The sequence below is a fragment of the Heteronotia binoei genome, chromosome 3 (assembly GCF_032191835.1).
Source record: "Heteronotia binoei isolate CCM8104 ecotype False Entrance Well chromosome 3, APGP_CSIRO_Hbin_v1, whole genome shotgun sequence".
NCBI lineage: Eukaryota > Metazoa > Chordata > Lepidosauria > Squamata > Gekkonidae > Heteronotia > Heteronotia binoei.
The window spans coordinates 84,412,135-85,477,605 of NC_083225.1; the positions used below are offsets into that span (position 1 = coordinate 84,412,135).

The 1,065,471-nt window shown below is 43.3% G+C and overlaps 4 protein-coding genes and 1 pseudogene across 6 annotated transcripts; 3 read left to right on the plus strand and 2 right to left on the minus strand.

The window, feature by feature from the left end:
* Nucleotides 1-284,445: 284,445 nt before the first annotated feature.
* Nucleotides 284,446-821,405, minus strand: CFAP47 (cilia and flagella associated protein 47). Its single transcript, XM_060234105.1, has 64 exons — nt 821,135-821,405; nt 819,618-819,769; nt 817,270-817,385; nt 813,693-813,831; nt 812,713-812,941; nt 806,370-806,530; nt 793,391-793,524; nt 790,524-790,759; nt 789,678-789,870; nt 787,506-787,686; nt 787,039-787,191; nt 785,833-786,016; nt 782,891-782,987; nt 779,018-779,234; nt 777,786-778,030; nt 773,553-773,683; nt 770,055-770,177; nt 769,317-769,448; nt 765,360-765,437; nt 761,865-762,009; nt 747,910-748,004; nt 738,426-738,597; nt 733,852-733,952; nt 726,236-726,398; nt 703,543-703,738; nt 700,617-700,826; nt 699,526-699,626; nt 698,436-698,570; nt 692,926-693,145; nt 688,228-688,434; nt 684,552-684,645; nt 683,795-683,896; nt 666,943-667,138; nt 648,804-648,901; nt 647,068-647,184; nt 637,606-637,740; nt 629,763-629,875; nt 627,938-628,088; nt 623,842-623,930; nt 623,102-623,188; nt 617,848-617,930; nt 616,330-616,475; nt 603,482-603,590; nt 596,615-596,841; nt 564,449-564,626; nt 554,816-555,009; nt 553,563-553,706; nt 547,329-547,502; nt 511,782-511,893; nt 502,200-502,313; nt 481,940-482,037; nt 465,644-465,819; nt 459,508-459,615; nt 452,641-452,752; nt 424,395-424,499; nt 411,550-411,706; nt 392,017-392,112; nt 364,936-365,095; nt 364,310-364,407; nt 356,763-356,924; nt 343,646-343,817; nt 341,895-342,056; nt 317,408-317,576; nt 284,446-284,761 (listed from the first exon to the last, which is right to left on the minus strand). Exons 1-64 carry the CDS (start codon nt 821,306-821,308, stop codon nt 284,552-284,554), a joined length of 9,468 nt encoding a protein of 3,155 aa, XP_060090088.1. The 5' UTR covers nt 821,309-821,405; the 3' UTR covers nt 284,446-284,551.
* LOC132569192 (U2 spliceosomal RNA) lies at nt 708,590-708,711 on the minus strand (annotated as a pseudogene).
* A 36,894-nt stretch (nt 821,406-858,299) lies between the features above and the next one.
* Nucleotides 858,300-897,423, plus strand: PRRG1 (proline rich and Gla domain 1). Its single transcript, XM_060234106.1, has 4 exons — nt 858,300-858,387; nt 892,538-892,572; nt 895,495-895,655; nt 896,878-897,423. Exons 2-4 carry the CDS (start codon nt 892,563-892,565, stop codon nt 897,400-897,402), a joined length of 696 nt encoding a protein of 231 aa, XP_060090089.1. The 5' UTR covers nt 858,300-858,387; nt 892,538-892,562; the 3' UTR covers nt 897,403-897,423.
* Nucleotides 897,424-935,878: 38,455 nt separating this feature from the next.
* LOC132568370 (lanC-like protein 3) lies at nt 935,879-1,000,858 on the plus strand. 3 transcript variants are annotated; one of them, XM_060234107.1, is made up of 6 exons: nt 935,879-936,445; nt 963,057-963,180; nt 964,225-964,422; nt 967,039-967,246; nt 987,786-988,048; nt 998,800-1,000,856. In XM_060234107.1, exons 1-6 carry the CDS (start codon nt 935,882-935,884, stop codon nt 999,627-999,629), a joined length of 2,187 nt encoding a protein of 728 aa, XP_060090090.1. In that variant the 5' UTR covers nt 935,879-935,881; the 3' UTR covers nt 999,630-1,000,856. The 3 variants fall into 3 exon arrangements, with proteins under 3 accessions (XP_060090090.1, XP_060090093.1, XP_060090091.1); XM_060234110.1 differs by lacking the exons at nt 987,786-988,048; nt 998,800-1,000,856 and adding an exon at nt 969,534-969,889; XM_060234108.1 differs by lacking the exons at nt 935,879-936,445; nt 963,057-963,180; nt 964,225-964,422; nt 967,039-967,246 and adding an exon at nt 983,117-983,408 and having other exon boundaries at nt 998,800-1,000,858.
* A 19,329-nt stretch (nt 1,000,859-1,020,187) lies between these two features.
* LOC132568371 (cytochrome b-245 heavy chain) lies at nt 1,020,188-1,051,840 on the plus strand. The gene is made up of 13 exons (XM_060234111.1): nt 1,020,188-1,020,263; nt 1,022,758-1,022,853; nt 1,027,111-1,027,221; nt 1,031,607-1,031,691; nt 1,032,646-1,032,791; nt 1,034,536-1,034,726; nt 1,037,268-1,037,397; nt 1,038,008-1,038,100; nt 1,043,357-1,043,610; nt 1,044,865-1,045,027; nt 1,047,273-1,047,419; nt 1,048,670-1,048,794; nt 1,050,418-1,051,840. Exons 1-13 carry the CDS (start codon nt 1,020,219-1,020,221, stop codon nt 1,050,542-1,050,544), a joined length of 1,713 nt encoding a protein of 570 aa, XP_060090094.1. The 5' UTR covers nt 1,020,188-1,020,218; the 3' UTR covers nt 1,050,545-1,051,840.
* The last annotated feature ends 13,631 nt before the right edge of the window (nt 1,051,841-1,065,471 follow it).

Here is a 1,065,471-nt window from a genome sequence, read left to right on the forward strand (position 1 = left end):
TTCTCTTAGCTGGAGTTCATTCCTATTTGCTTGCCATGCTGCAGGGCTGGGAAGCACTCAGGGGCTTGTCCTCACCCTTCCTCCTCTTCCCCACTAGTCTCTCCAGAGTGGAGGAAAAGTCTGTCACTCTTTTTTGCAATCTCTTGCTCACTTCCCCCACTTCATTTGCATATGGTGGTAGCGGGGGGTGGGGGGAGGAAGGATGGAGCGCATGGCAAGAGAGAGCACTGCTAAATAAAGTAAGGTAATTAAATTGTATTTAATTTAATTAGCGACTGCACCTGAATGTTCCTAAATGCCCCCTTGCAAAAAAAAAAAAAAATCCTGCCTATGGGACTGCCTGGATCCTTTTTGACAGCTCCACAATCCCTCTGCCAAATACTGTGATCATTAGTTCAGAAATCACTCCATTTCCCACCTGATCTTACTCCCTTCCCCACTTATTTCATAGGGAAGCTTTCCCTTTTTCTATCCCCATAGAGCTTTCTTACCAGAGCAATATTATGAAGTGGCTTGGAGTAAAGTTCTGGGAGCAGAATCCTGGCTGTCTATATGAGACACTAAATAGGAACTATTTCTAGCATTGTCCCATCCCAGGAAACAGCTGGAAAGGTCATTTTTCTTTAATTTGTAACTCAGAAACAACCCCCCATGGGCTCCCAATCCTGATGGAATATTTGGGTGCTGATATGAGCAAGTGGTGATACGCAACCTGGACACAAATATATGGTTCTGTACACATCGCTGACAAGGAAGGAAGGAAGGAAGGAAGGAAGGAAGGAAGGAAGGAAGGAAGGAAGGAAGGAAGGAAGGAAGGAAGGAAGGAAGGAAGGAAGGAAGGAGAGCAAAAATGGAAGGAAAGGTTCAGACTCTCCAAATGGCTTGACATCACAATGGCTAGTTCAGACATCCAGAAATGCATGGTGAAAAAAAAACCACAGGAATTCGAGAGGGGTGAGAACAGGGTGGGGGGATAACTGTGGGACAGGATAGGGATGATGCTGTCTGTTGATGCATTTTAGATCCGGAATGGAAAAGCAAAAACAAATATTAAGACAAATATTTTACTTTGAGCACCAAATTTTGATAAGGTACAGCTGGCCTGAAGTTTGTCACTTTCAAGGAGAGAACTATAGTCTTTGCTATTCTTAATTTGCAAAGACCCAGAGGCTCTCTGACTCAACCTCCCCTCTTTGGCAGCCCTTATCTTATCTTTACAGAGTGGAATTTGCAGGCAAGTGAGAAACTGTCCATTGACTCTGAGAATGATTACAAAATTAGCTGTGCTAATCTCTGTGTGTGTGTTTTGGTCATAGCATTGCTATGATTAATTTCACGAGTGCTGCCAGTGGATTTCCCCTCCCCCACCAGTTTTTTAAATGCTTTTTCTTCAGTTCTTACCCTACTGGGAATACTAAATACTAAAGTTATTGTTGTCAAGCTCGTATGATAGTTGGAACTTGAGACAGGGTGAAAACGAGGAGCAGAAAGAAAAGAAACTTCTGTTGCCTAATTGGAGTGATTGTTGTATTTGATCTTGACTGTTCTGTTCTATTCTTTAAGAACCCTTTAAATTCTCCCTGGGTTCTGGATTTCAAGATCTGGCACAGGAATTTCCTCTGTGTATATTCACATATAACAGAGACATTCCATCTGTTAATGAACTTCTTGAGAGACTCCTCTGCTTCCTCTTTTGTTTATACATGCACCTTAGCAAAGAGTGCTGAGTCCTATGCCACTGTGGAGTCATCTACTGTCTGAAGTACTGCACTGTGGATTCAGAAGAGTGCTAAAGGGATCTGGAGTGTCACCAGAATTTATTGTAAGGATTCTGAGATCAATGACATCAGATCAAACAGCATGTCTTATTACACCCAATGACAATGTTTTGCATCTGGAATCTGGAGCTTCATCATTCTCATGAGAGAGGAACTAATCAGTTGGCCAAGGTTGTGTGTGTTGCTGGCTCTATAACCCCTAACAAATAGAAAGTTTCTTATATAAATTTATTTGTCATCTAATCAGCCATAAAGACAGTTCCTTATGAATTCTTTTCCTTGGGGGGATGGGGAAGAGTCAATTAACCAGATTCTTGTTTAGGTAACATATCTCTCATGTTGTGCTTTCGAGGGTTAAAATACATTTTAAATGTATATAAAGATGCCTTCCAGTGTGCTTATGTACTGTTTGGTGCCTTTATGGTGATGAGATTCCCTTGCTCCCTCTCCCCCCCAAAAATACATACATATAATATCTCACATAGGGTGTGTACATTTAGTCTTTGTATTTTGAGATTTGTGTAGATGGAAAGGGCTTTGTGCAGAAGATCATGTCAGTTTCTTTCATCATTCTTATAGCCATCTTAGCATATTGCATACTGAATCTGACCCCGATCATCTTTGTGTTCCACTGATGCAGCATTCCAGGCTTTTAGGAAGATTGCTTTGCCTGCTGTAATGGTTTCATTCTTTATTTTATTAGCATATAAACAGCATTGCTTTGATTCTCTTGTTATACAGCACATTCATTTATAGACCCTCTTCACTGATTTCTGCCAAGAAATGTTAAGGGATATTGTCTGTTTATATACCAAAATGTTTTTGGCTGTAAAGTTATTTTCCTTAGTTGCCAGCAGAACTCAAAGTAGAGTTCCATACAGTGTATAATACAGGACTGTGTTGCCCATAGAAATCCAGCAGCATCTACCCTATGGGCAAAATTCTGCTATATGTTTACTCAGATTTAAGTCTTATTCAACAAAGACCTTTTCTCTCTCTACAATTTTCCTTTTGTTGATTTATTTTATGCCTTTTTGCTAATTTGTTTTATGGTTCTTGTTCTTTCAACTTCCAGCTATAGCCTCCATGAATCCAATGGTATTCAGTGGTGTACCAAAAGTGGGGCATGGAGTGTAGTCCACCCCAGGCACAGATTGTGGAAGGTCCTTGAAGAGGAGCTCTTGAACCCAGCATCATGCTATGTGTAATGTATTGGCTGAAATACGCGCCCACGCGCAGAGGCGGCTGGGTATCCCAGGCATCTCTAGCGCGGGGCGCGGAATCCCCGCCTACTACATCCACGGCGGGAAGTTTAACAGGCCAGGATTGGCCTGACCTGTACAGGAGGCTGAACCGGGTAAATGTACATAAGCGGGGCCCGGCCCGCGTGCTTTCTCTCTTGCAACGTGCTCCTAATAAACTATGTTGCCCTACTCTCGTCTCCGCTTCGTGTACGTTACACTGGCGACGAGGATGGGATCTTAGCCTCAGCGGCTACCACGGAGATCTAGGGCAACCACGAGGCCTGACCGCCGCCGCAATGGCCACACAGAGCGGAACCACCGGCTACCTCGAGACATTCGACCCCGCCAATCCCAAGGCCTGGGAGTCCTACGTGGAGCGAGTCGAGTTCTACCTAAGGGCCAACAAGGTCACCGACGCAGGCTCAAAGAGGGACGTTCTCCTGAGCATCTGCGGGCCAGCCACGTTCGAGATCGCCAAGGGTCTCTCGGCTCCCGCCCGCCTCACGGAGAAGTCCTACGAGGAGATCATCAGGCTCCTCACCGGCCATTTCTCGCCACAGCCTTCGCGGGTGGCCCGTCGGTTCCTGTTCCACAGAAGGGACCAGGCCGTGGGGGAATCGGCCGCCGACTACCTGGCGGCTCTCCGCAAGATCGCCGGGAACTGCAACTTCCCCCAGCTGGAAGACACCCTGGCTGACCGATTCACGTGGGGCCTCCGCGACGAGAGGCTCCAGCAGAAGCTCTTCGCCAAAGAAGAGCTCACCCTCCAGAGCCCCTTCAGAGAGGCGGCGGCGTTCGAGAGGACCTCCAGGACCTTCCCCAAGGCCCGGACAGAAGCCGCCCACCACGAGGAGCTGGACCACGACTGCCCAGAGGAGGAAGAAGCCCACCAGCTGCGCCGCCCAGCCGGGCCACCCAGCAGAGCCACCCAACGCCCCCGAGCGGCCGAAAGACCCCCAGCGACGGAGAGGGTCCCGGCCACCAAGTGCGCCAGCTGCGGCGACCCCCATGACAGGCGGGACTGCCGATACCGGACCTGGGACTGCCGGAGCTGCGGAAAAACGGGCCACATTGCGAGGGCTTGCCGAGCCAAACCCAACCGCCGGAGGCCGACCACGCACCACGAGTCGGTGGAGTTCCACTCCACGGACTCCACATCCCTGCAGGTACTGAACTTGCCCCTATCCACCCCCGATAAAATCAAAATGGCGGTCCTCATCGAGGGGAACCCCTGCCAAATGGAAGTGGACTCTGGTTCCTCCATCTCCATTATAGCGGAGGAAACCCTGAGGAAGCTGTGCCCTCCCCAGCGGCTGCAAATAAGGCCGGCGAACTTCATACTCCGGGACTTTCAGAAGAATCCGGTGCAAATCGCGGGGTGGGCGCGGGTGCAAGTCGAGCGGGGGCCCTTCTACGGCCCGCTGGACATCCTGGTGGTAAAGCGCCAGCTTGCCACCCTGCTGGGACTGGCGTGGTTCAAACCCCTGGGGATCCGGGTGGAAGGGGTGGGGCAAACCCTAACACCCAGGGGGTTCGGGGAGATATGCCAAGAGTTCCCTGACGTGTTCGATGGTTCTCTGGGGAGCTACAAAGGGCCGGCCATCTCCCTACCGCTAGACCCCACGGTCCGGCCGATCCGGCTCAAGGCGAGGAGGGTCCCGTTCGCTTTAAAGCCAAAAATAGAGGCCGAACTAGACCGCCTCACAGCCCAGGGAGTCCTGGAGCCTGTGGACTACGCCACCTGGGAGACCCCCATCGTAACCCCCATCAAGCCAAACGGGGAGGTGCGGATCTGTGCAGACTATAAATGCACGATAAACAAGGCACTGCAGGATAACCCCTACCCAGTGCCGGTGGTAAGCCACGTTCTGGCTGCCCTAGCGGGGTCCAAGATCTTCGGGAAGCTGGACCTGGCACAGGCCTACCAACAGCTCCCGGTAGATGCTAAGACGGCGGAAGCCCAAACGATAGTGACACACAGGGGGGCCTTCAGGGTGAGGAGGCTCCAATTCGGGGTTAGCGTCGCTCCCGGGATCTTCCAGAGTATAATGGACGCTCTCCTGAAAGGGATCCCGGGAGTCCAGCCGTTTTTTGATGACGTGCTAGTCGCCGTCCCGGACCCCGAAGAATTCGGCAACCGCCTAAGAGAGGTACTCCGCCGGTTCCAGGCAGCGAGGCTCAAAGTCAAGAGGGAGAAATGCCTGTTGGGGGTCCCACGGGTGGAGTTCCTGGGGTTCGCCGTAGACGCAGCGGGGATCCACCCAACGGAAGAGAAGACCCGAGCCATTGTGCAAGCGCCAGCCCCCACCTGCAAAGCGGAGCTACAAAGCTTCTTGGGGGTGCTTAACTTTTACCATTCATTTCTCCCCCACAAGGCGGCCCTAGCAGAGCCCCTGCACCGCCTGCTGGACAAAAAAGCCCCTTGGGTCTGGGGCAAACGCCAAGCGGCCGCGTTTCAGGCAGTCAAGGATGTTTTGGTGTCTAATGCGGTGCTCCACCATTTTGACGAGGGCCTCCCCGTCATCCTGGCATGCGATGCGTCGCCATACGGGGTGGGAGCAGTCCTGGGGCACCAACTACCCGACGGGAGGGAGGTACCGGTCGCATACTACTCCCGCACACTGACACCAGCCGAGCGCAACTACGCGCAAATAGACAAAGAGGCACTGGCAATCGTGGCGGGGGTCCGCAAGTTCCACGAATATCTGTACGGGCGGAGGTTCACTATTGCCACCGACCACAAGCCTCTCCTAGGCCTGTTGGCCCCTGACCGGCAAACCCCCCAAATTCTCTCACAGCGCGTGTTGAGGTGGAACCAATTCCTCAACTCCTACACGTACACACTGGTGCACAGGGCAGGCAAGGCCATGGGCCACGCGGACGCGCTCAGCCGCTTGCCGCTCCCAGAAGTAGGCCCAGACCCCGCCCCCGCACACCAAGTCATGATGATAGAGAGCCTCCCGGAGCAGCCCCTCCACGCGGCGGAGGTCGCCAAGGCAACACAGAAACACAAAACACTGGCGAGGGTGCTTGACTGGGTGATGAGGGGCTGGCCGGAGGGGAACATGGGGGAAGAATTCAAACCATACACGACCAGGAGGGAGGAACTAGCCGCGCACAAGGGGTGCCTATTATGGGGAAGCAGGGTGGTGGTCCCGCCTCCGCTGCAAAAGCGAGTCCTGGAATCCCTACACGAGACCCATCCCGGCATAGTCCGAATGAAGGCGTTAGCCAGGAGCTACGTCTGGTGGCCGGGAATGGACGGGGAGATTGAGATGTGGGTGCGCACGTGTCAAACGTGTCAGGAGTCAAGGCCTGCGCCCCCCAGCGCCCCCGCCACACGGTGGGAGTCCACCCGGAAGCCCTGGTCGAGGCTCCACATTGATTTTGCGGGGCCATTCCAGGGTCAAATCTTCATGATCATTGTGGACGCCTATTCCAAATGACTGGAGGTCATTCCCATAGGGTCCACCTCAGCGGCCGCCGCCATCAAAGCGCTGCGCAGGGTCTTGTGCACACACGGTATTCCGGATACCATAGTCTCAGATAACGGGACAGCATTCACAGCGGCGGACTTCCAAGGGTTCCTCAATAGATACCTGATTAAACACATTCGCTCCGCCCCCTTTCACCCGGCCACCAACGGCCAGGCGGAGCGGATGGTCCGCACAACCAAGGAAGCCTTAAGCCGCATCGTTCAGGGAGACTGGGACCACAGACTAGCTGCGTTCCTTTTCGATAACCGGGTCACCCCCAACCCGGCCACCGGGGTCAGTCCGGCCGAGCTCCTCATGGGGCGCAAACTCATAACACGGCTGGACCGACTACACCCCGACAGGACCGCTGACCCCAGCGGAAGTCCCGAGGTCCGGGACGCGGCAAGGGGGTTCTTCGCAGGCGACCCAGTTTATGCCCGGAACTACGCGAGGGGACCCGAATGGGTGGCGGGCAGAGTGTTACGAGTAACGGGGTCCCGCCACTACGACATATCGACCGAGGGGGGCCAGGTCCTACGGCGGCACATCGACCAGCTACGCCGCCGGACGCTGCCCGAGGACCCGGCAGACATAGAGGAGGCGGAGCCAACCAGAGGCCGGCCAGACGAAGCGCCCCCAACGACAGCAGGGCCGCCGCCCGAAGTGCAGGGGCCCACCAAGCCCGACCGGCCCGAGGAACCAAACCCGCCACCTCTGGCGGCACCACAACCCCCAGACGTGCCCGCCAGGGAAGCAGCGCCCCCCCCACAGGACCTTCCCAGACGGTCCACCAGGGAGAGCCGACCGCCCGCGTATCTTAAAGACTATGTTCGTTAACTAGGGGGGGAGGAGTGTAATGTATTGGCTGAAATACGCGCCCACGCGCAGAGGCGGCTGGGTATCCCAGGCATCTCTAGCGCGGGGCGCGGAATCCCCGCCTACTACATCCACGGCGGGAAGTTTAACAGGCCAGGATTGGCCTGACCTGTACAGGAGGCTGAACCGGGTAAATGTACATAAGCGGGGCCCGGCCCGCGTGCTTTCTCTCTTGCAACGTGCTCCTAATAAACTATGTTGCCCTACTCTCGTCTCCGCTTCGAGTACGTTACACTATGTCCAACCAAACATCTTTCCTTTTATTTTTAAACTGCAGTTATGCCTGCAGTCACTAGGGGTGCAGTGGAGTCTGAGCATAACAAAAAGCACTGGATTGGCTAGATTTCTGTTCCTGCAAGACTGAAGCAAACTTGCTTAACAGATCATATAACCAAGTCAGCACACATAGCTGCCACAGTAACTGCCAGCCCGCAGGACATTTTCTCCAATAGTCTAGGCTTTCTCTCTTCCTTTCCTTGCACCCAGCTCAGCCAGATCTTGCAAAGCAGTTAGTGTTGCAGTAAAATAAAACAACCTTTTCCTTTCTTAATTCATCTTCTTTTCTACACATTTTGCATTTCTGTCTCCCTTTATCTAATTTTTTTCATGCCCCCCCCTCCTCTAGTTTCACTTCTTGGCTCAGGACTGTCTCATCCCTATATGACATAATGTATTTAAGAGCAGTATAGTAGCAAAACTTTGTTAATATTACGAACAGAAGGCACTGGGTTTGCTGGGCACTATACATTGCACTGATTCTGCTGGGGTTGAAAAATGCCCCCCCTCCCATTTCTACTATAAAGATTCTCCAGTTTGACTTTAGTCTTTTGGAAACAATAGAGGATGGGGGCACCTTCTCTTGGGGAAGGCGAATTTCTTAATACGCAGTTTGGTGAAACTCACTATCAGTGTTTAGTGATGCTTTGGCTAGTGTTACTTAAAGTTAGAACAAAGGCAGACTCCTAGCTCTCAAAATTGTAAAAGATGCTTGGGATGGTCAGCTCTTGGGTTTCAAAATGGGGAACAGAAGTCTTCCCAAGTACTTGCTCAGAACACAAGTTGTGTGATAATATTTTTTTTGGGGGGGGGGCATCAAATCACAGCTGACTTATGGGGTGACCCCGTAGGATTTTCAAGGCAAATGGAGATGATTTGCCATTGTTTGCCTCCACATCAGCCCTGTTTAGCTTCTGAGATCTGAGAAGATCAGGCTATCCTGGGACTGTCCCATGTCAGGGCTAGGCTTAGAGTAATGTGATTGGCCCAAAGTTACCAAGCAAGCTTCCATGGAACAAGCAGGGATTCAGACTTGAATATCCCAGATCCTAGTCTGACACTTTATCCACTATTGTACTCTGCTTCTCATGATGAAATAGTGTGTGGGAATTTGCATCTTTTCTATTGCCATGATTATGTTTAAAATAAATACATGATTACACATTATTATGTATAAATAAAATAATTTTTTCACTGTCTGTATTTCTTTTCTGGCCATTGAAAAAAAGTTTGGGTCCAGTGACGTCTTTGACAAAACTTTGCTCTGCTGGCAACCCACCTGAATCTATTTTCTGGCCATTATTATTATTCATTTTATTTCACGATTATTACTGAAAATAATTTTGTCATATAGAGGAGGCAAAGCAGCATGTCCTGCTCCTGCACCCCAGCCAGCAAACAGAGCTCCACCTCCCGCGTCTGTGCTTCTAGCACAGACAGGAAGCAGAGCCTCGCTGGCTGGGCTGCTGCACTCATACACGCGTTCAGCTCAGGCTCGTGCATAAGGGAGGGGGGAATGACAGAGCCTTGCCTGGGATGCTGGCTTTGGGCTGGCACTTTAGCACCACCACTGCCTGTCCCCACCCCCCACACACCAATATCCATCCAGTGATTCTTCACACATGCTTCTCTCTCTTTCTCCCCCCCCCCCAATTTCCTTAACTGATTCTCACTTCCCTTTCTTCATCCCTTTGTAATCAACTTCAAGCCTCCACCATACCACAAAACATTTTCCACTCTTACATTGTGTCCCCCAGCCATGGCCTGATCTGTTTCTTGTCTGCTTTTGATGCAGCCCAATGCAAAAAACCCACCCACCACCTAACTCGAATTACTGTAGAGATCCAAGGGCAGGGTTGGCTCCTTCCGCTCTGCCTGCCCAACCACCTCATTGACTGCTTTCCTGACCGGTGGCAGTTCTTTAATTGGGTCCTCAGGCACAAAGCTAATAGTTGCAAGGAATTGCTGTGGGATGATGATTTCAGACAAATAGCTATTTTGGTTTGTAGCATTGTGTCTCCTAAATTAATACATTGACTACCAGTTATTTTCTGTGTGCTCTTTGGCTGGCTGGTTTACAGAGATATTTGCCGGCACCTGCAAGGAATAGGTGGTGCTCGGGTGAGGCCAAGGCACTCAGCTAAGGCCAGGGTAGGAACAGAACAGGAATGTTTAATTTGGGGTGGATCAAGCCCCTTCAGGTAGGCTTTCATTCTGCACCATTTTGTCCAGTGGAAAGGAAAGCAGGGCTCAGGGGTCTGCTGGAAATGGCAGGGTTTTGTTTTGTTTCTCTCTTCAATGCCTTGGCTGGCCTTCCCAGTCCTGTGCTTCCCCCCCCCCCCATGCCTTTGATCCTCGACTGGGAGGAAGCCATGGGTTTGTGCTGGAATGAATGTGCTGCCATTGCCCAGCTATGTTTGGGCTCAGCTGAGTATGTGTCCTACCAAAGAGCTGCGGGCACCCTGTGTGCCACACCAGCCACTGTGCACTGCCATTACCACCTCCCTCCTCCACCGCCTGGCTGCACTCAGCTTGGCCTGGTTGGCATCTGCTGCTGCTGCTTGGACCAGCTGGGGAGGGACAAGGAAGCAAGGCAGCAAGGTCAAGCAGCCTCAATGTCAAATAGGGTGCTCATGCACCCAGCCCAGCTGGGCAATGCTGCTGCTACTGCAACCCCCACCCCCAGTGGCTCAGAGTCTCAGCAGTGAAAGGCTCTGCAGCCCCATTCCATCAGCTGGTGGCTGGCTGGCTGCTACAAGAAGAGGGAGCCAGGGGGCAGAGGTGGCCAGCAGTGGAGTCACATGGGGGTGCACAATTGGTGCCACACAAGGGCCAGCGCACCCTAGGCAATGGCCTGATGTTGCCTAGTGGGTGCAACAGCCCTGCTTCCAACTAGAAAGGATAATAATAAAAAAAACTGAATCAGGGACGTCATAGACAGGTTTAGGAAAGAAAAAGAAGGAATTAATTAAGTCTGAAACAAAGGAAAGAAGGAATAATTTAAAGGGATAATAGTCAATCTACACTGTGTATCTTGTGTCTTTTAAAATCTCTTATTAAAGTAAAATGGCTTCTGAGTCAAAAATAATGTTTTAGGTGGTTTCCTGCCTTTGAAATCTCATAAATGAAATCTCTAGGATATGCTTTAGATTTGAAAATGTGTTTTTCTTTCCTTTTGTCTAAAGGTTCTTTCTTCTCCATCTCAACTTTATTTAGGGAAAATATATGTAAGATACTGCATCAATGTCATCTGTTGCCAATTAGAATATAATGAATTTATAACAATGGTAATGACTGTTGTTGGTTTTGTAAGGATACAGGAGCAAGTGGCCATCTGACAGGGCAAAAGTGTTTTGGGATAAAATAACTAGTCTGTTGGCAGTGGCTTTTCATTGTTATGTAGATAATACAATCCATTGTGTTCTGTTGAACTATGTAGCCTCAATTCCTAAATAAAATATCAGATTGCTGCTTTACACTTATTGACAGCTGCAAGACTTGTCTTCACCTGCAACACACTTGAACCTGCCTTATACTGAATAAGACGCTTAGTCCATCAAAGTCAATATTCTGTGCTCAGACGGGCAGCAGCTCTCCAAGGTCTCAGAGAGAGAGATCTTTCACATCACCTACTGCCAGATCTTTTAACTGGAAATGCCAGGGATTGAATTTAGGACCTTCTGCATGCCAAGCAGCCCCTCCCGAGCTTTAGTTAAAGACTAGATGATTAAAATAAAAGAGATGTCTAAACTGTTAAAACTAACTTTAGTACAACAGTATCAATATCCTCAAAGGATAATCAGATTATGAGATGATGTAATTCTAAAGACAGAAAAATACATGTAACCAAATTTGGAAAATCAGTTAACTAAAACCATAAATGTATGCATATATTTTAAGTGGTATTTGTTTATATACTAGTTGTTTTTTCTTCTTTGAACATATGATGCATCACATTATTTTGTATTTTGTTGTGAAAAATTTAAAAAACAATAAAAAGAAAACAGTTTGATAATATCAATGTGTAAAATAAATAATTCCACCTTGCACGTCTTCCAATCTGTCCTAATCATTCCATCATTCTAGAACTGAGCAGCAATCCTCATCAGTGTATCTGTGTCATCTGTACCACCATCAAACAATCCACATGATGGAATCAAGTACAGGTAAAAAATGTAAATTCAAAGTTTAGCAACCCTATGTAGACTTTTAAAACAATCAATGACTGGGTTCTAAAATCTTACTTTCCCTCTGCCCTTTTGGAAAACTGTAATTTAGAACATCTACTTAGAATGATTAATTGCTCCTGTCTGTCACTCTGCCTTGATTAATACCATGTTACAGTTCTTGTCATCGGTAGATGCACTGGAAGTAACAAAACGTCCTCATACTAAAACATGGCAATAGCAGAGAAATCCTAAAATAAGCTGTATTTTCACACACATTCTGCTTGCAAACTCAAGCTAATTTCACACACACACACATGTATGTAAATATAGATAATTACAGCTAAAACTAATTTTATTGTATTAATAAACATTTTATTAAACGATATGCATATGAACTTATTTCACAAAACTATTAAGCAGCATTAAATTTTATACTGTTTTATCATATTGCCTTATTGAGTTTAATTGACATTTCCCCCTTCCCCCATTCCACTCTCATAACAATCTAGCAAAGTAGGTTAGGATGAAAGAGAGGGAGAGAGAGAGAGAGAAAGTGACTGGTCTAAGATCACCTATGGTGGGGTTGAAACCTGATCTCCCAAAATGACTCAGTGTTTGCACAGGGGACTAACTTTACCTCCAATATCCTAGTCTGGCTCTCAAGCCACTACATCAAACAGGCTCTCTCCTAAGTCTTAAAAGAATTATCACCAACAATTACATATTAGCAGTGTCAGAATATTTGCATTTGCATGGGTCTGTCTTTCCTACAACATCTGGGACTAAATTTCAGTTATTCCTGTTCAGTCTGAATTGTTCTTCATGACTTTGCCATCTAAAGTTTGTTACTGTAGAAAACTTTCATTGATTGGAAGTAACCCAGGTTTGCAAACCAGACACCAGAGAATCTACACTGTCGATGCCAGACTATTGACTTTAATTGAATTAAACAAGGTTTTTAGTCAAAAGCAAACTCCATTGACTTGAAAATGTACACTTCAGTAGCAGGTATGACACAAAAGAGTGCTTACAGGCAATGCAAAGTTTCCAGTGACTGAAACTGATGACCTTTGATACCAGCTATGAACAGTTTGTGCAGATGGTTGAGAAAAACAACATAATATATGATGCAACTTTGCTCAGTTTACAGAGATGAATTAGAAAAGTATAATTTCCCACAAATGTTTTAAGTAAACTAGCTTTGGGAGGGTTCATCAAGGTCAATGTGAAATTGTGCTGTTTGGCCAAAAACTTTGCAAACTAAATTATGGTCAAATTAACAAGTAATAAGAAACATATTATTGAACAAGAGACTTAAGTAAATAAAAGAACAAATTCCTTATGTGCTACGTAAGTGTTCCTCAGCCCAGGGAGTCCTGGTGGTTCCTTAGACTGAGGTGGGGACTCCACAAGGGTACCCCAAGGGTACTCCAAGTAGGACAGGGGAGTGCTCCTCTCATGTTCATCTGGCTAATTTGGACAAAGAGGTCTTTCAGTTTTCAGGAATGGGTGAAGTCAGGTTCCATCTCTAAGGATGGGCTGAGCCTCATAGAGCCACCACAGCCTGCAGCTGCATAACTTCCACATCACCTAGCCAGAAAGCATGCTGATTGGTTATCAGGATCCAATAGCTCATCTAAGGATAAACATATGGAGCAGAGGTCCATCAGTGGCTATTAGCCATAGCATATAGATGGAGCTCTCTCTCTGGGGCAGTGATGCTCTGTATTCTTAGTGCTTGGGAGAGGGCAACAGTGGGAGGGCTTTTAGTATCCTGGCCCCACTGGTGGACCTCCTGATGGTACCTGGTTTTTTGGCCACTGTGTGACACAGAGTGCTGGACTGGGTGGGCCATTGGCCTGATCCAATATGGCTATTCTTATGTTTTTATGTTTAACTGGCTGAATGGCACCAATGGTGCAGTCCCAATGCAGTCATTGTAGTAAATTCAAGTGTAAAACTGAACTAGTTTTCACTGTATTTCAAATGCATAGAACATCTAGGTATAGAGAGATGTTGTTCTGCATCCATAGACAATAATAGTCAATAGATGTTTTCAACAGAATACTAGAAACTAAGATTTTAAGTGGTGCTAGTGTTTTTCTTTGAGAAGAAGAGCAATGAACAATTTTCCAAGTTTGTTCTCATCTCTGTTCAAGTGCATCTATCTTAAACTCATTAACCACTAAGAAAATGTCTTCTTGTCCCTAGCTTAAAGTTCATTCCAATCAAGATTTGAGATAGAAATTAGGGCAGGGTGGTTTGGATTGTGGTACTATAGAATCAGCTACTTGCTGAGACCTGATCTTGTAGACCATGAAAAAGACAGTATAAACATTTTATTTTAAGGAGTGAGGTTCTTACTGTATTGTTCTGAAAACACTAGAAGATAAGAGGAATACAGAAGTTGTCCACAGCTTGAAAGAGTGCTGTCTTTTAAGGAGGAAAAGGATTTTTAACCCATGAAAAATAATCAGACAGTCGCTTGGTACAATTAGATAAATTTGGAGAACCGCTGTGCTATGTGAAGTACTGCTTTGCATTGGCAGAGCAAGGAATTATCTCTTTATTTTGCTGATTCTGTTTTAGAATTCATCTCTCTGTCCCACACACACACTCACATACACACACAGACACTGCAGTGTGCTTGTTTGAAAAGGATACAGTAAAGTATAAAATTTCTACATCTAATAAGATCAATCATCTCCTTTTCGGTAGTCTGGCTGGGGACCGCAGCCAGCTATCAACAATAGCCTTAATCCTACCCGTTGCTTTTTATTAAATGATATGGCTCTTCACACACCTGATGCAAATGTTTCTAACAGCATTACTGGTCATATATGACCACTTAAAACATAATTATAATTAGTTGACATTTGGATAAGATAGTTCTGACTCTTAAGTCCAGTCAACAGACACAACTCAATTTGAAATTAACTACTTCTTGGAATACTCTTCACACCATCCCCCACTATCTAAGAGCTCTCCTTTAAAATTGAATTCTACAGTTGCCCATAGCAACCTGTCCCTTGAATTCTGGTTCTTCACATATGTATTGTGGAATTAATTGCTAAAGATTAAGCAGTACTTGCCTTTGCTTCTAGACAAAGGCCATTTGGATATTGGGCAGACTAATTCTCTTTGCCTAACACAGAGAGCCTGTAAGCCACAGAGGGTCTGTGCTGGACAGAGGGCATCCTTTCCCAACTGATGGGAGAACAATCTAGTCCTTTGATATGTTAACACCTCTTGATTGGAGGGTCTACATCTGGTGAGTTTGAGCCCCTGCAGCTGGCACCCAGATTGGCTATGGGCCCTGGAACACCTTTGGGGTGGGGTCTGAAAAGGAGAGTTGTTCCTTTGTCTAGGAGTGCATTTGGAGTTTGTTTTTGGAGCCGGCTAGAGGAACTATCTTCATGTGCATTTTGCCATGAAGGATGACAGAGAGAAATGATGCCAAAGAGGGTTGCAGTTGCACCTGGGAGAGGGCCATCATACAACCAAAAAGACCAGATTTAGCATGGATTGTAAGTACCTGGTTAGTAACTGTTCTTTTGTTTATTTTTCTTGGTACACCTAGATCCATTCTTATAACACCCTGAGCCTGTGCCTTGGAGAAATTTAAAAAAAAGTTAGAGAGTCTGCAGAAATCCCTACCTACCTGCCTTGGCTACTTGGCAAGCTACGGTGATACACTGTGCAATTGGCAAGCAACCCATGAGAAAGAGAGAGGGGCTGGATTTCACCCAAGGTGATAGTGGTGACAGTAAAAGCGGGGGGGGGGGGGGGAGACAGTGTCTAATCTTGCTCCACAAGGTGACAGAGATCACAATTCTTTATCACAGTTTTTATACTGATAATGCCCTAATCCATGTAAATAATATTATTTTATCATGCATATTTTGATATTGCTTTCTTTAAGGCTGTTGTAGCAGCAATTGGTGGTCGTGGCAGAGATCAGGCCACAGGCAAGTTCAGGGAAACAGCAAACTTTATTTAACGTGCACACAGACCCCCAGATCAGACTCATGTCCAAAAGAATCTGGGAGCCCCAATTTCAGGAAGGTTTACAGTTTTGTAGTCACAGACAATCACTTTCAGTAAACTGTCACACAATTACTGTAAAGGATCACCCCCATATCCCATACATCATTACAAGCGTCATATTACTAAAGGAACAAGGGGGAGACAGGGAGGGTCTTTCCATACATGGCATTATTGCTGCAAATACCTTTTAAGCAATATCCTTAATTGTAAACATGCTCTGCACTTTTGACTTGCTCTTGAGACATATTCCTAGGTACCTTTGCTCAATGCTTATTAGTGCTTATCCCAGCAAGTTTCAACTGGTTCTAGTTCCTCTAGGCAGCTGTGGCGGGGCCAGTGGGTGAAAGATTAACTTCCTCTCTTACAGGAAGTTTTCACAAACTTCTGTGTGCCTTTTATATTCGTTAATTTGGTCTTTAATCAGATCCCCCAACCCAATTTGTTTTACTTTATTTTAGCCTGTTGCACTGTCAGTCTTTTAGGGTTTATTCTTTTTGCTTTGAGGAGAATTCAGTTCTCTCAGGCACCACATCTACATGGCCAGTGTGTGGGAGTAGCCCAAGTAGGCAGCTGCCTAGGGTGCCACCTGGCCTAGGAGGCACCACCAGGCACTCCCTCTCCCCATGTGCAGCCTTCCTCAATGGAAAGCAGGGTCCATGGAGCACAATCACTGCCCAGCTGGTTTCGCATTTACTGGGTCTAAAATGCAAAAGCAGATAGTGCCTGTGCAGTGCACTCCTTGGAGCCTGGCAGGGATAAATTAACCAATTGTAAATGCTGAAGAAGAGCCAATTACAGTTTCTAAAAATTGGCTCCTGTAGAAGTTGTATGCTGTCATTCATCCTTCCCACTCTACTTTAACAGAGCCATCTTTCTTGCATGCACAAGGTCTTGTCACTGGCACCTCCAACTGAAAGGATCAAGCAGTATTCTCACAATTTTTATTGCTTAATCTCACATTTTTTTTAAAAAAAAATTAAAATAAAAAACTGCAAATTAAAAATGTAAATAGTTTCAAGTTTCTCCATTTCGCCTACAATTCTCTGCTTTTTTAAAAAAATAGGGGGTGCTAGTGGGCATATCGTCTAGGGCACCAGAAACCCTAGTACCGGCCCTGCACATCTACTATCTAGAACTATCATTGTTGAACTTTATGGAAATACTGCCATAAAGTACCCCAAATAGAAGCAGGTATTCTTGCAAATTATATTTGTTAATTACATTTTTGCTCTTGGCTTTACAGTTTGCTAGGAAGATTATATTTAGAAAGGACTCAGGGTTTTTTTTGTGTTCAGCTCTGATGGGATTCTATAGAACCATTTCTTACCTCACAATATCTTGCATCAGTATCAAAGACCTAACTACAAAAAATAGAACACAATGGTTTAAAGCCTATAACACCACATAAGAAACAGTTCTTAATTTCCCCTGTGGTTTTTTGTAATCTCTGACATTGCATTTATATTCTATGTAGCCTCCAACGGGTGATAGAATTCCTGCTTAGCAATATAAATGTAACATGATTCCAGAGGGTGATATTAGGATACAAGAGTCCTCCAAGACAGTTCTTTAGCTATTGATAATCTTTATGAATAATTTTATTGCTTGCAGTTTTATTATTCTATGTTTCTCTCATTTTCAAATGAATTATTTCAGCAGAAGTTTTTTTAAAGGACTCTTTTCAAATGCAGTTCTGGAATTACCTTTCAGTTCAAATCCAAAATGTAATTAACTTTTTTCCTTTCAAATATTAAATCGAAAGAAGAAAATACCTTTCCCCTCTTGGGTTAGGATTGCTTTTAGATTCTTAGACACATGACAGTATATTATTTTTAACTCAAGTTCAATTTGCTACTCAGAAGCAAATATTAATTATTAATCTTTTATCATTAGGCATTTTAAATTAAGGGTTGGAATATTTGGGCTCCAAATCAGCTCTAGTCACAAGCATTCTAGTAACACATTTTGCCTGGCAAATGTCAAAAGATCTGTCTACCTGGTTTTGTGGGATCAGATGAATGGGATTCTTATTCCTTCAGGGCGCTCCCTGACACAAAGATTGCCGGTGTTGAATTTGTGGGCCTGATGTGGGAAGCCAAGGAGAGCTTGGCCATTTGGCTGGTGTACCATCCGCCTAACACCCCAGCCAGTGTCCTGCCTGGCCTGATGGAGGTGGTGTCTGCCAAGGCATTGGAGTACCCTAGGCTTCTAGTTTTGGGGGACTTCAACGTCCATGCTGAAGATGCAGCCTCCTTGCAGGCTAAGGACCTAGTTTCATCCATGGCGACACTGGAGCTCCCCCAATTTGTTTTGGCTCCTACACATCCAGCAGGACACATGCTGGATCTTATCTTTGCCTCAGAGATTATGGTGGACTGTATTACTATGGATGCAGTACCATGGTCTGCTTTAAAGGCCTGGTTGTGTGCACCTACCTATTTAGGTGGCAAGCACATTTATACTCACCTGCGGAGCCTGATGGACCCTAATGCATTCCAAAGGGCTCTGTGGGATCCAATCCCCCCTGATGGCCTGTTAGATGGTCTAGTGGAAGACTGACATAACCATCTTTCTGCAGCCATTGATGTGGTCACCCCAGGTGTCCTATTCATCCTCATGATCACTCAGCCTCTTGGTATTCCATGGAGCTGAGGCAGATGAAGCGAGAGCTGAGATGGCTGGAGAGAGTGTGGCGAAGAGCTCACAACAAAGCTTTGAGAGCATCTTATAGGTCCTTTGTTCAGACCTATGAGATGGCTATGAAGGTCGCAAAGAAGGAGTTCTATGCGGCCTCCATTGCATCTGCAAAATCGCGCCCAGCACAATTATTTTGATTAAATCAGTCTCTGACTTCTTTGCCTCAAGGAATTCCAAATGCTAAGAAATTGGCTCTGGCTGTGAGGCTTTTGCGAATCATTTTGCAGATAAAATCTCATTGCTCCACTGTGACCTCACAGCTACATTTGATACAATATGAGAACTGGAGGCAGTCTTGGACTAGTTCAGCCCACACTCTCAGGAGGAGGTTGACAAGACCCTGGTGGCTGTGAAACTGACAACCTGCCCCCTTGATCCCTGCCCATCATGGCTGGTAAAAGCCAGTGGCGATGAGGTAGGGATTCCCCTGCAGAAGATTATCAATGCTTCCCTGTTATCAGGGACATTCCTGGGGGCTTTGAAGGAGGCAGTGGTTCGCCCTCTCCTGAAGAGAGGTCTTTGGACCCTACAGTCCTTACTAACTACCGCCCAATATTGAATTTACCTTTCCTGGGAAGTGGCAATACAGCTCCAGGCTTTCTTGGAGAAAACTGCCGCCCTGGACACCTTTCCCCGAGGCATTCCTGTGGAATGTCACAGAGGGCAATCCTTTCCCCAATGTTATTTAATATCTATATGTGCCCCTTCACCCAGATAGCCCGAAGATATGGGCTGGGCTGTCACCAATATGCTGATGACACTCAGCTCTATCTGCTTATGGACAGCTGCCTGGACTCTGCCCCTGAATAACTGGGAGAGGTATTGCAGGCCATGGCTAGTTGGTTGCATCAGAAGCCAGCTGAAACTGAATCCATCAAAGATGGAAGTCCTGTGTCTGGGTTAGAAGGGGGTGGGGAGTGGGATCAGGCTCCCACCCTTCAATGGCACACAATTGATGCCATTGACAGAGATGAAGAGCCTGGGAGTGTTCCTGGATGCCTTTTCTATGAAGGCACAGATCACCGCCACTGCAAGGGCCACCTTTTTCCATCTGAGGCGGGCCTGGCAGTTGGTCCCCTACCTTAGCTCTCATGATCTAGCCTTGCAGGCTAACCTACATGCTAGCCACAGTGATACTTGCAATGGTCATCTTCAGATTAGACTATTGTAACTATCTCTTCATGGGGCTTCCCTTGACCCTGCTCCAGAAACTCCAGCAGGTGCAGAACACAGCAGCCCGGTTGTTGGCATTGAGGCCTACGTGAGCGCAGATGCATCTGGTGCTGCGTGAACAGCACCGGCTACCTCTTGAGTACCAGATCTGGTTCAAGGTGTTGGTCCTTACCTTTAAGGCCCTTTACGGCCAGGGGCCTGCATATCTTTGGGACCGCCTCTCCCCATATGAAGCCCCCTCCAGGGCTTTGAGGTCTGCTGCTCAACATCTTATAGTCCCTGGTTCTAAGGATGCCCAGCTGGCTTCAACAAGGGCCAAGACCTTTTCAGTCCATGCCCCTACATGGTGGAATGAGCTCCCACTGGAGATTCAGGCCCTAAGGGACATATCAAGGTTTTGCAGGGCCTGTAAGACGAAACTCTTCCACCAGACTTTTAATTAATCCAGCAGCCATTCTTTGAAAGTCATCACTTCCCCCAGCATTTCACCATTATGGTGTTACGCTATGCTGTTAACCATCAGCCACATGCTGTTTACCTCCTATGTCTGTAAGATTGTTTACTGTGCTGCTCCTGTTTCGTAATGTCTGTTTTTGTGATATTATTTAAATTCTGCTGTTTTATTGTTGTAAGCCGCGCTGAGACCACTTCTGGGATACGGCAGGATATAAATCTAAAAATTAAATCAAATTAAATTAGATCATAGTGAGGATGTAGACGCAGATGCAGCACAATTCTGTGCATACAACCATCCTTGAGGATGGTTAGGCATCCATGACATTAACATGGGAATGATGAACTACTTCTTTAAACCTTTACTATAGGTCTGGGCCCTGTTTCCTAATTATTCATTCTGAATAATGAAGTAATAAAGAAAACTCAAGGACTTGTTGATTTCTCTCCATTTCCTCTCTTCTCTCTCTCTCTGGAGCTACAACCATCACATCTGGCAGTGATAATCTACTGAGTGATGTACAGCTTTGTGGAGGACATTGATGCAAATACAGCATGACCTTAAACAATGTTTTAAAGAAGTCTTACTGATGCTTATGTTACTGAAATTATGACCACTGCCGAGGACATTGGATCTGAATGGCTATTTTAAGATTACTGAATGTCATCTATGTATTTAGCTGTGTTATTTAATTGTATTGAAATTAGCACCTGAATGTTATATTGATGTTTTTATTTTGTTTTATTACAAATTGTTGTTTTATTACAAACTGTAAGCCCCCTGAGCCTGCCTCACTGGGAAGGGCAGGATATAAATCAAATAAACCTAAACCTACAGCTATTGCTCTTGCACTGAAGAAAAGTACAGCGGCTTCTTGCAGCAAAAGTAAAAGCTAGCAACTATTTTGTCTGTCTCTCCTTCCTTTCTACCCACCAAATCAACTTACTTTTTATGGTGGTGGTGAAAAGTGCCATCAAGGCACAGCCAATTTTTAGTGACCCCATAGGGCTTTCAAGGCAAGAGTCTTCGGAGTGGTTTGCCATTGTGTGCCTGTGCATATTTGCCCCCCACCCCCCGTCAGCTATATTTATTATTTATGCACTTTATTTATATCTTACTATTTTTCCCAATAGGAACCCAAAGTAGCTTCCATCTCTTCATTTTATCCTCACCCCAGGGGTCATTTAGTAGAAAAAGAAGTGTCAGAGCTCATTAGCATAACTCATTTGCATATCCCTGACATATGGCAACTCAGCATCTACCTTAAAATGCTTCTTGGATTATAATTGTCATAATAAAACCTTACTCCCATCATACTTTTTAAATTACTTTCTCCAGTGGCATGATGATCTCCATCTGTCTGCTTGATATTTAGGTTAATTTCCCATTTTTTTTTTTTTGTGGGGAAAATTTTTAGAAAGCTTGTCAAATCTTAGAGTTCAGCAAAATTCTCACAGGGGGATTGAACAATGGAGCCCAGAAGCAAGGGGAGTTTTTTTTTTGGGGGGGGGGAGTAAGAAAGAAAGAGTATAATAAAAATTAGAGGTTCCGGAGCTCTGCTCCTGTGAGCTTCTGCCCACAATGAGGCCTGCCTCACACCAGCCCTGTGGAGTAGGTTAGGTGAGAGTGTGTGACTGGCCCAAGGTCACCCAGTCACGTTTTACAGGAGATTTGAACTTCAGTCTCCCAAATCCTAACCTGAAATTCTAAGCATTGTCTTTTGCAGGATGGCTGCTGCTGAACAGGAGCAAGCAGCTGGGCATGGGTGAGTTATGCAACTCATGTTGTAGCAAATCTCTTGGTGGCGGCTGCCAAGTCTGGCCATGATTATTACTCTCAAGGGCACCAGGACACCTCCCAGTGGGCCAAAGGCTGCCTTCACAGCAACCTAGGCTGGGCCAGCCCAGTGGCAGGCTACATCTGGCCCGCCTGAGTGCTGCACAGTGTGATGCCACCCACCCCCCTCTGCTGGTGGCCTCTCCAATGCCTGGGAGGGTGGGCAGACTTGCTTTTTTTGGGGGGGAGTGGTCTATGAGCTGCCATGCTGCCCCCCACATGGCTGGACAGGGGAGGAGAGTGCTGCCTCTCAGCCTGCCCGGGCTGACAGCCTACCCGACCCCACAGGGCTGTTGTGCGCAGGGCACTAAGGAGGGACTGATGCAGCTGATGCACTCGCACTCTGAGTTCTGCAGCCCCCAGGGGAGGTGTTCCATGCACGTGCAGGGGGCATCAGGGCAAACACAGGGGGTCTCTGGGTGGGGGGGTGTCTGCTGCTAGACTGTTCACTCCCAGACACACATTCCAGCCGCTGTCTATGACAGCGAACTCCTGCACTTGGTACTTCCTGCTTGTCTGCCTGCCATTGGCAGAGTCTCTAATAGCGGAAGGGTGTGAGGGGATTGACGGCTTCTCCGTGGTCCCGTGTGGGCCTGTCTCACCCCCACCCCCACCTCACCACCAAGCCAGGCTTCTCGTGCACACATGCCCAGCCTCACTCCTGTTCCCTCCCGTGTTGGTGGGACGTCTCTCCTTTGCCTATGATGGTCTACCCATCATTGGCTCCGTTCTCTGTTTGAGGGTGGGTTGGGTATAGCTATCAGCCTCTCTGGGGCTGCCTCTCCCCATCCCTGACTGTCATGAGCCACAGCTCATGCACCAGGACTGGCCAATGAGGGGGGTGGACTGGCCCTCCCCTCCAGCTGCCTCCGCCTCCCTTGCATGCTATAGCAGCACCCGCCTCACGGCCTCAATGGATCTCTTTAACTCAGTCTCTTCGGGGTATTTTATTTTTGTATTATCTGATGGAAATAGAATTCTCTTCGTAGGGGACCACAGCAGCTTTGTTAGTTTTTCCCAAAAATATAGGCTCTCAAGAACTTTAACTCAAACCACAGATTTATTATAACACAAAGTCTTTAAACTGGGGATATGGGAGATATTTACACAGGCTAACACGTTGCTCAGTTGTTTCAGGCTTTACAATCACTTTTTCTTCCTTCTTTGAGTCTCTCAGTTACACAGTTCCCAGTTTCCCTATATCTTGCTCTCTCCACCTCTAGCAAAGGCTGGCCTCTTGGGTATGATGTGCCAAGTCTCACCCCTCGACTGGAGTCTCTCCTCTCAGCCCTTCTGGTGTCTCAGACCCACATCCACTCCCTCAACCACTTCACTAGATCTTCAGAGTTGTCTATAGGTGTCTGTGACCGTTCAGGTCTTGACTGACTCACACACACACAGCCCTCTTGGCTGGTTTTGTCGAGCTTGCAGCCTCTGGAAGTCTTTCCCGCCACTGTCTCAAGCTCCTTCACAGAATCAGCTGCCCTCCCAGCCTCTGTCAGGCACGAACTGACCCACTCAGTCTCTGTCAGGCTCCAACACTGACAGACTTCTCTGACAGGCACCAACTCTGTCAGACACCAACTGACTGAATGACTGACTCAGCAGATTCTGTCACTCAACCACTTTCCCTCCCTGAGAGCTCCGACCACTTTGCCCCCACCCTCAGGTCACCTGACGCAGGCCCTATGTGTCTTCAGTTTCTGGTTAACCCCTAGCTTTCCGTCACACATGCCTATGCCAGCGGCATTGCCATGGTGACCATATCCCTCATGGCAAGCTATGCCTCTCCCCTCCCCATGCTCCAGCGTGCCAAAGTCCTCAGGAAGTCTACTAGCAGTGCATCAGCTATGCCACGGCTGACTGCCACTTATGTCTGGATTGGGCTGCCCGACCCCTAGTTCCTTTTTGCACATACTACTGCTAAGACAAGTTTCCCCCATCCTATAACCATGCATTGGATTTTTCCTACCTAAATGCAGAACTTTATATTTATCCCTGTTAAAATTCATTTTATTGGCTTCAGCCCAGTTTTCCAGCCTGTTAAGTTTCATCCTGTATCCTGTTTCTGTCTTCTACTGTACTTATGAACATATGAAGCTGCCTTATACTGAATCAGACCTTTGGTCCATCAAAGTCAGTATTGTCTTCTCAGACTGGCAGCGGCTCTCCAGGGTCTCAAGCTGAGGTTTTTCACACCTATTTGCCTGGACCTTTTTTTTTGAGATGCCAGGGATTGAACATGGGACCTTCTGCTTCCCAAGCAGATGCTCTATCACTGAGCCACCGTCCCTCCCCTTTGCAACCCCTTTCTATTTAGTATCATCTGCAAATTTAATAAGCATTCCAGTCTTTATATCCCAGTCAGAAGGTGTAAAGGGTGCTGTAAAGAAGGAACTCCGGATGCAGAGGTACAAGGCACATTATTATCAGCTTGATTACAGCAGAGGGGAAAAAACAAAATCTCAGTTCAATATTATGTAGCTTGAATAAATATATTTGTAATAATAAATTAATGAAAAGCTATTTTGAAAACAATCACAGACAATTTGTTAAATATGGCCATATTAGTGCAAAGTTGGCTATCTAGATGTATATCAGTTCAGTTTGCTAAAGAGGAAAATATTTTAGACATTCCAATTCACAATATACTTTCATTGTGTCTAAATGATGCACTGGTTAGTACCTTCCAAATCATCAGAATAAAAAATGCAGTGCAATGAATCTTTATGAGATGAGAGAGAGATCCTAATTAAGATAAATGTTCCCCTGAGCTGCAATTATGAAAAAGTGCATACTGTGGAGGGACAATCCTTTAACTTCAATAATTAATTAGTCATGGACTGAATGTACCTGATTCCTTAAATCATCCTCTAGTCGGAACTACTTATTTACAGTACCATCTTAAACAGGGTTATACCCTTCTAAGTCCACTGACATGATTGGATTTAGAAAGGTGTAACTGTGTTTAGGATGGCAGTGACTAGGGCCACAATTTACGATCCTTTAGAATTACAGTCTCAAAATCTCAAAGTAGTATCACTGGCTGTATTTCAGTATCATGACAAATTATGTGTAATCTGTAACTTTAAACCACAGTTTATTGTTCTAACCTGCTCTCTCTGTCTAGCAGCTTCACTGCATTTCACCAACACTGGTACTCTGTAAAAAAACCAGATTTTTATGTAGTGTAGATATAAGGCACAGGGAGGGACAAAGAACATGTAGTAAAAAAGGACCATGGAAGGCTAAATGCAGCAGGAGCTGCTAAAATTTCCTGATGCCCTGTGCAGCAATTTCTGCATCTAGGAGGCTGAGAAGAAAGAAAGGGGATTTTGGCATTCAGACATCATGAGAAACCACAGTTTGTAAAAATTCAGACTTAACATGTCAGGTATAAAGCGAGGTTTACACTCCAGGTTCAATACTGACTTAAAAAACCTCAGCCCCATGCTTTATTTGATAGTCTGCATTCAGATATCACGTTAGACTGCAAGTTAATCAAACCATGGTTTATAAAGTGTGATTTACCACAGCACCTCATTTCCTTTTTCAGCTTTGCTTCATAAACCTCAATTTAGCAATTTCAGTTGACTATCTGGAGTTTAAAAATAATGGATAACTGTTTATGATAGAAGACAATGGGTATGGACTATTATACTGTGACAAGCTTAAAACCTCTTAGACTCACAGAATTAGTTACACAGTTTATGTGTAGCATGGAATTATGTAGGCACTTCAGCTTTCTCTGAACTATCTCAATTCAGAATGTGTGTTCATTTCCCAGTCTCCAGTATCTTAGCATAGCATAACTGAAATAAAATCAAAGGATTAGATGTAATGACTCACTTTTCTTTGGTTTTAGTTTTAATGGGATGAAGGGGGACTGAGTTTCCTTAGTCTGGATTGTAAGGGGCTTTGGGAACTGTATCTTCCAGCAAGGACTCTTATGAAGAGCTGGCACTGGGAGGTCTGGAAGAGTTTCTCGGTGGACTGAATTTATTAGGGCTCTCTGAAGACATAATTGCTGGTTTAAGGACACTGTCTGTTTATGGCATGTGCCATGGCTAACTTCAGCACACTGAGTTTTTAGGCTTGTGCAGCTAGATACTGCATGCTGAGTATGGGTGAACTGTTGTTCTAACCATGCAACTCTCTGCTCAGAAGCCTGAGCATGGGGTAAGATTTCCTCTAATTTCTGCCTGGTGTCCTGGGCAGCAGATGCAAAAGTACCTTTGTCCACTCTGACAAATTTCTCTGCTTGTTGCTTGTCTAGATCCTGGGCTTATAGCTCAATTTTTACATCGGCCTCTCTGGCAAGGCTTAAGCAGTCATTTAGGGCCGCAACCTTTGCATGCCTCTTTCTTAGAACCTCACAACGTTTTACCGTATCACTGTATTTGGAAGATGTCACAGAGGTTCTTCAGGGGGTCAGGACTTCTGAAGGAGCCCAATCCCTATGGGTTTGGGCCTTTATTGACCACCCACTTCTCTAATTTGTCCAGGCTAGAACTATACTTGAAAATGGTTTGTGGCTCTCCACAAGAGAGTTTCAGGCAGGGTAGAAAGTTGCTCTTAGCCAAGGGGTTCCTACTCTCACTGCATGACTGTTCAACTCTGGAGAGTCCTTAATGAATCTGTACACTACTGTTAGTTAATCCCTAATTGTGGATCTAAAATAGAGACCTTAGCTCAGGGATGGGAAGGACTCACCCCAATCCTTAAAGAGACCTTAGTTCTACTATCCAGTAGAGTAGCAAGGGGGGGCGGGAATGAATTCTCTGTAACCAAAAGTTGTCACTTTGCTGGGATTTGCCAAGCAGGAGGGGAAAGAGGGTCAAGAACCAAACTAAGCTACTGGATACAAATTCAACTGCAATTTTTTCTGAAGAGAGGGGTAGCTTGCTCCACAGTCCAGAAAAACTCCTAAATCCTAACAAGTCTGTCACCATGGTTCATGCATAGAACTGTTCTTCCAAGGGGCGTGAACCTTGGGGAACTAAAGCTATGGTGCTGGAACTCTCTTCCACTACCAAGCATGAAATGGTGGCTGGTGGACAATTCTGTGGGATTCCTACACTGTTTCCTAAACGTTTGAGGGATTCCTATCCTAGCTTCAAACCAATCCTGATCAACTCAAGATGGGGAAAAGTTTGAGAATAACCATATGTCACCCCCTTGCATTCTAAAGAACATAACAGCCATTTGCACAGACCTATGTGCCAATGGGTGCAGCTGAATAATATGGGCACAAGAGATGATGATGATTTATTGCATTTAATTAATCATCCTATCCCGGCTAGCGCCAGGCTCAGGATCATGTATGACAGTAAAAAATACATACATATACATATCATACCATACCATACCAAACCTTTAATGGCATAATAGATTCAGATAAAAATACACAGAATATAAAAAATTAAACATTGGAGATAAAATCAAGATAAAACAGAGCTTATGTCATGGGTGCTGGGGACCCTGCAGAAGAAACCGAGCCTGCAGAGCCTGCAGAAGCAACTGTGCCTCTGCCACCTGCACCAGTGCCCCTGCCTCCTGCTGAAGAAGATCCAAGCCCCCCTGCCTCGCCCTCTCGGGTGGCTCGTGTGCGTGACCGCCTCCGTCAGGACCTCAGGGATCGGAGGAGGGCGGCACGCTCACAAGCAAGACGCTCCCTGAGCCCTGAGTGGTGAAAGGATTCTGGCCCTTCTAAGTGTGAGGATGCTTAAGTTTCGGCAGGATCCTGGCTGCTGTTCTGAGACAGCAATTAGCCCAAATGAGCAACAGGCAGCAGAGGGCTATATAGCTGTGGGCTTTGGGAGGAGGCTTTGTGGAAGCAACTAGTCACATACCTGACATCCTAGCATCCACTCCGGCTCTTGACTTTGGCTTTTGGATTCCTGACTTTGGCTTGGACCTCTGGACCCCCTGACTTCGGCTTCTGAACCTCTGACCTGTGATACCTGGATTACGATTCTGTTTTGGCGCCTTGGACCCTCCTTGCTCACGAGTTGCCGACCTTGGACCGCCCCTGGACTTTGCCTGACTCAGCCCCAGCTCGTGACAGATTGCTTCCACCCACAACCAACACCCATTCCACAGGATGGATGCTGAAGCAAGTGGAACCACAGGACTACTGGCTGCGCTCCAAGCCCAGGTACAGCAGCTGACACAGGCAGTAGTACACTTGCAGCAACAACCTGTGGCCAGTGCTCCAGCCAAGTGCCCAGTTCCCCCACCTGACAGATTTGGGGGTGCTGTGGAAGAATTTCCTGCTTTCCTGGCACAGTGTCAGCTGTACTTTGAACTAAGAGCACGGGACTTCCCCAATGACAAGACGAAGGTGTGTTTTATCATTAGTCTGTTAAAGGGGCAGGCGGCCAAGTGGGCCACACCCCTACTGGTTGGGTCCTCTCCCCTACTGACTGATTACCAGGGGTTTGAGGCCCACCTGTCTGCTGCCTTCTCAAACCCAGTCCAAGCAGCCACAGCCAACCGGAAGATCAGGGTGCTGAAACAAGGCAAATCCTCAGTGGCTCAGTACGCCACCGAATTCAAGCTCCTGGCCCAAGACTTGGCATGGAATGAGGCTGCCCAGATGGACCAGTTTACCGAGGGGCTGGCAGAGGAAGTCCTGGATGAACTGGCCAGGGTGGAGTCGCCACCCACGCTCCAAGGACTTATCACCCTCTGCCTCCGCATTGATGGCCGCCTGGAAAGTCGCCGCCAAGCCAAGACCAGAGGGCGCCAGCTCCCTGCGCCGTGCCACTTGGCTCCTCGCCCATCCCCAGTTAGTACCAGAGCCGAGGAGGAGCCTATGCAGCTTGGAGCTGCTCGACCCCGCCTGACTCCAGAAGAAAAGGCCAGACGCCGCACGCAGAATCTGTGCCTTTACTGCGGTACGGCAGGCCACTATGCCTCTGGCTGCCCTGCTAAGCGTCGGATACCCGGACCCTCGTTGCCACCGCCGCCAAAAGAGCAGCCCCAGGCGTAAGTGGGCCCTCCAGCCTGGGGCGACTAGCTGGGTCCTCCGAACAGCAGACTGATACCCCGGGCCCGTTCCTGCTACCAGTCAAACTCCGTCTGCCTGATGAACGCTGGCTGTTCGTATATGCCATGCTGGACTCGGGAGCGGCCCACTGTTTTGTAGATGCCGCCTTTGCAAAGCAGCACCAGATACCAGTGCAGACAAAAGAGATTCCAACGCTGGTGGAGGCTATCGACGGGCGCCTCCTCCGTTCTGGCCCCATCACCCAGGAGACCTGCCCCATCACCTTCCATGTCCAGCAGCACCAAGAACAGCTGCAGTTTAATGTTGCCCGCATGCCTCGCTTCCCGCTGATTCTGGGCCTTTCCTGGCTGAAGCTGCACAACCCCATCGTGGACTGGGCCCAGCAGGAACTACGTTTTCGAGACCCATGCCCCCATCTGACTCCTCCCACCACTCTAGCAGCCGGCATCCCGAGTGGTGGTCCTCAGCTCCCTCAGAAGTATGCGGACTTCGCCGATGTCTTTGAAGAGACAGGAGCAGATCAGCTTCCCCCTCACCGACCCTATGACTGTGCCATTGATTTGGTACCTGGGGCACCACTCCCGGTGGGGCGTCTGTACCCGATGTCGGAGCCTGAGTTGGCAGCTCTGCGAGACTACCTGGACAAGAACCTGAAACGCGGATTCATCCGACCCTCAACCTCTCCCCTGTCTGCTCCAGTCCTCTTCGTGAAGAAGAAAAGTGGGGAGCTCCGGCTGTGCAATGACTACCGGGCCCTGAACAAGATCACCATCCGCGACCGGTACCCTCTACCACTGATCCCTGAACTCTTGGATCGCTTAAAGGGGGCCCAAATTTACACCAAGCTGGACCTCCGTGGAGCGTACAATTTGGTGCGCATACGGCCCGGAGACGAGTGGAAGACCGCGTTTGGGACCCGATACGGGCAGTACGAGCACCTGGTGATGCCCTTCGGATTGACCAATGCCCCCGCTGTCTTCCAGAGGTTCATGAATGACATATTCCGGGACCTGCTCGACCGCTTCGCGATCATATACCTGGATGACATCTTAATTTACTCCCGCAATCCTGCCCAGCATGCCGAGCACGTCCGCCAGGTCCTGCAGCGCCTACGAGCCCATGGCCTCTACGCCAAGCTGGAGAAGTGCGACTTCGACCTGCGCTCTGTCGAGTTCCTTGGGCACATTGTGTCACCGCAGGGGATCCTCATGGACCCGAAAAAAGTAGAAGCGGTCCTGACCTGGCAGGCTCCTCAGAATCGCAAAGACCTGCAGCGGTTCCTTGGTTTTGCCAACTACTATCGGCAATTCATCCCGGCCTACGCATCCCTGACCACACCCCTGACTCAACTACTCCGCCCCAAAGAACCCTTCCGCTGGTCCCCAGAGGCCGATAACGCCTTCTCCACCCTGAAGACTCGCTTTGCCACCGGGCCACTCCTGAGATACCCTGACTCCCAGCTTCCCTTTACGGTGGAAGCTGATGCCTCCAACGTGGCCCTGGGAGCAGTGCTGTCCCAGCGCGAGGAGCCGTCCCAGCCACTCCAGCCCTGCGCCTATTACTCGCGCCAGCTCACTGCTGCAGAGAGGAACTATACCATCTGGGAGAGGGAGTTGCTCGCGATCAAGGCGGCGTTTGAGGTTTGGCGACATTACCTCGAAGGGGCTCGCCACCCTGTTCAAGTGCTCACCGATCACCGGAACTTGGAACACCTCCAGACCACCCGCCGTCTCAACCAGCGCCAGATCCGGTGGTCCCTATTCTTCTCTCGCTTCGACTTCCGGATCTCCTACATCCCCCATACCCAGAACCGGAAAGCAGACGCGCTCTCCCGGAAACCGGAATACGCCCCTGCCTCAACTGAGACCACGCCCGCTGCTCCAATCCTGCCGCCCTCAGTATTTGCAGCCACCTCCACTTCACCAGCACTCGTGGAGGACATTCGGGCTAGCCAGGCCAATGATCCCTGGGTCCAGCAACACCTCCAGGCTCTCCAAGATGACCCAACAGGCGAGTTCACGACTCGAGGCGGCCTCTTGCTACACCGCGAACGCCTCTATGTGCCGCCCGGGCCCTTGCGGGCAGAAGTGCTACGCCTGACCCACGACTCGTTACCCGCCGGGCACTTTGGACAGCATAAGACCACCCACTTGCTGACAAGGGAATTCTGGTGGCCACGAGTTCGCGCTGATGTTGCCCGTTATGTCAGCTCCTGTGACGTCTGCCGACGGGCCAAAGACATCCCAGCCAAACCCTCAGGGTTGCTACAGCCCTTGCCCACATCTTCAGGACCCTGGGAGACCATCTCGATGGACTTCATCACAGAACTTCCGCGCTCCAAGGGTCAGACTTGTATCTGGGTGGTCGTCGACCTATTTACCAAGATGGCCCACTTTGTTCCGTGCCCGAAACTTCCCACAGCTCAGGAGACGGCCCAGCTTTACCTGCAACACATCTTTCGTCTGCACGGACTCCCAGCCCATCTGATCTCCGATCGGGGTCCTCAGTTCTCCTCTCGGTTCTGGCAAGCCCTCCATTCCAGCCTGGGTACTCGAGTGCACCTGTCCTCAGCCTACCACCCACAGACAGATGGCCAGACAGAGCGCACCAATGCCACGCTAGAGCAATATCTCCGCTGTTACACCTGTTACCAGCAGGATGACTGGACCACTCTATTGCCCCTAGCGGAGTTTGCATACAACAACGCGGTCCATTCATCCACCCAAATGACCCCGTTTGCTGCAACCTACGGGTACCACCCTCGGTTCTTCCCGGCAATCCTACCACCCACGAATGTCCCCGCCGTCGATGCCTACCTGCAAGAACTCCGCGCCAGCCAAGACTTGCTCCGAGAGCAGCTACAGCAGGCCAAGGAGGCATATAAACGGGCTGCGGACCGAAAGAGGCAAGAAGGTCCTCCAGTGCAGCCGGGGGATCAGGTGTGGCTCTCAACTCGCTACCTGCGCCGGCCTGGTCGGTCTCACAAGCTGGATGCACGGTTCATTGGACCGTACCCCGTCGTAGAACAAATAAACCCCGTCGCCTTCAGGCTCCAGTTGCCACCCCACCTCCGCATTCACCCTGTGTTCCACCGCTCCCTCCTTGTTCCAGCTGCACCCCCCGACCCAGCTCGGCCTCCTTCCCCACCACCGCCACCACCGGTGTTGGTGGATGACGAGGAAGAATATGAGGTGCGCCAGATTCTGGACTCCCGGTACCATCATGGAGGCCTCCAGTACCTTGTGGACTGGGAGGGATACGGCCCGGAAGACCGGTCCTGGGAACCTGTGGACAATCTTCATGCCCCGGACTTGGTGCAACAATTCCACAGCGACCACCCCGACCTCCCAGGCCCCTCGACGGAGGGGGGCCCTGGGGGGGGGATAGTGTCATGGGTGCTGGGGACCCTGCAGAAGAAACCGAGCCTGCAGAGCCTGCAGAAGCAACTGTGCCTCTGCCACCTGCACCAGTGCCCCTGCCTCCTGCTGAAGAAGATCCAAGCCCCCCTGCCTCGCCCTCTCGGGTGGCTCGTGTGCGTGACCGCCTCCGTCAGGACCTCAGGGATCGGAGGAGGGCGGCACGCTCACAAGCAAGACGCTCCCTGAGCCCTGAGTGGTGAAAGGATTCTGGCCCTTCTAAGTGTGAGGATGCTTAAGTTTCGGCAGGATCCTGGCTGCTGTTCTGAGACAGCAATTAGCCCAAATGAGCAACAGGCAGCAGAGGGCTATATAGCTGTGGGCTTTGGGAGGAGGCTTTGTGGAAGCAACTAGTCACATACCTGACATCCTAGCATCCACTCCGGCTCTTGACTTTGGCTTTTGGATTCCTGACTTTGGCTTGGACCTCTGGACCCCCTGACTTCGGCTTCTGAACCTCTGACCTGTGATACCTGGATTACGATTCTGTTTTGGCGCCTTGGACCCTCCTTGCTCACGAGTTGCCGACCTTGGACCGCCCCTGGACTTTGCCTGACTCAGCCCCAGCTCGTGACAGCTTACAGATGCATTCAAACATGGTCAGAATTAAATTTAAGGATGTCAGCCAGAAATTTTGCCACAGCCTCACTAACCACCCCCTCAGTATCACTCAATAAATAATAACAGGGTGGCAGAATAGACAAATCTGGAGAAAAAGAAAGCTTGCCAAATAAATCTTTACGGAGGTTATGGTATAAAGAACAATCAAGCAATATATGCTGGATTGAGTCAGGGGTATTTGCTCCACAGGAGCAAAGTCTGTTGGCTAAAGGGACTCGCTGATATCTCCCTTGTAAAACTTTGGAGGGAAACGCGTTTAGTCTAGCCAACATAAATGCCCTGCGATGACTTGGAGTGGTTAGGTCTGATAGATAATTGGGCATTTTGCCACAAAAAGCATAAAGACCTAAGGAAGCTGGAGAGCAAATATAAGGGTCAGTTGGCTGTAATTTCGTATCCTCCGATTCCCATAGTCTCAGTTTAATATATCTGTAGATATATGACTCATCAGCGGTAGAAAAATCATCTACCTCTAACCCCAATTGATTGAGTTTAGACAGAAGCACTGCTGTCCAGGATGAAATATATGGGTCTCTTTTCATACAATCAAGAAGGCTGTTGGGATCTGTTCTAAAATGAATTTTGAGCCAGAATTTAAACACTGCAATCCAGGCTTTTGTCTCTACAGTCCACAATACATTAAGACCAGGCTGGATTTCTTCCTGGAAGATATATGAAAGACAAGTCTGTAATATACTACTATACTGTAATATACTTTCATATATCCTAGAAGATATATGAAAGACAAGTCTGTAATATACTGGAATATTATGAGACCCATCCAGAGAAACAATTAGCATTAATTTGTCTGGATGCTTAGAAGGTCTTTGATAATGTTCGTTGGCAATTTATGCTGCAACAATTGAAGGGAATGGAATGTGATGAAAATTTCTTGAGAGCAATCAATATACTCCTCCCAAAGAGCAAGAGTGATGGTGAATGGTGAATTAACAGAAGCCATTGATATCCAAAAAGGTACAAGACAAGGTTGCCCATTGTCACCACTCCTTTTTATTTTATTTTTAGAGATATTGAATAACCAGATAAGAGAAGATACAAGTATTAAGGGAGCAGTGGTAAAAGGTGAACAATATAAATTGAGAGCCTTTGCAGATGACCTGGTTTTTATACTAGAGCAACCAATAGATTCAATTGACTGTCTTATAGATAAGATTAACCAATTTGGTTACTGGGCAGGACTGAAGATCAACTACCATAAAACAATTTTTTTTACGAAGAATATGACGATAGAGCAAATTCAACTTCTTCAACAAAAATCAGGATTTTTGTATGAGAAAAGAATCAAATATTCAGGTGTACTCATCTCAAATAAATGCAGTAGTTTAAAAATGGCCAATAATGATAAACTACTCAAAGAGATTAAAAAAGATTTGGAAAATGGCATGATTTGAATTTATCTTTGATGGGAAGAACAGCTTCAATAAAGATGAATATTCTACCAAAACTGTTATTTCTATTCCAAACTATCCCAGTATTTTTAAATAGTGGTTTTTTTCAAGAATTGAATAAAATGGTTTCTAAATATATTTGGCAAGGCAAAAAAACAAGAATCAAACTAAAAGTATTGCAAGATTCTAAATTGAGAGAAGGTATAGGACTTCCAGACTGGTAACTGTATTATAAAGCTTCTGTGCTCCTGTGGGTAAGAGACTGGATACTATTGAATTACAAGAGACAATTGTTGTTAGAGTGACACAATCTTAACTTGGGCTGGCATGTGTATCTATGGTATCAAAGACCTGAAGGACATTCTTACTTTTAGAATCATTGGTTCCGGAAATCTTTGTACTACACATGGTCATGGTTAAAAACAAGAATTTACCAGAAAATTCCAAGATGTGTATTCCCAGTGGAAGCATTTAATAATAATAATAATAATAATAATAATAATAATAATAATAATAATAATAATAATAATAGATTTTATTTATATCCCGCCCTCCCCGCCTAGGCGGCTCAGGGCGGCTAACATTTCACACAATTAACATAAATAGATAAAACTTTAAATTTAACAATTAAAAAGAAATTAAACATAAAAACCAGTTAATTAAGTTAAGATACATATTTTTGGCGCTGGTTCTGCCAGTTTTAGTTCCGTGATCGTATTATAGATGGCGGTTCCTTATTCTTAGCAAATCAGCAGTCGATATCAGCATAGGCTTGTCTGAAAAGGGCGGTCTTGCAGGCCCTGCGGAACTCATCGAGGTTCCGCAGGGCCCGCACTTCCTCCGGAATATAAGCCAACTAAATAAATAAATAAAGTAAGAAGCTGCAAAGTTAGAAGCTGCCAAATATTTTGTCATTTGTCCCCCCTCCTCAATGGATAGCATATGCAAGGTTCAAATTTCCTTGTTGCAATAAGTGCATGGGGGGTGGCATTTTAGATCCGCAAAGCTGCAGACCAATCACCTTCTCATGAGAAGCCAAATGTCATGGAATAGAAGGGCAGCTCAAAAGTGTGGTGTGTCCCATGCCATATTTTTTATACAGTGCAGGACTGAAAGAGTTTTCTTTGTGCATGGAAAGTTCACATGGTATGGAGTTTTAACAAAAAATCTGTGACACTGGAATTGTTTTTTGGGGGGAAAGAAATCACTTACTTTTTTCCCCCCATTTGGCAACTATATTCCCTTTATGCTGTTCAAGTGACCAGGCTGTTAGCCAAAATAATATTTTAAATAATTTTTTTTAAAAAATCCTTTCAGAGTAGAATAAGAAACTCCAGCATTCTATCGAAGGGAACTTTCCAGGGGGTTCCTGGCTCCTGCTCTCTCTCTCTCTCTCTCTCCCCATTCAGCCCACTGAAACTTAGTTGTGAGTAGAAGTGCATAGGCTCAGCCTGCAGTTCCCTTGTGAGGGAAATGCACAAACACATACAGTTAACTCTGCAAAATTCAAGGTTTTCAGGTAATGAGCTTTGGAGAGTCAAAATTCCCTTCACCGAGTGTCTCTCTCTCCCTGATAACGTGCCCCTCTTTTAAATGCAACTCTCTCTCTCTTAAGAGTTGATGGATTGGCTGGGAAGGGAGGGGAGAGGGGAGGGGAGATATGCACATGGAACCCAAAGCTGATAGGAGCCACTACACCTTGTGAGGAGAAGAGAAAGCACATGCCTCAAGTCTGCACAATAAATTAGCAGCTGTGCATATCTATCTGTCTGCAGAGCATGCAGTGTGCACATCTCTTTCCTCTGACTGGTGCACTCATTTTACTTGGATTTTTTCCTCAGGTGGTGTGTTGGTAGGGGGCACCCATGTGCCCCCTGTTGCCCCCATTCAGCCCCTTCCCTGACACTGCCGCCTGGTAGATCACTAGACTGGACGGTGAGGTGGAAGAGGGCAGTGGAGAAGTGGGTGGCAGCAAGGGTGAGCGCAGCAGCAGGGGGCCCAAGGTGGCATGCTGGGAAGGGGCACCCACTTTGCCTGTGTTCAGGTGGCACCCTAGGTGGCATCCTACCTGGCTTACTAGGTAGTGTCAGCCCTGTACATGTCTACAGCAGTGAAATGCATATGACAGAAATGGAAATGTCCAGTGATACCGTAGCAGAAAACAAGGCCTCTTGGTGGTTAGGCAAAGATCAGGCCACAGGCAAGTCAGGAAAACAGCTTTGTTTATTAACGTGCACGGGCTTCAGACAGGACTCACATCCTGACGTGTCTGATCCCTGATTTAAGGAAGATCACAACCTTTTATATTCATCTATAATCGATTACAGTAAATTAGATAGTTACAGTATAGGACAGCCCTATTTCCCATACATCATTATAAGCGTCATATTACTAAAGGAACAAGGAGTGGACAAGGCGTAACATTCTGACACATTCCATATATGGCATTATTATTTGCAATTTCTTAACACAATTTCCTTTATCATAAACATGTTTTGTTCACTTTGCTTTGCTCATCGGGTATTTCCAAGGTGTGTTTACTTAATACTCTGTTCCAGCAAGCTTCAGCATACTTAGTTCCTCTTTTAGCTAACTCTACTGTTATTTGCAAGTGGGGGCAAGCGGGGAGAAGGCTAACTTCCCCTTTTCTGCAGAACTATTTCACACACTTTGATATCACTTTATTCCAGGCCTGCTATAATACCAACAGTAGAAGAATGGTTTGAGTTATTGGACTATGCAGCTATTGCTAAATGTACAGTACTGGTTAGGGAAAAGACAATTATACCCTTTATTAGAGACTGGAAACCCCTCATTGACTTTTTGTATGAAAAAAATAAGAATGACTTGATGATTTGTGGTTTCTTTGGCTAAGAAATATGTCTAAAGGGAATGAAAAGAGAGAAATTTCATATTTCTAATTATAAGAAAAGCAAATTTTGTAATCAAAATTATATTTATTATAGAGAACACCCTCACCTTCCCCTTTTCCTTTTAGGTTTTTCTTAATGGCGTATGGTTCTGGAAGTTTCTTTGTATGTCTTCTAGTTTTCTCCCTGTAATAAAACTAAAATTTACATGCCAAGAATGTAATTGTGTTTTAAGTAGCATTGTAAAGGATGCAATGCAAGGATGTAATGCAAAACAACTTTCTTTTAATGGAGGAAGTCGCACTCAAATGAAAAAAAATAATAAAAAGAACATTCCTCTGGGTCATTGAAGACTCTGTAGAAGGATTAAAAAACATCTTGAGGGCTTACTTTTTGCCATTCTACCTGATGTCAATAAAGACTTGCTGTCTGAAATGCTGTGATTCTGAAAAAAGAAATCAAATACAGTGAAACAATGAGAAAAAGTATTGTCAATTATGTATATATAAGGAAAACATAGTGTTTTGAAGCATCCTGTAAAAAATTCCTGTGGCAGGAAATGTAGTAATTTGGGCTCAAGATGAGCATTTACAATATCTAATCAAGTGTCACTGCTCACTGATTATCTTAGAACTAATTAGGAAGGCTTTTCTCCAGCTTAATCAGAAATATCTGGAAAGAAGTCATTTGCATAACTTCAAGTCACATTATGTCACTAGGACAGCTCAGCTAATGTAAACTGGCATTTACTGTAAAATTAAAATATATTGCATTCAAACAAGGAAACAAAGAGGCAGTGGGAACTACAAATTAGAAACCAGCAAGAAAAAAATTAATAAATAGAGTGCAATATCTGTGCTTCATGAAGCATATAAGTGCATGCAGCATAAGGAATGTAAATAGGCAAAGGCCAGTACACTAACAGCAGGGAATAGCACTGACATGAGAAATACTGGCTGCTGGAATGCTGTTCATTGCTTCTTCTCCAATTGTTGTTGTAATTGACAAGAAAACCACATCCCAGTATTTAAAATAATATGATGCCAAGTCAACGGTGTAGAGCCTTCAAACAGGTTTAAGGTGATAGCAACTCTTTTCTGCTTTGTTGTGGGATTTTTGGAGCCCAGGACTATTTCTAGGACCCTCAGTACCCTTGATTTCTTTTATTGGTTGGGTGGAAACTGGTTAGTGGCTTGAATTTAGTAAAGAGAGAGAGAGAACTGTACTAAAACAAAACTAGTTTATCCATTATAAGCTTTAGAACAAAAAGCACTTTGTCAATTATAAACCTAGAAGATGGAAAACATAACATTTCAATACTCAGTATATCATCAAATATTTAACATAATATACTTTCATAAGAACCAATAATTGACTTCATGGATGAATATGTACCTAAGAGGTTCAGCAATGCAGAGCATTCTGGACTTGTCATCAAGGTCTCACAAGGTGCTGTTGATGGCCAGCCCAAAGGAGATAAATCTTTAACAATTTATACCTTCTAGACCAACAGGCTCAGTCAACATGACTGACTGTCCATCCCTGCCGGACTCCATGCTGACAGCGATGGCCTCCCTGTAGTGCTCTGCCTGCAGTTAACCTCCAGCTCCCCCCTCCCCCAGTTTCCTGGCGGGAGGCTGAACTGGAGTCCTGACAGGAGAGGCACTCTTAGATTGATAGGCTGCCACCAGGCTGGTTTTACATATAGGAAGCAGAACACCAGCCCACCCTGCTTCTTCTAGGACATTACACAAATTACAAGCTCTTTTGCCCAGGTCTAAAGTCTCAGAAATAGACTCTTTAATGGTAGGGTCCAAGGCAACTGAAAAAAGCTTCTGCAAAGCCCCAACAAATAGACCAATTCCAAGAGGTCGTTAACAAAGATTTATTAAGGTGCAAGATGTTACCAAATACACTGTGGGAGAAAATAAAACATCTTTTATCTAAATTACCTTGGTTATGCAGCAAATACTAACTGCCTACAAGTGGCTTTATCAGCCTCAATAATTCAAGTTGAGGACTAGGCTTCTGCAAAGATTAACACCAGGGCCTAAACATACAGACTGAAACTTCAGAATAAAATGATCCCAGTCACTACACTCCCACTACCACCCAGACATGGCATACAGCTGCCATGACAAGACTCAGGCTGGAGGTTGAGGATGAGGTGAGCAGTGCAATAGGCGGGGTGGGGCAGGACCAGGTTCTGACACGATGGTGGAGAATGTGGGCACTGTGGACCCTTCTTTAGATCCACATACTCCTTGTATACCACCCTCTCCAGGTGTAAGAGTAGCAGACTCCTACTACAGTCAGCACTACTACAAGTCAAAACAGACCCTGAAGGAAAGAGTAGAGACTGAAGTGACCCTGACTTCTTACTGGCAAGTCTTACACCCTCTCCAGGTGTAAGAGTAGCAGACTCCTACTACAGTCAGCACTACTACAAGTCAAAACAGACCCTGAAGGAAAGAGTAGAGACTGAAGTGACCCTGACTTCTTACTGGCAGGAGATCCTCAACTTTCTCCATTGGATTAGCCCCAGTTTGGCCAATGGCTGGCTGAACATCAAGCTCAGCTGATACAAGAGTTGACCCAGCAACAGAGAGAATAACAAGCTTCTCTGTTACAAGGCTTACAACAAGTGCTAATGTCTGGTTCAGGTGCACAAAGACACCAGAGTCTGCCCTTCTTTTGGGACAGGGTGCACCCTGTGAGTAAATATTTAAAGTTTAAATACTTCCCTACCCTACCTGAGGTTGTGCCACAGTGGCGGCATGCCTCAGTGAGTGAATGGAAGTTACTTAAAATGACTGTGGTCTCATTAATGCTTTTCCTACACTTGCAGAGGAGTCCTGCCACTACAGTGTAACTTGAGGAGGGAAGGTATTTTAAGAGCCTTTAAAGAAACTCACTGAGGTGTGCCACCATTGCAGTGCAACTCCCCAAGTCTGCTTCTGTCTGAGTCGTGCCACTTTGGCAGGGCCGGATCTAGGGGGGGCAGAGGGGGGTGCTTGCCCCAGGCGCCAATGGAGGGGGGGCACCAAATTGGGTATGGAGTCCACTGTATTCTATGGGACCATAAGATAGAATAGCCCATAACGGGGCATAATTTTTTCATTTTGCCCCCCCCCCCCTCAAAAAACATGTAGATCCGGTCTTGCACTTTGGTGGCATGCTGCCATGGTGCAACTCTTCCACAAGTTGCACAATGGTGGTAGCACAGCTAAGCAAGTAAGGCAAGGTATTTAAAGACACCACAGTCACATTAAATAACTTCCCTTCCATTGCTGAGGCATGCCTTCGCTCCCCAAATTTTCCCTTTCCTCCCTGAGTCACGCCATAGAAGCAGTGCTCCTTAGTGAGGGAAGGGAAGGTATTTAAAGAAACAGAAGTATTGGGATTTGGGAATATCAGTATATATTTATGGCTACTATACTTGTATGTGTAAAATACCATGGTTTTTTTGTGCACACCCCTATTGACAACCACCATGAAAGTTGCAGTTGCCAGGACCACCCAGATGACATCCTGAATTTTAAAAGGCCATTTCTTGAGATTTGAGTCGCTATCTGTGCTTGCCATCTGTCTTTAATTGTGTTACAGAAAATCCTGATAGAATTTAATGTCCTCTCACAGGCCAGTTCAGTTTATTTTGATACAGCATTAGCTTGAAAAGTATTACTAAAAACAATAAAAAGTACCATTTACAATACTAAGAACAACAAAAAATACTTTTGTGTACCATTGTATTCCAATACTTCAAAATTGTTTTACACATTCCACCATGGGGGCGGGGGGGTCAGTTATTTGAAGACTCAGCCATCTGCTTTTGTATTCCTTGTGCTATTATACAAATTTTTATTGTATTATGAGTAATTTTTTAGAGGAATCTGAAAGGAGGAGGGATGTGTAGAATTACTTTGATCTTCTAAGCGAATTTATTAAAACTGATGTAATATATTCAGAAGTTATATCTTATAGTAGGGACAGTGTAATATTATGTGATAAATTATCTCAGGCTTTCCCATTTGACAAGGATGAATTTGTTGGGAATAAGGAATGTGAAGATATCTGCCTTCAAGGAAAGCTCAGAGCAAGGCACTGAAACTTGCCAAAGTGAAGGTTCTCCAGTATTTAGTAATCTTTAAGGAAGTGAGGTAGTCTGCCAGCAAAAAAAAAATCCTTAGCATGCTGCATTGCAGTAGACTACTGCTGCAAACAGGTATTATTTATTTATTTATTTATTTATTTATTTATTTATTTATTTCATTTATATCCCGCCCTCCCCCACCACGGCAGGCTCAGGGCGGCTAACAACATTCTACAATCATACAATAACAAGTAAAACCTTAAAATTACAATATAGAGCAATAAAACATTAAAATATTAACTTAAAACCAATCCAGTAATACAGTTGTGATGCAGTATAGATCTTTAGACCGCGTTGGCGGACCCTTGGTTACCGTTTTTCCTAGCAGTCCGAGTATGCTAATTTAAAAAGGGTGGTCTTGCAGGCCCTGCGGAACTGTTCAAGGTTCCGCAGGGCCCGCACCTCCTCTGGGAGTCGGTTCCACAGGGTAGGGGCCGCGATCGAAAAGGCCCGTGCTCTGGTACTCTGATATTTAATTTCCTTCGGCCCAGGGGCAGTCATTAGGTTTTTCCCGGTTGACCTCAGTGCTCTCTGCGGTTCGTATGGGGAAAGACGGTCCCTCAGGTAGACAGGTCCTCGGCCATATAAGGCTTTAAAGGTAACGACCAACACTTTGTACTGGACCCGGTATATAAGCGGCAGCCAGTGCAGTTCACGTAGCCCCGGCTGTATATGTTCCCGTTTTGGGAGTCCCAACAACAGCCTGGCCGCCGCGTTCTGCACTAGCTGCAATCTCCGGGTCCGGCACAGAGGTAGCCCCAAGTAGAGGGCATTACAGTAGTCTAGTCTTGAGGTGACCGTTGCGTGGATCACTGTTGCGAGGTCCCGGCGCTCAAGGAAAGGGGCCAGCTGCCTTGCCCGCTTCAGATGGAAGAATGCTGACTTGGCAGTGGCTGCTATCTGGGCCTCCATCGATAGTGAAGGCTCCAGTAAAACACCCAGACTCTTTACCTGGTGCGCTGCTTTCAATGGTGCACCATCAAAGGTCGGGAGAGCTATTTCCCTTCCCAGAGCGCCGCGACCCACGCATAGGACCTCTGTCTTCGCTGGATTCAACTTCAGCCCACTCAGCCTGAGCCATGTCGCAACAGCCTGTAATACCCGGTCGAGGTTCCCTGGGGCGGAGTCGGGCCAGCCATCCATTAGTAGATAGAGCTGGGTGTCATCTGCATATTGATGGCAACCCAGCCCAAACCGCCGGGCAATCTGGGCAAGGGGGCGCATATAGATGTTAAACAACATCGGGGAGAGAACTGCTCCCTGAGGCACCCCACAATCCAGTGTGCGCCTCCGGGACCGCTCGCTCCCGATAGCCACCCTCTGTCCCCGACCTAGGAGAAAGGAGGAAAGCCACTGCAAGGCCGACCCCTCAACCCCAATGTCGGCGAGGCGGCGCGTCAGTAACCGATGGTCGACTGTATCAAATGCAGCCGACAGGTCTAACAACATCAGTACCGCAACGCCGCCCCGATCCAGTTGCCGTTGGAGGTCATCCACTAAGGCGACCAGCACCGTCTCCGTCCCATGGCCCGGCCGGAAACCAGACTGACATGGGTCCAGGACAGAAGCGTCATCCAGAAACCCCTGTAGCTGCTGCGCCACGGCCCTCTCAATAATTTTACCTAAAAACGGTAAATTGGACACCGGCCGGTAATTCGCCAATTCAGCCGGGTCTGCTGTAACTTTTTTCAGGAGAGGGCGGACCAAAGCCTCTTTCAGAGGTGTTGGAAAATGCCCCTCTAAAAGGGATCTATTTATGATGTCCCGTAAAGGACATCTAAGCTCCCCTTGGCAGGATTTAATCAGCCAAGAGGGGCAAGGGTCCAGATCACATGTTGTCGGGCGAGCAGCAGAGAGGATTCTGTCGACTTCCTCCAGGCTGAGTGGGTCGAAGTGGTCCAGCACTAAACCCGAAGACAGGCACGGAGCCTCAATTTCACTCACTGTATCTAATGTGGTAGGCAGGTCTTGGCGGAGCAGCGAGATTTTATCTGCAAAATATTTCGCAAATGCCTCGCAGCCTATTTCTAATTCTCTAACATTTGGTTTGCCTTGTGGCAGCGTTGTAAGATCCCCAATTATTCTAAATAATTGTGCTGGGCGCGAATTTGCAGATGCAATCTTGGTTGCAAAGTAATCTTTCTTTGCAGCCTTGACTGCCATCTCATAAGACTTCATAAACGTTCTATAGGATGTTCTCGTTGCTTCGTCCCGAGTATGCCTCCATTGCCTCTCTAGTCGTCTGAGCCCTTGTTTCAGCTGGCGCAACTCCAAGGTGTACCATGGAGCCAGCTTCATACGAGGGCGCAGAGGGCGCCGGGGTGCAATTTCGTCGATAGCCCTGGACAGCTGGCCCTGCCATATTTCCACCAGGTCATCGAGGGAATTGCCAGTGGGCCAGGGATCCCTCAGAGCCGTTTGGAACCGTCCCGGGTCCATCAGGCCCCGAGGGCGAGCCAAAATAGGCTCTCCGCCCATACAGGGTTGGGGCGGCATCCCCACACGGGCCTTAAGGGCTAGGTGATCCGACCATGGTACCGCTTCTACGGCGATATCGTTCACCAAAATCCCGGCTGTAAAGATCAGGTCTAATGTGTGCCCGGCCTGATGCGTGGGAGTCGTGACAAATTGAGAGAGTCCCAGTGTCTCCATGGACGACACTAGGTCCATCGCCTGAATGGAGGCCGTGTCGTCGGCATGGACGTTGAAGTCACCCAGGACCATAAGCCTCGGGTACTCCAACGCCCAGCCCGCCACTGCCTCCAATAGTGATGGTAAGGCGTTAGCTGGCGCGTTGGGCGGACGGTACACCAGCCAAACTGCCAACCCCTCTCCGACATCCCATGCCAGACCGGTGCATTCAATCCCGTCAATCTTTGGGTCCGGGAGAGCCCGAAAGGAGTAATCCTCCCGTATGAGTAATGCTACCCCTCCCCCCCGCCCGCTCATCCGTGATTGGTGAAAGACCGAGTATCCTGGGGGGGACATCTGGGAGAGAGCTACTGTCTCCCCATCCCTCACCCAGGTCTCAGTCACGCAAGCCAGGTCCATGTTCTGCCGTAGCAGGAACTCCCTAAGGGTTGCGGTCTTATTATTTATGGACCTGGCATTACATAACACCAATGACAGAGGCGAGCATTTCCTCTTGGTCCCACTACCTGCTACCATTGGGATGGGAAGTAGACTGGAAGGTGGCCGAGCGCCATTTTGTCTCTGTCTCCTTCCCTTATATTTCTGTCTATTCCCACCGTCATATCTTCCCCTCCCCAGGAGCACTGGAATCTCCTGGCCGAGCATCTGCACCAACCCAAGATGAACCCAAGGTAAACTCGCCGGTATCACTCCCCGATTTGTTTGCACCTGCCGTTCAATTTACCCTCCTCACCATAGCCCCTCCGGTTCCCGGCTAGTAAACCCACTACTCATGTCTTAAATTAATTAATTTAGTTAACCCTCCCAATCTACCTTACAACCAATTAGTTTGAATTCATATGCATTCATTAGTTCCTAAACTTATTAATAAATAATCCCTCCCACCCCCATCCTAATTAATAAGCTAAGAATTTTTTTTTTAAGTCTAAATATTAAGTCAATCGCTAATTGATTGGTAAAATAATCAATAATTAATTAACAATAATAATAATTGTTATTATTATTATCAGATTGAAGGGTACTTACTACTTCTCCCAAGCCTTTCTCCTCTTCTGCTGGCTATGCTATTCCTTTGAGGTGGCAGGAGAGAGCTGATTGGGATCTAGAGCCTGAACAGGCCTGTAGCCATGGAGGGCTGATAAGGGCGATGCCCCACCCAAAATATGCCCTTCCCCACCAATCAGCTTTCCTCCTGCTGTAGGAGGAGCCTAGACACAGTACTGAGAAAGATGAGGTCAAAACGTGGACCTCACGTGTAAACAGATCCCTTGCCAGACAGGCAGTTAGGGTGAATGTTGCCCTCATTTCTATCTGGGGGTGCTTTTTCTTTTGTCCACAGGCGACCTCCCTCCTACCCCACAGCCAAGTCATAATCTCAGCCAAATCAGCTTTTAGAGCACAGGGATTTGGGATCAGGTGGGAATGCTTTCCCAGTCTTGGTAACCTGTTTTTCACAGTGGGATGAATCTTCCTTGGGGAGGGAAAAAAGAGATGTCCCAGGCTGTGTGCATTGTTATAGCTTGAGTGCAACTGGCAAAGCTTGGCAGCTACCTGTTACTCAGAAACGGTGAGAAGGTCTTAGAGAGCTGATTGCTTCCTCTGGCAATGGGAAGTCATATATGGACATATGAAGCTGCCTTCTGCTGAATCAGACCCTTGGTCCATCAAAGTCAGTATTGTCGTCTCAGACTGGCAGTGGCTCTCCAGGGTCTCAAGCTGAGGAGATAAGAGACAAGGATAAGGACAAGGTGAGATGGGGAGAGAAACTGTTATCCCAAGAAAGGAGGACATTGAAGGGGTTGCAGGAGTTAGGGAGATTTTGTGTTTTGTTTTGTCTGATACTTAACTCCCATGAAATCCATAGGTTGGGGAATCTGTTTGTTTCATTGGATCCTTCCTTTCTTTCCTTTACAGACAGGCAAGTTAGGCACAGGGTTTTCAAAACCAAGTTCAGGTGGTTGGTGCTTCTTTAGTTGAGATGACTGTTTTTTGGGTGAACTTTGCTTGAGAGGGGATCGGTTGCTGTAGGATAGGAGACAAATCTCATTCTTCATGACTGCACAAGTTAAACATGCATACCCCCCTGCTGTGTTTAAACCATTTATTTTGCAAATTTTAACAAATTGTCTTTTCATTTGCTCTTCCTGAATGGTGAGGTGTCGCTGTATTTAGTATTAAGGGGTGTCTCTTGAGGCATTTCCTAAACTTTTCAAGAACGGTTTGGGTTTGTCAGATTCTTAAACTGTAGGTCAGAGTGATCACTTCTGTAGCTGTGGAAAGCTTTACCATTCCGTATAAATTGTTGGTGAGGAGGAAATCTCATGCCTTCCACCTTACTTCCGGTGGAAACAATAGTCAAGCAAGGAACCTCAGGAGCAAGATTCAGCATCTTTCTGAGAGTTTTATTGTCTTCCAGAGCTTAAATAATACTTTGAGTACTCTGTTTGAAGGACTTTTGTCTTATTGAGTGGACTTGTTTAATGAGATATGTATTGAGAAACTTACCAGTACTTTGCTACTGCTAGAGAGATAGGATTTGAGTATTTTGTACTGTTGGAGATATATTAATAGAGTAATTATATATAGCTTTAGATTTACTGTTGCATATAACATATAAATTTCACTGTGATATAAAATACTGAATTGAACAAAGAGTGCATTTTCCTTTGTTCTATATAGCTGCGCACAAGTTAATACTTGCATTTCCCCCCTGCTGTGTTTAAACCGTTTCTTTTGCAAATTTTAACAAACTGTCTCTTCATTTGCTGTTCCTGAATGGTGAGATGTCTCTGTATTTAGTCTTGAGGGGTGTCTCTTGATGCACTTCCTAAACTTTCCAATCAGTCACTTCTCCCCTAAACAATGCATTTAATATATACCACTTACTTATCAAATGGAATAGCATAACATAAGGCAGAATGGAAAACTTGTCTGTGAGGGACAGTCAGGGTCAACATGCAAAAAGGAACCACTTTAAATTTTGTCATCTTTACCCAATACCTTAGGGAACCAGAATAAAACCTTGTCAGAAACTAATGAAGGCACTGATAACGTTTCAAAGTCAAGAACCAAATATTAAGTTTATTGAGTACAGAAAGCAAGGAAGTGAGGAAATAATAACTGTTGGATGTTTATGAAAATCAGTTAGCAGGCAAGAATTCAAATAACAGATAATCTTAGAACACTATAGATGTTGGCAGGCTGAAGTTGTACTATAATAACAAACAAAAAGTGTTTCCCTCTCACTGGATAACACTCTTAAATTAGAGAAAGATTTATAAAGTATGTTCAGGCTATAAATCCAGACACTGAATCACTCACACAGAGGACTGACTGAACTTGTGACCAATGTTCACCTGCAGAGTCTTGTGAGCAAAAATTCTACTTTGTGACCTACTGGTATTAAAGTTGTGAGTTACTGGCATTAAAGTTGTGAGCTACTGCATAAATTATTGTGCTCTGGGCCATTTTTCCTGAGCTAAGACAAAAATTAGGCTAAAAATCCATGTGCTAAAAATCCGTGAGCTAGCTCATGCTAATTCAGCTTAGAGGGAACACTGCTTGTGACAGATGGTAGAGCAATATCAAGGAACTAACACCCTTGAGGAAAATTCACACCAGCACCTCAATCCCCTTGTGTTAAGTCCCACACAGCTAGGATCAGGAGGCTGAAGTTGGTTCCTTATTCACAGTTCCTTGTTCATTCTTTGTTAATTACTTATTCGTAAAAACAGTGAAGAGAGTTTGAAAGCTCTGAACCCCAAAATAAGATCTGGACCCCCATATATTACACACACCCTTGTTCAGGGGACTCTGCTCTTTGAGAGGACATGTGCTGCTTCATGGTCCAAAGAGTGGTTCTTGTGCCAGCTGCTCCAAAGCAAACTGCCCCCAGGACACTCAAAGAGGCAGACACTGGGGCCAGGCTGTACCTCAAAACAATATTTGGACCACCCCAAGTGACACATCCCCACGCTCAGGACACTGTTCCCTGAAAGAAGACATGCGGTGCTGCTCGGTCCAAACAATGGTTCTGATGCCACAAGCTTCCATTTGGAGTGCCACCAAGAAGCCTGTATTCCAAAGGATATTTGAATAAGGAACTATTCTAACTGCTTGTCTCTGCACCCCAAAATACAGCATGGACAACCATCTGCCATATACCCCCACATTCAGGGTACTCTGCCCTTCAAGAAGACATGTACTGCCTCATGGTCCAAAGAGCAGTTCTCATGCCAGCTGCTCCAGAGCAAGGTGCCCCCAGGACACTCAAAGAGGCAGACACTGGGGCTAAGCTGTACCCCAAAACAATGTTTGGATCATCCCAAGTGACACATCCCCATGCTCGAGACACTGTCCCCTCCAAGAAGACATGCAGTGGTGCCTGGTCCAAACACTGATTCTGGCACCACAAGCTTCCAATTGGGGTGCCACCTAGAAGCCTGTATTTCAAAGGAGAATTGAATAAGGAACTATTTTGATTGCTTGCCCTCTACACCCCAAAAAACAATATGGACCACCACATGCCATACACCTCCATGTTCAGGGAACTCTGCCCTTTAAGAGGATATGTGCTGCTTGATGGTCCAAAAAGCAGTTCTTGTGCCAGCTGCTCCAGAGCAAGGTTCCCCCAGGATACTCAAAGAGGCAGACAATGGGGCCAGGCTTTACCCCAAAACAATATTTGAACCACCCCAAGTGATACATCCCATGCTCAGGACACTGTCCCCTGCAAGAAGACATGCAGTGATGCCTGGTCCAAACAATGGTTCCGATGCCACAAGCTTCCATTTGGAATGCCACCTAGAAGCCTGTGTTCCAAAGGAGATTTGAATAAGGAACTGCTTTGATGACTTGCCCTCTGCACCCCAAAACGCAGTTTGGACCACCATATGTCATACACCCCCATGTTCAGGGGACTCTGCCATTCAAGAGGACATGTTCTGCCTCATGGTCCAAAAAACGGTTCTTGTGCCAGTTGTCTTAAGTGTTATGTCAAATATGCACAAATTTAAGCAATTTTAGTGACATATATATTAGTTTAATCAATATGTCCTTCAGCTTTTCTTTCAACTGTCTCTTCTCCTCTATATCTGATCACAGAAAATGGGTAGATCCAGCTTAAGGCTGTCTCACTGAGTTGTGTATAGGAAATGTAATTTAATTTATTTATATTCTGCTCGACTCACTGAGATTTCTAAAATCAAAATGTGAAATTATGAAGGTGTGATGCAGACTTGATTAAACTATATGATACCAAACAGATTTCAAGTTGCACAAAGGGCTACTAGGTAACAACAAACTTCCTGTGAAGTAGGTGGGGCTGTGAATGCCAGTAGGGACTTGAACCTGAGTCTCTTAGGTCGAGCACTATAGTTACATGCTTACCAGGTTTTCTATCCCAATAGCTCTTGCTTCAGTATGAAATCTCTTTTGACTAACAAAATTTGTGGCAGGGCATGAGCTTTTATGAGTCACTGCTCACTTCTTAGATACAACTAGAATGTGAGTCAATATGTCCTTATATGAGAATGAGGTAATTTTAGATGCCAAATCACAATAGCAGTCATTGGTAACAAGAGAAGAAACCCAGGTCTCAATTCAGTTTCATTATCAGTTGCAGTTCAGCAGTCTGTCTACTCTCCCTTTGAAATTCCTTTGTAAGACAACTGCTTCTCTTAGGTGAGCAACTGAATGTCTCAGAAAGTTAAAATGTCCCCACACTGGTTTTGAATGTTGTGGTTTCTTATAGCTGTAAAAACAGTAAGTCCAACACCATGCTGGGAATTATTAGGAAGGGAATTGAAAACAAATCAGCCAGTATCATAATGCCCCTGTATAAATTGATGGTGCGGTCTCCTTTGGAATACTGTGTACAATTCTGGTCACTGCATATAAAAAAGGATATTATAGCATTGGAAAAGGTGCAGAAAAGGGCAACTAGAATGATTAAAGGTTTGGAACACTTTCCCTATGAAGAAAGTTTAAAACGCTTGGGGCTCTTTAGCTTGGAGAAATGTCGACTGCGGGGTGACATGATAGAGGCTTACAAGATTATGCATGGGATGAAGAAAGTAGAGAAAGAAGTACTTTTCTCCCTTTCTCACAATACAAGAACTCATGGGCAGTCAATGAAATTGCTGAGCAGTCAGGTAAAAACGGATAAAAGGAAGTACTTCTTCACCCAAAGGTGATTAACATGTGGAATTCACTGCCACAGGAGGTGGTGGCAGCTACAAACATAGCCAGCTTTAAGAGGGGATTGGATACAAATATGGAGCAGAGGTCCATCAGTGGCTATTAGCCACAGTATATATAGATATATGTGTGCGTGTGTGTATATATGTGTGTATATGTATGTATATATATGCATGTGTGTGTGTGTGTGTGTATACACACACACACACACACACATATTGGCCACTGTGTGACACAGAGTGTTGGCCTGGATGGGCCATTGGCCTGATCCAACATGGCTTCTCTTATGTTCTTAGTCTAGTAGCAGCTTGAAGACTAACAACATTTGTGGCAAGGTATAAGCTATTGTGAGTTACTAATCACTTCTTCGGACTTATGTCCATTTATTCTTTGCATCCTCCTGGACTGAATCCTCCTGAACCAAACTGAGACATAGGTTTCCTGTATCAATACCAGTGATGATATCTCCACATCTACTACCCTTCTGTATTTCACACCTAATCCAATCAAGCCTTCTATTGCCATTCAGCATCTGAAATCATCTTTATATATACCTCCAGTACCCTATGTTATAGCACACATGTTCCAGCCCAACAAAGTGACATTTATGTCAGATCTGGTCCTCATAACAAATGAGTCAGTGATGAGTTAGAGCCAGTTTGGTGTAGTGGTTAAATGTGCATACTCTGAGAGCTCTCTCAACCCCATCTTCCTCACAGGGTGTCTGTTGTGGGGAGAGGAAGGGAAGGAGATTGTAAGCTGCTCTTTCTTAGTGACTTTAAATAAACTTGATACTTATGAAAGAAGTCTGACTTTCCCTTTAACAAATCACCTAATTTTTTATAAGTTCCTTGTTTTGTAATTAAGTGTTACCATGCTAAATTTTCTAGGCAATTTTTTTCATTCACACATATGTTGATTTAGGTATTGTTGTGGTCAGGGGTCATTTTGTAGAAAAATGGGTGGTGGAGCTCATTAGCATAACTCATTAGGATATGCCTTCCCCCAGCCAAAAGCAGCCTAAGGTAAGAAAGGAGAGTCCCGGGCAAGCAAGGCCTACTTGGGCTGGCTAGAGATCTAGTCAGTCCAAGCAGGCCTTGCTTGCCTGGGGCTCTCCTGGGCCACCACCCCCAGTCAAAAGGCCAGCAAGCCTCCTACCACCCAAAATCACATAAGGAGTGGATAAAAGGTGGTGTGGGCTTCTCCAGGGGTTAATGAGGGCTGCTGGGGGCCTGACAAAGCCCCTGGTAACTGGCTGGCTGCCCGTTCTCCTAATCCAGGGATTTATGCAGCTGCACCTACTATTCAATGGAAAAAATAGGTGAGGAGGAAGAGGGGGAACCCTCAGAAAGGTTCAGGAGCTGTGCTTCTGTGAGATCCTGCTGAATCTGAGGCCTAGTTGTGGTAACCTTACCAATAGTGATGTGAACAAGTGTCAGCAGAGAAACACATGATTCACTATTGCTCAAAGCCATTTCACAGTGACAGGGAACATATTTTTACCAATGATTTTTTGTGTTTAGCAAAACACTGTATGAAAGTATGTGATATACAATACATTCAGCCAGGGCTTTTTTGAGCCGAAACACTCTGGAACACCATTCCGGCTAGCATGGGCAGTGTTTCATCTGCCTTGGCCAGCATTTCAGCTCAGCCCAGGGAGCTTCAGGTAGCCCAACTTCCCTTACACAGCAGCCTCCCAATGTCCTGCTGGCCAACGGGACCCAGGAAGCCCAGCCACGCTCATGCAGCAGCTTCCTGAAGTTCTGCTATCCGGTGGGGGTCAGGGGGCCCAGTAGTGCTTGCGCAGCAGCTTCCTAAAGTCCCACTGGCCAGCGGGACTCAGGGGACCCAGCCACATTTGCACGGGAGCCTCCTGAAGTCCTCTGAGTGATGGGCATTGTCTTCTGAAGGACTACTGCTGGGGTATGTGGGTGCCTTTGAGGGTCTGGTGGGAACAGCTGCAGCTTCTGGAGGGAGGGAGGTGTCAAGTCTGCTATGAATTACTCAATACCTGTATTAAGTTTGGTTCTGAAGTGAAGGAGTCTGGGTACTTTACAGTGTACACCGATTGCTGCTAGCTCACTTTCCTGCCCCCTCACTAGAGAGGCCTTTGTTGTGTAGTCTGCTTTGAAATGCTAACATGTGAATAAGATAATGGCGCCTTCCCAGCCTTGTTCTCTGTGGGAGGATGGGGTGTCAAGGCTTCGGCCGGGGGAATGAAGGGAGTAGCATCCTAGTGCGAAAATGTGTTGCATAGATTACCCCCACCGTAGGAATTCCTTTGAACCATAGCTTAAATGCTGGTTTAGTGCCTATGTATTTCAGTCCTTCAATCTCTGCCATGGTCTCTAGTTCTGTTTACAATAAACTTGTTACTCTGTTTCACCAAGAGACTCGTTATTGAATTCAGCCGACTTGACAGGAGGGATGGCAGGTGGGGAGCGGGAGCCAGCTACCACCAGTTCCATTTGCACTTTATGATCCCAGCTAGTGTGGCTTAATATGCTAATGAGTGTGTGTCCTTGTATGCTAATAAGTTAATATGCTAATATTAAGGGTGTGGTCTAATATGCTAATTAATTCCTGCTGGGCTTTTTCTACAAAAAAGTCCCACATTCAGCCCATTTTTGTCCATGATCTTCAACTTGCAAATCTTGTACAGAAAATAATCCTGTTTGATTCTTTGCATCTAAAGTTTGTTCAACATATACAGAAGCAATTACAGAAGGATTCAAATGAATTCAGAATTCTTTTCCATAGTATTTTACAATTATTTAGTTAACTTTTACTTTAATTGGTGTAGCTACAAAAATGTTAATATAAATACCTACTCATAATGGATTCAGGTGGGTATTGTTGCACTCAAAGGGTGAAATTCTATGTGTGGTTGCCCACTACACACACACACACACACACACACACAGTCAGGATCAACAATAGCTTTTTATTGCAGGTAAAATCTATTGCTCCAAAGATGGCAAAGTAGAGAACAAGTTTTACATAAAATGTAACAAATCACACTTCTTATAGCATATAAGGTGGGATTGTGATTTGGCACATTCTGGTTCATTTGAAAGTTGTAGCACAGTTAAAAATTCAAAGCACTTGTGTTAATGACTTAGTTCATTGGTGTCGAACTCATTTGTTATGAGGGCCAGATCTGACATAAAAGAGACCTTGTTGGGCTGGGCCATGTCACATTGGGCCGAGCCATGTCGGGCTGGGCCATGTGAGTATCTATTTAAGATTAGGTAGCAGAGATATAAATTTTATAAGGAACGCAGACAAACACAAATATATTTTTTTAAAAAAACTTAAAACATGCTTAAAACATTAGCACTCATTGGTCTTAAAGGTGCTTTCTTTGTATTTCTCCCATGGGTTTCAGAGAATGGGGCAAAGGAAGCTCTGGCTCTTTCCTTCCTTCTCCAGGGGACCAGGAGGAGGAGCCTCAGTCAATAGAAGGAAAGAGGCTTGGCTCAGTAGCTCTGCTGTGCGATTGAGAGAGCCTGGCAAAGCAAGCTATTCCTTCCCAAGGGAGGAGCCTCAGCCAATGGAGAAAATAGAGGTTTTGTTCTATAGCTCCTGTGCAATTGAGCAAGCCTTGCAGAGCAAGCTGTTATGCAGAAGGAAGCAAGATATAGAGAGAAGGAAACAGATGACAGCCAGTTGCTTGGGGATCTGATAGGATCCCTCTGAGGGCTTGATTCGGCCCCTGAACTGCATGTTTGACATCCTGACTTAGTTGCTTAGTTAGGTGTTAATCTGCAGCTGTGTGAAGCTGAAGCTTATATAACTGACTACATGCTCAGCTCCTGATGTTTGTCCTTATATAGTGTTCCTGTATCATGAACAGCCCTTCTTCCAGCCCGTGAACACTTCATGGAATGCTGCATTTCTGTCATGTTTTCTACTCTCATGCTGGAATTTAGTGCATCCCATATCAGTGTTTCCTTCAGTAGATCCACTTGGATCTAGATACACGAAAGCTTACGTTCTAAATAAAAATTGGTTGGTCTTAAAGGTGCAACTTGACTCCTGCTTTGTTCAACTCCTTCAGTATCTGTGTTGGTCTGAAGCAGTAGAACAAAGTTCAAGTTCAGTGGCACAGTTAAGACCAACATTCAAGATATAAGCTTTTGTGTGCACATGAAAGCTTATATATTGCATAAAACTTTGGTCATCTTAAAAGGGCCACTAGACTCGAACTTTGTTCTGCTCATGGAGTTAGCCAGTCAATCTTCATGTGGGAATTTTGGAAGCATTTCTACTTAGGGAAGGAGATGGACAGTGAAAAAAGAGAAAAACAGATTGATAGTACTTAAGAAATTAATTTCTTTCTGCAGAATGTTATCTCTGTCTTTAAGGGGACAGCAAGCTATTATCATTTGTTCTTGATAGTTTAATTTCAGGAAATTAACATGACCTGAGTAGAAATCAAAATAGATTTTGATTAAGAGCTAGGTATTTTCTTTATCTACATTAAATATTTCTGTTCTGAACTTGGAATCAAATTTTAACCACAATTACATAAATATAAAAATGTATCAACAATTTTATTGAAATTAGCTACTCTCCTATTACATAGCTTTTGTTGTTAAGGAAGTGATGTGTTTGATAATTTAGAAAGCATCATTTATGAATTTATTACTGATTAAATGTATTCAATCATAGACTATAACCCAGAACTTCCCCAGATAAGGCATGCTAATTTAATAGCCTAGGATCCATTTTCTTTTCCATAATGTGTATGTGTACTCATGATCAGATTCTACCAACTTTGCCTCATTAAGATCTTTAGTCCTTAGCTTTCAATCCAGTTTTCAAAGATCTTCTATTCACTTTCAATGACAGCAAGGGGGAAAGAGGAGTTTCCTTCTTTTGAATGCTTCTACAGTGGGCAGTGATGCTCTGTATTCTTGGTGCTTGGGGGAGGCACAGTGGGAGGGCTTCTAGTAGTTCCGGCTCCATTGGTGGACCTCCTGATGGCACTTGGGTTTTTTGGCCACTATGTGACACAGAGTGTTGGACTGGATGGGCCACTGGCCTGTTCCAACATGGCTTCTCTTATGTTCTTAATTATAGACTTACCAAACTCTGCGAAGACTACAGAAATCACTATTTAAAAAAATACCATGGATGTGCACTTCTACAATCCTTCAGTGTAGAGATTTAGGGAAAATCACCCAATTGATTTCCCTAAGGGTCTTTGTTCACCAGAGATAAACACCAGTGTTATATTTTTGAGATTTTAGGATTTCTGGGAAAGTATCCAGGAAATCCGTGACATTGTTTAATTAATAAGACATTTTAATTTGGTGATCTTCTAATGTGATATCCTTTATATATTAAAGCCCTGGTGACCACTGGCTTAGGGGTACATTCCATGCACTCTATAAACCAATGGCCCATCACAGCTCACTCAGCGTCTCTGGCTTGTATATTATTAGTGTTTCTGCCTTTAGTTTTTTACATATTATCTGTAAAATTGCTTTTATAGTTCTTGCTGCTACAGTTTGAGTCTAATTTGAGTTTGTTTATATTTATTTAAAGTTATGTGTAGCCACCTTTCTCATAAGGTCAAATTGCTTGCTCACAACTTTAATGCCAATAGCTCATGAAGTAAAATTTTTGCTCACAAGACTCCACAGCTTAGAAGGAGCCAAATTAAAACTGTAGTGAATATATATGAGAGTATATATGGGAGTACCTTGAGTAAGACTCTAGAAAATGCATTTTAATATTGTTAACTGAAAAAAAATTATTTTGTGACATGTCAATCCCTTGGTGACCTGCCTGAAGAAGGAGTCTCTGAAAGTGGACAGAAGCAGCAGTCCAGCTGCAGCCACACCAGTTTGGGAACTGCAATTGCACCTGCATTGGTGAAATTAGACTTCAAGAAGCCCTGAAAATGAAGAAAAACATTGTATATTGTAAAATGGACAGTGAAATAATTTCAAATTAATGTGGAAAATATTGTGATTTAAAATATTGTTTAAAATATTATTTTCAGTATATAATAGTTAAAGCTCTCACGGAGTGTTCTCCTATATACCTTGGCAAGACTTCTAGCAGGGACATCCCCAGCAAGAGACAGTGAGAAGCTTCCCGTTGCAAAGAATTAGAGCTGAATCCCTCCCACCATGAGGCTACTTGGATGCTTGAGCTTGTAAAGTGTGAGGTGGTGGCCCACACTGGACCATCGAGTTCTGGTGAGTTGTTCCCTATTCAGCAAGTGCACATGTGCATGTTTGTGTGCACCAGGGTTGGGGAAGTAGAGGAAAGAAGAGACAAGCAGGCAGGCAGAGTCCCCACCCCACCATCATTGCCAGTGCATGTAAGAGTGTGTGACCGTTTCTGCAGCATGTGAGAGTGTGTGACCATTTCTGCAGCAACACAAAGTGTGTGACCATGAATAAAAGCATAAACTACACCAACAAAACACAAATGAAACTATGAAGTGGCTCTGCCTTGCTTCTTGACTTTTCGGACACACCCAGATGGTTGGTGGGAACAAAGCACAGCAAACTTTGTTCTTGCCCATGGAAAAATACCGAGGACAGTAAACATGGTTATCTGGTCTCTGCTCTCGAGCACACCACATGCCTTGACCAATCAGCTTTGTACAACTCAGCTATCCACCTCAGACAATGACTAGAAATTATCTTATATGACTCAATAAAAAGGCTGAGGAAGACCCCAGCAACTCAGCTCATGCTGTGGCCTGAAGACTGGCTCTCAAGTTGTTCTTTGCTTCATGTGGTGCCCGAACAGGGACACCAACCTACTCAATCCATCTGGAACCGACTTTGGTGCACCTTCTTCATTCCTTCAGGAATCCCCTTCAGGGTGAGTATAGGAGCTTTGCTTTCACAGAAACAGAAAGCACACGCCAGGGAATTGACCTATTTCCTTAGAAAAGCAGGGCAGGCTATTTCTGAATCTAAAGTTCAGGGGCTGGTAAAAGAGATAGGGCAGCAATGTCCTTGGTACCTGGAGGGCAGGTCACTCAGGGTATCCGACTGGAAGAGAATTTGCACCACTCTTCATGCTGAACCACGAGCTCCGGTGGAAACCCTGCATTTGTGGTTCCACTGTAATCATGCTGTTGGTACCGATGGTCCCGACACTCTTTCTCCCTCTCAACTTAGCACTCAGCCACCCTCCTAGTCTGATGTTCAGTTGCATCCTCCTGCTACCACCCCTCCTGTCCCTCCGGTGGATACTGGACAGAAGGAACTAAAACCTGTGGAAAATGCCTTCCAAAAAATGGTATGACAGGAACAGGAAAAGGGTGCGTTGACGGGGGAAGAGTTGACTGACCTTTTATCGGTATGCCCGGTAACATATGCACAGAATGTGGACAGGCAACAGGTTGTTAACTATACTGCATTGCCCTACTCTGTTTTGAGTGAAATTAGAAAGGCTATCAGTGATACGGGCATAGGGGGAACCTATGTACAAGGTCTTTTAGAAGGACTATCTAATGGATATACTATGATTCCTCAAGACTGGAAAAATATGATGAGGATGATGTTCTCCTGGACAGTATGTAGTATGGGACAGTGAATATCATAATTTGGCTGATGTTCAAGGGCGTGGCTCCAATGGGCTTATGCTGCTGAACAACTATATGGATCCGGACAGTTCAGCACTATTGAAGCTCAAGCTGTACTCCCTGTTGCGACCCTTGCTAAAGTATCTAAATGTGCTTTACGGGCCTTTGCCAAGGTACCTACAGAAGGGCGACCAGCCATAGTTTTGCAACTGTCTATGAAAAGCCACAAGAACCCTATTTAGACTTTATCAACCATCTTCAGGCAGCAATCAGAAGACAGGTTGATAATCCTGATGCAGCAGGAGAATTGATGATGAAATTGGCCAAGGAAAATGCTAATTTGGATTGCCGATGCACCTTACAAAGGCTAGCAAATCAATCCGGGGTAGAATTGTCAGATTATATTCGAGCATGCCAAGATATAGGAATGCAGGGGCATAGTATGAATTTGTTAGCAGCAGCCTTAACTCGGGGCATTATTATTAAAAAGAATGCTGAGCAAAAGCCAGAGGAAATGGGGATCAGAAATCTCAAAATAAGCCAAAAACCAAATGCCCTAAATGTAACAAAGGCTTTCACTGGGCCAATCAGTGTAGGGCGGGAAACTCCCTACCAGGCTTATCTATAGCTCTGGCCCAGATAGAGACAGTACCAACTCAAACATTAGCCCCTCTCTAATGAAAGAACGCATCAAGACGACTGGCAGTGCTGGAATTTACCTATATTTTGTAGCACCAGCAGCAGTTAAATTTCAATTGCCCAGTGAAGTGCAAGTCATTCCAACGCAAATCACCGGGCCCCTGCCCAACAGGCATGTAGGTCTTGTGTTGCCACACTCCAGTGCCAGCAAAAGAGATGTTCATAGTCCCGGGTGTGATTGATTCAGATTATACCGGAGTTGTTTATGTTCAGGTGTGGGTTAACCTGCCACAGGATTTACCCATTTAAGTGTCTTATGCACAACTTATTTTGGTGCCATTTATGGTACTGGGAGGAGTCCTACCTCAAGAGTGCAGAAGCCACGGGTTTGGTTCCACATACATAGCTGCTTTAGATAACCATATCACAGCAGCTCGCCCTCAACTGACCTTGCACCTCAATGGTGTGTCCTTTATATGCTTACTTGATACTGGAGCAGATGTTACTGTCATCCGAAGGGCTGAGTGGCCCGCGGATTGGAACACACAAGAGGTGCAGCAGTTGTGGGGCATAGGAAGACGACAAACTGCGCAGCAGAGTGAGTCATGAATTTAAGTTACTCTCCCTCGAGATATTTCGATTCTTCATTCAGTTTTCATTCGGCCATATGTCCTCAACATTCATATGAATATATGGGGGCATGATTTGTTAAGTCAGTTTCAAGCAAAAATTGTCTTAGATGTCTAAAGAAATGGTAACCGAATTGCCTCTTCAGTGGCTTACCCAGGACCCTGTCTGGGTAGAGCAGTGGCCGTTGACCAAAGAAAAATTGGATGTGTTATACAAGAACAGCTTCATGCTGGTCATATTGAATTTTCCACATCGCCGTGGAACACTCCTGCGTTTGTCATAAAGAAAAAGAGTGGTAAATGGCGAATGCTACACGACTTACAAGCGGTCAATAAATGCATTCAACCAATGGGGGCATTGCAATGTGGAACCCCTAATCCTAATCTTATTCCCCACGATTATCAAGTGATGGTCACTGATTTGAAAGATTGCTTTTTCACGATTCCGCTTTTTCCTGCAGATAGAGAAAAGTTCGCATTCACTGTAGGAGTGGTGAACCAACAACAACCTACACTTCGTTATAAATGGAAGGCGTTACCCCAAGGAATGTTGAATAGTCCTACCTTATGTCAGCTTTTTGTCAGTGATGCTCTGCAGCCATTTTGGCTGCAGTATCCGCAAGCCTTGGTTTAGCATTATATGAATGATATTCTAATAGCGGCCCCACGTATTGATTCTAATTGGCTTGAACAATTACGTAGAATATTAGGGAATACGGGGCTGCTAATTGCCCCTGAAAAGGTCGAATGTCAAGCTCCTTATTTATACTTAGGGCATAAATTATTGCAGAGTTATGCTGCCCCTGTCATTCCACAATTTCCTAAACTTACCCACATTTCTCTTGTCAAACTACAACAGATGTTGGACACTATTACTTGGGTACAACCTTATTTCAAGGTGCCTGCAACAGTATTAGCTCCTTTGTTTAAACTTTTAACAGTAGGAAAAGAACCTGCAGACATTATAAGGATAACCCCAGAAGCTCAACAAGCTCTGGACTATGTCAATTAAGTGATCACTCAAAGGTGCGTGGATCGTATCAGTTCTCATACTTCAGCATTGAGTTTATTAATTTTGTCTACTCCACATACTCCTACAGGAGTACTATGGAGTCCCAGAAATGATCAGCAAATTTATTTGATTTATTTATTAATTTCATTTATATCCCGCCCTCCCCCACCTTGGCAGGCTCAGGGCGGCTAACAACATTCTATAAAACATACAATAGTAAATAAAACCTTTAGATTTACAATATAAAACATTAAAACATTAAAATTAAAATTAAAACCAGTCCAATAAATGCAGTTATACAGCGGTATACATCTTTAAACCGCATTGGCAGATCCTTAATTACCGACCTTCTTAGCAGTCCGAGTGCGCGAGTTTAAAAAGGGTGGTCTTGCAGGCCCTGCGGAACTGATCGAGGTTCCGCAGGGCCCGCACCTCCTCGGGGAGTCGGTTCCACAGGGTAGGGGCCGCGATCGAAAAGGCCCGTGCTCTGGTGTTCTGATATTTAATCTCCTTCGGCCCAGGGATAGTCATTAGGTTTTTCCCAGTTGACCTCAGTGCTCTCTGGGGTTCATATGGGGAAAGGCAGTCCCTCAGGTAGGCAGGTCCTCGGCCATATAAGGCTTTAAAGGTAATGACCAACACTTTGTACTGGACCCGGTATATAAGCGGCAGCCAGTGCAGTTCACGTAGCCCCGGCCGTATATGTTCCCGTTTCGGGAGTCCCAACAACAGCCTGGCCGCCGCGTTCTGCACTAGCTGCAGTCTCCGGGTCCGGCACAGAGGTAGCCCCAAGTAGAGGGCATTACAGTAGTCTAGTCTTGAGGTGACCATTGCATGGATCACTGTTGCGAGGTCCCGGCGCTCAAGGAAAGGGGCCAACTGCCTTGCCCGCTTCAGATGGAAGAATGCTGACTTGGCAGTGGCTGCTATCTGGGCCTCCATTGATAATGAAGGCTCCAGTAAAACACCCAGGCTCTTTACCTGGTGCGCTGCTTTCAATGGCACACCATCGAAGGCCGGGAGAGCTATTTCCCTTCCTGGAGCGCCGCGACCCACACACAGGACCTCTGTCTTCGCCGGGTTCAACTTCAGCCCACTCAGCCTGAGCCATGACGCAACAGCCTGTAAGACCCAGTCGAGGTTCCCTGGAGCGGGGTCGGGCCAGCCGTCCATTAGTAGATAGAGCTGGGTGTCATCTGCATATTGATGGCAACCCAGCCCAAACCGCCGGGCAATCTGGGCAAGGGGGCGCATATAGATGTTAAACAACATCAGGGAGAGCACTGCTCCCTGAGGCACCCCACAATCTAGTGTGCGCCTCCGGGACCGCTCACTCCCAATAGCCACCCTCTGTCCCCGACCTAGGAGAAAGGAGGAAAGCCATTGCAAGGCCGACCCCTCAACCCCAATGTCGGCGAGGCAGCGCGTCAGTAGCCGATGGTCGATTGTATCAAATGCAGCCGACAGATCTAACAGCATCAGCACCGCAACGCCGCCTCGATCCAGTTGCCGTTGGAGGTCATCCACTAAGGCGACCAACACCATCTCCGTCCCATGGCCCGGCCGGAAGCCAGACTGACATGCGTCTAGGACAGAAACCCCTGTAGCTGCAACGCCACGGCCCTCTCAATAATTTTACCTAGAAACGGTAAATTAGACACCGGACGGTAGTTCGCCAATTCGGCCGGGTCTGCTGTAGCTTTTTTCAAGAGAGGGCGGACCAAAGCCTCTTTCAGAGGTGTTGGAAAATGCCCCTCTAAGAGGGATCTATTTATGATGTCCCGTAAAGGACATCTAAGTTCCCCTTGGCAGGATTTAATCAGCCAAGAGGGGCAAGGGTCCAGATTGCATGTTGTCGGGCGAGCAGCAGAGAGGATTCTGTCGACTTCCTCCAGGCTGAGAGGGTCGAAGTGGTCCAGCACTAAACCCGAAGACAGGCACAGAGCCTCAATTTCACTCACTGTATCCAATGTGGTAGGCAGGTCTTGGCGGAGCAGCGAGATTTTATCTGCAAAATATTTCGCAAATGCCTCACAGCCTATTTCTAATTCTCTAACATTTGGTTTGCCTTGTGGCAACGTTGTAAGATCCCCAATTATTCTAAATAATTGTGCTGGGTGCGAATTTGCAGATGCAATCTTGGTTGCAAAGTAATCTTTCTTTGCAGCCTTGACTGCCATCTCATAAGACTTCATAAACGTTCTATAGGATGTTCTCGTTGCTTTGTCCCGAGTATGCCTCCACTGCCTCTCTAGTCGTCTGAGCCCTTGTTTCAGCTGGCGCAACTCCAAGGTATACCATGGAGCCAGCTTCGTACGAGGGTGCAGAGGACGCCAGGGTGCAATTTCGTCGATAGCCCTGGACAACTGGCCCTGCCAGATTTCCACCAGGTTGTCGAGGGAATTGCCAGTGGGCCAGGGATCCCTCAGGGCCGTTTGGAACCGTTCCGGGTCCATCAGGCCTCGAGGGCGAGCCAAAATAGGCTCTCCGCCCATACAGGGTTGGGGCGGCATCCCCATACGGGCCTTAAGGGCTAGATGATCCGACCATGGTACCGCTTCTACGGCGATATCGTTCACCAATATCCCGGCTGCAAAGATCAGGTCTAATGTGTGCCCGGCCTGATGCGTGGGAGTCGTGACAAATTGAGAAAGTCCCAGTGTTGCCATGGACGACACTAGGTCCATCGCCTGAGTGGAGGCCGTGTCGTCGGCATGGACGTTGAAGTCACTCAGGACCATAAGCCTCGGGTGCTCCAACGCCCAGCCCGCCACTGCCTCCAATAGTGATGCTAAGGCGTTAGCTGGTGCGTTAGGTGGACGGTACACCAGCCAAACTGCCAACCCCTCTCCAACATCCCACGCCAGACCGGCGCATTCAATCCCATCAATCTTTGGGTCGAAAGGAGTAATCCTCCCGTATGAGTAACGCCACCCCTCCCCCCCGCCCACTAATCCGTGATTGGTGAAAGACCGAGTATCCCGGGGGGGACATCTGGGAGAGAGCTACTGTCTCCCCGTCCCTCACCCAGGTCTCAGTCACGCAAGCCAGGTCCACGTTCTGCCGTAGCAGAAACTCCCTAAGGTTCGTGGTCTTATTATTTATGGACCTGGCGTTACATAACACCAATGACAGAGGCGAGCATTTCCTCTTGGCCCCACTACCTGCTACCATTGGGATGGGAAGTAGACTGGAAGGTGGCCGAGCACCATTTTGTCTCTGTCACCTTCCCTTATATTTCTGTCTATTCCCACCGTCATATCTTCCCCTCCCCAGGAGCACTGGAATCCCCTGGCCGAACATCTGCACTAGCCCAGGATAAACCCAGGATAAACTCACCGGTGTCACTCCCCGATTTGTCTGCACCTGCCGTTTCAGTTTACCCTCCTCACCAACCCCACCGATTCCCGGCTAATAGGCCCACTACTTATGTCTTAAATTAATTAATTTAGTTAGCCCTCCCAATCTACCTTACAACCAATTAGTTTAAATTCCTATAAATTCATTGGTTCCTAAACTTATTAATAAATAATCCCTCCCACCCCCATCCTAATTAATAAGTTAAGAATTTTTTTTAAATCTAAATATTAAATCAGTCACTAATTGATTGATAAAATAATCAATAATTAATTAACAATAATAATAATTGGTTCTATTAGTGAGCTACCCGTCATTCATCCGTGGGGTGTGAGTCCAAATAGTCTGTTGGGTAATTATTGCACACTGCCCATAGGTGTTCTTCATTGGTATCATTTACAATTTTAGTCCCGGTGATGGTCTCGGTGGTGTTAAAGTGCAGGTGCTGGTGGTGACAAGATGTTAAGTTAGTCCCAATGATGTTAAAGTGCAGGTGCAAGTTAGTCCCAATGATGTTAAAGTGCAGGTGCAGATGATGACAACTTCGGATTTGATTCAGCCACTCGGGCATCCGAAGCCTGGTAATCTGGAGGGGGAGGGGAGGCAAGGTCCGTCTTGCGATCTCTTGGCAGGTCTGGCCGGGAAGTACAGCTTCTGTCCACGTCGCCTCAGGTCTTCTCTGATTCAGCGTGCGACCTGGGCTCCCCTGAGCCCCGTATAGGGCTTCTCTAATTGGGGATACCCAGGCTGTTGAGTCGGGCGTGTTATTTAGTGCTTGCAGACAGAGGGAATGGATGGATGGTGGGTGGGCGTGGGATGACAATAAAGGGGGGGGAGCAGGAGGCGGGGCCCGAAGGCGCCCGCCAAAGCCTTCGTCCTGGGGTTCACCCGCCCCTCATCTCTCCTCAGCCCCTCTGCTCCCCAGGGCTTCGTTACTACTCCCCAGCCCTTCCAGCCGACGCCCGCAGTTCGTCTGCGGCGCCCTCGGCTGGCTCCCACTCCGCGCCGGTTCGTTTGTGGCGCTCTCGGTTGGCTCCCACTCCACGCTCCCGGCCGTCTTCACAGGCTACGTCTCACGACGGGCCGTGGTTGCGCCTCACCTCCGTCGCTGCACCAGGCCAGATGGGTCTCCGGCTGCTGCCTCCGCTTTTACCAGTGAGGTTTCCTCGTTTCTCTCTCCGTTGATGTTCTGTTGCTGTTTCTTCGTTACTGCTACTATCGGGTCAGTTGTCAGCTGTTGTTATTTGGTCTTATTTTGTTGTTATTAGCTGTCCAAGTGGGAGTGGCTTTATTTGGAATGGCTTTATTTGGCTAGCACTCCACCTAAAACTGTCTATCCATATGTTGAGGCTATTTCTGACCTTGTTATCAAAGCTCAAACTCGAGCTAAACAAATCATTGGGAACGATTTAGTACAAATTATCCTAACATTGACCAAGTCAGAAGTGACAATTGTTTCAGACAGCCTTGCACTTTCAAGTTGCTTTAGCCTCGTATGTTGGAGAAATTTTGCACCATTATCCGAAGGACCCTCATCTTACCTTGGTAATGTCAGCTTTTTTACAGGCACAAATGATACAATCCAAAGTTCCTTTGAAACAAGCCATAACCTTATATACACATGGGAGCAAGACGCGTGGCGTTGTTGCTTTATATGAAACCGATACCAAGACGTGGAAGATGCACTTTACTTGCTCAGTGCAACGGGCTGAAATTGCTGCTATAATAATGGCCTTTCAGCTCTATTCACAACGGCCTTTCAACTTAATAGTTGACACCTTATATGCATTTAATTTGATTCATCAACTTTCTGGTGCATGTATCACTTACCAAATTGACCCTAATTTGTTGGCTCTATTTTTAACCTTGCGATCCTTAATCTCTTGCCGTACGTTACCCTTTTTTGTTGCTCATATTCAAAGCCATTCCAATCTTCCTGGCGTGATTGCTCAGGGCAATGCATATGCTGATAAGGCCTTAAAAAGTGTTACCTCTCTATTTACTGATCCCTTTCTCAGTCACAGTTATTTTCACCAAAACACCAAAGTACTTGCCAAACAGTTCTCATTACCTTTTGATCAGGCTCAGGAAATTGTTCGCTCATGCTCACATTGTTCTTCTACTAATCATATTCCTGATTATGCTGTTAACCCGTGTGGTTTGCAAGCTAACGAGCTTTGGCAAATACCCATATAGCTTCCTTGAAACCCTGGTACTGTGTCCATGTTTGCGTAGACACGTACTTGGGATATCTTTGGGCTACTGCCCACCGTGGTGAAACCACCAAACACATCATGGCTCACCTTATTTCTGCCTTTGCGGTAATGGGTTGTCCGCAACTGTTGAAAACTGATAACGCCCCGACATATAGTTCTTCTGTTGTTGCTTTTTGTACACAATGGAACATTCAAATCCGGCATGGCACTCCGTATAATTCCACAGGTCAAGCTATTGTGGAACGCGCTAATTGGACATTGAAAACCACTCTTCAAAAACAATTAAAAGGAGTGAAAATGAAGGTTCCTACTCAAAAGCGGATTCAGGAACAATTGAATTTGGTTTTATTTACTTTGAATCAATTAAATATTGGCTCAACTGGGTTTTCTGCCTTTGATCAATATTTTGGGCAACGTTCGGAGCTTCCCCAACCCTTGGTATATTATAAAAAACTTCCTGATCCTCTTTGGCATGGTCCAGTTCCCCTTATTACCTGGGGGCGTGGACATGCTGCTGTGTTCTCTCCTGCAGGTCCTTTGTGGGTTCCGGCACATTGTGTTCACCTGGCTAAAGATGGCGTAGCATCAGGGTCTCCCGAATCCAATTCCCAATTTCAATCTCAGCCTCAAACAGGAGATTGTGTGATGCCTGCAGACCCAGACGGCTTGTGATATCACATGGGGGAATGTGAAGTGTCCGCTTGACTGTGGCGTGCCTCAAGGGGCGGTACTTTCCCCGATGTTATTCAACATCTATATGCGCCCCCTTGCCCAGATTGCCCGAGGGTATGGGCTGGGTTGTCATCAATATGCGGACGACACCCAGCTCTATCTGCTTATGGACGGCCGGCCCGCCTGCGTCCCAGAAAATCTGGACCGGGCGTTACAGGCAGTGGCTAGGTGGCTTAGGCTGAGCGGGCTGAAGCTGAACCCGGCGAAGACAGAGGTCCTTTGCTTGGGTCGCTGCGGCCCGGGAAGGGAAATCCCCCTGCCAGTTTTTGACGGCGCGCCATTGACAGCGTCGGGCAGGGTCAAGAGCCTGGGGGTGCTGTTGGAGCCTTCTCTGATGATGGAGGCTCAGATAGCAGCCACTGCCAAGTCCGCTTTTTTTCACCTTAGGCGGGCGAGACAGTTGGCCCCCTTCCTGGAGCGCGACGACCTAGCAACAGTGATTCATGCTACGGTCACCTCGAGGCTGGACTACTGTAATGCCCTCTACATGGGGCTACCCTTGTGCCGGACCCGGAAACTGCAGTTGGTGCAGAACGCTGCTGCCCGGCTGCTATTAGGGCTCCCAAGATGGGAGCACATTCGGCTGGGGCTCCGGGATCTGCACTGGCTGCCAGTAACATTCCGAGTCCAGTACAAGGTGTTGGTCATTACCTTTAAAGCCCTGTATGGCCTAGGACCTGCCTACCTTAGGGACCGTCTCTCCCCACACGTTCCCCAGAGAGTACTACGTTCCGGCTCACAAAATCTGCTGGTAGTCCCTGGGCCAAAGGAGGCCCGCCTAAAATCCACCAGGGATCGGGCCTTCTCAACAGCGGCACCTTACTGGTGGAACCAGCTGCCGGAGGAGGTGCGGGCCCTGCGGGACCTAGGGCAGTTCCGCAGGGCCTGCAAGACAGCCCTCTTCCGGCAGGCCTATAACACCTAACTGATACTTTGGATGGAACATCTTTGGATGGAACAAAATGCTCTTATAGACCGCTGGCTTTATTTTATCTTGTTTTATTAACTATGCTTTTATTGTATCTGTAAATGTTTTAAATGGAACTGTATGAATCATTGTGTTGTGAGCCGCCCTGAGACACTTCGGTGAGAAGGGCGGGATATAAGTCCATCAAATAAATAAATAAAATAAATAAACTAATCAAGCTCAAAAAATGTTGGAAGAAGCTAGGCAAGAACCATCCCCGGAGAACTTGGTGGCTGCTGTTTTTGCACAGCTCACAATGAACTCCTTGACTGTTCTTTGTTGTTTGTGTTTATGTATTTTGTCTCCTATCAAGGCGATTAGTTTTGGAGATCATCTTCAGTTTAATATTTGGGAATGCTTAGCTAACATTAACAATGTTTCACATTTTTGCTTGACACAACACACTGATTTACATATGTTATTAGGGACCTGTCTAATTCCTGTTTGAAAGGCTCCAGGAACTGCAGGAAACAATACGGTTCTTGGTAAATTTTTAAATGAATCCCAGATCTCTTATGCAACTTCATCCAACTGGGGCATTCCCACCTATAAGCTTCCAGCGGATGCCTTAACTCTATATACCCCATATGTGGCTAACCATGAAAATCTTACTTGTGCACAGATGGTAAATTGCTCCCACCAAAAGCCATTGTACAGTTGCCTGCAAACAAGTATCCCCTTGTGGAACTGTAATATAACAATAAATGTAACCAGTAATTATGGCCATATTCCCTTATTACCTGGGTGGTTTTTCTCTTGTAGCCGTCAGACTTTTAGTTATATTCCTGCTAATATATCCCTTTCTGTATGTTGTTTAAGTCGCCATGCTGTGGTGTGGCCTCAAAGATCCTGGCTTACAGAACCCTCTGCCTCATGCATTCGCAGGGAAACTGTCCCCTTAGACTCTACCGGCAATTCTTCTGATATGGCATTATTATCTCAGGCTGAATATGTGGCCCTCGCTGCCTCGTTTGTAGGTGTCCCCGGCCTCGCCACCCGCAACTCTCATAACATCAATGCATTTGCTTGCGTGGTTGCTAAGGCATCGAACTATACCCCAGCTGCTCTGGCAGCTCTCAGTATAGAACAGGGACAGCTTCGCCATGCTATTTTAGACAACTGAGCTGCAATCGATTTGTTGTTATTACATCATCAAGGCTTTGAAGCTGTGCAGCAGATGTGCTGCTTTAATTTGTCTGACGATAGTCATGTTTTCGAAAATGAAGTACAAACCCTCAAACAACTGACACAGCAAATCAAGCAAGATGTCCTCCCTTCCTGGTGGAGCAGCTTAAGGTCCTGGCTTCCCTCAGGAGCCTGGCTCCAAACTCTTTGCATTTATGGAATATTAGTTTTTGTCATATTGATTTTATGTTGCTGTTTAATTCAGTGTGTACCCTCCTTAGTGCAGCAGTGTCTTTCTATTTGCCGCACAGTTCTCACAAATCCTATTTCATGGCAACAATTGCCATATGTGTAGAAAGCTCATGCGCAGATGAATCCATCTATAAAACAAAAAAGGGTGTTAGTATATGTGCAGGCATCAGACCACTGCTGACAGCACAAGATCTAGATGACAGTAGATGATCTGGCTGGCAGAGGCATTTGGCAGACAGCCAGATTGCATCAGCCAGGCTGAGGTAAGCATGACTTAGCACTAACCTGATTGGTCCATCACCTGGAGAATATGTATAAATGTACAGAAGAACTTCATTACTTGTGGAGGTTGGATGGTGAATTGTATGCGGAGCACTTTGACAGTTTGTATCATAATTGTAAATAAATTGTATATAGCTAGTTAAATCACAGCTGTGTACAGGACTGGATTGACGTCTTCAGAGCTCTTACTAAATAAATGTGGAAGACCAACAGAATGAAGTGGCTCTGCCTTGCTCCTTGACCTTTCGGACACACCCGGATGGTTGGTGGGAACAAAGCACAGCAAACTTTGTTCTTGCCTATGGAAAAATACTGAGGATAGTAAACATGGTTATCTGGTCTCTGCTCTCGAGCATGCCTTGACCAATCAGCTTTGTACAACTCAGCTATCTACCTCAGACAATGACTCACAATTATCTTATATGACTCAATAAAAGGCTGGGGAAGATCCCAGCAGCTCAGCTCATGCTGCGGCCTGAAGACTGGCTCTCAAGTTGTTCTTTGCTTCAAAACTATGAATGGAAGGCAAAGCAAAGGAGAAGAACATGCATGACTGATGGTAATGTGGCCAGAAAATAAATTCAAATATGAGAATTCCTTACTTAAAAACTGCTAGTTAAGATTTTTAAAAATTGCTGTAAGTGGATTCAGAAAATGTGGGGTAAGGGGGCACAACATTCAGATCTACTGCTGGGGAGGCAGGATTTTGTGCAGAAACCTTTGCATAGTTTGGTTAAGTATGCCAACATGGGGGATATGCTCCTTTGCATAAATGGCCCTAAGGAAAAGAACCACACAGCCTTCTGATCTGTTTCTGGTAGACTGAAATCAATGTGGGTCGTATAATGATTTAAGATAGATTGCATTACTACTTCCACCACCACTACTGTTTTCTGGTGGTTTGGTGGGGGAGGGGAGTTAGTGAGCAAAAGAAAGAGGAATAAGAAGATATACAAACCATTAAAAATGATTTTATGCTAAAACTGGAGTCATAGGAGGATTCAGAGTGAAAATTTGAAAACTACAGTTTGTACATAACCACAGGTTTTTAAAAATTTGCTTGGAAGAATTTCAAATGAATTCTGTCTACAGGGCAAAAAAAAAAAGTCAGATGATCAATGGCATGCCTTTTCTATTGAATATGTCCGTGGAACTGGGCCAGATGCTACTGAAGAGAATTTAAGACCCATGTGTGCAATATTTTCATTCCAAGTGATCTGTCATTGGTTGTCCAATTCTAAAACAAACTTACAGTATGTCACAATTAAATTTAATCGGGGATTTAAATCTTATTTATAGGTTCTTTCTAAATTTTCTCTGATGAAAGTGTTTATTTAGGAGGCAGCAGATGCTGTCAGCTATTTTGGATGGGCATTACCATAACACTGTTTTCAAATTCTCTTTCAATTTTTGAGGAAAGATGAAATAAAGGACATTATTCTTTGTATACTCCATTGTTGTATCTCTGAAGGTGGAAGGTTTTTTATCTCAGTTATTGGTGGGTGAAGCTCATTTGTCTAACTTTCAAAAATTAGAATACTTGCTTGTTAATAACAAGAAGAAAATTACAGAGCATAGCCAATTTTGCTTTGGCAGTAACAAAATGCCACATAAGTTTTTATGATGCTCATACAGTAGGCTGTAAATTGGGTTTCTGACATCTTACTATTTCAGTTTTATTTCAGTTTTTGTAACATTTGTCTTATATTTAAATTCATCACATCACTTTGTGTTTTATTTTATTTTTGTTTTGGCAGATGGCTAACCCCCCTCCCCCAGCAAACTTAATTATAACTAACTATACTTTGGATAGTTCTCATGAAATAAGTAAGGAATATGCACAATCCACAACCTTAGTATTTATTGTCCTTGTTCCTAAATAAGTTTGGCCAGGGTTTTTTGGTTCAAAAAGCCAGCAGGAACTCATTTGCAAATTAGGCCACACCCCATGACATCACCATTGTTTCACACAGGGCTTTTTCGTAGTAAAAGCTCGGAAGGAATTCATTTGCATATTAGGCCGTACCCCCTGATGCCAAGCCAACCAGAACTGTGTTCCTGTCCGTTCCTGCTCAAAAAAAGCCCTGAGTATGGCAATGTGAATCTTCTATAGTATAGTAAAAGCCCTTCCGCCTTGCCAAAACCGAGCAACCTAATTGGTTGGAACTGGGTGGAATTGTGGTGCATCAACCTTTGGCCTGTCAAACCATTAGTCAACTGCTTTTGCATCACACTGACTGACTCTGTTCTCTCCCACCCACTGCTGGCCCCAGGACACATGAGGATTGACCTTCTGGAGAAACTGCTAGGCAGTGGTTGCTGCTAGGCTACTAACCTTGCTTCTTTCAGTAAAAAGCAACCAAACTTGGTTCTCTCAGTAAAAGACAGTGGGGGAGGTCCTTTCAAGTTCTATTTTGACCTCATTGGTTGACTCTGTTCCTCTCTCCAGCCGGAGTGGCTGTTGCTAGCCAGTCACAGTGCTTATCTCAGTTAAAGGCAGCCAACCTTGGTTCTGGCAGTTTATGCCTCTCCCTGCTCTCCCATTGGCTAAATTGGCTTGTACTGTTTTTCAGGGGAGAGAAAGAAATTCTTCCCTCAAAGGCTTTCTCTCAATTGGCTGAGGACTCCTCTCTATCCTCCTCTGGAAGGGAAACAGACAGAGACAGGGAGGAAAATGGCATCCTGTAGCACCAGGCCAGATACAAAGAGAGAGAGAGTGAAAGTGAGAGACAGAGACAGAGACAGAGACAGATTGAAGTCCTACGCTTAAGATCAACAACATTATCAGAGAGAGAGTGCTGTTCTGAAAGGTATCACTAAAGGCCTCTGAGGGAGAACTCACTGGGGCCAATCCTGACTAGGGATGCCTGTTCTAGGTTGGTGGGAAATTTTTGGAGATTCTTTGGTGGAGTTTGAAGAGGGCATAGGAGTTAGGGTTTCAGAGTAGGGTCTGCCAGACTCAGGTTCTTGATGTGGAAGCTAACTTGGTGATTTTGGACCACTCAAAGACTTTCAGCCTAACCTGCTTCCCAGGGTTGTTGTTCAGATCAAAGGGGGAGAGGAGAATGATGTAAGCTGCTTTGGTTCCCCCGACTGTGGAGAAAGACTGTCCTTTCCCTAGGTGAAGGCTTCAGGGAGAGGGGAGGTGTTGTGTCTTGCATTTCAGTCCCTGAATTTACAACACAGCGTGACTGCGTGCGCGCTGAGGTGACCAGCGGGAAACTACAGGTCGCTGGACGTAAGGACCAAATGCAATCCACCTATGAAGATCTGTGGCAGGAAGTTTAACTGGTCAGGATTGGACCTGGCCAGGAAAGGGGTTGTTCTGGGAAATGTATATAATCGGGGACCTGGCCCTGCCATGTTGTCTTTGTGATGTACTCGCCAATAAAGCATGTTGCCTTATAAACGTCTCCAAACACAGTACATTACAAGAGGCAATGGGAAAATGAAGTCAGAGGGGCAGATAAAGGGAAGGAGATAGGGTTGCCAACTCCAGGTTAGGAAATTCCTGGAGATTTAAGGGATGGAGTCTGGAGGGGGTGGGGTTTGAGGAGAGGTGGGATCTCATACAAGTACAATGCCACACACTGCACCCCCTCCCCCAAAGCAGCCATTTCGTCCTGGGAAGCCACTGTTGCTAATCTCCAGGTGAGGCTGGCGATCACAACTCCTCTCCAGATGCTCCCCTTGAGGTGAGGGGGAGTGAATGCCTTCACTTGGGTGGATAGGAAGACAGCAACGGGGCACTTGCCAATCTAGAGCCCATTGTATTTTTCTCTTCAACAGGCCTATTCCTAGTTGTCTCATAATCTGTGATATAAACTGCCAACGCATACTCTCCAGAGTGCTTCTAGCCAATTACCTTTGGAGTTATCTGGAAGCCCAAAACAGCACATGGATCACGGAACCCAACTGGTAACACCTGACACAATATGAAGCAGTCACAGTAACACCCCCGCCCCCCAAGCCTGGATCCAAAAGTATAACAAAATTTTACTTGGTTCACACCCCTTCCCACAAGAGATATTACCTGTGTCTGTTGAGCACTTTTATTCCCTTTTTCATTGCAAAGTAAGATTTTCTTGCCTGGGAAAAGAAGGAAACAACAGGTGAACTGTCTATGGCATGAATAACTGGAGGAGGATTACCGTTCTCAAAGTACTCCAGGCAAGCCTCTGCTGCTGCTAAAACACAATCAGTGCCAGTAGCCACTGAAACTACCATACAGTGAGGAAATATGGGTGGAGGATAAATAAGAAAGCAGAAGCAGGCAGGACTAGTTAGGGCTCTGAACACAGGTCTAAGCTCAGAACTGAGCTCAGATACAGTATGTTATTTTGTGGATAGATGGATTTCCTAAGAACAATTCCAAGGTGGCACAGCTGGATCTATACTCCCTCTTCCATTTCTAAACTTTCATCATATTTAGCCTCCCTTTTCAAGAACCTCTACTTTCAATTATCTCTGCACCAATCTTCATCTTCTAATCAATCTCCTCTATTTTTTTATGGCTGAGATATTCTACAGCATAGCCATCAATTCTACTACCCACCTTCTGTTTCATGCTTGACCACAGTCAAGATCTTTGTCTTTCTATGACTTCATCATTTCTGCCAACACCTTATTTAATCTAGGCCATTTTCTCTTTAAACTCATAAAATGTTTGGATTTTTACAGGGTAAGCATATCATATTTTCTCTATTGTTAAAAAATAATTCCTTTTATATGCAGCCTTTGGCTACTGCAGTTGAAATCAATGGCAAAGTTCCCAATGATTTTAGTAAGTGCTGATGTTTACTGAACAGAGACTAATGTACTAAGCTGAAATCATTAAGAACTGTCCCTTAAAAATAAACTGGAAAATTGTTACTTGTGTATTTTCTGATACAGGGACTTGAGTTTTCCACTGCTGCTTAAAACACAAATAAGATCATTATTATAAGTGCTGCTTTTAAAATCAACTGTGCTAGCAAGCAAAACTTCACCATGTTAAATGTCAATGTTATGGTTAATGTTGAATTGGACTTCTCTTTTCAGATGAATGGTACCTTATGATTTCTTTTTCAAATTAAAAGTTTCAGACATACAATCACATAGAAACACATGTCTGATTTATAATTTCTTGAAACAAGGTAAATGATGTTTGTCCTGTTCAGGGCTTTTTTTGTAGCAGGAACTCCTTTGCATATTTGACCGCACCCCCTGAAGTAGCCAATTCTCCAAGAGCTTACAGTAGGCCCTGTACTAAGAGCCCTGTAAGCTTTTGGAGGATTGGCTACATGAGGAGTGTGTTCCGTTTTCAGTGAGATAAGCAAACAATAAACAAAGATAAGTTTTAACACAAGATAAAACTTAACGCAACTCAGTGAGACAAGCATACTATAAATAATCATGATGTTTGCAACTATTACCATTTATACACTATTATATGAATTGTTTACTTAAATTCACATATAATCATGAAAACCAGGCACACATGAGGCTTTAACGGACAGCTATAATTTTTTTTAGAATGCCAATTTTGTAATTTTGCTTTTGTGTTTTGTTTTTAAGTCTCATAGGCTGAGAACAGACAGGCATTCTGGGGCAGCTTGGAGGTGTCCCGGAGCCTCCACATGATCACCCACATGTCGCCCACATCCCATCCGTGAGGCAGCTGGGCGCCTCTGCACGGAAAAGTGACCCAGAAGCCTTTTTTTTCTACCTGGGCGGCAAGCACTGATGCACACAAGTGCTTCAGCGCTCTGAATGGTTTCTTAATGAAAAAACCTGGGACCAGCTTGGGACAGCTTGGCAGTTCTACACCGCCAAGTCATCTCACTTGTGCCCTTCCCCCTCCAGACGGTGGGGAGGCAACTTTGGAAGTGGTAGCTTTTTGAGCCGGCCTCCAGCACCTGGAGGACGAGGTGAGGATGGGAGGAGGACAGCCAGCATATGTTGCCATCTGAACAGATTTTTTTGGGCTGACTTTAGAGGCGTCTCTGAGTAGGCCCAAAGTGCCAATCTGTAATCAGCCATAAAGACATTTAATGTTGAGTATTCAAGGCTCCCAAGCCCAATTCCTATCAGCACTCTGTAAACGAACAGTTGTTGAGGCACTTCATCTTTTTCCTTTTTCCCATTCAATTATAAGAGGAAAAAATTTTCTTTGAAATAATTATTTTTCAGTCCCTAATATATTCAGATAACCTTTTGAGCTAATAAACAATTTTGTTTTTCTAGTTTTCAATCACCATAACAAGGATCCTTCGATTTGAAGGCAGGCCCCATCTCCCCCAAAGAATTTTATTTTCACCCAGTGAAAAGGCAAGTTGTTAATTGATTTGGCCCAATACATTAGCCTTAGTTGACCCCCTTGCTGTATCTCAAATTTGCTTGGCTATGCTTTTATTTTTCAGTTCTTTGTTTTCAGGGAGCAGGCCCTTCTCCATATGCAGAAATCCAGCATTTTTCTCAGGATCCTGCAGTCAATTTTTTGAACAGTTTAAAAAACAAAGTTTTCTTTTTGGCTATTTTGATGTTTATTTTTATTTTGATGTTTGAAAGCCCATTAATTACCAGCTTTCTGACCTTGAAGGGAACTGAAAGCATAGCTGTCTCAGGTTCTTTCTGACTTCACAGGCTTTATTTTAAAAGCTGCAGGCACCACAACCTGAATCAGCCAACCTGTAGATTCTGTTCATACATGCTGCCCTCTGTTGCCATCTCCTGTGATGATAGCCACCCTTCTGTGCCATCCTCCTGTCAGCTCCCAAGTTTGAGTCCGGACTTCAGCCATCTGCAGTGCCCTGCAAGCTCCCTTGAACCTGCATCCCCTGAGAGTCAGTTTGGTGTAGTGGTTAAGTGTGCAAGTTCTTATCTGGTAGAACCTGGTTTGATTCCCCACTCCTCCACTTGCAGCTGCTGGAATGGCCTTGGGTCAGCTGTAGCTCTGTAGGAGTTGTCCTTGAAAGGGCAGCTGCTGTAAGAGCTCTCTCAGCCCCACCTACCTCACAGGGTGTCTGTTGGGAGAGGGGGAGGTAAAGGATATTGTGACCACTCTGAGACTCTGAGATTCAGAGTATAGGGTGGGATATGAATCCAATATCATCATCTTCTTCTTCTTCTTCAAACCTGCTCCCATCTCCTGAGAGACAAACCTACAGTACTTCATCCACACCACTCTCTGCATGTTCCAGTTAAAGCCACCTCCAAGACATCCAGCCACTTTCCTGATTCGGAAGCCTACTGCAACTACACCACAGCTTCTCCTTCACCTCATATGTCCTGTTACATTGCAACCATTTCCTGACTCAGAAGCACCTAAGCCAGTCTCTTTTCTTATGTAGGACCCAAACTTTCTGTTCCATGGCTTGCACAAAGCTCTCCAAAGATAAAAGCACCTGAGTTTTCATAAAGGAAAATGTTTCTCTAATTTTTAAGAGCATGCCAGTCACCTTTCTTGAGCAGGAGCAAAATCTTTTGTTCTATGGCTGACAAAGTATGCTTTAAGAATACTAACAACTAATCCTTGTTAAGAGAATCTTTGCCCCCTAATTCCATGTAGGTGATTGTAAACTCCTAAAGTTAAGTTTCTAGTTCAGAAACTGGGTAAAAGAAGGGTCACATGCCTAAGCAACAGCAGAGATCAGTCAGACCACCAGGGTTATTAACCAATCATATGTTTTCCCACCAAAAGGTATCTGTTGGAAGTTGTAACAAAGTCCCTTTCTTATTTCTACAAATGTATTGTGTAAATTCAAATCAGGGCCCTTGAGCCTGTTTCTCTTGGGCCCATACATATAAAAATAAATTATTTTTTTCTGTTAAGGAGTCTCTGGTTTGGGGTGCGGTTGTTTTCAGGTTCAACCTTTAGGGTGACCCTGCGTGTCCAAGAAATTTCAGGACAATATTCTCACTCCCTTAAAGGTACAGATACTGATTTTAACAATGATCGAGGTTGCCAACTCACTTATATACTGTATTGTATGTAACATTGGCTCTATTATTTAATACATTTTTAATAAATCCAGGTGGTTGGCTATGTTTGTCTGAACCAGTTGAATCCAGGTAGAGTCCAATGGCACCTTTAAGACCAACAAACTTTTATTCAGGGTGTGAACTTTCATGTGCATGCACACTTCCTCAGACAGAATTCTTAAAGGTGTCATTGGACTCTAACTTTGTTACATTTTTTTTTAGAAATCTATGATAATATAATCTTAAAAGCAACCTGTCAAATTGCATATAATCCTGAACTACCAGTAATAACTTGGAGAAACCAGCATGCATATATAGCTTCATTTTATCTCTTTCTCCCCTTATATTTCAACTAAATTGGAATCAACCCAATGGTCATTATGCATCATGAGCATGTTATACAAATCTCATTCTTGCTTGTATCTTTGGAGATACAAGCTGCCTTCTCATTAGTCCAGCTCTGACTGGCAGTGTTCTCAGGTGAAACAGCTACTGAAGATCCTGAAGAGGGCTGTGGCTTTACATGCAGAATATCCCATGTTCAATTCACCTCCAGTTAAGAATCTCATGTAGAAAGTGTTGGGAAAGACCCTCTGTGGCTGAGTTCCTGGAAAATGTCTGTTTGATAACTCTGAACTAAGCAGTTCTGACCCAGAGGACCAATGTGACTTGGTATAAGGCACTTCACTGGTAATGTGCAGTTCCGCAAGGCCTGCAAGACTGTTCTCTTCCGGCTGGCATTTAACTGACATGGCACCTGTATTTCAGGGAATTGGAAGATTGCCGTCGCCACTGAAATAGCATCAAACTAATATTCTGTTCTTAACTGTTTTAACTATTGAATATATATATATATATTTACTGTTGAATATGTAATTTTAATTCTTATTGATTTTAACAGTCTGTTGGGATTTTGCGCTGTGAGCCGCCCTGAACCTGCTTCGGCGGGGAGGGTGGGATATAAATCAAATAAATAAATAAATAATGCTGGATTTGAGGCTTTTTGGATATAAAACATTTGTCTCACCATACTATGTTTAGCTTTTATGCCAGAGACAAGAAACAGCATGTGATGTTCTGATAGTGAAGCTCAATCTCAGATTGGTAAGTAGTTCCATAGATGTAAACATGAAACTCTCAAATTAAAAAAAAAAAATCTGGTAGATGTGTGAATACAGAGGACAATAAACACTGAACAAAAGCACAAGAAGTTCACTGACTTGTATTGATATGGGTCCAATGTAACTATGTAGTCTGTAAAAACCTTATTGAAAGCAATGGCGTATGAGCAAATGTCTTTAGAATTTCAGTCTTACTGATATACTGTATTTCTCTAAACCTTATCTCACAAAAACTATAAAGTGGAAAGCAGGTGCAGTACTGGAACAATGTATTGTACATCCAGTTGGGATATGATCATATAACCACTGAAGGCAGAATATACATTTATCTACAAGAAAATGACATCCCTGAGAAAAATGTGACAATTCATGTATTATACCATGGGTCATATTCTGTGTGTAAACCATTCTGTCTCATGCACATGCATACATACACAATGTTAGTTAACAAAACTGTTTTGAACATGAAGGAATTTGCGCTATATTAGTGAACTATTCATCCTATCCCTCTTCACTGGTATGAGATAACTGCAAAGTACAATTTTTTTCCCTTTCTCTTATTTAGTTTATTCAAAGGCTGCTAAAGTTATGGTTGTGCAGTGGTCTGAATGGTAATGATTTGTGCATCTAATAAGCTTATCTGACCTTCACAGAAGTGACTTCAATTCATCATGTTCTGGTCCCTCCTTTGTACTAGCCCAGGTGCACCATTGATGAGGTGACTATAGGGCTAGGACTGACAGTATCTGAAATCCTTAGAAATATTCATTTAAACACAGGGGGACATCTGTTTTTTTTCCAGATTCACAGGTCCATTCAAATACAGTTTTAATTTTATTATAACCTATCAAATGGAAAACCTAACCAGTTAAAATCTTCCAGGTGCTGAGCAGAAGCCAGAAGGCTGACTTTATGTCACACTTCCCCATCACTGCACTCAGACCACAAGATCTAACCATATCCACTGCTACATCAAATTATGCATACAGTACAGAGAAAAACTCATTTGGTATTCCATCATTAACCAACATACCCCACAGGTAGGACAGGTGATGTATAATCCTAAACTCACCTTGAGCTTTCTTTGGAACTGCTCCTAATGAAGAAATCCTAATGTTTTGTAATGGAACCACTGGGAAAGGTCCAGCAATTCTGCCTTCCCTTCTTTCTTTACCTAACATCTCTAACTATGTGTTCTAAATTTAACCTGATTTCAGCTTCCTAGCTTTATTAAATTGCCTAAGCCCCAAGTAAGTTATCCTAAAACCCTCCTGAAATCCTGCCACCAAATAAGCCACATCAACTCTAATCAGGTAGGGGTTCAACCACCAAAGTAGTACCTTAAGCCATGTCATGCTGAATCTCCTGAACTACTTCTGCTGCTTCTGGGGTCAGCACCACCTCATGCCCCATGAACCTTGGGCAATCCATTCCTGGGTGGTCCCTCCTTTGCAACTTCTCAATGCAGCCCCCAGCACTATTAAATTTCCAGCAGAGCAGCCAGGGTTGAATCAACTGGCTGCCACCCATGGCCAAGTATGGCTCAGGAACAACTTTAGCAATGAGGTACCCACTACCAGAATATCTCCATGACAAAGGCCTCTGAGATCCCAAGTGCTGAAACTAGAGCTGTTGGTTTTCTTTATCCTATGGCAGCTCTGGATTCAGCGCAGCATACATTCTAAAGGTTTCATCATCACAAAGTTACGCTGACCCTGCATTCTCTCAGTATGTTCGATTAATAATATCTAAATATACTGTTTAAGCCAGTGCTCTCTCTGACTGCATGTGAATGACAACTGCCATGTAAATAGTATAACTAAATAGCCAGTTGTCCCAGCTGTGATCAGCGAACTTGTTCCTATTCTTCTCCTTTTGTCTATTATTTCCTTCCTTATTTATTTGACATCTGGCTCCCTAAATAAAATCAAGAAAATATCTACATATCCCCCCCCTCCAGATTTTCATTTTGGTTGAGGGCAAGAGATGATCCCCCAAGGGCAACAAACACTCCCCCCCTTGTGCATAGTGTTTCAGGGAGATGAATTGATGCCCTGTCTTTGCCATCAGGCTTGCTAAATGCTGCATATGTCCAACTGTGCATTGTTTGGACCCAGATACTGAAGCCTCCTGTTCCAGACATCCACACTTGACCCTTCTGCGAAAACTAGCTGCTGCATATGCCAATAGGACTAACCTCAAGGTGGACATGGCATGTAGCCACTCCAAGGCCTGACCACCCATTCATTACCATGAAGGCTAGCACCCCATCAGCATATCCAGTGCCTTGTATGGGTGTAGATGTAGCACAGTCACTGAATAACTGCTGCTCCTCAACATGGCTAGATGAAGATATGCCAGCTCCAGAACTCACAGATGGCATAGCAACCACACTACTGAATACTCTAGTTGCCAGCTAAGACTGCCCAACCACTGGCTCAGATAATTCTAAAGCTTCTGTCTCTGCAGTGCCAATTGATGCTGCCATAAGGCCAGACTTCAATGCAGTTACCCTAGTGAGTAAATGAGAGGCAAGTTTAGCTGCACGTCTGAAATATTTATGAGGTTTCAGAGCCAACCTGGCCAGTGAAAACTCAAGGTTCTCTGGCAGCCTCTTCCAAAACTTCTATCAACACAATCAACTCCAAGAAAGACTCTTCTTCCTTATCAGATGACAGCTGGACAGTAGGCCATTTAGAAGGCAGATGCTTGGCCAAACCTCTCTTCTTCTGTTGAAACTTCTTTGGCACTGTGGATCTATAAAAGTCTTAGAGAGCAATAACATGTGAAAATAAAACTACCAGTACAATTAATACCTACCTCAAAATACCATTTCATTAAATATTTCAGCACTATTAATTATACAGCTTTCATCTTTATTTTAATTCAGGTAGATTTTCATATTACGCACTGCTCATGCACAAACCAACCAAGGCAGCATAAGGGCTCTCAACTAACCTTATTTCTATAATTTAACCAATGTATATATCAATATTTATTGAACTATATATATAAAATCTAATGTATTTGTGTGTGTGTGTATAAATGCAATTAATTATGTAATTATTAATCTCTCCTTTGCGGTGGAAGATCTCTTCTAATACTCCCCACGGCAGTAAGATGATACAGTAAGAAGATGCAGTAAGAAGAAAACTCTCCAGGAAGACCAAAGCTCACTAAAAATTAGTAATTATAAAGTAAAGACAAAGGAGACAGCTGTGGGAGGGAGAGGGGGAGGAAGAAAGACTGATGAGGGGTGAGGGAGTTGTGGGGAACCCTATGAAATGGACCCCATTTATAAGCCAATGCTTTAAAACACACACACGCACTACACCTAATCCTCTTTTTTATGTTTTGGACAACAACCACATGAAGACCCAACACACACATGCTAAAACTCACTCAACTTCACACTTACACTTCAGCACACAAAACAACGTATCTCAACCACAACAAATTTGTAAGCAAGTCACTTACAATGTCTCACAACTTGCTCCAAAGGTCTGCAGATGAAGGCAAGACCATTCTTTTCAGCAGCTAGCAGATAAGCCTGGGTAGAGGAGCTGTGGCCAGAATATTTATGATATAGACACACCTCCTGATTGGCTACTTCAATTGTGTCTACCCATCAACCATCATGCTTTTCTCTAAGGGAGGGCAAGGTAAACTAATCCCTGGCATTTGTGAAATGAATTCCACTTGTACTTGGCACATAATCTTCTTTTAGACCCAATAAAACAACTTTTTTTTTTTTTTACTAATTCATTAGGATGCTTTAAGGAATATTTACCTGTATTCTTATAGTTATTTAAGAAACATGGCTAATAAGATAAGGGATCAGATTTATCTGTCTGTTTTCTGACACAAAGTGAGTCTGTTTTTATTGTTATTGTTATTATTCCTTCTTGTCACCTATCTACATTTTCTTTATATGATGTTTTCTCTCCCTTGGAAAGGCAGAATATAAATGAAGTAAATCAAATAGTAAACAAAAGGTTACAACATTTTGTGTATTCATTTTGATTCCCACTAGTTGAGGATTTTTAAAAAGTTGGCAAGAATATGTGTATCTGTAGATATCTGTAGATATATGTTGTAGGTGAAGATAATAATACCAAGTCTGTGATGAACAGTACTCAGATAAACACACACAAAAAGCTGCAGGGAAGAAGCAATCACTTGGAGGCAAATAATCCATTTTGCTGTCAAATACTGTGAATGAAATCTGAGAACTAAGTCACACTGTGTGACCAAATGAGCATATTTCATTTCCCTACTAGGCCCTATCCCCAGGAACAGAATAAGGAATGTACTCTGTGAGGGACATTATACAAGGCAGGATGGGGTGGAGGGGGGTGAGAGAAAAGGTGATTAAAATACCTTGGAAGAAACAGTGTGAAATACTTGGTATCTAATATGTAATAGAAGCCTTTTCAAAAGGACCAAATTTGAAAATGCAGAAAATTACATACCATCATGATGCCATCATATGTGTGTGTAGGTATATTATCTGGAGGGGAGGAAGTGAAGTGTTTTCCTTTTGATGAAGAGGTGACCACCATCGAGTTTGGTACTGAGTCTTAAAAGAGGAACTCAGAATCTTTTTCTTGCACCTTGTGCATATGGTCAAGGTGCTTAGTGGACACCACCATGAAAGCCGGTTTTCCCAAGGAACCTTAACTGCCTGTAGAATTACTTTGGTCAGTGGAAGAGCAACCGCTGTGGAGACATCTTTCTGGACAATGTCAAACACAAGGTCATCTACCTTGGGCTGTGGTTGTTGCATCAAGAGGCTGAGGGTAGAAGCCATCCTTTTGATCAAATCACTGTAAAATTTTAAGTCTTCCAACAGTGAAATAGGCGCATCCTCAGTGATTGGAGTCGGAAAAGAGGGGTCAGGTCCATAGCGATACCCAAACTGCCGTTGTTCTCAAGAGACCGGGCTTGGTGGATGCCAGCAGTAATAGCGTTCCTCATCAACTTGATCCCAGAACTAAGGATCAGGGCCAAAATCTCTTGGAGAAGGCAGCAGAGAACAACACTGATCTGTGTCAGAAAGACAGAGCTGAAGGGAGCCCACTCTGCTTGCCAGAGAGGAATTCTGAGATCGCTGCATCAAATCAATCTGCTCCACATCAGAGTTGGGAGGTGGAACTGACTGAGCGGCTGTAGCCCTGTCTGGGGAGTCCACCCAATGAGGGGATGACAAAATCTTTTGAGGCACTGACTTAGGAGGTGTCAGGTTCAGTAGGGTAGCAGTAATCATCTCCTGAAACCTCAATAGCAATGAGGTGGAAGGAGATGGAGGTGGTTTGCATTTTGGGTGTGACTGATGTTCCTTAGTCAATTTATGCCCTTCATCCTTCTTATGTTTCTTAGGCAAGGCCAAAACCGATTTTGGAGGTCGTTTTCAGTTTCAATGTAGATGCATGGGTGCCAATGGCCAAATTGCTCATCGAGGCTTTCAAAGGAGAGGTGAGAGATACTGAGGCTGAAGAGGTGGCACATTCATTTGTAGAGTTAGAGTCCATTCTCTTTGAAGGTGCTAACACCTATATGAGTTGCACCATTTGGAGAGCGCAGCTCAGTTTTTGCACGTCTGTTTACCAAATTTTTGGCAGTGGATGCAGGAGTCAGTATGGTGGGCTTTGCCCAGACAGAGGAGGTACAAAGAGTGTGCATCCAAGGGGGCAAGTTTACTGTCACACTGGGAACAGCATTTAAAGAAAACCCACATAGGCAGATAGTCCAAGTCCAGAGAGAGGCGAGGGGGATGGGTCCCCTGAAGAGAAGACCAAAAAACCCTCTCTTTTCTTTCTTTTTTGTTATTGGATAAATCCAGATGATGAGTGGAAAATGAAGACTGAAGAAGACTGCAGATTTATACCCCGCCTTTCTCTCTGAATCAGAGACTCGGAACAGCTTACTATCTTCTATATCTTTTTCCCCCACAACAGACACCCTGTGAGGTGGGTGGGGCTTAAAGATAATTTGCAGGCTAGCAACCTGTTTTTCTGCTGCCAAGGGATGCCATGCTTTGTCTATGTCTCTCTGGCTGTTTGGTTCCTATGAGGAAGAGTGAGAGTAACCCTCAGCCAATTGAAAGAAGGCTTTCTGTGACTGTTTCCATCTTCCACCCTCTCTCAGCCAATTGAAGGAAGGCTTTGTTTATTTCCTCTGTGAAGTAGTGACAATCAAGGGAAAGCTTTCTGTGTCAGTTTCCCAATTGAGGGTAGACTTTCTTTCTCTCCTCTGCAAATCAGTGACACAGTGCTCAACCAATGGAATGCAACAGATCTTGAGTGGTGGTCAATGGGCCAACGGTTTATGCAGTGCACCCCACAGCCAATGCAAGAGCCAGATTTGGCCACTACCACAGAGCTTTTATTATAGAAAGGATGATGATGATCATTTCCTTTACTAGCAACCTATCTCATGTGGACTGTTTTCCAGCTGTTTCCCACTTTTCCTACATTATTGCCTTTTCCAGTGAACTTTGTCTTCTTGTGATGTGACCTAGGTATGATTGCCTGAATTTAGTCATTTTAGCTTCTAGTGAAAGTTCAGGCTTGATTTGACCTAGAATCCACTTCTTTGTCTTTTTGGAAGCCCATAGTATCAGTAAAACTCTCCTGCTACATCACATTTAAAATGATTTGTTTATGTTATGTTATTTATTTATGTTATTCTCAGAGGTCTCTACTGAATTACACATAGGAATCAATACAATCAAGAAAATGGAACATTTAATAAACAATGCATTAGAATTGTTGAAGTCTGGAACCAATCAGAAAGAACTTGAGCATCATGTACATATTAATATGACAGATGAAGTAGTGCAAACATTACATAACTGGGTCCTACGTATGGTAAACTACAACACAGCACTCTGGACCACAGTCTCTAATAATTTATTCAAATAAATTTATGAACCATTTTGTACAGTTGTCTTTGCAGAGGAGCCCTCTTGAATAATTTAGCTTTGCATGGTTTGCAGAAATTCAAGAGAATGAGAGCCTTCCTGTCAGGGCCATAGCCAGAAAATTTTAGGTGGGGGAGGTCCAGGGAATAAAATTTTAGGTGGAGGGGCCACCCCCTCTGGCAGCCACCAATCTATCTGCTGCCGCTGCTTTGGTGGCTCCCGATCTCCCCACCGCTTTGTCAGCCCCTGCCCTCCTCCACGGCGCCTCCCCCCTCCTTCCCACCCACCCACCTGGTAAAATGCCGGTTCCTGGGCTCTTTCAAGGAGCTCTCCCCCCCAGCCAATCAGCGGGAAAAGTGTACTGAGGCTGGTGGCTCCTCTGCCAGCTTTCCGGTGCTCAGCACATTCAGCACTGGGATGCCAACAGTAGGAAGTACCAGCTGGATGTGCCCTAGCTGAGAGCACCAGAATGACAGCAGAGGAACCGCTGTCCTCAGTGCGCTTTTCCCGCTGATTGGAAGGGGGCCTCCTTGAAAGAGCACCGGGAGCCAGTACTTTATAAGGTGGGTGGGTAGAAGGGAGGGAGGGGGAGGCACCACGGAGGAGGGCGGGGACCAACAGAGCAGTGGGGAAATTGGAGGCTGCCAAAGCAGCAGCGGCAAAGAGAATGGGGGCTGTAAAGGAGAGGCGCTGCCTGATAAAATGGAGTACCCTAGTGCAAATAAAGAGAGAGGGTCTCCTGTGAAACAAAATGGAGTCCAACCAAAGACAGATCAAGACAACACTCCATCTAAAACAGATGGAGTGGACCCAGTAGAGAGCTTGTTTTGGTTGGCGCCTGCAGTCTGTAATCTCACCCATTCCCCCTCTAGCACCTCTGCCCAAACGGGATGCATAATAACATGGGAACTGCGGGTAAGTATAACTCTCACTCTGATCTTCTGCTACTTGCCTCTATCTTATTAACTCCAATCAAATGCATAATTCTGATTGATCCTACCCTTAAAGGTCTTTTGATCCCTTTTCTGAGTTTCAGACAAAAACCCGATAACAAATTTTGCAATCGCTCCAAGTTTTTCATCCTAACGAAATGTGCAACGTTTCCCAACATAGCGATTCAAGATAGCCATCTATGGAACATCAAAGCCCCTTTGGTAACAAAAAAACCCCATCCGTCGAACCCCTATATAGTGTGGGTCAAAAACCCACCTCGGTGTGCATTCTGTAGGCCGCCATTTGCAGTCTGTACCATCCATTACTTCCTGTAATTGGGTCAATAGGGCGCTTTACACTGGTCGTTTGTGTTCCTCTCCATATCTTTTTCCTTTGGACAGACATCTCCTCTTCTGGATCAGGTGAATATTACCCGCTTCAACGAACCTTAAACTCCTCTATTGATAACCTCTATTTTCTTAGACTCTTGTTTGATTGTACAAACATAAGTTAGTGTGTGTGTATGAATCCTCTTGCTACATACTCTAAGTAAAACACTATAAATGATACAATTGCTTGGTCTATTCTTGGCTGAAAACCCGAACTCTGTATTATTGAAAGCAAAGATCTTCGCTTCTAATTTGTTCTACCAAGTCTCTTAGCTAATTTCCCCATTAAAAATAAAAGACTTAAAAGCATTGCCTGTAACAGGGCTGTGAGAGCGGCAGGGAGTGGGGGGATGGGGAGAACAACGGCAGAGGCAGAGAGAGCAGGGTGGGGAGAACGGGGCAGCAAAAAGAGGGGCCATATAGTTGGAAGGAGTATTTGGGTGGAGGGGCCTTGTCCCCCCAGCCTTCTCATGGCTATGGACCTGCTTCCTGTTCCTTTTGGGCAAGCCATTTCAGGTGGGAGCCGCAATGAAGAAAACACTAGTACCAGCAGTCGTTGATTTCGCCCATTTGCAAAGTAATCAGTTTTCTTTATGTCAGCTTTCATACATACATACATAGTGTGATGGAATACCATATATCAATTACCTTAAGCTTGGTTTCCAGAGACACTTTACACTTCAGGATTTTTCCTAGCTCCTTCATGGCTGCTCTTTTGATTCTCAATCTCTTTCTTATTTCTTGATTGCAGTTTCCTTTTTGGTTAATGATAGAGCCAAGGAGTACAAAATCTTTAAGAATCTCAGTTTTTTCATGGTCAGCATCAAAGTTTCATAATTCCTCTTAGTTCTTACTTTTGTGTTCTTGATGATCAGCTGTAATCCTGCTTTAATGCCTTCTCCTTTATCCTTCATCAGGAGTTGTTTAACATCTTCACTATTTTCTGTCAGTAATGTGGTGTCATTTGCATATCTCAAATCATTAATGTTTCTCCTACCAATTTTCGCTCTATATCTAAATCTAATCCAGTTTTCCTTATGATATGTTCTGTATACAGATTGGGTAAATACGGAGATAACTTACATACTTGTCTGAAACCTTTGCCAATTGGAAACCATACTATTTCTCTATATTCTGTCCTAACAATGTCCAGAGTACAGGTTGTGCATCCAAACAATCAGATGTTGTAGAACATCCATTTCTTTTAAAATTATCCATAGCTTTCAATGATCCACACAAGCAAAAGCTTTGTTCTAATCTATAAAACACAACCTGATTTTCTTCTTATGAATTTCTCTATATTCTCCAGTAACCATTATACATTTGCAACATGATCTCTAGTGCCTCTTCCTGTTCTGAATCCTCTAGAAAAATCAGGCATTTCTATATATGGTGAAAGTCTTTGTTATAACATTTTGAGTATCTCTTTGCTTGTATGAGAAATTAATGCAGTGGTCCAACGGGTGTTGCAATTTCTTGACATCTCCTTTTTCAGAATCTGAATGTAGACTAAGTGTTTCCAGTCTTTGTGGGCTGTTGTTTTGTTTTCCATATTTGCTGGCATGTTCTTGTTAAGACTAAACTGTCATGAGTCCAGTGCAAAAACAAGGTAATATGAAAAAGAAAACATTCAAATCTAACAACTGTTGTTGTTGTTTTTATCACTACTTGTTGTTTGCTAGCCTGCTAAAGAAAAAGAATATCTAGATTTTTACACACTGTAAAGGATTGCATATAAAAAGTAGGTTTTAAAATGTTGCTAGTTCAGAGATCCTGGGACGTAAGGAGTTCTCTGGAGTAGAGAGCTTGTTTGATAGGCTGTTCTATACAAACTCTGACCTGTCAGCATCAGCTGAGAGAAAGTATATGATCAGCTGCATACTGGATAGAAAAAGCTTTTCATCTGGAGTCAGCAAGCCAGTAAGTTGGCTTCTGACAGAGAAAGAGATGACTGGAGTCAGTGGTTGACTGGAAAATCAGATAGGTTCTTCTGAGAGAAGAGAAGAGACTCCTTTGCTGTAATTGGATAAGAACTACTCTGACAGAGAATTGTGATTCTAAGACTAGAAAGCTTTAAAATAAAACTGCTTTACACAGACATCAGCACTTGAAGAGATATTTGGCAAGGGTTCTGGGGTTGTTAGGTTGTAGGTCTTTGCTTCTTAGGAAAATAATAATTCCTGCCAGTTAAAAGGGTTGAGCTCTGAAAACTGTAATCTGTGGTGAAGGGAATAAGCTTTAGACAACTCAGGAATTCATGAAAAACTGTGATTTCAAAAAGGAGAAAGTTAGATACTCTAAGAAAGAACAAATATCCAGGAAATTCTGTGATGTAATATTGAAACTGCTGAAATATACTAAGCAGAATACCTCCCACTGAAAAGATCTAGAAATATTTGAAAATAAGCTACAACACCACATTTGCAGGAAAGGGCAGGAGATATATATATATATATATATAAAGAATCCATTCCTGTACAAAATATATATATTTTACCTCAGCATTTCCAAACCTTACCTTCTCCTGTATATAATAAGAATATTTTATTCTATTTTGTAGGTTATACAGTCTCAAGTGCCATTTCAAAGGGTTTAAGACAAGAGGGTTCCTATTTTTCCCTCTAGTTTCTGTGCTGGATCAAAAGCCAAACTAAGGGAGTGTTCAAACTGCATTAAATAATTTTGTTTTGAAACTGGATTTTTACTTTGTAAGTATTGCAAAAATCCAGTTGCAAAATGCATTATTTAATTATTAATACACCCTAAATCTCCAGCAAAAGGTGGGACAGTCAAGTCTTTTATGAGAAATTAGAAATTCATGCTACTGAGATGTGGCTCAGAGACAAAAGAGAACTAAGTTTTGGTGGGGAAAATCTGCCTGGGAGTTGGGAAGCTGCAGGGGTCCATCATACATGCATCTTTGGAAAAATATATTCTATCCTCAACTATGCTAAGGCTACAATGACCTTTCATTTGGATTTTATGGGAGAGGTTTGTTATTAAATTTCTTTGTAATTTGATCCATGAGTTTCTGTGACTCAGCTATAAAAATAAAGTATTCCAGTCTCTTTATGTTACTTTAAGGTGTTTGTCCATGTTCCACAAATACTAAACAGTGTAAATGAAGCATTTGTATTAAGTTAAAAAAGAATCAACAGTTTTATTGGTTCCAGGTAGTGAAAAGATCTAATGTGGCAAAAAAGGCTTCTATGAGTAAACACATTCTGCAGCTGTTTTTGTGTTCAGCTTGTCATTGTGGAAAAATAAGAACCAATATTCTGTTGTGAAGCCTTAAGAGTTCATTTTATTGCTGGCATGAGCTAGATTTAGGTGAGGTGTTCAAGGGTGAAAGACTAAGGAAATGGTTAAGTACTTCAGAAGTAATTCCCTTGCCCCTTCCCCATAATTCTCGATGCCTCCAGATGTCTATTTGTCATTTCTGACCAAGGTGTGGTGGTTAAACTAAGCCTTACAGCCATCAGATCTTGACAGGCTTGTCTGCTGTATCATATGTCATTGTCAAGGGAGACTTGCTGGTTCTTACACACTACCTCCTTTCCAATTTTTTTTACCTCAAGAAAAAGATATACTAAACATAAAATATGGCCAGAGGGATGGGAAACATGTATTAATAATGATTATATGAATGGAGTTCAAAAGAATATGAAAACAGGTTGATGCAGTTGGAAAGCTGGGCGAGCACAGAACAGGTTGTTCACTCAGAGTGCTGGTGACATCTGTTAGCCTCTCTCTGTCATGAGCCCTGACGAGGAGAAGCTGGAAGGGTTAACAGACCTGGAAGAGTTGCCAGCCAGTTCCTCAGCTGAACAAACAGCAGCTGGCTCATCAATCACTCTCCAGGCACCAGTGTCAGCTGTTGATGATCAAGCTCCTCCAAGCTCTCCTCCTCCCATCCCAAGAGTTCAAAGCAGGCTCCAGAAAGAACTTTCAGAACAAAGACATGAGGCACGCCAGTGCTTCAGATCTCTCAGCCCTGAATTCCAGCAGAGTCACTGCCACCCCGGGAGCAGGCTGATTGAGACTCCCATATAGCTCCCCAGGACCTGGTAACCTTGTGGAAACAACAAGTCTATTTTCTGGCATCCACGCTCCTTCCTGATCCTGACCTGCTTGATTTCCTTGGCACCCTGACCTTTTGGCTTTTGGACATTGACTTCTGATTCCGGTTTGTGCTTCTGCATTGGTGACTTGGCTCCTGATTGACTTCCTGAACTTTGACCTTGAACTGGCTTTGAACTCTTGCCTGTCTGCACCCTGAGAACGTGACACTCTCCTCGTGGAGAGAGAATATCTCTTTCCATTGTGTCTCTGCTTTAGCATGTTCTAGTCTTATTTTCTAATATATTAGTCTCTTCATTGCCTTGTCTTGTGTTTAATAATAATAACAACAATAATAGTTGTTGTTGTTATTCTACCCATCCCCCCATGGGGGCTCAGAGCGGAGCGTATCAAATATATGATAATAAAACAGACCATTAAACAGCTAAAATCATAATGAAATCAGTTACAGCATTGAGCTCAGAAATTAATCAGCACTTTACATACCATGTATTATGAATTACCAGGTCCATGTTACATAACCCACTAGCCCCCGTCAGTAACAACAGTCCGAATAATGATGAAATAGCAATGCTATATTAATAGCATAATTTTTCTACACTGATGATGGTACAACATGATGGTACAGCAGGGGAGGCCAACCAATTTAACAAATGGACGACTGCTGCCTCATCCAAAACTCTGGTGGAACAGCTCCGTTTTACAGGCCCTACGAAAGTCTAACAAGCCAGGTAGGGCCTGGATCTCCATAGAGAGCTGATTCCACCAGGTTGGGGCCAGGACCGAAAAAGCCTTGGCCCTGGTAGAGGCAGGGGATGGTCAAAAGATCTTGGGAGACCGAATGAAGTGGTCTCCAGGGCTTATATGGGGAGAGACAGTCCCACAGGTATGTTGGTCCCAGGCTGTTGGTCCCAGGTATGTTGGTCCCACAGGTATGTTGGCCCTCTTTGGACGGGGATGGTCAAAAGATCTTGGGAGACCGAATGAAGTGGTCTCCAGGGCTTATATGGGGAGAGACAGTCCCACAGGTATGTTGGTCCCAGGCTGTGCAAGGCTTTAAAAGTCAAAAGTAAGACTTTGAAATGGACCCAGTACTCTATAGGCAGCCAGTACAGACTGCGGAGTGCCAGTCGTATGCTCACTCATACAGCTGATGCAGTCAGCAGGCGAGCTGCTACACTCAGTACCCGCTGCAGTTTTCAGATATTTTTAAAATATATCACTGTGCATTTGTTTGGATGATTTCATTATTTAGTATGGTTTTGATGTCTAATAAAGTTGCCAAAAAGCACATTTAATTCCTTGGAATATATTTCATTTCATTTCATTTTATTCGATTTATATCCTGCCCTCCCCACCGAGGCAGCTCAGGGCTGCTCACAACATAAAATTCTAACAGTAAGATTAATGAATATTAAAATACATTAAATAGTTTACAGCAGTTAAAACAAGAAAACGATCTATCAATGTGCTATCCTACAACCTTCCTTTGGGGTTTTTCAGGTTCCGGTCAGTTATATGCCAACTGGAAGAGGACTGTCTTACAGGCCCTGCGGAACTGCCCAAGGTCCCGCACGGCCCTCACCTCTTCCTGCAAGGGGCTGTAATCGAAAAGGCCCTGTCCCTGGTTGACTTCAGACAGGCCTCCTTTGGCCCGGGGATTGTTCGTAGATTTTGAGAACCAGATCTAAGCACTCTCTGGGGAACATATAAACATGGCATGTCCATCTGTTTATTTAGGATACAACACAACTATTGACCATTTCCTAATGAATGTAAGCTTTTCTGGAAAGCTAGAAAAACTTGACAAAGAAACTTTATCAGGGTTGTAGCTTGGAGAGAAGAAAAGGATGGTTTCTGAAATATATACTAGATTATTTAGGCTATAATGTTAAATTGTTGCATAAGAGCAAGAAAATAGCTGAACAAGGACCCTTTTGCTGCTAGTTTGGCAATAGTTATATAGATAAATATAGCAGAGAGAAATGCATATGGAAATTGAGGGGGTGGTGGAAAAAAACTGAGTACATTGAGGGGAAGGAGAAAGGCAAGGCCTTGAGGATTAGCCTTCATAACATTCCCCAACAATAATTTAGATACAGGTGTAATCCACAGCCAGAATTTTGCTTCAGGAGAAAGACAGAGAGAGACAGACACTCTCACAGAAACAATATTCTGTCCCCTGCTGAGCAAATCGAGGCACATGAGAAACCAGCAGAACCATTAAATAAACAGAAGGATATTACAACTCTCTTCTCATTAATTTACAATCCCAACAGTGTGGCAATAAATGTTTTCCTTTGAAGAGAAGACACATTGATTGGAGTACAAAAGAGAAGGCTAGATTCCATCTAGATGCCTTACTTAAAGTTATTCCAAAATCCATTGATCTTATTAGTATGAAAAGACATGCTGGAATGTTGCATTTTGAACATTTTCTTCTCCATTTTAATACAAAAAGAATTCCTGCTCTTTTGTTTGCACAAGCCTCTAAGCTTTCAACATTAGGAATCAAGCTTCAAAGACATTTTAGAAATTCTGAATTTTTGAAGCTATTACCAAAGTATGGTTCAACTAAGAAGGGTATCTTGAACTCAAAAATCCTTTCTTTGACACCAGCTCTTATGTCAAAAAACCCGACTTCTTTAGCTCCTGAAAATAAGTTTGAAAAAGAAAATCTTCATCCCAGCTGCTCAGAAGAGGAGGTGGAAGCTAGCCTTCTTTCTTCTTTTACTTTACTTCCAGTGTGTGAACAGGACTCTCTGATACACCGCCTTGTCAATCTGACAAATGTCTTGAAAGATTTAAGACAGATATCAGAATGGAATTGAGTTCTAGTCCTAATTCTGTTAAACTTCTGCAGGAGCCAGTTAGAGAAATGGACATTTCATCTCCTGAAGCAAGATGATACCCTCTTGAACCTGCTATTAAAATAAACAAGAGGAGCAGCCATACTAATTCAGCAGTGGCCTCAGATATACCTGAATTAAATATGATAACTGAAGTCCCTGCTGGATCTTCAGAGAAATGTCCAGTGGCCTCTGTCTCAGAGATACAAGATCAACAGAATACTCAAGTCTACCAGTCAATAGTTCAACAATCAACACCCTTGAGTCCAAAATGCTGGCATTGCAAAATTATAAAAGGATGGTACTCCCATTTGTGGTGGGAATGCGTAGAGGTTAAAAACTTTTGGAGAATGGTAGTGGGTAAAATAAATGGATTATTTACAATAAACATAAATATAGATTTTGAGCTGATGTTGAGAGGTACAATAAGATTGGAGAGAATAGAGAGTAAACACCAGGAATTATTGAAAGCAATGGTGCTAGCGGGCAAAGCGGTTATAGCAGCAGGTTGGAAAGATTCGAGTAAATGGACAGAAGGAAATTGGCATAATTACTTATTTGAAATTATCCAATCAGATATAATCTCTAAAATCTGCCAAGATTCGTCGTGGGAAGAAAGGAGAGCGACAGTCAAGGAGAAGTGGTCATTATACCGGGAATGGGCGGAAGAAGAACAAAGAAGAGACGTTCAGTGGAAGCTCCAAACCTTATGCCCCGGCTGAGAGAAAAGGACTAAGAAATTGGGACTTGAGGGAGAGGGGGGTGGTTAGGGGAAGGGTGGTAAAAAGCTGTAAAAATTCAATAGCGAAAGCATTATTTTATTACATAATGGAATCAAATATAGAATGAAAAAAAAAAAACAATCAACAGCTTGTCCAGGTTTTGGCATCTCGAGCTCAGTGGGGTGCACAGAGCTCACTCTCGGTGACCACCCGAACCGGGCAGTAGGGGAGTGCCACAGCTTCTCGAGGAAGATTCTGGAGGGGTCTTCCAACAGCAAGGGGTTCTACAGGAGCCAGGGAAATGGTGGTGACTGGTCCCTGTTCCTCCTGTCTGCCTCGATGCTCAACCATTGCAGTCGCCATGATGGCAGTAAGAGATGAACACCCGACTGTTTTCCTTCTTTAACAAGCTTCTATTATATCTTATTTCTACCTTAATTACCGAAATGCTATCGGGCAAGTAAGTTTTTCTTTTTTCTTTTTACTGCTAACAATTAATGGATCTTCTGTTATAATGCCAATTTGGACTGTTCAAAAAAAAGGGAAAGAGAAGGATATCTCCCCCTTTTTTCTCCCAACGAAGGCTTCAAAAAGACAAAGAACAAACTTAAGAACTCTTTACAACTTAAATTGGACTGAACATGGACATTTGAATGGATTCGGCTTACAATTAATCAAGCTATAATGAAAACATTACTTTATTTGAATACGGTCTAAACAAAAGTCTGCTATATTTTTTAAGAGAAATGCTTCTGATACCTGATTGGAATTGAAATGATTACAATTGAACTGTAAGAGGAAAGCTCATGGCTGGAGGAGATTGAGAAAGATAGATTATCTGGGACTTTGAGTTGGTTTTTTAACTTTGATTATCAGACTGTTATATTGCGGAGAAGATGGCGATTTAACCTGAAGCACTTGATAAAAAAGATATTATGATTGCCATATCCTCCTTAAAGCAGGAAATAGATCTGCTAGCAGAGTTAAAACATGACAAAATGGAAATCTTTATTTTAAAACACAGTGAAACTGAAAATCTACACCAGCAGAATGATTAAGGGATCCCAGTGATGTCTATGGAGATGAGAGAGGCGGAGAAAGATCTGGTGGGAAGGAGCTGAAAGAAATCAAAATGGAGACAATGGAGACATTGTGTGCAGTTACAAAAAGGAAGCGGAAATCAAGCTTGATTAAAGTTCATGCAGGAGGAAGTGATGCTGTGGAGATCTCATCGCTTTTAATAAAATGGATATATATGCTAAAGGGAGACAGACTACTTCAAGAAGATAAAGTCTTGGAAAACTTTTTAAAAGAAGGGATTATAAACTGTTGCCCTTTCTTGTAACTGGTTAACATGGAATTAACAAAAGGGAACTGGTGTGCAGTCTTGAAACGGATCAGAAATGACAAGCGTGATTTTTAGAGACACATGATTTTGAAATGACAAATGAGACTTAGAATCTGAATACTTTTTTCATGTTTGTTATTTTTACTTATGGGTTCCATATTCTTAAAACTAATCAATTTAATAGAGAGTGGGTTATAGAGATATATGATTTTTTCCATGGGTAAGATAAATAAGTGAAAGAAGGCCATTTTTATTTTGAGATTCTACTTTTTTATTATAAAGTTAAATGGAGCAAGTTAATAGAGGGATATAGAGATTGTATGATTTTTTACCTAAGTAAAGATAATAAGCATGGGAAATGAGATTGTCACTGGTTATTAAATCTGTGTGTGTTTTTAGAGCAATATAAGTTTCCCAAAAGTTTAATCAAGTTAAATATTTAAATACTTAATCTAGACAAATAATTAATTTGGGCCAATTTACAATAAGGTAGACAACACAGGTATTTAAAAACTTTAAAGATCTGCTCTTGGTTATTTTTTATTTTTATTTCTTTTTAGTAATAGATTCTGTTGATATTGAAACAGATAAAGTAATATATGTTAGGTTCTGTTTTGGTCCTTTGCTGTTTTTATTTTTTTCTCTGTTGGAAATAATTAAGGTAGTGTTAAGGATAAAGAGATTATATTCATCTTCTCTCTTTATGATTATTGTTATTATGGTTAAAGTTAGTACGTATTCCTAATATGGTTAAAATAAGCTACTGGGTTTTATTTTGTGATTGGTTTCTTTGCTTTTCTTTTAAAGATTTTTATTTTTTCAAATGAAAAAGGGGAAGGGGATATAGAAAAGTAATAAAACATCTGTTCAAAACGTATAGAAAACATTCTGCATATCACTGTATCACCAAATATTAAAAAGTTCCATCGTATCATTATTATTACACATTTAGCCTCTTATCACATTAGCCATATAGAGTTATATTGTAAATTCCCATTTAGATTGTCAATTTAGTTCATATTTGGTTTATATTCCAATCAAATAATCTGAATAGTATCTACCAGCATTCATCATTAAAGCAGTTTAAATATCTAACCATACATATAACTTCTCCAAATATTTTCTTGCTTCCTCTTTGGATTTCCCAACAAGCATTAAAGATAAATAGTCCATCTCCGCTACTTCCAGTACTTTCCCTATCAACTCTTGCTTTCTAGGTAACTTTTGGAGCTTCCATTTCTGAGCAAATAAAATCCTAGATGCAGTATTAATGTGTGCCATCAAATGTCTTGTTTCTTTTGTATAGTCTTTAGGGAACATATTCAACAAAAACAGTTCTGGTTTAAGTTGGATCTGCATCTTCAAAATCTTTTGTAATAGTTCATGAACTATCTTCCAATAATCTTTCACCTTCTCACAAGTCCACCACATGTGGTAAAACGACCCCACCTGCTTTGTACATTTCCAACATTTGTTAGACATATTAGAATACATTTTAGAAAGTTTTTGAGGAGTTACATACAGAACATTTTATACAAATTTTCTTTAAAAGAAATTGATTTAGTTAGCTTAATATTTTAATTCCATAGTCTCCCATTCATCTAACATAATATTACGCCCTATATTTTTCGCCCATTGTACCATACAGTCTTTCACAATCTCATCTTGCATCCTCATCTGTAGTAAATAAGAATAAATTTTCAAAATTAATTTTTCTTGAGGGTCAAAGAATATCTTATCAAACGGATATTGATCCATGTTTAACCCTATTACCTTGTCCTTTACATATCTGGATTCTATTTGCATTCTGAGCCACCAGCTCATATCAATATTCTTGGTTTCTAGTTCTTCCTTAGTTTTTAGTTGCTTATCTTGTTGCAATAAATCCTCATACCTATAGCATTGGTTTAATTTCATAAGATTTGGTGGTGTAAAAGCTTCAACAGGGGATACTCATCTTGGAATACTTTTGTAGACTTTCGGTTTTAACCAGGCCCATGTATGATAGAGCGATTTCCTTAGCCAGTGATTTTTGAAGTAGGAGTGCCCTTCTATTCTTTGATACCATATATACACGTGCCAGCCTTGGGTAAATTCATGCCCTTCCAAAAGCAGCTGTCTTCTATCTTGTAACAAAGCCCAATCTCTCAACCAAGTCAACACTGAGGCCCTGTAATACAATTGCCAATCTTGCAGGCCTAGACCCACTCTTTTTTTACAATCCTACAATACTTTAAATTTAATCCTTGGCTTTTTCTTCTGCCAAATATATGTCGAAATCATCTTGAATCATTCTTTCAAGAACTGTTAGTTAAGAGTACCAAGATAGTTTGAAATAGGAATAGCAATCTTGGCAATACATTCATTTTAATCAGCTATTCTTCCCATTAATGATATTTTCAAATCCCGCCATTTTTCCAAATCTCTTTGGATTTCTTTAAGCAATTTATCATAGTTATCCATCTTTAAAGTACTGCATTTGTTTGATATATAAATACCTAAGTATTTCACTTCTTCTCATAGGAAAATTAAGACTTTTCTTGAAAGGATTGGAAAGCTATTGTCTTGAAAGCTATTGTCTTTTCTTGAAAGGATTGGAAAGCTATTGTCATATTCTTAGTCAAAAATTTTGTTTTTCCATAATTTATCTTCAATCCTGCCCAATAACCAAATTGGGTAATCCTATTTGTCAAGCAGTCAATTGATTTAATTGAGTTCTAATATGAAGACCAAATCATCTGCAAATGCCCTCAATTTGTAATGCTCACCCTTGGCCAACGCACCTTTAATATTAGAATCTTCTCTTATTTGTTTATTCAAAATCTCCAAACATAAGATAAATAAAAGTGGTGACAGTGGACAGCCTTGTCTTGTACCCTTCTGGATAGTAATTGATTCTGTTAATTCACCATCACTTTGGCACTTTGAGATGACTATATTGACTGTATAATTTTCAAAAAGTTCTCACCACATTCCATGCCTCTTAACTGTTGTATCATAAAATGTCACTGGACGTTGTCAAAGACTTTCTCTGCATCCAAGCAAATTAAGGCTAGCTGCTTCTCTGGATGACTTTCGTAATATTCCAGTATATTGCATATAGTCCTAACATTATCTTTCAGATATCTTCCTGGCAAAAATCCTGCTTGATCTCGGTGTATAATAGCCAACAGAATCTTCTTCAAGCGTTGTGCCAGGATAGAAGCAAAAATCTTATAATCCACATTCAAGAGTGAAATTGGTCTAAAATTCTTTACATCTTTCAAGTCTGTACCTTCCTTGGGGATTAAAGATATTGTGGCTTCTTACCATGTCCATAGAATTTTGGCTTCTCTCTGAATAGTTTCTATCAGATGTTTAAATAGAACTGATAGACAATCTTCAAAAGCTTTGCAGAATTCTGCTGGTAAGCCATCTGGACCAAGTGATATGCCATTTTTTGAGAAGCTATGGCTTCACATACTTCTCTTATCATTATTGGTTCATTTAAAATTTTCTGCTGGTCATCTATAGATTTATTAAGATTATTCTGTTTAAGATAGTCTTCTAGGTCTTCCTTTGCCACTTGTTTATTTTCATATAGCTTTTTGTAAAATTGTTCCTCAATTTGAAGTATCTCCTGTTTTTGAAATTTCTCTATATTATTTCCATCTCTCAATTATGTTATAATTCTCTTCGCATTTTCTTTTCTCAGTCTGTACGCCAGCCATCTCCCAGGTTTATTAGCATGTTCAAAGTAACTTTGTTTTGTATATTTCAATTTTCTCTCTACTTCTTCCACCAATAATAAATTAAGTTGATGTTGTATCTTTTTTATTTTGTCTTGAAATTCTTGTTTTGTTGGTTGTAGTTTCAAATTTTTATCAGCTTGTTCTGCCTGCTTCTTTAGCTTTTGGAATTCTCAATTCTTTCCTTCTTTTTCTTGGCATTGAATCTAATTGCCAGCCCTCTAAAGTATGCTTTAGCTGCATCCCATACTACCTGCATCTTCACCTCCTGAGTTACATTTTGTTTGAAAAAAAAATTATTTATTCTTCAGCTTCCTGGAGAAAGTTTTTGTCTTTTAGTGTTTAACTTCCAATTCTTCTTTGCATTTCTTAGAGGTTTATAATTACTGGACTATGATCAGATATCACCCTAAATTGGATCTCCACTTTTGCCAATTCTTTCATCAAACTTGTAGAAAGCCAACACATATCAATTCTTGAGCAGGACTGATGACTAGATGAGTAGTATGCCACGCTTCTCTTCTTTATATTCATATATGTTGCAGCAAATTCGTTACCAAATTTTTTTTTCTTCAACAAATTTTGATTTTTTGTCAATATATAGGTTTCTTGCAAACAAATAATATCAGCTTCCAATTTCGCTAAGTATTTAAAAACTTTCCTTCTCTTCAATGAGAAATTAAGTCCATTCACATTAGTAGAGACTATTGACACCATTATGAATCTTTCTTATCACTATCCTTTTTATCTTTTTTGATCTGTAATTGAGTTTGGTACTTCTTTGCCTCACTTGAATCTTCTCCCTCTGAGCTTACTTCTTGCCCATCCTTCTCTCTTCCTCCTTCCCAAATTTCTCCAGGAAGTTCTCAGCTTTAAAGATTGAGTTAATTCTATGTCTTTTACCTTCAAACGTGAACACTAAGCCTTCTAGCATCAACCACATATAAGGTACTTCTCTTTCCCTCAAAAATTTGTCAAGGTATGATAGTCTCTCCTCTTCTGTCTGGCAGGCCATGGTATCTCTTTCAAGATTCTCTGCTATTAACACTGGTTTGTCTCTTGTCTGTTTCAGAATGTTATCTCTGGTTGCTCTTCTAGTAAGTTTCACATGAATTCGCTCGGTAATTGGTTCCGCTTGGTAAAACTCGATGGTACACGCTTAACTTGATCAATCTCCTCTTTCATCTTTCCCAGAAGCACATGCAGAATTTCCACAAGAGTCTCACTGACCATTTTCTGCTGATCTTCAGATTTGTCTTCTGGAACATTTTGCAATCTGACCTTCTTCAAATACTATTGCCCCAGCTTTTCTCATATTCTACAGGTGGTTGTTTGTTTTTCTTAAGAGTGTTTTGCGAAGTTAGACCTTGTCTGTTAGTTCCTGCTGTAGTTGGTGTTTGATTCTTTTAATACTGATTGTTGTTTAATTTGATGGCACTAATATAACATTTTGTAAGGTCATTATACGTCAGAAGCTACTTGATGGCATTTAACACACACAATTGTTTTTGCTCACAACTTTGAATGAATTAACTGAAGAAAAGCAGCTAAAATACCTCATAAACAAATAATATTTAAAAAAATTAGAAGGTGTAAATTATATTGACATATTCCTTGAACCTAATCTTAAAAGGGACAAGTTATGATTATGAGAGCATGAATGAAGCAAAATCCATCTCATTTTTTAGTTGTTGACTCTTGGTATTGCCAAGCATAGCAAATGGAAACAGAGAAACATATCTTTTGTAGGTTATCAAGCTAATTAATCTTGACTAGCCATGAATGCCTGAGGAAACCATAGAACCAGCACAAGTTTTTTCTGGATGAAATATTGGTCAATGTCTTTTTATACTAGGAGAATAAATATGCATTGCAAAATTGTAGGCATCTCAGAGGAAAACTTTAGGAACTATTTAGGTAAGAGTACTTTCCCCAATTTTGTAAAATACTATCAGGTAGCAAAATGAAAAATCCCATCTAAACTGTTGCATATTAATAATGATGATACATAGTACTGTTTGGAGCAACAGTTTGAAAATGCCACTGTTTTCTCTAATGTTCTATAAACTACAAATTAATATGTAATGAATGTCTTGTATAGGTGTCCCTAACATTTGTGAGCCTTTGGGCATTGTTGAAATGCTGGCACAGGACGATGGGCTGCCATGGCGTATGGAGCCAACCAAAAAATGTCAGGGAGTAAGGTTATGCATAATTCTAGTAGTAACTATTTAACATTTCAGGTAGAGGTCTTTTTAAATGAATATATTGTTTAAAAATATATTCTTGCATACACACAGCTTACCTTCAGTCATGTGGTGAAGATCCTTGGACTGTAGTAACAGCTGCTGCCAAAGCAAAGTTTTTAAAAATCTAGCCAATCAGATCTCCAGTGGCCAATCAGAAGCCCTGCTGGGCAAAAGCCCCATGCAGTTTCTAAACACAGTTGGTGGGCATCAGGAAAGGTGTCTGTTACAAGAGAGCCTAGAATAGGCAGCCCCTCACCCCCCCCCTCCCCAGCATTTCCAAGACCATCTCTAGGGGAGAGAAATTCACCCAAGGCTTTTGGCTAACAGAGCATACAGTCTTTATTAAGGACTAGGAATAAGGCCCATTGTGAAGAAAAATACAACAGGCTCTAGAAAGAGGCTCTAGATAAGTGCCGCCCCATCCTTGCTGTCTTCCCACCCATCCAAGTGAAGACAATCACTCCTCCCCCACACCACCTCAAGAAGAGCTGATCTCTGCGATTGGGAGAGCAGTTGTAATTCTGAGTGATCCCCAGCCCTCACCTGGAGACTGGCAACAATAGTTTCTCAGGAAGAAATGGCTGATTTGGAGGGTGGAGTCTATAGCATTGAACCTGTCTGAGGTCCTACCCCTTCTTAAACCCTACCCTCACTAGATTGCACTCCTCAAAACTCGAGGAGTTTGCCAACCTGGAGTTGGCAACTGTTAATAATAATAATAATAATAATAATAATAATAATAATATTTTATTTATACCCCGCCCTCCCCACTGAGGCAGGCTCAGGGCGGCTTACAGAATGTGGCAAGAGCCATGTTAAACAATAAAACAGTTATACATTTCTATAACATTTAAAATTTACCATTAAATTTACATAATATAAAAGTCTAAAATCAATCTAAAATAATCTCATCATATTGCTATCTCGATTGCTGATGTTAGTGATGGCATGGTGTTCATTTCAGGTTCCATCTTGGAAGGCTAGCCGGAAGAGGGCAGTTTTGCACGCCCTACGGAATTGGTTAAGTCACACAGGCTGTCATAGAGGGAGCTGCTGCTGAACAGGAGCAAGTAGCCAGGCCTAGTTCATTTATAAGAACATAAGAGAAGCCATGCTGAATCAGGCCAATGTCCCATCCAGTCCAACACTCTGTTTCACACAGTGGCCAAAAAACCCAGGTGCCATCAGGAGGTCCATCACTGTGGCCAGGACACTAAAAGTCCTCCCACTGTGCCCCCCCGCCAAAGCACCAAGAATACAGAGCATCACTGCTCCATACAGAGAGTTCAAACAATACCCTGTGGCCAGGGGCCGTTTTGTAGGGAAAAAAAGGTGGAGGAGCTTGTTAGCATAACTCATTAGCATATGCCACTGCCCACCCCCCAGCCAAAAGCACCCCAAGCAAGAAAGGAGAGCCCCAGCCAAGTGAGGCCTGCTTGGGCTGGCTAGAGATCCAGCCAGTCCAAGCAGGCCTCGTTCACTTGGGGCTCTCCCTGGACGCCACCTCCCAACAGTCAAAAGGCCAGAAAGCCACTCATTCAAGTTATCCCTAACTCCAATGGTGGCTCAATGATAGCTCAGTGGTAAAGCATCTGCTTGGTAAGAAGAAGGTCCCAGGTTCAATCCCTGGCATCTCCAACTAAAAAAAAGAGTCCAGGCAAATAGGCAAGAAAAACCTCAGCTTGAGACCCTGGAGAACTGCTGCCAGTCTGAATAGACAATACTAACTTTGATGGACCAGGGGTCTGATTCAGTATGAGGCAGCTTCATATGTTCATGTTCATATACCAGTCAGATGGCATCAAGGCATCCAGAGGGTTCTTCCAGGCCTCGGGTAGCCAACCTCCAGGTGGAGCCTGAAGATCTCCTGGAATCACAACTGAACACCATACAACAGATCTGTCTCTCCCTGGAGAAAATAACTGCTTTGGGTAGTGGACTCTAAGGCATTATATTCAGCTGAAGGCTCTCCCTTTACTAACAGAAGCAGGGCTTTTTTTTTTTTTTTTTAGCAGGAACACACAGGAACACATTTCTGGCTGGCTTGGTGTCAGGTGGTGTGGCTTAATATGCAAATGGGTTCCTTCTGGGCTTTTTCTACCAAAAAAGCCCTGGACATAAGTAACTTTGGTTGCCTAACAACAGCCTCTGGCTAGCAGCTTCCCCAGGGGGCCAGTCCTTGTATGTCCTGGACAGTACCAGCCCAAGCGGTCATGGCGCCCTAGGAAGACTGCCAGCCTGCCGCCCCCCTCCACAGCATCCCCTGCCTCTCCCATGGTGCCGTGCCCCCTCACACCTCCTCCCCCCCCCCTGTGCCTCCTCCACCATCCCCTCCCCACCCCAGGTGTATTTCAAAGCCCAGAAGGGCGGTTGAGCTGTGCTCCTGGGCTATCTAAAGGGGGCTCCTTTGGGAGGAGGGAGAGCAGCAGTGCCCTTTCAGGACACAGTTCTTTTGCTGCTGCTGGCCTTCTGCAGCGCTCAAAGTCAGTGACCACCATGCTGTTTTACCCATCGATCAGCTGATCGGTGGGGAAGGCTTTAGATCACCTGGGAGCGTGGCTCAACCCCCTTCTGTGCTTTGAAATACACTTGGGTGGCGAAGGGAGGGAGGAGGAGGCGCAGGGGAGGGGGGAGGCATGGGGGCGTGATGCGATGGGGGAAGGCCCTTTCACTGCTGCCGGTCTGCCGCAGTGCTCAAAGATGGTGAACGCCATGCTGTTTTACCCGCCAATCAGCTGATTATTGGGGGGGCTTTAGATCACCCAGGAGCATGGCTCCACCGCCCTTCTGGACTTTGAAATACACCTGGGATGGAGAAGGGAGGGAACAGGATCCTGAGGAGATGGCAAACTAGCCGTTTGCCTAGGGGGAAGGGGGAAAGGCCAAATTCAGTGCCCCTGCCCTTCTGGCACCCTAGGAACTCTAGTGGGCGAGCCATCCCTGGTCCTGGGGCAAGGCTGAGGGGAGGGAGGGGTGATAGGAAAGAGGTGACTGCCATTACCTTTGAGGAAATGCTTCATGAGGCTGCAGTAGAGTTGCAGCCCTTTCTGAGACTCATTGATGAAAAGGACACAGAGAAGCATCGGATATGTGTCTGTCTTTGAGGTAAGACTGTTTTGACGGTTTGTTCAGTGTTTCCGGGCTTGCAGTAGATGAAGGACAGAAAAGTCAGCCAATGGGAACCCAAAGGTGGTGACTGATGAATGATGGGCCAATGGTTTGTTGAGTGTATCCATCAGCCAATGAGAGCACTCTATTTGCTTGCCACCATTAGGGAATTATCTATGATGATCAGCCTGAGCCTGCAAGAGCAGATCATGCAAACACTCTGAACAGGATAGAGTCCTTCCTGTATAGCAGGGGTGGCCAAATTGTGGCTCTTTCACATTTCTCTCTTTAAATCACTTCTCCAAGCCAAGCCAACCGGTGGCTTGGAGAATGCATTTCGAGTTAAAATTGCTTTTCTCTCCCTCCCCACCCATCTATTTCTCTGCCTGCCTGCCTGCCTGCCTGCCTTCCTTGTGGCTCTCAAACCTCTCATGTTCATGTCCTGTGGCTCTCAAACATCTGATATTTATTCTATGTGGCTCTTAGATTAAGCAAGCTTGGTCACCCCTGCTTTATAGGATAAAGTAGGCAAAAGGGTCAGGGACTAGAATTTCGAAGAGAGTTCATCAGTTTTGTTCTCAAACATAATTATCTCTCTAATATCTGTTTAGAATACATTCTAAATCCCAAGGGAGGAAGTAACAAACCACGAAACTCTTCCCTGAGAGATAGCTTGACATCAGTCCTTGACTGAGATAATGTTGCTACCAGAACAAAGGTCAAAAGAGCAGATTCACAATTAAGGAACACATTTCTAAAATTCCAGCTGTTTTTGAGAATTTTTATATATTTTTGCATTTAAAAAATAAAAATAAAATTGCATCCTTTCCAGTCTCTTAAAATGATACTTTGGCACTAAATTTGAAGATAAGTATTTTTTGTTCGTTTGTTGTATTTTAACATGAATATCTATGCCCAATAAAACAAAAATAGAGGGATCACTGTTAGCAAGTCTCAGAAAAAGGAACTTGGTGTAATTCATTTTTATTTATGTTATAAATGCTGTTTTATTTCATTTTCTGAAAATAAAATCATGAAACAGACATTTTAACATCTAGACATTTTTGACTGACTATTCACTAAACAATATAGAATTGGCCAATGGTTGATTTTACTGATCAAGGGCTGACCTTCTTCATCAGGGCACTTTTTAACAAGGTGTCCCAGGGATTCTATGCTTGTGTCTTGTGTTCTCAGCATGGAATGGGCTTGATTTGCTTTATGATCTTCAACAATGCAGAAGGAATGGAGGAAATGAAGATTACTTTTTAAAATCCTATGATTAATTCATTAGGGCTTGCTAGGTTTCTTAGGGTTTCTCATTAAGTATAATATTTTAGATTGTTTTGCTAGTAGTTTTAAACAAAAATGCCAATCCAAAAATAAGTGATATGCTGAGGGAAATGTTCTGTTCTACTTTATTAGTTCTGTCATTGCCCCTGCCCAGTATTTTTGTTGTTCTGCCTCTAGTGATAAAAACAGGAAAACAAACAATATCCACAAAGACAGGGTTGAAGAAGAAGACGATGATATTGGACCTCCACTCCGAATCTCAGAGTCTCAGAGCAGCTCACAATCTTCTTTATCTTCCTCCCCCACAACAGATACCCTGTGATGTGGGTGGGGCTGAGAGGACTCCCACAGCAGCTGCCCTTTCAAGGACAACCTCTGCCAGAGCTATGGCTGACCCAAGGCCATTCCAGCAGGTGCAAGTGGAGAAGTGGGGAAACAAACCTGGGTCTCCCAGATAAGAGTTCGCACACTTAACCACTGCACCAAACTGGATCTCTAATTATGTACCCAGGGAGGTAGGTAAGATGTCCAACTGAGCCCTAAATTTTTCCCTATAGTGGGGCCAAGGGAAGGCATTCTTATCTCTGTTTGACAAATACTTAAATCAACAATTGGTTCCACTGCAGAGATGTGGAATCCAGAAACTCAAATACAAAGCACTTCCTGATGCTCCACATGCTCCACACCTTGCATAGGTAAAACCTGCTGCCCTGATAAAAAGAGCAAGCAGCTGTTAGTTTTTTGAAAATCAATTTGCTACCTGTTCTTTTATGTAGAGCCTCTAAGAATAAAAATTAGTGGAGAACTAGCTACTTATATACATGGTTGATGGAATTGTAAATATATTTATAAATTATGGCATCAAATTCAAATCCAGATAAGACTAATTAAAGGGTACCTCTTACCTTTAGAACCAGACAATTTTTAATTGCACAATTGGAAAGACCTCTTGCTTAGGAAAAGCATTTCTGATTTAATCAACATTCTTATCGCAACTGCTAGACTTACAATAGCGGCTAACTGGATAAACTCCTCTCTGCCATCATTAGAATACTGGTTTCAGAAATTATGGGAACTGTTTGTAATCAATAAGGTAGCTTGCAACTCATTCAAATTGAATTTAGAGCAGTATGAAGGATGTGTTGTTTCTGTTTGGTTTCCTTTAATATCCTTTGGTTTTCCTTTAATATCATATTTAATGGAACATGATATTGTACCTCAGAAAGAAAGAAAGAAAGAAAGAAAGAAAGAAAGAAAGAAAGAAAGAAAGAAAGAAAGAAAGAAAGAAAGAAAGAAAGAAAGAAAGAAAGAGGAAGAGAGAGAGGAAGAGAGAGAGAAAGAAAGAAAGAAAGAAAGAAAGAAAGAAAGAAAGAAAGAAAGAAAGAAAGAAAGAAAGAAAGAAAGAAAGAAAGAAAGAGAGGAAGAGAGAGAGGAAGAGAGAGAGGAAGGAAGGAAGGAAGGAAGAGAGAAAGAAAGAGAGAGATGAAGAGAGAGAGGAAGGAAGGAAGAGAGAAAGAAAGAGAGAGAGGAAGGAAGGAAGGAAGAAAGAAAGAAAGAAAGAAAGAAAGAAAGAAAGAAAGAAAGAAAGAAAGAAAGAAAGAAAGAAAGAAAGAAAGAAAGAAAGAAAGAAAGAAAGAAAGAAAGAAAGAAAGAAAGAAAGAAAGAGCAAGCAGAAGAACCCGACAGGGACAGGAAGGTCATCATGATTCCATAATAGGCAGACATAGCAAGTTTGGCTATACAACTTGAAACGGAAAGAAAATCTGTCATAGTACATTGTGGGTTCTAAATGAAAATATTTGACCCAAGAACAGGGTTCTTAAGCACCAAGGAAAAAAGGAGCCCCTAGTTTTTAGCCCTGTGAGGTGGAACAACCCTGTTCTGGCCTGCAGGCCCTGTACCACTCTGCCCAGTACCACTGTGACTGTAAGGTATGGGTTAAACAGAAAACTGAAGACACACAGAGCCTGCGTCTGGTGACCTGAGGGTGGGGGGCCAGAGTGCTCAGAACTTTCAGAGTGAGATTGACAGCTAACGGCTGAGGAGAGTCAGTTAGTGCCTGACAGAGCCGGAGAGAGTTAGTGCCTGTTGGTGTCTGAGGCAGTTAGTGCCTGACAGAGCTGGAGAGAGTTGGTGCCTGTCAGAGAGAGTTGGTCTTTGAGAGAGCTGAGACAGTAGCTAAGGAGAGTCTTCATGAGAAGCAAAGCTGACTGCTAGCTCTATAAAAACAGCAAGGGGCTGTGTGTGACTAAAAGGAAGAATCACTGTGAAGACCTGAACGGTCACAGACATCTATACACAACTCTTGAGAACTAGAGAGGTGGTTGAGGGAATATATGTGGGTCTGGAAGTCTGAAGGGCTGGGAGTAGAGGCTCCAGTCGACTTGAGAGACTTGGCACATCACACCCAAGAGGCCAACCTATACTAGTGGTGGAGAGTGTATTATATGTGAACCTGAGAGACCTAAGAAGAGAAAGATATTTTTAAAGCCTGAAGTTACTGAGCAACTTGTTAACTGCATGAGTTACTTTATAGCCCATGTAAATATCTCCCATATCCCCAGTTTAAGACTTTGTGTTATAATAAATATCTGTGGTTTACGTTAAAGTTCTCTGGTGCCTATAATTTGGGAAAACTGTCCAAACTGCTGTGGTCCCCTACGAAGTGAATATATGTATCCATCTGAAAACAAATACCCCGAAGAGACTAGAAGAGTGAAATTCATATCATACCCACCTCTTGAGTTCTATAGTCCTGAGGGAAAAGTTTTAAAAGGAAGAACTGAGGAGAAAGAAGGGCGGGGGTAGCCATAAACAGCACATAAAAGTGATCCAGTGGGACCGTGAGGCGGGTGTTGTTATAACCACCCAATACTTGGAGGGGCTTTTCTCTCTCTCTCTCTCTATTCAACTGCTTCCACCACCTGACATTTGTAGGAATTGCCCACTAGGAAGATGGTTCTATTGATTCCTACAAGCAATAATTTTGACCAAAGAAATGCAGCTTTATTCAGTTTTAACAATGAGTCTCACCCACCCAGTGAGCTTTATAAGGAGAAAGAAAAGTCTACTTCACAAGGCTAGCAGTCTGTCCAGGAAACCAGGCTTCTCTACAGCTTCCACGCAGCTTAGAAGTCTGTCCTCTCTCTCTGAGGCCTCTTCTCTTCCAAGCTATCTTCTATGCTTGAAGCTGTTCTTCCTTTACCGTCTGAAGCTTCCAAAGCTGCCCTTGAACCCACTGCTGAAGTCACGACTCTTCTCTTCAAAGTTGCTTGCTTCTTATCTTTATAGTGCTTCTCATCCAGGTGTTCTTAATCTACAGTGCTGTGTAGAATGTAACCCCCTGCTGCCCTGGGACTCCCATTCACATGGAGAAGGGCTGTATGGCTCACTACTTATCTCCTCATGTAATTTCCACTACAGAGGATCAGGACTCCCAGCTTCTCTTCTAAGCTGTGAGAGCCAGTTTGTTGTAGTGGTTAAGTGTGCAGACTCTTATCTGGGAGAACCGGGTTGATTCCCCACTCCTCTACATGCACCTGCTAGAATGGCGTTGGGTTAGCCATAGCTATCGCAGGAGTTGTCCTTGAAAGGGCAGCTGCTGTGAGAGGCCTCTCAGCCCCACCCACCTTACAAGGTGTTTGTTGTGGGGGGAAAACATATAGAATCTTAGAGTTAGAAGGGACCTCCAGGGTCATCTAGTCCAACCCCCTGCACAATTCAGGAAACCTCCCCCTAAATTCACAGGATCTTCATTGCTGTCAGATGGCCATCTAGCCTCTGCTTAAAAATCTCCAAGGAAGGAGAGCCCACCAAATCCCAAGGGAGTCTGTTCCACAGAGGAACCGCTCTAACGGTCAGGAAGTTCTTCTTAATGTTGAGACGGAAACTCTTTTGATTTAATTTCAACCCATTAGTTCTGATCCTACCTTCTAGGGCAACAGAAAACAATTCCACACCCTCCTCTATATGACAGCCCTTCAAGTACTTGAAGATGGTGATCATATCACCTCTCAGCCACTTCCTTTCCAAGCTAAACACACCCAGTTCCTTGAACCTTTCTTCATAGGACTTGGTCTCCAGACCCCTCACCATTTTCGTTGCCCTCCTCTGACCCCATTTCAGCTTGTCAATATCCTTCTTAAAATGTGGTGCCCAAAAATGAACACAATACTCCAGGTGAGGTCTTACCAGAGCAGAGTAAAGCAATACCATCACTTCACGGGATCTGGACACTATACTTCTGTTGATACAGTCCAAAATTGCATTTGCCTTTTTAGCCACCGCATCACACTGTTGACTCATGTTCAGCGTATGATCCACTAAGATCCCTAGATCCTTTTCTCACATACTACTGCTAAGACAACTCTCTCCCATCCTATAACCATGCATTGGATTTTTCCTAAATGCAGAACTTTACATTTATCCCTGTTAAAATCCATTGTATTGGTTTTAGCCCTGTTTTCCAGCCTGTCAAGGTCATCCTGTATCCTATTTCTGTCTTCTACTGTATTTGCAACCCCTCCCCATTTAGTATCATCTGCAAATTTAATAAGCATGCCCTCTATTCCTTCATCCAAATCATTTCTAAAGATCAAAGATTTCAGGTTTTCATGGCTGGTAACATCATTAGGGTTTGTAGAATCTTTCAGGCTCCAGTGCCGTGTTCTACTGGAGAAAGTTTTTCTTCCAGACGTTTCGTTCTCAGCTGCGAAGAACATCCTCAGTGGCGTTGCAGCCGGAGCAGGCGCTCTGACCTTCTTGGCTGCTGTGCATTGAGTGAGGCCAGGGCTGCTGGAGAGCTGCTATTTCTAGGCTGGGGAGGGTGTGGTGAAAGGGCAATTTGTTTGTGGATGTGCCCATTGTTTGGTGGGGCTTCCTGGAAGGGTAGTGATAAGGAAACTGGCTGTTGAATGTGATCATTGTTCTGTGTTAATTGCTGGGAGGGTTGGAAGGGGAATGAAGATAAGGAAGATGGTTGTTGACTGTGCTGATTGTTCTGTGAAGAAGAGCCCTCCATCCCAGGAGACGATCCACACCAAATCCTGAGCCACACACAAATGTAGGTACAGCCTTCCTGCCTTACATAAAATCTGTCACCGACCGCATTGGCAAAATTCTCAAACGCCACAATGTGGACACAGTCTTCAAGCCCACACAACAGATCCGCCACATGCTGCGCTCGGCCAAAGATATGAGAGATCCACTTTCAACTCCTGGAGTCTACAAAATACCCTGCTCCTGTGGTGCAGTCTACATTGGCACTACCCAGCGCAGTATCAACACCCGCCTCACCGAACACAAGAGACACTGTCGCTTGTTTCAGCCAGAAAAATCAGCTGTAGCTGAACATGCACTTCAAGAAGGAGACCACGTCATCCACTTTGAAAGTCCTTTCTACGGTCTCACATTATCATACCCGCCTGAACAGAGAAGCTATTGAGATTTACAAACACCAGCACAATTTTAACAGAAAGGAAGAAGGCATTTTCATCCACCAATCTTGGTACCCAGCTCTGCAAAACACCCTACAGACTATAAATTGCAGAAAGTCACAGAACAACCAGTACATTCCACAGAACAATCAGCACAGTCAACAACCATCTTCCTTATCTTCACACCCGGGGGATGGACCGCCTCGGGAGGGACTCCAGGGAAGACACCGAAGTTGGTCGACCGGAGTGGCCACGCTCGACCTCTGCCCGCCCGCTCCGTGCCCGGCTGGAGGGGACCCTGGGGACATCCGGCAATACCAGGACCGGGGCCACATCCTGGTGGCCACGAAGGCAATAAAGATGCACGCCCATCGCCGGAAGTTCAATGTCCAGCGGGAGACATCGGGCCCTGCTTCACCTGCGGCCAGTGGGGGCATCTCAAACAAGAGTGTCCCCTGATGGAATGCAATGCAGGGTGGGAAGAAACCCTGCAAACTGTGGAGGTGGGAACTCAGCCCCCACCCTGGACTATTCCCGTGGCCCTCGAAGGACGGCAGCTGCAGGCCATGGTCAACAATGGCAGCTCGCTGTCCATGATACGGGCTCATCTGGTATCTGCTCCACTGCTCATCGTTCACACCACCTCCATCAATTGCATCCATGGACACATAGAAAGGTGCCCTGTGGTGTCCATTCCCCTGAAGTACCTGGGCCGCTATTGGACTGTGCCAGTAGCCAAGGTGGCCCACCTGCCCTATGCCACCCGCTACTCGGAGGCCATCCCCCTGCCTACCATGAAGAGCGCTGGCGTGGCCAGGGCCCTGATGCACTACTTCTTGCACGTAGGGCTGCCCCAAGAAATACTCACAGACCAGGGCATGCCCTTCACAGTGGGCCTTATGCAGCAGGTGTGTCAGATGCTACACATTAAACAACTGTTAACTTCCGTCCACCACCCCCAAACCGATGGGTTGGTGGAACAGATGAATCAGACCTTGAAGGCCATGTTGAGGTAGATGCCGTATGACCACCCCATGGCCTAGAATCTCTATTTGGACCCATTGGTCTTTGCCATCCAAGAGATGCCCCCCCAGGCCTCCCTCGAGTATTCCCCATTCGAACTGCTCTATGGGAGGCAACCCCGAGGGATCCTGGGCCTGCTGGGGGAGCAATGGGTGCAAGGAGGGGAGGGACCAGAGGAGGCCTTGGAGGAGTACGTCAGGCAGCTACTAGAATGACTCAAGGACGTGCAGCAGGAGGCCCAGGGTAACCTCGCACAAGCCCAAGAAGTCCAGCAGAAGTGGTATGACAGGGGCACTAACGGGTTTCCAAGTGGGGGACAGCATCTTGGTGCACAGGGGGGTGATGGGCCAGAATCAGGAAGTCCCTTGGCAAGGACCCTTCCAAGTTACTCGAGTCATGGGACCCCTTACGTATGAGGTGCAATGTGGGCCCCGCCCCCACCAAAAGAAGTTCACCCACATGAACAACCTAAAGACGTGGGTACGGTGGGAGCCGACGGACAAGCAGGGGCTTCTGGCAGAAGACCTGAGTGACCTACGGGATGGGTCCCTACCCTGGACTGTTAAGGAGGGCACCAAGGGGCACCCAACATTTGGCACCTTGCTCACACCTGAACAACGGGAGGCCCTGCAAGAGGTCCTGGCCGAGTGCCCGTCCTGTTCTCCAACAGGCTGGGCTTGACCACCCTGGTCAAGCATGGAGTTGTAACCCCCCCCCCCCCGGGCCAGGTGGCTCAGGCCCGCTGAAGGCCGGTGCCGCAGAAACACTAGGACATCATTGCCTGGAAGGTGGAGGAGATGCGTCACCTCAACATCATCGAACCATCTCAGAGTGAGTGGCACAGCCTGGTGGTCCTGGTGCCGAAGCCCGATGGCAGCGTGTGTTTCTGCATAGACTATCGGGAGGTGAACAAATTGGCCAAATTCGATGCCTACCTGATGCCGCGGGCAGACATCCTCTTCGATCAACTGGGAGAAGCCCAGTACCTCTCTGCCCTGGACCTCACCAAGGGCTATTGCCATGCATCCAGCCGACAGGGAGAAGACCGCCTTCGCCACCCCCCAGGGGCTCTTCCAGTTCAAGCTCATGCCCTTCAGCTTGAACGGGGCAGCAGCAACATTCCAACGGCTAGTGGATAAGGCCCTGGCCCAGTGTGAGGGCTTCGCCCAGGCCTACATCAATGACATAATCGTATGCAGCCCAACCTGGGAGGCCCACCTGACCCACCTACGCCAGGTGTTCCAGGCCCTGCATGCCGCCGGACTCTGCACCAACCCGTGGAAAAGCCACCTCAGCTTCCAGAAACTGAAGTATCTAGAGTTCCTGGTGGGGAAAGGACAGCTACAATCCCTGCCCAAGAATGTCATCACATTAGAGCAGCAACCCCGCCCATGCACCAAGAAACAGCTACGGCGCTTCTTAGGGTTCATGGGCTACTACAGCAAATTCACCTCCAACTTCAAAGCCTTAGCCACCTCCTTGACAGACTACCTACGGAAAACATGCCCAAATGTCCTCCAGTGGGGGACAGCCCAGGCAACGGCTTTTGAGGCGCTCCGCACCAGTCTGTCCCGCGAACCCGTGCTGCAAAACCCCGACTTCTCCTGGCCCTTTGTGTTACACACCGACACTTCGAGGACCAGGATCAGGGCAGCCCTGTCCCAGGGGAACCCCGGAAAAGAATGCCCGGTGTTGTTCATCAGCAGCAAGCTTCTGTCAGCGGAGAGTGCGTACTCCACAGTGGAGAAGGAGGTCCTGGTGGTAAAATGGGCTGTTGGAGCATTGAAGTTCTACCTCACCAACAACCCATTCCAGTTGCTGGTTGACCACGCCCCCCTACTGTGGATGTCGCAGATGAAGGACAGCAACAACTGCATCCTCAGGTGATACATGTCACGTCTCCCCTTTTAGTTCACAGTTCACCATCAAGCTGGGGCTGACCACTGCGTGGCAAACTACCTCTCCCAGCTCTTCAAGGAGGAGGCGGAGAAGTAAGGGACACGGAGGGGTGTCCCACCCAGCCCGGGTCGGGACTTTGCAGAGGGCCCCCCCCACAGCCGCCAGCTGTCCCCCCCCACCGACACACCCGGAGCGCCCCATGGCGCCGCTGGGGGGTCCCTGCAGACCCGCCGCCACTCACCTGGGCATCCTACGCCCAAGCCATGGACCCAGCAGCACCCCTCAGCCCCCGCAGCCAGCGTGCCTGCCCATGGAAGCGAGAAGTTCAGCTGGCGCACTGCGTCGAAGGAGGCTGGGGCCAGGAGTCAGGGAAGGAGGCCAGCAGCAAGGAAAGGAGGGGCCAGCAGACCGAGCCGTGGCGGTGGCAGCCACCGTGCCCCGACACTCCACAAGGACCCGGGAAGGCCCAGCGGATCCAGCATGGTCAAGCCCCAGAACGCCTCCCCCCAATGTCTGGGCTTATGAATGGGGGCGGAGCCGGCAGAGGGTAGGACCCAGGGAGCGGGTAGGTAATTGCCAGAGGGATAAAAAGTGGGGAGACCCAAGGTCGTGGAGGAAGCTGGCTGAGGCAATAAGGGGCTGCCAACTGTGAGAGAGGGAGGAGCCCACGCCCAGCCGTAGGGGAAAGGGGGCCTGAGGTGCAGTAACCTGGCTCCCTCCCCTAATTCTGAGACCTCAAAGGGACACCCGCCTGGTCCCCAAAGGGGGCGGTGCCGAGAGAGAGGTGATTGCCATACCAGGGGACCGGAGAGGCATCCAGGGCTCGACAATATGTATGTATGTATGTATGTATACATGTGTGTATGTGTGTGTGTGTTTGTGTATACACACACACACATATTGGCCACTGTGTGACACAGAGTGTTGGACTGTATGGTCCATTGGCCTGATCCAACATGGCTTCTGTTATGTTCTTATGTTGCTCATCAATTCAGCAAAAAACGTTGAAGCCAAAAGAAAGTCACTCCCCTTTGTATTAATCTTGATAGGTTGTAGTTTCTGTTTCTCCTGCAAAACTGCATATGTCACCTCCATTTTGGATTCAACCAAGACATTTTTAGACACTTGCTTATTCACTTTTCCTGGCTCATTAGAAAGATCTTGAACACTTTGATCTCTCTGCTCCTTTATAGCTTCAACTTCATTACATTTCACCAGCAACTGTTGCACCCAATCTATTACCAACTCCTTTAAGAAACCAATTCCTTGTTTTATAGAAGATATGGTAGCCATAAAATCCTTTAGCTCATCTGTTTTTGCTTGCTGCGCCATCTTTCCCACACAATAGTTCAGTCCAATAGTAAACGCTGAATGATAGCTCAGAATCCCAAATTAACAAATCCTTCCAGATCTTCACTTAAAATATATTTTTCTCTTACATTCCAGTTTAAATCAGCTCAATCCCAATAAATCATCAAGTGCACTTCTCTCACTTAAAGTCACAGTCAGCCTTTGTTCAAGTTGTAATATAATATGTCCATAATCCAATTAATACTTGCTTAATTTTAAACCGAGTCTGTCCAAATATGTATGTTCTTTTCTTTTAGAAGCCTCTCATATGGGGGGGGGGGGGGACTTTCCCTCCTCCTCCCCTCTTTTGGAACAGTCAGATTTTGTTTTATAATAGGGATTTCAGTAATCGATAACATTATACATCAGACTTACTTGCAAAGTACAGTTTCGATAGATGCAGTAGGGAAAAAAAGATGCATTAAGAAGTTGCTGAAGAGAGAAGAAGCCGGCAGTCCCCTCTGATTCCATTTAAACTGGCAATTGGAGCAGCAGGGCATCGCAGGGACAGCAGCTCAGGGAGTCAGTCACCACCAATCTCCTGAGCCTACCATCAAGCTGCTTGCCTCCCAAGACCCTCCCCGGGTCTTGGAGTTGAGTCTCTCAGCCGAGAGACCCGCCCCCCCCCCCAACTTCCAGATTCAAGAGCAGCCATCGGGAGCAAGTCCGCGGCCGCTCTTAACCCCGAGACGCCAAGACTGGAAGAAGTCAAGACTGGAAGGTGTGATATTATCAGACAAAGTCAAAATAAGTATTTTAGTTAGTTCCTCAATTCCCTAGGCTGGGTCAGCATATATCAGTATACATTTAAACAGCTAAGTAGGACAGATAGAGAAGAAAGAGACTCCTTAGTCAAGAATAAAGTAAAAGGAACCAAAGGACTTAATGTCTGATAACAGACGGGCATTCCAGGGTGGCTTAGAGGTGTCCCAAATCAGGATGGCCCAAAATGAGCTGCTTGGAGCCTCCCCAGACTCACCCGCATGCCGCTCTATGCGGCTGCCGAGCGCCTCCGCATGGGAAGGTGACCAAGAAGCCAGATTCCTCTTTGTTTGTCCTCAGGGGGAAGTGCTGATGCACACGAGCACTCCAGCGCTCTCCTTGGATCCTTCAAAAAAAAAAAAAAACCGGAATCAACTTGGGGTGGCTTGGCAGCTCCACACCTCCAAGCTGCCTCACTTTCACCCTTCCCCTTCCAGACGGCGGGAAGGCAACTACCGGCTGGATCGAATATTTGCTACCATTTTCAAAGTGGTTACTTTTCGAGCTGGGTGGAGCGGCCGGAAGGATGGGGTGAGTGCAGGCTGAGGACGCCTGGCAGCTGTTTCTGTGTGGAGGGATTATTTGGGCCAACTTCATAGGCATCTCTGAGTTGGCCCAAAGTGCCGGTCTGTAATCAGCCAATAAAGGGAGTCATACTTCAAATGCATTAATGTTGAATATTGGCTTTTTAAAAAACTTATAACATTTGCACCTCACCTCTCCTCTCAGGAGCTCAGGGTAATGAACATGGGTTTGTCTCATTTGAGTCTCATAACAATCCTGGGAGAGAATTAAGGCTGTGGCTTGTACAAGGCGAGGCAATTTTCTTCATGGATGAGCAGGGATCTGTATCCTGATCTTTCTGGACACAATCCTACAACCGATCCAACAAATTTCAACAAATGGTATCAATAAAAAATGCATATGAAATAGCTGCATACAATATTTTATGTACTAAATTCAGTATTGAATCACACAATATATACTTTAAAAGTGTAAATGAATTTGCTTTATGGTATACTTCTTAGCCTGAACCATACAAGCAGATTGTATTCTTCCTTCTTTGTACTGCATTTCACACAGTTTGCTATTTTTTTTAAAAAAATGAATTTTTAAGTAAGATTGATTATCAGTGTTAAGGCTTTAGGTTTCTATTGTTTTCCTATTTTAGATTTCTATTGTTTTATTTGCTGCTGCTAATATTTTTAAACTCATCATCATCAAGTTAAAATAGCCCAACACAATAAGTAGTGATAAGTGAGATAAAATGAATTTTGACCTCACAAATGTTTTCAAATAAAAACTTTTTGCATGATAAGTATGCAAATACTGTTTCCTGTTGGGCATGTTTTCCCCTCCACTAGCAACCCTATGCAAAACAGAAGCAATGTTTTAAAAACCAATTTATAGGGCTCAACAGTGGTTCGAGGTGGAACAGCGTCCTAGGCAGGGTACACTGCCCCCTCCGAAAGTGGTGAGGAGCAGCCGTGCTCCTTTGCTGCAGAGTGCACTGTGAGGCTGCCCTAGCTCCGCCCCTGTGTCTGACGCAGTCAGCAGAGTGATGGGCAACCCCACAGCACACTTTTGCCAGTATTCCCCTCACCACGGAGGCGAGGGTGGTTGGAGGGCCATTCCAGCACCCTCCTGGGGCTTGCACCGGTGTCCTTGCCAGGGCTGTGTCCCAGGCAGTTGCCCAGGCTGCCTAGTGAAAGGGCCAGTCCTGATAGAGTGCTTTCTACTTGTAAGCTCTGATGTCAGAGAGCCATTATCTGGTTGCACCATGCATCTGCCAAGATAAAGTTTCCACCGGGGGTGCACTGAAAACCCAGAGAAGAGCTACTTCTCTGCACTTGTCCTTGCCTGTCCTTTTCAAGTTACAGTGCTAAAGAAGTGTGGCTCCTAACATTCGCCTGACCCTGGTTCTCAGGATAGCAGTAGGAACTGGGTCCACAGGAAGAATGCAAATTAAGTGAACATCATCAAGTCAAGTTAGCCTTTATTGGCATAAAATATATAGATATATATATCAGAGCAAATTGGTTTTTAAAAAAAGATAAAATGGAACTATTGCATACATATACATCAGGAAAAGCATAAAAATAAACTATTTCTATGAGATCCTCTGGCATGCCTTTAAAACAGAATAAACTTAGCCACTTTCTCAGTGACACTAGATGAAGTATCATTCAAAAGACTATAGACCTTAAGCGCATCAGAACAATCAACCATGCTAACTAAAAGAGGATGTAAATACTTGTGACGAAGATCTGTATACAAATTACAATAAAGAAGAATATGAGTAACTGACTCCACACATTTTTGCTTACAGAGACAGTATCTGAGTAGGCTGTCTTGTTAAATCTGCCATAAAGAATGGCAGAGGGCATGGCGTTGCATCTGGCAAGGGAAAAAGCTCTACACCTGCAAGACGGATAGATATGAGGCCATTTTCCCAGTACTAAGAGAGATCTCAAAACTCAGTGGGGAACAAGTTTTCTTAGCCAGACTGTATGGGCCTTGGCACTCAGTATCTAGCAACCTGTTTTTAATTTGTTGGACTGCAGTGGTGAAGGACAGCATGGACAATAGTTCTAGGGATAAACCCATTGCTTTTATTTTTCTCTCAATTTGTGCTGACCAATTTGACCAATTAAATTCAGAGAGCATTTGAGAGATAGCTCCCTGGTTCAGAGTTGTAGTGCAAGCGTAGCCAGAATTTGAAGGTCATGAGTCATGCACTAGTAACCATTAAAGGCATGCCAGTTTCTAAGCAGATAACTGCACATGGGACACATTTTGGCATGCCCAGAATTTTACGCAAGAATTTGGGTTGGACACGTTTGATAGCACCTTCATAAGATCCGATCCAGATTGGGATGCCATACAGAAGTTGTGAAATCACTTTGGCTTTGAATATTTTTATGGCAGCTGGCACAAATTGGTTACCTCTGCCATAAAAAAGCGAGCTATGGCAGATGCACTGATGTTAGCTATCTTCACTGAATACTTGCGATGAGTAGACCAAGTCACATTATATTGAAAATAAACACCTAAGTATTTAAAATACTTGACTTGCTCTATCTCTTTACCATCAATAACCCATTTGTAAAGTCTCCACTTTTTTGAGAAAACTAAGATTTTGGACTTCTCATAATTGAGCTGGAGCTTATTACTAGTAAAATACAGAACACAACAGGACAACAGATGTCTTAAGTTCACTCTAGACATCATCAAGGAGGGATGTTCACAGAGGGAGGGAATTAAGCCCACTCTAGGTATCATCAAGGAAGGATGCTCACAGAGGGAAGGAATTTTCTCCAAAAGCCTCTCAACTCTAGAACCTGCTCCACCTGGTTTCCAGAGTCCTCTGATTGGCTCGTTTTTTCCCCCTCTGGTCTGCCAAACAGGCAATAAACTCTTCCTACCATAAGATTAGAGTGAGGGACTGCAATTTTCTGACAAGTGCTAAAGGATTAAACCCAAAATCTTGCTGTTCATCTTCAGCAATTGAGCAAGTCTCTTTGAACAAACCTGGGTTTACCATTTACATTTTAAGGCACCTTTTAAGAAGCTGCTTTAAAAAAAAATCTAGTTTTATTAAAGTTTCATATGAAAGTATTCTGATTTCCCTTCCCTATTTGCCCACCAGGTAACAGAAACAAAGAGTTAAGATGCAAGTTGTCTGAAACATCTTTAAAAATAATTTGCCACTGACTTTCATGTTGGAGAGCTTTGGAAGTGTCACATTGTGTTTGCTGACACTTGTAGCAGAATGCTTGCATTTGACAAAAGCTGCCAGCACTGGACACACTAAGTGAACTAGATGTGTTATTTGTTGTTGTGACTCTCTTTTTTATTCTTTACTTACCATGTTGCCATGGAAATGAATCCAAACACTTCTTCCCCCCCTCCGCCCCCAACTTAAAGGCCACTCATTCTATTTAGTTCCAGAGATTCACCACCAATGGGTGGGGGGAACTGAAGCAAAACAATGCAGCAGGCTGTTTAATAAAAAGGACCTTGATTTGCACAAGGCTGTGAATGAATCAAACTGAAAAGCCCTGAAAAGAAAGGTGAATTTGTGCACCAGAAGATTGCCTGCCTCTCCCTATTATTCGGTACAAAAATAGAATAGCTCTTGTAAATTGCTCTAGCCTCATCTTCAACAATGCTGACAGAAGAAAGAGCATGCTGGGTAAGCTATTTTGATATTTAGAAAATTAGGCTTTAAAGAAAAATGTGGTGACTTAAACCTTACTTTTATGCCACAAGGTAAGACAAAAGAAAATGGCTGCCTTCCTTACAATGGTCTATAAATTAATGCTAAGGATACATATAAGCTAAATAGATACAACCTACAGAGTTAGTGTTTTGGAATTTTATCATTTAAATTCTCAGTGTTAATAGTTTTAGGATCACTTCTCATAAAGCCTACAAACATATCATTGCCATGTAGCAAAACTGCTTGTAATGAATTCAGGCATGCCTATTGTATTTAGGGTAATAAAGACCCATTTGTGTTACATGTTATAGAATGCATGTGGCTTTCCTGGAAAACAGTGACATTCGTGAAGGGAAAAAAAACCCTTAAAAGAAGCTAACTGCTTAAATATCTTCATTGCTTAAGGTCAATCCTGTTAGTGACAGAGTTATTATTATTATTATTATTATTATTATTATTATTATTATTATTATTATTATTATTATTATTTTGCTGTTAATAAGCTTTGCACTCTGCATACAATTTGCCAGTCTGTAGCAGGAAAAATTGGGAAAGGGCTCCACAACCCTGTCTGCCATCAGGAAAGCAGAACCAAGCTGCAGGACTGTATTCTTGAGCCAGTTTGGTGTAGTGGTTAAGTGTATTCGGGAGCCAGTTTGGTGTAGTGGTTAAGTGCATGGACTCTTATCTGGGAGAACCGGGTTTGATTCCCCACTCCTCCACTTGCAGCTGCTGGAATGGCCTTGGGTCAGCCATAGCTCTGGCAAAGGTTGTCCTTGAAAGGGCAGCTGCTGTGAGAGCCCTCTCCAGCCCCACCTCACAGGGTGTCTGTTGTGGGGGAGGAAGGGAAAGGAGATTGTGAGCCGCTCTTTGGAGTGGAGGGCGGGATATAAATCCAATATCATCTTCTTCTTCTTCCAGCTCTTTCCATTCTGATTTAGTTAGACAGATGGTACACAAATAATTTAAATAAATATAACTAACCAAATCATATTGAAAAGAGCTGGAAGAATACAGTCACACCCCTTGCTCAAATACACTATCATGTTGTAGTGGTCAGAGTATTGGAGCAGGACCTTGGAAGTTCAAGATAAAATGCCCACTACCATGGAAGCTTGCTGGGTTCTCTTGGGCCCATTACTTTCACTTATTGTGAAAATAAAATGGAGGACCGTGGACAATGGGTTCCTTATTCCCTTCTCCTTCAGGATAAACAGCAGCCATGTTCTGCCTTTATCTGCTCAATCATCTGTGTTAGAGAATTAGCAGAGCATAGTTCTCGGATCATCTGTGTTAGAGAATTAGCAGAGCATAGTTCTCGCAAGCTGCTGCTGGGGAAGCGTATAGTATGAAAAGAAGAACAGACACAGTTAGCAGACAGAGGCAAACTCTGGTTTCAGTGAATATATTTACCAGAAACAGTATCCAATACTGTTAAAATATAAAAATATAAAAAGATACAGAAAACGTAAAGACATAAAACCGTTTCAGGTGCTATAATGATCTTTAAATTTTCTGTTTGTTATTCCAGCTGGATGTTCTATAAAAAGATCAATCTTAGGTTCATATTCAAGGTGACCCAGTTGTTTCAGAGTCTGTTGCCATCTGTGATCTTAGTTTACAAATGCCTGGTGGAAGAGCTCCATCTTACACACCCTGTGGAACTGTGTGAGCTCTCACAGGGCCCTAACCTCCTTGGGGAGCTCGCTCCACCAGCTTGGGGCTGCAACAGAAAAGGCCTTGGCTCTAGTCATGAGCCTGGCCTCTTTAAGACCAGGGATTGAGAGTAGATTTTGTGACCCTAACCGAAGTGCTTTCTGGGGAACATGTGGGGAAAGGTATGCAGGTCCCTGGCCATATAGGGTTTTAAAGGTAAGAACCAGAACCTTGAAAAGAGCCCAGTATGTAATAGGCAACCAGTGCAGTGCTTTTAGCACAGGTTGAATGTGCTCCTGCAAGGGAAGACCCATTAACAGCCTGGCTGCAGCATTCTGCACTAGTTGAAGCTTCCAAGTTTGAGACAAGGGCAGCCCCATGTAGAGGGCATTATAGTAATCCAATCTCAAGTATGTTGTGCCTGGACATACTTTCTAACATAATCTTGTCAAGTTTGGAGTCCTCAAACTGCTTTATTTGGAGGCTCTGTCCAGGATTTTACAACCTTTCAAGTAAGGACCAAGTAGTTATTCTGTGTTAAGTTAGTTAAGTAGAACCCTAACAGCTGAATAAGCTCAGTTGCCTGTATCACAAATCTTCCCATTTACTGTAGAATCACTTTCAATAGTGATCTGAACATAAATCTTTCCCAAGTTGACCTGCTGGTATAGACTACAGCCTACTCCACCTCCTGCTCTCATGCTGCTTAAAGCGGTGGACAACTGGACATGGAGCCAGGGCTGGCTCAGTGCATTTTGCTACCCCAGACAGCATAGGAGGAGAGAAGGCTTACAGTTAATTTCATAGTGAATGTGTTTGACAGTAGAACAGATACACTTTGACACTCATGGCCACACTTGGAGTCAATAAAGGAAAATTTGCATTATGGGTCTTATCCAGAATGCAACAAGAAGTAGTCACTTCATGTGTATCACTCATTATCTGATGGAGCTCTATGCACACAGCTCTTGCTAGGGAAAAAGGGATGTGTATCACCTTTGTGTACACACTCAGCAAAGGACTACACATGCAAAAGATGTTGATCTATGTATGTGGCCAGGATAGACAGCTATTGAGATGCCTATTGTTCTTTTTTACTGAGTGAGGCTATCTGTTACAGGATTCATCCACAATAGTCTCACTGAAATAAGGATGTCCACCTCGGGAGTATTTCTTTTGCATAAAAGTCATCTATAGCAGCAGAGATTTGAAGGCTGTGATTCATGCTACCTGTTGGACTACATTTACTGTGAAATGCTTTTTGTATTACGTTGTATGTGCTTATCTTACTGCAAGTTATTCTTATTCTTGTTCATTTCTCCTCTGATATTTAGACTTTTCATTAAGTTATTCATCATCAAGAGCAGATATTGTCTGGAAGAAGCACAAGAACAGCAAATGTTTATTTGGATCTGGAAAAGCAACATTTTAATGCAGTCAGAGCTTCCTTTTCTCCAGATAGTTAGGAAAGCTGCCTTCCATTTATTTTAATTCAAACAAACCCAGCAAGTATTGGAATGAACTGTTGCCAAGAGACATATCAAGGCCACAAATCACTGGATTTTTTTTTCCTGTCCTGTTTTTTTCTGTTCTTCCTTTATGTGGTGAAAATATATTGCGTCTTCTAGCTAGACTGTAAGAGGTTATGTGATTGCTGCAGTGCAAAAAATGTATCTCTGGTATTTAAGGCTCTTGCATGAGACTAAAGGTAGAGGAAAAGAACCTACATTTTTATTCTTTATGGGAACAGGAAGATTGCACTTCAGAAGATGGAACTGTGAGAGAGCTATCAAAAATACACACTTGGGTAGGTTTGCCTGGCCCAGTCATCCATAAATGATAACTGACACCAATGGAGTTCACTCACATCAAGTGCCCTAAGAAACAGAGGGACATGGAGGCAGTCCTCTAATTTGTCTTGGCTTCAAACAACTTTTTCTGCTGACATTCACAGATAAAATGTACTTTGATACTAAACATTGTGGATTCCTTGATCAACAAGATGCTTTATTGTACATCTGGAAGTTCTTTGAAAGATAAAGATACATTTCCTTAACAAACTGAAAAGAAAAAGAAATGCATTGAACATTTGCATTTATTATTCTCATGCACTCCTTGCTTTCTATGTGATTATGAGGCTCTGTTTAAACACATGGATTAGTCAACACCCAAGGCAGTTTGGCTGTAAGGAGGGATGAGTCTATGTAATAGTGCAAGTTACCTGTTTAATACTTAATATAAACCTCATATTTGTAGAGATGCAACCTATTGCTGTTGCCAAAGATAAAGCATATCATTATCACCTGTGTAACTTGTATCTCTTAAGTCCTGCAGAGTGAATAAGACTCAAAATATGAACTCAGCCACACACTAACAAAGAGGAGGTGCAAGAATGAGTTTCATTCATGTTATTTTCCATCTTTGTCCTAATAACAGGGAAGATTCAAAGTGTATTATTTTCCATCACAGGTTTTGTTATGAAAATGAGAGCACAGGAATTTAATCAGCAGCTTGTGAAAAGTAGTGGCTTGTAATTCTGCAGTTTCTTTTAGGTCTGTTACTGGATGCTCCTGGAGATATTAAAAGGCAAGGCCATGTAGACAAAAACCAAAATAGCTATAAAACATAATTAGAGGAACCCAAGAAATTATACACCAAGGATTCTGTTTGCAGCCAAATATGGGAACTCTTTGCCTCAGATAAAATAATTAGCTTTCAGGTACTCTTACATTCCTAATATGTACACTGACAATAGCATATAGCACCTAAGAAATTCAGACAAGTAAAATCAGAAGAACTTCGGTGAAAACACACACAAACACACACATTTAGCAAAAGGGATCCACAGTTAGAGTGCACATCCCCATATGTGGCCAGGAGGACCCCAAGCTAAACAAAATGGAGTCGGATCAGAAACAGACCAAGAAATACTTCATTTAAAATGGAGTAGAGCAGAGAGCTTTTTCTCGTCCCCACCTAAAGACACCCTCTGGAAATGGCCCTCTCCCCCGCCCAAACAGAGTACATAATGACAATGGGGACTGCTGGTAAGTATTACTCACGCCCTAATCCTCAGCTACTGATCAATGGCCTATCCTTCAGGCCCATTACTTCCACCTAGCTACTTCTATTCACTCCTTTGATAATATCTATCCTGTCTTTGTCTACTACACTGATTTCCTTCCTGGATGTCAAACCAAACCCTCAACTGTATCCTGACCCATTATTACTGTGTAAGCACTATCTGTTGTTACCTGGAGATCCATTCAGGTGACCAGAGTCAATTCTGCTCATTGGCCTAAGGTGAGCACCCAATCAGGTACCCAGAAAGACTCATCACTGCCCACCACAAGCCCGCCCCTTTTCTGGGAGGGCCTTTTCCTTTCCAAAGATTATAACATGAGAGCAAGCTTCCCCTCTTTCTCTTCAAGCTGAACATATGTAACCAGATTGGTGCCCTCCCATTACTCTAAGTAAGGGGGGCCCCCAGACATGGCACCTGGTAGTGCATGTCTACATTTTCAAGTTGTAACGACTTTACCACATTTGGACCAGGTAATACTGCCTTCCTCAAGACCCCCTCAATTCCTCTATCGATAACCTCTACCCTTCCTAGCTTCTTGATTGCCTGTATTGTGTATTTATGTGTGTGAATGTATTCTTTTTACATATATTAAGTAAACATTATAAAATATATTTGCCTGGAGTATTCTAGCTTGAAAACCTGACCTCCGTATTATTGAAGAAAAGATCCTTTGCTCCTAATTTGCTCTATCTAGTCTTCATATTGCTAATTTCCCCATTCTAAAAGGAAACATAAGCATTTCCCATAACACATATGCATTGCCTCCTCCAGCAGATTGGTAGATCTTGATTTTTTTAAAAATCCAGGAACTATATATATATATATATATATATATATATATATATATATATATATATATATATATATATATATTAAAAAAAGCTGCACACACAAATCTATTATTTTGTCCTCTTCTGTTTTCTACTCATCAGTAAATATTCAGAGCCTTGCTGCCTCTCAGCCTGGAGTTTCTGTTTAGCTCTTTTATAGGATGGGAGAAACTCAGCTTTATCTCGGAGAGAAGTCGTTGCCCATTTGGATGGTTGCCATAGAGTTAGGGTAGATGAGATCACCCATAACTGTAGCATTTTTCTCCTAAGGTGCCAACCTGTGTATTTCTTTCTCAAGATTACCCTCAGAATTTTTTAATTAAGCAATATTACATCCCCAGAACTAAATTCTGTTCTTTTATTTCCATTTACAGAGATCCTGTAGGGAACTTTCTTTTAACTTTATTGGATGCTGTTTTATTTCTGAGTGAAGAGTGAAACATCATCCCAATATGCCATTTTTTGTCCTCTCTATAGTATCTAGGGACAACCACATCCATCTTATTTCCTCCACTCTACTAGGTTTCTAATAAGCTTGCTACATCTATGTACTTGTTTAGAACTGAACATTTCAGCCGCCTCATGTGAAAATAAAAAATGTGTAGCAAATACCGTGTGAAGAATGTCTTTTTCTTGTGGAATTAATCCTCGGACTACTTAGCCTCTTAAAGCATTTACTTTTTAATATTGTGAAATTAATTGTCAAATTCTACCCTGTTACCATTTTGTTTGCTTATTTAAGGTATTTGTATCCTGCCTTTTCACTCAATTAGGGCTCTCAAAACAGCCAACAATTAAAAAGATATTAAAACCCAATTTCAAAAACAGTATCTTGGTAAAAACAACAATTAAAACAAACAAAAAGGAGGATCAATCAGGTAATGTCAGATGAAACAAAGAAAAGGCTTCAACTGCTGGTAGAAGAAAGGCAGAGGGTTCAGATGAATCTCCCTAGGGAGAAAATACCACTGTTTTGGTGCCACAACTAAGACTCCTTCTCAGGTTTCCACCAACCTAGCCACAAGAGACAAGCATACCCAAACCAGACCACCAGAACATAATCATAATTAGGGATGGGCACAAATGGAACCACAAATTTTGTCATAAATTTTGCCATATTTATGATTTGCAAACAAAAGTTCATGATGGGTCTACCATCACACTCTTCCATGAACTTTTAAAGCAGTGTGTGGCTGGTCATGATGGTTTGTGGATAGAGCAGAAAGCAAGGCTTTAAAGAGAATCCAAATCTCTTTAAACCCCTGCTTTAAACTTTAAAGTGACTGCATAAGACAGCATGAAACAGCTGAGCAGTGGGAAATGTCCATCGGTCAGCTGTTTTTCAGGCTATCTTCTGAAATCCCTTTAAAGTTTACTGGGACTGCACATGACAGCCAGAAACAGCTGAGTGGCAGGAAGCAGGCTGCTCCCCATTGCTCAGCTGCTTTTGGGGCTTTTTACAATCCCTATTTAAAGGGACTGTGGTCTCTTTCAACAGGGTTTGTGGAGCAATGAAGCAGTATGGTTCTCCAACAAACCTCCCAGTTTGGTTTGATTAGTGAATCAACCATAAATCAACACAAACTGCATTTTCCTAGTTTGAGTCCATCCCTAATCATAATGGTTGGACAGGTTGATATGGAATAGGTGGTCCTTAATGTAATAGGGTCTCAAGCTTTTTAGGAAATTAAAGTTTGATGCAAGCAACTTGAATTGGGCCTGGAAGCAAATTGGGAGCCAGCATCTTGCCCCTATGACCAATTTCAACCAGCATTCTCACTGCAGCATTCTGTACCAATTGTAGGTTTTGGACTTCTTCAAACACAGTCCTACATAAATGACTACATACACTTATAAATTATTCTATGATGGATGCATCATTTGATGCTTCATGGCTCCCAAAGGGAACATGGGGAAAGGAGCAATGGACCTGTGACTGGCCTAACCAGACAACACTGGAAGAGGTCAGAGGAAAAGTGCCTGGACTAAGGCATTTACCACGGAAGCTGGCCCAAGAAGGCCTGTCCCAAAGGCCTATAGCCCAGACATGTCCAGGATCCAACCAGCTGGGATGGGAAGGCTGCAGTCTGGTCATAGGAAGAGGATTAGTTTGGCTTTTGAGATGTTCATTAAGAGCCACCACCCTGAGAAACCTATGTGTGGGGCAATAAATAGAGAAGCAGGAAGAAGGGAGCACAGCCAAGGAATGTGAGGGAACTTTCCCAGGAGGCAAGCATGTTCCCAAAGGAGAAATTATATCCAGGAAACTGTGAAATAAAGGACTTTTACATATGCTGAATAATGCATTTTCAGTCCACTTACAAAGCACTTTAGCAATTGTTTGTCGTTTCACACAGAAAAGTGTACTGAAAGTGGATTGAAAGTGCAGTCTGTATGAAAGTGCCATAGAAGTTTCCTTTTAAAGCAGCCAGACAAGGCCATGGATTGGCAACCATCCTCCAACGCTCCTAGGGCTTTCTTTAGTTCCTGCCCTTCCCCTATTTTTAATATGACCAATAATTAGTATTATTACCAGATTCCTTTATTTATTTGTTTTTCTTACTGTGATTCAAGGTAGATTATGTAGAACAAGTCAATACAATCAACAGGATGAGATATTCAACCATCTGTTTATAAACATAAGAAGAGCCCTATTGGATCAGAATATTGGTCCATCTAGTCCAGCATCCTGTCTCACACAGTTGCCAACCAGTTCCTCTAGGCTGCCAACAACAAGGTAGAGGCCAAGGCCTTCCCCTGATGTCTCCTCATGGCTCTGGGATTCAGAGGATTAGTGCCTCAAAATGTGGATTTTTCCCTCAGCTACCATGGTTAGTAGCCACTGATAGACCTATCCTCCATAAATTTATCTAATCTTTTTTTTTAAGCTGTTTATTCCTATGGCTGTCATTTTATCCTCTGGCAGTAAATTCCACATTTTAATCACTCTCTGTTTAATCACAGTCTTTTGTCTGTTCTTAACCTACTGCCCATCAGTTTCATTGGGTGCCCTCAAAGTCTAGTATTTTGGGAAAGGGAGAAAAAAATATTTCCATCCCATGCATAATGTTATAAAACTCTATCATGTTCCCACTTTATGTGGCTTAATTAGTGGGAATGCCAACTTCCAATATTTCAGTCAACATCTGTAGAATTCCTGCACCCTCACAACTTGATCAACCATTCCTGTTCTATTTTCTAGCCAATAAAGTCCACAAAGAAAAATACCTACTACTGTACTACTGAATATCATACACTGGGCTTTCTCTACTCATAGGTTTTCCTTCTAACTAGAGGGTAATTTGGGATTCTTCCTGTTTAGCACAAATAACCTATCCAGCACCAAAGGACATGGCTGCTGACAGAAATAACAATCTGAGCTTTTCTGATTCTTCCCTCACAGTTCTTGTTACTAAAATAGCAACTATTCTACTCACTAAAATATTGAATAATATAATAGGAGAAGGAAATTCCCTCTGACATGTAGCATTCTTTTATCCATGCACAGTTATATTTTGTTCAATTAATGAGATCTTTTAACATATAGAAAATGAGACACTAATTTTAAGCTAATCCTAATAGAATCTATTCTGTCCTCAAATTTCAAAGAATCTCACTAATTTTGAACCATTACAGCGGGTGTTTGTTGTTTTTAACTTATAGCCAGAAAACCACAAATGTCAAGGTTCTAAAATGGAATAATTATTCCAGAAGTGGAAAAGAGAGAGACTACAGAAGAACAAAAAGATATTAAATTAGTTCTTATTTTGCTTCTGGTAGAGAGGAAAGAGAATATCTTTTCTAATGGTCTATAAAGTGATTACAGCTGAGCCCAGTGTTTGAAACTGACAGATCCAAAGCACAAAGTCCTGCTGTGCATTTTGTAATATATATTTTACCTTTCAAAGTCATCTCTGATTTCACAACACTAGCAGAGGTTGCTCACACAGTAATTGAAGCATTGTGTTTTAAAAGCCATTCTGGTAATGTTTCCAAGATTTCTAGCTTGCAGTAAAGACATAGGTTTCCTTCTAGGAATTACACTCATTTTGGTCAATTATCTCAGTTGAGTTATACTTGGTTAAAAAAAAAAGCAGTGTCAAACAAAAAAAAAAATCCATCCTCAAAAGCTAAACAGTTCTATACCTTCACACACAACCTGCTTCTTGATTCAGTAAAGTGTCTATGTCTTAGCTATTTACCAGGGCTATTTTGTGGGGAAAGCCCAGCAGGAACTTATTTGCATATTAGGCCACACCCCCTGGCACCAAGCCAGCAGCAACTGTGTTCCTGTGCATTCCTGTTCAAAAAAAGCCCTGGCTATTTAAAGGTGTACTAATATGGCTATTTTCAGGCCTACGGTCCTACTTGAAATACAATTAATTTATGCTTCTCTGTATACCTGTCCATTGTTTATCTTCAATATGAACTAAATAAAACTGAAATTTGAGTAGTTTCCAAACTCCAAAATTGGTTTCCGCATTGTTTTAACCATTACATAATTCACATATCTTTTCTTACCTTTTTACGATATTAAAGTTGTGCATTGCCATTTCCCCCACTTCTAATAAGTGCTTGACATCTAACTGGAATCATGGGACATAACCAGTGGTCTGACTAATTATAACAGCATCTTATATCTAGCTCTCTGTGCCACAATGGGTAAACTTTTGCTCTTCCTTCTAAATGTTTCCTGTAAAAAATAACTGCATGAGTAAGACTGTTGCATAGCCTCAGGCTCTTTCATAAAGATATTTCCAGCTCAAGTCTTTTTTTAAAAAAATCAACATAAAAAAGGATATATTGGTTGAAAGAAGGAGTGAAACCTTGATGTGCCAGTTGATGCCTCCAATCAAATGCCAACTTGTGTTGCTTAAGAAGGCTGGGGATATTTGAGAGATGCAGAGAAAGAAGTGGTGGGCATACAAGTCTGAGTTAGCAGATGCCAGCTAAGTTGTGCCATCAGCAGGTGGGTGATGGAACATGAGCTACAGCTGTGTTTGCTTTAGCTTTCATTTTATTTTGTATTATTTATTTTTAAAAACCCACTAGCAGTGATTTGGAATTTATTCAACGACATGCCCTGTGAATGATTAGCTAATTTCTCTCCTGCAGACAAGTTTGATGGGAAGATGCAAGCTAGATAGGAGACAGCTGTGGAGTACTGTTTTGTTGGTGCTTGTCACTGCTTCAGTAGTAATACTGGATAGAAGGACATGTTACATGAAAACACTGAGCTCTCTGTTTAATAGTAGACTCAGAGTATCACAGTGTTTAAAGAAACACCTCAGGCAGCACCACTGGGGGGGGATGTTATAAAATACTGTTAAAAATTACTACAGCAAGTGTATCTGCCTACTGAAGTGAGATTTGTTGCATGTCTCAAACAAATCTTATTCTTACTTACAGTGATGACTTGTTTGATTTTTCATCAGTAAGAATTATCACCAAGTGAAGATGAAACTCTATTAGATATCCACTTATTCTGGATGTGGGTCAAAATGGACCTGCTCTGGCCTGCAGGCTCTATTCCACCCTTCCATCCAAGGTTTCCCCAACACCTGGAGGGGCTTTTCGTTCTGTCTTAGGTAACCTGCTGCCACTACCTAAATTTTGTAAGGAATTGCCTGCTGGGAGGTTCAAGGTTCCCAGCTTCCCTTCCAAGTTCTGAGACCTTGCCTATGTGTCTCCCACTGCTCAGTTCCTGGTCACCATGAGGACTGTTTATTGCCTTATGTGCCCATGGAGGAATAGCTGCTTGCCAACTGCCTGCCTTCCCCCTGGTGCACCTTTTAAAATAGCATGTCCAAGATGGTGGAGGTCTATGTGGTACAGAGAATCACTGCCAGCATCAAAAGTTATAAAGTATTTATTAAAGAAAAAATGTTCACAAACATACTTTAAGCACAGCACCAGACTGAGCAAGGGATTCAAAAGAAATGGATAAAATGCAATTCCTCTCTCTATATGTTTATATATGTGCCCTACCAGATGTTAAAATAGTACAGGCTCCTTAGCTTAGGAAGTTACAGATCTCCATAGAGTTCTATTACTTAGAACCAGACCAGCACATTGTTCCATACCAGCACATGGTCAATGGCTGCCTTCTCCAGACCTGAGTTAAGAGTTCTGTCTACCCTGGTGGACTCAGCACCTGAGAAAGAGAGAATTTCCTTCTCACTCCCATCAGTTTTATCACCTCTCTTTTCCACACTCACTGACCAGGTCAGACCAGTCAGAGCAGCTTTTCCTGAAGCCTCCATAACTTTCCTTCCTTCTCTAGTATTTAATTCCTCCAAATCTCTGTTCCAGTATGCGGGGGGGGGGGGGAGCTTGACCATCCCATTCTCTACATCTTTTAGCATTTGTATGAAGGAAGGCTTAGGTAAGTCTGGAAAGCAATTGAACTGACTTATCTCCTTTCTGCCTGTTCTCTGCCCTGTTTTACCTTGAGGTATCTTTCTGAGCTTCAGCCGGGTTATGTTATCAGTAATTATCATTCTGAACATTTTCATCTGTGGAATGTAGCAATGGAGAGTAGCCATGGCCAACCACTCTGCATCAATACATAGTCTGGTCATCAGAACTCTATTGGTAAGGAAGTGACTTGAGGATGATTTAGAATGATGCTTTCCATGTTAAACACATCCAAAAGCTCCTTATGTGTGGTGGCACTTCATGGGAGAGGCACTTCATATAGAAATATTTTTTCCTCCTGCCTTCTTTCCCATCTTACAGCAATACACATTCCCACCATTGGATGGCCATGTTGTCAGTAATGTTTTACTAATTCATGCTCCATTTTCCAGGCCCCATGTGTACACCATTGCAGCAGCTGACTGACCTCTGGACTATGAACCATTGGTTGCAGACTTTGCATGTATAGGCAATCACACTGGATAAGAACCTTTCTGCAGCTTTATACAGAGAATGCTGTCACAAACAAAGATGCAGCAGATTCAGTAAGATTGTTCTGTATATTAATAATCTTTTTGTCATTCTCGGTAGCTGAACTAAGATTATGGTCAGTTCTCTCACTAAAACACTGTTTACTGCAACAGAAGACATTTAGTATTCATGCTCTAATGTGCAAGCAACTATTTCGATTCTATGTTGTATTTATAATTAGCACTCCAGCTGTGCAGGTATATTTTACTTTTTACATTCCAGTTAACATTAGTGGCCCCCTGGTGCAGAGTGGTAAAGCAGCAGTACTGCAGTACTGTGGTCTGAACTCTCTGCTCATGACCTGAGGTCAATTCCGGTGGAAGCTGGATTCAGGTAGCCGGCCCAAGGTTGACTCAGCCTTCCATCCTTCCGAGGTTGGTAAAATGAGTACCCAGCTTGTTGGGGGGAAAGTGTAAAAGACTGGGGAAGGCAATGGCAAACCACCCCCAAAAAGTCTGCCGTGAAAACGTTGTGAAAGCAACGTCAACCCCAAGTCGGAAACGACTGGTGTTTACACAGGGGACCTTTCCTTTCCTGTCATTAGGTTTATCATTATTATCCTTCTGCACTCAACTACATTTCAGTCCATGTGTCCTGCATGCAACTGATTAATGTAGACTGCTGAATACCAGGGCCCAAAGCACAATAAAGCAACAAGCCAAGTACCACAGTGATTTATTGTTTTTCTTATTTCTGTCTTCTTGTGAGTTGCAGTCCTTCCATTTCCGCTGTCTTCTTGATACTCATTTATTGTCAGCTGCTGCAACTTGCATTGGTGATGCTCTATAAACAAAACATGAGAAAAGCAGTTGCAGAGTAACAATATCTAAAGGATGAAATTGATAAGTTATTGAACTAAATGCAAAATAGATTAGAACTTATTACTAAGTTTATACATTTATTGACAAAAAGTATTTGTCAAACAAATAACAAAATATATAATATAAAAAATAAGTACAAAATACCCCTTTGTACAGAACACAATAATGACTGTCTCATAAACATCAAAGATGAAAAACCAAACACATTTCAACAAAGTCTTCTTCAGTGGCCATGAAATATAAAACAACATACAACAATAGAACATTACAAAAATGCAAGGAATGTATACTAAGCAAAGAGTCAGGGCCACTTTATATTATGCTGTTGAAATGTTACCTTAGAAGCACTCTCTCTCTCTCTCGGCTTGGCTTCGCGAACGAAGATTTAAGAAGGGTGCAATAGTCCACGTTTGCTGCAGGCTCGCTGGTGGCTGACAAGACCAATGTGGGACAGGCAGGTCCGGCCACAGCGGCTGCAGGGAAAAGTCTGATTTAGGGTTGGTCCTGTAGCAGTGCGATTCTTCCTCAATCTCCTTTTGTCCTCAAGACCTATTAGTACAGTAAATTGCCTCAACAGAGAAAGAATCTCAAAGGCACCTAATACACTAAAAGGTAAAGGTAGTACCCTGTGCAAGCACCAGTCCTTTCAACTCTGGGATGACATTGCTTTTACAGCATTTTCACGGCAGACTTTTTCGGGGTGGTTTGCCATTGCCTTCCCCAGTCATCTAACACTTTCCCCCAGCAAGCTGGAAACTCATTTTACTGACCTCAGAAGGATGGAAAGCTGAGTCGACCTGAAGCTGGCTACCTGAACCAGCTTCTACTGGGATCGAACTCAGGTCGTGAGCAGAGGGCTCTAACTGCAGTACTGCAGCTTTACCACTCTGCTCCACGGGGCTCTTACCCAATATACTAGGTGCCTATAAATTAGAACATGTTTCAATTAAAAATAATTAAAATATATATAATTAACCACACATGAATAAGAGATGCCTAAATGTAAGGATGTATACAAACCAGTATTGGCTACAAATAACATACAGTTTGTATTCCTTTCCTCCCAAATATAGCCAAAACATTAGCAAACAATGAGTAGATAACAGTTTGCCATTACATAGTTATGTTATTTTTTATGTTTTAGTCATGGAGCATCCTCTTTTATTTTTTTATTTTTAAAAGACAACAACAACAAATAATATCAAAAAGCAGTAAGTAGGATACAAATTAATGATATGACACGATATAAACATTAATGTTAAAAGTTCTAACTAGTTTTCCAAGCTTTAACTAAAATTCTTGTTTTCATTATAAATAAGTCTGATTAATACATAATTCAAAATCAATACCTGATACTTAAGGTAAGTCAGCCTAGATTAAAGTTTATTTTTAACTTCTTCCTTCCCCTCCCTCCTTCCCCCTCCCCTCTTCTCCTTCCTGTTCCCCCTGCCATTTAATTGAAATGACTGCATGGTTCTCTACAGTTACCACAGGTGCTTTCATTAATGTCATTAACAGCCCAATCCTGACTTACATGGAGGCTGGCTGCTCGAATGTGGGCGCAAGTAAGGTGCCACTAGTCCACTGGAGTGCAGACTTCCAGCTAGCAGCCAAGGTGAAGGCAGCAGGAGGGGCAGGGCATCCCTAGGCTACTGGATTGGCCAGTCCAGTGCAGGCATTGTTGCACATGACACTCAGGGATGGGAAGAGACAGCCCCAGAGAAGCTGATTTCCCCTCCCACCCCCTGACAGAGAACTGTGCCCATTACAGGCAGACATCAAAGTCATCTGCTTTCCCTACATGCCAGCATGGAACATGGGCATTCACCCAGTGAAGAATACAAGTCTGCCCCCTGCTAGGGCTCCCCCAACACTACCTCTGAGACCCTCCATGTTGCCATGGCATCCCCTGCTGTGTGCACGGAACTCCTCCCTCAGGAGCTACAGAACAGAGTGAGAGGCACCAGCCATGCTCCCACTCCATTAGCCCCACCCCCGTTGAAGGTTGTGCCATGAGCACAACAGCCCTGTGGGCAGGCATCCCCTGTCCAACCTCACAGCAAGGCAGCTCATAGTTCCCCTCCTCCCGCTCCCCTGTCCAGCCTTGCAGCAAGGTGGCTCATAGGTTCCTACCATTCTTGCACCCTCCCCCGAAACAAGTGAGCCTGCCCTCCAAGACATTCCCTTGCAGAGCTCACTGTGAGAGTGGCAGAGGGGGTGGAAAGGGAGAGGGGCACAGGGACTGTGCAGCAGATGCCAAGCAGGAGAGACAAAGTAGGGCATATCTCAGACTTTATTGTGCTGGAACCAAGTGCAACAGCATCCCAGGTGCAACTTGGACAGTCTTGCAGGGCATGAGGCTCCACTCAGAGAGGAGGGCAGGGACAGCTGACCGAGTGGGGGGGGGAGTGTATCATCACAAACGGAAGCCTCTCTGTTGAGCCTTCACCTGGAAAACAGAGACCAAGAGCATCTGAAGGGGTTCCCAGGGTGCAATTTAGCAGCCCCAGCAGCTGTGGCGTGAGGCTGTGTTCTGGCGAGGGACTCTCTTAAAGGGACAGTCTCTGACCCACCTCCCTACAGTATTGGAACAGCTGCCAGACCCCCCTCCACCCTGCCAGGAGTAGGACCAAGGCAGAGGAAAGACCGGGGGGGGGCCCTCCAGCAGCATGTAGGGGCCATGGCAACTTCCCCCTGCCTGAACTCGCTGCCTGGGTCAAGTGCTGGAGATGCTGTCACTCTGCCCAGATTTGAGCGAGGGGAGGGGGGAAGCAAGTTTGGCATGTGCGACCACCCTTGAGTGGTGAGCCTCTGGAGGTGGGGACCTGTGGGGACTTTGAAACAGGAGAGGTTAGCCATGGAGGAGAGACTTCGCTCTCCACCTTGCAAGTCAAAGAGCTCACTCAGTACTGTCTAAGTGCCCTTGCTGTGCAGCCTCCACCACTAAATGTGCCCCAGCCCTCACTTGAAGTCCACCTAGCAGGGAGCTCCACGGCAGAGCCCCATGCTGTATGCCCTACCTAAAGAGTTGTGTGAGGCAGGAGTGAACATTTTTCTAGGAGGCAGGGAGCGGCAAGTGGGTGCTGGGGAGGGGACTCACTCAGCCCGGGGCATGAAGGAATTGGAGAGGCAATTACATAGCTCTCCAAGGGGTTTGAAAGCTCATGCAGAGGTGACGACAACCTTTGTTTTCTGCTTCAATGAGTGTCTATGGGATATGCCAGCACTTTCCTTGGCATAACTTTACAGCTCTCATGGGGGGCATTCCTGGACTGAAAGGTCTTAGGAAGTTGGCTAACACTGGCCACACCCCTGGGGCTGCCTCCAACAATGCCGGCGTGGCTGCCTACACCCCAGTTGCACTGCAGGCTGAGCACAGCATCCCTTCACCAGCAGCCAGCAGTGGGCATACGCTGAGGCGCCCCTAGACAGCCGCAACTCCCATTTGCACTGGCATATAGGGAGTTAGAATGATGAAGCTCGCACTTCCACCAACATAGTGGTTAGTTTGCTTCCACAGCATCCCCCCCCCCCTTAGGATTGTACTGGCCGAATCTGATGTACATTTATAACAAATGTTTGATTTTACTTATATATTATGAAATGTTAATTTTAAAGTGTAATTTTATATTTTTATGTTAGTTTTATATATGTTGTAAGCCGCCCTGAGCCACTCGGTGGGAAGGGCGGGATATAAATCCCAGATAAATAAATAAATAAATAAATCTTCATCTACTTGTTGTTTTGGATTTTGGTTGTAGCTGTTCCCTTTTTGCTCAGCTATAAACAAAATGTAACATTGCACTAAATTTAAGGCTGCAATCAGATGACAGGCTTGATGTGGTCTGGCTGTGGTTCAAATTTCTCTGGAATTATTTGTTCCAGAGAGGGAGTGAACAGACATGCCACCCTTCTTTTAAAGAAAATTCCATTTTACACAAGCACAGAACCACTTAATCACCATGAATATATATGCAGTTATGTGCATATTGCTAACTGAAGGAGGGGAGAATGGCATCAAGGGAGAAGAAGCTGCAGACTTCCAGATGTCTTGACTATGCAACAGGGTGACTAGATATCTAGAAATGCACAGTGGAACAATTAGAGCCATAAATACTGGACTTTCTCAGGGGTCAAAGAAGTCCAGGGTAAGGATGGGGGACCTGAATGGAGGACAGATATTACTGTCTGGATGTGCATATTAAATCCAGTAGGTAGAAAGAAAAGGCATGCACCTGCCTCACAAAGTGTGCAAAGACTAAAGCTTACGTTTTGGAACATCAGAACCATGCTTGACACAGTAGACAGTGGTCGCCCTGAACGACGCTCTGCTCTAGTTGCCCACGAACTTCTCAGGTTGAATATCGACATAGCAGCTCTCAGTGAGGTCCGTTTCCCTGAGGAAGGTAGTCTTCAAGAACACGGTGCTGGCTATACCCTCTACTGGTCGGGAAAGTCAAAGGCTGAGAGCTGCCTTTCTGACGTTTGCTTCATGGTCAGGAATCTATTGCCTCTAAACTCGAAAACCTGCCAACAAGTCACTCAGATCGCATCATGTCTATGCGCCTCCCTCTTCAAAACAAGCAGCATGCAACACTCTTCAGTGTGTATGCCCCAACCCTTCAAGCAGATTCTGCAGATAAGAATAAGTTCTATGCTGATCTACGCAACCTCGTATGGAAGACCCCTACAGAGGACAAGGTGATCATCCTTGGCGACTTCAATGCCAGAGTAGGTAAAGACTCGGAAGCCTGGAAAGGAGTACTTGGCAAACACGGCATTGGCAACTGCAATGATAACGGGCACCTCCTGCTAGAATTCTGCACGGAGCATCAGCTCACCATTACCAACACTATCTTCCAGCAGAAGAACAGTCTGAAGACAACCTGGATGCACCCACAGTCCAAGCATTGCCACCTTATTGACTACATTCTGGTGCGCCAGAGAGACCTTCGAGATGTCTTACACACCCAAGTAATGCCCAGTGCAGAATGTCATACAGATCATCATCTTGTACGCTGCAATCTCCGTCTTCACTTTAAATCTACACCCAGGAGAGGCGGTATCCCCCGGAGGAAGTTTCAGGTTGGCAGCCTTCAGTCAGCCGAAGTTAAAGCTGCCTTCCAGGCAAAACTCCAGACAAGAATTGAGGACCCCAGTTGCCTCACAGATCCTTCTCCAGAAGCACTCTGGGAACACCTAAAAACTACCATCCTGTTGACCTCTGAAGAAGTCCTCGGATTCTCCACAAGGAAGAACAAGGACTGGTTTGACGAGAACAATCAAGAGATCCAAGAATTACTGGCGAAAAAGAGATCTGCCTACCAAGCACATCTTGCTCAGCTGTCCTGTCCCGGGAAAAAAGCAACCTTTCGCGCTGTATGTAGCAACCTCCAGCGCAAGCTTCGAGACATTCAGAACGAGTGGTGGACCAAGCTTGCAGAGAGAACCCAGCTGTGTGCAGACTCTGGTGATTTAAGAGGGTTCTACGAAGCCCTGAAGGCAGTATATGGTCCATCATATCAGGCTCAGAGTCCCTTGCATAGTGCAGACAGCCAAGTGCTCCTCACAGACAAGGCATCCATACTGAACCGGTGGTCGGAGTATTATCAGGTTCTCTTCAGTGCCAATCGCGTAGTTCAAGATTCAGCAATCCACCTCACCCCACTTCAACCAGTGAAAACAGAGTTGGATGAGATCCCCACCCTAGAAGAGACTGTTAAAGCCATCAAGCAACTGAAAAGTGGCAAGGCAGCGGGAGTTGATGGAATCCCACCAGAGATCTGGAAGCATGGGGGCATAGTACTACATAGCACACTTCACAAAGTAGTTGTCACCTGCTGGGAACAAGGCAAACTACCACAGGTCTTTCGCGATGCAATCATCATTACTCTACATAAGAACAAAGGAGAAAAGTCAGATTGCTCCAACTACCGGGGGATAACCCTGCTCTCCATTGCAGGCAAAATCCTTGCTAGAATACTCCTGTACAGACTGGTGCCCACCATTGCAGAAGAACTCCTCCCAGAGAGCCAGTGTGGCTTCAGAGCTAACAGGAGCACCACCGACATGACATTTGTTCTCAGGCAGCTCCAAGAGAAATGCAGGGAACAGAACAAGGGTCTATATGTGACTTTTGTCGACCTTACCAGAGCTTTTGATACCGTTAGCAGGAACGGCCTGTAGCAAATCTTGGAATGTTTAGGATGTCCCCCAAGGTTCCTCAGTATGGTCATCCAGCTACATGAAGACCAGCAAGACCAAGTAAGCCACTGCAACGATCTCTCGGAGCCCTTCCCAATAGGCACAGGTGTAAAGCAAGGCTGTGTTCTCACGCCAACTCTCTTTATGATCTTCTTTAGTATGATGCTTCAAAGAGCCGCAGTAGATTTAGACGATGACGCTGGTGTCTACATCCGCTATCGCACCGATGGCAGCCTGTTCAACCTGAGGCGACTAAAGGCCCACTCCAAGACAATGGAAAAAACTTATCCGAGAGCTACTGTTTGCTGATGATGCTGCACTTGTCTCCCACTCGGTATCAGCTCTGCAGCATATGACGTCCTGCTTTGCGGAGGCTACCAAGCTATTCGGCCTAGAAGTTAGTCTGAAGAAGACAGAAGTTCTCCACCAGCCTGCACCCCAGGAACATTATCACCCTCCTTGCATCACCCTCCTGTGGGTGAATCAGTTTTGAAGACAGTCCAGCAGTTCAGCTACCTGGGGTGCATCATCTCCTCAGACGCCAAGATCGACAAGGAGATTGACAATAGACTGGCAAAGGCAAACCGTGCATTTGGCCGACTGCAGAAAAGAGTGTGGAGCAACAAGCATCTGAAAAAAGGCACAAAGATCAATGTTTACAAAGCGGTTGTGATGACAACCCTCATCTATGGCTCCGAATCGTGGGTATTATACCATCATCATCTGCAACTCCTTGAGCGCTTTCATCAGCGCTGCCTTCGCAACATCCTCAACATCCACTGGAGTGACTTTGTGACCAACACTGAAGTCCTCAAGTGGGTGGAGGTTACAAGCATCGAGGCATTGCTGTTGAAGACGCAGCTGCGCTGGGCAGGGCATATCTCCAGGATGGAAAACCACTGCCTTCCCAAGATTGCCCTGTATTGCGAACTTTCCACCGGCCATAGAAATAGAGGGGCACCAAAGAAGAGGTTCAAGGACTCCTTGAAGAAATCCCTTGATACCTGTTGCATTAACCATCACCAGTGGTCTGACCTAGCCTCAGATCGCAAAGCATGGAGGCACACCATCCACCAGGCTGTCTCTTCCTTTGAGAACACACGCATAGCTGGTCTTGAGGACAAAAGGAGATTGAGGAAGAATCGTACTGCTACAGCACCAACCCCAAATCAGACTTTTCCCTGCAGCCACTGTGGCCGGACCTGCCTGTCCCACATTGGTCTTGTCAGCCACCAGCGAGCCTGCAGCAGACGCGGACTACTGCACCTTTCTTAAATCTTCGTTCGCCAAGTCAAGCCGAGAGAGAGAGAGGTAGAAGGGATGACATCAGACCAAATAGCCCTTCTGATCACAGTCTAAGACAGGCAATTCAGTCACACTTTTGACAAAATTGTCTTGCTCTGAGTCAGTTCTGGCTGAGAAAGAGCAAAATGGAAAAAAAAAAACCCTCACTATAGATTATAAGCCCTACCCCATTGCATTGTAGGAAAAAATCTGGAATGAAAAGCAAATAACAACTTACATTCTGGACATTAATTGTATCCAAAATAAGAATTCTCAAATGAAAAGACCAAATGCTCTTTATCAAGATCTATGCTGCACTCAAAATCTTTATGTGGCATCTTGAGCCTATGAATTGGCTTAAGCTTCAGGGATTCAGCAACTGACTCTTACCACCACAAATAAAGCTGGGAGAGAGCTGGTTAGACCTGATATGCTTTAGAAAACAACATTAAAAATGTGATCAGTTGTGCTAGATATTCTCCATAAAGACATGAAAAAAGCCAACAATTTTAATATGTAAATATGGATTTCAAATGGGCAGCCCAATCCAGAGAACTGCCGTGTTGCTGTGCTTGAGTGCAGAACTAGTGTCGGCGGCCACAGTCAGCTCCCAAAGGGGAGATGTTATGGCACGCTTGGAGGGGAAGAGCGGCCCAATGAGCAAGAGAGAACCCGTCGCCATGGTGATTCCATCCAGGCACATTTCTTTCTTTTTTTAAAAAGGGTTTTTATTGGAAAAAAAGAGTTTACACACAAAGAGTAAAAACAAATTAACATACTAGAAATAAAAATAAAACAAACACAAATACCACCAACACTGTGGTCCCTGTAATATTCAATCGCATTTAAAAGTAGCCTCACATTCTGGTTCATTAATCGTCCTGGAACAAAGCCCGTTTGGTCTTCATGAATTAAGCCAGCTATTACTTTCTTTAATCTGTTTGCTAATATTGCTGCAAAGATCTTATAGTCGCTATTCAAGAGTGAAATTGGTCTATAATTTTTAATTTCCGATGCATCAGTCTCTTCTTTATGAATGAGCGTAATCAGAGCTTCTTTCCAAGAATCTGGGATCTCGCCTGTATTATGGGTGTTCTCAATTACTTTCTTGAAGGGTATCAATAATAAATCTTCAAAGGCTCTGAAAAACTCAATCGGAAGGCCATCTGGACCTGGAGTCTTGTTACTTTTTTGAGTTCTAATCACATAAACAATTTCCTGGATTGAGATGGGGTTCTCCAAACTTGCTTGTTGTTCCCATGTTAATTGTCTCATTTCAGCTCCCTTTATATAATCTTCTTGTTTTAGCTGTACGATCTTTTGCTCCTTATACAAATTCCGATAAAAATTTTGAATAATGTCTTTCATTTGAGAATTTTGAAACACATCCTCCTTAACTTCATTTTTCAGCATTTTTATAATCTTCTTCTCCTTTTCCTTCTTCAGTCTATAGGCCAGCCATCTGCTCACTTTGTTAGCATTTTCAAAATAATTTTGTCTTGTCCATTTTAATTTCTTCTCAATTTCTTCTGCCAAAAGAATATTTATCTGATGTTGGATCGAGATAATTTTGGCCTTTACCTCCCTTGGGTTACTAGTTTTCTGTTGTTTCTCATAATGCCTCAATTTTATTATAAGTTCATTATAAGATTTTCTTTGTTCTCTCTTCCTCTTCGTTGAATATCTGATAGCAACTCCTCTGAAAAAGGCCTTAAATGCATCCCATATGACTGGGATCTTCGTATCTTTCTCCAAGTTAAAGTTGAAGAATTCCTGAATCTCTTTTTTAGCTGCCTCCAAAAATTGAGTTTCTTTTAATATTTGCAAATTTAAAGACCAGCGAGGGTTTCTTGACTGTTCCTGAAGATTTAACAAAATTGGGCTATGATCAGCATACGATTGAGGGAGAATGTCAACTTGATTGATAGACAATATCATACTCAAGGATACCCATGACATATCTATTCTGGACCAGGATTTGTGCGAATGCGAGTAAAAAGTAAAGTCTGTTGTGTTCGGTTTTTTTGTTCTCCAGGCGTCCACTAAGTTTAATTCTTCTGCCATTTTCAAGAAAGAATTAGGTAATAAGTTCCGTTTCTTCTTTTTTTTTTTAGGATCATCATATTTTTTGTCCATTTTGATGTCAAATATTGCATTGTAATCTCCAACAATACAATACCTGTCAGAATCAAATTCTCTAAGTTTAAGATATAGTGCTTGGTAGAATTTTTCTTGATTTTCGTTAGGGGCATAAATGTTCCCAAGAATTGTTTTGAAACCATTTAATTCCAGCTCAACTATAATAATTCTTCCTTGTTCATCCGAATATAGGCAGCTGGACTTAATGTGATGAGATACAAAAATAGCTACCCCCTTCTTTTTTTTAACAGGATCACATGAAGAGTATAAGATGCCCAATTTCTTGTTTTCCAAGTACTTTCCATCATCTTTCTTAATATGAGTTTCTTGCAAACAGATATTTGCGCACCAGATTTTTTCAATTGCTGAAAAGTTCTCTTCCTCTTTCCGGGTTCATTTAAGCCATTGACGTTCAAAGAAAGTATTTTATATAATATAATATATAATAAATTTTATTTGTACCCCGCCCTCCCCTGCCGAAGCAGGCTCAGGGCGGCTAACAATACGATGACCAATGGTGCACCAAACAATAAAACAGTTACATTAGAAACATTAAATTAAACATTAGTTAACCTTAAAAACCTGTTAAACAATTAACTAAAACATATTATAACACTATCCTTGACGCTCTTCTAGTTAGTACTGATGGCGGATTTTCTTCGTTGTCGGTATAATTCAGTTATTCATAAAAGCTAATTTAAAAAGGGTGGTCTTGCAGGCCCTGCGGAACTGATCAAGGTTCCGCAGGGCCCGCACCTCCTCTGGGAGTTGGTTCCAGAGATATGGGGCTGCGGCCGAAAAGGCCCGAGAGCGAGTATTCTGTAGTTTAATTTGTCTTGGCCCAGGGGTAGTCAGTCTGTTCTTTCCTACTGACCTCAGTGCTCTCTGGGGTTCATACGGGGAGAGACGGTCCTTCAGGTAGGCTGGTCCTCGGCCATATAGGGCTTTAAAGGTGATAACCAGCACTTTGTACTGGACCCGGTATACAATCGGTAACCAGTGCAGTTCGCGTAGCCCCGGCCGTACATGTTCCCATCTTGGGAGACCGAGCAACAGCCTGGCCGCCGCGTTCTGCACTAGCTGTAACTTCCGGGTCCGGCACAGAGGCAGCCCCATGTAGAGGGCGTTTTAGTTCCCATCTTAGAATTCATTTTGGTAGATCAATACTACCAGGTATCTTAGCTAAGTCTTTCCTGCTCTGGAGCCTAGTCTTAACCTTCTCTGGTTCCTTTTTAGGAGTCTCGTCATCTGTAGGTTTCTTAGCTCCTTCTACTTCTTGTTCTTCTCCTGACTCAGATCCATTTCGCTTCACAAACTCATCGCAGAATTCTTCCATCTTTGCCTCTGTAGTGATGTTATATCTCTTGGCTTGAAATGTGAAAAAGAGGCCTTGCGGAATAAGCCATCTGAACTGGATGTCATGTTTCATTAACCAGGTAGACAATTTCTTGAATTTGAACCTCCGTTGTCGCACACTCCAGGGTATCTCTTTCAAAATTTTGATCTTTATTCCCTTCCAGTTCATCTCACATTCTCTTGCTTTTCGCAGAATCCTTTCCGTGGTTTCTGGACGGACAAACTTCACTTGCACCTCCCTAGGAAGTTTAAATTTTCTTGTGTAGTTTGAAGACACTCTTTTGGCCCAAAGGATATCCCTTGGGCCTTCTTCCAATAGATCTTCTTCATCAACTATCAAAATATCTGTGATTTTACTGGTTATATCTTCCTCCTTTTCTTCTGGTAGGTTTTGAAAGCGGAGAATAGTTGCCGCCTTCTCCATTTCCAGTCTCATCACTCGTTCTTCCAACTCCAATAATCCTGTTTGGTTTTCTCTGACTATATTAGTTGTTTGTTTATCTCGATCTTCCATTCTCTCAACTTTAGCCGTTAAATCATGAACTTGTTGTGTGTTAGCCAGCAGCTGCTTTTGGAACTCTACCAATTGGTCATTTGTTTTCTTGATCTGACTCATCAAGTCTGTTTTCAGCCCATCCAGAGCCTCTTGGTTCTGTTTGAATCCAGCTGTGACAGTATTCTGTAGTTTTTCCAAAGAATCTTGGTTGACAGAAACTGGAACTGCCTTACTTCCCCCAGCAGGGGGAGTACCTTGCAAATATTTTTTAATCTTTGTTTCCGTCATGTTGATACTAATAGAGTTTAAAAATATATTCTTATTCCCAACCTCTTGCTTATTATTTTACTGTACTCTCAATTCCTTAATTCATCAACAACAACCACCCACCTAATAATTTTGACCCAATTTTAAGATATATATCCAAGTTTTCAATATCTCAGTAAATCTATAAGCCAATAAAATAATCAGTGTTCAATAAGGCAATTCAGTAAGTACAGTCAGTAGTTCAATAATGCAATAAGGTATCCAATAATCAATAAAACAACAAAATAGAAAGTTTGGTTCAGTTCATTTGAGGCAATACTTTGGTAACACACTTGTTTAAGCTTAACAGTAGGCTATTAGTGATGAAGGGGGGGGGGGGGTAATAACAAAACAATGGAAAAGAAAAAACACTAGTCCTGCTATTAAAAATAATCCTTCTCTCTCTTACTCTTTCTTCTTTCTTCCTTCTTCCTTCTTGCTTGTTAATAACTGATGTCCATTAATTTTCCTTCCATGTTCTATGTTCTAAGATTCTTGTTTCTAAAGTTCTAAAAGTTCTAATGCTCTGAAGGCTCTAAGAAAGTCCAAAGTTCCTCAGAAATCTAAACGATCCTTGACTCTTGTACGCCAAAAGGTTAAGTAAAGACCCAATTATACGTCTGATTCTATTCCAAGTGCTTGTCAGCGCCAACCCCAATCTTCAGCGAAGAGCAGCCGCAGCCGGAGCCGCTCAGAACTACCGCTTCGCTCTTTAAACCTTTCCCCAGATCGCTCCCATAAACAAAAAGACAAAACTGATCCTCTTCGAAAGAAAGTAGAAAACAAAGTTGCTGCAGCCATAGAAGTAGTAGAGGCACAAACTGGATTAAGAAGGAAGAGAGGGGGGGGGTAGAATTCTTGGAAATACAGTCTGCCGCGGCTCACCTCCTGCACCTCCTGTGCTCTTCTTCCTGGAAGAAAACTTCCAGCACGTCCGCCATTACAAACAGTTTCCCCGTCGCTTTGTCTCCTCCCGCAATTCTTTCTCCCCGACACAGCTACCAGCCTCTTAGTCTCGTGGAGCTCAAAGATCTTTTCCTCCAGATCCCCCAAACTCTCTCCTTCCCCTTCAGCTTCCCCTTCATGGCTGTCACAACGCCTCCTCCGCCGTTCCCCGTCGCTCACTCACCAAGCCTCCGCAAGCCGTCGCAAAGCCGCCATGCCACATCAGCCGCTCACAACTTCGCCCAGCACACACAAGCCGCGCCGCGGCTCACCGGCCCCAGCACACCAGCAACCACCGCTCTCAGCTCGCCTTCCTCTCTTGTGGGTCGCTGTCGGTCTGCATGGATTTGCAAAGGTAACAGGGCCCCTCTGAAAAGACTCACTTTGGGATGTTCTTAAGGGAGTTTCGCTTCCTCTCCAAACCCCCTTCTCCGGCGGCCCAGTTCGGCACCAAGGTGTTGAATAGGGTAGCGGTCAGGGGGAAAACTGGCACTGGGTGCGGAGCCTCCACTCCACTCCCGCATCCAGAAAGCCCCCCAGGCTTCGGAGCGTCCCCAGACAGCTCCTTAAGGAGTGCTTCCCAGCCGAGAAGCCCCCTCAACTACCCTTCAAACAGAGTTCCCTCTCAAGAGATGAAAGGGAGCTCCGCTTCACTCGGCCATCTTTCCGGAAGTCCCCATCCAGGCACATTTCATTGGCCCTCTGCCGAGGCAGGGGTGGGGGAGGCACAGGCTCGCGTGGGGCCACGGGATTGGCCAGCCCATTGCACATAACTGGGCGAGGGGACGGAAAGCCCATGCCTGAGAGACCATCAATCCCCTCACTCCCTCCCACTGTCAGATACTCTGCCAATGGCAGGCAGGTGGGCAGAGGCATGCACAGACAAGCAGGAAGTACCAAGTGCAGGTGTTCGCTGTCCTAGACAGTGGCTGGATTGTGCGTCTGGGAGTGGGCAGACCAAGTCCAAAAGACACCTTCCCTGGGGGCTGCAGAACTCAGAGTACAAGCCGCTGGGCATGCATCCACTTCAGCAGCCCCCCGCCTTAATGCCCTGTGCACAACAGCCCTGTGGGGTTGGGTAGCCCGTACCCCCCCCCCAAAAAAACCAAGTCTGCCCACCCTCCCAGGCATTCCCTCGGAGAGGCCACTGACGGGGGTGGGGGTTGCCCAGGGAATGTGCAGCAGATGTCAAGCAGGAGAGACAACAGAGGGCACAGATCAGACTTTATTTTTTAGGAACAGAGTGCAACTGTCCCCCTGGTGCATGCTGGGCAGTGTCGCTGTGGGTGGGGCTCCATTCAGAGCAGCGGGAAGAAACAGCTGAGGGAGTGGAAGGGGGGATGGAGTGACACAAGCAGAAGCCTGTGTTGGATTCCCACCAGCAAAACAGAGACAGACATCAAGAGCACCTGCAGGTGCAGCAGCTGGAGGGCGAGACTGCATTTCAGCTGACTGCTCTCTTAAAGGGACTGACCTACCTCCCCGCATCAGGGCAGCTGCCACACCACACCCCCGTGCCCTGCCAGGGGTTCGGAAAGCGGCAGAGGGCAGACGAAAGAAAGGGAGCTGGCAGCAGCACAGGGTAGCAGGCTCAGCAAATGCCCCCTGCTGGAGCCCACTGCCTGGTTCAAGTGCCAGAGATGCTCGCACACCGAGCGGTCAAGAGCAAGGGAGGGGGAGGACAGGGGGCACAGTGGAACTTACCAGCCATGGGCAACTGTCCTTGCATGCAGAGCCTCTGGGAGCCCGGAACCTGCGGAGACCTGGAAACAAGAACAGCCCCAGAGGAGAGACCTCTCTCTCCCCCTCGCAAGTCAAAGATACTGTCAAAGCAACCACACAGTGCAAAACTCATCACCAACATGCCTGCCTGTCCTTCACTCTGAGTCTGTATGGCCGGGAGCTCACCAGCATAGCTTCCCGGCCTAGGGGTGTGCAAAAAATGTTTTGGAAAAAATCGGATTCGGAAATATACAGGGCCAAAAAATTCGGAATACCATATATTTCTGAATACCAGTACTCGGAATAGACGTATATACGGTAGATGCACGGCTATTTCCAAAAATACGGCCCCATTATACTCTATGGCCATTGAAATCAATGGCAAAATAGGATACATTGGAAGCCACCTGGAGGGGAGGGGGTTTGAGGGAGAGCCCCCAAATTTGCAGGGGACCTGCAGGGGACTCTCCTCTACAAACCCCCCAAGTCCCAAAAATATTGGGCCAGGGGGTCCCATTCCAGGGACACCCAAAGAGTGTGCCCCTATTCCACCATTATACCCTATGGGCCATCGAAATCAATGGCAACATAGGGCATAATTAGAGGCTACTGGGGGGGCAGAGGTTTTGAGGGAGAGTCCCCAAAACTGCAGGGAACTCGCAGGGGACTCTCCCCTACAAAACCTCCAAGTCCCAAAAAGATTGGGCCAGGGGGTCCAATTCCTGGGGCACCCAAAGCCAAACCTAACTTCACACCACAGAATCTCTATAGGACCCAAGTGCACTACATCCATCTATCTACTCTATGAACCCTGCTGGCCTGGAACCAATATAAACCCAGTTGCCGTCACTGCCACACAAAACACAATCTGCTCAATGTCTGTTCTGCAGACCTGGCTGCAGCAAACCCAGATGCCAGCTCTCCAACATGGGGAGAGCTGACCAAGCACAACAAGCATGCTGGTTCTGGGTCTCTCACCAAGGTGCCAGCTTCCCTGCCACAGAACACACAACCTACAGATGCCAGCTCTCCAGCCCTGCCCCAAACAACATGGGGAGAGCTAGCCAAGCACAACAAACATACTGGTTCTAGCACTAGTTATGCTGGTGTCCGAGGTGTACCTGTAAGTTCCTAGCACAGGTTTGAGCCTTTCAATCCTTATCTCTCATGTTGGTGTAAACAAGCCTAATATAGATTCATTTGCAGGAAAAACATAAAGTTGAAGAAACCATTTTCATCTCCGAGTGGGAGTGGTGTTCATTCCATCTGGTTATGGGACTGTTGTACATGGAGTTTTTAAACTGATCAATACTTTGAAAATCCAAGCAGACTCTTTTTTAAAAAAATCTTCCTTGCTGAAACTCATAAAAGATTCATTTTTTGCCAACACCTGAGACAAATCAATGGTTAAGGTAATGAGATCTTATGCTTTGACAGATCATGTTATTAGAAGGGTGAAATGTAGGAGTTTTATGAGCTCCTTTCTGTTGAACTGGGAGTTGCATGCTTTGAAATATTAGCTGTGTGTGTGTGTGTGGATTTAGATCATGCACATAGTCCTCGTGGACAAAGAAGAAGCATTAACATCTATATGTTCCTTTAGAATCAGCCCTTTAGGATTTGAGTTGTTTGTCATTTTATAATATACTAGTATTACACTGACTAAGGTGATTTCTTATGAAAATTGCTATTCAGTCATTTTACATGCTGAATTTCAGAAAATGTATGCTGGATCCAAGATAAGAAAAGAATTTCAGAAGAAAAAAAAAAGAATCAAAGTAGCTTTTAATAATAATAAAAAACTGGGTACTTATGGAAAAGCCAGAAGTGCACATAAAGTCTATAGGCATTCCAGGATGCAGTAGCAAAACCCAGATTTTTTTTCATGGAACTGACAATTTCTTTTAGTGTCATGTACTAATCCATTATGTAAGCCAAAATGCCCTCAAAACGAGGTTGGGGAATTGTCAGGTGGGCACCTGGCTCACTCAGGATCTTTTTACCTGTGTATACAGGATTCCACGTCCAGAAAAGTAATGCTTAAAATATTAGGGACTCTAATTAAGTAAAACAATTATAATTTATTAAGAAAAATATAGGCTTCCATACAAGATAAAATACTCATAAAAACACACATTCAGTCCTAGGAAACATAGATAGAGAGATAGGGGAACACATGGGTAGACAAACAGGGCGATATTTACCTATCATAGTCTTCGAGGAAAGTTCCAATGGCGACAAGCAAAGAAGTGGGAGAAGGACTGATCAGGAATCGGGGATTGAACTATGCAGCAGAAGTTGGGATACTGATAGAAACACACCTGTGGGTAGCTAGTCCACAGATTATAAGGACTCTCTTGAGCCCTTAGGGTATGGGAGGTACAAGGGAGGAAGAAGGTGGTCAGCTGGTGCATGACCTCACAAAAAGGGGAGGTTTCTCAGTGACCATAAGGGCTGGACTACTGCGACAACCAATAGAAAGTTCATTGGTGGCACCTAATTGGGTGCTTGCTCTTGACCAATGGGCTTGCCTGGATCCTGGATACCTGAGAGAACTTTCAGGTTGAACTGGACCAGGGGGAGGCTCCAAAATGACAGTTGGGAAGAAGAATAGAGAGATTACTGGGTGGGGAGATGCTTATTACTAATGGATTTATCTAAAAGGGTGACAATAGAGAGTCAAATTATGGCCTAGGTAACACCCAGTTTGTACAAAGGAACTTGGCTCTGGTTGAAGATGGTCTTCCTCTTCTTCTGTCTTCTCCTTGGCACTAGTCTATGTTTTGAGTTCCGTCAAACAAAGAAAGTAGCGGTTGGATGATTAATCACTACTGGGGTGGGTAGGTTGCTTGCAGGCATAGGTGACATCTGGTGTGTACGTGAGCCATCTACTTCGCTGGAATGATGTCAAGCCTGGTAGGAAGATGGCTGCTTGTGGTGTTAGCCCTCCACGGTGGATTCCATGGTCAGAGCTTCAAAACCGTTCGCCTGGATAGCTCCTGGCGGCGTAGTCCCTTCTGTTCCACGGCTGAGATGGACATCATTCGGAACGATGGGAAGTCTTCCGTTCTCCTGGTGGGCACTCTTGTACCGGTCTAGAGTGCCTTTGTAGCGTTATGTCTGCTAGTACTGCATAAGTCCCTTTTGCCCCTGGATAGATTTACCCACACTCTCTGGCCAGACGTGTGTGAGTCACTTCTCCAGGTGCTCTGGCAACCGAGCTGGTAATCACGATGTTCAGTAAGGGTTTTTTTCCTCACAATTAGTTTCATGGAACCATATTGGAACTATTATCCCATAACACAAAGAAAACCATGCCAGGAGCACCTAGGAGACAAATTTGGTTTTACACTTCTTTCTGTTACTACTACCACCAGGATCAATGGCATGAGCACCTATCATTTATGTCAATATCATATATCATACAAAGAAAGAAGTATTAGCAATGTGCGAGTAGGAACCCACAAGTACTTGCGGGAGGAATCTTATTTTCCCCTCCCCAACTATCTCCTCTTTCCCTTTCCTGAAAGCCCTCATAGTGCCAGTTTGGTGTAGAGAGCCAGTTTGGTGTAGTGGTTAAGTCCATGGACTCTTATTTAGGAGAACCGGGTTTGATTCCCTACTCCTCCACTTGCATCTGCTGGAATGGCCTTGGGTCAGTCATAGCTTTTGTAGGAGTTGTCCTTGAAAGGGCAGCTGCTGTATAGTAAAAGCTCTTTCAGCCCCACCTACCTCACAGGATTTCTGTTGTGTGGGGGGAAGAAGGTAAAGGAGATGGTGAACACTCTTAGACTCTGAGATTCAGAGTATAGGGTGGGATATAAATCTAAATCCAATAGCCTCTCCCCTTTTCCTGCTTCCGTCTATCCTTCTAGGGTTGTCAACCTCCAGGTAGGGGCTGAAGATGTCCTGGAATCACAGCAGATCTCTCAAACCCCTCTTAAGGTTGTGTCGTGTCTGGCGTTCATCCCGGAAAGTACAGCACAGTGCGCCTGTGGGCGGTGCCTGGAAGGGACGAACACAGCCTGCCTATGATGATCAGTGGTGGGAAGTTTAACTAGCCAGGATTGGACCTGACCAGGAAGAAGGTTGTTCGGGAAAATGTATATAACAGGGGACCTAGCCCCGCCATGTTGTCTTTGTGATGTACTCGCTAATAAAGCATGTTGCCATCTGAACTCTCTGACTTCAGTACATTACACTGGCGACGAGGATGGGATACCGGTGAGCAGAGAGCAGTCTCCAGCTGCCCACAAGCCCTGCGATCCGAGCTTTAGTGCTCCTGCGGCCGAGGTCATGGCTACAGCTCCCAGACAAACCCTACCGGCATTCAACGTCACCCGGCCCAACTTATGGGAATCATGGGTGGACCAGATCAACTACTACATAGAGCTGCACAAAATGAAGTGACTCATCATGCCTACCACCCTCGCAAGGGCAACCTACAACCAGCTGGTCAAGGCGATGACGAACCACATGACGCCACAGCTGTGCCGTCTCACACAAAGGCACACGTTCTACATGAGACACCAGAGACAAGCTGAGTTCGCCGCCAAGTATCTTGCAGAGCTCTGTGGATTAGCCCTGAAATGAGATTTCACAGGGGACCTGGAAAAGATCCTGCTGGACCGTTTTGCGGTTGGCATCTGGGAGGAGAAAATGCGCTGAAAGTTGCTAGTGTAGAAGGACACAGACATTGACCCTGCAAAAGTGCTCCAACAGGCAACCACCTTTGAACAAATGCACACCAGCCCTTCCACGAACCAGGCCGCTGCCGCCTCGATCTCGGATGGCTCCGACGAGGAAGGGGCACATCAGCTTCGCCGCCTGCCATGCAGCGGGCTGAAAACACCAAACCAACCACGGGCAGCGAAGAAGCCAAGTGCCAAGTGCACCAGCTGTGGGGACCCACACGAGCACCAAGACTGCCCCTACCGTAATGTGGACTGAAGAAACTGCAGAAAAGTGGGCCACATCACCTGAGTTTGCAGGGCCAGACCCAACAGGAGGCCCCATTCCGCACACCACAACTCAACAGATGCACATACGATGGCCGCAAACAGCATACAGGTAATGGACTTGCCCCAGGGTACCCCCGACAAGGTCAAAGGGCATGTCTTGATCAAGGAGGGTCCCTGCCAGATGGAATTGGACACGGGATCCTCCATCTCCATTATTTCAGAGGAGACCCTCAGTCAACTCTGCCCCCACAACCGGCCGGCCCTGTGGCCCGTAGAGTTCATATTGCGGGACTTTCAAAAGAATCCAGTGCAGATCATGGGGTGGGCCAGAGTTCGGGTGGAGTTCAAAAATTTTAAAGGGGCCCTAGACATTCTTATGGTGAAGTGCTGGCTCACCACCCTATTGGGATTGGCTTGGTTTAATCCCCTAGGCATCAAAATTGTAGGGGCAGACCACATATAGGCCCACAATTTTGACCAAGTGTGCCGGGAGTTCCCGGAAATATTCGATGGGGCTCTGGGAATGTACATGGGGCCACATATCGCATTGCAGCTGGATCTCTGTTGTATAAGAGCCGGAACCTGCCTGTGTATATTTATGAGTTTTTGAGTTATGTTTTATTCATACATTATTAACTTATTGTTGTATTTTAACTGTTTTACCATGAGTGTGATCTGCCCTGAGCCCTTATGGGAAAGGGTGGAATATAAATCAACCAAATAAATAAATAAATAAATAAATAAACTCGACCTACAAGTTGAAAAGGAACACTACAAATCCTCTTTTAAAATGGATTCTTCTGTCCAAGAAAGTTTTTGCTACATACCTAGTGCTAATGTACAAAATATCATACATAATTTAATTTTATATCAAGTAGTGCTAAAATATCATTTAAAAACTACAGCCCTATGGTTTTGCATATGAGTACTTAATCTTAATATAAAGAAAACTAGGGTAATCAATAAATTTTTGAATATGAGTCACTTTAGATAGCCATTATTGATCAGGACCAATTCCAGGTTTTTCGGGGCCTTGTGCAGAGTGTTCCTAGGGTTCCCCTCCCCTGTTCTATCTTCCACCAGGCCCCTAAACAGCCCCTCCTTCTCTCCTGACTGCATGCCTCTCATCTGTCTGTGTGTCCTTCCCCTGCTCATCCCTCTGCCTATGCTCACCACTGCCTCAGTGGCACTGGGCAGTGTGCATACATGTGAGCACAGTGGAGCACCAGCAAATAAATGAGTGGGGGAGAGTCAACAGTAGCGGGCCTTGACAGTAGTCTTGGGCTCTGGCAGCTTTGCCATATCAGGATATGCTGATGCTGGCCCTGTTATGAATCCTGAAACCAAGCAGATTTTCCTCCACCTCCCAAAAAAGGGGGGAGGAATTCCAAAGGAATAAATTGGAATGTGTTCTAGGTTGGTATTGCTGCTCCTAGTTACCTAAGCTGTGTTTGGGACTACGCCTATTTACATAAACTGTGCCTGGAATCAGCCAGCAGTTTCACACCTTCCATTTTTCAAGTGGAAATCAACATAGTGTCATTTTATGTCAGATTGAGAGAGGAAATCTCTTTCTGGACCTACCATAACAGTTATGAATCTTCAGTACCTTCTCTCAAAATAATTTTGCTAGTGTTATCAATGCTCTTTTGCTTCTCTTATGGTCTTATCAACTTTGCTTATTGCACAGGGGATTTCATTGCACTCTGGTCCCCCAACAGGACATACAGTGGCACTTCTATACAATTCAATTAGCAATTTATATTAGTATTTTCAGTAGGTTGTAGGAAGTTATTATTTTTAATTTCTGTATCATTGCTGTTTCCAGTCCTCCTTTGAATTTTACTTTTTCTTTGTGCAAATTTAACTTGCAGTTCTTTACTTTTGCACCATTTTCTCTTTCTATGTACTGCATTTTCTTCAAAAATTCATGCATTTTCCAACATTATACAGCATGAGCAAATCAGTGTTAAATTAATATTATTTTTGACATTTAATTTACATATATATTGTACATTAAAGCTGTACAACATGTGTATATAATACATATGAATCTACAAACCCAGGAGCCAAAAGCACAGATTGGAAGACTGAAGGCAATGAGAAAAATATAAATATAAAAAAATATATATATAAATGAAACAGAAAATATTTGCTTATCCAGATCTTGGAAGCTAAGCAGAGTTGGCCCTTGTCAATATTTGGATGAAAGACCACCAAGGGATACCAGTGTCACAACAGAGGCAAGCAATGGCCTCTGAATGTCCCTTGGCTTGAAAACCCTACAGGGTTGCTGTAGGTAATCTGTGACTTGAAAGAAAAGAAAAATGTCTTAGGAAATAAAGAGTTGGTTTTATACCCTGACCTTCAGTGTCTGAAGGCTTATAATCATCTTCCCTTCATCTTCCCACAACAGACACTCTGTGAGGTAGGTGACGCTGAGAGTGTTCTATGAGAACTGTGACTGACCCAAGGTCACCCAGCCGGCCTTATGTGCAGGAGTGGGGAATCAAGCCCAGTTCTCCAGATTAGAGTCTACCACTCTTAACCACTACACCAAACTGACTCTTCAAGAGGTGTGGTCTCCCACTCCTGGAATGTCAACAGTTAAACTTCTTTCTAGATTTTCAAGCTACTCTAAATCTGTGTAGAAATTTCAGTGTATGTTATTCCTTCCCCCACCCTTGCTCTCTCCATGCCTTCCTCATATATTGTGAGACTCTTCCTTGGTGGAGTTCTTGGCTGAGTCCAGCTACAATGACAATATTATGACCAGAGAGAGAAAAAAGAGCTGGCTGAATTTGAGTTGCAAGTATAAAGTGCATGTTTTGATGTATTAGCATGTTCAAAGTAGCATGCCTGAGATTCAAAGTTTTTTAATTTCCACTTGACTAGTTAAGACTAGACAGACTTTAGTAACTGTTTCCAGCATGTAAGGAGAGAAAATTAGATAGAACATCATCATTTTCTGTTCAGTCAGCACTAGTTCAGGCATCACATATTCCATCAAACACCACCTTCTTTCTCTACCCCTCATTCCCCAGCCATTACTACATAAGTACTCAGTTTTGTAATTCATGATTCCGTGGGCAATGTTTATGAAAAACAGGGATGCCAAGTGCTTTGCTTCTTATCCCTTGATGCTTGTGAACTAGACTGAACAATTTTAGGTAGAAAAAGCTGCCAACTCTTAGCCAGTAGGTGCCTCCCAAATTGTTCTACATAAAGGAAAAAAAGCCAGTACAATACAATACAATACAATTAAAAGGAGAGCATAGGGGTTCAAACTAAATTTAATTATACTTCCAAATCCCTCCTTTCCCAAATGAACCACAATACATTGTGTGTTTTGATTTTGATTCTGAATATCAAAATCTAGCAGAACAAAGGCTTCATAAAACCATTTTTTGTTTGCCATATACCTGTTTCTAGGATCTGAATTTTTCCTCCTTCATACACATTTCTCTTTACAAGATATGAATACAGAACTGAAACAACAGTTAAAAATACATCCTTGCAATGTTGTAATGGTCCAACTTATATTTGACAAGCTATGTCATTATCAAAGAACTTCTTAAAAGTAACAAATACTTTTTTTCCTCCCTGGGATACTGCGATATTGGGTCTCAGTTTTCACATGTAGAGTTGCTTTCCTTGAAAGTACAGAGGTGGGGAAATTGAGTTCCATACCACCTCCCTGCAGAGAAAGAGAGCTAGTTACCTTTCCTGAGGTATCAAATTTGGTTGTAAGACACAATTTTCATATGAGATCACTTTCCAATAAGTGATCCACCCCTGAAAATACTGAGATTTTACAGCCAATAAATGTTTGAATTGGGATCACAAAGTGTTCATGGTCCTGGAAAGAAAGAGATCATTTAGAGCCAAAAATGTGTGGTAGGAAGGGAAGACTTTTTACTGCCTCATAAATGATGCATGTTAGCTTTACTATGAATAAAAGATACCAATTTTCTGAGACAAATAGATATTAGAGGATAATCAATCATTTATGTCATTTAATCCAGCACAAGAACCAGTAGGAAATTAGACCCTAAAGCTTTCCTTTTGTGCTAATTCCTTTTGAGGTTCTTTAACATTTGTTTTCGTAGCTTAGATGATATTCAGGATAAATGATAATAAACTATCAAAAATGATGCATTAATGAATAGGTTATATACATCTTGGACAGCCAAAGGCAATGGCTCTTTTTTCCTTAGGGATATTGAGCTGTTCTATTTGGCTAAATGAATATGTGGGCCTCTGCAGGAGTATAAAAGTGATAATGAAGCTGGAATGTCATAGTAGTGCAAAACAAAGTTACAAGAGATCGTAGGAAAACCAAAATTGACTTACACTTGTGTTATTAGGGCACAGCAATGCAATTTAAAATGTCCTTTAGATTGTGGACATTTGTGCCTTAGAACAGAAAAAACACAAAGATAAATCAGCAGTTTTGTATACAGAAATGACATTGGATTTATCCAAAGCTATGAAAGATTGTAGCTTGAAAAATAATCAGTAAATCTCTATGTGGGAATGCACTTTGAACAATCCTTATTTGAAGATGCATGCATTTTAGCAGTGAAAACAAAATACAAGATTACATCTGAAAGGTTTCATTGAGCATAGGTTAAGGTCATATCATTTCCCATTCATGTTACAATCTTGGTCATGAGAGCAGATTGATGAGAGAAAAGAGTGAGGGTTATCTTTCTTATCTTCCACACTTTACACCATAAATTATTTTTTTCTTATAAGGCATGAACTTTCCACAAACTTTCAAGCAGCTCATAGGCAGTTCATGAGATTCATGAATTGATACATTTTGAGATAGACTATCTCCACAAAAACAAAATGTTTACCAAACTTCTTGTCAGTTTCAAGAGGTGTTCTTTTTTGTCCTTCCCATTTTCTTGTACAAGGCTTGCAAAATCCCCCCTCCCCCCCACAATTGCTTGCATTTATGATAGGGACTACAGTGCAGCCAAAACATTAGTGATTATCCCTACATGGTCTCTGTGTAGAATGTTCCTCATAGAAGACTAAGGAAAAAGAAAGCCAATGAGTTACCCTACATTCATACCAAGTCAAATAGTACATCATGTGTATGTGACAAAAAGTTGAATGAGCAACTGAATCCTTGGCAAATGTCAGATTTCCACTCCTCTCAAAACATATCCTGACAGCAGTGGCCCATTTGTCTTGTCAGGAAAAGCTTCTAGCGATGGTCACAGTTGTATCTATATTCTTGTGTTTGCCAGTGATTTCCAGGTGCCTCTTCTTAGCTGTCTATAATCATTTTTGGAAATTATATTAGAAGAATACTTCAGAGTCTGATAGTGGTTTGGACATTTGGTGGCTACAAAAAAACCAACAACTACATTTCTGCTCAATCCTAGCTATATTGTGCTCAGTGTGAAAAGAAGAGTGATGAAATGAGGGAATTACAATACGTACCCCTAAGTTTCTGCTATAGGTTTGAGCTGGCATTTCACTGGTGAAAAGTATACCATTGGCAATGGAGGTAATGTCCTTTAGTATACATAATCCAAAGAGGGACAGTGAATCCACATACTCAGATTTTTTACTACAATAGGACCAGAGAAATGCCAGAGATCATTTGCCTTTTGAAAACTTTTACGTTGCATGATTTGCAGTAATGAAATTAACCCAGTGATGTGTGGGTATTGTACTTGTGTGGTGAGGGAATACAAGACCTCTTGAAAATTGGTGCTTCGTATATCAGGGCTGAAAGCCAGCACACTCTCAAATTTCAAGAGCATATAAAGTTCCTTTATATAACTATAACAATCCTTACATAACAATTCCTTCAGGCTCTTGTTGCTCTTAGCCAGATCTCAGGAGTTGGCTTAATATCACAAGGACAAATAAGGAATTTTCCTTTGACAAGATATATACCTAGACTTCCAAATGTATATAGGTAATGTGGATCATACCCAGTGGGATGCTCTCAGATGATGACTTCCTCATATCCACATTTAATGATAAAAACTCACCACTAAAACAAAGCTGTGAATAGATCTTTGCTGCACGAGAAAACATAGCTCCTTCTTGTACATTAAACAGTCTTGGGAGGAGATATAAGGAGGAGATTGAGGGCATCATAGCATTTTGCAATCATTATAAAATGATGGTAATGAATTGGTGATGGCAACAGTTTGCTTTATCTTTTAACTGGGTTCAGGAGGGATGTAGAAGGACAATGTATCTTTACAGAGATACAGAGGCTCCAGAGGCTCACCGCTCAAGGGTGGTCGCACATGGGCATGTAAATGTAACTGTGTACCCCAAGCTTGCCTCCCCCCTCCCCTTGCTCAAAACTGGGCAGAGTGACTGCATCTTCACTACTTGCCCCTGGTAGCGAGTTCAGGCATGGGGCGGCATGAGCCATGCAGTTCATTGCCACTGCCCCTGCATGCCACTGGAGGCCCTGTCCACTGTTGGTCTGTCCTTTGCCTTGTTCCCACCCCTGGCAGGTGCTGCATTGCCTGTGGGGAGGCAGGTCAGCAACTGTTCCTTTAAGAGAGTCCCTGGCTAAAACACAGCCTCATGCTGCAGCTGCCATGGCTGAGGAAATACAAGCAAGCCAGGAATACCTTAATCCAAGATAGGTGGGTGAGTGTTGGCTGGTCCCATCATGTGCTGAGGGTTTTTTTTGTCAAACCCCCCCCCCTCCCCGCTGCCCCTATCAGGACAAGGACATCCATGGCTGAAAATGGCATGGCACTCCTCTGTTACCTGAATTTCCCTAAAAAAGAGTTCTGGGGAATTTAGCATGGTGGGCAATCAAGCCACAGCAAGATCTTGAGAATCTGTATATACAGAAGGCGTCTGCTTTGGAAATCACCCAATAACGAGTAGATTTTAATAATCAAGGGGGTTTTATTATAAAATACAAACAAACATACACGGGTATAAAATCACACAACAGTCATACAGGCCTAATAAAATAGGGTTGAAATAGATAGGGGTATACACACGGGTAGACAAACAGGGTAATAATTACCTATCGTAGTCTTCAAGGAAGGCTCCAATGGTAACGAAAAAGGGAGTGGGGGAGATGACCCTCAACTGATCAGGTATCGGGGCATATCTAAACAGCAGGGTAGGGGTACTGTCAGAGGTGCACTTGTGGGGTGTAGGGTCAGAGTTTATAAGATCTTCCTTAAGCCCTTAGGGGGTAGGAGGGCAGAGGATTATGACATGAGGTCAGATGGGGCATGATGCAGTGTCACATGGTGTGTTACCTCAGGAAAATGGGAGGCTCCACAATGACAGTTTGAGCAAGGCATGGGTGTAGGTATGGGTGGAGGGGATTAAACAAGCTATCCAAACTTATCTAAAAGTGACAATAGAGGGCCAAATTGGTATCTAAAGTGACACCCGATCTACACAAAGAACTCTGGTTCTGGGTGAAGCTGGTCTTCCTCTTCTTGCTCTTCTGGCTGGCACTGTCCTTTGTCTAAAGTTCCATTTGACAAAGACTTGGGCGGTCCGGCAGGATCCACGCCTAAGCTAAGCGTGATTGTCTTATGTAGATGTTTGAAACAGCTGTTGAGTATGTGAGCCTCTTGCTTCTCTGTCATGGAGTCTGGCAGTGCAGGAAAATGGTTGCTGATGATGTTAGCCTAACAAAATGGCTTTCATGGACAAGGTTGGAAACCATTTGCCTGGATAGTTCCTGGTAGCATGACTTCTTCCACTTCAACGGCCAAGATGGTGCATGCACGGAGCGGCTGGGAACCTATCTGTACTTCTGGCTAGCACTCTTCCAGAGATATAGAGTGCTGTTGTAATGCTGAGACTGTTACTATTCACATAAGTCTCTTAGAAAATGGTAGGTAAAACCCATGTTTCACAGCAGATGTGTGTGAGTTGAAACTCCAGACACCCGGGCAACCAAACGGGTTATTACAACGTTTGTATAAATGAAAAATAGGGGGCTCTCCATCACACCTCCCTGAGTACAATGGGCCTCTTTCTCTGTTTTGCAGGTGCAAATTCAACAGAGAGGCTTCCGTTTGTGGCAATTTATTTTATTTTTATTTATTTTATTTGATTTGATTTATATCCCACCCTACCCCACTGAAGCGGGCCCTACCCCACCCCCCACTCTACTCAGCCAGCTGTTCCTGCCCTCCTCAGAGTGGAGCCTTGAGCCCTGCAAAACTTTCCAACTTCTACTTGGAATGCTGTTCCACTTGGTTCCAGTCTCTCCTGCTTGGCTTCTGCTTAGCTCCTCTCTGCCCCTCTCCCTCCCCACCCCCTCTGGCACTCTGTCAGTGGGCTCCCCGAGGAAATGTCTCGGTAGGCAGGCTCACTTGTTTCTTGGGGTGGGGGAACTATGAGCCACCTCACTGCTATGAGACTGGACATGGGAGTGACAGTGTATGCATAGGAAGTTCCCCTGTATGAGTAAACTGTAGAGTACAACTCCAGAAGCTGTGATAAAGAGACAAACTCCAAACAGCCAGTGAACAGTTATATTTGGGTATATACGTTAGAGGCAGTCAAAGGCAGTCCAATGGTTCATACACATAAAGCAGTCCTTCCAAGATACAGTACCAAATCAGTGTCCAGTAAGAGAAGTCAAGAATCCAGTCCATACATTACATAAGCCAGTCTTATCCAGTCCTCCAGAGTAACAGTATAACAGCCAAGATGTTTCTCCTTCTCTCACGCACGTCCTTCTCCTCCTTCTCATCACCCACACTAGCTGAGAGCAAGGCTGCTACTATTATGGTGCAGCTATCCAATCCCATTACTGATTGCTAAACAAGCTGCACCTGTTACTCTCGTGACTATCATCACCCCTGTATAGCTTAGTTACATAATCATGATTCAGCAGTTTTGTTCCCTTAAAGAACTATAACTCTGACAGGGAGGGGGGTCTTTGCCCCACACATCCCATGGGAGGAAGGGTGGCCTTCAGACAGGTGTAACACCTTAGCCTGGCCAATCCCATGGGACTGTTGTGCTCATAGCACAACCTACAGCAGTGGGGAGGGGTGCTAATGGAGTGGATTCATGGCTGGTGTCTCACACTCTGAGTTCTGCAGTCCCCGGGGGAGGAGTTCCATACACACAGCAAGGGGTGTCAGGGTGACACAGAGAGTCTCAGAGGCTGTATTGGGGGAGCCCTGGCAGGAGGCAGACTTGTATTCTTCACTGGGGGAATACCTATGTCCCATATTGGCATGCAGGGAAAGCAGATGACTTTGACCACTGCCTGTGATTGGCCAAGTTCTCTGTCAGGGGGTGGGGTGGGAGAGGCAATTAGCCTCTCCAGGACAGCCTCTCCCCACCCCTGAGTGTCATGTGCCACGTCACCTGCGCCATGACTAGCCAATTTGGGGGGTCTGGGATAGCCCCCCCTCCTGCTGCCTCCTCCTTGGCCATGCGCTAGGAGAGAGCAACAGACTTGCCATGGTGACAGTCCCTCATGCAGCAAGCTACGTTTCATCCCTCTCCCCACCCCCTTGCCTGAGTGGAACTAAGCCCTTAAGAAGTGGCTGAGTGGAGACTCAATTACACCATGGCCAGCCACCATGGAAGTTATGATTGAGCTGGAAATCTAGTAAAATTCATAACATAACACAATTTCTTCTGTAACTGACTAGCAACTGAACATATTAATTGACTAAACTGGACAAGGTTTTCATATAAGGTGATATCAAGTGATTTGAAAGGTTTACCTGTTGATGATTCTTTCAACCACATGCTGTGTAGTTAATGTGGTCATACATGGACCAACTCTGAGATTAGGATGTGCCTTTCAAAAGTGGTTGTTTATGCTTGTGTTTCTTCTAAGTAAATGTAGAGCTTTCTTTAACTCCATCGTTAACCAGCGCTATTCTGCTGTTGATTCACTGGCATAAGCTGTTGTCACAGACTCAAGTAAACAGGATACCCTTGCAGGAAGAAAGAAGGGCAGAAATTATATCCTCTGTAAGATAGGGACTATATGGTCTGTAACATGTGCCATTTTTTAAAAAAGGAAAGAAGTTTACAGAAATAATCTACAACATTTTTAACAACCATTTGCTATGGTTAGAGGGACATACAGCACAGCATCCTTCAGACAAATTCATGTGCTGTTCTTCCAGCTTTCCAACTTGGGTTACCCATATCCTAGTCTTTATTTTTCTTTCATGTTGTTCTACAAAAATGTGCCAAAGGCCTCACATTTCTCACTTGCAAGAAGCTTTCCAACACCAAGATGCGATTTTGCTTCTAGCATTCATTGTCATTTCAAACAATTCATAATTGAACTGTCACAGTTCATGCTGTTCCCATCATTTTATTTCAGACCCTGAAACAACAAAGACAAATGCCTGAGAAAACTGTAAGGATGAAATACTAATGATGACTCAGAAAGTATCCACTAATAATGAACAACTTTAACTTGTGACAAGAAGGATATAGTGTTTAGAAGCAGGAAAACTTAAAAGATGCATTCCAGTTAGCATTAATTACCGGGTATCCTTTTTATTATAAGGGTTACAGTATGCAGTAAAATTACAACTCTGGTCCCCACATGCCTGAAGGGACAACTAGTTGTGTAATGTACTGAGTTGCGAGACGGTTTGAAGGCAACATGCTTTATTCAGTGGTACATTACCAGAGAGCCAACACGCGGACCGGGTCCCACTTATATACATTACCCAGAACTGACCCCAGTCTGACCAGTCCAATCCTGGTCAGTCAAGCTTCCTGCCACAGATCTTGATGGGTGGGGCGTCTGGCGAGCTACATCTGGGGACCTGCGGGGTCGCCTCTGTAGCAATCGCCATGCGGTACATCAGCTTATGTTCAAGACATAACAAGTTGGTAATTAAGGACCCTCAAGGAAATCTTCTTGGATGAGCTCCATCAGTTACTAGTGTGACGGGCCAAGTCCTGTGAGAGAGATCAGGAAAACAAGACAAAGACAACCAGTGCCCCCAGGAAAAGCCAAATAGTTCAAGAGGGGTAAGAGACATCTGTGTAAACTACCTACATCCTTCTCCCCCCTTTCTTCTTCATGCAGGAAACACATATATGGAAGTTTCAAATGCTGGAGAGTCTTTAGGAAGACTGATCAATGGAGACAAGAAAAGCTGTTTTGACCTTGGCAGACCTGAGTCAAGGGGGTGCATGGATGGTGGAGCATTTCTTTCTCTGCCAAATACTTCTTTCCTAGATCTATTGCCAAATTTTAGGGCTTGTGCACTCTCTGCCCCCCCCTCCATATGTATGTGTGTTCAGCGCCATTCTAGCTTCAGATCAAGAAGAATGTCAGACAAAATGGTCTTTTAAAGATGTCATTTTCCACGTTCCCATGCAATCACTGGAAATAGCTGGAAAATGCAAACCAAATCAGACCTGAGGGAGAGCAGACAAACTCTAGCTCCAGGGACCAAAGGTTAAACAGTAGTTGTAGACACAAATGAAGCACCCAACTCTCACCTAGAGTCTTGAGATTTGACTTTGTAATATTCAATTTTACAGGCTGTCAAAGAGAAGGTCAGTCATTTCACACTGTAACAAGAATAGACATCCCAAAATATTGTAATTTGGAAAGTGAGAATCCTGTATTATGTGAGTATCCTGAGTATTATGGGAATAAAAAAGTTCTTGTTCTGTTTCCGTTTTCTCTGTTTTCATACCCACACATTTATTTTAAAAATAAATAAAGCATAAAAATTGTCCTGACTTTTGGATGGCTATATTATATCCTTCATAATAGCTTATCAGAGTATCTTTTTGAGACAATGAATTTTGGTTGTGATTCTGGAGACCACAGGATCCTCTCAGGGAAATCCCATCAAACTGAACTGAACACCCTCTATAGTTAGTGCGTAGCCTAAAGTTAATTTCATTTAGCTGTTATCTTCCTTAGTTGCTTTGCATAAGTTCTGTAAAGCCACAGGGCACTATAGATAGATAATACTATAGATGGTATGTATCTCCCCAAAAGTTGTCAAAAATGTATGTTAATATGTCAAATAAGTGTTGGAAATGTATGTCTCATGTTGGGTCTTTCTATCGTATGTGGTGGACCTGTAAGGTAGCGAAAAGCTATTGGAAGATGGTGCATGAACTATTACAGAAAATACTGAAAACACAGATCCAATTTAAACCACAATTATTTTTATTGAATATATATTCCAGTGAATATACAAGAGAGACATTTAATGGCACATATTAACACAGCAGCCAGAATATTGTTTGCCCAGAAACGGAAACTTCAGCAAGTGCCTACGAAGCAAGAACAGACTGGGAAAATTTTGGAGACAGCAGAGATGGACTACTTGTCTTTATTACTTGGTGGCAAATCTAAGGAAGAAGCAAGAAAACATTGGGAGCTGCTGTATATTTGGTGAGATATTCCAGCCTGACTTTTTGACTAAGACTAGTTGATGTGAAATGCAATGGGTAACTAGAACTTACCTATTGAGTATATGATCCAATCTAGATAAGTTTAAGTGTGAACCTACAATATTCATATTATATATTGATTATTTAGAGTTAATTGGACTCTGTTCTGAACTTATGGAAATATGCTATGGCCTTTTGATTGTGAAGGATGCATAGACATGTAGAATGTACTACTTTCTGTTTACATATTCACTGGTATTTTTGATACCCTGTACCCTCTTTTTTCTTATTCTTATGAATGCTCAATAAAACTTTAAAAGTGAAAATACTATGCTTTTTTTGCTGAACATTTCCAATCACTTTTGGTTCTGAAAGGTCAGTTAATTTATGGCCTCTAAGCTAGGGCTATTTGCATTCTAATTAGCACAGCCTCCTATTTCATTTGTTCTAAAGAGCAGCAGGCTTCTCCAGTAGGCAACCAACAGCCTGGGGTTTTAACAACATCTATGTTTGTTTTGTATTTGCCTTGTACATTTATGCCTGAAGAAAAATGTATCATTCAAAAGCTCACATACAACAGCCAGGATCCACAACACCATGAAGGAAGCTTTCTTGATTTGATTTATTTATTTGCCTAGCTACAGCTGACTTATGGAGATGACTTATGGATTTTCAGTTTGCCACTGCCTGCCTCCATGTCATGACCCTGGTATTCCTTGCCAGTCTTCCAAATACTGACCAAGGCTGACCCACCTTAGCTTCTATGATCTGATAAGATCGGGCTAGTCTGAGCTATCAAGGTCATAGACAGCAGGGCAAACTGCCCTAAAATGCAGAGGAAGCAGTTTCTGATGCAGTATAAAGAAAAGTACTTGGAAGAAGTAATCTGTAATAGGTTTGGCAATTGCCTGAAGGAAAACAATGTTATGTCCCTGTAAAAGAGACTCGATGGAGAATTATTTGCCGGGTGATGTTACTTACCTCCATGCCATTCATACATTAAGCATCTATTAAAGAGACAAGACATTTTTTTCCCTGCCTGTAGGCAATTCTGTTTAAGTCAATGATCAGAAGAATGTGTACCTAAAAGCATGGCTGGCCTGCCCACTAGGCAAACTAGGGCGCCAGCAGGGTGGGGGTGCCAAATTCAGCCTCCCCACCACACCGCCCCTTATGCAAATCCCTGTTTGCCTCCCCAGCCTCCTCCTCCCTCCCTTCTTCACAATTTTAATGCCTGAGATTGGGCAGTGAAGCACCGCACTCCTGGGCTCTTTAAAAGCCGACCCCCCCTCCACCAATAAGGTGATTGGAGGGAAAAACCATGCCAGAGGCTGGCAGCTCCTATGCCCCTCTGGCATGCTCATGATCAGTGCTGGGGGCAGCAGTGGTGAGTGAGCCACTGAAAGAGTGGCGCCACCCTTGCCTCCTCCCCACTTCCTTCCCATGCCCAGGAAGGAAGTGGGGAGGAGGCAATGGCACTGCCGCTTTTTCAGTGGCTCACTAGCCACTGTTGTCCCCAGCGCTGATTGTGAGCGCGCCGGAGAGGCATAGGAGCTGACAGCCTCTGGCACAGTTTTCCCCCACCGATCAGCTGATTGCTGGGGGGAGTCAACATTTAAAGAGCCCAGGAGTGCAGTTCTTCACCGCCAATTCCCAGGCATTAAAATTGTGAAGAAGGGAGGGAGGAGGAGGTGTCGTGGGGTGCAGGAGCAAAGAAGCTGCCTGGGGTGCTATGCGCCTTAGGGCCGTCATTGCCTACAATTGGTCTTAGCCAATTATCAATAACAGAACTGGACTAACAGAAGTTAGCATTTCACTTTGGTTTTGTAGATCAACTAATCCAAAGTTAGACAAATTCACTGAGGAAAGTTTTATTATTTTAAAAAATAAAATGAACCATATCCCAGTAGAAGATTGCAGATTTATACCCTGCCTTTCTCTCTGAATCAGAGACTCAGAGCAGTTCACAATCTCCTATATCTTCTCCCCCCACAACAGGCACCCTGTGAGGTGGGTGGAGCTGAGAGGGCTCTCACAGCAGCTGCCCTTTCAAGGACAACTCCTGCGATAGCTATGGCTAACCCAAGGCCATTCCAGCAGCTGTAAGTGGTGGAGTGAGGAATCAAACCCGGTTCTCCCAGATAAGAGTCTGCACTCTTAACCACTACACCAAAATGTATACAATATATTGTGACACAGAACACCTATACACGAAGGCATAATGATTTTCTGCTATGCAAAAATAAAGGAATAGCAATATTTTAGAGAAATTAGGTTATTTGCACTTGATATTTTAAGTGCTAAAATGGCTCCCAGCTGACACTGGGGGAGTTGATGTAAAAAGGTTGTATTTACAAGATAGGTTAGTTAACTTCACTGCCCCCTTGAAGAAGATCAGCTATAAAAATATAGAGTAGTAAAAGCACACTTAAAGCTGCAAATTGCAATAAATGCAAATAAATATGTGGCCCAAAACAGAATTTGAGGCAAAAAAATTCTAAGTGAAGCCAAAAGATTTCAAGAAGGTCCAAAGATAATTTAGAGGTTTCTTCTTTGGGTGAAGTACCTCTGGAATTGTGGAGCGGCTGTATATATCTAGGGTCCAGAGGGTACAACTGCACCCTCAGAAATGAAGGCATAATCAATTCAACTTTTAAAATCAGATAGCTTATCCCTCCCAATAAAGAATTTGAACCAGTGATAGTTCTGGAGCATATTCATGATCAAATAATGGAGTAGTGATGTTTTATTGTCCTCAAGTTCAAACTGGGAGACAGAGAGCTCAAATGAGTGCCTGTGCACTTCAATTCTTACAAAGCCTTCCCTATTGCCATGCTTTCCATGGCCACACACTACCTGAATATTATCACAGAAGTTTTACAATTTAATAAATATTGCTCAAGATGCACTCCAAACCAGCAAACACACTAATGATAAATCTATAGATGCCAAAACCAACGAGGCTAAAAGCAGCGGCATCTCAGAGGACACCAGAACTCCATCCCAGCCAATTAGGCCATTGGAGCAACTTCACTCCTTCAGGGATACTGAACTGTACCAAATAATGCTACAAAAACTGAATAATTTGTTAGGGTTTTAATTCGACTGAATAGGATTTACTTCCATTGAGCTCTCATTATTATTCAATTTATTTTTATTTATTTAAAATATACAACCTTTCCACTCAAGTCCAGGTCCCTAAGGTGGTGAACAATCACATACACTAAAACTAATTAATTGAACACACTAATAGGATGGAGAATCCATGAAGGAAAACCAAATGAAATGGAAAAGTCTTTATTAGCCGAAGACAACAATACAGGAATACAGAAGAATACCCAGAAGGAGTTTCATAATTTTGGCACCCCAGATGAGGAGACCCTCTTTCAGGTTGCTGTACATATAGCCTTGGAGAACGAGGGCACGCAAAGTGGGCCCATGAAGCTTACCACAGTAGTCAGGTAGGTTCATATGGGAGTAAATATGCTGGTCCCAAGTCATGAAACACCTCAAATTGGGCTCAGAAGCAAATTGGGAGCCAGGTAGGTAGAACAACTGGATGATGTGGTCGTCAGCACTGATTAATTACTAGTCTCTGATTATTAGGTGGTGAATCTTAATCTGTAGAGTGGCCTTCACTATCATCATTGAGACTCCCACTCCTCCAATTCTACTGACTATGCTGCAGACAAAAGAGAGAGAATTGTAGAGAGCAGGCTATGTACTAATGAAGAAGTGAGAGAATGTTTGCAACCTCCTACTCACAGACCCTACCACCTTCCACAACCTCAGAGATACAGGTTCAGGGTTATAGGTAGGTTGTAGGTAGGTCAGGCAGTCTCTGTTTGCCACCCATCTTGCCTCTTTTAAAATATAGAGAGAGACTTGGCCCTTTTATACACATGCCCCCCCATCTCTCATTCACAAAGATTCCACAAGACATGATAGCCAAGTCCCCTTCAACAATCACCCCTCACTCAGACATTGCACAGAACCATTGCTGTTTTCATCATAGGCTGCCACAATGTATTGTTTTTAACCATGTGGGCTTAGGCTGTGATTTTGTGCTTGACACCAGCTTGCATTGCCACAATGGCACTGGGTTTGCTGGGCACTGTATATTGCACTGGTTATGCTGGGCTTACAAAAATTCCACTCTTCAGTTTCTACTGGAAATTGATTCTCTCTTTGGAAACTATGGAGGATGGGGGCACCTTCTTTTGGGGGTAGTGTGTTTCTTAATATGCAGTCTAGTGAAGATTGCAATCAGTATTTTGTAATGCATTGGCTACTGTTAGTAAACATTAATACAAAGGCAGACTCCTAGATCTAGAATCCTTTCTATTTAATATTACACAAATACCCTTATGTCTTTACTACATTTAAACTTTTAAATTGCACCTTGAATTATTTTTAACAAACTTTCAAGTCTATCTATTTCCCCCCCTTCTATTTTTTAACACATGCTTCTAGCAATTGCTTTCCAGACAGTTCATCGAAGGCTGTGTACATATTCACATCCTGATGCACAATAATATGACCTAGAGGTAGCCAACAAAATTTAACACCATTTTTTTTTTCAGTTTATCAGCCACTCCACGTAATCTTCTCCTTGAAGCGAGGATCTTGGGGGGGAGATCAGGAAAAAGTTGGACTATAATGTCAGCCAATTGCAAACCTTGTTTTTCTCTTGTCATTTGAAGTAATTTATTCTTTTGTTGAATGTCTGTAAATTCCACAAAGATAACTGGAGTCACTTCAGAAGGGGCAGTTTTCAACAGAGGCAGGCAAAAGGCTTTTTTTAATTATTATTTGAAGCTGTTAGTCCCAGCAGAGATTTCAGCCAGACATTTAGAGATGTACTCTTCTCCTGGTGAGTAATTCATTGAAACTCCTGTGATTTTAGCTCTACAATCTCTTAATTTTATATCCTGTAATATAATTTTATTCTTTGTCCACATCTCAAAGTCTTTAGTTGCTTTCAAGTCCTTTACTTTTTTTAATTGTTTCTTGTAGAGCTGTTTCTGCTTTCACTTCTGTTGCCTTCATTACAGTAGTGAGTTGTTCAAATTTCTGTTGGAGTGAAGTCTCCCCACTAGGGAAGGGATGGTGGCTCAGTGGTAGAGCATCTGCTTGGGAAGCAGAAGGTCCCAGGTTCAATCCCTGGCATCTCCAAAAAAGGGTCCAGGCAAATAGGTGTGAAAAACCTCAGCTTGAGACCCTGGAGAGCCGCTGCCAGTCTGAGAAGACAACTGACTTTGATGGACCAAAGGTTTGATTCAGTATAAGGCAGCTTCATATGTACTGTTTTCAAATGTTCAATTTCCTGAAGTCTCCCCACTACTGTTTTCAAATGTCCAGTTTCCCCTTTTATACAGTCAATGCCTTGACTAAATTCATTTTTAATTTCTGTAAGGACGTGCATTATCATTGTTTGAAAACCTGTATCTGGTCCTGCTCCTCCCAACGTCATTTTCTCTAATGAGAGTAACTCCGGCTGAGTCAGACCTTGTTTATGGTCTGTTTGGGTGATTTTTACCACTTTTTCCCCCCTTTGGTTCTTCCCATCACAGACCTTGTGCAGTACATGCAAAAACTGTACCTTATTTCCAATGCAATTATATAATATCCAGATGGAATAACAGGAGACTGAGCAGAGTGCGGCCAGCTGGAAGTGCTGCCGCCATTCTCCCATTTTCTGACAATGAACAACATTTACTAAACTTATGACTTGGCTTTGTTCTCACACCATATTACAGTTCCTTTAAGACATTGACACACATTGACTTGTTCAGACTGGTTACATTTCTAATTCTTAGGATGACACTATGATTTATTGATTTCCATTGGACTATATTTGGACTTTACAATCCTTGATATTTAGCTCTATTGAGAAACTTTAAAATAATAAATAATTTGAGGCACTTTAAAATTTGAAACTTCTTTATTTTTAAATATGCTTCTTTATTTGTAAATATGCTTTATTGTTTTTAGCACTTTCAACAGGTTTAGGGCTTTTTCAGCCCGGATCCTGGCCTCAGCCTGGTGGAACATACTCCCACATGAGATTAGGACCTTGCAGGACCTATTACAGTTCCACAGGGTCTGTAAAATGGAGTTGTTCCACCAGGCTTTTGATTGAGGTGGCAGGCACTCAATCATCTCAGCCTCCCCAGTCCATGCTATCTACTCAGTGATTTTCAGCTATTCGCTTGTTGCCTGCACTGTTGTACATTAGGGTACCTTATCACCATCTGTTTAACATACTACAGGAAACATTGGTTAGTTTTAGTGCCTTCTTTTAGTGCCATTTAGACTGTTTAATTGTTTTGATATTATTGATTTTATTGTTTTTATATGTTGTGACTTACACAATGTCACATATATGTTGTGAGCAGCCCTGAGTTCACTTGTGGTGCAGGGTGGGATATAAGATTAATAAATAAATCACTGAAAACATCTGAGATCAAGCCTAAAAGTTCATGTATATGAAAGGAATCATGAGTTCTATGCCTGTGTTATACTCACCTTCCAACTACTGAAGAAGTACATGAAATGTTGATGTGGGGCAAAGTATATTGGTAAGACAAGCAGACTTCTTAAGTTAAGACATTGAACACAAAAGCAATATATATCATAAAATAATTGGTGTTTCTCTGGTAGAACATTTTTTAGAATACAAGCATAAACCCACAAACTTCTTGTTTTGGGTTACATTGAAATCTGATACATAAGATGAAAGAATTCTGTTGAGAAAAAAAGATGAATGGTGCAACTGGCCTAATATGAATCATATAGCTACATTTAATTGGATCATAATGTTGCAGGTGATTTGATCAGCTGTTCTTTTCTCCATTCCCATTACATCATGGGATTTAGTTGAACATGTCTGTTAGGACTTCGTAACAGATTTTGCAGAGCACGTACTATGTCTTCATGTAAAATTACTGCCACAAAAACAGCAGAGTGGGGAGGCAGGATTATTAATTTGGCTTTCCAGGTACTAGTTCTAGTCTTTTAATGATCAGAAACTAAAGCAGCCTGCTAAGTCTTGCCAGCAAAGTAGTAAAAATCCTTCCTAGCAACTTGCAGTCTTGTAGTTTACTGCATATATAATTTAATTGCCTGTCTATAAATTTATTTCTTCTTAATTGATCAAATATCTTCCTGCTGGGACTTTTAACCTGTAGATATTAACAAGAAGTCAGTGTAAAGTGTATTATTTGGGTGGCATATCAAGTCCAAATGCCACTTTATATCTATCACATCAGTACATCACATTAATACATCACAAACTGTAAGATTATTTTTAGAACACCACTTTTCTTAACTGACTCGGGGCAGTCTGACATTAGGATAGACCCATTCAAGTCACATATAGTAACTTGCCAAATTGTGCTTTATTTCTTTAATCAAATGCATAATTGTAGCATGGATCAAGATGGGCAGTTTTGTTAGTACAGACAAACTGTAGCAGAAAAAAAAAACACAAGAATTCAGTAGAGTAACAAAATCTGTGGTAGGGTGTGAACTTCAGTAAGCCAATTCTCCAGATAATTGTAATATCTATCTCTTGGTTTTACAAATTTTTTATGATTAAACATTTTCACTGCTATCAGAATCTTTTTAAAGGATTCAAGACTGTTTTCAAGTTCTATTAGCAATTGTCTCCCCATTAATATTCATTATAATAGTGATATTATTATATACCATTTATTTAGACATAGTGATGTATGGTGTACAGCACTGATGAGGCTTTGTCTTTTCTAGCAACCAAACATGTAACCAAAACATGTATCTCTTATAGTAAAACATACACAGAGTGTGCCTGCCAAGACTAAATTTCTGCATGCATGGACTTCCTTATTCATTCAACAGAGGGGTCACGTCCACGAGTGAAGCTCACATCATAGAAAGCTCTTTTGGGTAGGGTAGTCTACTGGCACTTGCACTCGCCATCTGCCCATCAATCATAGTTTCATCAAAGTGATAATCTGTAAATAGGGTCCAATTTACATGGGCATTATGTAGGCTCACAGTGAACCAGCCATGATCATTATCCAAGTATAAGCCACTGCCCTGCCACTTATCACTTACGTGAGCAAGTCACAGGTAATTTTGAACACAGTGGTGCATGGAAGGTGTTCTTTCAAAACATTCTGGTTGGTTAATTATAGCTTTAAGCAGTAGATTAATTTGTTGCGTGGTTTTTAAGGTCAGAAAACCATTATGATTGTTTCTATAAGAAATTGAATAGAACAAAGTCAGAGTTCAGTAGCACCTTTAAGACCAACAAAGTTTTATTGAGAATGTAGGCTTTTGTGTGCTAAAAGCACACTTCATCAGACAATGAAATGGGGTATAGTTAGCAGTCTTACATACAGAGAGAGAGTGGGCAGTGAATTATTATGCAAAATAGTGAAAATGACAAAATTTAGCAAATTAAAAGAATGACAAGATAATATGTTTTATGGAGCTGTGTATATTGATTTCTGTTTTCACACATTTTCTATCTTTGCCTCTTAAATTCCAATGAATTAAAAATGCCAGAAAAGGGTTTGTCCATGTTGAGTATATAAATATAGTAATAGCATGTAAAAGGTCACTTGTCTCATGTGCAACACCTGGCACCACTGTGTATTCTTGCGGAGCATCTATTCTCTGTGAAAATGCTGCCCAAGTATCTTCCAAGGGGAAAGTGTTTGGTAAGCTTCTCGTGGACTGCAAATATGAATAAGTTTGTGTAGTGGTTAAGAACAGTGGTGTAGTGGTTAGGAGCAGTGGACTCTAATCTGGAGACCAGGTTGATTCCCCACTCCTTCATATGAAGCCAGATGGGTGATCTTGGGCCAATCACATATCTCTCAGAGCTCTCTCAGTCCCACCTACCTCACTAGGTGCCTATTGTGAGGAAAGGAAGGGAAGAAGGTTGTAAGACATTTTGAGGATCCTTAGGGCAGAGGAAAGTGAGTTATAAAAACCAGGTCTTCTTCTTCATCATCATCATCATTGATGGGTTTCACATGAGATGGCACTTAAACTGCCCTTATATCAACAGCACATTGACAAAACGAAGTATTCACAGCCAAAATAATTTTAATTTCTGTAAAGAAAAATTAGCAACGAAAAACATCAAGATTGGTTTTTTTTCCAGTCTTCCTTTTAATGGAGCAAGGGGAGGGAGCTGCCAATGAATCAGCTCTATGGTTGGCTGGAAGAAAGCACAGCTGAGCTAGGAGCAATGCTGCAGTGATGACAGAGGATCAGCCACTTCCTACTCTTGCCTGGGAATAGCATCACCAATTCCCAGGTGAGCCTGGAGTTCACCAGGAATTACAATTGATTAGGGATGGGCATGAACCAGTTTAAATTCATGCTCATCCCTAAAGTTCATGATGACTTTTGGGCAGTTTGTGGTTTGCAAAATGAAGTCCATGGCAGGTCAACCAGCACAAACTTTTCACTAACTTTCAAGTGGTTTATGGAACTTCATGAATTGATACAGTTCCAGACAGATTGTGTCCACTCAATCAAAATGTTTACTACATTTCAATGGGTGTGTGTGTGGGATTCTTCAGCCAGTGCAGTGCAGCCAGTGTGTAGCTTGCAGAGGGTCCATTCATTTCTCCAGAAAGCATTTTCCTGGGGTCACCTTCTTTAGAGGGACAGGCTTCCCAATGAAGGAGCAATGCTGCAGTGATGACAGAGGATCAGCCACCTTATTTGGGGGGCTGTAACTCAAAACTTGTAAATCCAATAATCACCAAACTTGGAAAGCAGATAGAGGAGAGTCAGCTGAAAACCCCTGTGAGATTGGTATCTTTCGTATGCCAGGGAGCCATTCTACCACATCATAAACCTCACAAACTGAACCAGTTTATTTGAAGCCTAAAAGTTCATGACAGTTCAAGGTTCATGAACTGGGCATACCACAAACAATGAACCACATTTTCCCAGTTCATGCCTACCCCAACAACTGATCTCAGACTACAAAATGTAGTTCCCCTGGAAGAAATAGCAGATCACATCGCTGCTGAGTTGCCTCCTCTATCCAAACTCTGCCCTCCCTGGGGACCATCACCACCATCAGAGCTGGCAGCCCTTCCTAGGAAGTATAAAGGGGCCAAGCTGACAATAGCTGGGTCCTTAACAGACCCAAGGAGACAGAGAATGCAGATTGCCAAGATATTCCCAAACAGGAATGAGCAAGGTTTCAGTGAAGACTTGAGACTTATAGTGAGCCATGAAAGAGTGAGGGCACTGCAGTGTGAAAGACTAGTGGGGCATCTGGCTGATGAGTGTCCTACACAGAGGAAAGATAAAAGACATAGGCCAGGGATGTCAAACATGCTGCCCAGGGGCTGGATCAGGCCCTCGGAGGGCTTCTATCAGGCCCACAAGAGAGACAGAGTGTGTGTTTTGTTGACTCATTATGCCAGGGTTCTCCTGGGTGCAACTGGGTTTTGCCTCCCCCATTTCTCTGTATTCATACCTTCATGATCCAGTCTTTCTCAGTAGGAAAGCAATGTAAACTATTTAGATGAGGAATAGCTACAAGACAGTCAGATGAATTACGTAGGCTGTGTATGTGTGTCCAGACCAAGTTCATCTAGCACATTTCCTTTGTAGTCTGGAGATTTTAACCTAGTCTTCCCATATAAGTAGGCTGATACATTGCTGTCTCTGTATTCTTGCACTGCCTCATAGGAGTTGTAGTTATTTCTTTGGTGAATACTATAGTCTTGTAAACAAACACATAGCCCTCAGTCTGTGTCATGGTGCCTTCACATATTCTCGACCAGCACAAGAAGCCACTTATGTACAAAAGCTTACAATGTCTTGCCATTTCATGTTTTCCTCTGGATCTTAGGCTCAAAGCACTGACCATGAGATTTCTGTAATGAATGTCAATAAATCAAAAGTAGGTTTGTAGCTTACAGATGCACACCTGAACAACACCTTAACACTCAAGATTGCTGCAGCACAGATATTATTTCCAGATTTTGATGCAATAATTCGGAGCAAGAGGTGTCAGTTATCAGAGACTGTTAAATAAAATGTTGCATGAATGCTAATCTTTTAAGCATGTTTTATTTTAAGTTTTATTTTAAAAATCTTTAATTGTGTTTTTCTGTGCACTTTATAAAGTTTATATATCTGCCACCTGGCATAACATTTTATGACACACATAGCCCAACCAGACAAGATCTAATTTATATCAGATTGAGTCCTCATAACAAATGAGTTTGACACCTCTGATATAGACACTACCAGTTAGTACAGAGCCGTGGCTTCAGGCTCACCCTTGATTGGACAGACCATATTTACCTGACAAATAACTGATAAATGGGAACCTGTCTTCTGAAACTGGTAGAGAAGCTCTGAAGCTTCTGTTCTGAAGCTATTTCCGTCAACCCCTGTGGCAGCATGGCAAATTGCAAATGTAAATACAGAACAGGTGCACAAGTACCATGCCCTGATTTCAAGCTTGAAGAGTTGCTAGTTGGTACCTATTTTTGCTGAGGAAGAATTCAGCTTATCAGTCTGTCATTCTTGACTTTAACTGCCTCTTTTCCAGTGTATTCTACTATTATCTTTGCATAAGAAGATGCTATTTTTCTCTTGCTGATCCTCAAGGCGTCATTGGAACTGATCATTCTCAGCATGCAGTATTTGAGCGTGCAACTACAGAAATAAACTTCACTCTCTGCTATAAATTGGTATTTCACCTTGTCAGTTTGATAGCTGGCACTGAGAAAACCTTCAAGAATAACGGTCCTTTTGTATTTTCACCTTGGTAATTTCTTTTTCATGCTACTTTTCTCCTGCCCTCTATGTGTAAACCTATTGATGGGAAATATTTACTAGATTATCACATATTGTCTTTATTCTACTAATTTAGCCAATACCAGTGCTAATTTCTGCCTTTTTTAAAAAAAATTAAGATGTTCAGATTATTGTTCAAAGAAACACAATCAGCAGGAAAGTGTCATTTTAATAGCCTGTGGTATTAACAAGAAAGTCCCATAGATGAGACATTATGTTTCATTTAAAAGAAATCAATGTATTCCCCTTTTCTCCCCTCAACAGCATAATCCTTTATTTTCTTTATATGAACACGCTTATGTGCTCTTTCAAACAAAACACTTCTGTGCCTGCAGCATTCTGGCTCTCATCCACTAATGTCTTTTTTCTTTTTGCTACTGTAAGCATCTTTTCTCCAAATTCCGGCTGCATAGTATCTGGACAGTTATTCCACAATCAATCCCATCCGTAGTCACATATTGCAAATCATGTTATGTTTTGTTTTGCAGTCCCATCGGTCTGGCCAAATTAATTTTTGTCTTCCCTGGTCACATCTGTGGCACCCAAACATGTGTGCTCATTTATCAGTTCTCTCAGAAAATAAATGGGACTGGCTGCTGCATAATGCAATGTCACTGTTTTATGCACCATTGTGTTCTTTACACAGATTTAACTTGCTTGCATAAACATGCTGTACATTAGCAAGGTCTATGTTTGGAACCAAGAAGCTCTTGTTTGCACATCAAAAATGACATGGAGAATCATGAATAGTAAAGACAGCAAATGCCAGAAATACTTTCCAAATAGGGTGGAGAGGTGTGTTGGGGGTAATATAAAAGGATTAGGTTTGCTTTTCTTTTACAAACAGAAGAAAGCAGTCTCACTGGTATTATTTTTGGAATTCTCTTAAATTTTTACAAGTGCAAATTGGGATGCTTTGTGTGGCACTGGCATAAAATCATTTAACACCAGCTGTGACTCCTACTAAATCATTATTGTCTACATGTTAATGCAAAGACTGGGCTATAGAATCATCATAACATGATGGAAAAAGATTTTTCAAGAAAAAATTACAGTTGCCCTGACCTGGATAGCCCAGACAAGCTTGATTGCATCAGAACTAGAAGCTAAGCAGAATCCACTCTGGCAAGTAGTTGGCTGAGAGATCTCCTTGAAATACCAGAAGTCAGGAGATGGGGGCACACTTTTATTCAGCCACCTCCCTGAATATCCTGCAGGCCCTCAGTAGGGGTCAGTCACCAGAGGTCACCATGACTTCCAGGTGTGTGTGTGTGCATGCACATACACATACAAAAATATTGCAAAAAAGCAAAGGAAATATTATAGTTGAAATTGTGTTGGTGCTTTATCTGTTTGTTGAAATTATATAGAATCATAGAGTTGGAAGGGACCTCCACAGTCATCTAGTCCAACCCCCTGCACAGTGCAGGAACTTCACAAATACCTCCCCAGCATTTCTCTGGGTGTGTAAGAAAAAATCACTAAGCACTGATGCAACCCTTCCTGCCCTCCTTCTCATGATCTGGCCTTTTCCGTACAGTCTTAGGTCAGGATTGTGTGCCGGATTTAGTGAAGAGTTTCGCACATTTTGCTCCTGCATTTAAAACGATTTATTATAATGTAATATATTGTAATGACATATTATCATTTGTCATTAAATGTTAACACACATATATAACATTTTCTCCACCCCACCCCCCCTTTTGGTGACCCCCAGCAGTGCCGACCCCCTTAACAAACGTCTCCATATTACTATATAATTTAGTTTGTTATAAGGTAATAAACTCTATCTGTTAAAGAATCTTTCTTCAAAAAAACCCCCAAAGGTTATAGCTATAATCCATCTTCATGGTAGTTCTTCTTAATCATGAACAAGGAAACGAAAAAGTTATAATCCAATAATTCTATTTTTTTTAAACTGTAATCCATATATAGTTTCTTAAAGAATTAACCATTGTCAAATATCACCAAATGTCATTTAACATTTGTTCCATTGGGATTTTATGGGCAACCTTGTCTTGTTCCTTTATTTTTTATCATTTTTTCCATTAAGTCTGCATTAATACAGAGCCTTGCTGATTGTTCAAAATATATCGCCTTTACCATTCTAATAAAGTCTTCTCCCAATCTCAATTTCTCCATCATTGCAAACATAAAATCCCGGAGCAGCCAGAAAAGCCGGAAGCTCCCGTCGCAAAAGCCGCGCAAACGCCAAACTGCTTTTTGGCGGTTTCAGTTTGAGCGGCTTTTGCGCCGGGAGCTTCCAGCTTTTCTGGCTGCTCCGCAGCGTTTAGTGCGAAATCCGCACAGATCCTGCGCGGTGAAGAGGGGGGTCGCGCCGGCGGAAGGTGAGTGCAAAAACGACCCCTGTTAATCTCTGTAGTTCTTCCTGTTTACCCTTTAACATATTTTTGCACAAAATTTTCGATTTTTCTTTGTTTATATAAAACCCTGCCAATTCTCCATATTCTTGTATTTTACGACGCAACAATGGTGTTACGAGTGGGATTTTCATTTATAAACATCATGTCATCTGCAAATGCTCTGTATTTATAAGAAAAACCTTTCATTTTTAGACCCTCTATCTCTTTATCTTCTTAAATTTGAATTAACAAAACATCTAAAGTCATTATAAATATCAGTGAGGATAGAGGGCAACCTTGTCTTGTTCCTTTATTTTTTATCATTTTTTCCATTAAGTCTGCAGTAATACAGAGCCTTGCTGATTGTTCAAAATATATCGCCTTTACCATTCTAATAAAGTCTTCTCCCAATCTCAATTTCTCCATCATTGCAAACATAAAATCCCAATGCACATTATCAAATGCTTTCTCCGCATCTGCAAAAAATAATGCTACTTCTTTTTCAGGATGCTTCTCTTAATATTCGATAATATCTATAACTGTTCTAATGTTGTCTCTAATTTGTCTCTTGGGAAGAAATCCTGCTTGTTCTTCTTTAATAAAACTGTTCAAATGCTATTTAAGGCATTCTGCTAAGATTCTGGCATATATTTTATAATTGTTAAGTAATGAAATTGATCTATAGTTTTTCACATTTGTGGTGTCTCTGTCTTCTTTGGGTATCAAAGAAATTACTGCTTCTTTCCATGTGTTAGGAATTTTCCCATCTACTCTTATAATGTTCATCAGTTTCTGAAGTTTTGGTAATAGTGTCTCTGTGAGAACTTTATAAAATTTTCCCATAAAGGCATCTGGACCAGGTGCTTTTCCTAGTTTCATTGAGTTAATCGCCTCCTCTATTTCTCCTCTCTCAATTGGTTTATTCAACACATTCTCCATATTTTTTGTTAATGAATTTACCTTAATTTTCTGTAGATATGCATCAATTCTTTTTCTATCTACACTTTGGCTTTTAAACAGCTTGGCATAATATTTGTAAAACTCCCTTTTAATTCCTTCATTGTCAACAATGTCTTTTTCTCTTGACACAATTTTGTTAATTACTTTTTTCTCTCTTCTTTTTGGTCATGGAGGATTGAGCTGCTCTTCAGCCAACGAGCAGATCAGAATCTCTGTTCTGGGCAGAGGTGATCTTAACACCTGCTGCCTACCTCTTCCAAGCAGGGAGAGGGCCAAGATATGCATATCAAGTTCTGAGGAGATTTACTTTGGCTGATGATGGACTCCAGTGGGGTTCCTTTTTGGCTTTGAAGAGTCCCCCGAGAAGGACTGCATTCAATCGTCTACAGAGGATTTCTGAGGTCATTAAGTTGGCTTAAATCCACCAAGATACAAAGCTTCTTTGAGACTGATCAACATCTAACAACTAAGAGAGCAGTGCACAGAAGGATATTGGAATAGAAGGTAAAAGATTTATATCTATCACTTTGGGACTAATAAAAGACTAAATAAAAATAAAAATAAAGGTCTGGATCCAGATACATCATCATATATTAAGGAAGATAAAGGAGGGGTTAAAAGTGGGACTTTTAAACTTGGAGAATTAAGACAAAAAGAGGAAAAACAAATATTGTTTGGAATACCTATGGTATGAAATAGACAACCCCTCTGAGAAGATTTGCTGAGCTGGTGATTATAATACAGGAAATGTCATCATTGAAACAACGTGAGACTTCATAACCACTGAAAACGAGACTTTGTGTCAAGAAAGGAAGGAAGGTAAAGGAAGGAGCCATTAGGAGAAGGGAAAAATAACAAGCCTTCCAGCCTTCTCTAGGACTCAAAATCACTGAGAAGTACCAGCGGTCATTATAAGAATGTCAAAATTTTAAGAATTCATTAAAAGAAAACAACATTGAAAAATAGCAGAGCCGGCAGATATTGTCATTAAAAGGAGCTCTACAGAAAGTACAGAGGGTGGAGGAAAAGGTGAAAGACCTAGATACAAGAATGGATAAGGTAGATTCCACAGTCCAAAAAATGCAGGAGAAAGCATTATTAGCTGACTGTAAACTAATGGAGAACCAAATACAGCTAAGAGGGGTGCCTGAGTCTACTACTACTGACCTAAGGACATATATAATTAAAATTATTGCTGAATTTTTAGAAGAAGACCCAGATGAAACTGACCATTTCTATGACTACATTTCTAGGGTAAATTCGGAGTACGCCAAAAAAAAAAATAAACTACCAAGAGATGTGGTGGTGAGATTTGTGACAAGAAACATGGTGGGAAGGATTCTTAGTAAACAGTTTAAGAGCACACTGGAGGTGGATGGCAGTAAAGTAAGAATTATGAAACAATTGCCAAGGAAAGTCATTAATGACAGGAGACTCTACAAAAAGTTGACAGAAAAGCTGAGAGAAAAAGAAATAAGATATAGATGGGAACTTCCAGAGGGTTTGAGTTTTGAATTTAAAGGATGGAAATTTACTATCACAACTACTCAGCAAATGACAAACTTTTTGAGTGACCATAAAGACTTTAGGGAAACAGATCAAGAATAAAAATCAATATGGATTACAAATTAATATCTTGGAATATAAACAGACTTAATTCACCACAAAAAAGAAGGGCAACTTTTCACTGGATTGGGAAACGAAAATGTAACATAATTTGTCTGAAAGAAGCACATACAAACGGATTATAAATTTTTATGGAACAAATAACTTGGTATGGAATTTTTCTTATTGGCCAAGGAGAAAAAAAGGGGGTAGTTTTTTATATCAAACAAGAATTATACCCAAAATTAATTTTGTTCAGGCAATAAAAGAGAGATTAAACAATGCTTGACATGAAAATATACTACAGAATAAAGAAATAGTGACATCTCTAGAAAATGAAACTAAAGCTTTCTTCCAAACAAACAATAAAGTGGATATAGAATTTCAGATGGTCTGGGATGCTTATAAAGCAGTAATGAAAGGAATATTGATTACACAGAATAACAAAGATAAGAGGGTAAAAGAAAAACAGATGTTGGACATTCAAAATGAAATAAAGAAAAAAGAAGGGGAACTGAGAAAAAGGCCAGGGAAAAAGAAAATTATAAGGGAGATTACAATATTACAAACGCAAATGACATTTGTTAAATAAAGAACTTGAATGGAATCTGAAAAGATTGCAGCAGAAATCTTTTGAGGGAGCAAACAAACCCGGAAAATATTTGGCCTGGCAACTGAAGAAAAAGAGAGAAAGTAAAATTATTACTAAAATTGTGGTGGATGGAAGAGATGTGGTAGATCAAGAAGGAATAAAAAGAGAATTCTTTAAGTATTATGCCAAGTTATTTAAAGGTGTTAAAATAAGGAAAGGAAAGATGGATGAGTACTTACAAAAGATAAAAATAGCACTTTTAGCAGAAAATATGCAAAAAGTTTTGAACTATCCAATTGAAAAAATAGAAATTGAAGCAGCAATTAATGCAATAAAAATGGAAAAGCACCTGGGCCAGATGGATATACAGCTAAATTTTTTAAAACCCTCAAAGAGGAGTTAATCCAGAAACTGATGAATATGATAAGAACAAAAAGGAAAATACCAAATATGTGGAAGGAAGCTGTTATTTCGTTGATTCCAAAGGAAGATAGAGATGTTACAAATGTAAAAAATTATAGACCAATTTCATTATTAAATAATGACTATAAAATATATACAAGAATCTTGGCAGAACAATATTTGATAAATTTTATAAAGGAAGATCAAGCAGGGTTTCTTCCCAAAAGGCAAATAAGAGACAATATCAGAACTGTTGTAAATATTGTAGAATATTATGAAAGACATCCAGAAAAGGAAGTAGCATTATTCTTTGCAGATGCAGAGAAAGCATTTGACAATTTAAATTGGGATTTTATGTTTGCAGTAATGGAGAAACTAAATCCAGCGAATACAGAGGTTTTTTGCTTGGGTCGCCGTGGTCTGGGAGGGGAAATTCCCCTTCCAGCTTTTGACGGTGTGCTGTTAGGGAAACTGCTCTCAAAATGAGATTGGGGAATTAGATTGAGAGACAGTTAGCCCCAAAAAGGAATCTTTGTTATCAATTGTATACCAGGCTCAACCGATCAGAGAGTCAATGCTCAATAAAAGACTCTAATTTAATAAAATCAATTGTGGTTTATTTGAAACAATAGTTCGTTCACACAAGGTACAAAATCAATCACACATTCATACAGGTCTAGGAAAAATAGAGAGATCGATAGGGGAACATAAAGGAATTGACATACAGGGCAATACTACCTCTCGCAGACTCCAATGGAAGGCTCCGATGGCGACGAATGAGGAAATGGGGGAAAGGTCCCGAAACTGATCAGGAATCGGGGGTGTTACTACCCAGCGGGAATGGGGGTTTACTGAGTAGAAGGCACACCTGTGGGTAGCTAGTCCACAGGTTATATAGAGTCACCTTAGTCCTGAGGGGATGGGAGGTGACTGGGAGTGGTAGTGGGAGGTTCTGCTGATGACCAAGAAGGCTGGACATCGGCTGGACCAATGGTGGGTCAATGGCGACACCTGATTGGGTGTGTGCTTCAACCAATGAACATCACCTTCATCCTGGGCCTCCTGGAAACTTCCAGGTTGCGACAGGGCCTGGGGCGGCTCCGTTGGTATCAATGTGGGAATGGTTGGGTGATTGGGAGGAGATGGGATTAACTGGGAAAGGGACAATAGAGAATCAGATATGCACCTAGGTATTCCGGTGTAGACAAAAAGGGCTTGGTGGTATCAGGAGAGATCCTTCCTCTTTCTCAACTCTCCGGGGTGAAGACAGTTGTTTAGGAAATCACTGGGCAATCAGGATTAATAGTGGAGCCATTAATCCATTCATAGACTAGGTGGGCTGCTTGCGGGCTAGGAATGACTCAAGGTGTGTACGTGAGGTTTCCACATCGAAGGAATGAATCCCATCCAGGCAGGAAGATGGCTACATGTGGTGTTAGCAAAACACAGTGGTTTCCATGCTTAGCGCTTCACACCGTTCGCCTGGACAGCTCCGTGGCGGCATAGCCTCCTCCTTACCATGGCGGGTTTCACGCGATGGCGGGGAAACATTAGAGCGCGGCTGCAGACACTCTGTGCCTGACTCAAGCGCTTATATACTTGTTAATAGGTACACGGGAGTCTTATGTAGTTCCTGGGTAGCGTCACTCGCATTCACTGGCCAGGCGGATGCAAGCTTACTTCTCCAGGCGCCCTGGCAACCATGTTTGTGACAGAGGGGTCATTTTCTCACAGTTCCCCCCCTCGAGACTGACGTCACCGTCTAGTGGCAAAGTCTCGTATATGCAACGGATAAAAATAAAATAACCAAAAAAAAAACGGGGCTTCGTTAAGAGGGCGGTAAACCCTTGAAGCATGGGAAGTCTACTATGGAATACCGGCTACCTGCAAAAAGGTTGGAGCCACTATCTAAAACTACTCAAAAACATAAATTTAAAAATGCCAATGGGCCATCAGATCCTTCCTTGGCGTTCATGCTTACAGGGAGGCCTTCTGGGATACATTGTACATGTTACGTATTTCATATAGCATTATTAAAATCTATATAAAAACATATGGTAAATCTCCAAAATACAAAGTATTTGAATCAAAGGTTACTTAAAAGTAGAAATCATGTGTGCAGTCTAGACCGGCTAGGCTGCCATAATTGATTAGACCGGCAACAAGCATTTCATATTATCCACGGATTCCCAAGACAAGTCATTTAAAATCACTGGGTTACATTTCATACATATATAATAAAACACAAATCCTATCACTATGCTAGTACATAACTCATCTGTCTGACCTTTGGTCTTCGGGCTTCTTCTTCTCCCCCCCTCTATAACTTCCACGCTGGGGACAGGAGAAGTTTCCCTTCTCGTTTGGCTTGTCTGTAGTCTTTTTCTGGAGGGGAGGAGGCTGGCGGCGCCGAGGAGTCTGCGGCGGATATCCCACCCCCCCTTGTATCCAGGCTGCCCATAGTGAAGCCAAGTCGTACATGGAGCATGCCCAACACGGAGGCCTCCGATCCCGCTCGGACCCAGTCGGGGGCCCGTTCACATGGTCTGAGGAGACCCTGTCAGAAGGAGTTTCCTGTACATTTATGTAAATGTCATGGACAAAGGGTTCTGGGAGAGATTTTTGCAAGTTTTTGTCCAAGTTTATACAGTTCTAGTACAATAATAAACTCTTCAGGCAAAACGCTTATACACAGTCAGAGTTCCCTATGATTTTGCAACCCTTTTCAGTTGGTCCCCGGACCGCTCTCTTCAATCTTAAAGCGAGTCCGTTCCCATGCCCTCTAGGTTTGGCAGAGGGGAAGAGCATACGATGGACGTGCGGACCCATGGGTCAACACCCCGAACCGGGGAGTGTGGCTTCAGAAAGGCCTCTCCTGGTGTAGTAGGTTCGGGGAAGTTGACTCAGGGATCGCTTCCCATATTTTAATCGGGAGCCCGTGTGGGCTCCGGAGAACCAGCTTTAAGCGTGGTTCTCTTTTAGGGCCTCTTGGAGTCCCTCCCTGACTGGGAGGGGGGGACTCCCCCTTTACTTGGTAAAAGATAGAACACAAGCAAAAACAAACACATAAGGAAAAACCTTGGTTCCTATTGACATTTAGCCTAAGGGTCCCTGTCTGTCAATCAAGGTTTGGACTGGCAGGGGTGGGTTCTGCGTTGCCTGGCTGCTCCCACTTCCTGTGGGGTCGTGCCCCTAACGTGGTACCAGTAGTCTATCGGTGGGTGTGGGAGATGCAAATGACCCCTTGCAAAGCAGTGTGGGAATTTTTCCCATTCCTCACACTAACCTGACTGTTCGGTGGAAACCATGGGGAGGAGGGTTTTGAGTGCGGCCAGTTACTCCGTTGGGTAGGCTTCTCCGAGCCTACACTACCAGGAGAGGCCTTCCGCCAGGGAGATGTTTCTTGGTGAAACGCAGAAAGAGCCCGGCATCCCCACGATGGAGATGCTTCTTGAGAAAGCTTGATGAAGCCCTTGTCAAAAAGGGCTAACTTGCTTCTCTGGCTCTTCTGCCACCATACTCTCTGGTTCGGTCTTGTAATTCTCAACCCCTCTAATTTTTGAAACCAGCCCACCCGAAAAGGGTGGGCACCCTTCTTTTGGTCAAAAATAGATTCATAACATCTTATAAACATAGATACACATGGCTGGTTGGTCGAGATCCCATTTTCTTTCACCCCTCCCGCCCGGGAGATGTCAACGGGTAGACTGACACGTCATGTCTTCTGCTGAGCACTGCCTTCTACAGGCAGACAGGGCGGTTGACAGAGGCGCCAGGCAATGAGGCCATACAGTTCATTAAGCAGACCAAGTGGGAGGCACATATGCAAATACTCTTTTGCCTTGAAATGGGTTTCTTGGGCCATTGTGGGGCACCCCCTTTTTCAGAATCGCCCCAAAAGGTTTGCGGTCATACTCCAGCGGTTTTCCTATTATTGGGCACTTCTTACTTGTGGGGAAAGCCAGAGTCACCGTGACTTAAAGGTGCTTCGGTGCGTTTGGCTCTCCCGGTGGGGGCCGGGTTCAAGCATTCTGCCTGGTCTCGTGTGCGCCTTTACAAACTCAGGGTGCCCCTGCAAGTATGGCACCTGGTGCAGAGTCTGTTCTGGCCCCCTGAGACCCTAGGTGGGCGGAACTTTTAGCTGGAGCTCCGCGCTCCGGAGGGCAAGTGTCAGTGCCTGCCCTCTTTTAACCCTCGGGCTGCTTCGGCGGCCCAACCTTCTCTGGTAAAAGATAGACAAATTTTAATAACACCAGTTCATTACCCACATAGGGTGTTGGAACTCTAAGTCCCAGATGTCCCCAATCTTGTGCTTTGGGTTAGTGCATGCGCATGGTGTGTTTATGCAGATGAACTAAGCCTAAGGCATGCTGGGAATAGGATATTATAAAATATTTTTCAAATATGTGGACCTAGGTTCGGTCCGTTCCTTGTGGGAATAGTGGCTTATGAAAGGGCCATAGTTCGGGTGTACTGGTCCCAAGGTCGCCCTTCACCCGCGTTGCCCCTTTAATCTGAAAGGTAGCTGGCGGACCTAGGGTGCCCGCGGGAGGTGGCTTTTCCTAAGCTCCTCGGTTCGGGTGCCCATGCACAGCCTGAGTCCCTTCCACAGTTATGTGGGTAAGGGCTGCACGCTCAGGCGTCCCAATGGGTCAGAACAGTGGCTGCACCAGGTTCCTGATTCTTTGAGCGTCTGCAACTTCCTCCCCTCTCCGTTCCCTGTGTTACTTCAGGATCACGGAGCGCCGGAAGAGTCACAGAGCTCAAACACTGGACTGCTGGGAGTCTCTCTGGGTCAGAACAGGTTCTGTCCCAGAGTCACTTCGGGCCTTGTAGTGATGGATCACTTGGTGGGACTGTTATCTAGACCATCAAGAAGCGATCCAACACTTGCAAGAATGCCCTGAGTTTGTTCTGCCCAATTTGGGCTTCCTCTCACCCCATCCCCCTGGGCCAACGAGCCCACCCTTTACTTGGTAAAAGATAGAACTTCCCATAGCAACAGAGCGGGGCTGAGAGATACTGACATGCATAAGGTAAAGGCTGGCTGTGGGGACTACATTTCCCATCGTCCTTCGTTTCCCATCCCAAAAGTTGGGGCATGTGCAGGAGAAATTTATGCAAATGCCTCAAATCCAAGGCGGCCTGGGAGCGACGGGGCAGTGAAGTTTTCAACCATAAGAAGCCTTATTCGGGGGTTAATGAGGAGGGGGGTATTCCAAGTCTATAAACAGGATGTATGGATTTAAAATATATATATATATATTGGGCTGAGCCTTCATTTGACTCCTAGTGACCTTTTAGTTACTTGGTGGGATAGAGGCACCAGAGGGGTTGATCGGGCGGCTTTAGCCTGTGACCCGACCGGTCCCCGCTGTTATCAAACATGTGGGGCTGCAGAACCGGGGGTCCCAGTGGGCCTGTTGAACTGAAGCACCCGGTGCAATCCAGCTCAGCGGCCCGAATCCGGGGCTGCCTGGAAGATCTCGCAGGAGAGCTTATGGAGATCCTCCAATGCACACTTCCGTTTCTTCTTTGAAACAGAAAAGTTTTGGAGTGATCATTGGCACAGTCCACGGTTCGGTTTCGTCGCCTATCTCCCCTCTCCCTTTCCCTTGGGCTTCACAGCCCTCTCTCTTACAAGTAAAAGAAAGATCTTGGAAAAGGAATAAGGAACGGGAGCCTTCCCCCCCCCCCCTTGCACGAGTGGGGAGAAGATTCAAGGCGGTACCTTAGGGCTTTTCAATGACGAGGGGACGATATCTCCACATGGTTTGGAGCTCGTCCACCTTCTTTAGCTGCTTTCTCAGCCAGCACCCCAAGACAATTATTACAATACAGAGTATAATCTGGAAGACCAAAATGACCACAATGGGGTGCAGGGCTACGTTAAGTATCGCTGACCCAGTAGGGCTCCAGCCAAGGAGCGCGTCAAGGAACGAATGCTTTCCCGTGTCCTTGATTTGTGTTAAAAGCCCGGAGATTTCCTGTCCATCATGTTTAACCACCATGGACGCTGTGTCTCCGCTTCTTTTAATATCTTGCAAGGTCTGTTTTAAAAGGGGATGAGACAGCAGGGATCTAATCGCCCGCAGCCCCATGCCCAGAAAAACTGGTTGAATGAATTTGAACAGACTAGGGGCCAGCAGGATTTCCTCCCTAGTCCATATGGGGACTGTGAATTCTATATCGCATCCCACAATGGAAGATAGGTTGCAGAAACATCTGTTGACATCTGGCAACATGGGTTGGATGTGGAAAGTATTTATGATGAGGTACTCACAATATGTCCTCACGCAAGCACACCCTCTTCCCAAGTACACAAAAGCGGAGGCATTCTCTTGCCTAAGTGCATATTTGCATTCCTGAGGGGAGTCCCTTAAGGGGTTCACGCAGGGGTGGTGAGTTTGTAGAGTCTGCTCATCACAAATAAATCCCAGGTTGTCTTTGTGTACACATGCCTTTAGATCCACAGCTTCCCAACTTCCGTTGTCATTCCTGGACCATTTATCTGAGTCCAAGGAATACAACACTTCGGTTGGTCCCACTTGCAGCCCTAGTGGCACAACGGGGTGTACATAAAAGAACCTTTGTGCAGTGGGCATCAGGATGAGAAGTCTCAATTCCTGCCTGTCCACTGAGAAAGATGTATTCACCAGAGTCCACCAGGCTTCCAATTCCAGTTGCGGGGTGGGAATTTCTGGTCTAATTAACTGCTTGATTTCCAGGGGGATATTTCCCTCCGTGGCTTGCCTGATCATGCCCATGGTTACCGCTAAATTCATAGCTTGAGCCTGGGTGCATGCTAGCGCTAAAGAAATATTTAACTGCAGGGATTGAGTACCTCTCAACAGTAAGGCAAAATCTCTTTCAATTTGGTTTTCCCAATTTACTAAAATGGAGCTGATGGAATGCTGGACTTCAGAGATGATGTGGAAAGAGTCATTAATGGGTTTTCCCAGCTGGGAAATATAAGAGGTAGCGTAGGCAAATTTATTTGCGAGGGTTTCTATATTTATAGAATCTAAGACCGCTACTCCTCCAGCAACTGGTGCAACCCAGTCTCCTACAGATCGTTTCAATCTGCGAGGCGTGTTCCCCACCCATAACTGCAGCCAAGCCTCCCAACCCTTTTTACTGGGTTCCAAGTAGGAAGCACATTGTGGCAATTTTTCGATGGTATTTAATCCCGTCAGGCTGACCCTGATCTCCTTTAATACCATCTGTGGCCGAATTAAAACTTGTTCCCTAATATCCCGCTTAATCACATGGGAGCCAATTATGTGAGAGTTGGCACTTAATGTACTCTCAGCGTCTGGAATGAGAGGGTTGAATTGGAGCTGGGTGAAATTCCCTATTGTGAGGGTATAGTTTCCTTCCTCCGATGGAAGCTCTGTGTTGAAGGTGCCCAATTTGGTGAATTTCATTCCCATCGCGGACTCCCGCTGGCATAGAGGGTCTATTACTATAGACCAGTCAGGAGGTCCCTGTGTCCCTAACTCCGAATCAGTAACAATCCAATTTTTATTTGACCATGCAGTTAGCTGGTAGTGATGCGTCTCTCCACTAGGTGTCTGTATTGAGAACGCAAGCGGCTTTTCTATCCTAGAGCCAATTGATAATATAAATTTGAAAGGATTCTTTGCGCTCCATACTGCGGTCGACACGATTGCAATTTCACAGTATGGCCCCATGTCCTCAGTAAACCCTTTAGAGGCTGGAGTAGCGCTAGGAGTTATTGTGGGAGTTGTTGTTAATTTCCGTGGGCCCTTTGGGACATAAACACAATGCATTGGCACTAGAGGTCTCATGGTGTCCTCATGAGAAAAACAGTACAGTTCCTGCGTTAACATTCTGGTCCCAGCACATAACAAAATCATATTAGGTGGTCTGACCCACTCTTCATCACAGCTGCGAAAGTCATAGCTGCTTCTGGGGAGTCTGCTGTCATTTTCCCCATAATTAGACTTTATGACTTTGCACAGCATGATTTCCTTGGGATATAGGCTTGTTTTACATCTCCAATGAGAGAATGGGACTATAGTGGGCAATACTGCTCTATCAGCTGTACATTCCTCCTGCATTAACATCAACACTAAATACATTGCATACATCATTGTTCTCACAGATCTCACCTTCACATTCTGGTAATCCATATTGTGTACCTGAAAATAAAAGATAAGATTGCGCTGTAGACCCTTCTTGCTATTTCTATAAGCTTGAAGGAGTCAAAGTACTAAGACAAGGTTGGGGAAGAGGGGGAAAGGGAAGGAGCAATTTCACAGGAGAGAAGAAAAGAAAAAAAAACTGCTGTAGTTCTAAAATTACATGTTTGTGTTCTGAGTTCTTTTCTCCTGCACTCCCCCCCTAGATTACTGTGGACAGGTCTGTCTCAGGAATCTTTTTCCTATACTTGGACTTGTTCAAGTTACACCAAGGGTGAGGAATGTGTCACTTAAGGGGAAATCCACCGGTTCAGGGCAGGGCATGACAGAGATTTGTCGGATTTCGGCTCTTCTCTGCGGCGGCGCCCCTTCAGGTAGCTGGATCTGATTAGGGTTAGCTGGCGCAGTCCCCTTCCATTCCTTGAGTTGGGAACAATGGAAGTACTTTCGCCAGGTTTCTCCGTTCTTTTTCTGAATTTCTACTTGGTAGACTGCCGGGCTGATCCTCAGTGTTATCGGGACTGGACCTAACCATTTGGCTTCCAAGGAGTGCTCGTTTTGCGAGAATCTCCTATATAGCACTAGCTGGCCTGGATCCCACACTCGAGGATTTTTAACCCAGCCTAATCTCTGGTCCATTGCCTGCTGTGTTTTTCCTAGTTGTTTAGCTACCTCCAGGTGGATATTGTGGACCTCCGTGACTAGCGATTGCACCCACGTGTCATTCACAACCACCGGCATCCAGTCAGATGGAAGTTGTGTTTTGAGCCAGAAGGCTTCCGGCAACACCATTTTCCTTCCTGTCATGACCATATGCGGTGTGTGACCATGGACGGCAGTAGTTCCCCTCAGCGCCATCAGGATAATGGGTAGCTTCTCGTCCCAATCCCTGCCTGTGGATTTTACTACTTTCCGTAGGGCTTCCTTGATTGTCCGGTTAGTCCTCTCAATTGCCCCTGATGCCTGGGGGTGCCCGGCAATGTGAAACCGCTGTTCCACCCCCAAGGCTTTGCACAATTCCTTTGTGACCTCCCCGATGAAGTGTGACCCCAAATCCGAGTCCATGACCCTCGGGATTCCCCACCTCGTCCATAGGTGGTTGAATAAAATTTTAGCAGTTGTAGCGGCAGTATTATATTTACAAGGGAAAGCCTCCACCCATTTGCTGAAAGGATCGATCACCGTGAGGCAGTATCGATTTCCTCTTGCTGTGCGGGGAAGGGGGCCGATAAAATCGATTTGTATACGAGCCCAGGGTCCCTCTATTCTTTGGTGCTGGATGGGAGCTTTGGGTCCTGATGTGTCGGCATTAACCATAGCGCACGCAAGGCAATTATTAACCCACTGTGCTACTTCCTGGCGCATGCCCGGCCACCAGCCCGTCTCCTTTACCCGTTCCAAAGTTAGATTTGCACCGCGGTGTCCCTGCTCGTGCACAAACTTGATTAAATCCCCTCTGACTTGCAGGGGCACAATCCAGTGTTGCTCCCCCTGGCTATCTACTGCCCAGTAAATGCCCTCTTTCTGAATGATGGTGTATTTCCCCGTTTCATCCTTCTGGGCTTTGGCAAGCTCCAGGATCTCTGGGTCATCTTTCTGGAGCTCGCCCAAATCCATCAGGATTTCCCTCCCTTTGCTCTGGTTCCGGGTGGTGACCGGGTGTAAAGGAAAGGTGGGGGGTGAGCGGAAAGGATTGCTGTCTGCGAATGCAGCTTCTTTGGCAATAGTGTCTACTCTATTGTTCCACATCCCTTCCTCTGTATATTGTCTCTGATGTCCCTTAACGTGAGTCACGTAGGTGGAGTCAGTTCGCGCCTCTATTCTCTCCGCTATTTGCAGCCATTTCTGAGAGTGCGCGACCGTTTTCCCCTCGCTATTCAGCCAATTCTGTTTCTTCCAAATGGGCAGCCAGGCTGTGATCGCCTGCACCGTCCAATGAGAATCTGTAAAAATGGCCAGGGGAACATCCAGAGGCTCAAACTGGAGGATTGCTAGCACTGCCTCTACTTCTGCGGCTTGGCTAGAATGAGGGCGGACGGTTCCTTTAAGGACTAGGGAATCCTGCACCCTAATGGCGCCGTAGCCGGTTCGAGCTGAGCCATTTACGTGGAAAGAAGATCCATCGCAAAACCAACAAACAAGCTCTTGTTGTCGGGCTTCTGCTAGGGTTATTCCTCCATTAACTGGCCAGGGTATATGTTGTACCACTGGCAGCGGACACTCATGCTCTTCCCCTTCAACTACGAGGCCATAGGGCGAGGGCGGTTCCTTTTGTTCCTTCTGGAAATCTACCCCTCTATTAGTTAACGCCAGCGTCCACTGGGCAATCCTTTGGTTCGAAACTTGCCCATCTTTAACTTTCCCGGAGAGAATATACTTAAGAGGGGAATGAGTGGTTTGAACTACCACCCTTGCTCCTCCTATTATAAACTCCCAATGGGTTAAACTCCAAACCAGAGCGAGGCAGACCTTCTCGCAGGGGGAGAACTTCTCCTCCACGGAAGAAAGGTTCCTGGAGGCGTAAGCCACCACCCGCTGGGATCCCGCCCGTCTCTGGATCAAAGTAGCCCCTAGACTGTGCTCCGAGATAGCCAACTGAATGAAAAACGGCTGGGTAACATCGGGGTGGGCAAGCGCCGGAGCCTTTGCGAGGTCATTTTTGAGCTCTGCAAAAGCCTTTTGCTGCTCCGGTCCCCAGTACCACTGCACATCCTTCTTCAGGAGCTCATAAAGAGGTCGGGCTTTCTCGGAGAACATCTCGATGAAATCTCGGGAAAAGTTAAAGGTGCCTAACAAAGCTCTTAGTGAATGGGGGTCTGTGGGGGCGGGGAGTTTAGAAATCACTTCTACTCTCTGTGAATCCGGTGTTCTCCCTTCTGCTCCTAGTGTGATGCCGAGGTACTTCACCTCGATCTTTACTAGCTGGGCTTTCTCCCTGCTTGCTTTAAAGCCTGTTTCTTGGATGAGGGTGAGGACCTCCTCAGTGACCTCCCGGACCTTCTCCTCTGTCTCTGCGTGGATCAGCACGTCATCTACATAACTGAGCACGCAATCCTTTGATCCAGGCAGCAGTCGGTCCCACATCTGCACAACATGCGCGTGACAAATGCTTGGGCTAGAATGGAAGCCCTGCGGTGTCCGCTTGAACACGTACTGTTGGCCGCGGAAGGTAAATGCGAATTTATACCAACAGGATTCGTGCAGGCGGATCGAGTGGAACGCGTTGGCCAAGTCCACCACGCTGTAAAATTTAGATCCCGCTGCAATAGCTGCCACAATTTCGTTGTATTTAGCGACCACCGGGGCCACCGGGGGAGTCACTGCATTGAGGGCTCTGAAGTCCACTGTCATCCTCCAAGTTACTCCATCTGCCTTTAGGACCGGCCACAAGGGGGCATTGCAGATGGACTGCATTGGGAGGATGACATCCCACTTCAACAGACCCTCAATGGTTTTCCCTATTCCTGCTTCCGCTTCCGCGGGGTATTTGTACTGACGCTGGGGAGGAGGATCTTTGCCCTCTATGAGAACACAAGCGTTTCTCACAGTCCCACACTCCGCCTTGTCAGTAATCCACACCCCGGGAAACTTTTGAGTCCATAGATCTCCCGTCACTGAACATACAGGGAAGGGAGCTTTTAGAGCTGCACATCGGTGTATAGCATTAATAAAGTCCGGGCCTCCCGGGATGTGCCACAGGAGTCCGTTGGCTAAATCCACAGTTAAATGGTTTTTCTTTAAGAAGGGAGCCCCAATCATTCCATCGTCTTCTCCTGCATTGTTACAGGCTCTCATGCTGGCTTTGAGTCTCCCTACAGTGATTGGAATCTTTTTCCAGATGTGTGAGAGGTGGCTTCCTCCCGCGTACCCAGCCAGTTCCAGAGTTCTATCTGTCTGGGTTCCCTGGGTAACTAGCGTTGGATGGAGCACGCTAATCGATGCCCCTGTGTCTACTAATAGAGTGGCAGGTTTAATGTTCCCTGGAGCCCCAATGCCTGCCTTCACCATTGGTCTCCCCCAAGTGTCTGGCTTAAGTTTAGCCACTACTCCTTCGGGGAGATTAGTGGGCCCCGGGCACCCCTAGCGCAGACCCTGTTCCTCATATTCCGGACTGTTAACGACCGTCTGCTGCTGGACCGCGGCTATCGGAGCCGGGTATAACTGAACGGTGGGGTGCATTGGAGGAGATGGATGTTGAACTACTGCAGCTACTGGCGGTGAATACCCTTGAGGTGCCGCAAAATGAGATTGGGTTGGTGGAGGTGGGGGAGCAGACGGCTGCTGATTTCCCCACCCCTGCATCACTTGTTGTTGCCTCTCTATCAAGAGTGCAGTGGGTGCTAGATCCATATTGGTCATGTCGCACCCTGCATGGAGTAAAAAGTTCCAGAGCGCTTTTCGCTGAGTCTGTTCTCCGGGCGGTAGCGAGTTCCAAAAACGAGCTCGCTCAGCCTTTCTGTTATAGGAAGGCTTGTACCCTCGACTCTGATTCTGCAAATCTTGATATGCCTCCCCATAAGGGCCCGTCATTATGTTAGGCTGTGGGGCCGGAGGCGGCTGCACTGCGGGAGAAGGAAAAGGGGCCGAGGGCTGCACGGGTGGAGGAGGGGCTCTCGGTTGATAGTTAGGGTTCCCCCCCCCCCGCTCCGGGCTTCTGCCTGGCCGGTTTCCCATTGTTCCGCGCCTGAGCGTGCTTATTTTGTCCTGTTGGAGGATTGACTGGAGGCTGCGATGGGTTATAGGGGTCCGGATTAACTTCCCTCTTCTGATACTGAGAGTGAGGCCCGTTGTTAGCATAAGTAACTGTATTAACAGCTTCCTTAGCCCGGTCTTTCTTACTACTCTTTTTCCCTTGCGCAACCGTGTCCATATATCTGCTAATATTTTCCAGATTGGCATAAAGTGCGCTCCATTTGGGGTTAGGTGCATGTGTGGGTCCTAGTGCCTGCCGCGTTTCTGGGTTGAGGCCTTTAATGACATCTGTTATAAAATCAGCGTCATCGTAGTCGGGCTCCAGACCCTCTTCCTCCGGGAATACTACTTCGGCAACTAAGGCTAAGAATTGTTTCTTTGTTAGATAGACCATAGGGTCTTCATCTGGACCTTGCACAGTCTGGGTGTACACATATTTAACATTCTCTTCGTTCCAAGTAATTCTCAATAGTTCAGCTATCCACTCCAAGGTGGTTATGGCGCCTGTGTGAGCGACTATCAATTTTTCTCTCACCTTTTCTACATGAGGGCCGTTTAAAGCCAACCTCAGGACCTGATTTAGCTCCCTGATGGTTATGTTTGGGTATTCACGGTACATTTGCATCATCCATCGGATGGAGGTTTCTCTATTATATGGGCCAAGAATTTGGTGTGCCATTTTAATATTTTCAATTTTCCAATCCTTAACCTCCTTAGTTATCTGCACCGTCTCTTTGCCGTTCCCCTGTCTAGTGGTAGTTTGCCGGGTGACCACCGGGCATACTGGGGTGGGGGCAATCTCACAGGGTTGTATTTCCTCCTCATCCTCACTTTCCTCATCCGAAAAAGCATAGAAGGTGGATGGGGAGACCGTTGCTATAAGAGCATTTTTACGGTCTAACTTCTGCTGCAATGAGGCAATTTCTTTTTTACACGCCTCATGATTAGCTGCCTCTTTGGTTTTCTTCACCGTTTCTGTGGCTATTTCAACGGCATATTGCAGTTTGTCATTCCGGTTTTTGGTTTGCTCCAGCTCTTTGCTCAATGCCTTTATTTGCGATTGGGCTTTCTTTAGAGCTGTTATGGTATCTTGGTGTATTAAGGCCAGGGTGTTTTTCTCTATCTTGACCTCTTCTATGGTTCGACTTGCCTGCTGCAAGTCGAGGTCCAAGCTATTGTTTTCTCCCGCCAGTCTACTTATCTCTGCGGCGTATTTCCTATGCAATTCTGCGTTCTCTGCCTCATGGTTTTGTTGAATTGTATCCATCTCTGTTGCATGGGACTGGAGTAAGAGTTCCTTTTCTGCGGTATGCTTCCGGAACTCGTCCTCCAGCACCTCTGCATGTTTCTTAAGGCTTGCCTCTAATTCTTGTTCCTTTCTTTCTATCTGCTGGTCTTTCTGGGTTAGCTGCTCCTGGAGTTGCTTATTCAAGGCAGAGCTATCCCGCAGGGCTTCAAACAGGCCCCATGAGGCAAAAAGATCTCTTTTGCCAGTGCTAATTGTTTTATTGTTGCAATTCTCTTCAAATATATCCCTAAAGGACTGGAGGGGATCAGAGCCTTGGTTAAAGACTCCCCTGTTCCAGGGGTTGTCCCCTTTCTTTATTAACCGTTTCTCCAACTTGGGGAGTTCCTCCTTTTTGGCGAAAATCTCCATTTTAGCGTGGGTGTAGGTTTTTCTTTGTATTTCGCCTACTGCCAATCTCTGGTGGTATTTTAGCTATGGGTTAGGGGGCCACGAGCCGACCCGACGATCGCGTCTCGGGCAGAAAAGGGAGCCACGAGCTGACCCAACGATCGCGTCTCGGGCAAAGTGTTAGGCAGCGAGCCGACCCGACGGTCGCGTCTCGGCCAAAAGGGAATCCACGAGCCGACCCAACGATCGCGTCTCGGGTGAAGAAGGGAGCCACGGGCCGACCCAACGATCGCGTCTCCGGGCAGAGTTTTAGGCAGCGAGCCGACCCAACGATCGCGTCTCGGCCAAAAAAAAGGGAGCCACGGGCCGACCCAACGATCGCGTCTCCGGGCAGAGTTTTGGGCAGCGAGCCAATCCTATGATTGCGTCTCAGCCAAAGGGAAAATCCACGAGCCGCCCCAACGATCGCGTCTCGGGTGAAAAAAAAAAGGAAGCCACGGGCCGACCCAACGATCGCGTCTCCGGGCAGAGTTTTGGGCAGTGAGCCAATCCTATGATTGCGTCTCAGCCAAAAGGGAATCCACGAGCCGACCCAACGATCGCGTCTCGGGCAAATAAAAACAAAATAAAAGTTGCCCAGCAGTCAGATTGCAGCGGTCCTGTGACCCGCCTGCCTTCTTGACTGTCGGGTGCCTTAGACTAGCCTTGGCCTAGACTCGTGTAAGGACTTGGGTGTGTGTGTGTGGGTGTCTGAGCGTGTATGTAGTGTGTGTGCGTGTGTGCACTAAGCTCTAAAGAAAAGGGAGAAGGGAAGGGTGCTCTATCCAGATCTTAAACAATCCTAGCCTGTCCTGACATTCCCTCCCACGATAGACGCGTTTAGAAGGCCTCGGGACGGCGGCCGGACTTCACGGGACTTCCCCCTTGCGTTCGATCGGGCTCAGTCCTCTTGCGAGGTGTCTGGCCTCCTCGGGGCGGCTGAGAAGTCCAACGCTGAATGGTAGAAACGGGAGCAGCCCAACCCACAATTTTTATAGATGCTCGCTAGAGCCTTTCACACAGAACTCATTCACTCAATCACTCATGCAATAGCCTCGCTAGCAAGACTTTCTGAACGGTGCAACCTTACGTCTGTCTGTATGAAGACACGCGTGTCGACTCGCGTGCGTTCACACAAACAGGATAATGCCCAAGCTTTCTCCACCAATTTCTGTTAGGGAAACTGCTCTCAAAATGAGATTGGGGAATTAGATTGAGAGACAGTTAGCCCCAAAAAGGAATCTTTGTTATCAATTGTATACCAGGCTCAACCGATCAGAGAGTCAATGCTCAATAAAAGACTCTAATTTAATAAAATCAATTGTGGTTTATTTGAAACAATAGTTCGTTCACACAAGGTACAAAATCAATCACACATTCATACAGGTCTAGGAAAAATAGAGAGATCGATAGGGGAACATAAAGGAATTGACATACAGGGCAATACTACCTCTCGCAGACTCCAATGGAAGGCTCCGATGGCGACGAATGAGGAAATGGGGGAAAGGTCCCGAAACTGATCAGGAATCGGGGGTGTTACTACCCAGCGGGAATGGGGGTTTACTGAGTAGAAGGCACACCTGTGGGTAGCTAGTCCACAGGTTATATAGAGTCACCTTAGTCCTGAGGGGATGGGAGGTGACTGGGAGTGGTAGTGGGAGGTTCTGCTGATGACCAAGAAGGCTGGACATCGGCTGGACCAATGGTGGGTCAATGGCGACACCTGATTGGGTGTGTGCTTCAACCAATGAACATCACCTTCATCCTGGGCCTCCTGGAAACTTCCAGGTTGCGACAGGGCCTGGGGCGGCTCCGTTGGTATCAATGTGGGAATGGTTGGGTGATTGGGAGGAGATGGGATTAACTGGGAAAGGGACAATAGAGAATCAGATATGCACCTAGGTATTCCGGTGTAGACAAAAAGGGCTTGGTGGTATCAGGAGAGATCCTTCCTCTTTCTCAACTCTCCGGGGTGAAGACAGTTGTTTAGGAAATCACTGGGCAATCAGGATTAATAGTGGAGCCATTAATCCATTCATAGACTAGGTGGGCTGCTTGCGGGCTAGGAATGACTCAAGGTGTGTACGTGAGGTTTCCACATCGAAGGAATGAATCCCATCCAGGCAGGAAGATGGCTACATGTGGTGTTAGCAAAACACAGTGGTTTCCATGCTTAGCGCTTCACACCGTTCGCCTGGACAGCTCCGTGGCGGCATAGCCTCCTCCTTACCATGGCGGGTTTCACGCGATGGCGGGGAAACATTAGAGCGCGGCTGCAGACACTCTGTGCCTGACTCAAGCGCTTATATACTTGTTAATAGGTACACGGGAGTCTTATGTAGTTCCTGGGTAGCGTCACTCGCATTCACTGGCCAGGCGGATGCAAGCTTACTTCTCCAGGCGCCCTGGCAACCATGTTTGTGACAGAGGGGTCATTTTCTCACAGTGCCACTGACAATGGCGCACAGGGTCAAGAGCTTGGGGGTACTACTTGAGCCTGCCTTAACTATGGAGGCCCAGGTAGCAGCCACTGCTAAGTCCGCATTTTTTCATCTTAGGCGGGCGAGGCAGTTGGCTCCCTTCCTGGAGCAGGACGATCTGGCAACAGTGATCCATGCAACGGTCACCTCAAGGTTGGATTACTGTAATGCCCTCTACATGGGGCTGCCCCTGTGCCAAACCCGGAAGTTGCAGCTAGTGCAGAACGCCGCCGCTCGGCTGTTATTAGGGCTCCCTAGACAGGAGCACATTCAGCTGGGCCTCTGGGGACTGCACTGGCTGCCAATAATATACCGAGTCCAGTACAAGGTGCTGGTTATTACCTTTAAAGCCCTATATGGCCTAGGACCTGCCTACCTTAGGGACCGTCTCTTCCCATATGTCCCCCAGAGAGTACTGCGATCTGGCTTTCAAAATCTGCTTGTAATCCCCGGCCAAAGGAGGCCCGCTTGAAGTCAACCAGGGACAGGGCCTTCTCAATCATAGCTCCTTGCTGGTGGAACCAGTTACCGGAAGAGGTCAGGGCCCTGTGGGATATTGGACAGTTCTGCAGGGCCTGTAAGACAGTCCTCTTTCGGTTGGCTTATAACTGACCGGCACCAAAATACTGGAGGAAGTCTATAGATAGCACATTGTTGGATTGATGTATTGTTATTAATGTTTTAATTATGTAAATTGCTATTGTATTTTTGTATTTTAATGCTATTGTATTTTAATTCTGAATTTTATTGTTAAAACTTTTATGCTGTGAGCCGCCCTGAGCCCGCTTCGGTGGGATAGGGCAGGATATAAATCAAATAAAATTTAAAAAAAGAAAAAAGAAAGAAAATGGACCTGGGAGAAAGCTTTATAAGAATGATAAAAGCAATATATACTGAACAACGTGCAAGGCTATGTATAAATGCTGATTTTACAGAAGACATGATAATTAGTAAAGGTACAAGACAAAGTTGTACACTTTCCCCAGTGTTGTTTATAATGACTCTTGAAATATTACTGATGCAAATTCAAGAAGATAAAGAAATAGAAGGATTAAAAGTAAAAGGATTTACTTACAAATACAGAGCATTTGCAGATGATATAATGTTTATAAATGAAAACCCCATACAAGTCACACCTTTGTTGTTAGCCAAAATACAAGAATATGGGGAGCTGGCGAGACTTTGTAATAATAAAGAAAAATCAAAACTTCTATGTAAAAATATGCAAATAAATAAGCAACAAGAATTGCAGAGACTAACGTGCTGTGAAGTTACCTCCAAGGTAAAATATTTGGGTGTGGAGATAACAATGAAGAATATTGATTTGTTCAAAAATAATTATGAGAAGCCATGGCGTAAAATGGATGAAGATATGTTAAAGTGGAATAAACTTAACTTGTCACTGTTGGGTAGAATAGCCGCAATTAAATTGAATATTCTACCAAGAATAATGTATTTGTTTCAAACTATTCCAATTGTAAACAATTTAATAGATGGCAAAGAAAAATTTCAGAGTTTGTGTGGGTGGGAAAGAAACCAAGAATTAAAATGAAAATTTTAACAGATGCAAAAGAGAGAGGCGGATTTCAATTACCAGACTTAAAATTATATCATGAAGCAGTTTGCTTAGTATGGATAAAAGAATGGATAATGTTGTTAAATGAAAAACTCTTAGCATTGGAAGGTCATGGAAATAAATTTGGCTGGCATGCTTATATGTATTATGGGGGGGGGAAAGATAGATGGCTTTTTCTCTCACCATTATATAAGAAACAGCTTGCTAAATACATGGATGAAATATAAGAAATATGGAGATGAAAGAAAACCGTTATGGATAGTGCCAGCAGAAGTGATAAAAATAACAGCTAAGATGGGTGAAGAAAAGTGGTTGTCATATCTCTCTCTCTCGGCTTGGCTTCGCGAACGAAGATTTAAGAAGGGTGCAATAGTCCACGTCTGCTGCAGGCTCGCTGGTGGCTGACAAGACCAATGCGGGACAGGCAGGTCCAGCCACAGTGGCTGCAGGGAAAAGTCTGATTTAGGGTTGGTGCTGTAGCAGTGCGATTCTTCCTCAATCTCCTTTTGTCCTCAAGACCAGCTATGCGTGCGTTCTCAAAAGAAGAGACAGCCTGGTGGATGGTGTGCCTCCATGCTTTGCGATCTGAGGCTAGGTCAGACCACTGGTGATGGTTGATGCGACAGATGCCAAGGGATTTCTTCAAGGAGTCCTTGTACCTCTTTTTTGGTGCCCCTCTATTTCGATGGCCGGTGGAGAGTTCGCCATACAGGGCAATCTTGGGAAGGCGGTGGTTTTCCATCCTAGAAATATGCCCTGTCCAGCGCAGCTGCGTCTTCAACAGCAGTGCCTCGATGCTGGTAACCTCCGCCCGCTTGAGAACTTCAGTGTTGGTCACAAAGTCACTCCAGTGGATGTTGAGGATGGTGCGAAGGCAGCGCTGATGAAAGCGCTCAAGGAGTCGCAGGTGATGACGGTATAAAACCCAAGATTCGGAGCCGTAGATGAGGGTTGTCATCACAACCGCTTTGTAAACATTGATCTTTGTGCCTTTTTTCAGATGCTTGTTGCTCCACACTCTTTTGTGCAGTCGGCCAAAGGCACGGTTTGCCTTTGCCAGCCTGTTGTCGATCTCCTTGTCAATCTTAGCATCTGAGGAGATGATGCACCCCAGGTAGCTGAACTGCTGGATGGTCTTCAGAACTGATTCACCCACAGTGATGCAGGGAGGGTGATAATCTTCCTGGGGTGCAGGCTGGTGGAGAACTTCTGTCTTCTTCAAACTAACTTCTAGGCCGAATAGCTTGGCAGCCTCTGCAAAGCAGGACGTCATATGCTGCAGAGCTGATACCGAGTGGGAGATGAGTGCAGCATCATCAGCAAACAGTAGCTCTCGGATGAGTTTTTCCATTGTCTTGGAGTGGGCCTTTAGTCACCTCAGGTTGAACAGGCTGCCATCGGTGCGATAGCGGATGTAGACACCATCGTCATCATCTAGATCTACTGCGGCTCTTTGCAGCATCATGCTAAAGAAGATCGTAAAGAGAGTTGGCGCGAGAACGCAGCCTTGTTTTACACCTGTGCCTATTGGGAAGGGCTCCGAGAGGTCGTTGCAGTGTCTGACTTGGCCTCGTTGGTCTTCGTGTAGCTGGATGATCATGCTGAGGAACCTTGGGGGACATCCTAAACGTTCCAAGATTTGCCACAGGCCTTTCCTGCTAACGGTATCGAAAGCTTTGGTAAGGTCGACAAAAGTCACATACAGAGCCTTGTTTTGTTCCCTGCATTTCTCTTGGAGCTGCCTGAGAACAAATACCATGTCGGTGGTGCTCCTGTTAGCTCTGAAGCCGCACTGGCTCTCTGGGAGGAGTTCTTCTGCAATGGCGGGCACCAGTCTGTTCAGGAGTATTATGGCAAGGATTTTGCCTGCGATGGAGAGCAGGGTTATCCCCCGGTAGTTGGAGCAGTCTGACTTTTCCCCTTTGTTCTTGTATAGGGTGATGATGATTGCATTGCGAAAGTCCTGTGGTAATTTGCCTTGTTCCCAGCAGGTGACAAATACTTTGTGAAGTGAGCTATGTAGTACTGTGCCCCCATGCTTCCAGATCTCTGGTGGAATTCCATCAACTCCTGCTGCCTTGCCACTTTTCAGTTGCTTGATGGCTTTAACAGTCTCTTCTAGAGTGGGGATCTCATCCAACTCTGTTTTCACTGGTTGAAGTGGGGTGAGGTGAATTGCTGAATCTTGAACTACGCGGTTGGCACTGAAGAGAACCTGAAAATACTCCGACCACCGGTTCAATATGGATGCCTTGTCTGTGAGGAGCACTTGGCCGTCTGCACTACGCAAGGGACTCTGAGTCTGATATGATGGACCATATACTGCCTTCAGGGCTTTGTAGAACCCTCTTAAATCACCAGTGTCTGCACACAGCTGGGTTCTCTCAGCAAGCTTGGTCCACCACTCGTTCTGAATGTCTCGAGGCTTGCACTGGAGGTTGCTACATACAGCGCGAAAGGTTGCTTTTTTCCTAGGACAGGAGGGCTGAGCAAGATGTGCTTGGTAGGCAGATCTCTTTTTCGCCAGTAAATCTTGGATCTCTTGATTGTTCTCATCAAACCAGTCCTTGTTCTTCCTTGTGGAGAACCCGAGGACTTCTTCAGAGATCTGCAGGACGGTAGTTTTTAGGTGTTCCCAGAGTGCTTCTGGAGAAGGGTCTGTGGGGCAACTGGGGTCCTCAATTCTTGACTGGAGTTTTGCCTGGAAGGCAGCTTTAACTTCGGCTGACTGGAGACTGCCAACCTGAAACTTCCTCCGAGAGATACCTCCTCTCCTGGGTGTGGGTTTAAAGTGAAGACGGAGATTGCAGCGTACAAGACGATGATCCGTATGACATTCTGCACTGGGCATTACTCGGGTGTCGTCATATAATCAACTATTAAAAATACAAAGTGGCAAAATAGAACTGAAAACTGCTGAAGAGCTGAATAATAAATATGATTGGTTTCAAATGCAACAAATAAAGAGCTTGGTGGAGAATGACATTAAAACTGAAGGAATAAGAAAAGAGCAAACAGAAACAGAAAAAGTTCTGCTTGGAGACAATGAAAAATTAATTTCAAAATTATATAAATTACTTTTAAAATGGTCTACGGCAGATGAAGTAGTGAAATCTCAAATGATTAAGTGGGCAATTAATGTAAATAAAGAAATACAGATGGAAACTTGGGAATATTTGTGGAAGAACTCCATGAAGCTTTTGACATGTCATAGTATTAAAGAGAAACGTTTTAAAATGATGTATAGATGGTATATGACTCCTAAGAAATTGGCAAAGATGAATAATAAGATGCCAGACAGATGTTGGAAATGTAAAAAACATGAAGGTTCTTTCTACCATACGTGGTGGACTTGTGAAAGAGCAAAAAAGTATTGGCAGATGATTCAACAAGAAATTTCTAGGATCTTGGGATATGAATTTAAGAAAGTTGCAGAGACTTTTCTGTTGGGATTACAAATGGGAAAATTTCCAAAAGAAGATAGAACTATAATTTGGTACTTGCTTTCAGCTGCTAGGACATTATATGCGCAGTTGTGGAAGCAAGAAAAAATATCAGAGAAATGGGATTGGATTGTAAAAGTTATGACATGGAGTGAAATGGACAAATTAACAAGAATTTTAAGAGACTATGATTTAGAAGTTTTTAAGATGGAGTGGGAAAACTTCAGAAATGTAGAAAAAGAGTGGAAAATAAAAGGACATTGGACAATTTTTGATAATGATTAAGTCTTAGAAAAAAGAAGAATATTAATTTTTGTTTTTATTAGTTAAGGGTACCTTTAAACATTAGTACTTTAAGTAAATAACACCGGCGGGGGTCAAGTAATGGGGGGAGGGGTGGGTAGAAAGTAATATATGGGATAGATAATAGAAGTTATTAATGATGCAAGAAATATAATTTGTTACCATACGTTACCAAATAAAATTGTTTTAACTCAAAACTGAACACAATACTCTAGGTAAGGTCTAACCAGAACAAAGTAAAGCGATGCGATCATGTTGTGATCTGGACACTATGTTTCTGTAGATTGAATTGAATTTGCCTTTTTAGTCACTGCATCACACTGCTGACTCAGCATATGATCCACTAAGACTGCTAGATCCTTTTCACACATATTACTACCAAAACAAGTCTCCCCCATCCTGTAATGATGTATTGGATTCTTCCAACCTAAATGCAGAACTTCACATTTATCCCTGTTAAAATTCATTTTATTGTTTTAGCCCAGTTTTCTAGCTTGTGAATATAGTCCTGAATTCCATCTCTGTCTTCTACTGTATTTGCGACCCCTCCCAATTTACTATAATCTGGAAATTTAATAAGCATTCCCTATATTCCCTCTATTCCTCTTATTCTGCTTTTCTTCTGAGCCCCAACTCAAGATGGTTTACAGTTTTTTTTTTAAAAAAAATTGCATGGTCCTACTGAGCTCAGTCCCTTACCTGATTTATGCCACCTTCTGCTGCCATCCTTTCCCTAGAGGTAGTAAGCCTAGCAGCACACTCTTCAGAGGGTTGCTTTTTGTTCTCATTCATCAACTGGAGCACATACTGCAGGCAGGGCTCCTTTTTTTAGCAGAAACACATAGGAACACAGTTCTGGCTGGCTTTGTGTCAGGGGTGTGGCCTAATATGCAAATGAGTTCCTGATGAGCTTTTTCTACAAAAAAGCCCCATGTGAAACAATGGTGACATCAGGGTGTGTGGCCTAATATGCAAATGAGCTCTGAAATTCCACTTAAGTTTCCCCCTTTATGGTAATGAGTTTCTTTGAAGTTCAGTCCAGACCCCTCTGCGCCTAATAGTAGTATTATTTTATTTGTTTGTTTATTTAGTCACAACATTTATATCCTGCCTTTCTGCCTGCTCAAGGGTCACCAAGGCAGCTAACCACGTAGAAAATACAAAATAAAATCACATTTTAAAATCATTAAAATCAACCTCCTCACAGATACATAATTAAAACAAAATAAAGAGAGTTAAAATATATACAAAGCCTTAAAAACAGCAATTAAAACATTGTTCATATCAGATGAAACAAAAAAGTGGAAACAGAAGGAGGCAGCTGAATCTCCCTGGTGAGAGCATTCCAGGGTTTTGGTGCCATGGCCAAGAAGTCTCCCTCCTGAGTTGCCACCTGCCTAATCTCAGAAGGCTAGGGAACTCACAGCAAGGCCTATAAACATTTTTGCAGTGATCAGACATGCCCATAAGGGAGTAAATGGTCTTTCAGAGGTATGGTGTTCTATAGTCTGTTTCTGCTGCTATCCTGTGTGTTTTAACATGCTGTCTATAGGGCTGCAATTTAGTGTGGTGTAATGGTGAAGAGTGGCAGATTATAATCTGAAGAGCTGGTTTTGATTCCCCATTCCTCCTCCACATGAAGTCTGCTGGGTGACCTTGGGGCAGTCATGGTTCTCTCAGAACTCTCTCAGTCCTACCTATCTCACAAGATGTCTTTTGTGGGGAGAGGATGGAATTGTGATTGTAAGCTGCTTTGAAGCTCCTTAATGTTGAGAAAAGTGGGGTATAAAAACCTACTCTTCTTCAACTCTGCCTTAGGAAATTCATTAAGATTTGGGGGTAATGCCTAGGGAGGACAGAGTTTGGGGAGGGGAGGGAACTCAGTCATGATGTCACTCTAGGAGTTCTATTTCACCTAGATTCTATGGTGTTAGCAGTCAGACCCCTCCTCACATTGAGGGACAGTTTAGCACTTAGACCTTCTTCAATATCATCCCAAAATTGTATGTACAGTGCACTGCCTAGCCTAAGAGTGAAACTAAAATGGAGTTGGTGCATACAAAATGGATGCTACCCACTAAGAGCCTGAGGAAATATTTTGGAAGGTGAACCAGAACAGCTGGCTCACTAAAAACCCTAAAGAGATGCATAATTGACAACAATGGGTCTCCCAAGAAAATCTTACCTCACCTTGGATTAACATTGTCCACACCTGACCATGCTTTCCCTCACCCATTTATCTTAATTATGCAATACTTAACATTATTCATACAACCCAGTAGTTTCTCCCATCCTGTACTCAAGGGTCATCAAGGAACACTAACAACTTTAGCTCACATAGTGAAAAACCATAATGGTTGTTTTGCCCAAATCTTTGCCTATCCCCCCCAAAAACCATCAAGTCATTGTTTTGGAGTCAAATACATCAGATAGCCCCAGGAAACATTTTTCCTACAACTTTCCACACTTTGCTCAGAGGTGGCTTGCCATTGCCTGCTTCTGAATAGTGACCCCGGTATTCCTTTGGCGGTCTTCCATCCCAATACTAACCAGGGCCAACTCTTCTTGGCTTCCAAAAGCAGCCTAGCCTGGGCTATCCATATTAAGACCATCCTCCTTTATTAAATTGAGAAGTCCCAAACTCTTCAGCTTTTTCTCAGAGGAAACATGCTCCAACTTCTTAATCATTGGTTGCTTACTTCTGTAGTTTTCTCAGTTCTGCAATATTCTTTTTAGTTATGGTGACCAGAAATGCACACAGTATTCCAAATGAGATTGTACCACTGAGCTATATTGGCATATTATAATATAAGGGCAATATAATTCCAGTATGCATCACCTTACACTTACATATTGAACTTCATTTACCACATTATTACCCACGCACCCAATCTGTGGAGCTCTTTCTAGAGCTCTTCACAGGCAGCCTTGGTGCCTACCATCCTGAATAATTTTGTGTCATCTGCAAAGATGGCTGTTCTTCTGCTCAGCTTCTGGTAGTTTGTGAACAAATTAATAATTTTTTGTAGGATGTCACTGTTTTCTCCCCTCCATTGTGATCTGTCCATTTATTCTTCCTCTGTTTCCTGTCATTTAACTGTTTAGTCCATAAGAGAACCTCTCACCCTAAGTCCAACTATATATATTTATTGAATTACTTTTCCTGCTATCAGCTCAAGAAAGTTCCAGGGGGAACCATTTCTTCTTTTTCCAGTCACTAAATGAATGCATTGTCAATCTAAGAGCCCTCTGGGATCAGAGATTCTTCCGTATAGCACCTAAAAGTGCACTCTGCTGGCACCAGCTTAGTACCAAGCAATGGTAGTCATCCATTCCCTGACATTTGCTGTCAGCCTATGGCTCTATATTCCTTTCAAGCAGTTCTCTGAAACTCGCTGATCAATTGTTTGCTTAAGCAGTTAACACATGCATTTCCTGCAACTGTCATGGGCTGTTGTGGAAGTTACAAACTCTTCACACTTTAAGTTTTGGGGGAGGGGGATTTAAAAGAAAACAAATGGTAATATGCCCAGTAAAGGAATGGAACCCTTCCTGCTGTATCCAACAGCTGAGTGCAGAACATAACGGATGACTGTGACATTTCTAAACAATAAGATCACTGTCAGAGTCTTGATATGTCTAGACAAAAAAAGTCCATTTAAATGCATATAATATGATGCATTTTGCAGAATTACCTATCCATCTTGATAATTTATTAGTGAGGTTATCTACTGATGTTAGGATTGTCACATCTCCTTTGCTTACAAATGTCATGGTAACCTGAGCCTTGGGGTTAACTAAATCTGATTTAGTGGACTTGAATTTTAGAAGCAAAACATTACACATCTGTTTTTGTAAGTCTAATGGTCTTTAGCATTCTCCATTACAGCTGTGAGTTTGGGGATGTCATAGGAAGGAATGCTAACAACTGAGTATCTAGAATGCAAAGGTGACTACCAGAATTTCTATGCAATGGTGAAAGCTGATGTCTAAATAACTAGGTAAATGCTGCCACCAAGATGGAAGACATTTGCATTTCCCCTTTAATCTCATGTTATACTCCAGCTTCATACATCTTTTCCTGTAATGATCACAGAAAATTCCAGCCCCTCTCCAAGGTGTTTCTTTTTCTCCCTTTCAAAGAATGGTTATTCTACAGGAGGCTTCAATTGACATGCTGCATGTGATGAAATAAGCAACATGGAATGAAAAAGCAGGCTACACGCTGATAAAACCCCTCAGGGAAAATGTATGTATACTGTGAAGTATTTCCACCAGGTACTATTAAACTGTGTATTACAAATCATTTTTACGTTGCCCCAGCAGCATGAACTAAATGTCTTCTAAAAAGCTAACATTTTGTTAGATTAACATCTTTCCTGCCTCATGAACAAGAATGTGTGTAGGGTATAAGGAGTGCCAGTTACTTGAAGATAGGTGTAAGTCCAAAGAGAAGGCAGAGGACCTCCCAGAGAAATTTCTACAGCCGATGCATCCTTCCCAGGTATACAAGATGTTTCAAAACAATTTTGAAATGTCTTGTACACCTGGGAAGGAAATATTGGCTGCAGAAATTTCTTTGGGATGTACTCTGTCTTCTCTTTGAACTTTAGGAGGTCTTTTGGACACTATTATATGAAGAAACAGAGAGGAGTCTCATGTTGAATTCATGTTTATTATTGAAGAATGTTTCTTGCATTGTGATATTTAGTTGTCACTACTTGTATCTGAAGTGTGGCCACCATTCTATTTCATTCACCTGCTGGAGGCAGGGGATTTCCTGTTGCCAGTGGCTGATTCACCACCACTACTCATCTGGTTCAGTGGAGAATGGCAGAAAATGGGAGAACAGCAGCATCCCAGTGCTCTGACATCACACCCCATGAACCTGGAAATGTTGTCAGGGCGTTGCCAGGGGATGCCAGGGACTCTCTGGCATTTGTGAAAAACTCTATGATTAAACCCACTGGTTAAACCATAGAGTTCTACCTGAATGCCAGAACTTCCCTGGCATCCCTTGGAGACACACTTATGTAACTTCCAGGTGCACGAGAGATGACATAACCAAGTTGCTGGTAATTTCATTATGTCACCAGCAAGGGCCTCACCACCAATAAATCCCTCTACAGGTTGCCAGGTCTTGCCTTTTAACCCTTGGGATGTGGAAGCATAAATATAGATTAGGAACACATGCCTTCAGATATTAACTAATTAAAGCTTGAATAGAAGAAGAAGAAGAAGAAGATATTGGATTTATATCCCGCCCTCCACTCCGAAGAGTCTCAGAGCGGCTCACAATCTCCTTTACCTTCCTCCCCCACAACAGACACCCTGTGAGGTGGGTGGGGCTGGAGAGGGCTCTCACAGCAGCTGCCCTTTCAAGGACAACCTCTGCCAGAGCTATGGCAGACCCAAGGCCATGCCAGCAGGTGCAAGTGGAGGAGTGGGGAATCAAACCCGGTTCTCCCAGATAAGAGTCCGCACACTTAACCACTACACCAAACTGGCTCCTGGTAAATATTGATGCTATAGTGAAGACTAACTGAAAAATTAGTGATGGATCTTCACAGCTGCCAGGTTTTCTGATTCCTGTCTGTTGACTTAGAATTCAAGAAAATCGGAGAGAGCATGGAGAGTGACTCAATGCATGTGTAACTGACAAGGATGCTTTCCAGTGAGCAGAACTAGATTTTGCCACCGAAGAGGATTGGTTTGATGAAAACATCTTTCAAAAATGTTTACACCAATCTCATTGCTGAGTAGCTGGCTTGGAATTAACTTTGATCCTGTATAAAATATCAGTCCTGTTTGTATGCTAGTCCATTCTCTAGTACTGCAGTTATTAGGTCTGGTATTAGGTATGAGGGCATTAGTAAGAAAGGTTTGCTTTCTAAAATATATAATTATTTAATTGACTTTCTTCATATCCACCCTCTTATATTAAACATTGGAACTTTATGCTACCTCAAAGGCTAGAGGAAAGCGATTGGGAAAGGATCTGGAACTCCTCTTCCATTAAGGCTAAAAGCATTGGTATTGATCTCCAATTTTAAAAAATGTATTCACTTTGGTATTTAAACCCTGTCACGATGAGTAAAATCTCTAGGTTCTCAAGTCCAAATTGTTGGAGGAATTGTAAAACTAAATGTATCATATGTTGTGGGAATGTCTCACAGTGTCAAACTTTTGGAATAAAGTGGTAGAGCAAATAAAACTTATATTCAATCTAACCATTCCAGTAGATTTTAAACTTCTTTTATTTGATATCTGGCCTGATAACTTGGTGAGTAAAGATCAGAAATCTTTAATTTCGATAATGTTGGTGATAGCTAGTATGATGATTGCTAAAAATTGGAAACCCCAACATACTCCCACAATTGAACTGTAGTATGGTAAGTCATGGGACCAGTATGTAAAGGGTAAGACAATGGATAACCCTTTCTTCGGCAATGACATTGATTTGGACGTTGGTTTTGGAAATCTTTGGGAATATTTCCTTTTTGCCTAATAGAATAAATTGTAGGCTTTTTCTTAATTCTTAACACCTAGCGTATTATGTATTGTTTTTGTAAATTGTTATATGCATCCAATGATCTAAATTGGATCCTTGTATGTTAGATTTATACTTCTGTTATTTATTTTCTCTATGTTCCCTGTGTTCTCAATGTTCCCTATGTTCCCCTTGTATTGGATTAGATTCAATAAAATGAAATCAAAATTTCTTTTTTAAAAAAGGTATGGTATTAATTCTTGTTTTTACATCATATATCCCCATTCCCCACACTGCAACTAATTCGGCCCCTTCCCGGCCGGGCAGTCCATGGACTGCTGAGGCTGGGGGCCGCCCATTGCCTCCCCGCGCGGATGCGAGGCAATGGGATATTCCTGAGGGAGGGGGCTGGTGCGGCCTTAAAAGGCTGCCCCCGCCCCCTGTTGCGCAGTAGAAATTCGCTCTCGGACGGTGCAGTCACCTATCGGATGACTGGGGACCGTCGGGAGCGAGGCGTCGTCGGCGTGCTTCACACGCCTGAGGATCGCATCGTTGTTTCCGGTGTGAACAGCTGATCGGCGGGGCATGGCGGACTGACGCGGCGGCTTGCGGCGGTTTCAGCCGGGCGAGCGGCGCATCGGACGTCTTCGGGAGGAGCGGTTTGCACTCCCCCCCCCCACGTTTCGTTGCGGCCGACCTGCTTCTGCCTTCCCGCGCCTGTTCAGGCGCGGTTAGGCTTGGCGGAGCTGAGTCGGCGGTCCGGCGGCGCGCGTCGCCTAAATCTTTTCTCTCTGCTGACCAGCCCGTGGCAGGCCGGACCGAGGTTGCTGGGCTCTTTGTTGCGCGGCCCCTCCGTGGCCCTCCCCCCCTCCCTCCCGGCCAGCTGATTTAGGGCTGGAGCAGGCCTCTCTTTGGGCTGACGGGGTTCCTTTTTGGTCGCATTTAGGGGGTTAGGCAGCCGTTGGCATCTGGGACGTGGTGAGGGTTTAAGGGCCCGCTTTTAGGTCACCCACCCACCCACCCACCCACGCGAGCACACATTGTTTTGTCGGCAGGCCTTATCAGGCCAGATAGTGTTGGGGAGTGTTGTTGGCGGGGGGGGTGCGTCGGTTAACCACTGGGCCTGTCTCAGGTCCCCCCTCCCCTTTTTAGAGGGGATTGTTGTTGTTTTGAGGGGGTCTGCTTCCCCCCCCCCTTTTTTTTTATTCCACCTCGTGCCATTTTTGACTGTGGCTCGTGCTGCAGCTGGGTATAAGTAAAAAAAAAAAATAAAATAGATTAAATAAAATGGCCCCTAAGAAGGGACAGGGTAACAGGAAAGGGAAACAGCCTGCTAAAAAACCTTCCAAGAGGTCGTTCCCAGAAGCGCCCCCACAGGACGAAGGGGACGAGGCTCAGACCAGGCAGGCCATTTTGGCTCAATTGGAGGCATTGGAGGAGGCTCGGGGTCTGGCTGGCCCTTCTAGGAGGGCCTCTGGTTTGTTGGGACCCGGCAGAGCGGCCACCATTTCCTTTCAGAAGGAGGTGCTGGCTCGGCTTTCTGTTTTGCAGGGAATGGAAGGAAGCAGTGGTGAGTCGAAGGATGGTGCGCCGCAAGAAGAGCAGCAGAGTGAGGAGCCTGAGGCCGTGGTGGTGGTGCCTCCAGTGGGGGAGGGTAAGTCGCCCATGACTCAACAGGCTATTACATGGCCATGGGGCCCGTGGGTGCCCAATGTAGGTTCAACATCCAAGCCGGCGGGTGGACCCCAAGCTGTAGGTGCTAATTACGCGGGGGCGGTGCCACTCGTTGGGCAGCAGTTTCCTCCCACTTTAACGCCACAAGCTGGCACTTCTTCTGCAGGGTCGGCCTCTCCGAGTGCCTGCTTCCCTTGGGGGCTAACGCCAGGGAACAACGGTTATGGGGGCGTTCTGGGGACTGGTAGTCAGGGCCCGGCTTTGAGTGTGTTGCCATGGGGATGGCAACAGGCCCCGTCTGTGTCTTCACCATGGGCCAGGCATCACGGGGCTATCTGGGGGCTCCCATCTCACCCTCCTGTTCCCTACGGTTCTTTGGATTTCCATGCTTTGCCCTTTGGGGACCCTGCCATGCCTCTCGGCGACCATCTTACTGCGGCGACCAGGGAAAAGATCCTTAAAGGCGAATACGTAGACGTATTCAGCCTGTTATATAGAGAATTGGAGAAAAAATCAAAAGACGAGCTTGATGAGAAAGATAAAGAGAAGCTCAAGCGTCGTAAGGTAGATAGAACGTGGGCAAATTGGCTGCCCGGGTTTCTCATTTACGCTGGTGTTATTGCCAGAGCCCAGCCGTGGAGAGCAGCTCCACTTTTTCAGTACTGTGACATTATATATCGGGCATTTAATGACTTTTCTGGTGGGGCGTGGCTTCAATATGATGAGCAGTTCCGCATGCGTGCGGCAGTTAATCCGTTCCTTCAGTGGACTCAAATTAACCAGCAGCTTTGGCTGCAGCTCATGGCACCCGCGAAACCGAATGTGGGGGAGCGATCCGACAGCGGTCATTTGGTGCAAAAGTCGGCAGGAACAACCTTTCATGGGGCCCGCGCAGCCGCGGGGCAGTCGGTTCAGCCACGGCTGCTTTGCTGGGAGTTCACCTCCCAAGGTTCTTGCTCCAGGAAGGCCTGCAAATATAGACATGAGTGCCCGATTTGCGCAGGCCCCCACGCCTTCTCAGCATGCACCAGATCGAAACAGAGATGGCCCAATAAGCGGACCGGTGGCGGTACCGGGCAACACCCTCCAAAAGGGCCCCAGCCCCATTCGTCTGAGGGTTCTTAGGCGGTGGTTGGAATTTTACCCCCTCAGGGATGATGCGCGGTATCTGGCGGAGGGGTTTTTAGTTGGCTTTAGAATTCCATATGAAGGCCCTCGCCTTCCAATTTTTTCTCCCAATTTGCGTTCAGTTAAGGGTTTGGAAAGCATTGTTAGGCAAAAGATTAGAAAAGAGTGTGCTGAGGGTCGTGTTTTAGGTCCGTTCAAGTCTCCTCCCCTGCCGAACTTGAGGGTGTCCCCTTTGGGAGTGGTTCCTAAGAAAGCAGCAGGTGAATACCGGTTGATTCACCATCTTTCTTACCCTAGGGGTCGATCGGTAAACGATGCTATCCCATCTGACCTGTGTTCGGTTAAATATACTTCTTTTGACCGAGCGGTCCATATAGTCCGGCAGTGCGGGCTGGGTGCGGAGTTGGCAAAGTGCGATATAAAATCAGCCTTTTGCCTCCTCCCAGTGCACCCAAGTGACTTTGAACTTCTAGGTTTTGCGTTTGATGGCAGTTATTATGTTGACCGGGCTCTTCCCATGGGGTGCTCAGTTTCTTGTTCTGCGTTCGAACATTTTAGTTCTTTCTTGGAATGGGCCTTACGGTTCAAGACGGGAATCCAGAACACCGTTCATTATTTGGACGATTTTCTCTTTGTAGGCCCTGCGGGTTCTGGGCAGTGCTTGTTCTTGTTAACGGCTTTCGAGGATCTGGCTAAGGAATTAGGGGTACCGTTGGCTCCGGAAAAGACCGAGGGTCCCGCCACGGTGCTTACTTTTCTGGGCATCGAGCTTGACACGGTACGCCAGTTTTCTAGGCTACCCGAAGACAAGCGAGCGGGCCTTTTAGCACGGATCCGAGCGGTTTTGGTTAAGCGCAAGGTCACCTTATTGGAACTTCAGCAGCTCGTAGGCCACTTGAATTTTGCCTGTAAAGTTGTGGCCCCGGGCAGGGCCTTTTTGCGGCAATTCTGTGACGGCATGGTTAACCTGCGCTTGCCGCATCATCTTACCCGTGTCACTATTGATATGCGGGAAGATCTTCAGGTTTGGGTAACATTTTTACAGGACTTCAATGGCATTTCCTTCTGGCGGAGGGATATGCAGCTTGAAGCTGAGTTGCAGATAGTTTCTGATGCTGCTGGTTCTATTGGTTTTGGGGTATATTTTAGGGGGCACTGGTGTGCTGAGCAATGGCCGCAGGATTGGTTGGGCACTGAGCTGTGTCGGAACTTAACGTTCCTGGAGTTTTTTCCGATTGTTGTAGCCGTATTTCTTTGGGGAGAAGCCCTGGCTAATTGCACAGTTCATTTCTGGTGTGACAACATGGCCGTTGTCCATGTCGTCAACAGGTTAACCTCTAAGTCCCCGGCAGTTATGCGGTTAGTTAGGGCATTTACTTTACGTTGTTTGAAATTGAACATTTTGTTTCTAGCTAAGCACGTTCCTGGCATTTGTAACGGGGTGGCGGACGCTCTGTCTCTCCAACAGATGGACCGTTTCCGTCAGTTAGCCCCGGAGGCCGACCTGTTGCCCCAGCGCATCCCGGCGGAGTTATGGCTGATTGAAGGAAAGAAGTGAGCCGGGCGATACACCTGGCCTTAGCGCCCAGCACAAAGAGGTCGTATGACCGGGCGGCTAGCCAGTTTTTGTCATTCAGGAAGGGCGCAGGTTTACCGGATGTGTGGCCCGTTCCGGTTGAACAGTTGTTGCAGTTTTGTGTGTATCAGAAACAGCGGGGTTTGTCTGTTAGGTCTATTAAAGGTCAGATGGCTGCCCTGGCTTTTATGAGTAAGGCCGGGGGTTACTGCGATGCCACTAAGGATTTTTGCATCCAAAAAATGTTTGAGGGTTGGTTGCGGGAAGCTGGGCCTCGGGTCGACGGGAGGCAGCCTATTTCGCCTTTTATTTTGCGGGGGCTTCGTGCTTCCTGGGCCCTTGTTTGTAGGTCAGCTTATGAGGAGGCCCTTTTCCATGGGGCCTCATTGACGGCCTTCTTTGGAGCCTTTAGGGTATCCGAGCTGGTTACACTATCCCGCAATGATGTTTCCGCAAGGGCCCTGCAGTTTAGGGATGTTACCTTGTTTAGCGACCGAGTGGAGTTTAAAGTCCGCCGTTCAAAGACTGATCAGAAGCAGCACGGCTGCACTGTGAGGATTGGAACCTGCACTGAAAGTGAATTATGTCCAGTTACGGCGCTTAAACATTACATTGAATGGCGGGGCGCATCTGATGGCCCGCTTTTTCGCCACGCCGATGAGGCCCCCTTGACAAAGTACCAATTTTGGGCCGTCACCAGCCGGGCTTTGCAGCGTCTGGGCCTTGGTGATCAAAAATTTGGTACCCATTCCTTTAGAATCGGCGCTGCCTCTACAGCTGCGGCGCTGGGATACGGGGGTGAGGATATCCGCCGAGTCGGGCGGTGGAGGTCGGGGGCCTATCGCACTTATATCAGACCTTTCAGGTCGTAGGGCCGGTTTTTGGGGCTACTTCCTTAGTCTCAAGGTACTGTGATGCTGTTAGGTGTTAATTCTTGTTTCAGTTCTAATAGTTCTTTCTTCTAGGGGCTGTGGCTGGCGATTCAAGGAGGAGGATCCTCATATGCGGCCACAGCATTGTCTTTTGGGCTGCACACCAGGCCCGTCGGACTCCGATCGGTTCGCAACTGGGCCTGAGCGACAGAGCGGTGATCACCTGGCAAGGCCGCCGTGGAATGAGGTGGCCTGGGCTCCTGCCTCTGTTGTTCAGGGAGCTGGTCGGCCCTCCTCCGCAGATTCTCATAATTCATTTGGGGGAGAACGACTTGGGTTTGGTCAAGGGCAAGGCCCTTTCGATTCAGGCCCAGTCAGATCTGGCTTTGATCAAGAAGCGTTGGCCTGGTGTCCTTATTTTGTGGTCGGCCATGCTGCCGCGCCGTGTTTGGCAGTCAGCATGGGACCCGGAAGGTTTGGAGCGGGCTAGAATAAAAGCCAACCGGGCCTTGCGTAAGGCCCTGCTTGGGGGGCTCGGAGATTATGTGCCCCATCCTTTGATTCTTTCTGGCTTGCCCGAATTGTACCGTGATGACGGGGTACACCTATCTGAAAAGGGCAACGAGTTGTTTTTGACTGACTTGCGGCAAGGGCTGGTTCGAGTCTTATAGTTTGGGGGGTACAGCGGCCTAAGCCGAGGCTTGGCGCTGTCCTTGGCAGTTTGTGGTTGGCATTATGTTTTGGGGATTGGTGAGCTCCCGTAGCATCGCGCCATTTGGTGCATGACTCTCCTGGGGAACCGCAAGCTGTACGGCCCAAGGTTGGCTCCAGGGAGTCTGTAGGATCCCGGCAAGTGCTGAGTGTCTGCATCCCAGGTTGTTGTTGGGGATGGCGGAGCTCGGGCGAGCGGTGATCAAGTTGCCGGGCCGGCCAGGTCTGAGCCGTTTTGGTTGGCTCACACCTGGGGCTTTGGGGGCTCGCCCAGTTTCGGGTCAAGGAGGTGGTCGCGGTGACCCCTGGCTTGACCTGTCCCCATGTTTTGCCCTTGCCGTTAAGTTAATAAAGTGGCCCTTTAACCCAACTTTGTGTCTGCCTCGTTATTCCGCCTGGGGGGGCAATTCGGCCCCTTCCCGGCCGGGCAGTCCATGGACTGCTGAGGCTGGGGGCCGCCTATTGCCTCCCCGCGCGGATGTGAGGCAATGGGATATTCCTGAGGGAGGGGGCTGGTGCGGCCTTAAAAGGCTGCCCCCGCCCCCTGTTGCGCAGTAGAAATTCGCTCTCGGCCCGCCGCCCTTCAAGCAGTACAGGCAGAGGCTGGTCGCCTGTTTATAGGGGCCGGGTAGGAATTTTTCGCCCTCGGACGATTGGCCGGGTTCGGGGGTGTTTTTGCCTACCCTGTACTGCTGATGTTAGTGTTGGTTTTTTGTATGGCGGTGCCGTTACGTAGGTTGGTCACTGGCAGTTTGTGGTTGGCATTATGTTTTGGGGATTGGTGAGCTCCCGTAGCATCGCGCCATTTGGTGCATGACTCTCCTGGGGAACCGCAAGCTGTACGGCCCAAGGTTGGCTCCAGGGAGTCTGTAGGATCCCGGCAAGTGCTGAGTGTCCGCATCCCAGGTTGTTGTTGGGGATGGCGGAGCTCGGGCGAGCGGTGATCAAGTTGCCGGGCCGGCCAGGTCTGAGCCGTTTTGGTTGGCTCACACCTGGGGCTTTGGGGGCTCGCCCAGTTTCGGGTCAAGGAGGTGGTCGTGGTGACCCCTGGCTTGACCTGTCCCCATGTTTTGCCCTTGCCGTTAAGTTAATAAAGTGGCCCTTTAACCCAACTTTGTGTCTGCCTCATTATTCCGCCTGGGGGGGCAATCAGCAGATCCAGTGACCCTGCATCCAGTTTCCAAGGAGCAGCTTGTGCAACCTCAAGTTTCAGCTAAATCTAGCTATAAACTCTAAGCTCTCCCTCTCAGATTCAGGTTTTCCCATTGGAAACCACAAGATGAGAAACGGTACTAATTCTTAATGGCATTACAATGCCAATGTTTTTTTAAGTGGCTACAACAGCTGTTGATACATAGCACAGAGATAAGTTTCAGCAAAAAAAGGAAGATGAACCGGAATAATACTTTCCACTCTAGAGAAATGACACTATATTCCTCTAAGTTATATAAAAAATAATAAATCACCAGAACAAACTGGATCCTGGAAAAATTGGAACGATTCTAGGCGAAGAACGGGAGAACTATGGATTGTTTATTGGCATCATTGGAAACCATAATAAATGTATGAACAATCAAATGCAGCTGAGCCACAATTGATTGATATGCAAACAACACAAGTCAGTTCAGGACTGTGGGAAGAATACATTATTCTGCCATTATGGAATAAAGCTTGAGGGAAGCTATAAATGTCACAGAGAAGCAGAAAAATAGATCCACAAATGATTCTCCCTCCCTCTCCTCCTTTTCTTGGGAACTCTATAATGGGTATTGTACCTACACTAGGTACTGGGTTTTCACAGGACTATGGGTAGAATATATCAGGATATTGCAATTGCTTACACTAAGAAGTATTGTGACTTGGAAGTTATCTCTCTTATCATGCCTTTCCTATCTATTTTGAAGTCAATAAAATCAACAATTACTTAGAAATGTCTCATTTTCCTAAATATTAGCCTAAGTTGCATAAACAGCCCTTAAAAAGTCCAACATGAAGACTGAGAATGAGTTATGTGTAAATTACACCTGCACCAAGTATATCCTAGGTTTCCTGGCTAACATATTAAAGGGGAGAAGACATGTAAGTTTCCTGCTGTGAGAAACTTAAGCTCCATAGACAAGTACAATTCACAGTATGGGCATGCATATGTCTATGGGGAGGTGATACTGAAGTGGGAAAGTTGGTTGCAAAAATTGCTCACACCTACAGTTTCTCATGTTTGTGGCAATGTTCAAAGCTGTTTTTAGAAAAGCTTCCAACCACAATTATTTGGCCGTTATTTTGACCAAGTTAGAAAGAATTTATCTTACAATATATTCCATTCAATGGGATATAAAATGTGGACCAGATTATTATTTTTTATACTTCGTTAAAGGGCTTGTACCACTCCTGCAACTAAAAGGAAGGTCTGTTGTAATGTGAGGCTGTGGAGATATCTCATGCCTTAATATAGAATCAGAGTTGGAAGGAACCTCCATTGTCATCTAGTCCAACCTCCTGCACAGTGCAGGAACTTCACAAATACCTCCCCCCACACACACATTCTTAGTGACCTCTGCACCATTGCCAGAAGATGGCAAAAACCTCCAGGATCCACTGCCAAATTGGCCTGGAAAAAATTGCTGACTAGCCTTAAAGTTTCAATCAACATTTCCCTGGGCATGTAAGAAAGGCCACGAGAACTAAGCACTGATGCAACCCTTCATGCCCTCCTTCTCATGATCTGCCTAACTCACAGAATCAACATTGTTGTCCAATGACCATTGAGACTCTGTTTAAAAATCTCCAAGAGAGGAGAGCCCATTGCCTCCCAAGGAAGCCTGTTCCATTGTGGAACCACCCTAACTGTCAGGCACGAACAATTATACTATCCCCTTAACCGCTGTTACATAGACAAGTTTTGACAGGTTTGTAAAGTGGGAAATTGAATTCAAAGCATTTCCCAGGTTCTGGTCTGACCTTCTGGAGCAACAGAAAAGAATTCTGGACCATCCTCTATATGACAGCCTTTCAAGTACTTGATAGTGATCTTATCACCTCTCAGTCATCTCCTCTCCAGGCTAAACATACCAACTACTTCAACTTTTCCTCATAGGACATGGTATACAGACCCCCTCACCATCTTCATTACCCTCCTCTGGACATGTCCCAGCTTGTCTATATCCTTTTTTAAATTGCAGTGCCCAAAATGGAATACAATACTTGTGGTGAGGTCTAACCAGAGCAGAGTAAAATGACACCAGCACTTCACATGATCTGGACACTATACTTCTGCTGATACAGCCCAAAATTGCATTTGCCTTTTTAGCCACCACATCATACTGCTGACTCATGTTCAGTGTATGGTCCACTAAGACCCCTAGATCCTTTTCGCACATACTACTGCTAAGACAAGTCTCCCCCATCTTCTAATGATGCATTGGATTCTTCCTACTTTAATGCAGAACTTTACACTTATCCCTGTTAAAATTCATTTTATTGATTTCAGCCCAGTTTTCCAACCTGTCAAGATTGTCCTGTATCCTGTTTCTGTCTTCTACTGTATATGCAACTCCTCCTAATTTAGTATCATCTGCAAATTTAATAAGCATTCCCTCTATTCCATTCAAAACATTGACAAAGATGTTGAACAAAACAGGTCCTAGGACAGATCCTTGAGGCACTCCACTTGTCACTTCTCTCCAAGAGGATGAGGAATCATTCACAAACACTCTTTGGGTGAGATCTGTCAATCAGTTACAGATCCACATAACGGTAACAGGATCCAAACCATGTTTTACCAACTTGTCAACAAGAATAGTATGTGGAACCTTATCAAAAGTCTTACTGAAATCAAAATAGACGATGTCTACAGCATTCCCCTGATCCAGCAAGGTAGTAACTTTCTCAAAAGAGAGAGAGAGAGAGAGATCTGGTTAGTCTGACATGACTTATTCTTGAGAAACCCATGCTGGCTCTTAGTAATCACAGACATCCTTTCTAAATGTTCAAGGACTGACTGACAATTTGTTCCAAAACTTTTCCAGGTATAGACGTCAAGCTAATGCGTCAGTAGTTAGCTTGATCCTCCTTTTTCCCCTTCTTGAAGATGGGGACATTTGCTTGCCTCCAGTCTTCTGACACCTCACCCATTCTCAAAGAATTCTCAAAAATAATGGCCAGAGGTTCAGAAATTATGCCCACAAGTTCTTTTACTACCCTTGGATGCAGTTCATCTGGCCCTGGGAACTTAGTTTCATTTAAAGAAACTAGGTGTTTATGTACTACCCTTCTGCGGAAACAACTGGTGCTTGCACAGGGGACTACCTTTACCTTTTTTCCTGCTGATCCTAGGTTGCAACTCCCTTCCCTAATAATATGTTCTGTTTTGCCATGTTACACACCATTTCCCTCACTAGAGAAGACTGAGGAAAAGTAGGAATTGAGTGATTCTGCCCTCTCTTCATCACCTGTTACAATTTCACTTTCCTGTCCCTGCAATGGGCCTGCTCTTTTTCTTGCTTTTTCTTACTTTGTACATAAGAAAAAAAACCCTTTTTTGTTATTTTTAGCTGATCTCACTAGCTTAAGCTCAAAGTGAGTTTTAGCTTTCCTAACTCCTTCTCTACAAGTACTTACTATTTGCTTATATTCATCCTTGGTTATAAGACCCTCCTTCCATTTCCCAAGTCTTTGGAAAACTGTTTATGGAGCCACCTTGGCTTCTTTTGGCTCCTCCCAGTTTTCTCATAGGAATCATTTGTGATTGTGCCTTCAATATTCTGCTCTTAAGAAACTCCCATCCCTCTTCAACTCCCTTCTCCTTAAGTATTTCTGACCATGAGATTTTACCCAGCTTAACTCTAAATTTGTCAAAATTTGCTTTCCTGAAGTCCAAACTATAAGTTTGACTACCTACATTCCATTCCCCAAGACTGTAAACTCCAAAATTACATGGTTACTACTACCCAGGGTACCCACTACTTCCACCTCATCAACCAGTTCTTCACTGTTGGTGAGTATCAAGTCCAAGATAGCAGATTCCGTTGTTTTCCTCTCCACTTTCTGGAAAAGAAAGTTGTCAGCAAAACAAGTCAGGAATTTATTTGACCTTTCATATTTAGCAGAGTTGGACTTCCAACAGATGTCTGGGTAACTGAAATCTCCCATGACCACTGTGTTCCTTCTCTTTGAGAACTTTGCAATCTGCTATAGGAGTATCTCATCCAAGTTCTCTGCCTGACATGCTGGACTATAGCACACCCCCACCATAATAGCACTGTTATTTCTTACTCCTTTTATTTTTACTCCTTTTATTTTTACTCCGCAGGGCCTGCAAAACTTTCCTCTTTCGACTGGCTTTCACTGATGAAGGAAGTGATTGCTGATGAAGGAAGTGACTGCTAAGGATTACCGCCATCATATAAAGAACAAACAGCACTAGCACTTTTATTACTAATTAATTAATCAATTTTAAACTTATTAGAATTTTAACGTTAAATGTAACTTTGTTGTTTTGTTGTTTTTGTATAATTGAATGATGTTGTCAGCCACCCTGAGCCTGCTTCGGCGGGGAGGGCGGGATATAAATAAAATTACCTACCTACCTACCTACCTACCCAGAGACCTCAACTGAACTGCCATGCTCAGACTCACATATTTCCTCACAAATATATACCTCCTTCACATATAATGCTATGCCTATGCCCTTTATTTGTTTGTCCCTTTTAAATAAGTTGTTGCCCTCAATCCTAATATTCCACTTATGAGTGTTATCCCACCAAGTTTCAGTAAGACCCATTAGGTCATAGTCTCCTTCCTGTATTAGGACTTCCAGTTCCTTCTTTTTGTTTTCCATACTCTGTCCATTAGTGTAGAGACATCACAATCCATGTTTTATGCATCCTGAGGTTTTTGTTTCTGTACATACCTGTGAGTTAATGTTACCTAGAATATGTGCCACTCCCTGCAAAACTTTAGTTCTTACCTCTAGTTATTGGCAACATACTAGGCTTTGAATTATTGTCTCACTCCTCCATACAATTTAGTTTAAAGCCCCCCTTATTATGTTAGCATGGCTCTTACCAAACACATTTTGTTCCTAAGTGAAGTGCAAACCATCTCCTGATAGAAGACCACCACTTGTTTATTTACAAGTATGTATGCTGAACATGAGCAACAGACAGACACCCAGTGCTGCTAATCTGTAATATGGTAGCATTTCCCCAAAGTAAACTTCATGCCCATGGAGCCCCTGAATCCATGGCTACTTCTTGAAAGCCAGCTGGAAAACATTCCAAGTCTAAACTATTTTATTTTCTTTAACAGAGAAAGAAAAGGACTGCAGCACACTCACTGCAGATTCTCCTGGACTTGATAATACATCCTACCAACCTCATGGGCCATTTTGGAAATATCAGCTAACTATTTGCAAAGAATCCTATACAGAAGGATAATTGTTTAAAAGCAGCCAATTAGCACCCTCTTTCTATATCAGGTTACTCGAGAAGTACAGATATATATTTATGGTACGATCAAAATAATGATGTCTCAGGATTTTTTTTAAATAGACTGTTTGAAGGTATGACCATTATGATTTTTTCTCAAACCAACTAAATGGCTGTAAGAAAAGTCCCCCCTTTCTTTTCTTGTGCCATAGATATTGGAGATGCTGTATGTACATTTGTATATGTACCTAGCTGGGTAACAATGTCTCAGTTTTACTTATTTTGATGCAAAAGGAATTAAAAGACTGGGAGTACCACATGTACAGATGAATGCACATGTACTTAAAACATACACTTGGTGATAGATGTTTTCATTCTCTGTATGAATTGCAAGAACAGAGCAATAGTCAAACATTTTTACGGCAAAGGAGAGGATGCACTATAGAGACTACTGTAAGTGAAAAAGCAAAAACTGAAATATGTAGTTTTAATGTTTCAAAGTGCTAGATATATTAATTTAAACTGAGCTGGATTTAAGTGCAGGTGCTCAAGTGTTAAGCTAGACCCAGTTTGTAGACAGACTGGTCTACAACAGAAAAGTTGTACCATCCGAGTGTCATTTTATATGATTAAACTATTTTTGAATTTCACAAACATGAAACTACAAGTGTCAGTAACCATATTTAATCCAACTAATGTGGTCTATAACTGAGACGTCTCTAAGCAGTTGGAGGCATGTCAATAACCCAGAAGTAGAAATGTGTTTATTTTAAAAAAGAATTATTTGTTTATATTTATATCCTGCCCTCCCCGCAAGTGGGCTCAGGGAGGGTCACAACAATAATTTTACAAAACCATTAAAACAACTATAACAAATAAATAAAACAATTAAAAAGGTAGGTACTACAATAAGTTTAAAAGATTCAACAATCCCAAATGGCTGGAAGCAACTAGGTCAAGAACCAAGATACAGTAGAGATCTTATTAATGCAGGCAGCATACAGTTGGAAAGCTTCAGCAAGAGAAGCCAAATAATTGGGCACCTGCTGATATCCGGGAAGACACCCCTGTACTGATTTCCATGCCATGCACCCCTGGAATGTGATATTGCAATGTAACCCTAGAATATTAATATGACACAGCAATGGCCATTTGAATTGGAATGGTCTTTCTTGCACATAAGGGAGACAAATCCAACTCCTTCTTGGCCCAAGGCAGGCTGGAATGTGGTTCTGGTTCACAAGCCAGACAAACATGATGGCCAGCTGAAAGATTAAGAAGCATCCATCTTTCTGCTCCTGGAAATGAAGAATTCCAGGCCCAGAGAGGGACTGGTGAGCAGAGCTGTAAAAATGCCTTCACTCTTTTGGCAACCTTTTAAATCCTGTTATCAAAACATAAAAAAATAAGTTGACCAGGAACCCTGGAACACAAATAAATGGCTTGTATATATATACGTTTTGTTAGTCTTCAGAGCAAGACAGCAGAAACACAAAGGATAAAGGTTAAGTGCTCATCTTGTTGTGAATGTGTGGTATACCTGTAAACTGATCTCACAATTTTTGACTTTTAACAAAGTTTCTATTTTTTCTTTAATCACTGCTAAGGCCATCAAAGTCAACCAGTCTCCTGAATACTTGATGGATGCCTATCCATGCTTGACACTAAGGGAGAAATCTATCACTTTTTGGGAGCTTCAAAGGAGTCAGTTTGGGAAAACAGGGCCATAAAAAGTCATTTGGCCAGTGTAATTAAAATTCCTATGTTGGGGTATGGATGTATGATACGAATGATCTCTGATTGCATATTCCACATATGACACTCTGATTTTCCATTGGTGTGACACTCTGCCCTCTCATTGGGTAACTGAATCGCTTGATGTGATGTAATTTACCCTAGAAAACAGGCAACCCCACCTGTCAGGTTAGAGCAGGGCAGAGAAGAAAAAGAAAAAGAAAGAAAGAAAGAAAGAAAGAAAGAAAGAAAGAAAGAAAGAAAGAAAGAAAGAAAGAAAGAAAGAAAGAAAGAAAGAAAGAAAGAAAGAAAGAAAGAAAGAAAGAAGAGAGGATTCCTCCTTCCTCTCCTCCCTCCATCCCTCCTACCCTTACCCCCCCCCTTCCTCTCAAGAGAAATCTCCCTCCAGAGGCCTTGCATTTCCTCTGACTGAGCCTACCCTGCAAGATCTAGGTATTGTATCACGTTTCCCCATCCTACTTATTTAGCTAACCTCTTGTATGCTTGAAATTGTTCGATTGGAATGTAACTATTGGAAACTCTATAATAAAATTCATTATTAACCAAAGGATTTTCAGTGGTCTATCTCCATAGACATAGACAGAGATCCTGTTCACCTCACCTCTCGTAGACTCACCATTTTGAGCTAAGAAATATTAATATTCCCCAATAAAAAGTTAGTTGAGGTGTAACTCTGCCACCTCAACCAAAGACCTGGCTAAACAGCTGCATTTTACAGGCCCTGCAAAACTGTAATAGGTTTTCTTCTTCCTCCTCTCAAGTGTGAATGGCAGGGCCAATATGAATATGGCATTAAAGAGCATGTTTTATTTAAAATGTATAATGCTGCATGTTTTCCTTTTTTCATATTTTGCCAGTGATTTTTTTTCAATTTTTCATTCTTAGAAGGTAAGAATCCAGCCATGTACAGACAATCTATTTATATATTGACTGACTATGCAGGTGGGACAGCTGATACAAGTATTGCTAATGATCACATGGAGGGAGCAAGTGTGCAGACGTTGCCTTCCCACATTCACACTGTGCAGACCACTCGATGACTGGTAGAGCCAGGGCCAGCATGTTAGTAACTGGCTCCTCTTCCTGCAGTGTCAGATTTTAAGAAACATAAGGATAGGAGCTTGACAATGATTGTGTTTGGTAATTAAAATGCATACTGAACATTATCAGATCCATGCATTCCTACATAGAAAATGTGTAGCAAGATGGTCTGCAATGGCTGATTAAAGTAAAATACTAGTTGAGTGAAAGTAAGCATGCAATTTTTCTTCCCCTACTCTCCTCATCTCTTAACATACTACCAGAACACTTTCTCCACTACATACAAAAGAGGTAACCCCAAATATTGGTCTCTTTCAGATTTTCTCCCTCTGCTTTTACAGCATTGCTGACTTTAAGCCTGATTTGCATGTGATGATGGTGAGCCACAAGCAACTACCTGCAATGTCTCACACAGTATTATATTTCAGCTGGCTGCTACCCATGTAAAGATACACCTGGTTCATTATGATGCCATTGCAACCGCATGCCAAGCTACAGATCTCTGGTGTACTATCTATATAATTTCTTTGCACAGGTAGCAGCCCAGTATAAATGTGTGAGGAAGGATGATAAGAGCGATCCTTTTGCCTCATCTGTATCAGATTCAAATCAGTGTTTAAATGTGAGGAAAAAACAACAAGAAAAGAAGGTCAGGAACATTGGCATGGCAGAATGGTATGTTCCAGTGGGGTGGGTTGATTGTTGCATTGGTTTTTAATGGTGTGACCTAACCACCTTCCCTATCTGCAGCAGGCAGAGGCTGGGAATGTGCCTGAAACCCTGTCCTGTGAGGGCTGTGAGTACTATTGTTCCATCATTGGGTGACACACACAAGAGATCAGGGGAGGAGCAGCAGCAGTTTGGCATTTACCCTTTGCCACATGAAGCTCAGATAATCAGCAGGTAGAAGCAGACTAGCAAGAGGGAGGGCAGCAATCATCATCGCCAGACTATGACATCCCTTCCAGCCTGCTCCAGAAGCTCTGGCATCACACTGATACTGTAGCACTCACTCCAGAACTCTATGATTTCCATGCCTGGCAATTCTAGCTGCTGCCCTAAGGGGGTCTGTTGTGCATAGGAGCAAGCAGAGGCAAGCCCCAACAACTTGCCAGCACCTCAGAGGCCATTTGGTTCACACACCACCACAGCAGCAATAATCAATGCGAGTTTACTGATGACCTCTGGCACTGCTGTCAGTTGGCAGCATAAAGCACCAAAAGCTAATGCCTGTCATTCATGCTACTTAGCTGAGTACTTCTGCAGCCCAGTCACTAAGATTGGCTTGTATCAGGGCCATCTTATCTTCCCAGTCTGCATCTCCATGGTGGTCTGATTTAGGCAGTTCCTGACAAAACAGTCCAAAGGTCCATCCAACATTCCACTCTCATTCAGCTTTCCATGTGCAAAATATAACATTCTGTTGGTATATTAGCAAGCTGACAACACTTTCTATCACAAAAGAGTTAAATTGAGGGCTTTTTTTTTTAACAGAAATGCACAGTAACGTAGTTCCAGCTGGCTTGGTGTCAGGGGGTGTGGCCTAATATGCAAATGAGTTCCTGCTGAGCTTTTTCTACAAAAAAGCCCTGTTTGTATGTAAACAGGATTGTTACCTAGTTCAGCTATAACCAATTAGAAGTTGAGATAAGTTTGCCTTAGAAAAATGTGGATGCTGATTAGTATGATACAAATGAGGGTGCTGATTAGTATAATGAAGTGACCTGAACATAAAACTACTGTGCATTATTCATCTCAGCAAAACAGAGCTGCTGAGAGACTTAGGAGTATTTGAGAGATAGCACATTGTCTGCTCCTGCAGTCTGGACTGTCTAATTCCTGCTGGGAAGAAGCAATAAACACTGCTTTCTCCTCACTAAATAGAATTCTCTCCAAAGGGACAGGAAGAACACCTTTTGAACTGTGGTTTGGAAAGAATCCAGGTTTGAAACATTTAACATATTTTAGTTCCAAGGCATTTGTCCGTATACGCAAGGAGAGAAGAGGAAAGTTGGACCTCAGAGTTGAATTGTGGATCCTATTGGGGTATGCTCATGGAGGAACAGGATATAGTAAAATGAATCCTAAAACTTGTATGATCAAATAATGTAACATGGTGCATATAGAAAAGAGCAACATGTTGCAAACTTCTAAACAAGCTGAGTCTACAGTGCAAATCAAACAGGACATTGTAGAAATCTCTTTCAGTGATTTGGCTGCATGGCTACCTGCAGGAACCACCTGTGAGTGGGGAGATCCACCTTCAGAGTACATCCCTCAGAAGGGGAAACAGAAGAGCATAGACTTAGGGAGACAGACACTACCACTGTGAGACAGTCAGCAAGAAGCAACAGAGGAGCACCACCACCAAGATACAGCATTTGTGCAAATGTGCAGCCAGTGAGCAAGCCCACTAACGGCAAGGAGGTGATTAAGCAGTCTGACCTATTGACAACCAGCCTGCACTTGTTGACAAGCAACATGCAATTGTTGTCAAGTTCATCACCCTCAGGATACTTCTAAGTATTGCAGATTCTAGAAGGATGGATGTTCAGCACCTGGACACTTGAACAGCTCTCCTCAATGGAGATTTAACAGAGGAACAAGCTGCCAGTGCAGGGACTGAGAAATTAACTATGCTGCTACAAAAGCAAGGCTTTCAACAAGGAACTACAGACACATATATCAATACATACTGGCAAGCATGAATGGATTCTTATTGTGTTGCCAAACCAATGAAGAGGTAAAAGTAAAACAGCTAGGAGATATAAAGCATTATTTTGGAATACAAATTGAAATAATTGAGGAAGGAAGTTTTCTCTTAAAAAATACTACAAAATTTTCTTGAATCTATGGGCTTGAAAAATGCCCAAACCAGTCAGCACTCTATTTGAACCAGCTTATCTCAAACTAACAGATGGGGAATTGCTTGAAAGTAATCATGAATGCAGAGAAGCAACTGGCAGACTTCTTTATCTGAGCACAATATCTAGACCTGACATTTCTGCAGCAGTTGGAATCTTGTGCAGAAAAACAAATACACTCAAGCTATAAAGAGACAGGCTAGATATCTCAGAGGAACAGTGAATCTAAAGTTAAAGATTTCAGCTTGTGACAACCCAAGATTTATTGGATACATGGATGCCAACTGGGCTGAAGACACAACTGATGGCAAGTCAACCAATGGTTACTTTCTATGGAAACAGCTTTATCAACTGGATTAGTCAAAAAACAAACACTTGTTGCTCAATCTACTGTCGGGGCAGAATGTGTGTCTGCTGTAAGTGCCTGCAGTGAACTACAAGGGACCATATATTTACAAAAGGACTTTGTCATAGATGAACCTAAACCAATAATCTTGTTTGAAGACAATCAGGCTTGCAAAGGTGAAAGCATCAAATCAAAAAGCAAATATATCATCAAATGTCAGTCAGTGAAAGATATGCAGTGACAAGGAGTGGTTCAGTACCGTCCTAACAAAGAGCTTATAAGGTTATATTTGGATGCCTGAGCCCTGGGGCTCAGTTTCACCAAGACTCAGTCTTGGAAATGTAATGACATCATTTAATGAATAAACCTTATTTGATTACATCATAGAGGTGATTAATGGGGATTGTGCAGCACTTGACATATTGGTGAAACTGCACTTCTCCCTAGCCACATCCCAATCTTCTAGCACCATGATGAGGGGAATGCTACTGGCAAGGGCACACGGACTGATCCACCTGAAAACCCCCTGAAAGAACTGAAGAGGCCACCTCAGCTTCTGCATCTACTGAAAGATGAGATGCACTATGAGATGACCCAGCTGAGAGGCGAGATGATGAGGATAGGTGAATACCTCCTAGAAGAAATCCGTACCATCAGTCGCCAATTCCAGACCTTACCAGCTCCAGCACCCCCCATGCAATGACTCCTACAGCTGCCTCCCACACAGCCAGCTGGCCCTGCAGATGGAGGGGAAAGGGGATCACCCATAGTCCCACCTGGAGGAGTTCCAGCACAGCCCACTCCAGGGGGCCCAGTCATGCCAATCCCCCAACCTGGTCCAGGACCCCACAACCTGAAGATGAAGTTCAATGGGGACTCTAACAACCTGGGGTGCATTTTGGTGCAGGCTTGTGGATCTTTTCCTCTGAGGCCAGCAAGGTGAACTACCTGGGATCATGATTGGCAGGAGCTGTACATCACCCTATACAAAGTGTGGGCCTTTGAGTTGTGCATTGCCCAAGAATCTCTGCATGCTCTGTGATTGCAGTTTCAAGACCCCCTACAAGAGATGCAGGCCTGAACAGCCCTACAATGCCTACAGCAAGGGAACAAGTCTGTACACAAGTATTTAGCTGAATTGCATGCATCTAAGGTGCAAGGTTGGGATGAGTAAATTAAGATTGACCAATACCACAAGGGGTTGAACATTGTATTACTGGATCAAGCCCTCCTGCAAGATGACCCAGACACACTGTTGGGGTGGATCCAGCTAGCTTGTGAGGTGAAGAATCAGCAGCAGATGGTGGTGCTCCAACACCAGCAACAATTGGGTCTGAATGGAAAGGAGTCTTGGTCTGGCAAGAGAGGAGGTGTAAAGAAAACTATTAAACCCCCCCCTCAATAATGAAGCAAGAGAGGCAAGTAAGGCAGAAGCTCTGTTTCAGATGGGGGCGGGATCACATCACCTCTGAATGCCCAAGCAGACCTCGAGCCACTGCTATGGCCCTGAAGAAAGAAGACCCAAAAAAGAAGACGCCTAGGAAGAAGAGGGGAAAAGATGACACAGCCACTGTGGTTGACATCCTTTCAAGAGGACGCTGTCCTGATGCCACCCCATCATCAAGCAAGGAGAACAGAGCAGAGCAGCCAGTGGGAAACTTCAATGATCTGCTGTGAAGGGAATGTCACAGCAGGTCCCAGAAGTCACCATGCCAATTCGGGTGAGAACAATGGGAACTTCATTCTTTCTCTCATTGACATTAGTTAGCCTCAAATTAAAATGGTTTGTGCACATCAGGGCTCTCTTAGACTCAGGGTGTACCAGGGACTTAGCTTCAACCAGGGCTAGGTCTTTCTCTGTCCTGGCCCCTACCTGGTGGAACATGCTCCCACCTGAGATCAGGCCTTGTGGAGCTTATTGCAGTTCCACTGGGCATGTAAAACAGAACTGTCCCAGCAGGCTTTTGGTTGAGGCAGTGGACATCCAATTATTTGGCTTCCCTGCACAGAAGTTTCTCTGATCATTTGCCCCATGCAGAGTTTTGACACACCACAAATGTCCAGTCTATGGGGTTTAAAATTTTTTGTTCTATTTGAATTTTGTTGTATTTTTTATTCTATAACCATCTTTCAATTGTTCAACTGTTTAGTGCTTTGTTATGTTAATATACTAACTAGTTTTTAATGTTACACAATTTGCTGTTACCCACCATGAGACCATTTTGGAAAGGGTGAGATCATTGAAGATGATGATGATAATGTTTCTGCAATGAATACATATGTTTTTACTTATAATTATTCTATATTGATGTTCTTAACTATTGGCACTTGACTTGTTTTCTAACTAACCTTTTCGGTTCTTGATTCCATATGTTGGCTTAAGTTTTTCCCCCTTCTTTCCTTCACTCACTAGTTTACAGCAACTTCATGTAGTCAAGCATTCCAGCTTTATGAAGAGGAATATAAAGGAAGCAAGGGATATTGAACAGTTCATTTCTACTCTGACCACTTTTTTTAGCCATGAAGTCACAGCTCATGTTTGGCAACCCAATAGGGTTTTCAAGGCAAGAGACATTCAGAGGCTTTTTTGCCACTGCCTGCCTCTGCAACACAACTTTGGTATTCTTTGGAGGTCTTCCACCCAAGTACTACCCATGGCTGACCCTGCATAGCTTCCGAGGTCTCACAAGATTGGACTAGCCTGGATTATCCACCATTTAGCTGAGATTAAATGTACTTGGGAACAGATTACATGGGGATAGGATGGGAACACATACTCCTTTTGCTCTGAAAGTCAGACCCCTCGTTATATATTTAATTGGGGTAGGCAAAAGTTTTGTTTTTGTTTTTAAACAGGTCTATTGCTGTAATCTCTAGGTTGGCTTTAATAGAGGGAGAATCAGGCCAGACTGCTTTAAGAATCTATTACCACTAACCTTTGTAATGAAAGGATGTTGTGACATCCTTTATATAATAAAAAACCCTACTGTGGTAGCAAATCTGAGGATTTTCATTGGTTGGATGTCGGCCATGCAGGATTGGCTCACACTCTGTCTCTGGTGTGCCATTGGCTGATTCTTTTCTCCCCCACCCACTGCCAGTTCCATCAGGTGAAAATCCCACCAGACAGCCACTGACCTCTGATGGAGACAGTTCTTTGCTGACAGGTTCTCCTGGGAGATTACTGATCACTTCTGCCTCTCCTCAGGGCCCATTGTAGGAAGTCCAGGACAGTCTGTCTCCACCCAAACACAAGCAGTGCTGCCATGAAGCAAACAGTGAAACAAACAATAAACTGTGAGAAACATGTTCATGAAACAAACAGTAGCAGTTACTTCTCTTCAACTGATACAAAAAGAATGTTAATTCACAGCAGGGAGGGGCCAGTTCAACAGCAGCAGATAAACAGACTGACACTATACAATGTATCAAGCCCCCTGCAAATATTCTTCACTTTCTATTCAAATTAGGCTACAGTGTATTCCTATGATAGAATGGGCTCCATTCTGTCCTATGGGCCCATTGGATAGATTGGAATCCATTCTATACTATGAGCCCATTGGACGGAATGGACTCCATTGTATCATATAGGTCCATAGGATGGAATGGACTCCATTCTGACCTATGGGCTCATAAGATACAATGCAGTCCATTTTGTCCTATGGGCTGATAGCATAGAATGGAGTCTATTCTGTCCTATGGGCCCAAAAGTTACAATGGAGTCCACTCTGTCCTATGGCCCCATGAGATGGAATGGACTCCCTTTTGCTTTCCCACTGCCTGCAAGTGGGAGGAAGTAAAAAGGAGGCTTGCAATGGCTCCCTGCCTCTTACAGCCACCAGCAGAGCAGGTCCGCTTGTCAGCTCTTGCAAGTGGGAGGGGGTGAAAGTGAGGCTTCTAATGTCTGCCTACCTTCCTGCCTGCCTGCCTGTCTTCCTATCATTTTTCCCTCTCCCTGTCTTCCTTCCTTCTTTTCATTTTCCTTTCTTTCACTCCTTTCTCCCCACCTTTTCCTTAACTCTTCCTTCCTTCCTCTCTCCCTCCCTCTCTCTCTCTCATGCTTTCTCTGTCTTTTTCTTTCATTCTATCTTCCTTCTCATTTTTCTTTCTCTCACTGCTTTCTTCCGCTCTTTTTTACCTCTCCCTTCTGTTCTTTCTCTCATTTTTTTCTCTGTATCTGTCTTTCTGTCTTTTTATTTCATTCTGTCTACCTTCCTTCCTTTCACTTTTCTTTCTCTCACTCCTTTCTCCCCATCTTTTTCATACCATTCTTTCTTGTATTCTTTCTCTATATCTTTCTTTTTAAAAAAATTCTGTTTGTCTATCTTTGTTCCTTCCTGCCACCTACACATTCATCTCTCCCCCCAATATTTTTCTAGGGCCTATTGTATTTCTTCCTACAACAGGATTTACTGCTAGTATATTATAATGAAGGTTCCATTGGAAGAATATTAGGCTCATAAATACAGTCTGGCCTTCCTTATACAGGAAAAGACATTTTGCATTAATAAACTCAGTAGACTATTTCTCTTCAGAAGCTGTATCAGAATCTCTATAATCATCAGGTAACTGGTTTTTATAAATGCCAGTTCCTTGTTTGTACTTAGGCAGAGGTACAAAGTGTAGAGCTCTTTCATGTTCTATCCTCAGTTTTAGGGCTATTTTATTTATACTGTGACATCCACTTGAGAAAGTACCTCAGGCCCCCAAATAATATGTTTCCACATCAATGTACAACTCTAACAGATACATAAATTCACTGGCAGAGTTGTCTACCTTGTTTTTGTTTGTTTTTTAAGAGCACACCTAATTTTAATTTAAATATACCTTTAGAAATTTTATACAGCTTTAAGTTCTTAAACTTTTACAGAATGCTCACTCAAAAAAACAACCCCAAAGAAGAATTACATGCTAGTAAGAATTTTAATACTTGATTAGATTATCTGACTAGACTATACATATGAGACAGATCAATATACTCAATAGTGCCAGACAAAGGGTTGTTTGTTTGTTTTTTGCACAGGAAATGGACACAGCAAACCCAGTTAAAAATAGCCAGTAGGTGACATGGCTCCTTCAATACCTTAGCAATAAGAAAAACGATAATTTACTAATTCTAAAAATATGTAAACTCTGTGCTTATCATTTTATGTATGGGGTATAATTACTTACCTTTAATTGTAGTGATGTTACTCAAGAGGCTTTCTAAATACCAGAGGAAAAATAATGAGATCCCTAAAAAGATGCATAAAGAGCAAAATATGCCTCAGGGCTTTGGCAACTCTAAATCAAATAAGCTTTCATTGTAGTCATATGCGCACTTGATAATTCAAAGAGTGATTAAAAACAAAATTAGAGATGAGTAAGTCTACAGGAGTGAGTCCATATGCAAATCCTGCTTTCCAACTCCCGTAACAATGGATGTATCTGAAATATCTGCCTGGCCAATCATTCTGAAATGTGTACCTCAGATGAAGGAGCAGATAAACCTGCACATGAGAAGGAGCAGAGAGGGTGGGGCTAGCACCACAGATCATCTTCAGATTCCCCAGATGCTGAGCATTCACACTTACATCCACTTCAGTATTGAAGAAGTGCAGAGGGGAGAGAAGAAATCCTTCAGTGGACAATACCTTTGTTTACACCTATGATCAGGGTTTCTTGTAGAAAAAGCTCATCAGGAACTCATTTGCACATTAGGCTACACCCCCTGATGTCACTATTGTTTCACACAAGGCTTTTTGTAGAAAAAGCCCAGCAGGAATTCATTTGCATACTTGGTCACACCCCCTGACTCCAAGCCAGCTGGAACTGTGTTCCTGTGCATTCCTGCTCAAAAAAAGCCCTGCCTATGATTGTGTCCTTAAATTTTGGAGGAATTTTAAGTGTTATAGTAAACCTTCCTCCTCTTTCTCTGACATAATCTAGGGTATTGAAGGCTTCTATTCTGATGACTGTTGAAGCATGGTTTCACTATTATAAGGTAAATTTGTTTTGTTTGTCCCTCATGTGTCATTTTCATTCCATTTACAGTATGTCACAGAAGTGAGTACACCCCCTCACATTTTGTAAATATTTAAGTATATCTTTTCACGTGAAGAAATGACACTTGGCTACAATGTAAAGTAGTGAGTCTACAGCTTGTATAACAATATAAATGTGCTGTCCCCTCAAAATTACGCAAAACACAACCATTCATGTCTAAACTGTTGGCAACAAAAGTGAGTACACTCCTAAGTGATAATGTCCAAATGGGGCCCAAAGTGTCAATATTTTGTGTGGCCACAATTATTTTCAAGCACTGCCTTAACCTTCTTGGGCATAGAGTTCACCAGAGCTTCACAAGTTGCCACTGGAGTCCTCTTCCACTCCTCCATGATGATGTCACGTAGCTGGTGGATGTTAGAGACCTTGCACACCTCCACCTTCCATTTCAGGATGCCTCACAGATGCTCAATAGGGTTTAGGTCTGGAGACATGCTTGGCCAGTCCATCACCTTTATCCTCAGCTTCTTTAGCAAGGCAGTGGTCGTTTTTGAGGTGTGTTTGGGGTCATTATCATGTTGGAATACTGCCCTGTGGCCCAGTCTCCAAAGGGAGGGGATCATGCTCTGCTTCAGTATGTCACAGTACATGTTGGCATTCATGGTTCCCTCAATTAACTGTAGCTCCCCAGTGCCAGCAGCACTCATGCAGCCCCAGACCATGACATTCCCACCACCATGCTTGACTGTAGGCAAGACACACGTGTCTTTGTACTCCTCACCTGGTTGCTGCCACACACGCTTGACACCATCTGAACCAAATAAGTTTATCTTGGTCTCATTGGACCACAGGACATGGTTCCAGAAATCCATGTCCTTAGTCTGCTTGTCTGCAGCAAACCGTTTGTGGGCTTTCTTGTGCATCATCTTTAGAAGAAGCTTCCTTCTGGGACGACAGCCCTGCAGACCAATTTGATGCAGTGTGCGGCGTATGGTCTGAGCACTGACAGGCTGACCCCCCACAACTTCAACCTCTGTAGCAATGCTGGCAACACTCATACATCTATTTCCCAAAGCCAACCTCTGGATATGATGCTGAGCATGGGCACTCAACTTCTTTGGACGACCATGGTGAGGCCTGTTCTGAGTTGAATCTGTCCTGTTAAACCGCTGTATGGTCTTGTCCACCATGTTGCAGCTCAGTTTCAGGGTCTTGGCAATCTTCTTATAGCCTAGGCCATCTTTATGTAGAGAAACAATTCATTTTTTCAGATCCTCAGAGAGTTCATTGCCATGAGATGCCGTGTGGAACTTCCAGTGACCAGTATGAGGGAGTGAGAGTGATAACCTGCTCCCCCTTCACATCTGATACCTTGTACCACTAATGAGTCACATGACACCAGGGAGGGAAAATGGCTACTTGGGCCCCATTTGGACATTACTTAGGGGTGTACTCACTTTTGTTGCCAGCAGTTTAGACATTAATGGCTATGTGTTGCATAATTTTGAGGGGACAGCACATTTACACTGTTATACAAGCTGTAGACTCACTACTTTACATTGTAGCCAAGTGTCATTTCTTCAGTGTTGTCACATGAAAAGATATACTTAAATATTTACAAAATGTGAGAGGGTGTACTCACTTCTGTGACATACTGTAAGTGGAAAGGAGAACCACAAGTTGAAGGGAAGCTCTTTAGGTGAAAAGATGGCTTCAGCCTTTGCCTAGCAGAGTGTTATGATGCAGGCCATTGATTTATTATACAATTCTGACATACAAATATACATATGTGCATGTATCTATATATCTATATCCATTCATCTATCAGTTGATATATAAATTATGATAGGCCGTCATTGCTTTTAAGTTTCCCTGTGTGCTGTGAACAGCAACCAATGAAGATGATGAAGGGGTGGAGGAAACACTAATGTGATGACATCACATAACATAATGCATGTTTTCCAACTGCATATTAATAAGAAGATGTGGATGAGGACCAATCATACCTGACAATGTAGTTGGTCCCCATATCTTGGTTGAAGCCTAGAAAGCCATGGCTAGAATTAAACTACCAGCAAACCATCAGCTAAATGGCACTGCTGATGCCACACATTTCAAAGAACAATTTAACTTTCACATTAAAATGCAGGAAGGCTGACCATGTTTGTGCTGCTTCAGTGAAATTTCAGAATAGATAGATTTTTAATAAATAGCTTCTTCTAAGAATACTTGAAAATGAATGCTGACTCCAAAACTTCGTATTCATAAAAATAAAATAGCCCAAGAGACTAACGTAGCTTTTAACCACATTTTTAAAAACTGTAAATAAACCCCTAAAGGATTAATGGTTCACTTAGCATCCTGTAATATTTCATTCAAAAGAAATTACAAAAATCAACATTTTGATTTTTATGAGTTCTGCAAGTAGAGAGGAAAAAGCCTGGAAAGCCCTTTTTCTATGGTCGTTTTCGCACTCACCTCCACCCGGCACGACCCCCCTCTTCACCGCGCAGGATCTGCGCGGATTTCGCACTAAATGCCGCGGAGCAGCCTTTTGCGCCGGAAACTCCCGTCGCAAAAGCCGCTCAAACGTAAACTGCTTTTTGGCGGTTTACGTTTGAGCGGCTTTTGCGCCAGGAGTTTCCGGCGCAAAAGGCTGCTCCACGGCATTTAGTGCAAAATCCGCGCAGATCCTGCGCGGTGAAGAGGGGGGTCGCGCCGGCTGGAGGTGAGTGCGAAAACGACCTATATGAGAAGCAAAGCTGAGGTACGAATAGAGAGAAATCCAGAGATCATGTCCCGCTGGATGCAATAGAACCAGAGGAATTAGCTTGCTTCACTGTCATCACTACTACAGAATTCTCTCACCTGTGTTTGGTTACATTCTTCTTGAGTTTTTCTCCACTTACACTCTGCCCTCCTGCCCAAATATTTCATCTTCCATATTTCCTCAGCAAACAAATACTCCATGAAAGAGAAAGGACACTCATGTCCACAGCCTGAGATCTCTGCAATCCACAGATCAACCAGGCTGCAACAGGAACACCAACCTCGCTAACCAGAAAATTGCCATAAGACATAGGAAATCTCCATAAGTCATAGGAAATGCTCCGGATCCATCAACCCAGGGCTTTTTTTGAGCAGGAACACACAGGAACGCAGTTCTGGCTGGCTTGGTGTCAGGAGGTGTGGCCTAATATGCAAATGAATTCCTGCTGGGCTTTTTCTACAAAAAAATCCTGTGTGAAACAATGGTGACATCAGGGGGAGTGGCCTAGTATGCAAATGAGTTCCTGCTGGGCTTTTTCTACCAAAAAAGCCCTGCATCAGCCCGTTGGCATGGGCCATCCTAACTGTCCTTCCATCCTTGCAAAGGTTGCAAGTGTCCATTCGTCTAAACCTCACTGTGATTGTCTATGAGTCTAAACCTCACTTACCAACCACATTGTTTCTTCATCCTCAAAAACAAACACATATCTATAACTAGCAGCAGCTGGCTGCTGCATGTGGCTCAAAGGGCATAAAATCTGCCCAAGAGGCTTGGCTGTCTGTCAACCACCAAATGTAACATGCTCATTCCCATTCATTCTGTTAGTCTTTAAGGTACTTGTAGACTCCTGTTTTGATATCACTCAGTGAGCTGACTTTCAACAACCCTACTGAGAAATGGGCTGGCAACATAAATGACAGTAGGCTACCTGGAATGCTGAAATGTTTACAAAAAAACAGAGGATAATGAAGCAGGTATTTTGACTTCTGCTAAAAACAATTAGCAAAGTGCCTCTGGCAAGCAGGTGCCTATGTGCTGTGGTACAATTACCATTTTTAATAACGAAAATGCTCCAATAATCAAGGGGGAAAAACTGGGCAATGGCTGTGGAGGACAGCATAAAGCATCTGTTCAGAGTAATTGCTGAGTAATGTCTCTCTTTCTTTCAAAAAGCAATTTATTGTATTTTCTATCAAAGTATATACCATACATATCACAGAGCAAATAATATAACCAAAGTACAAGAAATGCCTCTCTTTAACAAGGTACAGGCCTTCATACACACACACAAAAACCTCTCAGGAATTCTAAAATGGGATCAGTGGGTAACAGATCTTAGGCTATAGTGTGAACAGTGCCATCCATAATAAGGTTACATTAAAACCTGTTGGTCTGGATGCACCTTAAGTTCAGAGAATGAAGCAGCTCCCCTTGTGTGCTCGATTGGAAATTGATACACAACCAGCAGAGAGAAAATACCCAGCAGATCTATTCCCTCACTCCCAATAATATTTGGCTGTTTGTTGATTGGGGGAGGTTGTATCTTGATTTCTGACCTAGCAATGAAAAGAAAGTTGTCCAGTGGGTTGTTATTGCCATGTTAGCCTTGATCTATTGCCACTCCACACACCAGATTCCTTTGTGCCTGCTCCTTTTGCATCACAATTGACTGTCAGATGGAAAGCTTCATACAACTATGATTCCCCCCCCCCCCCCGGCAATGAATCTTCAGCTGAGAAGGCAGTCTGGTATTTCTGCTGTAACTATGAATTTATGGGAGCTTTCAGCCGCAGACAGGAACTCTGACAGCAATGCAATGCGCCTGAGCTATTCATTCCTAAGCCTCATAGATAGGTTATTATACTATATTGCACACAGAAAACATTTGCAGGCAATCTTCAGTCAGAAAGAAGGCATTTCACTGTGTTTGTTACATTCAGAAGTCATCAAAGAGAAGAACCTGAACAGAATGAGTGAACATGCAGACAATGGCTATGAATAGTAAATAAGGGTATCCAATTTTTATCGAAACAGCAGCATATCATTAAAATACTCAAACCAGTTTGCAAGTCAGGACCTATCTGGGACTGCATGGAGCAGATTTGGTCTAGTCTTTGACTGTATGCAGCTGATTTACATAGCTGACCCAAGCAAGATAACACCAATGCCTATATAAAACAAGAACAAGGAGAAGATAATACTGTTTAGCTGGGGAAAATGTGTTCTGTGACTCTCTTTTTCAGCCTCCCCACATTCACCAGGAACATTTGCATTGCAAAAGAAAAGTCTTCCTCTGTAGATTCAACATTAAACAGACAAAAATACGATATGTAGAAAGGTTAAATGACTTGTCTGTGAACAAACAGCAAATCCACATCAAAGCTGGCAGAGTTTACATATTCTCAGTACACATTTCTGTTGACTAAACCAGCAGAAGGAGACACCAGCACTTCCTTCTGATATGTGAACGAGGATAGGATAATATTGTTTAGCTGCCCTGAGCTCATCAGGGGAGGGTGGGATACAAATTTGATAAAATAAAAAACAGAAAGAAAGAAAGAAATGGAGGCTTACTGTTGGGAAGCAGAATACAGATACAGAACATGGTCTGGCAAGGGAAGGATGGTAAGACTAAAGGGGGAAAAAAGAGTATGCTATCGTAGTAGGTCGATGTCACCTATGAGAAGCACCATATAGATAAACAGGCAGCATTATGAAAGCCAGTAGTGTCATTCCCAAACAAAGGAAAATGAACAGTGTTTTAAAAACTGTCCTACATAGGTAAGTTTATTCACCTTCTGGTTTGATTCACATCCTGTTCACTGATCATGGTCAGGAAACTGAAAACTCACCAAGCTCTTTTCCGATCCAATGCATGTCTTGCATCCAATAATTCTATCTGATCAATAGAAATTTGCCTGGCAACCATGTTCATGTCCAAGTTTTCTGCATGCTTAGTACCACACAAGGGAATTTTGCTTCTTGTAATGAGATCACCATTCACAGTCTTTATTAAGACCAAGAGCTATATGTCCTAATGAATGCTAACCTTGATTTTATCACCCTTTATTTCTTTTCGGTAATATCTACCACAGCACTGAAAAACTGTGCTTAGCAATCCACCCACAAGGCTCTAAAGAAACATTGTCCTAATTAAGCCTTACTTTGGAAATGCAGCTGCAGGGGAGCCTCTTGTGTAATACTTTGCTAAGAAAGGGACCATTTCAGTTTGATTTGACAGTGACAACTGGTTGACATTGGTAAGTTGAACAGCACTATGATTTACAAGGCATGACACATTTGAAGTCAAATTGATTGCATTAAGCACTTCAGTGAACAGAATGAATGGCAGAACAGCAATGGCATTATTTTTCAAACTTCCAAGGGTAGCAGCTTTACATTTAGTAGCATCTGGTATGATGGAAATATATTGAAATGCTTTTTTCTGCTAATTCTGTGTATCTAATCAGCAACAACAAAACAAGCCTGGCACATCAAAGTAATCAATGAATCTGATGAGATAAGACCCCCATTACATTTAAAACTACTGGGCCCTCTGATCATTTTGTATTAGCAGAGGTTGCTTTACAATGCTCTAAGAACAAAGACAGATGGAAGCAATGGCATAGCAATGACAAGCCAACTGTTTACATCAGTTTTGTAGAGAGTAGCTAGCTTGCCAGCTTGAAACCAACCTGTGTGTGATTTTCTACCCCTTCTACCACTTTCAGCACTCCATCTATACTAGTCAATGAACAGTTTTCCAATTTCATACATTTTAATTATAATATGAAAACAAACAATGACCAGAGGGTTTTTCTTCAGTCTGGGAGAAGTGCCAACCCTTGTAGCAGTGGGGCATATTTGTGATTTAAACATTTTCATTCATCTACATTTGCTGCAACTCCACTAGTTTTTCCACCACAGAAGGCAGCTTTCAGAAAGCCCTTTTTTAAAACATAAAAAGTGGCTGCTCTGGAGTCAGTAGCTTGTTGAGAATGTTCACCACTAAAGTCAGTGCTGGTTGGATTATACCAAGTCCTACTTATAAATGTCTAGTACGGCTTGACAAGATTTGTCAGGGAGTGATCTCCAAAGCTGTTTTCATACTGTGAACTTGAAAAAGCCCATAACATTTTCCCTTTCATTGTCACATGTACTAACTACAGTGTATGTACTATAAATGAACTTAATTTATTACTATCATACATTGAAACTTCTAGAAAAAACATAAACATAATTTAAAGGTGGGCCACTTCTCCATAACAAAGGTTTTGTAGCCTACATTAGCATTAGTTTAACTGAGACATACATACAAACGTATTGAGGGATTTTTCCTAACAAACACTGTAAAAAAAATGGCAATGTGCCAACATGCTATGATGTGCAGCCCCTGCACATCCTCCTGCATTCCTTCATGTTTGTCAGCTATGGCCAGCAAGACTCTAACTTAGCCCCATAGAAAGACCCATTGTCATGAAAAGGCCTTCTGACCTCGGCCGTTGTCATGTGTCCTAACCTTAAAACAGGGTAAGTGGGTACTTTTAACAGGTGGGGAGGATCTTCTTTAAGTACTGGGTTGTAAAAACAAGATGTTTAAACTCCCTTCACCAGTAAGGGTACACTAATTGGGTCAATGTGGAAACAGGAAAAGATGTGTCCAGCTTAATTGGTTTTGACAGCTGAAGGTATGGAGATCTGTCAAGATCCTGAAGATCTGCCAAGTCATCCTAATTAAGAAAAAAAACAGTGACAACACAGTATAGATAAGCAACCAAAAAACAACTGTGCTAAAAAATATCAAACACTTAGTTACATTAGAAAAAATATTTAATTCTATAGGTGCTCAAGCATCAACAAATTCATACAATGATATCAAAAAAGGTTAAAAAGGAAAGTCCCACTGATAATATGTTCATTCCACTGGGTGACTCTGAAGAAGCTTTTCCAATCTTCAAATTCTTCCAGAAATACAGAGTCAAACCTCAGATACCGGCTATAAAGGAAAAAAATTCACCCTCACACAATCGCCAACTTTTTATCATGTTTCACTGTTTCCAGCCATCAATTAAGAATTTGGAAATGGCATTTATGAGAAATAGTCAGAATGCTGTTACAAGGTTAGCTGATTGGCTTATGAAAAATCTGGAAACAGTGAAATGTGATAAAAAGCTGGCGATCACGTGAAGGTGAATTTTTTCCTTTATAGCTGATATCTGAGGTTGAACTCTATTTCTGGAAAAATTTGTACACTTATTGAAGATTGGAAAAGGTTCTTCAGAGTCACCCAGTGGAATGGACATATTATCAGTGGGACTTTCCTTTTTAACCTTTTTTGATATTATTGTATGAATTTGTTGATGCTTGAGCACCTATAGAATGAAATATTTTTTCTAATGCAACTGTTTGATATTTTTTGGCATAATTGTTTTTTGGTTGCAAGTCATCCTAATTAGCATCTGACTCTCACTGGTGGTCCAGAACGCTGGTGGAAGTCAGGATTGCTATAATTATGCACCAGCTCAAGGGCTAAGTGTGGAGGAGAGGGCTTGCCGTCCTGCCACTTCCTCTGGCCACGCTTTCATTGTAGGATGCTGAAGTACTGCTGACTGGAATGCCAAGACTTTGTTAGTCCACATGGTAAAGTATGTCTAGTTAGTGTCTATGTAATGTTTTTTTTAAATTTTAAATTGTACTGCCTTAATATATTTTTTTTAATCTATGACTGCTTTTTGTTAAATAATAAAAAGCCTTACTTTGTTGCTCGTGCTGACTCTGTGTGCTGACCATTAGAGCTCTCCAGGGATCTGGTGACCTTGACCTCAGCTATCTTAATCTGTCTAACCAATTTTCTGGGTGGGGAAGCAGCTTGTATTGGCCTTTGGGCTGGGCGGCTGACTTTCCTCAAAGTAGACCCAGGTGGGGGTTCTCCTTTTCTCCTTCCCAGGATTTTGTGTGTAAAGGGACTGGTGGCAGACTACCAAGAGTTTCCTGGAGCTTCTCCCTGACTGGGCTAGCTGGTAGAGGCTGAGAATAGCTAGGACTGGGAAACAGATAAGAAACCCCTTCCATGACCTCTTCCCAGCATGGAGGTGCTAAAATCCAAGGACAACCCTGAAAGTAAGAAAAAACAAAGGGAGGTGCTGGGGGTGGTTCATGACACTCATAGAAAGAACATGGTAGGAAGTACAGCAAATGCATCCTCTCTTGGTACCTTGGACCCTTTAATAGCATAAATGCAATCTTCAGGTGAGGATGGTCTAAAGCTAACTCTTTTGTATCACAGGCTGGAACTACAAGACAAGTAGCAGACAACATACACAAAAAAGTACAGCTAGAGCCATGTGCCACAACATCACTTCTGACACATGTTCAATGGAATGTGTGTAAACAGGGCCAGCACGTGGGAGTAGGCAAGGCAGGCAACCACCTAGGGTGCCACCTCACCACAGGGGTGAGTTCCCCCTCTCCCTCCCCAGTCATGCTGACCCTGACTCTGCCGTGTTCTTCCTTCACTCTGATTGGAGTGAAGGAAGAACAAGGCAGCTCCTGCCCAGCTGCCTCCAAAGCGGGAGAGGGCTGGGTGGGGGAGAGGGTGGGGGACTGTTCTTCCTTTGCTCTGATCAAAGTAAAGGAAGAACAAGGCAGCCCCTGCTAGCTGCCTTCCAAGCGGGAGAGGGCTGAGCAAAGGGGGAGCGAGGGAGGTGGAGCATTCTTCCTTCGCATCCAATTGGAGCGAAGGAAGAACAAGGCAGGCAGCCCCTGCTAAGCTCCCTGTGAAGCTGACAGGAGGCTGGGCAGGGGTCGTGCCACATGATGACATCACTTTTGGGTGACGTCATCGCACCCTGCATGCTTTGCAGATGAGGTTGGAGTTAGGGTGGTGGTGGCACAGGGTTCTGCCACCCCAGGCAGAACTCTCTGCCACCAGCACCCTGATTCCAACCTAGCTCCAACCTGTCAGACGTGTAACTTACTTGGACCAAACTGTAGCTTAGAAATGCTTGACATGACTAACACCATGATGTATTCTAATGTGACCCCTGCTTTACTAACCATGAGAAATGTAGTAAGCACCTTTCCTCAAAGCATTCTGTAACCGCAAGGAGAAAAATCTCACACTCGGCCTAGAAGCCATCTGTGGTCTTTGAAGTTAACATATCCAAGGTTCCTTTCCCCTGGGAAGGAGATAAGACCCTGGGAAGCACCGACTGTCTCTGGGGGTGTGAAAAGACTGTATTGTTTCCTGCTTTTGAAATGTAGAAAAGGCTGGTTTCAGCCTTGAAGGGCATCAAACTCAATCTGCCTCCTAACTAGTATGTTTGTTCTCAAATAAATGGATTAATTTTGCAACACTATGATCCGTCTCTGTTTGAAGTTCCACGTCTTGACACAACCGAGCTCCACCACCACCCTGACTCCAACTTAGCGGCAGGGCTGTGTGTGAGGGAAATAGTATGATGGTATAAGCCCTGCCCTATCCTAGATGCATTTACTCTGTTCTCTCACTTCCTTCATCTTCTTGAATTCTCAAACAAGTTTTAAATATTTCTAATAGTTAATGCTATTTTTTTCTTTTTGATTAGTTATCAATATTTTTATTTCCAAACCATGTTATAGAGATATGAGCGATAAAACACCTAAACAGAGTTAGGGACAGACTCTACAAATCCAAAGGAAGTCCCAGAGATAGAGAAAAATCTGAAATCTATTTAAAAAAAAATTTGGCTTAAAACTCCACAAAATAATAGAAACAATAATCCACTGAACTCTCAGTAACTGTTTGGAATCACTAGTCAATCACAAATATATTACCAAGATCTTGTTTCACTGGTGGGCTGGGAAGCTGAAACAGCTCTGGAAAAAGTCCTGCCTCCCCCACCTCCACTGGCATGTCTCCTGATGAAAGAGGACACAGTGTGGAGAAGCCGAGAGGTGACTATTAGAAACTTGCTACCCACACAACTCTGCCTGGCATACCAGTAGCAGCCACACCCTAGTGGCAACCTAGCCCAGCCTAGTGGCAACCACCATACAAATGGGTCCAGCTACTATGCTGCCCACCACATTCTGGCCACGACATGCTTAATCAGACTTCTCTAGGGAGAGGCTGTCAGGGGTAGGGAAGGAAGGAAAGCTGAAGAGACAGGTGCATCAGAGCGAAGGAAGAACAAGGCAGCCCCTGGCCAAAGCGGGAGAGGGCTGCGCAGGGGGGGAGGGCAGTGGAGCATTCTTCCTTCACTCCAATTGGAGCGAAGGAAGAACAAGGCAGGCAGCTCCTGCTCAGCTCCATGTGAAGTGGGCAGGGGGCTGGGCAGTAGTGGCAACCACTTTTAACAAAAAAAACTAGACAGACTTGATAAAAATTTATCAGCATATGTATATAGTTGTAATATAGTTGTGATTGAGGGGGGGGAGGGGGGGATACCTCTTGGGTATCCTGCCCCCCCAGGGAAAGTGTATGCGCAATACATAGCCTCTCCTTTCCCGGTGTAGTGAACGCCACAAGGTCACTGTCCGGCTATGCCTGGCAGATGGTCACTGCAATGGCCTCTCCTGTATTACTGCATCCGTGGCAACACCTTCCTGCTGGTCCCCCCCGTTTCTCACAGAGTTTGCCACGTCATGGTGCGACCGAATGTCCGGCGGTATAACCGGATGGGCAGGCTGGGCTCACCAACCTTGCCAGCCAAGAGAAGGAAAATTCTAACATCAAACCCGGGCAGATAGAGCTCGTTAATGTAACACCTACCACCTGGAGGACTCGCTGCCGGCGTCCCGGTTTACTGGGCCATGGCAGATGACCCTAAGGTGAAAGGGTGGAGCCAGTACCGCGCACACTGTGCTTCACCTAAAAATTCACCTAAAAATTCCTCTGCGCAGGCCTGAAGGGCATATCCACATCCACAACCCACAATACACCAAGTCCTGCAGCGATGGGCAAGGGGCGAAACGGCAGGTGGAAGATGCCACTGGAAGCCGCAGTCCCAATCCTGCATGTAGGCAGTTCAGGGTATTGGTCGCCTGATGCTGACCCGGAGCATTTTTCAGCTGCACCCTGAACAACCAAGCAGCCTTATCTAGGGACAGCACTGCTTGCTCCACACAGAGAGGGGCCTAGAAAAGGTGGCCTAAACAAAGCTTGTCTCCCCCACCCCAGTTGGCTAGCCACGGTCAATGGGCATCCTTACTTGCGGTCAAAAAATAACAACAAAGAAAAGGCATGCACCTGCCTCACAAAGTGTGCAAAGACTAAAGCTTGCGTGTTGGAACATCAGAACCATGCTTGACACAGTAGACAGTGGTCGCCCTGAACGACGCTCTGCTCTAGTTGCCCACGAACTTCTCAGGTTGAAGAATCGCACTGCTACAGCACCAACCCCAAATCAGACTTTTCCCTGCAGCCACTGTGGCCGGATCTGCCTGTCCCGCATTGGTCTTGTCAGCCACCAGCGAGCCTGCAGCAGATGTGGACTACTGCACCCTTCTTAAATCTTCATTCGCGAAGTCAAGCCGAGAGAGAGAGAGAGAGAGAGAGAGAGAGTTGTGATTGACTAGTGACTCCAAACACTTACAGAGAGTTCAGTGGGCACTCTTTTATTAATGCTGCAGGAATTGTTTCTATTATTTTGTGGAGTTTTAAACCAACAAGCACATGCACACATACATAATAAAAAAGAAAAACATATTGTCCCTTGAATATAAACTTATGTGTAGAAATGAATCATTGACACTTTAAATGGCATGGAGATAAAGGTGCTGTTAAATATTAGATATTTTTCTCTACGTATCTGACAGCCCTAACCAGGATCTACCCATTCCTAATCTGACATACTAAGTGCCACTATACCACAACACCTTCCCCATTTAATACATATAAATACATACAGGGATTACTGGGTTTGAAATGGTTATGCAGCAGGTAGAAATTCCACAGACGAAGCTAACAGTAGGTTAAGTTTTCTTTATTGTAATATTTTATAGCTTCTGAAAAGCGAAGTCACTGAGTTGCTGATTACACTATGGTCTCCAGGGGACAAGTAATAAAATGTAAATTTATATTCAAGGGTTGCACATGTTTTGCCACAAGTGCTGGTTCAAGTCAATTTCTCTCAAATTGCCCTCCACCCAGTTTTATTAGACCTGTATGTAGAAGGATGTATTTATTTTATTTATTTACTTCATTTATATATTATTCTTCTCTCCAGTGGGTAACCAAAGCAGCTTTTATCATTCTCTAGTCCTCCGTTTTACAAGAATCCTGTGAGGTGGGTTAGGCTGAGAGAGTGTGACTGGCCCAAGGTCACTCAGCAAGCTTCCATGGCAGAATTGGGATATGAACCTGGTTTAGATCATAGGTCTAAACCACAGGTTTGGATCATAGTCCTATACTCTAACCTGTACACCACACTGTTGCTCTCTGTTGTTTCTTTTCTGAACATGAGCATTACAGTTTGAATCTGAAAGTAGTACAGTCCATACCCAGGATTACCATACCTGTGAGAACTTGCCCAGTAAGTCATGTGGCACTTTAAAGCCTACAAAATCTATTCTAACTTTGTAGTTTTATATTTCTAGATTTAAAAAACAGGATGACACAAATAGTCTAGAAAATTATATTTTCTACATTATAATAGGTCCATAATAATAGACACTCTGTCCAAAGCTAAGCATTATTTCCATTGTCCTCAACAGCTAACCTGTTTCTCAAAGAGAAACAGTTTATGCTTAATTATTCTGCTGAAATCACTAGGAGAATTACCACAGAATCCTAACCATGTTTACTCAGAAGCAGGCCTTGAATTCAGCAGGATCTCACAGGAGCACAGCTCCTGAACCTTTTGGACGCTCCCCCTCCTCCCCACCTACCTATCTTGTCCATTGAATAGTAGGTGCAGCTGCATAACAATCCCTGGATTAGGAGAGCAGGCAGCCAGCCAGCCACCAGCAGCTTTGCCACATTCCCAGCAGCCCTCATTAAACCCTGGAGAAGCCCACACCATCCTTTCTCCACTTCTTATGTGATTTTGGGTGGCGGGTGGCTTGCTGGCCTTTTGACTGGGGGGTGCAGCCAAGGAGAGCCCCAGGTGAGCAAGGCCTGCTTGGGTTGACTGAATCTCTAGCCAGCCTAAGCAGGCCTCGCTTGCCCTTGGCTCTCCTTTCTTGTGTTGGGTTGCTTTTGGCTGGTGGGGGGGAGGTGGCATATGCTAATAAGTTATGCTAATGAGCTCCACCATCTATTTTTCCATGACCCTGCTCAGAAGTAAACCTCAATGAACTCAATAGCATTTGCTTGCAGCTAAATGTGCAGAGTCTTGCATTCTTAATGTACTCAGTGGCAATATAGCACCTGCTGTCACCAGGGCTGCCCAAAAATAAAAATGCAAGACAGACCCTCTGCACCCTGTCCACATACTACCTTCTGATGTACTTTCTGCTTCCAAACTCTTGAGCCTTTTTTCCCTCCATGGCCTGTCCTCAAGATCTCTTTTTCACATTTGTTTAGAAGATTCAGTCCAATTATCATCTATCCCCACAATCAGCTGAAAACAACATGGGAAGCTGATTTGCTGGCTGCAAAAGTCTCTCCTTTCCCAGCTTTCCTCCTGACTGGCTGCTGAATAGTCAATTTGGTTCTTTTCAAACTTTGCTACTTATGATGGAGAACAAGCAGATATGGGTGCCACCTCTTTACCAAATCACAAAGGAAAGAATGAGTGCATACATGGAGCTTGGTTGTAGTGATTGCAGACTTACTTAGTTAGAACATGCTGAACATTTATATGGTCAGTTTTTCTCAGTTTATTTAGTAGACACAAAAGGAAATACTATCCATTTCAGAATGGCAACACTAAAAGCAGATAAAGGTAAGTTGGCTGGTGGATGGGAAGAAGAGAAGAAACCAGACCCAAGGCCGTGGACACCATGCCATTGGTCCACCAACAGTGACCAACACACCACTGGTCCTGGTGGCAGCAGCCATGATACCAGCCCAGCACTGGTGGCTATTGTGCCAGTGAGAGCAGCCTAGTGCTCCTGGCCATGGTGTTACTGAAACCAGCCTGGCACTGGTGACCATTGTACAACTGGGACCAGTCTGGTCCTGATGGACACTGTGCAACTTGGCAAGCCTTTTCCCATGGAGAGGCTGCCAGGGGGAAGAAATGAGGAAAAGCTGAAAATGGGGGGTGGGGGAGAGATAAAATTAGGTGGGTGGATTGGAAGAAGAAAAGGAAACAGAAAAAGGGAGAGACTCTAGGGGCTCTAGGGAAGAAGTATAGGAAATAGTGAGGAAGGGATACAGGGAGAAATGAAATGCCCCTTGTGGGGCCCCCACATGTAATAATATATTAATTAATAGGGTATTTTCAATTTGAGTTAACATCTATCATGGACCAGGAAACTTGCTGCAAAACACAGGCAAGAAAATTGAACACTGATGAGGGGGCAGCTGAGGTCCTGGAACATCCCCAGAATGCAGCATTTGATACAACTTCTGGATCCCCTTTTAACAAAGGTAGCCCTGCTTTCTTTCTTTAACCCTCATCATACAAGTAGCATCTGGTCCTCATCCTCCCCAGAAGAATTAAGAGGAAAAGATTAGCATACAAGCATCATTCCAGCATGCTGATTTAATTTCCAGTGATAATTGGAAGTGACATCATGTGATAACGCTAGGATTTCTGAAAACTCTATGGTAGCCCTAAATCCTAGATTGCCCTGTGACATCACTTCTGGTTTTCACCAAAAGTGATGTTAGTGTTTTGGTGTAACATTGGTGAACGCTCCGATCTTACCCCCCTGCCTTTTACTCCTACCATGACTTCAGACACCAGAAGGCAAAATATCACCTTGGTGGGAGGTTTTCCGCATGAGACCTGGTACCCTCACCTGACCTCTCAAGCCCCATCAGGCCAATTAGCATTTCAGAACTCACCACCATAACCAAATCCTTTGCCTTAGGGGGTGAGCAGTCTATTCCTTGTTGCAACCACTTAAAGGCCCAGTCCACCTTCAGCCTTTTCTAGAATATCTAAGTGCCTTGCTGTGTTCAATCAAACTTTGGTGATTTCCACCACTGAGGTCCTTTTGTTTGCAAAGGCTCCACAGAACTCAGCCTTGAACAGGACAGTATACAACTGCAGGAGGAAACCTTTCAAATGTTTAAAAGTATGATACGCTTGCGCTGCATACAGGATGCCATTTCAGGCAGATTTATGAAAATTGCCCATAGTCTATTTCTGTTGCATCTGAGTAATCAATTTTAGGGGTTTTTTTTTAAATCTACCTTTCTGTACAGAGAAGCTACAGGATTGCCTTGGGCCCCAGATGATCATTTATAAAAGCTCCAGGTAGTGGTTCTTTTCTGTTCTCTGTGACAGTACCTCGTCCCTTTTCCTTTTGAATCTTTGATCAAACTAAATTGTCAACACATGTTTTCCATCAGATGTGTCTCTGAAGCTGTCTGCTCAGGTCTAGTCTTAGTAAAAGAAAAAGCCTTTTGTTGCTTTTGCTTGCTATTGTACACCAGCTCTTTCACTTGTTCTAGCAAAAATAGCACACAAAATAGCATCTGACAAAATGGCACCGCCTCCTCCAAGTATTGATTATCCATGCTGTGCTGCTGAGTAATTAGCTGTGACATCTAAGACTTATAACTAAAGCAGGTGTCAGGAATGATGAGAAGAGATTTTGGGGTTTGTAATTAAACAAATGCTTTTGAACAACCATAGCATTTGTTTATGTCACAAATATTCCGATTTCATTGTAGGATGTTTCTTTACCAGTTTACCAGTTTACTTTACCAATCAGGTCAGATGCCAAGAAAACAGGGAAATGTCTATTATATCCATGCTGGAAATTTATAAAAATGTGTCTACACTGACACTGAGGGCGTTTTCGCACTTACCTTTTACTGGCGCGACCACCCTCCTCACGCCGGCGGATCTGCAGGGATTTCGCACCAGAAGCGCCGGCGCAGCCAAAAGAGCCGGCAACTTCCGTCGCGGAGCCAGCTCAAACGTTTTCCTGCTTCTTGGCAGTTTCCGTTTGAGCTGGCTCCGCGACGGAAGTTGCCGGCTCTTTTGGCTGCGCCGGCGCTTCTGGTGCGAAATCCCTGCAGATCCGCCGGCGTGAGGAGGGTGGTCGCGCCAGTAAAAGGTAAGTGCGAAAACGCCCTGAGTGTTGTGGTTAAAGTGTTCAACTAGGATCTGGAAGATCCAGGTATGAATTCCCCCACTTTGCCCTGGATGCTGACCCAAAAGTCATATACTCTCAGCCTAGCCTACATCAAATGGCTGTTGTGAAAATAAAATGGGAGGAGAATGATGTAAGCTACTCTGGGTCCCTGTTCAGAAGAAAAGGAACATATAAATTCAGTAAGTAAATAAGTAAGTTAAATCCAGGCCACAATACATGTTGGACCTGCTAGCCCTGCCAAAGTAGTACTTGCATGTCTGTGCATGGAAATTACATTGCCTCTGTGTTGCTGGGGTTGCCAGCTCTAGGATGGGCAATGCCTGGAGATTTTGGGATGGAGGCAGGAGACAGTGGAGTTTGGGAAGGGCAAGGATGTGATGCCATAGAGTTAGGCTTCCCAATTCCCCGGTCCCAGTGGGGGAACCCCTGGTTTTCCAGGCTCCACCCCACCCCCAGCCAACTGGCCAGCAGGGGAAGCCCCACTCCTGCAGCCACCTAGTGTCTTTGGATGGCCACAGTTTTAGAAGTCTGCATACACCTTGTTTTTTAAAATGTTTTAAAATGTGTGTGTGCACCTGTAAATTTGAGCAGGTAGTGACAGCCACATCAAGAGGGGCCAGAAGCAGAGCCATGTGTGTGTGTGTGAGAGAGAGAGCAGCCTCTGTGCTTGTTTTGGATTAGTTTCAGATGTCTTTGTCTAGTAACCTGTTTATGGGATGAAGGAAAAATCCATCTATGTCTCTTTTAATTTGTCTGTGTTAGTCTGAAGAAGTTGGTTGGAAACACAGCAACTCCTGTGTGTTACGCCCCAGTGAGATGACAAAAGTGTGTGCTTGCAAACTCTGTTTCTTGTAGCTGCTTTGTTATTGTGGGTTCACTTTCATTTACTGAAATTGCAGCTGCTGTTGGAGACAAGGGAATGAAGACTATTCAGGGGAATTGCACTGCTATATTTTTATTTTAGGGAACGGGAAAGTCTCCTGACTCCACCCCCAAAGTCCCCAGGTATTTTCTGAGTTGGACTTGGCAACCCTACATAAAGGCTTTTTGCCAAAGCTGCCCTTCCTCTAGGAGAAGCTGCCCTTCCTCTATAGTGTGAGGATTAATTGCAATTGCAGGAGAAATCCAGACCCCACAAGGAGGCTGGCACTTCCAGGGCTTTTTTTGTAGCAGGAACTTCTTTATATATTAGACCACACACCCCTGATGTAACCAATCCTCCAAAAGCTTACAGGGCTCTTAGTACAGGGCCTACTGTAAGCTCCAGGAGGATTGGCTACATCAGCGGTGCGTGGCCTAATATGCAAAGAAGTGGCCTAATATGCAAAGCCCTGGGAACGTCTATGTGTTGCTCTCACTTTTCAAAAAAAGGTGGATAGTATGCAGTCCTTTCAACGACTCCCTTAGGCCTCAGAAGAGCCTTTAAAGCTTTCGTTCAATATTTCCTGGAAAACAATCTAGAGGTAAATTATGCTAAAATCAAAGTTTTAGCATAATTTGCCTTTGGCAAAAAGACACCCAGATCATACCATTGGTACTTAAATTCTATTCCCATTGAACAAGTTTCATGCTTTAAGTACCTGGGGGTCATGTTTCAAGCGAATGGAAGAAGAACTACCAATATAAACATGATTACCTCACATGCCAAAAGGAGTGTGGGGTCTATCTAAAAATTCTACTGGGGCAAAGAGGGTAAATGCATAATTGCGGCCCTTAGATTGTTTAATGCTAAATCCCTTTGCCAGCTAACATTTGGTGCCCTAATCAACATCACTGCAAACTACAAAAAACTGGAGAGTGTTCAATCAAAATTTTTAAGAACAGTTCTCCAGGTACCCAAGGGCATTCCGAATGCATTAATTAGGATAGAAACTAGCATGATTACAGTTGAAGCAAGGCTTTGGATTTTGCCCATCCAGTTCTGATTGAAACTTATGTTTTATCCTAAGGGCGTCATCAGTTTAACTCTGCAAGATACCTTGGTTCCAAGATGGATTAGGGCCATAGAGGACAGAATTCATTATTATGGCCTTTCCAAACAATATCTCAGTTCTCTCACTTATGATAACACTAGGGAGATAGAGAAACAGAGAATATTGGACGTTGTCAGACAAAATGACCTCAATAGCACAACCAAATGGCGAGCTCTGACAGAACCAATCAACAGGGTGACCCCGATGCCCTACCTATACCGCTTAACAAACAATGAATATAGGAGAATGTTTACTGTTATGAGGCGGGACGTTCTCCCTTCAGTGGTGGTGGAGGGGAGATACAAAAAGGTGCCATTCCAAGAATGATTATGTCCCTGCTGCAATGATGGTATCGAATCTCTACTCCATGTCATATTTGACTGTGAGGCTTATAATGATCATCGAGAAGTACTTCCATTTTCCACAGCCATACCTTTTACCAGTAGCCAAAAACTGCAACTCCTGTAAGCCAAAATGCCCTCAAAACGAGGGTGGGGAATTGTCAGGTGGGCACCTGGCTTAATCAGGATCATTTAACCTATGTATACAGGATACACATCCAGAAATTAATGCTCAAATTTACCAAGGACTCTAATTAAGTAAAACAATTAAAATTTATTCCAGAAAAATATAGGCATATATACAAGGCAATGTGCTCATGAAACATACATACAGTCCTAAGAAAAATAGAGAGATATAGAGACAACACATGGATAGACAAACAGGGTGATAATTACTGATCGTAGTCTTCAAGGAAGGCTCCAATGGCGACGAAAGAGGACGGGGGAAATGGGATGCTCAACTGGCCAAGAATCGGAGATGGATCTAGACAGCAGAACTGGGGTACTGCTAGATGCACACCTGTGAGAAGCTGTGTCACAGGTTATAAGGACTACCTTGAGCCCTCAGGAGATGGGAGGTACAGGGGTGGAAAAAGGGGAGGCTCTGTAGTGACCATAAGGGCTGGACTTCCACAGTAGCCAATAGCAAGTTTATTGGTGACACCTAATTGGATGCCCATAACTGACCAATGAACAAGCTTGGTCCCTGGTTACCTGATTAGACTTCCAGGTAACAATGGGCCAAGGGGGAGGCTCCAGGATGACCGTTGGGGAAAAGAATGGGGGAAATTACTGGGTGGAGGTGTGCTTAAGACTATTAAACTTATCAAAAAAGGTGACAATAGATGGCCAAATTACTACCTAGGTAACACCCGGTCTATACAAAGAACTTGGCTCTGGTTGAAGATGGTCTTCTTCTTCAATCTTCCATAAACACCAGTCTTTGTCTTCAGTTCTATAGGACAAAGGCTTAGGTGGTCTGGCAGAATCCATGCCCAAGATAAACTTGATGGCTTTATGCATAGGTGACATCTCTTGAATACATGAGCCTCATGCTTTGATGTAATGGAGTCTGGCACGTCAGGAAGATAGTTGCTTGTGGTGTTAGCCTCCCAAAGTGGATTCTATGGTCAAGGTTGAAGACCGCTTGCCTGGACAGTTCCTGGCTGCACAACTTCTTCCGCTCCAATGATAGAGATGGTGTTTGCACGAAGCGACTGGAAACCATCCGTTCTCCTTGTTAGCACTCCTCCAGAGACACGGAGCGCTGATGTAGCGTTATGGCTGTTAGTACTCATAGTCCCTTCCAGTTTGGTAGACACAACCCGTCCTCCTGGCAGATGTGTGTGAGTTCAGGCTCCAGTCGCCCTGGCAACCAAACAGTGACTACGATGTTCTGGAAATAGGGGTATTTTTTTCACACTCCTTAAGAATCTTCTTAGCAATAGGAACCCTGAGGTTACATACAAATTAGCAAAATTTGGCTGGCTTGCCACAAGAATAAGGAAAACTGTAATAGTTCAGTCAGGAAATGGCTAAACACATTTGCCAATCTTTTTGCTGTAACTGCCATGTTTTGTTATATTTGTAGTTTTATAACAGTATTTTATGCCTTTTATGTATGATTTTATGGTCAATCAGTTTTAATTTTGTATGATTTTACTGCTTTAAATGCTGGCTTAGGCAGTGAATAAACTATTTATTTATTAAGGGAAGAAACAAAGAGATCTAGACAGGGTTTTTAGTTTATCCTTGGTTTTAACACTAATTTTACATCTTCAGTGTCGGTGTCTTAAAGTCTGTATTTGTATTTTATGTATATTTTAGGTGGTATCATATTTAGGTATTATATAATAATTATTGCATATTTATATCACCTTTTATTGGTTATGAATTGGACTTTTATGAATTGTTTGCTGGTCTATGACCGTTAAAAAATAAAAAATAAAAAAATATTAGGCCACACCCCCTGATGTAGCCAATCCTCCAAGTGCTTACAGGGCTCTTAGTACAGGGCCCACTGTAAGCTCCCAGAGGATTGGCTACATCAGGGTTGCGTGACCTAATATGCAAAGGAGTTCCTGCTACAAAAAAAACCCTGGGCACTTCTATGTGTTGCTCCGACTTTTCAAAAAGTTGGATAGTATGCAGTGCAGTCTGTAACAGCCTACACTCATGCTGCAAAGTAGGGAATTACACTGGGTTTATAATGGAGTATCATCAAAGTGGTCACAGGTTGGCAATCTTACCATACCTGCTTCTGAATGAACAAACTGGGAAAAGTTGAACTTACCTCCAAAACATGGGCAGGAAAACAAACATCCAAAAAGTCATAGGTTTTTAAATGCAGCTCTTTCCTTCGAGGAACTTGCTACAACAAATCATGAAACAATTGATCTGCAAAGCATCTACCAAATCATTATCACTAGAAGCTAATATGGATTGTTAAAAGGCCAAGCAAAATCAGTTTTTTTGTTTGACATCAGAGGATCAAAACCAACTACGTCAATGGCAGTTTATACATTGCAATTCTTTCTTTCTTTGCAGACATTTGTGGCTGGCTGCACAGTGTTTTCATTATATAATTGTTCTATGGAATTCCTGCTTTCAGAGGGTATTTTTGCACCATACACTGATCTTTACACCTACCTACTTATTAGAGTTGCCAGCTCAGGATTGGGAAATACCTGGATTTTGTGGGAGTGGAGCCTGTGGAGGGTGAGGTTTGAGGAAAAGAAGTATCTCAGCAGGCTGTAATGCCATAGAACAGTGTTTCCCATTTACAGGGTTGCGACCTGGTACTGGGCCATGGAAGCCTTGATACTGGATCTCCAGGTGCAAACCGAGAGCCCCCCCTCCCCTCTCTATTTATCTTTGGCGCTGCATGCCACACCACATTCCAGCCCCTGCCCCCCATGCCACCGCCTATAGCACTCAGAGAGTGCTACAGACACTGTGCATTGGCCAGAAGCCCTCCCTCGTCCCTCTCTGATGTTTGGAAACATCAGAGAGGGCGGAGAAAGGTCCTGACTGACTTGCAGTGTCTGTATCACTCCCTGATCCTCCTCTGCCCGGAGGACGATAAGGGAGTGATACTGAGACTGCACACTGGCCAGAAGCCCTCTCCCACCCCTCTCTGATGTTCAGAAACATCAGAGAGGGCAGGGAAAGCTCCTGGCCAGCACATAGTCTCTGTATTGCTCCCTGAGCATCCTCTGCCTAGACCACAGGGAAGGAACCAGGCCACGGAAGGGAAAAGTTTGGGAAATCTTGCCATAGAATTCACCCTGCAAGATGGCCATTTTCTCCAGGGGAACTGATCTTGATTGTCTGGAGATCAACTGTAATAGTGGGATATCTTCAGGTGCCACCTGTCCAATTATTTACATCCTAAAAGCATCATTTACTAAAATATATTTTTCTTGTCTCTCCCTCTGATTTATATTAAAATTTACCATTATTCATCACCTTCCACTACTAGAGCCCATGAACAAAAGAAATGATATTTCTTTTAAAGTGCCAAAGAACAAAATAATTCCAGGAACTGTAGAATGGAATGTTGCTATTTGGAATTAATTTTCTATGAAAACGTTATCTCTTATTTGTAATGGCAAATCTGAAGATAAAGCCAGAAGAGATCTATCATATTTTGAAGATAAAAAATGAGGCAAGGGTTCTTGAAAAAAATGAGCTGAAATTATACTTTCTTTTAATCTTAAAATATTACTCCTGTGGAGAAGAAGAAGCTATAATACTGATAGCAAACACTGTAAAAAGGATTAATGTGGAAACATTTTTTTTATTTTTTCCCAACTATGGTGTGAAAATAAAATCATAATCCAGCAATCCAAAATGCTGATGATCATCTAAAGCTCTCCAATTTAAGCACCTTTTTCCCCCCCTTTTTCAGAGGAAAGAAGGGTGAAGCCATGCACTGAAATGTTTCAGCTCCTGAAAATGGTGAAGGGAGGAGGAGCCCCTCATCCTCCCATGCCACAGTTGTTACCCAAATTGGGGGTATCCAAACCATTGGGGGGGGGGGGATTGTGTAATTGGAGAGTGAGCTTGTGATAGGGGGTAACAAGAGAGATCTCACCAGTGTGTGGGGATTTTTTCCTTGAGAACTCGTGACATAAAACCAGTCCAAATTAAAGAGAGAGAATTTTATTTAAATACAATGGAAAAGCAAAGCATACACAAGAGCACATGGGGGAACATACATACAAGTCTAACAAAGATGAAAGAGAGTGACGGGGATAAGATTGGGGTGTATGATATTTACCTATGTAGACCACAAAAGTCCATGGAAGAGCAAGGATAAAACAACCTGTATTCCAGGCATGAGGTCTGGATCCAGAAGAATACACACAAAACTGAGGATCCAGAAAGTCCAGTAATGGGGAAAATTCTCCCTGGGGCAGAGTGACATGGATGCTGCAAAACAACATATTTTCCTAAGATGAACAATTATTTGGGCAAAGTTCTGATTGTAAACTATGGTGGGCAAACTATGGTGGCTAATGGTTGTGTGATTGAATTGCAAAGTGTTGTCTGTTGACCGGACCATCATATTGGATGGGAAAGCTGTCAGCACTGACAAGTAAGCCATGTATGCAACTGATATATGGAGGGTTCCTCATATGCAATGCTTAACCATATGGATTGGCTGGCATTGTCCATTCCACATTCATTTTATATTGGAACAGAGTCTATACGTGTGTCTGCTCATAGGTTCTTTCTGAACTATAAGGAGCCCTGCTTTTTCAGGGTATGCTGTTTTTAGAAAGTATAAGTAGGTCTGAGAAAGAAGGAGAGATCCTGCTTTCCACATGCCTTCATACACTCAGTGTTTGAGGGCTCTACATAATACTCTGCATCTTTTCGCATACAATCCCAAAATGGCTACTGCTGTAGGCTTCACATTTTCTGCTGCTGCTATCCACCCCATGACTGCCTCCCTCCTTGGGCCCATTCATGGGACACCTTGGTTCCTGCTGTCATTATACCCCACATTTCTTCTTTCCTCACCCTTGCCTGTTCCAGGTTCTGACATACTGCAGCTAAATGGGATAATTATTTCCTTTGGAAAAATGTTCTCCATTAAAGAGACAACATATCTGCTGCATGGTGAATGATTATCAATCAGATTCACTCAGTGTGCAAATGTGAAACTGAAAGGTTGAGTCATGCTTACACTTCCCACTTTCCCAGGTTAATACATTTAAAATGGGAGTCTTATATTTTCCTCTAAAGACATAAGCGAGCATCCTCTTTTTTAGTGGTAAGATATAGATGCACTGTGAATACAGCATTGCTTGATGGTTCTGAAGGATTTAACATTTATTCATTTTCTTATTAGGCACTCCTTTAGGACATCTCAAAATCTCTCCCGATAGTATTCTGTGACATTTAGACTCACTAAAATGCCCCTTACTGATCACCTGAAACCTAAAGAAACCAATTTCCCCATGAAGGAACCTACTATGTAACCAAAATATTCTCTTCTGCAAGGTCTTGCAGATATATGAACATTTAAATGCAGACCACACTCTCTTTCTTCAGTTTTGTTAGGTGGGGAAATGATAATTCTGAAGAAATATATGTGTTGCTCCAAGAATTACATCAGATTTCAAGATTCTTATGCATAAGTCGTGGTTTTTCTACTGACTTGTAAAGTTTATCTTAAATGTAGTATTGACACATGAATGCAACATAGAGCTGGTTTCTGCTCTTTCCTCCTTTTAAAATCATGCATTTCAAATATAATGATTTCCTTTTGGACAGTGAGCTTTTCTGCCAGCAAAGGCACCCCATTCAATGAAGGGAATGAATCTGCTAGGGAAAAGGGACGTGGCATAGGTCTTTCACTTCCGCTGAAAGGAATGCTTTGAAGCACACATGATGCTAACAGAACCAGAATGTTTATATTGCTCTGGCAATACTGCTCAATGGTAGCAACAATGTTGATGGGTGTCATGTATACGGATGACATCCAGCTGTAACTGTTATTAGAAGGCCATCCAGATGCTGCCCTGCAAAATTTTGCCACAGGTTTGGAGGTTGTGGTTTAAAAAGAGCAGGCTAAGACTGAATCCAATTGAGGTTCTGTGGCCAGAGGGTTTCAGGGTTGGGGCATACACTTCCCGCTCTTGATGAGGTGCCTTTAACACTGGCACAATCTGTCAAAAGTTTGTGTGATCTTCCCAAGTCACGCATATTGCCAGGCTGGCATTTTTCATCTGCATCAGGCTTGGCAATTGGCCTCTTTCCTGTCATGCCCTGACCTAGCCACAGTAATCCATGCAACAGTCACCTCCAGGCTAGACTAAGGTAACTTGTTTTACACTGGCCTGCCCTTGAGACTGACCTGGAAGCTCCAGATGATCCAAAATGCAGTGGTGCAAATCCTGATGGACAGCACACATACAACCTGTGCTGCAGCAGCTGCACTGCCTTCCAGTGGAGTACCAAGTCAAATTCAAGGTTTTGGTGTTAACCTGTAAGGCCTTGAGAGACCAACATATCTTTGGGACCATCTCCTCTGGTATGTCCCAAGGAGAATGTTATACTCCTTGGATAGCAATCTGCTGGTGGTCCCCAGCCCCAAATATATCTGGCTGTCTTTGATCAGGGCCGAGGCCTTTTTGGTCCTGGCCCTGACCTGGTGGAACTCTCTGCTGAATACCATCAGGGCCCTGTGGGATCTTATGCAATCCTGCAGGGCCTACAAGGCAGAGACATTCCACCAGGTTTTCAGTTGAGGACAGTAACAGTTTCCATTCTGGCTGGCACCCTCTCCTTGGTCTCCAGATTTGTTCCTCCTCCTCCTCCCCTGTTCATGAGGTGGCTGGACAGTCCAGAATGGGAAGTAATGTGTAGCTCGCCATCTGAATTATTTTAAACTTGTACTATTGTTGTCTATGTATTTTATTTGTATTTTCTATGTTTTTATCTATTGTTGTACATTGTTTAGAGCCCTGCAATTGCAGGAATTGGGCAATTCAGAACTTTAAATACTGCTGCTGCTGCTGCTGATGATGATGAGACGGTCAACATTATCATTAATCAAATAGGTCTTTTTTGTTTCTCAGAAGGTAAGAAAAATTGGCAAATGACTTCCATACCACAGACACTCCCCATTTATTGTGAAGGTTGGGAGCATCATTCAGAGGGAACAGTGGAATGCAGTAAAAGAGGGAGTATGGATCAATTCCATTCCAGTTACTGATTTATCGTGATGTTACTTTCTGAACCCCAGCCACTGACCCTATTCATCTTGTAAATTGATGAGAAATGGGTTGGTCTATGGTTCCAAATATTATAACTATAACCCAACGAATCTCTAGATTTCCTTACCAGTCTCAGACCTTTGCTAGTACCCTTTGTGAGACTCACATTTTCAGTAGACTGCACAATGAGTCATTTCCTGTCAGCATTGTTGTATATACTGTTCTGCATTTGCTAGATTATACTTCCATAGAGGCATATTTTATCCTTGCTTTAATTCCGTTTTATAAATGCTAAATCTTCAGGACAAGCCAGTTTAAATAAAATCCACACAGCTGACAATGTTTGTGCTTCAGCAGCAAAACATTTAACATTGCTAATAACAATAATGGTAATGATGGTGGTAAAATGTTTCCTGTAGAATTAATAAGGCTTACAGTGTTGAGATAGACAATATTTCCATTTTTAAATTAGAAACTGCAGCTAAAATCCTCACAAATCTTGGTTTTCATCTTCAACTTGGTCTTCAAGCACAGCAAATACTATACAGTATACTTTGCATACATTTAACAGAACCACCAATAATTAAATAATGGAGAAAGGAATGAAAGTTAATCATACAAAACCACTTATCTACTTTTTCCACTTTTGACAGGAATAGTGTAACTCTTGCATCAATCTGTTTTTGCAACAAATGAATGGCATCAAACTTCTAATTACTGACAACAAGGTGATCAATTTGACAACTGATTTTTAAAGTTTCAAGCCAAGGTAATTGTCCTTCAGGGCCTGGCTTTCTTCCCACATGCCCAATGCTTGCTTTAAAAAAAGGAAGCATCTGCTATCTCTGAAGGTCAAAACAAAACAGATTAGATACTGTAAGATCCCTTAACAAATCTCCAGCACTTATTTTGAAAAGGAAGCTCTTGCCAGAGTAGCCCCATTGGATCAAGGAGTGATGTTTGTAAGTTTTTTTCCCTCTTTGTTTGCTGGCTAGGATACTGAGAGGTGCCCAACCCTACCCATTGCATGACCTCTGCTTATCTTTTAACAGGTAACTGAAATCTGTGATACATTTGAAATGGAAGCTCTAGCCAGAGGCATGAGTCTCTTGAGAGCACAAGGGTTCTGATCTGTGGCTCTTCACCCAGGATGCATAAGTGGAATTAGGTTCACACTACTGGAAAGAAGAGCTTCATCAATTACATAGTGCTTACTGACATAGAACTACACCTGCTGGACAACACTAACTTCAGCCCACCACAACAGGACCCCTGGTCTGTTGTAGCAGTTCTGTGCAGTCACTAGCATGTTGATTGTTGGGTGTTTGGTTGGCTTACTATTGTTTTGGGGGACAATCTTTACCTGGTCCAACACACAAAAGAGGTTATGCAGTGGATTTAATCTTTTGTACTGAATCTTTGAGGGTAGGTTTGATTTCAGGGCTAAGCATGAATCATGGGCTAACCACTACCTACTCAAAACCAAGGTCAACATGGAACCAAAACCTTCAGGAGCTCAGTTAAAATGCACCCCTCCACACACATACACACAGAGGCTAATGAATCCTAGTGGATTCTATAATGTTTTAGGGGATTTTAGGATTCCCAAAATATGCTCTGTTCAGGTTGAAGTGGAAATACATACATAATTTATTTTAACAGTCATTGACCAAATACAGGTGAAAATATGGAATTTAAATCTCTTTGTAGCTATTGACAATGTTGCTCCTCGATGACCTCTCCTGCCCTTGGGATGACCCCTCCCTGGACTCTAGCCCATCATGGCTTCTAAAATCACATAAAGATCATGTGAATGAATCCTTAGTATCTATTATAAATCAGTCATTAACTCAGGGCACCTTCCCTTAACCACTCAATGAGGTTGTTATCCATCTGCTACAAAAAAAAAAGCCATCCTACAGAAAAATGACGTAGCCAGTTAACACCTGTCTCTAATCTGCCCTTCCTAGGCAAGTGATTGAGAGAGCCATAGCAGACAAACTCTGGGGCATTTCCCAGACTGCAGCTGCCTCACAGCAGCTGCCCTTTCAAGAACAACCTCTGCCAGAGCTATGGCTGACCCAAGGCCATGCTAGAGGGTGCAAGTGGAGGAGTGGGGAATCAAACAGATAAGAGTTTTTCTGTTTCCTTCCATGTGTCCTTTCCAAATAGTGTGCAGTTTCAGTTGTATTTTGGTATTTTTCCACCTCAAGTGGATTGGCAGGAGAAACAACCTCACCTGACCTGTTATTTGCCAAACTAGCATTCTTGACATATTCTAAAGCGAACAGGGTTGCCAGGCTTATGTCAAGTGCCCTTGCCATTATGGGTTTTTTTAAAAAAAATTCTTTTTGGTCTGAACTGCATTATCCACTCCTGTGTTCTTTGCTTTGGGAATTTTGTGGGAGTGCTGTTCTGCATGCTTTCCTGTAACATCACTTGTAACCATTTGCCCTGAAGAATACACTGGTACCCAGAGGCGTCACTAGGGTGGGTTGCACCCTGGGGTGTAACTGATTCAAGTCACCCCCCCCCCATTGGGCATCACCCCTTTTGGAGGGCTGCATCACCCCCTCCGCACACAACCCTGCTCACTTCACATGGCCCCTCCCTCATCCACCCTCTGGTCACATGACCAGCCCCCGTAATCCAAGATACCAGTTTTGCAGCATTTAAGTTTCCCCCACTCACCCACACGCTTTTAGCTGAGCCGGCGGCAGCGCGGCCCCGGTTTCAGAATCCCGGCCAGCCCACACACAGCAGCAGCATTTTAGTCCCAGGGCCAGCCCCTTCCTGTTGGGGGGGGGGTCATGGGTCAGTGCCTGGGGCCAATGAGAATGCTCTGGGGGAGGGCCGATGGCCCCCTTGGCCCCGCCCTAGTGACGCCGCTGCTGGTACCTATGTCTCAAGTCCATATTATCTCCTCACAGTGACTACACGAACTGTAGACTATTAGTTTCATGGGGACTGGGTGAGAAACAATTTATATTGCTTATGTGGGCTTTTTACTGCTTCTTTTGGTGGGCCAGATAACGGTCTATCCAAGGGTATAAAGATCTGGCCACTTCCCAGGTGAGCCAGGTCTGATACAAACCTATATGCTTGTGTTACCTATCTATCAATAAAATCAACCTCTCCTGAAATCAAGAAGTGTGCTGAGTTGAAGATAGTTCCAGAGCTGACAGCCTGTGCCTAGCAATCCCAGGAGCATTTGAGAAAAGGACATGAGGAGGAGGAGTATTATACAATGTAGCAATGTCATTTCTGGGTGATAGGGTTGCCAAGTCTAATTCAGAAAATATCTGGGGACTTTGGGGGTGGAGCCAGGAGACTTTGGGGTGGAGCCAGACTTTCCCATTCTCAAAATAAGTACATAAAAATATAGCAGTGCAGTTCACCTGAATAGTCATCATTTCCTCATCACCCAATAGCTGCAATTCTAGTAATGAAAGTGAATACACACAAAGCAGCCAAAATGCACAGGGTTTGTAAGCTCACATTTCACTGGGGGTTTACTCATAGAAATTGCTGTTTTTCAGGCTAACTCTGGCAAACAAAAAGAAAGAGAGGTGAAGTTTTCCTCCATCCCATAAACAGGTTCCTATACAAAGTCTCTGAAAACAACGCAAAACAAGCACAGAGACACACATACCCTCTTACTATCTCTGCAAAGACATCTGAAAAGTACAGGGGCTGCTTTCTCTCTCTCACACACACACACACTTAACTGTCTCTGGTTCCTCCACAATGAGGTCTGAAAAGTACAGGGGCTACGCTGCTCTCTTTAACACACACACTTACTTGCTTTGAAACGAAAGCAAAACAAAGGGAGGGGCTGTGCTCTGACAAGGCTCTGCTGCTGACCCTTCCTGCTTCCTGCTCAACTTTAAAGGCAAACAGACACACATTTTAAAACTGGACCATTTCTAAACCTGCGGGTAATCTAGATGTACATGGTGGCTGTGGGGGCGGGGCTTCCCCCTGCCAGCCAACTGGATGGGGGTGGGGGAAGCCTGTAAAACCGGGGGATCCCCTGCTGGGACCTGGGGATTGGGAAGCCAACTGGGTGAAGACCTAGAAATGACACCACCACATCAAGCCAGTCTCTAGGAATCCTTGTAATCTCTATGGTAAAGATTATAAAGTCTGTGGGAATTCACAGAATGCTGCTCAATATGGCTGCAACATTTTCCCCATATTTCCCCCACTGGTTTATTGGGAGGGGACATGAGTGGATGCAGAGCATGGATGGGAGTTTTCCCACCATCAGCAGCCATCTGACAAGCTTAGATGTGAAAAGAACCAGGCTTAATGTGAACAAATTGTATTGCCTCCAGGGTACTGGTAGGGATAAATATGCAATCCGATGCACACTTATTTGAGAAGACTGTTACACTCGACAGGGTTTCTCTGAACAAACATTCATAAGATCAGGCTGTAGTGACATTTGAGAGACATGTTATTTCCTCTAACTGACAGTTCTAGAAGCGAGGGTAAAGCTTAATCTTCTTACCCCAGTAATAGTTCTGGAACCTGGATATGAGAGGAACTTTCTAGAAGCCAGTGACATCTAGCAGTGATTTTTAGGAAGTATAGTGTTTGAAAGAGAGATCTGTGCTTCCATTGAAATAACAAAGTGTATTTTTCTGACCCAGGAGAATGTTGTTAATTCTGTTTTTGTTTTAAACCAGCATGACCAATGGTTGTAACTTTATTGATTCCTCCAGGGCCTAATTGCTGCCTGTTGTTGTCAACCTACTGCTGACAGTAAGAAAAAAATCTTTCCCCTGTTCCCCACACATTTCTAAATCTGCAAAACAATAAACAGCTCCTAGAAGGTAAGCTGATGATTTTCACTGCCAAGCCATAGCAGGCTGAGCCATTTTTTATCAATGTGTTGTAAAAACAAATGGTAGCCTGGAAGCAGCAGCTCTTCTCTCTGCTGCACATTTAATTGCCATTTAATGGAGACTGAAAAGAAAGAACCTGCAGTTTCAAAGAACATTTAGAAACAGGCAGGCCCCAGACTCCAGCAGCTGCAATGCCAGTTCCTTAGATGTGGACTGACTTCTTTCTGCTTTCAGGCAGAGTTGTCTGAAAGGTCCATTTGTTGCAAGGGGTAGCTTCAAGATAGTCTGCTTTTGGCTGACCACCTCTAGGAACATTGCGGGGGAGGGGGAGGACTGTGGAAATCAATATTTTTGTTGGTCATTTGGGCAACATTTTTACCAGAACATTTGGGTGACATTTTTACCAGAAAAAATGGTAAATCTTTAGACCATCCTCTGAAGTGGGTTCCCCTTCCATTTTGCTCTTGCTGTACTGTCCAGCAGCAGCAGGAGAGCAGGGATGGGGGTGGGAGGTTTTTCACCATAGCAGGCAGCCTGGTAATCCTAGGAAGGTCTTACACAGGGTCAGGACTACTCAGATCAAGGGATGGAATTCTGTAGAGTAAAGCTGAAGAGCGCATATGGCCAAGGACTGAGCTGAGATGTCAAAAGGTGAAACAGGAGGGTCAAAGGGCAGGACCAACCAAAAATACTAAAATATCTAAAGTGTACAACTCTGTTTCTTTCTCTCACTGAGGAGGTACCAGGAAAAAAAGTGAAGCAGAAAAGGCAACCAAAGACAGCTGCCATTGCTTAGTGAAGCAGCTTTTGAGACTTAAATAGCCTGAGTGTCATTTGTTTGTCTGCCAACCCTTCCTTGGATGAGGAAGACATGGAGGAAACCAGCCCCAGCTCTCTGATGTTGTAGAAAGACCCGCCAGACAAGGTAGAGAACCTTTCAGGTACAGAAGGGGTCTCAGGCTAGTGCCAGTGCACCACATTCTCAATTCTGCAGGCAAGGATCTGAAGTTGAAGCAGAAGTTCTGCATCTGCCAGCCATGCCCCTGGATTTGCCAGAATTCTTGGAAGTCCAGAAAAGGTGGGCCCAGAGGGAGGTGGAGGAATGGTGGCATAGTGAGCATGTCCCAAACACATTAGGTTCAGGGCAGGGCAATCAGGCTGGAACATGAGATGCGGCATGAGCACAAGTGGCACAGCATGGTTATAGTCTAGTTCTCAGGTCAAACATAGTGTAGGCAATTTGGCAGTAGCAACAGGTTTATGGGCAAATCTAGAAATAAGAGACAAAACACGGTCCAAGGTTCAGAGTCAGGCTGTGAATCGCTGGTTGGAAACATGAAAGTAACTTCCTCTAGCAAGCTGTCCCTAACTGGCTGTGGGCTGGGACCTTCTTCATAAACCCATTCCTCTTCTTAGGAATCCTCTGCCCCTTCAGAGTTAACTGTGCCTGACTGATTCATGACAGCACAGTTGGCAGCCCAGCACCAGTCAACCTCTGCCTGTGAACTTGAGTCACTACAGGATCAGAGCTGATAGCCCTGTAGACTCTTCAGCCGTTGATAAATTGCACTTGTTCCTGGAATCAGCAGGTTGATCAGTTGCACATGTCCCCGAATGACTCCTGATAAAAGCAGCCAGAAAAGGGTGAAAGCAATTTGCCCCCCAAGTTGGAATGAAGAGTTGGACACAAATGCTTTGGTATAAATAATGGGCCACTTTATTAATCATCATACTAAACGGCAAGGGCACAAAAACTGTGGCCTGGTCAGGGCTAGGGGTTTCAACAGACCGCTCCCCTGTCATTCGAGGGCGAGAGACCCAGCCCCCAGCCGGAGCTGTGTGACCCAGCTCCCGCCAGGCCAGCCCAGCAGGGAGGCACACCCCAGAGAGTCCAACCACCAATCGCATCCTCTAGTTGAGCCTCCAGGACAGTCTGCATTCTCCCCACAGCGGGTCATCAAACCCCAAGGTTGATCATGCCAGACCCCTAATTTCCCAAAAGGGGGATGCTTCACGGTCCTCCCCTAGCCACATAGTACCATAAACCCAGGAAAACCTGCCAACTAAAGTGACCACCTATTTAACATCACCTCCCGATAGCCAGATCCACAGTCCGCTGCTTAGCTATGTAGGGTAGGCAAAAAACACACCCCAGCACCTGCCAATCAGCTGGGGAGTAAAAAATTCCTATCCCCCCCCCCCAAACATGGGACGACCAGCAATCACTTACATAACAAACAGGGCAGGCAGGAGGGCCGATCTTCACGAGGACTGCAGCAGGAAGCGGAGGTCTGGCCATTACAACGGCCTGGCCCGCCCCCTAATTTGCATGCCCAAACGGGCTGTGTCTCCTCTCTTCCCTCCCAGGGAGGCAAAGCCTGCTTTTTCAGCCTAGCAGCTTTGCTGCAGGCTGCAAGCATCTAATTGTCCACAAAGTTTGTCTTCCTGACATTGGTCCTTGTCTTGTTTTGGACCTTTCTGCATTTGACCTCGTAGACTGTGACCTGGCCTGTATCTTTTTTATTTGCCCTACTGGTTTTGACACTTGGACTACTGAGTTTTCCCTGTGCTTTGACCCCAGGACAGTGTTTTGAATATGTGCTTTGTCTCTCCCTTGGTTACCTGCCTAAATCTGGACACTGAATTAAAATAAAAGCTAATATTGATTACAAGGCTAGTACTGCAAAGTTGCAACACACCAAACTCCTTCCTTAAAAGGTACTAATAAGGTTGTTAATAACCAACCTCCCCCCTATTGCTTCCATTATATGGATAAAAAACCCTCATGCATCAGCCAGTTAAAAGGGGAAAACTGGTCATGCTAGTGGAAAATTGACTGGTGTTTAACTCTGCTTTTGAAATGTAAATATTAGAACAGGAGACCAAATGTAATTGTTTCAAGAAGGAAGAGTGAGGAAGGATCAAGACCTCACTCATCAATGGACTCCAGCTTTCATCTCCAAGTCACCAAAAGCTTGGGGTGGGCGGTGGCTATCAATATTCAAAGTATAGTAACATGTAGATTGTGACAGCTAAGTATAAAATCAAACCAGTAGATATCAAATCAGTAGAAGGGAAGGCAGCACAGTATTCTTCTGCCCTCCATTGTTCAGTGTGATCCCATATGTGCATTGTTCCATAGCCCTCCCACCTATATTACCAGAAATGCTGGGGTTCTCCTCTTTTTATATGGGAATTAGCAGAGGCAGACCCAGATAGAGCTATTTAGGCATGGGATTCCCACTAAGTGTACACCAGTACTTGTTCAGAGATACAGATTTTGAAATGACCAAATCAACTGCATAAAGAAAGGAATTTTACTGAAATGAAATAAAATAATGTTTTTAAAATACAGAATTTAAACTAACACACACATGAGAACAGCGGGGGAAATATATGGGGGGTAAGAACATATGGGGGGGGGGGGGTAAGAATTATGGGGGGAAGATGTTGCTAGCTATCTGTCCAGAGTGTAGAAGTCTGTGGAGAAGAATAGTGGAGGTACCCAGAGTTTGGAGGTGCAAATCTGAAGGTGCCAGAACTGAACACACTGAGCATGTCCAAAATGTCTTTTTAAGTAGGCAAAAATGTATCCTGGTGGTCAGGATGCTCCTTACAATGCAAAATGGAATTATGAAGTGGTGTGAGAATGTGTGTAGGAGCAAGTTGATGAGTTTTTCCAAGACAGACAAAGGGTCTCAGGAAGCTGGGTGGTGAGAGCCGGATGTGCCTAATAGGTGTTGATAGCCCACTGCTGAAAAGGTAGAAAAAGAATTGAAACTGGGCAGGGTGATTAAATTATATGAATGGAGGTGGGAAAGCAATTTATATCTGAGGTGGAGCAGGAGAATTGGGAGCTGGAGACAGGGCGTTGACAAGAAATATAGATACATCCACTGGTGTTTGAAAGAGGACAAAGGCTGGAGACAGAGAAAGATTCTCATAAGGAAGGACATATTTCCAAGTCAGTGCATTCCATGGAAGTTGGAGGAATGATGGGAGTAGCCAGGTGTCAGTTTGCTCCAAGGTCACTTTAGCCAGAGACAAAGAGATTTATGCATACTTATCTTCACTGGCTTAGTACTGGTGTGTGCTGATCCTTGGGGTCACAGCGTGATTGGAGCTGGGGCAGCGTGACCAAAGTTCTGTCAGCCTCCATTTTGTGTGCCAAGCCTGTCTTCCAGGTGCCAAGTGTTATAAAGGGTTGCCCACACTTCAGCGCAGCCTGGCTACGCCCTCCACAAAGCACATGGGTGACCAGGGCCTATAGGTGGAGTTACACCCCTGAGGCCTTTGACTTTTTACACTCTTAAGAGCCCCTGGACTGTCTGAAGTTAGAGGCACAGATAAATCCATTCATTTTGCTATTAAGGCAAGGCCTATTGAAAAACACACTTTCAAGAACAAGTAGCTTAACAGCCTAAATACTCGGAAAAAATTAATCCAGAATCTTTTGTGTGAACCCCCCCTCTTAAACGTCCCACACCCATGACCATCACGAATGGCTCAGGATTGTAGGATAACAACCAAAGCTCTTAGAATCTCCCTCACAATACTATCCTGATAATTAAATCATAAACACAGAAAAAGCCATCAACCAATCGCTAACAACTGTCAGCAAGTCTCAGTCACACTGGTCACGCCTACTAATTCAGTCCTCTACAGCCAGGCACACTATACTTCTCTTTCCTGGTATCTTATCCTTTAGATATAAAAGGGAAGCCGTCTTGGTGATGTTTCACTTACCCTTCCATTGGCTGAGTCACATGTCACTCAATCTCCATGGAGAGCAACCTCATCCTCCAGCCCCAGGACAGACGAGGATTGGGTCATTGAGGAATCTGCCTTCATGTCCTATTGACCCTTCCCACCAGTCCTCCATTTTCTAGGCAACCATAGTATTTCAAACTTGATTCTGTCAGTAAAAGGCAGGGGGGAGGCCCTTTCCAGACTTATTTTGGTCTTTGAGGGAGAACTCATTGGAGCAGTCTCCAGGGACGGCTGGCAATCACTCAGAATTACAACTGCTCTCCAATTGGCAGAGATCACTCCTCTGGAGAAAATTGCTGCTTTGCAGGATGGACTCTGCATCATTATACCCTGCTGAGGTTGCTTCTCTCCTCTTTGGTCCACATAGTGGATAAACTGTACTTTTCCTAGATAGGGGCTGGGGAGTGGGGAGAGACAGAACGCTGAAGTCAGATCAGTTCCCCTAAAAAAAATGGCTGCCTTGACGTACATACTCCATACACCATAACACAGCCATGTCAGGCCAAAAAAAAAGAGGTCATGCCACAAGCACATGCTAACACTAAGCACTGCAAAGCCAAATACAACAGGAAAAGCCAGCAACACACCGCAGACAAAAGGAATGCTAAGCTTCAGCGTCTGTGTGATCATCATCATGCTATGACACCACAGCAAATTGATGCTGAGTGTCCAAGGTGGGGCACTCACCCAGAGCCTCTTTCTAGAGCCTGTTGTATTTATTTTCACAATGGGCCTTATTCCTTATTGTTTGGTGTAGTGGTTAAGTGTGTGGACTCTTATCTGGGAGAACTGGGTTTGATTCCCCACTCCTCCACTTGCAGCTGCTGGAATGGCCTTGGGTTAGCCATAGCTATTGTAGGAGTTTTCCTTGAATGGACAGCTGCTGTGAGAGCCCTCTCAGCCCCACCCACCTCACAGGGTGTCTGTTGTAGGGGGAGAAGATATAGGAGATTGTAAGCCAATCTGAATCTCGGATTCAAAGAGAAGGGTGGGGTATAAATCTATAGTATTCTTCTTTTATAATAGGAAGTTTGGACTGCCCTATGATAAGCTGGATCTTGAGCCCTGTACTAAGGATAGCATGAACTGGCTGACAAACGAAATTTTATCATGAATTTTGGCATGTTCAGGACCAGAGTTTGTGAACTGAAGAACCTGGATGAACTGCCACAAATTTTGGCACAATTTGTGGTAGTTCATAACTATTCATGAAGATCAGAAAGCAAAGGTTCCTGGTTTGTGCCCATTCCTACTTCACACCAGTGGGGTCTCAGATCCTAAATTTACACTGATAACAGTGCAACCCAAATTCCATTAATGGTTTGCCCCATCCCTTAACTTCATGGAACTTAACATTGCTTTAAAACCCTAGCAATTTTTTAAGAGTCAGGTTTTTACAGCTTCTCCATCTTGTCCTGAAAACATATTTTCTCCATCTTTTTTTGTTTTGTTTTGAACTAGCCTGAGTTCAAGATACTCCAAAGCTGGCTCATGTGATATCTGAATTGACTCCAATTAATAATATCCTGGCTATTCATGATATTACCCAAACTGATTCTCAGCTATGTTAATATGATTACGATATTTTTAAAACGTTTTTACTTAAAATGCCAAAACACCCAAAGTCATTCTGAAATTTTTCATTCAAATTCCATTATAATATAATGCTGGCAGTCAATAACTATTCATTCTTATTTTTTTTCACCCTTGAGTGTTCCAGTTCAATTTCCTTTGCTCTTAAACCACAGGCGTTCCTATAGAAACAATGTATTGCTTGGAGATAGGCATCTCTCTTCACCAGTTCTTAGTTTAACAAATCTGTTAACTTTTCCTCTGTGAGTTTAGCATCTCCTTTTGGCTTCTCTACATTCTGTTTTATCCTTTCCTATCAGACACAGAGATCTTATTGTACTGCTGCCATCCCAAGCAGATGTCTGTGTCCTCAATGTTCTTAGTACCTGCCAGCATTCCCTGCTTGGTTGAATAATCCTCTATAACCTTGATCTGTCTAAACAAGTTGTGGTCCAAAGTTGAAAAGACTGTGTGCACAATCCACTTGTACTACATCTTTAGCACCCAAGGGTACAGGATTCTGGTATTTTCCCTTTCCACCTGCATGCATAGATCTATAATCCACATCCTTTAACTGAATATATTTAATATTAAGTTAAATATAAACTTAACAATCCCACTCTCCCACTTCTAAGTTTTCAGGGGAATTGCTGAGGTAGAAAGGAGAGGCTTTGGGGATTGTATCACTGTCATCTGAAGTCTCAGAAAAACTAGTATTTGATCCCTAAAGCTTTGAATGTTCAGATTATAAGTAGAAACAGGCACTAATAAAAGGGTCTATTAATGTACAAGTTGTCAATGGGTTGGAAGGATTCCTGTCCACAGAATGTAACTTTCTTGTCTCTCTCTCCTGCTACAACCCAAAACGGGCCTCCAAATGCTGGTCTTGGAAGACAAGAAACCTCCCAGACAAGCATTTCAGGGGCATCTTGGACTGCAGCAGAAGTGGGAAGATAAGGAAGTGGTGCTTCATGGACAGAAATGCTCCATTGGATCCACAGCAATATGTTGCATGGAAAAAACACTTTGAAATAGTCTGTATCTCCCTTCACCTCTATCAGGAAATCAACTGTCCTTCACACTGTTATTAATATGTCACAGTCCCCCCACCATCAGACTGTGCCCCGCTACAAAATAGGTGTTGCTGTGGGAATAACAATGTCTGGGTTGAGGTAAACTATGGATAGGAAATGGAGAGTACCCATTTCAGCACCCATTCTAGAGCTGTAGAATTTTCTAGAGAAGTATTCTGCATACCAGCAAACAGTAGCTCTCGGATGAGTTTTTCCATTGTCTTGGAGTGACCAATACTGAAGTCCTCAAGAGGGCGGAGGTTACCAGCATCGAGGCACTGCTGTTGAAGACGCAGCTGCGCTGGGCAGGGCATATTTCTAGGATGGAAAACCACCGCCTTCCCAAGATTGCCCTGTATGGCGAACTCTCCACCGGCCATTGAAATAGAGGGGCACCAAAGCAGAGGTACAAGGGCTCCTTGAAGAAATCCCTTAGCACCTGTCACATCAACCATCACTAGTGGTCTGACCTAGCCTCAGATCGCAAAGCATGGAGGCACACCATCCACCAGGCTGTCTCTTCCTTTGAGAACGCACGCATAGCTGGTCTTGAGGACAAAAGGAGATTGAGGAAGAATCGCACTGCTACAGGACCAACCCTAAATCAGACTTTTCCCTGCAGCCGCTGTGGCCGGACCTGCCTGTTCCACATTGGTCTTGTCAGCCACCAGCGAGCCTGCAGCAAACGTGGACTATTGCACCCTTCTTAAATCTTCGTTCGCGAAGCCAAGCCGAGAGAGAGATTCTGCATACCACAGAACTTATGTATATGATGTTTGCATAGAATATACTATACAGAAGAATATGTTTCATGTCAGTAGAAGCATCAGAGTCAAGAGATGAACTGAATTCCTTTCAGATGAATCTTTTATGGATCCGCAGATTTATGCAGAGTTATTTAAAAAGCAGTTAACATTCCATTAGCAACAAACTGTGATCTGTGTCAGCACTAAGACACTGTTCAGTCATTTGTTTTAGAGCAAGAAGTCACCACAGGGAAAATGCAATTATTAAATATCTAACAGAGATACCAAGCTACAGCTCTGGTCTTTATCTTTCTGACACTAAATGTTAGGTTTACATGTTAAGATCCCTTTGAAATATTTGATTTTTTTTCCTTGCTCACTTCAGGCAAGGAAACAGACAAACAGAAGTCTAATTTTCTGGATCATTCAGATTTGCAATCAAATGTTCTGTTGAAACAACAGGGAAATGAAGCATATAGAGATTTGTTGTACTGCTGTTAACACTGTACTCCTCAAGCTAGAACAACATTATCTTCCTTACAAAATTAGATTGCAGGAGGACTGCTGAAAGTCACCATGACCCCACAGACAAAGATTCCATCCCACCATATAAACAATTCATATCATGTGACTACTTCTGTAATTTTATATTTGTATAAAGACATATATGTGCACCAATATAGGGTACACTTCTTACATGTAATGAAGTGGGCTCTAGTTCATTAAAAATTCATATCATAATACATTTTTAGTACGTAAATCAGTAAGAAATCTTTTCTCAGTTTATCCTTGTACCTTTACCTAGCACAAAAGCAGGGGCAAACTGATTATGTAGTGGTGCTAAATGAGAAGTACTGGGATCACTGGGCCTGATTTTGTTGACATATTTTTTAAAAAGGTTATAATAATAATAAGTTTTTTATTTATATCCCGCCCTCCCCGCCGGGGCAGGCTCAGGGCGGCTTACAAAGACATGATATGATATCATGAAATAACAATACAGGTAAAATCAATTCACAATATAAAAACAAATACAAATATAAATATAAATTAATGTTAAAAAGCTAAAACAATACGGTGGTGCTACAGTCTCTATTTATCCAGGCAGCGTTGTATTCAGTCTGGTCACGTCTTGAAGGCTTCTTGGAAGAGGGCAGTTTTGCAGGCCCTGCGGAACTGACTGAGGTCCCGCAGGGCCCGCACCTCTTCCGGCAGCTGATTCCACCATTGGGGCGCTTTTATAGAGAAGGCCAGCTCCCTAGTTGTTTTAAGTTTGGCCTCCTTAGGCCCAGGGATTTCCAAAAGATTTTGTGAACTGGAACGCAGTGCCCTCTGGGGAACATATGGAGAGAGGCGGTCCCTGAGGTAGGCAGGTCCTTGGCCATATAGGGCTTTATAGGTAATAACCAGCACCTTGTAACGAACCCGGTATACAATTGGCAGCCAGTGCAGCTCCCGCAGCCTAGGCCACACGTGTTCCCACCGAGGTAGTCCCTCTAGCAGCCTGGCTGCCGCATTCTGCACTAGCTGTAGTTTCCGTGTTCGGTACAAGGGCAGCCCCATGTAGAGGGCATTACAGTAGTCTAATCTCGAGGTGACCGTTGCATGGATCACTGTTGCCAGGCCACCTCGCTCCAAGAAGGGGGCCAACTGCCTTGCCCGTCTAAGATGAAAAAAGGCGGATTTGGCAGTGGCCGCTATCTGGGCCTCCATTGTCAAGGAGGACTCCAGTAGCACTGCCAAGCTCCTGACTTCACGCACTGGTACCAATGGCGTCCCATCAAAAGCTGGAAGGGGAACCCCTCCTTCCGGGGCGCTGCGGCCTAAGCAAAGGACCTCTGTCTTCGCTGGATTCAATTTCAACCCGCTCAGCTTGATCCAATCAGCAATGGCTTGCAATGCCCGGTCCAGATCTATAGGGACATCAGTGGCCCGGCCTCCCATCAATAGGTAGAGCTGGGTGTCATCAGCATACTGGTGACAACCCAGCCCATGTCCCCGGGCGATCTGGGTTATGTCATTTGTCATATAACATGGAGCTTAATGTCTACAATAGCAAAGTAAGATTTACAAAGAGATATTACATGTCCCATCAGCACAACAACAGCCCACTCCCTAATCATTGTTTGTGTTCCATATGTGTAACCACTAAAACAGATTAGTATTCAATTAACACACATGTAAGGGGGGATTGTCCTTTTACTACTTACTACAATAATAATACCTTCTTCAGATATGTAAAGAGCAAACACAAGGAAAAATAGGTAATAGTCCCACTGTTGGCTGAAAATGGAGAATCTGACAGAAGACAGAGAGAAAGCAGAAAGGCTTTATGCCCATTTTGCCTCAGTTTTTCCCCCTGAAGAAGAGAACAGGCTCATCTAGAGATGGTAGTAGGCAAAGCACAACATCTGGGCTGCTGGTTGACTTGGGAACAGTTGTTGTTGAAAGGCATCTGGCTCCACTGGATGAGTACAAGTTCCCTGGGTCAGACAGTGTGCACCCAAGAGTGCTCAAAGAACTTTCTAGAGAGGGTTACAGAGCCTTTGCTCATCATGTTCAAAATCTCTAGCACAGATGTTCCAGGTGTTTGGAGTACAGCAAATGTTATCCGAACCTTTAAAAAAGAGAGGAAGGATGACCCACGAATCTACAAGCCAGTCAGTCTGACCTCCTGTCCCAGGGAAGATACTGGAACAGATTTTAAAGGGGCTGGTTTGTGGGCATCTGAAGGACAACTTGGTGATATGAGGAAGTCAGCATGGATTTGTCCCCAAAAGGTCCTGCCAGACCAACCTTGCTTCCTTCTTTGATCAACTGACAGGCTTACTGTATTGTGGGAACACCATTAATGTCGTTTACTTGGATTTCAGTAAAACTTTTGACCCATTATGTCCTGATGGGTAAACCGGAGGACTGTGTCCACCTAAGATAATTAGGTGGACACAGAACAGGTTAGAGAACCTCACCCAAAGAGTAGTTCTCATAGCATTTCATCTGATTGGAGGGAGCTATTCAATGGGATGCTACAGGGTTTGGTTCTAGTAGTTTTCAATATTTTATATCATCTTGATGGGGAGGGGACTACTCATTTAATTTGCAAATGATACCAAACGTTGAGTAGCAAACCCATTGGAAGATAAAAAAAAAGTCAGTGACATCTGAATACACTGGGAAAGTGGGTGGATCTAAACAAGATGCAATTCATTAAGGATAAGTGCAGAGTTGTATATCTGGGTAACCAAAATGAGAAGCATACATTTTGGATGGGGGTAAACTTCTGGGTAGCTATGTGTGCACACAAGATCTTGGGGTACAGATGGACTGTAAACTGACAAGAGAACTGTGAGGCAGCAGCAAAAATAGCTAATGTGGTTTCAGGGTGTATCATCAGAGGCATAACATCCAAATTACAAGATTCATAATCATGCTGTACACTGCATTGGTCTGGTTGCATCAGGAATACTATGTGCAGTTCTGGAGGCCTCACTTCAAAAAGAATGTGGACAGAATGGAGTGGGTACAGAGGAGAGTGATGAGGATGATCAGGGGCCTGGAGACCAAGTCCTATGAGGAAAGGCTGAGAGACTGGAGAATGTTCAGTTTGGAGAAGAGGAGGTTGGGGGGGCATGATTGCCCTCTAAGTATTTGAAAGGTTGTTAGTTTAAAGAAGCCATTAGGGAAACGAAAATTATTTTAGAGGATTTTGAAGCCGTGTCAGGTTTAAGAATAAACATGGGAAAGTCTGAAATAATGTACTTTAATGTTGGTTTGGAAGAAAGGAAAGAGATTAATAGGATAACTAATATGGGGATGGGAGTTAAGAAATTTAAATATCTAGGGATAGAAATTTATAAAAATATTAACAGGATAGTGGAGGGAAATTATAATAAAATCTGGGAGAAGATAGAGAGGGATATGCAGCAGTGGGGGAAAAGGACGATGAGTTTGACCACTAGAGTAAAGAGTGTATTGATGTTCTGGATGCCAAGGTTGTTGTACCTTTTTCAAATGATACCATTTGAGTTATATAAGCAAAAAATGATTAACTGGAACACTAAAATAAGGGAATGGATATTTGGTAGTAAGAAACTTAGATTCCCCAAAAAATTAGCATACAATCATAAATCGGAACTTAGATGGGGAGTCCCAGATATAGTCAATTATTATGAAGCATTTCAGCTTAAGGCATTATTAGAGATAGAGAAGGAAGGGGATCAGAAATGGATAAGGTTTGAGAATGAAGCTAACAATGGGGTAGGAAAACATGGCATCTTTACGAACATGGGGGCGAAGGAATTTAATTTAAACATGGGACCAAGGAAAAATGGGCTAAATGTTTGGAAGAAATGGCAACCGAAATGGCTGAATCGGGTATCTAGATGGACGCCATTAGAAACGTTGATGGAAGGAGATAAGGAGCATAGGTGGAGCGAACTACTTAAGGCTAAAGGATTTAGAAGGGTAGAAGATTTGTTAATACTAGATAAGTTAAAACCATTACATGAGTTTCAAGAAGTCGTAGGAATACAATACTGGCTTAAGGCTACAGGATTGTATACTAAAGTTAAGAAGGAAGTGGAGAAGAGTAATTTAAATGAAGAAGAACCTATAGAAAAGTTTTACAAATTAATGGGTAAAACAAAAAAAAGGATTAATAGGCATCCTATACAGGAGTATGAATTCAGGCAATGAAGGAGCAATAAGCTACCTTCAATGGTCATGGAGTTTAGAAGGCCAAATAACAAAACGAACAGGGGAGAAGATAATGGAAGGTTTAAAAAAAATTAAGATACATAAGGTTAGAGAAATGGAATTGAAATTTTTTACCAAATGGTATAGAACTCCAGCTATTTTAGCCAATATGTTTCCTGGGTTGAGCCCTAAGTGTTGGCACTGTAAGAAAGAGAAGGGATGGTATACCCACATGTGGTGGGAGTGCCCTGAGGCCAAGAAACTATGGGATATGGTAGTGGGAATGATAAAGAAATTCTTTCAGGTAGAGCCGAGAATTAACTTTGAACTAATGCAGATGAGTTTATTAGGGAATGAAAAAATAGGGAAGAATAATCAAGATTTACTAAAAGCAATGATATCAGCGGGTAAAGCGGTAATAGCGGCAGGATGGAAGGATAAAAGTAAATGGAAGGAAAGAACTTGGCATAACTATCTCTTTGATTTTGTCCAGTCAGATATAGCTGCCACAATGTCACAAGAAGAATCATGGGAGGAAAGAAGATCAAGAATCAAAGAAAAGTGGCAGACCTATCTGAAATGGGCGAAGGAAGAAAGGAGAGTGGACATTCAGTGGAAGCTTCAAGTCCTTTGTCCCTGGCTGGAAGAAGAAAAGGATGTATAGACTAAGGGGGGGTGGGTTGGGGGGGAAATGTAAAATGGATATCAGAAACCATGTAGAGAAATGGATAATGTATAATAATAATAAAAATATACATTGAGAAAAAAAGAAAGGTTGTTAGTTTAGAGGAGGGAAAGGAACTGTTATTGTTGGCAGCAGAGGATCGGACTTGCACTAATGAGTTTAAATTATGGGTTGCAAGATACCAGCTGGATATTAGGGAAAGGTTTTTTTTAACATTAAGAATAGTTCAGCAATGGAATCAGCTGCCTAGGGAGGTGGTGAGTTTCCCCTCAACAGCAGTCTTCAAGCAGCCGCTGGATGAACACTTGACAGGGATTACTTAGGCTGATCTTGCATTGAGCAGAGGGTTGGACTAGATGGTCTGTATGGCCCCTTCCAACTCTATGAGAAAGAAGGCTGATTAGATGGACTACTGGTCTGATACAGCAAGGCTCTTCTTACGTTTTTAACATCCCAGAGTTGTGTTAAGAACATAAGAAAAGCCATGTTGGATCAGGCCAATGGCCCATCCAGTCCAACACTCTGTGTCATACAATGGCCAAAAAACCCAAGTGCCATCAGGAGGTCCACTAGTGGGGCCAGGACACTAGAAGTCCTCCCACTGTTGTCCCCCAAGCACCATGAATACAGAGCATCACTACCCCAGACAAAGAGTTCCATCTATGCCCTGTGGCTAATAGCCACTGATGGACCTCTGCTCCATGTTTATCCAATCCCCTATGCTTGTAATTGCCACCACCTCCTGTGGCAGTGAATTCAATGTATTAATCACCCTTGAGCTGAAGTACTTCCTTTTATCTGTTCTAACCCAACTGCCCAGCAATTTTATTGAGCGCTCATGAGTTCTTGCATTGTGAGAAAGGGAGAAAAGTACTTTTCTCTACCTTCTTTATCCCATGCATAATCTTATAAACCTCTGTCACGTCACCCCTCAGTCAATGTTTCTCCAAACTAAAGAGCCCCAAGTGCTTTAACCTTTCTTCATTCTAGTTAATTTTCTCCAATGCTCTAATATCTTTTTTGAGGTGTGGTGACCAGAATTGTACACAGCACTCCAAATGAGTCTGCACCATCAATTTATATAAGGGCAATATGATACTGGCTGATTTGTTTTGAATTCTCTTCCTAATAATCCCTATCATAGCATTGGCCTTTTTAATTGCACTGTCTTGACATTTTCAGTGAGTTATCTACCACAACTCCACAACAACACAATTTCTGTTGTTTTGCTATGTCTCTTGTGGTGATCACATACACTGAATATATGCATCTAAATCCTAGACCAATCTACAGTGCCAATAAATGCTTTCAGATCACAACCTTGTTGTGATTATTATCCATACATCACTGAATCCACAAAATGCTGCATTTTAATAGTGAAAACAGCATTCAATAGCTTAGCCATCTAATTGTACAGAAGAACCACGTGTATGTTCTAATGAGCGTTGGGAATTGATCCAGATCCTAGCGGTCTTCATGACTGAGAAACTGAAATGTGTCTTACAGTATCTTTCCCTCATTTCTCTTCCAAGTATATCATAGGCAGAATTCTACAGTTCTTGTGCTACCTATATAATTTCACTGCACTCTTGCCAACCCAGCTGACACAGCAGACTGTAGATCAGTTGCCTCCACCAGTTCCACATCATCAACATTATGAATGTTTCCTGCAGGGTATGCACTGCCAAGTGCCCTTGCTGTTTCCAATCTTTGAAAGATTTTGTAAAAAAACCCAAAAAACAAATCATAGTTCTTAAGGATTATTTGCAGAAAGGATGCAAATAGAAAGCGATACAATTAGTTTTTTTTTTTTTAAGTGTCTTGACTATTGTGCTGCTATTAAAAAAACCACAGTAGGATTCATTGTGACTCATTAAGTTATTAAAATGACTTTTACATGACCAGTGATTTCTTACATGACCAGTTCAGCTGCACTTAAAAATCTGCAGCAATACTTGGCCCATGTTGCTTCTTCTCTATTACTATCACATCAACAATGACAATGTCATGCATGTATTATGGGATTTGAGATACTGCAGAGTGCTTTACTGCCAGGTCATTAGTTGTAATATTTAATGATGTATTTATTTGTTCTTGTGTTGGTTTTTCTTCTCTTTTTTTGAACCTATGGTATAAGGGATAGAAAATAGTAAAATAAAAATACTGCTAGGTCACCATCATTGCAAGAGGACATAGGGAATGAAGTTAAACTCCTGATTGGGGATGGGCATAAACCTGGAATATGCAGTTTGATTCATGGTTTGTGGGTGAACTATGAATCAAACCACAAACCAAACTGAATTGCAGAAAGGATGCAAATAGAAAGTGATACAAGTATTTTTTCACAAACACATTTTGCACATTCACAAACTGAAGTGGGTTGTGCTGTTTGTGGTCCTGCCAACCTCATTGAAAGGGACTGCAGTCCTTTTAAACAAAGTTTGCCAAAAGCCTAAAAAACAGCTGAGCCCTCAGCTGTTTCAGACTATCTTGTGCAGTCCCCTTCTGCACAGCTGTTTTCACTCTGTCGTGCAGTCTATTTCAACTTTAAAGGGAATGCAAGACAGCCCAAATCAGCTGCACATCTGGGACCACAGCTGCACATCTCCCTGCCATGCACCTGTTTTTTGGTCTGTCTTCTGCAATCCTTTTAAAGGGACTATAGAAGACAGCCTGAAACAGCTGAGTGGTGCTGAGTGCCTCCCCACTGTTCAGCTCTGTGACTTTCACGGGGAGGAGAGAGCAGGGATTCAAAAGGACTTGGAGTGCCTTTAAACCCTGCTTTCTGCTCCATCCACAAACCACCATGAACCACACAAACTGCTCTAAAAGTGATTGTGATTGTGAAACTGTTTGTGATTGTGAAGCAGTCATGAACTTCTGTTCATGAATCATAAACAGGGCAAAATCCATCATTAATTTTACTTACTGATATTTATGGTAAAGAATTTATTGTTTTAGAACCCAATGTCTATAAGATAGTTAGCAATACATTTGTTCTATAAAATATAATTTCTGTTTAAAATAAAGACACTCTGTTTTTATTTTGCTCTTAAAATTAGTGGTGCTCCTTTGATTGTTGAGGACACGCCAGTAGATAACAGCTTCATATTTTCACGTAGAAAGTTGCGTTGTTGCACTGTTGTTGATTTTTCATATGTATTTCTACAAACAACTTTTGCTGATGTTGTAGGTGGTGCAGTCCATGGTGGCAGGCCATTGATCTCATACATCCATTGCATTCCTGCTGTCTGAAAACACAAATGAGAAATTTTAGTAGTTCATGGCTTCCTACCATGAAGCTTACAGCAACTATCTGCCACAAAGTATGTAATTAGGTCATTCATTGCTCCCCATGCAGGGGGTGCCTCAAAAAGTTACATTACTGGAACTGCACAATAGTGGAAAAGAAGCATTACTATGTATGATGAACCAAGGCAGAACATTTCATTTTATCTATTCAGAGGAGAGTGTTAAAAATATGCATACCGTCTTGCGCCCTAGGAAATCTAAACTCTCATTAATGTGCAACAGTTTGGGATGCAGTTATGAGGAAACAATTTCATAGCAGGAATCTAACAAAAATAACAAATGGGTTGCTGGCTTTATTTATACCCAAGGGATTAGTGAGCAGACTCGAAATAAACAGCAACAACTCTTACCAAGTGAGTCATCTCAGAATATGGCTAGAAAACAGTTGTGTTAGGAGTATCATTTCACTCTGTAAATTCCATATCTGGAATGAGCTTAGCATATGGGTACATCAAATGTTGTTGGCAAGAGACCTTTGTGCTGGCGCAGAAGCATTGTTCCTATCACTGGAATCATACAGTTCTTCGAGGTTTAGAATATACATAGCACAAAGTTCCCACACTAATCTCTTGTGTCTCTTAGCTATATGCTAGTATATACTTCCAGAGTCAGGACAGCTTAGAATGTTCAAAACAAGATAGAGGCAGGAAAGATAATCAAGTTGTGCTACCTCTCTGCTAGCTTGTTTTGAAAATCCAAAGCCATGCTCATAAAAGACAGCAAGACAGTAATATATAAGATCATTAAAATGCTCCGTGTAAACACCATCAGCTAAAGCCCACAAGAACCTCCCCCAAATTCACTGTCAATTATTTAAATTATGTTGATTCATATCTGTCCAAGAAGTCTATTATTCTGGTCACAGCTGGCATCATGGGGAGGCTTAGGTGGTCACTTGCTTACCAATGAGCTGCCAGAAGGCCCACTCGTAGTGGAGACTTCTTGTTAGTGAATGAGGGAGTCTGGAGGAATCAGCTGAAGGCAAGGAAGAGAAGAAGAAGAATTGCAGATTTGTACCCCGCCCTTCTCCCTGAAACAGAGACTCAGAGCGGCTACCTCTTTCCCAATTCCTCTCTACCCCTCCCTCCCTCTTCCCTCTCCACTCCCCAGCTTTCCTATTGCAGTCTGCTGTCTACACATAATATTTGCTCCTCTGCATTTGGGAGGACTTGGTGTATTTGCTGCAAGAGGTACTAAAACAAAGGACAGGATTGTCCATTGAGAACAATGGGAGAGGCCTGAAGGCCAATTAGATATAAGGATAGTTAGAAATGCCATTTGGCTTGTATGAACTCTATGGTTGAAGAAATAGAGGGAATGTTTATTAAGTTTGCAGATGATACTAAATTGGGAGGGGTTGCAAATACAGTAGAAGACAGAAATAGAATACAGGATGACCTTGACAGGCTGGAAAACTGGGCTAAAACCAGTAACATGAATTTGAACAGGGATAAATGTAAAGTTTTGCATTTAGGTAGGAAAAATCCAATGCATGGTTTTAGGATGGGGGAGACTTGTCTTAGCAGTAGTATGTGCAAAAAGGATCTGGGGGTCTTAGTGGACCATATACTGAACATGAGTCAACAGTGTGATGTGGTGGCTAAAAAGGCAAATGCAATATTTGGCTGTATTAACAGTAGTGTCCAGATCACATTAAGTGATGGTATCACTTTACTCTGCTCTGATATGACCTCACCAGGAGTATTGTGTTCAGTTTTGGGCACCACTTTTAAAGAAGGATATAGACAAGCTGGAACGGGTCCAGAGGAGGGCAACAAAGATGGTGAGGAGTCTGGAGACCATGTCCTATAAAGAAAGGTTGAAGGAGCTGGGCATGTTTAGCCTGCAGAAGAGGCGGCTGAGAGGTGATATGATCACCATCTTCAAGTACTTGAAGGGCAGTCATATAGAGGATGATGCAGAATTGTTTTCTGTGGCCCTAGAAGATAGAACCAGGACCAATGGATTGAAATTAAATCAAAAGAGTTTCTGGCACAACATTAGGAAGAACTTCCTGACAATTAGAGCGGTTCCTCAGTGAAACAGGCTTCCTCGGGAGATGATGGGCTCTCCTTCTTTGTGGGTTTTTAAACAGAGGCTGGATGGTCATCTGACAGCAATGCAGATCCTGTGAATTTGGAGGGGGGTATTTGTGAGTTTCCTGCATTGTGCAGGGGGTTGGACTAGATGACCCTGGAGGTTCCTTCCAACTCTATGACTCTATGATTCCATGAAATGCATTACAAGACACCCACACAAATTGAAATGAAAATGAGGAATGGGTTTCTGGGACTGGAATGATGTCCCACAGAGTGGAATGATGGTCTGGGAGTAGTATGAGTGTTCTGGGACTGGAATGACAGCCCCTGGGAGTAGCAGAAGTGTTCTGGGACTGGAATGACAACTTGTAGAGTGGAATGATGCCCCCTGAGCGTAGCAGACATGTTCTGGGTTTAGAATGAAAGCCTGTCAGTGTAGCATGGGTGTAGCATGGGACTGGAATGACAGCCACTGGGAGTAGCAGATACATTCTGGGCTTACAATGATGACCTCCAGAGTGGAATGGTAGCCTCTGGGAGTAGCAAAAGTGTTCTGGGAGTGGAACGACAACCCCCAGAGTGGAATGACTGCGTATGGGGTAGCAGAAGTGTACTGGGACTGGAATGACAGGTCCCAGAGTGGAGTGATGGCCCCTGTGATTGAAATCATTGTAAGGTATTTTATTCCACTCTATGGATTGTAATTACAGGTGCAGAGCTCTTATTTCAGTCCTGTGAGCTATCATTCCACCTTTGGACCTCCTGTGAGCTATCATTCCACCTTTGGACCTCCTGTGAGCTATCATTCCACCTTTGGACCTCTCATTTTAGTCTGAGAAACACTTCTGCTGCTTCCAGGGGCTTGGGGAGACTGCCATTTCAGTCCCAGGATACTTTTGCTACTTTGAGGGACCACCATTCCACTCTGGGACCTGTCATTCTAATTCCAGAATGCTTCTGCTACTTTCAGGGGCCATCTTTCCACTCTGAGAGCTGCCATTCCAGGTCCAAAACACTTCTCCTACATCCAGGGGCTGCCATTCCACTCTGGGACCTGGAATGCTCAGTCTGTGCTGGTCAAGACCAGGAATTCAGGTACCTTTGCCTATGCCTTTATGTTGTGTACTGCATTTTAGGACCTGAATTTACAACTCAGCACGGCTTTGCATGCTCCAGGGAGCTGCGGCAACCACGGGTCACCTGAGAGAGGCTGGACCCTTCCAGGGAGCCAATGAGCATTTAGGGCATGAATATTCAACTGCCCGGACTGGCCAAGACTTGGGGGGGGGGGAGGAGGTTGATCCAGGTACAGCTATATAAGCGAGGACCTGGGACCACCATATTGTCTTGTTCTTATGTGTTAGTACAAGAAACATCGTTATGGTTGAACGTCTCTGAACCCAGTATTTTACACTTCGATAGTGAAAAGCTGACATAGAGCTGAGATGGTTCAGTGCTATGTGGTGACATTACAAGGTTTGTGAACAAAAAAAGACTGAGATTTTCTGACACATGGTCCTTCTAGGACTACCAAAATCTGAGATTACATTTTTTTTGAAAGAGACAATGTATTTTAAATTTTGATTGAGAAAATAAAAGGGGGGGGGGAGAAAAAGAAAAAAATATACATTAAAAAGGTTTCTGATTTTTTCTAAAACAAATGTAAGTTTAATTACAATGTTTTTTCTTGTTCCGTATAATTATAGAATAAAGAACTTTCTTTTTTTGTATCATAATATTTTAATAATAAAAACCACAAATCACCAAGTCATTTCCCTGTAAAAAGTCTATAAGCGATTTCCAATCGGTAATAACTTAGCTAATTGTCTTTTTCTTAACCAATGCTGTAAGTTTAGCCATTACTGCAAGGTCTAGCATCTTCTCAAACATTTTTCTATTGTAGATGTTGTCAGACACTTCCATTTTTGTGGGTATAATATTCTTGCTGCCATAGACAAATACCAGCATTGAACCTTTTCAAGATTTGTAAATGTGTAAACCAGTGGCAAAGTATGGTCTTTGGTTATTGAGTCTCCTTTAGATTTTAATTTGTATTCATCTTGTCACAATTCTATCACATCACAATATGTTAACCATTTATGTAAACCCATCATTTATTTTCTAAAATGTGCTTCTTGTGGTAATAGCCACAATGTTATTTTCAGGCAGAACCTAGATTTATACTTATTCCATACTTTGGCACATCTAACATAATGATTATTGAATTCTGCATTAGTTTTAGCAAAAGATTTGTGAGATCAGAAGATAAACGAATTTGTCATACATAAGATATCCATGCCATTCAAATCTCAGATCATGTCCTTCTAACTCTAATAATATTTTGTTTTTTTTAACAAACTCCAATTCTTCATCCACACCAAGCAAGAGGCAGCAAAATACAATTTCAAGTTCAGCAAACCCAAGCTGCCTCTTTCTTTTGCATTTTGTAATATCTTTAACCCTTGGTTTTTTCCCCTTGCCATAGAAATCCAGATATTTCATACTGCCATTGTTTAAATGGTACATCTGTTGTTGAAATGGGAATTATCTGAAATGAGAACTTTCTAGGTAAAATATTAATCTTAATCACAGATATTCTACCCAAAAGTTATAGTTGTACATTACCCCATCTCAACATACCTTTTTAAAGTTCATCCCAGGTTTTGACATAATTATTTTTAAATAACATACGAGCTATATTTGTCAAAGAAATACCCATATATTTTACCTTCTCTTCTATTTTAAAACCTCTTTATCAATTTTGTTCTTGTATTTTCATTTTTTTCGTTATCATCTTGGTGTTTTATTTATTAACTTTGAAGCTCACAATAGCACCAAATTCTTTCAATTTGGGCAGTTTCAGTTCCCATCAGAGGATTTTCTAAGATCAACGACAAATCATCTGCAAAAGCTCTCAACTTAGAAGTTTCTCCTTTAATATTTACACCTTCAGTTCTTTCTCCTGGTCTTACATCTCTATTCACTATTTTGAGAACCAGAATAAACAAAAGTGGTGACAATGGGTAACCTTGTCTTGTTCTTTTCTATATCTCACATGGTTTTGTCAAATCTATGTTGATAATTATTTTTGTGTTGTTTAATCAACTTAACCCAGGGTTGGAATTCTAGCAGGAGCTCATTTGCATATTAGGCCACATACCAGTGATGTAGCCAATCCACCAAGAGCTTATAAGGCTCTTTTTTGTAAGCTCTTGGAGGATTGGCTACATCAGGGGTGTATGGCCTAATATGCAAATGAATTCCTGCTATATAACAGCTTTCTCTGTGCATGTGTGGAGAATGTGCTTATGATTGTGAACTATGGCAGCAGCTGATTTGCAGCAGAGGGGCTGCTGGATGTTTGTGGCCATCCCCTCCAGCCTGGGGCCACTGAAGCCTGGGAGGGAGGGAGTGCATGGCAGTGGCAGATGAGCAGAGGGGCCTCATGGCTGCAGTGCTGGTAGGGTGTTCCCTTACGTGCTACAAGCAGATGGGCTGGTGGCTGTGCAGCACCTGGGAGCTGGGCATTCATGGGCAGAAGGAGAATAGCAGAGTAACAGGGTGCCTGGCAGCAGGGCTGGACTTTGGGGAGGGTTGCCAATCAGAGCTGGAACCAACACCAGGGGAGAATAGGTTTGGGGGTAAAGAAGGGGATACTGGCTAGGGGGAGACAGAGTGAAAGAAAAATGAGGAGAGATTGGCTTGGGGGAGAAATAAAAGGGGGGATTGGCTTGGGAGAGAAAAATGAAGGAGAAATTGGCATAGGGGAGACAGAAAAGAATTGGCTTAGTAGAGGAATGAAAAGAGAAAGAAAGGGAGAGAGAAAAAAAGAAAAAAAGAGGATATTGCATTGGAAGAGAAAGAAAGGAAAATAAGGGGGAGGAAGCGAAGGTTAGAGAATGCCCCCCTCTCCACAAGCTTCTTGCGGGTTTCCAATCTGTAGATGTCTAAAGTAAATAATGAAATAAATAAAATAAAACATAAAAAATAAAAGTATTTCTTTCACTGGGGGAAGCCTTAACTACCTCACCTGGTAGCTTTCTCTATTGCTTCCCCATGCCTTGGCTGAGGTGATGATACCCTTTCCCTTCACTTAACTCTCCTCCTTCCCACCACATTCCACAGCCTCTCATTACTGATGTCACTTAGTATCTGCCTGTAAGCAGTGATTTGCTGGGATGCCTGGAGTCTCAACTAGAGGCTATACATCACTCACAGAGAAAGCTATTAAATGTCCAACTGTCATTGGCATGAGGACCGTGACTGTTTGTGTTCATGGCCCCACTGGGCCCCATGGATTGACACAGTGGAGTGCCAAGAAGGAGGGGGTCATGTGTTATCCCTGCCACCCCCTGACATTTTGGATCCTGGATTTAAGTAAGAGCTCACCCTGTTGACTCATCATCTAAGATGATGTTAAATGGCCTTGCAGTTTGATATTTTATTTTTAAATTTATGTATGTATACATTATATTTTATATTAATTAAATTTCATTTATTTCAACTGCTTTGGATTTACAGTAAAACCTGTACCAATTTTTAAGTGTTACTTTTAATCTGAAGTCCATAAATCAAATTGAATCAGTGGGAAAGTGAAAAAGACAATTATTTTAGAGGAGACGGAGCAAAATGAAAAAATAAATCCAGAATTAACTTTTTTTATTATATCCATTTTCTCATAATATTGTAGGAATTTACTGAATTTTGTTGCTATAATTGTACGGTACCTTATGGATTTGTTATTAACAGGCACCATACACACCTAAATCCTTCCGAGGTTGGTAAAATGAGTACCCAGTTTGCTGGGGGGAAAGTAGATGACTGGGGAAGGCAATAGCAAACCTCCCCGTAAAAAAGTCTGCCGTGAAAACGTTGTGAAAGCAACGTCATCCTAGTCAGAAACGACTGGTGCTTGCACAGGGGACTACCTTTTTATACATACCTAAAGCCATTTTAAAAACAATCCAGTGTTTATAATTGATACCCCCATCCAATTGTCTGGAGTATTTTGAAATTTAAGAATTTTTAAAATTTGCCTTTATTTGCTGGCAAACATTGTACAGACCTACATGGTCTGCAATATGCATGGTTAAAACATAAGCTGGACCGGCATGTGTCAAGTCCACTGCACCAACAAATAATATTTTATTGCCCCTCTCTCTCTCCACAAGTGCCGGGGCCAAGGCAAAGCCAGACATCTGGGTCAAGCGCGGAGGGGAGGGAAGGGGGGGGAGTGAGGAAGATGAAGGTGGAAGAAGCGGAGCCGGTTGCCATGGGCGACATTGAACTCCCAGACTGCTAATGAGGACCAAAAAAAAAGAAAGAAAAAAAACAGGTAGAGCCAAGAAAGGGGGGGGGGGAGGTCAGAGGAGGCTGCGCTGCTGGGAGAGGAGAGGCTCCCGGAGGCGCCGGGAAACAAAGACTGGGCAGCCCAGGCAAGCGTCCGGCCAGCGCCCCCTCCTTTCCCCTCCCCGCTTCCCTTCTCCTCTCCTCCTCCTCCCGCCTGGCCGCTCGGTGATCGGCTTTCAAGTCGAAGGAGGGGGGGACGAGGCTCCGCACTGCTGCCACCACTGCAGGTTGGGGTTGGTGGGCCTCCACCGGCGGCCTCTTCCTTCATCGGGGCCTGGTGGGATGGAGGGAGAGGAGACCCTCTTCTGCTTTCCTCAGGCAGCCTGTAGCTCGGGCCGCGGCGGTGGGCGGCAGCTGCTGCCTGTGCCCGGGCCGGCAGCACTGGTGTTGCTGCGGCGGCGGTACAAAATGTTACCTGCTGCCGCCCAATAATGACTGGGAAACTCATTGGGGAGAGTGGCACCAAAATTGGCGCCGTTTTTCCCCCTGTTTCCGGATTTTTGGAGAGCAGGAGAGGAGGCTGCAAATCCAGGGGTCCCCCCCCCCCCAGGGCAGGGGATTTGGGAAGCCTATCTGAGGTGCAGGAACAATTGAGGAACCTGTGTTAAATCCTTGCACGTTGAAATAGTACAAGAAGGACCAATATGGCTCAGTGCTGTATGAGACCCTTTGTACTCAATGACAGCAACCTGCCAATCTGGTGATCTTTCACTCTGACTTTCACTGTGACAGTTTCTTTAGCCTTTTAAAGATATGGAAAAACACTGCTGTCTAAGTTGCTTTTTTTCTTTATTGTAGAGTCTGAGGGTCCTTTTGTGCCTGACATTAGTTTGTTTTTACTAGAATCAAGGCTAAATAGGTCACCATGGAACTGGAAGATATGAGTGAACTTTGAAAAAATCTTTTCAGAGAAGAAGAAAAAAGAATGGACCAAAAAAGGAGAGAACATGTGGGTTGTTATGCCACTACTTACACCCCCAATATTTCCTAGCAATTAATACTTTTAAAACATCTTTATTGAACGCAATAGCAATAAATATTTTTAATATGTCTTTATTGAACCCAATCTTTTAAATGTTGGAACAAATGTTCAGTTGGCAACTGTTGTCAGTAAGGTTTAAGCAAAAATGGCTCAGATAACTGATATTTCTTCTAAGGTTCTTAGGTTTGGCACCTTCACAGAGGGCTATATGCAACAGGCGGCACTTTTCAGGTGGTTAGACATGATAAGAACAGAAAATCTCATAAAACAACTTTCTGTGTAAGTATTCAAAGCCTTTCAATTCTCAGCACCATTCTTTGCCTGGGCCCACTTTGCTGTTGTGTCCCACATTCCTCTGTGAAGCGAGGCAAAGGGTAGTGGTGAATACATTTTTACTAATGTGAAATATAGGCCCCATTGATTTCCTGATGATCTAAAACAAATTGATTGCAAATAACAACTACACAACAGCTAAGAAAGAAAGAACATGTGTTATTAATTTGAACGCTGTGCAATACCTTCAGCATTTTGTACTGCATGGAAGGATGAGAAGCTAGGCTCATCCTACTTTCATTTCTTGTACAATGCCTAAAGTGGGAACCAGTGGATCTCCTCGACAATGTGATCTACTTGCATTTGGAGTTTAGTTTCATAACTTTGAAGTCAATAAATACCACTTTGTACTTGAAATGTTACACAAGGAGTGTAAATGGTAACACTAGTACTTCCAGTCTTTTATAAAATATATAGTTGCAAACAAATTGTTCAACATTTGGTTTCACACCACATGGTGTCTCTTTCCAAATGGTTATACAGTTGTTGTTTATAATCACTTTCCCTGGATGTTATTACACAGAAAATAGGCGGGTGAAATAAAAATCATCTACACCCTGCTACTAGAACTTCAGACTCCAATGTACTGCATAAGTATCAATCACTTCCTTTCTCTTATTACTGTCAAATATTGACATAATTGGCATGTACACATCAAGGGACAATTCCATATGTAACCCTTTAGTAGGAGCCTAAATCATAGCTCTAGGCCATTTCTGTGAGCCTAAGTTCTCCCTATCTCATGAAGGGAGGGTTGCCAGATCCAGCTTTGGAAACACGCAGGGCGTTTTCACACTGACCTTAATCGGCAGCGATGTCCCTCTTCACCGCGCAGGATCTGCGCGGATTTCGCACCAATTGCTGCGGAGCACCCGGAAGAGCCGCAAAGTCCCGCGGCTTTTGCGGCGCAAATGGAAACTGGGTTTTGGCGGTTTCCATTTGCGCCACAAAAGCCGCGGGACTTTGCGGCTCTTCCGGGTGCTCTGCAGCAATTGGTGCGAAATCCGCGCAGATCCTGTGCGTTGAAGAGGGACGTCGCTGCCGATTAAGGTCAGTGCGAAAACGCCCTAAGAGATTTGGAGATAGAGCCTGGGGAGGACCTCCAAAGCATTCATTTTCTCCAGGCAAACTGATCTCTGTAGTCTAAAGATGAGCTGTAATTCTGGAGGATCCCCAGGTCCCACTTGGAGGCTGGCATCCCTACATGAGATGGTAACAATCTAACCCAATTTATCAACGTAAAACAGATTACACATAAAACAGAATGCAGTAGGTGTGGGTGTAAAATATGTGCCTAGCTCAGAAATTTTGGAATAAGGTATCTGTGTATTTAGAGAGAGGCTGCTATCAGCCAAAGTAGGAAGTATTAAAATATGAGTTAACATTCATATGTATTTTCTTGTACTAAAGTCTTCTTGGTTTGGAGGAAGAACACTGAGTGGATGAACTGCTTTAATTAAGCACTTACATTAGATTTTAGATAAAAAGATGGACATAAATGAAAGGGGATTCAAAAGAATTGTCATGTGTACTTAACTGAATCTCCCACATATTCTGTATTGAATTTGCATGAAAATCATTGAACTGAGATTGAAAGAAGTCCCTTGCTAGAAATGACCAACTATAAGTACCCTAATTTTAACCAAATTATCACCATCACTCATTAAAGACTTCCAGGGCCTCAAAACCCTTCTCCTCATTCCAGCAGTCTACTGCCATTCACGGGCACTAATACCTTCACCTATTCATAGCTGTAAGCAGTAGGGATGGGCACAAACCACATTTTTGCAGTTGAACCACGAACTGAATGATGAACTGATATGCCAGTTCATGAACCACTTAAACCCCTGCTTTCTGCTCCCCACAAAAGTGGCGGGGAGCAAAAAGCAAGGGGTTAAATGGCTCAGAGCCAAATTGCACAAGTAGGTCAGAAATACAGAGATCTACTTCTGGGTAAATCCTGCAACACTGAAAGTAGTCAAGCCAACACATTCTAAGACCAAGAAAACACAGAAAGGAAACCTATCAAGCCCAAAATAAAGAAGGGAAAAAGCAAAGGATTTCTGTTACAAAATAGTGCAATGAACCTGTTGAACAAAGGAAAGTTACATGCTTGATTAAGAGAGAGTAAGCAGGTGTATTTTTTGTTCAAGAAATTCCTTCAAGTTGATGTAGGTAAAGATATTCAAGATTTTTTAAAATTCACTATTCCCTTCCGACTTAGTTGGCATATTGTCTGGGACACCATCAAAGCTTATATACAAGGGTGTGTTTTTTTTAAAGGACAGAAATCTATAGACAGAATAGAGAGAAAGAGAATCAGTTAATACAGCAGATCAAAGATCTCAAGGTGAAATATAAAATAACTTTTTTAGCTCAAGTATACAAGAGGCTGTTATATCTTAAGTTACAGTTAGAAATGCAAAAGTCTGGAAATTTAGAAAAAATGATGGGCTATATCAAGCAACAGCAGTTTGAACTAGGGACCTCAACATTTTTGGCTAAACTACTGAAAAATGAGCAAAGGAATAATAAGATAACAAGAACAGTAGTGAGTACACTACAGTAGTAAGAACACTACTACTAAAAATAAGCAGGGGTGTCTGCTCCTCACCACCACATTAGGATTACGAAGAGTATTAAGGCAGATCTTGGGGTCTGGTGTCAGTTTTTGGGAAAGTTCAATTGTGTATCCATTTGGCAGTCCCCCCTATCAACTGGGGAAGCCTTGCAGGTCCATTCAGATGCAGGAGGTAGCATTGAGTTCGGAGTTTATTTTTTGGGCTGCTGATGTGCTCAGCATTGGCCTACACAGTGGCAGGACTCTGATATTTTGAGAGATTTATCATTTTTGGAGATTTTTTCTATTCTAGTTGCTGATATTATATGGGGCAAATATTTTGTTAACAAGCATGTAACTTTTTGGTGTGACAACCAAGCAGCGTTGAGAATCATTAATTGACAGACTTCTCTCTTTGAGCGGATCACGCGCCTTGTCTGTAAATTTGTTTTAACTTATCTTAAAAGTAACATTTTCTTCTCAGCAAGGAATGTTGCAGGTGTCAACAATGATATCACGGATGCATTATCTTGGTTTCAGGAGAAGCGGTTTCGAAGCCTAGTACCCAATGCATTGAGGGACCCATTCCCAGAGGACCTATGGAGCCTTGGGAACTCGTAGGGTGTTTTTACATTCAGTTTGATCCAGAGTTTAAGAGTCTTCAAATCACCTGCCACCGTTCCACTTTAATCATTTTCCATTTACATTTGTGGATTTGCTCTGCCCATTTTGCATAGCCAAACTTCTATATTGCCTGCTGAAAGCGTTTCAATTTTACTGTCTTTTCTACCAACCTGCATTATCATTCAGTAACCATTAGGGGACAACAAGTGTTCTTTTTTTTTTAAAGAACATATATTAGCCTTTTTTTTTTTTTTTGCATAGTGGCACACAGTGCCTTGTGGGTCACTTTTTTTTCATCAGTACGTCATTACTTCAGAGGAGTCATCCAGACAGGAGGAAAACCATGTCCTCTCAACTTTGTTTTAAGAGAAGAGGGACATGTGTTGTGCCACACCGTCCACCGATGAAAACCATTAACAATGATGTGCGTACTTACTGGTTGCAACATGGGGCAACATTGTGAGAGCTTCTAGTGCCCTGGCCACACTGGTGAACTTCCTTATGGCGCTGGGATTTTTGGCCCCTGTGTGACACAGAGTGCTATATTGGATGGGCCATTGCCATGGTCCAACAGGGCTTCCATTGTGTTCCTATGTTCTCCAGTTTGGGAGAAACCTGAAGGATGGAACTAGAAGTTTTTTCTCCATGATGCCTCCCAACTCTGTACTTTACATCCTCATAGGAGAACACAACAGTACCCGAGGCAAGGAGGTGGGAGGAATAAGGGAGATGAAGCTTTGCACGCAAGAATTCAAGAAGCAATTTTGTGAGCATCCAAGGGAGCAGGCCTCTTTTTGTACAGTAGCTCATGGTATAGTAGCTTTGAAAGCTCTAAGTCGAGGGTGGCCAAACTTGCTTAAAATAAGAGCCACATAAACAACAGATGTTTGCGAGCTATAAACCATGTATGTCAGATATTTGAGAGCTGAAAGATGGAAGGAGGAAGGCAGGGAGGAAGGAAGGCAGGGAGGAAGGAAGGCAGGGAGGGAGGAAGGAAGGAAGGAAGGAAGGAAGGAAGGAAGGAAGGAAGGAAGGAAGGAAGGAAGGAAGGAAGGAAGGAAGGAAGGAAGGAAGGAAGGAAGGAAGGAAGGAAGGAAGGAAGGAAAGAAGGAAGGAAGGAAGGGAGGGAGGGAGGGAGGGAGGGAGGGAGGCGGGGGGAATTGGGGGGAAATAGAGAGTTGAGTGAGATGTGGAAATTACTTGATTTTAACTTTGAATTCATTCTCCACACCAAACTGGACAAGGAGGCACAGGTGGTTCTTTCACGTACACTGTGTGGTTCTCGAAGCACCCATTGCCCTGTCAGAAGGCTGGGAGAAGGCTTTTCTCACATTCTGAATAAACTTGGTTGGTCTTAAAGGTGCAACTGTACTCCTGCTTTGCTCAATTGCTTCTGACAAATAATCATGACAACTGATAGTCAAATCGTATTCTTCTAGTAACAATTGTCTCTTATCTTTCAACAACATCCAATCTCTTATCCACACCAATACAGAAGCTTTGTAGTATAATTGCCAGTCTGGGAGACCCATACCTACTCTTAATTTGGAGTCCTGTAAGGTCTTTAATTTAATTCTGGATTTTTTGCCTTGCCACACATATTTAACAACCATCTTATTTAACTCTTGGAAAAATCCACTGCTTAGAAATATTGGAATAGTTTGAAAAAAAAAAAATAATAGTCTTGGTAAGACATTCGTTTTTATCAAAACTATTCTTCCCATTAAGGATAAGTTCAGATCATGCCATTTTTCCAGGTCTTTTTTAATTTCTTTGAGCAGTTTATCACAGTTGTCTGCTTTTGGATTGCTGCATCTATTTGAGATCACCACACCTAAATATTTGAATTTTTTTTTCATGAAGAAATCCTGATTTTTGCTGAAAAGCCTGAATTTGTTCTGCTGTCATGTTTTTTGGTCAGAAATCTTGTTTTATAATAATCTTTAATCCTGCCTAACAACCAAATTGTTTAATCTTGTTTATGAGACAGTCTATAGAGTCCATTGGTTGTTCTAATATAAAAACTAAGTCATCAGCAAAAGCTCTAAGTTTGTATTGTTTGTTTTTTATCACAGCTCCCTTTATACTTGTATCTTCTCTTATTTGATTGTTCAATATCTCTAGCAATAAAATGAAAAGTAGAGGTGACAGTGGGCAACCTTGTCCTGTACCTTTTTGTATGTTAATTGTTTCTGTTAATTCGCCATTCACGGTCACCCCAGACTTTTGTAGGGAGTATATTTTTTGTTCTCAAAAAAATTTCCCCACGTTGCATACTTTTCAATTCCTGTAACATGAACTGCCAACGAAGATTGTCGAATGCCTTCTCAGCATCTAGGCAAATTAAAGCCAATTGTTTCTCTGGATGGCCTTCATAATATTCTAAAATGTCACAAATTGTTCTGACATTGTCTTTCAAGTATCTTTTAGGCAAAAATCCTGCTTGGTCATAACATATTGTAGATTGCAAAACTTTCTTCAAATGTTGCGTCAATATTGCAGCAAAAATTTTGTAGTCCACATTTAAAAGGGAAATTGGGCGATAATTTTTAATATCTTTCAAATCATTGTCTCTTTCGGAATCAGAGATATCGTAGCATCTTCTTCGTGGTCTCTGTGCATCACACTGATGGGAGTTAGGCGCCTGCGCCGATCTCGATCGGTAAACTTAAAAGCTGCGGATTTCCGCGCCGACGTCCCAGTGCGCATGCCCAGGAGCCCCCACCACGCATGCTCACTGCGACGGGCACGGACATCCCGCCAGTTCTCTTCTGACCGCCGCGCTGATCAGTCGATCTACTTGCTTTGGTCGGTGAACTTTTCCCTTCTTTGTATTAGCATAGTTAGCTGTAGATAGTTTTTTTGTAGTTATAGTTGTAGTTGTTAGTTAGTATTAGCTGCTCGTTTTTGGGGGCGTGTGGGTGGAACGCGTTGGTTTTTGTTCCTTCCCCCCCCCCCCAGTTTCCCGCCTTTCTGGCGTATGGAAAGGCGGTGGGGATTTTTTCGGCGGTGCTCCAAGTGCGGGAGCAAAATAGCTCCACCTGACGGGCATTCTCTTTGCCTCCTGTGCCTTGGAGAATGACATCGTCCCGACTTTTGCACGCACTGTGCAAAATTCTCTAGGCAGACCCGAAAGAACTGAGCGGCGAGGCTCGCGGCGGCCCTCATGGAACAGACCTTGTCTCCGGTTTGTTCATCGGCGGAAAAGGCAGACCAGCCTGTCGCTACCGACCCACCATCGACATCGACGTCTTCGATGGTCGATGCCGAGCGCCCTCTTTCCAACGCCGAACGGCACGTGAAATGCACTGCCCCGGCTCCTTTGTCGGACTCCTCTATGCCAGCTAAGCGGTCTAAAGAGGATAAAGGCTTGGAGAGCGAGAGGAAGAAGAAGGCTAAAAGGCTGGACAAGCCGAAGCCGAAATCCTCATCCTTCGTCGCTCCCATCTCCCCTCCGGACCCGACGGCTCCGATCATACCGCCGCTGAAGCTACTCGCCTCCCCAATTCAGCCGCTAGCATAGATGTCAACAGAGCTCGTCATCTCCTCCGACTCCGACCAGGAGATCGAATCCGGCCAGCGTCCCGACATCGATCCACCGGTTCGACCCTCCCGCAGTCCACACTCTCGGGACCGAGAGAGAGAACCCAAGGACCGATCGCCTAGGAGCCGCTCGCCTCGTAGCTGAGACCCTGCACAAATTCCATGGGACCAGAGACAATAGCAATACCTATATGGGGCCTACCCCATGCAGGCATCTTTCCCATGGCTCCCTCCTCGTCAGCCGGATTGGGACCAATCCTCTGATGCATCCTACCGATCTCGGACATCTTACCGTCCTCCACGCCGTCCACCCTCTGCTTCGGTGTCGAAGGCTCCCGACGTCGAGGACGCTAGACCGTCGGCTCGGCATAGAGCCCCAGTAGAGAAGCTGAAGCCAAAACTTCCGGTGTCGCCGCCCGACCCGCATCTATCGGATCGCTCGGACTCACCTGCCCGATCGTCCAGGTCGCATGAGGCCTCGTCAGCTGACGAGCAAGACACTTCTTCACCTGGGGAACCCTCCCCTTCGCAGAAGACGTCCGAGGAACAACCAATCTCCCCGTCGGAGGACTTAAAATCATACGGGAACTTGGTTAAGCGCATGGCCCAGTCGCTATCTCTCACCACGATACAACCTGAACCGGTCATCACCGACACGGTGTTCGACATCGTTCAGAGAGATACCTCCACCGCGGTGGCCCTGCCTTTGACCAATGTCATGATGCATACGGCCAAGGCTTCATGGGATAAGCCCATGTCGACACCAGTATCGTCTAGACGCCTGGATCATATGTACCGCATCCAGGAAGCCGGGGCGGAGTTCCTACATAATCATCCTCGTCCAAACTCCATCGTTGTCTCGTCGTCTTCGTGAGCCAAAAAGGCACACTCCACTCCTCCCGATAAAGAGGGGAAGAAATTGGACTCTATAGGCAGGAGGCTGTATTCTGCTGGGTCTATGGGTGTTAAAATCGCCAACTACGCGGCCTGTATGGGTCGTTACCAATATGGCCTTTGGGACCAGATTTCTACGCTTCTCCCTAGCCTTCCCGAGCAAACCAAGGTCGCCCTCCGCAGACTGCAGAAAGAGGGTATGCTGTTAGCAAAGCAACAATTGAACTCCTCCAAACACTCGGGCGATACCTGCGCGAAGACACTGACGACTGCCATCACGCTACGCCGCCACTCCTGGCTCAGGTCCACGGCCCTCCAACAGGATACCCAGGCCTATATAGAGGACTTGCCCTTCGATGGCTCTGGTCTGTTTAGTGCAACCACCAACTCGGTGTTGCAAGAGATGGATAAGAGCATCAAAACGTCAAGGAACCTGGGGGTCTCTGCCGCACAGCCTCAGTCCAAATGACAAGGACCAAAGCCTTGGAACAGAAAGTCGTTCCCCAAGTCGCCGGACCAGCCTTGGCGCCCCAAGTCTGTTTCGCCTTATTCCAAGCAGCAGTACACCCCCAAGCCGAAGTACACTCCTCCAGCTGGCCAGCCCTCGAGGCAGAAGGGTTCCAAGCAACCCAAGCAGGGCCTTTGACTGCCTCCCGGCCCTCCTTCCATGCCCTTTCCCTTCCTCGGACCGCACACGCCTCTTCCCATATTTGAAGGCCTGGGCGAACATTACAACCGACAAATGGGTCCTCGGCATCGTTCGAAGAGGTTATGTTACAGAGTTTTACCAGCACGTTGAGGGAAGAAGTCGTGTCCCTTCTCCAGAAGGATGCTATCGAACGCATGCCCTCAGACCAGTGCAGGCTCGGGTTCTACTCCCGGTATTTTATAGTGCCCAAGCGATACGGCGGCCTACGGCCCATCATGGACCTCCGGGCTCTGAACCTATTTATAAGCTATCACAAGTTCCGGATGACATCTCTGCCGAGCATCCTTCCCCTCCTAAACCACGGGGATTGGATGGCTACGTTAGACCTGAAAGACGCATATTTCCACGTGTTTATTCACCCTTTCCACCGGAAATTCCTTCGATTTACAATTGGCTCAGACCACTTCCAGGGTCTTTACAAAGACGATGGTGGTGATTGCAGCCTTCCTACGGTTATAGGGTATCACCCTGTTTCCATTTATCGATGACTGGCTGCTAGTCGCACCTTCTCGAGAGACTCTGTTGTGCCACATCACCACTACCCTCGCACTGCTGCAGAACCCTGGGACTACAGGTGAACTACAAAAAATCTCGACTCCAGCCCTCACAGAGGGTCCAGTTTATCGGTGCTATCCTAGACTCCCGGGTCTGCAAGGCGTTCCTGCCGCCAGACCGGGCGGACGACATTATTTGGGCGGTGAGGACTCTCCAGGAGTGCCCGATCGCCTCCGCCCGCCAATTGCAGCGGCTGTTAGGTCTGATGGCCGCTACGACCTCGGTGTTGGTTTTTGCGAGGCTTCGCATGAGGCCCCTTCAACTTTGGTTCCTGGCGCACTTCAAAACCGGGAGGGACTCGCCAGAGCGCCTCCTGACTCTTCCTCCAGAGGTCCTGCATTCCCTCGACTGGTGGGCGCGGAAGCCTCATTTGCTAGAAGGAGCTCCCTTCCACAAGGAACCTCCTGCCCTCACGATCACCACGGATGCATCCCTGTGGGGCTGGGGGGCGCATATGAGGGGGTTTTGTGTAGGGGACCAATGGCCCCAATCCCAGGCAAGCAACCACATCAACTTCCTCGAGCTCCTAGCAATTTTTCACGCGGTGAGGTCCTTCCACAAATTCCTGCGGAACAAAACGGCTATGGCGTACGTGAACCGACAGGGCGGCACAGTCTCCCGCCGTCTCTGTGGCCTAGCTTTAGCGCTGTGGGACATGTGTATTGCCCTAAGGGTCTCACTGGTCGCCACTCACCTCCCCGGGAACTTGAACACCCAAGCGGACTTTCTCAGTCGGGGGGGGGCGCTGCCGGGCACGAGTGGGAACTCAATTGGACCTTTCTGCGCCCTGTCTTCCTGGCATGGGGGACACCGGAGCTCGACATGTTCGCCACCAGGGCGAACAGGAGGTGCCCTCTCTTTTGCTGCAGGGGCGGGGCGGACCCGCTGTCCCTCGGGGATGGACTCCTGGTGCCCTGGACATGGCACAAGGTTTATCTCTTCCCTCCGCTGCCCCTGATCACCAGGGTGATCCAGAAAATCATCAGAGAACGGCCGGAGGGCATTCTTGTGGCTCCCTAGTGGCCCAGACAACATTGGTTCCCCTTGCTCCTTCGCCTGACCGGCGGGGTGTATCACCACTTCCCACAGGCCCCAGACTTGCTGCTACTGCACGGAGGGCAGGTGGTACACCACGACATACCGCAGCTGAAGTTGACGGCATGGCGCCTCCAGTAGGGTCCTTGTCAGAAAGGGCCCAGTTCGTGATGCTAAATAGCAGGAAACCCTCCACTCGTAGAGCGTACTCCTACAAGTGGGGAGTGTTCGTTCGATTCTCTTCCTCCCGGACTAACGACCCAGTGACGGCAGGCCTGCCGATCATCTTTGACTTCCTACTATCCCTACTGGACAGGGGACTCTCGGTCTCCTCCGTTTGCATGTACCTCGCGGCCATTTCTGCGCACCATTCGCAGTTGGACGGGCGTACCGTGTTTGCCCACCCGGACACTAAGCGCTTCCTGAGAGGGGCTGTTAGGCTGTATCCAGCAGTGAAACAGTTGGCTCCAGCCTGGGACTTGACTCTGGTTCTACAGGCCCTCTCGGGGCGACCTTTCGAGCCCATGGCTACGTGCTCCCTTCAGCTGCTAGCTTGGAAGACGGCCTTCCTGGTAGCCATAACCTCGGCTCGGCGGGTAGGGGAACTGGCAGCCCTGCGTTGCGATTCCCCTTACTTGTGTTTCTCGGAGGACGGGGTGCGTTTACGACCTGACATCACCTTCCTCCCAAAGGTAGTGTTAGCGTTCCACCTGGACCTGGAGACGTGCCTTCCAGTCTCCTTTCCCAACCCGTCCACTGAGGATGAGCGTAAACTGCACGCCCTGGACGTAAAAAGGGCATTAGCCTTCTACCTGCATCGAGTCAAGCCCTTTCGCAAAGACTCCAGGCTCTTCGTGTCTTATGTCCAGCCCTCCCTGGGGCATAGGATTTTGGCCCAGAGGTTGTCCAAATGGATAACAGAGACTATAAAGCTCTACTACCTGCTACGCAAGAGGCCCTTGCCCGGGCCCATCAGGGCTCACTCCACCCGAGCGATGGCGACTTTGGCTGCCTTCATGCGGGGCGTCCCATTGCAGGACATTTGTAGAGCTGCGACCTGGTCCTCTGGGCACACCTTCGTTCGTCACTATGCGCGGACTTACGAAGTCGTAGCGATTCGGCGCTGGGCCAAGCGGTGTTGCAGTCTGCTTCCCGTTGATGGACCGTGGCACCCGCCTCCAGGTATGATTGTGGCTTGCTAGTCTCCCATCAGTGTGATGCACAGAGACCACGAAGAAGATAAACAGGTTTCCTACCTGTAACTGATGATCTTCGAGTGGTCATCTGTGCAGTCACACTCCCCGCCCTCCTTCCCCGCTGCGACCGGTCCATCTCTGGGCTGACGTGGCGGTCAGAAGGAACTGGCGGGATGTCCGTGCCCGTCGCAGTGAGCATGCACGGTGGGGGCTCCTGGGCATGCGCACTGGGACATCGGCGCGGAAATCCACAGCTTTTAAGTTTACCGATCGAGATCGGTGCAGGCGCCTAACTCCCATCAGTGTGACTGCACAGATGACCACTCGAAGATCATCAGTTACAGGTAGGAAACCTGTTTTTCTTGCCATGAGTTTGGGATTTGACCTTCTTCCTGTATCTTTTCAATGAGGTGTTTAAATGGTAAAAGTAAGGATTCTTCATAGGCTTTATAAAACTCAGCTGGTAGTCCATCTGGTCCTGGTGACTTGCCATACTTTGGGGCAGTTAATTCCTCTCCAAGCTCTCTTATTGTTATAGGTTCATTCAAAATTTTTGTTGTTCTTCTGTAAATTTGTTAAGGTTATTTTGTTTAAGATATTCTTCTAAGTTTGTTTTATCAACTTGCTTATCTTCATATAATTTTTTATAAAATTGTTCTACAATTTGTCGTATTTCTTGTTTTAGAGATTTCTCTTTATTGTTCTCATCTCTCATTGTTGTAATTATTCTTTTAGCCTTCTCTTTTCTCATCCTATAGGCCAACCACCTTCCAGGTTTATTAGCATGCTCAAAGAAGTTTTGTTTAGCATATCTTAATTTAATCTCCACTTCTTTTTTTGAAATTCATACTTTGTTGGATGCTTTTTAAGATTCTTCTCAGCTTCTTCCATTTGTGACATTAAATTTTGATGACTTTCAGCTCTTTCTTCTTTTTAATGCAGTATCTAATTGCAAGGCCCCTGTAGAAAGCTTTTGCAGTGTCCCACACTGTTTGAATCTTTACTTCTTGTGTTGTATTTAGTTTAAAGAAAGATTCCATTTCTAGTTTAGTTTCTTTAAGGAAGTCTTTGTCTTTCAAAATTGCTGTGTTTAACTTCCATGGACTTCTTATCTGTGCACCTTTTAGTTTTATTATTACAGGGCTGTGGTCTGATACGACTCTTGTTTGAATCTCTGTGTCCATTAGATCTTTAATCAAGCTTGTGGAGAGCCAACACATATCAATTCTCGACCAGGTTTGGTGACTAGGAGAGTAGTTAGTAAAATCTCTAGAACTGGGGTATCTTGTTCTCCAAACGTCCACCAAGTCCAGTTCTTCCACTAATTTCCAGAGGCTTGTAGGAAACTGAAGACTTTTGGTTTTAATCTGTTTATGTGTTTTCTTATCCAATTGCCTATCAGACACTGCACTGAAGTCTCCTATTAGACAGTATTCCACATACTCAAAGTTTGATAATTTAAAACGCAAATCTTGAAAAAAATTCTCTTGATGGTCATTTGGAGCTTAGATGTTTGCAAGAAGTATTTTCTTATTGTCCACCATAATTTCCACTAATAAAATTCTACCATCTTCAGAAACAAATTGCAGTTGTGGATTAAATTTATCTTTAATACAAATTGCCATTCCCCTTTTCTTTTTATGTAAGTTCGTAGCTGTTAATAGATTGCCAAGTTTTTTATTCTTCAAAAAAAATTGATCTTTGGTTAGGATATGAGTTTCCTGTAAGCAAATTATGTCCATTTCCATTTTTGCCAGATATCTAAATGTCTTCCTCCTTTTAGCAGGAGAATTAAGTCCATTTACATTAATTGAAACAATTGAGGCCATTATAGGTTTTGTTTATCACTATCTTTCTTATCTTTTTTAAATTGTAGCCTTGTATGATATCTCCATGTCTGGTTTGGATCTTCGTCACCTGAGCCTTCTTCTTCTTGCTGCTCCTCATCATCCTTTTCTTTTTCTTTCTTCTTTATATTTTCAAAAAAATTCTGGGCTTTGAAAATGGAGTTGATTCTATATCTATTCTCCTGGTACGTGAAAAGAAGGCCTTCTGGCATCAACCACATGTAGGGTATCTCTCTTCCTCTGAAAAACTCTGTTAACTCTTGGTATTCTCTCCTTTTTTGTCTCATTGACCAAGGAACTTCTCTTAAAATTTTTACCATATTTCCAGTTATCACCATGGGTCTGTCTCTTGCTTGTTTCAGGATGTCATCTTTAATCTTTTTTCTTGCCAGCCTCAAATGAACTTCACTAGGTAGTTTGTTTCATCTTGTATAGCTCAATGGCACCCTTCTAATTTGGTCAATCCTCCATCCTCTGAGGAGTCACCTGTAGAATTTCAGCCAAGGCTTCACTTAGTATTTTCTGTAAATCTTTATTTTTCTCTTCTGGTATGTTTTGAAACCTCAACATGTAGGCCGCTTTATCTACTTCCAACTGTAGAAGTCTAGAATCTTGTAAGGTCTGTTCTTTTCCCAACTGTTCCACTTTTTGAATATTCTCTGTTACCTGAGCCTCTAATGCTTTTAAGGCCTTGTTGGGTTCCGCTGTTTGTCTACTATTTTCCTTGAGTTCTTGCTTAATCTCTGTCATCTGTTCATCTGTCTTGTCTATTTTACTTGCCATCCGTGTTATGGTAGACATTAAAGTAGTTTGCCAATCTTTCAAGTCACCTTGCATAGGTGTAAATTTCCTTGGGCCCGGTTGGCCACCAGGTGAATAAGATGGTTTCCCTTCTTTAATTTCTTTTTTCTTGGCCGGTTCCTTGGGAATGGCCCTTGCTTTACTATCCATTGTTATTAATATAAGCACACTCCAAATCAACAATTCAAAAGAAGTCTCTTGACTGTTTGTTTTAAAGTTCTGTGTTCTGTTTTTGGCAAAGGAATAATCTCCAAATAGTTCTTTTATTGCCAAATAATTCTAAAAACAAAACAAAACCAGGCTGCTAGCTTCTCTCAGCAATTTATGATAGTCAAAACAGCACTGAAGCTACTAACAAACACAACGTTCAGCACAGTATATATTCAGTAGACAAAACAGCAGACCACAGTTCACTGTCCAAGAATTTCCATCAACATTAGTTCAAAGACAAACCAGCTCACCACCTCGGCTTTCAAATATCTTCTGCGCAGCACAGTAGGCAAGTAAAATTTTATAATCCAGGGCTGAATACCCTATTTATAATCCCCAAAATTAGTTGCAAACCAATAATCCAAACTGAAAAACAATAATCCCAACAAGCAAGCAAGGAAAAAAAAATCCAATAGATCAAAAAAAGAAACACCCCCCCAAAGTAATCCAACCAGTATGATGAATAAAAAAAGAAAAAGCACCCCACAGATAAAAATTAATCCACAGATAAAAATAATCCAAACACCAATAAACCAAGAGCAGAGGAAAAAATAGGGAGCAACTCTCAGATCGATAGATAGATAGATAGATAGATAGATAGATAGATAGATAGATAGATAGATAGATAGATAGATAGATAGATAGATAGATAGATAGATAGATAGATAGATAGATAGATAGATAGATACACACACATACATAGAAAAGAAAAATTAAATCCTTAAGATCCACAGATAGAAATACAGATAAAAATAAAACCTCTTCTTGGAACCCCAAAAGTTGTAGTATAATGTCAGATAACCACCAACTTGCAAGCACAATTTGTACTTCAGAACTTCAGCTTCCATTACAGGGAAAAATCTTCCAACCAAGCCTCTTAGCGTTCATAGCCACTTATCAACAGAAAACTTTCTCCAAAACAAAAACTTTTTCTTCCTTCCACCAAATACACCAAATACAGTAAGTCAGTTAGGCTTAGACACCAAGTCCAGTAAGTAATACAAATTAGTGTAGTCTCCTACAAATGATTTCAGTATTCAACAAAGGCAGAGTCTTTTGTAAGCCTTGAAAGAGAAAGGGGGAGAGTTCCCCCCCACCTTTCTCAGTCTATTGCTGTCAAAGAAGTCTGCCTCTTCTTTGTCCCTGCATCTCTGACATCTCTAACATCCAAAAAAAAGTATACTGATGAGAACTTACAGGGGTAGAAACATCCAGGTCATTTGAGTTGATTGAAGATTGAAGATCAGAATGCAGAGTGTTGAAAAGAAGAAGATAAGCCGGTAGCTGACTTTTGGACATTTAAAAATGGCGATTGAGATGCTGAGGCTCGGGGAGAGCGGGATCGGGAAGCAGCCACCACCGCTGGCATTCCCAATCGACCACTCCGATCCCCCTGCCTTCTAGGACCCTCCCCGGGTCCTAGAATTGAGTCAGCCTTCGTGGGCGACCCCTCAACACCCCAATTTGAGAGTGGTTCAGGACGCGATGGTCCGAGCCGCTTTCAAAGGCAAGCCGCCGAAACCGGAAGTCGGCTGCACCAATCCCCAGTGCTTAGTTAAAGGATGTATATGATTACTTGGAAATCATACCAACACTGCAAAAACAATACAAATTTAAATTACAAGATGAGGCTAGCAATGATATGTAAAAATGTCAAATGCCATCAGTTCTCATGCAAATTACTGTTGGTGAAGAACGGCACAGCCTGATGCCAAAGCAAATTTCCCATTAAAAATGATTGAGAACACAAACACTATGCCGATAAAGATTTTTTTTAAATTAGAATTGGAGAACCAAATTTTTAGTGAGTGTAATATTGGAGTGCAAACTCTAGATCGGAACATTTGTAGGAGAAAGGTTTTAAGATAAAGCAGGCGGCAGATTTGTTCCTTGTAAATGGCAAAATGCCACCTGCTGAACCACCTTAGTTACTGCACCTTGTGGCTTTTGGAGGGACAGAAGAGGAGTCTGAAAAAACGCATGAAAACTTCTACAATACAAGCTTGAAATGCCTATAGAGAAATGACCAGATCAAAACTAGTTTCGAGAAAAACATTGCAGATGTAGATGCTTTGGTCCGCAATGTTGCAAAACAGTTGTAAGAATGTTATGCAGTTTAAAAGGTGAGTTTCCAGTGTGAAGATAAAGAGTCACAAACCGTCAGTGTAAAAACACCCATAATTTGGCAGAGAGTATTTCAATCCATTGCACCCTCAACCCGCAGGTCTTACCTTAAGGCCTTCCAAGTATTCTGTTCCTTTGGTAATTCCAGGGGCTTTGGAGGTTCCCCTCCTTTTCCAGAGCATCTGGTTCTGCAATACTTGGTGCACCTCCAGGATCGCAGCCTATCGCACAAGACATTGAGTGTTCATTTAGCAGCTATTTCATTTTATAGCAATTACCCTTGTAATTCTTTTATGGCCAGGCGGGCACTGGTGGGTTGGAAGAGGTCGTCTCCTGCAGCATCAGATCCTCGTAGACCAATTATGGAGGAATTGCTCTGTGGTATTTTAAGAGTGTTGCCAAAAATTTGTTGGTCTTCATTTGAAATAGTCTTGTTTTCAGCGGCTTTCACGCTTGCCTTTTATGGTGCCTTTCGCTGTAGGGAAATCTGTGCTCCCTCCAGGTATGGTACTGACAATCGCCACCTTTCACTTAGCGATATAAAGATCAAAGCCAGCAAACTCAACATAGTGCTACGCCATTCCAAGACTGACCAACAAGGAATAGGCACGTCAATCACACTGTATCAAGCCCCTCCTGGCAAACTGTGCCCTTTAAAAACAGTCCACAAGTACATTTCCATGCAGCCATCTTGCTCTGGTGCATTTTTTATTCATTCCAATGAGTCGTGCCTATCCAGATTTCAATTTGCAAGCATGTTGAGAAAATGATTGAGAACACAAACGCTATGCCAATAAAGGTTTTTGTAAGCACTTGGGTCTCCCCCATCTTCAGAGTTTGGTTCCCACTCATTTCAGATTGGTGTTGCTACCACTGCATCTAATTTGGGCCTACCTGCATAAAAATCCAGGCCATTGGTCGCTGACGTTCTGCTGCTTTTCGTTTGCACATTCGTCCACATTTGTCTTAATCCTTTTTCTGTCTTCACCTGTACAGATCGGCTCAGAACAGTACGGATTGTAGGACACAGTATTGTTTACTGGGCTGGTCAGTATGCTGCTCTTTCCAGATGGGAAGAATCAGTCGGGCTTGGCTGTTACATGCTTGTCACCTGGTTGGTCTGGAGGGGAATGCACTGGGCATCACTCTTGGAGATGGTATCTCAGCAAGTTTTCAAGCATGGCCCTCCAGATGCCTTGATTATCCAGCTTGGAGAGAATGACTTGCCAGCCAAAAAAGGTCATGAATTGCGTCATGCAGTTTTGGCAGATCTAGAGATTCTTGCTGCACACCTACCTTACACCAGGTTATTCTGGTCAGGGCTCTTGGAGCGCCAGAATTGGAGGGCAGCTATCAGTCCAGAGAGAGTGGACTTGGCAAGAAGAAAAGTATGCAAGCACGCTGGGAACATCATCATGACTTTAGGAGGCACCATCATCAGACACGTGGACATTTTTTTTCAGCATGATTTTTTGTACAAGGGGAACAGGGTTTACTTAATAGAATGGGGAATGGACATATGGCTGTTCAGCATATGGGAGGCATTATTTTGTTGGATTCAGGCTTAGGAACTTTGGCAGGAACATGGGGGGTTCCCCCCTTGCTCAGTGGCAGTTTTGCACATCAGGGTGGATCTTTGGGGGGGGGAGATGGGCCTGCGTGTCTGCCTCCCCCCTTTTGGGGGGACCCCCTTAAGGGGTCTGGGGGTTTGAGCCACAACACGGTAGGCCCAGCTCGGGGGCTGTGCCCAGGCTCACCTCAAGTGGCAGATTGGTACCATGCATGAGGCAGCTGCCCTTGTGATACCAGTAATATTTGTCACTCCCAGATTTTCCCCAGCAGCTGAGGGACATATTCATCGAGTGGCAGGCAGGCCAGTCGATGCTCTTTGATCCACCCCCATGCTGCGCCAATGCTCCTTAAAGTTGTGGCCTAGTTTTTAATTCCAAGAAAGTGTGTTGTGTGTTTTGTTGACCTCCGAAAGGCCTCTTCTTACTGAGCCCTGTGCCAGCAATCAGCAATTTATTAGATCAGAAAATATTGTGCAATTTAAGGTTTACTCTAAGGATCTATACACTTCAGGCAATCCAAGTCAAGTAAACATCTAAGATTTTTTGTCAAAAATCAGCATACCCACAATATCTATAGATGAAAAGAAATTGTAGGTGCCTCTTCAAGAACAAGAAGTAGTTCAAGCGATGAAAAATTTAAAGATGACTAAAGCTCCAGGCTCTGATGGGTTTATTCTAGAATTTTACAAAGTATTTTTAAATCAAGTGAAAACTCCACTTACCCATCACTTGATGGAAATAGGCTTCACCATGTTCCTCCATCATGGGAAGAGACCAGTAAAAATCCAGATGTTATCTTCTCTTATCAACCAATATCACTTTTAGACCAAGACTTTATGATCTGGTCAGCTTTAATTGCAAAGCGACTTATTAAAGTTTTTCTTAGGATTGTAAGCATGAACCAGACAGGATTCATTTCTAGTCATTTTATGTATCAGAATATAGAAAGACTGTTCAACATTATAAATCATATGAAAAAACACAATAAGCAGACACTATTGCTATTGTAATTAGAAGTAAAATAGACGTTTGCAGGGTCTAGATGGGGCAGGATAATTTCAACCCTCACTATTTGCAGATGACCTAGCCCTTTCTATCACAAAGCTGTCTGAATCATTGCCAGTTGTGTTAATGATTTTGCATTTTTTTTTGGGGGGGGGATCGCAGGATATAGAGTTAATTTAAAGAAATCAAGCTGGCTGAGTATACAAATGGATCTATCTCAGAAGAATGAACTTGCTCATTTAATAGGCATCCTATGGCATTGTCATCCTAGTTAATAACTGGTAATTTGGGTTCAGGAAGACTTGAGTAACGTTGTGGACATTAATCATAAGAATCTTCTCTCAGAATTAGAACTTCAGTCAAACAAATTGATATTATTTCCATTATCTTGGTTGGGAGGATTGCTACTATCAAATGTCTGTGTTACCAAGACTATTGTTTTTATTCATGAATATTCCAATTAACAATCAATCTGGGAATATTAAAAAGTTGGCAAAGTTTATCTGGCAAAACAACCCCCCTAGAGTTTCTGCTAAAATCTTGTATCAGAAACTTTGGTGTGGTTGGCTGGGTTTATTATCAAGCTGTAAGATTATTAAGATGGTTGACACCAGATAAGAATTTGAGTGCTGTTGAAAAAATAATCAACAGGAACTTGTCAACTATTGTTTGGTTTCTTGACAAGAAATATGAGTCCAAGAGTATTAATGCTGACTTAAATGTTTAGAGGAAATTGGGACCATCATTGAGTCCTGGTCTATCATATTTGAATTTTTTATACTGAGGAGGTGCAAGATGTGAGCTCTTTAGGAGTTATTCAGCTATGGAAGGAAACTAATCTGTCTACTGTTGAAAGTTTATTAAGCAAATGAGGGGATTCGCTCTTATGATCAATTTGTAGCTAAAATGAAGACTGCAATTATTTCAGTTCTTCCAGATTCTGCATATTATTTCAACATTGATTCTAAAGCATGAGAAATGTTGGCAGAAAATAACTATTTAGAAAATGTTTAATAGCTTGGTACCCAGGAAAGTGTGTGATGTGCATACATTAATTCTGAATCAAGAAGTAGCTTTTGATAAACAGCTAAGGAAATGGAATGATGGCTGGGAGAAAACATCAAGAGAATGGGCATGGATCTGGAAGAGAATACCAAAGAGGTTGATCTCCAGTGACTGTAAAGAGAAGTTTTATAAGATCCTGTATGATTGGAACCTAACCCCATATAAATTGGCTTTAATTTACAATATACGCATAGACATTTGTTGGAGATGTCAATCTTCAGGGGCAGAACAATTCCACATCTTTTGGAAATGTACTGGAATATTAAGGTTTTGGTTCTCACTATTGGAATTCTCAGTATTCTATGAAGATCTACAACACCTTCTAGAATTAACACCAAAAAAAGATGTCCTCCTCATCATAGGGGACTGGAATGCCAAAGTACAAAGTCAAAAGGAAACCAGAACAACTGACAAGTTTGGCCTTGGAGAACAAAATGAAGCTGAGCAAAGACTAATAGGAGTTATGTCAAGAGAACAAGCTGGTCATAGCAAACACCCGCTTCCAACAACCTAAAAGGCAACTCTACACATGGACAGCACCTGATGGGCAACACAGAAATCAGATTGATTATATACTCTGCAGTCAAAGATGGAGAAGTGCCTTACAGTCAGCAAAAACAAGACCTGGAGCTGACTGCAGCTCAAATCATGAGCTACTCATTGCAAAATTCAGGCTTAAACTGAAGAAAACTGGGGAAGCCATTAGGCCATTCAGGTTTGACCTTGATCACATCCCTTATGAATATACAGTGGAGGTGAAGAATAGGTTTAAGGAACTAGAGTTGATAGAGTGCCTGAAGAGCTATGGACGGAGGTTCATGACATTGTACAGAAGGCAGCAATCATCACCATCTCAAAGAAAAAGAAATGCAAGAAAGCAAAGTGGCTGTCTGATGAGGCTTTACAAATAGCTGAGGAAAGAAGAAAGGTGAAAGACAAAGGTAAAAAGAAAAAATTCACCCAACTGAATGCAGATTTTCAGAGAACAGCAAGGAGAGATAAGGAGGCCTTCCTGAAGGAACAATGCAAAGCAATAGAGGAAAATAATAGAATGGGAAGAACAAGAGATCTCTTTAAGAAAATTGGAGAAATCAAGGGAACGTTTCAGGCAAAGATGGCCATGATAAAGGACAAAATGGTAGGGACCTAACAGAAGCAGAAGAGATCAGGAAGAGGTGGCAAGAATACACAGAAGAATTATACAAGAAGGATCTTAATGTCCTTGACAACCATGACAGTGAAATCGCTGACCTTGAGCCAGACATTCTGGAGTGTGAAGTCAAATGAGCCTTAGAAAGCATTACTAACAACAAAGCGAGTGGAGATGACGGTATCCCAGTTGAGCTATTCAATGTCCTAAAAGATGATGCTGTTAAAGTGATGCACACATTATGTCAACAAATTTGGAAAATGCAACAGTGGCCACAGGATTGGAAAAGGTCAGTTTATATTCCAATCCGAAAGAAGGGTAATGCCAAAGAATGTTTAAACTATTGCACCATTGCACTCATTTCACATGCCAGCAAGGTCATGTTAAAGATCCTACAAGCTAGGCTTCAGCAGTATGTAGATCAGGAACTACCAGAAGTTCAGGCTGGGTTTCAGAGAGGTAGAGGAACTAGAGATCAAATTGCCAACATTCACTGGATTATGGAGAAAGCATGGGAGTACCAGAAAAACGTCTATTTCTGTTTCATTGACTACGCTAAAGCCTTTGATTGTGTGGCAAGTCCTTAAAGAGATGGGAGTACCAGACCACCTCACATGTCTCCTGAGAAACCTGTATAAGGGTCAAGAAGCAACTATCAGAACGGGATATGGAACAACTGATGGGTTTAGAATAGGAAAAGGAGTTCAACAAGGATGTATATTGTCACCCTGCTTATTTAATTTATATGCAGAGCGCATCATGCGGAATGCTGGCCTGGATGAAGCAGAAGCCGGAATTAAGATTGCCGGGAAAAATATCAACAACCTCAGATATGCAGATGACACCACTCTAATGGCAGAAAGTGAGGAAGACCTAAAGAACATCTTGTTGAGGGTGAAAGAGGAGAGCACAAAAGTAGGCTTGAAACTCAACATCAAAAAAATTAAGACCATGGCATCCAGCACCATCACACCTTGGCAAAAAAGGGGAAAACATGGAAGTAGTGACAGACTTCACATTTCTGGGATCCAAGATCACTGCAGATGGTGATTGTAGCCATGAAATTAAAAGACGTTTGCTCTTTGGGAGGACAGCTATGGCAATCCTGGGCAGTATAATAAAAAGTAGAGACATCACCCTGCCAACAAATGTCTGTATAGTCAAAGTGATGGTATTCCCAGTAGTAATGTATGGCTGTGAGAGCTGGACTATAAGGAAGGCTGAGCACAGAAGAATAGATGCTTTTGAGATGTGGTGCTGGAGAAGAATCTTGAGAGTCCCTTGGACTGCAAGAAGATCAAATCAGTCAGTCCTAAGGGAAATCAACCCAGACAGTTCCCTGGAAGGTCAGATGCTGAAGCTGAAGGTCAAATACTTTGGCCACCAAATGAGAAGGGAGCACTCACTGGAGAAGATCCTGATGTTGGGAAAGACAGAAGGCAAAAGAAGAAGGGGACGGCAAAAGATGAGATGGCTGGACAGCGTTACTGATGTAATGAACACGAATTTGAGCAGACTTCGGAGGATGGTGGAAGATAGGAGGGCCTGGCATGACTTTGTCCAGGGAGTCGCAAAGAGTCGGACTCAACTGTGCGACTGAACAACAACAACAACAAAATTGGAAATAACTCATGATATTATTGGTTAGGAAATCCCCTTTGACCTTAAAGTTATAGTTATGCTGTTTTAAAGAGGTGATTGAAGACACAGATTTGAAGTTGGTGGCCAATCTTATAATTGCTGCTAGAATGTATATTGCCAACTACTGGAATTTGGAGGTCCCTACGTTATCTGAATGGCTTTTATAGGATTTGGAAGATCACTTATTTCACTAAATTAACATATCATAACAGTATCTTGGGTGGTGAGAATTTGTATGACGACATTTGAAGTAATAGACATTTTTATTATGTTTTGGAATAATAAATGCAAGGGTGTGCTCATATATAATTTTTGGATATTATAGAGTTTGAAAATATTGTATGTATTGTATAGCTACATGATTGTTCATTAACATACTAGTGTACAGCTATAAGGTTGTTTATGGTCTGAGTAATATACTACATAGATTGCAGATCTCATAGACTTATGAGAAAAGTGCCTTTCTATTTGCTAACAGTTTTGCCACCTCTAAGATATTAGTCACTCTGAAAAGTTGTGTTGTACAAAGAAAACACTATGAAAATACAAATAATCAAACAAGCATTTCTGTTCTGCTCAGCCTTGCCAGTCTATAGTCAGGGATGGCCAATGGTAGCTCTCCAGATGTTTTTTGCCTACAACTCCCATTGATTGGAGTTGTAGGCAAAAAACATCTGGAGAGCTACCGTTGGCCACCCCTGGTTTAAGTGAAAGTCAGGTTGAGAGACTCCAGCCACTACACATTAGAAGCTGTCACATGTAGTTAAGCCCTGCGGTTGCAGGAAATATATGGATAGCTGTACACTGGGCTTTTTTTTTTTTTTTTTTTAGCAGGAACACACAGAAAACAGTTCCTGCTGGCTTGACATCAGGGAGTATGGCCTAATATGCAAATGAGTTCCTGCTGGACTTTTTCTACAAAAAAATAAGCCCTGGCTGTATAGATTTGGGATTGCAGTAGTGACCGGGACAAAATTGCCCTTTTCACCATTGTAGTGTCCCAACCTGTGACCATGAGAATATATTTGACAGGGGTCAGAAGGAACTTCAGGAACACAAAAAAGTATGGCAAAATGCATACTTCTACTGGCAGTAGTTAATTAGCATTCAACCTAATGTTGTTAAGTTATTTTTATATTCCTTGCATTTATTTGAAAGTCAGTACATTTATTTTCTAATCACTAAGTATATACTTTTGAAATTACTACAAATAAGAAGGAATGATGCAACCAAAGTAAAATATTCTTTTGGGGGGTGCTTTTTATAGCAAAGTGAATGCACAGCATTTATTATAGGAAGCAAATTTTTACATTCATGAGTTTACTACAGTAAAATCCACTATTAGGACTCACCTGTATTACCAGTGTTGCTCTGTGCTTCTTGCTGTACATATTAGGTGTGAATCCAATAGTTATGAGAGTTCCTGCTGTGTCAAGTGGAAGAAGTTCTCCAGCTTGAGGTGATACCACAAATTCTGGATCACTTCCCGGCAAGAAGTGAGCTGTGTAAGGCTCTGGGTACCTACCAAATAGTACATAAAAATATATCATATAACATTTATTGCCCCTCAATGGTAGTCCTAACAACTGGCATCCTGCTACAAGACATCCACAATTAAATATTAATGCTTCTACACAGTAGTACATTCTAGAGAGCCAGTTTGGTGTAGTGGTTAAGTGCATGGACTCTTATCTGGGAGATCCGGGTTTGATTCCCCATTTCTCCACTTCCAGCTGCTGGAATGGCCTTGGGTCAGCCATAGCTCTCGTAGGAGTTGTCCTTGAAAGAGCAGCTGCTGCAAGAGCTATCTGAGCCCCATCTGCCTCACAGGGTGTCTGTTGTGTGTGTGTGTGTGTGGGGGGAGGTAAAGGAGATTGTGACCACTCTGAGATTCAGAGTATAGGGCAGGATACAAATCCAATATAATCTTCTTCGTCTTTTCTGTTATTCACCTAAAGCCAGTTGGTTAATTTTGAACTATTCCGTGATTATTGTTGACCAGCCCCTAGCCACTGCTTCATTCTGTTTTTATGCAGGAAAGACAACAGATCTACCTATCTTTCCTTTCCTTGCTGCAATGTTACATCACTACTTCCCGGTTCTTTGTGTAAAAAAGATGGGCAATTGAAAAGAAATTAATATAAATCCGTATTGTGCACAGTTTGCTTTTAAAAAGAAAAATGACTGTTCTGTGCATACATGTGAATATATCCCCAAATGAGGGGGGGGGGGATCTATATTTCACTATTAACATTAAAATTAAAAAAGGACCATTTATATACTTATATACACTCATCACACCAGTACATACAGATGTAAAATCAGAAATATCAGGCTACATTTTCTCCATAATTTTAAAATACATAGGTGTACCAATATAAATATTTTACAAAATTAGAAAATTCCAATGTTTAAATATTTCAAAAGACATGGATAATACCTGGCATTGTGAAATTTGAAAACTACTGCAGGCAAACTGTTGCTAAAAAGAAGACGCTAGCCATGAAACTGCAAATGGGGAGAAATGCCTTCTCTGTTCAATGTCACCACCAGCTGTAGATTACTAATACAGGTGAACTATCCCACCTTGTACAAAAGTATCAGGAAGCCTTACCACCCTATCTTAAAATGGCTTCTCACTACCAAAAATAAAAAAGAGAAACAGTCAAAGGAAATATAGAACATGAAAGTGCTGAAGGCTTGAATTTCTTTACTCACTACAATTTCTAATAGCTCTATAGGACTCTGTTTATGAGTGACTGGACTTCTGTTTTATTTCATATGGTAACTATATATGGGGGGAGGGGGGGCTCCCTCTTGGGTATCCTGCCCCCCCCAGGGAAAGTGTATGCGCAATTACATAGCCTCTCCTTTCCCGGTGTAGTGAACGCCGCGTGGCCACTGTCCGGCTATGCCTGGCAGATGGTCACTGCAATGGCCTCTCCTGCATTACTGCATCCATGGCAACACCTTCCCGCTGGTCCCCCCCGTTTCTCACAGAGTTTGCCACATCATGGTGTGACCGAATGTCCGGCAGTATAACCGGATGGGCAGGCTGGGCTCACCAACCTTGCCAGCCAAGAGAAGGAAAACTCTAACATCAAACCCGGGCAGATAGAGCTCGTTAATGTAACACGTACCACCTGGAGGACTCGCTGCCGGCGTCCCGGCTTACTGGGCCATGGCAGATGACCCCAAGGTGAAAGGGTGGAGCCAGTACCGCGCACACTGTGCTTCACCTAAAAATTCCTCTGCGCAGGCCTGAAGGGCATATCCACATCCACAACCCACTGTCAGAACTTAAGAACTTCAAACGGATCCCATACTTGGTTATAAAGTTAGGATTTTATTGAAGAGAACTAAGCACTGGAAGAGGCAAGATAACAGTGATGGCGAGAGCCAGCACCAGCACAATTTTATACACGTAAAACAAACATCTCACAAAGCCACAATTCACACCGTTACAGGCACATCTGTCTTCTCACCATCACTATCAGTAGAGAGGATGCCTCCCTACTCCGAAGGCCATGCTGCTCGGCTTCAAAGGGTCCCAGTGTGAGAATGTGCAGAGACATAACATAACTCATTCTACAACCCCAAATATTTTGGATACCAGCGGGGCAAGGTTAATTACTATTCAAGCACTTTGGGTCAAGCAAGGGTTACAACATGGAGTCAGTTTGGTTCAGTAACAAAGCAGCTCTAAGTCATAGTAAAAATACATTGCAGCATTGGTCACATTATAGGGAACCAGCAGTAAAGATACAAGTTCTGACACCCACAACACACCAAGTCCTGCAGCGATGGGCAAGGGGCAAAAACGGCAGGTGGAAGATGCCACTGGAAGCCGCAGTCCCGATCCTGCATGTAGGTGGTTCAGGGTATTGGTCACCTGATGCTGACCCGGAGACGAAAGCATTTTTCGGCAGCACCCTGAACGACCAAGCAGCCTTATCTAGGGACAGCACTGCTTGATCCACACGGAGAGGGGCCTAGAAAAGGTGGCCTAAACAAAGCTCATCTCCCCCACCCCAGCTGGCTAGTCGCGGTCAATGGGCATCCTTACTTGCGGTCAAAAAATAACAACAAAGAAAAGGCATGCACCTGCCTCACAAAGTGTGCAAAGACTAAAGCTTGCGTGTTGGAACATCAGAACCATGCTTGACACAGTAGACAGTGGTCGTCCTGAACGACGCTCTGCTCTAGTTGCCCACGAACTTCTCAGGTTGAATATTGACATAGCAGCTCTCAGTGAGGTCCGTTTCCCTGAGGAAGGTAGTCTTCAAGAACATGGTGCTGGCTATACCCTCTACTGGTCGGGAAAGTCAAAGGCTGAGAGCCGCCTTTCTGGCGTTGGCTTCATGGTCAGGAACTCCATTGCCTCCAAACTCGAAAACCTGCCAACAGGTCACTCAGATCGCATCATGTCCATGCGCCTCCCACTTCAAAACAAGCAGCATGCAACACTCTTCAGTGTGTATGCCCCAACCCTTCAAGCAGATCCTGCAGAAAAGAACAAGTTCTATGCTGATCTACGCAACCTCGTACGGAAGACCCCTACAGAGCACAAGGTGATCATCCTTGGTGACTTCAATGCCAGAGTAGGTAAAGACTCGGAAGCCTGGAAAGGAGTACTTGGCAAACACGGCATTGGCAACTGCAATGATAACGGGCGCCTCCTGCTAGAATTCTGCACGGAGCACCAGCTCACCATCACCAACACTATCTTTCAGCAGAAGAACAGCCTGAAGACAACCTGGATGCACCCACGGTCCAAGCACTGGCACCATATTGACTACATTCTGGTGCGCCAGAGAGACCTTCGAGATGTCTTACAAACCCGAGTAATGCCCAGTGCGGAATGTCATACGGATCATCATCTTGTACGCTGCAATCTCCGTCTTCACTTTAAACCCACACCCAGGAGAGGAGGTATCCCTTGGAGGAAGCGTCAGGTTGGCAGCCTTCAGTCAGCCGAAGTTAAAGCTGCCTTCCAGGCAAAACTCCAGTCAAGAATTAAGGACCCCAGTTGCCCCACAGACCCTTCTCCAGAAGCACTCTGGGAACACCTAAAAACTACCATCCTGTTGATCTCTGAAGAAGTCCTCGGGTTCTCCACAAGGAAGAACAAGGACTGATCTGACGAGAACAATCAAGAGATCCAGGAATTACTAGCGAAAAAGAGATCTGCCTACCAAGCACATCTTGCTCAGCCCTCCTGTCCCGGGAAAAAAGCAATCTTTTGCGCTGCATGTAGCAACCTCCAGCACAAGCTTCGAGACATTCAGAACGATTGGTGGACCAAGCTTGCAGACTGAACCCAGCTGTGTGCAGACACTGGTGATTTAACAGGGTTCTATGAAGCCCTGAAGGCAGTATATGGTCCATCATATCAGGCTCAGAGTCCCTTGCGTAGTGCAGACAGCCAAGTGCTCCTCACAGACAAGGCATCCATACTGAACCGGTGGTCGGAGTATTTTCAGGTTCTCTTCAGTGCCAACCGCGTAGTTCAAGATTCAGCAATCCACCTCACCCCACTTCAACCAATGGAAACAGAGTTGGATGAGATCCCCACCCTAGAAGAGACTGTTAAAGCCATCAAGCAACTGAAAAGTGGCAAGGCAGCGGGAGTTGATGGAATCCCACCAGAGATCTGGAAGCATGGGGGCACAGTACTACATAGCACACTTCACAAAGTACTTGTCACTTGCTGGGAACAAGGCAAACTTCCACAGGACTTTAGCGATGCAATCATCATCACTCTACACAAGAACAAAGGGGAAAAGTCAGACTGCTCCAACTGCCAGGGGATAACCCTGCTCTCCATCACAGGCAAAATCCTTGCCAGAATACTCCTGAACAGACTGGTGCCCACCATTGCAGAAGATCTCCTCCCAGAGAGCCAGTGCGGCTTCAGAGCTAACAGGAGCACCACCGTCATGGTATTTGTTCTCAGGCAGCTCCAAAAGAAATGCAGGGAACAGAACAAGGGTCTATATGTGACTTTTGTCGACCTTACCAAAGCTTTCGATACCGTTAGCAGGAAAGGCCTGTGGCAAACCTTGGAACGTTTAGGATGTCCCCCAAGGTTCCTCAGCATGATCATCCAGCTACATGAAGATCAGCGAGGCCAAGTCAGACACTGCAACGACCTCTCAGAGCCCTTCCCAATAGGCACAGGTGTAAAGCAAGGCTGCGTTCTCGCGCCAACTCTCTTTACGATCTTCTTTAGCATGATACTTCAAAGAGCCGCAGTAGATCTAGATGATGACAATGGTGTCTACATCCGCTATCGCACCAATGGCAGCCTGTTCAACCTGAGGCGACTAAAGGCTCACTCCAAGACAATGGAAAAACTTATCTGAGAGCTACTGTTTGCTGATGATGCTGCACTTGTCTCCCACTCGGTATCAGCTCTGCAGCATATGACGTCCTGCTTTGCAGAGGCTGCCAAGCTATTCGGCCTAGAAGTTAGTCTGAAGAAGACAGAAGTTCTCCACCAGCCTGCACCCCAGGAAGATTATCACCCTCCCTGCATCACTGTGGATGAATCAGTTCTGAAGACAGTCCAGCAGTTCAGCTACCTGGGGTGCATCATCTGATCAGATGCCAAGATCGACAAGGAGATTGACAACAGGCTGGCAAAGGCAAACCGTGCATTTGGCCGACTGCACAAAAGAGTGTGGAGCAACAAGCATCTGAAAAAAGGCACAAAGATCAATGTTTACAAAGCGGTTGTGATGACAACCCTCATCTACGGCTCCGAATTGTGTGTTTTATACCGTCATCACCTGAGACTCCTTGAGCGCTTTCATCAGCGCTGCCTTCGCACCATCCTCAACATCCACTGGAGTGACTTTGTTACCAACACGGAAGTCCTCAAGCGGGCGGAGGTTACAAGCATCGAGGCACTGCTGTTGAAGACACAGCTGCGCTGGGCAGGGCATATTTCTAGGATGGAAAACCACCGCCTTCCCAAGATTGCTCTGTATGGCGAACTTTCCACCGGCCATCAAAATAGAGGGGCACCAAAGAAGAGGTACAAGGACTCCTTGAAGAAATCCCTTGGCACCTGTCGCATCAACCATCACCAGTGGTCTGACCTAGCCTCAGATCGCAAAGCATGGAGGCACACCATCCACCAGGCTGTCTCTTCCTTTGAGAACACACGGATAGCTGGTCTTGAGGACAAAAGGAGATTGAGGAAGAATCGCACTGCTACAGCACCAACCCCAAATCAGACTTTTCGCTGCAGCCACTGTGGCCGGATCTGCCTGTCCCGCATTGGTCTTGTCAGCCACCAGCGAGCCTGCAGCAGACGTGGACTACTGCACCCTTCTTAAATCTTCGTTCGCGAAGTCAAGCCGAGAGAGAGAGAAACTATATATATATATTTATATGGTCCGTTGATCATAAAATGTTTTACCAGACTATAACTTTATACCAGTATCTGTACGTTTTCACTTATCACCTTGCTTATATGTTTGAACCTCGAACTCTCATCATCTATTATTTGTAACGGCTATTCTGTTTCAGACACACAGAGAACTCACACTTTGATTTTTATAGTTATATTCACATGTACCTTTCTACCTCTTCCCCCCTTGATTTACATTTGAAAGTTTCATGTCAGAATTCACTTTCTACCTTAACTCTCTCCACCTATTGTAATCTTTCCTCTTAAAAGGAATCTCCATGTATCTGGAAAAGTAAACTGTGACTCACAAAATTTCATGTTTAAATAAATGTTGTTTTTAAGGTTACACTGGACTTCCGTTTAATTTCAAATAGTAAGCACCCCAGTCTTTATCAGTCATAAAAATGTGCAAGAGAAAAAAAATTACACATTTATAATAATACAGATGGCAAAGCAACAATATGGTAAAAAATCTGCCATGTGCTAGTAAATTAGTCATATGCATACAACCTAATGATCCTATGAATTCAGGTACAACCAGAGCTTTTTTCTGGAAGAAGAGGTGCCAGAACTCTCAAGATGGAAATGAAGGAAAAACACTCATGAACTTTTAAACATTTTTTGAGAACTTTGTTTCCACAGAGAGGTTCTGGAACTCCATTCCACTGCATTCCCTCAGAAAAAAGCTCTGGGTTTAACTGTGATGTAATAGAACAGTACATATGTAAAACTGTCTATTTTTAAAGAAAAAATGTGTTATATTTGCAATTCTTCAAGAGCACATAAAACAACTATTGTTTGGCACTAAGTTATTGGAACTAAGTTATTAAAGACAGTGATGGTAGGAAATATTCAATAACAACCTTGAGTTTATGAAACCTGCACTTTTAAAAAAAGCCTTGTTGCCACGATGTAATATATACTGATGAAATTTTTATATGACAAATCCAAGATAATTGATAAGCACTGTTAAAAAAAAAGATGACATAACTAAATAAAGGGCCCATCATTTATCATCATTGATTACATTATGTACCTGTCTGAAAGAAACTGAGGCTTAATCAATTACTCTGGAGAATGAGCCTTAGACACCTGAATGGATTTCAGCTCCATGTATGACCCTGCTGTACCTTGAAATAGAGAAATCGCCAAATCTCTCAGTAATACAAAGATTTGCTGTACTGTAAGGTAACCCAGCCAGGGGTTGATATTACTCTGGTGATTATATGTCTCAGCACATGTTTTGGGCCAGAGAGGAAAAAAAATATTTTTCAGTATCAGCCTAATCTAGCTATGCACTGATACACTTACCCCCCCCCCCCTTTAGCAGCAGTCCCCTTATTAACCATTACTAAGATATGTAAAATATAAAATAATTCATAAATAAGAGAACAATATATTTTGGGATGAATTTCCTCCAAAGAATCCATTAATAACATTTCTGGTATTTCAGCCGCAATCTCAGAATAAAACAAAGTTAATGGTGCCATGTAAAAACTGATGAGGATCTGTACCATGAACAGTAATTCTGTGAAAGGCAATACAGATCCAAGTTAATTTTTTCTCAATATAATGTGATGTGTGAAAAAGAGCTTAATAAAAACATTTGCTTACAGCAGACATAATTCTGACAAATGGATAAGTTAATGAAACACACGAGCAAAAATAAAATTATTTTCCAAGAGGGTTAAAAATTTTCTTAAAATATTTGACAAAGATATTGCCCACTCATTTTTTTAAAATAGCTAGGAGCAAAGACAATACAGTCAAATGCATTGTAATTGGTTCAGATGTAACAAAAAATAAGATTTGGTATTACATGAACAAGCTAATGTACTCTTTCTTCTCATGTAGTTATTTTGCTTTAGTAGCAAGTCATTACCCAAATGGGTGAACTATGGTTTATGCTATCTCTTCAAGCCAGGACTGCATACAAGCTTCAGTACAGTTTTGGAGAGGAAATACAAACCATTATTTAGACAATTCAGAAACAAAATGAAACTACGGTTTGTAGTAAATGAAATAACTGATTCAAGTATGTAAGGGGAGGCAGAAGACTGGAGCATACAAACACATTCACATCATGAAATTTCATGGTTTGGCAGAATGAGGAATTAAAGCTGATTAAGTCTCAGTCCTCTGCTAACCCTATGCCATTTCAATTTCTATAGTAATTAACTTCTATAGTTAAAACTTTGGTTCTGTTTCCCTGGAGACTTTAGGATGCTTCTGATGATGTGACCTTTCTGGTACAGATAATGCTATACATGTCTTTTTGCCTCACATAACTTTTGGCTTTTGGAATGTTTATATACTATCAAATTGTGGACTCTCTTAGACACCCTAGCTCGTCTTGAGTTTCCTCGACCTTCTTGACCCCAAAAGATAAGGGCTGAGCTTTGATGCGTACATCAGAAATGTATGTCAGATGCTCATCACAGAGTTGATTGACAGTAACATTAGCTCCAATGGATGGAAAAAAGTATTCAGTCTGTGAATTTATAAATTTAATGTGTGAATTTATAAAATAACTGTGCACAATGTTCAAGTATTACATTTTGGAATAATGTTGTATGCATACCAGATTCTGGAGAGCCAGTTTGGAGTAGTGGTGAAGTGTGCGGACTTTTATCTAGGAGAACTGGGTTTGATTCCCCACTCCTCCACTTGCAGCTGCTGGAATGGCCTTGGATCAGCCATAGCTCTCACTGGAATTGTCCTTGAAAGGGCAGCTGCTATGAGAGCTCTCTCAGCCCCACTTACCTCACAGGGTGTCTGTTGTCGGGGAGGAAGATAAAGGAGATTGTAAGCCCCTCTGAGTCTCTGATTCAGAGAGAAGGGCAGGGTATAAATCTGCAGTCTTTCTTCTCTTCTTCTTCTTACATTTTAAAGAATTTACATTTGGAATTGGAGTTAAATGAATAAGAGGTTTTTTTAGAACAACAGTCTCTCTTTCTTGATGCAATTGGGAAACTAGCTTCTCTCCCTTCCCAAATGAACACAATGGAAATGGGAATACATGAAAAGGTTCCTGCACCCCTCATTTCCCCAACATAATGTCTCAATTAAACCGGTATTCAAATAAAGTACTAACAGTGCAGTCCTAAGCAGAATTGCAACCTTCTATATCCAGTGAAGTCAATTGAACATAGGAAACAAGAAGGAATTAGAAGAAAGAACAGAAGAAGGAACAAAGAATGAGTCTCCACTTATTCATTGGTAACAAGAATCATGAAAATGGTACAAAAATCCATTGCCTCTTAATACTGGGAAGATAACAAAATGCTGATTGAAGTATTCCACTGATAGGAATTTTTGGCAATGTTGAAACCAAAAGAAGGCATAAGGAAGTGAAAGGTGTAGGTGAAGAATACAGCATGAAAAGGTAAAGTTGCATGGGTTAATTTATAGTTTATTTAGATATATTTATACCTTGTGGTGGCCCAAAATAGCTTACATCATCAGTAAGAAGCAATCTTAACATGAAGAGTTCGGTTTCTCCTCTCATGCATTCTTCAGTATTTATCGGTACGACTATACCACTTACAAGTAATTATAAAAAGGTAAAGATAGTTCCCTGTGCCAGCACCAGTCGTTTCCAACACTGGGGTGACGTCATATCATGACGTTTGCATGACAGACTTTTTACGAGGTGGTTTGCCATTGCCTTCCCCAGTCATCTACACTTTACCCCCAGCAAGCTGGATACTCATTTTATAGACCTCAGAAAGATGGAAGGCTGAGTCAACCTTGAGCTGGCTACTTGAACCCAGCTTCACCGGGATCTAACTCAAGTCGTGAGCAGAACTTGGACTGCAGTACTGCAGCTTACCACTCTGCTCCACAGGGCTCCTACAAGTAATTATACATGTATTTAATTCCCAACATCATCCCATATGTGCATACTTAAATCAGGAGATTGGGGCCATGAATGGACAAGTCAGATCTTTCTACAAGACCAAAATAAGCAGAACATTCTGAAATCTTTTTTAAAAATACACTGGTGGATTAAAACCCTTTATAATAACAATAAAATAGGAAGATATTGGATTTATACCCCGCTCTTCACTCTGAATCTCAGAGTGGCTTACAATTTCCTTTAACTTCCTCCACCACAACAGACACCCCGTGAGATGGGTGGGGTTGAGAGAGCTCTCCCAGAAGCTGCCCTTTCAAGGACAACTCCTACAAGAGCTAAGGCTAACCCAAGACCATTCCAGCAGCTGCAAGTGGAAGAGTGAGAAATCAAACCTGGTTCTCCCAGATAAGAGTCTGCACACTTAATCACTACACCAAGAAAGCCAACAACAACAAAATAGTCATATAATCAGAGGAAAATTCAGGAAGTCTGTGCTTTCATTAGACTCTGAGGTAGAATTTTTATGGGTAAAGGAATTTTTTCCTCCAAATTTACTTTTCTAGATGTAGCCATTTATTCTTCTTATTCATTTTCTCATCTTAAAAGAAATATTTCTCTTTCATTTCTTTTCATAGAGAAATAAATGTACACTTTTTAACTTCAGCCCTTGCAGATGTTTAATGTTATACAATAAAAGGGGGTGCTCTAGCTGGAGGATAGAAAGGTTTGGGAAGACATTGCCTGACTTTGAGCACTTACAGAATGAAATTCTGAAATTTCATGGTTCCCTTCCTGCCCCTCCTCTCTTCAAATCTCTCCTTGATCAAAACAAAATTATTCATAACTGAATCTAAATTTCTCAAAAAAAATAATAAAAAAGAGATTGGTAGATTTCAGGGAGAAATTGGTAAAGAGGAATTAAGATATTTTCTCTTAACAATGCTGCTTTGAGATTTAACAGTCGCGGAGAACTTCAACAGCTCATATGCCAAATGCTGTAGGAATTCTTCATGTAACAACAGTGTCCACATAGAAAATCAAATCTCCTCTAGTAATACTGTAAAAATAAAAGCTTGGTTCACAGTAGAATGAGAGGAAAACTAGCATGAGCTATGAATTCCTTTGGAAATAAATATAATGTGTGAACAAATATCAAATGGATGCATAAGACTGTTCATGCATGCCTATGCATTTACAAGAACTGAAAAGAACATCTAAAAAGGCAACAGGAACATTGTAACATATTGATAAAGATTAGGTGGTATCAGTTTGCTTCAAACAACTTGTGGCTCAAACAACAGTAATGTCATGTTAGCCAGGGCTCCACTAGCCAGGGCTTTTTTTTGTTTTTTGTTTTTTTGAGGAACTCCTTTGCATTAGGCCACACACCCCTGATGTAGCTAATCCTCCTGGAGCTTACAGTAAACCCTGTACTAAGAGCCCTGTAAACTCTTGGAGGATTGGCTACATCAGGGGATATGGCCTGATATGCAAATAAGTTCCTGCTACCAGCACTACCCAGAAGGAACTGTAAATCTCTGATAGGTATAGAGATTACCCATAAAAATTCGACCTCGGAGGCTAAAGAAAGCACAGACTTCCCATGAAGCGGGAAAGTGAGGATGACTATTACAGAGAATCTAGAGGAAAGAATCTCTCCTTAAATACACACAAATACTCCCACAAAAAGAGTCAAAAACGTTTCCCTTCTAGAAGTACAGAAAAACCAAATCAGCAACCTTAAAGTAGCAGATAATAATCACCTGCCAAAGGCAACATAAAGGTGTGTTGCTGTCTCCTAAATGTCTTTCCTGATTGTTAATTCACTTTTTCAATCTAAGGGCCATCTATTATAATCTTTTCACTTTCAGATCCAAATCTGAACCAGTATGTTTCTTTGACATCATTATGCCTCAGTTTCCCAGCTGTCCAGTTCAAGGCTTTTATAGAAATTTCCCCTCTGTATCTATGTTATGGGACAAAACGTTCATATTGGAACAAAGATGTATACTGAAAAGCTTGTATCATGTGAAATATACATTTCATTTATTTATTTACATTATTTAAATTGCTCCTTTCTAATTGAGCCTCAAGGAAGATTACTCATGTTAGTCAAATATGATCAGTGGGATGGGGCATCCAATAAACAATGCTATCGGGTTTAGATTGTATTGCAGAAATCTGAAAACTAGCAGAAACAAGTCGTAAGCATTTAAACATGACACATTTAATGATGCAGAAATTACACAGTAGGAAATATTTACAACAGAGCATAATAATATAGTCCACAGTTCCTATCCTTTTGCCAAAACATCTTTCTGAATCAGGGCCAGATTAAGACCTTTAGACCTTCCTAAACACTTAAAAGATTATAGTGCCCCCTATATGTAATTTGAAATAAAAAATATTACTAAACCTAAAAATAAAGTTTATTTTTTATAACTATACAAATCTTACATGTACACTGAAATTAAAATAGCTTCTTTCAAGATTTTCTGATTGCAAAATTTTGGGTAAGTTCATCGAAGCTGACTCAACAAACCAACAAACCACATCTGCTGCTGTACACAGTGGGGAAAGTGAATCCAGTCTGTCCTGTCAGACTGTTGTCCTCTGAGGGTTTTTTATTCTTTTCAGCAGAGAAAAAGAGCATTCTGCAGAGCAGTTAGTAATCATCAATATTAGAAACGTACAAAGTGTGATCTCTACAATTTGAAATATAAATTGCATTCTGTCTTTCACTATTGTGTCATGAAGATCAATGTGACTGGATTTCAAATTTCCTCTTTCATTAAACTTTGCAACCATATAACAATGGAACTATTGTAGTTCTTCACAGAGATTCATGTTCAAGTCACTGTGGTAAGAGTCAACCAGCTTTTGGAACCCTGTCAATATTGTTCTTCAGCTAAGCCCATATTATTTAGAAAAGAAAATCTACTTGCTGCTTCTTTGCATACTTCACATCTCTTCGTCATATGAGCTTCAAGTGTCTCAATTATAATAAAGTAGATCAGCAGAATTCATCTTTGCAATTCAGCACTGTTTCTGGCGCACTGACATCATTTGCTTTTTTCTTCATTCACTTATGAGACTGTGCTTCTTCATAGTATCAGGCAAAATATCTTTTAATATGTATTCAGATCTTTCAAAAACATACCTCAAAGTGTATGAGTAGCCTGCTAATGATTGACAAAAATCTGCATGTTTTCAAATCCATGCCCTTTTCTTGGAGAGTTGAAATGGTGCAGTGAAAGTGTTTTACCATTTCATTCCACATGGTCAATATCAATAGAACTCTAGTTCTTGCACCTTGTTTACAATTTTTTTTGCCTCTCATGTTTCTCCATTTAATGATTGGTCTGCAGCTATACTTTCAAATACATCCACAATTGGAGTAGGATTCTAGAATTTCACTTGTTGCCACTACATATACTTCTCAGTGAAGTTTAGAAAGGAATGTCAACATATGATCATTGCCCAAATATGTTTTAAGAACTGCCTATTGATACCAAGACACGGAAAAATGTATTAAGTAATAGGACTGTTGAGAAAAAAAACTTACTGCCACTGGACATCAATCAACAGCACTGTGGCCAACAAGACTGAGAAAATGTGAAGCACACATTATGAATGTGGCATATTCTGTTCTAAAATCTGCATTTAGTGATAACATTGTTTGTGATCAGACAGCAGGCTTGGGGTAGTCTGGCTGTGCCTCTAAATTTGTTCCAGAGGAGTAACCAGACATGCCACCCTTCTTTAAAAAAAAAAAAAAACCACTCTACTTTGCATATGTGCAGAACCACTTATTCACCATGGGCAATTATGCACTTTTGCGCATATCACTAAGAAAAAATGGCTGTCAAGGAATGGAAGCTGCAGGCCTCCCAATGTCTTGAGCATGCTACATGGTGATTAGATGGCCATAAATGCATGGTGAGATTATTTGAGACATAAATACCAGACTTTCTCAGGGATCAAGGAAATCTGGGGTAAGGATGGGGGTCTGAGAACTGGGGAATAGAATGGAGGACAGATATTAATGTCTGGATGTGCATATTAAATCTGGTAGGATGAAGGGACAACATTGGACCAAACAGCCCATCTAACCACAGCAGCATTGTCATAAGATTGAAAAAAAAAGTCAATATATATAACTCAGAAGAATATATTAATAAAGAAAACTATTGCAACACATGAAAGGATCTGGTTGCTCTGTATGATTCTAATTTATATTAGTAGGATACCCCCCTGGTTTAGGTGTGGATAAATAATAAAGAGAGAACGGGAAAATGTGGGAACAGTGCATTGTGAAGTGAAAGGAAGTCCAACAAAGTTCTGATGACTACTTGGGGTCTTTGTTTTTAAATATCAAATTCTTTTTTAAAACAAAACAAAATCTTATTTACTTATTTATTTATTGTGTCCCTGCTTTGCTGCTGCCCTAAGTATACATTTAGCCTGCCTACTGGGTAATCAAACACGGTTCATAACAATACAGACCTATTACCTGTGTAAAGTGTGGGTGCAGCAGCACTCATGGATTCAGTTATTTCCCACATTTCCCCTCTCTCCCTACCCAGCAACCTACTAAGACCTCCAAAATGTGAATGCTGGAGGTAACACCCAGTGATGTGCCAGCTCTTTCAAGGCCCCTCCACGATCAACTGATCTATGGGAAAAGCCACACCGAGGCCAGTGCTATGCCGGCCTTTGGGTGCTCTCCAAACCAGCAAGCTGCTGAAAAAGCGCCCGCCGCCTCCACTGTTTCCTCCCCACTTCCCTCCCCAGGAGAGAGCAGAGGCGGCGGGTGCTTTTTCAGTGCTTGCTGGTCTGGAGAGCATCCGAAGGCCGGCATAGGAGCATTGGCCTTGGTGCAGCTTTTCCCACTGATCAGCTGATTGGTGGGGGGCTTGAAAAAGCCCCAGGAGCCGGTGCTTCACCGGGTGGGTGGGAGGGAGGGAGGCACCACAGAGAGGGGCAGGGCCACCAGAGCAGTGGGGAGATCAGACCTGCAAGAGCAGTGGTGGCAGAGAGTGTGGTGGCCACCAGAGCAGGGGACCCCTTTATCGGAAATTTTATTCCGTGGGCCCCCCCACCTAAAATTTTCTGGCTATGGGCCTGCTGTAGCCTCTTGGATTCTGTAGCTTTTTCTCCCTGACTGTCTCACAATTCTCAGTATCAGCACTTTGGAGCTTCTGGGGAAAATGGGAAGAAGGGGGAAGACAAGACTGTACCAAGAATGTCTTTGTATTTGTACTTGATAGAATATAAACTACTGTTCTAGTGCTTGTCTTTTAAGTTCAAATTGTGTAACTCAAGATTACTTGAATTCTATAAACCTTCTCTGTTTTAGCAGGCCTATAGTGAGTAAACTATTTTTAAAGAGATGTATGGCAACAGTTCTGCTACAATAAGGCTAAACTCTGAAATGTCTTCAGGTATTCATTTCAAACCTTCATTATCTGAGTTAGAAACTTCCTGGCCTCTGTGCACTTAAAAGACCTAAATAAGAGGTCAACAGGACTAAAATTCTTTTCCATGTGTCAAAAGCAAGGTTATCCTTTTTTTTTTTTTTTTTTGCTGAAGGAAAAAAAAGAACCCTTCAAAAGGACTGGCAGCATAACAAATTACAATGTTCACTAGAGAACAGAAAGGAAGAGAGAAAAAAGAAAGAAATACTTTCAAAGCGTAATAATGTTATTCGCTGCTGTTTCTGACATGAAAAGTCAAACTTGCATTATGGGTCTTCTATCTATCGAAATATAATGATTCAGACTTTATAATACCTATTCTGAGAACATTAGATCTCTTCACTACTATCAAACACGTACCAGCAGATTATAGCACTAACAGTGCAATTGCTTCACTTTTGTGCTCTAAAACAGCCTATTCTATCGAACCTGATAACTTCAGCTTTGCCATGCTTTGAAGAATCCTCTCCACTGACAGCCATGAGACAGCTGTTAACTGTCCATCTCTCATACACAGATGTGAGAAGCAGGCTCATTTTAGAAAATCAATCATGTCCAAAGACATCCTTTGTAAGTGAGGCTCATTTCATTTCTGTGTATATACCACAGTTGTAGGACCTCCCCTTCCCCAGATGGCATATATCCAAGAACTCAAAGTTGAACTTGTGGATCTCCTGACAAAAATATGTAATCTTTCATTGAAATCTGCCTCCGTTCCTGAGGACTGGAAGGTAGCAAATGTCACCCCCATCCAGAGGCGTCACTAGGGTGGGTTGCACCCTGGGGTGTAACTGATTCAAGTCACCCCCCCCATTGGGCATCACCCCTTTTGGAGGGCTGCGTCACCCCCTCCGCACACAACCCCCCCCCACTTCACATGGCCCCTCCCTCATCCACCCTCTGGTCACAGACAGCCTCCCTTCCCCCCCCCCCGCAGCTCTCTCTCTCCCTCTCGCTGGCTAACTGGATTTCAGTACCTCTGGAAACCGACCCCTTTAATTCATGGAGGTTTGGGGTCGGGGAAGGGCGTTCCGAGGAGCTCAAAGCACCCCGAGTCCACTTCGCAAACAAGCCGTTTCCCCTCCAGGGCCAGCTGATTGCTGTAATCGGGGGCGCTCTCCGGACCCCACCTGGAGACTGGCAACCGGTCTCGCACTCCGCACACGCGCCTGTTCAGGTCGTCGGAACGCCTGGGATCGGATCGAGCCGGCGACGCTTCGAACGGAAAGTGGGAAGAGGAGGGGGGGTGTTTCAGGGAACTTCCTAAAGCTCCCCTTTGTGGTTTCACTTTTTTGCAAAAGTTGGGAGGTTGCATACATCCGGAGAGGGAGGGGGGAAAGGGAATCCTTGTTTCCCCCTCCCCTCTCGACCTCCCCCCCATCACGAGGCCAAATGCATCCCTTGCAACGTCACGATGAGCAAAAAGCAGAATAGGAAGGGGGGGGGAGAGAAGAGACCTTGCAAAGTTGACCAAAGCAGGAGCCAAGGGGCAGCTTTAAGACCAACCCCATTTTTTTTCTTTCAAACGCAAGCATACGTTCTCCATCGAAACTTGGGTCCGTCTGAAAGGTGCCCCTTGGCTCCTGCTTCATTCAACTGCTTCAGACCAACCCGGCTGCCCCGCTCGGATCTACCTTGCAAAGTTTAGCCGAAGCAAGCCACTCACCTGGGGGGTGGAGAATGCTGATCCCCTTGTAGTAGAGGCAGCAGCGCGGCCCCGGTTTCAGCCCACACAGCAGCAGCGTTCTAGTCCCAGGGCCAGCCCCTTCCTGTTGGGGGGGCCATGGGTCAGTGCCTGGGGCCAATGAGAATGCTCTGGGGGAGGGCTGATGGCCCCCTTGGCCCCGCCCCAGTGACGCTGCTGCCCCCATCTTTAAAAAGGGTTCCAGAGGAGATCCGGGAAATTACAGGCCAGTCAGCCTGACTTCAATACCGGGAAAGTTGGTAGAAACTATTGTTAAGGACAGAATGAGTAGGCACACTGATGAACACAAGTTATTGAGGAAGACTCAGGATGTGTTTTGTAAGGGAAGATCTTGCCTCACTAACCTGTTACAGTTCTTTGAGGGGGTGAACAAGCATGTCGACAAAGGGGACCCAATAGATGTTGTTTATTTTGACTTCCAGAAAGCTTTTGATAAAGTTCCTCATCAAAGGCTCCTTAGTAAGCTCGAGAGTCATGGAGTAAAAAGACCCACCCCACCAGAAGTCCAGGTAAATCTTGGTGCATCTCAAGCCCTCTATTTTTGTAGCTGACTCCCATCCACAACCTTCTTCCAGAACCATGAGCACAAAAATCACTGGAATCTTCAAGGCATGTTTTTCTTTTCCCATTCTATTATCCACCCCAAATTTAACCTTTCATGTCTCTCTCCCCTCTCCCCATCATTTAGCTCCTCCATCTTCCATACTTGGCTGGTCTCCCTTACTGCCAGCTGCTCATTTGCCATTACATCCCCCTCCTTGACAGAAACTACTTCCTTCCTACCCAGTGTTCTGTCCCCATTTATTCCACTGCACCTTCTGATTCCTTTGTGACTATCTCTCACCAGTCTTTTCTCCCCACATGGGTCAGACTAGCCACAAAGGTAGAGAACATTTTAGACTAAAAATAATTGTCACTGGGTATTTAGCTTAGTTATACAACCAAACAACAGGACTGTGCAAACGTGGTTTTACTGGATTGTCGCATATAAATTGCCAGGGTACTATTTTCAGTAATTTGGTCTTAGCTCTCTGTTTTCTGTTCTGTATCTTGGATAGGGACAAAAGGTTGTGTGCTGGAAAAATACTTGTTTCCCCTTCCATCTCTTCTCTCAGCAAACATTTATTGTGCTGAACTGGTACCAGTGTATACAACAGAGTAAGGGATGAATATCCAGAATACCCTTTGCTAGGCAACTACAACACTACTACTAGCCTTCAAACCTTGGTTTCTCTCAGGAAAAAGGGGGGTGGGTAGGGCCCTTTCCAGGGCTGTAATGTCCTTTGATGGAAGACTCATTGGGATCAGGTCTGGCACCAACTATAGGGCAACTTGATACCACATAACTTATATGACTCACCCAGGAATGACTGCTTGCTACTGTTCATTAGCAGCCCCCTAAAAAGCCAGTGTGGTGTAGTGGTTAGAGTTTCAGACTAGGTTCTCAGAGACCCAGGATCAAACAACCACTCTGCTCTGAAAGCTCAGTGGGTGATTCTGGGCCAGTCATGCACTCTCAGCTGAACTTAGCTCACAAGGTTGCTGTGAAGATAAAATGGAAGAAAGAAGAATTATGTAAGCTGGTTTGAGCCCCCATTGTACAAAAAGGTAGGATATAAATGAAGTAAATAAATGTACCCAAAGATTGGGACTAGAGATGGACACAAACTGGGATAATGCAGTTCAGTTCACAGTTCATGGAGGACCCACAAAGCAAACCACAAACAGAACTAAAATGGCTTCATACAAACTAAAGTGGTTTGTGAACTTTGTGATGCAGCAGACCACCCCCCCCCCCCAGTGTGATAGGATCTCCAGCTGACTGTCTTCTACCAGCCAACCACATTTGATGAGGATTGGACTTCAGGAGTCCAAGTTACAGTCCCAGGAAAGTGCCTTTGGGAAAATGTAAGGGACAGTTTCAGGAGTGTATAGAATAGACTTTGTGCAAGCTAGAGGCCCAGGAGTCACCTGCCCTGTTGCGAGTGGCTGTGTTCTTAGGCCTCATTCACCATCTGTGGTCACAGTGATTGCAGAGCATGGCTGACCCCCCTCCTCCCCAGCCCTGCCTGGGCCCAGGAGCCACCTGTTCACCATTCATGGACATGAAGACTGCAGATCCCAGACAACCGCCTTCCTCCCCTGCACTGCCTGGGCCAATGATCTACCTGCATTGTTGTGGATGGCTGCATCCCCAGGCCCCATTCTCCATCCATGGACATGGTGATTGCAGAGCATTGAAGATCTCCCTCCTCCCTGCCCTGCCTTGGCCCAGGAGCCACTCACACTGTGATCACATCCACAGGCCCCATTCACTGCAGACATGGTAACTGCAGAGTGTGGCTGAGCTCTCTCCTCCCCTGCCCTGCCTGGGTCTAGGAGCCACTTGCATTGTTGAAGGTGGCTGCATCCCCAGGCCCCATTCACCATTCATAGACAAGGTGACTGCAAAGCATGGCTGGCCCCTCCCATCTCCTGCCCTGCATGGGACCAGGAGCCATCCATAATGCTGTTATTTATTTGTTTGTTTGTTGTGCTTGGTGACCAGAAACAGGGGCCTCTGATACATGAGAGGATGTGTAACGTACTCGAAGCGGAGACGAGAGTAGGGCAACATAGTTTATTAGGAGCACGTTGCAAGAGAGGGAGAACGCGGGCCGGGCCCCGCTTATATACAATTCCCGGTACAGCCTACTGGGTCGGTCAGGCCAATCCTGACCTGTTGAACTTCCCGCCGCAGCTGTTGATTGGCGGGTGATTCCGCGCCCTGTGCTGGAGGCTTCTGGGACAGCCCAGTAGCCTCCGCGCGGGGCGAATGTTGTTACTGATACACTACAGGATGACAACAACCTCTTCCACCCACTCTCACCCAAAGGACACAGCAGAGAGACAGAAGATCAGAAAAGGAGGGGAGGTGTATAAATGTGGACCTTCAGCTGGAGAGCCCACCAGCTATGCCTCCCACCCAGCATGAATGGAGAAGCTGTGCAGATCAGAGAATAAAAACCCACAGCAAAGCCCCAGGCTGGATGGCACACAGAGTCCTGGCCCAGCAAACACACCACAGCCAAGAGAGTTGATCAAAAAAGGAGAGGGGTATATAAATACACACTCTCTTCAGAGGAACCCAGTAGCAAAGCACCACATCTCAACTAGGGGTGTGCATTCGGTTCGGCCGAACGGAATCAACCGCCGAATCACCCGATTCGGCTGTATACGGAATCGCATACAGCCAATTCCAATTGGGGCCCATTATGCAGGAGCCGAGTATAGCTCCCCGTATACTTCCGTATAAATATTCGGAAGTGTATGGAAGTCAATGCAAAAGGCAGGAAAGGGGCTTCTGCAGCCTCAGGGGAGCTGCTTGCCTCCTTTCCCGCCTTTGGTAGCCTTTTCCTGCCTCTCCCAAAGCCTCCCTGGGATCAGGGGGGGGGAGGGGGAAGAGGAGCCTCAGCAGCCAATCCAAAGCATGCATTTGCAAAATGCATTGCAAATGCATGATTTGAAGGGCTTTTGTGTAGCTGATCCTCCAGCCATCAGCAACAATGCTGTTCTTTTGTCTGGCCAATCACAGAGCAGTGCTATTTTTTGAAACTGCTCTCTGTAGGGCCAGAGATCCATTTTAGGGAGTCTGCCTGGCTGGACTCCTCCATTGCTGCTGTGTTGGTGTGAGATTGTGCTGTGCTGGCCCTTGGCCTCAGGCAGCTGCTGCTGCTCAGCCTTACCAGACTTGCTGGAGTAGAGAAGACGTCTAAAAGCTAAGACAGTCTTGGAGTTCTTGTTTTTATTTTAGTTGGTAAAAGGACTTTTTAAGACTCAGAGTCCGTTTACTTGTCCAGATTTGAGTGGCGGGTACTAGCTTATTTGGGGTTAGGGGGTTCTGCTGGGGTGGGTTTTTTTTTTTTTTTTTGCCAATTTGCCCATATCTTACTTTAGTGAGAGGACTTTTAAAAGTGCAGTGTCTTTTTACTTTTCCTGATTTGGGTGGCTTGGATTTCTTGGGGTTAGGGTGAAGGTTTTTTTGGGGGAGGGGGGAAGGGTTGGTTAAGTTCCTATATTGTTAAAAGTTAAGTTTTTTACTGTTTTAAAAGGATTCTGTGTTTGATTTGTTGCTGCTGTGTTGTGCTGCTGTTGTTCCTTTTCTCTTCTGGTTCTGGTTCTTGTGGGGGGGTGCTGTTTGGCCTAATTTTCATTGTTTAAAAGGCCACTTTTTTAACAGTTGAGTTTCTTGGCCTTCTCCTGTTGTCCCTTTTCCTGGTTCTGGGGGGTTTTTTTGGGGGGGAGACCCAGAACCAGCAGGCTTGTTGTGCTTGGCCAGCTCTCCCCAAGTTGTTTGGGGCAGGGCTGGAGAGCTGGCATTTGTAGATTGTGTGTTCTGTCGCAGGGAAGCTGGCACCTGGGTGAGAAACCCAGAACCAGCAGGCTTATTGTGCTTGGCCAGCTCTCCCCGTTTTGTTTGGGGCAGGGCTGGAGAGCTGGCATCTGGGTTTGCTGCAGCCAGGTCTGCAGAGCAGACCTTGAGCAGATTGTATTTTGTGTGGCAGTGATGTTGGCAACTGGGTTTATATAGGTTCCAGGCCTGCAGGGTTCATAAAGTAGATAGAGGGATGTAGTGCATTTGGGTCCTATAGAGATTATCTGGTGTGAAGTTAGGTTTGGCTTTGGGTGCCCCAGGAATTGGACCCCCTGGTCCAAATTTTTTTTTTTTTGGCCTTGTGGGTTTTGTGTGGGACAGTGCCCTGAAGCTGCACAGCAGTTTGCGGGGCTCTCCTCAAAACCTCCTGCTCCCCAGAGCCACTTTTCCCACAACGATTACAGTGAGGAAGTGGCTCTAATTGGTTTTTTCTTACCATTGGGAGCAGTGTTCCTTTTGGGGTGCCCACAGATGGGTGCAGTCTTTTTGGGCCAGGGGGGTTTCATGCTGGGGAGTCCCCTGAAGCTGCCCTGCAGTTTTGGGGCCTCTCCCTCAAACTCCCCTCTGGCCAGAGCCACCTTCCCCACAGCAATTATAGTGGAGGAAGTGGCTAATTGGGCTTTCCCCATCATTGTTGGCAATGGGCCTTTTGGGGAGCCCAAAGACAGGGACCCCCTGGCCCAATCTTTTTGGGACTTGGGGGTTTTGTAGGGGTGAGTCCCCTGCGGGTCCCCTGCAGTTTTAGGGGCTCTCCCTCAAAGCCCCTGCCCCCCAGTAGCCTCTAATTATGCCCTATGTTGCCATTATTTCAATGGCCCATAGGGTATAATGGTGGAATAGGGGCATCCTCTTTGGGTGCCCCTGAAATGGGATCCCCTGGCCCAATCTTTTTGGGACTTGGGGGGTTTGTAGGGGAGAGTCCCCTGCAGGTCCCCGGCAAATCTGGGGGCTCTCCCTCAAACCCCCTCCCCTCCAGGTGGCTTCAAATATACCCTATTTGCCATTGATTTCAATGGCCCATAGGGTATAATGGGGCCGTATATTCGGAAATAGCCACGCATCTACCGTATATGCAGCTATTCCGACTACGGAATTCAGAAATATATGGGATTCCGTATTTCTTTCCCCCGTATACTTCCGAATTATTTTTTTTTTTGCACATCCCTAATCTCAACATAAGCAGAAAGGCTGGGTGCCATGGCACACACAGAGCAAAGAGCAATCCCCTGCCCAGCAAAGCAAATCAACATTCTCCTATCTCTAACTCCAATCCTTTCTGACTCACTGCAAAACCCAACAAAGGTGGGCTGGGGAGCTTCTTGGGCTTATATGACTTTCAGATCCCATAGAGATGAACGGGAGCTCTGTAATTGGCAGCCAGAAGTTCCAGTCAAGCTTTGGAGGGTCCCTATTGACATTTCCAAGGCTGGAGAGAATTCCACCTTCAGCATTGCCTGGGAGTTTCCTTGATCGATGCTGGATTTTCTGGGAAATGTTACCACTTCACAGACCAACCCAAACTGCCTGAACCACCCCCAAGTTTGGAGAATATTCGGAAGCACATCATTCCAAGAACATCACTTGCCAACCCCCAGACTGACTAAAGATCAGCACAAAGTTTACTGACAGAACCAATCAACAGTGTGACCCCAATGCCCTACCTATACCACTTATCAAATAATGAATATAGGAGAACGTTTACTCTTATGAAGTGGGACGTTCTCCCTTCAGCGGTGGTGGAGGGGAGATACAAAAAGGTGCCATTCCAAGAATGATTATGTCCCTGCTGCAATGATGGTATCGAATCTTTAGTCCATGTCGTATTTGACTGTGAGGCTTATAATGATCATTGCGAAGTACTTCCATTTTCCATGGCCATAACCTTTTCCCAGTAGTCAAAAACTGCAACTCCTTAAGAATCTTCTTGACGATAAGAACACACAAATTAGCAAAATTTGGCTGGCTTGCCACAAGAATACAGAAAACTCTAATAATTCAGTCAGGAAATGGCTAAACACCTTTGCCAACCTGTTTGCTGTAACTGCCATGTTCTGTTATATTTGTAGTTTTACAACAGTATTTTATGCCTTTTTATGTACGATTTTATGGTCATTCAGTTTTAATTTTGTATGATTTTACTGTTTTAAATGCTGGCTTAGGCTGTGAATAAACTATTCTTCATTTACTTTGTGCATTAGTTCATGCCCATCCCTAATAGGGACAGAGAAAAAGTTTGTTGGTGGGTGAGGAGAGAAGGAAGCAGGAAAAGGAGATAAGAAGGAGAAGCAGAAATAGCAGAGTGAAAACTGAGATACCCTCACAACTACTTGTGGGTTTCCACCTTGTTTAAATATAATTCCTATATAATTGTTCTTGAAGATCAAAATAATATACCTTGATTAAGGCTCCTATTTGCATCATTTACAGGCTAATATAACACATACACACAAAAGACAGAGAGAGAATTTGTCTTTGATTTGTTGTTTGTCACTCTCCTTAATTCAGTTCCTTATAGTTGATAGTCCATGGCAGTCATGTTGCCATAACAATCTAGGAACATAGCTAATTTTGATGTACTTTCTATTAATGTGCTTATGATTCCGCAATGGCTGTGATTTCACAATTCCATCAAGAATTAACATATGTATATTTTTAGCTGTAAAAAAATATTTTATGTCTGTGTATACCCTAATCTAGGAGCAGAGTAAAGTGTAGATGACTGGGGAAGGCAATGGCAAACCACCCCAAAAAAGTCTGCCAAGAAAACGTCATGTGACAAAATAGGAATCGATTGCACCTTTAAGACCAACTTAGTTTTATTCAGAATGTAAGCTTTCGTGTGCATGCACACTTCTTCAGACTGAATAGTTCCTCTTCCTTCCCCTCCTAATAAGCTGAGACTTCCATAGGACACAACATTTCATCCTCAAAAAAGAGATGCTACAGTTCTTTTGTGGATATTCTTACCTTGTCTTGCTTGTAAGCCTAAAGCTAATTAAAGATTCCTTGTTTAGACCAGCTGCTTCAATATTGATGACATCATCAACTTCTGGTTCAGTGGCAACTAGCAATAATGGAAACTTCCAAATGCCTCCTGTAATGCACTGAACAACCAGTGTTGCTGGAGTCCTTAAAAATTAAGTTTAAAATATTCATTAACAATGAGAAATATAATGAAATGCAAGTCAAATCAATCAATGTCCATAGTGTGATGTAAGCCTATATTCCTGTAGAACTTTAATGTATTACAGAGGTTGTTGAAATTAAATTGTAAATATTATTTTTAGGCAGTATAGTATATTCCAGAGCTGGCCAAACTGTGCTTCAGGAGCCATGTATGTGCAGCTTTTTCACACATATTCCCCCTTAATTCCACAGCTTTTGTAGGAGCTGTATTTACTAACCTTGGTATCAAGGCAAAGAGAGATGCATAATGATGCAAACAGTAGTCAGGGATTGATATGGTACACATGTGTTTCCTTTTCCCACTGGTGCCAAAAAATAATTCCCTAGCCTTTCCCTACACTGGTTTTATGGAGACTTTTTTTTAAAGTCTCCTTCTAGCATGGTTGTTGCAGTTCTGGCTGGCTTGGCCAGGGCTCCAGCTCACAAAAAGGTCTCTAGCAGAGGAAAGGCACTAGGCAGTCATGCGATCTCAGACCATGTGCTCCATCCTCTTTGCCACCTCCAGCCTCCAATGGGCTTGCAAAGAGGGTAAGAGCCACTGAGCCACCCATGAGCACTCCCTCCTGGGAGAAACTGTGCTGCTCAGCTGCATATGGCTCTTTCTCTCTGGCCGTGTTGGGGGGGAGGGACAAGGTCTCATTGGGCTATGTGAGAACACACATCCATGAAATGCAGCTGATGGCACTTTACTGTTCTGTATCAATATGAGAAAAGTGACTTACTGAATGGGTAACATCTCTTCTGGTGATGTCAGGGGGTGTGGCCTAATATGCAAATGACTTCCTGCATTCAAGAGCTTATGGACTTCTTTTATCCAAGTAGATTTTTCCAATCACATCAATGGAAAGGACAGTCCCAGCTACTTTGCATACAAACTGCCATCCTTTACACTAAATGAAAGTGGATGTTTTTGGAGTAGGTTTGCCAGCCCCCAGGTCCCATCAGGTTTTGCAGACTCCTCCCTGCCACCAGACAGCTAGCCAGTGGGGGAAGCATCACCCAACAGTCATTATGTGCCTTTAAATCTGGGCAGGTTTAAAAGAACCTTGCAAACTGCTTGCATTCTGAACTGTTTGTGTTTCTTTAAATCTCAGCAGGAGGAAACCAAATTTCTCCAGTCTAAAGAAGTTGGTTGAAATACCGCAGACTGTTACATTCAGCAACTTCCATGACTAAATTGCCCCACTGAGATCACAAAAGTGTGTACCTGCAAACTGTGTTTATTTTAGTTGCTTTGTGAGTGTGTTCACTTGTATTTAGTGGAACTGCAGCTGCTGGGGAAATGAAGATTGTATTTGGGGGAACTGGCCTGCTGTATTTTTATTTATTTTAGGGAATGAAAAAGTCTCCAAGCTCCATCCCCAAAAGTCCCCAGATATTTTCTGAGTTGGACCTGGCAACCCTATTTTGTAGCCAGAGAGCTTTGGAGCAAATCAGTACTCCTGCACTCAGGAGTTGCTGGGTTGGTGGCACTTTTATGAAATTATGACAACAGATGTTGCTTTTTAGAAGATTGCTAAGTCCTCACACACCTCATTGGTTTGTTAGGTGCAAACACTGTACTAAAGACCAGGGTTACAATTCCAGTTTTAGGATCCCATTCGTTCTCCACCAGGTTTATTGCTACTGCAGACTGTAGCTGAGATTTCACTCTTTCAGATTCAAACTCCAAGTCATACAAAAATTCATCTGCTGTAAAGAACCCTAAAAAAATATAATGCACATATAGCATTAATATATATATACTATGAAACGTTAAAGCTGATTTTAATATCAGAAAAGATGTTTAAAAGATTTGTATTTTAAAGCTGATTCTGGTAACAGGAAAGCCAATTTATAAGGAGCAGTGAGATCTGAAAACAGTTGCTGAAACACGTCTATCTTAATCTCATGCAAATTTCTTACACATTAATGATTAAAATTTCCCAGGATTCATGACTACACACATATTTCTAAATCATTCAAAAGCCAAAGGCCACTTACTACTTTATACTTTAGTTATGGGACTGATGTACTTTTTATTGTTTTAAAGTTTCATAATTCTATCATATTTTATGCATTACTGTGAGCTGTCTAAACATTGTAAATAAATAAACAAACAATCTCTTTTTTTCTTCTTTCTGCTTCAGTTTTTCTTTTCAGATTACAAAGTAATAAATAAGCATGGTACCCCTTGGATGTATATTATTGTTTCTTCTAGAACTGTCTACACCTTTAAATTCAATAATGCTGTTCTATTTTTATTTAATAATAATTCGTAGTGTTCTAGGAGATCAAAGGGAAATATCACAAGAACAAGTTTAATAATATGAATTCATGATGCTTATACAAGATGATAAAACAGTGGTTATGAATCAAGTATTAATGCCACAATATATGTATCCTGATTAATAGTCAGGGTTTTGTACACTGCAAAAAACTTGATCTCTATGAGCTATTGAATGTTAGCATGTAGTCCTGTGAAGTCTTAGTTGTCCTTATTAATTACACACTACAGGCAGTACAGTGAGCCATATGACAATTAACATGAACACATTTTTTTGCAAAAGGATGAAGCATGAAATGCTGCAGCCACAAAGTATTGTATACATGTCTGGTTTTTTCCTCTTCTCCTCTTAGTAATTTCATTGCAGTATTTCTAGCATGTCAGCCAATGAATAGAAAGGCTGAATGTGTTTCTCCTATACCTGATGCTTTGATGTGAGCAAAAAATGGGTTGCTTACATAACTTTTTAGTAGCTACTTCCTGAAGGAGCTGAACACATTAGTTAGGACTGGCCATCCTGAAATAGTGGATTAAAACTTAACAGTAAATGCAGGGTATTGAGAAGAAATTGCTGTTTTCTGTGGGAAACACAAAATTCTGTGGTTGAGTCCTTGGGTTAAAATATTCAGGATCTAATAATTTAGAACATTCCTGGAATCACAGTCTCATCCTCTCAGTGGTATGCATACCATGTCATTAAGATATGAATACCATTTCTACCTCTTTCAAACTTATCTGTGACTAATTGTGGTGCTGAAGTGGTGCACTCACAGTAGGACAGAGTTGAAGGCTCATAATTATTCCTCAGCACAAAATGTCACCACACAGAGATTCTAACATAAAAATGAACTTAGTAGGGGACAGAAAAGATGACATCATTTAGAGCCTACCACAGAGACAAAATTGCTACTGCTGAGCAGATGTTTCCTTCAGTAATCAAATCCTCCATTACTACACAGAAAACATATATGGTATAGTTCATGCAGTTCAAATACGAAGAAGAGCTGCTGTTGGTAATTGTCTTGTACAATGTGGGCTCATAATTGTGTTGTACAATCTGTCAATAAATTTCTTAAAGTATTATATTTGCTTATGGCACTTGCCTTCCATCACTAATGCTAAATTTCTTTTTTTTTCCTGAGGGCTTTCTGTTTTATTAACCGTACTATGCTCCTGTTAAGCACTCTAAAAGTATTTTAATATATACAGAACCTGAGGAAAAACAATATGTTTTGTAAGTGTCAGATGAAAGGATATAAAATCATCTCTCTTTGCAAGTTCCATAACTGGTTGTGTATCTTCCCAGCAAATCTAATTTAGGGCTGTCCAAAACAAAACAAAAAACATAATTAGATTTTCAACAAGTGCTGTAAAACCTAAAGATAATCACATCATCCTTTTATATGTGAATATGTTAATATTTTAGCATTTGTGTCTAGGAAGCTGCTTGATACACAAGCTGACTACAGCTGTAAGCAAAAAAGGATATGTATCATCACCACATAAATATGTGACTAAAATCAAATGATGAAAGCTCCAGGAACTTGAATGTCCCAGGAGGAATGAAAAGAGGAAATGCTGTAGAAAACACTAGAGGTTATATGTGCTTCATTTGAAAAGCACAAAAAGGTAACAATCTAAAATAGTAAGTACATAGAACACACTTCTCATACTCATAACTAACAATGGCTAAGAACAAGTGTGGTGTAGTGGTAACAAGTGTCATATCAGTATCTGAGAAACACAGATTCGAATCCCAGCTCATGCCACAGTAGCTTGCTGGGTGACCCTTGGCCAGTCATATTCCTTTAGCCTAACCAACCTCATAGGTAGGATAAAATGGAGGAGAGAATGATGTAACCCCTTTGGGTCTCTATTGGGTACACATGAATTAAATAAAGGCTACACCACACACATTGAGATGGTAGCAGAGGTTCCATGATCAGGCACTTCTGTTGAGGGCAGCTGAAACTCACTTCTGGAGCACCCTGAATGCATAACTATATGATATGTTCAACCTGTGCTGAGTCATGAGTTCACAACCAGACTCATAGACAGATGTACATCACGGGAACTTACCTTAAAAAGCACTTGTTTCTTAGAGCCACAAGGGAGCACTGAGAGGGGCAGAGAAGGAGCTTCCAATTTCCATTCCATATTCCCCATTACCTCTCCTGGTGCCTATTGTCCTTCTCTCCGTCTCTTTTACCTTTTTGTAAGAATTCAGATCTGCCAATAACAGTTAGGATTCTTGACTTCCCTCCCCAATGGCAGAGCTTATAAAAATGCAACAGGAGTTTGCCACAATAGTAAATGCTTATGTCGAACTGGATAAAGCTGACATAATGGCAAGGGCAAGATGGGTTCAAATCTTCCTCACAAGTTATTCTTCCATCACTATAGGATTCCTGAAGTCACTGACCCTCTCTTCCCACCTGGATCTTTCATTTCTCTACTTCAGACCTCCTTGAACTATGCTGGGACTGCTGGATCAGGCAATGAATGAAACTTTCTGCTTGTTTCTCTAAATCTCCCCTCTCTCTGATCTCTCCTCTTCTACTCTAAGTGCTGCCCAAGAGAAAATACAGCCCTTGTTCTCCTACCCCCTCCAATATACCACACAGTTGTGACAACACTGAGAGTAGGTCAAGACTGTGGACAAGGAAGGTCTCATTACCATAACTGGGAAGGCTTCTACAAGGGAACATTTGAGTTGCTTGTTGTTGCTCATTTCCCAAATGTTATAGGTCAGGGGTGTCAAACATGTGGCCTGTGCAGAGCTAAAATCTGGTACCTGACCAACTTCCTTCTCCAACTTCCTTTTCCAGGCCTGATACTGCAGCTGCACCATAGCTTGCTTCCACCATCCCCCCAGCTCCTTCAGTGGCTCTTTGCTTCCTTCCTCCTGTCTCCTCCCTCCTCCCTCTCTCTCACACAGAAAGCTTTGTGGATGCTTCCTGCTTTGTGCAGGAGAGATGCAAAGTCTCTCTCTATCTCACACACACACACATCAGGTTTGCTTCCTTCTCCAAGACTGCTGCTCCTCTTTTGGGAAGGAAGGGAGGGGGAGAAAAGAGAGAGAAGGAGGGAGCCAAAACAAAGTTGGAGATCCCTGGCAACTTGAAGACCAACAATATTTTATTCCAGGTACAAGCTTTTGTGTGCAAGCACACTTCTTTGGAAGGAGGGAGGGAGGATTATTTTGAAAAGCAACATTTTCATTGAGGAAATTATTTTGGCTTATCCTGAAAAGTTAAAAAAAGAAAGATTAGATTTCTCTATTCCTGCCTGGATTTATTTTCTATCAAAAATGCCCTGATTAGTAATTAGACCACTTGGATTGGTCCCTACATCTTGGAGAGTGGAGTGATTTCAGATGCCAAATGATAATAGCACACATTGTTAATGAGCTAGGAATACAAGCTCTGAATTCAGTCCAGGAGGATGCATTGGCTTCAGCTTCATTATCAATTGCAATTCAGCAGTCTCTCTTTCTAATCTCCCTTTGAAATTCCTTTGTAAGAGCATTGTTACTCTTAGATTCAGCAACTGAATGTTGTGATTTCTAACGTCAGACATATGTCCATTTATTGTTTGCAACCTGCTGAGCTGAATCCTCCTGGATGGAATTGAGACCTAGGTTACCTGTCTCATTACCAATGCTGGTATTTCCAGACCTACTACAGTTTGTTGTAGTGGTTAAGTGTGTGGACTCTTATCTGGGAGAACCAGGTTTGATTCCCCATTCCTCCATTTGCACCTGCTGGAATGGCTGTGGGTTAGTCATAGTTATCACAGGAGTTGTCCTTGAAAGGGCAGCTGCTGTGAGAGCCCTCTCAGCCCTCACAGGGTGTCTGTTGTGGGGGGAGAAGATATAGGAGATTGTAAGCCACTCTGAGTCTCTGATTCAGAGAGAAGGGTGGGGTATAAATCTACGGTCTTCTTCTCCTCCTCCTCCAATCAAGCGTGTTATTGTTATTCACCTGCTATTGCCATTTGACATCTGAAATCAACTTTATAAAAGATTTCAGGTTTTCACGGCTGGTAACATCATTAGGGTTTGTAGAATCTTTCGGGATCAAGTGCCGTGTTCTACTGGAGAAAGTTTTCCTTCCAGACGTTTCGTTCTCAGCTGCGGAGAACATCCTCAGTGGCGTTGCAGCCGGAGCAGGCGCTCAGACCTTCTTGGCTGCTGTGCATTGAGTGGGGCCAGGGCTGCTGGAGAGCTGCTGGAGAGCCCTGGCCCCACTCAATGCACAGCAGCCAAGAAGGTCTGAGCGCCTGCTCCGACTGCAACGCCACTGAGGATGTTCTCCGCAGCTGAGAACGAAACGTCTGGAAGGAAAACTTTCTCCACTAGAACACGGCACTTGATCCCGAAAGATTCTACAAACCCTAACAACTTTATAAAGTTCATATCTCTGGTACCTCATGTTACATTCTATGGCACACATGGCCCTGCCCAACAAAGTGACATTTATGTCAGATCTCGCCCTCATAACAAATGAGTTTGACATCTCTGTGTTATCTAGTTACTAATAACTCAGGAATCTGCCAAATTAAGTGGCCCACATTTCTGTAGGGGAAGTGATCTGACTTCAGCTTCCCCCCAAAATGTAAACTGCTCTTATTCAAAAGTCCATTTTATCTACTTAGACCTTTGCTGCAATGTAACGCTGAAAATCTTGTCTTGAACAGAGATCATTTAAACACATACACACATGCACACACACAGCAAGCTGCCAAAATGGTACATACTCAACATTGTGTTAGATGTTCTTTCTTCCTCACCAGGTTTTCTAGACATATGCCTTGTTACTAATTGGAAGATAATACTTTGACAGGCTAGACTGACAAATTGTTGGCAAAAGATGGGTATTGATAAAAGACTAAGTCTAATTTAGTTAGTTCAAATGACAAATAATGTGCTATAAATGAAAGCAAAGAGGAACAAAAATGACACCCCAAGTGCAGATGGGGAAAAAATGAATTGGATAAGGAAGGCTAGCCTTGAAGTCATGACATCATGATACCTTTCCTAATAATTAAAAAAAATAGCCTTGGTAAATTCTGAAAATGCTATAATTTGGTAGGACATCTGGAAGATGGTAATATGGCCTTACTGTAAATTCTGACATAATGAGTGCAATTCTAAGCAGGTATACTCAGAAGTAACTCCCCTTTTATTCAATGGGTGTTACTTCAATGTCTGTGATATTATGCAATATATCAGAGTAGAGATCTCTCTGACAGAACAATTCTAAGAAAAGGATGTTGTTAGTTTAACCCATGCTTGAGAGGTATACATCCACTTTATTCTAATGAATTTTTGTAGGAGTGTATTTGAACAAAATAGAAATCTCGCTGACAGAACAACTCTAAGAAAAAGAAGTTATTTTAACCCATGCTTGAGAGGAAACTTTAATGACATAGACATCAGTCTCCATGTTTAATGCTTTTGTTGTTCCCACCCCCCACAGTTGAACCCAGCCTGATAATAACCAGAAACTGAACTTCTATTCTTTTAATCCTTTAAAAACATTTTCACTATTTTGCAAACTAATTCACTGCCCATTCTCTATATATGTAGGACTGTTAAGTTCATTCTATACTATTGTCTGATGAAGTGTATTTGGCACATGAAAGCTCACATCTGGAATAAAACTTTGTTGGTCTTAAAGGTGCCACTGGACTACAATTTTGTAATATCAGTTTGAGACACAGGTCTGTAGCCATGGGGAGGGGGCTGTGGGGAGCCCTACCCCAACTTTCTGTCAGAGTGCCTATACTCAGGGCCCCCAACCTTCCCTCCCTCCCCAGCCACCCTCACTGCTGTTTGAGTGACAGCAAGGGTGACAAATTGGGCCAGAGGAGCGCCCAGGAGCAGCCATTGCTCCTCTGGTGCCATTAAAAGGGCCTGTTGATCAGCTGAGGGGCCACAGGGGAAAAACTAAGAGGGTAAGGCTGCCCCTCCCCAGATGATTTAAATTGTGTGGGAGGGCACCCAAGAGCAGGTGCTGGCCTCCTGTGTGATTTAAAGGCCCTGCTGATCAGCGAGCCCTTTCAAGGGTGTGGGAAGATATTTAGAGAAACTTTTGCTTCTGTGGACCCTCAGGAGTAGGAGGAGAAGGTGGCGGCAGTGGGGGGAGTGCTGTTTAAAATAAGCAGAAGCTGGAAGGATGCCCAGGAGCAGCCATTGGACTCCTGCGGGGTGGGAGGTTGCTAAATGCCCCCGACTTTTGTTCATGTCCCCTGAGGTCAGAAGTCCTGGCTATAGGTCTGCTGAAACATCAGATGGCCATGCAGTGTAGTGAGATGCAAATTGGATAAGAAGGTATATTATCATCTTCCTCTGCAAGGCCCAGTGTTGATCCAGCAGCCAGTGGAACCATTAGTATCCAGGAGCATGTTGACATAGAGCCTGAAACAGGCCCAAAAGTCAGAGCCTAATGAGACATTAGCTGTCAACCACAATACATGACTTCTGACACCACCTTATTCCATGGTCCTGGTATTTTCAATACTACTGAGCTGAACGCTGTATGTGTGTGCTTGTGTAGTGTAGTGTACTGACCCTCTCAGCTGGCTTCTTAAGAAGGCACATTCACTTTCCATATCCAGTTCAGTTTGGCTCTTGCTAGCATCCATTACACTTAAATGAAGTACATATTAAGGATCTGACCTCAATAATCTCCTTCAGTATTTCAGATATTCAATCAAAAACTTCATTTATTCTAACAATTAACAGAGTTATCCTATGGGGTGCTTGTGCCATGGCAGCTGGCCATAGTGTAACTGTGGAGCCACTAGTCCATTCCTCAAAGGGTTTGGTTAGGCAGTAGCCACCAGGAAAATGAATTAGAGCTGGATTTCAGTGACTACAACCACATGAGCATCCCCAGCAACTGCACTGTAGTGTATCTTGTAGTGTATTATGGAGGTGATGTGGCAATGCAGTGAGGTGGTGGGGCCATGATAGAAAGGGCAGGCAGAACCAATAGGGGACACCAGGAATGGGGGCCAAACCAAGTGCCCATCACAGTCCATGGATGGGAAGGGACAGAGCCAGAGATGCTGGCTCCATTTTTGCAGCAGACCCTCACCCCCTTAAAGGGACCAAGTCCCATCATAAGTCTTTCAGCACCTGATGGTGTTGGCAAGGGCCTCAGCACCCACATGAATTCCCCAAGAAGGCCCCAGCCCACACAGGTCCAAGGGTGCCCATACCTCAGAAGGGGAAGGGATGTTATAGGAAATCAGTGGACTTTCAGCAGCCACACCTTCCAGCAAGATATTCCCACTCCAACCTCCACCCACCCCATTGGTGGCAGAACAGGAGGGGGACTGCCAGAGCTGGGTGCTGTGTAGGGGCCCAAAGCACCTCCAACAGGTCTCCCAGCAGTCTCTCAATGCACATCTGTCCCTCCCTGATGTCCCTTGCAACAGTAAGAAGACCCTTCAGGTGCTTAGCAGCCACCATCACAGACATTTCCAACCCTTCCATTCACTGCTGAGCCATGGAGAAGGCTTTCCACCACTCATGGCAGATCTCCAGCTGCTCCCACTCAGTTGCAACTCACATGCAATAGAGGGTGTGGGATCGGCTGAGCTGACCACAGGCCCCATGCCCAGGATCTAGGCAAGGAGCCAAAGTTCCCTGCATCACCTGAAGAACCAGTGGCTGTGTCACGGGGCTCCAGAGGATGCTGCTCTCCTCTGCCCCCCCACCCTCTTCATTTCTTGCCTCCCACAGTCCGCTGCCATCTGAAGACATTGCTCACTGCAGGAAGTCACTCTCATCTGCTGGCCCCTGTGATTATGATAGACATGGGCGCTTATTTGCACATTTTAGCTTGCACTGCCAACCTAAAGGCACATCAAGAAATTGTATTTTACAGTCAAAGTCACATCAGAATATGGGAGACATATTGATTAGGCATCTCTGTGTTAGGATTCATTTTTTCATGTGTAGTTTCAGCTGGATTACTGAAGTCAGCTTCCTAATGTTAAGACAGCAGCCAGCACTCCTGTTCTTGCTGCAGGAACTGCTAGAGGCTAGCAGGAAGTGAGGAGAGGACAAAGGAATGTGCATTCTGGAATCTGCAAGCAAAGTTACATCTTGAACTTGCAAGCCAAAGACTTCTAGATGCATGGATACTTTAAAAGAATTTTAGAATTCTGAAAAATGCAAGAGAGACACTTTCACATCAGCTCAAGTAACCCGAGGGGAGACTTATCCAATCAGATAGAGACAGGTCATTGGGTCAGGCACCTGATGGACCAATTACAACTGTTTTGCATAATTTGGGGTGATGTTATTTTAGGTATAAAATGACTTGTGCTTCCTATATTCCTCAGAGGACTGTTGGTTCCTGAGGGTCTTTATCCCTCTGTACAGTTTCTCTCTTATTAATTGATAAATCAGTTTCCATCTTTTCCACAGGACTCCAAGTGTGCAAAAATTCCATGGTGCCCAGCATCTACAGGATGACTGACCTGGCCACCACAGCTTGCCTCATGGGGTTCATAGCACGGAGGTAGTCCACAACATCAGCTGTGAACATCTGGCAAAAGTGACCTGGGGTTGGAGGACAGAGAGCACAGCATCAACCCACATTGGCACCCATAACAATCTGCTTTGGGACCACCACCCAGCCTCACAGTTACCTCACTAGTCTTGCCCATCATCTCAGCAGCCTAAAAACCTTGGTCCTTCTCATAACTTAATTTAATCTCTTCCTAGTTCAGCACAAAGGAATGGTGCTCTGGGTTATCAGGATCTGAGTCCTGGACTAGTACCCCTCCAGGAGAGATGGGACGTCCACATTGGCAGTAGCCACTTTCTCACTTGGCCCTGTGTTTGTGGCCTGGCTGCCCTGAGCACCAACCATCCCAATGCACCCCTTGGGCATCTCCAATGGTCTCACAATGGCATCACCACTTTGAGAGTCACCTGCAAGGGGAAGGCAGGTGTTAGCAGGGTTTGGGAACTTTGGGGGTGGCAGGTGGAGGGCCCCTTATATGAACATATATATGAACATATGAAGCTGCCCTATGCTGAATCAGACACTCGGTCCATCAAAGTCAGTATTGTCTACTCAGACTGGCAGCAGCTCTCCAGGGTCTCAAGCTGAGGTTTTTCATGCCTACTTGCCTGGACCCTTTTCAGTTGGAGATGCTGGGGATTGAACCTGGGACCTTCTGCTTACCAAGCAGATGCTGTACCGCTGAGCCACCATCCCCTCCCACATTTGTCCCTCTTGCAGGGACAAGGGAGCAGCAGGACCCTCATGCTGTACCATACCTCAGTGCTATGGCCACCCCTACTACGGATGTTATCACTGCCTGCATAGCAGTTTCAGCTCCAGGCAGGCCCTCCATCACAGCCTGCTTATCAAGTACACCCTGGGTCATGAGGGAATGGACTCATTTCTGAGTAGGGCAAAAAGAATCATTCCAGAGCATTAAGGTTGATAGCTCCATTCAGATGGCATGTCTCAGGGCAGAGACCCGCTCTGCTCCCCTGCTGTGCACCAGAAGGCAGGGTGGTGTGCAGTGGCAGAGTTGGTCCTGGTAGTTTCTAAGGCTACACTCATATGCTCCACCTATACAGCAGTGCCCTCTCAGCTTTGTTCAGTTAAGCTGGTAATGACCATCACAGCTACCAGATGTTAGCATGCCCACACCACCCACAAAGCAGAATGTAGAGACAACGTGAGATACCATGGGAAGGCATAAAACCCCTGGTCTCCCTGTTCCCATGATGGACACCAGAAAGAGAGGATGGACACGCAGACAGGGGAGCCTTCCACAGGGACAGGGGGTAGGCAAAGGAATGGCATGAGGTTTGGCTGGGCCACAGGGCCCAAACAGCTTTGACAAAATTGAATTCAGCCCCTTTTCTCTGCAGGGCACAGCCAGCCTGCCATGGTATGGTGCCTCTTTCTACCTCTCCTGCTCTGCTAGGGGTGCATCTCATCCACGTACTGCGAGAGCTGTATGTTTGTGTGGCATGGCACTATAATGACAGAGAAGGTGGTGTGCTCCTCAAAAACTGCACACATCAGGATGCTGCAACTTTCCAATAGCATCTGTCTGGATCACTTCCATCTGGACAGGGCAGCCATCCAAGCAGTGTGCAAGAGCTCAGGTCAACTCTCCAGGGCCAAGCTACTGCCCCATGCACCATCTTTATCCTACAGAAGGTGCTGATCTCCCTCTGGTTCCTGGTCATCAGATCCTTCCAAGAGGTCCCGGCTGAGATCCTGAAGATGTCCCAATCCTCAGCAAGACACTGTCTACACAGCTTCCTGGATGCCATGCTGGGCCACTTATAGGCACATGTGCACTTCCCCTCAGAAAAGACAGAGTTGGCATCCATGTAGGCAGGGTTTGTGATGTCATTTTATCATGGATACCCCCTCCTCCCTTATCTGTTGACACCATATCCCAAATATCCCATTGGATTATGCAGCCTACAACCAGGCTCACTACCAGATATGCATGGTCATCAAGCGCAAATTCAGACAGCTGAAGATGAGCTTCCATTGCCTTCACCATGCAGACCATGGCAGTCACTAAGCTCTTTGCCATCTATGCTATGCTCCACAACATTGCCATCCACCAACAGCTGCTGACACCCCTCACAGGTGCTTGTCAGAGGAGTGATGCAGAATTGGCAGGAGGTAGTGAAGGTGCACTCTCTGTAATTATCTTCATCTATCTTTGGATATAAAATACTTACTGTGTATCATACACACATGCACATGCACATTTGTGCATCGTTTTCAAAGAGGAAATGAAATACAGCTTGTCAAATTATGTTCTCAGTGCTTTGCACTTTTATTTGTTGGTTTGCTTGAAGAATACTAAAAGTACCACTCAGTCTGATTTCTTGACAGGCATTATATTTATCTAGATTCATCCAAGAATAATAGCATTATAATATCAATGAGACACGCATAAAAACTGCTACTTATCTTACTTCTAGTGTCAAAACACCTGATTGCTATAATACTTGGCTGAAAAGCTGTGATATCCCAAATTAATGTCGTACAATATGTGATAGGATATTGTGTTAATAACTATGAATTATTACCCCTACACATGGAACATACATATTGGCAATCAGAATATTTCAAAATGTCATCAATGTACTGTGGAAAATGTACTTTACTCAATTAGATGAAATGATGTTTAGAATAATTTATTTGATACATTTCTAACCATCAGGTCTTTGTTACTCCATTTATTATAAAATAAAGAAGGCTGCATACTTTGATATGAGATGATCCTATCAGCATCAGATAAAGTCAAATGATAATATTTATAGTTCTATAGTCAGAAGAGTTACATAACTTGAATCAGAGAACATAGTCTGGTGTAGTGGTTAAGTGTGCAGACTCTTATCTGGGAGAACCAGGTTTGACTCCCCACTCCTCCACTTGCACCTGCTGGAACGGCCTTGGGTCAGCCATAGCTCTTGTAGGAGTTGTCCTTGAAAGGGCAGCTGCTGCAAGAGCTCTCTCAGCCCCACCCACCTCATAGGGTGTCTGTTGTGGGGAGAGAAGATATAGGAGATTGCAACTGCTCTGAGACTCTGAGATTCAGAGTATAGGGTGGGATATAAATCCAATATCATCATCATATTTTACTTGACTAGACACCATACTGTACAGAAGATACATCAGAAAGAAAATCTAAGGCTTTAATTAAGGAAACTCCTTCAAATAACTTAGTTTGTTTCCCTTTCACTGAAGCATCAGAGACAGCAATAAGTGATGATGGGATATTAAATGTCTGAGCCAAGAAAATTTTCTTTTTAAAAGCTATGTAGAAGGAGCATTGCTCTAGGTCAACTCACATTAACTCCACTGAAAGTGTACAATGCTCCCTTCAGCAGAGTATCTAACAACCCTAGCATTTATATATTTACTAAGTCCACTCATGTCTTTTATTATTTGGCTAATTCAGTTTGACTAATATATTCCGGCGTTCCTGTAAATTATAATCAGAATAGGTAGCATTAATATGCTCTGCACTTGAAGCGTGGAATGGCTGTAGGATGGTTTTAGGTTCTACTGCACCTATAGCATTAGCCAGGGCTTTTTTTGTAGCAGGAACTCCTTTACATATTAGGTCACACACCCCTGATTTAATCAATCCTCCAAGAGTTTATAGGGCTCTTAGTACAGGGCCATCTGTAAGCCCCAGGAGGATTGGCTACATCAGGGAGATGTGGCCTAATATGCAAAAGAGTTCCTGCTAAAAAAAAAGCCCTGGCATTAACCAAGTTCTAAAATGAATTGTTAAGTGCGCTTAATATGGGTGTGGGACTAACATATAACCAAATGAAGAATCTTAGATTTTTTTTTCCTCCTTACCTTCAGTCACTTGAACTTCATCTTGAATGGTGACTGACTTGCTGTTCAAAGGGGTTGCAGAGTCTCTAACTATCTGTGAACCTCTTGCACTAGGAACCACACCAGTCAGCAACACTTCTACTCTTTCTTCTACTCTGCTGCGGGCCTGGCAGCATACAACAGCTGTAGAAGTAAAACAGTAACATAGATTTTCCTTGAAGTTCACTACACTGAACCCTGTGGCTGCTTGAGGGGAAGACATCAATGGTATCAGCAGGGCTTTTTTGTAGCAGGGACTCCTTTGCATATTAGGCTTTACCCCCCTGATGCAGCAATCCTCCAAGAACTTACAGGGCTTTTCTCACAGAGCTTACTGTAAGCTCTTGGAGGACTGGCTACATCAGGGGTGTGTGGCCTAATATACAAAGGAGTTCCTGCTACCAAAAAAAGCCCTGGGTATCAGATATTTCCAGGCCTCTATCTTCCCATGGCAGGCCTTTGTGACCCTATAAAAAGTCATAGAAAGCTGTTGAGAGATTCTAATGAAGAAAATACAATGACAGGCTGCAGTAGCGAGGAAGGCAAATTTGTTCCACCTTGCTCTAGGATTTGACAGAAAAAAACATATTGGAGCATGATCGCCATTAGCATAAAAGCAAGATGAAGACAATTTCAGTAAACTCCACTTCCTCACTGCAATCCCTTTCATGCCCAGTGCCATTTTGTTTATAGGAGCTTCATAAAACTTACCTATAACTGTTCTTTATTAACTGTCTTCTGTGCAGGCACACATGAGGGGACTGCACATGTACAGTCCCGCTGCAGAAATTCATTTTTCAAGCTTGCAGCAGTTTCAAGAAGCCTCAGAGCACTCCCCCTCCTCTCAATCTCGAACTGAGAGAGGGAATGTTCACACCCAAATGGTCACATGGTGGAGACAGGGAAAGCACTCCTTCCTCAGTTCTCCTTTCACTGCTGTGGAGCTAAAGCCCCTGGATGACAATTACAGCCCACAGTGGGGAAGGAGGGAGGGATATGTGCCTGCACAGAGACTTTCAATCAACAACAGTTACAGAGAAGTGCAACCATGTTTTCATCGTCATGTCTACTGTGCAAAAGAGTACTGAGCACGCTTACCACAGAAGGTGCATGTGGGCTGTCATTGAAAAAATGATGCAATACTGCTTTTCCAACCACTGCTTCTTTTCTAGAATCCATGTCAACCAAATAATGCTTGACAAAGGTGGATAGAGACGACCATATCATGGCCCTGCAGTTGTCTCAAATGTTGACCCTGGAAGTCAAGGCAGTCAAAGATGCCTGAGCTTTGGTGGAGTGAGCCTTTAGCAGCAGCGGGCAATCTACTTTGGCTTTTTCAGACGCTACGTGGATCAATGACACCCCCCACCTGGAAATAGTCTGGGAGGAGACTGTCCTTCCCTTATTCTGACCCTTGAAGCATATGAACAGGCTCTTATTCTTCCAAAAAGAGCTTGTATGCTGCAAATAAAATAGTAATACTCTCCTAACATGTACAATGTGTAGAGCTTTCTCAGCTTCTGCCTGGGGTGTGAGAAGGACATGATAAGATAATGCCTTGTGAAATAAGGAATTTGGAAACCACCTTAGGTAAAAATTCTAGACTCAGGGGCCCAGAGAGTCCTTAATTCTACTACTCTTCTAGATGAGTTGATAGAAACCAGGAATGATGTTTTGGCTGTTAAAAATGATGTCACATGATGCTAGTGGTTCAAATAGTTGGGAAAGAACCAAGGAAAAGCTCCATTTAGGCACTGGAGACCTTACAGGAGGGAGCAGACTATTCAAACCTCTAAGAAATTTTATAGAGTGAGTGTGAGAAAAAACAATGTGGGAATCCAGACCTATATGGCATTCTGAGACTACCACTAACTGAACTTTCACTCACAAACTAGACAATCCTTCATCTATAAGGGACAATAAATAGTTTAAAATCTCTGATAATAAGCTCTCATCAGATCTGATTCCCCTGACTTGGGCCCAACAAGACATGTTGCTACTTGGAAATGTATGATTTCCGAGTGGACAGTTTCCTGATTGAGACCAGTACCTCAGCTTCTCTATCTGACCACTGGGCTACTGTAGGATTAGCCAATCAGTTAACTGTAGAGACCTCACACTGTAGTGGCTTAACAGGTCCTTGGTTGGAGGGAACACTCTGAATCTATCCTTGGCTAGGGGCAAGAAGGTTGCAAACCACCCTATCAAGATGTGGGCAGTTTGATTCACCTTTATTTTGGTTACCACCATGGCCTGTAAAGGGAAAGGAGGGAAAGAGTGCTCCATGCCAGTGGAATTGGAAAGTGTCCCCAAATTACTTGGCTTCCCATACTTCCTAGGAACAAAAGAGGGGGGCATTTTTCATTCCTTGCTATGGCAAAGATGTCTATGGCTGGGAACCCCTACACCTTGAAGAACAGGAACTAATATTGATCATTCCAATCATGGTTTTCTACACAGTCTCTACTTAGTGTATCTGCCAGAATATCCCTAAAGAAGGGAATGACCCAGAGGTACTTCAATTGTATAGACCTATTTCACTATTAAATGTGGATTACAAGCTTTTGGCCTCAATAATGACAGAATGGCATAAGAGCTGCATAACAAAAATAATCCATTCTGATCAGACAGGTTTTGTTCCAAAGAGATATATGAAAGACAATATTTGATTTATAATTGACACTATGAAATTTGTCCAAAGCAGAGAGGAAAAAACAGCTTTTATGTTCTTGGCTGTGGAGAAAGCTTTTGATAATTTATCTTGGACTTTCTTGCAAAGAGTGTTAGAGTACTTAAACTGTGGAGAAAGATTTCTTAACTGAATTCAAGGAATTTATATGAAACAGAGCGCTAAAATCCTAATCAATGGCCTTCTAACAGATGGTTTTAAGATTGAAAAAGGCATTAGACAAGGTTGTCCTCCATCAATCCTATTATTTATCTTAGCAAATGGAAGCACATGCTTCAGGTGTCAGACAAGATCAAAATATTAAAGGATTGACTGTTGACAAAGAATTCAACTGAAAAGCTATGCAGATGATGTTGTATTAACAATAACTAATCCACAAAGGGTAATGCATCACATAGAAAGGTTTGGTTCATTCTCTGGATGTAAAATTAACAGAAGAAAAAACTAAAATAATTGCCAAATTTCATACTAAACAGGAAGAAGAAAATATCTAGAAAATTAATGGCTTTGACATTGCAACTAATTTGATTAAATATCTGGGAATAAAAGTGTCAGGGGAAGAGTTTTCCCAAGAAAACTATGAAGTAACATGGAAGAAAATACAAAAAGATCTGGAATGGTGGTCTAAATTAAAATTATCAAAGATTTCAGGTTTTCATGGCTGGTAACATCATTAGGGTTTGTAGAATCTTTCGGGATCAAGTGCTGTGTTCTACTGGAGAAAGTTTTCCTTCCAGACGTTTCGTTCTCAGCTGCGGAGAACATCCTCAGTGGCGTTGCAGCCGGAGCAGGCGCTCAGACCTTTTTGGCTGCTGTGCATTGAGTGGGGCCAGGGCTGCTGGAGAGCTGCTATTTGTAGGCTGGAGGGGGTGTGATGAAAGGGCAATTGGTTTGTGGATGTGCCCATTGTTTGGTGGGGCTTCCTGGAAGGGTAGTGTGGATTCAACTGGCTGTTGAATGTGACCATTGATCTGTGTTAATTGCGGGGAAGGTTGGAAGGGGTTTGAAGATAAGGAAGATGGTTGTTGACTGTGCTGATTGTTCTGTGGGATTTGCTGGTTGTTCTGAGACTTTCTGCAATTTATAGTCTGTAGGGTGTTTTGCAGAGCTGGGTACCAAGATTGGTGGATGAAAATGCCTTCTTCCTTTCTGTTAAAATTGTGCTGGTGTTTGTAAATCTCAATAGCTTCTCTGTTCAGGCGGGTATGATAATGTGAGACCGTAGAAAGGACTTCAGTTCTTTCAAAGTGGATAACGTGGTCTCCTTCTTGAAGTGCATGTTCAGCTACAGCTGATTTTTCTGGCTGAAACAAGCGACAGTGTCTCTTGTGTTCGGTGAGACGGGTGTTGATACTGCGTTGGGTAATGCCAATGTAGACTGCACCACAGGAGCAAGGTATATTGTAGACTCCAGGGGTTGAAAGTGGATCTCTCATATCTTTGGCTGAGCGCAGCATGTGGCAGATCTGTTGTGTGGGCTTGAAGACTGTGTCAACATTATGGTGTTTGAGAATTTTGCCAATGTGGTCGGTGACAGATTTTATGTAGGGCAGGAAGGCTGTACCCACATTTGTGTGTGGCTCGGGATTTGGTGTGGATGGTCTCCTGGGATGGAGGGCTCTTCTAATTTCTTGTTGGGAGTATCCATTGGCCTGCAGTGACTGTTTGAGGTGGTGTAGTTCCTGTTGGAGTTGGCTTGGTTCACAGATGCATGATGCACGGTGAATGAGGGTTTTTACAACTGTACGTTTTTGGCGAGGATGATGATTGGAATTCTTATTTAGATAGCGATCCGTGTGTGTGGGTTACCTGAATACAGTGTGGCCAAGTTTTCCGTCGTCTTTCCTGGTAATGAGAACGTCAAGAAAGGCAAGTCGACCATTGTTTTCTTTCTCCACGGTGAACTGGATACGAGGATGGACTGAATTCAGATGAAGGAGAAAGTTATTCAAAGCAGCTTCTCCATGACTCCAGATGGCACATTCAACAGCCAGTTTCCTTACCACTCCCCTTCCAGGAAGCCCCACCAAACAATGGGCACATCCACAAACCAATTGCCCTTTCATCACACCCCCTCCAGCCTACAAATAGCAGCTCTCCAGCAGCCCTGGCCCCACTCAATGCACAGCAGCCAAGAAGGTCTGAGCGCCTGCTCCAGCTGCAACGCCACTGATGTGGATCTCTGATGGTAGCTTGAGGTGATTTCCAAATTGTATACCTCAACTTCTTTTTTGCTTTTTTTAACAGGTGGCTTGCAGGAGGCCCTTTGACTTGATGGAATAGTGTCTGAGGGCTTGGGCAGCACTGCTGGAACTGATGCCACTAATGGTGTGCAAACCCATTTTGATGTTTTTTTTCTGCCAGTTTCTCTGTAGTGGTGAGTTTTCCCCACAAAGCCACCTTTAACCTGGAGGCTCTATCCTGCTTTACCTTGGACATAAACAGCCTGCATGCCAGGCATGTAGATATATTATGCCCTTCACCCAGACAAAGGAGACACTCAGAGTGCTTGTCATTTTGGGCCATTTTCATGCTACATTGTTGGCAGTTTTTAAATAAGGCCATCTCCCTGGGTCAGAAAAGTACCTGAATAGCTATAAGACAAAGTGTCCTTTATCCATGGCAGTGAATAAAGAACTGAGGGAGGAGCGCTCTCCCCACCTCCATCATGTGACTGTTTGGGCAGGAAGATTCTTAGTCTCAGCTTGAGAAAGAGGGGAAGTGGAGCACTCTGAGCAGTGTTCCCTTTAAGCTTAGTTAGTGTGAGCTAGCTCAAAGTTTTTTAGCCTCTGGCTCACACATTTTTGTCTTTGCTCAGGAAGGATGGCACAAAACAAACTAACTCATGCAGTAGCCAAATTGTTTACTCACAACTTTAATGCCAGTAGCTTACAAAGTAGAATTTTTGCTCACAAGACTACACAGCTTAGAGAGAGTATTGACTCTGAGGCTTCTCAAAAATGCCGATAGCTTGAAAAACAAATCTCTGTGGCTGGTCTGCGCATGCACAGTCCCTCCATGTGGGACTGCACAGTAAACACAATTATGAATATCTACTTATACCTTTTTCAGAGCCTGCAATGGGAAGTAGAAAGTGGGGAAAGATCATGAGTGCCTTCTGCTTAAGCAACCTCAAAAATAAGATAGAAAATAAATAAGGCTAATTTTACATTACCATATATTGTGAACAACATTACCATATATTGTGAACATTACCATATATTGTGAACACTCTAGGGTAGGGATATCAAACTCATTACTGATTTCAGTGTTTCCACAATACTGTATGTACCTATACATATTACTGATTTCAATGTTTCTTGTACATGCATAGCTGTGCGCTGAATTACAACTAACAATATATAAGCAGTAAACTTTTTTTTACTGGTCTGCTGTTAAACTATCAACTAGATAAAGCTGCAGCATTTAACTGCATGAAACCTCCTACGTGGGATGAGGGATGACTATCCCAAAGAACAGAAAGCTTTCCCCCTTCTTATTGCAAATGACCAAAAAGAAAAAAAACTACTCCTATGTGCAAAGACCAGTACATATAATGGGGGAGGGAAGGAGAAGGAGGAGAATGGAAAGAGAGAGAGAGAGAGAGAGACTCAACTTCATTTATAGTATATATAAAAATTCCTCTATTTTAGCCAAATTTAATTGGGATGTAAGTCACATCTGCTTATGGGTAAATTATGGTAATATTCCAAAAAGATTACACCAAGGGCTGCAGAGTTACTTTGCAAGCTTCACAAAGAGCAATGTTTTACATATATACAATAATACATTCAAAGTTTTGGAAAAGTAAGAAAGCATTGTTGACTTATAGCACCTTTTATCTGCTTTGACTGGTTCACCAAACTTTAGTTGGTCCACAATGTGGCAACTAGGCTACTTTCAGAGGCTGGTACAGGGATTTTATCATTATGGTGCTGATTTTATCATCCTGGCACTAATTAGCTGTTTCTGGGCATAAATCAAAACACTTATTCTTACCTTTAAGGATCTAAATGGCTTCAGGCCAGGACAGCCTCTTTCCATACTATCCAGCTTGCCAGCTAAGATCTGCAGCTCGATCCCTGCTCTCTGTGCCCCTGCCTTCAGAACTGAAGAAAGTAGCAACAAAAGAGAGGGCATTTTCTGTGGTGGCTCCTTGCCTTTGGAACACCCTTAGGCTCTCCTGGTGCCTACTTTACATTTCTTTTTAAGGTGCCAAATCAAAATGCATCTTTTAACCCAGGCTTTTAATTAGGGTTTTTTATCTTATCAGCTTTTTAATGGTCTGCTTCTGTTTTACATAGTTTTTATTCTGTTTATGCCCAGGTAAAGGTAGTCCCCTGTGCAAGCACCAGTCATTTCCGACTCTGGAGTGATGTCACATCACAACATTTTCACAGCAAACTTTTTACGGGGTGGTTTGCCATTGCCTTTCTCAGTCATCCACACTTTACCCCAGCAAGCTGAGTACTCATTTTACCAACCTTGGAAGGATGAAAGGCTGAGTTAACCGTGAGCTGGCTATCTGAACCCAGCTTCCACCGGGATCAAACTCAGGTTGTGATCAGAGCTTGGACTGCAGTACTGCAGCTTACTGCTCTGCACCACGGGGCTCCTGCTTATGTCCAACAGCTTGTCTTTAATGGCTTTTTTTAAACATTGTGATTTTAGTCATAATTCATCTTGAGCAGGACTCTGAAGAGGCAGCATAGAAATATCCTAAATAAATAAATGATAGTATAGTACCACTATTCTATTTCCAGTTTGAATTGCAGCCTAAAGAAAATGATCTTTTAGTTGGAATTAGGATTAGTTTTGCATTCTCTTTGCTTTTATGTACCTGGTGCTGATTTATATGGTGGTGCTTCAGGAATTCCACATATTGGGTAAATCCAACGGAGTGCCTTAATTTCTCCACTCTCAGATATCACAGTGCTGCTAAGATATTTAAAAGATGCAAGGATTAATATGATTATTCTGGAAAATGGATACTGACTTAAATAAGTTTTCTAGTGCTCATTTGTGATCTCATAAATCCATTTTACAACCCCTTCAGTAGAACCGATTTGCCATGAGGCACTCACTTTTTGGATGAATCAAATAAAATCTGTTCAAATAGTTGAAGAAGCAAAGGTATCTAAGGCATTCTCAACCACCTGGTTCTTACTGTTCATTGTGTGCCTTCTTGCTTATCTCATTTACTGATTTCCTTTATGTTATGTATTGTGAACACAAGCTCTTCTAAAACCCTATGAAGAGTTACTGAATGGTATTACTAAGGTTGGCCAACAACACTCAGCTCTATGAAAGACAGCTGACTGTGTGTGCCTTGGTCAGAAAAATGAATATTCTTTGCATTTTTATTTGTACTGACTAAACAAGTAAAAAAACAAGGCAGAAGGCAATGGAATGATCCATTATCAATTTTATATGCCCAGTGATACATTTTGAAATAAAAATATTTACCTGCTCAATTTTGAGTTTAATTCAAAGAGATCTTCAAGAGACCAATTTTCATCAATAAATTTTTCAACATTAATAACTAGTACAGCTTCATACAGTTTCATACTCTGAGGTGCAAACAGTACAGGAATATCCAGTTTGCTTTTTGGAGGCAAAGAGATTCCTAAATAACAACAACAAATAGCAATCCATTAAAACACTGTGCAACAGCTAGCTACTATCCTGGTAGTACATTTCATCACCATATATAAAGAAAGAATACTGAAACTAACATACTGCTAAATCACAACCAAATGATCACTTTTCATTTCTCTGAAACCAACATAGCAATAGCACTGTGTTCAAAACTTGAGACAGTTTAATCTAAGTACTGTTCACCTTGGTTGACCTCTCTTACCTCCTACACATGCAAGACAAATGTAAATGCCAACGTTATGTTCTATGGCAATTTTTTAAAACATATTTGAGATACAGCAGGTTAAGAAACAATTTTCCTGGAATAGTCAAATATTGGTGACCCCCCAGTAGAAGGCGAATAGTGTTTTTCACTGCTGAGAATAAAGATGATTAGGGCATTTTTAAGCTGTCATTTTTATAAGTAACTAACACTGCAATCCTAAGGAGAGTTACTCCAGTCTAAGACTATTCATTTAAATTCATTTTAAATGGAGTAACTCTCCTTAGGATTGCACTGTGAATGTCCTTATTTCTCTGAAAGTTAAACGAATTGTATGGTATTCTAGTGTATTTCTTCTTTGGAATAGCAGATTACAATAATAGTAATGTAATGCAATATCTTAGAATGGTATATTGGAATACATTCCTCTGGTCTAACAGAGGAGACAAAATATGCACTACAAATCACCCCCCCCCCCCTCAAAGAAAAAGATACCATCAGTTACTCCACACTTGAGAGGAGATGGATGGAGCATGACAGCAGGATCAAATAATTGCTCTGAGCACTCCATAATTAAGGGGAAAAATCCTTCTTTAAACATTTAAATATCTATTGCCAAGTCTGACATCTTTATTTGCCTCACTGTTTCCCCCTGGAATTAAATCTAAACAATGATGATCTTATAAATGTAGCTTGTTATTCCTGTTTGCATCTGTTAAAACATTGCATTATATTGTATGCTTGTTGCCTTATATGTATAGACTGGTAAGTTTCATTTCGGTTTGTCTGAGGAAGTGTGCCTGCACATGAAAGCTCACGCCTTGAATAAAACTTTGTCTTAAAGCTGCCACTGAACTCAAACTTTGTTCTACTTCTTCAGACCAACATGGTTACCCACCTGGAATAATTCAAGTTTTTGTATAGAAATACTCTTGGGAGAAACCACGTATGATACAGCATCAGGATCAAAAAATGAGTGAGAATACACTTCAAGAAATACAGTTACTCAGGGCAATGTTTAATAATGCAGTGTATGAGCTTATATTAATATCAACATGCCACTCTATTCAATATTTACTCGAAAGGCTAATTGTTTAATTTTATTTTCATTGTTATAATCAACCTGGTCACCATTTGTTTGCAATGTATACACAACTTCTAAGCATTTTTTAAAAACTTTAGCTATGCTCAGTTGCACCAACAGAAGATAAATTTTATGCCAAAAATTTTAGACAGGATGCTATTTTATGAAAGGACTACAGCTAGTTCTTTACTGCAGTTTTCATGGTTTACTTTAAGCTTTTAAGTTTAGGAAAGGTTTAGCCACAGCTATGCAACTTAGATTTTTTAAAAATTGAGATCATGGAAATAGTAGGGTTTAAACTGGGTATAAAGGAAGAAAGCAAGCCAATATGGACTGGAATAGAATTCCAGTAAGACAATTTGTCATGTTCTGTTTTGAGACCCCCGAGATAGACACTGTGAATCATTATTAGCCTGACAAAGGCCATTGCTAAATTCTAGAAACTGAGACCTGAGGACAAATAGAGGGAGGTGCACAGCTGGAATCAGAAAAGAATCCATGAAGAAGTGAGCCTATTTTGGGCTCTGTCTTCTTCTAATTATGCTTTCTTTTGCAGTAGGTCATCTCCAGACGAGAAAGAATGTAAACATATATCAGTTGTCCCTGTGCTATTGACTATAAGTTAGTTTCCCTTTCCCAGGCCCAAGGCTTGTTAGTAGAATGGCCTCTTTCCCACTCAAAGGCCCAGGGCCTTGAGGTAAATTTTCCCATTGGGCCTACATTTCTCAGATACCTTCTAAACCTAGTAGGCTTCCCAACCCTCCCGCCCTGGCGGGGGACCCCCGAATTTTCAGCCTCCTCCCCCGCTCTTAAAAAAATCTGGGGGCGGGGGGAGAGAGAACATACCTGCAGGCATCATGTTGTTTTACAGCTTGGGAACGGTTTTTAAGGCTGCACAGGAAACAGAAACGGCCCTTTAAGGCTGAACAGGAAACAGGAACGGCCCCTCCCTTTCTTTTCCTGTGCAGCCTTACTTTCGTTTTCACAGCCAGCAAATTCTGCTGGAAGAAGACCAAGTATCGTAAGTATTTGTGTGTGTGTGAGAGAGAGAGGGAGGGGGCAGGGAGGGGGGATTCCCTGGTATGGAGGCCCTCCCCCTCTTTAGAAAGCGTGGGGGGGAGGGAAATGTCTACTAGGCACTCTATTATTTCCTATGGAGAACGATTCCCATAGATAATAATAGGGAATTGATCCATGGGTATTGGGGGCTCTGGGGGGGGCTATTTTTTGAGGTAGAGGCACCAGATTTTTAGTATAGCAGCTAGTGCCTCTCCCCAAAATACCCCCCAAGTTTCAAAAATATTGGACCAGAGGGTCCAATTCCATGAGCCCCAAAAGATGGTGCCCCTATCCTTAATTATTTCCTATGGAAGAAAGGCATTTAAAAAGGCGTGCTGTCCCTATAAATGTGATGGCCAGAACTCCCTTGGAGTTCAATTATGCTTGTCACATCCTTGTTCCTGGCTCCACCCCCAATGTCTCCTGGCTCCACCCCCAAAGTCCCCAGATTTTTCTTTAATTGGACTTGGCAACCCTAAAACCTAGGCCTGCAGAAAATGGAAGGGAAAGGTAAGCCAATTGTCACAGAAAAAGGAGGGCCTTGGAGAATGTTAATATAAGGCCTCACTCAAGGAGTTGTGCTGTTCTTTCCCATTGATTTTAGTAGGGTCTTTCAGTGGGCCAATCCTCACTTGGTTACCCGTCACCAGCTCTCAGTGGAGTCAGAGATAGGAATAAGTGGCAAATTTACTGTTCTTCACTTTTGAGGAGATAAATAAAACATAACCAAGCCTTTCCTATTGAAGACTGCACAAATCGTGCCTGCATAAAGAATATTTCATCCAAGCATCCTGACTAAACACACTGGTGGGGAAAACAGAAGGATGGGTTCCCTTTGACCAGCCAAAAAGGTTATGCTGTGGACTGTGGGACTTCCACATGTAAAAGCCATGTGTATTGAGGTCTACAATAAGAAGAAATGGCCAATGAAAAGGCTGTCTAGATGCAACCCACTGTTATGTATGTAAGAGAAGACTTTGGATATTCCCGCCGGGCTCATTGGAGCCAGGCAGACTGAGCTTGGGGACTTGGGAACCAATCACACATGTTTTTGCCACACATGGCCTCCCAGACATGTTGGTATCTGATAATGGGACGGCCTTCACCTCGGTCGAGTTCCAGGATTTCTGTGGCCAGAATTTAATAAAACACATAAGGTCAGCCCCTTTCCACCCAGCCACAAACGGCCAAGCGGAAAGAATGGTGCGGGCTACGAAAGAAACGCTCCGCTGCAACATATATAGGGAGTGGGAAGCGCACCTTGCTGAGTGCCTCCTAGTGCAACATTCCACCCCCAGTACAGTCACCAGCCGCAGTCCAGCAGAGTTTCTCATGGGCCGGTGGCTGACAACCCTCCTGGATCGCATACACCCGGACCCCATGCCCGACCTGCAAGAGGTACCAGAGGCGGTCTGGGGGTTTGACACAGGGGACTTGGTGTTTGCCAGAAACTTTGGGGGGAGGGCCAGCATGGATACCAGCACAAGTATCCCATTTACTAGGGGCTGTCATGTACGATTTATTTATTTATTTATTTATTTATTTATTTATTTATATCCCACCCTTCCCAACAAGTGGCTCAGGGTGGCTCACAACACGAAGTTTCACATAAATAGAATTTAAGCATAAAAACAGTTAAAATAATTAATACATTTAAAATTTTAAGACATTTAAACCATTTAAAACATTAGGGACAGCAGACATCTAGTATAACTACACTTGGTTTCTTGTACCAGCTAGTCATAAGCCAGTCGGAAGAGGGTTGTCTTACAGGCCCTGTGGAACTGGGCAAGATCCCGCAGGGCCCTCACCTCTTCTGGCAGCTGGTTCCACCAGGAGGGGGCCGTAACAGAAAAGGCCCGGTCCCTGGTAGATTTTAAGCGGGCTTCATTTGGCCCAGGGATAACTAGGAGATTTTGAGTGCCCGATCTCAGTACTCTCTGGGGAACATGTGGGGAGAGACGGTCCTTCAGGTAGGCAGGTCCTAGGCCATATAGGGCTTTAAAGGTAATAACCAGCATCTTGTACCGGACTCGGTAAGCTATTGGCAGCCAGTGCAGATCCCGGAGCCCTGGCTGGATGTGCTCCCTTCTTGGGAGTCCTAACAGCAGCCGGGCCACGGCATTCTGCACTAGCTGCAGCTTTCGGGTTTGGCACAAAGGCAGCCCCATGTAGAGAGCATTGCAATGGTCCAACCTCGAGGTGACCGTGGCATGGATCACTGTTGCTAGATCGTCGCGCTCCAGGAAGGGGGCCAACTGCCTTGCCCGCCTAAGATGAAAAAATGCGGACTTGGCAGTGGCTGCTATCTGAGCCTCCATCGTTAAGGAGGACTCCAATAGTACCCCCAGGCTTTTGACCCTGTCCGCCGCTATCAGTGGCGCACCTTCAAAAGCTGGTAGGGGGATTTCCCTCCTCGGACCCCGATGACCCGAGCAAAGGACCTCTGTCTTCACCGGATTTAGCTTCAGCCCGCTCAGTCTGAGCCACCCAGCCACTTCCTGTAGTGCCCGGTCTAGATTTTCTGGGGCGGAGACCGGTCGGCCGTCCATAAGTAGATAGAGCTGGGTGTCATCAGCATACTGGTGACAGCCCAGCCCATACCTTTGGGCAATCTGGGCAAGGGGATGCATATAGATGTTAAATAACATCGGGGAGAGAACCGCCCCCTGAGGCACTCCACAATCAAGCGTGTGCCTCCGGGATAGCTCACCCCCAATCGCGACCCTTTGTCCCCGACCTTCGAGGAAAGAGGAAAGCCACTGTAAAGCTAACCCCTGAATCCCCGCATCGGCGAGGCGGCAGGTCAGTAACCGATGGTCGACCGTGTTGAACGCAGCTGACAGGTCCAACAACATCAGCACCGCCGAGCCGCCCCGATCCAGATGCCATTGAAAGTCATCCACCAGGGCGACCAACACCGTCTCCGTCCCATGACCCGGGTGAAAGCTGGACTGGAGTGGGTCGAGGACGGAAGCGTCCTCCAGGAAAGTCTGTAACTGCATCGCCACTGCCCTCTCGATAAGCTTGCCCAAAAAGGGCAAGTTTGAGACCGGCCGGTAATCGCCAATTGGGCCGGGTCTAAGGTTGGTTTTTTCAAGAGGGGGCGGACCACTGCCTCTTTGAGCGGCGTTGGGAAATGCCCTTCCTTCAGGGATCTATTTATGATATCCCGTACAGGATATCTAAGCTCCCTCTGGCAAGATTTAATAAGCCAGGAGAGGCAAGGGTCCAAATTACAGGTTGTTGGGCGTGCAGATAAGAGAATCCTGTCAACTTCCTCCAGGCTGAGAGGACCGAAGCCATCCAGAACACGATCTGAAGACAGGTCCGGAGCCTCGGTTTCACTAACTACCTCAAATATGGCCGGGGGGTCGGGGCGAAGTGACGCGATCTTGTCCGCAAAATTTTTTGCAAAAGCCTCACAGCCAATCTCCAATTCAATAGAATTTGGTCTGCCTTGTGGCAGTGTCGTAAGATTCCGAATTATATCAAATAATTGTGCCGGGTGCAAAGTTGCGGACGCAATCTTAGTCGCAAAGTATGTTTTCTTTGCGGCTTTGATTGCCATCTCATAGGATTTCAAACTCTCTCTATAGGATGTTCGAATCGCTTCGTCTCGAGTACGCTGCCATTGTCTCTCTAGTCGTCTGAGTCCACGTTTTTGTTGCCACAACCCTTGGTTAAACCAAGGTGACGGCTTCAAACGGGGATGCAGAGGGCACCTAGGTGCGACCTCCTCAATGGCCCTAGAGAGTCCATCATTCCAGGACTCTATCAGGTCATCCAGGGAGTCGCCAGTGGGCCAGGAATCCCGTAGAGCCATTAGGAACCGTTCCGGGTCCATCAGGCTCCGCGGGCGAGCTAAAATACGCTCTCCGCCTAAACAGGCTTGGGGTGACACATCCACACGAGCCTTGAGGGCATAGTGATCCGACCATGGCACTGCTATAGTAGCAATATCATCCACTAAAACTCCCACCACGAAGACCAGGTCTAACATGTGTCCCGCCTGATGAGTGGGCGTTGTAACAACCTGGGAGAGTCCCAGTGTTGCCATGGATGACACTAGGTCCAACGCCTGACTGGAAGCCGCGCCGTCGGCATGGACGTTGAAGTCACCCAAGACCAATAGCCAAGGGTACTCCAACGCCCAGCCCGCTGCAGCCTCCATCAGGGATGGTAAGGCGCTAGCCAGTGCGTTAGGCGGTCGGTACACCAGCCAGATCGCCAACCCCTCCCCAACGTCCCACATCAGGCCGGCACATTTCACGCCTGGAATCTCTGGGGCCGGGAGAGCCCTGAAGGAGTAAGTCTCTCGTATGAGCAATGCCACTCCTCCCCCCCGCCCGCTAGTCCGGGACTGGTGAAAGACCGAGTATCCTGGGTGGGTCATCTGGGAGAGAGCCACAGTCTCCCCATCCTGCACCCAGGTCCCCATCCTGCACCCAGATGACATCTCAGAGGAGGAATTCACAATAAGGTGGCACGTTGACCAATTATGCGTGCAAGAGGCACCTGGGGGGAAGGACGAGGATGAGAATGCAACCACCTCAGCATCTAATCTAGGCAAAACAACCCCTGAGCCGGAGGAAATGGAAGAGCCCGCAGCTACACCAGCACCAGTGGAACAGACAGGACCACCCTCAGTGCCAGAGACCACGGAGGACCCCGTCCAGCAGACAGAATCCTGCTCGGCACCAGGACCTCTGCCAGGAACACCTGGCACAGAAACCATGTGGCCACCAGCTCCAGGGCTCAGGCGGTTGATGTGAAGGCAACGCAAGCCCGCGTACCTTAAAGACTATGTTCACTAGGGCTTGCAAACTAATGGGAGAGGGATGTTATGTATGTGGACACAAGAGAAGACTTTGGCTATTTCTGCCGGGCTCATTGGAGCTAGACGGACTGAGCTTGGGGGCTTGGGAACAAAGGGCTGCAAATCCCATTCAAATCCCTGCAGCCCTAGACCAATCACAAGCCCCCACCAGTTTGAATGACCCAATGATGTGCTAGTGTGGGAATCCAGAGATGTATATAAATTGGGCCAGTAGGCCCCATCCTCAGTCTTGTAATGTAGCCTATCCTATATCATGTCTATTAAAGAGCTTGTTATCACTTACTCTGAGACTCTGCCATGCATAGAAACCACAATATTACACCCACCATGTGCACCCTAGAGAAATGAGGCCAGGAGGCCACAGAGTGTAATTTGTCAGAATGGGCAAAGCTCTGGGTTGAACTAAGGGTGGTTCAAAGTCATACCATAATCTTTCTTTCTTTGTAATCATAATGCCAATTTTCACCATTTTTGATTTAACGGGGGCTGATTTTTATAAAAGGAGAGAGTCTGCCTAATGACAGCACTATTGCAAAATATAAATAAATGGTAGAAAATTATTTCACATGAAATGTCAGTCTAGGAACACTGGCTGAACACTGTGCTTTAACTAGCCTGTTTCAGGAGAGATATTTATTGTACACACATGGGCTCTTTTGAAACCTACAGATTAGTTTATACAATAAAAAAATAACAAAACAGTTTATAATTTGACAATGTGGTACTAGGTCAGTTCTATTTATGAGGGGAATTGCCGTTGAACATCCATGTAGAAATGTATTTATTTGGTTGAATTCAAGTAATGAATTAACCACTAAATCACAGCACTTCTTAGTAATTGGACATTCAATCCTTGCAGGACTCGGCCATCAAACTCCAAGGCAGAAACTCAGATTTATTTATTTGTTCCAGGTTCCAAGTGAAAATTCTATATTTCCCAACCAATAAATAGTCAATGTTTTAATTAAAATTTTTATTTAAAAATTAATTAATTTTAATTAAACTTTTAAAATTACAACTTTTATTTAAAAATAATCTAATAACTCTAGATATGATTATCTACTGGCTGGCTATGATTATGATTGATTGGCTACGTTGATGGTGTCATCAGGAAAGATTTGTATTTCTGGACGATGGCTTATGATTTCGAGATGGTGGTCTTCTATCAGGAGATGGTTTGCACCTTACGGCAGTAGGAAAAAGGGTGTTTGGTAACAGCCTTGCTAACCTAATTAGGAGGGCTTTAAACTAAATTGTATGGGGGAGCAAGACAATGATTCCAAGCCTCGTATGATGCCAGAAACTGGGGATAAGAACACTAAAGATTTGCTGTGAGTGGCGCATACACTAGGTAATATTAACTTGCAGGTATGTACAGAAACTAAACCCTCAGGATGCATAAAACATGGTTTCTGATGTCTCTACACTAATGCACAGAGTATGGGAAAAAAACAGGAGGAACTGGAAGTCCTAATACAGGAAGGGGACTATGACATAGCAGGCCTTACAGAAACTTGGTGGGATAACACTCACAATTGGAATATTAGGATTCAGGACTACAACTCATTTAAAAGAGACAGACAAATGAGAAAGAGCAGAGGAAAAGCAGTATATGTGAAGGAGGTATATACTTGTGAGGAAATATGTGAGTCTGAGCATGACAACTCAGTTGAGAGTCTCTGGCTAAAAATAAAAGCAGTAAGAAACAACAGTGATATTATGGTGGGGGTCTGCTACAGACCACCAAGCCAAGCAGAGGACTTGGATGAGATACTCCTACAACAGATTGCAAAGTTCTCCAAGAGAAGAGACACAGTGGTCATAGGAGATTTCAACTACCTGGACATCTGTTAGAAGTCCAACTCTGCTAAAATGAAAGGTCAAATAGATTCCTGACTTGTCTTGCTGACAACTTCCTTTTCCAGAAAATGAAGAAGGAAACACCATTCTTGTGAATGGTTCCTCATCCTTGTTGACAAGGGGATCTAGTATCTTGGACTTGATTCTCACAAACAAGGAAAAATTGATTGATGAAGTGAAATAGTGGGCACCCTGGGCTATGTGAATTTGGAATTTACAGTCTTAGGGAAAGGAACAGCTGTACATAGTCAGATGTATAGGTTGGACTTCAGAAAGGCAAACTTCAACAAACCTAGAACTATGCTGGCTAAAATCCCATGGTCAGAAATACTAAGGAAGAAGGGGGTTCAAGAGGGGTAGAAGTTTCTTAAAAGCAAGATACTGAAAGCACAATCACAGATGATTCTTATAAGAAGAAAAAATGGAAGAAGCCTAAAGAAGCCAAGGTGGTTCTATAAACAGCTCTCTAAAGTCTTGAGAAATAATAAAGACTCCTTAAGAAATTGGAAGGAGGACCTTATAACCAAGGATGAATATAAACAAATCACCAGTGCTTGAAGAGAAAAAGTTAGGAAAGCTAAAGCTCAGTATGAGCTTAGGCTGGCCAAAGATGCTAAAAACAAAAGGGTTCTTTTCTTATGTTCAGAGTAAGAAAAAGAGCAAGGACACGGTGGGCCCATTGTGAGGGCAGGAAAGTGAAATTGTAACAGGTAATGAAGAGAGGGCAGAACTGCTCAATTCCTACTTTTCCTCAGTCTTCTCTTCTGAGGGAAATAGTGCTCATAATGAAGGTATGGAGTTCCAACCTAGGATCTGCAGAGGGGTAGTGCATAAACACCTAGTTTCTTTAAATAAAACCAAGTCCTCAGGGCCAGATGAACTGCATCCAAGAGTACTAAAAGAGCTTGCAGATGTAATTTCTGAGCCTCTGGCCATTATTTTTGAGAATTCTTGAAGAACAGGTTTGGTGCCAGAAGATTGGAGGTGGGCAAATGTTGTCCCCATCTTCAAGGAGGAGAAAAGGAGGATCCGGGTAACTACCAACCTGTCAGCTTGACATCTATACCTGGAAAAGTTTTAGAGCAAATCATCAAACAGTCAGTCCTGGAACATTTAGAAAGGACGGCTGTGATTACTAAGAGCCAGCGTGGGTTTCTCAAGAACAAGTCATGTCAGATTAACCTGATCTCTTTTTTTGAGAAAGTGACTACCTTGCTGGATCGGGGGCATGCTGTAGACATCGTCTATCTTGATTTCAGTAAGGCTTTTGATAAGGTTCTGCTTGTTGACAAGTTGGTAAAATGTGGTTTGGATCCTGCTACTGTTAGGTGGATCTGTAACTGATTGACAGATCGCACCCAAAGAATGCTTGTGAATGGTTCCTCATCCTCTTGGGAGAAGAGTGATAAGTGGAGTGCCTCAAGGATCTGTTCTGGAGCCTGTTTTGTTCAACATCTTTGTCAATGATTTGAATAGAATAGAGACAATGATTATTAAATTTGCAGATGATACTAAATTGGGAGGGGTTACAAATACAATAGAAATACAATCCAGGATGATCTTGACAGGCTGGAGAACTAGGCTAAAACCAATAAAATGAATGTTAACAGGGATAAATGCAAAATTCTGCAATTAGGTAGAGGGAAGCAACAAAGAGGGAAGTGATGGGGAGGGGCAGGCAAAGAGGGAAGCGGACGAAGGGGGAAGCAACAGGGAGGAGGCGGGGTGGGTGGCAGATGAAGAGGGAAGCGATAAAGAGGTTAGCGACGGAAGGATGGGTGGATGAAGAGAAGAGTGAACGAAGAGGGAAGCAATGGGGAGAAGGTGGGGTGGGCAACCTGTAGAAGAGGGGAAGGGGCAGGCAGAGGAAGAGACAAACTAGCTATTTGTCTAGGGCATGGGGAGGGAGGGAGTGCCATATTCAGCACCCCCACCTTGCTAGCACTCTAGGCAAATGCCTAGTTTGCCTAGTGGACAGCCCGGGAGGCCCTGCATACACTGAACATGAGTCAGCAGTGCGATGTGGTGGCTAAAAAGGCAAATGCAATTTTGGGCTGTAACAACAGAAGAATAGTGTCCAGATCATATGAAGTGATGGTATCGTTTTACTCTGCTCTGGTAAAAGTAATGGGTTGAAATTAAATCAAAAGAGTTTCTGGCTCAGTATTAGGAAGAACTTCCTGACAGGTGATGGGCTCTCCTTCCTTGGAAGTTTTTAAACAGAGGCTAAATGGCCATCTGACAGCAATGAGGATCCTTTGAATTTAAGGGCAGGTATTTGTGAGTTTCCTGCATTGTGCAGGGGGTTGACTAGATGACCCTGGAGGTCCCTTCCAACTCTATGATTCTATGATTATTAGGCATGTGAAAAAAATGGTATTTTTCAGATTTGGTTTATTGGACTAGAAAAAAAAAACAGTAAATACTGCTTTCCTGAAATATCAACACTGGTATGGTATTAGTATTCAGGTAAAATTCAAGAAACCTAACTTTTTTGGGCTCTGTTATACCCTATGGGGGCATTGAAGTCAAAGGCAAATAATCCCTAGAGTATATTCAGTAGTCTGGAGCCTCTCCTCAAAAGAACCCCCAAATTTCAAAAAGATTGAACTAGGAGGTCCAATTCTATGGACACCCAAAGAGGATGCCCCCATCCTCCATTGTTTCCAGTGGGGAAAAATAGCAGTGAATACAAGCCCTGCAGAATCTCTGCAGTAAAGTAAAGTGTGTGTTGGAGGTGGGGAGGACCTTTGGAAGGCCAGCAACAGAATCAGTACAATGTGCCCAGCAGAACCAGTGTCATTGTGGCAATGCCAAAACCCAACAAGAGGAATATGGTCAATCCATAGAACCTCTGGATTAGAAACTGAGGGGGACATTTCCGCCCTCTGAATTTTAAAAATGTGCTCCCCCCTTCTCTTTTGAAGGGCAGGAAGCTAGGTCAATTACCTGCCATGGATCTGGGATAAGGGTCAATGAGATGAACCAGAGCACCACCTCCCTTCCCCAGGCAGAAGATAGAGGTCATTGGGTTAGGAACTGTAAATTTAGAAAACTTTTTAAAAATGCTGTAAGCCAAACTCTTCCTTGTCTTTTCCAGGTGGGCAGGATCTCATCCAGAGTCCAGGAGATTCTCAGGCAGCAGTAGTCAGGCTCAGAGCAGCAGCACCAGCAGCAGCTAAAGCAATAAGCCAGCCAGGCAGCCACACAGTCTCTCCAAGCCAAAAACCTCTCTCATCCAGCAAGATAATTAGTGGCCTTTTGAAACCAAGTTGCAAGCAATTGCAAATGCAATTTGCAGACCAACACAATGCCATTTGCAAAAGCAAAAGCATTGCACAGATTGGCTCAAAGCTTCCCCAAAAGGAGCTTTAGCTAATGGCCCTGCATATTCCTTCTGTTGCCATGGAAATTGAAGCAAATGGTGGGAAAGAGACCAAATAAGGAGAGTAAGTGTAGGCCATTTAACTTTATAACCACTATTAGATAATCCCAAATAAAGCCAGATTCTGTCCTGCTTGATTTGGGGATTTTCTAATTGGCTACACAAATAGCTTCTCTAAAGAGCATTTGGCCTCAGAAATATTAGGTAAATGCTGGCAAGGCATTTATTCTGAGGGGGTTTTTTGTCTCAGGGAATCAAAATGCAGACCCTTAATTATTACATAAAACATTGTTAAATAGATACAAAGAACACTGGCATACTCCATAGGAATTAATCTCATATAAGCATACATCATTAGGGATGGACAAACTACAGTTTTGTAGTTCAGTTTGGTTGTGACTGAACAACAGACCAACTCACAAATGTATATGAACCGAGAGGTTGGTTTGTGAACCAATCTGGTTTGTATGGGTTCATGACTCCTGATTTCTGCTCCCCACCGCTTTTTGTAGCATTTGTGGCTCCCCACAGACCTCCAAGAACTGCCTTAAAAGTTAATGGAAATTCATGGCTGGGCTGCAGTTTGTGAACTTCAGTTCGCGAACTGTGAACCAGCCAAAATTCCATCACAAACAACGGTTTGTGAGCTGCTTCATGTCCATCCCAACTCGTCATTCCTATTCTACCTAAATTGATTTTAAGAAGAAAGAAGTTATCTAACCCAGACCTTTGCCAAAAAGGAGGAAAAGCAAATTTCGTTGAATTCCAAATCTGACAGATTCACAGGTGGGTTATAGGTTGTGGCCAGTTTATATAGATACAATTATATAGGCCAGCACATGATTCTACTGAACCTACTGAATCATGCTTATCTAAAGACATATGATGCTCCAAGAAGCATACTCTAGCAGACATTGTAAACATTATGGGATTTTTTCTGGGCATCAAACCAACTATGTGGCATTGTTCTTTGTGCTGAGAGTTATGGCAGGAGATCAGTCTTTCATAATTCATTATAATGCTGAACAATACATTGGTCTGCTTGTTCAAGGCTGAAGGAAGAGACTGTAATTTCTACAGGAAACCTGAAAAATCTACAAGCAAGATGCAGTCAAACATAGCTATAAACTCCATATATTAATTGCACTTGATTAACACTACATTCCACTTCAACGGAACAGTGTAAAACATGGTCTGACTGTAAATTATGAGTTCAGAAGTAGGGCATGATCCATCTGAATGCCTGCCCACACAAGTGTAATTCAAGCTAGGAATAAACTATTTTGTTGACTCAGTTTTGCTAAATTTACATACCTGATTTTGTTTGCCCCAGATATGTGGCTGTCTATAGCCCCCTACACACATCATGCATATATGCTTTGAATCAATGTACACTGAAAGGGAAGAAATGTGATCCCTGGTTTATGACCATGTGTAGCTGTTACACTTGCAATCAGGAATAAATAGGTTCTTTTTTTTGTTTTTTTCTCTTAGTTTGGGAACCTATGACAGTTAGTTATCAAGCATCTTTCTGTTCGCTTATAGCATTTAACTTCAGTAGAAATTATATGTCCACATAGTTAGTTGAAGTAAAATTTGAATTGCTGTTCTGTGAACACCTACCACCTATTGATTTCAGCGAGGTTTCATTGATATTTACTGTCAATTAGGTGTGAACAGGATTGCATTCTTAAAATCTAATCCTAATGTTCTCAGAAATAAATCCTATCTATTTAAATAGGATTAACTTCTAAACAAGTATGCATAATGTTGCAGCCTTAACTTCTCAACAGCACACGCTAATATCAAGTCTAAGAGTTTATGTGTAAAGATGTGCATTCAAGTAAACCAAGCAGAAACTATACCTGAAAAATATATTTGGCTCCCCGTAAATGTATCTGGGATTTTTCAGGAGAGAGAGAGAGAGTTGAAATATCCCAGAAATATTCAGGATTAACTGGGAATATTAACAGCTAGTGTTTGCAGACTGCCAGGATTTTTCTTCTTCTTCGCCCTGCCCCTGTTGCTGTGTCTCCTGGAGCTTGGCATTGGTTTCCAGACAGCTTTAGGTAAGATTCTGTTACTTTCAAGTTGTTGTTGTTTTGAGTTTGCTGGAATTTGTTTGTGTCAGGTTCACAGATTGTTTTTTGTGAGGCTCCTCATAATTTTATTTATTTATTTATTTATTTATATTTAGACTTATATCCCGCCCTTCCCACCAAAGTGGCTCAGGGCGGCTATATAAGAACATAAGAGAAGCCATGTTGGATCAGGCCAATGGCCCATCCAGTCCAACACTGTGTCACACAGTGGCCAATATACATGCACACACACACACACACACACACACACACACACTGTGGCTAATAGCCACTGATGGACCTCTGCTCCATATTTTTATCCAATCCCCTCTTGAAGCTGGCTATGCTTGTAGCCGCCACCACCTCCTGTGGCAGTGAATTCCACAAGTTAATCATCCTTTGAGTGAAGAAGTACTTTCTTTTATCCATTTTAACCTGACTGCTCAGCAATTTCATCGAATGCCCACGAGTTCTTGTATTGTGAGAAAGGGAGAAAAGGATTTCTTTCTCTACTTTCTCCATCCCATGCATTATCTTGTAAACCTCTATCATGTCACATTGCAGGCGATGTTTCTTCAAGCTAAAGAGCCCCAAACGTTTCAACCTTTCTTCATAGAGAAAGTGTTCCAACCCTTTAATCATTCTAATTGCCCTTTTCTGGACTTTCTCCAAAGCTATGATATCCTTTTTGAGGTGCGGTGACCAGAACGGCACACCCAAATGAGACCGCACCATCGATTTATACAGGGGCATTATGATACTGGCTGATTTGTTTTCAATTCCCTTCCCAATAATTCCCAGCATGGCTTGAGCCTTTTTTATTGCAATCGCACACTGTCTTGACATTTTCAGTGAGTTATCTACCACGACCCCAAGATCTCTCTCTTGGTCAGTCTCTGCCAGTTCACACCCCATCAACTTGTATTTGTAGCTGGGATTCTTGGCCCCAATGTGCATTACTTTGCACTTGGACACATTGAACCTCATCTGCCACGTTGTCGCCCACACACCCAGCCTCAACAGATCCCTTTGGAGTGCCTCACAATCCTCTCTGGTTCTCACCACCCTGAACAATTTAGTGTCATCTGCAAACTTGGCCACTTCACTGCTCACTCCCAACTCCAAATCATTTATGAACAAGTTAAAAAGCATGGGAACCAGTACCGAGACCTGCGGCACCCCACTGCTTACCGTCCTCCAGGGAAATTAGTAGGTTCAGCTGTTTCACCGGGTTGAAGTTCTGGTGACACTGGCAGGAGATGAGTGGTCTGGGGATTCCAGTACTCCTGGGGAGGGGAAGGTATGACGGTGGGAACAGGCAGAACTATAAAGGAAGGAGGCCGAGACATAACAAGGCTCGGCCCCCTTCCAGCCTGCGTCCCATCCTGACGGTGACAGGTAGTGGAGCCAGGTTAAAATACTCACCTCCGTCACTGGTGTTATGCAACGCCAGGCCCATTAATAATAAAATCTTTACCCTTCGGGAGTTCCTGTCTGAACGGGATATGGACCTGGCATGCGTGACCGAGATCTGGGTGTGTGACGGGGAGACTGTAGCTCTCTCCCAGATGGCACCCCCAGGATACTCGGTCTTTCACTAGTCACGGACTAGCGGGCGGGGGCGGAGGGGTGGCTCTATTCATACGAGAGGCTTACTCCTTCCGGGCCCTCCCGGCCCCGGAGATTGAGGGTATTGAATGTGCCGGTCTGGCGTGGGACGTTGGGGAGGGGTTGGCGATCTGGCTGGTGTACCAACTGCCTAACGCACCAGCTAGCGCCTTACCGTCCCTACTGGAGGCCGCAGCAGGCTGGGCATTGGAGCATCCGAGGCTCCTGATCCTCGGTGACTTCAATGTCCACGCCGATGACACGACCTCCAGTCAGGCGATGGACCTGGTGTCATCCATGGCGACACTAGGACTCTCCCAAATTGTTACAACACCCACTCACCAGGCGGGGCACATGTTAGACTTGATCTTCGCGGTGGGAGTTTTAGTAGACAATGTTACTGCTGAAGCAGTGCCATGGTCGAAGCACTATGCCCTCAAGGCTCATGTGGATGTCCCATCCCAAGCCCGTTTAGGCAGCAAGCAAATTTTCGCTCGCCCGCAGAGTCAGATGGATCCGGAACGGTTCCTGACGGCTCTACGGGATCCCTGGCTCCCTGGCAATTCCTTAGATGACTTGGTAGAGTCTTGGAATGACAGGTTCTCCAGGGCCATCGATGAGATCGCACCTAGGCGTCCTCTGCGCCCCCGCCAAAAGTTGGCACCCTGGTATAACCAGGAGTTGCGGCAATTAAAGCGTAGACTCAGACGGCTAGAGAGGCAATGGCGGCACACTCAAGACGAAGCAGTTAGAACATCTTATAGAGAAGTAATGAAGTCCTATGAGATGGCAGTCAAGGCCACAAAGAAAACATACTTTGCAGCTAAGATTGCATGTGCAATTTCGCGCCTGGCACAACTGTTCAATACAATTCAGACCCTTATAACTCTGCCACAAGGCAGACCGAATTCTAAAGAATTGGAGATTGGCTGTGAGGCTTTTGCGTACTTTTTTGCAGATAAGGTCGCATCGCTCCGCCACGACTTTCCCGCCATATTGGAGACAGTATGGGAACCTGAGGCTCCGTGCCTGTCTTCAGAGTGTGTCCTGGATGGTTTCAGCGCTCTCAGTCTGGAGGAAGTTGACAGGATTCTCGCATCTGCTTGCCCTACAATTTGTAATCTGGACTCCTGCCCCTCCTAGCTTATTAAAGCTTGCCAGAGGGAGCTTAGATATCCTGTACGGGATATCATAAACAGATCCCTGATGGAAGGGCATTTTCCAGCACCTCTGAAAGAGGCTGTGGTCCGCCCTCTACTGAAGAAACCAACTTTAGACCCGGCCGAATTGACACACTATCGGCCGGTTTCGAATTTAGCCTTTTTGGGTAAACTCATTGAGAGGGCAGTGGCGTTACAGTTGCAGAGTTTTCTGGAGGATGCTTCCGTTCACGACCCCCATCAGTCCGGTTTCCGTCCGGGCCATGGGACAGAGACGGTGCTGGTCGCTCTGATGGATGACCTCCAGCGGTATCTGGATCTCGGCGGCTCGGCGATGCTGGTGTTGTTGGACCTATCGGCGGCGTTCGATACGGTCGACCACCGGCTGCTGACTTGCCGTCTCGCTGACGTGGGGATTCAGGGGTTGGCCTTACAGTGGCTCTCCTCGTTCCTTGATGGTCGGGGACAAAGTGTTGCAATTGGGGGTGAGCTGTCCCAGAGGCACACGCTGGATTGTGGGGTGCCTCAGGGGGCAGTTCTTTCCCCAATGTTATTTAACATTTACATGCGCCCCCTTGCCCAGATTGCCCGGAGGCATGGGCTGGGTTGCCACCAGTACGCTGATGACACCCAGCTCTATCTACTCATGGATGGCCGGCCCGACTGTGTCCCAGAAAACCTGGACTGGGCATTACAAGCCGTGGCTAGATGGCTCAGGCTGAGTAGGCTGAAACTAAATCCAACGAAGACAGAGGTCCTTTGCTTGGGTCGCCGTGGTCTGGGGGGGGGGGAAATTCCCCTTCCAGCCCTTGACGGTGTGCCATTGACAATGGCGCACAGGGTCAGGAGCTTGGGGGTACTACTTGAGCCTGCCTTAACTATGGAGGCCCAGGTAGCAGCCACTGCTAAGTCCGCATTTTTTCATCTTAGGCGGGCGAGGCAGTTGGCTCCCTTCCTGGAGCGGGATGATCTAGCAACAGTGACCCATGCAACGGTCACCTCAAGGTTGGATTACTGTAATGCCCTCTACATGGGGCTGCCCCTGTGTCGAACCCGGAAGTTGCAGCTAGTGCAGAACGCCGCCGCTCGGCTGCTACTAGGGCTCCCTAGATGGGAGCACATTCAGCCAGGCCTTCGGGGACTGCACTGGCTGCCAATAATATACCGAGTCCGATACAAGGTGCTGGTTATTACCTTTAAAGCCCTATATGGTCTAGGACCTGCCTACCTTAGGGACCGTCTCTTCCCATATGTTCCCCAGAGAGTACTGCGTTCTGGCTCCCAAAATCTGCTCGTAATCCCCGGGCCAAAGAAGGCCCGGTTGAAGTCAACCAGGGACAGGGCCTTCTCAATAACAGCCCCTTGCTGGTGGAACCAGTTACCGGAGGAGGTCAGGGCCCTGAGGGATATTGGACAATTCCACAGGGCCTGTAAGACAGTCCTCTTCCGGTTGGCCTATAACTGACTGGCACCAAAACCACCAAAACTACCAAAATACTGAAGTAAGTTGATAGATAGCGTAGTGCTGGATTGATGTACTGATTTTTAATGTATTTTAATGTTTTAATCTCTTAATTATATAAATTGTTATTGTATTTAAAATTTGAATTTTATTGTTAGAATCTCTGTGTTGTAAGCCGCTCTGAGCCCGCTTCGGTGGGGTAGGGCGGGATATAAATCAAATAAAATGAAATGAATGAAATGAAATGAAAATGCGAAGATTGCCCATTTATACTCACTCTCTGCTTCCTATTAATCAGCCAGTTTTGGATCCACAAGAGGACCTGTCCTTTTACTCCATGACTCTCGAGCTTTCTAAGGAGCCTTTGATGAGGAACTTTATCAAAAGCTTTCTGGAAGTCAAGGTAAACAACATCTATTGGGTCTCCTTTGTCCACATGTTTGTTCATCCCCTCAAAGAAATGTAACAGGTTAGTGAGGCAAGATCTTCCCTTACAGAACCCATCCTGAGTATTCCTCAATAACCCGTGTTCATCAATGTGCCTACTCATTCTGTCTTTGATTATAGTTTCTACCAACTTTCCTGGTATTGAAGTCACACTGACTGGCCTGTAATTTCCCGGATCTCCTCTGGAACTCTTTTTAAAGATGGGGGTGACATTTGCTACCTTCCAGTCCTCAGGAACGGAGGCAGATTTCAATGAAAGATTACAGATTTTTGTCAGGAGATCCACAAGTTCAACTTTGAGTTCTTTCAGAACTCTTGGATGTATGCCATCCGGACCTGGTGACTTTTTAGTTTTTAATTCATCTATCAGTTGTAGGACCTCCTCTCTTGTCACCTCAATCTGACTCAGGTCTTTCAACAACCCTTCCAAAATTAGTGGTTCTGGAGCGGGCAAACACTTTTCATCTTCCACAGTGAAGACGGAGGCAAAAAATGCATTCAGCTTCTCAGCCATTTCCCTATCCTCCTTCAGTAATCCTTTTACCCCTTGGTCATCCAAGGGCCCCACTGCCTCCCTGGCTGGTTTCCTGCTTCTAATATATTTGAAGAAATTTTTATTGTTGGTCTTTATTTTTTTTGCAATATGCTCCTCATAGTCCCTTTTTGCCTGCCTGATCACAGTCTTGCATTTGATTTGCCGCAGCCTGTGTTCCCTTTTATTAATCTCATTTGGACTCACAGTTTAGTTTGTAATCCTCACAGTTTAGTTTCAAATTCTCAGGTATTACATAGTTTCAGATTCTCATGTTTTACATTGTTTGTGTTTACCTGCAGCTTTAATAGCTTGGGGAAGATTCTCAGGTTTTACATTTTTCACATTTTTTTTCCTCTATAGGAAACTGTGGAGGACTGCAGGGACACATTGCTCATTGTTCAGGGGTGAACAATTAACTTTAAATTTGGGAGTTATTTAAAGAACAGACACCAGCAGCTTCCCTGAAATTTTTATGCCAGTACCTTTAGAAACATCCCCCAGCCCCGCCCAAACCAACATTTCTTTTATGCACTTCAAAGGCTCTAGTGATTAAAACACAGGGCATTTGAAACATAACCAAATGTTGCCTCCTCTAGTTGGCATTGGCAATTTTCACCACAACATTGCATGCAACTGAGAGAGTGAGGTGCAACCAAAGAAATATAGATCTGCAATAACCAGAAGCAAAAATCTTTTTTTAAAAAGGCAAATTGTTTCATATTGGCAACATGCAAGAGGCCAGTCTAGAGCACACCTGAAACAATAACCCACCAAAAATTTCCAGATAACCTGCAGACCTGAGATTATGTTTCCATCACTAGTTCAGAAGGTAGTAAAAAGTAATTATACAGTATATGCCATTCCCTTCCTTTATAAATCTTGCCTGTCTTGTGCTCTGAATTAGGCGTAGGAAGTAACCACATGTTTTTATTCATTCATATTCTGACCTCAGGTGCAATCCCAGAAGGGAGAGTGTGAAAAGTCTCAAAGAAAGCACAATAATCTACTTCATAATACCAGTTTCATAACCCAAAAAATAATATTTACCAGAGACAGCACTTTTGCAATCTGGGGGGAAGGTGTTTTTGTTTGTTTGTTTACAATCGTGTGTTTTGCCATTTCACAAGTTTCATAAAAATGTGTACCCTTCCAATACAGAGTTTGTAGCCTTTAATTCATTAGAAGCTGGAATGTTAAAGCTTTTAAAAAAATTAAAGAAATAAACTAAGCAGTTGCTGCTTAGATTAGAATATATGGATTGAAAACTGATTTCAGTAATTAAATCTTTAGTTACAATGCAGTTTATTCTGTTGTGAAATGAAATCTGTTTAAAGCATAGTTCTTAGTAATATATTGCTGCTGAAATAAAAAGCTGCAGTAGTGTATTCTAACAAATATTCATTTCAATCACCATGAAAGTGTACTTACAAATAATGCTATCACATATATGAGAAATGCCATGATTTAAGCACATTTAACTAGATAGAAGTAAGCTCTAATGGAACCAATGGGGCTTGTTTTTAGGAAAATGCGTTTAAGGTTGATGTGTAAAGTTGGTTTTAAAGAACACAGTGCTGGCAATATAACTCTAGAAATAAGAATAAACAAAAATTACATTTTTAGTACTAGACAATTTAGCACTAGACAATTTGTTATGCACACACATTTTAAAAATAAAGAATAGCAAGATTTCTGCCAGAGATTTAAACAGCTTACCTCTCTGATAAATTATTGTAGCTTGGTTTACACTTCTACAGTTTACTCAACATATTTATACTACAAATATATCAGTACATGTCAATAGATTGTAAGTAGATAGATTTGTCTCATGGACAAATGTTTTGTGTATTTGCATACCTTAGAGTTAAATATTCATAAAATCGCTTGAATTATATAGTGCATTCAAATTCCTATACTGGAATTTGTACAGTATTTGTTATAGTGAGATAAGTTATGGAATAGTAAGCACCAATCAATGAAGGTAGCCAAAGTTTGGGAGGGAGTAAAAACAGACTAAAATAGACAACTAAGATAAGCAAGAGTAACTTGTAAAAATGTAGGATTGCCATGTTCCAACTGAGGGCAGGAGATCTCCAGCCCCCAGAGGGCTTGCCCACTGGCACTCCAGTGGCCAATGGGAGAAAGAAAAATAATCACAATCGGCAACAGCATCATGTCACTTCTGGGAAAACCCAGCACTGATGTTACACCTCTCTAGGAATCTGCAGAAATTCTATGGTAAGACCATAGCTTTTGGGGGGAGATTCCTAGAAGACTGACATCATTTCCAAGTAAAACTTGGAAGTGACTCAGTTCTCTCTTGGAATTAATGAAAAGCCTATCATTCTGCCATTCTGGTGATTCCTTGAGGGGCATGATGTTACTGAATGCTGCCCCCATGTCCTTACCTCCTATTCTTCTAATGGTTGTCAGGCTGGGCCTGGCAATCTTAGAAAATTGGTAGCCATATTTTAGCTCCCCCCAATACATCTACTGTACATTACTGATGTACTGACATCAAAATTTTCTGCATATTAATATTAATAACAACAACAATAGTCTTTTCTCCTTTGCCTTCTGATATATTTTATTCATATTTGCTTGCAGGATAGCTTGGGTCCTCTTCTGTCTAACAGAATTCCTACACTTCAGTTTATGCCTTAACTTGGCAAATTTGTGCATATTGGAAAACTGCTATGAAATTACTAGCAGAAAATTGATGCCAAACTAGATGGAGAATACTACCTAATCCATTTGAAGGAATGTGAAGGCAGTAAAGAAAACTACCACATTGCATCAGGAAACCCCTGTATTTGCTCTACATAACTATCTTATTATCAAATTAGAATCAGGCATATAGCTTGCTATGTGGTATTTGTTTAGGATGTTTTTCTTCAATGAATGACAAGTAGACTGTCAACATAAAAACTATCCAAAGAATGGACCAGACAAACAACTATGGTATTGTATTATAAAGCAGCTTTGAGATATTTTATTAGCAAAAAATAAATAAAAATAAAAATTCACTATATAGCATCATTCTTTTGTAATCAGGGGGCAGATCAGACTTCAAAAGGCAGACCAGCATTGCCACAAACCTGCAGGACCAGGAACGTTGTTATATTTTATGCTATGGAAAAACTCCCTTTCCTCAGCCTAAAGGTGAAGCAGCAATGCAATTTGGCCTTTGTAATAAGCAGAATAAGGCAGAGGAATATGGAAATTAAATCAGTGGGCATCCTACTAATGCTGGTCCTCTAGTGTGTGTAGTGGTTAAGATCTGGAAAGCCCTGGGTTCAAATCCTCACTTGTGCAATAATGAAAGCTTGCTGGATGACCTTGGCCAGTCATACTCTCTCAGTCTAAACAACCTCAGAGGATTGTTGTGAGGATAAAATGGAGCAGAGAGGAATGATACAAGCCACTTAGGGTCTCCATTGGGGAGAAAGGCAGGGTATACATTAATTAAATAAATAAAATAAATCATCCACAAATTTTCTTTTGCATGAATTTGCTCCTCTCTGGTACATTTAACAACCAATCCCATTCCATGTTAGTGAGGTAGTAGCATGACAATTTTTCCACAAGTATTTATATAACAAAGCAATGCACAAGATTAAAAGACAAGAACAGTGCAAGGCTTCCAATTGATCCAAGCAGAATTAAATCAATTGATTCTGCTGTTACTGTGCAGATTATTAAAATTTATGATAGCACAAGTCATCTGCTCTATAGCATTATGATTTAATGTACATCATAGATATTGCTAATGAATAGGAATCTGCTTGAATAGACTATAACTCTTTTCATGTTAAAATTTATTCAGAAAAACAATATATAAAATATGTCAACTTTTTGTGCTTAAAATAAAAAGAGGACCACTATAGCACTTAACAAATAAAATTAAAATGTCTTCTTAAGCTTATAGAACAAGGTATTCAGATTCTTGAAGTAATATCCAAATTCTTGTCCACATCACATTAAAAATATCAGCCAGTGATCTATTGCACTACTAAGCAAAGTTAAATGATGTTTTAAGCGAAGCACTAAGTTTAAAGTTTGAGTCCAGTGGTACCTTTAAAACTAACAAAGTTTCACTCAAGGTATAAGTGTTTGTGTGAATGCTTATCTTATATATATAAAACGCAAAGCATGTTGGCACTTTCTGGCTCTCCCATTGGCTGTGGTGTGCATTCCATTAGCCATTGCCTTTTCAACCACCACTCAAGTTCCTTTGTGTTCCATGGATTGAGTCTACTCCTCTCTCCTGCCTGCTGTCGCCTACCCACTCTCTGACAGACAGGGAATGAAGGTAGTAATGTGACTAGGCAGCAAGGTCTGGCCCTGCCAGGAGCATTTCCTCAGAGGCCATGGCAGCTACCTCTTTCCTGTCACTTACTCCCTCCCCTCAGCCTGGCTTCAGGACAGATGAGGACTGGCCCACTGGGCTGTTGTTAGACAATCAAGCTTGGTTCTGTCAGTAAAGAGAGAGGTATCAGCTGAATATAATGCCATCGAATCCAAACTCCAAAACAGTTATTTTCTCCAAGGGGCGGGTGGGGGGGGAGAGATCTGTTGTCTGGAGATCAGTTGTAATGCCAGGAGATCATCAGGCTCCACCTAGAGGTTTGCTACCCTAGGCCTACTGTTCAGTAGCAGCCCTTCTATGACAGCCAGTGTGACATAGGAGTTAGCGCTTCAGAGCAGGGTCTGCCAGACCTAGTTCTTGCTGTGGAATTTGACTAGGTGATTTTGGACCAGGCATGACTTTCAGCCTAACCTACCTAACAGGGTTGTTGTGCAGATCAAAAAGAGGCGAGAATGATGTAAGCTGGTTTGGTCCTCACTGTGGAGAAAGACTGTTTTTTCCTAGGTGGAGGCTGCAAGAGGAGATGGAAAGCTGAAAGCTAAAGTCAGAGGGGCAGATAAAAATAGGCTGATAGTTGGCTGAGGAGATAGGGTTGCCAACTCCAGGTTGGGAAATTCCTGGAGATTTGAGGAGTGGAGCCTGGAGAGGGTAGGGTTTGAGGAGGAGTGAGACCTCAGACAGGTACAATGCCATAAACTCCATCCTTCAAACCAGCCATTTCTTCCTGTGGAACTATTTTTGCCAATCTCCAAGTGAGAAGGCAAAAAAAATCAAAGGTTTCTGTGTACCAGCCTCAATAAAGAAACAAACCTTTAGAAAATCATAGTGTAATAAAGTAGAAAATTAAGCCTAATATAATATGAAATAAAGCTACATATTAACTTTGGAAATTAAGCGACAAATAATGGAAAAAAAACCACATCAAACTCATCACAAAAAAAGGAGCTTCACATAGTGAGAAAAACCACCTTTTTATACAGTCCATACAAGTCCAATAAAGAATGCAAATCCAAAATTTCCAGTCCATTAATAATAGTATGAATCTTCCAATGAAATTTCCAAATGCACTGAAGCATAAAATTTCCACACAGCTATGCACAGGAGATATTTAGTGGACAGGATAGTACTCCATTGTCCCCATTTCACAATTGCTTCTTCTCTAGCTGAATCTTTCACATTCAAGACATGGCAAGAAAGCTTCAAAGAACTGAAGTGCAACAGATAAAATCTGTCAAGATTTGAGGGGTGGAGCCTAGTGAGGGTGCGGTTTGAGGAGTGAGGCCTCAGACAGGTACAATGCCATAAACTCCATCCTCCAAACCAACCATTTCTTCCTGGGGAACTATTTTTGCCAATCTCCAGATGCGGGCTGGAGATCACTCAGAATTATAACTGTTCTCCAGATCGCCAAGATCAGCTCCCCTGGAGAAAATAATGACATAACTGGAAACAGAAGTTTTGAATCAGATGCATTGATCTGAATTTGAAACATATGTACTGTGTTTCCGTGAAGCAGCATCAGTGCAAGAAAAGGCTGTAACTGTATTGTAACAGAAGGAGGGTTCCTTCTAGAGTAGAGACAAGAGGAATGGGCTTGAGGCATTAGCCCATCAGAACATTTTTTGAAAGCTGACCTCTTGTAGCAGACCTCTTGAGAATGATACAGGAGAAGGAAATGCATGGTTGGATATAATGAATGTTTCTTGCACTGCACTTAATAGAATCTATATACAAACTAGAGTGTGAAAGTGTAAATTATTTTCCAGGGATTTATGACATTGCTTTCTCTATTTACACCAGAACCTGTTGTATAGTACTGTCCCCTGGAGAAAATGTCTGCTTAGCAGTGTGGACTATGTCTCATTATACTCTGCTGAGGTTGCTTCCCTCTGGCTTTGGTCCCCACTGTGGATAAAGACTGTCCTTTCCCTAGGTAGAAGCTGCAGGGAGGGGGGAGATGGAAAGCTGAAGTCAGATCAATTCCCCTACAGAAAACTGCCAGCTGTGGTTGGTATAGATGCTAGCCCAGTTACAATCAGAAAATATTGTGAACCTACCGACTTTGTCTGCTGACCACTGTGTAACTCAAACCAATAGATAATGGACTAACACTGTCATAGTGACACAGCGGCTGGCCTTGTGGTGTAGCCGCAGCACAGGATTGCTCTGTCCATTATGGATAGTTTCAGACTGATTCTGCCCATGGAAGTTGCCAGGGTTCTCAGGAATCTGAGAGTCACCACATGCTCTGGACCCATGCCATCCTGGGTAAAGGTATCAAAGCCATTAGCGGAAATTATTAAGTCCTTTCTATTTGAAGGGACTCTCTCTAGACCTCTGAAGAATTAGATCTCAGACCAAGTTGTCAGAATGATACTTCTCCCTAACCATATTCTAGCCTTGGCTGCAGACAATCTGCAGTGGGGAGAAGAAAAGGAGGTTAAGCTAGGCTTTTGATTACCCCCCTCCATTTACTGGATCTCAGCAACACTGGAATGCAGCAAACTTTCCAGGCTGGGAGATCTAAAGAACCCAACCTCCAGAGGATCCTTGAAATCAGCAGAGAGTCTGCTCCTGATCCCCACTCCCCACAGGCCATTTTCAACTAACAGTTTCTGTGTGAACCATACTTCATCTAACTTGAGGACTGAAACTCTGTTAAGTAAACAGAAATTCCACAACTGTGATATATAAACAAAGTAAAATGGTTATATGTGTATATTCTTGTTAAATGGCATTTTCAAAGATTCTCTATTATCTTGTAGAAATACATCATAAAAACCATTCAGCTACTTACCTTGTGTTTGTTTGAGTGGAAGCCAGAAAACAGACTCCTTATTGATGGAATGGTGAAGGGCAGAATCACTGGGAGGATGTGTGACATGCTCCTGTTCTAATGAGGAAAAAAAGGAAATTTTTCTTACACTTCAATGTCATATTCAAGGAAAGGAATTCACTAGAGGTTGAAATGTGATCAAAGACTGTTCTGCTGTAAGAACTGATGAATGCTCTTCAAAGTATACTTTGAAATAGGAGATGACAGTTTTTAAGGTGTCTCTGAATATTAATTGCTGTCCTTTGCATGCCAAAAATGACTGTATATACACTCATGGAATCCTATTAAAATTCTATGGAATAAAATAGAGACTATCATTTTCCCCAAACTAAAGAAATGCTCATTCTGTAAGGAGATTTAAAGCAAACTAATAAACTTCAACATTTTATACAATTTCATTCTGCATTCTGGAGATTTATGATGCAAGTCCTGATACAACAAAATACTAGGTTTTGGATTTAGTGAGATGCTGACTGTATTCCATGGCAAGAAGACATATAAGAATAAACCATATAATCTCTCACATAGTTACAATTATATTTCATTTTGCAACATTGAGATGACCAGCAAGTGGAAGGTGATATTTTTGTGCTGATGCTTTGAAATTCCTGCAGATTAAGATGCTTATCAGGAAATACTTTGTTGACTGAAACAAGTGGCCATTATTACTGAAAACTAAGTACCATTGTGATTGCTTTGAAAATTATTGCTGAAATAAAACATAGCCTTCAAAATCCACATTTGAATATAGCTATTACTAGATTTCCTTGTTGAAATGTGCCAGTTCCAGAACTGGCATATATTTTCAGGACTGGAATTGACCTTTGAACTTTAACAGTCATGATAAAACATCTACTTGTCAGTCATTCTGTTTTCTAAAGGCTGTATTATGCATACCAATAAAAAGGGTAACGTTAGGGTTTAATAAAATATTTTAAGCTAGGAGTAAGGCTTGTTGTGAAGAAAAACACAACGGGCTCTAGATCGAGGGTCTGGGCAGATGTCCGCCACCCTTGCTGTCTTCCCACCCACCCAAGTGATGGCATTGACTCCCCCCCTCTCAAGGGAAGCTAATTTCTGCCCTCTAGAGAACAGCTGTAATTCTGAGTGATCTCCAGTCATTCCCCAGGAGGAAATGGCATTGTACATGTCTGAGGTCCTATCTCTCCTCAAACCCCACCCTCTCCAGGCCCTATTTCTTAAATCTTCAGGAATTTTCTAACCTGGAGTTGGCAATCCTATCTCCTTCCCTTTATCTCCCCTCTAACTTCAGGCTTAAGAACATAAGAGAAGCCATGTTAGATCAGGCCAATGGCCCATCTAGTCCAACACTCTGTGTCACACAGTGGCTTCCATCACCTTCCCCTTCCCTGCAGCTTCTACATTGGAAAATGACCATCTTTCTTCTCAGTGTGTGTGGGGGGGGGGACCAAAGCAATGTACTTCATTCTCCTATCCCCCCTTTGATCTGAACAATAACCCTGTGAGGCAGGTTAGGCTGGAACTGTGACAGGTCCAAAATCACCCAGTCAGCTTCCACAGCAAGAACCTGGGTCTGGCAGATCCTGCTCTGAAGCCTTAACCTTAAGCCTTCTCTTATTTGATTGTTCAATACATCTAAAGATAAAATAAAAAGTAGAGGGGACAGTGGACAGCCTTGTCTTGTACCTTTTTGAATGTTGATTACATCTGTTAGTTCACTGTCACCCTAGCCTTTTGAAAGGAGTATATTGCTTCTACCGCTTTCAAAAAGTTTTCATCACACTCCATACCTTTCAGTTGCTGTAACATAAAATGCCAACGAAAATTATCAAAAGCCTTCTCAGCATCTAGACAAATTAAAGCCAGTTGCTTCTCTGGATGATTCTCATAATATTCCAAAATATTACAAACAGTTCTAACATCATCTTTCAAACATCTTTTAGGAAGGAATCCTGTCTGATCATAGTGTATTATAGGTTGTAAAACTTTCTTCAAAAGTTGTGCCAATATTGCAACAAAATTTTTGAAATCCACACTTAAAACAGAAATTGGACAATAATTTTTAATGTATTTCAAGTCATCTTCTTTCGGAATCAAGGATATTGTAGCTTCTTGCCATGAAACTGGAATTTGGCGCTCCTTTTGAATCTTTTCAATAAGACGTTTAAATGGTAAAAGTAAAGACTCTTCATAAGCTTTATAAAATTCTGCAGGTAATCCAACTGATTCTGGAGATTTACCATTCTTTGGAGATGTCATTGCCTCTCCAAGTTCCCTTATTGTTATTGGTTCATTCAGAATTTTTTGTTGTTGTTCTGTAAATTTGCTAAGATTATTTTGATTAACATATTCTTCTAAGCCTATTTTATGAGCTTGCTTGTCTCCATACAGTTTTTATAAAATTGTTCCACAATTTGACGTATTTCTTGTTTTTGAGTTTTCTCTTTGTTATTCTCATCTCTCAATATCGTAATTATTCTTTTGGCCTTTTCTTTGCTCATCCTATAAGCCAACCACCTTCCAGGTTTATTAGCATGTTCAAAATTTTTTTGTCTAGCTTACCTTAGTTTAATCGCCACCTCTTCCATGAGAATTAAATTCAATTTATGTTGTATTCCTTTCACCTTTTTTTTGGAGTTCATATTTTATTGGTTGTTTTTTAAGATTCTTCTCAGCTTCTCCAGCTTGTGACATTAAATTTGGAAATTTTCAGTTCTTTCTTTCTTTTTTTTAATATTATATCTGATTGCAATACCCCTATAAAAGGCTTTAACAGTGTCCCAAACTACTTGCATCTTTACCTCTTGTGTTATGTTCTGTTTAAAAAAAGATTCCATTTCTGCTTTGGATTCTTTAAGAAAGTCTTTATCTTTCAAAATTGAAGTATTTAACTTCCAAGATCTTCTCATCCATGGGCCTTTTAGCTTTATCATTACAGGGCAGTTTGACCCTTGTTTGGATTTCTGTATCCACTAAACCTTTGATCAAACTTGCAGAAAGCCAACACATATCGATTCTTGACCAAGTTTGATGACTAGCTGAGTAGTAAGTAAAATCTTTGGAGTTAGGATATCTTGTTCTCCATACGTCCACCAAGTCCATTTCTTCTGCTAATTTCCAAAAACTTGTTGGTAGCTGAAGAGCTTTACTTTTCATCTGTTTGTACATTTTTTTATCCAGTAGCCTATCAGAAACAGCATTGAAATCTCCTATTAAACAATATTCTACATACTCTAGATTTGATAATTTAAGACGCAAATCTTGAAAAAATTTCTCTTGATGATCATTTGGAGCATAAATGTTTGCTAGTAATTTTTTTTTATTATCTACTGTGATCTCCACTAATAGAATTCTTTCATCTTCAGAAGCAAATTGCAATTGTGGATTAAATTTATCCTTAATATATATCGCCACTCCCCTTTTCTTCTTGTACATATCCGTTGCTGTGAATAAATTACCAAGTTTTTTATTGGTTGATAATGGTGTTGATCTTTAGTTAAGATATGTGTTTCTTGTAAGCAAATTATGTCCATTTCCATTTTTGCCAAATATCTAAATGTCTTTCTCCTTTTGGCAGGAGAATTAAGTCCATTCACATTAATTGAAATTATTGATGCCATTATGGGTTTTGCTTATCATTATCTTTCTTATCTTTTTCTGAACGTTGCCTTGTATGGTATCTTCGTGGTTCATTTGGGTCTTCTTTACCAGAACTTTCTTCCTCCTCCTCTATATCCTTTTTTTCTTTACCTTCCTTTTTGTTCATTCTTTCCAGAAAGTTCTGGGCTTTGAAAATGGAGTTAATCCTATATCTGTTCTCCTGGTACGTAAAAAAAAGACCCTCCTGCATTAGTCACATGTAGGGTATTTCTCTTCCTTTAAAGAAATGTTAATGCTTGATATTCTCTCCTCCTTTGTCTCACAGGCCACGGAACCTCTCTTAGAATCTTCACCATATTTCTAGCTATTATCATAGGTCTATCTCTTACTTGTTTCAAAATGTCATCTTTAGTCTTCTTTCTTGTAAGTCTCAAATGTACTTCACTAGGTAGTTTATTTCATCTGGTATAACTCTATGGCACCCGCCTAACTTGGTCAAACTCTTCTTCCATCCTCTGAGGAGTCACCTGTAAGATTTCAGCCAAGGCTTCACTTAATACTTTCTGTAGATCTTCATTTTTCTGTTCTAGTACATTTTGAAACCTCAACATGTAGGTGGCTTTGTCTACTTCTAGCTGCAGAAGTCTAGAGTCTTGTAAGCGCTGTTCTTTTCCCAAATGTTCCACCTTTTGGATGTTCTCCGTCACCTGACCCTCTAATACTTTTTAAGGCTTTATTGGTCTCAGCTATTTGTCTACTATTCTTCAAAAGCTCTTGTTTAATCTCTGCCATCTGTTCACCAATATTGTCTACTTTACTTTTCAGCCGTGTTATAGCAGCCATTAAAGTAGTTTGCAATTCTTTCATATCTCCTTGCATAGTTGTAAATTTCCCTGGCCTGGGTAGAGTGCTGGGCGAAAGAAATGGTGGCTTGCCTTCTTCGGTCTCTTTTTTTTTTTGACAGGTTCTTTGGGCACAGTCCCAGCTTTAGTTTCCATTCTTCTTGAATTAAGTACACTCACAGCCACAAGTTCAAGAAAGCCTCTTCAACTTTTTGTTTTAAAAACTCTATGTTCCTGTTTACAACCGATAGGCTAATCTCCTCCAAACACTGCCCTTATTATGAAATAGCTCTAAAAAGAAAACAACCTTCTAGCTTCTATCAACGATTTGTGGTAGCCAGAAACAATGTTAAGAATAACAGTAAACACAACTTTTCAGTTCTCCACACTAGATAGGCAATGGACAAAATACTCCAGTTCACTCCAAAAACAGGAATTCACTGTCCAGTGTCTTCCATCAAAGTTGATTCAGATGCAGTTCATTTTACCACCACAACGTTCAGATAATTCCAAAGTTCAGCAGCTGCAAAGTATCAATTTGTAATCCAGGGCTAAATGCCCTATTTGTAATCCCAAAATGAGACCCAAAATTAAACCATAAACCAATATTCCAAACCAAGGGTAGAGAAATCCAGCAAACCCAAAACCAAGGAAAAAATAATAAAAAATGGTAAAAATAGGAAAAAATAGGGGGAAAATCCCTTATTTAGTGATACACAAACAAATAAAAAATGGAAGCTGCATAAAAAGAAAAATCCAAACCTCAAAATATTTAAACCATGTCCCCCAAAAAAATCCAACCACAGATGAACAAAAGGCAAGAAAAGGGGAAAAAAACAGCTTAAAAGGTTATATCCAAATCATCCACCAAAATAGCTAAAAATCCACCAAAATAGCTAAAAGTTTGTAAAGAAAGTCTTCTTACAGCCAAAGATCCTACAACGGCTTATGTCAATATCAGGTACCCACCAGCTTTTAAGAATTCACAGCCATGTAAACTTGACAGCAGGTATCTTTCCCCAAATCCAAAGCATTTTTTCTCCCCCAGAGGGGTTTAAAGTAGCTCAGTTATATTCAACCATCAAGTCTTATAAAGATACAAGTTGATGTATTCTCATGCAGGTATTTTCAACAATCAGGTTATGCAGAAACTTTTGCAAGCCTTGAAAAAGAATAAGGGAGAGTTCCCCCACACCATTCTCAGTCTTTTGCCTCACTTAAAATCTGCTTCACTCCTGATTCTCCTTCTCCTGCTTCTCAATGATATTACCCATCCAGAAAATAGTATAAAAAAAAAGACACTTTCAGTAGAGAGAGCAATGTCACTTGTCTTGAAGTCACAAAACTTGAAGATCCAGAATGTAGAGTGAATGTAGGGAAAAAAAGAAGCCGGTGGCTGATCCTCTTGCCATTTAAAATGGCGCTCAGGGTGATGAGGCTAGAGAAAAAATGGGATCGGGGAGCAGCCATCTCCGCCTACATCCCCGATCCACCATCCAGATTTCCCTGCCTTCTGGGACCCTTCCTGGGCCCCAGAGTCGAGTCATCCTTCGGGGCGACCCCTCCTCACAACGATTTAAAAGCGGCTCGGGACGCAATTGTCCAAGCCATTTTCAATGCCGTGTCGCCGAAACCGGAAGTGATTTCTGAATATATGCATTCTCCAACTCACCTGGATCTCTGAATATTTGTGACCTAACTCATGTGTACAAGGCACTGTACAAAGACACAGACATATTCTTATCTAGTCTTTTCATAGTGTGTTGCTCTTGAATTACTGCTAGTAAAAGTTTTACGTTCTATAGTATTTTTTAAAAAAAAAATCATACCCCAAGAACCCTTATTTTTAGAGAAATTATAAGCATTTTCCTGAGAATTCCTGATGTAACAGACAATCTGTTAAAATCAAATAAAAATATCCATTGTGTCTTGAAATTACTTTTGCAATATAAGAACCTAACAACTCTGCTGGATCAGACCAGTGGTCCATCTAGTCCAGCATCCTGTCTCACACAGTGGCCAGCTGGTTCCCCCAGAGGGCCAACAACAGGGTGCAGAGGCCGAGGTCTTCCTCTGATGCTGCCACTTGGCACTGGTATTCAGAGGCTTACTACATTTGAATGTGAAGCTCCCCTTTAGTCACAACAGCTAGTAGCCACTGATAGATCTATCCTCCATTAATCTATTAAATCCCTTTTCAAAACTGTCTATGCCTGCACTGCATCCTGTAGGAAATACAAATAAACACTATGATATACATTAACACATTTAGTGAAACTTTCTACAATAATCATATAAAGCTTTCATCACATTATAGAGAAATACATACTTATATTACAAAGAGAACTCCATCCTCATGATGTAACAAGAGGCTAATAACTTTGAAGAACATACATATACTCCTGAAGAAGACTTGATGAAATGAGCTTACATCCAGGTGCTCATTGTGACCAACTGTATCAGTCATTTATGATGCCTAGGAATCTCATTTCTACAGCACAACTCAAGCATATGTTTACCCAGTCAATGTGAGAGTAGTTGAAGTCGCCTAGTATCACAATATTATCTGCTTTAGTCACATTCTTTATTTTCTTCTCAATCTCAAAATCAGCCTCTAGGGTTTGATCGGGGGGTGGGGGGCAGTAGTATACCACCATTTCAAGTAACCTTTAAGGCCCAGTATTTCCACCCATATGACTTCTGCTGGCAAGTTTATTCCCCTAATGTTGTCTAACATCTGATTCTATGCACTCTGCTGGCAACACCTCCCCCAACCTCTTCCTCCCAGTTCTGCCCATGGAGTTTATATGCAGGGATGATTGTATCCCATAAATGTCGCCCCATTCTGCCATGTTCTGAGATATCCACTATATCTAAATTTTCATTTAGCACCAAGCACTCCAGCTCCCCCATCTTGGCTCAGAGACTTCTACCATTGGAATATATATCTATCTGTAACATGTTTCCCTCTCCAGTAACCCTCACCTCTCTTGGCCTCATTGTCACCACGTATGGCCCTCCTATGTCACCCTACCTTTACGCCCAAGTTCTATTATTAGCTCTGTCAATATAGTGTTCACACCATTGTCCTATTGAACTAAATTGTCCTGAACTGGAGGTTCTCTAGCCCTTGTCAGCTTTTCCCTTGGGTTTAGCTTATAAACTGCTCTGCTGCCTGTTTGATATTAATTTCCAGCAGCCTGGTTCCCTTTTGCTTCAAATGAAGCTCATTTCTTTTGTACAGGTTTGGTTCATCTCAGAAAGTTCCCCAGTGCCTAACAAATATAAACCCTTCTGCCCAGCACCATTTTCTCAGCCATGCAATGAAACTCCTGATCTGTGTTGGCTTAGCTAGCCTAGCGTGCGGAATCAGTAGCAATTCTGAGAATGCTATCTTTGAGGTATCGATCTTTACCTTACTGCTTAATAACCTAAATTTTTCCTCTAGGACTACACAATAACACTTCCCAATGTCATTGGTGCCAACATGCACAATGACTGCTGACTATCAGCACTATCAATATAGCTAGACCAGGGGTGGCGAACTCATTTGTTATGAGGGCTGGATCTGACATAAATGAGACCTTCTAGGGACAGGCTGTGGCAGGTCGGGCTGGGCCATTGTGTACCTATTTAAGATTAGGTAGCAGAGATATACACTTTTTAAAGGACACAGACAAACATGACTAAAGATTTTTTAAAAAAAACCTTAAAATAAAACATGCTTAAAACATTAGCACTTGCTGGTCTTAAAGGTACTTTCTTTGTATTTCTCCCATGGGATCCCATGGGCAAAGGAAGCTCTGGCTCTTTCCCTCCCTACCCAGGGGACTAGGAGGAGGAGGAGGAGCCTCAAGCAATGGAGAAAATCAAGGTTTTGCTCTGTAGCTCCTGTTGAGCAAGCCTTGTAAGCTGAGATGCAGAAGGAAGCAAGAGAGAGGGAGTAGGAAGGAGACAAGAGCCAGTTGCTTGGAGGTCTGATAGGAGCCCTCCGGGGGCCTGACTTGGCCCCCGGGCTGCATGTTTTACACCCCTGATCTAGACAGTGCATGATGCCCAATACCTTCACACCAGCTAGACACAAATTGCCATGCAGTTAAAACACCTATCACAGACCCCCCTCTATATTCCTAATAATTGAACCACTCACTACCAACCTCCTCCCAACCCTAGAGGGATCTTCTTGGTACAAGAGGATATTGGCCTGTCATCCAAGAAAAGGGTCCCTTCTAAGGGATCACATCCCTCCTTCTCAGACTAATACTTTTGACCTTGAGGCTCTGAATCTCAACAACGGCAGAAGAGTTATCAGCACAGGGATGGGACTGTTTTGGTAAGTCCCTGAAGGTCTTTTCCCAAAGCTCTCTCTCTGCCATAGCTTCTTCAGGTCAGTAACTCTAGCCTCAAGGGAATGAACCTTCCTCCTGAGAGCCAAGAGCTCTGTGCATTGAGTAAACACCCATGATTTCTGCCAGTGGATAGATAATCATACATGTGGCCAGGGCTTTGGTTTTTTTGAGCAAAAATGCAGTTCCAGCTGGCTTGGTATCAGGGGGTGTGGCCTAATATGCAAATGAGGTCATCCTGGGCTTTTTCTTTTTTAAAAAAGGCCCTGCATGTGGCATATCCTGAAAAACACTGGATAGTCCCCACTTGCCTGCTGGCTTTCTACCTTCATAACTGGTTTAGCCATTTAAAGGCGTTTTAGAGTGAAATAGGGTATGGATTTGCATAACAAGAAATATGTCAGCTGTTTAAGACAAGAACTATGCTGATTTAGGCTTCATGTTATAACAATGTACCAGCATATCTTGTCCAAGTAAAAACTAAATAAGAAAATTATGGTTACAGCTCTGCTTAAGATCAATATTTTAATTAATTCATTCAACTGTAGGTGAAAATAATTTGCTATTAATTAAGATATGCATTGGATTAACTGGCCTGTGATATTTCTAATGCCATATAACTGTAGGAAAACAGAAATTTATATTAGATTGCTATGAATTCATGTTTAGTTCCATTAAATTTTTCATCTAAATTAAGGTTTGCCCAGGGAAGCGAAAGAGCAGTCAGAAAACATTTTGAAACTGACATTTAAGCAAAATGGCAATTTCACCATGGAAATGAGGTAAGTTACTATGTGTTCAACTTTGTCTTGTAAACACTGTTAGCTGTAGTAATCCAAAGGATGAAGCAACTATTGTGCTGTGACAGCGAACAACCTCAGCTAAATGTCACTTCAAATATTGTTATAGAGGTAAGTTTAATGTTTAAGATACATACAAGAGTAGATAAAATCAGATTTCCAAAGAAAAGGCAATTACCATTCTCATTCTCAACTGATTAGTAATTGCACAGAGACATTAATCATTTAGTTCAGCACAGCTTTTTATTCATATGCATAAATTCTAGTTGTACTTTTTAATGTATTTTCTCTCAGTGACGTATTGCTACTATGTACATCTAGATTTATACAAATAAATATATTTAAATGTTAGTGTATGAATGAATTTACAATTTCTAAATGGTATGTGGGCTACAAATCATAGAGGCAGTCTGTCAAAAGTTATAGTAAGTAGAATGTATGGATCATGTATTTTCAGTCACTGGAAGCCAGATATTGGCATTATTGCATTGATATTATTGCATATCTGTTAACTATATATATCAGAGGAAATCCAAGACAATATAATTTTAACAACTTTTGTGATAGGATCACTTTTTCCATATGAAAGCTTTCCAAGGTATCTAACAACAGAATGTTCTGGATGCCCACAATAAGCATATTTCTTTGAAATGTCAAAATCATGCTACTTGATCATATCATGAAATAATTTCAATATAGCTAAAAAAAGAAGGAAGACATTCCTTCTTTGGATTGGATTTCAACCAGAGAACACAGAATCAACTAAAACCTTTGCAAACCCCACATTACTAGCCAGGATGAAAGAGGATATTATAACAAAAGGAAAAAACTGTATACAAGTAATAACTGTTGATATAAGTCTTGGCTTGCTACTCTATATTTTGAAACAAACAATTTATTATCAATATTATTGACAAAAAAAAACACTACATACTAGCTGCCAGATTTTAACAACATTGGCAAAATTACAATAGAGGGTTGATGTTACAGCAACAGCAGCAGCAATGGATTGCCTAGGTAACTATCCATTTCATTCACCTTCTTCAGGCTGCAGTACACTAGGTAAAGCCTTGAATTCAATGATGGAATACCCAGTATTCCCTTCAGATTTATATTTAGACACTCTCCAGCTTTTACAATTGTTGTATAGACAGTTGCAGTTGGAGCCTCAGAGATCAACAGACTTCCATTAGGGGTTACCCTTTGTCAGATTCAAAATGCCTCTGTGCTTCTCTTCCTTAACAAAACAATGAGTGAAGGGAAAAGGTACAGCAATATCTGTCACAGAGAACCCAGTCACTGCAACATGCCTGCACTAGAAACAAGACAAAGGACTCAGGTAGGAAATATCTGTCTTAAAATATCATAGAGGCATGAGATCATAGAAAGTCATGTGGTCACTAGCCTTTGGGGAGAGAGGATGACTTAGGTTTGGCATGCAGAATGTCCCCAGTTCAGTCCCTAGATCTCCAGTTTTAGGTAATATGACAGATATAAGAGAACTCACACTTGCATATTTACTGTTTTGACAAGCTAACACCCATAACTTCTCAGGGAAAGATGTTTTCTGTTAAGTGCGCTAAACTTGGCAAATGAAATTTGTATATACTAGACAGTACACAGTATAATATATGTGAGATATTGAGCTACTGGCATAAGGCATTCAATACAGATATATACGGTTCAAGACATTTATTCACTATGCCATTCTTCAAGGGCCAAACAAATATAATTTTTGCCAGGAAAGGGCCAGTATGATAGCTGGGGCAAGATATAAACTAGGCATTTCCTTCTTAAGCCTTTTTACCTCTATTCATCTCTAGAGAGACAAAATTTCCAGAAATTTTGAAGCAATGGGAAATTCTTTCCCCCCATTTTGTTCAGAGAAAAACAGAAATTCTGTGAAAACTATACACAATACTTACTTTCCTATAACGCCTGAACTCATACTGCTTTTAAAACACAAATGCCACATTTATAAGTTAGACTGCTTCCACACACAGATGTAAAAATGCATCCCCACTCCAGATGCAGAGTCCACACCTACAAACTTCACCCAGTCTCCCTTTTCCAGCTAAGCAGAGGCACAAACTGCAGTGCAGGGCAGCTGTGAACAACAACAAAAATTGGTAAAGGACTACAGGGGAGGGACACAGAGCTAAGCTCCACTATAGCTTTAACCCATCCCCAGACAGGAGAATCTACAGGGCCCACCAGGAAATCTAGGAGACAGAAACAGTTACATTGGTGTGCAACATGACAAAATGATGTCACTTCTGGTTTTGTGTTGGAGGTGATGAAATGTGTTGCACAGATGCCAGCAAACCCTCTCCAATATTTTCTCCACTAGTCTGAGAAGTGGCAGAATTCCACTGACCTGCCACTCCCCAGCTGTGAGCCTTCCCTGAAGGTCTTCTTTTCAACTGATTAATGGAAGTTTTCTTTTGAGCACACTCAAAGAGGAAAGCCCTGGGAGAACCACAATGGAAAGAGCATGGCATTGTATGGATGCCCCCTTTAAAACTTCAAGCATGCTGCTAAATCCATCTGTAGAAATAGTCTTAGTTAACTTATATGTACACTATTGGATACATTTATGAAATAGAAAGTTATAATGCTTGGTTTTCTACAGAATTTCAAATATACCCAAGTACCTGAGAAGAAACTGCAAACTACTGCACCCTATGCTACCTTTGCATATGTATCTTAACATTTGTCATCTGGGAGGTAGGACAAAATAAAAGTTCAAGTAAGAAAAATGTTGCAGTCAAAAGTATACTATTTGGGCAGAAATAATGGCATACATTCACATTAGGACTACACAAAAATTTGCATATCAAATTAAATTTCGTAATGCTGAAAACACTGAATTCTAATAGTATCATCAAACACATATTAAATGTTGCCAGAATTATTCACATTTAGGCAATGCACATATCCTTGAAAATATGCTGCATACGTCTATAAGTTTTATTAAAATATTGTCATACTGATTGTCTTGCATAAGTGTTCGTGATATGTATTCTGAATGGCTGAAAGCTTATGCTGAAAACCATTTCACTAATTCCCTGGGACGGAGACTGTGCTGGTCGCTCTCACAGATGACCTCAGAAGGCATCTGGATCAAGGCGGGTCAGCACTGCTGTTGCTCTTAGATCTATCAGCAGCATTAGACACGGTTGATTATGACCTAATGACCCACCACCTTGCCGATATTGGAGTTCAGGCGGTAATCTTATAGTGGTTTTCCTCCTTTTCCCATGGTCGGGGGAAAAGGGTGGCACTTGATGAGCAGACCACCCTGTGGCATCCTCTTGAATGTGGTGTGCCTCAGGGAGCTATTCTCTCGGTCATGATGTTTAACACCTATATGCACCCCTTGCCCAGATTGTTTGAGGTTTTGGGTTGGGTTGTCACCAGTATGCAGATGACACCCAGCTCTATCTGTTGATGGACGGCCATTCAGACTCCACCCTAGATCATCTGACCAGGGCCTTAGAAACTGTGGCTGGATGGTTACAGTTAAACTAAAATGGAGGTCCTGTACTTGAGCCACGGGGGGTTAGAGTCAGGCATCCAGCTCCCAACCTTGGATGGGCATCTCTTGTGCTGGTCCAGAAGGTGAAGAGCCTGGGAGTGATACTGGATGCCTCACTTTCCATGGAGGCCCAGATCACAACATTTGCTCGATCTGCCTTTTACTATCTTTGGCAGATTAGACAACTAGCACCCTTCCTGTACTCCCAGGATTTAGCTACAGCGATCCATGCGATGGTCACTTCCAGGTTGGACTACTGTAACTCACTCTATGCAGGCTTGCCCTTGAGGCTGACCTGGAAACTCCAGCTGGTGCAAAATGCAGCAGCACGGCTCGTAATTGCATTGCCTTTATGGGCAAGCATTTGGCCAGTGCTGCACCAATTGCACTGGCTACCAATAGAGCACTGGATCCACTTCAAGGTTTTGGTCTTAACATTTAAAGCCTTACACAGCCTGGGACCAACATACCTGTGGGACTGCCTCTTCCCATATGCACCCCAGAGATCACTGCATTCTGCTTTGCAGCATCACCTGACTGTCCCTGGCCTGAAGGACGTTCAATTTGCCTCAACCAGGGCCAGGGCTTTTTTGGCCTTGGCCCTGGTCTGGTGGAATCAGCTCCCTGTGGAGATCTGGGCCCTACCTGAATTAATGCCATTTATTAGGGCCTGCAAGATGGAGCTATTCCGCCGAGCCTTTGGTTGAGGCAGTGGATGTCCTTATTTCCATCTGCTTGGCCTCCATTACCTGTCATGATGTTATCTCATTTAAATCTTATCTTAATCTATTATTCCATCTCTGGGCCTACTGTTGTATTGATATATATAATGTGCCCAATTGGAAACTGCTTTCTGTGACATATATGTTGTTTGTTTTATTGTATCCTATGGTTTTAGCTAGTAGTTTTTAATTGTTTTAACTTTTGTTGCTATCTGCCCTGAGCCCACTCATGGGAAAGGGTGGAATACAAATTAACATAAGAACATAAGAGAAGCCATGTTAGATCAGGTCAATGGCGCATCCAGTCCAACACTCTGTGTCACACAGTGGCCAAAAAATTTTATATTATATATATATATATATATATATATATATATATATATATATATATATATATATATATATATATATATATATATATATATTCACACACACACACACACACTGTGGCTAATAGCCACTGATGGACCTCTGCTCCATATTTTTATCTAAACCCCTCTTGAAGGTGGCTATGCTTGTGGCCGCCACCACCTCCTGTGGCAGTGAATTCCACATGTTAATCACCCTTTGGGTGAAGAAGTACTTCCTTTTATCCGTTTTAACCTGTCTGCTCAGCAATTTCATCGAATGCCCACGAGTTCTTGTATTGTGAGAAAGGGAGAAAAGTACATCTTTCTCTACTTTCTCCATCCCATGCATTATCTTGTAAACCTCTATCATGTCACCCCGCTGAATGAATGATGAGTGAATGAATGAATGAATCAGCAAATATTTTCTAGGAGGTTTTCTTCAGCGTTCTTCCAAATTTCCCAGTTTTTCCATTAGAAAAACTGAAAACAACAAAAAAAAATTTCCTGGCTTCCCTATACCTATTTACTCTGGCATAAGATCTGTGGACAGCTACTCTTTAGACTCCTGTCTCTTCAATTTAGAAACAGGTCCAATTTATTAACACACCTTTCAGCAGACTGTAATCTAGTTGTGGATATTTAAGGACAAACTACTAGATATTACAGAATCCTATGATACTTCCTCCCCCATTTTCTAAGTTAATCCTTAAAATATGAGGCTTACTGACTCATCACCAATGGTTTGCATGTTGTTGGTGTTAGGATAGTCAGGTCTCTTGAAGTTGATGGTGGGGGGATGTTCTGGGAGCTGGAAGTGTCCTTGTACAGGGGAGTCGAACTCATTTGTTATGAGGGCTGGATCTGACATAAATGAGACCTTCCAGGGACAGGCTGTGGCAGGTCGGGCTGGGCCATTGTGTACCTATTTAAGATTAGGTAGCAGAGATATACACTTTTTAAAGAACACAGACAAACATGACTAAAGATTTTTTTTTTAAATAAAAACTTAAAATAAAACATGCTTAAAACATTAGCACTTGGTGGTCTTAAAGGTGCTTTCTGTGCATTTCTCCCATGGGATCCAGGGAACTGGGCAAAGGAAGCGCTAGCTCTTTCCCTCCCTCCCCAGAGGACTAGGAGGAGGAGCCTCAACCAATGGAGAAAATCAAGGTTTTGCTCTGTAGCTCCTGTTGAGCAAGCCTTGCAAAGCAAGCTGAGATGCAGAAGGAAGCAAGAGAGAGGGAGTAGGAAGCAGACAAGAGCCAGTTGCTTGGGAGCCTGATAGGAGCCCTCTGGGGGCCTGATTCGGCCCCTGGGCCACATGTTTTACACTCCTGTGTATAACATCTCAGCATCACCGGCCTAAATCACCGGTGTTGAAGCGGTGTTGTAAGAATAGCGGTGTTGTAAGAATAAAACAAAAGGAGAACAATACAAACCACTTTGGGTTCCTTTATGGGAGAAAGTCAGGGTATAAGTGAAGTAAATATGTAGATAAGTAAAACGGTCCACAAAGTTTAAATCGTACATCAATATCCATCTCATAAACACTAAGGTACCAGACAGAGTAACCAGAATAATTTCTGTAAATATTTTATTAAATCGTTCTGCAAAATTTTGTCCATTTAAGCATCTCACTGTCTTAAATTTCCGTGAGCTGTGTACATTATTTCTTTGGGAACTATACTGCAGACAAACTTTTTACCTAGACTAATTCCGGGAAACAGTTATAAATAAGCATATTACAAGTAATACTTCAATACCTTCGTACATCTAAATATGCCATCTGGAACAGTGTTTATATTTAGAAATTACTCTGTTTGCTCCTTAAAAAAGTTTTGCTGCCGTGTAAATCAGAAGACACACTGACTTGAATGCTAAGGTAGTGCAAAAATATGCCATTTCCTAAAGGAAGCAGAATGAAATAGTAACACATCTCTATTGAAAATGGGGTCATAAACCTGCATGCTATAAAGAATTCCTACTGGTAATTTCCTAACCACATTCATGATTTAAATTTATTTATTTATTTGATTTATAGACTGCCTTCATGTATTTGTATTCAAAACCTACAAATAAAAGTCCTAAATAAAACAAGTGGATGGAGCCTTAAAATCCAATGTTCAAAGGATGGTGGGGGAAGGGAAGCTTTAAATGTATCTTTTAAGAGAGAGAAGCATGTTATCCAATCAAGCCCCCTGGCAGAAACACATGCAGAAAACTCTTGCCATATAAACTGAGAATGCATTCTGGAGCACATGCACACACAAACACTTCTGTTGCTGTGCATTGCAAGGAAAAGTGATATGAATGGGCAAGCTATCTTTCAGGAAAACTTATCAGCCATCACTGATGTTCTAATGGGAGAAACTAAAGAATTCCAGGGATGCTCAGAACACACCAGTTATTTATTTGCAATTTTATAAACTGAGCAGATGCTATGTAGGTATAGAATCAGACCTCAGATTCAGCAGGAGTTCACAGGAACATAGCTCCTGAACCTTTCTGAGGATTCCCCCTCTTCCTTCCCTCTTCTACCTTGTCCATTGAATAATAGATGCGGCTGCATAACAATCCCTGGATTAAAAGAGTGGGCAGCCAGCCAGACACCAGGGGCTTTGCTACACCTCCAGCAGCCCTCATTAACCCCTGGAGAAGCCTGCACCACCCTTTCTCCATTTATGTGATTTTGGATGGCAGGTGGCTTGCTGGCCTTTGACCGAGGGGCGGGGGGTGGCCCAGGAGAGCCCCAGGCAAGCAAGGCCTGCTTGGGCTGGCTGGATCTCTAGCAGACCAAGCAGGCCTCGGTTGCCTGGGGCTCTCCTTTCATGCATCAGGTTGCTTTTAGCTGGGGGGGCGGCATATGCTAATGAGGGACGGGGGACGGTGGCTCAGGGGAGGGACGGTGGCTCAGTGATAGAGCATCTGCTTGGTAAGCAGAAGGTCCCAGGTTCAATCCCTGGCATCTCCAAAAAAGGGTCCAGGCAAATAGGTGTGAAAAACCTCAGCTTGAGACCCTGGAGAGCTGCTGCCAGTCTGAGAAGACAATACTGACTTTGATGGACCAAGGGTCTGGTTCGGTATAAGGCAGCTTCATATGTTCATATGTTCAATGAGTTATGTGAATGAGCTCCACCACCTATTTTTCTACAAAATAACCCCTGTATAGAATCTTAGCAACACCAGGTCCTCCCCAGAAACCCTTTTAGTGGCTCTGCAAGACAACTTCAGGTTATTTATTTCTGTTTTCATACACTGTTCAGGTAATTTATTCAAATATTTACACAAAATGTTTGATGTTGTACTGCAATAAAGCATGGTAATACAGAGAAAATATGTATGCACAGGAAAAGCATGGCAAGGGTGATCAGTAGCTGAAAGTGAGAGACAGTTACTATGACAAACAAACAAAGGGAAACCATTAGAGCAGGGATCACCAACCACCGGGCTGTGGAGCGAGGCAGAGATGCCACTCCGCCCCCACCCACCCTGGATCTGGGCAGATAAAAGAGGCAGCATGGCCTCATGCTGAGGCAGGGAGGCAGCCTTGGAGTGAGGCAGAGCAGCCCTGCTACCCCTTCTGCCAGCCCGGGACCGGGGTGGATGAAAGAGGCAGTGTGGCTTCACTCTGGAGAGCCAGTTTGGTGTAGCGGTTAAGCGTGCGGACTCTTATCTGGGAAAACCGGGTTTAATTCCCCACTCCTCCACTTGCAGCTGCTGGAATGGCCTTGGATTAGCTATAGCTCTCGCAGAGCTGTCCTTGAAAGGGCAGCTGCTGTGAGAGCTCTCTCAGCCCCACCCACCTCACAGGGTGTCTGTTGTGGGAGAAGAAGATACAGGAGATTGTAAGCTGCTCTGAGTCTCTGATTCAGAGAAAAGGACAGGGTAAAAATCTGCAGTCTTCTTCTTCTTCTCTTTCATTCATCCACCAGAGACCCGGGCCAGCAGAAGTGGCAGGAGTGCTCCAACCTTACCCTATCCCTCATTTATAGACCCCCCCCCACCAGTCCGTGGAAATATTGTCTTCCAAGAAACTGTTCCCTGGTGCCAAAAATGTTGGGAGCCACTTCTTTAGAGGAGCCAGTTGATACAACTGGACCTGCTCCACCCTACCAGTTAATAAGGTTTCATAGCTTGTATGCCTGGTCTCATTGCAGTTGCATTCTTTAGCCAGAGCCGGCTAATGAATAGTGATGAACAGGCTGAACCCCCATCTCATATATCACAGGTTGCCGAGCTGAAGACACACTGATGGCTTGAGTTCACCACCTCCAATTATCTATGAAAAAACCTATTGGGTTGTTTTAGGGACTTAGAAGGTCAATAAGAGTTTCCAGCTCCCTGGAAGGCACGAGGGAACACATGCCCCAGTCTTTTGTTTTTAAAAGGGCCAATCACATGATGTCACTTCTAAGGAAAACTCAGCAAAGTCATAATATCTCTCTCATAATCAGTGATTTCTAAACAGGACTGATATTTCTGGATTCTCCCCAGAGGTACCATTATTCTATTCCCTACAATCATCCCCTAATGTCCCCTCCTCCAGTGTTCTGATATAGGATTGCCAGCCTCCAGGTTGGGCCATGAGATCTGCTTTTACAACTGATCTTCAGGTTGCAGAGATCAGCTCCCCTGGAGAAAATGGCTGCTTTGAAGGGTGGACTCTGTGGCATTGTACCACACTGAAGCCTCCCCAAACCCCACCCTCTCCCAGATCCACCCCCAAAGTTTCCAGGAATTTTCCAACACAGACCTGGCATCCCTAGACGGTTACTGACCCCCCCTAATACTGACCTCAGAGGCAAGCCATTTTTGAATACAAGAGGTGTTTTAATAAAAACAACCAAAGACAGTACAAATTTACAAGTGGTATCTTATGTCCTTTCTGTGTCTGGGAGCTCCTGAAAGCAACAAACATAGCCAAGAGTCTTGTATCACAGGTCCACTCTGTGGTCTGACCTACAGTGAAGTTTTCTTGGCCTTCTTCTGCCCACCTTTCAAGCTAATTTAGCCTGAGTCAAGTTTGCCAGGCCAAATAATTAGTAACACCTGGTGCTCATACACCCCTCTGTCAGGAGGCTGAGAATAACCACTAATAGACAGCCCTGCTAACAGCTGTATGCCATAGGAAAACATTCCAAGGGCCAGAACAACAGCTACTTGACAACATCATCTCTATGCCTTCCTGAGATTCTTGCACATTTCTGTTGTTTCTTTCCTGTAAGCCTTTTCTTCATGCAGACACATAACAGACCATTAGGTATCTATTATTTTGAATTTAGTACTATACAATGATAAAAGAAAATTAACATACCTGTTAAAATCACATCTACCAGTACATCTTTAAAAGTAGGATTTCTGAAGGTTATTATGATCGAAGAATGATAACCCAGGCAAGCGCTTACATTCGCTGGTTCTTGGAGCTTAGGAATCAGACCAACACCAGACAAGAAAAACACCCACTCTTCAAGCTGAAGAATAAAAAGAGCTCACATTTTAAATTGCAGTCACTTCCTCCCCCCACCCACCCATCATTAGATTTGTAGAACAATGCTAAACAGAGTTGGATTCTAAGTTCTCTGAAGCTGATTGACTGAGAAGGTGTAATTGTGCTTAGCACTATAGTGTCACAGGTGAAATGAAAGCATGGTGGCCCCAGTCAAGTAGCTTTGGTTCAAATACTGGAGCCCAATTCACATTCAGATACAAGAATGGGCCATCGCTGAAAAACACTCTACATTCACAATCCTATCAAAATTTTTGAATTGCTTTGGATTATGACCACTTTATGCAGTTGTCCATTCAAAGACCACTTAAGACAATGATGATGAACATAAGTAGCTGGTTCATTCAGCTGGATTATACTGTTCCCATGATGGAGGAGTATACTGGCCATGCAGAGGCCTGGTTTGTACAATTCTTAGACCTCAGGGGAAAAAACTACATGAATCAGGTGTCATATCTATGTCATATGTTACATTTCCCCAGAACTCTAGATCTAATGATCTTCTGTTTTAATTTCATTTCTTATTCCATAGACATAACGTAATAACAGAACTTCTAAATTTATCAGCACTATACAATTGTATATTTGTTCAAAGGAAGAACTTCAGTTGGTTAACAACAACAAAAAAACACCTTTTAAGTTTGCCAGCAGTGTGGATAAGAGACAACCAAAAGATAAACACAAATAGGATATAAAACAGGAAGCTTAGCTCTGCCATAGCTTCCATTCACTTCATTAAAGTTTGTGTGGGAACGACAGGTAGATAATAACCTAATTCTGATATAGTATATACATTTTAAATGACTCTCATTCCTTTGGTAAGAAGCCAATGAATAAAGCATTAGAGGAATACAACCCAGCTAGCTTATTGACTAGACCTACTTAAGTTTACTGCATTTCAGCATTATTCGAAGCAAGATATTAAACAGGAAAGTTTAAAAGAATCTATGCAAAGAATACTGGACAAGATCTAATAGATCCTGCTCACCTGTAACAGTGTTCAGTATTATTAGTCTCAGTCCATTATGTATAGATGTTGTAGGTTTACTAGGAGAACTGGCTAAAATAAGGTATATTAACATCTTCAGTTACCATTATATTTAACTTGGCATTTCAGTTGTGCTGTCCCAACAAAGTTAATTTCAGTGATCAAAAACAAGAGTAAAGTGATTATGGACTGAGCTCAAATTCTTACTGCAGACAGTTCTTTGCATAGCTTTAAACTAGAAACAAATGAAGCAGATAATAACCCACAGTGGTTTCTCTCAATTCGATGATGAGGCACAATCAGAAACAGTTAAGGCTTGTCTTATAAGTGCTGTCATTAGTTGATTTTAGATTAGTCAGCTACTCAGCTATAAATGGCTTAAAGTGCCAGTTCAGAAGCATTTAATCAGTGAAATCAAGGGAAGAAAATCAATGCCATTTTTAAGGATAAAAGTAGGCCACATTTTATACATTGTAAAAAAGCTCTGAAGGCCTTTGTCCCTCTCCCTCCTAACCCAAAACTGGGCCTTGGATTGTCAGAAATAATAAGACAATGCTAGGTAAAAATACATTCATCTAACTCTGCAGAAATTAGGATTCCAGAGATTTTGCTTCAAAATTCTGACATTAAAATTTGCTCCAACTAGGCTTCCCACCCACCCCCACCCTGGCGGGGGACGCCCGAATTTGCAGCCTCCTCCCCTGCTCTCCAAAAATCTGGAAATGGGGGGTGGGGGTGGGAAACGGTGCCAATTTTAGTGCCACTCTTCCCCACTGAGTTTTCCAATTAGATTCTGTGAGGGCAATCAGCAGTCAGCGAGTAAACGAGTGGGCCAGCAGCGGGAGTGGGGTCCCAATGCCTGTGTTTTGCTTTGCCGTGGGGGGGGGAGGTTGGGCTCGAGCCCTTTGGCGCCACCAGCTGGGATCTGCCTGCCTGCTCCCTGGCCAGGCGAGGGGAACAAGGGAGCTAGTAACTTTGCAAGCGGCGGGGGTGGGGTTGCCAGTACCCATGCTTTGCTTTGTTTTTAGGGGAAGAAGCCCTTTGCCACCCAGCAGCTTAGCTGGGGGAACTGATCCAGGGCCACGCTCTGTGTGCGGGGGTAGGGGGCATGCCAATGCCTGGGCCGCCAGCCTGCGTGGAAAGCTGCCTCTTAACTCTGCCTGGTAGGGAGGAGAAGGTGAGAGGAGCTGGCCGGAGGCAGCTTGTCCAGGTCTAACCCTGGCAACGACAACTCCAGAGAATGGTCCAGGAAGAGGTAGAGCGCGGGTGGGAGAGAGAAAGAACAGACTCCTATTTGTATGCATGTTCTCTCTTTCATTTTTGTTGCCTTAGCTAGCCCAACAAACTAGCCGTTAGGAGAGCCTTGCAATTCCCCCCACCCTATGACGCTGGCCCTCCTCCGTTTCAGCTACTGTGATCACATTTTTAGAAGTATTTATTAAGTGGCACCACTGCACCAGGCAACAAACCTCCCTTGCTTCCAAAGTCACAGCCTTTGATCTAGTCTGCTTATCATTTTTCTCTCCTCCCCGAGCGAGGACGGTGGTGGAGCTGGGGAGGGAATGCAAAGTGTTCGTTTTCACAGAATGCAAGCTTTTATTGCTGTAATAAGAAATGTAAATGCCCCATGGGGAAAAAACCCCCATTTTTCTTAAGAGTCTGGTCTGGGGGTTATCCTGATTTAGTTTTGTGCCCTGTAGCCAACTCCAAACGTCAAGGGTGATCGTCTCTGTGCTGGCTATTCGGTAGACTTGGAGCTTTGTGACTAGTTGCAGTTCTTTATTGCGCCTTTGTTTAAATGGTAATGGCAAGGAAAAAGGAAAGGTCCCCTGTGCAAGCACAAGTCGTTTCCGACTCTGGGGTGACGTTGCTTTCCTCCTCCTCGCCCTCCCGCTTTTCTCTCCTCCCTCCCTCCCTCCCGCAGGGGCCAGTGCTGCCTGCTTGGGCGTGAGAGAACCTCTGCCTTCCCTGCCTCCCGTGCCGTGCTGTCCCTCCCCGACCCCCCATCGTCGACGAGCGAGTGAGCGAAGGAGCGGAGCGAGGCATGTGCCAGGAGCAGCGGCGGCCCAGGGTTGGGGGGCTTGTGGTGACCGGTGGCTGCGGCGCTGAGGCCAGGCGAGGCTGAGGGGAAGGTGCCCCTATCCATTATTTCCTAGGGAGGGAAGGGATTTAAAAGATGTGCAGTCCCTTTAAATGTGATGGCCAGAACTCCCTTGAAGTTCAATTATGTTTGTCACACCCTTGTTCCTGGCTCCGCCTCCAATGACTCCTGGCTCCACCCCCAAAGTATCCTGGCTCCAACCCCCAGCTTCCTTAGGTCTTTATGCTTTTTGTGGCAAAATGCCCAATTATCTATCAGACCTAACCACTCCAAGTCATCGCAGGGCATTTATGTTGGCCAGACTAAACGCGTTTCCCTCCAAAGTTTTACAAGGGAGATATCAGCGAGTCCCTTTAGCCGACAGACTTTGCTCCTGTGGAGCGAATACCCCTGACTCAATCCAGCATATATTGCTTGATTGTTCTTTTTACCATAACCTCCGTAAAGATTTATTTGGCAAGCTTTCTTTTTCTCCAGATTTGTCTATTCTGCCACCCTGTTATTATTTATTGAGTGATACTGAGGGGGTGGTTAGTGAGGCTGTGGCAAAATTTCTGGCTGACATCCTTAAATTTAATTCTGACCATGTTTGAATGTATCTGTAAGCTCGGTTTTATTTTGATTTTATCTCCAATGTTTAAATTTTTATATTCTGTGTATTTTTATCTGAACCTATTATGCCATTAAAGGTTTGGTATGGTATGGTATGGAATTGGACTTGGCAACCCTAGCTCCAACAAGCTAAAAACCTCAAATTCTGTGCCTTATTATGAAAGAAATTGCTGCGAGTCATTATTTGTTTCATCTGTTTCCAGCTTGCAGATGCATAAAGAGGTGTCTGAAATAGATTTCCCAGTCTGTTGGAGGGTACAATGGAGGATTAAGTTTCAAGAGTGGCAAACTGGGGCAGCACAGCATCCTAAATAGCAGCCTGAATGCCCCCACCCTATCAGGCCTCTCCAGATTCCCTGATAGGCTCCAGCTTCCTGCACTCACTGCTGGCCCACCCCCTCCACCCAGCAAGAGCCGCCCTTACTTTTTCCATGCTCTCTCATCCCTGCAGTGCTGCAAACAGGACCCATGGTGATTCTAGCCCCTGGCTTCTACAATCCTGAAAATCAGGGATCCTAGGAAAAATGTTCCCATGCTATCCAATTTGAGAAAAAACAACAACAAAAGACACACATTCAAAACCAGCCCTGCATTTGATGCAGAATTAAACATTAAAAACTAAATCTGTGACACACAAAGTACTAATTTTAAGAATAAATGGTTTTTACACCCTGCTTTTCTCTCTTGAAGAGTCTCAAAGCCGCTTATATTTGCATTCCATTTTTGTCCCCACAACAGGCATCTTGTGAAGTAGGAGGCACTAATTTTAAAAGTGTTTTTATTTTTTTTTCTACAGTAGAGAACACAATTGCACAATTCTACAACAAAGAAACAAAAAAGAGAGGGATCCTCTTCAACAGCATTCTTTTGTATGTCAAAAGCTAAACAAATTTAATAGGTATATACCCAAGGGTCATTTTGTAGAAAAATCTTTCCAGGAACTCATTAGCATAAGTTATTTGCATATGCCAGATCTCCTGACATCACTGAAAGTGTGTCAGAAGGCAACACCCACCACTCAGGCTACACCTCCAAATCTCCAGGTGTTTCCCAACTCAGAGCTGGCAATCTGGAGAAAAATTGCCTGAGCTACAGAAAGCATCTCACTCTTCAAAAAGTCCTCAATATCTCAGTACCGTGAAAGAGCACTGTGCATCCGACAGAAAACAGCAAGAAAAGACTTCCATCAAAACTACATCCCACAGCAAAAATCCAACTTTTACTTTCCTGAATTTTTGAACCATGTCTCTTGCAATGTAAGCAGAAGGTGCCCACCCCTCCCCCTCCTCCACATCACCCCCACTGATGCCTGCTCTTTGTAAGGCAAGCCCCAGGCTGCTTGCTCTGCCCTGCCTTGGTGCATTTGCTTTTGATGGAGCAGCCTACTTCTCCTTCTCCTCCCAAGGCAAGTGCACCAAGGCAGAACAGAGCAAGCAGCCCAGGGCTTGCCTTGCAATGTAAGCAGAAGGTGCCCACTCCTCTCCCCCTCTTTCACACTGATGCCCACTCTTTGCAAGAAGTCCAGGAACCCCTCCCCCCCCCAACTTACCGAGCAGTAGCCAATCCAGCCTGGTGGCCAGGCAGGCAGAAACTCCAAGTGTGGCCTCAAACTCGGCCCCTTTTAGGGCCGAGGGGGGTGGGGCCAGATTTCAAATGAGTCGGCCAACACTGTAGCCTGTCTGCAACAGAAGCAGAGCTAGAGAGACAGAGCACTATGTGTGTGTCCTTATAAGTAAAAAATTAAATACTTTGTTTCTTCTCTCCCGGCACATCGATCCTGTGCATTCCCACTGGAAATGAGCTTTGCTGTATATACACTGAATTTTCAGTAAAACAGGAATTTCATCACATAGAGACGTTTGGAAGGGCTTTCTTTTTATATATATTTTATTTCTTTTCTGCAACAGGCTGATTTGCTTTTCCTGGGATATCCAGATTGCAGATGTTCAAATTTATGTACTTTAACAAAAATATTCTGCATATCTGTTGTAAAAATGTAACTTCAAAAAATATAAACACTCAATGTGGTTTGATCTTGAGTTGCCTTATTACCTGATTGGCTGAGTTCTACACAGGATCTTGGTATTCTGCCCTGTGCCTGTTTGTCTCATTAGCTGTACTGAATCCCCAGCTTTTCAGATTTTTTGTAAAGTTCCTAGGCCCTTCAGATCTGAAGAGAGTAGGCAAAATGTGTAAATTTGCTGTATTTTTATCTCTCCCCTCCCCTCCCCAGCTACTGCAATAAAGGTTGCCTTTAAAGAGAAGCTTTAGAATGGGAGACCTCCAGTCGTTCTGTCTGTACGTCCTGAGAGGAGCCAGCATAATCTGACTCATCTTGTATTGACATGGGATATAAATGGTAAGCTTTATTCTTGCATTAGGTTCCAAATTTGGTGAATATATTTTTACATGTAGTCTTTTCTTGATATAGAAATACAACTTATACCCAAGTTTGAATATCCAAGGAAGCTTACCTGTGAAACAGCCGGTTCCAGCCTGTGGCCCCATTATTGGAACTGGAATTGTTCGGGTTCTACTTTCACTTCCACTGGCATATGCAGAAGGGTGACAGCCCCCATCATAAATTTATAAATTGCACAATGGACTTAACTGTTCTACTCATGAATGTTTGATTTCTGCTATCAGTGGAACTTTGGTGAGTCATGCATTGGAATTAAATAAGTATCAGTGCGGCACTGCACATTGTGAATGATATAGGGGAGGGACAGTTGCTCAGTGGTAGAGCATCTGCTTGGTAAGCAGAAGGTCCCAGGTTCAATCCCTGGCATTTCCAACTAAAAAGGATCCAGGCAAGTAGGCGTGGAAAACCTCAGCTTGAGACTCTGGAGAGCTGTGCCAGGCTGAGAAGACAATACTGACTTTAATGGACTGAGGATCTGATTCAGTATAAAGCAGCTTCATATGTTCATATATTTTTGTACTTTGCTATTGATCTTTAGAAAATTGTCTTGTTATTCATTCTAGTGTATTTAAATGTCAGTAATTTCAGCCTTATATGTGAATGCTGGCATGCATTTTGAGTTTCCTTTGCTGTGGATTCACTTGTTCTGTGGTTCTTGCTCACTTCTTGTGTGAAGAAACACAAAAGAAGGGGCAAAATCTGATTGTTTGGTGCGGTGGTATTTGATTATTGGTGCCAGTATGATGAATTCTTAATTTTACTTTTAGAACTGCATGTGTGGTTTTGGCATCATCCAGAGGGCTTCAGTTCCTGTTGATCTTTAATACTTTGGGATAGTGACAGTTTTGGACCAGTTTCAGCCAGTGTTAACTTAGCACCCCAGCCATCCCAGTATAACGAAGATGAGTGTTCCAAAGAAGAGCAAAACCTACCACTTTCATGATGAATGGGAAGTGGACTACTTCACCATGGTGAAAGACAAGTGTTGTTGTCTACTTTGTAATGTTGCTGTATCCTTGCCCAAAAAGGGTAATCTGGAGCGTTATTACAAGGCTCTGCATAGCAATAAGTTTGATGCTGATTTTCTACCCAAAAGCAAAATTCGTAAACTGAAGCTCAAAGAACTTAAATCTAAATTGACTGCACAGCAACAGTTGATGACGAAGTCAAGGTCACATTCAGTCAATGCAACCATGGCATCCTCAAGATCAGCAACCTGATCACAAAGAAATGCAAACCTTTCAATGAAGGAGAATTTGGAAAAAATTGTTTTCTTGAAGCAGCAGACAATCTTTTTGAAGGATTTAAGAATAAGAAAGAGGTCGTAGCTGCTGTTCAAGATGTACAATTGTCAAGAAACACCGTCATGCGGTGAATAGAAAAGATGTGTGGAGACACAGCTGAACAACTGTTGGCGGATGTTTCAGTTTGTGTTGCTTTCTCACTCCAACTGGATGAATCTAAAGACATAAGAGACATAGTCCAGTTATTAGTCTTTATCCGGATGGTTTTTGAAGACTTCAGTGTTAAAGAACTACTTGGAATGATTTCTTTAAAAGAGAGAACTACCGGTCAGGAAATATTCAGCTCTTTCCATTCTTTTGTGACAAAGTGTAATCTTTCATTGCATAAACTTGTTTCCATCACTACTGATGGAACAAGAGCAATGACAGGTGAGGTTAACAGTTTCATAGGCCTCTGTAGACAGCATGACAACTTTCCAGATTTCCTTTCTTGCCACTGCATCATTCATCAGCAAGTTTTGGCAAGCAAGAGACTCAATACAAAAACTGTCATGGACATCACTTTCAAAACTGTAAATTCAATTCATGGAAGATCACTTCAAAGATGGCTTTTCAATCTTATTCTTGATGAAGGGGCAGCAGAAATCATTTTGCACACAGATGTAAGGTGGCTAAGTAGGCACAACTTTCTGCAAAGATTTTGTGATTTGCTGAATGAAATAAGAAGGTTTTTGAAGGAGGGGGGAGATGACAAAGCAGAGTTGGAAGATCAGTGGTTATGTGATCTGGCATTTCTTGCTGACTTTACAGGCGAACTAAGTGATATGAACATTGAACTACAAGGTAAAAACAAATGCATTGGCAAGATGATGAGTACAGTTTCATCTTACAAGAGCAAATTTGAGCTAATGATGACTGACCTTGCAAGCAACACTTTTGATCATTTTCCTAAAACGCAGGACTATCTGGGACAATATCCAAATTTTGTTTTTCAGAACAAGAAGTGTGTGACAGAAATCTGCTTTGTTATCCAGAAATTCGAAAAAAGATTCTGTAACTTCCAAAGAATTGAAAAAGTTGTGGAGTACTTGACATACCCATTCGAAGCAGATATGGACATTAAGGCAACTGCAGCTGCTATCAGTAAAAATTACTCATTGAACAAGGCATCTCTTGAAAACAAAATAGTAACCCTTAAAAATGACATTTTTCTCAAGATTCGTGCTGAGCAAGAATCGTTTTGGAAGCTAGTGCCTAGAGACAAATTTCCCAACTTGAGAAGATGCAGTGAAGCTGTACACTCCTGTTTGGGTTCAACTTATTTGTGTGAATCTGCGTTTTCCCATCTGAAAATGACAAATAATATACAGCGTTCCAACATGACAGATGAACATCTCCAGGATTCCCTGAGACTGGCCGTCACGCAGTATTCACCCAACTTCAAAAAGCTGGTGGATGAAATGCAGGCTCAGACATCTCACTAATTAGCAAGAGCAAAGTTTTAAAGATTGCGCAAGATCACCCTGGATCAAAACTTCACCTACATTTAACACAAATTACTCAATAAAAGTTAAAGACAGTTATTAAGACAGTTAAAAAAAAGTTATAACAATAACAATTTAAGAAAAACTGTTCGCAGTTCTTTCTGGATCTTCATCTCTGTTTTGTTTTTGCTTATTTTGCTTACCAGTTCATGACAGAAGGTGCATTGTAAATGGGGGGTGGGGGTGGAATCCAACTTTGGTGGGTTAAAATCTAATTAGAAACTAATCTGAAACTTAATTTTCATGGTGGTAGATCACCAGCACTTTTGTCCGAAAAAAATAGATCACGACCTGTTCGAAGTTGGACATGCCTGACATAGTGTGTATGTGACATTAAATTGGGATCAGTGAAAAAGGCTTTTTTGGCTGAAATGTATATGGTCCAGTTTCATTAGATTATGGTTCCACAGTTCCATTAAAATTATACTGCTGTATTGTTTGTAATGTGTACTGCAGGCTAGGGGTGGGAACAGAACCCAAAAATCGAGGCTTGTGAAGGTTCATTGTTCATGGGCTTCGTGAATCATGTACCTCCACAGACTTTCGCCTTTAACTGAGCAGGTCATGGTTCCTTATGTTTGTGAAGGCATTCATAAAGTCCTCCCTTAACTTGCTGAGTTGTGCTACCACACCAGCTTGCCAGGTTTGATTCCCCACTCCTCCACTTGCACCTGTTGGAATGGCCTTGCATTAGCCATAGCTCTCGTATGAGTTGTCCTTGAAAGGGCAGCTTCTGGGAGAGCTCTCTCAGTCCCACCCACCTCACAGGGTGTCTGTTGTGGGGGAAGGAGATAAAGGAGATTGTAAGCTGCTCTGAGACTCTGATTCAGAGAGAAATGCGGGGTATAAATCTGCGGTCTTCTTCTTCTCAGCAAGCAAAGAGAAGGCATTTTAAATGCCCTCCCTTCACTTGCTGAGTTATGCACATGCTGCCATGGCAGCACATCTCAGCAAGTGAAGGAAGGGCATTTGTATGCTTTCCCTTCACTCCCTGAGTTGTGCTGCTATGGTACAACCCATGGAGTGAAGGGAAGGTATTTTAAATGCCTTCCCTTCATTTGTTGAGTCATGAATGTGCCACCACAGTGACACGCCTCAGCAAGTGAAGGGAGGACATTCTGAATGCCTTCCCTTCACTCGAGTCAAGCCGCTGCAGTATGACTCAGAGACTGAAGGGAAGACATTTTAAATGCTCTCTCTTCACTTGCTAAATTTTGTGCATGCCACCACTGTGGCATGTCTCAATGAGTGAAGGGAAGGCAATCCCTGTTGCCTTGGCAAACCTCTGCACTAGAGTGCCTGGCTCACAGACTGCTCCCATAGATCGCATGGCAGTCCATAGGCGGTCCATGAGAGATGTGATTGCATGGACTGAGATCACAGAGCATGAACCAGGACCCAGTCCATGATGAAATCTGGTCCTTGAGCTGGTCCATGCCCATTCCTACTGCACAATGTATGATCTGTATGACCTAAAGGTCTGTTTTGTTTTTAATGAACAATTTAAATGCACCTTTTAGGTATACACTTTTTTGAGTGATCAGTTGCTTTGTATACATTTTGAATACACTGCTACTGTTTTGATTCTTGTGTGATGTGACTCAATTTTTTCTTGAGAGATCTGCTCTCTGTGTGTTTTGATTCCCCTGTGCTATGGATACTGTTGCTGTAGGGCTGCTAGATCCCTCATGGCAACCAGCAAGGGATGGGTGGACCTACCTGGAGAAAGATGAAAGCCCAGACCTCATGGCAGCTCTGCATTGGAAGTGACATCATCATATCAGCGATGCCTAGGTGACACTCTGGTTTTTGGGCAAAAACTCTGTGGTAGAGCCAGTGTTATCATAGAGTTTTGCCCAAATACCAGAGCACTACATGGACATCATTGGTGTGATGATGTCACTCCCTGTGTGACACCAGAAACAATGCCTGGACCTTTCCTCTGTCTGCCAGCTGATTGACGGCTGGGGGCAGGGCCTGGCAGCAGGGAACCCCATCTCCACCATTGCTTTAGAAGAAAACCTGAGCAAATAACTGCATGAACAAAGAGGCTGGATGAAGACTTTTCAAAAAATTATCTTGCCTCAGCCTTTTTGCAGTAGTTAGGAAAGAACCAGTAGAGAACACAACAATTGCATATTTAGCAGTTTTCATGTTAGGCAAATTATATTACCCAGGTTTAGGAGTCTTACACATGGAAACCCAGTCTGATACCCAAAGCAATCTGATAAGGAAAGCCTAAGATTCAATTGCAAAATCATTGTGAGAATTTACACAATGACTGTATTTTCATGACAATTATCACTATTCTATAATAGCTTGACATCAATTCTTCAAGAACTGCAGCAGAGATGTTAAAAGTTTCAGAGGATGCAGGGATGAAAAGAGCAAAGCAAAGTCACAAAGGTTACATGAAAAAAGTCAAAAAGGCTGGGCGTGGGGGGGGGGTTGGCCACAGCAAACGAAAGAATGAGATATTGATTAAAGGTTTGGCTGCAGATAAAAACTTGGAGATTTGTCACTATTAGACGGGAGAGGTACAGAATAACAAAAATGGAGTGCCAGGTCTCACATTTGGACTTGAAAGGCTTACATTAATTATTTACTTATTTTATTTCTTTGGTATTTCATGCAGAATTAAACTTTTAGTTTATTGACAAGAGTTTTATGAGCTATCATGGTTTCAGACAGAATAATAGCACCTTCTCCTACTGAACTGTACTTGGGTACATGCCATATATTCAGATACTGATTTTTCTTGTTGTGGTTTTTTTCTCTCTCATTGAATTAAGGGAGAATCTAAACAGTATACCTTGCAAAACACATTAGCACTCCACACTGGATTTTACAGAGGCAGCATCAACAGAATTAATAAATGTACTAAATTCAAGTAATCTGATTGACTAATTAGCAGAAATCCTACATTTTACCCATTATTCAACTGAAGTGTTTTAAAAATAAGAATCCATTAGGTAATCACACACTCTAACAACAATAAGGAAACTTGTATGCATTTTGGAAAGCAAAATTTCATTCAAGCATGACATAGATGCTGAAATTATACCATTACAATCATAATATTTGCTTTTCTTTTTTTAGCCCACAGTTGCAATTTGTGGAAAGGCACCAGGTGAAGAAAATGAATTATCTTTGTTTAGTCATTTCCTTTTTAGTGATATATGTGATAAGATATATCCAGAGGACAATCGTATTTGTAATAGTATGGAATTTGAAATATGTTCCTGAATGTTAAGCAATCTGTTATCATTAATAACAACATAGTTATTCCCTGAATATTAACAGACAATATTTATAGCTTGCACAACATTGAACAAGAACTGATGAGTTAAAAAAAAACTCATCTTCCCAAGTGATTGTGTATGAGTGATCTAATTTCACAATTCCCATGCAATTTTAATGAGGTTCACATGACCCACGGGCTTATTTGGTTCACCAGAACTTTTATCAGCCAATGTAACCCATGATGTTATTAAACTCAGGGCCAGTATTCAGGAGAGAAGATGAGGGCTCTTGTCTCTCCCCCCCCCCCAAAAAAGTCTTGGGACATAAAATATAATCCACAAACCCCACAATGCATCGATATATATATATTTAACCAGGTCATTAATCTGTGCGGTAATTACATAATAATTTCTATGTGAGCAATAACACAGAAATTTCTGTGTAAGAAAATTGTAATTTCTATGTAAGAAAATATTTCATTATAATTCAGCATCCATACCTGTGGGCACATGAAAGAGATTTTTGCAGTGTGGCATGCTCTTCCCAGTGTAGAAGGACAAAATTGAACTGGTACTTTGGTAGTGGAACAAGGAGCTACAATCACCTGCAAAAACATTGGGGGAAAAGCAAAAGAAAACAAAATCAATTTTTTTCCCAAACCAGTTCTTTTCTTTTCCCTCATATCGACACTGCTGATGTTTATGTGATTAATGTGTTCCACTGTATGCCTTCTCTCCTCTCAGCATGCAAGATCTGCTAAAGCTGATAAAGTGCATTGCAGTAAACAGTGCTTAGTGGCAGTCACAGCACACTTGTCCCCCAGAAACTAAAAACACCATGTTACAAGCCACAAAGAAGAAAGTGGAGGTTGTTTGAAAGCATGAAAGGAATAGAACTTCAAGTTGTGTATTGCCACTTTATCATTTTTCCCACGCAGAAAAGTCTTATATGCCTACTCAATTAAAAAGCAACAAACCAGTTTTTAAGAAGCACCATGCATTTGCTTCTCTAAATTTCTTCCCATCATTACATACATTCATATGGGCTCAGAGAAATTACCATGCTGTGACTTACACTAAAATAACAGTATTTTGATTCACAGTTGCATTGGAAAAGTAAAGTGGCCAACTATATGATAAGATAAAGCTGTTTGAAGATTCTAAGCAGGAAACCAATATCCAAATTCCAGAAGACTATTAACACACTTGCAACTTAATGCCAAACAATTCCACAAGCATATCTACCTAAAACACTTGTGTAATGTCCCTGGTATTCATGACTGATGTCATGTGTTGTGATTGTGAAGAAGTGCTAAAGAAATTTGCTGAGATTAGGATATATTATCCTAAATGCTTTGATCAAGACTCTTTAAACAATAAGTGAGAGCTATTATATTTTAGAAATTATGGAGAGAATACAACACAGCAGACATAAACTGACCAATTTTTTTCCAAAATATGATTGTTGACAGTCATCTCTTATTTTAGTAGTCTGACCAATAATATATTCCAGCAGGTAACCTCTATTAGGGCCAAAAGCTAATAATTCTCCCCACCAAAAAAAAAATACAGTAAAGGAGAAAGACACACTTAACATGGATACTGAAATTTTTATAGATGATGATGATGATGATGATGAAGATAGATAGATAGATAGATAGATAGATAGATAGATAGATAGATAGATAGATAGATAGATAGATAGATAGATAGATAGATAGATAGAGACACATGTACACACACACACATCCCCAGCCACACTTCATTATACCCTATTTTGCAATTTACTTTAATGGCCCTTAAGGTATAATGGGGCTGTACATTCGGGATAGCCGGATATATCCTGAATCAGATTCAGCTATCAAATCTGCTATTAGGAGATATTCCCGCCCCCCAATTTTTAAACCCCAAATACTCCTTAATCTGAATTTCCTGGATTTTTTTTTGTTTGCACATTCCTAAACTGAACAATCACAGCAAGGAACAGAATATCACACCCCAAAGTCCAACAGGTAAAGTTCAAAAATGTGATCCGATCACTCTTCTCTTTTCTCAGACAGACATCCTCAGTTTTAGCAGTAAAAAAATAAGGTTCCACTTGAGGACACCAGTCCAAGGACAACTCTCAAATATGTAGTTAATCAATTCCCAGACACGCAGCTAAATGAGCACCTCCAGAACATTCAGACCCTGTTTTTGTTTAAAGCTTCATATTCAATACAAGGTGCTTCTTTGGATCCAAAATTTCCAATTCTTTACACTTCCCAGTAGGTTCTAAGCTTATGTGTGGGTGGTGCTCATTTAGCTGTGTGTCTGAGAATTGATTAACTGCATATTTGAGAATCTCTAGATGGGGGCAGGGAATCCCCCAGTTTGGAGTCCCTCACCCTGTTTCAGGGCTATCAGCAAAAGAAGGGGAATGGCCACTGGGCACTCCATTACACCCTATGGAGACCAGTCCCCAAAAGGTATAATGGAAAATTTATCTGTGGGTAGCTGGGGCTCTGTGGGAGCAGTTTGTTGAGGTAGAGGCAATCATTTTTCAGCATAGTTTCTGATGCCTCTTCTCAAAAAACTCTCCAAGTTTAAAAAAGATTGGCCCAATGGGTCCAATTCTATGAGCCACAAAAAAGTGCCCCCATTCTCCATTATTTCCAATGGAGGGAGTACATTTAAAAGGTATGCATTCTCTTCAAAAGCAATTGGCAGAATTCACTTCTGAGTTCAACTGCACTTCTTCTCTCACCTCTCCCAGAGACTCCTTCCCCTCTCCTGATAAGTCCCCACTGACTCCTGATAAGTCCCCACTGGCTAGTCTGTCTCAACTGACAACCCTAGTCTGAATACCCATATTTCCTAAAGAATTTCAACAATTTGTTGTACTCATTTCTTTCTTAGAAATGAGATGGCAAAAGCACATCTATTCAGATGTACAGTGTTATTGCTGTATCCAAAATTGCTGAAACATTTTCCCCTTTTATACATTTGCTTTATAATTAATTTCTTACCTTTTGAAGGTATATGAAAAACCCTTCTATGTCAGCTTCCTTTATTCCTCACAGCATGTTCATAAATTTAAGCATGCACAGTCCTGAGTTTCTCAGTGTTCTGTTTCCTCTGTTTAAAAAATTAGCAACATGGCAACCTCTGATAACTGTGTTGGAAACTGCTTTGAAGCTAAGGTATATGGGATGTTTGTCTGCTGGAGTGACTATAGTGTCTTTACTCTTTCTAGAACTTCCAGTATCAATTACCAGAAACTCTATGAGATGGGTTTGGCTGGATTACTACCCTTATGGTGATGTCAGAGGGTGTGGCCTAATATGCTAATGAGTTTCTGGAGAACTTTTTCTACCGAAAAAAAAAAGCCCTGGCCATAGCCAAAGCCAGGAAAAAAAAGTTTTAAGAAATGATTGCAATCAACTATATTTTCTTTTTAAGACTATGACTTGATTTGGATATATTTATTAATTGGTTTGATGATGTTATGGCTTCAGGGTTTTCTTGCAATATGTAGTATATACTTAGGTCATTCCCTCAACCTTTTAGGCCCTGATCTGATTTTATCCCTGGCTTGTCCAGGCTCAGTCTCTAAACTGGTACAATACTGGAAATCCACATCAGAAAACAGAGCTCCAGACCAGCAGAAACTGAGTTATTTTTCCATGCATTAACTGCCCACTATATCTTATTATAAAGTAATAATACCCCCCCCAATTTTTTACTGGTGCTGAGCATTTAAAAATCCAATAGTCTTTAAAGACAGATTAAAACAATGCACTGTAATAGCTACCACTGAAAAAGTATTCTAGCCATACAGCAAACATAGCATGATAACAGGCACTAAATATGCGTTATCAGAAGAACTTAAGGTTTAATGTACAAATGTTACTGGAACTGTCAGACAGCCAGTGACATAACCCAATATTAACAGGTTTACAACCAGTGTTGTCTTGCTATCTGCACAGTTTCATCTAGAAATCCTGCTGACATAGCTAAGCTTTAGGCTGTGCAAGAAATATTACAGAACTGTGCCTAATAAATATACTTGGACCCAGTGATAGGTCAGACAGGAGCTATTTTAAATTGCTTTGCTCAATCTTAGGCTAGCTAAACTCTTGGGCAAGCTAAATTCAATTAGCGTAAAACAGGATGTGTGAAGAGCCCCATGGCGCAGAGTGGTAAAGCTGCAGTACTGCAGTCCTAAGCTCTGCTCATGACCTGAGTTCGATCCTGGAGGAAGCTGGGTTCAGATAGCTGACTTGAGGTTGATTCAGCCTTCCATCCTTCCGAGGTCGGTAAAATGAGTACCCAGCTTGCTGTGGGGAAAGCGTAGATGACTGGGGAAGGCAATGGCAAACCACCCTGTGAAGAAATGCCTTGCCTCAGCTGGCTTGTAAAAAGGTCTGTCTGTGAGCTCAGAGACAAGTAGGAAGGGTGGGGGGGGGGAGGTAGCCCCTGGCATTACAACAGCATCTGGGCTACCTCTTAAGAGATTCTAATAACAGCTACTTGAAGAGGCAATGGACATTCTTTTCCTCTAGGCAGGAAACAGAGTGGAGAGGGCACTGGGCTAGACCAGCCCCAGAGATTATCTCCAGGAATGAGCTGCAGATTTCCCAGAACGCATGGGGGGTTTCCCAGAATGCCTACCAGAAGGAGGCTTCCTGGGGGACAACAGGAAAAGAAGCCTAAACCTGGGCGGACCAGGTAACAAGGAGTGGAGAGTGATATAAAATGGGTGGAGTCAGAGGATTAGTAAAAGTGCTTGCTCTGACGAGCAGGGGTCTCTTCTCTCTAGAAGCAGGGACTGGAAGAGATGAGACTACTACTCTCCAGCCAGTAGTCAGCAACCATATTTGACCATGTGGCTGGGTCTGGATGGATGCAAGAAGCCTGAAGCATGAAGTATCCTTAGAACCCTTTTTGTAACTTACTAACTTAGATGTGCCTTCTCTGCTTAAACATCTGCTGGGCAAGTGTTTAAACCAGGGACAGAAGGATGCGTTTCAAACCAACTTTTATTTGATCTTCTGGTTGCTGATTGTGTGCTGTGCTAAAATTATGCTTGTAATTTTTCACTTTTTAAAAATAAACCTTTTTTTTATATTGAAGGCTGGTAGTAAAGCTCTGTACCACATAGTTCCCCAACCGCCTTAGACCACGCTACTGTGAGAGGGGCGTCCCAGGAAGGGGGAAGGCATGCAGTTGGCAAGGGTGCCAGTCCTCCAGGGGCCTCCCAAAGAAGGACATTGGCCTCTGTAATAACCAGGTGCTGGGAAGCAGAGGACCTCGAGGCCAGGCCTCAACACTGGAAAGGGGGATTGGGAGTCCTGTTCGTCTCAGTCAGGAACCCCTAAAATGAGCAGGTGGTAGCAGCATGCCCTGGTGGCAGGAGGAAGAATAGCTCCCTCCAGGAATTGGCAACTCAAGAGGGAGCTGACGGGACTGGGTCTGAAGATCGAATCGGGCCGGTTCCATCACACACCCCATAAAAAATCTGCCGTGAAAACACTGTGAAAGCAATGTCACCTCAGAGTCAGAAACAACTGGCGCTTGCACAGGGTACTACCTTTACCTTAAAAAAACAAACAAAACAGGATGTGGTAGAGAGGGCAAAATCTTTCTGGACGCAGCTGATTAAGCAAAGGTGGTCTTTAGAAATAAGATAAGTTGTTTTGCAAAGCTCAGGAGACATAGGAGTATTCCAAATAAGGGCAAAAGAAATGTATGCTTGGCAAATATACTATATAAAGGAAGTTTAAGTGTTGTAAGCAATAGACATCTGTGCATGCCCAAATGTTTATTTCAAATTATAAAAAGCTAATCCTATTACTTGGGTAGAGTCCTTGGATTCCTGCTGCCAGGGTCCCCCTTTATTGCAATAAAGCTTTGTCTGCTTCTGAGATCTCACAGGTAGTGTTCATCATTGGGTGCTGGCACACCAGGCTAAGGGCCTCCACAGCTAACACCATAACTTCTTTAGTTTTTGTCTACTCCCAGAACACATTTCAGAGATTTTTTTTTGTTGCCACCAGAAGGTTGTGAATTGGAGATGTGCTTCCCAGTAACCTGCAACCCAGGCTGATTCTACATTCATGCTTGGGTCTGATTTTCTGAGCACTGAAATCGCCTTCTAGAAATCTGGAGTATATTTTTTCATCTACACTCAAAATTTTGTTCCTGGACTTCCCCTTCACATTTGCTTGCTTTACAGGAGGCGGGGAGGGAGGCAGGTTTAATTCCTTTGTCCTTTCTTGAGAAATGAGTTTATTGCCCTGTTTCCCAGGAAAGATATCATCTTTATGGTTCTGTGGAATGTGCTTCCTGAAAAACCCTCATTCAAAAGTAGTCTTGGAAAGTCAGGGGCAACTCCATGCTGAAAACGGTGTCAGAGCCAATTCAGGAATTTAAATGTAAATGACAATCAAAACACTGGAGCAAGACAGAAGTCAAGACACATTGTAATGTAGATGATCACTTTTGAAAGCGCAGCATTACTAGATCTTTTGCCCAGTGTGAAATCAGCCCCAGACACTGTATTTCTGTTACAGGAAACTTTTCAATTTAAGGATCATTTCTCCACCACCCCAGCACTCTAAGCTACCATGCATACAGGGAAAGCTTTGGAAATCTCACTAATAGTGATTGCTACTCAGGCAAGCATTTCTCTGCCCTATTTTTGCATTTTGATAAGTGTGATCCAAGCAGGCTTTTTAATGGGTGAGGACACCAACTGCAAAACACCAATTTAGAAAAACTATGTGCTATAGAGATCTGTATTCTCTCCTATTGATAGTACTGAAAGCCACTATGAGGTCCAGGAGACTCAGTAATATTCCAACTACCTTGTTTCTTGCAATCTAATTTACTAGGACATCCAAACAATACTAAAATGGGATCTGAAACCCACGATGAAATGAGTCTACCTTTCATCTCAAAAGTTTAGAGTTATACCAGTACCAGCCACTAAAGCACTTTGCCTCCAAACAGATATTAATAACCATTCTGTTACTGTTTATATCATATGGGTACAAAGAGGGCTACTTCAAGATAAGTTGGGGGTACAAAGAGGGCTACTTCAAGATAAGTTGGGGGGGCGGGGTGGGGGGGCTCCCTCTAGGTATCCTACCCCCCAGGGAAAGTGTATGCGCAATACATAGCCTCTCCTCTCCCGGTGTAGTGAACGCTGCGTGGTCACTGTCTGGCTATGCCTGGCAGATGGTCACTGCAATGGCCTCTCCTGCATTACTGCATCCGTAGCAACACCTTCTCGCTGGTCCCCCCCGTTTTTCACAGAGTTTGCTACGTCATGGTGCGACCGAATTGTCCGGCGGTATAACTGGATGGGCAGGCTGGGCCCACCAACCTCGCCAGCCTAAGAGAAGGAAAACTCTAACATCAAACCCAGGCAGATAGAGCTCGTTAATGTAACACGTACCACCTGGAGGACTCGCTGCCGGCGTCCCAGCTTACTGGGCCATTGCATATGACCCCCAGGTGAAAGGGTGGAGCCAGTACCGCGCACACTGCACTTCACCTAAAAAATTCCTCTGCGCAGGCCTGAAGGGCATATCCACATCCACAACCCACAATGCATTAAGTCCTGCAGCGATGGGTAAGGGGCGAAACGGCAGGTGGAAGGTGCCACTGGAAGCCGCAGTCCCGATCCTGCATGTAGGCGGTTCAGGGTATTGGTTGCCTGATGCTAACCCGGAGACGAAAGCATTTTTCGGCAGCACCCTGAACGACCAAGCAGCCTTATCTAGGGACAGCACTGCTTGCTCCACATGGAGAGGGGCCTAGAAAAGGTGGCCTAAACAAAGCTCGTCTTCCCCACCCCAGTTGGCTAGCCGCGGTCAACGGGCATCCTTACTTGCGGTCAAAAAATAACAACAAAGAAAAGGCATGCACCTGCCTCACAAAGTGTGCAAAGACTAAAGCTTGCGTGTTGGAACATCAGAACCATGCTTGACACAGTAGACAGTGGTCGCCCTGAACGACGCTCTGCTCTAGTTGCCCACGAACTTCTCAGGTTGAATATCGACATAGCAGCGCTCAGTGAGGTCCGTTTCCCTGAGGAAGGTAGTCTTCAAGAACACAGTGCTGGCTATACCCTCTACTGGTCAGATAAGTCAAAGGCTGAGAGCCGCCTTTCTGGCGTTGGCTTCATGGTCAGGAACTCCATTGCCTCCAAACTCGAAAACCTGCCAACAGGTCACTCAGATCGCATCATGTCCATGCGCCTCCCACTTCAAAACAAGCAGCATGCAACACTCTTCAGTGTGTATGCCCCAACCCTTCAAGCAGATCCTGCAGAAAAGTTCTATGCTGATCTACACAACCTCGTACGGAAGACCCCTACAGAGGACAAGGTGATCATCCTTGGCGACTTCAATGCCAGAGTAGGTAAAGACTAGGAAGCCTGGAAAGGAGTACTTGGCAAACACGGCATTGGCAACTGCAATGATAACGGGTGCCTCCTGCTAGAATTCTGCACGGAGCACCAGCTCACCATCACCAACACTATCTTCCAGCAGAAGAACAGTCTGAAGACAACCTGGATGCACCCACGGTCCAAGCACTGGCACCTTATCGACTACATTCTGGTGCGCTAGAGAGACCTTCGAGATGCCTTACACACCCGAGTAATGCCCAGTGCAGAATGTCATACGGATCATCGTCTTGTACGCTGCAATCTCCGTCTTCACTTTAAACCCACACCCAGGAGAGGAGGTATCCCTCGGAGGAAGTTTCAGGTTGGCAGTCTCCAGTCAGCCGAAGTTAAAGCTGCCTTCCAGGCAAAACTCCAGTCAAGAATTGAGGACCCCAGTTGCCCCACAGACCCTTCTCCAGAAGCACTCTGGGAACACCTAAAAACTACCGTCCTGCAGATCTCTGAAGAAGTCCTCGGGTTCTCCACAAGGAAGAAAAGGACTGGTTTGATGAGAACAATCAAGAGATCCAAGATTTACTGGCGAAAAAGAGATCTGCCTACCAAGCACATCTTGCTCAGCCCTCCTGTCCTGGGAAAAAAGCAACCTTTCGCGCTGCATGTAGCAACCTCCAGCGCAAGCTTCGAGACATTCAGAACGATTGGTGGACCAAGCTTGCAGAGAGAACCCAGCTGTGTGCAGACACTGGTGATTTAAGAGGGTTCTATGAAGCCCTGAAGGCAGTATATGGTCCATCATATCAGGCTCAGAGTCCCTTGCGTGGTGCAGACGGCCAAGTGCTCCTCACAGACAAGGCATCCATACTGAACCGGTGGTCGGAGTATTTTCAGGTTCTCTTCAGTGCCAACCGCGTAGTTCAAGATTCAGCAATCCACCTCACCCCACATCAACCAGTGAAAACAGAGTTGGATGAGATCCCCACCCTAGAAGAGACTGTTAAAGCCATCAAGCAACTGAAAAGTGGCAAGGCAGCAGGAGTTGATGGAATTCCACCAGAGATCTGGAAGCATGGGGGCACAGTACTACATAGCTCACTTCACAAAGTACTTGTCACCTGCTGGGAACAAGGCAAATTACCACAGGACTTTCGCGATGCAATCATCATCACCCTATACAAGAACAAAGGGGAAAAGTCAGACTGCTCCAACTACCGGGGGATAACCCTGCTCTCCATCGCAGGCAAAATCCTTGCCAGAATACTCCTGAACAGACTGGTGCCCACCATTGCAGAAGAACTCCTCCCAGAGAGCCAGTGCGGCTTCAGAGCTAACAGGAGCACCACCGACATGGTATTTGTTCTCAGGCAGCTCCAAGAGAAATGCAGGGAACAGAACAAGGCTCTGTATGTGACTTTTGTCGACCTTACCAAAGCTTTCGATACTGTTAGCAGGAAAGGCCTGTGGCAAATCTTGGAACGTTTAGGATGTCCCCCAAGGTTCCTCAGCATGATCATCCAGCTACACGAAGACCAGCGAGGCCAAGTCAGACACTGTAACGACCTCTCGGAGCCCTTCCCAATAGGCACAGGTGTAAAGCAAGGCTGCGTTCTCGCGCCAACTCTCTTTACGATCTTCTTTAGCATGATGCTTCAAAGAGCCGCAGTAGATCTAGATGATGATGATGGTGTCTACATCCGCTATCGCACCGATGGCAGCCTGTTCAACCTGAGGCGACTAAAGGCCCACTCCAAGACAATGGAAAAACTCATCCGAGAGCTACTGTTTGCTGATGATGCTGCACTCGTCTCCCACTCGGTATCAGCTCTGCAGCATATGACGTCCTGCTTTGCAGAGGCTGCCAAGCTATTCGGCCTAGAAGTTAGTCTGAAGAAGACAGAAGTTCTCCACCAGCCTGCACCCCAGGAAGATTATCACCCTCCCTGCATCACTGTGGGTGAATCAGTTCTGAAGACAGTCCAGCAGTTCAGCTACCTGGGGTGCATCCTCTCCTCAGATGCCAAGATCGACAAGGAGATTGACAACAGGCTGGCAAAGGCAAACCGTGCATTTGGCCGACTGCACAAAAGAGTGTGGAGCAACAAGCATCTGAAAAAAGGCACAAAGATCAATGTTTACAAAGCGGTTGTGATGACAACCCTCATCTACGGCTCCGAATCGTGGGTTTTATACCGTCATCACCTGCGACTCCTCGAGCGCTTTCATCAGCGCTGCCTTCGCACCATCCTCAACATCCACTGGAGTGACTTTGTGACCAACACTGAAGTCCTCAAGCGGGCGGAGGTTACCAGCATTGAGGCACTGCTGCTGAAGACGCAGCTGCGCTGGGCAGGGCATATTTCTAGGATGGAAAACCACCGCCTTCCCAAGATTGCCCTGTATGGCGAACTCTCCACCGGCCATCGAAATAGAGGGGCACCAAAGAAGAGGTACAAGGACTCCTTGAAGAAATCCCTTGGCACCTGTCGCATCAACCATCACCAGTGGTCTGACCTAGCCTCAGATCGCAAAGCATGGAGGCACACCATCCACCAGGCTGTCTCTTCCTTTGAGAACGCACGCATAGCTGGTCTTGAGGACAAAAGGAGATTGAGGAAGAATCGCACTGCTACAGCACCAACCCTAAATCAGACTTTTCCCTGCAGCCACTGTGGCCGGACCTGCCTGTCCCGCATTGGTCTTGTCAGCCACCAGCGAGCCTGCAGCAGACGTGGACTATTGCACCCTTCTTAAATCTTCGTTCGCGAAGCCAAGCCGACAGAGAGAGAGAGAAACATATGCATCCTTCAATGCAGCTGAAATACTACTCTTTTTCAGTGGAGCATTTACTACGTAATTAGCCCAAACTAGGGTTGCCAGATCCCTGGTAGAGGTTGGGGTCTCCTGCCACCAGGCCCTGCCCCTGCCACTTGATCATCTGGAGGGGGGGCGTACCTGGAAAAAGAGACAGGCCCAGTCTGTCAGGCTCTGTAACTCTATCATACTGAAATTATAAAATACTAACCAAATGGACTTTTCTATACTAACCCCTAGCCTTTTTAATATTGTAGTCACCATGCATATCAAAGGGGACGTTTGAAGTGTTAACTTTGTTTAGGTTGTAAAGGGAGCACAGGAATGTGACCGTTAATAGATACCGCCGCTGGCCAGCATTTTCCCAGAGGCTGGGAGATAAGCAGAAGCTCTCGTGTGAAAGTTTGCACCTTCACTCCCTGTTGTTTTGAGAATAATGTCGTTGTTCAGATATTGCTTTGATGTAGATTCCATAAGACCCAGAAACACCCCTGCCAAGGTATTAGTCTCAACTTCTGTTTCAAACTATGAGTTTCCAATAAAGTACTACATTGTCTCAAATGAATACAGCCTTGAGTCTCCATCGCCTGACATTTTGAGATTAATCATCTTTAAAAAGCAGTTTATCCGAACCGGCCACTTTGAAGTCGAATGGCTGAAAAAGTTCCGGATAACGGAGAACCTCCAGGGGAACTGAAAACTCCCCCATGGCACATCCTTTGACATAGGCGAGCTGCGGGAATCGAATCCCCGTCCTACATCCAAACCCTATTCATCAGCCCACAGCAGCGGAAGCCGAGGATATCCACCGCCCTGATGGTCGCAGCCCCAGCCCGACACGAGACCCTCCTCACCAGACCTGAGACGGGAGAGCCAGGAGAGGAAGTCGATGCGTCCCGAGTGCGCCTACCCGACCCGGAGGACGAGGATGAAGGAGCCAGGGCCCCGGGGAAAGAAGATGAAGCTACCCACCTAGAAGAAAAAATCTTGGGGAAGGTGAAAACCCAGATGAAAGGGCTGGCGAGGGACCTCCGAAGCGAGATCCAGAGCAACACCCAGGTATCGCCCGGGAGGTGGGGAGGCAGATCGACCGCATGTAGTCGCTATGGAAGATGGAACGCCGGCAACCCTGAGGATCGGGACCACCCGCACCACCACAACCTCAGAATCCAGGCAGAGGTGGAGGAGCCCTGGCACCGCTGGCACCCCCTCCCAGAGGTCCCGCACCTCAAGAACCAGGAAAACCCTGGTTACTGAAGGAGGAAAGGGAAATGGCTGAGAAGCTGAATGCATTTTTTGCCTCCGTCTTCACTGTGGAAGATGAGAACTTTTTGCCTGCCCCAGAACCACTAATTTTGGAAGGGGTGTTGAAAGACCTGAGTCAGACTGAGGTGACAAAAGAGGAGGTCCTACAACTGATAGACAAATTAAAAACTAATAAGTCACTGGGTCCAGATGGCATACATCCAAGAGTTCTGAAAGAACTCAAAGTTGAACTTGTGAATCTTCTGACAAAAATCTGTAATCTTTCATTGAAATCTACCTCCGTTCCTGAGGACTGGAAGGTAGCAAATGTCACCCCCATCTTTAAAAAGGGTTCCAGAGTAGATCCAGGAAATTACAGGCCAGTCAGTCTGACTTCAATACCGGGAAAGTTGGTAGAAACCATTATCAAGGACAGAATGAGTAGGCACATTGATGAACACGGGTTATTGAGGAAGACTCAGCATGGGTTCTGTAAGGGAAGATCTTGCCTCACTAAACTGTTACATTTCTTTGAGGGGGTGAACAAACATGTGGACAAAGGAGACGCAATAGATGTTGTTTACCTTGACTTCCAGAAAGCTTTTGATAAAGTTCCTCATCAAAGGCTCCTTAGAAAGCTTGAGAGTCATGGAGTAAAAGGACAGGTCCTCTTGTGGATCAAAAACTGGCTGAGTAATAGGAAGCTGAGCGTGAGTATAAATGGGCAGTCTTCGCAGTGGAGGACGGTAAGCAGTGGAGTGCCGCAAGGCTCGGTACTGGGTCCCATGCTCTTTAACTTGTTCATAAATGATTTAGAGTTGGGAGTGAGCAGTGAAGTGGCCAAGTTTGCGGATGACACTAAATTTTTCAGGGTAGTGAGAACCAAAGAGGATTGTGAGGAACTCCAAAGGGACCTGTTGAGGCTGGGTGAGTGGGCGTCAACGTGGCAGATGCAGTTCAGTGTGGCCAAGTGCAAAGTAATGCACATTGGGGCCAAGAATCCCAGCTACAAATACAAGTTGATGGGGTGTGAACTGGCAGAGACTGACCAAGAGAAAGATCTTGGGGTCATGGTAGATAACTCACTGAAAATGTCAAGACAGTGTGCGTTTGCAATAAAAAAGGCCAACGCCATGCTGGGAATTATTAGGCAGGGAATTGAAAACAAATCAGCCAGTATCATAATGCTCCTGTATAAATCGATGGTGCGGTCTCATTTGGAGTACTGTTTGCAGTTCTGGTTGCCGCACCTCAAAAAGGATATTATAGCATTGGAGAAAGTCCAGAAAAGGGCAACTAGAATGATTAAAGGGCTGGAAGACTTTCCCTATGAAGAAAGGTTGAAACGCTTGGGACACTTTAGCTTGGAGAAACATCGACTGTGGGGTGACATGATAGAGGTTTACAAGATAATGCATGGGATGGAGAAAGCAGAGAAAGAGGTACTTTTCTCCCTTTCTCACAATACAAGAACTCGTGGGCATTCGATGAAATTGCTGAGCAGACAGGTTAAAACGGATAAAAGGAAGTACTTCTTCACCCAAAGGGTGATTAACATGTGGAATTCACTGCCACAGGAAGTGGTGGCGGCTACAAGCATGGCCACCTTCAAGAGGGGTTTAGATAAAAATATGGAGCTTTTAGCCACAGTGTGTGTGTGTGTACGTATATATATATATATATATATATATATATATATATATATATATATATATATATATATATATATATATATATATATTGGCCACTGTGTGACACAGAGTGTTGGACTGGATGGGCCACTGGCCTGATCCAACATGGCTTCTCTTATGTTCTTATGTTCTAACCCCGTGAGCTCGACCTCAAGTTCGACAGGGACCCAGAAGAAGTAGAGTACTTCACCATCCAGGCTACCAGCTACATACACTACTGGGGGGTGGGCAATTTCCCAGATGAACTGAGCTGGGTGGATTATTTGGGATCGAAACTCATGGGAGAGGCCCGAAGATGGTATGTGAGTTTATACGAATCGAGAGCCCCGGAACTGGGGAGTGTGCATGCCTTTCTGCAAGCCATGCTGCGCCAATACGAGGATCCCCTCCGAGAGGCTCGGGCCCTCAACGCACTGAAAGACCTGAAGCGAGGACCCCGCACGGTGAGAGAGTACACGGTGGAATTACAGACCCACTGCGCCCGCGTGAGAGGATGGAATGAAGTGATGAAGATCGAGGCCTACCAGAGTGGCCTCAAATCCGCCGTCCTGGATCAGGCCCTCCACCAGGCATGACCAAACACCCTGGTGGGGTGGGTGCAACTGGCGGGTGAAGTGGAAACCAACATGGATAGGGTGGCCCTGCAATGACAGCGAGAAGGGAACCGAGGGGGGCATGAGGCTCGGTCAGGGGCAAAGACTGAGTCCAAAAAACCAACATCCCCGAGCAGCTCTGCAAAAGGGTCCACCACCCGCAGATGCTATCGATGTGGCGACCCGAGGCTCCTGGTCGGGGAATGCCCTGAGAAACCTCGAGCCCCCCCCCCCCTCTGCACCAAAGACAACAGGTCCCAAGGCAAAGAAGACACTGGGGGACCAAAGGAGCCCAGTCGGGGCAACACCGCACTATCGGCGGTGCTTGACGATGATTTTACCAGGGGGAACGAGTCGGAGGATGAAGCTGAGTCGTCGGGAAACAAGCACAACCTGCCCTAAGCGGTGCCAAAAGGCAGGTCGACGCCACACCGGCACCACTGCGGGTGAGAATATCGGGAAAACTATTCTTAGTCCCTTTAACTTTGTTAAATCCAAATTCCAAGCGTTTTATGCACACCCGAGTGCTAATCGACTCCAGATGTACTAGAGAAATCATCACCCCAAGACTAGTCGAAGCACTAGGGTTAGCCAGAACACCCCTACCCCACCCGTTGCAATTCGAACAGATGGACAGGACAGTAATGAGGGGGAACCATGCGTAAAAGAAACCCAATTCTTCCCGGTAGGAATCAAAGAACACTGGGACATGGAAGTGTTTTTAATTGCCCCTTCCTCGTCCTTTGACGTAGTAGTGGGGGTAGGGTGGCTGACGAGGCACCAGCAAACATCCAGTGGGCAGAGCAAACTATAGACTTTGACAGCAAAAAGTGCACTCATCACCACTGGTCAGTAGAATGGGGCCCCTCGCCTCCCCCTCAAAATGAGAGACTATGCTTAGCCATAGAAGAGGTATGGTCCATCCCGAAAGAATACCTAGATTTACGTAAAGTGTTTAGCGAGAAGAAAGCGAACGAACTCCCTCCGCACAGAAGCACAGACTGTGCTATTGAACTCATCCCGGGGCAAGAACTACCCAAGGCAAAACTGTACTCGATGGGATGGGCAGAAAAAGCAGAGCTGAGAAAATTCTTGGACAAAATCTTAAACTGGGGGTTCATTCGACCAGCCACAGCACCGCATGCGGCCCCAGTGTTATTCAGAAAGAAGAAGGATGGGGGGCTTAGACTTTGCACAGATTTTCGTGGGATAAACGCCCTAGCTATGTCAAACGCTTACCCCATCCCACTAATCAAAGACTTATTAAGCACAGTATCAGAGGGGTGCATCTTTACAAAATTAGACCTGAGGGACACTTACTTCCGAGTCAGGATTAAGGAAGGAGACGAATGGAAGATGGCGTTCAACACCCCCTTGGAACAATTTGAGTACCTAGTAATGCCGTTTGGACTACAGGGGGCCTCGGGAGTTTTTATGAATTTCATTAACAAAGTACTGAGAGAGTACCTGTACAAAGGGGTGGTGGTGTACCTGGATGACATCATTGTCTATTCAAAAGATCTACCCTCCCACATAAAGTTGGTGAGGAGAGTGCTCAACACCCTACTTGAGCACAGACTCTATGCTAAATTGTCATAGTGTGAATTTCATCAGAAAGAGCTAGACTACTTGGGGTTCAGAGTGTCGGGAAAAGGCTTAGCAATGGACCCAGTGAAAATACAAGCAGTGCTAGACTGGAAACCCCCGAGAACACGTAGACAGCTACAATCTTTCCTCAGATTCGCAAATTTTTACCGGGGGTTCATAGAGGGATTTGCTAAAGTGATGTTGCCACTAACAGACTTGTTAAAGACTAAGGGGCGGGGACCCAAGGTGAAAAAACCAAGCGCAAAACTAGCGTGGTCCCACGAGTGCCAGAAAGCGTTTGAAAAATTAAAACAACTGTTCACCAGTGAGCCAATCTTAGCGCACCCCAATGAACTGAAGCCTTTCGTGGTGTAATGTGACGCTTCCGATGTAGCCGTTGGAGCAATATTGATGCAAAAAGACTCAGAGGGCACTCACTCAATGCACAGCAGCCAAGAAGGTCAGAGCGCCTGCTCCGGCTGCAACGCCACTGAGGATGTTCTCCGCAGCTGAGAACGAAACGTCTGGAAGGAAAACTTTCTCCAGTAGAACACGGCACTTGAGCCCGAAAGATTCTACCAACCCTAATGATGTTACCAGCTGTGAAAACCTGAAATCTTTGATAACTCAGAGGGCAGATTGAAACCCTGCGCCTATATATCCAAAAAAATGTCCAATGAACAACGTAATTGGTCAGTTTGGGACAAAGAAGCATTCGCAGTGACATTCGCCCTAAAAACCTGGTGGTCCTGGCTGGAAGGAGCCAGGGTAACATTTGAAATATGGACAGATCACAAAAACCTAGAAGCGCTCACAGCGCGCCGAAAATTAACCGCCAAACAGATTAGGTGGGCGGGGTTTTCGCCAACTTTGATTTTACATTGTGACACATACCGGGCTCAAAGAACTTTTTAGCCGACGCCCTCTCCTGGCTGCCACAACACGAAAGCCAGCGGGAGGAGACAATAGATTCACTCACCCCACCTTCTAACATTGCTGGAGGCATGACCACTCGGTCAGGGAAAAAGACCGGGAAGCCAGAGCCGTGGGGGGGGGGAATAAATTAATCACAGAAACAGAGCATGAAGGGGAGGAGCGGCCGGAAGGACTGGTGAAGGACTGGAGAAGGAGGATTTTGGTATCAGGAAGGGAAACTACGTCCCCAAAAGCCTCCACCAGGAAGTACTGCAGCACTGCCATAGCAGCAAATTGGCCGGGCATTTTGGCTACATGAAAACGCTACATCTAGTGAGCCGACAGTTCTGGTGCCCACAAATGAAAAAGGATATTTCAGAATTTGTAGCGTTGTGCCCCACCTGCATAATGGCAAAAAGGAGGGGAGGGAAGACCTCAGGTTTACTCCGTCCTACCCCTACAGCAGGACGGCCATGGTCAGTGGTATCTATGGACATTATAGTCGAACTACCGGCCTCACAGGGACGGACAGTAATTCTAGTGGTGGTGGACACGTTTTCAAAACAAGCCCACTTCATACCGTGCAAGCAACTCCCTACAGCTAAAAATCTAGCGAGGCTGTTCTTCCAACACATTGTGAAACTACATTCATTCCCAGATAAGGTCATTAGTGACCGCAGCCAGCAGTTCGTTGCCAACTTCTGGCGGGAGTTTTGTAAATTGACAGGGATCGAGCAGGGACTGAGTTTCGCCTACCACCCGCAAACGGACGGACAGACGGAACGGATGAACTTTCTTCTCGAAGAATACCTAAGGTGTTTTATTAACTATCAACAAGACAATTGGGTGGAACTATTACCGTTTGCAGAATATGGCTACAACAATAGCCTGCATAGTTCAAGAAAGACCACTCCTTTCCAAATTGTGAATGGATATGTATGTAAGTAAGTAAGTAAAATTTTATTTGTATCCCGCCCTCCCCCACCAAAGCAGGCTCAGGGCGGCTAACAGCATTCGTAAATAAACAATACAGTAAATAAAAACATTAAATTAACATATTAAAACCAATCACTACTTAATTAAAACATTACTAAACATATGAAGGGAAGCCGTTTCCTAATCTACCAGTGACTAACACCACCAGTTTCCCCACATCATGTCAGCAATGGTGGGAATCACTGGCCAAAGGGTGGGAATTAATTCAAGAAAATCTAGAAGCAGCCAAAAAGGATTACAAGGCACAATTCGACAAAAAACACTCGCCCGAGTGGGACTTCAAGGTGGGGGATACTGTATTCCTCTCAACTAAAAATCTACCTCTACCACAGTCATCCAGAAAGCTAGCCTACATGTATTTGGGACCATTCAAAATAAAAAGAATAATAAATGCAGTGACTGTTGAATTAGAATTACCAAAAATGTTTAGTAAAATTCATCCTGTTTTCCATTGCAGTCTTCTGAAAAAAGATCCTGGAGCTACGTCCTACGATGCCCACCCCTATTCAAGTGAGGGGGCAGAGTCATCATGAAGTGCAAGGGATACTGGATGCCAAACTCAAGTGGGGAATATTACATTTCCTAGTCCGATGGAAATATTCCCCCCCCCCTCTTGCGATGAGTGGGTCAAGTCAACTGATCTAAGGGCACCTCTTCTTTTGAAAAAGTTTTACCTACTGCACCCAGACAAACCCCAAGCGCGAGCTTAGGGGGGGCAGTATGTCAGGCTCTGTAACTCCATCATACTGAAATTATAAAATACTAACCAAATGGACTTTTCTATACTAACCCCTAGCCTTTGTAATATTGTAGTCACCATGCATATCAAAGGGGACATTTGAAGTGTTAACTTTGTTTAGGTTGTAAAGGGAGCAGAGGAATGTGACCGTTAATAGATACCGCCGCTGGCCAGCATCTTCCCAGAGGCTGGGAGATAAGCAGAAGCTCTTGTGTGAAAGTTTGCACCTTCACTCCCTGTTGTTTTGAGAATAATGTCTTTGTTCAGATATTGCTTTGATGTAGATTCCATAAGACCCAGAAATTCGGGTGATCTCCCTGCCAAGGTATTAGTCTCAACTTCTGTTTCAAGCTATGAGTTTCCAAAAAAGTATTACATTGTCTCAAATGAATACAGCCTTGAGTCTCCATCGCCTGACACAGTCCTCATCACCAGCATTGCAGAGGAAGTGACATCACTGCATCAGTGACATCCAGGCAACACTTTGTTTTTTGGGTAAGAACTCTATGGTAGAAGCCAATTTTCTCTGCCATCCAGAGAATATTACCATAGAGTTTTCTCTGCCAATTTTACCATAAAGGTTTTTGCCCAAATACCAGAGTGTCACCTGGACATTGCCAGTGTGATATCACTTCCTGTGTGACACTGGTGGCAAGGCCTAGACCTTTCTCTTTCTCCAAGTAAGGGCCCCCCCCATTCCCTGTCATTTGCCACGAGGGACCTGTTGAGCGGTCAAAGCTCTTCAACAGATGTAAGAAGCCAGGGTGGCCAATGATCAAGCATGGAAGTAGAAGGCTGTAAATCTCAAAACAATAGGTTCACAGCCTTAGACCAGAATAATGGAAAGTCATCCAAGCAACTGTAGTACAACTGTGCTCTAAGAATAGGGTTGCCAGGTCTGTATTGGAAAATACCTGGAGACTTTGGGGATAGATCCTGGACAGGGTGGGGTTTGGGGAGGTGAGGGGCCTCAGCCTGGTAGAATACCACAGAATCCACTCTTCAAAGCAGCCATTTTCCCCAGGAGAGCTGATCTCTGCCAGCTGGAGATCAGTTGTAAATTCAGGTGATCTCCAGGCCCCACTTGGAGGCTGGCAACCCTCAGAACTTCTTGAGACTGAGCTACAGAAATAGTGGTGTCTAAGTCATTAGAGACATGAGTTATTTTAGCAGAAAAACATCTTGCAAATATGCCACTGTGAGTCACCAAATTAGCCAAGTTTGTTTAATTGGGTACTGATGTAGTCTCTACACTGCACAGAAAAGCTCAGCTGGATGGCAGAGAAACAAAATACTTAGCTCCCACAATCACTGAGTAGGCACAAAGGTGTTTAAATAAGGGGGTAGGTCACTCATAGCCCATTGTCGTAGATATCAGGGGCTGCTGAAGCAGCTTAGATCCATTCCGTAGGTCTGGTTTTGTACAATGTTCAGCAAATTTCTACAGGGTGAGGAGAGAGCTCTAATCATATTATTTGCCAGGCCTACTTCTCTGATATAAGCATAGCCAAGGAGGCAAGAGTGTTGTGTTCCTTGCCAAGCTCACAGAGCTTCAAAGCAGCTTAGGGTTTTTGTGTGGTTTTTTTTGGTCTTTCTAAAGCCACTAAGGTAGAGTATTACATGGCTTTTTGGAATCAGCCTGCAAACATGAGGTCAAGGCAGGTCTACATGCCATGGTGGGAGTTCTGTGAACAGAATCTCAGTTTTTCATTTTCCCAAATGAAAGGGCCCAAGTCTGATTAGAAGTATGGTACAAGGAGAAGAGATATTGAAGAACAAAATCTGCTGAGAGCTCTTACAAATATCCCAGTATCAAGTACAGTTGCATTTACCATATTGCTTAATCAGACCCTAATTGTCTCATTGTGTGGAGATGAAGGAGGGAGGAGACAACTAAACCATGCCAAAATGCTTTAAAACAAGTAAGCAAGCAAATAGTGGTCTCTATAGTGAAGCCAGTTCAAGATGAAAATAATTATTTTTATTTCCCCCAAAAAAGAATAATATTCCTTTCACACACACACTCTCTCTCACACACACACAACATTAAATGAATGTTAAAAGGGTGGGTGTCATGAGATTTCAATTGGTATCTGAGATTTTCTACACTTTGAAGGTTCCCTTGAAGCAAAAGGTGGCAGCTGGCTGATTACTGAAAATGTTCAAAGCAATAGCACTTGAAGAAAGAGGCAGAAGAGGTAATGTTTGAAATTCACATGCCCAGTGTTAAAGACTAACACATTTGGGAATGAACACTTTTATAAAGTAAATTTAGGTAATTTATTTTTAATGTGCCTTTACGGATAATACGCCATGAATTGTGGTGGCATTTAAGCATCTGGTAATGAATTAGAACCGCTAAAAGCAGAAGGGTATATTAAACTGCTTGGACAGTCTGCATGCAGGCTACAGGAGTCAAAATTCATTATCATTAAGTCTAATAAATTTCTCGGTTAATAATCTGACTGTAATATGTACAGACCTGTTAGAGCTCTTACAAAAATCATTCTAAAACAAGCTAATTATATAATATATCAAGATCATAGTGCTATGAAAGCAAATACTAATTTGAGAAATGGTTAGTAATGCATCCTCTGTTTTATAGTGAAATTTTAATATAGTTTTCATTCAGTACACTGTCTGGGGTTGCATGATGTGTCTCCAAGTGTAGGGGGAGTAAGGAGGATCTGCCTGCCAATAATGACCCTTGTTTCCCATGCTGGAGGACAGCAGCAGCAGCTGAGAGGAGCATGGCTCTGAACAAACACAGTTCTCTGTGTGATTCTGCCAATGGCACTTCAGTCAAATGAAGGGCAGGCATCTCTTTCTGCAGCTGGCAGTGGCCATGGGTGGGCTAGGAGAGCAGCCAAATACTCTCTGGGCTTCTCATGGAGGTTAATTCCCTAGCAAAAGGTTGGAAGTGCTCACTGTGTGGGTCCACAATCAGAGTTACTCCCATAAGAGCCCTTGTTATTGGTTGAGGAGGCTGGATATTAACATACTCTCCTGTTTATTCTGAGGCCATCAAGGAGCAACAAACAAAAGTGACGCTCTGTAGGGTGTGTTGGGATCCTATGTCCAAGACCTCCACCTCTCACACAGACTTAATCATGAATATAGTTTCTTGCAATGTGACAGTAAAATATTAATGCAAGACAAAAAATGTTTGTTGTTGTTCCGGTGCACAGTCGAATTCGACTCTTTGCAACCCCATGGACAAAGTCACGCCAGGTCCTCCTGTCTTCCACCATCCTCCAAAGTCTGCTCAAATTTGTGTTTGTTACATCAGTAACTTTGACCAATGTTATATTACATTCAACCTGTTGGCTAACAAAAAAACCCCAATGTGGTGTAGTGGTTGAAGGGTCAGACAAGGATCTGAGAGACCCAGGTTCATATCAACACTCTGTCATGGAAGTTTAATGTGTGACCTTGGGGCAGCCCCACACACAAAGTCTAACTTACCTCACAGAGTTGGTGTGCTATTAAATAGAGGAAAGGAGAAAGATGTAAGTACCATTTCAATGGCAGCAGAAATCTTACATTTCTAGTACAGACCTCTTCTAGCCCTCTTACAGGCCCATAGCTATGAGGGGGCCTGTGGGGACACAGCCCCCCTGACTGCTAGGCAGGGCCCCCTGACTTGGGGCCCCTAACCAGTCTCCAGTGCCTCGGCTGCATCCTTCTCCATTCTGCCGTCATCATACAGCGTTGCTTCTGCTTGCTTGGGGGCTGGAAGAATTCTCTGACCCCTCAGCAAGCAGAAACAACGGGGCACTTTCGGAGCCTAGGATTGAAAGTTAAGCTCTGTGTTGCTTCTGCTTGCTTAGGGGCTGGAAGAAATCTCTGACCCCTCAGCAAGCAGAAACAACGGAGCATAAGAACATAAGAACAGCCATGTTGGATCAGGCCAACGGCCCATCCAGTCCAACACTCTGTGTCACACAGTGGCAAAAAATTTTATATATACACACACACTGTGGCTAATAGCCACTGATGGACCTGTGCTCCATATTTTTATCTAAACCCCTCTTGAAGGTGGCTATACTTGTGGCCGCCACCACCTCCTGTGGCAGTGAATTCCACATGTTAATTCCCTTTGGGTGAAGAAATACTTCCTTTTATCCGTTTTAACCTGTCTGCTCAGCAATTTCATCGAATGCCCACGAGTTCTTGTATTGTGAGAAAGGGAGAAAAGTACTTCTTTCTCTACTTTCTCCATCCCATGCATTATCTTGTAAACCTCTATCATGTCACCCCACAGTCGACGTTTCTCCAAGCTAAAGAGCCCCAAGCGTTTCAACCTTTCTTCATAGGGAAAGTGCTCCTATGAGCACTTTTGGAGCCCAGGACTGAAAGTTAAGCTCCACATTGTTTCTGCTTGCTTAGGGGCTGGAAGAAATCTCTGACCCCTCAGCAAGCAGAAACAAGGGGGCACTTTCAGCGCCCAGGACTGAAAGTTAAGCTCCACCTTGTTTCTGCTTGCTTATGGGCTGGAAGAATTCTCTGACCCCTCAGCAAGCAGAAACAACAGGGCACTTTCGGAGCCCAGGACTGAAAGTTAAGCTCTGTGTTGCTTCTGCTTGCTTAGGGGCTGGAAGAAATCTTTGACCCCTCAGCAAGCAGAAACAACGGGGCACTTTCAGCACCCAGGACTGAAAGTTAAGCTCCGTGTTGCTTCTGCTTGCTTAGGGGCTGGAAGAAATCTGACCCCTCAGCAAGCAGAAACAAGGGGGCACTTTCAGAGCCCAGGACTGAAAGTTAAGCTCCACCTTGTTTCTGCTTGCTTAGGGGCTGGAAGAAATCGCTGACCCCTCAGCAAGCAGAAACAACGGGGCACTTTCAGCGCCCAGGACTGAAAGTTAAGCTCTGTGTTGCTTCTGCTTGCTTAGGGGCTGGAAGAAATCTCTGATCCCTCAGCAAGCAGAAACAACGGGGCACTTTCAGCGCCCAGGACTGAAAGTTAAGCTCCGTGTTGCTTCTGCTTGCTTAGGGGTTGGAAGAAATCTCTGACCCCTCAGCAAGCAGAAACAATGGGCACTTTCAGCGCCCAGGACTGAAAGTTAAGCTCCACGTTGGGCTGACGTTGGGCTAGAGGGCACCTGCAAGAAGAGGCGATTCTGGCCCTCAAGTGGGGCGACGGGGGTAGGGAGCAGATAGCTCCATTGCAGGCTTTCTCTGCCAGACAGGGCAGGGTAGGGTAGGCTGGCGCACACAAGTGGAGGTCCCGGCTGCAGTCCGGGGCTGGGGATCAGTGGAGAGGTGATGTTTGCCTGCAGGGGTTTTCTGGTCTGGTCTTACTGGCCACCTGAGCGAGGGTGGGAGCTGCGCTTGTGCAGCCTCGGCTCACCCTCCGACAGGAAGAAATCCGAATTAGAGGTCTTGTAGCCCCAGAAGTCAGTTGCGACTTGGTGGCACCTTCCACCCCCCACCCCCACCCCGTCTCGCCAGGCTTGCCTAGCTGGATCATGCTACAGGTAAGGGCAGGAGACTGTGTGGCACATATCTAAACCTCTGAGTGGCTGCCCACCAGAGCTACTGGAAGAGGGGTGGAAAGGGATCACCTTTGGGCAGCTGTGGGAAGGGGGGAGGCTGTATGGCAGCGAGCTGGCACTTTCCTCCTCAGCGGTGGTAGGAGAGAAGACCATGGAGGTTGGGGCCACTATGTGCCCCCTGAAAAAAAATCAGGGCCTCCTAATTCTTCAAATCCTGGTTATGGGGCTGCCCTCTTACCAGAGGTCTTTTGTAATTGAGTATGCAACTGAATCTGAGTCTTCTAATTTTCATTTGAACTACTTAAAATTTCATTTACAATGCTGTCTACATTTTAATTGGAGGTATTTTAGACATTTTAGATTTTGTATAACTGAATTTAATAGCTGAATGTGGTTTTACAATATTAGGCATGTCATTGCTCTTAATTTTTTTTCTTTCTTATTATAATTGTAATGGCCAATGGCCATATGCAATACAATAAACTAACTACTTTAAATTTCACAATCGTACAACTTCAAGATGAGTAAATAAGACAGAGTACTCATTTACTTTATTAAGTACTGTGGCTCTAAAGTATATTAAACACCACATTATAAAATAGGCAATATCTGTCTGCTTTCTGTTACTAATCATTTCACAGATCAGTATTTGTTGAGCTTCATAATCTTGATTCATTACATTATTTACTATAGATAGATTTTGGAAGAACTCTAGCAGGTTCATCCATATTATGGTTGGATCATTAGCCTAGCAATGGATTAGAATAAATTATCATGAATTTTTACTTCTATAGATTACAGTCAGACAGTCCAGGATGTAAAAAAAAAATTATCTGCCCACTTTCAGCTTTTCCAGTTCATTATTAGATGGTTATATGTTGTCATTATTTATGGTAAAATATTGTGGAAACAAACATTCTAGAATAAATCACCTATATTACATTTTTCCAACCCAGTTGTATTAAAAAGCTGATGGACTTCAAAATGGTATCCTTATCTTCTGCACAAGTTGAATCCCATTGCTATGGCAACAAGAGACCCAAGATAGAGTTTTAATACATCATATTTTGAATGACAAACAGATAAGATCTTTGGTGATAAAACTCCATTCTACAGTCATGATTGGAATTTTTTTTATTCAGGATTTCGTCTGTACTGTTATTATTAGTGGACATTTTCTACTGGGGGAATCTTAAACAAATATTTTATGATTATGCTTGGTTTCCAAAGGGGAAGACAATAAATGGGCAGCATTTGTGGGAAAATGTAGTAACTGGACTACAGCAGACACAACAGAAAGCAGGGTAAACAGCTAAAGATTCTCTTTGACAGGGGTCGTTTTGTAGAAAAATAGGGGGCGGAGCTCATTAGCATATGCTGCCCCCCCACCAGTCAAAAGCAACCCAATGCAAGAAAGGAGAGCCCCAGGTGAGCAAGGCCTGCTTGGGCTGGCTAGAGATCCAGCCAGCCCAAACAGGCCTCGCTTGCCTGGGGCTCTCCTGGGCCACCCTCCCCAGTCAAAATGCCAGCATGTCACCCGCCACCCAAAATCACATACGGAGTGGAGAAAGGGCAGTGTGGGCTTCTCCAGGGATTAACGAGGGCTGCTTGGGGCATGGCAAAGCCCTGGTGGCTGGCTAGATGCCTGCTCTTTTAATCGAGGGATTGTAATCCAGCCGCACTTACTATTAGGTGGGGACAAGGTAGGTGGGGAGGAAGAGGGGGGGCCATCAGAAAGTTTCAGGAGCTGTGCTCCTGTGAGCTCCTGCTGAATCTGAGGCCTGCTCTTTGACAACATTCATTCAGAATGATTGCAGAAATTCATTCTACCCAGTATTATATGTAAGATTTTTTTGCAGAACCAATACCTCCCTACAAATATTGAGTAGACGCCAGCTCTTCTGTGCAGGAATGCACCATTTGTGGAACATCCACATGAGAAACATCAAAAGCCATGGGAACTTAAAAGAAGCTACATAATTGGTCATACCTACATACCACAGTCATAAAGATACAGTATGAACAACTGATTTCCCTAGTTCTTTCTCAAATGTCTCTAAATGCCTGGGCTGCTATCTAGTCATGTGGCTTTACTTCACAGCATAGAATTTGCCTCAGCGTGGGATGCTCTATCTTGTACAGACCCCTTCCAATGACTGTCCCCCAAATCAAAGAATAGCTTTGGATACTGTGAGCCTACAGCAGGAACAGCCTGTGTACAAGATTTGACTGAGGGAGGGGCACATTATGCTTACCTTCCAGAAATACTTCTGCAGTCATCAGTCAAGGTAGAACTATACCTATGCTCATCCTAGAAGAGGATGCAGATGTCAGTGCTACTGCTTACTTTAGCTCTGGAATAATTTCCTGTGCCCCACAATCACACCCAGGGGTGGATTGTATCGATTTTGGTCAAGGTAATACTACATACTTGTCCTAAAACAAGCTTGTCCAACTTGTGGCCCAAGGATGTCTTTGAATGCAGCCCCAGAACAAGCTCATAAACTTTCTTAAAACAGCACCTGGAACTGTGTGCTGCAGCAGCAGCAGATCCTGGGACTGAGGCTACATCTGGTTGCTTTTTCCTCCTGCTTGCTTTCCCCCCCAACCACCAGAGAGGGCACCAGAGCTGACTCAGAGCATGTGTGTGTGTGAGTGGCCTTTGCTCCTGGCCACTCTCCAGCTCTTCTTTCTTCCTGCTATGGCCCCTCTGGATCTCCCATCCAGGACAAAGAGCCCTCGGCTGTTCTCTGGAGGTAGCAGGGGTGGCTGTGGGCCACTCTCTGGGAAAGTTGGGGAATAGCAGAGCTAGCCTCCCAAGCTCCTAGGCAGGCTTGTAGGGTGGGGTGAGAGTTTTCCCTGTCGGGAGGGCTGCTGGCTCCTCTCTGTGAAGGTTGGAGGTGGGGTGTGTGCGGTGCAGCTGGACTTCTTGTCCCCAAAGTGGAGATGTTCCACTGCCTTGGGTGGATTCTGTTGCATTCCCCCTCCATCTCTTCACTGTGGGAGTTCCAGAATCCCCTTACCCTTCTCTGTAGCTGGGACTGGAAAAGAGACACACAGAACAGGTGGTTCCCCCTCCCCCTGAGCTTGGAGGGGGTCACTGGTTGGTCTTACGGAAGTTGTTGAGGAGGTCACTATAGTTGTCTGGGCTTGTGGTGGGGCTTGCTGCAGTCTGGCCTGGTTCTTGTTTGCTTCTGGCAGACACCATATTGGCACATTTTCTAATGTTATGCTTGCTTTTTTTTTCTTTTATTGTTGGTGTGGGTGACTGAGTTAGCCTGATGGTCTGCTGCTGGCTGCTGCCTACCCCAGGCTAGACCTTTCCCAGTCCTACTCCTGGCTTAGTGCACTGCGTGGCCTGGTTCCTGTTTCAGCTCTGGGCCTTCTGCAGCAGGACTTGGAAACAGAAAGGATATTATGGCCCTGTGTTTCTGGGAGGGATGGAATGATTTTTTTACTGATCCCTTCCCCTTCTCTTATATGTGGTGGCAGGTATCACGAAAATTATGCATGCACCTTTTAAAGCTCATTATCAGCTATCATTAGTGTTTATGTATTTTATGTGCGACCCAAGACAATTTTTCTTCTTCCAATGTGGCCCAGGGAAGCCAAAAGGTTGCACCCCTGTCCTAAAATGTGGCTGAGTGATAACTATCTGTGAAGGAAAATTCCTCATTAACAGTGTTTCTGAAGTTTATCATTTCTTCTCTATTCACTGCAATACAGCATTACCCGAAAGCTACACGATACTGCCCTTTCAGATTCAAAAGTTTTCAAACTGCATGCTTTCTTTCCAGAGTAATGCTCTACTAAGATTCCTTCTCTCTTTTCTCATTTCTATGCTGTTCTCAGGCTTCTGCCATGACTATTCAAAACAACAGCCTAATGCATACTTTACCGACATCAGGTTACCAAATTCTGTCTTGACTGCCCTTAACTGTTTCTACAGCTTCAGGAATCACTCTGCTCTCTGTTATAATCTCTACTTAAGTGTACAGATTATACTATTTTCTTGCCTTTAATACCTGACCCCATTGAGACCAACATTATCCATGGCACTTACAACTTTTTGTGTAACATCACACCACATCAATATGTAATAAACTGCAATTTTCTCTAACATCTAGAATTCCAGCAGTATTAAAATTACTACAGGTCACTGTCTCATATGAATATAAAATTATTCCACTGTGCCTTCTCTTTTAGTGTGTGATGGTTCGCTGTTTATGACTTTTATTAGAAAAGCAGTACTTGAGATGTATTCTACCATAGAACTTACAAAATTTGGGGAGTCTATGTCCAAAGAATAATGGGCTGAATTATTGTTCACAACTTTCAGTTCCAGACTTTCATAGGTAGGATTGACCAAAGGAATGTATTGACGGACCCACCTGTAACAAGGCAAAAAAATCAGACTAAATTAATAAAAAGCACTACATTGATTTTGGTATTAATATTCAACTCACTTTTCCTTATTTAAAAATTAAGAGAATTTAAGGATACGTTTTCACTATGATCTTTTGAGACCTTAGACCTTCATTAGCAGTAATTCTCAGATTGTTACCATGTCTTTTCCATAGTTGCTGTCTGAAATCTTTTAATCTGAGTCATCAGGGACTAAACACTGCATACACTCTTAGCACAGAGCTGCTCTCAAGCTCTGTCTGTATCAAACATATCAGTGTTTAAATACTAGTAATAGGCAGGGCTTTTTTTGGTAGGAAAAAACCAGCAGGAACTCATTTGCATATTAGGCCATACCCCCTGACACCGAGTCAGCCGGAACTGCCACCAAGCCAGCCAGAACTGTGTTCCTGTAAGTTCCTGCTCAAAAAAAGCCCTGGCACAGGCAATGATTAAAATTCATACCACAATATAAAAATACTATAATTAATAATCAATGGCTATAGCTTTGTTATTCCTGAACTGAAGCCTGGGATATTTATGATCAATTTAGCTCTCTTTCCAAGACTAAACATGGTATAGATCATTTCAGCTATGCATCAGTTACAGAGCTGTTAAACAGAAATATTTGATAGCAGGGAAAGGATTATGCACATATATTTCCCCATATACAGCTATAGCCCATAAATGCTGCAAAGTTCGCCCTCAGTAAAATTGGACAAAAATTAATGACAACCAAACCATAAATGATGATACTTGTATTCCCCTTTAACACAAGTAACTGCCAAGAGCAACATGTAATTAAGTAACTCCTCCAAAAGCATTTGATTTACTTCCATAAAACTGTAATTCCTCTTAATCATCTTGCAACCTTGAGCACTCAAACCATGTATGTATGTATGACCTTGTATGCATCCCATTTGAAAACAGGCTCTCCAACCCCTACTCACTCACTCATTTTTGTCCCATTTCATTTTGAACAACCTTTGAATTTATGGTTAAACCATCATTATTAATCTTTGGGTTTAAATATAAATTATATCTTTTTAAAAAGCCCAATGAATGATAAAACTGAAGGAATATTTTATAAGCATCAGCAATCTGTACTTGTTTCTTAATTTGCTACTATTTTTGAAAATGTGAGGACAAAAGGAAATATTCAGGAAAAATGTTCTCTGATAAAAAGATTCCAGTTTTCAGAATGTTGGTTTTGTTTTGTTAGGCTATAATTTGCATAGTAATTTTAATTAATGAGAAAAGTCACTATAAATCATGTGCTGATGCTATCACAAGGGCACTAAAAGTAAATGTAATACAGATTGGGGAGGGGGAAGGTTAATTAAGGAACATTGTCTCTGTGGAAATGCTTCCTACTGGATCTCAGAGCATCCTCACAGCCAGGACTCTTTTCTGAAATACAGTATCCCCAGACAAGGAGAGCAGGAAGAAACAATTAGCTCCTATTCTCTTCATTGTACCACCAGGGCTTTTTTTTGAGCAGGAACAAAAAGGAACGCAGTTAACATAAGAACATAAGAGAAGCCATGTTAGATCAGGCCAATGGCCCATCCAGTCCAACACTCTGTGTCACACAGTGGCCAAAAAAAAATTATATATACACACACACACACACACACTGTGGCTAATAGCCACTGATGGACCTCTGCTCCATATTTTTATCTAACCCCCTCTTGAAGGTGGCCATGCTTGTGGCCGCCACCACCTCCTGTGGCAGTGAATTCCACATGTTAATCACCCTTTAGGTGAAGAAGTACTTCCTTTTATCTGTTTTAACCTGTCTGCTCAGCAATTTCATCGAATGCCCACAAGTTCTTGTATTGTGAGAAAGGGAGAAAAGTACTTCTTTCTCTACTTTCTCCATCCCATGCATTATCTTGTGAACTTCTATCATGTTACCCTGCAGTCGACATTTCTCCAAGCTAAAGAGCCCCAAACTTTTCAACCTTTCTTCATAGGGAAAGTGTTCCAGCCCTTTAATCATTCTAGTTGCCCTTTTCTGGACTTTCTCCAATGCTATAATATCCTTTTTGAGGTGCGGTGACCAGAACTGCACACAGTACTCCAAATGAGACCGCACCATCGATTTATACAGGGGCATTATGATACTGGCTGATTTGTTTTCAATTCCCTTCCTAATAATTCCCAGCATGGCGTTGGCCTTTTTTATTGCAAACGCACACTGTCTTGACATTTTCAGTGAGTCATCTTCTATGACCCCAAGATCTCTCTCTTGGTCAGTCTCTGCTTGGTGTTGGGGGTGCGGCCTAATATGCTAATGAGGTTCTGCTGGGCTTTTTCTAACAACATGTTACGTCATTTCTGCTTTTCAATCTTATAACTAACTGAAAAGCTCATAAAATGTAAGAAGTCACAATAGTCATCATACAAACAGGACTTCTCTCAGGGTTGAAGATAATGACAGCATTAACAAAGCACTAGTGATTCTTTGTCCTTGTGGAGGAATGATTAAAAGTACAAGACACACAATTCCCCAATCTATATTCCTTCAACTGATTTCTTTTATATCAATAATTTTTTGTAAAACCCAGATGATGGGCAACACAGGAAGAGGGTTCGTGGAAAAAAATAACCTGAAGGAGATAGAAAATCATGAGCTGTTCTGAGCCTCTGCTGCTCAGCAATAGGTTCCAGGATCTCCCCACAGTAATTTAGTCTGAACCACTGGAACAAGGGCTACTTCCCCAGCCTCTGTGAAGCTTGAAGAAAGTTTCTCAGGATCCTGTGGATAAGAAGCCTGGAGATTCTGCTCCCCAGTATAGGGAGAGGAAAGTGGTGGTGATTATAGACTCCTTGCTCAGAAGGGTGGAGCCCAAAGTGTGCCGACCGGACTTGTCATCCCAAGAGGTCTGCTGTCTGCCGGGTGCACGCATCCAGGATGTGATAGAAAGGATTGGAAGACTTATCAAGCCCACAGATTACTATCCTTTCTTGCTGATCCACGTGGGAACGAATGATACTGCCCATCATAGCCCTGAACTTATTAGAAAAGACTATGTGGCTCTAGGTCAGAAGGTGAAGGAGCTGGAAGCACAGGTTATATTCTCGTCAGTTCTTCCTGTTGAAGGCCATGGCTTAGGACGAGAAAGAAGAATACTTCAAATAAAGGACTGGCTACATCGATGGTGTCATCAGGAAAGATTCAGATTTCTGGACCATAGCTTATGCTTTTGAGATGGTGGTCTTCTATCGGAAGATGGTTTGCACCTTATGGCAGTAGGAAAAGGGGTATTTGTAGGCTTCCCAACCCTCCCGCCCTGGCGGGGGACCCCAGTATTTCCACCCTCTTCCCCCGCTCCCCAAAAAACCGAAAGCGGGGGGAGGGGGGGAAATGGCGCCGGGGAGCATGGCGAGCCGCCCAATCCTGGAGCCGGCGAGGCCGCTGTGCCATGCCACTGCCGCCCCCTCCCCGCCCACCGCAGCTGCTCCTCCGAGATGGGCCCAGGCTGAGCCCATCTCGGAGGAGCAGCCAAGAGCAGTGCAGGCAAAACCAGAGAAGAGGAGGGCGAGGCAGGCCAGGAGCATGGCGAGCCACAAATCTGGGCCCTTCTATACCTGGAAAAGTTTTAGAACAAATAGTCACGCAGTCCTGGAACATTTAGAAAGGATGGCTGTGATTACTAAGAGCCAGCATGGGTTTCTCAAGAACAAGTCATGTCATACTAACCTGATCTCTTTTTTTGAGAAAGTGATTACCTTGCTGGATTGGGGGAATGCTGTAGACATCGTTTATCTTAATTTCAGTAAGGCTTTTGATAAGGTTCCACATACTATCGTTGACAAGTTGGTAAAATGTGGTTTGGATCCTGTTACTATTAGGTGGATCTATAACTGGTTGACAGATCGCACCCAGAGTCCTTGTGAATGGTTCCTCATCCTCTTGGAGAGGAGTGACAAGTGGAGTGCCTCAAGGATCTGTCCTGGGACCTGTTTTGTTCAACATTTTTATAAATGATTTGGATGAAGGAATAGAGGGAATGCTTATTAAATTTGCAGATGATACTATATTGGGAGGGGTTGCAAACACAGAAGATGACAGAAACAGGATATAGGATGGGGGAGACTTGTCTTAGCAGTAGTATGTGCGAAAAGGATCTAAGTGTCTTAGTGGATCATATGCTGAACATGAGTCAACAGTCTGATGTGGTGGCTAAAGAGGCAAATGCCATTTTGGGCTGTATCAACAGAAGTATAGTGTCCAGATCACATGAAGTAATGGTATCACTTTACTCTGCTTTGGTAGGACCTCACCTGGAGTATTGAGTTCAGTTTTGGGCACCACATTTTAAGGATATAGACAAGCTGGAACGGGTTCAGAGGAGGGTGACAAAGATGGTGAGGGGTCTGGAGACCAAGTCCTATGAAGAAAGGTTGAAGGAGCTGGGCATGTTTAGCCTGGAGATGGCTGAGAGGTGATATGATCACCATCTTCAAGTACTTGAAGGGCTGTCATATAGAGGATGGTGTAGAATTGTTTTCTGTAGCCCCAGAAGGTAGGACCAGAACCAATGGGTTGGAATTAAATCATTAGAAAGAACTTCCTGACCGTTAGAGCAGTTCCTCAGTGGAACAGGTTTCCTCAGGAGGTGGTGGGCTCTCCTTCCTTGGAAGGTTTTTAAACAGAGGTTAGATGGCCATCTGAGAGCAATGAAGATCCTGTGAATTTAGGGGGAGGTTTTTGTGAGTTTCCTGCATTGTGCAGGGGGTTGGACTAGATGACCTTGGAGGTCCCTTCCAACTCTATGATTCTCTAAATCCAACTCTAAATCCAGTGAAGACAGAGGTCCTTTGCTTGGGTCGTCGGGGTCCGGGGAGGGAAATCCCCTTCCAGCTTTTGAGGGTGCGCCGCTGATGGCGGCGGACAGGGTCAAAAGCCTGGGGGTACTATTGGAGCCCTCCTTAACGATGGAGGCTCAGATAGCGGCCACTGCCAAGTCCGCTTTTTTTCATCTTAGGCGGGCAAGGCAGTTGGCCCCCTTCCTGGAGCGCGACAATCTAGCAACAGTGATCCACGCCACGGTCACCTCGAGGTTGGACTACTGCAATGCTCTCTACATGGGGCTGCCTTTGTGCCGAACCCGAAAGCTACAGCTAGTGCAGAATGCCGCGGCCCGGCTGTTGTTAGGACTCCCAAGAAGGGAGCACATCCGGCCAGGGCTCTGGGATCTGCACTGGCTGCCAATAGCTTACCGAGTCCGGTACAAGGTGCTGGTTATTACCTTTAAAGCCCTATATGGCCTAGGACCTGCCTACCTGAAGGACCGTCTCTCCCCACATGTGCCCCAGAGAGTACTGAGATCGGGAACTCGAAATCTCCTAGTTATCCCCAGGCCAAAAGTAGCCCGATTAAAATCTACCAGGGACCGGGCCTTTTCTGTTGCGGCCCCCTCCTGGTGGAACCAGCTGCCGGAGGAGGTGAGGGCCCTGCGGGACCTTGCCCAGTTCCACAGGGCCTGTAAGACAACCCTCTTCCGGCTGGCCTATGACTAGCTGGTACAGGAAACCAGGTGTAGTTATATTAGAGGTCGCTGTCCCTAATGTTTTAAATGGTTTAAATGTCTTACAATTTTAAATATTTTATAATTTTAAATGTATTAATTAATTTTAACTGTTTTGTGCTTAAATGTTACTATGTGAAATCTTGTGCTGTGAGCCACCCTGAGCCACTTGTTGGGAAGGGCGGGAAATAAATAAATAAATAAATAAATAAATAAATAAATAAATAAATAAATAAATAAATAAATAAATGATTCTATGAACTTTCATTCATGTCAGTGAAGTGTTTAATGACATGCCAACTAGAACTGCTAAAAAGGAATAGAGATTGAGCATCAGGAAGTCTGCCACAGTAACAAACTGCTACCTTTGCCATCTGAAACTTCTATTCCTCACATCAATGCCAAGAGTCTGGTTATTAAGGGATCAGTCCTGGTCAGTGTACTGTTTTAAACAGACATAACTGCAAAGTCAACCCTACTGCCTGCTCAGAGTTAGGTGACAGGACTAACCAATCTACAATGCAATTGCAGAGTATGCCCTCCATTTTCTCCAGACAAACTGATCTCTGTCATCTGGAAATCATTTGACATTCCAGGAGATCCCCAAGCCCCATCTGGAGGCTGGCAACCCTAGGGAATGTAGACTACAACTTTTGTATTAACCAAAACATTGCAACACAGTGAATGCTAAGCAATTGAATTCCCCAGACCTCTACATCAAGATAGCTTTTAAGTACAAAGGGAAGGAAGGGGGACATATTTTAGTGCACTTTGGAAGAGATCCAAGTTTGCCAATTGTAGCTTACTTAAAATGGAAACCAGCAGGTATTGAAGATTTAAATTCGACTACATGGCAATCAGTGTAAGCCAGATTTCAGGAAGTCCCAGAGGCTCCCAAGAATAGGATGAAACAGCAAAAACAGTGTCAACTTTAAAAAATGTAAAAGCTAGCTGTTTGTGAGAACCCACTACATCCTATAATACAGGGGTGGCCAACTATAGCTCTCCAGATGTTTTTTGCCTACAATTCCCATCAGCCCCAGCCAGCATGGCCAATGGCTGGGGCTGATGGAGTTGTAGGCAAAAAACATCTGGAAAGCTATAGTTGGCCACCCCTGCTATAATATAATGGAGAGAGACAGGTGATCATAGATTGTATGAGAATATCTGGGAGAAATTACAGCAAAAATTTCAACAATACTTACTTTCCAAGTTCACACTCTACTTCAGGCAGTGTTCTTGGCAGAGGTTTCTTAGCAGTTAGTCTCAGTGCATACCAAAACTCTCCTGTCTTCTCTGACACAAATATAACACTAAAATGAAAATATAAACAATATTCAGCTAAGAGAACTTCGTATATTTTGCAGTAACAATGGATATTGTGCAGTAGTGTGAAGGCCAAAAAAGCAAGACAATAATGGAGATCAACAAATTTCATTGCACAATCAGCACTACTGATTTCCTTATATCCAGTTACAAGTGGAGTTTTACAGGTTGCACTGCTCTGATAATACCTGTACAAGATTTAAATTAACTTCAGAGTGACATTCACAGAAGCCATATTCATAAAAATAAAGAACCAAACTCAATTTAGTGATTTATTACTTCACTTGAAAATGTCTGTAATTTTAAGTACATAGTATTACAATACGTAATATCTGGGTTCTGCAAAAGGAGTTTCATATTGTGTAGATCCAAATACTTACTGATACCTCTTCTACAAGTTTTCATCTGAATATACTTAGATAATTAGCACAGTCCCTTTTTTGTTTTGGTAGAAATTTTTAAATGCTGCAGTTAGAATACAAAAGATTTACAAAAACCCGGTAGAAATTTCAATGCTTATAATTTGAAAAGCTGTAACAACTGATTTATCATCTCTCTATAGTTTCAAAAACACTTTACAATGCACCACTAGAGCCTGCTGTTCAATAAAAGGTAAATAATAAAGCCTTTTTAGGCTTACAGCATACCTTGATAACAGTAATTGCAGCTTAGAAACAATGGAAAGACATAGCACTAACTATTTTATTTGCTATTTTAATAGAAGGAAAAACTGAATTATATGTTTGATAGACAGTAAACAGTTACTGGTGTAACCTGGTCCGAGAACCTTACGTGACAGGGGATTCTTCAGTCCAGAGAGTCTCAGATTTCATTATCAGCCTAAGGAAATGGTTTCTTTGCCTTCTACATCCACTCATGACTTATGTTCATAATGATAAGCAGAAACCCTTTTGGGGGGTTATCAGCATCAAGTCTCTGGACTCAACCCTTTTGGTCCTGCTTGTTCTAAGGTAACAATCTCTGAGGAACCCAGGACGGTTTAATATAAGTACAAGCTGTCTTTGTTACTGTTCCTGAGGCCCTGGCGTGATTGCTATTTTAGGGTTGCCAGCTTCCAAGTGGTAACCAATTACACAAAAGTAGACAGTGGTCAGATTACTGACAAAAATTATTTTCCAATATAATTTGTAAATATAATTAGAAATGTTCAAAATCCATAAAAAGATCATACAAAAGTTCAAGCCAATGATATGTAATCAATTCCTGTTTGTTGATATAATAAAATTATCCAGTCCAATAAAGTGCTTGTGTTGAATTTCTTCTTAAATATATAATCGGTGTAGAATCCAGAATCTTATATGAGCACTCCGAAATTGCCTTCTACATCGATTGCTATATGGTCGGCGCATTTCAGTTAGACCTTCCTTATGGAGGATTGAAAAATTGATCAAAAATTTTATAAGTTCCAAACCACTCCAATTTCTGTGCTTGTTGTGAGATGTTAATGTACTTCCACAAGGAAGATCTAACTGAGAGACGCTGACCTGCTAGCAAGTGATGTAGGAGGCAGTTTCAAATCCAAGTATAGGAAAAGGATACAATTACAAACAAATGGGGTTCAGATGCAAGAATTCTGTTTCTTGTCTTTTCCCCAAAAAACATTTTGCAGATTTTTGTTCATCTCAGTCTTGAAAGTTATTTTGCCCACCTATATGATCTCTGCTACTGATTTTGTTATTGTATTTGAAGGTTTTTCCTGGTTTGTTCTCCTGGGACTGAGTTGTTTATAAAGTATTGGTTTTAATGTACATATTTAACTATTTCATTTTTGCAGTTGTTTATATTAACTGTTTATTCTCCCCATCCCTCACAGAAGCCATGGTGGTGGCAGCAGCTCTCACAGTGGATCTTCCAAATACAGAGATCAATTCCCCCTTAGGGTTGTCAGCTCCAAATTCCTGGAGATTTGGGAGTAGAGACTTGGGATAGTGAGGTTTGGGGAGGGAAGCAACCTCAGCAGGGTATAATGCCCTAGACTTCACCCTCCAAAATAGCCATTTTCTCCAGTGGAATGATTCTCTGACAACTGGAGAGGAGCTGTAATTCTGGATGATCTCCAGCTCTCACCTGCAGGTTGGCAGTGCTGGTTACCATGAAGAAAATGGTTGTTTTGGAAGGTGGAATCTATGGTACTATACCTATCTGAGGCCCCTCCCATCCTCAAACTGAAAACTTCCCGAGTGTTACCCTTCAAATCTCCAGGAATTTCCAAATTTGGAGTTGGCAATCCTGTCTCCGTCTCACCCTGCAGCCAACCTACCTCTATCTGTCCCCCTATCTTCAGCTTTCCTTCTCCTCCCTCTGCCCGGAGCCTCTACCTAGGAAAACTAGTCTTTCTCCACAGTGGAGACCAAAGCAGCTTACATAATTCTCCTCTCCTTGTTATCTCTACATCAACCCTGTGAGGTAGGTTAGGCTGAAAGTATGTGACTGGTCCAAAATCAACCAGTCAGCTGTCACAGCAAAATGGGGATCTGAACCTAGTTCTTGCAGACCCTACTCTGAAACTCTAACTGCTACGCTACACTGGCTTTCAGAGGGTGGCTGCTGTTGAACATTAGCAGAAACCAAAAGCTCACAGACAACTGCTGCAAAAATATGTGTACATATATTCTCACATAATTTTAAAGTGCTTAAATAGAAATATAAATGTGTTATATTTATATTTAAGCACTTTAAAATTTAGTGAAAATATATATATACACATATTTTTGCATAAGTTGTTTATGAGCTTTTGGTTTTGGTTTCTGGTTTGCATGGCTTCCTCCTTGTTTGTTGAACAGTAGCAAGCAACCAGGCTAGTTAAGGCATCCAAGTCAGGTGGTACCAAGTCACCCAGAGGGTGCTGCCAGGCCTAGAGTTACCAATCCCCGGGTGGGACCTGGAAATCCCCAGATTTAAAAGTGAACTCCAGACAACAGAGATCTGCCCCCTTGGATAAAATGACTTCTTTGGAAGGTGGAATGTGTGACATTATATCTGGCTAAAGCCTTTCCACTCCCCAAACCCTGCCCTCCACCACAAAATCTTCAGGAATTTCCCAACCTGGAGCTGGCAATCCTTGTCAGGCCTGGCCTCAAGGATTCCTCCCTCAAAGGCTGAAATTGAGCTAGAAAAGGCTCTGCCCCTCCCCTTGCTTTTTACAGACAGAACTAGGCTTGGAATATTGTGGTTGCCTAGCAACAGCCATTGAAATATTCAGGTTTTTAAAAAAGCTACAGGCACTCCTTTTAAAAAAATATTATTTTCACTTTTAAAAAACTTCCCATTGCGTTGTTTTGTTTTTTAAGATTTCACCTTTTTGTGCACATCTGAGGCACTTTTCAGGTTCTCAGCTAATTACTCTCAGCATTCCACAATTAAGAAGGGTACATCTGCCCATCTCCTATTTTGAAATATTTATTTCCTACACTATGTTTCCCATCTGGAGTTAAACCCCAAACAAATGGTAACCATATAAATAAAGCTTGCTATTCCTTTTTGGTCCTTGAATCTGTTAAACATCTTCAGTAATCGGGCCTTCTCCATTGCAGCCACACTGCTGTGGAATCAACTCCCGGAGGAGGTACGGGCCCTGCGATGTTTAGACCAATTCCGCAGGGCCTGTAAGTCCTACCTCTTCAAAATAGCCTTCACCTAATACCAAGTCAAGAAAGTCTCGCTGGACATGTTTTAGCCACTGAATTTTATTAAAGACCTAAGTTATAGCACCACAATGTTAATTTTAATGTAAGTTGTTAATGATTTAATGATGATTTTATAATTGTAATTACTATGTATGGTTTTATTGTATTTTATATTCGTATGCTGTGAGCCGCCCTGAGCCTGCCCTGGCGGGGAGGGCGGGATACAAATAAAAAGTATTATTATTATTATTAACATATCCACTGGGCTGTTTCAGGTTGGGAATACAGTATGGCGGTGGTAGTCTTAACCTCTTCCCCCATTTCTTGTGCCATTGTTCTGATTTAAATCGGGCTCATGAGCACTTACTATTAAAGGAAATGGGGCCGGAGGAGGCGGCGACGCGGAAGATGGCGGACGCTTGAAGCGGCGGCTCCCGGCTCACAGTCCCTTCCCACTTCTCCCGCTCCCGTTCCCAACTATTTCCTTCACCTGGCATGGGCAAACGAACTGCAGGGAACACCAAGGCAGCCAAGAAAACTCCCGCGAAAGCCGCTCCGACGCAGCAGGTACTAAACTTTCTTCCAACGAGCCCCGGGCCCTTACCTCTCTCTGAAATGGCGTCCAGCCCTTCCCCCGGCCCCGCTCAGGAAGAGGGCTCTTTATTAACGACCCAAACATTTCAAGCGGCGATTTTACACTTGGAGGACTCAATAGGGGTCACAATAGGGGAGAAGATCAGCAAAGCTATTACCCCCTTGCAATTAGAACTTAAAAAAATTAATGAAACGCTTTCAGCAGTCACTCAAACTGCAGACTCAGCACTGGAAATGGCTACGGTGGCCCACGAGGCTGTACAAGCCCTGCAAAGCTCAGACCTATGGCTCCATGAGAAGGTGCTTTACCTGGATAACAGATTAAGGGCTGCTAACCTGAAATTTAGAGGCCTGCCAGAACAGGCGGAAGAGAACCAGGAGGTAAAAATCTTCATTGCCTCATGGCTTGCTTCAGCCCTCCACCTCCAAGATGGAGTCGCCCCTCTCATTGATTCTGCCTACCGTCTGGGGGCATTACAGCCCAAGTCAAAAGACTTTTCAAGAGACAGACTTGCCACGGTTCCAGACTCCAGGACCAGAACCCTGATTTTACAGAGAGCCCGATCTGAAGAGGGTCTACTCTACAAGGGCAAAAAGATCCTGGTTCTAGCTGATCTTTCACCAGAAACCCTGCAGCATAGGAAAGAAATGAAGCCGATTCTAAATTCACTATTTGAACACAAAATACGCTTCCGCTGGGCTTCTCCTATCCAGATACTGGTTGTTCACCAGGGCCTTCGGCTAACAGCTTCTGATTTCACCTCCGGCTGTGATCTCCTTAAACAACTAAACATTGACTCTCCATCTCTTGACTCAAGTGGGGCTACTTCATCTCGTTCAACCAACCCACCGTTTTCTTTCAAGCCAAGAAGACGACGCTGACTTCTTCATGGACGTTCAGTTCACCTCCTGTTACTTCCATCTCCTGCTACTGAACAGTTGTATTTGCACTACCCATGCCATCTTGTTCTGGTTTAAGGGAGCGGGGTTTTTCTTTCCTCTTATTATGTCACATTGTTAAGGGAACAGCCGGGATGTTCCTTCTTTTTGCTCCCTCCATATTAGATTGTATATTTCTTATATACTGAGTAAAGTTGCATTGTTTCCTGGTTGGAAACAATGAACAGTTTAGTAAGATTTATGTTGTTAATATTGTTGATTTGTTTTTTCAAGGGGAAAAGGTACCTTTTACTGGTGTCTATTTATGGCCCTTTTCAGACGGTGCTTTTTGACCAGCACTGGTACGTTCTGGTATACTCTGGCCATGACCCTCGAACTCAGTGGATCCCTTTAGCGGTGTTTGGGTTTTTGGAAATTTTTACATTTATACTGAAAAGTGGTTTGTGTTTGTTCAATTTGGTTCAGACAAATATGGTTGTTGTTGTGAACCTAGACTTTTGCAGTCAGGTCACCAATCCGGGTACTCCCACCCCAATGTTCTCTCTTTGTTTATTCTGTGTTGTGAGAACAAGGGAAATCTGGTCATTGTTACCTGTTTCTTCTACTTCTTCTCATCATTGTTATACAGAGCCCCAGTCCGGGTTCTACAGGCGTTATATGGATCCTAACAATGTTTTTTTCTACTTTAATGTATCTAAATTATGTCTGACTTAAAGTTAATTTCTCTCAACTGCAGAGGCCTTAACAACATTATTAAAGGAAATAATGCTGGGAGCTCCATTTCTGGAACTCCCACTGTCATGACTGGCTTGGAATTTAGTGAAAAGCACTGTTAGGTCAACTGAAATTGCTTCTATAAGCAACTATAACTTACCTTCCTTTTGAGCTGCCAGTACAAGCTGGAGAGTACTTTACTCCATAGCATACTGTTTCTTTTGGTTGAAGAATGAGATTTTTTTCACCACTAAGTTCAGCAACATCTATTAGAACATCTAACACCAGAATATCATTTGTGGGATTAGTTATTGGAATTTCAATAACAGTAGTATCCTAGAAATAAATTAAAAAAAAATGTGTTGGAACCAAAAACATCAAGAAAATAGTGCTTATTCAAAACAGACTCCAAGTGGTTTACATTCATATTTGTACATAAGAACATAAGAGAAGCCATATTGGATCAGTCCAACACTTAGTGTCAAACAATGGCCAAAAAACCCAGGTACCATCAGGAGGTTCATCAGTGGGGCAGGACACTAGAAGTCCTCCCACTGTTGCCCCCCAAGCACCATGAATACAGAGCATCACTGCCCCAGAGAGTTCCATCAATACCATGTGGCTAATAGCCACTGATGGATCTCTGCTCCATACGGTTATCCAATCCCCTCTTGAAGCTGTCTATGCTTGTAGCTGCCACCACCTCCTGTGGCAGTGAATTCCATGTGTTAATTACCCTTTGGGTGAAGAAGTACTTCCTTTTATTCATTCTAACCCGACTGCTCAACAATTTCGAGTGTCTATGAGTTCTTGTATTGTGAGAAAGGGGGGGGGGAGTACTTTTTCTCTATCTTCTCTATCCCATGCATAATCTTGTAAACCTCTATCATGTCATTTCTTAGTCAACATTTCTCCAAGCTAAAGAGTCTGAAGCACTTTAACCTTTCTTCACAGGAAAAGTTTTCCAACCCTTTAATCATTCTACTTGCCCTTTTCTGCACTTTTTCCAATGCTCCAATATCTTTTTTGAGGTGTTGTGACCAGAATTTGTCAGATTTATATTGAGCAGATAATGGCAATGGAGATAGTACAGCCTTAAAATTCACATAAGTAATACCTGTGAGTTTTGGAAGAATAACAATACCACACTAAAAACAACAACTGACATTTATTCTACATATTCTAAGAGAATTTGATCCAAGCAGAACTATCCTAAATGAAAGCTTCTGAGTTAAGTAATTCTGTATTTGCTTATTACAGAAGTAGGCAGAAGGTCACTCAGAAGTTATCACGCCCCCCCCCCCCCAAGCAATTTAAAGTGACTTCTCAGTGGTGCTTTAATAACTTTTGTATTCTTTTCTTTAAAGCTAACACATCAGCTTCTATACTGTTTTATAAGAAGGAGAAACAGGTGCACGCATACACACACCTTTGCTCTGGATGGGAAAACAATATCAGCAATGCAAACAACTCTTCCACTGAGCCACAACCCTATGCTAGTGATAGGCCTGAATATCTAGGTTGCCTTTTGCCTAAAATTGGTACCGCTGAAGAGTGTTCCTCTTTTCTAATCATGTTGTTCAGACAAATATGGCTGGAATTTAGAAAGGAGTTCAGGCAAGAATTCAAGAAAAAAAAGTTGGCTGTGTTTGCGCTTTGCCTAGCTCACTCACTTAACCTAATAGGCATTCTTGTTTCTTCAGTCTGTCCAGAAGCACTGCATCTATTTGGAATTGTGCAGAAAGTGGGGTTTTTTGTATCATCTACAATATGCTGGGAAATTACAGAAAAGTACTTTAAAGGGAACCAGCCTGCAAAGTCAGAGGCTGTGAGTGCCCTTTAAAAAAAAAACTTGGGTAAAGCAGCTGAAGAAAGTAAAGGTGGAGATTTTCCTCCTGAAACTTAATTCGGTGCAGGGAGCGTTTTACATTCAATAATGAATTTTAGATTTATTCTGAATCTGGTAATATGGAACAGTATTTTGAGAGAGATTAATTGGGCAAATACAGAAATCCAGAAGAGTGACATCATACTGAACAGATCAGTTTCCTTGATAGAAGGCTTGATCACTACTTTATGGTGACTGTAAAATTCTGGCTTTGAAGGCCGGCTTCAAGATGCAACAGATATCACCACTATAATATCTGTGGAGGCAGCATTACCAGAGAGGAGAAGATTCAAGAAAAAGAAGATGGCAGATGAACTTGCAAGTGACAAGTCCTGTACATTTTCAGCAGAAGAACAATTCAGGCATGAGACAAACATGGTTTTTGACAGAATACTAACAGATTTGCATATAAGAAATGAAAATAACAAAAGACTAAAAACAGATTTTTCTTTTCTTGGTGGTGAAAATTAATGAAATGAGTAGCACAGACTTAATGGTGGCTGCAGAACATCTGGCAAAAAAAATATTCAGAGGTCTTAAATACTGACAAATTTAAATGTGAACTTGAAACATTCAGAGATCAAACTCATTTAAAAAAAAATAAAAATAAAAATGAGCTGCCTAGATTTTATCATCTGTTATTTACATAACTGATTTACAGGATGCATTTCCTAATTTGTGTATAGCATTAAGAATGTACACTACTCTACCAACAACTTCAGCATCCTGTGAGAGAAGTTTTAGCAAATGAAGCTTATAAAAATCTATCTCAGGTCAGCAATGTACTAGGAGCCTTTATCAAGCCTGGCTATATTGCAGCAATGATGCAGTGTGAAGTTTTGCAGGGGAAAAAAGCAAGGAAAGTTCGCTTTTAGTTGAAGGGGAGATTATGGTTTATATTCAATATATATGTTACTACTAATGCTTAATTTTATTCAAGAAAGAAATGCTCTTACATGCTGTGTTATTTTATCTGTATTTTCTCCTAAGGACATGATGCCCTAGCAGGAGAGTTTACTTATATCTCTGCTTTGCAACTGCTATGGATTCTTTTGGGTGTCAAAAACTTGCCTTGCCTAACCAATAAATATTATCATTTTTTAGAATAAAGAATTTGAATCTATTTTCTTTATTTGGGTAGTGGGCTTCTTTTGTTGGTGTTTAAATTTCTCTCATCATAATGAGTTCCCTACCACATTTGACTTACTGCAATATTGACAGCTTGAGCTTGCAATAGCTCTTGTTTTAGGAGAGCCCACCCTTCACTTGCTCCTCCTCCTTCCAGGGTTTTGGGGGTTTTTGGCCATGGAATGACCCTCATCATGCCTCTCAGTTCCTTGAAATCTGACTTTCTAATATCTAACAGGCATGTCCAAAGCCTTTTTTGTAGCAAAAGCCCAGCAGGAACTCATTTGCATATTAGGCCACACCCCTGACATCACCATTGTTTTGCATAGAGCTTTTTAGCAGAAAAGGCCTAGCAAGACTTATTTGCATATCAGGCCACACCCCCTGACACCTAGCTAGCCGAAACTGCATTCCTGTACGTTCAGCTGAATCGAATACATTCCCAAATACCCCGATTCAACAGTACTCGGCGCCGTATACTACCAAATCAGGCTTGGCCCCATTATACAGCAGCTGAATACCGCCGAATCAGTTATTTAAAAGGTGGGAAAGGAGGTTTTGCAGCCTCAGGAAAGCTGCTTGCTTCCTTTCCTGACCTTTGAAGGCTTTTCCCACCTCTCCCATAGCCTCCCTGGGATCAGGAAGGGAGAGGGAGAGGAGTCCCTGCAGCCAATCAAAGGCACGCATTTGCAAAACAGGGATAAATGTAAAGTTTAACAGGAATACATGTAAAGTTCTGCATTTAGGTAGGAAAAATCCAATGCATAGTTATAGGATGGGGAAGACTTACCTTGGCAGTAGTCCGAGCAGAAAGGATCTAGGGGTCTTAGTGGACCATATGCTGAACATGAGTCAACAATGTGATAAAGTAGCTAAAAAGGCAAATGCAATTTTGGGCTTAAATGATTTAGAGTTGGGAAGTGAAGTGGCCAAGTTTGCGGATGACACTAAATTGTTCAGGGTGGTGAGAACCAGAGAGGATTGTGAGGAACTCCAAAGGGATCTGTTGAGGCTGGGTGAGTGGGCGTCAACGTGGCAGATGCGGTTCAATGTGGCCAAGTGCAAAGTAATGCACATTGGGGCCAAGAATCCCAGCTACAAATACAAGTTGATGGGGTGTGAACTGGCAGAGACTGACCAAGAGAGAGATCTTGGGATCGTGGTAGATAACTCACTGAAAATGTCAAGACAGTGTGCGTTTGCAATAAAAAAAGCCAACGCCATGCGGGGAATTATTAGGAAGGGAATTGAAAACAAATCAGCCAGTATCATAATGCCCCTGTATAAATCGATGGTGCGGTCTCATTTGGAGTACTGTGTGCAGTTCTGGTCACCGCACCTCAAAAAGGATATTATAGCATTGGATAAAGTCCAGAAAAGGGCAACTAGAATGATTAAAGGGCTGGAGCACTTTCCCTATGAAGAAAGGTTGAAACGCTTGGGACTCTTTAGCTTGGAGAAACGTCGACTGCGGGGTGACATGATAGAGGTTTACAAGATAATGCATGCGATGGAGAAAGTAGAGAAAGAAGTACTTTTCTCCCTTTCTCACAATACAAGAACTCGTGGGCATTCGATGAAATTGCTGAGCAGACAGGTTAAAATGGATAAAAGGGATCGCCCCTGTATTGTAAGCCTCCTCGATCACTCTCTTGAAGGGTAACAATAATAGATCTTCAAATGTTCTGAAAAATTCAATCGGTAACCCATCCGGGCCTGGGGTCTTATTACTTTTTTGAGTTTTAATTTACACAGCACAGAGTTGAAAACTTTGGCATTTGCAGATGATTTGGTATTTATTTTGGAACAACCGGTTTCCTCGATACTTCTTTTAAAATGGATAAAAGGAAGTACTTCTTCACCCAAAGGCTGATTAACATGTGGAATTCACTGCCACAGGAGGTGGTGGCGGCCACAAGTATAGCCACCTTCAAGAGGGGTTTAGATAAAAATATGGAGCACAGGTCCATCAGTGGCTATTAGCCACAGTGTGTGTATATATATAAAATTTTTTGCCACTGTGTGACACAGAGTGTTGGACTGGATGGGCCGTTGGCCTGATCCAACATGGCTTCTCTTATGTTCTTATGGGCTGTTTCAACAGAAGTAGTGTCCAGATCAAGTGAAGTAATGGTATTGTTTTGCTCTGCTCTGATAAGACCTCACCTGGAGTATTGTGTTCAGTTTTCGGCATCACATTTTAAGAAGGATATAGACAATCTGGAAAGGGTCCAGAAGAAAGATGGTAGGGAATGTGCAGCAATGCTCCCTCTAAATTGTGGAGTATTTTGAGCAAAAAATTCTTCTTTGTGAGCTAAAGTTGTGAGCGAGTGATTTGGCTACTGTATAATTAGTTTGCTCTGGGGCCATTTTTCCTGAGCCAAGACAAAAATGTGTGAGCCAGAATCTAAAAAACTGTGAGCTAGCTCACACTAACTCAACTTCGAGGGAACACTGTTCAGGAGACCAAGTATTATGAAGAAAGGTTGAAGGAAATGGGTATGTTTAGCTTGGAGAGGCAGCAACTGAGAGGTGATATGATCACCATCTTCAAGTACTAGAAGGCCTGTCATATAGCGGATGGTGCAGAACTGTTCTGTTGCCCCAGATAGGACCAGAATCAACAGGTTCAAATTAAATCAGAAGAGTTTCCAGCTCAACATTAGGAAGAACTTCCTGACAGTTAGAGTGGTTCCTCACTGGAACAGGCTTCCTCATGAGATGGTGGACTCTTTTTCCTTGGAGACTAGATGGCCATCTGACAGCAATGCTAATTCTGTGAATCAGGCAGATTGTGAGAAGGAAAGCAGGAAGGGATGCATCAGTGCTTAGTTCTCATTGCTCTTTCTTACATGCCCAAGGAAATGCTGATTTGAGGTCAGTCAGCAGTTTTTTTCCTGAAGGTTTTTGCCATCTTTTGGACATGGAGCAGGGGTCACTGGGAATATGTGGGTAGAGGTATTTGTGAATTTCCTGGATTGTGCAGGTCCCTTCCAACTCTATGATTCTATCAAAGACAGTCAGGGCCTTTCCCCAAAGAGCCACTTTGAATCAGAATGCTCAATTAGTTCAATCCTTCAGCATTAAGTATTGGCAGTGGCAACAAGATCCCACATTGTGGGACTTCACAATGCACAAAAGACAAAGTGAATGCTTGTTGGTGTCAGTCCTACCCCTGGTTCTTTAATAAACAGTCCATTTGGTTTCAAAATGGTTGTGTTTATTAAGACATTCAGGTAAGGTATAGACTCAACTGGGGGGTTGAGTCAGATCTGCCCCTAGCAGATGAACTATAGACTTTATAGTATGCAAAAGAACACAAAAGCAAGAGCATGCCCACACCGCTCTTCCCATGGTCCAGTATGTTCCCACAGTCTCTTTCCAGGTGCGAGCATCTTAGAAAACAGGGAAGCATACCATTCCTCCTGTCCAAGGCTTCTCCTGTAACTACTCCAAAATAATTACTGCGAGCAAGCTGGCCAGCCATTACTCCCCTCCAGTTCCCAGATGAAAGGAGACCAAAACATTTACAGTAAAAATAAGCAGAGCATTAATCCATGATGGCAAGGGATCTTGACAGTTGATGAGAGTCATTTGAACATATGACCATATGAAGCTGCCTTATACTGCATCAGACCATTAGTCCATCAAAGTCAGCATTGTCTAATCAGACTGGCAGCGGCTCTCCAGGGTCTCAAGCTGAGGTTTTTCATGCCCATTTGCCTGGACCTTTTTAGTTGGAGATGCCGGGGATTGAACCTGGGACCTTCTGCTTCCCAAGCAGATGCTCTTCCACTGAGCCACTGTTCCTCCCCACACTGGGCACATTCTTTGAACAAAGAACATTAATCTATCAAGGACTAGAGGGAGACAGCCAGAAATGTCTTCTCCAGACAGCTGCAAAGAAGGAATTGAGGGAAAATGGTGGCTCTTCCCTTGGTATGCTGATTTCAGTGGGAAATGTTATGTCTCATCTTGAGAGAAAGGGGTACCTTTTCAGTCAGAGCTAGAAAGTTCTTTCTCCGTGGCCAGCCTGCAAATTTGCAGTCCAAATGTGGGACTACACAGAACAATGAAGATGAACTGACAGTTATGATTATGACTTTGTGCCAGTTTTCTGTTAAAAAATTTAAAAGGGTGTTTCATGAAACCCTGGTGATTCTTACATCTTCTAATTAATAACAAATTGTTTTGATTTTGTTCTTTGCAATTATTCTCTCTAATTATTATTTCTGGCTATGACAACATGTTTAGTAACTAGTTGGTATAATTATATGTACCAATGCCACCACATGGTCTCTCCTGCCATCTATTTGGTACCTATAAAAGATCCCCAGAGGCCCTACAGCCTGTTCCTTTTTGTAGTCTAACTTACTCATTTGCGTGGGCTGCCTATGGACAAGAATTGCCTATGGTTAAGAATTGCTTTCTCTGGTTTGCATCTTATACTGTGTAGTCTCTAGGTGGCTCAATTAATGCCTTTTCATTTATGCCTTATCAATACACAAGCCAAAGCTTTTACTTCTTCTGCTTTGGATTTAACAAAGGAGCTAATGCTGAAATGTTTGTTTAGTTTTGTATTATATTTTTTAATCCAAAGAAGATATATCCAAATACAGACTTAATATGAAGATCTGCAGCTCATGTATATAGAAGCATCTTTTTTGGCATATGGGAACAGCCACACCTGTGTCTCAATATGTGCCTCAAGAAGTAGAAGCAAAGATGTTCAATACATCTCTGTATGTGAAATATATCTGTACGAAAATTCAACATAGAGACCACACTTCTCCTTTTCAAAAATTAAGCACATTCAAATGCACCCAGTTATTGTGTTTACTTTTTCATGCACCACAAGCTCACTGACTATTCATATTTCAACAACACATTTCAAAAACTGCATACTCTTTTAGACATTTTCAGAACTGCATATAAAAAGAAGGTATTATGTTTGTTTTGCCACTTTCCCTAAACAGACATACTATTTTCTTTGGCTGTCAAGTGATACTAATAGGTTACATACTAAAACAACCACCTTTTTTGTTCTAGCCGCAAATTTGACTGTTGGGCAGCCTATATAAACGCTGATTATATTTTTAAGTGCATTAATGGCTTAAACGTACAGAAATAAAACTATTACTGGAAATTTTTATTTCAAAGTACACTATTAATTAATGTATTTGTTTTGTGTTATCTAACAGAAATATGTGTTTTTGACAAAAGCAAGTCATCACTGTTGGGGGGCAGTAAGAAATCAACGCAGTGTTTTAGAGAATCGTTTTCTAACATACCTTTGAAAAATACCATCTCATTTTGCAGGAATTCTGTTTTACAAATGATGGTTTCTCAAATCCAAACAATGGAAAATTCACAATGAATTCTGAGTTGCGAATAAAACCAGATCATTTGATATCATTCTCATCAACAATTTTTCTTTATCAGATTGTCCACTCTTTTTTGAAGAAACACCCTCAGTACTGATGTCTCTGCAGTTTACTCTAATAAGGCCTTTACTTCAAGTGAGTCTCCTGTGCCTGAGACTATCTTCACACTACAAAATTTTCTATAATTCGGCAAACCATTAAGAGCAGAAACACTGCAAGAACAGCTATAAGTGGAGAACATTAAGAGCTAACAGATTGTGTATAAAATATGTGTCTTTCTATTTTTGTGCTTTAACAAATTAACGTGGCCCCCACCTGCAGATAGCTAAATCCATGGAGTGGGATCACATGGAGGCTAAACAGATTTTTGCAGAAAATTTTGCAGATTTTTGCAGAAAATCTGAAAGCAACATTTCAGAATATATAGGGGGTTTAAATCCCCCCAACTGCATTGTCTGCACACATACAGGCTACGCTCTTACCAATTTGGTGTAGTGGTTAAGAGCGGTAGACTCTAATCTGGAGAACCGAGTTGGATTCCCCATTCTTCCACATAAAGCCAGCTTGGTGACTTTTGGTCAGTCACAGCACTCTGAGAGCTCTCTCAGCCTCACCTACCTCACAGGGTATCTGTTCTGGGGAGAGGGAGGGAAAGTGATTGTAAGCCATCCCAAGACTCCTTTGGGTAGTGAAGGGTGGGGTATAAAACCAACTCTTCTTCTACCTGCTCAGAATGGAGCCACCACAGCCCAGAAGGCTGGCAACCACACCAGCCCACCTGTGGTAGCTGAGGATACCTGGGAGTCTAGGCCCAACTGCAATTGTGGACAAAGGAGACCCGATAGATGTTGTTTACCTTGACTTCCAGAAAGCTTTTGATAAAGTTCCTCATCAAAGGCTCCTTAGAAAGCTTGAGAGTCATGGAGTAAAAGGACAGGTCCTCTTGTGGATCAAAAACTGGCTGAGTAATAGGAAGCAGAGAGTGAGTATAAATGGGCAGTCTTCGCAGTGGAGGACGGTAAGCAGTGGGGTGCCGCAGGGCTCGGTACTGGGTCCCATCCTCTTTAACTTGTTCATAAATGATTTAGAGTTGGGAGTGAGCAGTGAAGTGGCCAAATTTGCGGATGACACTAAATTGTTCAGGGTGGTGAGAACCAGAGAGGATTGTGAGGAACTCCAAAGGGATCTGTTGAGGCTGGGTGAGTGGGCGTCAACGTGGCAGATGCAGTTCAATGTGGCCAAGTGCAAAGTAATGCACATTGGGGCCAAGAATCCCAGCTACAAATACAAGTTGATGGGGTGTGAACTGGCAGAGACAGACCAAGAGAGAGATCTTGGGGTCATGGTAGATAATTCACTGAAAATGTCAAGACAGTGTGCGTTTGCAATAAAAAAGGCCAACGCCATGCTGGGAATTATTAGGAAGGGAATTGAAAACAAATCAGCCAGTATCATAATGCCTCTGTATAAATCGATGGTGCGGTCTCATTTGGAGTACTGTGTGCAGTTCTGGTCGCCGCACCTCAAAAAGGATATTATAGCATTGGAGAAAGTTCAGAAAAGGGCAACTAAAATGATTAAAGGGCTAGAACACCTTCCCTATGAAGAAAGGTTGAAACGCTTAGGGCTCTTTAGCTTGGAGAAACGTCGACTGAGGGGTGACATGATGGAAGTTTACAAGATAATGCATGGGATGGAGAAAGTAGAGAAAGAAGTACTTTTCTCCCTTTCTCACAATACAAGAACTCGTGGGCATTCGATGAAATTGCTGAGCAGACAGGTTAAAACGGATAAAAGGAAGTACTTCTTCACCCAAAGGGTGATTAACATGTGGAATTCACTGCCACAGGAGGTGGTGGCGTCCACAAGCATAGCCACCTTCAAGAAGGGGTTAGATAAAAATCTGGAGCAGAGGTCCATCAGTGGCTATTAGCCACAGTGTGTGTGTGTGTACATATATATATATATATATATATATATATATATATATATATATATATATATATATATATATATATATATATATATATATATATATATATATATATATATATATATATATTTGGCCGCTGTGTGACACAGAATGTTGGACTGGATGGGCCATTGGCCTGATCTAACATGGCTTCTCTTATGTTCTTATGTTCTTAATCTTTGACAGCCACACTGGGCCTCGACACGATAGAGGAGGATACCCAGGAATTGCTGTGGCCTGGCTGCGGTGGTGGAGGACTCCAGCAGCTGCTACAGCCCAATTGTGGTGGTGAAGGACGACTAGCAGCCACACTGGTCCAGCTGCAGCAGAGAACGCCAGAGGAATCCATCAGATTCCTGGCTATTACAAAATCCTTTCGTGCAGACGTTTAAAAGTGTGTACAATGTACATGTATAAAGAGAGTGGGATTGCACCTGAAGGCTTATCCTTCACATTCATGTAGATACATGAAGCTGTCTTCTACTGAGTCAGACCATGAGTTCATCAAGGTCAGTACTGCCTACTTTGCCTGGCAATGGCTCTCCAAGATTTGGGGGGGAGGGGGGCAGTTTTTCACACCACCTACCACCTGAACCTTTTTAGGCTGGAGAGGCAAGGGATTGAACCTGGGACCTTCCATACATAAAGCAAGGGTTCTACCATCAAGTTAGGGCCCCTTCCCAGCCAAAAGTCTGCAGTAAGTATAAACCACTGTATAAACCACTGTATGAAACATTCACACAGTATCTGTAGCAAACCTATATTGATAGATGTGTACGTGAGTACAGCTAACTGAGAATGGACTTCAGCTGAATGTGCAGATGCTGGGAATGGAGCCAAAATCAATGATCCCACTACCCTCTCTGTGCATACAATGTGTACACTCCTTAACATCTATATCGGACTACTACAGACATGGTCAGCCTTCTTTACAATAATTTACATAGCATTTGCAAAGGTGGAGAAAGAGGAGACAGCAGCTAGAGGGAAAAAGAGGCACCTGGGGGAGAAAAGGGTTGTATTTCTTTGTTGCTGCTTTTTTTTCCTTTTCATTCTGCTCAGTCACTCCTTGATGTCAGCAAACAGCTGAGGAGACTTTTGCAGCAGTGCTCTCCCCTCCATCCCTCCCATCAGCTGATCAGAGGCCACATTGGTTGGCAGCTTGGAGCAAAAAGCCCTTTACACTCAATGCTTCAGGAAGCTCAGAATTTACAATATTTCAGCTGAGGTTGCCAATCAAGCTGTCAAGTCATTTTTTTTGTCAGTTACCTGACTTCATTCCATTGTCAGAGAAAAACAGGAAAGCTATTTTTGTCACTCCCATCCAGTTTTTCAATCTCTACACATTTATTTGTAATTTTTATATTGTCCTCAATTTGCCTTGAATGCATTACGAAGAGAAAAGTTGGAAGATGTTTTTGCCTCACCTGCAGGATAGTCCTGAACAGTGAAAGTGAAAAGCTATCTGCCAGCTTCCTACACTTGCTGTTCATTCAGTGAGGCAACCTGGGAACTGTCAGGTGAGTAGCTAAAAGAAGCTGCTCTTTGCTGGCTTTCTTCTTAATGGTGACAGACCATGCTTTCCAAGACAAACCCATTGCTACCAGCCAGCCTATCAGCACCTGCTTATTGTTTGCTCCATTTACTTGCCTTGCAGAGAATCCAAGCAGTTACAATGATTATATGGTACCTCACCCCAGGCGTTAGTGTAAAAAGTTTGCCACTTTGAAAAATGAATATTCAAATTTGAAGTTTATGAATGCCCACAGGCTAACACAAAACCACCCCTCCAAGTAGTCAAAAAGTTGAACAACTAATTTGTTTGCTTTTCCCAACCACTTCCTAATGCTAAGTGTCAAAGATTAGCAGGTTGTCAATTCTTATGTTGATAGATGCAGTCCAGAAAGGGGGGGGGGGGGGGTGCTACCGGCCAGATATACCCAGAGTCTGTGTGTCACCAATGGAGATGGTTAGAATTTATTTTATTTTATTATTTTACTATCAATTAAAATTTCTGAATAATTTTCTACTAAATCACAAGGGGTGCCTCATTGACCTTAGCGACTCTCTTAGACAGAAGGTTAGGCTCTCCCTCTCTTTTTCTGATATTGGTGGTAATATACTCAGTCTGCACCTACTAGAAGATGAGCTTGGCCCACACTTATCAATATACTGAGACAAGAGGCCTGTCAGGGTGTGAATAAGCCTAACAAGTGACCTCTCCAATGTCTGTCTTCCTTCTAGAGTGGCAGAATTATCACAGAGGCACTGGAATGCTGTTCAGCATAGTATATACAAGCAGTAAAACTGTTATGTCAGTTCATCCTCTTTATGCATTTGTGACAGTGAAAAAGTATGCATGTTTCTGTTCTTCTTGTTTGCCTGTGCATGTGTATTAGTAAGAAAGGATGCTTGTTTATATAATAATTCATGATAAAGTGCTTGGGTGAGTACATGAAGAACATGCAATAAATAACAGTTTCATAAATGCTTCATTTGGGAACTATGTAATGCATGTTGTGACTAGAATTATGGCTGCTTGTTCACTTTCTGGAGTAATATGTTCTGTATATGTTTTTAGTTCTCTGCCATGAATTCACCTCTCACCTTGGAAACTAGTCTCAGGCTCAAAAGCTGGGCCTCAACTTGTTACACATGTAGCATTCTCTAGAATGCTTTCTGAAAGTTTAATTGTGTGATAATAAATTGTATTACATATGACAGCAATGGGTTGGATCCAATTAAGCATAAATGGAATGTGTTCATAGAACAGATGAACATGACACCTTATACATGACCAGACCACTAGTAAATCAGTTTATAGTGCAATCCTATGCAGAGTTACTCCAGTCTAAGCCCATTGACATCAATTAACTTAGACTGGTGTAACTCTTCATAGGGTTGCACTGTTAGCATTCTTTGTTCTGGACTGACAGTAGCCTTTTATAATCTCAAGCAGAGAAAGGACTTTCCAAATTCCAATTACCTGTGATTTTTAACTTAGAGATACCAGGGACTGAAGCAGGGATTATTTGCATGCAAAGGACATGCCCTAGCACTGACCCCTTTCTGCTTTGTCTCATCCTTTCCATGCAACATCCCAGCAGCTGTTCCTGACAGTTTGGGACCAAGACAGTGGGATGCTTCACAGGGGGCACCATCCCCAGCAAAAGCACTTGCTCCATTTGTGGAAAAGCTCATGCAAGAGTAAAGAGTGGTTTCTTCCACCTTTGAACCCCAACCTCTTGAGTTGCACCAACTCTCTGAAGCAGCTGTTCAGGGGACACAGTGGGGTGCCATGGAAAGGGAGATAGACCTATTCAGTGAGTCATTTCATGGTTCATTCATTCCAACCCATTGTCTAAATTATCTGCTATGCATACACTTTTAATTTTTGCTTGTGCTCATGATCTAATTGCAATCAGACGGTGTTAGGTTTATCTATGATGACTTGATGTGCATTGGTGCTTTGCTAGGAGACCAGGGTCATGCAAACATACACAATACATTAACACTTTACGCAAACAAAACAATGCTAAGCTCTGGTCCTAGGCTTTATCAGGCTCTGTTTCCTGGCCACACTACTTATCAAGTTTCTTTACTTCATGAGCCGGCAACTATACATTCAATTTAGCTGGAATTGTTTGAAGTACTGCTTAGCATGACAAATGATTTCTGATTATTAACTATGTGGTGATCACAGTTTCATGTGTTCAAGCAACAACATAAGACAACACATGGATCTGTTCTTAGTCCCACTGAAGCCCATAATTCTAATGGGCTCTTAAAATAGATTTGCAAGTAATTTGCAGTTCATTTCAATGAAACTTACTTCTGTCAAATGTAGTTAAGATTACAACCATCAACTTCACTGCAAATCCTGTGGCCTAACTGGCTTGTGGATTGAGTTTTTAGCTGTAACTCTAATACTACACACACACGCACACAAATACATACACAAACATATTTGAAGTTATATCAAGGATATTCATTTAGGGATATACTAAAAGTACTTGGCATAGTGTGGAAAGCAGACTTGTGCCACTATTGTTCAGTATATTTCTTCCCTTTTCCAAAGACAGAACATTAAAAAATATGTTATGTGTATGTGCTCTTCTGTGCTGACTTTTGCACATACTTTAGCATAATTTCCCTCTCCACCACATCTATATACCAGGAGCTATCAACCTTTAATTAAAAACTGGATATATTTTACCTTTCTAGTATAACATGATATGGCAATGTACAGCGTACACCACTGAGAAAGGAATCTTTCTCAAAGAGCCCAGGTAATAGCCTGCTACAATTATTTTGCTAAGCATTTTGAGGATAAAACCTCTCACATCCGTTCCAACTTGGTCTCTAGATTAGCTGCAGCAGGATCAGATGATCCCAGGGTGCCAGCTTGTCCAATTGTGCAGGATATCCTTCAGCTTGTGCAGTCTGAGGGTGTGGACAGGATTCTGGGAAGCTTGAGAACTACCACCTGTTTATATGACCCTTGCCTTTCCTGGCTGCATAAATCTGCTGGGGAGGGTGCTTATGGACTGGGTCCAGGAGACAATAAATGCCTCCCTGAGAGATTTCCATTTCTCAGGTCACCACCCATCTAGCCTCAGATGGTGAGGAAAGCTGAAGCAGAGCCTCCAAGGATAATTGGAGTGAGTGGATAGCCTTGTATAGGATAAATCAATCAATAAGGCATGTTGGTCACAAACCACACAGAGCTCTAAATGTCAATACTAGCACCTTGAATTGAGCCAAAGCAAATTAAGAGCCAGTGAAGGTAGAACAAGGCTAGGGTGATATGGTCCCTAATACCCACTCCAGTCAACACTCTGGCTGCAGCATTCTGAACCAACTGTTGGTTCCAGACAGTCTTCAAGGACAACCCAACACAGAGCACATTGCAGCAGTCTAATCTAGATGCTATCAGTGTCATAGTGGCACGATCTTTTCTGTCTGGGAAAGGCCGTAGCTGGCTTACCAGTGGAAGCTGCAAGAAGGTACCCCTGGCCACCAGTGCCACTTGTTTATCCAACAAGAGGCTTGAGTCCAGCTGCACTCAAAGCTGTGAACCTGTTCCTTTATGGGGAATGCAAACTCATCCAGAACAGGATAACCCATTTCCTGGGTCAGATTCTTGCCCCCATTATAGCACCTCCATTTTCTCAAAATTTCCACTTCCATTCATTCCAAAATTACTTCCAGGCTTTTGTTCACTGTTTCTTGGGATCAGCTGGCAATGCAAGATAAAGTGGAGTGTCATTTGCATATTTGTGGCATCTCAGTCCAAATCTGGATGACCTTTCCCAACAGCTTTACATAGATGTTGAAAAGCATGGGGAACAAGTTGGAACCTTGTGGAGCCCCATAAGTCAAAGACAAAGGGACAGAGCAGCAGACCCCCAGCACCACAGCCTACTTGAGGTAGGACTGGAATCACTGCAGAACAGTGCCTCTTAGTCCTGAAAGGTGGTCCAGAAGGATACCATGATCAATGGTATCAAAAACCATCAAGAGGTCTAGGAGAATAAACAATGTTGCATACACACCCCTCTCCATTTCTGGGCACATATTATCCACCAGGTGATCAAAGCCATTTCAGTCTGATAACCAGGCCTGTAAACAGTTTGAAATTCAGAAATTTCTCAAGTTGACCAGCCACCACTTGGTCAATCACCTTGCTCAAAAATGGTACCTTTGAGACTGGATGGAAGTTATTTAACTCTTCTGGGTCCAGAATAGGTTTCTTTAGGAGAGGATGCATCACTGTCTGCTTCAAAGCAAAAGCTATCACCCCTTTTCCACTGTGGCACCAAAACTTTGGAATTAACTCCCCAAGGAGATTTGTCTGTCTCTCTCCATCAGTGCCTTTTGCCAGCAGGTGAAGATTTTTTTGTTTCATCGACATAACCCCAATAACGGTTTTTTGCCCTCCTTCTAATGTTGTTTATTTGTTTTAAATTGAATGTTATATTTCTATTTAACTGTCATAATGTTTTTTTATATTTGCCACCTTATGGACCCTGATTGGGTGGAAAGGTAGCACAAGAATGTTTAAAATAAATAAATAAATCTTACCAGAGTCTCACATTCCACATCCAGAGTTTTTTCTGGTGGTGCTGCTACACTGTTTATCTCCAAAGCAAACCACACTTTGGAGCATGGTGAATTTTGACCTACATCAATTAAAGAAACAAGAGGGGAAAATGAATCTCAAGTAATTTCAAATATTTCCTATTGAGCATCATATTGAGCATTGAGAATCATGTGAAATGATGGAGTATAAGGATGAGAATGTGTACGCAGAAAGCAGTAGCATTCATTCCAAATCTTCAGTTAATTGGTACTACTAGTTTTCACAATTTAATACAGCCAAGAAGCTTGTATAAACCCAAGTAGAAATTTTGACTTCTGTCCTTTGAACAGCTGACTTTCCAGCTGTTCTACTGCACACTGCTTTTAAAGTTCTCTACATTTCAACATTTTTTTGAAGTGATTGAGGCTGCAGTTCAAAGGGGTACAGGATAATCTTGCCACAGTCATACATCCACAGTATCATCCAGTTTAGACTATAACAACTGACTGCTATAGGGGCTGCCTTTGAAGATTGTTCAGAAGCTTCTGCTGGAGCAAAAAGCAGCAGCTAGTAATCCTTTCTGGATCCTGAATGGAACACTTAGCACCTATCCTTTAACAAATGCATTGACTTTCTATTTGCTTCTGGGTTCAAAAGAAAATACTTATTTTGACCTTTATATTCCTAAACTGTTTTAGGCTCAAAGTTAAAAAAAAATTCCGTATTACTTTGACCAAGCATAAAGACTAATGGGGGACACTTTCCTAAAGGAATCTCTCTTGTTAGATATAGGATTAATAGAAGGACCTCCCTTGAAAAGTGAGGTTGGAACCATCTTTGCAGACTTCAGAAAAATCTGAGGACTTCTGGAAGACCTCTGCTAGTTATAGGGTTGCTATGGCAAGTAGGTTGCCAGATCAAACTCAGGAACTATATGGGAACTTTGGGGATGGAGCCAGGAAACTTTGGGGGTGGAGTCAGAAGCAAGGTTGTGACAAGCATGATTGAACTTCAAAGGAAGTTCTGGGCATCACATTTAAAGGGACCATGCTCCTTTTAAATGTCTTCCCGTCATTGGAAATAATGGAGGATGGGGGCATCTTCTTTTGGGGCTCATAGAATTGGACCTCCTGGTCCAATATTTCTGACACTTTGGGAAGTTTTTTGAGGAGAGGCATCAGATGCTATGCTGAAAATCTGAAACAATGCCCCCCCCCAAGCCCCAGATAGTAATGGATCAATTCTCCATTATACCTTGTGGGAAACCAGTGCTCAGCAGAAATTTCCTCCCCTTCCCACTTTTTGATAACCCTGAAGCGAGGGGAAAGACTTCCAAACCAGGGGATCCCCTGCCCCCAACTAGGGATTGGCATCCCTAAAGCAAGAGACTTCTGACAACTGGTTCTTTTGTACACCAGTGCTTGGAGTAAATGGGGCAGAGAAATTGGGGTGAATTACAGCATTGCACCAATACATTGATTCATTTTTGGTAAAAATCTGAAGTGACATCATAGACATGCTAGGGTTTGAAAATACTCTGGTTTTACTGTAGAGTCCCCCCACCCAATCCTGGAGCAGCTCATGATGTAACTTCCTTTCTTACCGGAAATGACATCAGTGTGCCAGCATGACATCGGTGCCCCAGTCCCCACTGCAATTGCTCCTAGATGTTGACAGCTGCAGCCTAGCAACCTTAGCTAGTTATAGGATGTTTATTTTAGATGTTTCCCCTTTTCCCATTATTACTATGAACTGCCTTAAAGGCCTGTGGGGCTGAAAAAATAGCATTAAAATCCACTAAACAAATTAAGGTCAATGAGGAATCATATTACTAATTTCATTTGTGAAATGAAGTGGTAGCAAATTTCTGAGCCACACACCAGTGGAAGCATGCAAGCGAGGTGGATTGGTGGTGTGAACCTGCCAATCAGCTCTAGGCGCTCACTGGTATTCTTTTTTTTAAAAAACTGCCCAGAGCGCATGTGCACATGGCCACTAAAATGTAGGGGGAAAAAATAAACCCAAACTGTGCCAAGGGAATGGTGCATTACACCTGTCTGACCATGCCAAGGTGCCCCGTGGGCGGGTTAGAGGCGCCTTGTGCTGGAATGTGTGGAGGGGATTTGACCGTTCCTTTTTAAGCCAGCTGGTTTCCAAATGCTTCCCATGCACCCCAAGCTGCCAGTCTGGAACCAGCCTATGTGTCAGATATCAAAACTTGGAAGATACTAGACTGCAACTTTCAGGGGAAAAAACATTTGGAATGCATTTTATGATAATGTCTTTATATAAAATTAATATATTCACATCTGATTTTTTTAAAAAGCAGATTTACTGCAATCTTTTAATGGAAAAAATATTTCTAAATTAATAATTTCTAAATGCTTTTTTTTCAAAGTTTTGAAAATCTGTCCATAAACTTAATTAACATGTTTATTAATTATTAACTTTTAATAAATGAAGTCACTACGAAGAAAGGTAATACTTTCAATCAGATTATATTTGTAAAATCAATTTCTTACATGATATACTATTAGCTGCTTGTAATGAATGTAACTTTTAGGTTTTAAAGGTGAAGCTATTACAGTATCTGATTTTATTTATTTATTCGCTACAATTATCTTTGTAAATGGAGAAGGAAGTATAAACATTTATGGCTTTTAAAACCTTTAAAAGATAGGCAGCCTAGTAAACAATTTTACCAGAAAATATTTACATTCCAAGTCTGTTCTGAAAATAAAATAGCAATGCACATGCTTATATATTTTAAGAACTACTTTTTACTAAATATGATTGCCTGCCTCCTGGTGGGACCTGGAGATCTTCTGCTTCTACAATTGATCTCCAACTGGCAGAAATCAACTCCCCTGTAGAAAATAATTAAAGCCAAAAATCACTGGAATAGCAACACTTTTATATAATGTGTGTATATGCAACCTACATTTATTCAACAAACGCTCATAATACATGATTTGTTAAATCAAGTATTATGAGTGGTTAACAAGTTACTATTGATGAACTGCTAAGCATGTATTTTGATAAATGTAGGTTGCATGTACACTCATTGTGTAAAAGTGTTATTGCTAGGGTTGCCAAATCCAACCCCAGAAATATCTGGGGACTTTGGGGGTGGAGTCAGGAGACTTTGGGGGTGGAGCCAGGAGACACTGGGGTGGAGCTAGGGGAGGGGAGAAACGGCGCCGGGGAGCGTGGTGAGCCGCCCCGCAGCTGCTGCCTCTTCTCCGCTCGCCGTGGCTGCTGATATGGGCTCAGCCTGAGCGCATCTCGGAGGAGCAGCCATGGCGAGCAGAGAAGAGGCCGCCGCGCCGCTGCCGCCTCGCCTGCTCCGCCTCTGGGGTGGAAGCGGGCCGGGAGCGTGGCGAGCCACAAGTCCGGGTCCTAGAAGGGCCCGGATTCGCGGCTCGCCATACTCCTGGCCTGCCTCGCCCTACCCTGCTGTCATGCCTGCACCAGACCCAGCCCTTGCTAACCCAGAGCAGGAGCCACCTGAAACTGATCAGGCCACACCAGGCCCTAGCTCATCCCCTCCTGAGACTGATCAGGCCACACCGGGCCCTAGTGCATCACCTCCTGAATCCCCGCCACCTGTGAGCCGGCTCCGTGAAAGGAGACGGCAGGAGTTCAAAGACAGACGGAAAGAAGCACGCATGCGTGGGAGGAGAGATCTAAGCCCGGAGTACTAACGAGTTAACAAGCCAGCACAGTATATCTGTAGTCCTCGCCTTAGGGCAAACTGTGCTGGCAACGAATGATCCTCCTCGGACGTGACCACGCCCTGCACCCTCTTGCCTGCTGAGAGAACCCGTTTGCTCCTGACCCGGCCTGAATCTTGGACTTGGAACTGGACTCTGCTTTTGCTCTGTGGACTGGCTTCCGGTACTTTGAATATATTCGGCTTGCTTCCTCTGGCTTCTGACCCACTGCATTCCTGTGACGACGCGCCCTGCTTCTCCCTTCGGCTGGACTGATTTACGGTAGAGACTAATTATGACTGCTAGATAACGCTTGAGCTACTTCTTGAAAGCACCGTAGCCGGCTGCCAGCATCCTGGCCGATTGCCAGGGCAACAGCAGCCGCCCGTCTCTACCTGCAGGTCTGGGCCCTGACACCTGCGCTGCTGCCGCCTCTTGGCTGCTCCTCCGAGATGGGCTCAGCCTGGGCCCATCTCGGAGGAGAAACTGTGGTGGGCGGGGAGGGGGCGGCAGCGGCGCGGCGGCCTCGCCGGCTCTAGGATCCGGCGGCTCGGTGCCGTTTCCCCCCTCTCCCCCCGCTTCCATTTTTTGGGGGAGCGGGGGAAGAGGGTGGAGATCCTGGGGTCCCCCACCAGGGCGGGAGGGTTGGGAAGCCTAGTTATTGCTATTCCAGTGATTTTTGGCTTTAATTATTTGCTTACATCGGAACCTGTTGACATTTACCCCTAAAGAAAATGGCTGCTTTGACATTGCACCATGCTGAGGCCCTTCCCCTCCCCCTCCCCAAACCCCACCCTCTCCTGGATCCACCCCCAAAGTATCCAGGTATTTTCCAACACAGACCTGACAACCCTATTACTAAATCAAGTCACACCAATTGTAAGGTAAGCTGAAAAAGTCTGTTAAGACTGTTTACACTAATTTAATAAAGGCAACTGCTTCAGTCCAGCTTGGGCCATAAATGTGCAGAGCCAGATCAGTGAATGATAAAAATATTCATAAGAAGAATACTCAGCAACAGTGAGATCAAAGCCCTGTGACTAAACTTTTGACCTCAATTCCTCATTTCTACATTCCTGTTTAATAGACCTTGTCTTCAATTTTTGCCTGGTCTACCAACCAACTCTAATGATAGATGCTGTGTCTTCTGGGCCTGAACACCCTGAGCCAAATATACAAAATTACCGTATTTTTCGGACCATAAGACGCACTCCCCCCCCCCAAAAAAAGTGTGTGCGTTTTATGGTCCGAAGGTATGTACCTTCTGGGGGGGGGGGGCGATCCGCTGCCTCTTCCTCTGATCCGGCACTTCCCCCGCGCCTGCCTGCCTGGCTCCATCTTCTTCAGGCAAGCGCTGGGATCGCTCCACATGGCCCCACCGCAAACCCAGCGCTTCGCAAGCGCCGGCTGCAGACTGATCCCAGCGCTTGCTTTAAACATCGCAGCTGAAGCCAGGCACACAGGCAAGGAGGAAGCAAGCTGCCCTCTCCACAGCCGGCGCTCGCAAAGCGCTGGGTTTGCGGAGGGGGCGGGTGCTTCCTCCTTGCCTGTGTGCCTGGCTTCAGCTGTGATGTTTAAAGCAAGCGCTGGGATCGGAGGGCGGAGGGAGCGATCCCAGCGCTTGCTTTAAACATCACAGCTGAAGTTAGGCACACAGGCAAGGAGGAAGCACGCTACCCTCTCCACAGCCGGCACTCGCGAAGCGCTGGGTTTGCGGTGGGGCCACGTGGAGTGATCCCAGTGCTTGCCTGAAGAAGATGGAGCCAGGCAGGCAGGCACGGGGGAAGCGCTGGATCAGAGGCAGAGGCAGCGGATCGCCCCCCCCAGGAGGAAGGTGCGTCCTATCCTCCGGAGCGCCTTATGGTGCGAAAAATACGGTAATCTGAACTGGACAGGGCTTTTTTTGAGCAGGAATGCACAGGAATGCAGTTCTGACTGACTTGGCATCAGGGGTGTGGCCTAATATACAAGTTAATTAATGCTAGGCTTTTTTTCCAAAACAAAAGCCCTGGAACTAGATAATCTTAATTCCCTAACTGGCCTCTTCCCATGCCTGGTATTTCATTCTGATGACATTTCCCTGATTTGACATTGGTATAACCCAAAACCTTGATATGCTGTGTAGTCACAAATCCTGTCAGTGGCTTTGTGTTATCATTGCTCTCATTTAGTATTTCCAGAAGTACCTAAGGGATATGTTACTCTAATGAGTGTTATGTATTTGTGTTATGTATTTGCTGTGTTATGTATTGCATTTCACTAGCCAGGCAGCCAGGCCCAAGATGGCTGCTGCCTGCTTATCAGAGCTTAGCAGTGTTATGTATTTGCTGTGTTATGTTTTGCATCTCACTAGGTTATTGTTGTCTGAGTTTGAGATAGGCACTCCTTGCAAACCGGGATCCTGAAGCCTGGGAGAACTGGCCAGTCAAGACGCTAGGCATGTAACAACTTGTAACAAAGAGATGCAAATGGAGGATTTTGGAGTGAGCCAACAGGAGTAACTGTTATTCTGATAGGGGGCTCAGTTAACCATGGCCAGAGTATATATATTGAGTGAAGGGCCTGTACTGTTTGTGATTCTTTCTTCTTGCAATAAAATGTTCTTGGTTGATTCAGAGCTGGCTAAACTCACTTTATTTCAAGCCTAGTCTAAATACTTAAGCACAAACTCTGAAAGCTTTTTAACAAAACTTTTCTTTTAAGAAGCTACTAAATATGCTTTTGGGACTAAAAGTTTATGATTCAGTTGTCAAACTACAAATTGAATTTTTTACAATGTTCATTTATATATGTCCTAGGTTCCATCTGCACAACTCCCTTGGACCTGATTATATCTGACTTTACAACTCTGACGCAGACCCAGGATACCATGTTCTGTAGACTGCCATCTTTATTGTTCTTTGACTAGACTGGATTTTTAAAAAGTTTTAATTTGTTTATTCTTACAGTTTTATGCTGTAACCTGCCCTGAGCCCATTTCCAGGCAGGGTGGTATAGAAAAACAAACAAACAAATAAAATGCTTGAAGGCTGGACTACATATTACATTGTTCATGAGTTAGCAATAATGACTTATAGTCAGATTGCACCTGCAAGTTCCTGATGGCAACTCCATTTGAAAGTGCTGCAGGGCATTGATTTGGATTGGTACTGTGACAGGCATTGGAGGGGCTCCTGCCTTCCCCATAACATTTTGCAAGTGGAAACTGCCTAGGGGGAGCACCACAAGCAAGCATTCAGTGTGTGTGAAGTCTTCCCCTGATAGGGCAAAAATAATGCCCCCATGGCCATCTGAGCTCAGGAAAATGGTATGTGGGGAAGGCAGGAACGCCCCCCCCCTCCATCTGTGCCATAGCCCCTTTGACAGAACCGGCCTGATTTGACTAAATGGCCCAGTTCTGTCAGCCCCCTTCTGGGCTTGCACCACTTACAGGAGGGTGCTATTCCATTTCCTTCCACTAGAGGATGGATTTATGCACACCAATCCAAATTGGGCCCCTGCAGCGCTTTTAAATGGAGTTGCTATTAGGAACTTGCAGCTGTTAGATGGTTACAAGTTCTGGGTCTAATCTTTAAGCAATGTAATAGGTAGTTTGCCCCTCCCCTTTTCCTGTTTTCTTATGAATGATATATTGTTCAAATTTACTTGTTCAAATTTGCTGCTGATGTGGGGTTGTTCTTTGGGATTATTGTGCTTTTCCTATTTATTTGGATCAAGTTTGAGCATGTTTATTCCTCCTTGTACCAAACTTCAGGATATTTCAAAAATGAAAACCTAAACATTGCAGTGAGGCATTGTTTAAGGCCAGCTTCTTTACCTTCTTTGTAGAAGCTGAAGAAGATAGATGAACTGAATTCTGATAAGTGTATGTTACTATTCTATGCTCTTTGCATACATATATATTAAGCATCAATGAAAGCTGCATTGCTAAGCTCATAATACAAAAGTACTTTCAGGGGTTGTTTTGTAGGAAAATAGGTGGTGGAGTTCATCTAGGGATTGTTATGCAGCTGCAGTACTATTCAATGGACAAGGAGGTGGAACTCTCAGAAGGAGGAAGTGGAACTCTCAGAAAGGTTCAGGAGCTGTGCTCCTGTGAGCTCCCACTGAATCTGAGGCCTGGATACTTTTAACATAAAATGCTAGTGGTGTTTCAGTAAGAACTGCAAAACAGATATACTGCCGAAAGGGAATAAAGATTGCACTGAAGTATACTCAGTGTGCTTTGTGTCACATGAAAGAAAAAAAACAACATTCTGTTACTGACATATGTTCCACAATATGTTATTATGATAAAAGTGGGAACTAAACTGTGATTATTTAAGCAATACTCCATAACCAAATTAATATGAATTCAAATATTTCTTGTCTTAAAACAGAGCTCAGCAATCCTTTATAAATAAAGAGCCAAACTATGCCAGAAGAAATCAGCAGAACCAACATAAGAAATTATATTTTGCATAAATGACAACATGCAACTTAACATTACAGATAACTGGCATGTTGATTAATAATCCTTAACACTTTTGCAACTCAAACATTGCTTGTTGCAAAGCCTTTTTTAGGAAGTGACACGAATGAGATCTTACAATACATAGTAAATACATCCAGGAACCCCCTGAATGATTATTTTAATGCATTGGCAGAAATTCAGGCATGCGTTTTACTTGAATTACTGGGAATTGTTCACCGCTCTCATTTCACTTTCACATCTCAAAAGAGCCTTTTAGTACCATAAAACACACAATATGGCCATACTACTGACTACTACCGATCACCAGTTTCAGGATGCTTCTTCCAATTGTTTTATCATCAAGAATGGAAGTAATGGAATTGGGAATAGTTGGGAGAGCAATACACTATCAGAAATATCTATCATTACTTTTTTATTTATTTACATTATTTATAGTTTGGCACAGTTTACTGTATGCATTATTCATTCATTCATTCATTCATTCATTCATTCATTCTAATTTTTATAGTACTCGTTCCGTGCAAGCAGGGCTCAGGGTGGTATACAACAGCCCATTAAAACAACATATCTTATGAAATAGAAGAATAAAATTAATAAGATTCAATTAGCAATCCAATCTAAAATGTATGGTAGTCAAAAATATTCTAGAAGTGCTACTGCCTTGTGGGGAAGGGAGGGAGGGAGAGTGCCAGCCAGGAATGGTCACCATTGTTGTCCTCAACTGAACAACTGGTAAAACATCTCTACCTTCAGGCCCTGTGGAACTGCATCAGGTCCCACAGGGAATTTATGTTATTCAGCAGAGTTCCACCAGGTTGGGGCAAAGGTGCTAGAGGCCCTGGCCAAGGACAGCTGGATATCTCTCAAGTCAGGGACCATAAGCAAGTTCTTATCAGCACAGCATAATGCTCTTTGGGGGGTATACTGGTCTTGGTCTTTCTGCATTTATATCCTTACTGCATCTATATACAGGTCTTGGTCTTACTGCATCTATATACTACTAGTCATGGGTGGCTCTCATTTGCAGATAGCTAAACACATGGAGGCAAAACAGATTTTTCAGCAAATGTGGGGCACTCTCAAGGTTTGCAGACAAATCTGGAAAAAAAATCAAGCAATGGATTTCTTCAGTGGTTGTTGCTAGGCAACCACAGTATTCCAGGCTGGATCTCTGAGGGGGGGATAGGCAGGGCTCTTCTTATGTTCTTATGATTGCCATAGTTACATTGGTACTTATTTAAACCTCTTTACTGAACTTTTAACTAGATGTTATGCCAACAAGTGATGAAGATCCTTCAGTTTGAAATATACCTACTAAATTCAGACTTTAAAAGCAGAAGTTCATAATTACAAACAGGAAAATTGTCCATTTTATGACAATTTTCCTGTTCATTTAATCCTCTGAAATAATATGGGACATCAGAGAATGCATTTCCTTTTAGACATTAAAACAGTACTGCAAAGTCTTGTCCAAGGTATGGAGGGGTATTACCAGTTCCATTTGCAGGGGGGGGGAATAGAAATTCTAGTTAGACTTGATAAATGACAGGCATCCACTAGATTCAAACTGGTTGCGACTAGAGAAAGCAAAATGCACATTCCAGCCATTCTTCAATTATGCAGGAAAATTCCCATACATGTTTTTATGCAACGATGGCCTTAAGTGTTCTGACTGACAGAAAGGCACAGATATACAAAATATTAAATGGAGTAACTTATTGATAAAGTAGTGTGATTTATTGATAAAGCAGATGTCAATACATAAATACCTTACCAGCAACATATGGAGAGTTTACATTGTTTACAATTACAGTATTTTTTAAAACAATTTAAAATAGGCATTTGCACTCAGCAAGCAGAGATTTCCAGGCCGCATGTGGCATGTATCATAACATTCTGAAGGACATGGTTCCATGAAACATCAAAATCTCAGCCAACATCAATACAACATTTATTTTAGAAAATTGTTATGCCCTCCTATTTTAAGGCTAAAGTTGCTGCTTAGTTGTTATATGTGCCACCAACTTGGATTAAAACAGTTTATTAAGATCTGGATATCCCACTACTGAAATTTTTATGATTGCTTTCTGGAGTCCATAAACGTGTGTCAGGAATTACACTGTGGACCAAATTTGGCCTGAAATCCCTTGAAGCTCAAGTTTGGATCAGAGCTTTCAAATGGAAGCCCAAAACTTTAAGAGCTACTCCCTCCAAGGGACTCCTGTATCTGGTAAGAGAGTATAAATCTTATACTGCCTAGGACAAACTGCTGTACTCCAAACTACATTATCTCAAGATCTCTCCAGACAACACAATGAGCTTTTCAAAACAATGAAAGAACACACTGAGAAGCTTGATTATTTCAATACTGCTGTGCTGAAATTACACCTCCCAAAAAGATGATGGATTATGTGAAAAAACTGTTCCAAAGTATAGAAGAGCTTTTACCTTCGGACATCTAAATGCATTACCCTCAGCAGTTACTAATGGGTACTTTGCAAAGAAACCATACTCAGAAAGGTTATGCCTATGTGGCAGTAAAAAATAGATACTATAGGCCATATCCTACTTGATTGCTGAATCCATTCACAGTTCAGAAATTATTTAATTATTCCTTTTGAACATTTGCCTTCTGTGTCACCCCCTGCTAGAGTGTCCTGGCTTCTAAGAAATAAAGGTAAAGGTAGTCCCCTGTGCAAGCACCAGGTTACCGACATAAGAACATAAGAGAAGCCATGTTAGATCAGGCCAATGGCCCATCCAGTCCAACATTCTGTGTCACACAGCGGCCAAATATATATATATATATATATATATATATATATATATATATATATATATATATATATACACACACACACATACACACTGTGGCTAATAGCCACTGATGGACCTCTGCTCCATATTTTTATCTAACCCCCTCTTGAAGGTGGCCATGCTTGTGGCCGCCACCACCTCCTGTGGCAGTGAATTCCACATGTTAATCACCCTTTGGGTGAAGAAGTACTTCCTTTTATCCGTTTTAACCTGTCTGCTCAGCAATTTCATCGAATGCCCACGAGTTCTCGTATTGTGAGAAAGGGAGAAAAGTACTTCTTTCTCTACTTTCTCCATCCCATGCATTATCTTGTAAACCTCTATCATGTCACCCCTCAGTCGACGTTTCTCCAAGCTAAAGAGCCCTAAGCGTTTCAACCTTTCTTCATAGGGAAGGTGTTCCAGCCCTTTAATCATTCTAGTTGCCCTTTTCTGAACTTTATCCAATGCTATAATATCCTTTTTGAGGTGCGGCGACCAGAACTGCACACAGTACTCCAAATGAGACCGCACCATCGATTTATACAGGGGCATTATGATACTGGCTGATTTGTTTTCAATTCCCTTCCTAATAATTCCCAGCATGGCATTGGCCTTTTTTATTGCAAACGCACACTGTCTTGACATTTTCAGTGAATTATCTACCACGACCCCAAGATCTCTCTCTTGGTCAGTCTCTGCCAGTTCACACCCCATCAACTTGTATTTGTAGCTGGGATTCTTGGCCCCAATGTGCATTACTTTGCACTTGGCCACATTGAACCGCATCTGCCACGTTGACGCCCACTCACCCAGCCTCAACAGATCCCTTTGGAGTTCCTCACAATCCTCTCTGGTTCTCACCACCCTGAACAATTTAGTGTCATCCGCAAATTTGGCCACTTCACTGCTCACTCCCAACTCTAAATCATTTATGAACAAGTTAAAGAGCATGGGACCCAGTACCGAGCCCTGCGGCACCCCACTGCTTACCGTCCTCCACTGCGAAGACTGCCCATTTATACTCACTCTCTGCTTCCTATTACTCAGCCAGTTTTTGATCCACAAGAGGACCTGTCCTTTTACTCCATGACTCTCAAGCTTTCTAAGGAGTCTTTGATGAGGAACTTTATCAAAAGCTTTCTGGAAGTCAAGGTAAACAACATCTATCGGGTCTCCTTTGTCCACAAGTTTGTTTACCCCCTCAAAGAAATGTAACAGGTTAGTGAGGCAAGATCTTCCCTTACAGAACCCATGCTGAGTCTTCCTCAATAACCCGTGTTCATCAATGTGCCTACTCATTCTGTCCTTGATAATGGTTTCTACCAACTTTCCCGGTATTGAAGTCAGACTGACTGGCCTGTAATTTCCTGGATCCCCTCTGGAACCCTTTTTAAAGATGGGGGTGACATTTGCTACCTTCCAGTCCTCAGGAACAGAGGCAGATTTCAATGAAAGATTACAGATTTTTGTTAGAAGATCCACAAGTTCAACTTTGAGTTCTTTCAGAACTCTCGGATGTATGCCATCTGGACCCGGTGACTTATTAATTTTTAATTTGTCTATTAGTTGTAGGACCTCCTCTTTTGTCACCTCAATCTGACTCAGGTCTTTCAACACCCCTTCCAATATTAGTGGTTCTGGGGCGGGCAAACACTTCTCATCTTCCACGGTGAAGACGGAGGCAAAAAATGCATTCAGCTTCTCAGCCATTTCCCCATCCTCCTTCAGTAATCCTTTTACCCCATGGTCATCCAAGGGCCCCACTGCTTCCCTGGCTGGTTTCCTACTTCTAATATATTTGAAGAAATTTTTATTGTTGGTCTTTATGTTTTTTGCAATATGCTCCTCATAGTCCCTTTTTGCCTGCCTGATCACAGTCTTGCATTTGATTTGCCACTGCCTGTGTTCCCTTTTATTAATCTCACTTGGACTGGTTTTCCACCGCTTAAAGGAGTCCTTCTTACCTTTTACAGCTTCCATTACTTTGTTTGTTAACCACGCTGGCCTCTTCTTATACCTGTTTGTGCCTTTCCTAACTTGTGGTATGTATTTTATCTGAGCTTCTAGGATTATAGTTTTAAATAGTCTCCAAGCTTCCCCAAGGGTTTTGACCGTATTTACCTTTCCTTTCAGTTTCCTCCTCACATGCCTCCTCATCTCAGAGAATTTACCCCTTTTAAAGTTAAATGTAGTTGTGGCGGTCTTTTTGGGCAACTCCCTATTTATACAAACGGTGAAATCAATAACATTATGGTCAGTGTTCCCAAGCGGCGCAATCACTTTTACGTCTCTCACCAAGTCTTGGGCATTACTTAGGACCAGATCCAGGATCGCCCCACCTCTAGTAGGTTCTGAGACCATCTGCTCCATAGCACAGTCATTGAGAGCATCAAGAAACTCAATCTCTTTCTCTCGACCAGAACACATATTGACCCAATCAATCTGCGGGTAGTTAAAATCACCTATTACGACACAGTTTTTACGTTTAGCCGCTATCTTTAATCCTTCCATCATATTATAATCGTCCTCTCTCTTTTGATTTGGTGGGCGATAACAAACTCCCATAGTTAAATTTCCTTTTGGGCCCTCTATTTCAACCCAAAGCATTTCTAAAAGGGAATCTAATTCTCTGACCTCAGTCTTACTGGACCGTATATCCTCTCTGACATACAGAGCCACCCCACCTCCAACCCTTCCCTCCCTATCCTTCCGATATAACTTATATCCAGGAATCACCGTGTCCCACTGATTCTCCTCATTCCACCAAGTTTCTGAAATTCCCACAATGTCTATGTTTTCTCCCAACACTAAACATTCCAATTCACCAATTTTACTTCGGACACTTCTAGCATTTGCATACAAACATTTATAATTTCCCAGGCAAGCTAGGCCCACCACCTCTGTCCTGCCGCCTCGAGACTCTGGCAGACAGTCCATACTGTTTGTCACCATCACAGTGGACAACTCTGATCCGTTACTCGGTAGAAAAATAGAAGCCAACCCTTCATCTCTTTGAGATGAGTCCTCCCGAACCAGAGACATTCCATCTCCTGTCGGCTTTCCCCCAAGATTTAGTTTAAAAACTGCTCTGCCACCTTTTTGATTTTAAGCGCCAGCAGCCTGGTTCCATCCGGAGACAAGTGGAGACCGTCTCTTTTGTACAGCTCCCGCTTGTTCCAGAAAGCATCCCAGTGCCTAACAAACTTAAACCCTTCCTCCTTACACCATCGTCTCATCCACACATTGAGACTTCTAATTTGCGCCTGTCTCTCCTGCCCTGCACGTGGAACAGGTAGCACTTCTGAGAAGGCCACCTTGGAGGTCCTGGCCTTAAGTCTCCCACCTAGCAGCCTAAATTTCTCCTTCAGGACCTCACGACTGCATTTCCCCACATCGTTGGTGCCAACATGCACCACGACCACAGGCTCCTCCCCAGCACTGTCTATCAGCCTATCTACTACATGTGTAATGTCCGCTACCTTCGCACCAGGCAGGCAAGTCACCATACGGTCAATACACGGTTTTGCCACCCAGCTATCTACTTGCCTAAGGATCGAATCACCAACTACCAAGACCCCCCTTCTCCCCCTGCCCAGGGATGGTTCCTTGGCGTGAAAGGATACCTGCTCACCAACCGAAGAAGAGGTCCCTTCTGAGGGCGCATTCCCCTTGTCCTCAGCAAGGTGCCCTGTTCCCTCTCGACCCTCACGCTCTCTGGCAGCAACGGGGCTGCCACATTCAGAGTGGGGCTCATCTAATACGCCCCCGAGAGTCTTCCCCAATTGCCTAACTGACTGTCTCTGCTTCTCCAGGGCAGTCACCTCGGCCTCAAGGGCACGAACCCGTTCCCTGAGGACCAGGAGCTCCTTGCATCGAGCACACACCCAAGACTTCTGTCCTGTGGGCAGATAGTCATACATGTGACACTCAGTGCAAAACACTGGAAAGCCCCCACCCCCCTGCTGGCATTCTACCTTCATTATATATATATATATATATATATATATATATATATATATATATATATATATATATATATATATATATATAATATACAGTCCTCTTTAAATGCTGTTGTTTACGTGGCTCCCCCTCTGGAAGCTCAACTTACCTTATTGGGAGAACAAGGAAATCAGGGATCTGGGTTCCTGGTCCTTCGGAAGCCCCCAGGCAAAGAGCCACAGGCCAAGAGCCCTTTAGCTCTCGCCCTTCGGCTCACACCAAAGGCTCGCGCCTTTGGCAAGGCGCAGCTTAAAATGCAAAGAGGGTGGAGTAGACCACTCCTAAGCAATCATCAACAATTACTCTCAATCAATCAATCAATCAATCACTTTCACCTTTAGCCCACTCACCCAAACATACAGCAGTTCCCCAGCTATCACAACTCAGCCTTTTCAGCAGTCACCCAAGCCTCAGAATGAAGTCTTTCAAAACACAGAAATTCTTAGCAACTTCTCCAGCTGTCTCAGCCTTTCAGAGCTGCTCTGCTCTGTTCTGCTCCTCTCAGGCCTCTCTGAGATGTGCTCAGCCTTTGGCAAGGCGCAGCTTAAAATGCAAAGAGGGTGGAGTAGACCACTCCTAAGCAATCATCAACAATTACTCTCAATCAATCAATCAATCAATCAATCACTTTCACCTTTAGCCCACTCACCCAAACATACAGCAGTTCCCCAGCTATTACAACTCAGCCTTTTCAGCAGTCACCCAAGCCTCAGAATGAAGTCTTTCAAAACACAGAAATTCTTAGCAACTTCTCCAGCTGTCTCAGCCTTTCAGAGCTGCTCTGCTCTGTTCTGCTCCTCTCAGGCCTCTCTGAAAACATCATGTTTTCTTGGCAGACTTTTTACTGGGTGGTTTGCCATTGCCTTCCCCAGTCATCTACACTTTACCATCAGCAAGCTCAGTACTCGTTTTACCGACCTCGGAAGGACGGAAGGTTGAGTCAACCTTGAACCGGCTACCTGAACCCAGCTTCCGCTGGAACTGAACTCAGGTTGTGACCAGAGTTTGGACTACAGTACTGCAGCTTGCCACTCTGTGGCACGGGGCTGCTTCTGAGAAATAAACAAAAAAAAACCCCAGCACTCTAGCCATAGCAAAATTCTTCTCAATTGTTGTGGCTCATTGTATAGCTGTTCAGAATCAATAGGTTGATTGCACAGTAATTTTTTTAACATCAAAAAGTTGATGCAACATATCATTAAAAATGCATCTACACAAATGTATGTCAATGATGAGCAGCAACCAAGCAGCACAATGGTTTAAAAAAAAATTAAGCCAGGACAACCTAATTGCTTTTTTGAATCCACCTAGCTGAAAAGTTAGGTAGGTGTTATTTATTTATATATTTACCGTATTTTTCGGTCCATTAGACGCTCCGGACCATTAGATGCAGGTGCCTGGCTGGGAGACAAGCGGCGAGATCGCTCCCTTCACCCCCACCGCAAACCCAGCACTTCGCAGGGAGCGATCTCGCCACTTGTCTCCCAGCCAGGCACGCAGGCGCAGGGAAAGCACGCCGCCCCCTCCACAGCCGGCGCTCATGAAGCGCTGGGTTTGCGGAGGGGGCGGGTGCTTCCTCCGTGCCTGTCTGCCTGGCTTCAGCTGATGCTTACAGAAAGCGCCAGGATCACTCCCTCCGCCCTCCGATCCCAGCGCTTGCTTTAAGCATCAGCTGAAGCCAGGCAAACAGGCACAGAGGAAGCACCCACCCCCTCCGCAAACCCAGCGCTTCGCGAGCGCCGGCTGTGGAGGGGGCGGCGTGCTTTCTCTGTGCCTGTCTGCCTGGCTTCAGCTCTGATGCTTAAAGCAAGCGCTGGGATTGGAGGGCGGAGGGAGCGATCCTGGCGCTTGCTGTAAGCGTCAGAGCTGGAGCCAGGCAGGCAGGCGCAGGGGAAGCGCCGAGATCAGAGGCGGAGGCAGCGGATCGCCCCCCCCACCCCCGGAGGAAGGTACGTACCTTCACTCCATAAGATGCACACACTTCCCCCCCACACTTTTTTTGGGGGGAAAGTGCGTCTTATGGTGCGAAAAATACGGTAATTACTATATTCATAATCTGCCTTTCTCAGAGTCAAAGCAGATTACATGGTGCAAGTCAATACAATCAATATGATGTAGTGGGCATAAGAAAATTTTATTTCAGACAAGAACATTTTAGAACAGCTTTACTAGACCAACATGGATTAGGAGGTGCTCTTGTAATATGACTAGGTTTGCCAAGTCCAATTCAAGAAATATCTGGGGACTTTGGGGGCGGAGCCAGGAGACATTGGGGGCGGAGCCAGCTACAAGGGTGTGACAAGCATAATTGAACTCCAAGGGAGTTCTGGCCATCACATTTAAAGGGACAGCACACCTTTTTAAATGTCTTCCTTCCATAGGAAATAATGAAGGATAGGGGCACCTTCTTTTGGGGCTCATAGAATTGGACCCCCTGGTCCAATCGTTTTGAAACTTGGGGGGTACTTTGGGGAGAGGCACTAGATACTATACTGAAAATGTGGTGCCTCTACCTCAAAAAACAGCCCCCCAGACCCCCCAAAACCTCCAGATCAATTCCCCATTATACCCTATGAGAATCGATCTCCACATAGGGAATAATGAAGTGCTCAGCAGACATTTCCTTCCCCCTCCTCCCCCCTTCCTTTCTGGCTACTCTGAAGTGAGGGATTGGCCTCTCTACTCACGAGTTGCTGCCAACGTCTTCAAAGTAACACATACACACCATCCTAAGAGGAAGCCTTTCAATCGGAGACTGAAGCCTCCTGAGGTGGAAAGGAACATGGTCCTCTTGGGGCGGGGCTTCCCCCCGCCGGCCAGCTGACTGGGGGCGGAAGGAGCCTGGGAAAGCAGAAGAACCCCAGCTGGAACCTGGGGATTGGCAAGCCTAAATATGACTATATATCTGGCTGCAAAGTTGTACCTCCAAATATCAGTGAATGGATTTCTATCAAGCTAGAAAAGGAATTCTTATTCTGGGTTGCTTGATTATAGTTATGTTTAATAATGGCTTGAATGAAGGCATACTGAGAATAATGGGTTGTAATCAAAAAATATATACCGGGTAACAGTTTCATACTGATAGATCCAGGTGGGCAGCCGTGTTGGTCTATCTAAAGCAATAGAACAAAGTTGGAGTCCAGTAGCACCTTTAAGTCCAACAAAGTTTTATTTAGAATATAAGCTTTTGTGTGCTAAAAGCACACTTCATTAGACAATGAAAGGGGATACAGTTAGCAGTGCAACATATAGCTTGTGGGTAGTGGTTAAGCATGCAAAGTAGTATAAAGTTAGAATCCAGTATTAGATTTGTGGCTACAAACAGAGAATTAGAGCTCTTCTAGCATGATTACCCTTTAATTAGCTTTAGTGATTGTGCCAGCTGTGACCACTCCTTAAAAGGTATGATCTAGCTAGTTATCCAGGTTCTGATCATATTTAGGTGAAGCTTATGCAATACAATTTATGTCAGACTGCCACTGAAGGGTGAGGACAGCACAGTGATTGCCAGTTCATATAAGCTACAGAGAAATTATTCCGCAACTTTTGTAGAACTAAATTGGCTGCCAGTTCATTTCAGGGCACAATTTAAAATAATGGTTCTTACCTTTAATGCCTTAAGAGTGGGATAAAGATACTGGAAGGCCACCTACTCCCACATGAACCAATTAGTCACTTAAGATCTTTTACAGAGATTCTGCTCTGTGTGTATGTATGTTCTCCACCTTCACAAAGGAGGTAGGCAGTAACCAAAGACAGTAGCCTTGAAGATTTTTAACAGAGCGTGTAGGTTATTAATATCATTTATTTGCAAGTGGGCAGTCACAAACATTACACTTATTATTGTTCTACTCTTTTCATGATTTATACTTCTGCACTGGTCAGAGGAAAATTTAAACTAGTCTCTGAACTTTTAAAGTTCAATAAAATAGGGTTGCTTACCTGTAACTATTGTTCATTGAGTATTTTCTGTGCAGGCACACATGGTGACTATGCATGCACAGGCCTGCCAATCAGAAGTTTCTACAGCTTTGAGCCTCCAGATGCTGTGCGCTGGAGATGTAGGCTTGTTCCCAGTGCCCTGCCCTGAGCCACATGCCAGGTCACCAACTGTTCAGATTCAGGATTAGCCAGCAGCTGAGTCGATGGTAGTTCATGGTCAATCTCTCCCTCAGAAAGGGATGTGAGTAGAGAGGTCAAATCTGGAGATATAGTAGGCCTCTGCTGTAAACATGGTCTGAGAGCCTTCCCTGGATTTCTCCTTCACTTTTTAAGCTTTTTGGAAGGTGGCTTGGAGGAGGCCTGCTGCTGTTGAGAGATCTTGAGCCTAACCAGGTTCATTGAGATCTGGAACCTGGAAGGCGGAGCCAAATGGGTCAAACCCGATTGCTCTGTCAGAGCTGGCTTTTCTTTAGACTTCAAAGTGGGGTGATCTGAGGTCATAAGCGCCTTCTTCCAAAGAGCCACTTTTAATTTCAAGGATCTTTCCCTCTGAGCCTTAGGGGGAAACTTCAAACAGGCTTTACAGGTGGACATCAAATGGCCTTCCCCCAGGCAAAAGAGACACAACTTGTGGTTGTCCCTTTATGTCATCCTTGCACCATAGCAGGTGCACTCTAAAATAATGCCTTCTGTGTCATTGCAGGAACAAAAGATACCAAGGACAAAGAATTCCTCACCATGGAGAGCAGGAGACTCAAAAGAAGCAACCTATACATTTGGCAGCAAAAGAGGAACTTAGGGAAAGTGGCACTGCTGCACAGGAGAATTTGGCTAGGGACAGGAACAAGCCTATGTCTCCAGTGCACAGTGACCTCTGGAGGCTCAAAGGTGTAAAAATCTACCAATTGGCAGGGCTGCACACATGAAGTCCCCATGTGGGACTGCACAGAAGATCAATGATGAACATAAATTCACACATACATATAGTGTCTTAATGGCAATTTTGTCTCATATGCCAGTTTTTCTGCAGCTCCAGCAGTCAGCATAGTAAATGGCAGCATAGTCTGTGTCTGTGTGTATAGTCTGGGTCCTCAGTTTGCCAAAGGCAATAAAATGGTTCATGCACAAAAAGAGGAGGGGAAGAAAGCCAAACCAAATCTGAAACTAAATAAAAATGCTTCAAAAGCAAGAAAGTGTTCTATACTCAAACAGTATGCATTATTCAAATAGGCACATGGCTTAGCATATAAAATATGCATTGCATTCAGAAATAAATGATGATGGGACATTTATATAGACTGATGATGAAATTCCCTGTAATAATAAACCTACCAGTGTTTGCTGCATTGACTGCTTGCAATTCCTGTGTACCATATGTCTTCTTCAGCGAGCTGTTAAATTGATGCTGCTGCTGTTCTCCATCTTCAGCAACAAATGAAATTATACCTAAAACAAATAGTTACCAGATGTTCTATTAACTGAAGCTTTTGTTTCATAGGATGAACTGGTACCCTGATACCAAGGTCCCTAAAACCTTGAATAAGACACAATTCAGAAGATTAATCCTAACTACATTTTGATACTGGCCACTCTACTGTACAGTATTCAAAAGACAAGATGCTCTTTAAAATATACGGTATATTATGCAGCAAATTATGTGAATGTGAATTGAGGTCCCCTACTAAGGGTGAGAGATTAAGGAACTTGTAGTTCACAAGGAAAAGTGAGAACATACATTCCCCCCCTCCCACTTTTTAAAAGAAATTATAGCTTGTTACACATGCATTGCAGCTAATTTTGTAAACATGATTAAGACATCAGGAATTTATTTTATTTTATTTTTAGTGTATCAGAATGTTTTTGTATTGACTTATTCAAACAAAGGATATTGGCTGTTTATCTCATTACATATACTGAAGGAATGTTTTTTGAACTAGCAGGCTTACACACCTCCTCCTCCTCCAGTGGAAATGGCACCGTTTCTGGTATGTCTTAACTGTGGTTCAATGTTAAAGCTGCACTGACACTAACCATGGCTAATTCCAACTAGGATTTTCATTTTTGAAGTATTTTTTTCTTGTTATACAACTGCTCAGAGAATTCTGTGGAAACTATTCCATTTATTCTCTGTAGTAGAGAAAATAATAGCATTTGGAAATCTCATAATGAAATGTAAGGAAAATTAAAAAAACAGATTCTGGTGTATTGATTGGAGCCAACCAATGCAGTCACTGTGCAGACACAACCAGAAAAGGAGATGGAGATGGAAGTTCTTGGACTAACAGGTGAGCCAGAGACTGCTGCAGAGGCTGATGAGACCATGGATCTCAGATGCTCATTGCAGGCCAGCAAGAGAGCTCCAGCTGAGAAACTAACCTACCTCACACAGGCATAGCTAACATGTGAATCAACAACATGGGCTGAATTCCAGCACATGCCTGAACAAGAAGCAAACAAGTGTGGAGGGAAACAGCATAAGAAGAAATGGATGCACTGCATGAGAACAACATGTGAATTCTCACTGAACTACCTAAGGGTAAGAATGCCACTGGGTGTATGTTACACCTGAACTTTTAAAAAAGATGTTAGAGACTGTTTGTTGTATTCACTGTATGAGTTATCAGCAATGCTCCCTCTAAGCTGAGGAGGTTTGTGAGCAAAAATTCTACTTCATGAGGTACTGGCATTAAAGGTGTGAGCAACTGCATAAATTAGTTTTCTCTGGGGCCATCCTTCCTGAGCTAAGGCAAAAATGTGTGAGCTGGAGGCTAAAAATATGTGAGCTAGCTCACACTAACTCAGCTTAGAGGGAACACTGGTTATCAGTATATGAATTGTGAGTATATTCACTTGGCTTTCCAACTGTATGGACGTAATGTGTCTCTGCATATGTGAAGACTATGATTAATATTCTTACAAATGTTTGATCAAATTTATTTAGAATTATATACTTTTCACATTGTATAAGATTTCAGTATTAGTTATTCTGTTCACGGGCTCTTTTAAAGTTAACCATATGCAAACAGTGATGTTGAGAGATACGAACCGGCCCACCCAAACGCCTCCCTGTCAATAGCCGCCGCTCGCGCTATCAGCCCCCTGCCTCCAACGACAAACCACTCTCCCTCGGCGAACGATCACCGGCCGCTTGCGCTGCCCACGCCTGCGCTTGTCAGCCAATGCACCGCTCACTGAACGACCCTCGACGCTCCCAGGCTCCGAAGGCCAAAATGACGCCGCTCCGCGCACGAGGCTCTCCCACAGAGAGCCAAAACACAACCGCACTTGTTCAGGGCGGGGCCAGGGCTTATATAGCCCTGACACCACGCCCCACAATAGACCCGGATTGACTTGAACTGTCAATCACTGCCCTCATTCTTCCGCGGGGGCAAAAGCGGCCCCCAGCCCGAACGCCGGCTGCGCCGGCTTGGCTGGGAAGGGCCGAGCCTTCCACATTTAGGATGCTCCTAAGCATCATAGTTTCCAGAAACATGCAACAGAACACTCTGACATTAAGACTGCCTTTTCACATGGTGAAATACAGGAAAAATTATACATAAAACAGTAACCAGGGTTTAGAGATGAAAAGAATAAACATCATCTGTAAACTTCAAAGGGGGCTTTTATGGGTTTAAATGAGCTGCAAAAGCTTGATTGGATAAGCTGTCCAAGATACTATTCAATCAGGGTTTCAGACAAAGCAGAACTGACCCCTGTCTTACCACAAAGTTGGAAGATAGGCATTTGTTCTGACCTATGTTGATGATATGATTATTTGCCATGAAAATCAAAACACCGGTGCTGAGATTATATCCCAACTAAACAAGGAAGTAGAAGTCCAAACACCTAGGCAATGCTAGCATTTATTTGGGAATTCAGATTGAATGGGAACCAGATGGAAGTTATCGCCTTCATTAAAGCAGAAGATACTGGAATTGTTGCAAAGTTTAGGCCCAGAAGGTGTTAATCCAGTGCCCACAACCAATGGAATTAGGCTCCAAGAAAGAAAAGTACCCGATGAACTACTGCCAGACAAAAATAACTACAGAGCTACCAACAAGACCTGACATTACAACAGCTGTAAGCATATTATCTAGCAGAGTTAGCACACTCACCACAAAGGATTGGACTGCAGTTAAAAGGTGATAAGGTACTTAAAAGGTACTGCATACTTTAAACTGAGACTGTCAGCAACTGTTGGGATATACTGTTGGGATATACTGATACAGATTAGGCTGCAGAAAGATCAGACCTAAGATCCATATAGTCTTAAATCTGGTAGCTGGAATCCTCCTCTCTCTTTAGCATCTGTTAAAATTTTCATTTTAATCCTTGGTTTCTTCCCAGCCCATACAAATTCTGAAATCTTCCTTTGCCATTTATTAAATTGTTTGCTATCTTTCACAATCGGAATGGTTTGAAACAAATACATTATTCTCGGCAGAATATTCATCTTAATTGCAGCTATTCTGCCCAGCAATGACAGATTAATTTTATTCCATTTCACCATATCTTCATTAATCTTATGCCATAGCTTTTCATAGTTATTTCTGAACAAATCAATATTCTTCATTGTTATCTCCAAGCCCAAATACTTTACTTTAGAAGTAACTTCACATCCCGTCAGTCTCTGCAATGCCTTTTATTTACTTGCATGTCTTTACATAAAATTTTTGATTTTTCTTTATTAACATAAAGTCCCGCCAACTCTCCAAATTCTTGTATCTTGGCTAACAGCAAAGGTATTACTTGTATAGGATTTTCAGCTATAAACATTATATCATCAGCAAACACTCTATATTTACAAGTAAATCCTCTAATTTTCAGCCCTTCTATTTTTTTATCATCTAATATTTGCATCAGCAAAATATCAAGAGTCATTATAAACAACAATGGTGAAAGCGGACAACCTTGTCTTGTACCTTTACTGATCATCATATCCTCTGTGAGGTCTGCATTTATACACAACTTTGCTCGCTGTTCCATATATATTGCTTTTATCATGAAGTGTTCTCCAAGTTCTATGTTTTCCATTACTGCAAACATAAAGTCCCAGTTCAAATTATCAATGGCTTTCACTGCATCCGCAAAAAATAATGCAACTTCCTTTTCTGGATGGTTTTCATAGTATTCTACAATATTTACAACTGTTCTTATATTGTCTCTTATTTGCCTTTTAGGGAGAAATCCTGCTTGATCTTCCTTTATTAAGTTAATCAAATATTATTTAAGTCGTTCTGCCAAGATTCTTGTGTATATCTTATAATCATTATTTAATAATGAAATTGGTCTGTAGTTCTGTATGTTCGTAACATCTCTATCTTCCTTGGGGATCAACGAAATTATAGCTTCTTTCCAAGTGTTTGGTATTTTTCCTTTTATTCTTATCATATTCATCAATTTTTGCAGTTTTTTTACTAATTCTTCTTTAAAGGTTTTGAAAAATTTAGCCGTATCTCCATCTGGCCCAGGTGCCTTTCCCATTTTCATTGCATTAATCGCTGCTTCAATTTCAATTTTTTCAATTGAATCATTCAAAATTTTCTTCATATATTCAGTTAAGGGTGCTATTTTAATATTTTTAATATTTTGCAAATACGCTTCAATCTTTTCTTTTTTTATCTTCACACCCTTAAATTAGCATAATACTTTAAAATTTTCTTTTTATTCCTTCTTGATCTTCTATCTCTCTTCCATCAGCCACAATTTTATTAATAATTTTACTGTCTCTCTTTTTCTTCAATTGCCAGGCTAAATACTTTCCAGGTTTATTCGCACCCTCAAAAGATTTCTGTTGCAGTTTTTTTCAAATTCCATTCTACTTCTTTATTCAACAAATGTCTCATTTGGGTTTGTAATATAGTAATCTCCCTTATAATTTTCTTTTTCCCTGGTCTTTTTCTCAGTTCCCCTTCTTTTTTCTTTATCACATTTTGAATGTCCAATCTCTGTTTTTCTTTCATTCTTTTATCCTTATTGTTTAATGTAATCAATATTCCTCTCATTACAGCTTTGTAAGCATCCCATACCATCTGGAACTCTATATCATCTTTGTCATTTATTTGGAAAAAAGCTTTAGTTTCATTTTCTAAAAATATTACAATTTCTTTATCTTGTAGCAAATCTTCATTTATTCTCCATCTTCTTATTTTTCTTTGCAATTTTGTAGTCCATAATGTTGGATTATGATCTGCACTTATCTTTGGAAGAATCTCTACTTTTTTAGTTATGAGGCCCAAATTCTTAGTACCCCATAACATGTCAATTCTGGAAGAAGTATTGTGTCTTGCTGAAAAGAAAGTATAGTCTCTTACTTCAGGGTTAAATTTTCTCCAAATATCTTCCAAATATTCTTGTTTAACCAATTCAAAAAATGATTTTGACAATTTTCTTTCCTTATTATTACTTTTTTGGCCAGATCTATCTATTTTATTCTGTATTGTTCCATTAAAATCTCTCATCATCAAGATCTGGTCATAAGTCACTTCATCCAGCTGTCTGATAATGTCTTTTTAAAAAGCATCTTTTGCACCATTTGGTGCATACAGTCCTAATAATGTTTTTCCCCCATTAATCATTATCTCTACTGCTATATATCTTCCATCTTTGTCTTTAAATACCAATTTTGGCTCTAATTGTTGATTGATATAAAAAACACGCCCCTTTTCTTTTGTTCAGCCAATGAAAAAAATTCCAGTCCTAATTGTTTATTCCATAAAAATTTGTAATCATTTTGTTGTATATGAACTTCCTGTAAACAAATTATGTTACAATTTTGTTTTTTAATCCAATGAAATGTTGCTTTTCTTTTTTGTGGTGAATTTAATCCATTTACATTCCAAGATAATAATTTGTAATCCATCATGGTGCAAAGTCTTTGTTTTGTTCATAAAAACTAGACAACTCATGTGCATTTGTAATTGTAATCCTCCTTCCATGTAGCTCAAAACTCAAGCCATCATGTATTATCCATCTATATCTTATTTCATTAGCACGCAATTTCTCTGTCAGTTTCTTGTACATTTTCCTATCATTTATCACTTGTCTTGGCAACTCTTTCATTATTCTGACTCTGCTCCCCCCTACTATCAGAGTCTTTTGGAAATTTTTATTCAAAATTTTCCCTGCCATGTCTTTTGTCATAAATTTTATAACTATATCTCTTGGCAAATTTTTGTTCTTGGCATATGATGAGTTAACTCTATACATATTATCATACATATTCTAGTCCCTTCAGGATCTTCCTCTAAAAAGTCAGCAATTATTTTCACCATATATTCCTTTAAGTCAGTTCCCTCCCCTTCAGGTACTCCTCTCAGACAAACTTGAGTTTCCATCAGTCTGCAATCATGTATTGTCACCTTCTCTTGCAGCTTTAACAAGGTGGAATCATGTACTTTAACTTTCTCCTCTACATCCTGGACTTTTTTTGTGACCACTACCACGTCATTTTTAAAATCTTCCACTTCCTTTTTAAGATCTCCAATATCTGTTTTAAGTTCTTTTTTACAAGCTGTTAGCATCTTATCAACCCCTTTCATTATTCTAGCTTCCATCTCTTCTAGTTGGTCTTGCATTTTTTCCAAAGAGAGAGCTCTTGTACGTGTTGTTTTTGGCTCTGACATTAAAGAAATCCTATGAAAATTTTAACATCTCAAAATCAAAATCCAAACAACAGATTCAATAGCTGAGAGCTTGCCCTTTTAATTAAGCCTAATTTCGCCTTTCTACGACCTTCCTGGGCTTAGATATTAATTTTTAAAAGTTTTATTTTCTTCAAGATGGCAATCGCAATTTTTCTATAGTAGAAAATAACTAGAATAGGCCTTCTTATTCATCTCTCTTATCTTATTACTTCCTGCTTTGCTAGGCAGCAAATCCCGTTCTCAATGGTATCCAAATCTCACAGTCTTTATTAGTCTCACTCCTCTTCTTACTTCCTGCTTTGCTAGGCACCAAGTCTCATCCTCAATGTCATCCAAGTCTCATGATCTTTGACGAATTTCCTGTGTCGATTGTAGAGAATGCAGAGCCGTGACGTTAATGCTTTCGTCGATGACCACAGGTATTTCAAACAAAAACTTCTTTCTCAATTTTTAGCATTATCCTTATTTTAACAAAGTCCAAAATTCAATCTTTCTTTTCTTTGTCTACCCCTCTTTCTAGATCACTCCTTCCCACCTTCCAAAATTATTTAGTTTGCCTTAAAAAATTCCCAGAGTGAAAGATTATAATCAGTACCTCTCCACTGATATCCAGCTTAGCTTCGGTCTCTTCAAATATCAGATGTTCATCAGTCCCAAAAGAGCTTAGGATCTTGTCAAGCTTATGCCACTTGAATGGCTCTATAAAACTCTGTAGATGATGAAAAACGCCACTCTTCTCCGGCGGTCCCTCAAAGCCTCTAAAGAGCCCCCAACAGAGCTCCCTATCAGCCAAGGTTAATCTCTTCTGAGTTTCTGTGCGTATCTTGGACAAATCTCTAACTGAAAAATGTAGGCAGAAGGCCAAAAAAAGCCTTTTCCTACCCTGAACAGAGGCTTAAGTCTGTCCCCGTCAGCTCAGCACGATTCCCAAACTGGAAGCCCCCATAATCTTGTAAACCTCTATCATGTCACCCCGCAGTTGACATTTCTCCAAGCTAAAGAGCCCCAAGTGTTTTAACCTTTCTTCATAGGGAAAGTGTTCCAAACCTTTAATAATTCTAGTTGCCCTTTTCTGGACTTTTTCCAATGCTATAATATCCTTTTTTGAGGTGTTGTGACCAGAATTTGTCAGATTTATTTATTGAGCAGATAATGGCAATGGAGATAGTACAGCCTTAAAATACACATAAGAAATACCAGAATTGTACACAGTATTCCAAATGAGACCGCACCATCGATTTATACAGGAGCATTATGATACTGGCTGATTGGTTTTCAGTTCCCTTCCTAATAATTCCCAGCATGGCGTTGGCCTTTTTTTTATTGCAATCGCATACTGTCTTGACTTTTTCAGTGAGTTATCTACCATGACCCCAAGATCTCTCTCTTGATCTGTTTCTGCCAGTTCACACCCCATCAACTTGTATTTATAGCTGGGATTTTTGGCCCCAATGTGCATTACTTTGCACTTGGCCACATTGAATCTCATCTGCCACGTTGACGCCCACTCACCCAGCCTCAACAGATCCCTTTGCAGTGCCTCACAATCCTCTCTGGTTCTCACCACCCTGAACAATTTAGTGAAATCGGCAAACTTAGCCACTTCACAGCTTACTCCCAACTCCAAATCATTAATGAACAAGTTAAAGAGCATAGGACCCAGTACTGAGCCCTGCAGCACCCCACTGCTTACCATCTTCCACTGAGGAGATTGCCCATTTATACTCACTTTCTGTTTCCTATTAATTAGCCAGTTTTTGATCCACAAGAGGACTTGTCTACTCCATGACTCTCGAGCTTACTAAGGAGCCTTTGATGAGGAACTTTATCAAAAGCTTTCTAGAAGTCAAGGTAAACAACATCTATTGGGTCCCCTTTGTCCACATGTTTGTTCACCCCCTCAAACAACTCTAACAGGTTAGTCTGTAAGATCTTCCCTTACAGAACCCATGCTGAGTCTTCCTCAATAACTTGTGTTCATCAATGTGCCTACTCATTCTGTCTTTGATAATGGTTTCTACCAACTTTCCTGGCATTGAAGTCAGACTGACTGGCCTGTAATTTCCCGGATCTCCTCTGGAACCCTTTTTAAACTACTCTTTAGATTAGTACTCCCTCGACTGCAAAATAAATGTGAACTGGATGTACTTGAAAAAGTGTAAGTTTATGCCTTTTTTGCAATATACTTCTTGGGAGATTTATTTACTGGACTCAATATCACACTTCTATGACAGAACAAACTTTGCTATATTAACCAAGTATTCCAATAAGAGTGAGATATTCCTTGCCGCAGACAGTAAAGACAGCTGGCAAAGCTCTCACCTCTGGGGCAGTAGGATGGTATTTCCTAATGGGGCAAATAGCTGTCAGGGGCATGTAAAGCTGAGAAAATTGTACAGGGATATGTGCTGAGTTTTTAGTTGGTTTTATGTCCTGCTGCAGGGTATAATAGGAACTATGCTCTTATTTAAATAAAAAATACGAGACAAGGAAATAACTGTATATTACAAAAGTGTGGCATAAATAGGAACAATTTAGGATGTTAGATTCTGCTTAATAGAACCCTACAGATCCAGATAACAATCATTGTATAACTCTGTTACTGAGATTGCACGTTCTTAAGAATGTTACGTCTGTCATACCAGGGACTCACTTATGAAGGCAAAGCTTGTCCTGGAAAAAAATCCTGGAAACAGTCCTTCTCCTTTCTAAATGTATGATAAAGCACTCTTAGATATCTGAAAGGAGCAGATAAAGGCTGACTTATTTATTTTGTTCAGGGGCAGAACTATTTGTGAGAAAACCAGGAGGTCCTATGGGAGATTCACAAAAAATGGGCAGGGCTCTCTATGCCCATTTTACTGCAGTAGCCAGCATGATAAATTTCAGCACAGTTTAAACAACAGCTTGCTTCTTTGACAGTGAAAATTGCTGTGGCAAAAAACAGTCTAGGAAACCTTGACCGGGAACATGGTACTCTCATGAGCATAAACAGCTTTGCTGGATTGCAGCCAAAACTAGATTGGCACAGGTGACTGAAAACTAGATTATAAGCAATCTAAATTGAAGTTACATTTTGAATTGGATATTATTAAATGTGTATTGTTGAAGGAGACTCTTGTACAAGTAAAAAGCTTTCCTGATAGATGCTTTTGTAAAACAGAGGTGAGAGTGAGGTAATTTCATAAGTGTTTAGCTGCATCTTGTGGAATCATAAGGTAATTATGCAATACTCATAATGAAGTGCTAAATTAAAATTAAAATATACCTTGCATTTTCCCACGTTTCCATGGAGATATAGTCAGAGTATAAGCAGCTGTGTCACCAGGTCCTACAGTAAGAGTTGGATCACCGCTTATTATCAGAAGATCTGAAAACACCTAGCATGACAAAAAGAAACAAACAAAATAAAAAGCCATACAACCTCAAATGCAGAAAATGTGAAGATATTAAAAATGTAGCTCCGAAACTGAGATGAAGTGCAAACATTTCTCCATTTCTCTTAATCTTTCCTGCAGTGCCTAATTGACTACAGAAATGGTTTTTGTGGTGCCCTTCAAAGGTATCGAGTTAAATTTTAGTAGCATAAATCAAAATAAGTTACATTAATTTCTTGAAATATTCCTGACCAACATTATCCAAGTAAGGTTGCAAAATCAGGACCACTGCTTTGTGCTGTTCATTAAGGTATCTTGCATTAAGTATAAAAACTAGAAACTACTCAATATACTACTTCTTTAAAAGAAACCCTTAATATCCTGGACATTTACAAATAACTAGAAGTTTTTTACAGTGAAAAGTGGTGACCTGTACTATAGGCATATTCAGGATGAGTCTATTCTTCAGTCTGTTTGTAAATAACTTGTTTCACCTCATAAAGGACATGGTATACTATACAAGAATGGATACAGCTAAAGCTTTCAGATTGCATAGGCATGAATGACAAGGTGACCACTTCATTAATCATCCCACTAAAACAATCACCCTGTTGTTGCTTCAGTTCTCAAATATTTCCCTTCAGAAAGTTGGCATGGTAGGCATGCGTAAAGCTTTAAAGTTTTTGGTTTATTGGAACAAACTGGCAGGAAAGGGAATTGATATTTACGTACAAAGGGTTAGTGATGGGGAATAGATAGACTTTATAAATACATGAATGTCTCTTAGGTTGCTGACTTCAACTGTTGTTTTTTAGATTCTGATTGCCCAACTTTCTAAAATTGCTGCTGCTGTTGTATTTTATGGAATTCTATTGTCTAGTTATGCTATTGCTCCATTTTATGTTTTCAAAATATTTATAATCATTAAATCATATGACATTTCACAATTTGTTGAAAAGCTATCTACATATTTTTTAGTAAATACGCAATCTTGTATTCTTATTTTTTAACATTAGAAGCTCGCTGCACCCCCAAAGTCTCCAGGTGCCACCCCCAATATCCCCAGGTATTTCCTGAGTTGGACCTGGCAACCCTAATCTACCCCCACAAATCTCTAGGTATTTCCCAACCCAGAGTTGGCAACTTTCTTCTTGGCTGCTGCACCTTTTCTACGGGATTAAACCTGGAAGTAGTTAGTCTGCCAGGGTTAAGTGGGAAAGTTTCTTCGGGCTTCCCTTCGGAACAGGAACAGTTTTCTCAGACTCCAGGAGGCTTGGAACTCTCTGGCCTGCAAAGGCTTCAGGTCTGACCATACACTGCTCTTTCTCAGCCTCCAGCCAGCTGCCTTTTCTACTGCCTTCATCTGAGGACTTTTACCTCTCATCCCTCAGCTGCTCCCAGTTCCTGCATCCATGTTCGTAGTCCCTTGAATGCCTTTCTCTTGAGGTATTTAGCCTACTCTTTTCACTACAGGGATCTAGTACTGATTAGACTCCCACCAGGCTGCTCCTTACCTCTGCAACTGGACCTTCCTTAGGGCTGTGTCCTTACTCCATCCTTTCTAATTCAGTGATTGGGTTAGGGTTGCCAGGTCTGTTTTGGAAAATGCCTGGAGACTTTGGGGGTGGATCCAGGAGAGGGTGGGGTTTAGGGAGGGGCATGGTACAACGCTATAGAGTCTACCCTTCAAGGCAGCCGTTTTCTCCAGGGGAGATGATCTCTGCCAGCTGGAGATCAGTTGTAAAAGTGGGAGAACTAAAGGTCCCATCTGGAGGCTGGCAACCCTAGGTTGGGTGCCCTGAGCTAGTGCTTTTCACCAGCTTAGACTAGTGAGCCAGATGCAGCTTTCCATAAGCATAAAAGACCTTGCTATTGTAATACATGATGTCCTTGAAATATAAGATTACTACAATGCACTCTATTTGGGTTAGCAAGGAGGCTGAATAAAGCCTGCCCCCACCTCCCGACTGCTGGTATTCCAAGGAGGTCTCCCATCCAAATATCTGCCAGAGTCAACCCTGCTTAGCTTCTGAGACCTGACAAGATTGGTCTTGTCTGGGCTACATAGGTTTTAATATTCTTTGCTGCTCTGAGGACCCAAAGTTGGGTAGAAAGGGGCATACAAATGTTTTAAATTAATGTAGAATCCAGCTCCTCTGATGATTGAGCACTCAGATATACTGCACATCTATCAATGCAAACAGTACTATCTACCATACTATGATGTGGAAGGGGGGGGGGGATGAATATTCCACTTAAAAGATAAACATATGTATAATGTGGTGCTGGAGAAGAATCTTGAGAGTCCCTTGGACTGCAAGAAGATCAAATCAGTCAGTCCTAAGGGAAATCAACCCAGACTGTCCCCTGGAAGGTCAGATGCTGAAGCTGAAGCTCAAATACTTTGGCCACCAAATGAGAAGAAAGCACTCCCTGGAGAAGACCCTGATGCTGGGAGAAACAGAAGGTAAAACAAGAAAGGGACGGCAAAAGATGAGATGGCTGGACAGCGTTACTGATGTAACTAACTCGAATTTGAGCAGATTTCAGAGGATGGTAGAAGACAGGAGGGCCTGGCGTGACTTTGTCCACAGGGTCGCAAAGAGTGGGACTCGACTGTGCAACTGAACAACAACAGCATAAACCTTTGTGAGTCAAAGGCACAGCCCACTTGATCAGATGCCTGAAATGAGTCACCTGAGTGGTACTTTAAGGAGAGAATATTATAAACATGTTACAAAACAGAAAAAAAAAACATGCAGCCAAAAGGTCTAACAATGCAAGTGATAGGGTTCATTGTCCAGTACTAATTATAGTACCATGCAGACCACAAATGAACTGAAAGATCTAAGTCAATGAATACAAAATCCAGTCTGACCCACTTCAAGCTGGCAGCCACTGGTGATGAATATTAGATCAATAGCGCAAAATATAAAATACAGAAATTACATTTTAATTATTCCTAAGATCTGCTGAGACCAAATTTCAAAGTGTAAGATTTCCTATTGAAACAAACAGCATTCATAATTATCAAATATCCATCTAATCCAAAAAAATACCAGAAGTCAAGGATTCCCCCATAGAAAATTTCTGTATAATTTTAGGAGACACTGACTGCAACTTGTTAAATATCAAAACAAATGCCTATATGAAAAGATGGAGGTTATAAGGTGAGTGTTTGGGGGTGTATAATTATGCTTAATCAATATTTTGGAGTGGAGACGATATTGGATGGTACATATTTTAAATAAGATACAAGATGTTGGGAATGGATAGTTTAAGCAGGACTATCACACCCACGTGTGTAGGAAGACAGGTGTTACTGGTCTGGGGTAGAATTCACTCCCAACCATGGAGTGGTAAATAGTGATAATGTTTATTAAAAGAATAACCAGCAGGAGGATTATCTTGGAAGGAGTGAGATAAAATAGGCAACCTAACAGTATTTTCCCCTTCGCTAATAGAAAAGTACAAGTGATAATTAATACTCCCTCTAAACTGTGAAGTCTTGTGAGTAAAAATTCTACTTCGTGAGCTACTGGCACTGAAGTTGTGAACTACTGCACAAATTAGTTCGCTCTGGGGTCATTTTTCCTGAGCTAAGACAAAAATATGTGAGCTGGACGCTAAAGAACTGTGAGCTAGCTCACACTAACTCAGCTTAGAAGGAACACTGGTAATAATGTTTGTATTTTTTAAAATGTTGTTCCCCACCCCATTCTTTGTTTTGAGTTACTTGTTTTATAATTTTCTTTTCCTAAAGACAGAATATTGCAGTTTGCCACAAGTTATGTATGATCTCTGCATAGTAAAAAGTCAACTTTTTCTAAATATCATTGTACCAAATTCAGCCAATGGTATCAGAAGAGCTATCATAAAACTGGACCTCCTGCAAGGCAGACATTAAGACACCCATTTGCCACCACTGTTGCAACCATAAGGCAGCAAGTTTAGCTAGCATGAGATTCAGTAGATGGAAAAAGAGCTGGGGTGGGAATAAGTTATAAAATAAGGAGAATAAGAGAACAAAGTCTGTTACTGTCCTGAACTACTAAAGCTTCATTGTGTGTATTAGCAACAATATATGCAGCTTGGCAATTTGGGTAGCTGATTATCTGTGTGTTTCTTCTAAACCTTCTACATAATCATTGACAAGAGAAGTGAGAGCATGCTTCTTCCAGCAGAATACAATAAGGAAAGCAGCCAAATTCTCCTAGGCTTAGCCAAGAGCAGCTGTTGACAACAGGGAGCATTCTCATCACCAACAAACAGCAAGGTATCAGCTGTGCATCAGGACAGAGACCAATTTGCTTCAGGAAATGTAAAAATAGTTTGCAGCTTATTTTCATTTATGAACATTGTACTGCAAAGTTTTCTACCACATTAGAATGTATAATCCATCTAAATAATTATCTATAATGATTTAACTTCTTTATATTCTCCTAGGATACACTTTTCATCCATATCAAACTTGAACAAACTATAAAAGTGGGGGAATCAGCAAAAAATTTGCTAAATGAATAACATCTAACAGAAGAATACTTTATTGCTACTGATAAAAACTGAATTAGGAAACACAGTGTGCCAAATCAGGTAGCTAACAGTGCAATCCCAATAACACTTTCCTGGATGTAAGTCTAAGTAGGATGTTGAGCAAACCTGCTTAGGTTGGCACTGGAAGTAAAGGAATCCTAACATGTTACTTTTTTCAAGTGGCCTCTGTGTGAAGCACTGTGTGTGATGCAGAAGAACACTGAAATAAACGATGTTATCTTGGTCATAAGGAGAAGATGCCATTCGTAGGCATGTTTGAAAAGGATGACATGGATTATAAGAGTGTATAAATAGTGTTCCCCTAATGTTACCTCTAGACGAAAAATATCTTGGGTAGACTCCAGAAATAATCATACAGATGTGGAAACTTCTGATGCTGATGATTCTGCCACTACTTCAGGGGAGAAAGGGATCAGCTACAGACTGTTTTTAGATCATGCCACTAAATGATGGGACCATGAAATTTCCCCCCATATTATCCACCCCACAAAGGGAGGTAGAGGACTAACAGTGCAATCCTAAGGACAGTTACTCCAGTCTAAGTCTATTCATTTCAAAGGGCTTAGACTGGAGTAACTATCCTTAGGATTGCACTGTTAATCATCAGTCTCTCCTCTTAGGTTTTGACTCTGGCTGAACAGTGTTTATTGAACTTGGGTCTTGGTTTCATCCCCACATTATATTACAACTCTTTTCAAACCAGAATTGATGTATATAAATTGATTAAATCCCTCAAACTGAAAAGGCATTTTTGAGATGTTGATATCAATAAATTTAGACCCAAGTCTACTTATGTATCACTGTATTTGAGTGTTTGATTCTCAGGGACATCGAATATTGAAAGAACCATAAAAGCAGAGTAAAATTTAATCTGACACTTCAAGATTGCCACATTCCATAAAATTTAGTAAAGGATCCATCAGTTATAATCAAGGAGGCAGATAAAGGTGGGGCAATAGTAATTATACTGACTATTGCTAAGAGGTTTATAGACAATTGCACAATCAGACTTTTTAAGAAACCTATTGACCATGATCCCACTATACACATCACAAGACTAGTCAAAATGTTATTACAAAAGCCTTAAATTTAGGCTTCAAAGATCACTCATATGCTAGATATCTTACTAACAAACATCCACATGTACCTTAAAAAAATATTTTGACAAAAGTACACAAACTGGGAAGACCGCCCCCCCCCCTCGGTCACCCAATAATTTCTGGATTCAACTCAATCTTAGAACCCATTTCAAAGTACATTGATTATTTTTTTACAACCTTTTATTATAAAAATTCTGTCATGTATAAAGGACACGGGCAATTTCATTGTAAAAATAGAGAATCTGACCTTTCCAATGCATCTTTTTTAGTAATGCAGGATGTTTCCACATTAAACACAAGTATTCCACATAATTACATTAGGAACTGCATACATAACATTTTGGAACAACTTTCAAACACCCATCCGCCTACTCATTTTTGATGGATTTTTTTTAATCTTACAGTTGAAAAAATTATCTTCAATTTAACCAGGATTATTTTAACCAAATGAAAGGGGTGGCAATGGGTAATGCTGCAGCCCCCAGCATTCCCAATCTATTTATGGCCAATTTGGGAAGTAAATGTATTTGTAATCAGATTCATAATCCATTTTTAATATACAATTTTTAAAAATGTTTTATAGACAATATTTTTCTTATTTACGTGGGACAGTTTGAAAGACTTTGTTGATTGACTAAATGCACCATACCCCTCTATCAGATTTACTTACCATCAGAATCACACCTTTATCTTGTTTTTAGACATTATGGTCTTTAAATGTAAAGGTAGTCCCCTGTGCAAGCACCAGTCATTTCCGATTCTGGGGTGATGCTGCATCATGACGTTTTCATGGCAGACTTTTTATGGGGTGGTTTGCCATTGCCTTCCCCAGCCTACACATTACCCCAGCAAGTCTTTAGGGCCCAGGAAAATAAACTGGCTGTAAAAACTTATACTAAAGTGACTGATAAGAATTTGTGTCTACATTCCCAACCTTACCACTCTTGACATTTCAGGCCAGTTTGGTGTAGTGGTTAAGTCTGTGGACTCTTATCTGGGAGAATCAGGTTTGATTCCCCACTCCTCCACTTGCACCTGCTGAAATGGCAGAGGTGTAAGCGCACATATTATATTCCTTCAGTTTGAGTATTGTATTACTAACTATATAAGACATTTGAGGTTCTCTGAAAAATCATCCTTAAATATCACAAACTACTTGTGAAATTGATTTGCTGAATGCTACATTATGTTGTTTTGTAAGCTCAACATTTTTAATGTATGCAGGGACCGTTTAGCTATTATCCAGAAGATATTTTTGTAGATATTCCATTACCAGGCTTCACCTGGTTTCTGAAGTTGCATCAATACCAGCTGCAGCTGAGGAAGAGTATGACAATTTGAAGCAATTCTGAGTGAATCCAGACACCGTATTCTGGACCTGGAGTGGAATATTGGACATTTTCAACTCAATTTTTTTACTTTGAAATTGGACTATATGGACTTTAGGAGTATTCCATCAATTTCTTGAATTTCAGAAATATTCTATTATTGAATTCTGGAATTAGACCCATCAAATTATGTATTTTGTTCCTGTTTGTACCATACAATATTTAAATTATATTTATGTTTTCACTTAAGAGTTAGATTTGCAATAATTACCATAGAAATAACAGAGATACTGACTGATAATATATACTTTTATTAGCACAGAAGTTGTTTTGCACTTTTTGTCATAGTTTCTTGTTCTCTTTGCTACCTGGTTCTCTTTGCTGCCTGGTTCTTTTGACTGTGACTCCTCTAATTTCTAACTTAGATAGACAAGATATGGATGGCAGGAGAACAAAATCTACCAAGTGAGCAGTTTTGGGAGAATCAGTAGGCAGGGGACAGGTTAGATGGGTAGGAAAGGCGAAAGGTCTGTCAGAAAAAAATTATTGAAGAAACCGATCTTAAGGGGGGAACTTTGAGAAGAAAACATATTAGCAAGAGAAAAAGGGAATGGCTATAAAGGTGCATGGAGAAGCATGGCATAAGGTATAAAAACAGAGACAGAGAAGAGATAAACTAACAACAGATTGATCTGAATAGAATAAGAAGCCCTGAGTTCTATTTCACAAAATATCTCAGCACTATTGCAGTGTCTGTATGCTGTGGTCCAATGGTTAAGAGGGGAGCTGACTGCAGCTGAATCTATCCAAGACAGAGATCATGTGGCTGGGAAAAACTGAAATCCTAACTGGAAGGTCACTCCAGAGACTCAATGGTATCCAGCTGACAGCTGTAGACGCTGTAGTCTCTGGGTGTGGCAAGATTTCATGCTATCATTGGCTACCAGTTAGTCTCTGGATCCTATTCAAGGTGTTGGTGTTAACCTTCAAAGCCCTTAACAGTCTGGGACCTTCATACTTATGGAACCACCTCTCCTGTTACAACTCCCAATGCTCCCTTCAGTCATCATCTAGAGGCCTCTTGTAGGTGGCTGGCCTTAGGGTGGCTCACTTAGTAGCTGTCACCTCACCAGGGAAGGGCTTTCTCAGTTGTGTCCCTACCTTGTGGAATGCACTCTCAGTTAACACATAGTCCTGCTGGACTTGTTTAATTTCCACAGGGCATACAAAGCTGAATGAGCTTTGGGTTCTTTTAACAGTGGTATGGTGATAGCCACATATTTTAATGTTAATATTTTATATTTGTTTTTTCTTTTTACCTTATCGGTTTTAATATTGTAAGTCTCCACAAGACTCTTCAGGTGAGTGACAACTAAAAATCTAATAAATAAATAAATAAAATATTTTAAATGTCACAATTTTGCTTGGAATATGGGAAGCAATAATTATCTCATGACCAAGAAACCACAGTCATTACATATTCAATTGGCTTTTTAGAGTACAAGCATTCTGTCCATGGCTAGCTTTGCTCAGAAATGAATGCCACACACACACACACACACACACAAAATGCTACAACCCATAGAACTCATGAAGTGACACTCAGGAAGCTGACAGAGCTCAGTAAAGAAATCTAGAAAACCAAGGAGTACTGGGAATATGGCCAAGAGTTATGCAGATCCAGAAGACCCAGAGCAAAGACTTAAGCAATTCTGATCAAGCAGCTTTGGCTGTAAGGCTGCTTTAGGAAGTTTAAGAACAAAGCTAGCATTCAAGGGCAGCTGAGGCCAACTCAGACATCCTCTGTGTTCAGAGCTCCCACGGATTTTCTGAAGTTAATTCTCAGATATATAGACCCCTGATTCAGATCACATGCATAGAAAGCAGGGAGAGGGGTCTTAACCCTCATGCCATATTCCTGACATGAAATGACCCCTTCTAGATTAGACTTAAATTTAACAGTGGAGCATGAAGCAGCTTCCTGGGGTTGCTACAAGTTAGGAAAAATGGCATGAGGTAGAGGGAAGGTTTAGACTTTAACTTCCTGCTTGCCATTGTCCCAATCTGAATTGGGTTCCTACATGCCTGAGATTTGAGTTTTGCCCAAATCCATGTATGTGCCAGAAGTTACATCCATTTGACCCCCCCACCTTGCCCCCTCCTTCTGACATTAGTTGCTAGCCAACAGCTGGAAACCCTACTGAGAACTAATTTTTTTAAAATGCTGGAAGATCTGAACACAGAATTTTCAAAGCATGTATACTTTACCATTTGAAAAGTAGACACATGTAGCCAAGCACTGCCTGTTAAGAATTTTTAAAACTCCTAGTTAGTGGCTAATTTTCCTTGCCTCCCTACCTCTCAACTTATATTAAAAATTAGCCACTAAGCAGAGAGATAATCAGACAAGCAATAAAGGGGGCAAGGGTCCTGCTTTCCTGTATGTTTGCATCTAACCCCCTTTTTTCTCTGCTTCTATGACACCATCATAAAATTTCCAGCAGGCAGAGCTTCTCTATATTAGGAGTGGCTACTTTTCATGTTTTGTGTATAAATTATGGTCAGGCTCTTTGATTCACAACTTCCTTGTGGTGTTGACACATGTCACTGAAATCTGTGCACGAGTACAAAGGACCAGTCATTATGTATGAGGGTAAATATGTATCCGAGGGAGGCTCCATCTTTCAACACTACATGAGACATTCCTGGATTATTCTAACATGTCCTTCAGATGAACTGTCTCTGTCATTCCGTCTAGAGGACTACAAGAATCCTCCTTTGACTGGAACTCCACTATATTTTAGAGGTGAAGGGGCAAAATGTCAGCTGTGTTAAGGAGCTCCCAACACAGATCATAATTTGAAGTAATCAAACATTTGAGAATAGGAAAACAGGGATATAGGAGAATAAATTGCCAGCTCTCAGAAATTGTAATCCTCAGAACTGGAAGCCTAATACAGACTATGACAGGAAGCCAAATGTAGAAGCTGCCAGAAGAAATGTGGTGTTTATCCATGCACCACAAACTTGCCTCCCCACTGCAATAGTCAGAGGTTTATGTGAAGATAAAAAATCACAATGAACTAGGGTTGCCAATCCACAGTTAGGGGTAGGGGATCCCCTAGTTTAGAGGCCCTCCCCCCCCGCTTCAGAGTTATCAGAAAGCGGGGGGGGGAATGTCCACTTGGCACTCCATTATACCCCATGGACACTGGTCCTCAAAGGATATACTGGAGAATCAATCAGTGGTTATCTAGGCCTTGGGAGCTGTTTTTTTTAGGTAGATGCACCAAATTTTCAGCATGGCTGCTGATGTCTCTCCTCAAAAATAAAAACACCCCCCCCCCCCCAGTTTCAAAAAGATTGGAACAGGAGGTGGAATTCTGTCATCTCCAAAAGAAGGTGCCCCATCCTCCATTGTTTCTAATGGAAAGAAGGCATTTAAAAGGAACATGATCCCTTTAAATTGATGGCCAGAACTCCCTTTGGAGTTCATTGGTACTTTTCGCAACCTTGCTCCTGGCTCCACTCCCAAAGTCTCCTGACTTTACCCTCAAAGTCCCCAGATATTTCCTGAGTCAGACTTGGCAATTCTAGAATGAATAGGAAAGACAGGTTGCTTACCTGTAACTGTAGATCTTCGAGTGGTCATCTGTGCATTCACACTCATGGGATAGAGCGCCCGTGCCAATCCCCGAATCGGTACCTAAAAAGCCCGGGATTTTTTCGCGCTCAGCACCAATGGGCATGCACAGGCGTCCCAGTGCGCATGCTTGCCAGAACCAGCGTGAGGATCCCGCCAGTTCCTTCCTGACTGCTGGAAACCCCTACTGGAAGGAGACCGTCAGCAGTGGGGAAGGAGGGCGGGTAGTGTGAATGTACAGATGACCACTCGAAGATCTACAGTTACAGGTAAGCAACCTGTCTATCTTCTTCGTGTCTCTATGCTTCACACTCATGGGAGATTAGCAAGCAAGACATACCTGGAGGCGGGAAGACGGTCAACCAGAAGAAACAGCTTGCAGCACCGCAGCTCCCAAACGAGTCCTCTGCTAAGCATGCACGTCTAGCGCGTAGTGCTTCATAAAGGCATGCGGAGAGGACCAGGTGGCAGCCTTGCAAACATCCATCAGGGAAACGCCTTTCAGGAACGCCACTGACATTGCCATCGTTCTTGTAGAGTGTCCGCGAATAGGGCCAGGTAATGGCTTCTTTGCCAACAAATAACACAGTTTAATAGTCTCAGTGAGCCATTTCGAAAGCCGCTGAGACGAGATCCTGGAACCTAACGTAGGAGCAGCATAAGAAACAAAAAGCTGCTGGTCCTTACGAAAATTCTTAGAGTGACTTAAATAAAACAATAAAGCACGCTTCACATCTAGAGCATGCAACCTACGTTCCTCATCCGAGGAAGGTGTAGGATGAAAAGTGGGTAACCGAACTTCTAAGTTGAGGTGGAACTGAGAAACCACCTTGGGGAGAAAAGAAATATCAGGCGCTAACGACACTTCAGCCTCCTGAAAAACTAGATATGGGTAGACACAACGCATAGCCGCGAGCTCCCCTGCACAACGTGCTGATGTAATGGCTACCAAAAAAGCAGTCTTCTGAGATAAAAACTGTAATGAACATGTGGCCATCGGCTCAAAAGGATGTCGAGTCAGCCTGTCCAACACTAAAGTCAAATCCCACAACTGTGGGGGTGATCTCGATGGAGGATGAAGCCTAAGCAAGTCCTTCAAAAACCTCTTAGAATGAGGGTGTGCAAAAACAGAGTGCCCCTCAACTGGTTCATGGAATGCAGAAATTACTGCCAAATAAACCTTGATGGAAGAAAAAACAAGGCCAGCATCCACCAGAGATAACAAAAACTCAAAAATTACCGACAATCCCACCCTTCGGGGTGAAACTGAGGGATCAACTAAGAACTGCAGAAACCTCCGCCACTTCCTATCATAGGAAGCGTGGGTAGAAAGTTTCCTTCTGTTCAGACTTCCGGTGTAATGGCGTGGTGAAGCAGAATGAATCTCCCGAGCTCTGGGGGGAAGTTCTGTTTTGGTGGGCAATTGAGAGAGCTTTCCTATGGGAAGTGACTCCTAAGAGGTATCAGGGGATACCTCATAGTCCGGGGAGCTTTTTGGGGACTGGAAGAGAAGCGGAGGCTCTTCTTTCATCCCCATTCTGTCCCTTTGGCCGATGCCCTCCAACACTTCGGTGCCTAACCGGGCCACCGGGTAAGGAGCAGACGGGGTGAGCGAAAAATCTCCGTAAGAGACTCCCAACAAGAAGAAACAGAAAGCAAAAATAGATTCCAACAGAAAAACATACCTGGACTCAAATACAAAAAGGTATGGTTCTTTAGAACGAAGAAATAGGGACGCGGGCAGAGACGGAGGCATGGACGCAGAGCTGAAGGGAGGTTTGAGAAGAATCGTGGGCGGCTTAGATCTCCGGCGTAGCACCGGCAAGCAAACGCTTTGTGCTTTGGAGGGTGGCACTTGATAGAGAACAAGAGGAGGAGAGGCTGGAGAGACATAGAAACTCTGAAGTTCTAAGACTAACCTTCCATAATAAAGCTGGAAGCTGAAGCTGAAGCCCTGTGGAGCTTGGAGGGTCCGAGAGGGAAGTGGACAGCAGCCGACGCAGACGGGTGGCGACCACTTGAAGATTCGGTGAGTGTGTGGGGCGAGCGGGAGCAAGATAAAAGAGGGAAAGCAGAGAGACAGAGAGAGGAAAATAGTTTGTAAAGGCGGAATTGGTGAAAGAAAGAGGAATTAAGATCTGGAAGGAAGGGAAAAGAGAGAACTGAAAGTGAAAGAGACGGGGGATGAAGCGGATGGCGCGGAGGCTGGAAGACGACAAGGTTTAATGGTGGCTCAAGAGACCAGGAAGGTAGAAGGAGAGGGAATGGCGCCTTCGAGCAATAGGAGATAGAATAGAGTAAAGACTGCATGAACTCAAGAGACGTAGAGAAATAGAGATAATAGAGGATTGAGTTGTCAAGTGAAAGAAGATAGAAGATAGAAAGACGGAGAGTCGTGGATATAGTTTTTACAAGGGTGAGGAAACAGTTTTTAGTAGTGATTGCACTGCGGCTGTTTCCCCGCCGAAGATGGGTTTAACAACGGCGTGAGAGAGACAATAGACATAGTGAAGCAGAAGAAGGAGACAGTTGGAAGGAAGAAGAAAGAAGAAAGGAAGTAGTAGAAGGAGAAAGAAGAAGACGGTGAAGAGGGAAGGTTGGACTGGGTTTATTTAAGATTGGACTGTGTTTAGTGTGGGGTTAAGGAAGCAGACAATTTATGTGGTCATATCTGATAATTTGTAAAAACTGTAAGAATTTCAAATAATATTGTTTTATAATTAAATTGGTATCCACTGTTGGTAGGAGGGTTTAGCTAAGATTGACACAATAACAGGGGGGAAAAATACTAATAATTGGTGAAGTGGTGGATTTATAAGTAGAAGCAGAAGTGATTACTGGGGTTAAATGAATTTGTTGTCTGTAATACTAATAATTATTGGATTAGATAAGTAAATGATAATTTAATGAATTTAATGATTTGATTTAGGTATCTCATGAATTGACTTAAGTATATTAATTAGATGAATTGTGTCTAGTATGGTTATAATGAAAGGTTTTTTGAGATATTAAATGGGTGAGTAATTGTTAGACTATTGAACAAGATATTAGAACATATATTTGGGAACTTGGCAACACTGCTATTTATTGGCTCATGATATTATCTGATACTATATGATATTATATATGATATTGTAAAGCTTAATAGTTTGGTGAGAGTTTGAAGGAAAGAATATTTGAAGCCACAAGAGGGCAGTATATAAAAGGGAACAGGGAATTGAGAAAGGAACTGTTAAGTTCTAGTTAGGAATGGAAACTAAGGTGAAGAAGTTTGGTCAAGGCACCCCCCCCCAGGGGGTGGGGGGGAAATGACCTCAGTACCTGTTAACCAAGACGCGCTGGAGAAACTACAGCAAATTGTAACAGAAGGATTTAAACAAAATCAGGAAGCTCTGGAGACCATGAAAGTTGACTTGATGGGACAAATAGAAAAAACCAACGAACAGGTAGAAGAATTTCAAAAACAATTGTTAGTCAACACGCAGCAAATACATAACCTATCTGCCAAGGTGGAAAAAATAGAAGAAAAGGAGAAGGATACAACCAACTTGGCCCGGGAGAATAAAGCATGTATCTCAGATTTAGAAGAAAGAATAATAAAATTGGAAATGGAGAAAGCTGCATATATATTGCGCTTCCAAAATATTCCGGAAGAAAAAGAGGAGAACATAATGAACAAAATCCTAGACATATTAATTATAGATGAGGAAGATCTGCTAGAAGAGGGTAAAAGAGACATTGACTGGGCTAAAAGAGTCTCTTCCAATTACATGAGAAAATTTAATTTACCAAGGTTAGTGCAAGTTAAATTTACCCGAATAACAACATGTGAAAAAATTTTGAAGAAAGTAAGAGAATGTGAATTAAAATGGAAGGATGTAAGCATCAAGGTGCTCAGAGAAATACCCTGGGGATTAAGACAACGGAGATTCAAATATCGTAAGCTAACATCTTGGCTATTGAAACACTCTATACAATTCAAATGGCTTATCCCGGAAGGGATATTCTTCTTATACCAGACTAGAAGGTATAATATAACCTCTATTGACAAGCTGGGAGACAATTGTTGTCTGGGAAAAATTTGTTGATCCTAGTAATGGTGAATCAGAAACAGAAACAGGAGAGGACCCAGAAGAAGGAGAAGTATTGAAGAAAACAAATAAAGAAGATTTCCAGAAGATTCCAGGAGGAGTTAAAACAAGACTACAATCCAAAAAGGACTTAAGGAAAACTCGAGATAGTATTGAACCATCAAAATGAATTCAAGGACGGGATTACGAATAACTTCAATTAATGTAAACGGCTTAAATGAACCAGGGAAAAGAAAAAGGATTTTTCAGCAATTGAAAAAAATAGATTCTTCAATAATTTGTCTACAGGAAACTCACATTAAAGAAGACGATGTTAAATACCTGCAAAACGGGAAATTGGGTACATTGTACCACTCATTAGATCCAGAGAAAAAGAAAAAAGGAGTCGCTATCTATGTACAAAAACATATTAAATCGAACTGTCTATACACTGACAGGCTGTGAAGAATAATAATTATTCAACTAGAACTTAATGGCGACAAAATGATAGTGGGGAATATCTATGCACTGAATGAGAATTTGGAAAGATTTTATAAAACACTTCATGAAAAATTAATGGAATTTGACTCAAAAAATTGTTGCATCATAGGTGACTATAATGCAGTATTTGAGTTAGAAAAAGACAAAAAGTTGGAGGGAAAAAAAAGAAGAAGGAAACTCCGTAGTACTCTCCCTAAAACCTTTTTGAAAATGGCTGACGAACTTAATTTAGTGGATGCATGGAGGACCAAAAACCCACAAACAAAGGATTACACGCACTATTCCCCAGCACATAAATGTTGGTCAAGGATTGACATGTGTTGGCTATCAGCAGATTTGAGCTTGTCCCTTAATCAAGCGGATATACTACCCAGAACTTATGCAGACCATAATCCAATTCAAATAAATTTGGTAAAAGTACAGAAAAATCTTCGCTGGACTCTTAATTTACAAATTTTGAAAGAATCCAAGTTTATAGAAACAGCAAAGAAAGAAATAAAAGAATTTTTTCATCATAATCTTAACAAAGACACTAAAATGTATTTAATCTGGGATGCATTTAAAGCTTTTTTTAGGGGAATTGCAATACAATACTCGGCCAGGAGGAAGAGAGAACGTTTGAAATCTTATAGTGAACTACTAGTTAAATTGAAGGAGCAAGAAGAACAACAAAAGAAGAAAAATACAAAAGAGATAAGATTTAAGATCCTTGCTATCCAACATCAACTGAACATATTACTTACAGAAGAAGTGGAGAAGAACTTGAAATGGGCAAAACAAACCCACTTTGAAAATGCAAATAAAATTGGTAGATGGTTAGCTTACAAACTGAAGAAAGAGAGAGAAAAAAAGATTATAAGGTCCTTGGAAAATGTAAAGAAAGAAGAAGTAACACAAAATAGCCAGATGAAAATAATTATTCAAGAATTCTACCAAAGACTATATAAAAGACAGGAAATCCCAGATCAAAGGCAAGAAGATTATATTGAAAGTGTTAAAATAAATCGAATACCTGAAGAACATCGAGAGAACCTGGGAAAGCCGATTACGTTACACGAAATTGCTAAAGCAATAAAACATCAAAAACAGAACAAAGCACCGGGCCCAAATGGTCTTCCTATTGAATTTTTTAAAACCTTTGAAGAAATTTTGTTAATTCCATACAAGAACGTAATAGAGGAAATCCAAGAAACCAGCGAGATCCCGGCCTCCTGGCAAGAAGCGCTTATTTCTCTAATTCATAAAGAAGGAACCGACCCTGTTAATATCAAAAATTATAGACCTATCTCACTATTAAATAGTGATTACAAAATTTTTGCAATAATCCTGGCAAACAGACTCAAGAAGGTAATTACATCGGTGGTACATGAAGATCAAACTGGGTTTGTACCAGGGAGATTAATGAGACAAAATCTGAGATTGTTATCAAACCTGATGGAGTATTACAAAGAACATCCAGAGAAACAGTTTGCTGGGATAATGATTGATGCTGAAAAAGCATTTGATAGAGTTAATTGGAATTTCATCTTAAAATCGTTAGTAGCAATGGGATGTGGGAACAAATTTAGCCAATTAGTAAGAGCTATTTACACAAAACAGAATGCAAGAGTAAATTTTAACGGAACCAGAACGGAACTAATTGAAATTGAACAAGGTACCAGGCAAGGTTGCCCATTATCTCCACTGCTCTTTATCGCAACTCTAGAATTTTTAACAAAAAAAATAAGAGATGACAACAGGATCAAAGGTACTAAAATTAAGAATGAAGAATTCAAGATACAAGCCTTTGCGGATGACCTACTATGTATACTGGAAGAACCAATGTCTTCGATAGATCAACTGAAGGAAAGATTAAAACATTACAGTGAAGTATCGGGCTTCAAAGTCAATATGCAAAAAACGAAATTCCTTACAAAAAATTTAAATAAAGAGCAAATTATACAACTAGAAATAAAATCTGGCTTTAAATGCGAAAAGAAAATAAGATATCTAGGAATCCAATTTACAAACGATTTAAAAGACCTTTATCGTGACAATTATGAAAAAACACTAAAAGAAATCTGATCTGATTTAGGCAGATGGGCAGGTTTACAAATTTCGCTCTTAGGCAGAGTCGCAACTATTAAAATGAACATGTTGCCCAGAATTTTGTTTCTTTTTCAGATGGCTCCAATTATTTTGCCAAAGATATTTTTTCATCAGCTTAACAAAATGATCTCGGAATTTATATGGCAGGGCAAGAAGCCCAGAATTAAGCTCAAAGTGTTACAAGATTGTAAATCTAGAGGAAGTTTCGCACTTCCAGACTGGAACTTATATCACAAAGCATGCTGTATTGTATGGCTTAAAGACTGGCTTACTTTAGAAAACAAAAGGCTGCTGGTCATTGAAGGAGCAGGATTAGAGGCTGGCATAACTATGTTTGGTACCAAAATCCATCTAAAGGTAGCTTCTTTCTAAGGCATGAAATAAGAAAATAAGAAAATCTTTATTTAGAGTGTGGCTTGAGATCAGGAGTAAGTACGTATATACTCCTTTATGGCTATCGCCTATAGAGGCCTCCACACACCCGAATCTGTTTAGGTGGGAAAGTCCTAATACATATGGAAACTTACTAGATAACCAAAATAATTTGAAATTAGAGGAAATTGGTAAATTAGATTGGTGGTTGCAATGCCAAGTAAAGTCGAAATATCAAATGGACAAAGAGAAAGGCTTTCCGAAAAAATCAAAATTAAATGAGTTGGACCGATTATTGCAAATGAACCAAAAACTTATCTCTAATGTGTATAAATGGTTGCTTCAAGATAAAATGCAGGATGAAGTAGTGAAAGAGGCTTGGATTAATTGGTTAAAAGATTTTGGCTACAACATAGAATTAGAAGAGTGGGATAAAATATGGAAACAAAATCTTAAATTGACAAGATCTGCAATCTACAAAGAGAACTTGTATAAAATGGTATACCGTTGGTATCTTACCCCGGTACGATTAGCAAAGATTTATCCCGACTATACCAACAAATGTTGGAAGTGTAAAAAAAGTAAAGGATCCATGTATCACTTATGGTGGCAATGTTACCGTGCCAAAAAATATTGGGCTCTGATTAGCACATGGATCCAAAAAATCCTTAAAATAAGTTTACCTCATACACCCGAATTGTACCTTTTAGGTATTTGTAGAAACAATTTTCCTAAGACCACCAGTAAAGTATTATTGCATATAGTCACCACAGCAAGAATCCTTTATGCTAAATATTGGAAGACACCCATAATACCAAATAGGGAGGAATTTATTGCAAAATTATTGGAAGCCGCGGAGATGGATACACTGACACAAGATTACAAGAGGGTAATATGCAAAAATGTAATGAGACGTGGAATCCAGTTTGTCTTTGGGTGAAAGGTAAAGGTTTAGATTTGGAGTAATAGAGATTGTAAATTGTTGGGCCCCGAATGCTCCTTGTATGATTGGGGAGTTGGAGTGTGATTGTCAATAGGTGGGAGGTGGTTGGTGTTTATGCTGTTCTTATATGTTGTTTATGTTACCTATGTTATCTTTTTTATTGTTCTGTTATTATTCTGTAATTGTCATTTTTTTTTGTAATAAAAACAGTTTATTCTAAAAAAAAGAAAGAAAGTTTCCTTCTGCTCAAGAAAACATGTTGGACTCTGCTAGAGAACCCGCAGGGTCGATGAACCACGCTGTCAGCTTCAGGTGGGGCATGTTGTGATGGAGTACATGACGGTCCTGAGCTGACAGAAGGTCGGGTTCCGCCAGAAACTGGTAGAAGACCCCCCTTGCCAGTCGGAGCAGGATCAGGAACCAGTTCTGGCGAGGCCACCAGGGAGTCACCAGGATACAGCATGGTCTCTCTCTTGCGATCTTGTTGACCACCTTCATCAGTAGTGGCAGAGGTGGGAACAGATAAAGGAACCAACCTTCCCACGGAAACAGCAGACCGTCTCCCAATGACTCTGGATCAGAGCCCCCTCTGGAGCAAAACAGAGGACACTTCCGGTTTTCGGCTGTGGCAAAGACATCCATCTTAGGATACCCCCAGAGCTGAAACACAAGTTGAAGGAAGCACCACTGTAACTCCCATTCGTGCGGGGAAGCCGCACCCCTGCTGAGGGAGTCTGCTTGCAAGTTGAGGACATAAGAACATAAGAGAAGCCATGTTGGATCAGGCCAATGGCCCATCCAGTCTAACACTCGGTGTCACACAGTGGCAAAAATTTTTATATATACACACACACTGTGGCTAGATGATGGACCTCTGCTCCATATTTTTATCTAAACCCCTCTTGAAGGTGGCTATGCTTGTGGCCGCCACCACCTCCTGTGGCAGTGAATTCCACATGTTAATCACCCTTTGGGTGAAGAAGTACTTCCTTTTATCCGTTTTAACCTGTCTGCTAAGCAATTTCATCGAATGCCCACGAGTTCTTGTATTGTGAGAAAGGGAGAAAAGTACTTCTTTCTCTACTTTCTCCATCCCATGCATTATCTTGTAAACCTCTATCATGTCACCCCGCAGTCGACGTTTCTCCAAGCTAAAGAGTCCCAAGAGTTTCAACCTTTCTTCATAGGGAAAGTGTTCCAGCCCTTTAATCATTCTAGTTGCCCTTTTCTGGACTTCCTCCAATGCTATAATATCCTTTTTGAGGTGCGGCGACCAGAACTGCACACAGTACTCCAAATGAGACCGCACCATCGATTTATACAGGGGCATTATGATACTGGCTGATTTGTTTTCAGTTCCCTTCCTAATAATTCCCAGCATGGCGTTGGCCTTTTTTATTGTAAACGCACTGTCTTGGACCCAGGACCCCTGGGAGGTGTGCTGCCTTCACAAAGATGTCGTAGTCCTGGCACTCTGACCACAGATCCAGCGCCAGTGCGCAAAGCCGTCGAGAGACTATCCCTCCCTGCCTGTTGATGTAAAACAGAGCAGTGGTATTGTCTGTTAACAGAGCAACAATCTTCCCCGCCACCACGGGGCAGAAAGGCCGAAGAGCAAAGTGAACTGCCAGCAGTTCCAAGTAATTATGTGGCAGTGAGTCAATTTCAAAGGCCAAGGACCCTCCACACACAGATCGTTCATGTGAGCCCCCCAACCCCATAAAGACGCATCTGTTGTGATAGTCACAGTTGGTGCAGGTAGATGGAAGGGAGCTCCCTGACAAATGTTGTCCTTTGACTTCCACCATTGCAGTGTTTGAAGTGTCACAGGTGGAATTACAAACCTCTTTCGAGGTGAGTCCTTCAATGGAGAAACTGACGAAGAAACCAAAGCTGTAGGCCTCTCATCCTCTGCTTCGCAAAGAGCAGCACGCTTGTATTCCTAAGAACATAAGAGAAGCCATGTTGGATCAGGCCAACGGCCCATCCAGTCCAACACTCTGTGTCACACAGTGGCAAAAAATTTTATATATACACACACACTGTGGCTAATAGCCACTGATGGACCTGTGCTCCATATTTTTATCTAAACCCCTCTTGAAGGTGGCTATACTTGTGGCCGCCACCACCTCCTGTGGCAGTGAATTCCACATGTTAATCACCCTTTGGGTGAAGAAGTACTTCCTTTTATCCGTTTTAACCTGTCTGCTCAGCAATTTCATCGCCGCCATCAGCCCCAGCAGCCACTGTAGCTGCTGCGCCATGCCCCACTTTCAACTCTGCAGAAGTTCGACAAGGTTGACAATGTCCAACGCTCTCTGCTGAGGCAGAAACGCGCGATGAAGGTTCATATCCAGCAAAGCCCCTATGAACTGAACTGTCCTTGATGGAGTAAGGTGTGATTTCTCCAAATTGACCTGCAGACCCAAGGTGTCGAGAAGACGAAGAGTGATGGCAATGTGAGATGACAAACTCTCTTTCGACTCTGCCACAAGGAGCCAGTCGTCGATGTATGAAAACATGACTATCCCTTGAAGCCGGAGGTGAGAAGCCACAATGCTCATCATCTTCGTGAACACCCGAGGTGCAGTGGACAGACCAAATGGAAGAGCCTTTAACTGGAAGTGCTGAGAACCTACTGCAAACCGAAGGAAACGTCTGAACGCAGGATGGATGCTGACGTGGAAGTATGCATCCTTGAGGTCCAGCGTTGCCATCCAATCCCCTTGGTTGATGAGGGGCAGAATTGTTTGCAGAGTGGACATTCTGAACTTCTGGTACAAAATAAATTTGTTCAGATTCCGAACATCCATGATTAGTCTTAGACCCCCGTCTTGCTTGGGAACCAGGAAGTAACGAGAGTAGAAGCCTCCCGTCCTGGCCTCCATCAGGACCCTCTCTATGGCTTGTTTCTGTAAGAGGTTGCTCACCTCCGCCAGCAGAGGTGGAGAAGGGGGAGTGGTAATTACCACAGATTGTTTTGGAATCTGAGCAAAATCTATTTTGTAGCCTTCCACTACGATGGAAAGCGCCCATCTATCCGTAGTGATGGACTCCCAGGCTGACAGGAATGGGCGGAGGCGGATAGACGAAGGGGAAGAGGGGATGGTGATGTGTGCTGCCAGAAAGTCAAAGGCCCTGCTTCTGAGAGTGAGTGCCCTTGGACTTGCCGGTGGTCTGTGCTGAAGCATAACGGTTTCTGTTGTTCCCCCTGTATGGGGACCTACTTTCAGGTTGAGCCGAGCGAGGTCTCCACTGCTGTTCTGGGGAGAACTTTTGGTATGGCTTCTATGCCCAAGGCTTGTGCCACTGTCTCTGTTTCGCAGCTCTGGAAGATACCGGTACACCCAGGTTCCTGGAAGTTTTTATACTTTTATCCATTTCCTAGAGCGCATTGTCAGTGGTAGAGCTGAACAGGCCTTCGCCCTCGAAGGGCAGATCTTCCACGAAGGCCCTGGTGTCCTGCTGGAGAGCCGTGGATCTGAGCCAGGAGTGGCGGCGGAGGCAGACGGCAGAAGTGATGGTCCTTGCTGAGATGTCGACCATGTGCTTTGCTGCAGCCAGTTGTTGTTTGGCTACAGCAAAGCCTTCCTTCTGCAACTTCTTTGCAGCCGACCTCTTCTCCTCACTCAGGGAAGACAGGAGGGGGGTAAGTTGTTCCCACACTGAATATTGGTATCTAGCCATGCACGCGGCATAGTTAGATATCTTTACTCCCAGCGCCCCAGCAGAGTAAAACTTCCTCCCGACGTTATCCAGCTTCTTTCCCTCCTTGTTTGGTGGAGAGGAGTGCGTCTTGCGGGCCTTCGACGAGGAGGAAACAACCACCGAATTTGGTTTCGGGTGTGTAAAGAGGAACTCAGCTCCAGACTCTTGGACATGGTACATATGGTCCAACCTTCTCAATGACACGGGTGTAGAAGCAGGCTTCACCCAGGGCTCCTTCACAGCCTGTAGGATGACCTTCGTCACCGGCAGGGCAACCGCTGTAGATGTATTCCGCTGCATGATGTCGAACACGTTATCGTCTACAACAGGTTGCGGCTGTATCACTGGAAGCGAGAGGGAGAGTGCCATCCTCTTCACCAGGTCCCCGAACGACTTCAGATCCTCCGATGGTGAGATGGGAAGATCCACAGCCATATGAGACACTGGTGAAGGTTCCAAAGCCCAGTCTGGATCGTTGGTACCGACCTTGGAGTCCGACGATGAAGACTCTCTACGTAGAGAATATTCTGAGAGCTCCGGTGTTGACTCTCTGACAGGCGACCGGATAGACACCGACAACCAAGGTTGGACTTCCTCCACCACCACGCCGCATCTGTCAGGCAGGACAGAGATCGATGCTGAAGGATGCCGTCTAGAGTGTTGAGACAGCCTGGACATATGGGATGCCTCGAACTGCTGGTCCCAGTCTGTGAACTTGCGAGGAGGTTACCATTGGTACAGTGGGAAGGGATAAGGGTAAGGAGGCCATTGGCGCTGCTCCCATGGTGGAATTGGTGGGAAGTGACGAGCTACTGTAGTCGGTTCCAGCTCTCTCCGGCCTCTCGCCTGATCCATCGGTGCCGAAGGTTCCATCGGCGTCGACACCTCCACCTCCAAGACCGAGTCGCTCTCACTGCGATGCCTGGACCCTGAAGAGTGGGAGCGCTGAGTCAGATCGTTCTCTTGCTCCAATGCCGACAGGCGCAGCTGTGAAGCACTGCCTCTCGACACTGAAGGGCTACAACGCGGGGACGCCAAGATCTTCCTTGGTGAAGTTGTCAATGTCGAAGCGTTGTGCGAAGGTGAAGGAATGCAGGATGGTCTCTTCTTCTGCTTCTCCTTTGATTTCACCTTCTTTGGCGCGAATGATCAGGTCCCCGAATCATCCCGACACCTCTTAGCCGGGGTGCCCACCGACCCTTCAGAAGGCCATTTCGTGGAACGCCCGCACTAGACCGGCATCTCAGCCGATGTGACCATTGGGGCTGCGGCCTCACCAATCGGTACCGACAGGCCCAATGCCATCTTTTGAGGATGAAGTGCCAACTCGAGCAAAGCCGCCGAAAGCCTCGCCACTCAATTCTTACGAGTTTGTTTGGAGAAGCTCAGACAATATGTGCAAGAATCAACATGATGTCCCTTGCCCAGACAGAGGGAATGGCCGTCAGGGGGGGCAATCTTCTTCCCACAGGAGCGGCACCTCTTAAAAACCCCCCAACATCTTTCCATAGATGCCCAGGAAAAAAACCCACCCAGGAAAGTCTCTGAGGGGGGAAACACGGGGGGGGGGGGGGAACTGAGCTCCAATGGGCAAGTCCAACAAACTGTTTTTTTTTAACAACACTAACTATCTAACAACTAACTAACTACACTAAGAAAATAACAAACGGGCTATATACAACAGGAAAAAAGCAATCTAAAATTACTTTACCGACCGGGGATACAAAAGGAGATCCTCTCAGCGCAGTGGTCAGAAAGGAACTGGCGGGATCCTCGCGCTAGCACCGGCAAGCATGCTCACTGGGACGCCTGTGCATGCCCGTTGGTGCCGAGTGTGAAAAAATTTCGGGCTTTTTAGGTACCAATTCAGGGATCGGCGCAGGCGCTCTATCCCATGAGTGTGAAGCAAAGAGACCACGAAGAAGATTACATTATATAGCTTTTCTATACCATTCCATTTATATGAAACTAATTTTATAGACATCTACTCATGCTGCAGACAGTAGCACTGTAATAATTCAATATCAGATAACAAATTGCCCTAACCAACGGATCAAGCTATCACCACCTTTTTCTGTGCATAAATAACATTTATACCCACCTTTCTGCCCTTACATACATGACAAAATACATTGTAAAACCATTAAAATACCCCCCAAAAAAGAACATACTTCATTAAAATAACTTTTAAAAGAGTTAAAAAACAGAGTAAAAATGAATACAGAACATTTTTAAAAATTGGTTAGTAAGAAGTGATCAACTAGGGAATGCCAAATGAAACAAAAACAGTCTTCACCCACTGGTGAAAGGCAGCAATACAAAGGGACAGCTGAATATCCCGGGGGGGAGAGTTCTAGAACTTTGCTTCCATGAGTGGGAAGGCCCTCTCCTGGGTGGTCATCTGCCTAATCTCAGAACACAAGGGCATCTGAAGCAACACTTAGCTTAAACTCAGAAAATTATGTACAATGTCAACAAAAAGCAAGATGTAGAAGTGAAACTGACAAAACTTCCCTCTTGCCTTTGCAGGTAGTAGGAAGCAGTTTCATTGTATAGGTGAAACTGCATTATCAACGTCACCTGTACAGTAAAGGAGCTTTCTCAGAGGCCTGCAGAGATGAGCAAAAAGTTAACTTCACCCAAACCAGCAAGGGTACTTCTTACCTCTGCTACAGTCCAAATCTACCTTGTGGATGACAAAATAGATTGATTGGGTAGAGGTATCTGTTAACCACTTATTTAATCAGAGACTCTATCATCCTCCACAACCTTTGTCACACAGGGTCACACCAGTAAGTCAGGCAGTTACAGTTGCCATCCCTCTTACCCTTTAAAAATACATGGAGAACCCAAACCCTTTCACCCACCAGAGACACAGTAGCCTAGTCCTCTTTCACGCAGGCACTTCGCAGAAGAAGTGTGCGTGCACACAGAAGTTTATACCTAGAAATAAACTTTGTTGGCCTAGAAATAAACTTTGTTGACCCACTTCAGCGGGCATCATTAGAGCGCTCTCTTAATAGAGAGCAGAATGAGGTTTCGTTCCCCCCTCCCTTCCTGTCCTGGAAGGGAGGGGTGAGCGAAGCCTCTTCCTGGTCTCTATTAAGAGGACAGTCTATTGCAATGCCCATTGAAGTGGGTAAGAACAAGACTAGCATTGCTCCTCTGAGCGCGCCAGGGAGGTGGCAGAAGATGGCCTGCCTGCTACCTCCCCAGAGCACTCAGAGGAGCGATGCTAGTCTCATCCTTACCCGCTCTCTATTAAAAGACAGCGTTCTACTGATGCCCGCTGAAGCGGGGTAAGCACGAGGCTGGTGGCATCACTCCTCTGAGTGCGGGGGGGTGGCCTGCCTGCCACCACTGCCACCACCTAATTGCTGCCACCTAATTGCCGGTGACTGCGGCAATTAGGCATTTGTCTTAATTGCTGAGGGGGGCGGGACCCAATTCTGTGCCCCCCCTCCTGGCACCCTAGGCAAATGCCTAATTTGCCTAGTGGGAGGGCTGCCCCTGCCTAAGGGATGCCCTTTCCCTTAAAGTTTGCTTGGCACCCATGCTACTGCCAATCCAAAACATTTCTATTAAGGATTGATTTTAACATTTTTTTTATAATCTGATTTTAGTCTTAGAACTGAGTTAAGACTCATTAAGCTGTTCAGTGTTTTATGTTTGTATGCTCTGGCTAGGTGTTCAACACTGAGTTTTCATAAGTTATTAATTTTTTGCTTATGATGTTTTATTTTGTAAACCACTTTGAATAGGTTCCCTGGAGAGGTGGCATAGAAATTTTCTAAATAAATAAATTCTCAGTTCTGGTCACTATAGGGCTGTTTCCAAACTGCATCAGGTGACAGTGAATATGTGTAGAGGGGGAACATGACTGTTCCTGTTCACCTAGTCAACACTTCTACAAGTAACGGGTATGTACACAGCTTTGTCCATATGTCTGGGAATCCTGATGACTCAGGATTCATGATCATACAGGAAGAGTCTATGCATACAAATTCTGTTCACAAGTCATTCCAAATCCATGAAAAGGCAGGGACAACAAGCAGGACACCAGCACCACATCCCAACATATCTTCTGAGCAGTCATTGTATAAAGTGCTTCTTAATTTTTTTAAAAAAATACACTGTATCAGGGGAATGAACAGCATTGCAGATCCCATTGTTCTCCATATCCCTTTAACAAATATTCTTCAAAATCATATTTGCTAATAACCTTTGGTATTTCACCTGCAAATCTTATTTTATTTCCCCCAAAGATGTGAAGTTTTAATGTGTATTTCTTAGAATTTAATCCTGCTAATTTATACTAAAAATAGTTACCATTTGGCAGCCTTCAAGCAGCTAGCTTTGTTGTACCATACAGAAAGTGTCAACTTCTACACAATTCTGATGCATTATATATTGTTAGTAGCCTGAGGAACATATGCATAATATAATTAACATTTTAATGAAATGACATTACTATTAAATTAATGGCTTAATATAGCTCATTATATTTTAAAAAAATCTCTAAAACTAATTGCAATATAAAACCCAAAGGAAAATATTGCCTAATTATGATGTCTTACTTGTACAACAAAGTATTAAGCAGGCTACAAATTTTCATATCATGTTGGCTGTAAGCAATTTCTACCAAGTGAACTTTTACAGAAAAGTTTTAAACTGGCCCAATGAAAAGGAAATTTTATTAAGCATTCTATTTCAATTTCAACCTGCCAAATTTGAGGATACAGGATAAAGCCCACATTTTAAACTAGATATATACACAACATTGTACATCTCTAAATAAGTTATTTTCTAACTTGCTAAATTGAGTGTGGAGATAATGCTAAGGGGTCAAAACATTTTCACCTCAGTTAATAAAACACCATACTTTTTTCTGCACAGACAAATAACTGCTACAACTCTGAGCAGTTCAATATAATGAACATCTGAGCATGTCCAATTGAAACAGAGAGATTTTCAACATGAGGAAGGGAACAAAATTTGAGCTGACAGCTGGAACAGCTGAATCCCAATCAAGATCCCCTAACAAGCCAACCAACCAAAAGAAGGCTCAGAGACTACTCCCAAAACTGATCTATTACCAAACCCTCTGACACAAGCCATTTTAGCAAGCAGTATCCAGGAGCAGCAGCAGTTTATGAGCATGATTGCATTTAAGGTACTATTACCTCTAAAAGGACTAACATATGTTGAATATTATTTGATTCTTCAGACACACTATTTCTTTTAAAATATATGAAAGCTAGTGCAGCCTTCCCAAAGTGTTCTCTAGGTACCAAGCGGGGAAGTTCTCTTAGGAATTACATAAATCTTTGGGGAAAGAGCTCTAATCTAGTTTTTAGTACTAAAAAGTTCTTAGGTGCATATCCTTAACATTATTTTTTTCTTTCAGTGCCTCTCAATTTTTCTAGAAAAACTGACTTATTTAATACACTTCTAAGGCATTTTTCATATTGCCTTAACAATCCACTTCCATCACCTGATCTTAGTGTGTGCTTTTTTGCTTGTGTTCAGACAACTTTGTAAACATCCCATAGCTGTCTAATTTCTTCCCCATTTCCCCCATCCCTAATAAAACTGGTTTCTCCTGCACTTTTTTAAAAGAGAGAAATGTATTTGCAACAAAGCCTCTGCTCATAATTGGAACAAAGTTTTTTGTACTGGTGACTTCTGGCACAAATCACCTGCCAAAACCCACCCAGAAAGGATAGGTGAGTTTGGCTTTTTTTTTAAATTGTATTCCAGTGCTGAAATGTTTCACTGATGGAATGTGACTGCACTGAAAAGAACAATTCTCACTGGGGGCACCTTTCTCTTTGCTCTGGTTGATCTGGTCTCCTCTTTCTGCCTATCTCTAGCCTGAGAAAGTTGTGATAATGTCCCCCTCTTGCTTTGCATGAAAGTAGACTTACTATCAAACCAATCCGGCCCTTCCCAGCCCGCGCCGCCGCAGGTGGCTGAGGGCGGGGGCCGAGTTTTGCCTCCCCGGATGGAGCGAGGCAACGCTTCCCGCCCATCCGGGGATTTGTAGGGCGTTGGCTGGGGCTTTATAAGCCCAGCCTCGTTCTCCAACGCGCACTTCGCCGCGTTGTTTGGTGGGTCGGTGAGCGTCTCGTCGTTTTGCTGACGACGAGGCCTCCTGCGGCGTAGTCTATCGTCCTCTTCGGCCCGGCTCCTGTTTGTGTGGCATTGCTTCCCTGCGGGGTCGGGAGCTGCGGCGGGCCTGCGAGCCTTTCTCCAGCGCTTCCCTCCGATACCGGCTGCCTGCGAGCTTCGGCTGCCCCCCCTTTTTTGCATGGGTGGTTTACGGAGGCTCCAGCTGGTCGGCGGTTCGGCGTGGAGGCGGTAACGGCGGCTTGTTAGCCGCTGCGGGGCTCTGCTTATTCTCTGGGTCTTCTCTGCTCCCCTGTGCACCTGGGTGGGGGCCCTTGGCTGCTAGCGCTGTTTTTTCTGACTCAGTAGAAGGCAGCTTCTATTTGAGGCTTTCTGTTTGCCCCTTATTGGGGGTTTTTCTGGGTCTGCTTTGGGTATTAAGCCTGGTTTGGTAGAGGCTTTACCTTACTGCCCGCTGGTACACTGTTCAGCCTGGTATTTGGGTCCAGGCAAGTAAGCCTTGAGAGCCAGGTTGGCAGGTGGTTAACTAGGGTGTATCCGTTTTGGTGGCTATGGCTCCCAAAAAGGGCCAGGGGACTTCTAAGGGCAAACAGCCTGCTAAGGCCCAGGGAAAAGGCCTGCACCTAGTGGGCCCGGGGCTGGGGAGGAGACCAACACTAGGCAGGCCATTGTTGATTGTTTGGCTGCTCTAGAGCACCAACATGGTCTTGACCTGGGTACATCTGGATTACCCCGGGGGCGGAAGGCTGCACGGGCGTCCACAAGGGTTTTCGAGCAGGAGGTCCTTGCCCGTCTTTCTACTTTGCAGGACATGGCGGCTCGGCCCGGCCCGTCTGGCGAGCCTACTCAGGTCCCTGTGGAGCCCACCTCGGACTCTGAAGATGGAATTGTGCCTGCTGAGGGTCTTGAGCGTCCTGATGATCGCAGTGGGACCGCACCCGTTGTGCTGGCGGTCGGCGTACCTGGTCAGGAAGGTAAGCCTGGAGGGCCGGGGCCGGCTGGCTCTTGGCCATGGGGCGTTTGGGGACCCCTCTATCAGCCCGCAGCTTCTTTGCCTTCAACTTCAGCGGGCCTGGGTGCAGTCCTTGGGTCCTCGGGTTCCATGGCGCCATTTTGCAGTTGGGGACCTTGTGGACAGGGACAGATTCTGCCGTGGGGCGCTACGTCCGCCCCACCAGCACCCGGCGCCCCCTCTTCATCGCAAAGTGCGGCCGGGCAGAACACGCAAGGTGGATCCCTGCCTTGGGGGCAGTTGTGGGGTGGTCAATGGCCTCTTGGTTGGCCTTGCACCTCCAGCAGTTTGGGAGGTTGGTCCCCAGCCTCATTGGGGTCTGTCCCGTTTCAGTGTCGCCCTTTTGGCGACATGGCTATGCCCCTGGGTGACCATTTGACGGTGGCCACTCGTGAAAAGATACTCAGGGGTGAGTATGTGGATGTCTTTGGCCTTCTTTACAGGGAGCTGGAGAAGAAGGACAAAGACGAGTTAGATGAGAGAGACAAAGAGAAACTTAAACGTAGGAAGGTGGAAAGAAATTGGGCTAACTGGTTGCCCGGATTTCTAATCTATGCTGTTGTTATAGCGCGTGCACAGCCTTTACGGGCTGCACCGCTATTCCAGTATTGTGATATTGTCTATAAGGCATATACGGACTTCTCGGGTGCTGCGTGGCTGCAGTACGACGAGGAGTTCCGGATGAGGGCTGCTCTCAACCCCACCATGCCTTGGGACCAAATAAATCAGCAGCTTGGGCTGCAGCTCATGTCCCCCGCTAAGCCTAATGCAGGGGACAGGTCAGACAGTGGGCACCTGGTAAGTAAGCAGGCTGGTGCGTCTGGTCCCCGCACTGGTGCAGGGCAGCCGGTTCAACCCCGGCTTCTGTGCTGGGAGTATACGTCCCAGGGGGTTTGCAACCGTAAGACCTGCAAGTACAAGCATGAGCGCCCACTGTGCGGGGGTTCGCATGCCTTGTCTGCATGCAGCAGGTCCAAGCCCCGGAGTGGCCCCAAGAGGTCTGGGGGCGGGGCGGGAGCACACAGTTCTGGTAAAGGGACCCAGCCCCATCAAGGTGAGGGTTCTCAGTGAGATGTTAGCGGGCTATCCTAGAGTAAGTGATAGGGATTACTTACAACATGGGTTTCTGTTTGGTTTTCGTATTCCATTTCAGGGTCCACGTGGACCCTGTATGGCCAAGAATTTAATGTCCGTTAGAGGGATGGAAAGTGTTGTCAGGGAAAAGATTTCTAAGGAGTGTGCAGAGGGCAGGGTGCTGGGCCCTTTTGATGCCCCTCCTGTTCCTAATTTGCGGGTGTCACCTTTGGGGGTAGTCCCCAAAAAGGCCCCCGGTGAATTTCGTCTTATTCACCACTTATCATATCCCAGGGGCGGGTCAGTGAACGACGCCATCCCTGATGCCATGTCCGTTATACTTCCTTCGACCAGGCGGTCAGGGTCGTTCGGCGCTGCGGGATTGGCGCGGAGCTGGCTAAGTGCGACATTAAGTCTGCATTTCACCTGTTGCCGGTGCACCCGGACGACTTTGAGCTCCTGGGCTTTATGTTTGATGGCAAGTTTTACATGGACCGTGCGTTGCCCATTGGGTGTGCTATTTCGTGTTCAGCTTTTGAACGCTTTAGCACTTTCTTGGAATGGGCTCTTCGGGAACGGGTTGGGTCCGCCAACACGGTTCATTACCTTGATGATTTTTTGTTTGTGGGCCCCAGGGGTTCGGGCCAGTGCGCTCAGCTTCTCTGTTCTTTTCTCCAACTGTCCGAGGACCTTGGTGTCCCGCTGGCACATGAGAAGACGGAGGGCCCCTCCTGCGTTCTGACCTTTTTAGGTATCGAGCTGGATACAATTAGGCAGTCGTCCCGCCTGCCAGCCGACAAAATTGAGGGCCTCCTTCAGAAACTAGCCAGGTTGAAATGCAAGCGTAAGGTTTCGCTCCTCGAACTTCAGCAGGTGGTCGGCCACCTTAACTTCGCTTGTAAAGTGGTGGCCCCTGGGAGGGTGTTGTTGCAATGCCATGTGCTCCTTGCGCCTCCCCCATCATCGGGTTAGAATCACCCGAGGTATGCGGGAGGACCTTGAAGTTTGGGAACGATTTCTTTCCGACTTCAATGGGGTTTCCTTTTGGCGGGAGGATATGCGGATCGAAGCCGATCTGCAGATCATGTCCGATGCTGCCGGTGCCATTGGTTTCGGGGTTTATTTTCGTGGCCGATGGTGTGCGGAGCCCTGGCCCGCCTCTTGGTTGGATATGGACCTTTGCCGTAATTTAGCCTTCTTAGAATTTTTCCCAATTGTGGTTGCGGTACGATTGTGGGGTGAGGAATTGGCCAACCATGTTGTCCACTTCTGGTGTGACAACATGGCGGTTGTTCAGGTGATTAATACCCTCACGTCCAAATCTGCCCCGGTTATGCGTTTGGTTTGCTTTTTTACCCTGTGTTGTTTACGGTTAAACATTTTGTTCCTTGCCAAGCACGTGCACGGTGTGTGCAACGGAGTCGCGGACGCTCTGTCTCGTCGTCAGATGGAGCGGTTTCAACTTCTCGCACCAGGGGCCGACCTCCTGCCGGCTCGGATGCCCCCAGAGATGTGGCGGCTTGGAGAGTCGAGGCCAACCGGGCTATGATGCTGGCCCTAGCCCCCTCTACCCGGAAGGCCTATGATCGCTCCGTTGAGCAGTTCATGGCTTTCAGGGAGCAGGTAGGATTGGCCGACATTTGGCCGATTCCAGCAGCTCATCTCATGCAGTTCTGCGTTGAGCTGAAAGGTAAGGGGCTGGTGGTAAAAACCATTAGGGCCAAGTTGGCGGCACTGGCCTTCACCAGTAAGGTAAAGGGGGTAGCTGACGCCTCTGACGACTTCAGAATACGCAAAATGTTGGAGGGCTGGGCCCGCGAGCAAGGCCCTCGGCCTGATACGCGGCACCCCTTTTCCCCTGGAGTGTTGAAAGGTTTCCGCAAGTTATGGCCAGTTGTTTGTTTTTCTAAATTTGAGGCTGCATTGTTTCATGCAGCGGCCATGACCGCCTTTTTTGGCGCACTTAGAATCGCGTAACGATTGTTCTGGCCGGGCTCTCCAGTCGGGAGACGTAAAGATATCTGGGGAATCTGCAGCCTTACGGGTGCGCAGGTCCAAGACCGACCAGAAGCAGCGGGGCGTCACAATTTCTTTGGGCTCGTGCCATGACCGTGACATTTGCCCGGTTTTAGCTTTGTCGGAGTACATTGCTGTGCGGGGTGATGAGGCCGGCCCCTTCTTCCGGCACGAGGATGGGTCCCCGTTAACCAAATTCCAGTTTTGGTCTGTGACCAGACAAGCCTTGGATAAGCTCGGGTTGTCTGGATTTCGGTTTGGGACCCATTCGTTCAGGATTGGGGCAGCATCGACTGCAGCAGCCATGGGGTACCCTGGGCCGGCCATTCAACGTGTTGGGAGATGGCGGTCTGCTGCCTACAAGGGCTATGTCCGTCCCGTGTTGCCTGGCAAGTTTTAGCTTGGATGGTTTTAACATTGTTACTTTCTTCTGTTTTAGGTGCTGTGGCGCTGGGCGAGAGGCGGAGGATACTGATCGCCGGCCACAGCATGGTTTTTTGGGCCGCCCACCAAGCCCGGCGTTCAAGTTTGGGATCGCAGTTGGGGCTCAGTGAGTGGGCGGTCGTCGAGTGGCCTTCGCTGGGACGGGCTCCTGCCACTCTTGTTTATGGGGAGGAACAGTCCTCCACCGGACATCCTGTTAATTCACCTTGGAGGCAACGATTTGGGCCTGGTGCAGGGGAGGGCCCTGTCACTTCAGGCAGTCGAGGACCTCAAGGTGATCCGGAGCAGGTGGCCCGAGGTGCGGTTACTTTGGTCCGCCATCCTTCCGCGGCAGGTGTGGAGAGCGGCTTGGGACCCTGTTGGGCTGGAGCGAGCCAGGCGCAAGGTCAACAGAGCGATTAGGAATGAGCTCCGAGGGGGCCTTGGCATTTTTGTGTCACACCCGGCCATTAGGTCGGATCGGGCGGACCTGTACCGGCAGGACGGAGTCCATCTGTCCGTGTCCGGAAACAGGGCGTTTTTGGGTGAGCTTTAGCTGGGGCTTCGGCAGGCTTTAGGCCTACCGGTGGGCCCAGTGGCCTAAGCTGAGGCTTGGCACTGGGTTGGCGGGTGTTTTAGTTGGTTTGCAGGTTTTGGTGAGCACCCACGGTTTTCCCTGATTTAGGGAAGTAGCGGGATGGGACAGTAGCGGGGTTCTACGGCCCTCTGCTGTCTTGCCCGCTATCGGGTCACCTCTTTGGGCAGGCCGTTCCTGGGCGGGCGGCCATGCCGTGGGGTGTAAACCTGGCTGGTGCCGGCCTGGCAGCAGCCGGTTCTAGCTGGCTGCGGCTGGGGGCAGGGTTGCTCGCCCTTCTGGACAGGGAAGGGTCCTGGGGTGTCTCCCTTGGCCTGTCCGGCAGCTGGTTAGTTTTGCCCCATGCTGTTTGCTCAATAAAGTTGCCCTGTTTTCCATCCAACTATGGCGTTGTCTCGTTCTTCCGACTGGGGCGGGGCAATCCGGCCCTTCCCAGCCCGCGCCGCCGCAGGTGGCTGAGGGCGGGGGCCGAGTTTTGCCTCCCCGGATGGAGCAAGGCAACGCTTCCCACCCATCCGGGGATTTGTAGGGCGTTGGCTGGGGCTTTATAAGCCCAGCCTCGTTCTCCAACGCGCACTTCGCCGCGTTGTTTGGCCCTCCCTTCCCTCCCTTTAATAGTACAGGTTTGCCGGTCGCCGGTTTTCGGGGCCAGGTAGGAATTTTTTCATCCCATCTGATTGGCCTTTGCTGGGATGTTTTTCGCCTACCTTGTACTATTTTACTTTAGGTTGGAGTTTTAGTTGGTAACTTTATTGGCTGGTGTTTTAGTTGGTTTGCAGGTTTTGGTGAGCACCCACGGTTTTCCCTGATTTAGGGAAGTAGCGGGATGGGACAGTAGCGGGGTTCTACAGCCCTCTGCTGTCTTGCCCGCTATCGGGTCACCTCTTTGGGCAGGCCGTTCCTGGGCGGGCGGCCGTGCCGTGGGGTGTAAACCTGGCTGGTGCCGGCCTGGCAGCAGCCGGTTCTAGCTGGCTGCGGCTGGGGGCAGGGTTGCTCGCCCTTCCGGACAGGGAAGGGTCCTGGGGTGTCTCCCTTGGCCTGTCCGGCAGCTGGTTAGTTTTGCCCCATGCTGTTTGCTCAATAAAGTTGCCCTGTTTTCCATCCAACTATGGCGTTGTCTCGTTCTTCCGACTGGGGGGGCAAATGGTGTGATTCTCATATAAAATCCACCAGATTGTCTCTTGACCCTTTATACCTTTCTCCCTAGTTGTGAAAGCTCTTTCTTGTTTGTTACATTTTTCTAATGTTTTCAGTTTTAAAATGTCAAGGGCCAACTGATTGAGCATATAAATTATCTTTTGTCCTTCAGATTTACTGTTTGAGAGTCCACAGTGCTTTACACAAGAGTAAATGGGCTATTCTCATGGAAGGAAGGCAAAGCAAAAGGGCTGCTGAAATGCTCAAACACTTCGGTGCCTGTGCAAAAAAAGAAACAAAAATGGAACAGAGGGAACCCATGAGGGGAAGTCTGACTTGATCCCACAAATAGTACAATCATCAGAAGTGGTACAACATGCACAAAAGCATGAAAAGCAGCTGCAGTCTGAAAACCCCTAGAATTACATTGAATTAAAATTATTTTAAAATAACTTATTTAACAGTGAAAAACACAATGACAATTTAAACTTCTCCCTCTTTTTGTAAATTATTCCATAACAGAGTTTTCCATTCTGAATATGTCAGTATCAAATTAAATTAAGTCAACTGATTCCAGTTATATTCAGGTGGATAACCATATCTGAAGAAACAGAACAAAGCTTGAGTCCAGTTGCACTTTTATCTGTTAGAGAAAGCAGCTATTTCTTCCTGTCCTGTGAGGCAAGGATAATGAACCTATGACATTTTCCTTCACAAACTTGCATGCAAGTCCCCACAACCTTACCTTGTATCTCAGTTCATTCCTGGTAAAATTAGGCACCATTATGACCTTCTGTGTAATCTGTCTCACTGAGCAGTCTATCAGAATATGATCCAGTGCCAAAGGTTTGGTTGCAATTCCTACTAAGGTAAAGACATGGTCTGTGCCATCTGCTTCATTTTGTAAAATGAGCTTTCCCTGTGAGGATGAGAAAAGGGAATATTCATTAACAAAGATGCAAATGTTTTTGCAATAGACTTAGGAGCCGGTTTGAGGGACAAATTGAGACCCAAACTACACATTACGTTTTTGGTGAGTCAACCTGGGGTTCCTCAGATCCCATGAAGAAGTCCTCCTCCCAGTCATCATTCCAAGCATAACTGAGCTTCTGGGGACTTCTAAAATGCCTTCCCTCCAGCTGCTGTGCGACTGCATGGAATTTGAGTCAGGTCTGGGGAACCTCAACCCAACTCATCAAAGAACATAATATGTAGTTTGGCTCTGGGGCCAATGCGAAGAGAAATCCTATGCCACCGAAGCACTGTGTTCTCCTCACTTTTCACTCTTTTATCTGAATGTAATCCTAGACATTCTTATTATTACACTCTTATGGATGCACCAATTTTCCAGCAAGCAAAAACTTCTAGGGTCTAGGGCTTACCTAGGTATGTTCCCTTACTTTTGGAGGACACAGCAATGAATACTTGTGGCATTTTTGTAGTATCTGTTTTATCTGTAAATATACAAGTATAGCACAGGTAGAAACAAAGAGATACTCCTGCAGGGAAGCAGATCCACTATCTATATCAGATCTCAAGAGCTAGAGATACTACATTCCAAGGTGCTTCAGCCAATTCTCAGAAGAATCTGTCTGCTACTTTCTCTCTCTCTCTTCCAGAATCACAAGCTTTGCTTTCTTTTTATAAGGGCACACATCTACCCACTCTCTTCAGCCAAGCGGAAGTAATCTCTTCCAAGTCCTAAGAGGCACATGGTCACAGTCACTTCCTGACACTGAAGGCACACTGAGAAGATGTCTACACACTAGTTAAGACACTGTATAAATCGATGGTGCGGTCTCATTTGGAGTACTGTGTGCAGTTCTGGTCGCTGCACCTCAAAAAGGATATTATAGCATTGGAGAAAGTCCAGAGAAGGGCAACTAGAATGATTAAAGGGCTGGAGCACTTTCCCTATGAAGAAAGGTTGAAACGCTTGGGACTCTTTAGCTTGGAGAAACGTTGACTGCGGGGTGACATGATAGAGGTTTACAAGATAATGCATGGGATGGAGAAAGTAGAGAAAGAAGTACTTTTCTCCCTTTCTCACAATACAAGAACTCGTGGGCATTCGATGAAATTGCTGAGCAGACAGGTTAAAATGGATAAAAGGAAGTACTTCTTCACCCAAAGGGTGATTAACATGTGGAATTCACTGCTACAGGAGGTGGTGGCGGCCACAAGTATAGCCACCTTCAAGAAGGGTTTAGATAAAAATATGGAGCAGAGGTCCATCAGTGGCTATTAGCCACAGTGTATGTGTGTATATAAAATTTTTTGCCACTGTGTGACACAGAGTGTTGGACTTGATGGGCCGTTAATAGCCACTGATGGACCTCTGCTCCATGTTTTTATCTAACCCCCTCTTGAAGCTGGCTATGCTTGTGGCTGCCACCACCTCCTGTGGCAGTGAATTCCACATGTTAATCACCCTTTGGGTGAAGAAGTACTTCCTTTTATCCATTTTAACCTGTCTGCTCAGCAATTTCATCGAATGCCCACGAGTTCTTGTATTGTGAGAAAGGGAGAAAAGTACTTCTTTCTCTACTTTCTCCATCCCATGCATTATCTTGTAAACCTCTATCATGTCACCCCGCAGTCGACATTTCTCCAAGCTAAAGAGCCCCAAACGTTTCAACCTTTCTTCATAGGGAAAGTGTTCCAGCCCTTTAATCATTCTAGTTGCCTTTTTCTGGACTTTCTCCAATGCTATAATATCCTTTTTGAGGTACAGCAACCAGAACTACACACAGTACTCCAAATGAAACCACACCATCGATTTATACAGGGGCATTATGATACTGGCTGATTTGTTTTCAATTCCCTTTCTAATAATTCCCAGCATTATAATTATAATGTTTTTGTGTAGCGTTTTTTGTGAACACAGGCTTTTGTGAGTTTGGTTGATTAAAGGATTGGCAGCATGTAACTACGTGCTTCCTAAAGGTCTCTTATTTGGAAACTTGCTAGACTAGTGCTTTCCAAAGTGGGTATTACTTGCCCCCATTACTTAGGAGGGGCGCTAAGAGGCAAGAGGGTAGCAGCAGGGCACTTGAGGTGGGCCCCTTCAAAAATGTTGTTCACTTATTTATATCTGACCAGACTATGGCATCATGCTGGCAAATGAGATGCCAAGTTTTTGCCACTACATGGTGCTAAAATCATGGTGCTAAAATCTGGTGGAAACTATCAGCATTTAAAATAAATATACCACCAGAGCAATCATGAAGCACCAAAGCAATCATGAAGGTTGCCTATATTTTGGGCCTCGTTGCACTGTCCTTTGTAGACAGTGGGCCTTATGGCTTGTCTAATCATAATAATATAATTTTGCCTTAGTGCCATGCTCCAGCAAGAAAACCTGTGTTTCTATTCATGATGTGCAAAGCCTAATTAATCATAGCGGAGAGGCATTATGTACTCAGAGTGCCAAAATTCACCATTTAGAGAGCCAATCCATTCTTGATTCCATTGCACAATGGCCTGCTGGAATCAGGATTGTGCTGGTGGAAACCAACTTTGGCTGTTGGTATTAGCATCATATATAGCCTTGCGTTTATGTGTATGTGCCTGTATGTTTGTGTGCTTTTTGCTTGAAAAGTACCAATGCCATGTGTAAGAAATCCAATTTTTTTTTGTTGGAATTCTGTTATCTAGAGGGCCAAATGGAAGAGTAATGAAGATCCAGCCCTTAAAGGCAAGAAGAGCTTGTAACATGCAATCCTGTGGGTGTCCTTTGGCCATCCAGGGGTAGACTGTATAACCTCTGTAACTCCTTTTTGGTTTTCTGCTAGTGCTTAACATCTAATTGCCTGGGAGGATGGCCAGCAGACCACTCCCAAGAGAAAACGCTTTGATTATGTTTATTAGCATTTCCCTGAGTTCTTATCTAGAAACCTGACTTGTTTTTCTCTGGCATTGGGTACCAAGTGCAAGGCATGGCCTGGCTTCTCCCAGCATTTAGGAATGTAGCTTTGATTGATGATATTGACTTGTAGCTAGAGATTATAATATAAAATATTTTAGAGCCAGTTTGGTGTAGTGGTTAAGTACCTGGACTGGACTCTGATCTGGGAGAACTGGGTTTGATTCCCCATTCCTCCACATGCAGCTCCAGAATGACATTGGGTCAGTGATAATAACTCTCTCAGAGCTGTTGTGCTCAAGAGCAGTTCTTGAATAATTCTCTCAGATCAGTGTTTTTTTCAGCTCAGGGAAGCCAAATGCACACCCCCATACAAAAGAATCACAATGATACAAAACATACTTGCCTTTGTCAGTGAAAACAAGCAGAAAACATATTTGTCATCCCTTATCCTTCCTTATCTTAAATTTAAGGTATAAAATGCAATTTCTAAATTCTCACCAAAGTGCTTTCAGAAAGATAAAACAGTCTCACGCAACACATATGAGTTGGGGGGGGGGGGCAGGTTAGGTGTGGCTACCTTATATACACTCAGTTCCATGATTCTCATATGAGTGTTAAAACTATCTAATTCATTTCTCCTGAAGGTGTGAGGAAAGACCCCTCTGAGTCTACAAGTGACTTCCTCATAAAAAATACTTGTCTCAAAACGGTGGTCTGTTTGTTCTTAGATTTAGGTCTGGGCATGAAGCAATTTATTCATAGCTTATCTTTCCCAGGGATGGAATAGGAAAAACACTGCTGGCAAAGCAAGAAACAAATTTAAATTTGCAGAAGTTCTCAGGCCTACTTTTGTTCAGTAATCTACATTAACAATCAAGGTATGTGACTCTCCAAAAGAGCCAGCATTCAGATACAAAAATAGGATTGCCAGCACTGCCTCAGCAAATGCCAAGAGATTTTGAGTGTGATGCCTGGGCAGGGTGGAATTTTGGGAGGATATGGCATCGCTTCCAGATGACACTATATAAATCCCCCACATTTTTATGGTACAGACCACAGAGACATGAGGAAATTCTAAAGTGTCATTAAGTGGCTACTGCTCGGTTTCGAAGAGGTAGAAGAACTAGAGATCAAATTGCCAACATTCACTGGATTATGGAGAAAGCATGGGAGTATCAGAAAAACGTCTATTTCTGTTTCATTGACTACACTAAAGCCTTTGATTGTGTGGATCACAACAAACTGTGGCAAGTCCTTAAAGAGATAGGAGTACCACCAGACCACCTCACATGTCTCCTGAAAAACCTATATAAGGGTCAAGAAGCAACTGTCAGAATAGGATATGGAACAACTGATTGGTTTAGAATAGGAAAAGAAGTTCGACACGGATGTACATTGTCACCCTGCTTATTGAATTTATATGCAGAGTACATCATGCGGAATGCTGGCCTGGATGAAGCAGAAGCTGGAATTAAGATTGCTGGGAAAAACCTCAGATATGCAGATGATACCACTCAAATGGCAAAAAGTGAGTAGGACTTAAAGAACCTCTTGCTGAAGGTGAAAGAGGAGAGCATAAAAGTAGGCTTGAAACTCAACATAAAAACCCCCTAAAATCATGGCATCTGGCCCCATCACACCTTGGCAAATAGAAGGGGAAGACATGGAAGTAGTGACAGACTTCACATTTCTGGGATCCAAGATCACTGCAGATGGTGACTGTAGCCATGAAATTAAAAGATGTTTGCTCCTTGGGAGGACAGCTATGGTAAACCTGGGCAGTATAATAAAAAGTAGAGATATCACCCTGCCAACAAAAGTCCGTATAGTCAAAGCGATGGTATTCCCAGTAGTAATGTATGGCTGTGAGAGCTGGACCATAGGGAAGGCCGAGCGCAGAAGAAGAAGAAGAAGAAGAAGAAGATATTGGATTTATATCCCGCCCTCCACTCCAAAGAGTCTCAGAGCGGCTCACAATCTCCTTTACCTTCCTCCCCCACAACAGTCACCCTGTGAAGTGGGTGGGGCTGGAGAGGGCTCTCACAGCAGCTGCCCTTTCAAGGACAACCTCTGCCAGAGCTATGGCTGACCCAAGGACATGCTAGCAGGTGCAAGTGGAGGAGTGGGGAATCAAACCCGGTTCTCCCAGATAAGAGTCCGCACACTTAACCACTACACCAAACCGGCTCTCCAAGATGCTTCTGAGCTGTGGTGCTGGAGAAGACTCCTGAGAGTCCCTTGGACTGCAAGAAGATCAAATCAGTCAGTCCTAAGGGAAATCAACCCAGACTGTTCACTGGAATGTCAGATGCTGAAGCTGAAGCTCAAATACTTTGGCCACCAAATGAGAAGGGAGCACTCACTGGAGAAGATCCTGATGCTGGGAAAGACAGAAGGCAAAAGAAGAAGGGGACGGCAAACGATGAGATGGCTGGACAGCGTTACTGATGTAACAAACACGAATTTGAGCAGACTTTGGAGGATGTTGGAATACAGGAGAGCCTGCGTGACTTTGTCCACGGGGTCGCAAAGAGTCAGACTCGACTGTGCAACTGAACAACAAAAAACCCAAGGCAACTAATAGGAACCTCCACATTCAGAGGCAATAAATTTCTGAATACGAATGCCAGGAGGCAACACCAGGGGAAGGCCTTGATCTCCATGTCCTGTTGTTGGTCCACCAGAGTAATTGGTTGGCCACTTCATGAGACAGAATGCTGCCCTAGAAAGACCACTGAAGTGATCCAGCAGTGCTCTTGTTACATTCTTATGGAAGTTGTTTCCTGGTCATTTCCCCCCTGTTCATTAGTTTCTCAAGGGTAGGGGGATTGGGGCTCAGGGTGAGACATACCAGCTATGGGAGGATTAATTGCTAGCTTACACTAAACTGAAGCTGCAACAAGTGGTTTATCGTGGCATATGAACCTGGACTATGAGGTTAAAGATTCTCTCATGTGGGAATATTTCAGGGATGACTACAATTTATGTTATTGTGTACAGTACATACTGGCTGTTGCTATATATGTGATCCTTCTATGTAATTTCTGAATTCCCATCAGTTGTTTGGAAATGAAGTGCTGTTCACACACAAAAATAATATTATTTTTTTACCTTAGTTATGCATTCAGTAGTTGGCTTGAATATGAGGGTATACGTAGTTGTTTCTCCCGGCGCTACATATATGAGAGGAGGGCCATAAAAAGAGCACCCCTTTAAAGTGGCTTTTAGCTTCCAATCTTGTTTACTTGTGTTAGTCTGAAACAGAAAGGTGTCAAAATGAAATGGCTAAAAGTGTAACAAATATAAATGCTGCTAAAAGGATTTCACAGATTAATAAAGGGCATTTTTCCCCTGGACTATACAACATCAAGGCACTCATACTTTCAGAAATCATTTTTGTTTTCCATTATGCTCTAATTTATTTTTATTACTACTACTACTACATAGGAACATGCAATTAAATTTCACAGAATGTTTTCCCAGACTTCATGCTGTACTAGATTATGGTTCATGTTGGAGGTTAACTGCACTGCAAATTATTCTGACCACCCTGAACCAAAGCAATACATTGCTATAATGCAGTTACACTACAATGCTGCTCAAGGCAAGTTCAGGTGAACTAGCAGCTTGCTGCTTAAACCAAGATATCATTCAGGTTTGTTAGCAGCAGGCAGATCACTAATTCTGGAACCTGTTTAGTGTAGTTCAGCTGCTCTATAGCACTTCAGTGCTGGGATTCAAAGTTGGGGGAGCAGTGCAGCTATCTCAGTGATACAACATGAACGTGGTTTTAATCTGCCTCACTCTTCACTAGAAGGGAGTTAGTGGGAAACTTTTGGTTTTTAATCCACATAGTCCTCCAATTTGGATCGTACAACAGCCCTGTGAGGTAGTCCAAGCTGACAAACAGGTGACCTTTCAAACAATGTGGGACACATGGAAATCAGCCCAGAAAATCTGAAGCAATTTCTAGCTGTGAGACTGCCCCATCTGCTTTTTGGAACTGATCCCTTTAAAAGCCAGCTAAGCGTAGATGGAAGGCAATGGCAAACCAACCCTTTAAAAAAAAGTCTGCCGTGAAAGCAATGTCACCACAGAGTCAAAAACAACCGGTGCTTGCACGGGGGACTACCTTTACCTTTTTAGAAGCACTGGGGAGTTCCCATCTTAATCCAAATCATCTGCCGTCTGAAATTTTTACTTAAGAATTGCACTTTTTTTTTAAATTATTAATTTAACTTAATCAATGTATACTGGTGTATTTTTATTTTGATGTAAGCCACCCTGAGCCCTTCTTGCAGGGAAGGGTAGCCTAAAAGTCTAAATAATAAATTAATAAAATCTGTCCTATAAACCAGACATACTATTGGGATATCCTGAATCACTGCTTGATATGCAGGAGTTACAAACTCCAGCTCAGCCTCAATAGTATCTGTGTTCACCACACATTCAATGTTATATGTCCGGATGTCATATTTGGACTGTAGAAGAATCTGGCAAGGATATCGTCCAGGATACTGAGGTATAAACTTTATAGAAAGCTCAACTGCAGCAGCTTCTGTGGAAGAAAATAAATAAACTTTAGTTAAATACATGCATTACAGCAGTCAAAATTCTCCAAAGGTGCTCCAAACCCCTCTCTAAAGAGCACATGATGGTACTTTTTATTAATTTGTCTTGCAAATATATAAGTACACCAAGAGATACTTGTATGCTCATTTAGTTTATTTCCTCATTTTTACATGGATAGCAATGGTGTAATGTGGTCCATGGGATCGTGAAGAGTTGGACTCAACTGTGCGACTGAACAACAACAAAGCAATGACTGCAGTTAAATTAAAATAAAAAACAGGAAGGTTTTCTTCATGACCTCCACAATGTTGGTATATTTATTAAGCTATCAGGGCAGGGAGCTACAGCTACAGTAGCATTGAACACAAGAGCCTATAGCCTCTCCCTCTTTCCTGAGTCCTTTTGTCCTCTCCACCTTCCAGCCAACTTGCTTTTATCTGTTCCTCTGTATTCAGCTTTTCTTCCCTAATCCCCCCTTGCAGTCTCTTCCCTGGGAAAACTGTGTGTGGCAACTGAAACAGGCTTATCTCAGGTTTGTAGAACAATCTTATCTGTTCATCTCTGGATTTAAGCCGCCACATCTGGGGCCATGTTGAGAATTAGATATATTGATTATTATATTCCCACATCATATTTGTACACAGGCTAAAACAGGGGTGTCAAACTCATTTGTCATGAGGGCCGGATCTGACATAAATGAGACCTTGTCGGCAGGGCCGGATCTGGGGTGGGGCAGAGGGGGGTGCTTGCCCCGGGTGCCATCGGAGGAAGGGTGCCAAATTGGGTATGGAGTCCATTCTATTCTATGGGCCCATAAGGTAGCGGGTTGGGCCAGGATGGGCCATGTCGGGTCAGGTCATGTGTGTATCTATGTGAGATTAGGTAGCAGAGATATAAACTTTATAAAGGACACAAACACAACTAAAGGGTTTTTTTAACACCTTAAAACATGCTTAAACATTAGCACTCGTTGGTCTTAAAAGTGTCGTCTTTGTATTTCTCCCATGGGAGCCAGGGAACTGGTTAAAGGAAGCGCTGGCTCTTTTTTTCCTTTCGTGGGGGACCAGGAGGGGGAGGAGCTTCAGCCAATAGCAGGAAGAGAGGCTTGGCTCAGTAGCTCTGCTGTGCAAGTGAGAGAGCCTGGCAAAGCAAGCTCTGCCTCCCCCCATTCCTTCCCAAGAGAGGAGCCTCAGCCAATGGAGAAAATAGAGGTTTTGCTCTGTAGCTCCTGTGCAATTGAGCAAGCCTTGCAAAGCAAGCTGCTATGCAGAAGGAAGCAAGAGAGAGGGAAAAGGAAGCAGATGACAGTTGCTCAAGGGCCTGATAGAAGCCCTCCAGGGGCCTAATTTAGCCCCTGGGCTGCATGTTTGACACCCCTGGGCTAAAATATATGAATATAAAAATGTGAGAAGGGGAAATGTCATTGCTTTACTCAAAAACAGAAGGGAATGTATTCCCTGAATAGTTCTACAATTTTTTCATTATTGCCCCTTCCCTGTATTGTTGGAAACAATGAAAAGGCCCAACACTCAGTAGCTAATTTCTGATGATAAAGGTCACCAATAGTGTTTCCATTGGAAATTTGGCCTCTCTTTTATAAAATGGTATTTGGTTACAATTCAAGCCTATCACAACTCCCATTTTCACAGTTAATTTTGTCCTGAACTCCATTATTCCTTTATAAAAGCTCCAGTTTTGGAATAGAATAATACAGCTTTTCATTATGTGCCTTCAATATCGCCAGGCTATCAAACAGATTACAGATTACACCTCAGCGGTTCAACCTTCTCTGAAATAAATTAGCTTGAACTCTCATAAAGACAAGATTAATGACCTGCTAATTTATGAATTATTACCTCTTTTCTGTTTTGTCACCAAGTTATTATCCCCACCAGCTATCTTCCCCAAAAATGTTCCATATTTGTCAGTTATACCAGTAATAAAATTCACTCACATTTTTGGTTTATGTATATATTTCCTTCAAATTAGACTGTAACAATTTCTTATCATGCAAACAGTACCCAAGAGCACAGAAAATCTCCAAAGTAAAAGACTGATTAACAATTTGGAATACTGTTTAAGTACATGCAAAATTTCAAAATATGACTTTATTTTTATGCTAGCAATAGTAAGCTTGAAAGTAATAGGAATCATTTTAGATAATGTGACTTTAGAAGCATTAATATCAAAATAATACTCATAATTCTGTATGTCTTATTCTTTCACTCAAGGATAGTTCCAGTCTTGTGCACATGTTACATTCTGTAGAATTTACCACAAATCAGACTACATTTTTCCACACATTAAAGGCTGCTTTTCAATTATATGACTACTCTGGTTCAGTTACCCAACCATAAAATATAGTTTAATTACGAAGGTTGCATGAAAGTCATTTTCATGATTTCCCCCCTAAAAATACTCCAGTCCATTACTGGGCACTCCAACTATTTCATAGTGAAAGCCTCCAACTATAAAGACAAGGCGCCCTTCATAATACCTTGAGATAGCTGCATTTTACTGTTTACTGTTTGCTACTGGAACTACTAATGTCTACATGTTGTAAAGAAGACTGTGTCAGAGCAAAACAGATTTGCACACATATGCACCTTTCCACATGCACTGCATCTGCAAGTTCATCCCCATCTATATCACAATGCTCATCTGTGTCCTACAACAGAATGTATCTTTTGGTGTATAATGGGAATGTATAGTCACATTCAGAACCACAGCCATAAGGTATGACTACTTGTACATAACCAGGGCTGGAGGACCCCCTATTTCTACTTACTAATCCAGAAACTAGTTATACTAGTAGCTGTTTTTAAACCAAGGGAAAACATAGATATGTCTCAAAAACTTTGGAAGGTATGAAATAAGATATAGAAATAATACAAACACATTAATTTTAAAAACCTGATATCTTAAAATCCTTGCCTGTTATCATACTCTGTATGTAAAACAAAATAAATCCTTCAGTAGAACATTGCCAGAAAAGCAAAAGCATCACTGATAATAGTGTATTGAGGAACAAGCTTACAGCTCCAGGAAATTACTTTGAAATAAAAAAAAAAGCTCTGATTATACTCAACACTGAACAAGTGTCTAAGACAAAATTCATAAAGCATATAGAGAAGATGACTATCAGTTCTTTGAAAGAATGCAAAGGCACATCTTAACATGCATATATACACAGATATTTAGGGAATTGCACTTTCAAGATTGTATTAAGCATATAAATATGGCATACTGGAAATTGAGTAGTGGAAATAAATATGTTGAAGTTAGTTTTAGTGGCCATAAAAGTCAGCATCACAAGAAAGACATATTATTGTAAATAATACATGGTGAGACTTTGTGTTGATCATGGCATCATTTGACTATGGCATTCTATAAACTGAATATAACCATAAGAACATAAGAGAAGCCATGTTGGATCAGGCCAATGGCCCATCCAGTCCAACACTCTGTGTCACACAGTGGACAATATGTGTGTGTGTGTGCGCGCGTGTGTGTATATATATATATATATATATATATATATATATATATATATATATATATAGACACACACAAACTCACACACATATGCATGCATAAATACACACACACACAAACACACACAGACATATATATATATATATATATATACACACACACACACACACACACACTGTGGCTAATAGCCACTGATGGACCTCTGCTCCATATTTTTATCCAATCCCCTCTTAAAGCTGGCTATGCTTGTAGCAGCCATCACCTCCTGTGGCAGTGAATTCCACATGTTAATCACACTTTGGGTAAAGAAGTACTTCCTTTTATCCATTTTAACCTGATTGCTCAGCAACTTCATTGAATGCCCACGAGTTCTTGTATTGTGAGAAAGGGAGAAAAGTACTTCTTTCTCTGCTTTCTCCATCCCACGCATAATCTTGTAAACCTCTATCATGTCACCCTGCAGTCGACGTTTCTCCAAGCTAAAGAGCCCCAAGCGTTTTAACCTTTCTTCATAGGGAAAGTGTTCCAAACCTTTAATCATTCTAGTTGCCCTTTTCTGCAATTTTTCCAATGCTGTAATATCCTTTTTGAGGTGCAGTGACCAGAATTGTACACAATATTCCAAATGAGATCAACCATTGATTTATACAGGGGCATTATGATACTGGCTGATTTGTTTTCAATTCCCTTCCTAATAATTCCCAGCATGGCTTGGGCCTTTTTTATTGCAATCGCACACTGCCTTGACATTTTCAGTGAATTATCTACCACGACCCCAAGATCTCTCTCTTGGTCAGTCTCTGCCAGTTCACAACCCATCAACTTGTATTTGTAGCTGGGATTCTTGGCCCCAATGTGCATTACTTTGCACTTGGCCACATTGAACCTCATCTGCCACGTTGACGCCCTCTCACCCAGTCTCAACAGATCCCTTTGCAGTGCCTCACAATCCTCTCTGGTTCTGACCACCCTGAATAATTTAGGGTCCTCTACAAACTTGGCCACTTCACTGCTTACTCCCAACTCCAGATCATTAATGAACAAGATAAAGAGCATGGGACTCAATCTCACTCAGGTCTTTCAACACCCCTTCCAAAATTAGTGGTTCTGGAGTGGGCTAAACACTTCTCGTCTTCCACAAAAAATGAATTCAGCTTCTCAGCCATTCCCCTATCCTCCTTCAGTAATCCTTGGACCCCTTGGTCATCCAAGGGCCCCACTGCCTCCCTGGCTGGTTTCCTGCTTCTAATATATTTGAAGAAATTTTTATTGTTAGTCTTTATGTTTTTTGCAATATGCTCCTCATAGTCCCTTTTTGCCTGCCTGATCACAGTCTTGCATTTGATTTGCCACAGCCTGTGTTCCCTTTTATTAATCCCACTTGGACTAGCTTTCCACTGCTTAAAGGAGTCCTTCTTACCTTTTACAGCTTCCATTACTTTGTTTGTTAACCATGCAGGCGTTCTCTTATACCTGCTTTTGCCTTTCCTAACTTGTGGTATATATTTTATCTGAGCTTCTAGGATTGTAGTTTTAAATAGCCTCCAAGCTTCCCCAAGGGTTTTGACTGTATTCACCTTTCCTTTCAGTTTCCTCTTCACATGCCTCCTCATCTCAGAGAATTTTCCCCTTTTAAAGTTAAACGTGGTTGTGTTTGTCTTTTGGGGCAACTCTCTATTATACAAATGGTGAAAACAATAACATTATGGTCACTGCTCCCAAGCGGTGCGATCACTTTTACATCTCTCACCAAGTCTTCGGCATTACTTAGGACCAAATCCAGGATCACCCCACCCCTGGTAGGTTCTGTGACCATCTGCTCCATAGCACAGTCATTGAGAGCATCTAGAAACTCAATCTCTTTCTCTTGACCAGAACACATATTGACCCAATCAATCTGCGGGTAGTTAAAATCACCTATGACGACACAGTTTTTACGTCTAGCCACTATCTTTAAGCCTTCCATAATATTATAGTCGTCCTCTATCTTTTGATTTGGTGGGCGATAACAAACTCCCATAGTTAAATTTCCTTTTGGGCCCTCTATTTCAACCCAAAGCATTTCTAGAAGGGAATCTAAATCTCTGACCTCAGTCTTACTGGACCGTATGCCCTCTCTGACATACAGAGCCAACCCACCTCCAACCCTTCCATCCCTATCCTTCTGATATAACTTATATTCAGGAATCACTGTGTCCCACTGATTTTCCTCATTCCACCAAGTTTCTGAAATTCCCACAATGTCTATGTTTTCTCCCAACACTAAACATTCCAACTCACCAATTTGACTTTGAACACTTCTAGCATTGGTGTACAAACATCTATAATTTCCCAGGCAAGCTAGGCCCACCACCTTCCTCCTGCCACTCGAGACTCTGGCAGGCAGTCCATACTGTTTGTCACCATCTCAGTGGACAACTCTGATCCATTACCTGGTAGAAAAGTAACAGCTAACCCTTCATCTCTTTGAGATGACTCCTCCCGAACCAGAGACATTTCATCTCCTGTTGGCTTTCCCCCAAGATTTAGTTTAAAAACTGCTCTGCCGCCTTTTTGATTTTAAGCGCCATCAGCTTGGTTCCATCTGGGGACAAGTGGAGACCATCTTTTTTGTACAGTTCCCGCTTGTTCCAGAAAGCATCCCAGTGCCTAACAAACTTAAACCCTTCCTCCTTACACCATCGTCTCATCCACACATTGAGACTTCTAATTTGTTCCTGTCTCTCCAGCCCTGCATGTGGAACAGGTAGCACTTCTGAGAAGGCTACCTTGGAGGTCCTGGCCTTAAGTCTCCCGCCTAGCAGCCTAATTTTTTCCTCCAGGACCTCACGACTGCATTTCCCCACATCTTGGTTCCTTGGCGTGAAAGGATTCCTGCTCACCAACTGAAGAAGAGGTCCCTTCTGAGGGCGCATACCCCTTATCCTCAGCCCAGTGCCCTGTTCCCTCTCGACCCTCATGCTCCCTGGCAGCAACGGGGCTGCCACGTTCAGAGCGGGGCTCATCTAACACGTCCCCGAGAGTCTTCTCCGAGTGCCTAACTGACTGTCTCTGCTTCTCCAGGTCAGTCACCTCGGCCTCAAGGGTACGAACTTGTTCCGAGGACCAGGAGCTCCTTGCATTGAGCACACCCCCAAGACTTCTGTCCTGTGGGCAGATAGACATACATGTGACACTCAGTGCAAAACACTGGAAAGCCCCCACCCCCCTGCTGGCATTCTACCTTCATGATAGCTTTTTAAAAATATACAGTCCCCTTTTAAACCCTGTTTGTTTATGTGGCTCCCTGCCTGGAGAGTCTACTTACCTTATTGGGAACACAAGGAATCTGGGTTCCTGGTCCTTACACAGCCCCCAGGCTAAGAGCCACAGGCCAAGAGCCCTTTAGCTCTCGTCCTTCGGCTCGCGCCTCTGGCAAGGCGCAGCTTAATAATGCAAAGAAGGTGGGGAACACAGCCACTCCTAATCAATCAGCAACAATCACCTTCAATCACCTTCACCTTCAGCCCTTCACATGAACTCAGAAGTTTTTAGCAACTCCCCCAGCTGCTGAGCCACAAACCTCACGATTGTAGCACTTCTCTGCTCTGTCCCAGAGCTCTCTGGAGGTAAAAAGAGGCAACTAGATTTTCCATTTCAATAAGAAAAAAAACAGCTAACTCCATGAGCATTATAGAAAGCTCAGAGTACTTGGCAAACACTTGATTAGCCCTCCCCCCATATATGAAAGGTGAGCTAGTGGACACTGGACATTTTACAGTCCTACATGCTTATACAATGTAAAAGCTTCACACAGAAACTTATTTCAACCTGTTGTATGATCCATATCTCTAAAAAGTTAGCAGTTTATGGTTTTCCTTATATATGTTCAAGTGCAATGATCAAATTTTGAAGGAACTATGTTAACAGATTAAAATGTACATAACACCCCCAAAGCCCCAACAAATTTGACCAGAAAAGGCCATTCTCTTTTTCATAAAGGTGCAAACCATATTGCAACTTACAAAAAACATGAACTTTGAGGAAAAGACTTATGAAATGGCTATTACCCATGACGATGAATGCCAGCTATGGAATGAAAGGGAGGGGGATGCAGTATCTCCTGCTTCCACTCTCTGATTGTGGATTTCTGAGAGACATCTAATTGACCACTATAAGAAACAGGGCTTTTGGTCTGCCCAGCAAGGCTTTTCCAATGCACTTCTGCTTTCCAGAATCCTACAGTGGTATTTATTTTCCAGTGATCCATCAAACTTCATGGAATTGGCTCTTTATGTGGCTCCCTTTTCCCTTTTGAGGAAAATTGTACACAGGGCCGACCCTGGGGCACATGGCACCCCAGGCAGACTCGCCACCCGCCACCCCTATCTGTGGCACGGCGGCCTCTCCTCCCTCCCTTCCCCACCATTACAATGCTCAGGAAGGGGCAGTAGAGCCCAATTCGGCACCCCTCCAAATGTCTACTTTGCCTAGTGGGTGAGCTGGCCCTGATTGTACAACCATAAACAGAACTTATTTGACATCTGCACAATAAACTGCCTCTCATTGCAGTTAGTAGAAGCTAATTGGCACAGTAGATTCACCGTGCCCATTTTAAGTACTGGCAGAGACAGATGAACTGCATAGATGGGGAAAGGCAAAAGTTGAACAAACAGGCTGTTAGTGTATAACAAGCTGGGGATATTGTAGGAAGAGGGAATTTTTAAATCCTTTCCTAGTCCTAAAACTCCCACCCCAATTCCTAGGACCCTCTAAATTCAACACAGGGACTGATTCCTCTTCCCTTTCCAATTTTCCCTTGTAATCATTCAGGTGTTCCAACCATTGGATTTCTTCTGGAACATTCTCTTCCCTCATGAGGCCATTCCCCCCTTCCCCATAGGTTTACAAAGTCATATTTTTCTGCATATATGGGAAGTATCCCAAGTACATACAGTATCTGAATGATCTGGTTTTTACCACATTCACTAACCACCTAAGACCCAGTCAATTAAAAAAAAATGAACTTCAAATTACAGCTTCGGTCATATAAAATACTAACAAGAATGAACAGGTCTTTTTCTTTAAAATAAAAGATAAAATGTTTGCAAACAAAGTAGAGTTTGTAGAGTCTTTCGGGATCAAGTGCCGTGTTCTACTGGAGAAAGTTTTCCTTCCAGACGTTTCGTTCTCAGCTGAGGACAAAAGTTTTGGAGAAAGTTTTCCTTCTTCCTCCTACTGGAGAAAGTTTTCCTTCCAGACGTTTCGTTCTCAGCTGAGAACGAAACGTCTGGAAGGAAAACTTTCTCCAGTAGAACACGGCACTTGATCCAGAAAGACTCTACAAACCCTAATGATGTTACCAGCCGTGAAAACCTGAAATCTTTGAAAACAAAGTAGAGCTTAATGTGTTGCTTTCAACAATTTTATTTAACTTTTCACCTTATAAAATCAGATCAACTATTCTTTGTGCCCTCTGTGATTAGTATAATGCTCATTGTTAATTTAAGAACTTCTGCAAGTCGAATGTAAACTAAGATAACAATGAGGGAAATTAGAAGTGGAACACCTTCTTCTCCAAAACTTTTGTCCTAAAGTGACTGTGGTGAATGCTGAATTTTAAAACAGCTCCCCCCCCACAACTTTACCTTTTGCATATTAATATTGGTGCCCCTTTGAAGAACAAGACTAAATTACTTCAATAACAATTTCTTATTGCCTGAACAAAGAAGTAAATCAGCAAGAATACGGAGCACTGCCTGAATTAGAGGGAAATGGAAAGAAAAATCTCAAGATTCTGCTGCAATCATGAGCTTAAACAGACTGCCTTCCCAAGCAAGGGAAGAGGTGGAACAGTTACCAGACTTGATGGACTCAAGCTAGTGCTGAATAAACAGTTTCAGAGGATATAAAATTTATTTTGTTTTTGTTCAATATTAGGCACTTGTTACCTGTTTTTGTTGCAAAACAACAGTTTCGATTTTCAAGGTGTTTTGCATTAACTCTAGCTGATGCCAGCACAGGAATATGTATTTTACAAGGGATTTCAAAATAGTCAGGCATGCTCACTTCCACACTATACTCGATGATTTGTTCAGAGTATGCAGGCAAGTTGTGCAGAACATTTTTCTGTAAAAATAGAATAACATTCATTTGAACAATTTGCACAGCTATAAACACGCACATTCTACTTTCAGTAGCAAGATCTGAAAGTAGTCAACACACAATTCAGCATGGTTTGCCATAAAATAAAACTATATGCTACAAATTTTATGTTAGCTATATTTTGGGTATATCCTGCTGTTGATTAATGTTGTTAGTGTACAGTACCAGCTACTTACCACCAGGGCTTTTTTTGGTAGAAAAAGCCCAGCAGGAACTCATTAGCATAATAGGCAGCACTCCTGACACAATGAACTCATTAGCATATTAGGCCACACCCCCTGACATCACCAGCTGAGAAAAACTAACAATTTGTGGAAATTTTCATTTTTTTACAATGCTCCTTTTTCTGGACAGTTTGCTCTGTGAAAAACACAAAGAAACTTTCAAGTCTTAGCCACATCTGATCACAGTGCATCCAATGAATCAACACATTTCCAGGCCATGGTCATTCATCTGGCTACAAGGCTGGGGTATATGAAGGTAGCTGATGCACATGCTCTCTCGACTGTTTTCCTTGTCCCATACACCCAATATTAAGAAGATGAGCCTGCCTAGATAGGAAATGTGTATGTATTTCCTCCATTTCAACCCAGCTGTTAGGGAGAACAGTGCTCAACCAGCCCTGCCAGGTGGAAGGAATTGGGTTACTCTTAGGATCCTTTCCGTCCAGCTATGTAAACCATCATCTTTTCTCTTGCTGCTGCCACCAAGGCAGGATTCTATGTCACTGAAGGGTGCAGAGAAATTCCCCTCCTGAAGAAGAATCTGGTAGGGATGAGGTAACAATAGCTTATCTATAAGAACACCTCCCCCCCAATCACTACTTCCTCCTTAAAATATTTATATCCTTTTGTTTCACATTTTCAAGCTCAGAAGAATCTGAAAAAAAATATATTAGGCTTCCAGAAAATCCAAAAATATAAGAAATACCCATCTAAGAAAAGTTCAAAATATAGAGGAACATTAAACAACTGTCAAGTTGAATAATCACACAAGTAACTGTGTCTCTCTCATGTAAGGTGAAAAGGTACAGACTCGGCCTGTGTTTTATTAAGACATGTAACTCTGGAAAGTTATTACAGTTGGTTACATAGCATATGCTAAGTTACCAGGAAGCAGCTTGTGGAATAACAATGGTCTGTTGGTCATGGGTGGAAAACATTCTCTCAGAGTCATCAAACAAGAACAAATATATCATGCTACACCTTCATTCTCTGACTTGGAGAAATATATCTAACTAGAGTACACTACTTCACTGAGAGATACCCCCACCCCAAAAAAGGGGAGGGAAGATTTGCATCTAAGGCTGTGGAAACATCTCTGATAATTGATGGCCTCTCCTACACTAAGCACTTGACTGCACACATTCTATTTAAGCCAGTTGGGAAAAAAAGAAAACAGATACTTACCTCATTACATTTCTCTGCAACATCACCCCAGGGTGGTGTTTGCCTTTACCTTTTATTTGAACTGGTGCTTGCCTTTACCTTTTTATTTCTCTTCTGAATTCCAGAAAACATGGAACAGCTCCAGAAAGCTGCCCCCAAAACATGGCACCAAAGGGAATGTAAAATGGACAGGAAGATCAACAAGGAGGTGAAAAGGCTGAGAAAAAGAGAGCTAGGGTTCTTAGGGAAGCTGAAAAGGTGGGACAGGGTGGAAAACAGCCCCACCAAAGCCAGGTCAAAAAGAAGCCTCTAAACAGGGAGGAGGAGAGCAAGAGAATATGTGCTATTGAGAAGGTAGGGGAGAGCAGTCCAGATAAATTGCAGGGGGGGGGGCAGATTCCAGAATGCAGGAGGAGGGGTGGCGGGCAGAAAAAGCCAGGCAAGGAAAACAGGCAGGCCATAAAAACAAACATCAAACATGTCGGGAGTGGGGTGCAACTACACTGATTCAACAATCGCGCTGAACAAATGTGATTTTGGAAAGGGGTTAATAACAAGCTAGTTTTAAAGGAGAAGGAGATACAAACTGCAAACTTCAGTATGTGAACAGAAGTGGGCATGAGCAAAGGGAAAGGGGACAAAAGCACCTCAGTCAGCCGCTTTCCCTTCCTTCCCTCTTGTGCTGCGCTGCCTGTTCCCTCTTCCTTTAACATCAGGTGGGATTTTTCCCCCTTTGATTTCTTCTTCTTTTTAAGGATTTTTTTAAACTTAATTTTAATGTTTTTTCTTTCTTTCTTTTCTTTCTTTCTTTCTTTCTTTCTTTCTTTCTTTCTTTCTTTCTTTCTTTCTTTCTTTCTTTCTTTCTTTCTTTCTTTCTTTCTTTCTTTCTTTCTTTCTTTCTTTCTTTCCTCCTCCGAGGCCAGGAGCAGAGAGCCACCAAAGGGAATGGATCTATCCTGCAAACCTACCCTGCAACCTAGGCTCTGGAAAGCAGTTACTGCAGCGTGGCTGGGCCCTGCAAGCCTGACCAGTTTCCCAGGCTCCGAGAAGTGGCCAGCACAGCCCCGCAGGCCCTGCTGGCGACCCAGGTGCCGGAAAGCTGCTGTTGCAGCAAGATTCAGCCCCGTGGGCCCCACCAGTTACCTGGGCGCTGGGAAGCAGTCCTGCACACCCCACCCATGACCTGTGCGCTGGGAAGTTGCTGCTGCAGTGGGGCTGGGCCCTACAAGCCCAGCCAGCTTCCCAGGCTCCGAGAAGCAACTGCCACAGTGAGGCTCAGCCCTGCAGGCCTTGCTGGTGACACAGGTGCCAGGAAACTGCTGCTGCAGCAAGATTCAGCTTCACAGGCCCCGCCAGTTACCCGGGTGCTGTGAAGTGGCCCTGCGCACCCCGCCAGCGACCTAGGTGCCAGAAAGCAGACACTGCAGCAAGGCTCAGCCCCGCGGGCCCCACCAGTGACCTGGGCAGTGGAAAGCAGCCCTGCTGGTGACCTGGGTACCGGGAAGCTGGGGCTGAAGTGAGGCTCAGCTCTGCAGGAACTGCCAGTGATCTGAGCAGAGGGAAGTGGCTCCGCTGGCAACCTGGGTACCAGGAAGTGGATGCTGCAGTGAGGCTCAGCCCCGTGGGCCCTGCCGGCAACCTGGGTGCTGAGAAGCAGCTGCTGCAGCGAGGCTCAGCCCCGCCGACAACCTGGGCACTGGGAAGTGGCCTCTACAGTGAAGCTCAGCTCTGCGGGCTCTGCTGGCATCCCAGGAACATATGAACAACATATGAAGCTGCCTTATACTGAATCAGACCCTTGGTCCATCAAAGTCAGTATTGTCTTCTCAGACTGGCAGTGGCTCTCCAGGGTCTCAAGCTGAGGTTTTTCACACCTATTTGCCTGGACCCTTTTTTGGAGATGCCAGGGAATGAACCTGGGACCTTCTGCTTCCCAAGCAGATGCTCTACCACTAAGCCACCGTCCCTCCCCAGGAGCTGGGAAGCAGTCACCGCACTGAGGCTCAGCACCACAGACCTGGGCACTGAGAAAGGAAGAGCACATGGCTGCCTTCCAGGGCTTTTCTTCAGCCAGAAAGCTAGCTGACCCAGCCGGAATGCTGACAAGCCCAGCTGGAATGGTGTTCCGGTGCATTCCGGCTCAGAAAAAGCCCTGCTTACCACAGTGAAAAATATCAACAAGAAGTTAGCAGTGAAACATGAAATGAGATAAAATCAGCAAAAAAATTAAATGAATATTAGATCCCTAATGTTACTTGGTTAACTGACACCTACAGCATACTTAAGCAATGTTTGTGCTCAGTTTAGGAGAAATTAAAGAACTCAGTTAATCCATCTTATCCAGAAGTAATAGGCAGAACACAGCTACATTCCCACCCTGCAGCAGCAACATTTAGCAAGCAGATTTGTTGTACTACATAAGAAAAGTTGTCATGCCCTACATTTATTTGTCTATCAAGGCTTTACGATATACTGGTAATACTATCAAAATAGTTTCTAAAATAAAATGCCGTTAAGTTACATCAATAAGCATTTACTACGTCCATTTTATTTCATTACAGAATTGGTACTATTTTGAAATTAGTGAGCTACTGTATGTAAAAACAGATAACACCTTCAGAGATGTAAATACAGTGTCCTGTGTTCAACAAAAAAGGTAAGAAAGACTCATTTAAGCGGTGGAAAACAAGTCCAAGTGAGATTAATAAAAGGGAACACAGGCTGTGGCAAATCAAATGCAAGACTGTGATCAGGCAGGCAAAAAGGGACTATAAGGAGAACATAAGAACATAACAGAAGCCATGTTGGATCAGGCCAATGGCCCATCCAGTCCAACACTCTGTCACACAGAGTGTCACACAGTGGCCAAATTTTTTTATATATAAATACACACACACACACACACACTGTGGCTAATAGCCACTGATGGACCTCTGCTCCATATTTTTATCTAAACCCCTCTTGAAAGTGGCCATGCTTGTCGCCGCCACCACCTCCTGTGGCAATGAATTCCACATGTTAATCAGCCCACTTCTTTTGTATTGATAAATACTTCACAGATAAAAGCTCCTGCACTAGATAATCCCAGCATACCAGTTAGTCCAGTTGATACCTTTCAGTTTGCCCAGTTTGATGATGTGGACAGTATCCCTAAAAGTTACCATCTGCCTGTATGACTCTTGCCTCTCCTGGCAGCTTAAATATACTGGCAATTGATACTGGCAGATTGGGCCTGGGAGACAGTGACCACCTTACTGAGAGAGAGGATCCTGCCCTGAAGTAAGCAGTGGTACATCCACTGCAAAAGAAATCTGCTTGAACCACCTACTGTCCAGTCTCAAGTGTTCTATCTTGAACAAGGTGGCTGAACATATGGCTGGACAATTTCAGGGATTCCTGAATGAATTGTTTAGATCCAGTCTGTTGTCTGGCATGGTCAATGGTGGACGGTAAGCAGTGGGGTGCTGCAGGGCTCAGTACTGGGTCCCATGCTCTTTAACTTGTTCAGTCAAAGGACTGAAAAGGCCTTAGTCACCCTAGTGGATGACCTGTTCCAGGAGACAGATGAGGGAGTGAGACCCTGTTAATTCTTCTGGACCTTTTGGTTGCTTTTGATATGATCAGTCATGGCATCCATCTGGACTCCTTTTGGGGCTGGAATTGTGAGACACTGTTCTGCTGTGGTTTCAGTCCTATTTCAACCATAGGTTTCAGAGTGAGGTGCTGGGGTTATGCTGCTCCACTCGACCACTGGCCGATGAAGGCCCATAAGGTTCTGTCTTTTCCCCCATGCTTTTAAACATCTAATAAAGCTGCAGGGAGAGGTCATACAAAGATATCAGCTGAGCCAGAACCAATATTCAGATAACACTCAGCTTTGTTTCATGCTCTCAACAGATTCCAGGAAGGCTGTGGAAGCCATGAGCAAGTGCCTGGAGGTAGCTTTGGGATGGATGAAGGCTAATAAATTGAAATATGATCCCAATAAAATGGGTGCTACTTGTATAGGGGGGGAAGTATGACCCAGGATGTGTGATATCTCCTTTTCTGGTCAGGATTGCACTTCACCTAAAGGAAGAGATCTGAAGCTTGGGGTGCTCCTGGGCCCAGGCCTCCTATTGAATAAACTAGTGGCAGCAGTGGTCACAGGTGTCTTTCACTAGCTTTGGCTGGTGAGCCAACAATGGCCCTTTCTGGGCGGAAAAGATATTGCCAATGTGGTGCATGCCCTAGTATCATCTACATTAGACTTCTGTTATGCACTTTATATAAGGCTACCATTGAAGACTGTCCAGAAGCTACATTTGGTACAGAATGCAGCTGCCAGAATGTTGACTGGAGCTGGTTGTAGAGACCATATCACTCCAGTCTTCTACCAACACTGGCTTCTAGTTTGCTTTCAGGTTCAATTCAAGGTGTTGGTATTGTCCTTTAAAGTCCAGTATGGTCTAAAGTCAACATACCTTAAGGACTGCCTTCTCCCTATCTTTTCAGTACAGTCATCCTTGAAAGTCTGGCTTTGGTTGCTACCACCATCTGAGGCTAGACAGGTGGCAACCCAAAAAAGGGCCTATTCCATCATGGCACCAAAATTTTGGAATTCTATCCCTAACTTTGTCTCCCTCTATCAGCATCATTAACCAGCAGGTGAAAACTGTTTTTTGTTTCATTTGGCATATTCCCAATATGGTATTGGACCTCCTTCTAGTTTGTGTTTATGCATTTTAATTGAATGTTATAATTTTAACTGAATTTTTAATTGCTTCAATGTTGCAGTGTTTTTATGCTCATCACCTTGCAAGCCCTGGGGGGATAGGCAGCATAAAACTATTTTAAATAAATTCAATTTCTGTAAAATATTGATTTAACAAACTCAACAAGAACATTGGAATAAATAATACCTTGCCTAATCAACCGATAAAAAGTTGTAGATCATAAACTTAATCTGTCAATTCAACAGCACAATTATTTTTTTACTTTGAGTTATTTCTGAAGAAACTATAAAATACACTAGAAAACTGCATAACATGCCTGACACTTTTGCATCAGTGTAAGCAGTAATGAAGTTTCACTTCGGAATGTTTATTGCAAGAAAATGGCATAATTGACTTTCTGCTCCTATGACAAGTTGCAGCTACATGCGATAATAGAATAGGTATTTGCCTATGCACATCAATTTATTAATTTATGCATGAATGTTCTCTAAAGCCTAGACAGTTTTCCTTCAACTTTATCTCTGTTTTCCAGAGTAAACACTAAAATCCCAATCAAATTAATAATGATTAGGGTTTGTAGAATCTTTCGGGCTCAAGTGCCGTGTTCTACTGGAGAAAGTTTTCCTTCCAGACGTTTCGTTCTCAGCTGCGGAGAACATCCTCAGTGGCGTTGCAGCCGGAGCAGGCGCTCTGACCTTCTTGTGCATCAATGCACAGCAGCCAAGAAGGTCAGAGCGCCTGCTCCGGCTGCAACGCCACTGAGGATGTTCTCCGCAGCTGAGAACGAAACGCCTGGAAGGAAAACTTTCTCCAGTAGAACACGGCACTTGAGCCCGAAAGATTCTACAAACCCTAATGATGTTACCAGCCGTGAAAACCTGAAATCTTTGATAAATTAATAATGGATGTTTTTCCACACTGCTTCAGATATATTATCAGGTACTTCCTCCACTAAGATATCAGTTGATCATTCTGATGTGTATATTTCATCTTCCATGAGGTAAGAAATTATTCTTAATTTCTTCAAAACAAGAGTCACAGAAGATCTTATCAACTCTGCTATTCTTTTCTCTCACAGAAGTGGTCATCTAAAAAATCATACCAAAACTGTGGTGCAAATCCCCAGGGATATCTCATCTTTTAGCAGTATTGTCAAATGATGTCCCAAAAAATGAAGTTGTTGCCCTTGTATTGCTTCACTCAAATCCAATTACCAGTTCCCAAGGTTAACACTCACGCTGCAACATGATTGCTTTACTATTTGTCACCTCCATCTGCTTTAATCCAGTTTCTATATCTGCTGTCTCAGCTGAGGCTCTTCACTAGGTCTTAGTAACTGAACTCCTAGCTCTAGCCAACACCTTCCTGCAGGACTAATACATGAGGTAGCCAGGCCACCCAGCCCTGGGGCTAGGTATAGTTGCTGTTCCATGGCCAGGAACACTGTTTTCCTGGTCCAAGGGCATTATGTATCTCTAACATCTGTATATCCCTCTCATGGATTGCTGCCTTGTCGTGGCGAGAGGGCTTGCGCGGTTCAATGAGGCTGTGGGCTATGCCATGCAGGGCCACCCAAGATGGACAGGCCACAGCTGAGAACCCAGACTAAATGTGATCCACTGGAGAAGGAAATGGCAAACCACTCCGGTATTCTTGCCAAGAAAACCCCATAAACAGAAACAAAAGGCTAAAAGATATGGCGCTGGAAGATGAGCCTCTCAGGTTAGAAGGTGCCCTATATGCTACTCGGGAAGAGTGTTCAAGAAACCACAGAAAGAGTGAAGCGGCTGGGCCAAAGCTGAAAGGACGCTCAGCTGTGGATGTGTCTGATGGTGAAAGAACAGTCCGATGCTCCAAAGAACAATACTGCATCGGAACGTGGAATGTAAGATCTATGAATCCAGGTAAGCTAGATGTGGTCAAACAAGAGATAGCAAGACTGAACATCGACATTCTGGGAATCAGTGAACTAAAATGGACGGGAATGGGTGAATTTAACTCAGAGGATCACTACATCTATTGTGGACAAGAGTCTCGTAGAAGAAATGGTGTGGCCTTTATAGTTAACAAGAGAGTGAGGAAGGCAGTAATGGGATACAATCTCAAAAATGACAGAATAATCTCGGTCTGTATCCAAGGCAAACCATTGGATATCACAGTAATCCAAGTCTATGCCCCAATCACTGATGCAGAAGAGGCTGAATTGGGCCAGTTCTATGAAGACCTACAACACCTTCTAGAATTAACACCAAAAAAAGATGTGCTCCTCATCATAGGGGACTGGAATGCCAAAGTAGGAAGTCAAAAGGTGACTGGAACAACTGACAAATTTGGCCTTGGAGAACAAAATGAAGCCGGGTAAAGGCTAATAGAGTTTTGTCAAGAGAACAAGCTGATCATAGCGAACACCCTCTTCCAACAACCTAAAAGGCGACTCTACATGTGAACATCACCTGATGGGCAACACAGAAATCAGATTGATTATATACTCTGCAGTCAAAGATGGAGAAGCTCTTTACAGTCAGCAAAAACAAGACCTGGAGCTGTGGCTCGGATCATGTGGCTCAGGTCATGTGGCTCAGATAATAAGCTACTCATTGCAAAATTCAGGCTTAAACTGAAGAAAACTGGGAAAGCCATTAAGCCATTCAGGTTTGACCTTGATCACATCCCTTGTGAATATACAGTGGAGGTGAAGAATAGGTTTAAGGAACTAGAGTTGATAGACAGAGTGCCTGAAGAACTATGGACAGGGATTGATGACATTGTACAGAAGACAGCAATCAGCACCATCCCAAAGAAAAAGAAATGCAAGAAAGCAAAGTGGCTGTCTGATGAGGCTTTACAAATAGCTGAGGAAAGAAGGAAAGCGAAAGGCAAAGGTAAAAAGGAAAGATTCACCCAACAGAATGCAGTTTTCCAGAGAACAGCAAGGAGAGATAAGGAGGCCTTCCTGAAGGAACAATGCAAAGCAATAGAGGAAAATAATAGAATGGGAAGGACAAGAGATCTCTTCAAGAAATTGGAGAAATCAAGGCAACGTTTCATGCAAAGATGGCCATGATAAAGGACAGAAACAGAAGAGATCAGGAAGAGGTGGCAAAAATACACAGAGGAATTATACAAAAAGGATCTCAATGTCCCAGACAACCATGACAGTGAAATCGATGACCTTGAACCAGACATCCCGGAGTGCAAAGTCAAATGGGCTTTAGAAAGCATTACTAACAACAAAGCGAGCGGAGATGACAGTATCCCAGCTGAGCCATTCAAAGTCCTAAAACATGATAAAGTAATGCATACATTATGTCAACAAATTTGAAAAACACAACAGTGGCCACAGGATTGGAAAAGGTCAGTTTATATCCCAATCCCAAAGAAGGGTAATGCCAAGGAATGTTCAAACTATCGCACCACTGCACTCATTTCACATGCCAGCAAGGTCATGTTACAGATCCTACAAACCAGGCTTCAGCAGTATGTAGATCAGGAACTACCAGAAGTTCAAGCTGGGTTTCAGAGAGGTAGAGGAACTATAGATCTAATTGCCAACATTTGCTGGATTACGGAGAAAGCATGAGAGTATCAGAAAAATGTCTTTTTCTGTTTCATTGACTACACTAAAGCCTTTGATTGTGTGGATCACAACAAACTGTGGCAAGTCTTTAAAGAGATGGGAGTACCAGACCACCTCACATGTCTCCTGAGAAACCTGTATAAGGGTCAAGAAGCAACTGTCAGAATGGGATATTGAACAACTGATGAGTTTAGAATAGGAAAAGGAGTTCGACAAGGATGTATATTGTCACCCTGCTTATTTAATTTATATGCAGAGTACATCATGCGGAATGCTGGCCTGGATGAAGTGGAAGCCAGAATTAAGGTTGCCGAGAAAAACATCAACAACCTCAGATATGCAAATGACACTACTCTAATGGCAGAAAGTGAGGACCTAAAGAACCTCTTGCTGAAGGTGAAAGAGGGGAACACAAAAGTAGGCTTGAAACTCAACATCAAAAAAACTAAGATCATGGCATCTGGCTCCATCACACCTTGGCAAACAGAAAGGGAAGACATGGAAGTAGTGACAGACTTCACATTTCTGGGGTCTAAGATCAGTGCAGATGGTGACTGTAGCCATGAAATTAAAAGATGTTTGCTCCTTGGGAGGACAGCTATGGCGAACCTGGGCAGTATAATAAAAGTAGAGAAATCAGCCAGCCAACAAAAGTCCGTATAGTCAAAGCGATGGTATTCCCAGTAGCAATGTATGGCTGTGAGACCTGGACCATAAGGAAGGCCGAGAGCAGAATAGATGCTTTTGAGATGTGGTGCTGGAGAAGACTCTTGAGAGTCCCTTGGACTGCAAGAAGATCAAATCAGTCAGTCCTAAGAGAAATCAACCCAGATGGTTCCCTGGAAGGTCAGATGCTGAAGCTGAAGTTCAAATACTTTGGCCACCAAATGAAAAGGGAGCACTCCCTGGAGAAGATCCTGATGCTGGGAAAGACAGAAGGCAAAAGAAGAAGGGGATGGCAAAAGATGAGATGGCTGAACAGTGTTACTGATGTAACAAACACGAATTTGAGCAGACTTCGGAGGATGGTGGAAGACAGGCGGGCCTGGCATGACTTTGTACATGGGGTCGCAAAGAGTCGGACTCAACTGTGCAACTGAACAACAACAAACATCTGTGTATAGCTCAGACCTGGCTAGCTACTCTCCTTTTCTGCTCCAAGCTCCTTCCTCCTCACCTGCTTCAGCTGTGGCCAGGGTTGGCCCTCCCACTAGGCAAACTAGGCGGTTGCCTGCAGCACTGAGAGGCGGGGGCGGCAAATTGGGCTCTCACCCCCCTCCGGTGCCCCAGGCAAGTGCTTAGCTTGCCTCCCTCCCCTCTCCCTTCCGCTGCTAGCTCCCTCCGGGCCGCCGCCTGCCCGCACGGCGTCCCGCCCCCCCCATTACCGCACTTTTCCTTCCCTTTCCTCCCCCCCATCGCCGCCGATTTTTTTCTTCCCTTCCCGCTCCCCCGGATCACCACCGCCACACTTTTCCTTCCCTTCCCGTCCGCCCCCTATCGCTACCACACTTTTCCTTCACTGCTGTGCAGGGCTACTCGCTTACTCGCAAGTTAGCGGCAGCCACGGGGCTACTCACAAGTAGGCAGCAGGCCCGGTGACTGGGGCGGAGGCAGAGCTCTGCTGCCTAGGGTGCCAGAAGGACTAGGGTGGGCCCTGGCTCTGGCCTTTTTGTCCTCCCTCTCCTGGACATGCCAAGTTGTTGCTTCTCTGTATGTTTGCTTTTATTTCATAACAAAAACTCTTGCCATATATGGAAGGGGAGAAAGCCAGGTATTCCAACTGAATTTAGAAAAGGAAGAGACACAGATCACAATGCAAATTTATGATGATTATTGGGGCATATCAGAGAATTTCAGAAGAAAATAAATTTGTATTTCATAGATTACAGCAAAGCTTTCAACTGTGTGGATCATGGAAAGCTATGGCTGGAAAAAGAAATGGGTGCACTGCAACATGTAATTGTTTTCATTCACAACTTGTACTCTGGACAAGAGGCTACTATTAGGACAAAATATGTAGAAATAGAATGGTTTCCAGTTGGCTAAGGTGTCAGACAAGGATGTATTTTATCTCCCTATCTATTCAATCTATATGCAGTATAGGAAGCGCTAGATTTGAGGCCAGTAGCACCTTAAAAACCAAAAGCCTATAAATTTTCTATAGTCAAAAATCTCTTTGTCAGATACAAGAGTGTAAGCAAGTATCACTGGAGAACAAGATCAAGATAATTCATGCTATGGTAAAGCTCAGGATGCTTGAGAGGATGTTTTGGAGGTTATTCATTCAGAGAGTTGCCATAAATCACAAGTGACTTGGCAGCAAGTCACACATACACACTAATTAGGTCTTTTCTCTCAAGCGGTCTTTGTCCTCTAGTAGGACTTTTACTCCATCAAGAATTAGCACTGGGTGTCCTTGCTCCTCCCATGCCATTGCAGACTTCTTCTGTCCCATTTCTGTAGGTTGGTATGCTTCGAGCAGTGCCCCACTCCATCCTTTCTCCCCCAGAGATTATATACCTAAGAACCTAAGAACATAAGAGAAGCCATGTTGGATCAGGCCAACGGCCCATCAAGTCCAACACTCTGTGTCACACAGTGGCAAAAAATTTTATATACACACATACACTGTGGCTAATAGCCACTGATGGACCTCTGCTCCATATATTTATCTAAACCCTTCTTGAAGGTGGCTATACTTGTGGCCGCCACCACCTCCTGTGGCAGTGAATTCCACATGTTGATCACCCTTTGGGTGAAGAAGTACTTCCTTTTATCCGTTTTAACCTTTCTGCTCAGCAATTTCATTGAATGCCCACGAGTTCTTGTATTGTGAGAAAGGGAGAAAAGTACTTCTTTCTCTACTTTCTCTATCCCATGCATTATCTTGTAAACCTCTATCATGTCACCCCGCAGTCGACGTTTCTCCAAGCTAAAGAGCCCCAAGCGTTTCAACCTTTCTTCATAGGGAAAGTGCTCCAGCCCTTTAATCATTCTAGTTGCCCTTCTCTGGACTTTCTCCAATGCTATAATATCCTTTTTGAGGTGCGGCGACCAGAACTGCACACAGTACTCCAAATGAGACCGCACCATCGATTTATACAGGGGCATTATGATACTGGCTGATTTGTTTTCAATTCCCTTCCTAATAATTCCCAGCATGGCGTTGGCCTTTTTTATTGCAGACGCACACTGTCTTGACATTTTCAGTGAGTTATCTACCACGACCCCAAGATCTCTCTCTTGGTCAGTCTCTGCCAGTTCACACCCCATCAACTTGTATTTGTAGCTGGGATTCTTGGCCCCAATGTGCATTACTTTGCACTTGGCCACATTGAACCGCATCTGCCACGTTGACGCCCACTCACCCAGCCTCAACAGATCCCTTTGGAGTTCCTCACAATCCTCTCTGGTTCTCACCACCCTGAACAATTTAGTGTCATCCGCAAACTTGGCCACTTCACTGCTCACTCCCAACTCTAAATCATTTATGAACAAGTTAAAGAGCATGGGACCCAGTACCGAGCCCTGCGGCACCCCACTGCTTACTGTCCTCCACTGCGAAGACTGCCCATTTATACTGACTCTCTGCTTCCTATTACTAAGCCAGTTTTTGATCCACAAGAGGACCTGCCCTTTTACTCCATGACTCTCAAGTTTTCTAAGGAGCCTTTGATGAGGAACTTTATCAAAAGCTTTCTGGAAGTCAAGGTAAACAACATCTATCGGGTCGCCTTTGTCCACATGTTTGTTCACCCCCTCAAAGAAATGTAACTGATTAGTGAGGCAAGATCTTCCCTTGCAGAACCCATGCTGAGTCTTCCTCAATAACCCGTGTTCATCAATGTGCCTACTCATTCTGTCCTTGATAATGGTTTCTACAAACTTTCCCGGTATTGAAGTCAGACTGACTGGCCTGTAATTTCCCGGATCTCCTCTGGAACCCTTTTTAAAGATGGGGGTGACATTTGCTACCTTCCAGTCCTCAGGAACGGAGGCAGATTTCAATGAAAGATTACAGATTTTTGTTAGAAGATCCACAAGTTCAACTTTGAGTTCTTTCAGAACTCTCGGATGTATGCCATCCGGACCCGGTGACTTATTAGTTTTTAATTTGTCTATCAGTTGTAGGACCTCCTCTTTTGTCACCTCAAGCTGACTCAGGTCTTTCAACACCCCTTCCAAAATTAGTGGTTCTGGGGCAGGCAAAAAGTTCTCGTCTTCCACAGTGAAGACGGAGGCAAAAAATTCATTTAGCTTCTCAGCCATTTCCCTATCCTCCTTCAGTAATCCTTTTACCCCATGGTCATCCAAGGGCCCCACTGCCTCCCTGGCTGGTTTCCTACTTCTAATATATTTGAAGAAAGTTTTATTGTTGGTCTTTATGTTTTTTGCAATATGCTCCTCATAGTCCCTTTTTTGCCTGCCTTATCACAGTCTTGCATTTGATTTGCCACAGCCTGTGTTCCCTTTTACTAATCTCACTTGGACTGGTTTTCCACCGCTTAAAGGAGTCCTTCTTACCTTTTACAGCTTCCATTACTTTGTTTGTTAACCATGCAGGCCTTTTCTTATGCCTGTTTGTGCCTTTCCTAACTTGTGGTATGTATTTTATCTGAGCTTCTAGGATTATAGTTTTAAATAGCGTCCAAGCTTCCCCGAGGGTTATGACTGTATGTACCTTTCCTTTCAGTTTCCTCCTCACATGCCTCCTCATCTCAGTGTATTTACCTTTTTTAAAGTTAAACGTGGTTGTGGCGGTCTTTTTGGACAACTCCCTATTTATACAAACGGTGAAATCAATAACATTATGGTCACTGCTCCCAAGCGGCGCAATCACTTTTACATACCTAGGGATGTGACATGTGGTTAGAGCAAAGACTTAACCAACAAGTGTTGAATCTCAGAGTCAAAGTACATACACATGTGACATGAGTTGGGTCCTCAGTACCTGTACCAACTCGTAATCACATGTATAATAAGCAGGCCTCAGATTCAGTGGGAGCTCACAGGAGCACAGCTCCTACATCTTTCTGAGAGTTCCACCTCCTCCTTCTGAGAGTTCCATCTCCTTGTCCATTGAACAGTATGTGCAGCTGCATAACAATCCCTGGATGAGCTCCACCTATTTTTCTACAAAATGTCCACTGATAATAAAGGAACTAATCTTTAAAGTATTCCCTTGTTCTGTTTGGCTTTTGTTTGAGGTGACAGGAAGGGCTGCAGGCTTTCTTACTGTGCCATTTTCATATGAAAAGCCAAGGAGATGGGCTCCACGTGGCCCAACTTGAGTCACTCATATCATGTATTCTGCCCTTTAGTGGAAGGAAGGAAGCCCAAGGAAGAGCCTAAAATTCCTCACATTACTATAAACTTTGTAGCATGAAGTAGTTCCCTCTGGGGACAAGGGAACATCATACCTGGAGGCAATAAATCTTGAAAGCAGCAGTCTATTTTCTCTTTTCTTACACAGTTTGTTTTATCCACCCATCAATGCACTTGAGGGTCCACCTTCCTCAGTCAGGATTACAATGAATTACATGAGAAAAGAGGCATAATGCTGCAACTTGCCTCCTTCTTCCCACCTTTTCTCCTCCAACCAGCTTCTTTGCAGTTCCCCTTACATCTTTTTATAGCTGCTGGTCCTTGAGCTGAACTCCATTGTCCTAGGGAAATTATTCTACTGGAGAAATTAAAAACCAATAAGGTTCTGACAGCATTCACCTCAGGGTTCTTAAGGAACTTGAATGTGAGATAGTTGACCTACTAATCCATTTATGTAACCTATCCCTAAAGTCAGCCACTGTACCAGAAGACTGGAGAGTAACGAATGTGACACCAATTTTTAAGAAGAGATCCAGCGGGAAACCAGGAAATTACAGGCCAGTCAGCCTAATGTCTATCCCAGGCAAATTAGTAGGTACTGTAATCAAAGACAGAATGGTTAGGCACATAGAAGGACAAAGTCTGACAAGGAAAAATCAGCATGGCTTCTGCAAAGGGAAATCCTGCCTCCTCAAACCTTTCAGATTTCTTTGAGAAAGTGAACAAGTAGACAATTATGACCCAATAGACATTATATACTTGGACTTTCAAGGCTTTTGTCAAGGTACTGCACCAAAGTAAATTTAACAGTCATGGGATAAGAGGACAGGTTCTCTTATGGATTAAAAACCGGTTGAATGACAGGAAGCGAAGAATAGAAAGCAATGGAGAGTTCTCACAATGAAGGGAGATAAGCAGGTAAGTCCCACAAGGATCAGTATCGGGGCTGGTACTATTTAATTTATTCTTTAGTGATCTGGAACTAGGAGTGAGTAGTGTAGTGGCCAAGTTTGCAGATTATTCAGGACAATGAAAGCCGAGAACTTGAAGGCATCCAATAAAATTGCTGGGAAATGGATTCAGGATGGACAAAAAGGAAATACTGCTTTACACAGAGAATAATTAAAATGTGGAATTCTCTGCTAGAGGATGTAACGATAGCAAAAGGAATTAACAGCTTTAAAAGGGGATTAGATAGATTCATGGAGAATAAGATAGATAGATAGATAGATAGATAGATAGATAGATAGATAGATAGATAGATAGATAGATAGATAGATAGATAGATAGATAGATAGATAGATAGATAGATAGATAGATAGATAAATTTATTGTCATTGTTCTCAAAAAAGAAAATGAGAGCAACGAAATGAGGTGCTCTTCCACAAACATACCAACACATCAACACCCCCCAAAAAAGGACATATACATAGACCATTTAAATGCATCTGAAAACAAATAACCATTCATAACCCTGCATTTAGCCTAACCACGGCACTTGGGTAGAAGCTGCCCTTGAATCTATTAAGTCTGTCAATGACTACTAGCAATGGTCATTGAGGAGAACCTCCACATTCAGGGGCACTAAGCCTCTGAATCCCATAGCCAGGAGGCAACATCATGGGAAGACCTCGACCTCTATGCCCTGTTGTTGGCTGTCCAGAGGAACTGGTTGGCCACTGCATAAGACAAGATGCTGAACTAGATGGACCACTGGTCTGATTCAGCAGGACTCTTCTTATGTTCTCTTCTTCTCTGTTCCTTGCATCTTAGCCAAGCCTTGCGCTCCACAGCCACACCTTGCCTTAAAACACCTAGAATCAGAGACATTGCTCTCCCATCCAGGCTTGCTCATTACCTCCACAGCTTCTGAGCTTCCCTGGGGCAGACTGCCAAATCTGCCCTGTTGCTGACGCTACCCTGATTGTACCCTCCAATCCCTGGCCCCACCTTGCCCCACCTCGGTGAGCTTTGCTGCTGGCACCAATGGCATGTCCTGCCCCCCCCCCAAGTGGCTCATTGCCAGGTAGCCTCCCACAAATGCCATCAATTATTTTAAAACACATTCACAATGTACATTTCTAACAAAACAGATGTCCTGCAAAACAGCCTTAAGTGCTCACAGAGTTTCTGTTGAGTTTCTAAGAAATGGTGCAGAAACATCCGTAACTCTTCTTCAGTTCCAACTAATATATACATATATCTATTTCTGAACACTTCTAGACTTAGAATTCAATCATGATGAGAACATGTATAAAAATTGTATTGACTTTAACTCCATCTGATCAAGCACTATTAAAATTGCAGCCTTAAGCACTAAGCTACCAAATCTAAACTTGGTTCTTCTATAAATCTGAGTAATTTACAAGGTATAAATTCCTACTTGTTTTGGGATAGAGGAGAGTCAGGCATTGAGAAATCAATATGAAGTTTAGTGGTCAATCTTCACAGTAAAGATAAGGGACGAACTAGCATCCAAAACATGTACAAAATGTGTGGTAATTCCTAGTCTATTGACTGAGATTTATGTGACTAATAAATAGGGATTTATGAGGCTTTATTATTACTACTCTACAGTTTAAACATTATATTTATTTACTACATTTGGATGTATATTATTCTTGGTTTAATCAATGTATTCTGCCACAAATGCATATGAAAGCCAGCTTCTATTATTCTGAACTGATACTTTAATGTATTATTTTACTTCTGGTTATTATTCTGAACTAATACCTTAATGTATCATTTTACTCTATTTCTTCCTTGATTTGACATCTTAATAAACCTGATTTTGGTGACCAGAATTTGTTCCCCCCTGGATTTAAACTACAATCATCTGGGATCATGTATATTGCTTAAACTCCTGTGACAAACCTCTAGGAGAACTAGGATTCTAGATAGGAATGTGCATGAACTGGGAAAACACAAACCCACAAACAATCAAAAACAATCACAAACAATGAACTGATTCAATTTGTAAGGTTTGTGACCTGGTAGAACAAATCTTGTGCAGGCTAGAGACACCAAACTCACAGAAAATCTCTGGCTGAACCTCCTTTATCTGTCCTCTAAGTTTAATGAGGATTGGCTTTACAGGGTTTGAGTTATGCCCCGCCCAAAAGGTGCCCCAAGAAAGTGTTTTCTTTCCCCAGAAAGCACTTTTCTGGGGCCACCTTTTTTGGGGCGCCGTTACTTAGACACCATAAATCAATTCCTCACCAAATTTGAAAGGCGGGTAGAGGAGCATCAGCCAGAGATCTCCTGAGAGTTTGGTGTCCCTAGCTTGCACAGGATCAAGATAGATAGATAGATAGATAGATAGATAGATAGATAGATAGATAGATAGATAGATAGATAGATAGATAGATAAATTTATTGTCATTGTTCTCAAGAAAATGAGAGCAACGAAATGAGGTGCTCTTCCACAAACATACCAACACATCAACACCCACAAAAGGACATATACATAGACCATTTAAATGCATCTAAAAACACATAACCATTCATAACCCTCCATTTAGCTTAACCACAGCACTTGGATAGAAGCTGCCCTTGAATCTATTTGTCTTTGCCTTCAACACTCTATATCACCTACCTGACGGTAAAATCTCAAATAGCGAGTGGCCCAGATGTGAAGGGTCCCTTAAGATCATTTGTATCTTCCTTCTACATCCCTTATCATACAGATCCACCAATGAGGGGAGAGAACATACACAAATGTTCTGTGCTCTCGCCATCACTCTTTGGAGCACCCTTCTCTCTGCTTCCGTGCAGCTCCCAAACCACACGCAGAGGCAATAAGATAAAATGCTCTCAATGGAACTACGATAATAGGCAACCAGCAGACTCCCTGACAGTTGTGATCTTAAGAGTCTTAAATAGTATAGTCGTTGCTGGGCCTTTTTCTCTAGAGCTAAAGTATTTGCTCCCCATGTTAGATCCTGTTTCATAGTAATTCCCAAAAACTTCCATTCTGTAACCTGTTCTACCATAACCCCATCAATAAACAACGGCTGAATGTCCAGACTACTCTTCCTATAATCCACTATAATTTCCTTCGTCTTATTTACATTAAAAATAAAATTATTTGCTTTACTCCAGAGGGACAGCTGATGAACTTCCCTCCTATATGCAGACTCATCATTCTCAGAGATGAGCCCCACTAAAGTTGTATCATCTGCATACTTAATGATTTTATTGCTCAGACTACTAGAAACACAATCAGACGTGTAAATAGTGAAAAGAAGTGGACTCAAGACACATCCCTGGGGAGTGCCAATTCTGTACACACCTGAACCTGAACCTGTCAAAAGGACTGTCACATATGGTCATTTTGACAGGTGCAGGTTCAGGAAGTTTAGGAGTGCATAGAATGAATCCTATGAAAACTAGAGACATCAAACTTAAAGGTCATGCAAAGGACCATCCAGGAGAGGCCCCCTGTGAGTTTGGTGTCTCTAGCTTGCACAGGCTTCATTTTATATACTCCTGAACCTGTGCCTTTCAAAATGACCATGTGTGAAAGGCAGTCATTTTGACAGGCGCAGATTCAGGAGTGAATAGAATAGATCCTGAGCAAGCTAGAGAGTAACACAAGACCTCCCGCAGATGCTCCTCTACATGCCTTCCAAGTTCCCCCACCCTCTCCCATTGCTTTCAAGTTCTGTAAACATCTAGATTGAGTGAAAACTATCATCTCACAAACTGGCATGAACCTCCACAAACAACTTGAAAGTTCATGGAAAGTTCGTGCCTGTTGATCTGTCATGAACTTCACTTCACAAGCCAGCCCAAATTCATCACGAAGGGAAGATTGGAAGCATTTATCATGAAGCTTCCTTCTCGGTGGTTCTGAAGTGGGATGGTCTATCACTTATGGGAACAGGCTCCTCCTCCAGAACAGGGTCAGTTCTTCCAACAGATCCAGGGAGGGAGAGTGGCCTATTCCCTGGGATCTCCCCAGTTGTAGCCAAGCTATGTCTCCCCTAACTAAATTTCAGTCAAAACGTAGACTGACGGGTGACATGATAGAGGTTTGCAAGATTATGCATGGGATAGAGAAGGTGGAGAAATAAGTACTTTTCTCCCTTTCTCACAATATGAGAACTCGTGGACATTCAATGAAATTGGTGAGCAGTCGGGTTAGAACTAGTAGATAAACCTTTATCTAAGCCCTCCTGTAGGAAAAGTAGAATGTGTTGTATTGACACTTTTAAGGGGTCCCAACCCTTGTTCACACACCAATTAGGAAATACTTACCAAATATTATTGTACGTCCTGTTTTAAAGTTGTGTCTATAACTTTTTTTAGGATAACTCAAACCCTCTAGCTGAGCCTACTCAACCTCCAGGCTGTTAACTTTAGCAGATCTGGCTGCAGATGACATGCTGCCCCCTGCCGCAGGAGAGTTCTGTTTACCAGCAGACACCAAGATGCCACCATTGAGAGTCTCATTAAGTCCTGAAACCAGTCATGGCCAAAAGAGTGCTATGAGAAGCAGTTCTGCTTTCTCTTCCAAAAGTCTCTGTATTACTCTGGCAATTAACCACAGCAGAAGAAAGGCATATAGGAGACCAGTTGACCAACTGCAACTGAGGATGTTAACCCCCTCCACCTGTTCATCTCTTTGTCTTGTGAGGAACCTTGACACATGATGATTTTGTGAACAAGTCCATCTCCATCCTGCCGTACATGAAACAGAGTGGACAAAAGACTGACTGTCCAACATCCACTCTGACTGGTCCAGCTGCCTGCTCAGATAGTCATTCAAGACATTCTTCTTGCCTGCCACATGGACTGCCTTCAATGACAACAGCCAAGTCTCTGCCCATGTCTTCAGGGCACTGACCTCTTTGTATAGAGGTCAAACTCTGGTCCCTGCCTGCCGATTCACATAGGCTTTGGTCATCATGTTGTCCATCTGAATTAGTACATGACAGCCCCTGAGGGACCTCTTGAAGTGCAACAGTCCTAATCTTATGGCCCAAAGCTTTAGCAAGTTTGTGCTCTGCTGGTTTCTTCCTTAGACAATGATCCTTGTGACATCTGGCATTGGAAGTGCATTCCCCCAACCAGTCAGACTGGCATCTGTGATCATGATCATTCTTTCTGGTTCTCATATAGGACTCCCTGAAGAAACCACGAGTGAGCCAACCACCACCGGAGTTGTAATTCCTGAGGCAATGTTATCAGCTAGTAAATTTTGTTGAAGTTAACATGTTGAAAGGGGAGCAAGAACCTTTGCATTCGGCAAGCATGAAAATGGGCCAAAGGTAACACATCCTGACATGACACCATCAGACCTAGCAGCTTCGCTAAAACGATCGCTTGAACCCGTGGGAAAGACAGGACTTTCTCCACAAGAGACTGAAATTTTGTTTGTCTTTCAGGCATCAGGAATACCTTGTCCAGCTGTTTGTGAGCACTCCCAGATGCACCAGTTGTTGTGATGGTAATAGGTTGCTTTTCATCATATTCACAACAAAACTATGTCCCTGCAAAGTCATCACCATCAATTTGGTCACATCAAAACTCTGCTGACAGAACTGTACCTTGACCAGAATACAGGACAGGACTACTCCCTGAAGTCATAAGTGGGCTACCAGAGCTACCATTCATGCCCATTCATGCCATGGGCAGCTATACTACATGCCATGGACCTAACTGACAGTTGAACAGCATCCAGGGTCACATCTGCTGTTCTGGAGGAGGAGCCCATTCCCACCAGTGATGAACTGTCCCATTCCCAAGAACCACTGGAGAACTTTAGTTCATGAACCATTTCATGCCCATACCAGCTCTGACTCCCAATAAGTTTAGAACTCCTGTATGTTGGGTGAAAGTTGGAACTTCCACATATTATTTTCAGTGTGATAATAGTTTCTTCCTCCAACACCACCAATGATATAATTAAACTGTGCTATGTAATTCTTTTTTAAAAAATCTAGTTTCCCTAGTAAAAGTTACAAGCTTCAGAAGGAGTAAAGGTATGCATTGAAGCAACTTGGCTAAAATAATCTGAAAACTCAGGATTAATTATTTGAATTTATTTTAAATTTTATTTAGATGGCTAACGTACCAATGCCAAAAGTTCAAGCTTCAAAGTAAACTATCAATAACATAAGAAAGATTTGTTGCGCTGAGTAGTGAACTATGAGCATACTGATATTATACACTGCTCAGGGATTTGTGATTAAGAAATAATGAGCTTTTAAAAATATCCCTACATGTGTCTTAATTACAGATCAATCAATTTTAGAACGAAGACATCCATTAGCCATTATCAAACACATTTTACAGATGTTCCAATGTAATGTATTTTAAACCTGTTACAGTTCCTCAAAACTGGAAATAAAGTACCAATGATCTTTTTTTTTTGTTTTAAATACATATCTTTGTGTTGCAATTCTAACAACGTAGAAAGGTGACCAGCTGTCACCCCCATCTGCCTAGGAAGTCCAGCATTATTATCCAGCGTACTTCCCCATAATTCTGAAGAGTTATGAAAAAGTGGTAATGCTGTTTTTTCTGCAGCTAGGCACAGGTGGTGGCTACCTCTGCATGGAACAACCATACAATACATTTTAATGCCTAATTATAAGGCAGTAGGGATGCTGTTTAAGTTTGTGACTTGTTGAGTCCATAATGCTTGTCCATGACAAATTACAATAGGTAGGGGTCCCAAATCCCCCGCCTGGGCGGGGGACCCCCGATTTGGAGCCCCCTCCCCCCGCTCAACAAAAATCTGGAAAGCGGGGGGAATGGCGGCCCTTCCCACCAAGACGAGCCGAGCGCGAGCGGGCCTCTGGCTGGGTTGGCTGCCCACCGAGGTCTCGCGCCGCTGGAGCTGGGCGCTCCTTCTCGGAGCCCTTTTCTTTCTGGTGGCGCAGCTTTCCTTCCCGCCTCAGCTCAGCTGGCTGGGGGCTCTTCCGCGCCCTGGTGGTGGAGGGCCAGCTGTCCCCGGAAGGAAGGAGGGAAGCGCGCTTCTGGGCCTCTTCTGCGGCGGCAGAAACATCAAAGCTAACTAAGGCAGGCAAACAAATGAAAGAAAAGTGAGCTCCGTTGCTGCTGGCCGCGCTTGCTACCTTGGCGCCCGCAGCCACTCAGCAGGCGACGACGGCTCTAGCTGCATCACCACCCCACGACGAGCCGGCGGGTGAGCAAAGGCCCAAGAAGAGAGTCGCTGCTGCCGGGGTCTTCCCGAGAGGAAGGGCAGCTTTCCCAGTGGGGCCGGGGCGACTCGCCTCCAGCCCTCCCCGTCCAAGACCAAAGGAGCGGCGGCGGCTGCAAGCTGCGCGCTCGGCCAGCCGGGCTTGGGTTTCTTGGGGCTTCTTGCTCCGAGTGGGCTTTCTTCTTTTGCTGCTTGGTCGCCGCTCGCCTGCCGGGTAAGAGACTTGCACGTGGCCAAGATCCCCGGAGAGGAGGCGGGCGGCGGCTGAGAGGGGAGAGGATCGCCGTCTTCAAGTCCTTGAAGGGCTGTCCTAGAGACGATGGGGTGGGATTGTTTTCTGTGGCTTCGGAAGGCAGGACCAGAACCAGTGGGTTGAAATTAAAACTTTAAAACCTCAGCTCAGCATTAGGAAGGATTTCCTGAAAGTTAAGAGCGGTTCCTCAGTGGAACAGGCTTCCTCGGGAGGTGGTGGGCTCTCCTTCCCTGGAGGTTCTTCAACAGAGGCTAGATGGCCATCTGACAGCAATGAAGATCCTGTGAATTTAGGGGGAAGGGTTTGTGAGTTTCCTGCATTGTGCAGGGGGCTGGACTAGATGACCGTAGAGGTCCCTTCCAACTCTGATTCTGATTCCTCAGTGGAACAGGCTTCCTCCGGAGGTGGTGGGCTCTCCTTCCTTGGACGTTTTTAAACAGAGGCTAGATGGCCATCTGACAGCAATGAAGATCCTGTGAATTTAGGGGGAATTTGTGAGTTTCCTGCATTGTGCAGGGGGTTGGACTAGATGACCCTGGAGGTCCCTTCCAACTCTATGATTCTAAGATCCCTCCTTCCACTGTCTCGTCCTCATCGGGTTGCCAGTCTCCAGGTGGGGACAGGGCATCCCCCGGTTTGGAGGCCCTCCTCCCGCCTCAGGGCCATCAGAAAGCGGGGAGGGGGGGAAATGGCCGCTGGGCACTTTATTCCCTATGGAGACCGATTCCCATAGGGTATAATGGAGAACTGATCTGCAGGCATCAGGGGCTCTGGGTGGGGTGGGGGCTGTTGTTTTAAGATGAGGCCCCAAATTTGCAGCATAGCATCCGATGCCGCTCCTGGAAAGACCCTCAAAGTTTCAAAAGGATTGGACCAGGGGGTCCAGTTCTATGAGCCCCCAAAGAAGGTGGCTCCGTCCTTCATTATTTCCAATGGAGGGATGAAGGGAAGGCATTGAAAAGGTGTGCGGTCCCTTTAAATGTGATGGCCAGAACTCCCTTTGGAGTTCAATGATGCTTGTTGTAACCTCGCTCCTGGCTCCGCCCCCAGAGTCTCCCGGCTCCACCCCCAAAGTCTCCTGGCTCCACCCCCAAAGCCCCCAGATATTTCTTGAATTGGACTTGGCAACCCTAACAATAGGTTTAATTTAAAAGTTTTTTCTCTGGCTTGGTTCTTAAACAAAACATAGGGAAGTACCACTACCGTCGTCTCTCTTGAGGCCTCCATCCTGCCTCTTTCCTCACCCCTTCCCTCTCCAAGTTCCAGGTTTTCTGATGACTGGGCCATTGTTCATTTCAATCATGGCAGCATCCCAGTTGTTTAAATCCACAGTATGTCCAATGGCTCAGTTCTGTGCTCCAAAATGGGAATGGCAGAAGAGGTTTGCAGTCTTGGATATAGGGACTTTTATTCCAGTCAAAATCACAATTTGCTTAATCCTGTCAGCCACATAGTAAATTAGAGTCTTGAAGTTAGTACTGGTTGTGTCAACTGTCCCTTTTCCTCACTCAAAAATGCAACTGCAAAATGCAAAAATGCAAATGCCTATGGAATTTCTCCCATTTAGAGAATAAGAACATATGAGAGGTAGCTAAATCACTCAGCTGTCAGTAAATGCCTATGTGCTGTTTAAATATGTCTAACATAACAGTTGTACTACATACAAGAATAAATTAACACAACAATTAAAAAGTATTCAGAAATCATGTTTAGGGAATTAGAAGTATGCCAAGGACTGGCATGCTCACTTGCTGTCTTCCACCCACCCCATTTTTTTCCTCTCCTTACCATCATGCTTTTAAACCATGCTTAACATTGTCTGTCTACAATTCATGGGCACAGTTAATGCAAATTAGAGTCCTGCCAATCCAGAGTTTATTTACTTCATTTATACCCTACCTTTCATCCCAATGGGAACCTAAAGTGGTTTACATCATTTCTTCTCTTCCATTGTAGCCTCATAACTACCCTGTAAGGTAGGTTAGGTCTATAGCGTACAGTGTTCCCTCTAAGCTGAGTTAGTGTGAGCTAGCTCACAGTTTTTTAGCCTTCAGCTCACAGATTTTTATCTTAGCTCATGAAGGATGGCCCCAGAGCAAACTAATTTATGCAATAGCTCACAATTTTAATGCCAGTAGCTCATGAAGTAGAATTTTTGCTCACTAGACTCACCAGCTTAGAAAGAGCATTGATAGTGTGTGTCACTGTTCCAAGATAAGCTTCAAATGGTAGACCGAGGGTATGAAACTGGGTCTCCCATATCTTAGTTTGAGACTCTAATCACTACACAGGGCCAGATCTACATATTTTGGAGGGGGGGGGGCAAAAGTAAAAAATGCTGCCCCCTTATCTCTCCTTTATATATACATATATGATCAATGTTTATAATATAGATTTATAATAAACAACTCTTTTAAACAACAGAATAAATTGTGTTGACTTCTATGAATAGTTAATAATAACATTTTTACATTATTTTATCCATCATTAGCTAAGCATTCCTTCCTAGAATTCCTTTTGTTATAGGGGGCTAAGGGAGTTCATAGCCAGACATGCATTCTCTTCTCTTCCATTTAATCCTCACAACAACCCTTCAAGGTAGGTCAGGATGAGAGTGTGTGACTGGCCCAAGGTCACCCAGCAAGCTTCCATGGCACAAGAGGGGATTCAAATCTGGGTCTTCCAGATGCCAATCCAACACTCTTAAACTCTCTCTACAGCATACAAGCTCACAAAGTGGATTAAACTCAAGCTCAGAAGGCTGGAACATTTGATGCACACAATTTGTGCGTGTGCATTAGCTTGTTTTAAAAGTCTTAATTTTTGGTTCACTATCCAAAGCAGCTTACAATAAACAGGTTAAGAGAAGAAGGCAGCTTACAATAAACATCAGAGGTTAAGAGAAGAAGCTATCAAAACGGCCCAGCATACCTCACCAAGCTTTGGAACTACTAAAATCATACCTTACCAGGCTTTGGGACTACTGTGGTATCTCTTCCATGACCAAAAATACCTTTATAATGGAATTTTAATTTGCACTCTTACTTAATGCAATTTAACACTTAATTGGGGTTTTGAAGAATTAGAAATTGCAAACACAGGAGGGAGGTGCACCTCGATTAACAAAACTCAAAACTGAAGAATGAAGACATCTGATGCATCTAAACTACATCTTTTGGGTTTTTTCCCAAATTAAAGATATAATAAGCACTACAGATTTGATAATGATCAGATGCTTGGCCAAGCCCTATGTAACTACATATTTGCATATGGGCAAATTCAGTAAATAAGGGACAATGAATAAAATTATGTACATATGATGAATGTTCATGTACCCTGTAAGCAAGGGCCACTTTAACTAGCTAAAGCAGGAGTAAAGAAGTATAAGGAGCAGAGTTTAGAGACTGGTACAGGCAGGGCTAGATTAACAATTAGGCCAAGTAGGCACTGGACTATGGGCCCCAAACCTTTAGGGGCCCCGGGCCGGCTCCCCCCATCCCGATTTCCCCCTGCTTGCAGACCTCAAAGTCTGAATGCGCAGACAGCAACTGAGCCGCTCTTTGCCCAACTTGCCTGGTGCGGCTGCTGCCAGCATCGTTGCCAAGTTTGCCTCTCTCCCGCAGCTTTGTCAAAGAGGCTTTTGAGAAGGTGCCTATAGACTGCAGTGGGGGCCAAGGGGGATGGGGCAGGTGCTCCATCTCTGAGATAATTTGCAAGGGGGCCCCCAAGATTTTGACTGCCTAGGGGCCTCCACAGGGTTTAATCCGGCACTGGGCACAGGTGTTCTGGGACCAGATTCCCAGCAGAGGGACCAGCCTCGGAGACTAGCACTAGTGTTCTGGGACTGGATTCCCAGCAGGCAAGGTGGATTGCCAGCCCCTGAGACCACTATGGGTTTTCTGGGATAGGATTTCCAGGGGACAGGGTGGGTTGCCACCCCCTGGGACTAGCAAAAATGTTCTGTTACTGGATTGATAGGGGCAGGGTGGATTGCCAGCCCCCAAGAGTAGCACAAACATTTTGGGACCAGATTGAGAAGGGGTAAGGTGGCTGAGGCTGCAGAATTCCCAAGAGCAGGGCTGGCCAAACTGTGGCTCAGGAGTTTGGCAGGGCTGGCCAAACTGTGGCTCAGGAGCCACGTAAACAAACTATATTACAATTTTGCTTTTTAATCCAATGAAGTTGCCTTTCTTTTTTGTGGTGAATTTAGTCCATTTACATTCCAAGTGTCATGGGTGCTGGGGACCCTGCAGAGGAAGACGAGTCTGCCAAGGAAACTGTACCCCTGCCACCTGCACCAGTACCCCTGCCTCCTGCTGAAGAAGATCCCAGCCCCCCTGCCTCGCCCTCTCGGGTGGCTCGTGTGCGTGACCGCCTCCGTCAGGACCTCAGGGATCGGAGGAGGGCGGCACGCTCACAAGCAAGACGCTCCCTGAGTCCTGAGTTTTGAGAGGATTCTGGCCCTCCTAAGAGCAAGGATGCTTGAGTTGTAACAGGATCCTGGCTGCCTCCCAGAGCCAGCAATTAGCCCAAATGGGCAACAGCCAGCAGAGGGCTATATAGCTGTGGGCTTTGGGAGGAGGCTTTGTGGAAGCAACTAGTCATCTCCCTGAAGTTCTAGCATCCACTCCGGCTTGACTTTGGTTCCTGAATCCCTGACTGGCTTTTGACTTCTGGACTCCCTGACCTCGGCTTCTGGACCTCGGACCTGCGATACTTGCACAGCGATTTGGATTTGGCACCTCGGACACTCCTGCTTGCTGGCTACAGACCTCGGACTGCCTCTGGACTTTGCCTGACCCGGCCCCAGCTGTGACACCAAGATAATAATGTGCAATCCATCATGGTGCAAATTCTTTATGTTCTTCATAAAATCCACACATGACACGGCTGGGGCCGGGTCAGGCAAAGTCCAGGGGCAGTCCAAGGTCTGTAACCAGTAAGCAGGAGGGTCCAAGGCGCCAAATCCGAATCACTGTACAAGTATCGCAGGTCTGAGGTCCAGAAGCCGAGGTCAGGGAGTCTAGAAGTCAAAAGCCAAAGTCAGGCAGTCCAGAAACCAAAGTCAAGCCAGAGTGGATGCTAGAACGTCAGGGAGATGACTAGTTGCTTCCACAAAGCCTCCTCCCAAAGCCTACAGCTATATAGCCCTCTGCTGGCTGTTGCCCATTTGGGCTAATTGCTGGCTCAGAGAGGCAGCCAGGATCCTGTTACAACTCAAGCATCCTTGCTCTTAGAAGGGCCAGAATCCTCTCAAAACTCAGGGCTCAGGGAGCGTCTTGCTTGTGAGCGTGCCGCCCTCCTCCGATCCCTGAGGTCCTGACGGAGGCGGTCACGCACACGCGCCACCCGAGAGGGCGAGGCAGGGGGGCTGGGATCTTCTCCAGCAGGAGGCAGGGGCACTGGTGCAGGTGGCAGGGGCACAGTTTCTTCTGCAGGCTCAACTTCCTCTGCAAGGTCCCCAGCACCCATGACAACGCAGTCCCTGTGTGCTTGTAATTGTAATCCTTTTTCCTTGTAGCTCAAAGCTCAAACCTTCAGGTATTATCCATCTATACCTCATTTCATTGTCCCATAATTTTTCCGTCAGTTTCTTATATGCTCTTCTGTCATTTATCATTTGTCTTGGCAACTCCTTCATAATTCTTACTCTGCTGCCTCCCACTATCAATGTCTTTTCAAAGTTTTTATTCATGATTTTTCCCACCATTTCTTTTGTCATATATCTTATAACCACAACTCTTGGTAGATTTTTTTTTTTTGGCATATAGTGCATTCACTCTATACATATAGTCATATATGTTTCTAGTCCCTTCAGGATCTTCCTCCAAAAATTCCGCAATTATTTTTATTATATATTCTTTCAAATCAGTTTCTTCATCCTCAGGTACTCCTCTCAGACATATCTGGGTCTCCATCAATTTGCAGTCATGACTTGCCACTTTTTCTTGTATTTTTAACAAGGTGGAATCATGTACTTTCACTCTCCCTTCCACCTCTTGCACTGTTTTTGATGTCACCACAGTCTCATTTCTGAGATCCTCTATATCTTTTTGTAGCTCTTCAATATCCTTTCTAATTTCTTTTTTGGAAGCAGTTATCATCTCCCTCATCCCTTTCATTATCCTGGCTTACATTGCATCTAATTGGTCCTGCATTTTTTCCAGTGAAGCAGTCCTTGCACGGGTTTGCTTATGGTCTGACATGTAAAAACACCAAAAATTTTGACCTCATCAAATTAAATTTCAACTATCAGATTTAAAAGAGTGAGGCTTGCTCTTTTCAATAAGCCTAATTTTGCTGTCCTCAGAGCCTCCTGGGCTCAGATATTAATTTTTAAAGTTTTTATTTTTTCCAAAATAGTGGTCACAACTTTCTGCCTCCCTTTAATTTTTTTTTCTTTTTCCTCTAGAGGCTTCTAACATTAACAGTAATGTCCAATAGTATTTACCTTATAATCGTCACCTCTGTCGGCTCCACCAATTTTAATGTCCCGAACACTTTAAAAATTTTATTTAATTTTTAGCCTCCTAGCAATGGCCGCCGATGTTTTTCTATGATATTATAATCCTAGAGTAGGCTGGCTGCTTCTATGATTTCCCTTTTCCATCCGATACTTCCTGCTTTGCTTGCCACCAAATCCTATTTTCGCTGGTAGAGAGATCTCACGATGCTTGATCCTGTGTTGGTTGTGGGAGCTGCAAGTCTATGACAATGGGGCTTTTTCTCCAAAACCGCAGATATACAAAACAATAAATTACTTTCCACTTTTTAGCACTGTCCTTTAAATATACAAAGTCCAAATTTTGCCCCTTCTTCTTCCAAGCTTTCTAGATTTCAATTTCCCACCATCTGATTTTATTTTGTTTAACTTTAATTAGTCCCGGAATGAAAGATAGCAATCTGTACCTTTTCTGTAGTTATCCAGATCAACACCGGTCTTGTATAGCTTTAGATGTTCAGCAGTATCAAAGAAGATTAGGATTCTGTCAAGCTTATGTCAAATAAATGACTTTGGAAACTTCTGCAGATGATGAAAATGCAACTCGTCTCCAGAGATCCCTCAAAGCCTCAAAGGAGCCCACCCCAGGACTCCCTTTTAGTCAAGGTGAATCTCCTCAAAGTTTCCTGTGCATATCTTGGACTAATCTCTAACTGAGAAAAGTAGGCAGTAGGCATTAGATTGCCTTCCACTACCCCGAACAGAAGTTCCAGCCTGCTCCTCTTCTGAGAAGCAGTTCAGCTCGGCCCCGGAAGTCCCAGGACAAGGACAGCCTTCTGATACAATGTATCCTAGCCTAGAATGTAATAGGGCAGGCAGAGCTATAACAGCTCTTTCTCCCCTCCCCTTCTCCTCACCCCACCCCACACGACACACTTCCAAGGGCTTCTCTATAAACGGCACAATTTCTTTCTTTTAATGTCACCCTGCTGCGCCCCCCTTTTTCCCCTGAAGGTGTCCTGTCCCTCCTTGCAAATTAATCCCCCCACACACTTTCTCTATGCTGCTGCTCCCTCCCTGGCTTCATTTCTCTCAGCGGCAGCCACCACCCACCTCTAGTCCCTCTGGGGCAATTGCAGACTCAGAGTCCTTGAGAACTGTTGGGGTGGATGGATGGCTGCTCCCAGCTCCTCCTCCCTTCTCACTGCTGAATATACCAACTGATATCTGGGGAAGCTGTGCTGGCTTATGCTCATCAGCCAGCCACATGGAGCAGCACAGCATGGCAAACGCTATGAAGCAGCCAGCCACACTTGCACAGAGCAACCCACCACCGTCTGTGATCCCTCCAACCCCCTCCTTCCTTCGGGCCAGTGATATGTCCACTTGGGAAGGAGGTAGGGCAAGACTTTCCTGTCCTGAACTGCGAATGATCAAAGAAAGAGGAAAAGCAAAAATCCCTTCGCCGCGGCTGTAGCAGCTCCGGGCCGGATGTTAGCACTTGCTTTGCCAGCTGGTTGATTCTAGCTGTGTGCACAGCAGCTTGCCTCATCGTGCCACGCCTCTCTAGCCAGTGCCTGGGGCAAAAAAAAAACCTTTGCCCCCCCTAGATCCAGCCCTGTCACTACACAAAACTGGCTCTCAAACTCACTTTAAAGGACAATCTTAATTAGCATTAGCCATGATTACCTCTGATAGATACATGATGCTATAACATGGTTAAAATAAACTATAGCAGGGAGGTGAACATTTAGACAGAGGGCAGGAGGAAGTATGAAAGTCCATGGTGTGTTCTAGATCCTACTATTGTTCAGAACACTCAAGTTATGTCTGCACCATGCCTCACCCTACTGAGTACTGCTTATTCACATGCAGTAGGGCTAAGAGGGCTTCTTACAAAATCAAAGCTTTTAATTTGGTAGATTTTTAATACAACAGAATTCTGCTATTTCTACTCAAAAATAAATTGATAAAAAGTGCCTTCTCAGATTTCAAGCTATGCAATAAAAGCTTTGTGTAATTATCAACTTTAAATGCAATGAACAAAATAAGTACCTAAAAGTATCAGTATATTGTTTTTACCTCAATTGTTGACAGCCCCAGTGCTGCAACGGCTGCACGAACACTGCTGCTCTCCAGTGTTCCTGTGATCCTTCTTCGCTCATACTCCAATGCAGACATTTGCAGTTGTGCTGCAATAGCCAGAGCTTTCTCTCTTGCTTCATTGATCAGGGGGATCTTCAGTTTTTCTACAAGTATATCAGTAAGGCAACATTTCAAACAAAGAACTGGCTGTGTTTCACTTTGACCTGTAATAAACAAAGCCACTTGTGAGCTATCTTTTGATCTCCAGGAAAGACTTCCATCCAAATACAAAAAGACAGTTTAAGGATTCAATTTTTGCCTGCATAGTCTGGTGCTGGGTTAACAGGCCACTCTAGTGGCAACAAGATGTCACACAAGGAACAGCGCTTGCACATTGCACAAAAAAACAACAACTCAAAAACCTCTTCCCACAACACAGCTTCACCTCAAAAATGCTAACAATGGCTACTGGTCCTAGCTGGGGCCAAAGCACAATGATACAGAACACAAGATGAACCATTGTACAGCTGGCAGATAAGCATAACAAAGCTTTTTCCTAGCAGAGGTCCTGGTGCCTATAATAGTGATGACACCAAATGATGAAGCATTGCCTAGCAAGAAAAAAGTAAAGGGAAAAAGCTTTGCCCTTCCCTTTTTGTTTCAGTTCAGACAATTCCCAAAGGCAAAGAAGCCCTGTCCGAAAAAAATAGGAGCACTTTGCTATGACTTTCAACCATTATAAAGCAGAGCAGCTTTAAACTAACTGGTTTTCAAGTGATCATTCTAAAGAAGGTTATTAAAGGTGTTATGTTTAGTCTGTGACCATTTTAGCAGATGCCTTGTGAAGAGGGAAAATGAAAAGGGAGATGGGATGTTTTTGGCTCTTCCCTCCCTAGTTCTCCTAATCAAAGACGCCACCCCAAGCCATTTTCAACTCACTGCAGGAAGAAACATAAGTACTCATTCACTTCCTCCAGTGGGAGTAAAAGGCAGCCTGGGGGCAATGTTTTCCAGTGGGAAAACAGAAAGGAAAGAAAAAGTTAAATAGTCCCTCATGCAATTTCCCATTACTAGTATTCCCCATTACTGTATATAGGTGTGTTAGCTGGATAAGTTGATTCATTTGAAATGTAGTGTTGGAGGAAAGCTCTACACATACCATAGACTGCCAAAAAGACAAATAAGTGGTTTCTAGAGCAAATCAAGCATTAACACTCCCTAGAATCTAAAATGACTAAACTGAGGCTATCATGCTTTGGCCACATTATGAGAAGCCAAGAGTCACAGGAAAAGACAATAATTCTAAGGAATTCTAAGGAAAGAGGAAGGAAACAGGAAGAGGAAGACCCAACATGAGATGGACTGACTCAGTCAAGGAAGTCACAGCCTTTTGCGTGACCTGCGCAAGGTTGTTAAAGATGGGATATTTTGGAGGTCATTAATTCATAGTCATCATACGTTTGAAGTTACTTGATGCACTTAACACACGTGCAATTCTGCCCCTCCAAGAAGCAGCTACAGTGGCTGCATTTGGAAAAGGAAAAAAAATGATCATGAAACTCCCTTTATATTATCACAACAAAAATATATCTTAATTATTATTCATTCATAGGAAGCAAATATAAGGCAGCCTTTTTATTTATCCCAAAAGGAAACTAGATCTGAGTAAGCTCACTTTCTAAATAATTTCAGGTTATAAAAACCCCACAACAAACTGTACCTAAGGAAGTGGTTTTCCAGTCTGTGGGCCAGGGATGCCTGAAGGGTCATGAAGTTATTACAAAGGGTCAACAAATTCATCCATCTTGGGCAAATTTCTGCCTCCCCCCTCCTGTGTCTTTCCCCAGGCTCATCTCCATGGCAGCCATACCCTCCCCAAACTCCATGCTGGCCTAGCTGGTCTTCATCCAAAGTCTGCTTAGCACAGCATTGCCATACCTCCTTAGGGTTGCCAAGTCCAATTCAAGAAATATCTGGGGACTTTGGGGGTGGAGCCAGGAGACTTTGGGGGTGGAGCCAGGAGACATTAGGGGTGGAGCCAAGATCAAGGCTGTGACAAGCAGAATTGAATTCCAAAGGGAGTTCTGGCCATCACATTTAAAGTGACAGCACACCTTTTCAATTCCTTCCTTCCATAGGAAATAATGAAGGATAGGGGCACCTTCTTTTGGGGCTCATAGAAATGGACCCCCTGGTCCAACCTGCTGTTTTTATACCTTACTTCACATTCAAAATGGCAAAAATAGCTATTAAAATAGTTTCTAGCAATCTTGTGACACTCTATAAAGGAAAAGCTCCTCTACTGTGAATGTGAAACAAGAACTCTGAGGGCACAAAATAGGGCACAGACTATTTTCATATAACTCTTCATTTACATATATGTCAAGCTAAAGTTGCTTATTGCCTATTCTAATGTTAACACACACCCCCGCCCAAATATTAACCAGCAGCTGGCAGAAAACAAACAGCCCTAATCATGCCAGAAAGAAAACATGTTTCCAAATCTAAAACTTAAAATAGCCCTTGGCCTACTATATACAGAAGGAAATATAGGAAGAGAGGCATAGTTAAATTTTAAAAGGCATTGTAGCTTCCAAACAGATCACTATCGTGTAGCACACAGAAAAAACCATAAGAGCTCTGTGTGTGTGTGTGTGTGTGTGTGCTTGCTCTCTTCACATACCCCCATCTAATTTCATCAAGAGACAGGCATCTGTGTTCATGGCTGACAGTCACAGATCCCAGGGACGACTGATTCCGCGCTGAGGTGCCGTGGCGAGGGCGACGACTGCGCCGAGGAAGGCGCGGGGAGCCCGGTGGAGGCGAGGAGGGGAAACTTAGGGAGCGGAGGGCGGCGCAGGGAGAGCCACCGCTGAGGAAGCCAGGGAGGCAGGTCATAGCCCCGGGGACTCTGGAACGTCCTGCGGGCGCCGGAGCCGCCACAGACCGAGGCCAGGCAGCTGCGAGCTGGCTGACCCGCCTTCCCTCAGCCTGCGCCTCAACGGCATGGCGCGCTCTCTCGAACAGAGCCTCAGCCACTGCGCATGCGACAGAAACCTGCGCGTGCCGCTTCACACACGCACGCACACCTCTTTCTCAGAACTTCCTTCTGCAGAGTCAGATTCGTTTCTGAATCTGCAGAAGGCGCCGTTTCCCTCCCCTCCCCTCCCCCCGCTGCCGTTTTTGGGGGGAGCGGGGGAAGAGACTGGAAAACCTGGCGTCTCCCGCCAGAGCGGGAGGATTGGGACCCCTATACCTCCTCAACTGGGTCCACCTGCTCTGAGCCTCTATCCAGGCAGGCAGCATCAAGCCAACCTTAGCCAGAAGCCACCAAGCATGCAACTCACAAGGAGAAATGCTTCTCATGAGAGGAAGTGCCATTGCTAATGCCACAGCAGAAGGGAGCACCCAGGGATCTCTTGATCATGCCTGGATCTAGCATAACTGAGGATTCTCTCCACAAAGGACATTTTGTTTTGACTTCAATCATTATTTGAGATAGATTCTGATATCTGAGAGTTTCTTCAGTAGCTAACTTACCACTGAAAATTAGGGTTAGAATCAAATAAACAAGCATCCACCAAGTGTTTTGTCAAGGACTGAAAGCTTATCAGGCATCCAAAGTGAATTCCCACCAGTACAGACTGCTAACTGGGTTAGCAGAGGGGTCCTTCTAGGCAGCTACACCAGTAGTTCCAAACTATACAAAAATATGAAGCTTTCTTCTACTGTATCGTCATTAGGCTGTACTGTCTACCCTGACTCACCGTAGTTACAAGACAAAATCTTTTGTTTCAAGCATCTGAAATGCACCTTAATATGTCTCGCACATATACGTATTACAAAATAGGAGTCAATTGTACCTTTAAGACCAACTTAGTTTTATTCAGAACGAAAGCTTTCGTGTGCTCTAAGCACACTTCATCAGATGAGGAATCCAGCACACTGAGCAGAGCCACACATAGCTGATAGATAGATGATAGATAGATGATAGATAGATAGATAGATAGATAGATAGATAGATAGATAGATAGATAGATAGATAGATAGATAGATAGATAGATAGATAAATTTATTGTCATTGTTCACAACAAAAAGAGAGCAACGAAATGAGGTGCTCTTCCACAAAACATACCAACACATCAAACACACATATTCATATTCATACCATTTAAATACATCTAAAACCATTTAAACCATTTAAATACATCTAAAACAGATAAACATTCATAAAACCATTAAAACCATTTAAACCATTTAAATATATCTAAAACAGATAATCCTTCATAACCCTGCATTTAGCCTAACCACAGCACTTGGATAGAAACTGTCCTTAAATCTGTTTGTCCTAGCCTTCAACACTCTATATCGTCTACCTGACGGTAAGATCTCAAATAGCAAATGGCCCAGATGTGAAGGGTCCCTTAGGATCATTTGTATCTTCCTTCTTTCGTCTTATTTATATTAAAAATAAGATTATTTACTTTACACCAAAGGGACAGCTGTTGAACTTCCCTCCTATACGCAGTGCACTGATAGGCAGTGGTTCAGAATGTAAAATGGTACAGATCTAAGATCCAAACCTGTACCATTTTGCATTCTGAGCCACTACCTACCAGCTATGTGTGGCTCTGCTCACTGTTCTGCATTCCTCATCTGATGAAGTGTGCTTAGAGCACACAAAAGCTTATGTTCTGAATAAAACTAAGTTGGTCTTACAGGTGCGATTAACTCCTATTTTGTTCTACTACCTCAGACCAACACGGCTGCCTACTTGGATCTACCTATATGTATTATTATTTTTTTCAAAAATATATAAATGTTGTCATGATTAATAAAATACAAAGTCATTTAAAAGCATTACTGAATTCATAGTAGCTTTTTGCCAATTCGTATTCTCTCAATCAATGGATACTAACTACTATCATGAGATGGTCTGCAAAATATGTAGATGTTAAAAAGGGGTCCTCATGCTCAAAAACCACTGTTCAAAGGCTTAAATATATTTTAATGGAATAAACATTGGAGGCTGATGTAAACATACCTAATGACCAATACCTATGTACTTGTGTAGGGGAGATACTCCAGGATTATAGTTCAAATTACTACTACTTTCATTCAGACATACAGCAAGCATCAAAGTTCAATTATGTAAAACAGAAAGCAATCAAATAGAGAAGGGTTAACTGAACTGTTAAGAAGCTTTATATGTTCTGTTAAGTAGGCTGTAAATTTCTGATTCAATAATGCTAAAGGATGTTCCTATACTTCTCTTTGATACTACAGTATTACAATCACAATACGCACCCTGCTTTGAAAAAGCCTAGGGCACATTGTATCCATTGGCATCAATCCCTTACTGACAGGGCTGTTAGGACTTCATTAAATGGACATGCAGAAGTGTGTCTGAATCACAACCCATGGAAGAAAGGTCACTGCAGCTCTTTCAAGGTAATTTGCTGTATGGATCCATGCAAAGTGAATGAAGGCTATACAGGCCATTTTCTTCAAAAATTACAGTTGCTAGATAAGTAACCTTTCTTTCTCCTTTGACTATTGCATGTATAGATTGCCAGCTTGTAGTCATTATCAATTAGCAATAAATTCTAATGGTAGTATTCCTCGAGGATATTAATTGAACAAAGAGTGCCATTTGATCTTTGTAAACTAAATTCAAGATGTAATGCAGCATAAACATTAACACACCCTAAGAAAGAACTTAACTACTTTGTAGCCCTTTAGCTCTGTGTATTTTAAAAAATTACAGGGAACTTCTTATGTACTCAAATGTACTTCTTTTACTTGACAAATGGTCAGCATGCTATATTTGCAGCCCCAGCTCCAAGGGGAGGGGTAAGGAGGGTGCCAGAGGTGAGCAGTTCCCTTATTTCTTAACCAATAACCCCGCTTATAACTCAGATTTGAAATAACACATACACACCCAGTTTTTGATAAAACTGGAATAAAATTGGTCACAACTTTATTGGTTATGGCTGTAAAAGCTTTAGCACAGCATGGAGGTAACAGATCCTGTTCATTGACTGACCACTTGCCAGTCAATGATCCCTTGCCCACTCCAGCCTGCTTGCTGAGGTAATGGGAAACCTTGAGATGATAGATTGCTGGATCTCATAAAGGTGGCTGCCTTGGAGTAGTCTCCCCCATGACCTGAGCATGAGGGTAATCCTTGGCAGTGCCCCTGACCTGGGCATTCCTCTTGATCCTCATAATACTGAAAGGAGGGTGAGCTGGGTTGGCGAGCTGCCCTAAATAGCAGCCAGGATGCTCCCCACCCACCAGGCCACCCCAGCTCCCTGACAGACCCAGTGGTGGCCAGGTGGGTTGCAGCTTCCTATGTTAGCTGGTGGCCTGCGCCCTCAGCCCTGGCAAGAGACATTGCAGCTGCCCTCTCCCTCTCCGTCCTCTCTGCAGTGCCACAAACATGACCCACAGTAAGTCCAGGCTTCAGCATGTCAATTCTGAATACTCTGGAATTCAAGAGCATTCACTTGGCATGGTGCTCATATAAATAGAGACATAAACACATTCTGCAAATATAAAATGCAGAGAATACTGTGAAAGAAGGTATGACTGATGAGAATATATGAAGACTATTGGAAATAATCCTAGGTTATTTGTCCCAGCAGAGAGCTGGCATGCGGAAAGGAAAGTATGTGGGTGGTAAAAAAAAAAAGTTTGACTACCATTTCAAGAACCAGAAAAGGAACAATGATGTTATTATCTTTCATGGCACTTCCTGATGCCTTTTTAATATAAAGTGCCTCACTTTGTCTGTATTTATTGCATCTGAAAGTTTAATTTATTGCAAAAATAATTTGATCCTTCACCATTCTTTCACTCTACCTTTTAACATACTGCTAATGCATAGAACATTTGGACTATCCATTGGAAGCAGGGCTGAAGGCAATGGTAAGCCACATGTTCCTTCCACCAGGTACACGAATTCCCCAATCTGAAACACAGGAACATATGCATTTAATCCTGAAGGCAATTCATGCAGAACAAATCAGAAGCTTCTCAGACTATAAGCAAACAAAAATCCATTATAGTAACACTTATAAGAATATTTCTTGCATATGAATGTGTTTATTTTAAAGCATCTTAAATAAATAGCAATGAAAATACTATGTAAAATAACTACAGTAATTCAATGGAGAGGGGGGAGCCAAACACATTTATGCAGTGAAGAATCTTATTACTATTAACGCATGTGCCCTTTAGATATTACCACAGACTTTTCTACAAATTCATCCCATAGTACTTTTGTAACACTTAAAAGCCAATCATGCACGTTCTTACCATGCAGTTATCCTCCAACTGTGGATCCATGGCATCATTAGTTCTTACTTATTTCCAAATGGTAGTACGTCTACAACAGTAGACTGAATTCACTGAAAAGCAATGCTGTAATGTTGAAAGGTAATTCTGAACTAAACAGAACTTCTCCAGAACTATTGCCTTATGCGGTTTTCTTACTTACAGAAGATGCCTGAGACAACATTTCATACTGTAAATAAATGCATTCCTATTACTCTTGCCACCTCCATGTCAGTTTAATGAGCAACTGTGGAAGTATTTATTTCATTTATACACTACATGCCTCCTCCATGGGGACTCAAAGCAGCTTTCATTCTTGTCCTCTCCTCCATTTTATCTGCACAACAGCCATATAAGTAGGTTAAGCTGAGTTTGTGTGATCTGTCCAAGATCACTCAGCAAGATTCCACGGCAGAGAGGGATTTAAAGCTGGGACTCCCAGATCATTCTACCTACTACACCACCTTGGCTCTCTGTATCAGGAACAGGGCCGATTCGCCCACTAGGCAAACTAGGTGGTTGCCTAGGGCACTGGGAAGCAGGGGGCAGCAAATTGCAAGAGTTGTTTGTTTCTTGGTGGGTGGGCGCCTTTCCTCTCCAGATACTGTCCACTCATGTGTGTGTCTGGGACCGCCTCTCCATGTCCCGCCAGTCGTCCCTGTTGCGACCCAACTATTCACTTTGGTGGGAGTGGGGGGGACAGCAGCAGAAAAACACACACACCATTGTGCCTAAGAGACTTGGGCAGCAGCCTTCAGCTTTTCCCTCAGCAAAAAACTCCCCCCCCCCCTTCGCCTGCCTGATTTCCGTGCAAAGAGGCTCTATGCAAACTGGTTCACCTCTCCCTTAGATTCTCCTCGCTGGCGCTTTGATCTTTCCCTTCCACTCGTCAACTGCACAACAAGCTTAGCTTCGCCGAGCAAAACTTTTGGGGAAAGCTAGCTTGCTGAAGGGGCTCTTGAAATCACTTCAGAGAGTAGAATCCCCACACACACACACACTTGGAAAGAACCAGTTGTGGGCTGGCAGATGCACTTGCCTGAGGGGGTGCTTCAATGCTGTGGAAAGACCCTTTTATAAATCAAAATCCCTTTTCTCCTGCTTGCTGGGATTCAGCTCCAATGCCTGTCACGTTCCAGCATGAGGGGAAGGGGAGAGCATGGGCTTAGTTCTGGTGTCATCCAGAGTTCCTAATTCAAACTCAAGGAATAGAGATCAGGCAATGCACAGGACAGACTCTACATAGGGGCTTCCTGAGAGAGAACAGCCTTTTTTAACTGCGCCAAAATTCAAGTCGAGTAAAAACAGGCTGCTTACCTGTAACTGATGATCTTCGAGTGGTCATCTGTGCAGTCACACATATGGGTTTTCCGCCTGGAAATGAACCTGACCTCGGAGAATTCAAAGCTAGCCTAGGTGTTTATTTTGGCACGCATTCCCTCTCGATCTGGGAAGCAGGCATCTATTGCACATGCCTGGAGCGAGGGGAAGGTGCTCCACCCAACCAGTTTCTTCTAGCCACTATATAGAGAAAAAAATGTAGCAGAAAGAAGAATGAACCAGCAGCAGGGAAGGCTGGGTGGGCATGCGTAACTGCACAGATGACCACTCGAATGTCATCAGTTACAGGTAAGCAACCTGTTTATCTTCATTGTGGTCTCTGTGCAGTCCCACACATGGGTGACTGGTAAGCTGGAGTGCACGGTAGGTGGGTGCTGGTTCTGTAATAAAAGAACACATGTTAACATGCATATAAATGAGATGAAATAGTGTACCTACAGGGCATGGAGCTGGAGGCGTCAGTCAAAAATGGAGCGATGCACAGCCTGCCCGAAGGATACGTCACGCTATGCAGGAACGTCTAGGGCGTAGTGCGTGGCAAACATAGATGGAGGTCAGACCATAGCAGCACAAATGTCCTCCATCAGTACGCCTCTGCAGAAGGCTGATGATGTGGAAACGGCTCAAGTGGAATGAGCTCGCAAATGTTCCGGTACGGGTTGTTTAGCCAATTGGTAACATAAGACAATTGCAGACACAACCCACTTTGAAAACCTCTGGGTTGAGATTTTGTAGCCCTGCTTATGTGTTCCATAAGCTACAAAAAGTCTAGAGTCCTTGCGAAAGGGACGTGTCCTATCAATGTAGAAAGCAAGGGCCCTACGTACGTTGAGATTATGTAGAGCCCTTTGTCCGGCATCACTGGGTCTTTGAAAAAAGGAAGGCAGTGTAGTCAACTTCCCCAGGTGATAAGGTGAAACTACTTTTGGAAAGTAAGGTCGGGGCGTAACACCACCCTGTCATGGTGGAAGACAGTGTATGGGGGGTCCATCCGAAAGGCACAAATGTCACTGGCTCTCCTGCTGGATGTGAGTGCCACCAGCAACGCCATCTTCCATGACAAGAGATGCAGTGGAATGGATGCCATCGGCTCAAAGGGAGGGTTCATCAACAGGCTCAGAACAAGAGATAGACTCCATGTGGGTTGCAGTTGGCGAACTGGAGGGTGAAGATGCAGAATGCCCTTTAGGAAGGCTTTTGTGGCGGAATGAGAGAAGACAGTGCGTCCTTCAATGTGTGGATGAAGGGCTGAAACAGTGGCCAAGTGAACCTTTAGCGAGGAGTAGGCCAGACCTGAGTTTGACAGAAACAAGGTGTACGACAGAATTTAAGCTATAGAGAACGATTCAGGAAGAACGTTATGTTGAGCAGTGTATGCTGAAAAGCGCCTCCATTTTTGTAAGTAGGATTTTCTGGTGGCGGGCTTTCTGGCATTGAGGAGTACACGTTGGACTTCTGTGGGAAAATCTAGAAACTGATTTTCCAGGCAGTCAGTCACAGAAGTCCTGGATTGTGGTGCAGAACTTTCCCGCCTTGTTGGGAGATTAAGTCCCGAACTTGGGGGAAACGATGGAACACATTGTCCGACATAAGGAGGGTGGTGAACCACGGTTGGTGGGGCCACCAGGGAGTGATGAGTTTACAGCTGGTCCGATCCAGTTGGATTTTCTGAAGAGTTCTGGTTATCAGTGAAATCGGAGGGAATAGGTACTGGAGTGGTCCCAACCACGAATGGAGAAAGGGATCTCCCGCGGATTGCAGGGGAGGGCCCTGAGTGTAAAAACGTGGGCATTGTGCATTGTCCGGAGAGGCAAAGACATCTATGGCCAGAATTCCAAATGTCCTGAAGTCTGTCTGAAGATAAGTGCAGTTGAGGGTCCATTCGTGGTCGTTCACAAGGTGACAACTCAGAGCATCCGCTTGAACATTCTGGATTTCCGGCAGATGTACAGCTGTCAGGAATATGTTGTGAGCAATGCTCCAATGCCAGAGGGATAAGGACCACCTGCAAAGGTGGACAGAAGCAGTGCCCCCTTGATGATTGATATAAAATACAGTTGCCACGTTGTCTGAGGTGACCTGTATGTGCAGACCGTGAAGGGACGGTAGAAAGGATTTGAGTGCTCTGTGGATACTAATAGTTCTAGGCAGTTGATGTGTAGAGACTTCTCGTAGTCTGTCCACTGTCCTTGCACCGTTAGAGTTCTGAAGTGGGCTCCCCAACCCCACCTCGAAGCATCGGTCATGACAATGGCTGACAGGGGTGACCTTATGAACGGCATTCCCACCAGAAGATGATGTTTCATTTTCCACCATTCAAGAGATAGGAGGATGTGGTGTGGAACAGTGAGTAAAGTCATTTGGTGTTGTCAATGCGGGCGGAACGTCCGTACAAACCATAACTGCAGAGGTCTCATGCGGAATCTCGCAAAGCACAGGACAGAGGTTGTAGCAGCCATAAGTCCCAGCATGCGCTGAAAAATGAAGGCTGTTAGGATGCGATATGATGGTAGATGCCAGAGACTGAATGTGGTGGGCTCTGTCTGCAGGGAGGTAGACTTTGTGGGATACCATGGATAGGCGTGCACCTACGAATTGGATGTCCTGTGTGGGAATGGACTTTGCCAAGTTGACTTGAAGACCCAATGAAGACAGGAGAGACAGAGTGGTTGAGATGTCTTTTTGAAGTTGCTCTTTGGATTCGGCCACAATGAGCCAGTTGTCTATGTAAGGATATATGGAAATTTTTTGTTGGCGAAGCGTCGCCCCCACCACCGCCATACACTTTGTGAAGACTCTTGGTGCAGTCGAGAGACCGTGTCAGGCTCTGTAACTCTATCATACTGAAATTATAAAATACTAACCAAATGGACTTTTCTATACTAACCCCTAGCCTTTGTGATATTGTAGTCACCATGCATATCAAAAGAGACGTTTGAAATGTTAACTTTGTTTAGGTTGTAAAGAGAGCAAAGGAATGTGACTGTTAATAGATACCGCCGCTGGCCAGCATCTTCCCAGAGGCTAGGAGATAAGCAGAGGCTCTCGTGTGAAAGTTTGCACCTTCACTCCCTGTTGTTTTGAGAATAATGTCTTTGTTCAGATGTTGCTTTGATGTAGATTCCATAAGACCCAGAAACACCCCTGCCAAGGTATTAGTCTCAATTTCTGTTTCAAGCTATGAGTTTCCAATAAAGTATTACATTGTCTCAAATGAATACAGCCTTGAGTCTCCATCGCCTGATAGACCGAAGGGAAGGGAGTGGAACTGGTAGTGTTGGTCCCCTATGGCAAACCTCAAGAATCTTCTGTTGTGATGGTTGATGGTTAGGTGGAAGTAGGCGTCTTGAAGGCCTATCAACGCCATCCAAGCATCTTTTGGAATCAACGGAAGAATAGACTGCAGGGTAATCATGCGGAATTTTTTGTACTGTACATGGCGACTGAGCTTGCGAAGGTCCAGTATTGGACGTTGTCCTCCATCTCTCTTTGGAACCAGCAAGTATGGGAATAGAACCCTGTGTGATGGAACTGCGGTGGAACTGTTTCTATGGCTGCCTTGTCCAGCAAGGTGCCGATCTCCTTTTGAAGTGGGAGGGATGGAGGAGTACGTATGAATCGATGGAGCCTCGGAGGTGAATCGAACTCTATGGTGTAGCCCCTGTGGATTATCGCCAGGACCCGGGAATCTGATGTTATGGATTCCCGCATGGGGTAAAAAGGAAGCAGTCTTGTGATGCTGGGTAGATGTTGTGGCTGAAGAGGAGATGGCGCTAGGAAGTCAAAGAGACTGTTTTGAAGCAGGAGTCGTCTTCTTTGTGGTCTGTGTACGAGGCCATTGATGTAAGGGTTGTTTAGCTGGTGGAGCTTTGCGCTTCCAATATTCAGCCTGTTTTGGAGAGCGGGGATGTTTGTAGTGGGACAGTTTCCAAACCCTCTGCCGATTAGGTTGAGACTGTTGTTGACTGACTCCCAATCTCCTAGCTCTTTTTCTACTGTCATCAACAGTAGTCAGGATGTCATCGGTTGTTGAATTAAAAAGGCCCTGACCGTCAAAGAGTGATTGAATAAGAATTTAGAATCCGGTGCATGGATTTTATATAAGGATTCAACCCTTTTAGATGTAGGAGGAACCAATGCAGGCTTATCCCAAGCCTCTTTTAGGCCTTCAAGGTGAACAGGGAGCATGGGGAGGAAGGAGCCCGCAGGTAAGTCCGCGTGGACTAAGTCATGGACCACATTGGATATTATCAGCAAATCAGTAGTGAGCTTTATATTGAGGGAGTTTGCCATGTTGGTTAGCAGGTCTAAGTGAGCCTTGGAGCCTTCGGATGGTGAGAGATCAGCCGGTTTAGTTATGTCAGACACAAGTGATGTGAGTTCGGATCTTGCAGATTGAGACTAATCGGAGTGTTCGGCTTCGGAATCTTCAGGTACATCCATGGGTGTGGTTGGGTGGTCGTGTAATGGCTTGGCCGGTAACAATATAGCCTTACTCAGAAGGATAGGTTGGTCAGGTTGATCTATCTGCTGTTTAGATGGAACCGACAGAGCAGAAGTTGAGGGTACCGGTGATAGTGGTTTCGAATCCTGACTGTAATGTTGAGGTTGATGAGGAGATGAACCTTCATGGTATCTGGGGTAGTAAACTTCCTCATGGTACCGAGGTTGGTATGTGTCTTCACGATACCGAGGTTGGTAGACTTCCTCAAGGTACCGAGGCTGGTGGGTTTCCTCACGGTACTAAGGTCAATGGAGTTCGTAGGATGGTGATCTAGAAAACCTATAGTGCTGCCAGTATCGACGTGGGGACAGAGGTGATCTGGACCGTGATGAACTGTAGTAATAATAACGATCCCTGCGTCGGCTTAGAGACTGTGGGTCAGTATAGATTTGTGTGGAAAGATCCTTGTGCGTTGGTGGACCATATAGTGGAGATCTAGAATGATGACTATCATGGGCTTAAGTAGAAGACTCTAGATATAGTGGAGAGATGGCTGAATCCTGATTTTTTAGTATGTTTTCTGGACTTATGCTTACTGGGAGCCGATGCCACGGAAGCTGCCGATCGAACCACGTCCCTTTGTGGAGTTAGGGAAGGTGGCAAAGTATGAGACCCAGAATCGTGGGGCATAACAGGCCCCAAAGAAGATTCTAAGAGGTGGCTTTTGAGTTGAGTTGATTCTTTTTGGCCTGTTTTCCAAATTGGCTGCAATGAGCACAGGTGTCGGCTCTGTGGGACTCCCCCAACAAAATAAGCACAAAGAGTGTTCGTCAGTCAAGGGAGTTTTGGTCCCACACCAAATGCACTTTTTTTAAAAAAATTGGGGGTCCTTCCCTTCCATATGCCTGGGGGGGGGGGAGGAGAGGGAAGGGGTAACAGTAAACAGAAGATAAAGTCTCTCTCTCTCTCTTTTTTTTTAGAATAACGATACCAGTCGAAGAATGGAGAAAGAAGAGGCCGCTTGGAGAGGAATAGAAGAAAAAACGCAACGAGGTTGAGGAGATGCAACAAGGTAGGTCTAATCCGAACGGCAGTTAAAAAGAAACTGGGTGTGTGGAGCACCTTCCCCTCGCTCCAGGCATGAGAAGTGGATGCCTGCTCCCCAGATCGAGAGGGAATGCGCGCAAAAATAAACGCCTAGGCTAACTTTGAATTCTCCGAGGTCGGGTTCGTTTCCAGGTGGAAAACCCATGTGTGGGACTGCACAGAGACCACGATGAAGATAGGAAGGTGATGAGGGAATGCTCGGAAGGACGCAGTCTTTCTGAGCAGTTGCGTTTGGAAGGTTAGTCTTCTATAGGCTCCTAGTACCTCAGAGCAGGTGCTGTCAATGGAAGGTACTAAGGCACACATGCAACAAGTGGGAAGCAAGGGTGCTTGTGTGAATGAGTTGGGAGGAGATGGGTGAAGGGAGGGGAGGAAGGAGAATGGGGGGGGGGACAAGTAGTTAGCTTGCCTAGGGCACCAAACAGTCTAGAGCCGGCGCTGATCAGGAATATAATGAATATGTACTACCCTTTATCTGAAGTGCCCTTACCCATGTGTCAGTCAAAATATCAGTCTACTATTATCATATAATGTGTGAATTTGGGCCTATTTTGGCATAAGGTTTGAAATGATTTTTCTGGGGTGGGGGAGGATCTCAGAAAGACCAAGACGACTGAACAAAAACCAGGTATGTGCATTCCCTGAAAATGTATATGTTTAAACAGATCTATGTAATTTCTCCCTACATATGCATTCACATGAATGCTTTAAAGCATTACCCTGTATGCACAAAAATTTGCATGGATTAGTATAGCAAAGCTGGAGAGAGACAGGAAGGGAGCTAGTTGCCTTGCCTGGTGCAGCTATAAAAGAGCCAGCCTGGATATGTTTGTGACTTGGGCCTCCATTGATAAGGAGGTATCCAAGATCACACCTAGGCTTTTTGCAGTTGGCATACATATTAAAGGTGCCCCATCAAGAGCCGGGAGATGGAACCCCAATCCTGAATCACCCCAACTCAGCCAGATAATTTCCATCTTTTGTGGATTCAGCTTCAATCAGCTGTTCTAGCCAGCCAACCACAGCCTCCAAACCCTTGGCCAAACTAGATGGGGCGGTGTCCATCCATCCATTTAGTTGGGTGTCATCAGCATACTGATGGCAACCCAGCCCAAACGTCCACACCAGCTGGGCAAGAGGGCACATATAGATGTTCGAGGACCTGCCTACCTGAAGGACCATCTCTCCCCATATGAACCCCAAAGAGCACTGAGGTCAGTGGGGAAGAACCAACTGACTAGCCCCAGGCCGAAGGAGGCAAAATTAAAGAATACTCGTACACGGGCCTTCTCCATTGCAGCTCCACACCTATGGAACCAGCTCCTGGAAAAAGTGTGGGCCCTGCGGAGCCTTGAACAGTTCCGCAGGGCCTACAAGACCTTCCTCTTTAGGATGGCCTTTACCTGACTGAATGACTGATGGACTCGTTTTAAGTGATTCTACAATCATACATACTTGCATCTAATAGAATAGCACCAGAAATGTTAATTTTAAATTGGAATGTTTTAAGTTGAATGTTTATTTTAAAATTTGTTGTATAACTCATTGTACAGACTGATTATGTTGTTAGCCGCCCTGAGTCTGCTTCGGCAGGGAGGGTGGGATATAAATAAAATGTTGTTATTATTATTATTGTTATGTTAAATAACATTGGCGAAAGGACTGCCCCTTAAGGGACTCTACACCAAGGGATGGTGTAAGGATATCATCTCTCCTAGCACCATTCTTTGACCTTGACCCTAGAAAAATGAAGTAAGCTACTTCAAGGCAACCCCTCAAACTCCTCCTATGTCAGCAAGGTGGTGTACCAGATGATCATGGTAAACTGTGTTGAACACTGCTAGCAACAACAGCAGCACCAACCAACCTCAATCCAGCTGCCTATGGAGGTTGTCTGTCAGGGCAATCAATGCTATCTTCATCCCATGACTAGCACAGAAACCAGACTAGAATAGATCCAAGGCAACTGTGTCCTCCGGGGAACTCTGAAGCTGCATAGCCACCACTTTCTCAATTACCTTACCCAGAAATTAAAGATTTGAAACTGGCTGGTAATTGGAAGCACTAAGGGATTGAATGATGGTTTCTTCAACAGTGCTGTTACCACTGCCTCTTTTAAATCCCCAGGATATAACCCTGTATTCAGGGACAGATTGATAATGTCCACTGGGGGCCCCGTATTCCATTCACCACCAGCTTTCACCAGTCATAATGGACATGGGTCCAAAAAGCAGGTGGTTGGCCTAACAGCACCCAGAATCCTGTCAACATTGGCCTGGGAGAGCCAACTGAAGCTGTTGGACACAAAATTCAAAGATGGTGAAGGGGCCTCCAGTTCACATACTATATTAATATTGGCTGGCAGGTTGTGGTGGAGCAACAAGAATTTATTCACAAAGAAGCTTGTGAAAGCCTCACAGCTAATGGCCGAATCACTAATTTGGGGGGGGTTCTCTCAATAAGAGAGGTTAAAGACCTAATTGTCCTAAATAATTGCGCTGAGCAGGAGCTAGCAGATGTGATGGAGACTAAAAAGAACTCCCTTTTAACAGTCTTTACCAGGATCTCATAGGTTTTCATAAAGAACCTATAGGATGTTCTTACACCATGCTCTCTCTAGCAATTTAAGTTCCTGCTTCATCCCTCTGAGCTCCTCGGTGCCCCATGGAGCTAGTTTTGGGCAGGAACAAAGAGGGCACAAGGGTGCAATTGCATCAGTGGCTTAAGAGAAATAGGCATTCCAGTCCTCCACCAGTGTATCCAATGAATCACCAAGAGGCATTGGGTCCCACAGAACATTCTGGAAGAAGACTGAAGATACTGGATTTATATCTCGCTCTATACTCAAAATCTCAGAGTCTCAGAGCAATCAAAAACTCCTTTTACCTCCCCCCTCTCGCTAAAGATACCTTGTGAGGTAGGTGGGGCTGAGAGAGCTCTTACAGAAGCTGCCCTTTCAAGGACAACTCCTACAAGAACTATGGCTGACCCAAGGCCATTCCAGCAGCTGCAAGTGGAGGAGCGGGGAATGAAACCAGGTTCTCCCAAATAAAAGTCCAAATACTTAACCACTACACCAAACTGGCTCTCACTACACCAAACTGGAAAGCCACCTAGACAGGGAGGGGTTGGGACACATAGTTGGGCATTCAGAGCATATTGATCTGACCATGGCACCCAACCAGTGGCTATCAGATTAATATTTATCTCTCTGTCAAAGGTCAAATTCAGTATGTTATCTGTTTGGTGAGTGGGACCTGATACAATCTAGGAGAGTCCCAGCACTACAATGGTTGACACCAGGTCTATGGCCTGACATCAGCATGGATGTTGGAAGACCCCAGGAATTATTAGTCTTGGGATCTCCAAGGCCCACCTAAAGCAAAAAAGGCAACAGCTTCCATGGACAACAAGCCTCCAAGCACTCTAATAACAAATTAACACTATTTATATATACTTATCAAAATTAGTTCATAGAAGTGATATATTCAGTACAAAATAGTGCATCATAAGGAATAAAGCAGAATGGAACAGAGAAGCCAACCAAAATCCCCAACGGGGAGGGTGCATGATTTAGCTACTACGTTCCATTAAAGAGACAGTACACTTAATAAGCCAAGTGTGAAACAGCATGAATATAGCTACTTACAGAGAATCTGCACATTTCACAAAAAAGCATAAGTCACACTCATTATCTGAGCTAAATGGAGCCAGAGTATTTAATCTTGGAACACCATTCAAGGGTTAAGAATAAGATTACAGAGGCTCCCCTGACAGAGCACTCTATGAAATTTCAACACGATTTTGATTCCTTAAGGTTCTTTGCCATTGCCAGATTCAAACCCCACGCTTACAATTTTGTGGAAAATTCTTGTTAAGCCAGGAGATAAGATGGATCTATAAACTGAATATTTGCTACCAAATAATAGAAGTTTGAATAACTTTGTCTGGCTATGACTTTTTCAGGAGATGTTTTGTGACTATCTATTTCAAAGTGGTTGATATTACCCACTCCCTTAATGAAGCATTCACTTGCTTCCTGGATCCACACAGGCAATCCCCTTCAATAAGATGTCACAAACCAAGGAACGCTAGGCAAGAGCTGAACACTACATGGTACTGTATTCTGCTAAATAACAAGAATACATCTTCAGGCCACAGCAAAAAGGCAACATGGCAAAGCAGCATTGTGTCACAAGTCTGGAAGGAAAACTAAGATCCAGATACAGTGGAAATCAGAAACAAAACAAGTGAAGGCCCCATAAGACTTGAATGGAGGGGAATCCCATCTCCCTGTACTGCTGAATCTGTCACAGCTCTAGGTCTCACCACCTACCTTGGATTCTGGTAGCAGCAGTCACATTGCCTGGGTACTGCTCCAAATCCAGAGCAACTCTCAGAGTCTCTGCCATGGTGGCCAGGCCCAAAGTGACTCTTGGTGTCCACTGCAGTCAGGCCTGAAGCCTCTCTCAGATCCTGCTGATGTAGCAAGGCCCAGAGCCTCCCCCAGCATCTGCTCCACCACGGCTGAGCCCAGAGCCTCTCCCAGCATCTGCCATAACCAGACTGGCTTCCTATGGCAGCTGCCACTAGCTCTTCAAGTAAGTGCCCTGTCTCTGCTTGAGCAAACAATGTCTTTAAAAAAAAAAGTTTGGGGGGATTTAAACCCACCAGTTTATTTACATTTCAGATTTTTCTGCAAACCTGAGGAGTCCCCCAACTTTGCAGAAAAATCTGTTTAGTGTCAGTGTGGCCCTGATCCACAGATTTTAGTATCTGTAGATGGGGGCACACTTCACTATTAGATATACAGATGTAATGGAGAATAATACAAATATCTTGGCTTTTGACATCTCCTGTTTAAGTGAGAGCCATCTTAAAGAGTTCTTGTGTACTTTTTTACCATATGGTGATGCTGGGCATTTCTAGGCCATGTAAGCAGGACAGAGTATGTAAGAGTACCGCAGCCATTATTAAAGGACAGATGGAGGAAATAGAGACACTGACCAGCTACACCAGAGGTGGCCAACGGTTGCTCTCCCGATGTTTTTTGCCTACAACTCCCATCAGCCCCAGCCAGCATGGCCAATGGCTGGGGCTGATGGGAGTTGTAGGCAAAAAACATCTGGAGAGCTATCGTTGGCCACACCTGAGCTACACCACTACTGAACATTTATATTCTTTGTTTGTGTATTAATCATTCTCCTCACTCATTACATTACCAGAGCATGGGCAGGGCACATTTGGAAACTGTTCCTAGATACCATTCAGTTATTTTAAAGCTCCTGTAGATTAGTTTCATTGAGTGCTTTCCAGCCTTAGAGATAATGTAGTTATCTCTATATTTATGCTCATCCTTGTGTGAAAGGTAATCCAATGATTTCCTTTTAGCCTATTTTATCTCGTTATCTGTTGACAAAAACACAGTGCCCTAATTTTTCATATTACAAAGGCATCATATTGCCAAACTAATTCTTCTTACCTGCTCATTGATGAAAATCATAGCACAATAATGTTTTCCCATATTAAAAGGCAGATAATGAAGATTAAGGCTTGAAGAACTTTCTGCTTCCAGGTAAGCAACATTCACTGGACTAAAGAACTCTTGTAAGCAACAGGATTTATTAACTGCTAGAAGATAATTAAAAAGTTTACATATAGTAGTGGAGGGCTATTCATTTTGTATATAAAATAATCAGGTTGCTCAGATTAAATCTGAACAAAAGGATACACAGTGGAAAATGCTCCTTCAGAATATTTTAAAAGTAGAACTAAGACTGAGCCACATTATATGATAGGTTTAGAAACCGTACTTCAAATACAAAACAAATGATATTCATAATTCATTTTTGCTCCCCCCTACCACCACTCCTCACTATTACATTACAACTTTCCTATATAAAGAATATATAAGATAAGAAATGAGTACTGTATAATATACTGAATAAGATGAAGCAATTATAAGAAATGTGTATTTGTAAGCCAAAGTAAGAATTATAGAGAGGTAGAATGTTATAAGAAACAAAACAGTAAATACCAATTGTAAATGATATATAGATGGAGTGATGATTGAACCAGATGTATATGTAAAGAGAAAGAAATGTAATTAAGAGAGGCATTTGTTCTCTTCCTCCAACTCTGATTTCCCATAACTTCCTGTAGAATCTTCCCTTTCCCCTTTCCTATAACTGAAATTCAATAAAACTTTTAATTTGAAAAAAAATATTACAACTCTCCTGCTTGAGGAACCTTAATGGGGTTGAAGCAACAATGGCAGGAACAGTCCATCATCAAAATGATTGGCCCTTGTTTGAGTGACAAAAGCCACAAAGCCAGGACAACCAATCTCTACCTACTTGAGGGATTCTAAGGATATGCAGAAAAACATGCATTTGTAAATCAACAAAAGGGGGAGGACAACAACTATTGGATGAAGACAAAATATGTTCCAAAAGAGATGGATTGTTGAAAATAGCTGTCAGTTAATGGTAAAAGTGGGGTGTTGGTAGTTAATCTGGCAAGCTCTCATAAACTTATAGAATCCTGGATGCAAAGAAGCTTGTTGCCCTCCCTCTAACAGTAAAGTTGTTAGTATTCTGAAAGCAGCAAAACTAAGTAATTCACATAGAAAGTAGGCATTTCTACTAAGGGAACCCCAGGTATGCAGAAAAATATTACTATATAAATTACCCTAAAGGGCATAAACCTTAATTATGGCCTGATGTGGACTAACTATATGCAAGGGGCTATGGAAAGTTGAAAATCAGTTTAAAAGGGGGAAGGAGAGATGTACCAATGAGGAACTGTTGGGTGGGCGTTCCAAATACTTCCCCCTTTCTCTGACTTCTGGCAGGCTCTCTTCTTGTAATACCAAATAATCAAGATTACTATAATTATATAATAGTTATTCAGAATCATTCATAGAGATTTTGTATGTGGCCAAAAATTAATATAATAACTTGTGAAATCAGAAAGAAACATAATTGATGGAAGTACTTACAGGAATTGGAGTTATCCTGCTGTTCGTAAAATCCTTCAGTACCTATCACATTGCATGTAGTCTTTAGTATGCCAATTTCAGAACTAACAGAAAGAGAAAAAAGGCAATATATTCAAATGGATCACAATTTGATTCATTTCTCTAACACCGTGTAGTAGTATAAGTCAGAATGCTGAGACAATACATAGGATAACATAGACTAGGAACCATTATGAAAGAAATTATGATGTGAAATGCAAGAGGGTATTATTTCTACACAAAAACATTAAATAATTTTTGAAAATATATTATACATATTGCTTCAAAAACCAGATCCATAGATAGCACTGAAAGGAATAAAACACACAGGAAACAGTATACATGTGATTATTTTATTAAAGAAATTTATTAAAGTAATCAAAGTAATAACCATCTCTGGGTCTATACCATTCTCACATGACCTTACCAAGCTGTTTAACCAAACTTTGATAAGCCTGCAGGTTTTCTCCTTCCTAAAATACTTTTCTGCTGGGTCTAAACTGGTTGTCTAAATCTTTAGCCCCATAATGTTGAAATTGATACAGCTCTATTCTGTGTGTGGGTGTGTTTTGTCTGAATCAACTGACCTCAATTCCACTGAACTTCTACCCATGTTTTCTCCTTTTGCCTATAAATATATTTAAATGTTTTCCTTTTATATTCAATAAATTCTTGCTGAAGCACACATCCCTCAATCAGTGCAATGCCACTTCCTCAAGGCAGGAATGAAAAGGTGTATTTATTTCTCCTGAGGTTTCTTTTCTGCAATTTCTCATACCAAAGGAAGCAACCAATTACCAGTTGAGGCTGAAGAAGGGTTGCCAGCTTCCAGGTGGAAGCTGGAGATCTCCTGGAATTATAACTGATCTCCAGGCTACAGAGATTTGTTCCCCTGGAGAAAATAGCTGCCTGGGAGCGTAGTCTCTATGAAATTATACTTGCTGAAGTACCTCTCCTTCCCAAAACTAATCCTCCCCAGGCTCTGCCCCCCTCCCCTCCAAATTTCCAGGTATTTCCCAACCTGGTGATGACAACCCTACATCTGAGTGCATTCAGGTGAGCTGTACCATCTGTCCTCTCCAGCTGGTAGTAGCTGTAGTTTCTCCTCCCCACCCCCAATTCCATATCTTTCGGTTCTTTCCCCTACATCCAAAAGTTGGTACTTCTCTGGGGTCAACACGCAAGCACTATTGGAATTCTGAGAGAACTTGATGACACAAAATGGCTGCTATGGGTGTAGGGATAATCATGATATAGATAAAACAAGGACACATCCAGTCATCATATGTTTGGAGGTTTCATGACAAGCATCCCTCCGATGACAGATCCCCACAGATGCAAAAGTAATGCCTTTGGGATCCTCTGAAACAGCCCTTGCTCCAAGGAGGAGGAATGTTGGGACCAGCTCTTAGTTTTAGGAAAGAGATATTGATTGGTTTCTGTTTCCAATGAAAACTGAGGACTTGCCACATTGCCTGTCCCAGAGAAACAAGTATGCTTATGTCCAAGGCCAAGCTAATGGCACACAGCTGTAATATGTTTACACCATATGAACACAGCTCTTTGATAACTAGCCAGACACACGTTAGGGAATTACCGTATTTTTCGCTCCATAAGACGCACCTGAGCATAAGACGCACCTAGTTTTTAGAGCCGTTTGTGTGAATTTAGAGGCATTTGTGTGAATTTTTTGCAGTATTCGCTCCTTAAGATGCACACACTTTTCCCTCCACTTTTTTGGGGGGGAAAAGTGAGTCTTATGGTGCAAAAAATACTGTACCTTTTTGTTGGTGTTTCTGGAGGAATTCCATTTAAGGTAATTTGAATTTTATTTTCAAGACCTAAGATATTAGTGGGCACCTGGACACAGCTGATGCTACATTGGGATTATGTAATGCTCTACTGAACAGAAGCATTATATTAATTTCTGTATTTCATTTTCTAAAAGTTAATGAGGCAAAAGTAAAACTCTCTGGGTGACAACTGTGTGTGTGTGGCAAGGCGGGGAGGGAATCAAAAGAAAAGACAACCAGATCCTGGTCATGATGGTTCAAGATAAGAATACATTTACAAGACTAACAATTAATTCTATTGAATCATCCACCCTAGGAACTCCTTCCAATTTGCAGGAAACAAACTAAGTACTTCCTCGTAAGAGTGCAATACTACACACATTCACATACTTCAAAATGCTCTGCTTGAAATCTACATTAAAATTTACTACCTAATTGCAGGAAGAAAGCCAAAACACACACTAAAATGAGGGGCGGGAGATGAGATTTTTCCCCTTCACATATAAAATGCAGTTATGACAGCACCCGCCTCACGGTCCTACTGGATCACTTTTATGTGCTGTTTATGGCTACCCCAGCCCCTCTTTCTCCTCAGTTCTTCCTTTTAAAACTTTTCCCTCAGGACTATAGAACTCAAGGGGTGGGTATGATGGATTTCTCTGTTCTAGTCTCTTCGGGGGGGGGGGTTGCTTTCTTTCAGATGGATGTATAATACAATTCTTAGGGGACCACAGCAGCTCTGACAGTTTTCCCAAATTATAGGCACCAGAGAACTTTAACGTAAACCACAGATATTTATTTTAAACACAAAGTCTTAAACTGGGGATATGGGTGATATATACACGGGCTATAAAGTATCTCACTCAGTTAACAAGTTGCTCAGTTGTTTCAGGCTTTAGAATATGTTTTCTTTCTTAGGTCTCTCAGGTTCACAGTTCCTAAATAATACACTCTCCACCACTAGTAAAGGTTGGCCTCTTGGGTGTAATGTGCCAAGTCTCTCACAAGTCGACTGGAGCCTCTACTCCCAGCCCTTCAGACTTCTAGACCCACATATGTTCCCTCAACCACCTCTCTAGTTCTTAAGAGATGTATATGTGTCTGTGACCATTCAGGTCTTCATGGTGACTCTTTCTTTTAGTCACACACAGCCCCTTGCTGTTTTTATAGAGCTAGCAGTCAGCTTTCCTTCCCTGAAGACTCTCTTTAGCTACTGCCCCAGCTCCTTCTCAAAGACCAACTCTCTCAGATAACTGACTCTCTCAGTCTCTGTCAGGCAACTAACTGACTCTCCTCAGCCGTTAGCTGACCATCTACCACTGAGAGTTCCGAGCACTCTGGCCCCCACCCTCAGGTCACCTGACGCAGGCTCTGTGAGTCTTCAGTTTTCTGTTTAACCCATACCTTACCGTCACAGCAGTTCAGAATGGAAGAGAACATATTTTTAATTCAAAATATTTCTATGCCAACTTTCCACCCAGAAAGTTCCATTCTGCCACCCAATGAAAGAATGGAATTGTCCTGCCTACCCCTTCCCACTGCAGCCCAGCAATCCCCACAACATATTTCCCATAGAGGACAAAACACCCTGAAGAATTACATGAGGGGGCCTGTAGCAGGAAGGAAAACTTAAAAGTGGATATTTTCATCAGATTTAAAAAAATAAATAAATCCAAAAGCGGACATCTGATAACCCTGGCTAAAAGTATATTTCTGAAATTATCCAGTGTGAACAATTCTGTAATTCATTTTCATTTAAGGTTAGCTTGCTTTTCCATTCTAAAATAATTAACAATGTATTATAACAGTCTTTTCAATAAACATAATTGCCCTTGCTTACCTCTCACTAACATGGTAGGAATATTTTGTGATGCTGAAGACACTATAAAATTCTACTTAATGTATATGGATGTTAAGAATAAAGCTTTAATTCTCAGACCACTTTAAATGTGCATGCTGTGTTTCCCTAGCTCTTTCTCATGCATGTAAATATTAAACATTCAGAAAGCTGTATCACTTTGCAAAATAAAGGCACAGTTTACTCTGGAGTAACTCTATATATCATTACACTGTTCATTTCTGTTATGGGTAATATACACCAGAAGCAGGCCTGTGGCCAGAAAATGTTAGGTGGGGGGTCCCCTGCCCACCTGCTGTCCAGGGGTCACCAAGGCGGTAATGTACCTGTTCAGGGTGGTCTGCAGGGGCTCCTGTGACTCATGAGGGGTGCAGAAGTGGGGGGGCTCTGTCTGTCTCTCTGCTGGGTCAGGGGAGTAGCAGGGGGCAGGTGGGAGTGAATGAGGGTGGGCGTGACTGAGCGATCTGCAGAGCACACGAGCCTGACTGCCTCCCCCTCCCTGCTCCAGCTAGTCCCACCACAAGGCCACCGGCTCCTACCCACCTCCTCCTGTCCCGCCACCTCCAGGCAAGCCTCGCCACTGCTCCCAGGAAAGCCTTGAGGCCACTGCTGCTGCTCCAGGCAAGCTCTGCCGCCGCTGGGCAAGCCTCGCCACTGCTGCTGCCAGGAAAGTCCATCTGCAGCTGGAAAAGCCCTGTGGCCACCGGAAAGGGCTGCCACCACTACTCCAGGCAAGTCTCACCGCCACCAAGCAAGCCTCGGGGCCACTACCGAGAAAGCCTTGCAGTCACCGCCACTATTCCAGGCAAGCCTCACTGCCACCAGACAAGCCTTGCCTCCTCTGCAACCCCCACGGAGGAGGAGGAGAGCTACTCTCACCCCCCAACACCAACAGCTCTGTGCCACTGGTGCTCCTCCGGCTGCTGCCACCATCCAAGAGGAGTTGCTAGCGTGGTCTCCAGGAGGCAGGGGATTGATGGGGGGGCTTAAAGGTCAAGAAAGGGTTTGATTTGAGGGGCCTGGCACATCCACCCCCATAGCTACAGGCCCGGCCAGAAGGGCCTGCACATTTACACAGAGAGAAACCAAACTCAACCTATTTTCTGAAAGTGAGGTAGTGGGTGCAATGCACAAACATTCACGTTCATACTATAGCATTCTCTCTCTCTCACACACACACACACACAGTCTCTCTCTCTCTTGTTCTCTCTCCCCCACCACCACCACCATGCGGCAGATCTTAATTCTGAACTTCCAGTACTGCTAAGCTTACCAGGTGCCCACTAATGGTGGGCAAACTCCTGGTAATTGTGCCAATGGCCATCTATGCTCATCTGGTTGGTGCATGGAAGTAGATTGGCAAAACAGGGTGGATATTTGACATTGCGTGATGATATCACCTCCATCATGGCTTGGAAGAGCTGACATCACATCAAAATGACACTCTAGCACTTTACCCAGAAATTGCCAAGTGTTCGCCTCAGTAAGTACCTCCCTCCCTCCATCTCCTACCAGTTGTCAGGCCAATAAATATATACCATATTACAGATCATGGAATTACTACTCAATAAGTTTGAAAATTTACCTTTTTGTTTTACTTTGCTTTATCTGGCTGACTTGATTTAACTGCTCAGGATCATTTATGCAGCTTGTTGATTCAACTATAATGACACTACAAAGTGTCGCAAATTAGTAAAAAAAAGAAAGAAAAGAAAACCCTTATGTAGTAAAAATTTTCCTTATGTGGTAAAAATTTAAGAAATAAACCAGGAACATAAATCATTTATTTAAATTGTCTGAAATTAAAGATATCAACCCCAACCTTCAGATTAAACAATACTTCTACAACAAACTGTCTTGTTTTTCTTATAATATGAATGTATTGTTCAAATCTGTAATTGGCAATTATTTGAAAAAAACAAATTTATTAAACAAAAATATAAAAAATGGGCAACAGTGTTTATCAGTCTGACATTTTAAATCTTCATCTCAAAGGTAAATTTTAAAAGTCTATGGTCAAAAAATGTGAAGCAAACGAAAGTGAATGCTAAGTGCCAAAAGCATTACTTTGGTGAGATAAAAGCAAACGGAAATATTTAATCAACTCATATTTTGGGAGTATGGAACCACACAAAACAACTGAGAATTTGAATATATGTAAATAAAGCTATATAATTTAAGCAAGGAAGTCTGAAAATTAATTTGTTTGTATATTGCAACATTTTTCTCAACTATTCTGGTACATTTTTAAAGCTGAACACAAAATTATGGGGATCCATATTATTGGACTATTAGCTATTAGAACAATTTTATCCACTTGCATACCTGAATGAACCACTAATTTTGAAAGGACTCTTAACTTTCAGAATAACTGTCTTCAGCTCATAACACGGAGACCTGCATTTTAGGAAACCCTGTAAGTAAGAAAGGGGTGGGGATTAGTCTGGAAACCCACAATTTATATCTTTGGGGATATTATTGTTGCTTTTGGAAGTATCTACTTCTTTTAGGAAGGAAGGAAGGAAGGAAGGAAGGAAGGAAGGAAGGAAGGAAGGAAGGAAGGAAGGAAGGAAGGAAGGAAGGAAGGAAGGAAGGAAGGAATAGGCAGGGCTCCTCCCTTCCTCACCCAAGCTGTTTTCCCACACAAAAACTGAGTTGAGGAGGAGTTACTTCCCCAACTTTTCTGCTCCACATGCACAAATACTCTATATGGAGCAGAAAAACTGGGGAAGTAACTCCCCTCCAGTGTGGTTTCCGCATGGGAAAATTGGTTGGGGGAGAGGCAGCAGCCCTTCTAGTTTCTCCCCCTGCAATGCCATTACTGGCCCATTTAAGGCTGCCAAGTCCAATTCAAGAAATATCTGGGGACTTTGGGGATGGAGCCAGGAGAGTTTGGGGGTGAAGCCAGGAGACATTGGGGGTGGAGCCAGGAGCAAGGGTGTGACAAGCATAATTGAACTCCAAAGGGAGTTCTGGCCATCACATTTAAAGGCTGAACATTAGTGTCCATTAGACCTTTATTGGCATTAATGTAAGAATACAGTATAGTTTAAAACCAACAGTAACACTATAAAATATAATAAAACCTTAAAAACCAGCAAGAGTTAAATAACATAAACTAGCTGTGGGCTATGCATGAGTAAAAGCCTCTCTGATTTGGATCGCAACCTGTAAAAAGCAAGCAACATGAGTAGTGACAAAGTTGTGTTTCCCGTGGAGTAAAAAAGCGGACCTTGGCATTGTCAGAAAGGCCTTGATGGTCAGAGAGCAGTGCATCTAGGTATCTTGCTCGTGGACTGCTATAGAAAGAGCAGTCCAGAAGAACATGAGGGACCGTTTCGATGACTCCTTGGCTACAAGGGCATCGTCTAAGATTGTGGGGGATTCTGTGGTATCTTCCAAAAAGGATGGCCGATGGTAATGCATTGAATCTAGCCAGCATGAGTGCTCTTATTTATTTATTTATATATATATATATATATATATATATATATATATATATATATATATATATATATATATATATATATTTCGGCTTATATCCCGCCCTTCCCACCGAAGTGGCTCAGGGCGGCTCTTCTTTGGTGAGGATCAGTTAAAAAGTGGAAATAGGGAGCTAGAAGCCCAGGAGTCTGGGATAAACCCAGGTGATTTGGGGAGCAAGATTTCCGAGCTGCCTCAGTCAGATGTTGCAACTGGATATCTAGTAGTCTACGTTTGATGGATTGAAATACCGCAGAAGCAGAGGATAGATAAAATGCATCCAAGGAAATTCCTATGGATGTAATTTTCTTTTGGATCAGGGTCAACCATTTTGATGCATGATGGTCCATCAGCATCAAAAAGGTGAAAGAATTCTGATCAGAGTTAAATAAAAGGCGCAGCCAAAACTTAAAGGTCAGAAGCCAGGCGCGAGTTTCCAGCAGCAACAGTCCAGTTTCCATGCAAATTGCAGCATAAGGAACACAGTTGGGTAATCCCAGTATTTTCCTCAAAAAGAAAGATTGTAGGCCTTCAGTGGTGTGATTAAAGGCCCCCATATGGGGGCACCATATAAGAGTTGGGGGCTAGATTTCGCATTAAAAGCTCTTAGGGCCATAGGGACATATCGATTCCCTTTCAGATTAAAAAAAACGGGCAATAGCCAAGGCACTAGTTCTTGCCACTGTTAGAGCGCACTTGCGATGGGTTGCCCAGCTCCCATTATAGGAAAAATTAATCCCCAGATATTTGGTAGTTTTGACCTGTTCAATAGGGTTTCCCTAGACTGACCATGATAGTTGCTTCCAAGATTTAGAGAAAACTAAAATCTTTGTTTTCCCATAATTCAGGGTTAACTCATTGTTATTGAGATAGGTCATAACTTGACGCCTCAATCCAATTTGGGAACATGACAGTAAGACGGCATCATCCGCTTATAAGAGGATGGGAAAGTGACGGTGAGCAATTTTAGGGGCATGCCCATCGATTGCATATAAAACAGGGGCTAAATCATTTTTAAAAAGATTAAAAAGTGCTGGGGCAAGAATACAGCCCTGTTTCACACCCTTAGAAATTGGAATTTCCGGAGTTAGGTTTCCCTGGGAGTTGTACTTAACTTGACAGCTGGTACATATATATAGTTTTTTAATCAAGGCAAGCAATCTGGGATCCATGTTCATCCTGGCCAACTTAACCCAAAGCAACCCAAAGTCAAACGCCGCCTTGAGATCTAAAAAGGCAGCGAAGAGTTTGTTGCCAGATTTCCCACTGTATTTAGAAACTAGGTGTGATAAAACGACACAGTGGTCAAGGGTGGATTTACCATGGCGAAACCCTATTTGTTCTGGGCCAAGTATGTTGTTTGTTGTCAGCCAGCTTTCTAGTTTCACTAGGAGGTGTTTGGCATAAAGCTTGCCGACAACTGATAGGAGGCTAATCAGCCGATAGTTCTCAGGTAATGAAGGATTGCCCTTTTTATGGATGGGAACAATGATTGCATTGGTCCACGTCCTGGGCATTATTCCAGTGCTGTTTATCATAGTAAACAGGGCAGCCAGGGGTGGAGCCCACCATTCTGGGTGGAACTTCAATAGCTCTGGAATGACTGCGTCAGGGCCGGGGGGCTTTTTGGGCTTAAGTTGCGAAATCAGGGTAATGATGTCCTCCGGGAACACAGGTGGCCACTCAGGATGTTCACTGATGTCAGTTTCAAGGGAAATGGGAAAATTTGCCCCATCATTTCCAAAAAGATTTAAAAAGTATGAGTGCCAGGCTTGGGAAGGAATTGTTATTTAAAGGGACCGCACACCTTTGAAATGCCTTTCCTCCATTGTAAATAATGAAGGAAAGGAGCACCTTCTTTTGGGGCTCATAGAGTTTGACCCGCTGGTCCAATCCTTTTGAAACTTGGAGGGTATTTTGAGGAGAGGCACCGGAAGCTATGCTGAAAACGTGGTACCTCTATCTCAAACAACAGCCCCCTCAGAGCCCCAGATATACACAGATCAATTATCCATGATACCCTATGGGAATCGGTCTTCATAAGGAATAATGGAGCGCATATTAGGCCACAACCTCTGATGCCAAGCCTGCTGGAACTGCATTCTTGTGCATTCCTGCTCAAAAAAAGCCCTCTGTGATCTTGGGTCAATGACTCTCTTTCAGCCCAAGCTACCTCACAATGTCATTGCGAGGACAAAATGGGGAGAAAAAAACCTTGAATACCTCCTTGGAGAAATGGCACGATACACTAGATAGGTATTGAGAAAATGTAGTATTGTCTTGATTGGCTCCTATTTCTCCTTGTATCATTGATTAAATTATATAAGCAGTGAACAACTTTTTATAATAGTTTACCCATAACTCCTGTTCTGTATTTCTAACTTTATCTCTGGCTCAGATAAGGAATTCAATACTTTTTTTTCATTGAGTAAATGTGCATTTTATTTAACTTTTCTTTACATTAATAAATTACTTCTCAGGCCGTAATAGTCAAATTCACTCAAAAAGTCCCAGATTATAAACTGAGAACCATTTTTTCTGTGTGTCCTCTCCCATGACATAGTCTGGGATTTCCTTGCTCAAAACTAAAGCCCTATGCACACAGAGGCCCAATTTGGACAGGAATCACAGTATGTACGAAGAAGGAGCTTAAGCCTTCTTCTTACACATAATCTTCTCTACCTGAAGCTGAACTTTATAAAGACAGACTACTTTCCTCCAGAGAATCTTCAAAATGTTCTGATGATATTGTAGTCTTTAAAAAATTTTCAACATATTTAAATGAGGGACTTCAAATGAGATTTGCTTTATACACAAGATATTAAAATATCTGACATTTGAAACTCATCAAGGAATACATGTTATTATGAGCACTGAGAACTGATTATAACTGACTACATATTATTTATAATTTCCCCATCAAATGTACAATACTTACAGCAAGTTTAATTTGGTTAATCCTCGTTTTCAGGGAAAATGTCATTGTAGCCCCACCTACTCCAGTTAAAGCTTTTGAAACAAGTAACAACATAGCTTCAGCAGGATGCAGGAAACGGCTAGTGAATTCCACATTTATACTTATTTGGCTCCTTAAAAGGAAAAATGTATTATTAAACAAATAATATCAAAGGCATGTAGAAACAACTATGCTTTATACTATAGCTCATTTGCCACACGAAATTATTAAATGGTATAAATGAACTCTCTGAAATGTTTATATTAAATAAGCATTTAAAATACAAGAAAACTGTTTTCCAGTGTGAAAAGGGGTTTGCTCAAAGTAGGTATCTTTTCCCCATTAGATACACATATACATGTCTGATTAGAGAAGGGATTTGTCTTGTTAAATCATCTCCTGCTTCACATATGGGATGGAGATGTGAGACAGGAGACTATACATGACACACACCTTGTATACAAGTTCTCCAAGACATATAGGGAAAGCAAAAACTATTCCACCCCCTTCTCCAGAAGAAATAAGTATTCAAGTGTGGATCCAGAGTCCATTGGAAAGCAACAAGTCTGAGACCAACACTAGAAATTCTTCTACCCATTCCACTTGCCATAATTCCTACATAGATTCTAGTAGCGATGGATCTCAGATCCATTGTTATGAAAAATTGTAAATGATTACTGTTAATATGTATTATTCTAAAATGTACACTATCAGGAAAATTCTGAAAACTGCTCATCCTTTCCTTTCTGTCCAGTTCCATACAATACACAACAAGGGTGTCAAATGTCCAGCCTGCAGGTCAGAACCATCCCACCCAGGGCTTTAATCAGGCCCACATAATTTTTGACAAATTATGTTAAATGTCAGAAAGTACAAACTTTATGTGGAATTTTGTCTAGTCTGGTTGAAAAGCGAAGGATTGTAATAAATAGAATTTAAAAGAGACAAAAAGGATCAGCATAGACAAGAATCACAATAACTTAAGGAAAAGGACAGCCTCTTGCAATTATGTACTTTCATAGAACCACTTTCTCTTGCTAAATTTAATGCTAGGCCTAGAATTCAGATCTTGCACTGGTACAAGAAAGTTACAGATAACTTTAAATAAATCTAAAAATGTTGCTACTAAGTACATCATGTTAAAGGAGGGCACACAGCTGTCTAAGAGTTACACCACAGCACAAATACAGAATAGTAACCAGAGCATCCTTTGAAGGACATATTGAACACAGTTGGACAAAACAGAACAAAAACACAAAGAAAAAGGTAAGCTTGAATATATTGCTGGAAAGTCTCCTTTGCTCTTTGATGAATTCAAGTCCTCCATGTTGAATGAAGATGCCCCCCCCCCCGCCAAATCTCCAATGTATTCCCTTTTATGTTTAGTTTGGACAGGGCTTTTTTTGTAGCAGGAACTCCTTTGCATATTAGGCCACACACCCCTGATGCAGCCAATCCTCCTGGAGCTTACAGTAGGGGCCCTGTACTAAGAGTCGTGTAAGTTCTTGGAGGATTGGCTGCATCAGGGGTGTGTGGCCTAATATGCAAAGGGGTTCCTGCTAAAAAAAAAAAGCCCTGAGTTTGGAATGGAACTTAAACAGACCATATGCCTTTTTACATAGTATTTATCCCATATTTTTGAAGAACCTGTTCACAAAGGAGGATTGGGAGTAAGTCTTGGCATACATACTTTCTCCCCCACCCAAATAAAGTGTCAGCCCTAAACTAAAAAGTAGCACATCTATCTGAAACAGTTATCTTTCTGATCCTGCAATCTAAATCCTGTATTTAAATACTGTCAACTTACTTTGGGGCAATGGTCACAGTATTTCCTTTAGGCAATGAAAAATCAGCAGAATCTCTTCCTAAAATGGTAGCATTGTATATCAAAGGCTTGATACTTGGGTTTTTCAAATGTATCTATTGCAAAAATATAGCATACAACACTTAAGAAGATTTGTTTTGACATTACAATATGGCATAACACTTCAAAGTGTTAACTGTACTCATAACCAATACAGTCATGATGAATACTCTTTAATAGATGGCTGTTAACCTTTGAAAACTCATATTCCAGAGCTCAGCAAATAGCAATTGCCCCATTATCTGATGAAAGAACAGCATTTTGCTCGCACCAAAATACCATGGGTTTGAGTAGTAGGAAATTGCAATATATGCCAATAATAATATTTATAAAGCATTTCCTTCAAAGTGTCTTCCATACTTCAGCTGAGGCAGTACTTGAAGCTGGGTAGGTTAGTATTCCACATTTTTGGGGAGATCTGAATAGTGCCAGTTTTTAATGGTTGGAAAATATCTTTTTTTTGGAGCAGGGTCACACCAGAATTGCAAAAAAAAAAAGTCTCTTAAAAATTATAATGTCTAGTCTGGGCCATATTATCCGCAACTAGTCTCTGCAAAGTTAAGGGCTTTTACTGTTGGAGAAAGATATCGCAATGTTGGGGCAAGACTAGATGGGAATACTCTGATTTTTTTTTTTTAACCTAGGTTTGCTCAGGCTAGTGTTCCTTGTAGAACTGGCCCCAAGGAGATAGCTGGGGTGGGGAGTTCAGTAATTGAAGACAAAAGGAACTTCCTCTGCATCTGTTGGGTCTGCAAAATACTTGCCTGACTGTCTTAGAGTGAAGCTAGGAAACAGGCTCTCCTGAGCGTATCCAGCAAAGATTGCCAATAGACAGAAAAGGGACACCTTTTGCCTTTTCCCCTGCACTAAGAATGTGCACACAAGAATATGTGGAAACTTTTTGCTTAATACAAGAAATAAAACAAAAAAAAAGAAAAGGTCCTCAATAACCAAACACCAAACAAATAACCAAAATAACGTGGAAAAGTTGTATTAACAGTAGCATTAATTATAACCAAGGAAGACTTTCATTAAATACAAACCTAATACAAAGTGAATTAAACAATGATGTACAACATGACACTGAATCTATACAACAGCATTGCTTCCCTGTAATTAATGTTTATTGAGGTCTTTGGTGCAGGAACACACTGGGACTGCACATGTGCAGGCCTAACACAGCAAGTTCTTCCAGTTTAGAATCATTAGGGGGTGATTGTGTACTGGTTGGAGCCATTGTGTCCATTTCCTTCCTGTCACATCGTTTAATGGCATGCCGCCCTGGCTCCCTCAGTTCCATCTAAGCCACCACGACCTCAGATTAATTAAACTCGTAGTGAGGCAGGTGGAAGGGAATGTATGCCTGCACAGAAGACCTCAATGAACATTAGTTACAGATAAGAGCAGCCCTGTTTTCATCTTTGTCTTCTGTGCAGTCTCACACTGGGATTTTAGCAAGGCAGCAGGTCAAGTTCTTTAACAAATATTTTATTGAAAAAAATTATTGAAACATCAGTTGTAACACATGAAACATCAATTGTAATACAGTTTTGTTCACTGAAGCTTCTCTTCTTACATCTAGGTCTAATGCACAAACGTGTCAGTGGATGACCAAGTTGCGGCTCTATAGTTCTCTCTTATTGGGTCTCCTATGAGGAAAGCTGCTGATGACATCTGCATTCTAGTAGAATGTGCATGTACCACCAATGGGCATAGTACCCCTACCTACAATAATGAACTCTTACTGCTGACAATCCATTGAGACAATGTTTAAGATGAGGCCCTTTTCCCTTTAGAAGGACCTGTGTAACAACTAAACACAGGCGTATCTTTCCTAAGCTCCTTTGTCCTTCCCAAATAAGATAATGCCCTTCTAATATCCAATTATGCAATCTCCCGCCCTCCTCAAAAATGGTGAGGGGGGAAATACTGGTAAAATAATATCTTGTGTGAAATGAAATTTTGACACTACTTTTGGGAGAAATTGTAAGCTTTGCAACCCTCTCCTGAAATATTTTATGGAAAAAACGGTCTGTACATAAAAGCGCTGCTAATTCATTCACTTGCCTCCCTGACATAATTGCTTTCAGAAAACATATTTCCATTTATGCATATTCTAAAGAAGTTGTAGTAAAAGACTTAGAGCAATCAACTGAGTAAAGATTAACAACAAAGACCATTGTTGAATCAACACTGGCTTAGGAGGATTAGAATTAATTAAGCCTTTAAGAATTTTCTTAAGACAAATTGTGAGGGGGGGGGGGGGGGGAGACTGGCACTGAACCTTAGGGTAAAAGGCTGAAATTGCTGCTAAGTATACTGAAATTCGATGAGACAAGCCCATCCTCCTCAATTGAAATTTTTACTTTGGCAAGCATGAACATTCTCCTCTCAGCTGTTCTGGAAGGCAGATATAATAGTGCATCATACTCTAATAGAACATGCAGATGCTCGCATGATAAAACTGAAACCATCAAACATATCATTATGGAGTGCCCTATATCCAATGAGTTGAGGGCTAATTTAGTCACTCCTTTACTTAAAAATATGGAATTGCCCAGGTGTCATGGCTGCTATCAGATACAGATTATCACATCACTCTCTCAGTGACAAAATCCATGGGTGCAATAATCAAATATAAGAGAAATAATACTAAGGTCTTTTTAAAATAATTGTTAGTTCTAACCTGCTTAAGGCGGTAACTATATGAGCAGTGATAGATGATTGTCAGACAGACAGGCAAATTCAAGTAAGTAATCTAAAACAAGAAACAAAGGTGGCCATTCAGGTAAAACATATCTACTCAAAATCCATTCCTCAAAATGAGCCAATTTACTGTTATATGAACCCCTCATGGCAAGCTTTCTCACTTGTATTAATATATCCTTAACTTATAAGGAGCTTATCAAGTCCTGGGAAGGATCTTACAAACTGTCAAATATAAATTGGTCAGATTGTGCTCATTTCTAGACTACAGGTATCAAATACTGGTATTTTATAGACCATTAATGGATTGTTGATAAAACCCTGCTGAGCAGATCTGCTTGTATATTTTGAGCGCCTGCAATTTGTATGGCTTCCAAAACCACCCCATGTCATATGGCCCAATGCCAGCTTCCTCCAGAGCTGGGATCCAGCACCACCCTGTTTGTTGAGGTAGTACAATGCCAATGTGTTGTCCATCTGAATCATCACTAACTTTCTATTGAATATATCTGTAAATGAAGTTAGAGGATATTTAACATTGTTCAAGGATGTTAATATGAAGCTCATTCTCAGAAGCCTGTCATGGGCCTTACACCAAATAGTCTGGGGGTCTGGAGGATATTTAGAGAGGTAGCTGAATAAAGCCTGCCCCTGTCCTCCCAACTTGGTATTTTGAGGCAGCCTCCCATTAAAGTACTAACTGGAGTCAACCCTGTTTAGCTTCTGAGATCTGATGAGATTGGGCTTGCTTGGACTATCCAGGTCAGGGCTTTCAATTGCTCTTTAGATGAGGCCACAATCAGCCAATCAGCCAAATAAGGGTAAATTGTACACCCTCTTAAATGCAAAAAAAAAAACAAGCCACTAATGGAGCCATGCATTTGGCAAAGATTTGTGGTGCTGTCACCAATCCAAAAGTCAATACATTATACTGAAACGTCTGACCTGAATATCTAAACCTAAAGTCTTCTATATTCTTCATGTACTGTAGTAGATTGCAGCCATGCATGTCTTCTTAAGACAACGGATATAGTCATAGCCCTCAGTCACTAATGTATAGGCTGAGTGCCTACTTGCATTAATTTGCTGTTTAGACAGCCATGATGCTTCTGTTTGCAGCACCTTTGCCAGTGACTTCTTATAAGGTAACACATCTAGATATAGCTTCAAACTCTCCCAAAGAAACAACTGATATCCCATCATAATGACAAGGTAATTTGCAATCCTTAGGTCTACCACAGCCAAAGGATATATTTTTCTGTCAATATTATCCTGTTGCCCAATGATTTGGCCATGTACAGCATCTGCTCAACATAAAGCCTAAGATCTTCCAACAGTGAAGACTATGGTATCTTTCCAACTCTCTCATCTAGAGATGGATCCAATCTGAACTCTCCACAGATATGAGGATAGGGTCATCACATGTCTCTCTATCTGACTCAAAAGTTGGTGCTGGTGGTGCCAAGTTGGTCACCATGGCCAAAGGCCTTCTGTGGTGATTCTGATCTTGGAACAGATCTACTGTAATCCCCCCCATTTCAGAAAGTATCCAGGGGACATAAAATAGTGTTACAAGACCATAGGGGGAAAACTTGGTGGCCATTGAACTGACTGTAGTTCATGATGCTGATGACTGTAGTTCAAGATCTGTGTCGATCTTGCCTTTTGACAGCTACAGTTCTGTGATACAAACCTAATTGAATGTCTTCTTGGTAGCGGCTCAAGGGTTGGCTCCCTTTTCTCCCTCGCTTCTATTATCGGAACTGACTTGGCTCAAAGTCAGTTTGAATCAGGCTTCCCTCCTTCTCTGTTTTTAGTTTTACTTTTCACCTTTTTAGCAAGCAGTTTCAAGAGTTTTCTTGGAATTGATAGAGACTGAGTGTATAATTGAATTCTTCCTTCATCTCCTGTCAAAACCTATGGTGCTGACTGAATAGAGACCACTAGTGTTGTTTTTGGTTTTTCAGATTTTAATTTTATTTAAAAATTAAAAGCAGAGACTATACAAAAAACTTGAAAAGAAACACATAGAAGGGAAAAAGAAAAGAAAAAAGAGAGAAAATAAAATAAAAATACAAAAACGGGGGAAAGGAAACAAAGGAGGTGGACCATAAAAGACTTCCAATTTTCTCTATAATTATAATTTTGATTCGTTTTCCTTGCTTATCTATAAAAGACAAGAGTTTTCTCTCTTTGCTTCACCTTAAGCAAATTTCTTATTTTAAAAAAGCTTTAAAAACTAACCTAAAACCAAATCAAAAGCATCCTTAACTTTTTTTCATGCAAAAGTCTAAACTCTAATAAATGAAGGAGTTTCTAATTTCTACTAAATGAAATAATTATATTTTTTTCTAATTATAATTATAAATTTAACCATAATTACAAAGTCTGACAGCTTCTCCAGCCATCTTCACTGTAAGTATTGTTGGACTTTACAATTCTATGCATGGATAATTTCTGTTGCCGTGGTCAAATAAATTCTTTCCAGTTGACTGTCTATTAAATCTAACATAGCAGACACTGATTTCAGCTGTAACTTAGTCTTCAGAATCTTCTGCAAATTCTATTTCCATCTCTTCTCTTTGTAGAAAGCTTGCTAAAAGTAGTGTGGTCCTCTCTCTGATGTCTTCTAAAGTTTCTTCCTGGATAGCTCTCAGTCTCAGACAGCATTGCATTTCTCTCACATCCATAAAGTCTATGAAATCTAATAAATCCAAATAGCTCTCGAAATCTTTGCCAATCTCTTCTGTTACATTATCTACAGAACCCCATTTTACCAGAAAGCTGTTTAACTCCTTCTGCGAAATGGCTTATTGGATAAAGGGAAGATCTAAGAGATAAAGGCAGTCAGGCTTTTAAACTTTTTCAGGATTCCAAACACACCTGGGAGCCAGCTGTAAATTCCAACAACTAAGATCACTCACTCTGGAGGTGTCTACAAAGTGTCCGCTTCAGCAGAAAGCACTTAGGGAGTAAATTAATAAGGTACATGTGGATTATCTCTTAGATCTTTGCTTTATCCAAGGAGATTTTGCCAATTAGAGAGCCATCCTAGTCAGTAATTAGTTACATTGTCCCTTCATGTCACTATGAAGGCTTCAGCCTGCCATAAGTTGTTTTTGATTTTCCATAGCCAAAGCTGACTTAGTGGGAGGTTCTGAAGCTTGCAGGGCTTTTTCCTATAGCACAGCCTTTAACTTCGAGAATGCATAACAGGCTTATCATGTGAACTGTTGGCAAATTTTACAGCCTGAAACATTACAGCCCCAAACGAAACATTATGGTCCTTGCCCAAACAAATAACACAGAGATTATACTCATCAGTCTGCATCATGTTTGACCCACAATGGGCACATTTCCTAAATAAACTTCTTTGTGCCATAAGGCACTCCAGCTGCCCGCCTCTCATTCCTTGGGAGAGGGGAGTAACAACAATTAATGTGGTGGGGCAAACCTTAAACAGTCTCCCACAAATCCAGCACTTTAACATTATACTACACAAAATATCTTCTGCAGACAAACACTCTAGAAGACAGGCATACTCCTTTGTCAAAGACAGAACTGAGGGAGCCAGGGCAGCATACCGTTGAACCATGTGACTGTTGGGAAGGAAACAGACACAGCTGCTCCAACAAGCACATGATCGCTCCCTAATGATTCTAAGTTGGAAGAAGATCTTGCCATAGTGGGACTGCACAGAAGACAAAGTTGAAAACATCGATTCTTGTTTCATATGCCTATTGTAGAACAATGCAGAAATAGTAAAAACTTCCTTAAACTAAATACTGGGAAGCACCTGTAACTACAAAACATTCTGAAATACTAATAAATATTATTACATATATATTATATATCAGGGGTGGCCAACGGTAGCTCTCCAGATGTTTTTTGCCTGCAACTCCGATCAGCCCGAGCCATTGGCCATGCTGGCTGGGGCTGATGGGAGTTGTAGGCAAAAAACATCTGGAGAGCTACCGCTGGCAACCCCTGTTATATATTATCCTCTACCGTTACATTATAATTCAAAGTAGCATCTCTGACCATTCCGAAACACAGAAAATAAGTGAATGTTCCTTCTGTCATTCTAATAATCAGCTACATTGTATTAGATTTGTATTTTATAACTGTAATTGTGTTTGATGACAGTTCTTCCTTGGATATAATTAATACTATCAATAATAATAATAATAATAATAATAATAATAATAATAATAATAATAATAATAATAATAATAATAATAATAATAATAGATTTTATTTATATCCCGCCCTCCCCGCCTAGGCGGCTCAGGTTTAATTAAACCTAAAGGGTTTAATAACCCTTTAAAAAGTCCTTTTGTTTATAACATTAGGCTATATTCGTTTAACATTTTTACTTCAGTCTTGGTAAATTACTTATGATTTCAATGTACAACGACCCAATTCAAGCTTGTTAGCAAATAGTTTAAGCAACAGTTATATTCTGAATGAACCACAAGCTAATCTAAGTCTGGTCTAATTTGAAGTTAAACTAGTCCACTTCCTTTTCCCTCCCACTTCAAAACATTATCTCAGGAATCCCTACAACAAATGTGTAAAGTATGCTAATATTCTAGAAGGGAGCTGAAGCTAGAGAAATAATAGCTTGCTTATCCTAATGAAAGGAGTACATAGCATGAACTATAAACTAGGGGATTCACAAGTTCATGATCTTAAATACATGATCAAGGCATGAAAGGGACTGCCTCCTGGGAGCAACAGAGAAACACCTGTTCCTAGATCAGTAGATGACAGCCTGATTGGTAGGTCAGAACTTGGTTGTAGTTTAAAGTTTCATTATATTAAACATCTAGTTTTCTGGCTTCTTTTATGTTGCCTTATTTTCTGTTCCATCTTTATGTTCCACTTCAGCTCTAAAATAGATCTGAAAATTGGGCTCTGACAAATTCCTAAATGATTATTTTCAATTAACCCCACTGATTCAAGAACACTTCTGCGTTTACTCTCTCCAAAGAATAGTAATCCAGAAAAGATATTCCCAGACCCATTTTACAGCTGCACGTTCAGTCAGGAGCTATTCTAAACTTAAAGACAACAGTACCTTTCTAACAACAGTCGCGTGAAGTGGACCAGAGAACTCAATATATTTCTTGGGTAAATACTGAGGAAGCCGCTCATATAGATAGACACAAAGCATAAGCATCATGATTGGATTTGGATCACAGATATCAGAAGCCTGAGTGTAAAAGACAAATAAAGTCAGCGTTAAATTCATTAAAAATGAAATTAAAAACCTGCTTATGGATGCATTTTCAAATATCAGCTTGACTGTTCTCTTTCCATACTTAAAAGCACTATTGTTTTTATTTATTTGTTTATTAAAACATTTATTATCCCTCCTTTCCTTGCGGTTCAAGGTGACTGGAGTGAACAGCACAACTATTAGTTCATAGAGACTTGACAGCAGAACTAAACTGAAACTTACAAATACTAAGTACATAAATGTATTTCATTGAAGACCACATAATAAACTTTATTTTCAGTCTGCTACATTGACTGGATTAATCTCTGAACATAAGAGATTTGTAGTACTACTTCAATTAATACATTTACATTTTACATCAGCAGTTTTTTTAAAAAAAATACAAATATGCTTATATTACTACAAAAATTTGCTTCTTACATTTTCAGAGGTTATTAAAACTGTCAAAGACATCACAAAGTAGTACTCTTTTTATTATTTTAACTTATTCAGGAACCCAACCATACATTAACAAAACATAACAAAAATGGGAAAACCAAAAAGACAAATGTAAATCAAAATTAAAAACTAAGAGAAAAAATAAGTAAATATTGTTTATTGTTGTTGTTGTTATAAAAGCAGTCCCACAAGGAAATCAGCTGCCTCATTCTCTTGCTACTTCTCTTCATCATGCCTGCCCCCACTTGCTCACCTGCTGTCTCTGGCAGGGCCTGGGACAACAAGTAGGACAAGAAGCTGCATTCTTGCAGCCAATGCATTCTTGCAGCCAATGCATTTTGCTCTCCTATTCTCCTGTGCAAGCACTTGCACTAGGCAAAGTGAAATACAGCAGTACTACCTCTTCCCTCTCCTTCTCTTCCCAGTCATCGCTGTTTGTCTGTCTTCTCTCCTGGCAGGGAGAGAAAAGTGAAAGCTGCTATTCCTCTTCCTCATTCCAACCACTGCCAACTGCCTTTTTGCCCAACTTCACTTCTGCTGGGCAGCAACAGCACCAGAAATCCACCTTCTTCCTATCCTCTCTCCCTGCCCACCCAGGTTCTTCCACTCTTTAGTCAGCCACCAGTATCGTTGCCAGCACATCTTGAGAGCTGCTTTATGTTATCTGTACCTGCACAGATAACACTTTCCCAGTTGAGTCTTTTTATCCCACCCCCATCTATCCTATTTTTAGATTTTTCAGAAATTCTGGGGCACTCCCCCCCCCAAAGTTTACAGAAGAATCTCTCTTCTCCTTACATGGCCTTGATACACAGTTTTAAGTATCCCCACATGGCCCTGTTGAGAATTAGATATACTGATAATTTGTTTTACAGTTTTACCAAGATTTTTTTTCCAGCTTTAACAACTACATATGTATAACATTGAATCACATTATTCCATTAGTTCCTAGTACTAGAGGGATGATGAAATGTTGTTGGGTGTAGACTGGTGGGGGAAAAAACATAAATAGCAGCCAGACAACATAAAAAGCATTCATACCCACTTCATGTTTCTGCTAATTTCATCATCATCATCATCATCATCATCATCATCATCATCATCATCATCATCATCATCATTATTGTGGTGGTGGTGGTGGTGATTATTAAAATTTATAAACGGCCTTACCTCACAGAGCTCATGCAATGCACAACATAATTAGACACAACAATTAAAATCAATAGATAGAAAATACTAATTGGATGAAACAGATTTAAAAAGTACAATTCCTCCAGAAATTGATAGTGTATATATAACCACTCCCTCTGTAAAATGAAGCACATGCTGGGATTAGTAGATGGAAGCCATGGTAAGTAGCCATTGTTGCCCTCAACTGTAACCTTTATGGAGATTTAGAACTGTCTTGCTCCAAAATTAAACCACTTATGTGATAAAAAAAAAGAGAGAGCATATTTGCCAGTCAAAAAAAAAGAGCATTGTGCCACCTAAACTCTGAAGGCTTTTGCAACAGATTAAGGTTCAGGACTGGTTTAAACTCCATATAAATTTAAGCATCTAAGTGGTACTGAGAGGATGATAATTTTGAAAAAAACAAAGACGTTGCAGAGAGCATTTACCAGTCAAATCCAGAAGGCTTTTGCATCTGTTTTAAGACATTAAGGATTGATTTGCTCCAAATACATACACTGAAATATAACAGGAGGCTGATAACTTTGATGTGTACAAGAATATTCTTGAGAAAGAATTTGACAAAATGAGCAAACAGGGTGCTCATTGGGTGGGATTTTTTTTTTTTTTTTTTTTGTAATATTGTACTTCCTTTTAATGTGACAAATAGCTTTGTAAGATTTGTGATAAAAGTACTTTTGATAAAACTTTTACTAATATGTTAGCCAGCATATCACAGTGTTTGGTTGTGTCTGTATATTCTCAACTGTAATCCTAGCAGAATATCTGTTTTACACACCAGGAGGAATTTAGCAAGGTCCCACAGGACGCAAATGTTACTAGGTAGAGAGTTCTACCAGGCTGGGGCCCAGGGCTGAAAAAGACCTGGCACTAGCTGAGAACAGCCAGACATGTTTTGGGCAAGGGATTACCTGTAGGTTTTGATCTCCTGAGCGTAAAGCTATCTCTGGGGCATAGTGGGAGAAGCTGTCCTGCAGGTACATTGGTTCCTGACTGTTAAAGGCTTTAAAGGTCAAAATCCAAACTCTGAAGCAGATCCAGTACTCAACTTGGTGCCAGTGCAACTAGCAAAGCACAGGTCAAATATGTTGAGTCATTGGGTACCCATAAGCACTCAGGCTGCTGCATTCTGGACAAGGTGTAATTTCTGGATCAGCCTCAGGGGTAGCCCTGCATAGAGTGAGTTTTTTGTTGTTCAGTTGCACAGTGAGTTACAGTAATCCTATCCTGAGGTGACTGTTGCATGGATCACTGTGGCAAGGTCAGGGCTAGAGAGGCAAGGGCGGCGCTGGAGTTTTTGTCATCCCAGGCCGCTGCCCCAACCGCACCCCCCCATGGGGGGGTCTTAAAAAAGGGGGAAGTGGAGCTGCTTCTGCCACCCTTCCACTAGGTGGAGAAGTGGCAAAAGCTGCTGACCTGCCTCCACCCTCCCTTTTAAAGACTGATCAGTGGGGGTATTTAAATGGTGGGGAGGGGGTCACCGCAGCGCCATCTCTTTTGTATGCCCAATCCCAGGAAGGTGAAAGAGGCAGCTCTGTGCCACTGCCTCACTCTCAGGCTGCCTTCCCTCACAGGGGAGGCAGCCTGGGAGCAAGGCTGAGTTGCCTCTTCTTCCGCCTGGGTCTCAGGCAGGTGAAAGAGGCAGTGCTGTGCCAGCTGGTGTGTGGGGACGGGGTGCCTAGTGGTGCCATATAAACCATGCAGTGTCCTAGGCAGCCACCTACATGGCCTACTCTCACACGTCGGCCATGTAGAGAGGTAGGGGGTAAGTTGCCTGACCAGGCAAAGTTGGAAAAATGCCAGCCTGGCAACATGTGCTACCTGAGCCTCCATTAAAAGAGAACAGTCCAGGCACATAACCAAGCTCTTAACAGACGGCATTGGTTCTAGTAATAGAATCATAGAGTTGGAAGGGATCATAGAGGCCATCTAGTCCAACTCCTTGCTCAACGCAGGAGCAGTCTACAGAATCTCTGACCAGTATTCGTCCAGCTACTTCTTAAAGACTGCAAGTGAAGGGAAGCTCACCACCTCCCTCGGTAGCTGATTCCATTGCTGAACACTTACTATAAATAATTTTTTCCTGATATCTAGCTGATACCTTCCCACCCTTAATTTAAACCCATTATTTCTAGTCTATCCTCTACTGCCAACAGCTCCCTGCCCTCCTCTAAGTGACAGCCCTTCAAATACTTAGAGAGCAATCATGCCCCCTCCCTCAACTTCCTCCAGACTGAAAATTCCCGAATCCCTCAGCCTTTCCTCATAGGGCTTGGTCTCCAGGTCCCTCATCTTCTTTGTCACTCTCTTCTGCAACTGCTCCATTCTATCTACAACTTTTTTGAAGTGAGGTGTCTAGAACTGTTCACAAATTCAGCATACAGCAGGACTATGACATTTTGTGCTTTGGATGTTATGCCTCTTGTAAAATAGTGAGTTCAGCCGTGGGTAGACACAACTCTATTTTATTTCGAATCAGGACTGAGGGAAAGGGGACAAAGCACACAAACATATATACAGTAAGCCCTGCCCAAACACACCCTGTTGGACGGCGGGAAAATCTATAATTGGTCTCTCCGGGATCTTAGTATTTGCATATCATTGTTACATGCTTCCAATTGGCTGGTTTGGTGGAACGGCCAATCGGAGCGTAGGCATTAGGATCCTAGAAGGGCAGCAGCATGTTTCTTATTATTCTAAACACAATACATAACACCTCTGTTGATTCACGCCAAGATCACATTAGGCCCTTTTTGTCTCTGCATCATACTGGATACTCTTATTTAACTTACGGTCTAGCCCACTGTTACCCAGAAGTGTGTATCAAGTATGTGTGTTCCTCATTTTTGTTATTCAGATGTAGAACTTGGCACCTATCCTTGTTAAATTGCATCTTGTTCACATCTGCTCACTTTTCCAGTGAGTTCATATCTCACTGAATTTTATCTCTATCTTTTGGTGTGTTTGCTGCTCCTCCCAATTTGGTGTCATCTGCAAATTTAATGAGTAGCCCCCTCCACACCCTCATCCAGATTATTTATAAAAATATTAAAAAGTACCAGGCCCAGAATTGAGCCCTGTGGCACCCCACTAAACACCTCCCTCCATTCAGATTAAATGCCACTGACAACTACTCTTTGAGTGTGGTTCTCCAATCATAAGAACATAAGAGAAGCCATGTTGGATCAGGCCAACGACCCATCCAGTCCAACACTCTGTGCCACACAGTGGCAAAAAATTTTATATATACACACACACTGTGGCTAATAGCCACTGATGGACCTGTGCTCCATATTTTTATCTAAACCCCTCTTGAAGGTGGCGATACTTATGGCCGCCACCACCTCCTGTGGCAGTGAAGTCCACATGTTAATCACCCTTTGGGTGAAGAAGTACTTCCTTTTTTCCGTTTTAACCTGTATGCTCAGCAATTTCATCGAATGCCCACGAGTTCTTGTATTGTGAGAAAGGGAGAAAAGTACTTCTTTCTCTACTTTCTCCATCCCATGCATTATCTTGTAAACCTCTATCATGTCACCCCGCAGTCGACATTTCTCCAAGCTAAAGAGTCCCAAGCATTTCAACCTTTCTTCATAGGGAAAGTGCTCCAGCCCTTTAATCATTCTAGTTGCCCTTCTCTGGACTTTCTCCAATGCTATAATATCCTTTTTGAGGTGCAGCAACCAGAACTGCACACAGTACTCCAAATGAGACCGCACCATCGATTTATACAGGGGCATTATGATACTGGCTGATTTGTTTTCAATTCCCTTCCTAATAATTCCCAGCATGGCGTTGGCCTTTTTTATTGCAAACGCACACTGTCTTGACATTTTCAGTGAGTTATCTACCACGACCCCAAGATCTCTCTCTTGGTCAGTCTCTGCCAGTTCGCACCCCATCAACTTGTATTTCTAGCTGGGATTCTTGGTCCCAATGTGCATTACTTTGCACTTGGCCACATTGAACCGCATCTGCCACGTTGACGCCCACTCACCCAGCCTCAACAGATCCCTTTGGAGTTCCTCACAATCCTCTTGGTTCTCACCACCCTGAACAATTTAGTGTCATCCGCAAACTTGGCCACTTCACTGCTCACTCCTAACTCTAAATCATTTATGAACAAGTTAAAGAGCATGGGACCCAGTACTGAGCCCTGCGGCACCCCACTGCTTACCGTCCTCCACTGCGAAGACTGCCCATTTATACTCACTCTCTGCTTCCTATTACTCAGCCAGTTTTTGATCCACAAGAGGACCTGTCCTTTTACTCCATGACTCTCAAGCTTTCTAAGAAGCCTTTCTAAGGAGCTTTCCAAGTTCCCTATCCACTTAACTATCCTAGAATCTAGTTCACAATCCTCTCTGATGGCTGACCTACAGTGCCTAGCAACCCACAAATATACAAATACTCTTTAGAAATACGTTCTAAATACGTTCTTGCCTCCATTTCTTGAACACAAAGTTCTCTGACATCCATATTGGCTTCTTTGATTCCCTACTATATTTCCTTCTTGCTGGAATAATGACAGCTTGAGTTGCAAGAGCTCTTGTTTCAGGAGAGCCCACCCTTCACTTGACCCTTTCCCTTCCAGCAGTCTTGCCTATGGAATGATTCTCATCATGCCTCTGAGTTTACTAAAGTCTACCCTACTGATACCTGACATACACATGTGGCTACAAACTTCCTTGGTCCCCCAAAGCAAAAGGAATTCTTGCAGGACATGGTCACTTCCTCCTAAAATCCCCACCACCTTCATCTCATCTACCATCTCTTGCCTGTTCGTCAATATTAAGTTGAGTATGGCTGAGCCCCTCGTAGCTTCCTCCACCATTTGATGAAGAAAGTTTTCAACCAGACAGGTCAGGAATGTGTATGGGTATGGAGTCTTTGCAGAGTTTATCCCCCAGAACATATCAGGGAAGTTGAAGTTAGCCATTGTCTGCTGCCAGCGCCAACCACCCCGAACTGAGACAGACCTCCTGGCCTGCCTGCCAAAGCCCTGAAGTCACCCCGCACCCCAGACAATGGTGACTGGCAGCCGCAGCCACCTCACCTACCAGAACAGAGAAGGAGCTGCGGAATACCACTGCCGTCACAAGGGCCGAGAGCTGCCAGGCCGCTGGACGAGCCCGACCCTGCAGCAGAGTCCTCTGTGGCCTGGCCTTTCCCAGGGCCCCCACTGATGGGTGAAGCACTCTGGGAGGGGGTGGGGAGAGGCCAGACCAGCAAGAGCACCTTGCGCCAAACCGCAGCAGGTCCACAGGGCCTGCCACACCACACCCAGAATTGTCGCCGGCCATCACCAGGTCCCAGCAGGGGAGGAGGCTGCTGGGTGTCTCCCCTAAAGAAGGGGGCGGGGCTTGGGGAGGCAGCCACTGGGGGCGGGCCTGTTAACTGGGAGGGAGATAAAAAGAGGGGAAAATGGCCAAACGGTAGGTCAGTGATGAGAGAGGAGTGGTGCTGGAGCCAAAAGCGGACAGAGCCTTGCAGAACAGAGAGAGCGAGAATGAGTGTGGGGGCTTACAGCTGTGGGCCAGCCAGAGGGGCGACAGGGTGAAGTAACCCGGCCCGCCACCCTACCCTGAGACCTCCCAGCCACCCCAAAGTGGGGTTCCCGGGGGCCACAGGGCGATGGCAGCTCAAGCAGTGGAGCCCTTGGACCAGGCAGGGCATGACACCCATAACTATCAGGTCATGTTTGGATACCTTGTCCAGGTTTTTCAAGGAGGGCAGCACCCACTTCCTCATCCTTGTCAGGAGCTCTGAAGCAGACTCCAACTACAATGCTGTTTGTCCTTCCTTCCCTTATCCTCACTCAGATACTTTCCACTGGGCCATCACCCTCCTCCTCCAGTCTCTCCTCACATACCACACCACTCCTCCTCCTCCATTTCAATCCTTTTGGTTTTTCTTGAACAACTCATCGTTACTATATTCCAGTCATGGGAATCATCCCACCAAGTCTCCATAATGCCTACTAAACCATATCCTTCTGTCTGCATGAGAAGCACAAGCTCTTCCTTATTATCCAATTTTTTTTTGAGTTTTTAACTTTTTATTATATTTAACAACAACAATAACAATATATATATATACACAAAACATAAAACTTAGGGATGTAGACCGCGGGATGCATTATATACTTATATCACTAGAAAACAAATCCTTTGTTCTAACCTAAACCAAATCATACATTCTACAGTTAACCCCTTTTTACACTATATTCTTATTATCTTTCCCCCATAACCATTCATACAATACGTTCCATTTCCCTTCTATTTGTCTATTTGTTAATTTCTTCTCTTAATATCTCCATCAGAGTATCTACCTCAGCTCAGTCTAGAACCAACCAAAAATACTTTCTTTCTTCTACACTGTGATCCAAAAGAACATTTGGCATTTCAAGTCATCTTACTTTATTTATAAATTACATAGTATCAATTTAATTCCCCGCAACAACAAAAAAAACCCCAGCAAGTTTGGAATACACTTTCATACAATAAGTTTCATTTTCCTTCTATCTATTTGTTAATTTCTTCTCTTAGTATCTCCATCAGAGTATCTACCTCAGCTAAGTCTAGAACTAACGAAAAAGAAAACTTTCTTTCTTCTACACTGTGGTCCAAAAAAGAAGAAAAAAAATTGGCATTTCAAATCATCTTACTGTGTGAATTGCATGGTATCAATTTGTTTCCCTGCAACAAAGCAACCAGCAATTTCGGAATACACTTTCTTCAGTTTTTATTGGTGTAATATGCCAACGATATAACTTTAATGATTTGTCTCTCATCGTCTGGCAGACCAATTCCTTCATTTTCCTCCTAATACACCTTATATAAACCTCTCTCAGCAGGCGGTGTTCCTTGAAATAAATAAGGCAAGCTCTATAGCCATTTTCTATATCTTTCTCCAATTCCTTTTTCTTCATACCAAGAACTGGTGTCAAGATCTCTACTATCACCTCCTTTATATGGTCATACCTATCCTCTGGAATATTCTGCATTCCTGAAATATGCACTACCTGCACCGTTTCTATTCTCATTCTCATGCCAAGAAATAGCCCCACTCAATGAGTTGAGAAATAGCAGCTCTCCAGCAGCCCTGGCCCCACTCAATGCACAGCAGCCAAGAAGGTCAGAGCGCCTGCTCCGGCTGCAACGCCACTGAGGATGTTCTCCGCAGCTGAGAACGAAACGTCTGGAAGGAAAACTTTCTCCAGTAGAACACGGCACTTGATCCCGAAAGATTCTACAAACCCTAATAACATTTAAAATGCATATGCTGGCTGCTGTCTTGCACACAGATCAGTTAAAGCTGACAGCTCTATACAGACAACACACAATGAGAAAACACAAACTATGTTTGGCATGCATGGTGCTTATGTCTGCAATCTTGCACACGTAATTTTTATAGTGCTAATACATACAATCAACCACTAGATTTGAAAATGCTCTAATTTTCTATGTGGCTACCATTGTCTTATTCACTGAGGTTCGTATAAGTCTATGGAATAAAGTAACAAGTACTGTTATTTCAAATAGCTTTACTAACTGCATTTAACAATGCATTACAATCTATTCCAAATTATCTTTCTGCAAGCAACATTTTAAAAACAAGGTATACATTATATTATAAAAAAACAAGTTTCCATAGAACATGGCCACTTACCAGCACATCTATGTCAAGATTTATTGCATGAAAAGCATTTATAAGAACCAAGCAATTGTGAAGATACTGTTCAGACGTTTTTGGATAGGTATACATATTTACAAAGTGTGTTGAAATCTGCGGAGGAGATAAAAATAAAACTGCTTGTATATTTAGTAAGCAGCTCCCAATCTAAGTTTTGGCATGAGATTCATGCAATTGATTTACGATGCTAATTAATATGCTATTCTGTTCCACACTGACTTTCTATTAGCCGAGTATCAAGATTCACATTGTTCCATTACAAAACAGTTAATTTCTTTCTTTGCTCTTTTGAATAGCACAGCTCATCTTGAGGGCATCTCTTTTAAATCTCCATGCCTCCACACTTCCTCATCTAGGTTCTTTGCCACTAGGCCCTCCAACTGCCAAACCCTAGACTCTGGTCTCCCTTCTGGATCCTCTCCAAAATACTTAAGTCATTTCCTAACCCTAATCTAAACCAACTCTTCTGTGCTTTCATTTTCTACTTAATGGCTGCACCAAAGCCTTCCCTATATCTAGGTATACTGAATTCTGAGTCACCATGGTTTAGCAAAAAAACAGAGGCAATTATGTATTTTTTTTTTGCCCCTGATATGACAACCAGAAAAATGATACATTCTCTGACAGAGGGATTACAAAAGTCCAGTGGTTCCTTTGAAGGATGGATTCTATGGCGTACTATGCTTAGGACCCTCCCCTCCCCAGACCCCACCCTCTCCTGGATTCACCCCCAAAGTCTCCAGGTATTTTCCAAACTGACCTGGCAACTTTAAAAGACAGTGAAGAGCATAAGGGGGAAAGTGAAATAATTCAATAGTTAAGTATGATGACTAGGTAGCACAAGGCTTTCTGATACTAGGGTTGCCAGATCTGATTCAACAAATATCTGGAGGTTTTGAGGGTGGAGCCAGGAGACTTTGGGGGTGGAGCCAGGAACAAGGGTGTGACAAGTACAACTTAACTATGAAGGGAGTTCTGGCAATCATATTTAAAGGGACTGTATGCCTTCTAAATGCCTTCCTTCTATTTGGAAATAATGAAGGATAGGGGCACCTTCTTTTGGGGCTCATTGAATTAGACCTTCTGGTCCAATTTTTTGAAACTTGGGGGTTGTTCTGAGGAGAGGCACCAAATGCTATTCTGAAAATTGGTGCCTCTACCTCAAAAAAAAAACCATTCAGAGGCCCAGATTCCCATGGATCAATTCTCTATTATACCCTATGGGAATTGGTCTCCATAGAGAGCCAGTTTGGTGTAGTGGTTAAGTGTGCGGACTCTTATCTGGGAGAGCCAGGTTTGATTCCCCACTCCTCCACTTGCACCTGCTGAGATGGCCTTGGGTCAGCCATAGCTTTCATAGAAGCTGTCCTTGAAAGGACTTAAAAGCGCTCTCAGCCCCACCTATCTCATAGGGTGTTTGTTGTGGGGAGAGGAAGGTAGAGAAGATTGTGACCACTCGGAGACTCTGAGATTTAGAGTACAGGGCAGGATATAAATCCTAGCACCCATCCCCCCCCCCACTTTTTGACAACTCCAAACTGGGGGATCCGCTGCCCCCAACTGGGGATTGGCAACCCTATCTGATACAGGGACTTGATTAAAGAAAGGAACTTATTATCTCTTTCTGTTCATGCTCCAAACCATCACCATGTTCACACTATACTTTTAATAGATCTTAAAAATATGAGTGTTCCATCAAAAACATTTCTTACCAAATAAGGGCAGTAGCTTGCTACTTGTGCTGCCAGAACCAGGCCATCTTGGAGATCTCTATCAAAGTTCACTATCCATCTTGTAGGTGGTATATCCCCTATTTCAAATGGGGAGATGTTAGTAAGAACATAAGAACATAAGAGAAGCCATGTTAGATCAGGCCAATGGCCCATCCAGTCCAACACTTTGTGTCACACAGCGGCCAAAAATATATATATACACACACACTGTGGCTAATAGCCACTGATGGACCTCTGTTCCATATTTTTATCTAACCCCCTCTTGAAGGTGGCTATGCTTGTGGCCGCCACCACCTCCTGTGGCAGTGAATTCCACATGTTAATCACCCTTTGGGTGAAAAAGTACTTCCTTTTATCCGTTTTAGCCTGTCTGCTCAGCAATTTCATCGAATGTCCACGAGTTCTTGTATTGTGAGAAAGGGAGAAAAGTACTTCTTTCTCTACTTTCTCCATCCCATGCATTATCTTGTAAACCTCTATCATGTCACCCCGCAGTCGACGTTTCTCCAAGCTAAAGAGCCCTAAGCGTTTCAACCTAGTGTTTCTTTGTGAAAGTATGTGGTCAATTCTACTAAAAATGTCTGTATTTTTATCTACCTTTACAAATGGCTATTAGGAGCTTACTGGAATTCTTCAGGTACACCTATTCTATCATGTTTCTTTTAGCATTCCTGGCTGGCTGGCAGTTTGTTCAATTCTCTCCGAATTATTCCCTCATGTAATAATTTACAGATATCACGGTGTTACAGGCAATGCTTTTAAATCTCTTATTTTTAATGGGGAAATTAGCTAAGAGACTTGGTAGAGCGAATTAGGAGCGAAGATCTTTGCTTTCAATAATGCGGAGTTTGGGTATTCAGCCAAGAATAGTCCAAGCAATTGTATTTTATAATGTTTTACTCAAATAAATGTAGGTGTTGAGATACAATCATTCCTTTACACATAAATAACATAAGCACACACAGGAGACCTAAGAAATAAGAAGGTGAGATATAGCAGAGTCAAAGGGAAGACACACAGGACATACTACCTTTCCAGGCATGCAGAGGTCCATTTGGGACCTTGAAGATGAAGGCATGCATGGCCATGTGCCATGACTGAGAGATACCCCCCCCTTACTTAGGGTAATGGAGGTGGAACAATCTGGTTACATGGTGTCCAGGCAGGAAGAGAGAGAGAGAGCAAGCATGGCTTGCAGTCCTGATATAATCTTTGGAGGGGGTGAGACCAACCCAGAAAAGGGGCTGGCTTGTGTGGTGGGCAGTGGTTAGTCTATTCTGGGTATCTGATTGGGTGCCCACCTAAAGCCAATGAGTAGAGCAGACTCTGGTCACCTGGCTGGATCTTCAGGTAACAATAGTGGGGCTGATTTAGTAATGTCCTCCCAATACGTTACAAAAGGTCAGAATGTGTTAATGGTTTGAGCGGTTTAGTAAAGATACCACTGGGGAGAGGTAAGCATAGAAAACAAAGAATCTGTCCAGATGTCAGACATTACCATAGCAGTAGACAAAGAGAAACTGAGTCACTGGAAGAGCCAAGGAGATGACTGATTAATCAGTAGCTGAGAATTAGGGCGTGAACAATACATACCAGCAGTTCCCATGTTATTATGCATCCTGTTTGGGTGGAGGTGTTGGGGGCGGAATAGGTGAGACTACACTGAGAGACAGAATTCAGGCGCCAGCCAGAACAAGCTCTCTGCGGGGTCCACTCCACCTTTTTAGATGGAATGTTTTCTTGGCCTGTTTTTGGTCAGACTCCATTTTGTTTAACAGAAAAAGGAGACCCACTCTCTCTCTAGGCATTGTGATACTCCATTTTATCAGGCAGCGCCTCTCAGTATCAATGGGATGAAGATCACAAGATTTCCAATCACAGCAAATCCTGCTTATGCATCTATAAACTGATGGGGTCAATCAAGCACATGAAAACATGTAAATGAGCACTCAATTATAAAAATTATCAAGAGGCAGAAGATGCATGGGTACACAGAAAAAAATGGACCATCTTTGGACTACGATAATAGCTGGAAGGCTTCTATTCATGTTCTAAAAAAATTGGTGGTCAACTATGTATTCATAATCTTATAAAATGTACATGGACCTTTTGCTTTGTCATCATTAGACAGGCACTGATTTTATAATAGTACTCTAGATTTCCAGAAATATCTATGTAGATTTGCATAAGATGTCAAATTATTTGGTACTGGTTCTTTAACAAGCATTTTATCTTGTAAATGAAACAGCAGATTCCTTTATTGACACATGGGTAAAAACATCTTTGCTTCATTATGTACAATCCTAATCCTGAAAATTATTTGCTTTCTTTGTGCAAATCAATTATAGGCTCTCCATATGTCTTAACTGGCAATTATGTTATCGAGCTTTAATAATTAATACATTAACACTTTAGGATATTTACCAACCAATATTGTAGCAGCAACAGACTTATGGGTAAACACAATGAATTAAAATATAATACAGTTTCAAAGCATGACCTTGGAAATGTTCAGTACATTTAAAGCAATTAGCAAACTTTAGTAGCTGTTTAAAAAGTCAAGACAAAACCAAGACACCACTAATAACTGAGTAAGAAGACAATGAGCACATTTTTCAAACATTTGAAATCTCTCTATCCTTGCCTTGTTATTAACACATTGCCTAGTTGTTAATAACTGACAACTAGAAACTACATGTTACTAATGATGCAGAGATTCCAATTTGAAGAACAATCCATAACAAAAGTGCAGTTTTCGGGGGGGGGGGGGTGTCATCCAGGCATAGGGTTGCCAAGTCCAATTCAAAAAATATCTGGGGACTTTGGGGGCGGAGCCAGGAGACTTTGGGGGTGGAGCCAGGAGACATTGGGGGTAGAGCCAGGAACAAGGGTGTGACAAGCATAATTGAACTCCAAGGGAGTGCTGACCATCACATTTAAAGGGACGGCATACCTTTTCATTTCCTTCCTTCCATAGGAAATAATGAAGGATAGGGGCACCTTCTTTGGGGGTTTATAGAATTGGACCCCCTAGTCCAATCGTTTTGAAACATGGGGGGTATTTTGGGGAGAGGCACTAGATGCTATACTAAAAATTTGGTGCCTCTACCTCAAAATATAGCCCCCCCCAGATCCCCCAATACCCACAGATCAATTCCCCATTTTCCCCTATGGGAATCGTTCTCCATAGGGAATAATAGAGTGCCCAGTAGACATTTCCCTCCCCCACCACGCTTTCTAAAATGGGGGGGAGGGCCTCCAAACCAGGGAATCCCCTGCCCCCACCTGGGGATTAAATAACCCAATATGAATAGAGAATCACAGATAAATGACTAGCAGGGGAGCCCTAAGGGTTCTGTGATTAAACCAGCCTCCAATTTAATCAACAAATTTTCATTGAAATTTATAAAGGAAACATAAACAACCACTTAAAGCAGTGAATTGTACATAAGGTGAAGTCATACAGTATGCTCAGTCCTTTATAAGGACAAAATTAGGTGAAGTATTATAATATGCACAGTCTTTCTTGGACTCCAGTTATGGACATAATTGTTTTTTTCTGAGGAAACAGTGTACTTATATTATTAATATTCATGTGCTTACTTTTGGTGCCTGTGAGCCTATTTTGCTCTTTTAAGTTATTATTTGGCACTCATTTGGCTAGATATCTTCACAATATCAGAGTTTTGCAATTTGTTAATTGTTGTTGTGATTCATGCTCGGTGGTTTGTTGTTTTGCCTTCTTAGCACCCGGGCTGTTCTATGCCCTTCTTAGCATTCTGTTCCTATCTGGCTATCCAATGTCAGTACAATGAGGCACAATTAAAAACTCATTTGCAGTGGGGTTCATGGAGGAGTCCAGAAAAGATCCAGGATGCATGCGCATTGTCTACTATGTTCAATATTATGCTCATCAACTGCAATTTAATAATGCAACAAGCACAACTTCAAATCAAGGATATGAAGGTACTCTGTAGACCTTTTTGGGTTCTATGCATGTTCTATAAGAAGGACTGAAGTTCTAGAAGAGTTAAGAAAGGATGACTGGATTATTTCAGACACACTGGAATTTCAACATCTATGTAAATGGTGTTTGGGGGAAAAAAAACAGGAACATTCTTTAAGCCAATAAGATCCTGGGATTTCAATGTTAGTGCTGTGCACAAGGCCAGGGTTGTTCAACTAATGAAAGATGTTGAGGAGTCCTTTAATTTTTTTGTTCCTGTTCCACAAAATAATAACAAAGTGGCTATTCTCTACACTGAACTTCAGAGAAGAGCCATTTCTGATTATGTTAGAAGCATAAATACAATCAGAGATTCTATAAAAGTTTTCTTCTTCAGGTTACCTGGGCAGTTATGCCAGCTGCCTGGAGGAAAAATGAACACTAGTTTAATTGGCAGCAGAATTTAGTGATAGCAGGTATATAGTTATATAAGAGGTATATTAAATATGATGTAGAGTCAGTTTAACTACTGAAATTGCAAACTACTGAAACTGGGATGTTTTCTAATTGTATTAACTGGATTTTACCTGTATAAGAATTTATCCTAACTGAAAATTATGTATTGGAGCTAAATGGAAGTGTAATGTGAATTTGTTTGCTAACTGTTCTTGCTTTTCTATTAATAGTATAGGTCTGCTGTCTGCAGTATAATAAAGTTTATCAGTTGTTTATGAAATTTGCTATTGGGTCTCATACTGGTTCTATGGGAACGCCATGGAGTTAAATATTTAAATACTTAATCTAGACAAATAATTAATTATTTAATCTAGACAAATAATTAATTAATTAATTTGGGTCAATTTACAATAAAGTAGACAACACAGGTATTTAAAAACTTTAAAGACCTGTTCTTGGTTTTTTATTTTTCTTTCTTTTTAGCAATAGATTGCGTTGATATTGAAACAAATCAAGTAATAAATGTTAGGTTTTATTTTGGACCTTTGCTATCTTTATTTTTATTTTTTCTCTGTTGGAAATAATTAAGGTAGTGTTAAGAATAAAGAGATTATACTCACCTTCTCTCCTTATGATTATTGTTAGTATGGTGAAAGTTAGTACTTACCCCAATATAGTTAAAATAAGCTACTGGATTTTATTTTGTGATTGGTTTCTTTGCTTGTCTCATTTGTGGACATTAAAGATAAATAGTATAGATTTACTTTATAAATAATAATTAGCAAAACTATATAATAAAATAATAAGACTGTAGAATGTAATGGTTGGATTGGGTTAAAATTTAAGACTGGCAGGAAGAAAGAATTTAAAATCAGGTTTGGAAGGTAGAAATGTAACAGCTTTATTTACTCTTCTATTTTTTTTTCTTTGTCTTGTTCTCCCCCCAACTCCCTCCCGTTTTTTGCTTCTATATCCCTGCACCATTCCTTCCCCTTTATATTGAAACGTAATAAAAATATAAAAACAGAAATATTTACTACTAAATTTTCACCACAAAACTATGTAGGAATTACACAGATGTCATTTAGTATTTTTGATTATCTTTCTAGCTTCTGAAATGTAAGATTATAAAGGCATATGCAAGCCTTCCATTAGTGATCCTAACCTGCATTTGAAGCATAAGTCAACAAGAATTATTTAAACAAGTTTCTACAGCCATTCCTGTAAGAGTCAGAACTTAAGAGACTGTCACTGAATTGAAAAAAAATTATGTGGAAACAGTATTTTATTTAGTGCCTTGTTGCACAAAAAGCCTGAGGATATCATTCAGGACACCATAAAGAAAAAGGTGCAGTACATGCAAGATCAAACTGTCACTTTGCCTCACTTCCCAATGGCAGCTACTTCAAAGATTTCATTTCAATTTCATGCTGATGTTCAGTCACACTGAACTAAAGATGCAGTTTGCTCTAACTAAATGCCAAAGTCATCACACTATTACATACTGTTAGACTTTCAGGAAGAATTGCCACATGGTTTGTATTAAAGAAGCCCAACAAATAGTAGTTCTGCACCTGCCACTTCCCCTTCCCCCAGCACATTTTCAAATGTTGGATAACAGGAAAATGTGCATATATTTTAAGGGGTTAAAAGAAGAGTAGTTTTTTTATACCCTGCGTTTCTCTGTCCCCACAACAGACACCTTGTGAGGTAGGTGAGGTTGAGAAAGTTCTGAGAGAACAGTGAGTGGCTCAAGGATACCCAGCAGGCATCATGTGGAGAAATGGTTCCCCTAGATTAGAGTCCATTCCTCTTAACCACTACACTATGCTGTATATAAATACAAAGTGTAAACAAAGGAGGGGAGAAAAACACAACCCTACACAAGAAATGTCACCCAAAAGGTAGAGACAAAGAAAAAGAAATATAGCTAGGGTCGCTGGGTCCTATCTGCTTCTCAGCAGGAGGATTTTCAGTTCTTCCTGGGATGCTTCACAGTGATGCTCTAGTTTGGGGCAAAACTATATGGTTTGAGTTCAAATTTACCATAGAATTTTGTCCAAAAATTAGAATGCCGCCGTGCAACGACAGTGGTACAATGACATTGCTTCTGGGTGATAACATCATGCCATGTTTGGGGACATTTGTAGGTGGAGTTTCTCCATGCTGGTCAGTGGCAGGGAGGAGCATGCAAAAGGGGGGGGAGGAAGCCCTGCCCAGGCCAGGGTAGTATTTACCTACTTAGGCCCAATCTGCAATGCTCAAAGCTCCACTGGAGTGCTCAGATACAAATAGAAAAGAATCACCAGTCCACTGACCATCTCCCTGAATATATGGAAACAGTGGGGTGGGAAAATGTGATGCAACCGAAGAGACAGAAATATGACACAGATGTAATCAGCAGTGAAAATACATATGCTGTATTTCAGACATTAATCTGAACAGATCATGATGAAGTGTGGGGACAAAAGAAAAACCTTTCCTCAAAACCAATAGTTTTGTTTCAGAGAAGCTAATCTTTGAAAGACTGAGTGCTTGTAGGTTCTTAAAATGTTCTGTTTGTGTCCCATTCTGGGCTCGCCCAATCTCTGTCTTTTGCCTGGTTTTCCTACATAACTGTAACCAGTCCTCCCATATGGAAAATGTCCAGTTTCTCATCTAGATGAGAAATTAATGTCCCCTCCCCTTTTTTTTGGTCTTAAATATTTTCTTTTTGGAGTGTCTAGGTTTTCTAGAGTGTCTAGGAGATCATGTCACATAAAAATATTGGGGATTTCAGCTACTCAGATGAACCAATAACTCCTTTGATTGGTTCTTCTTATTTTCAATTCTCGTGTACCATCTGATAAATCAGACTTGTGGGACAAATTTACCAAATCCGATTATAGAAAAATGAAGGCTGACACACAAGAAGGGGCTTTAAGGGATTATTGAAGACAACCTTATATGTTCCTCTGTGATAATACTTTTAAAGATAGGTAGTTTGCCATTCTGAACAAATGTCCTTTGGATCTGATGGTCCTGCTAATAAAAAAAGAGAGGGCAGAGAGCGCTAAACTTGAGCAAGAAATACAACAGCACAAGGATAAGTTCCAGGGAACTATGGAGGAAACTAGGTTCATGGAAAAAAATTACCTTGTTGGATAAGGAGATAGAAAAACATTTTTTTATAACAGAAGGAACACAAATTTCCAAAGTTTCAAAGAGTTGGGGTTTTTTTTAATTTTATGATGATGATATTGGATATTGGATTTTAACAAATTTTATTGAAGAATACCAACTTCCATATAGAGTATACGTAAATCTTAGCGTAAAAATACATTTAGAGCAGCAATGACGTAAATACAAAAAAAAATCAAGAAGTTGACCTCTTGTTTTATTTTATTTATTTTATATTTCCATTTATATCCCACGCTTCCCACCCAAGCTGCTCAGGGTGGCTTACAACATATAAAATCTAACATAGGTTTAGCTTTAAAACATCAATTTACAACAATTTAAAACAGTAAGATAATAAAACATATAGAACAGCGGTCTGACGGAATGTTACACTACAGCCTTCCAAAGTTTCCAGTGTCAGTTAGTTATAAGCCAGCCGGAAGAGGACTGTCTTGCAGGCCCTGCGGAACTGCCCAAGGTCCCACAGGGCCCTCACCTCTTCCGGCAGCTGGTTCCACCAGCAAGGCGCCGTTACCAATAAAGCCCGGTCCCCGGTAGATTTCAGAACTTTGGCCCAGGGATTACAAGCAGGTTATGAGAACCCGATCTCAGTACTCTCTGGGAAACATGTGGGGAGAGACAGTCCCTAAGGTAGGCAGGTCCTAGACCATATAGGGCTTTAAAGGTAAGCATTAAGAACCATTAAGAGCATAAGAGAAGCCATGTTGGATCACGCCAATGCTCCATCCAGTCCAACCTCTGCATCACACAGTGGCCCAAAAAATTATATATACACACACACAAACACACATATATATACACACTGTGGCTAATAGCCACTGATGGACCTCTGCTCCATATTTTTATCTAACCCCCTCTTGAAGCTGCCTATGCTTGTAGCCGCCACCACCTCTGTGGCACTGAATTCACATGTTAATCACCCTTTGGGTGAAAAAGTACTTCCTTTTCTCCGTTTTAACCTGACTGCTCAGCAATTTCATTGAATGCCCACAAGTTCTTGTATTGTGAGAAAGGGAGAAAAGTACTTCTTTCTCTACTTTCTCTAACCCATGCATTAACTTGTAAACCTCTATCATGTCACCCCGCGGTCGACGTTTCTCCAAGCTAAAGAGCCCCAAGCGTTTTAACCTTTCTTCATAGGGAAAGTGTTCCAACCCTTTAATTATTCTAGTTGCCCTTTTCTGCACTTTTTCCAATGCTATAATATCCTTTTTTGAGCTGCGATGACCAGAATTGCACACAGTATTCCAAATGAGACCGCACAATCGATTTATACAGGGGCATTATGATACTGGCAGATTTGTTTTCAATTCCCTTCCTACTAATTCCCAGCATGGCATTGGCCTTTTTTATTGCAATCACACATTGTCTTGACATTTTCAGTGAGTTATCTACCACGACCCCAAGATCTCTCTCTTGGTCAGTCTCTGCCAGTTCACAACCCATCAACTTGTATTTGTAGCTGGGATTCTTGACCCCAATGTGCATTACTTTGCACTTGGCCACATTGAACCACTTTTGCCACATTGACGCCCACACACCCAGCCTCAACAGATCCCTTTGGAATGCCTCACAGTCTTCTCTGGTTCTCACCACCCTGAACAATTTAGTGTCATCTGCAAACTTGGCCACTTCACTGCTCACTCCCAACTCCAAAACATTTATGAACAAATTAAAGAGCATGGGACCCAGTACTGAGCCCTGCGGCACCCCACTGCTTACCGTCCTCCACTGCAAAGCCTGCCCATTTATACTCACTCTCTGCTTCCTATTAATTACCCAGTTTTTGATCCACAAGAGGACCTGTCCTTTTACTCCATGACTCTCGAGGTTTCTAAGGAGTCTTTGATGAGGAACTTTATCAAAAGCTTTCTGGAAGTCAAGGTAAACAATATCTGTTGGGTCTCCTTTGTCCACATTTTTGTTCACCCCCTCAAAGAACTGTAACAGGATAGTGAGGCAAGATCTTCCCTTACAGAACCCATGCTGAGTCTTCCTCAATAACCCGTGTTCATCAATGTGCCTACTCATTCTGTCCTTGATAATGCTTTCTACCAACTTTCCTGGTATTGAAGTCAGACTGACTGGCTTGTAATTTCCCAGATCTCCTCTGGAATCCTTTTTAAAGATGGGGATGACATTTGCTACCTTCCAGTCCTCAGGAACGGAGGCAGATTTCAATAAAAGATTACAGATTTTTGTCAGAAGATCTACAGTTCAACTTTGAGTTCTTTCAGAACTCTTGGATGTATGCCATCCGGACCTGGTGACTTATTAGTTTTTAATTCGTCTATCAGTTGTAGGACTTCCTCTCTTGTCACCTCAATCTGACTCAGGTCCTTCAATACCCCTTCCAAAATAAGTGGTTCTGGAGCGGGCAAACACTTCTCATCTTCCACAGTGAAGATGGAGGCAAAAAATGCATTCAGCTTCTCAGCCATTTCCCTATCCTCCTTCAGTAATCCTTGGACCCCTTGGTCATCCAAGGGCCCCACTGCCTCCCTGGCTAGTTTCCGGCTTCTAATATATTTGAAGAAATTTTTATTGTTGGTTTTTATGCTTTTTGCAATATGCTCCTCATAGTCCCTTTTTGCATCCCTGATCACAGTCTTGCATTTGATTTGCCACAGCCTATGTTCCCTTTTATTAATCCCACTTGGACTAGCTTTCCACTGCTTAAAGGAGTCCTTCTTACCTTTTACAGCTTCCATTACTTTGTTTGTTAACCATGCAGGCGTTCTCTTATACCTGTTTTTGCCTTTCCTAACTTGTGGTATATATTTTATCTGAGCTTCTAGGATTGTAGTTTTAAATAGCCTCCAAGCTTCCCCAAGTGTTTTGACTGTATTCACCTTTCCTTTCAGTTTCCTCCTCACATGCCTCCTCATCTCAGAGAATTTACCCCTTTTATTTATTTATATTTATTTATTTATTTATTTATTTATATTTATATTTAAAGTTAAACGTGGTTGTGTTGGTCTTTTGGGGGCAACTCTCTATTTATACAAATGGTGATAACAATAACGTTATGGTCACTGCTCCCAAGAGGTGCGATCACTTTTACATCTCTCACCAAGTCTTGGGCATTACTTAGGACCAAATCCAGGATCGCCCCACCCCTGGTAGGTTCTGTGACCATCTGCTCCATAGCACAGTCATTGAGAGCATCAAGAAACTCAATCTCTTTCTCTCGACCAGAACACATATTGACCCAATCAATCTGCGGGTAGTTAAAATCTCCTATTACTACGCAGTTTTTACGTTTAGCCGCTATCTTTAATCCTTCCATCATATTATAATCGTCCTCTATCTTTTGATTTGGTGGGCGATAACAAACTCCCATAGTTAAATTTCCTTTTGGGTTTTCTATTTCAACCCAAAGCATTTCTAGAAGGGAATCTAAATCTCTGACCTCAGTCTTACTGGACCGTTTGCCCTCTCTGACATACAGAGCCAACCCACCTCCAACCCTTCCCTCCCTATCCTTCCGATATAACTTATATCCAGGAATCACCGTATCCCACTGATTCTCCTCATTCCACCAAGTTTCTGAAATCCCCACAATGTCTATGTTTTCTCCCAACACTAAACATTCCAACTCACCAATTTTACTTTGAACACTTCTAGCATTTGCATACAAACATCTATAATTTCCCAGGCAAGCTAGGCCCGCAACCTTCCTCCTGTCACCTCAAGACTTTGGCAGACAGTCCATACTGTTTGTCACCATCTCAGTGGACAACTCTGATCCATTACCCGGTAGAAAAGAAACAGCTAACCATTCATCTCTTTGAGATGAGTCCTCCCGAACCAGAGACATTTCATCTCCTGTCGGCTTTCCCCCAAGATTTAGTTTAAAAACTGCTCTACCAACTTTTTGATTTTAAGCGCCAGCAGCCTGGTTCCATCTGGGGACAAGTGAAGACCGTCTCTTTTGTACAGCTCCCGCTTGTTCCAAAAAGCATCCCAGTGCCTAACAAACCTAAACCCTTCCTCCCTACACCATCGTCTCATCCACACATTGAGACGTCTAATTTTTGCCTGTCTCTCCTGCCCTGCACGTGGAACAGGTAGAACTTCTGAGAAGGCTACCTTGGAGGTCCTGGCCTTAAGTCTCCCGCCTAGCAGCCTAAATTTTTCCTCCAGGACCTCACGACTGCATTTCCCAACATTGTTGGTGCCAACATGCACCACAACCACTGACTCCTCCCCAGCATTGTCTATCAGCCTATTTACAACACGCGTAATGTCTGCTACCTTCGCACCAGGCAGGCAAGTCACCATACGGTCAGTACACGGTTTTGCCACCCAGCTGTCTACTTGCCTAAGGATTGAATCACCAACTACCAAGACCCCCCCTCTCTCCCTGCCCAGGGATGGTTCCTTGGCATGAAAAGATTCCCGCTCACCAACTGAATAAGAGGTCCCTTCTGAGGGCGCATTCCCCTTATCCTCAGCCCAGTGCCCTGTTCCCGCTCAACCCTCATGCTCCCTGGCAGAAATGGGGCTGCCACGTTCAGAGTGGGGCTCATCTAATATGGCCCTGAGAGTCTTCCCCGAGTGCCTAACTGACTGTCTCTGCTTCTCCAGGTCAGTCACCTCGGCCTCAAGGGTACGAACTCGTTCCAAGGACCAGGAACTCCTTGCATCGAGCACGCACCCAAGACTTCTGTCCTATGGGCAGATAGTCATACATGTGACACTCAGTGCAAAAAACTGGAAAGCCCCCACCCCCCTACTGGCATTCTACCTTCATGATAGCTTTTTAAAAAATATACAGTCCCCTTTTAAATCCTGTTTTTTTACGTGGCTCCCCTTCTGGAGGTCAACTTACCTTATTGGGAACACAAGGAAATTAGGGATCTGGGTTCCTGGTAATTACAGAGCCCCGAGGCTAAGAGCCACAGGCCAAGAGCCCTTTAGCTCTTGCCCTTCGGCTTGTGCCTCTGGCAAGGTGCAGCTTAACAATGCAAAGAGGGTGGGGAACACAGTCACTCCTAATCAATCACACACTCAACCAAACAAACAGCAGTTCCTCAGCAACCACAAAGTCAGAATTTTCAGCAGTCACACAAACTCAGAAATTCTCAGCAACTTCCCCAGCTGCTCACCCTTATATCAGTTATTCTCTGCTCTATCTCAGAGCTTCTCTGCTATCTCTCAGAACTCTCTGAAATGTGCTCAGCCTCTGGCAAGGCACAGCTTAATAATGCAAAGAGGGTGGTGAACACAGCCACTCCTAATCAATCAGTAACAATCACCTTCACCTTCAGCCCACTCAACTAAACAAACAGCAGTTCCCCAGCAACCACAAACTCAGAATTTTCAGCAGTCACACAAACTCAGAAATTCTCAGCAACTTCCCCAACTGCTCACCCTAAACATAACACAAACCCCAGTAGTGAGTATGGCCATACTGATCAAAGCACAGTAAATACAAATACAGGAGGAATTGGCTGTAATTCGTCAGCAACTGAATGGGTTGCAGGGCCATGGGGGAGTGCTGGGTCTTTCCCAAACCAGGCTGAGTCCCCATGACCCTTACAGCAAAGCAGGGCAAATGATAATTTAAACAGGCTTTTCCGAGATCTGGTTCAAGACGCTGCATAATAACTCTCATTACAAGCTTGTTGGCTAAGTCAGGGCAATAGTTGGACCCCTTGAAACATAGGAAGAGGACTTTGCCACTAAGTAATCACTTGTTGCCTGTAACAAAGCTTTAAGATTTGGCACAGAAAGTATGTGGATGTGTTTTCCTTTTATTTAGAGAGCCAGTAGTGTAAAAAGAGGACAAGGAGGAGGAGGAGAAGACATGGGACAGTTGATAGGACATAGGATAGCAGGTTGTCAGGATATAATATTTCTATGGTGGTGGTAGTGCAAGCACAGCCTGAAAAATTACTTTGACATAATTCAGAGGGAATAAAGCAGGAGTCAAGTTGCACCTTTGAGACCAACCAATTTTTATTTAGAACATAAGCTTTTGTGTGATCTTAAGCACACTTCATCAGACGAGGAATCCAGCAAAGCCATACACAGCTGAGCAGAGCCATACATAGCTAGTAGGCACTGGCCCAGAATGCAACATGGTACAGATTTAAGAACCAATGACAGTGAAGTAAAATATCTGGTAGGCAGTGGTTTAGAATGTAAAATGGTACAATGACAGAATACTAAAATTAACAAATTGAGCAAACCTTTGATCTGAGTAGCATGAGCATGCGAAAGCAACAAAATAGCAGTATGCAGTAAAATTGGACTCTATTCTAAGACCCTATGCCAACAGTGCCCCCAGTTATGTCCGTGACACTACAGATTTTTTGAGGAAAATACAATCTTTGAACAACCTTCCAGAGAATACTATCTTAGCCACCATGGATGTGGAATCTTTGTATACCAACATTCCATACTGAGATGGATTACGAATTGTAAGTAATATAATCTCTGATAAAAACATAGCTGACTTTGCTACCAAACGGTGCCATTTTGTTCTCACCCATAACTACTTCAAATTTGGCAATGAACTTTTCCTACAGATCAATGGTACAGCCATGGGCACCTGCATGGCCCCACAATATGCTAATATCTTTATGGCTGACTTGGAGCAACACTTCCTAGACTCCCACCCACTCATACCTACCTTATATCTTTGTTACATTGATGACATCTTTATGGTCTGGACACATGGTAAAGAAGCCCTGGAGGCATTCCATCAGGCTTTCAATGACTTTCACCCTACCATCAACCTGACAATGAACCAGTCTATGCAAGAAATACATTTTCTAGACACCACTGTAAAAATAAACAATGGACGCATTGACACCACTTTATACCAGAAACCTACTGACTGACGAACATACCTGCATGCCTCCAGCTACCACCCCAAACATACCAAACGATCCATTGTATACAGCCAGGCTCTACGCTACAGCCGCATTTGCTCCAATCCTGTTGACAGAGATTCTCACCTGAGAGATCTACAACAAACCTTTTTGGAACTAAAGTACCCATCTGATGAAGTCAGGACACAGATCAACAAAGCCAGAATGATACCCAGAGAAAACCTGTTACAAGACAGACCCAAAAGAAAATAACAGATTACCACTAGTGGTCACATACAACTCTCAACTCAAAACAGTTCAACTTATCATCAACAACTTAACGACCTCTTTTGGACAGTGACAGCTCTCTTTCAAAAGCACTGGAGGGTAAACCTTTTCTTGCACACAGACAGCCCCCCAACCTCAAACAACTCCTCACCCACAACAATACAGCATCTCATCTGAGCATAGACACCGGTACCAGAGCTTGCAATAAAACCAAGTGCCAACTTTGCTGCCACATACACCCAGACAGCACAATCACTGGGCCTAACAACATTAACTATACCATCTCAGGCTCATTCACTTGTTCATCTTCCAACATTATATATGCCATTAAATGCCAACGATGCCCTTCAGTTCTCTACATAGGGAAAACAGGACAAACCCTAGGCCAAAGAATAAATGGATACAAATCTGACATTAGGAATCATAGAACTGAGAAATCTGTGGGAGAACACTTTAACCTTCCAAAGCATTCAATGGGTGACCTCAAAGTAGCTGTTTTACTGCAAAGGAACTTCAAGAACAGAATGGAGAAAGAAATTACTGAATTACAAATTATTATGAAACTTGGAACAAACACCTCCCCAGGATTGAACAGGGATATTGGGTTTTTTTATCTCATTACAGATGCTAAACCCACTCTCAGTGAGTATAGCTATAAATCCACAATATTCCAATGTGTTTCTCTTTTAGAATTGTGTATCAGAATAATTCTTTGTATTGACATACTCAAAATAGGGATATTGGCTGTATATCTCAATACATATACTTTATCCATATTCACTATATTTTATTGTATTCCTTTTTCCTATGGCAAACTAGAGTGATGTTTACATGTTAAAAAGTAAATTAGGTGGACAAGAACATCACTTTCCAATGTATTTCTCTTTTAGCTGTATTGACACACTCAAACAGGGACTTTGGCTGCTTATCCCATTACATATATTGAACCCATCTCCCATTGTCATTGACAGACAATCTCACATTTTGACATACTACTGTTTTGTTGCTTTTGCATGCTCATACTACTCAGATCAAAGGTTTGCTCAATTTGTTAATTTTACTATTCTGTCATTGCACCATTTTACATTCTAAACCACTGCCTACCAGATAATTTCCCCATTGGGAGTTGTTTCTAAGAAAGCACAAGAGAAGTGCAGGATTATCCACCACCTGTCCTTTCCTAAAGGGAAATCAGTTAATGATGGTATTCCGAAAGAGCTTTGCTCAGTCCAGTAAGTGTCATTTAACTCTGCTTTGAATATGGTGCAGTCATGTAGTCAGGGTGCAAAGCTGGCAAAATGTGACATAAAATTGACTTTTTGCTTGCTCCTGGTGCACTCATGAAATTTTGAACTGTTAGGTTTTCAATTTGAGGTCCAGTATTATTTTGAGAAACCATTTCCTATGGAGTAGAATAATAAAATCAATAGGAGCAATACAGGCCATCTAGTCCAACCCCTTGCTCAATTAGGATCAGACTAAAGCAACCCTGAAAATGTGTTTCCAGCCACTGCCTGGAAAAAAAAAATCCCATTCAGCCAAAATCTTTCCACCCATAATTTAAACCTATTATTGAGAATCCTCTCCTCTACTGCCAACAGGAACAGCTCCCTGACCTCCTTTCAGTGACAGCTCTTCAAATACTTAAACAGAACCATCATGTCTCCCCTCAACTTCCTCTCCTACACACTGAACATCCCCAAGTCCCTCAGCCTTTCTCCGTAGGGTTTGGTTTCCAGGCCCCAATTAGCCTTGTCATTTTCTTCAGTGCCTGCTCCATTCTGTTTGCACCCTTTTTAAAGGGAGGCTTCTCAAACTGCACACAGTACTCCAGGTGCAGCCTGATCAATGCAGTGTACACCAGGACTATGACATTTTGTGATTTAGATGTTATGCCTCTGTTGATACACCTCAAGACTGCATTAGCTTTTTTTGCTGCTGCATTATAGTGACTGCTCATATTTAGCCTACAGTCCACCCATGCCCCAAGATCTTATTCACACACACTGCTACTTAGAAGTCTGCCCCCCATCCAGTATGTTGCCTTTCATTTTTGTTACCCAGTTGTAGAACTCTTCACTTATCCTTCTTGAACTGTATCTTATTCACATCCACCCACTTTACCAGCGTGTTCAGATCTCACTGCATTCTATCTCTATCTTCTGCTGTGTCTGGGAATTATAGTGGAATGGATGGAGCTTTTGCTAAGACAAGATTGGAGGGAAGGCATCCAAGCCTGCAGAAATTGACAGAGCGTGGCACACAAAATGGATAAGAAGTCAGTGTGCAGGAAAATTTCAGCTGGGGCGGGGGGGGGGGGACATACATTCTGCACCAAGCGATCAGATACAATAAGCCTCACCTGTCCAGGGACAATGGCATATCCTCTACTGAAGAATATGATGTTTATTTAACTGATCTACATCAAGATCTGTGCAACATTATTGTAAGCAAGTGGGACAAGGGGTTTTAAACTAGGCTAATCCCCTTGTTTGGTAGGAATAGGGCAGGCTCCTCATAATATATAGGGATGAGGGGTGAGCACCATGATCCATTTGTCATTATAGAGGGCATGTCATGAACAGACCATCACTGGCTTTAAAGGTGGATGGGGCTTGCAAAGGAGCACCTTTGGTGCAGAGCAACATCTTTCTGAACCTGGTAGTGTCGTTACAGTGCATCAGGGAAGGTAGACGGAGCTTGGCACTTCTCAGAATTTCGTGCGAGCAAGGGTAAACAAGACTGGTGGTGGTCGATAACTGAGTGTGGAGACAGGATGGATTTACCAGAACAAGGACAGCTATGACTAGGTTGCCTAGTGCGGCCCACACCCCAGTTAAATATCAACATAGTTTACTGATGACACAGATCAGCTAATTTGATTAAACTAGCTAAACCTTGTCTTTATTTGGGTAGTGGGGTAAATGTCTAAACTTGTGATATCACCAACAACACAATAGAATCCTCCATACACTGCGGTCACCAGGAACAAGAGAAGGTTTAGTGTCACTCCAAAGCAGTATCCAGAAAGGCTGCTTCAAACAGTACAAATCTATTAATGAAATTTATGTTGAAATAATGCAAATTTCAGGCAGATATGCAGCCAAATAAACATGTACCTAATCAGTGGAATGAATGATTCACATGTGTCTGCTTTTTTTCAATAAAGAAACGTGTGTGCGACACTATAATGTCTGAAGCAGATTTAAGTCTTTGTTCCTAATAGAAAATAGGAATCATCATACTCTATTTTAATTATGGATCCAAACCACTGTACAAAATAATCGCTACTTCAGAGACAAAATACAACTGTTCATAGAAATCAATGATATTTAAATGCTAACAATCAACAGCCAATATAGAAACTGTCATGTCTTAAATATACTTTTTAAAATAAAAAAAAATACTATGAAGTATTTTTTCTCACCCTTTTGGGAGTCTTTCCACACAATTTTCCGTGTCTTCTCATACTGTCTGTTCATCCAAGTAAGAAGAATTCTTTCAGATGGAGAATATATATTACTGGACAAAGGATCAGTACTTATTTTTGGCATGATTTCTTCATCTTCCGGACTATTCAAAGTGTTAGCCTCAATAGTGGAGACACGCTGGAGAACCAAAATCTGAAATTTAAAGCATTCAAAAAATTCAGTTTTAACATTAGAAGTATTAATACTCTTGAAGGAACAATATATATCAGCATAACAGCAATATACAGAAGAAAACTTTTTAAGAACTAAAATGGTCAAAAATATAAAACCCAGATCTCACTTCAAATAGACTGCTTAGAGAGACATCCTTTACCTACCAACTTCTCTATTCCCGATATCTTCTTTTAGTGATAACCCCCATTTTGTGGTGCTGTGGAACCTATGGAAGGCCTATAGCACCTTCTCTGGCAAGGTTTTAGAAACTGTGAGACCAGAACTTTGAATATTGTTGCACCCTAACTGTGGGATCTGTTAAGTTTCCAGTTATCTTGCACATTAGATATATTATTAATTGATCTGCTGAGTTTGGCTTCTTTGTTGTTTGAAACACAGTAAAACCTTAGTTACATTACACACATAGGGAATGGCCACTTAATCAAATATGTCAGATATTCAGGCTTGTTTCCCTGTCCTGCTCCCTAGCTAGAGGAAATCTCTGAAACCAAACCTTACCTCCTTGGGAATGCCATGACAACTGCTAGTGTGGCAGGTGTTAAGTATGGTATGAAAATAAGAGTAGTTCTGGAAATACTTATCAATATGTAATCAAGTAGGATTAGGGTTAGTAGGCAGGTGGGAAAACAGAAAATTGCTTGCAAAATCGCCTAGGGACATCTTAACTAAGTGTGAAATATGTTTGTGGTTAGCTAGTTGAGGAACTGATTACAACATAGCTTAAACAGGAACTGAAATAGATGTACTGCGACCCAAGAGAATGCATTCTTGGAGGCTGTTTACTGAACAGGAAATTATGGTTTAGCGCATATAACAATGACAAATAATGTTCCCATGTATTATGCCATGTATGGAAAATCCCGAAATCTCCCATTTGTATTATGAGATATTTCCCATTAATGACTCATTTCCAGTTTATGATGTTTTTTAAAGATCATATGATTTTTGCTGATGTATAACTAAGATGGTATAAAAGCTTGTGTCTTTCCTGTAAGTGGCACCAGACTCACAGTTTTTGGCAAGAGCCACTTGATTCGGTCCATGTGCATGTTATTGCAATAAAAGAAAGCTGTTTTCCTGATCTTGCCTCAGGCCTCATCTGTTACTGAACCAGCCATTAATTGCTCATTGCAGGATTTTCCTGCTACATTTTCCTGGTGCACTGGCCGGGAAGGGGGGGCTTATCCCCCACTGATTAGCCCCCGGCCGGCTGTAGCCGGTGATCGGGAGAGACTAGAGCATCGGTAGGAGCTCCCAGCCTCATTTGGCTGACGGTCCTCTGTCTACCCTGTCCTCGGCTGGGCTGAGCTGCGGGCCTAATCGGACCTGACAAGGCGACGGGAACCAGCTACGGTTAGACAGCCTCTACAGAGTAAGTATAATTTTCACACTTTGAATAGAGAACCCCTCTATATGAGACTGTTTGGCTACTGCCCGTCTCAGAGGGTAGGCGGACCTGATCACCCCGCGGCGGCACTCTTATGAACCTGCAGCTAATAAAGGGAAGTGTTTTGTCTCTGCCTGCAGCTTTCAACCGGTGACTGCCTAATAAAGAAGCTGGGAGGTATTTGTGGAGTGTGAGAGCATGTATGAAGTGTGACTGAGACGTTACATTGTACTGAAGCCAGAGGGACCCGCTATTAGCTCGGTTCTCACTTAGGAGACTGCAGTGAGCAGCGAATGCGGGGAAACGATTGGCTAGGCTCCAAATGTGTCCCCCCCCCCCCCCGGTATTTGTTTCTTAGCTGTTTTGTGCGTCCGGGGAACCGGGTGGATTAAAGAGCTGAAAGGACTCAGCAAGTTCTGCATGAGTTGCCTTCTTGATTTCCAAAAAGACAACTGGACTTCTTGGGATCCCTTAGAGAGGTTCCGATATTTGGTTAGCCCCTGGGTTAATATCCCTGGTAAATTGACCTGTTGTTGGGAACTTGCCTTGTGCCCTAGCCATAACATACAATTATGGAAGGAAGTAGATCACACTACAACTGTATGGTTATTAAAACATCAGAGTAAAGCTCCTTGTGGAGTTTGGGGTCCCTTCTGGGCTCTGTGGTATTTTCTTAGGCAGAAAGAAGGGGACCACATACAAGTGTGGGAAATAACCCACCAAAATGCTGGGCCAGAAATCACGGGGAGCACTGAGGGGTGGGAAGACCAAATTGTTCAAGCTGAACCTTATTTGGCAGTTTTCCATTCCCTGCACTGCTACCGTTGTTTTGGGCCTGCTAGTTTGCCCGAATTACACTCACACTCCGCTGCTTGCGCTGAGTCTGATCTTTTTTGGTGGAACAAAACTTTTAGCCTTGGATTACACCCTTGGGACCCTGTAGACATACAGGCAGTAAGGGAGATTTATTTGGACGCGGCCGCAGAGTTTGCAGTTGAGAACGAGCCTACCCTAGCTTTAAGTTATTCCCATTCTGTTTAGACATGGGGGGCTCTCCGTCCAAAAACACCCCTTTGAATTGCATGTTAGCACATTTTGATGAAGCATTCACTGATGATTATGGCCAGGGAGAGCAAACCCCGGCCAAACTAAGACTGTTTTGTGAAAGAGAATGGCCTACCTTTGGTGTGGGCTGGCCCGCTGAGGGCACCTTTTCTGCCAAAACGGCACTCAAAGTTTATGACGTGGTTATAACCCCACCGGGAGATCACCCGGATCAGTTTCCCTATATTGATTCTTGGTATAGTTTGCTTTTAAGACCACCCCCTTGGCTTAAGCAATCTATGAAGGCAACAAAGACTGTTCTACTTTTTAAAACGAGAGAAAAGCAGAAAAAGGCAGCTTGCGGGCATCACCCTTCTGTGATTGGCAAGGCATCTTGCTCCAACCAACAAGAATTGACTGAGGGTCAAAAGCTGCTTCCTAAGCCTAAGCCGGCTTATCCTATTCTAAATCCTGGGATGGACCCGACCGGATTTGAGTGGCCCCCTTCTTATGTTCCCGCTGCACCCCCTTTTCCCCCAGGTTAATGGAGAGCCCCGGGAGGACCAAGCCCCCATTGTACAGCCAGCAGATGGGCAGTTAGTCCCAGACGTACAGGCACCAGGGGTTAGGTACTCCATGATGACCAAGTCTCAAGTGGCCACTCTGGCCCGGGCACCTCCGTCAGGGTTAGCGATTCCTTTGAGCCCCACTACATGGGGCCTTATGCATAAGAAGTTCCAAAGCCCAGAGGGAAGTGGGAGGTCTCACTTTCTCTCTACCCCGTGCATATGGGTTCCCCCGGCTAGTCATAGCCCTGGCCATGCAGGTCGGATAAAAACCCAGGCAAATGAGGGAGAGGGTTCGGCTCCACTGCTTTCACGGTGTCCGACCTCGTCGGCTCTTTCGGACATGGCAACTTTCTCCCCCCATTTGGCCCACGAGATGCCACTGTGTCAAGTCCAGACCCCCCAGTTCCTGGGTCCAAATGGAGCAATTGAAGGGGGCCAGAGTTGATATATTTACACCCCCTTTTCCTCAGCTGATTTGTTTAACTGGAAGACCCACATGGCCACCAAGGCCCTTACAAATTTACTCACTAGTATAATGGGGACCCACAGCCCGACCTACCCTGATTCCCAACAACTCTTCTTGACCCTTTTCACAACTGAAGAACGCCAGCGCATATTTAGAGCTGCTAAAAAGAAGGCCGAAGCAGCTACACCTGCCAATGTAGCAGATCAGGCCCAATGGCTGGTTGAAAGTTTTCCTGAAGTTGACCCCAATTGGGATGCAAATAACAGATCATATGCGATTGTTAAAAGCCTATAGGGACTACCTGCAAGCAGAAATGCAGGAAGCAGCTAAAAAGGCGACTAACATGAGAAAGTTAGGTGAAATCCTCCAGATACCAGATGAGGCCCCAGGGGCCTTTCTAGAACGTTTATATGAGGTGTATAGGCTCTATTCACCCTTTGACCCAGAGCATACCGATAATCAGCAAATGGTGAATTGCGCCTTTGTTAGTCAGGCGGCAAATGACATTAAGCGAAAATTGCAAAAACAAGAGGGATTTGCAGGCATGAATATCACTCAACTTCTAGAAATAGCCCAAAAGGGAGCAAGAGGCAAAAAGGGTGGAAGAGAAAAAGATTATGAAGGCCGCCTTGCTCGCAGCCGCAATAGGGGAATGAGGTGGAACCAAGAGCCCCAAAGAAGGCAGACGGACACAAGAAAGACTCCGCTCCGTTTCAGGGACAATGAGACCTCCTCTGGCGCAGAATGAGTGTGCGTGGTGTCACAAAATTGGCCATTGGATGGATTCATGCCCCTGAAGGAACCCACCTGCCCCTCCCCAAAGTCAGGGGAGGGTGCGAGGACAAGGGGGATTTCTACCAACCAGGGGTAGGATTATGGCCCCTAGGTATAATACGGGGTCGCCCATGGAGGATGTGGACTTTATTGGTATGGCCGCCATGGGACTCCAGGACCATTGGGAAGAATAGGACAGACCGTGTTCCCTAACACTTGGCCCCGGGGAACCCATGGTCAAAACCAAACTGGGGGGCCGAGAATTATCTTTCATGATTGATACTGGGGCCGAATACTCTGTTGTAAATACACAAATTGCACCCATTACCAAGCAAACCATTCCTATCGCTGGAGCCACCGGCCAAGTAGGCAGGTCCTTTTTACAAGATCGAATTTGAGATTTAGGAACCCACCTCGTCCAGCACAGATTTCTGTATGTTCCTGAGTGCCCTCTTCCACTGCTGGGGCGAGATATCCTGTCTAAATTAAGAGCAGCCATCTATTTTGAAGAAGATGGCCAGGCTAGTGTGGAATTTAGAGCTCGTCCCGGGGGCGCGTATGTGCTCACTTGCCCCTTAGAAGAAGAGTGGAGATTGTTCCAAAAATCTCCAGAAAAGACAATCCCTTCTGATTAATGGGCCTCCATAATCCCTGGGGTATGGGCCGAGAATAACCCACCAGTTTTGGCCCGTAACCATGCTCCAATTGTAATAGAGTTTTTGCCAGGAGTTCAACCTATCCGCCTGCGACAATACCCTATCCCTTGGAAGGCCATAGAGGGGATTCAGAAGCACCTGGGCAGACTACTAGAGAATGCCAAAGCCTGTGGAATACTCCTTTACTTCCAGTACAGAAGCCCGGCACTGGTGAATTCAGGCCTTGCCAGGACTTGCACGCAGTAAACAAGAGAACTGTGACTTTGCATCCGGTGGTGCCAAACCCCTATGTATTGCTGGGATTGGTACCCCAACAAGCCGATCATTTTTCTGTGTTGGATCTCAAAGATGCCTTCTTTTGTTTGCGTATTGCCCCCGTGAGTCAGCCCATCTTTGCGTTCCAATGGCAAGAGAAGGGTACTGGAAGAAAACTTCAATACACTTGGAGCCGGTTGCCACAAGGGTTCAAAAATAGCCCCACTCTCTTCTCCGATGCGTTGGCGCAAGATTTGCAAGACTTCAATGCGGAACCGGGACAGTGCATTCTAATTCAATATGCTGATGACTAGTTGATAGCTACAAAAGGGCAAAAACACTGCTATCAAGCGACCTTGGAACTTCTGGATTTATTGTGGAAGGCGGGATATAAGGTATCCAGAAAGAAGGCTCAGCTATGCCAGCCCCAGGTGAAGTACTTGGGGTTCCATATCTCCCAAGGTGCTCAAGCTCTAGGCAAAGAAAGAAAAGAAGCTGTGTGTGCCTTGCCACAACCTACCTCTAGACGACATGTTAGAGAGTTCCTAGGCGCAGCAGGGTTTTGCCGTGTATGGATCCCCAATTTCGCCTTGATAGCCAAGCCCCTCTATGAGGCTACAAAGGGGGGAGAATGCAAGCCATTTCAATGGGCAACTGAACAACAGAACGCCTTTAAAGAGTTAAAATGACTGTTACTAGAAGCTCCCGCCTTAGAGCTCCCTGACATAGAAAAGCCGTTTACTCTTTTTGTGCATGAACGCAATGGAGTCGCGATCGGGGTCCTGACGCAAGTCTTGGGTTCATGGCAGCGCTCAGTTGCCCACCTTTCTAAGCAATTGGATTCAGTGGCCAAAGGCTGGCCTGGCTGCCTCAGAGCCGTTGCAGCCACAGCAGAACTTATTAAGGAAGCTGATAAACTGACTTTGGGCCAAGAGCTCGAAGTGAAGGTGCCCCATGCCGTTCTAGCACTCATGGACTATAAAGGAAATTATTGGTTTACAAATAGCCGTATGACCAGGTATCAAGCTATGATGTGTGAAAACCCCCGGATTCGGTTGACCATCCTTGGCACCCTTAATCCCGCCTCTTTACTCCCCATTAGCCACCAGCCTGTAGATCATGACTGTATCCAGACCATGGATGAAGTATACTCCAGCCATCCCGACTTGACGGATGCCCCTCTGTCCAATCCAGAGATGGAATACTATACAGATGGAAGCAGCTATGTCCAGGATGGGATTACGGTATGCTGGATATGCTGTAGTCACGATGCAGAATATTGTAGAGGCACAACCCTTGCCGCCGGGTACTTCTGCTCAAAAGGCTGACTTGATCGCCCTAACTCGAGCCCTGGAGTTGACGGAGGGCGTGACAGCTAACATCTACATGGACTCCAAATATGCCTTCTTGACTCTACATGCCCATGGAGGAAAAGGGACTGATTAATTCTGCAGGGAAAACTATTAGATATGGGTCTGAAATTTTGAAGCTCCTTGAAGCCCTATGGGCACCAAGAAGAGTCTCTGTCATGCACTGTGAAGCTCATCAGAAGCCCCTCAGCCCAGTGAACAGGGGAAATCGGAAAGCAGATGAGGCTGCCAAGCAAGCAGCGATACAAGGGCATAGGATGGCAACAGGTGACTCGATTTGTCCGGTATTCCAAGTTCAGTTGTCTGAATGGACCCCCCGATACAGTGAAGCAGAAGAGAATTGGGCTATGACTCAAGGGGAATCCTTGACTCGGGTGCAAGGATGGATTCAGTTGCCTGACGAACGACTGTTAGTGCCCGAGACAATTGCTTGGCCCCTTGTGCTACAAACCCATGAGGGAACTCATTTTTGGAAAACTGCTTTGGCTGAATTGTTAGACAGACAGCTGTACATTTCCAAACTTCACAGTTTATGTGCCAAAGCAGCTCTTAGGTATGTGCCCTGTGCCCGAAATAACCCTAGGCAGGGTCCGAGCCATCCCGCGGGAATACAGCATATGGGGTCGACTCCCTTTGAGTCCATTATCACAGATTTTACTGAAATGCCCCAATCAGGCTGTTGGAAATATTTGCTTGTATTTGTTTGTACCTATTCTAATTGGATAGAAGCCTTTCCGACTAGGACGGAAAAGGTGGCTGAAGTGGTTAAATACCTATTGAAGAATATTCTGCCATTCTGGGGCCTTCCAGTGATTATTTCCTCTGATAATGGACCTTTGTTCATCCATAAGGTAGTGCAAGAGGTATCAAAGACATTGCATATTGACTGGCGGTTGCATGCTGCTTATAGGTCGCAATCATCAGGAAAATGTTAGTGGGCAAATAGATCTATTAAAGCCCAACTGGCCAAGTTGTGCCTAGAGACTAGTTTAAAATGGCCAGATGCTTTGCCAATTGCATTATTTAGACTAAGATGCTTGCCTAAAAAGGGACTAAAGATTAGCCCCTATGAAGTTGTCTTTGGACGACCCCCTCCGATTGTAAAAGGGGTAAAGGAAGACCCAGCGCAAATTGGGAATCCTGTTTGGTTCCAGGAGATTCAGTCATTGGGAAAGGCTATGAATGATGTGTCCAAATATGTGTTAGAAACTCTTCCTCTTCAAACCCACAATCCGGTCCATCCGTTTTAGCCTGGGGATACTGTTTGGGTCAAGAGTTGGAGGGCGTTACCACTCCAACCAAGATGGAGAGGCCCGTTTACTGTCTTGCTTTCTACCCCAACCGCAGTTAAAGTCCAAGGGCTAGCCAGGTGGATCCACTGATCGCACCTCAAACGAGCCATGTCCGATTGGCAGGTGCAGCAGGTTCCCGGAAGTGGAATAAAACTGAAGTTTACTCGACAACAAACCTCTGGACCCCCATCCACCGGCATGGTGGGGTTCACAGACACCTAAGACGACCCCCAGCTGCCGTCACATTAGCTGATGTGCTCAATGCTCGGGAGAATAAGCCATCACGGGAGCGGCTGCTGGGACAAGCAGAAGACGTACAACTTACTCTAGCAACTGTTTTGTGGGGTTTTATACTGTTTGTGTATGTACTGATCTATAAGTGGATATTGAAGGCAGGTCTTAAATACCCCCTGAATAATCAAGGCCCACAAAGGCCAGGGTAGATGAAGTATGTCAGTATCCTCTGACCATCTTAAGGAAGACAGAAGTGAGTGGAGCTATCAAGACAGATTTAATAACTTGCTTAGACCTTGGTTGCGGGAGGAAGGGACTGCGCCGAATACCGACCTTCTGTGTTTGAAAGAACAGTACTAGCTTTGCCCCCATTTAGGGGTACAAGTTTGGGGATATCGAAACCCTTCCTCTATTATTTTACTGCTATATAGTCAATCTATTCATGATATAGGAACCACTAGTAGGTGGAAACCGTGGTGGTTTGTAAGGAAGTTGCCACCTTACCCAGCAGAGGCCTGGCCTCTTTGTGAGCCTGACTGTTGTTTCGAGTCTTGGCCCACAGACTGGGTAGAAGAAGTGCTTCACCAACCACCCCAGTGGAGTCGCTTCATATTTAAGGCATGCTGGAGATGTCAGCAAAAGACTAAGTGAAGTCCATATGATGTGTATGAGATAGGCTCCGGGATTTATGCAGGCATTGCACTCGCAGGGGTAGTAGCTGGAGGTGTGCTATTGTGTCTTTTTCTTTGTATTCAAAAATGGTGTGGGAGGCACGACATTGACAAAAGTTTCTCCAGGGCAAAGGTCTTTACAGAGCCTCCCAGACTCCCAAGAATCCGCCACGTCAAGTGAATTCTGGGGACAAGAAGCCTTGGTCCGAGGACTGCAACCTTGGAACCTGCAAGACATAGAGTTACTAAGGGCGGCTCATAAGGAGGGAAGATCAATTCCCCTGCAAACTTTAGCAGGGGGTAGTGACCAATAGAGAAAGGACCAGAAGACCCGGATAAGGGGACTCATCCCCTATAGATGGTTACAGAGTTTTTCCAAGAGTACACATTTATTTTTCCTTTGATTGGTGGAGCTTGTTTAAGCCTTTCTTTAATAGCGTATATCTGCCTTTATTTGTGGTGCCTTGCCCATAGAGAAAAAGCAAAGGAAAGGGCATGGAAACAGAGGAGAGGAGATGTTGCTTATCATTTTGCTTGTGTTGTGGGAGATGGTAGCCACCAGGCAGATCTCGGTTCAGACCAGGAGGAGCCAAGAGGTGCAGGCCCAAGCAAAGGAAACGGCAACAGTGGCCGTGACGCCATTAGCCCCAAACCATGGCCAGCCCCAGGAGCAAGATGGGAGATCTCTCCTTCTGCCAAAAACTGCCCAGCTGCTCTCCTACAGGCACACACCCATTCACCCTGTTCATGAGCCGATAAGGTATGTTTCCAAAATAGCTAACCTATCCAAGTGTTGGCTTTGTGCCCACACCCATGAAGCGGGAGGGGCCCTAGCTTGGGATCCCCTCCACGGTCGGGATTGGATTATGTCATCCTCTGGTTTTCCAAATGTACACATAGGGCTTCAAAGTGCCGGTCAACGGATGTTTCAAAGGACTGATGGAAATATGACCTTCTGGAACCCCCATGACAGTTTTCAAGTAAAAGATGCGGGCAAAGTGGTGTTCGATTTACACCCAATTGTTGCTAAGCACCAGAAACGATACGCTTGGTGTATGATAGGTGATGGTACTGGTCCCAATGTGGGATACTTGAAGGCTGAGGATTGCGAATATATCCTCTATCTGGACTCAGATAAAGCTGGATGGCAAACCAATGCCTCCAGACATTTCACGTAAACACAGCGATTCATGGGATGCAAACACAGTGATTCATGGGATGATTGTACCGGAGAGAATGTTAAATTGAACAACGCAGGTCTGCCTTAATTGCTCAGTAACTGGGGAGCATAACTATACTTTACAACTAAATACCAGAGGCATAATGTGGGTGACTAGTAGTGACCGACCTACATGGAGGGGCTCATACACCTCTATCTGGTTTGGGGGTCTTGCATACCTACAAGTTTGTAAAACATCAGCCCACCCCAAGATGCTGACTCTGTTTAAAAACTGGTACAATGTATCTTATGCCCAAGTGGATGGTATATATATATATAGACCTACCAGGTGTCTATTGGGTTTGCGGCAATACAGGATATAAGTATCTGCCCATATTCTGGAAAGGAATGTGCTCGGTGGCACACCTGACTGTTGCGGGCTACCACTGTAAAGATATCATGGCACATGAGGTATTGAATTTGGAAACCCAGTTGCCCTTAAGACCCCTAGGTCTAGGATGCGCCGAGATGAGTTAGGAAGCAACTCTGGATCTGGGATTTTGGACTTTTTACGGTCCATAATACCTGGAAGGGGAGTCCATAATTTGTAGGTCTATACCAGAAACTTATCTAGAATTTTACAAAAGGATTAGAAAAGACTGCTTCGTCCCTTTTTACCCCGCAAAAGGAAATAGACAGCATATCAAATGTTGTACTTCAGAATCGAAGGGTTCTGGATCAATTGCTTTCAGAACAAGGCGGAAGCTGCGCCTACCTGGGGGAGGTTTGTTGCTTTTATGTTAATGAGTCTAGCCAACTCCTCACGGGTATAAAAACCCTGAGAGGTCTGGTTAAGGAAGCCCAGGGTGCAGATAGAATCTTCAACTCGGGAGCGGAATTGTTTAAATGGCTAACCAGTTGGCTTCCGGAGCTCAGCTGGCTATGCGAGGGGTTTATAATTTTCGTTTTCTTAATATTTATTTATTTATTTATTTATTTATTCGGGATTCATATCCCGCCCTTCCCACAAGTGGCTCAGGGTGGCTTCCAACAATTGATCAAGCATAAAATTTAAACAATTTTAAGTATAAAACAATTAGATACTTAAACATTTAAAACCTTAAAAACTAGTAACATTTCAATTTCATAAAAACAATTAAACCTTAAAAACCAGTAACATTTCATTTCATATAAACAGATGGCTGGCCAGTTACATCAAGTTTTCATCACAGCTAGGTGTAAGCTAGCCGGAAGAGGGTCATCTTACAGGCCCTGCGGAACTGAACCAGGGCCCGCAGGGCCCTCACCTCTTCCGGCAGCTGATTCCACCATGTGGGGGCCATAACGGAGAAAGCCCTTTCTCTGGTGACTTTCAAGCGGGCTTCTTTTGGCCCGGGGATAGAGAGGAGATTTTGTGTTCCTGACCTCAGTGCTCTCTGGGGAACATGTGGGGAGAGATGGTCCTTCAGGTAGGCAGGTCCCAGGCCATATAGGGCTTTAAAGGTAATAACCAGCACCTTGTACCGGACTCGGTACATCACTGGAAGCCAGTGCAGAGTCCGAAGACCCGGCCGAATGTGTCCCCACTTTGGGAGACCTAATAACAGCCGGGCTGCGGCATTCTGCACTAGCTGCAATTTCTGAGTCCGGGACAGGGGCAGCCCCATGTAGAGGGCATTGCAGTAGTCCAACCTCGAGGTGACCGTAGCATGGATCACTGTTGCTAGGTCGTCACGCTCCAAGAAGGGGGCCAGCTGCCTTGCCCGCCTAAGATGAAAAAATGCGGACTTGGCAGCGGCTGCTATCTGAGCCTCCATCTTTAAGGAAGGCTCCAACAGCACCCCCAAGCTCCTGACTCTGTCCACCGCCGTCAGAGGCGCACCGTCAAAAGCTGGCAGGGGGATCCCCCCCCCCGGGCCGCGGCGTCCCAAGCAAAGGACCTCTGTCTTCGTAGGATTTAGCTTCAGCCCACTCAGTCTGAGCCACTCAGCCACGGCCCGTAATGCCCGGTCAAGATTTTCCGGGGCGCAGACCGGCCGGCCGTCCATCAGTAGATAGAGCTGGGTGTCATCAGTATACTGATGACACCCCAGCCCATACCTTCGGGCAATCTGGGCAAGAGGCCGCATGTAGATGTTGAATAACATCGGGGAGAGAACCGCCCCTTGGGGCACACCACAATTGAGTGTGCGCCTCCGGGATAGCTCCCCCCCAATTGCGACCCTTTGTCCCCGACCTTCCAGGAAAGAGGAAAGCCACTGTAAGGCCAACCCCTGAATCCCCGCGTCGGCAAGGCGGCACGTCAGTAGCCGATGGTCGACCGTGTCGAACGCAGCCGACAGGTCTAACAACATCAGCACCGCCGAGCCACCTCGATCCAGATGCCATTGAAGGTCATCCACTAGGGCAACCAACACTATCTCCATCCCGTGTCCCGGGCGAAAGCCGGACTGAAATGGGTCAAGGACGGAAGCGTCCTCCAGGAAAGTCTGTAATTGCATCGCCACTGCCCTCTCAATAAGTTTACCCAAAAAGGGCAAATTTGAAACCGGCCGATAGTGTGCCAATTGGGCCGGATCTAAGAATGGTTTTTTTAAGAGGGGACGGACCACAGCCTCTTTGAGTGGCGTTGGAAAGTGCCCTTCCGTTAGGGATCTATTTATGATATCCCATACAGGATATCTAAGATCCCCCTGGCAAGATGTAATAAGCCAGGAAGGGCATGGGTCCAATTTACAAGTTGTTGGGCGAGCCGATAAGAGAATCCTGTCAACTTCCTCCAGGCTGAGGGGGCTAAAGCCATCCAGAATATAATCCGAAGACAGGCTCGGGGCCTCAGGTTCGCTAACTGTCTCCAAACTGGCAGGGGGGTCGGGGCGGAGTGACGTGATTTTATCCGCAAAGAATTTCGCAAAAGCCTCACAGCCAATTTCCAATTCAATAGAATTTAACCTGCCTTGCGGCAGCGTTGTAAGTCCTCTAATTATGTCAAATAATTGTGCCGGGCGCGAAGTTGCGGACGCAATCTTAGCCGCAAAGAATACTCTCTTTGCGGATTTGATTGCCATCTCATAGGCCTTCAAACTCTCTCTATAAGATGTTCGGGTCACTTCGTCTCGAGTACGCCGCCATTGCCTATCTAGTCGTCTGAGCCCCCGCTTTTGTTGCCGCAGCTCCCGGTTAAACCAAGGCGACAGTTTCGGGAGGGGGCGCAGAGGGCGCCTGGGTGCGATCTCCTCGATGGCCCTGGAGAGCCCATCGTTCCAGGACTCTACCAGATCATCCAGGGAATCGCCAGCGAGCCAGGTATCCCATAGAGCTGTTAGGAACCGTTCTGGGTCCATCAGGCTCCGCGGGTGAGCTAAAATACGCTCTCCGCCTAAACAGGTTTTGGGTGACACCTCCATACGGGCCTTAAGGGCAAAGTGATCTGACCATGGCACTGCTTCCATTGCAATATCAGTCACTGATATTCCGGCCGCAAAGACCAGGTCTAACATGTGTCCCGCCTGATGAGTGGGTGTTGTAACAACCTGGGAGAGTGTGTTGTTAATGTGTGTTGTTTTTTGTGGATGTGCTCGGTGTGTCCCTGGATGTACGCAGATTTTGAGGACTGGTTGCATGACTTCTACCACTCCTCACGTATCAGTACCAATGGATCCAGTATATGAAATGATGAGGTCAAATCGGGAAAGATATGTAAGGCATCAGGCTAAATCATGATAAATCAGGTAAACCTGAAAGGAGGGAATGTAGCAGGTGTTAGGTAGGGTACGAAAATAAAAGTAGTTCTGGAAATATTTATCAATATGTAATCAAGTAGGATTAGGGTTAGTAGGCAGGTGGGAAAACAGAAAATTGCTTGCAAAATCGCCTAGGGACGTCTTAACTAAGTGTGAAATATGTTTGTGGTTAGCTAGTTGAGGAACTGATTACAACATAGCTTAAACCGGACCCGAAATCGATGTACTGTGACCCAAGAAAATGCATTCTTGGAGGCTGTTTACTGAACAGGAAATTGTGGTTTAGCGCATATAACAATGACAAATAATGTTCCCATGTATTATGCCATGTATGGAAAATCCTGAAATATCCCATTTGTATTATGAGATATTTCCCGTTAATGACTCATTTCCAGTTTATGATGTTTTTTTAAAGATCATATGATTTTTGCTGATGTATAACTTTAAGATGGTATAAAAGTCCGTAAAAAGTCTTTCCTGTAAGTGGCACCAGACTCACAGTTTTTGGCAAGAGCCACTTGAGTCGGTCCATGTGCATGTCATTGCAATAAAAGAAAGCTGTTTTCCTGATCTTGCCTCAGGCCTCATCTGTCACTGAACTAGCCATTAATTGCTCATTGCAGGATTTTCCTGCTACTCTAGCAGGAACCTACCAGAAACTTTCCCCAAGCCGTAGATCCACCCTATACTATAGGTATATGAGCAGGCCAGGCACCTCGATAGAGCTAGCTCCCAACAGCTTGAGGTAGGCTGAAGGGGAAAGAGGCATCCAGGAATTATGTCAACTAATTGTCCCAGCAGTCAGAAGCCCAGAGAGCTACACCCAAAGTTGCAGGTATGGTAGCTGCAGGGGAGGAACTTGCTCTGTGGGTGAGGCCAGTTAACACAGTGTTCTAGATATTCACATACCAAAATTATTGTATCATTTTTATATTAGGACTAACAGATTCATTGTGTTTGGTGCCAACCCTTCAATGAATTGTTCTATTTTATTCTGTTCTACTCTGTAAGTTGCATCATGTGCAAAAGAAGCAGGAGTAATTTAAAAATAAAGGTTGCAATGTCATAAAAGAAACAATTTTTTTCTCACTGACGTTATCATGTTTACATTGGTAATAACATCATATCATAGTAACAATATTTATTTGTAGAAGATTGTCAAAACACTGAAGTCTAAAGTGGACAGATGGTGCAAAGATTTTTAACAACACCATATAGTTTACTAATTTGACCACTAAACTAAGAAAAATTCTACCCTGTAAAAAACACGCTTATATGTGAAAATTAAAATCAAGCATAAATTAAGCATAGACCTACTAGGAAAATATATTACAAGACCAAATCATAGAATCATAAAGTTAGAAGGTACCTCTAGGGTCATCTAGTCCAACCCCCTGCACAATGCAGGAAACTCACAATTACCTCCCCCTAAATTCACAGGATCTTCATTGCTGTCAGATGGCCATCTAGCCTCTATCTAAAAACCTCCAAGGAAGGAGAGCCAACCACCTCCTGAGGAAGCCTGTTCCACTGAGGAATCGCTCTAACGGTCAGGAAGTTCTTCCTAATGTTGAGCGGGAAACTCTTTTGATTTAATTTCAACCCATTGGTTCTGATCCTACCTTCTGGGGCCACAGAAAACAATACCAATCACTGTATCAAGACCATATAAACCAGGGGTCCCCAACCCCCAGGCCAGGGAGCGGTACCAGGTCGTGGCCTGCTTGCAATGGGCTGCACAGCCTCGCTGCCCCTCCTCCCTCCTGTTTTCACCATCTTAAAGCCGAGGAAGGGACGGTGAAGTGCCTTTTAGGCCGACCCCCCCCCCACCCAATCAGCTGCCTTTGCCTCCTTCTGGGGGGGGGAGTCAGCCTGGAAGGAGCTTCACGGCCCCTTCCCCAGCCTTAAAATAATGAAAATGTGGGGGAGGAGGCTGCGAGGCTGCACGGGGTGGGCGAAGGAGGGAGGAGAAAACGGGGGGAGGAGGACAGATCCAAGTGGGCAGCCGTGTTGGTATGAAGCAGTAGAACAAAGTAGGAGTCAAGTAGCACCTTTAAGAGGTGGCAAGGCTGTGTGGGGGAGGGAGGAGGAAACGGGGGGGGGGGGGCGGCAGCAAGGTTGCATGGAGGGGCAAAGAAGGGAGGAGGAAAACGGGGGGGAGGCGCCGTGGAGGGGCCGAATTGGGTGCCCCCACCCTGCTGGCCCTGGGGCCAAAAAGGTTGGGGACCACTGATATAAACAATAATGGTCTTGGGTTGTAATAAATTTCTTTAAGTTTTCAGTTTTGTTTTAAAAAGCAACTATAACTGGAGCACAGAAGAAAGTTGCCTCTACCTCAAGTTTCCCTACTTGCTCCAAATCCACAACTCTCTTTTCAGCCCAGAGGAGACTATACTTGGTTTGATTGAGGAGAGAGATGAGATAGAGCAAAAAAGAAGACACAAAAAGTTTATATTAAAAAGTGTTAATGTATAAATATATTAATATTCTTAAAACAAACAACTCTGCAGATTATTTCAAGGATGCATTATAGGCAGAACTAGGAATTGCTCATAGGAAAATGTGTGTCCATAAACTTGTAGTTGAACATGGTATGCTATATTACCATGCTGTGAGTTTACTGCACACACCCCTTCCCAACTCAGCAACAGCAAGCAACATGGAACAAGAGCTAGAAAATACATAATATGAAGTCAGGGGAGGAATTCTAGCAGGAGCTCTTTTGCATATTAGGCCACACACACCCAGATGTAGCCAATCCTCCAAGAGCTTACAAAAAAGAGCCTTGTAAACTCTTGGAGGACTGGCTACATCAGGGGTGTGTGGCCTAATATGCAAAGGAGCTCCAAATAGAATTCCACCCCTGGGGAAAGCTAATCATATATTTCCACAGCTAAGTATTATGAGTATGGGAGAGGGAACTCAGTTTCCATTTTCAATAAAACCATACATTTTAACACATAGCTCTGCTGTAAATGAAGCATAACATCCCACCTTGTATATCTGAAGTAACACATCAGTCCATGATCGTTTGCAGATAGCCTCAAAAATACAGTCATCCAAAATGTAAATGTTCTCTGATTCAGATTGCCTCACCTTCAAATAAAAATGAAACATCTAGGATTTACATTTTAATTTTACTCTTAGAGTGTGCAAAAAAGAATAGCCAACGTTAGCTAAGAGTATCATATATAACTGTATCCACAATAAAGGTGTTATGCATTCATAATAAAGTTTGTACATGTATTAGATGCACAGAATTCCATACCAGGATATGCCCATTATTACTGCAATTCTCTACACATTTGTGTGGAAGTAAACTCCATTGGATTTGCTTCCAAATAAACAAGTGACCTATTTAACTATAAATAAACTTTCATCAAGGAACTATCAAATCCCATTGTAAGAATCCATATTGTTAAACATTATTCTTCAGCCTTTTGTATCATCATTTACTTCTTGCATTATAAATGTTTATTATGAGACAGCAAGTGTGGGACACTGAATAGTGTCTGTAAAGGACTGTCTATAAAGGAGTCACAAGCAAATTTTAAAAGTGGCATGTGTATCACATTTGCAATTATGAAAGAAGCTTTCAAACTGGATAAGTATTCTGAATCAGAAGAAAGATTGTATATCAGAACAGATTTTCAAAAAGAAGAAACAACACTGGGAAAGTCCTTATTCGTGTTACATACAATTAAGCTTAAAATCAAGACTGAAAGGCATTGAGATTTACAGGACAGAATACCTTCAACATAGACTGTAGATCTATCCATCTCTTATAGTCATCAAGGTCAAGAAGAAACTGGGGAAGCACATGAGAAAATAATGCTCCTTGGCATCTAACATAAAAAGAAGAATATAAGCATGAAAATAAGGAAGCTTATTAAAAAAAATAACCATTACTTGTGCAGGATGGGCTACTTGTGCCCCCACCCCTTCCATATAGAATATAGGAAATATTCAATGTATACAGATATATAATTCACAAAAAAATTAAACACCTACTAGTAGTTATTCCATCAGCATTCCAACCCCTCTTTGTGTAAATCAATTCTGTAACAAACTTAATACACATATAGGACCAAATCTAATTAAAATAACTTTATAACCATATTTTAAAAGATAAATCATTCAGCAGAACTAATTTGTGCAATAAGTTACAAACATATTTCTATGAGGTATAGTGTAACTGAAAAGCTGTGATTTGAATAATAAGGGTTATGACAAACGAAGAGGAAATAGTTGCTCTTAATATTGAGGCAAGATGGAGCACAAGTAAACAAGGGATATACTGCAAAGTCTGACTGAATAATATAATCAGACTTATGGAAAGTCTATCAACACAACCATCATTCAAGTTTATGCCCCAGCTACAGACACTGAAGAGGAAAAAATTGAAAGCTTTTATAAGTGTACAGAAAGAAACTAATCATTCACCTAAGCAGGATGTGCTGATAATCATAGGTGACTAAAACACAAAACTAGGAAACAAAGTAGAATCAAATATTGTTGGGAATGGGCTAGGAGTACAAAATGAAGGACATCAACTCAGAGAATTCTATAAAGACAACAATTTGTTCATTGTGAACACACATTTCAGATAACTGAACAGAAAATTGTATACATGGACATCACAAGATGGCCAACATAGAAGTCAAATAGATCACATAATCAGAAGAGGGAGCTCTATTTTCTCTGCTGAAAAAAGACCAGGAGTTGACTGTAGTACAGATTACAGAACATGAATCGTTAATATGGAAAGCTAAGCACCAAAACATTCACAGTTCCAAAATACAATCTAAGCAGCATTCCTGAAGATCTTAAATTTATTTATTTATTTAATTCCATTTATATCCCACCCTCCCCACCAGGGCCGGCTGCTCAGGGCGGCTTACATAGACATGCATATGCATGAATAGACATAGTAATGGGACATAAAAACCATAAAAACATAAAACAGTATAAAATATAGAATACATAGAATAATTAACATTTCGGTGCTATGATCTTAAGTTTCAGATTTATAATTCTCTGTAAAGCAGATCTTAGATTGTCCTCTCTGCTGCTGCTGCACAGCAGACTGCAAGGGTGGTCCATATGTTGCCTAAAAACTGTAGTGGCCAGCAGTCTAGTTTACAAATGCCTGGTGGAAGAGTGCTGTCTTACAGGGCCTGCAGAACTGTATGAGCTCTCATGGGGTCCTAATTTCTTTAAAGACCATGCAAAGAGCAAACTGCAACCAAAAGAACTATGGATGAAAACCAGAGATATTATCAAGAAAGACTGTGCAAAGGCTATTCCTGTAGCCAAAAAAATGAACTGATCCAATGGATGATGGATGAAATTCTTAAAATTGCTAAAGACAGATAAGAAGCAAATAGAATTATCCATTACCGACTGAAATAGAGTTATACATTACTACTTATGAATGTGGAAGTTGAACAGTGAAGAAAGCTGACAGAAAGTTGATTCATTTGAAATGTGGTATTGCAGGAGAGTTTTATGGATACTATGGACTGCCAAAAAAGACAAATCAAGTTCTAAACTCCCCGTAGAAGCTGAAATGACTAAATGGAAGCTAATGTTCTTTGGTCACATTATGAGAAGTCAAGAGTCAATGGAAAAGACAATAATGCTAGGAAAAGTGAAAGACAGCAGGAAGAGAGGAAGACGTAACATATCATAAATTGACTGAAGGAAGGAAGCCATGACCTACAGTTTGCAAGACCTGAACAAAGATGTTAATGATGGGATGTTTTGGAGCTCATTAATTCACAGAGTCATGATACATCAGAAGTAACTTTACAGCACTTAACACACACAATAGTAACTGTGGGAAAACAGGAGTTTCTTCATTGCTGATAAAAGGAACATGCCAAGCAAGACTTGGTGTGGAAGCAACTTTGCTTAGCCCCCCACTCTGTTAGCAACCCCCTGCTTAGCAAACAGAGCTCTACCCTTGGGGTTTCTGTTACTTTAAAAGACCTTAGCACCGCTGGCCTCTATCAATATTGTATTGTTTACTATGTGTTGTACACAATCCTTGTAATATATTTTTGCAAACTGTAAGACAGTGTATTACTTGGTGGCTTTGATCAGTCTACTAATTACACCAAGTGCCCTTCAAGCAGCGGATGTTTTATTACTGGCTGAGAACTAGCTGCAGCTAGCTAGCCAACATGTGAATTGGCCCTTGATGGACATATGTGGCAAATGTAACATCAAAATGAAAATGTTGTACATCAGTTTGTACTCAGTAACAGCATGGATTCATCAGACAGAGCTAGATGCAGGCAAATCCTTGCACCCTGATGTGGCCACTATAAGGACTTTTGATCAGACATACTCTGCTTAGAATGTTATTTCCAGGCATGTAGGGGCTGGATTTGGATCACGACCTCAGTGTGTGAGTATATGTGGTTTAAGCCTTCCTTCCATCTGCAGCATGTTCCCAACCTAAACAGCCTCATGGAGCAACTATTTGCTTCACTGCAACAACTGCACATACCAATGGCTGCTTGTACATTTCCTTTGGCAGAGCAAACAGTGGTCCCCAGGACTATTTCAGATCAGGAAAACAGTATGGGAGTGGGATGCTTAAGTCTCCTTCTCACAGAGGCCTAGGGATTAAGTCCTTGCAACAGCCATGTAAGAGACAGGGGACCTGAGAACTTTGTAATGTGTGAATCAGCCCTCAGAAATATCACCACTGCAGTAAGCCAATACTAAGAGACAGGGGCATCCTGACCTGGATGGCCCAAGCTAGTCCAGTCTCATCAGATTTTGGAAGCTAAGCAGACTCAATCTTGGTTAGTATTTGTAACACCACCAAGGAAGTCCATGGACAGTATGCAGAGGCAGGAAATCAGGCAACTGCATCACCTCTGTTAGTTTCATGCCTTGAATATCCTACAGGGTCACCATAAATCAGCTGTGACCTGATGGCACTTTCCACCACCATCAAGTGATAAAGGCACAGGGTTGCAATCAAAGATGCCCTTCACTTCCACAGAACCCCAAAAGAATTTGATGGAACAGAAAGCAAGTTACATACTGTTGTAAATGTAACGTCCTTAGAGCATATGAATAAAAGCATATATACAATTTAAGAGAAAAGTTTGGAGAGCCAGTTTGGTGTAGTGGTTAAGTGTGTGGACTCTTATCTGGGAGAACCGGGTTTGATTCCCCACTCCTCCACTTGCACCTGCTGGCATGGCCTTGGGTCAGCCATAGCTCTGGCAGAGGTTGTCCTTGAAAGGGCAGCTGCTGTGAGAGCCCTCTCCAGCCCCACCCACCTCACAGGGTGTCTGTTGGGGGGAAAGAAAATGTTAATCTGGAAAGGATACTAAACTCTTTTAGAAAATCTTTTAAGGAGTGTTAAAATATGAATATCCCCCCCCTCCAAAAACCCTCCCACTTACTTGAGAAAAGTGACCATTGTAGAATGCTGCCAATGGAGCTGCACCACACGCTGAGTAGGATCAAATGGTAAGGACTGGCTTGAAGAAATTCCAGGAAGCAACTGCCCACTCAAATGGAGAAGAATGTCATAAATGGTCTTGGTATCTTTGGCAAGGTTTTGTTTAAGCTTTTCATCACTTGATGTCATCTGAATTTTACAGACATCACTGTGTGAGAGAAAAATTGTTTCATTATTAAATGCAAGCCAACATTTAAAATGTATGCAGTCAACACTGATATATATGGCTGCTTCTTTGTTTTTTTCTTTTCTTAAGAATTAAAAAGTCTCAGGCATTAAACATAAAGTTATGTAAAACATGCATTACAGCTAAATTTGAAGCCATCTGTGTACTATTAGGTAATTTACAATGCTATTTGTGCCGAGTTACCACTTTCTGAAATCATTTACTTAAATGGGATCTGACTGAAATGACTGCATAGGATTGCACTGCTAATCCCTATGCCAGGTAACTATTAAAACAAAACTTCAAAAAACAGTGCTAGAAGAATATGCTATCTTAATTTTATAATATACACTTTTTATTTTGTAATATACACTAATATACTGTTCTTATCTCATGCTGGTAAAAAGTTTTGTTCAATACTGACAGTTTGAATATCATCTCTGGGCAGGTAGGTAAATTCAGCAAAGATGTGATGGCCCAGCAGCATTTAGACCACATTGCACTGTTAATTTCATAATGTTTCAAAAAATTATTTTAATTTCCCTTTAAGTTCATAGATAAAACTTTCTACTTTTAATTTGCCACTTATTTGCTGAGGTCTTTGTAAAAAGCTTATTCCAGAATGAGACTATACCACTTCGGTGACTGAAAATTTCTACAGGCCCTCAGATCAAAGGTAAGTACAAAGCTATATAGCCTCTGTCTGATGTCTTCTATATTCCTTGGGATAGACACTCAAGAAAACCATATAGTTAATAAAAAGACAAGTAGTGGATTGGTTCACTTAGCTAAAGGCTCATTAATGGGTGTAGGTAGAAAACAGGCACATTTCAACATGCCCAGGCTATAAGCCAATCATTGTGACTGCACTACCATCCAAGCCTCCTGGTGCCCATTAGACTAGTTTTGTTATTCCTAAAGTCTTATCAGTTCATCTCCTGCCGTGGCACAGGTCTTGACCTATACATTTTGTGACTCTAAAAAGTTTTATATTGTTGGCTATCATCCCATTATGTGTTAACTGTAAGCTACCCTGAACGTTTCTAAGCGATGGGAAACAAAATATATGAAAGCTTGGTGGAATGAGGAGAATCAGCGGGACACGGTGATTCCTGGATATAAGTTATATAGGAAGGATAGGAAGGGAAGGGTTGGAGGTGGGGTGCTCTGTATGTCAGAGAGGGTATAAGAACATAAGAGAAGCCATGTTGGATCAGGCCAATGGCCCATCCAGTCCAACACTCTGTGTCACACAGTGGCAAAAAATTTTATATATACACACACACTGTGGCTAATAGCCACTGATGGACCTCTGCTCCATATTTTTATCTAAACCCCTCTTGAAGGTGGCTATGCTTGTGGCTGCCACCACTTCCTGTGGCAGTGAATTCCACATGTTAATCACCCTTTGGGTGAAGAAGTACTTCCTTTTATCCATTTTAACCTGTCTGCTCAGCAATTTCATCAAATGCCCACGAGTTCTTGTGAGAAAGGGAGAATACAGTTCAGTAAGACTGAGCTCAAAGAATTAGATACCCTTCTAGAAATGCTTTGGGTCGAAATAGAGGGCCCAAAAGGAAATTTAACTATGGGAGTTTGTTATCACCCAACAAAACAAAAGATAGAGGACGATTATAATATGATGGAAGGATTAAAGATAGCGGCTAAACATAAAAAATGTGTCATAATAGGTGATTTTCACTACCCGCAGATTGATTGGGTCAATATGTGTTCTGGTCGAGAGAAAGAGATCGAGTTTCTAGATGCTCTCAATGACTGTGCTATGGAGCAGATGGTCACAGAACCTACCAAGGGTGGGGCGATCCTGGATTTGGTCCTAAGTAATACCCGAGACATGGTGAGAGATGTAAAAGTGATTGCACCGCTTGGGAGCAGTAACCATAACGTTATTGATTTCAACATTTGTATAAATAGGGAGTTGCCCCAAAAGACCAGCACAACCACGTTTAACTTTAAAAGGGGTAAATTCTCTGAGATGAGGAGGCATGTGAAGACGAAACTGAAAAGAAAGGTAAATACAATCAAAACCCTTAGGGAAGCTTGGAGGCTATTTAAAACTACAATCCTAGAAGCTCAGATAAAATATATACCAAAAGTTAAAAAAGGCACAAACAGGTATAAGAAAAGGCCTGCATGGTTAACAAACAAAGTAATGGAAGCTGTAAAAGGTAAGGAGGACTCCTTTAAGCAGTGGAAAGCTAGTCCAAGTGAGATTAATAAAAGGGAACACAAGCTGTGGCAAATCAAATGCAAGATTGTGATCAGGTAGGCAAAAAGGGACTATGAGGAGCATATTGCAAAAAAACATAAAGACCAACAATAAAAATTTCTTCAAATACATTAGAAGCAGGAAACCAGCCAAGGAGGCAGTGGGGCCCTTGGATGACCAAGGGGTCAAAGGATTACTGAAGCAGGAGAGGGAAACTGGCTAATTAATAGGAAGCAGAGAGTGAGTATAAATGGGCAGTTTTCACAGTGGAGGACGGTAAGCAGTAGCAAATGTCACCCCCATCTTTAAAAAGGGTTCCAGAGGAGATCCGGGAAATTACAGGCCAATCAGTCTGACTTCAATACCAGGAAAGTTGGTAGAAAGCAATATCAAGGACAGAATGAGTAGGCACACTGATGAACACAAGTTATTGAGGAATACTCAGCATGGGTTCTGTAAGGGAAGATCTTGCCTCACTAACCTGTTACAGTTCTTTGAGGGGGTGAACAAACATGTGGACAAAGGGGACCCAAAAGATGTTGTTTACCTTGACTTCCAGAAAGCTTTTGATAAAGTTCCTTATCAAATCTCCTTAGTAAGCTCGAGAATCATGGAGTAAAAGGACAGGTCCTCTTGTGGATCAGAAACTGGCTAATTAATAGGAAGCAGAGAGTGAGTATAAATGGGCAGTTTTCACAGTGGAGGACGGTAAGCAGTGGGGTGCCGCAGGGCTTAGTACTGGGTCCCATGCTCTTTAACTTGTTCATTAATGATCTGGAGTTGGGAGTGAGCAGTGAAGTGGCCAAGTGTGCAGATAACACTAAATTGTTCAGGGTGGTGAGAACCAGAGAGGATTGTGAGGAACTCCAAAGAGATCTGTTGAGGCTGGGTGAGTGGGCGTCAACGTGGCAGATGAGGCTCAATGTAGCCAAGTGCAAAGTAATGCGCATTGGGGCCAAGAATCCCAGCTACAAATACAAGTTGATGGGGTGTGAACAGGCAGAGACTGACCAAGAGAGAAATCTTGGGGTCGTGGTTGATAACTCACTGAAAATGTCAAGACAGTGTGCGATTGCAATAAAAAAGGCCAACGCCATGCTGGGAATTATTAGGAAGGGAATTGAAAACAAATCAGCCAGTATCATAATGCCCCTGTATAAATCGATGGTGCGGTCTCATTTGCAATACTGTGTGCAATTCTGGTCACCGCACCTCAAAAAGGATTTTATAGCATTGGAAAAAGTGCAGAAAAGGGCAACTAGAATGATTAAAGGTTTCCCTATGAAGAAAGGTTGAAATGCTTTAGCTTGGAGAAACGTCGACTGCCGGGTGACATGATAGAGGTTTACAGGATTATGCATGGGATGGAGAAAGTAGAGAAAGAAGTACTTTTCTCCCTTTCTCACAATACAAGAACTCGTGGGCATTCAATGAAATTACTGAGCAGTCAGGTTAAAACAGATAAAAGGAAGTACTTCTTCACCCAAAGGGTGATTAACATGTGGAATTCACTGCCACAGGAGGTGGTGGCGGCTACAAGCATAGACAGGGGATTGGATAAAAATATGGAGCAGAGGTCCATCAGTGGCTATTAGTGTGTGTGTGTATATGTGTGTATATGTATGTGTGTGTGTGTGTATATATATATACACACACACACACACACACACACACACATATATATATATATATTGTCCACTGTGTGACACAGAGTGTTGGACTGGATGGGTCATTGGCCTGATCCAACACGGCTTCTCTTATGTTCTTATGTAAAACTGATATAATTTCAGAAATAAAATTAACATTTCTCTTTAAAACTCATGAACTTATATACATACAGGATAGGATCATAAGGGGGGCGGGGCAATTTGCGAGTTTGGAATGGGACCCAGAGAAATCATGCTTGGATCCTAATTAAGAACAATCCTTTCAGTCAACCTGACCAGGAGAAATCAAATGTTCTGCCCAGCTCTCCAGATTTTAAATAGGTATGGATGAGAAAGTCAGCCTCCAGGCCTAATCAAGACATGCATAAAACCACATCCTATGTCATCAGTTCTGAAGAAGGCTTTAATTTGTTCTGCTCATATCACGAGTTTATATTATTTTCCCCCTATAACTCCCCAATCAAGAATGGGAACACAGCAAGAAGCAGCACAATAATAAGGCCAAACTGTATGCTTAATTGAATTAAGATGTTTACATTTAATAAAAGAAAACAAACTAGGAAAACAGATGATTACCATCTTAGAGTACGTGGAATAGAAATGGGATTTGGTCCTTTAGACCATCCAAAGAGAGTAAACCAGTTCTGAACTGCTGCAATAACTTTCTGTAAAAAGGCATATGCTTCTGTGCCTTCTGCAGGAAAAAGGGAATGGTCCAAATAACACAAATTTGCACCAACTTGGCTGATAGCTTTACTCTTCTTCAACCTTTCATTTTCAACTTCCTTTTCAAATTCTGTACAAAAACAATTTAATTTAGTTAAAACATCACTTTGGAGAGGACAAATACAATCTTTTATATTATTTTACACTGCTGCGTAATGGTGTTTACTGTGGTGACTAGCCCTTGATTAATTACTTTTGTACCATAGAGAAAACTTCAGCTACCAGACCAATCCAATCTGTCGTGGATATGCTACACAATGGTGGGGGTGGCATTTTCCAGCCTCAGAAACACAAATAGGGAGCCTCAGATATTTGACAGGCACTGCTGCTTGCCAATAACAGAGTTCCTATTCATTGCAATGAAACTCAGATCTATACAAGTGTAAGACAAATGTGTGTTCTCTGTGTTGGTGCTAGGGTTTTGGACAGCAAAGGTGTACTTGAGATGGAATATAGAGCTTTGCAGCTGGGTGAGGTGGTGGGATTGCTTAGTTTACTCAGTCAGGAGCCAGGGGTCTCTGCTTTGCCCTGGTTTCCTCTGTGTTGTGATTTGGTTTTTGTTCGTTTGTTTGTTTGCTGCAAAGGGTGAAAAATTGGGACTGAATTTCTCTTTCACATAGCATATTTATTTAGGAAGATACCCCTGCTGTCTGCTTCCTTGGTGGTTTCTCTTCCATTTTCTTTTCATTCTATTTCACACCGACCCACTTTGGGTTGCAGTAAAATGAGGCATTGCTCTTTGGGGATTTTTTCAGTCTGCTTTTGCATGGAGGACTTCAATTTAGTTCTCTGCCATTGTGTCCCCCATATAGGATTCTGTAGGATTCTTTTCATTTTGGGGTGATCTGTGCTCAACTTTACTGTCCACTGCTCTCCATTTGAAACCCCCCCTAGTGACCTGCTTCTCCTGGGGGAAGATCAGTGTTACACAGTCTGCCTCTCTGCACCCACCCTGACTTGGGGAATTTGTCCCAGAGTTACTCAAGTGACTTCCCTTCACTCCCCAACTCTCCATTTGAAACCCCTCTGCCAATGACTTGCTTTTCCTTGGGGCAGGTGATCTGTGTTTTTCAGTCTGACTTGGGGGACCTGTTCCAGAGAAACTACAGTGACTAGAGTACTACCCAACTCTCCACTAGAATCCTCCCCACTAACTCACTTCTCCTTAGGTGTGGTCTGTCTGTCAGGCTGCCTCCTTTCCTCCTGCACCCATCCTGCCTCGAGAAAATTGTTCAAAATCAGTGTAACTGAGGCAATCACTTTACAGCCATACCAACCCCACCCACCCACACCCACACACCTGCTTCTTTTTGAGGATGATTTATCTTCATAAGCCTGCTTCCTTTTCTCCTCCCTCCACCCTGCCTTGGGGGAACTGTTCCAGACCAATGTAACTGGAGTGACCACTGAACTGTCCAGATGTCCATTAGAAACCCCCTGACCTGCTTCTCTTTGGGAATGATCTGACTTTCATCAGCTGATGCACCACGTGGCTGCCTGGTACACCATCCCATCCAAGAGGACCATGATCCAGCAAGTGCTGCTCTCCTGCATTGCTCCTCAGTGGAGCTGGTAAAGACCAAGCTCTCCAAAGCATACTGTCCCAACAGCAGACCTCTGGAGCAGCCAGCACCATGGCTACTTATCCCTCACTGTCCAATGGTGGCAACCAGATGAATCCTAGAGTAGGACCACAGCCATACCCTGGGAGGGGAGAGACCCACTACATCCTGGCTACAAGATGGTTCTTCTGCATGCACAGGGGATTGATGTGGATCCCAAGAAGAAGCAATGATACAGAGTAGCCTGTGGGAATGGTTGGGCGGCAGACACATCACTCATGGCTACCTGGTTACAGAAGCTGGTGCTAACATGCAGGCAGCAGAGAGGAGTACATGCCAGAAGAACATCCTTTGCCAGGTGCACAGGCTGCACCTGATGGTGAGGGATGCCCTGGGGATGGGAAGCACTGCTAAGGTGGGAATGGGACGCTACCACTCTTGAGAACAGGGTCCTGCTCGAGAACCACCAGTACCTGGCCCATCACTTCTTGTGCAGCATCAAGACTGCTGCAAAAGATACAATTGATCAAGTGAGTCTTGGCAAGGGAGGAACAGGGAGAAGCACTGGTTCATCCAGGATGTGGCCACCAGCTGGAATGCCAACTATGACATGATTGCACATTTGGTGGAGCAGAGGAGTACAGTGTAGGATGCCATCTCCTCCATTATGATCCAGCACACGAAAGAGGAATTCAGCATCAACTCCAATGAGTAGCTGGCTCTCTCTCAAATGAAGTGTGTCCTAAAGCCATTCCAGGACATCACCAACATGCTCTATGTCCACACATCAGCTCCAATGAGTGGCTAACCCCCTCCCAAATAGAACATGTCCCAAAGCCATTCCAGGATACCACCAACATGCTCTGTGTCTTGGCTTGAACAATGACATCCACAGGTGTGTTCATAGTGGTAGCATCTTCTTCATTCACAATGGCCTGGGGTCCTCTCAAGGTAGCACATCAATGCACATCACTTGCTTCAGCACCTCACTTAGCATGGAGCACAAAAAGTTCTTGCTCCCCAGGCCCTGGCCAATCCTTGTCATATGCACCACTGGCACTGTATCTCCTTTCTCACAATCGACTGTAAAGGTGCTGTTTACCAGGTCTTGTTTTAGTGCTGGAAATAACAGAAAAACCACCAGAAGCAATGAAATCTACATGGAAATGTGTATCAATTCATTTTAGAGCAAGCTTAAATGAAACTTTAACAAAACAAAACTAAGGAACACTGAACTTTCAACATATGAATTTTCCCACACAGTCTTTCAGTAGCCCTTAAATTGGCTTCCTTCGAATAGACTCAGTTGTGGGTGAACACTTTTTTCCTCAGTGCCTGACTCCTAACGAAGTAAGGAAGGAACTACTTATGAAAGGACTCCTCATGGTTTCTATCACTTTGTCAGCCTCCTTCTCCCAATGTTACACGGAGCCTCAGCTCAATTTTTTTCAACATGGATCTATGAATGCTCTCATCAGCTTCTGCCAGCTGACCCTCTCCAGCAGCAACTGATGAGAGCATGCGTAGACGCATGTTGAAAAAATTGAACTGAGGCTTCGTGCAATGTTGGGAGGAGGCTGACGAAGTGATCGAAACCGTGAGGAGTCCTTTCATAAGTGGTTCCTTCCTTATTCTCTCCACATCGTTAGGAGTCGGGAACTGAGGAAAAAAGCATTCACCCACAACAGTCTACTCAAAGGAAACTGATTTACAGGGCTACTGAAAGACTGTGTGGGGAAATTCATATGTTGAAAGCGCAATGTTCCTTAATTTTGTTTAAGTTTCATTTAAGCTTGCACTAAAACGTATTTATACACATTTCCGTATAAAATTCATTGCTTCCGGTGGTTTTTCTGTTATTTCCATTGATTGCACCGGTTCCAGTTGTTTTGATCATCTTGTTTTAGAGCTGGCTGGAAGGAGTCTCTGTGGACAGCGTTATAGGTGGACTCCACAGACATCATCCCCTTCATTCACTCCATTGTAGAGGTGATTGCAGATTAGCCAACCATTTTCCCTGTGCCCTGTGTCTTCCTCATCATAGCCATCATCCTCCTGGGACTCAAGCCATCTCCTATTTTCCTTTCACTCAATCTCTGCTGTCAAGGTAGTGGGCTGCATGCCTGGTTATGGCCAAAGGGCCCTGTTTAGGGATGTCTTCCTTCTTTTCCTATCCCCTTCCCTTGTTCCAGGCTCCAGGGGGCATCCCATTTGTTAGATGCCTTTGTTCCGTAGCCATCGTCTTTCTTTCTTGCCACTGGCAAGGCAACTACAGTGCCAGGTGAATCCAGTTCCAAGGGGTTCAGTGTTGTTTCCACATTCAATGGACTGCATCCTTCTTTTGCCTATTGGCAGATAAAAGAGGATAGACCTTGGGGGCCACATGATATTTTGTGGCCAGCACTCTCCAGGTCTCCCTTTCAGGCAGTTTCTGCACTTCTTACCCATCTACAGGTGATTTCAGGTTGGTCAACATTTTTCCATAGGCCTTGTTTTGGTGTCTGTGTGGGTGAGGTCTTTCTCCTCACCATTATCCTAGGGCTCAACAGCTATCCCCTTCCCACTCTCTGATCTCAAGGTGGCACCAAGGGGCTGCATGGCCATGGGCCTTGTCTGAGAGGTTTTTCCTTCCCTTCTTCCAGGGTTCCAGATCTCCAGGGGTCCTTTGCTAGATGGGTCCATCCCTTTCACTCGCACCACTGGCAATGTGACTGCAGTGCAGGACCGACCAATGTTCCTAGGAGAGTCGTAGTCAGGTCCTCATTCTTGCACAGCAGCGCATGTTTTCTGAGCTTCATTCCAAAGTCCTACCCATGGCCTTTCAGTCTGACCAAATCCTTCAGGGGAGAGTCATTGGTGGTTGTGACTTGTAACGCTGAACACTTTGTCCTTGAATGCATTCTCCACATTCCAGGGCCACTCTCTTCACCCTTTTATTTCCCCTGGCCTGTTTTTCTTGGACAGTATCAGGAAAAATGAGTAGGTGTTTCCTGTAGGCCAACACAAGCAATGAGTCCTCTTATTCCATCTGGTCATGGGCTCCATTACAGAGCCATGCTTTTTGTTGGCAGCAGGTTTGGTCCAGAGCCACCCCTCCATGCTCATGATCCGCTCTCTCAAAGGTGGCAATGGTATGGCACTGGATGGGCTGTGCTTCAAGCCATCCTGTAACTAGCCCTGCTAGGCAATCAAAGTGCACAGCCACTCACCATTATCAGCACCTGCCTTGAGCCATCAGTTGCTGAGGGATGCCAGGGGGTGGTTGTCTATAATGGACTCAGTTTAAACCCAGCACATCGCAGAGAGGCATTACTAGCTTCCGCAATTGATGTCTCCTCTAAATGGGAGCCCAATAGAGCCTCTGCATATTCCATGGCTCCATCTCCACCCTGGCAAGGTAACTGTCTGATCAGAGGGCACAGATGACTCTCCTGGGGCATGTTGGTGTTGTGTCACATGTGCAAGGGCCTTTAGCTACCCCCTCTCGCTTGTCCCACAGGCTAGGTACATGACATAAAGTTTCTCTCATTCTTTGGAAGAAACTCGGAAACACCTCAGTGAATAATACTATGAAATAATCATTTTAAATTGTATCTTACTGTAGCAGAAAAATCCAAATGAACTGTATAAAATAAAACCAATAGTCTCTTCTACAATCAGTCTTTAAAAAGCAGTATTAAACTGAGTTTTTCTCAAAAATTTGATCTTTGTTTTATTTTATAGTCTATGCAAAGCATTTGAAAAATGATACTGAATTAATTCAGTTTTATTTTCTGTGTGAGAGGGATCAAATCATACCTGCTATGGATTTTTCATAGGCAGAGTTGGTAATGATGCCAAAGTTACTGGTAGAATTTGTTTGGGAACAAGTTCCTGGAATGTAGCATGGATGTTGTAGTCTCTCTCCATTGCTGTAAATTATCTCATTAGAATCTGCAAGTTTGATGAAAACACAATGGAAATCACATGTTTTATATTACTACCTACAACTAATAAATATAAATAATATCATTTGTATTTCCCCATGCAACCTATATTTGCATATCAATAAAGGGTTTAGAGTCCAAGCACCCAAAGTAACACAAACATGTTGCATATGCTATCTTTAAAAAAAAAAGGTAGTCCCCTGTGCAAGCACCAGTCGTTTTCGACTCTGGGGTGATGTCGCATCACGACGTTTTCACGGCAGACTTTTTAACGGGGTGGTTTGCCATTGCCTTCCCCAGTCATCTACACTTTCCCCCCAGCAAGTTGGGTACTCATTTTACCAACCTCGGAAGGATGGAAGGCTGAGTCAACCTGGAGCCAGCTATCTGAAACCAGCTTCCGCCGGGATCAAACTCAAGTCATGAGCAGAGCTTAGAACTGCAGTACTGCAGCTTTACCACTCTGCGCCACGGGGCTCTTATGCTATGTTTAGCTATGTTATAATTCGACTACAACTAGTTATAGGATGTTAAGAGTTAGGATACATCAAGGTTTACCTAGTTGAACCCAACAGACAAATTATTCTTCATCTTCAAAGTTTCTTAAGTAGATCTCAACTTCCATAGGTAACTTACTCAACTGGCCAGTTATCATCGCTTCCAGGATCCAAAAATTTTCACGTCAACTCTAATTAGTTTTTACCAGTCTCTGTTGCAGTGTTCCTCGTTATTCTTTAAGGTGCAGTTTTAGATATTTTTAACTTGTAGTCATATCCTGCCACACCCAACCCAAAAGTAATTGCTTTCACTGGGGGCATAATTTAAAAGTTGGCTTAAAGGCTGTTAGAAGTTCTCAGCAGGACTGGTTAAATATGAAAAATAGCTGAATGCATGAACAATATCCTTTAAATGGATGTTGCCCTCAAAATAGCTTGAAAATAAATAAAACTTGATCTGCTCACCACTTTTCAGGATAATTTTTTGGTCTTTAAGGTGACATGCCAAGTATGGATACACAGTAAGGAGGCAGTTCTCTGCTGTTGCAGTAACCAGAAGAGGGAATCTAAAAAACACCACTTTTGTTGAAACTACAATTCATTATTTTCTAGTCAATAGAAGATACTTAGAATTCAATGAAGATTCTAATAGTGCAGAGTTACAGCCCTCTAAGGCCACTGAAATAAATGTTTTGGATTGTACATATAATTATGTTAGAATGAAAAACCTATAAACATTGCCACCCTGAGTTCTTTGAAGGAACAGCAGAATAAAAATGTGACAGAACCTAAAGCAACAACAAAACCCTAACAATTAGAGTTACATATGATACCAAGTTAAACTGGCTGCAGGCCAGTTTCCCATACTGAGCCACACACATTCCCTGCAGCTACCTTTCTCTTTCTAAACAAACAACATCTTGGGTCACCTTGAAGACTAACACATTTATTCAAATATCAATTCATCTATACATGTAGCAGCCTAACATGCCTACTGTACTCTTAGAACTTTTATCTCCTGGTTCATCTCTCCCTAGCAGTCCTCCCATCTTCCTTTCTACTCCTGATATCACATCTTGACAGGGTCTCTGCTGAGTTGCCTACCCCAGTGTTAAAAGCATGATACAGTCTCCTTGATCTATGTAGTTCTATTTTAGGATAGTAGGAAGATAAAAACCAGAAGGCCACCAAAATCCTGAAGCCAGCATCACACAATGTCTAGAATATTCTCTATGTAAAGTATGAACCTATATGTAATTTTAAACACAAAAGTGTTATTTATTTATTTATTTTATTTCTGGGATTTCTATCCCATCTATCCTGCCAAAGCAGGCTCAGAGCAGGCTACAACAAATATATATATACACAATACATTAAAATCATAAAACTCCTCAGAATAGCAATGTACAATTATTAGATGAGATTTGTCTTCAAGCCAAAATTACTTGATTTTCAAATGTATAATTTTATGGAAGATATTTTCCCCCTCCTAAATAGTATTTCATACATTTCTTTCTAAATGACTTCATCCTCTAAAAATGCATCAGAATAGATACCTGTTTTTTTCTTCATCAACAAAGTATATAGTCTTCATACAAGACATTGGCTTTGAGGAGCAGAAATTGACATGACATACAAAACCAATGTTTTTTCCTTCTAAGGTTACATCAATAAAACTTCCATTTGATATTTCCACACTTAATGGATTTATCTGGTCATTATGTCCAGGGTCACATGCTGGAATTTCAGCTTGCAAAGTTGTCTTCCTGTATAGCAAAAGCAGTAAGATTTACACTCCCAAAGAAGCAACTTTTAAAATACTGTTTTCAGCCCAGTACTTGGTAGAAAACAATACATTTTTAAAAGTAGTTACTGGCTGAAAGTTATAAATATGGAATACATGTTTCTTACTGGTAGCTCATTAACTATCAAAAAAGATCATATTATATTCACAACTCAAGGAAACCATTCGTACTCAGATTTGTGAAGAAAAACTAACTGAAGAGCAACTTACACTAAAATGGTAATTTTGGTAATGTCAGTTGCCAGGAAATAGACACAAGAAGTATTCTGAAAATTAGTAGACTTCCATTCACTAGTTTGAGGACAAATTTTGCACATCCAAATCACGGAACCAAAAGAACAACTTCAGGACCACCCTAGGTCAGGGGACCTTTAATGTACCTCCTTTCAAACAGCAGATCACCCACCCACTACCATTACATCATAAACTTCTTTTAAAACTTTCACTGGTTTCTAAAGAAATTAGTTATGTGGCATAATTGTTGGAAGTGCAAGGCCACAAAAAATAATTAAAAGTAAATCGACTTACAAATGGAATCATAAATTGATGGATATGAATAAGTCACTTACAAAGATATTAGAATTGTTGTAGCACGAATAAAAATATTGCACTTCTACATCTAAAGCAGAATCCTATTTTATGCAAAGGAGGCATTACCCAATTTAGCATTATTTAATACAGAGTTGTTCTGATGGCTATTTGGATTCTGCACAAAGAGCCTTCAGCAGACTATTTTCCCTTTCTTCCCCACCAGTAGCTATATCTCCCCTCTTAAAACTGTGGCTCACAAAGCTGGATTATTACAGACTCCTGCAGCTCCTAGCAAAGATCATGGTCCTAGTCTACTGGCTCAGAGTCATTCTGTACATGTCTAACACATTTAAACCATATGCTACTGTAATGAAGATCTCTCTTAAAGGGTATTGTGGATTTTAAAAATCTAATTTTATATATATATATATATATATATATATATATATATATATATATATATATATATATATATATATATATATAGTGGTTTTGATTTCTGGGCTGCTTGCCAATTTTTATTCTTCCAGCAGTGTTTTGCTCATGTGTGACCTTGGAAGGAGTTGTTCTAATCTCCTTCTAATTAATGGTTACCCTCAGCTGCATTGGGTTGATTGAGTTTTCCGGGATGCCCATTTTTGGTTCGTCATTAGCCAGCTGAGGGGGATTTATACTGTTTCCCAAAAACATTTTTTTCACTACTGTTTTCTCAGCAAAAAGCCATCTTGCCTACCGGCTGGTGATTACAGTAGGATGTAAGTCATATTAGTTAGTTATATTTTATAACGTTGTTTTCTTTGCACCAGTCTGTTTTAAAACTGCCTGCCAGCTCAATAAAGTAATATTTTTGCTTATCTTTGAATTGTGCTGCCTTGTCTGTCACTGTAAAGAAAACACCTACACCTTGCTCTGCCTCAAGCTGAGGGGAGTGTAGGATGTTACAGCTATAATCACTATTTATATGTATTAATCAGTGATCCCCACAGATAGGTTTCTTGGTGTTCTTTTGCTTCTTCTTTGAGTTTTGAGAGCCAGTTTGCTGTAGTGGTTAAGTGTGCAGACTCCTATCTGGGAGAACCAGGTTTGATTCCCCACTCCTCCACTTGGAGCTGCTGGAATGGCCGTGGGTCAGCCATAGCTCTTATAGCAGTTGTCCTTGAAAGGGCAGCTTCTGTGAAAGCTCTCTCAGCCACACCCACCTCACAGGGTGTCTGTTGTGGGGGAAGAAGATAAAGGAGATTGTAAGCTGTTCTGAGTCTCTGATTCAGAGAGAAGGGTGTGGTATAAATCTGCAGTTCTTCTTCTTCTTCTTCTTCCTCTTCTTCTTCTTCTTCCTAAAAGCATCTCTTTTCCCAAAGTACATAGCCATTCCTGAGTTTTCTCTACCTCACAGGAGATTGAAGTGCTTCAGAAGAACCAAAGAGATATAATTTTTATGTCTAATGGGAATACCCATTAAGAAATAGTTACTTCAATTAAAAGAGAATACCCACCACCAAATTTAAAATTCCAAAAGTACCTAGTGAAGTAGAAGATGATATTGGATTTATACCCCATCCATCACTCAAAGTCTCAGAGTGGCTTACAATCTTCTTCCATTCCTCTCCCCACAACAGACACCCTGTAAGGTAGGTGGGGCTGAGATAGAGAACTGCTTTTGAGAGGACAGCTCTGTGAGAACTGTGGCTGACCCAAGGTTGCGCATCAGCTGCATGTGGAGCAGTGGGGAATCAAACCCAATTCTTCCAGATTAGAGTCCATATGCTTAATCACTATGCCAGACTGACTCAAGATTGGTGGACCACTGATATAAAGAATAAACCAAAATCCCAAACTTATGCCAAATAATTTTTAGAAGAGGTAGGAAAGCCTACATGATTTAGGTAGATACATATGACCAACTAAAACTAACATAACTTGTGGTGCCATTATATAACTGTGGTTTCTCTTTGTGTTTTGTTTTGTGGCTGCTTTGTTAAACACAAAACATCTTGGAAAAGGTACAGAATAATAATCTCATCTGTGAAGAATTGTATTTCTTCCATTGCGCATTAACATACTGATCCAATTAACAAATGTAATACAGAAAATCCTCACAGAAAAATGAAATATTTAACACCTTGTTGAATCAATGAGTGAAGATTTACCTTGAGTAGCCCTGAGGAATTATGTGGACATCCGCTCCTGTTTTTATATTGAGAGGAACAGGAGTCAGTATCAAAATCTGAGGGTCAAAACTGATCTTGGGTATCTTCACACACCCCAATAAAGAAAGTATTCTGTATACAGATGTGTCATCATTCAAAAGCAGTGGCACTTCAGCCATATATGTTCCATGACAAGCTGAAGAAAAATGTAGTAGGCAATCAAATGGGGGTTAGGTGACAGGATGCACTGAATTCTCAAAGACAAGACATACTGTTTTCTTTTGAAAATGAAGCTAAAACATGAATAGAACCTCAAGAATCACTATTTTTCGGTCCATAAGACGCTCCGGACCATAGGACGCACCTTCTTCCTGGGGGGCGATCCACTGCCTCTGCCTCCGATCCCGGCGCTTCCCCTGCGCCTGCCTGCCTGGCTCCAGCTCTGCTTCCAGCAAGCGCTGGGATCGCTCCACGCTGCCCCCCACCGCAAACCCAGCGCTTCGTGAGCGCCAGCTGTGGAGGGGGCAGCGTGCTTCCTCCATGCCTGTCTGCCTGGCTCCAGTTCTGACACTTACAGCAAGCACCAGGATCGCTCCCTCCGCCCTCCGATCCCAGTGCTTGCTTTAAGCATCAGAGCTGGAGCCAGGCAGACAGGCACAGAGGAAGCACCCGCCCCCTCCGCTGCCCCCTCCGCAAACCCAGTGCTTCGCGAGCGCCAGCTGCGGAGGGGGCGGCGTGCTTCTTCCGTGCCTGTCTGCCTGGCTCCAGCTCTGATGCCTCATACCCTCATACCAAACCTTTAATGGCATAATAGATTCAGATAAAAATACACAGAATATAAAAATTTAAACATTGGAGATAAAATCAAAATAAAACCGAGCTTACAGATACATTCAAACATGGTCAGAATTAAATTTAAGGATGTCAGCCAGAAATTTTGCCACAGCCTCACTAACCACCCCCTCAGTATCACTCAATAAATAATAACAGGGTGGCAGAATAGACAAATCTGGAGAAAAAGAAAGCTTGCCAAATAAATCTTTACGGAGGTTATGGTAAAAAGAACAATCAAGCAATATATGCTGGATTGAGTCAGGGGTATTCGCTCCACAGGAGCAAAGTCTGTCGGCTAAAGGGACTCGCTGATATCTCCCTTGTAAAACTTTGGAGGGAAACGCGTTTAGTCTGGCCAACATAAATGCCCTGCGATGACTTGGAGTGGTTAGGTCTGATAGATAATTGGGCATTTTGCCACAAAAAGCATAAAGACCTAAGGAAGCTGGAGAGCAAGTATAAGGGAGAGTTGGCCGTAATTTCGTTTCCTCCAATTCCCACAGTCTCAGTTTAATACATCTGATGCTTAAAGCAAGCGCCGGGATCGGAGGGCGGAGGGAGCGATCCTGGTGCTTGCTGTAAGCGTCAGAGCTGGAGCCAGGCAGACAGGCACGGAAGAAGCACGCTGCCCCCTCCGCAGCCGGCACTCGCAAAGCGCTGGGTTTGCGGTGAGGGCAGCGTGGAGCGATCCCAGCTCTTACTGGAAGCAGAGCTGGAGCCAGGCAGGCAGGCGCGGGGGAAGCGCCAGGATCGGAGGCGGAGGCAGTGGATCGCCCCCCCCCCGGAGGAAGGTACGTCCTATCGTCCCTTTGCTCCATAAGACGCACACACTTTCCCCCCCCCCACTTTTTTTTGGGGGGGGAGAAGAAGAAGAAGAAGAAGAAGAAGAAGATGATGATGATGATGATGATGATGATGATGATGATGATGATGATGATATTGGATTTATATCCCGCCCTCCACTCCAAAGAGTCTCAGAGCGGCTCACAATCTCCTTTACCTTCCTCCCCCACAACAGACACCCTGTGAGGTGGGTGGGGCTGGAGAGGGCTCTCACAGCAGCTGCCCTTTCAAGGACAACCTCTGCCAGAGCTATGGCTGACCCAAGGCCATGCTAGCAGGTGCAAGTGGAGGAGTGGGGAATCAAACCCGGTTCTCCCAGATCGGAGGCGGAGGCAGCAGATCGCCCCCCCCCCCCGGAGGAAGGTACGTCCTATCGTCCCTTTGCTCCATAAGACGCACACACTTTCCCCCCCCCACTTTTTTTTTGGGGGGGGAGAAGAAGAAGATGATGATGATATTGGATTTATATCCCGCCCTCCACTCCAAAGAGTCTCAGAGCGGCTCACAATCTCCTTTACCTTCCTCCCCCACAACAGACACCCTGTGAGGTGGGTGGGGCTGGAGAGGGCTCTCACAGCAGCTGCCTTTTCAAGGACAACCTCTGCCAGAGCTATGGCTGACCCAAGGCCATGCTAGCAGGTGCAAGTGGAGGAGTGGGGAATCAAACCCGGTTCTCCCAGATAAGAGTCCGTGCACTTAACCACTACACCAAACCGGCTCTCCACACCAAACCGGCTCTCCAAGAGTCCGTGCACTTAACCACTACACCAAACCGGCTCTCCACACCAAACCGGCTCACCAAACCGGCTCTCCACACCAAACCGGGAGTGCGTTTTATGGTCCGAAAAATACGGTAGATATTTCTACTACCTTTAATAGATTACTAAACAGAACTATAAAAAATAGTTATTAGTGACAGAAATGCAACAATGTGTATGCACTCTAAGTTCAACCCTATCCATGACTACTCAAAAATAACCCCCACTATGTTCAATTGAGCTTTTACCAGGTAAGTGTGCACAGGACTACTGCTTAAATAATTTAGTCAACAATAAGAATTCAATAAGATGCTGCATTTTAAGACCACATTTCAAATTCAGCACTGTGTTTCAGGTTCCCACATCTCACTCTCACTTGCTGCAGTGATAAAATACATTGCAGCCCTATATGAAAGTTTGGGAGAACATGCTGGGACCATGAGATATGTATCCAATTGTGAAAGAAAGGGGTCTAGGCTAGGGATAGGAAAACCCTGGCTCATATGCCAAACAGCAGGATACCAGACCACTGGGAAACTGGTACACAGGGCTGGTTCTCTGCTCAAGTTCAGCCCCCATAACAATGACAACATCCTTAAAAGTAGGCTGCCAGCTCACAAACATCTTCACAGTTAAAAACAAAGGCACTTTGGTCAAAATGTCTGCCTATCCCTAGACTTGGTATCCCCTGCTGAAGAGTTCATCTAGAACTTCAAGGAGGACAACTCTGTTCTCCTAACTCGGTAGCATACTTGGGCAGTGTTTACAACATTCCTTTGCTCTTATAGTCAGTTTAAAAAGCCAGCTATGTTTGACTATGTAACAGATTGCAGGCATATGCATACTGAGAGGAAATGCATATGAGTGACAGCTAATGGAACTACAAGTGAGTGACAGCTAAGAGAACTCACTCTGATTGGGTAACTGCTTCTAACTGTCAAAAGAGGGTGGTAGTTAGACAGTTAGAGAAAGCAGTTACACAGCTGGAGGAGTTGGAGAGTTACTGGAAAAGAGATGCTCCCTAGTGTGTAATAAGAGACACCAAGCAGAGCCTGCAGAGTCCATTTGGGGTGGCTTTGAATAGTGGAAACTCTGGTGGAAGGTTGTTCCCAGATGTTAAGAACAGTCTCTGTATTTTTAAAACACAGAATCACATCCTGAGAAGGAAAAGTTTCCTGTATTAAGCTTAGTGTCCAAAGGTGAAAAGACTGGAAGTCTGGTAGATCAAGCTTTTGTAAAAGGTTTTGCGGTGGCAGTGAAAGGCCCTCAAAAGGTGCCAAAGTCACAAGTTATTTATCTTCAAGGGAAGATATCAACAATCTCACCAGAGAAAGAGGTCTAGGGGAGAGAGATTAGTTTTATAATCCAAGGGACAAATCAGGGCACACTCAAAATTGTGTGATTAGAAAGTGGGAAAGTTACCCAGAAATCTAGAACAGCTATAAAAAGATAAGCCTATATCATCAAGGAAACCTTTAGTAAAAGTTAAACCAACTGAAGGGTAACACTGTATCTTGTGAAGTCAACAACCTCAGACAATTCTGTGTTCAATTTTAACTGTCTGCCTACACCTTCTAAATCCCAAAAACCTATGTGAACATACTATCCCTTCCCTGCCAGTCTGTATAAATCAACCAAAAGTTGTTTTAAATCGCTACCTGTGCCTACCCTGCCATTTTCTGAAAGGTAAATTCTGACACCTGAAGCGATGATAGGGTGATCATTACAGGGAAGTGCTTAGTAGAACTGTCACCCCTATTTAAAAAGTCAGCTAGGTTTGACTCACAAAAGGCACAGATTCAGAAAAACACTTTTAGTGCTTCTGCAGCTGTATATTCCTAGTATCACAATGCAATACTGCCCAACAAAGCTATTTGAGGTCTATTTTATTCTACCAAAGTACTAATGATTTATATTTCAGAACTCAGAATCAAAGTTTTATTGTTAACCAAGACTTTGACAATTACAAAACCCAGTATTACCAATATGCAAACAAAATTATGCAGATTAAATAAAAATAAAAGAGAAATTTTAAATCCAATTAGCAACTGTTAGATAAATCTGAACAACATAGCATGTCTTTTTTATCAAGAGCCCTGCTCAAGGAGGGCCATATAGTAATTTAGGAAAATACAATTCCAATTCAAGTATTTGCTTCAATGTAGTTTTTATGAAGCCACTGCATATCTGAAGTCTCCTAGGTATAGTTCCAGATATAATGACAAATCATGGTTCCCAAGCCAGTTTGTGCAAACCATGATTTGTTGTTATATCTGAAAATATCAAACAATGATTTGAAAGTAGACAGCAAAGCAGAATATACATGAAGCTGCCTTCTACTGAATCAGACCACTAGTCTTTCAGGATCAGAACTGTCTACTACACTAGGCAGCTGACCTCCAGAGTCTCATCTAGAAGTCTGTCACATAACCCACTAATGTTTTCCTGTAACAGGAGATGCCAAGGATTGAATCTGGAACTTTCTGCATGTTCTATTACTGAACATTTCATTACCAGAAAGAAAATTTAGGACATATTCAAGCGTTTGGCAAATCTCAGAACTTTAGCAGCTGTCACAGTTTAAGTCACAGTTTAAGCATGATAGTCCTCAAGAAAGATACTTAATCCATTTAATATATAGTCCTCAAATAGAGGACATATCAGATATTAAACTGCTAAGAATGGTTTGACTTTTATTGAGAATGCTTTCTTAGCCAAAAGGCCAAGAAACAACGAAAGGGCAGGAATGTAACCTATTTTTGTTTTTATTTAACCAAAATTACAGATCAGAAGTAGAGAGTGATCTGATCGAATACAACATTAAATGCAGAAGTAGTTCTTGAAAGGCCAGTTCAAAACAGTGTAGCAGCAATTTACTTAAGACAATCAAAATATAGTAACAATGATCAATCACATACTCCTAATGTTCAGTCTTATTTATTGTTATCCACAAATGTTTTCTTCCCACATGGCAACTTCAGGAAAAATAGGACTTCCAGACCCAGGTCCAAGCTCAGGATCCCCCAATTTTGGGGGCTTCTCCCCACTGTGGACCAGTTGGCCAGCAGAGGAAACTCTGTCCCTAAACAGAGATATCACTAGCACCATCCCTGGCATGATGTTACCCAGAAGTGATGTCATTGCATCGGGGATGTTGCATGGGGGGATGCTGTGGTTTGGGGGCCAAACTCATTTGAGGGCAAATTTACCAGAGTTTTGCCCCAAAACTAGAGCATTGGCAACATAATGACATCACAACATGTTATATCCCCGCTCACCCCAAAATGCCCTCCAAATACCCCCACCAGAGTGATGAGGAGATCTGGCAATGCCGAAGAAAAACCATGCAGGGGAAGGCAAAAGCACACATAAGTTCACAAAAAAGGTCAGAAGATCCAAGGATGGATTGGGAAAGGGAAGACAGATGGAAAGGCGGAAATCCTCATGCCAAAATTAAGGAAGAAAACCCAAGTTGGGATGGTTTCCTTGAATTCAGGCCTTGAATTCAGCAGGAGCTTACAGGAGTGCAGCTCCTGAACCTTTCTGAGGGTTCCCCCTCCTCCTCCTCACCTACCTACCTTGTCCATTGAATAGTAGGTATAGCTGCATAACAATCCCTGGATGAGCTCCACCACCTATTTATCTACAAAATGACCCCTGGATGGGAAGGTATGCAGGCAATCAAGTAATGGAGGGTGAAGGAGTCTGCTAACCAGGAGGAACAAGAAAGTTGAGAAGGGTCAGGGCTCGGGGGGGGGGGGAATGGCTTCTAGAAAGGAATTCAATCTACATCTCCCTTTCCCAAACCACATGCTCCCAGGTTTTACCCTCAAATCTCCAGGAATTTCCCAACCCAGAACTGGAAAATGTCATGACTGATACAGGCAACCTATAAATGTAGTGCTGAAGGATGAAGGAGCCTGCCAATCAGGAGGAATAATAAGTTTGGGAAGGTCAGGCCTGAGAAACAAAGAGAGTGTAGAGGAGAGGTGTCAGGAAGGAACACAGAACATAATCTCATGTAGATGCTGGAAGAAGAAGAAGAAGATATTGGATTTATATCCCGCCCTCCACTCCGAAGAGTCTCAGAGCGGCTCACAATCTCCTTTACCTTCCTCCCCCACAACAGACACCCTGTGAGGTGGGTGGGGCTGGAGAGGGCTCTCACAGCAGCTGCCCTTTCAAGGACAACCTCTGCCAGAGCTATGGCTGACCCAAGGCCATGCTAGCAGGTGCAAGTGGAGGAGTGGGGAATCAAACTTGGTTCTCCCAGATAAGAGTCCGCACACTTAACCACTACACCAAACTGGCTCTGTAATATGTCGATTTTTTTTTCTGATAGAAAGATCCTTCATGTTTTTTGTATTTCCAACATCTATCTGACACCTGATTATTCATTTTCGCCAGTTTCTTTGATGTCATATACCATCTATATAACATTTTAAAGCAATTTTCTTTAATGTTGTAATATGTCGATATCTTCATAGAGTTCTTCCATAAATATTAATAATAATAATAATATTTTATTTTTATATCCCGCCCTCCCCGCCAGGCGGGCTCAGGGCGGCTAACAGACATGGGAGTCCCATGATTCACATAAAACAGCATAACAGACATGGGAGTCCCATGATTCACATAAAACATAACAGTTTAACATATCAGTTACAAATAAGTTATTTAAAATAGATAAAACATATAAAATAGGTGCTAAAATGTTGTAATCCTGATGTATACAAGATGGCTAAGTGTCTGCTCATTAGTTAATCAGGTTCTGTCTCGAATGCCAACTGAAAAAGAAATGTTTTGCAAGCCCTGCAGAATTGGTTCAGGTCCCGCAGGGCTCGCACCATCTCTGGAAGGTCGTTCCACCAACGAGGGGCTATCACCGAGAAGGCCTGCTCCCTAGTGGCCTTCAACCTGACTTCTCTTGGCCCAGGGATTGTTAATAAGTTCTGGGAACCAGACCTCAGTGCTCTCCGGGGTACATATGGGGAGAGGCGGTCCTTTAGGTAGGCAGGTCCTCGGCCATATAGGGCTTTAAAGGTAATAACCAGCACCTTATAGCGAACACGGTAGACAACCGGCAGCCAATGCAGATTCCGCAGCCCAGGCCGTGCAGGCTCCCACCGTGGTAGTCCCTCCAACAGCCTGGCCGCCGCGTTCTGGACTACCTGGAGTCTCCGTGTTCGGTACAAGGGCAGCCCCATGTAGAGGGCATTGCAGTAGTCTAACCTCGAAGTGACCGTTGCGTGGATCACAGTTGCTAGGTCGGTGCGCTCCAAGAAGGGAGCCAACTGCCTCGCCCTCTTAAGATGGAAGAAGGCGGATCTAGCAGTGGCAGCTACCTGGGCCTCCATTGATAGGGAGGACTCCAGTAGCACTCCCAGGCTCTTGACTTTGCGCACCAGTACCAGTGGCGCACCGTCAAAGGCCGGTAAAGTAGTCTCCCCTCCCGGTCCGCCGCGGCCCACGCAAAGGACCTCAGTCTTCGCCGGATTCAACTTCAGCCCGCTCAGCCTGAGCCAGTCAGCCACGGCTTGTAGTGCCCGGTCCAAATTTGCAGGGACATCACCAGCCCGGTCGCCCATCAATAGATAGAGCTGGGTGTCATCTGCATATTGATGGCAACCCAGCCCATACCTCCGTGCAATCTGGGCAAGGGGCGCATAAAGATGTTAAACAGCATCGGGGAGAGGACTGCTCCCTGAGGCACTCCACAATGAAGTGGGTACCTCTGAGACAGTTCCCCCCCAATTGCCATCCTTTGTCCCCGACCCTCAAGAAAGGAGGAGAGCCACTGTAAGGCTAGCCCCCGAATTCCTGCGTCGGCGAGGCGGCGGGTCAGCAGCCGGTGGTCGACTATATCGATAGGTCTAACAACAGCAATACCGCCGAGCCGCCTCGATCCAGTTGTCGTCGGAGGTCATGATTCCCATGATTCCATTTGTATTTCTTTGTTAAAATTGATTGCCCATTTTATCATTTGAGATTTAACTACTTCATCTTCCATAGAGCATTTCAATAATAATTTCTAAGTTCTTGAAATCAACTTTTCATTTTCGCCCAACAGCATTCTTTCCGATTCTGTTTGCTCCTTTCTTATACCTTCATTTTTAATGTCCTGTTCCACCAAACTCTTAATTTGTTGCAGTTGAAACCAATTATATTTATACTGTAATTCTTCAGCTGATTTCCACCCTTCCTCCCTGTATTTTTAATAGTTGGTTAAATGTTAGCCACATCCTTCCATCAGTTTCTGAAGATAACTTTATTACTTCCGTTGGTATAATACATAGCGGCTTTCTCTCATCACCATATTTTTTGTTTTTTAACTTGGTGCTTAGCAGATTTCTTCTTATATAATGATGTGAGAAAAAACCATCCATCTTATTTTTCCCATAATACATCTATGCATGCCAACCATGGCCTTCTAAAACCAACAATTTCTTATTTAATAATGTCATCCATTCCTTAATCCACACCAAACACACTGCATCATGGTACAATTTTAGATCCGACAGTTGGAAACCTCCCCTTTCTTTTGCATCGGTTAAGATCTGTCCAAAATATTTTTAACTGTACCATTAAAATCTCCCATTATCATTACTTGTTCATATGACACTTGATCTAATTGTTGCACAATATCTTTAAAGAAGGCATCTTTCACCCCATTTGGGGCATACAGTCCCAATAGTAACGTCTTTTTATCATTCAACATCACTTCCACTGCTAAATATCTCCCATCATTGTCCTTAAAAATCAACTTTGGATCCAATTCTTATTTGATATAAAAAACCACACCCCTTTTTTTTCTCCTTAGCCAACGAGTAAAATTGCATTTTCAATTGTTTATTCCATAAAAATGTATAATCCATTTGTTTGATATGTACTTCTTGTAGAAGTATGTACTACATTTTTGTTTTTTAATCCAATGAAATGTAGCGGTGAATTTAGTCCATTTACATTCCAAGATATTAATTTGTAATCCATAATGGTTCTTCTTTTATTCTGTATCCCCAAATCCTCTATGTTCTTCAAAAAACCTCCTCAGTTCTTGAACATTTGAAATTGTAATCCTCTTGCCTCCGTATTCAAAACTTAGACCCTCTGGCAGTATCCATCTTTATCTCACTTCATTCTCCCACAATTTGTCAGTTAATTTTTTATATAGTCTTCTGTCATTTATGACTTTTCTTGGCAACTCTTTCATGATTCTTACTCTGCTATCATCTACTTCCAATGTTTTTTCAAATTGTTTACTTAAGATCTTTCCCACCATATCTCTTGATAGAAATCTTATTACCACAACTTGTTTTTCTTGGCATATACTGAATTGACCCTATATATATATATATATATATATATATATATATATATATATATATATATATATATATATATATATATATATATATATATATATATATAAAGATAGCTAGATTCATCAGCATCCATACCCAAAAATTCAGCAATGATTCTTATTATACATGTCCTTAGATCAGACTCTTCATTTTCAGGTACTCCTCTCAGACATATCTGGTTTTCCATTAATTTACAGTCTTGTAGAACTACTTTCTCCTGCAATTTATTAATCATGGAATCTTGATCTTTCACTTTATTTTCAACCACATGTACTTTGTTTAATGTTGTTTGTGTGTCATTTCTGAGATCCTCAATTTCTTTTTTAATCTCCGTTTTCACTTGCTTCAATATCTTTTTTAAATTCTTTAATTAATTTCTTCTTACTATCAGTTATTAAATCTTTCATCACTTTGACCAATCTTGCCTCCATAGCCTCTAATTGCTCTTGTATTTGTACTTTAGCCATTTTTGCTTCCTCCAATGAACTGGCCCTCATACATGCTGGCTTTGGTCCTGGTTTGTGTTCAGACATTACTGTCTTCCCATCACGAAAATAGGCTCAAAGTTGGTCTCACAAAATTAAAATTGAACCACAGGATCTTATAGATTAGAACCTGCCGTTTCCAGTGAGCCCAAAATCGCCATTCTCAGAGCTTTTTTGACCTTCCTTTAATGGCTGCCGAAGTTTTTCTATGGTTCAGTCCTAGAGAAGGTCAGGAGGCTTGACAATTTCCCTTCTTTCAATGGCGCCTTCCTGCTTTTCTTGCCACGAAGTCTTGTTCTCGATGGTTGAGAAATCTTGCGATGCTTGTATGATGCCACTTCCTATGACATCTTCCAGATCAGCAACTCAGTGACGATGGGTTTTTTTTTTTACAGAAACCGCAAGTATTCCAAACGTAAGTTGTTTTTCAGCTTATAACTTTATTTCTTGAATATCAAAAGTCCTGAAATTACCCCCTTTCCTTCTTCTTAACTTTAGAATGTTGTAATTGGTCCCAAATTTCAATCCTTATCTTATATAAGATTTATTTTAGTCCCGGAATGATAAAGATCTTCTTACCTTGAAGCCAAATATATCCTTCTTAACACCGTTCTTTTCAGAGATAGATATTTAGATATTAGAATAGTCCAAAGCAAGCTTGAATCGTGATGAATTTAAGTCAATTTAATGACCACGGAGACCCTCTGTAGATGCTGGAATGCAATTCTTCGCTGGGGACTCTTCAAAGCCTAAAAGGAACCGCACTGGGACTCCTCATCAGCCAAAGTAAATCCCCTCAGAATTTTCCTAAGCTTGTCTTGGCCTTTTCCTTCACTGAGAAAAGTAGGCAGCAGGCGTTGGGGTCGCCTTCTCTGCCCAGAACAGAGGCTCCGGTCCACTCCTCTTTGAGAAGCGACTCAATTCTCCATGATCCAACCCTGGAAGTGTCCAGCATTCGCTATGTTAAAGGGAATACTGGACATAGCTAAGGGAGTTTGGTCTAAACCAGCTTCACTTTCTCCCTCAGTTATAAAATTAAAATATATGTAAAAAGTGAGGGAGGAGGGGTGCAAGTTTCTGTTTGCCCACCCAGTGGCTAATTTTTTGGTCACTGAAGCAGTGCCTTCTTAACATTGTTCTGGGGCACATACTTAGTTCTTTGCCCTGAGCCCACTATGGGGAGGGTGGGATATAAATCTAATAAAATAAAATAAAGGGCAAAAAGTAGATAGTTTGGGGAGGAAAATGTATTGCTTATGTGCCCTAGCCAGTTTTATGGTAAATTTTAATGCCATAATGGGCAGGTATCAGATGTTCTTCTGGGAACATGTTTCCCAATATATTGATGCTTTACTTGATGACAGGAAGATATTAATGAAAGTCATAATAGCTGAAGGTGTGGAACAGGAAAAATAACAAATAAATGTTGCCCACTATCAGGCAGATTCAGCTAGGGGGTCCATAGCTTGAACTATTATACTGTGTCACCACTCATGATTGCATTCTGCTTCTTTGCCCAGTGATACTATGGCAAGAGCTGGAGACTGCTGTTTGAGGTCAGAGAACTCTTCAATACTCAAACTGATAAGATCCTGAACAGACTACCCAAAAACAAATTAACTGGCAAGACTCTTGGCATCACTGGCCCTCCCACCCAGCCTTTAAACCACAATATTTTCTGAGGCCCGTGCGAGGGGCTTTCTTCTTTCCCTTCTCCCCTACCTGTACTCACCCTTCTGAGCTCAAGCTGCCTCTGAGTGCAGGGAGCAGAAGGCAGGGCTGCTGACCTTCCCATCTAGCTCAGCTTTTATTTGCATTCCTTTCTGCCTTCCAGGCACTGCTCCCAGCCTCTGTCATCCTCCTCATAGGTAGAGGCCCTGGGGCATCCTTGTGCTTTTTCTTGTTGTTTTATTTTAAACATTTCATTGCCGAATCCCACTATTTCCCCACTTCTCCAGTTTAGGCAGGAATCTTATAAGGGGGTGGCCAGGGAAGGTTAAAATCCAGAGTTCTACAAATCCAAGGAACTCCAGTTTCGCAGAAAAATATTAGTTTTAACACACACAGAGACTCCTAATGTGAGGCTTCAATGGACAATGCTCAAGAGGACTACTAAAATCATTATCTAAAACTACCCTGTAAAAAAACCTGTGAACCCTGGAAAGCCATATGAGTATATTGTGGCAGGGAGGTTGCACTGCTCAGCCATTTCATGTTTTGCCCTGGGTCCTAGACTCAGATAAATCATATTTTGAGGTTATATTCTCAGTTTCTGTTGTGATTCTTGTGATTCTTCTTGATGTTTTATTTTAAAAATTGTATTGCCATTCACCACCAAAACATTGCAGAGTTCTGTGTTGTCAATTCTACAATCCAAGGTACAGTTTACAAGGATGACATACATTTCTAAGAAATTAGCCATTCATACATTTTAAAAAATCCTATTTTGCTTAGACCTACTACAGGAATTTTCTTTTGGGCATCATCGCAGCTTCAAAGCTTGACTATTCCAGCATGGTATAGCCTCAAAGCTGTCCAGGTGGATTTAATAGGCAGTAGCTTGCAACTCTAAAAGTGACCATTCACTTATATTACTAATTCAGTAGGGCACAAGATTTTACAATAAAAATATTTTTACTTATAGAAGACAGGAATATTCCTCTAATTGCCACCACAGTTTCAAAGTTTGATCAAAGCATTGTTTCCAGCATGGTATGGCTCCTAAGGTGGTAGGGCTACCCAGATGGAATTAGTAGGCATTAGCTTGTGATTCTTAATTCAACAGGGCACAGGATTTTACGTTAAAATGTTTTTACTTACAGAAAAAAGGAATATAACACTGAGATCAATTTTCTACTCACCTTGTACCGCTCTCACATTCGTCTTCTCAGCGGGGCTTCCTTCCGATTTCACACTAGATGCCCCAGGGCTGAAACAAGCGCTGGCGTTTTTGTGCAGCAAACAGAAACCACTAAAACCAGTTTCTGTTTGCTGCACGAAAACATCAACGCTTGCTGCAGCCCCAGGGCAGATAGTGTGAAATCGGAAGGAAGCCCCGCTGAGAAGACGAACGTGAGAGGGGCATAAGGTGAGTGGGAAATTGGTCTGATTTAGTCCCGTTTGTGCTTGAATTTTAAGTGGACATTCACTTGTATTATCAATTCTTAAAGTAGCCATTCACTAATATTGCTAATTCAGCAGAGGCAGCTGAAGTAGGGAGGTCTGGCTGCTGAGTTCTATGCTTGGTGGCAGGACTAGGCCTCTTTTGTGTGCAAGAAACTGCTAAAGAACACTCACCCATGGGCCACAGCACAGCTGCTGCGTGGGTTTTCTTTTTTTTCAAATATAGTCACTGCACTGGCTGCCAGCAGGCCCAAGCACAGGATTGTCTGTACCTCCCCCATGTACAAGTGCTGATTCCCCACAGCCATCTGGGCCAGCATCCCCAGGGTTGCAGGCCAAAAAGAGAGGTGTGCAACCTCACCTTGGAACCCGGAGCCAGCTTGAATGCAACTGTAGTGGCATTCACTGGCATTCCCAGTGAGGGTGCCACTGAAAGCAAAGGAGTTCGGCTTGACTGCTGCAGATGAGGTTGTTCCATCATGCTGGAGTCACAATTGGAATGGCTCCGCCCACTCACCCCCCTTTGCAGCCTGCTGTTTCTGCTGTTGAACCAGTTGCTTGCAGGCTGGAGAAGAGCCCTGGACAATTCTGGCCCCGGGCCTTATTTTTGACATCCCTGAATTAAGTAGTCATAAAATGTACAGAAAGTCTATGTTTATGGCTTGCTTGCTGATCAGTTTGTGCAGATTATAAATTATGTGGATGATATGCAACTGTCTAAAAATGGTGTGAAAATGAAGAATTTGTATCAGACTGTATTGTATTTGAAAAAGAAACAGTTCTGTTATGTCTAGCAGTATAATAAAAATTAAGTCTGTAAGTTCAAGATTTTTATAAGAACTGAGTTTGCATTTATATGGGGTAAAAAAGTATTTAAGAACTGAAATGCGCAAATATACTAGCACTGAATGTTGTAGTCTTCCAGCGATATAATGAGTTCATATTCTTTAGTTCTCACAATATCAATAACAAATTGGGCTAGATAGCCAGGGCCCCCAGCATCTTCTGTCAGAACATACAAGGTTTGTTATTGATTTTTCTTTCAAAGCCTTAAGATAGCTTTCTCTGCAGAATGTTGCTTTTATCACAGGAGATTTACACTCTTAGAGCAGTTAGAATTGAGTGCAGTACCACCCTAGAGACCAGTTAGATTTTCAGGCTATAAGCTTTGTATCTTGTTGGTCTCTAGTGTGCTAGTGGACTTGAATCTAACTATTGTATTGCAGACCAAGATGGCTACGCTCTGAAACTTTCTTTGAGGATACTGATATACTTAATATTTAACTTAAAAGTTAATTTTCACTCCATGAGTTTATATGGGATGTGTCTATAGTATGTGCTGTCAAGTCACTTCTGATTTATGGTGGCCTTATAAATTAATTACCTCTAAATTATCCTATCATTGGCAGCCCTGCTCAGGTCTTGCAAACTGAAAACTGTGGCTTTCTTTACTGAGTTAATCCATTTCATGTTGGGTCTTTCTCTTTTCCTGTGCCTTCAATCTAGTTTTATTGTCTTTTCCAGTTACTCAAGCCCAAATTCTCCCTGGCAGCTAAAATAACCAAACTGGGATAGCCCCAGTTTGGTCATTTTAGCTTCTAGGGGGAATTCAGGCTTGATTTGAGCTTGAACCCACTGATTTGTCTTTTTGGAGGTACATGGGATCCATAAACTCTCCCCCAACGCCATATAGCAAATGAATGAACTTCCTTCCTGTTAGCTTTTTTCATTGTCTTAACATCTATATAATACCATAATATGAATGATCTTGATTTTAGTCTTCAGCAACACTCCCTTACACTTAAGTATCTTTTCCAGTTGCTTCACAACCGCCCTTCCAACTCTCCAGATTTCTTGGTTGCAGAGTCTTCCTTTTGGTTGATGAAATTCCTCAGTAGTTATTACTTTTCTAGTCATTATTTTTGTCATCTTGATGTTCAGCTGAAATCCTGCTTTGGCATTTTCTCCTTTAAACTTCATTAATAGTTGTTTCAAGTGAAGATCTCAAACAGCAGGAGTTTTGTGGTGCCTTTAAGGCATAATGGCATTATTGTTCCATAATGGGGGTTAGGGTTGCCAAGTCCAATTCAAGAAATATCTGGGGACTTTGGGGGTGGAGCCAGGAGACTTTGGGGGTGGAGCCAGGAGACATTAGGGGTGGAGCCAAGATCAAGGCTGTGACAAGCATAATTGAACTCCAAAGGGAGTTCTGGCCATCACATTTAAAGGGACAACACACCTTTTCAATTCCTTCCTTCCACAGGAAATAATGAAGGATAGGGGCACCTCCTTTGGGGGGCTCATAGAACTGGACCCCCTGTTCCAATCTTTTTGAAACTTGGGGGATATTTTGGGGAGCGGTACTAGATGCTATACTGAAAATGTGGTGCCTCTACCCCAGAAAAACAGCCCCCCAGAGCCCCAGATACCTGCAGATCAATTCTCCATGATTTTCTATGGGAATAAATCTCCATAGGGAATAATAGAGTTCCCAGCAGACATTTCCCTCCCCTCCCCCCGCTTTCTGATGACCCTGAAGAGGGGGGAGGGCCTCCAAACCGGGGGATCCCCTGCTCCCACCTGGGGATTGGCACCCCTAATGGGGGTGGTGGTGTCGTGTTTAGTGATGTTTTCCCGATTGTTTAAAAATAATTGAATCTTGAGTATGTGAGATTCTGAAAGCTGTCCATATTGTCTTTCAGTAACTTTAGCTGAGCAATTAAGTATTTCTTTCTAGTAAAGTTTGTGAAATTTATTCATTTGCCATACCTTTCAGCTAGGCCAACTGTCTTGATTGCTTTCTGAGCATTTCAGAGCTCTTTAAGAACATGATATGGAAAATTTTCTGAGTGCTGTTGAGCTTGTTTGTTTATAAAATGTTTTTATTGTATTTTATTGTTTTATCATATGTTGTACTCTGCCCTGAGCCCTATGGGGAATGGGCGGAATAGAAATATATATATATAAATAATAATAATAATAAAAATACAGGCAGGCCAAAGTCAAGACATGCAGGCAGGAGTCAAACTGGGCAAAGCAAGCTCTAGCAGAGATGTCACCAAGGCCAGAATCCTAGAGGCACTTACACCGTTCTCCAGCATTCTGTAAAACCACATAATGGATCTTTATTGTCACAAGCCTTGTGAGTGAAGGAGGAAGTCCCAGGCAGTCAACCATGTATCCAGCCACTGGTGAGTCTCTATGGGAGCTCTCCATCTCCAGAGGCTCTGGTTGTGATTGTGAAATCCATGGTGAAGGGTGGGTTTCAATGATGGGCTCTTCTGTAACCCCTATGTCTGGCTCCTGCTCATGAGCCCTTTGGGTTTCTGGTTCTGTGATTTGTTGGGTGGCTTATTTAAGTCTTAGGTGTCCAAGGGCCCAGGAACTTTGGGGTCTTCTAGGATCTTGATCTCTGTAGGATTATTTGCCACAGTCTCTTTGTTTTCTGAAGAGGACTGATCAGGCCCAACACTGACACTAAGCTAGGAGAAGCCAATGACTTAATAGTCCATATTGTTAAATCTGCAGGTCAAAAACCAGGACTGCTTTTTGTTGAAAGTAATGACCTAGTAAGTGGAGTTGAGGGGCAAAATACTGGGGGGGGGGGGGGGGGGAATCCTATCTTGTCTAAACAATGAAACCCGCTTTTGCAATTGACAAATTGTTTATGCCTTGCTTGCCTTTTTGTCCTTACCTCTCCTGGACCTACGTTTGCCAGGTCCAACTCAAGGAATATCTGGGGACTTTGGGGGTGGAACCAGGAGACTTTGGGGATGGAGCTGGGAGCAAGGGTGTGACAATTACATTTAAGGGGGCTGCACACTTTCTAAATGCCTTTCCTCCATTTGGAGATAATGAAGGATAGGGGCACTTTTTGGGGCTCATAGACTTGGGCTCCCCAATCCAATCTTTTTTAAACTTGGGGGGGGGGGGTGTTGGGTAGAGGCACCGGATGCTATGCTGAAAATGTGATGCCTTTATCTAAAAAAAAACACCCAGCTGAGCCTTAGATACCCACAGATCAATTCTCCATTATACCCTATGGAAATCAGTCTCCATAGGGTATGAGTGTCCAGCAGAAATTCCACCCTCCTCGGTTTTCTGATAACCCTGAAGTGAGGGAGGGCTCCCAAACTGGGGGATCTACTGCCCCCACCTATGATTGGCAACCCTACCTGGACCCCAAAAGCCAGATCAAGGCTTCAATGCTGTAGTCTGTTGAATTAAAAGCAGTCAGTGCAGTTTAACTTCATTTAGCACAACATGCATCATTGAAAGATTTCAAAAATTTACTGGGATTTGTCTTGTGTCACAGATGAAGTTAAATTCAGTTTCTTCAAAGTTCAGCTATGAATTTTATTGTGCTTCTCAACCTTCAATAAAACCAGTATATAAGTTCCAGCAATTCGATGAGAACTGGTTATCAGTTTGTTAGCAGCTGCCAAAGCTTCAATAGCCTCATTCTGGAAAGCTTCTACTGCTCCATCAGCACCTGTTTCTCCAAAGTGTGGGAATACTTTATAATGGATAAAATTAATTCAAATTTTTGACCATCTAATTCCTCCAATTTTTCTGCTAAGTGGTTTCCTTTTGTGAGCTATGTCACATCCCAAGAAATTCCTCCATACAATCCTTCACAAATGTCTCTACTGTACTTCTAATTTCCTTTTTCTGCTTCCGTCTTCTTTTCTTTGGGGCACAGGAGTGGTTGTCTTTTTGTGTACAGATATTATTTTTGTCTTGTCTATCCTTTGTTTGCCTGTGGTGTTGTATAGTTCTTCCTTTTATAATTTCCTTTTTATAATTTATTTTTTAATTTTATTTTTTCTTCTTGCTTCATACATTATCTGGATATCCCCAAATCTGAATGGTATCTTTGGTTTCTATTATGCCTCCTTTAGTATTACTACACTAGATGCAGTTATGATTGAGTGCTCTTAGTCTCTTCAGCCATGTTAAGTCCATAACCAAAAGGATTTTTTTTTTGGTGTTATCCTTTGCTGTATCAGTATATTTGGTGATTCGCATTTATTTCTTTATTATTTTGAACTTTCTTAATAAAATTTTTGTGAAACTTAAAAAAAAGTATATAAAATCTTGCTTGCTATTACAGCTATAAAATGTGTGATATAAGTTCCATGATTTCTATATTTACTTTTAAGATTTTCTGTTTCTTCATCCTGAAAAGGTCAGTAGTGAAAGGGGTTGGGAGTAGAAAGGAGGTACTAGTACTAGCAAGACAGCATATTGCCAAGGATTTGTGGAGCTGTTGGAAATCGGAGCTGAAATTATTCTTAAGAACATAAGAGAAGCCATGTTAGATCAGGCCAGTGGCCCATCCAGTCCAACACTCTGTGTCACACAGTGGCCAAATATATATATATATATATACATACACACACACACACACACACACACATACACACTGTGGCTAATAGCCACTGATGGACCTGTACTCCATATTTTTATCTAACCCCCTCTTGAAGGTGGCTATGCTTGTGGCCGCCACCACCTCCTGTGGCAGTGAATTCCACATGTTAATCACCCTTTGGGTGAAGAAGTACTTCCTTTTATCCGTTTTAACCTGTCTGCTCAGCAATTTCATCGAATGCTCATGAGTTCTTGTATTGTGAGAAAGGGAGAAAAGTACTTCTTTCTCTACTTTCTCTATCCCATGCATTATCTTGTAAACCTCTATCATGTCACCCCGCAGTCGACGTTTCTCCAAGCTAAAGAGCCCCAAGCGTTTCAACCTTTCTTCATAGGGAAAGTGTTCCAGCCCTTTAATCATTCTAGTTGCCCTTTTCTGGACTTTCTCCAATGCTATAATATCCTTTTTGAGGTGCGGCGACCAGAACTGCACACAGTACTCCAAATGAGACCGCACCATCTATTTATACAGGGGCATTATGATACTGGCTGATTTGTTTTCAATTCCCTTCCTAATAATTCCCAGCATGGCATTGGCCTTTTTTATTGCAAACGCACACTGTCTTGACATTTTCAGTGAGTTATCTACCACGACCCCAAGATCTCTCTCTTAGTCAGTCTCTGCCAGTTCACACCCCATCAACTTGTATTTGTAGCTGGGATTCTTGCCCCCAATGTGCAAGTACTTTGCACTTGGCCACACTGAAGCGCATCTGCCACATTGACGTCCACTCACCCAGCCTCAACAGATCCCTTTGGAGTTCCTCACAATCCTCTCTGGTTCTCACCACCCTGAACAATTTAGTGCCGCAAACTTGGCCACTTCACTGCTCACTCCCAACTCTAAATCGTTTATGAACAAGTTAAAGAGCATGGGACCCAGTACCGAGCCCTGCGGCACCCCACTGCTTACCGTCCTCCACTGCGAAGACTGCCCATTTATACTCACTCTCTTGCAGTAGACTATTCACATAATGGCCATTTTAGATGTTTATTACTCACAACCAATAAAGTAATATGTTTAAGTAGAAACTACAAGATCTTTCGTAGCAATGTTGGATCTATGATCATATCTTTCTAATTTTTTTCTGAATATCTTCTCCCTCCTTTCTCCCCCTTTTCTGTCTTTTTTCTTCCTTTTCCCCCTTCTCCTTAATATTTTGTTACCTTTGCATCCCTCCTCCTGTGTAGCCCCTTCTTAGCAAACTGTAGTATTTTTCTTATTGGTCAATAATAAGAATAAATAAACCAGTTCTTTTAAAAAGTTATTTCTTATAATCAGTAATGCAATAAGTATACAAAACAACTAACCCACAATTTTTGCTAGATTTTGCCAGAAAGCTGTGTTTGTAGCATGACCTTACAGGGGAAATGGGACAATTTTCTATATATTTTAATGACTAGTTGCCTGGGGACAGCATTCACTCTCCATAGGTAACTGAGTGAATGTCTGTTTACAAGCCTGTCTGAAGGGGTGACATTTGCTGTTGTATATTGCATTGTAACGCTTATTGAGTCTTAATGTAGTATATAATGACAAATATGAGAAGTCTAAGAATAAATTTTCTGTGAACCTGTGAATCAGTTTAATATTGGTACTGTGTCTGAAGTATGGTGTTTTAGATGTTTCCATCTTTCAGATCCAACAGCAAAGGACAATTAACATAATATTGGTTACAAGCCATGGTTGTGTATCAAAAGTGCACACACTAAATCATGGTTTTGATGACTGAAATGCTCTTCAAGTTCTCCCCACCCTCCCCCAGAGCTGACAGGACAAAGGTATAAAGGGGGCTTCTTTGGACCTGCCGTGTTGAGTCTGTTTCTTCTCTCAGACTGTCTTCCAGACAGAGAGCCAGTTTGGTGTAGTGGTTAAGTGTGCGGACTCTTATCTGGGAGAACCGGGTTTGATTCCCCACTCCTCCACTTGCACCTGCTAGCATGGCCTTGGGTCAGCCAATATTGTTTCCCCTGGATCTTAGGCTCAAAGCATTGACCATGAGATTTCTGTAATGAATGCCAATAAATAAAAAGTAGGTTTGCAGCTTACAGACACACACCTGAACCACACCTGAACAGCATACTCAAGATTGCTACAGCACAGACACTGTCTCCAGATTTTGATGCAACAATTCAGAGCAAGAGGTGTCAGTTACCAAAAACTATTAAATAAACAAAATAGTGCAAGAGTGCTTATCTTTTAAGCATATTTTATTTTAAGTATTTTAAAAAATCTTTAGGTGTTTCTGTCCTTTATAAAGTTCATATCTCTGCTACCTGGCACTGCATTTTATGACACATATGGCCCAGCCTGACAAGGTCTCGTTTATGTCAGATCTGGTCCTTATAACAAATGAATTTGACACCTCTGCTCTAGCCCCTACCCTTGCATATATATGCCTTTTTCCTTCTATCTCCATGAGACAAGCAGCTAGTGATTAACTTTTTAAAATGAAAGCTGGAAATTTAGAGGAACTGCCTAAATTATCATTACAACACTATATTGATATAGGAATGTGTTAGTGCTATTTTTAAAAGTAGCAAACAATAAAACCACCCATCTTCAAGGCCCATGGGAAGACAGGAAGTGGTTTGATGATGACAGACCAATTATCGAAAAAGTGCACTAGGGATGGATGAGAGTGGGCAAGACAAAGAAAACCAACAGAAACATTACACATGAGGTGAAAGCCGACTCAAAATTGGCTTCCAGAAAAGGAATGGGGTAAAAGTGGTCTAAAAAGAACCAGGGGAAAAAGGAGGGGAGATCCAATGTAAAAACTAAAGGTATAAAATTGTGTGTGAAAATCAGAGGATAAGTTAAAGCAGTATGGTGGACAGAACTAATGGGGGGGACATGCAGAAAAGTCTATGGTTAACAAAGTTAGCAAACATGACGATCTAGGAGAAACATGGTGGAATGACTCTCTGATCCTAGAAGAAGCAGGGTGTTCCTTATACTTTCCTAGACTGTAGTTGGATGGGGTTCTTAGGACAAATCCCCTGAGTTGTTTAAATTTTTTAAACATCTGATTGTATTTCACTGCAAGAGATTTGAGCTATAGATTATCTTTTTTGCTAGTGTTTATCAACCATGTCCTTCCCTGCTAGCAGATTTTTCTCTAGATAGACCACAAGCTGGTATTTCATGACTGGTCTCCACTACCTTTGAAGCAACAATCTCAGCTTCCCAGCTACTCACCATAGGCCTGGCAACATTCCTCCATGCTACTAACTTTTCAGTTCTTAATATTACAGTACATGTTCCATCATCTCCCACTTTGGGAGTTTTCTGGATAACTTAACTTCCTTCCACCCTGGAGTTCAGTTCTTACTGTGGAGGGATTTTAATGTCAAACTTGGGTTGAGGGATGTTGGAATTATGGGGAGATTGATCTGGAGTCTCCTAAGGCAACAGTCAAAAGATAATGAAGTTAACTATGTAGGTAGCAGGTTGGCCCAACTTTCTTGGAGAGAAAATCTGGTCATTCTTAATGACTACAAGGAGTTGGATGACCGAGAGGATTTTTCCTCTGATCAGATAATGCATAATTCTAATAGTAAATCTTCTACATTTTAGGCAGAAGCTCTGTACAGGATGCTTTGAAAAATGAACATACTTTTAAAAATATTTTATTGCACACACAGCTGGTAGCAGCTGCACAATCAGAGAAATTCTGCTGGACGAAATTGCCATTTAGCCCCCCACACTATCTAAAATCACTTTGCAGGCCTGAAAAAGGGTGACAGCACGCTCCACACTATTTACAGTCAACACTTTGGGTACCCCTGACTTACAGTATCAATTTTAAAAAATATGTACAGCAAACAAATACAGAGGAGGGGTGGGAATACTTACAAGGAGGACAGAAAGATATAGTAACAGCAGTATGTTGGCCTGGACCGAGAATCCCAGACTGTAAACTAAACTTGAAGAAACCATCATCTACTGCTTTGCCTGCAGCATCAAGATCTAATTTCCACATAAGCTGTTGCTTTGAGATGTTGTTCAGATGCAGCTTCTGTAGAAAATGCAGATAAATAATAATAATAAATAATAATAAAATTTTATTTATATCCCGCCCTCCCCGCCGAGGCAGGCTCAGGGCGGCTAACAACATTTCATAAAATTATACAGAGTTTAAAATCAAATTAACTTTAAAACATTCCAGTTAACCAAGTAAAACCAAGTGCATCATCATTTCATGATTATAACAAGATCAACCACTCTATTTATTATTAACAAAAAACAACCAGCACCTAAAAGACACATTCAAAATGTTTTATTTTATTTATTTTTAATTATCAGATTTATATCCCATCCTCCCCTGACAGGCTCAGGACAGCTAACAACAATTTAAAAACATTAGCAATTTACAAACATATTATAATTAGATATATGTATATATATAAAATAGATATATAAATCACATTCCCATCTTCCAAAAGGTGTATTTTCCAACATTTTAGAAATAGCACAGAAGTATGCTATAAGGTATGAATAATTTATAGTGTTAATGAAGTAAATATTAATAGAAATTAGGAGCTGTTAATAAAGAAGGTATGTTTTTTGATAGCTTTAACTCCCATGAATGTATTTATACTGTGTAAGAAGTAGACAAACACAGATAATGACGTTTAAAGATTAACAGTGCAATCCTAGGAATATTTTCCTAAAAGCAAGCCCACTGAATAGTCCTGAGTAGGACTGCTAAGAGCGCAATCCAGAGGGGGGGTGTCTTTTGGAAGCAGACGAGCCGGTACGCGGGCGCAGGAAGGGTTTGCGCCAATGTATGACCAGCGCCACCAGAGCAGAGGGGAGGTACGTGGGCAGGGGGAAGCCAAGCGGCGCCCCACCCGAGGGCAGCAGTGCCTGAGGGCTGCACCCGAGCGCGGGCGGAAGTGAGGCAGAGCGTGGTGTTCAGGTGGAGTAGGGGGTGGAGTTGGCGCAGCCAGGCTTAGGCGGCTTCCTGAGCAGTTTGGCCCATGGCACGCCCCTCCTGAGAGGCGCAACTTTACACCCGCAAAAACGGCGGCATGCCCCACAGGCACTCGTTGAAACCAAAAACAAAGATCGCCGCAGCGGAAGCTTGCAAACCCCTTAGGGAGTGGCGTGATTGCCTCGCCAATCCCATCGTGCCTTGGGCTGACAAGCCCCCTCCCCAACAGCCAATCGCAGTCTCCCCCCTCCTAGAAATACTTCCGCTCTGGCCTCACATAACTCAGTTGTTAGGGAAAGGAGCGTTTGGCGGGAAGTTCTGCCGGCGAGCTCCCGGCCATATGGACTTAGAGTGAGGGACAGGTAGGCACGTTGGTGACGGATTTTGCACCTTGCGGTTGCTTTGACAGTATCTTTGATTTGCAAGGGGGAGAGAGAAGTCTCTCCTTTGGGGCTAACTGCACTTGTTTCCAGGTCTTAACAGGTTCCGGGCTCCCGGAGGCGCTGCATGCAAGGACTGTCGCCCATGGCTGGGTAAGTTCCACTGCCCCCCAGCCTCCCCCTCCCCTCACTTTCGACCGCTCGGTGTGCAAGCGTCTCTGGTACTTGAACCAGGCAGTGGGCTCCAGCAGGGGGCATTTGCTGACCCCGCGCCCCTGTGCTGCTGCCTGCTCCGTTCCCTTGGTCTGCCCTCTGCTGCGTTCCCAATCCCGGCAGGGCATGGGGGGGTGCCAGCTGCCCCGTTGTGGGGAGGTGGGTCAGAGACTGTCCCTTTAAGAGAGCGCCTGATTGAAATGCAGCCCGCTCTTCCAGGCGCCGCTCCTGCAGGTGCTCTTGATCTGTCTCCATTTTGCAGGTGGGACTCCAACACAGAGGCTTCTGCGTGTGCCGCTCCACCGCCCCCCCACTCCCTTAGCTGTTTCTGCCCGCTGCTCGGAATGGAGCCCCGCCCACGGCGAGACTGCCCAGCACGTGCCAGGGAGACTGTTGCACTCTGTCCCAGAAAAATAAAGTCTGAGCTGTGCCCTCTGTTGTCTCTCCTGCTTGGCATCTGCTGCACGTTCCCTGGGCAACCCGCCCACCCTCTACCGGTGGCCTCTCTGAGGGAATGCCTGGGAGGGTGGGCAGAATTGGTTTTGGGGAGGTATGGTCTATGAGCCACCATGCTGCCCCCCCCCCCCCGCGTGGCTGGACAGGGAAGGGGAGTGCCATCCCTCAGCCTGCCTGGGCTGACAGCCTACCCAACCCCACAGGGCTGTTGTGCACAGGGCACTAAGGGGGGGCTGATGAGGTGGGCTCAGAGTTCTGCCACTGAGGCACTTGCACTCTGAGTTCTGCGGCCCCCAGGGAAGGTGTTCCGTGCACATGGCAGGAGGCATCAGGGCAGCACAGGGGGTCTCTGGGTTGGGGGGGGGGTGTCTGCTGCTGGGCTGCTCACTCCCAGACACACATTCCAGCTGCTGTCTATGACAGCGAGCTCCTGCACTTGGTACTTCCTGCTTGTCTGCCTGCCATTGGCATTGTCTCTGACAGTGGGAGGGTGTGAGGGGATTGACAGCTTCTCCATGGGGCCTGTCTCGCCCCCACCCTCTCCTCGCCACCAAGCCAGGCTTCTCGTGTGCGCATGCCCAGCCTCATTCCTGTTCCCTTCCTGTGTTGGTGGAAGGTCTCTCCTTTGCCTGTGATGGTCTGCCCATCATTGTCTCCATTCTCTGTTTGGGGGGGGGGGGTTAGGGATGGCTATCAGCCTCTCTGAGGCCACCTCTCCCCATCCCTGACTGTCATGAGCTGCGGCGCATGCGCCAGGACTGGCAACTGGCGGAATGAGCTGGCCCACCCCTCCAGCTGCCTCCACCTCCCTTCCGTGCCTCTGTCAGCGGCGTTGCAATGGCAACCCTCTCCCTCACGGCAAGCTACACCTCTCCCCTCCCCACACTCCAGCGTGCCGAAGTCCTCAAGTAGTCTACTAGCGGCGCAGCAGCTACGCCATGGCCGGCCACCCCTTATCTCTGGATTGGGCTGCCCATGCAGATGTCAAAAGGTGAAAGCCAGGCTATCCATAAACAAATTACCACCAGTTCCCCACTAGGCTTGTTCTGGCATTGGAGCTCTTTTTTCCCCAATGCTTCCATCCAATTTCACAGAAGCTGCCCCAGGGCTGCGACTTGCATCGCCTCTTACAGCAAGAAGAAACCATTTTTCAGAGGATCTTGCTTGCCACAGGAAAGAGGCGGGGTAACTCACAGCCCCAGGGCAGCTTGCGCAAAATCAGATGGAAGCATCGGGGGGGGGGGGGCGGGAGGAGAGCTCTGACACTGGAGCAAGCTTAGTGGAGAATCAGTCTACATATTTCTACATGCACAGAACTTCTTTTGAGTGCAAAAAAAAAAGATTTTGTAAATTAATCAGAAGGAAAATATATTTTTAAAAAAGAACATAATGTTGATGAGAGAAAGTTTTGTGAGAACTATGTATTGCAGGTTATCTATACATTATATAATCTGGGCTATCAGGACTCATATTGCAGATGTCATTCAAGTCAGGCAAATTTAATACATGTTTTTTGGAATTGTCCTAAAGTCTTTGGCGCCAGATCTTTTTTCAATATTTTAGAATAGGTAATGATTTACCATTCAATCTTGTGATTGTTTTATTATGTAATATTACAATTGTGTACTTGTGTCAGAGAGGAAACATATAATGATCTTGTTAACTGCTGCAAGAAAATGTGTAATGTACCACTGGAAATCCTCTGTGGATCCCAATATTAACAACTGGATTGTGAGAGTATGGAAAATTGATCCCATGTCTATAATGCAGAAGTACAAATCAAGAAGATACAAGATCTGATAAGTGTACAGAAATATGATCTTTGTTTATAACACCTTTGAACAATAAGGTTCATGATGGTCTGTTTCAGGTTGTTTTTTAATTTTCTAATGAGTGTTTCCTTGTAATTTTCTTTTGTCTATATTCTCCCTCTTCTTTTTTGGTTAAAAATAAACAATTTTATGAAGGTCTGAAAGTATGCTCTAGAAGAGACAACTACCGAGAACATGTGAGTTGGGAACGAGGACAGGAAGGAAAAATCAATCTGCAAATCCTCTTAGAGAACCCTGGAAAAATTTGGGGAGGGATTTCCAACCCATTCCCCTCTCCCACAGCTCCTTGCAAACCCAAGGTTTCCTTGTAGTAACAAACATGTATCACAAAAAAAATGATCAAGAACTCAACAGTGATGACAACTTTTAATGATTGGATACCAATAAATATTAATGCAGTAATCAACTTCTCATAATGCATTTTGTGTGGGAGGGAAAAATAGTCTTACTATATTCTGTGCATCATCAGTAATAAATCTGCATCATCAGTAATAAAGTTGTCTACCACAGTGGCAAATCTGAGTATTTTCATTCGCTGGATGGCTCACACTGTCTCTGGTGTGCTATTAGCTGATTCTGCTCTCCCTTACCCACCACCAGTCCCGTCAGGCCAGAACCCCACCAGAAAGCCACTGACTTTTGAGCAAGAAAGTTCTCAGCTGAGAGATTCTCCTGGGGGCTTACTGATCACTACTACCTCTCCTCAGGGCCCGTTGTAAGAAGTCTGGGACAGTCCACCTACCCCCCACAGAAACAACAACACTGCTGCAAAGCAAACAGTGAAGCAAGCAGTAAACTGTGAGAGACATGTTCCTCTACCCCCACGTACACAGGCCCAGGAATGTTAACAGTTTTACCTCAGAGACAGCCAACTCTTCTCAGTGTCCTCTCTGTCAACCAGCCTCAGAAAGGGATGCAGTCCTACTGCGGCCCCACAAAAGGCCTCCCAGCACATGCAGCCTCCAAAGGCCACACAAATAGCCAGGGAGGTCTGGCCCTATTGGGAGTGTTTTCCCCCCTAAGAAGTGCTAGTCAGAGGCTGTTGCTAGGCAACCCAGGCTGCTTTTCTCAGTAAAGGGAGAGGCCTCAGGTGAAAAAAATAGCATACAGTTCACCCTCCAAAGTTATTTTCTCCAGGATGGGGAGAGAAATCTGTTGTCTGGAATTCAGTTCTGATCCGAGTTCTTCAGGCTCCACCTGGAGGTTGACTCCTTAGGTCTGGCAGCACCCTTTGCGTGACTTGGCCACTCTGCTGGCATGGCTTAACTAGGCCTGGCTGCTTGCTCCTGTTCCGCAGCAGTCCCCTGCAATGTGAATTGGCAGTTACCAACTCCAGGTTGGGAAATTCCTGGAGATTTGGTGGGTGGGGCCTGGAGAGGGTGAGTTTGAGAAAGAGTGGGACCTCAGCCAGATACCATGGCATAAAATCCATTCTCAAAATTAGCCATTTCTGCCTGGAAAACCATTGTTGCCGATCTCCAGGTGAGGGGAAAACAGGTAAAACCGCTGTGTAATAATGTCCAAAAAAACTCACAAAATTCTTTGAAAATACTACAAATATATTCCAGCCAGAAAGTATTTACAAAAGCATTCATAGAAACACATTTCTTATACTCTACAGAACAAGAAAACAAGAGCGGGATAAACCATCCACAAATTGAATGTCCTTAAAGGGTCAGCCATGCAGCCATCTTGCTCCTTCCTTTTTCTTTGGCATTCATCCAACCTTTCTCAATCAATGAAGAAACACTGAAAGCGGACCTTGGTGCATGCTATTTAGCAAATCTCAGTCAATGGATTCTCAAATGTGCATAAGATTTTCCCAGTACTTCACAGACACGAACAGGCTTTTCTAGAAATTCTAAGCCTCATTTTTGCCGTAAAAGGCTTCTTTGGAGCTTTACAAATATCTGCTGTGAACTTTCCAGATCCATAACTACTACATTCTTATCATTCCCAAAGGGCTATACTCCATTGTTTTGCTTCCCACATTTGTTGGCATAGTCTTGCTAACATTTTGATGAGCTCCCTTTCTGTGGCTTGGAATAGCTCTATTGTTATCCTGTCTACTCCTGGTGATTTGCTTTTCCCAACTGCTCTCAGTACAGCTTTCACTTCACTTTCTAAAACTTTAGGTTCGTCTTCAAAAGAAGGACAAAATAGGAAACTCCAAACCTCTCCCTCTTTTACCCCTTAAAAGATGCCTACCATCCAAACCGCCCAAAAATCCTGGCTAACAAGCAAGCCTTGTAGTGTCTCCTAAATATCTCCAAGGAGGAGGCCCTCTCTCATCTCTTCAGGGAGCCCACTGCATGGCACTGGAGCACTAGAAGCCTTCCCACTGTTGCTTCCCCCTCACCCCAGCACCAGAATGTCCACCAGTGGGGCCAGAGCACTAGAAGCCTTCCCACTGTTGCTTCCCCTCCCACCCCAGCACCAAGAATACAGACAGAGCATCACTTGCAGGGAAAGAAAGAAGGCGGGACAAAGAAAAAAAAAAGCCTTACTCACCATCAGATGACCCCAGCCAGCAACAATTCTGCCCAGGGGTCATTTGGTTAAAAACATAGCTACTGGAATGCCCACTTCCCACTCCTCCTGGCAGAAAAAAGCACACACACCCCTTCTTTGCTGCTCAGGCCTCCCAGGGAAATCTCTCCAAAAGAGCATACTGCAAGGCACATGAAAGCTCATGCCTTGAAGATCACTTCATGGGTCTAAAGTTCCACTGGACTCCAGCTTTTCTCTCAAACACTGGGAGGGGGGGAGAAGGAAAGAGAGGCAGCCCAGCTCCTCTCTGCACAACACAGAGATGAGGGAAGGAAGGAAGCCAAACAGAGGTCAGGCTTTGTAGCCTGTGTCAGTCTTCAAGGCTAATTTTACTCTGCACAACAGAGAGACAGGGGAAGGAAGGAGTCAAACAGAGCTCAGGCTTTGCAGCCTGTGTCAGTCTTCAAGGCTAGCTTTTCTCTGCACAACACAGAGACGGGAGAAGGAAGGAAGCAGAGGTCATGCTTTGCTGGGGGTGGGGCTAGCTTTGGCTTTTCTTGTGACCTGGTAGTGAGTCTTCTGTGGCCCAGTATCGGGTCACGACCCTGCAAATGGGAAACACTGGATTAGACAATCCTCTACTTTCATCACTTGCTCTAGGTCCTTTTTAAAAAAAAATCAGCATTACATTTGCTATATTTTGATTAATTTATGTAAATCATAAACCATAAATCCTTGGGTAAGGAATGTAGCATTAAATTGGGTGTTCCTACAATCTGACTGTTGGAAGTAGAATAATTCCCAAATTGATTTGATTATTTCTTCATGCAGCATGGCATAGCTTTGTAAACCAGAGCCTTTTGGGTTAGTTTCACAATAACCAGACAGTTTCCTGAAGACAAGGGAGTCAATAGAAAATACAAGCAACAACACAACAAAAGCTGCTGAACACTAACTGAAATATGCTGAATGTTTTCTTTAAATTCCAAGGTGGTTAACACATTTTGGGAGAAATGGTGCTTAATCTGCATCTTATCCACGCATTGTAAATTGATCAAACTCATATAATAACCAAGTAATTATGAGTTTTGGCAACACTGCTATTTTGCATCAGTAAAGCAACAGATATTCAAGAATAATCCATTTAAAAGCACTCCACCTTACCTTTATGGAATTGCGGTCATGTACAATACCCAATTGGATAGTTCTTAAGTTACACAGAAACGTTAGATCTTGATAATAAAGTTCTAGAGGTGGCTGCAACACTGCATGGAAAAGAAGCAGACACATTTATACTTTAACTTCTCTACAAATGCTTCTATAAGTATGATGGGAAATTAACCAAAACAACTTTTCATTTTGTGTGCCTTAAGACTTACAATCTTCCTATCCCCTGAATTACTGAATTCTGCCTGAATGCTACTAATGTCATAAATGCTGTTAGGTAAAGAATATACTTGCCTGCTTCAAATAGAACTTATTTTCTAGATAGAATCTCTCTCTGTAGTTCTAACTACTTTATAAATTATTTCCTGCTGAAGTCCACAGTCTCTACTGAACCCTTCGTATGAGACCTTTGAAAATTTTCCCATGAAGTATCTTCATGTTTAAACTAATTAGCCTTCACACAATTCTACAATCAATGGGCTTTAGCTTTTTTAGACATATCACTTTGTCATGTCAATAACCGCCCCCAATACTCCTAGAATCCACCATACCCAGAAGACCTGTTCTGTCTCATTCACACATACCCTCCCCAAACAAAATCCATTTTACATATGCTTATGAACTACACAGTCTCTGATCCCATACAGGATCTGGGAAACTCAGGCTCAAATCCCTACTGTGCCATGGAACTTGCCAGGTGACCTTGAGCCAGTCAAACACCCTCAGCCTAACCTAACTCATGGGGATGTTGTGAAGATAAAACTGAGGATAATTTTGTAAGCCACTTTGCGGGCCCTGTACAAACATGCTTTTGTCAGTAAAGATAAGCTGCAATGATGCCAACAGTTTCCAGCTCACTTTGTGAAGTTGCAGCAATTAGGAGTTCTTCAATCATTCCAGAAAAGGTATCTTGTGTCTTTTTTGGAAGGAAAAGCTAAGAATCTTGTGAAGAGGTTCAGGTAAAGCAGCAAAGGCATGATTTGCCAATTGTTTCAAGGAGCACTGCACAGCACAACCCAGACTTCCTTCTCATTCATACTCATAAAAGACATAGCCTTTCCCAGAACTGCGACTAATTCACTCAGACATGCAGCCCAACCACACAATACATTGGAAGTTGTGTGCAGAGCTCACAGTGCACCTGGTCAGATTATTAAAAAAATATATCCATGTACTTAGCCTCTGACGTCAGGGTGAACTAACACCCACATAGTTTTTCTGAGTCCATTTCCTTGGAAGTAAAGAGATATGTCATTGTATATTTTAGGCTATCTTTTCAATTAGAAGCAGCTCCAGGAGAAATCGGTCTTCAATAAGTTTAGTCTTTTTCCAGTGTAGCCAGTGTACTTTTATCTTTGATATGCCAATAAAGGTTGTCTGGCTGTCTGCCTGTCTGTCCTGTGTAGCAACTTTTCACCTAGTTATTTCCCAACAATAGCCTCCAAAGTTGCTTTTCTTTCTGCTTGGAAAAGGTTTCTGTTTTCTGGAATATTTCTGAACGCATGCAAGGCAAAGGATACTGGTGTGGAAGATTTAAGGCAATCTGCTCCTTTTCTCTCCAGCCAGGCTTACAGCTATAGATGCATGACAGTGGGGTCTTCTTACTCTCCAATAAGGGGCTTTTCCACACCAGGTTTTTTTGCTCCATCTTGGCTTCTTGTCTGCACCAGTTTTCTCCTATTTTACATCCAGTTTTGTTTGCAGGTAGCGGCTCTTCACAGTGTGTTTTTGTTGTTTGTTTTGTTTTTCATTTTTTCTGTGTTTTTCAGACCATTTTTTTCTAGTGATCTGGAAAAAAATGGGAAAACACAAAATCCAAGTCCCTGCTTCAGCCACATAGTGTTACGATGAGTTCTAATTTAGCACTTATAGGTTATATATTCCTTTTTAAAAAGTAGAAGAGTGACTTTCAGGTGTGTAACTGTATGTCAAAGTTGATGAAAATGTTCCCAGCCTGGTTCTTGAATGTTGTGGTTTCTTACATCCAATTTGTGTACGTTAATTCTCTCATACAGACCAGCATGCTGTCCACTGCAGAAGGCAGAAGGACACTAGTGGCACATTATAGCTAACATATACTATTGGATAAATTGGGCCGTGTAAGTGGATGAGTGCAAGATAGTGTAACTACTAATATTCAGATAATAACGACCCATGTGTATATGGGAATAAAGTTGGCATCCAAGTATGCTGCAGGGTTTCATTCCTGGGTCTCTGTCTTTTGGGTGACCCATGGCTGTTGGTATGAACCTGTGAGGACTGCCTGCAAGCAAGGGAAAGCCTGCCACCCAAAGCCTGGGAAAGAGAAATATTTTTATCCAGAAGAAACTGTATGTCATTGAAGATAAACTGAAGTTTAAGCTGTGAGCTATAGCTGACAACCAGTGATGTTCTGTTAGTTACTTTGAGGCTGTCTTGTAGTAGACTGACTGTAGGTACTAATCTGACCCGTTAATCTGCTTATTTACTTTGGTGGATGTGTATTCTCGGCTTGACTTCGTGAACGAAGATTTAAGAAGGGTGCAGTAGTCCACGTCTGCTGCAGGCTCGCTGGTGGCTGACAAGACCAATGCGGGACAGGCAGATCCGGCAACAGTGGCTGCAGGGAAAAGTCTGATTTGTACTGCATTTTTAAAAAGCTTATGTAAATCCTCCAGATGGGAGTCTTATGTCTCAGAAACTGCAATAAATACAACTGCAACACACTGTATGACTATAGATTATGCATCACTTTATATGTTTCAGATGGTAGCTGGAAGCATACAGGTATGTTTGATGTTATGCATTCACTGCATAGTTTCTCAGTGGTGTCCAGGAAATCTACTAGGTGCGTGTGTTGGTCCATGGTGCTGTAGATCTTGCTGTGGAAATTACTGACGTCCCAATGGAATCTCTTCCTTTCCAGCAGCCCAAGTGATGAAAATATCATCAATAAATCATAGGCACATGGCACGAATGAATGGACAGGAGCTAAAGAAACACTGCTCTAAGTCAGCCATGAAAATGTTTGTATACTGTGGTCATGCACATGTCTTCAGCTGTGCTATTAATCTGAAAATATAAAGTATTATCAATTTCAAAGTAGTTGCTGTGGTATTATCTGGATTAATGTTCCCATTAGATAGCAGTTCATCTCATTGGGGTATGTTGGTATATAGAGACTCAATATCCACAGTTGCTATAATGCTGTTTTCCAGAAGGATGCCAACAGATTGTCATTTCCTCAGGAAGTCAGTGGCATCTCGTAAGTAACTGGAAGTGCTGATGGCATATAGATGGAGTACATATAGGCAGATATCCCTGCAGTGACAGTGCAAATGTCAGTCTTCAAGCAATCAAGATGAAGAAAAACTATACTTCTGAATAAATAAAAAATAAAAACTAGTAGCTCTTGCAGATGTCTTTGCATTGCCATAGATTTCTTGCAGATAAATTGTATATGTGTGTGTGCACATATATATATCTTGAGAGTGTTTACCTAAAGGACAGTATGTTTTCCTGAAGTATTCACTAAGAAATACCACTGGCAGAAGAAGTTAAAGGATTTTAACACTGCAATTGGAATAAGTTAAAGGCAACACGGGCCATCCACCACACATTTCAGAGAACTGATGGAACTTCATCATATAAATTACATTTGAATTAATATTAAAGGCAAGAATATAAGTAAGGCAATAACAAATGGAATGCAAGACAGCACATGCCCATTAAAAATAGATTATGCCAATGCAGGCCTCAGATTCAGTGGGAGTTCACAGGAGCACAGCTCCTGCACCTTTCTGAGAGTTCCACCTCCTCCTTCTGAGAGTTCCACCTCCTTGTCCATTGAATAGTATGTGCAGCTGCATAACAATCCCTGGATGAGCTCCACTACCTATTTTTCTACAAAATGACCGCTGTGCCAATGCAATTGGATGTCATTTTCAAGATGATGGCTGGCTTTCTAGATGAAAAGCCAGTTAGATCTACTCTATTTGGATTTTAACAAAGTTTGGATACAGTATCTCTGAGATCATTATATCTCAAATAAAATGATGATTATTAGCATATGACAGATGAGGACCTAGGCAAGGACAAGGAAGAAATCTGGGGTGGAAAAATAGATTGTCCAGTTGGAGAGAAATAACTAGTAGCGTTTCTGGGAGGCTGCTTTTGAAACATAAAGAAAAAGACTGTGAAAGATTGCGGAACTGGCAGGTATGTAAAGAAAGGAACCATACATTTCAAGGAATGTTTTGGGTACAGTGCATCTCTTTATACTATGTGCACAGACAAATTACACACACTCACATTTACTCTATGGATTTTTCCCTCACTGTAACATTATCCTTAGGTGTTAATAACATGTGGCTAACAATGACCACAGAATTATATGAATAGTTTGTATAGCACCTGTAGGAATGGAATATAGTTTCTGAAAATCCACAGGAGGGGGTTAAATTGAGGGGAATCAATTCTGGATTGCATTAAAGCCTCCCATACCCTTATCATCATAATTCAAAAGCTGCTTGAAAACAGATTATCTAACACATTCTATACATATATTTAAGAGGCTTGTAAAGTTTACATACCAGTTGCTTGAACTTTACAAAGCTGAGTAGGTATAGTCAACATTTGAGGATGCGGGACAATGAGATGCTTTGCTGAACTAGCAGGACTTGTATTTGTTAGTGTATTATCAGATGAAGATGAAGTCTTACTGACATTAACGTGTATTAGAAGATTGAAATCATATGCTGCCACCTAGAGGCAAATGTAGAGTGTTATTGTAATCATTGTTTTTAGATTAGTTTGTAAATTTGTAGTTTTAATGTTTATAAAATAGTTTTTATATTGTTGTTGTTACCCACCTTGTATTCTGAGGTGCTAGGGAGAAAGGCAGGTATATACATATTTTAAATAAATAAGAATAAATAAATAAGAGTAGAGCAGCTAATTAAAAAAAATCAAGATTTCTCAAACAAGCTGAATGTTTCCATTTTTGCAGGAACCATTTCACATGTCGCAGCTATACCTGCCTTAGAAGTCTTTGTTAAAATATGTAAATTCACTCTGTCATTGAACACCATATCTTCTAGCTCATTGTTTGAATCTGAGTAAAGAACCATATTTTGGTCAAATAACCGATTTAAGTACTCCCCCCCCCCCCGCCTTCTTTCTTCAGAAACACTCATAGTAGTTCCAGTTACTTGGCCTGTTGAATAGAAAGTTTCAAAAACAGGGCTCCTGAAGATGACATTGATTGGTCTCATATAGGGAGAGGTGCTTTCTAAGTAATACTGGTGCCATGTCATGGAGATCTTCAAAGGCAAAAATTAGCATCTTAAACTGGACTTGAAAATTCATCAGTAATAGGTATTTGGAGCAGAGCTAGTATGATATGGTTCTACCTGCCAACTATATCGTTTCAGAATTATCTTGAAGAACAACTCAACATAGAACACATTACAGAAGTCGCAAATAGCATGAGATAACTGTAATAAGTTGTAGTGAGTTGACAAGCATCTAGACATAAGGCCATTTTGTAGTTGATCTTCCTCAGAAGTTGTTGATAGTAGATCTCCCTCAGAAATTATCTCCATCTTATTTACAACTCAACTTTTATACAAGAAGCAAGTCAGTCCATTAATGTTTCATTAATCAGATATGAAGCTTTCTGCTCTAATTGATATTTTTCTATGTAATGTGTAAGGACCATTTGTATTTTTATTGATTAAAAATACAGTAGCTTGTTATTAGATTTTACACTGTGATCCCAGTTTCTTTTTCTGCATATCTGCTCAAATCACAGAATCCCTAGCAGTGGCAGGTACATCACATGCAACCCAAATCTTGGTCCTCTGATTTGGTCCTACATTTAAGACATCATTTGTAATGACATAACTCAGCTGAATACTGAAGTATCAGAATGAAATGTGGTACACACATCAGAGCACAATTCTATATTTCAAGTTCAAATATCTGGTCAACCCCACACAGAGATGTACATACATACTCTTTAAAGAGAAAGAAAATGCAAAATATACTCTGTGGTATATGACTTGCAAGTAGAAATACTGGAATGAGTGTTCGTGTTCATGTTAAGGGAAAGATTCCACATGTCATGGACAAATTCTGGCTTCATTTTTATATCATTTCAACCGGGAAAAACCAATGAAAAATATATTCAGTATTTTATTTCTATACCATTTTTCCTTTTAAAAATTGTATATATAAAGTAACATCCTATATTTTATTTTTTTAAAAATTAGCCTTCTTTTTACCTTGTAGCACTCAAAGAGGCTTACAATAGAACTAAAACAACAGTTATAAAACACATTAAAATGACAGTTTAAAATCTCAGAACTGCAAATTAATAAAAATTAAATTAGTCAAATTGAAGTCCAAAATAAAACTGCCTCCTGAAGATCAAAAGTGAGGAGCCAAGCACATCTCCCTAGGGAGTGGGGAGGTTGTTCTCTAATCATTGGGCTGCCACCAAAAAGGCCCTTTCTCATGGTTCCTGCAGGTAAGATTCCTTGATTGGTGGGACTGTCAGAAGAGCCTTTCCCTGTGATCTTAATTCACAAAATCACAAAGTATGATACGACATTTTCTTGATTTCTAATTCCAGTATCTGCAGTGTAATACAATATCTGCCTTAGATTGAGGCTGATTCTACATTCATGTTTGGGGGTCTGATTTTCTGAGCATTGAAATAGCCTTCTAGAAATCCAGAGTATATTTTTTAATCTACACTCAAAATTTTGCTCCTAGACTTCCCCTCCACACTTGCTTGCTTTACTGGAGGGGGGGAGGGGGGCAGGTTTAAGAGTTCCTTTGTTCTATCTTGAGAAATGAGTTTATTGCCCTGTTTCCCATGAAAGATATCATCTTTATGGTCCTGTGGAATGCGCTTGCAATTTCTCTAGCCAGGGTGAGTGTCTTAGATCCAAAAGTTCCTGGAAAACCCTCATTCCAAAGTAGTCTTGAAAAGTCAGGGCCAACTTCGTGCTGAAAACGGTGTCAGAGCCAATTCAGGAATTTAAATGTAAATGACAGTCAAAACACCGGAGCAAGACAGAATTCAAGGCACATTGTAATGTAGATGATCACTTTTGAAAGCGCAACATTACTGGATCTTTTGCCCAGTGTAATATCAGCCACAGATAGCGAAATTAAAGGTGGACTGTGTGTGTGTGTATGCACATGAGCATGCATAAGACACAATGATACATTTAAGCATTCAATTCCAAACTCAAGCTCCCCAGGGCCAGGAGGAAGCAAGGCTCTCAAAACACACACCTCTTATTATCAGGTTTCCTATGCATTGTGTGCTCATAAGTGCCAGGTTGCACATAAAAACAATCAGATGCTGTGACACACCATTTCTTGCAAAACCATTAACTTTTCATGATCCATACAGTCAAAACCTTTGCTGTAATCTAAGAAACACAAGCTGATTTTCTCCTGAAATCCTCATGTATATTCCAATAGCCAATGTATATCTGCAATATGGTCTCTAGTGCCTCTTCCTCTTCATAATGCAGTAGAATATCTGGCATTTTGATTCCATATAAGGCAACAGTCTTTGTTGTAAGATTTTGAGCACCATTTTATTTGCACAAGAAATTAATGCAATACTTGCTGCTGCAGCCTTTGCTGTCTCCTTTTTCCAGAACTGGAATGTAAATTGAACATTTTCAGACTGTTGGCCATTATTCTATTTTCCACATTTCTTGGCATATTCTTGCTAAGATTTTGATGGACTCCATTACTGTGGCTTGGAATAGCTCTAATGATATCCCATCTATCCCTGGTTATTTGTTTCTCCCAACTGCTCTCATTGCAGCTGTCACTTCACATTCTAAAACTGTAGGTTCTTCTTCAAAAGATTCTTCTTGGAAGGAAATTGTCATCCTTTCATCTCTACTGTATAGTTCTTAAATGTATTGTTTCCTTCTTTTCTTTATTTTGTCCTGTTCAGTTAGTGTATTTCTGTGTTGATCTTTCAGCATGCCTAACTGTACTTTCAACTTCCCTTTGATTTCTTTGATCTTGTGGAACAAATCTCTTTTTCTTCCTTTTATGATGTTCACTCCTATTTCTTTACACTGATTATTATAATAGTTCTCTTTCTCTCCACATGCAAGTCACTGGAATGCTGTATTTAGACTTTTGATTCTATTTCTCATATTTTATTTTTGCTTCTCATCTATCTTTAGCAATTTTAAGAGTTTCATCAATCATCCATCAAAGCTTTTCATTTCTTTGCGCTACAGGAACAGTCTTTGTGCATTCTTCCTTGATAATATCTATGGTTTCAACATTATATGAATTATTAATATATTTTTAGTTTCTTAAGTGCCATAGTATCTTACCTTCTATTGGAAGGGGTGTTGAAAGACCTGAGCCAGATTGAGGTGACAAGAGAGGAGGTCCTACAACTGATGGACGAATTAAAAACTAATAAGTCACCAGGTCCGGATGGCATACATCCAAGAGTTCTGAAAGAACTCAAAGCTGAACTTGTGGATCTCCTGACAAAAAATATGTAATCTCTCATTGAAATCTGCCTCCATTCCTGAGGACTGGAAGGTAGCAAATGTCACCCCCATCTTTAAAAAGGGTTCCAGAGGAGATCCGGGAAACTACAGGCCAGTCAGTCTGACTTCAATACCAGGAAAGTTGGTAGAAACCATTATCAAGGACAGAATGAGCAGGCACATTGATGAACACGAGTTATTGAGGAAGACTCAGCATGGGTTCTGTAAGGGAAGATCTTGCCTCACTAACCTGTTACATTTCTTTGAGAGGGTGAACAAACATGTAGACAAAGGAGACCCGATAGATATTGTATACCTTGACTTCCAGAAAGTTCCTCATCAAAGGCTCCTTAGTAAGCTTGAGAGTCATGGAGTAAAAGGACAGGTCCTCTTGTGGATCAAAAACTGGCTAATTAATAGGAAGCAGAGAGTGAGTATAAATGGGCAGTCTTCGCAGTGGAGGACGGTAAGCAGTGGAGTGCCGCAGGGCTCAGTACTGTGTCCCATGCTCTTTAACTTGTTCATAAATGATTTGGAGTTGAGAGTAAGCAGTGAAGTGGCCAAATATGCAGAAGACACTAAATTGTTCAGGGTGGTAAGAACCAGAGAGGATTGTGAGGAACTCCAAAGGGATCTGTTGAGGCTGGGTGAGTGGGCGTCAATGTGGCAGATGAGGTTCAATGTGGCTAAGTGCAAAGCAATGCACATTGGGGCCAAGAATCCCAGCTGCAAATACAAGCTGATGGGGTGTGAACTGGCAGAGACTGACCAAGAGAGAGATCTTGGGGCTGTGGTAGATAACTCACTGAAAATGTCAAGACAGTGTACGATTGCAATAAAAAAGGCCAACGCCATGCTGGGAATTATTAGGAAGGGAATTGAAAACAGATCAGCCAGTATCATAATGCCCCTGTATAAATCGATGGTGTGGTCTCATTTGGAATACTGTGTGCAATTCTGGTCACCGCATCTCAAAAAGGATATTATAGCATTGGAAAAAAATGCAGAAAAGGGCAACTAGAATGATGAAAGGTTTGGAACACTTTCCCTATGAAGAAAGGTTAAAATGCTTGGGGCTCTTAGCTTGGAGAAACGTCGACTGTGGGCTGACATGATAGAGGTTTACAAGATTATGCATGGGATGGAGAAGGCAGAGAAAGAAGTACTTTTCTCCCTTTCTCACAATACAAGAACTCGTGGGCATTCAATGAAATTGCTGAGCAGTCAGGTTAGAAATGATAAAAGGGGGTACTTCTTCACCCAAAGGGTGATTAACATGTGGAATTCACTGCCACAGCAGGTGGTGGCGGCTACAAGCCTAGCCAGCTTCATGAGGGGGTTAGATAGAAATATGAAGCAGAGGTCCATCATGGCTATTAGCCACAGTGTGTATATATATGTATATATATAAATTTTTGGCCACTGTGTGATACAGAGTGTTGGACTGGATGGGCCATTGGCCTGATCCAACATGGCTTCTCTTATGTTCTTAAGGACCAACAAATAAATTCAGGGTATAAGCTCTGTGAATCAAAACTTATATCCTGGAAAACTTTGCTGGCCTTTAAGGTGCTACTGGACTACCACAGATTAACATGGCTGATCCACTCAAAACCTGAAATAACAATACTGCTTATTTAGCTTGGTAACCTTTGCTGTTGGCAGCCATTTCAACAGCAGATACAAAAAGACTGGTCTTGCATTCGGGGAAAAAGCAGACATACCTGTCTTTCAAGAAAACAAAAATATAGAAAAAGATTCGAACTGGCTTCAACTCACGAAGATACAGCAGGCAACCAACAGGTGCATAGAAAGCATACTAAAAGCAAAACTTCTGTCCTCCAAATTCCAAGCATGTATTCATTAAAATTATATCTGAACCTAAGGGGTTGATTTTCTATAATATAATAAAAGCCCTTTCATCTTGGCAAAACTGAGCAACCTGATTGGTTGGGACTCAGTGGGACTGTGGGGAATCAGCCTTTGGCCCATCAAACCATTAATCAACTGCTCTTGCATTGTCTGACTCTGCTCTCCCCTACCCACTGCTGGCCCCAGGGCTTAAAAGGATTGGCCCTCTAGGGAAACTGTTAGGCAGTCATTGCTGCTAGGCAACTAACCTTGTTTCTCTCAGTATGAAGCAAACAAGCTTGGTTCTCTCAGTAAAAGACGGTGGGGGAGACCTTTTCAAGTCCTATTATAACCTTTGAGGGAGAACTCATTGGTTGACTCCACTCCTCTCTGCTGCCTGAGTGGCTGTTGCTAGCCAGTCAAAAACAACCAACCTTGGGTCTGGCAGTTTCTGGCTCTCCCTACTCTCCCATTGGCTAAGCCACCTGCTGCTCTCCTTTGCACAGAAGAGAAAGAAAGCCTTCCCTTGACTGGATGAGGAACAGAGGTGGAAGGAAGGACCCACAGAGAAATCCTTCTCACAATAGGCTGAGGGAAGGAGGGAAGGCTTTCTCTCAATTGGCTGAGGACTCCCTTGATTGGTTGAGGACTTCTCTCTATCCTCCTCTGGAAGGGAAACAGACAGAGATGGGGGGAGGAATCGTGTCCTGTACCACCAGACCAGGTACAGACAGAGAGAGGGAGGAAGGGAAGGAAGGAAAGTGAGACAGATTGAAGTCCTATGCTTAAGACCAACAACGTTATCAGAGAGGGAGTGTTGATCTGAAAGATATCACAAAAGGCCACTGAGTGAGAACTCACTGGAGTCAGTTCTGACTAGGAATGCCAGTTCCAGGTTGGTGGAAAATTCCTGCAGATTTTGTGCTGGAGTTTGAGGACGGCATAGGAGTTAGGGCTTCAGAGCAGGGTCTGCCAGACCCAGTTCTTGCTGTGGAAGCTAACTGGGTGATTTTGGACCACTCACAGACTTTCAGCCTAACCTGCCTCACAGGGTTGTTGTTCAGATCAAAGAGGAGAGGAGAATGATGTAAGCTGCTTTGGTTCCCCCCACTGTGAAGAAAGACTGTCTGATCCCTAGGTGGAGACTGCAGGGAGGAGGGAGTTGATGGAAAGCTAAAATCAGAGGGGTAGATAAAGGGACGGAGCTAGGGTTGCCAGGTCCATCTTAGGAAATTCCTAGAGATTTAAGGAATGGAGCCTGGAGAGGGTGGGGTTTGAGGAGGGGTGGGGTCCCGGACAGGTACAATGCCATACACTGCACGTACACACCCCAAACCAGCCATTTTTTTTCTGGAGAACCATTATTCCCAATCTCCAGGTGAGGGCTGGAGATCACTCAGCAACTGCTCTCCAGATGGCAGAGATCAGCTTGCCTTCAGATAGGAGGAGTGGATGCCTTCACTTGAGTGAGTGGGAAGACAGCAAGTGGGGGGGGGGCACTCACTCAGTGCCTCTTTCTAGAGCCCACTGTATTTTTCTCTTCAATGGGCCTTATTCCTAGTCGACTTTAAAGCTTTAATCAAGAAAAAACTCATTTTGTACTTTTAGGCTTTTAAATCCTGTAGGTTTTCTAATCCTGAACATTTACAGACAATGAAGAAATTGCAATTGTTTGATCTTTCTTTCATTCTTTTCACTAGTTTTTGAGGGAGCTTCATACATTCCCAGATGTGCCCATCTGTCCCATCATTACAAGCAACCATATTTCATTTACAAAACTGATCATATTTTATGTAGTAGTCAATACTGCTTCCAGTAGATAGCTGTTGTATTCTTTCTTGGTTAGCTCAGAGCTGTGAACATAGAAGTTTCTATATACATGACTTACTACTACCTGCTATGCCTTGCCTCACAATGAGCCAATTGCCTCCAATGCAAAAATATCCTCAGAGTAGCTCATCCAGTTTTGTTCAATCACTCAAACTGACAAGTAAACTATATAACTTTTAAAATACAAAGAGGGGAAGCCTACACGAAGATAATATAAATGTTGGAGTCCAGGAGTTAGTAAGACTCCTAGGAATTAGCCTCCTTTTAAAATAATACATAAAAATGTTACACCCACTCATTTTGACTTTACAACAAACTATATAAACAGAGCATCCCCTTCCCTCAAAATAGGCCTCTCATTCTGACTCAGCAGTACTCACATAAGTGCATGCAGCTGCTCTTGCATCCCCACCAAGTTCTCTTCCCTCTCCAAATTCTACCGTTCCCAGGTTCTTCAAATTGAAGTTGGCAACCCTGCTCTTCAGATATGCAGAAACCTGCTTTTAGATGACTATGTCCTATCGTATAAGCTATCAGCTTTGAGTGGTATCTTCCCACACTTTACTAAGGAGGATGTGTCAAAATGCCAGAAAATTCAAATATATGAATATAAACACTCACACACTCACCATCACCAGGGATGAATCATACTTCACACACTAGTAAGCACAGGGAATGCAATTTACTCTTTTTTATTATGCCCACAATTCAAAGAAATCTAAATAAACAATTTCAGGCAGGACTCTTCTGTTTCTCATTTTAACTGACAGGTTGTCTTCAGGGAAAATGAAAACATTTTTAAAAGATTGTTCAATATTTATGATTATTTTAAACTGAAAGACGATATTCAGGAAAATGCAGTTGTAACAGAATACTCTTGCAAACAAACATTGTATCTCAAGGGAACTGAGTGAGAAAACATAAATGCATCTGCTATTAAATCCTAGCTATTCAGAATACATTCTTGCTCTGTAAAAGCTCAATCAACCAATATTTTGCATTTTTACATTTTCAAAGAATTTTATACTTCCCTTCCTCAATGACCAATGTTAGAAAAAGGCAGAACAATTGTAGTGATGTTGGACCGCAAAGAGTTGGGTTCAAACCCCTTCTGAGCCATAAGTTACTCAGGGAATCTTGAGTATGTCACCATCCCTTTTGTGATGATAAAATGTGAACACGTGAGTAAATGATCACATCAAGGTCAGTACTGTCTAGTCAGAATAGCAGTGGCTCTTCAGCGTGCTAGGGAGAGGTCTTTCAAATGATCTGTTACTTTAACTGGAGAGGCCATGGATTGAATCTAGGACCTTCTTAATGCCAAGTAGATGTTCTACCACTAAGCCATGGCCCCTCTCCACTGTGTGCTTCCCTCATCTTCTTGGAGGTATGGTGGCGTACAAATGGCATGCACACATACAGTGGGATGGAACCACTGCTCCATCAGAGGAAGGCACTCATGGTCACAGATCTTTTCTGCATTCTTTTCTTCCCAGCAGTCCCATCCAAATCTAGGAAATGTGATATCTGTGGGCAGAAGACTCATGAGGACTAAGAGCACACTCAGGATAGGGGGTGCACTGTGGAGAAAGAGGGAGACTAGACAGCGGAGGAAGGAAATGATAAAACTGCCCCCTTTCACCTCCTCTGTACACTTCCCCATTCTGCTTGGCTATAGTAAACCTACAATCCCAGGAAGCGAATCTTCCTGGATCAGAAAGGACTGCTGAGGAGCACTGAATATGAGAAAGATCCACAGCTCTTGTACCCATGGATTGCCAGACTACAGCACGAATCCTCTTTCCCTTTGATAAAATTTTACACACCTACCGGTATCTCATAAACTTACTTCTTTTGGTGTGAAATTCAACAAACATTCCAAAGCTGAATGTGCATCTATGGCCACAGTATATAGACAAAGACCTGGTGGAGAACTGCAAGCATCTGTCAGAAAAAGGAGGGTTGCATATATTATCATTTGTACTGATTAGTTATGTAAAATTATAATTCTACAGTCTTGTGCCAGAAGAAGATGATGGATTTATATCCCGCCCTTCACTCTGAATCTCAGAGTGGCCACAATCTCTTTCACCTTCTACTCCACAACAGACACCCTGTGAAGTAGGTGGAGCTGAGAGAGCTTTCACAGAAGCTGCCCTTTCAAGGACAACTCTTGTGAGAGCTATGGCTGACCCAAGGTCATTCCAGCAGCTGCAAGTGGAGGAGTGAGGAATCAAACCCGGTTCTCCCAGACATGCACTTAACCACTACACCAAACCACTACACCAAAAGGACAGTTGAAGGGGGTAGAGGTCGCAGTAGACTAGTATTCCATAGCAAGTTCCAGAATTGCTAGTTTTACAAGTTGTGGTAAAGGCACTCAAAAATGCCTTATACTTAAAGACATGCCTATCAAGAAGCTAAGGATTATTGAACTGTATGGTATGTACACATTTCTTTGGGAGTGAGCCATAAAGCCTCTCACAGAATACTGAACACATTATTCAAAAGAATTTTGAGAATGACTGCAATCTCTACACTATTTTTATGTATTTACAGATTTCCTGCCTGGCTATCAAAAACGTATTCCAGCAATCAGTAGAACAAGCATATTCCCCATGTTGTATAGTGATGTTTATAGGCAAAGAGAGAAGTAAACAATCTTGAGAGATCTTGTCATAAATTATACCTCAAAGTTCCCTAAAAATATCAAAAAGATAAAGACTAGTATAAGCCTTCTATTTGGCACACTTCATCAGACGAGGGGATGAGGTATTGTGGGCTGAAATACAAGCAGTTTGTTGATTAAGTATGCAGACTGATCACATACTTGTGGTTTGACCATTTGGTTTACCATGTGATCAATCTGCATACTTAATCAACAAACTGCTTGTATTTAAACCCACAATACCTGATCCCCTCATCTGATGAAGTGTGCTTAGAGAGCACACGAAAGCTTACATTCTTAATAAAACTTGGCTGGTCTTTAAGGTGCAACCTGACTCCTGCTTTGTTCAACTACTTCAAGACAACACGGCTGCCCACCTGGATCTATAAGCCTTCTATAGCAGTAGTAGTGGCTATGATGCCCATAGCTGCAGGATAATTTAGATTAACAGACTAAAATTAAATAGTTTCACATACACATATTCAGTTCATTTCTGTCATGGTGAAAACTGTCAGAATTGGCTTTTGCTATCTGTTGAACTGACTGCAAGATTATTTCAACATCTTTCCAAGATACAAGCTCCTACATAGTGGTGCGATGCAGTATTGGGAAGCGTTTAAAAAGCACATGAAAATTTCTCCCCATAATGAAATCAATTGGGTTTTACTCTTATGTCAAAAAAAGGTTAAAGTGTTTGTATGAAGCCACTGTGGAAAATATTCTGATGCAAATTCCTAAAATAAATGCATAGTAAATTTACACTAGAGAAGTCCAGAAGTTGGTTACACCAAAAGGATGTATGCATCACATATTCAGTACAAAACTTCATCTGAACTAGAACAGACTATTCTGGGGATAAATGGATTTCGTTATTTCCAGGACAGTAAAATGGCCTTTGGGGGGAAAGATAAGGAAAATGACAATGGTACAAGGCCATCTCTCTAGAGGAAGAAAGACAAAGATGTTATACTATAGAATTATTGATAACAATCTAATATATTCCAGAAAGCAATTTGGAACAGTTTTTAAAATATTAAAATCACAATGTGACCAACTCTGAAGTGAATTTCACTTGACTGTAACAAAATATGGAAAAAGTTCAAACACTAGACTAGATTTGAGGGTCCTTCCATCACTAATTCACTGAATTAGGACAACCCTAACAAATATATTCAGTTTCAAATGACCACAAACCAAGCAACTAACACACAGTCCAAAGACTGGTTTGTTTTCAGTGGGTCTACCACAGTACAAGGACTCCCAGCAATACCAAATCTGAGTTTCCACTGAAAGCGTAAGCAAAAACCAACACAGGGGTGACAAAAAGTGCTAACTAGCCAGATTTTTAGGAACCTCTTAACTAAAAAGAGACTAGGTAAATCAAAATCAACCATGACTTTGTTGATCCATTCCAGTCCAGCTTCCAACCTGGCCATAATACAGAGATGGTTCTGGTCATCCTCACAGGTAAGCTCCACAGACAGCTGGATTGAGGCGGTTCAGTGCTGCTATTATTACTAGATCTCATAGCAGCATCTGACATGGTCAACCATGATCTTCTGACTCACCATCTCACCGACATAGGAGTTTGGGAAGGGATAGCCTTGAAGTGGCTCACCTCCTTTATCTAAGGTCAGGGACAAAGGGTGGTGCTGGGTGAGAGGGTATCATCTAGGTAGCCCCAGTGTGTGGGGTTCTCCAGGGGGCCATTCTCTCCCCAATGTTGTTTAACATCTATATGTGCCCCCTCACCCAGCTGGTGTGGAGTCTGAGGCAGTACGCAGATGATACCCTGCTCTATCTGTGTGATGGGTAGCTGGGCCAGATACAGCCCCAGCAAATTTGGCTGAGGGCCTGGGAGCCATGGTGGGATGGCTAAAACAGAGCCAGCTGAGACTAAATCCTTCTAAGATGGAAATTCTGTGGCTGGGTCATGGGGATTCAGGTCTCCCAGCTCTTGAAAATGTTCCTTTGAGACCAGTGCTAACTGTCAAGAGACTGGGCATGATCCTGGATGCCTCCTTATCAATGGAGGGCCAGGTCATGAATGTTGCCAGGCTGATATTTTTTTTCAAATGTGCCAGGCCAGGCAACTAGCCCCTCATCTGTCTTGCCTGGAGCTAGCTGCTGTAATCTATGCAGCGGTCACTTCCAGGCTGCATTGATGTAAATTGCTCTACATTGGCCTACCCTTGAGACTGACCCAGACACTCCAAGTGGCGTAGAATGCAGCAGCATGGGATCCTTACGGGGACTCGGAGCACAGCACACATTCAATCTAAACTATATGAGCTTAATTGGCTTCCAGGGGAGTACCAGATCAGGTTCAAGGTTCTGGTGCTGACCTTTTATTTATTTATTTATTTTATTCTATTTATATCCCGCCCTACCCCACCGAGGTAGGGCGGGATATAAATCGACCCTTAACAATCCGGGAATCATGTACCTTTGAGACTGCTTCTCCCGCTATAGCCCTGGAAGAATGTTATGCTCAGTAGACCAAAACCTACTACTGATCCCTGGCCTGAGGGATATCCGGCTGTCCTCAACCAGAGCTAGGGCATTTTCTGTCCTGGCTCCAACCTGGTGTAACTCTCTACTAAATAACATCCAAGCCCTGCAGGATGTGAAACAGTTCCGCAGGGCTTATAAGACAGAGATGTTCCATCAGGCAACTGGCTGAGGACAACAACAGCTATATCCTCTGGCACTCCTATCTTCCATTCACCTCTGCCCCCCACAAGCAGTTGGTTTTCCTGGATTTTTATCACCATCTTTTAGCAGCTACTGATTTTATAGTTTTAAATTCCATTACAATTATATTGTATTAATTTTAATGTTGTACACCTCCTTGAGCCCTACCTGGCAGAAGAGGGTGGTCTAAATTCAAATAAATAAATATATAAATGCAATGCTATTGCAGGAAATTAAACTTAAGGATTTCTGTGGAATCTGACCATTCCACATGAGATTTGCAGTGTAATCTTATACAGACTACAAAACCATTGTCTTGGAAATGTAGAATTGGGTCCAGAAGACATGCAAAGGACTAGCTAACAAAACAGGCAGAAGTGCTGGGACAACCCAAGGCTAATGGCTACATTCACTGGGAAGCTTCAGCAGGCTACAAGATAAGAGTTAAAAGATATACTCATATTAATACTATGTAGGCGAGCACTGCACTTGTGCTTAGCTACAAATGGCATTTTAACTAATATTTTGGCCCATATTTTTACTTAGAGTCAAATGACATATATTTTTAAAACAAGTTAGGTACAGCAAACCTGGATATGGCTCACTAAAAATATAACTTATAGTTCAGCCCTTAATTGTAGAAAGATGTGCTTCTCTCTTGTGAGGGTCAGGAGTGCACAGGAAAGGTGGCCGTCACTCTGGTTTTATTTGCTATGTTTTATTCCACTTCTCTCATCAGTAGGGAGCCAAAGTAATGTACAAGAATGCAATGTAAACAAATGTATATTTAAACAAATGCAAGGCTTGCAAGACGATGCTATTTCAGCTAGCATTTAACTGAAGGGATCTGAATGGATGTTAAGACTATTGAATGCCATCTTTAAACTGTACTGAAATTAGCATCAAATTGTTTTAGTTTAATGTTCTAATTTAAATGTTTTTATTGTTGTTTTATTATGAACTGTGAGCCGCCCTGAGCCTGCTTTGGTGGGGAGGGCGGGATATAAATCAAAGAAACCTGAACCTAAAACTATATATATATCCCTCTGGGTATCCTACCCCCCCAGGGAAAGTGTATGCGCAATACATAGCCTCTCCTTCCCGGTGTAGTGAACGCCGCATGGTCAGAGGTCTGGGAGGAGCAGAGCAGAGCAGCTCTGATAGCTGAGACAGCTGGAGAAATTGCTGAGAATTTCTGAGTTTTGAAGGACTACATTCTAAGGTTTGTGGGGCTGCCTAAAATTCTAAGGTGTGATAGCTGGGGAACTGCTCTTTGTTTGGTTGACTGCTCTTTGTTTGGTTGACTGCCTTAAGGGTGAAAGAGATTGAGAGTGATTGCTGCTGATTGAGAGTGATTGCTGAGGAGTGCCCTGCTCCACCTCTTTGCATTTTAAGCTGCGCCTTGCCAAAGGCTGAGCACATCTCACAGAGGTCTGGGAGGAGCAGAGCAGAGCAGCTCTGATAGCTGAGACAGCTGGAGAAATTGCTGAGAATTTCTGAGTTTTGAAGGACTACATTCTAAGGTTTGTGGGGCTGCCTAAAATTCTAAGGTGTGATAGCTGGGGAACTGCTCTTTGTTTGGTTGACTGCTCTTTGTTTGGTTGACTGCCTTAAGGGTGAAAGAGATTGAGAGTGATTGCTGCTGATTGAGAGTGATTGCTGAGGAGTGCCCTGCTCCACCTCTTTGCATTTTAAGCTGCGCCTTGCCAAAGGCGCGAGCCTTTGGCGCGAGCCGAAGGGCGAGAGCTAAAGGGCTCTTGGCCTGTGGCTCTTCGCCTAGGGGCTCTCTAAGGAGCAGGAACCCAGATCCCTGGCTTCCTTGTTCTCCAAATAAGGTAAGTTCCCAATAAGGTAAGTTTAGGTAAGTTGACCCGCCAGAAGGGGAGCCACTTAAACAGCATTTAAAGAGGACTGTATATTTTAATATATATATATATACAATGAAGATAGAATGCCAGCAGGGGGTTGGGGGCTTTCCAGTGTTTTGCACTGAGTGTCACATGTATGACTATCTGCCCAAAGGACAGAAGTCTTGGGTGTGTGCTCGATGCAAGGAGCTCCTGGTCCTCAGGGAACGAGTTCGTACCCTTGAGGCCGAGGTGACTGCCCTGGAGAAGCAGAGACGGTCAGTTAGGCACTTGGGGAAGACTCTCGGGGGCGTATTAGATGAGCCCCGCTCTGAACGTAGCAGCCCCGTTGCTGCCAGAGAGCGTGAGGGTCGAGAGGGAACAGGGCACCGTGCTGAGGATAAGGGGAATGCGCCCTCAGAAGGGACCTCTTCTTCGGTCGGTGAGCGGGAATCCTTTCGCGCCAAGGAACCATCCCTGAGCAGGGGGAGAGGGGGGGTATTGGTAGTTGGTGATTCGATCATTAGGCAAGTAGACAGCCGGGTGGCGAAACCGCGTACTGACCGTATGGTGACTTGCCTGCCTGGTGCGAAGGTAGCGGACATTACGCGTGTAGTAGATAGACTGATAGACAGTGCTGGGGAGGAGCCTGTGGTCGTGGTGCATGTTGGCACCAACGATGTGGGGAAATGCAGTCGTGAGGTCCTGGAGGAAAAATTTAGGCTGCTAGGCGGGAGACTTAAGGCCAGGACCTCCAAGGTAGCCTTCTCGGAAGTGCTACCTGTTCCACGTGCAGGGCAGGAGAGACAGGCACAAATTAGAAGTCTCAATGTGTGGATGAGACGATGGTGTAAGGAGGAAGGGTTTAAGTTTGTTAGGCACTGGGATGCTTTCTGGAACAAGCGGGAGCTGTACAAAAGAGACGGTCTCCACTTGTCCCCGGATGGAACCAGGCTGCTGGCGCTTAAAATCAAAAAGGTGGCAGAGCAGTTTTTAAACTAAATCTTGGGGGAAAGCCGACAGGAGATGAAATGTCTCTGGTTCGGGAGGACTCGTCTCAAAGAGATGAAGGGTTAGCTGCTATTTTTCTACCGGGTAACGGACCGGAGTTGTCCACTGTGAAGGTGACAAACAATATGGACTGTCTGCCAGTGTCTCGAGGCGGCAGGAGGAAGGTGGCGGGCCTAGCTCGCCTGGGAAATTATAGATGTTTGTATGCAAATGCTAGAAGTGTTCAAAGTAAAATTGGTGAATTGGAATGTTTAGTGCTGGGAGAAAACATAGACATTGTGGGAATTTCAGAAACTTGGTGGAATGAGGAGAATCAGTGGGACACGGTGATTCCTGGATATAAGCTATATCGGAAGGATAGGGAGGGAAGGGTTGGAGGTGGGGTGGCTCTGTATGTCAGAGAGGATATACGGTCCAGTAAGGCTGAGATCAGAGAATTAGATTCACTTTTAGAAATGCTTTGGGTTGAAATAGAGGGCCCAAAAGGAAATTTAACTATGGGAGTTTGTTATCGCCCACCAAATCAAAAGAGAGAGGACGATTATAATATGATGGAAGGCTTAAAGATAGCGGCTAAACGTAAAAACTGTGTTGTAATAGGTGATTTTAACTACCCGCAGATTGATTGGGTCAATATGTGTTCTGGTCGAGAGAAAGAGATTGAGTTTCTTGATGCTCTCAATGACTGTGCTATGGAGCAGATGGTCTCAGAACCTACCAGGGGTGGGGCGATCCTGGATTTGGTCCTAAGTAATGCCCAAGACTTGGTGAGAGATGTAAAAGTGATTGCGCCGCTTGGGAGCAGTGACCATAATGTTATTGATTTCACCGTTTGTATAAATAGGGAGTTGTCCAAAAAGACCACCACAACCACGTTTAACTTTAAAAGGGGTAAATACACTGAGATGAGGAGGCATGTGAGGAAGAAACTGAAAGGAAAGGTACATACGGTCAAAACCCTTGAGAAAGCTTGGACGCTATTTAAAACTATAATCCTAGAAGCTCAGATAAAATACATACCACAAGTTAGGAAAGGCACAAACAGGCATAAGAAAAGGCCTGCGTGGTTAACAAATAAAGTAATGGAAGCTGTAAAAGGTAAGAAGGACTCCTTTAAGCGGTGGAAAACCAGTCCAAGTGAGATTAGTAAAAGGGAACACAGGCTGTGGCAAATCAAATGCAAGACTGTGATCAGGCAGGCAAAAAGGGACTATGAGGAGCATATTGCAAAAAACATAAAGACCAACAATAAAACTTTCTTCAAATATATTAGAAGTAGGAAACCAGCCAGGGAGGCAGTGGGGCCCTTGGATGACCATGGGGTAAAAGGATTACTGAAGGAGGATAGGGAAATGGCTGAAAAGCTAAATGAATTTTTTGCCTCCGTCTTCACTGTAGAAGACGAGAACTTTTTGCCCGCCCCAGAACCACTAATTTTGGAAGGGGTGTTGAAAGACCTGAGTCAGATTGAGGTGACAAATGAGGAGGTCCTACAACTGATAGACAAATTAAAAACTAATAAGTCACCGGGTCCGGATGGCATACATCCGAGAGTTCTGAAGGAACTCAAAGTTGAACTTGTGGATCTTCTAACAAAAATCTGTAATCTTTCATTGAAATCTGCCTCCATTCCTGAGGACTGGAAGGTAGCAAATGTCACCCCCATCTTTAAAAAAGGTTCCAGAGGAGATCCGGGAAACTACAGGCCAGTCAGTCTGACTTCAATACCGGGAAAGTTGGTAGAAACCATTATCAAGGACAGAATGAGTAGGCACATTGATGAACACGGGTTATTGAGGAAGACTCAGCATGGGTTCTGCAAGGGAAGATCTTGCCTCACTAACCTGTTGCATTTCTTTGAGGGGGTGAACAAACATGTGGACAAAGGAGACCCGATAGATGTTGTTTACCTTGACTTCCAGAAAGCTTTTGATAAAGTTCCTCATCAAAGGCTCCTTAGAAAGCTTGAGAATCATGGAGTAAAAGGACAGGTCCTCTTGTGGATCAAAAACTGGCTGAGTAATAGGAAGCAGAGAGTGAGTATAAATGGGCAGTCTTCGCAGTGGAGGACGGTAAGCAGTGGGGTGCCGCAGGGCTCGGTACTGGGTCCCATGCTTTTTAACTTGTTCATAAATGATTTAGAGTTCGGAGTGAGCAGTGAAGTGGCCAAGTTTGCGGATGACACTAAATTGTTCAGGGTGGTGAGAACCAGAGAGGATTGTGAGGAACTCCAAAGGGATCTGTTGAGGCTGGGTGAGTGGGCGTCAACGTGGCAGATGCGGTTCAATGTGGCCAAGTGCAAAGTAATGCACATTGGGGCTAAGAATCCCAGCTACAAATACAAGTTGATGGGGTGTGAACTGGCAGAGACTGATCAAGAGAGAGATCTTGGGGTCATGATAGATAACTCACTGAAAGTGTCAAGACAGTGTGCGTTTGCAATAAAAAAGGCCAATGCCATGCTGGGAATTATTAGGAAGGGAATTGAAAACAAATCAGCCAGTATCATAATGCCCCTGTATAAATCGATGGTGCGGTCTCATTTGGAGTACTGTGTGCAGTTCTGGTCGCCGCACCTCAAAAAGGATATTATAGCTTTAGAGAAGGTGCAGAGAAGGGCAACTAGAATGATTAAAGGGCTGGAGCACTTTCCCTATGAAGAAAGGTTGAAACGCTTGGGACTCTTTAGCTTGGAGAAACGTCGACTGCGGGGTGACATGATAGAGGTTTACAAGATAATGCATGGAATGGAGAAAGTAGAGAAAGAAGTACTTTTCTCCCTTTCTCACAATACAAGAACTCGTGGGCATTCGATGAAATTGCTGAGCAGACAGGTTAAGACGGATAAAAGGAAGTACTTCTTCACCCAAAGGGTGATTAACATGTGGAATTCACTGCCACAGGAGGTGGTGGCGGCCACAAGTATAGCCACCTTCAAGAGGGGTTTAGATAAAAATATGGAGCACAGGTCCATCAGTGGCTATTAGCCACAGTGTATGGAGCACAGGTCCATCAGTGGCTATTAGCCACAGTGTATGGAGCACAGGTCCATCAGTGGCTATTAGCCACAGTGTATGTGTGTATATAACATTTTTTGCCACTGTGTGACACAGAGTGTTGGACTTCATGGGCCGTTGGCCTGATCCAACATGGCTTCTCTTATGTTCTTATGTTCTTATGTCACTGTCTGGCTATGCCTGGCAGATGGTCACTGCAATGGCCTCTCCTGCATTACTGCATCCGTAGCAACACCTTCTCGCTGGTCCCCCCCGTTTTTCACAGAGTTTGCTACGTCATGGTGCGACCGAATTGTCCGGAGGTATAACCGGATGGGCAGGCTGGGCCCACCAACCTCACCAGCCTAAGAGAAGGAAAACTCTAACACCAAACCCGGGCAGATAGAGCTCGTTAATGTAACACCTACCACCTGGAGGACTCGCTGCCGGCGTCCCGGCTTACTGGGCCATGGCAGATGACCCCCAGGTGAAAGGGTGGAGCCAGTACCGCGCACACTGCGCTTCACCTAAAAAATTCCTCTGCGCAGGCCTGAAGGGCATATCCACATACACAACCCACAACGCATCAAGTCCTGCAGCGATGGGCAAGGGGCGAAACGGCAGGTGGAAGGTGCCACTGGAAGCCGCAGTCCCAATCCTGCATGTAGGCGGTTCAGGGTATTGGTCGCCTGATGCTAACCCGGAGACGAAAGCATTTTTCGGCAGCACCCTGAACGACCAAACAGCCTTATCTAGGGACAGCACTGCTTGATCCACACGGAGAGGGGCCTAGAAAAGGTGGCCTAAACAAAGCTCGTCTCCTCCACCCCAGTTGGCTAGCCGCGGTCAACGGGCATCCTTATTTGCGGTCAAAAAATAACAACAAAGAAAAGGCATGCACCTGCCTCACAAAGTGTGCAAAGACTAAAGCTTGCGTGTTGGAACATCAGAACCATGCTTGACACAGTAGACAGTGGTCGCCCTGAATGACACTCTGCTCTAGTTGCCCACGAACTTCTCAGGTTGAATATCGACATAGCAGCTCTCAGTGAGGTCCGTTTCCCTGAGGAAGGTAGTCTTCAAGAACACGGTGCTGGCTATACCCTCTACTGGTCGGGTAAGTCAAAGGCTGAGAGCCGCCTTTCTGGCGTTGGCTTCATGGTCAGGAACTCCATTGCCTCCAAACTCGAAAACCTGCCAACAGGTCACTCAGATCTCATCATGTCCATGCGCCTCCCACTTCAAAACAAGCAGCATGCAACACTCTTCAGTGTGTATGCCCCAACCCCTCAAGCAGATCCTGCAGAAAAGAACAAGTTCTATGCTGATCTACACAACCTCATACGGAAGACCCCTACAGAGGACGAGGTGATCATCCTTGGCGACTTCAATGCCAGAGTAGGTAAAGACTCGGAGGCCTGGAAAGGAGTACTTGGCAAACACGGCATTGGCAACTGCAATGACAACGGGCGCCTCCTGCTAGAATTCTGCATGGAGCACCAGCTCACCATCACCAACACTATCTTCCAGCAGAAAAACAGTCTGAAGACAACCTGGATGCACCCACGGTCCAAGCACTGGCACCTTATTGACTACATTCTGGTGCGCCAGAGAGACCTTCAAGATGTCTTACACACCCGAGTAATGCCCAGTGTGGAATGTCATACGGATCATCGTCTTGTACACTGCAATCTCTGTCTTCACTTTAAACCCACACCCAGGAGAGGAGGTATCCCTCGGAGGAAGTTTCAGGTTGGCAGTCTCCAGTCAGCCGAAGTTAAAGCTGCCTTCCGGGCAAAACTCCAGTCAAGAATTGAGGACATCAGTTGCCCCACAGACCCTTCTCCAGAAGCACTCTGGGGACACCTAAAAACTACCATCCTGCAGATCTCTGAAGAAGTCCTCGGGTTCTCCACAAGGAAGAACAAGGACTGGTTTGATGAGAACAATCAAGAGATCCAAGATTTACTGGCGAAAAAGAGATCTGCCTACCAAGCACATCTTGCTCAGCCCTCCTGTCCTGGGAAAAAAGCAACCTTTCGCGCTGCATGTAGCAACCTCCAGCGCAAGCTTCGAGACATTCAGAACGATTGGTGGACCAAGCTTGCAGAGAGAACCCAGCTGTGTGCAGACACTGGTGATTTAAGAGGGTTCTACGAAGCCCTGAAGGCTGTATATGGTCCATCATATCAGGCTGAGAGTCCCTTGCATAGTGCAGACGGCCAAGTGCTCCTCACAGACAAGGCATCCATACTGAACCGGTGGTCAGAGTATTTTCAGGTTCTCTTCAGTGCCAACCGCGTAGTTCAAGATTCAGCAATCCACCTCACCCCACTTCAACCAGTGAAAACAGAGTTGGATGAGATCCCCACCCTAGAAGAGACTGTTAAAGCCATCAAGCAACTGAAAAGTGGCAAGGCAGCAGGAGTTGATGGAATTCCACCAGAGATCTGGAAGCATGGGGGCACAGTACTACATAGCTCACTTCACAAAGTACTTGTCACCTGCTGGGAACAAGGCAAATTACCACAGGACTTTCGCGATGCAATCATCATCACCCTATACAAGAACAAAGGGGAAAAGTCAGACTGCTCCAACTACCGGGGGATAACCCTGCTCTCCATCGCAGGCAAAATCCTTGCCAGAATACTCCTGAACAGACTGGTGCCCACCATTGCAGAAGAACTCCTCCCAGAGAGCCAGTGCGGCTTCAGAGCTAACAGGAGCACCACTGACATGGTATTTGTTCTCAGGCAGCTCCAAGAGAAATGCAGGGAACAGAACAAGGCTCTGTATGTGACTTTTGTCGACCTTGCCAAAGCCTTCGATACCGTTAGCAGGAAAGGCCTGTGGCAAATCTTGGAACGTTTAGGATGTCCCCCAAGGTTCCTCAGCATGATCATCCAGCTACACGAAGACCAGCGAGGCCAAGTCAGACACTGCAACGACCTCTCGGAGCCCTTCCCAATAGGCACAGGTGTAAAGCAAGGCTGCGTTCTCGCACCAACTCTCTTTACGATCTTCTTTAGCATGATGCTTCAAAGAGCCGCAGTAGATCTAGATGATGACGATGGTGTCTACATCCGCTATCGCACCGATGGCAGCCTGTTCAACCTGAGGCAACTAAAGGCCCACTCCAAGACGATGGAAAAACTCATCCGAGAGCTACTGTTTGCTGATGATGCTGCACTCGTCTCCCACTCGGTATCAGCTCTGCAGCATATGACGTCCTGCTTTGCAGAGGCTACCAAGCTATTCGGCCTAGAAGTTAGTCTGAAGAAGACAGAAGTTCTCCACCAGCCTGCACCCCAGGAAGATTATCACCCTCCCTGCATCACTGTGGGTGAATCAGTTCTGAAAACAGTCCAGCAGTTCAGCTACCTGGGGTGCATCATCTCCTCAGATGCCAAGATCGATAAGGAGATTGACAACAGGCTGGCAAAGGCAAACCGTGCATTTGGCCGACTGCACAAAAGAGTGTGGAGCAACAAGCATCTGAAAAAAGGCACAAAGATCAATGTTTACAAAGCGGTTGTGATGACAACCCTCATCTACGGCTCCGAATCGTGGGTTTTATACCGTCATCACCTGCGACTCCTCGAGCGCTTTCATCAGCGCTGCCTTCGCACCATCCTCAACATCCACTGGAGTGACTTTGTGACCAACACTGAAGTCCTCAAGCGGGCAGAGGTTACCAGTATCGAGGCACTGCTGCTGAAGATGCAGCTGCGCTGGGCAGGGCATATTTCTAGGATGGAAAACCACCGCCTTCCCAAGATTGCCCTGTATGGCGAACTCTCCACCGGCCATCGAAATAGAGGGGCACCAAAGAAGAGGTACAAGGACTCCTTGAAGAAATCCCTTGGCACCTGTCGCATCAACCATCACCAGTGGTCTGACCTAGCCTCAGATCGCAAAGCATGGAGACACACCATCCACCAGGCTGTCTCTTCCTTTGAGAACGCACGCATAGCTGGTCTTGAGGACAAAAGGAGATTGAGGAAGAATCGCACTGCTACAGCACCAATCCTAAATCAGACTTTTCCCTGCAGCCACTGTGGCCGGACCTGCCTGTCCCACATTGGTCTTGTCAGCCACCAGCGAGCCTGCAGCAGACGTGGACTATTGCACCCTTCTTAAATCTTCGTTCGCGAAGCCAAGCCGATATATATATATATATATATATATATATATATATATATACACATAAAGTGCATAAAATATTGGGGGTGGGTATCTAACAGACTAGTCCATCCCAGCCAAGGCAATGACCTAAGAACAAAAGGCCAAGAGCCCTTAGGCTTGTACCCAAGCACTCATGGCCCCACCATGCCCAAGCTTTAAATACCTTCAGCAAGAGTGAAACACTCAGACTGAATCGTACAAGCCAGCAATTCTTCCAATATTATCCTCTGTTTTTCTGAGATCTTAGGAGTTTTTCTCAAAGCATTTAGTTTTAGTAATCACTGTTTATAGGATTATTTTATATATATTATAAATTCCTTTGTAAAGAGAGAGTTTCATTACAAAAACCCTTTTCTTATTTTACGAAAACATTTTGGCGTTAATTACAAATTTTGAAAAATACCTGGCTGAAGAGTAAAATGCAATGTAAAGTCATCATGATTGGATAAATCAAATGTCACCCTGGCACGTGTCTTGCCTTTGTTTTCAATCAAAAATGGAATTTTTTGTGTAGATCCAACATAAACACCATGGAAGACAAAGGAGTCCTTTAAAAAGAAGAAGAAATGCACACTTAAATTACTTGGAACAAATATAAGCAAACAGCTGTACTGACATCTTTACAGAGCAAGTAATGTACAGTGGCAGGCCAAATCCTCAAAGCAGAGTACATGACAGTCCCCAATTACTTCACTCACTGTAGCATGTCTCCAGCAGTTTTAAATGAAGTGGTACTGTCAGCATTAAAATACATAACTGAACTATGTCTTGGTTATTAAACCACTGACATCCCCAAGGGGATATAATAACAACCCAGCTATTCTTATTCTGGGTTTGAGAATCCAGGGATGACTCTAAAATATTAAATCAAAACTGCTTTAAGCTCCCCCACATCAGAACATAAAAATCACAAGTTAAAGGAAGACCTCATCTGAATTTAAATAGACTTTCACATATAAAGGGATCCTTGATTCACAGACTTCATCATCTTCTCTATGAGCAAACGTCTTGTCAGGGTGAAACTCAGGCCATTCACAACCTCTTCATTCCGCACCACAGTATTTTTTCACAAACACCCCTTCTTTTTTCAGTCCCTTCTCTCCCCTTCTATTTTCTACCGATCCAAATCACCATGGGACAGAAATACAAAATCTCACCTCTCTTTTATTTTCTATACAGACATCTCTGTGGAGTTATGTGATTTCTTTCTTACAGTTAGCTATTTCGTTTTAACCTCCCTCCCTGCTCTGTCTTCTACTATTAAATGTATAGTACGATCTATGAATCTTAGTTCCTGATCATGCATCTGAATAGAGAGAGACTTTTAGTTCATTATAATAATTTATGATGGTTCCAATAGTTACACATCTTTTATACTGGAATATAACAAAACCCACCGACACTCTGGAAACACAGATCTTTATTGCTATAATGGAACTGAACTCATTATTGAACTTACCCTTTAAGTCAACCATCAAAGTATTTTAGCATACTATATAACTAAACCACTATTAGTTACCAGGGCTTTTTTTAATATTAAGCCACACCCCTGATGCCAAGCCAGCTGGAACTGCGTTCCTGTATGTTCCTGTTCAAAAAAATCCCTATAAATTACCATTATTTACATTCTACTACAGTGCAATCCGGGGGGGGGAGGGCAGGGGAAGAAGAGCTGAAAGTATTCAGGAAGCTGTCCAGCTGCTATGCTGGTGTATTTCAGAAATACACCAAAGGAGTGTCCTCTACAAGCCACACCATTGCAAAATGTCAGCATGGCAAGTCTGAGGCTTCCCACCAGAGAATACCCCCTGCACTAATGTTGGTAGGTGTGGGCCCAAATGTGCAGTGGAAGTTAGTAGGCTCCCTAAGCTACCTCAGCCTTGGAACACTCTAAGGCAGGGGTGTCGAACTCATTTGTAATGAGGGCCGGATCTAATATAAATGAGATGTTGTTGGGCCAGGCCATGTCAGGTTGGCCCAAGCCATGCCTGGACGGGCTATGTGTGTACTTATTTAAGACTAGGTAGCAGAGATATAAATTTTATGAAGAACACAGACAAGCACAAATATATGTTTTAAAAAAACTTAAAACATGCTTAAAACGTTAGCACTTAAAGGTGCTTTCTTTGTATTTCTCCCATGGGATCCAGGGAACTGGGCAAAGGAAGCTCTGGCTCTTTCCTTCCTTTCCCAGGGGACTGGGGGGGGAGCCTCAGCCAGGAGAAGGGAGGCTTGGCTCTTTAGCCCTGCTGTGCAATTGAGAGAGCCTGGCAAAGCAAGCTATTCCTCCCCTCGGGAGGAGCCTCAGCCAATGGAAGAGAAAAAGGTTTTGCTTTGTAGTTCCTGTTCAATTGAGCAAGTCTTGCAAAGCAAGCTATTATGAAGAAGGAAGCAAGATATAGAGAGAAGGAAGTAGATGACAGCCAGTTGCTCAGGGGCCTGACAGGAGCCCTCTGGGGGCCTGATTCAGCCCCCAAACTGCTCTAAGGCAATGCTTGCAAAAAAACGTGGCATCACCCATAGAACCGCATGGAATCCAGAATAGCAAGCCCTCCCATCAGTCACTACACCTCTTGTACCTCAAGGAGGCTGACAGAAACTGTGGTCTGCAAACACTGGCCCAAGTCATGCATAACGGGGCTATATCAGTTGGCCAAATTACTGTGAGACTTAAAAGCTCACACCACCATGAGAGCTTAAACACACATTTGAGGAATAGCAATACTATACAGGAGCACAGCTTATTGATAGAGTAGAGGAGGGGATAATAAGTCACAGAGGACCACCAGACCCCTGAGCACCTGATTACTCCCCATGACAGGTGCCCCAAAGAAGATGCATTATGAGGTTTTTTCCTCAGGCATATTTCCCCAGAGCAACCAAGGCAGTAGGCTGTAACCCAATGGCAGGACACTAGGCCAGTGCTCACAGCAAGAACACCACAGTATAAAGCAAGTGCAGTACACCACTACCCCTGCACAGGTCCCCCATCCACACACCCATTTCCCTCACACCCTATCCCATCCAGAGGCCATGGCCCAAGGAACCACAGCAAATGGACCTGGGGAAGGCACCAACACAGTGCTGGGCGACAGAGGGTTACTGCTGACCATGTCCTCTGAAGCCCCACCCTGTTTCCCACCCACTGATAAGCTGAAGCTCCTGCAGAATTGAGGGATCCACTCAAGTAATCCCCATGCTCCATAGTTAGAGCAGACTGGGAACAGTGTTAGGGAATGAAAAATGTACACTAGGGATATACTCCTGAAAAAAAATCAGAAAGTTTTGGATTTGGATTTCAGGAAGTGTATCCATATGGGCATTCTGCATTATTCTAGTTTCTGATTCTATTTCTGGTTGGATTTGGGATTTTTTAAATCGTAATTTTTTTCTGGGCCATTATTCTCTATGAAGAACTCTTTCCGGGGAAATGGGATTAATGTTTTTCAAGCAAACTGCAGGGACCCTAGTCATACTTGCTCACTAAAGATCCCCCCCTTTTTCAAGTTTCAAGCAAACTGGAGCAAGCATTCAGTTCTTTGAACTTCTCAACAAGGCATCCTCAGCCATTCTATTCCTCCCCACTGTTTCCTCTGGGGGAAAAGATCCCATGCTTTCTCCAGGGCCAACAGCCAAATACAAAACAGCAATCACTGACCAAAAGACTCCAAATGAACCCAACAGAACCAACATCCAATCACAGAGCCCCAAAAGAACCCAAACAAATATAGTAAGCCCAACACAACCAATGTCAAACTAGAGAAGCCAAACCAAACCAACTTATGCAACAGACATTTTTGCAAGTTTTTAGAAGTGGCTAGCTCATAACCCATAAAAACCCAACATTATAAATCTCAAAAATCTAAAATTAGAAAAATGAAGAATCTTTCATATTTACTGTACTGAGCTCTATGTTAGGAACCGCTACAGATCCACCAATCCTCAGCTCCAAAGATTTGGCATGCCGTACCGCAACCTAAAGTAATAGAAACACAGAGAAAACTATTTTGTGATCATATCTCCCCTTTAGAAGCAACTTTTCTAATGTTCAAGTTCACTGCTTTATTTTATTGATATGAAGGAAAAGTAAAAAATATGTTTCCTGTAGTGCAGTTTCCTGTAGTGCAGTTAGCCACTTGCTCAGGGTCTTATTTCCACAGGTTAGTTGCTATATTGCACCAGCTGTTGTAATATATAGTCAGGCAATGAGATTAACTCAGGAATTTATAAAATGAATATCATCATTTATCTTCTCATTTATTAAAATATTTATATCCCATCTTTTTTGTGGTTCAAGGCTGCTTACAATAATAGTTTAAACTTTTTCAGTTTAAAACCAAAAATAAAATAACAGACCCCAAATCTCTCCCCTTCTTGCCAATCACATACGGTCCTACAAGGGTTGCCAAGTCTAAGAAAGAAAATACCTGGGGACTTTGGGGGTTTGGCTGGGAGATTTTGGGAGTGTGACCAGGAGACTTTCCCATTCCTTAATATAAGGAAATAAAAATTCAGCAGCACAGTTCTCCTGAATACAATCATTTCCTCATTCCCCAGTAGCTGGCTGCTCTCTTTCTCTCTCACACACACACACACACTCACCAGGGTTGCCGAGTCCCCTTACCTTTCCAGTAGAGGCCTTTGGAGAGGATGTTCTGGGAGGTGGGTGGGGATGCAAATGGAATTTTGGACCACTTCTGGTAAAAGCAGAAGTAGCCCAAACAGGAAATGGCTGGCAGCCATTTGAGTGGTAACCAGAGGGATGAAAACAGACCACTCAAATGGCTGCCAGCCATTTCATGGCCAGTTTTGCTGCTCCTCCCTCCTTCTAATGGGGGGAGGAGCAAAAATGATCCCTGAAAAGGGATAATTGTTAGCCTAAACTGGCTGCAAGCCTGCTCAGTGATCAAGGTTTGCAGCCATTTGAGTGGTTCTTTTTGTTTCCCCAGGGGAAGCAAAAAGGACCACTCAAGTTACTAGCAGCCATTTGAGTGGTCTTTTGTGCTTCCTCACTCAAATGGCTGCTCTGGGGCAGTACTACCGTTTTTTCAGCCACTTCTGGTTTTACCGGAAACGGTCGAAAACATCATTTTGGGGTGGGATTTCCCACACTGGCCAGCTGGCCGACGGCGGGAGAGACCTCCCCAAATCAAGGGATCCCCTGCTGGGACCGGGGGATTGGGATCCCTAGGTCCTACAATTACTAAGCATGCCATAAAATACCATAAAATAAACCTCAGGAATCCCAAGGCAGATGTCTGCATTAGCTACCATCTTACGTATCAAGAAACTGGCCTTCCTAGCCATTTCTTGGTATTTCAAATTTTGTTTCAAATTAGATTATTGTACTGAATTATACATTGAGAGGAAGTCCAAAAACATGAGCTGGTCCAAGATGCAACAGACAGATTGCTGTTGTGTGCTGGGTAGAGGCATCATATTGATTACGCACTGAAATACCTGCACTGGCTGCCTGTCTGTTATCAGGTACATTCAAAGTGCAGGTGCATTCAAATGTCTGAACATCTTCGGACCAAGCTGTGGAGTCTTGTGAGCAAAAATTCTACTTCATGAGCTATGGGCATTAAAGTTGTGAGCTACTGCATAAATTAGTTTGGTCTGGGGCCATTTTTTCTGAGCTAAGACAAAAATCTGTGAGCTGAAGGCTAAAAAACTGTGAGCTAGTTCACATTAACTCAACTTAGAGGGAATACTGCTTGAGACCGGTACCTTCATCCATAGTGTCACCCTGTTCTCTCTTTCCTTGCCTACAGATATCAGACAACAGGACTTCCTCAACAGAGGTGCTGTTTTGGTGCCTACTTTATTAGCTTTTAGACACTAGAACACTTTTTTCCCCACCCATGCATTTAGCTAGATGTATATTCCATTCTCTTTTGTATTTTAATGCTGCTGCTTTACCCTGAAATTTTATGCCTCTGCTGTGAAATATTTTATGCTGTTGGTTTTATTGTTTTACCACTGAAATAGTTTTATTGATGAGAATTTTACCATTAAACTTATTGCACTGTTGTTAACTGTTGAACTTCATTGCTAACTTTGTACTTATTGTTTTGTTAGTTGCCTCAAGCAAGATTTTAGTGGTGGAATAAAAATATTCAAAAAAATGGAAATGAAGGTTAACTATTTCCCAAATTTTAATGGAAAGCTGTTTTAGGAACCATGATGTCAGATGATATCAGAAACATTTGTTACACAAATTCCTTGCATCAAATACCAGTTTTGAACTATATAACATATAGTTTTTTCCTAAAGATATTACAATGAAATACTTATAGTAATAAACTTGAAGGAAAACTGTTACATTGGATGAGAATATAAAAGTTTAATGATAAAAGTGAGTGTTGATGTAATGATGGTTCTTACATTTGGTGATAGTTTTAATGATTGCATGCTTCCACAAAGACAAATTTCAGAGGGGTAGCTGTGTTAATTTGCAGCAGCCAAAATAATAAATAAAAGAGTCTTTTGGCATATTAACAACTTATGAATTTATTGTGGCATAAACTTTTATGACTCAGTGAATGTGACTTATGAAAGGTTGTGCCACAATTAATCAATTATTCTTTAAGGAGCCACAAGACTGCTTTCTTTTAATGATTGGTTGTAATTGCTATTGTTGACTGATGCCCTATTTAGAGCATGATATATATAAATACAGATGCATTGTGATTGTGGTTTTATTATGTATCACTTTGCTGCATGTAATATAAACTTTTAAACAACAAATAAATATCAACATTTTTACAGCATCAGGGGAAGGAATAGAGAGGTAAAGCAAAGCTGAGGCCACACCTAAGTGAGGGATGCTGTTGAAAGGGGAAGCAAAGCAAAATATACCATCATCTTATGGTTGCTGGGCCTGCACCTGGGAGTATTTGGAGGCATGGTATGGAGAGGGAGAGTGTTGCACAACACAGTGATGTCATTTTCAAGTGAAGATCCAGAAGCAATGACATTGTGTCATAGATTCAGTGACCAGAAGTGACATTGCCACATCCACAATGTTACTTCCCCCTGTCTCGTTGACTCTCATTGCACTAATGGGCGAGGGAGAGCTGGTGAGGGAGGTAAGTTGCCATGGCAGGCAACCTGGCAAACCTACACCATCCTCCATGCTTATACATCACACTGCAAATGAGCACAATCCAGCTCAGGTGATGCCTTGTCTCATTCCTTCCTAGGTGAATTAAATTAATAAAATATAGCTCGCCCTCTCCTACTCCTGCTGTAAGTAGCAGAAGTTCATTGGAATTGTCTCAGACAGTTTAGCTTTGTGTTTGACTTTCTAGTTTAGGCCTGGGCAAATGTTACAGTGGCTGCATAATAAACCAGTTGTGTTGCAAGGTCACTCTCTGAGTACTTTGTGTTTTAAACCAACACCCCCCCCCCACACACACACACACACTCATTACAATCTTCCAAGCACTGGTACAGATCTACCCGTTGCCAGTAAGCTTTTGGTATGAAGAGATGGATTGCACTGTCTTTTAATTACTTTAATTTCTGTTTTTATTGTTTTTATACCTATCAGTGGCTACCCAATAAATATTTTATAAGATAAATGGTTAATTTTTGCTGCTAGCTTAATTTTTTACATTGAGGTTTTGTACCTAAACTGCAGGGGACTGGATATGGAAATCTGGCTCCCAGCACTGGGTGGGGCAACACTGTACTGCTGACTGCTTCCTTATCTCACTTGATAGAATGTTTATAAGCATTTCATAACACCACAGCTCCAAATCCAGTCACTGCCAGAGGTTTCATAAACTATTAACACAAAATACTGACAACTGTTAAATAAAAGAAAAAAGAGATATCTGCATGGTGGTACCTCCACTCTGCTATCAAATTTCATTAATGCATTAGGTGTGAAGTAGATTTTGAGTTCAGTACGACCTCCCACCGGTACTACACCCTGAAAAGGAGTGATAATCATTCCAGGAAGAGGATTGGCATCAACAACCTATGAACACAAATATTAGAATACCTTAGTTCTACAAAGTTTGCTGCAGATAAACTTGTCTTACTGCAAAACCACCCACTGAGTATCCCAGCGACGATCAGCTGATCGGTGGGGAAAACAGCACTGTGGGCTCACTCAGTGCCCGGGCAGGCCAGCAGCAGCACAAATAAACAGTGTCCTGAAAGGGCGCCACCGCTGCTCCCTCCTCCCTACTTCCTGGATGGGAAGGAAGTGGGAAGGAGGGAGCAGCAGCAGTGCCCTTTCAAGACACAGTTCATTCATGCTGCCACTGGCCTACCTGGCCACTGAGTGAGCCCACAGAGCAGTTTTCCCTGCTGATTAGCTAATCCGGGGGGGGGGCGCCTTTACACAGCCAGGAGCAGCACTGATCGCCCTTCCTGACATTGAAATAGACCTGGGGTGGGGAAGGGAGGGGGGAGGAGGTGTGGGGGCAAACTAGGGAGGGCCGAATTTGGTGACCCCACCCTGCCAGCACCCTAGGCAACCGCCGAGTTTGCCTAGTGGGCAAGCCAGCCCTGTGCAGAGGCTACAGAGGCAGAAGCAGTAGAGAGAATCTACAGTTATCCACTTTCGGATATGTCTCACCTGGAAGTAGGCATGATTATGTCCCACATTTTGAAGAATAGCTGTTTTGCAGGTTGTTAAATGTATAGGAGCGTGGTTAAAAGTTATCCGTTGTTCCTTAAACTGAACACTGGTGGAACCAAGCTAAAATTGAGAAGAAAAAACAAAAACCAATACGTTTTACCATAAAAATACATTGACAACGTCTATCCTTAAGGCTGTCGCCTCCTAGGACTGTTATTCAGAGGTTAACTGCCTCTGCATAGGAAGGCACCCTTTAGACACCATGGCTAACAGCCACTGATGAATCTATACTCCATGATAATGTTTATTGCCTTTTAAAATTTCTTTTGACTATTTGGAATAAAGATAAGGATGTATGTTTACATATCATAATCAAAATGAAAGAAAATATTTATCTCCTCAAGCAACTAAGCAAGCATGCATCCAATTCTATATTAAAACAGAAACATCTGCCACATATATGTGTAGCAGTGGATGGTTTTCTCACTGTATTATTTCATCGCAACTGCATATAATGGTCTGAATGAAGCAATTGTTCGGATTTATATCTAATAGAATAATTTTTTTTATTCTGTGTATTTCATAAACTGAGAGGTGCTTTTCTGAACATAGAATAAATGTCAGATGTTTGAGGGCTGCAAGACATGAATGTCAGATGTTGGAGGGAGGGAGGAAAACAGATTGGGGGAGGGAAGGGATAGATGGGAAAAAAGCAACTTTAACTTTAACTGTGTTCTCCAAGCCGCCGGCTGGCTTGGCTTGGAGAAGTTATTTAAAGGGACAAATGCCTTCTCCAAGCTAGTTGATGGAGCACTGGGGACTTCAAGAGCCACACAACATGTGTGAAAGAGCCGCATGTGGCTCCCATGCTGCAGTTTGTCCACCCCTGCTCTAAACTTTAAAAAGATACTATTTTCAGTGGGAAGATCTGGCCTCCCAACTTTGGAAGGTAGCAATGAAGGTAGGGGAGACCTGGCTTCTTGAATTCAGAGGCTAGATCTTCACATTGAAAATAATGGCCCTTTGATGTTCAAAGGTTCAAAGCACTGCAAACTAGCCAGGGCATTAGCTCTCTTTCTCTCCCATATGTTGCTTCTGCTGCCTGTGAAGGAGGAAAGGAGCCTGCAACTGGGTTGGCTATTGTCACAGGGGTTGAACACCATGGCTCGTAAACCTGGTCCCCAAATTCCAGGGGCCAAGTTTATCACTCATTCACCTCCAGATAACTTGCCATGCATTAACACTTGAACCTTTAAAGCAGTAACCCTTGAACTTTCAAAACAGTATCCTCCTATGTGAACAGCCACCCACATACATTACATTTCCTCTACCTGGCATGTGAAAAAAAAATCACTGGATGATAGCGTTTGAAATGCGATTAGTAAGAGCCAGCATGGGTTTCTCAAGAACAAGTCATGTCAGACTAACCTGATATCTTTTTTTGAGAAAGTGACTACCTTGCTGGTTCAGGGGAATGCTGTAGACATCATTTATCTTGATTTCAGTAAGGCTCTTGATAAGGTTCCACATACTATCCTTGTTGACAAGTTGGTAAAATGTGGTTTGGATCCTGTTACTGTTAGGTGGATCTGTAACTGGTTGACAGATCGCACCCAAAGAGTGCTTGTAAATGGTTCCTCATCCTTTTGGAGAGGAGTGACAAGTGAAGTGCCTCAAGGATCTGCCCTGGGACCTGTTTTGTTCAACATCTTTATAAATGATTTGGAGGAAGGAATAGAGGGAATGCTTATTAAATTTGCTGATTATACTAAATTGGGAGGGGTTGCAAATACAGTAGAAGACAGAAACAGGATACAGGATGACCTTGACAGGCTGGAAACCAATACAATGAATTTTAACAGAGATAAACGTAAAGTTCTGCATTTAGGTAGGAAAAATCCAATGCATGGTTATAGGATGGGGGAGACTTGTCTTAGCAGTAGTATGTGCGAAAAGGATCTAGGGGTCTTAGTGGATCATACACTGAACATGAGTTAACAGTGGCTAAAAAGGCAAATGCAATTTTGGGCTGTATCAACAGAAGTATAGTGTCCAGATCACATGAAGTGATGGTATTGCTTTGCTCTGCTCTGGTAAGACCTCACCTGGAGTATTATGTTCAGTTTTGGGCACCACATTTTAAGAAGGATATAGACAAGCTGGAACAGGTCCAGAGGAGAGCGACGAATATGGTGAGGGGTCTGAAGACCAAGTCCTATGATGAAAGGTTGAAGGAGCTGGGCATGTTTAGCCTGGAGAGGAGGCTGCTGAGAGGTAATATGATCACCATCTTCAAGTACTTGAAGGGCTGTCATATAGAGGATGGTATGGAATTGTTTTCTGTGGCCCCAGAAGGTAGGACCAGAATGAATGGGCTGAAATTAAATCAGAAGTGTTACTGGCTCAACATTAGGAAGAACTTCCTGACAGTTAGAGCAATTGCTCAGAGGAACAGGTTTCCTCAGGAGGTGGTGGGCTCTCCTTCCTTGGAGGTTTTTAAACAGAGGCTAAATGGCCATCTGACAGTGATGAAGATCCTGAGAATTTAGGGGGAGGTGTTTGTGAGTTTCCTGCATTGTGCCGGGGGATTGGACTAGATGACCCTGGAGGTCCCTTCCAACTTTATGATTCTATGAAACAATTAAATAAGCAATGAGTTCCCTTCCTGCTTCAGCCATTTTGCAGCTACCCCTCCCAATTCCTTTCCTACCAGTCTGTACAAAACTGCCTGCACTTTTCCCTTTATATTACTACAATGATAAGGACTACTGGGAATTCACAGTAACTAAAATTTAAAGTAGAAACAGATAAGTAGCAACAGACCACTCTAATGTTACTGAACTATAGTGCAACAGGAATTACAATTTCTTTTTTAAAGGCCCACAAAAAGCCCTGTGATGGCACAGCAGGGAGGAAAAAGGTACAAAAATGGCATCCACAAGTGACTGACAGTGAAGAAAAAGTGACATTGTGAGCAAGATTTTGCCAGGGCAGGAAAATATGCCTTACAAAGAGATCGGAATAAAGCAAGTTTAAGAAAGAGCATATTAAGGACAGGGAAAACCTAAAAAGGGGACATTATGACATTGTATGGAACTTTCCCCCACCCCAAAAAAGTACTCCAGTTTAAAAGACCAGACAGAGAAGAACCTCCATGTGGAAGTATCCTGGGATGCTACCTTAGTTCATCTATTCTATAGATTATTCAGACATGACAAAGACCTGTGGGCGTATAGTCGCATGAACAAATGTGACTTCTTCCCTATGCATGTCAGTTAGAAGCTTCCATTTCACAGCAAACTCTAGTTTGTTATCTTACCTGAACCATGAACAATGACTTGCTAATGGTTTATTGCTATATTTTGAACTGTACCTCTGTTTTAAGTTTCAGTGGTTCTGTCTGCTGAAGTAAAGATCTCTTGCATTGCTTCTTTAAATTAAAGCTAATATCACACACAGAATTTCCTAAGGCAAACTGGAAAAAAATGTCATTACCTTTGCAAAGCATTTTAGTCTAAGTGTTTTTCCTTGATGCACACATAAATCAAATTCTCCTGTTACTGGAGAGGAGAAACTTGGGTGCCAAACTACTTCACACTCTAGGTCTTTATAGGCTTCTACAGTACCTAAATTAATATGAAAAGGGATAAGATATTACAGCAGCTATAAAGAGTACTGAGAGTGAACAATAATTGAAAAGCTTAGTTGAAATCCTGCTTTCCAAGTCTCCAATCTGCAGATTTATTTTTTAAGGAATGCTACTAGCAAACAAAGAAGTATGCGCAGAAATGAGTTGCATAAAACCAAACATATAAGTAGAGATAAAACACATTGGTTCAAGAAGGGGCCCAATTAAACAGGCAATGCCCTCAGGAAAACCAGTTTTACATCAAAGTGACCTGAAATGCATTTTTGTTTGTTCTGATGGGACAAGCCACAATAATACCTCCTTGCTGACTTCTCATTTTTGTTGACCCGCTCAGGTAAACAGAGAATGCAACAAATGTCATTAATCATAGTCAGAGCTTTATGCAAATTGTCCCATTAGAAAGTGATGAGTCTTTCAGTTTGATTGGGTACCTCTGACAGAATATGGTTCCAGTGTCTCTAGTTCCTAAATAAGCTCTCATAAACATGAAAATTAATGCAGGCAAATCATATAACTCTGTCTAGCAACACAAAATAAGAGTTTCAATAATGCTGAATAAAGAGACAGTTCACAGCTTCAAAGAGTCTTCAAAGAGGGAGATACAGTAGCCCTCTCACAAACAGCTCCCCCGGGTTATTCAGTCTTCCACCAATCGCGGACTAGCGGGTGGGGGGGAGGAGTGGCATTATTTATACAAGAGGCTTACTCCTTTAGGGCGCTCCCGGCCCCAAGGATCGAGGGTATTGAATGTGCCGGTCTGGCGTGGGAGGCTGGAGAGGGGTTGGCGATCTGACTGGTGTACCGTACGCCTAACGCACCAGCAAGCGCCTTACTGACCCTGCTCGAGGCGGCGACAGGCTGGGCGCTGGAGCACCCAAGGTTGGTAATCCTGGATGACTTCAACGTCCATGCTGATGACCCGACCTCCAGTCAGGCGACGGACCTAGTGTCTTCCATGGTGATGCTAGGACTCTCTCAATTTGTTACAACCCCCACTCACCAGGCCGGGCACATGTTAGACCTGATCTTTGCGGCTGGGGTCACAATGGACGATATAACCGCTGAAGCGGTGCCATGGTCAGACCACCTCACCCTCAGGGCTCGTGTAGATATGCCACCCCAAACCTGTTTAGGTGACGAGCTTATTATGGCTCGCCCGCGGAGCCAGATGGACCCGGAACGGTTCCAAATGGCTCTGCAGGATTCCTGGCCCTCTGGTGATTCTCTCAATGGCCTTGTTGAGACCTGGAATAGCCAGCTCTCTAGGGCCATTGATGAGATCGCACCTCGACGCCCTCTATGACCTCGGACTAGGCTGGCCCCGTGGTATACCCCGGAGTTACGCCAGCTGAAACAAGGTCTCAGACAGCTAGAGAGGCAATGGCGACGTACCTGTGACGAAGCAACTAGAACATCTTATAGGAAGTTTATGAGGTCCTATGAGATGGCAGTCAAGGCCGCAAAGAAAACATACTTTGCGGCTAAGATTGCGTCTGCAAATTCGCGCCCGGCACAACTGTTTAGGATAATTCAGAATTTTACTACATTGCCACAAGGCAATCCAAACGTTAAGGAATTGGAGATAGGTTGCGAGGCTTTTGCGAAATTTTTTGCAGACAAGATCCAGTTGCTCCACCGCGACTGCCCTGCCAACTTAGATACAGTAAGTGAACTCGAGGCCCAATGCGTGTCTTCTAGTTTGATCTTGGACTGCTTCGACCCACTCAGCTTGGAAGAAGTTGACAGAATCCTTGTCACTGCACGCCCAACAACTTGTGATCTGGACCCATGCCCCTCCTGGCTAATTAAGGCTTGCCAGGAGGAGCTAAGATGTCCTATACGGGACATCATAAATAGATCTCTTTCAGAGGGCTCCTTTCCAACACCCCTGAAAGAGGCAGTGGTCCACCCTCTCCTGAAAAAGGCTACATCAGACCCGGCCGAATTGGCTCATTACCGGCCGGCCTCAAATTTGCCCTTTTGGGGCAAAATTATAGAGAGGGCTGTGGCGTTGCAGTTACAGGATTTTCTGGATGACGCTTCCACCTTAGATCCATGCCAGTCCGGCTTCCGCCCGGTCCATGGGATGGAGACAGTTTTGGTCGCCCTCATGGATGACCTCCGGCGACATCTGGATCGAGGTATTGCTGCTGTTAGACCTATCGGCTGCGTTCGATATGGTTGACCATTGGCTGCTGACCCGCCGCCTCGCCAATGCAGGAATTCGGGGGCTAGCCTTACAGTGGCTCTCCTCCTTCCTTGAAGGTTGGGGACAAAGGGTGGCGATTGGAGGAGAGCTGTCCCCTACTTGTGGGGTGCCTCAGGGGGCAGTTCTCTCCCCGATGTTGTTTAACATCTACATGTGCCCCCTTGCCCAGATTGCCTGGAGGTATGGGCTGGGTTGCCACCAGTACGCTGATGACACCCAGCTCTATCTATTGATGGACGGCCGGACTGACGATGTCCCTATAAATCTGGACCGGGCGCTGCAAGCTGTGGCGGGTTGGCTCAGGCTGAGTGGGCTAAAGCTGAATCCAGCAAAGACTGAGGTCCTTTGCGTAGGTTGCGGCGGGTCAGGAGGGGAGATCCCCCTACCAACCTTTGATGGTGCGTCACTGATACCAGTGCGCAGGGTCAAGAGCTTGGGAGTGCTACTGGAGCCTTCCGTGACAATGGAGGCCCAGATAGCTGCCACTGCTAAATCCGCCTTTTTCCACCTTAGGAGGGCGAGGCAGTTGGCCCCCTTCTTGGAACGCAGCGATCTGGCAACTGTGATCCATGCAACGGTCACCTCGAGGCTGGACTACTGTAATGCCCTCTACATGGGGCTGCCCTTATACCGAATGCAGAAACTGCAGCTAGTGCAGAATGCAGCGGCCAGGCTGTTAGTGGGACTACCTCGGTGAGAACATGTACAGCCTAGGCTGCGGGAACTGCACTGGCTGCCAATTGTGTACCGAGTTTGTTATAAGGTGCTGGTTATTACCTTTAAAGCCCTATATGGCCGAGGACCTGCCTACCTTAGGGACCGCCTCTCTCCATATGTTGCTCAGAGAGCACTGAGATCTAGTTCTCAAAATCTTTTAAAAATCCCTGGACCAAGGGAGGCCAGAATGAAAACAACAAGGGAGCAAGCCTTCTCAACAATGGCTCCCCAATGGTGGAATCATATACCAGAGGAGGTGCGAGCCCTGCGAGATCTAAATCAGTTTCGCAGGGCTTGCAAAACTGTCCTCTTTCAACTTGCTTTTAAGATGCAACCCGGGTAATGACATCTAGCCATCCTATACATATATTGAACTGTAGCACCTTAATTGATAATCTATAATGGTTTTAACTGTTTTATTTAACTTAATTTATGAATGTAATTTAACTATATTTTAACTGTCTTTTATAGTAATGATTGTATTTTATTGTACTCATGGTATGTCTTGTGAGCCGCCCTGAGCCTGCCTTGGCGGGGGAGGGCGGGATATAAAAATAAACGTATTATTATTATTAAAAGGGTGCAGAATATTTTTTAAGATACTTCTAAGCCAGCTCGTCAGAATCCTGCTAAAGGCAGCTCTGATTAAAACCACAGAACAGTGGTTTTATATGTATGAAAAGAATGGACAGAGAATGCACTAATTGCTAGTCCTTAGATAGGGGTGCCTAGATTGAAAGACATTTTTTAAAGTTGATTTTTTAGGACTTTTGGGGGCAGTCATTTTCAGATACCTGAATCATTACCCCCTCAGTAATCAGCTGAGAAAACACCAGATAAATACCAATAAGGTGTTTATGGGAAGGGGGGGTCAGTTTGGTTTATATCAAGCGCTGGGGCTTTTTTTGTAGAAAAAGCCCAGCAGGAACTCCTTTGCATATTAGACCACATCTCCTGACACCAAACCAACCAGATCTGCATTGTGTGCATTCCTGCTCAAAAAAAGCCCTGCCAAGTGCACAACCCTAGTCCTCTGGCAGACTGGCCTTTGTAAATTAATTAATGTTCTAACATTAGACTTACTTAAAATATTGTTTCAGAACATATCTAATTGTTTTATCACTGCTTAAAATAGTGTTACAATATAATTTACCTTTTTCTGGGCATATGGAAAAAGCCATTCCTTTATCAGTGATTATGGGCTTCCAGATGAACTGAGCAGGATAGTTTTTGCGATTATACAGTGTGACAGTAGTTCTAAACCCACTTTCAGCCAGGAAGCTGAAAGTAGGATATAACGTCAGCTCCCTTGTTGATAGCTCCAAGGCCACAGGTACTATTTTTGCTACCACCAATACATGCCCAATGTGATGCTGGTTTATTGTGTACATAAAAGACCTGTAAAAAACCCCCCCAAAAATCTGCTTATTTCAGTATTCATCTATACAAATATATAAATATGAATTTTAAACACATGCTGTGAAATACTGTAAAGACTAACGATGCAGCAAGGGCTATTTTAAACAATACTTTTTATCCAGGGAGCTAAAACATTTGTCTTTTCACCAAGCAGCAAATCACTTGTTTCAAAGTTTTCTGAAATCAAGATAGCTAGATGCTTTTTTGTTGTTAATATACAATACCCAGCATCTTAAATTGCTACTGATACAACTACACACAAAACCATATGCCTGCTACATAAGCCAGGTATGAAGAACTGCTATCCTGCTGTCAAGCAGCATCTACATGCGTCACTGAATACACTTGTTCAAATTCTCTGCTCCACGACACTTGTAGACTCAGAGTTTTGCTGATACCTGGGCTGCATACCTGGGATTTTTAATCTCCTAAACACTATTTAGTCGAGACAAATGGTCCAGTCCAGACATTACATGGCACAGGCCTACAGGATTATGCACTCCTCCCATCCCTTCCTCTTTTCCTTGCATGCTCCAGTTCTCTCCCCCACACACACACTTTTTTAAAAAAAGAAAAATCATGGTCTAGTGTGACAGTTTATACAAATCATAACATGCTTCCAAATCAGTTTCATTTCAGTCTGCTGTTTAGAAACAAACCATAGCTTTCCCAGTTCAGCTACCACTGCAAACTACGGTCTGCTCAAATAAGGAAAGGAGAGGAATTAGAGCACTATGGAAAGAGTGCGTGACCAAGCCCCTGGCACACACTCCCAAAACTCTAAAGCCTGGTTTGGGGGATCAGTAACAAGACTTTTGGAAAAAACATTCACAGAGTCATTTTGATAAACTCAGTTTGCAACATTCCTTCACAACAAGAAGCATGTTAACCCCTCTCACAGCTTTGCTCAAAAAGGTTTAGCCGTTACATCAATGCACAGATCAAGAGGCACATAGGAAATCTTACTTTTGAAAATGTCCCAGTTTGTCAGTCTCAAATACAACTGGAATATATGTTTGTGAATGAGGTGGCATGACATGAGATAAAGGGCTAGTCTGTTGTAGCTCTTCACTTTCAATTCCTACTTGTATCCAAACATGAACAGGAAGATTATTTACAATATACATTTTCCTGGTAGATGTAGAATGCACACAAACCTCTCCAAAGTCAATAGTAGAGGGACCTGGAAGGAATAGACATGAGATCATTGTACTATAAAGAAAAGAAACTCAGGTGTCTGGAAATGTAAAGCACTTTATTTATTTTATTTTATTTCCGTAGATTTATAGACCACCCTTTCCCATAATGGGCTCAGGGCAGCTTCCAAAATAATAATACAATCAAAACAGTTTAAGAACAATTAAAACAGTTAAAACAGTTTAAAGGTAAGACAATTAAGCCACAACTCACATTATTTAAGGCGGCATAGATGGTATAGACAGATCAATTAGGCATACTTGTCCCAACCTAGATGTTCAGATCTCCGCTATATCAGTTTTAAGGAATCAGTGCAATCAGAGCAGTCAGTGCAGGGGGGGCCATTTAAATGACCCATCTGCCTCAGCCATAGGCCCGGTGGAACAGCTCCATCCTACAGGCCTTCTGGAACAACAACAAATCTCAGAGGGCCCAAACCTCCACAGGGAGCTGATTCCACCAGGTCGGGGCCAGGGCCGAAAAAGCCCTGGCCCTGGTCAAGGCAAGCTGGACATAGTTTGGGCCAGAGACGGTCAGGAGATGTTGACTGACCAATCGTAATGACCTCTGGGGCTCATATGGGGAGATGGTCCTGCAGGTATGCCAGTCCCAGGCCGCACAAAACTTTGAATGTCAGTATTAAAACCTTAAAGCGGATCTGGTACTCGATTGGTAGCCAGTGCAAACTGCACAGCATCTGCTGACTGCTCACCCGTACAAGCGATTCAGACAGCAATCGTGCTGCCGCATTCTGCACCAGCTGGAGCTTCCAAATCAGCCTCAAGGGCAAGCCTGCGTAGAGTGAGGGGCCAGATAGGGTGCTAATTGTTTGGCCTGCCAAAGATGGTAAAAGGCAGATCGTGCAACAGCTGTGACCTGGGCCTCCATAGAAAGGGAGGCATCCAGTACCACACCCAAGCTCCTCACCTTCTGGGTTGGCACAAGAGATGCGTCATCCAGAGTGGGGAGCCGGATGGACAATCTTAGCCCCCCCCCCGCCCCCTGACCCAAGTACAGGACCTCCGTCTTAGTTGGATTAAGCTTCAAACAAAAGATAAAGACCACAATAAGTTACCTGACTATTAATTTACCTTTATCAGAAAACACTGTAATGAGTGAATATGAATTTCAAGGATAAGAACATAAGAGAAGCCATGTTAGATCAGGCCAATGGCCCATCCAGTCCAACACTCTGTGTCACACAGTGGCAAAAAAATTATATACACACACACACACACACATACACACACACTGTGGCTAATAGCCACTGATGGACCTCTGCTCCATATTTTTATCTAAACCCCTCTTGAAGGTGGCTATGCTTGTGGCCGCCGCCACCTCCTGTGGCAGTGAATTCCACATGTTAATCACCCTTTGGGTGAAGAAGTACTTCCTTTTATCCGTTTTAACCTGTCTGCTCAGCAATTTCATTGAGTTCTTGTATTGTGAGAAAGGGAGAAAAGTACTTCTCTCTCTACTTTCTCCATCCCATGCATTATCTTGTAAATGCATCCCATGCATTATCTTGTAAGGATCGTCTCCTTCCATAGATCCCTGGGTGCTAACTATGGTAATCAAGGAGCCATCTGCTCCCATCACTTGAGGTGACCCGGCAGGCATCAACCAGACCAGGCCTTTTCCATCATGACTCCAGCTCTGTGGAATGGTTCCCTGAAGAAGTCAGAGGGACCCTTACTTGAGAGATCTTCAGGGAGCACTGCAAAGCCTGCCTGTTTGCCAAAGCTTTTGAGGGGATTTGAATGGCAGGCAACTTTTAAGTGGCGTGTCAAGAATCCAAGACTGGGTCCCCCTGAACACTTTGCGCTAGTCAGCAGTGCTCAGACTTGAGGGTCCTTGAAGTTATGTGCCCACAAGAAATTAGACATTTTAAAAATGTATAAAGGTTTCTTAAATACTTCAACAAGATATCACTAGGCAACACAGTATTTGCAATTTAATAGCAAGAAAACAAAGGCTAACTCCCTACCTAATACTTCAGTATCTGGTATCAGATGGCACACCTTCAGGAAGTATAAGAGTCCAAGCTAGAGGCTTAAGCATTCTCTATGCAGCAGTCCATTGCAATGAAGTTTGACATAGTAAGAGCCACAGCCCAGGAAAATCACAAAGTTAGCATGGTGTGATGGACTGAAAGTAGTTTGCATGAGTGAGAGTTGAGAAGCTCACTATGATTGGCTGATTCATAATCCGAATAAATGCAGGACTTCCATGATAAAGAATGTATCCAGTGGAAGGAGGCAGCCAGGGGGAGAAATCTCCTTAGGTTTCAGTTTGAAGTGGAGATTGGAGCTGAGAGCAGACTGAGCAGGAGTTCAGTTCAATTCCTGAGACAGAGCTGGTTGTGATTTAGAGCTCTTGTCTGTATGAGAGTTTATTTGAGAGAAGGGGTTAACAATAGTTCATTCTGGGGAAAACTCTCAAGGCTGTGACACTGAGTGTCACAAGGCAGAGTGAAACTTTAAATCTCTGCTAAGGAGTTCTGGCAGACCAAAGCGCAGACTCCTGGTTCTAAGGAAGAAAACCAACACACACACACTGTGAGAACCCCACGCCCCTGGCCTCCCCTCAGCATGCATAGCACAATGATGTCACCTTAAAGGGACGTCATTGTGATGGGGCACTTTGCTGGCTGGGCAGCAGCCACTGCCCAACCAGCTCTGTCTGAAGCAGGGGAGAGGGCTGGGCAAGGGGCAGGCCAAGCGTTCTCGCTCGGCCCACCCTTGCCCAGTCCTCTCCCTCTTCAGAGGGAACTGGCTGGGCTGTGGGCAGCAGCCGTGTCTTTTTTCCTTCACCCCAAATCAAGATGAAGGAAGAAGGACGCAGGCGGCTACTGCGCAGCCAGCTTCGTCTGAAGCGGGGGAGAGGACTGGGCAGGGGGTGAGGAAGGGTCGGCGTGAACAGGGACGGGGAGGGAGTGCCCACCCCATGCCCCCATGGCGAGGTGGCACCTCAGGCAGCCACCCACCTCACCAACTCCCACACGCCAACTCTGAGTACGGACCTTGACAGACCACAGGTCTGATTCTGTATAAAGCAGCTTCATGTGTGTTCATGCTAGAAAAACATATCCTGCAATCACTCCATCAGTTATTGGGCCCCATTCAAGGTGCTGGTTACAATGTATAAGGCCCTTCACAGCCGAGGACCCACATTTCTGAGAGATTGCCTCTCCTGCTATGCCACAGCAGCTGTGGTCATCCGAACAGAGCCTTCTAAGGTTCCTCCTTACAAATTGGTAAGACTTGCAAGCCTCAGTGCCTTCCCCCCAAGTCCTGCCACCCTATGCAGCTCCCCACAAGCTGCTGCTATCACCAGTGGCTAGCTTTTGGGCCTTGTTGATCCTGGCTGCCCAGATGGTTGTCATGCCACATCCTGTTGCCATGCTATGTCCTTCCCAGGCTGCTCTCATCTTTTGCCATTGGTTGAGTCAGTGCAGAAAGCTCAGCATGGCCTCCAAGAGAAGGCATGTGTGGGGTGAGGGGATGTCACACCCAAACACTAGGTTCAATAAAAAGCATGGTCCTACCTGAAAATTATTATTTTTTAAATGGGTACACTTTTTGTCTCAACAGAATGAAATATTTACATGCAGGAAAAATCTTACTAATGTCAAAAACTTACCAATGAATATTTGATGAAGCTGCTTTGATGTCAAAATTAAACTACAATCTTCATGCTCTTGTGGAGTAGATGGAACAGCATTAAGGCCACCATCAACCTATTGAAATGCCCAACAGAATAACCACATAGTAATACATGATTACATTAGACTTTCTTCCAAGCATATAAATGTAGTACATAATCTATTCACCATTCACAGAAGATGAGTAAGCAAGTAAAGACAAATAGACACAGGACTATAAGAGAAAACAGCTTCCAAGAAAAAAGCAGAATCAAGAAATAGCAGAGGCCAACTCTCCTTGCATTTAAGACTCTCAGCAACTGCTCCATTAAACGTATTCTTTCACCTCTACTTATATTCATTTCACTGTGATTCTGTGCTCTTGACCCTGCTGTTTGCTCCCTTGCCCTGTTCTTCTCTCTTTGTGTTCCTACAAGACTTTCCTACCTTATTCATTATGAAAACTCCCTTTTATTCTTAAATTGAAACCATAATTCTTCCACAGCTATTTCTTTTGGATCCAGCAAACTAGGAATTCTGTGCTATCTGCTACCACTCTCTTCTTCTCCCTTTCTACATCCTCAGTATCCCTCCACTGACTTCACTTCTGTCCCCAACCTTTTTGAGCCTGTATACGGATTTGCAATTTTGAGGCAAGGAGGCAGGCACCTCTACAAAATTGATGCCATAGAAGGTAGAGCCATACATACACAAGAGAAAGGGGGATGGGGTACATAAACACACACATGCAGACACAGAAGAACCCCAGCAAGGGATAATACACAGAAAGGAGGAATGGAAAGATAAAGCATATAGAGAGAAGAAAACCAAGGAGGAATATCAAACACACTCAGAAAAGACCATTCACAAACACACAGAGAAAAAGAAGGAAGATAAATAAACATAAGCCCAAGACAAGGAGGGAAAGGGAGATATAGATATACAAAACTGATATGCTTTTGTAATAGCCCCACCCGCTATCCTGAAGCATATGACAGACACCTGGGTAAGTTCCTGCAGCCACCATGGCACCCATGGACACCATGCTGGGAAACTCAGTAGTATGTCATTCTTAATTCTACAGCCTGCCAGAGCACCCAATGCAGTCAAGAGACATTTCTGGTTAGGAATGTGTGGGTGTCATTATACAAGAGGATTAATTCAAGCCGCAACTGCTCCAAAGATCAACAAGTACAGTGGCTACAGAAACTGAAAACCTATCTTTTGTGTAAAAGTTGAGAGAGTCTAGCGTTGTTAGCATTGAACTTGTTCAGATGGCACTCAGGATATGCCTCAAGCCTATTTCACATCAGTGCAGGTAAGGGAAAAGCAAACAGTAGCTGAGGAAAGCACCTCTGGTAAAGTGCTTATCTCTAAGAAGTGAAAGCTGAAAAGTGTTTTATTCAAAAAAGAATCCTTTTAACTTAAAAAATGCTACAACCCTCCCCTCAACATACACAAACACAACAAAATTGTATTAGCTAGATGGAGGTGAGGAAACACCAAGTGTGTCCTTCCCGCCCCCCCAAAAAACAATTATGGATTCAGAAGTAGAAAAAAACAAGTGCAACAGAAACACTATCTAAAGCTGTCTAACGACACAAAACAAAAAAGTAATTACACAAATGACTTTTTAAAAGGCCTTTTTAAAAAGGAGACTGCAAACCTGACATAGCAGTACTCTTACAGTGCAATCCTGTGTAGTTAGAGTAGGGTTGCCAAATCCAATTTAAGAAATATCTGGGGACTTTGGGGGTGGAGCCAGGAGACTTTGGGGTGGAGCCAAGATCAAGGCTGTGACAAGCATAATTGAACTCCAAAGGGAGTTCTGGCCATCACATTTAAAGGGACGGCACACCTTTTCAATGCCTTCCTTCCATAGGAAATAATGAAGGATAGGGGGCACCTTCTTTGGGGGCTCATAGAATTGGACCCCCTGGTCCAATCTTTTTGAAACTTGGGAGGTATTTTGGGGAGAGGCACTAGATGCTATACTGAAAATTTGGTGCCTCTACCTCAAAAAACAGCCCCGCCCTGAGCCCCAGATACCCACGGATCAATTCTCCATTATTTTCTATCGGAATAAATCTCCCTAGGGAATAACAGAGTTCCCAGCAGACATTTCCCTCCCCTCCCCCCGCTTTCTGATGACCCTGAAACGGGGGGAGGGCCTCCAAACAGGGGGATCACCTGCCCCCACCTGGGGATTGGCAACCCTAAGTTAGAGCCAAACTACAAATTACATCTAACATGTGATTGCCATAGGGACTTGCAGCAGAACTCCAGTTGTGATTCCTCCATGCGAACTCAATTTAGAAGTGCCACAGGGAGCTAAGTGTGGTCAGGAATGTGGGAGAAGTTCCTGCCTTCCCATGGTGCCATTTCCCCAATTCAAAATTGGGGGGGGAGCATTATTTCCAGTCAGGGGCTGTACATGCAAGCATTCTGTGCACATGCAGCACCCCAGTGGGGCAAATAACCATCCTCCAGGTCCATTTCAAATTAGGAAAATGGTGCAGGTGGAGGCAGAAACGCCTCCTCCGCTCTGCACTGCAGTTCTGATCAGAATTAGGCTTCTATTTGAGTTCCCATGAGTTCCTGAGCTGAAAAGGCCTTGATGAGGAGATATATGCGTATCTTTAGAGCTACACATGGAGTATTTTGAACACATGCAACTCCAAAGTTGTGCAAATAAATCCCCACAGGGCTGCTGTGATTCAGGAAAATGCATGGAGGGAGGAAAGAGCCCCTCTTCTGCCCACGCTGCTGTCCTAAGCCAAATTGAGCTTTTGCAGATTTTAAAAATAATGTTTGCCACAACTGCTGTGTGCCTTTGGGAAAAGTCAGTTGGATCTGCTAAAACCCATAACATGCAGTTCAGAAACACCATACATTTCTAGAAGCAAATCATTAAATTTAACAGTTCAGTAATCCAACTTACCTCTTTGTCCATAGATTTAGATTTAATTTCTGCTAACTTTTTACTAGTTAACAAGCCACTTCCATTTTCTAAATCAGTATCTTCCTCCAATTTATCTTTCCATAAAGCTTTTAACCGTGGTGATTTTAACCCTGATGCTGGCTGTAACCCTAGATCAACAGAATTATTCAGTTTTTCAAAGATCCTGAAAGGAAGGACAATGGACAGAGAAGTGAGACTCAGTCACATTGTGTACTGGTGTAAAATGATGAAACACTGAAAGTAAACGTAATGGGTTGGATCATAAGATCTGTGAGCTTTTCTCTGCTCACACAAGAGATACTTTGCACCTTGCAGGAATGGCTAAACTTACTGTGTTGGTTAGGGAAAAGACAATAAGCTCCTTTATTATAGACTGGAAACCTCTTTTAGACTTTTTGAAGGAAAAAAGACAATAATGACTTGATTTCTAGTTTTGATGATTAAGATATTAAGATAAAAAACAGCAGGGGTTGTTTTGTAGAAAAATAGATGGCAGAGCTCATTGGCATAACTCATAACATATGCCACCACCACCACCACCCCCGCCAAAAGCAACCTGATGCAAGAAAGGAGAGCCCTGGGCGAGCGAGGCCTGCTTGAGCTGGCTAGAGATCCAGAAGAGTTAAATCAGAAGAATTTCTGGCTCAACATTAGGAAGAACTTCCTGACAGAGCAGTTCCTCAGTGGAAAAGGCTTCCTCAGGAAGTGGTGGGCTCTCCTTCCTTGGAGGTTTTTAAACAAAGGCTAAGATGGGCAACTGACAGCAATGCGGATCCTGTGAATTTAGGGGGAGGTATTTATGAATTTCCTGCATTTTTCAGAGGGTTGGAGAAGATGACCCTGGAGGTCCCTTTCAACTCTTATTATTTTATGTTTCTATGGTGCTAACTAATATGTAAGAACTAAGTCATCCTAAACATGTTACAACACGTTAAAAAGTCATCCAAACATGTTAAAACAAAATCTAAATCTCTGCATGTTGTTCACAAAGATATTTTTTGTACTCAACTGTATTCAAGTGCATAGCATTACTCTGGAAATTTAAATTACATATTAGACACGCTAAAATTGGTAGTTCTCATTAAAAAGCATAAAAATAAAGAATAAAACTGTAATTTTATAAAACTATAAAAGGTTTGAACAATATAGTAATTTAGACAAGTATGTTGGAAGCAAAAACTTTACCTAGCACCTTCTTTATTCAAACGATGTTTTCTTAAATTGTGGATGTAGTCTGCATAGTAATCTTTATTCACTTGTTTTTCCAGTTCTTCATATGCTGTGTAAGAGTACTCTGGATCCACATAATTATATCTGGCAACCTTTGTGAAAATAGTCCTAAATATTTGAACAGAAATGCAGCTTCATTAGATTCATAAGTGATGCTTTCATTAGAAGCATATTTTATTCATTATCATGATTATTCTATTAATTGTAACTAGCATTTGATTTTGCAAAGACAACCATTATAAAAAATAGTTATTATCTGATTTTAAAATAAAAATAATTTTATTGGGAAAATAATTTTATTTGCAGTTCAATGAACATTTATTACATATCTGTATTCATTTTGAAAAAAATATTAGAAGTGCTATATAAAATATTTAATAATAATTTATACACTGATTTTTTAAAAACTTGTTTGCTATTACCTGTAATTGTTATGCCGTTCACTGGGCCTTATACTAGCTGGACGATCATTAGGAAGGGCTATCAATGCATCATCCAAGTTTCTGTTTAAAACATGATCATGAATTTCCGTTTGATCAGATTTAAGCAGTGCCATTGGTGTCACATAACTGTACTGATCTTCCTTGTTGGATACAAGTACTCCTGTTGCAATGAAAACCAATGATGTTATATCTTGATTAGAATTTAAATATAATACAGCAAATTGGATCCAGAAATCCACAGAAACAAGGATCACAGATTTTCCTCATATTCTCTCCCCCCTAGCAGTCCTTTCTGACCCTGGGAAATTGACTCCCAGGGTTGCAGGACCCATGCAGGTCAGAAGACTATAGTGAGGAAGGAAGAAATTGCCTTTGGTTCCATTAGTGCAGCTCTGCTTACGGAAGAGAAAGATGACAGCAATTTCCCACCCACCCCCCACTTCAGCTCCTAACCCACATGGCTATTAGTTTATGTGGTCCCAGAAATCCTGGGAATAAACTTTCTTGGGGTCAGAATGGACTGCCAGGGGAAGGAGAATGCAGGAACAATCCACAACCATCAGGATTTTCCACTGAGGGATCTCTGTTAATAATAAAAATTATTAACAATAATCTCCTGAAACTACAGAATTCCTGATTTCTTATAAAAATGACATTGTTAAAAGCAGAAGATAATATTCTCACACTTGCTTTATCAGCATACATATATACACACCCTCAAAAATGCAAAGTAGTTAGAATTCAGGTGTAATGATACCAATTAGACCTACAAATTCATGGTCCAGACTATTATGCAATTCAATTAAAATACAATAGAAAAAACAAATTTACCAACTATTGAAATAAGAACTCCTTATATATCTCAATATGTATTTGTAATGCAGCACATTACAATATTTTATTTATTATTATTATTTTATCCCAGCATTCCCTCAACAGGCTCACGGCAAAATACATATTTCTCCCTCTATTTTATTCTCAAAACAGCTCTGTGAAATAGGTTAAGCTCAAGAAGAATGACTGGCCTGAAGCCACCCAGTGAGTTTTATGGTAGAAGAGATTTCAACCTGGACCTCCCTGTTCCCAGTCAAAGATTCTAACCATTACAGCATGTTTTATCTATAAAAATAAAATCAATTTCTAACTCCGATCTGGGGTGTTCAATGCTACTAACAACAACACATTTAAGAGCACCAACATTATAACTAAATTAGCTTATTAAACTATTTTAAAATATATATTACATAACTTCACTAGAAATTATTAAAACCAAGATAAATATGATCTAAAGCCTACTTGATAAGATTGCCAGGTCCGACTCAGGAAATATCTGGGGAGTTTGGGGGTGGAGCCAGGAGCAAGGTTGTGACAACAAGCACAACTGAACTCTGAAATAAGTTCTAGCCATTACATTTAAAGGGCCCATGGTCCTTTTAAATGCCTTCCCTCTATTGGAAATAATGGAGGGTGGAGGCACCTTTTGAGGTTCACAGAATTGGACCTCCTGGTCCAATCTTTTGAAACTGGGGGGGGGGGGGTAGGAGAGGCACTAGATGCTATGCTGAAAATGTGGTGCCTCTACCTAAAAAAAACAGCCCCCCAAGCCCCAGATAGTTCTCCATTATACCCTAATGGGACCAGTCTACATAGGGTATAATGGAGTGCCCAGCAAACACTGCCCCACTCCGCTTTCTGATAACCCTGAAGCAAGGGGAGGGCCTCCAAACCAGGGGATAACCTGCCACCAACTAGGAATTGGCGACCTTACTACTCAAAAAGGCACCTTTTATCTTTCTTTTTAAAATATGCCCTAATTTTCTAGGATACAAAATACTACGCTCTGCTGCCCAGGTTCCTGATGGAATTCAAAAATGTTCACAGTAACATTAAATATCCAATCTGGAACCTCTCCTTTCATTAAAACTCTCCCTGCAGCTGCATGAACCAGCAGTTTATATTTTATGGATTGACCAAGACACGCTATCTTCCTCTAGTCTATTTGAGCACAAACCACAGGATGGGGAATAAGAATAAAAAGTTACCAAGCATTAGCCTTCAGTCCCTCTCCAATGTTTGTCTGAATTTTCCCAGAATTATAAGAATTTATTTTAAACTCATTAGAATGTCAGCTTCTATTTCTTAACAACATACCAAGACTGGTTTGCAACATGGCTTTATTCGTTACAGACTTGCAAGTACCACAAAACTTTAAGTGTATTTGATGAAAAGATCTTATCACCAACTCTGGTAAACAATCTTTTTTTGTCACTGGACCAATGATATCTACCACTTGCTTCACTTTAAAGCTTCCTATATGACGTGGAAGAAATGAAAACAATACATCCTAAAGACAAGAAACAAACATGTAGACATTAATGCATTCCAAGAAGGAAACTGAAAGTTACTTATTAAAAATTATGTTTGCTTTTGTTTCTTTAAAACTTCAGAATTTAAAAAACCCTCCTTACAAATAAATGGCTTTTTTCTTGTGTTTTAACAAGTGAAAATCTCTAGTGTTACGCAGCAAATGAAACAATACATTCCTGCCCTAATATTCAGCCTCACTATGTGCACAGTGCTGCATACAACAAAGAATTGCTACAATCCATTACTGTCTACATTAAATGGAGAAATAGAAGATGGGAGGCAGAGATACCTAACTATGCACTTTGTGCTATTAAACCAATAGAATAAGTTCTGATTTGATAAGGAAGGAAGCACTGAATATATTTCAATTTTTACCAAAGTTTTCATTTTTTTTCCCTTGAGAATAGTTTTTGTTGGGGAGGTTTCCCAGTGGGATAAAATTATCTAGAAATTCTATATATCCACTACACAATCAGTCCTATCCTCAGTGAAACCTTTCTAAATACATTAAAGTCAATAGAATTAGAAGGATGTAACTGTATTTAGGATGGCATTGAATGTTGCACAATGGAAAAATGCTTTAAAAGTTACATAGTAGGTAGAAAAAAACAAAAAAAAGAGATACAGTACCTGTGATGATTTTGCTTTCACTTTTCCTTTTTCAGGACAAATATTATAATGTGCAATTTTACGAAAAGCAAATGACACTGGAAGAATATCACACTCATTTTTGAGTGTGCAAATAATATCTGTATGTTCACCCATATAGCACGCCATAAAATTAATAACTGGTCCTGGGCTGAATGTTAACATGACTGGGAGCCCTGAGCCTGTCAAAGCCAACTCAACTTTATGAAGACTGTTCTCTGGAAAAGACATGGAGTAAAATGAATACGCAATCATTTCCAGTGAAAGGGGGTGAATAAGGGGTGGCAACCACTATAAATTATTAATAATAGATAATACTTCTAAATAAATAAATTCACAAAAGATTGTGTTCACATAATGCACCTCTTACCAAATAATACAAGATTAATGTAAATGATCACTTATACAAAGAGTACACACACAAAGACAGTCTCTTTTTTCCCCAAAAGCCTGAGGCTAGCAAAGATGCACAAGAAACACATACAAAATATCCAATTATAATCAAATTTAAAGTAACAAAAATAATATTAGCATAAAAATTCAATCTCAATAAATAGATACACTGTTTGCCAAAGATGCTTGACTTAAATTCTGAAAAGTTTCCAGAGAAAAATAATCACAGTTCTGGGACAGCCTCCCATGTACTATCAGGGGTGGCCAACGGTAGCTCTTCAGATTTTTTTTTGCTTACAACTCCCATCAGCCCCAGCCAGCATGGCCAATGGCTGGGGATGATGGGAGTTGTAGGCAAAAAACATCTGGAGAGCTACCGTTGGCCACCCCTGTACTAGGTGGCAGTTATTTGACAAATTCCCCAATCCTCAAATTTAGAGGTTGAATTTCTGGAGAATTACCAAATCTACAGCCAGATCCTACTTAAAATAGAGAACTGAAAAAGAAGAGAAGGACATAGCAGACTCCGGAAGTCATACCAGGCCTGAATAGAGACCTCTCAACAGTGTATGTTGGGCAATGAATTCTGGCCCAAGCTGTTGTATTCATGATAAAGCCAGGATGACAAAGGATGATGATAAAATGGGCATGATTTGACATGCAGGCACAGAATGTGAAGATATCCTGAAAGTTCCTACAGATGTATAAAGCTTTCATATTTCTGCAGCATCAGAGAAACTGTCATTCCAATAGACAGTTAGAAGCATCCAGGGCTCCTAGCACTACAATCCGTTTGCCATACTGTGCATTAGCTGCAGTTTCCAAACAACCTTAAAGGCATTCCAACACATAGTAGTGTAGTCTCAAATTTACACAGTCATAGTATTGTTTATTATTATCTTTTAAAAAATGTATGTTCCATTTTTCTGCCCTCACAGGGACCACCAAGGAGGCTAACAATTTAAAATATGCACCTATTATAAAACCATTAAAATAAATCCCTCTCCCAAATACACCTTGTTAAAACAACTTAAAACAGGGTTAAAATACATATAAAACAATTTAAATGAATACAAAACATAAAACATTGGTTAGGAAGGCAGAACTATTGAGGGAATGCCAGACAAACAAAAAAGTCTTCACCTGCTGGTGGAAGACAGCCACAGATAGGGACAGACTACTCTCCCGGGGGGAAAAAGCTCTATGATGCCATGACCAAGAAGGTTCTCTCCCAGGCTGCCACATGCCTAATCTCAGAAGCCATAGCTACAATTAGGCCCAAATCTGATTAAAACCAGTTATATGGAATTAAAAGCCCTTCTTATACTTATGCAGCTTGAGACTTCCAAGCACAGCGGTGAATCTAAAACCACCTGAATGGCCATGAAAAGCCGAACATGATCAGCTGCAGGCATACATTCACCCCTCACGATCACAAAATGTCACAGTTGTATTCGAGGGAGTTTTTCCCTAAAGTATAAAGTGTGTTCTACAAGTGGAACTTGAGGTTTCTTCTTTGTTTGGTCTGGCATATACTGTCAGAATATGTGACTTGCGTTTTTTAAAATTAGAATATGTATATAAGAAAATAAGCTGCAATAATCACATGAGTTTACCATGTGTACATTTTTTTGGCACAGCTGCTAAGTATTTGGAGCTACATCAACCAGCCTTCATGTTACAGTCAAAGATGAGCATTTCCCTATTAATTTAGGTATTAGTCAATCAGAATATCTGATTTCCAACATCCTCTCAGTGGATACTTAAATCCATGGACTAAAACCACAGAGAGACAAGGGAGATCTTTCTACAAAGCCTGGGGGAACACCTATTTTTCTGAAACTTAGAAAAAATTAGGAAAAATGGAGGTAGAAAACAGAAGAGAGATTTATGCACAAATGCTGACCATAGGAGATGGAGGAGGAGGATCTGTCACTACAGTATGAACTAAATATGTGAAGGTTGTGGGCAGGGGAAAGGCAAGAGTAGGAGCTATCATTGCTACTGCCACTCCAACCTTCTCTATCCACAGAGTAGTCGGGAGGGGAAAGCAGAGTGACAAAGGAGTGGCAAGGCAAGCTGAGAGTGAGCAAAGGGGTTAGACAACAGGTGGGAGGGCGGGCAGAGATACACAGAACTATGGGAAAAGTGGAAAACAGAATAGTGCTAGATGTAGGCAAAATTCCTCCCCCCACTCATGAGTTTTTGCAGGTCCCTACAGTGGTGGAGGCATGGGAGCCCAAATGTTAGCAGACTAAGGAGGTAGAGTAAGCAAATGAAGGGGAGGATGGGCTCCTGCCCCAATGAATCTTGTAGGTCCCTCCTTATACAGATTACTTTTCTGGGCTTCTATAAAGTGTATGAAAATCCTCTTGAAAAATTCTTCCTGTAAAACATGCAGTCAAAAGTTCAGTTTGGACTTTTTTACACATATTGCATATTTATTAGTACCATACCTCTGGTAAGTTTGTCATCTACAGTCAATCTTTGCAAAAAGTCATTCGTACTTCCTACAGCTTCAAACTTCAGAAACAGAGAATAATCTTGTCTTGATGGACTTCTACCATGTTTCATATTCCTTTTCAACTGCCTGTAAAATTCATACTCACGTTTATATTCAGAGGGAAAATGCCATTATTTGACAATGTCTCACAAGTGCAAAAGATAAATTACTATATTAAGTACTAGTTTTAAGGAATAAAGGCGGCAAATACAAATTAGAAAATGCCAGGTTTCCTAAGCAATAGGTAGGTCCCTTCCCTTATATACTGACACACCCATTGCAGGGATTGTTCAAGGTATTTTGTCACCCCAATCAAGGTACAAGTTGGCTGCCTGGTCTGCCCACCTCTCACTGCTGGATTCAGTTTTAGTCGGCTCTGTTCCAGCCAACCAGCCACAGCCTCTAAAGCCCTGGCTGGATTTTCTGGGTCAGAGGCAGGCTGCCCAGTCATTAACAGATACAGCTGGGTGTCATCAGCATACCGATGACACTCCAGGGGAAAAAAAACCCTGGATTAACTTGTTGAGGGGGCACATAGAGATATTAAATAACATCAGGGAGAGGACTGTCCCTTGCAGGACACCACATACAAAAAAGTACCACTAAGATACCCTCTCCCCAAGCACCACCCTGTCCCCAACTGTGGAGAAAAGAAGACAGCCATTGTAAAGCAGTTCCCCGTATCCCATCAGTGAAGCAATGAGTCAGAAGAACATAGTCAACCACGTCAAATGCTGCCATTAGATCAAGTAGCAGTACCAACCCGACCCAGGTGCCTCTAGAAGTCATCCGCCAGGGTGGCCAGTTCAGTCTCCATCCCATGGTTACAGCAGAAGCCAGACTGGAATGGATCCAGGATAGAGTAGTCACTCAGGAATCCCTGGAGTTGCTCAGCTACTGCCCTATCAACCACCTTGCCCAGGAATGGGAAGTTCAATACTGAACAGTAGCTGGCTAGGACCACAGTGTCCAGAGATGGCTTAAAAGAAGCAATCCCACCACTGCCTCCTTCAGACTCCCTGGGAACGTCCCTGATGTTAGGGACAGGCTGATAATTTCCCCGAGGAAGACCCTGATCTCATCTCTGCAGGCATTAACAAACCAAGATGGGTTAGCTGAATCAGCCCAACACTGGACTAGAAGACAGCCAAAGGGCTTCCATTTCACTTCCTGTTTCAGTTGTGACTGGGACATCACAGCAAAGTGCCAAGATTTGTCCACAAAACAGCTCACAAATGCCTCACAGTCAATAGCCAATTCCTTATCATTTTGTTTCCCTTGCAGTAGAGAAGTTAAACATCTAATTGTTCTAAACAATTGAGCTGGGCTACAGCTACAGACAATAGAGGCTGCACGGAATTCCTTCTTAGCGACTTTCATTGCCATCTCACAGGCTTTCATAAGGATCCTATAAAATGTTCTTGCAGCTTGGTTGCAAGTATGCTGCCACCCTCACTCTAGCCAGCTTAGCTCTTGCTTCATCCTCTGCAGCTCCAGGATGTACTAAGGAGCTGACTTGGGGTGAGAGCAAAAAGGGCACTGGGGACCAATTTTGTCAGTGGCTTCTGAGAGCCAACTATGCCAGTCATCCACCAGCTCATTGAATGAAATACCAGGGTGTATCAGATTCCACAGAGTGTTCTGGAAACCAACTGGATGTATCAGGCTCTGTGGGCAAGCATAAATCAGCTCACCACCTAAACAGGGAGGGAATGGGATGCTTAATCAAGCCTTTAGGACAAATTGATCTGACCATGGCACTGCATCCATGGCTATAGGATTCATATCTATCCACATCCCAAAAATAAGGCTCAGCATGAGGCCTGCTTGGTGAGTGGGTGCTGATGCAAATTCGGAAGTTCCAGAGCTGCCATGAACAACACAATGTCCCTGGCCTGTAAGGGGGCTGCATCATCAACATGGACATAAAAGTCACCCAAGACTAAAAGTCTAGGGCAGGGGTGTCAAACATGCAGCCCAGGGGCCATACCAGGCCCCCAAGCAACTGGCTATCATCTGCTTCCTTCTCACTCTCTCATTTCCTTCTGCATCACAGCTTGCTTTGCCAGGCGTGCTCAATCGCACAGGAGCTACAGAGCAAAAGCCTCTATTTTCTCCATTGGCTGAGGCTCCTCCCTTGGAGAGGAGGGGGGAGGGGCAGCTTGCTTTACCAGGCTCTCTCAATCGCACAGCAGAGCTAGTAAGCCTAACCTCTCTTCCTTCTATTGGCTGAGGCCCCTTCCCCCCCAGTCCCTTGGGGAAGGAAGGAAAGAGCCAGAACTACCTTTGCCCAGTTCCCTGGATCCCACGAGAGAGATGCAAAGAAAGCACCTTTAGGACCAATGAGTGCTAATGTTTTAAGCATGTTTTATTTTAACTTTTAAAAAATCTTTGTTCGTCTGTGTCCTTTATAAAGTTTATATCTCCGCTACCTGGCATTACATTTTATGATACACATGGTCCAGCCCCACAAAGTCTAATTTAAGTCAGATCTGGACCTTATAACAAATGAGTTTGACACCCCTGGTCTAGTGTACTCCAATGCCCAGCCTGACTCAACCTCCAGAAGACTCGGCAGAGTATCCACTGGTGCATTAGGAAGTCACTATACCAACCAGCTAGCCAAACTCTCCTCAGCATTCCACTCTAGGCCTACACATTCAATGCCAGCATTTTTTTCTGTGTGGGGAGTGCCCTGAAGGAAAAAGTCTCACAGATCAGCATCACTACTCCCCCACCCCTCTCCCATCCATTTGTCCAAGACTGATGAAGGACAAGAACATAAGAGAAGCCATGTTGAATCAGGCCAACGGCCCATCCAATCCAACACTCTGTGTCACACAGTGGCCAAAAAACCCAGGTGCCATCATGAGGTCCATCAGTAGGGCCAGGACACCAGAAGCCGTCACAATGTTGCCCCCTCAAAGCACCAAGAATACAGAGCATCGCTTGCCCCAGGCAAAGAGTTCCAACAATACACTGTGGCTAACAGCCACTGATGGACCTCTGCTCCATATTTTTATCCAATCCCTCTTGAAGCTCGCTATGCCTGCAGCCGCCACCTCCTCCTATGGCAGTGAATTTCACGTGTTAATCACCCTTTGGGTGAAATACTTCTTTTTATCTGTTCTAATCCGACTGCTCAGCAATTTCATTGAGTGCCCATGAGTTCTTGTATTGTGAGAAAGGGAGAAAAATAGTTCTTTCTCTACCTTCTCTATCCTGTACATAATCTTGTAAACCTCTATCATGACACCTCTCAGTCGACGTTTCTCCAAGCTAAAGAGCCCCAAGCGTTCCAACCTTTCTTCATAGGGAAAGTGTTCCAACCCTTTAATCATTTTAGTTGCCCTTTTCTGGACTTTTTCCAATTCTATAATATCTTTTTTGAGGTGCGGTGACCAGAATTGTACACATTACTCCAAATGAGGTCGCACCATCGATATATACAGGGGCATTACGATACTGACTGATTTGTTAATAATTCGCAGCATAGCATTGGCCTTTTTTATTGCAATCGCACACTGTCTCGACATTTTCAGTGAGTTATCTACCACGACCCCAAGATCTCTGTCTTGGTCAGTCTCCGCCAGTTCACACTCCATCAACTTGTATTTATAGTAAGGATTTTTGTCCCAATGTGCATTATCTTGCACTTTGCTATGCTGAACCTCATTACCCATGTTGATGCCCACTCAGCCAGACTCAACAGATCCCTTTGGAGTGCCTCACAATCCTCTCTGGTTCTCATCACCCTGAACAATTTAGTGTCATCCACAAACTTAGCCACTTCACTGCTTACTCCCAACTCCAAATCATTAATGAACAAGTTAAAAAGCATCAGACTTAGCACTGAGCCCCGATAAGGAGAGAAGACACTACAGGAACAGCAATATATACAACACAATCGTTATAGTGACAAATTACTATGTAATAAAGTGCATATACAAATACAATATACAAAACAATTCATGAAAAATCTCAAAAAGGAGTCCTAATGTGCAGGCTGCCGACTTTAAAAGTCCTGCTTCAATTGTCGCTCTACCAGCAAAGGGTGCTCCATTCATTCTCAACAAAGACGTCCCCGTTCAATGACGCTTACTGATGCACTTCCCGATGCGTTCCTCACTGATAAATATTTTTTATAATAATATGGGAATATGAATTCTCCAAGAAAGATTTCAATTCGGCATCATGCTCTATGGCAGCTCAAGGTCTTGAGCCAACATAGAGCATGAACATAAGAGAAGCCATGTTGGATCAGGCCAATGGCCCATCCAGTCCAACACTCTGTGTCACACAGTGGCCAAAAAAATTATTTTATATATATATATATATATATATATATATATATATATATATATACACACACACACACACACACACATATACATATATATACACACTGTGGCTAATAGCCACTGATGGACCTCCGCTCCATATTTTTATCTAACCCCCTCTTGAAGCTGGCTATGCTTGTAGCTGCTACCACCTCCTGTGGCAGTGAATTCCACATGTTAATCACCCTTTGGGTGAAGAAGTACTTCCTTTTATCCGTTCTAACACGACTGCTCAGCAATGTCATTGAATGCCCATGAGTTCTTGTATTGTGAGAAAGGGACAAAAGTACTTCTTTCTCTACCTTCTCCATCCCATGCATAATCTTGTAAACCTCTATTATGTCACCCCGCAGTCGACGTTTCTCCAAGCTAAAGAGCCCCAAGCGTTTTAACCTTTCTTCATAGGGAAAGTGTTCCAAACCTTTCATCATTCTAGTTGCCCTTTTCTGCATTTTTTCCAATGCTATAATATCCTTTTTGAGATGCGGTGACCAGAATTGCACACAGTATTCCAAATGAGACCGCACCATCGATTTATACAGGGGCATTATGATACTGGCTGATTTGTTTTCAATTCCCTTCCTAATAATTCCCAGCATGGCGTTGGCCTTTTTTATTGCAATCGTACACTGTCTTGACATTTTCAGTGAGTTATCTACCATGACCCCAAGATCTCTCTCTTGGTCAGTCTCTGCCAGTTCACACCCCATCAACTTGTGTTTGTAGCTGGGATTCTTGGCCCCAATGTGCATTGCTTTGCACTTAGCCACACTGAACCTCATCAGCCACATTGACGCCCACTCACCCAGCCTCAACAGATCCCTTTGGAGTTCCTCACAATCCTCTCAGGTTCTCACCACCCTGAACAATTTAGGCTCATCTGCAAACTTGGCCACTTCACTGCTTACTCTCAACTCCAAATCATTTATGAACAAGTTAAAGAGCATGGGACCCAGTACTGAGCCCTGCGGCACTCCACTGCTTACTGTCCTCCACTGCGAAGACTGCCCATTTATACCCACTCTCTGCTTCCTATTAATTATACAGTTTTTGATCCACAAGAGGACCTGTCCTTTTACTCCATGACTCTCGAGCTTACTAAGGAGCCTTTGATTAGGAACTTTATCAAAAGCTTTCTGGAAGTCAAGGTAAACAATATCTATCGGGTCTCCTTTGTCCACATGTTTGTTCACCCCCTCAAAGAACTGTAACAGGATAGTGAGGCAAGATCTTCCCTTACAGAACCCATACTGAGTATTCCCCAATAACTTGTGTTCATCAATGTGCCTACTCATTCTGTCCTTGATAATGGTTTCTACCAACTTTCCCGGTATTGAAGTCAGACTGACTGGCCTGTAGTTTCCCGGATCTCCTCTGGAACCCTTTTTAACGATGGGGGTGACATTTTCTACCTTCCAGTCCTCAGGAATGGAGGCAGATTTCAATGAAAGATTACATATTTTTGTCAGAAGATCCACAAGTTCAACTTTGAGTTCTTTCAGAACTCTTGGATGTATGCCAAAAGGACCTGGTGACTTATTAGTTTTTAATTCATCTATCAGTTGTAGGACCTCCTCTCTTGTCACCTCAATCTGACTCAGGTCTTTCAACACCCCTTCCAATATAAGTGGTTCTGGAGCAGGCAAACACTTCTCATCTTCCACAGTGAAGACGGAGGCAAAAAATGCATTCAGCTTCTCAGCCATTTCCCTATCCTCCTTCAGTAATGCTTTGACCCCTTGGTCATCCAAGTGCCGAATTGAAATCTTTCTTGGAGAATTCATATTCCCATATTATTATAAAAAATATTTAGCAGTGAGGAATGCATTGGGAAGTGCATCAGTAAGCGTCATTGAACGGGGACGTCTTTGTTGAGAATTAATGGAGCACCCTTTGCTGGAAGAGATACAATCGAAGCAGAACTTTTAAAGTCCGCAGCCTGCACATCGGGACTCCTTTTTGAGATTTTTCATAAATTGTTTTTGTATATTGTATTTGTATATGCACTTTATTACATAGTAATTTGTCACTATAACGATTGTGTCGTATATATTGCTAGTACTGAACCCTGCGGCACCCCACTACTTACCATCCTTCACTGTGAAAATTGCCCATTTATACTCCTATTAATGATCCACAAGAGGACTTGTCCTTTCACCCCATGACTCTTGAGCTTACTTAGGAGCCTTTGATGATGAACTTTATCAAAAGCTTTCTGGAAGTCAAGGTAAACAACTAAGTAAACCTGGAGGGGCATGGAGGACCTGGGAATAATGATAGATGACACCTTCACAAGGCTTAATTGTCTCCAACCAGCTCCGTGCTCTCTTCTCTGGCTCCTACTGACAGCTTGCAGGAACCTTCTCTCTCGGCTTGACTTCGCGAACGAAGATTTAAGAAGGGTGCAGCAGTCCACGTCTGCTGCAGGCTCGCTGGTGGCTGACAAGACCAATGCGGGACAGGCAGATCCAGCCACAGTGGCTGCAGGGAAAAGTCTGATTTGGGGTTGGTGCTGTAGCAGTGCGATTCTTCCTCAATCTCCTTTTGTCCTCAAGACCAGCTATGCGTGCGTTCTCAAAGGAAGAGACAGCCTGGTGGATGGTGTGCCTCCATGCTTTGCGATCTGAGGCTAGGTCAGACCACTGGTGATGGTTGATGCAACAGGTGCCAAGGGATTTCTTCAAGGAGTCCTTGTACCTCTTCTTTGGTGCCCCTCTATTTCGATGGCCGGTGGAAAGTTCGCCATACAGAGCAATCTTGGGAAGGCGGTGGTTTTCCATCCTAGAAATATGCCCTGCCCAGCACAGCTGGGTCTTCAACAGCAGTGCTTCGATGCTTGTAACCTCCGCCCTCTTGAGGACTTCAGTGTTGGTCACAAAGTCACTCCAGTGGATGTTGAGGATGGTGCGAAGGCAGCGCTGATGAAAGCGCTCAAGGAGTCGCAGGTGATGACGGTATAAAACCCACGATTCGGAGCCGTAGATGAGGGTTGTCAACACAACCGCTTTGTAAACATTGATCTTTGTGCCTTTTTTCAGATGCTTGTTGCTCCATACTCTTTTGTGCAGTCGGCCAAATGCACGGTTTGCCTTTGCCAGCCTGTTGTCGATCTCCTTGTCAATCTTGGCATCTGAGGAGATGATGCACCCCAGGTAGCTGAACTGCTGGACTGTCTTCAGTACTGATTCACCCACAGTGATGCAGGGAGGGTGATAATCTTCCTGGGCTGCAGGCTGGTGGAGAACATCTGTCTTCTCCAGACTAACTTCTAGGCCGAATAGCTTGGCAGCCTCTGCAAAGCAGGATGTCATATGCTGCAGAGCTGATACCGAGTGGGAGACGAGTGCAGCGTCATCAGCAAACAGTAGCTCTCGGATGAGTTTTTCCATTGTCTTGGAGTGAGCCTTTAGTCGTCTCAGGTTGAACAGACTGCCATCAGTGCGATAGCGGATGTAGACACCATCGTCATCATCTAGCTCTACTGCGGCTCTTTGAAGCATCATGCTAAAGAAGATCGTAAAGAGAGTTGGCGCGAGAACGCAGCCTTGCTTTACACCTGTGCCTATTGGGAAGGGCTCCGAGAGGTCGTTGCAGTGTCTGACTTGGCCTCGCTGGTCTTCATGTAGCTGGATGATCATGCTGAGGAATCTCGGGGGACATCCTAAACGTTCCAAGATTTGCCACAGGCCTTTCCTGCTAACGGTATCGAAAGCTTTGGTAAGGTCGACAAAAGTCACATACAGAGCCTTGTTCTGTTCCCTGCATTTCTCTTGGAGCTGCCTGAGAACAAATACCATGTCGGTGGTGCTCCTGTTAGCTCTGAAGCCACACTGACTCTCTGGGAGGAGTTCTTCTGCAATGGTGGGCACCAGTCTGTTCAGAAGTATTCTGGCAAGGATTTTGCCTGCGATGGAGAGCAGGGTTATCCCCCGGTAGTTGGAGCAGTCTGACTTTTCTCCTTTGTTCTTGTATAGAGTGATGATGATTGCATCGCGAAAGTCCTGTGGTAGTTTGCCTTGTTCCCAGCAGGTGACAAGTACTTTGTGAAGTGTGCTATGTAGTACTGTGCCCCCATGCTTCCAGATCTCTGGTGGGATTCCATCAACTCCCGCTGCCTTGCCACTTTTCAGTTGCTTGATGGCTTTAACAGTCTCTTCTAGGGTGGGGATCTCATCCAACTCTGTTTTCACTGGTTGAAGTGGGGTGAGGTGGATTGCTGAATCTTGAACTACGCGGTTGGCACTGAAGAGAGCCTGAAAATACTCCGACCACCGGTTCAGTATGGATGCCTTGTCTGTGAGGAGCACTTGGCCGTCTGCACTACGCAAGGGACTCTGAGCCTGATATGATGGGCCATATACTGCCTTCAGGGCTTCGTAGAACCCTCTTAAATCACCAGTGTCTGCACACAGCTGGGTTCTCTCTGCAAGCTTGGTCCACCACTCGTTCTGAATGTCTCGAAGCTTGCACTGGAGGTTGCTACATGCAGCGCGAAAGATTGCTTTTTTCCCGGGACAGGAGGGCTGAGCAAGATGTGCTTGGTAGGCAGATCTCTTTTTCGCTAGTAATTCTTGGATCTCTTGATTGTTCTCGGCAAACCAGTCCTTGTTTTTCCTTGTGGAGAACCCGAGGACTTCTTCAGAGGTCAACAGGATGGTAGTTTTTAGGTGTTCCCAGAGTGCTTCTGGAGAAGGGTCTGTGGGGCAACTGGGGTCCTCAATTCTTGACTGGAGTTTTGCCTGGAAGGCAGCTTTAACTTCAGGTGACTGAAGGCTGCCAACCTGAAGCTTCCTCCGAGGGATACCTCCTCTCCTGGGTGTGGGTTTAAACTGAAGACGGAGATTGCAGCGTACTAGACGATGATCCGTATGACATTCCGCACTGGGCATTACTCGGGTGTGTAAGACATCTCGAAGGTCTCTCTGGCGCACCAGAATGTAGTCGATAAGGTGCCAGTGCTTGGACCATGGGTGCATCCAGGTTGTCTTCAGGCAGGAACCTTATCACTTGGCAAACTAGCTATTTATGAAGCTTGAGGCTTCAACTGCATGTGTGTTTTGTGCCAACGAATCACTTTTGATTTATGACAACCCTATGAATTATTGACCTTCAAAACATGAAGCTGGAGGCTTCAGGTGTGTGTACGTTATGTGCCATCAAATCACCTTTGATTTATGGCAACTCTATGAATTATTGACCTCCAAAACATCTCATCATTAATACTCTTGCTCAGGCTTCAGCTTTAGTATTTGTAGGTATTTATAATGCATTAAAAGGAAAGTGGGAGGGTCATGAGGCTTACATGAAGAGTTTTTCTCCTCCCTTTATTTGTTTAATTGTTTTCTTTTTCTAGGCTTGGGATGGTGCAAAGTTGTATGCCTTATTCATCTGTAAGTTATGAACGTTGGCAAGAATTATTAACATCACAACACTTTACTTGCTACATGACAATACTTCACAGGTAATTGTATTTGTATAGCATATTAGTTTGTTTAGATCAACTGGCTACTATTATGCACAGATACACTATACTTACGTTCCACCTGTAATTTATATTATTTTAATTATTTTAATTGTTTTGTAAATGCTTTCAATCATATATAAACTTCTTTTAAAGGGAAAAAAGAGTCGTGTCCCTGGAAAACTGAAGGATATGCAGACAGTAATCCTCCGGGGGGGGGGGGGGGAGAAAGGAATCTCAAGTGCCCATTTGTGTGGCTTGTGGAAAGAGCCCGCTTTACCCTTTTAATTATAATACATATAGTTGTCTCTATAGGGCCATAACCTATTTTACTGGCAGGATAAGAACTAATTTAAGTCTTGATTTCTTACATGTTAAGAATCCTCCACAATATTCCCAATGTGCCATTTCCCAAACAATCTAACACATTCTTAATCTCATACATAACACAAAAGCTTCATCCCTTTGCATAATTCCAATTTATATGTAGCCACAATTCAACCTAATCATAGTTATCACAATGCTCAAACATGCAAACTCCATTATCTTCAGCTGCAGCATTCAACCCAGTAATCTTCCAGGAACTTTCCTGACAGGGAATTCTAGCCTCAGCCAGATAGTGATGGATCTCCAATTATACTGTTTCCTTTTTGCATCTTTCCACTATGGCTGAAAGAGGAACCAGCATTCCAAAGCAAGAATGTTCTCTAGAGTCACCAGCCCCAGGTGGGAGCAGGGAATCCCCAATTTAGTGCACTCCAATGCACCGCCAGCCCTGCCCCACCACCCAGCATTACATCCCAGTGGGGCCAAAAGAAATTACTCGTCTCCATCCCTGGTGTTTTGCAATGCCAGGTCCATTGAGAACAAGACCACAGTCCTACGAAACTTCTTGCATGAGCAGGCAATGGACCTGGATTGTGTGACCGAGACCTGGGTGCGAGATGGAGAGACAGTAGCTCTCTCTCAAAAGGCTCCACCTGGGTACTTGGTCCTTCACCAGTCACGGACTAGTGGGCGGAGGGGAGGGGTGGCACTACTCATACTCCTTCTGGGCACTCCTGTCCCCAATGATCACCAGCATAGAGTGTGCTGGCCTGTTACGGGATGTGGGGGAGAGGTTGGCTATCTGGCAAGTATACCGACTGCCTAAAGCACTGGCCAGTGCCTTACCATCCCTGATGGAGGCCATAGCAGGTTGGGCATTGGAATTCCCACGGTTTTTGGTCCTGGGTGATTTCAATGTCCATGCCGATGACACAAACTACCAGCTAGTGTCAAACTTGCCCTTTTGGGGTAAAGTCATCAAGAGGGCAGTGGCAGCACAGTTACAGGGGGTTTTGGATGATGCTTCTGTTAGATCCATTTCAGTCCGGCTTCCATCTGGGCCATGGGACAGAGACAGTACTGGTTGTCCTCATGGATGATCTTTTGAGACATCTGGATTGGGGTGACTTGGAAGTGCTGCTGTTGTTAGACCTGTCAGCTACGTTTGATACACTTGACCATCAACTACTGTCCTTCCACCTCACCAACATGGGGATTCAGGGGTCTGCCCTTCAATGGTTTACTTCTTTTCTCCAAGGCCGGGGACAAAGGGTGGCAATAGAGGAGCAATTGTTTCAGAGGCATCCACTTGTATGTGGTGTGCCTCAGGGGGCGGTTCTCTCCCCGATGTTGCTTAACAGGTATATGCACCCCCTGTCCAGATTGTCCAGAGATATGGGCTGGGTTGTCACCAATATGCAGATGACACCCAACTCTATCTATTGATGCCAGTCCAGCTGCAGCCTGGAAGATCTGGACCTGGCATTGCAAACCATAATGAAATGGCTCAGGCAGAGTTGACTGAAATTGAATCCAGCAAAGACAGAGGTCCTGTGCCTAAGTTGCGGCAGCCTGGGTAGAGAGATCCCTTTACCAGCCTTTGATGGGATGCCACTGGTGCCAGCATCAAGGGTCAAGAGCTTAGGGGTGCTCCTGGAGCCTTCACTGACAATGGAGGCTCAGGTAGCAGTCACTGCCAAATCCACATTTTGTCATCTTAGGCAAATAAGGCAGTTGATTCTGTACCTGGAGCATAGTGACTTCACAACAGTGATCCATGTGATGGTCTCCTTTAGAATAGACTACTGTAACATCCTCTACATGGAGCTGCCCTTGACTCAACTTCGGAGGCTGCAACTGGTGCAAAATGCAACAACCAGGTTGTTATTGGAGCTACCTGTACTGGAAACGTTACACTAGTTGCCTGTGGCATTCCTTTCAAGGTGCTGATCATAACCTTTAAAGCCCTATATGGCCTGGGACCTGTTTAATTCAGAATCACCTCTCTCCATATGTGCTCCAGGGAGCACTACATTCGGGGTCTCAAAATCTAAAGATCCCCAGACTGAAAGAAGTTTGATTGTCCACCAAGAGAGCCAGAGTGTTTTCGACAACAGCCCCCACTCTGTGGAATGACGTCCCTGAAAATATCAGGGCCCTGCAGGACCTACCACAGTTCCACTGAGCCTTTAAATCCGAACTATTTAAACTTGCCTTCAACAGGACTGACAATCTCTTTGGACAAATACAGATAATCAGATGTGCATCTTGGATTTCTATGGTTGGAAATGTACGGAATTGTTTTTATTGTATATTCTGTTTTTTAATATTCCATGTGGTTTTTAACTGTTGTTAGCCACCCTGAGTCCATTAGGGGAAGGCGGGATATAAATTTGATCAAATAAAATAAATAAATAAATCATCCCCAGCTGGATGACATCACACAGAAGTGATGTCATCACTCTAGGGATGCCACATAGTGATGCTGTAGTATACCAAAGTAGCACTGCACAGCATTCCCAGTATGATGACATTACTTCCGCATGATGTCACCCCACCCCCCACTCCCAGAGAGCTCCCTCCCATCCAAAAAGGGACCAAAGAAGACCTGGCAACCCTAATGTTCTCCCATATCCATAGGAACAGATAGGTAACAAGTTACAGAACTTAGGGCCACATTCTTTTATAGCTTCAGGAAGATGATATTCCTGATTCAAGCATGAAAGAGTATATATTTGAAGTCAATTTGTGATAACGTATTTATTACATCAATTGTCATACTTAAAGTTACAGTGCATACTTACTTTGGACTAAAACAAAGAGTAACTACAATTTTCTGGTACGGCTCCAGTGTTCCTTCATTGGGAATACATGAAATCAGAGTGGAAACATCTAGTTCTGGTTTATTTTCACTGTAATTTAAATCTTGTAAAGCAGCATCTGTACCCTTCTGAATGTCTGTGCCCTGTACAACAATTCAAGATTTAGATTTTAAGAAGTTATTCACTTCCGTCATATGCTCTTAGAGAGTTGTAGTAGTTGTAAACACCTTTTCCCAATATTTGTAGGTTAAAATATCTCTATTTTTTTTCCTTTTGTAATCTGAGACATGGGAAGATACAGAAACAATTCACTAAGAAACGGTACCAGTGATGGGGAAAGAGCATGTATCCCCCCAAAAAAAGACTGTATTCTGTTCTTTTTGAATAAGGAATGCCAAGGTGATAAAAAGTTAAGAAGTGGTCTATAGTTCTTGGCTACATAGCAGATCCTCAGGTATGGCAACATGTAATGTCACTAGGTTCAACTTTTTCAGTTAAGGTGATATTCCATGACAATCCAGTTAAAAAGTTGTACCAAGTTTTTATTATTATCAAGGAATTTGAACCAGACAACAGGGTTGTTTCAGGTGTATGATAAAATTGTGTTTCAACTCTCCAATGTTACAGTCTGAGCAACAATACCAAACAAGGGAGGTATCCACAGGAGGCTGGTTTGACTGTGAGTGTCATAATATGAAGACCCAAGTGTGTACTATTTACCATCAATATAGAGAATCAGGCTTAGTGTTCCCACCAAAGGAGTACTTTGAGCTTAAAACCATATTACACCAATTGTATAAAAATAAGCAAAAAGCCTTTTTACAGAAATGCTGGGAACCCCTCCTCCAAGTCACAATACATAACAACACAAGGAAATTCTGGGCCTTGATTTCAGACTCTGTGGGTAGAAAAGGCTTCATAAGTAGCACAATAACAGTAAATACTTGGTATGAACATTTTTTGAAGATTTTTCAGGAGAATAGAGTTAATTCAGTAGCAGAATCTGAGATTAGCTTGGATGATTGTTTAGAGTGGCCTCCGGTACAAGTAGCAAAGGTTGAATCCCTGACAGTGTCAACCAAATTGGGGGAAGCCCCTGGGCCTGATGCTAACCCCCCAGAAGCTATTAAGGCATTTCCTGAGTGGTGGGCCCCCTTTTTAGCTGCCCAACTGTGGGAAAAATTCATTAGAATGGTGCTTTGGGAAATAAAAGATATGCTGTAGTCAGTATTAAGATTCCAGAATTCCTTATGGCTGTTTCTTGACCTTTTTATTGCTTTTGTGCCTATGTGACCACAAGCACCATACCTCCCAGCAGGGAGTAAGCACATAAACAATCAATGGGATGTGTATGCAGATATATCTCTTTGAAATCAAGACCCCAGACCCTAAAGGTAACATTTTATTGCTTAGATCCCCTGCAATAAAATGTGAACAGCCCTCCGTTCTTCCCTAACTAGTAAAAGTGTATGTTATCCTGCTATCTGTGTGAGATGGAGCAATGGCTATCCAAATGTTTTTGAAGTGTAAATCAATCCTGTATCTCACTGCATTTGTACATCAATGACATCTGATGATGGGAACATCTCCTTTGCAAAGAATTTATTCCGAAAGGTGCCAAATGTAATTAAGTTGTAATAGAATGGTGTGACCTGTTTGATCTTTGCCTATAAAGACTGTACAAAATTTCTGTTAGATGTTCCACTCTGAACAGGACAGTAGAGAGTTCATACTCGCTGACAGTAACGAGTGGCACCTCAAGAATTCTTGATCTTATGTTTGCATGTCTTTGCTTGTTTCAGGATTTGTTTCTCTTCTGTGTTATTGAGGAACTTAGATAAGTATTAAGTGAAGTTATTGTTTTACTTAGGACCAGCACCAGCCCTGGCTGCTGGTCCAAAGTGTACTAGTTGATATTATAGAACGTTATATTTAGGAATAAACTGTTACTTTGTTAAGATAGCCTTGAGTCTTTCCTTTAAGTTCAGCCAGCACCATCCTTGCCTTTGGTGAGTAGGGCTAAAGCAGTATGAACCCCTTATATACTGCACCATCCCCTTTCCTGGTTGGAAAGCACCTACCAGAGCAATAAAGTTTTGTTCAACACCTATTCACTGTAATTGATAGGACGGGCTTGATACTTGAAGCTTGGACAAATGCAACAGTTGTCCCTATATTTAAAAAAGGAGATTGTCAGCTTCCTAGCAATTATAGACCTATTAGTCTCCTATCCACTACTGGGAAGTTGTATGCAAGGTATCTGGCTAACGAACTCAAGTCATGGATATCAGAACAGCAAATTTTAGGGCCAGAGCAAGTTGGATTCTGTCAGGGAAAATCAACCTTAGACCATTGCATTGTGCCAAGTCATTTGGTGAACAAATACAGGAAAGAGAAGGGGCTTAAATTATTTGCAGTCTTTTTAGACCTTAAGGGTGCCTTTGACTCTGTCCCTAGAGATCTTTTGTGGAAAAAATTAAGAGTCCTAGGGACAGATGCAAGATTGCAGGGCTGGATTAACAATTAGGCAAAGGAGGCACTTGCCTATTGGCCCCCATGCCTTTAGGGGCCCCGGCCAGCTCTCCCCCCACCCCAGTTCCCCCCCCCACTGCAAGTTTGCCTCTTCCTCCACCCGCCCCTTCCCCTCAGCTTGCCTGTCTCGCCTCCTCCCCATCACTTCCCCCTTAGTCTGACCACTACCTCCCCATCGTTTGCCTTCTTGTTGCTTCCCTGTTCATCCACTTCCCTCTTTGCCTGATCTCTCCCCACCGTTTCCTTCTTTGTCCGCCGCCTCCTCCCCATCACTTTCCTCTTCGTCTGCCCACCCTGCCCCAGGGAAATCAGTCTCTGGAGCGAGAAAACCGCTTCTATGCTTGCCGGGCTTGCAAGGCACTTTCAGCCAAGTCAGGCGGGGAGGAAAGGGAAGCCGTTGCAAAACTCTGTCTGGGCTCTGGTTGAGTGGTGGGCAGCAGGCACAGGACACTTACCCCCAAACACACCTAGAAGCAGAAATCCACCTGGAGCAAAAAAAAAAAAAGTAGGAAAGCCAGCCAGGCAAGCCGGCTCCGTCACGCTCGCCTGCTCTTCAGCAGCTCCTCTGCTGAATCTGGCAGCGCCAGACCAGCCAACACCAGCTCACAGAAACGATGGGATAGGAAGAGAGGTTGAGAGAAAAGCCACCAGGCTCCCTTCGCAGATGCACACACACGAGCTTGTCTAAAACCATCACCCTCCCTACACACTTTCCTTTTTACTGTCTTCTTTGAGAGATGGAAACAGGGCTTCTTCTTCCCCCAACCCTCTCTACTAATTCTCTTAGCTTCAGTCGCTTCCCTTTGGCTTGAGCTCGAGCCTTTCCATGAAACTGAGGTGAAAAGAGAAGCTCCCCACTGGCAGAGAGCTTGCTCTGACCCTATCCTAAGTTTCGTTCTTTGGTTGCTGCTTTCTGCTTTAAATTTGGACTCTTGTCTCAGCTGCAGAGTTTTTCCTTACCTGATCTGATTTATTGCACTCAGCAGGGCTAGCCCTTCCACAAACTCTAACCAAGTCGCTACAAGAGATTCAACAAAGGAGTGCTTGATCTGTGTAATCAAAACTGTTGTTTTGAAGTCACATGATTCAACTCCGTTGCCTTCTTTGACAGAGCAGTTAATCCCATCCCCGGCACAGGAGTGCAAGGCACACTCTGTTTTTGAGCTCAAATTCAAACTTTGTTAACGGCTCCCAGGCAGATGAAGGAGCAGCATGTAGAAGGGGGAAGACAGGAAGCCTTCAGGTGGGAAAGCTAACAGCCTCCAATTTCCTTATATGTGAGCGTAAAGTGGAATCTAATCTTTGTGAATTGCTTTAACACTTCAGTACACTTCCCTGTTCCTGGGCTCTGGTAAGCAGCTCTCTTCTTAGGTTGGTCAGACAAGAAGCTTTTATTAACTCCTTTCTTCCCAAACTGTCAATCTGATGCTTGGGGAAAATGTTATACAAAATATAACATTTTCCCCAAGCATCTTCCCCTGGTAAGCAGCTCTCTTCTTAGGTCCATCAGACAACAGGCTTTTATTAACTCCTTTCTTCCCGAACTGTCAATCTGATGCTTGGGGAAAATGTTATACAAAATTGAAGAATGACAGTTGGTACCCACAGCTTTAGAATAAGAAACCTGAGGAGTTTTACAGGGTTGGTTTCTCAACAGCTTCCTCTTCTTTCATGATTTATTGACTAAACACAAAATAGTCAGCTGGAATCAATGTTCCTCAGACCATCAAAAGAAAAAGGGCTTCACTCAAAACTATGTCAAAACAAGCAATTCAAATTGCCCTTTAAAATTGCCCAGCCCCAAGTAATTTATGCTGGACTTTTTTTAAAAAGTTAAATGGCCCAGTTGACTGTAACTCTATGTCAGACTGCAGGCAGAAGGCTCCCCTATGTTTTCTGTTTGAGAAAATGAAGGATGGTTGTATTACTTGTTCTTACAATTATTTTTTAAAAGTAGCGATTTCTAGTTGGTTTCTTTGGTGGGAGGGGTTGTGTGTGTGTACCTGGAAGTCATGTCAGCTTCTGGTAACTAACCTCCATCACGGGCCTGGATGATATTCAGAGAGGTGGCTGAATAGAGTCTGCCCTCCCAACTTTGTTATTTCAAGGAGGTCTCCCATCCAAGTACTTGCCAGAGTTGGCCCTGCTCAACTTCTGAGATCTGACAAGATCAGGCTTGCCAGACACAGAGGGTGTAGAGGGAACACATCCTCCCCTGCCACATCCCAACTCCCTGTTTCTGCCTTGAGTACACACCTCCATGGCCCCTCCCAGCCCAGTGCCAAAAAGCAGCTGTGTCTCCCAGAGAGACGCAACCTCCCAAGCAGGCAGGTGACATTACTGAGTATGGCCAGTCCTTCTCCTTCAGACCCAGGAGACACTGTCTGCCAGCTCTCAAGATGCTGACTCTGCTCAAGACCTGCAAGTCTTCTTGTCCACTGCACAAGAGCCGGGGGAGGGGGGGGAGAGGAACACCACCTGTGACTTGATTGCACACTTAGTGAAACAGAAGAGTGCAGAGCAGGGTTTCACCTCCACAATTACCATTCTGCATGGGGAAGAGTAGATCAGCAAAGGCTGATCCTCACCCTAATGGTGTGTGTCCTCAAGGCCTTCCAAGACACCACTGACATCAGGCCATCCTCCAAGAAGTCAAAAGGGTTTCATAGAGGATCCAGGAAATAGTCACCTGCCACACACCTTGTATGATTGCTGAGCATGGCCAACTCTTCTCCCCCAGGCCCAGGAGTCACCCACATTGTTGTGGGTGGCTGCATCCATGGGCCCCATTCACTGTCCAAAAACATAATAGCTGGAAATGGCCAACCCCGCTTCCTCAGGACCAGCAGTCACCTGCACTGTTGCAAGCAGCCGCATCCCTGGGCCCCGTTTACTTTCCGCAGACAAGAGAATTGCTGGGCATGACCAACCCCCCCCCCCTCTCTGCTGGGCCTTGAACCATAGGCCCAGATCCAACAGCATTTAAAAGTGAAGGAAGACATGGAGGAAGTTCAGGGCCCCGAGACATAGAAGATGCAGAGGCAGTTCAGGGCCCCAAGACATAGAAGACAGACTCAACAGCAATGAAACATTAACGAAGATATGGAAGTGGCTCAGGGCCGCAAGATAAAGAAGACCCAGACTCAACAGCACTGAAATGTTGAAAAAGAGAAGACCCAGGTGCAGAAGCTAGCAACACATGGTGTGGTTGTAAACCCAAGACCATCACTAACAAGCCTGACCTCACAGCATCCCACAACTGTTGATGTGGTAGCATGCAGCACTGAAAAGGGATGACCAAGCACAGCAATCATCTTGACAGCAGAACAAGTGAGAGGCTGGCTCAGAGCCATGGCCCACATAACACCCAATGCTTAACAGGAAAGAGGAGGCCAAAATCCAGGATAGCCTTGAATGGAACTGTTCAGGAGGTTACTCCTATAAAGCAAACAGGGGAATATTTCAGTTGTCTGTGGAAAAATGTTGGCATATTTCTTTGTCTTTTCTCCCTGCTATCACATTGCTTACCAAATGTACTATACCACTTTATTTCATTACTTGTAAGTGTAATACAGTTTTATGGCACTGTCATGTATTTATCATGCTGTTCTTTGTTATCATAAAGTGCTGGGTACTAGCTTTTATAATATAGATGGCAATGACACAGAAAGTTATGGAAAACTTTTCTGCTCTCTTTGACTAGCCCCAAATTTTACACACACACAAAAGAGAAAGAATGCTGAGAAACAGATACTTAACAGATGGAAATTAAAATCAATATATCTTTCCTTACCATCTCTTCCCCAACAGCATTATCTTGCAGGATTGCCACCCAGTCCATGGCTTCTGGGCTTTTATTATGAAGAATTATTTCTTCAGTCTTGGAGGTTCCAAAATAGACACATCCAAAATGAACATGTTTTATTGTGTCTGAATGAGGCACACCCAATAGTTCAACTATTTGCTCCACTATATTGGCTTTTATTGTTATGTGAGCACTGGATCTTCCTTGCAACTCCACACTATTAGTAAGAGCAATGAGTAAAAATAAAGAGAAGGTGAAAATACACAGATAAGATCTGAATCACAATAGTCTATTAATCTTACTGAGCTAAATGTTTTATTATGGCATTTGAAATAATACACACATAAGAGACGTACAAAAGCTGCACAGCCCCAACATTCAACAGCAGGGATGAAATATATTGTTAGTGCATCAAACAGCTAAATCACAAATACGTTAAACATATTTACACCTTTAGAGCTTGTAGCAGTTGATGGCTTCAATGTCACATGCCAATCTGAGCATAATAAAGTATCCTTATTCCCTCATCTCAACTTTCTGTGTATAAGAATAAGGAACCCACAATCCCAATCAAAAAAGAAGGGGCTTTGGTAGCAGCAAGCCAGGTGTATCTAATTCATTAGGTATTACAACACCTAAGAAATGGATAGCTGTAATTTTTTAACTCCTGTTCACTTAGCTAAAAAGGCAACTGAGTTATACAGAAAGAATTTTGTTTTCTATTGCTTTTTTTGCACAGACTATAATTAGGGTAGCAATATTACCATATATTTGATTGATATAAAGCAGCTATGCCTTATATTCAAGTGCAGTAAAAGTGTAGATCCCAATCCCACAGAAACACTGAGGTCTGAATTCCATAGAAACAATGAAGTACACAAATAACATGCTATGTGCAGGAGTCATCAACATAAAAACAAAGGGCAATACAAACTAAAGAATTCAATTTTATAAACATTTGCACTTACATGGCTGTTTCATTAATGACCCTCGGGATATCAGCACAAATCTCCATTTTAACCACTTGGAATGTTTTGGATTCCACCACTCCACTGGTTGGTGATATAACAATGTGAACACTTCCACTGTAGTTTATGTTAAATGAACCTAAAATACATAATTACACATAAAATTATGAGAAACTTTGATCCAATACAGGCAGTCTTGTCTTCTGGATAGGGGCCCGCAGGCCAGACAGCAGGTCTACAATGATGCATAGGATCCTTGCAGTTCTGGCACTTTAAAGTAGATTGTCCTTTCAATTAGAAACTATCAGTGAAAATATGGCAGTGAACTCAGCACTACATAAAGTGGATAATATAAGTGAGCCAAACCACAGAGCACAAACCAAGTGAATCCATGGAAAGACTTCAAAATCTGTGCAAAGCAGCTCAGTGAAGAAAGTGAGCAAACAAAGTCATGGACTATAGGTCAAATCGCTATGTGAATGATACGGTCCATGAATTAGGACTACAGAAAACATTCACCCAATGCATACTGGTCCCCTTCCTCATATTCACATTATCTCATACCAACTGTCATTGTCCCAAACACACAGTGACAAAAAACAGAGGCAGTTCAAGAAGTTAAAAGGGCCCTGGAGAAAAAATATCAGTGTGTCCCTCTCATGTTCCTGATCAAGTCGAAGAGCAAAGCTTAGTGGAACAAAGGGCACAAAACTGTACAGTACAGTTCCTGATGTAACCAATCACTGGACCCAACAACATCAACTACACCATCTCAGGTTCATTCGCTTGCTCATCTTCTAACATTGTATGTACCATCAAATGCCAACAATGCCCTTCAGTTCTCTACATAGGACACACTGGAGAAACCCTATGCCAAATGATAAATGGAGACAAATCTAACTTCAGGAATCACAAGACTGAGAAATCTGTAGGAGAACACTTTAACCTCCCAGAACATACAACAGGTGGTCTCAAAGTAACTGTTTTATTGCAAAGGAACTTCAGGAACAGAATGGAAAGGGAAATTTCTTAATTACAAGTTATTACCAAACCCAGAACAAACAGCCATCCAGGACTTAACAGGAATATCAGTTTCTTATCTAATTACATATGCCAAACTCATTCTCACCAAGAAGGACTATACATCCTCTGTAAGGACTACACATCCTATGTATTTTTATGCATTCCTATCTCTCTCTCTTTTTTCTCTTTTGAATAATATAATGGAATACTGTTTATAACAGAATGCAATACATAGGTATAGATTTTTTCAGACACAACACATCTAAGAACAACATACTGGTATAGTATTTAGAACAACATAACAATTGTTACCTACACACTTGAAGGGAGGCAGATGGGCATCATAAAGTTAACTTTCCCACAATTAAAAAAGATTCTCTTACACACTTATCTCCTATTTTGACATAGTTATTGCTTCAAGTGTTATTTTCCCTTAACTGTTTCCCATCTGTTGACCCTGTGCATTCTGCTTTGCCTCAAAATGTCTACGTTATATGCTAATTTTTTTCTCACCCCATCTATAAGTTTGAATGCTTTTCTCCTATTTCATTGTGTCTGAAGAAGTGTGTGTATACACAAAAAACTTATACCTTGAATAAAACTCTGTTGGTCTTAAAGGTGCTACTGGACTCAACTTTATTCAACAACTACACTGGAAACTGTTTTCTACACTGACTGATCAAGGAAAGATCAAGATGCTGACACTGTTACATTGTTCATCTTTGGTACTTATACCGAGTTTTGCATGAGAAGGCAATAACATATAACCAATCAATGCATGCTTCCTCAACACTGCACAAACTCAAAACAAATAGAAAAGTAATCTATACATCCTTCTTACCATACTTTTAAGAATACAACTGCCTTACCTGTTGTATACTACAAGAGCAACATGAACTGCTAACTACTTTAGTTTAAGAAAACAAGAAATGTGTTAAAGGTTAGTTTCTCTTATGAGTTAAGGAAAGTAGACCTTTGGAGACTTTGGCAACAAGCTCAGATACCAGTGCTGGATCATCACTAGGTCAAACATTCTCCTCAGTTCTTTACTTGGCCTTCACTGACATGGCTAAACTATGCTTCATTCACATTTCACTTTCCCCCCCTGCACAAGCCATGCACTCCTCCATGTGTGCAGCTGCCACTAGGTTCCAAAATTGGAGCCTGTGGGGACAGTACAGGAAGAAGGCACTTGGGGTGGCTTGTTTATTTGAGCTGGCCCCAAACTGAGTGAGAGGTGATGAAAATCGGCTAAAGAGGGAAAGGTTAAAGTTAAAGCCAGAGCTTCCTAAGGAGGCTATTTAATATGTACACTTAAAGATACAGCAGTCTCAGCAATATACTGTCAGAAGACAGAACACAATCACAAAATCTCCCTTACAAAGCAAACCTATACAAACTGTTCTTCTAATTTCTCATGGTGACAGGCCTCTTGTGCTAGAGTTCTTGCCTGACAGCAAATCCATCCCATCATTTTCTTATTATACTGTGCTTCTGGTGGCCATCAAACCCAAACAGTTGTATTGGAAGCAATGCAGCGTTCAGTGCCCACAACCTCTACCACAGCCTGGTGGAGCTAGCCCCTTGATTTGGACATTGCTGGTCCTTGGGAACTCCAGAAGGAAGTCTCGGCGGGAATTTCTTCCATTGTGTTGCCTGAACAGCTAGGTTAAAGTAATTCTTGTGCTGCAGCAAGCAATGGACTAGTCAATGGTACCTCCTGCTCCACTGTTCCCCCACTAAAACGCCAGCAGTCCACCAGTCCACTCTCCAAAAAATGTTCTCCCTGCTACTTCTAATGCTCCCAGCTCCTCTTGCTGCCTGGAACAACAGGGCAGGGGTCTCCAGTATTTTTGAACATATGGATGCCTTTGGAATTCTGAAAGAGGGTGCTGGGCATAACCATAAAATGGCTGCCATGCGAGGCAGAGCCATACAGTTACTTAAGAAAGTTCAATATCAGGGAACGAGGGTTAATTTTTAAAATACACTAGGAAAAAGCAGTGAGACAGATAATAAAACCAACATTGGTGGCAGCTGCCACCAAAGCAACATTATTTTAAATGGCACATTATTTTAAATGGCACAGCCAGTCTCCAATGGCATATCAGAAGCCAATATGGGCAACAGCCCCACCAGCCTCCACCCACTTTCTGAAAACAGTTAGTGGGCAACAGGTAAGGAGTCTATGGGCACCACATTGGAGATCCCTGCAATAGAGGGATAATGGAAGAGGCACCACTCATAGCACCTGTATACTTGCATCCACAAATGCACAATTTATAAATTAATGTTGATGATGAAACACTTGATGAGAAAACTGGGGTGGGGGGGAAGAGCTCTTGTTTGGCAATGTGAGGGTCAGAAGCCACAAAACTAGCAAGTTCAGTAAATTTCCAGTGGGCTGGAAAATTTAGTTTGAAGAGTCATACAACTATAGCCCTTTGAGACCGCTATGATTAATTTAGAATATAAGTTATTTTAAAAATCCATCTACATACCTTGCTGGCAGAAAAATAATCTTAAAATAATTAAGTATGTTGAAAATATTTACCTGAAGATGATCCATGGTTAGTGATTTTAATCTCATTACTTATTACTTTACTGTTTGCAATCACTGTGCCAAAATTTATCTCAGGTTCCATTTCTAAGCAGCAACATGGAAATAATCTGCAAAACAAATATCTTTTTATTGGTTTTATGTCCAAGTTACTTTGTTGCTTATATTCTTTAAAATGTCTTGGGAAAAAAATGCTTTCCTTCCATTTTCAATAAGTACACAATTTAATTATGTAACCTAATTAGCAGCAACATCCACAGATGGAAGCAGCTTATTAAAATGTCATAGAGTTGTCTTAATTATGGTAACTTCTGGACAATTTAATCACAATGGATTATATCATGTTGGATTGCAACTATATTTTAATTGGCTGGACCTTCTTGGTTCTGTCAAAATACAATTCAACATAAAATGAACAAACCTCAACAATTTCTTCCCCATTATAGAAGTTTTAAAATAGTGCAAGCTCTTGATAACTGATACAAAAAAAAATGAGGAACATTTAGTAGGAGCTTGACACAACTAAATCTCATCAGATTGAACATGATTCTATCAATTAACTGTACACTGAGTTTCACTGAGATACACAACACTATCCTTCATGTTTCTTCAGAAATAAATTCAGTGAGATTTACTTTTGTGCCAGTATAAAGACTGGAATCCTAGGAACAAACCCCACTAAACACAGTGTGACTTGCTCCCAAGTAAAGATGCACAGGATTAGTCTGCACATCTGCAATCTTATGCACTTAATTGAGAGTAAGCCCTACTTAAAGTAGTGGACTTACTTCTGAGTAAACATGGATAAAATGAAATTATAAGTAGCTGTGCATTATGCCCTGTTTGTAACATGGCACCCCCAGGCAGAGGCATCACTAGGGTGGGTTGCACCCTGGGGTGTAACTGATTCAAGTCACCCCCCCCATTGGGCGTCACCCCCTCCGCACACAACCCCCCCGCCCACTTCACATGGCCCCTCCCTCATCCACCCTCTGGTCACATGACCAGCCCCCGTAATCCAAGATACCAGTTTTGCAGCATTTAAGTTTCCCCCACTCACCCACACGCTTTTAGCTGAGCCGGCGGCAGCGCGGCCCCGGTTTCAGAATCCCGGCCAGCCCACACACAGCAGCAGCGTTCTAGTCCCAGGGCCAGCCCCTTCCTGTTGGGGGGGGGGTCATGGGTCAGTGCCTGGGGCCAATGAGAATGCTGGGGGAGGGCCGATGGCCCCCTTGGCCCCACCCTAGTGACGCCGCTGCCCCCAGGCAACTGGTTGGACACTGTGTGAAACAGGATGCAAGACTAGACAGACTGGTCTGATCCAGCTGGCTCTATTGTAGTTTGTTGCCTCATCTTTTTTAAGGTACAAGACTAAAGTAGAATAAGAACCTAGCAACAATACATCAAGAAAGCTTTAAGTGCCTTCATATACTACTATCATTTTTTTGCTAATGGAATAATTAAACAAAACAGAAAAAAGTTAAGATTAATCAGAAGCTTAACTGTACTTATTATTCATTTAAGCAGATATTTCCTGTGCTGGAAAAGTGCTTTCAGAATTCTGGAACCAAAGAATACTAATTCAGATAACAAATGAACAATTGTCATGTCATTTTTTTAAAAAATGGTGAGGCCCTCAATATAGTTTACCTCACCACGTTTCAAAAGATGCTATTCTGTATGAGCTGTGGCTTTAAAAAAAACCCAAATTACTATGTCAGACAAAACACAAAATGAACATTACCCTTTATGAAGCAGACTTTCTGAAAAGGTAACTTACAGGGGCATTTGGAGTCACAAGGTGGGAACCTGCTTACCATCTTTTAGGCATGCAAATTTTAAAAATCCCAATTCCCAAGGTGGGTGGGGGGTGGGACTAAAATCTAGGAAGTGCAGAAGTTAAAGGTCTCTGAAGGTAAAATCTGTATTAAAGTGAAATTAAAATGAAATTATTGTATTGTAGCCTAAATTGGTGGCCTGCACTGAAAAAAAAAACCAAGACACACACGTACTAGAGAAACTATGCAGGCTCTAAACATAGCTGATGCTACTTTTATTTGTGCAAGGGGGGGGGGGGACAAGGCATTAAAAAAAGGCTAGTTCAGTCAAAACCTATTATTATTAAGGTTGAAAAAGATGACCATAACAATTCCAGACAAAATTTAGGTCTACTTCCACATAATAATGTTTAGCTATGAGAATGAAAAGGGATAAACCTGTTGTTCCACCTTTAGATTCCTGTCTAACAACCTGTTAAGTCAACACTTGTTTTGAGAAATAAAAGCACTGTTATAAAACAATGTAACCAAAAATTAATCTTGACATTATATGAAATTATATACCCTATTAAAGGTATTTCAATTATCTTTTTGTCTACATAAAGTAGTAGTCTATCCCGAAGGTCTTCTTCTCGATCAGGAAAATATTCCACACTGGCTGTTATGCGAAGACCAGAAGCGACTGGTTTCTTTGGATTTTCCACAATTAGTTTGAACTGCAAAATGAAGTGAGCATACCTAATTATTTTAAAATCTTTTTTTTAGTATCTATGCAAAACATATATGCAAATGTCTCATTTCCAGCATGATACAAATAACTGCATATTTGATATATTAACAAGCACAGATCTTTGAAATGAGCAACTTGTGGTCAGCTAATAACAACATTCTTTCTTTAAAAATAGGCTCCAAGTATTACATAATACATCTATTAGGTTGAATTAATTTATTTAGCACATTAACTAGCAGAAGGGATGATAGTGGGAGGGAATTAATTTGACATGTAGAACACAACTAATGAACAGTAATCATGATGTGTGTGGAGAGAGATGATGGAATCAATAAACATAAGAAACTGGGTGAAGCAACCTTATTTTTCTTATTTTAGAGAGACTTTTGTCACAAAACAGACACAGTGCATCTTTTCTCATGTATACAATAAAGCAGTTCGTCATCACAAAGAGCATCACTAAATATGTGCTAAGTAAATTCTATCTTCAAATTCTTCTCTCTCTCTCTCTTTCTTAAACCTTAGTGTATTAGAGTCAGCCTGAGATGTGGGTTAAGCTAAGTATGGCTCTAACCACTGAGAAATGGAGGAAATGAAGGCTCAAAGTCAAACTCAATAATGTACAAAAGTCACCACTATTGGCATTTAGAACCACTGAACATCCAGTGTCAGTAGGCATTTACTTTTCAAAGCTGCCATTCTACCATCTTCTCCCCAGAAAGTCAAAGGTGCAACCTGATACCCACTCCCACCAGCACCACTTGATTCAAATCTGGCTGCAATCTACTAAAGAAACTTAGGACTTGATTTTTTTCCCTTCCCACTCCCCACCCCTCATCTTTAACATCCATCCTGACCGACAGCACTGGAGAACTTAAATGTACACATTACTTTGATTGGGCCTAATAAAAGGTATTATTCAGCATTCAAATTTTCTTTTGGACCAACGTGACTACCTGCAATTTCACTCCCATTAAGCATCTTCTGGACAGAGCAAACAAGGTCAAGGTGGTGCCGCTCTCGTCGCCCGCCCTTCCCCACCAACTCAAATGGCGCGGGGGGCTGGTGGCAGAAGGGCAGCGGGGACGTGAGAACAGCGAGGGAAGAAAAGGGTCTTCTCTTCCCTCCCTGCCACTCAGATAGCGCATGGCCCAGAAGCAGCTCCCCGCACGAGTTAAAAGGACATGGCCACCAATCTCCTTTATTTGAGTGGGGTGGGGAGGGGTGGGGAGGCCATGCAGGGCGCCAGCCGGCATGAAGGTAGGTCGGGGCGGCCATGAGAGCCCTCCCCCTACCTTCCAATCCTGGCTACAGGTCTGCTCCCAATTACTGCCTGCCTCCCCTTCCCCACCTGAGGCCGCTGCGGCGGCAATATCTGAAGAAAGCGGCTTTGTGGCTCCAAGTTCTGAACGCTCAGCAGAGCACGATAGCATCCGCCGGGCACCGCGTCCAGGAAGCGCAATTCAGGCGGAGAAATGCGCACTCCAGACATGTCCAAGGCTGTGGTTGTGACCTCCATATTCATTCCGAATCCACCCTGGTTCGTATCCTTCAAGACCTCCAGGCAAGCTCAGCCGAAGCCAGACCAAAGCGTTCCTGTTTCCAAGGAGACGCAAACTTCCGGCCTGCTCGCCACCGTAGCAACGGTATCCTGACAACGAAGCCCACGCTTTGATTGGAACTGAGGCCAAGCAAAATTCCTATTCAGCTGCTAGCAGCCATTCAGAATCCTACTGCGGTCGCTACTACCCCAGAGGTGCGCAAGCGCAGAAGTTCGACGGGGGGGGGTGAGAGGGTTGTACGATAGTTGATGTACGTGATGCTGGTGTTTTGTTTTTCTGGCAATTATTGAAGTCCTGAGTCATGTTCCTAAAGTGTAATGAAAAGAAAACGACTGTAGCCGTTTATATAGAAGTACCCACTCGAATTAATTTGGTTTGTAAGTAAATGGATGAAACATGTTTATTTAATCAGTCCGATCCTGTGAATATATATGCGGGAGCAAGTCCTTCGGAATTCAATCGGTTGTCCCTAGGTAAACGGGCAAAGCGATAACAAATTCCACTGAACGTATATTCTCACTTGTTTTCGTTAAATACAGACTATAGCAGAAGTTTTCTTTTAAACCCCAATTCCAACATGCTATATTGAAAGCCTGTATATAGGTAGAATATCAAAGGGAATTACTGCTTTACTGGCAAAAACTCTGTGACAGCCAACACATCCAAGAGGAGGCGTCTGCAAAGGAATAGGAGGCAGATGATGTGTAACACTGCCATCTGCTGGTCTCTACCATATGTGGAAAAACTTTGCAACATTTAAAAAACAAATAACCAAACTGCTGGGAAACCGGGGATTTATTGTTTCACTTAGATATGTATTTCCTACCTTCCTCACTGGTGGGAACCCAAAGCAGCTTGCAATATTGTTCTGTCCTTCATTTTATCCTTACAACAATAACCCTATAAAGTAGATTAGGTTGTGAGTAACCTGCTCAAGGTCACTAAGCAAGCTTCGGGGGAGGGGGGGGGGGCCGGGGTGCGGAGATTCAAGCTGGGGTTTTGCAGATCTGGGCCTGACATGCTAATGACAATACCATGCTGATTATCTAAGCCAGAGGTCAAACTTATTTGTTACAACAGCCAGATCTGACATAAATGTCACTTTGTTGATCGAGCCGTGTGCCAATAAAATGTAACATAAGGTACCAGACATATAAAGTTTATAAAGGGGATTTTAGATACCAAATGACAATAGCAGGTTTGATTGGATTAGGTGTGATATGCAGAGTGTAACAGGCATGGAGATATCAGCATTGGTAACGAGACAGGAAACATAGGTCTCAATTTGGTCCAGGAGGAGTCAAACCGGGAGGATGTAAAGAATAAATGGAAATAAATCTAAAGTAGTGAGCAGTGACTCACAAAAGCTCATATAGTACCACAAATTTTGTTAGTCTTTAAGGTACTACTGGACTCTTACTCCTACTAATATTAGAAACTACAACATTCAAAAACCAGTGAGGGGAACATTTTAACCTTCCAGGGTATTCAATTGCTGACCTAAGAGTAGCAGTTCTCTTACAAAGGCATTTCAATGGGAGACTAGAAAGAAAGACTGCTGCATTGCAACTAATAATGAAGCTCAAGACAATGCATCCACCTGAAACTGAACTGAGACCTAGTTTTCTTCTCTCATTACCAATGCCTGCTACTGTCATTTGGTATCTGAAATCACTTCACTCTCCAAGACCAATGGACTCACATTTTAACTGTATCTGAAGACGTGAGCAGTGACTCATGAAAGCTCATGCCTGCCACAAATTTTGTTAATTGTTAAGGGGCTACTGGACTCTTGCTCCCTTCCACTAGTAAAGATTGCAAGCTGTGCTGTTAAAGCTGGAAAGGGGGATCTCTCTCTCACACACACACTGGCTCTTTCACTCCCCTCCCTCCATCTCTCTGAAGAACTGTGCATGCACATGAAAGCTTATACCTGGAATAAACCTTTGTTGGTCTTAAAGGTGCCATGGGATTTCCCGCCCCCCAGACTCTTGTTCCCTTTCACTAATAAAGATTGTAAGCTGTACTGTTAGGGATTTCCCCCCATCTGTTAGAGCTGGAAGGGGGGAACTCACTCTCTGGCTCTTCCCTCCCTCCCTCCATCTCTGAAGAACTCTGCATACGCAGAAAAAAGCTTATACCTGGAATGAAACCTGGTATCTGGAGATTTCTTGCTATTACAGTTGACCTCCAGACAATCAAGATCAGTTCCCCTGGAGAAAACGGCTGCTTTGGCGGGTAGCCTCTGTGGCATTATATCCTGCTGAGGTCCCTCTCTTCCCTAAACCCAGCTCTCCTCAGGCTCCACCTTCCAAATCTCCAGGTATGTTCCTACCCAGAGCTGGCAACTCTAGTCCATCTCCCGAGACCCTGTGCTCATTAGGCTGCAATCTTAGTTTTCCAGGAATTTCTCAAACCAGAGTTGACAACCATATTAAGTATCCTCAGTGATACCTCTATCACTGTTCCAGTGATGCCATGATTTCTCCATCACCACACAGATTCAGGATCTCCCATGCTTCCTTCCCACCTGGATCTCTCTGCTATGTCTGTCTGCTATAAAAACAAAGATGTGTTATACCCTGTTAAGAGAGGCTTAATATGTGGAAATAGGAAGGTGAAGCTTTTCATGACATGAAAGTAAATACTATAACCCATCAAACCTCTAAATAAGCGAGCCTGGCATGTATTTCTTTAGGCTGCTGATAGCCCAACCCCAGAATCCCACACCAGCCCCCCTCTTTTATTTCTTGCATTACTTGGGATGAATAGCAGACCCAGCATTTGCATCTGCCCTAGATAGATGAAGCCCTGGTCAGATGCCTTTAGAAAAACATTCATAAATTACAAACTGATGTGAAACCCAAATATCATTCAACTTTGTTTCCAGAAGCTAAGGCAGACTGTGTGCCTAACAGCCTGATTAGAAACTCATTCATTTCAATCTGTCAAAACCTTGCTAGATAATACAAGGATAATAACAGTGATCTGTTTTACAGGGTTGCTGTAAGGACTGCAACAAGACTGTATGTGAAATTCAAAGAAGATGAATGTTTTTCTACAGTAAATGCATTTTGTGTGTGGAAGAGATGCCTCTCAAATTTTGACAATCCATCAAGATAATCTGAATATCACTAATGGTACAGGTTCACAAAGTACAAACACTACATTAACAGTATTCTCGTAATCAATGGCCGAGGTCTGAGTTACTGTCCAATATTTTCTGTTTTGACTGGCAGCAGAACCCCGGAGTTTTATACAAAACTTTTTTGCAACCTATTCCGAGATCACCCCTGCCACTTGAGACTTCCATGAGCTCAGACCACATTGCACATTTTTATTCCTTCTTTAAATACTATCTCAGTAAAATGTAAATGAATTTATTTATTTAATGTATTTATTATTGGACTTACGAATCACCCATCCCTGCCATAGAAGGGCTCTGGGCAATGTACAACAAAAGTAAAACATCAAACATAAATAAACAGTTAAAATAACAATTATTTACAGTTTAAAAACAAATGACAAAATCCTATTGTTGCAATTGCAGACTTTCAGCCACTTTGTGGGCAGGTGGGGAAGAGGGCAGAATAGACATGGAGAGCAGAAAAGGATGCCAGCCAAAATGAAGACCATCACTGCCCTCTGTCAAAAGCTCTACAGGTACAGAAGCTCATGCCAGAATCCCAAGGGGCAACCATACACAAACATGTAACAAAAGAACCCTTTCCCTAGCCCCCTTCCCCTCTAGGGTTGCCAGGCCCAACTCAGGAAATACCTGTGGACTTTGGGGGTGGAACCTGGAGACTTTCCTATTCCCTAAAATAAATAAGTTAAATACAGCAGTGCAGTTCCCTTGAATACAGTCTTCATTTCCTCCTCTTTTCTATCTTCAAATGGTTCCCCAAGCAGCTGCACTTCCACTAAATGAAAGTGAACACACACACACACACACACAAAGCAGCCAAAATGAACAGTTTGCAAGTTCACACTTTTGTGACCTTACTGGGGAAATTTACTCATGGGAGTTGCTGGATGTAGCAATCTGCTATACTTCAACCAACTTCTTCAGGCTAACAGGAAAACCAAAGTATGAAACACAGCAGTCTAGGTTCTGGTTAACTTGTTACCATCCATACAAATAATCAAGTTCTAGTTAATTCTTTACTATCCGTACAAACAACTTCTGAAATGAATGCCAAACAAACATACACTCGCCAAAAAGAGCCATGTGACTGAGCCTTCTAGCCTCGCCCCCATGAAGCTTTGTTCTGCTAAGATTTAAAGGCACACACACCTTCCAAAACATAAGCAGTTCTTTGCAAGCTTCTTCTAAGCCTGTTGAGAATTAAAGGGACATGGTGGCTATTGGGGTGGGGGATCCCCTGCTGGGACCTAGGGAATAGCAAACCTATCCCCTCCCCACTCCCCCTGGCCAACAACAGTGGCTTTGAGTCACACTGGATACAGTGTCTTCTACTCCCGAACCTAGCAGCTGGGGAGGCAGGTGCACTTCCCCCAGATGGACATGGACCCTGTTTTTAACTTATTTGTCAACTGGGTAAGGGGGTAGGGAGACACAAGTATGGAGAAGAGCTGTAAGAAGGGAAAGCCCAATTCCACAGACAATTCATTCCTGATCTTTTAACAAGGGCTATTTTAGTGACAAAATATTTCTGTATCAGCCCTCATTGTGAATTTCAAAACCATACATCTGCAAACTATGTTTGCAACATACATCTACAAACTTAAGGCCTTTGATTATGCAGGTTTCCTCCTTTATTTTCACATAATTAATTAGCATATTAGATTTAAAAGCAATATTTATGAGAATGTTTAAAGTGGCCTATGAAAATAACTGTCAGGGGTGTTGAACTTATTTGTTACAAGGGCCAGATTTAACATAAATGGGACTTTGTGGGGCCAAGCCATGCATGTCATAAAATGTAATGTAAGGTAGTGTGGAGATATAAAATTTATAAAGGATACAGATAAACACAATTAAGGATATAATTTTTAAATTTAAAATACAGATGCTTACAGCTCTTGTGATATTTTGTTTAAATGGAAAGGCGGGGCAATAGTGAGATTTGGCAACGCAATGTTTAAAATAAAACATCAAGAAAAAGCACAAGGATCACAGAAGAAACTAAAAATATAAAATGCTCTGAATCTAGGAAAATATGAACCGGCTGGGCATTACAAGCTTCTCTCCGCACCCCCCAGGTCTATTCAGATTGACAGTGGCTCTCCAGTATAATATCCCCCTTTGGCAGTAAGTTGCCAGGAGTTTGACAGACCTAATCTAGATACTTCACTTGCCATCTAACATAATATAAACTCTTTTTCTTAGTCTAGTGTTGTATGAAATTAATCAACTACAATTATTTATATTTGTTTGCATATTTCAACTCTACTTTCCTCTCTAGTAGGGACTCAAAAGAACTTACAAAATAAACACAAAAGTGTGATTTAAACCAGGGGTCCTCAACCATCGGACCGTGGACTGCTAGCAACTGGGCCGCATAGCGAGGCAGAGCAGCCCCAGACTAAAGAGGTTGGAGGGGAGACCACACCACCTCTTTCATCCACCCAGGTCCCGGACCAACAGAAAGGGCAGCACTGCTGTGACTTTAGCCTACCCCTCATTTATAGGCCTCCACCTATCAGCTGATTGGCAGAGGTCTTTAAATGGGAGGGGGAGGCAGAAACAGCCCCAGTCTCCCCCCATTTAAAGACCCCCATGTGGGGCAGGGATTTGGCGTGGCTGGGGGGCAGCCTGGGGTGGCAAAACCCCCAGTGCCGCCTCCCCCACCAGTCTGTGGAAAGATTGTCTTCCATGAAACTGGTCCCTGGTGCCAAAAAGGTTGGGGGCCACTGATTTAAATAAAACAAAGAAACAGTATAATACTCCAACATTCTGAGCTGCTCCTGGATCCACTAATCTGACTCACCACAGTTAAGTCAGGGGCTAAGAGCCAAGGGGCCAAGCCCTTTGAACTGCACCAAAAAGCTTGTACCCCTTGCCATGGCCAAGCTTAAATACCTGTAACAGAGGAGAGAAGCAATGTCCAGATCTAACTCAGCTGCCACAGATGCCAAGGTGGCGCATGGGAGTAGGTGGGGTAGGCAACTTCCTCAGGCAGTCTTGGGGGTTTCACCAGGCACCCCCTCTCTTCCCACGACCCAGGAAGCCTAAGCGGAGCCGGGGTCAGTGCCTGTGTAGTGTGCTCCTTGAAAGGTACATGCTACACAAGCGTAACAGTGCCCCTGATCCTGACTGGGGCTGGAAACTGAGACCAGCACTTGTGTAGCGTGCTCCTTGCAAGGAGCGTGCTATGCAAGCATTGTAGTGCTCCCCCGACCCTGATCTGGCCCAGGGAAGCTGATCAGGAAAGGAGGGAGGGGCAGGCACTGTTGTCATCAGAGGCGGAAGCTGGCTGAGGCTGAAGGAGCAGGTGAGGCTGTGGAGGGAGAGTAGCCATCTGGACTGGCGTGGATGGGCGGTGGGCTATGGCGGTGCCATTGCTGGGCACGTTCTGGGCCAAGACTCCACTGGAAACATGGATCTTTGGCTTGGTGCTGCTCTTTTCCTGGGCCATCTATCTGTGTGGGGGTAGGTGGCTGGTGGGGCACTGCAGCAGCAGGTGTGCCCAGAGCCAAGCTCCAAGTATGCCCACTTCCACACCGCCCCGAACTGGAAGGCAGGAAGCGAGGCTTTGCCTGGGGCGGCAAAAGCCCGGGCATCATGCCTGCACAAATGTTCTCATGATCTTCCTCTCCCTACTGGAAGAGCCTATGGCCATACCTGTGTGGTAGAGCAAGGAGCAGCCCTAATGTACACAACACCTCCTATTCCAGGATCTACTCCTAGCCCAATTTCAGTTAGACTTAAATAGTTCCTCATCTTTATTCAAGCTTTCTCATCTCAGGCTGCAGCTCAGAGCAGCACTCTCTGAATACTAAACATGCATTTTTAGCTTCATTTTCCCTTATCAGTCTACACCACTTGTGACCTATAAGTTATCTCCCTTAATTAAACACAACTCCCAAGTGAGAGAAAGTAATCCTTGGGAGTCCCTGATAGAGCACTGATACTTTTTCTTCTGATAATGATTCATGTAGAGGAGAAAGTATTTCTGTGCACTAATTACATTGTGATTGGAAGATTATACAACAATTGAAGCATACTGGCAATACAAACAGCAAAATCATAACACATTGCAGTATATTAAATCAGGTAAAAATAATTTTTGAATGAAAAGGATTTAAAATGAACAGATGAGAACCTAATTACTGTTAGTGAGAATAGAAATGGGGTTTCAGTACCAAACTAGGAAAGTACTGACCAATGTTCCCTCTACGCTGTGGAGTCTTGTGAGCAAAAATTATGCTTTGTGAGCTACTGGCATTATCGTCGTGAGCTACTGCATAAATTAGTTTGTTCTAGGGCCATTTTTTTCTGAGCTGAGGCAAAAACGTTTGAGCTGGAGGCTAAAAAATTGTGAGCTACCTCATCCTAACAGCTTAGCGGGAACACTGGTGCTGACCTCTATATAGCCTTGTGAATCACATGATGTTTCTCACCAAAACAGCCATCAGTTATGGAACTTTATTGCATAGAGACACATAATCAAACATTACGTGGATCAAAACACTCAGAACATTATAACACAAATACATCATTCTTGAGTGTGTTTCTTTACAAATGTTTATTTAAAATGTTTGGAACTTAATGGTAGGATACATCTCATGGATAATATAAGTATTAATTTCACAGGATAAAGCTAATTGAGTAGGCTACATTCAGAAGACACCACAAACAAAAAGAAATAGATGGTGGGTGATAAAATGAATGAGAAAGCTGAGGTGAAAAAAATAACAAGCTTGGAGGGAATAGAGAGACCCTGACACATTTCATGAAGAATAGGGAGCTATATACATAGGCCAGTGGCTCCCCACCTTTTTGGCAACAGGGACTGGTTTCATGGAAGACAATTTTTCCACGGACCAGCCGGGGGCCAGCGCTGGGGTTTTTGCTGCCCCAGGCTGCCCACCCACCTATGCCCCATTTCTGCCCTCTATGGGGGTCTTTAAAAGCAGGGGAGACTGGGGCGGTTTCTGCTGCCTCCCTGCGAGATGGCTAGCCAGTAGAAGGCCAATCTGCCTTCTCCTTCCATTTAAAGACCCCTGCCAACCAGCTGTTCGGAGGGGGTCTATAAATTAGGGGTAGGCTAAAGTTGCAGCAGCGCTGCCCCTTCCACCAGCCCGGGACTCGGGCAGACAAAAGAGGCGGCGTGGCCTCGCTCTGAGGCTGCCTCCCCTGTGAGGCTTTGCTGCCTCTTTCATCTGCCCAGGTCCTGGGTGGGCAGAAGAGGCAGCAGGGCTGCTCTGCTTCTCTCCGAAGCCCAGTTGCTAGCAGGCCATGGACTGGTACTAGGACTGCCAAGCCCTCGGTCCGGGTGGGGATTCCCCCACCCGGGAGGTTCCCAACCCACCGGCCCAAATTGGGCTGGTGGGGGGAACCTCCCATGACATCACCAGCATGATGATGTCACCCGGAAGTGACGTCGTCACGCCAGCAATGTCACGCGGCAGCCACTCTAGACGTTTCTGGGAAATCAATAGTTTCCCCCTCCCAAATGGCTAGAGTGTCCGGGAGAACCATAGAGTTTTCCTGGAAATGCCTAGAGCAGCCACTATGTGGCATCGCCGGCACAATGACATCACTTCCTGGTGATGTCATTGCACCGCGCGTATTGCGTGAGCGAAGAGAGTCCCCCGCTGGAGGCTGCAAGGGACTTGGCAACCCTAACCGGTACTGGTCTGCAGCCTGGTTGTTGGGGACCCCTTTTATAGGCAGTGCATAAGGAAAAGAGTCAAGGTAGCTAACTCTGAAATGGAAGACTTTTCTAAGTTCTACTAAATACTACGCGAGGGGGGGATCATTCAACTGCAAGTGAAAAGGCCTACTTTTATTCTTCAGCATTTCAGCCATCTGAATTCACCTGCTGCTTTCTCATTTCATATTTATTTCTCCCATTTATACCATGCCCTTATCTCCAATGTAGACCCAATGCATTGTCAGAAAGTAGAGTCATGTATAAGTCTAATATAGAGTTCCCACATCCAACTCAGGAAATATCTGGGGACTTCAGGGATGGAGACAGGAATAGGGTTGTGACAAGCATGACTGAACTCCTCATGGACCATGTTCCTTTTAAATGCCTTCTCTTCACTGGAAATAATGAGGCACCTTCTTTAGAGACTCACAGAATTGGACCCCCTGGTCCAATCTTTTTGAAACTTGAGGGAAGGGGGGGTTGAGGAAAGGCACTGCAAAACAAACAGCTTTTGAAACAAAGGAAATGGAGTGGAAACATACCAGCACATTTTGCAACATGGCTAAAAGGAAGCTGTTCTGTAGAACAAAATCATATTGCCTGGGCTTTTTTTGTAGAAAAAGCCCAGCAGGAACTCATTTGCATATTAGACCATTTGCATATTAGACCTGCTGACATCACCACTGTTTCACATGTAGAAAAAGCCAAGCAGAAAAAAATTTGCATATCAAGCCACACCCCTGACACCAAGCCAGCTAGAACTGCGTTTCTGTGCGTTTCTGCTCAAAAAAAGCCCTGCATATTGCATCTGTGTAAGCCCATGTATTACTGTGCAGAGCCAAGATACACATGATGTCCATATCAATATGGCCCCACTTTTAAGGTTGTTAGGTGCCAGCTGCAATAGGCAAACTCCCCCCACTTCCCACTCTCCATTGCCCACACTCAATCCATTGAGCAAGAGGAGAAAAAACTGGGGAGAGAATGGCATCATAGCCCTCCACACACACACGGAACTGACCCAATCTTTATGGTATTTAACACAGAGGTTTGATGAATTCATAAAGTGTCAAAGGGAGTGGCATCACCCAGAAGTGATTTCTCAGCATCAGCAACACTTTCCCTTCCAAGCTTCTCAACAGCTCTCGGGGATCACAAACACAGGCCTAGCAACCCTACCCAATTTCTAACAGGGTTACTAACCACAAGGTGGGTCCTGGAGTTGTCACAGCTGATCTCCAGACTACAGAGATCAGTTCCCCTTGAGAAAATGGCATCTTTGGAATGTACACTGTATGTTATCCACTCTGCAGCTGCTCTGGGACTTCCATTTTTTCCTATGACTATAGCATACCATATGAGTCTATAGTATACCATATCTACTAGGAGAAACTGTCACCTGTAAAGACAACTAAAGGCTACAAGCTATTTGAGAGTTGGGAGAGGGATTGGACTGCTACTGGCATTTTCCTGTGGGCCTTTAGTATGGATTTTTCTGCTTAACACTGAGTAAAAACTGAAGAGGATTTTGAAAGATGTTTTAGGTTGAGTGGAACATAATTGGATAGCACCATCCTCACGTCAGAGAAGATGTGTGTTATATATACACACATGTGAGGATGATGGTATCCGATTATGTGTGTGTGTGGCAGGCATCATTTTTATTTATTTTTTTAAGTTGTGAGGCTCCTCCAGACCCAAGATGGTCCCCCTGCATTCTGCCATCCCACCACCAAAGAGGGCAACTGACACACTGGCCTCATAATTGAGAAAAAGAGGGGGTTCTTCTGACATCTGGGTCCTCTTCCTTCCTTCATCTGTCTATCTCTTTCTTACTCTCATCTGAGCCCAGTTTGTTGCTTCCTACTTAGCCATGTGTGGTGCCTCCCCTTTTATAGGATTCCCTGGCCACACCCACACCTGACCTGTCTCCAGTTCCCTACTCCACCTGGGTGTACAAAAGGAATGGGGAGCTTTTCCTGTCTCTTCTTCCTGCTGCCTGTCTCTCTGCCCAGCTCCACTCCTTGCCCTTGCTGCTCAGCACTGCCTCTTAACTTCTCCCATTCTGGCCTTCCCCAAGCCTAACTTTGGCCTTTCCTTCTGACCACACTCCTCCCTGCTGCTGCTTGGTTGGTTCCCTGCCTTTTTCTCAATTGCTCTGAAGCAATCTGCCTGGGTCCCAGCCATCTCCTTCTCCTGGCCTTCCTCAGAGGAGTGACTCTGGGCCCTGACAGTCCTCAGCTCAGGCAGCCAGGGTGGGATCAAGTCAAGAACAAGTTTTGGCTTGGCCCCCAACGTAAGGTGGAGAAAAAGATAGGGAAATTGATATGAGGTGGGAAAGTTAATTTTAATATTTGAATTGGGGGGAAGTGACCTCACAGAAACTTAAGAAGTCAGGTGAGCTGACCCTTGATTTGGATGTTACATAAGACCTCTGCTGAGTACCCTGCCTTCCCCAAACCCTACCCTTCCTTAGCACTGCTCCTAAATTTCCAGAAATGTTCCAGTCTGAAGCTGGCAACTCTGCTTTCCAATTCAGCCCTAATTCACACTAGACAAGATATTATAGCCACCTCTCACTCCTAGCTAAAGGAGGTGGCAGATTTGGTTTTGCACAGGAGAACCTACCAAATCTTTCAAATGCTTGACTGCTAGGGTGACTAGATCCTTTGTGCTAAATGTAGTCTGATTTATTTCTGAAAGCCTCAAATAGTGACCTGAGGGCTAGGTGCAGGTTGAGGTTCAGGGTCTGTTTCAGCCTTCTATTCTCCAGTGAGCATGATGAAACCAGGGTGAGAACCCACTTCATCTCCTGCCTTTATCTTGGAGAAGAACCAAAACTAATTTCTAGGCCTCAAGACTGGTAGAGAAATCTTGGTGCCAAAATGGAGGGGAGGGAGAAAGAGAAACCAAAATGGAGATTTGATGGCAGAACACAAAGTGTGGCTCATGTAGTTTCTGGACTGAGGCTCATCTAATCAAATTTAAACAATTGAGCTTTTTATATTTAATTTAAATGCATAAGAAGTATATGACTACTTAGCATAGATAAAAATAGCATAACACAACATTATGAACTAAATGCAATTTGCAAATATATATCTAGAAATATTTAAATTCATACTCCCTACTAAAGAATCACAATAAATCACATAAATTTATGAGCCCATCTTCCATTTTGTCAGGACAAAATTTCTCACTTAGTCTATAGTCCTTTTATTTGTTTAAGCGTCAAGAGTCTACAGATGGCAGCTATATAGAAGCTTGCAACTGGATCCCTTAGGCTGGCTGCTAAATGCATTTATTTCACTGCTTTATTGATCTTGCCGCAGCTTGAGATCTTATGTTTGGGAGAAGGCCAGTTCAGAGGTGACCTGCTAGGGTACATTTGGAGGGCAAACAAAAGCTCTGGGATAATCTGACATGCTATCACAGAATGTCATTGTTCCTGGGAGGAATGAGCTTTTGTTTATAAAGTGTAAACATTCTAGAAGTAAAGCATGTTAATACACACACAAAGTAAGCTGACATGTCAAATGTATTTTTTAAATAATCTGTCTGCTTATCTCATCTATATTTATTTATTTATTTTATCAAATTTATATCCCGTCCTCCCCTGACAGGCTCAAGGCAGCTATAAGTAAGAGCCAATCATTTATCAAAATTATGATTACATGATTACGATAAAAGAAAGTTAACGTAAAATAAACTAGTGTTTTTATATAAAAAGGCATTAGTGGGGTAAACAAATCAAATTTATCTTCATAAAAGACTCAAAGGAGATTAGGTAAGTTTTCTCTGTAAGGTAAGTTTCTCTGTATATCTATATATATCAGGTACGTTTTTCTATCCCAAAGGAGACTAGGTAAGTTTTCTCTGTATATGTAAAACTTGAGTTTATAGAAAGTCCTGAAAAGCAGTCTTAAAACAATAACCAAAAAGCTCATTTGCTTTAATATTTTATTTATCATATTGTTATCATATTAGACTTCCCAAGTTCCTGCCAGGGGTGGGAGTTTCCCTGATCTTGGGGCCTCCAACCTGCCACCCCATAAGCAGCCAGCAGGGGGAGCCTCACCTCTGAAAAGCTCCAGTGCACCACAACATGCATCATAGAGTTTTTACCCGATTTCTAGAGCACTACATGCGCAACATGCCCATTGTGATAACATCACTTCTGGGTGACATCATTGCACCAGGCCCACTGCAGTGCACTGGAGCTCTTAGGGAGTGGGGCTCCCCCATCGGCTCGTTATGAGGTGGTAGGTTGGAAGCCCCAAAATTGGGGGGGAACCCTAATATGACAGCAAATAAAATTTTAAAGCGAATGAGCTTTTTGGTTATTGTTTTAAGATTGCTTTTCAGTACTCTCTATAAATTCAAGTTATATATATACAGAGAAAACTTACCTAATCTCCTTTAAGAATTTTATCAAGAGAAATTTGATTTGCTTACCCAATTAATGCCTTTTTATAGAAAAAAATTAGTTTAATTTTCCGGGTGATGTCATCATACCACCCAGAGACAGTTAAGACTTGGCAAGCCTATGTCATATATGGCTAAAAAAAATGTTTAGAGTTTTGATAAGTGTGGCACTTGTTTTTGCAGTAGGTATAGGGTTAATTCTCTCATGCTTGTGTTTTGTCTTGTCTAATAAGGAAAAAGCTGATAAAAATAAACTATTTACAAGTTTTCTGCCCGGTTAGGTAGTCTTAATACAAAGAACAAAACGATTTATCTCCTTTGTACAATAAACTGTAAGGGTTGATAAACAACCTGTATGAGATCTTTAAAACATCTGATACTTAACCTAATGATAAACTTGTTTAAAATAGTTTAGTTCAAATCCTCTATTCACAAAAGTGAAGCATCTTGTAACATTGCAGCTTTTCTTTTCTTTTTTCATTAACTCCTCCAGTTCCCATCTTCTCTTCTTTTCCCAATGTTTTTCTTTTCTCCCATTCACTTCCTGCCTTCTTGCCTTGCCTTGTACTGCCTGCCTGCCTGCCCACTCCTCCTTTCCCCAATTCACTTCTAGTGTTGGTCAAGCTGCAGTGGTCATTTTGGATTACCAGGGTTGCCTACGCAATCCAAAATAGCTGCCATGATCTCATGAGGAAATTCTGTGATATTTCAGCATTTTAAAACTTTTTTAAAAATTATTTCCCCTTTACTGATTTATAATTTAAGATTTTCTGCAAATCCATGAAAAACCACTTCCCCAAGTTTGCAAAAAGATCATACTCTTTTGTACATGGTCAATGGTGTCAAACACCCGGCTATGGACCAGATCCGGCCAGCCCAAGGCTTTGATCAGGCCCCAGGGGCTCTTTTCTCCCCTCTCCTACCCCTCCTGTCCTTACCCTTTGAAGCTCCCAGGCTCTTTGAAGCTTCCAGGCTGAGACTCTTTCAGTTGCAGGCCGAGTCCCTGGTTCTTTCTGCCTTTCTTTGCTGGCTGCTGCAAGGAAAACGTGAGATGGTTACATTTTCAGCCTGCATGGAGAAACTGCATGGGTGGGATGAGTTGTGCCAGACATGGATCCTGTGGCTGGAGACCTGAGAAGTGGCAGGAGTCCTCCCCTCCTCCACAGCACCAGCAGCCACATCCTGTGGTGATAACGTGGCCAGGTTGAGGGGTCACCTGGGACTACAGTTGCATTCTCATGGCCTATCTGCTGCAGCACTCAGAGCTTCTGGGCTTCAGAGTATTAACAGTGCAGATGCTTCTACACCGCACTGCGACCCTTGCACCCCCTATGAGAAGCCACACACACCCCCATCACCCAATCTGTTTTTCACAATGGTTTGTTCCCTGAACAGTGGAACAGGTGATAGTTACTACAGAACTAGGAATTTCCATTGGTGAGATAGTCATGCCATGTGTAAGTTGCACCCTAGGCTTACATGTAATTTCTGTGAGCACTATGGAGTGAGGGGGGGGAGTCATGGAAGGGACTATACACCCTCCATGTTGCAGGCCCCTGGCATCCACACAAAGGCAGGCAGATGCTCGTTCTGTGGGAACTAGGCCCCAGGATAGTTTCCAGTGGCTAGAACCTGACTTGGCAAATGCAGTGACAGCATTAATCATCATGGTAGCCATTGGGCAGGGAAACCATCATGTGGGGTGATGCACATATTGACTATGGCGCCCTTCATTTTTACTGTTGGTGGGGCAGAGTGATTTTCAAAACAGAATAAAGAGTTTATTTAACCAGCAAGGAAATATATACATATATATCAGAGAAGTAAAGGATTAGAAACTCTGAGGTAAAACTTTTTCCTATGTACAGAACTGAAATCTTAAAACAATAGAGCGATTGCTCAGTGGAACAGACTTCCTTGGGAGGTGGTGGGCTCTCCTTCCTTGGAGGTTTTTAAGCAGAGGTTAGATGGCCATCTGACAGCAATGAAGATCCTGTGAATTACCAGGGTTGGAGGAGGTGTTTGTGAGTTTAGGAGGAGGTGTTTGTGAGTTTCCTGCGTTGTGCAGGGGGTTGGACTAGATGACCCTGGAAATCCCTTCCCAACTCTATGATTCTATGAATACAAGAGAATATTCTTGTAGCTTCTTTTCAGATGCTTCTCATTCTTTTCAGTGAGAGGTACTTTTTTAGTATACTTCAGCAATAGCACAAGATCTTAATAGTGTTCACTGGGGGACAGCTCTCTCTTAGGGTTTCTAGATTTCTCCCCTTAGAAAATTACAGCTTTCCACTAACTTGAGGTGTCTAAAGCTTAGAGAGGCAGTTTGGTTAGTGGTTAAGTGTGCGGACTCTTATCTGGCGGACTTGCACCTGCTGGAATGGCCTTAGGGCAGCCGTAGCTCTGGCAGAGGTTGTCCTTGAAAGGTCAGCTGCTGTGAGAGTCCTCTCAGCCCCACCCACCTCACAGGGTCTCTGTTGTGGGGGAGGAAGATAAAGGAGATTGTGAGCCGCTCTGAGACTCTGAGTGGAGGGCAGGATATAAATCCAATATCTTTTTCTTCTTATTCTTATTCCCCTTTACCACAGATGCAGGTTATCCTCAGAATACAACCCCTTTTTACTAGTAGGGATTATTCTTCCTTTTTCAAGAAGAAATAATCCTTTGCTATTTGGCTTGACTGGGAGTTACTGCTTAAGAACCCATATACTCTAGTCAAATCTCTCTACCAGTAACTATTGTTACTAGCAGTATTTTTTTTAGTTTTCTGGACTCAGACTCTCTGTCCGAGTAGTTCTTCTGATACTTCAAGGGCAAAGGAGTCTTTTCTTCAATCTGTAGAAGAACTTTTCTGGCTATCCCTGTCAGAACACTGACTCCAGTTGCCCTTCCTTTGTCAGAAGCCATCTTTTTTGGCTTGCTCACTCCAGACCCAAAGACCAAAGATGAGAGAACCTATTTTCCCTCCAGAACAGCTGATGTTAAACTTTACCTCAGCTGATGCTAGCCAATCAGAGAGCGTGAAGAGCAGCCAATCACACAAGATCTTCACTCCAGGGCAGATTAACTCCTGATCTCCCAGTCTCTCTGAAACAGCAGCATTTTAAAACCTGGTTTTTAATAATAATAAACTTTTATTTATACCCCGCCCTCCCCACCTAGGCAGGCTCAGGGCGGCTAACAAGACATGGTAAAACCATGATACAGATAAACAATAGATAATATAATTAATAATTTAAACAATAAAACCAATAAAACAGTATGACATTAAAATACAGGCGAATGGCGTATAAGATGGATCGGTATTACTGACCTTATCAGGAGTTCTGTCTTAAAAAGCTAGCTGGAAGAGGGCAGTTTTGCAGGCCCTACGGAACTGGTTAAGAGCCCGTAGGGCCCGCACCTCTTCTGGCAATTGATTCCACCAATGGGGGGGCCTTTGTAGAGAACGCCTGTTCTCTGGTAGCTTTTAATTTAGTTTCTTTTGGCCCAGGGATTTCAAGAAGATTTTTTGAACTTGATCGCAGTGCTCTCTGGGGAACATATGGAGAGAGGTGGTCCCTAAGGTAGGCAGGTCCTCGACCATATAGGGCTTTAAAGGTAATGACCAGCACCTTGTAACGAACCCGGTAAACAATTGGCAGCCAGTGCAATTCCTGCAGCCCAGACTGCACATGTTCCCACCGAGGCAGTCCCAGTAGCAGCCTGGCTGCTGCATTTTGCACTAGCTGCAGTTTCCGGGTTCGGTAGAGAGGCAGCCCCATGTAGAGGGCATTACAGTAGTCCAACCTCGAGGTGACAATTGCGTGGATCACTGTTGCCAGGTCGCTGCGCTCCAGGAAGGGGGCCAGCTGCCTCGCCCGTCTAAGATGAAAAAAGGCGGACTTGGCAGTAGCTGCTATCTGGGCCTCCATTGTCAAGGGAGGCTCCAGTAGAACTCCCAAGCTCTTAACTCTGCGCACTGCTACCAGTTGCGCCCCGTCAAAAACTGGGAGAGAGACCCCATTCCCTAAACTGCCGCGACCCAAACAAAGGACCTCTGTCTTCGCTGGATTCAATTTCAGCCCACTCAGCTTAATCTAGTCTGCCACGGCTTGCAGCGCTCGGTCCAGATTTTCTGGGGCATTGCCAGTCCGGTCACCCATCAATAGATAGAGCTGGGTGTCATCAGCGTACTGATGGCAACCCAGTCCATGTCTCCGGGCAATCTGGGCAAGGGGACACATAAAGATGTTGAATAGCATTGGAGAGAGAACTGCTCCCTGCGGCACCCCACAGTTAAGTGAGTGTCTCTGGGACAACTCTCCTCCAATTGCCACCCTTTGTCCCCGACCCTCAAGGAAAGAAGAAAGCCACTGTAAGGCTGACCCTTGAATTCCTGAGTCGGCAAGGCAGCGGGCCAGCAGCCGGTGATCGACCATATCGAACGCAGCCGGTAGGTCTAACAGCAGCAAAACCACCACGCCGCCTCGATCCAGGTGCCTCCAGAGATCATCCATGAGAGCGGCCAAGACTGTCTCCGTCCCATGTCCCGGGCGGAAGCCAGACTGGAATGGATCTAAACCTCTGCAGCTGCAGCGCAACAGCCCTCTCAATAACTTTGCCCAAAAAGGGCAAATTTGGGACCGGCCAGTAGTGTGCCAATTCGGTCAGGTCTGATGTAGCCTTTTTTAGGAGAGGGCGGACCACTGCCTCTTTCAGAGGGGCAGGAAAGCGGCCCTCTGAAAGAGATCTATTTATGATGTCCCGTATAGGACATCTTAACTCCTCCAGGCAGGCTTTAATAAGCCAGGAGGGACAAGGGTCAAGATCACAAGTTGTTGCACGTGCAGCAGAGAGGACTCTGTCAACTTCCTCCAAGCTGAGCGGGTCAAAGTGATCCAGGATCAAACTGGAAAGCAGGCACGGAGCCTCGAGTATACATACTGAATCCAATATGGCAGGGCAGTCGCGGCGGAGCGATTGGACTTTATCTGCAAAATATTTCACAAAAGCCTCACAGCCTATCTCTAATTCCTTAACATTTGGTTTGCCCTGTGGCAATGTAGTAAGTGTTTGAATTATCCTAAATAATTGTGCCGGGCGCAAATTTGCAGATGCAATCTTAGCCGCAAAGTACGTTTTCTTTGTGGCCTTGACTGCCATCTCATAGGATCTCATACATTCCCTATAAGATGCTCTGATCGCTTCGTCTCGAGTGCACCGCCATTGCCTCTCTAGCCGTCTGAGGCCTTGTTTCAGCTGGCGTAATTCCAGCGTATACCACAGCGCCAGCCTAGTCCGGGGTCGCAGAGGGCGTCAAGGTGCGATTTCTTCTATAGCCCTGGAGAGTCGGCTATGCCAGACCTCAACCAGGGCCTCCAAGGAGTCGCCAGAGGGGCAGGGATCCCGAAGAGCCATTTGGAACCGTTCCGGGTCCATTTGGCTCAGCGGGCGAGCCAAAATAGGCTCAACGCCTAAGCAGGTTTGGGGTGGAGCATTCACACGAGCCTTAAGGGCATGGTAGTCTGACCATGGTACCGCTTCTATGGTTATATCGTCCACCACAACCCCAGCCGCAAAGATCAAGTCTAACATGTGCCCGGCCTGGTGCGTGGGGGATGTTACAAATTGAGAGAGTCCTAGTGTTGCCATGGATGACACTAGGTCCGTCGCCTGACTGGAGGCCGGGTCATCCGCATGGACATTGAAGTCACCCAAGATCACTAGCCTTGGGTGCTCCAATGCCCAGCCTGCTGCCGCCTCAAGCAGGGATGGTAAGGCGTTGGCCGGTGTGCTAGGTGAACGGTACACCAGCCAAATCGCCAACCCCTCTCCAGCCTCCCACGCCAGACTGACACATTCAATAGCCTCGATCTTTGGAGCTGGGAGCACCCTAAAGGAGTAAGCCTCTCGTGCGAACAGTGCCACTCCTCCCCCCTCACCCGCTAGTCCGTGATTTGGTGGAAGACTGAATAGCCCGGGAGAGCTGTTTGTGAGAGGGCTACAGTATTGCCCTCTCGTACCCAGGTTTTGATCACGCAAGCCAGGTCCATGTCCTGTTGGAGTAAAAACTCTCGAAGGACAAAGGTCTTATTATTAATGGACCTGGCGTTGCATAACACCAATGACGGAGGCGGGTCTGGCCTGACCCTACTACCTGTCACCCTCGGTATGGGACGCAGACTGGAAGGAGGCTGAGCACTAACAGGTCTCCGTCCCCTTCCCTTGTATTGCTGTCTGTTCCCACCGCCATACCTCCCCCTCCCCAGGATCACTGGAATCCCTAGGCCAGTCATCTCCCATTGGTGGAATAGATGTTAACGTAGCTGCTACCACTAGTATCTAAAAACACTGTCCTTAATTGGCCCCCCAATTCACTCTGCTCCCATCAATCCCGTTCTCAATCGACCCAATTAAGCCCACCCCATAATTCCCTTATATCAATTGGTAAAATATATATAATCAGATCTAATGGTAAAATTGAATATAAACCCCCCCAATAGTACTCCCAATTAATTTACCACAAACAAATCAAATCCAATTAATAACAGCTAATCCAAAGAGTTGATTGATTAAAATTACACTAAATGTAGCAGAGCCTAAAAATAAATAGATGGGGTTACAAGGAAAGTGCTAATGTGCCAGTCCGTGCAAGATCTTCTGATTTTGAGCATAGTCCGGAATAAGTGCTGGATAAGTAAAGTGCTGGTTGAGTAAGATATAAAGTGCATGCAGGGTAAAACATAAAGTGCGTACAGTGCAGAGCCCGGTTGCTTCAAAACCGTGGCAGTTGTAATATGAGGAGCAGCAATTCCACATCCAAGCATCAGATGATGCATATCACAGTCCGGGTCCAAGGGGTCCCTGACAATATCTCCCGTGTAACCTGGTAGTCCCGAGGGGGGGTGAACCCTCTCGTGACTCCCAGTCACACAAGGTTAATCAGTCTGAGACCCTTGTTTTGCCCGGCTGTGCGGTGTTTGGTGCCCAGTGGCCCCAGTGGCCCCAGATAGTTCACACCAGCTCCCCTCTGTTAGTTTATGGTGCCACCGGACACCTCAGCTCTTCGGCCACTCCTTTACTCAGTTGCCGCTGTAGTGTATTCTGCTCACCGGCCGCTCCACTCACTGCTCGGCTACGCACCAGCTGGGATGCAGCCTAGAACGGCGTCTCAGCCACCCCCAGCTCAGCACTCAGAGAACTTGCTCGCCAGTTGCTCTACCCAGCGCCTAGCTCCGCCTGGCTCCACCCGATCGTTACTCAATCGAGACCGCTGTCTCCGCCGTCTCTGCATCCTCCAGCAGGCCCGCCACGCCCGACTTGCTCCACGGGTCCGTCGGCAACCCGTCTGCCCGCCATGGAACCCCAGCACCTCACTTTCCTTCCCAGGTAGGATTACGTTGTCAGTTGAGAGTTTCCTTTTTAAAAAGCACCGGGACACAGGATCCAACCACAAGGCCCAGCCAGTTCTCTCAGGGTGTGAGGACAATCTCAGCCTTCCAAGAGCCGCGGTGTTTGCTTCCAGCAGCTGGCATGCTGCGGTAGACTGCCTCTGCGGCAGGAGGCTCCACTCTGCCCAGGTGGCTCCCAGACCAACGGCTGCGTGGGCAAGTGGACCCACCGGCCCTTTCGCCCTCCTCCTCCTGCGTTTTCTGTGCAATCTGTCTCAAAGCACAAGATGAAATGGATGCACTGCATAACGTGGACTCTTACTGAACTACTTATGAGTAAGAATGCTGTTGAATGTAAGTGGGTCTTTAAGGCTAAACAGGATGCGAATGATGACATTCAGAGAGACAAAGTCAGATCAGTACCAGTTGTAAAATAGTCCACAATTAGGATGCTCCCAAGCATCGCATCTTCCAGAAACATGCAAACAGAACACTTAGAAATTTTTAAGACTGTCTTTTTACATGGTGAAATACAGGAAGAATGATAGATAAAGCAGCCACCAAGGTTGACAGATGAAAAGAATAAACATCTAGTCTGTAAACTTAAAAGGGGGGTGATGGAAGATGGGCATGTATTATTATCTATGTCGATGAACTGATTATTTGCCATGAACATCAAAATGACTGTGATGAGATTATATCCCAGCTAAACAATGAAGTAGAAGTCAAACACCTAGACAATGCTAACTTTTACTTGAGAATTCATATCGAACAGGAACTAGATGAAAATGATCTTCTTAGTGAAAAGCAGAACGTGCTGGAAATACTGTAGAGCCTGGGCCACACAAATGAAATCAGGCTTCTACAACGAAAAAGTATTCGATGAACTACTGCCAGACAACAATTAGTACAGAGCTGCCATAGCCAAGCTTCTATACTTAATAATGACAACAAGACCTGACATTGCAACAGCTGTAAGTATCCAGAGGGTTAGCATACCTGTGACCCCCCACAACATGAACCCCAAGATTCCCCCCCAACAACTGGTGTTCAAGTTCATCTAAAATTATGTCCATTTTATAGACAGTATATTGAAATGCTTGTAATATCTGATTCAATACATAACGTTGTTTTCCCCACTTCTATTCTTGTTTCCTGAGTTAGTTCATGAAAATGACAAAAAGATATAGTGCATGTCTTTTCAGTATTGTTATTGGGAGATATAAAAATCTGTAGTCTTTAGAAAATAACTATACATTAAGCTTAGAACTTTTTAGAGTCACCAAAAATTTAATGGGCCCCACCGACTCCAGCAGGATGCACTTCTTTGCAAGCCTGCCATTCTTTTATAGGATTATGAGTAATTTTGCCATTTTTTCTCTCATGATTGTAGGAAGAGACAAAAGTATCAGCATCGATGCTATCTAGAACCAACTTCTCCTAGAGCCTGTGCACAAAAGGGTACCATTGTTTAACTCGTGATTTTAATTAATTTTTTTTTCTTGCTTAAGTGGATTCAGGGTTTTCTATACTATGGTTTCTCATAAAAAAAACATTATTTCTCATATCTCGGTTTGGGGGGGGCAGATAGGACTCACTGTCCATTGCAATGAAAGTTGTGTTTTTGTTTTAATCTGCTTCCTCTTTTGTAATAAATTCTTGTTGGACTTTAATTGAAGACTGATATGTGAAACAGCATTATTTGCAAGTGCTTTTTGCCCTTGGAATCAAACCCTAGATCAGAAGGGGTGGATTTTCTGAAGAAGCAACCCTGTAGTCAAAATAGACAGGACTTTGTTAGCCCGGAAGCAGTATGTAGCTGTCAAGCATCGATATTTCGTAATAATCAAGCTTTTGTTTTTTAATCAAAGACTTGCTTTATTGAAACTCCATGACTTGCTCCAAGGACAGATTCCTTGGAAGTAATAATTGACACAGTATTGAATAGTATCTTATAAACTACTTCAAAAGGCAGGGTTACAGATAACTTCAAAAGAATAACATAAGGTTGCAAATTGTGTTGAAGGTTCAAAAGCTACTTGCTAGTATCTCTTTTATGACTAAGGAAAGTTAACATCTCCATTTCTCACACATTCTCTGCTAGCTGGTAAGACATGGCTGTGTGAATCTGGGGGAGAGGCACTTTACACCGTTAATACAAGGTTACACTAAACATCCTGAAGTCAGAGGGATTTATTATGCATCCACAGGGGGGAAGGGAGGGGGGGAAGTGAAGAAAGGTATGGATAAACCAGCACTTAGAAATAGCATGCTTGACAGTAGCGCCCCCTCGCCCGCAATGTCCAGGCATGCAGAGTTGCTCACCCAATACTCCCTCTCGACTCTATATGCTGTTGAGATTCACAAAGTTCAGGTTGTCCTGCAAGCCTTGCTGTTTGTCTTTTGGTAGTGGTTTGGTACATATATCCAGTGTCATTTTTCTCAGGTCCAACTCAGGAAACATCTTGGGACTTTGATGGTGGAGACAGGAGCATGGTTGTGATAAACATGACCAAACTCTGAATGGAGTTATGGCCATCACTTTTAAAGGGACTGCACTCCTCTCACTCTTTCTTTGCATGGCCTTCTGTGGAAATACATGTCTCTGCAGCTCTCCTGTAGATACAGTAAACTAGAACCTTTCATTTCTTGTGCTAGTCTGAAGTTGGTGGAAATACAGCATATGGGTACATTCAGCAGTTCCCATGAGTAAATTGCCCCAATGAGATCACAAAAGTGTGCTCGTAAACTTTATTTTGGCTGCTTTGTGAGTGTGTGTGCATGTTCACTTTCATTAGTGGAAGTGCAGCTGCTGTGGAATGAGGAAATGAAGACTGTATTCAGGGGAACTGCACTGCTGTGTTTTATTTATTTATTTATTTATTTATTTTAGGGCATGGGAACGTCTCCTGGCTCCACCCCCAAAGTTCCCAGGTATTTTCTGAGTTGGACATGGCAACCTTAGTTCATGTTGACAGAACTTGTAGAATGACCTTACTGAGACATTTTGGTAATTTTGAATAAGCACTGTGGTAAAACTCGGCAAAGACTAGGTATTAGAAAAATACAAGCAGGGGACCCACAAGGACTTACTGGGAGTGGGCATATCTCATTTCCCCTTCCTTCACTATTTCCTCTTCCGCTTCCCTGAAAGCCCCATAGCCTTTTCCCTTTTCTTGATTTTTTCTTTCCATCCACCAGCCAACCTACCTTTATCTGCCCCTGTCTTCCTCTTTGCCTCCTTCCTTCCCCCTGGCAGCCTGTCTCTGAGAAAACTCAGTTCAGTGTTGGCTGCTAGCCCATTTGAACAGTGCCAGCTGCTGAACCAGGCCAAGTTGCACAGTGAGGAACCTGCAAGGACTCGCATGAAGGACTTCATTTTCTCCTGAATCTTTGTCCCCACATAATTTCCTCTTATCCTCCATATACTCACCTTTCCATGCTTCCTTTTTTCTTCCCACACCCATCAATCAATCTTTTATCTGTTCCTCATCTGCAAACTAGTCACTAGCCTACCCTCCAGCCTGTATAGCTACCTTATTCTGCACTGATACCAGATTATTTGCTCCTCCAAAAGGTTTTAGGTGAGTGTATTTGTGGATTTAGTGGTTCTATTTCTACCACATGTCTGAGCACAGGGAAATGCCAGCAGAGTTTGGCTTATGGGCTTTGTATTAGCCATGAGTTTTTACAGTCTTGTTTTCACAATGCACCTTCACAGAAGTGCACGTTGGGATCCCAGTTTTGAATCTGTAAAATGGCAACCAATCATAACACTTCTGTGTTGTCCTATACTATGTTCTCTCTCCATCATCTAAGGCAGTGTATCACAAAAGTGTCACTAAACTGTTTTAAAATACCATCCTAGGCGCATTTATTCATGTCCCAGTTAATTCTTCAGAACTTATTCCCAAGGAAATTATACACAGAGGTGTTGCTCCATTTCTTGCACAATTAGTAGGACTTCAGGCTGCACCAGTGCAAGGTGGAGACAGGAACACTTGCTCCAGTGGGAAGCTGTATCCAATATGTCCTATGTATTTATCGTCTAAATTCAATTGAACTTTGTTGTTCAGTCACACAGTCAAGTCCTACTCTTTGCGACCCCATGGACCACATCATACCAGGCCTTTCTATCTTCCACTGTCCTCCTAAGTTCACTCAAATTCATCTTCATTGCATTGATTACACTGTCTAACTATAATATAGTGGGTTCTATGCGTGGTAGAGTCTTGGAGCAAGTGATAAGCTCTTTAATAGGAATTACCGTACATAGTAAAAGGTCACAGTACAAGACTGAGGATGGGGCCTACCAGCCCAACTTATATATATCTCTGGATTCCCACACTAGCACATCATTGGGTCATTCAAACCAGTGGGGACTTGTGATTGGTCCAGGGCTGCAGAGATTTGGATCCTGCAGCCCTTTGTTCCCAAGTCCCCAAGCTCAGTCCACCTGACTCCAATGAGCCCGGCGGGAATATTCAAAGTCTTCTCGAGTCCACATACATAACATCCCTCCTTAGTTCGCAAGCCCTTAGTGAACATAGTTTTTAAGGGCTTGCAGTGCCTTCGCATCGACCGCCTGAGCCCTGGAGCTGGCAGCAACACGGTTTCTGTGCCAGGCGTTCCTGGTGGAGGTCCCGGTGCCAAGGGGGATTCTGTCGGCTGGACAGGGTCCTCTGCAGTCTCTGGTGCTGAGAGTGGTCCTGTCTATTCCGCTGGTGCCAGCACCAGTGTAGCTGCGGGCTCTTCCGCTTCCTCCAGCTCAGGGGCTGTTTCGCGTAGATCAGGCGCTGTGGTGGATGTGTTCTCATCCACGTCTTTCCTCCCAGGTGCCTCTCACGCATGTAATTGGTCAATTTGCCACCTTTTTGTGAATCCCCCCTCTGAGATGGCTTCGTACATGACGGCCCTAGTACACAGGATACTTGTGCTGGTATCCATGCTGGCCCTCCCCCAAAGTTTTTGGCAAACACCAAGTCCCCAGTGTCGAACCCCTGGGGGGCCTGGACCACCTCTGGTACCTCTTACAGGTCGGGCACGCAGTCCGGGTGTATGCAATCCAGGAGGGTTGTCAGCCACCGGCCTATGAGAAGCTCTGCTGGGCTGCAGCTGGTGACCATACTGAGGATGGAATGTTGCGCTAGGGGGCACTCAGCAAGGCGTGCTTCCCACTCCCCATATACGATGTGGCGGAGCATTTCCTTTGTAGCCCGCACCATTCTTTCCGCTTGGCAATTCATGGCTGGGTGGAAGGGGGCCAACCTTATGTGTTTTATTAAATTCCAGCCACAGAAATCCTGGAACTCGGCTGAGGTGAAGGCCGTCCCATTATCGGATACCAATGTGTCTGGGAGGCCATGTGTAGCAAAAACCCTGCGAAGCGCCCCTAATGCCGCCCGAGAAGAGGTGGAGGCTACTAGCACTACCTCTAACCATTTGGAGTAGGAGTTCACAATGAGGAAGGATATATGCCCCTGGAAGGGCCCTGCGAAGTCGAAGTGCAGGCGGGACAAGGGGTTGCAAGTGGACTCCCACTGTTGGGCTGGGGTGCGGGGCGGCGCTGGATGTGTCTCCTGGCATGGCTGACATCAGGCCACCCAGGATTCAATGGCATCAATTCCTGGCCACCAAACATAGCTGCGGGCCAGCGCTTTCATGTGTACAATCCCCGGATGGATTTCGTGCAGCGCCGTTAGGACTCGCTGCTGCAGTACCAGTGGCACCACCACCCTACTTCCCCACAACAGGCACCCCTTATGCACAGACAGTTCGTCCTGGCGGGATGCGAATGCCAAAAATTCGGAGCCCACCTGTCCTTCTGGCTAACCCCTCCACACCCAGTCCAGAACTCGGGAGAGGGTTTTGTCTTTGGAAGAGCAGCGGGCAATGTCCTTTGTATGTACCGCGAGGTTCGGGAGGGCTTCCAGTGACATGATCTGGAACACTGGGTCCGGGTCTGAGTCCATGGAGGGCAGCAGCAGGCGGCTCAGAGCATCAGCATGACCCATTGCTTTCCCTGAGCAGTACTTAAGGTCATAATGATAACCCGCTAGGAAAATGGACCACTTCAACACCCGCGGTGAAAGCATTTGGGGCGTTTGTCGATCGGGAGCGAACAGGTCCAGCAGGGGCTTGTGGTTCGTTAAAATCGTAAAAGTCCGGCCATACAGGTAATTGTGGAAATTTTTTTACCCCAGCCACGATAGCCAGGCCCTCTTTGTCTATTTGAGTGTTGTTTTGCTCTGGTTTCTGTAATGTCCTGGAATAATTTGTTACCAGAACCTCATGACCATCCGGCAGTCTGTGGGCCAACACAGCACCGACCCCATAAGGCGAGGCGTCACATGCGAACACGGCGGGTAGCCTCTCATCGAAGTGTTCCAGCAAGCTATTAGAAGTCAAAATGTCTTTTATTGCCTGGAAAGCGGCAGCTTGCTGACAACCCCAAACCCACAATGCCCTTTTGTCCAGCTCTGCTATCGCCATCTTGTGGGGGAGTAAGGCATGGTAGAATTCCCAAGAACGATTGTAATTCTGCCTTGTTGGAGGGAGCGGCGTATCACAAATGGCCTTTATTTTATCCTGGGCCGAATGAATGCCACTTGCATCCACTGTTTACCCCAGAAAATCTATGGTGGGCACCCCCAATACACATTTTTCCCGTTTTACCTTTAACCCTGCGCCCTCGAAATGCTGTAACACCATTCGGAGGTGGTCGCTGAATTTGTCTTCAGTGGCTGCCGCAATCAGCACATAATCGAAGAATGGCTGGACCCCGGGGATGCCTTTAAGAAGGGAGTCCATCAGGTTCTGAAACAGTCCTGGAGCCACGCTGACCCTGAACTGCAAGCGTCTAACTCTGAAGGCCCCCCAGTGCATTACAATAGTTTGAGCTTCTGCTGTGGTGGTGTCCACAGGTAGCTGTTGGTACGCCTGCGCCAAATCTAGTTTCCCAAAAATTTTTGCTCCCGCTAAGGATGCTAACACGTGGCTCACAACTGGGATGGGGTATGCATGGCCTTGCAGCGCCTTATTAATCGTACATTTAAACTTAAAGGTTTTATTATTATTATTGTATGTTTTTATAAAATGTTGTTAGCCGCCCTGAGCCTGCTGAGGTGGGGAGGGCGGGATAGAAATAAAATTTATTATTATTATTATTATTATTATTATTATTTATAGTCAGCACAGATGCATACGCTGCCATTGGGTTTGATCGGGGTTACTATGGGAGTCTCCCACTTCACATTAGCAACTGGTTCCAGAACCCGCTGGGCCACGAGGCAGTCCAGCTCCTCTTCGATCTTGGGCCTCAGAGCTAGTGGCACGCGCCTGGCCTTCAACCGTATGGGTTGCACGTTGGGGTCCAGTTGTAATGATATGGGGGTACGTCTCCAGAGTTCCGTTGAAAACAGCGGGGATCTCTTCGCACACCTTTTGAAAATCTCTTTGAACAGGGGTGTAATGGATCCCCGTCACTTGGATGCCCAGTGCCTGGAACCAAGACCGACCTAGAAGGCTGCACAGATCGCCCTCCACCACGATGAGGGGGAGCTTGCCCTTGAACCTTCCATATCTGATATGGACCACGCTTCTGAAAGTCCCGGACTATGAATGAAGTTGGTTGTAACTGGGCTCCCCTCCCCGGGGCACATCTCTTTGAACGTGTGGGCCGAAATGACTGTCTGGCCCGCCCCGGAGTCTACCTCCATTTTGCAGGGCTTGCCTTCTATGAACACAGTCACGTAATATTTATCTGGGGAGGGAAGGGGTAACTGATATTCCTGGGTCCCCAAAGTGATGAGTGCCTGGATGTCGTCCACAAGCACGACCTCATGGTGGCGGCCATTCTGTTGGCGAGGAAATTTCCCTTGGCGTAGCACCGCCAACCGGCACACCCGGGCTATTTGCCCAGCCTTCCAGCATGTACGGCAGGTCACACTCCTGAACTTGCAAGTGCACCACTCGTGTGGCTCCCCACAGCTGGCACAGGTCTTGGGGCTTTTTGAAGAAAGAATATTCAAAGTCTTCTCTTGAGTCCACATACATAACACTAACCATTTCATCCTTTGCTGTACCCTTCTTCTTTTACCTTCAGTCTTTCCCAGCATCAAGGTCTTCTCCAGTGAATGCTGTCTTCTCATTTGGTGGCCAAATTATCTGAGCTTCAGTTTCAGTATCTTCCAGGTAAGAGTTAGGGTTGATTTCATTTAGGATTGACTGATTTGATCTCCTTGCTTTCCAAGGGACTCTTAGGAGCCTTCTCCAGCACCACGGTTCGAAAGCATCTATTCTTCAGTGCTCAGCCTTCCTTTATGGTCCAACTCTCACATCTATACATTACTACTGGGAATACCATTGCTTTGACTATATGGACTTTTTATTATGCTGCCTAGATTTGCCATAGCTTTCCTCCCAAGAAGCAGGCATATTTTAATTTCATGGCTGCAGTCATGTGATCTTGGATCCCAAGAATGTGAAGTCTGTCACTACTTCCATGTCTTCCCCTTCTATTTGCCAAGGAGTGATGGGGCCGGATGCCATGATCTTAGTTTTTTTGATGTTGAGTTTCAAACCAACTTTTTTGCTCTCCTCTTTCACCCTCAGCAAGAAGCTTTTTAGGTCCTCTTCACTTTCTGCCATTAGAGTGGTACCATCTGTATATCTGAGGTTGTTGATTTTTCTCTGGCAATCTTAATTCTGCGTCATCCAGGCCAACATTTTGCATGATGAACTATGCATATAAGTTAAATAAGCAGTGTGACAATATGCATCCTTGTCATACTCCTTTTCTTATGCTAAACCAATCAGTTGTTCCATATCCGGTACTAACTGTCGCTTCTTGACCCTTATATAGGTTTCTCAGGAGACATGTGAGGAGGTCTGGTACTCACATCTCTTTAAGGACTTGCCACAGTTTGTTGTGATTCACACAATCGAAGGCTTTAGCATAATCAATGAAGCAGAAGTAGATGTTTTTCTGGTACTCCCTTTCTTTGTCCATAATCCAGTGAATATTGGCAATTTGATCTCTAGTTCCTCTACCTCTCCAAAACCCAGCTTGCACTTCTGGTAGTTCTCTATCCATGTACTGCTGAAGCTTAGCTTGTAGGATCTTGAGCATGACTTTGCTAGCATGTGAAATGAGTGCAATGGTGCAATAGTTTGAACATTCCTTGGCATTACCCTTTGGGATTGGAATATACACTATACTTTTCCAATCCTGTGGCCACTGTTGCATTTTCCAAATTTGCTGGCGTATTGAGTGCAGCACTTTAACAGCATCATCTTTTAGGACTTTGAATAGCTCAGCTGGGACTCTGCTAGCTTTGTTGTTAGTAATGCTTTTAAGAGCCATTTGACTTCGCACTCCAGGGTGTCTGGCTCGAGTTCAGCAATCACACCATCATGATTGTCAAGAAATTGAGATCCTTCTTGTATAGTTCTTCGGTGTATTCTTGCCCCCTCTTCCTAATCTCTTCTGCTTCTGTTAAGTCCCTATTGCTCTTGTTCTTTATCATGGCCAGCTTTGCATGAAATGTTCCCTTGATTTCTCTAATTTTCTTGAATAGATCTCTAGTCCTTCCCATTCTGTTATTTTCCTCTATTACTGTGCATTGCTCATTTAGGAAGGCCTCTTTATCTTTCTTTGCTGTTCTCTGGAAATCTGCATTCAGTTGGATAAATCTTTCCTTTTCACCTTTGCTTTTCGCTTTCCTTCATTCCTCAGCTATTTGTACAGCCTCATTAGACAGCCACCTCACTTTCTTGCATTTCTTTTTCTTTGGGATGGTGTTGATTGCTGCAGCCTGTTCAGCGTCACAAACCTCCATCCATAGTTCTTCAGGCACTCTGTCTATCAAATCTAATCCCTTAAACCTGTTCTTCACCTCCCTATCCCTGTGAATATAAGGGATGTGATCTAGGTCAAACCTGAATGGTCTAGTGGGTTTACCAACTTTCTTCAGTTTAAGCCTGAATTTACATTTACTCCCATGTAAGTGTGCTCAGGGCTGCAACTTTAATTAGGATCCTATCCAGTTCCATGGGGTTAGGTAGGACTCGAGTTTCATAATATTGTATCTGCATAATATTCTATATCTATAATATTGTATCTGAAGTCTCAGCCACAGTTTCCACAAAAATGGCGATTAAAATGACTGTCCTTATGATATAACCCTAAGGACACTTATTAAAAAGTACTGCTAAAACATGTTTAGATTGTGCTACGTTAGTAATAAGTAACTGCTGAATTAAAGTGAATTTAAGTTCTGCTGCTTCAGACCAACATAGCTGCCCACGTGGGTCTAAAGCTTATGTCGTTACTGGATTTTAGGAACATTTCAAATTATTGTTTAATTTACTAACACATTGTTGCCATAGAGTAAGAACTACAAAGAAAATATTATTGTACTTTTAAAAAAAAACTAAGTGATGCTTAAAATGCAAGGCACTGTGCCTTAGGCACAAGCTTTTGAATCACAGGGAACACTCCGTCAGGCTGGATATTGGAGGGGGGGGGGGCACAGCAGGTCGCAATGTTCACCTAACTATGGAAAAGGGTAAAAGTCGGATCTACACGGATCTTCATGAATTCATATGATTTTTACATTGAAATGAAATCAAACCACTTTAATCCTATAGATCCTGTCTTAGACTATAGGCAGGACCACAAAAATCATGCCTCCACGAATTCATGGAGCCTCAGCAATGCAAAAACTGGGTTCCAAAGCACGGATCCTCATGAATTCATATGATTTTTATGGTGAAATGAAATCAAACCACCATCATGTTGTAGATCCTCTCTTAGACTATAGGCAGCACCAGAAAAATCATGCCTCCACGAATTTGTGGCGCTACAGCACTAAAAAGACATGTTTCCAAACCACGAATCCTCGTGGATCCTCGTGATTTTTGCTTTGAGCCACCCCAAGATAACCAGCCAATCACATATCATGTCCATGGGCAGATGTTGCACCACAGAAATCGTGGATCCACGGCTTCGTAGCAGCGCCAGGGACCAGAAACTTGCTTTTGGACCACGGATCCTCATGGATCCACGTGATTTTTGCTCCGGATCCCCCCAAAGCCCTCAATCGAATCACATATCATGTCCATGGGCAGATGTTGCACCACAGAAATCGTGGATCCACAACTTCGTGGCAGCGCCAGGGACCAAAAACTTGCTTTTGGACCACGGATCCTCATGGATCCACGTGATTTTTGCTCCGGATCCCCCCCAAGCCTTCCATACAGCCACATATCATGTCCATGGGCACAGTTTACACCACAGAAATCATGGATCCACGGTTTGATGGCAGCGCCAGAAATAAAAAAACTTGGTTTTGAACCACGGATCCTCATGGATCCACATGATTTCTGCTTCGGATCCCCCCAAGCCCTACATCCAATCACATATCATGTCCATGGGCAGAGTCTGCACCACAGAAATCGTGGATCCACAGCTTCGTGGCAGCGCCAGGGACCAAAAACTTGCTTTTGGACCACGGATCCTCATGGATCCATGTGATTTTTGTTTCGGATCCCCCCAAGCCCTCCATACAGCCACATAGCATGTTCATGGGCAGAGTCTGCACAACAGAAATTGTGGATCCACGGCTTTGTGGCAGCGCCTGGGACCTAAAACTTGCTTCTGGACCACGGATCCTCATGGATCCACGTGATTTTTGCTCCGGATCCCCCCAAGCCTTCCATACAGCCACATATCATGTCCATGGGCACAGTTTACACCACAGAAATCATGGATCCACAGTTTGATGGCAGCGCCAGAAATAAAAAAACCTTGTTTTTGAACCACGGATCCTCATGGATCCACATGATTTCTGCTTCGGATCCCCCCAAGCCCTACATCCAATCACATATCATGTGCATGGGCAGAATCTGCACCACAGAAATTGTGGATCCACAGCTTCGTGGTAGCGCCAGGGACCAAAAACTTGCTTTTGGACCACGGATCCTCATGGATCCATGTGATTTTTGCTTCGGATCCCCCCAAGCCCTCCATACAGCCACATACCAAGTTCATGGGCGGAGTCTGCACCACAGAAATTGTGGATCCACGGCTTCGTGGCAGCGCCAGGGACCAAAAACTTGCTTTTGGACCACGGATCCTCATGGATCCACATGATTTCTGCTTCGGATCCCCCCAAGCCCTCAATCCAATCATATAACATGTCCATGGGCTGAGTCTGCACCACAAAAATCGTGGATCCACTGCTTCGTGGCAGCGCCAGGGACCAAAAACTTGCTTTTGGACCACGAATCCTCACGGATCCATGTGATTTTTTCTTCGGATCCCCCCAAGCCCTCCATACAGTCACATATCATGTCCATGGGCACAGTTTACACCACATAAATCATGGATCCACGGTTTCGTGGCAGTGCCAGGGACCAAAAACTTGCTTTTGGACCACAGATCCTCATGGAGCCACGTGATTTTTGCCTTGGATCCCCCCAAGCCCTCCATACAGTCACATGTCATGTCCATGGCCAGAGTTTCCACCACAGAAATTGTGGATCCATGGCTTCGTGGCAGCGCCAGGGACCAAAAACTTGGTTTTGGACTACGGATCCTCATGAATCCTCATGATTTTTACTTTGGGCCACCCCAAGCTCACTATCCAATCACATATCATGTCCATGGGTAGAGCTTGCACCACAGAAATCATAGATACACAGCTTCGTGGCAGCGCCAGAGACCAAAAACTTAGTATTGAACCTTGCATCCTCCAGAATCCTCATGAATTTTGCCTCGGCTCCCCCCAACCTCACCATACAATCGCATATCATGTCCATGGGCAGAGCTTCTACCACAAAAATCATGGATCCACGGCTTTGTGGCAACACCATGGAAGAAGAACTTGGTTTTGCACCATGGATCCTCATGAGTTTACACCCCGGAAATCATGGATCCTTGGCATCGTGGCAACATCATCAAGCGAAAACATGGCTTTGAAGCACATATCCTCATGGATCCTCATGATATCTGCATTGGCTCATCCCAAGCTCACCATCCAATTTCATGTTGCGTGAGGATCCGTGGTCCCTGGCGCTGCCACACAGTCGTGGATCCACTATTTCTGTGGTGCAACATCTGCCCATGGACATGATATGTGATTCGATTGAGGGCTTGGGGGGATCCAAAGCAGAAATCATGTGGATCCATGAGGATCCATGGTTCAAAACCAAGTTTTTGGTCAATGGCGTTGCCACAAAACTGTGGATCCATGATTTATGTGGTGTAAACTGTGCCCATGGACATGTTATGTGGCTGTATGGAGGGCTTGGGGGGATCCGACGCAAAAATCACGTGGATCCATGAGGATCCGTGGTCCAAAAGCAAGTTTTTGGCCCCTGGCGCTGCCACAAAGCCGTGGATCCATGATTTCTGTGGTGCAAACTCTGCCCATGGACATGATATGTGATTGGATGTAGGGCCTGGGGGGTTCCGAAGCAGAAATCACATGGATCCATGAGGATCCGTGGTCCAAAAGCAAGTTTTTGGTCCCTGGCGCTGCCACGAAGCCGTGCATCCACGATTTCTGTGGTGCAGACTCCCCCCATGGACATGATATGTGGCTGTATGGAGGGCTTGGGGGGATCCGAAGCAAAAATCACATGGATCCATGAGGATCCGTGGTCCAAAAGCAAGTTTTTGGTCCCTGGCACTGCCACGAAGCTTTGGATCCATGATTTCTGTGGTGCAGACTCTGCCCATGGACATGATATGTGATTGGATGTAGGGCTTGGGGGGATCCGAAGCAGAAATCTTGTGGATCCATGAGGATCCGTGGTTCAAAACCAAGTTTTTTATTTCTGGCACTGCCACCAAACCGTGGATCCATGATTTCTGTGGTGTAAACTGTGCCCATGGACATGATATGTGACTGTATGGAGGGCTTGGGGTGATGTAAAGCAAAAATCACGTGGATCCATGAGGATCCATGGTCCAAAAGCAGGTTTTTGGTCCCTGGCGCTGCCACGAAGTCGTGGATCCACGATTTCTGTGGTGCAACATCTGCCCATGGACATGATATGTGGCTGTATGGAGGGCTTGGGGGGATCCGAAGCAGAAATCACGTGGATCCATGAGGATCCGTGGTTGATAACCAATTTTTGATTTATGGCACTGCCATGAAACCGTGGATCCATGATTTCTGTGGTGTAAACTGTGCCCATGGACATAATATGTGGCTGTATGGAGGGCTTGGGGGGATCCGAAGCAGAAATCACGTGGATTCATGAGGATCCGTGGTTGATAACCAATTTTTGATTTCTGGCACTGCCATGAAACCGTGGATCCATGATTTCTGTGGTGGAAACTCTGCCCATGGACATGATATGTGACTCGATGTAGGGCTTGGGGGGATCCGAAGCAGAAATCACGTGGATCCATGAGGATCCGTGGTCCAAATGCAAGTTTTTGGTCCCTGGCGCTGCCACGAAGCCGTGGATCCATGATTTCTGTGGTGCAAACTCTGCCCATGGACATGATATGTGACTGGATGGAGGGCTTGGGGGGATCCGAAGCAGAAATCATGTGGATCCATGAGGATCCGTGGTCCAAAAGCAAGTTTTTGGTCCCTGATGCTGCCTTGAAACCGTGGATCCACGATTTCTGTGGTGCAAACTCTGCCCATGGACATGATATGTGATTGGATGTAGGGCTTGGGGGGGGGGTCTGAAGCAGACATCATGTGGATCCATGAGGATCCGTGGTTCATAACCAAGTTTTTGATTTCTGGCGCTGCCACGAAACCGTGGATTCATGATTTCTGTGGTGTAAACTGTGCCCATGGACATGATATGTGGCTGTATGGAGGGCTTGGGGGGATCCGAAGCAGAAATCACGTGGATCCATGAGGATCCGTGGTTGATAACCAATTTTTGATTTCTGGCACTGCCATGAAACCGTGGATCCATGATTTCTGTGGTGGAAACTCTGCCCATTGACATGATATGTGACTGGATGTAGGGCTTGGGGGGATCTGAAGCAAAAATGATGTGGATCCATGAGGATCCATGGTTCATAACCAAGTTTTTGATTTCTGGCGCTGCCACGAAACCGTGGATCCACGATTTCTGTGGTGGAAACTCTGCCCATGGACATGATATGTGTCTGGATGTAGGACTTTGGGAGATCCGAAGCAAAAATGATGTGGATCCATGAGGATCCGTGGTCCAAAAGCAAGTTTTTGGTCCCTGGCGCTGCCACGAAGCCGTGGATCCACGATTTCTGTGGTGGAAACTCTGCCCATGGACATGATATGTGACTGGATGGAGGACTTGGGGGGATCCAAGGCAAAGATCACGTGGATCCATGAGGATCCGTGATCCAAAAGCAAGTTTTTAGTCCCTGGCGCTGCCACGAAGCCGTGGATCCACGATTTCTGTGGTGTAACATCTGCCCATGGACATCATATGTGATTGGCTGGTTATCTTGGGGTGGCCCAAAGTAAAAATCATGAGGATCCATGAGGATCCGTGGTTTGGAAACATGTTTTTTCACTGCTGAGGTGCCACGAATTCGTGGAGGCATGATTTTTCTGGTGCTGCCTATAGTCTAAGAGAGGATCTACAACATGATGGTGGTTTGATTTCATTTCACCATAAAAATCATATGAATTCATGAGGATCCGTGCTTTGGAACCCAGTTTTTGCATTGCTGAGGCGCCACGAATTCGTGGAGGCATGATTTTTGTGGTCCTGCCTATAGTCTAAGACAGGATCTATAGAATTACAGTGGTTTGATTTCATTTCAATGGAAAAATCATATGAATTCATGAAGATCCGTTTAGATCCGACTTTTACCCAGACCCCCTAACTATACTGTACCAGCACACCTTTTACAGCCAAGATCAAAGGAAGTCAGTAAAGTTATTTAAAACCTATTTTTAAAAGAACACATGTAATCATTTGCCATGATAAATATCATAGTATTTTCTTCAGTCAGTTTTGGAGGGTGTGATTCAAGTAAACCAGTGTAGTTCAAACAAAAACGCTGGAGTCCTGGAGCTTTTCTGTCCCTGATTCCTTATGAATCTGAAATACAAAACCATTTCTTTCCAGAAGATGGAAGATAACGCAAGACTTGAGAGAAACTACACTAGCAATAGGTAGGCGGCGCTGAGCTCAGCATTCTCCGGGAGCGCCCCCCCCCCTCCGTCTACTCCTGCCGTCTATGCTCTGTTGTTTCCTTTATTCAGCAATTGACAGAGGGAGTGGCGACTGCGCAGAAGCAGTACTGATTTCTAGGAGCTTTGGACTGTTGGAGCAATTGCTAGAGAGGCGCTGGGGCGTTGAGAACTCGGAGGGAAGCAGGAGGGGCTCTGTGTGGGGAAAAGAGTCGGCAGGCGCGCGGGCTCCGCGAATTTGGTGAGTAGGGTGTTTCTGGAATGCAGCTTTGGCCATCCGGTGCTGGGCCGGCATGGCATGGGAGAGCGGGATGGAAGAGGGCAGTGGAGCGTTAAGTTCTCCGACTGGTGCAAAGTGGGTGTATTAACAAACAAGTTGTCAGCCTTTCCTGGGGTGAGTTTGTGAAGGTGCCTAGAGAGCTCGAAATAGAGATGAAGGAAGGGGAAGGAGGGCTGCGAATTGACCCTGGGTGGGGCGTTGTCATCCTGACAGATGATTTTGTTTGCCTTGTGGGCCATGGAGCTGCGAGCGGATAACAAAGCCGGAGTCTGTTTTGGAAGCTTTCTTCCGTGTGTCTGCCCGCCAGGCCCGTAGCTACGAAGGGGCCTGTGGGGGCATAGCCCCCGACTTCTGGAAGAGGCTCCCTGACTCTGGGGTCCCAACCAGCCCCTGGGGCCTCCGCCATGGCTCCAGGGCAGTGGAGAGGTTGCTTCTGGGGCAGGGGGCATAAGCAGTCCCAGCAGGCCTGAGTTAAAGCGCCCACCTATCAGCTGTTTCATGGGCCCTTTAACTTGAGGGGGATGGGGGCCCCTTCTGCTGCCAGTCCTGTGTGCTTTTTTAGTGGCACGGAAGGGAGGGCTGTGGCGAGCTCACCGCCGCCCTCTCTTCCCCACCAGTAAAATAACGCACTGACCAGCAGCTGAAGCAGCCCCCTCCCCTGGCAGGAGTTAAGGGCCTGCGAAACAGCTGATCTGAGGACCCTTTAACTGGGGACTGCTTCTGGTGCTGGCCCGTGCGTGATTTTACTAGTGGGGAAGAGAGGGCTGTGGTGAGCATGCCACAGCTCTCCCTTCGCTACCACTAAAACATCGTGCAGGCTGGCAGCAGTCATGGTAAGCGGTGGGGAGGAGGGGTGGCGAGTGAGGGAACGCAACGGCAGGTGAGCAGAGCATGGCGGGGGTGAATAAGTGGAGCGCCGCCGCAGTGGGTTGGGGCAAATGGAGCACAGCAGCTGGGGGGTGCCAAGGGGGTCGCCTGCCTAGGACCTATTCATCCTAGAGCCACTCCTGGCAGCAGAAGCAGCCCCCAGCTCCACAACTACTTAAAGGGCCCGTGGATCAGCTCTTTCACGAGCCCTTAACTCACACAGGAGCGTGCTGCTTTTGCCAGCCTGCACGTTATTTTACTGGTGGTGAAGAGAGGGCGATGGTGAGCTTGCTACAGCCCTCCGTTCCCTGCCACTAAAACAGCGCATGGGCGGCAACAGTTGCGGCAAGCGGGAGGGGCGGCAAGTGGGGGAGCACAGCTACAGCAGCGGGCAAGCAGAGCATGGTGGTGAGGGTGGTGGTAGGGGGCAAACAAGCGGAGTGCTGCAGCAGCAGGTGGTGGCGAGCGGAGCCCTGGAGCCACTCCTGGCAGGAGAAGCAGCTCCCAGCCCCCCCACTACTTAAAGGGCCAGTGAATCAGCTGTTTCGCAAGCTCTTAACTAGTGCTGGGGCCTACTTCTGCTGCCGGCCCATGTGTTGTTTTACTGGTGGGGAAGAGAGGGCGGTGGTGAGCTTGCCGCTAAAACAGTTCCCTGCCACTAAAACAGCGAAACAGCTATCTACGGCCCCCAGGGCGGAAGCAAGTTGGTGGGGGGAGGGGGTGGCAAGGGAGGGAGAGGCAGGCAGGGAGGGAGTCACTAGAGAGAAGGTCGTTTGAAGCACTGGGCGGGGCATCAGTGCCCCCTGAAAAATGTAAATCCCCCCCCACCTTCCAAATTCTGGCTACGGCCCTGCTGCAGGGTAGAGGGTTCATTTTGTGGAGAGACGTCCGGTGGTGGGTTGTGCGTTCTTGAAGAAAGGATACATTCCTGTTTTAGTTTTTTCACGTTGGTAGTTTGTGTGTTGATGAATCTCGATGCAATTACTTCATGATGATAGATCCAGGTGGGCAGTTGTGTTGGTCTGAAGCAATAGAACAAAGTTGGAGTCCAGGAGCACCTTTAAAACCAACAAAGTTTTATTGGCAGCGATTGGTCACCGTGTAGGAAAGGATTTGTGCCTCTGTATTGAGTTAGTCTTAAAAACTGTGGGGAGAACTTTCATTATTAGGGTAGATTTGAGTATTGAGCTAAGGTAGTAGATCTAGTACATTAGGACTGTACGTATTTTCTGATGTATCAATACGTTAAATATTTTCCCATTTAATTCTTGTATCAAACATATGACTTTGAAGTGCAATCAAAATTACGATATTTTGTTTTATAGATAGTTTAAGAAGTAAAAACAATATCTGAATTTACACTGTAACAATATCCTGATCTCCAAGTAGGAGTTGCTGAGAACTCCAGAGGGATATAAATGCTGGTTTTAATGAGTCAAAAGAAGATGTTTAAAGAAGGTGATTGTCTCACCGCTTTATTCCAGTGAAATGGGTTTGGAGAAAGGAATGACCTTAAGTGATTTCCTCAACTGTCTTTTCCCAGCTCCTCACAATGTTAATAACACTCTCTTTGCAATCCAATCCATGTTCAGTTTACTAGGCAACTAACCTCCGTTGTGTCTTGTCACCTCTGTAATGTCTGAGCCATGACCTTGTACAACCCTTCTGTGTTTTCTTCTTCATGTTAAGAAAAACTGGCTTTGTACCCCAAAGTTTGCTGCAAAAAAAAAAAATCATTGTCAAGTGGTTGCATATAATTTTTTATTATCTAACTTGTGGACTTTGCTTTTGAACTATTGTGAAGTCAAATGTGTTCTTTAAATCTCAGGATTTGTTAGTTGAAGTGTTGGTATATTTGGACTTGTGCATTGATTATTGCAAAACATCAGAAAGGATGCTATATCCAAAGGATATATGCCTCTGCTTAGCCTCATTCCTCTTTGAAATACACTCAAGCAAGCATAATGTTTATTAACATGAATAGGATTAAAATGCATGCACATCATGTATACGGGTATGTACTTAACTGTTAAGATATGATTGACATATGTATGTCTCTTTAGTAAGGACTTGCCCCTTGCATCTGATGAAGAAGGCTCTAGGCCACAAAAGCTTATGTTCAAATTAAAACTTGTTGGTCTGTCAGGTGCTACAAGACTCCTGTTAGTCTTTTGTTGCAACAGACTAAGTGATTCTTCTGGAACAACAAAAATCTACTTGTAAGCAGAAGTCCTCATACATTAGGACAGCTGCAAGAAAATGTGCTTGTATGAACCTGTAGAATGGTTTATTTCATGATGATGTTTGGTATTATTGTATTATACAAACAGAGTGCCTATTGTGCATGACGTTGGCCACTGTGCTGGTGTAATTTTTGATGTTTTTATCTTGGGCTCAGTGATTTCTATGCTTTTTTTTTTTTTTAAAGAAGCATAAACTGTTTCCAAGATAGAATGTACATGGGTGAAATGGAAGACTTGGCCTGAAAACACATTATTGAGAGGTCATAAATGTATTATCGCTACTAGCCGAGAAAGACCCATTTGATTAAATTGATACATATAATCCCTAAATTTGTCAGTGTAGTCTATGGCTGTGGAATTTGTGGGCAGGGTTGCTCCCTGACCCCTGAGATGGAGCAGGCTTCAGTTTTCTATCAACCATTGTAATTCTGCCTTTTAACTAAAATTTTACAAGGAATGAGGCTACTGCACTGCTTCTTTTTCTATTCTTATTGATAGGGTATGGGGTTCCATTAAGTCTTTTCCAACAGATGTGATGTCCCTTTGTCTCTTTCTTAACCTGCAAAAAATTTTGCTGCTTTACACACACTTAGTAATAAATGAGAGCAGTGAAACTGGCCAGGTTTTTCATTTTCAATTGCTATTGCTTGGTAACAGAAGTAGTGACAAACAGGATTGAATCAAAAATAGTAATTTATTAATTTCTTAGCGCTGGTGGTAAAACATAAAATTCCAATTTTGATATATCTTTTTCTTTGTGCAAATCACACCTTTAAGTTCTTATTTTAATGCCACTTTCTTTTTTGTCATGATACATTTTATAACATTATTTTTGGAAACAACCTGTATGTGAAATAAAAAATTAGGAACATCAGCAATTAAAATGAATGGAGCAAAAAAACCCCATACTGATAAAAAAAAATTAAATAAATTGAAAATTCATAAATTGTTAACTCCAAAGCAATGTGGATCTCAGTGGAGGGTTTGTTTTGTTGGTTTGTTTTGTCAACTATTGACCCAAAAGAAATGTTTAATGTGAAAGGATAAATAATCATTATAAACACCAGTCACAGACTAAATTTTGTATTTTTAATTTCTGCATTTGTTGATTCTTAGATTGAATCTCTTCCCTTGATTCTTTAAATTTTACGAATAAAAAAGCAGTTACTGGTGTAGACTTGCAACCACACTGAAATCCAGTGGTCCAGGGCCTCAAGGATGAAGCTGTCTTCATCCAGTCAAAAATCCTCATTACATGAATAGATACTACAAATCCTTTGCGGGCTGCATACTCCTATGGTAAACTACCATTACATAAGTAAATGTACGTAAATGGTTTCCATCTCTGTTGGAATAACTTAAATCTCCGTTGGGCTTCTAATATATGCATTGAGTTAGGTTTCTGCATGCTATTAAAATGTGTCCACTGCAGAAACGTTTTGAGTTCCCTCCAGTTGCTTTTTCACTTGAAGGTGGATGTAAACTATAACCACCATTCTGGAGAAGAAGAAGGAAACCTTTAATAAATAAAGCTGGGTACTGTTTTCCTTGTGTGTGTGGGTGTGCATGAGAGTAGGAAATATATTTTGTGGGGGAAAGAATCATCCCTATGTGTTCTACTAGATAAATAATAATTAAAATAGTTCTTAAATATTATTTAACGTTTTCTACCCAGCTTGCTGGGGGTGAAGTATAGATGACTGGGGAAGGCAATGGCAAACCACCCCGTAAAAAGTCTACTGTGAAAACGAGATGCAATGTCACCCCAGAGTCGGAAACAACTGGTGTGTGCTTTTACCTTAAAAGTTTTCTAACAAATCATTTCAAAGGTTATATCAGACTGTTTTATGGCTACTTTTGATTTCAGTGTCAATGAACCAAACTAAAAGTTTTAATGTAATAATTTGACATTTGTATTAGCCATCTATAGTAAGTAAGTAAGTAAATTTATTTTTATATCCCGCCCTCCCCCGCCAGAGGCGGGCTCAGGGTGGCTCACAGACATGGAATACCATGATTTAAAAATACAATCTAGACAAAACAAATTTAAATACAATTCAATCGTACTGAACTGTACAATTCAATCGTACTGAACTGTCTCCTTCCTTCTCTCAGAAGCATAATTTTCCTTCCGATTTTCTGTCCCCTCATTGACTGAGCAGCGCTGGTAACGTGCTTTACTCTCCTCTGAAGAAACTTTGGCTGTCTCAGTATGTCAGTAAAATATAATTCCGGCTGTTTGCTCAGCCCAGGAACCTGAGGGAAGGGATAGGGTTGCCCTTTAACTGAACACCTTGAAAATAACACATGAGACACTTTAAAATTTAAAAAAAATTATTTAACATCAAGGAGAAACGGCAGGTGAAATCAGGGGTTGAAATTTCTGAGGTAAAACTAGTACATGCACAGACTTTTGTTCTTATATATCAGGCTAATGAGAGCTTCTTGAATTATTCAGTTACTTAGGCTTTTGTTTCAGTGTTTCTGCAAACACTCTAGTCTAATTCACTTCATTTGTTTAATCACTGACTCTTTTTGGTGCCCAGAAGGCTGGTACTCTCTTCCCAGTACCCAGCACCCTTGTCTTTGGAACACCAGTACTTATCTTGAACTGTTAACAGACTTTTAGGTCTCTAAAGTCAGTGTCTAATCACACCAGACCAGAGATCTCAAAGATAATTCTCCCTGTTTGACTGGGTAGGGAATTTTCTCATCTCCCTAGAAATTCTTTCCCCTTTCCTTTGGCCAGAATGGGAGTCATCTTCTAGTGTCCAAACTTCCTTGCCAAACTCTCCCCCTGTTAAGAGTCATTATTCAGGCTTCCTTGTGGGCCCATCAGTTGGTTTCCCTGGCCCCACCCACATATCTGGCAGCACTGGAAGGTTCAGAACTGCATCAGAAAGCCATCAGGGGCCAGGAGCTTCACCAGGAAGCAGTATCACCTACTTGCCCACTCCAGGTAAGCCCAGTAAGTACAGGGGAGGCAGAGTCACCCCCAAACAGTTCATGCATCTGACATGAACTCCCAACTCAAGAAAGCTTATGCTGGAACAAACAATGTTGCTTGTTACAGCACCACTAGACTTCTTTATTTTGCCCCCAGATAACAACAACATGATCCCCCAGAGCCCACAGGTTGGGAATTTCTGAGTTAATAGCCAGTAACTTTTTTCCTAGCCTGCCTACACAACTAGGGTGGCCATAATGTCTGAAGGCCAGCCAGGGACACTTTGGGGGGGGGGGAGGTAGGGGTGCGTGCGCGCGAAGCGCGCGCGCGCCGCCGGAAACAGGAAGTGACGTCACTTCCGGTGACATCATGCCACCTGCCGGAAGCAGGAAGTGACATCACTTCCTGTGACATCATTTCCCCTGCGCCACCTGCCGGAAGCGGGAAGTGACATCACCTCCCCGCGCCACCTGCCGGAAACAGGAAGTGACATCACTTCCTGTGACATCATTTCCCCCGCCACCTGCCGGAAGCAGGAAGTGACATCACTTCCTGTGACATCATTTCCCCTGCGCCACCTGCCGGAAGCGGGAAGTGACATCACCTCCCCGCGCCACCTGCCGGAAACAGGAAGTGACATCACTTCCTGTGACATCATTTCCCCCGCCACCTGCCGGAAGCAGGAAGTGACATCACTTCCTGTGACAGCACTTCCTGTGATGTCATTTCCCCCAAATATTACCACCCCCAAAATATACAACTTTAAAAAAGAAGAGAAACTTCACGATGTTCCCTGCTAAAGAAAAAAAGGCTCCAACAGCAATCCCTCTTGAGTCAGATTCACAGGAAAACAATCCACTATCCTTGATACCTGCTTGTGCTCACAAACATTTCAACAAGACTGTCCACAATATCAAAGGGTCTTGATCAACAAAGCAACCCTTACCTACAATCAAACTGAGATCACAACTAAAACCACCACTGCCAGTCTGTGCCCCGAAGCCCAGCCTGAAGGCAGGCGGATACAGGTCTAGAAAAGCAGGTCCTCCCCAAGCAGCACACAAAAAGAAAAAGGTGTTCAGGTGTCACTAAAATACTAAAAATTGCAAAAGAGAAAGGAAACCAAGTTCTCTTCATATTATTAAAGCGATGGAACGAGCTGTCAAGTCACAGCCAATTTGTTCCTTACCTTCTGTTGTGTGATGGAAGCGATCTACTGTTGTCTGTGGTTGCTAGTTTCCTGAATGGAGCTTATCTGGAAAAAAAAGAAACACACTGTCAGCAGTTTAAAATTACTTTGCATCTTGGCAGCTCTTCCAACACACCCAGGAGGTGGCTGCCTAGTGTCGTTTTTTTTGGGGGGGGGTATCGCCATTAGCCCTAATCCCCAGTTTTGTTTTGTATTCATTTTATAATTACTATTAAATTCTGGTCTTACATTAACATACGCCCGCACAGTGGAGCTTCTTGGACCTCGACTTCTCCCTGGACAAAGAACACGGCTGGTAGGATGGGACTTGCGTGCTGTGGGCCCAGGCGGTGGGCCCGCAGGTGTGGGCCATCCCGACTCCCACGCTGGACGAAGGGCTGTGGTGTGGAAGGAGCGACACAGGTTTCAGTCTTTCGCTTTTTTACTGAATTTATACTTCTCTGATTTCCCTGAAGCCTTGAGGATATCTTTCTTCTCCTTAATAAAGTGATAAAATTGATCACAATCCATATTAAAATTCAATCTGACTTGCAGCTCTGCTTTCACCAGGTCTATGCTACAACGATTCCTGGTGTCCGTCCAGTGAGCTGACATGAGGCTGAATACCCTCTCCACAAAAGCGTTTGAGCATGGGATACTCAGGATCTTGCTTACAAGAAGTAAGAGGTTTTCGCACTTCTGAGACCGAGTTCCCATCTCAGAGAATATGGCCACCCACTTTTTATCCACAGTGATTTCTGGGTCAACACAGGCCACTTGCTCATCCAGCAGGCTCTTGGCATCAGTGTATTCACTGTATAGGTGATCCAGGTTTATTATTTTCTCCATTTTCAGCTGCTCAGCAGCACACCGCAGGTGGTCATAAGTCACACTTTTTTTAAGAGAAAATGGTGTCAAAGCACACAGGTGATTTTTCTCAGAGAAATCAAACTTTTCTTCCAGATATGTGGTGGTTCTTTCAAAGAACTTGAGGAAGTCCTGCTTCACTTTCCTTGCCTTCGAAGGTGGCATTTTGCGCAGCGCCTTATCTGTCTTCGTTCCAAAAAAGGAGTCAGCTTTGCGTTGCTTAAGGCTGTTTAGCAACCTGAGCATGGCCTCAAACAATTCAGGTGCTGTCAGTGCATCCCGCTCCAGAATCAGTACAGTCTCCTCAATAGGCGTCAGAGTGGTCTGGAGAAACATCATGTAAGTTTGCGATGTACTGTAGTCCTTTTCTCCAGACTCATCGTCAATGTGGCGCCATATCAGAGGAGGACAGTGATCCTCTCCCAGCTTTTGAAAGTACGCTTTAACGGCTGGCCAACACTTCAACATCTTGTTTATGGCAGGCAAGAAAGATAGCCATCTTGTGCGTACATGTCGAAGCAGGTGATCACCGTCCATCTCCAAAAAATCAAACATCTCCTGAAGTTCCTCTGAGCGTTTGGCAGAAACAGAAAAATGACCAAAAGCCTTCAGTATGAGAGACTCGATGTCGCAGGTGAGCATATCACATCCTTTTTTGGCAGCATTGTGCACAATGTGTGCAGGGCACCTGGCGGGCACGATGTCTTCACGGCCTCTACTCAGAAGTGTGTACACAGAATGGTATTTTCCAAAGTTTACATTCGCGCTGTCTGCTGAGTATGCAGACAGACGAGCTAAGTCCAGCTGGTATTTTGCCAAGACATCCAAAATCCTTCGTGTGACATTCTCTGCCGTTTCATTGGCATCTTCATAGAAATCAAGAAGACGATTTGAAATGCCGTCCTTCAAAGTGAAGTATTTAAGGCATAGGGGGAACATTTTCCTGTTGCCATGATTTGATGCGTCGCTGGAAACGCTGTAGAAACAATGTGCTGTGTCAAGATCTAACAGAATCCGTTCTACAGAGTAAGGTGCCAAGACATCGCTTATCAAAGCTGCGCCCTTTGTTTTCCCACAGGTCATCTTGGTCACAGTCTCGGAATCGGAAAATGTGACTTTGCACAATTTGACACCGCAATCAAGAGACCGGTATGATAACGCATGCCTGTTCGAGTGGTATGCCCAGGTTAGTTCAGCAGCCGCAATTTTGGCCTGAGCAGCGGTGTCTTTTTGGTAGGCAAAAAAACTTGTGATGGATTTTGAAGTTCCAGCTTGGCTTGCCGCACTCCTGTGAGAGTCAGTGTCCTTATGAACTTTCAAATCATTCACTCCACCATGACCAATTCCTATCTCCTTAGAACACATTGTGCAGAATGCTTTGTTCTTGTCCTTTGTCTCTTTTAGCCAGGGGTAGGTGTTTTTCCATTCAGGATTGAACACAACCAAACGTTTGGGCTTCTTTTTTGGTGGTTCCTGGGGCTGGTGACCTTTGCCACCTCCAGCGCCTGATGTTGAAGCCATGGTCTGCTGTAAGGGCCTAGATGAAGAGGGCAGAAGAATCATAATTAAGTCCTCGCCACTTCTGGAAGACGTGGGCCTTGGACTCCAAGCTGGGGAGAGAGGGCTTGTTCAGCCGGGGGCAGGATTAAACCCGTAGAGGCCCATAGGCAACTGAAATCTTGGGGTCTCCTCTCGCAAATTATCTCCAGTCCTAATGCATGGAGGCTGGGAGGGCAGCGAGCGGGGGGGGGGGAATGGGGGGGTGAGGCAGCCTGGGGCATCTAAAGGCGTGGGGGCCCATAGGACGGTGCCTACTTGGCCTATGTGTTAATCCAGCCCTGCATGCAAGACTGCAATGAAGGGTATTGATGCAATAGGCATACACACACGTGTAATGGCAGTGTTTGTGCAATGGAAGAGGTAAAAGGGGGGGGGGCGCTGCCCAATGGGAGCCCCGTTCACACGTGCTTGGGGGACCCAAGCACAATGGGCGAGGCGCACACACGGAACCTGGTGCTGCTGCTGGCGCGTGGAAGCAGGCCTTGGATTCAGGGTCAGGTCAGACGCCACTGCACCTCGGCAAATGGGGGGAAGGCCACTTACTGTAGTCTGTAGGGGAATCCTTTTCTCTTCTTCTCCCCTCTCTCTTCTCCCCTCTCTCTTCTTCTTCTTCTTCTCTCTCTCTCTCTCTCTCTCTGCAATGGGCAAGCAAAGCAGATCGAGTCCCGGTTAGGCCATCCCTCCACTGGAAATAATGAAGGATAGGGACACCTCCTTTTGGGGTGCATAGAATTAGACCTCCTCTACCTCAAAAAACAGGCGCCTTCCCCAGAGACCTGCATATCAGCTCTTCATTATAGCGTATAGGAATCGGTCACCATAGGGAATAATGGAGAGCCCAGCTTTCTGATGACCCTGCTTTCCCCCGCTTTCTGATGACCCTGAAGCGGGGGAGAGGGCCTCCAAAACGGGGGATCCCCTGCCCCCACCTGGGGATTGGCAACCCTATCTCATGAGCCTTGGATAACACAGAAAGAGCCAGAAGTGCACAGTCAATGGCAGGGGGTGATTCCACAGTGCTGTAAGAAACAAAGCCAAATAAAAGATGTTGTTGCTAAAGGAAAACTGGTGCATGTTTGTTTGTCAAAGACTTAGGATATAACATACTGTTTGAAGTACCACAAAGCCAAAGCTGAAAATAACACAAAAAGGGGAACAGGCAAGTATTTATGGACTTTGAGAATGGGAACATAACTGTCCAGTGAAGGAAGTACACTGAACTGATATTTACAGGTCCCACAGAAAAATGGTCTACAGTAACAGAACTCACTGCTGGGCAGAAAGGCAAAGATACTTGCAGGCCCTGAGATTTCAGTGGCATGAAAGAAGCCTAAAGTGCTGTTTGCAAGATCTGAAGCACACACACACACCAGAAGAAGTCTGAGTACAGTCAAATGGGGTAGCAGAAAAGTATGTCCAGATCTTCAAAAGCATAAATGCAGATCTTCAGAAGTCTTCCAATGGGCACTCTTCGCAGTGGACGATGGTAATGCATGGGATGGAGAAAGCAGAGAAATAAGTACTCTTCTCCCTTTCTCACAACACAAGAACTCGTGAGCATTCGATGAAATTGCTGAGCGGTCAGGTTAAAACAGATAAAGGGAAGTACTTCGTCATCCAAAGGGTGATTAACATGTGGAATTCACTGCCGCAGGAGGTGGTGGCGGCTGCAAGCATAGCCAGCTTCAAGAGGACGTTAGATAAGAATATGGAGCAGAGGTCCATCAGTGGCTATTAGCCAGAGTGTGTGTGTGTGTATACAGTTCTTTTGGCCACTGTGTGACACAGAGTGTTGGACTGGATGGGCCACTGGCCTGATCCAACATGGCTTCTCTTATGTAGACATTTGCCTAAGACAGATGAGCTACAGAAGCATAACAATAGCGGAAGAAGCATTTGTTAAGGATCAGATGTGTTTGTGAAAGACTTAGGTTACAATGGTTGGCAATCCACTGGGAGGATTGGGGAGGACAGGGACAGGTGTACCAGTGTCTCACCAGTACACAAATACAATGCCATTGCTGACCAAAAAAACCACCCTGAAGTGATGTCATGATGTCAAGACAGTGCTCTAGGATACACCAAAGTTCTGTTTTGAACTATATAGTTTGAGGAAAAGCTTAGAGGGGCCCTCAGATGTCATTACTTCCCTTTTTCAGAGGAAGTGACATTGTACACTGGTGCACATGTTTGCACTCCCCCAACTCTCTGTTCCCCCCCCCACACTGGTTTTTGTAGCAGGGGGAAACAGGGTAAATTGCTATCTGCCTAACATTTGTACAATTCAGCATCAAAAACCCATTAAGTATAAAATTACAAATATAAAAAGCAGCACAAAGTATATTGATCCTCCTTGTTTCGCAATGCATGTACTTGTGACAAAACTAGTAGTTCTACCACAAAAAAGCACAGTATGTACGTGTTTTGCAGAGGTAAACCTGCCGTGGGTCCTAACTGAAGGCCATTAGGAATATTGCTTTCTTCATATTCTGCTGTTTGTTTCTGCTAATCCCCACAGTCTTCCACAATTTCCCCAACCCATCCTCATAAGGAAATATCAGTGAAACATCCTTCATTCAAATACAAAGCTTAAAGACTAACGTTCAGCGGCCACAATCATCCCAGGGCCACTTCACTTTAAAAGATGCCTGCATGGATGGCACTGTCACATATTTCTTTATGTTGCTGCTTGTATTAAAGATTATTATATGCTTCTTATGTAAAGCATTTGCAGTTGCTTTATGTTTATGTAGAATGATTCAAAATGTTTTTTTTGAAAGATGGGGCATTAACTAGAAGTAGGCTCTATAACAGGGGTGGCCAGATTTGCTTGTCACATAGAAGAAATGTCAGATGTTTGAGAGCCGCAAGACATGAACATGAGGAAGAGAAAGTGATAGAGCAAGAGGGAGGGAATGAGGGAGGCAACTTTAAATGCGTTCTCCAAGCCCTCCAAGTTCTCCAAGATATCTTTTTAAAGAATGTGGAGGAGGAACACACTTTCCAGTGAGTGTCTCAATTCACAGCAACTCAGAAACTGTAATATAGATTGCACACAACTCAGCAGGCATGAAATGCACCCTAAGTTGCATATAAAATCCAATTTAAGATAAATTACAAGTTAAAATTTACAAATTATAACAAGATGGTAAAACATAAGAACATAAGAACATAAGAGAAGGCCTGTTGCATCAGGCCAGTGGCCCATCCAGTCAACACTCTGTGCCACATAAGAACATAAGAGAAGCCCTGTTGCATCAGGCCAATGGCCCATCCAGTCCAACACTCTGTGTCACATAAAAACATAAGAGAAGCTCTGTTGGATCAGGCCAGTGGCCCATCCAGTCCAACACTCTGTGTCACATAAGAACATAAGAGAAGCCCTGTTGGATCAGGCCAGTGGCCCATCCAGTCCAACACTCTGTGTCACATAAGAACATAAGAGAAGCCCTGTTGGATCAGGGCTTCCTATGGAAGGAAGACATTTTAAAAGGTGTGCTGTCCCTTTAAATGTGATGGCCAGAACTCTCTTGGAGTTCAATTATACTTGTCACACCCTTGTTCCTGGCTCCGCCCCCAGTGTCTCCTGGCTCTACCCCCAAAGTCTCCTGGCTCCACCCCCAAAGTCCCCAGATATTTCTTGAATTGGACTTGGCAACCCTATCATGAAGGCAATGGCAAACCACCCCGTAAAAAGTCTGCCATGAAAACTTTGTGAAAGCAACGTCACCCCAGAGTAAGAAACGACTGGTCCTTGCACAGGGGACCTTTCCTTTTCCCATGTTGCCTAGAATTGCCAGCTCTAGGTTGGGAGATTCCTGGAGATTTTTGGGTTGAAGTCTGGGGTAGAAAGGAGAAGGAGATAGGGTTGCCAACTCCAGGTTAAAAAATTCCTGGAGATTTAAGGGATAGAGCCTGGTGAGGGTGGGATTTGAGGAGGGGTGGGACCTCAGACAGGTACAATAGCATTTCCTCCTGGGGAACCACGGTTGCCAATCACCAAGTGACAGCTGGAGATAACTCAATGTTACAACGGCTCTCCGGATGGCAAAGATCAGCTCCCCCGGGGGGGGGGGGGGATGAATACCCTCACTTGGGTGGGTGGGAAGAGGGGAGGCACTAGCCCAGAGCCTCTTTCTGGAGCCCATTCTATTTTTCTCTTCAACAGGCCTTATTCCTAGTTAACATATAAACATCTGAAATACTTCCCAATCACTCCCCAGGTAAAAAAAATTCAATATATATCTTATTACATATTCTTGATATTTTAAATTTAATATGGCCATGATATGCCTGATCTGTAATATAGGAAATTTTCAGTCTTTTATCAATTTATCAAATGTGCATAGTTTTGCCTCTTCCTATTGGCTGGCATACATTACTCAATGCACTTGGATCTGTCATCTCATAATAAAATATTTATACTAATGGGGATAATCCTGGACTCAATACTGGTTTCAATTTATTCACAGAACAAAGACCATTGCAATTTATGCTTCAAATAACTGGCAGCATTTTTCCCCACTGTTTCCCTCCTCAAAACATCCTCACCTTTTCTGACTTTGGGAGAAATAAATCTCCTTTCTCTGTTTTCAGCTTTTCACTAAGCATCAATGGGAAGATGGGACTCTATAGACGCTGATAAAGCATTTTGCAAACTGAAACAGTGCTATTTAGAAGCAGGAAATAGTAACAGTAAGACAGCAGCCGTGTTTTAATATGAACTTGGAGCCACATTTCTCCATTGCTATTAAGACAGACTGAAAGAAACCTGCAGCATTACTTCCCCCACCCCCCCACAAAAAATCACTCTGTGCCACATAAGAACATAAGAGAAGGCCTGTAGCATCAGGCCAGTGGCCCATCCAGTCCAACACTCTGTGCCACATAAGAACATAAGAGAAGGCCTGTAGCATCAGGCCAGTGGCCCATCCAGTCCAACACTCTGTGTCACATAAAAACATAAGAGAAGCCCTGTTGGATCAGGCCAGTGGCCCATCCAGTCCAACACTCTGTGTCACATAAAAACATAAGAGAAGCCCTGTTGGATCAGGCCAGTGGCCCATCCAGTCCAACACTCTGCGTCACATAAGAACATAAGAGAAGCCCTGTTGGATCAGGCCAGTGGCCCATCCAGTCCAACACTCTGCGTCACATAAGAACATAAGAGAAGCCCTGTTGGATCAGGCCAGTGGCCCATCCAGTCCAACACTCTGCGTCACATAAGAACATAAGAGAAGCCCTGTTGGATCAGGCCAGTGGCCCATCCAGTCCAACACTCTGCGTCACATAAGAACATAAGAGAAGCCCTGTTGGATCAGGCCAGTGGCCCATCCAGTCCAACACTCTGTGTCACATAAAAACATAACAGAAGCCCTGTTGGATCAGGCCAGTGGCCCATCCAGTCCAACACTCTGCGTCACATAAGAACATAACAGAAGCCCTGTTGGATCAGGCCAGTGGCCCATCCAGTCCAACACTCTGCGTCACATAAGAACATAACAGAAGCCCTGTTGGATCAGGCCAGTGGCCCATCCAGTCCAACACTCTGTGCCACATAAGAACATAAGAGAAGCCCTGTAGCATCAGGCCAGTGGCCCCTCCAGTCCAACACTCTGTGTCATATAAGAAGATAAGGAGGGAAGGGAAGGGAAGGGAGGAAGGGAGGAAGGAAGGAAGGACAGAAGGAAGGGGGAGGTAAGGAAGGAAGGAAGGAAGGAAGGAAGGAAGGAAGAAAGAAAGAAGAAAGAAAGAAAGAAAGAAAGAAAGAAAGAAAGAAAGAAAGAAAGAAAGAAAGAAAGAAAGGAGGGAAGGAAAGAAGGGAGGGAGGGAAGGAAGGAAGGAAGGAAGGAAGGGAAGGAGGGAAGGAAGGAAGGAAGGAAGGAAGGAAGGAAGGAAGGAAGGAAGGAAGGAAGGAAGGAAGGAAGGGAGGGAGGGAGGGAGGGAGGGAAGGAAGGAACAAAGGAAGGCCGCCCCCCCCCCGCTTTCGGCCCCCTTACCTTACCAACGAGTCCGGCGGCGGCGGCGGCGAGGCCGGCGCTGGAGGGCAGCGGCGCAGCCAGGCCCAGGCAAGCCCGGGGATTGCTCCGCGCCTGGGCCGGAGGGCCCAGCCGCCGAGCAGGTGAGCGGGCCGGGCGGGGGTCGGGAACCGGCGGATGGGGGGGCGGGCGGGAACTGGCGGCCTCTGCAGAGGCCGCCGGCGGGGTGAGCGTGGCGGGGATGGGTGGGGGGGGTCGGGAACCGGCGGATGGGGGGGGTGGGCGGGGAACCGGCGGCCTCTGCAGAGGCCGCCGGCGGGGTGAGCGTGGCGGGGATGGGTGGGGGGGGGTCGGGAACCAGCGGATGGGGGGGTGGGCGGGAACCGGCGGCCTCTGCAGAGGCCGCCGGCGGGGTGAGCGTGGCGGGGATGGGTGGGGGGGGTCGGGAACCGGCGGATGGGGGGTGGGCGGGAAGCGGAGGCCTCTGCAGAGGCCGCCGGCGGGGTGAGCGTGGCGGGGATGGGTGGGGGGGGTCGGGAACCGGCGGATGGGGGGGTGGGGCGGGAACCGGCGGCCTCTGCAGAGGCCGCCGGCGGGGTGAGCGTGGCGGGGATGGGTGGGGGGGGTCGGGAACCGGCGGATGGGGGGTGGGCGGGAAGCGGAGGCCTCTGCAGAGGCCTCCGGCGGGGTGAGCGTGGCGGGGGTGGGTGGCGGGGGGCGGGAGAGAAGGGAGGAAGGAAGGCTTACCTTCTTCCGGCGGGCGGGCCGGCCAGGAGTCCCTTGGAGTCCTCAGGTCGGGAGGCACGCAGCAGCGGCTGGTTCAGTGCTGCTGGCTGCGCTGCTGGAGGCGAGTGAGGGAGTCAGGCCAGCGTCCCTGCACGTGCGTACGACTGTGTGGCGGGCCCTACGCATGCGCAGAGCCCGCCACCCCGCCGTGCGCACGCGCAGGGACGCTGGCTCCCTCACTCCCCGCCTTCCCCGCCCCGCGCGGCCAGCTGGCTAAACCGGGACGTTTTAATGGTCCCGGTATAGCCAGGGCGGGAGGCGGGAAACGGGGGCCAGACCCGGGGAAAGTCCCGGGCAACCGGGACGGTCTGGCCACCCTATACACAACACAAACCCACATGTGTCTCTTATTGCATCTGGTTACTGATAATAGTTTGTTTGAATAATGATTGCTTTGCAAGCTATTGACTTTGGCTTTGGGGTTGTTCTTGTTGTAACCTTGTGGGCAACGGCTTTGGAGATTTCTGCAGGACAGAAATGTTTTAATAAAAATGCAGAATCTCCAACCAGATGGTTGAAGTTAGCTTTGCTGGCAATTTATATTCCAGCTTCAGATTTTCATAAAAGATTGTGGAGGGACAGAGTTAGAAATGAAGACTGTAAAGGCAGGAAAGGTACAATGTTAGCCTTAGGCTGTTCATCCTTGCATCAGTAATTACATTGTGATCAGCACCACCAGCATGACTACTCCTACTTTGTTCTACTTCTTCAGACCAACACAGCTGCCCACTTGGTTCTGTGCGCCCTGTGTTTAGGAAGAACCTTCAGTTTTGGGGAACTTTAATAGCCCATGAAGTACTGTGACTATGTTTCTGTAAAGCCTCAGAAATAGAGTATTTCGTATATACATGTGGTGGGTTAAAAAACAACAACTATTGAAACCATGTAATAGCAGAACAGCTGTTAGGAGGCTAGGCTGTCAGTAGTGGCTCAGGACTTCATGACCTCCATGATTACCACAGGCCTATCCCAAGTAATTACTGGCTCCACACATTTAGCACACTAGGTCTTGTCTGCTATACTGATGGGGAAGATTATTTAGATGTTGAGGAGTTAAAGCTTACTCCCTTGTCATAGATAAATCATTACCTGATGGAGGTTTGACTTACTGTTTACTCCTTTTTCCATAGGGGTGATGGACCCATTAAGATAGTCCAACCCAGGCACCTGATTAATCCTGATGGTTTCCTATTGGTGTGTGCAGATTTTTCTCACCTTGGCTGCTGACACCTCTGTAAAGGCCTATTCACTCTCTTGATTAGGAAAATGGCCTGGGCTGTTGACACAATCCACCCAAACTGCTTTCTCCTCCCAGACAAGATCAGTCTCCCTGGCTTACTGGGACACTGAAGAAGATGAAATGGGAGGGATGATGGCTAGAGCTCTGCTGATGGAAAAGTTGGAGTGAGACTGATGAACACAATATAGAGCCCATATTAGAGCCTATTCCATGGTGGTGATGAAGACAAAAAGGCAGTCTGCCACCATAATCATTCTGCTGAGCTGTTTTGTGTGGTCTGGGGGTCTTTACATCATAGCCCAGGGAACTGGATTTTGACCACACAACAGCCCACTGTGATCAATTCACTACTTACTTTGCAGACAAAGTCATCCAGATACTCTGAGTTAGATGCTGTTGTGGATGCATGTTCAGTTGTTGTAATTTTGACACCAGCTTTTGTCCAATTTGCACGGATGCCTTTCAGCTTGTGAAGCCTGAGGAGGCAGACAAGATCCTTGGAGAGGTGAGACCTACCACTTGTGTTCTTGACCCTCACTTTTTCTGGTTGATAAAAGCTGCCAGATGGGGGCTGGCTGAGTGTGTAAGGGGGAAGGTAAATGCTTCTTTGAGGGCAGTGGTTGTACCACCTGTACTCAAGGAGGCAGTAGTTAGACTTGTTTTGAAAAAACCTGCCCTAAGATCTATTACATTGAAGAACTTCATGACAGTATCCAGTCTTCCATTCTTGGGCTAGATTCTTGAGTTGGTGGCTGTTTCTCAGTTCCAGAGGCTCTCAGAAAAGACTAATATTATGGACCCATTTCAATCTAGCTTCAGGCCAGGTTTTGGAACACAGATAACTTTGGTCACCTAGCTTGATTGTCTCTGCTGAGAACTAAACAGGAGTAATGTGACCTGCTATATCTCAAGGCCATTGACCTGTGAGGTTATGTAGGGTTATCTATGTGGGATTATCTATGTGAAGTCCCTGGGAGAGGTCATCAGGAGGTTTGGATATAGTGTCACCAATATGCTGATAATATGGAGCTCTCTTTCCCATCTAATATCAAGGATGCTGTTGATGTTCTGAACTGATGCTTGGATATAATAATGGACTGGATAAAGGTGAACAAGCTGAAACTTAATCCTGGCAAGGTGGAATTCCCCTGGGTTAGTAGAAAGGTTCACCTAGGATTTGAGATCTCTTCTGCCTTGTATGGATTGCACTCTCCTTGAAAAGTCAGATTCTTAGCTTGGGAGTGCTACTCAACAGACCTTAGAAAACCAGGTGGTTCCATTCGTTCAGTGTGCTTTCGTCCAGCTTCTGTTGGTTTGTCAACTGTGTCCATTCTTGGGTCAGCCAGATTTAGCCACAGTGATCTGTGCCTTCGTTACATCTAGACTGAACTATTGCAGTGTACTCTATTTGGGGTACCCTTGAAGAGTGTTTGGAGGGTGCAACTAACACAGAATGTCAAGGCTAGACTGCTGGTCAAGGCCAACTATCAGGAGCATGTGACCCTGATATTTCAACAATTATACTAGTTATTGATCCACTACCAAGCCTAGTTCTAGGAGTTCGTACATGACATGGAACCAGAATATCTCCCATATGTTCCTGGCTGGGAATTAAGATCACAGCAAGAGGCTCTATCAATTAAAAAGGCCTGTTTGGTGGGTACATGAGAGAAAGCCTTTTCAGTGGTAGCCCCACTATCACGGAACAACCTTTCCAGGGAGTTGCACCTCACCCCCTCACTTCCAATCTTCAGGGGACAGTTGAAGATGGTTGTATTTAGGACTGCATTTGGTTAAGGTCACTAGCAGTCTTGAGTTGTGATTTTAAATGTTGGCTTTTATGTTTTAAAGGCATTTTATTTTATATCCTTTATTTATGCTGTAAGGCTCCTTGAGCTCTGGAAGGAAGAAAGGTGGCTAAGTGTTTTTAATAAATAAATAAATCTGGGGGGAAACTTAAATGCCGTATTGTGGCCTCTATGAAAATGAATGAACTGTGTAAGATTATTCCTATCATATACATCCTGCTCCATTGTATTAGTTGATCTTGTGTTCAGCTGTTGCCTTTCAAGACTTGACACCAATCATTGTACTGGGGTCAGCTTTGTCAGATGGTAGTTGTTGAACACAGAGTCCCTGTGGGATAGCTTAGGGCAGGAAATTTCTGTTTCCTAGCTGGCTGTTTATATTCTGCTTAGTTAGTTATTTTGCACTTCACATTGTTCATCTCAATGAATTGTTCCCATATGTATGTCAAAGTTTTACAGCTTTTTCTTGGTAAGTATAGGGAAGGAGCTGAACTCTCAAAGATGAATACTTAAAACCAAAACTTTTTAGTTACCCTTCCATATCTGAAAAAGATCCAACACGGAAATTTTTATGCTGAATAAAGAGACGTTAGTATGCCTTGCTGAAAACACACTGTTCATTCATTTCTTTGCAAGGCTATTCTTCTGTTACGCCACAGTGTGGGAAGTGTTTCTCTGTAGTTAAAAAAAACCCTTAGTTGAATGTTTTGATCTCTTTTCTCAAAGGATTGGAGTAGTTACTGGGAATGAAATTTTCAAGTATGGATGGATGCACACAGATTTGAATGAAAGGTACATGTAAGGAAACAGTTCTAGGGAACACTAGAAAATAACTAAAGCCTAAGATAATAACCATTTTGAGTTCAAGAATTGTAGAATTTAGTAAGGTTCATTTGTTCCACACTTTAGTTGCCTCTGATATGATTATAAAGTTTGCAGCTTCAGATTTTACATGGTATTGAAAGAACAACAAAGTATAACATAGAAACAAAAATGGATGTGTTAAAACTCCCAGACTAGTTCCTGGAAAGAACAGGAGAATCTATAAACAAGTGCCATACTTAAACTGTATTGCACTGCAAGTAGATCAGGTAAGAATGAGCCTCCAGTAAGCACAATTGTGGTAAGTAAAACCAAGTAAAGTATTCAATACTTCTTAGCTTGATGGCAAGACTGGTGAAGGGGAACAAATCACATTTTGATAAATTTGAGGCATTATTTGTAACCCAGAAGAGATATTTGATGTGAGAGCATAGGCTCACATAAGATTAATGTAAGGGTGTTGGCACAAATGTTTGAGTTCAAGGAACAATGTGAATCATTTATGAAATACATAAGACATATGACTAATTTAAATTTGATACAAGAATTGCAGCAGACCCAGAAGATCAAAGTGGTGTTAATGCAGATTGCAATTATATATTTAAAGGCTGAGAATGCTTTCCAGAGCATTAATCTGTAAATCCACAGGTACCGTACCACATTTATTTCATGCACTTTTGAAGTTTCCATTGGCATAAAATTCAAAAGAACTTGTATGGGAAAAATAGATGGTCAAGGTAGAAAATTAGACCTGTCTCTGCATGAACCTGTAGACACCTGCTCAGAAGGGATGGTCCTAAGTGCTATGGACAGGGTACTCCTAATTAGGGATGGGCACTAATTTAATTACAAACCAAAATTCATCACAAACCAGGCCCAGTTCATGGTTCATGAACCTCAGTTTTTGCCATCCTGCTCCCATGAACATCCTAAGTGGCTATGGGGAGGTTTGTGTGGTTCGTTGTTGGCAGACATGCTGGCGCCAGTGGCAGGGCTTGGAGAAGGCATTTAAAGAGACAGCTGTCTCTTGTTCATCTCTAAGGTACTACTGGACTCAAATCTTATTTATATCACAGTTGGCCTTTCTTCAGGTTATTCAAGGTGGATCACAATTAAAATACTTAAACAGTAATAATAAAACATCTACAAAACGTTGGAGAATATCACAGTTTACTAAGAGCCCATCCTACCAAGCTCTGCTTCACAAATCCTTTGGAAAGATAGAACCATAGGGGCTTTAACTTCTTGTAATAACTTTTTCAACCAAGTACAAGCTACAGCAACCAAAAAGCCCAGTGCATGGGCTGTGACAGAACACATTTGTCTGCACAAGGGAAATGTCAACGAGCCCTATTCAGATGAATGGAACTGATTCAGTGGAATGTAACAGACCATATGCACATGAAGTAACCAAATTGGATAAAGATTGTTCAAATGTGTAATTCTTCCACTTACATGGTCCAGACCAGTGTTCCATCTAAGCTGAGTTAGTGTGAGCTAGTTCACAGTTTTCTTAGCCTCGGGCTCACACATTTTTGTCTTAGCTCAGGAAAAATGGCCCCAGAGCAAAGTAACTTATGCAGTAGCTCACAACTTTAATGTCATTAGCTCACAAAATAGAATTTTTGCTCACAAGCCTCCACAGCTTAGAGGGAGTATTGGTCCAGACCAATTTCAGTATTACAAAGTCTCCTGGTTATTCATTAGTTCAGGAGTGAAGTGGGGTATCTCACCTGCAGAGAGCCAATTTGGTGTAGTGGTGTAGTGGTTAAGTGTGTGCACTCTAATCTGATTTGATTCCCCCACTCCTCCAAATGCAGCTGCTGGGTGATCTTGGGTCAGCCACAGTTCTCTCAGAGCTATCTCAGCCCCACCTACCTCATAGGAAAGGAAGGGAAGGAGATTGTAGGTTGCTCTGAGTCTCTGAGTGAAGGGTTGAGTATAAATCCTGTCTCTTTTTCTTCGTTATAATGTTGACCGTGAAAGAGACTTAAGAAGCAAGTAGATTTGTCAGTTCAGCAGAGATGAATCTCAACTTGTCATGTGAGTCATCAAATCAGAGCTTCCAAGGCTAAACAAATTTATGTTCTCCTTTGGTCTTTGTTCTGATTCTCATAAAGTATGAGAAACACCTGGACACCAAATAACATGAATAATCAAAGAGACTTCTATGTGAAAAAAGCCTATCTTACTGGAGGAAGTCTCTTAAAATAATGATGGAGTGCTTTATGTCTTGGGGCAGCTTCCCAAAGACATTACTGTAAATTTCCACTGTGTTCCAGTAAACAGACGATTTCTTTGAAAATATCTGATTTGAGTAAACTTCACTAAGATTGTATCAGATTATGTTCTGTCTGCCAGAACACATTTCCATATTAAATTGGCACAGGTTTCAACCATGTACATCATAATGTAAAACCAAGGTCCCTTTGGAGTCCTTTGGTTTGTTTGCCTATAATCTAAATGCCCAAAAGTTGCTTCACAGAGCTTGTGTTTCTTGTATATGTTGTTCCATCTTTGGAATGACTGGAAGTTCTGCATTTTATCCGGTAGGCAAAATCATCATTGGTTCTTGCTTTGCACTATAAACATCTGTGTTTGATACCTAAGCACCTTATTGCTTAAAATATATTAGACTATTGATCCTTCTAGTTCAGAGTTTATTCTTACTGATGACAATGACCTTCTAGGAATTCAGACAGACAAGAAAAGTCTTTCCTAATACCTTAGATCCTTTAACTTGAGAGACTAGGGAACTGAACCTTGGACTGAAATGATGCAAAACATATGATCTGTCTCTAAGCCATGATCCCTTGTATTTTGTACTGCTTAGGTCTGGGGATGGGCAAGCAGCTTTCTGTCAGCACTATGAGACAAATGTACTACATATTTAAAATGGTGAAATTCAGGGCTAGGTGAACTAAAAAGCTATTTAGTTCTTGAGTTCTGAAATTTCACATAATTGTGCTTTGAGGGTCCCTATTATTTAATCCCTACCCGCAACACCATGTGGCCTCAAGTCTTATTTTTAGTAATATATAAGTGGATAGAACCATGCTACAGCTGCAAAACAGGGCCACATGCAGACATGAGAGGTTTAGGCATATGGAAGAAGAAAAATGCATATGCATGTTGCTATAGTTTATGAGAAAGAGGGCAGGCTTAAGCCTTTGCTTTGCTTCTGGGTTTTTTGGTTTTGGGGGGTTTTTTGCAAGTCCTTGTTATGTTTATTGCCGTTCCATTGTTTGAAGCTGCAGCTTCCATTCACTATTTTACACTTTGTAGCAAATGTGGGTGTTCTCTCCTTATAGGAAAGAAATGTCATGAGAAACAGTCCACTCTCGATGGGCTTTTTTGAGCAATTTTTAAATGTAATATTAAGCAGAAGGATTCCATGTTTCAAGTATACAGAACTTTTTCTGCCTTCTTAAAAGAATGTTAGAATTCTAAAGATAGTATTGCAAAGCCATGATAAAAAGCACAAACCCAGTGTTGTGGGTTTTCCAGAAAGATAGGAACTGAAAAAAAACTTTCCAAAACATTTTCTGAAGTCCTAAATTAAAGCTTTATGTAGAAAATATTTTTATTGGAGTAATACTGGCAAATGTTTTAAGACATTTATTTTATTACCTTGTTTAAAATTAAGAAAAAAATTCAAAGAAACTCAAAACCATTGAGACACTAATTTTAGCATAATCAAAGATCTCTGCCATTTATCATTCACCTATTTAAACAACATTTAACTCTTCTAGAGAGGTCATTGGGTCATATAGTTTTCACTGTCACTCCCTCTCGCATTACTTGCATTACTTGTTTGTTCTATATGGGATTAGTGGTACAATGTCCCTTCCATCATGAGAGGACTCATATGAGCTAGAATTTACTTGAACAGAACGAAAATGAATTCATAACTTTGTATCAATTAAGACTATTTCTAGTTTTATCTCTTCTTTCCCATTTACAAATCATTAAAACATATATGTACTCATGCAGTTTATAGGTGTAATAATGTGAAAAACGTTAATTACACGTTTGAAACTTGCCCAGTCATTATTGTTAATTTTACAAAATATTTTTAGAAATGGAAATCTTTCTGTAGAAAAAGTAAACACTAGGAATATTTCCAACTTGCATCACTGACCTTACCACTAAATCATTTTGTTAATGGACAACTTTCCCCCTTTATTCTGCCTGCTAAATGGGCACTATTAATGGGGGGAACTATTAAAATAAAAACCAATTCAGAGAATATTACTTTTGTTTTATGCAGTGATTTTTCAGCTTTAAAAAACAACCCAGCTAACGATTTCCCAGACAAGGAATTGCATATCTCCTATTCTTCTGATAGCAGAACTCAACGAGGTCTAATGAAAGTAATAGCCCAAATTTAAAACAAACAGAAAGAACTAATTAGCTATGAAAGGGGTAATTATTAATCTTTGTAACATCTTACCAAGTGAAGAGCTAGGGATTTATTTGTACAAAAAAAACAAGTAAAGAGAATCTGAGTATATGTCTATTGAGGTGAAAGAAGAAAGCAATCTTGACTTGGTTGCTTTTGTGACATGCATTTAAGAACAAAGTACACAAGAAAATCAAAATACTCTTTTACTTGTCACTACATGTCCACATTTCATGGTATCCATTCTTTTACAGAGGCAATTCTTATTTAAGACTATTGGTGAATGGCACTGCTAGCATGTTGATAACCCTATGATCAAGAACTGATTCGTCCACTCGCTTGTCATTAGCACATAGACTGCTCTTATTGGGTCTAGTAGCTAAATTCCCAAGAGGCACAGAATTGACATCAGATCAGTTGGCAGACTTGGTCCCTGCTTTGTTGAATGATCTGCTGCTTCCTGTTGGGGGAGTCTAAGAGCAGGTGGGGGGTTACAGAGGGCTTGTTTAAAATAAATCCAACAATTATCTACCATTTATTACGAGATTTGTCATTTGTTGTTCACCTGAGGTATGTAGTACTTTCCCCATTCAAGCACTCCAGTTGCTAACTTTGCAGAGCATGCGTGTGCGCTTGGTCTCTAGAACAGGAGTGTCAAACGTGCGGCCTGGGGCCAGATCCGGCCCCCAGGGGGCTCATATCAGTCCTGCGAGCAAGTCTGCTTCCTTCTCCCTCTCTCTTGCTTCTTTCTGTGTCTCAGTTTGCTTTGCCAGAATTTCTCAGTTGCACAGAAACTACAGAGCAAAGCCTGTTTTCCCTATTGGCTGAGGCTCCTCTCTAGGGGAGGAAGTGGGGGGAGGGAGAGCTTGCTTTGATACTGACCACAGTATTATAATAAATAAATAAATAAACTTTATTTTTATATCCCGCCCTCCCCCGACAAGGCGGGCTCAGGGCGGCTAACAGACATGGGATTGCAACAAGTTCTAATACAAGTAAAACAAGTATTGCAACAGTTCTAATACTTTAAGCATATTTTATCTTAAGGGTTTTTTAAAAAAAACAACCTTTGTTTGTTTGTCTGTGTCGTTTATATAGTTTATATCTCCGCTATGTGGCATTGCATTTTATGACACATGGCCTGACCCGAAAAGTTTCATTTATGTCAGATCCAGCCCTTATAACAAATGAGTTCAACACCCCTGCTCTAGAATATGCACGTGCAGGCTGCATAGGAAAAATTGAATAATATCGCTTAAGTTCCTTTTCCTCTTAAGGAGGAGTGCTTTTTAATTGCTTTTTCCCCCTATACTTGTAATTAGAGTTCAGGGTCTTAAACCAAACAAATTCACATCATCTTTTTTAAAAAGTAACAGATAAACAAGGCAGAAGGGCACTGAGTTATATGGCTAGCTTTGTGTGGGTAGTAACAGCACTTTGTGAAACTGGTTGGTGTGACTATGTCCCTTGCTCTTTACAGTTCTTTACCCTTCAGCCAGCCCTATGTCATGAATAGATAATGATATTTCTTCAAGTTTTGGGACTTAGCAGGCATGTAAATTTATGCAAAACTCCTACAGACTTAGCACTGTGGTTGACTGCACTATTCTGATCTCATTCTTTGTTTTAAAAATAGCTTCTCGTGCTTTGCTGAATTACTGAAATTACTAAATTGTTGTTCAGTCGCACAGTCAAGTCCGACTCCTTGCAACCCCATGGACAAAGTCACGCCACCCCCTCCTGTCTTCCACCATCCTCTGAAGTCTGCTCAAATTCGTGTTTGTTACATCAGTAATGCTGTCCAGCCATCTCATCTTTTGCCGTCCCCTTCTTTTTTTGCCTTCTGTCTTTCCCAGCATCAGGATCTTCTCCAGGGAGTGCTCTCTTCTCATTTGGTGGCCAAAGTACTTGAGCTTCAGATTCAGCATCTGACCTTCCAGGGAACAGTCTGGGTTGATTTCCCTTAGGACTGACTGATTTGATCTTCTTGCAGTCCAGCACCACAGCTCAAAAGCATTAATTCTTCTGCGCTCGGCCTTCCTTATGGTCCAGCTTTCACAGCCATACATTACTACTGGGAACACCATTGCTTTGACTATATGGACTTTTGTTGGCTGGCTGATTTCTCTACTTTTATTATACTGCCCAGGTTCACCATAGCTGTCCTCCCAAGGAGCAAATGTCTTTTAATTTCATGGCTGCAGTCACCATCTGCAGTGATCTTGGATCCCAGAAACGTGAAGTCTGTCACTACTCCCATGTCTTCCACTTCTATTTGCCATGATGTGATGGGGCCGGATGCCATGATCTTAGTTTTTTTGATGTTGAGTTTCAAGCCTACTTTTGTGCTCTCCTCTTTCACCCTCAACAAGATGTTCTTTAGGTCCTCCTCACTTTCTGCCATTAGAGTGGTATCATCTGAATATCTGAGGTTGTTGATGTTTTCCCCAGCAATCTTAATTCCTGTTTCTGCGTCATCCAGGCCAGCATTCCATATGATGTACTCTGCATATAAATTCAATAAGCAGGGTGACAATATACATCCTTGTCGAACTCCTTTTCCTATTCTAAACTCATCAGTTGTTCTATATCCCGTTCTGACAGTTCCTTCTTGACCCTTATACAGGTTTCTCAGAAGACCTGTGAGGTGGTCTGGTACTCCCATCTTTTTGAGGACTTGCCACAGTTTGTTGTGATCCACACAATCAAAGGCTTTAGCGTAGTCAATGAAACAGAAATAGATGTTTTTCTGATACTCCCGTGCTGTGTCCATAATCCAGCGAATGTTGGCAATTTGATCTCTAGTTCCTCTACCTCTCCGAAACCCAGCTTGAACTTCTGGTAGTTCCCAATCTACGTTCTCTGAAGCCTATCTGGTAGGATCTTTAACATGACCTTGCTGGCATGTGAAATGAGTGCAATGGTGCGATTGTTTGAACATTCTTTAGAATTACCCTTCTTTGGGATTGGGATATAAACTGATCTTTTCCAATCCTGTGGCCACTGTTGCGTTTTCCAAATTTGTTGACATAATGTGAGCATCACTTTAACAGCATCATCTTTTAGGACTTTAAATAGCTCAACTGGGATACCGTCATCTCCGCTTGCTTTGTTGTTAGTAATGCTTTCTAAGGCCCATTTGCTGTCACACTCCAGGATGTCTGGCTCAAGGTCAGCGATTTCAATGCCATGGTTGTCAAGGACATTGAGATCCTTCTTGTATAATTCTTCTGTGTATTCTTGCCACCTCTTCCTGATCTCTTCTGCTTCTGTTAGGTCCCTACCATTATTGTCCTTTATCATGGCCATCTTTGCACGAAACGTTCCCTTGATTTCTCCAATTTTCTTAAAGAGATCTCTTGTTCTTCCCATTCTATTATTTTCCTCTGTTGCTTTGCATTGTTCTTTCAGGAAGTCCTCCTTATCTCTCCTTGCTGTTCTCTGAAAATCTGCATTCAGTTGGGTGAATTTTTCCTTTTCACCTTTGCCTTTCGCTTTCCTTCTTTCCTCAGCTATTTGTAAAGCCTCATCAGACAGCCACTTTGCTTTCTTGCATTTCTTTTTCTTTGGGATGGTACTGATTGCAGCCTTCTGTACAGTGTCACGAACCTCCGTCCATAGTTCTTCTGGCACTCTATCAACTCTAGTTCCTTAAACCTATTCTTCACCTCCACTGTATATTCATAAGGGATGTGATCAAGGTCAAACCTGAATGGCCTGATAGCTTCCCCAGTTTTCTTCCTTTTAAGCCTGAATTTTGCAATGAGTAGCTCATTATCTGAGCCACAGTCAGCTCCAGGTCTTGTTTTTGCTGACTGTAAGGCACTTCTCCATCTTTGACTGCAGAGTGTATAATCAATCTGATTTCTGTGTTGCCCATCAGGTGATGTCCATGTGTAGAGCTGCCTTTTAGGTTGTTGGAAGAGGGTGTTCGCTATGACCAGTTTGTTCTCCTGACAAAACTCTACTAGTCTTTGCCTGGCTTCATATCGTTCTCCAAGGCCAAATTTGTCAGTTGTTCAGGTTACCGTTTGACTTCCTACTTTGGCATTCCAGTCCCCTATGATGAGGAGAACATCTTTTTTTGGTGTTAATTCTAGAAGGTGTTGTAGATCTTCATAGAACTGGTCCACTTCAGCCTCTTCTGCATCAGTGGTTGGGGCATAGACTTGGATTACTGTGATATCGAATGATTTGCCTTGGATACAAACCGAGATCATTCTATCATTTTTGAGATTGTATCCCATTACTGCCTTTCTCACTCTCTTGTTAACTATAAAGGCCACACCATTTCTTCTACAGGACTCTTGTCCACAGTAATAGATATAGTGATCCTCTGAGTTAAATTTACCCATTCCCATCCATTTTAGTTCACTGATTCCCAAGATGTCGATGTTCAGTCTTGCCATCTCTTGTTTGACTACATCCAGCTTACCTTGATTCGTAGATCTTACATTCCACGTTCCAATGCAGTATTGTTCTTTGTAGTATCGAACTGTTCTTTCACCATCAGACACATCCACAACTGAGCGTCCTTTCGTCTTTGGTCCAGCCGCTTCACTCTTTCTGTAGTTACTTGGACTTGCCCTCTGCTCTTCCCCAGTAGCATATTGTGCACCTTCAGACCTCAGGGGCTCATCCTCCAGCGCCATATATTTTAGCCTTTTGTTATTGCCCATGGGGTTTTCTTGGCAAGGATATTGGAGTGGTTTGTCATTTCCTTCTCCAGAGAATCACATTTTGTCTGGGTTCTCAGCTGTGGCCTGTTTATCTTGGGTGGCCCTGCATGGCATAGCCCACAGTCTCAATGAACCGTGCAAGCCCTCTCGCCACGTCAAAACAGCAATCCATGAGAGGGATTACAGAATTACTGAGATGCAAAATCTAAGGTAAATCAATCTAAAGTAAATGTACCAGCTTTCAATTTTGAGCTCTTTATATAATCAAGAAGTACATAGAAATAATAGACATTAATTATGCTTGTTAAATATTTATTTAGGGAATTTTTATGCCACCTCTCCTGGGTAACCTTCTCAAGGTGGCTTACAAAATAGCATAATAAAATATAACATTACAAGTGATAAATTAAAACCTAGGATTAAGTCACTATCAGCTTAAAATAAATTTAACTAAGGGCAAACTATGAAAATATCTTAAAAGATTGACCCCTGAATTAAAATACTGGCTAAACAAACATATTTCAGCCTGGCATCTAAGAGAAACCAGTATAGGTGCCAGGCAGGCATCAAGGATAAGGGCATTCCACAGACAAGGTGCCATTACAAAAAAAAGGTCCTAGCTCTGGTTCCCACCCACCTTACCAGTGAAGGTGGAGGGGCACAGAGACCTGGGCTTGTAGGCACATCCTAACTGGCAGGCTGCTTGGTATAGGAGGAGGTGGCCCTTTGAATACCCAAGCCCTAAGCCAAAGTGTTCTGTGGTGGCTGGCTGTGACATAACTAAGGTCCCGCTCATCGACTCCTTAAGGGCTTTGGCATGCTCAGGCATAGGGGCGAGGGGAAGAGAAGCGTAGGTTGCTGCCTGTCAGGGCATCGCCATGGCAACTCCGCTGGAGTGCAGACTCCCTCCACGCAGGCGAGGCGGATGCAGCAGGAGGGGAGGGCCAGCCCAGCCCCCAGATTGGCCAGTGCTGGCGCAGGCGCCGTGACAGATGACAGGGGTGGGAAGAGGCAGCCCCAGAGAAGTTGATCGCCTTTCCCAGACAGAAACTGAACTAATCATGGGAAGACGGATCAAAGGCAAAGGAGAGAAATCCCACCAACACAGGGAGGTGACAGGAGTGAGGCTGGACGCTCATGCATGAGAGAGAGAAGCCTGGCTCGCTGCCAAGGTGGGAGGGGGGGAGGGAAAGGAAAGTGCAGAGCTGCAGGATTGGCCATTCCCATGGCTGTGCCAACCTACTGTCAGAGAATAGTGCCAATGGCAAGCAGGCGAGGGGAGTCATGTGCCCTCCCCGCGAGCCATAAACAAACAGGGAAAACATAGTGTAGGAGTCTGCAATCAGGAAAACCAGGCAAAATGTGTGTATTGGAATGAGCAGGCAGAGTCTTGGCGTGCCACCAAGTCCAACAGGTAAGCCCTCCCTGGCATGGACACAGAGTCTCACCCTGACGCCCTCCGCTACTTGTGGGGAACCTCTCCACCAGTGGCAGCAGTACACAGAATCTGAGGCACCAGCCAGGCGCCTGTTGCATTGTCCTCCCCCCCCCCGCGCACTCCTCTCTGATGTGTGCCATGGGACAAGGGAGGGAAAGATCCTCCGGCTCCCCTGTCCAGTCTCTTGCAGAGGTGGTTCATAGTTTACCTCCTCCCCCTCCCCAAGAAACAAGCGAGCCCGTCCTCCAAGACATTCCCTCAGAGAGCCTACAGACAGAGTGGCAGGGGGAGGGGCACAGGGAATGTACAGCAGACACCAAGCAGGAGAGACAAAGTAGGGCACAGCTTAGACTTTATGTGCTGGAACCAAGTGCAGTGGTATCCCAGGTACAACTTGGACAGTCTTGCAGGCGGCGGGGCTTCACTCAGAGCGGCAGGCAGCAACAGCTGACCGAGCAGAGGGAGGGGTGGAGCGCCACACACAGAAGCCTCTGTGTTGAATTCCTACCTGCAAAACAGAGACAGAGATCAAGAGCACCTGCAGGGGTGGCAGCTGGAGCAGGGGGGTTGTGTTTCAGCCAGGGACTCTCTTAAAGGGTCAGGTTCTGACCCACCTCCCCACAGGCATCAGATCAGCTGCCAGCCCCCCCCCCAGTGCCCTGCCGGAAATGGGAACAAGGCAGAGGACAGACCAAGGGAAGGGGGCCAGCAGCAGGGGGGCTGGCAGCTGCCCCCCTGCCTGGTCCAAGTGCCGGAGACACTGTCACACCACCCGTCCTCGAGCAAAGGGAGGAGGAGGAAATTGGGCGTGCACAGTCACAGTCCTTGTATGCTGAACCTCTGGAGGCTGGGTACCTGTTGAGACCTGGAAATGAGAGCGGTTAGCCTCAGGGGGAAGACCTTGCTCTCCTGCTCACAAGTTTCCTGGAGGACGCTTCTATCCTTGACCCCTACCAGTCTGGTTTTCGCCCGGGCCACGGGACGGAGACGGTGCTGGTCGCCCTGGTGGATGACCTTCAGCGGCATCTGGATCAAGGCGGCTCGGCGGTGCTGATGTTGTTGGACCTATCGGCAGCGTTCGATATGGTCGACCATCGGCTTCTGGCGTGCCGCCTTGCCGACGCAGGGATTCAGGGGTTGGCCTTGCAATGGTTTTCCTCTTTCCTTGACGGTCGGGGACAAAGGGTGGCGATTGGGGAGGAACTGTCCCGGAGACACACGCTTGACTGCGGGGTGCCTCAAGGGGCGGTGCTCTCCCCGATGTTATTTAACATCTACATGCGCCCCCTTGCCCAGATTGCCCGAAGGTACGGGCTCGGGTGTCATCAATATGCTGATGACACCCAGCTCTATCTGCTTATGGACGGCCGGCCCGCCTGCGCCCCAGAAAATCTGGACCGAGCGTTACAGGCAGTGGCTAGGTGGTTTAGGCTGAGCGGGCTGAAGCTGAATCCGGCGAAGACAGAGGTCCTGTGCCTGGGTCGCTGCGGCCCGGGAAGGGAAATCCCCCTGCCAGTTTTTGACGGCGCGCCGCTAACAGCGTCGGGCAGGGTCAAGAGCCTGGGGGTGCTGTTGGAGCCTTCACTGACAATGGAGGCCCAGATAGCAGCCACTGCCAAGTCCGCGTTTTTTCACCTTAGGCGGGCGAAGCAGTTGGCCCCCTTCCTGGAACGTGACGACCTGGCAACAGTGATTCATGCTACGGTCACCTCGAGGTTAGACTACTGTAATGCCCTCTACATGGGGCTACCCTTGTGCCGGACCCGGAAACTGCAGTTGGTGCAGAACGCTGCTGCCCGGCTGTTATTAGGGCTCCCAAGACGGGAGCACATTCGGCCGGGGCTCCGGGATCTGCACTGGCTGCCGGTAATATTCCGAGTCCGGTACAAGGTGTTGGTCATTACCTTTAAAGCCCTATATGGCCTAGGACCTGTCTACCTTAGGGACCGTCTTTCCCCACACGTTCCCCAGAGAGTACTACGCTCGGGTTCACAAAACCTGTTGGTAGTCCCCGGGCCAAAGGAGGCCCGTCTAAAATCCACCAGGGATCGGGCCTTCTCAATAACGGCACCTTATTGGTGGAACCAGCTGCCGGAGGAGGTGCGGGCCCTGCGGGACCTAGGGCAGTTCCGCAGGGCCTGTAAGACAGCCCTCTTCCGGCAGGCCTATAATACTGACTGACAAGGAAATCTTTTGGATGGAACGAAATGCATCTGTAGACCGCCGGTTTTATCTATCTTGTTTTTATTAATTTATGGTTTTAATTCTACTTGTAAGTGTTTTAAATTGTAGTATTAAATTATTATGTTGTAAGCCGCCCTGAGACACTTCGGTGTGAAGGACGGGGTATAAATTCCAATATAAATAAATATAAATAAATAAATAAATAAATAAATAAAGTTAAAGAACTCGCCCTATACTGTCTAAATGCCCTTATTCAGTGTCCACCACTAAAGTGCCCTGGCCCTCGCTCTAAGTCTGCATGTCAGGGAGCTTCCCGGCAGTCTCGTGCTGCATGCCCTGCCCTACCTGAAGACTTGTAAAGGCCAAGACAGAAGGCTTTGTAGGAGGGGGGGCTGTGATTGGGTGCTGCAGAGGGGGCTCGTCCCGCCATGGTTATGCGGGGATTGGTGTGCCATTTAGTTGGCTTCCAAAGGGGTTTTGAGGCTGCACCGGGAGCAGCAGCAAACTTTGGTTTTGGGATCCATGGGTCTCTATGGGATATATCTGCATTCTCATTGCCATAACTCTGCGCCTCTCATGGGGAGTGTTCCCAGGCTTAAAGGTGTTAGGAAGCTGACTAACAGTGGCCACGCCTCTGGGGCTGCCCCCTCATACAGAGTAGCAGTGTGCGCCCCAGTTCTGCTGCTGGCTCGGCGTGGTGCTGCTCCACCAGAAGCCATGGGCGGGCGTACACTGAGGCGCCCTGGGAATGGCGCAAGTCCCATTTGCACCAGCAGGGAGGGAGTTCGAATGGCAACTCTCATTTCTGCTGGCATAGCTGTTAGTTTGCTCCCAAAGCACTTTCAGCCCCCCCCCGCCCCCCTTGGGATTGCGCTGTTAAGATTTGAAAGATAAGAACCAGTACTTTTTTACATTTTTAGGCCAGTTGTGCACCTTCTTTATGCATTTAATGGTACTCATTGTAGCACTGGAGCCAAGCTAAACATCTGTGCAAAGCATGTCATACGATAACCTGAGAACTATTAATCAAGAAGTATAAACAAGTGATTGAGAGTTTTCTGGTTTCACATTAATGACAATGGGCTGCTTATTGTGTTACAGGAACTTACAGTGGGCAGTGCTAAACATGGATAGAGGTAAGTTTTTGTGTATATTTTCTAGGTTAACATTTACTTATGTCTGGCACAACTTGTTTTGTGCATTTTTTTTCCCTTCCTAAGCCTACTTTGGCAGGGAGGGGGGGATATAAATCAAATAAACTAACTAACTAACATATTCCCTGTAGATATGTGGGACAGCAAACCAGCCACTGAGATGGCAGTGTAGCCAAAGTTCACCTGGGTTTGGTGCAGTAAACTCACACAAAGAGTACAGCACCACTTAGTTCTCTACATTTACCCACAAACTACAAAAACCTGGTATTGAGGTGGACACTCTTTTTTTATGTGATGAATTATATATTTTAAGAACAATCCAACTAAGGCTTATGGATCAAGAATACCAAAAAGTGTTCCCCTCACATCCCCCTGTTTGCTCTGCAGCCAATCTAGATATACTCTGAAGACATGGGAAGATACCCCATTATTTTTTTACTTTAGATTTCTCATTCCATCGTCAGACTTTTACTCTGGCACATTTAAATGCCTTCCCATCAACAGTTCTCTTTGGTAGGTTTAGACAGATACATCTCCAAAATAGATTATGTCTATGTGAATTAGGAGTCCTTGATTATATATCCCATATTATTTTAGAATGTCCTTTCCTGATCTTACACCGTAGACAATTTTTAGCTGAGTACCTCCAACACAATGTATTTACTAAAAGGAAAACTCTAACCTACTTTTTACAAGATGTTAATCCCCACATTACTACATGTGTTGCGAATTTCTTAGTAGAAGCCTGTAAAATTAAATCTAGGCATACTACTGTATTTTGATTGCTGGGTGTCTACTCTTGATTTGTGTCATTTGCAGCTATTTAATTGATTTATGTATTGTTCTTACTATACTTCAGGCCTTTGTATCTACTTTTGATTGTGAATCATTATTGCTTTTATGCCAATAAAAGTCTGAACTGAACTGAAAAATAAAAATTTATTAAACTAAATCCAAATAGGTTGGCAAAAGGCCAAAACAGTTTAGCAAAGAGAATGCACACAAAATAACGAAACTAAAATCACTGACTACTCACATCAACCCTATTCAGCTTTGTCATATCCTGAGGAGTGACATCTGTGGACCATAGTATAAATATAATCTTTAGCAGTAAGGAGGGAGAAAAGGATGATAGGAAAATTGACTAAACTACTATATAGCTATTCTTGTAGGGAATACCAGCCGTAACACATCAATGTCCTTCAACCAGGCTGTCTCTATGGAATTTTTCCAAAGTATGAGCAACCGACCCCTCCCAACCAGGTTTTTCAGCTGCGATGTGTTAGCTAATTAGGCCAGCCTGGGAGAGTGGTCTTAAGGAGAAACTGGCTTGTGGGAGTGAGGGCATCTGTGAAAGTGAAAAACTAACTGATCCTAAGAAAATTCTATCAAAGATAGATACTCTCTTGACAATATGTTATCAGTTAACTTCTCTGTTCCACCAGAAGTCTTCATTGCTATGCTTGACTCAACACAGATACAGTGCCATGAATTATTTAAGGAAGAAAAAGGTGAAATGTATTTCCAAATTCAAGTGGGATTGTATATACATTAGTGGCCTAGTAGGTGGGGTGGAAAGAAAAAGAGTCGGTTTTCACAGAATGAGGCCAAGATTTTTGAACACTTGGACACTGATGAATGAAGAAGAAGAATTGCAATTTATACCCCGCCCTTCTCCCTGAATCAGAGACTCAGAGCGGCTTACAATCTCCTATGTCTTCTTCCCCCACAACAGACACCCTGTGAGGTGGGTGGGGCTGAGAGGGCTCTCACAGCAGCTGCCCTTTCAGAGACAAGTCCTGCGATAGCTGTGGGTAACCCAAGGCCATTCCAACAGGTGCAAGTGGAGGAGTGGGGAATCAAACCCAGTTCTCCCAGATAAGAGTCCGCACACTTAACCACTACACCAAACTGGCTCTCTGGATGGGCCATATATATTTTGCAATACACATTATTTTGTGTTGTGATACTGTATTTGTAAGAGCCAGTTTTAATTTGTAAGAGCCATGTGGTGGAGTGGGGAATTAAACCCGGTTCTCCCAGATAAGAGTCCGCACACTTAACCACTACACCAAACTGGCTCTCTGAATGGGCCGTATATATTTTGCAATACACATTATTTTGGGTTGTGATACCGTATTTGTAAGAGCCAATTTTAATTGCTTATGATACATCAAGAAGTCTTAAAGCAACTAAGTAGATACAGATTTGTACTTTTTAAAAAAGTGCTGATTTCTCCATTAATTTTTAGAATGCTTGCTGTTGAAAAAGATTAAAATTAAATTAATTAAAATTACCCCAAAATTTACCATTTTAAAAAACACATTTACTAGTAGATGACTAACCACCCCGTTAAAAAGTCTGCTGTGAAAACATTGTGATGCGACATCACCCCAGAGTCGGAAATGACTGGTGCTTGCACAGGGGACTACCTTAACCTTTTTAACCTACTGAACATTTGTTTCAGAATGCTGGCTTCTGATTTGTCCATAAGTGCCATAAATAATATCCCTTTTTCTTGTATAGTTGGAAACAAATGAACATCCATCTAATAAGTATATGAATGAGAGTTTGTTCATTTAATTTGACAGATTCAAAACTTAAGTTGATAGCGAAATTAGTATCTAAAATATCTTGAATGTTCTGGTTAATACAGGTGCTGTCATTACCTGCCCTTTGCAACGGAGAGTGTTTAAAAACTATAGCTTTTCAAAACTCTCAGTTATAAATAGAAACTTATGTATCTACAAGTATGTATTTAATATAATTAGTCTGTTCCAATCCCAGAAATTTACCTGTGTCAACCTAAAATATCATCCTCATCATCATCAAGACTTTTCTAAAACTTTGGAAATGCAAATAACACTTTAAAGCACTTTCAAATACTACTTTTCTTTTCTTCAGTCTTCCTCACAGATGCTAAAGCAAACTCTGTATTAAAAAGATATCCAAGGGCAAATGTATTTTTGGAAGAATTTAAGCAAGGAAACATTGAGCGTGAATGCATGGAAGAACGCTGTGACTATGAAGAGGCAAGGGAAGCTTTTGAAAATGATGAGAAAACTGTAAGTTCATATGAACTGGTGCAGAAAGCACATCTTGTTGTGTAGACAACGTCACCCCAGAGACGGAAATGACTGGTGCTTGCACAGGGGACTGATTACCTTTACCTTTTAGACTGTAATCAAGTATTAGAATTAAGTATTCACATATTGTGCTACCTTGTAAAAGAAAAGAATTATTGTTTAAAGAACCGGAGAAATATAGTAGCTTTCAGAGCCTTGGATGTAGACAGGCCTTTCTGTGAGCCAGATCCTCTCTGAAAGGCTTCCTTCTGGATCCAGAACTATCAGATTTATAGCGAGTGTATCAGTTTCATTAGCTATGTTGGGTGACTGAATTCTGTGGTTCTACATGCAAGTAAATCTGACTGATTTATCATCAAAACCTGCAGCCGTGAGTAAGAAGAAGCTTTGTGGCTCAGAGCCATCATGTTTGAGTGAGTGAAACATCATTTACAAGGGTAAAGGGGGGGAAACCCAAAATGGCAGCAGCATTGTGACATGGACAATTTTAAGCATAAATGGCTTAATGTAAATTAAGTTTCAGTGTTAAACACACTGCTTAGTAAATATGCTTAAGTCTGTCCTTCAGAGTGCATTCTACATTAAATCATTGTTTGATGGAATTACTGAGGAATTTTCTTTAGACAGTATCACTTGTAGTAGGAACATATATCGCTCATGTTATAGAAACAATGCACACATTTGAGTTCTATACTCGAAAGTAATATAGATTAGACTTCATTTACTGTCCCAAGGATACTATTGTATTTTATAGCTGGCCATAGAGAATATATTAACTTTTCCATGTTGTTACCATGTGTGGTTGGAAAACACATCTGTACTAGATATGAGTCTATGTGCAAAATGCCTGCTGCTTAGTTGGGTCTAAATTCGGTTTCGGAGTAGCCAAGCATAAGAAAGAAGCCCCTTTTTTGTCCTTCTCAAATTTTGAAGGATCTTGAGGTTTAGGTTTTAACACCTGCTATAAGTGGCTCAGGGCGGCTGATTGCTCTTAGAGAATGTGATTGCTCTTAGAAAAGTGATAAAAGCCCCAGTAGTAGTCCAAGTAAAAATATGTTGCCTGAAGCTTTTCCTAAGAATTTGTGCTCATACCAGTAGCAAGTTAATGCTTTATGCTACTTGCTGTAAAATTCATTTTTGATCATTTTACTTGAGGAGAAAATAACTCTCAATCATTTTCTTTACTCTGGCTTGTTTTCAGAGGGAATTCTGGAAAAGTTATACAAGAGGAATCCATGGAGAAATTAACACTGGGTATAACTGGTATCCATTTTATCTTGTTTTTCCATTAATCATTGGCCTTCTTGTTGTTCTCATCATCATCTTTGTCACATGGAGATGCCTCCTCAAAAAGAAAATGCGTAGACGATCAATGTATGCACATGGAAGTACCAGAGAAACCACAGGCGATAGAACTGTTACTGATGGGAGAAGTCCTCTTCCTCTGCCACTCAGCATTCTTCATTCTCCTCAGGAAGATATGTTTGAAGGCAATGGACTTTCTCCAGGATATCTGAGCTACACAGATGGACGTTCAGATTCTGTGTCAACAAGGTTGTCAAATTGTGACCCACCTCCATCATATGAAGAAGTTGCTGGTGAAAACGGAATGAGAAGAAATGAAACTACAAATCAAATGGATCCACCTCCACAATATGAGGACATAGTGAGTGCTAGTTTGGTTAATGGCACTTCAGTACCTTCTGTTTCCACTGGTATCAAGTGAAGTAGGAAAAACACTAGTACCTCGTTTATTAAAGAGAAAAAACTCCCTAATTTCCCCCCAGCACTTTATTTCAGCTTAATGTTTGAAATTCTACTCATTTGTTACCATTCCCTCCTTTATTCCGTTACCGTTTTTTTCTGTGGCACTTCCATCCCAACAGGGTTTGAAGGGTGGGAGACAAAGCAATAATTGGCATACTTCCCAAGATGCCAATTCCATTGACTGCTGTTACTTTACAATATTGATGAAAGTGCTTTTTATTGCAAGCATAAAGGATTTCTAATGGCAAAGTTAGAAAAAGGGATTTACATCTCCCAAAAAGATGTTTTTATAATCTGATTTTTTTCAGATGCCATGGTTCATTGCAAGCTGAGCTAGGGGATTTATGTTGAAATGCTTCGAAGTCTGGAAGTACAGAAATGAGCAAATTTATGGCATAAAAATCCTGCCACAGTATACCAAAGAGAGCCAGTTGCCATAAGTGCTGTTTAAATGCTTTGACATAAAATACTCATTGTCATGAGAAATGCAGTATTTTGATGACCATGTTCAAGCAAAAGCTCTTGCTTTGAAAGAGGGAGAAGTATGAAATACATATTTGGATTTTAGAATGTGGAACAAAATATCGATTGGCTGAAATTTTCAGTCAGTAAATATTATTATTGATGTCAATGTGGAGTTAGAATTAAACCCATCTACCAGAATAACAATGATAAGAAATGTATTTTGAAATGGTTGTGAGAACCATATGTGATGGGACCAGGCCCAGACAATGGCTTCTCTGTTGGGGGGGAGGGTTGTTTGTTTGTTGAAAATGAGTGATTACACAACAATCAGATGATTTGTTGGGTGGCTTTTTCCTTCTATTGCCCACAACTCAATCACCATCTTTTCTACTTGGTTCCTCTCTGTACCACCTAATAAGTGATACATAGAAGTATATCTTGCCCGCATTTGGATGCATCTCAGTGACCAGCCCCTGTTTTGCATAAATTTTTTGTGTTACAATTTATGAAAATAGTCTAGTATTCTGAGGTATAACATTCAATTCTTTTTGAGGGAGTTTTGCTTCAACAACAAGTGTTTGTTACAGCTGGCTATTCTGTGTTCATGCATGCCGGGTTTTAAAAGCAGATAAGAGACCTACATCTGTGAAAGAAATCTAGAAGCAAATTTATTTTTAACAATTTTTAATTGCTACTACAGCACAGATTGTTTGGGAGACAGGTTTGCTCCAGGGTAATGCAAGAGTATTGAAAAGTGCCTCACTTTTATGCTTGATTTAAATGTGACACTAGGAGGCAATAAGAATTTATTTGATGCATATAAACAGCATCATGCTACTCTAAGCCATGATCTTTGGAAGTTTAGGGGAAGTGAGATGCCAAAACAGTGCATGAGGAGAAGAAGAGGTAGAAATTCCCTCTGTTCTTGCTAGTATTTACCCCTTCCCTTCTGTTTCTTGAGCTGTTTGGCTGCCAGATTAGACTAATTACCAAAGAGGAGTTTGCCAATGTGTCCCAGACGACTAATAGCTAAGGGATACTGTTTCCCCTCTATAACATCAGAGACACACCTGCAGCAATGAGTCATATAGAGATGCAGCTGCTAATTATCATGCATTTCTTTGATACATCAGCACAACAGAATTACCTGCCCTCAGAGAAGGCTAACTGGGAAAAGACTTGTTCAGAATTTCAAATGGGTGTTTTGATTGTTTTATTTTCTCATTTCCAAGTAATGGTTTTTCAAGTTGTTTTAATTTGTTTTGGCACACTTTTGATGATGGTAGGAAGGGGATGTGTGATTGGTCTGTTTTCACCTGTATAAATACACTTAATTTGGATTTCATACATTTCATATGATTGCGGGATGTCCGAGAATGTGTTCAGATTAATTTAGAAGCTTTTTATAAAAGTTCACTTCCAAGTACCAGTATGTTGAATGCTGCTGCACTTTAGCAATGTGGAAGGTGTAATTCCTGGATGCACCTGTTTCTGGAATGGTATTATGACACAGATGTACAGGTGTTGGTGGAAGATACTGGCAAGGGGACAGGTGCATGATCTGTGGAGGGTGATTTTAGATTTCAAATAACATTGGGAAAGTTAGTTCTGTGAGTTAGAAGTGGAAATCTCTATGTGGCTTAAATGAATTTGCAGGAATATCCTCATTTCTATGGAATGAGGATGTGTTCTGTTTAGCTGTCATGGTGTCTTGTGGACAATTACTATTTCTTGAGTTACCAAGGACAATTCTTACAATGAGTATAGAATCAGTTGACAGTTATTCCAAGTATTGTGTTGGATCTGCATGGACTGTGGATCTTCCTGCTTTCCTATACCCCAGGCATTTCCTACCATGGGATAGTTGATCGCTGAGTCACAGGACCCATGTGGAGTAATAGGCATTTGGTTTGATGGGCTGCAGTGAGAAGATGGAAGGGAGCAAAATTACCCCTGCTGCTTCTGTCAGCAGAATCTACTTGGCAGAAGGAAGCAGAGAAGGTTTGTGATCATCAGTCACTTCCACAGATAGATCACAGATAGATACTCTTTTCTTTGCTGAGGATTTAAATGTGTTTGTGTTGGTAGAGCTAACAGCCAACCATATGAATCGTTTACTTTTTATGCAGTGCATGAATTTTGTGCAATTCCGCTTCAGTGGAATTGGAGTGACCTGTCAGTTTTGTTTCTCTTCAAAATTTGCCTGACTTTCACAGCAAAAATATCTAAGGTAGTGATGGTATAATTTACTTTTCTACTTCAGTTGCTGAAGCTTAAGGACAGTGCTGCTGATTGTTTTAGTCAGTCCACTTACATCTGTCAGTGAAGCATTTAATATGTTCTACACACATAACCCACATGAAATGATTTGCAAGCCACTAACAAGCAGGTAGTGAAATGGGTGGAGATGTGTCTATGGTTACATTTATCATCCATTCTGGCAACAACTATAGTGTGTGTGTTCTCAAGCAAGGCAATCAAGCAAAGTTAAGCTAAATTTAGCTCTGTTATATTTGGGATGGAACTTGATGAAACTTTTCTTAAACCATCCAGTGCCAAAGGGCTAATTTAATATCTCATCTGTTAATGATAAATGCAACAAAAAGGTGCACAAAATACTTTGCACATGGCCACAGTGTGAGTTGATGTTTTCTAATGCACAACCAGAATCTGTCACTCCTCTGCCAAAGTGCCTCCTATCTGACTTGCAGAAAGCATTTGGGATGGGGGCAGAGAAAAATCCACGATTCAGCTGTTCCGAAATGTTCCCTTCCCATGTTTTTGATTAAAATGTAGATGCACCTTGGTGGCCCCTCCTGCAACAAAATCAGACACTGCTGTTGGCCACTGCTGACCATGTAGATCTAAAGTGGTGACTGAAAGTGTTACACTGATATCCTTGGCTACATGCATTACCTGTTCTAGGCCATGCTTAGTTAATCTGCATTTCTGCACTAGGAATTTTATGTTGCAGATGAAAAGGCGCATAACTTGCTTTTTAAAAGAAGAGACTACTGTGTGTTTACACTGATCATTCTTTGCATCTTCCTGAGCCCACACTTCTTATCAAACAACACATACCAGCATGACTCTTCAAATGAACTAGCTGTAATCTTCTCATTTTTATAGACTATATTTTCCCCATCTCTTATATAAATTTGGTTTTTTCAGTAATTCAAATTTTATGAATTATTAAATCTGAGTTTTTTAATAACTTTATTTTGTGCTTTGCTGCTCTGGTTTGACTGACCATTAATCCAACTCACAATGAAGGATTTTATACAGAACATTTTCTTTAACCAAAATGTACTTAAATCTTTTGACTGGAATTGTTTCCCTGCAGCAGGTAATATAGTAAGATACTCGGCCTTACATTTGTCTTCTGAAAGCCTGGAACGTGTTATTGTGTTTGACAGATAAGTTAAAAGTAAAAGGCCAAGTTAAAACATTAAAAAGTAAAAGATGAAAGATTCTCTGCATCGAATATCACAACCATGATCTTGTGAAGTTTTGAATGCTTATATCTTACTCAAGACCAGTGATGATATGGATGCCATTACTTCATGTTGACAGTTGTCATGGGAGTCAGAATCTTTGGTGAATGTAAATAACCTCAATTTCATTTCAGTATTAAATATTTTTAAACTATGGTTTACATTTAGATTGATATTTTAATGTACTTACATTGTAGAAAGTTGTAGAATTTTGATATGCTAAATAAATCTATTTTTTAAATATTTGATGTCTCATCATAACAATATTTGGCTCTAGGCCAGAATTCAGGGGTTCTGTTGCACAGCCTTGATTTACATATTGTTCACAGCCAAGGCTTATGACAAGTTTGATTTATTAATATTATACAATTAATAAAAATACAAAGATCTGTCAAAACTTTGTATTATGTGTTATGTTGTTTAAACAGCTTTTCAAAGTGAAATAATATACTTTTGTATGTTATACGGTAGTCCTTGTATAAATTGAAAATACTGGAACCATCATTCCTCAAAATATAGTTTTGTATATTATAGAGCAGGGGTGTCAAACATGTGGCCTGGGTGCCAAATCAGGCCGTCAGAGGGCTCCTATCATATCTGATGATATGATGATGATGATATTGGATTTATATCCCGCCCTCCACTCTGAAGAGTCTCAGAGCGGCTCACAATCTCCTTTACCTTCCTCCCCCACAACAGACACCCCCTTTTTCAGTTCCTCTCAGTGGATGTTAAACCACTTAAGGGTTTTGTTTTGTTTTTCCACTTCAAAATTCCATTCAGCATTTCAAATCTGTTCGGTCCAAACTGAATGGGGAAGAATAGCAAGCAGAATCTTCTGTCAGTCACACTGACTAACTCAGCTAAACTGTAACCCCAGCTTAAAGCTCATGTCTTACATAATTATAACATCCCATGGGAAGAGTAGCTAAAACTGTTATCGGTTTGTGGAGGTTATAAGGAGATAACTGAGCAGGAAAAAATTAAGTAGGGCAGGAAATTATATTTGCTTTTAAACCTTCTGCCAAGTTGTTTGTATTCAGGTAATGAAATGGAAAGTTTATTTTACAAAAAAAATTCTTCCAAATTTTTCTGGACACTCCATTTTCTGTTCAAGAGGTGGCAAACCATGTGAAGCCTCATCTGAAGGGGTGAAATTACAGCGGAGACACTATAAAATATCTTAAATCCTAAGCAAGACATTCCTCATCACTGTTTATTTTTATTTTATTTAGATTTATATATGTGTATGCATGTTATAATATATAATTATAATCATAACTAGGAATAAGGTTCGTTGTGAAGTAAAATACAACAGGTTTTAAAAAAAGGCAAATGCCTCCCCACTTGCTGTCTTCCCACCCCTCCAACTATCCCCCGCCTCCAAGCACCTCTTCCGCTCAACTACCCCAGCACCCTTGGCACTCCACTACTCCTCCTTCCCAAGACATTCACTCACCCCCCCCCGGCTGTCTTCCCACCCACCCCACAGGTGAAATAGATGCCAGCTTCCCACTCCCCTCTGCATATATGTGTGTGTTTGTGTCTCCATGTCTGTGGTGGCTAAAAGCCCTGAAATAGGCCCGGAATGGAGAGATGGAAGAATAATTATGAGGAGTGCAGGGGGGCATGGTGATGGTCACACAGACACTGAAGCTCAGCATTTATTTTTGTTTGCAGTGCATTGTTGCCATCTTTTCCTATCATATTTAGGCTTCCAGCATTTAGCATCAGCGAGCACTTATGGCATGATCTGTGTTTTTTGGCCTGGCATGATTGTGTTAGGGTATACCACAGAGCAGGGGTGGTCAAGCTGCGGCTAGGGAGCCACATGTGGCTCTTTCACACATCTTATGTGGTTTCAAAAAACCCCACTACCCCATCAGCTGACATGGAGAAGGCATTTGTCCCTTTAAATCACTTCTCCAATCAGCAGCTGCTTGGAGAATACATTTAAAGTTGCTTTCTTTGCACTTCACCTTCATCTATCTATCATCTATCTATCTATCTATCTATCATCTATCTATCTAATCTTCCTTCCTTTCTTCTTTCCTTTCTTCCTTCCTTAAGCATCTGGCATAAATGGCTTGCAGCTCTCAAATATCTGACATATATTCTATGTAACTCTTGCATAAAGCCACCCCTGCCATAGAGTATGCACCTCAAGGTAACTGTTTTCTGTAGAGAAAATTGATCTGATTTCAGCTTTCTATCTCCTTCCCCCCTCTACCTAGGAAAAGTGCAGTCTTTCCCCACAGTGGGGATTAAAGCAGTTTACATCATTCTCTCGCCCTTTTGATCTGCACAACAACCCTATGAGGTACATTAGGCTGAAAGTCTGTGACTTGGTTGTCTAGCAACAGCGTCTGGCTAGCAGCTTCCCCAGTGGCTCAATCCTCCTGTGACTCAATCCTCAGCCCTGGGGTGAGGCTGAGGAGAGGAGGGAGAGAGGGAATGACAGGAAAGAGGCAGCAGCTATGGCCTCTGAGGAAACACTCCCAGCAGGGCCAGGCATTGCTACTTAGTTGCATTATGGGGTGGGTGAGTGGATTTTTTGCTATTTTGGTGGCCTTCAGAGGCTGCATGCGCTGGGAGGCCTTCTGTGTGAGCCATTGATGGGGCAGCAGAGGTCTGTTGCCGACACAGCCAAAGCTTCTTTCGTGAGGCCGCAGTAATGCAGCAGCCCTTTCTGAAGCCAGTTGACAAAGAACAGAGAGAAGCATTGGAGATGTGTCTCTGTCTCTCAGGTAAGACTGTTTTGGCAGTTTGTTCAACATTCCTTGCAGTAAGGAGGAGCAGGAGAGTCAGCCAATGGAGGCCAGAGACACTGACTGAGCCATGATGGGCCAATGATTATTCGAATGCATGGAATGCACCCATAAACCAATGGGAGAGCTCCATTTGGCCACCACCATAGGGGAATTATTATCTATGATGATGTTATGTGGTCATAATTCAAACATTTATTCCTGGTGGTGGAAAGTGACATCAAGTCGCCGCTCAAGGCAGGAGACAAACAGTTTTTTTGCCATGGCCTGCCTCTTGAGTAGCGACCCTGAACTCTCTTGGTAGTCTCCCATCCAAGTGACCCTGCTTAGCTTTCAAGCTCTGATGAGATCAGACTATTCTGGCAATTTTATTTTAAAAATGAGACTCTGAAGTGAAAATATATGACTGGTTATTTGATTGATATGGTCTGGATTTCATAGCAGTTTTGCAGGAGGCCTATAAAACTCCTCATTTTAAGATGTGTAGCCAGTTATCAAAAATATCCCCCTAGCCTTAGTAGAGTGAAAGGGAAGTACAATTTGATGCAAATGACTGCTGCACCAATACAGTATATAGCATTGTGTGGGATGCTATGTTTGTACCGCAAGGCATATTCTGGCATGGAAATCAATGTGACAGCTCAAGTGATCTGCATCAATGTACTCTAGACATGTGATTCCTCTGTTAAATAACCAAATTACATACGACAATTGTCAGAATAGCTAACAAAGTAGTTGTGAGTTGGATTCCTCTTGCATGCAAATGAGACAAGTTGCTGCTAAAAACAAGACTTTGAATGAGAGAAGCTCATGAGGTGTGAGTCATCCCTTTCGTTCCATCAGGACTGCTGCATCAGAACATGCAGATATGGTTGTAGCCTTCATTCTGAAAGTTAACATAGTCAACTGCTGTGTTTTTTACATACAAAACCCTGTAAACTACTTCCCACACTACTATTCACATTCATTGTAACATCCCATAGGAAAAGCAGCTATTTATGCCCTGATAACAATGCATGGTATTCACAGACAAATCCTGTGTGTTTCTAGGGAATAATGTAGAAGCTTGAGAAGAGCTTGGTTTTAGCTTGAAACATCTGACATGCTTGCTAAGGGCAACTAGGAATTCATTCCTGTTGTTTAAAAGCTTTGAAAGAACCTTTTGTTATTTTGACATCACTAAATTATCCAGCTTTTAATGTATACCACTTTTCCATTGTGTTTTTCTTTTGTGCATCAAAATAATACACACATCCATTCTCTGCTCCTATATAAGAAATACTGGGTTTGTCACTGTAATTAGATATGCCATTATATTCAATGCCAATCAAATAACATGTCAAAATCTACTTAATCTGTACTGGGTTGTTCTCAATGGCTTATAATAATTATGATATGCTACAGTGAATATTTTTCTTACTTTACTTGTTTAGCAGCACTGTAAAGATTAATGTGACAGCAGTATCTTTTTTTAGCTTCTATAACAATTGCTTGGCTTGTGAGTAAAACCATTTAGTCAGTATATTTTGCATATTCCATTAGCAGCTGCTATTAAAGTCTTAAATTTCTATGTGAGATCACAACTCCAATCTACCTTGTGAGAGACCTCAGGAAGCTCAGCCTCCTTGTGGAAAAGCACTGATTTTTTACATGCATATGCCACAGTATGTTCTGCATTTGATCCTCTTAAGCTGTATTAAGAGAAAAGCAAGTGGGATAAATCAGGCTCATAAATGCAAAGATGTGCAGAGCTAAATTTGTTACACTTAAAGAAGCAACTCACATGTGTACACATGTACACATACACTTGAGTTGCAGCTTTAAATGTAACAAATTAAGACTTAGATCCAGAGGAGTTTAGCTATGTTAGTCTGTTAGTATGTTAGTCTGTCCAGTAGCACCTTTAAGACTAACAAGAGAGCTGTGTTTCTTGAAAGCGTATGCTACAATAAAATTTGCTAGTTTAAAATTTAGACTTTTCATTTATTAAAGAAAAAGAGAGTCAAGAGTGGGTTTAGATTGTTATAGGAAGTGAAAAATATGTGTAGCAGAATCTGGGTCCTGTGGCACAGAAAAGGGAAGCTTACATATATGGCCTGTGGTAAAAAAAATGCCAAGTCCACACACGATGGATTACTCCCTTCTGTGTAGGAGAGAAGAACAAGTTTTTCCTTTGCATGTAATGCCAGAACCTTCTTCATAGTTTACAAAATCAGCCACAGAATGGCCATTGGGGACAAATAGTGCTGTCATGGAAACAAGCTGCTGTGAAGCAAAAGAACACACCAATGGTCAGAAATAGGATCAATCCATATCTATATCCAGGGCTTTTTTTTTAGCAGGAACTCCTTTGCATATTAGGCCACACACCCCTGATATAGCCAATCTTCCAACAGTTTACTGGGCTCTTAATACAGGGCCTAATGTAAGCTCCAGGAGGATTGGCTACATCAGGGGTGTGTAGCCTAATATGCAAAGGAGTTTCTGCTGCAAAAAAGCCCCTCCCCTCCCTCCCTCCCTCCCTCCATCATCTATCTATCTATCTATCTATCTATCTATCTATCTATCTATCTATCTATCTATCTATCTATCTATCTATCTATCTATCTATCTATCTATCTATCTATCTATCTATCTGACAATCCAATTGCCTCACAGTATACATGATCCTGTATCTTTTTCTTAGAAAAGGAATTGGAGGAATTTATCATACTAACTGTACAAAACAGCCTCAGAATTTCTTCATTATTTGAGTATGACTCCCCCCCCCCCCCCCGCCTCTGGTATTACTCAGTTTACTCTCCACTGATTTCATGTTTAGATTTTGAATAGACATGGACCAGAGAAGATTTGAGTGAGACTCTCAAATGTGTTATATGCTCTTTAAATAGCCATTGAAACCATTTTGTTGTTGTTGCAGAGTGCTTGGAAATTAATAAAGTTTCATTCTAACCAAACATTTCAATTGTTTGGGAAGGAACTTTTACATGGAAGTGTTGGATTAACTGTCTTATCTTCTCTCATTATTTTGTAATGTTCATAGAGGCAGAAAGTTATGTTTGAAGCCATACATCCAGCACCAAGTTGTTTCTGGAAATCAAAGGGGGACTATAAAAAACAATGACAAATAATTAAGGCCAGTAAAATACAAAAAGTCAATAAAGTGCAATAGTAATTGTTTAAGCCCCATGTATTGTACAGACCATCTTAGAGGAATCAACAAAGGTATGGAACACTCTCTGAGTGTCACATGTATGACTATCTGCCCACAGGACAGAAGTCTTGGGTGTGTGCTCGATACAAGGAGCTCCTGGTCCTCAGGGAACGAGTTCGTACCCTTGAGGCCGAGGTGACTGCCCTGGAGAAGCAGAGACGGTCAGTTAGGCACTTGGGGAAGACTCTCGGGGGTGTATTAGATGAGCCCCGCACTGAACGTGGCAGCCCCATTGCTGCCAGAGAGCATGAGGGTCGAGAGGGAACAGGGCACCTTGCTGAGGATAAGGGGAATGCGCCCTCAGAAGGGACCTCTTCTTCGGCTGGTGAGCGGGTATCCTTTCGTGCCAAGGAACCATCCCTGAGCAGGGGAAGAGGGGGGGTCTTGGTAGTTGGTGATTCGATCCTTAGGCAAGTAGACAGCTGGGTGGCGAAACCGCGTACTGACCGTATGGTGACTTGCCTGCCTGGTGCGAAGGTAGCGGACATTACGCGTGTAGTAGATAGGCTGATAGACAGTGCTGGGGAGGAGCCTGTGGTCGTGGTGCATGTTGGCACCAACAATGTGGGGAAATGCAGTCATGAGGTCCTGGAGGAAAAATTTAGGCTGCTAGGCGGGAGACTTAAGGCCAGGACCTCCAAGGTAGCCTTCTCAGAAGTGCTACCTGTTCCACGTGCAGGGCAGGAGAGACAGGCACAAATTAGAAGTCTCAATGTGTGGATGAGACGATGGTGTAAGGAGGAAGGGTTTAAGTTTGTTAGGCACTGGGATGCTTTCTGGAACAAGCGGGAGCTGTACAAAAGAGACGGTCTCCACTTGTCTCCGGATGGAACCAGGCTGCTGGCGCTTAAAATCAAAAAGGTGGCAGAGCAGTTTTTAAACTAAATCTTGGGGGAAAGCTGACAGGAGATGAATTGTCTCTGGTTCGGGAGGACTCGTCTCAAAGAGATGATAGGTTGGCTGCTATTTTTCTACCGGGTAACGGACCAGAGTTGTCCACTGTGATGGTGACAAACAGTATGGACTGTCTGCCAGAGTCTCGAGGCGGCAAGAAGGAGGTGGCGGGCCTAGCTTGCCTGGGAAATTATAGATGTTTGTATGCAAATGCTAGAAGTGTTCGAAGTAAAATTGGTGAACTGGAATGTTTAGTGTTGGGAGAAAACATAGACATTGTGGGAATTTCAGAAACTTGGTGGAATGAGGAGAATCAGTGGGACACGGTGATTCCTGGATATAAGTTATATCGGAAGGATAGGGAGGGAAGGGTTGGAGGTGGGGTGGCTCTGTACGTCAGAGAGGATATACGGTCCAGTAAGACTGAGGTCAGAGAATTAGACTCCCTTTTAGAAATGCTTTGGGTTGAAATAGAGGGCCCAAAAGGAAATTTAACTATGGGAGTTTGTTATCGCCCACCAAATCAAAAGAGAGAGGACGATTATAATATGATAGAAGGCTTAAAGATAGCGGCTAAACGTAAAAACTGTGTCATAATAGGTGATTTTAACTACCCGCAGATTGATTGGGTCAATATGTGTTCTGGTCGAGAGAAAGAGATTGAGTTTCTTGATGCTCTCAATGACTGTGCTATGGAGCAGATGGTCTCAGAACCTACTAGGGGTGGGGCGATCCTGGATTTGGTCCTAAGTAATGCCCAAGACTTGGTGAGAGAGGTAAAAGTGATCGCGCCGCTTGGGAGCAGTGACCATAATGTTATTGATTTCACCATTTGTATAAATAGGGAGTTGCCCAAAAAGACCGCCACAACCACGTTTAACTTTAAAAGGGGTAAATTCTCTGAGATGAGGAGGCATGTGAGGAGGAAACTGAAAGGAAAGGTAAATACGGTCAAAACCCTTGGGGAAGCTTGGACACTATTTAAAACTATAATCCAAGAAGCTCAGATAAAATACATACCACAAGTTAGGAAAGGCACAAACAGGTATAAGAAAAGGCCTGCATGGTTAACAAACAAAGTAATGGAAGCTGTTAAAGGTAAGAAAGACTCCTTTAAACGGTGGGAAACCAGTCCAAGTGAGATTAATGAAAGGGAACACAGGCTGTGGCAAATCAAATGCAAGACTGTGATCAGGCAGGCAAAGAGGGACTATGAGGAGCATATTGCAAAAAACATAAAGACCAACAATAAAAATTTCTTCAAATATATTAGAAGTAGGAAACCAGCCATGGAGGCAGTGGGGCCCTTGGATGACCATGGGGTAAAAGGATTACTGAAGGAGGATAGGGAAATGGCTGAGAAGCTGAATGCATTTTTTGCCTCCGTCTTCACTGTGGAAGATGAGAACTTTTTGCCCACCCCTGAACCACTAATGTTGGAAGGGGTGTTGAAAGACCTGAGTCAGATTGAGGTGACAAAAGAGGAGGTCCTACAACTAATAGACAAATTAAAAACTAATAAATCACCGGGTCCGGATGGCATACATCCCAGAGTTATGAAAGAACTCAAAGTTGAACTTGTGGATCTTCTAACAAAAATCTGTAATCTTTCATTGAAATCTGCCTCCGTTCCTGAGGACTGGAAGGTAGCAAATGTCACCCCCATCTTTAAAAAGGGTTCCAGAGGAGATCCAGGAAATTACAGGCCAGTCAGTCTGACTTCAATACCGGGGAAGTTGGTAGAAACCATTATCAAGGACAGAATGAGTAGGCACATTGATGAACACGAGTTATTGAGGAAGACTCAGCATGGGTTCTGTAGGGGAAGATCATGCCTCACTAACCTGCTACATTTCTTTGAGGGGGTGAACAAACATGTGGACAAAGGAGACCCGATAGATGTTGTTTACCTTGACTTCCAGAAAGCTTTTGATAAAGTTCCTCATCAAAGGCTCCTTAGAAAGCTTGAGAGTCATGGAGTAAAAGGACAGGTCCTCTTGTGGATCAAAAACTGGCTGAGTAATAGGAAGCAGAGAATGAGTATAAATGGGCAGTCTTCGCAGTGGAGGACGGTAAGCAGTGGGGTGCCGCAGGGCTCGGTACTGGGTCCCATCCTCTTTAACTTGTTCATAAATGATTTAGAGTTGAGAGTGAGCAGTGAAGTGGCAAAGTTTGCGGATGACACAAAATTGTTCAGGGTGGTGAGAACCAGAGAGGATTGTGAGGAACTCCAAAGGGATCTGTTGAGGCTGGGTGAGTGGGCGTCAACATGGCAGATGTGGTTCAATGTGGCCAAGTGCAAAGTAATGCACATTGGGGCCAAGAATCCCAGCTACAAATACAAGTTGATGGGGTGTGAACTGGCAGAGACTGACCATGGGAAAGATCTTGGGGTCGTGGTAGATAATTCACTGAAAATGTCAAGACAGTGTGTGTTTGCAATAAAAAAGGCCAACGCCATGCTGGGAATTATTAGGAAGGGAATTGAAAACAAATCAGCCAGTATCATAATGCCCCTGTATAAATCGATGGTGCGGTCTCATTTGGAGTACTGTGTGCAGTTCTGGTCGCCGCACCTCAAAAAGGATATTATAGCATTGGAGAAAGTCCAGAAAAGGGCAACTAGAATGATTAAAGGGCTGGAACACTTTCCCTATGAAGAAAGGTTGAAACGCTTAGGGCTCTTTAGCTTGGAGAAACGTCGATTGCCGGGTGACATGATAGAGGTTTACAAGATAATGCATGGGATGGAGAAAGTAGAGAAAGAAGTACTTTTCTCCCTTTCTCACAATACAAGAACTCATGGGCATTCCATGAAATTGCTGAGCAGAAAGGTTAAAACGGATAAAAGGAAGTACTTCTTCACCCAAAGGGTGATTAACATGTGGAATTCACTGCCACAGGAGGTGGTGGCGGCCACAAGCATAGCCACCTTCAAGAGGAGGTTAGATAAAAATATGGAGCAGAGGTCCATCAGTGGCTATTAGCCACAGTGTGTGTGTGTGTGTGTATTTGGCCACTGTGTGACACAGAATGTTGGACTGGATGGGCCATTGGCCTGATCTAACATGGCTTCTCTTATGTTCTTATATCTACATCTGCAGAACTGTCACACAAAAGTTCTAGAACATGGATCTCATCAGTTCACATATTACTTATGTATTAACCCTAAAGCTCCATTTTTAAAGTTCAAGAAATCTCATATTCCAATAAAAACAAAAGTGGAGAGAGGGTAAAATAATATACAATTGTATATGTTCAGTTCAGTACCTTCATTGGCATAGGAACTGTATGTTTTTAAAATTTCAAAGGCCTGCATTAGTTAAATGTCACTAAAATACACAAATATGGAAGATAAATGGTACCTGCTACTGAACTGTTAGAAAATGCAGCAAATGAATCTAATGTCTGAAGGGCATATTTATAAAATTGTTTGCTTAGATTTAATGAACCATGAACAAGTTAATAGAAGTGGTTTTTCTCCTTTACATTTACAAGATATTCCTGAAATCAGGCTCTTGGGAACTGAGTGAGATATAATGGAGGGGGTTTCGGGAGCGGGGGGTGGGTGGGTTGCAGCTGCTGGGAAATTGGTAGAAAAAACTCTTTTCCTCTTGTGCAAAATTTTCCAAAACAGAGCCAGGTCTTGCACAGCAGGTGGTAGAGGACGAAATTTCTGACAATCCCCCATTTTTGTAATAGACCCATGTGCATAATAACCCATTTTGCTCCTGAGTATTCCAAACTTCCATGAGCAGCTTTTCAGAAGGTTATGAAGACTGTGGGTGGAGGGAGAGAAATCTGTTTACGAGCTTATTCCAACCAATATTTGTAGGTTCCAGCCCTATTTAGGGGTGGGGGGGAGCAAGTATGAACCATCAGAGTTCCTTTCTTCCAGCAGCCTCTGCTGGTGAAAGATGTAGGATGGATAATTTTGCCTGTTAACTTTTTGTCGCTGCAGCCCTCCATACAATGTTCTTCTGTTGCCCTGCAATACATTTTTGTGAATTTAATTGTTGCAGAAGAAGGTAGGACCCAGGTTCCTCCAGCAACTTGCTAGTTAAGTAAACTGCTGATTTGAACTCAGCAGCACTACAATCATGGCTACAGTAGCTGGTCAGAGGATGCACTGTAGAAGTGATCAGGTGGCCAGAAGAATCAATAGGGTCTTGTCTGGTCTTGTATAGCTATTGTCTGTGAACAGGGCTAGTCAGAAGTGGGAGTCAGGATGGTTATTTAGTTTGAGACTTAGAGTCAAAGGGAGCCTCAAATTTAGACACGTTAAGTTATTGATATTTGATAATTTTCATAATTTGTTTTTATATGTATCTTATATAGGGTTTTTTACATTTTTATTATGGTTAGTGTTATGTATGTGGACTCAAGGGAAGACTTTGGTGTTTCCACCTGGCTCATTGGAGCCATACGGACTGAGCTTGGGGCCTTGGGAACAAAAGGCTGTAGGATTCAAACCCCTGCAGCCCAGGACCAATCACAAGCCTCTGCCGGTTTGAATGACCCAATAACGTGCTTGCGCGGGAACCCAGAGATGTATATAAATTCGGCCTGTGGGCCCCAACATCAGACTTCTATTGTAATCCTTTACTATGTGATTCCTATTAAAGAGCTTGTTATCACATGCATAGAACCCACTATATGATAGATAGATAGATAGATAGATAGATAGATAGATAGATAGATAGATAGATAGATAGATAGATAGATAGATAGATAGATGAATTTATTGTCATTGTTCTCAACAAAAAGAGAGCAACGAAATGAGGTGCTCTTCCACAAACATACCAACACATCAAACACACATATTCATAAACCATTTAAATACATCTGAAACCATTAAACCATTTAAACCATTAAAACCATTTAAATACATCTAAAACGGATAAACATTCATAAAACCATTAAAACCATTTAAACCATTAAATAAACATTCATAAAACCATTAAACATTCATAAAACCATTAAAACCATTTAAACCATTAAATACATCTAAAACAGATAATCCTTCATAACCCTGCATTTAACCTAACCACAGCACTTGGATAGAAACTGTCCTTAAATCTGTTTGTCCTAGCCTTCAACACTCTATATCGTCTACCTGACGGTAAGATCTCAAAAAGCAAATGGCCCAGATGTGTATGGTCCCTTAGGATCATTTGTATCTTCCTTTTACATGCCATATTATACAGATCCACCAATGAGGGGAGAGAACATCCACAAATCTTTTGTGCTCTTCTCGTCACTCTTTGGAGCACTTATAGAGCTACATAGGATAAACGTCAGATGTTTGAGAGCTGGAAGACATGAATAAATATTACACACATGTCTTTGTAAAAGCTCTTAATATTTTCTTTGCACAGAAAGATAAAATGCATATTATACACTTTACAACATGATCATGCTAGAAGGAGACTTTTTAAAAAACCAAAGCTGGCAATAACAGTTCCTAGAAGACCAGCATAGGGAAAGGTTAGGGAATTATTTTTTGGCACTAGTGGGAGAAGGAAACACATATGTACCATATACATCACTGTTCTCCTTTTGTATCATGCATTTCTCTTTGCCTTGACACCACGGCTAGAAACTACACCTCCTACAAGAGCTATGAAACTAAGGGGTAACCCTGTGTCATCCTCTTTAATTCTGTGTTTCCCTTCCAGTGGCTCCCTCGGCTCTTGAGCTCTCTTTCCCCACTCTAGGTCTCTGGATGACCTCTGTGGTGGAAGAGAAGAGCTTGCAAGGCTGCCTATTTTCCCCTCCTTCCCCACTTAACACATGGCAGAAACAGTTGCCTACCTATGCCTTGGCGCTCAGAGGCTGACTGAGGTCTCAGTACTAAGCACACATACTTGAGAATAAGCATGCATTGTTCCTCCTTGACCTCTGGAAGCCACACAATATGTTTGAAAGAGCTGCATGTGGCTCCCGAGCCACAGTTTGACTGCCTCTGGACTAGAGCAAGACCCAACATGAGATAGGGTTGACTCAATCAAAGAAGTCATGCCCCTCAGTTTTCAAACCTGTGCACAGTTTTAATGATAGGACCTTTTGAAGGTCATTAATTCATATGGTCACTGTAAGTTGTAAGCAACTTGATCACTCTTAACACACACATGAGCCTCAAAAGATGGAAATGGCCCTGGCATCTCTGGATCTTTGAGATGGCTGAGGCTTCTCTCCACAGTTGCAGCTACTTGTGACTGCATGCTAGTCTTGACAGATTATGATTTTGCAGGCTAGTGGGTGCAGCAAGTAAAGGAGAAGAGCCAGCCTTCAGCAATATGTAAAAGGATGTGGGGGGGGGAGGGGAAGTACAGCTGAGGCAGTGATTCCTGAGTGCAAAGTTTAGAACAGTGATACTACAAATACAAAATGGCTTCTTCTGTGAAATGTTTATAAGGTATGTATGCAAAGTGTTGGATGACATCTCTTAGAGTAACAAATACACTGAAGCTTATGCTTTTACGGACTACTGAATCGGCAGTTGCAAATATAGTTCACAACTTGTACTTCTAGGCAGCATTGCTGCATCTTGTCACCAGAGGTCTCCCTTGTACTTATCAGGAATGTATGTATCCATGCTTTCTTCACTAATTGTGCAAAATGGAATCACTCCTCCTGTGTAGATTTAAATATTTGCTTGTGACTATTTAAATACTATTGCATTTCTTCCAGAAGTACAGCTGTTTTATAAGGTTAATTTTAAAAAGAAGAAGAAGAAGCTGGGTACTTATGGCACTTCAAAGATTAATGCATTTTTATTCTGTCATAAATTCTCATAGGCTACTACTTCACACATATTCTTTTTGCACCAGACACAGCTATAGCTACTGCAGGAATGTTTGTTTTTGACTCCAAAGCATCTGAGTTATTCCCATAGAAACTCAAGTAAAAATTTTGGAACAGAGAATTGATTGCCTGTGTCTCATCTGTTATATTGTTCTGTACTCTTCTTTGAGATACAAAAATCTTAAGATCCTCACCCTCACAAACAGAACCCAAATTTTAAAGTAGAAAAACCATGAAAATATATACATCTTTCTTTGGTACAGCCTTGAGTATTCATTACACGCTCATAATTCTGAATTTTTCTAAGGTCTATTCAATGGGGCTTACTCCCACAAAAGTGCTCTTAGGATTGCACTGTCTTGGTCTTCTTTTATAAAATCTAGTACTGACAAAGCAGCCATCATGCCACTTTTTACTTCTCAAATCTTTAGAGAGCTCTTTATAGAGCCACCTTAGCTTCTTTAGGCTCCTCCCAGTTTTCCTTCTCATAGGAATCATTTATGACTGTACCGTAGGGTTGCCAAGTCCAATTAAAGAAAAATCTGGGGACTTTGGGGGCGGAGCCAGGAGACTTTGGGGGTGGAGCCAGGAGACATTGGGGGTGGAGCCAAGAACAAGGATGTGACAAGCATAATTGAACTCCAAGGGAGTTGTGGCCATCACATTTAAAGGGACAGCACACCTTTTAAAATTCCTTTCTTCCATAGGAAATAATGAAGTATAGGGGCACCATCTTTTGGGGCTCATAGAATTGGACCCTCTGGTCCAATCGTTTTGAAACTTGGGGGGTATTTTGGGGAGAGGCACTAGATGTTATACTAAAAATTTGGTGCCTCTACCTCAAAAAATAGCCCCCCCAGAGCCCCCAATACCAACGGATGAATTCCCTATTATTCCCTATGGGAATCGTTCTCCATAGGGAATAATAGAATGCCCAGTAGACATTTCCCTCCCCCCCCACGCTTTCTAAAAGGGGGGAGGGCCTCCAAACCAGGGAATCCCTTGCCCCTTCCCTCTCTCACACACACACACTTACCAGATCTTCTTCCGGAGAACTCTTGTGAAAGCGAAAGCAAAAGAAAGGGCGGGGCTGTTCTCCCAAGCCCTTCCTGCTCCCTGCCCAGCCTTAAAGGGGCAGACATTTTACAAACGGCTCAGGAGCTCTATAATGAAGCCTACAGGTATGTTCTCCCCCCCTCCCCCACCCGCTTCCCACTTCTTGAAGACCGGGAGATGAGGCTGCAAACCCAGGGGACTCCCGCTAGAGCGGGGGGGTTGGGAAGCCTACTGTACCGTCAATATTTTGCTTTTGAGAAACTCCCACCCCTCTAGAACTCCCTTCTCCTTAAGTGTTTCTGACCACGGGATTTTACTCAGCATAACTCTTAAGTTTGTCAAAATTTGCTTTCCTGAATCCAACCTGTACGTCTGATTATGTACAACTTTTTGCTTCCCCAAGATTGTAAATTCCAAAATCACATGGTCACTAGCAAGGCTTTTTTTGTAGAAAAAGCCCAGCAGAAACTTATATGCATACTTGGCCACACCCCCTGATAGCTCCATTGTTTCACATAGGGCCTTTTTTGTAGAAAAAGTCCAACAGGGACTTATTTGCATATTAGGCCATATACCCTGATGCAAAGCCAGCCGGAACTGCGTTCCTGTGCATTCCTTTTCCCCCCCTCATTTCTAAGAAGCATGCACATACATATTTTTTTTTCAAAATAAACTTCATTAAGCTTTAATATTCAAGTTACATCCAAAGCTATGAAATGGAATTTTAAACCACTTACATCACATAATTTCAGATCCCCTAAGAGGGAAGATCTTTGTCTGTATATGTACATGGCAAGCTTACTACTAACAGTAATCAGTACAAACTGGTAAACAAATGAAACAGAACAATTAGATTCATTGTTGTTATTAAACCAATTGCACAGTTGACTGAGTTAAAGAAAAGCAAGATTACAGCTAAATATATAAACTCATTCTCAATTAATAAAAAGCAAAGTCTAAATACTTATGTGGTACTTTGAGCTCAGGTATTTTATTAGATTGTATAAAATAAAAAAATCCAAACCATTTTTCTAGAAATGTATCTTCCTTGTTTCCAGAAGAATCCATTTTAACTAAATTTGAAGCTATTTTATCCATCACGACTATATCCCAAATAATTGAGTACCATTTCCAGGCTGAGGGGACTGCCTTTGATTTCCACAATTTAGCTAGTAACAATTTAGCTGCCAAAAGAAGTAAGGAAGTGATTTCTTTCCTACTGCTAGGTACATTTTGGATGGACCAGTTATTTAACAGAATCGATTCTGGGGTTAAAGGAAGCTTAACTTGGACAATTTTTTCAATGATAGATATGACCTGCTTCCAAAAATATTGAATTCATGTGCATTCCCACCAACAATGTACTAATGTACCCCTTTGCTTACAGCCCTTCCAACAGTATGGGTTAGATGATTTCTTAGCATAGTACAATTGCAAAGGAATCAAGTACCATCTAGAATACAATTTGAACTGCAGCAGTCTCATATTTAAAGATATTGTGTGCAGTAATTTTGAGGCCCAAATATTGGCCCAGCTTTCTTCCGAAAGCGTATTTTTAGAATCTTTGTTCCATGCGTTTTGTAACGCTGTGGTCTTTTGCCAATTTAAACATTATGTTGGCAATTCTTCTAGATTTTATGGGGCTATTTAATCCTTTGCAATTCCATGTTGTTATTTTAAGAGCACTAGACATTTTATTTAAGATATATATTTAAGATTTAGAAAAAATACAGTACCAAAGGTACACTTAAATTCAACTGTGCAAAAGTTTCCAAATTTGAACTCTTTATGAATGGGTCCAGTCAAACAAAAAAATTTAATGAACACTCAGTTACAATCCCCTTAATCAGAGAATGTTTCAAACCTTAAAATAAGGTTATATAAAGAGATGCCAGCAAAATGATCCCTACTTTGAAACCTTATAGTAACAAACTTTGGGGGAACTACTGAATTGTTGCTGAGAAACCATCTCTCCCTTTAGTTAAAGTTTGAAGCAAAATATAAGTTTGGAACGTATTAGAAATTATAGGAACACCTGCAGGTACAACTCTGCAGTCTTGAAATTTATAACCAAATACATTGTGGTCTAAGCTAAACTACCAAGTAAATAAGCAACAATAAAATTATGTAATCATGTTTGTACATTAGCCGATGATAATGTACATTATCATACACTTATATGACCTCTAATTTGTCTAGTCTGATATTGCTGCAGTAAATGGAGCTGTAGAAGCTAGCATAAAGAGAAATATAAAAAACAGTTATATCACATTATGGTACCTAAGACTAGGGATGGGTTAAATGTGACAACCATTGCTTTATGAACTTTTTGCATGAGGCACGATAGCTAAAATCCATGGCTTTAAATGCCACCAGTTAATAATAGTAGGAGTAAAAAAAAAATCCAATTTACATGCCAGTATTAATTCATGTACACATCTGCACCTCAAAAGGGAGAAATAATAATAGGAACGAAACTTATTCTTATAATTTACAATCATTTTTGTAAAAAGAAAGAAAAACATGAACTTAATGGGAATAAAAAGTGATAAAGCTTATAAGGACTTGTGCAGAACTTAGTCCATGTAGAGGCTTGCTATTTAGCGATTCTTAACATCTATTGTACAACAACAACAAATAAAATTAATACTGACGTACAATTCACTCATATATTCACTAATATACAAAAACATTCTGACAATCTTGTGAAACAATGGGTATCAGCATTCATACACTATAATCAATAACACACTACTCAACAAAGCACAAACATCCCTAATACATACATACATACACACCACACTAATAATTAGTTCATAACTATATTACAATCAATTTTAAATTCATATTTGATCTACTCATTACTTTAAGCGAATTACTTGGGATTATTATTTATACCATGACCATGTATACTTTCACACATCATTCAGACTCCTAAACAATCTAACTCTCACTCATACCATTATATAGAATTAATATGTGAATAAACATTCATGCACTCCAACACAACTAAGGTAACGCACTACACTAACATTCACACCAACAAACAGCCAAGCATGCCATTGAACTCTAGGCGTCCTTGCTGAACTTCCCTACCTAAGCAGAACATTAACGGGCTATTTAATATGCAGAAACAAACACTTTTCCGTTCCTCAAAACTTATTAACCAATAGACAAATACTAAAGGAGCCTTAACAGTGAAAAACTTCTTGCAAACGGATATACTCTTAAGAGTCATTAGGTGCCGCCAGTTCCATGAGAGTCTTTTCCTTCTCCTGAGTAACTTTCACATTCAGAGCTGCTAGCAGCGCTTTGCTAGTTAGACCATCTGAAGCTTGGACAATAGAGCCATTTTTGTATATGATTATGTCTGAGACGGGGTTCCAACGGAATTTGATTTTATTTTTAAAGGAAACCAAGTTTAACCAATGGCATTTGGACAGGGTTTCTGGGGATAAATCAAGCAGCAATAATACACACTTCCCATCAAAGGAAATCTCCCATCATCTTGCCTCTCTCATAATGGCTGATGAGATGAGCTGCACTAGAATATCCCTGGGTCGCGCCCCCTACATGCTAATGTCATAGATCCCACTCTGAAAGCATTCAAAACTGACATTGCTACGTCTCCATGGGCAGGAAAAGTTTTACTGAGCCAGTTTTTTACAAAAATAAATGTCGAAGCACTTTCCTTTGCCCCTTCAGCAATCCCGCGTATTTTAAAATGACATGATCTCCATCTGGCTTCTATTTGATTAATACGTTCTGTTAGGTGGTGTTCTGAGTTTTGAAGTGCCTTCACCTCATCTTGCAAGGTAAATGCCAACTCAGCGGCATTTTCCACTGTTTTAGACGTTTCCTTGAGCTCCGCCGTTACAGCATCAAATTTTATATTAACTGGAGAGAGTACGGTAATTTAGACACTGAAGTGGTGAAAAAGTTGCATAAATCCTCTCTCAGGTCTAAAAGATCCTGCTTTGTTGAGGGCGCCGAATCTGCCTCCGCAACAGCATTGGAATTAGGATTTGAGTCAGGACGAGGGGAACTGCTGCCGGGCACCATATTGGCTTCATTAGAGTTGCAAGGGCCCAAGGGACTAACTGTCTCTTTTGGTGAGAAAAAAGTCTTACTGACTCTGTTGATTTTCCTGCTGACTTGGAAGAAGAGTGCAATTTTTTTCTCATACTTTTTTTGCCGTTTGTGAGTGATCACTTCGATCTATAGCAGGTATTTAGGGGAGAGTTGTTGGAGCCTCTCTAAAACACGCCTGCCATAGTGAAGCGATGCCCCGTCCTCCTGCTCAAAAAAAGCCCTGGTCACTACTACCCAGGGTGCCTCCTACTTCTACCTCATCAACCAGTTCTTCCCTGTTGGTGAGAATCAAATCCAAGATAGCAGATCCCCTTGTTTCCCTCTCCACTTTCTGGAAAAGGAAGTTGTCAGTAAGACAAGTCAGAAATATATTTGACCTTTCATTTTTAATAGAGTTGGACTTCCGACAGATATTCGGGTAACTGAAATCTCCCATGACCACTGTGTCCCTTCTCTTTGAGAATGTTCCAATCTGTTGTAGGCGTATCTCATCTAAATCTTCTGCCTGGTTTGGTCGTCTATAGCAGACCCCCACCATAATATTACTATTTCTGACTCCTTTTTATTTTTACCCAGAGACTCTCAACTGACCTGCCATGGTCAGATTCATGCATTTCCTCGCAAGTATATACCTCCATATATATATATATATATATATATATATATATATATATATATATATATATATATATATATATATATATATATATATATATATATACCTCTTTCATATATATATACCTCTTTCATATATATATACCTCCTTCATATAATGCTACGCCTCCTGCCTTCCTTATTTATCTGTCCCTTTTAAATAAATTGTATCCCTCAATCCTAAAATTCCAATTGTGAGTGTCATCCCACCAAGTTTCAGTAAGGCCTATTATATCAAAGTTTCCTTCCTGTATTAGGACTTCCAGTTCCTCTTGCTTGTTTTCCATACTCTGTGCATTAGTGTAGAGACATTGGAATCCATGTTTTATTCATCCTGAGGGTTTTGTTTCCATATGTACCTGCAAGTTAATGTCACCTAGTATATGTGCCACTCTCTGCATATCTTTAGCATTCTTATCTCCAGTTATTGGCATCATACTAAGCTTTGAATTATTGTCTCGTTTCCTGCATACAATTTAGTCTAAAGCCCTCCTTATTAGGTTAGCAAGGCTCTTACCAAACACTGTTTTTCCTGCCTTCATAAGACACAAACCATCTCCCAATAGAAGACTACCATCATGAAATCGTAAGCCATGGTCCAGAAATTCAAATATTTCCTGATTTCACTATCAATGTAATCAGTTGTTTATTTAAAGTATTGTTCTTTCTCATCCTAAGCCAGGGGCCCCCAATCCCCGGGTCATGGACTGGTACTAGTCCGTGACCTTCTTAGCAACTGGGCCATGCAGGCATGGTGCTCTCAGCTTCCCAGGTCACAGATTTGGGAGGCTGAGAGTGGCAGGATGGAGTGTCAGCATTGGCAGAGCAGCCTTGCTTTGAGGCTATTATAGTTTATGCTACTTACATAGCATGTACCTAGACAACAGCGGTCAATATTACTATCAGCTGATCGACAGGGGTCTTTAAATGGGAGGGGAAGGCAGATCAGCTGCTTCTGCTGTGTTGCAGGGAGGCAACAGAAGTAGCCCCAGTCTCCACCCATTCAAAGACCCCATGGGGGGCAGGAATGGGGACGCGGGTGGAAGGGTGGCAAAAACTCTAGTTCCATGGTCTGTGGAAAATTGTCTTCCATGAAACCAGTCCCTGGTGCCAAAAAGGCTGGGAACCACTGTCCTAAGCCATGACCTTCAACAGAAAGAACTGATGAAAACACAACTTGTGCTCCAGCTCCTTCACCTTCTGACCCAGAGCCACATAGCCTCTTTTAATACATTCAGGGCTGTGCAGGGCAGTATCTTTTGTACTCACATGGATCAGCAAGAAAGAATAATAATCTGTGGACTTGACAAGTCTTCCTATCCTTTCTGTCTCATCCTGGATGCATGCACCTGGTAGACAGCATACCTCTCGAGACAAATCTTTGGACTCTACACCTCTAAGCAAGGAATCTCCAGTGACCAGCACCCTCCTCTTCCTATATTGGGGAGCAGAAGCTCCAGGCTTCCTATCCACAGGGTCCTGAGAAACATCCTTCAAGCTTCATGTAAGCTAGGGAAGTAGCCCTTTTTCCAATGGTTCAGAATCACTATCTGTGGGGAGATTCTGAAACTGGTTGCTTAGCAGCAAAGGCTTAGAATGTCTCCTGATTTCCCTGCTGCAGGTTACCTTCCTCCATCCCAGCTGAGTCATTCTGCTTTGCAGAAGAGAGGCCAAGCCTCCCTTCCCTCGACTGGCTGAGGGCTCCTCTGAGGAGGAGGAGGAGGGAGGGGGAAGGAAAGAGACAGACAAAGAGTCTCATAGCACTTATAAGAAGACCAAAAACAATGTTTTATTCCAGGTATAAGCTTTTGTGTGCCTGCACATCTCTTCAGCAAGAGAGGGGGGAGGAAAGAAACAGCCAGAGAGAGAGAGAGAGATGGAGAGAGAGTCCCATAGCACTTTTAAGAAGACCAACAATATTTTATTCCAGGTGTAAGCTTTTATTTATTTATTTATTTAATTTCTATCCCACCCTCCCCGCCAAAGGCAGGCTCAGGGCAGCTCACAAACCAAGGGTCGACACAAACACATTAGTGTGACCGGTAAAACAGCCAACAATAAAACATAAAAACAATTGGTTAAAACATTTTGCATGTGCTACTATAGTAGTTTCAGGCAGCGACTGAATTCTGGTGGTTAACTGTACTCAGAAGTCTCAGGATTACCGTAGCGTGGTAAGATAGGCCATTGGTGGTATTCTTATGGGCCAGTCCCATTGCTGCAGTTACCATAATGTTTATTTATTTTATTTATTTTTATTTTATTTTTTATTTGATTTATATCCCACCCTACCCCACCGAAGCGGGCTCAGGGCGGCTTACAGCATAAAAATTCTAACAATAAAATTCAGAATTAAAATACAATAGTAATTACATAGTTAAAACATTAATATGTGAATGCCTGGCGGAAGAGTGCCGTTTTGCAGGGCCTGCAGAACTGTAAAAGCTCTCTCAGGGCCCTAACCTCCTCTGGCAACTCATTCCACCAGCTAGGGGCAGCAATGGAAAAGGCCCTGGCTCATTATTTTGAACCTCACTTCTCTGATGCTGGGGACTATCAACAGGTTTTGAGACCCTGACCAAAGTGCTTGCTGGGGCATGTGCAGGGAAAAGCAGTCCCTAAGGTATGCAGGACCCTGGCCATATAGGGCTTTAAAGGTAATGACCAGCACCTTGAAGCAAATCTGGTACCCTATCGGTAGCCAGCGCAGCGCTTTAAGCACAGGCTGAATGTGTTCCTGTGGAGGAACTCCCATTAACAGCCTGGCTGCAGCATTCTGCACTAGCTGAAGTCACCGGATTTGGGACAAGGGCAGCCCCATGTAGAGAGCATTGCAGTAATCAAGTCTCAAGGTGACCATCACATGGATCACTGTTGCCAAGTTGGCGTGTTCCAGAAAGGGGACCAACTGCTTTGCCATCCGCAGATGGTAAAAGGCTGACTTAGCAGTGACTTTTGTGTGCCTGCACACTTCTTTGGAGGGTGGGGAAGGGGAGAAGGAAGAATGCCAGAGAAAGAGGGAGGAGTCCCATGGCGCATGTAGTTCTAACAGGTGTGGGGAAGAAACCTAAGAGCACAGCTTGCATTCTGTATTAGGGGAAGGGAGCAAGAGTCCAGTAGCACCTTAACAACTAACAAAATTTGTGGCAGGCATGAGCTTTCATGAGTCACTGCTCACTTCTTCAGATACAGCTAAAATGTGAATCTATCTGTCCTTATATCTTGAGTTAAGTGCTTTCAGACACCAAATGACAATAGCAGGCATTGGTAACAAGAGATGAAACCTAGGTCTCAATTCAGTCCAGGAGGATATGTTGTCTTGAGTTTCATTATCAGTTGCAATTCAGCAGTCTTTCCAATTTCCCTTTGAAATCCCTTTCTACTCTGCTACTCTTAGGACAGCAACTGAACACCCTGGAAGGTTAAAATGTTCCCCCACTTATTTTTGAATGCTGTGGTTTCTAATAGCGTTAGAAAGAGTAAGAGTCCAGTAGCATCTTAAAGACTAACAAATATGTCACAGTGGTTCTTCATTATACTGTAATATTTCAAATTTATTTATTTATTTTAGTATATTTCTATTCCAACCATTCCCCATAGGGCTCAGGGTGGAGTACAACATATGATAAAACAATAAAATACAATAAAAACATTTTATAAACTAACAAGCTCAACAGCACTCAGAAAATTTTCCATATCATTTAACATCATGGGTCTGCAAAGAAGTTCAACTATTTCTTTCTCCTTGGATTTGCATTCATTAAGCATTCAATTGCAGAATATTAATAATACAGTGTAGACCTTGAATGGAAAGATACTACAATTTCAGTACTACCATTTATTATTAATGTACTACAGATAATGATGCCATACATTAAAGGATCTCCAGGGAATCAGTAAAATGTAGTTTCTTATCACTTGTTCAAATATCTTACACCTAGTGTTTCCCCCCGGTTATTTAACCAAAATAGGTATAATCTCATTGTGAACCCACTAGAACATCATTTTTCTGCTGCGAAGTAGCTTCCACTGGACATTTCAGAAGGTCTTTGGAATGTCTGAATACCAAATGGGTCTATAACCTGCAAAGAAATACTGCTTTGGGACTGAGGAATAGAATGCTCCATGGGAGCCCATCTACACTAAAATGTGATGTTAAATTAAGCCATTTGACTACACATTAGGTCTGGGAAAGGAGAATGGATAACATAATCCTGCTACATCAGCATTTTAAACAACTTTATTCACAACCCAACCAGAATAATTATTTCAGCATCTCTGTTTAACATGTGCTTACAATGGAGGTCCTCAGCACAGAACAGCAAGCAGTATACAGTTATCTCTTTTCAGATTCTAGAGCCAGAGGTGATAAAAGGGCCATTTCTGTGTCAGCTTGCTTTGGGCATGATCATGTCAGTTCAGCAGTCTAGTACCCCTTTTATAAACTAGCACTTTTAAGATCACTGTTTGAGGAGACAATGCCCAAGGACAGCATGTAAAATATGCCAGTGACTGCTGGCTGTGATGCCAAAAGACAAAAGCAGAAAGTGCAGAGGAGAAGAAAAATCCAGGTAAACATTAGAAATAAAAATAGCACTTGCTTCTCAATGCTCATGAATTTGAGTTGCTCACAAAAGTGATACTAAATAACAGGTTTGGGGATTTTATTTTTTTAAAAATAGGTATATCTAAAATAGGCATTTTGTATGTCCCAGTAAGAAATTCATCATTGTAATGTAAAAACTGCTGTGTGACAACAAATAACAAAATTGCATAGATAATTCACCCATGTCCATTCCATTCCAACCAATTCCAATTTTTATTTTTTAAAAAGAAACAAAATGGATTTCAAAGTCTGAAAGTTCTTACAAATATGTTTCATATTGTATGTGAATATGTATGATTTATTTATTTCAGGGCTTTTTTTGTAGCAGGACCTCCTTTACATATTAGGCTACATCCTCCTGATGTAGCCAGTCCTCCAAGAGCTTACAGTAGGCCCTGTAAGAAGAGCCCTGTAAGCTCATGGAGGATTGGCTTCATCAGTGGGGTGGGGGATGTAGCCTAATATGAAAAGGAGTTTCTGCTACAAAAAAAGCCCGAATTTATTTTATTTACTCTTGATGAAAATGTGCAACTAGGATAATAAATATGCATTCTGAAAAAGAAAAAAAAAGAAATTTAGGATGGAATTCAGAAAATTATTATGTTGAAATTCCATGAGTTATGATTTTTTTTTAAAAAAAAAAAAAGAAAAAAAACATGCATTAGGAAATTATTACAGGGAACTATTAATAAAAATAAGGATGAGAAGATCTGGAGACCAAGAAGCAAAAATAAAAGAGGGGGAGACACTGAAAAATTAGGTGAAGGGAGACAAAAATGAATGAGAAACATGTGGAAAAGAGGGAGAGAAATTAAGACATGGAAAGGCTGATTTATTTTGCAGCAACACCCTAAGCACTGTTTTAAAAGATATGGCTGAGCTGGTTGCAAGAAAACAGAGAGAGAAAGGCTAGACTATTGGAGAAAATGACCTTCAGGCTGGCAATTATTTTTTGTAGAAAAAGCCCATCAGGAACTCATTCGCATATTAGGCCACACACTAGGGGTGTGCATTCAGTTCAGCCGAACCACATAGACCACCGAATCACCCCTGATTCCGTATACTTCTGCACCGTATACTTCTGATTTCATTTTGAGGCCATTAAACGGGAGCCGTATATGGCTCCCCATATACCTCTGTACAGATATTCGGAAGTATACGGAATTCAATGCAAAAGGCGGGAAAGGGGCTTCTGCAGCCTCAGGGGAGCTGCTTGCTTCCTTTCCCGCCTTTGGAAGCCTTTTCCCGCCTCTCCCATAGCCTCCCTGGGATCAGCAGGGAGGAGGAGGGGGATAGGAGCCACAGCAGCCAATCTAAAGCATGCATTTGCAAAATGTATTGCAAATGCATGCTTTGCAGGGCTGTTGTGTAGCTGATGCTGGGCTAATCCACCAGCCATCAGTAACATTGTTGTTCTTTTGTTTACTTGGGTATCCAAGTAAACAGTGTTATCTGGCCAATCACAGAGTAGTGCTATTTTTTTGAAACTGCTCTGTGTAGGGTCAGAGAACCTTTTTAAGGAGTCTGCCTGGCTGGACTCCATTTCCATTGCTGTTGTGTTGATGTGTTGGTGTGAGAGAGAGATTGTGCTGCACTGGCCCTTAGCTTCAGCTGCTGCTGCTCTCTCTCAGCCTTGCCTGACCTGCCAGACAGTGCCTGGAGAAGAGAAGACTAAGGTAAAACAGTCTTGGGGTTCTTGTTTTTATTTTAGTTAGTAAAAGGACTTTTTAAGACTCAGAGTCCCTTTACTTATCCAGATTTGGGTAGCTTATTTGGGGTTAGGGGGTTCTGCTGGGGGTGGGGGCCTGGGGTGGGGGGGTTGCCAATTTGCCCATAACTTACTTTAGTGAGAGGACTTTTAAAAGTCCAGTGTCCTTTTACTTTTCTTGATTTGGGTGGCTTGGATTTCTTGGGGTTAGGGTGAAGGGTGTTTTTTGGTGGGGGGGTTGGTAAAGTTCCTGTATTGTTAAAAGTTAAGTTTTTTACTGTTTTAAAAGGATTCTGTGTTTGATTTGTTGCTGCTGTGTTGTGCTGCTGCTGTTCCTTTTCTCTTCTGGTTCTGGTTCTTGGGGGGGGGCGTGCTGTTTGGCCTAATTTTCATTGTTTAAAAGGCCACTTTTTTAACAGTTGAGTTTGTTGGCCTTCTGTTTGGATCTATTCTCTATTGCTGCAGGTTTTGCATCCTCCTGTTCTGGTTTTAAGGGGGGGGGGGTGTTGTTGTTGACTGATTTAGCCTGAGGTTTCTTATTGGTGAAAAGGCCACTTTTTTAACAGTTGAGTTTCTTGGCCTTCTCCTGTTGTCCCTTTTCCTGGTTCTGGGTTTGGGGAGGGTGTGTGTTTGATTTGTCTGCTGTCTGTGTTGTGTTGCTGCTGTTCCTTTTCTTTTCTGGTTCTGGTTCTTTGGCTTAATTTTCATTGTTTAAAAGGCCACTTTTTTAACAGTTGTGTTTGTTGACCTTCTGTTTGGATCTATTGTTGCAGGTTTTGCATCCTCCTGTTCTGGTTTTAGGGGGGGAGGGTATTGTTGACTGATTTGGCCTGAGATCTCTTATTGGTGAAAAGGCCACTTTTTTAACAGTTCAGTTTCTTGGCCTTCTCCTGTTGTCCCTTTTCCTGGTTTTGGGTTTGGGGTGGTGGTGGTTAAAACTTAAAAGTTAAGTTTCTTTCTGTTTCGTTTTGGTTTTTTTAAGTTACCTCTGGTGAGAGGGTTGGTGTGTGGGCTGTGTGCGGTGGGGTTTTTATATAGTTGTTTTTGGAGTCTGAGGCTGCTTTCGGTTTGCCTAGGGCCACTAAATAGGCTGCCCCACTAATAAGGGTGTTTTTAGGGACTGTGTTTTTTGAAATTTAAAAAAAAATTAATCCAGTTTAGGGCTTTATCTTCTTTCAAAATTCAACTAGGCCACATAGGGGTGATTTGAAAAGATTTTAGGTTTCTCATAAAAGGCAGCATGACTACTAGGCCACATCAGGCTCCCTTTTAAAGAGACTAGGGTTGCAGTGCATCTTGCTTTCAGCCACTGAAAGCCGGTGCATCCTTAGATTTCCTTAGGGTAAACCACAGCTTCTCTCAAGTTATAGGGGACACCTGATTTCTAGTTTGCAAGGAAATCTGGTTTGTCCCAGAATCTAGTTAGGAGAAATTTCACTAGGAGGATATAACAAGGATTGCCTTCATCTCAAGGTAGCCTTTTAAAAACTGTAGCCAGGTAGAGGCAGGATCACCTAGTCTCCTAAACTTTACCAGATCACTACTATCCCAACCCAAAGAAGGACTGGTTAGGGACCAAAGGAAAAAAAACAAACAAGTTTTGGTGGGAGGGTTTTTAAAAAGAAGTCAGGGCACCTGTTGGTTCAGGGTACAGTACAGTGAGTTAGATTTGTAAAAAAAAAAACCCACTCTCAGTTCAGGTTGTGTGAAACTGGCCAAGGGTAACATGAGTGACAGGCAGCAGAAGATGGGGGCAAGGCCAAGGAGAAGACTAGAGGGGTGGAGGGGAGGGGGAGGACCCTGGTCTCCCCCCCACCTGTGTGTGGGGCCACTCCACAGCCGTCTTCCAGCACTCCGAGCTCTGGCCGAAGTGTGATGAAGAAGAAGCCCCGCTTTGGGCCCTTCATCGAGGATGCTGCTGGGGCACCCCCAGCAGAGGTGCCATTAGGTGCTGGCACTAAGCAGGGGTCTGCTGCTCGGGCAGTCTCTCCTCCAGCTGATGTCGCTTGGCCTCAGCAGCCGGAGGAGGGGCAGCAAGAGCAGCCCTCCTTGGAGATGAGCTTTGGGGACAGTTTTCTGTCCAAAACTATCACCCCAAGGAGGGTGCAGAGTGTCATGCAGGAGCTGGAGGAGAAGCTGGTTGAGGAGGACCAGCCCCCTTTTTCAGTTCCTTCGGGCACCAGCAGTCCTTCAGGGAATGGCCAGGAGGGGAGGCCGCATGGGGTGGAGGGGGAAGAGATGGAGACACACGAGGTGCCTCCATCTCCACCCACTTCCCCCCGGCGGCCAGCTCCTCCTGCCACCGCGAGACACAATGTGTCTGCCCCGAGCCCCTCACAGGAGGTGGCTCTGGACACCCAAGCTGCCAGTCAGCTTGGGCATCCGTACACCTCTGAAGTCTGGAAGTATTTCAAACTTATGGAGGATCCACGCTATGCGCAGTGCCAGCTGTGCAGGGCCCAGATCAGTCGTGGGCGGGACTCTGCCCACCTGACTCCGGGGGGGGGGGATGCGGAACCACCTGCAGAAGCACCACCCGGGGGTGCTTCTTAAGGGGGAGAAGCAGGCTGGTGCTGTGGTGCCCAAGCAGCCAACATCACCCAGCCAGGAGGAGGTCCGTCCCATCGCGACTACCTCCAGAGCTCTCCAGGAGCATTCCGTGGGAGTACAGGAACGCCAGACATCTCTGCCTAAGATGTTTGGTAGGGGTGGCACCTGTGTGCCAAGAGGGGGGAATCAGGTACGGCAGGAGGGTGATCGCCTGGAACCTTGCCAGGTCGATCGCCCATGGGCTTCCATTTTCAGTGGTCGAGAATCCTGGGGTGCTAGGATTGCTCGAGTACCTGGCGCCCTGGTACAAAGTTCCTGCTAGAACCACCCTTAGCAGGACCATTGTGCCAGCTGTTTTCAGGGCGACCAGATCTGTGGTGAAAAAGCATTTGTCCTGTGCTGCCGGGGGGACTGCATTTCACCTCAGATATGTGGAGCTAACAACATGCGTTCGAGGGGTACCTCTCCCTGACTGTGCATTGGTGGCAACCCAGTGAGGTGCAGGGTGGGGGTGGCAGTAGCGACAGGCAGGGTCAGGGCCACCAGGCCAGCTATCGCTGGGCCTTGCTGCACACCGAAGCAATCGATGCGCCGCACACGGCGGACACTTTCAGAGCCATCCTCTCACGGCAGTTAGAGGGCTGGGTAGGCAGCGGGGACGTCACCACAGGCTTCGTGGTGGCTCCAACATCAAGATGGCTGTCCAGCGTCAGGACCTAAAACACCTTCCTTGCGTGGCTCACCTTCTCCACCTCGTGGTTAAGGACGCATTGGGCCAGACGAAAAGCCAGGATCATCGGTATCTAGCTGCGACCCATGAGTACCGACTTCTGCTCCAGAAGTGTCGGCACATCATGGGTCACTTCTCACGCAGCAATACAGACTCATATCTGCTGCGTGAGAAACCAACACTGACAAGCATGCCAGGGCACCGCCTGATCAGTGATGTCAGCACATGCTGGAACTCCACCTGTGCCATGCTGGAGCGCATGGTGGAGCAGAGAGCAGCCCTGGATGCCTTTGTCTCTGATACAAGGGCCTTTCGGGATGAGAACCGTCTCACCCAAGAGGATTGGGTGGTCATTTCTCAGACTGTGGAGGTTCTTGTGCCCTTCAAGACCCACACAGAAATGCTCTCGTCTCACACGGCGAGCATCGCACTGGTCGTCCCCATGGTCCACATGGCCCGTGAGGATCTGGCCTCGTTTCTAGTGCCCACTCAAGGCCGTGCAGACGTTCTTCCACTGGTGCACACCCTGGTTGTTAGGCTGCAGGAAGGGCCTGAGGTCTGCTTTCAGACTTTCACCCAGGATAAAGTCTACATGATGGCGACCATGTTAGACCCGCGCCTTAAGGGCACAGTCGCCGAGCGGGCCAATGAGCTCGATCGCTGGCAAGACGAGCTCTCCCAGAAGGTCGAGCATTGCAGAGTCAGGGGGGGGCAGTGCTGGTAACTGAGGAGGAGGGGGGTGGAAGCAGCTCATCTACCACTTCCACTGCTGTTCATCCCCAACCTCCCTGGTTAGGCATTGCTTCCCGCCAGCCTCTTTACTCCTCTGCTGGCACCATCCTTTGTCTTGGGTTCCATTGGACAAAAGCTTAGGCAGTCTGGCAGGATCCACATCTAAGATAAGCTTGATTGCCTTATGCAGAAGTTGAAGCAGCTGTTGGATACGTGAGTCTCTTCCTTTGCTGTAATGGAGTCAGGAAAACAAGATGGATTCTGGTAGTGTTAGCCTTTGGTTCGTGGAAACAGGCTAGAAACTGTTTGCCTGTACAGTTCACGGCGGCGTGGCTTCTTCCACTGCAGTGGCTGAGATTGTGCACACAAGGAGTGGCTGGAAGCTCCTCTGTAGTTCTGGCTAACACCCATCCAGAGATGTAGAATGCTGCTGCAAAGCTGAGGCTTATAGTATCCACATAAGCCTTAGAAACTGTGGGCAAAGTCCACTTCTTAGAGCAGATATGTGCGAGTCAAAACTCCAGGCACCCTGGCAACCATACTGGTGATCACGATGTCCATGTGTGTGAAAAGTAGGGGGCTTTTTCTTACAGACTCTTACAGAGTCCATCAAATTTTTAACACAAATATGCTAACAAATATGGAAAACAAAACAATGACCCACAGATTGGAAACGCTAGAGCTACATTCCAGTTCCAAAAAAAAGAGATCTCAAAGACTGCAGCAACCAGGGCTTGAATTCAGCAGGAACGCACAGGATTGCAATGAAGAAAGCTGACAGGAAGAAAGTTGATTCATTTGAAATACAGTGTTGGAGAAGAGTTTTATGGATACCATTGACTGCTAAACAGACAATAAGTGAGGTCTAGATCAACTCATACCTTTATCTCCCTAGGAGGGTAAAATTATTAAATGGAGGCTATTGTGCTTTGGTCACTAGAAAACAATAATGCTATGAAAAGTTAAATGCAACAGAAAATGAAACAGACCCAACACGAGATCAAGGAAGACTCAATCAAGGATGCCACAGCCCTCAGTTTGCAAGACCTGAGCAAGACTGTTAATGATAGAAGGAAATAAATGGAAAGGGGCTGGAGTGTTTTTTTAAGGAATAAGTAAACATTGATCCAAAATGTTATTGAATATGTGTAGGCTTCTTAAATAAATAAACAATAAATGATTCCTTTGTTTTTATAAGAATCTAGTCCCTGTAAGGATTTTGTGGGGACTGCCTTCATCATATTTCAATATAGTTATAATAAAAGCATGTAAGAAGTTCCTTGCTGGAGCCACTCAAAGGCTCACCTGCTCCAGCATCTTGTTTCCCACTGTGGCCAGCCAAATACCACTGGAAGACCTTTAAGCAGGACATATGGGCAACAGTCTTCTTATGCTGTTGCTCCCTCTTCCCATTGCCAGCAACCGTTTGTTGTTTAAGGTGCAATGCCTCTGTACAAGGGACTTCAGACTTTTTCAGGAAAAATTATGTTGCAGCCAGAGATTATTATAGTATTTAAAGCATTATTCAACCTCACCCCCAAAATAAGCCAGATTTTATAGAATTATAGAGTTGGAAGGGATCTCCAGGGTCATCAGTCCAACCCCCCTGCACAATGCAGGAAATTTACAAATGCCTCCCCCTAAGTTCACAGGATCAGCATTGCCATCAGATGGCCATCTAACCTCTGTTTAAAAACCTTCAAGGGAGGAGAGCCCATCACTTCCCAAGGAAGCCTGTTCCACTGAGGAACTGCTTTGTCAGGAGGTTCTTCCTAATGTTGAGCAGGAAACTCTTCTGAATTAATTTCAACCCACTGATTCTGGTCCTACCTTCTGGGGCAACAGAAAACAATTCTGCACCATCATATATATGACAGCCCTTTAAGTACCTGAAGATGGTGATCATATCACCTCTCAGCTGCCTCCTCTCTAGGCTAAACATACCCAAACAAAGATTTGCTTTGTATTACATGATCACAATTACTAGTTGAATGGATCTGCCCTATTAGAAGCAGACAGATACTCTCTGGCACATACAAACCTGTGATAAGCAAAGGAATGAAGGAGAAATTAACAATTATAACTTTTTATGGAAATCTTAAGAAGAAACTTGGATTTGGATCCTATGCAGCTAAGGTTGTCAACCTCCAGATCAGTTGACCTGAGGAAAATGACAGTTTCAGAGAGTGCACTTTATGGCACCACTTCCTTACTGAGCATCCTCCCCTCCTCAAAGTCCAGCTTCCAGGCTGCACACTCAGATCTCCAGGAATTTCTCAGCCCAGAGCTGGCAGGCCTATATGCAATGAAAACAGAGCTGTGCTGCATGAACCACTTTTCTGCTTCCCTTGGCAATCTTCTGTGCCCTGGAAATTGTCAGTGGGCCCAAGTACATCATGATGGTTGAAACAGGGAAGAGGGGATCTACGCTGAGAGATGGAAATTAGCAAAAGTCACTCTCCTCTTTTCAATAGGCAGAATAGCCTATTGCATGAAGAAAAGTAGGTAAGCATTCAATCCATGGGTATACAAAATACAGCACACACCAGGAATGAAAACCATTGCCTATCATTCCTAGAAGTAATACAAGTTGATGCAAGGCTTTCTTTGCTGATTGTGTATTCTGAACTTTAAGGTTCATAGCCAGTCAGTTTTTGTCTGACTAAAAGCTGCAGAGCAGCCATATTTATTTCCGTAGTTTTTGAACGGTAGTCACTCTTTCCTCACAAAGCTATGAATTATACATGGAACTTACAAGGAACAAGCACAAATAAATATCTTAGAAAGTGCAAACATGCCTGATTATAAAGCCTTTTGTGAAAATTTTAAGCAGATATATGAGGTAACATTGGACAGAGGTTTGTGAGTGAGCAATAAAGAGAGGATTAGCTTTCAGAATTGAGAATATGTAGATGTTGCAAACAATCTCTGTTCCCGAGATGCCTTCAACTTCAGTACAGCCCAATTTAAATGTGTTACTTCTGGGCAAGAAAAACTCTTGCACCCCAGAGATCTGTAGCCAAGGCAGGAATTGCACAGGCATGAAATGTTGCACACACAGTAGGATTGCATATGCAACCATTCAGATCAAACAATATGCTAGGTGTATGCTGTACATGGTTAAATTCTTCTTGGCCTAAAATAGGCCTACTATGCATATGCAAAAAGAAATCTGTGAGCACTAGAAACACTGTAGGCTAAACACTAATTGGACTGTTCAGTACAGGGAGTTCATTTAAGCCTTCAGTGGCTTATAGTGTGACTTTATGGATGCCTACTTTTATTGCAATGCAAAGTAAGACTTTCTGAAAACAGATCAGAAATTTGTCATGAATCAGCATGCATAATGTTAATCAGTTTACTAATTAACAACCATATCTGCATTTGACCATGAAGCTTTACAAATGCATAACTGACCTAGCTCCAGCATGGGAGTAGTACCTATTTTGTCAAATATTTATAATCAAATTGCCTTCAGTGAGAATAGGATCTACTTCTGGTAGCTATTTTTAAATCCAATGAACAAAGAAATTGGAGGGAGGTGGAGAGGGGAAAGTAACCTGAATTGGGTCTTTGGTACTGCCTAATATACTGGATGTTATTGAAAATTCATGTTGCATAACAAATGCTGTGTGACAGTGTTTCCTTCATTTAGTGACAATGTACTTTGGCTTTACTGGATTCTAACAACAGCAGGCCAGCCTTGACCTTATGGGCACCTACAAGGTTCCCTAGTGTAGCACTTTATAGGGAGAGTGCATTAGTGATAAAAGTTGCTGAAGGAATTTCCGGTATCACCCTAGTAACACTGTTCAAATTGAACAGGAAAGGAAGTTACGTTTGTGTGTAATTGTGCAGGTAACAGTGCTGGAGAAACAAGTAGTCATAGCTTGGGAGTCAAAGGAGCTAGAAGGACAACAAGAAAGAACTAGATTAGGCCCTAAACACATGTACCAATATCTAGTATTTTCCGGGTTTATTTTTCAGTAAACATACATGGAGTTAAGTGCTAGTTTATAAATTATGACCAATGCCTGATTAAAAAGGTAAAATTTAAAAACCTCTCAGAATATTTTTTCAGAAAAGAAAAACTACCTTAGACACATTCTACCTTAGACACAATAACAAGATACCTCCTGGATTATAAATCTTTTCTTCCTAAACTTGTTTTGCAACATCAGGGGAAAGTCTCCACTCCTACCCTACTCTGGTAGACTGCATAAGGCTTTAGAGGAAAACCTGCACACTCACTTGGGACGGAGGCAGCTATGTAGTAAGGCTTTAAAATAAGCTCTATGGAAATTGCTGTCCCACTTGACACAGAGAGATTTTCGAGAGTAGAAATGGGGAGCTGGGAGGTGGAGGGATGAGAAGTCCAGGTGCCCGCTTGACATCGCCGCTGCTGTCAAGAAGGGAGGGGGAGCGCGGCTGCCTTTCCTTCGCAGCACAGAGGCCGGGGGAGGAGGCGGAGGCGGATCTTCTGCTGATATTTCAACGCAGCCCGGCGGAGCGGAACAGCTAGAACCAGCGAGGGGGAGAATGCGCGATGCTCTGGTGACGAGAGCGCACAGTCTCGCCTGACCGAGCCGTCCCCGCTTGGCTCCGTTGGGGTTCGGCCTTTCTCGGCTTGTGCAGGCTGCTGGCAGAGCTCCCGCAGAGGCGGCAGCCATGGACACCAAGCGCTGCTTCGCCAACCGCTTCGACGACTACAAGGGCAGCCTGCTGGGCGGCCAGTGCAAGGAGACGGCGATGCCTTTGGTGACGGCCACCATCGACCGCATCCTCCAAGAGGTGCCTCCGCTGAGCGGCGACGAGGCGGCCGGTGGTCTGGGCGGCTGCCAAGGCGGGCTCTACAGCGGCGTGGCCGGCGTGGCCTACATGCTGTACCACGTCGCTCGCTGCCCGCTCTTCGCCCAGGCGCGGGACTCCTACCTGCGGACTGCCAAGCAGCTGGTCGACGCCTGCGTGCGCTACGAGGAGGACTGGGGCCAAGGCGACGCCGACACCCGCGCTGCCTTCCTGCTCGGCGGCGCCGGCGTCTACGCGGTGGCGACGCTGGTCTACCAGGCTCTCGGGCTGCCCGACGGGGCTCGGTCGCTGGGCAAGTTCCGCGAGCTGTGCGAGCTCTGCGCCCCCATCACCTTCCTCGAGTGCGGCTCCGACGAGCTCTTTGTGGGCCGCGCCGGCTACCTGTGCGCCGCCCTGGTGCTGAAGCAGAAGCTGGGCATGGAGGTAGCCGCGCCTCAACACCCTCCCCCGTCCCCACCTCTGCCTTGACTTGACCCACCCACCCTTCCTTCCTTCCTTCCTTCCTTCCTTCCTTCCTTCCTTCCTTCCTTCCTTCCTTCCTTCCTTCCGATTTTGCTGCAGGTTGTAGTAGTTTAGTTTCATGTGGTAGTTTGAACTGTGATACCGGCTTTCTAGTGATGGTTGCAGTCTTAAAGATACTTTCTAGGAGTAAGGCCCATTGAATAACATGGAACTATTTCTGGATGAACCTGTTTAGGATTGCTCCCTTAAGCTGTTTTGCTGCTAGAGGTGAGGGTTTTCTCCACCTGCCCCTGCATGTATTTGTTTCCTCCTTAAGGTGGAGGCGGGATGATGGGGTCTCAAGTGTGTGTTGCGGAGGGGAGCAGTCGCAGAACTGGTCATCCCTCCCTTAAGCCTTTGCCCAGCTGCAGTTCCTTTTCCCTGGTCCTTCCAAGTAGACTTGGGTCATTTTTCTGGTTGGTTCCATATTTCTACAATTTTAGTGCATTGTTGATTGACTGTCCCATTTTGTTGTTTGTATTGGCTCACCATGTGTAATCTATCTTGCATTCCTGTGAGAAAGGTGGACTACAAATAAATAAATATTTTTAAATGGAGTGAGGGACAAAGGGCTAGAGCCAGTGATGGTGATTCACTGCTTTTCCTTTTCTAAGAATCAATTTTAGGTGAAATATGACACTTGTATGATGCAATTTTCATATTTAAATAAAACTGACCTGTCATGGAGAGAAGTCTTTGTAAGATATAAGTTCTCTTTTAGAAAGTTGAATGGTGAAAAGGGACTTTGCCTTATTAAGAGAGATAGATCTTTTTCACACAGCCTAAGTATTCCGGTATGGCAGCTGGTCAGTTACTGAACAGCAATGGGTTTCTGCTGTCATTTCAGTAGTTGAGGTATTGCACTCTTTGATTTGACACTTCAAAATTACAAGATCAAAACCATACAGATTAAGGGGCTGATATGCCTTAGCCCCAAATAAATTTGATTATGAATAAATCCCATTCATTTCCATATTGACTTTCCAATGAGTTTGCAAAGGAACACAACCATAGTTCTTGCTTTGATAGGCACCGTGATGACAGCACATCACTTACTGTTAGAAAGTAAATTGATTTTTTAAGAATCTACAAATCTAGGATTGAGGGAGTTAACTTTGACAACATTCTACAGAAGCATCTTCAAAAACCTTTCCTACTTGAACTGCTGCCTAAATAGAAAATTATTCTAAACAAAACTAGTGGAAAGAAAATGAATGGACATCAGGCTTGTATTCAGTGCACAGTTACACAAAATAAAGCTTGGATGAGTGTGTGCTGAGTGTTGGTTTAATTAAGTGCTACTTAGAGGTTTGACAATGGTGGAAAGAATTACCATGTGAATTCTGCTAGAAGCTTACAATGATAATTTTAGGAGTAATGCATAGTGCATTTCCAATGGAATAATCAGCATTTGGAATATATTTTGCTTCCTTTCCTTGAACTTAATGTTATATCACAGTGATTCTCTGACCAGCACTGTGGGACAACTGAGCATATTCTGAGATGTCTGTAAGTCCTTTGTTAGGTCAGAGGGCAAGGCAAGCCTTCTTGTGGCTATCTGAGTAATGTGGAAATGAAGCCTCTCTCAGTTTACTAAGAATGTGAGCAGAAATTCTCCACCTCAGACAAATAGAATGAGATTGGCTTCCTGCCCTTTAAAGGGCTGGAGCTCATAGTGCTGCCACCATCTGCAGTTGCCTAGCTTCCAGATCGCTGCACAACCCCAGCCAAAAAAAACCTGATCAATCTCTTGGAACCAAAGCTCAGGCTAGAATTTCTAATTGGTTGAGTAGAACAGGAAGGTAGTCCTAGTGCAGTCATCATAGTTAATTCCAGTATAAAGGTGAACTGGCTTTCACTGTATTTTCCAATGCAATGAATTTCACCATTGAGATAGAGAGAAATGTCACTCTGTGTCCATAGACAATAATAGCCATGATGGTTTTCAGCTGCATGTCAGAAATTTAGATTCTATGTGATACTGGTCTTTCTGTATTTTTATTAGTCACTCTGACATTTCTCGAGGCCCAGTCCCAAATCTGTTTAGCTGGCTTCTATAAGGAATAGAATAAGGAAGTGCCTTTCTGTTTCTTGGGCAAGTCCTTTTCAATTAAAGGATGGGATTGGTTAGAAGAATATCTATATTCTTAAACTTTTGCAAATTTTATATATATATATGCATTTTACAACACAACCATGTTAGGAGACTTAAAAACAAAAGCTGGGAATAACAGACCAGCATAGGGAATGGTTAGGGAATTATTTCCAGGCACCAGTGGGAGAAGGAAGCACACATGTACCAAATAAATAACACCACTATTTGCATCATTATGCATTTCTCTTTGCCTTGACATCAAGGCTAGTAAATACTGTTCCTACAAGAGCTATGAAACTAACGGGGAACCCTGCACTGCCCTCTTTAATTCCATCCCTCCTTCCAGTGTCTCCCTCAGCTCTTGTGCTCTCTTTTCCCACTCTAGGTCTCCAGACAACCTCTGTGGTGGAGAAGAGCTTGCAAACCTGCCTATTTCCCCCTCCTTCCCCACTTCACACACAGTGGAAATAGTAGCCTACCTATGGGTCAGTGTTCAGAGGTTGATTGAAGTTCTAATGCTAAGCATGCTTACTTGAAAGTAAGCCTGCATTAAGTTCTTCCTTGACTTCTAGGAGCCACACAATATGCATGAAAGAGCCATATATGTCTCCCGAGCTGCAGTTGGCCACCCTGTAAGCCAAAATGCCCTCAAAATGAGGATGGGGAATTGTCAGGTGGGCACCTGGCTTAATCAGGATCTTTTATCTGTGTATACAGGATTCCACGTCCAGAAATTAATGCTTAAAATATTAGGGACTCCAATTAAGTAAAACAATTAAAATTTATTCCAGAAAAATATAGGCTTCCATACAAGATAAAATACTCATAAAATCATACATAGTCCTAAGAAAAATAGAGAGAGAGAGAGATAACACATGGGTAGACAAACAGGGTGATAATTACCAATCGTAGTCTTCAAGAAGGCTCCAATGGCGACATAAGAGGATGGGGGAAATGGACCCAAAACTGTGGCCAGAATCTGGGATGGATCTAGACAGCGGAATTGGGGTACTGCTAGATGCACACATGCAGGGAGCTGTGTTACAGGTTATATAGACTACCTTGAGCCCTTAGGGGATGGGAGGCACAGGGGTGGAAAAAGGGGAGGCTCTGCAGTGACTATAAGGGCTGGACTTCTGCAGTACCCAATAGCAAGTTAATTGGTGGCGCCTAATTGGGTGCCCATAACTGACCAATGAACAAGCTTGGGCCCTGGTTACCTGGTTGGACTTTCAGGTTACAATGGACCAGGGTGGGGATGCTCCAGGATGACAGTTGGGGAGAAGAATGGGGGAAATCACTGGGTGAAGGTGTGCTTGAGACTATTAAACTTATCTAAAAAGGTGACAATAGATGGCCAAATTGCTAAGGTAACACCTGGTTTACACAAAGGAACTTGGCTCTGGCTGAAGATGGTCTTCCTCTTCTTCAGTCTTCTCTTGGCACCAGTCTTTGTCTTGAGTTCCGTTAGACAAAGGCTTAGGCAGTCTGGCAGGATCCACACCTAAGAAAAGCTTGATTGCCTTATGCAGAAGTTGAAGCAGCTGTTGGATACGTGAGTTTCTTGCTTTGCTGTAATGGAGTCAGGAAAACAAGATGGATTCTGGTGGTGTTAGTCTTTGGTTCATGGAAAGGCTAGAAACTGTTTGCCTGTACAGTTCATGGCGGCGTGGCTTCTTTCACTACAGTGGCCAAGACTGGGCATGCAAGGAGCCGCTGGAAGCTCATCTGTAGTTCTGGCTAACACCCATCCAGAGATGTAGAATGCTGCTGCAAAGCTGAGGCTTATAGTATCCACATAAGCCTTAGAAACCATGGGCAAAGTCCACTTCTTCAAGCAGATGTGTGTGAGTCAAAACTCCAGGCACCCTGGCAACCATACCGGTGATCACGATGTCCATGTGTATGAAAAGTAGGGAGTTTTTTTATAACCCCTGCTATAAATCAACTGCTTTCTGAAATCTAGCCTTATAGGCCACGTTCAGACAATATAAGCATTTTATTTAAACTTTCTTTTTGGAACAGAGAGCCAGTTTGGTGTAGTGGTTAAGTGTAGGAGAACCGGGTTTGATTCCCCACTCCTCCACTTGCACCTGCTGGCATGGCCTTGGGTCAGCCATAGCTCTGGCAGAGGTTTTCCTTGAAAGGGCAGCTGCTGTGAGAGTCCTCTCAGCCCCACCCACCTCACAGGGTGTCTGCTGTGGGGGAGGGAGATCAAGGAGATTGTGAGCCTCTCTGAAACTCTGAGTGGAGGGCAGAATATAAATCTAATGTCTTCTTCCTCCTCTTCTTTTAAAACGTAGCTGTTGTGGTTTCTTGCTGTAGCACTTCTAGGACCTGAGAAGACAGAAGCTTCAGTATGCAGTCCCGAAGCATAGAAGATAAGCACATGCAAAGGAGTAGTGAAGAACCTGAGGTTTAAAATTTTTAATCAGCAAGGTCCTTGGATTGCTAAAGTTTAAGAATCATTCTTTTCTTAATAGATTCTGGTGGGTAGCTGTGTTGGTCTGAAGCAGCAAAACAAAGTTTAAGACCAGTGAAGTTTTATTCAAGGAATAAGCTTTCATGTCCATGCACATTTTTTCAGATACAGTGAAACAAAATTTCTTCAACCATTACATATAGGGGGTAGTTGCCAGGAAGGGCTTCAAGATGCATCAGTAATTGGGTGATTGTAACTGAGATTAGATTAAGGTGATTAGTAAAATCACAGTAAATTAGCATACAAATACAAGAACAAACAGATGAGAGAAATGAATTTCAATCCAATGGCATCTCCAAGACCAACAAAGTTCAATTCTGGGTTTCAGCAAGAACTTAGCAGGTGTAGATTCACATTCCTTGAAATACATTGAAACAGATTCCCTCAAATGTTACATCTATATAGAGAGTCAGAGCACTTACTGTATTTTTCAGACCATAAGACGCACTTTCCCCCCCAAAAAAAGTGGGGGGGGGAAGTGTGTGCGTCTTATGGAGCGAAGGGACGATAGGACGTACCTTCCTCGGGGGGGGGGGGGATCCGCTGCCTCCACCTCCGATCCCGGCGCTCCCCCCGCACCTGCCTGCCTGGCTCCAGCTTTGCTTCCAGCAAGCGCTGGGATCGCTCCATGCTGCCCCCACCGCAAACCCAGTGCTTTGCGAGCACCGGCTGCGGGGGGGGGGCAGCGTGCTTCCTCCGTGCCTGTCTGCCTGGCTGCAGCTCTGATGCTTAAAGCAAGCGCCGGGATCAGAGGGCGGAGAGAGCGATCCTGGCTCCTCACTCCTCTCCAAGAGGATGAGGAACCATTCACAAGCACTCTTTAGGTGTGATCTGTCAACCAGTTACAGATCCACCTAAAGGTAACAGGATCCAAACCACATTTTACCAACTTGTCAACAAGGATAGTATATGGAACCTTATCAAAAGCCTTACTAAAATCAAGATAAACGATGTCTACAGCCATCCCCTGATCCAGCAAGGTAGTCACTTTCTCAAAAAAAGAGATCAGGTTAGTCTGACATGACTTGTTCTTGAGAAAACCATGCTGGCTCTTAGTAATCACATCCATTCTTTCTAAATGTTCCAGGACCGACTGATGATTTGTTCTAAAACTTTTCCAGGTATAGACGTCAAGCTGATGGGTCGGTAGTTACCCAGATCCTTTTTTCCCCTTCTTGAAGATGGGGACGACATTCGCCCGCCTCCAATCTTCCAGCACCTCTCCTGTTCTCCAAGAATTCTCAAAAATAACAGCCAGAGGCTCAGAAATTACATCCACAAGCTCTTTTAGAACCCTTGGATGCAATTCATCTGGCCCTGAGGACTTAGTTTCACTTAAAGAAACTAGGTGTTTATGGACTACCCCTATGCTGATCCTAGGTTGGAACTTCATACCCTCCTTATATGTTCTGTGTTTGCCTTTCACCAAACGCCCTCCACCTTCACCTCTGTCTCCAGTAGCTGAGACTCTCTCACCTAATGGCGCGCGATGCGGTTGGGGCAAAGGGAGGGTAGAAAAGCCAGGAACCTAAAAGTTCCCCCGTGCCTCTCCCCAAGACCCCTTCTGCTAGCAATGCTCCTCCGACGGGAGCTTGCTGGGTCCTACGACCCCCCAACCCGCACGGTTCGATCCGTTCCTGCCCTGATGGCTTGAAACGCGACCGCCTCATCTCGCTGTAACCGGAAGTGCCCGAGGGAGATTTCCATACTGAAGCAATAGTAATTCTTGCTGCCGCTATAAGTATGATGGTCAACTCTTTGTGTGAGACTGTATGAAAAGAATCACCCCACAAATTTAGGAGCATTAATTCCGGTGTCATTGAAAATGACTGTGAAGTTATTTTGGAGATTTGTTGAGTGATATCATTCCAGAACTGAGAAATAACTGGACACTCCCACCAGCAATGCAGAAATATTCCCAGAGACCCACAATTTTTCCAACAAAGTGGACTAATATGCTGGTTTATTTGATGTAGCCATCTGGGGGAAAGGTACCATCTCGACATAGTTTTAAAGAACTGAAGTTGGATGTTAAAGATAGAAGTGGAATTGACATAAGAGCCCCAGATTTTCAACCATAAAGAAGGAGGATGTCTTTAAGGAGGTCTTCATTCCAGGCTAATTGAAAGCCAAGAGGCTGCCCACAGTCTGACATAATTAAGATTTTATATAATTTAGAGAGAAGACCTTTTATACAGGAGGAAGGCAGAGCTAATAGTTCAAAACTGGATCGCAATCTGGCCAAAACACCGATTTCTGAGAGATGTTCAATCAATTTTTTAAGTTTTAAGTATCTAAACCAAGGAACTGAAATACCCATAAGGTCTTCAAAAAAACTATTATCTCTTATTGATCCGTTATATAATAGATCTATTGGGCGTGAAATACCTACTTTTATCCAATCATCAAATACTCCTGAAACGTTTCCTGGACCAAACCAGGGTTGATTCGTATATGTTGCATACAGAGAGATTTCTGGGACAAGAAGCCTTTTATTTCTATCCCAGGTCTGAAGCATGTCAAAAACCTTTCTTCAAGGCATTATGCCTGATGTTTTCATGTGGCACCTTCTGTCACTGATTTTGCTGCTAACATTGTTACCAACAACATGTATGGAGAACCATGATGGAGCTCTTGCCTTTATGCCCACACTGCAGATAAAAGAAAGTAAATAAACAAATGTCACATACTCAATAAATTATACTGGAAGTTGGCATATCCCAAACAACTTGCACTTTGCAGTTCTATACTTGGGGAGAGTGTTTGCCAGGGCTGGAAGATTTCAATAACTTAGGTTCTAAGGAAAAATATCTAGATGTGACAAGTAGATATTTTAATGAGAAAAGGAACACCTCTGCCTAAGGAACTATAGGCTCAGACACTTCCTCATAGATTATTAGAACTCTATAGTACTGTTCATAGGAGCTGCATGTATGTAGATGGGGCTCAATAAAAGGAATAAAAAGTAAACCCCCAGAACCCTGAATTTTTCCAAAGACCAGAGGCCTACTACTCATAGCTACTGAGGACAAGTCTTTTCACACTATTTACTCAGTGAATGTTCCTTGCTACTTCCCAGCAATTTGCTGTATTCACCCACAACACATGCACACAAGTGAGAGCCAGTCTCCCAACTAAATTTGTATCTGTTATACCCACTCAGCTAAGGGAAGTAAGCCTTTATTGTGTTGGTAATGACTTTGTTTTTGTTTATTTGGATTAAATTATTGCAAATTCAATGAGCTGAAGACTTTTCCATTGTATGTGAGTGAGAAGGTAGCTGTTTGTGTGATAATAAGGGAAAGATTTCTGAGAGGCCGTTTTCGCACTCACGTTTTACTGGCGCCACGACCCTCCTGACGCCGGCGAATCTGCATGGATTTCACACCAGAAGCGCCGGCGCACCCAGAAGCGCCGGCTACTTCTGTCGCTAAGCCAGCGCAAACGCAAATCGCAAAGATGCAGGAAAACGTTTGCGCTGGCTTAGCGACGGAAGTAGCCGGCGCTTCTGGGTGCGCCGGCGCTTCTGGTGCGAAATCCATGCAGATTCGCCGGCGTCAGGAGGGTCGTGGCGCCAGTAAAACGTGAGTGCGAAAACACCCAGAGAGAGGCACATCTCCAGAATGAATTTATCTTGTTTGGTTTTCTTGGATTTCCAAAGCATTTTCATTTCATTATTTTTGCATTTATTGTACTGCAAAAATGTGACATCACAGTCTTCTATCTTCCTAAACTTCTATCTTCCCAATCTATCTTTGCCTTCTGGTTCTTTTTGGTCCTATTGTTTTTTATTTACCACATGCTGCCTGCATATTTCCTCGTAGTCTTTCTCTTTTGGCTTTGTGCAGTCCCCAGAGCATCATCAGTCTGGTGTCTTTTCAGCATGCTTTCTTTCCATTTGCAACTTATTTTCACATTCTCTTTTTCTGTATTCTGCCTGTGTCTTGCGTTGACAGGGCATCAGACCTGCAAATTGAAATTGAACAGATTCCTTTGGAAGAGTCTCTTTGCAGATATAAACAATAATACACGTGCAGAAGAAGGAAGCCGACAGTCATAAAGTTTTTTTGTTTTTGTTTTTTAATTCAGCTGCTATTGTGACACCCATTTCAAGATGAAATTAAGAGCCTTTGGCGTTTACTCCAAAAATGATTTGGGGCATTCAAATGTAATTGCATTTCACATCCACATTGCACAAATGGTCATTCCTCATATATTTTAACTTAATGATGACTTGTAAACCAGCACTGGTAGAATTATAGCAACACTTTGATATATAAAAGTTGTAAAAGTTTCCTTTTGATAAACTTGCACAACCTTTAAGAAATGTCATCTAGTGTAGGAATGAATACTGGACACAGGTGTTTGGGAGTAGAAGAGAGGAATCCTGCTGCTCAGAGCAAGCTTCCCATTTTTATTATTTTCCACATGCTGTACTAAAAATACACAAGCTCACAGTGTTGCAACGGACAGGAAACATCTGCCATATAAGGAATGGCTTTTACATTCATCAGAGTTAACACAATCAGCAGTTATATAAAAATACACTTGTCTGCAGAACATTCATAAGAGGAACCGAGAATGTTTGATTTGGTGGTCTCAGACATGCCGGATGTCTGCTATGCCTAGGCCATATGCCAAATATATCATTCTTCCACACTTCTGCTTTTCACACAGACAATGAAATAATATTCCAACTTCTTGTGGGGTGCAGAACTATATGTGATCCCCACATTTCACTCTTTTTTTTTTTGAAAGCTTAATGTGTAATGCGATTTTAAATGATTGTTTGCAAAAGCAGTTAAATGATAATTTGGTTTCGACATTCCCAGAAAAGGGGGTGACACTACAATAGGATAAGGATAGACAAAGACGGGGTAAAGATGTACCACAGGAGGAAAAAGGCAGTGATAGGATTATTCACTTACACTGGCACAGTTCAGGATCATTCCATCTAGAAAATATATGTGGATGCGTGGAGGGGGGAAAGTCACTCAGAGGCATGCATTGGCTATGCAGCCCAGCCTTCCAGTGTGGAGTTTTTCCTGGTCTCCATCATGGGGCCTTTCTGGGTGCACAGACTAGTTTGAGAGGACCCACCATGTCTTTCAGGGCTACCCTCTTTATTTGACAGCGCTCTGATATAAATTCCCCCCCATTTTTGTACTGCCTAATCCTTGGATGATGTGTGCCGCTTTTCATGATGTGCTGCCATTCAGACTTCATACAACCAGGGTTGAGACACAGTTGGGACCAGGGGAAGGGCTTAGGAATGTCAACCACCAGAAAGTAAGCTCTACATGCATGAGGGAAAGCTATGTGTCTTGGTATTGACAATTCTTTATCAATAAGCATTACTAGCTATGATGCAAAAATACAAGAACTCATCTCAATTTCTAAAACACATGAGGTATATACACAAGTGACATGCTATAAACTGAATCAATTCATGTACCTTTATGGCAAGCAACTTATTGTGGTAGGGGTAATCAAGATGACACATTCAAACATAGGTGAGAGCATTGCCAGAGATGGGCAGTCCATACTAGCTATATTAACATAGGTGAGAGCATTGCCAGAGATGGGCAGTTCATACTGGCTACTTTATTACAATACAAAAACCATTTCCTGACTAATTCCTTGTTCCCCTCCTCCCTTAGTCTAACAAAAGGTCTTCTTTCTTGAGTTCATGGAGAGTTTGCGTGCTCTATGCATGACAGTCTTTTCACAGGGAAATCTGTTTCTATTGCAGCCAAAAGGAATTCCTTTTCCTGGAAGCACAACTTGTAAGTGGCAGTGGGGCTGCTATTGTGATCAGCTGGGGCAACCAGCCTTTTGCTAGGCAGAGGAATTTCCCTGGAAATAAGTTTTCTCCATAACTTAGTTTGGATGGGGTTTTGGGGTAAGCCCTTCCAAAATCAATGAGGCATGACCAGGCAAATTTCAGGACCTCTGGGTAGATAAGGAAGAGCTTGGAAAACATACTTGGAGAAACAGACAAACAAAACAACAATAATAGGTGTTTTTTCCTTTTCAAGGAAGGAAAAGAACAACAATGCTAGCTAGCTTTATATGAGAGGGATCAGACCCAAGATGATTAGAGAACTGGATCAGAGAATTTAAACCACTGGAAATCAGTGGGGTGATCAAGTCCCACTGAATCCAGTCTTTATCTGTGCCAGTTCAGCCAAAACCTCTTGGTATAGATTTCAACAAAACTTAAAACAATTCTGAAAAGCAACATAATGGTTACACATACATAAAACAATTCTCAACACACCTACCAATAATTCTTAAAACTATCATAATGAACATACGTTTAAACTTGACTTGCAGGTCCAGATTTCCTGCACAGCGATATTGAAAGAAAAGATGAGCAAACTTAACAAAACAATGGGAAAAGGTCAAACTCCAACAAGATGCTATAGACGGAGACATAAAATAAGATAGATAAGCATGTAGATGCCTCTTTCCACAGGTAAGAGGTTCACTAAATAGCTAAATAGGAAGATTGATATGTGCAATTCATAGATGGAACATAACTATAAATGACATTAAGACAACAAATGAAGATATACATTTGAGGAATGCAGAACATTACTAAAGTCCAGATTACTAATGAAGACCAAGAGTTTTCCGGAATTCTGCCTAGTGAATTAACAACAAATCTAGAAAAAGTATTTCTATGAGAAACACGACACTGAGAATAATTGGGTCACTGGTAAAACAAAGCATTATTTTTTCACGACTTAAGAGAGAAGATGCACAGTGAGAGGGTAGTTTTATCCAAGGAAGGGTACAGATGTTCTTCTATAACACATGCTATAACTTCAAATGAAAAAAGGTCTTGTGGGAACCAAAATTTGTGAGGTAAAATTTTAAAACACTGTTCTTTTCAGAAAATAAAAATTCAGTACCAACAACAAAAGGAATTTTTAGGTTTAAGTGAATGATAAATTGGGAAAGTTCAAAGTAAGATAGAAAACTGTGTTAAATGTAACACTAATAGTCTTGACAGGAGACAAAATACATAAACACAAACAACAAAAAATCATTGTGAGCTGCAAAAACAGCAGCCACCAAATTCTCTGGAGAAGGCTCTTGCCCAGCCTCTTCCAACGTTTGTTGAGCTGGATTAGTTAGACGCTTCACATCCCCTCATGTGATATCACGAGCTGTCTGGGTGTGTGGATGTCGTACAATCTCTTGTTTGAGGCTGAGATTGAAATTGGGAATCAGATTTGGGAGACCCTGATGCCATGCCATCTTTAGCCAGCGAACACAAGTTCCAGAACCCACAAAAGACCTGCAAGAGAAAACACAGCAGCATGCCTGCACCCCCAGGTAAGGGGAGCTGGACCATGCCAAGTTAATAAGCCCAAAGACCAAATTTGATTGCTTCTGAACCTGCATTTGGGTAGGAACCTTCATTTTCACTCCTTTTAATTGTTTTTGAAGAGTGGTTTTCAATGTCTGATTAGCATGTTCCACAATAGCTTGACCTGTGGAATTAAAAGGAATACCAGGACTAAGACTGATGTCTCATTGGATACAAAATTCTTGGAAACCAGCAGAATAGTAGGCAGGGCCATTGTCTGTCCTGAGTTTTTGAGGTTTGCTCAGGACAGTGATGGCAGCAATTAAGTGAGCAATGACATGACTAGCAGACTCCCCTCTTTGAGGAGTGGCCCATTACCGCAAAGGCAGAAATAAGGAGAGCCATGACATGTTTTGTGGCTTCACCACAGTGAGCAGTAGCCCAAAGATATCCAGAGTACATGTCTATGCAAACATGAACACAGTATCAGGGTTTCAGGGAAACTATATGGTTAATATCCATTTGTCAAAGTTTGTTAGGGAGCACTTTCCCTATGAGGAAAGGTTAAAACACTTGAGGCTCTTTGGCGTGGAGAAACATTGACTGCAGGGTGACATAATAAAGGTTTACAAGATTATACATGGGATGGAGAAAGCAGAGAAAGAAGTACTTTTCTCCCTTTCTCACAATACAAGAACTTGTGAGCAGTCAATGAAATTGCTGAGCAGTCAGGTTAAAACAGATAAAAGGAAGTACTTCTTCACCCAAAGGGTGATTAACATGTGGAATTCACTGCTACAGGAGGTGGTGGCAGCTACAAGCTTAGCCAGTCCCAAGAGGGGACTAGATAAAAATATAGAGCAGAGGTCCATCAGTTGCTATTAGCCACAGTATGTATATACATATATATGTGCATGTGTGTATGCATAGAAGAAGACATTGGATTCATGTTCCGCCTTCCACTCAAGAGTCTCAGAGCGGCTCACAATCTCCTTTATCTCCCTCCCTCACAACAGACACCCTGGGAGGTGGGGGGGGGGGGGCTGAGAGAGCACTGACAGAAACTGCTCTTAACCAGAACAACCTCTGCGAGGGCTATGACCACCCAAGGTTACTCCAGCAGTTGAAAGTGGAGGAGTGGGGAATCAAACCTGACTCTCCTAGATAAGAGCCCACACACTTAATCACTACATCAAACTGACACATATATTGGTCACTGCATGACACAGAGCGCTGGACTGGATGGGCCACTGGCCTGATCCAACACAGCTTCTCCTATGTTCTTATGTTAGTTTGCAAACCACACAGGTTAACAGCATGATCAGCAATATGATTAGTAGGGTCACAATGTCTATGACTGAGAAAGGAAAAGTAGATAGGAGAAGTAACATCTTTCAAAGTCTTATCAGCAAATGCATTGCCCTGAGCAATCACACCAGGAAGATTAGTAACAACAAGAAATTAAAACCTGCAAGATTAAAAATATAGCCAATCAAATCAAGGTCAATTTGGAGAGATACATGCACCAGGAAGCTGATGAATCAAATTAAATGCATATAAGATGTCAACTATTAAGTTGAAAGCCTGTGTGAATGGTACTGAAAAAGCCATTGCTCTATCAGCAATCTCAGCCTGCTGCACTGAGCACTGCTGCAAAGTAAAGTGTGTCTTTTACACTTTCCCCCCAACAAACTGGGTACTCATTTGACCAACCTCAGAAGAATGGAAGGCTGAGTAACCCTGAGGCAGCTACCTGAATCTAGCTTCCACCGGGATCAAACTCAGGCCATAAACAGAGCTCAAGATTGCAGTACTGCAGCTTTAACACTCTGCACCACGGGGCTCTTTTTGAATCCAAATTAGCATTTTCCTTGATCAATTTCATCATCAGTTCTCCTGCTGCATCAAGATTATCAACCTGTCTTCTGATTTCTGCCTGAAGACTGTTGATAAGGTCTAAATAGGGTTTTTGTGGCTTTTGACAGACAGTTGCAAAACTATGAGCTGACTGCCCTTCTATAGCAAGGGTTGCAACAGAGAGCAGTTTGTGCTTCAATAGTACTGAACTGTCCAGATCCATATAGTTGTTCAGCAGTATAAGACCCATTGGAGCCACACCCTTGAGCATCAGCCAAATTACAATATTCACTGTCTCATAACACATACTGTTCAAGAGTTAAAATCATCTTGAAGGGCTGTCATATAGAGGATGGTGTGGAATTCTTTTCTGTGGCCCCGGAAGGTAGGGCCAGGAATCAATGGGTTGAAATTAAATCAAGAGTTTCTGGCTCAATATTAGGAAGAACTTCCTGACCGTTAGAGCGATTCCTCAGTGGAACATGCTTCCTTGGGAGGTGGTGGGCTCTCCTTCCTTGGAGGTTTTTAAACAGAGGCTAGATGGCCATCTGACAGCAATAAAGATCCTGTGAATTTAGGGGGAGGTACTTGTGAGTTTCCTACCACTGTGCAGGGGGTTGGACTAGATGACCCTAGAGGTCCCTTCCAACTCTATGATTCTATTAATTACTCCATAATAACTCCAGGATATAAACTAGTGCTTCCTTTTCTCCTAGACTCCATGATTCCTCCAGGGGAAATGATCTCTGTAGTCCGCACTGTAATTCTGGTATAACGCTTGCCCCATGGAGGTTGGCAGCCCTAAGCCTAAGAAAAATATTATGAATAATATAAGTGATCACAAATCTAGCATTGACCAGCACAGTTACTGAGATTAGTGTCTATTCAATATAAATGTTATTATATCATCATGGCATAACTCCTACGATTATCACATCAGGGAGAAGGCTAGCTTCAGATCCTTTCTTATAACCTCTAGTTTTCTCTGTATAGCGGGATTTTATTTGTAAGAGCATTCAATAACACAATCCTTCACCTTCAGTCTGAAGTAGGGATGGGCACAATTTGTGCTTCATTTTAGAACCAATTCATGGAATTGCATCATTCCCAATCCAAAAATGAAATGCATTTCTTTTGCAGTGTGTCGTTAGTTTTATTTTCCTGGTTTGCTTGCAAAACTGCTTGTTGCCAATTCAATAGATTCCTAGGTTACACTGGGGGTGGACTTCTGGGAGCCCTAGAAATACCTATAGCAGTTGTTCATAGCTTGATTGGCAGCTCTGGGAACCAATCATGGAACTCCAGTTTTGCTCTATGGGAGCAGACACCCTGACTCAGCTGCTTTTGCTTTGCAGCATGAAGGCAGAAGAGTTAGTTGTTGTGAGAGAGCTGAAGTTGAGCTTTCCTGGGGCACCTACATTGAGGGGGGTCTAACTTGGACATTCCAAACCCAGTCTTCAGCAAACTTGAAGGACCTGCAGAAGAAAGCCTGCTGGAGACTTCTGGTAAATTTTCATGAGGAGGCTGTTCTATACCTCCTGAACCAAACAAGCTATGAACTGGTTTGGGAAATCAAATGAACCATGAACCACCAGTTCAAGCAATCAAACAAACTATGAACCAACACAAACCACCATTTTACTGCATCGTGCCCATCCCTAGTCTGAATGATACACCCTGGGAAGAACAAAGTTAGAGTCCAGTAGCACCTTTTAAGACCAACAAAATTTCCATGTATAAGGTTTCATGTGCAAGCACATTTCTTCAGATATAATGAAATGGAATTTCCTCAACCATTACATATAGGTAGAGATAGGGTGGGGATTAGTTGCCAGGAAGGGCTAGTTAGATTCAGGATATATAAGCAACTGGAAGATTATAGTTGAAATTGGATTAAGGCAGCTGGTAAAATCTGTGAATAGTAGTAGACTACAAGTGAAAACATCCAGTGGCACCTTCAAGTTCAATTTTTGGTATAAGTGAGAATTCAGAGACTTAGCAATTCACATGCATTACCAAATTTGTTATTCAGATTTTAGCTATATTTATTGCTCAGTTACTGTCAGAACTTGAAGAACTTCAAACGAGACCCATTACTTTGTTGCAAAAGTCTAGGACGTTTATTAAGAACTGTGTTCAGAGAAGGCACAAGTTGAGACTGATAACAGACTCAGCGATTGATACAGTCTTTATGCAGTTGTTACAGAAACAATAAAACCATTTCTCACACTCTGGGAGACAGTTGTCCGTTCTCAGGGTTTCTTATCAGTCGGAGGGAGGGAGGAGTCCTGCTGTGAGATTCTAGCAGGCCAACTTCAAAGGACACCTGCAGATGTTTTCCAGAGGCTATCTGTCACCCTTCAGTGGTTACAGTTTGTTTGAAATGTAGAGCATTGAGTTAGTGGCTCTAGTTACAAGGACACAAGGTTAGTATACAATTACAATATGGAGTCAGTCAGGCTAACATTACCCAGCTTGGCAAGCAAAATAGTTACAAGTTCGGACAGTTACTTATGCATCTTGACTCTAATTAGACCTTCCTAGCATCTAACCCCCCTACATATATGTAACATTTGAGGAAATCTGTTTCATTGTATCTGAAGGAGTGTGCATCTATACATGCTAAGTCTCTCAAGCCTTCTCTGCATATGCCTTCCTGCCCCAACATTAATGTAAAGTGGCAGACATTTATTTATTTAGTATAAAAATGCAGATATTTATTTAATTTGCAGGTATAATGGTAATTCCATCCTTTGTTGCTACTTCATTTCTGCAAGTCACAGCTGTTGTCTCCACATGAGAATAATTTCTGGCTATGGACTCACTGATGCTGCTAATGCAGAGGCATTTGCAGCAGCAGTGGAGCATCCACATGGGGCAATTAACCATCCTTTCTGCACTATTCATTTGCACAGACAAACCCCACTTTCCTCTTTTCTACCTGAGGTCTTTTTGCTAGCTTTAAAAAGGTGGTAGGTATATCATTCTAGTATATAATTCTACATTGTTCTAGTGTTATAGCAATATTTTTACTACCATTTTTTAAGCCAGCACAAAGCTCAAAGATGATGATGGGGGAAGGAATGGTTGGTGTAAAGGGATAGGGGAGGAAATATTGTGCATAGGGAAAGTGTATTTATTATTCAAATTTATATTCCACCCTCCCCATGAGCAGGCTCAGGGAAGATCACAACATAAAATAAATATATAAAAGCAATCAATATAAATAACAATTCAATTCAGTAAAAACAATAAACATCATTAGAACATCATTAAAACACACATGTGACTGGCTAAGTCTCAGTTCTCACTTGTACGCAGAATTGAACTTTATTATCTTGCAGGTGTGCTTGGAAATCTGCAACTTCCCATCCACACTGGAGGGAAATCCAGTTTAATTTTTATGTTTCTGAAAAAATCAGAAGAAAGCTGATTCCGGAAACACTGGAATGAACCACGGGAAAACACAGAAACATAACGGAAGATGACATTGTATAGACACACTGATGATTCCCTCTTGAAAGCCAGGGTGGGAAAAAAAATTCTAGGTGGAAGCAGCTCTGAATTCCTTTTTCTACACTGTTCACTCTTTGTTCTGTTCCCTGCATCTGGTATACCTCCTATAGTCTGTAACTGCTATGTCATTTTCGCCTTATACTTCCAAACTTCTTTTTTATACAAAAAAATAACTGGACTGCCAATTCTGCACATCCTGCTCCGTTAACACTTATCTACTTCATCCTTCAGCTAAGGTCTTTTCCAACATCTTTGTTGTACTCCATGACATTACGGAAAAGATAAATAGACCTCATGTCTATTTACAGGATATTCATGTGGCTGAAAATACATAGTAAATATGCCATGTGACTGCCAGGGGCAATTGGATGTAAATTTATGTTTTCAGACACGCAAATGCCATTTGAACATTACAGGAATGATGTAGTTGGCCAACAATGGAAATATGTATTTTTACTGTAATGTATGAACAGAATTTAGCTTGCTGCTTCTAAAACAATTTTAGTGCTTAGCATTTTATAATTGCACTTCTGTGGAATGAAAACATCCCATTCTTAAATTGGAATAAGCTTTTAACATGAAGTAAAAGTGCATTTACTAAAGGTAAATCTTATATGCTTAGTATTCTGGTGGTGATGCTGTGGGGTTGTCTTTTCTCTGGAAGGATTTTTTAAAAATCTACTGGGAATATTATTATAGTACTCTGACTTTCATTTTCTGACAAGGCCATCTTCTTCCTCCCCAAAGGAATACTTGTTTTGTATGCAGTGACAGCTGAGAAGGAGGCGAAGGAAGACGAGACTCACAGCACTTTCTCCTTGCTTGCATCCAAGGCTCAAATGCTGAATGTTCAGTGAGGAACAGTTACCTTCCTACTTGTCATCTCTGCATTTTAAATAGTAGGAGTATGTTCTTTGCTGTTACTATTCTTATTCACTTCTTTTGGCTGTGGCTTTTTTTTAACCTTGGAACCTAGCAATATCAAGCCATATGTGATGCCTGCATTTGCAATGTGACTTGAGTTTACTTGGATTCATGGGCTTAGTTCCAGGCAAAGACAACTGTGCCTTTATGCCATAGAAGGTTTTTTTGAAATCCTTCTGTAGTTTGTATGTGTGTGTGGAAGAAGAAAAAGAAGACCACTGTAGATTTATACCCCGCCTTTTTCTCTGAATCCGAGTCTCAGAGCGGCTTACAATTTCCTTTATCCTCTTCCCCCACAACAGACACCCTGTATGGCTGAGAGAGCTCTCCCAGAAGCTACCCTTTTAAGGACAACTCTGCAAGAGCTATGGCTAACCCAAGGCCATTCCAGCAGCTGCAAGTGGAGAAGTGGGGAATCAAACCTGGTTCTCCCAGATAAGAATCCACACACTTAACCACTACACCGAACTGGCTCTGCAAACTGCTTCCACACAGGGATGTTTCACTGAATGCTCCTTCAGTCCTCCCAAACATGAATTGTGGGCTTCCTGGGGCTTTTTACTTTAAGTCAGATCAAAGAAGGAAGTGTGAAATGGTTAGGGGCAGTGTGTCCATACAGATGTTTGCCTGCAGCTAATCTGAGGAAGGAGGTGGAGTTAAAAATCTGAAACTATTTCTCTACTTTCTAACCCTTTAACAGGATTTCCCCACACCTTCGTAGCTGAGCTGTGGTTCAACTTTGCCCTGCACATCAGCTGGAAGGGAGGAGTTCCTGGGCCATGCAAGATGTTTGTTGACAGTGATTGTCATTGCATTGGCAGTGAGCACAATGGGGATGGGGTATGTGAACACCCTCCCTTACTGCTTTAACACCACTCACAGCTGCTGCCACACCAATGGCACAGTTTTGTGTCTCCTTTGTGTTTTATAATTTTTATTAATTTTAACTACAAAAAGGAAAAGCATAAGCACAAGTACAGAAACATCAAGGGGGGGGGGGAAATACAGAGTGAGAGATCAGAAACAAAGAAAGCTGCAAATATATCAGTTACATTGTTACCTCAAAACAAAATACCTAATCCTTTCTACCTGCAAGTATTGAGTTTTCCCCTTATATTCTACCATCTTCATTTTCCATTATACATTTTTTACTAAGCTATTCTTAAAATACAAGTCTGAACTATTCTTCTTCAGCAAACATAGATATATTAAAAAAGTCACCAAGGTCTCAACACAAAACTAACTGGATAAGCTTAACCATATTAAAAATACAAACTGACTTGTTATTTTAACAATATCATCATTTAGATAGGCATAAAAAACAAATATTTCTTTATCCTTCTAGCTTACATATTTCAAACAGATAGAGAAAAAGATCAAATTTAAAATAACGTAAAAAAGTGGAGAGATAAAAAAAATGGTAAACAAGGAGCATATCAGTTTATCTATCTCCAGACAAACATATTAAAAGCAGATCTGCCAGATTACAAAATAATTGTGTTGTCTGTCTTCTTAAAAATTAATTAGAGTTAACAGTTTATTTAAATTTCTTTTCAGAACTTTTCAATCCTTTAGTTCTTATGTCCATATTAATCAGAGAGGAACAATTTTATGTCCCAAAAATCTCACTTTGCCTTTTAAAATCGCATATCTTGCTGGGAATTCCATATTATCCAGTTACCTACAGAGAGAGAAAACAATTTAAAACCCCTTCTTCCTGAAAGTTTCCCATGTTTTGATTTTTTTTAATGAAATGTGCATCCTCTCTCCTTAATGCTAGCACCCCTCTCAGTAACGACAGTAAAAATCCCACACCATTAGATCCTCTCCAAAATACTTAAAACAGCCTTAACTTCCGGTTCTTCTTAGTAACTGTGCCATTTTAGTTTTCTTCTTTTAATTTCCCGACGGATCTTTTCCCATTTCCAACTCCACAGATGTCACCAAGATCTCTTTGTCACTCTGCCCATGTAGATTCAAGTTTTCGCTAGCTTTCAACATAAAAGCTCCCATTTTCTTTTTTATCAACTCTGTTAATAAAATAAGGTCCTGCTTTAGAGAGAATATGATATCCATTGTACCTTTTTTATGAAACATTTCGCTTTGTGATGCCATTTTACTCCACAGAATAACTCAGTCTAATAATCAAAGATGAAAAGTAACTCAGAGATCCAGTTAGTCTATCCTTCCAAATCTCCACCAGCCATATATCTTGATTGTTGCCATTTCAGTTGCACTCAGATGACAAATACAAATCTCTTTGGAATATATCTCATTTGTTCAGACCAAATTATAACCAAATAATAATCTCTTTATCACTTATTCAACCATAATCCGGGTCGATTTAAGTATCTACATTCAGTCAAATTCAGATTGTTGCCAGCATTCAAATTTGTTCTTTTTATCTTTTGGAAGCCAGATTCATGGGAAAGTGGGGGGGGGGGAGAATTCACCTCTTTTCCTTCCTTTGAACTGACCCGTTTGTTGTTATGTAAAACGACCCATTAGCCAATGGTATGAAAAGCAAACTTACTTGCAGAGTAGAATTGCTATGTTTGAGATAGGAAAGCAAAACATCAAAGGCTTGTTAGCAGCAAAGAAAGCAAGTGGTCAGGTGTTCACCTCTTTCTGCCATAATGGCAATCAAGGCAGTGGAGCATTGAAGCGCACAAGAAGAGAAGGAACAGCTGATGCTATATCCCTGTCTTCCTGTAAAAGCCCATGCCGAAAGGAAACCCCTCCAGGGTTCCCCCTATAGGTGCCATGCCTGTGGCACCTCTCCAACTGCCCGATTCAGGGGGGCCGCAAGAGACAAGCTTCACAGACCCCCACTGAGCTCAAGGCAACGAAACCCAGAAGTCCAGTTTTGTGTCTCCTATGGAAGCATTCAAGTTAGTGTACACGGATCTTGCATGAAGGCTATTAATTCAAAATATTTAGCAGTCTTTAATAGGTGATGGGATAAAAAAAAATTAACCTGACTTAAGAGACTTCAAAACCTTCATTTGATCTTTCTCTTTTACGTATCAGCATCCTTCTGTAGCCTGAGGTGATGCTTACATTCTTTGGCACATTTATACAGAACAAATTGCAAATCAGCAGGCAAAATTAAAATGGCCTTTTGCCAATGTGGAGTCCTCTTCTGTTGTGCTTGCTTAGTAAGTGCCAGTGGAGATTTAGAAATGCTGATGCTGTGTGGAAAAGATCTACTTAATTTTTTATAACATTGCTAATTGTGAATTTTATGTGGCATGCTCCATTGAATCATTATTTTTTACATTTTCATCAGCAGACCTCTTCCTGTGTTCATACACATGGCACACATTCTCTAACACTATTCTGAGTAACAGAGTTATAGACAGGATGGTTTAGTCAGTACTTGAGTCCTAAAAATAGTTAACATTTATATAAAGGTTCATATTATTCAGTACCCTTCACATCTGTCTGTTGGCTGTCCCACCAATTAAGGTTGCCTGTCTGGAACTGACCAGAGCCCAGGCTGCAAGGCCTGCTTGTTTGCCAGGGCCTTTGAGGGAGGGTCTGAACGGCAGGCATATTTTAAGAGGAGGAGAGGAGGAGTGATTTGGGGTTTGCTATTTTATTTTGGTTTTAACTGAAAATATTTTAAGCTAATACTATAAGATGTCTTGAACTAAGAGGAAAGCCGAGATATCAACGTTTTAATACATAAGTAAAATTATCTCTTGTATCTTGTAGTCATTACAATAACTCTATAATAAAGATTAATAACTTTGTATTGCAGGCAGTTGAGTATGAGACATAGTAACATATCTTCCAAGCTGGATTATGGTGATGGAACTATTTTAGAAGACAACTGTGGAGAGTCAATTGGTGAAAAATGCAGCTGCCTGTATTTTAGTTAGTGTTGGGTGCTGCACACTCTATCCTGCATATTTGGAAGCGATTTCTTTGGTTTTCAGATTTTTTTCTGGGTTCAGTGCAACAGGAGGTGGGGCCAACCACAAAATGTCAGGGAGTAAAGTTAATAGGGTTGCCAGCCCCTTGGTCCAAATGTGAAAACCAGAAAGGTTCGCGGTTATAAATTACTGGCAACATATTCAAACTATTAAAGTGTATAATTCAAAGAATATCTTAAAAATACATTTAGCACATAGCTGATAACATCAAATTGACTTGGTTCTTTCTGGACTTCCTGGGAGGCGCCAGCAATCTTGACTCAGAATGTTGAACGCATTGACTAATGAATATATGAAATACCGCAAGACCCTGGTGTGAACATCTGATGAAGACATTCAGTATGAAACAGCCAGCTCCAGCGTGCGGCCCCGTGATCAACTCATGGAATTGGGGTTTAGCTCTTGCACCACTGGCAGTCTCTGAAGAATGGCACTGTGATTGCCTCATAAAGTGTGGAAATGATTGTGGTGGAATCTGCTATATTTTGAACTGATTTTCCTGGTTTTGCCAGGTTTTTGCTGAGTCAATTTGAAGTCATAGGAATTCACTTGTGTAAATTGATGTTATCAGCTTTGTGCTAAATGTATTTTTAAAATATTCTTTGAATTATACACTTTAATAGTTTGAATACGTTGCCAGTAATTTATAACCATGAACCTTTCTGGTTTGCACATTTGCATTTATTTGCGGTTTCCTCATTGATTTTGCAGCCCCTTGGTCCAGGCATGTGTTCTCCCACTTTTTCAGGCTCCTCTCTGCCCACAAATGCCTCGAGAATGATAACATCACCTGGAAGTGACATCATCGTGCTGTTGATGTCACAGGGTGACATTCCAGTTTTGGGGCAAAACTCTGTGGGTAAATTTGGGCTCAAACTTTTGGAAAGAACTGAGGGGCACAGTACTTGGAGTCTGGTATTTCAATGACATGTTTGCTCTTCTGCATATAAAATTGGTGCAATAATGATGTGTCAGGTTTGTTTTTGTGTCTTGGGTTAATTGAAGGGAACATTGCTTGTAAAGTCAGTCTTGTGAAGGGTGCATATTTTTGTATATGTTGCCTTTTTTGGCATTCCCCATACCAAAACCTCAAACTGTTTTGTTTTATTTTTTAAGTTGAAGGGAGCAACTGAGATATCAGTTTTGATAGAGGAGAAGGAAGGATTAGCTGAAGCATTAATACAAGTATCTGGAACCATGGGAGGTTAAATTCTTTGGGTTGAAGTCGTTGTTACTGGGGATCATATGCAGTATTCAGAAAAAGGTTCCTTTCATATGGCCTTTTTAAACCCGTTTTGGCTCCCAAAGGCAAATGGATTTTTAAAAAGTTTAACACACTCAAAGGATGAAACACACGTATGTGTGCACACACAAAATCCCTGGATCAAATCAAGTTTTGGATCTTCATTATCTGCTGGAGGCAGCATTTTAACTTTAAAGAATGTGAGAGCAAAAAAAATTTTTTTGTTTGCATTCATAAGCCAAAGTAGGAAGCCTGTATGAAAAGGACCACAGCAAGCATACAGAGCATCACATTCCATGATGGCATCTTGAATGAAGTTGCTATTCGTACAAACTTCATCCCAAAAAAGTAGGAAATATCTGGTCTGTTGTAGCACAGCATGCTATTAGAAACCTGTAAGACTGATCCACGTCCTTTTGTATGCCAGAGTATGTTGGCCTGTTGAATACAAAATTGTCATTGATTTAGGTGCATTCATCCACACTGCAGTGGCAGCAAAAGCTCCCCCTGCTGTTCTTTGTGAACCATCATGGAATATAATATAAATATTTATCAATGTTGTTATAATGTATTTAAAATATGATTTATATAAATATTAAAAGTGCTGGCGCAGGGAAAGCTTGTTAGGTATGTATCTAGCAGATTTTCTACACTGTCTGTTTTTAAAAAGTTGTTTGGAAATGTACACGTGCAGATACTTTGAAGACTGTGCATTGATCCGTGTGTAAGAGTTGTATTCTGTGGCTCCGTCAGGAATGATTGTGAATTTATGAGGGATCAAGCAGATGAAGGCTATTGAAACCATCTTGAAGTTCAGAAAAATACAAATGGATACGTGGGAGCACCTTTGGAAGAACTCGATGAAGATCTCAACTTGTCAGAGTATTAAAGAGAACTGTTTTAAGATGATGTACAGGTGGTATATGACTCCGAAAAAGTTGGCTAGAATGAGTAAGAAAATGTCAGATAAATGTTGGAAATGTAAAAAACATGAAGGTTCTTTCTTTCACATGTGGTGGACTTGTGAAAAAGAATTCTGGAAGATGATACAACAAGAAATCTCCAAAATTTTGGGTTATGTAAGAAAAATGCAGAGACTTTTTTGCTTGGATTACAATTAGAAAAATTTCCAAAGGAAGACAGGACTTTAATTTGGTACTTGCTCTCAGCTGCTAGGATATTATATGCGCAGCTGTGGAAACAAGGAAAAATACCAGAAAAATGGGAATGGATTGTGAAAGTTTTATCATGGAGTGAGATGGACAAATTAACTAGAACTTTAAGAGACTATGATTTAGACATATTCAAAAAGGAGTGGGAGAAATTTAAAGGATATATGGAGAAAGAGTGGAATGTAAAAAGACATTGGACAATTTTTTAGTCGTAATGAGAAAAGAAAAAGTATTGAACTTTGATTAGTTAGCGGTACCTTTAGTATTGAATTTAAATTTATAACTTCAAGGAAGTCAAATATTGGAGGGAGGGGGGTTGAAATATCATATGGGTTAGCATAGAAAAGATATACTTAAGATTTGTAACCATATGTTATCAATAAATTGTTAAAACACTAAACCATCTTGAAGTTCCAGGAAGGACAAGTTGTCATTCTCTCTGTCTGGTTCTCTGTGGAATCTCTTCAAAGTGCACTGCTTCAGAATATTTGTCATTCATTATTGTGGACAATGGTCTGTCCACATTGAAGTTGAACGCTTTTTCGGAGGAGCTTTACAACATGTGGATTTAAAGGAATATTCTCTATACCAGGGGTGGCCAAACTGTAGCTCAGAAGCCACATGTGGCTCTTTCACCCTTATGGTGTGGCTCTTGAAGCCTCTACCACCCCATTGGTTGACTTGGAAAAGGCATTTCTCTCTTTAAATCACTTCTCCAAGCCTAGCCAGCTGGTGGCTTGAGAAATGCATTTAAAGTTTCTTTCCACCTCTCTTTTCTTCCTTCCATCTATTTGCCTGCCTCCTTTCCTATATTGTGGCTCTCAAACATCTGATGTTTATTCCATACGGCTCTTACATTAAACAAGTTTGGCCACTCCTGCTCTATACAGAATCCTGGAAATTCAGCTATTGTGATTTGTGTGTTACAATGTTTGAAATTATATGATGAATTTGTATTAATGATATGAAGAATTAGTACTGCTTTGCATAGTAAATATAAATTATTATTTTGTATTTTTCCCAGTAAATTTTGTTTCCATTGTCATTTACACCAAAGCCTGCCAGAGTTTACTATTTAGTGAATGCAAAGCAAAACTACACTAAAAATACATTCAGATGCATTTGCTGAATGTAGGAAGATTTCAGCTTCACAAGATCTCACAAGGAATTTTGTACCTTCACACACACACACACACACACACACACACCCGCTGACATCCCTGCTTGCTCACAACTGTCAGGCTCTTCCCCTGTCAGACCCTGGGAGGGGCCAGATGACCGCTCCAGGACGGATTAAACCAGGGACCAGACATGCCTCAGACTGAGCGGGGGGGGGGGTGTAGGTTAATGTCACCTAGGCACCCCCATCCACTCTCACTCCTGTCGTTCACTCCCTTCTTTCTCTCTGAACTGTCCAAAATGACAACACCGAGCTCTTCCTCCTCGGTGTGTATCCTTGGCTCCCTTTAAATCCTGTCCCTCTCAGTCCCCGTCCCCTCCCAGCTCATCTTCCCCACTTTTATTGAGCCCAGCTGCGTGCGGTTGGCCCCTGCTGATGTCCACGTCGCCAGGTGGCATCCGAGGGCTTCCTGGCTGAAGGCTGGAGATCCTTTTGACTCTGGAATTGACGGGAGACACCCCCCCTGCCCGATTGCCGTAAAAGTTTACAGGTGCATGACAGCACTCAGAGTAATATGTTTCTGGTTCCCAAGTGGTTATTTGAGTACCAACTGCCTGCAGTAAAAAAAAAGTCAGGTTCTTTTAAAAGAGGCTTGTCTGTAGGTGAAGCCATACCATAAAATGCTTCACCTGCCCATTTCCACATATTAAGCATCTAAAAGGACCAGTACTGTTTTTTCTCGCTAGGGCTGCTGGCAACACTAGTGGCTCCATCTGGGAAATGGGGAGTCATTCAGCTCTTACAGAAAGTAATGTTAGAAATTAAAATAAATACCTCTCACATTTTGGGGTCTTTTTATTGTTTTAAGGTGTTGACTCCAGCACAGATCAAATCAATTTGTCAAGTGATCTTAGAATCTGGCAAGCAATATGCACTGCGGAAGAGGAAACCAGTTCCACTCATGTATTCTTACTATGGAACAGAGTATCTTGGTAAGTAGAAACAAAGTCAAGGTGGATATAACTAGGAGAGCTCTCATTATTTATTAAAATATTTTAGTTATATTTAAGAGGTTCAGGATGAAGGATGTAGATACCAACTAGAAAGACAGCAGACAAACAGAATTTAGTTAATTAGTATAGACTTTCCTTTGTTCAACTGACTAATGATCAAATGGCTATAAATAATGATTTTACATTGTAGAATTGAAAGGGAACCTAGCCCACTCCACAGTGTTGAAGGAGGATCCTCTTTTTATAGTCCCCTACAAACCAGCCTGTGCTGTCCAGATTACAGTGGCCGTAATGAGTGCAGGTGTTCTGCAGAAGGATACTTAATGAGTAAAGCTAACCAGCATTCCCTCACTAATTCCCACAATTAACACACAAATGTTCTGTTTTTTCTAAGTAAGGGAAAGAAGACCATTTACATTTTCCAGTTACAATGCTGTCCTGTAAGATGGATTCAGTGCTCATTGGGTCATGTCTGGCACATGCACTTTCCTAACAGCTTTACAAGACATTATAAATTGTCCATCTTTTATCTCTTTCCATCTCTTGCAAATGCCACTGTTTATCCCTTTCCATTTGTCTGTTTATTCAAGCATTACCTGGCTCGTGAAGTCCACTGGAAAACAGTTTTGTATGGTGGTATTCCATCTGGTACCCATAGTGCATTTGAGGTGTTTCCTGTGTAAATTTGGTCTTCAGACAGGATCTGCTAAGCTGTCGTTACAACAAACCAAGCTGAATCCTGGGTGGGGCTACAGTACTAGAACAATCCAATCTGAACTGAAGGGTGTAGACATGATAGGTGTGCAATCCCCCCATTCACCGATCTGGGCAAGTATTTTGCAAGAGAAAAGCAGGAGTCACACCATAATTGTGGCATAAAAATATTTTTTACAAGGGGTGGCCTGTCTTTTGGATGAGAGCAGTGTCTTCCAGCATACACAAATGCTAACTGTTACTCCTAAAATCAAAACCCATGAAAATGCAGCAGAACACTGTTTATTTCAACTATTTCTTCCTTCACAGGGGCTGCTCATGGACTTTCATCCATCCTACAGATGCTGCTCTCTTATTATGAATATCTCCAACCCGCTGATCAAGAACTAGTGTGGCAGAGTGTTGATTTCCTTATGGATCAAGAACAGAATTCCAACTGGGCACCAGAACTAGGAGAGACAATTGAACGAGAAAATGAGCTTGTTCACTGGTGTCATGGAGCTCCAGGTTCTTTCCATATAGATATTGTGAAGTCAAAGTCTGATACTTATTACTCTTTTTGCTCCATTGTAGAATATATCATTTTGATGAGTGTGATGTCCTCTGGGGACAAGAGAACATCATACCTGGGGTCCAGTCATTGCTTTCTGTTAGCTTGGCTTCTTCCTTCTGTTCCTTCACTCTCTCCCTTAGACCAACCTCATCCTATTTCTCCTTTCCCCCTATTTATGGTCTTAGTGCCATACCTAGTCCTTGAGGAAAGCTCCACCCTCCTCTCTTCTCTGCTCTTCATCCAGTTCCTGTTCTCCATAGCCCTGCCCTGCCTTAAATTCCCTGTCTGAACCACTGATTTCTACGTACAGGTTAGCAAGTAAAAACTGCTCAGCACAGTGTCTTCCTGACCTGGATAGCCCAGGCAAGCCTGATCTCATGAGATCTTGGAAACTAAGCAGGGTCGACTCTGGCAGGTACTTGGATGGGAGATCTCCTTGGTATACCAGGGCTAGGAGGCAGGGGCAGGCTTTATTTAGCCACCTCTGTGAATATTCTCCAGATCCCAGTAAGCAACAATCAATAGAGGTCACCATGACTTTCAGGTGCACACACACAAAAATGAACACAAAATACAAAAAAAAAAAAGCGCTAATCAGTTTTCCAACCTTGATCTGGTATGATCTCTCCTTAAAAATCATACTCAAACTGATTTTTGGTGGAGTGTCAGGTGTAGATCTGGTGCCATTTCTCCCTTGCACCTACCATCCTCCCCACATCAGGCTTTTTGCTTTTACTGGCAGTAGATATACCATGGTAGCATTCCAACAGGCATGAGGGAAAACATGAAGATGATCTTTTTTACAGAGACCTGCAGCTGTTAATGTCTTGGCATTCACAATGGAAATGAAAACAGAATGGGGTGTTGCTCCCATGTAAAAATAACCAATCTCAAGACCCATCTCTGACTTCTGCTACCAGTTAATTTTCTAATACCATTTATTCAACTTTTCCTTCTCATCTCACTTTGTCCTGTCGAGTTTATTTAGCTTGCAGGCAGGGATTATTCTGGAACCTTCGTACATCAATAAATAACAGTAATAATAACATATTGAACAAAGACTGCTGTGTGGTGCAGACATGAGATGAGATAGATCCTAAATCTGAAAGTTTCATATTTGAGATTAGCCTACTATAATCAGAGGAAGAAGAAAAAGGGGAAAGGGATAAGAAGAGAAAAATGTACATAAAAATTGAATAAATTGAATGTAATTTGTGAAAGACTAAAGGACAAAGGCAGGTAATTAGAAAACCTAAATGTAAAAGAATTTGCATGAGGATTTAAACGTGGCATTGGGAAGGAAAAAAGCAATTAAATTGCTGAGAGACTTCCAGCCATGAAAGGTGAAAAGGGAGAAGACAGGCATGGAGCCAGTTTAAAGAATGGGAAGCTCAAGGGCAAGTAAGCACCACGGAGGATAAGGAAACAGAAATGAATATAGAAATGGGAAAAGACAGATGAGGAGAAGAAGAAAGGTCATGAAAAATGTTAAAGACAAATCCAAAAACATTTGTGCAAGATTCAAGTGAAAGGAAAATGTGGGAGTTAAAAATGAGATTTCACTTCTGACAAGCTGAGCTTGAACTGATTGGAGAGCACTGAATTGTGATAATAGAAAGAACATTGTCAAGAAAAAAATATATATAATACAAAATTCAGCACCAGCATAAATAAAACTCAGGCCATATGCATATGTGAATTTACCCAAGAGGAGACCACTTGAAGCAAAACAGCAGGGAACCAAAACTATGAAATCAAACAAGTGGAAAGAATGGAGAAAAGGAGAGTGGCTCCTATGTTCCCCCGTCCTCAGTGCAGCTTCCTGTGCTGCATAACCTTTTGTCCAGCTGGGTCCTCCAATCCACAGCATTAGCTTTTTCATTACTCACAAGTGGCTGCTGGAGGAAGGAAAGAGCAAGAAAGACTCCCCACTTTAAACTAATGGAACTGTAGGATCCAATTCATTGTGATTAATCATGCTAAATACAGTAGTCCTCAAGTGAAATGAGAATAAAATATCAAACCACTGGACTTGGCAAAAACTACTAGCAAGAGGGGAGGGGGTAATGTCAAAGTTATAGGGAATAGTTCAGAGAAGGATGAGTTTAGCAACAGAGTGGCAATGTAGTAGTACCTATTGCTTTCACAAAGCCATAGGGAATCAGACTAAAGAGGTAAATCAGGGGTGGCCAACAGTAGCTCTCCAGATGTTTTTTGCCTACAACTCCCATCATCCCCAGCCATTGGCCATGCTGGCTGATAAACTATCTGATAAAAATAAAAGACGTCCACCACTCTCCACTACAAAGCCTTATTCTGTGATACGACAGACTTCTTAGCTACCTTTCCTAAATTCATTTACCTCAGGGGTGGCCGAGGTAAATGAATTTAGGAAAGGTAGCTGGGAAGTCTGTCATATCACAGAATAAGGCTTTGTAGTGGAAAGTGGTGGACTTCTTTCATTTTTATCAAATAGTTTATTTCCATATATATATTTCCATACCTTATTTCTTCAGGTATATATAATGCCTTCTTCAGGTATATATAATATTTCTTTGTTGTTTCTGTAGGAATTGCATACATGTTTGCAAAAGCATATTTAGTTTCCAAGAAGCCCCAATATCTAGATAGTTGTATCCGGTGTGGAGAACTGACTTGGCAGAAGGGACTACTGAAGAAGGGACCTGGAATATGTCATGGGGTGGCTGGCAGTGCTTATGTGTTCCTGCTCCTGTACAGGCTAACTGGAAACTCTAAATACATCTACAGAGCACAAAGGTTAGTACAGTTACTGTGGTTTTATAAAGGTCTATATGAAACATTAAAAAGGGTAACAAATATCATTCCATATACTCTACATTATATTTGTACTTAACACATTATAACTCAAATAAATAAATATTGCATACTTTACAGTGCTTTTGCAACTGTATTTTTAAAATCAGCTCTAGAATATCATATTGACTGTAGGTACAAAATAGATGGTTCTCTAAATTCCCAGCTTTCAGGGTGTTTTTTTTTTTTAAAGTAATTTCCTAGCCTTTTCCCTTGTTAAGATATGCCTTTTCTTTATATCTCTGTAGGGAACAAGACAAGAGACCTACTTTTGAGAAAATGAAAACTAAGTATTCCGAGAACCGCTTATACCTATTATTACAACAGTATATAAATATAAATACAGCAGCCATCCAGACATTACTACAATCTTTCCCAAAACTTTGGAGCAAAGAAGGTTTGAGAAAGATTGAAGAAAAGCCATGGAAACCCCCAAGAGGTGCATGAATGTACTTCAATGCTGTTGGGGAGCAAGTAAACCCTGTTACCCAAAAGCATTGAACCCATATGAAAACAATCATAATTGGAGCTCTTTTTATGTCTGCAAAAATGATAATAATGAAGAACAGGCACAATAAGAAGAATCTTTTTATATATATAAAGCAAGCTGTGCTGCTGACAACTCACTTCACCTTCTGTTGGCTAAGTCATGTGTTGCTGAATCTCGATGGGAAGCAACCCCACCCTCCAGCCCAGGACAAGGATTAGGCCACTGGAGAAGCTGCCTTCACTGACAACTCACTTTCACTTCACTGACAACTCACTTTTCCCTCAGTGGCTACTGCTAGGCAACCATAATATTCCAAGCTTAATTTTTAGAGTTTTATCTGTTTTATCTGTTTTAATTGTCTATTCCCTCACATGTTTAAATATTGCTTATTGTTATGTGGGATCTATTGTTGGAAGCCGCCCTGAGCCATTCGTGGGAAGGGCAGGATATAAATTCTAAATAAATAAATTCTGTCTGTAAAAGACAGGGCAGGGCTGCCAAGTTGCTGGGCTGGGTGGGGGTTCTCCTGCCCTGGAGGTTCCCAACCCACTGGCCCACATTGGGCCAGCGAGGGGATCCTTCCCTGACATTGCCAGTGCGATGACATCATTCAGAAGTGGTACCATAGCGTTTCCCTCCCAAATTGCTAGAGCATCCTGGATGCTCCTAGAGCGGCTGGCACACGACATTGTCAGAACGATGACATAACTTCCAAATGATGTCATTGCACCCCGTGTGCTTTAGTCCCCCTCCGGAGGCTGCGGGGGACTTGGCAACCCTAAGACAGGGGGAGGAGGCCCCTTCCAGCCCTATTTTGGCATTTGAGGGAGAATTCATTGGGACCAGTCCTGACTAGGGGTGCCAGCTACAGGTTGGTGGGAAATTCCTGGAGATTTTATGGTGGAGTCTATAGAAGCCAGAGTTTGGGAGGGGGAGAGGCCTCAGCTAAATATAATGCCGTAGAGTAGATGTTCCAAAAGACCCTCAAAAGACCCTCAACGTGGATAGCCAATGTATTCTGCATGTTTGAATGAGATCACATCTTCATTGATGTCCACAGGCTTTCAATTATTTTTCTCTGCAGAGTATCCAGCACAATGTCTCATCAATCGAGAAATCTCTCCTAATGGATTTTGATGAGACATTGTGCTGGATACTCTGTTTAACACAGCACTAAAGCTGGGATAGTGAAAAGCAATCCACCCACCCATCTCACTTTCCCCATTATGTTCTGCTGTGTGAGAAATATAAACAACTAAAATCAGTGTTTTCTCCTCCAGGCTGGGCTGGTGAAGCAGGGTTTGGCTGTCAGCTGACTCTGCAAAACTCTGTTACTGTTTTTTTTTACAAAACCCATAATCAAAATTCCTCTGCATGGACCATAGTATGATTCAAAGTCATGAGGAACCACAGATATGTGTGTGTCTTGGTGGTGATGCAGGTGAAAACTGACAACCATTTGGCATAGCTGGGCCATGCTTCTTTTGTGGCCAGTCTTGCTGATATCACATATGATTGGAAGACCATCTGGTTGAGAAGATATTATGCATAGTTCCTTTCACAAAAATGCAGGAATATGTGGAATATCATTGATATAGGATTCAATAAAATATTAGGATGTATTTTGCTAAGGTTTCTTCTGAGCTGAGAAAAAAAATAAAATTATCTTAAAATAGCAATTACTAGCACCTAGTCATTTATGAAAGTTCATCAGTACTTTTTTGTCTTCTTATTTCTTAGGTTTGCCGAGTTCTTGTTTACTGAAGAATTTAAAGCTGGCTCACGAGTCCTTGAAAGTGTTTACAGTCTGTTTGAAGGTTTCTCTGGGACAGTGTGTTTCTTAGTTGACTTGCTACAACCTAACCAAGCTGAATTCCCTCTCTTCAGTGTCTTTGTGTAAGGAGGAATATTTTCCAAAGGCATGTCAGGACAACCATTCCAAAGGCACCTGCAGTTTCACTTCACTATTAATGAAGGCTATTTAAAAATAATACATCTGTTTCAAAATTATCACAAATGAACTAGCCTTAACATTGCTGGGGGGAGGGGAAGCAAATGAAATCTTTTAGAAAGAGGAGCATGTGGTTTATTTTTATTTTTTTTTAAAAAAAAAATAGAAATGTTATACAAAGGAAATAAATGTATACATTATTTTCCAAAAGGAGAAATCCAGCTGGGTTCAGAGAAGTTGAAATGTCCAGTTTATGACAGAGATCAATTTGTAAAAAAGACAAATTTTAACATTGCTTTTTAGGAATGTGCAACTGGGAAACAAAATGAATATGATTTTTTTGGAGGCATCTAAAAACATAGGGGGAATCTAATAGCACCCCACCTCAGTTAACAGTCTTCAGTGCAAGGAGCTTTACTTTGACAAAAGAGACTTTTCTGCTGGCAGAAAATAATTTCTTGCACTGGGCAAATGTGCTCCTGTTAGCTGTGTGGAGGATTAGGACAACACCCATGCAATGCAATCCTAAACAGAGTTAAACCCTTAACCCCTAAGTTAATCACCTTTGATGTACTAATTCTTTTGTATGTGCTACCATGTTTAGTAGAAGCACCTAAGCCAAGCAGTTTTAATTATCATACATGTGACATGTTAAAAAGGTAATGATAGTCCCTTGTGCAAGCACCAGTCATTTTTGTCTCTGGGGTGACGTAACATGAAGACATTGCCATGGCAGACTTTCTATGGGGTGGTTTGCCATTGCCTTCCCCAGTCATCTACACTTTCCCCCCAGCAAGCTGGGTACTCATTTTACCAACCTCGGAAGGATAGAAGGCTGAGTCAACCTCAAGCTGGCTACCTGAACACAACTTCCGCCGGGATCAAATTCAGATCGTGAGCAGAATTTAGGACTGCAGTACTGCAGCTTTACCATTCTGCGCAATGGGGCTCTTTAGACTTGTACAAATAAAACCTGCCTTTTATGTCATCCAAAGCACATAAGCAAAGCTTTTGGAGCAGGAATTTCCCACCTCCCAGTTTCTGCTGCAGTCCTTGGTATTCCCCAAAATATTGCTCCTCCAGGTCAAGAATAAAGTGAGGGTCTGCAGCGCAGGGAAGGAAATCATGAAAATCTTCATGCCCCTCTTCCAACAAGAAATGAGCTAATGCACTGGAATAAGTATAAATGGTATCTTTGAATCAAACCTATGGTTCTTCAGATGTGAAAAGAGCCTCCCTGAAAAGCAACTGGTAAAACATCTTTCTGGATCTCAGAAGACAGTTTTCTTATACTAAGATTGCAAAACTATATATATCTGATCAATGTGGATAAATGCCATACTATATTCCCTTTAGTCCTGTGAATCAAATATGAAATTCATTAACAAATATTTTTTAAAACCTGGTAGAGCCATTATGATAATATTTGATAACTATTACTTCATTTTTTGCCTATATGATCCACCACCCACCACCCCCGGCAATTGCAGAAAACATTCCAGCTGTCAAATTATGACTGGGATCCTTCCCTGTTTTGAAGTTGTGCCTCTACCTGGGAGGATCCCTGCACAGCTCAATAGAGCAGGTTTCTTCCCCAGTCAGTGCACAGGAAACACAGAAGGGCAGGCTGTGTGTGCTTAGGGGTTCATGGAAATTATTTGAGTGGAAAAAGAGGCTTGAATGAAGGTGCCCACTGACTTCCCATTCCCTAGATTACTAAGGTCCTCTGCCTACACACGTGCTCAGAGCTGATGGAAAACAAGGGCTCTGTTTGTTGTATCCACCTTGCATGAGAGTTGTGACCACTTCATGAAGGACTGCGCTCTACAGGCTCAGTTTTGGCTTGAAGTCAGTAGCAAAATGCTCATTCATTTTGATGGTAAAGGATTGCAGCTTAAATAATTGGTAATGCCCTCACAGTATGCTAGAATATGTATTTACATTACATAGTGGAGTTACATTTGAGATAGTGACACAGAAGCACTGAAAATTATATTGAATGGCTATCTAGCAGGCAGCAGTGATTGCTAGATGCTCTCAGAGGTCCAGAAATGCCTGGTCTGCTTCCAGATGTTAAGGCCCCTAGCCATAATAAAAAATTTTTAAAAAAATAACAAGACATGGAAAAGTGAGACAAGTTCTGAAACTTAAGAAAAGTCCACAGGTAACAAGTGTCTAAATTGCAGACCTCCTTTTAGCTTGAGACCCAGTCCCACCCCCACCCCCCTACATTGGCCCTACTGATTGCATAGATTCTCAGGCACAATTGAGTTTCCCATGCTGTTCTATAGATGCTCCCTATATGCAGTTAAAAAGAATAACTATGCATATTTGGAGTATTTCCCACTTTAGAAGAGAATAGAAAGCTCACACATCTGCAGCCCTCTGTAATACTTGCACTTTTACATTGTTTCCTGAGTTGAATTATTTTGTTGGATTGGCATTAGAAAGTTTCCCTTTCTGAAGAGATTTGAACCAGATTCAGCTTTCCATAGTAGCAATGTTAATAATACCTAAGAGATGTTATTATTATGGAACTAGGATTGCTCTAAAGGAATATTTTGCATTTGTAATGGGTATGGACTGAGGCCCACTGTATATCTTTGTTGTACATTGTTAAGCAGTAAATACTTTTTATGCTTCGAGTCTTTAAGAATCCAGGCAAAAGGAAATGCATTGACAGAAAGTGTTTGTTCATATGTATTAAATGTTAAATTATTTTGTTATAAATAATTAATATTTCAGTGCAAGTGCTTATGTGGGATAAACAGGCTTTTCCCTGTCAATATGCTGTAATTTAAATTCTTCCAGCAAACCAAGTCCAGAATAGAAAGTGACAAATGCATCCAAGGTGAGAATTGGTGTTTCTTTTGCTGTTTGTGATTCTCTCAGCTGTGTGTAACTCCTCCCCACCCCACCTCATTGCAATCTTTCCCAAACTTGGTTTGGTACAATCTTTTTGGAAATATTACACTCAAAGCTGTAGGCCAGGGGTGGCCAACGATAGCTCTCCAGATGTTTTTTGCCTACAACTCCCATCAGCCCCAGCCAGCGTGGCCAATGGCTGGGATTGATGGAAGTTGTAGGCAAAAAACATCTGGAGAGCTACCGTTGGCCACTCCTGCTGTAGGCCATGTGGATAGGAAGGTGCATATTTTTTCAGGTCCTACCACATCTTCCTTGCTGTAGCTTCTCTGTGGCTGTCATTTCTCACTAAAAGATAAGTATATAAGGTCATGACTGATAGTGCTAGTAAAGTAAAAAAAAGTTTCTTCACTATTCAGCTGAAAATTCTCTGTGCATTTTGCTAACATTTTGAAGGAACACTGAAGGATTAGCAGATTCCTCTGAAAAAGCCTGTTGGTGAAAAACACATAGGGAATTTTTAGCTGAGAAACTATATTTTTAAACTTTTGTTACACCATCAGCCTTGGCCTTATTTTTATCTCTTGGTGACTGGTGTGGCCTTTTTATTTTCTCTTTGTCATTTCTCTCTACCACCAAAAGCCTTTGGGAGCTTTTTTTAAAAATCAGCAATTAACAAAGCATCACAATATTATAATATTTGAACAATCTTTTTACTAGTTCTTTGAATTCCAAGCTCTCTTTTTAAAAGAAGGAGAATAAATGTTAGTCCTTTCCATTGCAGACATTTGCCTTTCTACTTATATCTCCACAACAAAGGGGGCTGGAGAACTTTTTAAATGGAATTTGGGAGTTCAGCAGAACTGGTAAATAAATTGTTACAATATTTTAATGCTGTAGCCATTTTGTTTTGGCTTCAAGTCTCATACATCTTATGGCAACCCCATAAGGTTTTTAAGGCCAGAGATGCTGAAAGGTAGTTTGCCATTTCCTACCTCTGAATAGCGACCCTGGTATTCTTTTATGGTCTCCCATTTAAAATACTAACCAGGGCTTACCCTGCTTTGCTTCCAAGATCTGACAGGATCTGTCTAGCATGAGTTATCCAGGTCAGGGCTATAGCTGTATACCAAGTTGCAATTTATTTTTTTTAAAAAGTTAAACAATTTCGTTAAAAGTTTGATGGTATTATGGAAATAGCAGCAATGATAGCTGAGGCAAACAAAATGCCAAGTAGATTCTTTGTTACCTCTGCAAATGTCTGCCTCCATGTAGCTTTCATTGTTACTGTGAATGTCTGTGTGTTGTCACCTGGAAGAAGCAGCTGAAATCAATTGGCCTACCTTACAGGATCAAGCTGGACCAATCTGACTGGATCCTTCTGGTAAAATGTTAGCATCTGCCAAATCAATAGTTAACTCCTTAAAGCAGGGGTGGCCAACGGTAGCTCTCCAGATGTTTTTTGCCTACAACTCCCATCAGCTCCAGCCAGCATGGTCAATGGCTGGGGCTGATGGGAGCTGTAGGCAAAAAACATCTGGAGAGCTACCATTGGCCACCCCTGCCTTAAAGTAATCATACATAATGATTTTGCAGTTGATCACATGGGGTAGGAAACTTCCATCTTAATCCAAACTATAAATTTAATGTCATGTTTTTCTTATGCCAGAGAACAAACTTCCACCTTTTCTTACCAACTAACTGTATCTTAATGTTTTCTGCAGCAAGTTCCACTTTTCATACAGTGCATTTTATATTGATCCCCTTAAAGATACACTCTTAATTTTTAAATAGTCAATTGAATAAAATCCAGACCTTCCATCATGTAATTTGAATCATGATCTAACCCAAGTGTGTGTGTTTATATACATACACAGTGTACAGGAAAGCAGGATAGATCTTAACTATATTTAAGATTCATCCTGCTTTCCTGTACAGTAATAAATAACCTCCCCAGCTCTCTTAGAAATGTAATGTCGAAATTGCCTTTATCTATAGAAATCTAGAATCTCACAGTTTGAAACAACTTATTCTACAGTTCCCTTTTGCCACATTGTTGTGTCAAGAACATGCAACATCATCACTCCACTGACCTCCTAAAACTGCAAAGGGAACATTGACACGAGGCAAGGTTTCTTAAAGTGATTCACAGTGCAAACCTATGCAAGTTTACTTGGAATCTCACTGAGTTTAATGGCAATCACTTCCAAGAAAATATATTTAGGCTTGCCATCCAATTAAATATGTAACTGCTAGGTTACTCATATGTGTATTTAAATACAGATTATGAGTAGTGTAATATTTTATTGTAATTTATTAAAGAAAGAGGACTGTTTATCTTTGCCATACATTGTGTGCCTATTTGTGGTGTATATGTCTTGTATATTAGTGTGTAATAAACTAGATATCATTCTAAGGAGCTATACTTGTAACTGTTAAGCAATGCTCTTCAGATTATAGTAAAGTAAAATAGTTCAGCTAAATAGAGCATTAATATTGCCTAGCTATTATTTTAGTAGCTGATCTGTAAGTTTTAGCAAATGCCTGTTCCTTATTCTGTAACAGTGGAATATGCAACAAGTACAGTGATCTTAACTATGTATATGACCCCTATACCTTACCTTCTTTATAAATGTTACAAATCTTTTTTGGAGCTTGATAAGTACCCGAACTTCTTTGAGCTTTGCATTTTGATGTTATTCCAAGTACTGATTTAGCAGGGAGGTGGAACCAATTGCATCTTGTTATTTCAGTATGCTTACTTGGTGTACAGACTCTTATTTCTTGACTAAGTTACCACTTGTCTGTACTATATCAAAATTATTGAATACAGCAGAAGCAAAGAGTCTGTAAGAAGTATTTTCATTTCTGCAGAATCTTATATCTACTAAGACAATCATAAATGGTCAGATAAATGAGACCAAAAGTATATGCTTCAAAGATGTAACTAAATATGAAATCTTTCTGATGTGGTAGCAAGTTTTTCACATATGCAGTTATTCTTTCAAAAAGATAACTGGCATATATATGATTGCATAATCTACAGACATGAAGTTCGGTACCATATTTCCCAGCTCCCTGACATATGGGAAAAGTTTGGATCATTTTCAGTCAGAAAAATCCTAGAGTAAGGAATTAAAGTCTTTAAACCCCTTAAGTGCTAGACTTAAAGAGTTGAAAATGTCTGAAAAAGAAACACTAAGAAGAATGATAAAGCTACGAAGCTGTTTATTACTCGTTTACAGTATAACTGAAAAATCTTAGCTAGAGCTTTAAAATGTGACATACTGATCCTAAGGTTAGCTGAACCAACAACTATGTGTAGGACAAAAGTGTATCAACTGCTGTCTCAGTTCAGTATCACAAACTATGATATTGCCCTGATATTGCAGGAATATGATTGGCTAAGTTGTTGATGATATCATTTAAGAATAGGAAATGACCAAAATGTTCATAAGATGGGGGGAAATGTAGTGCAAAGCCATAATCCAGCAGTACTCAGGACCCTCAAAACAATACAACTTGTTAGGGATACAAATAGGTAGTTTCCTACAGAATGGCACAGATTGCTTTGTTATGCAACTATTTATACCATGAATACTGCACTTGAGAGTTAAATTGCCTTGAACAATGCCTCAGCATTGATTAAGCAGTCTTTTATTCTTGTATTAAATTTGTACTAATTAATTAATCAGTTTTATTTTGTTCTGAATTTGACAGTAGTTGTCTATGGCTATAAATGTATATATTCAGTAGTTAAATTGAAAAAAACTCAATTCTGGGAATGCTTAGAAAGAGTGGACAAAGTTTAACTATGGTTATATTTCTGATTGAGGTAAATCAGATGGTATTATCACTTTTAACTCTCTGCTATGTGCTCAATTCATATTTTAAGTGATATTTTAAAAAATGATATACACAGTAGTAGCAGTAGCTGATTTAGAATGGAGGGTAGCTTCTGGTTTTAATACAACAGATTCCCTATTTTTCACATATTAATAGACGTTATTTATCAGACAGGGCCAATGACAGCAATACAATATAATAAATGATAAGGTTTAATTAAAACTTATTTTGCAAGTAAAACACTGATTGCTGCTCAGAAATATTTTATAATGCAATGGTATTTCATAAATAGTGTTATATAACAATAGGTCAAAAATATTTTCTATCCTACAGTGTTTGTATATGACATACAGTAGGAAAGATCTTCTTAAACCATTCTGGCTCACATAGAAGAAAATTAATTTGAAATATAAAGTTGCATGTCTAATCATTGTTGCCATGCCTGACAGGGATAAAGGGGTACAGCAATCATGGATTTGATTCTTCATGTGAAGCTGTTCTGACTTGACAGGTTCACTTCTCAAAAGTGTTGCTGAGCTACACATTACCCACAAAAGTGCTTGGCTGGTGGTAAAGATGATGTGCCAGCAACCACTCAACTAGAATTAAGCACACCCTTAGGTTATATAAACCTTTATTTTTCAGCACTGTGGAGAATCAAGACTTTTAGCATGCTGCTTTCTGGGACCACCATATAAAGTCAAGCCCTGTGTCTCACTGAAGACCACTGGGGCTTGGGGAAATGTTTGCAATTGTAAACAAATAAATCCATTAAATTAGGTGGGGTCTCCTTTTGATGGGAATGTATACAGGTCTGTCTTAAAGTAACGTATATACAAGAATCAGGGAAGTGGAGGAGAAAAGGTGATTTAATGCTGCTTGCTAACAGATATTGTTATGTACCCACTGTTAGTACTCTCTGTTCCTTTATTTCAGCATATGTTATTCATATCATTAATAATAAGAAATGTCTGTGTTGTCAACTGCGATCCCTGCTTACTGCCAGAACATGGTACAGTCTCTTAGAATTAAGATGGATTTATTCTTTTAGAATTCCACCTTATGATTTTAAAAGATCCTTTCAATAATAGTTGGAACACTGTGACGTTCCCAGGTGTGTTTATTGTACTAGTTTTGTATGGTAAAACTAGAGAGAAATAGAAACTGCTTTTTTTAGCCTTTTAAAACACTGCTAAAAATATTGGCTTAGCAATGAAAGAACTCTCCATGTATCCATGTTATTTCTATAAAAGCTGTGTGATCTTTTGCCTTAATTCAAATAAAACATAACTGCATATGTTGTGGCTACTTGGTATTTATTAAACAATGGCATTCAGTTTGTTTCTCAGTCAGTCCCCCTTTTGTCTTTTAATTACTCCATGACACAATGTATTTTTAAATTATATTGTTTGGAAGACATTTATAATTTCATTGATGCAAAAGGCTAGAGACACACCATCCAGATTAAAAATATTACAAGAGTGGCACTGGAATCTTGTGGCAAATTTAATAGTGATGATCTTACTTACAGTTTTCTGTGTAATTTTATTTAGTATTTCCTGATGTGAACAAGTTCATGCTAACTGAACTTGAGGATGTGGTGCTGGTGAACAATCACAGCAACAAAAACATTTTTTCATTTGTGTAAGACTGTTAATTAAATGTTGAACTACACACAAAACAGAAGCAACCAATATTTTAAACATTGCAGTCAAATTCCCAAAATATATCCAGTATGGGTTCTTTCCTTTGAATCTGGGGTGATGGACTGTCTCAAGCAAAGAAATTGTGCTTTTCCAGATTGTCATTTTCCTCAGGAAGAAGGAATTTTATGTCCTTTAGAAATTTTCAAGAACACAGTGGATGTATAAAGGTTTAAAATGGACTTTGGCATTCACCCTAAGTGGTTTATCCGATGAATCTAGTTTCATAAGGTCATAAAGCACTTTTGCACTTTTTGAATATATGAATTTGTATACCCCAAAGGGTGATTATGGTACACTTATAAAGTTGTAATTATCTTTGTGTAATTTGTCAGTCATTTTGCTGTTTTGTTTTTTTTTTGTTTGCTTAATCCCCAGTTGGGAGCAGGGGATTCCCCATTTTGGAGGCCCTCTCCCTGCTTCAGGGTTATCAGAAAACAGCAGGGGGAAGGGAAATGTCTGCTGGACACTCCATTATTCCCTATGGGGATCAATTCCCATAGGGTATAATGGTGAATTGATCTGGGTATCTGGAATTCTGGAGAGGCTGTTTTTTGAGGTAGAGACACCAAAATTTCAGCATAGAATCCAGTGCCTCTCTTCAAAACACCATCCAAGTTTCAAAAAGATTGGACCAGGGGATCCAATTCTATGAGCCCCAAAAGAAGGTGCCCCTATCCTTCATCATTTCCAATGGAGGGAAGGCATTGAAAATGTGTGCAGTCCCTTTAAATGTGATGGCCAGAACTCCCTTTGGAGTTAAATTGTGCTTGTCACAACCTTGCTTCTGGTTCCATCCCAGTGTCTTCTGGCTCTACTCCAAAGTCTCCTGGCTCTACCCCCAAAATCCCCAGATATTTCTTGAATTGGACTAGGCAGCTACAACTAAAATGAACTGGCTCCTAAGCATAGAATATTATTGCAGCTTACTTTACATGGTTGTTAGCCAAAATGCCCTCAAAACGAGTTTGGGGAATTAGTTAGGTGGGCACCTAGCTCACTAGGAATCTTTTTACCAATATATACCAGGCTCAACCATCCAGAGGGTAATGCTCAATAAAAAGGACTCTAATTTAATAAAAACCAATTGTAGTTTATTTAGAATAATATAGTTCTTTCACACAAGATAAAAATACAATACAATCACACATTCACACAGGCCTAAGAAAAATAGACAGATTGATAGGGGAACATATAAGGGTAAACAGACGGGGCGATATTACCTCTCGTAGTCTTCAAGGAAGGCTCCGGTGGCGACAGTTGAGGGAATGGGGGAGGACCCGAAACTGATCAGGAATCAGGGATGGATCTATGCAGCGGAATGTGGGTTGCTGATAGAAGCACACCTGTGGGTAGCTAGTCCACAGGTTATAAGGCCTCACCTGAGCCCTTAGGGGATGGGAGGCAACGGGGAGGAGAGATGGGAGGCTCTGTGATGACCATGAAGGCTGGACATTAGAAGAGCCAATGGTGAGTTCCTTGGTGGCTCCTAATTGGGTGCCAGTTTTGACCAATGAACTTCACCTTAGTCCTGGGCAACCTGGAAACTTCCAGGTTGCGACAGGACCTGGGGCGGCTCCAAGGATGTCAGTATGGAAATGGCTAGGTACTTGGGATTAAGTGGGCTTATCTGGGAAGGTGACAATAGGGAATCAAATATTGACCTAGGTATCCCCGGTGTAGACAAAAGACTTGGTTGTGACAGGAGATGTTCTTCCTCTTTTCTCATCATCTTCTGGCAGGAGTTATTGTTTAGGGTATTGCCCGGCAATCAGGACTGACAGTTGAGCTGTTAATCCATTCATGGGGCGAATGGGTTGCTTGCGGGCTAAGGGTGACTCAGGGTGTGTACGTGAGCTTTCCACTACGAAGGAATGAAGTCCAGCCTGGCAGGAAGATGGCTACGAGTGGTGTTAGCAAAACACAGTGGATTCCATGCTCAGCGCTTCAACACCGGTCACCTGGATAGCTCCGTGGCGGCGCAGCTTCTTCCCTACCATGGCGGACCCACGCAGTGACGGGGAAACGTCCGTGTATGTTGGCAAGCACTCTATACCTGTTTAGAATGCCCGCCCACTTAGGCTGTTTGTACACATGAGTCCCTTTTTAGTCCCTGGATGGCTTTACTCACACTCTCTGGCCAGACGTGTGCGAGCTCACTTCTCCAGGCGCCCTGGCAACCATACTGGTGACTATGATATTGGGGAAAGAGGGGTCTTTTCCTCACATGGTGTTTTGGATAAAAAGTTATAAAATACTTTCACAAATTTGAAATGATATTATAACAGTTTAGAAACTGCAGGGATTACATGATTAATGTGGCTACACTGTAACCACTGGCCAATTCCCACCTCTTCCTGGGTTTGGCCCGGTCTATGGGCAGAGCTAGTTTGGTGTAGTGGTTAAGTGTGTGGACTCTGGGAGAACTGGGTTTGATTCCCCACTCCTTCACTTGCACCTGCTAGCATGGCCTTGGGTCATAGCTCTGGCAGAGGTTGGCCTTGAAAGGGCAGCTTCTGTGAGAGCCCTCTCCAGCCCCACCCACCTCATAGGGTGTCTGTTGTGGGGGAAGAAGGTAAAGGAGATTGTGAGCCGCTCTGAGACTCTTCGGAGTGGAGGGCGGGATATAAATCCAATATCAATCAATCAATTGTTGGGGGGGTGCTCCCTAAATTTATGGGGAGGGAGGTTCTCCATAAATTCATTAGTAGTGATAATGGAGGCCCCTCCCTGTGATGTCACTGGAACAAATGCCTCTGGCCGGGCCCCAGCCCCCCCCCCCCTGGAAATTGAAAAGTCTACACCACTGAACAGACAGCAGGAAGAAGTCTGGCACTTTGACTAGTACAACCTGCTCACTAGAAAAGTCTGAAAAAAGGATCTTCCTATCTAGTAGGGATGTTGTAGAGATGTTCCCCTAACTCAAAACTTGATGTTTGCCTCGTAACAATGGCCAATACTGGAGCACAGACCAAACCAAGCTGCAAACAGGACATAATGCTGGGCTGGTGGGATTCTCTTCTCAAGCACCTGAAGTAGCCTCACAAGAAGGGATTTGCAAGAACAGTAAGAAACATATGTTTTGACAAATGAAATGGGTGCAACCTAAACATGTGGGACTCTTTTCATAAACCTTGTGCTTGTGTATTTGTGTTAAGTGCCATCAAGTCACAACTGACTTATGGCCACCTCAGCAAGGAGCTTACGAAGCAAGTGAGAAGCAGAGATGGTTTCCCTCTGCCTTCCTCTGTGGAGCCTTCCTTGGAGGTCTCCCATCCAAGTACCAACCCTGTTTAGTTTCTGCCATCTGACAATATCAAGCTGTACCATGCTGCCTTCCTTTCCTTCATACACCTTAAAAGTCTTCATATTGGTTAAATAGGACTTTTCAGTGGCAGCCATGAGTGTATCCAAGCTTATAGAATGGAAGCAATATTTGCTGATTTTTCAAGAATAAAATATTTAACAATCAACCATACTGGTAAAAGGCTCTCTTTTATGTTGGAAAAGTCAATGTCTGGTACAAAGAAGCAGCAGCAAAGACCCTTCAGGGCACAGAGAAAGACAATTAGATAGGATAGTGAGGTTAGCACCTTTCTCCTGTTGTTATTCCTAGTCTGCCTCCAGATTGCTACTCTTACCCTCTCTCTCAGCTAGAGATGTAGTTAGGAACCTATCTCTGTCCCCCCTCTTTCCTATCAAGTATCTTAGTTCCTAAATAAACCATTATCTACTCTTTAATTAGGTTGTGCACCTCTGCTGGGTTAGTTACTCTGCAAACATTTGACACCTGTCTTTTGGAACACTTATACTACAAAATACTTTCCCTGGCTGTAAACCACTGTAAGAAATAAATTCTTATAGTGCTTATGGAAAAATCAGCAAAATTGTGCAGAGGTGGGGGGGAGATGGGGGTACAGAGTAGGAGAATGTTCCTAAAATATATAATCATTAGGGAGGGTTGAGCCTCCTACCAAGTGCAGTGAGAAAGGTCAGTCACAGTGGGAAACCGTATACATGTCTTTTAAGCAGTTTTAGTTCTGAGGCTCTTGCCACATAAAACGTTGATCACCTAAATCGTTACAAAATAGAAACCTTTCAGATTCAGGGTTCTTGAGGATGGACAGGAAGCAAAAAATAAAGAGAAAGATACCGCTGGGCTGGTGAAAAAGCTTGTAATATGGTTGTAAAATAGCTGTAATACTTTTAAATGGCTGTAATAGAGCCAGTTTGGTGTAGTGGTTAAGTGTGTGGACTCTTATCTGGGAGAACCCGATTTGATTCCCCACTCCTCCACTTGCACCTGCTGGAATGGCCTTGGGTTAGCCATAGCCCTGGCAGAGGTTGTCGTTGGAAAGGGCAGCTGCTGTAAGAGCTCTCTTACACCCACCCACCTCACAGGGTGTCTGTTGTGGGGGAGGAAGGTAAAGGAGATTGTGAGCCGCTCTGAGACTCTTCGGAGTGGAGGGTGGGATATAAATCTAATATCTTCTAAATGTGCAAGAAGCTCTTCATTTTTCCGTTAAGACAATTACAACTTGCAGTTTGGCAATTTCCCGCCCGCTACCTCCTCTAGGTGCTGCGATGGAAGGACTGACCACGCCCAGCTAACCAGTCCTCCAACGTTTGGCGACTGGGGGAAGGGGAGGGCTGAGCCAGCTGTCTGGAGTCGCCAGTGCCTTGCCTCGTCCTGGCGCCGTTGCTCCAGCCCCCACCCCCGGCCCCCGGCCCGCGGCTCCTCGCCAGCATCAGCCCCGCCGCCGGGCTCCTGCCACCCCCCCCCCCCTCCGGGTAGCAGGGACGAGACCATTGGGCGACCAGAGCCGCAGCTCTCCCAGGCCTTCCCCCTAGCGGGCATCCCCCGCAGGCGCTGCCAGCTCCTCTCCAGCTGCCTTTGGTCTCTCGTCGCCTTCCGAAAAAGGCCAGCGATGGGCGCCGGTGCGCGGGCGGCCCTGAGCTGAGGCTGGCCCGGGCCGCGCGCGGCTGGCCGGCGTTGGGCAGAGCGATGAAATTCCCGGGCTCCGTCCTGGTCTCGCTCTTCCTCTTCGTGGCCGAGACGGCGACCGCCCTGTACCTGAGCAGCACGTACCGCTCGGCGGGGGACCGCATCTGGCAGTCGCTCACCCTCCTCTTTGCCCTGCTGCCCTGCGTCCTGGTCCAGTTCAGCCTGGTCTTCATCCACCGCGACCTCAGCAGGGACAGGCCGCTCGTGCTGCTGCTCCACATCCTGCAGCTGGGACCGATTGTCAGGTGGGCGCCTCCCTCGGCCGAGCCCTGCAGCATGCGTGTGATGCCTCGGGACCAGCAGGCGGGCGGGGCGGGGCGGGGCGGGACTGAGCCTGAGCCCTTGCGGAATGGGAGACGCCCAAGAATCCTCTGGGGATTAGGTGGCGCCTTGAATCAGGACTGGCATGCCAGGGCCCCCGCCCGCGGAGATAGGTAGCCCATTTGCTGCACACAGTAGCCAAGATGGCCCGTTGTCCTCCTTCCTCAGCGTGTGCCATGGTTTGGTTGCTGCACGCAAACAGATACAGACGGTGGCTGTGATACGGGGCATCTGTTCAGCGCATTCTGCAGCTCTGCAAGGTAGCTGTAACTATGGCAAAGAAACATGCCTTATATAATGGCATGCCCATACACAGAACTTACAGCTGTCGGAAGGGAGCTCAGGGTGTGTGGGTGGCTGTGTATTCCACCTGTTGGATTATACTGCTGTGTCCAGAGCTTTAACAAGACTGATTTCCCCCCTCAAAAAACCACCCGGTTTCTGGGTGGGGTGGGTAAGCAACCACACCTCTTGGCCTTTTTGTTATCATAATATACTGCATGATCCTGTTGGATTTAATTTGGGTTTTAAAAAAAACATTCTCCACATTTATACTTAATAATTCTGAAGGCTGTTTGTTCTGTGTTTGGCAGTTCCTTCCTTTCAAGATGCAGCTTGGAGCGAATAATACTGTGAGATCTCAGAACCAACTGTAAATAAAAGAATGCCCATCAGATTCCCAATCAGTATTTAAAGGGAGAAATCTTTAAAACTGTTATGCAGGTAGCTGTAAAAAAAAAGACTTTGAAGCTTTGGGGCCTCAACTTACATTGCTGGGGAGATCTGCTATCTAGGGTTGGCCAAATGGCTGGGAGAAAAATGCTGTGCCCTTATGTCTGGAAATGGGCAGCTGAAACTTTTCATAGCATGGAGGTAAATAATGGCACCTGTAAATAATATCCTGTTAAGCCTGTAATAAATTAACAGGACATTCTCTCCCCTCCCCCCACAAGTTATTCGGCAACTCTACTGCCATCACAGCTTGTTGTAATATCTCTCTAGCACAAAGAACCTGAGAAATATCAAGCTGCAGTCTGAGGTTACGTGCCAGTCATACAACAAACCAGAAGCCACAGTACAAAAAAATAAAATAACCAACTATTCAATCATTGTAACTCCACCTCTGTGAGTTAACAACATAAGAATATAAGAGAATCCATGTTGGATCAGGCCAATGGCTCACAGTGGCCAAAAAAACCAGGTGCCATCAGGAAGTCCATCAGTGGGGCCAGGACACTAGAAGTCCTCCCACTGTTGCCCCCTCCAAGCACCAAGAATACAGAGTATCACTGCCCCAGACAGAGAGTTCCATTTACACCCTGTGGCTAATAGCCACTGATGGACCTCTGCTCCATATGGTTATCCAATCCCCTATTGAAGCTGTCTGCGCTTGTAGCCACCACCACCTCCTGTGGCAGTGAATTCCATATGTTAATCACCTTTGGGTAAAGAAGTACTTCCTTTTATCCCTTCTAACCTAACTGCTCAGCAATTTAATTGAGTGCCCACGAGTTCTTGTATTGTGAGAAAGGGAGAAAAGTACTTCTTTCTCTGCCCTATGCATAATCTTGTAAACCTCTATCATGTCACTCCTCAGCTGACGTTTCTCCAAGCTAAAGAGCCCCAACCATTTTAACCTTTCTTCATAGGGAAAGTGTTCCAATCCTTTAATTATTCTAGTTGCCCGTTTCTGCACTTCTTCCAATGTTATAATATCTTTTCTGAGGTACAGTGACCAGAATAGTACACATTACTCCAAATGAGGCTGCACCATTGATTTATACAGGGGCATTATGATATTAGCTGATTTGTTTTCAATTCCCTTCCTAATAATTCTCAGCATAGCATAGGTCTTTTTTATTGCAGTCACACACTGTCTCATTTCAACATTTTCATTGTGTTATCTACCACGACCCCAAGATCTCTCTCTTGGTCAGTTTCCACCAGTTCACACGCCATCAACTTGTATTTATAGTTAGGATTTTTTGGTCCCAATGTGCATTACTTTGCATTTGGCCATGTTGAACCTCATTTGCCATGTTGATACCCACTCACCCAGCCTCGACAGACCATTTGGAGTGTCCCACAATCCTCTCTGGTTCCTACCATCCTGAACAATTTAGTGTCATCCACAAACATAGCCACTTCACTGCTTACTCCCAACTCCAAAATCATTAATGAACAAATTAAAAAGCCCAGTACTGAACCCTGCGGTACCCCACTGCTTACCACCCTCCACTGCGAAAATTGGCCATTTATACTCACTCTCTGTTTCCTATTAGTTAGGAAGGTGTAGTCCATTACAAGAAGTAATGCTTACCTCATTTGTGAACACAGAGTTCCATCTCTTACCTCTTGGTAGCCGAACTTCAGCTGTGTGGTGGGCTGTTGTGCAAGGTAAACTACTTTGAGCCTTTGTAGGCCACTAGGCTCAGCAAAAAAAAAAGGAAGGGAGTCCAATAACTTTTTTAGTTTACTCTTGAAAGCTCAAATCTGGAAAATCTTCTTGGTCTCTAAGATGCTGCTCGACTCAAATCTGACTGTTCTTTCTATTGGTGGCTTTCTTAGTCTCTCTACGTTTTCCTGCTTTTCTGCACACAAAATGCCATCTGTTCTGCCACTTCCCCCATTTCCAAGAGCTTTATTGTAGTTGTGATTCTGAGAGGTTTTTGACAAAGAAAAGCCATTCGTTTTCTAGGCCAGCCTCCCTACACAATCCAATCTATGACTGGACAAACTTGCTAGCTTATGTTACTCTAACATATCTAATGATGCCAGAGCATCATGAAGCATGTAGCAAATTGTTTTGAGGGTGATATTTAGGGATGAATGTGACTTTTGCAAACTCATGGACAGATTTGAATGTCCTCCTTTTGATTCCATTACTCTCATATGAAAAGAAACCCATGACAAATCTTTGCTTTTACACTTTTCTTACCTTCTACTAAACTCTCCTTTACATATGTTTGCATTTCTCAACACTATTTGTGTGCCAGTTATATATAAATGGTATAAAATAAAAAAAACCATTGACTAAAAGGAGGTAGATCAAAATCGATTCAGGGCTTTTTTTTTGTAGCAGGAACTCCTTTGCATATTGGGTGACACACACCCTGATGTAGCCAATCCTCCTGGAGCTTACATTAGGCCCAGTTCTAATAGCCCTGTAAGCTCTTGGAGGATTGGCTACATCAGGGGTGTGTGGCCTAATATGCAAAGGAGCACCTGCTACAAAACAGTCCTGCCTATATTGATTTCTTCCCTCTCACCCAGGAACAGTTAATTATTTGAATAATGAAGCTAGTGGCCCACGTTTCACTGCCCTAAGTCCAGTTTTGGAGATGAGAGACTGGAATTTGAAAGCAGTCACACTGGACTAAACAGACACAGATTTCTAGATTTACTGCAGCAGATCATATCAGGACTGCAGTTAGAATGCATGTATTTCACTGAGCACATTGAGGAAGTTCTTGACTGCAATGAGATGTTGCTGTATTCTAGTGGCTAAGGCTTTAAGCCTAAAGACATTTTCCTGGAACTAAGCCAGGGACTTAAATCTGTTTAGAATTGTTCTCTATGTGCATCAGAAGAAAACCAGGTAGTCCCCAGTTTATTTACCATAAACTGAGTTGTTGGCCTTAGGCATGCTACTATAAACTTCATCCTTCCCCTTCTGAATCTGTGACTTTGGCAAAAAGGAGGACAAATGTCTCCTCCCACCTGCTAATTCTCTACCTCTGCATGGAAATGCAGCTAGAAGATAAGTCTGAGGAGAAAAGGTTAAAGAGCACCTCTCAGTTCCTCTACTCCCAATTGTTTCCTCTTGCAACTACATTTATTTTAATTTTTTCAACTGATAAATTCTGGTTCTCACTCTCTCTTTTTCTGCCATCAAGTCACATCGGACTTTCAGTGACCTCATGGGATTTTCAAGGCAAGAGATGCTCAAAGGTGGTTTGCCATTGCCTGCCTCCACATCATGACCATGGTATTCCTTGGTGGTCTCCCTTCCAAATACAGACAAGGGCTGACCTTGCTTAGCTTCTGAAGCCTGACAAGATTGGGCTAGCCTGGGCTATTCAGGTCAAGTCTGTTGTTGTTTTTTACATGTATAGGGAAGAATGCATTGTGTGCCTGCCTCTTTGTTTTGCATAGAGGATCGCTAGTGTAGAATCATACCATTTATGCTGTTAGAAAGACTCACTTCTGTCTAATCAGAGATGCTATTTTTTTAAAAAAAAAAACCAAGACATTACAAGAGTTTGCCTTGTGTAATTGTTTCTCTGTTTCTTCTCCTTCAGGTGTGTGGAAGTTTTTTATATTTATTTTCATGCCGGCAGAGTGGAAGAACCTTATGTCAGTATTACCAAGAAGAGGCAGATGCCCCGAGATGGTCATTCAGAGGAAGTTGAGAAAGAAGTGGGCCAGGCAGAGGGCAAGCTCTTTACACACAGGTCTGCATTTAGTAGAGCATCAGTGATCCAAGCTTTCCTAGGCTCTGCACCTCAACTGACACTTCAGCTGTATATATGTGTCCTACAGCAGGAGATCACAGCAGCTAGAAGTACGTAATAAATGTGTATCTTTCTCGCTAATTCTGTTTTGATAGGAGTTAAATATGAGGATCCAATGCAACAATTTCCCATACTGCAGTGATTGTTTCAATGCTAACTGTGGGGAAACAAATAGTTTATTTGCTATAAAGTTATATATGATTCACATACTATACTGCTTGTAAAACCTCCCCCATTCTTAACTCGTAAGAGTCCACCAGGCTTGCCTGTGAAAGTCATATTTCCTGTCCTGGAAAGCTTAATTTTTATAGACTCGTTAGATTTATTATATTATTATTATTATCCTTTATTGCATTATTTATTATCAGTGTGATGTAGTGCTGGAGTATCAGACAAGGCTGCCAACAGACTTGGAAGAAAGAGTCTTAGTGTGTCATCTCCTCTTCAGGCTAAAACTACCCAGCTACTTCAGTCTTTCTTCATAGGACTTGGTCTCCAGACACCTCACCATCCCCTGCTCTGGACACATTCCAGCTTGTCTTTCTCCAGTGGTCCCAGTAGTGAGTCAATCCTGACCTATGGGAATCTAACTCCTCCTCTCCGTAGGCAGAGCCAGCAAACAAGTTCCTTCCAGGAGTGGAGGTGCCTTTCCCCTTAACTTCCAGTTTTGCTTGGCCCTGCCTCCAGAGCAGGACGTGCCAGCTGAGCTCTTGAGCTCAACTTAAAAAAAAAACCCGAGCGAAAACAACAGAAGCTGCAAGGAAAGGGATGGAGCAGCTCACTCTCTGCCCTTCCCTTGGTGTCCAAAGGGGTCCCGAGGCCACTCAAGCCAGGAGACTCAGAGATGCGGCAGCAGGCTGTCCACGCCTCCCAGAGCGCGGAGGCAAAGCTTCGCTGGCTCCCACACGTGACCTGCAGCACAGTTGAGCTGCAGATAAACAAACAGCAGCGGGAGCGGAGAATGAGGCAGCAAGCGGCGGTGGTGCAAGCGACCAGGGCGGAGACGGCAACGCTCACTGCAGCGGTCCGCAGGCACCCAAATCCTCATCCAGACCCAGCAGCATGCCTAGGGCAGACGGGATGGCGGCGACCCCCTCCTCTTTCCCTTTGGCGGAGCAGGTAGGGTCCAAGAGCGACCCATGGATGGGGGGGGGTCTTGGCTGGCAACAGGGGGACAGCAGAGAGTCTGCCTCTTAGGGACGCCAGGGGAAGGCTTAATGGGTGCTGGGAGGTTTTTTTTGCGCCCCCCCTTCCTTTCGTCGGGATTCCTGAGCATCAAGGGACCCCAGTGCTTGAATCTCCATGGTGAAGAGAGCACACAGATGGGCTTCTAACCTTCCTAAAGGAGGACCCTACAGTAAGAGATCAAGGGAAAGAAAGGGAGTCTCACAGTCCAGTAGCAAGGCCTGAGCAGGGCCTGCAGGGTGTGGACAGGGAAGAACAAATTTAGGCGGGAAAGGTAGCCATTTTGTGTCTTCTCTTCTTTGCAGTACTCCCTGTGCAACTCAAAATGGCTACCCCATCTGAATTTCCCAAGGCTAAGGACATGGATACCTGTGATTTGGACTTGTCTGACTCTCCCTCTCAAGAGGACTAGCCAGAAAGCCCAAGAGTGGACTTAACAGGAAAAGAGGCCAAGGCAAATCTTTTTGCCTGAATTCAACAGATAGTAGAAAAGGCAGTACAGTCTAGCAAGGAGGATTCTGGTCAGAACCCCAAAGTGAAGCCTAAAAAATGTACTAAAAAGACTAAACATCTGATGGAGGAGGAAGTTGGGACTGCCCCTTCCCAGAGGAAAAAGAGACGCATGGATATAGACGGTTTTCAAGCTTCTGAGTTGGGGGAAGATTCTGAGGACTCAGAACTATCTTCCTCTAAGGAAGGAGAGCTTTCTGAGGAAGAGGTGGAGATAATCCAAACACATCAAAATAGGTTGTTTCCCCCTGACCTTTATTCACATCTCTTCCCCAAAATTATCAGAGCGTTGGAACTGAATTATGACTCTAAAGTTATAGAGTCATAAAGGAAGAGGAAACAGATTTTCCAGTGGGGTCTGAGAAAACTATCCTTAAGGCCAGATCCAAGCCTCAGCTGGTACCACTACCAGCAGGGTTTTTCTCCATAATGAAGGCAGAATGGGAACACCCAGTGAAGCCAAAGGCAACCCATTCAGTGTTCTCCAAGTTCTAACTCTCATTGCAGAGGCCATGAAGCAGCTCAAGCTACCCAGAGTGGATGAACCAGTTAACAGCCTTGCCTCTTCTTCCATCCTGCCGCTGGATGACCATGGCACACACAAGGACCCTACTGACAAGAGAATTGAACAAGCCCTGCGAAGGGATTTTGAAGCATCAGCCAACTCCCTGCAAGCATCGGTATCAGCTTCCTTGGCTGTCTGGGTGATTTACTCATGGGCCTCAGAATTAACTAAGGTGGAGAAAAACCTACCTAAGGAGGTTAAAGATGAGCTTAAAAAGATCGCACTATCTGCTGCCTTTGTGGTGGACACTACCTTGGACGCTATGCAACAATCTGCGAGAGCCATGGCCTCAAGTGTGATGGTATGGAGGAACACCTGGTTGCGAAATTGGGATGCAGACCCGTCTGCAAGAGCCAAGGTGGCGGCAGTACCCTTTAAAGGCGACCTGCTCTTTGGACAAGGCCTGGAGAGATACCTGGTAGAGGACAAGGACAAAAAGAAGGTTCTCCCATCCAAGAAATGGGACAGAGATAAAAGGAGTTTCCAGCCATTTCAGGAGCAAAGGAGGGACTCCAAGTCATATTACTCCAGATCCTATAGGGAGAAATGGCAGCAAAAGCCCTGCGGCACCAGATCCTCATCCTTCAACACCAAAGGACAGTCCTGTAAAGGCCCAAGGAAAGGCAATTCCACCTATGACTGGAACAGTCCCCCAGGGGCTATAGGGGGCTGTCTCCAACACTTTGCCGAAGTGTGGAGGCAAAGAATAGAATACAATCCGAGAGAGATCACTATAATGGATAACACAACAAAAAATGCAAGCTAGTGACCAATTTACTAAGAAGTATATAGAAATCAGTCCAAATGTCCAAAACATGTATATTCAAGTCCCAAAGTAGTGTGGTGACAAGCCAATCAATTAATACTTGTTTCTTTCCAGTCTTCATCAGACCAGGGACCAATATTGATTTAATTATATAGATTCTTTACACAATTTTCAAAAAAGAGGGATGCAGAGCGTCTCCAGCAGCAATTTCACATCGGCTACAGCTCAATGTGGAGACAGACTGTATCAGACAGGTGGGTGGTGGAGACAGTGTCAAGGGCTACAGCATAGAGTTCAGAATTTTTCCACAGGACAGATTCCTAGAAGAGCTCAGGAGCAAGTCTCCGCAAAAGCACCAACTTCTCCTTTCAGCCATCCTACATCATCTCAAGATAGGGGCTGTAGAACCAGTGCTGGAGGAGGAGAAGGCGCAGGGAGTCTATTCGATCTTCTTCATTGTCCCAAAGAAGAAGGGGGACGTGAGCGCAATCTTAGACCTGAAATGAACAGAAAGGTGGCAACGAAGAAGGTTTGTATGGAAACCTTGCGCTCAATCCTCCTATCCCTACAGAAAGGGGATTTTCTGGCATCAGTAGATCTGTCCGAGGCCTATTTACATATACCAATTCAACAGGAGCATTGCCACTTTCTGATATTCTCATATGACGGAAACCACTACCAATACAAGCCTTGCCATTCAGCCTAAAGTCCTCGCCCAGAGTCTTCACAAAAATCCTGGTGACACTAGTGGCAGCTTTGTGTCTCAGGGGAGTGTCGTTGTTTCCCTACCTGGACGACACCTGGTCAAGGCACCATCATTTGCACAGACAAAGTTAGCCCTACAGGAGACAATGGATGTTCTCTCATCTCATGGGTTTGTTATAAATTGGGAGAAGAGCTCCCTCATTTCGGCTCAATCTATTCTCCATCTGGGGGTACAGATCGATTTGCGGGAGGACAGAGTCTTACTCAGGAAAGACAAGTGAAGCTGACACACCTGATTCACTCAGTGTTGCAGACAGGAACTACGGAAGTGATGACTCTAGCAAAATTGGTGGGACTCTTAGTCTCGTGCCAGGACCTAGTGCAATGGGCACGGTCCCATATGCGACCCATCCAGTGCTTCCTACACCCTTTCCAAACAGACATCGCTTAGAGGAAGACACACCCAATAAAAGTGCCAAAATGGGTGAAAGAGTCCCTGCAATGGTGGTTATCACCACAGCAGTTTCAGGCCAGACAGAGTCTGAGGGAACCGATGCGAACTGTCATCATGACAGATGCCAGCCTGTTTGGCTGGTGGGGCACATGTGGAAGGAAAGATGACTCAAGGTTGTTGGTCCAGTCAGAAGACCTCAAACAGCATCAATGTCCTGGAGTTGAGGGTGATCAGACTAGCTCTGCTCCACCTTCGGACATAGTGAAAGACCGACATATTCTCGTCCAAACAGACGATACAACGGCGAAAGCCTTTGTGAACAAGCAAGGGGGGATGTGGTTGAAACTCCTGCAGAGAGAGGCAACTCTTCTGATGGACTGAGCAGAGGAAAATTTTCAGTTCTTGAAGGTAACACACGTTGCGGGGAAAGAGAACGTGTTAGCAGACTGGCTCAGCCGCCAAACCCTGGACCCAGCGGAATGGTCACTGAACAAAACAGTTTTCCATTAGGTTTTCAAGAGGTTCGGGACTCCAAAGGTGGACTTGTTCGTGTTGGAGTTAAACCATTAAGTTCCAGACTTCTTGTCAAGAACAAAAAATCCAAAGGCCTGGGTACGGACGTGCTACATGCAGAGTGGCCCAGGACTCTACTTTCTGCTTTTCCTCCAGTGCAGGTGTTGCAGAGGTTCTTACTCAGGGTACAGGAATTGGGGGCGGAGGTAATAGTCATAGCACCCTTTTGGCCCAGAAGGGTCTGGTTCCAAGAGCTGACGTGGTTCAGAGTAGCCAAACCCTGGATACTTCCACTAAGGAAGGATCTGCTGCAACAGGGAGAGGCACTGTGTCTGCAACAAGAGATGTTAAGACTCACAGCGTGGAAGTTGAACGGAGGCAACTGGCTGAGTTGGGGTACCAAAAAGGGGTAGTAGATACCATGCTGGCCTCTCGAAGAGTATCCACTAATAGAGTGTTCAATGCCATCTGGCAGACCTTTATGTCATGGTGTCAGAAGAATAGTACCAACCCAATGTCAGCTAAGATAGCAGATGTGCTTGCTTTTCTTCAGGCAGGGTTGGAAAAAGGCCTTAGCACCAATACCCTCAGAAGGCAGGTGGCAGCCATTTCAGCAGTAAGAGGTGATAGGAAGGGCAAGTTGCTGTCCAGACATTCCCATATCAAGCGCTTTTTACAAGGGGTGTCTCTCCTTAACCCACCACAGACACACAGGTTCCTCTCTTGGAATCTGAATGTAGTGCTAGAGGCCTTAAGTCATAAGCCTTTTGAACCTATGGCATCCTGCAGTTTAAAGCTGCTGACTTTTAGGACTATTTTCCTGGTGGGGATTACTTCGGCACGCAGAGTGTCTGAGATTAAAGCGTTGTCTGTTCACAAAGATCTTTGTGTTTTCCACCAGGATAAGGTGGTCTTAAGACCTGACCCAGCCTTTGTCCCAAAAGTTAACTCATTGTTTCACAGGTCAGAGGACATTGTGCTGCCCTTTTTCTGTCCTATCCCAAAACACGAGAAGGAGAAACTATGGCACTGTCTAGACATTTGCAGAGCCTTAAGCTTTTATCTAGACAGAACTAAGTCTATAAGGTCTTCTGAATCCTTATTTGTTTCTTTTAGTGCTAGAGCCAAGGGTAAGGCCATTTCTAAATCTACAATCAGTAGATGGCTGCGCAGCTGCATCATCAAGATGTATAAAGCCAGAGGATTGGATCCTCCATCAGGCATAACTGTCCACTCCTTAAGAGGAGCAGCCACTTCTGCAGCTTACAGAGCCTTCCCCTCTATGGAGGTGGCGCTCAGTTCATTCCTTCACAAAACATTACCATATCGATAAACTCGTTTCAGCTGAGGCGGCCTTTGGTAGGAGGATGTTACTGGCTGCTATTTGATCCAAAGGACTGAGTGGGTCCACCCTCGGTAACTGCTGTTATACGTTCCATAGGTCAGGACTGACCCACTACTGGGACCACTGGAGAATGGAAGATTCTGTTCACTTACCGTGAAGTCTTTCTTCTCGGTGGTCCCAGAGTGGATCAGTCCTTCCCGCCTGTCTGGGACTGGCTCAGTCTTTGCATCAAAACACCGGGAGTCCTGGGAGTTCAGGCATGTTGTTTTTGCTGTGGATTCTGTAAACCATGTATTTTCACATGGGGAGTTAATGGTTAATTACGTTCTGATTTGGTTGCACCAACATTGCCTGTTTCAATGTTATGAATAAAGGAAGTTGGACTGAACTGTGTGTGTGTGTGTCCTTGCTTCATGGTATGGGAGGGGAAGACAGTTTTTACTGTAGTGTTTCTTCCCTCGGTTGCAGTTTGTTTTCTAGATCCTAGTGTGAAGTCAACTGGCTTGAAGACAAACTGGAAGTTAAGGGGAAAGTCACTTCCCCTCCTGGAAGGAACTTGTTTGCTGGCCCTGCCTACGGAGAGGAGGAGCTAGATTCCCATAGGTCAGGACTGACCCACTCTGGGACCACTTAAGAAGGAAGACTTCACGGTAAGTGAACAGAATTTTCCAATATCCTTCTTAAATTATGTTGCCCAAAACTGAACACAATACTCTAGATGAGGATACCAGAGCAAGGTGATACCATCACTTCATTTGATCTGGACACCAGTGTTTCCTCTAAGCTGAGTTAGCATGAGCTAGCTAACAGATTTTTAGCCTCCAGTTCACACATTTTTGTCTTAGTTCAGGAAGGATGACCCCAGAGCACACTAATTTATGCAGTAGCTCACAGCTTTAATGCCAGTAGCTCACAAATTAGAATTATTGCTCACTAGACTTTGCAGCTTAGAGGGAACACTGCTGGACACTATACTTCTGTTGATACAGCCCAAAATGCCTTTGCCATTTTAGCCACCACATCCCACTGCTGACTCATGTTCAATGTACAGTCCACTAAGACCCCAATATCCTTTTTGCACATACTGCTGCCAAGACAAGTCATCCCCATCCAATTTCCCTCTAAGCTGCAGAGTCTTGTGAGCAAAAACTCTACTTTGTGAGCTACCAGCATTAAAGTTGTGAGCTACTGCATAAGTTATGGTGCTCTAGGGCCATTTTTACTGAGCTAAGACAAAAATGTGTGAGCTGGAGGCTAAAAATCTGTGAGCTAGCTCACACTAACTCAGCTTAGAGGGAACACTGCACCCATCCTATATTGATGCATTGGATTTTTCCTACCTAAATGCAGAACTTTACATTTATCCCAATTAGAATTAATTTATTTGTTTTAGCCCAGTTTTCCAGCCTGTCAAGATATTAGCCTGTATCCTGACTCTGTCTTCTACTGTATTTGCAACCTCTTCCAATTTAGTATTATCTGTAGATGTAATAAGCATTCCTTCAATTCATTCATCCAAATCATTTATAAAGATGTTGAACAAGACAGGCACCAGAACAGATCCTTGAAGCATTCCACTTGTCATTCCTCTCCAAAACGATGAGGAACCATTCACAAACATTCTTTGGGTGCAATCTGTCAACCAATTACAGATCCACCTAACTGAATCAGGATCCAAACCACATGAACATATGAAGCTGCCTTATATTGAATCAGACCCTCGGTCCATTGAAGTCAGTATTGTCTACTCAGACTGGCAGTGGCTCTCCAGGGTCTCAAGCTAAGGTTTTACACACCTATTTGCCTGGACCCTTTTAGTTGGAGATGCTGGGGATTGAACCTGGGACCTTCTGCTTACCAAGTAGATGCTCTACCACTGAGCCACTGTCCCTCCCCACATTTTACCAACTTGGCAATAAAAATAGTATGTGGAACCGTATCAAAAAGCCTTGCTGAAATCAAGACAAACGATGTCTACAGCATTCCCTGATCCAGCAAGGTAGTAACTTTATCAAAAAAGGAGATAAAGTTGGTCTGACATGACTTGTTCTTGAGAAAGCCATGCTGGCTCTTACTAATCACAGCCATCTTTTCTAAATGTTCCAAGACTGACTGACTGACTATTTGTCCTAAAACTTTTCCAGGTATAGATGTCAAGAACTATACAATACAAGAACTCATGAACACTCAATGAAATTGCTGAGCAGTTGGTTTAGAATGAATAAAAGGAAGTACTTATTCACCCAAAGGGTGGTTAACACATGGAATTCACTGCCACAGGAGGTGGTGGCAGTACAAGCATAGCCAGCTTCAAGAAGGGATTGGATAAACATATGGAGTAGAGGTCCATCAGTGGCTATTAGCCAAACAGTACAGATGGAACTTTCTGTCTGGGGCAGTGATGCTCTGTGTTCTTGGTGCTGGGGGGCAACAGTGGGAGGGCTTCTAGTATCCTGGCCCCACTAGTGGACCCCTGATGGCCCCAGGTTTTTTTATTGGATGGGCCATTGGCCTGATCCAACATGGTTTCTCTTAAATTCTTATGTTCTTAAGCTGATGGATTGGTAGTTACTCAGATTCTCCTTTTTCCCTATCTTGAAGATGGGGACAACATTTAAGAACATAAGAGAAGCCATGTAGCCGCCACCACCTCCTGTGGCAGTGAATTCCACATGTTAATCACCCTTTGGGTGAAGAAGTATTTCTTTTTATCCATTTTAACTGACTGCTCAGCAATTTCATTGAATGCCCACCTCTCTTGTCACCTCAATCTCACTCAGGTCTTACGAGTTCTTGTATTGTGAGAAAAGTACTTCTTTCTCCATCCCATGCATAATCTTGTAAACCTCTGTCATGTCACCCCGCAGTCGACATTTCTCCAAGCTAAAGAGCCCCAAGCGTATTAAACTTTCTTCATAGGGAAAGTGTTCCAACCCTTTAATAATTCTAGTTGCCCTTTTCTGGACTTTTTCCAATGCTATAATATCCTTTTTGAGGTGCGGTGACCAGAATTGTACACAGTATTCCAAATGAGACTGCACCAACGATTTATAGAGGGACATTTTGATACTGGCTGATTTGTTTTCAATTCCCTTCCTAATAATTCCCAGCATGGCGTTGGCCTTTTTCATTGCAGTCGCACACTGTCTTGACATTTTCAGTGAATTATCTACCACAACCCCAAGATCTCTCTCTTGGTCAATCTCTGCCAGTTCACAACCCATCAACTTGTATTTGTAGCTGGGATTCTTGGCCCCAATGTACATTACTTTGCACTTGGCCATATTGAACCTCATCTGCCACGTTGACGCCCACTCACCCAGCCTCAACAGATCCTTTTGGAGTGCCTCACAGTCCTCTCTGGTTCTCACCACCCTGAACAATGTAGTGTCATCTGCAAACTTGACCACTTCACTGCTTACTCCCAACTCCAAATCATTAATGAACAAGTTAAAGAGCATGGGACCCAGTACTGAGCCCTGCAGCACCCCACTGCTTACCGTCCTCCACCCAGCATCGCTCTAAGTTTGTCAAAATTTGCTTTCCTGAAGTCTAACCTGTATGTCTGATTACATACAGCTTTTCCCTTCCCCGATACTGTAAATTCCAAAATCACAGTCACTATTACCCAGGGTGCCCCCGACTTCCACCTCATCAACCAGTTCTTCCTGTTGGTAAGTATCAAGTCCAAGATAGCAGATCCCCTTTTTCTTCCTCCACTTTCTGGAAAAGGAAGTTGTCAGCAAGACACGTCAGAAATTTATTTGACCTTTCATTTTTAGCAGAGTTGGACTTCCAACAGATGGCCGGGTAACTGAAATCTCCCATGACCACTGTGTCCCTTCTCTTTGAGAATTTCACAGTCTGTTATAGGAGTATCTCATCTAAGTTCTCTGCCTGGCTTGGTGGTCTGTAGCAGACCCCCACCATAATATCACTGTTATGTTATTTCTCCTTTTTATTTTTACCTAGAGACTCTTAACTGAACTGTCACACTCAGATTCATGTATTTCTTCACAAATATATGCCTCCTTCACATATAATGCTATGCCCCCACCCAGCACCACCCCGTGGGTTCGTGGCGCCCTACGCAGGCGCCCCCCCATGGCCAGTGCTGGCCCAAGGGTGTGCGGCTCTTCAGGCAGGCGCCACCCGCCGCTGTCGCCCTGTGCCCCCCCCCCCACGGCACTTTAACGCAGCACCACGCTTCATCTCAAACCCCCATGCCACGCGCTGAGGTGGTGGCAGCAGCGGCACCCCCTTCCCGTCCTTTCCCTTCTCTCCCCCCCCCCCACGTTCACAGTCCGGTTAGACCGCAACTGGAAGGGAGGGGGAGCCAAGCCTTCATTTCAGCCCAGTCATTCTAAAGCTAAGGTTCACCCACGCTGGGCTGTGAAAGCGCGGGGGAGCAAAGGGAAGGGACAGGAAGGGGGTGCTGCCGCCCCTCGCTGCATGCTGTCATCGTGGTGATGGGGAAGGGAAAGGGAAAGGGGTGCAGCTGCTGCCTCGCCACACGCTGTGATTGTGGTGGCGGGGCAGGGAAGGGAAATGAGGGGCGGGTGGCGGTGGGATGCTGACCAGAAAGGGGTTTTTTTAAGCTGAACACAATAGTGTATTGCCATTGCCGTCCTTTCAGGGGTTGTGTGCATACTTTGCATTTGATTCTCCAAGGTACCCAAGGAATCCTTTATTTCTGTCTGTGATGTGTCTCTGGTAAGATTCCTTTCAGAAAGCTGATTGCTTCTTTTCTCTTCTCAGGTATCTTCATGGTGCTTTCCCTCCTATCAATAGTGTATGGAGCACTGCGCTGCAACATCCTGGCCATTAAGATTAAGTATGATGATTATGATGTCAGCGTGAAACCTGCTGCCTACCTCTGCATCTTCCTCTGGCGAAGCTTTGAGATTGCTACCAGAGTTATCATTCTCGTCCTCTTCAGTTCAGTCCTTCAAATCTGGATCCTTCCTGTGGTGCTTGTCAATTTCTTTGCCTTTTTCTTCTACCCTTGGATTCTCTTCTGGCAAAGTAAGTCTGCTTTGCCAGAAAACATTGAGAAGGCTTTGAGTAAAGTAGGCACCACCATTGTTCTAGGCCTTCTCACTTTCTTATATGCTGGCATCAACATGTTCTGCTGGTCTGCTGTGCAGCTGAAGCTAAATGATTCCGACCTAATTGACAAATCCCAGAACTGGTACAGGCTGGCTTTATATTACATAATAAGGTTTTTTGAGAATGCTTTTCTCTTGCTGATGTGGTATATGTATAAGACTGATGTTTACATGTATGTGTGTGCCCCATTGCTTGTCTTGCAGCTGTTGATTGGCTATTGCATAGCTGTCCTTTTTATGCTTGTGTTCTACCAGTTTTGCCACCCATGCAAGAAACTTTTCTCATCTAATATTTCAGAAGGATTGCTTGTGTGTTTCAAATTCTTTTGTTTTGTCTGCAAGCCTGTGACATCCAGCAACTCGGTGGAAAAGGCAGACTTGAAATCTCCAAATGATGCTGATAGTGATGCACAGGCCAGTTACAAAGCCAGTGAATCCCACAATGGAAATGCACATCACAGTGTTTCTTCCAATGCCTAGAATAAATGTCTGATATTGAGGAGGTACCACATTAAAGAGAGAGCCAGTTTGATGTAGTGGTTAAGTTCATTGATGCTTATCTGGAAGAACCGGGTTAGATTCTCCACTCCTCCACTTGCAGTTGCTAGAATGACCTTGGGTCAGCCATAGCTGTGAGAGCCCTCTCAGCCCCATCCACCTCACAGGGTGTCTGTTGTGGGGGAGGAAGATAATGGAGATTGTGAGCAGCTCTGAAATTCGGAGAGAAGGGTGGGATATAAATTCAATTTCTTCTAGCTGCAGATCACTTTATTCAAAATCTTTCTTATTATGTTGATGAAGTGGGAGTGTCTAACCAGATGTTCTTCTAGGCATATAACCCACATGGCAGTTTTATTGAGTTTGTGCATATTGTAGATTAATGCTGTTTGTTGGTTTTATATCAAATTATCTGTCTCTTCTGAATACCTTAAGAGGAGGGCATGTCTTAAGTCTTGTCAAGTTGTTACAGTGCTAGCTTGGTTCAGCAACTATGATGATAATTGGAGTGCCTGTCAACTAATGTGGATGGCATCCTTTCTGGATGATATGCTTTACTTTAGATTCAGGAACTTATGAACTTTGTTCCTAGAAGTCTCTCCAAGTCCAGAAACAAAAGACTAAACAATGAGCAAGTGGTTTATTTCAGGAAAGGAGCTGAACTGATTACAGGAAATGGAAAGGTTCGATCCTGTGTCAAGTTTGTCTCCACTGTGTACAATATTATCTTCTAGATTGGAACCAGAAGCATCCAAATCCAAACAGGAACATACAGACAGAACATAACCACTTAATTCAAGACTTTGACACTGACTTGCCAAATTTTCCTTCCAAGTGCCACAAATATTGACTCTTTCCAGAAGGCAGCTTATAGATTTGCTCTTTTAGTTTGATTTTTGCTTTGATTTTATTGTCTAGTTCAATTATGTTTTTTGCTTTGTAAGGTGCTAAGCAAGCTCTGGGGAATGGGTACACAAAAGATGCCATTTATAAATAATATGTAAGCAAGAGTTTAGTTGCTAGAAATGTGAGTAAATGCATTACAAATCTGTGTGTGTTATTTTATATAAATAGTTCAGCTTCTAATGTTTCCATTGTGTCATTACTATTATTGAAAATGAAAGGAAAAAATAATTTGTTAGAGCTGTTATTATGAAGTGAAGCCACATCTTAAAAACTGAGTTCAAGGTGCTGCATGGTTTGGTTGTAGGGTTTCAGCTCTGGAGACCTTGGTTCAGATTTTATTTAGGTGGGCTCTGAACAGGTCATTGTCCCTGACTGGTCTCCGTATTTTTATCCCACCTTTTTCCAAGGCATTAAACATGTAAATCTGCAAGGTAAGTCAGGCCAATTTACCTCGGGTCATCCAGATTGCATAAGCAGCTGACTGAGGATTTGAACCTGGGTATCCCCTTTTCACACTCAATATACCACGGTATCAAGTAGTATTATCAGGGCTTTTTTGTCAAAAAAAAGTCCTGCAGGAACTCATTTGCATATTAGGCCACACCCCTGTCACCCCCATTGTTTGCACAGGGCTTTGCTAGTTGAAAAGTCCAGCTGGAACTCACTTGCATCTTAGGCTACACACCTTGACATCACCATTGTTTCACATTGGGCTTTTTTGGTTGAAAAAGCCCAGCAGGAACTCATTTGCACATTAGGCCACACATCCTGTCACCAAGCCAACTGAAACTGCGTTCCTGTGCATTCCTGCTCAAAAAAGCTCTCAGTATTATGAGAAGAGAAGAATTGTAAACTAGGATGATGCAATAGACATAATAAAGAAACCTGCTTTAGCTGATGCAGTGGTGACACTAGTCTGTGCCATGGCAGCTAAAATACATCCTGTGCTTAGCAGCTGCAGGGAACAGTAGCCTAATTGTGTCTTCACTTTTCATATATAAATGTTTTGTAGTTATATACCATGCTGGCTTCAGCCCATCGCTGAGACTGATTCCAGTTATGCTTTGTAAAAGCACTGCATGGTACAGCAACATAGCAAGAAGTCCAAGAGGCAAGCATCACATTAGCATGACAAAAATATGTGGTCTAAGCACACTTCATCAGATGAGGAATTCGACACAGTGAGCAGAGCCACGCATAACTGGTCGGCAGTGGCTCAGAATGCAAAATGGTACAGATTTAAGATCCAATGACAATAGTAAAATTATCTGGTAGGCAGGGGTTTAGAATGTAAAATGGTACAAATATAAGAGCCAATGACAGAATAGTAAAATTAACAAATTGAGCAAACCTTTGATCTGAATAGCATGAGCATGCGAAAACAACAAAACAGTACTATATCAAAATGTGAGTGTCTGTTAATGACTCCATTGTTGTAAACCTGAGCCAAAAGGAAGGAATTTCTATCTCAGAAGGTTTCCCATCAACTAATTTACCTTTTAACATGCAACATACATATAGTTCGTCATTAGGAGAAAAATACATTAAAATATAGTGGGAGATGGGTTCAATATATGTAATGGGATCACCATCAAGTACTTGAAGGGCTGTCATATAGAGGATGGTGTGGAATTGTTTTCTGTGGCCTCAGAAGGTAGGACCAGAACCAGTGGGTTGAAATTAAATCAAAAGAGTTTCTGGCTCAACATTAGGAAGAACTTCCTGACTGTTAGAGCGATTCCTCAGTGGAACAGGCTTCCTCTGGAGGTGGTAGGCTCCCCTTCCTTGGAGGTTTTAAAACAGAGACTAGATGGCCATCTGACAGCAATGAAGATCTGGTGAATTTGGGGTAGGTATTTGTGGGTTTCCTGCATTGTGAAGGGGGTTGGACTAGATGACCCTGGAGGTACCGTCCAACTCTATGATTCTATTATTCTAAACAACCTATATCTCAAGTATTGCGCAATTTGTTAATTTTGCTATTCTGTCGTTGGATCTTATATTTGTACCATTTTACATTCTAAACTCCTGCCTACCAGATAATTTTACTATTCTGTCATTGGATCTTAGATCTGTACCATTTTGCATTCTGAGCCACTGCCTACCAGCTATGTGCGGCTCTGCTCACTGTGCTGGATTCCTTGTCTGATGAAGTGTGCTTAGAGCACACGAAAGCTTATGTTCTGAATAAAACTAAGTTGGTCTTAAAGGTGCAATTGACTCCTATTTTGTTCTACTACTTCAGGCCAACACGGCTGCCAACTTGGATCCAAAAATATGTGGGTTTGTCTTTATCTATAATACTATTATAATGCCATTATATTGTATACATGTGGCCATTTGTTTTCTAATGACACTGTCCAAATAAGTGACAGAATAGTACGCATGTTGATTTGCTCCCAGGATAAAGTCTGTATTCTTTGGAGGCAGGCTGTCTGGAAATATACTATATATTCATTTAGTTTTCTGCATTTGTGGGCTAGAAATTGATTTATAAAATACAACGACTGAGGATGCATCTCTCAGAAGATGAAAAGCATGTTTGTATCCAGGACTTAGAACACCTTCAGGCCTATTCACTGCTACTTTAACATCTGGGTGCTTTTCAGCATGGAAGGGAAAGTAGAGAAACCTGTATAATGCAGATGAGCATTCTGCCCATTGTATGAAAAGTCTTTGGCCGTTTTCCCACTCACGTTTTACTGGCGCCACGACCATCCTGACGCCGGCGAATCTGCCTGGATTTCGCATCAGAAGCTCCGGCGCTCCCAGAAGCGCCGGCTACTTCCGTCGCTAAGCCAGCGCAAACGGAAATCGCAAAGATGCAGGAAAACGTTTGCGCTGGCTTAGCGACGGAAAGCGCCGGCGCTTCTGGGAGCGCCGGCGCTTCTGTTGCGAAATCCAGGCAGATTCGCCGGCGTCAGGATGGTCGTGGCGCCAGTAAAACGTGAGTGGGAAAACGGCCTTTGTTTCAGTTAGAACAGTTCTATACTAGAGAATTTTCTTACACTGGAATGATCTTTATGTATGCAGATTAAGACATTTTTGCATTTGTCAAACAGAAAAATGCAGATCAGACAAAAGATTTTGTGCATGTCAATATGTGCTCAGCCAATGAATTTGATGCAGATCCTGTTGTGTTGCTCAGACTCTGTAGTCACATTAGCACCTTCAGCACCTCCTTTTTAGCACAACTAGGCCTCTGATTGAAGTCTCTTGACATTCAGGTGCCATAGAAACTGCAGTTCAAGACTGAAAGCACCAAAGCTTTAATCAGAGGTTAAAGTTATCATGGGGATGATAAAGATGGACTCTTCCATACTAGGGATGTGCATGTGGATATTCCTGAGCTGAAAATATATCAGAAAAAAACACTTAATTGTTTTTTTTCTGGATATATTTGCATCTCCCAGAAAATATTTCTGAAAAATCTGAGAAATATTTGGGATTAGCTGAGAATATAATGAGCTAGTGTTTACAGGCTTCCAGGACTGCCCGTTCCATTTTTCTTTTTCCTCTCTTGTGTTTCTGTGTCTCCAAGGGCTTTAGGTAAGATCTTCCAAGTTTCAAGTGTTCGTGTTGGGTTTTAAAAGTTCATTCTTTGCTGGTGTTGGTTTGTGTCAGGTTCATGTTGGGGGTTTTTTGTGGATTATTATTATTAATAGTTTATTTATATTCCGCCCATTCCCCCGTAGGGGCTCAGGGCAGAGCACAACATAATTAAAATCACAATAAAATCATATATCAATAAAGCAATTACAATTATTCCATAAACAAAATAGTTCGGCAGAACAATTATGATGAGATGGTGCAGTTGGCAGTGCAGCAATCAGTGCAGCAGGATATACAGTAGGGGAGGCCAACCAATCTAATGGGCAGATGCCCACCGCCTCACCCAAAGACCTGGTGGAACAGCTCCGTTTTACAGGCCCTATGAAAGGCTAGTAAGCCAAGTAGGGCCCGGATCTCTATAGGAAGCTGATTCCACCAAGGTTGGGGCCAGGACCAAGAAGGACCTGGCCCTGGTAGAGGCAAGACGGGCATCTCTTGGGCCGGGGATAGTCAGCCAACCCCAGGAGACCGAACAAAGCGAACTCCGAGACAGTCCCGCAGGTATGCTGGTCCCAGGCCGCGTAAGGCTTTGAAAGTCAGAACTAACACTTTGAAGCAGATCCGGTACTCTATCGGCAACCAGTGCAGGCCATGGAGCACCAGCCGCATGTTCACCCATATAGGTGATGCAATCAGCAGGCAGGCTGCCGTGTTCTGCACTCGCTGCAGTTTCCAAATCAGCTTTGAGGGCAAGGCAGCATAGAGCAAGTTACAGTAATCTAATCTGGAAGTGACCATTGCATGGGTCACTGCGGCCAAGTCTTGTGGGGAGAGATATGGTGCTAGTTGCCTGATCTGCCGTAGATGGTGAAAGGCAGACCTGGCAACTGCCACGACCTGGGCCTCCATGGAGAGTGAGGCATCCAGGATCACTCTCAAGCTCGTCACCTGTTGGGTTGGCACTAAATCTGTGCCATCTAAGGGTGGGAGCTGGGTACACAAACCCCCTCCCCCTCGACTCAGGCATAGGACCTCCATCTTAGCTGGATTTAACTTCAGTGGGCTCTGCTGTAGCCATCCTGCTATGGCTCCTAATGCCTTGGACAGATGTTCAGGGACAGAAGACAGTCTGCCATCCATCAGCAGATAGAGCTGGATGTCATCAGCATACTGGTGACAACTCAGCCCAAAACCTCGGGCAATCTGGGCAAGGGGGCACATATAGATGTTAAATAATATGGGCGAGAGAATAGCTCCCTGTGGCACTCCACATATAAGTGGGTGCCACATGGAGGTTTGCTCACCCTTGTCCACCGTATTCTGAATATATTTGCATCTCCCAGAAAATATTTCTGAAAAACCATTGCAAGGCTGTCCCTCATATTCTGGTGACGGCGAGGCGGTGGGTCAAAAGATCAAAGTCGACCATGTCAAATGCTGCTGATAGGTCGAGAAGAAGCAGCACTGACTCACCTTGGTCCAGATGTCTTCTTAGGTCATCTGTGAGGATGACTAGTACCGTCTCTATCCCATGGCCCGGGCGGAAACTGGATTGGAATGGGTCCAGGGCAGATGTTTCATCCAGGAAAACCTGTAGCTGTTCCGCCACCGCTTTCTCAACTACCTTTCCCAGAAACAATAAATTGGAAACTGGGCAATAGTTGGCTAGAACCATAGGGTCCAGCAAAGGTTTTTTCAAAAGTGGCCAAATTTCCACCTCCTTTAACTTCTCTGGGAATGTCCCACTTGTCAGAGAAAAGTTGACAATGCCACCTAGAGAAGCCCTGACATCATCCTGGCAAGCCTTCACAAGCCAGGATGGGCAGGGGTCCAAGGGGCAGGTAGTAGGCTTCACTGCAGCCAGGACCCTGTCTACATTCTCCAATGTGAGTCAACTGACCCTATCGTTCTAACTGAATTGGTCCAATATTGGACCGCGTGACAGCCAAGGGATTTCCAGTTCATGTACTGCATCAAGCATGGCCAAGAGGTCCTGGTGGAGAGTCAAGATTTTATCTGCAAAGTATGTCGCAAAAGCCTCAGGACCAATATCTTTTTGATTGCTCGATGGCAAAAGTAGTCAGAGACCAAATCACTCTAAACAATTGAGCTGGGTGCGACTTCACAGACTCTATGGAGACTGCGTAGAAATTCTTCGCGGACTTCACAGCCTCCTCATAGACTTTCATAAGCATTCTATAAGAAGTTCTGGACTCTTCATCACGGGCACGCTGCCACACTCGCTCTAACCGTCTAAGCTGTTGTTTCATCCTTAGCAGGTCCAAGGAATACCAAGGAGCTGCCTTGGTACGGCAGCGAAGAGGGTGCCAGGGGGCGATGTCGTCGATGGCAGTGGAGAGTCGGGTATGCCAGTCCTCCATTAGCTCATCTAATGACCCACCAGGAGGCATCGAGTTCCGCAAGGCCTCCTGAAACCTCTCTGGGTCCATTTGGCTCTGCAGGCGAGCATAAATCGGCTCACTGCCTAAGCAGGGCTGGAGTTGCAGGTCCAGTTGGACTTTCACAGCATACTGGTCTGACCATGGAATAGCATTTGCTGTTACCAGATCCACCAATATCCCTGCCCCGAAGATCAGATCCAGCATGTGCCTGGCCTGGTGTGTGGGGGCAGATACAAATTGGCTAAATCTCAGTGTCTCCATGGATAACACCAGGTCCTGCGCCTGTAAAGACACCGTGTCATCAACATGGACATTGAAATCCCCCAAAACTTAGAGTCTGGGGAAGTCCAATGCCCAGGTGGACACCACATCCAGCAGGGCAGATAGGCTCTCTGGTGGTGCGTTAGGCAGTCGGTACACCACCCAGATTGCCACACTCTCCTCGGCTTCCCACACCAGGCCAGTTCACTCTATGACAGTGATGTTTGGGCCAGGGAGTGCCCTGAAAGGAAAAGAGTCTCGAATGAGCACAGCAACTCCTCCCCGCCCCCTCGCCCACATGTCCGTGGAGGACGGCAAACCCAGGTGGGGTAAGCTGGTTCAAGGCAACAGTTTCGCCTTCCCAAACCCAGGTCTCCATCATACATGCCAGGTCCACTTACTGCTCTACGATGAAACCCTGCAGCAGAGCGGTCTTATTATTAATGGACCTGGCATTAATCAACACCAGTGAAGGAGATGGGTAATTCACCCTAGCCCCACAATCAACATGCCTTGGGATGGGACATAGGTTGGAGGGAGTCTGAGGATTTCCATATCTCTGGCTCCCTCCTCGTCTCTGTAACCTATGCCCACCGGATCTTCATGTTTTATGTAAGTTGAGATGTTTGCATTTTACATAGTTTGAGATTCTCATGTATTAAATAGGCTCAGATGCACACATTTTATATAGGTTCAGATTTTCATATTTTACATTAGTTAGGCTTAGCACTAGCTTCCATTACAGTTCCTATGGGGGAGATTCCTGGGTTTTACATTTTTGTGGTTTTTTTGTTCCACCATCAGAAAAAATGGAGGACAGTTGGGGGCACTTATAAGTGAATCTGTTGGTCTGAAATCTGGGGATTATTTAAAGGACAAGCATAAACAATTTTACTGCCAGTACATTTAAAAATACTCCTATTCCCCCATAAATATCTCCTATAAGGAATAATGGAGCGCATATATATATTCAGAAACTACTCCCCCCCCCCAAAAAAAAACCCCAGATCTGACTACTATACTGGTATTTGGAACCCAGGAAACTCGGGATATGGATCTTTTTTTGGCTCCAATATATCTCTATCAAAAAAACTACTGAATGTTTTCTTTTGGCTGCACACCCCTATTTCATAAAGCTAAAACTGCAGATAGAAGCCTCTACACTCAGGCGTGTTAAACATGCAGCCTGGGGTCTGAATCAGGCTCCTGGAGGGCTCCTATCAGGCTCCTGAGCAACTGACTGTCATCTGCTTCCTTTTCCCTCTCTCTCACTTCCTTCTGCATCACAGCTTGCTGTGCCAGGCTTACTCAATTGTATAGGAGCTACAGAGCAAAACCTCTATTTTCTCCATTGACTGAGGCTCCTTGGGTGGGAAGGGAGGAACATGGGCTCAATGTGAAAAAGAAAACAGGAGGGATGAAATAAAAATGTAATGGTTCATCCTGGTTTTTCTTATGTTTCTGGATGTTCCCAGTTATATATTCCTAAAAGTAAGTGTTTGCTACTTTGGATGGTATTTTGCCAAATATTTTGTTTTGGGGTCATAGAATGGATTCTCTTTGGGCAGTGAAAAAAAGTAGATGCAGAGGCAGAATGACTGGGCCTACCATTCCTTTGCCAACATATTAAAGCAGTCTTTCTCTACAGCAAAAAGTAATTTGAAGATCTGGAATACTGATACAAGGATACCCTGTTACTAGAAGGTGAAATCTGAGGCATGATGCCTTTGTATGGCCCAACATAGTAGTCCTTCTATTGTCTTGCCCTTGGGCAGGTATGATTAAATGCAATGTTAGAATATATTTTTGTTCATTAGAACTAGCAGAGCCAGCATGGTGTAGTGGTAAAAAGTGTTACACTATGGTCTGAGAAATCCAGGTTCAAATCCCCACTCTGCTGAGTGATCCTGGGCCAGTCACACTCAGCCTCACCTACCTCATAGAGATGTTTTGAGGATAAAATGGGCAAGAGGAGAACAATATAAGTCACTTTGGGTCCCCATTGGGGCAAAAGATATGATATAAATATAGTAAATAAAAGAAATAAATACAAGACTACCAAACAGTGGGCAAACAAGTCTGTCAGAATTCAGGCTGGATATTAAGCAAAACAAGGCAGCAACTGAAAGGCGGAAAGGGAGAATAATACGTTGTTGGACACCATTGAAAATCCTGTTCTGCAGTTTTTTAAATATCTTAAGACGGAGCTGAGGAAGATGTAATACCAACTTAATTATGTACCAAAGGCATACTAAGACTAAGATGCAATGGCCACTTCCCCTTAAAATATAAATACCAGCCATAATTCAGACAACACAGCTGTCTTGAATTTCTGTAGCAAGAGAAATAGTACATTGTGTGTGTGGGGGGGGGTGTTGTTTGTTTATCTGTTTGCTATCCAGAAAGTGGACATCCCTTATTTGTAAAATTCTCATTGAAGTCAGCAATTACTAGTGCCTTTGATTGCCATTCAGTCTTCAGTTATTTCAGTGGAGCTACTGAGGAATAAATTATTTTGAGGAAGTTGGTGAGAGAGTTAAAGGAATGACATTTGGCTCATGAAGCCTGTTGAATAGATGAGTATAAGAGCATTTTCAGAAGTGATGCTATGAATGCTTTTTCATCTATAGCATGCCACTTATGAATGTTGTTAATGTGGATTTTTAAAATGTCTTTTCTGGTCAACATGAATTTTATTTGGGACAACTCTTTTCATTGTATGTTGTGGTTTGCGCATTAATTGCATTCATATTCTATCCTATTTACATGTATGACGTTGTTTCACCTCATGTTCACTGCCACCCTGTAAATAAATTGGGTGGAGACAGAATTTTTTAAAAGACTCCTGATAAGTTCTTTGCCTCTGCAAATATATAGGTGTAGGGCTCTTTTTGAGCAGAAATGCAGTTCCGACTGGCTTAGCATCAGTGGGTGTGGCCTAATGTGCAAATGAGTTCCTGCTGGGCTTTTTCTACAAAAAAGGCCCTGTATAGGTGAAACCCTGAAGAAGAGAAAGCACAGCAGTGTGATTTGAAGCAGAAAGGGGGGGAGGGGTGTTAAGCGTTCTTTTCTCACTTCTTTCTTTATTCTCAGTTATCAGAAGCTGCTTTCTAAGACAAAAAGGCTCTTACATATGCATTTGCACATAACAGCTAGTCCCTTGGAGGAAAGCTTTGAACATATGTACTACAAGTCCAAGCTCAACTCTGTAGTACCACCCCAGCTCATTTTCTATATATGCAGAACTGCATTTATAAGCATATTACATCAACCCTGGGCTGTGCTTAACATGACTGAACATGCTTGCATTTAGTGTGCAGGCAGCACTGCTAATAAATTGTATTGATATTCTTTAGTATTATGTTCTTTTCCCTCTCAGGTTTGTTCCCACTTTAGGCTAGAATTTAATTCTCTGGATAATAACACTGGATAATATTTTAGAACATGAATAAAGAAACTAACCATACTTACTAGCTTTAAAACTATGTAAAAAATTTGCTAACCGTTTAATGTTGTTGTCCACATTAATTATTTTTAATAAGTTTATTAATTAACTTTGTAATTAACTACATTAATTAATTGTATAATATGGTGTCTTACACAACGGTCCCATATTTTAGTGTACATTAACAAGCTGTTCATGGCAGCTTCATTGAGTTGTTATTGAGAAAAAAATCTGGCCACTATGGTACATGCCCTGGTAATATCTAGATTAGATTAGTGCAGTGTACTGTATGGCCCTTGAGACGTCCTCAGAAACTTCAGTTGGTACAGAATGCTGCAGCTAGAATGCTGACTGAAGTAGGTCATAGGGACCATATCATTCCCATCTTGACCCATCTACACTGGCTCTCAATTTGTTTCTGGTTCCACTTCAAGATGTTGGAATTGACTTTTAAATCCCTATATGGTTGGGACCAGCATGCCTGAAGACCTCCCACTCCCATACAAACCTACCTGACCACTAGGGTCACCTTCTGAGACCCTGCTTCAGGTGTTCCTGCCTTCTGGGATTAGGTGGGTGGCAACCAAAGAGACGGCTTTCTCTGCCATAACATCAAAACTATGAAACTTTCTCCCCAGATATATTTGTCTACTCTCACCTGTTGTTGTCTTCCACCTGTGGGTGAAAACTTTTTTGTTTCTTGTAACACTCTCTTAATGATCCCTCCTTCTTGACCCATGTTTAATTATTGTTTTATATGCTTTTAATATGTATTTGACATTTGGTTTTAATTGTTTGTATGATATATTTTATAATGTCTTGATTTGTTAGCTGCCTTGGTAAGCCTGATTGGGCAGGAAGGAAGAATATAAATAGCAGAAGTAAAATCAATAAGTGGTTCAATGATGGAAATGTTTTTCATGAAGAATGGGCAAAAGTTCTTTTAGTAAACTGATATCCTGATGAACCATATAAAATACCATTGGACTGAACTACAGGTGCTAATCTAATCTCAATTTACATTATTATTAATGTCCTTAGATCCCTAAGTAATAAAGAACAAGGAGCGGCCATGCAAGGTTGTGCAGTAGGCTTCCCAACCGCGCCCCCCGCCCTGCCGGGGGGCCCCTGGATTAGCAGCCTAATCCCCCGCGTGGAACGGCGTCATGTCTCTTTCCCTACTTGGCTTCAGGCTTCTCCCTTCCTCCGAGTTACAAAGACCCGCCCACTGCCGGCCTGCTATTCATTCCAGTCTGGCCTCCCTTTGTGAGGTGCATGCTGGGACTTGTAGTCCTTGCATCCTCTCACGTCTGCTGAGCATTATTCTCTATGTGGAGATTGATTCTCATAGGGTATAATGGGGAATTGATCTGGAGGTTTCGGGGGCTCTGGGGGAGCTGTTTTTTGAGGTAGAGGCACCAAATTTTCAGTATAGTATCTAGTGACTCTCCCCAAAGTATCTCCCAAGTTTCAAAACGATTGGACCAGGGGGTCCCATTCTATGAGCCCTAAAATAAGGTGCCCCTATCCTTCATTATTTCCTCTGGAAGGAAGACATTTAAAAAGGTGTGCGGTTCCTTTAAATGTGATGGCCAGAACTCCCTTGGAGTTCAATTATGCTTGTCACACCCTTGTTCCTGGCTCCACCCCCAAAGTCCCCAGATATTTCTTGAATTGGACTTGGCAACCCTATTGTGCAGGAGGGATCGCATTCCTCCACTCCCCCTCTCCCTCCTGTTTTTCCTCTTTCCCTCCCTTACATTTTGTGGTTTCCATTGAGGTTTTATGATTTTACATAGGATAGAGGCTTATGATGGGCCCTTAAATGGTTTTAACTTTCAACAATAAATACATGTATGTTGATTTATGATTTTTTTATGCTTTGTTTTTAATGTTTGGCCCTTTAATTGCATATTAACCTTTTAGGTTTCTTACTCCAGTTTTTGGGTTAAGTTTCTTTCCCTTCTTTGTTTTTCTCTACCAACATCTGAGTGCCAAATCGTAACAGGTGGAATGCCCTCCCAGAAAAAATTAGAACCCTACGGGACCTTTTACAGTTCCGCGGGGCCTGCAAGACCAAACTCTTTTGGTTTACATTTAACACCACTACATTATAATATCGACACCATAGCATTGACAGCCCAACTGGCATCATGATACAATATATTGAGCACCAATATAACAACAGTAGCAGTGATAAACGAATCTTGGATGGCTAGCTTGTAGTTCTGTAGTTCTGTATATTGATGTTTTATTATATTGTTTTGTTTAAAAGCTGTATTGCTGATTTTAAAATGTTAGCCACCCTGAGCCCATAAGGGGAGGGTGGGATACAAATCTAATGAAATAAAATAAATAAAATAAATTTGCAGCAGCAATAAAAGCCATGTGGAGAATCATTGCCATTTGGAAGCAGCCTAGGTTTACTAATAGGTTTGCCAACTCCATGTTGGAAAATTCCTGGAGATCTTGAGGTGGAGTCTAGATAGGGAAGGTTTTGGGGATGGACTTCAGTGGGGTATAATACCATAGAGTCCACTCTCCAAAGCAGCCATTTCATCCAGGGGAACTGATCTCTGTCATCAGCTGTAATTCTGGGTGATCTCCAGGAAATAGGAGAAATAGGAGAAACCCGTGTTCAATGAATTTTTACAAAAACATATACAAAGAGAGCTAAAGTAGCGTGATGCAAAAATACCAATAAGTATTCAATCTATATATTATGTAATCTATATATTATGCAACCAAGCCTATGTTATCACAATTCACATGCAAACACGATTTACAAGAAGCACTAGCCAGTATACAGAAAAACTAAAGAGAGTTCACCAAGGACAACAACTCAAAAGTAAGGACAGTCCTTGTGGGTGCGGAAACCTCTCTCAGTCAATAAAAGTTGACAGTGTAGTCTAGGCTGTTTTGTGATGCCGTGGAACTTTGCGCAATGAAGCAATATCTTTACAAAGAAGTGTAGCCAAAGATAACACAATTCCTAGGTTTTGAAACCTGTGTTTCAGTGTCAACCTTTGTTGGATCAAGTCACTTCATATTGTCTGGAACCAATGCTCAAAACCAGTATAGGCGCACTTAGTCAATTTCTCTCAATGGCATTAGCGGTGTAAAGACAAAGGCAAAAAAGCAAAAAATTGCTCACGGCCACACAAGCTGTAAATGTACTTTGTAATACATGCAAAAATCTATTGACACAATAATTGAGAACCTTGTATCAAGACCTTCAAATGTATGCAGTAGGTTGCAATTCAAACCCTACACAATGTTTTCTATATCCAGTTGCACTGCAGATTCAAAAAGAACACATAAAAAGTCAATAAAGAGCAAAAAGTCCACATATATTTCCCGGAAACATCACCTCAGGCACTATCATGATTTCAGCTGTATTTCAGTAGACAGAAATCTTTAAAGCAACAAACCTCATGATCCAAGCCTTTCATTTAAACTGATTTGATTATAAAAAATATTTTATTCATACCAATGACCAATACTGGAAAATTAGTCCACTGTAAAAAAAAATAGTCCAATATAAACTTCAGATGCCATTTATTCTTAAAACAAAACTAAGTACATGAATGATATAATTGAGCTTGGAAAATAATGTTTTGAAACAGAAACATTCAATTCAATAGAAAAATGGAGTCACTAAATTTTCAGCAAAATTCCTCCTAAATTTAAGGAAACTTGTCATAATCTCTCTCTCGCCTCTTGGCTTGACTTCACGAATGAAGATTTAAGAAGGGTGCAGTAGTCCACATCTGCTGCAGGCTCGCTGGTGGCTGACAAGACCAATGCGGGACAGGCAGATCCGGCCACAGTGGCTGCAGGGAAAAGTCTGATTTGGGGTTGGTGCTGCAGCAGTGCGATTCTTCCTCAATCTCCTTTTGTCCTTAAGACCAGCTATGCGTGCGTTCTCAAAGGAAGAGACAGCCTGGTGGATGGTGTGCCTCCATGCTTTGCGATCTGAGGCTAGGTCAGACCACTGGTGATGGTTGATGCAACAGGTGCCAAGGGATTTCTTCAAGGAGTCCTTGTACCTCTTCTTTGGTGCCCCTCTATTTTGATGGCCGGTGGAAAGTTCGCCATACAGAGCAATCTTGGGAAGGCGGTGGTTTTCCATCCTAGAAATATGCCCTGCCCAGCGCAGCTGCATCTTCAACAGCAGTGCCTCGATGCTTGTAACCTCCGCCCTCTTGAGGACTTCAGTGTTGGTCACAAAGTCACTCCAGTGGATGTTGAGGATGGTGCGAAGGCAGCGCTGATGAAAGCGCTCAAGGAGTCGCAGGTGATGACGGTATAAAACCCACGATTCGGAGCCGTAGATGACTGTTGTCATCACAACCGCTTTGTAAACATTGATCTTTGTGCCTTTTTTCAGATGCTTGTTGCTCCACACTCTTTTGTGCAGTCGGCCAAATGCACGGTTTGCCTTTGCCAGCCTGTTGTCAATCTCCTTGTCAATCTTGGCATCTGAGGAGATGATGCACCCCAGGTAGCTGAACTGCTGGACTGTCTTCAGAACTGATTCACCCACAGTGATGCAGGGAGGGTGATAATCTTCCTGGGGTGCAGGCTGGTGGAGAACTTCTGTCTTCTTCAGACTAACTTCTAGGCCGACTAGCTTGGCAGCCTCTGCAAAGCAGGATGTCATATGCTGCAGAGCTGATACCGAGTGGGAGACGAGTGCAGCGTCATCAGCAAACAGTAGCTCTTGGATAAGTTTTTCCATTGTCTTGGAGTGAGCCTTTAGTCGCCTCAGGTTGAACAGGCTGCCATCAGTGCAATAACGGATGTAGACACCATCGTCATCATCTAGATCTACTGCGGCTCTTTGAAGCATCATGCTAAAGAAGATCGTAAAGAGAGTTGGCGCGAGAACGCAGCCTTGCTTTACACCTGTGCCTATTGGGAAGGGCTCCGAGAGGTCGTTGCAGTGTCTGACTTGGCCTCGCTGGTCTTCATGTAGCTGGATGATCATGCTGAGGAACCTTGGGGAACATCCTAAATGTTCCAAGATTTGCCACAGGCCTTTCCTGCTAACGGTATCGAAAGCTTTGGTAAGGTCGACAAAAGTCACATATAGACCCTTGTTCTGTTCCCTGCATTTTTCTTGGAGCTGCCTGAGAACAAATACCATGTCGGTGGTGCTCCTGTTAGCTCTGAAGCCGCACTGGCTCTCTGGGAGGAGTTCTTCTGCAATGGTGGGCACCAGTCTGTTCAGGAGTATTCTGGCAAGGATTTTGCCTGCGATGGAGAGCAGGGTTATCCCCCGGTAGTTGGAGCAGTCTGACTTTTCCCCTTTGTTCTTGTGTAGAGTGATGATGATTGCATTGCGAAAGTCCTGTGGTAGTTTGCCTTGTTCCCAGCAGGTGACAAGTACTTTGTGAAGTGTGCTATGTAGTACTGTGCCCCCATGCTTCCAGATCTCTGGTGGGATTCCATCAACTCCCGCTGCCTTGCCACTTTTCAGTTGCTTGATGGATTTAACAGTCTCTTCTAGGGTGGGGATCTCATCCCACTCTGTTTTCACTGGTTGAAGTGGGGTGAGGTGGATTGCTGAATCTTGAACTACGCAGTTGGCACTGAAGAGAACCTGAAAATACTCCAACCACCGGTTCAGTATGGATGCCTTGTCTGTGAGGAGCACTTGGCCGTCTGCACTACGCAAGGGACTCTGAGCCTGATATGATGGGCCATATACTGCCTTCAGGGCTTCGTAGAACCCTCTTAAATCACCAGTGTCTGCACACAGCTGGGTTCTCTCTGCAAGCTTGGTCCACCACTCGTTCTGAATGTCTCAAAGCTTGCACTGGAGGTTTCTACATGCAGCGCGAAAGATTGCTTTTTTCCCGGGACAGGAGGGTTGAGCAAGATGTGCTTGGTAGGCAGATCTCTTTTTCGCTAGTAATTATTGGATCTCTTGATTGTTCTCGTCAAACCAGTCCTTGTTCTTCCTTGTGGAGAACCCGAGGACTTCTTCAGAGATCAACAGGATGGTAGTTTTTAGGTGTTCCCAGAGTGCTTCTGGAGAAGGGTCTGTGGGGCAACTGGGGTCCTCAATTCTTGACTGGAGTTTTGCCTGGAAGGCAGCTTTAACTTCGGCTGACTGAAGGCTGCCGACCTGAAGCTTCCTATGAGGGATACCTCCTCTCCTGGGTGTGGGTTTAAAGTGAAGACGGAGATTGCAGCGTACAAGATGATGATCCATATGACATTCTGCACTGGGCATTACTCGGGTGTGTAAGACATCTCGAAGGTCTCTCTGGCGCACCAGAATGTAGTCGATAAGGTGCCAGTGCTTGGACTGTGGGTGCATCCAGGTTGTTTTCAAGCTGTTCTTCTGCTGAAAGATAGCGTTGGTGATGGTGAGCTGGTGCTCCATGCAGAATTCTAGCAGGAGGCGCCTGTTATCATTGCAGTTGCCAATGCCATGTTTGCCAAGTACTGCTTTCCAGGCTTCCGAGTCTTTACCTCATTGGCATTGAAGTCAGCAAGGATGATCACCTTGTCCTCTGTAGGGGTCTTCCGTACGAGGTTGCGTAGATCAGCATAGAACTTGTTCTTTTCTGCAGGATCTGCTTGAAGGGTTGGGGCATATACACTGAAGAGTGTTGCATGCTGCTTGTTTTGAAGTGGGAGGCGCATGGACATGATGCGATCTGAGTGACCTGTTGGCAGGTTTTCGAGTTTGGAGGCAATGGAGTTCCTGACCATGAAGCCAACGCCAGAAAGGCGGCTCTCAGCCTTTGACTTACCCGACCAGTAGAGGGTATAGCCAGCACCATGTTCTTGAAGACTACCTTCCTCAGGGAAACGGACCTCACTGAGAGCTGCTATGTCAATATTCAACCTGAGAAGTTCGTGGGCAACTAGAGCAGAGCGTCGTTCAGGGCGACCACTGTCTACTGTGTCCAGCATGGTTCTGATGTTCCAACACGCAAGCTTTAGTCTTTGCACACTTTGTGAGGCAGGTGCATGCCTTTTCTTTGTTGTTATTTTTTGACCGCAAGCAAGGATGTCCGTTGACTGCGGCTAGCCAACTGGAGTGGGGGAGATGAGCTTTGTTTAGGCCACCTTTTCTAGGCCCCTCTCCGTGTGGAGCAAGCAGTGCTGTCCCTAGATAAGGCTGCTTGGTCGTTCAGGGTGCTGCCGAAAAATGCTTTCGTCTCCGGGTCAGCATCAGGCGACCAATACCCTGAACCGCCTACATGCAGGATCGGGACTGCGGCTTCCAGTGGCATCTTCCACCTGCCGTTTCGCCCCTTGCCCATCACTGCAGGACTTGGTGTGTTGTGGGTTGTGGATGTGGATATGCCCTTCAGGCCTGCACAGAGGAATTTTTAGGTGAAGCACAGTGTGCGCGGTACTGGCTCCACCCTTTCACCTTGGGGTCATCTGCCATGGCCCAGTAAGCCGGGACACCGGCAGCGAGTCCTCCAGGTGGTAGGTGTTACATTAACGAGTTCTATCTGCCCAGGTTTGATGTTAGAGTTTTCCTTCTCTTGGCTGACGAGGTTGGTGAGCCCAGCCTGCCCATCTGGTTATACTACCGGACATTCGGTCGCACCATGACATGGCAAACTCTGTGAGAAACGGGGGGGACCAGCGGGAAGGTGTTGCCACGGATGCAGTAATGCAGGAGAGGCCATTGCAGTGACCATCTGCCAGGCATAGCTGGACAGTGACCACGCGGCGTTCACTACACCGGGAAAGGAGAGGCTATGTATTGCGCATACACTTTCCTTGGGGGGGCAGGATACCCAAGAGGGAGCCCACCCCTCCCCCCAAAAGGGCATAATAGTGCATCATAAACAGCACTTCTGTAATATAAAGGGCATAATAATGCATAATAAACAGCACTTTTTAAAACTCACCACATTCAGGTTAGGTAGGAAAAGGAGCTTACAGCCTTGTAAACAAAGATGCTCTTGTTTTGTTTTGTCCCCCCCCCCCCCGAAGAATTTGTTCCAGGCTATTTCTTCAAGGTACTTGGTTGGTCTGCTTCCTACTATACATTTTCCAGTTTTACAGGGCAAGAAGTTGACATCTGGATCTGTTTGGAATATTATCCTGTTCATTTATTTGCATTTATTTAAACTTTTGAGGTATGTTTCCAATATATTTTCCTTTCCTCTTCTATAAATTATCAGATTCAAATGTCTTCTACATGCAAAGATCTTAGCCCTGGTATAATATACTATTGTGAACCTCCCAAGTCTGTTTTACAGATGCTGTGATTGCATCTGAACCTCCTTCAGGATATTCTGATAACTTTGTGAAGGTTTCCCTGCCTCTGTTTTCTGGTTTTGCCTTAAATAGAAAAAAGTATCTCCATAGTTTTTAAAAAATAAATTTATGCATCCCCCAGCTGTCCACAAAGGGGCACTGTTTCCTCACCCAAGGGGTTGAATTTCTTCTGTGTAGAAGATCTCAGTTTCTGCAATTTGTTGGTGCTGTTTCTTTTTTCTCCTGAACTCTTTCTTCATCTCTTATAAATCAAGACATATAAGTCTGGCCTGCTTTCCTTTCTAGTCAGATTAAAGTTTAAAGGTTTACCAAACTATGCAACTGGGAATCCTGTAATTATTTGTTGTCTAGAGAGCTATTCTGGTGTAGTGCCTAGTGTCTCAGACTAGGATCTGGGAGACCCAGGTTCAGATCCTTCACTCCATCATGAAGTTTGCTGGGTGACCTGAGGCCAGTCATTTTCTTAGTCTAACTTGCTTTTTAAAAGTGGCTTTTATTAAACTTCTCAATTAGAAGCATGTCCATTCATACTGTTGTTACAATTCTGCTTCCCACTGTCTTTACCTGAAGATACGCAGAAAGTGGAATGGTGGAAAGATGTCCTAGGTGTCCTCCATACAGGGATAAGGATTTTGTGGGATTTTGTGGTTTCCCCATGGCTGTGCTGCTACAAATAAAGCACAATAGCAAAGGGACTTCCATATGGAAGGTTCCCTCTCCCAGTTTCCCTGCTCCAATACCCTGGAAGTGGCCACACCCCCTCACTTGGACAGCTGTGGGTTTTTGCATTATATATATATATATATATATATATATATATATATATATATATATATATATATATATATATATATATATATATATATATATATATATATATATATATATATATATATATATATATATATATATATATATATATTAATCAGCACTCCTAAATGAAACTGCCACCTGAAGATCAGAAGTGATGGAGCCACAAATACCTCCTCGATGGGGGAGTTGTTCTGTAATCATGGGGCTGCTACTGATAAAGCCCTTTCTTGTGTGCCCACCAGATGACCTTCTTTGATTGGCAGGACAGTCAGAAGGACCTCTTCCTGTGATCTTAATTCCAGGACAGGAACATATAGGAGGAAATGTTTCTTCAGATACCCCTTGTATGTGATTGACCCCTCATGAATTCACATAGCATTAAATGGAAGCAAGGTTCCATGAGGAGTAAACTCCTGGCCAGTTTGCTCTGTGTGAAAGTATAAATGGGCAAAATGGTACCAAACCATGCTGGAAAGGGAAAGAACATAGAAAAGAAAAATAAATTTAAATATGAGATTCACCCTCTGCATCAAATTCACATGTAACATGGAATGAATCTGTGTAAGAATTAGGCATAGTGAATTAGGAATTCTTTCTTTGTGCATAAAATGAAGTGCAAAAAAATAAGGATATGCCCTAGGAAGAGTGATATCTGCCATCTTGCAATTGTTCTGAAGCATTAGCAAAGAAAACATCTTGATAGTAGGGTGTTTTAGGGGGGGTTGTATGTATAACTGTTACCCTGTTTATCTTGCTGAGGGCTGACTGAAATACAAATGTTTGCCACTCAGTGGTTAATCAGTTCTATGCCGAATGAAATAGGGAACAGGTTGTTGCAAGTTTGTAGCTTTCACTTCCTTTACAGGAAAAACAGCTTATAGGCTCTTACCTCAGAGAGAACAATGCCAGTCTGGTCTCCTCTTAACCATCATCATGGGCAACTGGGTCGTAAATGAGGGACTTTCCATATTTGTAATTGTGAGTACAATTAACACATTTTAAGAACATTTTTACAAGGGTTGTTGTAGATTTTAGTTAAAATCTTACCAAATACATAAGAATTTTTTCCTTGCTTTAACAAATAATGTTTATATTAAATACCTTGGGTTCTTTCTGGGTTTTGGCTTTAAAATGTTCCATAAGCTACACATATTTGATTGTGGAATAACCAGTTTTCATTCTGTTCTGGTTATTTGGTTATGTTATATTAGAAAAGTAAGCTTTCTTAGATGTTTCTAAAGAAAAGTCAGAAAAAGTTTCTTCCAATAATTATTTTGATCTTGTGATTCAAAATTCAGTTATCTTGTCCTAGATTGTGACAGTTTTAACATGCTAAAAGTCTTGCCTTATTATAGCCCACATTGGTACTGCGGCAGAAATGCAGACGTGAAAAACTGAATAGCACAGCCATTTTATCAATGAATTATGTGCTGATTTTCATAGAAATAAAGGTTATTATGAGCAGGAGTGAGCACTTGACTGCCTTTAAGGAGGAAGGAAGGGGGAATGATTGGGAAGGAGCTGTTATTCAGGGTTAGAGCACATGCTTTTTGTGTAGAAGGTATCAGGTCCAGTCTCTGGCACCTCCAGTGCTAAAATCTCAGTTAGTAGCTGCTGGGAAGACCATTTTATGCCCAAGACTCTGAAACTGCAGCTGGCAGTAAGAATAGATAGTACTAGAATAAGCAGACTTGGTATCAAGCAACATTATATGGTCATACATATTTACCTGAATAAAGTCTGATCCTTCTTCAGTGGTGGTAAAATGCATGTTAACACCCCCCTCCACATTTCTGAGAGTGCCCTTTAATGTAGGAAGGTAGACCTACGAGAAAAGCCAATTTCTGCTGGAAGATCATTCCTATTGCATCAGGGTGAACTTAATGAACTTAACAGATGTTAATATTCCTTTCTTTCACTGGAAGAGGATTCTTTGAAAGGGCATAAAAGGTTTTTAGGAAGACTAATATTAAGTCTTTGTTTTCAAATATCTTGATATTTAAAACTTTGTACTGCAGTTTCTGAACTGCTTAGATTAAATTTTTGCTATCCGAACAATGCAGCTATTGTGCAACATGCAGTCCCATCCTCAGAAGCAGGAATGAAAGTGACCAAAATTTCTGATCAGGGCTTCCTCTTTGGGGCTCAAGGCAGAAGATGGGAGGTACCATTTGGTGCCACTTACTTGTCAGTACTCCATACCAACATGTACCAGTTTACTGTCATCCCCTTAGTAGTAAATTCTGTTTTATTCCATGTGACTTACTTCAATGTAAGTGTGCAGCAAATTATATCCTTAATGAAATAACTGGAACAAACCATGACTGTTAAAAAAATGCACTGTAATCTCCTTCCTTTTTTCATAGGAACTAATATGTGTGATAGAAAACAGACACACAAAGTTGATTCTGTCTGCAATATGTGCATAAGAAACTGTAGCCTAGTGCCAATTATTATTTGAAATATTGGACTGTCCACATCAGCATGTGGACAGTCCAATAATGTATGTTTCCTGTATTTAAGCAAATTAGTTCTGCTGGATGCAGAAACCACAAACCAATTTACAGTTGCCATAACGCTTAACATTGCCCCAACCTGCTGCCAGCACTGATGTGGAAAAGAGAACATTTATATAGATAGCACAGAACATTGTGTTCTGTGATTGTACACATTAAATTTGGAGGTCTTGCCACAAAAATACACTTTGCCATAGTGGCCATAATCCCAGTTGTTTGAAGCTACTAGTTACATATTCATAATTTAACTTGCTGTGTGTATGTATGTAAAGTGTCATCAAGTGGCCGCCAATTTATGGCAACCCCAGCAAGGGGCTTTCAAGACAAATAAGAAGCACAGGTGGTGCTCGCTTCAGCAGCACATATGTTAAAATTGGAAAGATACAGAGAAGATTAGAAGCACAGGTGGTTTTCCATTGCCTTCCTCTGCAGAGTCTTCTTTGGTGGTCTCCCATCCAAGCACTGATCCTGCTTAGCTTCCGAGATCTGATGAGACTGGGCTATATCATGCTGTTTTCCCTTCCTTAAACTTGCTGAGTCCCATTAATGTCAATAGAAATAAGAATAAAATTAGGAATTAGGAATAACATGTCAACATTCCATGTTTCCTTCCCTTTTTTTTGTTTATGTTTGGGTAGTCCTGAACAAATAGTAGCAAATCCAATCATTTCAGTCTTTACAATATCTCCTAGGCCAGCCAATAAATATGGCTGTCCTATATTCAATAAACACAATAATTTTGCTGTTCAAAGGTACTAAGGTTAATAGTTTTGTGTAGGAAGAAGCTCAAGCTCAAGAAAATGCCTAAGCAGTATAAAACTATACTTCTATACTTCTCTCATCTATATTTTATCACAGGTCACTACAAAGCAGAAGAAATTTTCTCTGTCCATATTGTAAAGGTTTAAACAGAGGCTGAAAATAATTTCGGGCTGTATTTTTTTTCCCCCCTTTAGTTCGTGTGGCTGGCTTTAAATGTCTTCCTCTTTGTATGGTACTACTTCGTATATGACCTTGGTGTTAAATTCTACTATACAAGAGAGCTCCTTGGGGTAAGCAGTAGATGCATATTTACTGTACAGTGTACAGAGACAATATTAACTCAAACTCCCATCGTAATATACTTATTTGGAAACAAGTTTGTGCTTAAGTTTGTAACTCAAGATGTTCTACTTTGTTTTCAATTCCTGTTAATCAGAACCATCACTGTTTTTAAGTGCTTAGACCAGGTCTAAGCACTTAAAAACCTGGTTGAGCCTGTAAGCACTTTGGGAATTTTGTGAACAGTGAATGGGTGTCACCTCTAAGTGGCTACCATGAGGAGGGGATTAAGCCAGCCAGAAAAAGGCTGCCATGGGAGCTCGAGCCAATCACAAAATGTTTGAGCAATTGTAAGCTAAGTGTTGTCATAAGAACATAACATAAGAACATAAGAGAAGCCATGTTGGATCAGGCCAATGGCCCTTCCAGTCCAACACTCTGTGTCACACAGTGAGGGGAAAAAAAGTGCCATCAGGAGGTCCACCAGTGGGGCCAGGCACTAGAAGCCCTCTCATTGTGCCCCCCCAAGCACCTAGAATACAGAGCATCATTGCCCCAGACAGAGAGTTCCAACAATAAGCTGTGGCTAATAGCCACTGATGGATCTCTGCTCCAGATGTTTATCCAATCCCCTCTTGAAGCTGTCTATGCTTGTAGCTACTGCCACCTCCTGTGGCAGTGAATTCCATGTGTTAATCACCCTTTGGATGAAGAAGTACTTCCTTTTATCAGTTCTAACTCGACTGCTTAGCAATTTCATTGTCCCATGAGGGAGGCATTCATTTCTGAAGGGGCTCATCCTAAAGATACAAAAGTGATACTTCCAGGGCTGTTCTGAAATACCTCATGGTCCAATGTGGTGGAGGAAAACCATGTTTGGCTCTTTGCTTTGGGGACCAGGAAACAGACTGGTGGGCAGAATTGTACCCATGAATGTCATCTTGGGGATCAGTGGTTTATACCATTTTTTCTGGAACATATTCATGCAATAAGAAGTGTCATGAGATACTATAGCAGCTAAAAAAGGGCAAGACCACAAAACTGAATACATGCAAAAACCTGCTGCCTTCTCCGGATCCAAAAGTAGGATACTTATATTTCAGATCTTGATACTAAAGGCAGTTATATTGTCTGTGCTCAGTATATATAATCTGCCATAAGGGAGCAACCCGTTTCACAAGGCATGGTTTTGCTAAATGTTGTTATCTGGTTTCCCAAGATAGACTGTTATAAAATAGAGGAGCCCAGGATAACCTCCTCTGCTCACTTTTAAGCAATCCTAGAAGTCCCTTAGTTGCTTCCATTTCCCTTTTTCTTTTCCGGCTTCTTGTCAGACGCAGCTCTTGTATCAGCTGCCTTAACAGCTTCTAATTAATAATAATTGTTGTGACTTAAGAAGGTTCACAAGACCAACCAATGGGACCTTGCTGAAGAGCATCTCTCATATCTCCATCTTCCCTCCTAGTAGGGTTGCCAAGTCCAATTAAAGAAAAATCTGGGGACTTTGGGGGCGGAGCCAGGAGACTTTGGGGGTGGAGCCAGGAACAAGGATGTGACAAGCATAATTGAACTCCAAGGGAGTTCTGGCCATCACATTTAAAGGGACAGCACGCCTTTCTAAATGCCTTTCTTCCATAGGAAATAATTAAGGATAGGGGCACTATCTTTTGGGGCTCATAGAATTGGACCCTCTGGTCCAATATTTTTGAAACTTGGGGGGTATTTTGGGGAGAGGCACTAGCTGCTATACTAAAAATCTGGTGCCTCTACCTCAAAAAATAGCCCCCCCAGAGCCCCCAATAACCATGGATCAATTCCCTATTATTCTCTATGGGAATCGTTCTCCATAGGGAATAATAGAGTGCCTAGTAGACATTTCCCTCCCCCCACACTTTCTAAAGGGGGGGAGGGCCTCCATACCAGGGAATCCCCCCTCCCTCTCTCTCTCACACACACACACACAAATACTTACCGTACTTGGTCTTCTTCCAGCAGAATTTGCTCGCTGTGAAAACGAAAGTAAGGCTGCACAGGAAAAGAAAGGGAGGGGCCTTTCCTGTTTCCTGTGCAGCCTTAAAGGGACACATTTTAAAAACAGATCCCAAGCTGTAAAACAACATGATGCCTACAGGTATGTTCTGTCTCCCCCCACCCCCAGATTTTTTAAGAGCAGGGGAGGAGGCTGAAAATTCGGGGGTCCCCCGCCAGGGCGGGAGGGTTGGGAAGCCTACCTCCTAGCAAGAAGTTAAAGGGGAAATGGAGCACAAGAAGCCAAGGTGGGTGGTGGAGAATACCTTAAACTCATTCTGAGGCCAAAATGTGATCTTGCCAGCATGTGCAGGAAGCACAGCCACCAGTGGTGGGGAAGATTAAGAAGTGAGAAAGAATGATTGGAGGCAAGCAATTGTGCACAGGCATTTGCAATTCATCCTCACAGAGGTTTCATCTGTGACATTGGAACGCTCTCCTCCTTGTACAAAATCTTGAAGACTTAAAGATTCCACAGTGATGGAGGCATCCACAAGTTTCTCAGCCTTCCACAACCTACAGGGAGAAGCAGAAGATGAAGAAAATATTGGATTTATATCCTGTCCTCCACTCAGAAGAGTCTCAGAGCAGCTCACAATCTCCTTTACCTTCCCCTCCCCAACAACAGACACCCTGTGAGGTGGGTGGGGCTGGAGAGGGCTCTCACAGCAGCTGCCCTTTCAAGGACAACCTCTGCCAGAACTATGGCTGACCCAAGGCCATGCTAGCAGGTGCAAGTGGAGGAGTGGGGAATCAAACCCGGTTCTCTCAGATAAGAGTCCGCACACTTAACCATTACACCAAATTGGCTCTCCAGAGGGAGACAATGGGTCAGGTTCCTTCATCCTCCCACCATACAAAGCAGGGGAATACAAGGGAGACATTGTGATACCAAGGATGATAGTAGAAAGAAGTGCTCGCTCCCCGCACACTGCAAGGTGTCTTTAAGGTTGGGGGAGGTTCCTGCTCTAGATACACCCTGGCAGGACTCTTCAAACTCTAGATGCCATCATGGAAAAAAAAGACATTCTCTGTTGCCCAATGGAAGCTACCAAATTTCTAAAAACTGCAGTGATTTACTAGGCAGGGGGGATGGCATCAATTGAATTTTGTATTTAATTGTTTTCTAACTATATTACGGTATTTAATTGGTTTTACGGTATTTTATTGACTTTTACTGTATTTTATTCTTATTGTTGTCTAACTATATTAGGTTGTGCCATTACCTTATTATTGATTTTATTGTACTATGTTGTATTGTAAAAACTGCTTTGGGAACTTTTTGTTGAAAGTTGGTATATAGGTAAACCAAACCAAATCAAACTAAATACATCCTAGATTCAAGTAGGTAGCTGTGTTGGTCTGAAGCAGCAGAACTAAGTTGGAGTCCAGTGGCACCTTTAAGACCAACGAAGTTTATTTTTGGGTATAAGCTTTCATGTGCATGCACACTTCTTATTTTCCTTCTTCAGGGCCATTTTATTTAATGAGGGAAAGGGGCAGCTGTCCAGGGCTGCATTGTGACTTTTGTGGGCCCCAGGTACTTTTGCCTTTGTGGGCCCCTCCCATCATAATATCAATATTAAAAATATTTTGATATAACTAAACACCTCAACTTTTGTTCTGTTTTAGGCAAAATGTAATAGATTTTCATGAGCCCTATTTTTTTTTCTGATGCGAGAAAAAAACCCATGTTCTTTCATGTTAAAAATTCATTTTTCTCCCTTCTGATTTAAAAAGAAATAAAGACATTTTTGTGGGTCCTAGGCACTATGCCTATCATGGCTAATGGGTAAGTTGGCCCTGCTTTCTTCTGTAACAGGCTATGCACAAGAAACAGGGAAATATTCACGGACAGTCAAAGTGTTTACAGATGGAAGAGGCTTGAGCATGCAGTCCTGGGCAAAGCCCTACACGTATATGTGTACAAGCTCTACATGTGTAGGTGCTATTCTTGTGACTGGGAATGCTGCATGGGTAGGGGATGGGGCCAGAGTGCTCTGTTGTGAGCAGGGCCAGCATGTACAGTCCTCTCTCTTCTTCATGCACATTGACTCATCTGTAAATACGGGGGAGGGGGGCACTTTTTTATTCTTTACCCTGGCCCATTAGCACCTCAGCATAGCCCTGCCCTTCATACGCTAGCATACATCTATAATTTCCCAGTACAGAACCATTAATCTCCTATGTTTGTCATTTTGTAGATACAAAGTTTGGTTACCTCTTGTCTTGTATTTTAGCCTTTCCTAGCATGGGCTCGGGCACCTGCAGCATGTCTGAATTTCAACTGTATGCTGATTCTGCTTCCAGTTTGTCGAAATCTGCTTTCCTTCCTCAGAGGATCCAGTGCAGTAAGATAAATAAATGCTTTCTGTTGTGTGTGAGAGATAACAATAATTCTGTGCAGTCCGTGCTCGGCTTGCATTCCTTTAGCCTGTTACAGAGCCGTACTCCAGCTATGCTGCATTAATTTTGTGCATGGTCCCATTGCAATTAATTAATTAATTTTAACTTCATTTAGACCCCACCCAGTGGGGAGGGGACCCAAAGCAGCTTACATCTTTTCCCTCTCATCCATTTTATCCTCACAACAGCCCTGTGAAGTACAGCAACATTTAGGTCCAGATAGCACCTTAGAGGCCAGCAATATTTTCAGGGTACTTTGAGAGTCGAAGCTCCCTTCATCAGATTTTGCTTTCCTACTGCAAACCAACATGGCTACATGTCTGAAACTACCTCCATGAGGGTAGTTTAGGCTTAGAGTAATGTGACTGGCCGAAAGTCACCCAGCAAGCTTCCATGACAGAATGGGGATTTGAACACAAGCCTCCAATATTGTACTCTGATATTCTAACACAACACCACACTAAAACTTTGTTTGAAACATGAATATAGGCATCTAAAGTGGATTATTTTTATTTTGTTCTCACAAAATACAGGGGGGTGGGATTGTCAGTTATTTGTCAAGAGAAATTCCAGGCAGTGGACATAGCCATCTTTAGTGTAGTGGTTAAGTGTGCAGACTCTTATCTGGGAGAACCGGGTTTGATTCCCCACTCCTCCACTTGCAGCTGCTGGAATGGCCTTGGGTCAGGCATAGCTCTGGCAGAGTTGTCCTTGAAAGGGCAGACACTGTGAGAGCCCTCTCAGTCCCACCCACCTCACAGGAGGAAGATAAAGGAGACTGTGAGCCGCTTTGATACTCTGAGATTCCAAGTGGAGGGTGGGATATAAATCCAATATCGTCATAAATCATCATAAATGTTTAGGCCATTTCCTGCATTATACAGAGGGACAACAGGGTTTGCCCCCAATATATAGTTGAAATGGAGTTGCAGCCAATCAGGATTTCTTGATTGTATGGTGCATATTTTCATTGCATGCATACTACATTTTTAGGCAAACTCTTTATACAATCTATACATTAAAAGTGGTGTGAAACGACCCCGTTATGAGATTGGTTTGGAACATCAAGATTCAGAATCAGAAATGCTAGATTCAAATCCAGTAGCACCTTTGGGAACAACAAGCTTTTCAAGTTATGAGCTTTTAAGAGTCAAATTAATGCCAAACTCATCCAAAGAAATCCAGGTGAAATAAATTTGATAGCAAGACTTGTTCTATGCCTCTTAATAAGTGCAGCCAGCAGTCCAAAAAAGAACAAGGTTGTACTGGAGCCTTTGTTAATCTCCAATTAAACAACTGTTAATCTCCAGTTTAGAGGTACTGGCTCAGCAGAGGACCACAATTTCTCATTCCAAATAAATCTCCTTCTCTGGATGGAGCTCTGCTGGGTGCCTTACTGCTGCTGGCCTGAGGCACCCAGCAAAGATCCATACAGAGGAGGAGATTTGTTTGGAATGAGAAATTGTGGTCCTCTGCTGAGCCAGTACCTCTAAATTGGAGATTAACAATTGTATAAACCTTCCCTTGGAGCTGGGTCTGTGATGAGAGCTCGAAGAAGCTAATGTGAAACAAGGGCTCCAGTACGACCTTATTCTTTTTTGGACTGCTGACTGCACTTATTAAGAGACATTGAACAAGTCTTGCTATCAAATTTATTTCACCTGGAGTTCTTTGGATGAATTTGGCATTAATTTGATGAAAATAATTGAACGTTCCTTGTCTGTTATAGAGGACTAATTGTATGGTCTACTGTGAATTAATATATGTATTTAATTATTGATTATTTACACAGTTCACTTCCTTTTTTGTACGGAGGCTGGTTTTCACGGAAAGTTGAGTGCTTTGGTTTTCTCTTCCCTATTTTGCTGTGATTCTCTGTGTTGGTTGCACAATCCCCAGGTGGGGGCAGGGGATCCCCTGGTTTGGAGGCCCTCCCCCTGCTTCAGGGTCATCAGAAAGCAGAAGGGAGGGATGTCTACTGGGCACTCCACTATTCCCTATGGAGACTGATTTCCATAGGGTATAATGGAAAATTGATCCATGGGTATCTGGGGCCCTGGTGGAGGGCTTTTTTTGAGGTAGAGGCACCACATTTTCAGCATAGCATCCAATGCCTCTCCTCAAAATACCCCCCAAGTTTCAAAAAGATTGGACAGGGGGTCCAGTTCTATCAGTCCCAAAATAAGTGTGCCCCTATCCTTCATTATTCCAAATGGAGGGAAGGCATTTAAAAGGTGCACAGTCCCTTTAAATGTTATGACCAAAACAGTAACTTCCTTTGGAATTCAATTGTGCTTGCCACATCCTTGCTCCTGGCTCCACCCCCAAAGTCCCCAGATATTTCTTGAGTTGGACTTTGCAACCCTAATGTAAGTGCAGATTCAGAATGGAAAGGGCTGTCTCAATTTGTAGTAAGGTGCAGCTATCATGGTACCACATCCTAATTCCTACTTTGCTTACACAAAGTCATTATTTCATTGCTGTTTATGTTGAAACATCCTACTTTAAGAAATCTGTTTAAACATCCCTATTGCATTCAGCCAGGAAATCTGGTATTGTCATCAGTTCACGACTCAGCTTGACCTCTCAGAAAGGAAAGCTGTAAGGTTATTGTCATTTGCACAAACCTGAAGAAAGAATCAAACAAGACAGGCACTTTATATGAAGGGATTCCCCCCCCCCCCCCGCAATTACTTTGTGATACAGAAAATAATTGGAAAAAGAAATCTCTCTGTCAATCACTTTAGGATAAACATCACTGAATTTTTTTCGTAGGAAATGAATTTAACCTCTGATTCAGTACTAATGGCCGTAAAACAGCTAGACAGGGGAATTAATTCCACTATAAATATTTATACTGTTTTTCATCTTCTCATGGCCACAAATGCCAGCGCAGAAAGAGGGTAAATGGCAAAACTTTAGAAAACCTAAATGGAGCCACAAGGAAAAGGACAGGATGAACATAATGATCCTTCCCAGTGGAGTGGAGTAGAGGTCATGGTACCTTGACTGAGTGCCCCTATTCTGTGCTATCTGGCTTAATTCATTAAAAAGACTTTAGTAGTATATCTACATTTTTGTCAGGAAGCCATGTGCATATGAGATACATGTCTGTGAATGAAGCCCACTCTCAATCTGGTTCAAATTCAATCTGGGAAAGCCTAAGCATAAGAATGCTAAAACTCAGGGACCAAAGTAGGGCAAAACACACCAGATCTGCATACAGAGCACAATGTTTTATTTGAGGAAAGATTCTGGCTTCAGCCACAAAATTAGGGATTACAGGTGTCAATTTTGAACCTGTTCTTCCTATTAAAGACAGATTTTTAAAGCATTTCTACAATACAGAACTAATTTAAGTGTAAGGGCTGTTTCCTCCAGATCAAAGTAATAGGAATTAAAATAGATTAAAACTTAACCTCCATTACATAAAGCATGTGATCAATCTTGTCCATATATAGAATATTATAAGAATATATATTACCTCTTCCTCCTTCTCCTCCCCTCTTTTACCCTTCTTTTCCTACTCACTCCTTTCTTCTCCCTTTTCTTCCCCCATCTCATTCTTTTTCTCTCTCTTCCTCTCCCTTTTCCTCTCTTACTACCCCTCTCTTTCTTCTTTTTCATCTTTTCATCTTCTCCCCCCTTCTTTTCTATTCTTTTCAGCAAAACTTCTTTATTCAAAGTCCTCAGGCATTTCCTCACTTTTCTTTTTGGTTTCTCAAAAATGGTTAATAAATATACAATATCGTAAGAATATACATTAATTTTTGTAAAAGCTATACTGCAGCATTGGTGTTAGAAATAGGAAACCTGCAAGTAGTTGCCAATGGTATCACTTTTCCCCCTCCTCCCACTATATCCTCTTTTCCTTCCCTGAAAGCTCCCAAAGCCTCTCTCCTCTTTTGGCTTTCTTTTCTCCTCCCCACCCATAAACCAACGTACCTTTATGCAGGGCTGGATCTACATATTTTTGAGGGGGGACAAGAGTAAAAAAATGCACTCCCACTCAAAAAAATGGTGTGTGGGGGGCAGCAGCAGCGCTAGAGTGCTGCCTCCCCCACTCCAGGGGAAGGAAAAATTTGGGGATGAGAAGGGGTGAAAGGAGCCTTGCTGACAAGGGGTGAAAGGAGCTGATATGATCTGCCTCCCTCCCCATTTAAATGAGAGAGGAGGCAGATCCAGGCACTGGGCTGTTTTCACTGCCAATCTGCCTCCCTTCCCATTTAAAGACCTCACCTGTAATAGGAGTGTTTCCTATTGTTAAATATATATTGCATCTTTGATACTACAAATAACCTGTTCACATTTCCTCTTTTTGAATCGATAGTGCTGCTCAGTGCGAGTCAGAAGACAGTTGGACAGGAACCTCACATTTCACAAACTGGTGGCTTGGATGATTGCCCTCCATACTAGTAGGTTTTGAAATTTACATTTTGCAGAAGTCTTATTGATTTCAGTAAGTGCAAAGCTTATATGAGTATAAACAGGCTTAATGGTAGGCTATGGGAACGGGAAGGAAGGCAAGCATCTTGGAGAAATTCTCAAAAACCTTAAATTTTCTAGCAGCACAAAAGCAAAGGTGGAATGAAGAGAAGAAAGCAAGTGAGTGCCAATCATTACCTGTGAAATTAATGAAGCCTTTAAAAGAATAAAAAAGGGGAAGAAAAGTGAAAGTTTAGATCTGCCATTTTGAGGGCTACCAGGCTTGAAATGTCTCTTCTCTTGAAAACCCTACAGGTCTTCATACATTCACTGTGACTTCACAACAAGAACAAAAAAGGCATGAGATGCTGCATGATTACTGTTGCATCAGCACTCCTGTGCCAATGTGACAGGAAAAAAATAAAAGGGGAAAACAGGAGTGAAGAGTGGAGGGATAGGATCCCTGCCTGCTTCCGCAATGTGCTTGCCTGTAACTATTGGCATGTGGAAGCAGCTTTACTTTCAAGTACATATTGTGCCATTGTTCAAAACAGGTGTAAACAACAAGTTGCAGATGAAGTAATAAAATAATGACAGATCAAAGTAGGCCAAAGAATACTAAATTGTGTCTGCAAGTCACTCATGTAAACAGAAGAGTTTGTTTTATTTTTAAAAAAAAATGCCTAATATTTGCTGTCTCTCTATCGTTATCTTCTGCCAGCAGCTGAAAGCCTTTTTGTTTAGCTTAACAAACATTCTGTTACTGATCCTCCTTCCTGTTAACTACTATTCACTGGCTTGAGGGCCCTAATTAGGCAAAAGGGCAGGATAAAATGTTTTAAATAAATAAACAATGGGAATGAATCTGGGAAAAAATGTGTTGAGTGTGTGATATATCTTTTGCAGTACATTTAAATCTGTTCTCTCCTCCCCCCCCCCTCCAGCAATCCACACAATTGCACATTTATTTAATGTAGAAAACTCTGTGAATGCACGTAATGAAAATAAAACAACCATTCAGTCTGTGCTATCTCGTTTGGAAGATACAAAAAATGAAACTTACCTAAATTTTGCCCGCAAGAAACTCCCGGTAAGCAACTATGTAACCTGTCAAATAATTAGTTAACAATTGTTTCAGGCTGTGATGTGAATTGTAGTCTGATTTGGTGATTACACCATTCTGAAGGAACAAGCATAGAGACCTATCTGGGTTTGATATCTGGCAAATAGTTTCAAATGATGATGTCCACTCATTTAAAACATAATTGTAAGCAGAAAGTTAACCATATTTTACAAGGCAAAGGATTTAGATGGGGAGAGAAGTAAAACCCAAAGAGGGTCTTCCAAAGCTTGATGCAACTTCAGCATCTTCCTCACTGCTGTGTAGATAATTGTTTCACAGCATTCCCCAGTGAGAGATTCACATTTAATGAATGAATTCTAGGTGACTGAGTTATTTCCAAATCAGCAAGAGTCCATTCACTTGAGTGTAGGGATATTCTTTCACCCAGCTGCTGCATGTAGAGCAGGGGTGGCCAAACTTGCTTAACTTAAGAGCCACATAGAATAAACGTCAGATGTCTGAGAGCCGCAAAACATGAATGTCAGATGTCTGAGAGCCGCAAAACATGACCATCAAGTGTTTGAGAGCCACAAGATAGGGAGGGAGGGAGGGAGGAAAGTAAATAGCAGGGACGAAGAGGTGGAAAGAAAGCAACTGTAACTATAAATGCATTCCCCAAGCTGCCTGCTAGCTTGGCTTGGAAAAGTGATTTTAAGAGACAAATGCCTTCTCTAAGCTGGCCAGCAGGACAGTGGGGGCTTCAAGAGCCACACAATATGTGTGGAAGAGCCACATGTGGCTCCTGAGCCACAGTTTGGCCACCCCTGATGTAGAGGAATGCGGACTCAAACCCGATTGACAATTGTGCTGGGCCTCTTCATGACCTTCCTGCTTTCCAGATAAACTGCTGTGGAAAGCAGTAGCATGGCTGAGTTGTGAACATGGAAGGAAAGCCCATTAAAAGACTAAAAGAGGAGGAGAGAAGATGTGGAGCTAAGAGTTTAGCTATGTCTGGTCCTCAGACTATCTATGCAGGAAGAGTATCCACACAAATGCTCTGCACACAGCTGCTCCTCACTTCCTTCCTTTGAACAAAATCAAGGGAGGTTTTCCTTTGATCTGGCTCATAGGAGGAAGCCTTAGAAGGTCCACACCCACAAATCATGCTAAGAATGTGTGTTATGTGGACACTCTCCAAAATAATGTAAGTTTGCATAATATGACTAGACGATGACATTTGTTTGACCAATATTATAGAATGTAGTTGCACATATCTCCAGCACTATCAGTTTATCCTATTGAACATTACAGTTGAGTGGGGTTATATGAGGTTAACATTTCATTTTTAAACTCCAAGCCACTGAGTTTGGCTTAATCATGTGTTACTTGGAACTAAGTGAGTCATTGTTTGCAAACATGATGCCCATATGTTAATGGAGTCCTGAGTAACAAGCTTAAGACAATAAAATGATACTGGTGGACCTTAATTTCACATTACACTTTTCCACATTAATATGGGGATGAATTCTAGTAACATTCATGGAAATTAATTTTGGATTCCACAAAGCCAATAGATTAGGCCTCTGCTGGCTTTGCGATAATCCCAGAAGTGCTGACATCTAGGAGTATTCCTTTGGAAAGCTTCTTTCCTTCTGCAGTAGTAATTGCTGTCCCATCATAATGCATTGTAATTGTAGATTTTCAAGGGATAAGAAGCTGCCCAGTTTAGTTGTGGTATCTTTAATATTACTGTATGCTTTTTCCTTCACAGAACCCGGAAGGTGGCCTTTATGTAGCATTCACAACCTTGGCAGGTCTCAGTGGAGTTATCATTACCCTGTGTCTAATATTAATAATCACATCATCTACTAAAACCATTCGAAGGTCATACTTTGAAGTATTTTGGTTCACCCATCACCTTTTTGTTATATTTTTTGCTGGTCTAGTCATACATGGTGCAGGGTAAGTATTAATCCAATGAATACAACTTCAGGTTCCTTAACAAGAATTATGTAATAATCTTTTTATTAGGACCAACTAAAAGTCAGAAAACAATGAACTAGCTTTTGAGATTTATTGAACTCTTCCATAGGTTAAGTGCTAAAATAATAAGGCTATTATTTTAAGCAGATTTTGCTCTTAGAGGGCACTGTAAAAGCTTTGGCTGCAGTAAATTATACTCTTCAAATGATAATTCAGGATGTACAGACTACTCATGTTACTTTGTGCTCAGAGCACAAGATGGTAGGTTGCACCCAGGCCCAGCGCTGATGTTTCCAGCACCCCAGGCCGAAATTTGCTTCCCGCCCCCTCCTTTTTTTTAACTTTTGCACGCATGTAGCACGTGGCCCGAAGACGTCATGATGACATCATCAAGCTGTGTGCAGGGGTGGGAGAGAGCCGAGCACCCCCCCCCCCTCTGAGGCTTGCAAAGCCTCAGCAAGACTAGGTACGCTCCTCCCTTCCCTTTGTGGCGCTGCTTTGCAGTGCCGCGCTCCTTTACCCACCCACCCCAGGCTGATCTGTCACTCCGTCCCCCCGCCCTCCCTCTCTCCCTCCATCATGGCCGCACTCTCCCCTCCCCGGCCACCGCTGGTCCTTACCAGCTTCAATGGCTGCACCGTGGCTTCTAAGCCTTTGAAGGGCCCGCGGGAGGAGAGCTCACTCCCCCTTCTTCCTGGAACCGGAAGTGAGGGGGAGCGAACTCTCCTCTCATGGGATCTTCAAAGGCTTAGAAGCTGCGCACAGCCATTGAAGCTGGTAAGGACCAGCCTAGGCAGGGGGGCGGGGGTAGGGGGCAGTGCTGCCTTCCAGCTCCACAAAGGGAGCGAGGCAGGAGGCAGTGGCGGTGGGTGGGGTGGGCCAAGAGGAGCGTGGTGCTGGCTTCCAGCGCTGCGAAGGGAGAGAGGAGTGTGACGGGGGAGGCGCCCCGTGGGAGACAGTGCCCTAGGCCATCGCCTAGTTCGACGACTCCCACGCACTGGCTCTGGTTGCACCAAAGCATGCTTGGTCAAAGAAACAGTGATCAAAGAAACACTTTTGTCTCACAGTACTCTGTTCCGCCTAGAATAGTTTGTGTGTTCCACCCCAAACAGCTGCTTGTGCGGCTTTTTTGAAGAACAGCATATATCAAGAACTTTCAGTAGTTCACTTTCACATTTACACAAACACCTATACATCAGGAAGAGACTATGGCCGTTTTCCCACTGACCTTACTCCAGAGCGACGTCCCTCTTCACCGCGCAGTGTCTGCGCGGATTTCCCACCAACTGCTGCGCACAACCAGGAAGAGCCGCGGCTTTTGCGTCGCAGATGTAAACTGGTTTTTAGTGGTTTCCATTTGCGATGCAAAAGGTCGGAAACTTCCTGGTTCCTCGGAGCAGCCTCGGAGCAGTTGGTGGGAAATCCGCGCAGACGCTGCACGGTGAAGAGGGACGTCACTCCGAGGTAAGCTCAGTGGGAAAATGGCCTATAACAAATCCAGCTCAGATTGCCTGTCCGCATGTACAAGGTCACATGAAGCTGCCTTCTACTGAATCAGGCCCTTGGTCCATCAAAGTTAGTGTTGTCTACTCAGACCACCAGCAGTGGGTCTCCAGGATCTCAGGCTGAGGTCTTTTACATCACCTCCTACCTGATCCTTTTAACTGGAGTTGCCTTGGATTGAACCTGGGATCTTCTGCATATCTAACAAAAGCTCTGCCAGTGAGCCACAGCCCCTCAAAAAAACCTTTTCTGAAGTAAAGGTCTTGAAATGAAATGGTAACTTTACATGTGTCGTGCTTGTCCACTTGGAAGTGGTACAGCTGTGAGGCAAACAGGGTAACATAATGTGTAAGAAAAAAATTGTAGAAAAAGCCCACCAGGAACTCATTTGCATAATAGGTCACAGCCCCTGACCATTGTTTCACGCAGGGTGCTTTGTTTAAAAAAGCCCAGCAGGAACTAATTTGTATATTAGGCCACACCCCCTGACACCAAGCCAGCCGGAACTGTGTTCCTGCTTTAAAAAAAAAAGCCTGGTATTAGCAATGCTCACTGTTTATTTGTGGGTAAAGAAGTAATAGGCATATTTATTACAGAAGTAAAGAATATGGACTGGATGTAGTCAACTTTTCCACATGTTAGAATGAGAGAAAGGTGTTGCCTTTGATGACCAAGAGATCACAGGAATGGGACCTGCATGGATAAAAGTCAGGTGGGATGGGAGCTGTAATGAGGAAAGGAATTATCCAAGACTGACCCAAAAAACCTGTGTGTGTCCAATACTATCTGTGCAAATGACTAAAGCTTCTTGCAGAGACTGTTCAGTAATGGCAAAAATGATCAGTACGGAAATTAGCCGTTCTTAAAGATATACATTACAGAAGATAAAACATGCATTCCATATGTGAAAAACTGATGAAGGCACTAGTTTTATGAGCTCTGTTTAATTGCTATTACTTTGTGGTTATTATGAATGGTTAATTTTGACACCTTGTTGACACTTCTTATTACTCCTAGACAAATTGTACGTGGTCAGATAGCGACTAGTTTGGAAGAGCATAACCCAAAAGAGTGTGCCAAGCAGTTCACTCAGTGGGGGAAAATGCCTGAGTGTCCTATACCACAGTTTTCTGGAAATCCTCCTATGGTATGACATTTTTAGAAATACAACCATTAAATACAGTTATTGAATATCTCAATTTTTGCATCAAAGAACAAAGGACTGAACATTTACCAAAAACTTGCAATGCAACCCTAAGAAAATATATATTCTTCTATATCCACTGAAGTCCATGGGTGTAGAATGGTGTAACTCTGCTTAGGATTTTTTTGTTATAGTACTACCAGATCAATACTTGCGTGTGCTCTTTCCACTAACTAATAAGTGTGTGTTGAATGTGTAATAAAAGAAAAAGAAATAAATTATAAGTGTGTGTTTGGACAATAACTTGGCCTAGGGCAAGGTTCATCTTTACCAGGAATAGACTTCAGAAACTAACCTTTGTATCAAGTAATTTCCTAAACAGATTTTAAAAGAAGTTGTGTGCTGAACACAGGATGTGGTATAATGTGCTCTATATTGTTTTGTGATGGACACAGGTTTGTTGGACTTAATTATTTTGGTCATGTGTGTGTTTGTGTATATATACACACACAGTCTCTCACACACACTACCATAAGAGTATATTTAACATAATTTCATTACTGCAGACTGTTTTCCTTTCCTTGCTTGTATATTGTTTTTCTTTCTTTGACAGACATGGAAATGGGTAGTGGGTCCAATGATTCTATACCTCTGTGAAAGGATGGTGCGGTTTTGGCGGTCACAACAAAAAGTTGTCATTACAAAGGTATGCATCATAAAAAGTGTTTTACATCTTTTTTTCTGTTTAAACCAATTTTATTATACTGCAATATATTGTAAAAATACTTATAAAAATTAATACAAGTACATTACATTTTTCTCCTCCCCCCCCTTCTCATGACCTCTGATGGTGTATTTTAATTCAATTGCTAAAAATAAAAGGTAATTTTATCAGTTAAAGAATATTCATTTAAAAAATTCTTAAAACAAGAAGAAAAAAGGAAAGAAAAAACCCATACGTTATAATTATAATCCATCTTCATTATAATCCTTTAGTTCTTATTAAAAAAAGTTAAAAAAATATGTTCACATAGTTTCGCTTTTTGACTGTAGTCCATTTATTATTCCTCTAAAGTTCAACTATTGTCAAAAATCGCCAGATATCCTTTAACCTTCCATTGTTTTTCAACATATTTTTGAAATTTTCCCCACTCATTTTTAAACTTCTCTAGATCATATTCTTTTAAGATTCTTGTAAGCTTGTCCATTTCACTCCAATGCATAAGTTTTGAAGTCCAGTCCCACTTTTCTGGTATTTTATCTTGCTTCCACATCTGTGCATATAATGTCTGAGCAGCTGAAAGCATGTACCAAATTATCATTCTATCTTGTTTCGGAAATTTTTCCAGTTTACAATCTTCTAGTACTGCTTTCTCCTGCAATTTTTTTATAGTGGAATCCACTGTATCAATTCTTGAGTCTTGGTCTTTCATCTTTTCTTCTACCTCCTGCACTTTCTTTAATGCTGTTTGGCAGTCTTTCCTAAGATCCTCAATTTCTTTTTTGATTTCTTTCTTAATCACCTCTGCACTGGATTCAATATCTTTTTTAAATTCCTTCTTACTCTCTGTTATTTAATCTTTTATTACTTTTGCCAGTCTTGCCTCCATGGCTTCTATTGCCTCCTGCCATTTAGACATTTTTGCTTCTTCAAGTGACCTAACCCTCGTACGAATCTGCTTTGCTTCTGATTTATGCACAGACATCACTGCCTGCCCATTGCTAAAACAGGCTCTGAAGTTGATGTCACCAAATCGAATTTCAATTACACAGTCTTATAGATTAGAGTATGCCCTTTTAGATGAACCAAAAATCGCCGTTCCCAGAAGCTCCTAAATAGATTAATTTTTTAAAGTTTTATTTTCTTCAAAATGGCATCCATGGCTTTTCTTAAAGTGTTTTACATCTTTTACCTCCATTGAAAAATTTCTCTTATAAAGATAGATTCAGGTGGGCAGCCATGTTGGTCTGAAGCAATAGAACAAAGTGGGAGTCCAGTGGTACCTTTAAGACCAACAAATTTTTATTCAAAGTGTGAGCTTTTGTGTGCATGCACACGTTGTCTGAGGAAGTGTGCATACACATGAAAGTTCACATTTTGATTAAAAGTTTGTAGGTTTTAAAGGTGCCACTAGACTCCCACTTTTTTCTCTAATGGTTAGCATCCATGAGGACAGATTCTGAAAAAGGAGTGCTATTTAAACAGGCAGTATACAGTATCATAAGAACATAAGAGAAGCCATGTTGGATTAGGCCACTAGCCCATCCAGTCCAACATTGTGTCACACAGTGGCAAAAAAAAGCCAGGTGCCATCAAGGAAGTCCATCAGTGGGGCAATGACACTAAAAGCCCTCCCACTGTGCCCCCTCCCAAGCACCAAGAATAAGGAGCATCACTGCCCAAGACAGAGAGTTCCATCAGTACGCTGTGGCTAATAGTCAGTGATGGACCTCTGCTCTATATGTTTATCAAAACCCCTCTTGAAGCTGGCTATGCTTATAGCTGCCACCTCCTGTGGCAGTAAATTCCATGTGTTCATCACCCTTTGGGGTAGGAAAAGATTCAGAATCGTTCTGATAAAATCAGATTGATTTGACAAACATCAAATGGCAGTCTAAAAATTAATCTTGCTTTAAATCAGACCCATGCCAATTACAAGTCCTCCAGACTTGTCACATTCCTTCCAGCCCTTCTTCTTGGTGCCCTTATCAAATGTAAGTAGGTGTTAGGGTTGCAGGAACTGTAGGATATCTGTTTGTGACATGGCCACTGCTGTGCTTGCTCAGAAGTCTTACAGTTCTAGCCAGACCTCTCAGTGCTTCAAGATGATTTTAGTAAATTGTGGATGGGCCAGTGGAGAGAAAGCAGACTCACAGCAAGGCTTGAAAAGGTTAATTCCAGGATCAGCCTGGACTTGGGGGGAAATGGAATCTAATGTTATTTGATTCACAGGAGAAGGCAGAACCCAAGAGATCTTTGACTTTGGATTCCACAATCACACTAATTTTATAGACATGTAACATTCCTTCTCACTCCTGGAAAGTTGGATGGGAAACATTAGAAGAAAAGCAGGGGGGGTTTCTCTGGCAATGAGAAGCAAGCAAGGTGATCAGGAACTCTACAGCACATAAACAATACTGTTCTTTCCTGTCTCTTAGCAGCTTTAGAAAGCAGAACAGTTGATGGTGGATGTAATTTACTCACTCATAGTGACCCAGGCAAAACATGAGGAAAGATTTTTTTTTTTCTCCCTTTGGCAAAACACAACATATTCTATTTTATTAATTTTAAGATTTCTTCCTTCCCTGTGTTCCAGTGCAATTTATTAGCTTAAAATATTTAGTTATTTACTTCATTCATACCTTGTTTTTCTCCTCAACGGCGACCCAATCAAGCTTACATCATTCTCCTCTCTTCCATTTTTGATTATTTAAATGGCCAATTCCTAGCACAAGGATTCAATTCCTCCATTACACTCAAGGCTGAGAGCCAAGCTGCACTTTTGGACAAATCATATGATACACTGTTTGTGAAATTGTCCCATTTCAGACAGTGCTGTGAGATGAATTTGTCTGTTTAAATGCTTTCCCTATTAAAGAAACATCCTTCACATAGAAAACTAGCACATATTGAAAGAGTTTGTTGACAACCACAAGTTTGCTTGACTAGTATGAAAAACCACAACTTTGAACCCTTGGTCTCTAAGCAATATATAGGTTAATATTACATCACTCTCGAACCTTTGAAATCCAACCCTAAGGTGTTTCTAGTCCTCTGAGCAATCTCATCCAAAAATCTCTGTGACATAAGATCAGTTCATCTGATGCCTTCCAGTATGACCTTATTGCCTGAGAACCAGACATCTAAGAAGGTGAGTTAGAATTAAGAAGGATAGTGCAAGAGTGACGTGTGATACTTATCCTTTAAATCTTACCCTCCCTTGCTTTCTGTTTCCTCTCCTTGACACACAGTTCCATAAATGATATGAACATACCCTGGTTGCTTGGTTATTGAGAATTCTTGGGCTCAGTAAGGGGACCACATAAATAACAAAGAGGTCATACAGGAGGAAAGAAAGTGCATCCCCATTAAGGAGAAAAGTGACAGTACATGTTTGTGTATACGTATGGCCCCCACCCAGGGCTGGCCCTAGACTGCATGGCACCCTAGGCAAGGCTAACTTCTGGTGCCCCCCTCTGCACTGATAGCATCACTAAGTCCCATTGGGGGGACCCAATTTGTCACCCCCCAGAAGGCCAGCACCCTAGGCAATTGCCTAGTTTGCCTAGTAGCAGAGCTGACTCTGCCCCCACCCAACAAGAGTAATTTGGGTGCTTATCAGCATCTCAGTGCACATCCAAAACAAGTCATCCAAGATTAAGACTGCCAGCATTCCACCATGTGAAGAGGGAACACTGTAATTTTTCATGTGCATTTTCATTCAGTGACTCTGGCCATCTATAACCATTGTCTGTAAAAGGACGTACAGTTTAAGTTATAACATATTGCTAAATGTTGCTACTTCTCCTGAGGCTTCAAGAATAAGGCAGACCAAAATCTAAACATATGCCTTAAATATAATTCCATAGTTTGGAATCAAAAATATTTATGTAAGAAAACATGAAAGCTAAAAATGAAAAAAGATGTCCAAGACATCAATATATATATATGTGTGTGTGTGTGTGTGTGTGTGTGTTAGTTACTGTGTTTGAGTAGATCAAACATGCAGCACTAAAAGTTTTAGAGGAACTCTTTGGTTTAATGTACTTTTTTTTGACAAAACACAATTCCAAGTGAATACCTAGTGGTATTTTGACTTTTTTTCTGGTGGTGGTGGAGGAAAGTGACATCAGGTCACAGCTGACACATGGTGACCCTGAAGCCAAGAGAAGTTCACAGGTAGTTTGCCATTGCCTGCATCTGCAACAGAACCTTTTTAATTATTGTTAAAGCATTTTACATTTATACAACACAAACATTACAGCTCATAGATTTTAAGTAAAATAAAGTATTATATATAAAATAAGCAAGGGAAAAAAAACTATAACAAGGATTAAAATATCAGAACGGTAACTGAAAGGACCTTTTGTCAAGCATGCGGTTTTCAAGAACGAGTCAAGTGGATACAAAACTACGTTTATTGATAGACCGATATGCTCTCCTGATACAGGTTCTTGAGAGTGATACTAAAAATACATTGATACAATTCTTTTAAGGCATACTTCAAAGGATTCCCAAAGGTGGGGGCGAGGGATGCACTCTAACACATAAACTATCATAAATGTATACATTCTCACAATGTTATCAGTGTCTTGTCCTTGCTTTCCCCAGATGTCTCACACTCCCAGACAGGAATGTATGGGAAGGTATTGATTATTCTTTCTCTTGTTAGTTTCGTTTCTCACTACTCTACTTCACAAGCAATAAAGCAAGAAGGGGGAGGGGGGAGAATAACAGAGCTAACATACTTCAGTCCTCCATGATGTTTCACAGACCAGCTTTATGGAGGACCCTAAAACAATTAATTACCATTGGAATTTTACCAATCTTGACACCTTTAAACAACAAAAAATCAGCACTGGAATTAATTGAGGTCCAGGTTTGCAAAGTTCATTCACTCTAAGTTTGTTGGTTTGTAAAATACTGCAGTCCAAGCTCTGCTCACAACCTGAGTTCGATCCCAGAGAAAGCTGGGTTCAGGTAGTTAGCTTAAGGTTGACTTAGCCTTCCATCCTTCTGACGTTGGTAAAATGAGTACCCAGCTTGCTGGGGGTAAAGTGCAGATGACTAGGGAAGGCAATGGCAAACCACCCTGTAAAAAGTCTGCCGTGAAAATATCATGATGCGATGTCACCCCACAGTTGGAAATGACTGGTGCTTGCACAGGGGACTACCTTTACCTTTTTTTAAAAGCAAGTTCTGACTGCTGTAGTGGTAAGGTGTTGCTTTCTTGTGTCATAGGTTGTCATTCACCCCTTCAAAACCATTGAGCTCCAGATGAAGAAGAAGGGCTTCAGGATGGAAGTTGGGCAGTACATTTTTGTCAAGTGTCCTGCTGTGTCCATGTTGGAGTGGCACCCTTTCACACTGACTTCTGCCCCTGAAGAGGATTACTTCAGCATTCACATACGTATTGTAGGGGACTGGACAGAAGGCTTGTTTAATGTTTGTGGATGTGACAAACAAGAATTCCAGGATGCCTGGAAGCTGCCAAAGTAGGAACAAAATATTATTGCTATGGAAATTTTGCGTGAAAAATAAAATAAATGTATTAGCTTAAGCTGACAGTACAAATTATAAACAACAGTTTACAATACAGCCCACTGATTATAGTTGATATTCAGTCTTATCATTCCAAGAACTGCTTCCTGAAAAAAAATTCTATTGATTTACAATTCCCAGTATGTGGTAATGTAGACCCACAAAATCTCTTGGGGCAAAAAGGGTCCATAGGATGTTATAGCAAGAGGGCAAAACAGAATCTTGCATCTTCCTTACTTATGACCATCTGAACAATGGCTTTCATATGGTTAATTTGTGGTATACAAAGGCAACCTGCCCTAGTACTGGGTTTGAGTTCTAGTGTTGATACAAGGATGTGAATTGCAACAGTACTAGAATCCTTGTGTAAGAATCCATATGTGTTCAGCCTATCAGACAAAATCATAAGGTAATTGAGCAGTTTAGAGGAGGGATGGTGGCTCAGTGGTAGAGCATCTGCTTGGTAAGCAGAAGGTCCCAGATTCAATCCCCGTCATCTTCAACTAAAAAGAGTCCAGGCAAATAGGTGTGAAAAACCTCAGCTTGAGAACCTGGAGAGCCACTGCCAGTCTGAGTAGACAATATTGACTTTGATGGACCGAGGGTCTGATTCAGTATAAGGCAGCTTCAGATGTTCAGTTTAAAATAATCTGTATTACAGTAACTGAATTTATGAACACATGAAGCTGCCTTATACCAAATTGGAGCATTGGACCATCACGGTCAGTCATGTCTACTCAGACTGACAGCTTCTCTCTAGGGTCTCATGTGGAGATCTTTCACATCACCTTGATCCTTTTAGCTGGAGATGAAACCTAGGACCTTCTGCATGCCAGGCAGGTGCACTACGAATGAGCCACAGCCCCTCACCAATGTCTTTCTCCTTGTTGGCTCATTAAAATCTGTTCTCCCAAATGGGAATGTTGTAAGAAAGCCAATATGAGTCAGTTGCAACTTACTCCCCAAATGTAGCTTGAGTTTATATTGTGATCTGTCCAAACCATAGCTCTGGTATCCCTGGAGTATCCCTAGATACCCTGGAGATGACACACTGACTTCATAAATGATCAGGACTGTCATAAGCATCTAGGATATTCAAGAGTCAGGACTACCAAATGGAACTGACCACTGAACTTTTAATGCAAAATTGGCTGTGTCTGGCTATTGTTGTGGACTATATCCTTATTACCTCTTACTATCTCTTATAGGATAGCTGTAGATGGCCCTTTTGGCACTGCTAGTGAAGATGTTTTCAGTTATGAAACTGTGATGTTGGTTGGAGCTGGCATTGGAGTCACTCCATTTGCATCAGTCCTCAAGTCTGTATGGTACAAATATTGCAATGATGCCACTAACCTAAGACTCAAAAAGGTATGGGCTCAAATGTTTCTACACTTGCTTCTTAACATTTAACAATGTATGCAGAGAAGGATGTTTTGGATCTCAACTGGTTCAGGAGAGAGATGGGATTGCAAATATTTTAAATGCATAAAGACAAACCCTTGATCCATGTAGTATTGATCCAACATAGTCTACAGTAGAAGTGCAAGATTTGAGTTCATCAGCACCTTAAATTAATGATGGACCTGATGAAGGAAGTTTTGACTCTTGAAATCTTATTGGTCTTTGTGGCAGAACTGTCCTGCTTGGGCCTACCCTCCAAGATTTTCCCAACATCTGCAGAGGTTTTTCTTTCTCAGGTAACCATTGCCATCACCTGACCTTTGTAAGGAATTGCCTGCTGGGAGGGTCAGGACTCCCACCTTCCTTTCCAAGTTCTGAGGCCTTTCCTCTATGTCTCCTGCTGCCCAGTCTGGTCACCACAGGGGCAATGTACTGCCTGGTGTGCCACTGGAGGAATAGCTGCTTGCCTCCTGGTGTTCCTTTTAAAACAATGTGTCCACGATGGTGGAGGTCTGTGTGATACAGGGAACCACTATCACATTAAAAGTTATAAAACATTCATTAAAAAGAAAATGTTCACAAGCATAGCATAGCACCAGATGGAGCAAGAGATTAAAAAGAAATGGGTAAAATGCAATTCCTCTGTCCCTCTCTCTATACATGCCTCACCAGATGTTAAAATATAGGACAGACTCTTTAGCTTAGAATGCTATAGATCTCTATGGAGTTACCATTACCTTATGGTTTCCTCCAGCTGTCTAGATCAGCACATGGTAATGGCTGTCTCCTCTAGACCTAAGTTAAGAGTTCTGTCTGCTCTGATGGACTCAGCACCAAAGAGAGCTTTCTCCTTGCTTCCAGGAGTTTTATCTACTCCCTTTCCCCTCACACTGACCTGGTCAGGCCTGTTCAAGGAAGCTTTCATGAAGTCTCCAGAAATTTCTTCCTGAAGTTTTTCTAGTCAATTCCTCCAAGTCTCTGTTCCCTGCTTGGGATGGGGGGAATGGCCTATCCAATTGTCTTTAGATAGACCTATTAGCATTTGTATGAAGTTGGGCTGAGGTAAGTCTGGAAAGCAACTGAATTGACTTTGCCCCTTCATGCCTCTTCTCTGCTCAGAGAGAAAAGAAACTTTTAAAACTCAGAGTAAAGGTTTTGCTCATTTCCAACCACCAAAGAAAAAATGCATTTTTCAAACTCTTTAAGGTGCTATTGAACTCAAGGCTTGCCCTTGATCCAGGGCTGGGGGGGGGCAGAGAGGGGTGCCGACAGGGGGGGGTGCCAAATTGGGTATGGAGTCCATTGTATTCTATGGGACCATAACATAGAATGGCCCATAAGGGGGCACCATTTTTTGATTCCCCCCCCCCCTCAAAAAGCATGTAGATTCGGTCCTGCCTTGATCCAGAATGTATTTGCATGCAAATGGTGCCAATACAGCATGAGCTTATATGGTGCAGATGAATAAAAGCCTCCATTAACAGAAAGCTGTAGCAATGTCTCCAACTCTATCTCCACCAGCTGTGGGTTCTCCCAAACAAATATATTTTTATTCAAGGACTTCTTGAATCTGTCACTCCAGTGTCATGAAAAGTCCATTATTATACCCTAGTAAACACCACAGGTTTTTTTTAATAACTCAATGCACCACCTTTAATGTCACCAGAGTTCAGAAGTAGGCAAAATGAAGAAAGATGGAGCAATGCTTTCACAGCTTTAAAAGCATTCTGCTTTAGGATGAACTGAGTCATTAAAATGCACCAAAAGCAAACTGAGCAGATTTGTCTCCATAAGGGCTGCTCACTCAACCTGTGACAATGACAAATGGTGCAGCTTCCTCATTGCCTCCTCTTGCATTGTTGCTGGCCAGGTCTGAGTGGTCTCTGCAGTGATGGTGACAGGCAAAACACCCATTGCTTCTGCCTCAGGGGATGCTACTGGGGCTGAATCTGGCAGAAGCACTGTGGAAGGAGGCAATGGATGTCCACCTGCAGTACCAACAGTTGGGTATAAACTAAGGAGCAGAGATGATGGCCAAATTAATCTCTCCTTTGCTCAGATTGATATCCACCTTCCAGGACAGTGATTCACTGGGAAATGGCCAATCTATTCGTTATCTAGCTCCTCAATTAGCCTCAGATTAGCAAATGAAACTACTTAGCCTAACAGATAATCTAATGCTGTGATTGTGTTCATTTTTTTCCCCTTTCAGATCTATTTCTATTGGCTCTGCAGAGACACACATGCCTTTGAATGGTTTGCTGACCTCTTGCAGTCACTGGAGACTCAAATGCAGGATCGGAACAATGCAGCATTTCTCAGCTACAATATCTATCTTACGGGCTGGGATGAATCTCAGGTATACAGTTACAATATTGCTCTTCAACATTATTGAGACTGCTGAATGGAAATAGAGCATAATATGTTGGATGTGCTGACAGTCTTCCACGGGCTTTCAACCAGCAGATGGCTTTCCCAGTCACAGGAAGACTGCAACTTAGCGGAAGGAAATAATTGTTTCCAAAGTGTTGTGTTATGCAAAACTTGTATTTATGAAGATTCAGAGATATACTCAAGGACTTAAAGATAATTTCATTTTTCTTGGCAAAGGAATTAGCATAGTTAAAAAAGATTTCTGAGGCTGTTCCCTGCTACTGCCTCCCAGTGCTAATAGTCAGAGGTTTACTGCCTCTGAAAATGGAGGTTCCCTTCAGATATGTCTGGTAGCCATTGATGGATCTGTCCTTCATGAATCCATCTAACTCCCCTGGCAGTGAATTCCACAGTTTAATTACTCATTAAATAAAGAAGTATTTCCTTTTATCTGTTCTGAACCCTGTTCTGTTCTGCTATGATGCTATATTATTTTATCTTAATTTATTATTTCATCTCTGGGCCTACTGTTGTACTGATATATAGAATACGCCCAGTGGGAATCACCACCTTTGACACATGTGTTATCTGTTTTATTGTATTTTATGGTTTTAGTGTGTAGTTTTTAACTGTTTAACTCTTGTTGTGATCCACCCTGAGCCTGCTTGCGGGAAAGGGTGGAATACAAATCAACAAAAGTAAATAAATAAATGTATTATTGGAGAAGGAGAAAAAACTCCCTCTGTCAATTTTCTCCACCCTGTGCACAGGGAAAATGGCTGCTGTGTGGACAGGAACAGGAAAATCTAGACTTTCTCACCCACAAGGCAGCAACTTGGCTTTATTTAATTTTCCCCAAAACTTTGAGCAAAACAGGTTTGGATCAGGAAAGATATCAGAAACATAGAGGATACCCTGGGTGGTGCACGAAAAAAAACAACCCTGACAGCATTGACCCTGAAGCAGATCAGACATGTAGAAATGTCAAGAGATCCAGTTAGACAATGGATCCAGTTGAGGATGCAAAATATCAAGGCCCTTCCTCAGTTCTTCCACTCTCGTATTACCTCATTTGCTGAAATTCAATGTCATTCTGCTGCGTGCATCAGCTGTACAGCACTGTTTCTTTGGAAGTGCCTCTCAGCGGTCAACCATTAACCTCAATGGATGCTGCACTTTTCTTGTACCAAAATTCAACTTTTTTTGTACCAAAATTCAACTTGTTTCTTTCTCTAGGCTACTCACTTTACAGTGCATCATGATGAAGAGAAAGATGTGATCACTGGTTTGAAACAGAAAACTTTGTATGGGAGACCAAATTGGGAAAATGAGTTCAAAATGATTGCAAATCAGCATCCCAGGTAAATGGTACTTGCAGAAACTATCTTAATTTTATTGTAGAGTGAGTCACTGTCTGTTTCACTGTGTGTTGATTTGGAAGGATCCAACTGCTGAGTGTGTTGATTTGGAAGGATCCAGCTGTTACTGAAAGAGCAGGTGTAGGTAAAAAGAAATTTCACCATAGAATGACGGAAATAACCAGCTTTGCAATGACACAAATAAGATAATCTAAATCCAGGGCTTTTTTTCTTTTTTTTAGCAGGAATGTACAGGAATGCAGTTCCAGCTGGCTTGGTGTCAGGGTGTGTGGTCTAATATGCAAATAAGTTCCTGCTGGGCTTTTTTTTTTTAAAAAAAAACTCTATCTAAATTGATCCTGCTCTTTTAATATTGGCAAGGAGAGCCACTGCATACGATAGTATGGATTCTATGAATCCATTCTGCTAGCAGTGGAGCCTTCCTGTGGCACAAAGAGGCCAACTCTGGTGAAACATTTCTCTTCTGCCAGTGCAAGGCTCTTTGTGCTGGAGGAAAGCTCTGCTAGCAGAAGAAATTCATAGGATCCAGTCCATTGTGGTTTGGAGAGACAGACATGCTTGAATTCTGACCTTGCCAGTATGATTATCAGCGCCGTAACCCTGAACGACTATGTTTTGAAAAGACTTCTGTGTTGGACCAATTCCAATGGGGAAAAAACTAAGCCTGTGCTTAATTTTCCCATTAAAATCATACAGACTTTGATGGGAAATCACAAAATTTTGTATGGATCATATTCAAATTGATTAAATGGCTTTAACTAGTCCTCGCAAATAGAAGTATTTCATTTAACAGGGTAGCAAACCTGTTGGGAATTTCAAAAAATTATGCCGTATTTGATTACATTTACATGGAAGTATTACTAATTTCAATGGGATTTACTTCCAAAAAGCTGTGTTGATAGTATAGGATGACATTATTAGTGGTTTTGACCAAGGTTTTGAGATAAGATTAATAAAAGTTACTAGTTGTTGAACCTTGTAACGATGCATGAGATTGTAGTTTGGATCCAGACTAAATTTTCCAATGATGGAATGGAACTTTCTTGCCTCCTCCCTTCCATAGCAACTCACTGCTATCCAGGAAATGCTGCTCCAAGTGGACAGGGGGCCCTGAGGAATTACATGAGGGGTGTCTGCAGTATGAAGGAGGCAATGGCAGAGATTGCCAGTTCAGTCTTAGATCCAACCATCTACTTTTAAACCAAGAAATAAATACTAAAAACTGCTGAAACATCATGGGATAAGTAATCTTCTTGATGACCACAACAACATGTGACAGGTCACCTCAAAAAGGAAAGCAGTTTATGCTCTCAGATGTAATTCAACAAGTGGTAACAGTGAATGATCAGCTTCTTTGTTTTGCTAAATCAAACTGTGGTCCCACTCCAGATCACAGTATGTTGCCAGTGGGTTGTGCTTGACATTTGAAAAGTACTATTATTACTTGTCAGACAATCTCATGGGTGTTTTGGGTTCTAAAGTGTTGTCATGTTGGGCCTTGTAATAGAGGCTTTCAGTATCACAAATATAGTTAACTTTCTTCTGTAAATTGCTGAAATTACAATATTTAGCACTTGCAACATTAATCCTTTCTTTTCTCAACAGTTCAAGGATCGGCGTTTTCCTGTGCGGACCTGAAGCCTTGGCTACAACTTTAAATAAAATGAGTATTAGCAATTCAGAAGCTGACCCCCGGGGAGTACATTTCATATTCAACAAAGAAAATTTTTGAAAATGTGTGTCCTCCAAACATTAAAATAAAATGGCTGGGGTTTAGCACTATGGACCTTAATACAGCAGATTACCTTCTCACTAGAATTTTGCCCCAGTGTAACCTAAAGATTCTATGTTTCACTTCTGTTAGCTTTTGCAGTATGTATTAATTTAGCAAATGACCTATTCCCTGGCTTTAAACTGATAAGACTTTCCCTTGCCTCATTAATTTTGCAGACCCTGAAAATGGTGGTGATAAACTGCAGATACCAGGACTGTAGAAAAAAGTAGAGGATGACTAAAGTATTGCACTGCACCTAAATAGAAAGCAATCAAAACAGTGCTTTCATACAGGAAGGAGAAGGTAGTAAAAGTTTAAAAGCTATTCCTAAATATCCAACACTCTGTGGAAAAACTTGTAGATGGCCAATTACATCTACATGAGCTTCAGAAAGCCCTTCTCTTTAAAGGGATACAAAAGTGCAAGGAGATTGAAAGTAATAATATATCCACCCACTTATATTGAACACTGGAAAAATAAATGTCCACCTGTGGTAAAATAATTGATTGAAGATCTTAGAACTCTATCAACATTTGAAGCATTTCACATAGATAACAATTGTGTATGGACTTCTTTTTAAATATTTATAGACACTTATGTGTAGATCTGCCACCACTGTTGTTATATTTTTGCCTCTAGTTGAATGGTGAGGTTAGTAGCTAGCAGCTTTATACAAAGGAAAAGTCAGTTTCTCTATTAGATGTCCTAACCCCATATCTGAAAGATATTTCCAGCCTGTTTATTCCTAAGAATGATGCATGATGACCCTAATATTTTGAGGTTATTATGTTGAGTTTATGTCTTTGCGTTGTACATAACATTTTCAATAAAATGGTCTAATTATTACAGTCTACTTTTGTAAGGTCCATAATAGAGAACACTAGGGTTGCCAGGTCAGGGTTGGAAAATACCTGGAGACTTTGGGGGTGGATCCTGGAGAAGGTGGGGTTTGGGGAGGGGAGGGTCCTCAGCATGGTACCATGCCATAGAATCCACCCTTCAAAGCAGCCATTTTCTCCAGGGGAGCTGATCTCTGTCAGCTGGAGATCAGTTGTAAAAGCAGAATCTCTCCAGGCCCCACCTGGAGGCTTGGCAACCCTAGCTGGAGGCATATCAGTTTTCAATATGTGGGTTATTCAGGGACTTGGCATTTGGTTAGATGGCATTTATCTTAAAATGGCAACAGTTTCATATGAGTCATATGATTGAGAATGACTACTAAGACAATGAAATAAAAAGTCCTACCCATGTTACTTCCTTTGCCTTTCTGCCTTCCAACTCATCATGTAAAAAAATAACCAAAAGCCTCTTGCTTAACAGATCTCTAGTTCCTCTTTTCAAGGGAAATTCCAAAATGATAATCATTGTATTGTACCATGTTCCTAAATAGGCGCTCTTAAAAAATATCCAGTTATTTTGACACAGTATTGTGGTTTGTTTTTAATAATACCATGGGAGGTACTAGAAAGGGAGCTTCCTGATCTGCATGATACATTCATTTTAATTTCAATCAAGCTAAAGTTGCACATTTTTAAAAATTCCTTGATTCTGTGTATGTCAAATGTATGTGCAAAAGCATAAACTGTTAAAAGTATGCATGCTTCTTTGCTTAGTCACAGCAAACAGAAACCATGCTGGATGCAGAGTAACTTCCAACTTAGCCGCATACTACTTTCTCATACATCTGTCTCAAGTGAACAAAGCCTTACAGTTATATAACAGGTGTACTATCAGTATCACAATCTAAATTAAATAAGTTCCAATATACTTCCGTACAGTACCTCAGCTATACGGACCATTCTGATCACAAGATGGAAACTGGAAGTGTGAGGCTTGTTCATCTGCCAGAAAGTGTCACATACAGAAGAAAAGCAAAACAAAATTTACTTAAATTTAAAAACCTATCCACTTTATAATAACCCACATCTACATTAATGACTGCTCTGTTCAGATAAATGGAAGCTGTTTTCATGCATGATGTTAAATATGGAACAGCTGTACTGCTGTTTAAAATTTGAAAATCTTAGCAAAGGAACAAATGAAATGCATTTTTCTTACTTTAGTGCAGGAGTTTTGAGTGTACCTCTAACTAATGTATTGCTTGCTCATAAAAATGAATTGCTATTTGATCTATTTGTTCCATATAAAGCCAGAGAGTACAGCATTAAGCAGCATAGGAAGAGTGAAGATATTTAATAAATGTATGTTATCCAGTGTAAAGCATGTTGCAAATGTCCAAACTTACATTGGCAGGAACAGTACAACTGAACATAGCTGAGCTCCCTATATTTCTATTTCAGAATGTTATTCACAAATAAGAAATGTAGAAAGAATAATTGTGCATTCCTTCAGAATCCACTGAAGAGTTTCTTCACACAATATATGGTTAACTTAAGGAATTCATGTTTTTAAGCTATGATGAGGGCCACTAGCCAGCAGCAGAAGTTTTTTTAAATTATATGTTTAAAATATTTATAACCCTTCTTTTCACCCAAACAAATGAGAGCCAAGGCAAGGAACAAAATAAAGTCAATTATAGAATTTTTAAAAATTTAAAACCTCAGAAAATTAATAACAGCCAGCAACCTCAATAAATAAATAACATTTAAAAAACCCTCCCCTGCTATGCCCTGTCCAATCTGAAATGCAATCATGCAAATCCAAAGACCCTCTTTAAAAGTTCTCATTTACAACCCTAACTTGAAGTTTTACAAAGATGGTCTACCTTAATTCAACTGCAAGACTGTTCCATCCCATTGGGCTATAGTGGCCATTGAACCAGCATGTGAATGGTACACACAGAGGTGAGACTCCAAAAAGCAGACTGCTGCTTGTGGAACACATGAACTTGGCATGTGAACAAAGCTACTAACAGTGGGAGTTAATCAGGGAGTAGATAGAGATAACCACAGAGGCGGATCTTTAAACAAGAGACAAATAAAGCCACTATGTAAGTTCAGCATTGGGCAAAGACACTTGACCATGTCACATTAACTTTTTAGGTATGGGACCCCTTTGTGCCCTTAGCACCCTTAACAACCAAAGCAATTATAAAGTTAGAATACCAGCAGGGATTCCAGACATCGTAGAAACTGTTTAAAACAATGGTGATTGAGGCTCAGATAGAATGCATACTTCAAATCAGAAAGTTACAAAGAAGACTAATGTCCAGATGACATACATTAGAGTGTTTAAAAGTGGGTCCAGAGGGGATCCAGGAAATTACAGGACAGTTAAGCCTAACATACAGATAAATTAGTAGAAACTGTTATTAGAAAGAGAATTATTAAACACATCAAGGAAAAAGTCTGCTAAGGGAAAATTAACCTGGCTTCTACAAAGGGAAGTCCTGTCTCACCAACCTATTGAAGTTCTTTGAGCAGGTTAACCAGCACATAGATAAGGATGACCTGGTAAATATCATAGACTTAGACCTTCCAAAAGGCTTTTGACAAGACATTCACCTAAGACTACTATGTAAACTGAGCAGTCATGGCATAAAGAGACTGCTCCTCCCATGGATTAAAAGTTGGTTAAATGGCAGTGCAGAAAGTAATAATAAATGGGCAGTTTTTGCAATGGAGGGAAATAAGCAGTGGGGTCCAACAGGGATCAATATTGTGACCCATGCGATTGAATTTGTTCATAAGTTATTTGGACTTGGAGCTGATAGCAACGAAGTACTCAGGTGATACTAAATTATTCAGGATGGTGAAAACCACAGTGGATTGTAAAGAGCTACAAGAGGATCTCTCTAAATGGGAGGAGTCAGCAAATGAAGTTCCATGTAGATAAGTGTATTCCATGTAGATAAGTGTATAAGTGCATACTGGGGGGGGGGGGTGGAATCCTAATTTTAAATATATGCTGATGAGTTCTGAAGTGACTGAGATTGAAAGAGATCTTAGGGTTTTGGAATGAAAATGTGGGTCAGTGTGCTGCAGCAGTGAAAAGGTCACAAGCACAGATAGCTTTAAAATGGGTTAGGCAGATTCATGGAAGAGATCTATCAAGGGCTACTAGCCATAGTGTCAGAAGGAAGCCTCCATGTCCAAAGGTAGTATACCTCTGAATATCAGGCCTTGGCCTTGATGTCCTCTTTGCCCTTCAATGCAACTGTTTTGGCTGTTGTTTGGACCACTGCTCTGATCCCACAGGCTCTGACATGCATGCTTACAAGATGGAACAAATGTATATTTGCTACAAAACCTCACATTGGAAGAGATGGTCTTTCACATACGTGAGTCCCAGGTAGTGAAGGGCTTTAATGATAAGCAAAAGCACCTTGAGAGGAACCCAGAAACAAATAGGCAATGAGCATAGTGACCATAAGATATGTGTGGTGTGTTCCCTGTGACTATCTCCTGTTAATAAACAGGGCCATCACATTCTATATCAGATATAGTTACTGAATTGTCTTTAAGGGCAGCCCCACAAAAGGTACGTTACAACAACCAAACCTTGGGACTATTGTTATTTGGAAGAAGCCACAGAGAGAGATAGGGTTTAGTATTTCCAGCATGCCTTTTTTATTCATTAAAACAGGATTCCTCCCAAGCTTGCTTTATGCGCAAGTTGAGCAGAACTAAGAGAGCCATCTTGGTGTAGTGGTTAAGTGTGTGGACTCTTATCTGGGAGAACCGGGTTTGATTCTCTTCCGCTCCTCCTCCACATGCATCTGCTGATTTGACCTTGGGTCAGCCACAAGTTCCCTCAGAGTTGTTCTGCTCATGAGCAGTTATGCAGAGCTCTCTTAGCCCCAGCTACCTCACAGGGTATCTATTGTGGGCAGGGAAAGGAGACTGTAAACCACTCTGAGACTCCTTCAGGTTAAAAGGCAGGGTATAAATCCAATATCTTCTTCTCTATTGAAATAAAACAAATTGATTTGCTGCTGTTGAATCTAGTTTGGTCTTAGCTTATGAGATTAGTTAGGCAGATTCTGCCTCTTGGTTGTGACAACAAAACACTGAACATCCATATATAGGGACACTATAACTTTGATTGTCATCACATATCTCTTGTTCATTACTCAAAAAAACACTGGATTGATCTGTATGGGAGATAAGAGGCCAGGCAAGGATGTGACGAACCAAGAACAAAGAGTTCTTCATAGCTAAGTCAGTTTTGATATCATATAGAATTTTTCAGATTATAGAATCTTTCAGAAGTCAGACCTCGGATTCAGCAGGAGCTCACAGGAGCACAGATCCTGAACCTTTCTGAGAGTTCCACCTCCTCCTTCCCACCTTGTCCCTTGAATAGTATGTGCAGCTGCATAACAATCCCTGGATGAGCTCCACCACCTGTTTTTCTACAAAACAATCCCTGTCAGAAGTAGTTGCAATATGGGCATCAGATGCTCAAAGAACAACTGTCAGAAATTCCTCTGTGTGCATCCAAGTTCTTGAGCTTGCCTAAAGGAGCTCTAGTTCCTGGCACGTGTCCTGGACTAGCTAAATTTGCACTTATTTGCAAAAAAGAAGTCATTATACTCTCAGGCCAACTTTGCTTCTTTGTATCTGTTACTTTCACTACCCCTACAGAACCCTCACACCCCATCTTCTGTAGCAGTTGGCCTGCACATGTACTGTGCAGGTTCTTGGGCCTTTCAGGTTCCCAATAAATTTCCTCTTTCTGCTCTCAGGATTATCACTGAAACCGAAGGGTGATGAAAGTATGATCATTTCACAACTACAGAGCACAATGACATGAAACTACTACTTCCCCAAAGTAGCACAGGTGTTTCCTTGCTTTGATGGGGGGGGGGGGGCGGCATTGTTAATTTTGCTTACAGGATACTCTTTCTCGCTGGTCCTAGCACTCATTTTCGTCTGTGGAGGTATCTTGGAATTTAATTTCAGTCTTGTGTGTTATATAGAATGTAATTGTTATAGATTTGAGTTTGTTTAGTTAGCATCAATAGGCCTGAAATCTGCTTATGATTTTCTGTAACAACACTAAACAGGAACATTTCATTCCCACAGTGCAGTCATAAGGGCTATCTGTAGCTGTAGCAGCCAGGCACTGGCATACTCATTGAGCTGGTATTCCACTCCATAAAGGGTTCTGGCAGAGACCAGGAGACAGGAAAAAGACTAAGAATGGGGCCATACAAACTGCAACCACTTCAGCATCCCTAGCAACTACTCTGTCATGTTCCATACAGGGCACAAGTGCAATGGCAGGGCTGTGATGGACAGGGCAAACAGAACCAATCACAGGCTGGGAGGATCAAGAACCCAGCCTTGTGAATGTCACAGCTGAGGGAGGGGAAGGCCATGGACTGCAGGGCTCTTTCTGCATCCTCAAACTCCTTAAAGGAACAGAGCCCTGTCTAACAGTAACAGGGTTGCTGACAGAGTTAGCAAGGGCCCCTGTAATCTCTCACTGGCAGTGATCCCAAACAGGTCTAAGACTCATATGGTCCAAAGGCAGCAATCATGAAGAAAAGGCATGGAGAGATGGAAAAGAGTGTGCCCAGTCAGGTGTCCACTGCTCACCAGCAGGGGTACCTCCCAGCAGCCTGGCCATTCTGCTAAGGATGCCCTTGGTGGTGGAGCAGGATGGGGTCCACCAGGGCAGGCCATTGTGCGGGGACCAGGAGCACCACTAAAAAAACCAATAGCCTCTCAGGCACCTGTCTATCGCTGACATTGCTTATGACAACCAGCAGCCCCTCCAGGTGGGGCAGCTGGTGGAGGGATGGGCTGTGCCAATCCTGGGCCCAGGACCCTAGCAAGAATCCTGAGTCTCCCACATCCCTGAGGATTGAACAGCACCTGAGCCCTGAGGCAGCTGCCTGCCTCCCTTAAGAGCATACTCCTCACCCTCAGCCACCCCCACCCTCATTCAAGACATTGAGTCTGTCCACTGCATCAGCTCCCCCCAGGTGTTGGTTCCAGGGACCTTGCTATAGCTAGCATCCGGAGGATGACTATCCTCACCATCACAGTTTGTCTTGAAGGGGACAGGCTGTGAAGATGGTCCATGACATCAGCTGTGAATGTCAGAGAAGGGGCTGGTGGGGGGGGGGGCAGAAGGGGCTGAGTTGTCAGGGCCAGATGTAGCATGTGACCCCATAGACACCTAATCTCTTTCATGCCCAGGGTCTGCAGCCTGTGTGCTATGGTTTGCCATCCCATCTCTGACCTCCAGCTCCTCCAGGTCTGGCACAAATGAATGAGTGGGTGGGGTACTGGCCATGAGGACACAGCCTTTCTCCTCTCCCAGCACTGAGGCTGGTTCCTGGATACTCAAAACACTGACTGTCCTGGCTGAGTGAGTCATCTGCAGCAGAGAAGGCCAAGTGTGTGCAAGTAATGAGGGGGGTGGGAGCAGTGGGGAAGTTGCCACCCTCTGCCTAGGGGTCAGCTGTGGCCAAAAGCACCCCTCACACCCACTGGACAAAAGCCACCCATGCATGGTATCAACATACCCACAATAACCTCAGCTCTAGGCATTTCCTCCTCAACCACCTGCTTGTGTAGGATACTCTGGCTGTAAGGACATGCATGCATTTCTGGCCATAAATCATTCCAGCGTGGACATCTCTGCCCATGTTGCATGACCCAGGGTAAAGACCCAATCTGCTGCCATGCAATTGAAACATAGAAAAAAACAACTGCACCTGAAAACAAAACTATTAAATAACTTATATATTACTATTGTTTACACTACAAATACAAAATACAAATAGATACTTTCAAAGGTCCAGTGTCTCTTAAAGCAACAAGAAGTTCTTTCTGTATGACTCCTCACAATTTTTTCTTCTTTAGTAAAAGTCACAAAAAGTCCAAAGTTTAATCCATAAAGAAGAGTCAATATCCAGAGTTCGGCTCCAAAGGGTAATTTTTCTTCACGCGGTTGCCGGCTAGATGATCCATGTTATGCTATACAAAGCTTTTTTTGCGAGCCGAATAGGAAAGGAAAGGTCCCCTGTGCAAGCACCAGTCGTTTCCGACTCTGGGGTGATGTTGCTTTCACAACGTTTTCACAGCAGACTTTTACAGGGTGGTTTGCCATTGCCTTCCCCAGTCTTTTACACTTTCCCCCCAGCAAGCTGAGTACTCATTTTACCAACCTCGGAAGGATGGAAGGCTGAGTCAACCTTGGGCCCGCTACCTGAATCCAACTTCCGCCAGAATCGAACTCAGGTCATGAGCAGAGAGTTCAGACCACAGTTCTGCAGTACTGCTGCTTTACCACTCTGCAAATAACAATCTTACTATTTGCCGTGGAAAAGTAAAAGAATTACAACCCAAGCCATCATCATTAAAGAAAGAACATTATGAAACAAACTTTCAAAAATACCTCTCCAAGCATCACTTTTACACGCCCGTTTCTTTAAACATTTCTTTTCGAAAGACAGCTTGATTTGCACTCTCACGCAAATCACATTCAATAAATCTCACGCAAATCACGCATAATCACATTAAAGGAACCATACCTATTAAAAAACTCAACAAACTAATTACAACATGTACTCCGGTAACTACTTAAATATAGCATGACAAATCATTTGATTGATTCAAGCCAAAGGGTTCTATTGAGTTGAGGCGATGAATCCATCAAGCCTCTTTCTGCAATAAAATCCTGTGCGGAGCACTTGAAGGCATGGTGGTGAGCAGTAGCCAAACTGCTTCTGGTGGTGGCGATGGCCACATTGACATGTTCCACCACCAACATACACTGCAGCACCTTCTCAGCTTTGTTCTAGTTAGACTGCTGGTGGATATCACTGCTGCCACATGCCACCATGGCCATGCCACTTGCACACAGAGGAATGCAAAGGCAGAGTCGGGCACCATGGGAAACATAGGACTTGAAATTGCACCCTATCTCCCTCCACACACATGATGGACACCAGGTAGCAAAGAGATGTTGAATGGGACAAAGCCCCTGGGGAAGGGAATAGATAAAGAGGGGGCCTTGATGTGGGGTCGAACTGCTGGAGCCAGCAGCCCTCAGACTGTGCTGCTAACTGCCTCTCTCTCCTCACAGGCTGGGCCAGCCTTCAGTAGAATGGTGGCCCCTACTGCCACATCCCCCCTTGCTTGGGATCCATCTCATCCACCTCCTGCCTACACTGTATGTTCGGGTCATGCGCCATGTTGGAGGAGGTGGTGTGCACTGCTAGTTGATGCTGCAGCTCTCTGACAGCACTTGCCTGGATCATTTCTGCCTGCTCGAAGCCCTTTGTGAGGAGTTCAGTCCAGCATTCCAGGGCAGGCTCCTGCCCTTTTACCATCCCTGTCCTGCTGAAGGTGCTGATCTCCTTCTAATTCATAACCACTGGCTCCTTTCAAAGGGTCATGGCAGAGGTCCTGGAGGTGTCCTTGTTCTCAGTCAGCTGCTGCCTTCACAGCTTCCTGGACGCCATGCTGAGCTACCTCTAAGAGAATGAGCAGTTCCCTTCAGACAAGACTGAATGGGCACCTCTCCAGGCTGGGTTCACCTTATTATTGCTGTTGTTGTTATTATTAATTGGACTTATGGATTGCCCAGTCTCTGCTATTACAGGGCTCTAGGTGATGTACAGCAATGATAAAAACATCAACATGAGATAAAACATCTAGATAACTTTTTTTGTTGTTTGCGAGATTTCCCAACATTGTGGGGGCTGTGGACAACACACACATTACCCTCATTGACCCCTAGAGGGAGCTGTGGGTTTACCACATATGGCATCACTTCTACAGCCTGAACATCTAGGCTACCTGAAACCCCCAGTGCCGACTTCATAGCCAGGACCTACTGCCAGAGGTAAATCTTGGAGGTGCTGCCAGACCCCTGCTATGTTTGGCAGATAGCCATGAGAGGGGACCAGTGGCACCTGTACAGTCAGCCATAGCCACCCCAAGCATGGGCATCCCTAAGTCAGAGCCCATGTTATCAGGTAGCCCTAAGGGGTAGTCATGGATGGGGTGGCAAGAGAGTGGTGTAGCAAGGAATGTGGATCTCCATCATGCAGTTAAAACCAAACAGAGATTCTAGCTGATTCCGCATTTAGCGTTTGCCTCCCTTTTGCTCTGTGGTTGTTCCATGCAGGCGTGATTTCCCAATTCCTCACTAAAGGATTTCTCCCGGATTCAATTCCCAATCTGTTCCGTGTGTTCTGATTCCGCATTACTGCTGCTCCCGGAGTTTCCCCCACAATCGTAGCAATTTCCCCCTCCCTCATACGTTTCCCCTTTTTTTTTTTTAACACACATGCATGTTCGCATTGCAACGCGATCGTCACATGTTTTCCTTTCGCCCTGCCATTGGCAGGTTATCTAAGCCCTGGGAAATCTGAGTCGGCAATCCACCATTTTTATCCACACACGCTGAATGTTAAACACACAGTTTTCCATTAAAAACTATAACAAATTACAAATAGATGCATGAAGGTGGGGGGGGGATTTATGTCGAGGGGTTAAGGGAGAAAGTTTCCCCAACCTATCAAAAATATAAACCTATAAACACAATCAAATTCCCGTTACCGTTTGAGGCCATATTGGGGGGGGGGGATTGATAAAGGTGGCAATCTCGCATCTTTATAGTAGTTCGTGTAACATCGCTATTTATTTAGTTGCGTTGTAACGATCTTATTTGAAAAAAAATTATAATAGTCAGGAGTGATTTAATCGGAGGGGGGAAGTAATCACAATGCAATGACACATTATCAAAATCATGTGGAATATCATAAAGAATGGGGGTGGGTGGAAGCAAGGGATGTATTCAGTAAAAGAAAATCGCATTACATCATTATATATTTTTCGCATTGTAACGCGAAACATGATTTGTTTTTAAAAAATTACTTTATTTCAGGAAAATACTGGATAATTTTCAAAGGGAGTAAAATTAAGGAAGTATGACAAAATAACTGGGAGGATCATGGGCGTGGAGTTATGTGGGTGTGTTCTACTGATGCGAGAAGTTTGACAAGTGCATTGGCGTGAGTTCCACACATAAATTTCGAGCCCCGAAACCGCATCAAAAATAAACTTCTCGCATTTTGAGGATCTCCTAAATGCGGGGCGACACCGCTTTGGAGGCAGGTCAAACTGCCGCCCCGGGTCAAGATATGCGGAAACCAACATCTGCCCCGGGGGAAACACAGTGCCGGAGTCGGAGCAAAGGCTAATGCAAAATCAGCCACAGTTGCAACACAACACAGCCTTTTTTGAACTGCAGATTGTGAAAGGTCTGATGTCTCAAAATGCCACCTCCCAGGGGTCATGGGGAGACAGATCAAGCCTTCCCTGGCACAGCATGGCACACCTTCCCTCAGAGCAGCAGAGTTGCAGATAGAAGAGCAGACTGGTGCAGTGCTCCACCCCAGGAGGCAGGTTTAGACTACTGACTGAGCAGAGTTGGGGGGGGGGGGTACAAACCATACTCTGAGCTCTGAGATCTCCCTGTTGAATCATCACCTGCAGGAAAGCAAAACAGACATGTGCAGTAATGGCAACTGTGTACAAGTGCTGCGGTGGACTCAGCTGTGGCTGTGGTGCTCCAGCAGGGACTGGAATTCCAGCCCCAGGGGGAGGGAATTTTATTATCTTTCTCTGACAGGAATTGCCTTGAACCCCTCTTGAAGCAAATGCTGGTGCTATCTAAACTACACTCACCCTTCTGTGCTGAAGTGCTCAGTGACTGCTAATGATCCATCCACTGCAGCACCTTCAGCTGCTGCAAAGGCTCAGATAGTTAAGGGATTTTGGAGCATAAAAACCTTTTGTAGGACTCCCACTCCCACCAGGTTCAGTGAAGGGGGGGAATGACTGGTAAGAACCCCATAATTTGAGAGGAAAAAAAACCTGTTCCAAACTTTTAATCATATAACTTTCTTGTATACAGCATACAGAATTAATCACATTAAGCAAATACCCCATTAAAGTGCACTGTATAGAAGATGAATCCTGGTTGCTCTGCCAAAGATCCATAGGGTGTCTGCCTAGAACAGCAAGGAACAAGAATAGAACTGCATGTTAAGTACCTTTCCCCATCCATAGGAGCTAATGTAACTGTCAGTCAGGTCTGTGATGAACATCTGACATATCTGACAAAACCCAATCCCTATCAAACAGTAAAGCATGAACTTTACCTTAGTTAAAACAATTTCTGTGAAGGCAAAAAGCCCCATCTCTTCAAATAACAATCTGTACATTATCAGTGATACTCTCTGTGTCAAGAGGGAACCATGAGACACATGGATATTATGACTTGGAGGCTGAAACTAAAAGATGTCAACAATTCTAGAGCAGAGTGTACTGACAGAACAGGCCAGGCTTGAGAGAGAGATACAAAGCCTTATGGGGAAAAGAACCAAACAGAAATGGCTACCAGAAAGGAATTGGCCCAGTCTTGCTTGGAATTCTTCCACACTGATCCTAAAAGGGAATGAATGCAAGGCTCACCCAGCAAGCTGCTCCACTGAGTCAATACAGTGGGGCAGCTGCCTGCTTCTTCAAAGCACTGATACGCTCTGTCTTCTCTTGGGGGTGGCAAAAGAACCAGCTAGCAGCCCTGTGGGGGCTGAAAACAACCCTCCTCCAGCAGTTTGCCCAGGGAACTTTCCTGGAATCTCTTCTCCTTGGAGGATAGGGGCCATGGTGCTGGGAGGCTGCTGCTCATGTTGCTTGTGCATTAATGTTAGGCTGGATTGTGAGAGGCAGCACTGGGCTTCATGTGAGGGGAATGAGCAAGCAGGTATGGGCTCTCAGCACTTGCTTACTTGTCATCACATGGTTGCCCTTTCAGGTAGAGTCTCCAGAGATAGGGTATCTGTTAGGGTTCTGCAACAAGATGTGTTAATCACACAGACTTTGCTCTGCCTCATGGGTGTTAGCACAAAGTGTTCTCCCAGTAGTCCTAAGTACCCTCTGTGCTTTTCCCAACACCAAAGTGCCACACTGCTCATGATAAATCTGTGAAAGAGTCCCATGGCACATGCCATACCTAATGAGTCATGGGACTTGAGGGCACATGACATACCTAATGAGTCGTCCTGCTTGGGGTTTGTGTATGACTGTGTGTGGGGGGAGCAGGCAGGCAACAATTAGGTACTGGGTTTGGCTGCCACAGGGGAGGTGTTTTGTTGTGCCCATAGTTGGCATCCTGTGCTCCTCTGGCTGTTTAGGCATGGTCACACTGTGAGGGGGCACTCCCATTTTTGGTTTACATGGTTACCTATGGGCTGTTCCACACTTTTTGCTAGTGTAAATTTCTCCCACTGATGGAGGGACTTTCCGAGGCTGAAATGGATTAGGGAGCTGACTGCTTCCCACCACACTCCCTGGCCCACCCACTTCCATACCAGTGCAGAGACATACACCATTGATGGGTGGCCATCCCAGGACTGCAATGGCAGCTGAGAGCAGCAGGGCAGCCCTGGAGCCCTGTGCCAGCAGAACTGATTAATGAAACAAAATACGGTATCTGGCACCTTGTGTTTAGTACCTGCATTAATACTTTAGTCTCATTTGTATTCTGGGAGCAGCTTTATGAAATAGATGTTGGCAGAAACAGTTTTTACAAGTGCACTCTATATTGTCTCTTAGACCTCCACAGTGGGCCCAAGTTGTTCCTTAGTTGCTGCCTTCATTATTGGGTGGGGGAGGGGAAGACCCCAACTCCAAATCTGAATGAACACCCAGTCTAATTTCTTGCTATGAAACAGAGTGCTTTATATAAGTAATTGACAATAGGATGTAATCATATATCATCTGCTCAAACAGCAAGCAACAGACCAACATTGCCGTTTGTTTTTCAAATCTGAAAATCATATTTTTATTAGTAAGAGCAACCAGAACTCTTTGGTGGGCTGGATATTAAAATAAAAAAGAAGGGAGAGGAAAATCTTTAGATCTTGACAGCATCCTGTATGGAATGTCCTGCCAACATTATCAGGTGTGTATGTGCCTCATGGCAGGTTTCACCCTTGTTCTTGGAGGAGGAAGTCACGCCTCCCCCAAAACTGAAGTCATGCAATTGAAAACATAAAAACAACTCCTTGATTATGTTTCAGGGTTTTTTTTAAAGCATGCATCTCTTTGTTTTAAAATACTCAATCTGTTTATGAGTTGTGGAGAATTCGGAAGTTTACAGGTTTTTTTCTATTTTGGCCGGTTCTAATAAAAGATGTGACCTGGCTTTTGTTTTTAGATTTTGCTTTGTACTGATGCAGCTACAAGCAATCTCTTCATCCAGTTTGTTAAGAGCCGATGCCATCTGCTGGACAGAAGACAAGCAGTCAGTGAGGCTTAGTATCACTGTTTTGTACTTCCGTTCCTTCCTGCATACGCCATCAGCCCTTACAGCTCAGCAGAAGCATTTGAAAATGTGGTTCTTCTTTTAATATTTTACAGAGTATAGGGAATATTTTTCACTAAGCAAAAAGAAGACAAAAAAGATGAAGCAGTCAACTTGCAAAACAGAGAATTGCCTCAGAGTCAATGGATTAACAGACAAAATGATGAGCAAAACTAGAATACAATTTCACAGTGGCGAAAAAGAAATTGAGGGAATGGGGTAGTCCAGCCTAGGTCTGTAGTGCCAGGAGCACATTTTAAAATGGACTTGAGGTCTTTCATGATACCTCCTTTCTGCTGCAGCCACAGGGTGGAGCCACCAACTGCAGGTGATTAGTCCCTGATGCTAATGAAAGGCTGGTGGTTAGAAAAGGAGAGTCTTTTCTCCTAATAGTGCTCTTGACTACTGGTTAAGCCAAGGAGCAGCAATGAACCGAGGGTCAGTTTTGATGATTTTGAAACCTGGAGGGTGACTGGACCTTTCCAGGAGGGAGTTCCTGAAGGACTTTGGTTGTTGGATCTTTTGCCATTAACCTAAGGGTGAGGCAATAGCTAGCTAAAGTTTGTTATTTTCTTTTACACTGTATT

What these genes read in the sequence shown, in the direction of transcription:
- LOC132568371 (XM_060234111.1), top strand. Translation starts at nt 1,020,219, where the DNA reads ATGGGCAACTGGGTCGTAAATGAGGGACTTTCCATATTTGTAATT. An exon ending in CTAGTCATACATGGTGCAGG is followed by an intron (nt 1,034,727 to 1,037,267) that starts GTAAGTATTAAT and finishes TATTACTCCTAG; the next exon opens with ACAAATTGTACGTGGTCAGA. An exon ending in TTTCTGGAAATCCTCCTATG is followed by an intron (nt 1,037,398 to 1,038,007) that starts GTATGACATTTT and finishes TTTCTTTGACAG; the next exon opens with ACATGGAAATGGGTAGTGGG.
- CFAP47 (XM_060234105.1), bottom strand. Translation starts at nt 821,308, where the DNA reads ATGAATATGGAGGTCACAACCACAGCCTTGGACATGTCTGGAGTGCGC. An exon ending in CTAAATCTATGGACAAAGAG is followed by an intron (nt 782,988 to 785,832) that starts GTAAGTTGGATT and finishes GCATTTCAATAG; the next exon opens with GTTGATGGTGGCCTTAATGC. An exon ending in TGAATTTCACACCAAAAGAA is followed by an intron (nt 738,598 to 747,909) that starts GTAAGTTTATGA and finishes ATTTGCCTCTAG; the next exon opens with GTGGCAGCATATGATTTCAA.
- LOC132568370 (XM_060234107.1), top strand. Translation starts at nt 935,882, where the DNA reads ATGGACACCAAGCGCTGCTTCGCCAACCGCTTCGACGACTACAAGGGC. An exon ending in TACATCTACAGAGCACAAAG is followed by an intron (nt 967,247 to 987,785) that starts GTTAGTACAGTT and finishes CTTCTCCTTCAG; the next exon opens with GTGTGTGGAAGTTTTTTATA. An exon ending in GGAGATCACAGCAGCTAGAA is followed by an intron (nt 988,049 to 998,799) that starts GTACGTAATAAA and finishes TTCTCTTCTCAG; the next exon opens with GTATCTTCATGGTGCTTTCC.
- PRRG1 (XM_060234106.1), top strand. An exon ending in TTGAAAATGATGAGAAAACT is followed by an intron (nt 895,656 to 896,877) that starts GTAAGTTCATAT and finishes GCTTGTTTTCAG; the next exon opens with AGGGAATTCTGGAAAAGTTA.